Source organism: Pleurodeles waltl, chromosome 9 (assembly GCF_031143425.1).
Source record: "Pleurodeles waltl isolate 20211129_DDA chromosome 9, aPleWal1.hap1.20221129, whole genome shotgun sequence".
Classification (NCBI taxonomy): Eukaryota; Metazoa; Chordata; class Amphibia; order Caudata; family Salamandridae; genus Pleurodeles; species Pleurodeles waltl.
In genome coordinates this window covers 541,331,423-542,484,855 of record NC_090448.1, presented here as the reverse complement: position 1 = coordinate 542,484,855, position 1,153,433 = coordinate 541,331,423, and the positions used below count along the sequence as shown (strand labels likewise).

At 45.3% G+C, this 1,153,433-nt stretch overlaps 1 protein-coding gene across 3 annotated transcripts; it reads right to left on the bottom strand.

Annotated features, from left to right (window-relative positions):
* Positions 1–382,029: 382,029 nt before the first annotated feature.
* KIAA0586 (KIAA0586 ortholog) lies at positions 382,030–970,025 on the bottom strand. Of its 3 annotated transcripts, none has more exons than XM_069207463.1 (31): positions 968,962–970,025; positions 956,498–956,559; positions 950,278–950,368; positions 946,788–946,854; positions 941,353–941,530; positions 933,443–933,676; positions 913,241–913,403; positions 897,459–897,623; positions 875,089–875,197; positions 866,808–866,964; positions 829,223–829,449; positions 819,196–819,268; positions 767,304–767,564; positions 762,394–762,571; positions 757,558–757,749; positions 741,768–741,955; positions 726,642–726,749; positions 703,811–703,891; positions 697,893–698,080; positions 649,388–649,506; positions 618,512–618,687; positions 582,707–582,869; positions 573,903–574,128; positions 567,495–567,742; positions 565,372–565,448; positions 545,851–545,985; positions 533,711–533,891; positions 481,546–481,685; positions 461,545–461,635; positions 406,468–406,533; positions 382,030–382,431 (listed from the first exon to the last, which is right to left on the bottom strand). In XM_069207463.1, exons 1-31 carry the CDS (start codon positions 969,182–969,184, stop codon positions 382,286–382,288), a joined length of 4,713 nt encoding a protein of 1,570 aa, XP_069063564.1. In that variant the 5' UTR covers positions 969,185–970,025; the 3' UTR covers positions 382,030–382,285. The 3 variants fall into 3 exon arrangements, with proteins under 3 accessions (XP_069063564.1, XP_069063563.1, XP_069063565.1); XM_069207462.1 differs by having other exon boundaries at positions 382,146–382,431; positions 533,708–533,891; positions 968,962–969,309; XM_069207464.1 differs by having other exon boundaries at positions 382,146–382,431; positions 533,708–533,891; positions 618,512–618,684; positions 968,962–969,309.
* Between the last annotated feature and the right edge of the window lie 183,408 nt (positions 970,026–1,153,433).

Sequence of the window (1,153,433 nt, the reverse complement as noted above, 5' to 3'; positions counted from 1 at the left end):
TTCCACATTCGGCGAGGGATGGGTTGAGTGCGGAGGTGGCGGGTCTCGCGTCGGAATGTGAAATGTACACAGCTGTGGTCGGTCCAGTGTAGAGCGGAGGTGTGGCTGAAGAAGACGTGTTTGCTGGCGGAGAAGATAGGGTCAAGCGTGTGTCTAGCGATGTGGGGGCGGTGTTCACCAGTTGCTTGAGGCTGAGGTTGGCGAGGTTGTCGAGCAGGGTGGTGGTGTTCGGGTCGTTGTTTTGTTCCAGATGGAAGTTGAGGTCGCCTAGGAGGATGTAGTCCGGCGAGGCGAGGGCGTGCGGGGAGATGAAGTCGGCGATGGCGTCACTGAAAGGGGCGCGCGGTCCGGGTGGGCCGGTAGATGAGGGATCCTCTGAGGATGGTCCTGGGGTCGGTGCGAATCTGAAAATGCAGGTGTTCAGCGGCGAGAGGGGTGTCTTCGGTGGAGGTGGTGATGCTGATGTCTTTGAAGACAATGGCGATACCTCCTCCTACTTGGTTGGTGCGGTCTTTTCTGGAGATCTTGTAGCCTTCGGGATGGCAGTGGCGATGTCAGGGGCCGAGGAGGCGTTCATCCAGGTCTCCGTGATAAAGGCGACGTCCGGTGCTGTGGAGTCCAGGAGGTCCCAGAGTTCAACGGCGTGCTTGTGGACAGAACGAGCGTTGACCAGGATGCACTTGAGGTGGTTGATGGCGCGTGGGCTGGTGGTCGTGGTAGTTGCGTGGTGGAAGATGAGTTTGCAGGAGTTGCAGGCGAAGGGTCCATGGGTGCGTTTGGGGTGAGCTTGGAAGCAGGTGTTGGAGCGTCCTGGGTTGAGGGCGTGGAGGGTGGTGGGGTCGTAGCGGATCGGCGGGGCTTGGGAGAGCTGGGGACCAGGAGTCGTGGCGCTGGGCGTGGGCCAGGCGCGGACGGGCGCAGACGGGCTTGCCTCAGGCGCGCCCGCTGCACGCAGTCGCGCAGCGGCCGCCATAAGAGCTAGGAGGGGGGGGAGGGGTCAGCTGGGGGCGAATGGGCGCTGGGGGGCGGGGGCGTGCAGGAGGTCGCGGCGGGAAAGCACAAGGGAGGGGGGGACAGGTAGAGTGAGAGGAGCTGGGGGAGGGGGGTTTAAGGGTGGAGGGGGGAGAGTGTTAGGAGGTTTAGGAGATTAGGGAGAGAGATAGGAGTAGGGTTGAGAAGATAGGGGAGGGGGGTTGTAGAGGTGGGTGAGGGTGAGAGGTAGAGTGAGAGGATAGGAAGATAGGTAACAGAGGGGGTGGCGGGGAGGGGGGAGAGATAGAGAAATAGATAGATGGAGAAATAGGTGGAGAGATAGAAAAATAGGTAGATAGGAGGAGGTGGTGAGTGAGGGAGTTAGATAGTGAGATAGAGGGATAGCTAGGAGATTGGTAGATAGGAGGAGTGAGGGAGGCAGATAGCGAACGGGGTAGATAGGGGTGAAAGAGAGGGGGAGGCGAGTGAGGGAGGGGGATGAGGCAGGAGCAGGAGGGCAGGCGCGGGAAGAAACAGAAGACAGATGACGGAGAAAGCAGAAGAACAGAAGACAGAAGAACAGAAGACAGGAGAACAGAAGAACAGAAGAACAGAAGAACGGAAGAACAGAAGAACAGAAGAACAGAAGAACAGAAGACGAAGGAGCAGAAGACAGAAGATCACAGAAGAAGATACAGAAGACAAAGAACAGAAGGCAGAAGACCACAGAAGAAGATGAGGAAGAAGAGAGGCGACAGGAGAGGCTGAGAAGCACACAGATGAAGAGAGAAGACGGGGAAAAGAAGAGTCCAGAAGAAGATTACAGAAGAGGAGCGAGGAGGAAGAACAGAGAGGAAGAAAAGAAGCAGGAGCAGGAGAGAGGGTGAGTAGCGCGGGGCAGGGCGAGGGGCTGGGAGGTGGGGGGGTACTTACTGCGAGGTGGGTCTCAGGAGCCTGGAGGAGCTGCAGCGGCAGGGGGAGCGACCTACCCTTGGGTCAAGGGTCGCTACCACTGTCGTGCAGCGGGCGCCATAAGAGGTGGGGGGGGAGGGGTCAGCTGGGGGCGAATGGGCGCTGGGGGCGGGGGCGTGCAGGAGGTCGCGGCGGGAAAGCGCGAGGGAGGGGGGGACAGGTAGAGTGAGAGGAGCTAGGGGAGGGGGGTTTAAGGGTGGAGGGGGGAGAGTGTTAGGAGGTTTAGGAGATTAGGGAGAGAGATAGGAGTAGGGTTGAGAAGATAGGGGAGGGGGGGTTGTAGAGGTGGGTGAGGGTGAGAGGTAGAGTGAGAGGATAGGAAGATAGGTAACAGAGGGGGTGGCGGGGGAGGGGGGAGAGATAGAGAAATAGATAGATGGAGAAATAGGTGGAGCGATAGAAAAATAGGTCGATAGGAGGAGGTGGTGAGTGAGGGAGTTAGATAGTGAGATAGAGGGATAGATAGGAGATTGGTAGATAGGAGGAGTGAGGGAGGCAGATAGCGAACGGGGTAGATAGGGGTGAAAGAGAGGGGGAGGCGAGTGAGGGAGGGGGATGAGGCAGGAGCAGGAGGGCAGGCGCGGGAAGAAACAGAAGACGGAGGACGGAGAAAGCAGAAGAACAGAAGACAGGAGAACAGAAGAACAGAAGAACGGAAGAACGGAAGAACAGAAGAACAGAAGAACAGAAGACGAAGGAGCAGAAGACAGAAGATCACAGAAGAAGATACAGAAGACGAAGAACAGAAGGCAGAAGACCACAGAAGAAGATGAGGAAGAAGAGAGGCGACAGGAGAGGCTGAGAAGCACACAGATGAAGAGAGAAGACGGTGAAAAGAAGAGTCCAGAAGAAGATTACAGAAGAGGAGCGAGGAGGAAGAACAGAGAGGAAGAAAAGAAGCAGGAGCAGGAGAGAGGGTGAGTAGCGCGGGGCAGGGCGAGGGGCTGGGAGGTGGGGGGTACTTACTGCGAGGTGGGTCTCAGGAGCCTGGAGGAGCTGGAGGAGCTGCAGCGGCAGGGGGAGCGACCTACCCTTGGGTCAAGGGTCGCTACCACTGTCACGCAGCGGCCGCCATAAGAGGTAGGGGGGGGGAGGGGTCAGCTGGGGGCGAATGGGCGCTGGGGGGTGGGGGCGTGCAAGAGGTCGCGGCGGGAAAGCGCGAGGGAGGGGGGGACAGGTACAGTGAGAGGAGCTGGGGGAGGGGGGTTTAAGGGTGGGGGGGAAGTGTTAGGAGGTTTAGGAGGTTAGGGAGAGAGATAGGAGTAGGGTTGAGAAGATAGGGGAGGGGGGTTGTAGAGGTGGGTGAGGGTGAGAAGTAGAGTGAGAGGATAGGAAGATAGGTAACAGAGGGGGTGGCGGGGAGGGGGGAGAGATAGAGAAATAGATAGATGGAGAAATAGGTGGAGAGATAGAAAAATAGGTAGATAGGGGTGAAAGAGAGGTGGAGGCGAGTGAGGGAGGGGGATGAGGCAGGAGCAGGAGGGCAGGTGGGTGCTGTGCTGGTGTTACCAGAGGGTGGAAGGTCTGTGGTGGCCTGTGCCTGTGTGAGGGGAACCGACTGTCCCGAGGCCCACGATGGTCCGGGCTGGTCATCTGGATCCAGTTGGACAGAGCTGCTGTCATCACTGTGGGCCTCTTCTGTGGGTGGGGTGGAGATGTCTGGACCCTCCTGTCTGGTGACCTTGGGTAGTGGTCCTGCAGGGGTTTAAAAGCATGATTATTGCATCTGTGTGTGTCATGGTGTGCAATGGGTGGGTGACCGTGTACCCCAGTGCTAGCATTCCTGTGTGGGGGCTTGTGTGATGATGGTTTAGGGGGTTGTATGGGTATGTGCAGTGGGCATGCTTTAGTGATGGGTGTCCATGCTTTGTTGTTGCATGCAGGGCTTGGTGTTGGGATGTGTGGTTTGTTATATTAGTACATTTGTGAGGAGTTGGAGTGATAGGGGAGGGGGCGAGGGTGGGGGTCTGTGATAGCATGCAGGTAGGGTGGGGGATATGGTAGTTAAAGGTTTGACTTACCAGAGTCCATTCCTCCACCGACTCCTGCGAGGCCCTCAGGATGCAGAATCGCCAAGACCTGCTCCTCCCATGTTGTTAGTTGTGGGGGAGGAGGTGGGGGTCCGCCGCCAGTCCGCTGTACCGCCAGGTGGTGTCTGGAGACCACGGAACGCACCTTCCCCCGTAGGTTGCTCCACCTCTTCCTGATGTCGTCCCGATTTCTTGGGTGTTGTCCCACTGCGTTGACCCTGTCAACTATTCTTCTCCATAGCTCCATCTTCCTTGCAATTGAGGTGTGCTGCACCTGTGCTCCAAATAGCTGTGGCTCTACCCGGATGATTTCCTCCACCATGACCCTGAGCTCCTCCTCCGAGAACCTGGGGTATCTTTGCCGTGCCATGGGGTGGTGTAGGTGATGTGTGGGGTGGTGTGTGTGGTGGTGATAAGTGTGGTGATATGTAGTGGTGTGTTGTGTGAGGTGCGTGGAAGTTGAGTGTCTGTGGATGCTAGTTTGTGGATGGTGGTGTCTCTCTCTGGCTTTCTCTCTGTGATTTGTGTCGTAGGGGTTTGTGGGTGATGTGGGTGTGTGTTTTATATAGTATTGGGTGTGTGGGAGTGGTGTGTGTATGTGTATCAGGTGTGTGTATTTTGAATTGTCCAATGTGGCTGTGTTTTGTAGAAGTGTGTGTATTGTGAGCGCGGTGGTGTGTACCGCCAATGGAATACCGCAGTTGAAAGACCGGCACGTGGATTTGTGTGTCGTGATAGTGTGGGCGTATTTCTGTTGGCGTGACGGTGGAGGTTTTGTTTTCACCAGTTTATCACTGACCTTTGGTGTGGCGGACTTGTGTGGGTGTCTGAATTTTGTCGGATTTCGAGATGTGGGTCATAATAGCTGTGGCGGAATTCCGCAGCCGCGGCGGTGTGTTGGCGGTCTTCTACATGGCGGTAAGCGGCTTTTATCGCCAATGTTGTAATGAGGGCCTAAGTATTCTAATGGCCTCTATACGGCTCTGTCCAGTCTGAAAGGAAGTAGGGTTTGCCTATCTTTTCGGACCTCACACAATATTTACTTTGTATACTTATGGGTTGGGTTGAAGGGAAAGGATTCATATGATTTATGTGAGTTTAATTGTCATTGCCTCACCACCTTTTTATTTCTTTAATGCAATGTCAACTTTAAATTGCACTATTCAATGTGGCTACTTAAACTAGGGCCAGATGTAGCAAGCCGTTTGCATGTCGCAAACTGCGAAAATCGCAGTTTGCGCCATGCAAACGGCCTCACGTGATGCTCATTCCCAAATTGCGAGTCGGTAGGGAATGCGACTCGCAAATAGGAAGGGGTGTTCCCTTCCTATCTGCGACTCGCATTGCAATTCAGAGTTGCTTTGTGACCGCGAATGCGGTCGCAAACCAACTAGCAGTTACCACCAGTGTCACACTGGTGGTAACTCATTCGCAAAAGGGAAGGGGTCCCAATGGGACCCCTTCCCCTTTGTGAATGTCGACAAAAATAATTTTTTCAGAGCAGGCAGTGGTCCTATGGACCACTGCCTACTCTGAAAAAAACTAAACCAAATGGTTTCGGTATTTTTTTCATTTTGCAACTCGTTTTCCTTTAAGGAAAACGGGCTGCAAAATGAATTAAAAAACTGCTTTATTTAAAAAGCAGTCACAGACATGGAGGTCTGCTGACTTCAGCAGGCCACCATCCCTGTGAGTGCAGGGACTCGCTATGGGGTCGCAAGATGCGGCCCACCTCATGAATATTGATGAGGTGGGTCTTTTCGACCACATAGCGAGTCGCAGGCGGTGTCTGAGACACCGTTCTGCATCCGAGATTGCGACTCAGAAATTGCGAGTTGGACAGACTCGCAATTTCCGAGTCGCAATCTCGGACCTACCTACATCTGGCCCCTAGCCTTTTTTATGTTCCCAAATACTCCACAATGTAGTTGGGACTTTCAACTTGAGTTATACGCCTGAGCCACAGGTTCTAAAGCTATTAGAACATTCCATCCACTGATGGCAAAATGTTCTAAATTAAAATAGGAGACACGCAAAGACAAACATTGGAATTTCGGGGCAGGCGGCGTCTACCAGCCATTATTAGCCCTGAGCCACTACACTGTTTTCAATTGAGCTCTCAACATTTCAATGTACTCACAAGGGTTAAACCGTATGAATCGGCAGCAGTTTCCCTAGAAGAATTTGGGAGCGAAACATGGGAAAAAATAACGTTCACTGACCTCATAATTTCCATTGCTGCGCGGACCTCAAAGTTTAGGATGAGGCTATTAACAAGGTCACCCCAATATCAGGAATTATGTATCTCTCGTATTGGGTGCCTTTGTAGCAGCAAGCATACTCTGCAGCCAGGCCCTATCAAAGCCGGAAGCAGATGCATTTTGAGTGGAGTGTACTTCGTGGGCCGGATCATGAAAACAGTTTTGCGTCTTCTGTAGTTGCATTTGTCACCGGTAACAGTCACATCATATAAAATTAAATGTGTCTACCGTATTTGAATTTGCCGATCGTGGTGGTTTTTTAATTTGTCAGTAGTAAAATGCAGGATTCATTCTTTGGAAGCATTATTTGCCTATTTTGCAGTAAACCAATCACCACCTGAAAGGTTATTCCTGCATGGCACCAAGGGGCATATTTATACTCCATTTGCGCCAAATTTGCATCATTTTTGTAATGCAAATTTGTCACAAAACTAACTCCATATTTATATTTTGACGCTAGTCTAAAGTCAAAATATTGGAGTTTGCCCCATTTTTTAGATGTGTGAACCTACCTTGCATCAATGAGATGCAAAGTAGACGTTCCAATCTAAACAATTGTGCTAGCCCCATATTAATCCCCCAAGCTAAAATGACGCACGGGTGGGAGGAGGAGCTAAATAATGGTGCAAAGCTTGCTTTGCACCATTGTGAGAAAGTAGCCTCTTTCCAGCCTTGTTACCCCCACTTTTGGACTGTTTGTGAGTATATGTCATGGTGTTTTCACTGTCTCACTGGGATCCTGCTAGCCAGGGCCCAGTGTTCATAGTGAAAACCCTCTGTTGTCAGTATGTTTGTTATGTGTCACTGGGATCCTGCTAGCCAGGACCCCAGTGCTCATAAGGTTGTGGCCTATATGTATGTGTTCCCTGTGTGATGCCTAACTGTCTCACTGAGGCTCTGCTAACCAGAACCTCAGTGGTTATGTTCTCTCTGCTTTCCAAATTGTCACTAACAGGCTAGTGACCAATTTCACCAATTCACATTGGCATACTGGAACACCCTTATAATTCCCTAGTATATGGTACTGAAGTACCCAGGGTATTGGGGTTCCAGGAGATCCCTATGGGCTGCAGCATTTCTTTTGCCACCCATAGGGAGATCTGACAATTCTTACACAGGCCTGCCAGTGCAGCCTGAGTGAAATAACGTCCACGTTATTTCACAGCCATTTACCACTGCACTTAAGTAACGTATAAGTCACCTATATGTCTAACCTTCACCTGGTGAAGGTTGGGTGCAAAGTTACTTAGTGTGAGGGCACCCTGGCACTAGCCAAGGTGCCCCCACATCGTTCAGGGCAAATTCCCTGGACTTTGTGAGTGCGGGGACACCATTTCACGAGTGCACTGTACATAGGTCTCTACCTATGTACAGCGTCACAATGGTAACTCCGAACATGGCCATGTAATATGTCTAAGATCGTGGAATTGTCACCCCAATGCCATCCTGGCATTGGGGGACAATTCCATGATCCCCTGGGTCTCTAGCACAGAGCCCGGGTACTGCCAAACTGCCTTTCTGGGGTTCTCACTGCAGCTGCTGCTGCTGCCAACCCCTCAGACAGGTTTCTGCCCTCCTGGGGTCCAGCCAGGCCTGGCCCAGGAGGGCAGAACAAAGGACTTCCTCTTAGAGAGGGCGTTACACCCTCTCCCTTTGGAAATAGGTGTCAGGGCTGGGGAGGAGTAGCCTCCCCCAGCCTCTGGAAATGCTTTGATGGGCACAGATGGTGCCCATCTCTGCATAAGCCAGTCTACACCGGTTCAGGGATCCCCCAGCCCTGCTCTGGCGTGAAACTGGACAAAGGAAAGGGGAGTGACCACTCCCCTGACCTGCACCTCCCAGGGGAGGTGCCCAGAGCTCCTCCAGCGTGCCCCAGACCTCTGCCATCTTTGATTCAGAGGTGTGCTGGCACACTGGACTGCTCTGAGTGGCCAGGGCCAGCAGGTGATGTCAGAGACTCCTTCAGATAGGCTCTTATCTTTCTTACTAGCCTATCCTCCATCCTAGGTAGCCAAACCTCCTTTTCTGGCTATTTAGGGTCTCTGCTTTGGGGAATTCTTCAGATACCGAATGCAAGAGCTCACCAGAGTTCCTCTGCATTTCCCTCTTCACCTTCTGCCAAAGGATCAACTGCTGACTGCTCAGGACGCCTGCAAAACCGCAACAAAGTAGCAAAGACGACTACTGCAACCTTGTATCGCTTCATCCTGCCGGCTTTCTTGCCTGTTTCCTGGTGGTGCATGCTCTGGGGGTAGCCTGCCTCCTTCTTGCACCAGGAGCTCTGAAGAAATCTCCCGTGGGTCAACGGAATCTTCCCCCTGCAACCGCAGGCAACAAAAGACTGCATCACCGGTCCTCTGGGTCCCCTCTCAGCACGACGAGCGTGGTCCCTGGAACTCAGCAACTCTGTCCAAGTGACTCCCACAGTCCAGTGATTCTTCAGTCCAAGTTTGGTGGAGGTAAGTCCTTGCCTCCCCACGCTAGACTGCATTGCTGTGTACCGCGTGATTTGCAGCTGCTCCGGCTCCTGTGCACTCCTCCAGGATTTCCTTCGTGCACAGCCAAGCCTGGGTCCCCAACACTCTAACCTGCAGTGCACAACCTTCTGAGTTGTCCTCCGGCGTCTTGGGAGTCCCTTTTCTGACTTTGGGTGGACTCCGGTTCACTCCTCTTCCAAGTGCCTGTTCCGGTACTTCTGCGGGTGCTGCCTACTTTTGTGAGGGCTTCCTGACTTGCTGGGCGCCCCCTCTGTCTCCTCATCCAAATGGCGACATCCTGGTCCCTCCTGGGCCACAGCAGCATCCAAAAACCCTAACCGCGACCCTTGCAGCTAGCAAGGGTTGTTTGTGGTCTTTCTGCGTGGAAACACCTCTGCAAGCTTCTTCATGACGTGGGACATCCATCCTCCAAAGGGGAAGTTCCTAGTCCTCTTCGTTCTTGCAGAACACCAAGCTTCTTCCTCCCAGTGGCAGCTTCCTTGCATCCTCAACTGGCATTTCCTGGGCATCTGCCCACTCTCGACACTGTCGCAACTCTTGGACTTGGTCCCCTTTTCTTACAGGTACTCAGGTCTGGAAATCTACTGTTGTTGCATTGCTGGTGTTGGTCTTCCTTGCAGAATCTCCCTATCACGACTTCTGTGTTCTTTGGTAGTTGTAGGTGCACTTTACACCTACCTTACAGGGTCTTGGGGTGGGCTATTTTTTTAACCCTCACTGTTTTCTTACAGTCCCAGCGACCCTCTACAAGCTCACATAGGTTTCGGGTCCATTCATGGTTCGCATTCCACTTTTGGAGTATATGGTTTGTGTTGCCCCTATACCTATGTGCTCCTATTGCAATCTATTGTAACTTTACACTGCTTGCATTACTTCCTTTTGCTATTACTGCATATTTTTGGTATTGTGTACATATATCTTGTGTATATTTGTCATCCTCATACTGAGGGTACTCACTGAGATACTTTTGGCATATTGTCATAAAAATAAAGTACCTTTATTTTTAGTATATCTGTGTATTGTGTTTTCTTATGATATTGTGCATATGACACCAGTGGTATAGTAGGAGCTTTGCATGTCTCCTAGTTCAGCCTAAACTGCTCTGCCATAGCTACCTTCTATCAGCCTAAGCTGCTAGAAAAACCTCTTCTACTCTAATAAGGGATAACTGGACCTGGTACAGAGTGTAAGTGCCCCTTTCGACCCACTACAAGCCAGGCCAGCCTCCTACAACTATTATTTAACGTCTGGGCAGACCAGGCGTTAGGGGACATGTGGACCCATTTTCATGGTTGAACACCATGGAATGGGTCCACAGGTGCCCTCCCCAAGCCCCAGGTACACTCCCACCCACACCAGAGGGACACCGGAGGATAGGGGACCCTATCCCAGGTAAGTAGGGTAAGTATTTTATTCTTTAAATTGACGTGCCATCGGGGGCCCAGGGTGCAATGGACATGCACAGGGGACACTAGCGATTGGGGTGGTAGGGATCACTCCTGTCTTTTCTATGACAGGAGTCATGTGGTATGGATCGTTTTGCATCAGAAAATGATGCTAGGCTAGTTAGAGGCATTTTTGCTGTCTCTAACCAGCCTAACGCCATTTTTTGTGTGCAAAACTCCCTTCTCCCATACCGCCACCTCCACCCGGTTAACGTCATTTTTTTTTTTTTACGTTAGCCCACCCTTTATGCCGGATTGCACCATTCCATTAATATGCCACCTGGCTGGCGACCTGGAATGGCGCAAACCAGCGCTATACTTTTTGATTGAAAACTGTGCAAACGCAGTTTTGCGTAAAAAATATAAATATGGGCCCAAGAGCCTTATTACAGGGAAGCAGAGAGCATTAGTCATAGGCTGTAATGCACGTGCAATACAGCATATGGGACATTCTCTCTGTTTGTGAAAGAGTAGCTGGTATGTGAAACTGCAAATAAGGCACAAAGGGGGTTATTCTAACTTTGGAGGAGGTGTTAATCTGTCCCAAAAGTGACGGAAAAGTGACGGATTTACCACCAGCCGTATTACGAGTCCATTATATCCTATGGAACTCGTAATACGGCTGGTGGTATATCCGTCACTTTACCGTCACTTTTGGGACGGATTAACACTCCTCCAAAGTTAGAATAACCCCCAAAGTGTTGCCGGTTATTTTAGGTAACTTTTAATCCGTTTGAGATAGAAACAGTTTTTTTTTTTTTTAGAAATCAGCAAATTACTCAATTGATGATGGATTGTGTCTTAAGTGTGGTAAATCCATAGTTAAGTGGAAAACGCAAGGGTGCAGAATGGAATAGTTCCACAGATGCTGCCTATATGGAACATTCATTAATGACTGCGTAATTTAAATAAATAATAGTTTACACAATTAATTCAAATATCAGAAGTCATTTTTAGGCTGACAAATGTAAATTCCACCAACACAACAATGTTTTCATGTGTTTGGAATTCGGTTCTCTGAGTTGGTCAGTCAAAAGCTAAGGGTCTATACGCTGAGGCTGAGAAATGGAATGTACGTGAAACTAGTTCCTGGCTAGTTCTTTGTGAAGACAAACCAAGGGCCTTGTTTATGAGGTTTTGGCGCAGGGTAGCGCCACAAAGATTCTTGTTGAACTGCCCTGCATCAAAAGAAAAGGGCAAGACTGCACCTTATCTATGTGATACAGCGAATTGCTATTCCTTTCCCCTGCGCTGACTCACAATGGACTGCCATGCGCCAACACAGGCACCTTTGCATATGCATTGTGGGGATGATTATTTTTGTGCATGAAGGGGCACCTTCCTGCACAAAAACAATCAATGGAGGCTTTATCCTCCATCTGTGTGTGGTACATAATGCAGCACACATAGAAAGAGGAAAAATCATGGAGAAATAAAGTTATTCCTCCTCGTTGAGCTTCCCCTGGGGAGGCATAGGCTTTTGACGCATTTCCTGGATCACACCTTGTTGTAAGTCTGGGAATGTATCACCGTAATGCCCATGGCACACCTCCCTATTGCAGTATGAGGCAACGCAGCGACTTGCGCATCGTTACCTCATTCCATAGTGACACAGGGTGGCTTTACCTTGACTTGTAGATATGGATGTGCAGCATGGCCGCCTGAAAAGCAGAGCACAAGTCAGAGGTACACGCGGGTACATGGGGTCCACCCAAGATTTTCACAGGGTGGATGCCGTCCACCCTCCAAGATGTGGGTACCACTGAAATATGCTGAACTTGTCCCAGTGTAATTTTCAGACTCTGGGACACATTCAGCCGTGGCTGCCCCTTGCCTGCTTTCGTTTTCCAGCAGCAAAGGTCAAGTGGCGAGGGGGCTTTCATGTTTCAGACTCCAACCAAGCCCATAACAAAGGCTGAATTTAGGAGGCCATCAGGCCTCCTTTTTCTCCACTTATTGTGACCAGGAGTTATCTGAGTATCACACCTAGATCCGAATGCAGGGGAGATGAACAAAGGCACACAGCTTGTTATCACTTCACAAATACTTGAGAGCCATGTTTTTTACATTGTTTAATCCCTGTTTATGAGAGATTTTCATGCACTGTAAGAGTGTCAGATGTGTTGGTCTGTTCCAGTATTTGCACAAATAACAATTTAAATAACACTATTTTGTTTTATTTCTTCTATTTCGCTACTCATCATACTCCATGGTGTCAGAGCAGTTTACATCACACATACACATTATATATTGCCAATAAATCCTAGAAATGTGTACATCAATGTACAAAATGTATTACATAAGATAGTGAGGGTTACAAGGTATTGGAGTCACATGTCCTTAATAGCTGGATATATTAGAAAAATTACCATTTATGAACTGGAAGTAACGAAAGAATCTCTGTGTTAAAATCAATAACTCAATTACCTAGCGATATATAAAAACAAACTGTCATTTGCAGTAAGATGATGTGCTCTGAAGCAGGTACATTATCCCTCTATGCTACTTTGATTCAAAACTTGGACTAGAGAAAAAACAGGTAACTCCAGCAAATGTGTTACCCTCCAAAGTTATCTTGCCATTATTATTATTCCCTGAGATATACTGGGCACACAAAGATCTCTGTAGCAGGTGCCTTAACCCCACAAAGATATTTTAAAATGTATACTTTACAACCAATTAAGAAGAACAGATTTATTGCATGGTTTCTCCCTGTTTCCAATTTATTTCCGGCAGGCTTTTAAAAAAATAAGGCCCATATTTATACTTTTGTAGCGCTGCATTTGCGCCTATTTTTGACGCAAAAAGCGCTGCAAACTTACAAAATACAGTTGTATTTTGTAAGTTTGCGCCGCTTTTGGTCAAAAAATGACGCAAATGCGGCGCTAAAAAAAGCATAAGTATGGGACTAAGGGCCAGATGTACGAAAGGATTTTACCCATTCTGTGTCTATGGGAAAAAGCTTTCGTACATATGGCCCTAAATATGTAAGTTCAGGCCTAGATTTTGCATCAGGTTATGTCACTTTTTTAGCACAAGCCAGGCGCAAATTCTCATTTGTTAAATATTGTAATGAGCTCAAATGTAATCATGGTTGACCTGCTAAACCTGTGTGAGGCATTACAATTTGATGTCACTTCATGAGATGTCACTTCTTGTGAGGTCATGGGATGTGATGCCACTTTCTATGATGCCACATGCGATGCCATGCACCGTGATGTCACGCACCATGATGTCACTTGCAATGTCTAACTTGGTTACTTCCCCCACTTATTTTGTTTAGGACTTGTGCTCTGCATAAAAATGATGTTCCGGCAGCGCACACGAGCTTGTAATTAAGCCCCATGTTGAGCATCCTTCTAAAAAGTTTTAGGGGCTGTTAGTTCACAAATGAACTTTTTCCCCTCTCGCTCATCAGTCAGCCAGCCAGCATAGGTGAGGAGAGAAGTACATTCATCAGTCCTTTGTCAGTGTTCAGCTGTCAGACTGAAAATCCCACGTTTTGCCTTCCACTCTGCCTTCGTTCAGAGAGTCGCGGAGGACAGAACCGCTCACACTCACTACTGCGCTGTCAGCAAGTTTCAGGACGATTCATGTTTTCTTTAATTTTTTGTCAGAATACCCAGAGCCTGACGTCACCTGACTGCTCATCTGTTCCATATCTGAAGGCGATACCATTCTAGCCGTCTAGCAGCTTCATACCAAGACCCTGGCAGTTAGGCATGATTCTGTCAGAAATCTGTTAGCACCCTGTCAAATGGATATTTGTAAACAGCACTCAAACGCTTACGTGCACTTTGCAGGGACCAGAGTCTCACCAGACAACTCGTAAGGCTTGTTATCGGTGCCCAAGTGCAGGAGACCAAAGATTTCTTTCAAGAGCCCTCCACCATCGCTGCCGAAAGCTGGTGTTGTCGAATACCAAGCATGTTTCGTCTTGATTCTACCTCATGCCTCTTTCTTCCACCCCCCTACACTTCCCGTCTTTTTACGTCTCTCTTGCAAGTCCTTTTTCACTAATGTTTCCTCTTTTTTTCTCTGTGTCCCTAACTTTCCCTTCGACCTTCTTTTTTTGCCTTTCTCTGTGTTGCTCTTGGGCAAAGGCTGATGCTGAAAAATAAGTCCCAGTTCCCCAAAACCCCAAAACGTACCAGCAAGTGTTGGCACATGTTAAGCTCTGCTGGTTAAATACAGTTCGGGGGCTTTAGACTGGGCCTTTGGAATTATGCAGCAGGGCAGGAGCATTCTGCCACGAAGTTCACAAAATGATGGGAGGAGAAACTGCTAAATATGTTGCGTATTGTAGCACTTTTTGTTAAAGTATGACAACTTTGGGAATTTTTGCTCCTTGACATTGTCTGGGCAAATATTTCACCTCATTTGTACCACCAGCTTAACGGCTAAATAAAGCATTAAACAACTGGAAGGTGACCGGTCAACATTTGCAAAGGTACTTTCATTATGCTATAACATGTTTTGCCACCTTTTTAGTCTGCAGATTATGCAGTAGATGATGGATTATTTGGCAAATGTGGTAAGTCAATTATTATGTAGATAAGATCGAAGATAATTCCAGTGGCCCTGGATTTACTTGATGCCTCCCAAGAAGGGAGTGGGTGTGGATGAAGGGATATTTTTGTAAGAGTGCAGGTCCAAAATTGGTCTGTGCAAACTGTCATTATGACCAGGCTGCCTTAGCATATTTTGGCCCAGTGACAACTCCTATTATCTATTTGTCTGTAAAGGGGTTGTACAGAAAAAATGGCCAATAATCAGTTTTCCCCCGAATTTGGGCACTGCTCCACATAAATAGAAACATCTCTGGGAATTACCACGTGGTACTGTGATAATACTAGGAAATGGTCCTCAAAACTGCACATGACCCGATAAGTTTGATAGATGTTATTCACAGCTTTCTGCTGCTAGAGTAAGGTTCCAAAAACATCAGCAGTGACAGTGTTATTTGGAGTTATTCACCATGGTGGTGATGTGGGTGTAGTAATGCAGTGAAATGTGGATAATGGTATTACCTCGTCCATCCTTTCTTGTGTGTTTTTAGATGCAGATCACAGTTGGGAGAGGTAGAAGTGTCTACTTATACGCTACTAATACAATCTATTCCAGTGTTGCCTGTCCTAGGGAAGAATGGCAAAAAATGCATCTTCAACAATTTGTGTTCATCTCCCTTAATGCTGGAATTCCAAATCCTATTTCGCTTGTGCAGATAGGTACCTGTGTTCAAGCTCCTAAATGATGGTGAATCTGAGGGACCTGCCTTTCCCTTCCTGAATGACTGGAACTATCTCATATTTCAGCATGGCTAGTCTCTGTATTATGCTGAAACCAGCAAAAATCAAGATCAAATATTTTCCATTAGGAACTCTTCTGAAAGACAAAGCATTTCTTCCTTCCATTTTGTTCTGCTCCCTCCCCTCAGCAGAATCATCTCTTCCCCTCCTCCTAAAACCTAGAAGCACACTTCTCGAGAAAATTGCAACTCACGTTCTTTATCTGTAGTGTATAGGGCTACCACCCTCCATCTCATGAGCATTCACAACATAAGCTCCATCTCACATACCTGTTAGTCAACACATGAGTCACTAAACTGCCTTCAATAAGGCTGGTTTAAATTGACTGAAGACACGGCCAATTCCTTAAACTTCAGACTGGACAAGAAGTTCAACCAATTCCCACATTAAAACCTTTGCAAAAGATGGATTTTTTCTACTGAAACTACAAGTCTTTCCTGTAAAGTTAGGACTTAATAACAGTAATGCAATCACTTGTACATGCCCAAAGTAAATCAATCACTCGTAAAATCACTCCTTTATGCTGTAGCCTATTTTGTGTCCAATAAACGAGAAGGCAATCCTATCAACCATATCCTGTCCTCTATTAAATGGCTCCTGATTAAAGTGAGCTTCAGCAGCAAAATGGCTGGGACAAACTATCTGTGTAAGTATGGCAAAATATTTATGACACATGTTGGCCATCTCCAGGGCTCTTGCATGGTTAGAAAAGAAGCTATCATCCACACATCTAGCTCTTCAGCAAAATATCATCTTCTTTACAAGCCTTGTCAGAACATACTCCTAAGATGTAGAATTACCTCTTTCCATCAGACAAGGCCACTCCTTAACCACTCTAAACATACCTTGAAAACTGACTTACTTCAGAAACAGCTTGGCAACTCTCCACACGCCTCAGGCTCCACCACAATATCCTATCATGTTTCAAGTGTAAACCTTTAGCCATAGGTCAAGAAGTTCTATTACTGTTCATAACGGATGCTTTCCAAAAGCACCTCTCATGTTTTGACCATGCTTCATTAAAGGTTATAGGGGCCAGATGTATGAAAGCTTTTTGCATTCGCAAATGGTGTGAATGCCCGTTTGCGAATGCAAACAGCCATTTCAGAATGGATGAAAGAAATTCTGAACGCAATTTTAAGGAATCGCAAAAATAGCGATTCCTTAAAATTGCGACCCTGTTTAGAGAGTCACAATAACTAAGAAATCACAAATAAGGATTCCGTATTTGCGATTTCGTAGCATATGTAAGAAGCAATTCCTAAATGCAAATTGGGCATTTAGGAATCGCTATTTACCATCAGGTTGAACCTGGTGGTAACCATGTGCAAATTTTAAAAATGCATTTGAAATGCATTTTTAAAATGTACATGTAAAGCACACATGCCCTTTCGGCATGTGTGCACCTTACATGTCCTAAAAAAATATTTTGGGGTGCAGCAGAGGGGGCCTTAGGCCCCCAGCACCCTGGGGTTTAGCATTTCTAAAATTGCAATTTCAAGTTAAGAAATCGCAATTTTGGAAATGCAAAAAAATTGCAGATATGGGCCTACAGGCCCATAGGTGCGAAAAGGGCTGGTATCGCAATTTGCGATTCGGTAATAGCATTAGCGATTTCTGAGAAATCGCTATTACTGATTCACAAATGTGATACATTGCATTTTGCGAATCAGAAATAGCGATTTCTTAAAAATCGCTATTTCCGACTCGCAAAAGGCCTTCTTGATACATCTGGCCCATAGTGTTGACTCTTGCTGTTAATCATATTTTTGAAAGGTCTCGTGCTGCTCCATCTAATATGATTTAAGCTATTAAAATGATGTACTAAAATAATATAGAAGCTCTTCAAATTGTAGTGTCAAAATAGGTCCTCTGACTCAATTCAGGCTTTGTTTCTGCCACAATAAACCTACAAAAGAAGTACACAAACTATTCAACATCTCAAAGTCCACCCCAGCTTCCATACAAGCATCGGACTTGAATGCTTACCTAAAACATCTGCGGCCAGATGACGACCCTCAGTGTTTGGACTCACAATTTGCATTTTTGTGTGACTAACAAATTGTGAGTCGCAAACACTGATGTACAACAGTGTCTGTGACACTGTTTGTGATTCCCAAATGGGTAGCAAGGGACCTGCCTCATTAGTATTCATGAGGCATGTCGCAATTTGCAAACCATTGGGAATGGAAGTCACTCCAGTGTTGGTTGCCTGCTGGGGTCAGCAGACCACCATGTCTGTGAATGCTTTTTAAATAAAGTTGTATTTTTTTTAATACAGCCCATTTTTCTCAAAGGAAAGTGAGATGCTTTTCAAAAATAAAAATGAAAAGATTTCTTTTAATTTTTTTTATAGTGGACAGTGGTCCGTGGGACCACTGCCTACTTTGAAAAAAATCTGGTGTCCCCATTCACAAAGGGGAAGGGGTCCCTTGCTGACCCTTCCTATTTACAAATGGGTTACCTCCTCCTCCAAGGAGTCGGTAAAGTATGAATGTTTTGCAACAGCATTCCCAGTTGCAAAACATTCATACGTATCAGTGCTACTCGCTATTAGGAATGGATACCCTTTACACGCCCCTTCCTAATAGAGACTCGCAAACCCTATCTCGTTTGCACCGGAAGTGGCAAATCTTCTTCATGGGTTCTAATGAGGGCAGATAACATTGAATTTCAGGGGCTCCATTTCTCTGCGGTTCTGCTATACTGATGATACTTTCTTTATATGGTAGGATTCTGAAATTGAGCTGAAGAATTTCTTCAGCTGGTTTGATATCATCTCACCTGATTTGAAATTCACTTTGATGTTTGCGAAACACAGACTCAGGTTTTTAAATTTGTGAGTGTTGCTAGAAACCAACAATGTAGTAATCACCTTATATATGAAGCCCACAGATCATAAAAAACTGTTTTATTTTGAGAGTTTCCATCTTCGCACTATGAAAGAGAATTTCCCACAAAGGCAGTTTCTGCACTTAAGGAGAAACTGCTCCAAAAAAGAGAAATTATTGTAACGATGCATAAACACCAGGAGACAAATTGGTTGTACGGGGTACACTCTTAAATTAGTAAAAAACACACTGAAGAGGGCATGACTGGTCCTGCGTGAAACAATGCTCATGTCTAAACACAAAATCCAAGACATTCCATTCCATACATATGTGAAACTATATATAGTCCGGCTTCGAATCCGTTAGAAATGCAGTAAAGAGTACATGGAATATCCAGTCTCCTTTGGAGGTTCCACAGCCTTCTTTATTTCTCTCTGTGTGAAGGTAAAATATTAGGAGACTCTGAGTACAGCACATACTCCAGAGAGAAAACAGACCATAACTATATTATGGGGACTCCAAGAGATTAGGGTACACTATGAATGTGGGGAATGGTCAGTTTGTGCTTTGACAATAAATTGTAAGGACATTATGTTTAACAGCAAAACAAATGTGCAGAGCTTTTTCACTCATTGCAAAAGTGAAGATGTCGTATTTGTGATTAGATGGCAATGCCAGAAAGGTTAGGTTGGGATGTCAACGCAATAGGTTAGACAACATATTCCCCAGCATAAATACGAAGTGAAATGTGTGGAGATTTGCATGCGTCACTAGGCAGTCATTTCAGAAATCTGAGAAACAATTTGGATGCTTTAAGGCGGTCAGTTGTAGGCAAGCTTGAGAAGGACATGAGAGGAGGAGACATAGAGAGCAGACTACATAATTTAGAATCCACATGCATATAACAACTGAATACACCTGTCAATGGATTTTCAATTTATTCACAGAGGTTTCTTTACTTTGTGAAGATATGAGGTCTATATGTATAAGAGATCTTTGGGATTGATGCACATTCGCAGAGGGTTAGACACTGTGCCCAGCGCACCTCAACGCCCCTCCCAGGACCTACTTGATGGCAGCCACAGCACAACCCCATTAAGCATGTGCCCAGGCTCCCAAACTTACTGGGACTGGTTCTCCAACCAGTCAATGCCCTTTTGGACCCAGCTGCAAACCGTGGACGCGACCACCGATCCAGCTGCTTTCTTGCTGTCCTCCTGTGTTCTCTCCTATCTCACTCAGATTTCCCTGTCCTTCTTCGAACTATGCACAAGTCAATTTATCTCTTTCTCTCTATCTCTCTCTTTTGTGCATTTTGCTTTTGGCATCTCTCAACCTCTCTCTTGTGCCATTTTGCATTTCCCACCATCCCCTTTACTCCTTTTTGTATTTCTCTCTCTCGTCTTGTCACTTTCGCTTGGTTGCCTATTTGCATTGTCTCAATCTCTCTTTGTTGCCTCTTTGCTTTTTGTCACTCTTGTTTCTGTACATCCTTCCAGGTTCTCTCTTTCTCACTCATGTTTCTGTGCATCTTTTCATTTTCTCACTCATGTATCTGTGCATCTTTTCATTTTCTCACTCATTTCTCTGCCTCTTGCTTTGCATCTTTTTCTCCCCTGCCTCCTGCACTGTTGTTCCCCGCTTCCTTCCTCCCACCTCCTCCCTCTCCTTCCCTGCGCGATTTTTATGCCTCTTCTTTCCATCCTCTGCCCTGTGCCCCTCCCACCTCCCAGGACCTACTACCTAATGACAGCTGCAGTGCAGCTGTGCAGAGGCATGGTGCAGCAGGATGTGCCACTGGCGCACCATGGGCAAGTCTGTCTGAGCGCATCTACACCTGGACCTTGCTGAGCACCTAGAACCCTAGCTTTACGCCCCCCCTACAGCTACACCTCCGCTGACCTCTGTGTCCTGAACCTAGGACACCCAGCCAATTCTGCTTCCACCCCTTCCCTCTTACCACAATGGGCCCTTTCACCTGCAACCACTGGACTTCACCTCTCACTGCACACCCACCATCACACCACCCAACACTGAAGAGACCCACCTTCATGCTGCAACAGCAACCCATCACCAGCTTGTGTGCATCCTCCTGAACACGCGCTCATTAACATCCAGCAATTTATGTCGTCACAAAAGAACATTCTCATTTACAATAAGACAAATCAAAATCTTGTAGTTTGATAATTTTCAATTCTCCTTCAGCCCTTATAACATCTGTTTCTCATATTTTCCAATTCAGTCTCTTCCCTCCTCTGTTGATTTTTTGCTCTTTGCATTTTCCAGAAATAGCAAGTTTTGTAAAATCCAAGTGCACAAATTATGCATACTGTCTCAATCAATAAAGGTGTCAGGCTCATTCTAACAAATCCATTTCCTAAATCTCCATTCCAGAATTCCACCTTTCAGAATCCTTCACCTACTGATTCTCAAATATTTGTCTGTTTCAGGTCATTCAAGACATTTTTGAGACTCGTCAGATTAGAAATGTATTTCCTTATCTCTTTACTGTTGTTGGGTATGTATGTGCAACAATGTGGCATCTTTCAAACTTGGCAGACTCCGCCTTCTTTTTCTAAAAGGATGTCTAACGCAAGGCAATTCTGCAAAACCATTGATCTTACCACAACAATTTCCGTGTCCATTATTAGTATTGCACCTGCAAAATCAGTTGACATCTTATCTACAATCATTGATAACTGCCTTATCTTTGTGTCATTCAAGATCACACCCACTGATGGAATAAAAGCTCCGAAAATATCTCAAGTAATCTCTGAATTATTTGCTCATTTTTTAATCCTCATTTTACGTCTCTCAATCTCTCCTGGATTGTCAATGTTGTCTACTTGATATCATTTTGGAAAAATCAATCCACATTAGCATCCCTTTGTTAACCTGTAATAAGCATTCTTTCCAGAAATGTAATATACACCAGGCACAGCGGGGTCTTGTCCACGTAGCATAAAATCCAATACATTCTTAAACAAAAACACGCTTGCATTCCCTCATTCCTACAAAGCTATTGTCAATTTTCAATTGCAGCCTATATACACAAATCTTCCCTACATGTTGCCAATCTAAAGCTAGGTGTCCCTATGTATTAGGTGTATTATAAACAGCTTTCTACTTGCAATCGTGTGGAACTACGCACTTATCTATCTTTTCTTTCATTGATTTCCTTCTGTCATCAACTTGATTAATTAACTCTTTTTCTACTAGTGTGAGTAGACATGTTAAATTATTCTGGTGTGCATATGCTGTTCCAAAAGTTAGTGTAGGTTCAAAGAACCCACCTACTAAATCTATGCCCTTAGCCTTTGAAATGCTGCCCAAATGTTGAGTAATGGGAACAAAAGAGAAAACAAAGTCAAAGTTTGAGTACAAATACTGAATGTACTCTTGATTGTACAAACTTGCTAATAAGCTGGAACTAATGCCATAAATCAGTGGTAAGCTGTAATATGTAAACCCTTCTCTTACTGACAAAGGAATTTGTGTACACATGTAACAGTCACACACAGTCATTGTATCCACAAACTCATACATCAAACTATAATAAACGTTGGAAGACAAATCTCCCTTTGTGTCATCTAAATGAACCAACCCCTCACACTTATGCAACTTATCCTGCTTAGATGGTGTTATTCCCAGCACAGGAGTTCACTGAAACACTAATAGCCGCAATCAATAAAGAGCACGCAGTCATACATACTAGAACTAAACCAATGCACACATATTGACATTTACTGCGTTTACCCTGTCCTGGGTTCATGGCATCTGTAGAATCAGAGAAGAAAAGAAAAATGAAAATGAAAAAGAAAAAGAAATTCAAAGCAAAAAGCAAGCACAAATCTAATCCAAGGCGGCTCTTCAAAAGACTTTCTGTACCTATTTACAACAGTTCTCGATGTTCCAGTTTATCAAGATTCAACTAAAAAAAGAAAAGGTTCTAAAAACGTAGGGCCTGATTTATGAAAAGTTAGCGCCACCTTTATGTCATTTTTTATGCAAAAGTGGTGCAAACTTACAAAATGTAATTATATTTTTCCACAATTATATTTCGTAAGTTTGCACCGCTTTTGCATCAAAAAATAATGTAAAGGAGGCGCTAACTTTTCATAAATCAGGCCCTTAGTTCAAAATGTTTGTTTTTAATAAAACACAGCGTGATGATCACTTAATGTCACTTCTAGTGTATAATGTCTTGGTTGATCAATTGGCAAGGTTATTTCAAAACTCAGTTCAAATGCGATTTCAAGTTCCAGAATGTTTAACTGAATTCTCATTGTCAAAACAAAAGTCCATAGACTAGTTCTCTCATTCATTTGTAACAAAATAGAGCCATTCAGGTGAAGAGTATTTGAGGCTTGGCACTCTTTTCCTTTTTGTTCTCCTCACAGCGCAGATTTAATCTTCACTATGATTTGACTCGTCAACTGATTCTGTTATAGTTCGGAGTTTATCAGCAAAAAGTTAATGTGCAGCTGCAGGCCATTGATCTCCTTCTACAGTTCTCTTTTTGGGAAGAAATTGGATTCACATCGTTTGCTGTGTTGGCAGGTGTCAGTTGGCTTTGACTTTGCTCTCCTGCATTCTTATCTGCATTTGGAATGCTTGCACTTTCGCCATCTTGCACAAGTTATGTTTCAGCCACTTGTTCAGTCCTCACAGCTTGATAATCTGAACCCCTTTTTCTTCTGCATTCTCTCTTAGGGGATCAGACCCTGTGTTTTCAAGAGGACATGGAATTTTGCGGGTGTGGCTTGCATGAATCCAATTTGAAAGACCAGCACACTTCACAGCTGTTGTTGTCACCAAGATAACTTGATAAAGTCTTTTCCACCTTGGTTCTAGGCATGTCTTCCTCACATTTTTTAGATAAGCACCCATTCACCAGTCTTCAAGCTGTGGCACTGTTCCCAAGGCGTTTGAACTGTAGGTGCTTCAACCTGATGAGACAAAGAGAGAACCACATCAGCCAGACCCTTGCAATAATCCAGCATCAAGTTATCTGTTATGCTCACAAGTGCATTTGCAGGTACTGCTGGTAACCTCACTGCATGCCTCATAAGTATTTCATGTGGTGACAGTCCTTTCTTCCTGTCAGGTGGGCTACGTATGCTCATCAGGGCAAGTGGCAATGCATCAGGCCATTTCAATGCTGTAGAAGCACAAACCTTTGTCAATCGAGCATTCAGCATTCCATTCATTTGTTCCACCAATCCAGATGACTCTGGTCTGTAACTTCAGTGCAATTTTTGCTCAATGTTCAGTGCTTCACACAACCATTTTATGATCTTGTTATTAAAATGAGATCCTCAATCTGATTCCAATGAAGTCAGGAATCCGAACCTTGGTATTAGTTCCCTAAGCTGCAACTTGGCTACATTGAGACTGTCATTCCTACATGTTGGATAGGGAAAACACACACAATTACCAGCACATATTTCAATCCATTACAAGCAGGCATCCCAGCAAAATCAAGCTGCATTCTGTTAAATGGACCTCCTGATCAACCTATGTGGCTCAAATTAACCACTGTGTGTTTTCCTACATTCATTTGTTGACATGTAACACATCAATGACATACTGCTTCTGCAATTAACCTAAATCTGGGGTTGTACCATGTCTGTTTGAATGTGCAAATCATTGCATCTCTACCGAGATGAACTTGGCCATGGTAATATCTGGCCAGAGAGGTCAACAAACAATCTGGCAACTCAACTTTCCCTTCATTTGAAATCCAGGCATCACCTTCCTCTTTTTGAACGCAACCTGCTCAACTCCAACCTCTGTATTCTTCCTCTATTGCTTCTTCCTCCAATCTCGTGATCTCATCCCAGGTATCAACAACTGACATCAGAAAGCTTTGACTTGTCTCACCAGTGTCACATCCACCACCCCACTCTTCATTGAAGGTGACGCAATTGAGTGCACAATATCTGGCAATTTGGTCAGCATAGGCATTGCCCAAAAAGACATAATAATTTGATCTTTGATGTGCAGTTCACTTTACAACCCCAATTTTCTCTGGTAACTGCAAAGCATTTAATAAACTGTGTATCCTTTCTCCATTTCGAATGGGTGATCCTGAAGAGGTCATAAAACCTTGCTGGTGCCATAGCTGCCCAAAGTCATGGACAACACCAAATGCACATTGGCTATCTGTGAATATTGTCACTTTAAGCTGCTCAGATACGCAGCATGCTCTTGTAAGGGCAGCCAATTCAGCTACCTGGGCAGAAACGACTCCTTGAAGCTGTGAAGCTTCGACTAGCCAGCCCTCAGAGTACCTTCACTGTCTCTTAAATAGGAGCGATCAACAAATACAACTTGATCATTCTCCTCTAAAGGAGTACCCTGAATATCAGGTCTGGGTTTGGTGCATAGTTCAGTGACAGCAAGGCAGCCATGTTCCATTTCATTAACATTATTTGGATCATCAACATTAACAGGTAACAATGTGCAGGATTAAAAGTTGAACACCTTTTTATTGTCACATTGGAAGAGCTAAAAATCAATAACTTATAACCAGTAAAATGGGCACTACTCAAATATTGGGTTTTGGTTCAGGTAAAAAGGACCCCAACCGAATGTGGGATGCAAACAGTTAAAGTGTGTCCCATTGCAATGCCTTCTCACTGACCGATGCTTACACTACCCAAAGCCACATTCTTTAAACAGCCAGGCAAATCTGCAGTACCAGGAACTAGAGTGGTGGAAAAATATGCCACATGTTTGTCCATTCCTCCATGCAACTGAGTCAAAACAGAAAAAGCACAACCATCATGTTCATAACAAAACAGTGAAAAACGTTTTGTGTAATTAGGCATTCCCAAAGTTGGAGCTCTACACAAACTCTCTCTCAACTTAGTGAAAGCTTCATGCATTCTTCATCAAACGGTACTGGGTCTGTAACTTCTTTGGTCATTAGCTTCTGCAGTGGTTTGGAAATTACTGAAAAATTTGGGATCCATTGACGACAGTAGCTCACCATGCCCAAAAACATTCTGACCTCTCTGCGTAACTGGAGGATCTATCGATAATAGTCGCAACTCTCTCTCAGGACACTTTCCTTGCACCTTTCTCAATTTGGTAACCCAAATACTTTAATTCCTTCTAACAATATTGTAATTTGGTAGGGAAAACATTATGTCCGTTTTCACCCAAATGATTCAACAATGCTATGGTATTTTGTCTGCAAGCTTCATGTTTAATGTGTGCAACCATCAAATCATCAATGTGCTGTACCAAAACAGAATGAAATGGCATACTTAAGGGTTCTAGAATCTTTTTCAAGCTCTGATGAAGATTGGACGGAGATTCTGAAAATCCCTGTGGAGTACACCACCAGAGATACACATGTTTGCCAAATTTGAACAAGAAAAGGAATTGGCTTTCCTCTTGCACAGGCACTGAGAAGAATGTTTGGGACAAATCAATAACTAAAAACTATTCTGCTTTGCGGGGGATGTGAAATTAATTTACTGCTGAATTTGGCACCACAGGTTAACAGGATACCGCAATTTCATTTGCCTTTCTCAATTCCTGTACTATGCGATATTTCCCATTTGGCTTTCGCCATCCCATAATTGGAGAATTAAACGGGCTACCCATCACTTCTTTAGAACTCCCTGCTTAACAAAGTCTTACTTCTGGGGTCATGTTATTCTGTGGCGTTTTGGGAAAGACTGCATTTGGCTTTAGAGTCACTTTGACTGGTTCAACATGTCGTTAGAGTCCAATATCTTTTCCGGAGAGATCCCAAACTCCCAACACTACTGTACCTTGTAATTCATCAGACAGATCTCTGACTGGCATGACAGAAACCAATGAAATGAGAGGATACATCTCATTAATTTGGCTTGTAATTGCATCATCACGGTTTGTTTGAATTGCTAACCCTTCATGAGTACAAGTGATGGAGCATTTTAATTTGCATAGTAAATCCCTTCCGAGCAGACTCACAGGGCTTGAATCACAGACTACGAATTGATGCAAATCCTTAAATGTTCCTATTTTAATAGGAATGAACTCTGTATTGAGGTTCACCAAATGCTGATTTGATATTCCTACAAACTGAACTGTCCTTCTAGAAAGTGGTGCATTTGAAACTTCTGCCTATCTGGTTGCTCCAGTGTCAACCAGAAATTATACATCATGACCCATGATACTTGCATTCACATAAAGACCACGCTGATCTACCTCAAGTGAGGCAGCCAACACACATTCTTCCTCTTCTGAACTCTCGCTCATATACTACTCACTCACTTCATCATCACTGAAATCCATCAATGGATATTGTGTGATTAACTGATTTATATTTGCTTTTGCTCTTTGGTTCGCGTTCTGCTGAGGAACTATTACCTGTTGCTGTGCCAACGGAACTTGTGTAATCTGTATTTGCTGTGGGTCCTAAATTTGCTGTTGTGGAAATTGTATTTGTTGTTGGGGAACTTACATTTGTACTTTTCCAGTAGGAACATTCCTATTTTGATTTCGGGGCCTTTAAAATCTTTGATTGTAAAATTGACTGTTGTCAAGCATCTGCGCAACACCACCACCTTGCACCAAATGATTTACACTATTATGTGGATCCTCCTGTATCATATGTCTGACATTGCTGCATGCATGACAAGGAAGCATTCTTTTTATGTTTTGTACATCAGCCACATTGAGATTCGGATCTGTTCGAATTCCACAGCCTCTACCTCTGATCTGAGGCACTTTATTACCCTGCTGTTATGTTCCCCGTATTCTTTATGTGTTCACTATGCCATGCTATCCCTGCATACCATTTGCTTGCGCAGATTTGATTTACATCACCATCATCTTCTCCTTAAATTTTTTGCTTCAATTCGATTTCATCACTGCAGTATTTTGAGTACTGTAATACTTCATCAATCGGTTTTCCATGCCAGCAAATCAATGATTCTGAATCATAGTGCTAATTTCAGGCTTCAATCCTTGAACAAATCTGAACATGAAATGAATCACATCTCTTGGTTCAATAATCTCTGTGCCACTGTATTGTTTGAATGCTTGCAACAATCCTTCACAATAGTCTCCTGAGCCACCCTACCAATTCTCTGCCAATCAACATCTTTGGGGGAGACACTAGTTTTCAAAAATTCAATCACCTTATGATTTGGGACAACATTCAGTGGTGTTTTTACCAGGGAATAGATAGGCATTGTTTGTCTTTGGTTCACAACTTGGGCAGATGTCTTTACATTAGGCGTTGACTCAAATTGAGTAATTCCTGAATTCTGAATTAGCTGTGGCATAACTGGAACAATGACATTCTGGGCTGTATTGACAATTGGAACTGTCAGATGAACCGCTGGTACCTGTGCTACAGTAGCAGTAGGTACATTTGGAGCTACCTAAACCTGGCTTTACACAACGGGAGCTGTTTCAATACTCGTCCCTCATTCTGATTAACTGATTCAACTGCATTATAGAGAGGGGGATGATTCTACATACAACTCAGTTAAATCTTTATCCTCTGAATCACTTTTGGTGACTGTTACCCTTTTGTGTTCATCTAACTTCTGCTCTAGATCTTTTGCTGCACATTTCCTCTTGACTTTAGATCTAACACTTCCATCACCTTCTTGTGTCATTGTTGGGAATAATGTTGCTGCATGTAATTTATCTGCTATCCACATTCTCCATTCCTCATCCCATCTAGCTTCTGCCAATATCTTTTCTGCTTTCCTCATTCTCCTTTCGAATTTCTCAGCCTCTCTCTGCCTCGCAACTAATTCCCAAATGGCCAGTGCTTGAAATTGTGCAGATGTAGGGAGGGGTTTTGACTCATACGACACCCTCATCAGATTCTCTAATATCCTTAAATTGAAAGTTCCACACAGGGAAAAGTGAGGATACCTTCCTTCTCAGTTATTCTGCACCATTGATTTACCCAAAGATATGCCAAAACTCCTCTTTCCTCCATTACTTCAAATGCTGGCATACCCTTAGGTGGAGTAGGCTTGCCCTCTCTAACTGGAATAAAAACATCTCCTCTCAACACATTCCTTCAAGCTTTGAAAAACTTAATTTTTACACAAATCTAATTCACAAATGCAAATTGCATGACCAGGAAGTGATTTTGATCCCGCAATCCTCTTTACAAGCCGTTTTTAACCGAAAGCAGTGCAGTCTTGTCCACCAATCCGTGCGCAGCTTTCTCACTAACCAACCAATCCCAGCATGGACCAAATGATGTCCCATTCATTTCACACAGCAGCTGCGACTCACTTCAGAGCCGTCTAATACAACTCTCACACATACACCGAAATGAAAATATTGCAAGCACCAAAACCAAACCTGCCTGCTCACTATGGTAGGACCCAAACGCTCTAAAAGCTCTACGGCTACACTTCTGACTGTGACTTTTGCACATGCACAAGTAAGATTTGACCCACAAATCTCGCTCCAATTGATACGGATTCTCCCTGTGCACTCAGGATTCACCTAATACCAACCAACAACTCACACACTCAAGGACTCTATTGGCATGGTTGACAGCGCTCAATCGACCAACACCTCACTGCAGACAATAAATTAACCAAGTGTCTCCATACACTTGTGTGGTACTCTGGAGTTTTAGGCCACGCAGGATCGGTAAACAACAACAACTACGTGGGCAATATTTTAGCACAAAGCACAACATTCACTAGGAGTACGCCATCTCCCCACTCTCTTACTTGGAGTACGCAAACTCACTACTCATTTACTTGGAGTACACAAACTCCCTACTCACTTCATACATTACATTTCACCGCAATTCATACAAAAGCATTGCAAGCGCAAACCCTACTCAATACACATACTATACACTTGTAACACAACATTGGAACTTTATCAACTCCTACACTTCATGAACAACTCACAATGTGGGCAAAATCTGACTCCCCTCCTCATGAGGCAAAACCATTACTCTGCTACCAAAACTGTTGGAGCGCCCACGAAGGTCTTCTTGCCGCCTCTGTCCAGAAACCACAAGCTCTCTGGTGAGACACCATACCTTATCCCACCTACTAGAAGTCGACTGGATCTTTGGACTCAGTGAGGAGTGTGGTAATCAGATTCATTCAATACTACTCAATAACATAAAATCCATAAACAATTCCAGACACCATGACCAATTTAAACACAAATCAAACTCCAAACTGAATAAAGTTTCAAAGCTTTATTACAATCCCAAGATCAATGTAATATATATGGTGCGCAAAACTATGTTATAAACATACATGGAAATCATTGGCTGACCAAAACATCTAAAGAGATAAAGGGGCTGATTTTAGAGCCTCTAGCACTATCCTAACTACGCATTAGCATCATTTTGTTTATGCTAATGTGGTGTTAGACGGCCAAAAATGCTGCGCCATATTTCCAAAATGGCACAATGCATGCATTGCGGCACTTTGTAACCCTTTGTGCTACATTATGACTGCGCCAGGCATAATATATGCAAAGGGGGTGTTTCCCCCGTTACGGGGGGCTGAAAAAATGGCGCAAGGAAATCTAAGAGATTTGCTTGCGGCATTTGTTTTGGCACTTTTAATGCTTGCTCAGAGCAGCCCTTAAAAGGGGGCATGCCATTGAATACAGTGGGCCCCTATGTACTCTGCAGGAGTAGCGCCAAAATATTGGCACCATTTCTGCAGGGTACATCAATAGCATCAGGAATTTTTATGCTATTGCCCCTAGCCCTGCGCATTGGTGTGCTGTATTTTAAGTACTGGGCACACTTAGTGGAGGTAGGGCGATGCAAAGGGGGGCAAGAAAAGTGGCGCTGCTCTGGGTGCAGCGCCACTTTTTTAAAATCAATCCCTAAGTCTACTAGACATCAATACTGTTAAACACTCCAAAAGAATAACACACATTAGCAAAACTATAATATGCACATTAATATGAGATTTCAAAACAGATGATTGTGACATCAGTAAATAATCAAAATTCAAATTAACAATCAGTTTTCAAGGCTGGGCCATCCTTATCACTAATACGAATTAGTATTAATTTGGACTTGAAAGTGTGGGGACAGACTAACACATGCAGGCAAAACAAAAGAGGAGACAAAAATAATTTGTAAAAATCATGTAACTATGGTAACTCTCTATAAAAATACACTGGTGTAATCAATTGAGTTGAAAAACAAACAAGAAACCGCCTTAAAAATTATACATCTCCTCATGGGACAGCAGACAGGAAAGTTTCATCAAACAGAGCGTTCACAGTTTTGCAGCATCAGTAGACAGCAACATCAGGACAGTGCTGACAGAGGTCAAGTCAGCAGCTCAGAATTATTGGGCATATTAGCTGTGAACAGCCTTATTAATGGGACATATAAGACTAAAGGAAACTTGTAACATAAAGACTAAATATGGCAGAAGACTTGAAGAGGGACAGGAGGTGACAGCATGAACACATAAGAAGGACTCTGCCAGACTGGCTGACCCAAAGTTTCAAAAGTCTCTCACTAATTAGAAAAGTCCACGATTTTCGGATTGGTCCTCCAGGTGGGCTCATCTTGCGCACAAGTATCAGTATCCAATGGTACATGTAATTTTCCTCTACTGTTACAAAAAATATTCTTAAAGTCTAGTCTAGCTAAGAAAGTCTAAATACACATTAATACAATTAATACTCCTAAATCCTGTTGTGCATCTGCAATTTGAATCAAATATGCAAATCAAATTATGTAATTGCAAACATTTGCGACATGTTAGAACACAATTTAAAACGTGTATTAATTTCTCTGCACAAATGAAACCCATGTTAATAAAATCCATTTAAATCCATTTAAGTATGATTAATTCATATTAATGTAATACTCGTAATATACTTCATTTCCAACGTTCATCGAAAAATAATATTTTTAATATTAATACGTGTCAGTAGCTCACTCGAATTTAACGCACAACATCTTTCACGGCAAAACGCAATGTCAAATACGAATGGAGGCCACATTGTCCACCATAATTTAAATGTGCACATTTTACATTTTGTGTTAATTTCTCTGTTAGGCTTTTAAATGAAGGTTTGTAAAATGCCATATGCTAACTTCTATGCCACTAATGTATTAGTAAAATTTGATCTCTATCAACAGCAACACTGTCTACTCCGGGATTGCTGTACACCTTCTACAGAGTCTTCAGACCATTCAGAATGCCACAGCCAGACTTGTCCTCAACCTCCCCCGAAATACCCACATCACCCCACATATCAAGGAACGCCACTGTCTCCCTGTACAGAAGAGAAGCCAGTTCAAGCTGCTGACCCACTCATGCAAGGCCCTACACAAAATAGGACGACTTATATCAATCACACCCTGAACTTCCACTAACCAACACACAACTACACTCTGCCTCCTTCTTGCTCATTCACACTGCCAGCACCAATAGAAGCACAAGTAGAGCATGCTCTTTCTCCTACCTCACAGCGAAGACATGGAATGGCCTCCCACTGCAGCTCGTGGCCTCCCCTTCTCTATTAGAATTCCGAAAAATTGCCAAAGACCTGGCATTTCAACTGAATCCTTTGGACCATGCAAGTGCTTGGGTACCCTCGCAGGTGATTAGCTGAGCAGTACAAATCGATTGATTCATTAAGTGAAGTAATCTATATAAGTATATGAATTAATAATAGGCTGGAAGAGAGCGAGTTTAGAGACCAGAATGCCAGACGATGCAAGTTGTGATACAGAATTAACGTTTGAGAGACTTTTATTTGGATGTATAGTTATGATATGCATGTTAGGCTCTGTTTATTCCAAAGTATAACCCTACTGTGTAATCCTTAGAAATGTTAAGTACAATCATAGGTTGGAAATGGAAATGTTATATGAGCTGCATTGGTACATCAACCATAATCAATAGCATTAGGACGACGGATGTTGATTCATATATACATACAAATATATCCAATAACCTTTGCAGAGAAAATGTACATTCATAGATGTTACAATGGATATAACTTGTATGCCTACACTGAGAATTAGCCACAAAATCAAAATCTATCTGCTCACTTGGAACACCATAATAATGGCTGCTAAGATAAGCAGACTTCCATTCACAATGAAACAGCTCCATTCACTTTTTCCAGATTTAGATCGATTTGTAATATGCAGCATGATTGTTTGGTTATTGTAGTATATAGTCGTCTATAAAACCATCTTAAGTTTCACTTTGTTGCACATCACTAAAGAAAGTATCTTTCAGGTGATTCCTGGAGACAAATGCTTCCAATACAGCCACCACGAAATAACACAATGTAAAATACATAAAGTCAAGGAGACAAGCACTCTCTTCAAAGCGCCGATGAACCTAAATAACTTTGTAATTAGGACCTAAAGTATTAAAAGAAGAAGTGATGCTAGCAATCAATTTAAATGGGCAGCTCTAAAGACTCTCTTATGCCGCCACCTTCAATTTTGGTTCAGAGGATTGAGCTGGTTATTTGATATAAAGATGAAAGGCCTTTTTCTTATGTTAATATTTTTATACATTTCAAGAATAATTTAAGTGTACTCAATACATAACTATGAAATAAACGAAGATGAATGATCTACAACCACTTAAGCATCCCTCTCTACCTACATGTCAAAGAAATATTCGTCTTTTTTTCTAAAACAAATATAAAGGAACTTTAGTCCACAATACCTGTTAGCCAGAGGCAGGTATCCAGAAGGTTTATTTGAATTCATATCTAAGAGAGAAATATGGCTTGTTTATTAAGTCTCGACTTCCCACATGGGAGCCCTCCACCTTACACAACTCTTTACTTTACCATCAAGAAACCTTTTAACAGGAATTCCTCATAGTGAATTAGATTCCATTCAGGTTGTCCACATGACTGAAGGTCCCGAAAATAAAATAAAAGGTGTTATACAGTCCCTTTTCTTATATCCAGATCAACCAGTCTGTAACTTCTACTTAATTATTCTTATGAAAGCGTGAGAAACATATGTAAGACCTATGTTCATGCATAAAAAAACGGTGGTACTTTGTGTATGTCCTAACGACACACAAATGGCTTCATTTAGAGACAGATACACATGGTCATAGTAGGACAGAAAATAACCTTGGGCACTAAAATAAATGTCGGCCCCATTGACAAAGCAGAAAGGTAACAAAGTGCCATATTTGCAAATCAGGGCTGTTTTGAACTTGTAAAAACATGCTTATAGGTGTTTGCAAAGTACGGAAGGCTTGGATGCATTTGTACTTGCTGCAGGTAATGTTGGAGTAATGGTATGAACATCAACAGTAGATTTAAACAGGCCCACAAACAGCCACAAAACCTGCCCACACACAGACCTACTGCCCTCGAGTCTTCAAGAGTCAGGTGTTATCTCTGAGAAAGGCCACCTCCACTCTGGGGCCATGCAGGGGAAGTTGTAACACTTGCTTCTTACATCCTTAGATGGGTATGGCTACAATCGATGCCACAAGATTTTCCCTGTACGGCGGTTTATCAACACTCCCTGGATCAATTCATGGTTTCTTCTCTGACCAGTTTATTCAGGACATTCGTTCATCAAGCTCAACACAACAGCCCCTCCCTAAAGGCAAGCAACAAATCTTCTGCTCTTCTGTAGGCCCAGCCACTCACTTCTGCCTCAGTCCGTACATAGCTTGAACCCTACTAATGGCTTGCTTTAGATATCAGCAGACAGGTTACTCCATCACAATGGTGGCAGATATTCTGTCTGACAATATATAAATCTCATTATATTCTTTAGGATTTATACTTTGGCGGACGGGATATCCGTCACTATTGTGACAGCGTAATCCATCCACCCATATCCCATCTGCTGAGATCTAGATCCGGCACTAATTCTGCCTGGCACCTGGAGTGCATGTAGAAACCTAGCACTCCCACAGGCAAACACAAATATGAGGTTTTGTCTACAGGTATGCTCACATACTATCCTGTAAGAAAATGGTCCAGGCAGGTGTATTATTCGAATATTATTCTGTGGACCTCTGCAGTAGTACAGGTTCTCACCAGGCAATAGAGACCATCCATTATGTATGACAAGAGGTAGTCACTAAATTCTAGTAAGAATTCCCTACCAATGGGCCATCATTGCTGTTGACCAATATCAACAACGATGCATAGGTGGCAGACACATTTGCATGGGAAATTGAGCCACTGCTACCTGTATAACCTGATTCAGGATTATTTTGCAAGCAGTGTAGGAAATATAACACCCCAGTATGAAATCATTTAGTTCATCTTGAATATAGGATGTGTGGAGAGTGGGCTTGGGGGTGTTTCCGTGGGACTGTCCTAGGAATAAATTATTCACCACTGGAGAGAGGGCAATAGAGAAGAGAAACAACACTAATTACACTCAAACTTTCAGATAATTTTCAGCACATCAGCGAATTGCATCGGTGGGTAATATAGACTGTGCTGCTATTTTGTGCCTGCCCAATGATGAGGGATTTCCTTCAGCAATTCCATCTGTAAAAATTAATGACTGCCTTAAAGTAACGTTTACATAATCTGGGCCACTATCTACGGTAAATAATGATATGGTAAAGTTGTGAATTGCAAATACACGAAAATATTTTCAGTTTAAATTACATTAATTATTTCCTTTGCCATATCTTGATTATCCTTTGCCATATCTTGATTGCCTGGGATACCAGTGCAGGCAAAATGTAAACCTATCCTAAAACATTTTTTTAAAAAGCCTGGTGCAGTGAAGAAAACAAAAAAATAGTTACCTTGTGATGAGTCTGTCTACTTTTGAGATATAAAATATTCCCTTATCGATATTAAGGAATGCTAAACCAAACAGCCAATAGAATTAAGTGAAACATACTTACTCCCATGGGCGAAACCAAAGCTCTCCTTCTATATTTTAAAGAACTTGTAGTATTAGGTTGCGCAGACAGATGTTCTGACAAGCCAGACCTAATAAAAGCACACAGTGAGAATGAAGTCATACTAGGCAGTTGAGAAAGAGATATAATTATGTGCAAATCTATCAGCATGAACAAAGTGACATCACTTTACTTCGATGAGACAGGTTGTACAGAATACAACATTTTGAATAGTTTTCTGGAACCAAACCATTAGCGTAATCAGATAAAATTGCCTTTTTTTAATTAGTGACTTGTTAAGCTCTATTAACAGAACATGATGACAAATTCTCTAGTTACATGCCAAGGCAATTTAGATTTTATTAAGGAAATAGTAGAATGTATGCAATTTCCTTAATTGCCAGCCACTGCAACTGTTCAACAAAGTAATCCAGAACATGACAACCACGTTTGGAAGTGAAGTTGCAATGAACACATAGGATCATGCTTCAGCGCTGCAGAGAACAGCTACGTTGTTCTCTGCACAACCAGACGAATAGAAGACACGCTTGTAGTAAAGCATAGGCTAACAACTGACCAACGAGGAATATGGGTGCAAACTACATGAAAAGCGGGAAGAGGAGGAACCATAGCTAGACATCACCAAACTGAAACTCAAAAAGAAAAGGTCTTAATGCTTAATACTTTAACATATTTCTAAATCCAAGACTATACACATATATTTTTTGTAAAGTGTTCTGTAGTTTTCTCTTTTTATATGCCCAGGCAGCAGAAGTAATAATACATTCAAAGGTAAGGAGAAGCCAAATACTTGCCTCGGTTTCTTTGAAAATATTGTGGTTTCCTTGTCACATAGTCAGTTACACCCCACAATCTGTAGCAATAATTTAACCTGGTCAAGCGCGCCAGAACCTTGGAGATACCCAAACGCTTGCACAAAAGGTTGACAGCATTTATCCTTGGCCATGTCCTCTCATCATAAAATCATTATAGAAAATATTTCGGATAAGGCTATGTGCCTGCATGCTTCCTAATGTTTTAATACGTTCCTAATTACTTACAAAGTTATGTTGTTACTCCAATTTTATTGATCATTATCAAGGCAGGAGGACGGCTCAGTTAACTCAATATTTGCTGCTTCCAAAATATGGTAATCTGGAGGTCTTGGGCTAGAAATCTGGTAATGCAGACTGCCTTCCATTCTTTCTAGATGAGTACATTCAATCAATCAATCAATTTTTGTAAAGCACGGCTTCTCACCCATGAGGGTCTCAATGCGCTGGGGGGAGGAGAGGGGCCTCATCCGAAGAGCCACGTCTTGAGGTTCTTCCAGAAGGTGGTGAGCGAAGGGCTTTGCCAGAGGTGCAGGGGGAGGTCGTTCCAGCTCTTTGCTGCAATGTGAAAGGTTGTGCTCCAGGCGATGGTTCTGCGGATGCAAGGGATAGTGGCAGGGCCATTTGGGCAGAGCGGAGGGATCTGGCGTGGGTGTGGAAGGAGATTTGGTGGTTCAGGTAGGCTGGTCCTGCGTTGTGTATGGCATTGTATATGTGGGTGAATAGCTTGAAGGTGATTCGCTTCTCGACCGGTAGCCGGTCGAGGGTTCTCAGGTGTTGTGAGATTTGTTCCCGGTGAAGGAGGTCCAGAATGAGTCTGGCAGCAGCATTCCGGATGAGTTGTAGTTTTTTGATGTTTCTAGTTGAGGTTCCATCATAGAGGGCGTTGCTGTAGTTGAGTTTCCTAGTGACTAAGACGCAGGTGACTGTCCTGCAAAAGTCTGCTGGGGTCCATCAGAAGATATTCCGAAATTTGCAGAGTGTGCCAGCATGAGGAGGTGACTAAGTTTACCTGGCATGTCATGGATAGGGAGTAGTTGAGGAAGATTTCTAGGTTGTGGGCATGATCAATTGGTGCAAGGGGTGGGTCGCTGAGGGATGTGGGCCACCAGGACTTGTCCCAAGTTGAGGTAGCATTTCCGAAGATGATGAGCTCAGACTTGTTGGAGTGGAGCTTGCTGGAGCTTTCTCTCATCCAGGTGGCGACGGCTTCCATTCCTGAGTGGAAGTTCCTTTTGGCCGTGTCCCAGTCTCTGGTGAGGGAAATGATGTGTTGTGTGTCCTTTTTTTTTTTTTTTCTGCAGTTGCAACTTTGCATTTCATATATATATGAATCTATAAATCCAACTTGCATCATTGCGTACATGACTGTTCTGACATAATAGCCTATAGCATACAATTACATCTTTCATATAGTTAAAAAATTCAAAATTGAAATGGATGCTCTCCTCTCTCAACTGCCCCTGCCCTCCGCCTGATCTTTGACCGCATTACTCATATTAGCCCAGATCGCATGATATCTTTTCATGGCTCCTATTCTCTGAGCATCCAAATTTTCTTTAACCCATGTAGATTCAATTTTCGCCTCCCATTGTGCGTATGTCGGGGGGCTGGTGATTTCCATGCCTGCAGGATAAGTGATAAAGCTACCACTGTGCCTATAAATACTATTTGTCTGGATGCGTTAGAAAGAACAATATTCTGCGTCATGCCCCAAAGCGCAACTAACGGGATAGGATTAATCACATGGCCTATCCCGGAGCTTAACCTCTGAAAAATCTGCTCCCAGTACCTTGCCAAGGATATGCAACTAAAACACATATGTATCCAGTCCCCCTGACAAGTTTGGCAACGTGGGCAGGCGCCAGATGCCTCAGGATGCATATTTCTTACTACAGCGGGGGTATAGTACAACATCCACCTGGAAAACAAATCGATCTTTTTAAAATAGGCCCCTCTAAGTGCTTTGTGTGACAGCTTGTTGTGTTTTCTCCAAAGCTGCATCTCTATCTTACATCCTGTCATGTTGGTTGTTCGCACCAAAATTTGGGCGGTAGTCTTAGTTATCCCTGCATCCTGAAGTAGTTTGTACCATTGCCCAACACCTAGTTGGTTGTTGTAGAAGGCCTGAGCGATGTGTTTATTTGTGTAGTTCAATGGTTGTCGCACTAGATGCAAAAGGTGTTGAATTTGACAATATCAAAATTTAAAATATTCTGGAACTTTGCTTGCGCCCATTACGCACTGTGCCCATGTTTTCAAGCGATCCACTAAGTTAAAATCCTCTAAGGTCTGGAAGCCCAGTTCTTCCCATTGCAGTATAGTACTTTGGCTTAATTCTACTCCTAAGCATCCAAAGTCCCTTACTCGAAGGAACGAAAATGCCTCGTCAATTTGATATTTACGCTTTAACTGTAACATAATTGTTTGGATCATAACTGGTAATTTATACCTGACCATTTTTGGTAGGCAATGAAATTTCAAAAAGTGCAAAAGATGGACATTCATTTCTAACATCATCTGATTGAGATAGAAATTACATCTTGGCGTTTGTGGTAGCTCAACACCCAACAAATACAGCTGCTTTGTAATAAGCTACCATATTTGGAAGAGCTAACCCTCCGTCTTCCACTGACAAAGATAGCTTAGCCAATGGGAGCCTGGGCTTCTTGTGATTCCAGATAAATTTTCTAATTAGTACGTCTAGGTTATCAAATAAAAATTTCGGAACTCGTAATATCACGCTTGAAAATACAAACAACCGTAGCGTAAGAATCAACATTTTAACCAAAGCAGTTCTCCCTATAATAGACATAGGAGACTCCTGCCATTTAAGTAGCAATCCTTGTATTTTTTGGAAAACATTCATATGAATCAGTTAAAACGAATCTGCTGACCCCGGAGGTACGTATATACCAAGATATCTAATGGGATGCGAGGATGAAGATGCAACCCGAATACCTTGCGGTAGGACCGATATGTCTGTGTTGTATAAAAAGCCTCTGATTTAGATTGATTAATTTTATAACTCCCTAGCTCTGAGAATGCCCTAATTTTTGCAAATGCTCTATCGATATTCTGATGTTCTGCATTAAGATAAAGGATCATATCATCCGCAAATAGTTTTACTTTGGGGGATGTGTTGTGTGTCATCGGCATATAAAACGATTGTTCACACAGTGGCTTCTGACGATGGCAGCGAGAGGGACCATGTATACATTGTACATCAAAAATTGGTTAATGGTAATATCTGCAAATCACAGGGCTTAGAATCAACACAAAAGTGAGATTTTGATATGTGTGAAAGTATTTTATAAACAAAAACTATTATTTATCAAAGATGTTTACTGAGTCAAGGAATATAACATTTTTGGCTCCGTGAACAATGGTAGGGCAAAAGTTGGAATATAGGAGGCTACAGCAATTGATTCTGACACTCTGACAGGTTTATACTAGTAAACAAACACACATTCAGATTACACTTGTTTTGAATACAATTCCTAGTTTACAGACTTAATTTAACCCACCCCTTGGCTAGGAGAAGATGTTTACCAGTCATCATGCTGTGAATCCCACAGACTTTTTCATCTAGCTAGAGATACGGTCCTAACGTTATACACTATGAATAAGGTTAAAATAATATCCCTCTCCTAACGATACTATGAACCTACTTTGGGCATAAACGTAATCTCACCATCTTCAGTGACGAGTATAACTCTTGGTACATAGTATTTGTATAGTCAATGCACTACCATATAATAGCTAGAATTCATTAAGACATATTCTTTTCATGTTTCATATCACTGAGGCTCTCAGTGAACTGTTATTTATCTGACAACACCATTCACTCTGTCTGCAACAATTGCTCAGGGGTCAGGACCCATTCTCTTTCACTTTTTCTTGGTAGGCAGCACACATTTGATCTCACAGATATTAAGTGCCCTTCCTTAGTTCTCTCATCAAAGTTAAAGGATTCCTCTTTCCTCATTCCACAATACTACTAAATTGAGATTCTATTGTTTCAAATATGTCCTAAAAACAAAAGAAGCCACTTCTCAACCCACAGTCTTGCGTGTCTGCAAAGTAGATATCATGTGGGTGCAGATGAACCACCCACCTGAGGGTTACTAGCTCTGGCCCTTTCCCACATGGATGGAGTAGTGTTCTTTTCAACAGCTGTCTCGGTGTTACATTGGCAACTCTAAAAGACATGTTACACATTGGAGCTCGAGGCAACAAGAGCCAGAAGAAATCTGACCACATCACCCCAACACTGGAAGAACTTCAATGGCTCCCCCTTGAGACATGTAATACCTTCAAGACCATTTACATCACCTACAAGACTCTCAGAAACAAAACCCAAGTATACCTAACTGATAAATAAGCCAGCTCTGACGGACAATAACACATTAAGAGCCAACTCAGCAGCAGACCAGAAATAAGGGCCTGCAAGAAGGAAAAGACCAGAGGACAAGCGATCTCAGTCTGAACACCCAGGACCTAAAACAATATCCCAGCCAACAACCAGACCACTCACACCTTCCTCCAATTCAGGTACAAACGACCTTCAACAAACATTAACACTTCACCTGTTAAGTCCTCTCACTTGCTCTTCTCTAATGTTTAAATAAAATGCACCCTTGGTTATTTCTCGTCTATTCGGAGTCCTGCTACTTCTTAGTTAGCTTTGTGCTATACAAGTACCTCTATATACATATACACACTCACACATCAGTTTGATTCATTCAGGATCTTGTCCATTCATCTAGCCATCACTCCATGCACGCTTTCATTCAACCATTCATGTACTCACTCACCCAACCATCCATTCATATAACATTGACTCATTCTTCCCTTCACATATTCACACATACACACACAGATTTGCCCTCTATGGAACAGGCACTTCCACATACTAAAAATAAGTCGGCCCAATTGGCTTTGTCAATGCTTATAAATCTAGACTTTAGACAATAGTATTTCTCACTGTGAGTTATGGCACACTATTCCTAGCAATGAAGGCGCCCCTACGTTCCAACATGAGCAGAAATAAACAAACCTCAGCTTGTTGCTGTGTTGTACTTAAAAACTACAATACCAGACAAAAATAAAATGCAGGTTTAATCGATCTTCATTATACATGTGTAGCAAGAACAGATGTTCATTTTGGCATCTCAAACACATCACAGCAATTTAGAAAGCTATTTAAAGGTCCCGCATGACACCAGTTCAAACAAAACTCCGTATCCATACAGAAACGATGGTTCTCTGGAGAACAGGATAGCATTACGGCCATCGTTTAATTTGTTTCAACCGGTGTGGGCAACTGAACAGGCGGCTACAATGTGGCCTGCTTGCGCTCTATGCCTGCCTTTGTAGGAAGCTCAATGAAAGTGGTACTGGCTTCTGGTTTAGTTCCATCTCAATCATTATTTTCAGACTTTGGGTTTTGACGATTAAAGTAGCCATCCAAAAAAACAACAGTTATCTTTGCCTAGTTTAGCAGTTCTAACAATCACCAACAACAAGCGTCCTAGAATGTTTGTTTGGTGATGTCAGCTGGGGTTTTGAGACATTGCACCATCATTCACTGGTTGGCCTCGTTAAGGCTCCAATTACAGGTTGCACAATGCAGTGGTGCTCGAAGTACAGTTGCGGGAAATGCCAATTTCAAACAGTAATTCACCCCCTACACAGTGCAATTACAACATTACGATCCTGTAAGGGAAATTAACATACTAGACCCTTTACTGGATGTGCAGGCCTGTTCCACAGGCCTGATCTATGCCATAACATAGGGAGAGATCTGGTGGAGTATGCAAAACTCAAACTTGGGCAGGATGGTATCCCCCCATGGGTGATACCGTGTTGCTGACCATGGGCGTAGCTTGGTCAATAAGATTGGGGGCTTGTGACCTTCAAATTTCCCAACAATCACTGGCATATAATGGAAAAGTACATTATTTGAGAAGCAGAGCATGAAGGAGCTTAAGGGGGAGCCACCTCACCATACCTAACTGATAGCACTTCTACCCAACGATTTATTAGAGAATACATTTACTGGGGAGTGTAACACCCCATTCTTCTGAAGCTGCACCCTTGCTGCTGACTGGTAAACCAGCAGATAGAAGGAGGTAGTTGGCCCATGTTTTCCGATCGAAAAGGATCTCAGCGTGTAGTTATCAAGAAAGCAGCAAGTTCAGTGGCACCAGGGCCCAAAGGTCCAAGGGGAACTTACCCTCAAGTAAAGCTTTTTTAACCATGCAATTTATTTTCTTATGTTAGGACCCAGAGTTAACAGGTTGACTGATAAGCTCTATGAATTTATTCTCCCTGAACTCAGACAAGAGACGTTTCACTTATTCCATAGCAGTGACATCAGGACGTAATATGCACATCCACGTAGAGAATATATAAAACACTACACGCCCCCCACAAAAGGAGAGCAAATAATTTACACAGGACATTGCCAAGATACAACATCAAAACTGACACACTAACACACAAATCCAGCAGTTGCACACGCTCACAACGACAAATATTCACTTATATCCATTCTATCAACAATTAAAAACAATATAGATTTTTAGGCAACCTTGATTACTGTATAATTGTATTTTAAAGGATGATCGCATTGTATTGATTCTAAATAATTATACATTACATTTTCTTGTAATCGATCAGTTGTGTAGGTGTAGCATATGAAATAATATGACTCTCTGGCACTTTGTCTATCACACACCACAAACATTTAGTGCTTCTTTGGTGCTGACTGTTCACCATACTCCATAATATTTTTAGACCCTGAATGCAGATCACTCACATACACACCGCCCACCTGGGTTTCAGCAACAACATGCAAACTGATGCATTGCTACTTCCTCCTTCGACATCTGCAAACTGACTTCTTGCACAATACTCAACCCAAATTAAGAAACACTTTCCATATACACTTGCCTTCCATCTGACATCCAAATAGTGGTGCTCACTCCTCTCCATATCCTTATGGGCACACTTTCCATTGCAGAGTTTGTTGGTGGCAGTGCTATGCTTTTTGGGTGATTTAGGGCCTAATTACGAGTATGGCAGTCAAGGACTCGTGGTGGGAGTCCGACTGCTGCATTCTTGGCAGTCTGATTGCCAGAATAGGATCCTGGTGGTCTGACCATTACAACACCGCCGACACCACAAGGATCGAAGATCCGGCGGTAAGGGCAGTGGGGAAAGCCATGGTCAAGCATGGCAGTGCCCCTGGTCAAGCACGGAGGTGCCCATGGCTGCACTGCCGTGCTGATCAAGACTTGCCTTTTCGTCAGCCTTTTCATGGCTGAAAGGCTGAGACAAAGGCAGAAATGGGGCCACGGGAGGCCCTGCACTGCCCAAGTTTATAGCAGTGCAGGGACTCCCCTCTCAGCACACTCAAAATGTGCACTTTATGCAACAGCAGCAGCGCGCATTTCAACTGTGCTGGCTACGCAGACAGCATGGTGGCATTGGCCTCAGCTCCCTCTGAGAGCTAAAGCCAATGCCACTGCGCTGCCTGCGCAATTCAGTCCGGCAGGGAAATCATAATACGGCAGTCGAGAGGCCGGCGGCTTGGTAGCTGCCTCTCAACTGTCCTAGTGGTGGTCCGATGGTCAGACTACCACAATCATAATCAGGCCGTTAGTCTTGGTTTACTTGTGTTAATCTAATTATACTAGCACATCTCATACCTGTGATTTGCCAATGAAAAGTTCAGAACTGGAACATTTTTCTCTGATGACGTTGAGTTAGGTGATCATCTTATCCCAGACAGGCTTTACTCCCAATACTGTTTACCTCAAAAAACTATATTCTTGTCAATTATATTTGTGCATCACAATATTTGTGTATCACAATGTTTAATTTCCGATATTTCTGTCTCACGATATTTTTAAGTAGATATTTTGTCCATATACCCTTGGATTGTGGTCCTGCTCTGATGGTACATATACACGACCAGCCTGAAAATACCCCACATACCTTCAAGAGAAACACATTTAAAATCCTTCATGACAAGTTGTATCAATATTTCTTGTGCAACTTTACAAACAGATGAATTTCAGAAGGTACACTATGGTCTGTTATCCAAAAGTCCTATTACATTTAAGAACTAGAAAATCTCTCTTTTCCACATCATCCTTGCATTCTGCCTCTCTGACCCAAGGTCTGGAAAACCAACTACAACAATAAGCTCATTGGTTTCAGACCTGTAGGCAATTAGCCCTCAAATTACGCCCTACAGGAATATGCCTCATTCCAAAAAGGTCCTCATGCAGTTCCAAATAAACCAACCCCGTTGAGCAGTAGTTTAACAAGTAAAGAGTATACATCAGTGGTTTGTTATCAGGCACAATTGTGAAATTATAATGCTTACTGGAGTAAGTAGCACAGTTCCTAATTACCTAAGACTTTGTCCCTCAAGTTCTAAGCATATGCTCATCATGGATACCTTTTACAGAGGTAGTCTAAAATCTACAGCCAAAGTGTACTTTTGAATTAATGGAGGAACACTCTCAGAAACCATAATTAGTTTTCTAAAATGGAGCACTGAAGATTCCTTGTTGTGTTGCACTGCGAGAGGCTTCACCACCCAAGCGTGGTCTGTCCCGGCAGATGCCTCTCTTCTCTATTTTGCTTCTATTCTGAGGGATAAGTGGTTGCAGTGATATAGAACAAAGAGAAATTGTTTGCATATGTGACAAAGGCACATACTGGGAGGTGTGACATGTCTTAAGGGAACAAAAGATGCTTCAGCTGTGGTTAGGAGTGCAGAAGCTTGCACACCAGGATCAACAACATACATAGGCATGAACAAAGATGCAATGATGAAGCCTATGACGTATAAGCCCTCATCCTGGATTGCAGTTTCTCATAGAAGCTCTTAGGGTCACAACAAAAAAGGTGGCACACATACCTTGACGCTGGAACTATGCCACTCACAGAACTAACAGGATCAGAAAGAGATGCAGAAGCATGTGCGCTCTCACAATGTGTTTGCAGTTGCTCGCAGAATTCACAGGGTCAGCAAAGACGCAGAAGCAGATGGGCCTCAAGCTGGAGTTGCAGTTGCTCGCAGAACCCTTAGGATCAGTGGGAAGTTCAGAAGGACAAGGGTGCTCAGGCTGGAGTTGCAGTCACTTGCAGAATTCTCAGGGAGTTGCAGGTTGGGTTGCATAGTAGTCCCAAGCTTACTGCCTAGCAAACTCAGTCTGCTGAAATTGGACTCTTAAACAGGCAAAAACTGTTTCCCTACACACCAAGATGTCAGTATCCTTCTCTTTTTTTAGATGCAACAGCACCTCTTCTTTTTCAGACTTGCAGTAGGAAATACCCACCCCTCCCAGTTGCATTGATATTGCTATTTTTTATTAAGCGTGTGAATGCCCAAGGGTCTGCAATGTTCAAGGCAACAAAAAACTAACAGAGGAGTGAAAAGAGCTAAGATTTAAATTGTTTCCTCGAACGGGTCAGATTGGACTGGTTTTTGAGATGCCAAGACAGTTTATTCCAAAGATTACAAGTAGAAGAAACAAAGCTTCTATCACCCTAAGAAACTTTATTGCTTTTGGCGATTGTAACACTCTTAGATGCAGATGATCAAAGAGCTCTCCTAGGTGTGTTCCATGTGAATTTCTTCCTCACGTACTCTTGGCCTGTGTTATGGCGAGCTTTGTGAGCCATGCAGAGTGCCTTAAAGGCTACTCACTTCTTGACAGGAAGCTCCACTAATGCGGGAGAAACACATTTTAATTTAGGTATTCTCTTAAGGAGGCAAGCTGCTGTGTTCTGTAATATTTCAAGTTTGTGCATGGAGTGTTGTAGAATGCCCAAATCAAGGGTATTGCAGTAATCTAACCTGGAAAGTACAGGCACTGTGATTACTGTTTTCTGTAGATCAAAAGGAATAGATGGGAGGATTTTTCTCAGAATTCTTAAAAGGAGAAAGCAGGAGGAAGTGGGCTTGTTAATTTGGTCTGCAAATGTAAGATTTGCATTGAATATCACTCCCAGGTCCCTGACCTTTGGGACCAGGGAAGGGAGGGAGTCCAGATGTTGGGGCCACCAGGAAGGGTTCCAGAAGATGTATCTTTTTCAAAGAGAAGAACCTAGTTTTTCTCCAAATTTAATTTAAGGAAATTGTATCCCGCCCAGCTAACTACTTCGCTCATGCAGCAAAGCATTGAGAGACATCATCAGTGTCAATAGAAATCAACATCATAAACTGGGTGTCGTCAGCATAGGATATAGTAAAAAAACTGAAGAGATGAATGAGCCTAGCTCGACATTGAAGACATTGAAGAGTGTGGGGCTCAATAATGACCACTGAGGGGGCATCCAAGGCAATGAGAAAGATTATGGTGTAAATTCTACAAGGGAGACAAACTGCTCTCTATAAGTGAGAAAGGAGTGAAGAAAATCTAGAGCCACCCCACCAATTCCGATCTTCACTAGCTGATTGATGAGAACAGAGTGGCTCACCATGTCAAATGTCAAATAGTGGGGCCCTCCTGCTGAATGTGAAGGGTGACCACTGAACCCCCCTTATGTCAAAGATATTCATTGGCCTTGAGCAGAATGGGATCCCTCTGAAAGGTCTGGGGCCTCTGAAGGATGGGGGGCCCCAGCACCGCAGGGGCTGGAGGGGACCTGTGTTATGCTCCAGCAAAGACAGACAAGGTCTGACCTCTGGTTCTAGTCTTCCTCCAAAATAACTGTGCAGAGCTTTTCCAAGTAAAAGGCTAACAATGAATAGACCAAAGAGGTCCGCTTGAATCCAGCGCATTGACAACGGGGGTATACGCAAATAGGTATTAGCCTTCAATTTTTGTCCCGAACATTTGGAGAGAGCAAATTAGTTAAAAGTGGATTTCCTTCAGGTGTGATTCGGATTCACATCAAGAAGCCAACAACAGAACTGTCTCTGTGAGGGTGTATACTGAAAATCAAATGTCATTTTGCCAATCAGATGCTGTTGCCTGGCCCTGGCTTCTTCACTGGGTAGGTCACAAGAAGCGGTGGGAAGCAAACAGCCCATTTCTTTATCAGCCATGAGCATGAGCAGGAAGGACAGACACAAAAAGAAAAAGAAGTTCGCTCACAGTCAAATGTATCAGGAATCATGTAATTATCCATATAACAGGGGCAGCCTGCAAGGCTGTAACAAAACTGCCCCAAAGAGGGGCAAACATAAAGCATTTACCAATGAAAACAAAATAATTTTGAAAGGCAAGCCCACGAATGAGTGAAAGCGATAGGCATGCGGTGGGCGTGGTTAAAAGCCCACAATTCTTATAACAGAGAAGAGCACTTGCACCCTTGACCTAAAAACAGGCGCTCAGCTCTGCACCGAGCCAGAAGATCTTCTTGTGATACGTTCTCAGGTTGTAGCATCACTGCACACATTGCATCAACACACACCACAGACTTCAGCTCCTGCCAAACAGCAACAGTTCCGTTAGGAAGAATGGAACAGAAACAGCCTGTGCTGTGCTTGTGTTAGTATGCGATGTGCTAAAGTGCATGCTACAGTCTAATGCCACAAAGTCACCTCATGCACTGCTCCTAAGCATGATCAGGAACGTTCCCACAAACACCAGAGATGCACAGTACTACCAAACACTCATTTGAAAGCTAGATGGCCGGTGTTATGTAGCAACTCTTAACATGATCAGTGGCAATAGGCTGTAGAAGTTGCATGTTGGACCGGCAAGGATGCGGTATACAGAAGGCAGCCTAGGCACTTTGAATTGAGTGGTTAAAGTCGGTGTTGATAAAACCGCACAGGACGATATTAGATAAACAAAAAAGTCACATGAAGTTGGTTAATGCTATTAGAACATGACTTACTTGGGGAAGCATGGGTTTAGAAAACTCCATTAGTAAATAGAAAGGTATTTTCAAATATACTTGTCAATAAAAGTCAGTTGTTTGGCAGGGAGTGGGAGTGGGACTTCATATTGAGGGTCTTATTTACAAGCTCCTAGCACCACAGGAGCGTCACTTTCCATGACTCTCCAGTGGCACTGTGCCCATTTCCACATTTACAAGGCGGCGCTAAGCCACTTTGCATGGCTTAACGCCACCTTGTAAACATGTCTCCCCAATGCAGTTTTCTGTGGCAGAGAGGGATGCAATGGGTGTTGCTGTGGGTGTTTCCACGCAACACCCAATTGCTTTTGACATTGCCCCAGATTTACAAGAAATCATAAACCTGAGGCAGCGCCAAACACGAACCCCATCCCAGGGGTGATGTTAGGGTGGTGAAACAAGGAGAAATACTTTTATTTCTCCTTCTTTTTTTTGCTTTTTCTGTGTACTGCATTCTGAAGCACTCAAGGAAAGAGCAAAATGCCACTAATGATTGTTTATGTGAAGGAAGGTGTCCCTTCCTGCACATAAACAATCATTAAATAAAGACAATTTGATACTTCTGCAGCACACATAGAAGTAACAAATTACTATGGGTCACGGGTGCCTGCGTTGGCGCTAGGCAGACCATTGTACTCCAGGTCAGGGGTAGAGGACAGAAATGTGCTGTATCGTGCAGATACAGTACATTCTTGCCCTTCCTCGGCGGCGCTGGGAGGCGCTGCGGCACGGGGACTTGTAAATAAGTCCCTGAGTACATCAGGATGATCCAACCAGAAGCACCAAAAGCTAAGCGAGCTTCAATATTTGCTTGTGTGTCGATATGTTGTGTATAGATAGCACTGTCAGTCTCACTGTCCTTGTATGAAAGGCAAGAACAAAACAAAGGAGGCCGAAGTAGCCCATATCAACCTGGATAAAGATGGAAAAAATACTCAATTATTTATTTGGCAGTATTTATACAGTGTGAACTCATCCCGAGGGCACTGAAGCGGAGCACCAGTTTACCATACACAAGGTAAATTTTAAAAAAATTATTTCGGCAAAGGAAGAATAAGTTATTTTACAAGAGTCATAGGACCCAGGGACTCGAACGTGTTTCCGCAGATCCAAGCTCTGACCATTAGTCCATATCTTCTCCCCTTCTAACCACGTTCCATGACTATGTATTAATCTGACGTTTCGGAATGCTTGTTATATGTATCTGTAATTTAACCCTGTGATGATTCGACAACAGACGTCTGATTATATGAGCCATTCAGATCATGTGGTTAAGATAAAAGTGACTAAAATTTGTATGGGAAATTTGCACAGTCCTAAAGTTGGGTGTTTTTCTATGCTAAACCCGTGGTCACTTCAGAGTATACTGAAATCTAATCACCCGTGAAACACACAGCAAAAGAATGACTAGCCCACACACCTCCGTTCCCTCTTCTGTTAAAGATAGGAGCAGGGTTGTGATAAAGATGATATTTGGGCCTAACCACTGAAACAAACCATTGCCGTTCGGGTTGTTTGAAGTTGACAAGAAGCAGAGGCAGCCATTGTTTGGTACAAAGTAATGTAATCAGCCGTACATTGCTGGGGCTCATGCATCATGTGAACAGAATGGACCCTGTTTGGTTGTGTGGCCTGCGGGCATTTTCTTCAGATAAGGGCTGGCTGCGATACGTTCAAAGGCAGTTTATTTCTTTTTTAGCCTTTGCTAACCGGAAACTGTCATTTTGTGTTCTCATTATGTTCTGTTACACGTACAGCTATTGTTTTTATAGCCCAACTACACAAGCTAATTATTTAAGAAGTGAGAGTGTCTGTACACGTTGATTCAAAAATTGTTTTCACCTCAATGCACATTCAGTTGTCTGAACTGCACACCCCTTAATGTGAGCACAGGCAAAATATTGAATCTGTTACATATTAATGGATTTATGTATATACGAATGTTTGTGTGAATGTATTTATTTATTTGTGAGTTTGGCATAGTGCTACTTTTGGTTACTTCAGTGAGCTGAAATCTTGAAAAGACAGTCAGCTTTGTTTTTTTTAGAGAGGGGCCTGGAGAGTGGAGAAGTGAAACCTTCTGGTGTGGTAACACAATATCGACTTTTAGCTATCAACCCCAATATTCATTGTGCACCATCCATATCATCACGGTAAGTAGATGTAAAGTTAGAATGGTGAATCTATACCAACGTATGTATGCTTTCCTTGACAATAGTGTGTCAGTTGGTATCTTGCAATTCCATACTGTTGCAGGTCACTGGTTTTGTATTAGATCTTGTGACCTTCAACCAATGTTGCCCGCTGTTCCTCTGTTGTACCCCGTTTTAAGTGTGGACATCAGTTTTAAGCAGGATTCAAAGGCATAGGGCCTAAGTTAGAGTTTGGTGTACAGGTTACTCTGTCACAAATGTGACAGATATCCCGTCCGCCGTATTACAATTCCTATAGGATATAATGGGATTGTAATACGGCAGACGGAATATCCTTCACGTCTGTGACAGAGTAACTTCATCCTTCAAACTCTAAATCAGGCCCTTAGTTTGTAAATGTTTTCTAAACTGCAAGTCGTTTTTCTTTTCCCAGGATCTATAGCCAAGGGTCCTGGATCCCGAAGATCTGCCTCCATGTTTCTGCTAATGAAGCTCTAATGCGAGCTTTGATGGGGGATGCAGAGTACATTCAGAGAGCAAAGATTGCTGGTTGGCTCATAGTTGGAGGTTTGAAAGATTAAAAGTTGCTGATATTTCCCCTAGTAGGCTTTGTGGTCTGCTGAAAGGATTCTGAACCTGAATTTTGATTCTTAAACTAAATTATATGATTCAACTGAGACTGTTATTGAAATGCTTGAGCATTTTTTTAAATTCAGTTTTTTTTAATTGAGACTTTCTAGAACATAATTCAAAAACAAGAAAGAAAATAAGTGAATTCATCCAACACACACCTGAAATAAATAACAACTTGAACAATAAGCAAAGATTTACACAGGAAAACCCCCCTGTAATAAATATCCATTACGAACCCAGCTACATTGATAGAATGGCAGAGAACGATAAAAAAAGCAAAAAGTGGCATTACACCTCCTTGTAAATATGGCACAGTGGTTACTGCCACCAGAGCGTCGCAAAAAGTGACGCTCCGGTAGCGATAGGACCCTGTAAATCTGGCCCTTGGTGACTGGCAACTAACATTGGACAATAATGACATTGAACCTTATTGCAGGAGTCCCAGATTCTTGGTTGTTAATCCTGTACCCCTGAGTTCACCACACCAGGTCCTATTCATTCCAGCATGAAATTAATGGGGATTCCAGGTCGACCGCTTAGGCATCCCTGCAAAATGTGTTCTTATGTGGGGATTGGAAATTCCCAGTCTGATTCCACAGTAGCTCACCTTTTCACCCTGCATTTCTTCCAGATATTGTAGCTCCGACCAGCAGCTTTAGTCTCTAGAGAAATATTTATCTGCAATAAAACCATACATTTGAATCCAGAGGGGGAATGTAACCACCATATGCCCCATCTCCTTGTTGGGGAAAATCTCCGACCATGCCAGCCTGAGAAAGGGTCAGAGAGGAGTTTGTGAAAGTCCACAAACTCATACATTTGTTAGCGTTCACAAATTATCAAGGCAAACCATGCCATGATCTGCCCTATCCTTTTCTTGGAGTTTGCTACTGTACAATTTCATGCAGGTCTTGCATACTGTCACACAGTAGTAAATCTATTTACACCTGATAGATATCCTTTTGTGGAGCCCTGGTTTGTTTCAATTGAACAATGTTGGCCATAACTATACATTTACAGTCTGAAATGCTTGGTGAAAACAGGCCCTACGTTTTCACAGAACAATTTATTGTATTCACATAACATTATATATCTGAGAATATAAGCCTTACAGAAATGCACAAGTTCGTGTGGTTTGAAGGAGGGAGCAGTGTTACTGTTTTGTGAAAACCAGGGGCAAAAACACTTATTATAAATCTGTTTTGCACACCTCCACTTTTTACTTCCAGAAATACCTTGACATAATTTCACCCACACGTGGATGCAATTGTTACTGGGATTAGATATGACAGGGTAATAAAATCACTATTGACAGCAGATATAGTAGGATTTGGTCAAAATGTCAGCATTTTGATGTTCATTAAAAATTATGCAAATCTGAACCTCGTGCAACCCACTTTATTTTCATGTACAATATAAACATGTATACTTTTCATAAATATGTGATATTCCTAGATTTCCCTAGGGTTTTTTAGACAAGAATTTGCATTCATGCCTTTTTGGGGAGCGGGACCCAAGATTTTCTAGAAAGTCATGATTCACATATCTTTCAATGCACCAACTATTCCTCTTACAGACTCCATCCTCATTCCTCTAGAGGTTGTTGCCCGATTGGCTGGAATATCTGGAGTCTTTTCAAGCCATCCATTAAAATGAAACATTTCATTATAAAGAAAGCCACAGCTGAATGTCCTTAACACACAAGTCCTGCACGCTCATTCCATTTAATTTAACCAAGTCACTCATAAACTAATTGGTATTTAGAAGACTAGAATACTGCATTTGCTGGCAAGGTTTTACAAGGATGCTCACGTCCCACTTAACAAGGTAGTACACATTTCTACCTTTACGATGTACAACTTACTTACCCACACCACCAACTCTACTTACTGCCTTCAAGTCAGCAGGCTCATGGCCAGAAATAAGTCAAGTTCATGTACAAATCAATGAATGACCTTGACCCTAGCCACTTTTCTGACACTGTATTAGTCAAAATCTAAAATCCACTTATTACAACCTTCTAGCAGCATCATATCCGCCAGAGGCATCTCCAAGTTCCATGCCTTCTATCTAAGTGGTCACTTTCATTGGAACATCCACATTCAGGTTATTCACTCTTTCCAAAAATAAAAAATCGCAGTGAAACGTCATCTGGTGATTCTGGAAAAACATCAATCATAACTGATCCAATCTTATGTAAATATGTGCAGTACTTACTTGTATGTTTAGCATAACAAGCATACAGTATATATTTCATGTCAACAATGAGTGGATGACAGCTGTGCCTGACAGTGTCTTCTCCTGACGATTTGCTGCTGTAGCTTCAAATGTTAACAACAGATATTCCTAGGTTCTTTACCCCAGTCCAGAAGTGACTGGATTATTTTAGTATTATTAGACTACCCTGCCACCATAACAGAATGCGTCAAATCACTGGCATTTACTCTTATTAATCCTATTAATGTTCTTTACCAACGCATCAATAAGATGGGCAATTATGTCAGTCATGGGCTTAGACTTAGTCAAAGCTTTACCCCAGAGCAGGACCTCAAGGATTCTGTCCAGGCTTTTACTATCCAGGCTTGACCACGGGAATGCCATTATCTCTGGTATTCCTAAAATTCAGCTTGCTCCTGTAAAAGCATCTTTTGATGCAACAGCATGTTTGATCTCCGGGGCTGGCAGCACTGACACATTTCTCTAGTGTGGGATACTTTATGCTGACTCTCTCTTGATAGCATATCTATATTAAACTTGCTTGCCTAAGGCATACACTTCAACACTCTGATGACTTTTATTATCTGGCCAAAAAGATGAATATCTTGGGTGTTTCTCATCAACACAGTAGGTCAGACACTCTTGAAACTCCTATCTTCGACAAAATGCATGCCTTGCACAAATGCAGTCATTCTTTGGATACGCACCTACATTGTGGTAATCCATTCTGCTGGCTGTCCACACTAGCACCCCGTTATCTGCTTTCAAATGAGAACTAAAACATGTTTTCATGATCATGACCTGTGTCCATCCTCTGACAAGTCGCATGCCCTCTTTTGAAATCTATTGGAGTTTCTATTCTTATTTTATATTTTACTCAGAAAGTGGGACTGGATTGTACCATGCAGAAGACGCTCTCGGACTGCACTGATCTCATATATCTTTGAAAATAATATTTAGAGTGTTGCACATTAATTTGTGTATGTTTTAGCCTCTGGTGTTTCTAATGCTCTTGTTACTGCTTGTTTAGATAAAGTTTGTGCAGCATCCTTTCTAAAGCACTCTGTGCTCTTGGGCATTGTACAAGACATATTTAAACTCTCAATAAAAATGGGTTTGTCTCTGACAATCAAATGTATAGTTTGATCCAATTTATGCAAACCCAACTGTTGCTTTACCTGTCTTTTGTTAAATAAATCTTTCTTGGTTTTTATGTGCCACCACTTTGGCTATCTATAACTTTCCTGATCTAAATTGCTACTAGATAAATAAATGTGAAAATATATTACAAAGGACAACTTCATTAAAAAAAAAATCTTACTTTGCAGTAAGTGTAAAAATGACCTAGATTATTAAATAAATGTGTCAATCCCGGGGGGGGGGGGGGGGTGGAGCGCCTCCCCCCCCCACCCCCCCCCCCCCACCAGCAGTGGCAGTTGCAAACCTTTTTCAAAAGAAACAATCATAAACTAGGCTTATGATCGTTTTGGGGGGGAAGGGGCGGGGCCACAGGGGTGATGAGTGTGAGGGGGAGTGCTCAGCATTCCCCCTCAGAGCGCATGTGTGTTTGGCCGGCCATCTCGGGCCGGCCAAACACACATGCGCACAAGGCTCTCTCCAGCCCAGCAACACAGTTGCTGGGCTGGATAGAACCTGCACAGGCTCTCAGTCTGGCTGGGAGCGTCCTTGCTTGGCGCTCCCAGCCAATCCTAACCCTGCCCTAAGAAGCGTCAAGATTGGCGCAGGGCAGGCTGGGAGCCTGTGCCTGCCTCGCCAGTGAGATTGAGGAGCAGAGGAGCGGCACGGCGTGAGAGCAGAGGTAAGTGTTTTTAAAAAAAATGTTTTACATTTTTTTATTTAATTTAATTTAATTATCCCCCCGCCCGCATGCATTGCCCCGCCCCTTTCCATTAGCGCAAGCCCCGACAGTCAATCCATTTATCCAAGCAGGACTCACATTTCCTCCTAAGCCTAAAAAATGTTGTAATCAAACTTTTTCTTAAAGCACACGTTTTTAATATTTGTAAATGATTACCATATTATTCAGCCACATGAAATAAGCTGGAGAAAGTGATGACTTCCACCACTTTGTAATGAGTGACTGAGCCATTAATGTGGATATTAAAAAGAACTAATAGTCTCCCTGACTGAAATTGCCTAACCATCATACATACTCAAGAATTTACTGGCCCAAGTTGTGCTTCAGATACTGAGGGTGGTCATGACAATAAGGTTTGTTATTTAGGCAACAAAACACTTTAAATAACCAAACATGCACCATGACTCAAAAAACTCTAATAACGAACAAAAACTAACATTTGGGCCCAATTCACAAACTGCATTTTGTAGGTAGTGCATAAAGCATTACTTAATTTGTGCTGTGCTTGCTGGTGCTTATTTTGTAACACCTGCACATATTTATGACAGTCAACCATATGGTTACATAGGACAAATGGTACCCTATAGGAATATAGGAATAGGTTTGATAAATTGCCTTCCAATAGTGGTTTTAGTTGCCACGGGTGAACAATAAATGGTAGATTTTTACTTCATATTTTTTTTACACAACCTATTGCCCCTAGGTCTGTGTCAACAAATTGGTACCAGTGAAATATTCATGAACACAATTTTATTCACATCATTGCATTATCACTGAAAATGCAAACCTATTTTGTCATAATATTGCAATTTTCTTGCATTATTGCTCATGTCTTGCATGCTAGTTATAGTTAGAGTGTTCCCAAGCTATTCAAGTCCAACACCAAGTCCACATCACTGAAGTCCTCATTACGAGTCTGGCGGTCCATGGACCGCCAGACTTGCGGTGGCACTCGGATCGCCGCCGACATGGATGGTCCGACTGCCATATTATGATCGTGGCGGAGCCGCCACAGTCTGACTGCCGGCACTGCAAGGTTGCTGCCAGCCAATGACCTGGCAGTGCCAGAGGTCTCGATCAGCCAGAGCAGCGCTGCTCCGGATTAAACCCACGTTTTCACCAGCATTTGCATGGCAGTCCCACCGCCATGCAAAGGCTGGCAGAAAGGGGGTGTTGGGAGCCCCATGTTGCAGGGGCCATCATGGACAACCCTCATCGTGCTTTTCACTGCCCGATTTATGGGCAGTGAAAAGCACGATGGTGCTGCTGCACCCAACGCACCACAAAATTGTCGCCAGCTTGATTTCAAGCTGGCATCAATGTTGTGTTGAGTATTCCGTTTGCCCAGTGGGCCGAAACGCTGTTTCCACCTGCTGGCCCAGCAGAAAACTCATCTTAGGGCCAGTGGGTGGCAAAACCGGAGTGGAGGTTTTCCATCCAAATGAGTTTGACGGACAGCCTCCGCCACCCACCAAACTCAAAATGAGGCCCTGAGTGTTCCAACCAATCCACATAAGCGGGCCTTAAATCCTTCTAGCGGCCACTATTTTAGATTGCCGCACTTCATGTATACCATATTTTCTATGCTGATTGAGAACTCTTCTTCAAAAACTGTCACATTTATGGGACTCGTGCTTTTTTTCAACGATCTAACAATACGTATGGAGATTTTGAAATCATTCAAATAGACATACAATCACAATGGTACATCATCATCACTAGTGCAATACATTACTCCGTATGTTCATAGCTTCAAGGCTCATCCTGAGCTCCATTATATCAAATTCACAGTATCTGTGAATATCAGTTATATCCTATACAGTCAGCAATTAGGCATTTTACATACACTGATCTAGCTCAACTGCTCCTAATATGGGGTTTAAAAGTCTAATTTTCCCCATGATACAGAACTTTAGCTCCTTCTCGTCTATAGTTCATTTTTCAAAAATATAAGACACTCAAAAGCACTCCCCTAATTCTAAAAGTCAGCGTGACAAACTATTGTCTGTCATAAAAAGACCAACATTTCTAATTAGACTTCTGCACCTTATGGGATCTCAGTGTCGTCCTCACAGATCACACAAGGAAAGAAAAGTCATACTCAACGTATTGCATCTGTTTCCGCTCAAGCCCAACTATAAAGAAGAGAGAGAAGCCAAAATAAATTTGTTATAAGCGAAGGCTTCTGTGGGCCTATAAGAGTCTTAAACTGTGAAATATTTTGCCCCTTGCCTTACCCGATGTTACTCACACTCCCTCAAAAAAAAATTCAATGGGTCGGAGCAGGGTGCAGTCCATTAAGCCACCATAAAATTGCTGTAAGTGATATATAATTGGCAGATGAGTAGGCTAAACATACTACTTGGAGTGACTTCTTTGAGAAAGAAAGATATATAGAACCCATACCTGCGAAGTAGGCCCAGTGTGGTCAGAAGTGAGTTTAGTCTACGAGACGCCTCACACAGCTGTTTATATAGCATGATTACACGGAGAGCTAAGATGCGCATTAAGGATGTGTGTTCTGGACGCCATACTGCATACCAAATTTTGGGAAATTAATTAGGTCCTACAGTAAGGATATAAACCTTCAGAAAAGGTACTGACCTATATATGCAAAAGATTTGGGATGTCTAAATGGATAAGCTATATATTTATATCTACAAATTATTATATATCGTGGAACAACTCTCTAAGAGAGAACTCAGCGGAGGTATATAGTTGTTACTCATCCAGATATCTGAAAACTCCATAAGTTTGCATGAGTGTTTAAGTGCTGCATTAGTCTCCAATTCAGCATCAGGGAACCTCACATGGTCATCCACGGTCAGTCACGGATACTGCAACACACTCTTACAGAAAACAATGGCAGCAGAATATTAAAATAAAACCCTGTAGGAAATAATGTTAAATAAATTAGCTGAACATCCAAAATTATATGTACATATATTTTAAGTGACTATATATATATATATATATATATATATATATATATATATATATATATATATAACTAAATTAAACTTTGAACCTTAAAAAAATAATAACACTTTTTCAAATTAGTTAAATAGATTCCTTCTACCAAGTTTACTGAATAGAAAATAAAACTGAAATGGTTGGAGAGGGTGAGTATTTTTAATATATTTAATCTATGTTATCATGTATTACACATTTAATTTGATGAGTTATGTGCTATAAAATTGCATTTTATAACTTCCAGGTTGATAAAAATATTTTACATTTATGGCACACATTACAACATTTGAATATGTATTTAAATAAACCTTAATAACTATACTTTCCCATAGGAACATTTTAACCTGGGTGGCAGAGATCTCCACAAATAGGGGAAACGTTACTAGTAGTAAATGTACACTCCTAATTTCTGTAGTAGAAGGGTTCACTCCCTCATTTGAGCTCATGTAGACATGTAAGTCTATCTCTAGGTGTTAATCCCCACTTGGGAATCTGAACAGAAAAAAGTGAAGCATTACACCTAGGTGCAGGAGTAAATAAACACATGTGAATCATTGTTATTAGATATACAGAATACAATATTGCTTTGAAATGCATTTTACCCAGATTAATTTGAGTGATGTTGAATCATTAATCCATGCAGCTCTCAGATTTTTTTTCACATTTCCACATTTTTAAATGACCTCAGCACTCCCAGAAAGGGAATTGAAATCCGCGTTGCTTAAAGATCCCTCACAGTTGCCGTAGGGTGCCAGTGCACTTCTCATTGAGTCAGTCTGTCAGAAGGATCACTGATTCTTAATATGCCAGTGCAGATAACTCTGACAAGAGTTGTCTTACTACTACGTGGCGGTGATTAAGTTGCCAGTGCTGTTATTTGAGGTGCCAGGGCTTGTGTGGGTTACCTATTATACAGATTCATGCTATGAACAACAATAAGGGATAGTCAGCGGTATCCGTTGCTATTCCTCTATTGGCCATAAACACCCCTCACACTGCCTTTGATATCAGGATTTTGGGGGTGGGGGATGGATTCTATGGCAAAAACAGAAAGTTAACAGTTTTAAGAGCCATGTGTACTCTCTGTATTTATCACCCTGCTCCGTGATGCTCTACAATAAATATTATGCTGTCGGTGGGCTAAGGGGAGGACAATGGAGTAATGAGAGGATATCATAAGAGTTCAAAAGGCTTGCAATGTCACTTCCTCCACCCCAGGCAATTTTAGAGAATCGATGGTCTAAAAAAAAATGAATTAATCGCAATTTAGTCACATGTGCTGTCATGACACCAGTATCCACTTTGTTCCACTTTGAAAACAACACATTATCATGGCGGCATCTCCTTTTCCCCAGTATGTAAAGCACCATTCACTAATGGTGCTTTACATACTGGGGCAAAAGAGGAATCCACATTGTGGGGATACGTAAAAAAACATTGCAAAGCGTGTATTCTCATTATCCTAGTTTTAATTGCACCATAGGGAATCATGTCAGAATCTGCATTGTTCACATATGTACAGCACTTAGGGGGTCATTCTGAGCTTGGCGGGCGGCGGGAGCCGCCCGCCAAGCGGGAACCGCCAGAATACCGCTGCGCGGTCAAAATACCGTACCGCCGCGGTCAGAATGCCCATGGATGCACCGCCAGCCTGTTGGCGGTGCATCCGCGGTCCCCGGCCCTGGCGGTAGTCTACCGCCAGGGTCAGAATGACCGCCTTAATGTCATGCCTTAAAACAGTCTATAAAGGTATTTTAGCAACATTGTCATTCAACAAAGCAAATTACCTAATTTCATTACAAACGCCTTCCACAACATGCGATCCATCTCAATGTCCATTCCCTTCCTTTCCTCTCTCTTGTAACTCTCTGAAGCCTGTGCCACAGCAGGCACTAGAGGCTGTTGAGCTCCGGCAGAAAGGATCTGGAGGTGCAGAGGTTTCTTACCAGAGACTGCCGGAAGCTACGTTTGCTTCTTCCTTCATTTTAGTTTTACTCCTATAGGAAGGCAATGAGGGCCACTGGCTCCTTTTACAAGTCCCCAAGATGAAACCATGCACTTGCATTGTAGCACCATTTACTACCATTTAGTATTGGTTTTTTTAAATGCATAAAGCAATGTGTAAAAAGGTCCTGCTTTGAGTCAAGCACTCACAAGTCAGCCGGTATGACACTGGTATTTTGTGTGCCAAACATCCATAACAATATCATAGTAAAAATACTGACAACCTAAATACAGACATGGTATGTACATATCGGTAAATATTGGTTTATTTTACTTAAATATACATTCATGTACCTTGAAGATATGTATCTTCATGATGCGCAGATATGGAGTTCTGAATAGTAAATCATACCAGTAAATCATACCAATCTATCAAACCACCACCATATTTGGTTGTCAATATTTTGCTCTGCTATCCTTGTATTTAGTGCACAACATTCTGATACACAGCCACTCAACCAGGAAAAGGTACTAGTATGGAACTGAACATGCAATGAGTACTGGCACTTTCAGGCCTTGACCATGGGAGTCCAATGAGCCCTGAAGCAGCCCATGAAACTCTGCATATACTGCAGGTTAACTTCTCCCAAGAGGCAAGGATAAGTTGCTCATCTGTCCATTGTGCCATTTTCAGCTGTGTATTTCCATTTTCAGGTGCACAGAATAATAATATTTTCCAAAACCAAGAGCCTGATTATGAGGCTGGCAGTAATGAGACCACCAGCCTCCAGTGACGGTCGGACCGCCACACTACAGGTAGACTGACCACCACAGTAAAAACCCAGTTGGACGGGACTGCCTGAAGACTGCTGTCCCCGACAGGAACATGGTTCACGATGGGCCAACGGCAGTCGGAATTGTGGTCAGCCATGGCGGTGCCCAGTACCCTCAGAATGCGCACTGTCAGCTGTGCAGACAGTGAGCAATCCAAGGGCAATGTTGTGCTACGGTATTGGCCTTGGCTCCTTTCTGGGCGCCAAGGTCAATAATGTAGCACTGTTCCCGCCGGTGAGACCAGCGGGAACAGCGTAATACAATGTTCCCACCAGTCAGCCCGCAGGAACATTGTAATACGAGGGGGGACATCACCGGCATGATGGTAGCATCCTCCCCGCGGCTTTGGCAGCCCCAATATGGGACTGCTAAAGTGATACGGACTCCCCCAAATCTTTGCGAGCTTAGGATTGTGCTCGCTTGCTAATGGCAGAAAAAACATGCAAAATGACCAATGAGCTCGTAGTGGAATCAACAGGCCCATTACAATTCTCATTCAAGTCTGTTTTTAATTCCACCATTCTACCTACCTGTGACAACTCCCAAAAAGGTGAATGGAATCCATTTGTGTTGAACTGAGGTTCAGATTCACTAAAAGTTGACACATCACAGCAAGGGAAGTAATAGCACTGTGTTGCATTGTGCCAAAGGGAGAGAGCAGCAAGAGAAACAGGGAAGGAAACAATATGGTGCAGTTCTGGTCTCTCATAGTGCTGGTGCATTTCTAGCTGTATAGAGCCAGTCCAGGCACCATGTGCAATGTTGCAAGGATGCCTGTGTTGTTGTCAAAATATTTTTTGTGCAGGAAGGAATACCTTTCTACACAAAAACTATTCATAGAAAATGCAGCACACATGCAAAGAGAAGAGATCGCAGAGAAATAAAGATATTTCTCCTCGTCAAGCCAACCTTGGGTAGACGGACAATTATGGCGCAACGCAGACCCATGTTTACTGACTTTAGTAAATATGGGTTTGTGTCAACAGACGTGCGGACATGTGAGAATGCCCATGCTCCACCCATGTAACGCACCCCTGTCACAAGATAACACAAGGCAGAGCATTGCGCTAGCTTGTTTTACTTTTTGGTTAACCCCAGGCAAATCTTAATTTGGGTAGATTGGTAAATACCAACATGGCATTTGTGTAGTGGCTTTATCACAAAAGAGGTGCCGCCTTACAGCAAAGTGTTACTAAATCTGGACCTCAATCTCCAGCATTTGTTGTTGAGTTTCAAGCTGTGGATTTTAATTTACAATCATGCATTGTTTAGTCTAGTAACGTGCACAAAGGCACATCCTATTTTCTCAGTATAACATTTAGGGGGCAGCAATAAGGATCTAGTGTAAGGAGAAAACACTGTGAATTCCATTCTCTGACACATAAAGAAAGAAATCCCAGAGACCGCAATCAGATCCAAGAAAAACAAGCCAGACAAAATTGACACATGATACAAAAAAGCAAGAATGTGGAAAACTTCTCCAACATGTGCTCCCTCTTCAAGGCTTCGGACTGTAGACAAAGCAGTCTTATGAACCAACATATAAAATAGTCATTTTCACACAGAAAACACAAGCGAACACAGAATATAGCAATTTCATTGAACAAAGTAACAATAATTACATACTAGACAAGAAGGGCCTCATTCACAAAGAACAACTTACATATTTGTGTGTGTTCTCTTTTTTGTTATTCACAATCTATGATTTAGTAACTTTACGACTTTACAACTGTGAAGACTCCGCAGTCGGGGCAGAGAAGTCACACTTAAAAAGATAGAACAAAAAAACACAATGAACACAGAATATGGCAATTTCATTGAACATGGTAACAATAATCACAAACTAGACACAGAGGGCCCGATTCACAAAGGTAAACTCACACATTTGTGTAAGTGTACTTTTTTTTAGTATTCACAAACTACAATTTAATAATAACTTTACAACTGTGGAGACTACGTAGTTGGGGCGGAGAACTACATGTAAAAATATAGGACAGTCCTATCTTTTTATGTGCAGAGTTTTACTCTCCCAAAGAGTGGAGTCTTCGCAGTCGTAAATCTACTGTTGAATTGTAGTAAAATGTAACATAATAAATGTAAAAAGATAGGACATGCCTATCTTTTTATGTGCAGTCTTCTCCACCCTAAATGTGGAGTCTTCCGGTCATAAAGTAATTATTAAATCATAGTCTGTGAATATCGAAAAAGAGTAAACTGACACAAAAGTGTAAGTTTACTTTTGGGAACCAGGGCGGCTGAGTCCATTCCACGAAAAGTACTAAATCTGTACCTATATAAGTGCTCCTACAATAAGGGAAGGTTTACTACTTTTTAGAAATCACAAACTGCATTAGTAAGATGCACTAGTGGCCATTTCTAGGGGTACTACTTGCAATATCCTGGGGCTTTTTGAACAGAGCCATTTCCCCAATGCGGAATTAGACATGCATTATTTTGTATTTTCTTTTTAGCAACATGGAAAATAATTTTCCTTGTGGCGATACCCCTTCTGCTGCAGATTCACAAAGGTTGCAGATTCTCCGCTTTCTTCTGAATCTCAAAGGGGAATTACTCCAGCCCATTGCAAATCCTTCATCATTCTCAAGATATGAAAGGGTCAGAGAGAAGTGTGTGAATCCAAACAAGCACACAGGATTCTGGGCATAATCAAACTCTCAAGGCAACCCACACATGAGTCGCCAACTACCAAGTTTACTACGGCATAACTGTACGCAGTGCTAGCTTTCAATTGTGCAGTTCAAAGTACATTTATTTAAATTAGGTAACCTTTTCTGTATACCTAATAGAACTAGATGCAGCCAGTTTCTGCATTAGACATGCCTCTTGGCTGAAAGGGTCTTTGTGAATTAGGTCCGGATTCTGCTCTACGAATGGCAAAGCGTCCAAAACACACAATATGAAAGTGATAGTATTCAGTGATATCACCGGCTGTTGTTATTTCGTTCTCTTACAGCTGCTTCTAATTTTTATTTGGCCATTTAAAACTCGGCTGTCAGTGTCAATGTCTCCTGATTATTATTCTATTTTGACACAAGCTGGCTAGGTTTCCTCCCTGTAATCAATCACTTGTTCATTTCCACTTTATTTAACCATTCCGTTGGAACAGAGAGTCATGAGTGAGTCAAAAAGAAACACTTGTGGTTACTTTTTAATATTGTAGTCAAGGCACAAGTCCTAAAAAAAGAGTGATGGAACTAATTTCCATATGTAATAACGTCACATGCAGTGATGGTGCAAGAAGTGATGTCACAGGAAGTGATGTCAAACCCATTTAAAATCGCTTATATAAAAAGGATTGGCCTACTTTACAGCCAAAGGTGAGATACTATGGGGCCTGTTCACAAACTCCATTTTGTTCTACCTTTTGTAGCACTACAAAAGGCACTACAAAATGCTATTCACAACCCTTTGGGCAAAGATTTAGGGCCTTATTACAACATCGGACCACCCAGTCGGTAGACAGACCCGCCAACCTACCTCCGTCCCACCAGGATCTTTGATCCCGATGGGCAGACGGAGGGTAAAGGTTATAACCAGCCAGGGCGGCGCTGAAGTCAGCGCCGCCCTGCTGATTATAACCTTGTTCTCCGCCAGCCTTTTCATGGCAGTACCACCGCCTGGAAAAGGCTGGCAGAGAACAGGTGCAGGGAGCCACAGGAGGGGCCCTGCACTGTCCATGCCAGTGGTCCCCCTGACCAGCACTCTCGAAATGCGCACTGTGCACAGTGAGCATTTCGAGGGTGCTGGTGCTCCCTGCGTGTGGCAGCATTGTCTCCAGCTCTATTATGAGCTGGCAACAATGCTGCTGCCACTTTCCCACTGGGATGACCGGCTGAAACCATGGTTTTAGACGGTCAGCCCTGCGGGAGGTCATAATTGGAGCCGGCGGCGACCATCCAGGTGGAAGTTTGATGGGCGGGTGTTCCCATACGCCAAACTCGTAATCAGCCCCTCCGCCTCAACCTCTCCTTTCTTTTTTCCGTGTGAAGTTCTCCACCATGAGTGTGGAGTCTTTGAACACATAAGTATACTTTTTAGTAGTAAATGTGGGACGGGCAGCGGAGAGTGGCTGGTGAGTGAGGAATACTTACTACTAAAGGGGAAGTAGTAGAGAAAGGTAAGGAGGTGGTAAGGAAGCATTAGGGAGGGGTTTAGGGAGGAATGTATACCCACCCTCAATAGAGTAAGCCCATTGCTATCCACAAACTGCACTTCTGAATTTACTACAGCCAAAACTGGAAGCAAAATGGTAGCAAATTACTCCTCTGCAGTGCTGTAGTAAGTCCAGCACCACATATAGCAATCACTAATGCAATGTGCAACACATCCCCACAGTAGTAACGTTACTCAAAAGTGTAAGAGTAAAGCTGCATGTGTAAATTATCCACATCTGCAAATTACCTTTGTGGTTAGTCCCATGTATGTAAAAGAATGTAAATATACAAAGTTTGTATTCACATCTAAACCAAACATCCAACTACATTAACTTAAGGTTTGAATGTTTTAGAAAATAAGTCTACACAAGAGTCTATATTTAAAATATAATCTATGCATTTATGAATATTTAATAATGTGCTTATTATTGAATGGTGGGCTACTTTATATACTTGATGTACAAATAAAACTAATGAATGAGGAGCTTCTCCCTCTTATTGTTGTCACATATATTTTAAGCTAATGAAGTTGGTAATATGGATGATTTTTGGTATTTAAGCAGTACTTAATTTGGACCAGAGGTTGCTAGTGGATACCATGGGTGCTGTTTTCTGGAGAACAAGACTCTTGCAGATTGGTTGCATGGACAATCCTGACCCTAAGTAAACAAATGTCCTGGCCTGGTGCTGCCTGTCTTTGTTCTAGCCAGCCTGGAATGGAGCCACTCGAATCACGGACCTGACACAGAGTGCAGGAAGGAAGTAGAAGGCTGAGTGATTCGCACCTCATCACTCTGTGGTTGATTTGTGGACTGAGAAGGGTGAGACGGCTAATGTCCATGAGGTCATAATATACAGAATGTGTACTATACAGGGCACCATCCTCATAATAGACTGTGTACTCTGTATGTTTTTCATACCTTGTACAGGGGCAATAGATAGTACAAGAGGCTTATACTGTACAGGAGCTTATACAGTAGAGGAATTATCGAACTGTGCTGGGTGTCCTGTCCAGTGGACTTTATACAATGCAGAATCTTAGTATACAGATGCTTATAATTTACAGTGGTGTTGAGAGAAAGTAGTATATATAATCTATATTAGCATGAAATGTTTATGAATTAAGGTGTGATGATGCCGCATAGAAACTATAATAATAGCAATTTTGCTTAGACGTACGCTTGAATTGTGACCACGAAGAATGGCCACCAATGCATACGCAAACTAATAATGATGACCAAAATGTTTATGTTACGTTCAAATGAGCTTATACTAACATTTGCAATATTAAATCTGGTTTGAAAACCTCATAGGCCTTAAATTAGCATGAGCTGCAGCTTAGCTGCTTGGCTCTCATATTAAATGCATTTTTCTATTTTTCAGTGTGCTGACTCACAGGGTACAAGACCATGCAAGTTCTTTTTGGAAGATGAATGTAACCATGTAAATCCGTTTCCCACTGCTTCTCATCATCTTGAAAAATAAATGTTAAAATGAATTGAAACAGTGTAGATTAATGTAATGTACAAGGTCATTCAAACTGGTGAAGACAATGGAACTTCTGACCAAAAGATGTGCAAAGAATTACAAAAAGATGAAATCATACCGGACGTGCCTCTTCTAAAGACGTCAATTACGAAGACCAAGCAAAGACATGTAAAATAATATGGGGTGAAGATTAGGATTACCTAATGCTTAATTTGATAGGTTAAAGATAGTGGGGTATAACAAATGTCCGATAGAATTTTGGGGGAATGTACATTAAAAAAGGGATAAAAACACATGTCACGGGAAGTCATTTAGAATTAGGTAGGGAATGCTATTGATTTTATCCAGAAACTCTGTCACTCTGTTTGGTGACTTTTTGGTTTACTTAAAACCATCCTCGCCCTTAGATTGCCCATTTGCACTTTACCTCCTTATGAGGGAAGTGCCCTTTTGCCCCAGAGCTGAGTTCTGACTGATGGCGATTTGACTGATGTCCTGAAGACGAAGACTGAACCTGTGCACTGACCTAATCCTTGGAGGGTAATTATGACAATGCATTTGTGATTTGTCTGTTTGCTTTTCCTTTCTAGGTACCAACTGCTTGCTTTGACAGAGACCTTAGCTAGGTGTTTTCCAAATTAGTGTTCTAAATTGTTTTGCATGAAGCCCAACATGCGAATGCTATTCAGTGGTTAGGACAGGTGTTCATCAAACTGACGCAAATAGACAAACGACCGAAACTATGCTTTGTTGAACTGACGTGTTATTGACACTGTGCTAAATTGATCTATGTTCACACCGTGTTATGTTCTGATGTTTGTGATTCTCGCCTACATGAAAGCTTATCAAAGTTGCCATATTGTGACTATGCTATTATGTTTCTTTGTGTTGAGATTAACGCATTTGCTGTTAGACTGTAATTAATAGGGAATAAAATTCATAAAATTCTACTAAACAAGGTGTGGTTATTCATGGCTGAAAAGTCATGGTAATGTCTTTGAATTGATTAATGACTCTGACTAAAGTGAAATGCATTCTTGTGATAAATATTTATGACATTATTGATGTATTGATTGATATATTCATTAGCTATCTCGTCCTAAGGTGTCTCTCAACTGGGTCAAAAGATTCATTCACCTAAAACGAGTCCTGATGTGTAGTAAAATATCATAAAGGGACGCGTTTTCAGTTCCATACAATATAGGGACTCGACCTGCATGTGGGATTGGACACATTTTCTATTGCAGTTTGTACTTCCCACTACCTCTTCTCTCCCATAGGCCCCTGCCCAATATTGATCAGGCCCCAACAACCAGCCCTCTCATTGGAACAAGGGGATGGGGTCCTGCCCTTGGTGGCAACCAATAAAGGTTAGTAGCTATAAAACAAGAAATGTGAAGTCCCTGGCCCCTTCATGTTCAAGGGTGTTACAGAGAAACATTGATTTAACACGATGGACAAAGTCAAGGGATAGGTTAGGAGAGGATGTCATGGATACACTATTATCATTTCGAATTTCACTCATGTGATACAGGACAAGAGGAAGTCTAGGGTGCCCGTATTGTTATTATTATGATTTTAAATTGAGGAATGGGAGCGAGAGGATGCCACGTTTGTCCCTATTAGTATTATGAATTTAAATCAAGGGGAGGAAGGATAGGAAGATGTCATGGGTTCTCCTACGCTTATTATTATGATTTTCAATGTATGACCATCTTACATAGGGTGGTACATAGCCAAGTTCCATCTTATTTTACAAGCACATTTAAGATACATAAACCGCCTCATAGTCTAAGTTCAGGAGGTACGTTTTCTTTTGGATGTCATCAAAATACGTCTATCTTCCCATGAGGCATAGCGTTTTCGTACACAGTGCTTAAGTGTGGAATGGCTTCCTTCTTTGTTTGTCTTCACAACTTAATTTGCCAAGTTCTAATGAAATGTAATATGCTTTTATTTAAGGTTGTTTACAATCTATCTTAGTTTTTCTAAGTTGTATGCTCAGTGCAAAGAACCTACGTTGTTGCTGCGTTTACAGAAATATCCTGTAACATAACATAACATAAAACATCGCAAAATCCGACACTAGAGATGCACAAAATATTTTAAATACAAGAATGGAATAGGGACATTGAATGGTGGGACTAAAGTGATGAGAGAGAGAGAGAAGAGGGCAAGCAAATGAAAGGTGGAGAGAACACGGAACAGAAGCCGAAAGAGCAGAGAGACCTGGACAAAAGAGACATGAGAGGGATAAGGACACAGGAAACCAGAGAAGTGCCAGAGTAGAAAATGTAGACATGGGTAAAAAGAGGAAGAATGAGACTGAACTCGAGAAGAAAAGAGAAGAAGAAACAGGAATGGAGGGGAATAAAGAGGAGAAAATAGGGTTTTGTATGGGAAAAGAGAAGGATATCTTGGTAGAGACAATCTAGGTCCATGTACTGGCACTGCCGTTCAATATCCCACCCGGTAGCTGGGAAACCTCCCCAAAACTGCAAGGTTTCACAACCCCTAAAACCCAATCAGTGACATTGCATATGTATTTACATTGAAATAGATCATAGTGCTCACAGAAGGGCTTGCCTCTCTCCCTGCCAGTAACTGAAGGGGTTATCTTTTTGAACACGCAGGCAGAAGGACCAAGACACATACCTAGTGTGATGCATCCCTGCAGCTCGAGTTGTCCACCTATTATTATGGGAAGTCAGTCACCCTCTACCCCTCATCAGCGGCAAACTCAAAACAAAAGTTGTATTAATCATATTTATTTATTTGTGTACTTATTTATTTATTTATTTGTCAAACGGTTAACATGTTTTGGGGTTTTCAGTCCCTAAGCTTAGTCACAGATTGCATCCACTTACACTGCCAGCAACAGAAATGTGGTTAGACAGCAGCGCATGTCCTTAAGGAGACTAAGCTCACTGGTGGCGCGCTGTTATGACATCATAATGTTCCTACCTGCACGCTATGGAAAGGAGGGGAATGGCTGATCACATTAGTAATGTAGGGATCCTTACCCTCACACACTTGCAGACTGCTTGATGTAAATTCTGGAAAATGCATAAACTTGGGCCATATTTATGACCTGTTTTGTGTCGCTCTTGCACCACTCTATGTGGTGCAAGAGCGACACAAACCTTAAGTGAAATTTATGAAATCACACAAGGCTACCTTGCGTGGCCCTGCTTGGCTTCATAAATCTTAAGTAATGTACCACCAACACAAAATGTTGCGTTACATTACTCTGCACCACAGATGCGTTTCCATGGGTATTGCATGGGTGTTCCCACATGACATTCATGGATTATGACACATTCCCAGATTTACAAGAACTTGTACACCTGATAATGCACCAAAAAGATACGCCTCTCCCAGGAGGGGGCATTTTGCAGCACACATACAAAGAGGAAAACACCTCTCAGGATTGTTTTTGGGCAGGAAGAGGTCCCTTCCTTCAAAAAAACAATCCTGCATGCAGCACCATGGTGCAAGGGTGCCTGCATTGGCGCTAGGCTGCCTAAAGGGCACCAGTGGAGGGGAAAGGCAGGAATGTGTGATATTCTTTTAAATACCACTCATTCCTTCCCTTTCCCAGTGATGCAGGGCAATGTAGCAAGGTGACTTGCTGCGCTGCCCTGCTCCACAAAGCCCATAAATATGGTCCTTTATTCGCTAAAAAAAAGTAAAAGAATTACAGAAACTACAATAGAATAATGCCTCTAATCTCCTAAAAGTTGTAGTTGCCCATGACATACTAAAACAAAATGGAAAATGTTCTATTGCTGTTCTCAATGTTCTTGTTACTCTCCTACACACTGATACCAATCTTATAAACAAACACACTAACTGTCAAAACAATATCATAAATGCTGACAAATACAAACCGTTTGCTAATGTATTCTCTCTTGCCCTTTCCTTTAAGACTTATGCTTCCTATATGGCTAAAATATTGTTAGCTCCTAACGAATGTTCTCGTAAAGCAGATGTTAGAACATCTATTTGGTGTATAATTGTACCAAAACGGGGACATATCTTGAAATACCTTGGGCAATGTAACAGTTTTGTACACAAAAATAGACAATTCTTTCTAGTGTTTAAGATTCCAAACTTTTCCTTATTTTTAACTGCTTATTGGTAGACTTTTAAACAAGTCAATGTTTTTATAATTGTCCTTAGGTCTTCATCAGGACAGAAAGAACATTTAGCAAGTAAGAAGCAGCTGGTTACTATTCGGTACACTGAGTAAAATGTTTAAATGACTGCACAGGGCTTTTTGTGTTCACTTGAAGGGCCAGCTGGTCTCATGTTGCATTAGGCTCACCAAGACTCAAGTAAGTGTTTGATAAATCAATTGTGAAAGAAAAAGACTTTTGCAAATACAGATCAACCACACATGAATGGTTGATTTTCGTCCTATATACATATTGTCACATCCTAGTCCCAAACATACATCAATCAGTCAATATGTTTATTTTGGCTAAAAAACTTGAAAAACATAATACATAAATCATCAGCACAAACTAAATATCAAACACTCACAATGATTTTCTTTTAAAAACAATACATATGTGAATTTTTACCAAGATATTGACTAATTCGCTATTTTTATGTCAAGGGAAGTAAAATTGGTGCAAGCTATTATTTTCAATTAAATTAAACATTTAGAGAGCACAGCAAAACACCTGTGAAGGTCTAGAGGCACTGGAGCTGTATACTGCTGCATGAAGATATGATCATTTGAACATCCCGGTCTTTAGTTCTTTTCTGAATTGCTGAAGTGATGGTGCACTCCTGAGGTGCAGGGGGAGGTTGTTCCAAACCTTGGCTGCCAGATGCGAGAAGGAGCATCCTTGGCTGATCGGAGCTGTCTGGTCAGTTGGTGGAAGGTCAGGTGTTTGTTCATGTTGTTCAAGCAGAAACCTCTGCAATGTTTTTAGTCATAGTAGACTGGATAGCGGATTTCATACTTTGGGTCGATGAACGACCCAAATCTGCTTTACAGAAAACGTCATAGGAAATAAACATCAAAATAAACATACCATAATCAACTTGAACGTCAATAGCCACACAAGTTTATTAAGAAGTTAAAGATTTATTTTCCTATATTAACAATGCTTAGGTCACAAAAATAATTCTCAAACTCAAATGATACATGTAAAGAAACAATATAGGCTTGTTTAGTCAGCGTATGAACCTAAGCTTAATCAATACAATTAGAGACAATACCTCAATGGATAATACACAAAACCATAGCAATAGAATCTGAGCAAGAGAAATTGAATACATTGAAATAACAAAACAAAAGGAATCAATGACCATTTATGTGTATGACAGTAACACCTCACTAACCACTAATTAGCATTGATATGTTGGACTTCATGTAAAAGAATTTAGTAACATGGATTTTGAAAGCATTTAGCTAGAGCTAAATCAAAATAGCAGCAGTATTAAAATATTAGCAGTTGGTACCTGAAAAACAAAAGAAAAATAGCAATACACAGTTCACAGTTCACACATTTACCGAATCTCTAAGGTATTCAGCAACAACGTCTACTTCATCAGGGGGACAGCAACATCCGATATCAGCATCAGAACAGCAACAAGTGAAGGGGATATGATTTAGAGGTTGGAATCTAAGATTACTAAACCATCAAAGCATTTGATCAGTAATGAACAGACATAGTAAACTCAGAAAATAAAAAAACACCAGAATTTCAGTAGACTAACTGGCAAAGCATGAAATGTCAAAGTGACAGATCATAAAAAGTAAGATCTCTGGAAATCAGGATACAAGAGAAACCCAAAAAGAATGTTAAACTCTTGTGATTGGTTAAAACATAAGGTGGGAAAATTCTGTCCAATCAGAACATTAACAGATATCAAAATTATATAAAATGTTAGCTCTAAGCTCTTCTATTTGCTGTTGTTCCATTGACGAAACTCAAACTAATACAAATTGTATCTTGTACATCCTCTTCTCCAGTTGCATCTGTGGACCCACTGTTTGGCACCTTCCGAATACGCTGCCACAGGATAGTGATTTCAAAATATGGAAATTTTATCATGGCACCATTTCCTCGAGGGAAAAACATAGGTTAGAAACAGAACTACAAGCAAATATGCGAATACAGTGAATGAAGTCTGTTAGGCTATGGAAATGCAATCAGAAAAACAGAATACACTATAAACATTTAATACAGATAACATTGTACAGTGACCTTGCATCTGCTTCAGCCTAGAAGAGGCCACAAAATACTCATTTTATCTCAGCATTTATTATGCAAAGAACATGCTTTTAAAGAGACAGAATATTTTTATCACAGTGTTAACTTAGCATTATAAAACAAATGCAGGCCTTCCGCTTGATGGCGACCATTAAGTAGGTCACAATTTTCGTAAACACAAATGTATAATCAAATTAATTCCTACATTATTATGTAAGTATAGTTAGGTAAAGACAAAATATGTACAATAAAATCTCGGTTCTCACAATGTATGCTGGTCCTTCTTTGTATACGGCCTTGTAGGGTGGGTCAGCATTTTGAAGGGGCATCTCTTCTAAACCGGAAGCCAGTGTTGTTTCTTGAGATGAGGTGTGATGTTGGTCCTTCTTTAGTTGAGTATGAGTCTTGCTGCTGAGTTCTGTATTGTCTGGAGTCTCTTCAGGAGGTCAGCAGTGATTCCTACTTAGAGTGTGCTTTCGTAGTCCAGTCTGCTGGTGATGAGGGCATGTGTGACGATCCTTCTGGTGTTTGCTGGCAGCCCCCTGAAGATCTTGCAGAGCATGCAAAGGGTGTGAAAGCAGGCGTATGAGACTGCATCATGTTTCCTTAAGGTTAGCTTGCTATCGAGGATGATGCTGAGGATGTGGGTATGGTCTGTTGGGGCAGAGGGGTGCCGAGCTCTGTGGGCCACCATGTCAGTCCATGGCGAGGTGTTGTTCCCAAAGATGAGGACTTCTGTTTTTTCGGTGTTGAGTTTGAGACAGTTGTCCTTCCTCCAGTCTGCTATGTTTACCATGCATCAGTGGAAGATAGCTTTTGTAGTAGAGGGATTTTCAGACAGTAAGATGATGAGCTGTGTGTTGTTGGCGTAGGAGATGATGTTGAGTCCGTGTGATCTGTCAGTGATGGCAAGGGGGGTCATGTAGGTGTTGAAGAGGGTAAGGCTGAGGGACTACCTTGAGGGACTTCACAGATGACCTTCTTGGGTTCTGAAGTGAATGGTGGGAGACAGATCCTTTAGGATCTCCCAGAGAGGTATGAGAGGATCCATTTCAGTGCATTTCCTTAAATCCTGATGGTGTGGAGTGTGTTGATCAGGATGTGAAGACGGTGTCAAACGCAGCAGAAAGGTCCAGTAGGATGAATGCTGCTGTGTCCCCATGGTCCAACAGGGCTCTGATGTCTTCTGTGACTGCAATCAGGGATGTCTCCGTGCTGTGGTTAGCTTGAAATCTGGATTTAGAGGCGTTCAGGAAGTTGTTGTCTTCTAGGTGTTGGGTGAGTTGCTGGTTGATCGCTTTCTCAAGATCTTTTGCTGGATCGGGGAGCAGAGAGATGAGACAGTAGTTCTTCGACTCAGCTGGGTCGGCAGATGTTTGTTTCATAAGGGGCCTCACTTCAGCATGTTTCCAGTCCTTCAGGAAGGAGGTCGTGGTGATAAAGGTAATTATGACCTTCCTGAGCTCGTTGCTGATTGTCTTGCTTCTACGGTTGAAGACGTGGTGGGGGCAAGGGTCCGTGGGTGCTCCCGAGTGCATGGAGCTCATGGTGGAGATATTGTCTTGCGTGGTGAGGAGTTCCCAGTCGGTGAGAAGATGCTTGAGGTTTGTGTTTGGGGGTGTGAACTGATTAATGCTGTCTGCGGTGGAGGGTTGGTGTTCAAAGTTTTCATAGATGGCCGAGTCTTGTCATGGAAGAAGTCTGCAGGGTTGTTGTGCAGTTCCTGGGAAGCAGTGATGTCGTTCTCAGTGGCTGCAGGATTGGTAAACTCCTTCACAATGACAAAGAGGTGCTGTGGTTTGCACTGGCTTTGATGCGGTCTGCTAGTGCGTTCTTCTTGGTTTCTTTCAGGAAGCAGTGGTACTGGCTGAGAGCGGTCCTGAACGTTGTGAGGTCTTCTGTTTTTTTGCTGATGCGCCACTTCCTTTCAAGTGGTCAGCAGTTGCATTTGGTGGAGTGCAGTTCCAAGGTGAACCAGTTGGCTCTTTTGCTTTGTTCTTTGACCTTGGCTGTCTTTGCGGGAGCAATGGTGTTGGTACATTCTGTGATCCAGTGGAAGAAGCTCTTTGCTGCTTGTTCAGGGTTGTTTGTAGAGTCTGGTAGTTGGAAGCAGATAGAGTTGTTCCGCCGGTCTTCTGCTATCGTTTTCCAGGTTCCTCATGTAGATCTGGGGGGCACCGTGTCGGGAAGGTGGCTCCTGAGATGGTGAAGTGTAAGCTGTGGTAGTCAGACCAGGTTAGTGGTGTGGTGTGGCTGTACCTGATTCTGTTGCTGGAGGTGCTGATGGGGTCAAGCTTGTATCCTGAGATGTAGGTATGGTCGGTAATGAGCTGCTTGAGGCTGATGTTGCTATGATTTCCAGGAGGTCAGTGGAGATGGTGTCGCTGGGGTCATCAAGGTGAATGTTGAGTTCCCCTAGGAATATGTAGTGCTCGGAACTGATTGCTTGCAGGGCGATGAGTTCCAGGATGGAGTTGCAGAGGTTGGCAAGAGTGCATTTGATGGTGCTTTTTCTATCTGTGTGCAGCTGGAAGTTGAGGTGTTCCATTACCGATGTTGAGTTATCAGGAGATGTCGTGCAGCAGAATGTGTCCCTGTAGATGATGGTGATTCTGCCTCTATGCTAGTTGGTTCATTCCCTGTGCGTTTTCCTTTCAAATACATGTTTATAACAGCAAATGCAGAAAGAAATCACATTAAAACTATTTTAGAGCTACCTAAATTATTATTAAACCAAACAGAGGAATTATTGCCATGTATAAATAGAACAGTCTGTGTTTTCCACAAATTCCTTTTCAACGGGCAGCCATTGGCCTTTCGAAAATATTAAAGCTTAAATAAATGTACTATATATTGTTCTGTGAAAGGTGGCAATCCTAGGCTGTAGCAACATCAAAATAATTTCTGATTTACTTGCTTTCTCAGTTCGTTATTAGGAATGTACTGTCTTACATTAATAAGGACACCAGTAATGCTGTTTTACGTACTTCAAATAATGGAACAGTAACATCAAGCTAATTCCATGGGATTAATAATAAAACAAAGTTGGTAAGCAGAAGTATTGCCAAATTTGTATTTCTAGCATTTCTAGCATTGCGTTTCATTGCAGTGCACAGAGGATACCTTTTTACCTGAAATGACTGAGATTCACAGCAGGTAATATATAAAGTGCATATTCTAAGCATGGTGAGCATTGTACCAGGGATACTCTGCTGTTAGAAATGGGGTCTCTAGTTGGCAGTCGGTTTGAACCCTATCGAAGTAGGGGCCCTCACTCTAGTCAGAATAAGGGAGATACCCGATCAGATAACCCCTGCTCACCCCCTTGGTAGCTTGGCACGAGCAGTCAGGTTTATCTCAGCAGCAATGTGTAAAGCAATTGCACATAACACAGTAATACAGTGAAAACACTACAAAAGGACACCACATCAGTTTTAGAAAAATAGCCAATATATATCTGTGTAAAACAAGACCAAAACAATAAAAATCCAACATTCAGTAATAAAGATATGAATTTTGTAAGATTTATCTTAAAAATACAGCTCCACCTGGGGCTATCAAGGCATCATGATCAACAAAACCAACAGTTCAGGCCGGCCGCAGCTTCGCGGGCCAAACACACAGTGTCGTGAAGACCGGCAAACCGTACCTTTGGATTTGCAGGGCGTCGTGATCCTCGCGGTGAGCTCCAGAAAGCGGCGTCGGGGTGTCTGTCCCGGAGTCGGAGCAGGAGTCGTTGGGCCCTTGAAGTCACATGCGTTGCAGATCGAACTCCGGGCTGATGAAGTCAAGAGCATTGGCGTGGATGGCGTCGGGGCTTAGGTGTGAAGCGGGACATTGCAACGTGCTCTGCCCACATGTCATGGTGCAGGCAGTGGCTCAGTGACGGCATCCAGCAGCGTTGGTGAGACGCAGGCTGCAGTAGGAAGTGGAGCAGTGTGACATGTGGTGTCCACAGGTCATGGTGCAGGCAGCGGTGGCGTCTTTGCTGAAGATCTGTCGTCGTTAGGCCCAAGCCAGCGGGAAGGGATGGGACGGTGGTTCCTGATCCTCACGAGCAGTGTCCAAAGGCCACGGTGCAGGCAGCAGCGTCGTCGGCAGCAGGAGCGTCGGGGATGCCCAGGCTGCGGTGTGAGCAGGCGATGCCAAAGTGTGCGGCCCACAGGTCGCGGTGTGAACAGCAGCTCGGTGAAGTCGTCCGATGATGGAGTCAGGGAGACCAGGGTCGCGGTGCGAGGCGGGGTAATATGACTCCATGCGGAGGCGGCAGATCACGGTGCATGCCAGCGGTGTTGTTGGCTGCAGTGCAGTGGTTTTTCTTCTTGTACAGCACAGAACAGACAGTTCCTAGTGCTCCAGGTCGAGGAAACTGAAGTCTTTGGTGTACCTGAGACTTCCAACAGGAGGCAAGCTCTCCTCCAAGCTCTTGGAGAACTTTCTCAACTAGGATACACAGCAAAGTTCACCCTTGGCACTCTTTTCAGGCAGAAGTAGCAACTGCAGGCCAGTCCAGCAAAGCAACAAGTAATAGATAAACTAAAAGATGGCAAATTTGGTTGGAAGTACATTTAAGTCCTCTATTTCTGCCACACATACCATATACCACGACTGCTGGCTTTATAAAGGTATGCATCCACTGCAGATCCAAGCATCTACTTGGCGCATCCCTGTTTTTTGGTTTTGCCTACAGTGTGCATGTGCTGACAGTGAAAGCTTTTGTTTGTTTGTTACCAATGGTTGACTCCCACACCACTCTTATTTCCTTCCTTCATATTGGTTGGCACCTCCTCCTCCCCTTGTATGGCTTCCTCCTGGGCTTCAATCCTCAGCCCTGCTGTGGAGCATGGACCAAGTAGTGCTTCCTGTGGCCAGTGTTCTTCTAGTGGCCACAGGCTTTTTCAAGTACTCTTTTTCATTTATTTTTCTGCACCTTCCCTCGTTCTTTTCATCCCACTCACCCCGCCACTTTTGTTTCCCACCTTCTTGTTGCTTTTTTCCCCTCCGGTTTATATAGTGCAAACTTGACCCGAAGGCATTGAAATGCTTTACATGAGCACCGGTTACATTATACAAGGCCACATTAATTTTTTATTTAAAGGCATAGGTAGATTAAGTGATTTGCCCAGAACCACAGAATATTGACCTGATGCCGAGCCTCAAACCTACCTCCCCACTTCCAAAGTCAGCAGTTGGCTATTATCTCACATCCTCCCCCCAACAACTCATTACATGTGCCTAAAGAGCAGTGGAGAAGCGGGTTGGGATTGTGCATCATGGTATTCAAGCCTCAACATCATTAATTTTATATAATTTACTGGATTAACAAATCATCTAGGCTAAAATTATACAATACTGGGGGGCAACTCCATTTGCCAAAGACTGTTATGAATGTGCAAAATCACTTGCTGACTCATTCAGATGCCCACTCATTTACCCACTTATGGTTTCACATACCGCCAGTTCATACATTCGCCTACACACTCACTGTGTGTCTCAGATGTTCATACAAAAAACAATCACTAATTTAGTGACTCAATCAATGTCTCATTGGCTAACATGTTTAGCCACTCACTGTTTCACTGACTATCTCACTCACTGTGGCATTCGCTCACTCATTCAGTAATTCACTCACTGTTGAACAGATCACTGATGTACTCAGTGACTTGCCCCCTCGTTCAAGCTATGTATACCACTGTGTTGGTGTGTTACACCTTCTCAAGCATTGGTTTCTTGGAGGCATAATGGCAAATTGATGTGAAGAGCGCCAGAGGCGAGTCTGGGCTGTGATAACATTTCATGGTATTCTTTGTACTGAGATGTACTTCCCAGAAGCTTATAAGAAGCTGCAGTGGCGAAAAGTGCTGCATTAACTAACGCATATTGGCCAAAATAAATTAGATCTATGTGTGACATGTTTCGGCTCGCTCCGTAGCCTTCATGAAGGCTTCTGATGTGGCCAAAACGCACCTTGAGTTGTTTAGGAAACAGCCTGGGTGAGGGCTATCATTTTGGACGTTTTTGAAGAATATTGAGTTTATGGCTGCCAGCTCCTCCAGCCCAGCGTGACACCTTTGTAGGGTCAGAAGGTGAAAGGCATGTAGTCTATGTTTATGTGGTCACCAGTGTGTATTTATAGTTAGTTACCAAAGAAAATTGATTTTTTTATTTTGCTATTAACTTTGGTTCACTGAAAAAACCAAAGGTGAAAATGACATTATAGTTAGCTCTGGTAATAATAATTTGCTTTACATTAAACAAAACCTTAGAAATTAACTGAAAAAGTTGATAGTTAGGTGAAAATGACAGTTAACAACATAATATTAAACTAAAAAAAAGCAATAAAATTCCCCTGTTATAATTTATTAACCTAACTATAACTTGCCCACCTCCGCTATGCACTGCTTATAACTTCACATTTTACATCATTCAAGGCATATTCAATTGCATCATTGATGACAACACTGATGACATCGCAAATGACACTACTGCTATCACTGAAATTGTAAAGCTTTAGGGCAAAAAGTGGCAAGAGAAAGTAAAGCGTTGATCAGAAGTCACTGGTCATGGTTTAACGGGACCTATGTGCGATTTCAGGTCAACTACAATGGAACATAGGTCGGGTACACTAAGCTTGCTGTAAAGTTTTACCTAGTGACTTTGGCCCTGATTTATATCAGGGCAGTGGCCTGTCATTCCACCAAGGAGATGGAGTAAATTTCTCTATCCCCATGATGGCGGGGCCGCCAACCTAATTTATAAATGACAGCCAATCAGACAGTCATTTATAAGAGCATTGTCAGAAACCGCCATCACAGTGGTTCCTGCCAGTGCATTTTACTCTGTGCTCCAGCGCTGCGTTGGGATTTTATTTCTGTAAATATAACAAGTAATGCTTCCCTCACCAAGGGAGCCCTCTCCCATAGTGGGGGGAGCATTATTTTGTTTTTCCTGTCCCTCACCGCCAGAGTTTGCCTGGCAGTGAAAGACATTAAGAAATAGCTACATGTCCACCCATCTGAATTGGAGAGACAGACATGTAGCCATTTCTCCGAAGGCCCTTAGGGGCATATTTATACTCTGTTTGCGCCGGAATTGCGTCGTTTTTTTTAATGCAATTCCGACGCAAAACTAACTCCATATTTATACTTTGGCGTTAGACGCGTCTAGCGCCAAAGTCCATGGAGTTTGCGTCATTTTTTAGCGTGGACACCTACTTTGCGTTAATGATATGCAAGGTAGGCGTTCCCGTCTAAAAAATTGACTCCGAGCCATGTGCGCCGTATTTACACTCCCGGGCAAAATTCACGCCCAGGAGTGGGCGGGTAAAAAAAAATGACGTACGGCCGCTTTTGCGTCGTTTTTTAGCGCCTGGACAAGGCAGGCGTTAAGGGACCTGTGGGCTCGGAAGGAGCCCAGAGGTGCCCTCCCATGCCCCCAGGGACACCCCCTGTCACCCTTGCCCACCCCAGGAGGACACCCAAGGCTGGAGGGACCCATCCCAGGGACATTAAGGTAAGTTCCGGTAAGTATTTTTTTTAAAAAAAATTGTGGCATAGGGGGGCCTGATTTGTGCCCCCCTACATGCCACTATGCCCAATGACCATGCCCAGGGGACAGAAGTCCCCTGGGCATGGCCATTGGGCAAGGGGGCATAACTCCTGTCTTTGCTAAGACAGGAGTCATTTCTATGGGGGTTGGGAGTCGACAAAAATGGCGCAAATCAGGTTGAGGCGAAAAATTTGCCTCAGCCTGACTTGCCCCATTTTTTGGCGCCCAAGCTCCATATCCCCCTACGCCGGCGCTGCCTGGTGTACGTCGTTTTTTTCCACGCACACCAGGCAGCGCCGGCGGCTAAAGCCGGCTAACGTCATTGATTAAATACGGCGCCCGCATGGCGCTTCAGAATGGCGTTAGCCGGCGCTAATTTTTTTGACGCAAAACTGCGTTAGCGCAGTTTTGCGTCAAAAAGTATAAATATGGCCCTTAGTCCCCAGGGCTGACGGAGACGTTTGGTCACATCGGAGATGAGGATAGAGCTAGGCATAGAGCTACTCAGTATGCGTAGGCACAAGCTAAGAGGATATTATATGAGCAAAGGTAGCCCAATATCGGGATTGAAACAACACTTCACTAGGGTCCCTCAGCTTTTGCAAGAAAGGTCCATAGTTTTTCATGCTATTCTCACACGGTAGAAAGACCATAGGAACATGGCTGCTGGATAAAATGCAGTCCAGACAGAGGCTGTGCCAAAACAATGAGTGGGTAAGAACTAAGGAGCTGTTGCTTACTTTCATACACTGAGCTGTTTTCCATTTAAAGACACGAGATTGGCTGAAGCCATAGAAAGCAATGCAATTTTCACCTTCTCTGTCAGGAATGTCTGTGATGCATAAGGCAGGGAGAATAGGGGCGCGCTGGGAGCAATCTGTTTTAGAGGTATTTCTCTGCTGCGTGTGGTACATAGCTCGAACAGATCGTGCCTATTTCGAATGCCGTTCATCTGGAAAATAGGTAGGTTCATGCAGGCTTTGAAAGCAGCAAGAAATTAATGGGGCTCTCCCTAGCCTGTCAACCCGAAGACAAATTAGCTGTTTGTTTTCAACTGTCTTCTGGGGCTTGTTCTTTTATTTTTATTTGTGAAGTGTGTTTTCATAAAAGCCTGATTGAATATTGCTGCTTGGAGGAATGTCTCCCTGTGACCCGGAATCTTATTTCCTGCTAAGGAAGGGAAAGGCATGGAAATAGCTGAGAGCGACCAGGTTCAACTTAATGTGAATCGTATGAATGTGCTGCCAGTTCAGGAAATGCGAGCCATGAAGATCTGCTGAAAGCTTTTTTTTTTTAATTGGGACCAGATGTGCATACTGTAGAACCGTTAGGAAATACAGTCTGGTAGCTGTAACTGATGTAGAAAGAATGAAGTACATTTAGTTTCCAGTCACAGGCTCTGAAAGATATAATCTGCCCAAAAACACATCATGACCGTCTCTATGTGCAGCAAGGGGCAGGAGGCACACTGGCTTGCATGTGAATACAATTTGTATGTTACGCCCTAAGAACGGTGGTAGCCAGAAAATTCAGGAGCAGATAATGGGGGCTAAACTATGTTTTGGTGAGGAAACACACTTTCTGCCACATTTTTTGTACTTCTGGGGGAGAATGTCTCTGTCTACACATTCCCTGCTCCATCGTAGGAGTGCCCTGCTCATCCCTAAGTTTCCTTTGTAGTCTCGAGGGCAGGAAGTGATGCCCGCTTTTATGGCTATTCACCAGGTAGGGCTCTGTGCTGCAGGGTCCCAGTGTCCTCATGACATAATAGTGAGGAGCTTGTTCCACCAGCAGCTGTCCTGCCCAATTTTCGTTGGTGGAGATATTCTTTGTGTTTAAGGTATATATTAAGTAAGGTTTCACATTAACAATTTCAAAACTTTGCTGTTCACTACTCTGTCAGATAATGAAAATCCAGGTTCTGAAGAGGGTACACTAGCTAATAATGTAATGCCCTCTCCCGGGATTACAGAAACCTGAGGAAGGCAGTGGAGTAGCATGGAATAGTTCATGGTACTCCCTTTAACCTGCCTTTTCCTGCGTCTCTCAACCCTGAGGGAGGATGGTAATGCTAGTGGCACTGTTGCGTTATCAATTGCCAGCCATCGTGTCAGCTACGGTTCTATCTAGACCTACGTTGAGAGTACCGTTGTCCACATGGAGGCTTGGACGTCATTTAGGCAGGGGCAGCTCCTTAGCAACGGCGGAGGAGCGCCATCCCCCCTCAAGCAGCAGCAGCTACAAAACTTTTATAGTAAAAACATAATAAACTCCATCTATTATGTTTTTACTACAAGAGGGGTGGAGCCACGGGTGTGACAGGGATGGAGGGGTAGTGCACAGCACTCCTCCTCAGTGTGCATGTATGTTTGGTCGGCCATCTCAGGCCAGCCAAACATACATGTGCACTAGGCTCTCTCCAACCCAGCACTGTTTTGCTGGGTTGGAAGGAGCAGGCAGAGTCTCCCACTATGCCTCAGAGCACCCTGGCTGGGAACACCATCCAATCCTACCACTGGTTTCATGCTGCCAGCAGCGGTAGGATTGAACGCAGGGCAGGCTGGGAGTCTGTGCCTGCAATGCAAGATGGAGCAGAGCAGTCAGAGCAGAGCAGGCAGAGCAGCATGACGCAGCACGGAAAAGAAGGTAATTTGTATTTTTTTATTATTGTATTTTTTTTGCCTCCCTACACAAGCCATGCCCGCCCCTTTTCCCTCCCGCAAGCTGCCCCTGCAAGAATGTGTCGCAGCTGCGATCCTTGGCACTGTCTTTGTGACCCCTCGCCTTAGGGGTGGCAAGAGCAGTGCCAAGGATACAGGGTCAGCTCCACATAATTTATTTTTTCAACCCGTTATTCTTTCAACTAAAAGTGAATAATATTGTCTTATTCACTTTTAATATAACAAAAAAGGAGCACTCTTAGATGGAACGGGACCATTCGTGAAAGCTGTCGTAAGTAAAAGTGTTTTTAAATGTATGGTGTGTGCTTGCTTGCGGGTGAGAGTGTCTTTTTGTGAGATACAGTATATGTAGATGTGAGCATGGGGCCCTTTGTGTGTAAGTATGTAGGTATGAGGGAATGTGAGTGAGAGTCAGTTACAGGTAGTGAGTAAGATTGTGTGAGACTGAGGCCCAGATTTACTATTCTTTGACTCAAGGCAACTCTGCACCAAAGATGCTGCACGCCTTTCGTCAAAGGAAGAGAAAAAAAACTGTATCATATGTGGTAAGATATGGTTCAATGTTTTTCTCCCTGTCCACTGGTGCATTTTTGAAGAAGTGCCAATGCACAAACCCTTGCACCATTGTGCAAAGTTGTGTGTTGTTCTCTGACTCATATGTTGCATGCCAGATGTGGTCCCTTCCAACACAAAATCTATGCTTTGATGGCTTTTTCCACTTTGTGCGTGTGCTGCACAATGCAGCAAGCATGCAAGGTTGGAAAAACGTGGAGGAATTAAAACATTTCTACTTGTTATACCTGCCTTGAGGAGTCATAAGATTTTGGTGCATATTTCTCTCTATTAATGTTTGTAGATAGGGTTTGCATCAAAACCCTTGGGTGGTTGTATGGGAATGTCCAAGTTCCACCCATGACCAGTAGACACAAAATAATGCAAAGCAATTTTGCGTTACTTTGGGGTAGTCTCCAATGCAAATCAGGATTTGCTTTGGATAGTGAATGCCACACCTAACAGTTTACACCAGGTTTGTGTCACAAACACAGTGCAAAGCATTGGTAAACCTGGGTCTGAGCGTTAGTGTGAGTGAGCATGAGTGAGATTTAGAATGAATGCAAGTGACTGAGTGAGAATGAATAAGAATGAGTGCAAAGGGGTATAAGAGAATGTGAGTGGGATGTTAGAGTCATGGTACATGCCTTCTTTGAAAAAATGAGGGTCAAGGTTCATGTGATGTCATCAAGGTCAAAAGTTGTGTGATGTCACTTCCAGCACCCCTGGCATTTTGGTGAGTCAACACCCATGTGTGGAGAAGTGGCTTTCACAGAGCAGCTGTCAGTACAGTGATGGCACTCCACTCTCACAATGAGAAGACTGAGGATTCAGATGGAGACTGTCTAGAGGGTAGAGGGTAGGATGCCAGATATTTTTTGTATTTGAGAGGGAGGGCACTGCAACGTGAACAGGGATGTTGGCAGGATGGGTGGTTGACTCTAATGATGAATTTTCCACATCAAGGTTCTGAGTGACATCATAGACAACTCAAGCTTCGCTATCTTTGGCCATCAAGGATCATTTGGAACCACTTCCTGGAAAACAACCTCGATATTTCCAGCTACCCATCTATACTTCATAACGTGCATACGCTTAACGAAAAAACAGCCGGATCATATAAATGCTGGTGCAAAAATCCCTTATATATAAAACATTTTGCTACATATCTTATTTGCACCTATGACTATACATAGCTTGAGCACTAGAAATGAAAATCAAACCTTTCCACAGGTATTGTTTAAAACTGTTTCTAGCTGAATGACCAGAGTCCCAATTCATCATATAGAAAGGCACTCGCGTAGGACTTCCTGTTTAATACCTCAGCAATACCATTAAACGGTAATATCATAACCACAAAGTATATAATGCAATACTGAACATCTTTCAAGTCAAGATAATAAATAACCTCCAATAACATAGTTGCCCCTTGTAAATTCTGTTTATTTACTGAACAGTTGTCTGGCAGTACTCATTGCTTGAAATGACCACAAGGTTTTGCGTGATTGTTAGAAATAAGGAATGCAACGGAGTAGAAAAAATGTCTCAACCCAATTATCAAACATTTTTGCCGCTCCGCCAGCTAACTGGCGAGAGCTAAATAAGGACTATTAAGGGCATTCAGAATCTGCCCGTAAACAGGCAGGGCCGGCTTTAGCGCTGTTGGCGTCCTGTGCAACAGTCTTTTTTTGGCGCCCCCACAACCCCTTGCCCACCTCCTCGGATTCCCTTACTACTACCCGGTAAATGTGCCCCCCATCTCTCCATAGCCCCATTTCACATACATTCATTTGTTTTAAAGTGCTTGTAAAGGCTGGCTTTACTAATCCACTCAGCTATCCACAAAAACATGGTTATGTTCTTTGCAGCAAGCATATTAACTCTCTATACTACTGTGAGTCAGAGCTGCTGCTAGACAAACCTCCGATTCTCACTCTCTAGCAAGAACATTAATCATAAGAGGTATCTTGACACTTGAATTGCTCCCTGGAGGCTGGACGCACAGTAAACTGTTCAGCAGGTGTCTTTTTAAATGGCAAGTTTCGTAAGTTATTGCTAAACACAGAGCCCCCTGAGGTCAGCACCCGGTGCGGCCACACCGCTCGCACCGCCCTGTAAATACGGCAGTAACGGCCTTCGGTCATGCTACTGTTTCCTAAGGCATTACTAGCGTGTTTAGGTATTTGGCAGTAAAGACGAGGAATAGGTGGCTGTATATAGGTTTGCATGGGCATATACTGATGTGTTCACCAACAGTCTTTTGAGGTAGGATAACAATGCCGATAATTATATAGTTTTTTTTTTGGTATTAGCAGCAATGTTGTGATGGGGAGGAAGGGCAAAAGTGTCTTCTCACTGATTACCAAACATTTGTACTGCTCTGCCAACTTCTAAATTACCCCTAAGGGAGTGGGGAGCCTAAAAATTCTGTGCACATTATTAATATTTGTATTAGTAGTTTTCGTATTACTATTGTTATTCAATGATGGTAACAGTATTTATTATTTTATTTAAATCATCAATAATAACACCAACAATAAGTATTTTAACAATAAAGGAGAATAAAAAGGGAAAGAAACACAATTCATTTTGCCAAGTAGAATTGTCATTTAGAAAGCGTCATGTGCTAAAATACAACATGTTGCTTAGATGAGAATGCATATAATTGTAAAAGTAGCAAGTTAAAAATGTGCAGGTTAATGGGGACCACAACGAGCCTGTAGCAAACAGAAACAAACACAGAATCATCGTGTTTACTTTGAGAGCATTTAAAAACTTTAAAGGACCCTCCTAAAGAAAATGCAACTATTTTTTTGTGAACAACTGCAGAGAATCGTGGAAGGCGTAAAATCAAAACAGAGGAGTGGGCTTGTGTCCCACGTGCGCCCAGGAGCGTCTCAGTTCTGTGGCAAACCTCCCGCATATTAACATATGCGTAGCATAAAACATACCTCGCAACTCACCCTCCCGCCTTTGACAAGTGACACCCGCCCTGAGGGATCTTAATCCTGTCAGCCTCCCTTCGAAACCTACCTTGCTGCAACGGAAAGCTTCATATAATATATATAGCGCCTACCCTTCGTGTGCTGTAAATAAAAGGTTGTTACTGTGGTGCTCGTTTTACAGACATAGGGGACTGTGTAATGTTGAGGAGGCAACGGAACTCGAACTCCTACAACTTTCAATTTTTTCGACCAATGTTCAGCTCACTGAGTAACCCCTAAGTATACTGCCATGGCTGGGTGAAGAGTGTAGCAGGATGAACAAAGCCCGTGTTGTAAACAAAATTGACCTTTAAATATGTCAACACAAGTCATTTACTGTTTATCCTGTGTTCTTTATAAAAGGCTGAAAAAAATGTCACACTTGTGTTAAAAAATAATCGGAAGTTTCCCCTTGAAGCTGAGAGTTCCCTCCGCCGAGCTGCTGCCAAAGGTAGAGCAGTATACATAACAGATGAACTGTTTGCAATGATTCTCTGGTGGTCTGACATGAGAGAGATGACGCAGGCCTGAATTGAGTCTGGCCAAGAGAGCGCATGGCCAGAGCCCAAGGGGTTAAGGATGCCTGGGTGTATCAGAGTGGGAATGCCAAGCACGCAGCGGTATCTGAGAACACGTGACACTCAGTAAAGAAGCATGAAATTGTTGCAGCATGGGAAGAGGTTAACCCTAAATTAATTGTAATTACCGTGGCTGTTTGTTAACTAAATTGATTGAATAAGGAATGATTGCCGTGAAATAGTCCCACATTTTGTTTTTCACAAGGAAGTAAGAAACTACAATCTGATTTGCAGCTTCTCACTAGGCAGCACTGCAGAAAAAAACACTTTTCAAGCCCTGTGTCTCACTTTTGAATAAAATCATCTCACCACGATCTACACTCATGGCTTGGGCACTGAGTTCAAGTCCCATTATTTTATTTCTATTTATTTTTGGCGTTTTAGAGCGCGCAGCAACACGTGAGGGCATCCTGGCGCTGAGGGAAACTGGAGTGCACAAAGTGGGCAGAAACAAGGATGTCACAAGAACAACATTTTGCTCAAGTAAACCGTTTTATTTATCTGCTGAGAATTCATAATTGTGACCCTCAGCAAGGTTCTTATTTAATTTCCAATATGTTAATTATTTTCTAAAGCAATAAATATTTACTTATGCACAAAATGTAGATCAATTCATTTTTAGGTTACTGCCTACTAGACAGCGCAGCTGTCTGGTTTGCAAAAGACATATTGGGGCCTTTCAGAAAATTGACCTAGGAATGCATTCTGCTCGTTGATTACCACTGGCTTTGTGGTTTGTAACTCACACTTTCTGGCATTCGATTTGCTGGCTTTATTTGCTTTAGGCTGTCCAGGTTCAGTTCGTTCCTAAACTATGTTTACTGTATCTTTCCACAAACTCACTTTATGTTAACAGGCCTTTAAATCTTGTTCTTATCTCGTCACATTTACTGTGCATTCAAAGACCTAGGACATATGTCAGGCTCTGTGTTCCACAAGCACTTATTTACTTTTCTTTCTCTGACTTCAAAGTGAGGGGGTTTATGTGACAATCTTGCTGAATACTGGAAAGAGTTTTTTTTTCTAGAACACAACAACATTTAAACGAACTGTGTAAGTATTTCAGAAAATATCGGAATTGTGAACGTACAAATGAAGCACTTTTTTTGTTGTTTCTGGTGTGTTGGAAGAAAATACTTCAATATGATCAAAACGAATCTTGAAACTAGGTGATGCAATTCCACACATTTTTGTCTGTGCACTCTATAGTTTTATTAGCAAAACTGTAAGTCTGTGTGAATGTAATGGTCATTTCAAATTGTCTGTAATCAGAGTGTGCTACCAAACCATGAAGACTTCACTCCAGTCTACTCTGCACTACTACACACTGACCTCTGCACCACTCCACTCTCTGCCACTGCACTCTATGCCACTTCACAATGCATTTCGCTACCGCTACCCTACCCTATGCCACTCTGATCTATGCCAATGCACTCTTTGCCACTCTACTCTACACAACTGCATTCTTTGACACTGCACTCTACACCACTCCAGACTGGGCCACACCAATCTGTTCTGCAGAACTCCACTCTACGCCACTGTACACTATGCCACTCTGCAACACTGCACTCTGTGCCACTGCACTCCATGTCAATGCACTCTACGTCAATGCACTTTACTTTGTAACACTTAACTCTATGCCCCTGCACTCTACGCCAGTCTACTGCACATCATTCTAATCTACTCTGAGCCACTGCACTCTATGCCACTGCACTAAACACCACTTTACTATACATGATTACTCTCTATGCCACTCTATGCAACCGCACTCTATCCTGCACCACTCCATTCTTTGCCACTTCACTCTACTCTGAAACAATCTATTCTACGCTGCTGCACCCTATGCCACTCTACTCCACTTTGTGCCACTCCACTCCCAGCCACTCTAATCTTAACCACCGCACTCTACGCCAGTGCACTCTACACAACTGCACTCTATGCCACTGCACTCTACGCCTCTGCACTCTACTCTGCATTACTGTACTCCATGCCACTGCTCTCTATGCCAATCTACTCCACTGTACACCACAGCACTCTGACACTTTACTCTGCAACACTGCACTCTCCTCCATAGAACTCTATGCCACTCTACTCTGCACTACTCCACTCTACACCACTGCATTCTATGCCACTGCACTCTATGGCACTATACTCTACAGCACCCTATGCTATTCTACTCTACACCACTCTACACCACTGCACTATAATCCACTCGACTCTTTTCTCAACTCTATGCTACTGCACTCTATGCCACTCGATTCTACTCTGCCCCACTGCCCTCTACATCACTCAACTCTAAACTACTCCACTGTGCACCACTCTACTCTATGCCACTGCACTCTTTGCCACTCTACTCTCCTCTGCACCACTTTACTCAGCACCACTCTACTCTGTGTCACTCCACTTTGCACCAATCCACTCTGTGCCACTCAATTCTGCACCACTCTACTCTAGATCACTGTACTCTACTATGCACCACTCCAATCTACACCACTGCATTCTACGACATTGCATTGTACGCTGCTGAATTCAATGCCACTGCACTCCATGCCACTTTACTCTGCAACACTCTACACCAAAGCACTCTACACCCATCCACTCTGCTCTATGCCACTCTAGTGTATGCCACTCTACGTGACTCGACACTATGCAACTCCAATACATGGTACACTTTGCCATTCCACTCTACAACACTCTAATCCACTCTTCTCCATTCCACTCCACTCCACAACACTCCACACCACTCTCCTCTATGCCACTAACCTTTAGCCATGCTAAACAGCAGCCACGCTGGTGAACAACATGGCTAAAACACATTGGCAAAGCCAACAGCTCTTGCATCGGCAAGACCTGTTGGCTTTGCCAATGCTTGTTCAAGTTAGTTGTGTCAACGAGCGGGAGCACCAAAATAAGAACCATATAAGCCAGAAACAAAGGACAACCCATACATAAAGTCAATCTAAGCAATCGCCAAGGGCACCAAACAGGTGCCAAATTTTAGAAGACTAAAAAAAAAAAAAAAATGCAAACTGGGGCACTGATTGAGTGGTTCAGATCAGGTGTGAATTGCTGGCAGCCTTAGGCCTCCCCGTGAGCAACCCAAAAAATAATGTATTTATTCAATCATAAACTTACTTGCTTTTTGCGCACATCTGGTCTGACATGAATAACTCTGTTTTGTCATCCAGTTATGCTTCTATTATTCAGTACAAAACACAGGTGACTGTGTTACCAGGGGACAAAAAGCAAGATAAGAAGAAATAAGGCATGGGAAAAGGAGAGATGTGGGTTGAACCCCATCATAAAATGAGTTGTCACGCGGGCTGACCATATTTAGCCCACTTTCAAGATACTGTGGCCTAACCTTGGAAATAGTGTAGAAATGGCTGTTCAGGCAATACCTTTACTATCAGCTATTTTGGTAATATTTAAACACGTCTGCTTATTTAGGGGAATACCAGCAGAAACATATTTATCACTGGCCATTATTTCATGTATCCTCCAGTAACCAACTTCTGCTGGGAACATGTTCAAAAATTCCTTGAAGGATTGCAGCTTTACCCAATCAGTGTCCTGAAATTACCAGTAGTGTTTAAATTGTTCTGGAATTAAAAATATCCAGTAACTCAATTTCTAGATATTGTTCCTTTTTGGAGCAGTACCAGAAGTTCAGAATCAGGGGATTTTGGGGGTTCCAGATTTAAAATGACAGGGATGTCTACCTAAAAAAGTAAAGTTAAATGTTAATAATTATTGCTTTCATAGAAAAGGACAAAAACATGCTCAACAAATACATGCCTCCAGCAACTGGGACGTAACTTAGTAAGTGAGATTTGGTGGGGGTGTATCGCAAATTTCCCAACTAAAAAACAATATGCCGAAGGATGGAGGGATGACCAAGGTTTGAGATACACTGTTCCCAAGAGAAACAGGTTCAATACTTATTTGCATTTGGTGGTCCTCCCTTTAAGTTCCTTTAAAAAGTTAAAAACCTTTTAGTCAAATGAGGATGATGATAAAAACCAACAAAGGCAAAGATGACCTGACTCAGAGACCCAACTATCAAGCCACAAATGCATTTATTTTGGGGGGGCACCCCAAACCCCCCCCCCCCCGAAGCTACACCCCTGAGTCCCTTGCCCTCCTCGCTCTCTTGGTAGCAGTTATTCCCCTTTCACTATAGGCAACATTCAGGTGAAGCCCCCCTCCCCCAGGTGTCTCAGTCTCAGGAGTTCCTCTACGACTCTACATATAAAGTCAGAAGTGTTCCAGATACCAAGCATTATCTGGCAATCAAGTCCCCCTGGGGATGCTGGCCTGATGTCAGTCATACCCACACCTACAGGATTGGAGCTACTGGGGTTCTTCAGCATGCCCCCACCGCGGGCACTGGAGCTGCAGCAACTGTCTCCAGTAAGTTCCCTGCACATAGGCCAGCCAGGCTGTGCTCGGCGGCCCTAAAGACCCTCACACATGGTTGTGCTGCTGCACTATCTGGAGGTTATTTGTGGCGCCTCCAAGCTGGTGAGTTCTTTGGTCCTTCTCATGGTGAGTGGAGAGGGAAGTAGTATGATGGTCCTGACATTGATCCTCAGTCACAGTGCAGTGCATATGGGTATCTATGGAAGCCTTTCTCCTCCAGTGATGATCCCAATTAGGTAACACTTTTTTGCTTGGTTCTGGTCGCCCCCTCTGCAATAAGGGGACACGGTCCCTCCACTGCCACGGGCTTTGACAGCAGATTTCCTCGTTGCTGTCCCTCCTAGCATACATAACGTCGCTGGCTTACCACAGCACATGGACTATGGCCCACCCAGCACAGTAATCTCTTCACAGTGGCCCCTCCCAGCATACAGGGTCGCCCGTTTTCCACTGCACACTGGTTGCACCCCCTCAGAATGACAATTTCTTCATGGCGGCCTCTCCTGGTATACAGGGTCATTAACTCCTCACTGCACATGGGCGATGACCACCTCAGCACAGCAATGTTCACAGATTACTTCACGGCAGCCCTCCTCTGGCATATGAGGGTCACCAACTTTCCCTGCACACAGGTGATGACCTTATTGGAGCAGCAGGCGTCTACGCACACCTCTCTAAGGGAGTCCCCTTGACAGGATTCCCCAAAGGACCTTGCTCTCTCCAATGTTCTCTTCTTACATGGCACACTGGTCTTGGAAAGCTAGCAGGCGTTGGTGCTTCAGGTTCCAGTTCAGGTGGTCTTGGGTTCCCTGGGTGATATCACCTCACCTAGCTGTCAGACCAAAAGGCCTTTGCCCCCATACCTGGCCAAAGCCAGAAGCCTTGCACAGCTTCTCCTCTCACAGCCCAAATGTTTGCTTGGCAGTTGACAATTTTGGGTCTCAAACTCCCCTTCTGATTTCCAGACATCAAATGTAATTTAGAGTCTGAAACTTTGAAGTTTATGTTGGGGACCTGCTTCTTTTGGAGTGCTCACATCTATGCACTCTTCTTCCTCTTGAAGGCAGTCTGTCACAACAGGCCTGACTCTAAAGTTGATAGCCCCACATTACAAGCCATGGGATTGATAGGGAGTTCACACCTGGTTGTCGGCCACAGTGAAATGTGTATCAAACTGTTATCCCAGGTTTTCAGCCCTTCACTTTCTGATTCTCTTATCAGTCCCATTTCCTTACTGAGATGTGACCAAGTGCCTTTCTTGGGACCTCTCTCTAAATTGAAGAGTACCCTTTTAATTGTACTGAGGAAGTCTGGCTCCTCCCTCCCCAGTATATCCCACCCAGCTTACATGAATGCAGCAATACACATACCTGTCTGAGGGAATCCCTCTGCCTCCACTCCTCATGTTTCACCATGCAGCCATGGGTCTCCCCAAATAGAGTTGAGTCAGACATGTACTGAACCATTCACCCAGCACATGCATTTGAAATACACGCACTGCATTACATCCTTAATGTATTGTACCATTAAAAGGCATACAAACACTCAGCACATGCATTTACCATATATACACTGCACAGCGCTATATCCTTTATGTATTGTACCTTTCTTACATGCATGAGCCAGGTGTATACATATACCCAGCATGTGCATATAACATGCACACACTGCACAGAACTTCATTAGCCCTGCATTGCACCATTTACAGGCACACATACCCCCGGTCCATGTACACCACATATGCACTGTGCAGCTCTACACACTGAACGGATGAAGGCCAAATGTGAGTTAAGCACACAGCAACAGAACTTTAAATGAGTAAGCCTGTAGGCCTCACTCCAGTGACACAGGTAAAAAGGACCTGTTCACACCTACTAATTGGTGCACCGTAAGCTGCCACCAATGCACTCATGATGCTTAACTCCTGGTAAAGGAGGTTTGCCTTTCACCACTATGAGGATAGCACTTTGGGCACTCCTCCCAATCCAACAAGACTGCTATCTGTGAGACAGGACTATGTCATGGCGCACACACATGATCACTTTTTACCTATGACAACATAAAGTCAGCATTAGGGATCCAGACATCAGTACAGTTGGGGCACTCAGTGCAAGGGTGCATGTCCATTGTCATTTGAAGACTTTTTCGTCCTTACATTCTATTAACAACAGAGCCAGGAAAGTGCTTTCAAAAAATATCTTCAGCAGGCACTAAACCCACTGAATTGAAACTATTCCACCTGGAGAATAGTAGACACCCATCTTAATAGTTGTTGTACACACAGGAAGGAAAAAACACAAGCAAACTCATGCCTGCAAGCGGTGTCCAACCAAGCGTGTAGTGTACCTACCAGTATCACTTGCTCTTTGAGATTGATTTCTGTTTTAACCATGCTAAACCTGAGTATCTTCGTATCCCCTCTTTGTTTCATGCCTTTTTTGTGTCTTCTTGCCTTTCCTGTCTAACTGTCCAAGGTATCGCTCCCTGTCTCACATCCCCTGTGAAGATTAGGCGTCACTATTACATTCTGACTGTATTTGCAATCACGCATTAATAAATCAGTCTCGTAATCCCCATCTAACCTTTACTCCATAAAAGGATCAGTTTTGCCAGGCTGAATGGGGACAATGGCATTCCCTATGGTCTGCACATCTACATTTACCATTACATTATCTCAGATGTGCAGAGAGCTGATTACATACAAATTTATTTACATCTGCTTACAAAAGTCCTTTAGCCAAAAGCAATATATTGCCTCTCTTGACTATCCAATTTACCCCACAGACGTTGTGATGTAACCCTATGCAGAACGTCTTCTGTCAACAACAAAACAAGCACACAAGAACTAAGTAATCCCAGTAAAACTTATTAGGAACTGGTTTTCAACTATGGTCAAGGCAAGGTACACTTTTGGGAGGGTTCCTGAGAAATGAAAGAATACAATACCACAAAAAGATCTATTGTAAACCTGTAAACATCACGGTATCACAGTACGTGGGTAATAAACAAGAGTCCCTTTTAAATGTATAATGTGTCCAATTTCCATTCAGGTAAAAAAAACAATTGGCTGGTACCATTAGCCACTGCGGTACCTCAGGAATATTATATTGGTAAATGAGCATCATAGTTGTATATAATTTCAAGGAAAAACAAACTCATACAATCGCAGTTCTCACAAACCATTTCAAACTAAACTGTTTGTTCCAAAGTTTCAAGACATTGACATTTACTATTTGCTAGAAACCAATTCAGGTATCAGCTTTTTAAATAGTATTTCTATATGTTTTTTTAAGTTCTAAGGGCCAGATGTACGAAGTCATTTTACATTCGCAAAGGGTTCGATTCACAGAATCGGGCAACATGTGACCGCAAAAAGGCCTTTTTATGTGTACGAAACTATATTGCAGTGTGGTAACACCTTATCAAATCTCAATTTAGGGTTGCAATCAATATTTTGAAGGGGCCTGTTTTAGAGGATACCTTCCAAATACCACATTGGATTAGTATGTATTAATGTTTTGTGAGCCAACAAAATGGCAGGAAAACTGCATGATATTACCAGCAAAATTGAATACTTAGGCCAAAACTGTCAATTAGGAGGGGCCTGGCCTAGGATAACACGTCTGGACCAATGGCCGGAAAGCAAAGATCTGCTAAATTCCTTTTGCAGTCCCAGAATCTTGGAGTCACACCAGAGAGGCGTCTTTGCTTCGCCCCTTTCTTTTGTCCTGGCCCTGGCACACGCATGCAATTAGCTGACCCAGCTGGCATTGCTGGGTGAGGTCTTCGTATAAACATTTGGAAGTGGTGCAGCTTTAATCAATTCAACCAACGTCTAAATAAATTTTGACCAAAGTGACATATGTTTTCTATTTCTGCTGATGTTGTTTGTATTGTCATGAATGCCTGTCTACTAAAATTTCATTTGTGTGCTTTACGATACATTTTTGTAGTATTGTCATGTTTTCCATTTTGAGTCTCGTCTCTGGGCCCAGGTCTCAGGTTTTTTGCCTGTGTGTGCAAAACTAGGACATCTGCAGTGAAACGAGTGTAGGTTTACATGCTGAAATCCCTTAATCCTGCAGAAAATAAAAAGCCTATTTTGGAATAACTTTCTGTAGAAGTGAGTAAGTGTTTTGTGTGGGTAAAGTAGAGCAATCAGGTGTCATGGGAAATGCTTCGATCACTCACAGGCAGAATTGTGTGGTTACTGATAAATATTTTCTCTGTGTTTACCACCCTGAAATTAAATGGGATTGTAAAATGCAAACATCAGGAGTTTTTTTAGGTGGGTCATCAACCTATTAAAGTGGGGTTGTGGGGAATGGGTTTCTCCACAGGGCAAATATTTTCCTTGTGGAGAAAAAAAGGGATATAAAAAAGAATGTAATGCAGTGCTATATACAGCCTGGTATATGTTTACAGTTATCTGCTATATGTTTGGGATTCTAGAAAAACATTTATCCTAACGAATGTTCATCTACGTCGATAAGGCAGCGGGTAGTATTGCTACATTCTGTAGACAGGTATCTTGACAACATGCTCAAGACCAGTAACACAGATAATTTACATCACTGCTTGCATGTTCTTAGTGTAAAGAAACATAATCCCAAGAGAAAGGTTCTGGTACAGACACGGCTACTAGAGGCCCACAGTAGGCTCAACTGGAAAAGGAACCATCACCGGCCTTGAGTCTGGAGTTTTTAAAGTTCGATTTGGATGTCCCCACATGTAAGGCAATGCCTTAGCGGAAATTGGTGATAATTATGGTCCTAGCAACGATGAACCTGTATTGTTCTTCTAGTCGAAATCTAATGTGTCTCATTATTTTAAATGAAAGCTAGTCGTGGAAAGGACAATATTCGTGTCATGGTCCATGAGCTAATTAGTATCTTATAAAATATGAGGCCCATTGTTTTAAATGTATCCTTATGAGAGATAGTACTTTCCCTGACCTTGAAGATGGCAAAACTTTCGTTATTGCCTTCTCAAAAGGAATCATGGGAAGCTAACAGAAACGCAGTTGCATCCTTGTTCCTGAGAAGGTTGGGGTTAATTCAGTCCTCTATTGCGCAGAAGACCTTATGCACTCTAGTGTATTCCACAACATTTGACTTTGTCAGTTTAAACACCGCACAAGTATTATATGTATAATTGCACAAATTAACTTGGCATGACATCAGAAGGACATGTAAGGATTTAACATAGATTTGAACTATGTTTTGAGACACACCAGAGCACTGCAGTACCCCATATAAAACAAGCACTTCTGGGACAAAGCCTGCGCGGTTCCACCTATAACTTGAAATCTCACAATTCTGCTGTAGGACAGCCCTGTACTAGGAATGTTAATCCTAATTGTCTACAAGTGCCTTATTTGAGCCCTATTGCACGTGTTAGGTACAGAACGTCTTGGAGACCAGCATTTATTTTCCAGCATCAGATTTTGACATGAAAAATAATGCAAGGACGAATTGTGAGAAGGAAGGCTAAATGGCAAGATAGGGAACAGTGGCAAAGAGAGAAAGCAGGAAAAATAGAACTTAAACCTGTTAGATTGAAGATGAGTAGAAGACATGGGTATGAAATATAGAGACCGTGTAGAGAGGTAGGACACACAAGCATGAGATAAAGAGACAGTGTAGAGAGGTAGAACACATGCATGAGATAAAGAGACAGTGTAGAGAGGTAGAACACATGTATGAGATAAAGAGACAGTGTGGAGAGGTAGAACACACAAGCATGAGATAAAGAGACAGTGTAGAGAGGTAGAACACAGGCATGAGAGAAAGAGACAGTGTAGAGAGGTAGAACACACATGCATGAGATAAAGAGACAGTGTAGTGAAGTAGAAGATGGGCATGAAAAAAGAGAGTGTAGAGAGGTAGAACACACAGGCATGAGATAAAGAGACAGTGTAGAGAGTGAGAACACACAGGCATGAGATAAAGAGACAGTGTAGAGAGGTAGAACACACATGCATGAGATAAAGAGACAGTGTAGAGAGGTAGAAGACGGACAGGAAAAAAGAGAGTGTAGAGAAGTAGAACACACAGACATGAGATATAGAGACAGTGTAGAGAGGTATAATACACATGCATGAGATAAAGAGACAGTGTAGATAGGTGGAAGACGGGCATGAGATAAAGAGACAGTGTTGAGAGGTAGAAGGTGGAAATGAAAAAGGAGACAGCTTACAGAGGTAGAACACACAGGCATGAGATATAGAGACAGTGTAGAGAGGTAGAAGACAGGCATGAGATAAAAAGAAAGTGTAGAGGGGTATAACACAGGCATGAGAAAAAGAGACAGTGTAGATAGGTAGAAGACGGGCATGAGATAAAGAGACAATATAGAGTGTTAGAACGCACAGGCATGAGATAAAGAGACAGTGTAGAGAGTGAGAACGCACAGGCATGAGATAAATAGACAGTGTAGAGCGGTAGAAGACAGGAATGAGATAAAGAGACAGTGTAGAGCGGTAGAAGACAGGAATGAGGTGGAATCAAGACAGGTAACATTGGCATTCTGCAAAAATGGTATTTGGCAGCACTGGCAGGGGGCTTCCATGAAAAACATGGGGTCCTGCACTTATCTTTCATAACTTGAGCACTGGCAGCATCGGCATCGCAGCTTCTCCCTGTGAAAAAGAGGCAACGTACCGCTGAGGGTATAGTCATCCATACCGAAACTCAGTCGAACTAACAACACATCAGGCCTGGTAAGTCCACTTCACAAATATGCAAAGGCCTTTTGCAGTCCCCGCTGACTGTTGCACCCAGCTTTCTTGCCTCCAACACACGCACGCACGCACACAGGCACAGCATCGGCTGCACTGCCGAATTACAACCCTGAAGTGTTGGTAACAGGCAGACACAGCCCCTGCTGCCTCGGAGGGGCCGTGAAGCTCAGCAGACTGCCACTTGTTAGTGCCGACTGGAATGCCTTCACCGTGGCCAGGCATACAAAGGAGCAGTCAAATGAACAGAGTGCGCCGGATTCATTAATGTCAGCTCGCTGGGGCCGTGTGTATTAAAGGCCAGATTACATCTGTTTATATAATACTAATTACCATACAGCGACTGCGGGCAATGAAAGGCGCCATTTACACCGGGCACACATGCATAATAGAGGAGTTCACACTGCGTTTTGTACGCATGGCTAACCCTGTATGCCTGGCACCCAGGGCGCAGGCTGGAGACAGGACTCGGTCGCATTCCTGACTGCATCATCTCTCGTGTTCCAAGCGTTTGGGAATACACTCGGGTTATTTGACTGCTAGGTGAACTTTCTATTACTGCCAGGTCGTGTCACAACGTGAACGTATGAAATAGTGCTCTTTCCCTGCTATTTTGATAACATGCCGAGGATCCAATTTGCGAAACTAAGAAAATATAATCTTGTAATTGAGAAAATCGAACTGACAGGAAATATATTACATAGGGCGACATTTGCTTTGCTTTCAAGTGATGCCTCGTTTCTTTCATCACTATTTCTTGTTCACACTCGGCTATAATTGAATTGTCAATGCTGGTAATAAACAACATGGGCCACATTTTCAGAGTTCGCACAACGCAGCGAGTAATGTTGGTGCGCCTGCGTTGCGTGAGTAGAACTGCACTATGTCCGCTAATAGTTGGGTCAGTTCTGCTCTCTCCCTGTGGTGGCGCACTTTTGTCAGCCAGGTTCCAAAGCAATCATTCTTGTGCCTTAGTGCAAAGGTGTCTGCCTTGCAGTCAGCATAGTTTTGTGTGCAAGAAGGGTCCCTTCCAGTACAAAAAGTGTTATGAGGCATTTTCCATTTTGTATGTGTGCTGTAGCATGCAGTAAACTTGCAAAGAGGAAAAAAAAAGAGGATAAATGAAAATATTTCTCTTTTCGTCTGCCTCAGGGAGTCTCAGCATTTCGAGAAAATCCCTGACTACAATTTTTGCATGTAGGGATTTGCGTCAAACAGTGCTTGAAATGGAAAAATAGAAGTCCCGGTACTCTCCATTGAAAAGTATTACGTTTTTCTTGAGAAGTGCAGGTACTCTCCCTCTCAAAATAAAAAACTGCCGGTACTCAGAACAGGCCAGTACCGGCCCATTTAAAGCACTGTTGTCAAACCGATAAGTGGTTGAATGGGAACGCCCACGCACCACTCATGCAAAGTAACGCAAGGTATCGCATTGTGTTGCTTTGCGTTACTTTGGGTTACAATCCAACGCAAATTACAATTTGCATTGAATGGTAAATTCCACCTCTAGACTTTGTGTCAGGTCTGCATTAAAAAGTAAAGCAATCCCAACACAAAGTCTTTGTACATCTGGGCCCATAGGTTTGCAACATACACATTCACCCATGAATATTTTGGTGATGAATAGCAGATTTGTTACCCTCCTCGATGGTACTGATTCTATCAATCTCGGGAGGAAGCAATGCTGAATGGATGTACCAGTATTTGAACCCATAGTCACTGTGGTACTCAGTTGACTGCATTAGTCAACTGAACCACCAGTCCCGGCTAAATGGGAAGACATTTTGCCTTCCTGGACGAGGTCTATGTAGGGCGATTTTCTAAGTAGGGACATGGGAAACACCAGAGCTTGGCTCCATCCTGCTTCTAATCAAACAATGCAATATAAAGAGAAATATTGGGGTACAACATCACAATGCCAAAGAAATAGCAAACGCAAAGTAACTTGCACCTTGCAATAAGTGTTCTCTACATCACCAAGATCTGTCACCACCACAAGGGAGAATGGCTGGTCTCTGGGAAAAACGGAATGCCATTTAACCACAATACAGTTGCAGGTTCTCCTTGAGGTTTCCTTGTTGTGCTCTTTCTTCTTGGGGCACTAACCAACATCACAATAATGTATATAAGCTAATCTGATTTGGGAAAGTAACTTTTTTCTGACTGGACCTACTCACTAATCAAACCCAAAACCAACAAACAACTCACAATCAGTACATTATAGGCAGCCCAGTCCATAAAAAACCAAGACCACTCAAATAACCCATATTTGGGCACTCATAGGATATGTAAAACTAACACCACAGGCGAACATTCTATTCTCAGCTATGACTGCTAGCATATAGAAGGTAATTTGTGACATATGGAAGTGTGCAGTTTTTAAAAAAAATGGGTTAAACTCCCGGAGAAGGTTTCCACTTCTTAGCCTGCCATGCAAGCACTTTATTATTTCATGAGTGCCCGTCCACAACCTATGGGTTATGTGAACAATAACTTCTAAAAGGAACTAAAATATCATTTTCAAATTTTTTCTTTCAGAGAAACACTCCTGAACCCATCAACAAGAAGAAGGGTTGGCTCGATCTCTCTCTGGGGAAAGTATCCCATCCCACCACTTTCAAAGATCACCTGTGACCACATATTTTAGGGCAATCCTATTGCAATGAACCTGTGAAAGAGCCAGGGTTTGTTTATTTCGACGTCTGTGATGCAGTGCCTGCTAAAGGCAGCATGTTCTCATCTCTTTTGAACTCATCAGGTATCAGGAGACATGCTTCGAGGGGTGTTGACAAGCTGGTAGACAGGCACCACCAGTAGATCATGGCAAGTAGGAAATAATGACCATACCGGAGTAAGGATTTCCCGATGAAAGTGCTCCTGTTAAAGAGGATAGAGTGACATCGACAAATACATTTTCAAACATAGATTACGCATCTTGACTTGAAGGACCAGGTGACACCCAGAGGGTCAGAAAATCCAGTACGGGACACCTGGCATAAACTTGGATGCAGGACGACATCACACTTGAAGGATATCCTGATGAATCTGCTATCAGATCCAAGCACAAAGGAGAGCTGAACACTTTATACCCATCCAAAGAGGTACAGAGGCCAATCCACAGCATATGGTGAGTGCTGGGGAACTCTGTATCAAAGTTCAAGCAAGCTTGACTCACTTTTAACGACTGTAAGTGCAGTCTACGTCTATATCCTATATCCTCTGTGCTAGCGGAAAAGCACTGAGGTCCTAATGAGGGATTAAGTAGTATGTCATTGGGCATAATAGATGAGCACCTATTATACTTATCTGTGGACAAGAATATTGCACTGTTTTTACACGTTGATGGTAACACTTAGTTCTCTCCACAAACTGATAAATGCACTATACTTTGTGTTACCTAAAAGGGTCAACGTAGGACTGACACAGCTGGTGCAGCTCTCACCTACTACAGTAGAACAGCAAAGGACGGTTCTTGAATGTAGTGTCCATAACTCACTGTACTAGGTATTCGCCATAAAAAACACTATTCACTATAAGACTTAAATGTCTGCCCTTCTTTTAGCACCAGTTCAGTGTTCTACCACCATTACTGCATCATGTACCTGTTCTGCAGTAGGCCAAGGGTCTTGGATGACGGTACTTTGCCTCCCACAGTTGAAAAAACGTTTTTGTACTATCCTGTGATAGATGAGGTGTTTCATGATGCAACTTCAAAGTTTGGTGATTTTTAAAGCCATATGCTTGTTGGCGTGAAATGACTTAGTGCATAGGATCACTCAAATCTTTTTTCACTATTTTTCTACACCTTCCTATTTCAACACATAACTGTATACAGCGGGCCTATATGGCATGCAACAACAGTAGGATGTTGGAGCTGTCACCACAGTAACCAGATAAGACGTCAAAGTCACGGAATTAACAAGTACCACCTTGTAGCCTAAGGCTTTCAGGGTGTTGCACAGTTGAACAGCCAAGGACTACTGAAATTATAACTCTTTACACAATCCTTCCGTTGGATAATAGTAAGTCACCTAGATGCATTTGTCGGATGATATTTAAGCAAAGATATACTGGTACCATTCCCTCAGTATGTAATTTATTATCAATCGCCTCATGCCAGACTATGCTAGCCAAGATGACTGGTGGTAAGGTGGCCAGTAGACTCAGTGGGCAGAGTAAGTTAACAGCCCTCAAGTGGTTGTGTTCTGGGAGTTGTACTCTTGCTTTACTTCAGTAGAACTGATTTCACTAATTTACCTAGCAACAATCATTTGTAAAAGGAAAGTCAGGACAGGAAAAGTGTCTTCTGATGGCATTGAGCCTTTGTGCCACTCCACCCAATGATGATCATAAGTTGGGGCCAGTTTCTGTGAGAACCTTGCAGTGCTTGTTTGTCAAGACAGCTCCAGTCGTCTATAGTGCCTTGTCTTGCCTACCATGAAGAATGAACCTGTGCTGGTTAGGCAACTCACAAGCACGCAGCTCTGCTGCTCTGAGCAGTCCTGTGCTGGGAATAAAAGGATTATATTGACCCCCTGAAGTCACCCCCTTCGCAACTCCAACCACAGATCTTTATTTGTCAAATGCCGGGTCTCAGTGGCTACTCCAATCATGTTTTATTTATTTGCCACTTCAGATTTATTGTCAGGGCCGGATTGGCCATGTATTCCATTTGGCTTTTCCCTGGGTGATGGAGCCATATGATGCCAGCTTTTGAAGGCCCATTCCTACTATCAATGTCTCCAGGTCCCTGGGAATCATTGAACCTGGCACAACAGGCAAAAGGAGTGAGAGAGAGACAAGTACAGAGAAACAGAGAGAGAGAGAGAGTTTGGAAAGGAAGAGGGCTAGTTTGAACATGTTAGCAGATGTTGGCTTGATTTCTTCGAGGGCTTCTTTTGGTTCCCACCCTTTATCTACAATGGGGAAAAGAAAACTACAGTGTTCAGAACACAAATAACCTAAAATTATAACGGATGATCAACTTAATCCTAATATGGGACAACTTGATAGTACTGCAACTGCTCGTTTCAAGCAGACGTTACACCTACAGAACTTGTCTGCACGCCTCTTTCTCCATGCACTATTGGATGCTACCTGCTACCAAATTTCTCAAGTTCCACCATATTGTGAACAGCTTATCCAGTCCTGGGTTCTACTTTACATTTAGGTATTTGTTAGTCCTGTATTTATAGTGCAGAAATAAATTAACAAGTACAAGACTGCATAGTTATAAACAATACCAGTGCTTAATTTGAGCCGGCACTTATTTGTGGGGACTGTCACTTGTTTTTCCTTATCAGATATTTACCAAGAGTGAGATAAAGAAAAAACACACAGGGGGTTATTCCAACTTTGGAGGAGTGTTAATCCGTCCCAAAAGTGACAGTAAAGTGACGGATATACCACCAGCCGTATTACGAGTTCCATAGGATATAATGGACTCGTAATACGGCTGGTGGTAAATCCGTCACTTTTCCGTCACTTTTGGGACGGATTAACACCTCCTCCAAAGTTGGAATAATCCCCCAGTGTTGAAATACGGAGGAAGTTAAAGACGGATAAACCATCACAAATGGAGAAGGCAGGGACCTGCACGGGGAAGTAAAAGAAACAGGGAGTGTCTGGTACTGGATTAAAGAGGTATGAAGTGTATTCAAGACTGCCCAGGTATAGTACTGGAGGCAATTACATTTCATAGCGCCAACAGGGGGCTTCTGACCTGCACTCTTTTAAAAAAATAAATTAGGTACTGAACAATACAAATGAGCTACTCTGGCCTAACAATAGGCAGCACAAAGCTCCTCTCACTACCCCCAACCTCCAGCGGGTGTTATCTGAACCTCAGGCACCTCTCTTTGAAGTGCTGGATGCATGGTTGGACTGGGCTGCAGGAAGGTTGGACCCAGACCTATGCACCCACTTTGGCTGGGCCTATAAATAATATCTGTCACCTCCCTCCCAAAAAAATGGCAGCAGAGAAAGTGGTTTAGGACTTCATTGTTCTTGAAATCTTACAACCACCCTATAAGGAAATTACTTTTATAATCAGAATTACTCAACAAAATGTCTTATCCAGGATGAATACCACATTACCACATCAACCACATTGCTCCCCAGTCCTACATGTTAGTAAAATTAAATTAAAAAAAAAAAAAAAAAAAAAGTAAAATAAAGCACAAAAGTGTTACATAAATAAAATAAACAAAAGAATGAAGAAGAAATGATCCCTGCCAAAAACTTGAGAAATACTTTAGAAAGTTAAAAATAAAGCAGAGCAGCTACAAAGAACTCCGAATTCCAATTTAAATGAAATATGTAAGAATAAGTAATGCTAATAACCCTTCTTTGAATATATGGAAAGAGAACAGGGCATCCCCAATATCGTCCATTTAAAGTGTGGTGTCCCGGTGGTAATGTCACCATCGTCAGTTTATAATTAAGCATCTCAAGTAACGGTTTTTATTTTTTAAACCTTTTCATTTACATTTGTTTTTTGCTAATTAACTGCATGTATCCATATTTATTTTTTGAAAAATGAAGCTGCAACTACTATATTTCCACTTGCGTTTACCTGATCACAGCCCTCTCGCACCTGGAGGCGTTATGGCTATTAGTGTAATAAGAACACATACACAACGCCTCACTCACATGCACCGCGCTCATATGAAAGCAGCAGCATTAGCATCGTAGAATAAATGCATGCACATCTGCATCCATTTAAAGCTTCATTAGGAAATCTTGCCTTTTTTTAACTCCCATGTATGTCACTCAGCATAGCCATTGGCTTGGCATTCATGGTGACAGCGCTGACAACTCGAGAAGAGACTTATTTTGTAGTGTTTTCACATTTAAAAGTAAGTGTAAATACAGAATTTAAAAATAAAAATGAATGCAGAAAAATAACTGGTTTTAATTCGATATTTATCGGTAAAAATGAGCCAAAAAAATGGAAATCAGTGAGCCTTGTTAATAACTATGGCATTGAGGCAAATACAAACTTGAGTATTTATTTTGCTTCTTTCAAAAAGCTTCAGGAAAGTATTTGATACTCGGGGGTTGAGGGGGGAGAAAAATATTTATGTCAAAATGATACGGGATTAGAAATTAATATTCGTGACCTTAAAGCAATGTGTGCTGTTAAGGAAGAGCACATATATCTGCACAGCAGAGCATTTCATTTCGAGTATGACAAGGAAGCCAAGTTAAACTCTTTTGCAAACCCCATGGGAATTAACTGGAGTTTAAATCGTCTCGAAAGGCCCAAATTCGAGTCTGATTCTGGGTTAAGGAATTTTAATTGGCATCAAATGTTCTTGAAGATATCTGAACGAGCAAAAAAGTTTCTCTGATCTGCACGTTCTGGGCAGTGTGTCTTTACTGGCGTGGCTCCGAGGGGTCAGCCTACGTGCACCGGGGCACCGCGCGTGCTGCTAGGGCAGGCCTCGCCGTGACTTGCGTGTAGGGTCTGTTTAGAAAGCGTGGGCACCTGTTTCTTAGCGCGAGCCAATACAAATATGTACGGGTCACTGAAGACACTCATGTATTAATGTAGAGGGTCAGCATCAAGACATGGAGTCGTCCAATAAAAACAGCTTCTCGAAAATCTTGCTCAAAAGAAGGAGATCTGAAAGATGACCTGGGAGTGTAAAGTTAGGAATAAATAGAAGCCGTTAAAGGAATAACTAAGCAAAGATGTTAACCATGGACGTCATTCAGGGGTGGCACCTACGACCCCTGACTTGTCCTTTGCTGTTCCTGCCACTGCTTTTGCGACCCCTTGCCTCAAGGTGGCGAATTCAGTGTCAGAAACACAGTGAGTGGCATCTTGTCCTTCAGTTGGGGCTCCACTCTCTTTGTTTTCTGTCATTTTTTTTGTTATCATACTATGAGTGAAGAATAATAATAAATAATATTATTTACTATCAGTGTAATTAAAATGGAGTACAATTAGCTGGAATATGACCTTCTATGGCAGCTGAGGTAAGTAAAAAAATACCATTCACTCACAATGACCAACAAAGAGGCACTGCGATATAAATCCACCTGCTCAATGCAGGTGTCATTAGAAATGGAAGCAATAGGTAATACCTGTCATGGTAATATTACCCATTTTTCACCACCCAGTAATACTTCCAATCATGGAAGGTAGCATTACTACTGAAAGACGTGCTGTAAAAGTATTATGCACTAATAGGAACAGAGGCCTTTGTATCTGATTAAGGTCCACAAAGGTCCATTCCTCAGAGAGAAGCAGAGTTTGCATAGAGGCGAAGAACACACATTTGGAAGACTGAATTTCTAATATTATCTTTCTACAAGCTTTTAAAAGTTTATTGCCTCATAAACATAGTACTAATAATAGTAATCAATCTTTAACAAAAATGTGATCTATAAATCTGACATTTAGTCAGTATTAGAAAGATCCTAATCATTTGCTTTGATTATAAGCCCAATATAGTCTATTAAACAATATTTAAAAGCCAGATGCAAAACTAAACTAATAAAAGTCATTTAGAGTGAATCCAAAAATACAACGAAGACAATTAAGGCACACAGTAGTTAAAAGACATATAATCACAAAAGCACCTCCCAGATATATTTGAATACATACAGTTGACCTCCAAGAGAGCTTGAAACCTTTTAATTACTGAAAGGTTTACTATTTCAGTCAGCCAAGGGTCTGTTTGAAGGTAATTTCCAACTTTCAAATTTTTAGTATGCCATCATAAAACGTCCCTGAAGCCACATATGTTTGCTTTTATTTATTGGCTTCCGGTTTATGTTATTTTGAGACAGAATATCATTGGCTAACAATGCAATGCCACTATTCAAAATAAGATGCAATGATATGGATTTCTTTCCAGCAGTCTGAAATATTTGTGCACCCTCTGAAAATATGAGAAAAGTGTGCTTTTGGCAGTATACACCTCCAGGATTGCCCAGAGTGCAAAATATCAACACTTAATCCATCTAATAAGAAGTCCAATATATATGTTGAATTGTTCTTTTGTTGACTTGAGACAGTAGAGGCCTGATGTACAACATTTCCATTTGTAAACGGTGTTCAGAAATGGTGCACCAATTGTTTGCAAATAAAAAGGAATTTTACTCACAGACCTATGCACTAATAGGTCAGTACACTAAATTCCTATTCATAGTGGGTCACAATCTGACCTACCTCATCAATATTCACGAGGTAGGCCATAAACTGTGAATCACTACAACTGAATACCATCACAGTGACAGTGGGCTGCTGGGGTCAGCAGACCATCATGTCTGTGATCACATTTTATTTAAAGTCAACTTATTTTTTAAATAGCCTGTTTTCCTAAAAGGTAACGGGCTGCATTTAAATAGAAAAGGTATTTGTTTGTTTGAGAGTTGAATGTGGTCTCGTGGGCCACTGCCTACTCCCTAACAAACCTTTGTTTAACATTCAGAGAGTTGAATGGGCCCCAAGGGGATCCCTTCACATTTGTGAATAGGTTAACACCTCCTATCAGGTGTTGATAAACTTTCAATGTTTTGCACTGGGTTTCGAACACAAATCATTGATACATACCTTAACAAATCACCATCTGGATGGGACACCCAAAACATGCCCCTTTCAAATAGCGATTCACTATGGTTTTCTAGACCCCTATTGTGATTTAGTGACGTTACCAAGTCTAATATGGGTTTAATACACAACGAAAAGCCATTTGTGGTCACAAACCTTGTGGTTTTGTGAATCAGAGGCTCTTGACCTCAAAGTGGCTTTGTACATCAGGCCCTTGGTGTGTGTTCACTCTCGCTTTTGATATGCTTTACAGATATCTAAATTATTCCTTTTCTGTTAACTTGCCTCTTTACTCATTTTCTCTGTTGTTCATATTTCTGCAAAATATATTTAGAATAACTGTTGTGAAAAGCTTTCACAATATATTTTCTTATACACCATACCAGATATAAGTGTTAAAGTTTACAACATCAATCTTCACAAGACTATATTCTACAGCACCAATGAATAGCCTGGTAGTTTCATGATACATCTTGATGCAGATAACACCCTGGTTTCAGTTCTTGAAATGACAATATACTATTACCTTAAATAATCTGCCCTGTTGTGATTTTACGGCAGTCAATAAATGGTTCTTAAAAGAGGGCAATTTTTGTACATGAATCGATTCTCCAGTGTAGAAGCTTCTGGCAGTTTATAGTGGTTAATAGCTTTCTGGCGCATACATTTTATTAATGAGATCTTAAAAAATATGTACAGTTTAACTGTGAAAATTGAGGTGCAATTCTGTCTGCTCAAATAAAAATATTGAATGAAAAGTTTTTAATTGTCTATTTTTCAAAGTACACCCAACTAGGAGTAATTTCTGTGGTGGGTCAAAATACAATTTCTCATGTAAAACTTAATTTAATTTAATTTAAGTTAAAACTGAAAACCCAGGAAAACCAAATCCTTCTTTTTGGGAAGGCAATTTTTATTTGTCCAAGGAAATGAATGATTCCAAAAAACAGTCAATAAAAGTCCAGTTTTGTGCAGAGTCTCAATCCAGAAGCACAAACATTTTGGAACACATAAAGAATGTGAGGCACGCCACTTATTTTTATTGTCATTATTTGTTCCCAAAGGTCTAATATAATTGTTTAAGAGCACTCAAAGTTCCTTTTAACTAAAATATTTGAATTAAGCAATGTGTGCTTGTAGAGTAAATTGGATTTCTCTGGGAATATTTATTCACAGATAGGTAATGTGGTTTAATTTTCACTGCCCTCATTAGGTTAATAGATTCATTGTTGATTGTCATTTTAAAGATCAGCATCGTTATGGACTTGGTCCAGGGAAATGAGACAATGAGTAACACTTCGTAACTATTTTAAGTTGCTCAGGAATGGATTTATTTAATGAAACTAATTTTATTGAAACATCAGCCAAAGTCTGCAACTTGTAAGCATGACAGTACATTACAGCTGCATTCTCTTTCATCTACTTTTATATCTTGTATAACATAATTAGCCCAATAGCAATTACGATTGATTCCAATGCCAAGACAAGTAGGTGGGACACAGGCCACCCTTGTTTGGTTCCAATATGTAAATAATAGTCCTAGGTAACACTCTTTTGGTGTTAAAGCAAGAGTTGATTCCATTATGCATTGCTTCTACTTATTGCTAAAAAATACTCCGAACCTTATTGTCATTAATGTTCCAAATAGATGCACCAGATTACACTATATAAACATTTTTCTGGATCCAGACTTAGAACCCCAATGTGAGATACCCCTCAATATTTGTGACTCCAAATGGCCAAACACTGTTGTCAAGACCTGGAGGGTGACCCTGAATAACATAGGGTTTATAGTCAAGATAACTAAAGTGACACCACTGTGGTGTGGGGGTGTCCTGGCAGGAACCAAGAAACCGGAGGATTTCGGTAGGTGGGACATGATACGTAATTCCAAACTGGGAGACATATTTGATGCTATGGAGGTGAAATCCACCAGCTTTCAGTTAGAACAAAACTTCATGGTACAGGAAACAGAATGGAAAGAAATACAGGATTGCTTCTCACTGAACGTAAGGTTAATCCTGACAAACCTGAATAGGAAACTGTCACCAATAAGTAATAAATTATTATTAACCACTTGCCATATTTTCTTTTATTACTCTGAGGGTGACGAGAGAAAGAGTTAGGTGTCTGATGACAATGAATGGAAGAGGCCATAGTGGATCTAAGAGATATGGTGATTCAATCATCTTTTGAACTGGATCCACTTAAGAGCCTGCAAGGTATCTTACACTAGTAAAGACCTTGGGCTGTAACCCACGTCATCATTCTTTTGCCTACTATCCATCTCACAATGGAGTCAACCATATCCAAATCAACCTTAGCCCTGCGCAATGGTAACAGTCATGCGTGATACGTACCCTCTTAAAGGGAACACAATAAACCCCAGACTGGTATTGGCCTACTTGGGTCTTTTTAGTAGGGTGCAGCTTAAGTCCCCTGGGATAGGGAACATTGGATCCACATTGGGCATACCAGTTGCATCTTTATGCTGCTCCAATAGGACAGTCCATCCTTCACTGCCAGGCTTGATCCTCTCTGAACTGTAACACAAGCAACCCAAGATAGGTTTTGGCCTATTTGAATCTTGTCAGAAGGGTGCAGCTTTAGTCCTATGGTATAGTGAGCACAGACTCACGTCTGGGCCATGCCCATTGCAATTAAGGTATCACACAGAGGAAAACACAAAAATGCTGAGTAGATGGGTGTTAATAATTATCAACTACAGTCAAATCAATTGTTCTTTTGCCCACCATGCCTTCTTAGGGAGGAACTAGCTATATGCACATCAGCTTTGGTCCGTCTACAATGTGAACAGTCTAGACTTTTTCTTCCCTTTCTCTATCCCTATCTCTTGTCATTTCCTTCTACACTTGAACCTTCACTCCACCTTATCTACTTCACTCTTTCTTTTCCCCAGTTCACCTCACTCGTATTTATTTTCCTTCCTGTGTTCCTTTTCATCTGCATTTTATGCTCTCCATTACCGTCTCCTCTGTCTTCCCCTAGTTCCTCTTTCTTTCTGTCTAATCACCTCTCTATCTATATCGTGCCTTTCTTCCTTTATTCTCTTTCTCCTTTCTGTCCTCTTCTCACATTTTACTTCTGCACCCTCTTCCTCACTTGCGCTTTGACATCTTGTCTTCACCTCTCTCCCTCTCATTTCCTTCTTCCCTTCTCCACTCCTCCTCCATCTTCTCTTGGTTCTGCTCCTTCCCTTCTCCTTCTCACCCTTTTCTCTATCCACTTCTGTCTTCTTCACTATGAACCCGTGGCCCGTGGCCACAGCTTTTAATGTTAAGTAATCCTTCACCCAAGTCTACGAGGAAGCGTCAACAAAGAATCATGCCCAATGAGCTAGTCACAAAAAAATAATCCTAGAGGCAGCCTTAGAAGTGAACTGCAGCTCTGCAACAACATAGTTTGCGACTTTTATGCTTGGGGAAGTTGAATGGACTGATGTGTGTCTGTACAGAAAAAGAAATACTGGGTACCGGTGCCCATGGTGAGAACTATGTAAATACAGGGAGTGAGGGTAAAGTTCCTCCTCAGAAATTAACACAAAGTTGCATCTATTTGTAAAAGCACCTTCATTACTATCGTCTAAACTTGGCTGAGAGGGGCATTACAGACGAGTCTTCAATGTTTGTGTATCATTTGTTCTTATCCGTTCCTCATACTATGTCCAGGTAATGAACACCTCATAAAAAGGTTACAAAAAATAACCAGGACGGGATTACAACGCATAAAGTGTTTCTCTGTGCAAGAATCTTGCATATTTTACTGGAAAATCCTCCAGGGAGTGCTTAATTTGAGCCGTTGGTTTCCAGTGCAGGGCACCGACACTTATTATTGAGGGCCGGCACTTATTTTCCTGCCTCAAGCATTTATTGCAAGCAAAAGCCTCAGATGGGAAAGGAGGAGGAAGAGAAAAACAAAAAAACTTCACAAAATGAGAAAGCAGAAAGCTGCAAGAGTGAGTTAAAGGGGCAGGGAGTAGTTGTACACGGATTAAAGAGGCCCGAGATGGTTTAAGGATTAGGTTGCCTCAGAATTCCGTGCTCGCACATTTAATTGCAGCAGCCCTGAGTTTCAGAGGAGAGCTTTGGGCACCGGCACGCTTTTCTTTACAAATTAAGCACTACCTCCAGGTCATACTGAATGACGTTGTCCCTAAAAACAAAGCCAGCAAATGAAGGTTACATGTGTATCCCGCGCCAAAAAGAGGTAAAGTCCCACTCAAAATTCGTGAGGTTATCAATTCAAGGTTTTTTACATTGCTTGTTCAATCATTTTGCTTCCAAACGTTCAAAGAGAGTCACTTCATATCCTTTAGCGAAAGCAACATCCAAAATAATGGCACAAGAGGAAAGAAGAAAAAAACAGCCAACACGTGTTTCGCCCCCTCTGGCATTGTAAGCCGGGGCTTTCTCAAGGCTGAAAGAAAAGAAAAGATCAAAACTCGTTGATAATATTGATGAAACGAAGAAAGATATCGAGAAACCTCCAAACGCCACCGAAATGTGGGCAAAAAGCAGAATACTCTGTCTAAAAAATCACCGATATTGTGTTTAAAGATATCACTGATATAGAAGCGCAGTCATTTTGCGAGTAGTTTCATGGTCACTTAAATAATTAGTTAATTACAGAGAGGTGTACAAGAAAGTGATAAAATAGTGGTAAAGCATCTAGTGCTTAAGTCCCAAAGAAAAGGGAGAATATACCAGTGCTAGAAACATTGTTTTAGAAAAATACAAGTGAAGCTAATTAATGAGACACAGGTAAGAAAGTAATTAAGTTAAGCTTAATATATCATAGAAGTAAACATACATTTATAATATAAATCAGTCACATTTTGTAATAACTATATCTGACAATTATTGAAGCATTTCTAACATGAGAAGAAGTAGTAATCATGTTATCAATTGTAATATAGTTAAACTACTAGCTTAGATGGACATGTAAATCATATTAAACCATCAAAACACGCCTTCGGTGTTTACGGAGCTCATTGGTCAAAAGAACTATCTTACAGACAATAAGGTGAATTATATTTGTTAACTAGAAAAATACGCTAAGTCAAAAAGACAGAGGGGGTCATTCTGACCCTGGCGGCCGGTGACCGCCAGGGTCACCGACCACGGGAGCACCGCCAACAGGCTGGCGGTGCTCCCGAGGGCATTCTGACCGCGGCGTTTCAGCCGCGGTCAGAAAGGGTAAACCGGCGGTCTCCCGCCGGTTTACCGCTGCCCCATTGAATCCTCCATGGTGGCGGAGCGCGCTCCGCCGCCATGGGGATTCAGACACCCCCTACCGCCATCCTGTTCATGGCGGGAAACCCGCCATGAACAGGATGGCGGTAGGGGGTGCGGCGGGGCCCCTGGGGGCCCCTGCAGTGCCCATGCCAGTGGCATGGGCACTGCAGGGGCCCCCGTAAGAGGGCCCCGCAAAGTATTTCAGTGTCTGCTTTGCAGACACTGAAATACGCGACGGGTGCAACTGCACCCGTCGCACCCCTGCAACTACGTCGGCTCAATTCTGAGCCGGCGTCCTCGTTGCAGGGGCATTTGTGCTGGGCCGGCGGGTGCTCTTTCGGAGAGCGCCCGCCGGCCCAGCGGAAATGTTTAAATGGCCGCCGCGGTCTTTTGACCGCGGTGCGGTCATTTCACGGCGGTACCTTGGCGGACGGCCTCCGCCGTCCGCCAAGGTTATAATCACCCCCAGAGTCTCTATGTGTAGCAAAGACCGCTCCTTTTTCTTACCTTAGGGTTACATAAATGTCGGAAACGCCGACTGTCAAAGGCGAAGAGCCATAAAAAACCGGGACAGGCGCATTAAGCGTCGCGCTCGCAGTGAGCAAGCCTTTATCGGCTGGGAAGTTCCTAACGTCGTTCAGTTTCATATAGAAACAAACGACGGACTATTGTCATTTTTAGAGCGTAAAGTAAGGAAAAGGAAAACGGCAACCACCATTTTGAAACGATGCAAACGATCGAAAAACCATAAGTTAGGCCATCTTTTATGAGCACAGTGAGTATATACATACTTGCTATATCATGTTGAATAACAGGCACACAACCTGAAGTAAGTATAACGTGAAGAAAATAGGGCAAAGTTAAAGGAGAAGAGAAAGAAGAGAGAATATAAAACAGGGAAGAAAGAAAAATCAACCTAAAAATAAGGTTCAAGCGTCAATTACATAATAAATGAGTCTAAATATAGACTTATATCCAGCTTATAAATGTGAGGAAAAAAAGAGAGTGAAAGTGAAAAGTAGAAAGAGAGAAAAAAGTAGAAAGAGTGAAAAAAATGAAAAGAAGTAGATGAAAAGATTACATCAGGGACAATATTAGAGCATACGTTAATCTCTATGGAACATATGTCCGATGAAATTAGAACACAGAATATTTTGTGTACAAAATGATTACAATAACTGAAAATAGGACAATATGTAAATATGGAACCAAAGGTCCTTTTTTCTACAATAACCAGAAATGCCATTCATAATCTTTATTGAGACCCTTGTTAACTGTATCATATTTGATAATAAGACGACTTTCTTCTTGACGTAGTCGTAATGACATATTGCCACCTCACGGAGAGGGTGAAATGCGTTGTAAACCACTGAAAGTGAAGGTACATTGTTGTGAATGACAGTTATTAAAATGTTCAAGCAGTGGTGCTTGAATATCAGATTTTTGTATGTTCCGAAAGTGTTCCTGGATTCTAACTTTTAGTGGGCAAGTCGTACTGCCAATGTAGGTTAAATTACAAGGACACCAAATGGCATAGATAACATAGGTGCTGGCACAATTAATAAAGTCAGAAATCCGATGTGTGTGATTATTGATATTAACTGATGTAGATTTGGAAAGGCCCAATTTGCATACAGAACATTTGCTGCAGGTGAAGAAGCCTTTTGGTTTTGAGGGTAAGAAAGTAGTGGGAGGTCTTTGTTGGAGAAAAGAAGGGCAGAGTTTATTCCAAAGGTTAGGTGCCCTCCTGAAACCTATTTGGGGGTGGTTAGTGATATGTTGGTTAATCGAAGGATTGTTCAAAACTAAGAACCAGAATTTTCTGAGTGATTTACGAATATAATTATGACCATTGTGAAAGGTGGTAATGAAACAAACCAAATTCTTCTTATTGTTTTTTTTGGGTGTGTTCAAAAGTATATTCCGGTCCATATTTCTCACTTCATCTCTGATGGTATCTAGAGAGGCCTTGGTGTGAGTCTTCTGATCATTTCAGAGGACGTATTATCATAGTCAAAGGTATTGGTACAGTTAAGTCATGTGTATCCCCAATGCATACTGGGCTGTGGGGGATCAACTCAGGATTCCCAGTAATAGTGGAACACTCTGTTATTGATACCCCAGCTATGGGCAATATCGTGTGAGATATTATTGTACCTTAAATTTAGGACAGCATTACATTTTTGCAAAGAATGGAGGTGAGAGCTTACAAGTGGCTGTGTGCAGGCCTAAGAGGAATGTGCATTTTCACGTAGACCGGCAGCACAGTCTAATGTGACTTGCTCAGCGTGCTAGGTGATACACGTGCTGCCGGTACCATATCCCGGTTTCTGTGCACTTGCAGCCATCTTGGGGTGTGTCCGTCAAACTGCCTTGAATACAGGGAAGAAATGGTGGCAGTGGCATAGCAGAATGAACGCAACTCACTTGTTCTCCTATTTTTCATGCTATTTGTCCCCTTGCTTCTGTTTTTGTCCCTGATTTCACTCTTTGCAGCTGGAACTTTTGACTGGATTCTACTTCCGGAACTGGCCTGGATCCTCCCTGTTCTTCAGGAGGAGTTTGGGGCCTTGGTATTCTCTTAATTTCTAAACTTAATCTTCAACCCAGATTCATAAGAGTTACAAGGAAGTTTTTCCTCTTTGGAGTTTATCCTCTCTTAAGGAGACACTTGATATGTGTCATGTATATTATTCTGTGCAGGGCGACACGTTCGCTCCTGTGAGGAGTAATCCTTTCTTCCGGCGGTCTAGGGGTGACTCAACAGACCATCTAAGCATCCATCTTAGACGGTCACATATGGGGTCTTGATAGAATATGATGGAGAAGCTTTGACATTTGTAAAATTAATGACACCTCATACTTGTTTTATTATTGTTACAGCCCAAATGGCCTTTAATGAAGCTAGTTTGAACTATTATTACCCTAATTAAGCTGTTGGTCTAGATTTTAGTAAAACGATTTGCATACAGAGTTGTTAGTGATAGGGTTCTTCTAGTGATTTCTCACCATTCCTCAAAGTATATAGCTCAGTTATCTCTGCTTTGTTATTTTATTTTCCATAAATTTGCTGTTGCTGGAAAAAGTTGCAGAAGTTTGATTCTAAGAATGCATGCACATCCTTTAAATCTCCTTAGGGTCAGCCTAAAGTTTTCATAGAACTTTGCAAATGTTCCACTAATATGATGTTGATATCTCCTTCAGGTTACACATTCTAGAACCAACCATGATAAGAAAGGTAAATTGAAAAGCAATACCAACCACTCTGTAACCAATGTGCTTTTTACAATATTTTACTACATTATTTAATATAACTCTCTAATTGAACACTTAAAAAACAGAAATAGCCTGGGATTATTTCTCAACATCATAAGCAAAAACCTGAAAATTGATTCCCAATCCCCAAAAAGGCAAATTATCTTGACACATATCTTCCAATTTATACCCAAGGTACTATGAAACTTTCTTTGGGCTATTGTAAATGATGTACACATGTTACAGCTGTGTATGAGCTTTCAGAAGAACAAAGGGACAGTTCCTCAGACAAAAGCAGACTGATTTAGTGAAGCATGCACAGTGGGAGGTTCAATTGCTAGTATTATTTTTGTTTATCCTTTCAAGGAGTTTAGTACAATAAATATTTATTGTAGGGAGTTGGCTATGTATGTGGTGCATCACTGTATGGGGGCACTATACAGAAAGTCCAGGCAATCCTTATTGGTTTACAGGGTTACAAAGGACAATCCCAAAAGCTCTCTCTTGTGGTAGTGTAGGTGAGCAGGTAGTCTTAGCAGAGGGTAGTGCTAAGCATCTGTTGTACTCACAGAGGCAATAAACACACACACTCAAGAAGATTTTGAGACCAATCGTTAGAATTGCTACTTTTGTTTATATCACGTTTCAACACCAAAATACTGTTGCAAGAATAAATACTGATGCAGTTTGAAGAAAACAAGCAAACTACTTGTAGTGTCTTTAAGGCAGAAATGCAAACCTATAGAGAAAAACACATGTATTGCATACAGGCATTCAACAGTGATTAACAGGGCCAATCTTCAAGAGTTAAGGTAAGTACGTTGCACTGTCCAAGGCAGCATCAACAGGTCACCTTGGGGATCTCCGGGGCATCCAGGTGCAGTGTGCTTTACTGCATCGGGTGCCCCATTGGTTTCATGGGGAAACGGTCCTGGGAAAAGAAGCTGCAGGTGTGGGCTTGGGGGCAAGTCCGACTGAACCAACAGGGGGGCTCACATTTTGTGATGCTTGAGGACGTAGGTAAACCTTTGGTCCTCTTCGCCTCAGTTCGGGACAGCCGGGTTCAGAGGTGTCCTTAGGCATCGGGTCATTCTCACTGGAAATGGTAGCAGTAGAGGGAGGCCTGCACAAAGAGGCTGCAAGAGGCAACAAGGAGTCCACAGCTGGAGAACTCAAAGTGGGCTCATGTCCTAAAGGGCCGGGGAACACACTGGCACCACTAGTCCACTTCAGCTCGGGCTAGGGGGTGCAGGTGCATTGGTGCTTTCTGGTGTCAGGTTTTTGGCAGTCTGGAGTCCTCAAGGTGGTTCTTGGATGCCTTCAGGGTGCAGGGAAGTAGCTCCACTATTCCACAGGAGATCCTAGTTTATTTAGAAGTGCAGACAGTCCACCCAAGCTTCTGGAAGAGGAACAGCTTCAGGTCGAGTCGTCTTTGGTGCAATTATCGAGGACTGCAGGCAGGCTGGCAGGGTTGGTGCCAAGTCAGTAGCCTCTTCTCTGTTCTTGCTTTTTGCAGCTCTTCAGTGCCCTTCTCACCTCTAGGGGTCAGAAACTTGTCTGTAGTGACAGGCCGGTCGAGACCAGTCAACCAACATACTTAGAGACAAGGGGCATCCAGGGAGCACCTCTAAGGTGCCCTCTGGGTGCATGGTATAATAAACCTGAGGCTCACATCAGCCTGGATTTATTAAGATAGGGTGTGACAATTGTACACATTGTTTACTTGTTGTTTGGGAAGGAGCACTGGCACTGGGGACCTGCTGTGGCAGGGACCAGTGCACACCAGTCAAAAACCCTCAGTAGCAGTGAGCAAAAAGTGGGGGATGACCATGTCGAAAAGAGCATTTTCTTACACCCCCAAAAACGAAAGGGAATGAGACTAACCTTTGCCAAGAGAGTCTTCATTGTCTAAGTGGAACAACTGGGAAAGGCCATCTTCATTGACATGGTCAGTCCCTGGCCTGTGTTCCACTGTAAAGTCCATACCCTGTAGGGAAATGGATCACCTTAACAGTTTAGGATTTTTCCCTTTTATTTACATCAGCCATCCGAGAGGTCTGCTGTTAGTTTGAACAATGAACTGAGTACCAAACAAGTATGGTCTCAGCTTCTTCAGGGACCAGACCAAAGCAGAGGCACACCAAGTAGTCGGTCCAGGGGTCAAAGAAAAGAGTCCAGCATACTGCCTCAGGACTTGCCTGCAGTCAGCTTGCTGTTGGGCAGTGAGGATGTCTGACAAGACCACTCTATCAACTGAACCATCTGCAGGGTTGTAGGAGAGAAGGTCAGGGAGAGGTTCACTCTCTTATTCCTGGCCCTCATCAGTGGCCATCAGCAACATGGCCACACCAGCCTTGTCATTGAAGGGGTTAAAGTGGTTCACATAGATGACCCTGTGAGGGCTCCTAGGAGTGTCAAGATCCATCAAATAGGTCACCTCCCCTTTTCTTTCAAGGATAGAGTAGGGCCCATTCTATTTGTCCTGAAGGCCTTGGGAGCCACAGGCTCCAACAACTATACCTTCTGCCCTGGTTGGTAGACCACCAGTGTAGCTGTTTGGTCAACCACTGCTTCTGGAGATCTTGGCTTGCCTCAAGGCTTTTGTTGACTTTTTCCATGAACATAGGCCAAGCACATATGCCACTATGTCTTGTTTGGGTTTCTCCGAGCCTTCCCTGACTAGGCTCAGTAGTTCCCTAACAGGATGGTCAAACAAAAGTTTGAAAGGACTAAAGCCTTTTGAGGCACTTCTCTGTAAGCAAAAAGCAGTCATGGCAAAAGAACATCCCATCTCCTCTTGAGCTTTTCAGTGAGCCCTATGATCACACCTTTCAGGGTTTTGTTAAACCTTTCAACTAAACCAATTGTTTGGGGATGGTATGAGGTTGTGAACTTATAAGTCACACCAAATTCCTTCCACATTGCTGTAAGGTAAGCAGACATGAAGTCTTTACCTCCGTCTTAAACCACCTTGTTAGGGAAGCCCACCCCAGTAAGGATATTAATGAGGGCTCTGGTAACTGCAGGGGTAATGTCAGTCCTAAGGGGAATTGTCTCAGGGTAGCTCTTGGCATGATCCACTACCCACCAAAATAAATCTGTTCCTTGATTCTGTTGGAAGGTCCAGGGGCCAACAATGTTGGCCTCTACCCTTTCAAAGGGTACCACAACCACTGGTAGTGGAATTAGGTTTTTTTTGGCTTGGCACTTGTCTTGCCACTGGCCTGACAGGTGACACAGGAGTTGCAAAACTCCTTCACTTTCTGGGACATGCCTGACAAGTAGAAGTGGTTCACCAACCTACTCCATGTTTTGGCCTGGCCAAGATACCCAGCTAAGGGGAGGTCATGAGCCAAAGTGAGTAAGAACTCCCTATACTGCAGAGGCACTGCACTTTCCTAATGGCACAAGGTTTGGGATCTCTGGCCTCAGTGTAGAGGAGCCCATCCTCAAAATAGGTCCTGTGGGAGCTAATGACATCATCCTTTGCCAGATCAGCAGTTTGCCATCTCAGGCTTTCAAAATGGCACAGTTCCTGGCAAAGATCTTCTCTAGAGGGTACCCCTGGGACTAGGAGCTCTGCTGTGAAATGCCAAATTCCTACGGCTCAATTCCCTCAAGGGCTGACAGCTCTTCTCCCAGAGGAGAGGGGACCTGCGCTTGTGTCATCTCAGAAGTTGGTTTCCCAGATTTCAGGCCTTTTTTCTTGAAGGGTTGGGCCATTATTCCATTCTCCATCACCTCTTTTCACCCTGGGCTTTGATCTGTGCTCTAGTTTTCATACACCTCTGTAGGAAAGTACCATCTTGCCTGGCATGTTACCCCCATATTTCACTGTATATATGTTGTTTTAGTTGTATGTGTCACTGGGACCCTGCCAGCCAGGGCCCCAGTGCTCATAAGTGTGCCCTGTATGTGTTACCTGTGTTATGACTAACTGTCTCACTGAGGCTCTGCTATCCAGAACCTCAGTGGTTCTGCTCTCTCATTTCTTTCCAAACAGGCTAGTGACCAATTTCACCAATTTACATTGGCATACTGGAACACCCTTATAATTCCCTAGTATATGGTACTGAGGTACCCAGGGTATTGGGGTTCCAGGAGATCCCTATGGGCTGCAGCTTTTCTTTTGCCACCCATAGGGAGCTCTGACAATTCTTACACAGGCCTGCCCTTGCAGCCTGAGTGAAATAACGTCCACGTTATTTCACAGCCATTTACCACTGCACTTAAGTAACTCATAAGTCACCTATATTGTCTAACCTTTACCTGGTAAAGGTTGGGTGCTAAGTTACTTAGTGTGTGGGCACCCTGGCACTAGCCAAGGTGCCCCCACATTGATCAGGGCAAATTCCCCAAACTTTGTGAGTGCGGGGACACCATTACACGCGTGCACTATACATATGTCACGACATGTGTATAGCGTCACAATGGTAACTCCGAACATGGCCATGTAACATGTCTAAGATCATGGAATTGTCACCCCAATGCCATTCTGGCATTGGGGAGACAATTCCATGATCCCCCGAGTCTCTAGCACAGACCCAGGTACTGCCAAACTACCTTTCCCGGGGTTTCACTGCTGCCAACCCCTCAGACAGGTTTCTGCCCTCCTGGGGTCCAGCCAGGCTTGGCCCAGGAAGGCAGAACAAAGGACTTCCTCAGAGAGAGGGTGTTACACCCTCTCCCTTTGGAAAAAGGTGTCAGGGCTGGGGAGGAGTAGCCTCCCCCAGCCTCTGGAAATGCTTTGATGGGCACAGATGGTGCCCATCTCTGCATAAGCCAGTCTACACCGGTTCAGGGATCCCCCAGCCCTGCTCTGGCGCGAAACTGGACAAAGGAAAGGGGAGTGACCACTCTCCTGACCTGCACCTCCCCTGGGAGGTGCCCAGAGCTCCTCCAGTGTGCTCCAGACCTCTGCCAGCTTGGAAACAGAGGTGCTGCTGGCACACTGGACTGCTCTGAGTGGCCAGTGCCAGCAGGTGAGGTCAGAGACTCCTTCTGATAGGCTCCTCCAGGTGTTGCTAGCCTATCCTCTCTCCTAGGTAGGCAAACCTCCTTTTCTGGCTATTTAGGGTCTCTGCTTTGGGGAATTCTTTAGATAACGAATGCAAGAGCTCATCAGAGTTCCTCTGCATCTCTCTCTTCACCTTCTGCCAAGGAATCGACCGCTGACTGCTCTGGAAGCCTGCAAAACTGCAACAAAGTAGCAAAGACGACTACTGCGACCTTGTAACGCTGATCCGGCCGCCTTCTCGACTGTTTTCCTGGTGGTGCATGCTGTGGGGGTAGTCTGCCTCCTCTCTGCACTAGAAGCTCCGAAGAAATCTCCCGTGGGTCGATGGAATCTTCCCCCTGCAACTGCATCACCGGTCCTCTGGGTCTCCTCTCAGCACGACGAGCGAGGTCCCTTGAACTCAGCAACTCTGTCCAAGTGACTCCCACAGTCCAGTGACTCTTCAGTCCAAGTTTGGTGGAGGTAAGTCCGTGCCTCCCCACGCTAGACTGCATTGCTGGGTACCGCGTGATTTGCGGCTGCTCCAGCTCCTGTGCACTCTTCCAGGATTTCCTTTGTGCACAGCCAAGCCTGGGTCCCTGGCACTCTAACCTGCAGTGCACGACCTCCTGAGTTGTCCTCCGGCGTCGAGGGACCTTCCTTTGTGACTTCGGGTGAGCTCCGGTTCACTCCACTTCGTAGTGCCTGTTCTGGCACTTCTGCGGGTGCTGCTTGCTTCTGAGTGGGCTCTTTGTCTTGCTGGACGCCCCCTCTGTCTCCTCACGCAATTGGCGACATCCTGGTCCCTCCTGGGTCACAGCAGCATCCAAAAACCCTAACCGCGACCCTTGCAGCTAGTAAGGCTCGTTTGCGGTCTTTCTGCATGGAAACACCTCTGCAAGTCTCTTCACGACGTGGGACATCCATCCTCCAAAGGGGAAGTTTCTAGCCCTTGTCGTTCTTGCAGAATCCACAGCTTCTACCATCCAGTGGCAGCTTCTTTGCACTGGCATTTCCTGGGCATCTGCCCACTCCCGACTTGATCGTGACTCTTGGACTTGGTCCCCTTGTTCCACAGGTACTCTCGTCTTGAAATCCATCGTTGTTGCATTGCTGGTGTGTCTTCCTGGCAGAATTCCCCTATCACGACTTCTGTGCTCTCTGGGGAACTTAGGTGCACTTTGCACCCACTTTTCAGGGTCTTGGGGTGGGCTATTTTTCTAACCCTCACTGTTTTCTTACAGTCCCAGTGACCCTCTATGAGCTCACATAGGTTTGGGGCCCATTCGTGGTTCGCATTCCACTTCTAGAGTATATGGTTTGTGTTGCCCCTATACCTATGTGCTCCCATTGCATTCTATTGTGACTATACATTGCTTGCACTGTTTTCTATTGCTATTACTGCATATTTTGGTATTGTGTACCTATATCTTGTGTATATTTGCTATCCTCATACTGAGAGTACTCACTGAGATACTTTGGCATATTGTCATAAAAATAAAGTACCTTTATTTTTAGTATATCTGTGTATTGTGTTTTCTTATGATATTGTGCATATGACACCAGTGGTACAGTAGGAGCTTCACACGTCTCCTAGTTCAGCCTAAGCTGCTCTGCTAAGCTACCTTTTTTATCAGCCTAAGCTGCTAGACATCCCTCTACACTAATAAGGGATACCTGGACCTGGTGCAAGGTGTAAGTACCCCTTGGTACCCACTACAAGCCAGGCCAGCCTCCTACAACCTCCACTCAGGTATTTCCAGCATGGCTGCATGGGTTTTCCTTTCTACCTCAGATCATGTGTAGGTCTCTAGAACATTCCCCAACAGACATTCTACTGGGATTGCAGGGGACACTACCACCTTCTTTTGGCGAGTAACCCCGCCCCACTCCATAGTCACCATGGCCATGGGATGGACATTGACAGTGTTGTCAGCATTGATAACTGAATATGTTTGACAAGTTATGTATTGGTCTGGGGATATCAGTTTTTCAGATACCATGGTGACAATTGCACCTGTATCACTCAGTGCTTCAACCACAACCCCATTGACGTGAGGGCATTTGTCTGTATTTCTCCAGGTTACTGGGCCAGACAACCAAGGTAAATACATCCACCCCACCCGCTGAGACTAAGGTTGCTTCTGTGTGTTCCCTCTCAGAGTCCACTAAAGATCTTACCCGGAGACTCACCACTCTAGCAGTAGCTGAGGGTGCACTAGTGGGGACCTTTTTAGGACACAAAGATTCCGCAGTTCGGTGTCCATTGGTGTTACATTGGTGTAACAATTGGAATACCAAGCCTTTTTGGGATCCAAGTTCTTACCCTGGTACCCACCTTTTGATTGGGATAAGTCTCGATGTCCACCTTCCTGAGAAGATTTTTGGGGGCTTTTAGAAGACTCTTTGGGTTTCCCCCTTTGTGCCCAATGTCTTTCCCTTGTGGGGGGGAGGTAGTAGCAACTCCTTTCTTCGGTCACCCCCGCCATGGGTCTTCCTGGGCACCCTTGTTTTGACTGAGTGGTCTGCCTTCTTTCCCAGCGCCTGGGAGATAGTAGCTTTAAGTCCACTAGGCACTGGTGTAATTTTTCTGAGGTACAGGTACTCAACAGATGCTCCTTTGTTCAAATTATAGAGTCCTTCATAATCATGTACCTTACTTCCTTTCAACCAGCCTCCCAGTGTTTTAACTGAGAAGTCTATAAAAGGAGTGACTCAAGGTTTTGTGAGTCTCCCTTAATTTAAACTTGTACTCCTCAGTTGTGAGCCATCAATCAGGGTATCCTTCATGACATCAGAGGTCTCAAATCCTTCCTCACTTATGGGCATATTTATACTGTTTGCGCCTAATTTGTGTCAAAAATTTTGACGCAAATTCGGCGCAAACCTAACACCTTATTTATACTATGACGTCTGACCCCGCAAACGTCAAAATTCCTCTGTGTGCGTCATTTTCTGGATGGGGGAAACCGCCTTATGTTAATGACATGCAAGGTAGGCGTTCCCGTCCAAAAAAGGACTTTAAGGCCTGTGCGCCTTATTTATACTCCTGCATCATTTTGATGCACAGGAGGGGCGGGCCTTAATAAACGGAGCCGTTTTTTAACTCCTGAGTGAGGGCAAGCGTTAAGGGGCCTGTGGGCTCACTTCCATGGTCTCTGATCATGGAAGCAGTCCACAAGTGCCCTTTCCTGCCCCCAGGGACACCTGCTGCCACCCTCACCCACCCCTGGAGGACACCCATGGGTGGGGGGACCCATCCCAGGTAAGTAGAGGTAAGTGTACTTTTTTTATTTTTTAAAGTGGCAAAGGGGGGCCTAACTTGAGCTCCCCTACATGCCTCTGTGCACAATGGCCATGCCCAGGGGACAGAAGTCCCCTGGGCATGGCCATTGGGCAAGGGGGCATGACTTCTGTCTTTGCTAAGACAAGAGTCATTTCAATGGGGGTTGTGCCTCAAAAATCGGCGCAAGTCTGGTTAGAGCCATGATTTTTTACTCTAACCTGACTTGCACCATTTTTTAACGCACAACCCCCATATTTCCCTACTCCGGCGCGGCCTGTTTAGAGTCATTTTTTTTTACTTTGACCCGCCCGCAGCGCCCACTACTGTCAATCCATAATTAAGGCGGTATATTTTTTTACGCGAACCAGCGCTGGAGCTGGTTTGCGCCAAAAAGTATAAATATGGGCCTCAGTGTCAAGAATCTACCCCTGCACTTGTCTGAGAAAAACATCCAAAGTGGTGAGCACCAGTGTCTTTGGGGAATCTTTCACATTTTACAGACCCTTTCAAAGGATGTAAACCACTTTGTAATGTCATCACCCTCAACAAATTTTGGTCCAATCCCTTTGGGTTTTTGGGATCAAAAGTGAACTTTTTCTCACTATTTATTTTGCTGCTATGACTCAGGGGTTCTAACCCATCTCATCCCTTTCCTTCTCTATTGGCCAAGATTTTGGCTTTAAGGGCTGCCCTTCTGGCTAGTCTTTCGAGGATGACCTCCTAATCGTCTAGCTCCTCTCTGTGCCTGGAGGACACTGCCCGGTTCTCAGTTGAAGGAGGCACTCTGGGCTCAGTTTTAGGGTAAAGGTGAGAGGGTACCTTATCGCCTTCCCTGTTCAATTGTGGGAGGCTACCACCACTTTCTTGATCACTGTCCACCTCACCCTCTGGAGTGGTGTCAGGATCCTCATTTATGTGAAGGGCATCAAACTCTGCAAGTAGCTCCTGGAGCTTGGCCCTGGTAGGTTTGAGCCAGTTTTAATTTTGCTGGCCTTACAGAGGTTCATTAGCTGATGCAAAGACAGCTGCATGTAAGGGGTGAGGTTGAGCTCCATGACTCTATCCTCTGTACCAGATACATTTTTATGTAGTTGGGACCTTTTGAGTAACCTAGAAAAAAGAGATACTAAGCAGGTTTCACAGGCCTAACTAACAAAAAAATATTTTTTAACTTACAATACAGTTGGGAGGACTCAATACAAAGCTGTATATGTCAGATTTAGAAAAACTGAAAATACTGGAAAATATTTTGGGAATCTAAAGTCAATTGTGAATTTCTCTGTGAAAACACTTATTGACATTGTGCTATCAGCAAATGCAGAGTATTCTGTCCCACCGCTGCCACCAATGTGGGGAGCTGGCTAGTTATGCAGTGCATCACTGTCTGGAGCACTATGCAGGTAGTCCAAGCGACCCCTAATGGTTTGCAGGGTTACAAATGAGAATCCCAAAAGTTTTCTTTTGCGGTAGTGTGGGTGAGCATTTAGGCTTATCAGAGGGTAGTTATAAGAATTTGTTGTACTCACAGCAGCAATAAATGTGACAAACACTCAAGAAGTACTGAAGACCAATTGTTAGAAAAATAGTTACTTTTATTTATATCATATTTCAACACCAGAATACTGATGCAAGAATAAATACTGATGCAGGTTGAAGAAAACAAGCAAAATACTTGAAGTGTCTTTAAGGCAGTAATGCAAACTTATGGAGAAAAAACACATGTATAGCATACAGGCATTCAACAGTGACTTACAGGGCCAGTCTTCAGAAGTTAAGGTACGTACGGGGCACAGTCCAAAGCAGCACCAACATGTGACCCCTGGAAGCTCTGGGGCGTCTGAGTGCAGAGGTGCTTTACAGCATCAGGTGCCCCTTTGGCTTAAAGAGAAAATGGTCCTGGGGAAAAGAAGCTCCAGGTGAAGACTGGAGGCCAGTCCAACTGAACAAACAGGGAGGCTCAAGTCTTGCGATGCTTTTGGACATAGGGACACCTTTGGTCCTCTTCTCCTTGGCTCAGGATGGCCGGATGCAGAGGTGTTGTGAGGCGTCAGGTATTTGTCACTTGAGATAGTTGAGGGGGCCTGCACCATGAGGCTGAAGGTGGTGTAGGGGAATCCACAGTTGAGGAACTCAATATGGTCTTGTGTCCTGTAGGACATGGGGACCATGTTAGTACCATTGGCCCACTTCGACTCGGGTTATGGGGCACAAGTTCAGTGGTGCTTTCCGGTGTTGGGTTTTTGGAGGTCTGGAGTCCTCAAGGTTCTTCTTGGGTAGGTGCAGATAAGTAGCTCCGCTACTCCACAGGAGATCTTGGTGTTTTTAGAAGTGTAGGCAGTCCACCCAGGCTTTTGGAGGCAGAACAGCTGTAGTACGAGTTGTTTTTGGTGCAATTTTTGAGGATTGCAGGCAGGCTGGCAGGATTGGGCCAAGTCAGTAGCTGCTTCTCTGTTCTAGATTTTCATGGCTCTTTAGTGTCCTTCTTCTTCTTTGGTTCAGATAATCTGTTTTCTGGTGTTGGGGAGCCACTTAAACACTGAATGTAGGGGTGTTTAGTGGTGTGTAGGGGAGTAGCCAATAGGCCACCTACCCTTGGGATGCCTATACCACCTATATGGCCACTTCCTGTGGGGAGTGGGCATATTTATATCCCAGAAGGCCTAGTTTCAACCAAAAACACCTTTCCTCAAGTGTCCACCTTGAGTAGCTCACCTTAGGGGTGTGGTTAACCCAGAGGTGGTACATGACTACTGACTAGCTAATTTTCCCACCTGTCTTGGTGCCAGATTGGCCTCAGGGCATGGGGTGGCTATATCCAGGTCTGGGGAAGCCAGAGGGTTTTCATACTACAGACAGAAGGGCCTTTGAAGTCCCTGGCCTTGGTTTGCAGATCTGCTAGCCGTCCTACTGGAGTGGGAGACAACACCGCTCCCAGAGCAGGCTTTGTTTTTAACCTGTGAAAGTGCTGGCTCTCACCTCTGGGGGTCAGAACAATGTCGTAGTGGCAGGTTGGTCAAGACTAGTCAGCCAACACACTCAGAGACTAGCAGGGTTCAGGGGGAACCTCTAAGATGCCCTCTGGGTGCATGTCATAATACATTTGAGGATGCCATCAGCCAGCATTTATTACAACAAGGTGTTTGATACCAAACACCATATGGTTCAGTGAAGCCACTATGTGACTGGGTCACTTGTGATGATGAGTGTCTAGCACATACCATAAGATGCTCAGCGATGAGGCTGGACATCACAGGGGCATATCTGCTCAATCTGAGATGACCACAGAGCATCTATAATGCACCCTGCCTTAGGGCTCCCAGGCCAGCTGTAGGGATGACTTACATATATTTAGATGCAGTGATAGTAACATGGCACACAATGGGTGTGACAAGTTGTGTTTCCCCTGGCTTGCACCAGGAGAAGCAGACTGCAATGGGAGCTGTGTGCATCTCATTGTTAGGGTGGTCCCTGAGGGGTGCATAATACGTGCTGCAGCTCTTTGGGACCCTTTCCTCAACCCATACCCTAGGTACCAGGGTACCACTTACAAGGCATTTACACAGGTAGATGAGTGTGCCAATTGTACACATTGTTCACCTGTGATAGGTCAAGAACACTGGCACTGGGGACCTGGTTAGCAGGGACAACGTGCACCTCAGTCAAAAAACCTCAGTACCACTGACCAAAAAGTAGGAGGTGACCATGTCAAAAGGGGATTTTCCTATAGGTATTTACAAAAGTAATGATTCATTAATACAAATCGTTTGCCATATCTGACATGCTTTTCATGTTGAGGAGTTTCCAACTACTTGCTGTGATTATAAGCATTTCCACTTCAGTAAAAAAAATCATGTGCAGTCTTCCTGAAGGTTTCTCACATTCACCATTGTTCTTTATCTGCCCAAGACCACTACCTGGTGGAAGTAATTTCACAATATTAATTACAAGTTCAAATCCATGAATACAATGGTTCATATCATAATGGAAAAGGGCCCAAAGCACCAGAAACGGCTCTGAGAGTTCCTCTGGTATATTTTATTCTGGGTGAGGGGCAGCCTGGATACTGTCTGTGGGAAGTAAAGAACTCAAGCATGTGATTTAATACCCATCCTTCAATACCCTACTGAATTTCCTGTCTGAATGCTTGCATTAGTCAACAGAATATCTCACTTTAGTCCTTCTATGAAATCCTCTCCATCAGATAGTGATATAAACATTCTAGTTCCCATCCTCCAGTGCCCCCTTCTCCTACAAGTGTCATTATGTCCAGGTGAAACACTTCCCAGACTCCTTCCCAGAATTCCCGTACCAAACACATAATGATCTCTTTCCATCTCCTAAACAATATCTAATTTGGTATATTCAAGAATAAACTCACACAAATCTTTAACTGCAACTGTCCACTACTCATGTTATCCTCTTCATAACTTTCACAACTCTGGATATCATCTAGCACCATGAATATAAAGCCTAAAATGAGTCCACAACTATACACCAAAGCTCTGACTGTACTATCTACTGCATTCAAAAATGCCAAGGCCTGTCTGCCACGCTCACTCGTTAAACACCCATATTTATCAGCTAATTACTTTGATGCACTCCTTCATATAAACCATTGTCACTTTGCACTTTTGGGCTACTCACTGCTCCACCTCTACCATTTTAAATCCCCATACATCACTCAGCTGTACTGCCACACTTTATCACATTGTCTCCCATTAAATTAATTTCAACAGGCTATACAACACCTGACCCACTCAGCCCAGTCCATTACAACTCTTTCTCTCACATCCACTATTCTTTTTTGTTCATCTTCTTTAGTCAGCTATTCCCTCTAATCCAAAAACGAATAGATTAAACCCAGATATATTACTAGGGGTTGAATGTTTGTTGGTTTCGCATTACAATCATCATGTGTTCTTTTTACGTTTCTCGAAGTGGGAAGGGTATGCCCATACGTGGGTCCCTTGTTCGCTATGCCACCTAATTTTAAGCTAGCCTGGCTTATGAGGGGTGACACCTCGAAAGTGGTCCCAGGAAGATTGTTTCCAGTCCAGGGAGGATCTGACCTGGTAGTTCGGGCTGGACTGTTCCCATGTGGAGCAGGGTCAAAACTGATTTGCATATGGCTGGGTACAAACTGGAATGGCATGGCAAGCAACATAACTAATAGATTAATCCCAGATCTGTGACTGTGGATGAATGCTTGATTTGTTCCTCATTCCGTCCATCATCTGTTCTTTTTGCATCTGTTGCCCTAAGTGGGAAGAGTATGCCCAGACTTGGGTACCATGCTCGCTATGCCACCAGATTCAAGCTAGTATGGCTGATGTGAGGTGATACCCCAAAACTGGTCCCAGGATGCCTGTTTCTGGTCCAGGGAGAACCTGGCCTGGCAGTTCGGGCTGGACTGTTTCCATGCAGAGCAGGGCCAAGACTAGTTTGCTCTTGGCTGGGTCTAAACTGAAATGGCATGGCGAGCAAGAAAACTGATGGATTAAACCCAGATCTGTGACAGGGGTAAATGTTTGATTTGTTCTGCATTCTGTCCATCATTTGCTCTTTTTGCATTCCCTCAAATCAGGCACCTATCAAACTTGTTTTATATTTGAAATGGCTATAGTTCTTCTAAACAGAACCAACAATAGCCCTTTCTCTGCCTTTGTTTGGCAGTGTTTCATCTTGTACCACTCTAGTATTTTGTATCACTTTTTTACAATGTGAACAATTAAGATATTGAAACGTGCCCTTATTTTGGGTATGCAGATTCCTTTTCGTTATTTTTGTACATTGTGAAATGAATTATAAACGCCAAACATTTTTATTCCATGTATGTTCAAATCTCTGACTTTTGGAAGGTTTCCTTTTCAATGAGTTGCACTTTATATGTATCATTCTTTTAAATTTTCTGCGTTTTCACTTTCAACCTCTCCAGGCAAAAGGCCTCAACTTTCAGTGCTTTGCCACATTGCAACTAATGTTGAGTGCGCTTTTACATAGGATGATTATAATGTCTTGAAATCTAGACATGTTGCACCATCAAACAATGAAGCACTAGATGGCTCTCTGAATACTGGTTTAAAATGAGTCTTTCTCCAGCTTGATTCATAACTTTCTGAGTAGAATATGTTGATACTTTCATTTTTTATTTCGCAGAGTTAGTTTCGTTTTATAATGCAATATAGTAAGAAACTTTACATGATGAGATATAATTGGTGGATGTCACAACTCTTGAAAGGGTTTTAGTACAATGTGACAGAAACTCTGACGATAATCCTACAATCATCTATACAAAAGGGACTAGAAGCAGTGTTTAGCATGTGAACCACCCCTTTAATGTAGTCTACCCAGGGGAAAATGGAGAGCAGGGCACAGGAAGAAGAGAGAAACACAAGAGTCTTGGCTCACCTCTCACAAGGAAACTCAGGGCCTCATTTGCAAGGCCTGTGGCGCAGGGCAGCGAAGCAAGTGCCTTGCTGCAGCACCCTGTGCCACCGGGAAAGGGCAGAAATGTGCCGTATCTGCAGGATACAGTGCATTTCTTGGATGTCCTCCTGTGCTTGTGCACAAATTGCTGCCATGTGCCAATGCAGGCACCCTTGCACCATGGTGCAAGGGTGCCTACATTGGGGGGGGATTGTTTTTGTGCAGGAAGGGAAACCCTCCTGCACAAAAACGATCACAAGAGGTGTTTTCCTCTTTTTTTTGTCTGCTGCAGAATGTGCGTCACCCTTCTGCCACCCCTGTGGCAGATTCCAGACTTGTAAATTTGGGAATGCATCACATTCATTCAGGTTCCATGTGTGTTGCGTGGGAAGCAATGCCCATGGAATGCCCCTTTTACTCAGTGTTATGTGTGAAAGGGGTCCTTATTTACAAGGCCACGCAGGGTGACTTTGCATGGCTTTGTAAATATGGGGCGGCACACTGAGCCACCAGAGGATCCAAAAAAAAGAGTCTGCAGTGGCACAGTGAGTCTCTAGGGCCTCGTGAATGAGGCCATCAGTACGGCAGACTCATGTGCTGTTTTTTTCCTGTAGGGAATACTCAAAGGATGTGTCTGTGACTATGGTCCTTGGTCATATGTATACTTCAATTCCTTCCCCACAAGTAAACTCTTACCTGAAATTCTGATGAAGATAAACCGTAAGGAACCAGTAAGTACTGGTACTGGGAACCTCAGCCAGGCTTGGAAGTACTAGGGTGTCAAAGTAGCTGAACTGCCAGAAGTCTGGAGTTGACAAACTATGGTATGATTCACTAGGCAAACACAAGCAGGAATGCTGAAGATAGAGGGTCTCATTTACAAGGTTTTGGCATGCGCCAGTACCACAAGGATTTCCGCTGCGCTACCCTGCATCAAAAGAAAAGGGCAGGAATGCGCTGTATCTATGAGCACAATGGGCTGCCATGTGCCAATGCAGGCAACCTTGCACCATGGTGCAAAGGTATCTGCGTTGTAGGGATGTTTGTTGTTGTTCAGGAAAGGACACCTACCTGCACAAAAACAATCAATGGAGTAGGTGTGCTGCAGAATGTAGCATACATAGAAAGAGGAAAAAACGAGGAGAAATAAAGTATTTCTCCTAGTTGCACCACCCTTATGCCTCCCCTGTGGGGGCATAGGCTTTTGAGGCATTCTCAGGTTTATGAAATCTTGCAACTCTGGGAATGTCAAATGCCATGGGTGTTACATGGGAATGGCACACCTCCCAATCGCAGCATGAGGCAACGTAGAAACTTGCGCTGCGTTGCCTCATTCCATCTACAAGGCCATGAAAAGCCATGCAGGGTGTCTTTACATGTCCTTGTAGATATGGCTCCACAGTGTATGCCACAAAAGCGTCAAAAAAGTGATACTGCTGTGGCGTGCGGGGCCTTGTAAATAAGCCTCAGAGAGTCAGCAGGGGTAAAGGAAATGAAAATGCAGGAGAAGCAGAAGGGGAGAAAACAACAAAGGTGCAAGAACAGAAACCGTGAAGCAGGAACCATACAATCAAGATAGGTGAGAGGCAACATGGTTCAGGTGCTGAAACTACAATGCCATCCCAAAAGTGTTGACCTCATGATTCTGCTATTGTGATAGCTCTGCCCTTAAACGCTCTCCTCATACTCAGTTTCACCCCCTAAAGACTGGTAATTTATGTTCTCTACGTTTTCCAGCTGCCATGAAGTTTCTGGTGAGAATTATCTTTGTGGGATGTTTTCTCTGACCCTTACGGTTTCTTTGTCGAATCCTAACAATACAGAACCAAACATGACCTCGTACATATGTCAAAGGATGCTAAGTCTAACTGTGTTTAACTGCATGTTGTTTGCTTCATCTTGGGAATTAAACACATTTCAACAAAGGTGCATCAAACAATCTGCAAAGGTACTGACTTGTACAGTGGCCACGAGAACCACAACCCAAGAATAATAATAAGCACGAAAAAGAAGACTTGAATCCTCTCAATAGATGAATACCAACTATAGTTATGCATGGAATCTACTAATGGTAAAAGGCCTTCACTTTTCATGTGAAAAACAACATCATTGAAAATACTCATGACTATCGGGGTTTATAGATTGTGCCTTGTCCTCAATATGAAGATGGTGAGTGGTTAAAAAAACAGATTCACATTGAGCTGATCATTAAACATTTTTCGAAAAGTCGAATGACACAAGCATTTATCGTAAATGAAAGGCAAATCATGAAGCAAAAGATATGATTCATAAATTCCTGAAATAACTGTATGTCTGTGAGCAGCTATGAAGTAATGGTGTGCTTTTATAGAGGCCCAAACCACAGTTTCTTAATTTCTAAGCAGATGCCCTTGCACTATGGTGCAAGCGTTTCTTTATTACCTTCTGGCAGCCAAAAGAGTGCCAGCACAGGGAAAGAGCAAAACAGCGCCACATCTTAGTAGATATGGCACAATTCCGATCTCTTTTTTCCGAGCAATGCAGCACTGCGTTGTGTAACGTCTGCATACATTTTGGCCAATGTGCACACTACACAATCTACTCCAAGCACCAGGGACAACAGCACTGTCTGTCGAGGCTAAAAGAAGAGGAGTTACGCCCTGGTCCTTTACAATACTCAAGTCTTTCTACTGTAGAACAGCGCTAACCTCATCAGTGCCTCTGTTCTCTAGCTAGTACAACCTAACCTAGTACAACCTAATGTTGGTGAGCACAAATTTCCTGTGCATGTTCAGGGTTTATCTTATTACATACGCACTACACACTCAGCCCTCACAACCTGAAAATAAAATATTACGTCACACTAACTCACTAACTTAAATGAGTTCTAAATAATAAAATAATGTAAATATATTAGTAGACAGGCATATTTATCACATTTTCATGCACTGTAGCAGGCCAACTTGCTGCACTGTGTGAAAGGGAGAGGGGAGGTATGTGCCATATTTAACATTATACAGCGCATTCCTGCTCTCTGTCTGCACTGGTGCACAAGATGCTGCCTAGCGCCATCTCAGGCACCCTTACACCATGGTGAAAGGGGCCCGCATTGTAGGCAGGATTGTTTTTGTTCAGGAAGGTACATCTTCCTGCACAAAAACAATCCTTAGAGGCATTTTCCTTTTTCTATGTGTGCTGCAGAAAGAGGAAGTAACAAGGGGAAATAAACATGTTTTGCCTCACTACGCCTCCCCTGGGGAGGAATAGTATTTTTGCACATTCTAAGGTCTACCACTAATGGTAAATCTAATAATGCTCCAAAATACATGGGTGGATGAGTGGGAACATCCACGCTCCACCTGTGTAACACCTCCCTGAGTCAGAGTAACGCAAGGCAGCAACTTGCTCTGTCTTATGTTATTTTGCATTTGCCAAGCCAAGCGGGGCCACGCAAGGAAAGTTTGCGTGGGTTGATAAATACCATCCTAGGTCTTGTGTCACCCTTACGTCCCCTTGCATGGCACAAGGGTGGAGCACAGCCATGGTGCAAATGGGCTCTAATGATAAAAATGTAAATGTTATCAACAATTTAAAGGAAATTACCCACCCTCACTAACATTTGCATTTTTTTTATTTTTTATGAATAATTACATTTATAATTGAATATAAAAAGAAATAAACAATGCAATAGTTATACATATTTCTAGCACTAAATGTAAAACAGATGTAAGTATTCGAACATTACTTCCTATGGGTGTTATTTTATTTACCTGCCAACAGTGTTTTCTATGAGAGTGTGTTGTATTAGGGATGGTTGGCCATGCATGGTGATTTTCATGCTCCAGCGCTTAGCTACAGTACATTTCAGCTTGTGTTCACACTTGCAGGGCTGTAGTTCCTGTTTTGTGAATTGCAACGGACTTCCTTTTTGTGGGTGTGTGCTTTGTAATAATATGTTCATCCCAAACCCCTCCTTAAATCCCCCCAATTTTTGAGTAATGATTCCAGTTTCCCAGTGGTCCACCCAGCGTTTACTATGAAGTAGAATGTTTACATGTATGTTGATCTCTGCCACCTTGGTGGAGATCTTCACACTGGAAAGATAGGGGAGCCGAAGGTGGAGGTCTCCAGTCGTAAGTTTCTGAACTGTATTTGTAATACATGAATACTACTTGTGTAGTTCTTCTTAAAAACACTGCAAGATTCTTGTCAAGCTGGCCTTAAATTTCTACACATAAAACAGGGAAAATGAGGAATGAGACAGCTTCCAGAGCAAGGACAAATCAATGATTCAACTGCGATCGGGGGACCGACTCTGAGGCTAGACTGGCCCTCTGGTCCCTCTTGTATTTGCCCAGTAGTTGCAGATATCGGACAGATTTACTAACTATTCATGCAGTGCATCGCACTACTTTGCTTTACTTTAGGCAACTTTCCAACACAATCATGATTTGCAGTAGAAAGCAGATCCCGCCATAACACTTTGCACTGAGTTCGCATCACTTTTGTGGCACAAACCCGGGAGCAATGTTTTAGTAAATTAGGACCCTAGGCCCAGATTTACGAACACACTACTCTGCATTTGCATACTGTTATGATGCATACCCAGCACAAACTGTTAGCATGTCGGGCTATATATCTGCTTTCTGAGCAGGACAGGCTGCCGTAATCCAGCCATGCTCCCATAGTCCCATTCTGTTTGCAACCTCCATCAGCGTGGGGCTCCTTTGTACTGTTTTTGCCAGGACAGAATTTTGTTTCCAGCCTTCCCCTGGACATTCAATTATCGAAGTCAGAAAATGTCTTGTGAGTCAGCTACAGCAGAGCCTCCAGGATTGCCTCACAGCTATGTGAAGATGCTTTTATATTTCAAAAGTGGTCTGGCACTTCCCCCAGCAGCGGTGGCTCATGACAATCCAGTAGTGCTTAATTTCTGCATGTGGGTGCAAGTGTTGAGCAACAACACTCAATTTAAATTTGAGGACATAGATGTATTTTTCATCATCAGACTTTGACCCACAATTAGAGAATAAAAGTCATAAAAGGGAGACAGACGGAAGAAGTGAAAGAGAGAAAAATAGTGACAAGGGATAAAACAGTGATGAAAAAGAACCTGCAAGAATGGCATAAAAAGACAGGAAATGAAAGGTGATGGAAGAAAGAGACATGAGGTGTAACTAAAAGTAGGCAGCCCTGCTATTCAGCAACTCTAACATCTAGCTGCACAATGGCAAGCTCAGTAGAAAAACGTTGGGTCCATGCACTTATACTTTTTTGTTACAATTAAGCACTGCAGTCAGCCCACTCCTAAAAACTTTGAGGTACTATTACAGCAACAAATAAAATAGCTCAGTCTACTGACACTGCTAAAATGGACAGCTTACCTTGAGTATGCTCATCTAGTCAAAAAGGGTTAAATGCCTTTGTGAAAACATTTATAAACAATTTTTTATGTTGGAGACATGGGAGCATTTACACATTCCAGTCATCTTATAATCTTATTTATTTAGGCTGCTCTTTTAGGAGAGGCATTGTGCTTTTAAAGGATGAACAGTGTCTTGCTGCCAAAACTTCCCAGTCTCTAATTGAAGAAAGATGCTTGAAGCTTAAAGATTCTTCGGTGCATTCCAGACACAAGACAAGAGCATTACTTGGAAACATTTCTTAGAAGTTCATTAATAAAGTAGATGCTTGTTTACTGTGAGGATTTGGTTTTACTATATAATATCGCTGTGGGGCCTTATCGTGCAGTACCCTCGCAAATATAGTATTCAGTCCAGTCAGTTCAGGGTTACTTAATCTTAAATTCATCCCTGGGTATCTGTGGCTGCGAGCAGTGAGCCTTGGCAAAGGAACTTATTGTAAACCATTTATCAGCACCAAACAACAAAATAAGAAAGTCACACAACACAAAAGAAATCGGACACCATTTTATAAAAATAGATTTATTTATTTTTATTTATTTATTATTAGAGATCTTAATGAACAAAATCCACAGGAAGATTCCAGAGATACAGATTTCAGACAATATTATCACTTTTAAATACAACTGCAAACAAGCATTGGTCAATAAAACGTTTGTGAAACTTTTGAAAAGTTTTGAAAAGTTAGTTTGACTATTCCGGCCCAGATTGGGCAACCAATTCTGACTGGACAGAGATCTAGGGGGAACTTTGGACAGTTATATGGCCACCAGAGCATTGTTAAGGCAAGTTCCATACTCTACAGGACAACTGCCATAAGCTTCAATAGAGTGGTCCTGATGCTGAGGAGACAGGCAAAGGATGCTCAAAGGCAGCTCCGTGCAGACTGCAACAGCTGCCAGCACCTCCTACTGCCCAAGTCTTCACCAACTTTGGATGCTTCAAGAGGTGTGACCCGTTCAGTACCAACTGCATCTATACTTGATGTCTATCAATCCCTGTACATCACCATAGATCTGATCCCTGGGCTGTTGTGAGCTTACATGAGTGTGGTTGTCGTCATACATCTGCTTGCAATAGCAAGGCAGTGGTTGGGCTACTTTGGAGGAAACCCTCTGATCCCTGTGCCACCATAAGCAACTTTATATGCATGTGTATTCCTAATCTGATAGTTTCTAATGGATACACTCCCAGGGATCAAACCACACTCCTCAGGCCAGACTTACTTCCAGGACAGTGCTAGTGCAGCAGTTGAATGACCACCACTTGCATGAATGGTTGCACCAATGTCCATGACAGGGATTGTTTATGGTCCCCGGCTTTCTCTGGGCTTCTGCACATAAATTGTAGATTTTGAACTCCTTTGTCTTTTCGATTGTGCAACATGTAAATAGGTGGTATGTGATAGGTCCTTGATTTTGCAAGGTTGTCATACACATCATCAAACACCGTTAAGGCAATTTGGAACTCCTTATCTTGGGAGGACCTCCATGCTGCCATCACCCCAAACCTAAAACACTTAGCACATTTTGCATTTCCTGCGAGGGCAGTTTGCATTCCTTTGTGCACGCAAACAAATTCTGACATCCATCCCATTCCTAGGCACATTTCAGTGAACACGAGAGGCTCCAGTGACGTATCAGAGGTTGCTAGCATCCTGTGCATCTGGTGGAAGCAGCCAGGTGATACCCAAAGGATCCAACTACTACTTTTAGCCACATAAAACAAACACAAGTGCTTTCAGGTTCCTTACTTGTCTCCGTAATGACCTATTGTAGCACTATTCAGGTCTTTGGCATTTCCAGAATTGTGCTGCTCTGGTTGCAGCCTAACATCTGATCTCCTCAATTAGTGCGATGGTGTTTCTTGATGAGAATGTCCACGTCCACACAATCCTGGGTGATATGATCCTCCACCTTCTCGCAGAAAACCAGTATGATGCTTCAGCATGAAACAGTGTGTAAGAAATCGTCTGCTGGAGAAGTGTCCAGGTGCATGCAGCATAGCATCATCCTAGTGTAACATACCCACTGTGGATAGTTGAATTGGATTAGCTGATAACACACCGAGTTCACTTTTTCTCAAGGGGCCTTTAACACCTCATTTGAGTCTACATATTGTAAAAAACTGATACATTTACTTCCCACATGGCCTATGCCTTTGCAAATGTGTCAGGTAAACTGACAACAAGAGGTTTATAAACCAGCAAAAGCTTTTTATCATCCACTGTGCTTGCTTTAAATTGACCTTCAAGTAGGTTAAAGTCAGATGGCAGGCTTGATTTCCCTACATATTAGAATAAAACCTGTTCCAATTTCATTTATCTAAATAACTGGCATGTGTGCAATTAGAAGTCAGCAAGCAAGAGATACCAATGCTGCCAAGCCCTAATAGCCTTAAAGAGAGGAAAGGTGGGGCACACATATTATAACCCACAATGGAGTTTTCTTAGATGAGTGAAAGGTCCTCCGAGGACCACCCCACCAAACATAAAGGGTATGAAGTGGTGTATACCCTAAATGTCCATTGTTCCAGTCGGAGCCTGGATAAAAGAGTCAGTGATTGATGATAATGAGGAGGGCTACCCAACCATATACTGGCAAATCCACTATTCCCAATCTCCCATCAAATGATTTGAACCATTTGCAGATCATGATGTGCTGCTTCCCTCTTGCCTACAAAAATGAGTGCAGTTTGGCTAGTGTCTGAAAAATAAATCTTTTTGGATTGTGTATGGATAATTCTATAAAGATTATAGCAGATTAAATAAAAAGGTAATCTAAAAAAGGGACAATCCCATCCGTGATTGAAATGAGCAATTCACTACAGTTGCTAAAGTTGTTTTAGTTTGAATCCACAAATGGATTCTGAGCCCAACTTGTCAGCTGCTCCCAGGCCACATACACCAAAGAAAGGTAAGTCCCAGCTGCTTTCAGCATGATTCCAGTCTTGCCTGTGCCATTTATCCTTGCTGCGAGGAAACATGCATTGAGGGAACAGCTGAAGAAGCCTCATGGGTGTGCTCCTCTTTTTTATTACAGATTGCCCAAGATGTTAAACAGTTAATCTGATTGTGTGTGCTCCACGACAGCACTCCCACTTCCTCTTAGCTGAGGCCACACTACTAAGCACACCCGCAGAAGTCACAACATCTACATCATTTCTCACAGAAGGACACACACACTATTTGTGCTGTAAAGGTACTGTTCCTCTGAGCAACACCATCGACATCCAACTGTTGGCTAGTTCTGCTTCTGTTGTTTGGGAGGCAAGTTGCTTAGACTGGGGTACGATTTGTATTCCCAAGGACATCCCCAAGACAGGGATCTCCATGCCAGCAGCTCCACCAAGATTTGACACAACCATACCCGGTCAGAGTTTCTATACCTATATCACCTTATAAAGGAAGTCTTGAATTCTCAACCTTGCTACACTCTGAGATCCAAAGATCAAAACAAAAGCTGTTGGGTTTTTACTGAAAGGGGAGGTAGTGATAGAAACATTAGCTTGCTAGTGTAGAACGGATTCTAAAATTGCTCATAACAAAGACAAGCATTGGCAATGCCAAAACGTCTGGCTTTAAAGGAAAGTTGTATGGTAATGTGAAGCATTACAGGTAGGTAGTATGGGAATTTATTTTAGGTGTGTGGAAATAGAGAACTGTAGAATAATGTTGGTGTAGGATAAATGATCAGGTGAGAGTTGCACTGTCAAGTCAAACCTAAAATTACACGTAGGTTAATGACTTCACTCCTCCCATCTGTGCTGCTGTCAGAAAAAAAAAAAAAGTACCAGGTTATCTAAGAAACTTTAATAGTATTCCAATGGCATGTGTTTGCACCTGAACATTTTAGCTCAAGCAGCTGGATAAATAAACAAAATGATAACAGCTGAGTGGAGGGCAAGCATTTTTGAGGAAGCACACAACTTCTGCCTAATCAAAAAACATATACTCCTGGCTTCCAACATGTGGGCGGAGCAAAAGCCCCTGTCTAGTTTTGCTCACATAATTGTCTTGGGACAGCTGCAATGTCAAGCCAGAATATAAAAAGGAACCAATAAGAGGAAATAATCCCTCTTACTACTGAGCTATGTGACTATGAAATGACTCAGTAAGAATTAACTTCTAAAGGACAGTTGAAGTGGAACAGAAATGGGGTCATTGAAAGAAAAAGACTACCAAGACTTGATATTAATTCAGTAATTACGGAATGTGTGTATGAGAACAAAAACCATTTTTCTAAAAACAACTCAATTATATAATACTGGCACCAGTAGTCCAGAGATAAAAGGCCTTTCATACCACAAGAATTGCCCAATACCCTTTAGTCCACTGGATCTACAGATGTTTCCTGACCGGTACCACAAGTACACTAACACCTAAAAACATATCAAGCTTTCTAAAAATCGAGGGGATAAATGTGAAATCAGGATTTATCCAACAAGGGTGATGCATCGGAATTGGCTTTGGTTTAATGCCTTCAAAACCAAGGTGCTATTGTTAAGCATAGATTGCTCCCATTAGCGTCCATTTCACTGTCCCTTCCCTTTGGGCACTGTCATCCTGTCCTTCTCAACATGTCAATAATTTCAGAGTAATTCATAAACCAATCCTGTCATCCATCCCTTCCACAAACATTCTCACAAAAATGTGTTCCACCACCTACATGTCTGTGGTACTCAGTATCCATCCTCCTGCTTTAAAGGCTAACAGTTGTGATCTACAGACTCATCTACTGGAACAGCACCTACTTTCAGCATACAGAACCATTGCTGATGAAACTGCAAAGAGTGCCAAACTGAAATGTCTACCTCTTTATGAGAAAAAAGAAAGTTAATTGACTGAACCTCTCCAAGAAGGAATCCATTTTACTGACCTCTGACAAAGGGTTGAATGTGCGACCTAGTCCCAATAATATAATACCTTTTATGGACACGATCTTTCCTATTTCATCAATCAGAAGTTGACAAACGAGTAAGCCAAATACCTAAGTCTGTCACCCAAAGAGACCAACTACACCTGTTGTCAAGGAAGAAAATATCATGGACAACAGGAGTCTACACTCTTGGACTAACGTGCTTCCTTTGTCAGTTTCCACTGAAGGAGCTCTGATTCCATTCCGAAATATCTAGAAAATACCCTGTTCTGACTGCCTCTTGGATCTCATCATTGTAGGATATTTAGATAATAAAGATTAGGGCCCATATTTATACATTTTTAGCGCCGCCTTTGCGTCATTTTTTTGACGAAAAAAAACAGCGCAAACTTACAATATACAATTGTATTTTGTAAGTTTGCGCCACTTTTGCGTCAAAAAGCGGCTCAACTGCGGCGCTAAGAAACTATAAATATGGGCCTAGATCCGAAAGTTTATTTTATTGTGTTTGCCATCAATTTTTAACTCCGGATTCCTATAACCATTCTTTTCTTCAACATCCTGGCTGCACTAGCTTCATACAAAAACAGCGGCAGAAGAATGGATACTTTTTAATTTAGACATGAATGTTCCACGTAAACACATTCACAGACATGACCTCAACATTTCCCCTAAATGCTAAATAAACGGCACAATCTGTTAAAGACAACAAATAAAATGCACTAAAATATAATGTAACTGTTGAATTTCTTGAGTCAAACACCACGAAAATCATTTTTAGAGTTTAATCCTTACCACATGTGGATACAAAAGACTATTGTTATTTAGTCTTAATATTTTCCAGTTACTTTGTAAAGTATTCAGTAAACAGTGTAGCCGTTTTATGTTATAAACGCGGCCCATATTTATACTTTTTTAGCGCTGCATTTGCGTCATTTTCTGACGCAAATACGGCGCTAAAAAAGTATAAATATGGGCCGAAAAATTTCCAACTGAATACAGAAACAATGTACAAATAAATCTGATGGAATGTCATGTATAATTCACCTACAATCGAAAAATAATTGACAATAAATGATCGCTGTTGTTTTGACTGTCTCCCCACCAAGTGTATTCATATAGATCACACCCACACTTGCACATAATTTGTAAACAGTTATTTGTACAGCGACCTCTTTTTGGAAAACGAGGCTTGAACTCAATGTAATCTCTGAGGTATCTTTTTCCTCTACCCACAGCTCAAACATATGCATCCGCCCCTCTATTTTACCAACTCTAAATTGGAAAGCACCAAAAGTAAAGAGGAGTAAAACATCAATATCCTGCAAACTTTCAGCATAGCCGTCAGAGAAATGTGGGCGCCCATCACCAAGTGCACTGAGCTCTTTAAAGGCACCACATATGTGAAAACATATGGAATCTATAAACATTGTATATATAGGTTTTCTGATGATTATAGGGTCCGATGTTCTAAGACAAGTTTTTGCAGTTTTACATAGCACAAACTCGACCTGAAGGTACTGGAGTGCAGTACATGAGCACTAGTCGTGTTACACAAGGACATATTTTATCATGAGCACCAGTTGTGTTACACAAGGATATATTAATTTTTGGTAGAGCACGAGGAGAAAAAGTGATTTGCCCATAATCACAGGATGTTGAGCTGATGCTGAGACTCGAACCTGGTTACTCAGCTAAAAAGTCAGCAGCTCTGGCCATTATGCCACCTCCTCTCCTGCTTTTTGCAACCCATCATGCACAGATTGTTCACAGAATGCTTTGTAAACTGCTCTTCCATTACCCTGTAACTGATGTACATATCAGTTGCATAAGAAAATGTATACATTCTTTAAAGGCCTTGAAGTATCTTGCCTCGAGAGTATTAATGAGGCAGGTCGCTCTTTGCACCCCTATACAGATGGATGTGAATGTAAGGATAGAGGCCTTTGAGCTACAGCAACCTCTATTACAGCATAGCACATTTTCACTGAATCCACATTTTTAGGGTTAGCAGGAGCCAAGACCTCTTGATTTTACCAATATTATATGTATGTTACGCTTAGTTATAGGGCCTTTCAGCAATACCTCTTCACTATTATTAATATAATTATTATTATTATTAGCATGTTGCCTTCAGGATCGTCCTGCTAAAAGCAATAACAGTAAAGCTACAAAAAAAGCAAAACAGGATGAAATAGAAGAGAGAAGAAAACAAAAAAAAGAAATAAACATCACAGACAAGGAACATATATAATGTATGCAGATTGAATAGAAGAACAAGTTCGTTTTATGTCCATCATTGTGTCATTCACATTTTTCTTCACCCACTATAAGATGAAGGATGAGGTAGTGGGTTAGCCCACTGTAGCAATATTTTAAATTGACTGTTAGTGAATGCATTCCGCTGTTTCACAAGGAGTATCCACAAACAAGTTCCCTTAAGTGCCAAGGACTACTCTGGCAATCTGTCCTTTTTGAGACCCAAAAAATAGTTTTGCTCCTAGCCAATGCTGTTTTTTTTTTAATGACAGCAGCTTCCCCAACAATAAAAATTTGGAGAAAAAATGACAAAGCAAAACCAGCATTGACGAAGCACTTTGCTGAAGCTTGTTTTCATGCATTGCCTATTATACAGCTTTAGCTGTATGGTTGTGAAACTATCCCTAGCTATCTCTTGTGAGCTATCCCAAAAAGCTTACTGTGGACTTAGAGCCTGTCCATTGCTTCTGTTGGTAGGCTTTATTCCCTTTCCTATGTTTTTTGCTTCTTATTTGATGACTTGCCTGACTCTTCTTGAGAGTGCATGTGTTTTCCAGTCTCTCACTCAACTGCTTCTCTCCTGCGTAAACCCTCTCTCTGCACTATGTGGTGCTATTTCTCTTTTGTGCTGCGCTCTCGCGTATGGTTCTCCCCCTGCGAAACACTTCGCCCTGCTCTTTGCTCTTTTCCTGGATCTCCATTCTCCCTCCCTATCCCTCTTCCTCCCATCTGACTTTATTTTTTTCATTTAAACCGACCTTGCTGCTTAATCCCATCCACCCCTCTCCGAACCTCATGGTCGTTTTACATTGCTTTATTTTACTTTTCTTGGCAGGCCCAGCGACATTCATTTTCTGCCAGGCCACTCCTCTTACTAAAATGTGCATTAGTGAAATTGAATTTTTTATATACTGAGCCATAAGGTTCTGCCATCTTAGATCGGTAAATTAAGAAAAAAAAAAAGAAAAAAAATTACACCTTCGTCATTCAGTATGCAAGCGTATGAATGGTGACGAATGCGTTCTCACACGTCTTCATAAACGCGCACACCTCCTGAATAAAGAAGGCGCTTGTAGCGTTATACTTATCATAAAGCATCTTTCTTTTGCCGATACTACACTGCATCTCTAAATAGCATGACCTTAATGGAACATGTGTTTCATTAAAAAAAAAAATGTTGCTGCAAAGACATCAATGGAAGCATGCAGTGGTCCCCGGGCCTCCGTCTGCTCCCCCCCAATATTACCTGACGATTTCCAAAGGTAAAGATATCCAATGGGGGCAGTGTTCCCTTTGGGAATCGCTTGCTACCCCAACTTGGTGAACATCAACTAAATAATGGTTTGATAGATCCCAGTGCAACCTCAGAATGGGAGGAATCCCTCCGGCCCCTTCTATTTGTGGTCGGGAAACGGTTGCAAAACCACTTTTGCAACACAGAATGAGTTTTCCTACTCAAAATAAAGGTTTTGTACATTTCAAAAGGGTATTTCGCAGTTCCAAACATGTACTCTTGCGATTCACAGTCTGCGTGTGCATGTGAGTATATACTTGTGCATGTGTTCTTGTGTCTACACGATCTGCATACCTGTTTTTGTGGTTATGTTAGAAGGTAAAATGGAAGCTGATTTCGATAAGTAGTTGCACCTGTGGAGACATTCACCCAAACATATGAAGTCTTACATAGCGCCACTTAGCGGAAGATAAACGATGCAGCAATGCTTGTGTATTGTCAAGAACTAATCTCATGTTCTAAAAGGTATTAATTAATAAAATTTGTGACCTATGGACCCAGAGTAATCAAATCATGTGCAGTGAATAAACACATCCAGACTCCGACTAAAAAAACAAAGGAAAAAGAATGATGACTAACCATTTTAGTACGTGAAAAATCTTTCAAACCATGGGACCTTATTTAGAGGAGAGAAGTAAGTAATCACTGCCAAGTTAGACAGATGTTCTGTCACCCTCCTCAAATTTAAGCTGTAAAACGGCGTTCCTGATGATGGCAGCTCCTGCTCACCCCAGCGTTAGGAAAAAGTATAAAACACCTTTAACATGCTGACAATAGTGGTGAGGATTGGACGCCATTTTAGGGTGGCACACCTGCATGCTTTTTGTTGTCATTTCTGTGGAAGACTGCTGTATGAACCATGCTGTTCCCTCGCAGAAAAAGCCTTATTGTTCAAAATGCACCTCAAGTAAACAACTTACTCGTCTGGGATATTTTAAACGTACACACACTTTGCAAGGTATATTTCCAGTATCCACGTAAGTGACTGCAGTGCCTCCACGTTACTATGGCATGGTGAAACTGCAGCCATAGGGTTATTTTCTCGAAAGAAGCGTAGCTTTCTTTGACAAAGTGGCCCCAGAATCCAGAGAGATGAAGGACTCACCATTTAACCAGGTGCCACAGCCAATCCCAGCGAGGAGGTGCCATAACTATCCAGTCCCCCAACAGAAGATGCCCCCAGTGATGACAGTAACTCTGGACTTCAGGATCTGGATGAACTTCCTGGCCCATCAGGGACCACTGGTGAGTCGGATACCCCAGCCCACTCCCAGTCCACCACAGAGCCTCCCCCCTCAGTATCCAACACCACAGCACCCAACCAACATCCTCTCACCTCCAACACGTCAATCAGCAGTGTGCCCAGCTGTACAGGGACCCCAGTCCACACCTCACAGCCAAGACAATCAGGGTCCTGGGGTCAGTGGCAGTGGGCACACCATTTAGGGGACACAGGCACAGGGGGACAGGGACGGTCAGAGGATAGCTGTGCGCCAGGGGGAGGACAGGCCCAGAGAACCGACTCACCAGGAGGCACTCACTAATGTCCTGGGGGCTTAACAACAATCCCAGGAAAGATGGGCCAGATCCTTACCAACATGCAGGAGAACAAGCGGCTGCAGGAGGTACACCATCAGGAGATCAGGGACAATTTGCAGGCCCTCAACACCACAGTGGTCTCCATAGCAGGGGTGCTGGCTGAGATGGCCAACATCATGAGGGAATGGACAGCACACAAGCGGGGCTCTACCACTAGCCAGTCTACTGATCAGCCCTCCACTTCTGCTGCAGCTAGTGGACAGGATGCCCTGCCACAGGACCCACAGGCCACCACCACCCCTCCCCCTGCTGATGTTAAACCACCCCGCAAATGTTCCCTGTGACCCAGACAACAGCCGGAGACACTTGCCAAGACCAAGACTACCGCCAGGAAATGGGACCCTCCTGAATGTCCCCCTTGTGTCCCATCCTGTCACCTTTTCCACTCTGAACTGCCTTTGCTCACCCTTCCTATGTCCCCTTGCACACTGGACCCGTGCTACAAACAGACTGGAACAATACCCCGGACTTATCTCTACCATCACCCCATTCCATTGCACTTTTCCATCTATAATTTATACTAAAATAAACAGCTTTGAACACAACTTGAGTGATAGTGTTTTATGTGATGAAAATGTGCAATTATGGAAACAGTCACATCTTGTGCAAATATCTGAACACTGTGATAGCATACAAATAATGACCTGTAGTTGTCTGTAGTCATCACATCAGTACACAGTTGTCATGACACCAACATCTGCAAAATGAGAAGGCATAGGTGACAGTAAGTTGAAATGCAAAGGAAGTGAATGCCATCCTGCTACAGCCACACTAAAAACATCAATAGTCAGAGGAATGGTCAGTTCCACCTGTGTGTCATTGTTTGTATTGACGTATAACTGATGTTCTGCTGTCCACATCCTCATCCTCTGCCTTCTCATCCTCACTGTCCTTAGGGTCCACTGCTGCCACAGGGGCATTTCCAATCTCCACCTCCTGCAGATAAGGCACATGTCGTCTGGGGCCCAGGTTGTGCAACATGCAGCATCCTACTACTATCTGGCAGACCTTCTCGGGTGAGTAGCGCAGGTATCCACCTGTCAGATGGAGGCATCTGAACCTGGCCTTCAGGAGGCCAAAGGTACGTTCGATCATCCGCCTGGTTCACCCATGTGCATCATTATACCGATTCTCAGCCCCTATTATGGCATTCCTCACAGGGACAGGAGCCATGATAGTTTTGGGTAGCCAGAGTCACCTGCAAGTATTGAGGGACAAACATTAGCCTTACACAATGGTATGGGGATAACTCCTGAAGGCATACAGTGACATACATCGTGAGGGAACTCAGGATAACCTACTAGCCACACACTGTAACTCTGTGGTTATGCCATCACATTTGGGATGCTGCTATTCCTTAGGACGAAGGCGTCATGCACCGACACAGGACATTTGGCAGTGACGTGGGAGATGTACTGGTCAGCCAGGCACACCATTTGGACATTGAGTGAGTGAAACTTTTCCGATTCCTGAACACCTGTTTATTGTGGCAGGGGGAGACAAATGCAATATGTGTTCCGTCAATGGCCCAAATAATGATAGGTATATGTCCCATAGCACATAATCCTGCCTTCACAGTGGCCAAATCTTCCACCTGGGGGAAAGCAATGTAGCTGCACATGTGTTTTGAGCAAGGCTGACAAAACCCTTGCCAGCACTATTGAGAACATTGGCTGTGACATTCCTGCTGCCAAGCCCAGTGTCACTTGAAAAGAGGCAGTTGCCAGGAAATGGAACACTGATAGAACTTGCACAAGATGGGGGGATCCCAGTGGGATGAATGATAGCTGATATCAGATCAGGCTGCAATTGAGAACACAGCTCTGTGATAGTGGCCCTGTCCAGTCTATAGGTGAGTATTATGTGCCTGTCCTCCAATGTAGCCAAGTCCATAGGGGGCCTGTACACGGGTTCTTGTCTCCTCCTCCTATTCATCCACAGTGGTAGGTATCTAAGGGACACAAGAGTGAGTAGGGTGTCACAATGTGAACAATGGAACCATCACCTCAGTGTACATAGAGCATTAATGTGATGGGACAATGGGAATGGTGATGTATGTGCAATTTATAGCAATGACGCAGTTCTCGATTATCTGAATGTTGTCCACCACCATAAAATGGCGACCGCCTGTCCTTTATGTAGGGACAGGTGAAAGTGAGGTAACTCTGCCAGCGTTGGGCGTCATGGTGGATGGCGATCTTGCACCGCGGTGCTATTCCTCATTGGCTAATATGGGGCTCTATGGAGTACAATGGCCAATGGGGATCACTGGCGGCGGTGACTGCCATTTTCTGTCTATAACCTCACTTGATTCCTGACTTTCCACAGGACAACTACTACACTGCGTGCGCTGCTGTGACCTGTGTCTGGATCCTGCCATGGCCTGTGTAACTGGGGAGCCCCTGCCTTCACTTCGGATGAGTTGACGCGCTTGGTGGATGGGGTCCTACCCCAGTATGGAGAACTGTATGGGCCTCCAGACCAACAGGTGAGTACACCTTGGGCACGATGCATGTGACAAGGTTGCATGGACATGTGTGTGCAAGCATCGTGTCGTTTGGGGGGTGGTATGTCTGGTGATAGTGTACATTGTGGGCGCCAGGTGATGTGTGTGCCAATGGAGATGGAAATGGAATTTGTGGGCCATAGGTGTGACAGGCTGGATTGTATGTGTAATGGTGTCCTCCTGTCTGTATTACCTCTGTGAGTCAGAACCCTTCAGAAGAAGGGATTGTGGTGTGAAATTGCCAGGGACGTGCAGATCCTGGGGGTCTACAGCAGGCAGAGCACCCATTGTAGGAAAAGGTGGGAGGACCTGAGACGCTGGGCTCGGAAGACCACGGACGCCCAGCTGGGGATGGCCTCCCACCGAGGGAGGAGTGTCCGTCAGAACCTGATCCCCCTGATGGCCCGCATACTGGCGGAGGCCTACCCAGAGCTGGATAGGCGCTTGAGGGCATCACAGCAGCCACAAAGAGGTGAGTACAGTGAGCGTAAAAACAAATATTGGTAGGTGGCATGGGATCCTGGTGGTGGGTTTCAGTTAGTGGGTGCCCCTTAATGCCAGGTCAGACAATGCAGCGTGATCCAGTTCAAGGGAAATGGGTGTATTGCAAAATCTGGTAACCTAGGTAGGTTGCATTTCATGTCAGACAGGGCTTAGTGGGTCCCACAAGGGGTGCAGTTGGTGATGGTTGGCTCTCATATTGCTGAGGCACCTAGCCAATTGAATGCCAGTGCGGTGCATAGTGCACAATCCTGATCCCTGTCACCTCAACACCAACCCATCCCATGCACACATACAGACAACCATGCACACAAAACATCACACAAGAGTGGCACAGACAAACACAGGCAGCACACTTCAGTTCACAAGCACTCACACATACACCAGACAGTTGCACACAACAACATCCACTTCCTCCACTGTCTCCCCCTCCTGCTCCTCCTCCTCCCTCCTGTCACATCCGCACACACACTTGCATGCACTGCATCAACAACCACCACCCATCACCACACCAAGCAGCATACACACATCACTTGCAGACACCTCCACAACATCCATCCACACGTCCAGTGTCCTCTCCCACACTGTTTGCCCCCTCCAAAGAGACTCAAACACACACACTCAGACTCCCAACAGCCATCTACCTCACATCAGCACACTGCCCATGCACCTGCACCTGCACCCAAGTCCAACAGACATACACTTCCAACAACCACTCCCTCAACCTCCACTCCCATCCCTCCTCCCTCATCCCACCCCACTGTCCCTAAGAAGCTTTTCCTTGCCCACCTTGACACCTTCCCTCCCCCTCCACCCCGTCCTGTCTGTAAGAGCAGGGTCCCAACGACCCAGTCCAGCAACTTAGCCAAACAGTCTGCCACTGCTCCCATCAAATCAACAGCTGCTGGCACAAAGGGGCCACAGAGTGTGACAGCTGCCGCTCCTACTGTGAGTACACCTCTTCCTCAGAAAGGGAGTACTAGGGTGGTGAAACCCAAGGGACATGAGACGGGGACAGTGGAGGCACCTCCTAGTTGTGGAGGCAAGAATGTGAAGGTTCCCACTCCACCACCCAAAAAAGGGAAGAATCCCACTCCACCACCCAAAAAAGGGAAGGATCCCACTCCACCGACCAAGAAAGGGAAAGATCCCACTCAAACACCCAAAAAAGGGAAGGTTCCCACTACACCAACAAAGGGAGCCCGCCACCAGCAGTTGGCAAGGAGCCCTCACCTCCAGCAGAGGCAGGCAGGGTAACAACTCTACCAGCAGTGGACAAGGAGCCCTCACCTCCAGCAGAGGGCATGTAGGCCACCCTCAAGGGACTGTTGTACAAGGAGCCCCCTCCAGAACCCGTGGGCAAGTTCCCCACCTCAGAGACTGTGACCTTGCTCTCCCCAGCAAAGAGAAATGGGCATGGAGCCCCCTCCAGAACCAGTGGGCATGTTCCCACCTCAGAGACTGTGACCTTGCACTCCCCAGCACAGAGAAATGGGCATGGAGCCCCCTCCAGAACCAGTGGGCCACTTCAGCCGAGGTGCCCCCTAGCCCCCTTCCCCCTGAGGCGCCTGTCCATTTCCAACATGATGCCCCTGCACTGTGGCCATGTGGGCCTTTTGTACTTTGGACTGGCCATTGGCCCTTTTTTGGACATTTACTCCTATTTTTTGTTCACATAGACAATATGGTGGCTGTTGGCATCAAATTACAATATCAGTTATACCTAAATGTAGTCCTTGCATTATTTTGACGTGGGTCCTGTGACATTGGGTTTTCCTCTGCAGCTGGTTGTGTGTATGTGCATGGTGTGTGTTGTGTGTGTGTGTGTGTGAGACTCTCCTTTTCCTCCCGCCCTCCCTTGTGTGCCAAGTGGCTGTATTCACCGTCATCGTCTTCGTCGGCGTTGGTGTTGGAGCATAGCGTAGAAGCGCATCAGGAAGACTTGTAGTTCCGGTTCAATGGCGGCAGTGGTCTTTTCTGTGTCCCTGAAAGTGAGTCTTTAATCTTCTGTACTGTGTTTCCGCCATGCTTTTGATGGCGTTAGTACCGCCCCGGAAATCCTGGCGGTTTACTATGTCATAATATGGTGGGCGGTCCCTTGGATTCCGCCTGGCTGTTGGTGGCTACCGCAGAGGTCAGTGGTGTTAACGCCCTGGTGGTCGGTGCGGTACATTGGATGCCTATGGGAGTTATCGCCGCCATGGTCATAATTTGTTGGTAATTACCGCTAGCCTGTTGGCAGTATTACTGCCACTTAAGAGTCACTGCTATTGTCATAATGACCACCAATGTCTTTTATCCATGTTTCTTGGTTAGGAGTGGAGTGGATGTATGTGGTGTGGAGTGGAATTATGTGAGTTGGATTGGAATTGTTAGTTGTGGAATTGTGTGCCATGACATTGTGTGATGTGGAGTGGATTTGTGTAGTAGAATTATGTGGTATGGTGGGCAAAAAGGATGAGCGCTGCATAGAATGGCTACCGGTGGTACTAATGGTACTAATAGTGGAGGTAATAACAGTTGTGGTAGTGGTAATGGTGGTAGTAGCAGTTATGATGGTGATGATAATAGCAGTGGTAATATATTGGTGGCAATGGTGGTGGTTGTAGTAGGATGGTGATGTTTATGGTAAGATTAGTAATGCTGGTGATTGTGGTAATGATGGTGCTAATAGTAATGGGGGTGGTGGTTCTGATAACAGCTGTGGTGGTAGTAATTGCTATGGCCAATGGTGGTGATGGCAATGGTTGGAATAGTGGTGGCAGTGGTAACATAGTGGCGGTACTGACAATAGCTCTGGTGGTAGTAATTGCTATGTCCAATGGTGGTGATGGTAATGGTTGGAATAAGAGTAGCAGTGGTAATACGGTGGTGGTAATAGGGGTAATGGTGATAGTAATGATAAGGGCAGTGGTGGTAATGGTAATGGTAGAGAAGCAGAGTGAGAAGGCTGAGACAGAAAACAAACAGGAGTGATTATCATCAGGAGAGCTGGTGGACACAACCAGGAAGTACTCTGCCGAGCCAGGTGCTGTGATATGCACATGAGTGCTTGACAGGTGCTCAATGGTGGAGCACTATGAAAGAGCATCCTGGGAGATGCCTGGCACGCTGAAAGTGTGTGGAGCGGCCCATCAGCAGAAAAGCCAAGGTAGCAAGGAGGTCGAAGTTGAGCTATAACTGGGATTTTGCGAGTCAGGACACCCCGATGAGTCAAAATGAAAAAAACAAATAGGGGGCCATCCTAAAGTCAGGCTTGCACTCGTGCCCTGTCAAAAACATTTTAAAAAAGCATACTGCCGTCAAAAACAAATACAAGTATTGCCTTCTGTATACGATATGTGCATGAGATAAAGAAATGAGTGTGTGAGGACCGAATTAATTTTTCAAATATAACATACATTCCAATGCAAGTACTTAATGGAGACAGAATGACACACCAACTAGACAATACCATGAGGTGAAAAATCATGAATTATCTAGGACACAAAGCCCATTCTATGTATTTGTGAAGTAATTGTTAACGATACCATAATAGATAAATGGACCAGGCCAGGCCTAAAAATTGGGTATTTCATGCTGAGTCCATTAGTCTGTGCCTCTGAAAGGCAAGCTAGGCTAAAGATAAGCTGGTCACAAGAGGCGGGTGAGTGGCTGAAAGCTCTAGCTAGACTGGAGCCTGAAGCAGGGCTCTGAATCAGCCTGAGATCCTGTTCAGTGGTGACCGCCGTCTAGCTCAAGCGGTGGGGGGGTTGGGAGAGAGATGAGGTAAAAATAAAAAAGCACTTACCTTGCCTCCGTCCCTGCTGCCTTCTGCAGCCTCGCACTCTTCTTCTTCTGGTGTCCCAGCATTCACTGCTGGGACACCAGCACAGGCTCCCTAGCAATCCTGGCACTGCTTTCATGAAAAACCTTGCATGAAAGCAGCGCCAGGATTGGTCTGCGCGGCAGTGTCTGCCACTCAGACACAGCCCTGGGGTCTTTGCAGTTTCTTCAGCCCAGCTGTTAAATACAGTCAGGCTGGAAAAACCTAAGTGTGCATGTGTGTTTGGCCAGCCTCAGACGGCAAGCCAAACACACATGCGCACTTAGGTGCACAGTCCCTTTCCACTCCCACCTCCCATTGCCCAGCCCTGTCCCTCCCTGCACTGCTGGCTGTGACACAAGCATAAAAAAAAAACGACAGTGAACTATCATTTTATTTTTCTGCTTCTGGCACAGCCTGTGGGGCTAGGTACCTTCGCCATAGCGAAGGAGCCGCCCCTGGTCCTGTTGGAACCTCAAGCTCAGAGAAGCCGAGCTTTCACATGGCTTCTGCCTGCCACGTTTGAGGGAAAAGGGGAGACCAATAGATACCCCTTTTTCTTCACTACGGGATATGAAAGCACCTTCATAGACTCATGCTAAAAATACAAGCTGTACAAAAACATATTGTGTTTAATTTATTAGTCTGCAATGTTGCTATATGTTTAAGAATCTGGGCCACACAAAGTGTTCATATAACAACTGTCTTGCTTCGTAGTTCACTAATGGCACTGTCGCCAGGAAGGGTGCGAGAGCAGAATGTTTGTATATTCATCACTGGTAATAATTACTTCTTAGTGCAGTAAAATGTGATGTATTAATGTTGACAGTGCTACATGTTAAATCAGTACATTTTTTTAATTTTGAAGAGACTTCATTATATTTTACGTGATGTTTGTTGTGTGATTTGCATGGAAAACATTTTCAGGGTTCTAACACCCGAGCCAGACTCTTAGGTCAGATCATCCTTTTAAATTTTCTGTCTCGCCCACCTCTACCCTCACACATGCCACACATACATGGGTCAGCAGTCTTGTCTCACATGGCCAGTACTCCCAGGGGTGCTACTGTGGGAGACTGGGACAGAAACATGGCTTTGGAAGCTTATTGTATCAATGAGAGGTGCCTTTACTTATCTTTTTTCTTACACAGGACCCAGAACAAAGGCATACAGTCTCAAAAGTGATGGCGAGACAATATAATCTGTCCAGTTAATAAACAAAAACGTTAAAGTCGATTAAGCAAATTGAGGTGTTTATTCCACAAAGAACATGCAGCCGAAACGTATTTCGTCTTTGACGACTTTTTCAAGGCTAAGAACAGTAATGTATATATCCAAAGTGCCAGAAGGTAAGATAGTCGAACAGGTGAAGTGAATAATATAATAATGCATGAGCAACAAAATCACCTCTTAAAATGCTGACACCTCAATTTCCTTAGTGGACTATTACGTTTTTCTTTATTAACTTGACAGATTATGTTGTCTCCCCATCACTATTGAGACTGTATGTTTCTAATCTGGGTCCTGGGTATGTTTCTGTAGGTGTGAGAGTTTTCCTCACACTTCTTTGACACTAGTTGGGTAGCGTAGTGTCTCCACCTGTTAAGCAGACTATTGGTACCTATTTCAAAAGTTTCTTTACTTATGGGAAGTAACCTGCTACCTCTTCTCCTTTTCTTATCTTTTTTGTTTATAAGTTAAATATTATGCTTCTCAAGGTAAGACAGGAATATTCAGAAACATGGGTGGACGGCCTGTTTCTTCTCCGTCTGGTCCGGTGTATGATGAGCGTACTCTATTCTGTTTCTTTTTCTCTCCTTTTTCCAGGTTTACCAGTGCAGAATCACCACCAGAGCTCTCCAAAGAGAAGAAGAAGAACAAAAAATAATGCTGTGAGTATGCTATTTCTTTTCACTTATATATCTCCCATCATCTGATTACCAAGTGCAGTGTGTTAGGGGTTTTGGGGTTCTTCTCCTTCACTTATTCTTTGAGCTTAATAGGGGGGATTCAGGTGGTGTCAGGGCCCAAGGTCAAGTGACGAAGGAGCTTTGTGAAAAAGCCATCCAAAAGAAAATAATACTTGAAAATGTAAAAAACTCACAAAACAAAACCACAACAAGGCTTTCAACCCAAAACTTCAACCACACAAGGGACGTGTTAAATTCTCTCACAGGACATCTCATACCCTTCATTACCCTCTCTAATAAATAAGATAGCGAGAGGGATTCACCCCACAGGACCCCCTACGCAACAACATGCACTTAGTGAAGAGCAATTACTTTAGATTTATACACTGTCCCTAGCACTCACTGCCCAAGCCACAGCCTTCCTAGGTTGTGGCGGGATGTGGCAGCATCTCTGGCGACGTATCCCGGTCGGCATCGTACCATATGTCGGCACCCTCTTCCTGCTCCCCTGAGCCATTGCGCAGTGGGACTTCCGCTCCGGACCTCATTTGGCCCACACAACTCTGCTTTCCTCCTCTCTCCTGCTCCATTAGGTCAGCGTTTGTGTCCCACTCACTCTTCGAGAGGCTGACGTCTCCTTCTCTTTCCTCCTCTGGCTCTACAGCAGTTCTGGCATTCTCCTCTCCTGCCCAATCAACAGGCCTTTTGTGTGAATTGGCCCCACCCACTGACACCTGTTGGGAGAAGTCTGTCTTCAGTTTCGATGCCACTCCTGTTTCCGCCACCATGATTCTGTCATGTCTTCCTTCCCTAGGTCTCATCACTCTCCAGAATGGAGTTGAGGTGTAAAGGGATGCTGCACGTTCCATACAGGTGTGGAGATGGGTCAGGAGGGGTTCCTGTTATATATTTCCACCCCTACTTTTTTCCTTGTAAGAAATAAGTCTTCTGGATATCAAGACAGAAAATCGGCATTGCCTTGCTCACGTCCCTTACGATGGTGTGTAGTGAACCGACAAGGCTGAAGGGCCAGATACCATAGAAGTGATAATGGATTATTCCCTTTCTTATGTTCCAATCCATTCTAAGGGAGAATGATCAGTGTAAAGGGTGAATTCCCGTCCTTCTAGGTAATACTGCCTCACCTCTATTGCCCACTTGATAGCTAATGCTTTCTTTACTATGGTCGAGTAGGTGGTTTCCCAGGGACATAATTTACAGCTTAGGAATAGTATTGGTTTCTTGTCCCAGTGTTCATTTTTTTGGAAAGAATTGCCTCTAAACCTACTCCTGAAGCATCCATGCAATATAAATGGTTTTGAAAAATGGGGACTCCAGAGTATGGGTTTGGAAGTGATTCTGGTTTGCAATGTGTGAAATGCTTCCAAGACTTTGGGGGAAGAATGACGTAACCCTACATCAGCTTCTTTTCTTTTTTTAACAGATCCGTTAGGGGAGGGGCAATCTGAGAAAACCGAGGTATCAACCTCCTCTAATAACCCACCAATCCTAAGAAAGCCCTAAGATCTCTCTTATTCTCGGGGAAGGGTATTTCAGTATAACAGCATTTTTTTTTGTTCTGGGGTCTAATGAGTCCCACCCGATCAAATATCCTAGGTATTTTACTGTCCAAGGTGCCAAGTGACCCTTTGCAGGGTTCACCTTGAGACCTACTGACCCTAATGCAACCAAGATGCTAGCCAAATGTTGTAAATGGGTTTCCCACAAGGGGCTATATATGGAAATCTCGACAATATCCACCACAGCGTATTGATAGCAGAGCTTTAGAATCTCATTCATCATCCATTGAAAGGTGGCAGGGGCCTATGCAACCCAAAACGAAGGACAGTGAACAGATATAATCCCCCGGGGTTTTTTTAAGGACACTGAAACAAACAAATGAAAAGCAGCAGGCAGAGTTTAAGCCCACATAGAGGTATATTCGAAAGTACATACAAGAGGTTGAAAGCTCAACCTAAAAATGCTGCCAACTCAACGTGGCATATTGAAATTGTATTGCACATAGTGGGGTACTATTTTAAAGTTCCAAAATGGCTGCCATGTTTAGATGCAATGTGTCAGCCATGTTGGAACAATCAACAAATTATACTCTATGAATGCTCCATTTCAAGAAATGGAACACATTAGACATTGCACCAGGCAGCCAATTTGAAATGGTAGTGTTCAACGTCTATCAATGTTGTACTGATTCAAGATGGTCAACGTTGCTTCTAAATAAGGCAACCACCTTGAAACGGCATAACAATTATATTATATAAACCATACTATCCAAAGACAGTGACCTGGTTCAGTAGCAGTGGCTGCACAGGATGTGGTGCACTGCAGGAAAAGTTCACAGCAAGTGAGTGGCTCCTTTGCACTGCCATTGGAGCTGCAGAGTGTTGTAAAAACCCAAATTAAAAACTAAGAATAAAGTAACTGCAAAGGACCCTATAGAATGTGAAATAGAAGACCAATGGAACAGCCCACCAAACACTAATACGGAAACACAGTAAATTTCAAATGGATGGGCACATGTGATCAGGGTAAATGTCAACAGACAGAGGGTAACAGAGATAATGGCAGAAGTGTGCTTAACCATTGCCACATGCTATAAGGTATCCTGTGTGAAAACAGAATGTAAATGACACTCAAACAGACCAGTAGCTGAAGAGGGCTGACCCAAAGCCCTCAATGTATGGAAATGTACATTTTGTTTAGGAATTTTGAATGCCTACGAGACCCGATAGACAGCTGAAACTGTCACACAAGATCTATATAGTACTTTAATATGCATACAAGTAGACATATGTGGATGACTACAGTTGGCTAACCAATCTAAATTTCCTCCTAAGAGTGTCTGATAAAGATTATCAGAGTAAAAATCTGCCCACAGGCTTTGTCATTGGGAGATAAACAACATCAGAACCCTTGCCTAATACCATAATCTGAGATATTTTTTGACAGAGAATGCCTATTTGCACGCTTTTACACAGTCTAACAACAATCTACCCTTAACATATGCTAGTTAGACCTTCTACATTTATCATAAGTTTCAATAATAAAGAGGCAAGATGGCCGGCTAGTCACTCTATATTTTGGCTTTTGCCAGCACAAATGGTCTCCTACAAAACCTGGGTTTAAGTTGCTGATCAACCCCTCTGGGCATCTGCATCGCAGTGTGACTCTCTGGGCAACATTGGGGCCCAAGATTCCTGCTGTGGGGCCTGCTCCTGTGTTGTTGTGGCAGTGCTATGTGAGAAGCCGGGATATCACTGGTGGAGCCTGCACTGGTTTTGGAGCACTGCCTGCCCAAGTGAAATAGGGCTCTTGACACAGTGTTAATCCCTGGCCCTGTAGGTGCTGCTTAATGTAACAAACTCTTCTTTTGGACCCTAAGATGCTGGGGGCAGCGGCTGGTGAGCTGCATTGCGATTTTGTAACTGGAGCACAAGATCAGTGATGTGAAAGGTGCTTGAGTGGCTCTCCTGTGTTTCTTTGAAGAAGTAGTTGACTTGAACTTGGCCCTCACAAAGTGGCTCTGCTGAATGACCAAGATGGGGAAAGACTTATTAACCAAATCATCCCAGTCCAACAAAATAGATAATTATAAACACTCCCTTCAGGCAGGTACTGTTGGGGACAAACAGCCTCAACATGCAGGCTAAGGGGTGGTGGCGTCCCCAGCGTTGGTGGATCTCCTTGTGCAAATAAAAGGATCCCGGAGGGCCATGTTGGTCAAAATTGATATGGAAGTTAATCTTCTTAATGTTGCCTTTCTAAAAATTATGACTAGGGTTACAGGTACCAAAGGGAATGTCAAACAGTTGCAGCAGGAGGCAGAGGTCTTAAAGAAAACAGTTGCTAGGTTCAGGCCCAATCATCCAGAAAGGAGGAGCAAATTAAAGACTCGTAAGGAAGGAATAATTCAAGATTTGCAGCGTTCCCAGAGCGCACTGAGAGGCACCCTACAGAGCTAATCTTGGAGGACTGGCTCACCAGCTCTTTGAAGCCAAGAAACTTTCAACATTTTTCACCATTGAGAGAGTTCACCAAACACTGGTGCTGAAGCCACGGCCTGGAGTGGCTCTGTGGCGCACTATAGCACACCTCTTTAACTACTGGGACCACAAAGCCATCCTTCAGCATGTCAGGGTGCAACGGTCACTGCAATTTAAAGGATGGAACAACACGGTGCACCCGCAAAGTGTAGGATCTTTGAAAACACTACGTGCAGGTTAAAAGGATACTGCGAGAGTTGAACGTTAAAGTTTGATATTCCTGGCAATATTATGAGACCAATGCAATGGAAATGAAGTCACAGACTGGGTGGGCATGCTTTGTGGCACACTGCAAAACAACTCTTAAGTAATAATCATACTGGTAGTGATCCTAGCCTGAATCAGCATAACTATGGAGATACTCCATGGGCTCAAACACCTCAAACAGAGCCCGGCAAGTAATCTCTCCAGATGGCACACCGGAAGACTCTAACTTTGTACCACACACCTGTGAATACTTTCTATGCAGACAGGGGGAAGAGAGATTCTCTGAGTGACCTGGGTTAACCAAAAAAAAGAGTCAGAGGGGCACATAGAACTGAGGCAGTAGCCCTGCTCCTACTGCCTTAACTGGGGGGGGGGGGGGTGAAGCTCACAACATGCACCGACCTCTGGTGCTTCTGGTGTGTGGATGTGGAAGATTGCTGGTCTGGTGATGCCTATGGCATGCTTCTATGGAAGTTAGGACAGCTCAGGTGATGTCATGGCAATGATTAGGGGAATGTGAAAATCTGTACCCAAAATTTGAGGGTCACCAAATGCATATTGGAACAGGGAGGATTAGGGAGAAATTGTCTTACGTATTTGAAATGTAGCTATGCTTGGATTTTAGTCTATTGTGGGTGGGCAGTTTTTATGGCTGTGGTCCTCTGGAGGTGGGTTGAGTGCCCTTCAGGCCTTCCTGCTCCTGAGGGATAGTATGCTGTCTGCGAGTTGCACACTGGGAGGTTAAGACTGAGGCCTCTTTGGAGTGGATACAGCAGTGGATGGTGCTTATTGGCATGTTGGCTGTGGTTCTAGAGATGCTGGGGTTCACTGCCCTTGGGAGGGAAGGGGGGGCCTGGAGGGTTGCTGGGGGATCTGTTGAAGTTTGTGGTTGAGCTTTGGTGAACGGGAATACTCCACTGTGCGAGGCTTGTCCACTACAAGTACAGAAGTGTATGAATGCGGGAAGGGACGAACGTACGATTGGGGATCAGGAAGGTTACGGTGCTTGAAATTAGATGTAACCTAAATGGAAGTTTCTAAAATGGAACGTCCAAGGTATGAGTCAGGTGACTAAGCGGCATAGAGTGCATTTATATTTGAGGCGACTTTGGATCTCTATGGCCTTTCTCCAGGAGACCCATGTTTAGGGGGACTGTATTGGACATCTGAGGCAGAGGGGACAAATCTTTGCAAACTCTTATTCTGCTTTGCGCAGGTGAGTAATGATGTGGGTGGCACCAGGATTACGTATTGTTCAGAATGGGTGAAAGTGGTCACTGGAGTATGGTATGTGGTTCTGTTTAGGACCCTGGTGGCCAGGGACGTGTGTTTTATGAATGTCTACATTCCTATTATGGATAATGCTGTTTTTTTGCTACTGTGATTGATGCAGCAGCTGTTTACTTGAGGGTCAGAAGTACTGTTGGCCTGGAAAATTAATTGTGTGTTGGATGACACAGTGGATCGTTCTCCACCAAGGACGCACACTAAGCCAGCCATGACTGGGGGGTTATGAAAGGACAGAGATTGCATGAAGTTTGGAGGGTACATTACCGCGGGGACTGGATCTATTTGTGTTATACTCCTGCAACAGTGATGCATAGTAGATTGGACTATTGTTTGATGTTTGGCAATATGGTCCATGGTGGGATGGATATCTTATATTTGGCATGGCATATATCGGAACGTTAACTGTTGTTGGTATCCTACAGTGCAGATAGAAAGGCCCCCAGGGTACCGCTGTGGAAACTGAGGGTGAAGGCGCTGTCTGACCCGATTCTTGCTTACACTGTTTCTTAAGGTCTGGACCATTATTTTGAGGGGAACTCGAATAGTACGGTGTGCAGAGCCACAGAATGGGTTGCCATGAAAGCAGTTTTGCACAGAGAGTGTATAAATATGGTGTAAACAACTCTTGCAGACCCCAAAGGTGCAGGAGAAGCAGTTGGGTATCTTGGAGGTTGCCATTGTTGCGCACCCAGAATGGTTGCAGGAATGGAAGACATGTAAGAGAGTCTTTTTGGAGAATCAGGACAATCTGGATACGTTTGTTCATACTACTGATAGGCAGAGACCCCATGCAGAGGGAGACAAGGCGAGTAGGATGCTTGCTTCCCTTCTAAAAAACATAGTCCAGAGGGTTCCTATAAAGGGGGTGAGGGAAACGCAGAGGAAAGAGGTGTAAATGCAACAAGATATCAGGGAGGACTTCGCAACATACTTTCAGGGGTTGTATGCTTTCCCTGCAGCGGGTCCAATGGGGAAGGGGAAGCTTACTTGTCTGCTTTGCAGCTGTCTGGCTTACTGACGAGGGCCAGGAGAGGTTGGATGCACCCCTTGCCAGGGAAGCAATCATAGCAGTTATCAGAGCCTTGAGAGCTGCTAAGGCCTGTAAGGGGGGTGGGGGCGAGATGAACTCAATCAAACAAAAGCAGGAGAGTTTGCTGATAGAGCACGAGGAAGGTGTTGGGTGCTTTCTGCTTTTTTGAATTTTATTTCCTTTACGGTTGGACAAACGTTTTTATTCTGTGTTTCAACTAGTCAATCCTATAATTATAATCATTAGCATGTCACCGTAACCAGCTCAGGCCTACTGCACTGAACATGACCTTTCCTACAAAGCAACCGCCATGGATGGATTCACAAAATTATAAATATGTTCAAAATGACAATTAATAATAAATATTACCTCTTATTAAGGTTCCAACCGGTACAAATCTTCTACGACCAGAGTCTTTAGGATGAAAGAAACAAATAGCAAAACCCTTGCCTACTGTGGTAATCTTTGAGATTCAGTGTAACAAACTATCTTCCTAACGGCTTCGACACATTGTATTATGATTTTAACAACAAATATGTAAGACCTACTTATATTTTAGAACTGTTCATTATGAAAAAAGATCAGACACACAGCACTTGTCATAACATTTCCGAATGAAGCAAACAGGCCTGCAGCCTTAATCGTAGGCTTGTCACTGTAAACAGCTCAGGTCTATTGAACTTGATCATACGCTTTCCCAAGAGACACAAAAGTGCAATACAAGTACTCCTTCTCAGCAGAAGCAAACACCTTCTGCCCAATCAAAAGCTTATTGGGTGGAAGATCAACATGTGAGTGGACTCTCAGCCCTTTTCTCCCTACTGCTTCTTAAAGCTCATTTTGTGGTGATCCCCTGGGGTACTGGGACAACTGCAAGTCAAGCCAGGCAAAAAATCAAAAACAAGGATTTCCCTGAATTCTGAGGCATCAGGTGCTGATTTACTCACCAAATTTTCTGAAAATATGTGTGTTAACTATATCCTATACACCTCTGTCAATAAAATGCTTAGTGTGCATGACTGGCAAACAAAACCGTGCACTATGTTGTTGTGGCATAATTATTTTATGATAAAATACTTATGAAAAGCAGTTTTTAATAAATGGTAGTTAAGTGTTTTTATCAGATACATATCATAAAAAATCTGAAAGAATGAAGTCAATATTAAACTAAACGTGGACAAAAGAAAACTATGTAAGTAAAACACAGACTGTATTTATCCAACAATCATCAAGACAATGTATGCACCTAGGAGTTGTGCATCTAAAAATGATATTGCTTGCCTTGTCATGCAAGCAGAACCATGCATTACAACAGTAAACATTTATTAAGTGCTATCTTTATGAGGTTCTTCCAGATGAGGGGATTGGCCTATGTGTAGAAGCGATGCCAGAGCACATCTTGTAATACTTTGCCAGGAGCAAGACAGAGGTGTATACATTCCCAGTGCTTAACTTGTAGTTAATGAGTGCTGGTGCCGCAAGCTTCTACTGGGAGTCTGTGGCCAGTGCAATTGAACGTCGGCCTCTTTAATTCATTCACTACCAGACAACCCTGCAACGTTATCTGACTGTAGCACTATCCTGTTTTCTCCCTTTGTGGTGGTCCTTCCATCTTTGTCTTCCTACGTATTTATGATTTGTGTGGTTTTCTTTGTTTGCTCTCTGGGACTGTCAGATACAGACAAATAGGTGCATGTGGCAACAGCAATCACCAGCTGAAATTAAGCATTAAGGGTCAGATTTATGATACTGTCATGCAGAACAAAGCAGCAAGACACTTTGCTGTGCTGAGTGAAGAATGTGTCATAGTTAACATTATAGAGCACATTCCTGTCCTCTTCTTGCACTTGATTTTATTAATTGGATCTCTATTTAGCAGAGGTATGCACCCTGTCCAAGTAGGGATCACAATTTTACTCAGGGTAGGTTATTTACCCTTTGCCCACCCTCTGGTAGCTTGGCACAGAGCAGGCAGGCTTAACTTAGGAGGCAATGTGTAAAGCATCTGGGCAACACCTAAAACAGTAAAACACCACACAAAAAGAATCCACACCAAGTTAGAACAATAAAGTTTAATTTAATGAACAAAAGAAGACCAAACTGACAAAAAATCAATAAGTAGAAGTTGAGATATGAATTTTTAAAGAATATCTGCAAATATTGTGCTTAGAAGTATAAAGAGCTCACCGTGGCAATCTAGTCACGCCAGACCGGGAGAAATCTGAAAGGTCAGATGGACCAGGATGGAGCACATGTCTGATACAGGGATCAACCTTGTCCCGCTGAAAAAGTACCTTGGATGGAGAAATGTGTCACTGTCGAAGACCCAATGCGAGGAGCAGAGGAGTGATGCGCTGACGTTGATCCCTTTAGATGCAGGCTATGCATCTATTCTGATCCACACACTTGAGATGCATCATTGTTGAGCCGAACAGCCTTTGTTCTTATGTTCTTGCACAGCATTGCATCAGTGAACCCATTTGCAATGAAGGGGGTGCGTCGTCATTGAGCTGTGCAGCCGGCGATGCAATGTCTTTGTCCTGTGCAATCAAGTTATACAGCACCTGATAATTCTTTAATTCACTGCTCAACCACCCAGTGCTTTGCTAAAGGAATCAGCAAAATCAGCACAGGTCTGTTGGGATAGCTTCTGGCTGTCCCTGAACTCCCCTCTATACTTCTCTGGGGTCAAACCAAACTTCCTGATTAGGGCTTCCCTAATGGGGGTATACCTCATCCTGTCACCCTCCTCTGGGCCAGTACAGTGTCCCTCCCCTCACTATGGCTAGGCCCTGCATAGACTATCTCCCCAATCCTCCTAAGGAACCTCATGCATTTGTAAGGCAATTTTATAAGCCTCAAACCATCTATCCATGTCATCTCCTACCACAAAGTCAGACACCAGACCCTTGGGTATGTGAACCCTCTTGTCAGAGGACACAGAAGAAATACTGCCACCATCTTTGCTGGACTCAGCCCTACTGGCCTTTAGGTCCAGCTCTTTCAGGCTCAGCTCCTGAGCCAATATTGATTACTTTCCTTCCATGGCCAATCTTTTCTCCTCGAAGGTGCTCTCTTTCTCCAATTTGAGCTTAACTAGCTTCAATTTCAATTTTCTCTCTTCCCTCCTGTCACCCAGCTCTTCTATGGACAGACCTGGGGGAATCTCCACTTAATTGGCTCCCTGCTCCACAGGCAGTTTAGTTTTAGATTCTCCTGTGAATCCTGGTCCAGCTCCACATCATCCTCCATTATCTCATTCTCCTCCTCTGGGATTACAGGTGCATCCCAAGCTTCTGGCAAGGTCCTCCTTTCTAGTGAAGCCTTTTTTAGAAAGTTCAAACACCTTGCAGAAATCCTTGAGCTGAGCCATAGTGTAACTCTCCAGTTTGCCCAGCTCACAGTCCATTTTTGCAGGTGCAGGTACAGATGTAGGACCTCCAGCAGTGGTGGCTGGTGAAATTTGAAAATGGCGGGACGGAATATGAACTAATAAATGTCTGCATGCATGTGAGCAAGCAGACGTTTTTCAGAGAGATTCTGGGGAAATCTCACCCAAAGAAAATTTAAAGAAATTAGGGTACACGGGTGCAGTATTCAGCACTTTTTCTGTGACAATGGACCAAAGGTATAGTTCTTGAAAACTCATGAAATACTGTATAGAGTTTCTGGTTTGCCAGGCAAGTCCGACCTCCAAAAACAGATGGGCTCCCAGGTAAAACAGATTGGGATCTTCCCATTACAATACAAAACACATAACATAGGAAAATAAGGGGTGTATTTATAGGCCCCTATCACCACAGGAGAGTCACTTTTCGGGTCAAACAAGGCGTTAGGGGACCTGTGGACCCATTTCCATGGTCAGACACCATGGAATGGGTCCACAGGTGCCCTCCCCACACCCCAGGAACACCCCCACCAGAGGGACACTGGAGGATGGGGGACCCCATCCCAGGTAAGTAGAGTAAGTAGAGGTAAGTATTTTTTATACTTTTTTAAAGTGCAATTGGCGGCCCTGACATGGGCCCCCTGCATGGCACTGGATGCAATGGCCGTGCCCAGGGGACCCTTGTCCCGTGTGCTGGCCCTTGTCCCGTGTGCTGGCCATTGGGGTGGTGGGCATGACTCCTATCTTTTATAATGGTTATAGAAGGTTTTGTGCCAGAAAATGACGGTAGGCTGGTTACAGGCATTTTTTTGCCTCTAACCAGCCTAGCGTCATTTTTGGGTGCAAAACACCCTTCTCCCATACCGCCATCCTACTCCGCTAATGCCATTTTTTTTAGGCTAGCCCACCCTTTGTGCTGGCTTGCAGGATTCCATAAATTTGGCTCCCAGCTGGTGCTCTGCAAAGAGGCAAGCCGGCTCTATACTTTTTGACGCACAACTGCATTCACGCAGTTTTGCGTCAAAAAGTATAAATATGGGCCATGATGGGCAAAGCAGCTACAATTAGGAAGGCATGGTGTTAGCTCTCAAAGGCAGTGATTGTTTGTTTAAATGTGTGGTTTAACAATATTTTCAGCAGCCCTCTTTAAGAACAGTTACAGGACTACTCTTGGCGGATGCTTCAAGTGCTAAAAGTGCCTTGGTGAGAGGTACAGTAACTGGACTGATGCTACGAACTGACTGGACCCCTTCCTAAAAGCTCCAACAGCTTGAGTGTGTCCCAGAAGAGGGGCTGCTGCACCCACTGAAGGAACAAGCTGTAGCTGCTGTGGAGGAAAGTAATGTCTGCATGCTACTGCGTGATCTGTTGCATTTTATTTTTCCAAATTTGCTCAAGCTCCTTGTGTGACGCTGAAGAAGACACACGTACTTTGTTTCTGCAGCCTGCCCAGAATAATCACAGGATGTTGAGCCAATGCCGGTACTTGAGCCTGGTTTCCCGTTCCAAAGTTAACAGTGCTGGGGCTGAGCAGGTTCCTTATTTTGAAGGAGAGCTACTCGGTGTAATTCTGCACGCCACATCATCTCCAAAATAGACTACCTGCTTTGAACACTCCTGGCTTCTGTTACTTACCTGTTCTATGGTTGTGCTACCACTCTTTCAGCAGGTGTTGAAGCATACATGCCAGAGGACTGCAGGGCACACCACCAGTCCCGAAGTGCTCTAACACTTTGTAAACAGATACACGAGATGCACAAAGCATTAGCTGTGTGCCTATTTACAGCATGCTACAGGTCCATGTATCATGAGTTGTGAGTCTCTGTGACGTGAGGTCACATGCTCAGCAGCGTCAAGTGACTGACAAGGAGCCCTGGGAGTACAACCCTAAATGCCCGGGCTGTTTTAAAATTCGAAGTTGCTTTGCATCATCAGTGGGTGGCCCCTGAGGGCTCCTGTATATTACAGGCCAGGGCTGGTGCCATGCTAGCCTTTTTGTCTGCTAACTTCCCCAACGATCAGGCAGCACATTCCCAGTAGTACATATGCCTTCTAAAACTGCCTAGCTTTCTGACTTGTTACTATTAGAAAGCGTAACAAAGTCAGAAGGCCCAGGCATTATTTCAAATTAAATGTGGATCGTAGTTGCTCTTTACAATTACCATCCACAGAACTCAAAACATTAGGAGGGCAGAGCCCCTGCGCCCAGCACCAGCAGCCGCTGCTGACATGATTTTAGAGAAAAGGAAGAATGCAAATTAGGGAGAATAGAAAAATGTTAAATGCCAATCAGAGAGAATAGGAAAAATGCCAATGGGAATAAAAGACAATTGATTCAACATAGTCTTATACGTGTGTGGTAGCATTCACCAAGTTACTGTAAGGCACTCCACAAACACAAGTCCTGTCCTGACCGCTGATCACCAATGTTAGAAATTGGATCTCTAGTTTGCAGACGTATGCACTGTGTCCAAGTACAGACCACAAACCTAGTCAGGTTAAGTCAGTTACACAAAATAAATTAACCTGTTCTCACTGTCTTGACAGAAGAAGTAGGCTTAACTTAGGAGGCAATGTGTAAAATATGTGTGCAACACTTAATTCACACCAGGCATCAAGGGGAGATGTGTCGGTTCCGACTGGCACAACAACGGTGATGTGTGGATGATGCAGCTCCAGCAATTTTTACCCACTTCTAAGGGCCCAGAACTGGATTGGCAACACTTGGCAGGGCAAGACTTATAGCCAGCAAAGTCCAGGTGCTGTTGCAGGATGGAGTGAAGTCTTTGATGTCCCCGAGACTTCAGAACAGGAGGCAACCCAGCAATCCCTTGGAGTCGCTTTGGTTCTGAAGATGTAAAGGTGCAGGTTCAGTCCTTCTCACTGCCACGCAAGGAGGGCAGTAGGGCAGGCACAGCAGAGCAGGAGCCCAACAAAGTCCAGCAGAGTGACAGCCCTTTCAGCAGCACAGCAGCATTTCTCAGTGGCAGATAGGCCTTGCAGTATTACAAAATGAATTAATGAGTTTTTTTTACTGCCTCGGCATGTAAAACTTAAAAGTACATGTCAAACTTTTTAAGTACAATGCACCCTGCACTCAAGGCTGTCTGAGGCCTCCCTTAGGGGTGACAAATATATTAAAAACTGCACACACAGGCTCTGCAATGGCAGGCCTGAGTCATGTTCAAAAGGCTACAGAAATCGATGGCACTATCAGTGCTGCAGGCCCACCATTAGCATTTAATTTACAGGCTCTGGGCACAGGTAGTGCACCTTACTAGGGACTTACAGGTAGATGAATATGCCAACTGTTACCATGCTGTAGGTAGAGAGCATGTGCACTTTAGAATTGGTTAGAAGTGGTGAAGTGGCCATAGTCCTGAAGCCAACAAAAACAAATTCAGCAAAAAAGTGGAGGGAAAAGGCAAAACGTCTGGGGATAACCCTGCAGAAAGGGCCAGGCCCAACACTGGAGCACAATGTGTTGCCTTGTGCCAAAACAGGAACCTGTGCAAGTAGTGCAAGGGTGCCTGCAATGAGGGCAACATTGTTTTTGTCTTCCTTCACAAAACCAATCCCCAGAGGTATTTTCCTCTAAGTGTGCTGCAGAATTCTGCAGAAAGATATTTCTCCTTGTTTCACCTCCCCTGGGATGGCATAACTTGTTGACGCATTCCCAGGTTTATAAGTGTTGATAAATCTGGGAGTGCACCAAATTCCAGGGGTGGATGTGTGGGAACACCCATGCTCCACCCATGGAATGCCCTCCCAGTGAAGAGTAACTCAAGGAAGTGACTTGCGCTGCCTTGTATTACTCCAGATTTAACAAGCATTGGAAGGCCAATCAAGGTGGTCTTGCACTGCTTGGTAAGTCTGACTTAGGGACTGTGTTGCCCTTGTGACACCCTGCATGAAGGAAGGGCAACACAATCCCTTGATAAATCTGTCCCTGTGTTCTGCACGTGGGGAGAATTGCCCCTTTGTTTCTCTGAGTGCTCTTATCAATAAAACATACATGACGCGCTAAAAACGTTTTTCAAAAAAAGCACACGGGCCCTTCTATTCTAGCACAGAGCTGAAAACGGTGTCCTGAGACACCCCTAATCGGCTCAGCTCACCTCTAACAATTGCACGTCTTTTAAAGAAGATTCAAGAGGGACACGCCCACTGCTTCCCTAAGCAATCTGCCAGCAGTTCTCTCTGAGGCTTCCCAGTGTTGCAATGAAGGAGGCTGCATGCACGACGTATGCGTGGTACTGACCAATACATAAGCAACATCATTTATAATACACACAACAACTGGAGGTCGGTGCAATGAAACTATTCATAGTCTGGGATGGTTTAACCCAAAGAGATACTTGAGAAAGTGATGTCTAGCTTAGTTCCTGGGGGACAGGGGCCTTTGGAAGATAGCCTATGACTACGCAAAATTCCATTCAGTGTGATTGTATGGAAATCAGTTGTATCTTGATATTCTGAAAATCTGTCATGACCTAGCCCTCCTGGACCTACAATGGACACCCCTACCTTACAATAATGCACATGCTGTGACAGGCAGGAAGTGGCACCCACTGAACAGGTTGCTTCCATATTTTGAAGGCATGGATGTGGGAGGAGGGTGCGAAGTAGGAGGGGGTGGTTCAGGGACAACAGTTAAGAAAAATTTCAGGGGTAGCAGAAGTGACTTTAAACACAGTTGTGCTCCCAGTGACATCTTAGGTTTGACCACTTGTCCTAACATAGTTCCTCAGCAGCCTCCTATTTACTGCTGTGGGAATAGGTATACAGGGTGACGGGTGCACACTACTGAGCCCTGTTTACATTCTGCTTGGGTGCTTCCTTCATGACTCCTGAGACATTGCACCCTTCAGTTCTTCCAATAGACGTCTATGAAGGAGGAGGGTGTGCAGTGTGTGTCTAGTGCCCCCATCTGACATCTTCTGGCACTGGCATCTGGTAGCTGCCACGTCTGGTATCTGTTGCCCCCTCACTCCATAGGTCGACACTCATTGGCTTCTTGTGGTCAATCTAGGGACTGGGACCCTGCCGTGAGGTGGCCCCTTCTTTGTCATATTTTGTGGATTCTAGCCATTAAGGTGGTGTTCCTTGGTATGGTGTGGATATTGTATTCCTAGTAATAGTTCTTAATATCTGCTGTCTGCCATAGATGGCATTTATTGGTCAACACTAGCACAAAATGGTCATTTATGACAAGTAAGTGCTATATTTGGCATATGAACTGGATTCTGTCCGTATCAGGCAGTCGTACGTGAGAGTGCTTGCTAACAATTAATAAAAAACTAGTATTTGGTGGCCATACTCCTAGATACTGAATGAAAAGCTTGCATTGCGTGGCATAAAATGTTATTTTTTTAAATAAAGAATATTTTTGGATTGGGGAGTAGAGTCAACTCACCTAAAATCAAAGTACCTATATTTTCAGAAAATTCCAAACTAATGTCTGGGAGCACAGTTATTGCATTTAATTAAAATATGTAGTGATGATATTTGAGCGAAAGTGCTGCTGATGCTATATCAATGGTGCCAGCGGAAACTTGCTATTACGACATAAGGAGACGTTTCATCATCATTACTGATATGTATTTTTTATTGGTATTGTCACTGGTACTGTTCTCATAGGCAAGAAGATCCTGTAAGGTTTGTGTAACCTTATGACTATACCCAGAGGCTGAACATGTAAGGTCTGTGTAACCAGAGAAGTGGCTGTACTGTCTGAGTCTGGTTAATCTGTCTGCCCCGAGGGACAGCTCTCTTGCTTACTGTTTGAGGTGACAAAATGTTTCACTTTCAGTTTTCCCACAGTGTCTCCCTCACAGGGAGTCTCAGCCTTAGACAGCACATGATTGGAAAATGAAACCACAATGAGCCATAAAATAGAAACTTTGCACTTGTTCAAACAGAAGTGCAAAACCAATTTGTATTATTTTGCTGCTTGATAAATACTGACTGCACCATCCCAGCGGTCCATATTACACTAAAGGTTTTGCACAAGGAAAAAGTAGAAAATAGACGGTGGCATGTCACTTGTCGTAAACATTTTTTGCCTGTAACTTATTTCACACCTGTCACAAAGATTTTAGCAATGAACCCCAAGTCGATGAACAGCACTATACAAACTGATTTCCCACAGCTTTGCAATATACGAAGTAAAAATTATAAGACATTTATTTTGCTTTAAAGATAGTTCCAGGTGGCGAATTTAAAAAGTGTAGAACATCCAGGCCCAGATTTACTCAGCCCTTTCTTGCAATTGCGTCAAACAAAGTGACGAAAGCAATGCAAGGGCTTAAATGTTATCTACCAAGCCACTCAAAGCCAGCTTGCGAGGCTCTGTGTGACTTAGTAAGCCAAGAGTAAAGCAAGGCAGTGCAAATCACAGCCTTGTGTTACTCCGCGTTTTGAATGCTTACCATGGGTGGAGTGGAGGCGATCATCCACCCATGGATTTTGTTGCATTCCCAGATTTACCAAGAGTAGTAAAAGTGTCAAAATGCTACGCCATCCCAACAAAGGCATAACGAGGAGAAATATGTTTTTTGGCCTCGTTATTTCATCTTTCTACATGTACTGCAGCACATACGGAAAGAGAAAAGGCCTGTAAAGATTGTTTTTGTGCTGGAAGGTCTCCCTTCCTGCACAAAAACAATCTTGATTGTATCACAGGAACTCTTTCACAATGACGCAAGGGTGCCCGCAGTAGCTCTAAGCAGCACTCAGTGAGCCAGAACTGAGAGAGAGCAGGAATGTGCCATTTCTTAGTAAATATGGTGCATTCTTGCTCTCTCCATTTGTCTTGTCAGTGTTGCATTAAATGTTAATAAATCTGGGCCCTATTTCTCCCCTTCTTATGTGCACCTTGCATAAATAATGTGAAATCAGTTTATGTCATGTTTTCCTTGGCAAAAATGCCCATTGCACCATTCTGCATTAAACAAGAAGTGGGATGAGCTGATGCAAATAGTTTTGCCCTTTTCTTCTTACACCAGAGAAATGTTACTGTAATAAAGCCTTGCGATGGAAGAAGTGAAGAAAGATGATATACAGACCTAGAAATATGACAGGCTGTACATTGTTATTATATAGCCAGGTTGTGTGCACTGCCTGAGATAACTAGATAGTTTTGAGGAGAGTGGGAGTGAAGTTTTTACCATTTGCCTCAATTTTTTAGAGCATTTTCAGAGCTGGGATGAAGTGGAAAGCCTTCTCTTTCATGACCCTGGAGAGGATCGGACTGGCTTAGTACACCATGTCAGTTTTGGAATATTTCTTGAGATCCTTTTCAGTACTACATATAAAACCTCTGGCTTTTTAGACAATGTATTTGAAAAATGTTCCATAAAATTCACAATTTGGGTTCTTTTTTCGTTTTTTTTTCCAGTGGAAGTACATCAACCCTGTTACCACAACTCCTCCAGTCCTCTCGAAGAAGATCAAGCTTTCTTTGTACGTATTGCCTGGATGTGTTTGTCCCATCATACGTTCACGATCCACTACTGAAGTTTTGTTGGCAGTTGAAACTCTCCAACACTCTAGGGAGGAACAGAACTACTTGTAAAATCTTCTGCTTTCGAGGAAATGTATGTTGAAAATTGTACTAGAAAATGTGCCATTAAGACTTACTTTATCTAACCTTTTCATGGGGGAGAAAGTCTCTACGTCCCATAGTGAGAGGCTACACTCAATCACTTTGTGTATTTTGGGGCTGGTACACAGTGAGCTTTGGCTGCCCACAGCCAACCCATTGTACACAGAAGATTAGAGAATACTTTCATAGATGTTGAATGCCGTATATGATAAACAAACAGACATTTATTCAAAAGAAAAAATCACAAAATAAAGTGTTTTCTGGACAAAGATCTAGCTTTCTTCCAAATTTCGGGTAATTCCACTGAGCCATTTTCACAGTATTTCTGTTCCATTTTTTTATGGAAAATGATAGGTGAGATTGCATTTCAAGACCCCCCTTTTTTGTCACCCCTACTCCCCTTGAAGGATCACCCTGAAACTTTCCAGAAAGGAGCTGAGATGGATGAACTTTTGTTGAAACGCTTCATGAAGATTTGATAAACAGTGCCAAATTCATTAGCGAACCAAAAAACACTCTTCCTATGGTAACTAGGTCCTAACTACAACTATCTAGTGGCAATCGGGGGTTGACCTCCAGAGAAAGGTTGGATATAGGGCCCAGTCACAGTACAATGTCATGTATTGTAATAAAATATTACTTTAGATTTTAAAAAAACTAGAGATTCACTGTGAAAACCAAAGATTAAAGTGACATTATATAAGACATAAAGTCATCATTGCCATACATAATAAGGATATTGTAAGCTCCATAACCATACAGACGAATGGGCCTGAAAGCAGAGTTCCTTTATAAGGTTAAGGAACACTGAGGTTACTTGCAATATCGTTATAAACTTATCATGTACTCCAGGAGGTACTTTATCCCATATAATACATGGTCACACCATCACCTTTCCCACAAGCCACTTAAACCCTTGGTGTGTAGCTCTGTCATATGAAAAGAGCAAGCATGTTTGCAAAAATGTGCACAATTAAACATATTGAAAACCTGTTAGTTAGTTGTTGTGAAGAGATATTAGAAACAGTTCAATACAAGGCAATTTAAAAAAAAGGAAATAAAAGCTGCAGTAGCTCAGCATGTGTAGAAACATGCAGAAATATGTGTTGTCTCTGCTTGTCATTGTAAGATGTAACGTATAGCAAAAGAAAGAAAAGCAATGTTCTGTTTTCGTTGCTTTAAACAGCTGCTTCAATTATGACCCATGACATGGCCTACCTTTCACCTCAGCTGCTGGCTCTGGCAGCAGGCATTGTGATGTCAGAACTCAACTGTAATAACTTATAATAGTTGAATTCTGATGTCTTTATAATCAGCGACTGGGTGAATCACAAGTCGCCATTTATAAAGAAATTAGAGACTGCCATTTATACAGGGATTGCAGAATCCCATATGTTATAGTTAGAGATGGTAATAATATCTTACTTAGCATTACAAAAAAACTTAGAAATTCACTGAAGAAAACAAAATGTGAGTTATAGTTACTTGAGGGTATGAGCTGGAATTACTTGAGATAAGTGATACTTTAGTGCTTTAGTTTGTTTAAAATGGTATGTAACTGAAATTTTCACCTAATTATCACGTCCCTTTAATCTTTGTTTTCGTTCTTGATATATATATATATATATATATATATATATATATATATATATACCTATATAAATATATATATACACACACACACACACACACACATTGCAAAAAAACAAACTTTACATGGACATTATAGTTAGGAAATAAAATTTAAAAAAATCAAAATTCACTTAAAAAACAAAGGTTACAGGGACGTTATAGTTAGACTCACATTTTAAACGTACAAAACCATAGAAATTCTGCAGTTAGAGTTATTTCAAGTAACTATAACTCGTGCCCTAAGGTAACTATAACTCGCGCACCTGCCATGCACAGTTTTTTCCTCAATAGTTTTACAGCCAGTATAACTTACATATTATCAATGATCTCATCAAAGATATCATGAGTGTTGCAGTATGTGGGGTAATTAGTAGTGCATGACGAGGGTGGGAGTTATAGTTACCTTAAGGCAACAGGTTTTGTACATTTAAAATGTGAGCAATGATCCTTCACTAATGGTGTGGGGAAAAAATCAATGTAGTTGGAAAAAGTTCCAATAGGGATCCCTTATATCAGATTCTTGGCCAGCTCGGTGTCTTATGTTGATCTTTGTGAATTTTTGGAGGGAAACATATGATAGGAATTACTGGATTTTCCACCATCATATACTTTTGCTAATCTTTTGCTGGTCACTGACCATGTCATGAGTGATGTAATATGTGAGGCCATAAGCAGTGCATTGCGAGGCGTAAGTCATAGTTAGGGCTGGTAAATATAACTGCTGAATTTCTATGGTTTTGTGCAAGTAAATTCAGTACCTAACTATAACATCCCTGTGACTTTGTTTTTTTAGTGAATTTCTAAGTTTTTTAAATTCTATTTCCTAACTACAGTGTCCCTGTAATCTTTGTTTTTTCAGTGAGCTTCTAAAGTTTTTTATTCTATTCCTAACTATAATATCTCCTTAATCTTTGGTTGTAAGTAAATATATAACCACTGGACTCAGGCTAGCCTGGTGATACCCCAAAACTAATCCCAGGATGCATTTTTCCGGTCTAGGGAGGACCTGCCTTGGAAGTGCCGGCTTGACTGTTCCCATGGGGAGCAGGGTCAAGGCTGATTTGCATATGGCTGGATCCAAACTGGGGTGAAGTGGCAAGCAAAATAATAATGGATTAAACCCAGATCTGTGACTGGAGTTCCATCATTTTATTTTGTGATGTTGATTCACACACAAACACACACACACACACACACACACACACACCCTCTCCCCGTCGCGTACTGTAATGCATCTCTTTTCCACAGCAATTATCCTGCTTATCCCTTGTCTGCACATCACCTGACTCCCTTCTGCTGGTTATCCACTCCGTCTTAACAGTCAATGAAACAAACAAGAGCGCATGGCATATTTTGGCTGTCAGTTTGTCTCCTAGAGCCATGCTGCGATATATACACTAAACTTCAAAAGGTTGTGCCGCCCTGATGAAATGCACTGGTTTGTTTGTGACTGGGGCACATTGCACAATATAGAATTGTGTCAAGCCATACAAATTTACCTGAAACGTGGTCTCTGGCCTAACTCTGGCCCCATGATGTCAAAGTCAGAGACGACAAGCAGTGGAGCTGAGGAACCTGTGGTGCCTCCTGTACATTTGTCTCCTTCGTTTAATGCCTCCCAACAACATGTGATTTTTGGTGTGTGAATGAAGATAAATGGCTCCGTACATTTGCTATTTCTCTGAGACACCTAAGCAAGCATGAAATGTTGGATCACTACAGGTAGACACATCCAGACATCATGCCCCCTACCCTTGAATCCACAACTATCTAAACTGTCGCATTTCTACACAGATGTCACTGTCCTGAATGTGAGTAACAACACAGTTGTAAATGACACGCATTTCTATGTCCTCTCTTATTGAACATTTCAGTCTCACAATTTGTAAGGAGGGGTCATTTCCACGACAGACCATTTTTATGCAGCAAGTGCTCATGTATCATTGGGTTAATTTTCATTTTTCGTAGCATGCATTAGCTTTGGTGCAGTTAGATGGAATTAACAGTGAGTTGTGCCAACTTGATGTATTGAATGTGTATTTATCTCATTGCATGTTTCATTCCAGCTCAAATGTGTGTATTTTCTCAAGTACCCACCGCATCTCTCCGGCCATTGCTGTTGGATCCAACGGCACCTACTTTGGGGCATGAGCACTTATTTTTTCTTCATCATACTTTGACCCAGAACAAGAGAGAGAGAAAACCGAAAAGATCGAAATAAAGTAAATGAAAAAGTGAGTTTAAGAGGCAGGGAGTGCCTGGTGGTGGATTAAAGATGCATGAGAGGGAATCAAGACAGCCTTGGTATTTGGCATCGTGACTTTCAGCAGCTTCTGAGAAAAATGATGTGGTCATAATTATTTTGCCTAGAGAAAGTGGTGAGAAGGAGGGAGCGGCAGGAAGCAGACATGCAGACAATGGGGCTCAGAGCCTGGAGAAAGTGGTGAGAAGGAAGGGCAGGCAGGCAGCAGGCACACAGACAACAAGGCTGAGAGGAAGGAGAAAGTGGTGAGAAGGAGGGACATGCAGGTAGCAAGTATGCAAACAATGGGGCTGAGAGGAGGGAGAAAGCAGTGAGAAGGAGGGACAGGCAGGCACCAGGCATGTACACAATAGGACTGAGAGCCTGGAGAAAGTGGTGAGAAGAAACAACAGGCAGCAGGCACGCACAGAACAGGGCTGAGAGCCCAGAGAAAGTGGTGAGATGGAGAGACAGGCAGGCCGCAGGCATGCACACAGCAGGGCTGAGAGCGTGGAGAAAGGTGAGAAGGAGGGACAGGAAGGCAGCAGTGACAAAGACAACCTGCATGTGGAAACACGTTCAGTGCGTTGCCAATAAACCTTTTGTTTGCACCATCTGCTGTAAGTGTGTGTAATTGTCTTCCTACCCTGAGAAGGATTTTCTGTTTGAATGTCTCAGGTTCCCACACCTCTGTAAGTGCCACAAGTTAGGGCCTCTGGACCTCAGAGTTGTTATTATTTTTTGTTATGCTAATATGTTTGGTGCAGTTTGGCAAATGTTAACAAAACTTTACAAAAAATTGCTCCTTTTACCACAGCTCCTATCTTGAAAAGTTTCAAGGTGATCTTTCAAACGAGGGCCAATAAAAAGGTGAGTCCCGAAACATGATTTTACCATGCATTTTCCATAGCAATTTTTGAAAAGTTCTACAGCCCAACCTGCTGAACAAAGTTATACAACATTTGCCAGAAAGCTAGATCATGGTAAAGAAAGCATAGTTTTTGTGATTTGGTGTCATTTTTGAGAAATTAACAATCAAAATCTTCAAAAGTTTTAGCTTTTGATTGGTAAAAGGGGCTTTTTCAGAGGAAGCACTCTAATTGGCAGGCCACTACATGAAAAGAACTGTTGCAGTGGCCATTACACGGCTGGGGGACTTAGTCTTCTGTCCTTAAAAAGTTAAATATAAAAATAATATCAGGGGGCACTGTAGGGATTCCCTGACCAACTAGTCCTTATTGAGAGGTGTCCTAGAGGGACCCGCTTGGGCATCTAATTTTTTTTAAATATATTTGGCACCGGTAGATAAATCTGTACAAAGCTTTTGTACTGATCCGTCAAGTGGGGGCCAAGATAAAAAGAGGTGGGGACCCAAAAGAACAATTTCCCATTTTAATTCCCATAGGAAAGGATGCTCTCCAATACAGAAAAATGGCTGAACAAAAAATTACACCACATTTGGTACGAAGTTAAAACTTTATTCAGAAAGAAAGCTTCGTTTTTGTCATTTGGTGTAAACTGTATCAGCCGTTTTCAATAAATTAGCATTTAAAAAGGTAATTGGGATGAACGCTGGCAAAAAGGTAGAGATATCTGAACTGTTGTTGTTCAGCTATCCGCTAAAGGCACAATTCAAAGTGGATTGGCAGATCCATAAAATTGAGAAAATATTGTGGTAGCCATAACAGGACTCAGGGCCTCATTTACGAGGAGCTTGCATTGCCGTTGCATCATTTTCTTTACGCAGCGGTGGCACAATCAGTTCTCACACGGCTCCATAACTACAAACTGATGCATTGGGCCAAATGCATCAGTTTGTAGAGGCCTGTGTCACATTATACCTGCATCAGGTTAAATGTATGCATGGTAGGTGTTCCCACGATAAAAGCCACGCAGAAATGACTCAGTGAAATTTACAACTTTTCACTGCACACTCTGCGACTTAACTGCGTCACAATCCTTGCAACTGCTGACACCAGGCATAAGGATTGACACAGGGACTCTCTGTGTGCTGACGCATTGCTGGAGTTGCATCAGTTTTACGACACAACTTCAGCAATGTGTCACGTTAGTGCCAACAGATACATCAGAATTTCAGACGCATCCATGAACATTTACACCATGGTGCTCTGTTTTGTAAATACAGCGCATCCATAGCATCGTTAGGGCATTTGCGGCAGGCACAAGAAATCTGTCACATCAATGCCAATGCGTCAGTTCTTGTAAATGAGGTCCTCAGAGATTTGAAAAAAAAAACAAAGGCCACATAAGGGGGCAGGGTGACTTGCAGAGCTACATGAAAGAATGGAAGGGAGTCCAAAAGAGAGCTCTTTTCAGTCAAATTCAAAAATACATATTTTTCATCACAAGTACTATGGCACATTTGGTACCGTAGTAGCCAGTGAGCCCTCCACCTCTGTGCCATACCTGGTAAAGCAGTACCGAAAAACGCAGAACTATACTGAAATGTTTGTCTTTCAAAATAATTCCATAATAATAATGAAAATGAAAAAATAAGTAAGGGAGAAAGGACGATAAGCGTGCATTGAGCTGCAAAATGCCTTTAGAACGTGGTACTCCCAGTCAAACTCCCATCTAAGTACTAACCAGGTCCACCCTGAAGGTGTTGCACATACTACATAAAAAATGTGATGAAAACAAATTCACTGAATACGAATTCTTTAACAAAATCCATCAATTCACTGAAAAAAAACAAAGGTGAAAGTGATGTCATAGTAAGGTGCTGAAATAACACCAGAACTTATGGTGTCATCAGTTATGTCACTTCAGTTGTTCTCAGTGATGTCATCAATGATGTAATTTATTATTGTGAATGATGTAATATGTGAGGCCATAAGCAATGTATGACAAGAGCACAAGTTATAATTAGCTCATTTGACTATACCAGGTGAACTTTCTCTTTTTAAATATTTTTTGTATGTGTATGTATAGATAGATAGACAGATAGATAATTTAAATAATGTTTCTGATTGCAAGTGATTACTATACTGTATTTTCACCAAATGATTACTATATTTTCACCAAGCGGGTTCACTATGGCCTAGTGGCTAAGGTTTGTGACCAACTGAGGGAGGTAAGTCAACGCTCCCTTGTTGTTTTCTTGGCCCTCTCTCTTCTTAAATATCTGCTTACTCTTAAGATTTTTGAGCTGTCCAATGACTGTAAGGACAATGGTTTTCATATTAGAGCAAGATGACCAAATGATTTAACATGAAGGGAAGATTAAGAGTAAAACATGAATAATAATCGATAATACATAAATATTGTATTGAGATTGTGATTTTCATTTAATTTGTAATTTGTTTGTGCTTCAGAGACCAACATGGATCATTCACTAATTATGATTTATATTTCTTTTGAGTTTTGGTTATGTCTTGGAGACCATATTATGGGCATAAGATCTGATTTTAATTCTTTCTTTTGGTGAGATAAATGTGCTAGGTTTTTATATATGAAATAGCAGCATATATTATGACATGTTCTCAATTCTCTGGCTACCTAATATAGAACAATGAATACTATTGTTGATGAGGAGATGGGCATTTTAATATATGAAATATATGCTGCTGGTTGTTGAGTTATCCTAAAAAAGTATGTTGTTATTGAGAAACAGCATGACTACAATGAGTTCCATGATATACCTATGTATGTTAACATGGACAATGGTTTTATTTCAAAATAGCTGAGTGAGGTTTATTATTTTATGTGCCTTGAAAAGAGGGTTACCTCGAAACATGTATTGGCTGATGTTGAAAATAAAGCTGTCTTGCCTGTTGTGTTTTATGGATTTTATGAAGTGTAGTCAAATAATAAAGGAAGACTTTTTACCTTGAAAGTATTGAGAGGTTTGTTGACATTCACAAACTATGAGGCACGGGGCTTCCTTCTGCCCAATACTATACTGGCAAAACCTGAAGTAGAATACAACGTAGAATCAGAGACTTCCTCATAGTGAGGTACTCGGATCTGCAGGAACTTTGAAATGGGATCAATTACCATCACCCTCGTCCTTATGTCATCTCCCTCATACATATCTCTTACAGCCCTCTTTCATCACAACACTGCCATGACCTTTACTCTCTACTGTCATCACCCTCTACTTACTTCACCACATCAGCCATTACCATAACATCTTGTGCCAACACCCTTCATGGAAACATCCCCCTGGCGTTTTAAAAGGCTCTGGAGAACATGCAGGGGAATTGTAGTGTTGTCTCCAGTGGGCGACACCAAGTGTATGGGGGGGACACAGGTGAACCCTAGTGTCCATCTCTCAAGTAATCCCCTGTTCGGCCAAGCCAGGGATTAAGTCAGGGATGATGTTATAAAAAATATAGCCCGAAACGGGGTGGGGTTTTGGGGGGCAATGAATCAAAGTGAATAAAAGAGTGTAACCCACACATCTGAGGCCTGCGTGGTTATTGCTGGAACAGTCCCTACATTGGCAACGAGGGAGGGCCACGTGTCCATTGCCACGCGTCCCGCCACCTGCTGCAGCTGACAACAAACCGCCCGTCCTAGCAGTGCCCGGCGGCACAACAGACCGGACCAGGTCTGCTGAGCCAGGCCTTCCAAGGATGTGTGTCCTCGAAACTCTGCGAGTGCATCCTCCAGGAACCCAACATGAGCATGCGGGACATCCTTACACTGGGGCGATCTAAAGAGTTATTCAAGGCCCATGCAGCACACATGGTGCAACCTCCACCTCCCCACCCCTAAGATAAATATGAACCAGTCAATGCCATGCTTAAGGATTCTACCCAGCCAAAGGCTGAACGGCCCAACCGAAACCAAAGAACCACTCCTGCGGATGATGTGGAGGCCCGTTACCACACCCAGGCGAATGCCCGGCAAAAGAAAAGGAAGAGCGAAACAAAACACCATCCAAGCAGGCGGCCAGGTGCCGGTGAAATACCACTATCCAGGCTGCACATTCCGACTGCCTTTCGAGAAAGACCCCTGGACAGTAATCGATGTGAAAGGCACCATGTTAACCGCGGAAAAGAGAGGTGACGATACGAGAAATGTGTCTCAGTTTAAAAAGTTACCTCGGTCCTTATTCATGAATGAACAAAATGAAATCCTGTCAGGTGATTGTTAGACCTGACAGCCTTAGGGTGGTCACCCCCAATTTATGCCTGCCTCCCTCCACTTTTTGACACTATTTCTGCTGGTTTTAGGACTCTATGCACTTTACCACTGCTAACCAGTGCTAAAGTGAATATGCCCTCTCCCTTAAATCATAGTAACATTGGTTCATACCCAATTGGCATATTTGATCTACTGGTGAGTCCATAGTAAAGTGCACTACATGTGCCCAGGGCCAGTAGATTGAATGCTACTAGTGGGCCTGCAGCACTGGTTGTGCCATCCACATAAGTAGCCCCTTAACCATGTCTCAGGCCTGCCATTGCAAGGCCTGTGTGTGCAGTTTCACTGCCACTTCAACTTGCCATTTAAAAGTACTTGTCAACCCTTAAACTCCCCTTTTTCTACATATAAGCCACCCCTAAGGTAGGCCCTTGGTAACCCAGAGAGCAGGGTGCTGTGTGGGTAAAAGGCAGGATATATATCTGTATGTTTTATATGTCCTGGTAGAGGAAAACTCCTAAATTCATTTTTCACTGCTGTGAGGCCTGCTCCTTTCATAGACTAACATTAAGGCTACCCCCTTAAACTGTTTGAGTGGTAGATTCTGATTAGAAAGGGGTAAACAGGTCATATTTAGTATGGCCAGAATGGTAATACAAAATCCTGCTGACTGGTGAAGTTGGATTTTATATTACTATTTCAGAAATGCCACTTTTAGAAAGTGAGCATTTCTCTGCACTTAAATCCTTCTGTGCCTTACAATCCACTTCTGGGCTGGGCTGCTTGACAGCTCCCTTGCGCATTTCACCCAGACAACCACAAACACAGGATGCTCAGTCACACCTGCACACATCTGATACTGAATGGGTCTCCCTGGGCTGGAAGGATGGAGGGCCTGTCAAAGGACAGTGGCTTGCCCTCAGACAATGGACTGCCAGACCCCCTTACTGGGACCCTGACAGACAGGATTGTACTGAAAGGGGACCTTGTGCACTTCTAAGCCACTCTTTGAAGTCTGCCCCACTTCAAAGGCACATTTGGGTATATAAACTGGGTCACTGAACCTACCAACTCAGACACTTGCTGGGAAAGAAACTCTGAACCAGAACCTGCAACCTGCCAAGTGAAGCTGCTTGGATGCCCAAAGGACTCACCTGGACTGCTGTGCTGTAAAGGACTGCTGCCTTGCTGTTGCCGTGCTGCATTGCTGGCCTCTGGCTCTGCTGAGAAGTGCTCTCCAATGGCTCGGATTGAGCTTGCCTCCTGTTTCCTGAAGTCGCAGGGCCAAAAAGACTTCATCTCTGCAAATAACTCCTTGTGTGGTGAAAAATCCATGCACAGCCTGCCAGAAATGACGCACAGCTTGCTTAGCGGGGAAAGAATTCCCACATCGCCGACCCTGAATGACACAGTCCGGCTCCCCGAGTGGAGATCGATGCAGAGCCAGCGTTGCAACCTGAACTTCGATTCACAGCCCACTGGATCAACGCATCGGCCAAGCCGGGATCAGGGGTGAGGTTATAAAAAGATATGACCTAGAACAGATGGGGTGTTTTGCAGGGTGATGAATCAAAGTGAATAAAAGGGTGTAACCCACACATCTGAGGCCAGCATGGTTATTACCCGAACTGCCTCTACAGGGATCTGCTCCCAAGGAAGCAGGACGGGAGCAGGCTGTAGTATTCTATCAGTCCACTCCACCCACCCTAATTTAGAGCAGATCTTTGATATGTCTGCCTCACTCTGAGACACATGATTTTGTGGCCCTGACAGCAGCAGGTAGCATTAATGGGCATGATGGGTGTCGTCCTGCCATCCTGATAGAAAAAGCAAAAAGAGGGCATTGGAACACTGGGCAGCTGCAAAGTAATGGATGCTTGTTGCTCGGTGATAAAGTGGGCGAATCAGTGCTTTTTTTCTGAAGGAGACAGGGGATTGAATTTTGGTGTGGTGTGATACGCATGTGCCGAGAGGGCGAGGTCTTCTCTGCTCTGAAGGCACAAACTGCAGCTGCAACTTCACAGTGAGGGGCGTGTTAGGTTGCATTGGGATCTACAGGGTTCCATTTGGGGCGGTCATTTCTATGGCCCTATGGTTAGGGCGGAGCTAACAGAGCTCCATTCATTTTACATGGCTCGGGGAAGGGCATACCGATGTAGAAAATGTAGAAGTGGGAGAGAGTCCTTGTAGGGCATCATGTGTTTGGAGGCAGTCTGGAGCCTGGAGAAGTCCAAATAATCCCCTCTAGGGGCACGTGTGTGAGTTTTATTTCTGCAGGTCAACTGCATATTTCAAGTGTGTTGTTATGCAGAAGAAGCCTCTTCCGCCTTTTTGTATGCACCCTCACTAGTCTTTCTCCTCACATAATTAGCAGTAAGAAAAGACAGGACTGACGAACTAAAGAAGGAATGTGCTGGGACAACAAAGAAGAAGGGTAGGGGCGTAGCTCTCGTATGTACAGCCGGTGCAAAGGCATCGGATCCACGAAACCTGGGGCCAGCCTGCATTTGCCGGCTCCACTTAAGAGACTGTCCACTTATCCGATATTAATTATTATGGGAATTACCCAGGTATACCCCAGTTTGGCTCCCTCCCTGTGTGGGTGGGTGTTAGGGCAGAGAGTGAGACAGGCCCTGGACAGGCAGGAGAAGTGGTGGGCAGTAACCTGCACGAGTTCTGTACACAGGCTTGACTCTTCAGGCACGAGCTGCGGGGGCGACGTAGACACAGGAGGGGTGGCACAACGTCCGGAGCTGCCCAGGTTTTGAGTCTTGGCGTCGGATCAGCACCCTGTGATCCTGGGCAAACCACTTTATATTCCGATGCTTATAAAACAAATGAATGTGGCCTTGTGTAATGTAATTGGTACTTATATAAAGTACCCCAATACCTTTGGGTCGAGTTTGCGATATATAGCAGTGCAAGAAAAATCAAATACATGATGAGCAAATGTTTCCCTGCTCTGCCCTTATTTGACATAAGTGTATGCAATGCATTTGCCAGTTGTGACTGAGACCGCTGACAGGCCTCAGCCTCATTTAAGGATAACTTTGTCCCGGGCCTGGCACTGACAGTCTTCGTCCTGTTGAAGGCACGCCCATCCATTTACCCAAGACCTGTTCTGAAACTCCTGTTACACCGGAGATGTAACAGTGCACATTGCATGCAGAGTTTGTATTGAGGCTTCCACCTCCTCTCGTGCATGGTGGGTGGCTCCAAATCGTGACTACACATTGGCCGCTAGTGATATGAAGGATAACAGGTGGTACACACAGGCCTGTCAAGCTGAGGGCACAGACCACACTATCTGCTCTCCGTGACCTAACTCTTACCAGCATAGAACCCTATGATTACCAGCGACTCACTTGCAGAGTGTTTGGGTTTTATGGTTTTAAAGAAGTGCCCCAGTACGCCTGTATTGCATCCTGATGCATTCTATTGCATATCCTTTTCCACTCTCTGCCACACTTTGTAGTTCCTGAAGCATCACGCATCTATAGAGTCACCCTTTCCTCTGATGTCCTATGTGTTCTTGCTTTCCAGGTGTCTTCTTGCTTTATATGTGCAAATTCCTGTCCTTTAACTGTGCCATTCTTGCCATGTGCTAACCTTCCCTTTATTGCTGGGCTTGTCCTCTTGCCTTCCCTACAAACAGCCAACGGGCACCTCGTTTGTCTGAAAATCAAAACTCGCTGCACCTCCATTCCTCTTCACCGCCTCCCAGCACCTCTAGGAGCTTCAATGGAAGTGGGCCCAGGGCCTGAATAGTGTTCCAGTAAGGCCACTTTTCTGAGGAGGTGGGGAAGGTGAGGTGGTGCAAGAGTGACTCTGAAGCAGCAGGGACACTCACTGTTTGGAATGATGTGCCACTGAGTATTGTCATGTTAGGTGTGTTTGAGGTGGGAACATTATTCCAATATCATTCCTATTTGGTGCTAGTGACACTGACATTGTCATTTGTCACTTCTGTAACCTTCAGTTCCACTTATGGGGTGGAGCTACAAGCTCAGTTTTTCCTAAATCACTGAAACAATGTCTGAAGGGGGCTGCAACTCCAGAGAGAGACCTCACACGTTATTCCCAATACTGCCACTGTCCAGTGCCTTTTGTGATCTAGCAGTCCCAATGGTGCACGAAACCTAGGCACATTGCTTTTTGCAGGTCTTCCCAACCCTGACAGTTCACATAGTGGCCTGACCCTAGATGTAACTAACAGGTTTTCAAGCATAATTTGAAGTGCCATTCATGTATTAGTTTTTTGTACAGTGATTACCCTTTCCTTTATGAGACCTGTAGTGTTTTGTGCTTGTTATAGTGATGCACATCCCTGGTAGAACACTGTTATCTCTATTCTACCATGTGTGTATTTCGGATTGTCGTGTATGCCATGCTAGGTGTCCTCATGTCCTGAAATAGTCCAATGTCGTTTTTGATGGTCCCTTTTCATGGAAGGCTTTCAGGTTCTTTCCCCGTGTTTTGTTAGTTTTTTTTGTTACATGATGCCATGCAATGAGCAATGAAAGAGTGAGAGCTGCTGTACAGGGGGGTCTTTGTGTGTATGATTATATGTCCATTAAAAGCCCAGCTGTTAATGGCTTCAAAGGCAGACTTCTCAGCTGGTGTCTTGTTTTCTTCGAGGGAAAATTATATTTTCACTGATTACCTAAATGTGAAGAGGTCTGTGGTGGTACATTGTTTTGGTGTGACTGTTTACACCACCTCAAATGTGCATCTTTTGATAGGTTATTTTTCATAATTATTACCAATGAAAGGTATTCTAAGCTTGAGCAATGACTCTGAAGTGACAAAGTCAAATGTTCCTCGAGGAAACCAAGGTTAGCTAAAGAAATAAACAGCTATTTTAATATGACGCTAGGCCCTCACCCTCATGGAAAATAGGGTAATTGGCTTTCTTACAGCTATTAATGCAATAGGTAGGCGGGAATCCCGCTCCTGCTTACAGTATCGTTATTTCATAATGTTTAGTGCAGGGACGATGTCATTTAGGGGCTTTAATTACATCGTAATTATCCAATTTGATGAACCTCGCTGAATGCACTTAACAACAGGCACTGTTTTTCAGAAGTAGCAGTTGGCTCACTGGGTTCATTTTATGTGGGCCTCTGTACTGTGTCTCTCTTTTGTGCATTCAGAAAATACAATTCTCAAAATAAGCAGGACAATTAAGTACATGCCTTGGGGTTTTTGGTTTGCTTTTCCTATATTCTTAACGTGTGCTATAATATACCTAATTTGAATACCATTTTTTCAAAATGTTTGATATTTGAGCTGTAAAATACATCATTTCAATTGATTTTTTTCATAATTTTCTTGTAGGTGGAGAAAATCTGCACTCCTCTTTCATTTCAGACTGGATCTCTATGCTCACCAGTGCATTACACTAGTGTCATTATCTCCCCAGCCCCACCACTTTTAGAATCCACCAGCCGCCACTGGGCCTTGATGTCACAGGCCCAAAATCTAGGTGGCAGGACCAGCGTGACAAAAGGGGTCATATAAATGTCGCTGAGGGGACTCATGCCACTGGGCCCCAAATAAGCTAGAGCCAAGTAAGACTGCAGGGACACGGCGTTCAGGATGCCAGTGGGGCATGGAGGTGCTGTCCGGGGAGGAACATACTACTGGGCCACATTGCAGGGGGCCAGGATAAGAGAGGGTATAATAAGCTATGCCTTGGACACTGCAGGTCAGATACACCAGCAATGGACATGTCTACGGGGGGGGCATAGATTGCTGTCAGTGAGGGCAGATGGCAGGAGAGATTGCATGTTAAGGGAGGGAGAGAAAGCAACACACAAAGGAGACCCATGGTTGAGATTAATTGGCAGGTGGTACATTAAAAGCTGGTCACATTCTACATTATGGTAAATGTTTTATCCTTAACCAGGCATATGTTTTTTACGAAACCTCCACTTCCAAAGGAAGAATTTCATAGCAGAGGAACGAATTACTTTCCCTACACTTGACTTTTGCATCTCAACAACCACTCCACCCCAATCTCTCCATCTTGCACACGGTATGGCGTTCCTATGAAACACAGCGCTCTCATAACTCCCAATTAAAAGAGTATTTGACTCAGGACACTAGTGCAAAGAGTCATGCACTATAAAGTGGGCAAACCGTAACTCACAAATAGTAAACTGCTCATGCTCAGCTCTAGCTCGCAGCAAAAAGGTAAACCTTAGGAAAACAGACTTTTTGTTTTTATATGCATGTGCTTTTCACATGGAGTAACTGAGATATGCTAGGTAGATAAGAGACAGGCCCAGGCTCATAACAGACATCCCTGCAGCCCCAGCATTGTGGGTGGGGGACCAGCCCTCCATACATAAAGGGGGGCCTCTTAAGCTTGTCAGCTCAAGGGTGTAGGAGGCTGGACTGGCTTGTAGTGAGTACCAAGGGGTACTTACACCTTGCACCAGGCCCAGGTATCCCTTATTAGTGTATAGGGGTGTCTAGCAGCTTAGTCTGATAGAAAGGGTAGCTTAGCAGAGCAGCTTAGGCTGAACTAGGAGACGGGTGAAGCTCCTACAGTACCACTAGTGTCATATGCACAATATCATAAGAAAACACAATACACAGATATACTAAAAATAAAGGTACTTTATTTTTATGACAATACGCCAAAAGTATCTCAGTGAGTACCCTCAGTATAAGGATAGCAAATATACACAAGATATATGTACACAATACCAAAATATGCAGTAATAGCAATAGAAAACAGTGCAAACAATGTATAGTCACAATAGAATGCAATGGGGGCACATAGGGATAGGGGCAACACAAACCATATACTCTACAAGTGGAATGCGAACCACGAATGGACCCCAAACCTATGTGACCTTGTAGAGGGTCGCTGGGACTGTAAGAAAACAGTGAGGGTTAGAAAAATAGCCCACCCCAAGACCCTGAAAAGTGGGTGCAAAGTGCACCTAAGTTCCCCAAAGAGCACAGAAGTCGTGATAGGGGAATTCTGCAGGAAAGACCAACACCAGCAATGCAACAACGATGGATTTCCAGACGAGAGTACCTGTAGAACAAGGGGACCAAGTCCAAAAGTCACGATCAAGTCGGGAGTGGGCAGATGCCCAGGAAATGCCAGCTGTGGGTGCAAAGAAGCTGCCACCTGATGGTAGAAGCTGAGGATTCTGCATGAACGACAAGGGCTAGAAACTTTCCCTTTGGAGGATGGATGTTCCACGTTGTGAAGAGTTGTGCAGAAGTGTTTTCCCGCAGAAAGACCGCAAACAAGCCTTGCTAGCTGCAAGGGTTGCGGTTAGGGTTTTTGGATGCTGCTGTGGCCCAGGAGGGACCAGGATGTCGCCAATTGCGTGAGGAGACAGAGGGGGCGCCCAGCAAGAGAAGGAGCCCACTCAGAAGCAGACAGCACCTGCAGAAGTGCCAGAACAGGCACTACAAAGTGGAGTGAATCAGTGCTCACCCGAAGTTGCACAAGAGAGTCCCACGCCGCCGGAGGACAACTCAGGAGGTCGTGCAATGCAGGTTAGAGTGCCGGGGACCCAGGCTTGGCGGTGTACGAAGGAAATCCTCGTGAGTGCACAGGAGCCGAAGTAGCTGCAAAACACGCGGTTCCCAGCAATGCAGTCTGGCGTGGGGAGGCAAGGACTTACCTCCACCAAACTTGGACTGAAGAGTCACTGGACTGTGGGAGTCACTTGGACAGAGTTGCTGAGTTCAAGGGACCTCGCTCGTTGTGCTGAGAGGAGACCCAGAGGACCAGTGATGCAGTTCTTTGGTGCCTGCGGTTGCAGGGGGAAGATTCCGTCGACCCACGGGAGATTTCTTTGGAGCTTCTAGTGCAGAGAGGAGGCAGACTACCCCCACAGCATGCACCACCAGGAAAACAGTCGAGAAGGCGCCAGGATCAGCGTTACAGTGTCGCAGTAGTCGTCTTTGCTACTTTATTGCAGTTTTGCAGGCTTCCAGCGCGGTCAGCAGTCGATTCCTTGGCAGAAGTGAAGAGAGAGATGCAGAGGAACTCTGATGAGCTCTTGCATTCGTTATCTAAGGAATTCCCCAAAGCAGAGACCCTAAATAGCCAGAAAAGGAGGTTTGGCTACCTAGGAGAGAGGATAGGCTAGCAACACCTGAAGGAGCCTATCAGAAGGAGTCACTGACTTCACCTGCTGGCCCTGGCCACTCAGAGCAGTCCAGTGTGCCAGCAGCACCTCTGTTTCCAAGATGGCAGAGGTCTGGAGCACACTGGAGGAGCTCTGGGCACCTCCCAGGGGAGGTGCAGGTCAGGGGAGTGGTCACTCCCCTTTCCTTTGTCCAGTTTCGCGCCAGAGCAGGGCTGAGGGATCCCTGAACCGGTGTAGACTGGCTTATGCAGAGATGGGCACCATCTGTGCCCATCAAAGCATTTCCAGAGGCTGGGGGAGGCTACTCCTCCCCAGCCCTGACACCTTATTCCAAAGGGAGAGGGTGTAACACCCTCTCTCTGAGGAAGTCCTTTGTTCTGCCTTCCTGGGCCAAGCCTGGCTGGACCCCAGGAGGGCAGAAACCTGTCTGAGGGGTTGGCAGCAGCAGCAGCTGCAGTGAAACCCTGGGAAAGGCAGTTTGGCAGTACCCGGGTCTGTGCTAGAGACCCGGGGAATCATGGGATTGTCTCCCCAATACCAGGATGGCATTGGTAGGGCAATTCCATGATCTTAGACATGTTACATGGTCATATTCGGAGTTACCATTGTGAAGCTATACATAGGTAGTGACCTATGTATAGTGCACACGTGTAATGGTGTCCCCGCACTCACAAAGTCTGGGGAATTGGCCCTGAACAATGTGGGGGCACCTTGGCTAGTGCCAGGGTGCCCACACACTAAGTAACTCAGCACCCAACCTTTAACAGGTAAAGGTTAGACATATAGGTGACTTATAAGTTACTTAAGTGCAGTGTAAAAGGGCTGTGAAACAACGTGGACGTTATTTCACTCAGGCTGCAGTGGCAGGCCTGTGTAAGAATTGTCAGAGCTCCCTATGGGTGGCAAAAGAAATGCTGCAGCCCATAGGGATCTCCTGGAACCCCAATACCCTGGGTACCTCAGTACCATATACTAGGGAATTATAAGGGTGTTCCAGTAAGCCAATGTAAATTGGTAAAATTGGTCACTAGCCTGTTAGTGCAAATTTGGAAAGAAATGAGAGAGCATAACCACTGAGGTTCTGATTAGCAGAGCCTCAGTGAGACAGTTAGTCATAACACAGGTAACACGTACAGGGCACACTTATGAGCACTGGGGCCCTGGCTGGCAGGGTCCCAGTGACACATACAACTAAAACAACATATATACAGTGAAATATGGGGGTAACATGCCAGGCAAGATGGTACTTTCCTACAAAGGAGACATTTATTGCGAGGGGCACCCTCACCATTCCTGCAGGGGGGCGCTAGGGTTTTGTTACGCCACTGAACAGGCCTTGAGACATCTCTCCCAACTGATCATTTTCCATAGTACAGGGGAGGAGCAGAAAAAGGTACTATCTCGCCTGTTAGACCTGCACACATACCTACTGAGAGACCCGACTCCGTACGATGATCCAGGCAGCCAAATATACATAGTGGCATGCTTCATCATTGGGCTGGGCAACAACACTCCAGTGTAGACCAACGCTAGAAGTGGAGCAATGTTATGTTTGGAGTCAATACCCCAAGGGCTCCATTGTGAATAATGAACTTAAACCTACCTAAGGGGGTTCCCTCACTAGTTTATTCCGCTCTAAATTGACATAGGGACTGCTACTGTCAGGTTAAAACTTATTTTCAAACATCTGAAGTGTTGCCATAAGTTCATTCCTTTATCTTGAACACAGGTATGTCCCCTTAATGTAATATATGCCAGAATCGCCTCTGTTTCTCCATATCTCAGCCAGCCGTCTCTCTCTCTCTCTAGAGTACAGTGACGTAGAGCTGATATGTGGCGAGTGGATTGGTGTGGCCTACGCGTGAAGTAGTGCAAAGTATTGTATTGTATTTCCCTCTTTTGCACTTGGTAAATATCCAATGCAGAAAAATAAGTGTTGGTCCCCAAAAATAAATGTTGCCTCCACCAGCAGCAACCGGCTCAAATTAAACACTTATCTTACTTAAAACACTTTTAATAGGATGTGAAATAGATCTGCCAGGTGTGGAGTAACCTGCCTGCCAAACTCTAAATCATCAGTTAATTTCCAAAGCTATAAATGCTCTACATCCATGTCTGTTGAATAAATGGCAGTGTAATCTCATGTATGATAATGATAGGCAAATGAATAACTGAACAGATAGGTGCTCCTAAGAATGGCGCAGTGGGAGTGCTTTGTAAATCAGGTGAAGAAGATGTACACTGTGACAAAAAAAAGAACAGTTGACTGGAGTATAGATTATTTAAATCAATCATAGACTCTCCTTAGACTTTAAATGTGCAATCGGTACACTTGGTTAACACAGTTTACATACATAAACGTTGATCTGTGAAAGAATCTGTAATCGTGCTTGTTATACTATATGCTTATTTCATCCGACAGAACTATTTTATTTTGATTCATTTTCACTACCCAGGTTCCCAAGAATACCAGGATGCCCCTTATACATTTCCTTTGTAAACTCTAAATCAGGACCTGGGAAATTTGCGTTTACATATCTAGGGAATTAGGGCCTTATTTAAGAGTTTTGCAGACATCCCGATTGCCATATTGTAAGTGCAGCTCTACATAAAGCGCTCTAAAATTTCCATTTTATATTTTACTGTTGTTAAAACGTTTTAAATTCAAAATAGACGAAAACTTGCCTTTCAATAAGATAATATATTTTCTTCCTGAAACCACACAAAAACTATAACCAGAAAAGCTCCCAGCAGGTGAGTAAATGTGGCATAGCTCAAAAGCTGAAAATGAAGCAAATAAAGCCGGCAATGCTTCGTAAAGTGTAACGCAATTGGTGGCTTACACGCAGCACAAAAGCACAGCAGGCCAGTCCTTCACTTATCCCTCCAGTAATGTCCGGACTTGTCCCTTCTCGTCGAACAGCATGATGGCTTTTTCGCAAATGTCCGCCCTGACAATCTCCCTCCACCTTACATGTTTTTGATCTTTTTTGTTGTTTACAGCGTTTCCACTCTGAGGCCCATTTTTACATGTAAGTTCGCCTTTGTCGTGCGCTAGGCGTCCCTCTGAGTGTCAGCTTTTCATTCTGACGTGATTTGCTAGCGGTGATGAAAGTACTCTGGCATTTGGAGTTGTTCTGTTCTTGGACAGCCGATTAGCCTTTTTCTCTCGTTTCTTCCGTCAATTCCAGCGTTCAAAGATAAAATGCGGCCACATGCTGCTTAAACTTGAAACCATTTGCATTGATTGCTTATTTGTATAGCGCTTGACAGGGGCAGCTCCTCCACTAGGGCGGAGGAGCGTCGCCTCCCATCCTCCTCCCCGTCAGCAGCAGGAGATGCAAAAGGTTTATAGAATCAACATAATAAACTCAGGCCCATATTTATACTTTTTTTGTGCCGCATTTGCGTCAAAAAGTGATACAAATGCGGCACAAAAAAAGTATAAATATGGGTCTCAGTTTATTATGTTGTTTCTGTGAAAGTGGGCAGGGCTGCTGGCATGACGTGGTAAGAGGGGGAGTGCACAGCACTCCACTCTCAGTGCGCACATATGTTTGGTCGGACGTCTAGGGCTGGCCAAACACACATCCACACAGGGCTCTCTCCAGCCCAGCAACATGGAGAGTCTGCACAGGCTCCCAGTCTGCCTGGGAGCGCCCTGCTTCGGCGTTTCCAGCCAACCCTGACGCTGCTTTGAGCAGCGTCAGGATTGGCCGCTGGGCAGGCTGGGAGCTTGTACCTGCCTGCAGCCTGCGATGGAGGAGCAGAGCGGCGCGGGAAAAAAGGTACGGTAACCCCACACCCTCCCCGCCAAGCGCTGCGCTTCCCTGCCCCTTTTCACTCCCGCGAGCCGCGACTGGCGCTTGATGCCATATGTAAGGAGCTGAAGCGCTTACCCACACGGATAGCGCCACACCATGTGGTGTGTGTGCGATTGCGAAAATAGTTGTTTTGAGCCTATGTGAGGAAGGTTTTAAATTTCTGCGTGATGACCAAGATATCTTGTCATAGAACGCAGACCCTATCGTTGTGATGAGTCAGAATACATGAGAGGTAGATGCATAAATTACAACTGTAATAAGTAATAAACCATATAACCAGCATCACAGCACCAGCCTCGCCACAGGGGTAGCAGGATGCTTTGACCATGGACACCATAAAATGTGTACCAATCAAAGAAGGACCACCAGGCATAGATGCTGTGGATTGAGTAAAAGATTACCATAAGGAGAAGAAGAAATTGCTACGAGTGTAGCCATTCACCATATCATAATAATAATGCAAATTATTATTATTATTATTATTATTATTATTATTATTATTTTAAAGGCAGTGAGACTTCTTACTGCTGAATACATACAATCTGTGAAAGACGAAGTGGAAGAGCAATCAAGAATGGTAACCTGGGCAGAAACTGTGCAATCTTTAAAAAGACCAGATGCCCCCTACTCCTGCTAGACCATCATTTTGAACAGGGTGTGCACACCTCAAGCCCCTCTCAAGAAGCTACTAAAGGCATACAAGCACGAGGTTGGACGAGCCCTCGTGGGTCGTGGGCCAGACCATTGTCAGACTGGCACCCTGCACATTCAGGGGTGAGAGACAATACCCTTGGTATGTTGCTGCCCTGACAGTGCAATAGTGAAAGTGCCTACATCATGTTACCTTGCTGTCCTCATGGTTCAATCGGAGCCCAACAGTTTTCTCCGAGCTCACGACCATTTCTTTCTAGTTTACATAGGAGGCATCCTAGTGACATTCTAGAATTTCCTCTTAGAACAACTTCCACTTTAATAATTAGTTGTGAATGGCATTTCGGAGTAAAAAAGAGACAATGAGGTGAAAGGAGACTTACCCTGTGTGAGGAATTGTCTTTGGTAGTTGAGAGGAGTTCAAGCCCCACTCAGGTAACAAACACAATCCACAACAAGTATTTGCAATGCAATGGGTCTTGCGTTTGCTCGAGTTATAGCTATTAGCATTGTAAACTCCAAACTGGACTTTTCATGCCACATAAACTGAAAATGAAAAGTAGAACAGTTTCACATAAGCGAGCCGACGGCCACCATGAGCATGAAGCATACACACAAAGGTAAACAGAAGTTTGCTCGAAGTAAAACCTATCGCAAAAAGTGCAGTTAACCACATAACCGGTAAATTATCCATGTAACAGGGTTGATGTCATGCAAGGCGCTCGACTACTGCCCAGCGAGCTCGCGCTGCCTATGAAATACAGAGAAAAAGTAGCCCAGAAACCATAGGGAAAACATGTTTTCAGTTGCTGGCCGGCGCACTTGAGGTGGGCTAAACACCAGAAAAGGTATGACGTATGCATGCCTTTCATTAATGAAATTAAGCAAATTTTAAAAGGCAGACCCACGAACCAACCAAACTGATGGGCGTGGTTCAAAAACCAACTGAGAGATTATACCAGGGACAAATCGCTTTGCGCGCTCGACCCCAAAAATGGAGTATGGGCCAAAAAATGGGCCAGGTTAGCCCCACTGAATAGTTACCTCCTCAAGTCTGGTGCAAAGAGTTCTGTTTGCATTGGAGGAGGCCGCAAGGATGAGGCTGTTGGCGCTACAAGTAGGTCGAGTGTTGAAGACGGTCATCACCTTAGCACAAAGAGCCAGTCGTTGCTGGAGCTTCGCACTGGCGGTCACCGCTGGCTGTCATTGCTGTAGCATGAAGTGCAGGTTTTGCAGGTTACCGCGAACAGTAGATGTCAGCATGAAAAGTGTGTCTCAATGGAACTTTGCTTTGCCGGTTATTACAAGTGGCAGAGTTTTGGCACCAGCAATCCTGCTCGCAGTTGCGAAGAGCCCAAACTTCAGGATTTTCAACCAAGGGTCGAGAACCTGAGGTGCACCTCTTGCGGATGAGAACGTACTCCAGCAGATCCCAGCAACAGGCCTCAAGTAGGTCCAGGAGTGATCTGATGAGTGGTTCTGAAGGTTTTATTTTTATACATGGTACCAGCTTTTGTGTGGGGAATTCCCAGTCCTACCCCAGAAACTGGTTCTGGACATTTCTTCCCTTCCCCTGGGTTTGGCTCCAAACTGCCTAGGGTGGCTGGGTTTGGCTCCAAACAGTCCCGGGTGACAAAAGGCAGAGCAGGCCTGTCAGATTGATTGCGTGTGTGCTATGGACAAGGTCTTTTGAAATGTAATCAGGGCAGAGAGCAGTTCCTTCTAGCCATCCTTTCAGGAAGACCCTTTCCCAGCTACACCAAGATCCTATTTTTCACTGTCTGGGCCCCATAAACATTATTGATGGGGAAACAATTAACAGACCCAGGTAGGTGGAAACTCTTAGAAATACCTCAGGAACCTTGGGCAGGTAAATGTCAACTTTCTAAAAGTGGCATTTTCAGAATTATAATCTATAATCCAATTTTGCCATTAAAGAGGATTTAAAACTACAATTCAGTTGAATGTAAATGGCATATCTTTATCTGCTCCCAATCTGAAGTTAGCACTCTTTAAATTTCATTAGGTAGCTCATTGTTAGTCAATGGAGAGATAGACGTCACAAGCATGAAAAATTACATCAAGAATTTTTCACTCCCAGGACATGTAAAACTTAAGCACATATGTCCTACTTTTAAATACAATGCACCCTCCCTATAAGCCTTGAGGGCCTAATTATGGTTACCTTAAAAGTATTAAAAAGGGAGGTTTAGACCTGGCAAAAGGTTTATTTTGCTGAGTCGAAATGGCAGTTTAAAACTGCAAACACAGGTTGCCGTGGCAGGCCTGAGACATGTTTTAAAAGACTACTTTAGTGGGTGGCAAATTGAGTAGAGCAGCTCACTAGTAGCATTTAATTTACAGGCTCTAAGTGTATTACCATTTACTAGGGAATTATAAGTAAATTAAATGTACCAATCAGGTGTAGGCCAATTTTACTGTATTTTAGGAAGAGAGCACCTTTACCACTGTCTAGCAGAGCAAAAGTGAACAGAGTCCTAATGTCAACAAAAACGGGTTCCGCAACAGAAGGCAAAAATATGAGGGTGACCTTGCCAAAGGATCGGGTCCAACACTCTGTTTCTATTGTTGAAGCTGGAACAGCAAAATCATTGCCAAAGTATGACACTGATTTGGTAGTTCTCATTTTGTTCAGCTTTAGCCCAGCTGTTCTCTTACATTTGTATTCACTTATGACATATTTGTGTTCTTAATAACACACACCACAAATGCAGTCGTCTCTAGGCTCAATTACCAACCACTGTATCACAGATGCTTCTCAAGTGAAGAATATCAAAATATTGTCAGAGGTGGGCAAGCCACCAATGGCCTTGTGTTATAGTCTTTTTCATGTGCAATTTGCAAAATCACAGGATTTGCGACCACAAAAGGGATTTTCTTTATAAAAAAAAAAGGCACTTTTATAAGTCCAAACATTATTTTGACTAGTAAAAAGGAATTTCCCGATCTTTCCAAATCACAAATAGAAGGAAGTATTAAAGGCAGCGCCCTCCCCACCCCATTCCCGATTTGGGAATGAATGTATCAGTGGTTTAGGACCACAATTTCAGTTGCAAATTATTGATGACTTTGCGACCCACAAAGTGCTCTTAGGACCCCCTTCCCTTTTTGAGAAGTGCGTTGGCTGCCTTAGACAGGAACATATGCATTGGTCCAATGGATCACTACCTGCTTCCCCTGAAGTATTCTAAAACAGAAAACTTATTTTTATTTAAAGGACACTGGTTCTCTTTAAGGCCCACAGGCTGCCTTCAAACACAATGTTAGAGATGGCTGTTGTCCAGTCCCTGTGACTGCAGCCAATTGCAGGGGATCGCAAACTGCAGCCTACGTAATGATTATTAATTATGCAGGTCATTCGGCATCCCCCTTTGATTCGTTATTTGATGAACTGGCATATTTGCGTATAGGCTGATTTGCAAGATAAGATTGCATTTGGGAAATTTGGTGTGTAATTTTGGTCACTTTTTGCGAATGTAATGTTTATACATCTGGCCTCCAAATTTGTAGGATGACTAGCCAGAAACGAACCAGAAGAATGGACAGCCCTAAGTGCCAAAGCACAGGCCTAATCATTAAAAGACTGACACTGTAAATGACAATCTGCGTCATGAGCTATGGAATGTCGGGGTGCTGAATACCAAATACCAAAGCTGCTTAGTTTTGATTCCACTTTATGCCTCTTTTATTCACCACAAAACTCTAAATTTTTCAGGTTCCTTTTTTCATCCATGCTTTCTTTCTGTTTCTGTGACTGTTTTTCCATCTTTCTTTTCCACACTACCCCCCGTCCCCCACACACACACTTCATTGTTTCTCTCTCTTGCTCTGGGTGAATGTTCGAAGAAGGAAAATAAGTGGTGGTCCCCAAAAATGAGTCCAGTGGACCCCATCCACAACCACCATCTCAAATTAAGCAATGCCTCATCAATGGGAAATATTGATCTGCATGTGTGAGTGCAGAGGTGGAAGTCTGACTGTAAGGCACATAATTATACTCTGTTTGCACCGGATTAGCGGAATTTATTTTACGCAAATCCGGCGCGAACTTAACTCCATATTTATATTTTGATGCTAGACCCGTCTAGTGTCAAAATATTGGAGTTTGCGGCATTTTAAGGATGCGTGAAACCGCCTTGCGTCAATGAGATGCAAGGTAGGCGTTCCTGCCAAAAAATGACTCAAACACCTTAGTGCCATATTTATCCAACAGGGCAAAATGACGCACAGATGGGAGGTGGACCCGAAAAACGACGCAAAGCCCGATTTGCGTCAAATTTTAACACCTGGATCAGAGCAGGCGTTAAAATGAGGCAACACACTACTACTTAAGGAAAACACACACAAGCAACATCATTGCTCAAGAAGGACAACATGAGGTGCTACTGATGCAGCATGCCAGAGGACGCAGAGCACAGGACCAACAGCAGCAGCCACCACCACCCCCACGTGGCCCCCAAAGGCAACACTGAAGGCAGGAGAGGGTCTTCAGGACCACAACAACCCTCCAGGGCCTCAGGGAACAGTATATCATCCGGAGGTATAGACTCAACTGGCAATCCATACAACAGCTGTTGTGCCAAATAGAGCCACAAATAACAGCCAGCCTGCAGACACAACACAATATACCACCAGTGACCAAGCTGCTAGCTGTCCTGCACATGTTGGCAAGTGGTTCCTTCCAAACAATGGGTGCCCTGGACGCTGGGGTATCACAGCCCTCATTCTCCACCTTCCTTCCCAAGGTCCCAGATGCCATCATCTCCCTCACACCCCACCACATTGGTTTCCCCAACACCCAGCAGAAGCAGCAGGAGACCAAACAGGGGTTTTACCAAATACATGGCTTTCCACATGTGCTTGGTGCAATTGACTGCACCCATGTCCGATTGTACCACCTGCTGCAACAGAGCATCTATACCGGAACTGAAAGTACACCCACTCTATAAATGTGCGGCCCATATTTGACCACCAGGGATTGTTTACCAACATCTTGGCCAAGTATCCTGGGAGTGCACATGATTCCTTCATCTTTCGCCACAGCACCATCAGTCAGCACTTCCAGGACGGATGATATGGCAATGGCCTTCTTGTCGGTAAGACCATAAACCTAGCAATATACACACAGCACTGCAACCCTGTAGGACACACAATACATATACCACTACATTGTCAAGTGGGCAGGAAAACACTGAGGTGTGACACAGGTAGTTATGTTGTACACTCTGACACGATGGGATACACACCTATGGACAAATGACGGCTGCCAATAACAAGAGATGCCACTCTAGAGCTACAAGGGAACAATGTCAAAGCACACATGACAATGACATGGCCTGCACCTGAAGTACAACTTGGAAGATGAACCATTGACTATTTCATTAGGCCACATATTCAATCCTACCCCCTCTCAAGCAAAAAGTACTGTGGAAGGGGTGTGCAATGTGTGTTGCTGCAAGTCAAACACCATGAGACACATAGCATGATGATATTGACTCACATGTAGGTGACACAGAACTACTAAGGCAGCCCCAACATCATACATCACTCCTGGGTTGCCGTTGCCAGCTAGCAATAAGGAAGTGGACTGTGCTATGAACACATATTGATGTGCCACTAATGCAAACTGCATATTGCTGCACACACTGAAAGAGCCAATTGTCCATCAAAATAACAGATGTACAGGGAGATGGCTCTTCCTGCACAGATACATCTACTTCCACAAGGCAGTGAGCCAGGTTACCTGGAGAAAGATGGGTAGTGTAGTTGCACGGTTGCACATGAGCCACTGGCAAATGGGAACTACAAAGGTCTGCATAGAACCAAGTCACACATGGGACAATTGTGCATTGTCAATACTGAACACCTCAGTGCTGCCAACTTAGGGAGATGTGTTTTGCATTGTCACCAAGCATAATCAAAGGGCCTCACCTTTGGATTTCATCTGCAATGACATATGTCTAAGTAGATGGGATGTCCAGGCCATGTAGTGCAACCATGTTACCACCACATCTGAATCTATTGTGTGTGTGTAAGTATCATGTCCCCTCCAGTGAAAGCACACTAAAACATGTTCCTCACTACACAACGCATGGTACATAGATACTGACCAGCAGTTCGGAAACAAAATCATAGATACCAGGGCAATGAGCCAAACACAAGTTGTCAAGTGAAACAACCCACTGCCGAAAAAACCTCACAGAAGCCCAGAATCTCACACAATGCCACAAACACATATGAGTCACAGATGACACAAGATATCAACTGCCATGCTACATGACATTCCTGGTGCAAGCACTAACAGAATACTCACTCCTATTTTCATTTTCAGCTGATCGGGGTTACGTGATCCAGCCATGGATCATGACCCCATTACCCAACCCAAGCACAGCAGCAGAGCATGCCTATAATGAGGCACATCGCAGGACACGCACCATTGTGGAACAGACCTTTGACATCCTGAAGTCCAGATTCAGGTGCCTGGACATCACAGGAGACAGCCTCCTATATGACCCAGAAATTATCTGCAAGATCATATTGACTTGTGCCATCCTGCACAACATTTGTGTAAGGAGGAACGTTCCCCTATATAAACCAGAGCAAGAACTGCCTGAGGAGGAGGAAGAGGAGGATGGTGCCAGGGAAAATGAGGGGGAACATCCAAACACAGCTGCAGTAATGCGCCGCAGCCAGTAGATTGTGCAAAACTCTAAACACATTGTTAGGATATGTAATTGAACACCTCACTTTATCACACAATCCTGCTCTGGTTACTTATTTCTCCATCACAATTTCTGTGAACTCAAGGTTTGCCACAACAGACTCCTGACTAGACCTGCATGAAACCATGACACCATGGGGCCCAATACTGTCAGGGTACACATGCTCACACACTTGAACAGGACACTTTTGTGGAATGCACATCTGAAAATATGTGAACACAATGAAGGAAATGTGGTGCAAAGATAGTATAAATGTGTGCCACAGTTACATCCTCTAACACATGTTGCCAACCACTATACCACACACTGCAGTCCATACCATCCTATCTTCACCTTGATACAGGCTGCATGCATGTTAAATAATAAAAAATCACACAAACACAGTTTGAGTCAGAAACTTTTACGCAAATGCGTTAAAAAACAATGCAAATGCTAACTAAACACACATGGGCCCTTAGCGTTAATTCCACCAGCGCACCCCACGCATGCGGATATCCATTGAAATGGAAGTTTCCTGGTAATGCGTGGTATTTTGCCGCACATGTAGGTTATGCGTCGAATCTATTCATGCAAACTACGTATGTGTCAACAAACTTACATGCAAGACGGAAAACGGGCAGCAAAGGGGACAGGAAGTGATGTACTAGGAAATCGTGTTTACAGACATGGTACCGTGGGTGTACTTTCACTTTCACTTGACAGTCTGTGCTTTTTCTTGACTGTGTGGCTGTGTCTTGGTATCGCTCATGTTTGGAGTGCGTATATTGTATCTTGTGGTGTGTCTCTTCTGTCTTTTTGTGTATTCTATTTGTATATTGTACCTGTTTAAGTGTTTTTGTGTAGTTTAGTGTTTTTTCGAATGTATTTGTAGTGTCGGGTGTCTGTTTGGGGGTTAGATTAGTTCAGTTAGTTAGGGTTTGTATTTTGGGTTGTAAGTTTCCTTTTTTCAGATTTATTTTCCTTCCTTTTTCCCTTTTTTAAATTTAATTTCTTGTGCACTAACATGTCTTGAAGGGCGAGGCTCACCCGCATGGATGAGGAGGAGCTTGGGGCCTTTGTGTGGTTCATGTGCGACTTTCTGCCGATAATGCTGGAGTTGGGGGGGGGGGTGTGTGATACAGGGGTATCACATGGAGGCAAGGAGGCTGTGTTGGGCCAAGGTGCACTACCACCTCAAACGTGTCTTCAACACATCAAGGAATGAGCACCAGCTGAAGCATCGCTGGGCTGACCTGGTGGCCCGAGAACAGGACCTGCTAGTCCACCTGGGTGTAGTGATCGGTGGCCCTGTTGGTGAGTATCACATTGACGAATGTGTACAGTAGAATGCTCCTGAGTGACAGTAGCAGATGTCTTGACGTGCTGCATGCAATGTTTGTGGCCGTGTTGAATGCAAGTAGAAAAAACTGTTAGTGTACCAGTACTGAGATGTATTCCACATGTTTACACATGTTAACAATGCAGTCCTGAGCTTTGTTGAGTCATGTCTGATTCATACGTAGGGCAACATGTACCAAGCTATTTATCATTTTCACAAACTGCCTAGTTTTCAGATTTTTTGTGTTTACGTTAGGAAAAATGTTCATTCAAATACACCCCCCCAATTTTGGCATTCTGCTATCACATTGCCCAATCACAATAGTCGGTGCTAACCCATTTGCAAAAGGGAAGGGGTCCCCATGGAATCCCTTCCCCTTTTTGAATGCATGCCCAAAAACTGTTTCTGAGCAGAAAGGTGTTGAAACACTTTCTGTTTACCCCTGCTGAAATAAGACTGCAATTAAACGAAAAGTTACATCCCTATATGAAAGCAGTTACAGACAGGTGGTCTGCTGAGCCCAGCATCCCTGTGAGTGCCGCCATTCCAAGGGGTTTGCAAAAGGAGACCTATCTCATCAAAATTCTTTAGGTATGTAATTTGTTACTCAAATGTGAATTGCAAACAGTGTTATTGACAGTGTTGTACCTCAGATCATCCTAATTGCTGATTGCTAGTTGCTAAATCTCGCAATGTGTGACTCACAAAACCTGATCTTGGTACATATGGTTCTGAGTAACACATTTCAGGTGCAATAAAAACACCTGTGCCCATGCATTCTGTCAATGATGATCAGCTAAGACACTGTCAGCATACCACATTTCACTGTTTTGGGACAGCAAAGTGGGCTATCCATGTTTAGCACTACATTGTCATCATTACACACACATGATCCCTGCCATCATGTTGGCAACGGGGCATATACGGCTTAGGGCACACTGCCAATGGGACATTTGTTACCTACATACAACTGTGCCACATCTGTTATGGACCACTGAATGCACTATAATTGCTGACTGAAAATTGACCCACATGTCCATCACACAGTTAATCATTGTCCCTTGATGCACAAGCCACAATACCTGAGTCACTTGTATTGCAGTGCACCAGGGAAGTGCCAGTGAAATTGTCACCCAATTACAAATCATGACATGGAGTACCATTTGACATGGATTAGCCACAAATCTTTGTAGTCAGGTTTAGCACCACATGATTGTTAGGCCCAGTGCATGTGTGCATATTTGTGTCTATCACTCACTGGAGTGTCAGTGTCAATGTGAGTTTGCAGTGGTATATCTGTTGGAGTGTCTACATGCAGGATCAGCAACTCACTCATAAAAATGTGTACACACTGTGATATGTTATCCACATGTTTGTACAGTGATCAGACATTGAGCATCTATTTCCTTTCAATGTCTTTCAGGTGGACCGGTCCCCTATACCATCGGGGAAGTGGCTCGATTTGAGGACTGAGACGTTTCCAGTAAGTGGGAAAATCTCTGTCCTGTGTAGTGAGTGCAGCTGTTGTGTGAGTTACTCTTGTATGTTACACTCATTGCAAGATATGATGAGCTGGCACGTGATCTGATATATTACTTGACTGGAGGTTGACATAGTGTTCCATGCAAGGTTTAGACATTCACAGACAGAGAGTCATATATTGGGAGTCTTGTGCTGCGCAATAGGCAACAGAATGTGAAGAAGGTGATTAGTAGCCACATGTAGGCCCACAGTTGACTTGGAAGTGCTCCAGTGTCAAACTATTGTCAGCAAGTCATATCCTCATTTTCAGAAGACAGTGATGCATCAGTTTTCCACACAAAATTGTGCATCACCGTATTGTAATGTACATATAGGACTGTAAGGGTAACTGTCCCCCAGCATCTAGCCCCATATGTTGTACTCTCTTTACGTGACAATTATGTGGTATGTAATAGGCGTGCATGCAGGTCAAGGCCAGACGTGTGCTGTCATTAAGGTGGATGATTTTGGAAATGTGTTGGCAGGTCAGGTGTTGATGGTTGTCCACAAATGGAAACATGAATGTAGATGTGAGTGACCAATGGATACCTCATTCCTAGGTGGCAGCCCTCTTCACATGTGTTCCACTCACTAAATCCATGTACAGGTGGACATAGCTTCGTGGTTGTCCGTGACAGTTGTGATAATGTATTGCATGCCCATCCCCCCTGAGGCACCGGGGTAGGGGAAGAACATGTATGTAGGTAGATGTGATGGTCACAGTGTAGATAACAGTCATCTCATTCAAGCATGCATGTGTCCCAAACAACACTGCCCTCTTATGATTAGCAACGGCATACCATCCTGCCAATTACATATACAAATCACTGGTCTTGAGTGCCTTGAAGTTGACTCAGATGATAAAGATTAGTCGGCCTGGCCCATGTTAAGTACTTGCTGCATTTGCATTGTGACACATTGCACTACATCAATGCACAGATCACTTTATTTGGTACACCTCTTGTGCTTTGCTGTGCTGTTAAATACTTGATGGGTAGGCAGCGTTGCCATTTTATTCCTCAGGGACAATATATCACCTGTACTGGGATTTGGACTGCATGTGCAATTTGAGGGAGAGTGTTAGATTATCATCTGTACATGCATCACACAATGATGATACTGATGGTTGCCGGTCTCATTTTTACAGCTGCCAACATGAATGCAGCGGAGATCAGCGAATTCCAGAGGCGAGCAGTGAGATACAGGGACATCTTGGATGTCGAGTCTGGGTTCAGGAGGATGGCAAAACGCTATTAGAGAGAGAGAGACACAGGAGAATGGCGGGCTTTCAGCCAAGGGGGACCGGCATTGGCCACTACAGGTGGAGCCACCACCACAACTGCAGCCAGTAGCACAGCAGCCACCAGAACATCAGCCCCACCTGCTGCACCCTCAACCTCGGGACCAACACCCACCATACCTGCTGCACCTTCCATTTCAGCACCACCGACTATCACACCTGCAGGAGCAACTACGTCTGGTACACAGACCACCACATCTGCTGCTTTGGACATGGCCGGCATTTCACAGCTCCAGAGGGACATGCGGAAAGTCATTAAAAACTTGACACTCTCCAGCGGGACATGGACAGAAATAGCTGGAGGCTGAAATCGATAAAGAAAGATCTGAAGAGGGCAAACCTCTGAACTCCTGACTTACCTCACCCCTAATTCCATCCCCTCCCTCCTCTTTCCTTATCCAGTGTTTTAGTGGGTTTAGGGAGTTTAGTGATAGGTTAGAGTAGAGTAGTAGTTTAGATAGGATAAGTAAGTGGGGGGTTCATATTATCATAGTTTGTGGGTGGGTGGGTGGGGGTTAATGTTGGGGCTTTTGTGTATTCTAATAAAAAAAGTAAATAAAATACAAATATATATATTTGTTTAGTATTAGTTAGTCTCTGTTTAGGTTAGTTTATGTTGTCCTACATGTGTCCCGTCATATAAAGGGGATGGGGGGCAAATGTTTAGAGTGTGTTGTTAAATGTGGTAAGTAAGCTTAGCATAGGGTAGTTAGGGCCAGATGTGGGTAATGTATAGTTAGGATAGATTAGGTTAGTATAGGTGTGTGACATAGTTTTAAGTTCTCTTTTGTACATAGTTATTAAAGTTTTAGGTACTCCTTTACGGCATGTGTCATATGCTTGGGGATCTGGGTTTTTGCATGAGTGTACAGTGCCAATTTTCTGTTGGCCTGTGTATTCCGTCCTGCATCCACATCCCACTCTTGACACGTTAATTCCCACTTCCAACTGAGCTGTCACTTTGGCAGCTACAACAAAGCTGAATCTCTATGCATCTGCCATCCATTGTACCACCCACTCATCATGCCTATGGTTAACCCATGTATTGGACAGGTAGGTGTGGGTTTGAAACTGTCATCGTTTGGGTCCTGTGTTGGAATGTTAGGCACTGTGGGACATCTGCCTGCAGCCTGATGTTCATGTGAACACTGCTAAACTGAGTAGTGTCAATTTCTGATGAGGTAAAGTATACAAAATTCATTCCAATGTATTTTAATTGTATTCCCAGCTGACGTTTGTGGCCAAACACTCTTACACAGCCATTCCTGCTATCTGTTGTGGGTGAGGCATGTATGTTTTGAAGCAAATGTCACATACACAATGACTTTCTTGTAGGGGATGTGGCCAGCATTGGGTTTCATCTTGTAGATACCTTGGGCCAGATTACACTGCATTTGCCTCATTTTTTAACGCAACAGCAGGGCAAACTTACAAATTACAAATCACAATGATATTTTGTACGTTTGTGCAGCTTTTACTTAAAGAATTAGGCAAAAGCAGCACAGAAGAATTAGAAGTCATGGCCCTTGTACGTAAATATCTGCCCACATTATTTCAGCACTGTGGTATTGACACTCTGTGACCATTGACATGTTACATCTATTACAAATCTCCAGCAAAGTTGATGTGTCACATTACACAGAGACAAAGTGGTTGTGTAGGTGCTGTTTATTTTAAAATGTTATAGTGCAATATTTACATAGTCCAGATTTGTGACCCCATTAGTGTAAAGCATTCTATTGTGATGTAACACAAGTGCAAGGTTGAGGTACATGTCATTGGACATGCTCAGCTGAACTGTCATTCAGTGCAGAGGAACATGAATTGCCAATTGGGTAGTGAGAGACAATTTCAGTCCATAGTGGTAAGGTTAACAGTGTGTCGGTGAAGAGTGCATGTCACCAACTGTAGCGACACTGGCATGTTGTCAAGCACAGGACAAAGGAAAATCAGTGCCCATGTGGCATGGGCTGGTGCTACCGGGTACTCCGACGGGTGAAGATGATCTGTTCCACATCTTCATCCTCTGATGTGTGTGTCGTCTCCTCTGACCTTGATGGTGGTGGTGGTAGGTTTGAGGGGGCAACACACACTCCAGTGGTTGGAGAAGTGGACTCTGAATTCCCTGCAGCTGCCAACTGTGGAACTAGATATGGCATAACTGCAGAAAGGAGGAGCTGCTGATTATTGAGTATGCAGCAACATTCCTGTGGTAGGCAGCCATGTCTGCCCTGAGGGAGTCCAGCTTGTTGTCATGCATGCAGCAGCAAGATTGGGAGGGCAGGTGTTGTGGCAACTCCCTCACAGCAGTGGTGAGGTCCCTCACACACTATTGGACTCCTTGCAGTAGTGATTTTGTTTGTGACTTGTATGGCTGCTGACTGTTCTGCGGATGTCATCATGCACATGTGCATCCCCTCAAGGCTGGCTGCCATAGTGTGCATCCCCACCCACACCTCCTTGGCCAGCTCCCGCTGTATTCCCACAGCTGTCCTCTCAAAGGTGGTTCCAGTGTCATCAGAGTCCTCAGCTGTGTTTGAGCTGGCAGGTCTTACTATTGGGGTGGTGGGTCCTCTGGGATGGCTGCTACATGTGTGCTCCTCCTTGAGACTGGAGGTGGTATCTGGAGGGTTCCCAAGACATCTTGGAGGGTTTCCTGGCTGATGGTTGTCAGCTGGTCATCCAGGTCATCAGGGTAGTCCAGGACAGACAGATCCACAGGAGAGCCTCTGCAATGAGATATTGTACAATTAGTGTGTCTGTGTTGTGGCAGTTGTAATGTGATGTCACTGACTTCCTATTGGTGGTACATTGTAATCTTGGTTCCCATGCATTGTTCCTGTCATTAATGTTTGCAGTCTCTCAGGCCTATGCCACACCTGCATGTCACATATAGTGTGGGCAGTTGGGGGATTTGTCTGCATCACATCTTCTAGGTGTGGGTTCTGTCCAAATTGTGGCCTGCCACCTTCTTGTCCTAATCAACCCTCCCTCTGCTTCCATTAGCATGGTGAGGCCTTGCAATGATTGTTGGTGTGCTGATGCCACATGCACCACACATAACAATGTGGCCCTTTCCCAGTCTATCATTTTTCACATACACCTGTACGGTGCTGAGACCTAGCACCATACCATGTATTGCAGTTCCATGAAACAATACAGGTGTCACCAATGGTAGTTTCTCATGTTGATGTTTGCATATGTGCGCTACATTGCATTGCACTGACGAGCCTGGCAGAGTTCAATTTCCTCTTATGACTGTGCAGGTGTGTTTGCCTCGCTACACACATATGTCCTCCACCTCAATGCAGTTGTCTTAACACTTTGACTAGTAATGCAATTAATGTGTACACTGTTTCTGAAAAGGATATGACTAGGGAACTTTAGTGTTCAGGAGCAAGAGCCCTCACACATCCTAATAGGATGTCATGCTTCATCATCGGGTTGCTCCTCGTCAGACCGGGGCTGCAATGTCTGACGGGCTCCCCGTTAGGGGGCTCTTTGCTGGAGATCTTTTAAGCGGCTTCCGTAGTGATGAGCACTCACTAGAAAGTGTCAAGGTCAGGCACTATTCCTGGCAGGAGAGTAATATATTAAAATTAGTTCTCAGCCCCAATAAGGTAGTATTATTTAATGTATCGGAATGGTAGGGCTGAGACCAAGATTAAAAACATAAGGAAAGTGGAAAATGAGAAATCATGCTCAATCACTTTCTACCTAGAGTTGGAAATGGGAAATTATCGCCAGTCCCCTACAATATGGTCAACATGTTTCGCGTGCGATGGTCTAAAACGATCCTATGACGCTTCTTCAGGACCAACAGTTAACAAAACTTCTCCTGACTCTTAATAAGTTTGAGGGAGTTAGATAATAGAAATCAAAAATAAATAATGCAGTCACTTACATTAAAGTTAACTGTCTGTCAATAATAAGGAACAGAACGGTCACCCATCCCTTGTCATACGGGGGGCCCCTTAGGAAGTAGCATGCCGAAAGCGGTCACTATTATTTAGTGCCGGTGATGCGCAGGGTAACCTAGTAGGGATGGGCGACCGTTCTGTTCCTTATTTCAGACCAACGTCTCCTTTTAGTTCTTGCTTTCTTAGAGCTTTTGTTCAATCTCCTAACAGAGTGTGACTATAAGGGAAACACTCCCTCCGTTAACTGCCAGACCAGAGGCAATCCGCCTTGAGGCGCAGGGTAAGTCCTCCCCTACCATTTTCCTTAGTGCATGTGTGTATTTGAGTGACATTCACAATGTTTTTAGTCACCAAGTGTGCTGTGTGATGTTTGTAGTGGCACTTCAATTTTCACCACTGTTTTTATTTCCCTATTAGGCCTACCCACAGAGAACAAAATGTTCAGGTAGGCCCACTATTATTTCACTTTACCTGCTAAGCATGCTTTCATGCCTTCACCTTTAGGGGATCCATGACCCTGACGAATGCCCCATACCTTCCAGCTCTTAGTGTGGGCAGAAACATGTTGGTCCCTGATTTTTTAGACTCCTTGAGTCATTAATGTCAACTGAGTCCCTAACACAGATTTTAATCTTAACTACATACACCTACATTAAATCAATTCCTGACCGCATTAGGTGACTTGTAAGGTAATTTTATCTACACCCTATATGGATCCCTGTAAATATCCAGTCAGATATAAATTTTAGCACTCCCTCAATAGTTCTTTTAACAACGAGTTGAGACTGCCCAGGTAGTATCATCTTACCTGGGTGGGGCTAGGTGGTCAAATGATGAAGCATGACACTATAATGTGTGTGAGACCACGTAGTCCGTAAAGGGAACTCCCTCTGTTAGACACACCCCAAACCAACGTATCTCTCGACCTGGTAACTACGCGCTTAGCTAGCGCTTCTAGAACTGGGCTTATCATAGTTGAGTTTCTTACAGTGTTACACCCCACACTTTTAGTGGTATTGCATCTATCGACCTCGCCACACTCTGCAAAAACAGTTATATGGTAAATTATTGAGCTTCAAGTTATATTTACTCCAAGTTACATACATTACCTACCTCAAAAAATTAACAAAACCAAAGCAAACACTTAGGAAGATCCCAGTTCATGTGAAACATCTCCTTTCGCCAATGCGTGAAACAAGGGCAAATGTATAATTAGCACTCCAGTCCCTGTTAATAAAACACCTGTGTCTATGGATATTGAAGCAAATACACTGTAAAAACTAAGATCACATAGAGCATACCCCGCCACCGTTTAGGAAAACAAGAACACTGTTCCCACTGCACACCACATAAAATATCTCCTCCCACCTGTGAGGCAGAGTAGAAAAAACAGGCAGTAAACTCTCAGAAAAACGTATAGCACCACCTTGTACTTTTGAGGGTATTGGTGTGAACATACTCCACACCATCCCACATAAGACACGTTCTTCCATCTTTTAAAGAGACTTGGGTAAACTCACTCCAGTCTCTTCAAAAGATGCATTTTTTCCACCTTTGAGACAATCATTAAAAGATACTCGATAAACAGCCAGGTTTCTAGCTGACCCTGCAAGAACTACATGTAATGTAAATGAGACACCTTATAACAGTCCCTGAAACCATGACATAATTGACAATGTACACAAACTTTAAAGTACCTGGACCCACGAGAACGAGAAAATAACTCAATAGCCCAACACCCAGGGAGAATCAGGCTCAACCTTGCACACGTCAAAAAAGCGAGTGAATACTGAAAACAGGAAATAGTAGGATGAACCTTCATGACCAACGTTCTTTCAAGATAAGGGACACCACACCATAACAGGAATGTAAAGAGTTCTCGTGTTTATGTTCATTATATTCTGTAAGTACTCTTTATCTTAACAGCATAATATCTACATCAACACAATTCCAGCCGTACACGCTTCCATTCACACTCTGTTCCATGCAGCCATGAAAAACGATTTATTTTCTGCCAAACCTAGCTGCCATTGGCACTCAACTGCTGTTTGGTTTTCCTCCCAGTGACTTTCAAGCTCACGTGCTGAGTCGCTCAATTCAATCACAATTTCCAGGCAGACAGCAACACAGTGCTATCCCGACCTCCACAACTTCACCACTTTTCTTACAAGCCACATTTCACAACAGGACTCTGCCACTGAATAATTTCTCTTTCACCCCAAATTACTTAACAACAGTTCTCTTTAAACACACATACATTTAGATGGATATCATACGGTTGTTTGATGGTATTATTCTCAGTTCTGGTGAAAAATCATTTTTTGCTATTTTTTATAGAGATGCAGAGGTACCTTTACTAAACCTTCATGCAATACAGGACAGCAAGCAAAGTTGCTTCATTGCATGAAAGTGAGAGAGTAGAAATGCTCTATATTTATAAAGCGATAGAGCATTCTTGCTCACTCCATGCACAGGCCTACTCTGCACAGCCTAGTGCCAACGCAGGAATCGTTGCACCATAGTGCAAGGGTGCCTCTGTTTCAGGTATTACTGTTTTTGTGCAGGAAGAGATACTTTCCTGCACAAAAACAACCCTTACAGGCATTTTCTCTTTCCACATGTGCTGTAAAATGCTGCACATGTGGAAATAGGTAATAACCATGAGAAATAAAGATATTTCTCCTTGTTATGCCTCACGTGGGAAGGCGTAGCATTTTGATGCATTTCTAGGCTTACAAGTCTATGTAAATCTGGCCATGGCCAAAATTCATGAGTGGATGCATGGGAACAACCACTCTCCACCCACGGAACACCTCCCCACCTGAAATATAACATAATGCAGCACAAGCAGCGCCTTGCATTTCTTTACAAAGCAACACATAGCCACGTAAATGAGGCCTTGCTTGACTTTGTAAATATTACTGAAGACTTTGCGTTGTCCTTTCATCGCCTTGGGTGATGCAAGAACATAGCAAAGGCTTAATAAATATTGGCCTGATCTTCACATGTCTTTTAAGCACAGTTTCGCCTAGATCAGCACAAAGCATGGAATTATATATGTCAGCTGGATCAGGACTATGATCAGGAAATGCCAAAAGATTACAGTTCCTTTAAACTCTCATCTGGGATGTTTTATAAGCCTCCTCTCTTGGAGGATTAGCCACCTGTACATGAATAGTGGTATAACCAATTTATGCCTGAGTTTGGCATCATCTATTAGACTGACGTCAGTTCATGGCGTAGTCTTCAGTGTGGGGTGACAGGTAGTTGACTAAAACCTGCCTGGTGTAGTACAATTCACAGTCTATCTTACACTGCACTATTTTCTTCCCGCATTCACAGATTAAAAAAGTCTCAAAGTACCACAGGTTGGTGTTTTAATGTGGTATTATTTTCAATATTGTCTTCCAAAAATATCATAACCAGAATATGGAAATATGGAAAGCTAAAGTGTCATAAAAGGAGGTGTGTATATATGTGTATATATATATATATATATATATATATATGTATATATACATATATAGATGTACGTACAGAACAATGATTATATAAGTCTACATCGATGTACCTTGATACTATGCATATCTTCCAGGTACTTAGACGTGGAGCTAACAGTGGTATTTCTGTAATAAATGTTCAAGATATTATGGTAGTCAATATTCTGGATACTGTATCATGACAGGGAGATAATCACTGGATTTGTAACATACATCCCATAGTTTTTTGCTTTTTTAAATTTGGAGTCTTAAACCGAAGCCTAGTAGGTTGTGTTAGTAGAATTGGGTTTTTTAGGTAGTTGACAGACAAAATCCTTAAAGAATTACCCTTAAGGATGTATTTGAACCTTTATAGCTAGATGCTAATAGATGTTATATGTAGGTGGGTTTGCACATGGGCTGCCTAACTTACAGATTCTCTACTATAGGTTGTAGCCACCTCCTACTGACCACCTTTGGACTATGCACTTTCATAGTTCGTTTATCTTGGGGTAGCTGAAGTTAAAGTGGGACCACAGGCCTTGTCAGCCAGGTATAGCCAGTTTATCAAGGTTAATTTCTTAATCAGGTCATGAATCTCCATTCTATATGCATTCATTGAGGTTACGTTAATTACAGCTAGAGTGACCAGGCCTTCTAGATTTACTGGGACAGTCCAGAGATGAGCACCTGTATTATGCACCTGCATTGCATAAGGTGAATTGATTACACCCGATATTTCTCTGAGGTAGTGCTTTATTTTCAGACAGAACAGTTTGAAAACAGTGAGCAGTGTTTAACGCTTTCTGTTTCTGAGCTGTGTTTTTTCAAAATGCAGGCACATGAAAGAGGCGTTCAACTCAGTGCTGCGCCAATGAAGACCATCATGATAAGGCCCCTGGTTTTCACCTCCTATCCCGTCAAATTTCAGCATATTTAGCACATGTTCGATTTTCAGTGAGGGTCGACTGAACACATAGGAAGACATTTTTTCATGTATTCCAGGTTGGTATTAGTTAGTGGGCCCAGGCCCCCAAAATTCCTGGGTTCTTGCAAAACTAGTTGCCCAGTGCATGCTTTTTGTTTTCATTCTGGGACTTGTAGTCTTGTTTTTAACATTATACAACTAGGACTTCAAGAAAAAACCTGGACTGGAGCAGCTCATCATGCATGGACTTTGCAAAGTTGGCAAAGATGCAGGCCTTATCAGATGATACTGTGTGCAAAAGTAGTATTTAATTACCCTAAATCCTTCCTTGTTTGTTTCAATGTTACTAAGCCGTGTCTATTAGATTCTTCTGTGCCCCTCTGCTAATGTATTGTACTTCTATGTTTATGGAATTTCCTGGTTTTTAGTGTTCAAAATCTGGTAACCCTAATTATAACGTCGTTTGTAACTCAGCTTTGGTTTCCCCATATGAGGACAAATGGCCTGTCCGAAGGTAGGAAGAGTCTGTCCGTTGTCTCGCGCGCACACCAGTCCAGCCCATACAAATTTCCACCCATCACAACAGGAAACAAGCAGTAACAACATTTAGGACGGTGGCATGAAGATGCACATAGTCAACATGTCGGGTGCTTTGACACGTGCAAACGTTTCTTGACAGAAAAGTAAAATGAAATGTGCGGAATTATAATTTATAAAATGGCCCGATAGAGATGTGCATTAAAGCTCTGTCACCCATACTATGCAATGATAAATGGCAATGCTTTTCTGAAATTACTAAACAGAAGTCCTTTAGCTCTCTGACTATTCCCAGAATTCAATTGACCCGGCTTTAATAACTCCATTTCCTACAGCCACATAGCAACACACATAACATTTTACAAGCACCGCAAGGAGAGAATTGTGAGTGACAAATCTATAATAACGTCTCTATGGTCTGTAAAGTGTAATGAATTTCTTTCAGTCTTCGCTGAAATTGAAAACCCAGACAAACTCAATTTAATCCACCCTGAAAATGAGGCACTTCCTGAAACGGGAACCTCGGGCCCTGCTGGATGCTGGGCCAAGCCAACAGCTTTCACTTTTCTGTTTGCCAAACACAAACTTCCCTAACAGACATCACATGGGGTCTGCGCCAGGAGGCACAGAGGTTTTGTGTTTGCATGTGAGCTTGTCTGACAAGGGATGACAGCAAGGGAGCCATTACCCAATATACAGAGATGGAAAACACAAGTCACACTCAACTTAAAGTCAAAAGTGGATACTGAAGTGTGCAATCCCAGGCCCAGTCAGAAGCCACATCCTCGTAAATCTACTCTCTTTTATAACCTATTATTGCATATTAAAAAAAAACACAGTAAACTCCAGCCAAAGCCAGTAGGATCTAGCGTGCATTTTGAGTCTTGCCTGAAATATTAAAACAATAATAAAGACTGAAGCAGTAAAATAAAAAGATGGCTTTCTGTAGACAGTCTATCTATAAAACAAGAATTGAATGTGTAATGATGCAGAATTATTTTAAGATGGAAAATGCATTGCAATGCAGTTAAAATCTGTTTATTGGTGATTAAAGAAAATCATATTATACAATCAAAATGCATCATATCTAAAATGCTTCAGTTATCTTGAAAAACCTTGATGCAAAAGGTAAAACTTACTAATAATTTCACAATTTTAAAATCCAGTACTCTCCATGTATTGGCTCGTATTAGGGTAAAAAGACAATATAAAATTATTTTGCATTTGTTAAGCCAACAGCAGTATAAGCTGCAGTACAAATTAACCAGTTTACCAAATAATCTTAGCTTGTTCCTTAACTAAAAGGGAGCAGAGTGGCATCCATAAATGAAACTACATTTGTAATCATTTTAAGATCTTCACAGCTCAACACAAATCTCAGTAAAACAAATGCGACAGCCCTTCTTTTGATAAAGAGAGGCCACAGCAATTTTCTGCGTTCAGCTAATGATGACGGACCCACGCATAAACTGTCAAGCAATGACAGCCCACCAACCGCATAAATGACAACATTTAGTGCAGCTTTTATATAATGCCACGAATGTCTGAATTCTAGTATTGGAATTAATAAAAACTAGATTTGTGTAAAAATAGTTTGCCTGTTTCTTAAAAAAAAATACCCCGTTTCTTAAAAAAAATACTCAAGATGCAATATGAAAGTTTATTTTTATTCAGTGCCTCGATTCGAAGTCTCTGGCAAACAACAAGGCTTTAACATGTTTTTGGCCAAAAGCTTGAAGTGCGCCTGTGATGTAGACGTTTCCCACTGGCACTGTAACTGTGAAGTGCTCGGTGCTTATGTAGACACTCTGTCCAAGGAGAGCATGAAATATGTCTGCATGAAAGCACCTGTCAAACTGCTGCCTTTAACGTGCTCGCCCCAGCATGGCGCAGTAATTAGTAGCAAGCCAAAATTGTGACATCAACCTAAGTGATGGCTGCTGCAGATTAAACTCTAACCTGATTGGATAGGAGAAATATATAAACAAAAAGTTAACCTGAAGGATTTACATTGCATCCTGTCTACCCAGGGGCCTAATTTCTCGAGGAAGGCTGCCAGACCATCATCAAAAGATGGCGGTAGTTTTATACTGTTAAATGTCACATAAGGGTAAAGGAAGGGGTGTTTAAATTACTAAAAAAGATGCTGGATGGTGCACATCAAGGATGCTGATTTCGTTTTTAATGAAACCAAAAGTTCAGACACTGGCCTATGTTCATCGAACCACTCTCCCACATATTTCTATTTCCCATGTTTCTCAACCGGCAGTGTACCAAAGTACCATCTCTTGAAGTAATACGGTTTGTTGCTAAAGACCAAAACTGCCGATTTTGACCTCATTAACTATCAGGTTCTTGGCAATGTTTTAGTTATTTAGACCTCCGAAGGCCGATTACTGTATGATCTAAAATAATATGCTGCAGAGGAACATGGCTAATCCGCATTCTCCAAAGGAGGCAGAAGGATGCACGAATCTGCCAATAGCATGCGGTGACAAAGGTTTACTCCTCTGGATGGAGCTAAAGCCCACGCTGCTGTGTATGAAATCCGTGCTGCCGAGTCACACCTAAAATTCAAAAGTGCACATCAAGGTTAGTGAATATCAGTACCACGTCACACGGGCGCTTTACACACAATTGTTTTCTACCACACCAAATCCGGCATTTCACCAGAAAGCTACAGGTCAGTCAAAATCTAAATGGAAAGATTTAAAACCATGTACTTCACAGATGTCTTGCACCCCCAGTAGTATCCGTCTCAATAACATTTTTACAGATGAACTTCATTGATACATTAAAGAATAAAAAAACGTGCAAATTCATCAGCAAGTGCATTTCTCCCTTCAAGCTCCTTTCCTTGATTTTTACCGCTAGGCTAAAGACTGGGCTAGGCGTCCATTATGAATGCTTATGTGATCAATCCAGTTCCATGGCATTTTGCAGATGGTTAAACTGTGTGATTCATTTTACATTATGGCATTGGTAATGTGGCAAGTAGATCCTTACTGAACACAGGACACCACAGATCCATCAGCAGCTGAAGTAGCTTCTCCATTCCTGGGAGGGGCTTCAAGTGGGGGCTCACATCCCCACTAGCTACTCTTGCCCAGTCCCTTCTTGCCGGAGGTTGCTGTTCCGGAATAACTCTCTACATAGCTCTTCACACAGTTCAAGCCAGATATGTTGGCTTTGGCAATGCTTGTATCTTGTATTTTCAGGACATCACAATACCAGGCTAGACTAGTCTGTGTGTATTCAAACTTTAAATTAATGTAATTGTATATAGACTGATTCGTGTTCTCCCTGTTTTTATGAGTGAATTGAAACCTGTGTGGGTTACTAGGGCGTGATTAGCATGATAGGATGTGTGTGTGGGTAAAATGGGTCGAGTCCTGCACTTGTAAATGTGGTTTGTTTAAGGAATTAGTGAATCGAGCTCATGAGTTGGGTAGTCTAGGTTGGCAGTTTGTAACCTTCAGGAGCTGCAATGTATTGCTTGAAACAAGAGGTTATGCGCAGTCAATGGAAACCCTTAGATGGCTCTATAGCTCAATATCTACTGACAAAATATCTACACCATAATATTGGGTACACCTACATTGTCAATGTTGGTACACATGGTGAAATATAGATGGAATATTCCTAGCTTTACTTACCTTGTCAATACAGTGGTGTATTTGCGGAGTCAATATTTTTGTATGTGGATGTTAAAACCCCTATATTGTGGTGCAGCACCTCTTTAATATATGCAACAAGTAATCAGGTTAGGTGTATCAGGCTGATTGGTTATTATTTCTGATAATATTGATATAATTGCCGAGATCAATTTGTGATGAGAGCATCCATTTATTGTAGTGACCAAGGAATATACAGCCTATGGAATAAAAGGCCTGGGACACGATAACGCCTCATAGGATGTGCCGGGAATGGCCAATGGTGTGCCACTGTCCAGTAAATGGGGGGAGAGTCCCTTCAGTGGATTGAAAATGCTTACAATATTTTGAAATTTGATAGTTATGCGAAAGTAAATGTTGTTGGCTAAAGTTTCCCTTTAAGAGGATTTTTCTGGTGTTCACCTTTCCTACTTATTAATGAAAGTACAGATCATACCACTGGATCTATTTAGGACAAAGAAGTTTGGTAAGTCCCTTATAAAACAGAAGAGGCTGCACCTCCGTAAAGGCCGAGGAGCGTCGCCCCCCTGCTCAGACAGGCAGTGACAAATTTTTCACTGTCTGACTGAGCATGGGAGTTTAGGGTGGGGCCACAGCAGGGTGGAAGGGAGGTGGGCACTTGTAAGTGTGCATGTCAGTTTGGCCTGTCATCTTAGGCCGGCCAGACATCCGCACTTACATTTCTCCAACCCGGCTGTGTTACATAGCCGTGTTGGAGAAATGGCAGACTACTTGTGCCTGAGCGAGTGTCAAACCAGCCCGCTCAGACTAATCCAGATGCTGCTCTCATGCTTGCATTAGCATGAGAGCAGCATCTGGATTGGGAGCCGGTGCTTTGTGTCCCAGAACCGGGAAGAGAGAACCTTCACGGAAGCGTCCAGCAGCGGGAGCGTCAGAAATGTACGTTTTAGAAAAAAATATTTTTAATCTCACCCCGACAGACTTCCCCCGCCCCACCACCATTTATTCGTGGCAGCCGCCCCTGTACAACAGTTTGGGAGTAGGATGTTTTAGCTGTCAGGAGATTAGCCCTATCACAAGCCAATATCTCATAGTTCAGGTAAAGCCTTAAAAGGAAATACTTTGCCTAAGCATTATTCTAAAAAATGAGATACCATTTGATTTGTTGTGGTAGGATTTGGGATATTGAGATGTTTATTTATTAATGTTTTTGTTGATAATTTGGGCTATTTTAGAACATACTGCTAATGACGAATATCAGACTTTACTCTGCATGGCTTTACTCCACATTTCTTTACACTGCTTTTGTTTTTACAACACACATTACAAATACATTATTTTCTATGTTTTACTACTTTACTACGCTAGTCTACTTTGCATGTTATTTTACTCCATGTTTACATTTTTACTTGTAATTCATATATTGTAATTTTTATTCTTGTAAAAGATATTCAAATGCTATATGTAACAATGAGTAATTAGTAAACTTTTTTTTAAAATAGTGACTTCACCAAGATCATGGCCAAAGATGAATCATACGTAATAATAAAATAATTTTACACAAAAAATAAGGTTAGTTAAGGAACGCCTATTTATACAAGAACATTTTCCAAAAATATCTTTATTATGAAATGTAGTTTATATTATGTCAACCACCATTTCGTCCTCAGCCTATTGATGATCTGTAAGGAGAGCACAGAACCAGACAGCAGCTAGCAGCATATTTCCATCTACCAGCAGAAATAGGTAACAGCACGGTTATATTGTATATAGTTAAAACAATGGAGTCAATTATTAATATATACATTTCTTTTTTTTTAAATCTATAGATAAAAGACAAAAATAATCTCTCTGCAAATATTATGCCAAACAAAACAACGTCTACATTAAGATGACTAGTAGATCTTGACACAAATAGTAGTGACGTAAATATATTTTTTATTAAATTAATAATAAACTAAATGTTCTTTTCTATATTTGGGTAAAAAGGTGTACAGTTTTTCCCAACGTAAACAAAAAATATACTTATACTCGTTCAATACTTCTTATTTTTTTTTCCTTTCATCATCATTAGAGAATCAACACAGAAATTCCTCCTGTAAACAAACAAAATAGAACCAAATAAGAACCACAAAACTGACACATTTAAAGGTAAATATCTATGTCATCATGTTAAGATGCTGTATCTCTAATTATTTTCACACCTGACAGTGGTTTAAAATATAACAATATATAATAACAATTTAATAAAGCCATCAGCAGATATGTTCTCAACAGTCAAATAAAAGCTCACTGAATACAATATATTTTTAGGAGAAAAGTGAAAAATGAAAAAAAAAATTCTTTCTAATAGATTACTTAAAAAAAATATTTTCCCCTACAGAACATCAAATAGCACAGATAAAAAAGAAATTTTGTAAAAAGTGTACTAATGCCTTTTTTTCTTTTTTCTAGACAAGAAGATTTGCATTGGTAATCTTCAAACTGAGGAATAAACCTCTTGGATGTGTTAATGATGGGAACCAACCAATCCCTAGTGCATTTCCATGCAATCTGTGCCCAATCCCTTCTGAAGGCTAGATCCTGGAGGAAAATGTGCAGCACATTGGTCATTGTGAGTCCATTGGGGACTATATTAGCTTGTAAATATTCTATCATGATAGTGCCATGTAGTACAGTCTTGATCAGTTCACGTTTTTAGTGCGGACAGTCTGTCTCAGTCCTCTTTGAGACTGCCAGAAGGTCCTGCCCCCATCCCACCCAATATCGATGGACTCTGTAAAAAAGCATTAACAATATCATCATCAAAGCTTAGGCCCTGTAGATCCACCAGGCTGGTTGGACTCAGTTCTATAGAATGTAATTAATGAAACAGATACATCATGCAGCTGAGCGCTGTGCAAGTCTTACAAACAAAAGAGGGATAGGGAGATTGACCGGTCCAGTGTACAGCCTCCCAGCTCCAGTAGACAACACATCAAAGTGCACTGTTCCATTTTAGAGGGAGTCAGTCAGTCCCTTCTTTTGATCACAGATCAATGGGGCACATATATGTTAAGAAACAGGAGCCCTCACACATCCAAATGGGTGACATGCTATATCATAGGGTCTGCTCCTCGATGGACTGGTGCTGCAATGCCCAGCGAGCCCCTCCAGGGGGCTCTTCACCGGAGATCTTTTTTTCGGTGACATTGAAAAGTGCAGGAAAAACATTATCCCACAGAAAAGGAAGTGACGGACTGGAAAAAGTGTATTCAAATTAACTATAGGCCCTAAACATAATTGTTTAATAGTTCAAAAAGGGTCTATGTCAAGGTTAAAACAGAGGCAAAGAGTGACCTACGAAGTAATGTCCCAACACTCACTAAGAAAAGAAAGATGTGGAAAAAAAAGGAAATTATCCCTTAGTCGTGTGTGTTGGTCGACATATTTCATGCCTGTCATAGTCTCTATGAGATCAGTGGCGTTTCTTCAGGACCAAAATGAGAAAACCTAGTCCTACAGAACCCTAAGTGTATCTGTAATGTAAAGAAGTGAAAAAGAACTTACATATATGTAAAGATGCCCTATATTTTAGTTGACCTGTAAAAATCATAAACAAGTAAAAACACACAGTAAAATTACAATAGCCTAAGCATGCAGTGATAACATGCACACTCATCATAGGTGGGTACAGTGTCCCTTCCAACAAAACTCATGCAGAGTCACTTGTGAAGCCAGTGTCTTTATGTGTAAATAGGAAATAGGCTAAAGCACCTTACCCTCCTCTTTGATGGAAAGGGCCCCTTGGGAAAATGCAAGCCATGGACTGCTGCAAAACTGAAAGAAACAAGAGTCGAAAAACTAATGTACCAGAAAGAATAACAGTTCAAAATCCACCCATAAATTGGGAGTCTTATCTGGGAATTAAATGTGTACATTTACTATTTGAGTAGGTATTCAAATCTCTTATAGAAAAAAAATACAATGGAGAAAGTGACATCCAATGCCGGATGCATCTAAAGGTTGACACAAAGTAATAGTAAGATTGAGATTGTCATCAAAGATCCCAATGAGAAGTGTAGGTACTTGATGTCTATGTAAGTTACTATATAACCTGGGTAGAGTAGGAAGACAGGGAAAATATCTCCCTCCTCTATTTCCGAGAATCATTTAGAAATTCATGCCGACAATTAGTTAAATGTCTATTTGTTTGTAAATTTCATAGTTCCTAAGCGGGCTAAATGGTAATGTGAATGGGTTTATCTGCTGGTTTACCCAACTCACTGACAACTGCCCTTCAGCTAATCGTCCTCAGAGACAGTAATATAAGGCCACTGGTGGAAAGAAAGAGAGAGACTGCTCCCAGTCTGCCTGTCTAAGATAGTCAGATTGCGAAAAAAGGGAGGCATCTGCCATAGGGCACTGTCCCTGAATGGACAGTGAAATCACTACACTACGTTCCTGAAGCAAGGAAGGGAGGTAAATTGCAGGCTAGTGTGTGATCAAACATGTCGAGCGTAGTAGCTCGATTTCACGGCCAGAAATGGGAGCCGCAACCAAATAATGAATTCAGAGTGAGCAATAAACAAAAAAAGGTTAGATGTCCCTACTTACATGTTGCCGTTCTAGTCCATGCTGGTACTCCTAACTGAGGCCGCCATTCCGGAAGTGAACGGGTGACAAGGGCAGACACATAAATACAAATAGGCTCCCTTCTGACTGGTCACTTTGGGTGGGTTCCCACTGAAAATGGGGGTTATGCTAAGATGTGTCATAGCCTTTGAAGAACATCTCCAATAGATGGAAGGCACAATATGGAATATTGCCAGAAAATTACCCTAATAATAAAATAAAAAACTTTAGTAGATTGTCACCTTGAGTAAAGAGTAAAATACCAATTCGGGCGGAAAACCTTGCCAAATGTATCAGTACATCACACTGCTGTATTATTCTAAGAACTATTGTATGGGCCTCCTTCTACCATCAATGTGAAGACAATACTCATTACACCCTGTAGGGCAAACTGTGGCCACATTTGACGTTCTCTATACCTAAAAAGAGTATCATTTACACTAGGGAAATACATGGTAGAGTATGTGTCACCTAGATCAACCAGGTACTGAACTAGTAATTTGAGTAGAGACCTGGGGACCTGGGAAAGTTCCTTATACCTTGCAGAAGTGTTTCATTTACACCAGGGAAATACTCAGTGCTGTATGTGATACCCAGGTCAACCTGACACTGTGATAATAATATCAGCAGCAAGGGACCTAGGGAGTCACAGACTAGCATGGATGTTTAGAAGAGAAACAAAGCAAGAGTATAAGTGACATATCATAAGAAGGAAGAGCTCAAGACGTCCAGCTCCATTCCCTTCGTCATATGGAAAAACTGGACCATTGTCATCATTGAGGCCAGTGATGTGTGTCTTTAATTTGAAGTCCCAGTTCTGTTCTCTCCCCAATAAATGTTGTGAGGGAATAGTGGGTTTAATAAGGGCCTCAAGAACAATCCATGGGGTTTTCAATGAAGTGTGTGCTAAGTTTGGTAGTGCATTGTGCACCTCTGATGTTACTATGGTGTTCATTGATCCTGACCTTTACTGGTCTGGTAGTCATCCCTACGTAGCGTAGGTTACATGGACATATCACTAAATAGATGCAGTTGCGGGTATTACAATTGGTATGTCTTGTAAGGTATCTAATGTAAGGACAGAAATACTGAACCCAGGACTTACTGGAGGTGTGTAAATTACTTTTACAGCTAATTGAAGAGGCAGAGTGGTTCCTATTGGAGATCATGTTTAAAAGGCTACTTAACCACTCTGCCTCTGCAACAGAGTGGAAGTAAAATGCACTTTGCAACAAACTAAGGGCCTCATTTACAAGGGAATGTCAGAGCACGAAGCTGCGCCACATTTATCAGCGTCGTGCTTCGACATTTCAAACATGTAGGGATGTGCCATATTTACAACAATACGCACACCCCTGTGTGTTACCTAGTGCTGGTGCTAAAGTTAGCTGTCTAGCGCCAAGGCAGGATGCAGCACACATAGAAGTAGCAAATCTTCATTATGTAATGATTGTTTATGTGCAGGAAGGTGTCCCTAATGCAGCACACATAAAATAGCAAAAAACTAGGAGAAATAGAAGTAGTTCTCCTTGTTGCACCACTCTAACGCCACCCCTGTGGTAGTGTTACTTTTGGGTGCTGCCTCAGGTTTATGATTTCTCGTATTTCTGGGGCAGTGTCAAAAGCAATGGGTGTTGCATGGAAATGCCCACAGCAACACCCATTGTATGCCCCTCTGCCACAGAAAACTGCATCAGGGGGCCATATTTACAAGGCGGCTTTAAACCATGCAAAATGGGTTAGCGTTGAAAGGGGCACAGTGCCACCGGAGCATCGCCGAAAGCGAAACTCCACTGGCGCTACAGGCTTGTAAATGAGCACCTAAGTATTTACCTAGCACCTCCAATGAGTCCTCAGCATCAGTAATTAGGTAGATTTTAATCAATATTCCAATGAAGTTGTTGTAGACATATCCACCATTCCAAATGTAAAACACATAATTAATATAAAAAGACAGGTGCGTAACACAAATACCTACCCTACCCAAAACTTTCAGTGGTATACTTATTCCCACTGTAGTGACCGAAACATTTAACCACAAACCATTCCTATTATATGACAACCATAGCCCTAAAAAATACTAATACTTGGTACACTCCACATTCTCATAATAATAGAAAACAGTGAATCTTGGATAATAGATGGGACATTTAAAACAACCTTACCTCTATTCATTTTCAAGAGTTTACACTAATTACATGCAGACATAATAACAATACTATTCCTTTCATATATGCATTACTGCCATACAAAGAATATTCAACATAATACACGTTTTTGTCAGTCACCAAAGAAAAAGCAATGGATAAAAAGCAAGTGAAAATAATAATAGATTTAGAAATTGCAATGATATTAACAATAAACTGTCTCCGTCAGTTCAAATTCAAGGATGTTTCTTACATTTTTCACAGTCCATCTCGCGTAAATGCAAAACACATGGTTTGATGGAGATTACATGTCTGACAGTAAACTCCAGTTTGAGTTAAAAAGTTAACACCATTAGCTTTTATACCAACTGAACATGTAGATGATTTCTGCACAGCAAATATTCAATTACGTTATTATGCCCAATATGAAGAAAAATGAGCACCTTTTAAAAATTATTTTGAACAAACACAGATTGTCTATCTAAACTGGTCGGGTTGTGGACTTCTTCCATGATGCAGAATGGAATGATGGAACTACTATTCAACCAGATTGGAAGAGGTTGCAAAACCGAATAGAGAAATGGCACAACTCTTTCTCTAGTTCCATTGGCAAAGCACACCCTACCATCTACCGTTTCAAGGAACGTTTGAGACAGGGTCGGCTTTAGGGCGGTGCGACCACACCGGGCGCTGACCTCAGGGGGGGCGCTGTGTTAAGCAATAACTTCAGAAACTTGCGATTTAAAAGCACCTGCTGAAAAGTTCCTTGTGCGTTTAGCCTTCAAGAAACAATTAAAATGTCAAGATAACTCTTGTGATTAATGTTCTTGCTAGAGAGAGAGATAGGAGTTTTGCCTAGTGGCAGCTTTGACTCAACATAAAGTAGCACAGAGGGTTAATAGGCCTGCTGCAAAAAACAGAACCATGGGGCATATTTAAGAAAAGTGGCATTGCACACAGTGCTGCGCCACTTTTCCTGTGCCCTTTTGCACCCCCCCTAAAGCCACCACGTGTGCGTCATATTTAAAATACGGCGCACCATGGCGGTAGTTATTGGACTAGCGTCAGAATTTTTAATGCTAGCCCGGCGCTTTGCAGGATTACCATAAAAATTTTTGACGCTAATCCTGCAAAACACCCAGAGGCCCATTGTAACCAATGGAAGCCTCCTTTTAATGTCTGCTCTGAGCAGGCATTGAAAGGACCAGAAAAAAATGACGCAAAGAAATCTGTCAGATTTCTTTGCGCCATTGTTTTGGCCCCCTAACGGGGGATGCCCCCTTTGCATACATGATGCCTGACGCAGGCATAATGTAGCATAAAGGGTTACAAAGTGGCGCAATGCTTGAATTGCGCCACTTTGTAAATATGGCACAGCATTTTTGGCCTTCTAACGCCACATTAGCTTAAAAAAATTACACTAATGTAGCATTAGAATGGCACTAGGGGCTTTTAAAAATGCCCCTATGGAGCATATTTGAAAAAAGTAGCATCGCTCACAGTGCTGCATCACTTTTCTTGCACCTCTTAGCGCTCCCTTAATCAATCAATCAATCAAGGTATTTGTAAAGCGCACTGCTCACCCCTGAGGGTCTCAAGGTGCTGAGGGAGGGGGGGCTGCTACTGCTAGAACAGCCAAGTCTTGAGGTGTCTCCTAAAGGTAAGTAGGTCCTGTGTCTGTCGCAGGTGGGTGAGAAGAAAGTTCCACGTCTTGCAGCGAGGTGGGAGAACGATCTGCTGCCGGCAGTCATTCTGTGGATGCGTGGGATGGTGGTGAGGGCAAGGTCAGCAGAGTGAAGCTGTTGGGCCGGGGTGTAGAAGCAGAGCAGTCTGTTGAGGTATTCTGGTCCGGTGTTGTGCAGTGCCTTGTGAGCGTGGGTGAGGAGTTGGAACATGATTCTCTTGTTGATGGGGAGCCAGTGCAGGTCTCTCAGGTGGGCTGTGATGTGGCTGTGGTGGGGGATGTCCGGGATGAGGCGTGCAGATGAGTTCTGTATGCGTTGCAGTGTTTTCTGAAGCTTGCCCGTGGCTCCTGCATAGATGGCGTTGCCGTAGTCCAGTCTTCGGCTTACGAGGGCTTGGGTGACCATTCTTCTGGTTCCAGTTGGGATCCATTTGTAGATCTTCAGAAGCATGTGAAGGGTGTTGAAGCCGGAGGAAGAGACTGTGTTGACCTGCTGAGTTCTTGATAGCGATGAGTCCAGGATGAATCCCAGGATTTGTGCGTGGTCGGTGGGTGTCGGTGCAGTTCCCAATGTGGCAGGCCATCAGGAGTCATCCCAGGCGGAGGAGGTGGAGCCAAGGATGAGGACCTCGGTTTTGTCCGAATTCAGTTTCAGGCAGCTGTTCTTCATCCATTCGGCGATGGCCTTCATTCCTTTGTGGAGGTTGGTTTTGGCAATGGCGAGGTCCCTGGTGAGGGAGAGGATCAGCTGGGAGTCACCTGCGTATGAGGCGATGTTGAGGTTGTGAGATCGGACGATTTTTTGCGAGCGGAGCCATGTAGACGTTAAAGAGGGTCGGGCTGAGGGACGATCCCTGGGGTACGCCGCAGATGATTTTGGTGGCTTCAGACCAGAATGGAGGGAGGTGGACTCTCTGGGTTCTCATGGTGAGGAAGGAGGTGATCCAGTCCAGGGCTCTGTCGTGAATCCCTGCGTCGTTGAGGCGTGTGCGTAGGCTGTGGTGGCAGATGGTGTCGAAAGCAGCTGACATGTCCCGGAGGATGAGGGCGTGGTTTTGCCGTTGTCAAGTATGGTCCTGATATCATCGGTGGCGGCAATGAGGGTGGTTTTGGTGCTGTGGTTGCTGCAGAATCCAGATTGGGATAGGTCAAGGGAGTTGTTCTACTCAAGGAAGTGGGTCAGTTGTTTGTTGACAATTTTCTCTATGACTTTTGCCGGGAAGGAGAGCAGGGAGATGGGCTGGAAGTTCTTGAGGTCCTTTGGGTCCGCCTTGTGTTTCTTGAGGAGGGCGCTGATGTCGGCATGTTTCCAGCGCTCCGGGCAGGTGGCAGTCTCAAAAGAACTGTTGATGGTCTTCCAGAGCTGGGATGCGATGACGGAGCTCGCTTTGTTGAAGATGTGGTGAGGGCAGAGGTCGGATGGTGAGCCGGAGTGGATGGTGTTCATGATTTTGATGGTGTCGTCGTCATTGACGTGGGTCCAGGAGAGCAGCAGGCTGGTGTGGCTTGGGTGTGGTGAGTCTGTGGTGTTGGTGGTTGACAGGGGGTCTAGTTATTGAAGCTGTCATGGATGTCTGCGATCTTGCGGTAGAAGAAAGTGGCTAGGGAGTCGCAGAGGTCTTGTGATGGCGGGATGTCGTTGATGTTGGCGCTGGGGTTGGAGAGTTCCTTCACGATGTTGAAGAGCACCTTGTGGCTGTGTGCGTTGCTGTCGATGCGTTCTTTGAAGGCGGCTCTTTTGGCGGTACGGATGAGTTGGTGGTGTCTGCGGATGGCGTTCTTAAAGCCTGTGTGGTTGTCCGGGGTATGTTCTTGGTGCCACTTTTTCTCGAGTCCTCAGCATGTTTGCTTGGATTCTTGGAGGTTTGCGGTGAACCAGAAGGACTTTCTGTCGGTGCATCTGTTAGAAGGTTTCTTGATCGGGCGAGAGTGTTGGCACAGTCGTCGATCCATTGCTTGAGGTTGCAGGCTGCTGTGTCGGTGTCGTCGATAGGTGGGTTCCGGGAGAGGGTGGTGATCAACTGGTCTTCAGTGACCTTGTTCCACCTGCGGTGGGGAATCCGCTGAAGGAGATGGTGTGTTGTGGGTTTCTAGAAGGAGAAATGGATGCAGCGGTGGTCGGTCCAGTGGTGTTCGGTGGTGTGGCTGAAGGAGACGTGTTTGCTGGCGGAGACAATGGGGTCGAGCGTGTGACCAGCGGAGTGTGTCGGTGTCGTGATGAGCTGCTTGAGGCCGAGGTTGGCGAGGTTGTCGAGCAGGGTGGTGGAGTTGATGCCGTTGGTGTTCTCGAGGTGGAAGTTCAGGTCCCCAAGTAGTATGTAGTTTGTGGATGCGAGGGCATGCGTGCTTATGGCATCGGAGATGGAGTCGCTGAACTGCTGTCAGGGTCCTGGGGTTCTGAGGGTGGTGTTTGGATCGGTGTGGATCTGGGAGTGCAGATGTTTGGCAGCGCTGAGGGTGTCTTCGGTGCTGGTTGTGATACTAAGGGTAATGCTGTGGGCGATGGCGATGCCTCTTCCTGGCCTGTTGGTGTGATCTCCACAGGTGATCTTGTAGCCTCCTGGGAGGGCTACGGCAATGTCGGGCGCTGAGGAGGGGGTTTATCCAGGTCTCGGTCAGGAAGGCGACGTCTGGGGAAGCTGAGTCGAGTAGGTTCCAGAGTTACCCTAACACCGCCATGTGTGCGCTGTATTTAAAATACGGTGCAAAACGGCGGTAGTTAGAAGACTAGTGTCTGAATTTTTGACGCTAGTCCGGCGCTTTGCAGGATTAGCGTAAAAAATGTTGATGCTAATCCTGCAGAGCACCCAGAGGCCCATTGCAACCAACAGATGCCTCATTTTAACGCCTGCTGTGAGCAGGTGCTAAAAGTGCCGTAAAAAAATTATGCAAAGAAATCTGCCAGTTTTCTTTGCACCATTTTTTTGGCCCTCCCTAACTGGGGGAATGGCACCTTTGTATACATTATGACTGGCGCAGCCATAATGTAGCGCAAAGAGATACAAAGTGGCGCAATGCATGCATTGCACGACTTTGTAAATATGGCACAGCGTTTTTAGCCTTCTAACGTCACATTAGCGTAAAAAAAAATGTTGCTAATGTGGTGTTAGAATAGCGCTAGGGGCTCTTAAATGTGCTCCTATATTTTATGTGACTAGCTGAGTGGATTAGTAAAGCCAGCCTTTACAAGTGCTTTAAAACACATGAATCTATGTGAAAGGGGAGTGTTGGGAGAGATGAGGGGCACATTTGCCGGGTGGTAGTGAGTGAAATCGAGGAGGAGGTCATGGGGTGGGGGGGACGCCACAATACACAGTCGCACAGGGCGCCACCAGTCCTAAAGCCGGCCCTGGCTTGAGAAGGAGAAAAATATCCAGAAAATAAGACAGGTACAAGGTGTTGCAAACAGTCTGGAGCTCAGAGTCACCAAAGGAACAAAACAAATGAACAACTCCTTTTTAAAACACACAATCTTCTATATCTGAGAGAACATGTTGTGTGGAAAACATTGCCTACATTTTACATTGCCAACCATTTAAATTCATGACCAAAGCAAGCAATACATTCCTATTTACTCTCCTGTCTTTACACTATCCTTTGTTTTCTTGGAAAAATAAATTACCTGAATTATTCCTGTAAATGTAATAAACATTACATTATATTACTTCTGATTTGCTCTACACACTATTCATATTTTTAAGTAAATAAATTAACGTAGTCCTACCTAATGAAGTCTTTTATTTTTGAGTGTTAGAAATATTTTTAAATCCTCATGCCAACACTCGAAGGGTAACCTACAATAAACCTACATATAATCCCCAGAGCAAAGAGTAAAAAGTTTAAACCCGAACATTTTTAGCAATTTAAAAAAGAAAATGTCCTTTTACATTTCTTGAAAGGAAAAATGCACATAGGCTGGTGCAAATAAACAAACTATCCATTTATACAACTACCATTTGAAATACCCTAAAGAATTCTGTATTCTATAGCGAATTCTATAATGTTTAACCATAAAACCTGAAATAATACCAACTTTAGTACCTTTTATAAAAGGAGAAACACACACATAAGGAATGGATTTAAGTAAAGTTACATACTATACACCTTCCTACAAACAAATAAAAACAAATCATCTGGAAAAATCCACCCAAGATATACACAGAGGAAAACCCAGTCTAAAATGGAAGTTCCAAAAATATTAATATTAATATTAAAATATTAGGGGGCATATTTAAGAACAGTGGCGCTGCACACAGCGCAGCACCACTTTTCTTGCACCCCTTAGTGCCCCTCTCACATCACCATGTGTGCGCCGTATTTAAGATAGCAGGCACCATCCATGGCGGTAGCTAGGGGATTGGTGTCAGAATATTTTATGCGAGTCTGGCACTTTGCAGGATTAGCGCAAAAAGGTTTGATGCTAATCCTGCAAAGCACCCAGAGGCCCACTGTAAACAAAGGCGTACCTCCTTTTAAGACCTGCTCTGAGCAGGTGTTAAAAGTGCAGAAAAAAATGCAGCAAATAAATCTCTTATATTTCTTTACTCCATTTTTTGCCTCCCCACCCCCAATGGGGGAACTTCTCTCCTCTGCATACATTATGCCTAGCGCAGACATAATGTAGCGCAAATGGTTACAAAGTGGCACAATTCATGCATTGCGCCACTTTGTAAATATAGTGCTTTGTTTTTGGACTTCTAATACCACATTAGCGTCAAAGAAATGACGCTAATGTGGCGCTAGGGGCTCTTAAATATGCCCCTAAGAATCAAATAAAAAATAAATGTGTTCTCCATTTTTATATACAAAAAGAATACACACAAACCAGAAAATATACACCCCACAAGAAATGTGGGTGGTGAATATATTTTTTGGCAGCTTGCATGGAAATAAAATACAGAAAAACACACAAATGCAACTTTTAGTACATTATTATTATACCCCAAACCTCACATTACTTTATTTTTAGAACTTTTAAATACCCTTTTTTAATACAATCTCCAGAATACATACTTGAGTATTAAAATACTCTATTATTTTGTATTCAATGTACCCACTAATAATATACTTTCCAACCATATCTCCTACAACCGTAAAATCCTGCTCCTATTTTAAAAAAAAGATGAGATTCATTTAGAAAGAATGTAGTATGATTTTATAGCAAGGACTTTTCTAAATAATGCAAAAAAGTAATGCTAAAAAATAATACACTACTCACTCATATATCTTATACCTAACACCCCACATGTATGTTTTGAATGAGTATTAATTGTAATACTTAAATATTGAATTAATAAAACGTTTTAAACTAAGAATCAAAATTAATACACTCCCCACCCTCAACTACTATACCCTAAAATCCTGCTCCTTAATTGTTTTCCAAATAAATATAGAGAATTAAGTGTAATATATAGGTATTAAATCATTAAAATATATTTTAAATGCATACAAAAATCAATACACTTACTATTGTCATACCCTGTAGCACATAGATCCTGCTCCTAGTTTCTCATTTTCTAAGAGTGTTGACCATTAACTTTAATACTTAAGTATTACATTATTAACATACTTTTTTTTATCCAAACACAAACATTCCTGGTAACCATTACATCTCACTCACTGACTGTTTTCCTAATGAATATTTAAGTATTAATTCATTAAAATAGTTTTACAAATAAACGCAAAAAATGAATACACTTCCCACTCTTATATCCTATAACCCTAATATCTCACTCCTATTGTTTTTACAAAATAAATTTATTAATATTTAACTATTATTTATTTAATAATTTTAATTGAAATGTTATTATTCTTTGAACTATGTTCGCATATCAATTTATTTTAATAATGAAATTTGATCTGCAGTTAATTTAATTCTAAAAATATTTTTAATTTAAAACATATGCTCATTTACTAAATTTACTTTTGCTGGGGAACTAGCCTCAAACCTTCATTTAAAAAAATAAAAAAAAATGTTCATTTTTTTCCTCTTTGTTTTATGGGGGATAAATTCGCCCAACCATCTTTTTCTAAAATTATTTTTATCCATATTTAGTAATTTACCAAATATATTTATTTGGGGGGGAGGGTTAGACTCCCCCAAACACCGCCTTTTAAATAAAAGATGTTCATTTCTCATATTTGTTTTTTGAGGTGTAAACCCCACATCTCACCAACTATACCCCCTACTTACTTCTACTTACCATGCGTGGTAAAGCCATGTGTGGTAACGATATAGGTTGTAAAGGTACCTGTGGGGTAAAGACTATGGAGTAAATGCAATATGTGGTATAAATTGAGTTGCAAAGTTAACATACTGCTAATGGCTACTAGTTTCCTGTGATTAGTTGCCATGGGGTGCGCTGATTGGAACAGAGAGTTGAGTAGACTCAATCATAAATCTAAAAAGAGTGAGGTGAACTCTTTTTTAATGTGCCACAAGAGCACTTAGAGCTTATTTTTAAGTTTCAGTTTCTTGCATTTTATAAAATATTTATGTTACTGCTATGATAGTGAGGATGGGGAGGTGAGGGTGGGGTATCAAATTGATAAAAACTTTAGACTGTGAAAGGATTATAGGTCCATGTGTAAGCAGAAAAGGTTGGACTAAGCAGTCCAGTGCCATAATATTTTCTGCTGTGTAGGGCACTATTCCAGGCCCAAAGCAGACCCAAGCAGAAACGTTTTCCGGCTTTGGCTGAGTTTCGTGGAATTTAGGGCCTTTTGACGAGGCTGGCAGTCCGAAGACCTCCAGCCTCACGGTGGCGGTTGGAACACAGCAGCTGTGGAAGTCTGACTGCCACATTACGAGGTTGGCGGGCAGACTCGCCAACCTACCACCTGATTACAATTTTGTTCTCCATCAGTCTTTTCATGGCAGTCTGACCGCCATGAAAAAAGCTGGCAGAGAACAAGTGCATGGGCAGTGCAGGGGCCCCCCCTGCCTAGCAGAGATTTCCGCTGGTCAGCCCAGTGGGATAGTTGTAAAGGGGCCAGCGAAGAAGTCGACAGCACTGCAGCGACCTCCCCGTCGGGAGTTTGGTGGAAAGATGTTTCCATCCGCCAAACTTATAATCAGCCCCTTAGTTCCAGAATAACAAGACCTTTTTTTCAGGTCACAGGGAATTGGCAGCTGGGCTACCTGTGATAGGTACTGTTGTTTACACATGATGTTCTGGAGTCTTAAAACTATTGCACTCTATGGCCAAGATTTACTTTGCACCTGTGTTGTCCTTGCAAGTGTTTTAGTGACATTTACAAAGCCAGGAAGCTTTGGATCACTTTTCAGCCACAGAGTAACGAAAGACTGCCTTGCGCTGCCTTTCATTAGCCCTCCTATGGTAAGCGTTACAAGGTGGGTGGACCAAGGGTGTCTCCATGAGCATGGGCGTTCCCAAAAAGCCTCCACACTCTATATAACGTTTATTTATCTCTTAACATGGGTTAGACATTTAAGGATGGTACAATTATGGTAAACAAGGATATTGTTAACCTTCTTTAACTGTTGAATTTATGGCAACTTTCTAGGGGTCAATGGTGACACCTGGTGCCCTTCAGCAAGAAATGTCTTATGGAACCAAATTCTTACTAAAGTCGAACTCTTCATTGAGCAGTACACTCTGCACCACAGAGACTGAGCTCCTCAGTCCTTCCTCATGGTTGCAGTTATCTATGTAGCCCCTTTAAATAGGAAAAGGTTGAAACTGCCAGCTCTTCTTACACACAGAGGACATTTCCTGCCCCCAAACAAAAGTGTCACTGCCTCAAATCTCACTAGATAGCATCAACCTGACTCATCATCATAACCCCCAAAGAGATCCTCAGTAAACAGCATAAGGCACTTTTCACAACCAAAACGGAATGAATGTCTTCTGAATCTATAATGCATTGAAATGGCCCCAAAGAGTATTCTTGGCATCTCGGAATATTCAGAAGCCTGAATGCATCAATTTATTTACCAGGAGCTCTAATAAAAACTGAAGGGGAACTTAAAACAGTATTGTGCTTATCGGAATGAAAAGTGTAAAGCCAACTATCCTCACCCTTCCATCTCTGATGAAGTCTTGACCCTTATGTTAAAAAGATTTCTAAATTTAGCTTTATGCTCAACAGTATCTGTAGAGAACAAGCAGAACACCTGCTGTTCATTGCCTCATTGCTGGCCGTGCTCCGATCTGCCACCCTCACTTGTAACCACAATATCAGGTTTTCATGGCAGCTTGCCATGTCTCCAATGTCTCAAGAATTCATCTTTACTCTTGAGAAGACACACCTAGACCACAGTGAACTTAATTGCTCGGTTCTTTAGACAATTCAAAATGATGTGGAATTGTATTGTATAGCGCCATTTATAAAGTGCTTACTACCCATCTGTGGGAGCCTGCAGCGCTTGTCTGCATTGCCAGGATGCTAAAACCATATAGCATCTGTGGTTGGTAGGAAGCTGTCTTTGTTGATCCTATATGGGAAGTGTTCCTATGTTGTGTGTGATGACCACCGAGGTGCGAGTATTGTGTTATGCGACTCCGCGCTTAGCAGTGTGGAGGATGAAGAAGTGTGAGAGAGAGGAATGCAGGTTATGGTTACCAGTAAACTGGAATGCCACACAGTCCCACTTACTACCTTTACTTCACAGGCACAGTGTATATTTGCTATTTCAGTACAAACCACTGGACATAAATTCAAAACCACCATTCAAGTTGAGGATTATGTGTGGAGTGTATCCGCTTCTTTTAATGCATTCAGGTTTAGTGCATGTATATATATATATATATATATATATATATACAGATATATATATATATATATATATTCAAAGAAGCACAAAAAAGCAGCAGAAGCTTCTTTTCCTATGTTCACTCGATTAAAGCCTGCTCCACATGCACAAAGTACCCTTCATCCTAAGAGGGGCCGGTGCTTTGCAGTCTAATAATATTGTTTCATTGCTTTCTATGGATCACTGTTGTTTATTGGGCACTTCCCCCTCTCTCCAATTTGTTTTTCTACAAAATAATAGTAACTGTGACAGAAATCAGTATAGTAGGCAGGTGTACTGGAGACTATTAAAGCAAAATTGCTTCTCGGCTCATAAAACAGCTTATATCCAAAACCAAGTAACATTTTGGTGGACCTATGGTTTCCCTGAGGTGGGGAGTGTTTATGTGACCTATGCCAAGGGGAAGTACGTCTCAATTATTTTGACAATCAGTCTTAGCATTTCCTCAAGTCTTCAGATCTGTCAGGCCAGGGGTGACCTACCAAGCTACTGAGGTGCGAACGCTTCCTGGTTATGCCCTCGCTCCATGTCATCCTTCAACACTGAAGATAAGCTTCCGGAAAGATGAACTCCCACACATTTTATCTGCGCAGGAAACGCTTATCTTAGCCAAACCACGTGTGGCTGAAATGTGTCTAAGTCCAGACTATATTTACTTTATAGAGGTTAGGGGTTCAGCATTGAGAACATTCTGTCTAATAATAGACATATGAAGGGTCAGGAGACAAAAAAACATTCCTACTTTTTGATTTAGTCTCATCTGGTATTTACGATGTGCATTTGTGTCAAACCATATCTAGAGACATAAGGATAGCAGATGGAAATTACAATATAATAAAAAGTAAAAGAATCCACGGTGTATATATGTCCCTGGTTCTAGTCTTCTGAGCAGTCGAAAATTGCCACAATGAAGGTATCCAATTCTGCATTTTTTAATATCAGTTGACCAGTTACAAATGATCTCTACTGGGGCCTATTGCTGGCATATTTTGTCAAATCTGGGGCTGAATCACAAATAGGAAGCAACTTCTCACTCTTCTTCATGGTGCACCATTGACTGTGCTGCGTGCACAATTAACTGGCACAGACATCAGAGCCATCAGAGTGAATATACTGCTTACCCTTGCACCGTGTATAGCGCAAATGTAAACATCAGACTTGCTGTTTGAAGCCACTTGTCTGCCTTTCACTGCAGACAGACCCAGCCTGAATTTGGGAATGAGGCAGGGACGCACTCCTAGGCATGTGGGTGAGTGACTGCGCACCTACCTATAGGAGGATGCCTGGAGAATTCCTGGGACCCTCTTTTATTCTTTCCAAGGGGTCCCGTCTATGGTGTACTAACTGTGGGGGGGATGCTTGGAGGATCTGTGGGACCCAGTTTCCTCTCTTTCCAAAAGGCCCTGTCAGGGGCACAGTGAATTGGTGGCACATTTATATCATGCACAGTTAGTGGATCGACCTACAACTTCTTTGATATTGTGCCTGTGCCAGTAATATGTTGATCATGCAATGACAAAGGGTTTCATCATTTGCATGGAGCCACACCCCCATTTAAATGAAGAAAAAACCCCTTGTGATTATTATCCTGGTTCATGTTGTGCGCTAGTGCCACCAAAATTACTGAACGGGCTGTGCAAATGGCTATGGCACCTTCTATCATTTCAAATTTCTATAATATGCCCACTGAAGGCCAATTTAGAGCCCAGCACAAAGTTTGGGGGCGACACCTTCTTGTGTGACGTTACCCTTTGGTATTGCTGCTGAATTTGGAGATTTTCAACAATAAGGAGTAATACCATGTGGTAACAATGTTCTAACACATGGTTACGGTGTTTGATTGCAAGCTGTTATCAACATCATTTTGCTGGTAGCACCAGGTCAGTATAGAATTATTCTAGAACTGTGAGTTTACAAAATTGTGTTTTAGCACCAGCACTTTATCTTTCAACCATCACCTCGCAGCTCGACACGAACACGCTACTGAACTGCTCCAAAGAAAATACCAATTGATTTCAGTTGCATCTTGGGGTTTGTTAATGGTGCCTACTGGTTCCAGTGTGTATGAGCTAAAGTTTTCATTAAAACTGCAGAAATTACCCTATTTCTCTCGCCTGTCACAGGACTTAATTTGGGCTGATGCTGATGGTGTTTGAACTGCAGTCCTCTTTTATAGGAACCTTAATATATTTTCCCTTCTTAGATATTGACCCAGAGAAAGAGAAACAAATGCAGAAAAGAACAATGAAGTAGGAAGAGACGTGCAGGAAAATAGTGTCAAATGAAGCAGAGATAACAAACATTGGCAACGTCAATAGTTCTGGCCTTTTCAAACTGGTGCAAAACCTTTTATTGTAAGTATATCCTTCAAAATTAAAAAAGAAATTTAAAATGTACTATCATCTAAATGTATTAATGTGGTATGTGTATACCACAAACCTAGCCGAAAGCAGCAGAGCACTGCACCGGGTCCAAGACAATCGTAGGGTCAATGAGTGATAGGAGAGGTAGCTGGTTCTTGGATTGTCCCTGCATTGTGAGGTAGTGTTTTTTAAAGTGGTATCTCTGTAAATTCCTAAACTAAAGCAGTGTTGGGACTGTCCTTTGGATACGGAAATGTTGTTCTAGATCCTGGGTACACTTCTTAGTCTCCAGTCTCCTGGTGGCCTGGCTTCGGGTGTGCCAAGAGCTCTCAGAGATGGTGAGCTTGTCAGACAGAAGTGGGGGTCATGACGGCTCCATAAATAATGCAACTAAACGTGGCCACTTTATGCCACTTCATACTTGCAATAAATACAACGAAATCTAATAAACATTGACTGATACTTTTGTTTGTTTAGTGATTTTTTTTTAAACGACAAGGCTTTCAGATGCATTATACCTGATTTTAAAAATTATTAGTATTGTTACTATGCATTTTATTATTATAATTGAGGGAGATGAGAATAAATCACCACTCAGCTAGGCACTTATTGCAGGCAGCTATAATTACAGTGCCATTTAAAAGTTGTACAAGTAAGATAAAGAGGTGGGACATAAAGGTAATACGAGAAGGAGACAAGAGGTGGAATCAAGACGAGGCAGTTTTGTATTCAGCAACTCTAGCATTCAGCAGCACCCAACTGTTGCACTTACTTGGACCTCTACTGTTATTTATTTATTTATTTATTTATTTGTTCATTTGTTTGTCTGTTCATTGGTTTACAAAATAAGCACTGGCTGTGCATGCATAGACCACCCTCATAAACTTCACATGCTGCAACAAATTCCAGTATAAATTACTTGTAGTTGGTCATATAGCTAAACATTCCACCAGGCTTAATATTACAGCATGATTTGTTGAGGATACATTAGTATGAGATACATTTGCCGGCTGTGTGGCCTTATTTTGATGATTTCGTGCGTGGCTAAAACACAGGACCTCATTACGAGTTTGGGTATCGGACCGCCATGTTGGTGGTCCTAAAAAGACTGACATGGTGGCGGTCTTTCAGACAGGACCACAACTGGCAACCAAAAAAAGCAGACCAGCAGCAGCTCGGAGGCCTGGAAACAGGTGGTCTAATCTCCAGCTCCGACAGCACTGCAACCAACTACTGACTGTATTACAAGCACAAAGTCGCAGAGGCGGACACACATGGCTTTCAGCCGATTGTGGCCTGAACCACCGTGGTTCATGGTCACCAAAGTAACACACAACAGCACATTGGATGGATTTGAAAACAACACAGCTGACACACATTGCCTCACTAGACACACCTTAAAAGGACACTATAAAACACACCCCTTCACACACCAAAATCCTTTACATTTACATTGAAACACATAGATGTCAGAGCAAATCATTTACCATACAGCACAGATACTAGGCACCACTTTTTTCTTACCATCTCTTTTCACACCCAGCACACACTTTTGTCCAGTTACACCCTTTTGAACTTCCCCTCTTTAGTAAGTCACTGTCACATTTTGTTTTCTTTTCCACCATGTCACGTTCTATAAATCCATATTTTTCTGAGGATGAATTGAGAGTCATGGTGGATGTGTAGTAAAGGGACGACTTGACTGCTAAGGCGAGGGGGCTCTGTATCTCTCACTCCAGGCACAAGCCCAGGGTCCATATACCAAATAGCCATCTCTGTGAAATCCCAATCGAAGTACACTCACCTGGGAGGATACCATCTTACAAATGGTGGGAGGTAGAGGGGTGACCGGAATGCAAATCCCAATTGACCCTGTTTCTATAACTCCAACAACAAAACCAGTTTCACTTGCCCAATTTCCATCTAGTGGAGAACCCCCAAATTAACTCTACACACCTAGGAGGATGAAAATGATCAAGTGTGTGCAGTAGACACAGTGACATGACTGTAACTCCCAGTAGGCAATGTTTCCAGAACTCAAAACACAACACCAGTGGTCACTTGATTAAATATCCTTACCCACTAAGTCACATCTGAGGTTTACTTATCTGGGAGTGACCAGGATACAGATTATGCCCAACACCGAGATGTGTCTGACTACCTAGCTTCATCTTGATCTGCTAACCCAAGATGAACCTATTGAGGACAGGAAGGACAGCTTACTCAGTGTGTACAACAAACATTCCTAAGGCCTCAAGCTGCATTACCAGATTGGTATTGGCAACAGACACACTAGCACTGTAGTAACCACATGAGGAGTCCTGTCACATATACTACAAACTCCTGAGTCTGCCTAAATCATATTTGACTAAGCCTCAAATAGGCCAAAAACCTAGCTTGCCTAGCCACTCTTTAGGCTACAGTGGTGGCAAGATGGCATTTTCAGCCCATCCCGCAAGGGACAATGTTTTGCTCATCTCAGCAACTGTTAAAGGCAAGGCGCTCTGGCATGCTCCGCAAATGTCATGTCAATACAACCAATACCATGTGTACCTGTCACAATAGGATCTCCTGCAAATCAAATATGTACAAGGTATTTGCAAAATGTCACTGTAAACTCTTAGAGGTAGATGTCACAGTACAACCAGTAACAGTGCATATTTCACCTCAACAGGTCGAGCTGCCACTGGCCACACAGAGCCCACAGAAGAGACTGCCACTACCCCCATGGATGAAGCCCTCAGTGATGAAGATACTCCTGGACATCTGGACGTGGAGGATGGTTCTGGCCGATCGGGACAACGTTGTCAGAGTCTCACTGTGGCCGCTACATCACCTCCTAGCCAGGTTGCCTCCAAATCACAGGCAACCATGTGCCCCCTAACCAGTGTCAACCATCTTGTTCCCCCCATTCCAGGATCCTGAGTCACACACAATACCTCTGACAATGATGATCCAGTGGGAGGGGGCACCCGGTGGCAAGGGCACAGGGCTATGGGGGCAGGGTGCATGGGAGGGATACTATGGGTCAGCGGGGTGAGGCCACTGAGGATTCTCCTGGCAAGGACACCATCAGCCACATCTTGGGGGTCTATCAGGAGTCCCAAGGCGTGATGGGCCAGGTACTTGCTGAACTCCAGGTAATGAAGCAGCTGCAGAGGGACTTCCATTGGGAAATGCGTGAACAGTGGTAGGCTCACAATACCAACATGGCCTCCCTAACAGGGCTGCTGAAGGACATTAACACTACCCGGATCAGGGATTGACAACAACACTCTACCCCTTCCTTTGGTGCATTTACACCAAGCACTTCATCTGTGCCAGTTACTGGAAGAGAGGCCATGTCAGGGAAAGAACTCACCCAGACACCCCTGCAGCTGTAGCAGAAGATCCCCTATCCCACCATCATGCCCCAATTTTATTTTCTTGCACAAATTTTCAATAAATCCACTTATCACAAAGTCATTGTCTGCTTGCTTCTCTTCCACATTTTTCTATGTAGAGAAGTAAGACCATGTGAAGCAAATGAGGAAGACAGAAGATACTAATGCAAGGAGGGATATGTTACAGTGCCCTGCTAAGGATTACTACCAACTCATACAAACACATCGCTACAAGTGTCTGGTCACATCAAACATTTTATTGCACTGTACAGCACATAGGCTGTTGAAATGTTTGGACTGTCATAGCCAAGAATGGCTGACTCATATTGTGTCAAGGTATACATACCAAGGTATAGCCCCCCCAGACCACGGAAGGAAGGGCCTTGTCAGACATTGTCCTTAGAATAGGCAAACTGAAAAGTGGATGTTGTCACCAGCTTGAGCCTTATCACATACCACACCAGAGTAATCCACCATCACATAAACTAAGGTACAGACAGAGGGGAGTAACAGTCCCTGATCACAGGCCCATCATAATTCAATGACCAACATTCTTGGTGGTATGACACAAACATATGTCAGTGTTGTGGAACAGGCACTGTGGCCTGTAATGATGAAACAGATCTACAGCTACATTCAGAACATAAGAAGAGTGTTTAGCCTATGTGAAGGATGAATGCCTTGATTGTAAGTGATGACAATATATTTCATGCCCACATGATCACATACATAATGCAATCAGCCAAGCACAGCACACTAAATAAGTCCAATGTGCACTTCTGACCTTCCACCCAAACACTGTTCAAGCTGCCTCGGCACAAGCCTCATACACCCCAAATTTGTGACCTACATTACCTAAAACAATCCATGTCCACTTCGTATGCCAGAACAGCATCAGATACATGCCAATGTCTTAACTCTGAAATGCCCAAATGAGGATATCATGGTGAAGGTACCTGTAGAAAGACAAAACAAGAAGTATAGGCTTGAAAACATACCTATTACACAAATCACATATCAAGCATCTGTAAAGGAAATTACATTGCAATGAGACTGAAAAAAACAAAGCTGCTTCATCAAGGAGGGGATATGTCAAAGGCTAACTCTTCAAGTACCCTTTGGTTGAATGTTGCAGAGTATCAGCTCCCTAGCTGTTTCCAAAGCACAACTCCACACATTCTCACAACTACAATGTTTCATACAGTCACAGTCATCATATCACATGACACTCATGAAAGTAGCTGCTTCTTCCTCTTCACCACTATCATCCTCACTTCGCATTTCAGGAGTCTCACCCGGTGGCACTGCAGGCTCCCCCTCCTCTGGAATATACAGGATATTGCTCTGCAGGGCAATTTTGTGGAGCATGCAGCATGCCACAGTGATCTGACACACTTTTCCAGCTGAGTGGAGGAGGGCTCCTCCACTCCGGTCCAGACACCTAAATCTGGTCTTCAGGGGCCCAAAAACCCACTCCACTACCTGCCTTGTTCCTCGATGGGACTCGTTGAAGAGGACTTCCTCTGGCGTAGTTGGATTCTTTATTGGCATCAACAACCAAGGACGGTTTGGATATGCGGAGTCTCCTGTTAAGTAATGGGACATATGTGCATCAATGAGTCACTCAGTTCTTGATTGTAGCACCAGAAATTGCACACACACAAACAGGGCAGATGTGACTGACCAACCAGCCAGACCCTCTCTGGATGCAGCTGTAATATCAGCTGGGGTATGGTTCTCTTCCACTTTATGAAGGCATCATGGGCTGAACCCGGATAATGGCCTCAGACCTGTGAAATGTAGAGATCCGCCAAACAGACAACTTGCACTTTAATGGAATGGAATTTATTTCTGTTACAGTATACGTGTTCATTGGCCAGCGGTGGGATCAAGCCAACATGTGTGCAATGAATGGTCCCCGCCACGTGGGATACATGCAAACCATAAAAGTTAGCGTTTACGTGGGCTAAATCCTGGCATTGGGGAAACTGGACGTAGCTGTCCAGGTGTTTCAACATTGCTGAGAGGACATCCTTCAACACCAGACTGAACATAGTTTGGGACATGCCAGCTGATGGGGCCGATATATGTTGGAAGGACCCTGTGGCTATGCAATGCAATACTGACATGACTTGTACAATGGGTGGTATGCTGGTTGGATAACTAATAGCTGGCATCTGATCTTTCTTCAACTGACGACTTAAGTCCACTATTGCTTACCTATTCAGACAGCAAAAAAGGACAATGTTTCATTTTTCCATGGTCTGAAGGTCTGGCAGTGGAGAGTAGACAGGAGGTTGTCACATCCTCCCTCTCCCTTGGTACCTATGTATTGTATTGTAATTGTATTGTATTGTATTGTAATAGTATTTATATAGCGCTTACTACCCCTGATGAGGCGTCAAGCGCTTTTCGGTGAGTAGCACCCTACTCTGGAACCCAACAAGAATTAGTTATGGATTAGTATCGGGAAATAATGAGTACAGTTTTAGTATTATTATGAGTTAATTTGAGCTGCGGATATGAGAGTTTGTTAGTTAGATTGACTGGAGTAATGGAGGGGTGGAGGAGGAAAGAAATCCAGAAGTGTTAATTGGGAGTATATCCTTCATTTACTCAAACCAAAGGCTAGGGATGAGTAAAGGGGAATGGAGGAGGGAAGAGTATGTGGAAGGGTTAGGGAGAGCATAGTAGCAGGGTGAGATAAATGAGGGAGAATTTAGTAGGGTTGTGTGGGAGGTCACGGTAGTAGAGTGAGGTTTGGTGAGTTAGATGTGGAAGCGGAGGGAAGAGCTTAGGCAGATTTATTTAGGAGATGAAAGTAGTAGAAAGGATTTGGGATGAGTCAGAGTGGGAGTGGAGGATAGTTTTATAGAGACATGACATATGATGATGGGTAGATAAGTGTGATAAGATGAGAGCAGGAATTCATAGATATCTAGTATAACAACCCACCCAGGAGCCATGCAATGACCCACGAACATGCCAAGCACAGAAACAACATAAACACATACATACATATATATATTTATACATACACACATATACATACAAACACATGAATACACACACATATGCACATACAATACATAATTAGAACCATGGGTAAATATACTTAGTCAAACAGGTTTAAAGAGTTTGTGTGTGTATTTTATTGTTATGACATAGTAGCAATACATATTTTCTAAAGAGCTATACATAACTAGAAATATACACATAATCAGAAGAAAAAAAATATCAACATAGGCATATGCAGTCCATAGTTGTTTGAATATGGTGGTTATGAAGGAAAGAGCCAACTCTTGAGTAGTTTTCTGAAGACAAGAAAGTTATCTTTGGCTCTTATAGTTGGGGGTAATGAATTCCATAGTTTGGCTGCTTGAACAGAGAAGGATGGTATCAGTTTTTTCCTAACACACAACATTTATAAATCTAAGTCAACTATACTAACATTTCAAACTATATTTCAGTAGCTGTGAAAGATCATTTTTTCTACTTTTGTGTGATGAAAAAAATATTTTAATAGGATGGAAAAAAAAGTCAGAACACTTGATGAGCAAATGATTAATGTTTTTTGAAACCCGATTTTCACCGATTATACATTAGATAGTTTTATCAGTAAAGCTGAAAGTTAGTGGGAAGGTTTTTGGACATTTCTTGGAAATTTACTGTCTATAAATGACAGTGCGCTACCACATCATGCTTTAGTAATATACCTATTAAAAGTGAGTGTTTGAACAAACTGAGAAACACTTCCACCCTGATGGCAAAGCTATTAGTAAACTAAGAGGCAAGTCATGCATGGATCATGTATACCCTATATGTGGATTAGATTTATTATACATGGAGCAAATGTTTTGTGTATTTAATCAAACAAAAGAGGATTTATTTTTTTACAGCAGAAATGCTGAACTCACATATTTGAAAGTGCACCCATATGTGAGAATGAAGAAAAAGGCGACTGTAAAATACAATATTTGTCTAGGATCACGCAATTTGAGACTCGTTTCCGGGTCAAGCACATTACAGTTAGGTCGAGTAGATTATTCAAGCTACTCGACCTGCAGGTCTAGTAAAATATTTATGATTTTGCGAGGCCTGCATGGGGATTACCTCGAAATTTATTTTAAGTGCAATTTCCCATTGGGAGCATGTAGAGATGTGAAGTTTGGGGTATATAAACACACAATTTAAAAATACATCTTTTGGTGAAGTTGGTTTTTAAATTGTATGTTTAAAAATGCCACTTTTAGAAAGTGGGCATTTTCTTGCTTAACCATTCTGTGCCCCAGCCTGTCTGTGGAATACACATCTGGGTTAGGATGAGATTTGGGCTGTTTGTGAATGCACTCTACACAGTCACAAAAAAAGGAGCTGAGGTGTGCCCTGAATATTCTGATGGGTCTCCTGGGCTAAAGTGGTGGGAGGAGCTGACACTTGCACCTGAATAGGGCTGTGCCTGTCCTTACACAAAGCAGTTTCCAACCCCCCTGGGGTGTGTCGGGGGCCAGGGCAGGAAAGGCAGGGTCTTGTGCAGTACAAAGACTTTCCTTTGAAGACTGCCTACTTCAAAGGCAGAAATGAGTATAAGTATTGGACCTTTGAGACCGCAACTTTAGAACACTTCTGGACTGAGGACATTCAGCCAGGAAGAAGAGCTGGATGCTGTAGGAGGGACCTCCACTCTGCCTGTTGCTTTGCTGTGCTGGCCTGCTGCTTCTGTTCTGGGAGTGAAAGGATTGGACCTTGTTTTCTACATCCCGCTTTCCAAGGTTCTCCAAGGGCTTGAACTGAGCTTGTCTCCTGTTAAGAATGTATGACAAGACATGATTTCTAGCATTAGTCGTTGTGTCCCCAGCAACATACATGATGCATGTCATGATATCACGTGACAAGGCATTTCTGAATGGATAGACATGGCAACCAGTACACACCACAGCTGCAATAAACACAAGGGTCACATGTGACCCTTTGGTTTTCCACACATGCCCCCAATTTGTTTATGGACCAAACTCAAAGATGTGCAACACAAATGCCCCTCAAAATGTGATTGGATATCCCTACCGCCAAAATGACTGTCGGCGGTGGTGGGCTGTGCCCCACTGTTAAATGCCATACGTGCCCTGGAATATACTGCAATGGTGTTTGAGTAGTAGGACCTACATGACACGGCAGACTAAGCATGTTTGCGGAGTCAAAAATACATTTTCGGAGATGTGAAGCAGTTTATGAAGCCCAATACAGCATTTCAGGCCATCAAAATGACTGCTGCCAGATCTACACCACTGGACATTAGGAACCGCCCGCGAACGCCAGCGGAAGTCAGTATGATGGTAGGCGGTTGCAACTGTGGCAGGCACAGCCATGGGCTAACGTTGTTGCCAGTGGCGGTCGCAGGGCAATGACGGTGTCCGCCAGTGGTGATGACTGCGTACGTCACGGACGTGACTGCCATGTTCTGCAAATTCATTCATTTGACTCCTGACACTGCTGCTGGCAAGACCTCCAGAACCTGAGGTGCTGTGTACCACCTCTGAGAGAAATAATGCCACATCCAGCAGGTGATAGGGCCCCTGGCTTCTGTCCAGAGGAGCTGGAGAGGCTAGCTGATGAGGTCCTATCCCGCTATGGACAGCTCTATGAGCAGGTAAGTACCTCATGTGCACAATTCTCTCTGTACTTCACCATCCTTTCCCTCGTCAGAGGCTAGAATGTGGCCATGTGTGCCAGTTTGACTACTCATGTGCCTGTTGTTGCAGTATGTGTGGTATCAATGGGAAGGACAATGTGCAGGTATTGGTGGCCAGGGTCATGTGTTAAGCTCAGTCACATTGTATTGAGTGAGGTTTTTGGGGTCCTAGATCCTCCTTGTGCTGGATGCACATAACTAGGTGAGGAGACATTACTGCCATCCACTGAAAACTCTTTCTTCATGATGGTTGTAAATGTCAAACAACATGTATGTGCATGACAGCATGAGCGGAGTATGCATGTTGCGTGAGTCAGTTGAAAGTGATGTGAGCAATGTGTATGGTGCCACAGATATTTCTAAACACAATTGCCTTTTTTTTCAACTGTATTTGGATGGCATATCATGACTCTCTCTACCCTTCAGGTTGCCATACACCATATGCCAAATTGCTGTTGGCTATATGATGTACTATCATGCATGGAAGTAATGGAAATGGAGTGTCATGTAGGTTCTTAAAGCTCAGCCTGCAGAGACCAGGGCAGTCATATGTATCTCCCAATATGGTACCTAGTCTAGGCTAGGGTGGAGTCACTGTGGCTATGCAACTGTGGCACTGTACCCACTCCCTGTACCCCAGCAGATCCTGTCATGCGGCCAATATGAGGCTCTGGTGGAAAACCCTGCCCAGAATGTCTAATTCCTTTGACTAGATTAGGAATGGGTACAAAGGTAAGGCATTAATCTAAGCCATATGTGCACTTAACACCATTGTCAACGTCCCACAGTGCAGGCAGTGTGTTGATTTCTGGGATGCCATGATATGTGACTCAATAACTTGGTCACATAGCAGAAACTGTACAACGCATGCCTTTGTTTGTATGATGCCATCTCTGTAGATTGGACATATGTCCAAAGGAGAGCTCGGAGGTACAGGCACATAGCACAGACCCCCACCCCCTAAAGTGGCATGAGCCTGCATTTGTTATTGCACATGTTCACACATGGACAGGAAAGACACTTTTTATATCCACCAAACCACTCCTTCATTGTTACTCATGTGTAATGTTTCAGTTTGTACTCTATAAGGACTGTATGCAGTGAATAATTCTCACAGAGTGTGAAAGTGTTGGTCCATTCATGCTTAAGGGGTTTACCCGCCATAAGCCACATATGTGTGATGTGTTTCAAAGTGGCTCACATCACAGTACTGGTTGCTAGAGTATGGGCTACATGATGTCAGTAAGCTTGCTTAGTCATTGTAGGGCCTGAGCAGGGTAATGGGTTAGCCTGCAGATGGAACAAATATATGGCTGTAGCTATGTCCCTTTACTTATTGGCTTGTATGTGTCACACTTGGGGAGTATTGACAAATAGGAAATTCCTAGCTTGATGTTGCTAACAGGTATTTGACTAAACTATTTGTTTTGAAACTTGTGATCATGATCTGATGGTTTGTCTTTTGCATCCATGCAGGTCAACACCCATCAGAAGAAGGGATTATGGGGAGCCATCGCCCGGATGGTGTGGACCCTGGGGTCCACAACTGGCGGAGCTCCCACTGCAGGAAAAGGTGGGAGGACCTTAGCTGCTGGGCCAGGGAGATCGCTGAGATCCTGTCATGCGGCCAATATGAGGCTCTGGTGGCAAACCCTGCCCAGAATGTCTCATTCCTTTGACTACATTAGGAATGGGTACAAAGGTAAGGCATTAATCTAAGCCATATGTGCACTTAACAATATTGCCAACGTCCCACAGTGCAGACAGTGTGTTGATTTCTGGGATGCCATGATATGTGACTCAATAACTTGGTCATATAGCAGAAACTGTACAACGCATGCCTTTGTTTGTATGATGCCATCTCTGTAGATTGGACACATGTCCAAAGGAGAGCTCTGAGGTACAGGTACATAGCACAGACCCCTGCCCCCTTAAGTGGCATGAGCCTGCATTTGTTATTGCACATGTTCACACATGGACAGGAAAGACACTTTTTATATCACCAGACCACTCCTTCATTGTTACTCATGTGTAATGTTTCAGTTTGCACTCTGTAAGGGCTGTATGCAGTGAATCATTCTCACAGAGTGTGAAAGTGTTGGTCCATTCATGCTTACGGGGTTTACCCGCCATAAGCCACATATGTGCGATGTGTTTCAAAGTGGCTCACATCACAGTACTGGTTGCTAGAGTATGGGCTACATGATATCAGTAAGCTTGCTTAGTCATTGTAGGGCCTGAGCAGGGTAATGGGTTAGCCTGCAGATGGAAAAAATATATGGCTGTAGCCATGTCCCTGTACTTATTGGCTTGTATGTGTCACACTTGAGGAGTATTGACAAATAGGAAATTCCTAGCTTGATGTTGCTGACAGGTATTTGACTCAACTATTTGTTTTGAAACTTGTGATCATGATCTGATGATTTGTCTTTTGCATCCATGCAGGTCAACACCCATCAGAAGAAGGGATTATGGGGAGCCATCGCCCGGATGGTGTGGACCCTGGGGTCCACAACTGGCAGAGCTCCCACTGCAGGAAAAGGTGGGAGGACCTGAGCTGCTGGGCCAGGGAGATCGCTGAGGTCCAGCTGGGTAGGTCCTTCCAAAGTGGGAGGGGTGCTCTTCAGACCATGACCCCCCCAATGGCCCGCATTCTGGCATTGGCCTCTCCAGAGCTTGATGGACATTTGAGGGCAGCACAGCGGCCACAAGGGAGTTGGTACAGGTTATATTCCTGCCTGCCACATTGCCAAGTAAATGAGTTAGGTTCTGGCAGCTCCCCCTGACAATTAGGGATAAGCCACGTGTCACACAGTAGATGAGTGATTGTTTGAATAGACATGTCATGCGGTGTAATGTGTAGATGGCCAACATACATGTGACAGAGCTTACATTGTTCTTTGGGTCAGCTATAGATCAATACTTTCTCTTGGTAAGTGGGGAATGTACTTTGACATGATTTATGTGTCATCACTGTTTCCAACATTCCTTGTGGCTACATATCAGCATGTGTCCCTTTATCTTTTGAAAAACATTTGTAAACTGCTGTTTCATGCATGGTCTACCTATGTTGATGGGATGATGACTGTATTCCTTCACAGATATGTGCATGGCAAACTGTGTGTGGAATAGGACATTTACAATGGGGGTACATTTCATGTTGTGCCACAGACAGCAGTGGGTCACCATTGTTAATTGGCGGACACATTCCCCCATGCATCATAGCATGTCATTTGGCATGTACATTTGCATTAGCAATGAGCGACATGACAGGTAGGCCTAGAGTTTTGAGTTACAGTGTGAAGATCTATGCCCTTGATGTGGCATAGTGTGGAATAGTGCACTGCACATGTGTAATGGATAAAGTTTGTGACCTGACTGTTGGCCAACATCATGGAGTGACTTGTAGTTATGTTGGAATCACGTGTTTGGGTACAAGCATTCATCCACAGACAGACATATGGGTCTGCATGACCATAATGGAGACAATGATGTAGCTTCCAATTGGGCAACATGTTGAGGGCCTTCAACAAGTACTTGCAAATTCCAGGGCCTCTCTAACATCCAAGGGACTAATGGAGTCTACTGATGCACTCAGGGCATGTCACTGTAAAGGGTGCCAGACATTAGTGGTGATTACCCTGGGGCTTGCTGATTCATTGTGTTGTGGAGTTTGGGGACATCTCTCCCTGACATATTGCACATGATGTTTACAGTGTCCATTTCCATGCCACATTTGTAGCTTATCAGGGCAATTTTATTACTACCTCCATGGCTCTATTGGGACAAATATCACATGGCAAAGTGTGCATAGAGGAACTGCTTCCAGTGTGACATGAATAGTTCCATGTCACCTTCACCAGGCTATTGCACTTTTGTCATCATCATGGCAGGATTTTGGAGTATTATTTCTTATTGTTGGGTCATTATGTATGTTACAAATAGATGCGTGCATGACCTTGTGTGGGACCTGTGGAAATGCATTTGACATTGGCCTACTATTGTATGACAACATGTAACTGAGGTCTGCTCCATGGGGAAACGCTTTGAGGGTGATTGTGGTCTCCTACTTGTTGAATGGTTATTGTGATTGCACCACTTCAGCCATGCAATTGTAGTTGTGTGAGATCTTGGTTTTTCTGTGGGCAACTATTGACAGTTCAGATGGTATGCATGCATATGGTTTGGTACATGTATGGGCCACTAAGGTGGAGTTTGTTGCTGGGGCCTACTTAATGATATGGTAATGTTTGCCAATCAGAGCTGTTGTTCCAGTGTGATGATGGACATGTGATAACCCTATTTCTCTTTTTATTAGCAGCATCATCACCGGCAAGTGAAGGAGAAGGGGCACAGTCGAATGGGAAAGCATCTGACCACGGGACATCAGATCATGACACCACCAACACAGAGGGACCCAGTGACCTGGAGGGCAAGGATAGTAACACAGGGGAGACCAGAACATCCTCTTTATCATCGGATTCTTCCTCCAGTGAACACTCCCTAGTGGTGGCGGACCCATCAGGGTACCCCCCCGTATCATCTTTGTCCACCTCCCGTTCTATCACTACCATCCCTGTTTTTCCCAACCCAGTTGGCGGTGCCGGCTCACCTTAGAGGGTTGGCATCTCCTTTGCCCCAGGCACCTCTTCTCCAGCCCCTATTACCCCTGCTGCCCTCAGCAAGGAGGCTATTGGCCTCCTGAGAAGTATCTCTGTGGGTCAGTCAGCCATTGTGAATGCCCTCCAGGGATTGGCAACCCAACTCCAACAAACAAATGCATTCCTGGTAGGCATTAACGATCCAATGGCTGGCCTAAAGAGATCTTTTCAGGCTCTGGCCTCCTCACTGATGGCAACCAGTCACCCCACCTTCCATTCCCCCTCCACCTCTGTCTTCCCAATCCAAATCCCCCTTCACCTACCTACCCAACACACACAGACCGATTCACACGCATCCACCTCAACTCACAAGAGCATCACACTCAGACACAAGCATGACAAAACACACCAGCATACAAACAAACAACAGACACAACAGTCACTACTTCCCTAGACACCCCCAACAACTCCAGCATTACACATACAACATCAAACATACCTACAGGTACCACAACAGTCAGTGACACATCCACCACATCCAGCATACCCACAGACTCCACCCAAACAGACACACAGACATCCACCACATCCAGCATACCCGTAGTCACCACCCCAACAGGTACACACACATCCACCACTCCATTCCCCAGCACCTCCATCTACCAGACCCCCAAGAGACACAAAATCACTCACTCAACCACCCAACAGACACCAAGCAAACACAAGCATACCTCCCAAAAGCACGCACCCACAACATCCACACCAACACAGCAGACAACCTCTCCTTCAACCTCCAAACCCCCACACCTTTCTGCTGTTTGCCCCTATGTCCCTAAGAAAGTTTTTTTGTTTGACCTTGGCCTTTCCCTCTTCCCTCCACCCCGATCCCAAACCCAAGAGACCCCCACCCACCTTCTAGCTCCTCCCTTCCACCTCCAAGGCCTCCCCTGCCCCCCCTGCAAGCACCCACATCTCACCCCCAAGAAGAAGCCCACCCGTCCAAAAAAGCAGACCACACCTTCCAAATCTAAGACCAAACACCGTCTCCCAAATCCGACCCCCCCAAAGATGATCCCTGAGGAGCCTGCCTGCCCATTTGATGCCCCTACCTGTGGATGTTCACTGCCAGGTAGGAGTCAAGTGACAGCACATTGAGGTGCCCGTGCCAATACGCATGGACTGGCCAATGGCCTTGGACTTCTCATATTTATAATTTAATAAGCCCAAGCAGTTGGCTTTTTTGAGTGTACATTTGTCCTGCAATTCCTTTTCTACCTTCATGTTGTGTTGTCTGCCTACAGTTATGTGTGTTTCAGCCTGCTTGTTGATCAATTTGCCGTAGTTTGCAGTATCTGACTTTGTGGCAATGCTTGTGTCCCCCAAGACAAGGGAATATGTTGACTGTTTGAAATACTTACCATACCAAACAGTACACAATGCCATGACACCACCAATGCATTTATACCCACATATTCATCTTGTGTACGTATGGTGTTAGACTTGCCCCTGATAAGGATTATGTATTCATCTGATGTGTCTCAGCTTGAGTTTTGTTTGTGCAGACATGGAGTGGGATCAATTGTGCTAGCTTTGTTTGCATTTGCCTGTGCATGTGTCCATTTAGTTGTGTGTACCTCGCAGCTACTTCATGTAGAGGTATGTCCCATGCAGTTGGAGAAGTATGTGCTTTGTTGACTGACACTTCCACATTGTGCAGATAGGCATGTCATTTGGTTCTAGTATTGTTTGTACCTGAAGGGCCATTTCCTGTGCCGTAGATGTTTTATGAACAGTTGCAAGGTGATATGTGTCCCAGTGCAGCTTCCTTCCCTGGGTGTTCCTGCCGGCCCCATCAATATTGTGCTGGTTTTGTTTGCACAAGGAGGTTTGTATATTTGTCTTTCTAACTATTGTGCATCCCATTGTCCATCCATTGTGTTGCATGTGTGTAATGTGTGTGTACAGTGCAGAGTTGTTTACTGGGAGTGTTGTTTGTGTTCTATGCCATACACATATGTGTGTTAAATGTGAGGCCAGTCCATGGCATGTGTGCAATGTGAGTGTGTGAGTTGTATTTGTAGATGTGATGTTGGTGTGTTGATGGTGTTGTGTGAGACAATGTGGTGTACACTTCACTCTCCCCGTGCCTGAGAGAAGTGGATGTATGATTTTGTGTTGTGTTGCAGTGCAGTGTGAGTGACCTGCCCAAAGGGGGTGTATTGTGACTGTGCATGTGTCCTTCTTTGTGTGTAATTCTGACCTGGGACACAATGACACATGTACTTGGTGCCGTAGCATGACCCCCATATCATGTGGACAACGGCGCAACAATCTGTTGGTACGATTAATAACACAGGCAGGTGTGTGCACTTATGGTTGGTTGCACCCCAGGCGGCATTGATTCTGTGCACCTTCAATGATCACTTGCGATGGCAGAACGTGTATGATGGGCTTCATGTCGGCACAGGAGGTGTAAGGCTGACTGCGGGTGAGTGTCTCCCTTTAAAGTCTCAGTTTCTGCCTGCTGTGGTTGGACCACCATGGTCACATTGGCGGTGTGCAACCTCATAAAGTGTCTGGTGAAAACACAGGTTCCACTGGCCTGTTTGTGCAGCCTCGTGACCATGGTGGTCTGTGCTGCCTGGGACCATGACGTTCTTTGCTCTATAGGCCAGCATGACTCGTAATATGGTGGTCCGACCACCAACCTACAGCAGTCGGACTGCTGCCATGGCAACTCGTAATGAGGCCCACAGTTTCCTAATTAGATTGTTTACGGGTTGGCTAAACAAATCTGAGACCTGCAGTCTAAATCATTCGCTGAAGTAAGTTTTCCAAAGCAGAATACCTTCAAATAGTTTAATATACTCATCAAACGATATTAATAGAAATTAATGTTTTAGTAAATAAAAGTGATTTAAGTTCAATCCCAGTGTGATGCTCTTTTGCTGGGTAGGCACAGGTAAAAATCCAAATCTCAATGTCGTTCTACCAACACAGTGGCTAAACTACAACATGTTATTTGCAAGCAAATTGAGTCAATAGTCATGCATGTTCAAAAAGTGGTCAGCCCCATTTGTGGCTTGCTGAAGGCTTGGTTTCTGATAGTTATCCTGTATATATGACAGATCATACTTGCATTTTCAGTATAGAATTTCCCCACTGTGTACTTGGTATCCAGAATCCAGGATTTTTCATATGCTGAGGTTATGGCACATTTCTTTTTTGACTGGTATACCCTTATTAGTATAGTGTCCAACGCACTGCCTTTGAGGGCTTTCAAACATATATTGCATAATTACTGTTTGGAGTGGGGTGCAAGAACCTTAGCATATAACATACTTTAAAAACACTGCAGTGGGAATAACAATAATATTATACTGACATAATAATTTTGTCACACTACCAAAGAGGTGGAATGAGTTGAACAGGCGTGGAAGGTGAACAAAGTCAAATAAATAAACAAACATGGATACTATAGATGTACATCTAGACAAGTATGTTGCAACTTCATGCCCCCAGATATAGAATTAGCACAATGAAACAGTTCAATACAGGCCTAGAAAGAGGAGCAGGCCTCTTGGAGAAATTGAGAGCATGAGCAACTCCTATCTCCAGCATTATGCTATGAGACAGACACTTGTTTAAGTCAGTCGATTTCTATGCATGCATATGCAACGTCGGCTCAGAGGTGGAAAACCAGACAGACTAACTTTTACAGAAGACTTGCGGGTAGAATAGGGTTTACAGGCCTACCAACCCCCACAGAGCTACCGTGTGACACACAGCACCCACCCCCTTCAGACACTGTGAAGAGCTGATATCACATAGTGGCACAAAAGGTGAGCTGGACATCCCTTCAAAGGGTGGGTTTCCAGCTCGTGTTTTGGTGCCCGGACCATCGATGTCCACTTCAGGGTGTGAAACTGTCCCCAGGGTATCAGCAGCAGACTTAGAAGATTTTGGTTTTGTTTTCTTTATTTTTTACTGGCGAGATTAGGGGTGGCTACAAGTGTCTCAAGCTCTGTTCGGGACTAAACCCTGCCCCTGCAAGGTCCAACCCCCTCTTCGCACATGGAGAATGATTTTTAGAAGTTGTCTGGCATGCATTTACCATTAACGTATCCAGGTAGTCTCATGGAAAACCTAAAGATCATGGCCTTACTAAAAGTCACCTGCTCCAGTCCCATTATGTAAAACTAAGTAAAAAAAGTCTGTGATGTTCCCACTGTAAAGCTTGCAATTGAACATCTGACTAAGCCTTAGGCAAAGCAAATACACAAAACCAACCTTGTTTTTTCAGAATGTCTTTGGTGGGTTATTGGTGCGTTTGATTGTAAATAGCCTTCACCTAAATTAGAGTTTTAACGTAGTTTTGTACAATTTATGCAGCACCCTGAGTTTGTAAGGGTTTGACTTCCCTTGTACCTACACCTCAACAATGCACTCCGTGGCTGCTGTCGTCTCTGTTCAACAGTTCACAAAAATCCCAAATAAATAACAACCATTGGCAAAACTCGCTCTCGTGGAAACTATGGGCATTGCCAATTTTTTAGTCTAGATGGTAATGCTTGTTAGCGAATGCAGTCTCTTCACTCATCTTTTCATGGTTTCTCTTTAAAAAAGAAAAATTAGTCTGCTGCATGCCCACAGTGACAATCTTTGAATTATTTTCCTTTTCCATCCAAGACGGCATACAACCATCATAGAACATTAAATTAAAAAACAGAAAATTTGTGCGGGATGGCACACATTGGGAGAAGGGAATTCCCCAGTGTGAAGCTGATGGACCCTTAGAGAAGGTAACCAAAGAAAAATAAATGAGAAAGCAGGGTGGGGGGACCCAAAATAATTTACAATAACAGAATAACAACTGAAATAAGATGCACTGATCCAAAAGAAAGGACTCCATTCCACCAATCAGGTTAGGAGGTCTTTTCAGTCACCACATGCATTGGTCTTATAGGAAAAGTAGCCCTCACTTACCATTGGGTGACATGCTTCATCACCGGGCCATGCTCCTCGTCAGGCCGGCACTGCAATGCCTGACGGACCCTACTAGAGTGCTCTTTGCCGGCGATCTTTTTAAGAAAGAATGTTGGTAGTGAGTGAATGTGAGAGGGGCTGGGAAAACTGCTTGAACTGGCTAAAGGTGCCCAAAAAAAGCTATCTTTAAACAACCAAGAACCCCTGCCAAGGTTAAAAACAAAAAAGGGGGAGTACAGAAAACAATGATCTGGTTCCCTATCAACAACTAAATGTATGTCTATCACTCCAATTAGGGATTTAGATATTATGGAACTCTGTGTGGGTATTCCTTACACTGCAGAACTGCTAGTTATGGTCAACATGTTTCTCGCCTAATACAGTCACCTAGATCAGGTGGCAATTCTTCAGGACCTGTTTGTTGTGCCTAACCCTCACTAACAGAGTACAAAAACTCCACTTCTATTGCCTATGTGAGAAATAACTGAAATCTTACATCAGAATCAGAAACTTCTGAATGTGGAGACCCTCCTAGATTAGGTACACAGACTGCATGGGGATCGCATGGATGCTGGCTGCTCAGCTTTCGAGACAATTTAACTGAAGAGCGCTGTGGTCAGTCTGACCTACCCCCATCGTTCAAGCTCCCCGAATGACGGGGTAGTAAGATTTCAGTTATTTCTTATATAGGCAATAGGGGGTAGAGTTGTTTTACTGTCTTACTGAGGGTTAGGCACAACAAACAGGTCCTGAAGCTTCATTTGTCCCTTTGCGTTTCACAGTCTACTAGTCTGGTGCTGAAGCTATAATGTCTGGCCCTGGTTCCCAGGGCTATCACAGCTGGAAATCAGAGTTCTTTGTTACTCAGAATCCCTCTTTAATCCATCTGAAATGATCTATCTGGAACATCCCTCACTCTGTCTTCTGTTCATCTGAGTCTTCTTATGATCCTGAGCTCCCCTTTGATGATTGCCATAGCCCTTGCTCCCCTTTGCTACCCATTAGCCATTTTGCTGACTTCAGCCATCTGAGTTTCTCAAAGCCTTTCTGCTATTCTTCACAGACCATATTCATTTCACCCACCCACACTAAGACCGCTCTGCCATGTTTTGGTATCTCTGCTACCAGATCCACTCTCACCCTACTGTGCCAGTATCAGACACCACCTGCTATAACCCAGAGGTCAGAATGTAACAATCCTAGCTTTTTATTCTTTTTGCACAGTATGATTATTCAGCAAATACATACCAGTTCTACACGTATGCTAAAAAAAGGTGGAGGTTTGTGGGGGTTCACAGCATAAGAAGCATGAATAAGAACCACTTACAAAAAGGATATTCTAATACATATGGTGTAGAATCAAATAGGTGTCATCCTGCTACCAGTCTTCTTCCTTCTCCTCCAGGTTCTTCTGTGCCTTTTTGTGTGTGTCCGCCACCTAGTCCTGTTATAAGACCAACTTTTCTAGGTTGTCTTGGTCCTCCTGATCCTGGCCCAACTAATTATTGTCACCCTGATACAGGTTTTCTGAAACTGCCACTCTTTGTTCTAGTCCTTTCTAACCCTCATGTTCTTTATCCTGCTCCTGGACCTTTCTTGTATGGGGCTCCTAATCCTGATACAACTGATTCTCACCGTGATCTTGCTGGTCTGCTGGATCCTTCTTGACGTAACTCTATTTTTATGGTTCTCCTAAATCTAGCAATCCTCGTTTTCCTAGTTTGGTCATCCGGTGTGTCCTTGCCCTGGTCCCTCTCTTTAGTCCACCTGGTACTTCTGCCATGGATACTGGCCCTCCTAATTAAGTTTCCTGGTTCATTTTGGTCCTAGTCTCGTCCCACTGGTTCTTGTATGCCTGGTTGTCCTAGTCATCCCGATCCCCACCTGTCAAATACTGATATCCCAGGTTGTAATCCTCCTGCTCCACTTTATATTTCAGGTCCTGGGCTCTTTGGTTGTAACCCTTCTGGTCCTTCTAATCCTGTTCTTGGTCCTATTTATGCCAATCCTACTAAACCACCTAATCTCCCCCAATCTGATTCCTGGTCTTAAAGGTCCTAGTCCACCTACCCCTCACTATTTTTCCTGGTCCTCCACCACCTTGATGATACTCTTGGTCCTGGCTCTCCTGCTGCTTTTCATCCTGATTCTGCACTAACGTGTTCACTTAGGGGTAGATTTATCAAGATGTGATGCAATGCAATGCAACAAGACAACTTTCTGCGCTGGGTCAGATGAAGAAGGCAGGAATGCCCATATTTACTGCTCTCTCCCTGCACTGGTGCAAGTGTGGCTGCCAAGCACCAATGCAGGCACCCTTTCACCATGGTGCAAGAGTACCTGCATTACAGCCATGATAGCTTTTGTGCAGGAAGGTCACCTTCATTGTACATAAACAATCCTACAAGGTGTTTCCCTCTTTCTACGTGTGCAGCAGAAAGTAGAAAAAACAAGTAGAAATAAACTAATTTCTCTTTGTTACGCTTCTTCTGGGAAATCATATGATTTTGATGCATACCTAGGTTTAATAGTATTAGTAAATCTGGGAATGTGTCAAAACCATAGGTGGATGAGTGGGGACACCCATACTCCACCCATGGTACACCTTCCCAGGGCAGTCATGGAAGGCAGCAACTTGCGCTTTCATGCGTTACTCCAGATTTACTATCCCACGCTGAGCCATGCAAGGTGGCTCTACGTGGCTTAGTAAATCTCACTTCAGGGCTTGTGTTGCCATTGTGCCATCTTTCATTATTCAAGTACAACAGAAGCCCTAGATAAATCTGGCACTTAGGCTTTACCCTCCTTGTTCGGGTCATCTTGTTTTAGACATCCAGCCTGGTCATCCTGGCCCACCTTGTCCTAGTCCCCCTTTTCCTCCTCGCCCTGGTCCTCCTTGTCCTAGTGTGCCAGGTCCTAATACTTCTGGGCCTCTGAGATGTGATCTTCTTTTTCCCCTGTTTGTGGTCCCACTGGTCCTCATTGCAATTGTCCTCTTAACACTTGTAAAGCAGGCTCTGGTTGCCTGGCTATTTCCCTCTGATTCTCCAGGTCCTGTTCTCTTAGTCTTCCTCACCCTCTGTTTGGTTTGCCTAGCACTGATCTTCCTATTACTTGTCCTCACAGTGTGTGTGTTCTCTTCCTGGTTTTGTGATCACTAGACTTGATCCTCTTGTTTCTGGTCCTCCTTGTTTGGGTCTTTGTATGTCTCATCCTCTTACTTCTAGTCTTCCTGCCACTCTTGTCTTTCCAGGTCCCCTGCTCTTCCTCTTCTTTTTTGAACTTCTTGACCCTTGCCCCCTTGACCTGGTCATTTTGATCCTGTTCACCTTGCTCATCCAATTTCTAGGATATCAGTTCTTGCTGGTCCCCTTGGGCCACCCGGCCTCTTGTGTCTTGGTCCTCCTAGTCCTTGTCTTCCTGGTTTTGATCATTCTGATTCTCCTGGCCTTGTGTCTTGTTCTCATAGTCCTTCAAGTATTGCACCCAATATTCTGGGTTCTCTTGGTCCTGGTTTTCTTTGTCTGGGTCCTTCTGAGTCTCACCATTTGGGTCCTGATCCTCCTGGACACACAGTTCCAGTCCATTTGGTCTTCCTGGCTCTGGCTCTTCAGATACTACTGATTTTCCTCACCCTGATCCTAATACTCCTAGGACCTAGTCTTTTTGCTCCATGTGGTACTCCATGTGGTACTCTGGACCATGGACATATGGCCATGGTCACCCTGGCACACCTAGACCTGTTACAAGCCCCCTCAGTGCTGGTTATTTTAATTCTCCTTGCTCTGGTCCAGGTCATTCCGTCTCTTGTCCTTCTGGAATCCCTGGACTGCCCACCTCATCGTCCTTGTTTTTTTCTGGTCTCTTGTTGCTATTGGCTGTATTCCTTATGTTCCTAAACTTCCTAGTATTCCAGGATCTGGTCCTGATCTTCTTGCTGTTTGTTTTCATGCTTATACACCGGCTGATCATGGTCCTCCTTGATCTTATTGCCCTGGGTCCGGCCATCATGCACCACATCTTCTGGGCCATCTTGTTCTTAGCCTTGTGCCCTGGATCTCTTTGGAGTAGCCATGCAGGCCCTTATCTCCAGGTCCATCCTTCCTCCTCACCCTGGTCCTTTTGTTTCTGGTATTCAAGAACCTTTTCCTCTTTGCCCTGATCTTCCTGCTCCCCCTAGTCCTTTATTTCCTGGTCCTCTTTGAACAATTGTTTCTTGCTCGAGTTGTCTGTGTCCCTGGTCTCGCCTCACTGGCGCTACTGGCCATGGTAGTGCTATACTTGTTTTTCAAAGGCCTTGTCCTTCATAAGATTATGTGCCCATTTGCCCAGATCCTTTTGGTCCTAGTCCTTATAGTTTGGTTTCTCCTGAGCCTAGTTCTCTTGAACATGGTTTACCAACCATCCTAGCTTTGCCTTCTTGGTCCTGGTCATCCTGGTCCTTCTTGCCCATCTATGCCTGTTATAATAAACCTTGTCTTTTGGTATTCCTGATACGTCTTGGTTACTCCAGTCTTGGCCCATCTGACTCGATTCATTTTTGGTCCTATTGGCTCTGGACACCTTATCCTGGGTCTTCTCACCTTGAACCTTCAAATTCTGGTGCCATAGGTCCTGGCCCATCTGGCCTCCCATATCCTGGCCCTCTTAATCTTGTTCCTCCTGGTTTGGAGTGTATTGGCCCACCTGGATCTGTTCCTGGACCTCTTAGTCAAACTGGTACTGCAGCCAGTGATCCTGACCTGTTGATCCAGGTTCTCCTTGTTTGGGTCATGAGCCTGGACATTTGGTCCTGGTCCTTCTAGCCACTACTGTGCATTTCCCTTGCTCTGCCCCTCTTGGTAATCCAAACCCTGCTCCCCAACACCCCCATCTTCATGGCTTTCTTAGGCCTGTATCTGGTCCTCCTGGTCATGGTCCTTTTATTTCACCTAGTCCTCCTTGCTCTGGTCTTCTGGGTGCCTGCTTGGTCTTACTAGTTCCTGTCTTCCTTATCCTGGTTTCATGGTACTATGGGTCATTGTCCTCCTGAGATTTGTAGTGTTCTACACTCTAGTCCTGATCCTCCTGGCTCGAGTCCTCATGCTCAGGGCCCTCATGGTTTTTCAATAACTTGCCCTGTCCCACAAAAGATCATCCCAGTCTTTCCTAGCTCTTGGACATCCGGTTCATGCTAGCATTAGAATTTTCTGGCCCTGTACTTCTGGTCTGCCTGGTCATCATTTCTATATACTCCTGTATCTAGTCCTTTGTATCCTGGGTCCCCTGTTTGGCAGGCTTACGGTCCTGGACTTTTCGCCCCATCACCCTAATTCTCATCCATCAGTTCTCCTGGTCCTGCTTCCCTGGTTTACTTATTCTCCTGGTTTGCTAGTTCCCAATCTTCTTGCTCCTGATTCTCCTGGTCCATGCAGTCCTGGTCTTAGTTCTGGCATTGCTTTATCTGGTCCTTATGTATCCAGTCTTCTGGTGTGGTCCCACTGGCTTAGTTTCCCTATCATGCTCCTCCTAGTAATGGTCCTCCTAGGTCTGGTTTTCCTCATCCCTCTGGCACTGGTCCTCCTGGTTCCCATGTTGAGGGTCACCCTAGTTCCTGTAATCTTTGTCACCCCAGTGTAGGATCTCCTTGAACCTGACGATCAAGGACCTGGTCGTTATGATCTAGAACCCTTCTGTCCCTTCTAACCCTGGCCCTTCTGTTCATTCACAGCCTTGTTGACTGCGTCCAGATATCCCTGTTCCGCATCATCATGCCCTCTGGACCATTGTCACCCTTGTCCTGGTACCCTTTGTCCTGTTACTCATCAGCTATTTGTTCCTGATTCCTGGCATTGGCAACCCTGATAAGGGATTTGTAAAATGATTCACGGTCAAAGAGAAACTTATGGAAACCCTAAGTTGTGCACCTGATAATCATAAAAGAATTACTAGGGCTGTGCATTATCCCACATAAAAGATGATTTTGAGGTACCCAAAGTTCAGGTAAATCAGTGCTTAATGTGTGAAAGAATATGTACTGGGGTCCACAGTTCTACTTAGAATACCAAGGCTGCGTAGCTTTGATTCCACCATTTGCTTCTGCGTCTTTTTTCCACCACCAGACAGTTGCTGCCTCTTTATCTCTCTCTTGCAGATTCTTTTTCCATCCCTGCTTTTTCACTGTATCCAATTTTCTGTCTTTCCCTTCCTCTTTCTTTCCATCTTTTGTGCTTTTCTCTCTCTTGATCTGGCTCAAAGTCTGTTGAAGAAAAACAAGTGCTGGTGGCCCCACTTTCAAACCACCAGTTCAAATTAAGCACTGAGGTAAGCTACTATTTTCCTTATGCTATGCCAAGCATGTCATTTTCACTCGCATGAGATGTGGCTGATGTAGAAAATATATTTAAGAAAATGTGATAGCAGATGTATGCTGCAGCCACCTTTGCTGCACTAGCATTGTTCAACAACGATTTACTGAAACTGAGTGGACTTACTAGAATTTCATGAACTAAAGTTGAAAATGGGTATTGCGTTATAAATTATTGTGAAAGTCATGATTTTAATGTGGGTGCCCTCCATCACAGAATCTCTAATTTTGCAAGATTTAAGCGTATAATGTGATGAAAAATGTTGCCCAACTCTACACAGTACTTCAGGTTTGCACATAATTTTAAAATCCCGGCAATTAGGAGGAAAATGATAATTCCTTGAGTCAAAAAAGAACATACTCCTATGTTCTATTTTATTTTTGTGAGGGAAGAGGGAATGGACGACTTAAATGATGATGCAGCTCCTGCTGGCCACTGTAATTTCTTTTGTACTAGACAGGGTATGAGTGGTGGGCAGCACAGTACAATACTTCCATAAAACTACAACTCCTGTCCTCATAGGATCTCATTACAAGCTTTCCATTGTGAAGCCCCGGTAACTCCGTCCTCCCGGAGTTGCAGAGGCAATGTGGATTAAAAGCGGGACCCATGGGTCCCAAAAAATGTGGATTACTAGGACAATCTTTAATTACAAGTCTGATTCTGCTGGCAATTCCTAATTTCATCTCGGAGCAAAACAGCTGCTGTCGCCGAGTGAGAAACAGCACAACAGCTTGATTACGACGTGCCTTGAAAATCCTACAAGGTCTTTCACAAGAGTTTTCCATTCTATCAAATTATCATGAACCTCGCAATGAAACCCATGGTGTAAAAATGAGGGGTGTGATCCACTTAGCCACCGCTGTTTTATCACTATGAAGTGCAAGTAATTGAGGTCATGTGTATCGCAGTCACCTGGCATTGCATCAAGCCAACAACAGTACTCAATATGTCAACACAAATGGTTGTCTTCATGTAATATATACTTTCAGAGCTCCTCCTTAAATTCCGTAAATTCTTTAAACCCCTTCAATTAAAGAATAATTAACCCCATTTTCCAGCCACTCTCCATTGTACCTCCCACATGTACTACTTAAAGGTATACCTCAATGTGCAGAGATCTGCACCGTAAAGATGGCTAAGATGGAGGTCTCCGCACACAGGTATGTGAATAGCATTTTGTAGTATATGAAAAGGTCTATTGTAACACTAATTAACATAATATGAATTGAGTTTATGAATAGGTGTCACTCAGTCCATTACAAAGTTCAGGTGGATGTTGTTTTCTTTTTGCATATTGCAACCTAGTACCTTCTTAAGGCCGTTAACCCTGTCTGAAAAAGCCATGCCTGAAGAACTCAAGGAATAAAGAATGATATGACAAACAGCCCCACCAGCCCCATAAACAAAGATATTTTACAAGAGACGCCCCCTGTTGCCCAAAAGCAAAAAGAGAAGCTGTATCCTAAGTTTCAAAAGGTGTTCATAGCAGAGACAGGGATACCCTTGGATCTCAAATGGAGATCCAGCTGGAAAACATAAAATGAGTGCAAATACATATATCATAAATGAACTGCTTGAGGAAACATCAAAGGTTCCTTAACTATCAAGAGGGAAAAACCCCAATATTGTTAGAGTAGAAGTATCAAAGCTTTTCTGACATATGTCATGTGACTGAGGGATAATCCACAGACCTATACCCAATTGGTGTATGCAGTTTTTAGGGTGACAAGATTTTGAAAAGTGCAAACATGGACTTTCCATAAAGATAGAAGCAGGACTACACTTTTACAACGACCTAGGGGCACAGAATTACTTAATTGACAGTGCTTAACAACCTAGAAAACACATATAATGAGGTTTTTAAATGCAACATTTACACTTGGCATCATCGATGTTATTTGGATTGCTTTCTGATAAGAGCTGCTAATTAACTGTGTATATTGGAACATGTAAAAACGTGCCTCCCACTGTGTTTGTTTTCTCCCTCGAAAAACTGTCAAGCGCTAAATGTATTGACATTTGCCAGGACAGAGGAACATTGGGACTGTCTTAGCTAACCCTGGACTCCTGATCACCATACTATGGAAGAAAGCTCGGAGCACCGTGAAAGGAGCATCAATACTGATGAAGAACAAATGCTCAGAGGCTGCTCAGATGCTCAACACGAATGGTAATAGAAGAGGCACTTCTTACAAGTGAGACAAACAATAGCAAAAAATGTCAGGGAAAAGTAGAAGCGAGGAGTAAACATTCACAAATCAAAACCTCCCTTTTTCGAAACCATATCCATTTAACTTAACATCGCCTAATCTCTTCTGTTCACCCAACCAGGCATTTGCAAGAAATCACATCGGCCCTATGAATGACCACACCTAATTGCTTTTATTCCAAACTACCACAAAGAAACTAGAGCAAATGCATGGAATGATTTTCTTGAGAGCACAAGACTAACCCCAACAACTACCAATAATCAAAAACCACTGGACAAGCCACTAACTTTGGTTTCCGTAGTAGTGTGCTACTAGCAGTAAAGTGTTTCAGTGCCTCGTGTGAGGTTGTAAGTGCTCTATAAATCCAATTACAATACAAATAAAATTGCCTCTCACAGACTAAGGATAATTAGATTTTTGTTTGTGTATATTTCTTTAACTAACTACATAGTGTCAGAATGACCCATATCTAAACAATATGAGCTGAACAATCAGCCACACAAAGATAATATAAAAAGTGGGTCTAAAATGGTTAAAATGCTTCGAAATCCACTTTTTAGGTCTCACCTACACAGTGCATGTGGTGTGTTGCAAGAAGTATAGTTTTCAATTTAGAGGGCTCACAACCTGTCTATAGTATACCACTAGTTGTTTACATTGTCATTTTCATTTGCAATCTTTTGATTGCTTAGCTTCTGTAGGCTTCCTTTCCTTTTTAGTATAGAGTCTGCGACAGCATGTGCTAGTGCATGTGTCTCACTTGCAAAACTCTTTTGATAAACAAAAAAGAGCTTGGAGCCCGCCCATTGCTTATTATTTGTTGGCTTTCATAGCACCCTTCTTTACATCCTCGTAACTGGTCATTGCAGGCAAGCATCATAGCTGTTCCTTTCTGTGGAGCAGGGACCAAGCACTGATTGATTAAACTTCATCAGTGCCCATCCAATGCTTCCGATGTGACTGAGATACTATTTTGTACCTTTTTTCTTTTAGTGCCATGCAACCAGAAGGTGTGTGACTGGCAAAAACGTACCCAGCAGAACAAACCAAATGGTAAAGTTTTATTTACTATAGTTAGCTTTATTTTATTTTGCCAGTCTTTTTCCTCTTTGCACTCATGTTTTGTTTTTCCCTCATGAGTGCTGTTCTCAACAGATGACATTAACTTGGCCTATATATTACCAAGCTACATTGTTTCTTTCTTATTTTTAATTTCCGAAATTATGCATAAACACATAATCTGGCAGTACACCCTAACACACTCCACTCCAATCCAATGCACCCAACACCAATCCAATCCCCTCCAATCCACCCCATCTCATCCCACACAATCCACCCGATTCTCAATCCAGTCCACCCCAGACCAATCCAATCTACCCCACGCCAATCCAATCTGCCCACTCAATCCACCCCAATTCAATCCACCCCAATCTGATCTGCTGCACTCCAATCCACCGCAGTCCAATCTACCCCACACCAATTCACCCCAATCCAATCCACCCTACTCCAATCCAATCCACCCCAGACCAATCCAATCCACCCCAGACCAATCCAATCCATCCCAGAGCAATCCACTCCATTACAACCTGCTATAATCCATTCTACCCTACTACAATCTAATCCACCTCACCCCAATTGAATTCACCTCACCTCATCCCAATTCAATACACCCAATTGCAATGCAATACACCCCACACCAATCCAATCCACACCACTCTAGCCTACCCCACTTTAGTCCAATCCACCATGCTCCAAATCCACCCCACTCCAATCTATCCTACACCAATCTTCCCCACCACACTCCACACCAATCCACCCCACCCTACTCAATACAATCCACCCCAGACTAATCAAATTCACCCCACTCCAATCCAACCTGCTCTACCACACTCCAATCCAAACCGCATACCCCAGTCTTCTCAATCTGCCCCACACCAATCTCCCTAATCCATCCAAATCTAATCCACCCCAATCCAATCCAATCTACCCCTTCGAGTCCACCCCAATTCAATCCACCCAATCCAATCTACCCCACCTCATCCCATGCCAATCCACCCCACCCCACACCAACCCAATCCACCCCACACCAATCCACTCCACCCCAATTCACCCCTCCCCAATACAATCCACCACAATCCACCCACTCCAACCTACCACACTCCAATCCACCATATTGCAATCCACCCCACTCCAATCCAATCTACCCACTCCAATCTAATCCACCCCACGCCAATCCACCAACTCCAATCCAACTCACCTCATTCCAACCCGATCCACTTCATTCCAATCTAAGCCTCCCCACTTAAGTACAATCCACCCTAACCCACCCCACTCCAACCCACCCATTCCAATACAAACTACCCACTCCAATACAATCTACCCACTCCAATCCAAGCCCAATCCAAACCACCACAAACCAGTCCACCCCAGGCTGCTCCAATCCACCCACCCCACTCCAATCTACAACAATCCAATCCACCCACCCCAGGCCACCCCACTCAAATCCAGTCCACCCCACTGCAATCCAATCTGTCAGACACCAGTTCAAAATTCACCCCACCCCACTCCAATCCAATCAACCACATTTCACCCTAATCCACTGCACTCCACTCTAATCCAACCCACCAACTATAGTCCTTCCCACCCTCTCCAACCCACCCTAATGTAGTCCAATCCACCCCACTCCAATACACTTCTATCCAATTCAATACACCCCAATCAAATCCATCCCACACCAGTCCAATCCACCTCAAACCAATTCACCCTACCTCAATCTCTCCACTCCTCTCCAATCCATCCCACCCCTCACCAATACACCCCAATCCAATTCAGTCTAATCCAGCTTGCCCCATCCACTCTACCCCAATCCATTCCAGCCCACTTCAATATAACCCAATCCAATTCACCCCACTCCAATCCAAGCCAACCCACCCCACTCATATCCAATCCACCCACTCCAATCCAGTCCACCCCACTTCAATTCACACCTCTCCAATCCAATCCACCCAACTGCAGTCCAACCCACCCCACCCCAATCCAATCCAACACATCCCATTCCAATTAATTCCAATCCACACCACTACAATCCACACCACTACAATTCACCCCACCCATACTCGTTCCAAGAAGTCCAATACAATACAATACAATGCACCCCATTCCAATCCACCCAGTTCAATCCATTTTATTCCAGTCAACCATATTGCAATCCAACCCACTTCAATCAAATGTTATCCCACTCGAATTCAACCCATCCCACTCCATTCCAATCCACCCACTGCATCCCACTCACTTCAATCTACCTCAATCCAATCCACCCCATTCTACCCACTCCAATCCATCCCACTCTACCTCAATCCAATCCACCTCACTACCTCAATCCACTCTACCCCACTCTACGCCACTCCACTCTATGACACTGCACACTACAACACTGCACACGACACTGCACTGTATGACACTGCAGTCTACGACACTGCACTCCACGACACTCTGCTACTGAACTCTACTCCACTCTAAGACACTCTACTCCCCCACTCCACTCTGACATTCTACATCAACAAATCCACTCTTTGAAACTCTGCTCCTCCTACCCCACTCTACAACACTCCACGACACTAACTTTTCGCCTGCTGAACAGCAGCCACACTGGTGTAACATGACTAAAACACAATTCCAAAGCCATAAGCTATTGCATGGGCGAGACCTATTGGCTTTCCCAATGATTTCTTGTGTTAGCTCCTCCGTGAAGCGTGGACCTCCTCACTTTTGCACTTTCTCTCTTTCTTGCAACACTTTTTTAATAAACATTCTGGTATTGTTCATGGATGTGCAACATGCTTCTCTACTTTGCTTACAGTAATGCGGCTTCTTATTTATGTTACTTCCAAATTATCTGTCATCTTTATTGACACTTTAGTTACTTACACCCACAACTGCACTACTCTACGCCCACTCTACTCTATGCTCCACTTCACTATCTCTCTCTTCTCTCTATGCCATTCTACTCCTCTCTCCTCTATGCCACTCTGCAGTACGCCACACCACTAACTTTCAGTCCTACTGAACAGCTGCCATGCTGCTGCAAAACATGGCTAAAAGATATTGGCAAAACCAATAACTCCCACATAGTCGGGACCTACTTGCAAGGTGTAAGGGTGCCTGCGTTGAATGCAGAATTGGTTTTGTGCAGGAAGGGATACTTAAAACATATTTATTAGTTTAGTTTAAAATATGTGAATAATTACATTTAGAAATGAATGTAACTTTAATTAAAAAAAAAAAAAAAATCATTTTATCCTTAACCTTTAATATCTTTTACTAAATAATACATATTAAGGTTATACTTTAGGTGGGATTTTTATATTTAATTTTGATTTATTTTATCTTAAAAAATAATTATATTTTACATATTCAAAATAAATAATAATTTCGAAATTATGTTAATAATTATGTAACATTTTTTAAATGTTTCATATTTAAGATAAAGATTTAAAATTAATTTACATTAATATTTAAATTAAAACATGTTTACCAGTTTTTTAAACTTGTTAATTTGTTTTACAAATTTAAGCTTTTAAGTTTTTTCTCTACTTTACTGTAGGGAGGACTCCATTTCAGTGGAAGAGACTTCTGCCTAAGTGTGAAAAGTCAAAAGTAATAAATTTACACTCATAAATTAGGCTCACTTCCCTTAACTTATACTTACAAGTGATGAATAGCTAAAAGTAGTAAAGCTATAAAAAGTGTAAAAGAACTACATGTGTAAATTTACCTTTGTGACTAGGCACCATTATCTGAAAAAAAAACAACAGGCTCTTTGCTCAAACATACTTGATGATTGACGGCACATGGTCTGCAACACAGCCTATCCCGATAGTGCTTAAGCCACAAGGTGTATGGCTCTATTTATGTTCTGATGTTGTTGTGTGGAATGCCCATGCTCTGAGCAGCACGAATTCGGAGTAATGGAATACAACCTCAGCCAGGTGAGGGAACAGCAGTCAAAGTGGAACACTTGGAATGTTGGAAAAAAGTTGAGTGAGCTGGGCTGGACTTTTATGTGCGGATGTCTGTGCTTGTGTTGTGTGATGTGCTTCTTAAGCTGATAGTGGGTCCCTAAAGGACAAGGCCATCACTGAACCAAATGAGAACCACCAAATCTATCCCAGGCTGCTGTAGTAGCCAAAACAGTTAAAGGAGTGTAAGTGTCCTTTGCCCAAATTATCTCTGCTTTACTGTGAAATGTTATTCATTAATAATAATAAAAGTGGAAGTTGTCTGGGAGGAAATTCTAAAAATGCAAGAGGATGCCTCTTCAAGAAAACTAAAAAGAGCAAAATTCTCCGGGGCAGCGGTGTCCCGAACTCCCCACCCCCCAACTTTAACAGCTTCAGTTGGGGGCAGATGCCACAGTGCAGGGTGAGACATTAAACCTTTTGAATATTGTGTATGTCTCCTGTGACTCTGATCAGAGTCATTGGTCTCCAAATGGAAGCTAACAAATACCACTTCAAGAGAAGGCATGATGGAGCTTTGGAATGGGAGAACAAAATCCTCGCTCCCGTATCCTGTGATTTATGGATTCCCCCTGTTCTTTTTCCACCTGCAGTTTGTTCCAGTTCTTTTTTGTGCTTTTGTTCTTCTTTTTTCAGGAGTCCTTGATTCTGAGGTTTTTCCCACCTTGTTTTTTTTCCTCTGGGACTCCTTCTGGAAGTTACGGCCTGCTTGGTGTTTTATTATCAGCAGAACCGTGGCTACTGGAAAGGGTCGCCCCTATCTTGGTCAATCCAGAACAAGCAGGAAACCAAGTGGTGCCCAGAGACTGGCTGATTATAGCGGTAAGAAGCACTCAAGTCATGACAACCAGTAATTACAATTATATTTTGTGCTCCAGTCTTTCATACCTTCTCCTTTATCACATTGCTAGGCGGTGTGCCTCAATAGTAGATAAGAGCACCTCTCTGGCCACTCACACACAATATCAAAATGCTTCCCACTTAAGATCACAACAATAAATACAACGCTTTGAGAACGACGAACTCCACTACATTGTAGCGTGATACCCGTGCAAAAATGCGCTTCACACCTCACTATGAGATATAAAGCATTGTATAAATGGTACAATACAACCTTCACAGTATGACACCACATTTCCAAAATGGCCCCATGTCATGAGTATGTGTTCTTCAATGGAATCTTACATGCTCAATTTTCTAAGGCTGTAAATTTTTTAGGAAAAACCTCCCCATTAGCCTTTCATGTTCTGTTGAAGTTGCACTGTTTTTGAACAAACCATGCGCAGGGGAATCTAGTCTAAACAACCATTGGCAAACTCAATGGATTGTGGCTCTAAAAGGTCGAGCTATTGAATTTCCCAAAGTTTTTTTCCAATCACACATGTCCATGCATTAAAATGCATGCTCATGCATAGTTGGAAAGCTTTCAATTAATTTTGTATTAAAGAAACCCATTCCAAAACACCCCCCAATGTCCTTGCATGCATCCTAATACGTGTATCGTAAAACACGCTTTGTGGTGTGTCCACGGAGATGCTTCATGATGCAGGCAGCCATTTTTATGGGCGAGCGCAAAGCGCTCCGTCCAATCTGTAATCTCTCTTTGGTCTTCAAACCACGCCCATGTCATGTCAGTCTCTTACATTGGTTTGTAGGCTTGCCTTTTAAAATCTGCTTGCTTTCATTTGTGAAAGGCATGCATATATCATGCCTTTTCTAGTGTTTAGCCCACCTACACATCACCGGTAAACTACTAAAAACATACGAGGCTCGATGTTTTCAGCCTGGGGTCCGGTTATCTGTTTATTTTCCATGTGCGATCGCGCTGCGTTTTTTTTTCTTTACAAGCTAATAGCTCTAACTGGAGCAAATGCGAGACCCGTTGCATTGAAAATGCTTGTTAACTTACTGATCTAACATTGCGGATAGGCATGTGTAAATAGTAAATTAAAGTGGTAAAAAAGTGAAAACACGTGCGTATGAAATGCAAAAAAAAGGGAATTAAGTGGCCTGGCAATATCATGCAGCTGCCGCACCCTCATAAATATCAATATGTTTAACACGTGGAGTGGGCTAGCGGGAGCGTCCGGGAGTTGGAGCAAATGAAAAAGGTGCGTGCGTGTGTGTCTGTTTTTTTTTTTTTGAGAAAGGAAAATCATGCACTGCCACGGAGTCCTACACCTAAAATAAGAGTCACCTCAAGTATGCATTGGAAGGATACAGTCAGAACACCGTGAGATTGAAATGCTTTTGGGCAGGACAAACACAGCAGTCGGAAATAAAGTCATACAAATAGGAACAGACTACTGAGAAATACATCAAAGTTATCCGATGATAAGTAAGGTGCTGACCCCATATCTCACGTTAGGTGTATGCTATGTATTGGGAACAATAGATATTGCCAACAAACAGCCAGGACCTACAAAAGGAAAAATAAAGTTACATGAGCTTATTAATAAACTATCTTACTTTATATTTAATTTTTTTTTAATATTTTGTAAAATGTTGGAACTGTGATTATAGTGGTGAAATGTGTGTTTTTTTAAAGCGGATTAGTAGCAATTCCCGAGGGAAGGATGAAGTTAAGATTTTTCGGAAACATTGGCATTTGGGTATTTTTTTGCAGCTATCATGAGAGCAATTTTCTATCAGCTGTGTAAACGTTGGCCACATCCTCCCTGAACAGGATTTTCTCTGTTTACGAGTGATTGTTGCTAATCACTTTCATTAGGAACAGATGTCTCACCTGACCCCCAGATAGCCTCAGCTGCGACCACTTCCGTGTCCCTGTTGTGATCCGTTTATCTCATCTCTTTCAAAGTAAATGTAGAGTCTGTTTTCCAAGGAGATTCACCAAGATAGTGAGCGAAAGGTACAGCCACTTTGATAAATTAGGAGTTGGCGCAGCTACTTAAAACGGAAAATGTGTCAATTCATGCAGGTGTCCCAGGCACCTGTGTAGATGTTTCTGAGGTTTGGTTACAAGTATGCTGGTAGCTGTTAAAAGGCTTCATAGCATGAATGTGAGTTTAAGCCATTCCTTCGTTGTAACTATCCACACTAAGCAATCTGTAACTTGTAGTCCCTTGCTATATTACAACAAGCATTTGCAATGCAACGGGTCTCGCGTTTGCTCATGTTAGAGCTGATAGCGTTGTAAACTCCTAACCCGACTTTTCACCTATTGGCAAAAGTGCATTTATGTATGTAAACCCAAAAAGTGCATTTAACTATGTAAAGCGCTCGACTTCTGCCAAGCGAAATCGCGCTAGTAAATTAGAGAAAAAGTAGTCCATGAGCCGGACAGAAAACAGTGAGCCTCGCATGTTTTCTGTACTTGGTCGATGTGTTCGAGGAGGGCTAACCACCGGAAAAGGCATGACGTATGCGTGCCTTCGACTAATGAAAGCAAGCAGATTTTAATAGGCAAGCCCACGAACCAATGAAAAACACTGACGTGACGTCGACAGGGCTCCGAGCCCTTTTCTAAACCCTAAAGAGTCTCGCTGCGATACGCATGCGCAAGCGCATGCAACGCAGGCTCAACCCTAAAAAAGGGAAACTACAATCGCCAGCATCCCGAACGTGCAAATCCATTAGGATACCTATATTCAATTTAGGGTCAAAATGGCTAGACTCACTAGTACAGATTCGCAATTCACAAATACCGAATTTACACTCACTACGAATCTCCCGATTTTGGTGTAATATTATGTGGGTTTATTCGGTAGCCATGTCTAGAGAGTGCCGTTGCACAGCTTATAACAGTTGTCTACTGTGATGTTACTTTTATGCAAACCATATTACATGTTTGTAATGGTGTGCCAATATTTAATAGGGTGCCAGATATCACCTCAGTGGAAGTTATTACTGAACAACAGGTAAAACCAAACTGGGTAGTTTGTGCCAGAGGGTCATATTTGTCAAATTACGGTTTTCATTTAAAAACATTCCATTTTGGGATGTGTTCTTTTTGTTTGCTTCAGTGAACTAATTGTAAGAACACCCAATAACAACGATTTTTTGAAGGAAAGCCCGAGCCTAAAAAGGCGAGGAGCTGCCAAGGCTGAGCAATTTGCTTACTTTAGTTGTAAGTGAGGTAAGGGACCGTAAATTCAACAAGCATTTGCAATGCAACGGGTCTCGCGTTTGCTCATGTTAGAGCTGATAGCATTGTAAACTCCTAACCCGACTTTTCACCTATCGGGCAAAAGTGCATTTATATACGTAACCCGAAAAAGTGCAATTAACTATGTAAAGCGCTCGACTTCTGCCAAGCGAGATCATGCTCGTAAATTAGAGAAAAAGAAGTCCACGAGCCCGATGGAAAACAGTGAGCCTCACATGTTTTCTGTACTTGGTCGCTGCGCTCGAGGAGGGCTAGCCCCCAGAAAAGGCATGACGTATGCGTGCCTTCGACTAATGAAAGCAAGCAGATTTTATTCGGCAAGCCTACGAACCAATAAAAAACACTGACGTGACATTGACAGGGCTCAGAGACCTTTTCTGAACGCTAAAGAGTCTTGCTGCGATACGCATGCGCGAGCGCATGCAACGCAGGCTCGACCCTAAAAAGCGGTATTGGTAATGGTCAAGACAGCGTTGCAGTCCTTTTTAGAAAACTTTATATAGAAATGGCATATGTTTTGTATGGTTCTATCATGAATTGAATACTTACAAGTAACCATCATAACTCCCAGTTCTTCTCTTCCACGTCACTGTCTACAGTTACAAATTGAATCCTATCTTGAGACAGGAAACCTTCATTGTAGAATGCGGACAATGTAAACCAACCACTATGTACTGGATGCCATTAAAGGGCTGGGGTTATATCCTTCTGTCAATATCCAAGATGTATCGTGAGCATGGAATAATGACTGAATAGAAAGAGACACTAAAGTATACAAAAAAGTGATGGATAAAATGCTTATATTAATCTCAGCAACTGGGAATTTCTCGGGCCGTATTTCAGTCAATCATTATTTTGCACACCATGCCACCTCAGTTTGGACCCCGCCATATGCAAATCAGTCTTGATCCTGCTCCAATAGGAACAGTCGTGTTAAAAAGATGAAGCAATTGGGTAAGTAGCTCCAACTTTCTTTATTGGCAGGTTCTTTAAATACGGCTCAACAGCCCACAACACACCGCATGGCTTTCACTACGAAGCCGCACCCAACTGTCCGTCTCCACACCGAACGCTCAGCTCATCAGAGGCGAGCATTCCCCCACCAGTCTAGAATACAAATTCTAGAATACTACACACACCCTCTCTACAATACAAACAATAAACAAAGGAACAATAGAACTGATATGAAAATTAACGATTTACACAAAGTCCTTAAAATAAGCAGGGCTCTGTAGTTTCCTATTAGACTTCCGCAGATAGCTCCCTTCTTCCTCTTCTTTCTGGCCTCCTTCAACAATGGATGAATCATCCTTCAAAACCCTACCTTTATACACAACCACTCTATTAAGATTCCACACCCGATGATCAGAGGTTTTGAAGGCATTAGTGAAGACCTTGATGACTGGTTTAGATAGTCTGTTACCACTAGTCGGCGATCAAGGACGTTTTATCAAAACCAGGTCCCCAACATTCACCTTAGAGCAAGGGTCTTCAAACTGGTGGGCGAGCCTCCCTAGGGGGGCCTCAAGTGATCTCCAGGGGGGCACCAGGCTCTGGCCAATAGAAGCATTTCACAGATAACAGTGTTTTGTTTTAAGCAGAAACGTTATTGCATTTTAAAAACTGCAACAGTACTTAACTGCAATGTTTAAATATATCTAGACATATTTAAACATTGCCACCTCTAAAAAATATTTGTGAAAAAGTCTGAAGGGGGAGGGCCCAATGATTTTTATTTTTCAACTTGGGGGGCGCAGCATTAAAAAGTTTGGAGACCACTGCCTTAGAGGCTTTTACCACATGACTACAATCAAAATGGAGTTTACTTTTCCTCATCTTAGAAAGTTCTTTCATCTTCCTTTGAGCTTCTTCAACAGGATGTCCATCAGAATCTAAAAATGTATTGACCCAACCCGGTTCAGGAACAGTTTTGGGACACCTCCCACAAAACAAAACAAATGGAGAAACACCAGTGGTTGTATGAGGTGTGAATCTGTACACACCAACCCTCTTAATTACCTCATCTTTCCAGTTCTTGTTGTGAGACTTAAGCAAGCCTATTGTTTCTTTCAAGACTCTATTAAATCTCTCAGCCATACCATTCGATTCTGGATGGTATAGTGCACATTTTTTGTGCTTGATCCTACACAACTGCAGGAAGTTCTCCAATTCTTTGGAAACAAGTTGAACCCCATTGTCCATCAGCAATGTTTCCGGTATCGCCTCCTTCAAAAATAGGTCTTTCATAAAACGTACAACATTTTGTGTCTCAATACTTTTTGAAAAATGAATTTCAGGCCAACAAGAAAACAAATCAATAACAACAATAATATAGGATTCCTGACCATTACTATGTATAGGTCCTAGTATGTCTAGAGCAATGTCTCTCCAAGGTTTCTCTGGACGATTTCTCAATAACATGGGTTGAACTCTTGGTTTCATGCTTTTCTCACACACTGCACATTTAACACACTCCCTTACCAAACGTTCAATTTGAACATCCATTCCAGGCCACCAATAACTAAACCTCAATCTCTCATTGGTCTTGGAGATACCTGAGTGACCCTCGTGAGCTATGTCCAGCAATTCCTTTCTTAGTTTATCTGGCGGCACCAGCCTAGTACCACGTAACAACAATCCATCCCTGGTAGCCAGTTAATCCTTAACAAACCAAAAATCCTTACACAGATCACCACCTTGATGTTTGTACATCCAACCACCCTTGATAAGGCAAATCACTCTCTGTAGGGTAGCATCATCCTCCAATTCATGACGCCGTTTGTCTTCCGCAATCGCAGCATGATCAATCTCACAAACCAGATCCACATCCTCCACACAGCTTCCACCATCCATCAATCCCGTAGCATTCTCAGAAACTAACCTAGATAGAGTGTCAGTAATAACAGTTACCACTCTTGGAATATACTTCACTTCAGAATTAAACTCTTGGAGATCAACCACCCACCTAGAAATCCTAGAGGAGATAGAATCTATCTCTTTCTTGTTGAAAATCTCACACAAGGGTTTTTGATCTGTCCTTACGATGAAAGTGATCCCCCACAACAGACTTTTTAGTGTCTTGATGGCCCAATGAACAGCAAGCGCCTCCCTCTCAATTACAGAATACTTGCTCTAGGCACCTTTAAGACTTCTTGAAAAAACATGATAGTGTTCTGCGGCCCACACCCACCTTGCTGTAAAACAGCTCCCAGACCTTTGAGGCTAGCATCAGTTGTAATGATAGAATTTTTCTTCGGATCAAAATTCATGAGACAGGGAGCTAAAGATAGCTTGTCCTTGAACATTTAAAGCTCTTCTTCATACACATCACTCCACACAAAATCTACCCCTTTCCTCAAAAGTCCTCTCATATAGTAAGTAATATTGGCAAAATACTTGATAAATTTATGATAATACTCAACCTTACCCAAGAACCTCATGAGCTTCTCTTTCGTGGAGGGAGAAGTCATCGCTTGAATGGTGTTCACTAGGTCAGATTTAGGGGCAACACCCTCACCAGTTATAGTGTGACCTAAATAATCAATTGCTTTAGTACCAAACTGACAATTCTCCAACTTGACGGTCAAATTATGATCACTCAATCTCTTCAACACTTGTCTGACCCTAGTACCATGTTCAGCATGATCCTTACCATACACCAGAATATCACCCTGGTATACACAAACCCATTCTAACCCTTTAAGCACCGTCCCCATAACTCTCTGGAACACAGAAGCAGCTGAGACTAAACCAAAAGGAAGCCTGATGTACCTGAAAGTACCAAAAGGTGTTATGAAGGCAGTGAGATTCATGGAATCTTAATCAAGGTCTATCGGATGATAAGCTGAGGCCAGGTCAATGGTGCTGAACACCATTGCATCGCCAATCATCATGAGCAATTGGGCAATATTGGGCAATGGGTATCTGTTCACTACCACACATCTGTTCAATTGCCTGAGGTCAACACACAGCCTAAGTGAACCATTAGACTTCCTAGGTACAACTACTGGGGCCAACCTCTCCGTACTCTCCACCTCCTCAATGATACCCTGAACCTTAAGCTTATTCAACTCACTAAGTACTTCTTCCCTAACATTAACAGGTACATCTCGAACCTTACTGAAAATTGGGATCGAACCTGGAACAATCTTAATTTTATGTTGATAGTCCTTCAAGCATCCCAATTCACTCCTAAAAGCTTTGGGAAATTCTTGAGATAAAACTTGCCGCAAATCTAAATCAACATCTGACAAACCCTCAATAGAGGAAACATCTTTCAATATAATGGGATTTTCACTGTTAGGAACACACCCCAAGGTCCTTTTAGTGCCACCAGCTAATAATACTGTCTCCCTTTTTTGACACATAAATTTTCCCAGAAGTAACGCAACCTTTGTACTCGATTAACCCCAGAAAATATCCATGCAAATGTATCACTTCACCACCATAAGCACATGGTCTGATGTTCGGTTTAAGAAGAGTAACGCTGCCTTTAAGACAACGACAGAAGAAATCATTAGACACAATTGTGATTTTCACACCAGAATCAACCAAAACATTAGTCTCCTTTCCTTCAACAAAAATTGAGTCAAGAGGACCTCTACCTTTGCCTATTTGAAGTACAATTTGTCCACAGTCAAAACCATCCAGAACCAAGAGTTCATCATTGTCAGTATGAATCTCAAATACACTTTGTTTAGCCTTCTTTAGTCTACAAACAGAGGAAAAATGCCCTTGCTTTTTACAAAAGGTACAAGCCCCCCTAAGAGCTGGACACTTTTTATCATTGGCAAAGTGCCCCATTTTGTCACACCGAAAACATCTTTTCTCCCCACCTGTAGGAAAAGAACCAGACACCTTCTTCATAGAAGCAAACGTTTTTGTTATTGTCCAAAACGGCAGAAACCACACAAGAGGAATCTTTCTTTATCACGTCTACACATTTTAAAGTATGTTCTATTCTCTTGGCAACCACCAAAACATCTTCAAGAGACGGCTCATTCCAAAGCCGCAATTCCTCACGAACCTTCTCAATGTTACAACCTAACATAAATTGATCAATTATCCTCTCATCGGTTGAAGAAGCAAATTTGCTTGAAGAGGCAAGATGTCTAAGATCTGTCACACAATCTTCAATTGACTCACCCTCCCTTTGCAATCTCTTACCAAAGTAGTAACGTTCTAGGATGGTGCTCACTCTGGGCAGATAGTGAATATCTAATTTGCGTTTGCAAATCTCAAATTCATTGAGATCTATTGCTTCACTATCAGGAACGTCATGAAGGTGATCAAATACTTCTTGGCCTTCCAACCCTAAACAGTGAAGTACTGACGCAGTACGATGTTCCACACTCAGGGACGCTCCACATACCTTGGCATAACGCTCAAACACCTTTTTCCATTTTGCCCATTTGATAGGAGGTTCACACGGAGAAGAAAGGAAGAATGGGGAGCCGTGACGTTCTGCATTTTGCTACTTCAACCACCCCACCCACAAAACATAAACAAACAAATTACCAATGAAATCAAAATCACAATAAACAAGAAGAAAGATTATTTCACACACAATGTACACTTAGGAGTTTAAAAGCTGTGCACATCAGCTTACACGAAGTACGCGTATAAAGTTAAAAGCTGTGCACATCAGCGATCCACCAATCAGAGGATTCAATGTTGCATAAAGTATACAGGAAGATGTGCAAGGTTACGCTGTGTACATCAGTGATGAGCAAGGAAAAAAAAACTTCCGGAAAGAAAAAAGAAAACAAAAAAAAACACAAAGTGGAAAAATAGTGTCTTATATCAGCGTCTCAAAGGGAAAAACAACAGAAGAGCAAAGCAGACCGCTGTGATCCAGTTCAGCGAGTCATCGTTGCCATGTAAACATGGCAACAGCAACAGGATGCAGAGTGTAAAAAATAAACGTACCTCCGTTGAATACAGCATTGATGCCAAGAAACCATGGCAACAGTAACAGAAGGCTGCATGAAGAGTCGCCTGAAGGAAGCGTCGCGGAGCGCTCTAATGGCATTGTTTACCTAGCCATGGGCGCCATGTAACCATGGCAACAGTAACAGCAGACGGCGTAGGAAGTCGCCTGACGGAAACATCACAGAGCACTCTAATGGCGTTGCTATGTAAGCTTAGCAACAAAGTTGGTGCATGTGAAGAAGACGTCCGCGCGCTCGTGGTACCACGAGGGCACACGAGCGTCAACAGTTGAAGAAATTAAAATCTTCTCTGTACCTCAAGGCAACTCCAAAGCCAAGAGGAGAAAGTATGGCCAGGAAAGGCATAAATGCTGTTGAAGCAAGTCTCATGGTGACTGCTGCCGATGACCATCTACGGACATTGAGTCTCACGGTGACTGCTGCCGATGACCGTCTTTGGATATTGAGCCGACGCCCATCCTCGTCACCAGTGTTAAAAAGCTGAAGCAATCGGGTAAGTGGCTCAAGCTTTCTTTATTGGCAGGTTCTTCAAATACGGCTCAACCACCCACAATGCTCTGCACGTCTTTCACTACGAAGCCGCACCCAACCCTCTGTCTCCACACCGAACGCTCGCCTTGTCACAGGCGAGCGTTCCCCCACCACTCTAGAATATAAATTCTAGAATACTACAAGTCCAGCCTGAAATGGCAGACCAGCTTTTCCCTAAACCTGAGTACATGCAACCCTGGACCAGTATTGCGCTAGTTAGGGCTCATCAGCCAGGTATAGCTTGATTCCAGTGGCACTGTGTGCATGGGACACACATCTGGGTATACCAGTCCCACTTACTGCATCACAGTAAAGTATACAGAAAAGTGATGGATTGCTTGAAATTATCTCAGTCACTGGTAATTACTTGGGCTGCATCCCAATCCATTGTTATTTTGCACACCATGTCACCTCAGTTTGGAACCAGACAAATGCAAATGAATCTTGACCCTGTTCTAAAGGGAACAGTCCAGCCTGAACTGCCAGGTCAGGTCCTCCCTGAAACAGAACACAAGGAATCCAGGAACGGTTTCACAGAAGTTAGGGCTCAAGAGCCAGATACAGTTTGATGCCAGTGACAAAGTAGACACGGACCAATGTATAGGCATGCCCTTTGGACTTAGGGAAACACACTGAAGTACACAAAAAGTGATGGATGGAATGGTCAATTCATCTCAGCCACTAGTAATTTCTCAGGGCAGCATCCCAGTCCATCTTTATTTTGCACACCATGTCACCTCAATTTGTACCCAACTATAGGCAAACCAGTCTTGACCCTGCTCCAATATGAACAGTCCAGCCCAATGGCCAGGCCAGGACCTCCCTGAACTGGAAAACAAGCAATACAGGACAGGTTTGCCCCTAGTTGGGCTCATCAGCCAGGTATACCTGATTCCAGTGACACAGTGTGCATGAGACACAGGTCTGGCCATACCCATACCACTTAGGATGACAAACTAAAGTATACAATAAAAAAGTGATGGATGGAATGCCTGAATTAATATCAGCCAAGGTCATTACTCAGACCTGCATACTAGTCCATTGTTATTTTGCACACCACGACACCTCAGTTTGGACCCAGCCATAATCAAATCAGTGTTGACCCTGCTCCAAAGGGAACAGTCCAGCCCAAACTGCTAGGCCAAGTTCTCCCTGATCCAGAATGCAGGCACTCCAGGACCGGTTACACCCTTCTTATGGCTCATCAACCAGGAAAAGTGTGATTCCAGTGACACAGTATACAAAAACGTGATAGATGGCATGCATGAATTAATCATAGCTACTGGTAATTACTTGGGGTCGCATCCCAGTCCATTGTTATTTTACACACCATGGCACCATTGTTTGGGCCCAGCTGTCTTGACCGACTGCTGAATTGGTGACTTCGCATTACTCTTGTAATGTGGAGTTCTAGCCAAATTCTGCCAATCGCAGAATTTGTTCTCACGAAGTTCCAGAAATGAAAGCGACGATCTGAGGGCTGCTTCTCGAGTACATCTGCTGCCACCAGAGTATATTTTCTGTCTGCTCTTGCACACTGCATGGTGCCTTTTGTGTTGATTCTTCCTCACTGCTTGAGCTACTAGCAAATTTCAGCACAAGCAGCAGGGCATGCATATATCCGCCAGTTGGTGGAAATCCACGGAATCTCGTGGATTTTTTATGTTTTATGAGTGAAACTCCGCGGCTTCCGCCCATCCCTAATTAACACACCCACAGGTTGACAGGCAGTTAAGCAGGACAGTGTTCCTCTCTTTTTTCCCTTGTTTTAAGTCACCTGTGGAAGGAACCCCAATGTCCTGCTAACTTTTGACAACAAGAGCATGGCTGGACTAGTCTGAGTTGAATACACAAAAGGCAGGAACTGCCCAGCAGCAGGCTCAGGGCTGACATCTCGAATACATCATGACTGTCTACAATTTTGGTATAAAGATGGGACAGAAATTTCCAGTTAGTGTGCCAAGATTTGTGTTCTTCACGTCAATAGCGACTGAGAAACTCTGTGCTGCAGGTTTGGGGTAACTGCCACCAACTCCCATTTTCAGATAGAGACGAGAAACATGCAGGCTTCAACTAAGGAGGAGCTGCCTCTTCCCAGCTTTGAGGGAGAGCGCTGACTAACTGCTCAGGAAAGGCATTGGATTTACCCTTGCACTAGAAAGATTCTGCTCAGGAGGAGACTGGCATGAAGGAACCAAGGTGGACCAAACAAGTCATCCACTGCACCACAAGATAAGGACCTTCGCCGATCTGCAAGGGTGAGTCCTGGAAGCCTTAAAATGTTCTCACAGCATTAACTAAATTGTGTACCCCTATGAGCAGATATTACTGTGGTATTCAACTCAGTCTGTGTAGAGTGTCATAGTGGGCAAAATGCTAGACTTTGGAAGGCAGCCTGAGCGATTGCCAGTGGTTGAGGCTAATTTAAGCCTTCCTTTGATAACTTTGTGTTTTTTTGCTGTTGATGCTCTAAATGTGATAGGTATGCCCAGACGTGGTTCCTGTGCTTATTTTGCTACATGATTCAAGCTTTATTTCACAACATAGGCTGAAACCAATCTGGGTTGCTTGAGCTGTTGTCTCGATAGAGCCTAGTCTGGCACTTTGGCTAATACTGTTCCCATTGCAGCAGGACCAAGATTGATTTGCATACATCGGACGTCTCTCTCGAAAGTAAAATAGGAGCTAAAAAAACAATTGTTTGGAATGTTGCCCAAGCGTTTGGCAGTGGCTGAGATTGAGGCAAGCATTTTATTTATCACTTTGTTGTTTACCACAGTAGATGGCCTTAGTGTGACACGTATTCCCAGATGTTGGTCTTGTGTCCTGTGGCACAGCAAGCATAAGCTTTACCTCACTGACAAAGCCTGAATTGGCTGAAACAAGTCTAGGGTTTCTTGTTTTCTAGTTTAAAGTGGACCTGACTTGGCAATTTGGGCTGGAATGTCCATATTATTAGAGTATGACCACGACTGAAATATCTATGGCTGATATCTGTCTAAAGTGGCATAGTGGTTGAAAAACAATGGTCTGGAATGGGTACTGATCTACTGGTGGTGAGTCACATTAATTCAAGTAATCCTTCCATCACTTTGTTGTTTATTACAGTAAACACCTAACTGTGATGGGGTTTTCCAGATTTGGGTCCATTGCTCACTTCGTCTCAGTAAAAAAGTTATGCCTCACTGACACGGCCCAAGTAGGACAAAATGGATCTGGTGTTACTTGTGTTTTCATTTAGAGGAAGCCTGGCCTGGCGGTTTGGGCTGGACTGTTCAAATTGGAGAAGGACCAAGATTGAATTTCATACAACTTATTTATGTGTACAGTGCCATACAAGGTGAAAAGTGATGACTGGAATGTATCCTGAGTAGCGGCTGATATCAGTACAACTATTCTGTCAATCTTGTTTGCTGCAGGAGTTATACTAGCTGTCACAAGTATGCTCATACATGAGTCCCTTGCTCACTGTGCCACAGGAATAAGATTATACCTAACTGGCGATGATTAAGTCGCCCAAACTAGACTGGTTCTTATTTTCTTCCTGTGTGGGCGGGACCTTAAACTGTCCCCTGAGACTTGACTGCTCCATATGGAGCAGGACCAAGACTAATTTGCATAATGCTTGTCTCAATCAATATGGCCAAAGCTAGTTAAAAACAATCATTTGGAATGCTGAGTGACTACCAGAACTGAGATTAATTAAGGCATTCCTTAAATCACTTTGTTGTTTTTTGCATAAGACACCCTTACGATGACAGGTGTGCGCAGATGTGGGTCTGTGCTCACTGTGACTCACTGGCGCACAGTGGAACTGTGGCACATGGACAGTCATACCTCACTGATCAAATGTAAGATAGCTGAAACTGATCCGTGGTTACTTGTTTTCCCATTTGAAAGGGACCTGTCTGGTAGTTTGGACTGTATTGATTGTATTAAAGCAATGACAAAGCTAGTTTACATATGATCGGTCTGGAGTGGCATATTGGGCTGGAAATTGATTATCAGGAAAAGGACAGGCACAATTAACAGTGCCGAGATTAGTTTAAGCACTCTTTTCAATACTTTGTTGTATTTTTTAGGATATGTCCAAAATGTGATGGGTAAGCCAAAATATAGGTCCTGTGCTTACTGTGTCACAGATCTTAAGCTATATTTCAATGATGAAGACTAAAGAGGCTTACAATTTCCTGGGGTTGCTTATATACCTGTCTGGAGGACAGCTGGCCTGGAAGTTATGGAGGGACTGATTATACTGAAGCAGGAGGAAGACTGATTCGGAAATGGCTAGTCTATATCTAGTGGAATAGTGGCTGAAAAACAGTGGTCGAGAATGCAGGTTCAACCAGTTGTCAATGGCTGAGATTAATTCATTAATGCCTTCCATCACTTTGTTGTTTCCTGCATTAGACGCCCAAAGGCACAGTTTTACTGTCTTTTATGCACAGAGAATCTCAAGAAAAAATTGCTGTGGTGCCTTGCAGAAAATAAAACAACATCAGTTTTATTAAAGGATGTATGCTAATGACATGGCTTCTCTGAGTAACATGTTTGCTTTATTGATTATTAAAAGGTGGTGAGACTGGTAGTAGGCTTCTCACTTTACATACAGAAGGACTAGGCAAAACTTATGGACGTAATCTTTATGATTGTGAAGGTCCTAATATTTTTCAGTAGTCACATATAGCACCATTGCTGTTTTAACAACTAAAACCTGCTGGTGTGCAAATTGTCACATAATATGTGGCAGACAATGGGAGCAGACTACATTTTCAGGATTAGCTGACTTCTGTAATATTTTTGTAGAGTTTGAGATTTGCACTCTGGTTAATTTGCAAGACCCCTGTAGGTGGGGATCCAATTTGTAATTCCACCTGAAAATGTAGTCTTGTAAATAGCTGCCATTTTTACTCTAGTATTTAGTTGTATGTGTGTTAGAAATGGGTTCTCCAGTTGGCAGTGGTTTGCACCATGTGCAAGTAGGGTCCCTCACTCTAGTCAGGGCAAGGAAGTCACACAGCTCAGATACCCCCTGCTAACCCCCTTGGTAGCTTGGCTCAAGCAGTCAGGCTTATCTCAGAGGCAATGTGTAAAGTATTTGTACACACACACTGCAACACAGTGAAAACACCAGAAAAGTACTCCACACCAGTTTAGAGAAATAGTCAATATTTATCTAAGTAAAACAAGACCATAATGAAAAAAATACAATATACACAAATAAAGATACACATTTTTAAAGATGAAATCTCAGTAAAGTGCTGAGAAACACAATAGTTCCAACTGGGGCAATCACAACATCTTGACGGAGTTGTACCTAACAGTCTGACGCCACTCGCGAGGGAGTGCAGGCCAGTCATGGAGTTGGACGGACCCCATGTACAGTACCTTTGGAAAGTGAGGAAACAAAGATGTTGCATGGGGTCGGGGAGGTGAGGCGTGGCTGGAGCCGGTGTGGTATCGGGTCCTTACTTCTACCGGGGAGGTGACATGTCATTTGTTTACTGCAAGGCAGGGGAGGTGAGGCACCAGTTCCCTACGGTTGCAGGGTAGGTGAGGTGTCACTTCCTTACGATCTGGCGTCGTCGATGAATCCAACAGGTCAAGACACATGGTGTTGACTTCAGTGTTGCAATCACACCACGGGGCCACAGGTGTTACCGCAGAGTCGGGTGTACCAGACGTTGGGGACATGGCACTCAGGACTCACGCTGTGGTGGGACATTGGAGGCACTGCTACGGCATTGGACCTGCAGTGTTTGTTGAGGTCATTGGACTCAGCAGGGAACACGGCTCAGGTGCAGGCAGCGGCATGGACTTGGACAGTGGTGCCGTTTCCGAAGTCACTCTGGAATCGATGTGCTTGGTTTCTTCTTGGTTACACCAGAACTCACCCCTAAGGGACCAGGAACTGGATTTGGCACCACTTGGTGAGTCAGGACTCTCAGCAGGAGAGTCCAGGTGCTGGCAACTGATGTCTTTGATGTCCCTGAGACTTCTAACAAGAGGTAAGCTCAGTCCAAGCCCTTGGAAAATCTTTGGAAGGATGTAGAATGCAATGTCCAGTCCTTTCACTCCTAGGACAGAAGCAGAAAGCAGCAGGCCAGCACAGCAAAGCAAAAGGCGGAGTGGCAGTCCCTTTTACAGCATCTAGCTCTTCTTCCTGGCAGAATTTCCTCAGTCCAGAAGGATTCTCAAGTTGTGGTCTCAGAGGTCCAATACTTATACTCATTTCTGCCTTTGAATAGGCCAACTTTAAAGGAGAGTCTTTTTAGTGCACAAGAACCTGCCTTTCCTGCCTTGGCCCCTGACACACGCCAGGGGGTTGGAGACTGCTTTGTGTAAGAACAGGCAGAGCCCTATTCAGATGCAAGTATCAGTTCCTCTCCCCACTTTAGCCCAGGGAGACTCATCAGGATATGCAGTGCACACCTCAGCTCCCTTTGTGTGACTGTCTAGAGTGAATTCACAAACAGCCCAACTGTCATGCTGACCCAGATGTGTATTCCACAGACAGGCAGAGGCACAGAATGATTAAGCAAGAAAATGCCCGCAATCTAAAAATCACATTATTAAACTTACAATTTAAAATCCAACTTCACTAAAAGATGTATTTTTACATTTTGAGTTCAGAGACCCCAAACTTCAGATCTCCATCTGCTCCCAATGGGAAATTACACTTGAAAGATATTTCAAGGCAATTTCCATGTTAACCTATGGAAAAGCTAGGCCTTGCAATAGTGAAAACCGAATTCAACAGTATTTCACTATCAGGACATGTAAAACACATCAGTACATGTGCTACCTTTTAAATACACTGCATCCCGCCCATGGAGCTTCCTTGGGCCTACCTTAAGGGTGACTTACATGTAGTAAAAGGGAAGATGTGGGCCTGGCAAGAGGGTGCTCTTGCCAGGTCGACATGGCAGTTTAAAACTGCACACAGAGACACTGCAGTGGTAGGTCTGAGACATGTTTACAGGGCTACTCATGTGGGTGGCACAATCAGTGCTGCAGGCCCACTAGTAGCATTAGATTTGCAGTCCCTGGGCACACACTGTGCACTGTACTAGGGACTTCATAGCAAATCAAATATGCAAATCATGAATAAACCAATCCCAATACCATTTAGACAGAGAGCACTTGCTCTTTAGCACTGGTCAGAAGTGGTAAAGGGCCCAGAGTCCTAAAGCCTGCAAAAAAGAAATTCAGCACAGGATCAAGAGCAGAAGGTCAGAAGCCAAAAAGACAGGAAATCCTGGCAAGAGCTGACAGGTCTAACAATGGCAATTAAAGTACTTTCCTTCTTTAAGGACAAAAACACAGTCTGGACACCGAATTAGTTTTAATCTGTGCTGCTGGGTTTTCAGTCCATACTGCATTCCTAAGTCAGCCTTTGTCTGCCATGACAAATTACCTGAGAGATATGTGCTAAAAAAGGGTACTTGTCCCCCATTATGATGGTGGCAGCAGACCAAAGATGAAAGGTGAAAGGCCCCAGTGACGTACTTGGAGTTAGGAACTTGTGACTGCCTCTGTACCTCCTGAACCAGTTTTCTCACTGGTGAATGCCATAGCAAACACCACAGGAAGGGCATTTACATTTTTATTTATCTGACAAATACTGTAGTGATGGGATTTACATTGTGAATTCTCTGACAAATGCAATAGAAAAAGGTTTTACATTGTGGAACCTCTATCTAGCACAATTGGAGTGGGGTTTACATTGTTAATAGGCCAGGGTGGAACTCTGTGAGATTCAGTAGAACTCTGCAAACGGACAGAGGAATGCTTGTCTGCCCGGGCATGCTGTCTTTTTTTCAGGCCAGTAGTACCTTTCGCACAGAAAAATCTGTGTAAATGGCACCACGGGGTCCACAAGGATGAGGACATTTTGTTTTGCTTGCTTTTGTCTTTCCTTGCTGGCTGAATTATCCTAACTAATCTGAATCCATACAGCCCCATCTGCTCTTTCCTATTCCCATCCCAATTTTTTTAGAGTTAGGCCCTCATTACAACCCTGGCGTTCGGTGTTAAAGTGGCGGTAATAACGCCAACAGGCTGGCGGTAAAAAAAATGGAACATAGACAGCCACTTTAACACTCAGACCGCCACGCCGGTAGAAACAAACACCACAGCGGTAACCGCCAACAGACAGGCGGAAGACGCAAGTAGCGCCCACAGTATTTCAACACGCCTATCCGCCACCTTTTCCGTGGCGGAACCAACGCTATCAAAAGCACGGCGGAAACAGTACACAGAAGGGAAAACACTCACCTCTCGACACCCAACGAGGAACCAGGACGTCATGGAGCCCGAACTACAGATGTTACCTATGCTGCTCTTCCTCCTGCTCTATCAGGAGCAGGACAGACGCCGTCGGCGAACCCGGTGAGTACTGCACCTACAACACGGGGGGGGGAGAGAGTGACACACACATGCAACACGCAATACCCCCACCCTCACCCACAACACCATACACACAAATACATGCAGCAACATTACATTTACACCCCCACCCCACCCCCTGGAAAAATGCAAGGACAAAAGGAAATTATTGTAACCAGTGTAATCATGAAAAATCTGATAGTCAAAAATCTAAATTCAGTATATACAAATATGTACACCAACTACACAAGTCCGGATAGTGTACCAATCATTGTCCATGGACCACTTGTCCCAAAATGCATGGGTGAAGCCCACACTAGATACCTGACTGGAAACGGAGAGAATACTGCTGGTGCATCAGACCAAAAATATACAGGCACCTCAGGGGGAGGGGGAGAGGGGGCACCTCAGTCAGATGAAAGCACAATGCCACCGCTGCACGAGGGGGCTCCATGCTCATTGCTTTATCCTGGGGAGTGCAAAGCCACAGTCTCTCAAGTCCCTCCAGTGGGTGGTTTGTTCACTGCTTTATCCTGGGGAGTGCAAAGCCACAGTCTCTCAAGTGGATGTCATTCTCCACTGGTTCTGGAGGGAGCCTGGTGCCCAGAGTGCTTCATCCTGCCAAGGACTGAGGAAGTGGATGTCATTCTCCACTGGTTCTGGAGGGGGGCTGGTGCCCAGAATGCTTCATCCTGCCAAGGACTGAGGTAGTGGATGTATCACTCCACTGGTTCTGTAGGGGCATGGCGCCCAGACTGCTTCATCCTGCCAAGGACTGAGGTAGTGGATGTCATTCTCCACTGGTTCTGGAGGTGGCATGGTGCCCAGAGTGCTTCATCCTGCCAAGGACTGAGGTAGTGGATGTATCTCTCCACTGGTTCTGGAGGGGGCATGGTGCCCAGAGTGCTCCACGTGCAGTGTGGCCGGTACAATTCCCTCACCTGGGTGTGTGTGCCACGAGTTTGGCGAGGTACAGGTAGCATGATACGCCATAGAGGCAGCAACATACCCTACACTGCTGCGGCTTCGCCTGCCACCTGCAGGTGCAAACAGTGATGGAAGTCATGCCTCATGGAAGCTGCCCAGGGTCCAGGAACTCTCCTCCAGCCTCGGACGACTGACCACTGGGGATGGTAGCCATGTCAGCGGTGGTGCCACTGTCCGAGTACGTCGCGGGGCTAGTGGCGGTGCTTGCGGCGGTGTCTGTGGCGGCGGTGCTTGCGGCGGTGCTTGGGGCGGTGTCTGTGGCAGCGGTGCTGGCGAAAGGTGCATGGGTCAGCACCTGCTGAGGGACACAGCAGGACGCCTCCTACAGCCTCGGATGGCTGCCCACTGGGGAAGAGGCTGGGGACTGTAGCTGAGGCTGTAGACGTGCCGTGGTGGTGCAGGTGGCGGTGCAGGTGGCGGTGCAGGTGGCGGTTGTGGTGGCGGGAAGCTAGTGGTGTTCGCCGCAGTACAGGTTGGTGTGGTCGTGGACAGAAGGTGTGACACTGGTCCCTCAGTCGGTGCCACCATGCCCTCTCCTGACCTGCTCTTCTGCTTTTGGTCCTTCCCCACCTTTGATGGTGCTGCAGTTGTCTTGCCACTATCCCCTTTTGTTTTTGCTGAGCCCTTGGTCGCTGGTAGTTTTGGCTTCTCCCTGCGGGATGTGGGAACCCCCCAGGTGGCAGAATGTCCTTGCCCTCGCTACGTGGCACACTGGCAGCCCTGATGGGTGGCGCACTCGATGAGCCCGCAGTTGCTGGCACCACTGTGCCTGGGGATTTGGTGGCTGAGGTGCTGGGCTGGGACCTGGAAAGCCTGGCCCTAGAGGAAGGACTGGGGGGGTGAAGGGAAGAAGTCAAGGGTTGCCAGGAAAAGTTTTTTAGACACACTGGGACGGGAAGATGGAGAGGGTTTGGGAGTGGAGGAAGAGGTAGTGGTTGTAGGAGGTGTACGTCTGCTGAATTTGGGTGAAGGTGCATGGGCTGGAGGCTGTTGTGAGGTGGATGGCTGTTGGGTGGGTGTGTGCCTGCGTTTGTGTAGTTTGGGAGGAGGGCTCACAAGACACACTGGGAGAGGACACAGGGGATGTGTGAATGGTAGTGGGGGTGGTGATTGCACGTGAGCAGTGTGTGGTGATGGGCGTGCGGGTGATGGAGGTAGTGGCTGAGGATGTAGTGCATGTAGGTGTGAGTGGAGACGAGACAGGGAGGGAGGAGGACGTGGAGGAGGGGGACACAGTTGAGGCTGTGGATGTTGCTGTGTCTGCATGGGGATTGTGCTTGTGTGAGTGCCTGTAGGATGTGTGGTGCTTATGTATGCCTGAGCCATTCTTGTGTGTTGATGTGTGTGCATGCTGGTCTGATGGTGTGCTTGGGATAGGCTGAGGTACAGGGGATTGGGTCTGGATGGAGGAAGTTGGAGGGGGGAGGCTGGACACAGGGACAATGGCTGCCATCAGTGCAGAGGCCAGAGCCTGAAATGCTCTCTGTTGGGCCGCCTGCCCAGAATGAATGCCCTCCAGGTATGCATTTGTTTGTTGCAAATGCCTCTCAACACCCTGGGTGGCATTCAAAATGGTAGATTGCCCAACAGTGAGGGATCTCAGGAGGTCAATAGCCTCCTTACTGAGGGCAGCAGGGCTGACTGGGGCAGGGCCTGAGGTGCCTGGGGTGAAGGAGATGCCCACCCTCCTGGGTGAGCGGGCACGGGACACACACTGAGGGGCTGCTGGGAGGGTGGTGCCTGTACCTGTTGATGCGGTGGGCACAGAGGTGCCCGCCACCGCAAGGGAGCTCCCATCAGAGGAGGAGTCGCTCTCACTGGTGTCTGCTCCTGTCCCTGCCATGGAGCTCCCCTCACCCTCCGTCCCACTGGTGGCTTCAGACTCCGTTGTTTTACCCTCCAGGGCCTAGTGGGTTGCAGCTCCCTCCTGCTCCGGTGCCAATGTTCCTCCGCCTGATGATGTGATTGCACACAAGAACAGGAAGACCACAAAAAGGAGAGGGGGAGACAGAAGAAAAACATGTTCAGTGCATGCAACACCACTACCGTTGTTGACACAACACACAGGGAGCAGCCCTCTGCACTATGCCATGCACTAACAGTTCCTAGAAATTTCACCGAACAATGGGGCACGAGGCCTAAGCCCAATTGCTGCACACCTGGAAGTCACAGGAGCATGACTAGGTGTAGATGGCTCTTATCACTAGTCGGTTGGGTGCCACATAGCCTGCCTCACAAGGGACCTTGCCTACCAAGTTCGCCCTGGCCTAGGGGAACCCACTGCCCACCTCCCCCACTGAGACACCTCATTATGAGCGCAGATTCAGCTGAATGAGAGTGTACTCATCCCCTTGTGGCTGCTGTGATGCCCTCAAGCACCCATCCAACTCCGGATACGCCACCGCCAGGATCTGGGACGTCAGGAGGGTCATGGTGCGACGGGCACCCCTTCCATGTTAGGAGGCCATCCCCTGCTGGGCCTCCACCGTCTTCTTGCTCCAGCGGCGCAGGTCCTCCCATCTTTTACGGCAGTGGGTGCTCCATCTGTGGTAGACCCCGAGGGTCCGGAAGTCCTTGGCGATGGCACGCCGAATACCCTTCTTCTGGTGGGCGCTGACCGAGAGGAATGGTACAGGGGGAAAGGAAACTACTCACCCGTCCGGACCATCATACTCATTGCCCACCAGTTCCCACCCATGCCCTGATGCACATACACTCACCATCCGCAAATGCAGGCCTCAGCTTCCCCCCCATGTATCTCCCATCCACACCGCTTAAAGCAGGCATTGCCCATGCAGCATACTCACAGTGTACTCACCTGTTTGTCTGGAGGACCGTACAGTTGCGTGTACTGGGGAGGACCCCATCCTCTAGTTTCTCCAACTCCTCCGAAGTGAAGGCAGGGGCCCTTTCCCCGGACACTGTAGCCATTGTCGCGTCCAGACACAGGTCACAGTAGCACTTGCAGTGTAGGTCCTCTCCTGTTTAAGGTCAGGTATCAAGTGAGTGAGCAGACAGAAAATGGCGGTCACGTCCGCGGCGGTGCGTACCGTCAACTCCGGCGTACATCGTAATTGGCTCCTGGGACCCATAGGGCCCAATGTTAACCAATGCAGAATTGTGCCGCGGTCTTCGACCGCCCACCGCGACGGTGTACAACGCCAGCGCAGTTACCTCATATCCCCTTGTCCCACCTTACAGGTCAGGCAGGCGCCATTTCAGGGGGTCACATGGGATGGATAAAAACTGTGTCACAACTATCTAGGCCGGGAATAAAGACAGATGCCGGCACATTGCGGATTAATAACGTTTCTGCAAATAACACATTGTGATACCTCAGTGTTGGATGACTCTCTGCTCGCTGTTCTCCTCCATAGGGCACGTCTGCTGGGGTAGGTGATGAGATGGTGGCATCCTCCGGTGTACAGACCCCTGGTGGACCTGTCGACAATAGAAGAGAGACACATCATAATCACATACAGACTTGATAGTGCAACAATCCTGGAACTGTGTCCCCAGTTGGAGCCCGACCTGATGTCAGCTATCCGCCATCCCACAGGGATACCCCCTCTAGTGCAGGTCCTGTCTGTACTCCATTTCCTGGCCAGTGGGTCTTTTCAAACAACAGTGGCCATGGCATCAGGGATGTCCCAGCCACTGTTCTCTAACGCGTTGTCCAGAGTGTTGTTTGCCCGGCTGAAACACATGCGCAGCTACATTGTTTTCCCTAAGGTGGAGGATTTGCCCACAGTGAAAGGTGACTTCTATGCCCTGGGACATATCCCCAACATCATTGGTGCCATTGATGGTACACATGTGGCATTTGTCCCCTCCCGCAGGAATGAACACGTGTGCAGAAACCGGAAAAGCTACCATTCGATGATTGTGCAGATGGTGTGTTTGGCAGACCAGTACATCTCCCATGTGAATGCCAAGTATCCTGGTTCTGTGCATGACGCTTACATTTTGAGAAACAGCAGCATCCCTTATGTGATGGGGCAACTCCTGAGGCACCGTGTGTGGCTAATAGGTGAGGCCAAGGTCCCAATAGAGTTGACATAGGAGTCTGGGTATGGGGTTGTCCCTAAGGGTTAGTGTGTGTCTAACAGTTGTTGCTCAACATTTGCAGGTGACTCTGGTTACCCCAACCTGTCATGGCTACTGAACCCAGTGAGGAATCCCAGGACAAGGGTAGAGGAACGCTACAATGAGGCACATGGGCGAACTAGGAGGATAATAGAACGCACCTTTGGCCTCCTGAAGGCCAGATTCCGGTGCCTCCATCTGACAGGTGGTTCCCTACACTACTCACCGAAGAAGGTGTGCCAGATAATGGTGGCCTGCTGTATGCTGCACAACCTGGCTTTGCGACGCCAGGTGCCTTTTCTGCAGGAGGATGGGCCGATGGTGGTCTTGTGGCAGCTGTGGAGCCTGTGGACAGTGAAGAAGAGGAGGCAGAAGAAGAGGATATCGACAACCGAAACAACATCTTCATGCAATACTTCCAGTGAGACACAGGTAAGAAGATGTCACTGCTTCCCACATCTCATACTATTGTTGGAGCTAGCATAAGTCTGTCATTTTTACTCAGTGTATGGACCCTGACTTGTCACTTTGACTTTCCATTTCACAGATCTGGGTCACACTTTGTGCCTTCTGCTATGTTTACTCCTGGCCTACAGCTGTGTTACATTGGTATGGAACAAGTAAATTGACATTGCTATATTCCTGTGATGCTATTAATTGTGTTTGACCAATGACTTTGTGTTTCACCACTGCGCATATTAGTTGCTCAATGTTCACCAGTAGCACATTATATGTTTTGTTCAGTTTAGCTGCCTATTGGCTTTGACATGGCATTAGCCATTACATTCTGTATTCAGTTTAGCTGCCTATTGGTTTTGAAATGGCATTAGACATTACATTCTGTATTCAGTTTAGCTGCCTATTGGCTTTGACATGGCATTAGCCATTACATTCTGTATTCAGTTTAGCTGCCTATTGGCTTTGACATGACATTAGACATTACATTTGATATTTAGGTTAGCTGCCTATTGGCTTTAACGTGGGGTTAGGCATTGCAGTTGAGACATTGCAGATGAGCTGTGTTTTTCCAAGCTGTGTTTTTCCACAAGATGGACCAAGCTGTTTTCTTCACACCGGACCTTAGCTGATAAGAGCACGTAGATTTTGTATTTACCTCGCAATCCAGTCTGAGAGTGAGGGAGCTCGGGAGAATTGGCCACTCTCCAGGGTCCTTCGGTTCTCACACTGAGTTTGCTTTTAAGGATGACTCTGGGCTACAGAGAGGTAGATTGAATCTGCTTTGACTTCAGACAGGAGCTAGACGTCGGTAACCTGCCTCCCGTTTGGGTAGAAAATCTCTTTCTCGCAGTTGACCGGAGTCATCAACTTTCAGACCCCAGAAAGATGAAGCTGAGCTATAGGCCCTACAGTGATGAATTTGGACTTTTATGCTTTGCTTTGATGTTATGCTATAATATAATCACATCTATTTGCTGTGTACATTGCAACTGAGAAGTACTTTGATATATTTTGCTTTCATTGCTGCGACTACTTTTGAACGTGTGCTTCCAATCTACTAATTTCGTCTCTCAGGAACCTCGTGGTGGAGAATTAATAACAATAAATGTCTTCTTTAAACTCAGAGGTGCATTCCAGAGAGGTTCTGTAAGCTTGGTTACGAGATAAGAGGGAAAGCAGAACAATTCCATAGATATTACAATTACACATTTGTGAAAGCACAGACTGACTCCAGATTGTTTTGTGATTGAAGTGCGTTTATTCCTGTGCAAATAAGTGGAGGAGGTTTTAAAATGGGCTGGGGTGATGGTGGAGGTATGTCCATTGCAGAGTCCAGTCTATTTGTTTCACAGGTGCATTGACCAAAGGGGCATAGAAAGTGAAGCAATGGCAGTTTAAGGATGGACAGGGTGACATTGTGGGACAGAAGGGTGACATTCAGGGGGGTCTTATTTCCTGGCGGGGGTCTTGGCAATGTTCTCTGTCTTGTTCCTGGATCTCAGGGACCGTTTGCGGGGTGATTCTCCATCTGCAGGGGGTGGGGTGCTGGTGGGCTGTTGTTCCTGTGGCGGTGCCTCCTGTCCACTTGCGCCGGCGAGGTGGAGGGCTGTTCATCGTCCAGGCTAGTGTCAGGGGCCCGTTGGTGTGCCACTGAGTCCCTCCTGGTGTTGAGAAGGTCTGCTAGCACCCCTGCAAAGGTGACCAGGGTGGTATTGATGGACTTCAAGTCCTCCCTGATCCCCAGGTAGTGTTCCTCCTGCAGCGGCTGGGTCTTCTGAAACTTGGCCAGTACTGTGCCCATGGTCTCCTGGGAATATGGTGGTAAGCTCCCATGATATTGGAGAGTGCCTCGTGGAGAGTGGGTTCCCTGGGCCTGTCCTCCCCCTGTCGCACAGCAGTCCTCCCAGCTTCCCTGTTATCCTGTGCCTCTATCCCCTGAACCGTGTGCCCACTGCCAATGCCCCCAGGTCCCTGATCATCCTGTGTTAGTGGGTTTGCCTGGGTTCCCTGTAGTGGTGAAAACACTGCTGATAGATGTGTCCTGGGGACCGTGGGATGGGCCCACTGGGTGGGTGCTGTGCTGGTGTTTCCTGAGGGGGGAGGCTCTGTGGTGGTTTGTGACTGTGTCAGGGGAACCAACTGTGGGTCTCTTCTGTGGGGGGACTGGATATGTCTGGCACCTCCTGTCCGGTGACGTTGGGAATGGGTCCTGTTGGGGTGTAAATGCATAGCTATTGTATGTGTGTGTGTGTGTGTGTGTGCCATCTTGTGCAATGGGTGAGTGACCCTCTACTCCTGTGCTTGCATTATTGGTTTGGTCCTTGTGTGATTGGTGATTTTGGGGCATGAGTGAGTCTCTCTACTGGACATGCTTTGGTAATGGGTATCCATGCATTGGTGTTACATGCAGGGCTTGGTTTTAGGATGTGTGGGTTGTGTTAGTGGGGTATCTGTGGGTTGTTGGGGGATGGGTGTGAGGGTAAGGGTGGGGGTATGTGATGGCATGCAGGTCGGGTGTGGGGTGTGGGGGATAAAGTAGTAAAGATTTGCCTTTTCAGAGTCCAGTCCTCCTGCGATGCCCTCAGGATGCATAATTGCGAAGACTTGCTCCTCCCATGTTGTTAGTTGTGGGGGAGGAGGTGGGGGTCCACTGCCAGTCCTCTGTACAGCAATCTGGTGTCTGGATACCACAGAACGCACCTTCCCCCGTAGGTCGTTCCACCTCTTCCTGATGTCATCCCATGTTCTTGGATGCTGTCCCACTGCGTTGACCCTGTTGACAATTCTGCGCCATAGCTCCATCTTCCTTGCAATGGATGTCTGCTGCACCTGTGATCCGAATAGCTGTGGCTCTACCCAGATGATTTCCTCCACCATGACCCTGAGCTCCCCCTCAGAGAACCTGGGGTGTCTTTGAGGTGCCATGATGTGGTGTGGGTGATGTGTGAGGTGGTGTCTGTTGTGATGTGTGAGGGGATGTGTTGTGTGTGTTGTTTGAGGTGCGAGGATGTTGTGTAAGTGATGGTGTTGTGTGTCTGTGGATGCTGGTGTTGTTTTAGGTAGTCTCTCTCTCTGGCCTTCTTTCTAAATTTTGGTAGTAAGGGTTTGTGGGTGATGTGGGTGTGTGTTTTATATTGGATTGGATGTGTGGGTGTGGTGTGTGTATGTGTATCAGGTGTGTGTATTTCGAATTGTCCAATGTGGTTGTGTTTGGTAAGTATGTGTTTTTGAGCGCAGTGGTGTGTAACCGCCAATGGATTACCGCGGTTGAATGACCGCCTCGTTGATTCATGGGTCGTGATAGTGTGGGCGTATTCCTGTTGGCGTGACGGTGTCGGTTTTGGTATCGCCAGTTTATCACTGACCTTTGGTGTGGCCGACTTGTGTGTGTGTCTGTATTGTGGCAGATTCTGAGCTGTAGGTCATAATACCTCTAGCGGAATTCCACGGCCGCAGCGATATGTTGGTGGTCTTCTGCACGGCAGAAAGCGGGATTTACTGCCAGGGTTGTAATGAGGGCCTTAATTTGTTATTGCGTCATTGTCTCCGTAATTATTTTTGTGTTTCTTTTACATTTTGTTAATTGTTTCGTGCTTTGTTTTCTGTTTAATTCTTATTTATTTCCTGCCTTATCCTCTCTCTGTCCACCTCCTGTTTCATAACTTTTGCTCCAGTCCCACTCCTTCCTCCTTGAGGGCAGAAGCAGGCAGCACAGGTGCCACCCACTCCCCCATGCAGGCGACATAGAAGGGCAAGGGTGCGGGCCCGCCCCATCTCCAACAAGGCAGAGGTGGCAGCACAATTTTTTCAGGTGTGCCAACTCTCATGCATGCTAGCAGCAGACCAGGCAAGGGCTATACCTAGCGGGCGCATCAGGTGCCTGTGGGGGCAAGTGTGATGGTGTGTGTGAATCACTCACACACTACAGCAGCTGACGCAACGCTGGGCAGATATCCCTGACCACGAACAGGACATAATCGACCTGCTGTGTGTCGAGGTTGCAGGTCTCGCTGAGTAAATATTTTTGTTTTCTAAAAATTCTATTTTATTTTCCACGTAGCATGATCACAGGTAAGGTAAATTGAGTTAAGTCATAGTTTTGAGATATATATATATACATATATATTCACTTAAAAAACAAAGGTTACAGAGAAGTTATAGTAGGTTCTGAATTTACTTGTACAAAACCATACAAATTCAGCAGTTAGAGATAGAGTTATTTCAAGTAACTATAACTCGAAGCCTAAGGTAACGATAACTTGCGCCCCAGTCCCCGCCATTCACAGTTTTTTCTTCAATAATTTGACTTCTTTTTTTTTGTGAAGTTATAAAAGTTGTCATGAGTGCTGTAATATCTGGGGTAATTAGCATTGCATGGCAAAGGCGCGAGTTATAGTTACCTTATGCCGCAAGTTATATTTACTTGAAATAACTCTATAACTGCTAAATTTCAGTGCCTAACTACAATGTCCTTGTAACCTTTGTTTTTTCAGTGAATTTCTGTGTTTTTTTACATAAAGAAATTTTCATTACTATACATTAATACTACCACCACAAAACAGGCCCTGCGCCATCTCCCTAACCACCCAACCCCACACTGCACACAGCCTTTGGCCATGCGCAGCGGGAGTTGGCCACAGGGCCTTTCTTTGTGGGTGTGAGAACAGTTGTGAGAGAGTGTCCATGGGTGTGAATGGCTGTGAGAGTGTCTGTCTGGGTGTGAGAGGGTCTAGGTGGGTGTGAGAGTGGCTTTGAGTGTCTGATTCCTTTCCAATAGATGAAAGATGCATTAACCTCCACAAAGGATTTCAGATCGTTTTTCAATATGGGAACACTGAGTAAGCAACTTGCTTTGCCTTCACCAAGCCCAGGATCGCTTGTCCTTTCCAGAAGTGGAGCTTCAACTAGGGCTCCTTCTACATTTATATTTGTAAGTGCTTCCTGTTGAGGTTTAATTTATGTGAAGAAAGCATCATGGCCAGAACGGAAGCTCATCTGCTCGTTTATCCAACAAGAGTCCACAGTTTTGCACAAAATGTCTACCCAGCTGGAGCACTTTCTACTGGTTAGGTAGTAAATGCCATACAAAAAGATGATGGACAAAAAGATGGACTTTGTCAAACATTCACCCCCAGTCACAGATCTGGGTTTAATCCATTGTTATTTGGCTTGCCATGCCATTCCAGTTTGGACTCAGCCATACGCAAATCAGCCTTGAACCTGCTCCGCATGGTAACAGTACAGCCCGAATTGCCAGGCCAGGTCCTACCTGGACCGGAAAACAAGCATCCTGGTACCGGTTCAGGGTATCACACCTCATCAGCAAGGCTAGTTTGAAACCGGTGGCGTAGCAAGCACGGGACCCACGCCTGGGCACACCCTCCCAACTTAAGGTAAAAAAGCAACACAAAAAGATGATGGACGGAATGCTGTGCACTGTCAAACATTCACCTCCAGTCACAGATCTGGGTTTAAATCTATTGTTATTTTGCTTGCAACACCATTCCAGTTTGGACGCAGCCATATGCAAATCAGTCTTTACCCTGCCCCCCCCCCCCCCCCCCCCCCTCCCATGGGAGCAGTTCATCCCAAATTCCCAGGCCAGGTCCTCCCTGGACTGGAAACAAGCATCCTAGGAATGGTTTCAGGGTATCACCCCTCATCAGCCAGGCTAGCTTGAATCCAGTGGTGCAGTGAGCACAGGACCAATGTCTGCGCATATCCTTCCCACTTAGGGAGACAAAAGCAAAACGAACAGATGATGGATGCAATAATGCAAACATTCACCCCCAGTCACAGATCTGGGTATAATAATAATTGCAAAGCCAATGGGCACCGAACTGGAGACCCTGCCGCTGTCAAAAACAATCCCCCTAGTGCACCTGTGGCTGTAGGGGTAAGTTGCCCGATGGGATCCCAAGTAGGCCCTGACCATGTCAGAGAGCTCACAGAAGCAACTGTACTCCCATAGGGAGGGGTGGGTGTAGCTGCCCTGGCTGTCTGGCCCGGTATTTCGGAGAAGTACAGACAACAGCCTCATATTAATAGGATCAGATTTGAAGCACTGAGGGATACAGGTGCAAGTGTCACCATTGTGACTGAAAAACTGATATCCCCAGATGCTGACAACAAAGCAAAGGTCCATTTCATGGTAATGGTGTCCTTAGAGTTAGGAGGGGGGTTACTGGCCAGAAGGTGGTGGTATCCTCTGAAATTCATGTAGCCTGTCTACTAGGAAATGATCTTGAGTCCTCATCATGGGCTGAGGTTGAAAGAAAGACCCATGCAGCTATGCTGGGTATACACAATGCAAAGCCCAGGGTGATAAAAAGGTATCGGAGCCTGGAATAATGGCCCAGCCTGCCAAGAGAAAAGGTAGAAAGTCTGGTAAGCCAGCTTCTGAGCAGCCCAAAGCTCAAGTACCCTCTCCCTAGGGAGAAGACCTGTCAGTCTTTGAGGGATCTGAGCCCCAGGAACTTGGGCCTTACATGGCAAAGCTCCTGGGCCCAGGGGGACCCTCTAAGGAAGAGCTGTGCCAGGGACAGAAGACCTGTCCCACTCTAGAAAGCCTGAGACAGCAAGCTGCTGGTCAGGAAAAGGGAGATAGCAGTTCTTCCCACCAAATCTATTGGGAGGAGGAACTCCTATATACCGAGGCCAGAGACCCCAAACCTGGTGCCACTAGAAGAGTGGTAGTGCCTTGGATATATAGAGAGCTCCTGCTCACTTGGGCTCATGACATCCCCTTAGATGGGCATCTTGGCCAGACCAAAACGTGGAGTAGATTGGTACCTCACTTTCTACTGGCCAGGTATGTCCCAAAAGGGGAAGGAGTTTTGTAACTCCTGTGTCACCAGTCAAGCCAGTGGCACGACAGGTGGCCACCCAAAGGTACCCTTAATTCCACTTCCCTTTGCAAGGGCAAGGGTTGTTGTTGCCCCCATAGACCCTCCAACAGCACCAGGTAAAATATTTATACTGGTAGTAGTGGATCATGCCACTAGGTACCCTGAAGTTATCCCCCTTAGAACTACTACTGCACCTGCAGTTGCTAGGGCACCAGTTAGTATTTTTACTAGATTTGACTTCCCTTAGGGGGTGGTAGCAGACAGAGGTAGTAACTTCATGTCTGCATACCTCAAGGCCATGTGGAATGAATGTGGAATGGTTTATACGTTCACTACCCCATATCACACACAAAGAAATGGTTTAGTTGAGAGATTCAACAAAACCATGATGGGCATGATTTCAGGACTCCCTAAAAAACTCAAAAGGAGATGGGATATCCTGTTACATGCATGTTTTTTTGCCTGCAGAGAAGTTCCACAGAGGGGAGAAGGTTTTTCCCCACTTTTAACTTCTGTTTCTTCATTCTGTAAGGAGACCACTGTGTCCACTGAGGGAAGTCTGGGCAAGACCTCTTAATGACCCCAAACAAAACATTGTGGACCGTGTGCTTGGCCTAGGTTCAAGGATAGCTCAGTACATGGAAAAAGCATCCAAAAACCATGAGGCCAGCCAAGATTTGGTATGACCAAAAGGCTGCCATGGTGGAGTTCCAACAGGGCAGAAGGTATGAGTACCGAAACCTGTGGCTCTTAGTGCACCCCAGGACAAACAGAGTGGCCCTTACCCTTGAACAGCAAAGTGAGGTCACCTACATGGTTGACTTGGGGACAACATGGAACCCTCACAGGGTCATCCATGTGAACCGTCTAATATTCTTCCACGACAGGGCTGATGTGGCCATGCTGATTGTCACTGATGAGGATCAGGAAGAAGAGAGCGAGCCCGACCTTCTCTTCGCAGCCCCAAAGATGGGTCAGTTGATAGAGTGTCTTTTCAGACACCCTCACTGTCCATCAGTAAGCTGACTGCAGGCAAGTCCTACAGTAGTATGCTGAGCTCTTTTCCCTTATCCCTGGTCAGACTAACCAGTGTATCGTAAATGTGGACATTGGTGACCATATATGTGTCTAGAGTAAAATCTATAGACAATCTGACCATGTGAAGGATAGCATCAGAGCTGAAGTAAGCAGATGGATTTAGGGATAGTTGAACCATCTGACAATTCCTGAGCCAGCTCAGTGGTCTTAGTCCCCAAACCTCATTTCAAGGGCTGAGGTTGTGTGTAGACTATAGAGGTCTGAATGATGTCACTAAGACAAATGCACACCCTATTCCTCCTATTTCAATGGCAGACAAATTAATTGACAGGTGAGAGGCAGCCATATTTCCAAGTACTTTTGAATTGACATCAGTGTACTGACCAACTGGTCTGACCCCACGAGGAAAAGAAAGATCAGCATTCTCGACCTCAAGTGGACATTACCAGTTCACTATTGAGCCATTTGGTTTAAAGTTTAAAGAATGCCCCTGCCACCTTCCAAAGGTTTGTGAATAAAGTCCTGGCTGGATTGGAAGCCTTAGTGCAGCATATCTTGATGATATTGCTGTCTTTAGCTTCACTTGGCAGGATCACCTCATCCACCTTGGCAAGTCCTTGAAGCTATGCAAAGTGCAGGCCTCACTATCAAGGCAAGCAAGTGCCAGATGGGGGTTGTATACTTGGATTACCTGGTAGGTGGAGGCCAAGTTCAACACTTCAACCCAAGATCCGGACAATTCTGGCCTGGGACACTCCTAACACCCAGACTCACATCAGGGCATTCCTTGGCTTGAATGGGTATTGCAGGACGTGTGTAAAGAGGTATGGTGCCATTGTGGCACCACTCACAGAATTAACCTCTAAAAACATGCCAAACAAAGTAAACTGGACAGTGAGCTGTCACAAGGCTTTTGACACTCTGAAAGAAGCAATGTGCTCAGCACCTTATCTAAAAGCTCCAGATTATTCTAAGCAGTTCATAGTGCACACAGATGCCTCTGAACATGAAATAGAAGTGGTCCTATCACAGACTAATGATGGTGGCCATGACCAACCTGCTGCTTCGATTAGCAGGAGGTCACTCCCCAGAGAGCAGCACCGGAGTGCCATTGAGAGCGAAGCCTTTCTATGGTCTGGTCACTCAAGAAGTTGAGACCATACCTGTATGGTTCTCACTTCCTTGTTCAAACTGACCACATGCCTCTCAGATGGTGGATGCAAATGAAAGGTGAAGACCCCTAACTGTTGAGGTGGTCCATCTCCCTAGAGAGAATGGACTTTACAGTGGAACACAGACCTGGGACTAACCACACCAATGCAGATGGCCTTTCTACATTCTTCCACTTATACAGTGAATACTCTCTTGGGAAAAGTTAGCCTCACTGTCTTTTGTTTGGGGGGATTGTGTAGGAAAGTACCCCTTTTTGACATGGCCATCCCCACTTTTTGCCTGGTATTCAAAGCAAATTTGACTGAAAGTGCACTGGTTTCCTGTTAACCAGGTCCCCAGTGCCAGATCCCTAAAACTGTGCAATTGATCCCCAATTGGCAATACCTTTGCCCCTCTGTAAAACCCTAGTAAATGGTATCCCTTGTACCTAGGGCATGGTACCAAGGAGAATCCACAAGGGCTGCAGCATGTATTGTGCCACCCCCAGGTATCCCTCACCTAGCACATACAGACTACTATTGCTGGCTGCATGTCTTGGTGCAGCTAAACATGAAAACACAACATGGCACACAGTTGTGCCATGTCCCCTAAACACTGCATGCAATATATGTATGTCACCCCTACAACAGGCCTTAGAGCCCAAAGTCAGGCTGCATTACACTGCATGTAAGGACATTTCTACATGAGCAGATAAGCCCCTGCTATGCCTTTGTCGATTCTTAGACATTGTGAGTGAACAGGGAAGCCAATTTAGGTACAAGTGCTGGACACTGGTCACTACGAGTGCCCCAGCTACATGATGGCTTCACTGAAACTAGGGATGTTTAGTATCAAATATCTTGTATTAATAAACCCTAACTGATGCCAGTGATAGATTTACTAATGCATGCACCCAGAGGGCACCATAGAGGTACCCTCTGAAAACCTACCAACTATCAGTTTGGGGACTGACTAGTTTTAGCCAGCCTGCCACCACCAAACATGAGTCTGACCTCTTAGGGCAAGAACCTTTGCTTTTGGACAGTCAGTCACAAAGCCTGCTCTGGGAGAGGTGTTTGCACACCCCACCCAACAGGACGACATACAAACCTGCATTATAAGGCAAAGGGCTTCAAAGAAGCCCACCACCCTTGGTATGCACAACTGGCTTCACTCACAGGACATATGCCTACCCCCCATTCCCGAGGACCCATTTGGGAACTGGACAGGAGGCAAATTTAGTATTCAGGGAGGTGTGTCCACCCCTGAGGTCAGCCCCACGCCTAAGGTGAGCTGCCTGATGTGGACACGACTTTAGGAAATCGGTCATCTTGGTGTTGGCAGATTTAGACACTCTGGGAAAGGGGTATGCCCACTTCCTACAGGAAGTTGTCATATAGGGGGTGACCACAGGGGTAAGTAGCCCATTGGCTACCACCCTACATTTTCTGAAACACCCCTAAATGCAGTTTTTAGGGGAGCCCATGGCACCAGGAAATCAGATTCCTGCTGACCTATGAAGAAGAAGGACACCCAAAAGCAACAAAAGCAGAGCCCAAGGAAGAAGCACCTGACTTGGCCCCAGCCGTGCCGTCCTGTCTGCTGTTTCCACTGATTTGTACCAAAGCTGACTCGTCCTGCAACTGCTGTGCCTCCAAAAACCAGGGAGGCCTGCCTGCCTTTAACAAAGAACCAAGATCTCCTGTGGAGCAGCGGAGCTGATTCCCTGCATCTTGTAGTCACCCAAAGACAACTCTGAGGACTCCAGACCACAAAAAAATAACACCAGAAAGCACCACTGCACCCATGCTGCCTTGCCTGAGTTGAAGTGGACCAACAGTGCCAATGTGGCCCCCCCAGCCCTCTAGAGACAAAGTCCACCTTGGACTTCTCCACTGTGGACTCACCGACGCCACCTGCAGCCTCTGCAGGCCCTCTCAGCCACTAGTGCTCCCAGTGGAAAAAACTCTGCACCAGTCACCCCTGGTCTGCAGAGAAGAGAACTGAAGGTGTCCCTCCGTCCCCAAGCATCTCAAGACTTGAACTCACCTGTCGGTTCTTCCTGACTGGACTCCCTGTCCAGATCTGCAGCCTCTTTTCAACCAGACTGATCCCCATTGACTAACATTGGGCACCTGATGCCATACTACACCTCTTAACCTGGCCACCCCAGTACCATCCGGTGTGACCTGTTGGTGTAGTCCTGACCCTTGCCCAGAGATTAGTCCCGTAAGTCGCTGTACTATACCTGAATGCAGGACTTGTTTTTCTCTCTGTAGGATAACAATGCAGTTTTTCAGAAACTGCGTGGTGTCGACTTTTCAAAACTGCAAATATTTTTCTTGAAAAACGCACTTACATGATCGTATTGATTTTGGTGCCAAAATATATATAAAGATACTTATTATTTTTGTAAATGGGTATGGATTTCCTTCTTGAGTTGCATGTCTCATTTAATTATTATGTGTGTATGTGCAGATGTCTCACACTCTTCTCTGACAAGCCTAAGGCTACTTGACCACACTACCCCTTAAAGGATCACCTTATGATTGCTAGAACAAGCCCCTGTCAACTAGTAAGGGTACCCTTGGACTCTTTGCATGATATATCTTATTTTGATACATCATATAAAAAGCCAGCTTCCTACAACCATCAAATCTGCTGTGGAAGAAAATGAAGTACACAGATCAATGAAATGCATTGCAAACACTCCTCAGCCCCAGAGACCCAAGTTATTATTATGTATGTAAATGTTCTGTCACTCACACAGTTCTAAAAATTAACATTGTTAAAAGAAAAATGATACTCTATATAAATACCAAATTGGGCGGTGTATCTGCATTCTTCTTGGAATGTCCGTCTTGGATGTCTGGCTGAACCAGTCCAGTAAGTTAAGCACTAAGCAGGAGTGTTATGGAGCTTTTACTTTTCATGTGGTAAAAGAGAAGGCATGCAGATTGTAAAACAGTAACAATATTGTAGAGTAAAGGACAAGGACAGAAGATAAGCTTAATATGAAGTGAAACACGAGGCAAAGCAAGAGCATAAGCTGCTGCAATCAGGATGACTTATGTGTGATTAACTGAGAAGTGAGAGCAATTTTACAACCAATCCTAGACAAGTAACTGAATGTATCTGGCTGATCATTTGCACAGCTGTCATAATATTTAGCTGAGTGAGCCCATCGTGTGACGATGTGATATCACGTCTGCCTCCAGTTATACCCTCTGACCACAACCACATAATAGAGGAGTTTGACATTTGAGCCAGCACACTACTCAGCATTTCCCAAATCAACACACCTCTCTCTACTCCACATGGCTGTACATACCTCTTAGAGTCATCATCATGTTGGTTTCTCCTTGAAGTAGATAACTTCCTTCATCTGGCTGTTTAGGCAGTCCCGCCCTGAGTCCTAACTCTGAGTAATGAATCAGTCCAACCCCCGATGAGATTGAGATAGACCTGTAGGGCACTGTTGCTGATTAACATGAAGTGCAAACAAAGTTGAGCATTTTGTGTAGATTTGTGTTTGCTAACTAAACTGACTGGCTTGGTCTCTGAAGAACCACAGAACAAAGTACAGCAAGGAGTAGGCCATGAATTCTATCTAGCTAAGTGTGAAAGAACCAATCACCTTCTGGCAAAATCACCCATTAGCCCTCAAACATTGCGAATCGTCGAAATCAAGGTTACAGATTCATTGAACACCTTTACAGTTTGCCACCACATGAATCATCACTCAGACTCATTCAATATATTTCACTCATTAATGCAATATTTCCATATGTCCCTGTTATAGTGCAAGCACGGTTGTACACAATTGATGTATTGTATCTCCTTTGTCCCCATGGAAGCAGCACAATGGCAGTCTTGTAAATTAATGATCTTTACTGGGGTAGCCTGGCTAGGGAATGAAGAAAAGAAGGATAGGCATGAGATGAAGGAAGGCATTGTCTTTGTGTCCCTTAAGGGAATGAGAAAACTTCTTCACTGTGCACTAGTCCAACTCTAATCCAGCTAAACATGTGAATACATGTTGGGGCTGCACAAGTCAGACAAAAAATATATAATGTTCCTCTAGCTATATTCATTTATTTATTTATGTATTTATTTTTGCAAAGCAGTTAGACAAAAAACGGAAAGTTCTAGAGAGGTGTACTTAGTCAGGGAAGTAGAGTTCATCCTCAAACTTAAGGGGTTACCGCAGAAGTTGGTCAGCTAACACTCTCAAGTCTGACCAATCACCCTTCTCCTCCCGTGGTGTTTCAAAAACAGTGTACTTATGTGGTATGAAGTGTTGTTTCATTTTAATCATGGTCACTCTCTCTATATTTTGAGGAGAGCGACTAGTCCTTCTGACTGTGACAGCTGTGCCAGCTGCACTGTGCACACTCTTTGCAGACACACTGGCTCCTGTGCAAGCCAGATACTTTATAACCAGCCTGCTGAGCTGTGGCCATTAGCGGATCTTTGCATACCAATAGACCAATGGGTTTTGATCCAGGCAGACCTCTTTTGGTTAATCCAGATAGTCTTTGACCATCCTCTGAATGGTCATTGGTGCTGCCACTTGCTCAACCTCTGTTGTCTTTTCCCCTATACTTGAAGTAAGCTCTGCCACTTGAAACCAGGCCATTGCAGATGTTGGGTCCGATTCCTCTGTTGCAGGTGTTGCTGGTAATGGCTGTTGTGAGACAACCTACTGGAGGTTGAAGACTGCACGCCAGAAGCTCTTCTTACAGGTCTTTCACTTGCTCAGCAATCCATGTTTTGTATAGTGAAACAACCCCTTCTGAAAAAGGAATGAAAGTGGATAGGATTTTTTGTACCATGCTGAAGTATTGTGGCACAGATGTACTCTTTGGAGGACATGGTCTCTCATTGCAACCTTGGATTAATAGCCAGGCAAAGGATTAACCTCTCAACCAACTCATGTGCTTCTTCGTTGACACCAGCGAACCTTTGCAACAGCTTTTTTAGCTGGTCCTGTAGCAGATGCAACAACTGCATAGCTTTCCTCGTCATACTGTCATCCCTGCTGACTTCCCAAGTGAAAACCTCAAAAGGCGTGACATTTGTGTCAGGCATTTGAAGAGGCTTCATTTGTACATCTCCATGGTCATGCTTTTCCCAGTAGAATCCCCTCCTCTTTGAGGGGCATAGTTGGTGATCCTTCTGTATCGCTCAAACAGATGTTGCAACATGTAGTAGATAGAGTTCCAATGTGATGGCACCACCTTTATGAGGGCTTTAACTGGTACTCTATTAGCATGCTGAATGATCCTCAACTGCTTCCAGGCTTTAAAAGAATGGTGGTAATTAGTTCAGATTCTTCTGCAGGTGGTCAGTATGTTGCTTCTTGTTTGAGAAAGTCCTGCCCAATCAGGTTGACTTGCAGTGTGCCAAACACAGGTCTTTAAAATATGCACCATCGCCTTGACCATATTACTGCCAAAGTCAGTGGCAACAAATCCAGTTCTGAGATCCCTGGGTCACAGTCATTCAAACACCTTGTTGTTAAAGTGTTCAATATGTTTGCAGCTCTATGGGATTTCTCCATGGCGAACATCGCTACTGTTGCATGCCCCCAAACGCCCTTAAAAGTGTTTTCAGCACTGAGATTGCAAATAGGTGTTGCCTAACTCCCACAAAAGAGATCCAGTGTGCAGTAATTTACATTTAATCAGTTGCTTTACAACTTGCCTACATGTTTGTCATTAGGTGGACAGTGTGAACAGCACTCTGCTGCAAAGCTTGTCCAAACAATTGCAAATTGTGCCATTTGGAGGTTGCCGATGCAGGTGATGCTGGCACACTGGTGAGGGTAGGGCTGCTTCATATAACAAAGCTGCCATCCTCTTCTCCCTCATCACCTCCACCTATCACTGAGATCAGATTAGAAGCTGCTTCCCCTCTCTCATCACCACCACCAGCTACTTTTTCAAGGTGCTCCTCCCACCGGATTGCATGATGTTTTTTCATATGGCTTGTTTGGCCTCCAGTATAGTGGTGGGAACCAGGCTTACCTCAATGAACACTTGTGTGGCGAATATAGCATACTGCAATGCTATCCTCCTGCTTGCTAACTGTAAAGAAGACCCAAACTGGGGAGGAGAACTTTTTTAGTATGCTACTGGTGCCATTGCCAATGTCCAAAGACCTGAAGGCAGGTGGGTGTGTAGGTAGTACGCACTGCAGAGATGGCCTCTCTGCAATGTGTACTTGACTGAGGTAGTGGTGAATCCGGGGGACTAATAAATATGGACACTGGGGTTGGTGGAACCAGTGCTACGCTCCTCTGAGCAGGTTGGATTGGACAGGTAATGTTAGTGTCCTCCAAGCCACCTTCCATGACATTCACTGGCTCACCCTTCTCACACCCTTCCATAATTCTAAAGTTTTCAGGAACTTTCCTTTTCCCTTGTCTCTCATGGTAAATCTCAGGGTCAAAAAGGATCCAATCAATGTCCAGATCATCAAAAGGGGGTCTTGAAGAAGATGGTAGAGTACCCTTTCTTTTTATTACTGGAGATTGGTAAGCCAATGGTTCAAAAAGAGGTACTGCTTGCTCAGCAGGAAACTCAACCTCCTGTTCTGCTGCTACTTCAGGAAGAACTATTGCTGGCTGCGGCTCCTGTTGTCTACTTTGCTCAGTGTCCTGCGACGATTGGGTACTTTGCAGATGAGACAATTTCAATTCAGACTTACTGCTCATCACCTTGATTGCAATGGCTGCCTCGCTGACAGACATGGGCTTGGGCTTAGGTTGGGGTGGTGCCGTCAGTGACGCAGGAGTGCTGTTCCCAGCTTGCTGCCCAGAGGACGGTGCGCCAGACACACAAAGTTGTCTAAAAAGGAGGAAGGCAGCAGAAGAGTCACGTCACTTTGTGTCAACCTTCCATCTGACAGTACTGTGGGTAAAGTATCTTGTGCCCCTAAAAGTAAACACACAAGAAACAGATTTTGTGAAACGTGGCATTTTTGCAGTTTGAACTGGATAACTTGCCTATCGTACTGTCCTCCTTGCTGATTTCCTGTGTAAAAATCTCAAAACTAAGTAGTATTTGTGCTAGGCATTTGACTAGGCTTAATTTGTCCATCTCTATGGTCATGTTTTTTCTAGTTGCAACCCTCTTCAGGACCCTGACATATGCACAATGTCCTTGACTATATTACTGCCATTGTCTGACAACATAATTTAGTGAGGTCAACCCAAAAGAATTAACAACAATAGTGTATCAATTCCATTCCACACCATAACATAATATTTCAATCAGGATAACAACATCCGAATGTAACTGTTTCCTTTATGTACGTCTAAGGGGAGACACCTAAGGCAGGCATCGGGGTGGGGAGACAATGGAATAATCCTCAGAAAATGAATGCTGGTGCATGCCTGTGGCAGGCAGGGGTGTCAAGGGGAAGTTGGAATATTCCTTGAAAAATAAATGCTGGGGTGTACGTATGGCAGACAGGGTGTGCAGGGGAAAATGGAATAATCCTTAAAAAATTAATGCTGGAGTGCACCTATGGCAGACAGGGAGTGCAGGGGAATATGACATAATCCTTGCAAAATGAATGCTGACGTGCCTCTATGGCCTAAGAGAAGAAGACCTATGGCAGGAAGGGGGTGCAGAGAGAATGTTAGAAACAAAATAATTGTTGGACTATGAGAAATCCATTGGGAGGAAAGGAGGTGCTGAGAAAAATGGAACAAAATGCACATAATATTTTTTAACACTGTTCATACATATAGTACAATGATCTTCAAGCACATTAAACAGATATCAGAGAAAAAAAGTTTTAAAAAATGAACAAACAAATGGTGCAGACCTCTTCTATCAATGTCCCTGGAAAATGGCTTTGAAAACTGGAAAAAAGGATTAATACACTGAGGAGCATATTTAAGACAAGTGGCACTACACACACTGCAACGCCACTTTTCTTGCGCCCTTTAGCGCCTCCCCTACCGCCACCATGTATGCACCGTATTTCAAATACAGCGTACCATGACGGAGGGTAGGGGGCAAAAGCGTCATTTTTTTACGCTATTGATGTACTCGGCAGGAGTAGTGCCAAAATTTTGGCACTACTCCTGCTGAGTACAGAGGGGCCCATTGTATACAATGGCATGCCCCCTTTTAACGCTTGCTCTGAGCAGGCGTTATAAGTAGTAAAAAAATGACGCAAGGAAATCAGGGGAACGCCCCCTTTGCATACATTATGCCTGGCGCATGCATAATGTAGCGCAAAGGGTTACAAAGTCGTGTAAATCATGCATTGCGCCACTTTGTAAATATGGCGCAGCGTTTTTGGCCTTTTAATGCCACATAAGCGTAATAAAAGTATGCTAACGTGGCATTAGAGTGGCGCTAAGAGCTCTTAAATATGCTCCTAAGTGGCTGGTAGGAAATGGCCGCTGGCGACATGGTCAAAGCAGCAACAGCAAGCAAGGAGGTATGGGCACCAAAGAACACTTGCAGGCCTATGGCAAAAACACACTGGCTGGCTTCACAAAGGGCCGCTGGCAACATGATCAAACAACAAGCAAGGAGGCATGGACAACAAGAACACATGCAGGCCTATGGATGGACACTGACTACACAAATAGGCCACCAACCAAATGGCATGAAGAATGAAGACGAAATGATAGCCTATAGCAAACACACACAGACACACTGTAGCCAGACAAGGAGGCATTGAAATCAATGAAGAAAACATTACCATTAATTCAGCAATGCCAAAAATGAAAATTAAGTCAGCTATGAACACACATCCTCCCAAGGCAGGATATCACTCCACCAAACTACACTTCTTGAGGAAAAAAAGGAAATACAAATTACCTAAAAAACAAAGCAATTTTTTCATTTAATTCAGTGCCATCCCTGACCTAAAGCAACATATACCACAGAAACTGTTGTTTCATATACCCAATGATTAGTACTGGCTGGATGTCCCTTGGGCAGATTAGGCCACATGGTAAAATAAATCAATAGTGCAAATTTAACAAACATGGAGAAAATGTACTTAGCTCTGCAAACTTGTTTTCCTCTTCCCATTTATTACACAACAAGGCCCCAGGGGATGCGGCACCCAGGGCTGAAAGCGGCCTTGTGAGGAGGCCCTGTGCCCTCTTCTCCTTTACATATGCAGCTGGGTCTCAGGTGATGGGGTTTGCGGGCCAAAAACAGCCTGGAGAGGTGGATGTGCGACCCCCTCTTCCAAACTATGACTATCTTTTCCCCCCCAGGACCTTGCCAACCCAAATACAAGCATAGGAGACCACCCTTGTTTATTGTTTTATTTTTTTTACATTCTGCTGTGGAGTTGCAAACTGTTTGCATTAAAAACAATAAATGAATAAATAAATAAATAAAGTTTTCTGACCCAGGCGGGGCCATTGGGGACCCAACTATCAGCCCTCCGGGGTCAGGGTATTACTACCCTGCGCAAGGTATATTTTTTTAGGTCTCTGAACTGTGTCCCAAGCCTTAAGATAGCTATCACCAGGTCCTGGATGAGGTGGTGGCGGTATGACATCTGATGGGATCCATGGCACCTCTGTGTCCCTAGATATACAAAGTTTTTTTCATTAATTGCTCAAAAGCTACTGAACAAATGTACACCAAAACACAAACCACGCCAAAGCTGTTAGCAACATCAAAAATGCATTTACTATAGAAACACGATCCTAACTACCCAGTGGCAACCCCCAAAGGGTCTTATATATATATATATATATATATATATAGCATTTTTGACCTGTCTATATCTTTGGCATTGCTTGCCAAATCTTCGTTAAAAAAATGTTTTAAACTGCTCGCTAGAATGCTCATGTGCAAGGAATGTTCTGGGGTCATCCGCCAAGCGAGTGCAGAGAAAAAGAGTGGGGTAAAAAAAAAAGTGCATGGGGGGGTTTGGCGAAGCGAGCCATCATGGCTGTTGCATTTTGACGGAGCTCCCGCTCCTCTGATCCGCCAGACGACCCTGCCAGACAGCAGACCATCCCCATCAGCCCACACGGGTGGGGGTGGCACCCAGCAATGGGGGGAGCCTGCTGAGACCAATTACAAGGCGAGGGGGACCGACCGGGAGCAGAGGACGAGGCGCATCCTGGGACGACCTGTTGGGCCTAGACTCGGCAGACCGGAGTGGCCTGGGCCTGCTAAAGGGTTCCAGCTCGACATGTGCAGGCAGCCCCGGAGGGGCAGCGAGAGATGGTGCTGCTGCCAGGATCGTGGTGACCGAGTCACAGGAGGAGCCTGGGAGCTGGTGGCTGGGGGGGCTAGGCCAGGCGGAGTGTGAACAGCAGGAGCATGGACGAGGGCTTAGAGCAGCAAAGATCTCGCCACCTGCGGGGGCGGAGGAAGTGGTGGTGTGGCCCGGTGGTGGCCGCCAGAGGTTCCCGGCCACAAATGGTGTAGCCGCCTCTGTGTCCTCCCTGTCTGAAAGGCACCACAATCCGATCCTTGACTGGGACCACAGCTCTGGCTGGTCGGGCCTGGCGCACTCCGCCGCCAGGAGAAGGAGCACGGCACAGCGATGACACAAGTGCTCCTGAGAAGGTGCATGGGAAGTGCCCGGCGGGATGGACTCCGGTGACCCAGCGGCAGACATCAGAGCAGGCTGCACTGGGGGCCCAGGGAGGGGTCTGCTTCTCCTGGTGGTGCTGATTGCTGGCAGGGATTTCGCACTAAAGAGGAGGCCCAAAAGGGGGTGGCCTGCGCCAGGTCCATGCACCAGGACGGCCTGCTTGATTGCTGCCTCTCCCGGCTGCTATCCCGTGAGATGGGAGTTGACCGGGCTGTCAGGGGCTCCCCACCCCTCTCCCGCGGTTCGGGGGGGGTATTAGGAACTGCAGTGGCTGTTGTTGCGCCCTCAAAAGGCCTAAAAGACTGCCATAGCCCTGATTTAGTACCAGGCGGCCGCAGTGGGGGATTGGAGGCCGGCGACCCCCCTCAGGACACGAGTTAACCCTTCTGACACACCGAGAATGGTGATCTCCTGCCTGGCTGATACTAACTGGCCCAGATAATGGCCGGGGTGGCTTTTTTTGGCCGTACAGAGGAGCACGCTGCACGGCCACACTAGTGGTCAACGGGGCCCTAGGACGGGGGCTGAGTCGAGGCCTGGATTTTCAGTGAGGTGAGGCCTGTTTCGGATCGCGAGTTGGCAGTGCTCAGGCCATAACAGGGTTGGGCACGGCCTCCGAAGCCTGGGGGGGGTCGAGCAGATATGACTTTGATACACTTCATGTGTGTCCACAGACATTTATCCTGCCAAAGCCAGGCGAGTATTAATTTGTAGGCTCAGTAAAGACTGCTGTGGGCCATCCAGTTGGTGCGTGAAGACCGATAAACTGAGTGGTGGCGCAGTTATTGCCTCTGGGAATACTTGGCCCCGCTCCTTGGTGGCCCGTTTTCCTTCGAGAGGGCGGCCAGTCGGTTGAGGATAACCCGGAAAATGGGGTGTGACAAATCCCCCCAGACTATGGCAGCACAGACCAAAATGGACCAATACACAGTCACAGGGAACATGGCACAGTCCAGATACTGGGTATGGCGAAAGAGGCAGAAGGGACCCCCCACCCACAAGATATGGCAATGCTTCTGAAGGCAATCCAGGACCCAAGAGAGGCGGTGGAGTCCAAGGTGGATGGTGTCCATGTGGACCTCTCCCTGGTGCGTCAGGACCTGCAGCGAGTGGTTGGGAGTGTGACAGAGACAGAGACTATAATTTCCACAGTGAAGGAAGTGGTGACCACCCTCCAGACAAGAGTCTCTCAGCTTACCTCAAAGGTGGCTGGCCTGGAGGAGAGGGCCGAAGACGCCGAGAACCGATCTCGCAGAAACAATCTTCGCCTGGTGGGGTTGCCGGAGGAGATAACAAGAGGCGAAATGGAAGAACTCATGGAAACCTGTCTTTGCTCCTGGGTCCCTGAGGGCAGGCTGTCGAGTTGCTTTGTGGTGGGACAGGCACATCGAGTGCTAGCCAAAAGGCCAACGCTGGGGGCCCTTCCACGGCCAGTTGTGGTCCGACTCATCAACTACAGGGACTGGGACACTATTTTGCGGGTGACCCACTCCCAGGAGCAGGTACGGTACTCCAATTCTAAAATTTGGATTTTACCGGACTACACTCAAACTACTTGCGCTGAACGTGTGCTATATGCTCCTTTTCCCGGCCAAGCTGAAGGTTATCTATGGAGCTTCCACCATGTTCTTTGAAACACCGCAGCAGGAATGGGAATGGGTGACGGAGAAGCGGGAATTGCATCCCAGGAGTGGACCGGTGGCAGTCCTCATGGACGGTTCAGCAGCTCAGCCGCCAAGGCCTAGCAGGGAGGCCCGTGAGCGCCGTCAGAGGTCTAAGAGGAGGCACCCCTGGCATGGTGGCGGAGGGGATGCCTCGGCTCGCTTGGCTCCGGGAATGGATCGGTCACGGATGAAGGCCCAGGACTCCTCTCTGTTGGACACACCAGCCATCTTTACTTCAGATGGGGGTCCTCCTTGATTGGTGCCCTGGAGCAGCCTTGACCCACGGAACTGATGTTGTCTCTGTAATATGTATTGCAATATGTCTGTAGAGAAGTGTTGCTGTAGTGGGTCATTTCCATCCTGAGAGGGCTAGGGGAAGGGTTGACGATCGAGGGTGGGGTTGCTAGTGCTGGGTATTCGCCTCCCCCTAATTGTTCATTGCTAATGTGCATGTCGCCGTCAGGCGGATCATCCCTACATGAGCGGGGGGTATTCAGATGTAGGTCGCTGAGCACCTCCACAAGTTGTCACAGTTTTCAGATGTTTATGGGGGCGACAAATGCTTAGAAGGTGGAAGTGTTGGGTAGGGGGGAGTTGAGGGGGAGGGGAATTGTTTCTCTTAGCATAGTAGTTATTATTGAATGCTGTCTTCAAGTTCACATGAAGACTGTGTACCACTGATGCTCAACATGCACATGCTCTAAGACACCGACGTAGAAAAGTGTTGGTTTAAAAGCCTCTGGCCTTATGGTCCACCACCCCCATGGCTTGTCCTCTGTCCACCAGGTGCCTCGTGGGATGCACACATCCATTCCTACACTCAACATGATCTCAGTAATTTCATGGAACGTTAATGGGCTCCTAGACCGCATTAAACGGACCACAGTACTCAGATACATCAAGAGGCATGCTCTGGGGGTGGTCCTACTGCAGGATACACATTCACTGGGGACTCACTGCTCCTTCTTAAAGAGTTTTGGATACGACCGGTTCTATCACTCTGGTTTCACCAATGGGTCCCGGGGAGTGGCCCTGCTGTTACACAAGTCACTACCTTTGAAAAAGGTTCATGAGGACCACTTGCGAAGGTACCATTGGCGTGGAGGGTCAGATAGAGGCCAAGCAGTATAATTTGGTGTCCTGCTATATTCTCCCACATCTTTTGCAGCCTACCTGTGAGGCGACTGGATCACTGTTGGCGTAGCTCCCGGCTGGCTTTACACTGGTCGGGGGAGATTTCAATGTGGTGCCGGACCCCCTTGGGGATGTCTCTGCGGAACCCAGTTCTGCCCGACGCCTCTGATCTGCGTGCCTTAAAGCCTGGGCAGATTCGTGGGGTCTTTGCGATGCATGGCACCCGGATGAGCATGCCTACACCCACTAGTCTGCTGCCCATCACAAACCGAGGCCCGAATTCACCTTGTGTGGGTCCCGGCAACGGACGTGATGAATTTGAGGTCTGTTCGGATCCTCCCCAGAGGTATATCTGATCACACGCCAATGTTGGCAGGTTGGGGTGCTGGGCACCAGGCACAGCAGCCGACCTGGAGACTCAACACTTGGTATTTGAAGTCCCCAGAGTGTGCCAGCTTTGCTGAGGGGGAAATTGAGGCTTTCTTCTGCTGTAATACGGACTCTGTGGATGGCATGTAAGCCAACAATGCAAGTCATTTTTAAAAGCTACATCCGTGAGCAGCGCCAAAGGGTGAAATGTGCTCAGCTCGAGGCCAAGATACTATAGTTGGAAGGTCAGAACAGGCACTTTAACACGCAGGTGGTGAAGCGTCAACTGGCACTGGCGGGGTCTGAACTACACCAAATATTCCTTGAGGAGGCCAAGCAATGCGGGTGGGCGTCGACCAGCAGAGTGTATGGGATGGGTGATAATTCAGGCAAGTTGCTCTATTGACTAGCAACACGCAGGGCAGCAGCCAGGGTCATGCCAGCCATTCACGATAGGGAGGGAAACAACCAAGCGGAATTGGCTGTGATAGCTCAGGCCTTTACGACCAACTACCAAGACCTGTATGCTAGAGACCCCCTACTGCGTCTGGCAGAGGAGGGCTCTATAGTGTGGGACCTTCCGGTATCGATTATCCCGTCTAATCTTGTCCAAGACTTAGACCAACCATTGACGGCAGAAGAGATAGATGCTGCAATATCTGGCTTCACCGGGGAAAACAGCAGGGCCGGATAGGTACCCAATAGAGTACTACAAAAGGTTCAGTTCACTGTTGGTGCCTCATCTCCTGAACATTTATACAGAGGCTGTGTCAAAGGGAGCCTTTCCCCCTGAACTAGATTGTGCCACAATTGTGGTTCTGCCAAAGAAGGGACTGACCCCGGAGCAATGTGCTTCGTATCGGCCAATCTCCCTTATTAATGCTGACAAAGATATATGCCAAAATACTGGCAACACGTCTGTTGTTATTTCGCAGCTCTAAATTATTTTCAACTTCAAAAATTTAAGGTACATACAGAAAGGTGATCACACTTGTTTTACTTGTCAAATAATTTCTTTTTTTCAGAACATTTCTCATTGTAAGTGGTGCGGGATTTGGTGGTTATAGGGGGTTGGCTGTAGGACCTGTGGCCAACCCCTGGCTCATGTGGAAAGGGGTTGGGTGGTTACAGGGTGTTGGCCCCAAGGCCTGGCTGCAGGCCAGGCCCTACTACTAACCTCTACCATGCACAACCAAAGTCCACGCATGGCGTGAGGTTGGGTGGTTATAGGAGGCTAATTGCAGGCCCTGCAGCCAACTCTCATCACACACAGCCAAAGGCCATATGTAACACGGGGTTGAGTTGTTATATCAGGTTGGCGGCAAGGCCTGCCCACAGGCCAGGCCCTGCAGCCAACCCCACCGCACATGGCCAAAGGCCATGCGCGCCAGAGGTTGGATTAACGTATAGTAATTAAAATTACTTTACGCAAAAAAAAAATATATAAGTTCACTGAAAAAAACAAAGGTTACAGGGATATTATTGTTAGAAAATAGGGAATGGTATTGCTGCATTAACTTATGACTTAATTTCGGTGCCTCACTCCCTTGTAGTCTACGCTCTCTCTGAAACAGAGATAAATTACCTAAAGAAATACGTAGATGAGCGGTCAGCCCTAGGGTTCATTCGTCACTCCACCTCCCCTGCAACATCATCACTCTCCTTTGTCCCATAAAAGAATGGTGAGTTGTAGGGATGCATGAACTATAGAGCATTAAATAAAGTGACCATGAAGAATAGATATCCAATGCCTCTAATCCCGGTCTTGCTTGACCACGTGCGGGAGTCCACTGTGTACGCTAAATTAGACCTGAGTGGTGCATACCATCTTAATCTCATAAAAGAGGGTGTTGAGTGGAAAATGGCCTCCAAACCAATTTTGGACTATTCGAATACACAATCATGCCATTTGGGTTATGTAATGCCCCCACAGAGTTCCAGTACTTTACAAACGAAAGTTCTGTGACATTTACCGGCCGTTTGCCTGGTTGTATACATTGACGACATCCTCATTTATTCACAAAACATGAAAGAACACATAGGCTATGCCAGGAAAGTACGACAAAGACTTCAAGAACATGCCCTTTTTTGCTAAATTGGAAAAATGTACATTTCAGATGCAATCTGATGAATTCCTGGCATACGTCTTGTCTCTAGAAGGGGTAACCATGTATAGAAAGAAGGTTCAGGCAACATTAGACTGGCCAGCATCAATCACAGTTAAGGAGGTGCAAAGTTTAATGGATTTTTAAAACTTTTACAGACGATTTATCACCCAATTTTCTGACATTGTGAATCTAATTACTAGGCTTTATTAGAAATAATGTACCCTTTGTGTGATCCCAGGAAGCCAATGATGCCTTCAATCTACATCAGTGAAGATTTACAAAAGCCCCGACACTCAAACATCCAGATCCCACATAGCCTAACTTTATGGAGGCAGATGCCTCTCAGGTAGTAGTTGGAGGTATTCAGTCACAACGCAACAGCACAACTGGGCACATGCACCCAGTTGCCTTTTTTGCGAAAATATTATTGCCAGCTGAGCAGTTGCAGAAAGAGAATTATTGGTGATCAAATTATGTTTCCAAGAGTGGGGCAATATTAACTAAGAGTTCAACACATTACTACTATATACACTGATCATAAGAATCTCCAATTCCTTAGGTCATTAAAAGCACTGACCCCTAGACAAATAATGTGGTTATGGTTTTTCAAGTGACTACATTTTCATCACCACCTATCGACCAGGCACACAACAAACCAAGGCCAATATGCTATCTAGGTGGGGTTACACAAGTCATGACTCGAAGGAATAGACACCACAGAACATCATAGCCCCAGAACATATCGTAGGACTTTGTGAACAATAATTATTCCTAAACAAAGCATGAGCCAGAAAGACATGGCCTTGTGGGTGGACGGAAAGGATAATCATTCACATAATGATCTTGCCTACCATGGGACCACCTTATATGTCCCGACAGAAGAATTGAGACAAGAAGCATTAACCTTGTGTCATGATACCCTGCTAGCTGGACACCCTGGAATTCACAAAACTCTAGGTAACTTTCAATGATGGTTTTGGCGGCAATCACTGTCCAAAGATGTGTATTATTATGTCCAGACCTGTGTAAAACATCTAAAAACAGGTTTATGAGACTTTCATTTAACATAGTTTTTGTTATTGCATTTTGTGAGCTATAAAATGTTAACATAATAAATAAAACTAACATGCCCTTGAGTCTTTCTTTTAACATTTTTCAGTCTACAAAATGTCATCCTAAATATAAACCATAGCAGAGAGCTCTACCTAAGAGTGATTTAAAAGATGGTAAGCTCGCCTCATGGATTTAAGCACCCTGGAGCATTGCTATTTTTTTAAAAAGTTGTGGGGCGCTGCTGCTCTCTATGCAGTCCCCCTCAACATCGTAATAAAGGCCTGGTGGTGTCCCTCACTATTCTAGGGGACCACCAAGCTCAACAAATATAAACAAGAAAACACTTGCAGGTCATTATGGGACGGTCCTTACTGGAGAAGTGAATAATAAATGAGCGGTTCCTGCCTCTAACTTATTCATTTTTCTGTCCCTATATCCCTTTGGGACACTCATTGTTTAATAATTATTGGGGAGTGGGGCATTAACCCTCCCCTTTCCTGAGCTTTTATGACCCTAGGGATCCTAACTCCAGGGCCTTTTTGTTTTGGGGTGGAGGGGCGTGGTCTCCCTTCCCCTCCTCAGTCACCACGGGCTCTGGGAACCCCAACTCCTGGGGTCTTTCTTTTTTAAAGGGTTTGGGGGGTTATGTAGACACCATCCATGAGCCAAGCCGGGGGACACTATTGTCTGGTGCTTTAGGTGGGTGCCCTAGTGCCCACCAGGGGCACCCAGAAAACACTATTATGGGGGTTACAGGGAAGCACTAGGGATCCCACGGCCCTCTGCATGCACCCATGGGTGCATCAGGACCAGGCCCGGCCCCACACAGCAAGAGCAGCTGTTTTTCCATGCTGGGTGTGAGCAATCTGAGTTTCTCTGCCTGCAAGAGTGCAGTCAAGGTAACAAATGTCTGGGTCAATCCAGTAGGAGCTTTTTTAAAGCTCCCACCAAGCGAGAGACAACAAGTTTTCCCTGCCTGTGCTCTTGTGGGCAGTGAAACAGTATCCCGAGAGTGGGCTCTTCGGTACCCAAAAAAAGAGCTGGCACGGGGGATGAGGTGCACCAGTCATTAAGAGGCTCAGGTAGAGGGGCTCCCTTTTTATTGTAAATATTAGGCCTGGGAGCTTGACCCTGGCGCACTGTCAAAGGTCTCCATATGACTGAGTGTGTAGGCATGGTCAACCTCTACCTATATTACTTGGCCTCCCACCAATTCACGATTGGTTTAATGGTAGTTGATCAGATCCTATGTGTGGGCTCAAATTGTTCCTTATGGGGTTTTCACAAATATTGGATACGCTTTATGGATCTCCCACCGGAGATGCCAAGGTGGCTAAGATATCTTCTTGGTCTTCACCACACTCAATGGAACTCAACACTCACACAGCAAACACCCCTATGGCATGCTACTTGGTTGCAGGAGATGGTGTCCCTGCAGGGCTTTGGGAGGTGGGATCTCATAGATTTTTCCCAATTAGGTGATATGTGGTCGGGCACGCACATACAAGCCTTTCGGGACCTCCAGACCGACTTCTCACTGGCTAATAAACTATTCTACAAATATCTACGTCTAAGGCATGTCCTCCAGTCACACACCAGTTTGTCAGCTCCCTTCTCTGAATTTAGCCGCTGGAAGCCAAGTTCCTTATGGGGCCAATGGGGAAAGGTGGGGTTTCCAAAATATACCCCACATTGATCATTAATGCCCCAGGCACCCTAACCCACTTTAGAGCTCATTCGGAAAGCTGGATAGGCCCCCTTGAGGATGAGGAATGGAGAGATGCCCTTATAGCACCAAAAATATTTCTTGTATGGTGCATACCTTTCCACAGGTAGACTACACAGAGTAGGCTTCATTTACTGAATCCACCTGCCCCCGATGCGGGGATGCTCCTGCTGACTTCTATCATGTGGTTTGCCTGTTCCCCAGAATGCAAGAATACTAGGTTGCAGTGGTGGGGGAGTTGACTGGGGTGTTGGGGTGGGAGGTTCCTCTATCCCCCTCAATGCTCCTACTAGGTGTCTTTGAGGGCTGCAGGGGCACAAGAGCCAATCAAATATTTTTTGGTATGCCCCTGATGTTTGCCAAGTGAGATATTACAACCTATTGGAAGAATTCAAATCTACCTACTGTCACTCAATGGTACCACTGTGTGTACTGGTGCTCACACGAACAAAAGCCGGTTTACAAAGCTTGGGGATGCCCTTGTAAGCATGGTTGAGTTTGGGGCAAATTAAAAACGTGTTTTTCAAAAACTATTAGGCCTGGATAATGGAATCCCAGTGGCCCTTAAGGTTGTGTGCCCCCTCCACTTTAAAATTAACACAGCTCGAGGAGTAAGTGTCTCCGGGGCCTGCAAAAACTCGGGGAGAGGGGACGCAAGCCCTTCCACTTAAAAATTAATACGGCCCTGAGGATGAGATTCTTGGTGCCTGAAAAGGCTAAGGGAGTTGTGTGCCCCCTCCCTTATTATCATTATATATCAGCACAGGGGATGAGGTTCTTGGAACCTTGAAGAGGCTTGAGGAGGCAGGCCAAGCACCCCCTGTAGGAAGCTGGCTCTACCAAAATGAGGTATAGTGTGCACAGAGTCCAGGGGTTCCCCAGAGGCTTATTAGAGGCTAAAGAAGATAATACTAATGCTCTCTTTTCTGATAGAGTGGTTCAACAGTTAAGCTTATCAGAGGGAAGTCCAAAGCATTTATTCTACACACACAGTCAAGAAATAAGGCATACACTCAATGGCTAACTGCAGGCCAATTGTTTTTATATAGCAGAAATATATTTTGTTACTTTATTACTAGAGAACTTTGTTGCAGGTAAGTACATTTGTCAATAGGTATCGAGCATATATAAAAATATTTTTTTTTTTTTAAAAAGGTACTTTGTTTAGTTTTTGCAGGTAAAGCAGATCACAATTAAGTAACACTTTTCTATTTCAAAAGTTGACAGTGCAATTTTTTTTAAATAAGAATCAATAGAGTCCAGGGGGGAGTGTTAGCACACATAACAGGTAACTACAGGACTTACAATTCCAGTCTTCGGGGATTAGGATTTCCACAGGTCGAAGATTAGGCTGACCCCGAAAGTGCACCACCAGCAACACGGGCAGCGGGGTGCAGAGGTCAAATTTGGCTTTGGATTTCTAATGGAATCCTATAAGGAATGGGGGTGCTCGGTAGAAAGCAGATTGCAGGTAAGTACCTGCAGTTCTAGGGCACAGGCCTAGGGGGTTTAAGTCAGCAGTGGGGGGGGCACAGGATCAAACCAAACACACACCCTGAGTGGCACAGGGGCGGCCGGGTGCAGGGTTCAAACACAGATCTGGGTGCCTGATGCTTCCCAATAAGGGGGGCCTGGGGATCACAAAAGATGCTGCAGGCTGGGTCTAAGAGGTCGGTTCTGGGAAATCAAATGTTGGACAACCGGGAGAAGCGGCCGCTGGACGTTGCCGGATAATCGGTTGGGTTCCCCAAGGCCAGGGGGCTGCTGGGGTCTCCTTGGACATAGGGAATCTTTGTCGGATTCGGTGACGGTCAGGGGGGTTCTCTGGATTCAGGTTGCAGGCATCATCGTGTTGGCCAGGAGGGGTCAACCCAGGGTGGACTCCAGGTCAGAATCTCCTGGAGACCTTCTCTGGACTGGTGGGCCATCTGGATGTGAGTGTCAGGGTGCAGCATGGGCAGGGCTCACAGATCCAGTGCAGTTATAGAGTCCTTTTGGAGATTTCTTCTGGACAGGGCTGTTGTCCTCGGGAGTTCTTGATCCTCTACTGGGTAGGCAGTCCTCTTGGGGTTTTTATAAGCCACTGGTCCTCCAAGATGCATCGCCTTTTTGGAGCAGGAGTCTTCAAAGCTGTAGACAGGCCGGAAGGGCTGGGGCCAAGTCAGTTGTCGTATTTGCTGGGGTCGGCTTAGCAGTCCTTCTTTCTTCTTCTTGAGGTCATGAGAAATCTGGTGGCTAAGGTTCAGAGGAGCCCATAAATACTAGATTTAGCGGTGTTACAGGGGTTAGAGGACAGTAGCTAATGGCTACTGTCCATGAGAGTGGCTACACCCGTCCTGTGCCCACTCCCTTTGGTGACAGGGGCGCATCCCTAACCCTATTGGTCCCTGTCCTCCAAAACAAGAAGGAGGATTCTGCAAGGATGGGGTCACTCCAGCTCTGGACATCTTAGAGGTGGTCCAAGATAAAATGGTCACTCCTCCTTGTTTTTCCAAATTTTCCCACCGGACCTGCTGCCAAAAGTGGGGCTTTGTCTCGGGGACAGGCATCTCCACTAGCTGGAGTGCCCTGGGGAACTGTAACAGGAGACCTGAACCTTTGAGGCTCACCACCAAGTATTACAGTTTCTGTGGCGGAGGTGGGGGGTGAAGCACCTCCACCTAGAGCAGGCTTTTTTACTGACCCCAGAGGGTACAAAGGCTCTCACCCCATGGAGTCAGGAACTTGTCTGTTAGTGGCAGCCTGGCACAGACTGGTCAGCCTTACACTAAAGGGTAGGATAAAATACAGGGGGCATCTCTAAGATGCCCTCAGTGTGCATTGTACAATTAATCCAGCACTGGTATCAGTGTAGGTTTATTGTGCTGAGACGTTTGCTACCAAACTTCCCAGCCTTCAGTGAAGCCATCATGGAGCTTTGGGTTTCATAATGACAAACTCCCAGCTCATGTACTTAATATGGCCACACTGAACTTACAATGTCTAAGAAAGGACTTAGACACTGTAGGGGCATACTGCTCATGCATCTATGCCATCACCTGTGGTATAGTGCACCCTACCTTAGGGCTGTAAGGCCTGCTAGAGGGTGACTTACCTATGCCACAGGCAGTGGTTTGTGGGCATAACACCCTGAAAGGATTGCCGTGCTGACTTTGCCTTTTTCTTCCCACCCGCACACATAATCTGCAATGGCAGTGTGCATGTGCTTGGTGAGGGTTCACTTAGGGTGGCACAATACATGCTGCAGCCCTTTGGGACCCTCCCTGGTCACAGAGCTCTTGGTACCACTGGTACCTAATACAAGGGACTTAGCTGTGTGTCACGTGTGTGCCAATTGTGGAAACAATGGTACAGTTTAGGGAAAGAACACTGGTGCTAGGGTCTGGTTATCAGGATCCCAGCCCACACTCAGTCAAGTTAGCATCAATACCAGGCAAAAAGTGGGGGGGCTAACAATACCAAAAGGGGCACTTTCTTACAATCCCCTCTCATTTCTTTTTCACCTTTTTTCACATATGGTCTCTGTGGATGGGGTCCTTGGTGCCAAAAGTGGCTAGATGTTGGTGTGCCCACTCCCCAAATAATGTTTTAAATTGACCTCCGGATCTGCACCACACCAGGGGTCATTTAAAAGTGAAGAGAAAAAAAAAACCAAAGGTGCCTTTTCCATTCTTTCTTACCTTTTTAGGTTGAGCATAGCAGCACGCAAGCGCTGCTTTTCCGACGTCTTGGTATCTATGTGGGCTTTTAACCACACCTAACTCACGCTCATCACTTTCACTTGTTCATGGGCTGACCTTTCAAAAATCCTTTGTTCTCATTGGTAAATGCTTTGCGTTGGTCCCTCCTTGGGTCGGTTTTGTTACCGCCTTGGGGACCGACTCTATTATTTGGATAATTGCACATCTGCCAATACATTTGACTGTGAGTGAACTTCTTTTTCCTTTTGTATGTCTCCCTCGGGTTCACGATGATGGCGGCCTTGGTGCTTTGAATCGGCTCACTTTTGTCAACTGTTTTACATTCCATTTTCAATTTATGTGGCAAGAAAAATCCAGTTAGGAATTTACAATGCTAATAGCTGTAACTCGAGCAAACGTGAGACCCATTGCGTTGCAAATGCTTGTTTCCTTTCTTTCTTTCTTGCCTTTGTTCTTTCTCACAGGTAAGAGTCGTGTAGCCAGTGTCATACTGGTTAACTTATTAAGTAGTTGGCCTTCAGTGCCAGGGCGTACTATGGTAATGTGTGTGTGTTTTTTTGTTTTTTTAAACCCTTTTTGCCATAGCCATAGCCTGGCATACTCCCAAGGAGTAATTTTTGCAAAAACTATAACAAAACAAGAATTGCCAGAAGGTTAGCAGCCACTGCCAGGTGTATTGACTTTGCCAGTGCTTTTAAGTTGAACTTGCAGAACTCTTGTTCAAGTCCCTCGAACCCAACCATCCAGATATACAAATATTCTTGTACCTTAATTTCTCAAAAACTACACATCATTTTTTGGACCAAGATCTAGCTTTCTCACAAATGTGGTTTAATTCCTTTCATCCACTTTTTCTGTAGCCCTTTTAAAAACTCTGTGTGGAAATTACATGGTGATTTTGTATTTTGGGACCCTCCCTTTTTAGTTATATAGTTATATGATTTACAATGCATTATTTTAACCCTCAAACCTTTGTCCTTTCCTCCACACCCACCCGTTTGCTTTGCATACTCACAAGACAGATTATGGGCTGGTTTGAACATTTTTGCTACAATTCATTTTAGTTCCCATTGTGGCCCCATAAGACATGGCAGAATTTCATTAACAAGCACTATATAGCAAATTATAGCAAATTAAGTTATTATTTAAATGGCAGGATTTTACTAGCAAGCACTATATTGCAAAACGGTTGGCCATCACCTCTTGGCTGGTGGAAATTTGTGCCGAGACCAGTGCTCATGATCTATAGGAAATGCAATAAGAACACTGATAACAAAGCTGTTGAATGCTATCATACAAACATGTATGGGACAACTCATCAACAGAACTGAGACTAATGGCCACTCACAGGATCCAGTCCCATGCCACATTGCATGAGTGATATTTCAAACGTATAAGACTGGTAGAGAGCAAAAGGTAAATCTTTTGCAAAATGCATGTTTGCAGATAGGTGTATATTTCAGGGATATAAAACTTAGGTTCTGGAGGGACAGGAGCACTTCATATTTTCAAAGTGATCACTGACTAGATAAAGTAGGTCTGTTTACCATCATTAAAGCCTATTCACAAAGAACAAGTTACTTACCTTCAGTATCGCCTTATCTGGTAGAGACTATAGCTAGCTGCAGATTCCTTACCTTTGAATTCTCCCCAGGTGTCAGACTGGATACGGAAGAATTTTCTTGAGTATTGCCCATGAGCACCGGTAGGTGGCACTGATCGGCTCTGCATCTGTTGTCAGCATCGTTCGTGCCAGAAGTGACATCACTGTACTTATATAGGCGCTACCCAGGCGCGATGGCATCAGTTTCTTTACATGACTTTCCACGCCAGACGTGCGAAGCCATGAAGAACACTGACCACTAGTGTGTGAAAACTAGGGCCCTGAAAGGGTTATCCATGTCCCTAGAAATCTGTTCGCAAATTGAGGAGGGTGAGTGGGTCAGTAAGGAATCTGCAGCTAGATATACTCTCTACCAGATAAGGCGTTACCAAAGGTAAGTAACTTGTTCATCTGATAGGGACTTCTAGCTGCCGATTCCTTACCTTTGAAAAGATACCCAAGCAATGCCATCCCCGGAGTTGGGTCTGCGAACCAATTTCAAACAAAGAAGTCCTGAAGGACCGAACAGGCATACTGCCCATCCCTCCAGACATGACTGTCCAGGTAGTAATGTTTAGTATACGTATCCAGAAAGGCCCACATTGCTGCCCGGAAGATGGCCGGGAACCATCGCGGTAGGATGCCAATGCTCTTTTTGGGTCCAGGCAGTGAAGTCTCTCCTCTTTCTTAGAAGGGTGTGGGGGGTGCATAAAAAAGTAAGCAAGGTGAGTAGGCAAGGTGATAGATTGTCCTACATTAAAGGGTTTGACCACTTTTGGTAGAAAAAAGGCCCTTGTGCGAATCAGCTGTTTGTCAGTATATATAGTTGGGAATGGCGACTTAGATGATAAGGCCAGCAGCTCACTGGATGGGTAGATGTGATTGCCACAAGGAGGGCTGTTTTCAGTAAGGGAAGCATTAGGGGACAAATTGTGGAGAGGCTCGAAAGCACAACACATCAGAAAAGTTAGAACTAAACCTTTGAAAAACCTATGCACAATAGGGGACTTGAACAAACACCGTTGATCAGGCAACCGCAAGAAGGCAAAAATGGCAGATAAATAGCCCGAAAAGTGCCAAAAGCAAAGCCTTGCTGGGCAAGTGAAAGAATGAAAAGTAAAACCTCAGAAAGTGGCAGAAAGAGGATCAACAGATTTTTCTGCACTCCATGCCACAAAATTCCTTCAACGGCAGGTGTATGCTGTTTTGGTGAAGGGACACCTGGCTGCCAAGATGACATTCAGGACTTTGGGAGAAGGTCAAAACCTACAACTGCCACCACTCAATCTCCACGTAAGAAGGTGGAGAGGGGACAGGTTAGGCTGAAGAACCCTCCCCTGCTGCTGCGACAGAGATCCTCTCAAAGGGGCAGCCTGATCGGAGGATTGATGGCCATGCTCAGTAGCTTGGTGTCAGAGTCACCAGATCCTCGGGGTCCGTGCACGTTCCCAACACTTCCACCACAAGACAGCTCCAATACTCTGATTAGATTTATCACAGAGTCTAAGAGAGTCCAAGTGGGGAAAAGGGGATTAGGACGGGAACAGCTGGGAAGGAGACCTGTAGGAAGCAAAAGGTTAAAACACAACATCAAAATTACATCTCATGAAATCAGTAACATGCTACAACTCTAAACTTCATCTTTTCCGAAAAACATGAACAACCCTGGAATAATCCTAAAACTGACTAGGCTTTAGATGACCGAATACCTGAGGAGGAAACAGGAAAAGTTAAATAGGACTTTCAGATTCAAGTACTTTCTTTAGCATGAGAATCAGGAAACACTCTGAGCAATTTCTAAACAACCATATGAATCTCCTTTTATGAATACATATCAGGAACACACAGCATTACATCTAGAACTCTGGTATTGTTGTGTTCATCTCAGAAAAAACATTTGGAAGTAAATTGCGCACATTGCAGATTTTTATATGAGTATTAAACACCATAAAGGTTTGTGCACCATGAAATCACACAACGTAGATTCAAGGAATAAATCACGCGACGTGTCAACTTGAAATGCTACCAAGAAAATGTCTTAGAATGGTAGCGCACAGTAACTTACATTATTTGTACACGAGGAAAGAATTGCGCGTCTTGCCGATTCAAATGCCACCATACAAATACCAAGAAATAGTAACACACAATGAACAACATGAAAAGCACTCAGGGAAAGAATTGCGCGTCTTGTCGATTCAAATGCCACCATACAAATGCCAAGAAATGGTAGCGCACAATGAATAACATGAAAAAACACTCAAGGAAAGAATCGCGCGTGTTGCCGATTCGAATGCCACCATGCAAATGCCAGAAAATGGTAGCGCACAATGAACAGCATGAATTACACACGAGAAGTGAATCGCGCGTTTCGCCGATTCGAATGCCACCCTGTAAATGTCAAGAAAAGGTAGCGCGCAATGAACAACAAAGTTAAATGCTCATGAAACGAGTTGCACGTCTTGCCAACTCGTAAAACATCATGTAAATGTCAAGAAATATCAGCACGCAATGAACAATAATGTAATAACGAAGTCAAATCTTTATGGAATAAATTGCGCGTCCTCCCTATTTGCAAACCACTATACAAATGTCAAAAAATGGCAGCGCACAAGTAATCTATTCATTTAAGAATTAAAAGCAAGAATATGAAGATTCTCAATTACGGTGTTGGGAAATGTCCAAACACCGTCTTATCGCCTGGAAACAGTGATCACCAATGAGAGATGAGTGCAGAAGACTGGAAAATCCAAATAGGCCGCCGGGACAGGAGCTCAGGAAGAAGCTGCTGCTCTGCACCGGGACCTCTAAATAGTGAGCACTGGAAGTTGGGCTGACTCTCTTTTATAGAGTCTTGGCCTAGCCTAGAACCACGCCCAGGCATGTTGCAGGGAAAGTCGCTAGAAGGCCCTGGAAAGGGACCACACCCTAACACACTCTGAATGTCTGCAGCAATACATTGCAAATGTACAGTATTTATAAGCATCTTAAAAATGAATCTTTTGGATGGAATTCTGCAATGCAAAAGGTTAAACAATAACATATCATCACAATGCATAAATTACATTATCCTGCGAGTGTTGGGTTTTTGCATTCTAAATGCCCGTAGAGCACGCACTTTCCTGGTGTTGACACTTGGCATACAAGACCCTCTGTGCCCATTCTGGAGCCACAAGGATGACTTGGGCCTGGTCGTTCTTGATCTTCTTGAGAACTCTAGGCAGGAGTAGTATAGGCGAAAAGGCGTACAGGAGGGCTGAGTTCCACTCGAGACGGAAAGCATCTCCGAGCCAGAGCCGCCTTGGAATCTTCAGTGGGCAAAACTGCTGACATTGTGCATTCTCGGCAGAGGCAAACGGATCTAACCAAGGTTTTTCCCACTGCTGAAAGAGACCTTGTGCCACCTCTGGGTGGAGATGTCATTCATGATCCGCTAGGCATCTTTGGCTGAGTTTGTCTGCTCTGGCATTCAGAAAGCCCGCCAGGTGATGAACCACCACAGATATGCCCTGCTGTGCCAGCCATGTCCAGAGACACACAGCCTCCTGACAAAACTCTATGATCCCACCCCGTTTGTTCCAGTATCACATGGTGGTGGTGTTGTCTGTGAACACCTGCGCTAGCCTTCCCTTGATGGAGGGTAAAAAGACTTTCAATGCCAGTCGGACCATCCAGAGCTCCAGCAGGTTGATATGGAGTCCTTGAACCTCCACCTCTCTTAGATGGCCACCACATTCCAGGAGTGACGCATCTGTTACTACCATCAGATACGTCTGAGGAAGGGAGAGGGGTCTACCTCTGGCCCAATCGTGGTTTGTTAGCCAGCACTCCAGTTCTTTTGCAGTTCTGCTTCAGTTACAGATCTGGTAAATGTTGGAGAGATTACCCTGATGCTGCTCCCACTGAAACGTCTGGTGCCAGTGCAGAGCCTGCGTATGCCATCTGGCACGTGTCACTATCAGGAGGCAGGAGGCCATGAGTCCTAACAGCTTCAGAGTCAGTCTCACCGAAATCCAGGATAGAGGCTGAAACATCACTATCGTAGCCTTAATATCCTAGACTTGCTGTTCAGTTGGATAGCCCGAAACTGCACCGTATCCAGAACAGCTCAGATGAAAGGGAGCGCTTGAGGTAATCAGGTCCACTATTGTGGAAACCGCTCTGCCCAACGAGTCGGTCATGTCAAGCCTACAATGAATTGTGAACTTTGCTGCATCCCTCTCATCAGCAACAGCCTGAAAGAGAGTACGGTCCGGCCCTCTCCCAAAACCTGTGGCAGCGCTTGTGCAACCATATCCCAGAGTGTGTGGGAATAATGGCCCAAAAGGCATGCAGTGTTCACAGACTTCAGTGCCAGGTTGACGGAAACACTGCCTGGCAATCGGAGCACAACTTCTGGTCCCAGTGCAGAGCCTGCGTATGCCATCTGGCACGTGTTACTATCAGGAGGCAGGAGGCCATGAGTCCTAACAGCTTCAGAGTCAGTCTCACCGAAATCCAGGATAGAGGCTGAAACATCACTATCGTAGCCTTAATATCTTAGACTTACTGCTCAGTTGGATAAGCCTGAAACTGCACCGTATCCAGAACAGCTCAGATGAAAGGGAGCGCTTGAGGTAATCAGGTCCACTATTGTGGAAAACGCTCTGCCCAACGAGTTGGTCATGTCAAGCCTACAATGAATTGTGAACTTTGCTGCATCCCTCTCATCAGCAACAGCTTGAGAGAGAGTATGGTCCGGACCTCTCCCAAAACCTGTGGCAGCACTTGTGCAACCATGTCTTAGAGTGTGTGGGAATGATGGCCCAAAAGGCATACAGTGTTCACGGACTTCAGTGCCAGGCTGACGGAAACACTGCCTGGCAATCGGAGCACAGCTTTGGGTCGTGGTCGTACTCCAAAGACCACAGACAGATGAAGGGTGGATCTGTCACTGACATCAGCCAGAGACAGACTCAACAGGGCTTAAAACCCATCTTACATGATGACATCCATGACATAAAAGAGGTAAAACCTCCAAAATCATCACAAAAAGAGAAAAATGTCCAGACAAAAACTGATTGGAGGAGTAGATCTTCTCTTGAATTAGCCCTGGCTGGCGCAGAAAGAAAAGAACTGACACCGGTGCTCCAGGTGGTGCCTATAGAGGTACCACAATGCCAATCGATGCCATTTACCGGCACACAAGGGTATTGGTCACAAAAAATATTCCAGCTCCCGTCTGACACCTGGGGAGAATTTAATGATAAGGAATCCTCAGCTAGAAACCTGTATCATATTTGTATTTTGTAAAACATGTTGTTGTACTACAGTAGTGCTATTCACATGCTACAAAAATCTATTCACAAACGTTTATCAGCCAAAACGGTACCAAAAGATTTGTATATGTACTTCAGCTCAGACCTGGATGAAGTCCAGCAGCACACATGGCCAGCCACTGGTACTGTAACACAGCCTATAGAACATAATCGAGGCAGGGACTTAAAATAGTACTCCATCGCTAATAATGTTAAAATAAATGCATTTATTTAGACATTTTTAAAAATATATACAATTAATGTAAAAAAAATATATATATATATTTTATTACAGAATATTTGAATAACTTTATTAAATTTAAAAATAAATGTAGCTATAATTTTGTCTAAAAGAAATAAAATAATTTAAATTATTTTCTGTACCTAACGTTTAATAATTTTAATACACAACACAAATATTTTACTATGGATTGTAATTTTAAACACATCTTTAAAAAAATAAGGTTAATTTAATATTACATTAATTAAATACTTAATTTAAAATGAAGTTAAATTAGTAGTGCTGTAGTAGTTTTATGTAAATATATAAAATTAATTTACATTAACATTAATATTTAACATAAAATACTTTTACTATTTTTTTAAAGTATAATACATTTTTACATTCACCAAATGCTTTAACATATACGGTCCACTGCAACAGTGACGAAGATCTCTGCATGTGTGAAAAGTTACTAGTAGTACATTTGTATATTTGGCTCCCCCCCCCCCACCTCCGGTTCAAAGGTAGGAGACAAGAAAGTCTACACTTTGTAATAAATTTACACTTGAAAATGATGAATAGCCAAGAGTAGTTCATTTACTACAAAGTGCAATAGTAATAGCAATATTAAATGTACAGGTGTAGATTGACTCATGTAAGTGTAGCTTTGTGAATAGGCCCATTGTATTTAAATGTATCTTACATGGATTTTCCCAAAATATGTCATCGATTCTATCCTTCTGTACCTTCTTTAGACACCCTGGCATAAACCTACTACAGCTAAAGAATAAGACCCACTTGTACAGACCAACTGTAATGTTTCGATTTTACTTACTTGTAAATCACAAAAAGTATTTCAATTCAATGTGTTTACTTTGATAGCCTCAGTCGTAAAACACACAATACAATTAATCACATCACGTTAATGAAAATCATCAATCATAGAATTGACATAAGCAGTAGAAAACTGAGTGAAAGTTTAAAAAATATTCCTCACTACAGAAGCTCATCATTATACATTTCCTATACATATAAGCAACGCAGACCAGGTTCGCACTTGAGTAACTGAGTAACAGTGGGTGAGATTAGTTAAAGCACTCAATCCATCACTTCTTTGTATACTTCAGTGCTACGCCATAGGTGCAAGGGGTATGCCCAGATTTGGGTACTCTTGACCTGGGCATAAATCTGGTGTAACTCAGAATCAAGTTTTAGCATCTGCCAGTTTGACGGATGAAGGGTGAGCGAGAGATACTGTCCTCAGATTACATTAGATGTTTTCTGTAAAACTGTCATCTGGTAGGTTCACAGTGAATAATATTTTTTGAGCTAATATGTCCCAGGTCAGTCGTGTAGGGAACCAAAACACTTCACACACAGGCCCACAGCAAGTACAAAACCCTCCCAAGCATGCACGCTCATACGGTATACCGTACTAAGTACCCAATAAAGTGGTTCAGTGCCTCACGAAGCCCTACACAAATGCAAGGACACTCCAATTGCTGTAATTAACAATAATTAGCAAGAGAAGATGGCCAGAGTGTCACCTTAGAATAACTAACATGAAATATAACACCCCCCATTGGATACAGGCAAAGTCGAGGGCCACAACAATATTTTTTTTCCGTTTTGTGCAATGTTCTGCTAATTACGGGTGAGGCCCCATTCACGAGACATATTGCCTATACTGTGACATATTGCCCCATGCATGAGACATATTGCTTACCCTGTCTACTAAGTGCCATTCGCCGTAATCTACTTGTGATATGGTGTACGGTCCACCGAACATCCGCAAATATTTTATACGGAGTATCCAAACTCAAAATGCGTTCCTTAACCCCCCTGTGTCTAAAAACTGGGAAAACGTTTAACGTACCTGGTTCTATTGTAAGGAGCTCTAATGCCCTGAAAAAGGCATGTTTATTTGTGGCATACAGGCTCAAAACAATATGTGTATAATACAATAAAATATTTTTGGAGGTGCATTTGAGCCTGGCCAATTCGATGTTGATCTATAAAGGGAGCTTTAACTGCAAAGGTACCATTCCTTTGCCAAATGACAACCACATTAAGTTAGCTGGAGCCAGAACACAGGCAGACTGCTACCACTGCTAAATAATAACGTTTCAGTCCTTTGAAGTTGCTATGCTCAGAAAAATTAAGATTAAAGAACTCGAGTTTGTATAGACAAAGAGCAATAACATCTGTCAAAGATGTTTATTTGCTGGGAAACATGATTTATGCATTCCAATTTGCAGTTAACTCAGTGATCTAAGGATCTGACACTGTTTAGATAATCCGCAGAGGAAGCACCCATTTATCACTTACAGGTACTGGGAAAGCAGGGGGGAAAGGAGTGCCAATTTTACACAAACCAAGTAGCTCCAGTTAAACAAAAATGCTTATACTATGGCTGAAAATAGAGTTATACTTTCCTTTTTGGCTTATCCTGTTTATTTAACAGGATATCTCTGCCAATTCCAACATAAGCCTGCATGTCATGCATACAAGTGCCTTAGTGTGGGTTAACAACTCCACTCTTGAGGGAGGTGAAGAGTGAGAGTTGGGTTTATATGAAAAAAGCACAGATGCCTGTCTTTAAAACAAAAAAGGCGCAATTTGATGTTTTTTTTTTTTTTTTTTTTTAAGAGTCGAGCGCGCGCAAGCGCTCTTGACCATGTTGTAATCTCTCTGTGGGCTTCTAACCAGGTCCATATCATGCCTGTCACTTTCATTAGTTTGTGGGCTTGCCTTTTAAAAATCGATTGATTCCATTTGTGAAAGGCATGCATAAGTCATGCCTTTTCCAGTGTTTATCCCTCCTCAAGCGCACCGGTAAACTACTGAAAACATACGAGGCTCCGTCTTTTCAGCTGGTTTTTGGACTACTTTATATTTAATTTCCTGTGCAGCGCGATCTTGCTGGGCAGAAGTGGAGCGCTTTACATGACATTGACCCTGTTACATGGATAATCGCACTTTTGCTGGTTACATGGATAATTACACTTTTGCCGATAAGTTTCACTGCAAGCAAACTTCTGTTTCCTTTTCTGTGTTTCCTTCACGCTCATGGCGACCATCGGCTTGTATATGTGAAACTGTTTTACTTTTCATTATTAGTTTATGTGGCAAGAAAAGTCCGGTTAGGAGTTTACAACGCTAATAGCTCTAACGCGAGCAAATGTGAGACCCGTTGCATTACAAATGTTTGTTGAGTCTTTGGGTGTGTGGCTGATGTTTCCCTACCAACTGCCCAGCCAAGGAGACAGACCAGCTGCAGCTTTATGCGTATAATGAAACAAACTCCACATCATTTCAGGGTCTCTGCAAAGGAAGCTGTACAGTCAATATGTATGTGCTGCCTTTCTATGGTATGGTCTCTTATTCAAAGAGGCAATGAAAGGAAGTCCAGAGGGAGACATCCAAAATTTCATAAACTGTGAAGATGACTAAGTCAGTTCTCACCCAGGTCTAACCTGTGTGTGTTTGGTACTTTAACAGTGGCTGTAGGTGCAAAGTGTGGCCCATAGGGAAACTCTGGAAGCTCTGGGTGGGAATTGTTCGATCTTACTACCTATGGGAATGGTTACATCTGAGTGCTCAGCATTAGTTGTGGCCCCAGGATCTCAGGCACACAAGGACAGAGTCTCTTCAAGAGGATTTTCATGGGCTGTGTCCAAAAAGTTGCAGCAGACAGGGCAGTGGGTCATCTGGACACTCATGATGCCAGAGTCCTTAGCAGCTGGCGCATACAGCAGTTCAATGATTTACAAAAGGAGGGGGAGCGTGAGTGGCTGTGCATGCAACCTTCATGTTCAGATGTGCTGGCACGAGGAAAACCAAGAAGTTAGTGTGACAAAGTCTGAAACTCGCAGATGGTACACAAAGCAACATGCAAGTTTTAGGACCAGGAAGAGCACCTTAAAGTATATGTTTCGGACTGAGGTGATGGTCATGCTTAACCTGAAACATGAAAAGAATCCTGATCATTCGAATAAAAAACGATTTGCGGATGTTATGTGTAAAAATATGGATTATTATTTGGGGTGGGTGAATTTCAACGTCAAAGAATAATCATATACCTTGTCTGGGTAATGATTATTTAAACTAATGTCTACACCTTGGTAACTATGGCATAGAACAGAGAGGCTTAGCTTAGGGCAATGTGTAAAGTATTTATGCAGTACCAAAACAGAAATAAAGTACAAATGCAAAACAATAAAAATGCTAAACCCAATTAGCAAAATAGGGTAAAATTGAATAAACAAAATGGCAAAAATCAACTAGGGCAATCAAAGATATGAATGTTTTAAATTTTAAGTAGAATTCGCACCACATAGCACAAACCGCATGGATTTTTTTACAATAAGAAAATAATACTGTTTAGAAATGGAAAAAGGACTACTAAAGGAGTATTATGTATTTTTTAAATCTTGATTTTAATTATCAGCCAACCATATGGAACATTATGGTATACAAATCATAGATTCGGTGCAGACTGAGTACCTCAGACAGTAGAGATACATGAACTCCAAAACCATTGTCAAGGGTGTAATAGTGCCTTGAAGTGGCGAGGTTTCATGGCAAACTTATATTGTCCAACATTTCGCATATGTGGATTACTCCCCCCACCCTAACTACTTGAGGCATTATTTTTCTAATAATTCTCTGATGCAGTGCAAAACAATCATACATAACCAATTCCACCGAGATTAGCATCGCACAGGGAGTTAAGTGTACACTCAGAGGACCAAGATTCATCTTCACTCGCCAAGGTCCCTCTTACACATCAGCCAAGGTTTCCACACACGGTTCTGCTGCAGTGTCTAGCTGTGACCTGACCAAGAATGCTTGATAGGGCCCCCATATGTCTGCTGGGCAGCTGCAGATGGGCATTAACTCACTGTGGTTACCCGATTGTGTAATGTAGCTTGTAATGTCTTTGCCAGTCTCTAAGTGTGGGAAGCGGTCCCCTGGCCCAGCACATCACTACCCTATGATGCGCTATTAGGAGCCTGGTGGCCACTAGTCTTCTGTATGCTTTCGGGACATCTTTGTCATATCCAAGCAGTGCTAGTAGGGGTCATTTCAACAGTCTCGCCAGTGATATCCCTCAGCTCTGCCAGGACCAATTTTAAGAACTGCTGTACCCAACAGCAAAACCAGGCTAGGCAGGCAAACCCAGCCTCCTCTACCCCACATCTTTGGTAACGGGATGCTTCATGCAAGCCATTCTGAATAGCCTGTCCGGCGTATAATACGCTCTATTGAGGTATTTAAAATGCACTAAGCAGTTTCTATCATTCATGGACACAGACTTCACCACAGAGCAACAATAGGTCCACAGCTTATCAGTGATAACTATATCTAAAACTCTTTGCCAGTCTGGTCTAGCCTTCACGACTCCTGGCTGTGGTGCTTCCTGCACAAACGGGTAAAGCGTTACGATAATTTGCTTTGGCGCCACTATCTGCAAAAGGTGTGTCAACGCTGGCTCCAGGGGTGGCTCCCTCACATCCTCCCCCATCAGGCCACGCATTAGGTGGCACGCTCTGTAATAGTGGAATTGGTCTAGGGTTGTAGGTCTATACTTTCAGCATTGACTTGTTTCCAATTGCGCAAAACCCCATTGTGGAAGAAGTAACCCGTACATTTAATGTATTCCACACTCAATGCACTTGATGCTCCCTGCTCTTGCCCCAGGGGGAACTAAATGCACCAGTCAATCGGCACATACCTTGAAAAGAGCAACGATTTGGCCCCTTGTTCCACCAGCCACTGCCAAGAGCATCCAGTCAAATTTAACAGGTCGAAGCTGTTGTAATTTTGTACCCGCTTCATAAATAACATCCCCAACCGGGGAGAAGTGGCGTCACGCTCGATTCACAGGTGCAGCAAATCCACCGGTCTGAGCAGCCAATAATGAACATTCATGCAGTGTGGTGTCCTGTAGTAAACCTCCAGGTCCGGGGCGTTAATCCCATACTTGTAGTAAGAGAGGGTTAGTGTATCCCAACGGGCACACAGTTGCTTTACTTCCCAGGTAAGACATGAGGGCCCTGAGGTTGTTGAACAGCTCGTGAGGCACCAGGATGAGAATGTTAGCAAATAAGAATAGGAATCGGGGTAACACCACCATTTTCATTAGGACTATATGTCCACTGACTAATAGAAGCAGCCTTATCCAATGGTCGATCGCCTCTGTCAGTTTTTGTACCGCTTTGCCATAATTGTCCATAATCATGGCTGATCGGTTTGTATGGATCTGTATCCCTCCGTTCTGCCCAGATGGCCCTGGCCACCGTCACTCGCATCCGCAAAACCACTGCTGGAGGACGACATTTCACCCACACTGCAGAAAAGAGCTGGAATAACCTCACCCTGCACCTCAGACAAAGCCCGTTGCTCACCATCTTCAGGAAGAACCTCAAGACATGGCTCTTCGGATGAGGCTCCTCCCCTCCCCCCAGCGCCTTGAGACCCTCACGGATGAGTAGTCGCCCTTTACAAATATTGATTGATTGATTGATATCCCTAAATATCTCATTAAGTCTGTTGTCCATTGTAATGGATATTCTATCTGTACTGGTGTGGTGGCAGCAGCAAGTGCAAAGATCTAGACTTGTTCCAATTAATCGGCAAACCTGAGTGACCACCGAACCGTTCGACCTCAGGAAGCACTGGAGTAAGGTTATGCTCAGGGTTTTGTATATAAAGCAGGGTACCTTCAGCATACGCAGAGACAATCAAGTTATAGCTGGGGAACTGAGGTCCCCAGTGCGCATGATATTCGCAAACAGCACAGGCCAACAGCTCGGCCACCAGGACATACAGCAACAGCGATAGATGGCATCCCTGCCTAGTCCCTCTTGCAATGGCAATGGGATTTGTGACAATGGCGTTCACATGGACACGTGCCATTGTTGTGATTAGAGCACTCAAACCAAATGCAGGAAGACATCTCCAACTTCAATGTGGCGCAGCACTGCCAGCATAAACCCCCACTCCACAGAGTCAAATGCTTTTTCAACATCCAAGAATATTTCCGTAGCACCCATCTCTGGGCTGATACAGGAGATCTCACCAAAGAACGATCTAAGGTTGCATATAAGGGAGCAGGCTGGAATGGAGCCAGACTTCAATGGACCCACTATGTTAGGGAGTGACAGCACCAGCCGGTTGACCAAAATATTCATAAAGAATTTGGAGTCCATGTTTAAGAGAGACAGCGGCCTATAAGAGGAGGTGCAGTCTGTTGTTTTGGCAGGCTTTAACAAGTTGACCAGCAGGCCTCCAACATCGAGGGGGGCATGAACCCATCCTCTACCATATCTTCGTATAGAGCAGCTAAGTGGGGAACTAGTTTGTCTTGGTAGGCTTCATAAAAGGCCACTGTCATACCATCTGTGCCAGGCATCTTGCCAACTGGCATAGCCTTCAATGCCTCAACTATTTCGGTGAGGCGTTTCTGTGTTGGCGGATGTGCAGGTGGTGAGATGCAAAGAGCTCAGTATGATACTGACAAAATCTCTCTGAGATCTGTTCTGAAGTGCACAAAGTTGACCCCTGTGCATCTTGCAACATCAGTACAGTATTATCTTCACAACGAAGACTTAATAGAGCAGCAACTGTTGCACCCGGGTGCTCGCCTTTACTGTACACCCTAACCGTTGCATATTTCCCTAAATGATTAACTTCACTCTACACCACTTCATGAAACTCGGCCAGTTTGGCACGGATATCGCCCAGTAGATGTTGTGCCATTTCGCTGTGTTTCTGCTACAACTCAGCAATTTCGGTCTCCAATCGTGTTAGCCACCTATGCAAATACCAGAGTACCTCATAATGTATCGATACCGTAACCCTGCATAGGTAGATCTTGAAGGCTTCCCACAGTTGCAAATTCCTTTATAGAGACAATATTGTTGTGAAAGCAATTGTCTATAGGTTGTGCAAAATCGTCCCTTAATGCTGTAGCCATTAGCGAATATGGAGGGGAAACTTCAGCCAAAGGCTCGTTGTCTGGGGCCCAGTAATTCTAGTTCTAATGGCACCAGTGAGTGGTCTGAGTAAGCATGAGATAAGGGTTCACAGCGCTGTACATGTGGCACTAGAGTCCGAGACATCAACCAGAAATGTATGCGGATATTATTGTCATGTGCAGTGGAGTAGTGTGTGTACCTTACCCGTTGGGGATAGATGGCACCAGACATCTAGCACGATGCATTGATCCGCAATCTCACCAAGGCATGGCCTGTAGCTGAAGGCCCTCTGGAGCGGTCCCTGTTGGGGTACAGCACACAGTTAAAGTCGCCATCCCAAAGCCGGGGCCTGGTCCCTCCCCCCATTGAATGAACCCGGCATGCAGAGTATGGTAGAAATGTGGGTCATCCTAATTAGGTCCATATACCCCTACCAGCAACACCGAAGTGCGCAACCACATGCGGGGTCAACATGCACTTCCTGAATCCTGAACCCAAAGTTCTTACAGACCCAGATTAGCACACCCGTGCATGCACTGTGATGCCTGCTGCGCAGCAGACCCCCGCATACAGTGTTGTGTGGAGGCCTCGCTACCAGGTGCATGGCGCATTTCCTGTAATATAGCCTTGTCAATTATGTGTTGGTTTAAGTACACCACTATCTTACGTATCTTTCTGCATTCATTCAGACCCCTGACATTCCAAGTGAGAAACTTCTTCAGCGAAAGGCTCCTAGCCACCTCCACTCCAGCATGCACATCATCCACCATCATCATCATACAACACTACATACGTCATAGCAAATGCTGGACTTGAGCACACACAGTCTGCAATCTGAACCTAGACAATGAATGCTTGTTGGAAACAAATCCCCCCCACCCACACCGTGTATGTCAAGAACAAGTACAGTGAAATGCAAACCCTCCCAACCCCACCAAAACCCAATCCAACCGAACCCCAACCAAAACCAAGGAATGCACAGATGGGGGCAGATGTTACCTGGCTGGTCTCGCCCTGTTACCTGTAGCTACAGGGGGCTGTGTTACAGACATTGTATGTGCTACTGTAAGCATACAACAAGACAATGTTGACCAACCCAGCTACCCGCTCTGCCTGCAGCATGAGGGCATAGCCAAGTAGTAAATTACTGCAGAACCTCGAGCTGGAGGAATGTACAGGTTCACTTGTCCACTAAGTCCAGACTGCGCTCATGTGGTCAGTTCCCCCACTTCAAGGATACAGTGCTGGTGTCAAGAATGTATCACTCCGAGGCTAATGTGCTACCGCAGTGTGCTGGACTATAGGTGAAGTGTTTCCACAATACAGCTTGGTCCACACAGAAAGGGAAGAGTCATTGAATATTTGGAGCAACACACATGAAGGGGAACCAAAGCAGCAGATCAAGGGGATTAACCTTGTTCCTCTAGGTCCTAGAATATCCCGGTGTCTCTGCTCTTAGACCTATGGGAGAGCCACTGGCCCCACCCTGCTGTCCAGTTCTTAAGAAAATGTTGCAATTGTTTGGGCCCCCCAAAAATAGCTGGCTTCTCATCAACCATAACTTCCAAATGTGCAGAATATAACACGCTATTCTCCAGATTCCTCTCCTGCAGTTTGCATTTAACTGAGAGAAACTCATTGTGAGCTTCCAGCACCTGCTGTGTGAAAGCGGGGTAGATTGAGAGCTCTGAGCCTTCATGACGGCATGCCCCCAGTTTTTGTGCTTTGCGGAGTGCTGCATCGCAGTCTCTGTAGTTTAGAAATACAGCAATGACGGGTGAGGTTTAGCACCCCAGGTCTGGGCGGGCTGCGATTGATCGGTGTGCTCTTTCAACCACAACAGTATCCAAGAAGGTTTTGTGTCCAAACAAGTTGATAAGGAGTTGTACCATGTAACTTTCCTGTTTCCATTGTTTGTGGATTCTGCTAATCCCACTATTCTGATGTTGTGGCGCAATCTGGCTTCAAGATCTTCCACCTTTGCTTGTAACGTGTGAAGCACCTTGTCCATCCTTTTCTGGGTTGACAAGGCAGTGACCTGCTTGTCCTCTCCCTCGGACATTTGCCGTTCCACCATATCAGTGCGTTCTGAATGTCTATCCAAGAGCTCTGACATGCGATCCATGAGAAAGGTCAATGCACCAATTTTGCCATCAATTTTGGTAAGGCTATGTTACATGGTGGCCAAGATCTGCAATAGATCACTCTCTAATTCTGGGTCTGGTTTGTCTCATCTGAGTTTGGGTGCTCCATTGTTCCTAGTCATACGGGCCTTCCGCTGATCAAAAGTAGGCAGAGGCTGTGATTAGTTTGCCTTGCCCATATTGGAGAGGTATACTACAGTGTTCCAGAAATGCTCCCATGTGGGTGTCTCTCACACAACTCTCTGTTGGAATGTAGTTTGGGAACACTCCGGTAATCCTATTCAAGGGACCACCGCATCCCAGGGGCCCTACACAGCAACAGGCATCCAGCACTCAGGGAGTAGCGCCAAATGGGGCACAGATAGCGAGGACCCTTTAGTATACTGAGTCTGCAGGAAGGCGACAGACACCGGGGCCACATGGATTGCACAGCCCCTACCACAAGCTGTACGCTGATGCCTAGTTAGGGCTCTCGTCCTCAATTACATGCTCTTGTTCCATGGGGCACATGCGCCAAGTGATGGAGACAGTGTTACCCTTCAGTCTTGCTACCCATGGTCACAAGGGTCTCGCAGTCAAATTTCACACACCACTAAGGTGGCACAGTGGCTGGGGACATCACAGGTGGCAGTCCGCTCGTAGGTAGCAACAGAAGAGGCTCTTATAATATCTGCTTGGAGCCGATATTCAGTCCAGCTGCTCCACCACTTGGGCCCCGTACCTACCTCCGAAATGTCCAAGGGCTTCCCTCCCCAGCGTGGTTCGGGCCTCCCTCCTGGCCTCACTCAATGCAGATGGGAGGGTAGTGTCCTTCTGTAGGTGTCTTAGAGCCTCATAGAGGGCATGATCAGGTTTGCGACAAGTTAGGCCCCCAGGAGCACAGTTATATTGTAGTCAGCTTGTAGTGGCAAGTGATAGCTTCCTTCAAGGGTAGGGATCACGGACATCACGAAAGCCCTGGGCCGCTGACTCCAGAATGGCGGTGTCACTCAAATAAACATGTGGGCCGCTGGTAGGCTGCACCGCCCCCCAGGGGCGATCACACCCCTCTCCCCTAAGAGCTCCTCCATGCACAGCTACATATTCTCTTGCGGCTCCTCGCCATCTGAAGTTTTTAGGCAGGCCCCATGGTTAAGTATAGAAGACGGAGCGGTTGTTCTTAAGTGCCGGCAGGCCGCTTCCTACTCTGCTAAGCTGATCACTGCACTACTGGTGTTCCACGCACTCCATCCCCACATCCAATCACTAGTGCGGGTCCTGATATGCAGCGACCAGGATCATCGCTGTCCCCAGAGGGTAGTCTACAGCCCGCAACCGTTCAGGGCCTCTAGCATTTAGAGCCAATCGGACACCCCCGCTGCTACCAGCAGGTCGCTGTCTCGCGTGCAGCAGCCAGGCTTAGTACAGTGGCATTCTTTAAGGGTCTACAACAGTTGTGGGCATGTCCAGGCATCTGTGGGTCGACTACGATATACCGAATCTTACTAGCACCAGGATGCTGAAGGATTGTGAAACGGCCAAAGGAGCTTCAGTAACCAGTGGTCATCTTCAGGCTTTGCAAGCTCCGCCCTGCCCCTCACCTACTAATGGAGTATTATATAATTACAAAAAAAAATGGCTTGCAAAGTCCTAGCAAAAAGAAATGTGAAATGACGCAGAGATATTAACTTTGCGAAAAGAAGATAATGTGGAGGTATGAGTAGACAAGAATGAACTGAAGTATAAGATTTGATATCCCTAAGCTTGGGTAAATGAAGGTGCTTTTTATTTTGTTTATGCTACAGATGAGGTAAACATGAGCATTAAAAAACTATTTTGATCAACCAAAGAAGGGAAAAATGGAAAAATACAGAATTGCATTGCTTGCTAAAATATCTCTACATCATTATCTTATGAAAATAACTATGCCGAATACAGCAATTAAAAATATATAAATACATTTATTTTGAAAATATTAGCAGTAAATGTAATCCTGATTTATCGAAAACATGAGTTTAATAAAATAAAATAAAATCTGCAACTAGCACAAGTTTCTATACCAAAATGTGTATGGCTGCGATATGGAAATAGTCAGTCAACGCACACTGAAATAGTATGAAGGTTGCACCAGGCAATAAGGAAAAGTTGTACAGTGGTGGTCTTTCCTGCATGCACGTAAGACTGAGTGTATGATTGAGGACTGAATGTGACATTAACAATGTTTCTTTTTTTAGTTCAAACCGTAAACAACAGGGCTGTAAGTCTGGTGGGCCATACGTTCAAGCATTCTAGGACTGGGGTGATCAGTTAAGATCGGTTGAATAGTGCTGCAAGATCCGCCAAAGAGGCTGGCAAAGAAGAGCCCTGGCATGGTTCATTGGTAGACCAGGAGAATGTTGTAGCAGTCAATGTTGTTAAAGAGGCATTCTAGCGCCTGGATACCTTCTTGGTGGTTACTGCAATATATAAGGTACTCAAACGGGGGGAGGGGGTCAATAAAGTTAAGCTTTTTGTAGAGGTAGTGGAGTCTTCCTTGCCATGAATGAGAGGAACACTACCACCTAGGATTTAGTTTTCTCATCGTGGAGAATGATGAAGCCGTATGAGTCTAAGCCAGAGAAGGTTGAGAGTGGAAAGGAAGCACTGGGGTCGAATGTTGCAGTCAGAACCAGGTGTCTTTGGGCAATGAGAGATATGGGCTATTGAGTGAGCTGAAAACGCCAGAGGAACAGTGCAATGAAAAGTGTGGTTGCTTGTGTCTCACCAAAGATGTGCAGGGCAATGGAGGTGGTAGATGAAAGCAGCTTCTTTTGTCTTCTGTTACCTCAAAGCAGATACTTTGCAGCAGCAAATTGAAGTAACTTGAAATCGTCCCCACAAAGCCACTGGAGGAATTTGTATGACACATTATCTTCACTATTTGGCTTCTCTCATTAGCAGCCCTTAATTCTACCACTTAACCCAAGTGGATGGAGTTACAATAGTAAAGTGTTCTTCCCAGCGTCCACAAAACGCTCTGCTGCAGTGAGGTTGCAACTGAAGATAAAAAACGAAAACAAAACATCTGATTAATTTGTGCACGTGGATGCAGGAGGTCTGCCCCAGCACTTAGGTTGGGTGCATCATCTTACCCAGAGTAAGAGAGAGGCAGCAAAGGGACAAGAAAGAGGTAGCAATAGAAAGGAAAATGGCATCAAAGAGGAAGCACGGATAGAAAAAGAACCTGCAACAGTGAGATAAACAGGCAGGAAGCTATGGGCAGTGGAAGAAATAACATGAGGAGGAATCAAGCATTGGTATTCAGCACCCCATCAATCACTAACACTGGTTGTGGGTTCTTAGAAAAACTTCGGGCCTCTGCATTTATTTTTTTTATTTATTTTGTCAAAATTAAGCACTTCACATTAAGCAACACAAACACACAGAAATGAACAGATAGTACAAAACATATATTGAAATAAAAACAGTGCTTCAACTTTAATAGTGGTGCTTACTAGTACAGGGAACAAAGGGACATGGATATGAAATAGCTGAATTATTTTCAACATTAAAATAGACACATGACTTTAATATAAACTACATTTCTTAATGATTGCCAACAAAGATTTCACGGCTGACCTGATCCTTGTGCGAATTTCATTTGATGCTTCATAGATAAATAACCCTTGATTGTCTAGCCCTGGATACCACTTTTGATGTCTAAGCCAGGCAAACGTTTCGGCTCTCAGTAGGGCAAGTCAATACCATCTGAGTAAACCCAAGGTTTAGAGGTTAAAACCCCTGCAAGGTGCTTTGCCCTTCCTTTTCATATTGTTTATAAAATTAGTAATTTGAAGATTGAGGAAAAATGCCAGCAATGAGCATGATTCAGCTACTTGCACACAGTTGTAGAATATAACGTTACAAAAAATCTGTGTTTTTATGTCAGCGTATAGTATTAACTACCCTACTAAATGTATATGCACAACCCGAGCACAGACCGATTTTGTTCTCTTTTAAACATAACAGGTATTACTCAAATAAATAAAAAGCAAAACATAAGAAACGGCTAATTTGAAATTCATTTAAGTTCTTTAACAGGTTCTTTTCATTTTCTCAGTAACTTTAAGATCAAACGTCGCCCTACATAATCTAGAAACTTTGAAGTTTTCACTCTTGGAAAAACTTGAAATATTGCTCCCTGGCGTATTCACTTAACCAACACCAAGTAATAAGTAATAAGCTTGTACTGCACAGCTGGCATCTTTCAATCAATTCCCTAAAGCTCACATCAGCACAGAAATGGCCATCCACATGGCTGCTACAGTGGTATTCATGTTTACCACCCTCTTACGATGCGCATATGTCCTGACTGCTTTCTGTCGAGCGGAAGATTGCAATACTGCCTGATGGTACCACTCAAATTGGCAGTAGGGTAGAAGCAATACTACCATCTCCATAGCGTTTGAAAGGCATGCATGCAATCTGCAGACAGCACTGCATACCAGTCAAAGTATGCATGTTACCTTTCGCCTCTCCCCACATGGTGCAGAATACACACATCAACCAGATCTTAGAATAGGGGCGGCTCTTTCGCAATGGCGAAGGAGCGTCGCACCCCTGGCTAAGCAAGAAGCTGAAAGATAAAACAATATTTAATCATTGTTTTATCTTTCAGCTTCTGGCTCTGATAGCAGTGTGTTCAGGGAGGGCTGCCTGGGCCACAGGAGTTGGGAGGGAGATGAGAAGAGAGTGCACCTGAGTGCGCATGTGTGTTTGGCCGGCTGTCTAAGACCGGCTAAACACACATGCACACTTAGGTTTCTCCAGCCCGGCTGTTTTTAACAGCCGGGCTGGAGAAACAGCACAGACCCCAGGTTTGTCTGAGCAGCAATCCAAGCCGCTCAGACTAATCCTGATGCCGCTTTCATGCTAGGTTTAGCATGAAAGCAGCTCCAGGATTGCTGGGGAGCCTGTGCTGGTGTCCCAGTGAATGCTGGGCCACCAGAAGAAGAGGAGCGACGAGTGAGGCGGCAGGAGACGGCGGCAATGGAAGAGGTATTTTTTTAAAAAATTTTTAGCCCTCCTCCGTCCCCATCTCTCTAACTGCCCACCACTCCCCTTGAGATTTGAGTCCATCGCCGCTGTCTTAGAACTGTGGCCTTGGAACCCAAGCTGCGCTGTTACTGCATGTATATGGTTGTTTCTCATTAGCCGAATCCAGAAAAAAAGACCAGTAGGGAACTTGAGGACTTTGAAGTATTCAGAGCAAACCCAGATTGTCAGTCTGCCTAATGTGCCCTTCGAACTCCCTTGTGACTCAATGTGTCCACATTGAGTGATTTATTTAGAGAGGAATCTCAGAGGCAGAAAACAGCATAAAGGGATTTTCAGATCTATGAGGAACATGTGGCAGCTCACGTAGCAAATCTTCCCTCGCCTCTTTTGCAACAACTGTATGGGAATCTGACATATTTTTTACATGATGCTATTTCAACACAACACTCCCACAAGTTTTGACAAAGACAATGAGTCATTTCATGGTTGTACAAGAACACAAAATCATGAAGATCAACATAATCTTTAAGACGTCATCACTATTTAAGGCAATGCTTACAAATATAGCTTGTCTGATCCTGGCAACTCATTAATCCTTCTTCATGAATCACGTCTCAATTCACCTTACCAAAGACAAAAAAAATCCAGAGATTCCAGAAACAATTAAAGATTCACTTCCACTCATCAGCCTGACAAACCCTAGAACTGCAGAGGTCATGTAACATATGTGCTGCAAAGAAAGGTATTTGTGTTGTGTTCTTTTTCCTGTTCCCCACTGGCTGTACAGAGGGCTATGATAGTCTCCCCCAACAAGCCTTCGGCCTCGTTTCTCTATATGGTGATGGAACTCCTCAGTGACTTGCAATATCCTTATAATTTATGGCAGGGGATACTTTATCCCCTATATTTTATTCCTTGAATACAGTGTGTACTTGTAGGAGGCTGGCCTGGTGTGTAGTGTGCACCTTGGGTACTTACACCTTATACCAGGTCCAGTTATCCCTTATTAGTGAAATGCAGTAGTGTTCAAGCTGCTTAGGCTGATAGAGGTAGCTGTAGCAGAGCAGCTTAGGCTGAACTAGGAGACATGCAAAGCTCCTGCAATACCACTATAGTTACACAGTACTTATACACAAGTAAAGACAATACTCAGTGTTACCAAAAATAAAGGTGCTTTATTTTAGTGACACAAGGCCAAAAATATCTTCGAGACAATACTCATTCTGGAGGTAAGTATTATTCACAATATATACACTAGACACCAAAATAAGGTAAGTAAATAGTCATGGGATAGTGCAAACAATAGGCAATGCTATAGAATGCAATAGGAGAAAATAGGTCTAGGCGCAACACAAACCATATACTAAGAAAGTGGAATGTGAATCAGAAATTACCCCCCTAGACAAGTGTAGTGTGTAGAGAATCGCTGGGAGAGTAGGAAAACCACAAAGGTGAGTAAAATACCCCACCCAGAGCCCAGGAAAGTAGGAGTATAGTGCTGCAAGTTTCCTTAGGACACACTACAAGTGGTGATTAGAGTTACTGCAAGAACCAAGCAAGACTGCAATCAACAAATGGTGGCTTCTTGGACCTGAAGACCTGCAAAGAGAGGAGACCAAGACGAGAAGTCAGATTAAGTTCCAGGAAGGACAGGAGCCCCTGCCAACTTAGAAGAGGGTGCAAAAGAAGAGTCCCGGGTTGGACGAAGACTGCTGAAATGCACCAAAGGAAGATGGCTGCGGGTTCCTGCGTGATGCAATGGATGTCGCACGTGGAGATGTTGGATGCAGGTGAGTTTTGGCGCTGGATTCGTCCAACAAGCCTTGGTTCAAGCAATGTTGCGGTTTGCGTCAAAATGGTGCTGCCTGGACCCAGGAGGGATCTGGGGGCCTCAACTCAGACTGGGGAGGAAGTGGGGGCTCCCAACACTGAAGGGAACCCACAGATGACCAGGCAGCACCCACGGAGGTCCCAGGACACGGGGACAAAGAAGGTGCAAACTGCGGTTGTTGTAGTACTACAAAAGAAGGTCCCACGCCGCCAGAGAACAACTCAGCGAGTCGAGCGTCGCAGGATAGAGTGCTGGGGACCTCGGCCAGACTGTGCATGAAGGATTCTTGCAAATAGTGCACAGAGGCCTCAGGAGGTGAATATGACGGAGTGCACTGGAGTACTGTTGCAATCGGGGGAGGCAAGCTCTTATCGCCTCCAAATTAGGACAGCAGGACCTTAGGACAGTCTGGGGGTGATTCTAACCCTGGCGGTCGGTGTTAAAGCGGCGGCCAACCCGCCAACAGGCTGGCGGTAAAAAATATGGGATTCTGAGCCTGGCGGGAACCGCCAACACAGACAGCCACCTTAACACTCCGACCGCCACGGCGGTACAAACAAACAGCGCGGCGGTCACCGCCAACAGACAGGCGGCAGACAATGTACCGCCCACACTATTCCAACTCACCAATCCGCCACCTTTTCCGGGGCGGGAGCACCGCCGATAAAAACACGGCGGAAACAGACTACGGACGGGAAAACGCTCACCACTACGCACTCCAGGAGGAAGGAGGACAGCATGGAACCCGAATTAAACATCCTACCTGCTCTCGTCTACCTTCTCATCTACCACGAGTACGAAGTCCGGCGCAGACGACAACGGTGAGTACTGCACCTACGACACACGGGAGGGGGAGGACGAAAGGTTACGGCCACACACATATGCGACCCCCCCCCCCCCCAACTATGTACTCACCAATGCAGCGCACCAAGTCACAGTGACACCACCCAAACACCCCTGAAAAATGCTAGGACATAATCATATTTTGAATAAATATTTATGTACCAAAAAGCTCCAGAAAATTAGCGTACAACCATGAAAGATATCCACAACAAAACTAATGACACACACATCAGTGTATAACTGAAGTACCAAGTCCTGCACAACCTACGATTTCAGCATGTCCGTGGGCCAAAGTCTTGAGAAACAAGGGCAAAGCCCACACAGGAGACCTGAGTCCTTTGGAGAGAACACTGCAGGGGCATCAGATGTAAAAACTACAGGCACCTCAGGGGGAAGGGAAGGGGGGGGCACCACAGCCACATGAGTCCACGACACCAGATCCACGAGGAGCCACCATGCCCACTGGACCATCCTGGGGAGTGCAAAGCCACAGTCTCTCAAGTCTCTGCAGTGGGTGGATTGCCCACTGGACCATCCTGGGGAGTGCAAAGCCACAGTCTCTCAAGTCTCTGCAGTGGGTGGATTGCCCACTGGACCATCCTGGGGAGTGCAAAGCCACAGTCTCTCAATGTCTCTACAGTGGGTGGGCTGCCCACTGGGCCATCCTGGGGAGTGCAAAGCCACAGTCTCTCAATGTCTCTACAGTGGGTGAGCTGCCCACTGGGCCATCCTGGGGAGTGCAAAGCCACAGTCTCTCAATGTCTCTACAGTGGGTGGGCTGCCCACTGGGCCATCCTGGGGAGTGCAAAGCCACAGTCTCTCAATGTCTCTACAGTGGGTGGGCTGCCCACTGGGCCATCCTGGGGAGTGCAAAGCCACAGTCTCTCAATGTCTCTACAGTGGGTGGGCTGCCCACTGGGCCATCCTGGGGAGTGCAAAGCCACAGTCTCTCAATGTCTCTACAGTGGGTGGGCTGCCCACTGGACCATCCTGGGGAGTGCAAAGCCACAGTCCATCAGGTGGATGACAGTCTCCACTGGTCAAGGAGGAGGCATGGTGGGCACAGTGAACCATAAACGGTGCTTGCGACGGCGGTGCCCAGCGGAGCGGTGCTTGAGAGGAAGGGCCCAGCGGAGCGGTGCTTGAGAAGAAGGGCCCAGCGGAGCGGTGCTTGAGACGGCGGGGCCCAGCGGAGCGGTGCTTGAGACGGCGGGGCCCAGCGGAGCGGTGCTTGAGAAGAAGGGCCCAGCGGAGCGGTGCTTGAGAAGAAGGGCCCAGCGGAGCGGTGCTTGAGACGGCGGGGCCCAGCGGAGCGGTGCTTGAGAAGAAGGGCCCAGCGGAGCGGTGCTTGAGACGGCGGGGCCCAGCGGAGCGGTGCTTGAGAAGAAGGGCCCAGCGGAGCGGCGCTTGAGACGGCGGGGCCCAGCGGAGCGGTGCTTGAGAAGAAGGGCCCAGCGGAGCGGTGCTTGAGAAGAAGGGCCCAGCGGAGCGGTGCTTGAGAAGAAGGGCCCAGCGGAGCGGTGCTTGAGAAGAAGGGCCCAGCGGAGCGGTGCTTGAGAAGAAGGGCCCAGCGGAGCGGTGCTTGAGACGGCGGGGCCCAGCGGAGCGGTGCTTGAGACGGCGGGGCCCAGCGGAGCGGTGCTTGAGACGGCGGGGCCCTGTTCAGCGGTGCTCTTCTCCACGGCGGGCCCTGTTCAGCGGTGCTCTTCTCCACCGCGGGCCCTGTTCAGCGGTGCCTATCTCCACGGCGGGGCCCTGTTCAGCGGTGCTCTTCTGCACCGCGGGCCCTGTTCAGCGGTGCTCTTCTCCACGGCGGGGCCCTGTTCAGCGGTGCTCTTCTCCACGGCGGGGCCCTGTTCAGCGGTGCTCTTCTCCACCGCGGGCCCTGTTCAGCGGTGCCTATCTCCACGGCGGGGCCCTGTTCAGCGGTGCTCTTCTGCACTGCGGGCCCTGTTCAGCGGTGCCTATCTCCACGGCGGGGCCCTGTTCAGCGGTGCCTATCTCCACGGCGGGGCCCTGTTCAGCGGTGCTCTTCTCCACGGCGGGCCCTGTTCAGCGGTGCTCTTCTCCACGGCGGGCCCTGTTCAGCGGTGCTCTTCTCCACGGCGGGGCCCTGTTCAGCGGTGCTCTTCTCCACGGCGGGGCCCTGTTCAGCGGTGCTCTTCTGCACCGCGGGCCCTGTTCAGCGGTGCTCTTCTCCACGGCGGGCCCTGTTCAGCGGTGCTCTTCTCCACCGCGGGCCCTGTTCAGCGGTGCCTATCTCCACGGCGGGGCCCTGTTCAGCGGTGCTCTTCTGCACCGCGGGCCCTGTTCAGCGGTGCTCTTCTCCACGGCGGGCCCTGTTCAGCGGTGCTCTTCTCCACGGCGGGCCCTGTTCAGCGGTGCTCTTCTCCACGGCGGGGCCCTGTTCAGCGGTGCTCTTCTGCACCGCGGGCCCTGTTCAGCGGTGCTCTTCTCCACGGCGGGGCCCTGTTCAGCGGTGCTCTTCTCCACCGCGGGCCCTGTTCAGCGGTGCCTATCTCCACGGCGGGGCCCTGTTCAGCGGTGCTCTTCTGCACCGCGGGCCCTGTTCAGCGGTGCTCTTCTCCACGGCGGGCCCTGTTCAGCGGTGCTCTTCTGCACCGCGGGCCCTGTTCAGCGGTGCTCATCCAGCAGGTCAAGGGAGCCAGACCTGGCCTCGACTCCCTGCTCAGTCGCCCTCGGACCGTGACGTTTCTGGACCCTTCGGGGACGGACTCCTGGCCTCCTTAGTGTCCTCCTTCCCAGCTGGGATGTGGCATGTGGGGTCCACATTCTCCGCGCTCCTGCTGCCCTTCCGCTCCTTTGATGGGGCTCTCGGGCCCTTGCCTCCCCCAGATGGTGTGGGTGGTGAAGTGGCCGCACATTGCTCCTTGGGGGCAGCCCTGTCGGTCCTCGCACGGCGGTCCTTGGTTTTGCGGGTCCTCTTGCCGGGGGGGGCGGGGCTGGACGTGTCCTTGCTGCAGCTCGATGTGTCACTGCTGGCAAAGGGTGGGCTCCAGAACCCAGGCACAACAGTGACACCCGAAGCTGGGTTGGTGGTGGCTGCGGTGCTCTTGGGACTCTTTGAAGATGGATGGGGGAGGTCATCGGGGGGAAAGAGGTTAAGGTTAGCCAGGAAAAGTTTTTTAGGGCCAAGGTAAAGGGTAGGAGAAGTGGAGATGGAAGTGGAGGTAGAGGAGGTGGTTGTAGGAGAGTCAGGTGTGCTGTCATTGGGTGAAGGTGCTGGTGCTGTAGGCTGTCGTGAGGTGGATGGCTGTTGGGTGGGTGGCTGCCTGCGTTTGTGTGTCTTGGAAGAGGGGGTGACAGACACAGTGGGAGAGGACACAGGGGACGTGTACATGGCAGTGGGGGTGGTGACTGCACGAGTGTGGACTGTACTGGAGGGTGAGGTGGTGATGGAAGCACTGGCTGATGTTGGGGTGCATGCAGGTGTGAGTGTAGACGTCACAGGGAGGGAGGAGGGAGACGAGGAGGAGGGGGACACAGGGGTGGCAGTGGCTGTTGGCATGTCTGCATCTGGGTGTTGCTCGGGTGAGTGTTTGCGGGATCTGTGGTGCTTGTGTTTGGATGAGCTGCTCTTGGGTGTTGAGGTGTGTGCAGGCTGGTCTGATGGTGTGGATGGGATAGGCTGAGGAACAGGAGACAGAGACAGGCTGGAGGCAGTCAGAAGAGGGAGGCTGGAAACAGGGTCAATGGCTGCCGTCAGTGCTGAGGCCAGAGCAGTGAACGCTCGTTGATGGGCAGCCTGACCCGAATGAATGCCCTCCAGGTACGCATTGCTCTGTTGCACCTCCCTTTGCACACCCTGGATGGCATTCAAAAGGGTCGTCTGCCCAACAATGAGCGTCCTTACCAGGTCAATGAGCTCCGCACTGAGGGCAGCAGGGGCAACAGGGGCAGGGGCTGAGGTGCCTGGGGCGAAGGAGACGCGCGCCTTCCTGGGCGAACCGGCACGGAGCAAAGACTGAGGGGCTGCTGGGAGGGCGGGGCTGGTGCGCTGGGTGGCGGCTGTACCTGTAGAGGCGGGGGGCACGGATGTTGCCGCCACCCCTAGGGAGCTCCCATCCGAGGACGTGTCGCTTTCGCTGCTCTCACCAGCGGTCCCCGTCGTGGTGCTCCCCTCGCCCTCCGGATCACTGGTGCCCTCGGTGTCTGTTCCTGGGCCCACCGGGGCCTTGTGTCCTGCAGCTCCCTCGTGCTCCGATGCCATATCTCCTCCGCCTGATGATGCTAATGCACACATGCACAAGAAGATGAAGAGAAAAGGTGGGGGGAGAAAAAAGAAGACCAGGTTGAGTGCATGCAATGTCAACACCGTTGGCGGAGAGGACAGACACAGGTGCCTAATGCACTAAGCCGCGCATTCGGGGTACACTACTCAGTACTACTGACTAAGACAACAGGCCAAGAGACGTCAAACGTGCACATGGGAGATGCTGGACCTTCAATGGCTGTACTTGTCACCCTACCGAGGTGGGGGCCGGGGGCACAGGGCCATGCCTAAGGGAGAGGACTACACTACAGAAAGCGCCCTGGCCTAATGTCACCCACAGCCCTCCTCCCCCACCCAGATGCCTCCAATGCGCAGAAAGATAGGAGAATGTGCTGATACTCACCCCCTTGTGTCTGCTGTGATGTCTTAAAGCGCCCATCCAATTCAGGGTAGGCCACCGCCAGGATCCGGGACATCAGGGGGGTCATGGTGCGACTGGCACCCCTCCTAGGTTGGGAGGCCATCCCCAGCAGTGTTTCTGCGGTCTTCCTTGTTCCGCGGCGGATGTCCTCCCACCTCTTGCGGCAGTGGGTGCCCCGTCTGTTGGGGACCCCCAAGGTCCGGACTTCCTTGGCGATGGCACGCCAAATGTCGATCTTCTGATGGGCGCTGACCTATTAGACATGTACAGGGTGGAAAGGAGGAACTCATCAATGACCTGCATGTTAGATGTAATTGGCCCCCCCCCACCCACTTTGCCATATGGCACATGCTCTCATCTGTCGGGCGTTGCACTCCTCATTCGCCCCCCACCCCACCAACTTACATCCACCCCAATCCACACAGGCATAGCCCATTCCATTAGCACCCGGTGTACTCACTTGTTGGTCTGGAGGACCGTAGAGTAGCGCATACTGGGGGAGGACCCCATCCACGAGCTTGTCCAATTCTTCAGACGTGAAGGCAGGGGCCCTTTCCCCAGTCGCAGCAGCCATTGTATCTTCCAGACCGAGGTCACAGCAGCACTTGCAGTATAGGTCCTCTCCTGTGGATGATCAGGTCTCGAGTGATTAAGCAGATAGAAAATGGCGGTCACGTCCGCGGCGGTGCGTACCGCGGCGGTGCGTACCGCGACCGCCGGCGCACTTCGTTATTGGCTCCTGAAACCCATAGGCTTCAATGTTAACCAATGCGGCTTTGCGCCGCGGTCTGCGACCGCCTACCGCCACGGTGTGCCCCGCCAGCGCATTGACCTCACATCCCATTGTCCCACTTCATAGGTCAGGCAGCCGCCATTTCAAGGGCCCACATGGCTTAATTTTGACTGCGACACACAGGCCTAGGCCTTGCATTGCCACACATACACGCCTTTCAACCCATTGCCATTCTTTAACTGTGCAAGCTGTCTGTACGTACCTGTGTTTTGGCTGACTCTGTGCTCCATGTTGTCCTTCCTAGGCACCGTCCGCTGGGACTTGCGATGAGAAGGAGGAATCCTCGCGTGTACCGACCGCTGGTGGACCTGTCGACAATGGAAGAACGCCATATAATACTTCGATACAGACTTGACCGTGCCACTATCCATGAACTGTGTGCCCAGCTGGAGCCAGCCCTGATGTCCCCCATCCGCCAACCCACAGGGATTCCCCCTCTGGTGCAGGTTTTGTCAGTCCTCCATTTTTTGGCCAGTGGGTCATTCCAGACCACAGTGGCCATGTCATCTGGAATGTCTCAGCCTATGTTTTCTAAGATTTTGAGCAGAGTGTTGTCTGCCCTGATGAAACTCATGCGGAGCTACATCATTTTCCCCGAGGAGGGTGACTTGCCTACAGTGAAGGGTGATTTCTATGCCCTTGGACACATCCCCAACATCATTGGTGCCATTGATGGGACCCATGTGGCTTTGGTACCCCCAAAAGACGATGAGCAGGTGTTCCGAAACAGAAAGAATTATCATTCGATGAATGTCCAGGTGGTCTGTTTGGCTGACCAGTACATCTCCCATGTAAATGCCAAGTTCCCAGGGTCAGTGCATGACGCGTATGTGATGCGAAATAGCAGCATCCCCTATGTGATGGAGCAGCTACAGAGACAACGTGTGTGGCTAATAGGTGACTCTGGTTACCCCAACCTGCCGTGGCTACTGACCCCAGTAAGGAATCCCCGGACAAGGGCAGAGGAACGCTACAATGAGGCCCATGGGCGTACTAGGAGGGTGATTGAGCGAACCTTTGGACTCCTGAAGGCCAGGTTTAGGTGCCTGCATATGACTGGTGGATCCCTAATGTACTCACCAAAGAAGGTGTGCCATATCATCGTGGCCTGCTGTATGCTTCACAACCTGGCTTTGCGACGCCAGGTGCCTTTCCTGCAGGAGGATGGTCCAGATGGTGGTGTTGTAGAAGCCGTGGAGCCTGTGGAGAGTGAAGAGGAGGAAGACTCAGAGGACGACACAGACAATAGGGATAGAGTGATACAACAGTATTTCCAGTGACACCCAGGTAAGAATCACCCACGCCATTTCCCAATTGCTTCTAGCCTCCTGCATCTGTACTTTCTGTAGTTCCCCACAGATGTTTTTCAGTAATTTTTGCCTTTCCCTTCCCTTCTCAGTGCTGTCTGACTCAGTACCTGACTTCTGCTTGGTTCGCCCATGAAATACAGCGTATTGACATTGGTATGTTGTCATGACTAATTGACAGAACAGAAATTGAACAGTAATATGTAATACATTTGTTAATAAGACAGCATGACTCAAAACAGATTATTGTGCAAAATGTGATTTATTTACAGTGCTAGATATCGGTACATGTGATTCTAAGGGTGATGGGTGGGGGTGGAGGAATATCCATGGCAGAGTCCAGTTCTCAGTCTCACAGGTGCATTGTTCTTTTGCCTGGGGAAGGATGGAGCATAGGCAGTTCATGGTTGGACAGGGTGGCAATGTGGGACAGTGGGAAGAGTTCAGGGGGTATGTCCTGCTGGCGGGGGTCTTGACATCCTACTCTGTCTTTTTCTTTGGTCTCAGGCTCCTCTTACGGGGTGGTTGTTCTTCAGCAGGAGGTGGGGTTCTGGGGGGCTGTCGAGGTGTTGGGACCTCCTGTCCACTAGCGCCGGCGGAGGTGGTAGGCTGTTCCTGTTCCGGCCTAGTGACAGGGGCCCTGTGTGGTGCACCATGGTCCCGCAACGCGTCCTCTATCCTGTGGAGGGCCAGGACGATGGTCCCCATTGCGGTCCCGATGATTCTCAGCTCCTCCCTGAACCCCATGTAGCGTTCTTCCTGCTGTGCCTGGATCTCAGTGAACCTGGCCAGTACCGTCGCCATCGTTTCTTGGGAGTGGTGGTAGGCTGCCATGATGGTGGTGAGGGCCTCTTGGAGAGTGGGTTCCCTGGGCCTCTCCTCCCCCCCCTGTCGCACAGCAGCCCTCCGAGCTGCCCGGTTTCCCCCGGCCTCTGTCCCCTGGCCGGTGTGCCCGCTCCCACTGCCCCCAGGTCCCTGTTGTTGTTGGGGTGTTGGGTTAGCCTGGGTGCCCTGTAGTGGCGGACACACCGCTGATTGAGCTGTCCTAGAGACAGAGGCATGGGCCCGCTGGGTGGGAGCTGTGCTGGTGTCGGCAGAGGGGGTCGGGTCTGGTGTGGCCTGTAGCTGCCTGAGGGGAACCGACTGCCCAGAGGTCCCCGATGGTCCGGGCTGGTCATCAGGTTCACTGTCGACAGAGCTGCTATCCTCAGTGTGGGCCTGTTCCGGTGGTGGGATGGACACTTCTGGACCCTCCTGGCTGGTGTGTTGTCGTTCGGGTCCTGCATGGGGTAAGAGAGTTTGGTTATTGTTTCTGTGTGTGCAATAGCGCGTGCGTGTTATGGGTGCCCTTGTTCCCCAGTGCAGGCATTCCCTTGAGGGAGGTGTTGTGAGGGTATTTAGTGGGGGGGAGGGGTTAGTGCAGTGGTCATGCATAGGTGATGGGTGCCCATGATTTGTGTTGGCATGCAGGAGTTGGTGTTGGGATGGGTGGGTTGTACTGGTGAGACATTGTCAGGGAGGATATGTGCTGGGGGGTTGGGGGTGAGGGTGGGGGTGTGGGTTGGCATGCTGGTGGGGTGGGGGGGATATAGTAGTTGAGATGGGACTTACCAGAGTCCATTCCTCCGGCTACTCCTGCGAGGCCCTGAGGATGCAGGATGGTCAAGACCTCTTGCTCCCACGATGTAAATTCGGGAGGGGTGGGTGGGGGTCCGCCGCCAGTCTTCTGGACCGCGATGTTGTGCCTGGAGACCATCGAACGGACCTTCCCCCGTAGGTCGTTCCATCTTTTGCGGATGTCCTCCCTATTCCTGGGATGCTGTCCCACCGCGTTGACCCTGTCCACGATCCGCTGCCATAGCTCCGCCTTCCTGGCTATACTGGTGTGCTGCACCTGCGAGCAGAAGAGCTGGGGTTCCACTCTTAGGATTTCCTCCACCATGACCCGGAGTTCTTGGTCCGAAAAGCGTGGGTGCCTTTGGGGTGCCATGGGGTGGTGTGGGTGAGGTGTGGGGTGGTGTATGTGATGATGAGTATGTTGGTGTGTGGTCCTTTGTGCTACTATGTGGTGTGTGTGATGGTGTAGTGTGCCTCAGTGTGTCTTGCTATGGATTGTCTGCTGTGTCTCTCTCCCCTTCTCTCAGTAATTATGGTCGCAGGGGTTTGTGGGTGATGTGGGTGTGTGTTTTATAGTTGGTTGATTGTGTGGGAGTGGTGTGTGTATGTGTATCAGGTGTGTGTATTTCAAATTGTCCAATGTGGCTGTGTTTTGGTGATGTGTGTGTATTCTGACCGCGGCGGTGTGTACCGCCAATGGAATACCGCGTTTGAATGACCGCCGTGTGGATTCGTGGGTCGTAATGGCATGGGCGTATTTCTGTTGGCGTGACGGTGGAGGTTTGGTCATCTCCAGTTTATCGCTGCCCGCCGATGTGGCGGGCTGCAGTGGAGGACGGATTTTTGGAGGTTTGGCCGTTGTGGGTCAGAATGACCGTGGCGGTTGACCGCGGCCGCGGCGGTGTTATGGCGGTCTTATGACCGGCGGTAAGGGCATTTTACCGCCGAGGTCAGAATGACCCCCTCTGTGTCGAAGGGGTCTACCACCTGTGTTCCAAGGAGCACGCTCATCGCCAGGAGAGGAGTCCAAGAGAACCAGTCGTCGACTTAGAAGGTGCCTGCAGGAGCAGGGAAGTGACTCCGTCACTCCACAGGAGATTTCTTCGGTCCTTCTGGTGCAGGGTGAAGACAGGGAGTCCCCAGAGCATGCACACCGTGTAAACTGTTGCAGTTGCTGGCTGGAACTGAAGTCACAGAGGAAAAGTATCCCTTGCTGTTACAGCGGTTCCTGGAGCAGTCGGAGTTTGATCCGAGGTCAGAGGATGAAGTAGTAGTTGTAGAGGATTCCTGATGGAAACTTGCAAGCAGAATCTGAAGAGAAATCCACAAGAGAGACCCTAAATAGCCTTGAGAGGGGGGATTGGCTACCGTATCAGGTATGGACCTATCAGAAGGGTCTTTGATGTCACCTGCTGGCACTGGCCAATCAGAGGCCTCCAGAGTGTCCCCACACCATGGAAAACAAGATGGCTGAAGACTGGGACACACTGGAGGAGTTCTGGGCACCACCTCTGGGGTGGTGATGGACAGGGGAGTGGTCACTCCCTTTTTCTTTGTCTACTTTCATGCCAGAGCAGGGACTGGGGGTCCCTGAACTGGTGTAGACTGGTTTATGCAAGGAGGGCACCATCTGTGCCCTTCAAAGCATTTCCAGAGGCTCTGGGAGGCTACTCCTCCCTGCCTGTAACACCTATTTCCAAAGGGAGAGGTTTTAACACCCTCCTCCCAAAGGAAATGCTTTGTCTGCATTCCTAGGACTGAACTGCTCAGACCCCAGGAGGACAGAAGCCTGTCTGTCTGTGAGGTGGCAGCAGCTGTAGCTGCAGTGCAAGCCTCAGAGAGCTGGTTTGGCAGTACTGGGGGTCCATGGTGAAGCCCCCAGGATACATGGAATTGGCTCCCCAATACCAGATTTGGAATGGGGGGACAATTCCATGATCTTAGACACCTTACATGGCCATATTCGGGGTAACCATTGTGAAGCTACATATAGGTATTGACCTATATGTAGTGCATGCGTGTAATGACGTCCACGCACAAACAAAGTCTCGGGAATTGGCCCTGGACTGTGTGGGGGCACCTTTGCTAGTACAAGGGTGCCCTCACACTTAGTAACTTTGCACCTAACCTTCAGTAAATGAAGGTTAGACATATAGGTGACTTATACGTTACGTAAGTGCAGTGAAAATGGCTGTGAAATAGTGTGTGCAATATTTCACGCAGGCTGCAATGGCAGGCCTGTGAAAGGGTTTGTCTGAGCTCCTTATGGGTAGCAAAAGAAATCCTGCAGCCCATAAGGATCTCCTGGAACCCCAATACCCTGAGTACCTAGGTACCATATACCAGGGACTTATAAGGGGGGGTCCAGTGTGCCAACTGAAATTGGTAAATGAAGTCACAAGCCTATAGTGACAAATTTAAAAGCAGAGAGAGCATAATCACTGAGCTTCTGATTAGCAGAGCCTCAGTGACACAGTTAAGCACTACTGACAACACACACATTAGGCCACTAACTATGAGCTTTGGGGTCCTGACCAGCAGGATTCCAGTGAGACAGGCAAAACACACTGACAAATAGGGTTTTTATTATGAGCACTGGGGTCCTGGCTAGCAGGACCCCAGAGACACAGTAAAAACACACTGACACACACTCACAAACAGGCCAAAAGTGGGGGTAACCATGCTAGAAAGAGGCTACTTTCTCACAGCACTCAATCGTTTTCTGGCCATGACAGTACTTGCCTTTGTGTGGCATAGGACAAGACAGGATCAATTTATTTTTCCTAGTTTTCCAATATTTTAGCACCTTTCTCAAAGGTGTAAGGGGAGACAGTTTCCTTCAATTGGCTTTTGACTGCTAACATCAAACCTGGTGCCTTTCCAAACCACAAATGCAGACTCAAGTTTGGGTGTTTGCACATATTCTTAAAGACTAACTAAAAACGGTCAGAACAAGGCTTCTTCTAAATCTATAGCACAAAGTCCAGCATCTATGCTAGTTGCACAGTGTGAATTCCATCACTAACGGCATAAAACATCACACCTAGGCAATTAGGTGAATTTGTTAAACTTACTTTAAATCCTGTCCAAACTGGGTCTCTTAAATATAAAAGTCTTCGGAAGCATGTGAGGTTGGGATTCCTTCAGTTCTGGGCACCCACAAGACCTACAGAGTTGGAAGTGAAGTCTAGCAACCCCCTTGCTACCAATGGGAGGACTACAATTTCGGCTTTATTGATAAATCGATGTTCGCGATGGCCTGATGACTTTGCATTGTTGTACTCCCTTTCACAACAGTTGTGCAAGTGATCATCTGGAGAGCGTAAATTGTTATTATATTAATTGTTATTAAAAAACGCATTTTATGTCTGCAATAGGCTATTGGTGTACGCCGTGAAGCATGGCAACGTGGCCATTATAAATAGAAAATTAAACTAAACTCGGATCAATCTGCACTGAGCAGGTATCCCAAGGGAACAAGGCAAATACAAGTTTGCATTTTTTTTTAATATTGATAAACTATAAAAGATGCTTTTGGTTACCGGGATTACTAGGGGTTTCATTGTGAGCTACGTATTGAATATAACCACAAAATGTTATTTTTTTGTTATTTTTTTTTTGTTTAATAATTTGCCGAAAGGATCTGGGACAATATCAAGTACACGAGTGACTCAGCTGAGTTTTTGAGCCAGACGCCATAAACTCAACATCATTGCATTGCTCTAACCCCAGTTTAACTTCATCCGAAAGTCAGTTCCGTCAAAGCACGCACATAGATTATCATATCAGGGGCTGGCCCCATCAACTTTTATAGGAACAGAAACACAAATTCCCGTGCCTGATGATTGTGAGCAGTGAGGTGATAAAATGCACTGAAAAGGCAGCGGGTTAGTGGGAAACAGCTGTGGTATGACACAATTAAGATTAGTCGAGCAGAGAAATAATTGTCTAGATGAAATGAGGTAGCACATTCCAACAAATACAAACACGTCAAGCTCAAAACCATCAATCTCTAAAACGCTCCATAGTTTATTAAGGAGGACTTGGCGCTCGACCATGTTGCCTGCCAAAGAAAGGGCCAAGAATAACAAAGAACAAGTTACTTACCTTCCGTAACGCCTTATCTGGCAGAGATCCTATTCTAGCCCCAGATTCCCTATTTAAGGATTATCCCCAGGCGTCAGAATGGATCTGTACATTTTTTGTTAGCAGCTCCCCTGCACAAGGGTAAGTGGCGTCGTTCGACTCTGCGTGGATTCGTCCAAGACAGAAGTGACATGCGACGGTCCCACCCCTGCGCGATAAGGTCAGTTTCTTTCTGCGACTTTCCACAGCAGAAGCGCACAGCCACAAAGAACACACCACTGGTGTGAAAAAACTAGGGCCCTAAAAGTGTAACAGCCCTGTTCCTAGAAATCCGTTCGCAAAGCAGGAAGAATGAGTGTGTCGGTAAGGAATCTGTGACTAGATAGAGTATCTTCCAGATATCGCATTGCTGAAGGTAAGATACTTGTTAATCTGATAGAGACTTTTAGCCGCAGATTCCTTACCTTGACTGTCCACAGCTTTTGCTCTGGTGGAGTGAGCAGGGACATAGCTTCAGGGTGGTGTTTGGGGTGTTACACCCCCCCACCCCAAGTAAATGTATTATTGGTCAAATAGTTGCGTACAGGTGCTTTCAGTCGGGTATGGTGAGGTGTCTTGTCAGATTTCACCAGCAATTTTTACATAAATACAGACAAAAAATGTGCGCACACTCTTTCCCTCTCTGCTTTGAAAGTCTTGTCTAGGTAGATGTTCAGGTAAGCAGGCTTGGATGACAAAGTCTGGAGCTCTCGGACCCTTCAGATAGATGATATAGCCATGAGAAAGGCTGTCTTGATGGTAAGGAGCCTGCGTGGACAATTATGCAAGAGCTCAAAGGGAGCACAAATAAGAAAAGTTAGGACAAGATTAAGGTCCCACTGAGGCATATTGCAAGGGGAAGATGGAAACAGATCTTGCAAACCTTTCAAAAACCTACTTACAATAGGAGATTTAAAGAGAAAGCTAGTCAGGCAACCGCAAAACAGCAGAAACAGTAGAGAGATATTCCTTTAGAGTGTCCAGAGCAGAGCCATGTAGGGCAAGAGAAGGAATGAGAACCTGGGAAGGGGGGCAGAAAGGGGATCCAGTTCTCTTTCTCTACACCATGGCACACATTTTCCTAAACAGCAGGTGTATACCGTATTGGTGGAGGGATGCCTGGCTGCCAAGATAACATGACTTCAGCAGGAAGGTCAAAAGCTGTCAACTGTTGACACTCAATCGCCACAAAAAAAGTTGAAGCGTTGACAGGTTCAGGTGAAGGACCATCCTCTGCTGCTGCGACAGATGATCCTACAAAAGGGGTAGCCTTATCGAAGGATCGATGGCAATGCTCAATAGCTAGGGATACCAGACTCTCTCTGCCCAGTCTGGAGCCACAAGGAAGACTTGTGCTGGGTCATTCCTGATCTTCTTGAGAATTCTGGGCAGGAGTGGTATGGGCGGAAAGGCATATACAAAGCCTGGGTTCCACTTGAGATGAAAGGCATCACCACGCGAGAGCCACTTTGGAAATTCAAGTGCACAGAACTGCTGACATTGAACGTTCTCAGCAGTGGCAAACAGATGTTACCAAGGATCTCCCCACTGTTAAGAGTCCTTGCAACCCTCAGCATAGAGACAATTCGTAATCCAAGAGGCATCTTCAGCTGACTTTGTCCGCTCTGGTGTTCTGAGAGCCCGCCAGATGTTGAAACACCAGGGATATGCCCTGACATTCCAGGAATGATCAGAGATGCAACGCCTCTTGACAAAGGGTCCAGGACCCCACCCCACTCCGTTTGTTGCACTACCAAATAGCGGTGGTGTGGTCTATGAACACCTGCATTAGCCTTCATTTGATGGAGAGTAGAAAGGTTTTCAGTGACATTTGGGCTCCTCGGAACTCCAGTAGGTTGATGTGGAGTCCGGCTTCTGCCATAGACCATAGTTCTCTGATCTCACCTCTCCCACATGGCCGCCCCATCCCAGGAGTGATGCATCTGTCACTACCGTCAGATCTGGTTGGGGAAGGGAGAGGGGTGGGCCGCTGACCAACTTGTGATTTACGAGCCACAACTGCATATCTTTTGCAGTTTCTGCCGAGATCTGGACCACGTTGGAGCGATTCCCCTGATGCTGTGACCATTGGAACTTCAGGTCCCACTGCAGGCTCTCATATGACAGCGGGCATGTGTCACAAGCAGGATGAAGAAGGCCCTGAGTCCTAGAAGCCTCAGAGTCACTCTCACTGGAATGCTGGACAGAGGCTAAAACATCTGTATCACAGCGTGAATATTCTGGACTCACTGTTCTGGAGGATAAGCCCAAAACTGCACCATGTCCTGAATAGCTCAGATTAAAGGGAGCATCTGAGAGGGAGTTAGGTTTGACTCTGCAACGTTGATAGTGAACTCCAGCGAATGCAGGATGTCCGCCATAGTCTGGAGATGAGTGACGACAGCCTGGAAAGAGCCCACTTTCAACAGTCAATCGTTGAGACAGGGGAAGACTGAATCCATGATATCCGGCAGATGAGCTTCAGCGACTGCCATCACCTTGGTGGACATCCGAAGGGCACTGATGAGGCCAAAGTGAAGCACAGTGAACTGAAAGTGCTTGTGGCCGACCATGAAGATTAGTCTTCTTCTATACAGAAGAAGGGGTTAATGGTTGACTACTAGAGGCAAAAGCATTATGGAAGCAAGCTAAAACCCATCTAAAAGAAAGTTTGCATCATGCTTGGTAGGAATACAAAATATAACAGTGAAAATACTGTTTACATCTGATTAGACAATCTCAGAATCTTTCTTTTTGATGTTGTCGGAAGTTTCTCCTCGCTCTGAGTTCAAACCACACCCACCCACTAGGATGGCTGCCAGAATTGTGTCCAAAGAGTCCAAATGGGCTTTGTGCAGACTCTGACTCTGTGAAACACAGATACAGGCTAGAAGTTGCTAAGCGGGCTGCTTGGAAATGAAGTTAAAAACACCTGTGTGTAAGCTGTCTTACCACGGTGCCCAGAAGTAAGTATGCAAAACCAGAGGAGAGTAAACTCCAATACTTGCCAAAGTAAACAATAAAATGGCTAATATTAGCAGAGTTTTGTGAACACCAGCGTCCCAAAGCAGAATTTCTAAAGGCGGCAGTACAACAAAACATGGAATCTGTGTTGCAGGCCACAGATGAGGAGGAAGGAAAATAAGAGGACAAGACAAACATCGGAAGAACAACTACTGGCAATGCAAATAGGTCTACCCTATGTGACTGCTATTGGCTTTGGCAATGTGTTTTCACCATGTTGTACACCAGTGTTGCTGCTGGTCACCATGGCTAAAAGTTAGTGGCGTGGGGTGTTGTTGGGCATATTGAGGTAGAATGGAATGGGGTAGAGTGGGGTAGAATAGAGTGGGTTAGATTGGGGTGGATTGGACTGGAGTGAAGTCGGGTAAATTGTAGTGGGGTAGAGTTTGGAGTGGGGGAGTTTTGTAGATTAGCGTGGTGGACTGCAGTGGAGAAGATTGACGTGGGGTAGATTGGGGTGTAGTGGGGTAGTTTGGGGTGTAGTGGTACATTGGAGTGAGGTAGATAGGAGTGGGGTAGATCGGAGCCAGGTATATAGGGGTAGATTGGAGTGGGATATATTGGGGTAGATTGGAATGGGGTCTGGTAGATTGAATTTGGGTAGATTGAGTGGATTATAGTTGGGAAGAATTGAGTGGGGGTCGATTGGGGAAGTTTGGAGTGATGTATATTGGGGTGGAGTGGGGTAGGTTGGGATGGGGTGGGGTGGGTAGACTGGAGTGGTGTGGTGTGGGGTAGATTGGGGTCGAGGGGGTTAGAGTGGCGTAGATCAGAGTGGAGTACACTGGAGTGGGGTATATTAAATAGGGTAGACTAAATTAGGGTACATTGGGGTGAAGTGGAATATATTTAGGTGGTGTGGGGTAGACTGGAGAGGGGTAGATTGAGTGGGGTAGAGTGGAATGGGATATAATGCGGTAGATGGAGTGCAGTGGGGTAGATTGAGGAAGAATGTAATGCAGTGGATTGGCTAGATTGAAGAGGAGTGGAGTAGATTGGAGTGGTGTAGACAGGAGTGGAGAGAGGTAGATTAGGTTGGAGTGGGGTAGATTGGAGTGGGATAAATTGAGTGGATTATAGGAGGGTAGATTGGAATTAAGTGAGGATGACTGGAGTGAGATAGACCGGAGTGGGGCAGATTGGAGTGGAGTACATTGGATTGGAGCTGGACAGAGTGGTGTGGGGTGGTTAGGCATGGGGTGGGTAGACTGGAGTATGGTAGATTAGGTTAGGGTGGGAATGATTGGAGTGGAGTAGATTGAAGAGTAGTAGATTGGAGCGGGTTAGATTGGAGTGGTGCAAACTGAATGGGGTAGATGGGAGTAAGGAAGTTTGGGGGTGGATTCGGCTAGGGTAGATTGAAGTGGGATGGACTGGGGTGGTTTGGACTGGACTGGGGTGGATTTGGGTGCATGTGGTACATTGGAGTGAAGTTGAATGGGGTAGAATGGGTAGAGTGGGATGGAGTATGGTAGACTAAGGTAGAGTGGGGTAGGGTAGATTGGAGTGGGGTACAGTGGATTTGGACAGATTGGAGCGGAGTCAAGTTTGGGGTAGAGTGAGTTTGAATTATGAATAGTTGATTAGTGATTAGTGATAGTGGGTAGATTACAGTGGGGTGGGGTAGACTGGAGTGAAGTAAATAGGGGTAGATTGGAGCAGGTTAGATTGGGTTGGAGTGGGGTAGGATGGGGTGGAATGGGTTAGATTGGAGGGGTGTAGAATTCAGTGCAGTGCAGTACATTGGAGTGGGGTAGATCTCAGGAACAGTGGAGTGGTGAGTGGTAGCATGGAGTGGATTGGAATGTCATAGGCTGGGGTGGGGTAGATTGTGGTAGATTGGTGTGGGGCATATTATGATAGACTGGAGTGGGGAAGGTTGTGGTAGATTGGAGTGGGACAGACTGGAGAGGAGTGGGATAGATGAGAGTGGAATTATTACAGTGGAGAGGAATTGAATAGATTGTAGTGCATTTTGGAGTGGAGTGAGGAAAATTGGAATGGATTGGGATAAATTGGTCTGGGGTATATTGGAGGGGAGTCAGGTGAAGTGGAGTAGGCTGGATTGGGGTACGTTGGAGTGAGATGGACTAGAGTGGAGTGCAGTAGACTAGGGTAGATTGGAGCAGAGGGGGGTAGATCCTAGTGAGTGCGATAGATTGGGGTGGAATGGGGTGGGGTAGGCTGGGTTAGATTGAGTGGAATGGGGTACACTGGAGAAGAGGGAACTAGATTGGAGTGGGGTACATTGGATCGTAGTAGAGTGGATTATGGTACACTGGAGTGGAGTAGATTGGGTTAGAGTGAGGTAGATTTCAGTGGAGCAGATTGGACTGAGGTGGGGTAGAGTGGGGTGGAGTATAGTGGGCAAATTGGGGTGGGGTAGATTGGAGTGGAGTGGAGTAGAATGGACTGGAATGGGGTAGACTGAGTGAAGTGGGATAAATTGGAGTGGGGTACACTGGAGTGGAATGGAACAGATTAAAGTGGTGTGTGTGGTAGTTTGGAGTGGGGGAGAGTGGAGTGGGGTAAGTGGTATGAGTGGAGGGGCATAGAGTTATGTGGTGAACTGTCATGAAGTGGTGTGTCAGAGTGGAGGGGCACAGAGTGGAGTGGCATGTTGTGGAGTGGAGTGTTGCAGAATGGAGTGGCATGGCATAGAGTGTAGTGGAGTGGTGTAGTGTGGAGTATGCATGGTGTGGCAGCACACTGCTGTTACAGAAAATACATTTTCAATTGAAATGACAATTACATATGCACCGAAACGTGGTTTTACTGCACACAAACGATAATGTGTGCAAATGTTATCACCTAGTGTATTGATGTTTTGATCATATTCAAATATTTGTTTCCACGACAGTCAGTATTACAAAAACAATGCTTCATTTGTACAAATTCTGATCTATTCTGAAACATCAGCACAGTTCATTTTTTGTTGTGTGCTAGAAAAAAAATCATCCTACACCCTATTCTCTCACACGAATACTCAGATTGTCACATTAATTCGCTCACTTTGAAGTCAGAGAAAGAAAACACCAAGCTCCCTCAGAAGAGGGAGCTTGAGATTTGACCTCTACCTTTGAAATACACAGAAAATGTGATGAGATAAGATCATAATTTAAATTTAAGGGCTGTTTACAGAAAACAAGGTTTAAGAAGAATACAGAAAACAAGGTTTGGACAACGGGAGGAACAAACTCAAAATGGTCAGCCTAATGCACATAACATCAGAAAAGTCGAATTACAAATCAGAAAGCCAATGGTAAGCAACGTGCGAAAAGCATTCATAGGTCAGCTTTCTGAATGCCCCCAAGATGTCTTTTGAAAACCAGCTGCGCTCTCTCGTAGGCTTCAACCTAAAAAGGGGATCCCAGTTAGCTCTCTGAAGTTGAAACAGCATTGCAAAATGCAAACTAACTTCTTCATTGATTGGTGAGACTGTGTAGATGGTTGGACAGGCAAATGCAAAAAATAATCAATCTGTGGATGAACTGATATTGAATGCATGGACGGATGGTTGGGTGAGGCGGTGAATGTATATAGATGAAAGGGTGAGTGCATGGTTGGAAGAAATGTGAGTCATGAGTAAGTGCCTGGGTGATTTGTGATTATGGGTCTAGCCAGGTTACATAGAGCTTGCCATCAATACAGTAACATGCAACAGGCCTCTGTTCCTCAGCATATCACAGATGAACCACTCTATTCACACATTTACGGGCATGTAACTGGTGTGCGTGTGAACAAAAACCAGCAATATATAATAAATTACCACGAGGATAACAGGGCCACCATAATCCCAGAAAAAGGAAAATGAAAAATCTGGACAGATTGTAACACTGGCTCATACACATACTGGAACAAACCAAGACAGCCCTCCCTATGCGACTAATTATGACTGCTGTACAATCAAATTGTTGTTTGTTGTATGCATAGGAAAAACTCCATACTTAATGGCTGTGAGTTGCAAGCAACCAATGTCTTTTTTTGCATTGGCAAGTATGTGAATGACTCTCACAACTACAAATGACTGAAATGAACAGGTCTTTCCCCCCTCTCTCTATACTCATCACATAAACTCCTGCAAAACAACCAAAGCTGCCTGTAGACAAAACAAAGCAGCTTTCGATTTATTGATCAATTCTGTTTATTTTGTAGTGAAGGCAAAACATTCCAGTACACAGCTGTCCATCTACAACCCTGGGGCCGTCACCGTCATAAAGGCACAATCAGAATCAAAACTCAGCAAACATCCCATACATCTACCCCCCCTTAACTCCTTTTAAATAGGTAGCTTCAGTATCCTACAACTTCTATATAGTGGTTCCTGCGTTAAGCCTGAGCAAGTGCATGTTGGTACTTAGTACCTGGTGTAGGGCTGATTCCTCTGGCCTCTGTCGAGGGGAGCAAGCGTAACAGTTTAAGATATAAGACAAGTCAATTGAATTTGGTGGAGAGAGCAGAGATGAATGGTGCCCACAGATCGGGATCAGTGGCAGATTTCGGGTCCACAGCCAAGGAATGTTTTTCCATTCCCAAAATGAACCATAGTTTATGGGGCCAGGGACTCTGTTGGAACCCTATGTGGAGAGAGAGACGTTGTGGGCCGCTGCCAGGGCCAGGGCCATTTGTCTCCCTGTCAATAAGAACAATGGGTATGTGATGGTGTTGGGAATCCCCAATATCATGTAGGGCAGGAACATCGGGATAGCTGTATTCAAGGCCCTGTCTATGTCATCCAGAATGCGCTCCATGTAGCGGACCAATTTCGGACAGTGCCAAACCAGGTGGTCAAAGGTACCTGTCCCCCCACAGCCCCTCCAGTACTCATTTGTGGGCCTCAGACATCATGCTTGGAGCCGCGCAGGGGTGAGGTATCAATATGAAACAATTTCATATGCCGTCTCTGTACTCTCCATGTTCTGAGCAGTGTGGCGGGCTCAGTAGCAGATGTTCTCCCAATGTCTGATGGAAAGGGCCCTGCTCAGTTCTGCCATTATTGGGTGGGGCCTCTGCCCCGTCGTCTTGGCCGAAGTAGTTGCCGCACCCAATATTGCATAGATTTATGTGATGAGACGTCTGTTGTCTTTCTTGAGGAAGACTCATTTCTCAAAAGGCATGAGGGGGCGATCTGCATAAGGTTTGATGAATGGCTACATTACCCAATGTCATATTTGTAAGTATTGGGTGCGATCTGCCTCCTGTAGGTCATAGTCTGCCTTCAGTTGATCAAACAGGTTTATCCCCTGTGTCTCAAACAGGCATCCTATGCGTTTGCAACCTCCCTACTGCCACAGTCGCAACCCCTACTGCTGCATCCCTGGTGAAAAGTCAGGGTTAGCTAGGATTGGCATCATAGGAGAGGCAAAGGAGGTCAGCCCGGCTCGGACTGCCACTGCATTCCAAATGTTGAACGCAGTGCCAGTCACTGGGAAAGAGCAGAGAGTCCATGCTCTATGTCTGCGGGGTAGCCATAGTTCTTTCCATATTTGGAAACCCACCACTTCCTGGTCCATAAAACACCAGTCTTTCTCAGAGGCCAATAGACTCCACTCAGAAGTGAAGTTGAGAGGCTTTGTAGTATTGTGAAATACTGGGTACGCCGAGCCCACCCTCCTGTATTGTGCAATAAAGCAATGCCAGTGGTCACAAGCCTTTTTTTCCATCTCAAATAAACTTATTGATCCCTAACTGCAGACACCAAAGTGTATATTCTGATGGTGTCAACGATAGGGCCTGAAAGTAAAAGTTACTTACCTTCGGTAACAAAATATCTGATAGAGACATATTCTAGTTGCAGATTCCTTATCTTTGAATTTCCCCAGGTGTCAGACTGGATCCGGAAATGTTTTCTTCGAGCAGTACCTATACACGCCGTTGGGTGGCGCCGGTCGACTCCACGGGCGTCGTTGGCGTTGTGCTTGCCGTGATGACGTGGCAGTCGTATATAGGCACCATCCCGGCACGCTGACGTCAGTTTTTTTTTCACAACTTTCCACGCCAGTAGCACGGAGCTGTGAAGAACAATGAGAGTGGTGCACCAAAACTAGGGCCCGCAAGGGAAAGTTCCTGTCCCTAGAAATCAGTTTGCAGTGCGGGCAGGATGGGCGGGTCGGTAAGGAATCTGCAACTAGAATATGTCTTTACCAGATATTTAGTTACCGAAGGTAAGTAACTAGGACATCTGATAGAGACTTCTAGTTGCAGATTCCTTACTTTTGAATAGAGACCCGAGCAATCCCCGGTGGTGGGCCTGCGAACTAAGATCACACGAAAAAGTCTTGTAGGGCCGAACGGCCAAAGTAGCCGTCCCTTTGGATCCGATTGTCCAGGCAGTCGTGCTTGGTAAAAGTGTGCAGAGATGCCCACGTTGCTGCCTGACAAATATCCAGGACTGGTAGGCCCTTGCTCTGGTGGGGTGAGCTCGCTTTTTAGCCATAACGTAGCACATTTCGATACATAAGAGTACCCATCTTGAAATGGTCCTCTTCTGCACCGCCTTCCCCTTCTTTGCACCCACATATCCCACAAAGAGTTGATTGTCCACCCGGAAGTCTTTTCTACGATCAAGATAGAACACCAACACTCTTTTTGGGTCCAGATGGTGGAGTCTCTCCTCTTCATGAGAGGGATGTGGGGGTGCATAAAAGGTAGGCAATGTGATGGACTGTCCGACATGGAAGGGTGTCACTACCCTGGGTAGAAAAGAAGCCCTGGTGGGAAGAACCACTTTGTCAGGGTGTATGGCAAGAAAAGGTGGCTTAGATGACAGAGCCTGGAGTTCACTAACTCTGTGGGCAGAGGTAATGGCAACTAGAAAGACAGTCTTTATAGTTAAGAACCTTAGGGGACAGTTGTGAAGTGGTTCAAACAGGGTACAAATAAGGTAGGTTAAGACCAGGTTGAGATGTGTGAGGCCTTTAAGAAACCTCCCAACTATGGGAGATTTAAATAAGGAAGGCTGATCAGGTAACCTTAAGAAGGCAGAGATAGCAGAGAGATATCCCTTAAGAGTGCCCAAGGTGGAACCCTGCCGGGCAAGGGAAAGAATAAAGAGGAGAACTTCAGAGAGAGGAGCAGATAGAGGATCAACAGAATCGTCGATGCACCATGCTACAAATTTCTTCCAACGACAGGTGTATACAGTCTTGGTTTAGGGATGCCTGGCTGCCAAGATTACGTCACAGACTTCGGGTGGCAAGTCGAAAGACGTCAACTGTCGCCGCTCAATCTCCACGAAATAAGTTGCAGAGTAGACAGGCTCGGTGGAGGACTTTCCCCTGCTGATGCGACAGAAGATCCTCCCAAAGAGGCAGTCTGATCGGAGGGGCTATGGCCATGTTCAAAAGCTCGGGATACAAGACTCTCCATGCCCAGTCCGGAGCCACCAGTATTACTTGTGCCTGATCTTGCCTGATCTTCTTCAGAACTCTGGGCAGAAGTGTATTGGCAGAAAGGTGTACTGAAGGCCTGAGTTCCACTTGCGACGAAAAGCGTCGCCGAGAGAGTGCCGCCTTGGAAACTTCAACGTGCAAAACAGATGACATTGCACGTTCTCTACTGAGGCGAACAAGTCTAACCACGGTTCTCCCCACTGCGGGAACAGATCTTGCGCCACCTCCGGATGGAGACGCCATTCGTGTTCGACCATGCATTGTCGGCTGAGTTAGTCTGCTCTGGCATTCAAGGAGCCTGCCAGGTATTGAACCACCAGGGAAATCCTCTGATGTTCCAGCCAAGTCCAGAGATGAAGGGCCTCTTGAGTCCACAACCCCACTCCGCCTTGTTTGTTGCAATACCACATGGCAGTGGTGTTGTCTGTGAACACCTGCACTGCTTTCCCCTTGAGGGAGGGAAGAAATGCTTTTAATGCTAGTCGAATCGTTCGGATTTCCAGATGATTGATATGGAGACCGGTTTTCGCGGGAGACCAAATACCTCTGATCTCTGCCTCTCCCATTTGGCCACCCCATCCCAGAAGTGACGCATCTGTCACGATCGTAAGATCTGGTCAGGGAAAGGAAAGGGATCTGCCCTTGACCAATCCCGATTCGTTAACCACCACTGCAGGTCTTTCGCAGTCCCTTCCGAGATCTGGACCTTGTCGGAGTGAATCCCCTGATGCTGCGCCCACTGGAACTTCAGGTCACAGTGCAGAGCCCGCATATGCCATCTGGAATTTTGAACCAGCAGGATGCAGGAGGCCATGAGGCCCAGCAGCATCAGAGTCATTCTCACCGAAAAAAAGGACAGAGGCTGAAACATCGGTATCATTGCCCGAATATCCTGGACTTGATTTTCGGGAGGATATGCTCAAAACTGCACTGTGTCCAGAACAGCTCTGATGAAAGGGAGTGTCAGAGAAGGAGTCAGGTGTGACTTCAGCACATTGATAGTGAACCCCAGCGAATGCAAAAGGTTCGCTGCAGTCTGGAGGTGGGTGACGACTGTCTGGGGCGAGTTCGACTTCAACAGCCAATCGTCGAGGTAGGGGAAGACTGGGACCCCTAATCTGCCAGATGAGCTGCCACCACTACCATCACTTTCGTGAGCAACCCGAGGGGCACTGGTAAGGCCAAAGGGGAGCACGGTAAACTGAAAGTGCTCGTGACCTACCACGAATTGTACTTAACGCCGGTGGGCCGGCAAGATGGGAATGTGGAAGTATGAGTCTTGCAAGTCCAAAGCTACCATACAGTCTCCGGGATCCAGGGCAGATAGGACCTGGGCCAATGTCAACATTTTGAACTTCTCCTTTTTTAGGAAGAGTTTGAGGGACCGAAGATCTAATATAGGTCGAAGACCTTTGTCCTTTTTCGGAATCAAGAAGTAGCGGGAATAGCAACCACAACCTACTTCTGGGAACGGAACCCTCTCTATAGCTCCTTTGGCCAAAAGGGCTTGTACTTCCTCGCAGAGAAACGCCATATGATCCTCCGATATCTAACTGTATGAAGGTGGCATGGCTGGAGGAGATGTCTCGAAGGTGAGGGAGTAGCCCCTTTGGACAATTTGGAATACCCACCTGTCCGAGGTAATGGCTTGCCATTGGGGCAGGTGATGGCGTATCCTGCCACCTACTGGCTCCTGATGTACTTGTGGACTAGGAAGGCTTGGAGAATGAGGAGGGGGTGGGGGTGGACTGGGTGACCCGCTGGCTCCCTGATCCCCAGGATCGGGGATCCCGGGTCTGCAGCCGCACAGGGGCTGTACAGCATGCGCGGGTATGTGGCCAGGTGGAAAAGGACGTGGTTGGGTGCCCCTTCCGTAGCCACTAAAGGGGCAAAAGGCAGACTGCTGAGGTTTAGGTGTGGGCTCGCAGGCATGGGGTGTTGGGTCAGGAATTTTGGGTCTGACGCGCAGGCCGATGGCGGCGGGCAATCGTCCTATTCACTGGAGCCCCTGTGCTGGGTCTGGACCAAGTACCCAAAAGGACGTCTGTCAGTGCTTCATTGAAGGGTAAAAGGGGCTCGGAAGAAGACCCTGGTTGAAGCACGTCGGTTAGGATGTTAGGCCTAACCTCCACAGAAGGAAGCTCGCGGTCCAAGACCTCAGCCGCCCTTTTCACCACCATAGAGTAAGAAGCACCCTCCTCCGTAGCCACGCTAGGAGGAAAGAGCATACCAGTGTCAGGGGAGGTGTCTAGACTACTGGCATCTCCCAAATCCTGTACCCAGTCCATTTGTGGGTCAAGCTGGTATTCTAAAGGGTCCAGTGACCCCCTCCATACTCCCCCTGTATCCATACTCACAAGAATAAGGGTCTGGATCAACCCTGGGCCCAGAAGAGCCTACAGAGAACGGAATCGGCATTGATCGATGTCGTTCCGGCTCTGGGTCGACGGTTATGAGTATGGGATCGACGTCTATTGTGGGCCCAACCAACGTCGGGCGTGTCGACGTCTGACCCGACGCCAGAGAAGGTTGCTGTGGCACAACTGGCGTCGGGACGGATCCGGGATTGTATCTCGAGGCCCTCGGGAGCCGAGGCCGAAGTCGACGGTTTTGAAACAGAGGGGATCCCAACCGACTCACCTATGCCCGAAGGCTCCAAATGTGGGTCGGACCACCCAAAAATGAGGCGCATGGCCTCGTAAAACTCTTTGAGTTATGCGGGAGTGGATCCGGCACCCGGGAAGTCAGGGAATCGCGGAGCCGACCCAGAAGAAGGCTCAGTTAATGGAGGCCTAGAGCGTCGACACTCTTCTCGCGCCATATCATCCGATTGACGGGGTGAAGTCGAAGAACACTTGTCTTTCTTCGACTTCTTCTTCTTGTGACCCGAATGCCCCGATGACTTGGAGGACGAAGAGTGGTGGTGACTCCGCAGCCGATCTCGAGACCTTCCTCTCGAACAGGACCGTGAGCGCTGCGTAGCCGAGTGTCGGGTCACCATGAGCTTTAGGGACCGCTCCCTCAAAGCCTTCGGGTTCATGGCCCGACACTCGGAGCACCACTTCGGGTCGTGATTGCGCTCTAAACACCCATAAGCACACGAGGTGCGGATCAGTCACCGACATCGTTCAGTGACAGGAGTCGCAGGGCTTCAATCCGGTCTTGCGGGACATTCCTCGATGCATCCACAAACTCATCAAAAATACAACAAAAATGTAGACGCAGTAAAAAAATGAATGAGGTAGCTCTCCTCCAGATCTGCGCGTAGGCTGGCGCAGAAAGAAAAGAACTGACGTCATTGCGCCGGGGTGGCACCTAAACGTAGCCACCGAATGGGCCAGCTTAATGCCGAGGTAAGGAATGTACTCAACGGCCCATTCAAAGGGGAACACAGGGCAAAGGTGAGCCTCGTGTGCTGGGACAAGTGAAAGGTTCAGTATTTGGGATTTAACTCCGAACCCAGACACTTCCCCCAAAGGAGTGGAGCTCCGACACCAGGGCGGGGGGACAAAAGTGGGTCGGTTAGGGCAAAGATCACATCATCCGCATAGAGTCTGATGAGGTGGCGGTCTCCTCCAAAAGGGATTACTGTGATGGTGTGATTGGCCCTTATTCTTTGTGGTAGGGGTTCCATGTATAAGGCAAATAGCAGAAGGCAGAGCAGACACCCCTGCTGTATGCCTCTCTGAATGAGAAATGGTGGGGACAGCAAGCCATTTACTCATACCGACGCCCGTGGGGAGCTGTATACACTTTGGACCCAGCTTCGAAATTTCTCTTCGAGGCCAAATTGTTTAAGGACTCAAAGAGATAGGGCCAGTGCATACTGTCAAACGCCTTTTGGGCATCAACTGAAAAAGGAGAGCCTGTCTCTGGGACTGGTGGATCTTGCCCATGAGATGGAGGATGCGTTTGGTATTGTCCCCACAGTGGTGATTAGGGATGAAACTTGCCTGATCAGGGTCAATAAGGCCAGGCATGAGGAGATTAAGGTGATGAGCGAGGATGCTTGTGAATAGTTTGCATCAATATTCAGGAGTGATATAGGCATGTAAGACCTGCATAGAGGAGCTTCTTTACCAGGCTTTGGGATAACTGAAATGGAGGCCTCCAGCATAGTGTCTGTGATGGAGTCGGTGTCAGCAAAGGAATTAAAGAGGCAGGTAAGCAATGGGGCCAGGTAGTGACAAAAGACTTTATAGAACTGTGAAGAATATCCATCTGGCCCGGGGAACATCATCGGCTTCAGCCATGCAAATGCCAAGATTACCTCCTCAATTTGGATAGGCCCCTCCAAGCCATCAGAATCATAAGGTGAAAGAGGTGTCACCGGAGTCGCCTCCAGGTACCAAGAAATACTGTCAACCATTCTGTCAGGAGCTTTGTATAGTGTGCTATAGAAGTCTTGGAAGACTATTGCAAATTAAGTATCTTCATGGACGTCGGTGCCTGAGTTGTTACCTATCATTTTAATAGTGTCCTTGTGGGTTTTAGCTTGGAGTTGGTGGGATAGCATAAGGCCACAGTGATTGCTCGCTAGATAAAATGTATGCTTTAGTCATGCCATCGCACATTCTGCCCTATCAAGGTCCAGGTGCTTAAGGCACAGGGGCGCTTTTTCAAGTTCCCTACATACCCTCGGGCCCCTGTGCGTTTGTGTATGGCTTCAAGCTCTAGTACCTTCTGCTCCAGGCCCAAGCGTTTCTCCTTCCTAAGGCAATTATCAGCCACCGAAACAGCTATCAACTTCCCCCAGATTACCAGCTTCAAGGCCTCCCAAAGAGGGGACACTGAAGTCTTCCTGGTGTCACTGTTCCGGAGTGTGTTTCTCGTAGTGTTTCTATTGTGGGTGTGGACTGGAGGAGGCTATCCCGAAGACGCCAGTGAGATGGCTGGCAGTGGTGCTCATCTACACAAAGCACCGGTGAGAGGGGGCATGATCAGATAGAGACATGGGGGCAATGTAGACCTCCTGAACAAGGGCCTGTATCACACGGGAGGCCAGGTAGTAGTCAATGCAGGCATTTGTTTTATGAATGTCACTTTAACCTCCAGGAAAACGGGGGAGGATAGAGTCCAAGTACCCACCCCCTCGGGCTACTTCTGAGGCGTTAGAAAGCCGGGGAAGGACGACTGGTCCCCTTGACATGTATGTAGGTGTATGCAGGCAGTGAAGTGTGAAGGAATGATAAATAATAACAAATCCCCAACAGTAGAAACAAAATCATAACATTAGCAAATTCATTAGGAATGGAAGACCGCAAGCTGGGCGTGGTCCGGTCAGCAGGGAAAGGCACGTTCTTCATGGGTGCACCTATGGCGCCATCTCTCTGCCGCCACAGACCATGGTGGGAAGGGTGGATCTCTGGGAGAGTAGGCATATCATTGCCACCCAACGTTGGTAGTGTTGGTGATCATGCTGCTGACTTGCCTGGTCCAGAAGATAGAATGTCCAGGACTGCTTGGCACCCCTGAGCGGATTCTTTTGGGCTAGGCCATGAATTTTTCTTGTGTTTGCCCATCTTTGTCATAGTGGTGCACGTGTGGTGTAGCGCCGTGGGGAAGCTGGTGCTGAACTGGCAGGAGGGTCTTCAGGCAGATTTAAAATGTGACGTGCCTCCCCCAGCATCTTGGGTAATACAGGTGGCCCTCCCAGCAAAATACCAGCATGAAGGGGTGACCCCAGCCATATGACACCTCTTCTGAGTGCAGAAACTCAGGGATCGGTTTAAAGTCCCTGCAGTACTGGAGGCTGAGGCATGAGATGTCTTGGAAGATCCCGATCTGGTGCCCGCAGAAGTGGACAAGTTGTGAGGCCCTGGCTTTCTTCATTGTGTCTTCTTTGGTCTGGAAATCATGAGTGCATGCCGGAATGTCTGTTGTACTCAACATTACTAGGCAGTCTAGAGGGCAGACAGAACCGGAACAAGAGGACGGCGTGGCTCACAGTGCGCCTACTAGATTTATCCGACTTGTCCCCGGGCAGCACAACCCACAACACCCTGTTCTCCTCTTCTAGTCTCAGTACTCACTGCGTCAGGAGCTTCAGGCTATGTTCCACCAGTGGGGAAGGATGCCAAACTCCGGGATCACTCTAACCGTCGTCAGCGTGAATCCCTCGGTCTGGTTGTGAACAGCAGGCAAAGCCGAGAGACTCCAAAGGGCTAATGTCACTCTGACCACTTGACCGGCCCCCAAGCTTCACACCGGACACCAGGCGACCCACTGAGGCATGCAGGGTTTCAATACAGCAGGAGAGCACCCTCAAAGATCTCAGCGGGGTTGGGGGTACAGCTGTTGGCATAGGGCCTCTTCAAACCCCGAGCCCCCATGCTGCAGCTCTAACCTCTCTCCGTCTACTGCCTGTGAGGCGAGGGCTGCTTTCATAGGAGGCTATGTGGCGAGGCGTCTAGCCTTAAGTGCGGGTGGCCGGCATCTTGTAACCTCCGGGGACGCTGCACCTCATAAGGAAATGCCAGCGGGGCACCACCTCACAATGCTGCGGGCGCCCAGCAATGCACAAGGGGACCCAGTCATGTCCGCTTATTCATGGGTCATCGCCAAAGCAGGCAAAGGCGGCGGGTGTCAGGCGGCAGACCAGCGACTCAGGCAGCCTCCATCTTGTCTGTCTCGCGGTTGGCTATCTGGGCTGCTGTGGCGCGATCTCTTCCCCTCCTGAGCTGGAGCGAGCCAAACAACGTGGGCCCCACAGTCACAGCAGCATGAGGAAGAAGCTGCCCCACGCTCATGTGCTACAGGACACCGCTAGCTGCAGCTGGTTTGATGGATGAGGAGCGGGCGACACGTCTTACTCCACCACCACCTTGGCCACACACCCACAGCTTTGATTAAAAAAATTATAATGCCCATTTTCCTGGTTTGCCACAAGACAACCTTGTAAATGGAAGAGAAACATACCTAGTTTTAAATGCATCTTTATTTAGATCTTCAATGTAGTACTTTATACCACACATTGTATAATATTTCACTTACTGAGCTCAGAAATCTAATTTAATATTGATGGTACTAAAACTTTTGACTCCTCGTTTGTTAACTTTTAAAAGGACGTTTTCCACAAATCTCAATTGCATTTCCTTTTTAAAGATACAATGAGCAGCAATAATTAAACGTGTACTGCGATATGTGGCATAAAAAGCATATACATTTTTAGGTCCATTCTACTAGACGGCGAATGCACTTCCTATTGAGAAAATATACTGTAGGTTTACCAAGAACATACAGGAGTTTGAGTCTGTCAGTTGCTTACAACTGGTTGACTTTCCTGTCACTCATATTTGCTAGCTTCTTATTCAATAGCTTGCTGTGTCCTCCTTGTGTCTGTGCCTCCACTGGAGTATTGCCACTTTACTGGTGTCCCTCCACTGCTCCCTTTTAGGAACCTACTTTTACTTTTGGATAAAGTGCTCCATAAGAGTGTAGGTTTTTTCCAGCTGTCTTCCTCCTGCACTTCTCTTAATCCCACCCTCTGTGCGCCATGTTGCACTCTCCTACCTTGTGTTTCTTTTCACCCCATGTTGCTTTCTCATCAGTAAGCTTTTCTCCCACTCACTCCACTTTTCTCTCTGCTCATTGTGCCTCCCGCGTTCCACATAGGTTTCTCTCGTTCATTTCTTCTACACCCCAACTCTGCCCTCAGTGCCTGCTGCTTCCAACTCACACCCCAGCTCTCCGAGTTACTTGCTCCCCCAAATGGACCATAAAAAATATATATATATACATCTTTTGTCATTTTCTAGGATCGTGGATACTGTATAGCATGACTAAAATTCATTATCAAAGGCAATAGGGACAAAAGGTGAGACCTACTGGGTTTGCAAATGGTTGCTATTTTTGTGCTCATTATACATATAAACTCTGTGCACAGAGGCATTCAAGGGTTTACAAGACACTACAGAATGGTGACATGGGATAGGGATGCTCTTCAAGCGTAGAAATAAAAAAACAATATATACAAACGAGCTTCCTTTTGGTGCAAGAAATATTTCAGAGAATGTACTAAAGCAAGACTCTTTTCTTATGTTCTAAAAATACTTTGTGTTCATTGTACTGAGAGGAATGCTAGAAATGAAAGCACAAGTTTACTTTAACTGTGTGGAAAACATGAGTATATGTTCCTATGCGCATTAGAGATGCTGTCCCTGTGGTAACTGAACCCCTGTAAAAATGTCATAATGGATTGTGATACAACCTAACAATGAAAGGGGGGAGGTGCCTTAATTTGGTGCACCCAGTGTTGAGTACCACTAGGCACAACTCTATCCAGTACAGATACTTAGGGATTACATCATTAGAGGCATGCCAAATTAAGTTGCCCTCTCACACAGTAATAAGTGTCCCAAATGCCCACTTACCTGCTGTGGGCTTAACAGCTGCCTTTGTACTGGGATTTAGCAATGCAAGTAGTTGGAAATGTTGCAGATTATCTTTCTTCTAGCCATAGACAAGATTGCTTGGCCTTTCTCCAAGTCAAATATAACCTTGCTCTGGGGTGAATGTGTATGGAGAGCACCCTGGTTCTGTCAGGTGAAAAGGCAATGGTGAAAACATCCTTTATTGAAGACCAGATACCACCAACCATTGTAATCACCTGAGAAGCATACAATAACTATTAACTGTTAGACACCCTCAGCCCTCTGCAAACTTGTTACAGTTTAAATTTTAAAGATGTGACAGTATCCTGTTATTGTACTGAAACACCTTTCAATCCAATGCTCTATGATGGGTTCCCATGAACTGTTTGTTGGTCTTTATTCATTTGCATGTTCACAGCAATAAACAGAGTGTGGTACCAACCATTACTAACATACTAGTTAACAATACTTTTCCTCACCCGGGAATTTTATAGTGTTATATGGAATTAATATTAAACTTTGAAATCTGTATGTGTTGACAATTGTTTAGCAGAATATTAGGGAACAAAACATTTACAAGATTGAACTTCTTTGACGGAAACACTAATTGGGTAGACACACATGAAAAGTTAACACTTTAAAAAAACCAACTCTGCAACAAACCAAATATATCCCAACAGGTATTTTATTACAAAAAGTGTGCAATTGTATAGAAAATATCAAATATAAATTATTTAATCATTCATTATTAGTTTACAAAAGTAGTTTAAAAAATGATGTCATAGACAAGCAAAAACATACAAATTGATAACCTTTATGATACATGCTGTCCTTTCCTCTTTAGAGATCGTCATTTATTATTTTTGTAATAAAAATATCACAAGTATGTACCTAAAGACCCCCAAACCTCCTTCGTTAGTGTTCTCAAAATGTATCTGCCCCTGAAGAATCGTCATGCATGTGTAAAGACTCAATACTATCTGGAGGATCCTCTTCTATCATAGACGGTAGGGTCACCGACATTTTTCCGGGTGTGGTCTGCAAACCCAAAGGAGGCTCTGAGGACTCTTCTGTAGTGGAAAGGATGACAGTACAAGTGCTGAATTTATTCTGAAGTCAAAGTGTAAGCAATAATACAATAATTTGATCATGTGTACACGTACCAAGAAGACATACATTGGTTTGGCAAGCAAGGAGGCGGGATGTCAACTTGTGAAAAATACGTACTCAAGTGTGTGACAGAGCATGTTTTGATCGCCTGCCACAAATCCTTGTAAAATAACACTGCCCATCAGGGCACATATTGTCGCCTAAAGTGCAATAAATGTTACCAGAAAGTTGAAATTAATTAATTTAGCCATTTTTAATTGAATTATTTAAGACGTACAACTAATCACAGTACAGGAATATTGGTTAAACCATTCCTTCAATAACACAACATACAATGGCGCCATACTAGGATCAAGTGTAGGTTTCATTGTTATTATACCTTTGCATAACTATTTTTAAAGTAAGCATCTACAGATCAAGATTCATTGATGGCCACCATTTTCTTGTTGTGAACTTCTGCAACCTGAAGACGACTAAAAATTACAAATGTGATAAAAAATAAATCGAAGAGAGCAGAGGACCCATTTAAACATCTGGACCCATATCTATCGACCATAGGTTTCACTTCATTTTAGAAATACAAGTCTCTCGTATCCATCAGGACTGCCCAAACGCTGCTCCAATTTAGAAAAGAGTTGACGACGCGCCTCCTTAAAGAACACAATATTATAATGCATTTATTGTCCACAACCCAGCTACCTCTCTTATTGCTTGATGACATTATGCTCGACTTTGATCACACAGAACAATCTGCTGCCTTTCGGCTAGTTTTGTACTAGAGAATTAGCAAATATGTCCATACATAGAAACATGCGAGGCTCCCAAAATGATAGTCTTTAATGGAAAAGCGTTGGGAAATTGGGATTTAGAGGACGTATATTACAAGTAACCAATTCGTCAGTCTCCATTATCTTCAGCTCCTTCTAAAATCAAGCTCAGCAAAGAGCCAACAATAGGTTAAACTGGTAACAGGGAATCAACATAACTCAAATGGTGCTGCCTATATGAAAGTGGCATATGTAGCAAAATGAGGGGCTCTATTCAGTTTTGTAAAGTGTTTTTAATGTCCTTTGACACAAGCTTTCCTATGAACATTTAAAGGACTATCCAAAAAACAAATTCCATTGGGTACCAGACACTGAGCTATTCATTCAAGAGGACAGACCGCCAAATCTCACAAATAAGTGAGACCATTGTGCCTTATGCCCACTACAGTTAATACCACTTAGAGTGCTCCTGGTTTCGAAACCATGTAACCTTTATTAGAAGGGATCTGTGCACCTTACGTGCAAAAATGACAGAAAAATAATTTCTTATTTAGGGCAATGGTTCAAGACCACCTTTGGAAACGAGAGAGCAACAATTCTTAAAATCAACGTTTGATAATTTTTTTTTTTTTGTGTGTAAAATATAGTGTGATATTAACATGTAAATCTTTCAAGATCCAAACCCACGAGTTAACCTGACTGAGGATTTATCGCTGTGTCTCTGGAATCTAAACAGGAGTTTTATTTAGGGGCTGTCAGAGTTCGCAGCTTCTAACTAAGACTTATCCTTTGCTGCTTCCCTGATACTAGTCAGCTGGCTCAGTCGGCGGTGGCACCTCCTCTAAGCAGTGCAAAAAAGGAAAAATAAAATGATAATAACAACATGTTATTATCATGTTATTGTTCAGTGCAGAGCCAGGTTAGGGCGGGGCTGGGCTATCACAGGGATGAGGAGGAGTGGTATGTGCACCATATGTGGGCATGGCGGTTTGGCCAGCTGTCTTGGGCCAGCCAAACAGACATGCACACTAAGCAGTTCCCCAGCCGGCTGTATTGCACTGCTGGGTGGAGAACATGAACAGGCTCCCACTCCCTGTCTGAGTGCCGAACCAGGCTGCTCAAACCAATCACAACACAGCTGTCATGCAGGTGACAGCAGCGTTCTGATTCGCTTAGGGGAGTCTGGAAGCCTGTGTGCTTCCATGCTGCCAGGAAGAGAAAACAGGGGGGAGGCGTCAGCCATTCAGAGGTAAGTGAACTTTTTTTTTTTATTTATTTATTTTTTTAGCAAGTCTCCCCCCACCCCAACACTACTTTTACAAAGCTGCCACCACTGGCCCCAGACGAAATCCATGAACTGAGCCCTATGTACTTATCCTAGTATTTCCAAATGCTGCTGCACAGTTAGCCCAGCAACAAACTGGAACGGTAAGTATACTTTGAGGCTGCACAGAGAAACCGAGGACAATTCTGTGATTTTTTTAGGTGACTTGGGGCATTCTGATGCCATACTTGAGCATATGGAGCCAAAGTTCAACTTACACATACGGAGTATCTTATCAAGCGTTTGGAGGTTGTACTGAGCATCTGAGGCTACACATGTGCATAGGCAGGTACACTTGCATATCAGGTTATACCTGTGTTGGGGAAGGCAATGGTCAACAAAATAGTACACATCAGTCTATGATAAAACTGTGCTGGGCATGTGTGGTTATACCTGTTCACGCAGAGGCTGGGCTAGGTATTTTATGCCACACAAGTTGAGGTTGAACTGGGCCTCTGAGGTTAATCAAGGCTAGCTGCATGTTTTATCTGCACATGTTGAGGTTCCTCTGTTATTTGCCAGTAAATCTATAAATGCATATCCTGCACTAGGAACTTGAGGCTGAAGTCGCACATGGGAAAGCTGCAGTGGATATTAAAGGTGAGGTCCATGCCTGAGGGTGCACGGGGAGGTAAAACGTCGACAGCTTTGAGAAGGGGCACTTAACTTTAGATGTCTTATCTGTGTAAAAGAAGGCCACACTAGCTATTTAAAGCTAAAACTGTACATGGGCGAATACAGTGGGAATTTGGGGATAAACCTATATATGTGGAGCTTGCAGTGGGTCTTTTTGGCTAAATATGCAAATAGAGAGGCTACAAAAACTGTGCATGGAATAGGGTGACCAGGTGTCCCGGATTGGCTGGGACAGTCCCAATTTTTCAGCAGCAGTCCTGGCAGATTTCAACAAATTTTTCTCATATTCTGGTTTTCAGCGATGAAAGATTGAAAACAGTGTCAAAGGCACGTTTTTGTGTTCCAACGCAGGACGAATTAGAAGCTGCAATCACAAAGCAAAATAATTCACAGGTATGATACTGGGTTTAAAAACTGCATTTCGTTTATTCACTTAGTGCCTCGTTCTCTGTTGATGAGCTCTGTCATTTGTCTTTCTGTGCCCCTTGGCTGATGTAAAATTGGAGACCATCTTCTATTTGTATTAAATGATCCGGTTTTCAAAATCTGATCACCCTAGCATGGCAGGCAGTCCAAGTTATTTAAGGGAAATTTCATTTAGTACCGTGCTGTTCATCTGACAAACAGCTGGACCTTTCAAGGTTTCACTCTGCATCGAAGACTACACTTGTACATGGGATGGAGCACCAGCCATCTGAAGCGAAACCTGTGCATGGAAAGGCAGCTCTGGGCATCTGAGCACCTGAGCACGGAGATGCTGCACTGATGCGATAAGCCGAATCCTATATATTGGTAACCTACGATAGGCATTTTGGATCGTATCTCTGTAGATGGAGACTGCACTGGACATCCGAGGCAGAACAGGTTCATGGGAAGACAGTACTCTGTACATGCGAGTTCAAATGTATGTGCGGGTGGGCTGGGTTGATCAGACCATGGGGGTGCATGCAGCGGCAGCGCCTGTACTGGGCATTAACAAGGCAGGTATGACTGACTCATTTCTGAACTTGTCAGGCATACTTTTATACTTGAGTGTCCCGGCATTTGGGCACTGGAGACTAACCCCATGTTAGAGGATATAACAAAGCATAATAAGGCAGTCTACCTGCATGTGTTGGCTGTCCGCCGTATGCGGCTGTGGTCAGGCATTACCTGTGTGGGCACCTGACATTATTCCTCGGCTTTTAAACCAATGACTGGGAATATACTATCAAGCAGTCCAACTACACTTTTTCGCAAAATTAAGAGAAGTGAAACAGAGAAGCAATAGTACTTCGTGAACCACATTGGCCTGGGCTCGTGAAAGGTGCACTTGAATTCGGGACCTCTTCGACAAATTAAACATTAAAGACTTTGAAATGATTAGGAGGGAATATGGGATTCTAGGCAGTGGAGCTAGAACTATGTTAAGTGTGGGGATGCTGCCATTAATGTTACATCAGTAAAATCACAGTGGTTTTATGAAATCCAAATGCCACACAAGGTATAGCGAATGAGACACGGCCAGAATGGTGGGCAGGTGGTGCCTGAACAGTGGTGCATTTTTGGAGCACATTATTGCAAGTAGATGACTAAAACATGGTGTGCTAGGGTACTGCCCTTTAGAAAGTATATTTTCCACTGAAATGGGCACTTACAGTGGTCACTAACTTTGCATCAGTCACGTAGCTTTACTCCTAAACACACGTAGCGCACCAACGATAACGTGTGGAAATCGGATTTCTGCGTATAGTTTTCATTTGTACGTCACACAAGTATAATGTCTAGGCTTGTTTTGACCCTATTGAAATATCTGTTTTCATTACACTACAAAAAAAAACAAAAAAAACAATGCGTCTCATATGAACTTTCCTTGATACTGATATATTTTGAAATATATGTGGTTTGTTCCGAAGTATTATGGTTTTTGACATCCTGCAAACTTTCTTTTCAACCTTCTTGTTCTCTAGCAAGATTTCACTTGGATCACAGTTAAAACATTTCTCACTTTGCAATCAAGAAAAGGAAAAGGAAACACCCATTTCCATTTAAATAAGTAGCAGTTTGTCAGAAGACAGTGTATAACACTTGACCTCTGTCTTTGAACTCGCAGCACGTGACAAGATAACAAAACAAAGAGTAAAAGTCAGTTTATTGCTCATTCCTTTTCTGAACAGCAGGTTTATCTTGGGATGCTACCACACACCAGCACTACTTCTAGCGTCCTCGATTCCATAACTGGGGCGTTATCACTACTGGCACTGGCAACCAGAGATCAGGGGAGCCTTCTCCGAACCTTTACAAAATTTGAGAAATAGGTGCTTTTCAAAGATGACAAGAACCTCTCCACCAAAATATATATCTATAGTTTTCTTCTGGGCAGCCCGGAGTGTAGTCTAACCCCCGAGGAGATGGGAAAGGAAGGTGGAACATGGGCTATTCAATGAAGTCTGGGCACAAATCTACATGAAATCACACAACACTTTCCAAGTAGCGTCCCTCAAAGAAACAGCAATTAAAGTAACAAGATACTGCTACTACTCACTGGCTAAAATTCATGAATTGGATAAAAAGCAAACTAACAAGTATTGGAGGACATACAATAGAGAGGACAATAACACATCTACTGTGGAAGTGTCCAAGATCAATCCTTCTGGAGGAAGGTCCTGGTTGATGTAGAAGAGAACTTTCAAACCCAGATTCCTCGATGAACAAGTTACTTACATTCGGTAATGCCTTATCTGGTAGAGAAATATTCTAGTTGCAGATTGCTGACCGTAGAATTTCCCCTAGCCGTCAGTCTGGATCTGGAGACTTTTCTCAAGCAGTACTCCTGCATGCGGTCAGGGGGTGTCGTTGGCTCTGAGTCTGTCGTCGCCATCACGAGCACCGGATATGACATTGCAGGACATTTTACATGTGCCACCCTGGCGCGCTGATGTCAGTTGCTTTTTACGACTTCCCACGCCAGAATCGCGGAACCATGAAGAACACTGACCAATGGTGCGTCAAAACTAGGGTCCTGAAAGGGAAGTCCCTGATCCTAGAAATCAGCTCGCCGAGCGGGAGGGATGGCTGAGTCGCTAAGGAATCTGCAACTAGAATATGCCTCTACCAGATAAGGTATTACCAAAGGTAGGTAACTTCAGTGCTTAATTTGTAAATAAAAACGTGCCGGTGCCCAAAGCATTCCTCTTAAACATGCAGCTGCTTTAATTAAATGTGGGGAAAACAGAATACTGAGGCAGCGTAATCCTGAAGCCATCTTGGTCCTCTTCAATACATTTAAGGCCAGTCCCTGCCCCTTCAGCTCACTCTTGCAGCTTTCTCCCATTGTGACGCTTTTTGGTTTTTCTCTTCCTCTGTCCTTCCCAAATGTGTCTTTTGCTCGCAGCAAATGCTTGAGGCAGAAGAATAAGCACCGGCCCTCAAATATAAGTGCCGGTGTTCAGCACCGGAAACAAGCACAAATTAAGCACTGAGTAACTTGTTCAACTGATAGAGACTTCTAACTGTAGACTTCCTACCGGAGAATAGATAACCAAGCAATACCATTCCCAGAGGTGGGTCTGCAAACCAAGATCATACTAGGAAGTCCTACAGGCAAAGTACCTATCTCTTGACTGTACCCCATGCCACAAATGTGTTCCATCGACAGGCGTATTACATTTTGGTGGAGGAACGCCTGGCTACCAAAATAATATTACAGACTTTGGAGGGAAGGTCAAAAGCTCTCAAATGCCACCGCTCAATCTCCACGCAAGAAGGCAGAGACTGGACAGGTTTGGGTGGAGAATGCTACCCTGCTGCTGCAACAGAAGATCCTCCCAAAGGGGCAGTCGGATTGGAGGATTGATGGCCATGATCAATATCTCGGGATACCAGACTCTTCGTGCCCCAGTCCGACACTCACAAGGATTACTTGGGCCCGGTCATTCTTGATCTTCTTGAGAACTCTGGGCAGAAGTGGTATGGGGGGAAAAGTGTATAGGAGGCCTGAGTTCCACTAAAGAGGAAAAGTATCGCAGGACGAGTGCTGCCTTGGAAACTCCAACACGCAAAACTGCTGACATTGCAACATCTCTGTGGAGGCGAACAGGTTTGACCAATGCTTCTCCACTGCTGAAAGAGACCTTACACCACCTTTGGATGGATAGGCCTTTCGTGATCAATCAGGCTTTATCGACTGAGTTTGTCCGCTCTGACGTTCAGAGAAACCGCCAGCTGCACAGAGCCCCCTGAAAAAGGGTCGACGACCCCTCACTGCCCTGCTTATTGCAGTACTACATGGCGGTGTTGTCTGTGAACACCTAAACTACTTTTCCCTTGAGAGGGGGAAGGAATGCTTTCAATGTGCCAGTCTGATTGCCCTGAGATCCACAAGATTGATGTGGGGGCCGTACTCCTCTAGAGACCAGACGATTCTGATCTCTGCCTCTCACATGTGGCCACCACATCCCAGGAGTGAAATATATGTCACTACTGTCAGATCTGGCTCAGGAAGGGAGAAGGATCTGCCTCTGATCTAAGAGTGGTTTAAGAGCCACCACTGCAGATCTTGGGAAGTTCCCTCCACGATCTGGACCATGTTGGAGAGATTCCCCTGATGCTGAGCCTACTGAAACTTCACGTTCCACTGCAGAGCCCTCATATGCCATATGGCATGTGTCACCAGCAGGATGCAGGAGGTCATGAGGCCCAGCAGCCTCAGAGTCATTTTCACCGAAATACAGGATAGAGGCTGAAATATCGGTATCATAGCCTGAATATCCTGAACTCGCCGCTCGGGAGGATAAGCCTGAAACTGCATTGTGTGCAGAACAGCTCAGAGGAAAAGAACCATCTGAGAGGGAGTCAGGTGTGACTTTGGCGTATTTATAGTGAAGCCCAGTGAATGCAAGCGGGCCGCCGGAGTCTGGAGGTGGGAGATGACGGCCTGGGGCAAGCCTGCTTTCAACAGCCAGTTGTCGAGATAGGGAAGACTGAAACACCTGATCTGCATAGATGAGCTGGGACCACTGCCATCACCTTGGTGAGCACCCAAGGGGTGCTGCAAAGCCAAAGAGGAGCACAGTAAACTGAAAATGCTTGTGGCCTACCATGAACTGGAAGTAACGTCTATGGGGGGGCAGGACAGGAATATGTCCTACCATCCAGTCTCCTGGGTCCAGGGTAGATAGAACCTGAGCCAGAGGGAGCATTTTTGAACTTCTCCTTTTTGAGGAAGAGATTGGGGGACCAAAGGTCCAGGATAGGGCAGAAGCCCTTGTACTTTTTGGGCACCAGAAAGTAGCGGGATTAACAACCACAACCTACTTCAGGCACAGGGACTCTCTCTATGGCTCCCTTGGCCAACAGAGCTCTAACCACCTTGTGGAGAAGTGCCATGTGATCCTCCGTAAGCCAATCTTAGGATGGTGACATGAAAGGAGGGGGAGTCTCAAAGGGGAGGGAGTAGCACCTTGGGACTATTTGCAAAACCCACCTGTCTGACGTGATGGACTGCCAGCGGGACAGTTGATGGCGAATTCTGCCTCTGGCTGGTCCCTGATGGGGAAGAGTCAGACTAAGAAGGTTTGGAGGCTGCTGCAGGAGGGAGAGGTGTGGGGGTGGCGGAGAGGACTGGCTAGACTGCTGGCTCCCTGATCCAAGAGAACATTGGATTCCATGTCCACATCCACACACAGGATGGGCAGCATACACTGCACGGTGGCTGGAGGGGAATGGACGTGGTTGGGTGCCCCTTCAGTAGCCACAAAAGGAGCGAAAAGCAGACTTAGGGGGGCAAGGGACAGCCATGAGGCCCAAGGACCTGGCCGTAGACCAGTACGCCTTAAAGCGCTCAAGTACAGAGTCTGCTTTGTCTCTGAAGAGACGGGTGCCATCAAAGGTCATGTCCATAAGAATGGATTGGACATCCTGTGAAAAACCAGACGTCCTCAACCAGGCATGGCACCTCAAGGCCACGGTCAATGCAACCAATCTGCCTAGTGAGTCGGAGGTATCCAGCCCACATCGTATTGTGAACTTTGCTGCCTCTCTCCCGTCAGCAACAGCTTGGGAGAGAATTGCCCAGGCCTCCTTTGGGACCTGTGGCAGCACCTGTGCAACGTGTATCAAAGTACGGGTGTAATGGCCCACAAGGCATGTGGTGTTCACAGACCGCAATGCCAGGCTGGAGGAAGAAAACATCTTCTTCCCAAGCTGATCCAGCTTCTTAGATTCCCTCTCTGGGGGTACGAAGGGAATGCACCCCGGGACATGGAGGCTTGGATAACCAAGCTCTCATGGGTTGGGTGTTGTATCAGGGACACCGGGTCATTTGGAGCGGGTCTATTGCAGCAGGCGATAGTCCTGTTCACAGGAGCCCCTGTGCTGGGTTTGGACCAGGTACTCAGCAGGACATCATTGGGGGCTTCATTAAAGGGCAAAAGGGGTTCAGAAGTGAAAGGTCCAGGCTAGTGCACCTCTGTCTGGAGTGAAGTCCTGACTGCCACTGAAAGCAGTTTGAGGCCCAGGACCTTGGATGCTCTTCTCTCCATCACTGAGTAGGACGCTCTGTCCTCCGTAGCCACGGTAGGGGGAGAAAGCATGCCAGTGTCAGGAGAAGTGTCCAGACCACTTGCCTCACCCAGGACCATTCCCCAGTCCATGGTATCTTACAGCTTGGATTCCAAGGGTCCAGCAACCCCTCACGATCCTCACTGTACCCTAATCCAAGAGAATAAGGGTCAGGATCTGACCTAGGGAGCAGGGTCCCTTTCAAAGTAGGAATCAGCGTAGTGCGACATTGGTCTGGCTCCGTGCTGGAGTCTGCAATGAGGATGGGGTTGATGCCAACCAGGGGCACGGGCAGCGTCAGCATCGAAGTGTTGTTGGGAAAGCTCGAGGGGGTACGACCGACATCTGTTTGGATCCAGGAACAGGATCATAGGTGCACCCCTGAGTCATGGCCAAAGCTGCCACCGTGGAACCTGACGGGCCCCTGTCGGCCCCGAAGGCACTCCTGAGGAGTCATACTGTCCAAGTATGAGGCACATGCCTCATAAAATTCACGGAGTTGGGCAGTGGTCACTCCGGCCCCCGGAGACTCAGGGAGGTGTGGAGTCGACCCAGATACAGACTCCAAGGATAGAGGCCTGAAATGACTGCTCCTTTTCCCTCGTCTCAGCGGCCAACGGACGGGAAGAAGTCGAGGAATGCCTGTTCTTTTTTTACTTATTTTGGTGCCTCGAAATACCCAACCGTCCCGAGGACTTGGAATGAGATGATGAAGAATGGAGGCTCTCCAACCATTCTTGGGACCTTCCTCACAACTGAGATGGGAAGCGACACAGAGCCAAGGGTCGGGCCCTTTAGGGACCACTCCCTCAAAACTTTTGAATTCATGACCCAGCACTCAGAGCACGACTTTAGATTGTGGTTACGCTCCAGACACCACAAGCAGACAAGGTGCAGATCTGTCACAGACATCGCCCGATGACAAGATCCGCAGGGCTTGAACCCAGAATTACGTGAGGACATCTCGACGCACAGGGAGTGTTAACACTCAAAAAATCCTTGACAAAACATCGAAAAAGACCAGTCAAAAGTGACTGAGGGATAGCTCTTCTTCAGATCTGCGCTGGTTGATGCGGAGGGTGGTGCCTCTATAGGTCCTGTGATGTCATATCCAGCGTGCACGACGATGGACGCGGAGCCGACTGACGCCGCACAGGAGTGCTTGCTCGAGAAAAATGTTGGGATCCAGACTGACACCTGGGGGAAATTCTATGGTAAGGTATCTGCACCAAGAAGTCTCTATCAGAAATCCCTCATCAGTCATCCTGGACCTACCAATTAACCAAACCTTCTTACTGGGTTCACGGGGGTGGGGGAGGGAGACAGAAGCCCCTAAAAACACTAACAAAACAGGGGTTCTACAAGAACACAGCTCAAAGATGACCAGCTATATAGAATCCGGAAGATCATAGGAGTAGAGAAGATAGCTTTTTAATAAACAATACTCAGCTTTGATAAGATATAGGAACCGATCTTTACATATCTTACTGAACAGTTCAGGGAACTTACCTGCACAAGATATCTTAAAGACATTGGGAGGCTGGGAGTAAACTACTGGAGGTTTGTTTTAACTTCTAGCCCCATGTATGCCCTTCTAGACTAGATATGATTCCGTTCTGACACAATTTAATGTTAACTTGTTGACATCAAAATCGTGAAATGTTGAGCAGATATTGTGACCGAGAATTGAGTCTTGTGTCCTGTGGGTTGTGCAGAGGTCAGTAGTGAGATTAACTCACTGAGCTATCTTGCTAGCTGTAAGAGATAAGTGACAGACTCTGTTCTTATTACCCCTCGAGTTAGTTTTTGATCATCTCCCATTTAAAGGTGATATCACCAACACTGATTTCGCCCTGACCAGCCTTATTCTGTTTTCTAGAGGACAGCAATTCTGGCTCAACCAATGCTTCTCCTGCACCCTTGACACCTTCATCCTTCTTGGTAATAAATATCCCGATTTTGGCATTAAAGAATACTTCCATCACAAACAGTTTACTGTTGATGATATTCTTTTCAGGGCTTGGTAGGAATCCCTAATTCATAGAGAAACATTCTTAACTTGCTCTGTTTTTAAAAGGTCCTGCCTTTGGGTCCTTGATTTGTGCTCACTACAAATTATTACACTGTTGGTTGTCCTTATAAACTCTCCTGTGGGAGATCAGGTAATGTAATGCATTTGTTATCTCGTGCAAAAGTATGCAAATAAGCTACATATGGATGATTTCAGAATATAATCAATTACCTGCATTCTAAATGAAGAAAAAGTGTTGTGTGTGTTTCCAGCGTTGCAAAAGCAAGCTATTGGGTGAAATATTTCTGTAATTAGCTCACCCAGTTATGGATTTGATTAATACTCAATTGTTTTTTTCCCCAATAAACATGTTTTCCGGGATTATTTATACAAGGGATTTTCTTGGGAGGGTAACCTTTAAATCGACAGTATTATTGCTGATATATGCTTAACAATTTGAAAACATAACACGATTAGCCAAAATAAGACTATTCATCATGAGTCTAACTAAAGAAACGGTTAGCGGTTTCTACAAGAATGGTTGCTTACAAAGTTACAGTTTTCCATAAGTCTGTTCGGCCATGTCAGTACCCTGTGATGTCATTGTTTCAACAGCTGTTCCTGCCTTTCATGAAAAAGAAAATCCCCTTATCCCATAAGCTTGCAGAAGGGTCTACTGTGCCAAGTCTTTGAAGTTGGGGTGCTGAAAGATTATTCAGCCAAACGTCTTACAAACACATGTTGTAATATATTATACAGACCGACTCAATTCCAAATTTAAATTTGATCTAATATTCCAAAGAGATGGAGAAAACTCTACATAAATACAATCTGGCCTGTCAATAAAAAATACAGCTCAGCTCAACTTTCCACAACTAGATTTATTTCTGTTTCTATATCTATTTACACACATTTTACAAGCAAAATGTTAATTACACTTTCTCAACACATTACTTCGACCTAAGTTGCATATCTAAAAAATTCACTTGGACATGGTCGAGGTCGATCACTGTATTCTGTTTAAGTAAATGTTATTTAACTTCTGATTAGGGAACCTCCTGAAAAACGTGTCTAGCAATACCCAGCACCGGCTGCATCAACAATGGTGAACACTAATGTTTTTCCAATAAAGGTTTATCATGCACTGCCTTTACCCAAATGCAATTGGGTGAACTGTGTGCTGGGTCGCCAGGGATAGTGCCCTATACTCCCATTGGTGGTTGGATCCTATCAGCCTCTTGAGTAGCATCTTCTTGAGCACTCAAACTGCACTGGTTCTCACCACTGGGGCCAGCAATTCAGGCTTGGAAGTCACATTGTCCAAACGTATAGCAAAACGTTTGGTGAACATCAGAACCCAACTGCTTCAAGATTCGGGGATTTCAGAGCCATTACGACAACACTCTAGTTCGCTGCAGCCCATTTGGTGGATCACACTCCAAGTCCTTTACTCTTGAAAAGATAAGGACAATGTTACTTTCTAGGGTTTAAAGCAAATGGCAAACTCCCATACGTCCTTTAGGGAAAAGGGAAGATTTATTCTAGTACTTTTTTCCAAATACAGAAAAAGAATAGCTAGGGCATTTCTGCCATTCAGTCCCTTGGATCGTCTGCCTTAATGGCAATCTAGAATTTGTTATGATTTCTATGGCGCATTCACTGGAACTCTTGTAACTCCCTAAAAATGTATAAATCTATTCCAATCGTCAATGTACATATACGCTGCATAGACTCGCCTTTTTTGGGTGAACCAGGCACTAAGGAATTAATAATCAACAAGGGTATCATAGTGGTATGAACAAGGATCTAGTCGACTAATAAGGTGAAATCTATCGGCTTTGCCAATGTTTGTTAAAACATGACAGTGGGGCTCCACTAACAAAAACAGTTCCGAGTTGAGCATGTACACCAAGACATAATGACAAACCCCTACTGACTGACTTACTCGAGTAGAGTTTTGTTGTTATATAAAAAATGTGGAGGATTATTATAACTGCACAATTCTACATTTACTGCAGCATTCCCATCTGATTACAAGCACTTAAAGGGGACTTCAAACTACCGGATTACCGTGAAAAATTACCATACATAAAGGTCTGGGGACAGCTACTTCAGTGGGAAATGTATTATTTTAAGCTATGAAAGCTCACTTGGTTAATGTGATCACTGCAGAAATCTGTGTGCGTATCCTTTTTAACCAGAACGGTATCTTGGTTAGTGCCCTGAGGAACAAACCTGCATTTATAGTGCTGGGAGGTCCAAACCTGTGACAGAAAGAACTGTGCATATGCAAGTTTTTTTAGAATCGTATTACAGACAGTACAATATAGGCTCCTGCAAAATGTGCAAAACATGTTTAGAGTTTGGTGTTTTTAAAATATATATTTTTAGTATTATGAACACTGTAAACTTTTTTTTTTTTTTTTAGGTTTCCATTAGAAGGAATAGATCCAGAGCTGGTAGTAGTCTTACAGTGCCTCTCAAAAAGTATATTTATTATTATATATTATTCAAATGATTCTATCAATAAAAGCCTATACTGGCTCCACGCAGCCTTTAGATTTGCTTATTACCTCCCGTCACTCCCTCGCCTTCCTTTAAACCAATGAGGCTTCCTGCCTCCCACTAGACCCTCCCCTCCCCTTTTAAACCCCCACCCCCCCACCCCTACCCCCTCCTGTTCTTTTTGTCTAGCCCACGCTAGACTTTCCCTTTTCACTTACCTTCACGGCGGGGCCTGGAGGTCATCGTTGGATGCACTCCTCGGGAAGCGGAGCTCCGCGAGGTGTGCTTCGGCCGGGCGCGTCTTTTCTGAGCAGGCGGGGCTGCTCGTAAGACGCGTCCTGGGAGGCGGCTGACGGGGTCAGCCGGCTCTTGGTGGCTGGGGCGTTAAGTTCCGGTTTTTCTTCGCCGCGGAGGGATGCCGAAGAGTGGTTTTTGGTTTCTGGGCGGGTAAGACGGGCGTTCTGCCCGCATTTTGACTGTAATTCTTGTTTTGACCGTTATATGGATTGGTTCTGGGTATTTGTTCCTGGGCCCTGTATATTTGGGTTTTTTAGGTTAGTGACGATGTGTTCTGTGGATGAGATCGTGCCTACAGATTCAGTTAATGGACAGAATCCAGGAGCTATAGCTCAGTGGCAAGGTCAAGTACCTTTGGTGCAGCAGGATACCTGTGTACAGTGGTACGAATCCCGCCTACGCCCTTAAAATTTCTTATAAGGATTATTTCTTCTTCCTCCTCAAGGGAGGGAGGTGCTGTTGGCATTTCCACTCCTGGGAGCCCCCAGATTCAGGGTGGTGGTGCTGCGCCCGTCATGTCCAGGGAGGAGGTGCAGGAGATGTTCGAGGGGGCTGTTTCCTGAGCTCTTCATGCGGGGATGGCCTGGCCTAGTGGGGCTAGGGCTACCCATTCTCCTGCAATTGCAGGGAAGTCCTCCTCTGAGAGTGAGGGAGGGGATGCTCCATCTACGTCCTCTGGGGGTGATTATGGCTCCAGGGAGGTGATGTGGGTTGTGATGGCGCATGTGTGGGACTATTTGGGGTTTCCTGTGTTTAGTCCTGCCAACTCTGGCTCTCACTTATTTCCACAATATCAGACGCTGTCTGAATTTTCCATGCCTTTTCGGGGACCTGTGAAGGATATGGTGTTTTGGGAATGGAGGATGTGGATATGGCTCAGGTTCCACGGTTCATTCAGTTACGTTCTTTGCTTATGGGTGAGGAGGTATGGCCTCCCTCGGTCCTCCTGGATTCACGTTTGGCTGCCCTGATTGGCAAATCAGCTGTCAATCCGGAGGATTGTGTGCCTACTGATGCCACGGCCCGTAGGGTGGACTCAGGGCTTAAGAGGGCTTTTGCGGCTGAGAATCTGGCTCTGAGGGCAGGTATTTCTTCTGCTTATGCGGCCCAGTCGTTGGGGGCAGGACTTGGATGAACTGGCAGTGGCTGTTCTGGATGGGGCAGAGTGTTCGGAGCTCCTGGCTGGTATGGAGCAGCAGGCCAGGTTGTTGGCAGATGTGTCTTCAGATGTGGTCCGTGCTTTGGCTCTGGTGTCTGGTGCTTTGATTGGGGCCCGGAGGTCCCTCTGGTGCCGAGCCTGGAAGGCCGTCCCGGGGGGGTTGTCTGCCTGGCTGAGACTACCTTTAGAGGGTCATAGCTTGTTTGGGGTTCTTTCCCTTCCATGCTTTACAAGGCTTTTAAGGAACGGAAGCATGCTTTGCCTTATAGGCAAGGAGCAATAGCTCAGCGGCTGTGTCATCTGCCTCTGGTGCTGGAAGCTCCCCAGGACAAGGGTTCGTATCCCGCCACGGCTGGTCAAAACACATGTTTGGAAGAAGCATTCCCGTTCTTCTCCTAGGATGGAGGCCAAATCTTTTTCTTTTAGGATACGGCGTTTTCAGCCGTGTTTTTCCCCTGAGTTGTCGGCGCCTTCGAACCGGGGTGGGTTCGAGGTGGGGTCCTGACAATCACTGTAGGCCAGGCGTAGGGCTGGTTGGGGGAAGGCTGAGCCCCTTTCTTTCGTCTTGGAAGGAGAGTGTCAGCGAGCGTTGGGTGCTGGACATTGTGGCCAATGGTTACGTCTTCGATTTTGTGGTGATGCCTCCGGATTCGGGGTACGTCCCACTCCTCTGCCGGCTGGAGGGTAGTGGAGAAAGGCGTGGTTGGACGGTGTCCGGGACTTGCTGGTCAAGGGGCTGTTGCCCGCGCCCCGCTGGATGTAAGGGGTCTAGGCACTTGTTCGGACTTATCTCTAGTTCAGGAAGTATCTGGGGGGTTTCGACCTGTGCTAGATAGGAGGGGGGTGAATGCTTGGATCAGGATGGTGCGTTTCCGCATACTGTCTATTTTGACTGTTTTCCCTTGGTCAGTCACGGGGACTTTCTGGTGTCACTGGTTCTGCAGGATGCCTACCTGCATGTGCCTGTGGCACGGTCTTCGCAGAGGTTCCTGAGGTTTGCTGTGGATCGGGTTCACTGTCAGTTTTGTGTACTGCCGTTCGGCCTCAAGTCTTCTCCTCAGATTTTTACAACGGTGCTGGCCCCCCTGATGGCTTTGCTACATTCAGAAGGGGTGTTTACTCATCCATATCTGGACGACGTTTGATCCATTCTACCTCGCAGGCCCTATTTCAGAGGCAGGTAGCCCGAGTTCTGGTGTCCGGCAGTACCACGGGTTTTTTAATCAACGGGGGGCTATCGGTTTAGTCCCATCCCAGGATCTGGTTTTTCTAGGGTCTCAGTTTCGGACTCTTCTTGGCTTGGTGGCAGTGTCGGTGAAGAAGTTTGTGGTGCTCTGGTCCATGGTGTGGATGGTTGTAGTACAGACTGCCCTCTGTGCTTTTCTATGGTTGCGGCTGCAAGGTCATTTGGTGGTTCTGCGGTGCTTGTTCGGACCACGTAGTGGCCCGGGCTTATGTCATCCTTCAAGGGGGGATCTGGTCTAGGGCTTTGTTCAGTCTGGCCAGGAAGATTTTTGTGTGGGCTCAGGTGTGGGTTTCTGCTCTCAGGGCGGCATACTTCGGGCATTGTGCAGGCGGATCTGCGGAGCGGGGTGTTGCTTCCTCTCAGCTTTTCTCCCTCCAGAGTTCACTGTTTCTTCTTCTGGTTCGGCTCTGGGGTCTTCCAGTGCTGGATGTGTTCGCGTCCGAGAATACGCGTAGCTCGGTCACTTCGGCTCCCGGTTTTCGGTGTCCCCAAGCTTGGGAGGTGGACGGGATGTCGTGTCCTTGGCCGAGGGGCCTTTAGTATGCGTTCCCGCCGTTTCCGCTACTCAGGCCTTTGCTGTTAAGGGTGCGGCTTCTGGGGGACAGGGTTGTCCTGGTTGCTCCCCATTGGCCTAGGGCGAATTGGTTCCCATTGCTGCGGCTGAGGGCATCCGGTCGGATGTGGCCTCTTCCTCTGTGTCCGTCACCCCTGGAGTTTCCCTGCCTCTCGTTGAGGTCTTGGGGGAGGTTACACTTGCCGGCCTGGGAATGGCCCGCCGAGGTTTGACGGGTCTGGGGGTGCCAGTGGCTTTGAGTTCTACTTTACTGGGTTCCAGGCGGCGTTCCACTTTACTTTCTTAGGGTAGGCTGTGGAAGTTTTTTTTTTCTTCTTGATGCTTGTGGCTTGTATTGGATCCTACCGGCACGTCTCTCTTTGATGTGATGCAGGTCTTGCTGGACGGTGCACAGTTGAGGTTGTCTGGGGCGTCTCTGCTGGTACAGTGGGCGGCTATTCAGGCATTTAGAGGTCCGTGGCGCAGCCTTCCGGATAAGGGTCGTTTGTTGCCGGGATTTTTCAGGGGCTTCTTCATTTGTTTCCTCGCCCTGTACGTTCTTTTCCTTCAGGGGATCTTTCTTTGGTATTGGATGTTTTAACGGATTAACCTTTTGAACCTCTGGGGGACTGTGTTTACGTCTTCTTTCCTTAGCGACGTTCTTTTTGGTGGCCATTGCTTCGGCTCGCCGTTTAGGTGATTTGGGGGCCTTGGCCTGTTCCTTTCCTTTTTGGGAACTGTTTCTGGATCGGGTGTTTCTGGTTCCGTTACCTTCTTTTATCCCGAACGTCAATTCTTCTTTTCATGCTCGCCTGGAGGTCATCCTTCCTTCCTTTTGTCCGAATCCCGCTTTGGTGGAGGTGGTGCGTTTGCATTTGTAGGATGTACGCAGGGCTTTGTTGGAGTGCCTGAGGGTGGTGGCTCCTTTCCGTAAGGGTGATTCGCTTTTTGTAGATTTTGGGCCGGCCCGTAGCGGCGATGCCTTCCACGGCTTCCTTGAGTCGGTGGGTGAGATCATTGATTCTGTTTGTTTTTTTCCTTGATAGGGGTTGTTCCTCATCAAGGGGTTCAGGGTTGTTCTACCAGGGGTATGGCGGCTTGGGTGGCAGAGTCTCAGGGGACTTCAGTGGTGGAAATTGGCAGGGCCGCCACTTGGGCCTCGCCTTTGGCGTTTTGTTCTGCTTTCTGGCCGGTCGGACTTGGGTGGTTTGGAGTCGGTATTGGTTCACCGTGTCTTGTCCTCTATGAAGTCTTAGAGGTGGGGTTTTGGTGGCCTTTGTGCATGATATTGAACTTCTTGCAACTCAGTGTCCATCTCCTGTGTGTTTCTTGCTATGTCTCATTGGTTTAAAGGAAGGCGAGGGAGGGACAGGAGGTAATGCGTCCATTTTCTTGCGATAATGGCATTACTCCTAGTCCTACTCCCTCGCCTTCCTTTCCGTTCCCTCCCGCCCTCCCGGTACGGACTGTCTGAGTTGCTGCTTGGGCTTGGTTTTTGTACAGGAGGGGGTAGGGGTGGGGGGAGTTTTAAAAGGGGAGGGGAGGGTCTAGTGGGAGGCAGGAAGCCTCATTGGTTTAAAGGAAGGCGAGGGAGTAGGACTAGGAGTAATGCCATTATCGCAAGAAAATGGAAGCATTAACCACCTACACACATTTATATTGTTTTCAGGTAGCAGACACCCGGGTACAAAGGTTTGTTTCTTTCTTGGCTCTCTGTCCCTCTATTCACAGACCAGGAGAACCCCTTTCTTTCCTTTTCAGTCCAGACGGCTCTAGGTCAGCGTTAATTGTTTAGATTGTGTTTTAACACAAAATAATGGGATCTATTTTTTAAAAATTAAAAATGCTTGAAAACGTTCTTCCCAATCGATCCTGCCCTGTTCGACCTTTGTGTGTAAGTGGGCGTACTTGACACAAAGGACCTCATTACATATAGGGTCACCTTGCGTTGGTGGTGTTCAGTGTGGCAAATGTTGTTAGTGCCCTTCCGCAATGACTGCCTTCTGCATGGATTTACTTACTACCACCTTTCTAAAGCGCCACTCACCTGTCAATAGCCCCCTCTCACATTTGTTTAATTTCTCTTCTACAAAAACACATATTAACAGAGACAATGAATCATACATGTGTAAACCAATGTATATGATTTGTTACATAGATAGCACAATAAGGGCTATGAGGTGTAGAAGTCACGTAACATCCATACTAGTAAGCATTATATGTCAAAAGTAGTTGGTCTGGAAAAAAAGAAACTCAGGATTTAAAAAGTAACACAATGGCTGGGGTTGTCTTTACTAATTAGAACATATTACTGCCCGAAGGAACCCCTTTTAGCAATCTTAAAATAACGAAAGATTGAGGGGAAAACAATAACATTCTTGCAGTGTGCATTCAGCTCTTGGATGGCAGTTCATAGCTCACTGAGCTGTAATAGAAAGACTGTAAAGGGATCTCCATGACAAAAGCAGCAATCCACTGAGCTATCTACATAACATTCAAACCTTTGATCCTCATGTTACACTTTGTGCTTTGCAGCAGGAACAATAACCCAATGTGCTACTTTAGTAAGAGTCAAAATTGTGACCAGGTGAAGCACCGATCTCACCAACAAGTACACTAACCACAGGAGTAATTATGCTGTTATTACACTTGCCTGAAAATTGCTGAGCATGCAAACATCAAGGCAGCTGGTGCCTTTACCTCAGTGATATATGGTTTAAAATACAGCCTGTCTGTGACCAAATTAGATAAGCCAGAGATACAGCATATTTGAAAGGAGAAAAAAAAGTTTTCGACCTCACTTTACAGGGACTCAACTCAGGGTCAGGCAGCACCGAAGCCTGTTAGCGTAGTTAACAGCATGATGGACAGCGCAAGATTACAGGTGGTGCCCACTGAAGTCACTGGTGGCGGTGGATGGGAGGCTGTTGTGCGGGTGAGGGGCAGAGCAGAGCACAGTCTGGCTACCTTTCCTGCACACGGAAGCACAGAGCCGAAGGGGGGGTTGGGCTAAGCCTAGGAGATTACGGCCCCTCCTCTCAACTTCCAATGGCCTAGCTCTCTCTGGTCTATTATGATAGTGACTTTCTTTTCCTTTGTGGATATAATGGTTGAATGGAGCTGTCGTGGTAGAAAGGCTGCCAAAATCACCTGAGTTACAGACAGCCCTGAAGACTTATCTGCACAAGGCGGTGAGGTGACACAAGACAGTTAGTGAGAACTCTTTAAAAACAGAGGATCGAGACAGGCTAATATGCTTGAAATGTGGCCATCAGATACATATCACCACCACATAATAAAATGATGGATTGAGTGTTGAAACTTTTTCAAACATTAACCCTCAGTCACAGATCTGAGTTTAATCAATTGCTATTTTGCTATCCAGGTCACCCTAGTTTGGACACAGCCATATGTAAATCAGTCTTGACTCTGCTCCCCATGATAACGGTCCAGCCCGAACTGCCAAGCCAGATCTGCCCTGGACCAGAAACAAGCATCCTGGGACTGGTATCAGGATATCACCCCTCATCTGGAAGGCTAGTTGAATCCAGTGGCACAGCAAGCAAGGAACCCAAGCCTGGGCATGCCCTAGCCATGTAGGGCGTACATAGTAACAACACAAAATAAAATGATAAACCGAGTGCTGAAACTTTTCAAAGACTCACCCCCGGGTCATGGGTCTTGGTTTAATACATCATTATGTTGCTCGCCACGTCACCCCAGTTTGGACCCAGTCATATGCGAATCAGTCTTGACCCTGCTCCCCATGGGTACAGTCCAGCTCAAACTGCCCAGCCAGGTCCTCCATGGGCCAGAAACAAGCATCCTGGGACCGGTTTAGGGGTATCACGGCTCATCAGCCAATTCAGCTTGAATTCGCTGGCACAGTAAGCAAGGGACCACATCTTGCTAAAGTTGCCATAAGTGGCCAGGGTATACCCAGACATGGGCCCCTTGCTCAGTGTGCCACTGGATTCAAGGTAGCCTGGCTGATGAGGGGTGGTACCCCGAAACTGGTCCCAGTTTGCTTGTTTCCAGACCAGGGAGGACCTGGCCTGGCAGCACGGACTGGACTGTTCCCATGGGAATCAGGGTCAAGACTAATTTGCATATGGTTGGGTCCAAACTGGAGTGGTATGTTGAGCAAAAGAACAATGGATTTAACCAAGAACTGTGACCGAGGATGAGTGTTTGAAAAGTTTTAGCACTACATCCATCAGCCTTTTGTGATGCCATCAGCTGCCTAGCAACATTTTAGAAGCGGGAAACGGGAGATTTCTAAAAAAATAATCGAGAGAATGTATTTCTCCCACTGACTTTTATTGAGGAGAGGCAATTTCAAGTGGGAGACAGCCAAAATAAAGCCATTTTTGGCTTAAAAAATCGGGAGTCTCCCATCTGAATCAGGTCTACTGGCAAATATGCATCACTGGTTGCGTTTTAGCCTGCTACATTAAACTGATGGCCCGGTAACAGGCGGGCGTAAATAATGATTGAAGTGGTACATCATTATAGCATAGAGGGCCCAACTGTGACCCACACACGAGTGTATTTCTGCTGCTGCTGGCTGGGCACGGTGTGTGAGGCAGTTGCAGGCTGAGGCAGGCACGATCTGGCACAGTCTCCATCAACAGCTAGCTCAGTGCAGTGGGACAGTGCACGTCTGCATCACTTAAAGGGAGAGCCGTTTCCCATTAAAAACACACTCACACATGGCTCAATTTATTACAAAAGTAAGTCACCTGCCAGTTTAATTTTCTCCCTCCCCAAATGAGAAAAATATTAGCCATCTGTGCAAGAAATAGCCCAATCTGGCAATACCGAAAACTGTGACTGCCACTATCCGTCTTTTATTGTCACAATTACCTCATTGTGCAAATGACAGATGGACAATGGCACTTTGGTCAGAGTGCAAATGGCCCCCAGTGAGCTTGGCGCCTAGTGTGGTAGCACCACCACCGCCCTAAAGCTGGCACAGATTATACAATTTCGACCGGGCCAGTAAGGAGAGTTTGACTCCACCTGAATAACTAAAACCGTAGTATCTCTCCAGACCTATTTTTCACCTTGGTGAAATGAGAAATTACCAGCACAGAGACCCCTGGTAATTATTTCTAAGGGTACCCTTAGCTGCAGAACATGGGTCACAACAAGTGGATGTTAGTTTTACACTGGATATCATGTGTAGCATTAGGGGTCTAATCATAAAGATCCAAACCCTTGAGTTACCTGTACCTTTGGTACAGGAAGTGGGAGAGTGTGAGGTTAGTAGCTGCCTCATTGACCACATGTTTACAGCATTTATTTGGATGAACATAATGGCCAGGTTTATATTCAGGAATACTACCACACTCCCCATATTCGATGGCAACATTAAGGTACTGGTGCCTTAACACTGGACCTAGTCCCAACTCTAAACCCCTCCCATTTGTGCAAGGACTCAAGCCCCAACCAGTGACCACCCTGCCTCCCTATCAGGGCCCCAAGTTCCCATAATGTCGATATAACCACCAGTGAGCCACTGCTGGGATAAATGTGGCCGCAGTTTATTACAAATATATAGAAGGCATTCATGGTGCATCATTATCACATTTACCGGTCATTCGATTTATCCCCTTTAACATGAACTTCCTGTGTTACTTTTTTATCTTTATGTCTGATTTGATCTTGGTAGCGTTCAAGCATTGTCTCATTTGCATGTCGCTCTTAGATGTATGATCAGCAGCGTCGAGCGACTACTTGGCTCCATCCCCTTGTTACAGCTGGGGGTACCTCTGACCTCCCGGGCTACAAGTGCCATAGCCACCAGCTGTGTCCTTCCACCTGTTCCTTAGGTCCCTGCTGTGAGGCATCCCAAGGACCTTGCCTGCTCCCCCTTTTCTGTCCCTGCCGTGAGGAATCCCAAGGACTGTTTTGGAGGCAGGCCCTTTCAGGTTTCTGAGCTTCAGACCCAATCGAATTTATCTCTGCCCCTCTCATCTTCCCTGCACTTACGCAGCTGCGATGCCCTCCTTCCTTTGGTGTGTGTCAACCCTGTTGTGCACCCAGATTGGCTTGTTGAAAGGACGCCCCCCCATCCGGGTGCACCATTTTTGCGGGCTTCTTACGCTTGCACTGTCTCTGTCCCGCCCCAGTGAGGCGTTACGTGCAGGCCAATGAACTGGTCTGCTTTGCGACCGGCCCACCTCTAGACACACCTGAGTTGTCTAGAGTAGTTATTTAGTATACTCTAATGAATACAAGAGAGTGGGTGTGTGTCTGCTTGCCTACGAATCAGAGGGGGTGTTTTTAAAGCAGGAACTCACTTAACACAAATGTTTTATAAGACCAAAAGCAAAACCGATTGCACCTTTTTTCTCTCAAATTTTGAGACTGCAGAGATCAGGGCAGTCACCACTGCGCCCTAAAAAACAGTAACTTGGTTCAAACAGGACAGACATTTTAACACATTCCTATAAATAATCAGCCTCTCCCAAAACAAAAGAAAACGCTTTCAGGTGATGTTCTTGTCTTACACAGGTACAATTTAACAGAAATAAATAAACGCCCATAGAGGGCAGTAATCCGAAATGCACCTGTGAAAACAACCCCGGCGTCCTTGGTCTACAAGAAGGAATGGATAACACGCGCATTTCTTTTTGCCAGATTCCAGCAGCTTTACTTTGTTTAAAATGGACTTCAAAGTTTAAGCACTACCCTGGCTTAACAATTAAGCTCTCCAGCTGGTATATTTCGAAGCACTTTCAGTTTAGGTTCTTAATGCAGCACCTGCAAACCTTCAAGTCAACATTTTATACACCACTCAACTGGGACAGACATTTTGTGTTTTTGACATTACTTTACTACTTTTGCAGCCCACAGTACACATAAGACAGAGCAGTCCCTCTTTAACCCTTAAACGTGGTGCCCACATTAATCACCTGTCTTGATTAAAAAAAATTAAAAAAAGCAGACCTACCTGACAGCAATGACGTCAGGTACACGCTAGGTTCAATATGCGTCCGATCCAAATCTGCGTGCGCGCCTACAATATAAATGCGTATTTTTAATATCCTTCTCTCACCGCCAGCAAGGAAAATTCAATACACATTCCTCGACGTGAACCCAAGTTAGTGTAATAAAGGTCTAGTGTACAAGGGTAATGTCGGCCCCTCTGCAGGGACATTTCTCAGAGTATCAACAGTTTCATTTTATGAATTGGCTCTCTGTTTAGGCCTAATTGCGTGAGTAAACTACTAATAAAAAGTGCACTCATTTCTACAACTAAAGCGTAATTTATATGGTGCATGAAACTATATACTATACCTTAACGTTATGATTAAAAAAATGGCTTTTCATACTACACGGAAACGCCGTTTTTTGCTCCATCACATAAAAGGTCTTTTCTCAAACATTTTTCCTTCAAAAAAACAGTTCAAATAAAAAGCCTGTTGTCTTATGAGGTGATTCCCTTTTGGGTTAACTATTTTCACTGAAATTAATAGCTACAACGTGCAACCACTCCACTGCTGGCAAGGAACTAGCATAGATGATTGTTGCAAGAAGCAGAAGTCTGACCAGAAAGTATGTCCAGAAGCCTCAAGGACTTGGATTCAAATGAAAGTATGTTGTGGTATTTGACATAGAAATGTGTGTGTGGGTGGATGTGAGTGTGTCTGTAACAGTAAAAGGACAGTGTTTATTTGAACTGAAATATAGATCTACTCGCTATTATAAAGGACTTTTAATGTCATTATGAATACTTGAAGGAATCCCGATTGACAATTTCACACCAAGAATTACATATATTGTGGAGTACGACAACTACCGGGTGCAATATTATTGCAGTATTACGGTTTTTCACTTGTGAATGGTGAATTTTATGGCAAGACCGGAGGCTCATATTATGCATTATCTTTTCTTGTTTAATAAATAGCAGCAGTCAAGAAAACAACAACTCCCAGAAGGCCAAAGGAAAAACGGGCCAATGGGAGACAAACAGTAATTCGAAGAGTCCACCAATCACAGGTCATCAAACCCCTAAATACGTATCTTGACTGTGAACAGCCTTTCTTGCTGCTCGCAGTCAAGCTAAGTATTTCACATCTATGCTCGTTTTTGTCTTTATTTATATTTTTCTCTGTAAAGGTGTTTCTTTATTGTATTATATGCTTTGTCAGCGTGCAATGTTGCTTTTGCTGCCCTTTTATTCCGAGTCGGCTCGTAGCCGTATATTTTCAGTTTAGCGCGTCTCTTCTCGCGCTCTCTGCCTTTTTCTCTCACTGGCATTCTAAACTGCCGTTTCTCATAGCGCGACCTCATTTCGTGGCAGCGCTTGTCTGAAACGCCAGTTTCATGCTCTTTCTTCCTTTGTGGGACGTTTTCCTTACCTGCTTGCTGCCTCGTCCCAGCTTCGTGTTTCAGTCAGGTTCTGCCTTTTTCTCCGCCCGTAGGCGGAGCCAAGTTAGTTTTCTTCTACAATTAAAGGGACATTAACCCTTCTAACATTTCTAATACTTTTTATTTTAATTCCTGATTAATTCGTTTTAATGGAAATGGAGGGCTCTTTGATAAAGAGAATAGCTTGGAGGAGGATGAACAAATTAATGAACAGCTGAGTGAGTTCATTCAAAGTTTTGTGGAGCAAACTATGTCAACTTCTGTTAATAAATTATCTAAAAATTTGGAAAATTCGATTTTAAGCTTGGTTTCTAAGACGATTTTGGCCCAATCTGCGGGGGAAAGCAGAAAACACCCTATTTAAAAAATGTTTCCAAAAAGGCGTTGATTAGTGAAGTTACCTCACAAAAGGCAGAAGATGCAGCTCCTCATAAGGCTCCTTCTAAGGAGGGTTCTAAGATTTTACATTCTAAATCGTCTCTTAAGTGCACAAAGAAATCCATGCATATTGCTGCGCCTATTGTGATTTCCAGTATTTTAGATACTGATGATGATGGTACAGATTCCGTCTCTAAGGCAAACAATTCAGATGATGAGAACTCTGTATTTTCTCCTCCTCCAAAGAAAGCAAAGATGATGGTGCAAGAGGCTAGCCAGGCTCCAGTAATTTCGGATGCAGAAGGGGTTCCTATGTTCAACCCAACTGATATTCATCACCCTAATTCTACATAATGGTTTCCTGCGGATCAAGTAGGTGATTATGTGGCATGTAGATTACGCACATCATTGGATAAACAAACCAGAGCCAAACTCCATTCTGAATGTCCTCGTCCTTCTTTAGCGTGCAAAATGACATCCACCCCAGCTATGCACCCTTCCCTAATTACCTTTTTTACCAAGTTTGGTAAGGATCCACGCAAAGGCGTGGTCCAAGCCTGTTCCACTTGCCAGGATAAGCTGCTGGATGTAGTGGGTCCTGTCACCCGCATTTTTGATTTGGGCGAAGCTGCCCGTCTGGACAATTGTCCCATTGATCCAGTGGATTTATCTCTATGGGTTCAGAGATCCTTTTGTCTACTAGGCAATGCCAATGCTGCAATTACCCACGTACGCAGGAAAGGCCTCCTTCTTAAATTGAATTCAAAGTTGGTCAAGCTGGCTGTGTCAGACCCAGGTATCAAGGCGGAAGGGCTACTTTTTGGGGATTCCTTCATCAAGGAATTGAGCAAATATGTTTCAACCTTTGCCTCCTTGTACAAGGCCCAGCAGTCGCTCAAGAAGATGTTTCACAGTCGGGTTTTTGCCAGGGCCGGCAGAGGCAGGAACTGCTTTGCCGGCCACTCATACAATAATCAAGGTTCCCATGGTGCCTTCAATGCCTTCTACCAGGAGTACGGACCGCAATTCTATCCACAAAGAGGATGCGGTTTCCGCAACAGAGGCAGCCGAGCTTCCAGACTTGCAGCCCAAACCGGTAAGTCTTTCTTCTGGCCCTCCTATTGTAGGGGGTCGTCTTTTGTTGTTCCTTCCAATATGGCAGTCGATAACTTCAGATCCATGGGTTATAAACACTGTTCAAGGTTACAACATCGAGCTCTACTCAGAGCCTATTCAGACTCTTTTTCCTCAGCCTCCCAAGTTTTCCCAACAAACCATCCTCCCCCGTCACCCAGACCCCTTAGGCTTCTTCAGTTCTATTTTTCTGGTCCAGAAAAAGAACAAAAAGATGCGCCCAGTTATCAATCTAAAACATTTCAACCAATTTGTGGTTTACCGTCACTTCAAAATGGAGATTATTCTCCATCTCAGGGACTCTCTTCTTCAGGGCGATTGGATGGTTCGTTTGGATCTCCAGGACGCCTACCTGTCAGTTCCTATGCATCAAGATTCCAGGATATTCCTACAATGTGAATGGATGAATCAATTTTATAATTTTTCTTCCCTTCCTTCCGGCCTTTCTTCAGCGCCCTGGTGTTTCACAAAACTCATGAGGTCGGTCGTGGCTTTCCTCAGGGCACAGGGTATCAGACTGATTATTTATCTAGACGATATCCTCATTATGAACTAAGATCGTACTTTCCTTCAATCTCATCTTCACTTGACCTCCTTACCGATCTGGGTTTCCTCATAAACAACTAAAAGTCTTCTCTTGTTCCAGTCCAACGCATAGAGTTTCTAGGGTTCCTCGTAGATTCGGTGTCAGCTACTCTTCTTCTTCCCCCGCAAAAGTAAAGTCTATAAAATCCGAAATTATTCACAACCTACGCAAATCCCTTATATCCCTCAGATCTTTGGCAAGGATTGTAGGCCTTCTTTCCTCTTCCATCCAGGCCATTTTTCTGGGTCCTCTTCACTACAAAGCCCTTCAAAGACTCAAAATACGTCATCTTCAAAGGGGTCTCGCATATCGAGACAACGTGGTTTTAGATCATGATTCACGCGCAGAACTCCAATGGTGGATAGACCATTTAGACGCCTGGAACAGCAGGACCATATTTGCGTCAGCCCCAGATCTAGTATTAGAATCCGATGCAGGCCTCTTCGGATGGAGAGTCCGGTGTGGTATAATCTCGACTGGGGGTACATGGTCTCTTCAGGAGTCACAGTTGCACATCAATTGTTTAGAGATGCTTGCCGGCTCCTTTGCGGTCAAAAGTCTGGCAAGAGATCGAGTATGTTGTTCCGTTCTTCTCAGAATGAACAACATTTCAGCGGTCAGATATATCAACCGTCTGGGAGGCATAAGATCCAAACCTTTAGCGGAATTAGCGAAAGGGTTTTGGGAGTTTCGTCTTCAATGAAAAACCTCAGTCCAAGCGGAAGACATCCCATGGCAATCTCAATACCGTAGCGGAGTGGCATTCTCGTTTTCTCCAAGACTCTAGCGACTGGAAACTTCATCCCAAAATTTTCCGGGCTATTTCTCACAAATGGGGTCCATTCCAACTAGACCTTTTTGAGTAACGTCTCAACACTCAGTTTCCAAAATTCTAAAGTTGGCGCCCAGATCGGTTCGCTCTAGCCTTCGATGCCTTCTCTCAGGACTGGTCAACATCCCTGAACTACGCTTTCCCCCCTTTCATTATGATAAACAGGCTATTGGCGCACATCAGACATCAACAAGCAGTGGTAGTCCTCATAGCTCCTTTCTGGAAATCCAAATTATGGTTCCCTTCTCTCCTAGAGTTGGCAGTAGACTCCTCTTTTCTCCTTCCCTCCTTTCCGGACCTTCTCACCAACCCCTTGGGTCTTTCTCACAACTTGATTCTAGACAACCTTCTCTCCCTTTCAGCATGGAAATTGTCAGTGATTCCCAACCAGTCCGTGCGATTTCCTGGGCATTAGGCACAAAAAAGGCATATATCTCAGCTTTATCCTTATGGCATAGCTGGTGCATGGGAAAAAATATCAATTCCCTTTCAGCAGATGTAACTTTCATAGTTAATTTCCTTGCAGCTGAAGCTAGTAAAGCTAAGTCATACCGTACGATTAATCTGTACAGATCGGCGAGTTCTTCCTATCACCCTTACATCAACGGTAAGCCTGCTGGGGAACATCCTCTAGTTTCTCGACTATTGAAGGGGGCAAAGTTTTCTAATCCTCCTTTACCCAAATACAGTTTATTATGGGATGTCAATGTTGTTTTTAATCTGACATAAAATCTCCATTGCCTTCCCATGTGGCATAGAAGATCAGTTGATCCCCTAGAACATTTTTAATGTTCACTCTTCACTTTAATTCAGATCTGGACCCCATTGCAAGGAATATTATCATTTAGTCCAATTCCATGGGTGGGTAAGCGATAAATCCATCTCTGTTCTTTTTCAAACAATATCTTATCTGGATTTTTTGTGCCATTCACAAGTTGTTCAATGATCACCTATGTCATATTTGTGGTGTGCCCAACAGACAGCAAATGTTCTGTTATCTTGGCGGTGTTTCTCTTGTAACAGATAATTCTGGTCTTTATTTTCCTGCCAGTCATCCTAATGCACAGTAACCCACAAGGACAAGTAATTATGTACATTACCTGTGGAATTGCAATTTGTGTGTTTCCTAATGGTCCATTCTATTATTCAGTCTTAAATACAGAGTCTTTGCTGCAATTGTCAAGTGGCAAACACATCCAGTTTCATAGGGGTAATGCCCTACAACATCAGGGAGTACCCAGCAGTTTACAATCATGGTTTTAGTATCCCTGTGTATTTTTGGGCTAGTAGATACCAACAAATCTGTTAGGCCGTTAGCACGTTTATAAGAAAACATGGGTTGTTTTCATGAACGTGAATTTGCATTGAGGATTTTCCATTTTTTTGTGATAAGTTTTTTCACCCATTTGGAAACTGTACTAAAAGTGGTTACATAGGTTAAGGGAATCCCTGCGTGTTCCAAAAGAGCCTCTCTGTTCTCATTTCTTGCTCTTTTCACAGTTGTCTTAATGATGGTCTATGGATACTCATGAGCCCGTAGTTTATCCAAAAGGGTCTTTCCTTGTTGGTTGAAGTCTACCACTTTACTGCAGTTCCTTCAAATTATAAGGAATTGGCCCTAAGGTAGATTCTCCTGGAGAGGTCGAGAGTAAAAACTATCAAACTCTAGGAGTATATTCTTAACTGTAGGTTTTCGGTAAGTCTTTGTGTGCAGTCTGCTCTCCTAAGCAAATACTGTCATTTCTAGGAATGTTAAAGATTTTCTGTCCACCGTTTGTGTAAACTTTAGATTACTGTCACAACTATTTAGCCAGGGAAAAAACAGTAAAGTGAATTCCAAATCCCCTGACCATAAGCCCAGTACATTATCTATGTTCCTCTTCCATAACACTATATTCTTCAGAAAAGGGTTGCTAGGGTTCAAAATGAATTTACCTTCTATGTTATAGACATACAGCCCAGCCACTCTATCGGCAAAGGCATTCCCTATTGAAGTTTCATATGTCTTTCCATATGTCTGCAAAAAAAAGGGTACCATCATACTCAAAAATGTTTTTAAATTGCTCGACGGGCACAGTCCATCACAAAAGAAGCTTGGGTTGTGTATTCCCATTCTCTTTGTTATAGGGTTTCTTGTATGACTTTCAGGGTTTTGTCTTGTGGCATTCTCATGTACAGGCTCTCAGTATCTAAGCTCATCAGAGCATTTTGTTAGCTTATCATAAGTAAACACAATCAAACCATCATCCATACATAAAATGTAAGTGGTGAAGACTTGGCACAATCTAATCAAAATCAACCTTTCTTTCTCTCAAGTACATAAAATGAGGCAGAGCATTTGTTACACATGAAAAGAGAAAGGTTCTCATCTTTTCAAAGCACTCAGCGGTTGGAGGGTGGGCGGTGAACAAAACACCCTCTACCACACACAAACTACACATACACCACATAGTGGCTAATTGGCCACCTCTGTTTCTATGCTTAAGGACATAGCTGGAAGTTGAGAATTCTGTATACTGTAAGTCTACAACGTAGTTTCGCTCTCACATATCATACAACTGGCATGAGTAGCATTCCACTAGTACCATGTTACACCGGGTCCTAGCACACATCTTCTCTCTGGGCCCTCTCTACCACTCATATCGGTAGGTCCACAGATAAAGAGAAGCACCTATTCTGATTCCATATGGAATCCCTGTATTTTTACCAGTTAATTGTAAAGAGAAGCCACACAACCACAGTTTTCTCTTCCACACAAAGGTATAACATATATTTATATGGTTTGATCTCCACATAATTTTTCTTGCTGTTTAACTACTTCATATCTGCACATGTACAATACTGTAACAATACAATTTGATATTATGTTTTAGCCGTAATTTTGCATGTTCATGTTTAAATATACACAACACTTCAGCATTGTCCTGTGTATGTCTTTGATTGGCCATTTAATGTAGCAATTCAACCGAGTAAGTGAAGTGTGGCAGAAAGCTACCTTTTATCTGGTTTATTATTGGATAATTAGTGTATATTTTCTCTTGCGTCACAAATCCTTTTTATACTTGTGTCAGGTACACATTTCAAGTGGTGATCTTACATCAAATATGCTGGTAGTGTTTTTGTAAAAAATACAAATATCAACTAAATTAAATAGACAAAAGGGACCCCAAATTAAAGCACCACTCCTTCGCCTATGCATTTAAGGATATGAGCTTAACCTTAGTCAATTTAAAAAGTAGCTTCATCTCTTGTCCCTTCTTTGGGCTTCTAGCGGTAGCTGTGTTCATGCCCCAATCGACCACTGGCATAACTATGGACAAACGTATGCTGTGACATGCTGCCTGTACAAGAAACTTGTATGCTACAGAGTAGCTAAATCCAAACACAAAACCAGAACACATGTGAGGTTGACTATAGAAGACGAGAAAAATGTCAACCTTTATTGTTGGAAAAAAATTAGAACCACCATCCACATGGCAGAAAATGCCCAATTGCATGATTACAAAGTATGTTCAAAGCCCACAATCTATCAAAAAAAACTCATGGTTGTGCAGCATGACTGCAAGCTCATGGGCACACGTTCAATGTACCACATGTGAACAACTTTGACTTTTAGATGTTTGAGTAGCAGGTTTTTAGAGAGCAATGCCACACAAGTGTATAGGTGTATCTTCTAAAGAAGCCTTTGCCTTGAGGGTTGTGCCTTTCCATCTGCCATCTTCACAGAAGTGTGTGGACACTCGCAGCAGATTTAAGCGTGTCCTCAACATTGGGTCTGTCCTCTATTAACTGGTCCCTGCAGGATAATATGAAGTATAACAGCCCTGGCTTTGTTTTACCATTTGTACAAGTGAGTCATGGTGATTGTGGTATAGAAGTAACAAGTACGCCAGTCTTCTACAGTATCTTGTGTGACTTTTTTATGATGGCTACTCGTGTTAAAAAGCAATCATGCCACATACTGACAAACCACATTTTGCACTAAATACATATATTTTTTTTTAATGTTTATTAATTTCTGCGAAAAAGATCATGCAAAGTTACATAGCCCTACTGGGGAGTAGAAAGGCTTAACCTGCTACGTATGCAATAACGATATGTGTTTTACTTGCCTCTCCCAAGACAGGGAGTGTATGAAACAGTCGCACACCATCATGACCTCTAACGGATGTTGCGGTGTGACTATGGTACCCACGAAGAGAATGGGTACAGCATGAAAGCAAGATAATGACTTCAAGCATGACCTGGCTGATTAGGCATCCCTTGGTGAACATATCATGGGAGAAACCTAAAAAAGAGTTTCAAATATGTTTGAAGATGAGTAAGGAACTCAAGGAAAATGTTGGTCACGAAGCATCAGAAAGACGTAATTGTGCAAACCAGAAGACACTAAATAAAACGATTAATTGCAGTAGTTTTTCCAAATATCATTAAGTTAAATGGATGTCTAATTAATTATCAGGGGCTTATGTTTACAATATGCGGCTTGACCACCTTAAAATTTATAATCATATCGAAGGTTAAAGCAGTTCCAGTCTCATCAGAGGTTGGTGCAAGGTTCCAATGAATTGAGAATGTGAGAAAACGGGTCTAGTGAGTAATTTGTGTCCCTAATTCTAGAGAGGATTTTTGATCAACGCCCTTTGTGCAACTGTGAGTAGGCCTTACTGAGTTATCAGTGCTGGCAGTTGGGTAACTGTAACTGTGGGGATCTCGGGGGTCCACTGCCGCATTTTAAAGCGGCAAGAGTCATTTTTGAAGTACATCCTTAGCCCTCTCGCTGCTAGCCCTCTCTGTGCTGAGCCCTTTTTTGGCTATTTGGGTTAGTTCACGCTTAGACCTCCATTTGTGCACATAAGCTATCCATGCCAAATTTGTGTCCTTTTTTCCAACATCCTGGGGATTCAAAGTGCCCAGGATTTGTTGACTGGTTTGTTGACTGGGAAAGTAAGCAGAAAAATAGGGGAAAAGTGCCCCAGAAAAAGGATATTTTATCACTAATAATGGCATCCACAAACGGTTTGCTAATGGTTGTACTAAAGCCACCATCTTCCCAACTTTCAGGAACATGCAGAGCTTAATTAAAAATATATATATATATATATATATCACACTTTTAGCATTTTTCTAAGAGGTAGCCTATTTTCCCATTTTTTTGTGTTCTCAACCTTCTTCCAGTTTATGGTGAAAACCAGTGTGAAACCCATGGCTGATCCAGAAAAAGCTGTAGATTTCTGAAAAGTAGACAAAATTCTGAATTTGACAAGGGGTCATATGCGTAGATCCCACAGGGTTTCCCCGACGAAAATAACAGTAGACAAAAGAAATATTGAAAACAGGCACTAGTGACAACATTTTCATCTGCAACTTTTGCCATGACAGACAGGATTGACAAAAGCAATATACCATTAGTTCCACTAGACCCTTCTGGTTGCAGGGAAATATATAGGGTTTGTAGGTTCTCCAAGAACCCAACGTACCCAGGGCAAACTTCTGAGCTGCACCCTACAATGGGTATTTTTCAAGTTGTCATCTTTTGTATACTTTAGCTTACATTTGAGAAGCACAGATGCAGCGAAATCCAATTGGTAATAACAAATGTCCTACTACTCTATGCTCCTACAAGTCTCTCGATAAAAATGGTACCTCATTTGTGCGAGGAGGTCTAGTACCCGCAACAAGAAATGGCCCAAAACGCAACATCAATGCATTGCTTTTTTCCACTGAAAACTGACCCTCTTTTCCCATTGAGGGTAGTGTTAGATTTTGGATCCTAGTTCAGCTGCCACCTAGGGAAACCCAGGAAACCTGTGAAATTGTGAAAACTAGACACCAAGGGGTATCTAGGGTGGATTGACTTACATGGCTCTCACCACGTTTTTTTACCCTGAGTCCCCTGCAAACCTCAAACATTGACTAACAAAAACAGTTTCCCCACATTTCTGTGATAGAAGGTTCTTGAATCTGCAGGAAGCCACAAACTTCCTTTCACCCGGCATTCCCCCCAAGTCTCCAGATAAAAATGGCACATCACTTGTGTGGGTACGCCTTGTTCCCGCAACAGGAAATGGCCCAAAATGCAACCTGGACGCAGCATATTTTTCCACTGAAAACTCAGGGTAGCTCTACATTTTAGACCCTAGCTCAGCTAGCACCTAGGGAAATCTAGCCAACCTGTACATTTTTGAAAACCATACACCTAGGGAAAATCCAGGATGTCTTGACTTGCGCGGAGCCCATTAGTTTTTTTTTTTTTTTTACCCACAGTGCCCTGCAAACCTCCAACTTTGCCTGAAAACACACATTTTCCTTACATCTCTATGATGGAAACTTCAGAAATCCTCAGGAAGCCACAAAAATGCCTATCACCCAGCATTGCCGTACCTGTGCCAATAAAACTACTGCCTCACTTGTGTGGCTGGGCCTAGTGCCGCGAGAGGGACAGATCAAACCAAGGACAATGGGAGCCCTTACGTGGAGACTCCTACCGACCTCAGTTGGATCGGTTTCCCTTCAATGACACTATGCCCAGCCACACAAGTGTGGCAGAGCTTGTATCAGCACAGGTGGGGCGCTATGCCGGGTCACACAAGAGGGGCAGAGTTTTTATCAGCACAGTTGTAGGTAAGTAAATGTTGTAGGGTGCATGTGAAGACAACCACCTTGGTCTCCCCCAGATGTCTACTTTTCAGAAGTGTCTGGGTGTGGTAGGTTTTTCAAGGAGGCAGCCCAAAAAGGGCTGCCATTCAGCATTAAAAGTGTAACAATATTGGGAGTTAACCAACCTCTCCCGGCCCATATGTAAAATCAACACCCAAGAAAATTAAATATCATCTTGCTTGCCATTGGGATGAGATGCTTTAGTCCGCAGGAGGAGCAGAAAGACTGTTGTCCCCTTCAGTTTGAGTGGGGGCAAAACAATGCCCATGGTGGTGGGTGCCTCCACCTCATTATTTTCTTTAAATTCCCTGGTGTTTAGTGGCCTGTCTGACCCCCAAGGGGCAGATCGGGGGTAATTACCCAATTTGTCCCTCCCCCCCATTTCCTTCCACCGGTTTGGGCAGAAAGACTTTGTCCCTATTTATTTGGGGTGGGGACATGGCCATGCCCCACCCCTCTTTTTAAAAAAACATTCTTCCCTGGTGTCTAGCGGGCTTTCTGCACCCCCCAAAGGGGGGCGAAATGGGGGTAATAGTCGCATCTGACCGAAATGGGGGGCCGAAAGACTGTGCCCATTTTCTTTGGTGGGCATTGCCATGCCCTTACTGGGCAGCCCCCACCCCTACACTAATAAAAACAAATAGTCCCTGGTGGGCTTTCTGCCACCCCCTTCTGGTGGACAGATTGGTGGCTTTTGCCTCATACCCCCCCCCCCCCTCAAAAGGGTTAGGGGGCACAAAGGCTGTGCCCATGTTTTTGGGGGTTGAGGGAGCATTGACATGCCCATACTGGGCAGGCCCCACTAAGAAACAAAATAGACCACGGTGCCTAGTGGGTTTTCTGCCCTGTCCGCCTGAAGATCGGGGGCTATAGCTCCCATCTCCCCCTCCCCAAGGGGGCACAAATACTGTACCCATTTTTTGGAGGCTGGGGACATTGACATGCCCGTAGTGGGCAGCCCCCATCCCTATTCTAAGAAAATAAAAAATAGTCCCTGGTGCCTAGTGTGCTTTCTGCCCTCCGGAGAGGATTTGGGGGAGGGCTCAGATTGGGGGATATGCCACCCCGGAGGGGGAGGGGCGGGCAGAAAGACTGTTTGGAGCCATAAAATTAAAGGAGGAGCAAATGCCCTTGCCCATTGGGAGTCTGCCCCTCCCTGGTGTCTAGTGGTGGCAATCTCCGAGCTGGGTTACATTGGGCAGGGCTCCACTGGAAAGGAGAGTTTTTCCCATTTGGAATGATACGTCTCCCATCTGCTATGTGCTCAAGGGGCTGAGATAGCCCTGCAAGCATCTAGGTAGTGAAAGTGAAATGAGCAGATCGGCTCATTTGATTTTCGTTTTCAGTAAAGTGTTAGCGCCATGCGCGCTGATCATTTCACTGAAAAGAAAAAAACAGCCTCAAGAGCTGGGGAAGCTTTCCTTCAGCTCCCGGGGCTGTTTCTTTTAGCAAGAAATCCCTCTGTGTCTGCACCAGAGGGATTTCCTGTGTTGTGCAGACAAGCACTGCAACGTCGGACGGCTCCGGCCGCTTAACGCATCGAAGTGGTTAAGCAGTAGCAGTTCAAGCCCCCTGTACCCAAGAAAGCAGATATAAATTAATTGCACCTGGCCTCAGCATTTGATTGCCTGTTTGTAACAAACCTAGTTCTCTTCCTTTCTGAAGTTACTGTCATGAAGGCCAAGAGCATCCTCATGTTTAGCAGCTTTCGAACGACTACTGTGCTGATTCCTACTTCTCAGAATAATAAATGATGTGCTTTTCACACATACACGTTTCTGTATGAAGCACATAGATGTGCTTTGTTCTTTGTCAAAGAAAGAGGGGGAATATGAACTGGATGACTGCTCCGCAAGCATGAGTGTAGAGAATGTCAGTTTACTCAGACCAGTGAGGCATAAACTATATGGGAAAAAAAGAAGATGGTGGACAAAGAAATACAGACATAGTCCATGAAACACTCCTAAGAATAAGGACTAGGAGTTTCCTTAGCACATTAGATGCAGACTGTGATCCACACCCTTCAGCTGAGGAAAAAGGGTATTGCTAAGGGAACACCATGGTGCAGGGCTCGGGTGAACGGCATATAATGCATGCTACATGTGCGGAACCAGCACAGAAACCTCTGTATTTACACTTCTAGAAACAGTTTCTAACCCTGCCACTAGGTGGCAAAGAACCACAGATTGAGAATCTGAATGAGACAAAACATAGGAGCTGCTTTATTGTTCCAATGCATGTCCAGTGGTATGGTTAGGGAACCCTGCAAGTTCAGAGTTTATCTGGTCTTAAGGTTTGAGGGGGCTGACTTAGCAAAACAGAGGTATAGATTAAGTCTCAAAAGTTGAGATTCAGTCCGACATCTGATGACTCTGGCGAGGCTAATGTTCAACCACTAGGAGCCAGCTTACAATTGGACAAGCAGGCCCTGGAAATAAATTAATTTTGAGAACTCCATGTGAAAAATGTATCAGCAAACAAAAACCCTGTTACTTTTAAAAGGGCTGGAACTGCAAACGGCTCTACATGAAGAGCTTCCTGCTTATCAAGCAAAAAAACAATACAGACAGCTTAAAATGCAGCAGGGAGATTCATAATAGGCTATGTGTTAGTCACTGAATGATGTGCTAAGAAGCCGGGGGTGCAAGGCTTGTGTAAAGACCTCTGGCAAAATAACTGTGTGCATCCTCCTCCCATGGCAACTGGACCATATCCTGGGCTTTTAAGGGCAATCTAATGCCCCGTACCATATCACCTTAGACATTCAGCCGGTATAGTAGAGTAACTTTGAAGGTTTATCTGCTTACCTTTATTGATTTTACAATTCGCTACCTTACCTTAAGTATTCTCAAGGCGAGACAAAGATGTACCTCGAAGCTAAAACTGAAATGTGTCCTCATACGAGGGCGTTGTGATCGGTCGTGCAAAATCTCTTGAAATCTTTAATCATTAATTTTGTGGGAAAAGAACAAAGACAGTTTACCATTATGACACTAGCAGTCTAGATCAAGATCCCATTTTTACGTAGTTTTGCAAATCGTTAAATCCTTTTGTTATTGTAGCCCAGTGATGAAACTGAGCGAAGTTCAGTATCAGAAGAGGGTTCATGAGACCACCAGTAATGGATGGAAAACTGCCAACTGTGAGAGTGGGTGGATTCCCATCAACCAGTCAGTGCCTCTGAAAAGCGAACAGGTCGGGAGAGAGTCAATCACATGTCAAATATGACTGTTACAAGATTGCAGCGCTGAGGAGAGTCTATCACATGCCAATGCTCGTTTATATAGGTCATTACGTGGGTACATGGTCGGTCGTAGGTGAGTGGCACCTGCGACAGAGCATCTGGCCCTGGTAGAGTTAATTATAAGGCTGGGGCACATCAGATAGGCCAGAAAGGCTGGTGTAATGTCAGTCATATGCCAGGTACACCTCTGAAAGGTAGCTGAACTGGAAAAAGTCACATGTCAAATGTTACGTTATGCTAACTCATCTTGTAAAGCGTGAACAGCTACCCAAACAACAGGCATCCCGGTGCTAATAAATGAAGCACAGTAAAACACTGAGTTGTCAAACTGTTGGCATACAAAGAGAGCTGTTTTTTGTTTTTTCCTACAGCTTAGTAAGTTACTATTCGACCTGAGCTTAACCGGGAGAGTATTCCAATGTTTGGCAGCATAGTATGCAAACGAACAACCCCCTCCACTTTCCATTTTGATTCTAGGGACCTTGAGCAGATGAAGATCACTGGATCTTAACACTCTAGGAGCTAGATGTAGAGTGATAAGATGCTGCAGAGAATGTGTACTTAGTGAGTATTTCAGCCTGTGAACAATACACAAGGCTTTGAATTAAATTCTTCTTTCGATTGGCAGCCAGTGCAATTTAACTAGTACCAGTCGAACAGAATATCTTTTCGGCACAGCTAGTAATGCTCATGCTGCAGCATTCTCAATAACCTGCACCCTTTTTGTAACATATGCTGGACTGCCCAGATACAAGAAGTTGGAACGTCCAGGCGTGACAGGATAAGGCCTTGCACCACCAGCCTTCTACACTACAGGGGGAGCTATCTGAGGATTTTCCTAAGTGATCTTAATAACCCAAAACACATACTTGATACCTTTTTAGCCTGAGAATCTATGGTCAACTCCTTGTCTAGGATAACCCCAAGGCTTTTAACTGCAGGTTGGGAATACATGGATCTCCCAATCAGGGGTGCTATTGATAATGGTTCTACAGCGAGAGGTTGTTTCCAACCACCAACACCTCTATTTGGTCCCCATTAAGCTTTAAGTGGCTTGCCGTCATGCAGCTAGCCACCTGTTCCATACATGTGGTCAACTTTTTAAAGGTGGAGATGGTATCCAGAGATAAAGAGACAACAATTTGAATGTCCTCTACGTAAGATACCATTGTAAATCTGTTGGAGCATATAATATTAGAATGCTGCAGCACATATATATTAAAAAGAGTAGGGGTAAAAAAAAAAGCCTTGCAGCACCCCACAACCCAACTTGTGCGTTTCTGACAAAAAGGTCCTTTACTCACTTGAAAGCTCCTATTTGTTACAAAAGATGGTAACCATTTCAAGGCTGCCCCGAGATCCCAATTGCTTTCAGCCTTTTGCTAAGGACTGTGTGCAACACAGTATCAAAGGCTGGGCTCAGATCCAGAAGGATGAGCACGACAGACCCTCCATGGTCCAACATTCTTTTTAACTCCTCGGTCGCCAACAGAAGGGCTGTCTCCGTGTTGCGTCCTTGGCGAAAGCCAGTTTGTGTGTGAATGAGCAAATTATCGGTTTCCAGGAAATTTGAAAGAACCCCATTGAGGAGTTTCTGAAGAATGTACCTATCCCTGGGAGCAGAGAGATAGACCTATAGTTTTCTAGTTTATCCTGATCCAAATAAACTTTTTTCAGTAACGGTGGAAAAATTGCAAGTTCCCATGCATCAGGCACCTGGCCCGACCCCAGCGAAGAATTATACAAAGTTATTAGAGCAGAAATAGCGACATCTCTGCCTTGTAACAGGATGTTCAATGGAGTGGGAGTGAGAAGTGACACTGATTTTAATGTCCTTGCTGTTTCGATGATATCAGATCTGCTCACTTTAAGTAATAAGAGAGCTACTGCGGGCTTCCTGGCTAGCTCACAGGGTTGGACTATTACAGAGTGGTCTGTTATCTTTGCTAGAGAATCATCTGTCTAACTTTGCAGAGAAAAAAAGTTTGCCAGCTGCTTGCAGTGCTCTTTGGAAGAAGCACCTTTCTCGGTCACATCAGGTTTAAAGAATGAGTTAACAATTGCAAAAGTATAATTCTGCCAAGCCAATGGGGTTGGGACAATACCAGACACATTTCAGGTACACTTCTCATGAGCAGAGAGGGCTGTGACAGTTTGTCACATTCTAGACAGAACAAGGTTGGTGCCTGCAGATAGTTAAATGTCAAATTTTCTATGCAAAATCCTATTATATTCAGAATGTCTTGTCCTCCTAAGGTGCCATGTCTTAACAAGCCAGCATGTTCCACTTTTCAATAGTGTATGCACACAGAGGAACACTTGAAACAACGCATGTATACATGCAGACTGAGCAAGGCAGTCAGAGGCTTCCACAAGCACACTAACTGGCACCCACACATATGGAAATCAGAGTACAGACACTTATGTGGACCTCCACTGCTGATGCCAATGCTGTGTGTTTTGTGTGTGGGGGCAGCATGCACTGCTGCTGTCGAACTGTGCCTGTCCTGTGGTTCAAAGGAAGTCTATGCAGCCTATCACACACCACTCTTTGTTCCCCTCTAAACTTCTCCTTACATGTGACCACCTCTTTGAAACCTGCTCTCACCTCTTTCACTGCCAATACGTATGATCAATCATTTTGGACTTGGGTGGTGTAAATGTGTTAACCAAGCTTCACTTGCATACATAACAGACACAGCATTGGCAGCACTGGTGAAATCTTCCTAAATTGGAAAAGGTAGATAGTTGACAAATGACAGCATGGCATACTTCCTTACTCAAAAGGTACAACCTTTGCAGCAGACGAGCACAATTTTCTGGGTAGGAACTAAGCATAGGCTACTGCTAACATTTTCCTACCTCTTCTGTGAATGTAACACAACACCACTACACCCATGTAACAACTTTTACATATTTTAGCTACTTTGAAGTTTGTTTTTTATTCACTATTTATATAAGTATATGATGTGGGTCTAATATGCTGAATTTCAAAAACCTTAAAAAGAGGTGCTATACTACTATTTTAACAGTATCAACATACGTCATTACATTTATGTTACTGCTTTCATTATTGTCCTTGCTTGACAATATACAGACCTAATACCTTTGTCAATGTTGGTTTCCAAAGAGTACAGTGTTGTTTAAATGCAGATCTATAAGTGTGATAGCGGAGTCTATATCAGAGCATCAATGGGTGTGGGAGTGACAGGAAGCTGGAGATTAGGATTAAATCCATAAAGCACGCATGTGGATCCGGGACCTCTTGAGATGATAGCGTGGTACAAATTCATGGAACTGTGAGCACTTGCAAGGAGAAGAAGAGACCTGATCAAGAGCTTATTTTGCATCAGTGGAGTGCTGTTTCTGGTGACAATTGTTTTTTTTTCTGCACAAGTGAGGCATTTTGATCTAAAATTCTGTAAATGTTGTGGTGAATTGTTTCCCTCTTAGTCTTTTCCTTAATCCACTTGGTGATAGAAAATGCGATGTCTTTGACAGAGCGTTGGTTTTATTCAAACTGGGTCCGTTTAAATAAATATAGGAGCTATTTGGAAGCTTTATGGTCTTTTGCTTTCCAAATAATGCAGAAGGTGTTTAATATAACTTGTTGTTTGATTGACTGCCAGTTGAGTTTGGAATGAAAGGCGGATATGTGATCGTGTTTTTTCAGACAAACGTAATTCTTATGGCTCTGTTTTGGACCATTTGTAATTAGAGCCTTTAATGGGGCATTGAGGTGAACTGACGAGACGAAGAATAATTTGGACAGGACTAGAGTTTGAATGAAGAGGATATGAATGAGGATAATCTATTGAGTTATGCTAAGCACGAGGCAGATTTTGGCGATGTACCGGAGGTGATGTTAAGTTTTAGTTTTTGCTTGACCTTGTAGAATATACATCTGATTCAAAGCTAACTAAACTAACATAAATGACAGCCAAATAAGTAGAGTGTGGCACGTAACAATGCTGAAGTGAAGTCTATATTTGAAAAACTGAACAACTTTGATCACGCACTGTGAAACCACGCATGAATTAAGGAGGGATATAGAGGCTTGATACACTCAATCAAGAAACACCTAGATTGTCATATTGGGTAAAACAAAGTAGTAGAGGCAAGCACACAGAGGGATCGAGGCAAGCACCTACTTAGTGGAAAGCCTTGACTTGAATTTCACGCAAAACCGCATGGAATGAGGCAGGAAGTAAGCACCTGGTTAAGGACAGTTCATGTACATACTGACCACTGAGGGAGTTCTTTGCCGTGGAGCTCAGCAGGCGGTAGTTCGGAAAGGAAAGGGAACAAAGGTCGTGTCCTCATATCACAAAGCATAGCTAGCTTTCATACACTACTTTGACTATTCAAAGAGGTAGGCTTTCAATTTGAATTTTGGAGGCCAAGACAATTTTCTCACGTTTCTATTGCAAGTGTTTATTTTGTGTTTGAGTATCTGTTTGGCACCTGCCTATATGATGTCATTAAAAAAACCTTTGAAACATCTTTAATCATTGCTTCCATTCTTCATCTCCTAAAATATGCATGCTTTTGAATTTGCCCATGAACAAACTGGGAACAGGGAAAACCACTGAAGTTACATTTAATTGTAACTGAAACTCCTGGCCACTTTGGTACAAATCACAAGGAGCATTGTGAGAAAAAAAACGGAGAGCGCGAGGCTATCCTGAAACAATGTTCAAACAAATCAAGGACACTGTAGCCAAAAGAAACAAATGATCTCTTTCATTTTAAAAAGTGATCCACCAAAAACAGCATGGTTTTCATTTCAGAACACTGGGAAGTGCCAGTATCAAGAAACGTTTCCTCAAACATTGGCAAATCTTACAAGTTGAACTGAATTTTAGAGAAATGTTCAAATAAAGGCCCACGTTTTGCATATTAACAGAGCTGCAACATCAAGGAACTGATATACAGGAATAAAAGAAATCCTGAAACAAAGTACACTGGTCAAAAGAACTGTGGAATACATCCAGTCTAAATTGGGCATTGCAATACCATTATCAAAGGCACGAAAGTCACACTTCGTTTACGTGACTCAACCAAATATATATGCGACTACACATTTCAAAGACTAAAACCATAATATAAGCCATCTTAAGTGCCAAAAGCTACAAATGTTCAGGAACGACAGAAACACGAACAATGTAATGCCTTTTTTAATCAGAAATTGATTGGATTAAAAAATAAACATTGCCTGACTCAAATGATTTAATGACAAAAGGGACAGTCATTTTGTCTTATAAAAACAAATCTATTACAATTTGATATCTCTCAAATAAAATGGTGTTCTAAAAGCACTACAATATCTTGGTGGACCTGATTAAGGCCTAACATGCAACACATTACTATAACTAACCACACCTTACTATTATGGCCATGTGTTTGCAGGACGTAGTGAAGTATTATACACATTTATTGAGTGCAAATATACCAGACTACATCAAAGGGGACTCCAAGTCCCAGGATATTTTGTTCTCGAGCCAGGAGGACCAGCAATCAACAGGGGATGAGGCACCACCACCACATGCCCATATGGCGCGACAAGCACTCCTGCAGCAGGGGATTTCATCAAAGGGGACTAAGTCCCAGGACGCTTTGTTCTTCGTGCCAGAAGGCACCAACAATCAGCGGGGGAAGAGGCACCATCACTCCCTGCACTTATAGTGTGACAACCACTCCCACAAGAAGGAATGCATGTGGGTTGTGTCCAGGCAAAGTCCAGGCCAAGGGTGGGTCCTGTCCTGCACCTGCCAGCGCCAGGGGGAGCCGAAGCAGGGCCACCCCGTTGGGTTTGTAGCTGGACATCTGCTGCCATTTAGCAGTAAGACTCTTCATACTTACTTAGTATATGTCCAGGCATAAATATCCAGAGCTTGCCTACTAGGAAAGACCCAGGGGCTCAATTTGAGTATCGGCCTGGTGAGCTTGTTTCAACAGTACCTTTGGGCTACAGAGCTCTACTCCACTGACACAATCCCTCTTCTGCCCTCAGCCATATCTCAGCCCCTCAATGGGACTACCACTCGACCTGAGCAAAGGGGAGTAGATTGCCAGTGGACCTGTTTGCACTCCTGGCGATGTGGTGACGGGGCAGTCAGTGGGGGTTTATAGATGCGCTACATAGAGTGCGAGGAGACATCATTGTGCCACCTAGCCCACCCTGTTTATCTACATTGATATAGACACAACCTTAATATGGTCTATAGGAATTCCACTGCTCCAAGCATGTCTAGCGTGCCAAGCAAGTATGCAGACATTGATGTGGGGGCAAAAGTAGGAAGGTTGACGTAAGATAGTATGAAGCATTTCATGCATGTCTTGATAGTGATAACAGCCCACTAGTCATTCTGGAGGCATATAAGGACATCTGTTAGCTTGATTTGGGACTGTTGATAGCTCCCTTGACACCTCACGCTGCATAGCCAAGACGTGGTTTGATAAAACATGCTCAAAAGCATATAGGTGGTAATGATGAAATTGGCAGTAAATCCCGCTTACAGCCGCGGTGACGGCCACCACCATACTATCGCAGAGGCGAACATCCGTTCGCCATATTGTGACACACACACACTGAACCGACAGAATACTGCCACAAACACATATCCGCCAGACCAAAGTTCAGTTGTAAAGTGTCGGTATGAACACCCAGACAGTTACGCCAACAAAACAACACCCACCACATTATGACCCACGAATCACCATAGCGGACATGCAATGGTGGTAAACCATTGGCGGTACACACCGGCGCGGTCAAAATGGCCACCCAAATACAAAACAACACAACATTGGCCAAAACGAAAATCACACACCTGACACTGATGCACACACCACACTCACCCACAGCACTATAAAACACGCACCCCTTTGCCAACACGTAAAGTCTGCAATAGCTAGCCACGCAAATCACGGAGACAACTACACACACACACCACAACCACCCATATATTTGTCACGAACTCCACATCCCACACCCCACCACATAACTCAACACCCTCTGCACAACACACACCACACAACACCTATGTCCCCACTAAGGCACCCCCGTTTCACAGATGAGGAGTTGCGGGTCATGGTGGAGGAGCCACAGCTCTTCGGAGAACAGGTACAGCAAATCTCCATTGCCAGGAAGATGGAGCTATGGCAGAGAATCATGGACAGGGTGAATGCTGTGGGACATCATCCAAGAACAATGGATGACATCTAGAAGAAGTGGAATGACCTACGGGGCAAAGGTACGGTCCGTGGCAGCAAGGCACCAGTTCGCCATCCAGAGGACTATGGGTGGATGCCCACCTCTTCCTCCACAGCTGACAGCATGGGAGGAGCAAGTCATGGCAATCCTGCATCCTGAGGGACTCGCTGGAGTAGCCAGAGGACTGGACACTGGTGAGTCAATATTTACTACTTATCACCCCCCCCCCCCATACCTGCATGCCATCTCACCCCCTCACCCTGACTTCCATCACTTCACTCCATCCCACACAGTGCACCTACACATGTGACTAACCCCAATGCCAAGCCATGCATGCCATACCAATGCATGAACACCCCTCCCAGCCCTGCATGTACACTTATCAAAGCATGCACAGCATGGAGAACTAAGAATCCCACAATACATCACCATACACAAGCAAAGGTGGCAGGGATATAGGGGAAGCTACGGATGTACAATATGTCACAGACGTGAAGCATAATACATCACTTACATCCCCACAGGTGCCCCAGCTAATCCCAATGGGGAGGAGGTGCTACGACTATCCGGTCCCCCAACAGAAGATGCCCCCAGTGACAACACACACAAAAGGGGTCCCTGCCACAATTATGAGAGTGATTCAGGGATATAAGTCCAAAAGAGCAAAACACTCTCCTTTTAGAATACCAAAAACAAAAATGAAAACAGATACAATCTATAACAATCACCCTTAATCTTGTCTTTGTATTTGTATATTTATGTTGTGTATGTTACAGTGAATAGAATTGATTTTGTCATGAATTGATTGTAGTAGGGTGTGTTTTGTTTGTTTTGATTTTTTTTTGCATTAAAGGTGATTGTTATAGATTGTATCGGTTTTCATTTTTGTTTTTGGTATTCTAAAATGAGAGTGTTTTGCTCTTTTGGCCCCCAGTGGCAACAGCAACTCTCGATTTCTGGATCTGGACAAACTACCTGGCCCATCAGGGACCACTGGACAGTCGGCAACCCCAGTCCACCACAGAGCCTCCCCCTCAGTATCCAACACCACAGCACCCACCCAACGTCCCCACACCTCTGTCCCGAGGACACGTCAATCAGCAGGGTCCCCACCTGTACAGGGACCCCAGTCCACACCTCACAGCCAAGACAGTCAGGGTCCTGGGGACAGCGGCAGTGGGCACACTGTTCAGCGGGCACAGGGACACTCAGAGGACAGCTATGTGCCAGGGGGAGGACAGGCCCAAGGAACCGACTCTCCAGGAGGCACTCACTAATGTCCTGCGGGCTTACCAACAAACCAACAATCCCAGGACAAGATGGGCCAGATTCTTAACAACATGCAGGAGAACTATCGGCTGCATAAGGTACATCATTAGGTGATCAGGGAAGATTTGCAGGCCCTCAACACCACCACGGTCTCCATAGCAGGGGTGCTTGCTGATATGGCCAACATCATGCGTGAATGTACAGCACACCAGCGGTCCCCTTTCACTAGCCAGTCAACTGAAAAGCCCACCACATCTGCTGCAGCTAGTAGACAGGAGGCCCTGCCACAGGACCCACAGGTCACCAGCATCCCTCCCCCTGCAGAAGGTGAACCACCCCATAAACGTTCCCTGTGACCCAGACAGATGACAGAGACACTTGCCAAGACCAAGACCACCGCCAGGAAAAGACCCTCCTGAATGTCCACCCTGTGTTCCACTCTGTCACCTTGTCCACTTTGAACTGGCATTGCTCCCCTTCCTATGGCCCATTAAACACTGGACCTGTGCTACAAACAGACTGGACCAATACCCTAGACTTTCCTGTACCATCACCCCAATACATTGCACTACTGCTTCTATTAATTGCACTACAATAAACACCCTTGGACACAACTTGAGTGATAGTCCTTTATGTGATGAAAATGTGCACTTATGTTAACAGTTATATATTGTGCAATTGACATGAACGTTGGTATAGTAGACAAATGATGAGCTGTAGCGGTCTGTCGTCATGCATCAGTGCACAGTTTTAATAACACCAACATCTGCAAATAGAAAAGGGATAGGTGACAGTCAGTTGAGATGCAAAGGAAGTGACTGCCATCCTGCTACAGCCACACTGAAAACATAAATAATTAGAGGAATGGTCAGTTCCACTGCCTTACCTGTGTGTCATTAGAAGCACTGCCGTATTACTGATGTTCTGTTGTCCACAACCTCATCCTCTGCCTCCTCATCCTCACTGTCCTCAGGGTCCACTGCTGCCACAGGGGCATTTCCAATCTCCTCCTCCTGCAGATAAGGCACATGCCGTCTGAGGGCCAGGTTGTGCAACATGCAGCATACTACAACTATCTGGCAGACCTTCTCAGGGGAGTAGCACAGGGATCCACCTGTCAGATGGAGACATCTGAACCTGGCCTTCAGGAGGCAGAAGGCAAGATCTTTAATGCGCCTGGTTCGCCCATGTGCATCATTAAACCGATTCTCAGCCCCTGTCCTGACATTCCTCACAGGGGTCAGGAGCCACAACAGGTTTGGGTAGCTAGAGTCACCTGCAAGAACTGAGGGACAAACATTAGCCTTACACAATGGTATGGGGGATGACTCCAGAAGGCATACACTGACATATCTTGGGTGTGGACTCAGGCTCACCTGTCAGCCACACCCTGTGCCTCTGAAATTGTGCCATCAAATTTGGGATGCTGCTATTCCTCAAGACGAAGGCATCATGCACAGACCCAGGATTCTTGGCAGTGAGGTGGGAGATGTACTTGTCCGCCAAGCACATCATTTGCACATTGAGTGAGTGGAAACTCTTCAGATTCCTGAACATCTGTTGATTGTGGCGGGTCGGGACAGGGAATATATGCAATATGTGTTCCATCAATCACCCCAATAATATTAGCAATATGTCCCATTGCCTAGAATCCAGCCTTCACAGTGGCCAAATCTTCCACTTGGGGGAAAGTGATGTAGCTGCACATGTGTTTGAGCAAGGCAGACAAAACCCTTGCCAGCACTATTGAGAACACTAGCTGTGACATTCCTGCTGCCAAGCCCATTGTCACTTGGAAAGAACCATTTGCCAGGAAAGGGGGCACTGATAGAACTTGCACAAGAATGGGGGATCCCAGTGGGATGACGGATAGCTGATATCAGATCAGGCTCCATTTGAGTACACAGCTCTGTGATTGTGGCCCTGTCCAGTCTATAGGTCAGTATTATATGCCTCGCCTCCAGAGTAGCCACGTCCACAATGGGTCTGTACAAGGGGGCTTGCCTCCTACTCCTACTCCTACTCCTATTCCTATTCCTATTCCTCCGCAGTGGTAGGTATCTAAGGGACACAAGAGTGAGAAGGGTGTCACAAACTGAACAATGGAACCACCACCCCAGTGCAACTGGGCATATATGTAATCGGACAATGTGAATGGCAATGTATGTACAATTCACAGCAATGACGCAGTTTCCAATTTCTGATTGCTGCCCACCACCATGAAATGGCAATCACCTGTCCTGTAAGTATGGACAGGTGAAAGTGATGTAACTCCGCCGGCGTTGTTCGTCATGGCGGAAGGTGGTCTTGCACCGCCATGCTATTCCCCACTGGCTAACATAGGGCTCTATGGAGTACAGCATCCAATGAGGATCACCGGCGGCAGTGACGGTGTAGATCGCCGCGGACATGACCGCCATTTTCTATCTATAACCTCACTTGATTCCTGAATTTCCACAGGACAATACCTACACTGCGTGTGCTGCTGTGACCTGTGTCTGGATCCTGCCATGGCCCGTGTGACCGGGGAAAGGGCCCCTGCCTTCACTTCGGAGGAGTTAGAGCGCCTGGTGGATGGGGTCTTATCCCTGTATGGACAGCTATATGGGCCTCCAGACCAACAGGTGAGTACACCATAGGGACGATGCATGCAACAAGGTGTGGGGTATGTCTGGTGGTAGTGTACATGCAGAGCTCCTGGTGATATGTCAGCCAATGGAGATGGAAATGTAATTTGTGGGTCATATGTGTGACAGGCAGGATTGCATGGTTAATGGTGTCCTCCTGTCTGTATTACCTCTGCAGGTCAGCGCCCATCAGAAGAAGGGATTGTGGCAGCCATCGCCAAGGAGGTGCAGCCCCTGGGGGTCTACAGCAGGCGGAGCACCCACTGCAGGAAAAGGTGGGGGGACCTGAGACGCTGGGCCCGGAAGACCGCGGAGGCCCAGCTGGGGATGCCAGCTCAGACATTGCTGCGTGGTCCAGCCTTAGGTAAATAGATGTATAGCAAAATCTTGTATTCCAGCTAGGTGGCATTCCAGGTCAGAGAGGGCTTAGTGGGTCCCAGGAGGGGTGCAGTTGGCGGTGGCTGGCAATCATCTTGCTGTGGTACCTAGCCAATCGAATGCCAGTGCGATGCATAGTGCCCAATCCTGATCCCTGTGTGTGATGGTAATGTGTATGCCATCTGTGGTGTTGGTGCTGTAATTGATCCAGTGCTCCCTTTCTCTCTACCCCCCTATTTTCTTCTGTCATCCTGTCCATGTGTGCATAAGTATCATCTGGCAGAGGAGCAGGGGCACCGGCGACTGAGGGAGCTGCATCCCACAGGACCCAGGAGGCAGAGTCCACCGAGGCTGAGGGGACCAGTGGGACGGGAGGCGAGTGGAGCACAACGGCGGAGACAAAAGGTGACAAAACTGACTCAGATACCTCCCCCGATGGAAGCTCCATGGTGGTGGCGGACACCTCTGGAACCACCCGAGCTACAGGTACAGCCGCCACCCCCGTACCAGCACCACCCTCCCAGTAGCCTCCACCGAGTTGCCCATGTCCACATCTCCTTCGCCCCAGGCACCTCAAGCTCTGCCCCTTGGAGCCCTGCTGCCTTCAGTGAGGAGGCTATCGACCTCCTGAGATCCATCTTTGTAAGGCAGTCAACGATAGTGAATGCCATCCAGGGGCTGGCATCCCAGATGCAGCAATCCAATGCATACCTGGAGAGCATCCACAGTGGCTTGGCGGCCCTACAGAGATCATTTCAGGCTCTGGCCTCCTCTCTGATGGCAGCCAGTGTCCCTGTTCCTACCATCCCCCCTCCAACTAGCACTTCCAGTCCCAGTCTCCTGAACCCCAACCCATCCCATGCACACATACAGACAAGCATGCACACAAAACATCAGACAAGAGTAGCACATTCCAACACAGGCCGCACACTTCAGGTCACAAGCACTCAAACAAACAACAGACAGTTGCACACACAACATCATCCACTACCTCCACTGCCTCCCTCTCCTCCTTCTCCCTCACAGTCACATCCGCACTCACACCTGCATGCATTGCATCAACAGCCATCACCACATCATGCAGCACACACACCTCACTTGCAGACACCTCCACAGCATCCAACCATGCGTCCCCTTTGTCCTCTCCCACCTCGTCTGCCCGCCTCCTAGCAGACACCATCGCACACACTCAGACTCACAACAGCCATCCACCTCACACACACACACACAGTGTCCATGCACCTGCACCCAAGTCAAGCAGACATACACCTCCAACAACCAGTCCCTCAACCTCCACTCCCATCTCTCCTCCCACATCTTGCCCCAACGTTCCTAAGAAGCTTTTCCTTGCCCATCTGGACCTCTTTCCTCCACCTCCACACCCCCGTCATGCCCGTAAAAGCAGGGTCCCAACAACCTAGCACAGCACCTCAGTCAAACAGTCTGCCACTGCTCCCATCAAATCTTCAGCTGCTGGCATAAAGGGACCCCAGAGTGTGACGGCTGCCACTCCTACGGTGAGCACACCCCTGCCTCAGAAAGGGAGGACTAGGGTGGTAAAAACCAAGGGACAGGAGACAGGGACAGTGGGGGCACCTCCTAGCCCTGCAGGCAAGAAAGGGAAGGTTCCCACTCCACCACCCAAGAAAGGGAAGGATCTCACTCCACCACCCAAGAAATGGAAGGTTCCCACTCCACCACTCAAGAAAGGGAAGGTTCCCACTCCACCATCAAAGAGTGGCAAAAGGCCCCCTCCACCAGCAGATGGTAAGGAGCCCCCACCTCTAGCAGAGGCAGCCAGGGTAACACCTCCACCAGCAGTGTGCAAGGAGTCCTCACCTCCAGCAGAGGCAGCCAGGGTAACAACTCCACCAGCACTGGGGCCAGGACCCCTCACCTCCAGAAGAAGCAGCCAGGGTAACACCTCCACCAGCAGTGGGCAATGAGTCCTCACCTGCAGCAGAGGCACAGCAGCCCTCACCTCCAACAGAGGCACAGCAACCCTAACCTCCAGCAGAGGGCATGTAGGCCACTCACTAGAGACAATTGGGCAAGGAGCCCCCTCCAGAACCAGTGGGCATGTTACCCACTTCACAGACTGATGCGTTACACTTCTCACCAGGAACAATTGGGCAAGGAGCCCCCTCCAGAACCAGTGGCATGTTCCCCACTTCAGAGACTGTGGCCTTACACTCCCCACCAGGGACAATTGGGACAAGGAGCCCCCTCCAAAACCTGTGGGCATGTTACCCACTTCAGAGACTATGGCCTTACACTCCCCACCAGGGGCAAGTGGGCAAGGAGCCCCTTCCAGAACCAGTGGACACGTTACCCACTTCAGCTGAGGTGCCCCCACCCAACCCAACCCCCCTTCCCCGTGAGGTGCCTGCCCATTTCCAACATGATGCCCCTGCACAGTGGAGTCTGGATAATGTCAGGAGTCAAGTTGGGCCTTGGACTGTGCCCTGTGACCACATAGGCCTTTGGTACTTTGGACTGGCCATTGGCCCTTTCTGGACATTGACGCCTGCTTTTGTTTTCGCATGGACAATACGGTGGCTGTTGGCATCAAATTACAGTGTCACTTAAACCTCAATGTAGTCCTTGTTTTAATTAGACTTGGGTCCTGTGACATTGGTTTTACCCTGCAGCTGGTTGTGTGTGTGTGAATGGTGTGTGTTGTGCGTGTGTGTGTCACTCTCCTTTTCCTCCCTCCCTCCCTTGTGTGCTAGGCGGCTGTACTCACCGTCGTCTGCGTTGGTATTCCAGGAGGACCATGGCGTAGAAGAGCATCGGAAGACTTGAAGTTTCAGTTCCATGGCAGCGGCGATCTCCTCTGTCTCTCTGATTGTGAGTCGTTCATTTTCTATGCAGTGTTTCCTCCAGGCTTTTGATGACATTGGTACCACCCCGGAAATCGTGGTGATTTGCTATGTCATAATATGGTGGGCGGCACCTTGTCTTCCGCCTGGCTGTTGATGGCTACCGCTGTGGTCAGTAGTGTTAACGCCCTGGCGGTTGGTGTGGTACATTGGCAGTCTATGGGAGGAATCACCGCAGTGGTCATAATTTGGCGGTAATTACAGCCACTTTAACAGTCACCGCCAATGTCATAATGAGGGCCATAGTCTCTTAAAAACCGCACTGAGGAAAACACGTAGAGACCTTGAGAAGGTACAACACTGCAGGCACCATTCAAAAGCAATGATTAGGGCAAGGAAAGAAAACATAAGAAGGGAAGAATGGGAACAGCTTGAGAGGGCCGGTGCATCCAATTGCACTTCCCTGTTTTGGTAAGTAGAGACATTGCCTTATTTCACCAGCAAGCATAACACCATCACTGACATATCTATTCACATGGGTGGCACACTTTACATTGTATAGCGGACGTCACTCCCACTTTTGGGGGGGGGAGGGGCGAACAACTGGAATTCTCACTAGACAAGGTTACATTTGCAGTAAGACGTGCCCGAGTAACAAAGCCCCGGGGCTTGATGGGGTCCCTATTGAACTTTTCAAAAATAATATGGACCTGTGGGCAACAGTTTTAGTCAACATCCTGAACAGTGCTATCACCCGTGGCCCACCCAAGTCCTGGTTAAAGGCTGTCATTGCCCCGATCTTTACAAAAAGGGATAGAGAGGATCCCTGCTGTTACCTCCCAATAGCACTCATTGACTCTATAGCCAAAGTGATAGGCAGGGCCCTGTTGGACTGCCTACAGACTTGGGAGATGGAGGAGAGCATTCTAACACCAGTACAATATGGGTACAGGTGTAGGCTGGGGACCACAGACCAGTGTATTAAACGTCACCTCCTGACCAACAAGTATGTCCTGATCAGAGAAGGGTGCCTATATCTTGCATTTGAGGGACTAAGTTCCGCTTTTGACAATGTGGACACAGGCAGACTATAGGCAAACATACTGGCTATAGGTGCTGAAACAAGGATAGTGCCCATCTTATCTAGACTACATGAGGATGTAGTGGGCAGGGTGACATACAGGCCCAATGGAGCATGTTCACCCTCTATTAAGATCAGACAGGGTATAAGGCAGTGTTGTGTACTCCCTTCTTTTTTGTGTTAGGCTTTATGTCAATGACCTGGAGACCACCTTGTTAGAGGTGGTGTCTGATCCTCCCAGGGCAGGCACAAAAGGCCTTCCAATCCTTATGTATGCCGGTGACTGTGTACATATGGCTAGAAGTGGGGCTGGATCACACAGATTGCTGGACAGATTTGTGTGGTATATGGAGAGTTTGGGTATATATACTTACACTCCAAATCATATACTATGATATGTGGTCGACCTAAGAGTACGCAAAAGTATTCCAGATTAGCAGCACCAAACTACAGACAGTAATGACTTTCACCTATCTTGGGACCCACCTATCTTCACCCTTTTGATAACAACTGCACATGGAAACACCCTATAAAAGTGAGATGCGCATACTTTGAGCAGAACAGGGCATCACTATTTAGGCTTGTAAAGAAACTGGGATCTACCCCCGTGAGGCAATACTTAACATCTATAAAGCCAGGTGTATCACAACTGCCTCTTATAGGGCTTGTATCTGGGGCTATTGCGACCCAATACCACTACAAACTGGCGAAAATACTTTTCTACAAAAACTTCCACCCTTACCTCAGAGTGTACCTGCCATTATATGTCACGATGAGCTAGGTCTAAAACACCTGGGGGACATAATTCAGATAGCCCCAACATTACTATGGATATCCATCTGGTGCCGACCGGAAACCACACTCAACAAAGAAGTGATTACAGACTGCTTGGCCCTAGACAAGGCCTGCCATCTTTAGTGGTTACAGCATGTAACGATGCAGCTGTACTCAATTGGTCACCATAATTGTTTGGACAATCCTGAGACCTTAGAATGGCACACTAAAGCACTCGCTAAAAATGACCTTTTAGCTCTTATGACAACTAATAGAGAGGTAAGGGAATGCTGCAAAAAGCTGGTGGAAGCTTATGCCCCACTGAGAACGACCATCTGCACAGACCTCTAATTGCTCACCATTCTCAGCACACAGAGATATTACCTGGTAAGATTCTGCCTCAATATGGCCCATCTACTGGTCTCCTATCCATCACATGCTCACTGTGACAAAGATCTTACAGTCTGTCCATGTAATTAAAAACAACCCAGTCACAGTGTACTTTGTATTTTTCTGTGATTTATATAGGGTCCCAAGAAAACCCATATTGGCCTCCCTACTTAGAACCCTCAATATTAGATCATGTAGACCAGCGCTATTGTGTATCTCCAACTACTACAAATTGAACTGGTATCACATACAGTTTAGAGGTTCATTTCAGCCTCTGTTAGACTGTGCAAAGCAGTCGGGGCATAATATTTACCTAATATAAACTCTGGATCGAAGGTCTTAAAAGGTTCCATTGGCAACGATTTTCGTCAATGCTCTGCCTCTCATTGTCTGTAAATGACGTGCATTTGCACATGGCCCGATGGTAGCTGCACTCTACTTTATTGCTGATATTGTGGTACACCGATGAATCAGGCCTTGTTATAATTCTGTTAAAGTATTAGTTATTTGCAGCCTACAACTACCTGTAATTACAGTGTAATTTGAACTATAGGACTTGGATATTAGTTTCACTGTAATCTTATGCTGTATAGTGCACTGTTATGTTAATTTATGCCTAATGTCATTTTCTAGCTGGTTGCATTTGGTTTTTAAAGGTCCCCTCTTTGGAGTTATAAGTATCTATAGACAGTAGACTTTGAAAAGGGTCACTGATAGGACTTGTATGTTAGTGTATAGGTTTGAGGGTGTCCTATACATATGTACAGTGATCGGCACCAGTTTTATTAGCACTTACACACTTTATTTTACTGCTACTATCTTGCCATCCCCGGAATTGGTATGTTTCCCACATGTATGACTTATTGTGTGGAACATGTCCACTGAACTAGTGAACTGTTCTTTATAATGCTGATTTGTTTTTATCTGCATTATTCATTTTGATTTCTCTTGGACACAATGTATTGTACTGTGTGCTTTTATGGTTTCATAACCGAATAAAGTATACTACTACTAAGTGCCAACAGCTACAAGTGGTCAGGAAAGACACAGACACTAACAGTGTAATGTTTCATCAATTAGAAATTGATTGGATTGAAAAATTATCAGTGCTTGGCTCAAATGGTTTAATGACAACATGGAAAGAAATGTTGTTTTATACAAATTTGATATCTCCCAAACAAAATGGTGGCCTAAAAGCACTCCAGTATCTTGGTGAACATGGTTAGGCCTGAGATGCAGCACATTACTATAACTAACCATACCTTACCATTATGGCCTTATACACAGGCCATATGTTTGCAGGGAGGAGTGAAGGATTATACAATATATTTGATGCAAATATACCTGGCTACATGCAACATCAACAAACTGGCCAATATTTTAAGCTTGATTCAAGGGCAATGCCTAGCAGACGTAGAAAGAGCACAAACTAAAACAGAATCAATAACTGGAGTGGAACACAAACTCCTGCAATCATTCATTGGCCACAGACACAAAAAAAAGACTATCCCTCACAAGATGAGGAAGAACACGCTTACAAACTGCTCCCGTCCAGGACCCAGTTAGGAATTGTAAGGTGTTAAATGAGTCCATTGTTCACGTTCACATGGTCAAACCATAAATTGAGAGGTTGAAATGGTGCCCATTTATACAGTTTATGTTGATTTTCCTTTTTTTAAGTTAATATGTTCAGTATTTGATAGATGTAAACCCCTGACAAGGGATATCCCGAAATGCACTGGGGCAGGACAAAGACTGTACAACGCAATTACAATTGTGAATAGTCATATATTGAATTTGCTGCAAGGAGACATGCGCAGAAACTAATAAAGATGTTTAATGAATAGAGAAACCATATCTAATAAATTTGCATTTACGTTTGAGATTTATTCCATTTTAAAAACTGAGTTCAATATCTGGTAGAAGCAATACAAATTGGGACATCAGACACGGGTGTAATGGTGCATTATCAGGTACGTTGGTCATAGACTGAGAAATGTTTATTGCAGTGTGCTGAAAAGCAAAACAAAAACCAGACTAGGGGAAAACACTGCAAGGTTCTGATGCAATGGTACTGCACTCCTCAAAGACTCTGGAAAATGTTTGCTGATCAAAATGCATGCTAACAATGTGTGGGTGCAAATGGCTAATTTATTATGCATGTGTGGTGGGGATGCTCTGTGTTACTCAGTTCTTGGAAAGAGGAGATAACTACAATTAAAGAAGTGGGGTATATGGTACAGAACTAGTTCCGGGGTAGGTAGTGCTCTGGGTAGAGATGCCATGAATTCAATCTAATTGAATATTAATAAGCGATTATTAAATTGCCTGTTCATCGCAGCAAGACACTAGCAGTGCAAAACAGAAAAACACGACTGCTTCTAACAAACTGTGTTTTTGACCAGATTCAGATTCTCTTTATTAGCATAATTTTACCAGCCAACAATTTAGCTGTAAGTCCCCTGAGGTGAAACAGGCAAGCACAGCTTGTCTCCTTGTACATATTCCCCATTCATTTAATAGTTTTCTCAAGAGAACTTTCCTTTCTGTTGCAAGTTTTTCACAAGTACAAAGCAGATGCTATATATCTTCTATGCTGGTGTCACGCAGGCAACATAAGTCGTGTTTGACAAGTCTCTCAACCAGGGAGCTAGGTTTAAGGCACAAGGTAGCAGCCCCAAGCGATACCCTAAAAATTGCTCTATGATGTATCTTGAGAATCCCATGCTGAGATATGTCTGTAGCACTAAAGCAGTACAAGAGTTCAATGTCATCCAGGCATGTGGAGGTTGCCTTGTCCTCTAGTAGAGACTGAAGGTTGATGGACTTCCAGACCGCTTTTCTGAAGGTTGAGTGGCTAGTTCAAATCCCCCATAACTGGGTAAGCCTTGTCTTAACCAGGGACTCATCGAGATATGCTCTGGCTCGTGAATAATCCTTCAGCAGGGAGCTCCTGCCATAAGAGGTGATTGAGAGTATCAGGGCTGCAACCATGACTTTGGACCAGAAATTTATGTAGGTGCCTCGTCTTGCATGGGATTGTTTTAACAGGCCAAACTCCAGTCTGATTTGGGCAGGAGAAATGTGTTTCACTAGACTAAAGATGATCCTGTAAGCTTTTGCTACTGTGCAGTCTGAAGTCAGTGCATCCCATCCTCTTAGAATCTCACTACTGTAGGTTACTTGTATTACTTGTAGAAGGGGAGTAAATGACGTCCCATTCAGTTGTTTTTTTACTCTTTTTAAGGACACTGCTAGGGTCAAGCCTTTTCCTGAAATAGCGTCCCCTTGTTGCGCAAAGCTGCCTGATTTATTGATTATCGCTCCAAGGTATATGTATTCATGTGCTTGCTGCAGGCTTGTCTCCCCCAGTACCATCTGGGGCATCCTTCTTCCTGTTGCTAATGGTCATTGTGTGAGATTTTTCAAAGTTAACACTCAAGGTTTTGACTTCGGAGTATTCCTGAGTTGCGTTTATAAGTCGCTGAAGACCTACCTTGATGTGGCTAATTAGCACAAGATCATCCTCATACATAAGGCTTGACGGCGATTGGACCCCAAGACTTCGAGAGTGTGGTTCCACGAATCAAGGGCCCCTGTCAGATCAGCTAGATACAGATTAAACAGTGTGGGAGCCAGGATGCATCCCTGATTCAGCCCTTTGGTGGTAGATATCTGCTTGTTCCCAATTTTATCTGACCCAAATATCACTATGGAGAGCTATTATCACATCCAGGATAGGCTGAGGATTATGCCCCAGCGTAATAGTTTCCTCCAAAGCCAGGTCCTCACCATGTGGTCGAAGGCGGCCCTACATTCAATGAAGCACAGGTGTAACTGTTATTTCAGTGCTTTCGCTTTATCAATGAGAAGTCCGATGGCCATGATGTTTGTTGCTATCCGTTTTTTTCTGGTTTTGTTAAAGGGAATTATGCTCTTTTCAACAGCCCAAGCTGACAGATGTTCCAGCAAGAGTCCTGTGCAGTAGTCTGCAACATTATCTATGAGGGCAATTAAGCGCTAGTTTTTTGGCAGCGACCTGTCCCCGCTTTAAAAGATGGGTGAGATTATGGATCCCTTCCAAGACGGTATTACACTGGTGTTAGACATGGGATCTCTAGTTGGCAGTAGGTTTGCAACCTTTCCAAATAGGGACCCTCACTTTAGTCAGGGTAAGGGAGATACACAGCTCAGATAACCCCTGATCACCACACTCATAGCTTGGCACAAGCAGTGAGGCTTATCTCAGAGGTAATGTGTGATGTATTTGCACAAACACAGAGTAATACAGTGAAAACACCACAAAAGGACTCCACACCAGTTTAGTAAAATAGCCAATATATCTAAATCAAACAAGACCAGAACGACAACAATTCAACATACACAAGCACAAATATGAATTTTGAAAGTAAAAAAAGAGTCTTAATACAAAGAAATCAATGGATGCGTTGTTTTAGCACAAAGTTCCTGGTATGCGTCAAAAATAAAGCCGCACGAGCGAGCATGCGTCAGAAAAGCAAGTGATGTGTCGATTCCTTACTCGCAAGTGAGGCCTTGCGTCGATTCTTTCTCCGCCGGGTAAGCAATGTGTTGATTCTTTCCTCTCAGGGAAGGGATGCATCGATTTCCAGACAAGCAGCCTCAGGCCTGTGCAGTGATGTTGAAGATTTTGATTCCCAGGGTTGATGCGTGGAAAATTCAGGTGCGCTGTGCGAAGCGTCCGCATTGCAAACAGGCGCATCAATTCTCCTGCCATGAGGCAGGCGCTGCGTTGAATTTTCAGCCTCGGGACAGGCACTGCGTCTATTGTTTTGATGCACACACAGATGTGCATGGATTTTCCCTCTCAGGTTACCAGCTTTAACTTCTAAGGGTCCAGGGACTGGATTTGGTACCACTTAGGACTCTTGGCACAGAGGATCCCAGGCACTGGAAGATTAAGTCTTTGATGTCCCTGAAACTTCAGAACAGAAGGCAAGCTCAACACAAGCCCCTGGAGAAACTTCACAAGCAGGATTTCAGGAGGCAAAGTCCAGTCCTTTCACTCTCAAGGCAGAAGCAGCAGGCCAGCACAGCAAAGCAACAGGCAGAGTGCCAGGTCCTCCTCAAGCATCAAGCTCTCTCTTTGGAAGAGGTTCCTCTTGATCCAGAAGTAATCTTAAATTGTGGGTCAGCAGTCTAATACTTAAGCTCATTTCTGCCATTGAAGCAGACAAAGGTCAAAGGAAAGTCTTTGTATTGCACACGACCCTGTCTCTTCCTTACCCTGTCATAGACACCCACCAGGGCATTGGAGACTGAATTGGGAGAGGACAAGCACAGCCCTTTCAAGTGCAGGTGTCAGCTCTTCCCTCCCACTACAGCCCAGGAAGATTCATCAGGATATACAGGAGACACCTCAGCTACCTTTATGTCACTGCCTAGAGTGAATTTACAAACAGCCCAACTGTCAGTCTGACCCAGACGTGTTGTCAGCAAGCCAAGCAGAGGCACAGAATGGTTAAGCAAGAAAATACCCACTTTCTAAAAGTAGTATTTTCAAACTGACAATCTAAAAAACAATTTTACCAAAAGATGTATTGCTAAATTGTGAGTTTAGAGACCCCAAACTCCATATCCCCATCTCCCTCTAATACAAAAATTGCACTTATAAGAGGTTTAACGGCAATCCTCATGTTAACCTATGGGAGAGATATGCATTACAACAGTGAAAAACGATTTGGAAGTATTCCACTAACAAGACGTGTAAAACCCACCAGTACATGTCCTACCTTTTAAATACACTGCACCCTGCCCATGGGGCTACCTAGGGTCTACCTTAGGGGTGACTTACATGTAGTAAAAGGGAGGGTTTGGGCCTGACAAGTGGGAACACTTGCCAGGTCAAATTTGCAGTACAACACCGCACACACAGACACTGCAATGGCAGGTCTGAGACATGTTTACAGGACTACTCATGTGGGTGGCACAATCAGTGCTGCTTAGGCCCACTAAGCAGCAATATATTGTATATGGGATGTGATACGTCCATGTGATGAACTTGAGAGCTAGCTTACTGTGTTCCAAAAACGCACGCTGTTGTTGCTTTTTGGATCTGCGAGTAACTTCTGCATAGCTTGTCTTCTTGGGACCTGTTAATTGACCGCTTTGGCTTGTTCAATGTTCATTTTTGCTGTCACAGAGCATCTCGCCGGGCTATGTCATTTGGTGTACTTCGAAGGTGCCTTGAGGTGCTATTGTTTGTTCTTCTGAACTGCCGTAGTTGAGTCCTTTGATCCTTCAGGATAGGCACTTTTACGGAAGGTGATGGTTGAAGACGGGTAATAACAGATTCCATAATGATATCCCCTAAATTGGGAGTGAAGGATTGCCACTTCACTATTTCACTGCTAGTTCTGTCCCCGAGTTCACCTGCTAGTGCCATTGCTGATTGGGATAAATGCTCGATGTTTGAAACAACTTGTTCAAACAGTGGGAGAGAGATGAAAGAGTAATCTATCATTGTGGAATGGGACGTTGAGTAGTAAGAAGCCAGTGATGGGGAGTCTTTGAGAAATCTGCCATTCAGAGCCCTTGGTTGTAGTTGTTCCAGGTCATTTAGAAGCACTGTGATAGTGTTCACCAGACAGAATGATGTTTACAGTGTTCGCTGCGTCTCCCCTGCTTATGCATTCCATGAGCTGTTCATCCAGCTGAGGGGTGGCCTTGGATTTGTGCTTAGGATGGATGTAGAGGTTTACAATTAGTAGCGCAACTGTCTGCTTGTCTGCAGTTGTGATGGCTGTAACAGGATTAACAAATGGAAGGTTGGAATCAATGGGCCTGACAGTGTCTGAGCTGGATAGTGAGATATATGTGGCAAGACCTCCCTGCAGGTGTCCGAACCTGCCCCTCTAACTGCTGGGGTGTCAAAACACATGTAGCCATGCAGGTGGTGTGGTTCAGCTAGCCAGGTTTCCTGCATCAGAATGATGTCAAAGGTTCTGATGTACCGGAGTAAGTCTTCATCTGAAATCTTGGCAATAAGGTGGTTCACATTCCATGAGCAGAGCCGCAGGATGTCTACTAGCTGGCGCATCGACGACTCTCTCTAGAGATTGTCATCGGGTCCCATTTTGATTGTTCTGGAGATTCACCTAGGGTCATTGTCCAGACACTGGGGATTTGAATTGTTCCAGCAATTCCTTTGGGTGTCTGTAGTGGGGCTTATCGTTGTCCTTGTTCTCCTTGGTGAGTACATCAGAGCGCCCGTGAGGACAGAGCCGGTTCGGTTTTTTTAGGCTTCTGGCTCGGCACTTTGGTCCTCGGATGGCAGGGGAAGAGGATACCCAGGTTGCGATGTTCGGTGATGTTTTTACACCAGTTCTTAAAAACAGCTCTTTCAGCAAAAAATATCTGAGCAACTGAGCCTGTCCTCCATGTGGCCTTAATCACCTCACTTAATGACTGTGCTTCTGAGCAAATTAACTTTACGGCCAGAAGATCTATCATGCACAGACCTGCAGTAGCTGGAATATGAGGCAACAACCAAAGAATGTATCCCCTTTTTAAGTTGTCTCTTGTACCTCTTGATTTATAGTGCAGCCTAAACCTAAGGATGTTCATGTCTAGGTGCCCAGTACGAGCTTTCTGTTCTTGAGGAGGCTGATGGCGTGCCTCGCCTGTATGCTGAACCTGAAGACTGCAGTGATCAGGCCAGTTGTCAGTGCCTTGAGTGTTTTGCTTGGACCTTGTTCTGTTGCCGGCGACAATATTCTTCCCCCTTCCCTTTGTGTGAAGGTAATTAGTGGCAGTTTGGGCTTGGAAAAATGCACCTTCAGTTTTGGGAGCTGGAAGGATGTGACTTTCAAACTGGTTACGTGCACCAGTGTCGAGGCTCCCTGCAACTGATATTGGAGCCGCAGATTTATTAATGGTGATGTAGGTAGCTGGCTCTGTATATACTATATCAAAACGAGATATAGTGTGCACAGAGTCCAGGGGTTCCCCAATAGGCTTGCCAGAGGCAATAATAGATAATACTAATGCTCTATTTGTGGTAGTGTGGTCAAGCAGTTAAAGGCTTATCAGAGGGTAGTGTTAAGCATTTGTTGTACACACACAAGCAATAAGTGAAAACACACACTCAATGACGTAACTCCAGGCCAATAAGTTTTTATATAGAAAAATATTCTTTTGTTAATTTATTACTAGAACCACAAGGTTCAGATTGCAGGTAAGTACATTCAATGAAAGGTACTTTGCATAGGAATAGTTAGAACTTTGAATCAAAACAGTAATGCACACAGTTTTTCATAAAATGGCAATAAGCTGTTTTAAAAGTGGACACTGCAATTTTCAACAGTTCCTGGGGGAGGTAAGTACAGTTTAGATATCACGGTAAGTAAAGCACTTACAAGTTCAGTCTCCGGGGCATAGGTACCCCACCGTTGGGGGTTCAAGTCAACCCCAAACACCCAACACTAGCAACACAGGGTCGGTCAGGTGCAGAGGTCAAACAGGAGCCAAAATAACCTGGGCGCCAATGGAAACAGGGGGTGCTCCGGTTCCGGTCTGCTGGCAGGTAAGTACCCGTGTCCTTGGAGGGCTGACCCAGGGGGTTTAGTAGAGCACTGGGGGCGGGGGGGGGCCTCAAGTAGGCACGCAACACACACCCTCAGCGGCACAGGGGCGGCCAGGTGCGGTGGGCAAACAGGGCGTTGGGTGTTCAATAAAATTCAATGGAGGGACCCGGGGGTCACTCAGGCGCTGCAGGCAGGGCACGGGGGGCTTCTTGGGCCAGCCACCGACTGGGCACTGATGAGGGCTGCCTGCTGGTGGTTGCTGCACTGGTGGTCGGCTTCTCACAGGCCTGGGGGCTGGGGTTGCAGTGCATCTCCAGGTGTCGGATATCTTCGTCCCGGGCAGTCGCAGTCAGGGGGGTTCCTCTGGATTCCCTCTGCAGGCATCGTCATGGGGGTGCAGGGAGTTCAGCCCAGGGTGGACATGTCGTTGGAGTCACCTGGGGGTCCTCTCTGGATAGTTAGTTCCTCTGGACACCGGCCGGGGGCGTCAGGTGCAGAGTGTTGGGGACTCAGGCTTCTGGAGTGAGGTGGGAGTCCCTTTAAAGATGGTTTCTTCTTTCTTGGTTGGACAGGTCCGCTGTCCACCGGAGTTCTTGATCCTTCTTAGGTTCAGGGCAGTCCTCCGAGTCGGCAGAGGTCGCTGGGCCAGCAGGATGCGTCGCTGCTGCAGGTTCTCTGAAGTAGGAGACAGGTCGGTAGGGCTGGGGACAAAGCAGATGTCGTCTTCCTTCTTCTCTGTGGGGTTTTTCAGCTAAGCAGTCCTTCTTTGTAGGTCGTCGGGAATCTAAAATCCTGGGTTCAGGGTCTCCCCTAAAACTGAATTTAGGGGTGTGTTAGGGTCACAGGGCAGTAGCCAATGGCTACTGTCCTTGAGGGTGGCTACACCCTCCTTGTGCTAACTCCCTTTGGGGAGGGGAGCACATCCATATCCGTATTGGGCTAAATCCTCCAAAACAAGATGGAGGATTTTCCAAGGAGGGGGTCACTTCAGCTCTGGTCACCTTAGGGGTGGACCTCCCTGAGGGGATGACTCCTGCTTGTTTTTCTCATTATTTCCCCGGACTTGCGGCCAAAAGTGGGGGCTGGGGGGCGGGCATCTCCACTAGCTGGAGTGCCCTGGGGCATTGTAACACCAGGCTTGAGCCTTTGAGGCTCACCGCAAGGTGTTACAGTTTCTGCAGGGGGAGACACCCAGGACAGGCTTTGTTTCTGACCACAGAGTGCACAAAGGCACTCACCCCATGTGGTAAGAATCTCGTCTGGAAGTGGCAGGCTGGCACATACCGGTCAGTCACACACTAACAGTAGACCTGGCATACAGGGGACATCTCTAAGATGCCCTCTGTGTGCAGTTCTCAATAAATCCCACACTGGCATCAGTGTGGGTTTATTATGCTGAGGAGTGTGATACCAAACTTCTCAGTATTCAGTGTAGCCATTATGGAACTGTGGAGTTCGTTTTTGACAAACTCCCAGACCATATACTCAGTATGGCTACCCTGCACTTACAATGTCTAAGAATTGACTTAGACACTGTAAGGGCATAATGCTCATGCAGCTATGCCCTCACCTGTGGTATAGTGCACCCTGCCTTAGGGCTGTATTGCCTGCTAGAGGGGTGACTTACCTATGCCACATGCAGTGGGTTGTGGTCATGGCACTCTGAGGGGAGTGCCATGTCAACTTAGTCTTTTTCTCCTCACCAGCACACACAAGCTGTGAGGCAGTGTGCATGCGCTGACTGAGGGGTCCCCATGGTGGCATAATACATGTTGCAGCCCTTAGAGACCTTTCCTGGCCACAGGGCCCTTGGTACCAGGGGTACCTTTTACAAGGGACTTAACTGTGTGCCAGGGCTGTGCCAATTGTGGCGACAAAGGTACAGTTTTAGGGAAAGAACATTGGTGCAGGGGCCAGTTTAGGAGGGTCCCAGCACACTTCCAATCAAAGTTGGCATCAACAAAAGGCAAAATGTTAGGGGGTAACCATGCCAACAGTGGCATTTCCTACAGGTGACAATCGGGAAAATCACTTCCTCCGTAAGATGCATTGGCTCCAGAGACACCGCTTCATCTGTGAGGTGTGTTGGCTCCGGTCTGCCTGCCTCAGTTGGAGTGGCCTGTGACCCTGCAGTGTGCTCTTTCAGATCTCTTGCTGAGTTGGGGATGTTGGTGCCCTCTGACGTTAGAAATCGAGTCATAACTGATGTGTGTGTTGGGGAGGGGTTGGGCAGTGTGATCGTTATGCCAGATTTTGCCTCCTCACACTGTGGCTTGCTTCCTGTGTTTGCCTGCTCTTCTGAGGGGACCTCTATTACATGTGTCTGATAATAATCGGAGTAGTAGCAGCAGCACCCCAAGTTACTTATCTTTGGTAACAATATATCTGGTAGAGAGATATTCTAGATATGGTACATTTTTGCAAAGCCTTCCCTTTCTTCGCACCCACATATCCAACAAAGAGTTGATCGTCCACCCAGAAATCTTTAGTACGATTGAGGTAGAAAGCCAACGCTCTTTTTGGATCCAGGCGGTGGAGTCTCTCCTCCTCATGAGAAGGACGTGGAAGTGCTTAAAAAGTAGGCAAATCGATGGACTTGCCTATATGAAAAGATGTAAAGACTTTAGGAGGGAAGAAAGCCTTAGTGCCTATCAACAGTTTGCACAGACAAAAATGGCGGCTTAGAAGATAGAGCCTGAAGCTCATTCACTCTGCGAGCAGAAGTGATGGCAACAAGAACCAGGATGGTTACAGGTAAACACAAGCATTTGCAATGTAAGGGGTCTCGCGTTTGCCCGAGATAGAGCTATTCGTGTTTTAAACTCCTAACCGGACTTTTCTTGCCATATAAACTAAACAGTTTCACGTAAGCGAGCCCACAGCCACCATGAAGCATGACAGAGACACACAAAAGAAAACAGAAGTTCACTCGCAGTGAAACGTATCGGCAAAAGTGCAAATATCCATGTAACCGGCAAAAGTGCAATTAGGCTTATGAGTGGCAAAAGTGCAAATATCCATGTAACAGGGACGATGTCATACAAAGTGCTCTACTACTGCCAAGTGAGATCGCGCTGCCTGCAGGGGGGGAAAAAAAAAAAAGAGAAAAAGTAGTCCAGAAACCATAAGGTAAAACATGGAGCCTCGTATGTTTTCAGTAGTTGGCCGGTGCGCTCAAGGAGGGCTAAACACCGGAAAAGGCATGACGTATGCATGCCTTCCACTAATAAAATGAAGCAAATTTTAAAAGGCAAGCTCACAAACCAACCAAACTGATGGGCATGGTTAAAAGCCCATAGAGAGATTACACCAGGGACAAACCGCTTTGCGCTCGACCCTAAAAACAGTTTCGAAAGTATGGAGCCGTAAGGGACATTTGTGCATCGGCTCAAAAGGAGTACACAGTGCGAGGAAACAAATGGGTGAGGCCCTTAAGGAATCTACTAACAATAGGAGACTTAAAGAGTGAAGGCAGATCAGGCAACCTAAGAAAGCCTGAGATAGCTGATAAATAGCCCTTAAGGGTGCCCAAATCAGAGCCCTGCTGGGCCAAAGAAACAATGAACAAAAGAAGCTCAGAAAGAGGACAAAGAGGGGATCAACAGATTTGTTGGTACACCATGCCACAAATGTATGCAAATGACAGGCTTATACCGTTTTGGTGAAGGGATGCCTCCCTGCCAAGATTACATTACAGACTTCGTGTGGAAGGTCAAAAGTCGTCCACTGCCGCTGCTCAATCTCTATGCATGAAGGCGGAGATTGGACAGGTTTGGGTGGAGAACCGTCCCCTGTTGCTGCGACAGAAGTTCCTTCCAAAGGGGCAGTCTGAGTGGAGGATCGGTGGCCATGCTCAATAGCTCTGGATACCATACTCTCTGTGCCCAGTCCGGAGCCACCAAGATTACTTGGGCCGGTCGTTCTTGATCTTCTTAAGAACTCGTATAGGCGTATCGGTATAGGGGGGAAGGCATAAAGAAGGCCGGAGTTTCACTCGAGACAAAAAGCCTCTCCGAGCGAGTGCTGCCTTAGAAACTCCAATGCACAAAACAGCTGGCATTGCGCATTCTCTGTGGAGGCGAACAGATCTAACCAAGGCTCTCCCCACTGCTGAAAGAGAGCTTGCACCACCTCTGGATGGAGATGCCATTCGTGATCGGCTATGAATTAATGACTGAGTTTGTCTGCTCTGCCATTCAAACAGTCCTCCAGAGGTTGAACCACCAGGGTGATGTCCTGATGTGTCAGTCTTGTCCAGAGGCGCAGAACCTCCTGACAAAGGGGCCAGAACCCTACTCCGCCCTGTATTTTGCAGTACCACATGGCAGTAGTGTTGTCCGTGAATACTTGCAATACTTTCCCTTAGAGAGAAGGAAGAAATGCTTTCAACGCAAGCCTGATCGCCTGGAGCTCCAGAAGATTGATAAGGAGCCCAGACGATGCCGGAGACCAGAGGCCCCTGATCTCCACCTCTCCCATGTGGCGGCCCCATCCCAGAAGTGATGCGTCTGTCACTATGGATAGATCTAGTTGGAGAAGGGAGAGGGATCTGCGGTTGACCCAATGCCGTTTCGAAAACCACCACTGCAGGTATTTTGCAGTCCCTTGCGAGATCTGGACCACGTCGGAGAGATTTCCCTGATGCTGCCCCTATTGGAACTTCAAGTCCCACGGCAGAGCCCGCATATGCCATCTGGCATGTGTCACTAGCAGGATGCAGGAGGCCATGAGGCCCTGCAGCCTCAGAGTCAGTCTCACTCGAAACCCAAAATAGAGGCTTAAAGATTGGAATCATAGCCTAAATATCCTGTACTAGCTTTTTCGGAGGTTAGGCCTGAAAATGCACGGTGTCCAGAATAGCTCCGATGAAAGGAAGCATCTGAGAGGGAGTCAGGTGAGACTTCGGCACGTTTACAGTGAACACCAGCGTGTGTAGGAGGTTTGTCATAGTCTGAAGGTGGGAGACAACTTTCTGGGGCGAGTCTGCCCTCAACAGCCAGTCGTCGAGGTAGAAGTAGACTGAAACCCCCAACCTGCCAGATGAGCTGCAACCACCGCCATCACTTTCGTGAACACCCAAGAGGCACTGGTAAGGGCGAAGGGGAGCATGGTAAATTGAAAGTGCTCGTGGCCTACCACGAATCGTACATAACGTCTGTGGGCAGGCAAGATGGGAATATGGAAATAAGCATCCTACAAGTCCAACGCTACCATCCAGTCTCCTGGGTCCAAGGCAGACAGGACACTAGCCAGGGTGAGCATTCTGAATTTCTCCTTCTTGAGGAAGAGATTGAGGCCCGAAGGTCTAAGACAGGACGTAAGCCCTTGTCTTTTTGGGCACCAGAAGGTAGTGGGAATAACAACCACAACCTACTTCTGGTGCAGAGACCCTGTCTATGGACCCTTGGCAGAGAAGTACCAAATGATCCTCCGGTATACGGCCGAATGATGGAGGAATGGCTGGTGGGGCAACTTGAAGGGAGGGAGTAGCCCCTAAGAACGATTTGCAAAACCCACTTGTCCATAGTGGTGGATTCCCAGTGGGGCAGGTGATGGCAAATCATGCCTCCAACTGGACCAGAGTGAGGCGACAGACTAGGAGGGTTTGGAGGCAGGGGCGGACTGGGTAGAACTCTGGTTCCTTGCCCCATGACCACGTGGGATTCTAGGTCCCAGATCACGCAGCAGCTGAACAAGCATAGGTGGCTCGGTGGCTGTGAAAGGGACGCGACAGGGAGCCCCTTCTTTGGCCACGAAAGGCAGACTGTTGGGGATGAGGGGCAGTGGTAAGGTCAAGGGACTGAGCCATAGCCTGGGATTCTTGAACCACTCCAGCACCCAGTCCGCCTTGTCTCCAAAGAGACGGGAGCTATCAAAGGGCATATCCATAAGAGTCTGTTGGACATCCCCTGAGAAGCCAGATGTAGGTAACCAGGCGTGGCGCCTCAAGGCCACCGTTGTCGCAACCGATCTACCAAGAGAGTTGGTCGTGTCCAGTCCACATCTGATAGTGAACTTTGCTGTGTCTCTCCGATCGGTGACAGCTTGGGAGACGATAGCACGGGTTTCTTCCAGTATCTGCGACAGAACATGCATGACCGTATCCTACGGAGAGTGAGTATAACGGCCCGAAAAGCATGCAGTGTTCACTGACCGCAGCGCTAGACTGGAGGAAGAAAACAGTTTCCTTCCAAATTGTTCCAGCCTTTTTGATTCCCGATCCGGAGTTTCGGAAGGGAATGCGCCCAAGGATGAGGATGCCTGGATAACAAGGCACTCAGGCGTGGGGTGTTGGGACAGGAATGTAGGATCGTTCGGGGCGGGCTGATGGCAGCGGCGATTGCCCTGTTCACAGGAGCCCTTATGTTGGGTCTGGACCAAGTAACCAAAAGGACATCAGTGAGGGGTTCATTGAGTGGAAGAAGTGGCTCAGAGGTGGAAGCTCCTGGTTGAAGCACCTCCGTCAGGAGATTAGACCTGACCTGAATAGTAGGCAGCTCAAGGCAGAGGACCTCCGCCACCCTACTGAGCCCCCTTTGCCGTAGACACAGTAGGAGGAGACAGCATGCCAGTGTCTGGAGAGGTATCAAGACCACTGGCCTCTCCCGACTCCTGTGCCCAGTCCTAGTATTCATAAGGGTCCAGGGACCCCTCCATCCTTCCCCAAATTCAAACCCACAAGAATAAGGGTAAGAATCAACCCTGGGGTGAATAGGTCCCACCGAAGGAGGTGGTGTCAGCCAACGTCGTTCCAACACACGTCAATGGTGGGCACCACCAATGTCGGGAGCGTCGCCAATCGATCCGGTGCCGGGGAAGGTCTCGAAGGTACGACCGGCATTGGTGTGGATCCGGAGGGGATTTTGGTGGCCAGAGGCGCAGAACCCGAAGGCCCCCCAACCGAACCCCTTGGGCCCAAATACGCCATAGCAGGGTCGGACTGCCCAAAAATGAGGCGTATGGCCTCATAGAATTCCTTTAATTGGGCAGGGGATCGCCCTGGCTCCCGGAAACTCGGAGAGGTGCGGTGCGGACCTAAAAGCAGGCTCCAAAGATGGAGGCCTCGAGCACTGAACCTCCTCCCTCGTCACATCTGCCGGGTGACTGGGTGAAGTCAAAGGATGACGGGATTTCTTCGACTTCTTCTTACCTTGACCCGAACTCTTTGAGGAAGACGAGTGGTGGTGGCTCCACGATCGGTCTTGTGACCTACCTCTCGAGCAAGACCGGACCTATGCACAGTCGAGCGCCGAGCCGCCATAAGTTTGAGGGACCGCTCGCTCAAGGCCTTCAGGTGCATGGCCTGGCACTCGGAGCATGACTTCGGGTCATGGTTGCACTCCGGGCACCACAAACAGACCCTATGCAGATCCGTCACCAACATCATTGAGGTGACAGTCCTCGAAAGGTTTGAAGCCGTTCTTCGGAGACATCCTCGAATCACCAAAAACTTCACAAAAGCTTGACCAAAGAGTGGAAGTGGAAAAATGTACCTAGGGTAGCTCTCTCTGGATCTGCGCATGGTGCGGAAAGAAAAGAACCAACATCACTGGGCTGAGGTGGTGTTTATGTACTACTCCTGACATCATCACGGCAAATACGACGCCAACAATACCCGCGGAAGCCCAAGGGTATTGCTCGAAGAAAACATCTCTGGATCTAGTCTGACACCGGGGAAAGATTCCAAGGTAAGGAATCTGCAACTAGAAGTCTCTGTTAGATTGCATTTATACTGCCCCACTTGGCGCTGGTGATTGACTGCTCTTTTAGTGTTCTTTTGACTTGAGTGTCCCACCCAGAGATCCTGGGATCGATGGTGTTTGGCAAGCCTCTCTCAGTGAAGTACCAGTTTTTGGGTTGACTTGAAGATAAGGGCGATGTCTGCATTAATTCCAGGGACTTTCTTGTTCTGGCCTTTCCTCCTTTGGGCCCACCTTTGTTTGGCATTTGTTTATTTAGTCCTTGGTGCTTACAAGAAGTTGGACATGTCCAACAGCTGGAACTCAAGTATTAGTGGTCTCCACTTCGGCCAGAATAGGGAGGCTGCTCATTTCCGGACCCTGATCACTTACACCTTGTTCAGACACTGTTCTCTTTACTGCATATTTTGTGTTGCCGAGTGATGTTGGCTCTTCTTGGAGGGGTATACTCTGATTGTTGTGAGACTGAGGAGGGTTTCTTGAGGACCCTAATTTCAGGTTGTTCACAGTTTCCTAAGCATGGAGGGTAGCGAGGATAGGTCATCAACAATTGGGCTGCATCCGCAGCTGACTTGTGCGCTAAGCAGTTTGGACTGTGCCTGGGCAAGGAGAAGCTTCAAGTCCCCTAGCTTCCTTTTTATTCCAGCTACTAAAATTGCCAGAGTGTTGATTAGTGTAAGCTGGACATCCATTTTATCTGATTGGTATTGGAGGGCTTTCACCAGGAGCTGCATGTTTTTTAACAGAGAGGCACATGCATTGTCTGTGTTTGATTCCTTGGAGTTTGCGCAGGCTCTCCTTTCTGAGGGATTCACTTCCCCTCTGGCTAAACCAGCGGTCGACTCCTCACCCTGTCTTGAGGCTGTCATAATAGGAGCAGGGGAAGTGTACTGGGAGTAAGCAGTCAACATGTCCTCCCACTCTTGCGTGCCAAGGTACGATAGTATCTCTTCATCCACTACTACAGGGCCTTGTGCTGCCTTCTGGCCATTTGAGAGCGCAGGTGCTGAGTGATGTAAGTTAATACTGGTTATTGGGATGGTTGAGAGGTAAGTTTTAGGTGCGATGTCATTTCCAAGGTATCCAAGGGTGATAAGTTTCCCTCCTTGGGAGAGACTGTTGACAAGTCTCTAAGCTGGCAGATGTGCACCATTATACTAGATTTTGTGCCCAATCTGGGTTGTGTGTGCCTCATTGGCCCTTCAGATATTACTGAGGGCTGGTAAGTTGTAATGCTTCCCATTTTGTTGGGGAGGTTCTACCCCCAAGTCCTGTTCCTGCACTATGTGGACGTCTGCCTGGACGATTAGTTCATGTTGTACTGCAGCTGGTGAGCGTTTGGCCATGACTGGGCTTTGACTTGGCACGCCCTCCATCGTAGCGGAGTACTTCCGGAGGGGCCTAACTTCCCCATAGACTGGTGTTACAAATGGTTGTAGTGGGGTCTGCAAACCCTGAACCTTGCTGTTACTTGTAAAAAAGACAAATCCAGCATTTTTCAAGAAGCTGAACTGTGTGAAGATTTTAGGCTAGAGTTCATCAGCACAGCGTTTCTTTGTGCTGTAATGTCGCTTGTGCTATGGCTTACTCTGTCTTCCTTGCAAGCTTCCATCTAAATGAATGGGGGGGGTTGGGGGGATGGTGCTGAGTGCTAGCTTGCTTTGCAGGCATGTAGGTTTTCCACTTGCGCTTTCCTCCCACAGGTTTACTGTGGGGTGATGATCTTATATTCCCTGACCACAAGATCGTATATTCCCTGACCACATGGTTCCTCCCTTTCCCGACCTTCCGGCTGGCTTCCTCATGCTTGTGTTGAGGCCTGTTTCTTGTGGCAGTGGAAGTCCCGTGAGCACCATGGCCTGTCAATGCCACCTTACCCCTCCCTCTCTATAGCTTGTTGGTGGGTGTGGTGGGCGAAAAGGCTGGAAGAAAGGGCAAGCAAGGCTCGCCAGGCCCCCCCCCCCCACCCAAAGACTCACCGAGCATAGCCGTGCCGCTTCTGCAGTGACCCAGGGAATAATCTTTGCAGTGACTGCCTACATCCACTGCACTTGCCTTGCCTACGCTTGCCTTCCAGTGCGGTCAAGTCGCCAGGTTCTGGTGGTAGACTGTGCCTCCCCTGGTGCTGGTGATGCCAGGTCTGGCCAAGTTGTACAGCTGAACAGGTAGGAAGTCGGTGGAAGTTGAGAGTATCTCGGTGAGGCGTGGTGACAGGTGACAAAATGTGGTGAAGTGGAATGGAGTGCACGAAAGTTCATCACGTGTGCCTCTCGGCGCATCCCCTGGTCCAGGCTGACTCTGTTGGTTCTGGCTCTGTTGTCTCTATTGGTTCTAATAAAAGTGGTCAAATGAAGGGAGCTGAGGAAGCAAGAAGTGGTAGGAGATGAAGGGCAGAATGGAGCAGACTGAGGCAGGTAAGCGGGGGTCAGCCTAACCCCACCACCCACGGCACCCAGCCCGACCAAACAGCTAAGCAGACTGCACTCACAGTACTCCGACATGCACCGGTATCATTGTCTATGTCAGCCGGTGCTGGTGTCTGTGTCTGCTCAAGCACGCCCCACTCCTCCATTTCCTCCTCTGGCCTGATCAGCGTGGCCCAGCTGCAGGCCCTTGGGCCATCGGGCAGGTAGCTAGCAGGTGGGTGGGAGGGGGCTGCACTCGCTCCTCCTGACGTGCTGGTGCATGATGCTGCAGGCATGCTGGCGTCCATGTACATCTGAGTACAAGTGTGGATTGCAGAATCAGAGTCAGAATCCAAGCCTCTAGGCATCAACAGCAGGGGACCAGTTTCACAAACTGTGTTAATATCACCAGATACAGGATCTCCTTGGCATGGTGATGTTAATATAAAATAATACAATACAACTATGGACTCCATTGTTACACCACTCATTGAAATTTCATTTAACCTTGACTTGCCCACAGAGGCTGAAAGCCTTAGACCGCTACTGCTGAAAAGGGCAGAACAAGGTGCGGTGGGAAGCCCTATAGCCAAGATGCTTGGTATGCACGCCTCTTTACTCATATCACAAGTAGTGATGATCCAAAGGAGAGGTGGGAAGAGTAGTACAGAGTATGGGTGTTTTTTGATGGGGCTTATTTTCCTTCACATTTGCTTTATCTATGTTGAACATAAACAATGTTGTTGTGACAATTGATTCAGAGTGTAATGCAAAATTGATAATTGTTACAAAAATATGAATAAAACATAATTAAACTTAGGAGGCAGTGGACGAAGTAAATCCTTGCATATCCAAAGGGTTCATACATTACACGTTGTCTTCTTGTCCTATCGGCATAGTTTTACAACTTGGTCCGAATTTCCCTGTGCACACGAAATCCGACCTCTAGCAAACATAATCTAAACCATCTACATAATGGTGGGTAACTGATTATTCGTGCGGCAAACAATTCTTACCAAAATGTTACAGTTGATTTATTTTACGGGGCTTTTGAAGCGGAAAATTCCAGATTCAACTACAGGAAAGCAAAAGGAGCTCTGGTATTAAGAGATTGGTACTCAATTAACATGTCAACCAAAAGAAAACGGTTGAGGACAATTGTTTATCTTTGGCTTGCACGCACAAACCCTGTGCACAATAATTAGGCAGTTGGTGGGTCACACAAACCGAGGATGAGGTAAGTGGCACATGTGGGTGGGAGCAGTGCTGGACATAAACTTCATGCTAGATTAATGAAAACCGATGTCCTTTTGGGAGACTCCAGATTGCTCGTATTGCTGGCATGGTCAGCGAATTTGTGGGGGGCATGATGTCCATGTCGGTAGGTCTTTTTATGAAGCAGACATTAAGGGCTTTTTTGAGTATTCATGGATGGTTGTTGTTTAAAGTTCATGTTTAAGAGTCTAAGCGAGGTAGGGAGGTGGCAATTCCCAAGACCACCTTCATGCCTAGAAAGAGGAAAGGTAAGAGGGTTCTATTCTGAGAGTCAAAAGCCAACACCATTGTGACTTAAATTATGAATATCTTTTTTGGAGGGGTGGGGGGGTGTAGAATCATTGTGAGCAGGTGAATACTGTAAAAAGTGTGCTCAAGACCTTCATGTTCATCATATATATTATGAATCTACAGAACAATCTTGAATAAGACTAATGGGGTCATTTAGGCCCTGGCGAGTGGCCCAGAATACTATTGGGTTGGCAGACATCTTTGCCTCAGCCCCAACTGCCAGATAAACGCCTGTTAAACTGAGGGATGCCAGCTAATCTGACAAAGATTTGTTTGCCATAAATGCATCTACAGATATGGCGAAACAATATTTGGTAAAGCAGACTGAGACAAGCGCCATTTTTTTATCTGCTCGATGTTTTTTCTTTTTATTGTTTAAAGACAACCCGCAATTTTATTTGTTTTAAGAATCGTTTGACACGCAGGGAGCTTTCAATATAATTACAATGACATTTTTCGACAGATACTTTCCCTAAACAACTCTCTTAACTCTAGTTCCGGGATCCCACGTAACAGAAATGTAATTGTAAAGCAGATACAAAATACACCTCGAGTTAAAAACGGCAGAGCACCACACTGAAGCATTTGCATTCTGTCATTCTGTTTCTGAGGAAACCACATCTAATGCAAAAATCAAAAGAGAATGCATGGAGATTCGGCAGATTAAAGTGTAGCGAGAAAAAAAAGAGACCTAAAACACACAGAAAGCCTCTAAAAGGGCCCTATTATGTGTCCTACCAAGTCCCTCAGTCATGAGAAATATATGCTGTTCACTGTACACATGGCACCAAGGGGAATAAGAGGCAGTTCAAGGTCTACGCGGCCATTACTTAGGTAATAGTTTCAAGCTGTAAGTCACAGCTGCACAGGGCTCGCCAGACAAGCTATCACAGCGCTGCTTTGATAGCAGTGGGACCTTAAGTGTCGGGATACAGAGAAGGCAGCAGGCCCTGGCTGTGAAAACAGTTTGAGCCGATCCAGATGGGGTCCGACTGGTTGGGCAGCGCAAAAGGAAAACAACTGGCTCATTCAACAAAGTCAGGTCTCTGCCCCAGAGAATTACCAGAAGACAATAACATTCAACCAGAGCCGATGAAAACAAGAACCAGCCAAGCGACTACGGCTTTTACAGAACTTTTTTTAAACAATGCTAAAAATATACAAGAAGGCTCGTGTTCTTAAACCTATCCGCTGTGGTCTATTTTAGGGTACCTTATCCAAGATAATTTCCATTTCGAATCTACCATTGCTTGCACTGTGAGCCTCTGAAATAACCGTGTTTAATAAAAAGAGAGGGAAGGGTTTGCAGGAAGCGAGAATAAGAGCCGCCAAGAAATCAACCTGTAACACACTCTACTGTGCGCAATCGTATTGTGTGTCTGACGAACCTAGGACCTCTCTCGTCAGCCTGGGCGTCCTTCCTGCATGCCTCCGGGGGTATTGTGTCGAGCACTGTCATGGATGCAACATAGAGTGCGTGTTCTGGATGATGTTGCATGCGTACAGTGATGTATTTTATGGGGAACCCTTTTGGTTTATTATCCAAGATGGCATAATTGAGGTGTGCGTTTGGGTCCGGGTGAGTGCACCAGAGGTCTTTAATGACCACATCATTTTGCGGGGGTGAATGGCTGTCTATTGCTCAGCCTCATGTGTCGCGCTGTAAGGAGGCCTATCTTTGCCATACACGCGGTTTTTATGCTGTGAAGGTCAATTGCATGAGGAGTAAATTGGCCATGGATGCAGAAGAGCTTTGTCAAATAGGCATGACGAGCAATGTTTTTAGAATATATGGGTCTTTTAAATATCCAGGATGTCAGTACTGGTGACTAGCCTGTTCCTAAGAGCCCCCGTTTTGTGGAAAAAAACGAGGCTGAAGCAGGAGAAACACAATGATCTGCCCAGGATTAAAGAATGAGCTCAAGAAGTGGCACGACTTTCCCTAGTCTCACAAAAATGAACATAAGAAAGCAACGAATAAACAAATAAAAAGAATACCAAAGCCTAACTATATCTGAAGTTATTTTTCACGGTAGTGATAGCTGAGCAGTCGGGAAAAAGATAGGGATTTGTTCAGAATGATAACTTCACCAGTGGTTGTACAAGCGTCTTCACTGTGACCACACACCTACCGAACACTCTAGAATTTGGCACACAATCCATATGTTAATGTAAGTAAATGCATGTGACACATGTAAGTATCAATGCACTAAATTGACTCTGCTTTTTTTCTTTTCTAGAAATATTTAAAAAAGATTAATTAAGCAATGCTAGATGTGCCCATATTCTGTCATTTTGACAGGATTCGGTCAAATGTACCATACCTCTACACAAAAGCAGCAGGGCTTCTTCATCTCATTAAGCTGGGATTTCAGGACACAAATAGAATGGCGAGTATTTCTCATTATGTTGATTTAAAAACAGATGTAAATGATATAGGGCTACACAAATGGCAGTGACTTTAGAGGAAAGAAAATCGAGCTGTGCTCAATTTTGAGGAACTCCACCTAAATAATACAGAAAAGCACAACGAAGACTCCTAACTCTTGCAGAAGAAGGTATTACTCAAGGACTCCTGCTTCCTCCAGGCACCTAGGGATTGGCCCTGTTTTCCAATGGTCAAGTGGTTGATCTCCTGTTTGCCTGCTCCAGCGACACAAAAAGCAGAAAGTTTCATAACTCCAACAGTGTCCTGTAGACCAGAGAGCACTAGACTGTGCTGGAGACCTGAGTGTACAGAGACCTGTTGCACAGCGGTCTGCCCTGTATAGCAGGAGCTGCTGGACTGACCGGCAGGAAACATGTCCAGCAGTTGGACAATAGTGTGATTTTCATTGTTTCCACCTTTGGCGGAGAACGATAAGGTACTGAGGGTTGCTCAGAAAGGTAATTCCCTCGGCACACAAGAAATCCAGGTTTGTCATGCTCAGAGGTTTTTGCCATTCTGAAAACAGGTTGAGTGGGACCTCACAGTAAAGGTATCCAGCTCATGGAGCCCTGATGAGGTACAGATTTCATCCTTGCCTTGTTTGAGGATTCTGAAATCCAAAAAAGCGACTGAGTCTAGGGTACAACCTTGGACCTGTGTGAGGTGGTCTATCCATCTGATTGGTGAAGAAACCTCTGGGGCTACAAAATGCAGCTTTGTCCAGCTAGGAGCTTTTAGAGTCCAAATCAGTGTCTTAAACGAGAGCTCGATGACTATGTATCAGACTTCAAGGGGCTCCCCCCGGCCTTGGATCATGCCCTGCACAAGATTTTAACTTCTATCATAGTGATTAAGTCCAAAAGACACAATCTTTGACCGGATGACCACTTGATGTATCTGACCTCTGCTCTACTATGGTCAATGTGGAATCATGTCTAGATCCCCGGTCAATCATGAACTGTTGTTTCCAGTGGCACCTTACTAATTTAGGTGCTTTTTATCTTAAAACTTTAACACTTCATACTTCTGGTTCCCATGAACCCATTTTAATGATCTTGAAGCCTTTTTGCTAATTACATTCCCCTCTAGTTTTCTAAATTGGTTTGGGAAGTTTATTGTGTTGTGTCCTTCACATTATTTTTTTTGGTAGTGCGTGAATTAACACACACTTCTCAATAAACACACTGATGCTTGTGCCATAGCTTGCAGGGCTGCCGCAGAGACTCTCTGAGAACTGTGTTATAAACCTAAGCAAATTGTACTTAAGTTGCTGGCAAGACACCACCTCCCAATTTAATCTTACAGTCTCTGACAAGGACATTTTTATCAAACGGATAAAGCCAAGGAGCTCCAAGAGTAGGATACCTTTACAGTGAGGTCCCACTCAACCTGTTTTCAGAATGGCAAAAACCTCTGGGCATGACAAATACTTCTTTTGAACTTGACAACTTTCCCATCAACTGATCTCAACTTTCCTTTACTTAGTTTCCTGTAGAGTTTGCATTTTGGGTTATGAACTCAAGTTGATACGATTGGGAAGTTTAAATATAACAGAAGACTATTACGGTTCATTTCCAAATGGTATAAAAGTTACTGTAGATTTACCTTGGTGTTCAGTAGCTTCCTCTTTCACGCCCACGTGTATTATACGAGCAGGTGCAGGTTTTGGATCTGCTAGTAGAATCTCCGGGGATTTCTTTTGACAATAAAAAAAAAATTAACCCTTTCTAGCATTCATTAAATATGCATGTTATTTCTATATGGTTCCACTTTTTAATAAACAGGCGCAAAGAGAAAATGAACACATACAAGCTTCTCTGTACAATGTTATATTATGTAGGCCCAGTCGTGCTTCAGTAGTTAAGACTGACATCTCACTCCATTAGAAATAATAATTTTCCATCCTTAATAATGCTGACCTCACATTACCAAATTAAATTATACCTGGCGGAAGTTGCACCCAGAATTCCACCTTTCATCATGATAAATTTGGTGATAGTTTCTCAAAGGGATCGAAGTCATAATGGGGACAACAAAATCTAGGAGTTTTCGAGTTAACGTGGATACACCCGAATGGAAATAGACAACGTTTTGCAGGCTCTATTAAATGCCCTTTCTTAGTTTTGTGAATTTTCGTCCAGTCAATTTTGAGTTGAGCAAAAAAAATTGCCCAGTGCCATACACCGGGGCTTTAAAGAGCAAGTAATGTTTCAGAACCATGGTAATTGACGATAGGCAGAATATGCAAATTCGATGCATGCACATTTTAACACTTGCTAAAATGTGTGCAAACATAAAGAAAGAGGACTTACCTTTGATGGGGAGCATCAGTAGGGGATGGCTTAAAACATAAGATATGACACACACATGTACTTCCGCAATCTTATCTCTCATCCAGTCATGCTCTTTTGAACTAAGATGTCACCCCTCCACACACTTTCCACCATCACGTTTTCACACATACAATACCATATTACAAAACGTACAATATGTGTGCCAAAATACCTCCATTAGCTGCTGTAAGGATGCTGCAAAGTCACCAAAGAGCTCTGATACCAGACAGAAGAGGAACAAGCCAACGGGCTAACTGCCTTTAAAGGGCAGAAAGCTTAAGGTGAATTGCAATATCCTTTTCATGAACTATTGTGAGTATTTCTCTCCTTATGGCCCTCTACTTTACCACCCACCACCCTCCCACCTCCATTACCGCCATGGTTTTCAGGTTATTCATGGCATATCCTACACGTTTTCACATTTTGGTCATTAGCACTCTGCATGGCAGAATGTTGTTTAACCCCTTAGCTGCTGGGCCGTTTCCCCCCCCCCCCCCCCCAGTGCTGAGCCCTTTTTTGGCTATTTGGGGTAGTTCGCGCTTAGGCCTTCATAACCTTTTGTCCACATAAGCTATCCACGCCAAATTTGCGTCCTTGTTTTCCAACATCCTAGGAATTCTAATGGTATCCAGAGTTTGTGGTTTCCCCTAGAGGAGACCAAGAAATTAGCCAAAATACAGTGAAACTTTCGTTTTTTCCAAAACAATGGGAAAAAAGGGCTGCCAAAGAAGGCTTGTGTTTTTTTCCCTGAAAATGGCACCAACAAAGGGTTTCTGGTGCTAAAATCACCATCTTCCCACCTTTCAGGAACGGGCAGACTTGAATCAGAAAACCACATTTTTCAACACAAATTTGGCATTTTACTGGGACATACCCCATTTTTCTATTTTTGGTGCTTTCAGCTTCCTTCCAGTTAGTGACAGGAATGGGTGTGAAACCAATGCTGGATCCCGGAAAGCTAAACATTACTGAAAACTAGACAAAATTCTGAATTCAGCAAGGAGTCATTTGTGTAGATCCTACAAGGTTTTCCTACAGAAAATAACACCTGAAATAAAAAAATATTGAAATTGAGCTGAAAACAACAGTAATTTTTCTTTATGTTTTACTCTGTAACTTTTTCCTGCGATGTCAGATTTTTTAAAGCAATATACCGTTATGTCTGCTGGACTCTTCTGGTTGCGGGGATATATAGGGCTTGTAGGTTCATCAAGAACCCTAGGTACCCAGAGCCAATAAATGAGCTGCACCCTGCAGTTGGTTTTCATTCTATACTGGGTATACAGCAATTCATTTGCTGAAATATGAGTGAAAAATAGGTATCAAGAAAACCTTGCATTTCCAAAATGGGCTCAATATAAGGTTTTGAGGAGCAGTGGTTATTTGCACATCTCTCAATTCCAGGGTGCCCATACTAGAATGTGAATTGCAGGGCATTTCTCAAATAGACGCCTTTTTTTACACACACTCTTATATTTGGAAGGAAAAAATGCAGAGAAAGATAAGGGGCAATAACACTTGTTTTGCTATTCTATGTTCCCCCAAGACTCCCGATAAAAATGATACCTCACTTGTGTGGGTAGGCCTAGCGCCCGCGACAGGAAATGCCCCAAAACACAACGTGGACACATCAATTTTTTTACAGAAAACACAGCTGTTTTTTGCAAAGTGCCTGCCTGTAGATTTTGGCCTCTAGCTCAGCTGGCACCTGCTGAAACCTAGCAAATCTGTTCATTTTTTAAAACTAGAGACCTAGGGGAATCCAAGATGGGATGACTTGTGGGGCTCTGACCAGGTTCTGTTACCCAGAATCCTCTGCAAACCTCAAAAAGTGGCTAAAAAAAACACACTTTCCTCACATTTCGGTGACAGAAAGTTCTGGAATCTGAGAGGAGCCACACATTTCCTTCCACCCAGCGTTCCCCCAAGTCTCCCAATAAAATGATACCTCACTTGTGTGGGTAGGCCTAGCACCCGCGACAGGCAATGCCCCAAAACACAACGTGGACACATCCCATTTTTTCATAAAAAACAGTGCCTACCTGTAGATTTTGGCCTCTAGCTCAGCCGGCACCTGGGGAAACCCAGCAAACCAGCGCATTTTTTGAAAACTAGTAACCCAGTGGAATCCAAGATGGGGTGACTTGTGGGGCTCTGACCAGGTTCTGTTACCCAGAATCCTTTGCAAACATCAAAATTTGGCCAAAAAAACACTTTTTCCTCTCATTTCGGTGACAGAAAGTTCTGGAATCTGAGAGGAGCCACAAATTTCCTTCCACCCAGCATTCCCCAAAGTCTCCCGATAAAAATGGTACCTCACTTGTGTGGGTAGGCCTGGTGCCCGCAACAGGAATAGATCACACAACGGTCAATGTTGGTCCTTACATGAGGCAGCTGTTGACCCTGGGGTGATCCACTCCTGACGCAGGCACTAGGTGTAGGCACTCAAGTGGGGTAGTGTTTTTATCAGGACAGGTGAGGAATCACTGGGTGGTAGGAATTTTGTGGATCCCAGCATATTCCTGTTGTTTGTGTGACAGAAATGCGAGAAAAATAGAGTTTTTATTCAACATTTCAGCTTTGCAGGGTATTCTGGGTAAGAAAACTTTGGGGAATCCACACAAGTCACACCTCTGTGGACTCCCCCGAATGTCTAGTTTCCAGAAATATTGCGGCGGAGGAGCTGTGCTGACTATGTTAAATTTTTTCCAATAAATATTGAGTAGGAAATGATAAGCAGACACTCGAACCGACTATCAATGAGCTAAAAGAGGTAAAGGTTTGTATTTTTCCCTGTTCCCAGGGCAGTGTGTGCTTTGGGTGGTGCATCCCTTTCTCAGTGCAGACCACTATCTGCCCTGTGCTTCGCTTAAAGAAAGTGCAGTCTCTCATGTATGTAATAAACCATCATAAATGAGAAGCAATTCCATGTTTTTTAAAACTACAGGTGCACTATGACGTAGGATCACACCTGTAATAGTGTAATACACACGGAGTTTATAAGGAAATACAAGTCTCATTATTTTATAAGGAATTAAATCTAGAACGATAAAAAATGGATGGAACACACATTTAAAAGAACAAATTGGTTAATCGAATACTGAAATCACTGTTAAATACTAACACATAAGGATCATGGTATAAAGTGTGATAACACATCATGGCTATCACAACAAATCGATCAATCATGTAATGTCAGATTGTTGGGAACGCCACCTTTTCTGCACTCCAGATTTGTTTTTGTTTTTTTCCCAAGCCCTATTGTTGTTGGCTGCAGAAATGTGTGCACTTTGCCCCTTCTAACTAGAGGTAAAGTGCTACGGTCCTCATTTTAACATGATGTAATTGGTATACATCTGATTGGCATATTTAACTTACCTAGGAGCCCCTAGCATAGAGTACAAAGCTGCACCCAGGGCCTGTACGTTAAGTGTACTGCAGCACCCATTGTGCCATCTGCTACAGTGACAATGTAAACATGATTGCTGGCCTGCCACCAGAATCTTCACTGTGCAGCTTTCCATTGGAAATTCTGCCGAATAACACCTTTTGACGAGCCTAAGCCCTTCGTTTGAATATTAATAAGTCATCCCTAAGTAGGCCTTCTTGTCAATAAGAGACGCTTAGAAGTTTAATGATGAACATGTTATTCGAGTGAAAAAAAAACTAAAAGCCATTTTCACTGAAGCTGGATTGGCTGTTCAATAGGAAAACATTGGAATACAACATTAGGTTTAATACATTTCATCTCTGCTTAGGAAACAACTACAAATTTGATTTTGGGACGTTTCTTTTTGTAATATTTATTACAGGCCAAATTCTCTGGTGAAGTTGGATTTGTGATAAATATTTTGGAAAGACGCCTTTTTAAAAGCAATCTTAGCCCTGCGTGAAGTCTCTGGAAGATAAAGCTGCATTTTGTTAACCTACTTCTGCCAATCAGTAGCTAACATTTCAATAGGCATGAATGAGGAGTGAATTTGCTACCAGGACAGTGACAAAAGGCCTTGGGTGTGGGGAGGTGTGTAGGATGGGCCCAAGCACTTGATTAACTTCAAATAGGTCTACCTTGTCACAAGCAGATGTAGTTAAGACCCAGGCCTGCGCCCTTCTTTTGTCCCCCCGACTCCTCCAGCAAGACTGGTCCCCATCACAGTTACAGATCATTCTGGAATGTCAAGACCTTGATAGGTCTGCTGGGGTTTTTCATATGGCATTTGGGGTGCACGTCAAAGAAGAGAAACAGCACGCCAAAACAATTTGTGTGTATCCACTGTGTGGTTGCTGAAAGCTCATGTTTGTTCTACAAGACTCCGACACTAAAACTGGAATTTAGTGTTAAACATGGGGAGGCAATAAGATTACCATAGTACACATTTTGAACAGGTTGGCTCTTTCCAAATAATTGATGGTGCTCTACAGCACCATTCTGTATGTAACATTTTAGTTACCCTATCGCATGGAGTACCTGACCCATACCTATGTTTGGAGCTTACACGTTAGGAGAGGTCACTCCTTTGCCACTTCAGGCACAGTGTGGCACTTCCTGTGCTTCCCTGAAGGGATTAAGGTGCGGATTCGAAGCCCTCCCCCGTCCTTGCAATGGGATCGCAGTAAGTCTCTTCTGCATTTTACTTTCTACAGTAAATTTTATAGACAATTATTTTCTCTCTATATTATGCTCATTGTGAAACCGCTGGCTTTTAAAAAAAGTGTAGAGAGGCTCTATTGTATTTACAGTTTGCTAGTTAAGAAGATAAGTTACTTACCTGTAACTGTGGTTCTCCAGTATTAGTATCTTTGATAGATTCACATGCTTGAATCAATCCCAGTCGTCGAAGTGGGAGTCCCACGGTACATAGAAAATCGTAGAAAAAAAATATGTTTTTTTTTTCTTTTTCATTGAAGTCAATGGCAAAAATACATCCACTTTCCAAGCTTATAAGCTTCATTAGGAAAGGCCCAACATTCAGCCAATCAGACGAGACCACCCCTTTAGAACCCTCAGCACAGAGGCTCAGTCTCTCAGATTTTCCAGCACTAGTGAATTCAAGAGAGAAACAAAAGAGGTGAGCCTCCATGGGGAGGAGGGTGGGTCACATGTGAATCTATGAAAGATACCAATACTGGAGAACCACAGTTACAGGTAAGTAACTTATCTTCTTCTCCAGTATTGTGGTATCTTTCATATATATTCACATGATTGAATCAGAATAGCCAGCAGTACAAGAAGATGTTAAGCTCTTTAACTATAAGAAAACATCTTTCTTTACATTTCTTTAAATATATATATACATATATATATACACATATATTTATGCATGCATAGTAACTTATATGGCTAGTTAGATATCCTCATAAATATCTATAAACATATACATTCATTTACTTTATCTATATATAAGATAAATATCAGTGTAGAAATACCATTTGAGGATGGCGGGTAAAGAAGATTATTGGTTCACCTTATGCAAATAAATTACGCAAAACTGCTTGTCCTACCGCTGCAGCCATCCAGTCAGCAGCATCCAGGCAGCAGTGTTGAATAAAGGTGTGGCTGCGAGTCCACGTTGCCGCTCTGCAGATCTGGTTTAGAGGCACTCCTGCGATGAGAGCTGCTGACGTAGACACCGCTCTAGTGGAGTGCGCCGTGACGTTGGTTGATAGCCGTCTTTCCGCTAGCTGATGACAGAATTGTATGGCAGAGGAGAGCCACCGTGCTATGGTTTGTATGGAAACAGCATTCCCCTTAGTGAGTTGGCCATAACTAAAAAAACAGCTGATCAGCTATTTGAAAGCTGCTAGTCCTCCATACGTAGAATTTCAGACACCTCTTAAGGTCTAGGGAATGAAATGCTCGCTCTGCTGGAGTTCGAGGATTCGGGAAAAAAGTCTTTAAAACCACTGGCTCATTTAAATGAAAGTTCAAAGGAACCTTGGGAATTAATTTTGGGTTAGTCCTCAGAATGACCAAGTCTGATTTAAATTGTAGAAAAGGTGGTGAAACTGTGAATGCTTGAATGTCACTAACCCTCTTTGCTGAAGTAAGGGCCAGAAGGAGCACCATCTTCCAAGAGGTGTATTTCAGTCCGGCTTTGTGAATAGGCTCAAATGGATGCCTCATCAATTGGGATAGCACAATATTCAAATGCCAGGAAGGAGGTGGGCGTTTAATCGGAGGAAAAATCCTGAACAAGCCTTTTAGAAGTTGTTTTATTATACTGGATGACCATAAAGATGGTGATACTGCCGTACGGTGGAAACGAGATATGGCAGCTAGGTGAACTTTGATAGACAAATGGGAGAGACCTGACTTTGCCAAGTGTAAAAGGTATGGAAGAATCCGCTCCGGAGAAGAGTTTAGAGGGTGAACATTGAAGGCTTGGCACCATATACAGAATCTCTTCCACTTGAGTTTGTAAGTCTTATTCGAAGACTGGGCTCTGGCACAGGCAAGCACCTCTCAACAGTCTGAAGGGATATCTAAACCATCAAACTCATAGAATTCAGGAGCCAGGCCGATAATAGAAGTGAAGTTGGGTTGGGATCATGGACCTGCACCAGATTCAACGTTAGCAAGTCTGGTGTCGGTCTCAGTCTCATGTGAGGCTGTTCCGAGAGGAGTAGAAGCTCCGTGAACCAAAACTGGCGCGGCCATCTGGGAGTGATCAACAGAAGTCAGCATGGTTCTCTCTTCATCTTCTGAAGAAGTCTTGGGATGAGCGGGAGCGCAGGAAAAGCGTAGGCATAGATCCCTGACCATTTGATCAAAAACGCATTCCCCTTTGACCCTCTGTAAGAATAAAGCCCTCTTCCTCTTGCTCCTCGAAAGGGCTGTCTTTTAAATTGTAGCATACCCAGGGATCTGGCTGTTTCCGTGTCTGCCTTTATGGACTGAAAAGCATCATCAACATGCCTACCGAATAATAGCTCACCATAATAAGGCATGTCTAAGATCCTTAGTTGCACCTCTGGGTGAAAAGATGTAGCCTTCAGCCACCCCTGACGTCTGAGTACAGCACCCCCGGCTAACTGGCACAAAGCTGTAGCTGAGACATCGATGGCACAGTCTATAATCTCAGCAGAGATCTTCTCACCTTCCTACAATATCTTCCTCGCCTCCGCTCTACTATCCTCAGGCAGGTCGATAAACTGGGATATGTCTGACCACATCTGACTGTCGTATCTTCCCAAGATTGCCAGGGAATTCGCTGCTATGTCCGTGGTGGCTGCCATAGTTGAAAATGTCTTCCCAATTGAATATAACCGCTGCCCCTCTCTATCCGGGGGCACAGTCAATAGTGAAGACAGATTCCTGGACATTCGCTCAGCTGCCTGAGATATCACCGAGTCTGGTTTAGGGTGACTAAATAAGAAGGCTGGTGAGTTATCTGGTGCCTTGTACTTCTTTTCCAACCTTGGTAGCACAGCTGGGATTGAAGACGGGGTCTGCATGACCTTAAGCCCCTCTTCCCAAATAAAGTCAACAATTGGTATTGCTCTCACTGACTTTCTAGTGTCCTCCTTGAAATCATAGAGGAAACAGTCCGACTGCTTGGATGTTATGGGCAGTTGAAATCTCTTTGCTGCTCTCTCCATCACACTGTGGAAGCCACCAATGTCTTGCGGTGGAGAATCAACCGGTGGTGGCGTAGAAGGGGATGGCTTCTGAATTTGATATTCATCCCATTCCTGCATAAGTGATTCAGAGTCCTGTATTTCGCCCTCCTCTTGTTCGCCATCCGACGAAGGCGTATCGTTATCCTGGCCCGATGACGGGACTGGGATAGGCCCTATAGATTCTGATGGCTGATTGGGAGGGCTCAGCGGCACGGGTGGAGGCTGCACCGGAGTGGTCGAACCAGGTGGAGTAAATCCAGCATAATAATCTTGCATCATGTGCTGAAGGTTGGCAATCAAGGACACTGGCATCTGGATGGATTGCTCCTGTTGCAACTCTTGAAGTTCTGTGTGTCTCTGCTCCTGTAAGGAGTGTCCTAGACACAGTTGTTTGCTCTCTTCCTCACCATCTTCCTCCTGACATATGCGCAAGTCTGAAGGCTATGTGCGACCGGGAAAAGCCCATCATCTGAGTATATTTCCTCCTCCTCCTCGTCATCGAACAGATGTTGTGGAGGTGCTGGCAACACTTTACTAGGTGATGTATGAGACGGCAAAAGAGTTTGGTGAGTAGATTTCCTTTTTATTACTAAAATCCTTACAGGCAAGAAAGAAGATTCTTCATATTCCTTGGTTGTGGGCTCAGAAATTTGACCCGTCGATGGAGCTGTTGTCGACGGCGCGGTCATCGCCGGTGGCGCCGTCGATGGGGTGATCGTCGACGGTGAATTTCGTCAACGGTGCTGTCGGCGACGGGGTGATCGTCGACGGTGAAAATGTCGTTGACGGTGAAAATGTAGTCGACACAGCCGTCAGTGGAACTGTCGTCGACGATGGTCTTTGCAGCTTACCCGTTGATGTCGACAGTGCGCGCATTGACAATAGAGACCTCACTTTTTTCTCCGTCTACGGTCTCTTTGAAATCTTGATGGTTTGAGCAGGTGAGGGACCATACTTTAAACTCACTGATGTTATAGTAGAAGCTGATAATGGTGAGGAAGTCATGATCATCAGCGACAACGGAGCTGTAAATGTCGCCGCTGAAGAAGCAAAGCCTGCCGTCGACGACGCACTCGCTGACGGTGTGGAAATCTTAGATGCCAACGGTGGCAGGGAGCTTGATGATTTCTTTAACTTCTTTGAGATGGTAGCTGGAGTAGATGGCTCAGAACGAACCATACCACCATCTTCTCTGAGAGTTGAGGGATGTTGATCAGCTCTTTCTTTGAACGCATGCAGCCTTTTCCAAGCCCGAGTTTACTTTCCTGACTTTGTTTGCTGTTTTCCGGACCATCAATATTCCTTTTATGAAAATTTTGAAATGAACATTTCCATGCCTTTTGAAAGCCCTAGGTGAACACACCATAAGGGGCGAAACACTCTTTTGGCTGTTTTCTTCGTGCAACCTTCAAGATTTTTTCAACATTGGATTTCAACAACTGCACAAGAATTACAGACTGTTTCTTCTCTTGCAACTTTCAAAATTACTCCCAGGTTGGGAATGAACTACTGCATGTGAACTACTTTGGGAAAAAAAAATTCTTGCACTTTCCATGACGGAAATAAATGTACTTGAATCATACCAGCAATATGCAAATCTAATTTTCTAATATTTATCAAGTGGGTTCTCATTTCTAGTTACTACTAGTCTTTCACTTTATGTTCAGGATGAATACAGTAGATATAGTCCCTGTGAGTATCTTCACAATGAAGTCTTAGCTTCCCACAGGTACTGCAAGGTCTAAATAAAACTTTTTTAGCTGCAGACATGATGACAAAACTACAGCCAAGGTTAGAAATGAAAAAACTGAATAATATCTCCTGAAGAGAAGGTAAACTGAGCAGAGCTCAGGGGGACTCCCTTACACACGACGTGCAGTAGAAAATCTGAGACTGAGCCTCTGTGCTGAGGGTTCTGAAGGGGTGGCCGCGCCTGTTTGGCTTAACTTTGGGCCTTTCCTAATGAAGCTAATAAGCTAGGAAAGTGGATGTATTTTTGACATTGACTTCAATGAAAAAAAAAAAGAAGAAAAAAAGATACATTTTTTTTACTGCTTTCTATGTACCGTGGGACTCCCACTTCGACAACAGGGAATGATTCAAGCATGTGAATCTATGACAGATACCCCAATACTGGAGAATCAGCAGATTTGTTTTAGTGTCTGTTCTTTTTAAAATCGTCAAGCTTCAGCAGGAAATAGATGGAAGGGTAGCTGAGCTTAAGTGTTTTACGAGATGTGTTATTTTAACAACTATTAATGACAATGTCTAGCAGTACTATGATTCTATATTAGTTAGACCATATACAATATGATGTCTTGCCTAACCTGTTTTAACTTTAATTATGTATTTTAACCCTATCACTGCGTGTGCCCGTCAATAGCCGACACACGCACACCCTCCCTTGTGTGGGCCACGACCACTGGCCGATGCCAGGGAGGATTTTTTTTTAAATTTAAAACTCATATAGAGGCACAGAAGAGCTTCTGTGTCTCTCCCCCACCTACCCATCTGTGACAGTTTGTTTTCCCCACTGGAGCAGGAAGCAGCAGGTAAGGCTGTTTTCTGCTCTGGTGGGGAAAACAGGCCCAAAAGGGCCTCCCACCTTTCAGGAAGGCCTCGTTTGAAAGGGGAGATTCTTACCTTTCAGACGAGGCCTTTCTGAAAGTGTTTCCTGACCGTGGATTGCAACCACGCTGTAATCTACATCCAGGAAACACTACAAGACAGTAGGGATGTTATCCTGGGGGGGTCGGCCCTCATAAGAATGGGACACCCCCACAAGTGCAATTTATTTAAATAAAGTAAAATAAAAAAGTTGGTTTACCTCTGAAGGGCACAATCTTTACGAAGGTAATTAACAGCCAAAGCAGCCATCTCTACGGATCTGACTGTCCAGGCAGTAGTTCTTCGTGAATGTGTGCAGAGATGCCCACGTTGCAGCCTGGCAATTGTCCAGGACCGGAACTCCGCAAGCCAGCACAGTGGTTGCAGCAGTTGCTCTGGTTAAAAGAGCACACAAACTCTCCGGGGGTTGCCTTTTTTTCATTTCTTGATGCAGAGGACAACCCATCAAAAGATGGTCCGCTTCTGCACCGCCCGTCCTTCCTTCGCACCCTCATAGCCAAGAAAGACTTTATTGTCCACACGGAAGTCTTTGGTATGATTGAGGTAGAACGTCAACAGTCTTTTTGGATACAGACGTTGGAGTCTCCTCCTCATGAGAAGGATGTGGGGTGACTGGCCTACATGAAAGGGCCTGACCACTTTAAGGAGTAAAGAGGCCCTAATACGAAGCACCACCTTGTCTGAATGGACAAATAAAAATGGTGGCTTTGATGAAAGAGCTTGGAGCTCACTCACTCAGCAAGCAGAGGTGATGGCAATAAGAAAGCCTGTCTTTAAATTGAAAAGCCACAATGACAATTATGTAGTGGCTCAAAAGGAGCACAGCTAAGGTATGTGAGTACCAGGTTCAAATCCCACTGCAGCATTATGAACTGGGAACATGTGAGCGAGTCCCTTAAGAATCCTCCCAACTATGGGAGATTTGAAAAAAGATGGTTGATCTGGAAGTCTAAGAAAGGCAGAGAGGGCAGATAAGTAGTCTTTAAGGGTGCCCAAAGCAGACAGAGGTGCAGAAAGAGGAGCAACAGATTTGTTGTACACAATGACACAAATTTGTTCCAAAGACAGGCATATACAGTTTTGGTGGAGGGACGCCTGGCTGCCAAGATTACATTGCAGACTTCGGCAGAAAGTTGAAAGCTGTCAACTGCGGCAGCTCAATCTCCACGTAAGGAAGCAGAGACTGGACAGGTTCAGGTGGAGAACCCTCCACTGCTGCTGTGAAAGAAAATCCTCCCAAAGGGGCAGTTTGATCAGGGGATTGATGGCCATGCTCAGAAGCTCAGGATACCATACTCTTTGTGCCCAGTCTGGAGCCACAAGAATGACTTGGGCCCAGTTGTTCTTGATCTCCTTCAGAACTCTGGGCAGAAGTGGTATTGGCAGGAATGCGTAAAGGAGGCCTAAGTTCCACTCAAGACGAAAAGCATCACCGAGCGAGTGTCACTTTGGAAACTCCAAAGCACAAAACAACTGACATTGACATTCTCTGAGGAGGCGAACAGATCTAACCAAGGCTCTCCCCATTGCTGAAAGAGACCTTGCACCACCCTTGGCTGGAGATGCCATTCATGATCAACCATGCATAGACGACTGAGTTTGTCTGCTCTGGCGCTCAGAGAGCCCACCAGATGCTGAACCACCAGGGATATGCCCTGACTTTCCAGCCATGTCCAGAGGAGCAGAGCCTCTTAACAAAGAGTCCACAACCCCACTCTGCCCTACTTGTTGCAGTATCACATGGCGGTGGTGTCGTCCATGAATATTTGCACCAATTTCCCTTGGAGAGAGGGAAGGAATGCTTTCAATGCAAGCCTTTTTACCCTGCTCCAGAAGACTGATGTGGAGCCTGGACTCTGCTGGACACCAGACACCTCTGATCTTTGCCTCCCCCATGTGGCCGTCCCATACCAGGAGTGACGCATCTGTCACCACTGTGAGATCTTGTTGGGAATGGGAGAGGGATCTGCCTCTCACCCAATCGCAATTCGAAAGCCATCACTTCAGATCTAGCGCAGTTCCCTTTGAGATCTGGACCATGTTGGAGAGATTACCCTGATGCTGCGCCCACTGGAACTTCTGGTGCTACTGCAGAGCCCGCATATGCCATCTGACATGTGTCACGCAGAGGCTGTGCAGCATGTGCGGCACGGTGGCTGAAGGGGAATGGACGTGGTTGAGCGCCCCTTCCGCAGTCACAAAAAGGGCAAAAAGCAGACTGTGGGGGGCGAGCAGCAGCTGCGAGGCCAAGGGACCAAGCCATAGCCCGGGACTCCTTAAAGCGCTTGATCGCCAAGTCGGCTTTATCTCCGAAGAGACTCGTGCCATTGAAGAACATTTCCAGAGTGACCGTTGGACATCTCCTGAAAAGCCAGATGTCCTCAACTAAGCGGGGCACAGTAAGACTCCCATCAAAGCAAACGATCTGCCCAGTTAGTCGGTCGTGTCCAGCCACAACATACAGTGAGCTTGTCTGCATCTCTTCTGTCAGCAACAGCTTGGAAGAGAATGGCCCGGGTCTCACCCGGGATCTGTGGCAGCCCACAATGCCAGACTGGAGGAAGGGAACATTGTCTTCTGAAGTTGATCCAGTCTCTTTGATTCCCAATCCGGGAGTCCAGATGGGAATGGTACCGACGAAGAAGCCTGGATGACAAGGCTTTCAGGCACAGGATGTTGGGTAAGGAATTTAGGGTCATTTTGCGCAGGGCGATGGCAGCGCGCGATTGTCCTGTTTACAGAAGCCCCTGTGCTGGGTCTGGACCGAGGCACCCAGAAGGACATCAGTGAGGGCTTCATTGAAAGGTAGGAGGGGTTCCGAGTTGGAAGCCCCAGGCTGAAGCACCTCAGTCAGGAGATTAGTCTTAACTGCCAGAGAAGGTAGCTCAAGGCTGAGGACCTCAGCCACCCTTCTCACCACCACAGAATATGACGCTCCTCTGTAGGCACGGTAGGGGGATAAAGCATGCCAGTCTCAGGAGAGGTATCCAGACCATTAGCTTTTCCCTTTTCCTGTGCCCAGTCCATTTGAGGGTCTTCCAGCTGGAATTCTGAAGGGTCTAGCGACCCCTCCACACTTTCGCTGTATCAGTAACCATAAGAATAAGGGTCAGGATCCAACCTGGAAAATGTAGGCCCGTCAAAGATGGAATCGGTGTCGAGCGAGGTCAGTCTGCCTCCGGGTATGAGCTTAACGTTGATCGTAGCCTGACTAACATCCAAGGCGTCAACGTCTTTGCCAGTGCCAAGGGAGGTCACGTTGACATGTCCAGCATCGGCACAGATCGAGCAACAGATCCAAAGGGGACCTCTTGAGCCAAAGCTGCCGGCGTGGAACCCAAGGGGGCCCCCTCCAGCCCCACAGGGTCCGAAGGCATTGCAGGGAGGGTCATTCTGCCCAAATATGAGGCGGATGGCCTCATAGAATTCTTTAAGTTGGCCAGGGGTCACTCCGGCTCCTGGGTCCTCGAGGAGGGGCAGAGTCGGCCCAGAAATGTCGACACTCTTCATGTGTCACATCATCCGAGTGACGGGGTGAGGCCGAAGAACATTTGTTCTTCTTCGACTTCTTCTTCTTATGACCCGAATGCCACGTGGACTTCGAATGGGACAAAGAGGAGTGGTGATGGTTCAGTGAGTAGTCTTGTGACCTCCCTCTTGATTGAGACTTGGAGCGATGCTGAGTCGAGCACCGGGCTGTCATGAGCTTTAGGGTCTGCTCCCTCAAAGCCTTTGGGTTCATGGTCCAGCATTAGGAGCACGACTTTGGATCGTGGTCGCGCTTCAGGTACCACAAACACACATCATGCGGTGAAAAGAGTCACATGGCTTAAAACAGGTCTTCCATAAAATCCTCAACGCACTAAAAAAGTGTCAAGAGCTCAACAAAATGGTCAAAGTCAGTCAAAAAACGACAGAGGGTAGCTCCCCTTGGATCCGCGCATAGGTAGAGACATAATCTACTTGCAGATTCGTTACTGACTGACCCATCCTCCCCTCTTACGAACTGATTTCTAGGGACAGGGCTTCCCCATACAGGGTCTTAGCTCTGGCACACCAATTTTAGTGTTTCTTCTTTGCTCTGCGCTTTGGCGTGGAAAGTTGTGAAAAGAAACCGACGTCACTGTGCTGAGGAGGCATCTATGTACTACTCCCAACGTCATCATGGCAACTACGACGCCAACGCGCCCGCGGAGTTGACAGACGCCACCTGACACGCAAGGGTTTCGCTGAAACAAAAAAATCTCCAGATCCTGTAACGCCTGGGGGAAATGCTAAGGTAAGGAATCTGCAACTGGAATTCTCTACCAGATATATGGTACAAAGAGTACCAAGGGCCAGTAACATAAATGTCACTAGTGGACTGCAGCATTAACTGTGAACCCCCACTACAGTAACAAGGTGTAAGCATGACTCTAGATCTGCTACCACAGCTAATCAGGCAGGGTTTAAACTGACAACCGGACATGGCAAAATTGACCTATTTGCCAGGTCAATACCTTAGGTATTAATTTTGCTATACCACCCATAGCGAAGGCCCTAATAGCTCACATGGCAGGGTTTTAAATTTGAAAGAGAATCATGTTTCATTTATACTTTACATATCCAGACAGTGAAAACTCAAAATTGTTGTTTTCACTGTAGCAAGGCCGGTGGCTCCATTGGCTAATGTAGAGTTTCAACTAGCCAATGCGCCACGTTCTAACTTCCCTTTGGGGCCATCAAACCCTGCTCAAAGGTATCACATTAGTCATTACATTAAACCCAACTTCATGCAGAGGTCAGATCTTAATGCAAAGATGACTTTACAAAGTCACCACTTTCTTGCCCCAAAATATAGTAGCTGCTTTTGATTAACTGCAGAAGCTGACACCCGAGTCAGCCTGGTGCCCTACTGCTAAGAGATGTGAAGCTCTCCCAGGAAGAGAAACAAAGGGTCTGCTGGAGGGAGGGGGTGTTACCTCCTCCTGCCAGGATGGCCTAAGGGAGGTGGCTATAGGTGGCCCAGCTTCAAAGGGGCTACATCCTCTCAGAGGCAAATTTAAGCCACACCTGAGTTTGCCCGCTCCCTTGTGCAGATAGACAGGCTGTTATCTCCTGCAGAGGGGGTAAACCAGTTGCAGAAATGGTTTTTCCAGGAGGGGTGGTTCATTATACTGGACACACCTTAGGTCTGTGCACATGTTTCTGTCCCGGGGAAGAAGGGTCCAGATATCTTTGATTTGGGCGGAGAATGCACCGTGGGATTGTTAGTGCGAATCCTACAGGAAACTATGTAATAGAGGGTAGGGTTCTCCCGTGTAAATTGCAGTCCCGTTGGCTAGTGATCTTCCACACCCACAAACTTGAAATTGGCATAAATGTGGCACCCCTGGCCTCCAGCCTCAGAACATTGCTGGACTCGGAAAGAAAAGCAGGACTGCACCTGCTGAACCTATGGACCCGGGAAGAAACGCTGCAACAAGGAAGCCTGCACCTGATCCACCTACTGGACCAAGACAGGACTTCAGAATGAGAAGGTCTGCTTATGCTGTTGAAACTGCAGAAACCCCAAGGGCTGGACCTGCTCCCACTTGTGCCAAGCACCAGTTAGTGGACTCCAAGGGCTACTTGGATAGCCTCCTGCCAAGCTTGAGGGCCACAAAAGCTAAAGAAGTCCTGCACTTGCAAAGTGCCCAGCGGACAGGTTTGCTCTGGACTCCATTGGTATAATCGAGAGTTTGAGTCTTATCCCCCATCAAGTCCCTCTCAGGACCTGGACCCTTGGTTAGTGCTAGAGTGGACTGCAACTTGTGAATCAAAGCCAAAGATAACAGGGTTCTAAACACAGAGTCCGAGGCTCATAGACTACCGCTGCTTGCCGGTTCGTGGGTAGCCTCGAACGCCATAGAGAACACAGGCTTTCACTAGATCCTTGGACTTTGTAAGTCTGATGAAACCAAGGCCGGACTCCAGCTCTAGTGGAACCCACCAAGCTCACTGTTGGCAATAAAAATAAAATTAAAAAAAGAAACGTTTTCTAGTGCGAAAGTAAAATTCTGGCCAGGACCAACCCAGTGCTCGCATCCGACACAGATTCCATTCCGGCCGGCCTGAAAATTGACTTTGCCCCAGGAACCTGTCACGATTTTTGGCATTTCGGTGCCTATTCAAAGATAAAAGTATATTCTATTTTTATAAACTGGAGAGGGATTTTCATTGTGTTATGTTTCTTGCTTATTGACAATTTTGGAAATGATGAATCCTTTACATTTTTTTTTCTTCGAGTTAGGCCTGACTGCTATGTGCCACAGACACCCAAAACTGAGCTAAGGTTTGATTTGAAGAAATCTATCTGGAGCCGATATGGGTTAGTGACATTATTTGATGAGGTCTCACAACCACCCCAACTAAAATCCACTTTCTCACAGTGAATGTCTCATTCCAAAAGATGGAGCCAGAGGAGTCAGCAGACACATAGAAGCAAAAATAAAACACTAAAGGGTGTATACCTGTGGGAGGGGCCAACAAAATGTGGCAAAAATGGCAAACAAAGTGGGGAAGTTATACTTGGAACAAACAAACATGACTTATTTTCTCCATCTGTGGGGAGCCAAAGGTTAGTAACAATGCAGTAACGTTTGTACAAGCCCATCAAAAAACCTCAACTACTCAGTTTCCAATCCAGGAACAGATTCTTCAAGTCTTTTTACTAGTGGACAGTCATGTTTGTGAACACTGTGTGACCACTAGAGAGAAGTAAGGTGGCCCTGAAACATGACGTGGATCTGGGGGAAAATTCAGAGCAGGCTCATTACTTCTGAGCCCCTACGCAGGCTTATCTTCTGGGGCACTGATGAGCAGTTGGTAGCGCTGGGTGTGTTTTAGCTGGACCACACTTAGCTACGAGAGCAGCTTCTGCTGGCTTTGTGAGCCTCCTGAGGGTGTTCAGGACTCAGAAGATCACTGCAGAAGGAGAGACACGCTTCGCTGGGCCCCAGAAATTAGGTGGTTTCTGATCAGTATTGGGAACATTGAGACAACAGCACTGATGGGTGCAACATGAATGGGTCTGGATCCTCTGTGAGGAGAGCACTGGGGAGGGGAAGTGTGCCCTAAAGCTGATTGGGGACAGCTTGACACAGCCATCACCTTTCGATCCTGCTTTTGTCAAGTAGCTGTGAATCAGAAGGAGATAACAGAAGGTGGTGCAAATGAAGCACATTGCACGCCTAACGAGGTGGAGCTATAAAAAGCACTTATCAAATGACTGTCTGAATTTTCTGGTTCATCTACAATGGATACAACACAGAGAGATTCTATTGCTTTAAACAGAAATGCAATCATATACAGAAAAGCCCTCACAGGAAGTAAAAAGGGGACAAAACAAAAGAGAATGGTGCAAAAAGCAGTTTCTTTGCCCCAGGCATCACAATTGGATCAAGGCGGAGGAAAGCAATCTAAGCGTGACTGCAAAAGAGGGTGCACTGACCCCTGTAGATAAATACAACCCAATTTTATAACCTTTCGTGCCTAGCAATTAGTGAAGAAAAAAAGACCTCAATATACACCTCTTTGACATGCACGGAAAAAAGGCTGCCAAAAACTGCGGGGAGCTACTGAATGTTCTGGGGTGAATCTTCTATGTAGAGTCCTCCGTACTTGAATGGGGGTCTGCAAACGAGATGTACTGTGACTTCAAAAAATGTGTAGTCCATTCAGTGGTCCACATGGAGGCTCGTGGAGTCTCAAGACGATACCTTGAGGGCCCACCTGTTAGGAACCCATAACAATTTTGAAGAGAAATGAGCCCTTAAAACAATCATTCAATGTTACTGCAAGAAGAGGATTTTGTCAAGTGACTCTCCTGCTGAGTTTACAGTTTGCAAAGTCTGCACACCTACAACCAGAAGTTGTAAGTATTTCAATTTCTGGCATAGCATGACAGCTAGGATGAACAACCTCACAAAGTGAGACAGAGACATACAATCATGTGACTGTTTCTTGCCCTATCAGCAGAGAAATCCCTGTGCATTGAAAAGGTTTTGAGAACATATGTTTGAGGGAAGACGTAGCAGATTCTGACTGGCAGACACCATTACAAACCTAGTCAGAACATCACTTATGAGAAAACGAACTTCTAGCCAAACCTGGAGATCCAAACTTCGTCTTCAGTAGAGAAAACCATAAAATATTATTTCAGTAAAGTCTGTTTCCCCATGAGAATGCCTCAGACAATTTCTAGATGGATAATATATGAAGAAAAATGCCAGCTTATACTAATTTGATGCCAATTCTTGCATTTATTTATCAGAGATTGAACCTCCTCTCCATCCAGGCCTTGAAAAGAGGACACAAAGGGAAGCATACAATCTTAGTTTTGAGCAAGAAGTAAGATGATGATGATCCATTTATAAAGCACACAATTACTCTAACAGGGTGCCCGGTCACTAAAATGGAGAGAAATCATAGAAAAAAAAGTACCCAGTGACAGGGGACCAGGTTTTTAAGCCTTTTTTTAGAAAGGGATACATTCACACTTAGACACAAAGTAAACTGTGCCAGAGCTCGAAGGCCAAGTGGGAAAAGGATCAGCCACCAATATAAACATGGTGGGAAGCAGAAATGATAAGGTCAGGGCTGTGACAGAAGAGATCTTTCAAGCTTGCAGGGGAGCAGATAAACCAAAAAGAGGACCTCCATGTAAACATATACCTGACCTTTTCTCTGGCACTTAAAATGATGGTTGTGTTATTAGTTCCATGGCACAGTGGTTGCTTGGAAACTGTGCTGAAGGTGACAGAGGAAGAAATGTGTACCAATTTGAAAAACACTGAATTTGAAAGCATTCGCAGGTAAAGGCAAATCAGCAGACAAATGGTTTCTTCCAAACCACACCTTGCAGACACAGCATGTAAGAGAAAGTCACCGCATAAACAGCACCACCTGCCTGATGAATACACATAGAAAAGTATAACTGTAATGAAAGGTGTTAGCATACTATAGTTCTCTATATTGTTAAACAAAAGCCACCGTCTTTCTGTACCTGGGAGACGTCTTTGACAGCAGTCGGCGAGGCATTCATGTCCTCAGCTTGGGGTGGTTGCTGAGACGTTTCTGCATTTACCTCCAGTTCACCCAGGCTCAATGGCCCCAGACTAGTAGCTGATTCACCAAGAACAGTGCCTAACAAAGGAAAGTTTATCAGACTTTAGTAGAGAGAGGTATAATTACATTCTTACATAAAGGAACAGATGTAATTGCAATATAACTTTGCATTCAAGCACCTAATTCTGTTACCTAATCACCATTTGTATAGTGTTTTCAGCGGTCAGAGGCTGCCTTCAGCCCAATTATGGAATTTCTTGATACTAGTTGTACTTTTTGAACTCTAATAGTCCGCCAAGCACTAGTTTAAAAGACTAGAATAAACTGTCGCCTGGTGACAACAACTGCATTTACTTAGACCGCATAGACTGGGGAGTCCCATTCCAGAAATCTAAATTCAAAAATTTGAGGTGTCCCAACACACTACATAACTCACACCAGAAACCATTGTTTATCTACTTTGCCTTTACATACATTTCTCTCCTTCTGATCTTCCACCACATTGCAGAATTTGTACTTGTGTAAGCCGCACTTCATGTGGTAAATCATAACTGCAGATTTCAATCACCTAATTGTTTGTTTCCTTAAAACATTATAGTCGTTCTGGATATTTGTGTGGTTAACACTGGTTCACATTTTGCTTCAAAGCAACACTGTATATGTACTTTGAACTCCACATACACATTCATATAAAACTTGCATTCCTGCCAGTAAGGAAAGACATTGATCCAAGACTACAAACAGCAGACTGAATGAGATGCAACATTTCCAAACAGATTGCACAACCATTTGAACATTCATGCCTTCCAATGAATTTCCACAGCAACGGATGAATTTTCAGATCTAAGGATTTATGAATTCCAGATTTGATAGCCAGCAGGGGGCCAAACACATTTTAACTATAAATAATGAAAAGTTTGTTTTCTAAAAAACTGTCTAAACTGTGAATAGATGAATATGTAACAAATACCTATTTCCTACTACTAACAGGATTTTGTCTTTTAAAATCTGTCAGTAAAACAGATTTGTGAAAATATTTTAAAAAGTGCGCTGATTCAAATAAGAACACTGTTATTTGACCTCTTATTACCTACATATTTAAGAACCTGGGACTCTTCCCCCATCTCAAATGTTAAGAAATTGGGCTAAGGCCAAATGAAGTACTGTCTCTCTCAAAGCAAACACATATTTTGTCAAACTAATTGGGCAACTAAGCATAGATTTCAGAACATCAAAGCCTTTCTATTTTAGAACCCTACACACTGCACAATTCTTGAGGTGTGTGAGCAGTTACCCACTCAAGAAGCAGATGAGCTTTAAAACACAGAATCATTTTTGTCACCAAGCAATAGAAAGAAAGGGAGGTCATTAATACTGGTTTGAATATGTATTGGAATTACATTTGGGCAATACCGTTGACAGTGACAAGTGAAGAGACAATCAATAAATCAAGATGGATTTATACAGAGTGCCTAATCACCCGGTAGGGTAACCATGTGCTCCAAAGATAGATGCTGTGGGGGATCAGCTGAACAGCCAGGTCTTGAGTCCTTTGTTGAATTCCAGAGAAGGGAGGAGGTCCATAGATGAAGGGGCAGTTTCTTGTAGGATTGTGCCGCGAGGTAGGAGGAGCGTCCTCCACTGTTGCTTTAGTTGATGTGGGGTGTGTGATGGTGCGAGGGAAGCGGAGTGCAGGTGTCTGGAAGGTTGGTGAAAGTTCAGGTGGTGGTTGATGTATACTGGTTCTTGATTGTGAAGGTTTTTGTAGGTGGTGATCAGCATTTTAAATTGACACGTCTTCTGAATAAGGAGCCAGTGGAGCTTCTTGAGGTGTTGGTCCATTTGGGGAGGTAGAGGATGAGTTTGGCTGCTAAATACTGTATGGTCTGTAGTCTCCTCAAAAGGTGCGTGTTGAGTTCCAGGCAGTTGTTTTTCATCCATTCAGTGATGCTGATCATGCATTTGTGGAAGATGGCCCCCATGGTAGAGGGGTCTTCTGACATTGAGAGGGTGAGCCGGGTGTCGTCTGCATAGGATATGATGTTCATTCTTTGGGTTCTGACAATGTTATTCAAGGGGATCATGTAGATGTTGAACAATGGAAGGCTGAAGGACGAGTCTTGGGGGATGCCGCAGATGATGTTCTTGGGTTTCGAAGTGAAAGGTGGTAGGCACATTCTCTGGGTTCTTCTGATGAGGAAGGAGGCAATCCATTCGAGGGTATCTCCTTGGATTCCAATATGGTGAAGTATTACAATAAAGGTGTGGTGGTATACAGTGTTGAATTCTGCTGAAATGTCAAGGAGGATTCTGATGTAGTTAGAGGCAGCAATCAAGGCAGTTTCAGTGCTGTGCTTCTTGTGGAAACCAAATTGGAAGGAGTCCAAAAGAATGTTCTCCAGGTGTTCCGTGAGTTGGAGGTTGATGGCCTTTTCGAGGACTTTGGCAGGAAATGGGAGCAGGAAGATGGGACAGATGTTCTTGGGTTCGTTGGGGCTGGCGGACGGTTTCTGTTTAAGAGGCTTGACTTCTGCATGTTTCAGTTCTTCGGGGAAGGTGGCCTCGTTCATTGATGAGTTGAAAATGGCAGTGTGCTTGTTGCTGATCATCTTGTTCCAGAGTCTGAAAATGTAATGGGGCAGGGGTTTGTGGGTGCTATTGAGCAGATGAAGGTCATGACTGCTGTGGTGTATTGTGTGGTGAGCTGGTCCCAGGCGGTCAGCAGGTGGTCGAAGTCTCCATTGGGATTGCATTTGTGGGGGTGAGGAGACTGAGGATGTAGGAGGAGGTGGGTTGGAAGTTTTTGTAGATGGGGGAGATCCTGTCATGGAATAAGTCACCCAGCGTGTCACAGAGTTCCTGAGATTGGATGATGACGTTTTCGGTGGCTGAGGGGGTTGGAGAACTCTGACCATGTTGAAGAGTTCTTTGCTGTGGTTAGAGCTGGCTTGAACACAGTTAGCTAAGGTGCTCCTTTTTCTCTCTGTCAGTAGTTGGTGGTATTGGTTGAGGGATGACTTGAATGTGGTTCTGCCTGTGGGCTGCTTGCTGGTGCTCCATGTCCTTTCTATCTGCTTGCAGTTGGATTCTGTGGTTCTCAGTTCCACGGTGTACCAACAGGCCTGCTTAGTGGATCTTCTGAGTTTGGAGGGCTTGGCGGGGGCGACTCTGTGGGTGCAATTGATGATCCAGGCGGAGAAGTTCTTGACAGCCTGTTCTAGGTTGGTTGCGGTGTCGGGGGGGAGGTGGTATGAGGGGAGGCGTTGAGGGTGTTGGTCTCTGATACTTTGTTCTAGCTGCAGTGTAAGATGTTAGGCGGTAATGGAGCATCCCTGTGATGGTGAAGTGGAGGATGGCATGATCTGTCGAGGTGAGCTCATGACATAGCTGTACTTGACTCTGTCACTGGCTGTGAAGATGGGGTTGAGTATGTGACCTGTGTAGTGTGTGGGGTTGGTGACTAGTTGAGTGAGGCAGGTGTTGTTCATGCTTTCGGGGAGGTTGGTGGCATTGGTCTGGTTAAGGCCTTCAAGGTGATAATTGAGGTCTCTAAGAAAGATTTAGTATTTTGAAGTAATGGCAAGCAGGGCGATTAATTCCAAAATGGTGTCACAGAAACTGGGGACCTGGTTCTGAAGGTCTGTAGGCAAGGGTGCATCTGATGTTGGTTTTGCTGTCGGTTCAGAGTTGTAAATTGATGTGTTCCATGATCAGGTGGTGTCGCATGTGGCGGTGGTACAGTGGATGGTTTCTTTGTGGATGGTTTCTTTGTGGATGATGGCCATTCCACTTCCGTGTGGGTTGATGCAGTCCCGATGTGCTAATTTGTAGCTGTCTGAAGTAGCAGGAGTGATATTGGGAGCGGATGCAGGGTTGAACCCGGTTTCGGTAAGGAAAATTTGATCGGGGTGAGGGAAGTTATGATGTAACAGATCTTTGTGTTGTGCTTGTAGAGTGATTGTGGTTTGAGCAGGATTCAAGGGAATTGTTCTGAAGCAGTCATGGTTGGCATGGTGGTGGCAGTTGTGCATGCAGGTGCTCCAGTGTTGCAGGAGAAGAGACAGTGGTGGCAAGTAATGATATGTGAGTTTTGATCACTGACTCCATGTTGCACTTAGCCTAGCACTACACCGTCAGATTAGTGATCACCAGCTTCATTTTGCCTATTGACTTTATTTTAGCCTTAGCCTCAGCCACGTTAAAAGCTGCAAGTAGTTTTCCACATTGTACTGCGCTCATGTTTTTGTTCTTCGTGTTTTTTCCCACCAAGGGCTTAGGCTGATAAAAATGTACTCAGACGGCAAGGGCGGTCTTGTTTTGAATTGGCACCATGTGATTGTGGCCAAGACCCGATGTGATATTTTCACAGCAGGCCTAAAGCAATCAGCATTTTTTGAATAAATAAACTTCTGCAGTGAGAGGGATGTTCTAGACTTTTCTTCTCTTGTCTTTTCAAAGTATAAGAGGCCAAGACCAGATGGGCCGGGGAAAGAGTGTGTTTGCAGATCTCAGGCACAGCTAGGACGCTGGAGTGTGCCATCCTTCCAGTGAGGATAATTGGATCTCTCTCTCCTCGATAGATTCTGGGATCTGGCGATCTGATGCTGAATAGGAGGGAGCTGAAACAGTGATGCCCTTTTCTCATGGTGATGCATATTTCATAACTCATTATTTGATTTGCATTATAATATAGAAACATATATTTCTGTGTATATTGCAGTGGAGAATCATTTGTACATTCTTTCATTTCATTGCTGTGACCATTTTTACACCAGGAATTATTTAAATAGTACCTACTGATGTATTTTGTATTTAAATTTTTATAGCACGACTAGTGTCAATAGAGAAAGAGTCTTATACATCTCTCTCACACACACACAAACTATCCAGAAATAATGACTCATACAGATGTGTTAATCAAATGTACAGAAAATGTTACAAAAGCCAATGTGGATTACAAAATGTAGGAGTCACATATCATCCACAATGGTAAGCATTATTTGCTATGAGTGCCTTGTCCGGAGAAACAAAGTCAGGATTTAAAAAGTAAAGCAGTGGGGTTGTGTCGTAGTTGGACTCTCGCTCCTTAGCAAGACTGCTAGTTTAGGGGTGACATCACTTCTGCTTGTAGGGGCCTGAGTCACTCCTATAACAAGTCGTAACTGTCAGCCCAACCCTCCTGGCTCCCAAGCAGTAACTCACCAAACTTAGACAGTAAAGGTGATTTCTGTCAGCCTTACACACATGGACTCTAGATGTGACTTCTCAGGGGAGTCGTGGTGGAATGGAAGTTACCTTTTTATCTTGTTAGGAATAAGTCTCATACACACACAGGCAATGAAGGAGATGCAGGAGAGTTTTCAATATATTTATTGAAATGACTGTAATCTGCTGTAAAAGGCATGAAATGCAATGATTAGGATAATGAGAAATAATAAAAGCAAAAACGTGAAGATGAGAGTTCTGAATAAGAAGAACCTGCACCGTATTGCAATAAACATAAGATGTGAAATTCCAAACAAAGAAAACCTAATCTCTACCTTAACGAGAGGTAGGTGTGATAAACCTTAATCTGACAGTACCATAACCATGAGAAGCGCTCTCCCCTTCCCTCGTTACCTTTAAAAGAGGTCTCTAGGTCTGATTCCGTGAAGACACAAAGGCTGAGTTCTGCAGCAGGTGATGTGCAGCATAGATGGCATCTGGAAGGAACCCCTCTAATGACTTTGTCCATGTGAGGTGTATTTATACGGCTCATGTAGGCAGCAAGAGTACCTGCCCAGGCTCCTGACACCTCCCAGCAAGACCAGCTAAACCGTAAGTACTCCCCCCGCCCAGCCCCTCGCTACTCACCTCTGTTTCTCTGAACTTCTGGCTTCTGCCTTCCGCTCTCTCCTCCAACCTTTCTTCGCACCTCTGCTGTCCATTTCCCTTCGCTTTCTGCTCCTCCCTCTGGTAGCCATCTTCCTCCGCTCTCTGCTCCTCTTCTGCAGCCCACTTGCTGCGTGTTCTGATCTTCTCCTGTGTCCTTCTCTTCCTCCTCACCGCACTTTCCTCGTGTTCTGCTCTTCCTCTGTGTCCCGCTCCTCTTCCTCAACGCATTTTCTTCCTGCTCTGCTCTTCCTCTGTGTTCTTCTCTTCTTTTCTCTTCTTCCTCACCGCATTTTCTTCCTGCTCTGCTCTTCCTGTGTTCTTCTCTTCTTTTCTCTTCTTCCTCACCGCATTTTCTTCCTGCTCTGCTCTTCCTCTGTGTTCTTCTCCTCCTCTGCACCCCGTCCTGCGTGTTCTTTTCTTCTTCTGTGTTCTTCTGTGCTCTTCTCCTCCTCTGCACCCCGTCCTGTGTGTTCTTTTCTTCTTCTGTGTTCTTCTGTGCTCTTCTCCTCCTCTGCACCCCGTCCTGCGTGTTCTTTTCTTCTTCTGTACTCTTCTCTGCGTGTTCTTTTCTTCTTCTGTACTCTTCTCTGCGTGTTCTTTTATTCTTCTGTACTCTTCTCTGCGTGTTCTTCTGTGGTCTTTTCCTCTTCTTCTGGACTCTTCTCTCCTCTTCTTCTGTGGTCTTTTCCTCTTCTTCTGGACTCTTCTCTCCTCTTCTTCTGTGGTCTTCTCCTCTTCTTCTAGACTCTTCTCTCCTCCTCTTCTGTGGTCTTCTCCTCTTCTTCTGGACTCGTCTCTCCTCCTCTTCTGTGGTCTTCTCCTCTTCTTCTGGACTCGTCTCTCCTCCTCTTCTGTGGTCTTCTCCTCTTCTTCTGGACTCGTCTCTCTTCTTCTGTGGTCTTCTCCTCTTCTTCTGGACTCGTCTCTCCTCTTCTTCTGTGGTCTTCTCTCCTTCCTCTTCTATTCCTCTCTTTTCTTCTCGACTCCTCTCCTCCTCTGTAATTCCCCCTTCCCTATCTTCTTTCCCTTCCCCTCTATCTGACCCCCCCGCCCTCTGCTTTCCCGCCACCACCTCCCTCTCGGCCCCGCCCCCTCTGCTCCCATTCGTCACCCCTCCTCCCGCCCCCAGCTGACCCCTCCTTCCCCAACCCTTCCTCTTATGGCGCACGCTGTGCGGCCGCGGAGCGCCAAAGGCAAGCCCGTCTGCGCCTGGACCGCGCCCAGCGCCACGACCCCTGTCCCCCAGCACTCCCAAACCCCGCAGCACCGCTACAACCCCACCTCCCTCCAAGCTCTCAACCCGGGACGCTCCAGAACCTGCTTCCAAGCCAACCCAAAACGCACTCATGGACCCTTCGCATGCCTTACCTGCAAACACACCTTCCACCGCGACTGCACCCCGCCCGCCAGCCCACGCGCCAATAATCATCTCAAATGCATCCTCATCAACGCACGCTCCGTCCACAAGCACGCCATTGAACTATGGGACCTCCTGGACTCCACCGCACCGGACATCGCCTTCATCACTGAGACCTGGAGGAACGCCTCCTCGGCCACTGACATCGCCATAGCCATCCCCGACGGCTACAAGATCACCAGGAGAGACCGCACCAACCAAGGCGGTGGTGGAATCGCCATCGTTTTCAAGGACTTCATCAACGTCACCACCTCCACCGAAGACACCCCCCTCGCCGCCGAACACATGCACTTCCAGATCCACACCGACCCCAGGACCACCCTCAGAGGAACTCTCATCTACAGACCCCCTGGACCACACGCCCTCTTCAGCGAATCCATCGCTGACTTCATCTCCCCGCACGCCCAAGCCTCACCGGACTACATCCTCCTCAGAGACCTCAACTTCCACCTGGAGCAGAACAACAACCCCAACACCAACCTCGGTCTCAAGCAACTGGTGAACACCCCCACCCACATCTCCGGACACACGCTCGACCCTATCTTCTCCGCCAGCAACCACGTATCCTTCAGCCACTCCTCCGTAATACACTGGACCGACCACAGATGTGTCCACTTCACCTTCAGACGCAAGACCCTCCACCTCCGCACACAACCCATCCCACGCAGACATTGGAACAAAATCCCCACGGAACAGCTACTCTCCACTCTCAGCGACAACCAACCCACCTTCTCCACCGACCCCAACAACGCAGCCCTCAGCCTCACTCATTGGATCACCAACTGCGCGGACAACCTCGCACCCCTCAGACGCCTCCCAAGACCGACCAGCACCAGGAAACCTCAATGGGTCACAGACACCCTCAAGGAATAAAAAAAAAACTGCAGTACCCTCGAGAAAGCCTGGCGCAAAGACCACACGTAGAAAACATGTCTGCCCTCAAAAACGCCACCCGCGAACACCATCAGCTGATCCGTGCCACCGAAAGAACTTCCTTCACAGACAGACTGGACAAGAACACTCACAACAGCAAAGAACTCTTCAACATCGTCAAAGAGCTCTCCAATCCTAATGCCAACTCCAACTCCATCACGCCCTCACAAGACCTCTGCAACTCCCTCGCTACCTTCTTCCATCGTAAGATCACCGACCTACACGACAGCTTCGGACACCAGACCCAGCCAACCACCACAGAACCTACAAGCCCAGCCATCACCCTCAACGCCTGGACTCACATCAGCGCGGAGGAGACCAATGTTACCATGAACACCATCCACTCCGGTGCCCCCTTGGACCCCTGCCCACACTTCATCTTCAACAAAGCCGACGACATTATTGCCCCTCATCTCCAGACCATCATCAACAGCTCGTTTGCTTCTGCCACCTTCCCCGAGAGCTGGAAACACGCAGAAGTCAACGCTCTCTGAAGAAACCTACGGCGGACCCCAGCGACCTGAAGACCTTCCGCCCCATCGCGCTCCTCCCCTTCCCTGCCAAAGTCATCTAGAACACCGTCAACAAGCAACTGACCAATTTCCTTGAAGACAACAACCTACTCGACCCCTCCCAGTCCGGATTCCGAGCCAACCACAGCACAGAAACCGCCCTCATCTCAGTCACAGACGACATCAGAACTCTGATGGACAACGGAGAAACAGTCGCCCTCATCCTCCTCGACTTCTCGGCTGCCTTCGACACCGCCTGCCACCGAACCCTAATTTCCCGCCTCCTCTCCACCGGTATCCAAGAACAGGCCCTGGACTGGATCACTTCTTTCCTCTCTAACCGCTCCCAAAGAGTCTACCTCCCTCTGTTCCGCTCAGACCCCACCGAGATCATCTGCGGCGTCCCACAAGGCTCCTCGCTCAGCCCGACTCTCTTCAATATCTACATGAGCCCACTCGCCGACATCATACGCAAACACAACATCAACATCACCTCCTACGCCGACGACACTCAGCTGATACTTTCCCTCACCAAGGACCCCACCAGCGCCAAGACCATCCTGCAAGATGGAATGAAAGACGTCGCAGAATGGATGAAACTCAGCCGTCTGAAACTGAACTCAGACAAAACGGAAGTCCTCATCCTTGGAAACACCCCGTCCGCCTGGGACGACTCTTGGTGGCCCACGGCCCTAGGCACCGCACCAACCCCCTCAGACCACGCACGCAACCTCGGATTCATCCTGGACCCACTTCTCACCATGACCAAACAAGTCAACGCCGTATCATCCTCCTGCTTCCTCACTCTCCGCATGCTTCGAAAGATCTTCCGCTGGATCCCCGCCGACACCAGAAAAACTGTGACCCACGCCCTCGTCACAAGCCGCCTGGACTACGGAAACACCCTACACGCAGGAACCACCGCTAAACTCCAGAAACGTCTTCAGCGAATACAAAACGCCTCCGCCCGCCTCGTCCTCGACATACCCCGCAACAGCCACATCTCCGCCCACCTGAGACACCTGCACTGGCTTCCCGTCAACAAAAGGATCATCTTCCGGCTCCTCACCCACGCACACAAAGCCCTCCACAACAAGGGACCCGAATACCTCAACCGTCGCCTCAGTTTCTACACGCCCACCTGTCAACTTCACGCCGCCAACCTCGCACTCGCCGCCGTCCCTCGCATCCGCCACACCACGGCAGGTGGGAAATCCTTCTCCTACCTGGCGGCCAAGACATGGAACTCCCCCTGCCAACCTCAGGACCACCCTGCATTCCGGAGGCAGCTCAAAACCTGGCTCTTCGAGCAGCAGTAACCCTCCTCCCCTAGCGCCTTGAGACCCTCACTGGTGAGTAGCGCGCTTTATAAATGTTTTTGATTTGATTTGATTTAGGTTCAGGCCGCAGTTGGCTAAATCACCTATATGGGGTCCAAAGAGCACTGAATAATCTGCCAAGATGGTGCTGTGGGGTGGGGGAGCACATGCTTCATGAGGTCCTCTTTGGGATAACTATGTATGTCCCAGATCTAGATGGCCCTGGTATGGTGGTGGCAGACACATCATTTGACATAAATGTTTTGTCTTACTGTCTTACAGGAGCTTCAACAATTTCGTTTGGCTGCACATTTAAGGCAGATAGATAAGGAAAACATAGAAAAGGTTTTGGCTGTTGTAGACTCCGTGACACTGTGAAGACACAAAGGCTGAGTTCTGCAGCAAGGTGATGTGCAGCACAGACGGCATCTGAAAGGAACCCCTCTAATGACATTGTAACTGTGAGTGTATTTATATGTCTCATGCAGAATCCCTGACGCAGGTAGGTACCTAATAACTAATAATGTAGCAGACTTGTGTCTGCAATCATATAAACAATCCCTAACAAGCACGCACAATGTTCCTGTCAAACGTAAGAGTGAAAGGGACATAATATGACTATACCTACGTACATCACTGATAATGACACCTTCTCAGAATGTCACTGACAACAAGAAGCAAAACATTTTTTTATAAAATGTAAGCAGCTGCAGAAGTGGTAAAACAAATAGTGAAATAAATAGGATACAACAGATCATGCTATGTGGGCCAAAAGCTATTAGGTAAAGTGGGCAACAGACCAGTAAGCTGACTCCTATGCTCTGTGTGGAACTAAAATGGATTCACCACACCCTCCCTAATTGCCGGAACAAGGATGCTAACCCACTAGCGAGGGTGCACGAGTCCAAGTCTAAAAAGGCTCTGAACTAAAAGCCTAAAAACTGCTCAAAATCAAAGCTAAAACATACAAAATAGACATAATGTCAACCATGATAAGCAAGGCAGGCCAAACACGAGCTGAACTGATAAGGCAAGTTGGTATCACATTTCATATTTTGGAAAAAAGCCAATGGTCAAATTTAACAATGTGTGTGGTCCTGTAGAAAATCTCCAAAGTCATCAAAAGGTAGGGCATCCAGCAAGGACTCCACATTGGCAGATGTCAAATTGATCACAGGATGGCAGAAGGATCCACGGATCAAAAGTGTGCAGAAGCCTCAGACGTAGGACCATTGTGCCATATGTCAAAGAGCCAAGTACTTCACAAGCGGTAGCTCATAAGTGGCCTCGCGAATCAACCTCAGTCTCATGGGGCATGACCGTGAATGAACCCTTATCGGGAACATTAATAGTTCCTTGTTCACAGGAGGCACTTGCTGGAGATCAAGACACACACTCGGCGTGCATTCAGAAAGGCACCAGATGCAATGAAACACAGACTGCTCGCACTATAGGACTGGCCGGAGCACCAAAGTACTGCATCATGTGGTCATGACACAGCTGGGCTGGTGGTAGCTCTATCACTCCGCTTTGCTGAGAAAGTACAACCATTGCTTATCAGAAATAGTAGTAGCAATATTCCGCCAAACACATTAGAAATTAGTGAATGGATAGCTGAAGGAATGACTCCAAAGACGGTCTAGAAGGTGGAAGCTAATCCAGAACTGGCAGCCTTAAAAATGTGTACAATCCACCTGCAGTGCTCGAGGTGATAAAAATTCTGCAGACCAGTTCTCCAAAGTGCTTGGGGAAGTTGGTATTTAATATGGATTGTATGCCGGCTGATGACCTCGCTATCTGGAGATTGTGCATCTCCTTGGCCAATGTCAACTTCACACATTTGTGAAACAGTAGAGCTTTTAGCAGTAGCAATGTGAGACCATGTCTGCTACCCTTATCTCTTGTGTGAGGGGAAATAAAACATGGCAGCAACAATTTACAATTTGAGAAACTGAAATTGCATAGGGAATTCCCAGCCTCATTCCGCAGCAACTTTGATTGTTCAGAACTACATAACTCAGAAAGACCTCTGCTTCACTATTCATACAACTGAATTCGAAAGGCTACCCCCTATCTTCCTTAATATAGATTCTCCTAGCTGCTCGTATCTGCCCACACCAAAATGTTTCAAACATTTTGTGAAACGAAAGGTGTAAATCGGCAGAATTATAAACCCATGTACCAACCATACTGTTGATGGTGTCTCTGCTACTGTGAAAGGCAGCCTTTCTAACTTTTCAATGTTAAGCATGGTGTAACTAGCTTCCCTTTTAGCCATTATCTGTTGCTCCCTGGACAAATTAAAAGCAGCAAACAATTCACTTCTGTTTATGTATTTCCAAGGGACATGGCCATTTTTTAAAATCTGCAATGTGCAACCCAATTCCATGATGGAACACATCTGACTTTGTCCGTGTTTAAAAGGGACATGTCATTCTGAATGATGTCAATCGCAGATGACACAATGTTATTAAGTGTATATATTCTGTTGGATATAGTGTTCATGCCATTATCAACAACAGCTAAAGCCTTTTCCATATTTTCTATCTGCCTTAAACGTGCAGCTGCTTCCATTTGAGAAAGCTTCCGGATCTCACTGTATATGGCATACAGGAATTGTTTACAGTGGGGTCTTCTTGTACCTAGCAAGAATTCCGGCAAGTCTATTTCCTGTGATAGGAGACTAAGATGTTCTTTGACTGCTGCTAAAGTGTTAGTGCGTAACCATTGTCAGCACAGTTTTCCACACTGTATGTAGTAACTATGTCAGAGTGTTGACCCGAGACATAGCAAGGGTCTGGCCGGCTAATCTTGAAACCCCTTGAGGAATTAACAAAACGTGCCTGACACCCATTTGTGTCCAAAGGCCTCAATAACCACCCGTCACAACTTGAAAGCGTGGAGTTATAGGTACCATTCTGGACCCAAGCGTTCAGTTCTTAATACTAATAATCCAATATTTCTACTTAAAGGAACTCTGTTATAGCAAACTAACAATAACAAAGTTTGAGGAAAAATAAGAAGGTTCTAAACTTGCTTTTAAACTTGTATTGTATTTTGCAGTTAGCATGCAGCAACGTGACACCAGTTCATAGCTCACTGTGCTGTATGTGGATTGTAACTTATGAAGTGCAGGCAACAAAATGATCTGCATGACAAAAGTTGTAGCCCACTGAGCTAGCCACATAAAATAGAAATCTGTGATTTGCATGTTAAAGTGGTGCTTTGCAGCAGGTACATTAACCCTTTGTGCTACTTTATGAGTCAAAACTGTGACTATACAAAACACAGATCTCCACCATGTGCCTGAATCACTTGAGTTAATATACTTTTTCATTTTCTAAAAAATGCTGGACATAACAAGATCTCTGTAGCAGATGCACTAACCTCATAAGATATTTAAAATGTTGTGTGTTTGTGACCAATTAACTAAGCCAGAACAGATTTACTGCCATATTTGTCCTTGCTGGCAATTTCATTGCTACACAATTTTTATTGACTGTCAGAATCTGCTTTTGAGGACTCTGCCCCTAGTGACTCCACGACCTTTCTGCTGTCACACATTGACCTCCAATTTATGGGATCCCAGTGTATATTTGTTTTTTTACAGTTCCAGCACTGCAGTCAATAATGTGGATTTATAAACCATTCAATCACTGTCCAGGTCTGAGACATCACTGTGGGAGTTAAACTACGACTAGCTTCTAAGTTTGGCCAGCCTAGCCTAGCGTTCTCCACAGTTTTCCCATTGCTCATTTGATGGCACCCTTCGGCTTGACGTTACTTCAAAGCATGTGAGTCCTCTGTCAGCCTCTCTTTTATTTTCAGCCAATGCTGAACCCTGAACTTAGGCCTGTGTGTAACTAGTCCATGCCAGCTTTACACAACCACCACCAGCAGTGCACATGCTACTTCATTACAAGCGCAACCAGTGATGCAATGCCACTGTCGCTTCAGGTGGGCCACTGGAATGCCTTGGCAGCACTGGACCTTTAATCTGAAGTGCCAGCACTAAACCATCTTAGGGTTGCCAGAACTGGGCTCTCAGCATGGAAGATTAAAACAATGCCCTTACCGTGCAGGTCTGGCAAAGTGCCTTCAGCATGCAATGCCCAGCCCAGGGCTCTCGTGCCTGCACTGGATCTTCACTGTTCTGCACCAGTCGTGGACATCTTACTGCACTTTTTCCGCTCTCCATATACCATATTAGTCCCCTAAGGCACTATACTGTGTTCAGATCTGGAGTTCCATACCTCACAGTGCCCACGCCATGCAGTGCCAGTCCAGAACCATCAATATGCAGTGGGAGCACAGTTCTGCAGTCCCACTTTTGGGCCTCACACTTTAGTAGCAAGTATGCCTTTACACTGCACTGGTTCGTCAACCTGTCCATACTATGCGAGGCCCCTAGGGACCTACATTCGATTAAAGCTACAAGTCCCAATGATAGATATTTCAAGTCAGGTTAAGGTTGTGATTTCATCCTTATTTCCCTCATGTCTCTCGATCTCACCAGTGCTATAGTCACTAAGGAATACCTTCTGCCATTGCCTTGTAAAACATTAACAAAGAAGCAACCCAACCTATCTTTATGAGGTCTTAATGTTCCTGGTTTAATATTGAGGCATAGATTTAGAGTTTGAGGAAGGGGTACTCAGACACAAAGGTGACAGATTAACCTGTCCTCTAAACCGACTGTCTGCCCACTTATTTAGGTTTGTAAGGAACACCAACTTTCTCTCAACGGAACGATAAAAACATTAACAAAGAAGCAACCCAACCTATCTTTATGAGGTCTTAATGTTCCTGGTTTAATATTGAGGCATAGATTTAGAGTTTGAGGAAGGGGTACTCAGACACAAACGTGACAGATTAACCTGTCCTCTAAACCGAATGTCTGCCCACTTATTTAGGGTTGGAAGGAACACCAACTTTCTCTCAAAGGAACAATAAAAAGATTCTTCAACAGTCAGATGGAGATGGGGCTGCCAGTAGAAAGGCAATACACCATCAGCCCTCTTTAGAGTGGGCGGTGTGATATCCTTGTCTCTCTGTCCAGTGCCATCAGTTAAAGCCCAATCTTACCACATCTACATACCTTGACAATACAGCGGTAATCTATATTGCAAATACAATATTTTTGGGGTTGGTATATGATACACGGTATGAAACAAAGTCCTTTATCACTTTAGCCGTTATTTGGCAAGAATTAATTCACACTTTTGGCTTATTTGAACCTTTTGTGCAAAACAAGGTAGACATGAGAACAATTTCTCAGGAAAGGGCAAAAGAAAAATGCATTATACTCCATGGCAGTGGAAGGCAAATAGTTTGTTGCTAGAATACTGTCTATTATACACACATATACATTGCTGAAGACGCTGGTTTAGATCTGCTACACCAAGAACTAAAGAAACAAAAAAATATGGTATTATTCATTAATTTTAGACGTTTGTTCTATTTCATCCTTTTTGAAAGAACATATAACAGTTTTTTAGAAACACATGCCTAAAGTAGTAATTTCACCAACTAAATCTTAAAATAGAATTGTGTACAATGTTTCTAGAAACATTTTGATGATATAATGAGGGAACAGGGAGGCTAGCTGAAGTCGCTAGCTGAGAGCCAACCTCTAGTGCTTGCTGTAAAAACATGCACGATGTACAGCTTACACACTAACTAATGAGGCGTTGAGGCGGGCTGCAGGGACTGGGCTGATGGTTGAAGAAGGTGCTGGGGAGAGGTGGTGAAGTCCTCTTGCAAATCAATGTGGTGGTGTTGTGATCCTGAAGGAGGTGGCACTAGTACTCTGTAGGGCTTAGAGGGCCAAGGTGTGAATTCACCTCCAGGGTGCACTGAGTAGCGTCAGTACAGGCTTGCGGACGTATGTGAAGTCACTAGAGACATCAAGCTCTGACAGGGAATGGGGAGAAAGCCACCAGCCACATTAGCAGCCATAAGAATTCAGCGAGTGGGCCTGCTGAAAGAGGCTACAGAGAGAAAGTTTAATTATTCCCTCTGCTAAGCAGAAGAAACCCAGAAGAAGAAGGTTGGTAAACTCCGATGTGGTGGACAGTGTGTTAAGAGGGGTGACGGACTGGTATTGCTTAAGAAATGGTAAATCGAGGCTGGAGGTATTGAAGTACTCAGAGGGCAGTTCAAGACAATTGGGTACGGTTGATGTGCTAGTACTGGCCATCTACCCATATAACTGCCAGCATTACTGCTGAGTCTGAGCACTTTCACTATTAATATTCAGGAGTCTGCTCCAACCCCTTCCTGAAGTTTTTAAGCCAGCTACCTCTTCACAAGTATCTCTAGACATTACGCCACAGGATGGACCTAATATGGAGGCAGGAGGAAACGGAACACAAAATTCTAAATGCACTGAAGGGGGCCATTGCAGGGTACCCACAGAGAACAGATTTCAGGTTTTGGTGGAAGGGTGCCCAGGCTTTGATTATCCCAGAGGATCTCAACCTCACAGTGGAGAGGGTGGTGTCCCAGAGCCTCAGAAGGGGCAGACTCAAGTTGAGATGTTGTTAATGAGATAATGTAAGAGGTTAAGACTATGTTCGCAATTTTATAGAAGAGTCAGGCAAGTATCCAGTGCACCTGCCAAGCAGTGGAAGGGAAAATGGACATGATTATGCAGAGGATGAACACATTGGAGGTTTCACTGGAGGAACTCAGGGGAAAAGTTGGGGTCAACTGTGAGGAGATTTGGGGCTTGAGAAAATGCAAAAAGGTGTTTTGAGATAAGTTGGAAACCTTGGATAACAATGACAGGTGAAATTATGTAAGATTTTGTTAACATTCCTGAAGTTGCTGAAAGAGATAATCTGAGAGAGTATGCAATTCACTTAATCAAAAAGGCTATACCTTCTGTAGATCCTAGCAAGTTTGCCTCACTAGTATACAGAGAGTGCATCAAAATCTGCTTAAGAGGAACCCAAACAGGAAGAAGGCAAGAACGTTTTTGATTAATTTTAAGACATGCAACCTTAAAAAGCAGATCCTTTCAGCGCGGGTAGTTTGAGGAAAGATGATCTCTCTTTTTGTATCACATTAGATATTCCAAAGGCTACCCAGGATTGACTGTGGGAGCTGGGGAAACATACAAAAGCTTGGGGAGCTAGGAGCTAGGCCCAACTCAGATTTCCTGCAATTCTCAAAGTCATGAGGAACAACAGTATGTATAATCTGCAAGACCCAGGGGAGGTGGAGAATTTAATTAAACAGGATAGGGCCTATACGACCTATGATCAGCACTACAGGAGGGAGCAGAAGGGGCTCAGATGGGTAGGATGAGAGTACTCAAGGGGAAAGTAGGGAGGGTTTCCCGGGAGAGTTTGGGGGTCAGCACAAGCAAGAGGTATGAGGTTAGTGGGGCACTGGGTGGGGAGCATTAGGGGGAAAAAGTATACAACAATGTCCCCATTGGCAGCAGGTTGTAGTGTAAGGTATAAGAGCAGGTGGTGGTCAGTGGATTCGCGAGGAAGACACTTTAGTCATTGGGGAAGAAAGGGAATTAAGAAGAATGACAGGCGTAATTGGGAACATCACAAGAGAGTTCTGCCCCGGAACATGAATGGGCTTACAGTGAGAAATGGAAGGAGAAGGATCTTTGAATATTTAAGGCAATCAGAAGCTGGGATAGCGATATTACAGGAGACAACATTTGAAGGAGGAGTGTGAGGAATTACTGAGGGGACAACGATGGATTAGGGAGTTAGTTTGTCTGGGCACGGATGGCTAATTTGATCAAGACATCTGTCCAAACTACTCTGGGAGACTAAATAGCAGATCCTGAGGGCCCATGGTTAATAGGCAAACTCCTGGTATTCTACAGTGGCCTTTTATGGACCAAATATTCATGATCCAGGTCCCCTGCAGACTTTATATTGCCACCTGTTGGAAGTAACAGTTCTGATAATGATAGGGGGCAACTTTAATGTATTACTCAATCCCATATTTGATAAGACTACCAAAAAGAAAATGGCTAATTCCCGAAAGATGGTAGATCAGGTAAACAGATGATTAAAGATCTGGCCCTACGGGATGTGTGGAGACAAAGGGCCGGCAGTGTTAACAGTTTCTTTTGTCACAATTGGGAATATGATAATTTCTCCAGAATTTACTTCTTTCTGCTAGATTGGTAACAGAGTGAAAGAGGTTATTCATCTCCCTGAGCACTTATTAGATCAGTCGTCAGTAAGGTTAGACTTGCTGTTGGGTAAGGGACTAGATCACCCCAGGTGGACCCTGGGTGGGGGACTATTGCTCGACCAGACAGGGGGTGACCAGCTGAGGCAGGACACAGTGGGATACTTTGAAGTAAACAAAGGATCAGCCCCTATTCATATTTTTTAAAATGCACTTAAAGCTTTGATTAGAGAGAGGATCACAAGTATAGCAGTCTGCAAGATTAAAGAGTCAAAATGTAAACTTCGAGAATTGGAGAGGAGAATTGCTAAGTTACAGGTGACAAGGGATTCTCATAAAGGACGTCAGGCATTAGCCACCCTCAAGAACAAGCTCAGAGAAGCTAAGAATGTGCTAGCTGGATATTTAGAAAGTGTTTTGCGAAGGAAATGAGAGGCCAGTAAATTAGTCCACTATGAGTATGGGGAAGGGTGTCGGAAGCTCCATGTCTGAAAAACAAAGCTGGACAATACAAGAAATCTCTTCAGGGGACAAACTGATAAAGGCACAGGGGATGGTGTACCGATGAGGGAGATATGTAACACTCTTTCAGCAAGTATTTTCAGGAATTAAACAATGAGGATTTGAAGGTGTTGGAAGCGCAAACAGAAAGCTAGTTAAAAGAAATGTCGCTCCCGAAGCTTAGAGCGGACCTGAAAGACGATTTCAAATCTAGAGGCAAGTCAGGAAGAGGTGAGATGGAAACGATGGAGTTGAAAAGTCAGCAGGCCTCGATGGTCTCCCAAATGAGTTCTATATAGCTTTGGAGGATGAGTTATTCCCAGTACTTGTCAGACTGATGGAAGCTATGTTTTTCAGAGGTAATACTCCACTGCGGTCATGGGATGAAACCATAATTAATGTGATAAAACCTAAAAAGGAACACAAATTCTGTGAATCTTATAGACAAATCTCTTTGTTCAGATTATAAGAACTACACACACATATTTTGGCAAGGAGATTGGACAAAGTGCTCGGGGTCTAGTTCACGAGGATCAAAGGGGTTTCATCAAGGGTCGACAGCTACATGACCTCACTGATGGTTTGGTAGGTGCAGTCGACATGGCAATAGAGGGGAATGTACCTCTATCGATTTTAACGTTTGACAAAGTGAGCTGGCCATACCTAAACAGACTGTGAAAATATAATGAATTCTTAATAGCAATTCACTAATCTATAGAGAGCTAATTGCAACGATTGCCGTGAATGGGAGATTGACCAGACAGGTTAAAATAAGAAGAGGGACTCAGCAGGGGTGCCCCACTGTCCTTCTTGTTGTTTAACTTGTATATTGAGCCGTTAGCCAAAAAAGCGAGGGAGAACCCACGTATTGTGCCTTTTGAGAGCAATGGGTGGGGCAGGAAAGTTGCACTGTACGTGGATGACTTGATGGTATACACCCCCCACACGAGGCAGGCTCTTACCCTGTCATACAGCAGATAATGGAGGGCTTTGGGGACGTTTCTGGCTATTTGGTGAATAGGCATAAAACCAAGATAATGGCATGGAATACTCTGTGTGATAGCCCCCTCTTAAAGAGAGAAATTAGGTATCTCAGAGTAATAGTAGTACAGATTTTGATAGGATGGCTAATTTTAATACAGCTATGACAGACAATAAAAAATAGTTTTAAGTCTTGGAGGTGTCTCTTGCTTATGATTGAAGGGTGAGCGAACAACATAAAAAAGTGGATTCTACCCATGTTTACTTTTCTTTTCAATGCAATCCCGTTATTATTAAGGGCGGAGTGGTTTAGAAAATTGCAAGGAGAAGTGAGTAGCTTTATGTGGGCCTCCAGAGGGGTTGGCATTGCTTTGGAAAAGCTCTGTAGGAAAACAATCAAAGGTGGTATACCCGGCGCCGATTTCCAAATTTACTGTTGGGCCTTTAAGTTTAAGAATTTGAGAAGTCTGCTAAAGGGAAATGAACAGGTCTCATGCTTCAAGCAATGCTAAAGAACATGCAAGGTGGGCACATGCATTTTTTATACAAGTTTGATAATGGCAAACTCTTCAAAATAGTTGCATTGAAGATTCTGAAAGAAACATGTATACTATGGGTCCAAGTTAGGGACAACTAATTAAGGCAAATTGGATCCTATCTGGAATTCACTCGGAACCCCAGAATGTTTAAGGACAGTTTAGCCCGGCCCTTGATAGCCGCTGGGATAAACAGATGGGGACAGATCATCAAGGAAGGTAGCCTGATACTCTAGGAAGATATGTCTCGGATCACAGGGCACAGGCTGTCTAGATTTAAGCACTACCAATTGGGAGCATCATCTACAAGACACCTCCCCTATAAAGAAAGAGGTGGCAAAATGGTATAGGATGATTTTGGAATGTATGGATGGAGACTTCATCTTGCCAGAGGAGATTTGGGGAAGGGACTTGCAGACAATGGAGCTGGCAAACGTCAGGCAAGTATATCTGTCTACTTTATATTAATCAGCAAAATTTGCATCTCTCAAGAAGAATCATCTGTTCACATTGCGTAAAGCCTACTGGACACCAAAAAGGCTATTGAGGCTGGGAAATCGAGCAAGGAAGTGTTGTCTTAAATGCAAGCTTGAGATGGCAGATCTACACAAGTTTATGCAGTGTAGTGATATTTTGTTCTTCTGGCAAGAAGTGAGTAAGGCTCCAAGATGTTGGACAGAGAAATTAAGCTAAGCCTTGCACTAGTGAATTTTGGTATCCTAGAGGATAAAGGGTCTATTGTTAAATTACCCAAGAAACAGAGACTCCTTTTATCAGCATTACGGGAGCAGGTTAACAGTCTTACATTGGGATAGGTGGGGATGTAGCTGCCACTAAAGAATTGGTAGATGAGATGGAAAAAAGTAAACATTGCGAAAAATAAAAAAGGGAGATATTTAGAGACCATGAAATACCACTGCTCAGATCCATACAATTATTCCCTCAAAATTTTGATAAAATATTTTTATTAACCAACTGACGAGTCCACTTCATTTTTGTGGAGCAACAACATTAACCACATTTATTGACAAAACAGGTATATAAAAACATGCCAGAAGAAATATACCAAAATGAATATTCCCAACAAAAAAAATCAAAATGACTTACATACCTAGGATGTTTTGCTAGAAAATGTTTGATGGAGAGGAATTAATAATCTTCCCATTATTTTAGGTACCAGGGAATACACACCATAATCTACCCACCCTGTAATCATTATTGCACCTTAAACTATTTCCAACTGACTCATTTAAACATTTTATGGGTTTCTTTTTATTCAAGATATTTTCTCTTGGATAATTATAACACGTTATCAAAAACAGCAATGTTTAAGCCCAACATTACTGGCAAAGGATGATTAAGGCAACAGAACGCTCTGCTGGCCACTGGTACTCTACAGCTTCAAAAAGATGCACTAACATTTTGTTTTCAATAAAAATCCATACCTTCTCAGAACAACTGTTGCACGGGACTGCTAGAATAATTGCATCCACTAGTTTCTCATTGCTATTTGATTCATTCTTTACACACAAACACGTGCATGCAATGGCACAATACCACCAATATATTTAAGGTTATTTCAGACATTCTATAAAGACACAAATAATGTTTTACCTGTAAATTTGACAATGTTTTATTGAATACCATCACATTTTGAATAGCCTTTTTTTCATATTGCCATGTACATGTGACATATGTTGACTTAATATGTACATACTTTAATACATATTTTTTCAGGTAATGGTCAACTTGGCACTCTGCATAAAACATACAAAGTTGTAACAGGTCAAAACTAAGTTCATAAAATTTCACCAAAGTTGGCATGCATGCAGAACCCACGGAGGCAAGGGTGTACTTGAAATATCAAAATAAACCTAGGATTTACAAGGGAAAAAATAGCTGGAATGAGGTTAGGAATTTATAAGTTGGAAGGGTACACACCAAGCATGACAATATCTTTGGAAGACGGTATGTGAGAGTTTCCCGATTTGAGAATCTATTTTTGAAAGGTATCCAGAAAATTGAATATTAACAATAAGGTGACAAAGTTCATCACTGGCCCAATACACTTTGGCATTTTCCATAGGGATTCTGAACAGCGACAGCATTTGAACCACTGGGCGGAATCACACCAAATTTGGCAGAAAGCTAAGTCCTGGTCCAGAAAGTGACCTTTTTGTGATTTGGGGTGAATCCGTTCTGTGGTTTCCTTGTGATGCAGTGGAAAACAAATTTGTACATATAGGTAAGAGGATTTGTTGCGACTCCTGCGCGGAGCCTCGCAACTCTGCGCCCTAGAAGTACTAGTGTGATTGGCTGGCCGCAACGTGCTCAGTAAGTGGTGGTTGCCATTTTATGAACCGGGCCACGGTCACGTGGGGTGGAGGTTGAGGCAGAAAACAATAGAAGGGGTAAGGGTAAATGTACTCTGACCCCATAGGGATTGTTCCTTGATGTCTGAGGGACGCTTTATTCGTTTTAAAAGGTTACAATCGCTTTTTTTTGGCCATGAGCGCAGAGTTGAGACTCCGTCCCCTCCATGTAATGTAGTAATGGAGTTGCGAACCCTGCTGATAAAAAATGTAAAAAAATATATTCACACACTCACTCATACACTAAAACACTGTCAGACCCACTCAGACACACAAACACCCACTCACAGACCCAGACAGACACTTGTACACCCACTCAGTAACTCATACACCCATTCACAGACTCACTGACATACTCATGCACCCTCTCACAGAAACAGGGACAATCATACACCCACTCAAAGACCCATTCAGACCCACTGACACTCACTGACCCACACAGACAATCATGCACCCATTGACAGATACACTGCCATTCACACACCCACTCACAGACCCACTGACACACTCATGCACCCACTCAGAGCCATTCAGGTACTCAGGCACCCACTCACACACACACATCCATTCACAAATCCACACAGACACTCATGCACCCAGTGACAGACGCACTGACACTCACATACCCACTCAGAGTCGAACTAACAGTCATACACTCAGTAGGAAATATAATTTAAAAAACCTTAGAAATTTACTTTAAAATCCAAAGGTTATAGAGACGTTATAGTTAGGTTCTAAATTTACTCACACGAAACCATAGAAATTCAGCAGGTATAGAGTTATTTCAAGTAACTATAACTCATGCCCTCGCCATGCACTGCTAATTACTCCAGATATTACAGACAACTTTTATAACATCAATAAAAATATCATTAAAAAATTGGAAAAGGAGCAAAAGGATCACCTTCCGTCTTCTCACCCACGCACACAAAGCCCTCCACAACAAGGGACCGGAATACCTCAACAGACGCCTCAGCTTCTACGTCCCCACCCGCCCCCTCCACTCCGCTGGCCTCGCACTTGCTGCCGTCCCTCGCACCCGCCGCTCCACGGCGGGTGGGAGATCTTTCTCCTTCCTGGCGGCCAAGACCTGGAACTCCCTCCCCACCAGCCTCAGGACCACCCAGGACCACTCCGCTTTCCGGAGACTCCTAAAGACTTGGCTGTTCGAGCAGCGATAACCCCCCCTTTCCCCCCTAGCGCCTTGAGACCCGCACGGGTGAGTAGCGCGCTTTATAAATGTTAATGATTTGATTTGATTTGATTTGAAGTAACATTATTGAAGAAAAAACTGTGCATGGCGGGGCGGGAGAACCATAACTGCTGAATTTCTACAGGGAGTGCAGAATTATTAGGCAAGTTGTATTTTTGAGGATTAATTTTATTATTGAACAACAACCATGTTCTCAATGAACCCAAAAAACTCATTAATATCAAAGCTGAATATTTTTGGAAGTAGTTTTTAGTTTGTTTTTAGTTTTAGCTATGTTAGGGGGATATCTTTGTGTGCAGGTGACTATTACTGTGCATAATTATTAGGCAACTCAACAAAAAAATATATATACCCATTTCAATTATTTATTATTACCAGTGAAACCAATATAACATCTCAACATTCACAAATATACATTTCTGACATTCAAAAACAAAACAAAAACAAATCAGTGACCAATATAGCCACCTTTCTTTGCAAGGACACTCAAAAGCCTGCCATCCATGGATTCTGTCAGTGTTTTGATCTGTTCACCATCAACATTGCGTGCAGCAGCAACCACAGCCTCCCAGACACTGTTCAGAGAGGTGTACTGTTTTCCCTCCTTGTAAATCTCACATTTGATGATGGACCACAGGTTCTCAATGGGGTTCAGATCAGGTGAACAAGGAGGCCATGTCATTAGATTTCCTTCTTTTATACCCTTTCTTGCCAGCCACGCTGTGGAGTACTTGGACGCGTGTGATGGAGCATTGTCCTGCATGAAAATCATGTTTTTCTTGAAGGATGCAGACTTCTTCCTGTACCACTGCTTGAAGAAGGTGTCTTCCAGGAACTGGCAGTAGGACTGGGAGTTGAGCTTGACTCCATCCTCAACCCGAAAAGGCCCCACAAGCTCATCTTTGATGATACCAGCCCAAACCAGTACTCCACCTCCACCTTGCTGGCGTCTGAGTCGGACTGGAGCTCTCTGCCCTTTACCAATCCAGCCACGGGCCCATCCATCTGGCCCATCAAGACTCACTCTCATTTCATCAGTCCATAAAACCTTAGAAAAATCAGTCTTGAGATATTTCTTGGCCCAGTCTTGACGTTTCAGCTTGTGTGTCTTGTTCAGTGGTGGTCGTCTTTCAGCCTTTCTTACCTTGGCCATGTCTCTGAGTATTGCACACCTTGTGCTTTTGGGCACTCCAGTGATGTTGCAGCTCTGAAATATGGCCAAACTGGTGGCAAGTGGCATCGTGGCAGCTGCACGCTTGACTTTTCTCAGTTCATGGGCAGTTATTTTGCGCCTTGGTTTTTCCACACGCTTCTTGCGACCCTGTTGACTATTTTGAATGAAACGCTTGATTGTTCGATGATCACGCTTCAGAAGCTTTGCAATTTTAAGAGTGCTGCATCCCTCTGCAAGATATCTCACTATTTTTTACTTTTCTGAGCCTGTCAAGTCCTTCTTTTGACCCATTTTGCCAAAGGAAAGGAAGTTGCCTAATAATTATGCACACCTGATATAGGGTGTTGATGTCATTAGACCACACCCCTTCTCATTACAGAGATGCACATCACCTAATATGCTTAATTGGTAGTAGGCTTTCGAGCCTATACAGCTTGGAGTAAGACAACATGCATAAAGAGGATGATGTGGTCAAAATACTCATTTGCCTAATAATTCTGCACTCCCTGTATGGTTTTATGCAAGTAAATGAAGAACTTACTATAATGTCCCTATAACCTTTGTTTTTTTAAGTGAATATATATATATACACACATTTTACTACATTAGACATATTTTCTTTTGTTTTAGGGTGATTTCACTTAAAACCGAATGGGAAGGGTTTATAATTTTAGGAGACAGGGTAGTTTTAAGGGGTAGTAAGGGTGTTAGGGGTAAGAGATGGGTTGTGTATGGGAGTAGAAAGTAGTTTTAGGGTTTAGATGATGAAAAACATGTGAAGTACTCGAATGCCCAGGGGCATCTTGGCACTGTGTAAGCAAACTGAGAATGATAACTACAGATAAAGAAGTAGGTCTAATAAGTAGGTGTGGTGCAGCAATATATGCGCATATATATGGTTAAGAACTAAAAAACATGTTTTGAGCATCTTTCGGAAAGTTCATAGGGTGGTTGCCAATTTTAATTTGGCTTGGAGCCTGTTCCATTGCAGAGCAGTGCATCTAGCAAAGCCTTTGCCACCCCAGAAAGAACGCTTGAAAGAAGGAACCAACACATAGTTAATAAGAACCAGAACGTAAGGGTCTTGTAGGCGGATACCAGTTAAAACTTCTGCGTAGATATGCTGAGCCGGTTGCAAGTAAGGCTTTAAATGCAATGCATTGCGCTAAAAAGGTGATACGATGTTTAACAAGGAGCCAATGTAGTTTCTTGTGGGCCAAAACCAAAGATTGGAACTTGGGGATATCAGATAAGAGCCAGGCTGCCGAGTACTGCAAGGTTTGTAACTTATTTAAAGAGCTGTTTTTCAAATTCTGATACAACCATTACAATAGTCTAATATGGCCAGGACAAGGGCTGAGATCACTGTCTTCCGAAGATCAGAAGGAATTAATTGTATGATCTTCTTTATAGATTTTAGCATAAAGGAAGGAAGGAATAGTTTCTTACTAGTAATTCCAGTTCTCGCATAGAGGTATTTCCATGATAGTCATAAGCGCTGAATAGTTCTGCTTGCCTGCGGGGACCCCAGAGCACTTTTCTCAAAATGTCTTCTTACATGTTGATGTTCACCTTTCTTCAGGACGGCCTGCAAAGTCACTTAAGAATGTCATTATGCAGCCTAAAGGAGAGGCTACAAAGGCCAAAATTCTTCATCCAGTTTGGTTGAAAAAAGGTCCTGTAAGGTAGATATGCATTCAAATGTATGAATATTTTGAAGGTTTCACAGAAAAAATCTTTCACAAACCTTTTTGTAATGTTACATAAGGATGAAGGAATGCAGGGCAGTGTAACCCATAGGCTGCCATTATACAGAATAAAAATAACACTGCCTTTAAGAGCAGATGGTCCTCCCATATCCCATCATGCTTAGCAAGAGGCAGTTACCTCAGTTCTTTTTGTGGGCTTTATAAGCTGAGATGAAGATATCTTTGAATTATTATTTTGTCCATTCCACTGGGGAGGAGGGAGGGTCGCTCATGACTATCATGGAAATGTAGGGGATTTCCATGTATAGTCATAAGCGCTGAATAGAGTAGAAAGCCCATCTCATGAGAGTAGTGGAGTAGACAGAACAGGAGAGTGATATTTTTTATGCAAAGAGATTTCTAAGAGAAGCCTGTCCTACTTGAGCATTTGTCCTAGCATCAGAATCAAGACATTATTGCTTAGTAAAGATGTGGACAGACCTTCATGTAGCAGCTTTGCAAATATCTGCTAAAGGAATGTTTCTCAGCAAAGCAGTTGTGGCTGTCTTGCCTCTGGTAGAATGTGCTTTAGGTCTACCATCAAGAGACTTATTAGCTAGTTGGTAACAGAACAAAATGCGCAAGACAATCCACCTGGAAAGAGAATGCTTGGAGGTGGCATGGTCTGTTCGAACTGGACCACAGTTAATGAACAGTTGTTGTGACTTGCAAAAAGATTTAGTTTTGTGTAAGTAAAATTTTAAAACCCTCTTCACATCTAGAGAGTGAAGTGTTCTCTCTGCAGGAGTAGTTGGGTTTTGAAAGAAAGTTGGTAAAGAACTAGTCTGGTTTACATGAAAGTCAGACATAACTTTAGGAAGGAATTTTGAATGTGTTCTCATACAACCTTGGAGGAATGGAAAACCGTGTATGGTTCCTGAGCGCAAAGGGCCTGGATCTCACCAACCCTGCAAGCTGATGTAATTGCTAAAAGGAAGGCAGTTTTCCAAGTGAGGTGTTGGAGAGATGCCTTAGATGTGAAAGAACTACATTAAGCTCCCGTGGTGGAGATGGACGCCTTGTAGGAGGGAAAACCTTCTAGGAAGTCTTTAATGACTGGAATTTTAAAGAAAGAGGTTTGTGAAGGTCTTTTCCTGTATGCAGTGAGAGCTGCCAGACCAGTCTATCCATAGGTTATTCCCCAATGTCCATGGGTGGTAATACCTGAAGGCAAAGTTTAGGCATTTTTTGTTGTCTGCTATTGCAAACAGATCTATAGAAGCGGTGTCCCACATGGAGAAGATGTACTGTACGACGTCGTCGTGTAGCACCAACTCGTGGTTTTCGTCTAGCGCTCTGCTGAGAGCATCTGCTTGAATGTTCTCTGTGTCAGGGAGGTGAGTCACTGTTATTGTTAGGTTCCTGGCCAGAAGCTAGTTCCAGATTTTCTGTGCCTCAAGAGATAGAGTTCTGGATCTAGTGCCCCCCCGCTTGTTCAGGTAGTACATGGTGGCTGTATTGTCTGTCTGAACAAGTAGAGTATTCGTGGTGAATGCCAGGAAAAATGATTTGAGTGCCATATGAACTGTACGTAGCTCTAGGAGATTGATGTGTTACGATCTCGCCTTCTGAGACCAAGAACCCTTGAATCTGTAGATCGTCCAAATGGGCACCCATCCGAGCAACGATGCGTCCATGATTATCGACTGCATGGGGACTTGCTGGTGGAAGGGCATCCCTTTCAGAAGATTGTTCGGAGAAAACCACCACTTGAGGGATCATTTGGCCTGTGAGGAGAGAGTGATCCTGTCCTCCCAATAGTTTGTCAGCTGATTCAATTGATTTTCTAGACACTCCTGCAAGGGTCTCATGTGGAGGCAAGCATTGGGAGTGAGGTAGATGAAAGAAGACATCGATCCTAGGAGAGATTAGACTATTCTTGCTGTTGAATGAGGTGCTTTCTCGAGAGCGTGACATTTCAGAAGGATTGATAAACGTCACTCCTCCGAAGGAAACACTTTTGCTTGAATGGAGTTGATGGTGGCGCCTACTTAGTGCAACCTCTCGACAGGGGATTATGACTTGGTGAGGTTGACCTGGAGGCCCAATTGTTGAAGAAGTTAGTAAGTCCAAATGAAATGTAGGCGGGCCTCTTGAGATGTGGATGGCCTCTTGAGATGTGGATGCCTTTATGAGCCAATCGTCTATCTAGGGATAGACAAAGATTCAGTGCTTTCTTAGATGGGCTGCGACCACAGGCATGCATTTAGAGAATGTTCTGGGTGCTGACTTGAGGCCGAATGGGAGCACTGCAAATTGGTAATGGTCTTGTCTCACAAGAAACCTTAGGAACTTCTGATGGTTCCTGACAATGGGAATGTGAAAGTTTGCAACATGAAGGTCCATGGAACAGAGCCAATCTCCCTAATGAAGCTGGGGATATAGCTGATGTAAAGCCATCTTTCTGACCTTCCCCATTCAAATCCATTTGTTGGCTATTCTTAGATCGAGAATAGGTCTGAATTTGTGCTTGTCTTTCTTTGGTACTAGGAAATACCTTGAGTAAATCCCTCTTCCACGTTTATAGGTGGAAACTGGTTCTAATGCCTTCTTTTGTAATGTGTTTGCCTCTGTCCTGAGAGAATCGAGATGCGACATGGAGGGCTTCGGTGGAATAGAAGACGGAAGGTTGGTAAACCCGAGACAATATCCATTTTGCACAACATTCAGAACCCAGGTGTTTGATGTGATGCACTGACACTCTGTCAGGTAATGCAAGATACTTCCCCCTACCGTAGTGGGTAATGTAAGAGGGGGAAGGAAGGGCTCAGGGCTTAGACGCAGATGGTTGACGTCCACCTTGGGCGGTTTGTTGAGTGGAACAACCTTGCATTTGCTTGCGCAGAGTTTCGTATGATCTCTGGTGTTGTTGCTGTTGCTGAGATCTAGGTGCACCCATCGCGGAGTTTGAACTCTCTGTGATAAAAACCTGTGGTGGTAAGGATAGAACGACTTACGCTGCTCTCTATGCTTTTCAATGCCTACAGATTTAAGAGTGTCTAGTTCTGATTTCATTCTTGATATCTCATCATCAGCGTGAGGTGAGAAACAAACATAATAGAACCTGTAAATGGAAGGTTCTAAAATCTTTGCTGTGCTTCAGAGAAGTAAGACAGAGCCATGAGTGCCTTCTCAGGGATATTCCAGGCAATATCTGTGCACAGCAAGAACAGAAGAATCCACAGCTATGCTTATAATCTGGTTAGAGACCATAGCCCCTTTATTAATGATTTCAAGGAAATCTTCCTTTCTATCTTTGGGAAGGTGATGAGCAAACCGGAGGATGGAGTCCCAAAGAGCATGGTCATATCTGCCAAAGAGGGCTGTAGCACTGGCTGTCTTCATCGAAATGGCAGATGTTGAACAGACTTTGCGACCTGCCACGTCTAGCTTTTTGCTCTCCTTATCTGGTGGAGAGGAGGATGAAAGAGAAGTAGAATGTAATTTCTTAGCAGCTACAATAACCACTGAATCTGGTGTTGGGTCAGCCCTTATAAATAAAGGATCCTGCTCTGGAGAACAATATTTCTTTTGGAGCCTCGAAAGCACGGGTTTGGCTGTGGTCAGGAATAAGTCGATCGCCGTTCTAGGAGACCTGGGACCAGTAGAAGCAAGGGCCTTGTGAAAGATCATTGGTGTGAGGTCTCGAAAATTACTGATGTTGTCGGCATAGGTACTGCCATAGGAATATTAAGTTTTGTAGCACCTCGGACGAGGACTTCATGAAAGGTGTTGTTCATCCATGGGAGAAACTCGAGGTGTTAGATAGTAAGACAGAGTTAGTGAATAGTCTCTGGTAGACGATGAGAAATGACATTGATGGGATCGCGATCTTGATCTATTGGTAGAGTCATGATGGTGGTGAGGTCTAGAAGTATAAGTGTCTAGATGATTGATGGTGCGAATGTCTTGAGGAGCATACAGGAGTTGTAGGAGCTGGTTCAGAAGATAGTACCAGAGGAGGCGCTACAGGAGCCAGAGGAGCTTGTGGAAGTGGGGAAGGCAGTGGAAGCGGCAAAGGCATTGTCGTATGTGGAGGAGGAGATGGCTGCGGAGAAGTTAATGGTAACACCAGGAGAGAAGGAGAAGATTCAGATATGCAGTAAATCCTCCTCCTCGTCTGTGGGTACCTCCTCAACGTCAACAAGCTCCTGGACGTCGATGTACGACGTTGATGTGCTCCTCTCGACGTCAATCCTTCATGACGTCGGGTGTTCATACGATCTTCCATGCCATGCCAACGACGACCTCGACAGAGGTACTTCTCGACGTCGGATGTCCATGTTGCCTCAACGGCATGTAAACTCTAGAAGTCGAAGAGTGTCGAGACACTGGGTGGTGTTGCTTCCTCGCCGTTAAACTTGTTCTTGACGGTGAACATGCCAGCGCTGTTGCTTGTCTCGATGTCAATGTCCTCGACGTCGACCGGGACCTGCATCGTTTCTGGCCAGAAATGTGCTTCTGAGATATTCCGCGTCCACTGGCCGATGAAGTGAGAGCCCTCGCTCTAAGGTCCTACTGGTAGGCTGCTTTCTTCTTCTGCTGTCCTTTCTGGCCTGGAGGCGAATCTTCTCTCTGTCATGGAGAGTGCACCTGGAGAGGTTTTTCATATGTCACAGGCATCAGGTAAATGTGAAGACGGAAGGCAGATAATACAGACCTTGTGTGGGTCTGTTTTTGCCTTCTTCCTGCCAAAGCGAGGACACTTGTCAAAAAGTGAAGGCATTTAGATGGAAAAATACCTTGAATTTCTGTCAGAATTTTACAAAAAATGACAGAAAATAGATGAAAAACGTTGAGTGAAAGTGTTGTCAAAAGTATTTGACTAGACATTTTTATGAAAAAACCTCTAAATAGGTGGAGCTCAATCCATTAGGGTCCTGTCAGCATGAGTCAGAAAAAAAACTGAGGTAACGGCCTCTTGCTAAGCATGATGGGATATGGGAGGACCATCTGCTCTTAAAGGCACAGTGTTATTTTTTATTCTGTATAAATGCTGCACATGGGCTACGCTGCCCTGCATTCCCTCATCTTTATGAAACATTACAAAAAGGTTAGTGAAAGATTTGTTCTGTGAAATCTTCAAAATAATAATACATTAGAATGTATATCTACCTTACAGGACCTTTTTTCAACCACCAGGATGAAGAAGTTTGGCCGTTGTAGCCTCTCCTTTAGGTTGCATAATGACATTCTTAAGTGACTTTGCAGGCCTCCCTAAAGAAAGGCGAACATCAACACTAAGAAGACATTTTGAGAAAAGGGCTCCGGGGTCCCCGCAGGCAGGGAGAACTATTCAGTGCTTATGACTATACATGGAAATCCCCTATGAGAGACGAAGAAACACATGCTGTTACTTAATTTTTAAAGGTGAGTTTATCATTGAGAATGACGTCCAGATTCTTTACCTTCTTGGCTGGCATGGGAAGCACTCCAAGATGTTGTGGCCACCAGTCAGGGGACCAGAACAAAACACTGTTCCCTAACAAGAGTACTTCTGTCTTAGAGGAGTGAAACTTCAAACAGTTGTTGCTCATCCAGTTGCTGACTGCGGACATGCAGGTCCAGAAAGTCTACCCTAGGGTCTGGTTATTGTTAATGAGGGAGACCACAATTTGGGTGTCATCGACATAGGAAACCATTGAAAACCCATATGACTTGATTAGAGTGGCAAAAAGTATAACATACAAATTAAACAGGGTTGGGCTCTTTCAAGAGCCCTGATGAACCCCACAAGGCAGAAAGAAAGGCTCAGGGGTAAATTCTTCCAAAGAGACCTTTTGCACACAGCCAGGCAAAAAGAAGAAAAGCAATGATAAAGCTGTGCCTTTGATTCCAAGCCTGCACAGCCGGTCAACCACAAGATCATAGTTGACCATGTCAAAGGCTGCGGACAGGTGAAGGAGGATAAGAGCTGCTCTGCCTCCTCTATCCAAAGTTGCTCTGATGTCGTCAGTGGCCAAAATCAATACAGTTTCAGTGCTGTGGCAACTTTTAAAACGGCATTGGTATCATCCTTCAGGTGATTACTTTCTATAAAAAGTCAGTTGCAGGTTAATGCCTTTCGCCACAATTTTGGCTGGAAATGGGAGGCAGGAAATCTGCCAATAATGGTTAGTATCAAGGGGATTAAGATTGTTTTTTATTTTTTTTTAATAAGGGGAGAATTGATGCAGACTTCCAGATTTTGGGGAAGGACCAGATTTAAATATCTTATTAAAGATTCTAGTCACAATAATAGCAACTGGATCTGGTCCCATTTGTATTACAGTTGGTGGACAGGGATTGAACAGTTAGCCAGATTTAGTGGAGAGAATGGCCTGTGTTACTTGATCCACAGTAAGTGATGAAAATTTCTCCAGAATTGAATTTGATGAGAGAGTTGGTATGATAATACTGTCCCCAAAGGCCCTGGTACGGTTTGAGGCAAAATTGTCAAATATATCCTCAACTTTTTTTTCTTCAAGAAATTGGCAAATGAGTTACAAAAGGACTGCCACCTTCAGCCTTACTAGTAGGTGGGGAGCTAAGCCTCGTAATCGTCTGAAACAGTTGTTTGGTGGAATTCTTCACCTGTTCAATTTGCTTAGTAAAATAAATGTATTTTTCATTTAGAGGCTGATTTTTATATTCTGCAATACTCTGTTCGCATTTTTGTCTCTGTAGGGGGGTATAGTTCTTCCTCCATAACCATCAGGCCTGTTTGAGGGCTGTAAGGTTTCCAGTGAACCAGGGAGCTGATGGTTTATTCCTAGTACTGGTTCTGATTTAGGAGGTGCTAGGATATTTACAGTGTTTAGGGGTGAGTAGAGTATGGCGCAGTAAGAGGTTTTTAGGGTACAGGGCTGGATAAGGGGGTAACACTATAATTTTGAATTAGAGAGAAAATATAATATAAATTTACTTTAAAAAAGGGGTATGCAAGGTCAGCAGTACCTAAAACTAGAGTGTGGGTTTGTCATAAATACCACTTAAAAAGTAAGATGAGTTGGGAAAGTAGATGTGATGTAAAGTACAGCGAAGTAATACATCACAATGTCAACGTAATCATAATGTAATTACTGTGATTTACCCTACTATGTTGTAACCACCTATGTGCTAACAACTGATATTCATCTCAAAGATTTATAGCACATTCAGAGCCACTTTATGTAATTGCAGCAGTGCAAACATCCTGTATGTTTAACCTCCATGTGTGTTGCTCTTAAAACAAAAGTATTTGAGTCCTTTTTTCATGTAAGTAGTTGCTTTATTTTATACCTTTACTCTTGTAGAGCTTTGGTTCTCTTTTCTTTTGCTTTCTGCTGTTACATTCCTCCAGGCTATGTGGCATAGAGACTCCTTTGATATAGCGGTTGGAATCTTACATGGTGATGTTCTGATCTTCCCCTTAATGGAATATGATGGCACTGAGGCTGTTGATGCAGTTTTCTCTTTAGGGCTATTGACAATGAGCAGGAAGGGATGATGAATACCCTGGTGGCGGTATGGTCTTTTCATCTATAGGCCTTCCGCTTTGAGGGAGTCAGCTTCAAACATAATTATATACCATTCTTCATTAATTGCACCAAACCACTTTACAATTAAATGGTGTCTGAAATTATGCTGGGTCCTTGTTTTTCATCTATAAGCCTTAACCATTAAGTACAGCACGTGGATAACCCTTTTTAATAGCCACATGCCAAGAGATCGCCAATGTTCACAGAGGTAGTGATCATGTGGATCCTGTGAAGATTTCCCCCAGTTACTACCTATAGTAAATCCTGTACATTTTCAGAACACAGATTCTGCCTATAAAGACCCTTTAAATATGGCCAAAAATCTGGTCTATGAGATACAGGAAGAATGTTGGGCTTTAATATGTCATGTTCAAGTACATCCTGAAATGTTAATGTGTTGTCCAATGGTAAAACTCTTGACAATGGCTTTCAAGTGGCACAGGAGAATGCTCACCAAAGTCTTCAGATAGTGTGTTGCTTCCCAGTATTGCTGTTCGCTTGGAGGATACAGAGTTGGTGTTAAGGGTTACTGAGAAACCATATCAGGTCTCGCATTGAGCATCTCCACTGATGAAGGGTGCAATAGTGCATTTCTTTCTAGGAATTTCCTGCAGCGAATGTGAAGCTCTAAAAGGTTGCTATAAAAACTTTTCACTTCCTTTGATAGTTTCCACAGGGCAGGAATAAAGCAGACATACCTCTTGGGAAGGGAGAATAGCGGAGATTAAGAAGTCTAGCTGAGTATTAACTTTCCTGACTTCAAAATCTCCAACGCCATACACCTCAACATAGAGTGCCAAAACATTGACCAGAAGCGGCGCGCTCTTCTCTGAAAGCACTGAGGAGTAGATTGGGTCTCTAGTTGGCTTGTTAAACAGAATAAGAACTAATGCAGATTTTGGTGAGACTCTTAACATTACAAACATGTAAAGCAATCTGCCCGTGGTAATTAGTTCAATGTCTTCCTGGACATGTTCTTAGGACATGGGATGCTGTCGGCTATCAGGTAATCTCCATGGGAATCATTATCGGCCTATTTAAATCATATGGATGCCATTTCACACAACTGGTAAACAACTGATTAAAAAAAACTAAATTAAATTTGAAATATACCAGTCCTAGTGAAATAAACTAATGGATGACACATGGTTTTGAATTTACGAGTAAAAAAAAAAACATACAATAAATTAAATTGCAAAAAGGGAATATTCCAGTTTTGAGGGATACTTAACCACAACATTTGCACATTGAGTACTGAGATTTCCTAGCACCTGCTTTGGAACAGCCCCCACCAATTATAGTCCAATAACAATATCCTCGATTTGATGCTTAAAGTGTTGTTTTTTTGCATTAAAAAAAAACGAAAGAAATGCTTACCATATTTTCACAAAAGCACTTAGAATTGCATGTTGGGCCACGCTGTCCCATCTCCACCAAGTATGGCGAAAAGCTGTACAGCCACTATTTTCCCTAGTTCAACAATTGTGTGAAAACATTTTTAGCAACTCACTTAAACTATGCCACTTTCATGCAGCTCCACAAAACTCGAGTGGATGTGGCTGACTCATTTTGCAGAAAGTTTTATGCAGTTTTGTGAAAAAATGCCAGAGTTATTAAAGATTTTTTTTTTTAATTGCTGTAGAGTTAGCAACTTAAACATACATAGTAGCTATCACAGATACAGTAATTACCCAGTGGCAATTTTCCACAAAACAGTTGAACAGCAATGCTGCAAAAATGGATGAATGGAATTATACCAAATTTAGCAGAAAGCTACACATTGGTCCGGAACCGTGCAGAGGGCCAGCACAAATTTCTACTCTGAGGAGGGGGGGAAGGTTGTCCCCCCTCCCCAATGTTTCATTAGGCCTGGAAATCCCAGCCTCTGAAGGCCGATAATTTTTTCCGGGAGAGGGTTGTGCAGCCCCCAAAACTTTTATGGGCCCAAGGACCCCACCCCCAGGGTTGATTTACTTTTTGGGTGAGGGACATGCGGCCCTCAATCCCGAGCCATGCACGGCTGGGTGCTAGGTGCCTCTGGGGGTCAGGCTGTGCACTCATCCACACGCTGTGCACGGCGATTGACATCTCACTTTATGTTTGAAAAATAACCTAGAAATTCACTAGAAAAAACAAAGGTTAAAGTGACATTATAGTGACAAATTGTTTTAATATTTTACTTTACATTAAAAACAAACCTTAGAAATTCACAGAAAAAATGTGAGTTCAAACAGCCTTTTAAATTGACAAAACCACTGAAATTCACCAGTTAGTTATCTTAAGTGACTATAACTCGTGCTTGCACTGTGCACTGCTAATTACCTCACATATTACATCCCCCAGGATATTTGCTATGACATAATTGATGAAATCACTGCAAAATCCGAAATTAAATAATTGTGCATATGTTGGGGCACGAGTTATGGGTGATTTATGGCACAAGATATTATTACTTGAGATAACTATAAATGGTGAATTTCAGTGGTTTTGTTAATTTAAAACTGTATGTTTTAGCAGACATTAGAACATAGGTGACATTATACAGTGTTTATGGATAGCAGTAAAGATTACATGATGGAAAACAATAATTAAGAAATGTGCACTTTTCAAACGTGTTTCAACCACTGCGGTTCCTACAACATTAGTCTCTAAGTCTAAAAAAACTCGTCCTATCTCCTTAAAAGTGCTTCTTAACCCCTAGGGTGCCTTGGACAAGGTGACCTGGGGGCAGATTGGCCTATTGTTATGAGGCCGATCTGCCCCCGGGGGGGGCAGAAACCTCTAGGCGCCTGGGCAATTTTTTTTTTTTTTTGGGGGGGGGTTTTTTGTTTGTTTTTTTTAGAGATGGGGAGCGACCCATTAGGCAAGGGTCGCTCCCCTGAGGGGCAAATTGTATTTAAACCATTTCTGACCCCCTTGGGGGCAGATCGGCCGATTTTAGGTCAATCTGCCCCCAAAGGGGCAGGAGCCACTAGGCACCGGGATTTTTTTTTTTTGCACCAATGTCACGCAAGGGGAGCGACCCTGTAGGCAAGGGTCGCTCCCGGAGAGGGGGGGCAAATTTATTTTAGGCCATTTCTGCCCCCCTGGGGCCAGCTGAGCTAGAGGCCAAAATCCACAGGTAGGCACTTTGCAAAAAACACCTCTGTTTTCTGTGAAAAATGTGATGTGTCCACGTTGTGTTTTAGGCCATTTCCTTATGTGGGCGCTAGGCCTACCCACACAAGTGAGGTACCGTTTTTATCGGGAGACTTGGGGGAACGCTAGCTGGAAGGAAATTTGTGGATCCTCTCAGATTCCAGAACTTTCTGTCACCGAAATGAGAGGAAAAAGTGTTTTTTGGGCCAACGTTTGAGGTTTGCAAAGGGTTCTGGGTAACAGAACCTGGTCAGAGCACCACAAGTCACCCCATCTTGGATTCCCCTAGGTTTCTAGTTTTCAAAAATGCGCTGATTTGCTAGGTTTTCCCAGGTGCCGGCTGAGCTAGAGGCCAAAATCCACAGGTAGGCCCTGTTTTCTGTGAAAAAATTTGATGTGTCCATGTTGTGTTTTGGGCCATTTACTTTCGTGGGCGCTAGGCCTACCCACACAAGTGAGGTACCATTTTTATCGGGAGACTTGGGGGAACGCTGGGTGGAAGGAAATTTGTGGCTCCTCTCAGACTCCAGAACTTTCTGTCACCGAAATGAGTGGAAAACGTGTTATTTTTAGCCAAATTTTGAGGTTTGCAAAGGATTCTGGGTAACAGAACCTGGTCAGAGCCCCACAAGTTACCCCATCTTGGGTTCCCCTAGGTCTCTAATTTTCAATAATGCACAGGTTTGGTAGGTTTCCCTAGGTGCCGGCTGAACTAGAGGCCAAAATCTACAGGTAGGCACTTTGCAAAAAACACCTCTGTTTTCTGTCAAAAATTGTGATGTGTCCACGTTGTGTTTTGGGGCATTTCCTATTGCGGGCGCTAGGCCTACCCACACAAGTGAGGTATCATTTTTATCGGGAGACTTTGGGGAACATAGAATAGCAAAACAAGTGTTATTGCCCCTTGTCTTTCTCTACATTTTTTCCTTCCAAATATAAGAGAGTGTGTAAAAAAGACGTCTATTTGAGAAATACCCTGTAATTCACATGCTAGTATGGTCACCCCAAAATTCAGAGATGTGCAAATAACCACTGCTCCTCAACACCTTATCTTGTGCCCATTTTGGAAATACAAAGGTTTTCTTGATAGCTATTTTTCACTCTTTATATTTCAGCAAATGAATTGCTGTATACCCGGTATAGAATGAAAACGCACTGCAGGGTGCAGCTCATTTATTGGCTCTGGGTACCTAGGGTTCTTGATGAACCTACAAGCCCTATATATCCCCGCAACCAGAAGAGTCCAGCAGACGTAACGGTATATTGCTTTCAAAAATCTGACATTGCAGGAAAAAGTTACAGAGTAAAATGTAGAGAAAAATTGCTGTTTTTTTCACCTCAATTTCAATATTTTTATTTTTCAGTTGTTATTTTCTGTAGGAAACCCTTGTAGGATCCACAAAAATTACCCCTTGCTGAATTCAGAATTGTATCTACTTTTCAGAAATGTTTAGGTTTCTGGGATCCAGCATTGGTTTCACGCCCATTTCTGTCACTGACTGCAAGGAGGCTGAAAGCACAAAAAAATCGTAAAAATGGGGTATGTCCCAGTAAAATGCAAATTTGTGTTGAAAAATTGGGTTTTCTGATTCTAGTCTGCTTGTTCCTGAAAGCTGGGAAACTGGTGATTTTAGCCCCGCAAACCCTTTGTTGATGCCATTTTCAGGGAAAAAAACACAAGCCTTCTTCTGCAGCCACTTATTCCCATTTATTTTAAAAAAACTAAATTTTCACTGTGTTTTGGCTAATTTCTTGGCCTCCTTTAGGGGAACCCACAAAGTCTGGGTACCTCTAGAATCCCTAGGATGTTGGAAAAAAAGGACGCAAATTTGGCTTGGCTAGCTTATGGGAACAACAAGTTATGAGGGCCTAAGCACGTACTGCCCCAAATAGCCAAAAAAAGGCTTGGCACAGGAGGGGGAAGAGGCCTGGCAGCGAAGGGGTTAATATAGCAAAAAATGTAATCACAAATATCCGACCTGAATATCATAAGAGAAAATGTGCGACTTGAGACAACTACACTTTATAATCTAGTACCTAACCTACTGTTATAAACGCATTTTTTCAGTTAAAACAAGATTATTTCCATGGTTGCGGTATTAATCTAAGGGTATAATCCACAAATTAGTTGATGTGTAATGACGAAACAAAGGTTCTGGTGACTCCAACACCACTCATCAATTGGCCTGATAGGTCTTTTTTGACAGTTGAATCCTATGATGATTTAATTAGAACATAATGACTAAAGAGAATATAAAACGGAAAACTGTGCATTATGAAACCAATAATGAAACCAATAATGCCACCAGGCTCTTCAAACCACAAAGGTATTACAGGACATTAATACGTTTACCTGCAAGGTAACCTCTTTTGGGTCAGGCCCTGTGCCCATATCTCCTATAATCACTACCTTTCCACTTACACCCAGACACCTACTCCCAGCGCCACTGGACACTGCTTTTGCTGGGCACTACTTGGGGACAGCTGGCAAAGGCAAAAGGATGTTGCCTTAAATCTTGCCATGCACCTGTGTTCATGCACGTTGGGTTCATGTCACGGCATTTGATCACACCCTGCAATCAATAAGCCACCACTCCACAAATGCCTCAATCCCTGCACCCATTCCTTTTAACTGCGCCTACAGCTTTCAGTAGTTGCCCATCTAGTATTGTTTTGAGCCATACCCTTTGTCCAGTACTGCACCCCAGTAATCAACCATGCCTAGGGGGCTCCTAGTGCCGAGAATGGCCATTGGTCACATCATGTGCCTGGTCACACTGGCCCCAGTTCTCACCTGACACATCCTTTGGAAATGTCCACCAGGTAGTGGATACAGTAGCAGCTAGAGATTTCCTATGGTAATACACTGGAATTGCTGAGCACAGGCTGTGGCCTTTAGAAAGCCTTTGTGCCCAGCACATGGTCTCCTTATGTCCTGTGCACAGGCTGCGCAACCACTGGGCACAGGGTAAAGCTTTCAGGTACGTCCTGTAGCAAGTACCAGTATGCACCAGTACCAAATAAGCATTATTCGTGGACAGCAGTGTTTCCATTATCAATCATTACAAATTTACAATGGCAATTTCATTATAAAATGTTTTTTTTTTTTTTTTTTTACAAATGCACCCATGCTCATTTCCCTTTCAGCAATCTGCATGCAATATTCTTGGATGCACCTTAACAGGATATGATTTTCGCATTTGAAGGTTTTGGGCAGATTTGTAATACAGGTTCAAATAGACAATCAACTAAACAAGCATTGTCAAAGCCAATAAACATCGCATATACAAGAACTATTGGCTTTGGCAATGTGTATTGCCATGTTGTACACCAGTGTGGCTGCTGGTCAGCATGGCTAAAAGTTAGTGACATAGAGTGTCAGAGTGGAGTGGGTAGAAGAGAATTGTAGAGTTGATTTGTTGGAATGTCGTATAGTGGATTAGGAGGAGAAGGGTGTCGTAGAGTTGCGTAGAGAGGAACAGAGTTCAGTGGCAGAGAGTAAAGTGGAATAGTGTGCAGTGGTTGAGGTGGTGGATTGATGTGGATTGAGGTAGTGGGGTGGATTGGAATAGAGTGAGGTGGATTGGACTGGGTATAGTGGGGTGGATTGAGTGCAGTGTGGTGGATTGATGTGAGGTGGATTAGATTGGAGTTGGGGTGAATTGAAATGGAGTAAGGTGGGTGAGACTGGGGTAGATTTGAGTGGGTGGATTATATTGGATTAGGGTGGGCGATTTGAATTGGAGTGATAGGGCGGGGTTGATTGGACTACAGTGAGGTGAAGTGGGGTTGACTCAATGGACTGGAGTGGGGAGGCCTAGATTGGAGTGGGGTGGCCTGGATTAGGGTGGGGTGATCTGGCTTGGAGTGGGGCGAGTTAAATGGATTGGAGTGGGGTGGACTGAACTGGGATAGGGTGGGTTGTATTGGATTGGGATAGAGTGAGTGGATTGGAGTAGAGTGTGGTGGTTTGGAGTAAGTATGGTGAATTGGAGTGTGGCAGGGTGGACTGTATTGAAGTGGGGTGGATTGAAATGTGGTGGGCTGGATTGGATAGGGATGTGGTGTGCTGCAGTGGGACAGAGATTGGATTGGAGTGACGTGGATTGGAATGAGGTGTGTTGATTGCACTGGGGTGGACTTGTGTGGATTGGACTGCATTGAGGTGGGGTGGATTGGAGTGTGGTGGGGTGAATGGACTGGGTGGACTGAACTGGGATGGGGTGGATTGGACAGGGTGGATTGTAGTAGGGTGGAGTGAAGTGGATTGGATTGGAGTGGATTAGGATGGATGGATTGGATTGGAGGGCAGTGAACTGAACTGGGGTGGGGTAGAATGGAGTGGTTCGATTTCAGTAGAGTGTGATGGAGTGGATTAGAGTGGGTGGAGTGAAGTGGATCGGAACAGGTAGGGTGGATTGGGATGGGGTGGACTGGAGGAGATGGACTGGACTGGAGCGGGATGGATTGGGCTGCATTAGGGTGGATTGGATTGGGGTGTATCGATTGGGATGGGGTAAACTAGATTGGAGCGAGGTGGATTGGACTAAGGGGATTGGACTGGATTGAGTGGGTTGGATACGAGTGGTGTGGATTGGAATTGGGGTGGATTGGATAGCGTTGGGGTGGATTGGGGTTGGTTTGGATTGGGGTGGAGTGGACTGCATTGGTGTGGGGTGTATTGGACTGGAGTGGAGTGGGGTGGATTGGAGTGGGCTGGACTGGAGTGAAGTGGGGTAGGTTAACATGGTTTGGAGTGGGGGGTTTGGCCTGGAGCTGGGTAGATTCATGTGAACTTGACTGGACTGGAGTGGAGTGGGGTGGATTAAAGTGGATTGTATTAGAGTGGGACAGACTGGGTGGTGTGGGTGGACTGGATCACAAGTGAAGTTGATTGTTTAGCCGTTGCATTGAGTGGAGTGGACTAAATTGGAGTGGGGAGGGCTGGATTTGAGTGGGGGGTTGGATTGGAGTAGAGTCGGTTGGACTGGAGTGGGGTAGGATGGGATACACTAGATTGGAATGGGGTGGTTTGGATTGGGGTGGGTTGGATTGGATTGGAGTGGGATTGGTTGGGTTGGATTGGAGTGGAGTGGGTTAGATTGGAGTGGGGTGGACTGGACTGAGTGGGGTGGACTGGATGAGTGGGATGGACTGGACTGAGTGGGGTGGAATGGACTGGAATAGGTGAATTTGACAGGAGTGGGGTGAATTTTTTGACAGGAGTGGGGTCTATTGGATTGTAGTGGGATGGAGTGTGGTAGACTGAGTGGGTGAATTTGGATGGAGTGGGTGGACTGAGATGAGGTGGATTGGATTGGAGTGAGGCAAATTGTTTTGGACCACAGTGGGCTGTTTGGGATTGTGGGGCAGATTGTAGGGGGGGGGGAGATTGTTGTGCATTGGTATGGGGCAGACTGGAGTGGGGCAGATTGTTTTGGAATAGAGTGGGACAGATTGTTTTGGATTAAAGTGGGGCAGATTGGCGCTGGGCAGATTGTTTTGAATTGAAGTGAGGCAGAGTGGGGCAGACTGGATGGATTGGAGGGGGGTGGATTAGGTTGGAGTAGGGTGGATTAGATTGGTTTAAGGTGGACTAGATCGGAGTGGAGTGGGGATAAATTGAGTCAATCAGTGATTTTTCCCTGCTCCATAGAGAGGAACAGAAATGATGGCAGGTCTGCAGTGACAAATTACGAGGCTGTAAAAAACAAGAGTGTCAACGCAAGCCAACAAATGGTGAGCGACAGGCAGGCTCCAAGCCCATTGCTGTACACAAGAGTCTCACAAACAAGGCACATGCATTAGCAGGCTCGACCCTAAAAACGCTATTCCCAGCAGTTGAACAAAACAGCAGTGTATACCAGTGCCAGGGAAAGGACACAGAACTGTGTGCAATAGTATGACTGCAGGGTTCTGGTTATGGGGTAGAGCAATAATTAGGCTTATACTGTATACTGTAGTGTTAATACAATAACACAGCAGACTGGTTCTGAAAGATTTATATTTTCATGTTGTCCACAACGTGTTTGCGAAATGTAGCCATTTTTACATGAAGAAGGGTTATTCGCAACCCCCACTAGTTAATACCATATTTAGGCCCTCATTACAACATTGGCGGTAAATCCCGCTTACAGCCGTGCAGAAGACCGCCAACACAACGCTGCGGCGGCGGAATTCCGCTACAGCTATTACGACCCACAGGCCGGAATCTGCCAAAATCCAGGCACCCACACAAGTCCGCCACACCAAAGGTCAGTGATAAACTGGCAATAACAAAACCGACACCGTCACGCCAACAGGAATACGTCCACACTATCACAACCCAAGAATCCACGCGGCGGTCTTTCAACCGCGGTATTCCATTGGCGGTACACACCGCCGCGCTCAAAATAAACACACACATACAAAACACAACCACATTGGACAATTCGAAATACACACACCTGATACACATACACACACCACTCCCACACACTCAATACAATATAAATCACACACCCACATCACCCACAAACCCCTACGACAAAAACTGAGAAAGAAGCAGAGAGAGAGACACCACCATCAACAATACTAGCATCCATAGGCACACAACATCCACGCACCTCAGACAACACACACAAACATATCCCCTCACACATCACAACACACACCATCCGAAACATCACCCACACCACACCATGGCACCGTAAAGACACCCCAGGTTCTCTGAGGAGCAGCTCAGGGACATGGTGGAGGAAATCGTCCGGGTAGAGCCACAGCTATTCGGATCACAGGTGCAGTGCACCTCCATAGTTAGGAAGATGGAGTTATGGCGCAGAATCGTAGACAGGGTCAAAGCAGTGGGACAGCATCCAAGAACACGGGATGACATCAGGAAGAGGTGGAACGACCTACGGGGGAAGGTGCGTTCCGTGCTCTCAAGACACCAGATTGCAGTTCAGAGGACTGGCTGCGGACCCCCACATCCTCCCCGACAAATAACAACATGGGAGGAGTAGGTCTTGGCTATACTGCATCCTGAGGGTCTCGCAGGAGTAGCAGGAGGAATGGACTCTGGTAAGTCATATCTTAACTATTACATCCCCCACCCTACCTGCATGCTATCACATACCCCACCCTCACCCTCACCCCATCACTCCAACACCTCATATATGCCCCACTATCACAACCCACACATCCCAATACCAAGCCCTGCATGCAACAACAAAGCCCAGACACCCATCACCAAAGCATGTCCACTACAGATACCCAAACCAACTATCACACAAGGTACTAGACAAGAATGCAAGCACTGGAGTACAGGGTCACCCACCCATTGCACACAATGGCACATACAGATGCAATAATCATGCCTTTACACCCCTGCAGGACCCCTACCCAACGTCACTGGACAGGAGGTTCCAGACATGTCCACTCCCCCCTCAGAAGAGACCCACAGTGATGACAGCAGCTCTGTCCAACTGGATCAAGATGAGCAGCCCGGCCCATCTGGGATCTCGGGACAGTCAGTTCCCCTGACACTGGCACATGCCACTACAGAGCCTCCCCCCTCAGGAAACACCAGCACAGCAACCACCCAGCGGGCCCATAACTCTTTCCCCAGGACACGTCAAGCAGCAGTGTGTCCACCACTACAGTGAACCTAGGCAGACCCACCAACCCAAGACAATCAGGGACCTGGGGGCAGTGGGCACATGGTTCAGGGGACAGAGGAAGAGAAAAACAGGGGAACTGGGAGGACTGCTGTGCGACAGGGGGAGGACAGGCCCAGGAAACACACTCTCCACAAGGCCCTCTCCAACATCATGGGAGCGTACCATAATTCCCAGGAGACTATGGCAACGGTACTGGCCAACTTTCAGGAGACCCAGCGGCTGCAGGAGGAACAGTATTTGGGGATCAGGAAGGAACTCAAGTCCATCAACACCACCCTGGTCACCATTGTAGGGGTGCTGAAGGACCTTGTGAACACCAGGAGGGACACTGTGGCACAACAAGGGGCCCCTGACACTAGCCCGGATGATGAACAGCCCACCACCTCCACCGGCGCTAGTGGACAGGAGGCACCGCCACAGGACCACAACACCAGCACCCCACCCCCTGCAGATGGAGAACCACACCGCCAGTGGTCCCTGAGATCCAGGACAAAGACAGAGAACAATGCCAAGACCCCCGCCAGGAAATGAGACCACCCTGAATGTCATCCTTCTGTCCCACTTTGTCACCCAGTCCATCCATCAACTGCCCTAGCTCCACTTCCTATGCCCCTTTGGACAATGCACCTGTGAAACAAATAGACTGGACTCTGCCATGAATAATCCTCCACCATCACCCCTGCCCATTTTACAACCCCCTCCACTAATTTGCACTGAAATAAACACCCTTGAATCACAAACCTATCTGGAGTCAGTCTGTGCTTTCACAAATGTGTATTTGCAATAACTAAGGAAAATAGCAATGTCGATTGTATTGTCAACATACCTATGTCACACAGCTCTAGTCCATGAGGTAATATAGCAGAGGTCACACAGTGGGACCCACATCTGTGAAATGGAAAGGCAAAGTGACAAGTCAGGGTCCATACACTGGGTGAAAGTGACAGACATATGATAGGTCTAACAATTGTATGAGATGTGTGAGATGTGTGAGCCAGTGACATCTTACCTGTGTCTCACTGGAAGTATTGCTGGATAACGTTGTTTCTGTTGTCGATATCCTCTTCTTCTGCCTCCTCTTCTTCACTGTCCACAGGCTCCACAGCTGCCACAAGACCAGGCACCTGTTGTCGCAAAGCCAGGTTGTGCAGCATACAGCAGGCCACGATTTTCTGGCACACCTTCTTTGGTGAGTAGTAGAGAGAACCACCTGTCATATGGAGGCACCGGAACCTGGCCTTCAGGAGGCCGAAGGTCCTTTCGATCACTCTCCTAGTTCGCCCAAGTGCCTCACTGTAGCGTTCCTCTGCCCTTGTCCTGGGATTTCTCATTGGGGTCAGTAGCCATGACAGATTGGGGTACCCAGAGTCACCTACAAATGTCGAGGAACAACTGTTAGACACACACTAACCCTTAGGGACAAACCCAGACAACTATTCAAACGGTATAGGGTCCTTGTCCTCACCTATTAGCCACACACAGTGCCTCTGGAGTTGCTCCATCACATAAAAATGTAAGCGTCATGCACTGAGCCTGGAAACTTGGCATTCACCTGGGAGATGTACTGGTCGGCCAAACACACCATCTGCACATTCATTGAATGGTAGCTCTTCCGGTTTCTGTATACCTGTTCACTCCTGCGGGGGAGGGGGGGTATCAATGCCACATGTGTCCCATCAATGGCACCTATGATGTTGGGGATATGTCCCAGGGCATAGAAGTCACCTTTCACTGTGGGCAAATCCTCCACCTGAGGGAAAACGATGTAGCTGCGCATGTGTTTCAGCAGGGCAGACAACACTCTGGACAACACGTTTGAGAACATAGGCTGGGACATCCCTGATGCAATGGCCACTGTAGTTTGAAAAGACCCACTTGCCAAGAAATGGAGTACTGACAGGACCTGCACTAGAGGGGGGATTCCTGTGGGATGGCGGATAGCTGACATTAGGTCTGGCTCCAACTGGGCACACAGTTCATGGACTGTTGCACGATCAAGTCTATAGGTAACTATTACGTGTCTCTCTTCCATTGTCGACAGGTCCACCAGCGGTCGGTACACCGGAGGATGCCGCCATCTCCTCACCTGCCCCAGCTGACGTGCCTTATGGACAAGAACAACGAGCAGAGTCAGCGAACACTGAGGTATTAAAAAAATTATTATTGCACACATTTGTCAATCTGCAATGTGCCTGTCACTGTGTGTATGCAAGGCCTAGATAGGTGTGACGCATTTAAAATTAATGCCAGGAGCCAATGACGATGTATGCCGGCGGTAACGGTACGCACCCCCGCGGACGTGACCGCCATTTTCTGTCTGTTCACTCACTTGATACCTGACCTTCGACTGGAGAGGACCTACACTGCAAGTGCTGCTGTGACCTCAGTCTGGAAGCAACGATGGTTCATGTGTCTGGGGAAAGGGCCCCTGCCTTCACTTCAGGAGGGGTTGCAGAAGTTAGTGGATGGGGTCCTCCCCCAGCATGCTGTATGGGCAATGCCTGTTTGGAGTGGTGTGGATGGAAGATACGGGGGGGACTGAGGCCTGCATGAGCGGAGGGTGAGTGTATGTGCGTCAGGGCAAGGGTGGGAACGTGGGTCAATAACTGTGACGGTCCGGACGGTTAAAGATTTTCCTTTTCCCCTGTACTATTCCTCTTGGTCAGCGCCCACCAGAAGAAGGATATTTGGCGTGCCATCGCCAAGGACGTCCGGACCCTGGGGGTCCACCACAGACAGAGCACCCACTGCCGGAAAAGATGGGAGGACATTCGCCGCAGGAGCAAAAAGACAGCGGTGGCCCAGAGGGGGAGCTGGCCTCCCAACTTGGGAGGGTTGCCCGTCGCAGCATAACCCCTCTAATGTTCCGGATCCTGGCGGTGGCCTATCCGGAGTTGGACGGGCGCTTGTTGGCATCACAGCAGCCACAAGGGGGTGAGTACAGTCACATCCATCTGACTGCGCGCATTACGAGGTGTCTGGGTGGGGGAGGTGGGCTGTGGGTCCCCTAGGCCAGGGCGAGTTTTGTAGGCAAGGTCCCTAGGTGAGGCAGGCTATGTGGCACTCCAACCCCACCAGTGGTAAGAACCAACTACACCTAGTCAGGCTCCTGTGACTTCCATGTGTGCAGCAATGGGGCATAGGCCTTGTACCCCATGTTCCTGTGATTAATTAGGGAACTCTAAGTGCATGGTGTAGTGCAGAGGGTTGCTGTGTCTCTAGTGTCCGCCAACGGTAGTGGTATTGCATGCACTGAACATAACTTTCTTCTGTCTTTCTCCCCCCTTTTTGTGGTCTCCCTGTTCTTGTGTGTATTAGCATCATCAGGCGGAGGAGCAGTGGCACCGGAGCAGGAGGGAGCTGCATCCCACATGGTCCTGGAGGGCGAGACAACGGAATCTGAAGCCACCAGTGGGACGGAGGGCGAGGGGAGCTCCACGGCGGGGACAGGAGGTGACATCAGCGACAGCCACTCTTCCTCTGATGGGAGCTCCCTTGCGGTGGCTGGCCCCTCTGTGCCCCCGCATCAACAGGTACAGCCGCCACCCCCACTACCAGCACCACCCTTCCAGCAGCCCCTGAGCGTGTGTCCTGTGGCCGCTCACCCAGGAGGGTGGGCATCTCCTTCGCCCCAGGCACCTCAGGCCTTGCCCCAGTCAGCCCTGCTGCCCTCAGTGAGGAGGCTATTGACCTTCTGAGATCCCTCACTGTTGGGCAGTCTACCATTCTGAATGCCATACAGGGTGTAGAGAGGCAGTTGCAACAAACAAATGCATACCTGGAGGGCATTCATTCTGGGCAGGAAGCCCAACAGAGAGTATTTCTGGCTCTGGCTTCAGCACTGATGGCAGCCATTGTCCCTGTGTCCAGCCTCCCTCCTCCAACTTCCTCCACCCAGACCCAATCCCATGTACCTCAGCCTATTCCAAGCACACCATCAGACAAGCATGCACACACCTCAACACACAAGGGTGGCTCAGGCAAACATAAGCACCACACATCCCACAGGCACTCACACAAGCATCATACCCATGCACACATACCAACATCCACTGCCTCCATTGTGTCCCCCTCCTCCACGTTTCCCTCCTCCCTCCCTGTTTTGTCTCCACTCACACCTGCATGCACTACATCTTCAGCCACTACCTCCATCACCAGCATGCCCATCACCACACACCGCTCACGTGCACTCACCACCCCCACTACCATTCACACATCCACTGTGTCCTCTACCAGTGTGTCTGTGAGCCCTCCTCCCAAACTACACAAACGCAGCCACACACCCACCCAACAGCCATCCACCTCACAACAGCCTCCAGCCCATGCACCTTCACCCAAAGTCAGCAAACGTACACCTCCTACAACCACTACATCTTCCTCCACTCCCAAACCACTTCCAACTACCCTTCCCAGTGTGTCTAAAAAGCTTTTCCTGTCTAATATTGACCTCTTCCCTACACCCCCCCTCCAGTCCGTCCCCTAGGGCCCACCTTTCCAGGTCCCAACCCAGCACCTCAGCCACCACATCACTGGGCACAGTGGTGCCAGCAACTGCAGGCTTTTGGAATGCGCCAAGCAACAGGGCTGCCAGTGTTCCACAGAGCGAGGGCAAGGACATTCCGCCACCTCCAAAAGTAAAAAAGTTGCCCACATCCCGGAGGGAGAATGCGAAAACACCTGCCACCAAGGGCTCAGGCAAAACAAAAATGGATAGTGGCAAGACAGCTGCGCCACCATCCAAGGTGGGGAAGGGTCAGAAAATCAAGGGCAGGTCCACATCGACGCCAACCTGCACAGCGGACAAGACCGCCACCAGCACCGCAGTCACTGAGGCCGCCCCCAGCACCGCAGTCACTGAGCCCGCCATCAGCACCAATGCCACAGAGCCCACCGCCAGCACCGATGCCACAGAGCCCACCGCCAGCACCGATGCCACAGAGCCCGCCCGCAAGCACCTATGCCACTGACACCGCCGCCAGCACCTATGCCACTGACCCCGCCGCCAGCACCTATGCCACTGACACCGCCGCCAGCACCTATGCCACTGACACCGCCGCCAGCACCTATGCCACTGACACCGCCGCCAGCACCGCCAGCGGCCCCGTGACATCCTGAGCCAGTGACACCACAGCAGACATGGCTGCCATCCCCAGTGGTCAGTCGTACGAGGCTGGTGGCCAGTTCCTGGAGCCTGGGCAGCTTGCACGTTGCACCACCGTCAGTGGAGTATTCATCCACTACCTCAGTCCTTGGCAGGATGAAGCATTCTGGACACAAAGCCCCATCCATAACCAGTGGAGTATCACATCCACTACCTCAGTCCTTGGCAGGATGAAGCACTCTGGGCACAAAGCCACCTCCAGAACCAGTGGAGACTGTTATCCACTTGAGAGACTGTGGCTTTGCACTCCCCAGGATAGAGCAGTGGGCAACCCACCCACTTGAGAGACTGTGGCTTTGCACTCCCCAGGATAGAGCAGTGGGCAACCCACCCACTTGAGAGACTTGAGAGACTGTGGCTTTGCACTCCCCAGAATACAGCAGTGGGCATGGGGCCCCCTCGTGGAGCTGGCGTTGTGCACTTATCCGGCTGAGGTGCCCCCCCTTCCCTTCCCCCTGAGGTGCCTGTTTCATTTTGATCTGATGCCCCTGCAGTGTTCTCTCTGTTTGGAGTCTGGTATTGAGTGTAGGTCTCGCCCATGCATTTTGGGCCCAGTGGTCCACGGACTATGAATGGTGCACTATCCGGACTTGTGTAGTTGGTGTACATAATTGTTTATACTGTATTTCAAGTTTTGACTAATGGATTTCTATTTATTACAATCGTTCAACTCATTTCCTTTTGTCCTTGCGTTCTTCCAGGGGTGTGGGGGGTGTAAATGTAATGTTGCAGCATGTATTTGTGTGTATGTTGTTGTGGGTGGGGGTGTTGCGTTTGTGTGTCACTCTCTTTTCCCTCCCCCCTCCCCTGTGTTGTAGGTGCAGTACTCACCGTGGTCGTCGCCGCCGTCTTTCGTGCTCCTGGTAGCGGAGCAGGAATACCATCGCAGGGAGTATTTGGAGTTCTGGCTCCATGTCTTCCTGGTTCCTCGTGGAATGTGTAGAGGTGAGTGTTTTTCCTTCAAAGTCCTGTTTCCACCGTGTTTTTGTTCGCGTTGGTTCCGCCCCAGAAAAGGTGGCGGATTGGCCTCTCATAATAGTGTGGGCGGTACATTGTCTCCACCTGTCTGTTGGCGTTGACCGCCGCAGTGTTTGTTTCTGCCGCCATGGCGGTTGGAGAGTTAAAGTTGCTGTCTATGTTGGCGGTTTCCGCCATGGTCGTGATTAATTTTTTTTTACCGCTGGCATGTTGGCGGTCTTACCGCCGCTTTGACACCGACCGCCAGGGTTGTAATGAGGGCCCTAGTTTTTTTGGTGGGTGTCTCTCTATCCCTTACCCCCAAACCCCCTCACCTGGCCAGAGGAAAAGGTTTTCTACAGGAATCTTCATGGTAATAAGCATACGTCACAAAATAAATGATGAAGTAAAACAGGTAGCTTCACTTTACCTATCAGTTTCCCAGGCCAGTTCAGAAAAAATGTGAGATCTTTTCCTGCCAAGTCTGCTGACATCCTCAGAATTAAAGAACTTTTATATACATTTTCAATTGAAAATCACAGGAAAACAATGAACGGATTTACACTAAAAACCATATACCAGTTTTTCCAGTAGACAATCAGTGAACACCCTCTGAGTTAAAGCGAAGTAATCATATTTTGGGCTTTTCACAGCTATGGTACTGCTCCTCTGTGTACTAAACTCTAAAACATAGACCAAAGAAGAAATCACTTCTTGTGAAGTTGTGTGCAGTTTCATGTAACCTAGACAGTCTTATAAGCAGATCATAAAACACAAGGGAGGACGTTAACAGACCATTGGGCTTCAGCCTTCACATCAAGTTTTGCACTTCATAGAGATAAAGGATGGTTACTAACAGGAGCATTAATGCTGCCCAGAACAGGTTCTTACTATTGGGATTATGATCCCGGCTAAATAAACATAAATTTCATTTTACAGACTACCTGGGTCTCCATTAAGTTGTCCAGGTGACGACGGTCTAATTCGATGCACTGTGGCACGATCTGTGGCAACAGGGTGGTCCCTGCAGAGAGGATGTCCCAACATAACGCTTTCTGCTCCGGCGGTGAATCTAGGTCTTTGGCCTTCACTGAGTTCTCCTGAACTATGTTCATCATCTGAAATCTAGGAATACAGATAACAAACTGATGAAGTGGCAGTGTAAATTAAACAGACAACAGTGGCCTGAAATATAAGGCAACTAACAGAATTGTAAAGAACTTTGCCAACAAGGAAGTTAAAATAAATGGGCACAATAGACCTTATGTATTTAGTAAGGGTACTAAATGCCCTGTGTAATGAAAAAAAAAAATATGACTGGCTATTTTGAAAATCTTAAATGAAAGGGATGGAGTGTTCCTTTTTATGCTACACAGGTAACTACGCCACCCACTTTAAAACAAAAAGTTACAAACCTGTAGCAATAGTTTTTTTATTCTGTATTAATTATGTGTAGGTTGCACACTACAAAACTTGTTTTTTTTCTAATTCATGGTAAACATGCAATGGAATTAGGTGGCAGTCCACCGTATCAAATGCAGCTGACAGAAATAAAATTAGCAGTAGAGTATAGATCACCATCATTAGCATCAGCAAGCACAGCGTTTAGTACTGAAAGCGGAACTATCTTAGTACCATTTGGAGATCTAAAACCTAATTGGCGGCTGTCCAGCTTCTGGTGGCAATTCAGGTCAGACAATCTGTAATGCAGCAATGAGAAGGTAGTTAAGAAGGATGGCAGGTCAAGGAAGAACATTTTTAGGTTTTGGCTTGCAAAATAATTTGTAGGGGCCGTTCAAAAAACGTATAGTGAGTGGGCTTAGAACCCGCCTATTGCTAACTATTGGTTGGCATCATTTGCTTGATTCTTAATCAATGGTTTGCCTTCCTGTTCTTGTGTTTGTCCCTCTCCAGAAGCATAACATCTTTACCATTCTTTTGCTTGAGTGGCGAGTATCCTTCCACTGCTTATATTTAAGGAATTACTTTTTTTCCTTAAGCATTCCAAGACAGTGCATATGTATTCTTGTGCTCAGTCATAAGCAGTTCCCCCTCAAATAACCTCTCCCCTGGGTCATGTGCTGCTTCCTCCGCTCTCACTTGTTCTCTTCTCACATTTCCTTCCTCTCCCGACCCCCCCCCCCCCCTTTAACCCTTAACGAGCCGTGTTGCTCCCTTCCCCACCGGACTTTTATTTGCTTCCCCGACTTTTTAACTTTTCTATTTATTCTCCTCCCTAAGTCCCAAGCCCATTCATTGTGCTCCCAACCCACTCGACCTCACTGCATCTCTAAACCTCCTCCACTGTAGCTCAACCATCCTTTGAAGTCCTTAAAAAATATAATTTTCAAAAAACATTTTTGTAGGGGACGTTGGGGGGTGGCGGCTGGGGGCAGCAACTGACATTTGCTGCCGGGCCATCATTCTGTTTTCACAAAAGTGCTTTGAATCAAGTATTTTTTTTTTTACTTTACCACGCCAACAAGTGTCCGCCATCTTGGAACAGTAAATAAAAAAATAAAAAAAATGTCACCTGTCATTCCATAGGTGCGTGCATGCTTTGATGACGCATATATCATTACACGTACACACACATATGGAATGACGCGACCTCTCTGTGTCATGACACAGGCACATAAACCCACCTTTTCACTTTTTTTTTTTTTTTTGCGATGTTGCGCTGGATCGGCATAAAGTACTGGTAAAAGTAATAGCCCACAAAATCAGGACCCCTTATCTTCGCCAATGCTTGTTTTACAAAAGAGTTAGTAGTGCTTTCTTTAAAGTGGCGGTTGTCATGTTCGTTTAAGGAGTCTAGTTAATTTCACACTGTGAAATTCAATATAAAGTTGAAAGCATTTTTTTTTCTAGAAACATCAGTAGTTGTGGGACCGGGGTTGATTGCTCATCATCAAACTTTGAATCAGAGCAGGAGAAATACATGGAGGAAAAGGAGAAAAAAGAAGGAAACGAAACAGAAAAATCTCAGCACAAAGGGAAACAGCAGCGATGATAAAAAAGAACCTGCCTGCGTGAGATAAAGAAAGGGAAAGGTAGGAGTGAAGCAAGAGGCATGAGGTGGAACCAACACTAGACTGTTATTAGCAGTTGTGGCCGGTTTTATGGCCAGATGGGCCGGTTTTACTGTTCATTTCGCTGATATCACTTTTTTTTTTTAAGCCTTCTGATTCACTGCTGCGTTTTGTTTTTTAAGCTATCTGATTCACTTTATTTTAGTGCCCGGGCCTATTTTTGGCCTAGCGCGATTCTGATTGAAACCAGTGTCTAGTGCTGAAGGAAATTGACAAGACTGGCGATTATGATATACATCGGTGTGTGTTTTAAAAATTAAGACGCTACACCCACGAAAACAAGACTACCAGAGTAACACGTTCTTAAAGTATAAGCAAATATAAGGGAACGACAGTTTTTCTAAGCTACCAAGGCTTTTTTTGTGTGATCATGGGGAGACATCTAGTGGCCAGTTGAAAATATAACGTTTTAGCGCCTTCAAAACAACGCCCTCTGTAATTTATAATTAAGAAAATATCTATGCATAGTCCTATTTTCGATTGGTTAGCATAGGGAGAGGTGCTGGCACAACGGTTCGTTAGCATGTGAATAAAAGATGCGTGTTTGTTTTTTACGAAGGCGTTACACTTGATGTCAAAGAACACACGAGCAAAACTCAAGTTGACATATTAAATATGGAAATGAAATACCTGGTGTAGTGAAGAGAGTGGTGGGTTCTCTGCCCATCTTATATATACAATTAATAAAGACCTACCATCCCGTGAAACTCATGCCTTAGAAGTCGCAGTCGTTCCCGAACCCTTTTCATGCACTTTTTTAAAGAAAACACTTGGAGTGCTGTAGTTTTACGCTTAACTAAGTTTCCTTGCGATATGTATATCGTCAAGGCACGTATATGTGGAGTTAAGCTATAGTACTGGTTGTCGATATTTTGAATACAATTTTCTTGTTGCATATTTTTGTATGCTTAATTTGAAAAGTTTGTTCTTGATACATAAATGTCCGGCGTCTTGCTTGCCGGATATGATGTCGCAGGACCTATATAGGGGCAACCCCGTCAAGCTGACATCAGTTTCTTTTCACGACTTTCCACCCCAGAAGCATGGAGCCATGTAGAACACTGACCACTGGTGCATAAGAAGTAAGTCCCTGTCCCTAGAAATCAGTTCACAGAACAAGGGGGATGGGTGGGTCGGTAAAGAATCAGCAACTACAATATCTTTACCAGATAATGCATCACCAAAGGTAAGTAACTTGTTCATCTGATAGAGACTTCCAGTCGCAGATTCCTCACCTTTGAATAGATGCACAAGCAACACCGTCCACAGAGGTGGATCTGCAAACCAAGATCATCGGAGAGTACCCATCTCTTCGGACCTGAATAACCAGGCAGTAGTGTTTGGTGAACGTGTTGCTGCCTGGCATATGTCCAGGACTATAACTCCATGTGCTAACGTAGTGGTTGCAGGTGTTGCTCTAGTGGAGTGTGCACACAAATCCTCTGGGTGTTACTTCTTAGCCAATGCATAGCACATTTTAATGCAGAGAACGACCCATCTGGAGATGGTCCTCTTCTGCACTGCCTGACCTTACTCCACACCCACATAACCCACAGAGAGTTGATCATCCACCCAGAAGTCTTTGGTATGCCAAGGTAGAACACCAACACTCTTTTTGGGTCCCTCTTTCTTAGAAGGATGTGGGAATGCATAAAAAGTAGGAAAGGTGATGGATTGACCTACATGAAAGGGCGTGACCACTTTTGGTAAAAAGGAAGCCCTGGTACAAAGCACCACCAGGTCAGGATGGATGGAAATGAAGGGTGGCTTTAAGGAAAGGGCCTGCAGCTCACTACCCCTGAGGGCAGAAGTAATGACGACAAGGAAGGTTGGGTTTAGAGTAATAAGTGGACAGTTATGAAGTGGGTTGAAAGGAGCACACATCAGAAAAGTAAAAAGCAGGTTCAAATCCCATTGGGACATTATGAACGGGGAAGGAGGAAACATATGGGTAAGACCCTTGAGGAATCTACCAACAATAGGAGATTTAAACAAGGAGAGTTGGTTAGGCAATCCAAGCAAAGCAGACATAGCAGAGAAGTAATCCTTGAGGGAGCCCAAAGCAGAGCCCTGCTGGGCTAGAGAAAGAATAAACAAGAGGACCTCAGATAGAGGGGCAGAGTCTGGGTCAACAGACTTGTCAGTGCACCATGCCAAAAATTTGTTTCAATGACAGGCGTATACCGTTTTGGTGGAGGGACGCTTGGCTGCCAAAATAATGTGAGACTTCAGACAGAAGGTCAAAAGCTGTCAACTGCTGCTGCTCAATCTCCAAGCAAGAAGGTGGAGACTGGACAGGTTCGGGTGAAGAACTGTCCCCTGCTCCTGTGACATTAGATCCTCCCGATGGGGCAGTCTGATCGGAAGATTGCTGGCCATGCTCAATAACTCTGGATTCCAGAGTCTTTGTGCCCAGTCCGAAACCACAAGAATTACTTGGGGCCAGTGTTTTTTTAAATCTTCTTGAGAACTCTGTGCAGAAGTGGATTGGCGGAAAGGAGTAAAGGAGGCCCGAGTTCCTCTCGAGACGAAAAGCGTCGCAGAGTGACTGCTGCCTTGGAAACTCCAATGCCCAAAACAGCTGACATTGCACGTTCTCTGCAGAGGCAAACAGATCTAACCAAGACTCCCCCCACTGTTGAAAGAGACCTTACGCCACCTCCGAATGGAGGCGCGATTCATGATCGACCAGGCATCGACAACTGACTTTATACGTTCTTTCGTTCAGAGAGCCTGCCAGATGTTAAACCACCAGGGAAATGTCCTGATGCTCCAGCTATGTCCAGAGGGGCAGAGTCTCATGATCAAGGTTCCACAACCCCACACCACCCTGCTTGTTGCAGTACCACATGGCGCTGATGTTGTCTGTGAACACCTGCACCACTTTGCCTTTGAGAAAGGGAAGGAATGCTTTCAATGCTAGCCTGATCATACTGAGCTCCAAAAAACTGATATGGAGCCCAGAGTCAGCCAGAGACCAGAAGCCTCTGATCGCCTATCTCATGTGGCTGCCCCATCCCAGGAGTGACACACCAGTCACTACTGTCAGATCTGGTTGGGGAAGGGAGCGGGATATGCCTCTGACCCAATTGTGGTTGAAAAGCCACCACTGCTGATCTTGCACAGTTCCCTCTGAGATCTGGACCATGTTGGAGAGATTCCTCGGATGCTGCACCCACTGGAACTTCAGGACCCACTACAGAGCCAGCATATGCCATCTGACGTGTCACCTGCAGGAGGCCATGAGGCCCAGCAGCCTCAGTCATTCTCACCGAAATCCAGGATAGAGGCTAAAACATCGGTATCATAGTCTGAATATCCTGGACTCGACACTTTGGAGGATAGGCCCGAAACTGCACTTGAGCAGCTCCGATGAAAGGAAGCATCTGGGAGGGAGTCATATGTGACTTAGGCATGTTTATAATGAACCTCAGCTAATGCAGGCGGTCTACCATAGTCTGGCGGTGGAAGACAACAGCCTGGGGCGAGTCCGCCTTTAACAGCCAGTCGTCAAGGTAGGGGAAGACTGAAACGCTTGGCCTGTGCAGATGCACTGCGACCACCGCCATCACTTTGGTGAACACCAGAGGGGTCCTGGTAAGGCCAAAGGGGAGCACAGTAAGTTGAAAATGCTCGTGGCCTACCATGAAACACAACGTCTGTGGGCAGGCAGGACAGGAATATGGAAACATGTGTCTTGCAAATCCAATGCTATCATCCAGTTTCCTGAGTCCAGGGCAGAAAGGACCCAAAGCCAGAGTGAGCATTTTGATCTCCTTCCTTTCGAGGAAATTGAAGGACTGAAGGTCTAGGATAGGGCGGAAGTTTTCTTTTTGGGCACCAGAAAGTAGCAGGAATAACAAGCACAACCTACTTCTGGCACAGGGACCCTCTCTATGGCTCCCTTGGTCAAGAGAGCTGCAACCTCCTCATAGAGAAGTGCCAGGTGATCCTCCGTCATCCGATCGTAGAAATGTGGCATGGATGGAAGGGTAGTCTAGAAAGGGGAGGGAGTAATCCCTTTGGACTATTTGCAAAACTTACCTGTGTGATGTGATGGATTGTCGGTGAGGCAGGTGCTGGTGAATCCTGCTTCCGACTGGTCCCTGATGGGGAAGCATCACACTAGGAAGGTTTGGAGGCTGCAGTCGCCTAGGAAGACTTCTGCCCCCCGATACAGGAGGACATTGAATCCAACGTCTCCACAGAGGTTGGGCAGCATGCACAGCACAGTAGCTAGAGGGAATGGGGCATGGTTGGGCGCTCCTTCTGTAGCAATGAAAGGGGCGAAAGCAGACTGAGGAGGGCAAGAGGGAGCTGCGAGGCCCAAGGACCTGGCTGTAGCCGGGGACTTCTCAAAGTGCTCGATGGCTGAGTCTGCTTTGTCTCCGAAGAGATGGGGGCCCTCGAAGGGCATGTCCATAAGCATGGCTTGGACATCCCCCGAAAAGCTAGACATTCTCAATCAAGTGTGATGCAGCAAGGCTACCCTCAAAGCAACTGATCTACCTAGTAAGTCAGTCGTTAGTAGTCCACATCTTAATGTGAACTTCGCAGCGTCTCTCCCATCAGCAACAGATTGGGAGAGTATGGCCCAGGCCTCCTCCGGGATCTGTGACAGCACCTGCACAACCGTGTCCCAAAAGGTATGGGAGTAATGGCCTAAGAGGTATGCAGCGTTCACGGACCACAATGCCAGAATGGACGAAGAAAACATCTTCTTACCAAGATGAGCCAATCTTTTGGATTCTCTATCCAGGGGTGCAGAAGGGAATGCGTGTGGGGATGTAGAGGCCAGGATAACCAAGCTCTCAGGGGTTGGGTGATGTGTTAGGAACACTGAGTCATTAGGTGCTGGCTTGTGTCGGTGGGCGACTGTCCTATTAACAGGAGTCCCTGTGCTGGGTTTGGACCAAGTCCCCAGCAGGGCTTTAGTAAGGGCTTCGTTAAAGGGCAAAAGGGGTTCAGAAGAGGAAGCTCCGGGCCGAAGCACCTCAGTCAGGAGGTTAGTCCTGATGGGCAGCAAAGGCAGCTTAAGGCCCAGAACCTCAGCCGTTCCCCTCCCCACCATGGAATAAGACACTCCCTCCTCCGTAGCCACAGTAGGGGAAGAAAGCATGCCAGTGTCAGGGGAAAAGTCCAGAGCACTGGCTTCACCCATGTCTGCAGCCCACTCCATTGAGTCATCAAGCTGGTATTCTAAAGCGTCTAGCAATCCCTCCAAACTGTCACCGTACCCGAACCCATAAGGGTCAGGATCCGACCTAGGGAGTAAGGCCCCTGCCAGAGTCAGCATTGTGCGACGCCAGTCTGGCTCCGAGTCAGAGTCTGAAATTAATATGGGATCAATGCCAACCGCAGGCTCAGGCGGCATCAGGAGTGTCGACAACTGAACGGTCATCGGGGAAGGTCTAGGTGGCAAGACTGACTTTCTGTTTGGATCCAGGAATGGATCCCTGGGTGCCCTCCGGATCAGAGGTCGAAACCATAGATGCAGAACCAGAGGGGGGACCATGCTGACCGTACGGGGCCCAAAGGCGCTCCGGTGGGTTGGACTTCCCAAAGATGAGGCGCATGGTCTCGTAAAACCCATGTAGTTGGGCAGGGGTGGCTCCAGCTCCCACAAACTTGGGGAGGCACATAGCTGACTCAGAAGTAGGCTCCGAGAATGGAGGCCTACAGCGACGATGGTCCCTTTTCCACGTCGCATCAACCGACCGACTGACGGGGTGAGGACGAAAAATGCTTGCTCTTCTTCTTGTGCTTACCCGAACATCTTGAGGACTTGGAGTGGGACACCGAAGAGTGTGGCCTGCAAGAGTGGTCTCGGGACCTTCCACTCGACCGAGACCAGGAGCGACACAGAGCTGAGTACCGGGCCGCAAGTAGCTTTAGGGAACTCTCCCTCAAAGCTTTTGGGCTCATGGTCCAGCACATGACTTTGGGTCATGGTCGAGCTCCAAACACCAGATACACACAAAGTGCGGATCCGTCACAGACATCATCCGGTGACAGGAGCCGCAAGGCTTGAATCCGGTCTTCCATGACGACATCTCAATGTACCAGAATGTCAAAAAGGCTTTGATAAAAGCTGAAAAGTCAAGTCAAAAAGTGACTGTAGGGGTAGCTGTTCTTTGGCTCTACGCATAGGCCGGTGCAGAAAGAAAAGAACTGATGTCAGCACTCCAGGGTGATGCCTATTATAGGTACCACCAAGTCAGATCTGGTGAGCATGACGACGGACGTGGAGCTGACCCAACGCCACCGAGTGGCGCGCATGGGTATGTCCTAGAAAAATCCCTGGATCCAGACTGATGCTTGGGGGAAATTCTAAGGTAAGGAATCTGCAACTAGAAGTCTCTATCAGATCAGAATATTATGGGGGTCTCTATGACCCCAGCGGTAGGTGATAATGTGGCGGTAGTACCGCCAACAGGCTGACGGTACATACCGCCACATTATGACATTGGCGGGTTGGCTGCAGCCAACCCCCCAATTTACCATTCCTACCGCCATGGCGGTAGCAGCCACCGGGCCAGAGATAACAATCTCCAGCCCGGCGGCTGCTATTGTACCGCCGGCGGCATTTTGACCCTGCCTACCACCATGGTTTTCACAGCATTCAGAATGCCACGAAAACCATGGCGGTAGGCCCTACCTGTGACAGGGAATTCCTTCCCTGTCACTGGTAGGAGGCTTACCCCCCACCAAACACTCCCCAGACACCTCCACCACCCTCCATCCACGCTACTCCACTTCCGATCACCTACCCCCATTCACGCACTCGCAGACACGCACTACGCATACACACACTCACTCACACAGGCATAAACGCATTCATTCATGCACACATCCGTACACACATTCACATTGACACGCAGACATGCATTCACATTTCCATTCATACACGCATTCTCACACATGCATACACCCATGCAAACAACAAACAACTAAACACACAGTCGCCTTCACGCACACACTCACATTCATGCACACAACCCCACATACACACACAACACCCCAAACCCCTTCCCTTTTCGAAAGCCCAACTTACCTGCATCCAAGGGGTCTTCCAGCAGGGAACGGGACAGGGCACTCCTACCTACAGCAGCGCCCGCCAGCAGAACACCGCCAGGTTGTATTATTTGCCATAATACGGCTGGCGGCGGTCTACTGGTATGGCGCTGCTGGTGGTAGCAGCGCCACCTTAACACCATCCGCGAGTATGGACACAGCCTGATTTCCACCACTCTTGTGGCAGAAATCCGGCTGTGGTCATAATTTGGCGGACGGATGTTAGCCGTGGCAACAGCCTTTTGGCAGCCGTCCCCAGGCAGTAGGCGGCATTTACCGCCAATGTTAAAATGAGGGCCTATATTCTATGCATGTGCATGTATGATTTATGGCATGGAATTCTGTCATGTATATTTGTTTTAACAAATGGTATTTAGACACCCAGATGCAAGGGGTTAAACTTGTGCAGCAATATAAAATCATACTGAATAAATATGGCATAAAATAGGAGAATGGTTTTCCTGTATCAAGTATTAATGATACATAATCTTTGAGGCACTAGAAAGTGTTCTTCTCATATCAAATTTGCTATACTGTTGTAATACGTAAATGTGCACACTTGCTCTACTTTCAATGAGTAGGTGTATATATAGATCAATATATCTATATAGATCTATATATACACACTGAAAAAAACAAAGGTTAAAGGGGCGTTATAGTTAGGCTCACATTTTAAACACACAAATCCAGTGAAATTCACCTGTTATAGTTATCTCAAGTAACTATAAAGCGTGCCCTAAAGTAACTATACCTCAGGCCCTCGCCATGCACTGCTTATTACCCCACAAATTATGGCACTCATGACATCTTTGAAAACATCATTGATATTTGCAGCAAACGTTTTGACGAAAAATCTGTGCATGTTGTGCTGGGAACACAGATGAAAGCTCTGCTGACAGGTCCAGCTGTCAAAAACTGGAGTACTTGTCATGGCTTGGCTGCAGCTTCAAAGCTGCAGCCAAGCCACAGCAAACAACTATGTCCCAGGGTGGGCTCCCCGGGACATAGCAGGAGTTGGCCCTGGGGAGTGGCGGTCCCCAGGGCCATCAGTGGCTCCACAAGGGGAACCATGCGGCCACGCTCCAATGTGCACATAGCCCCGGGGAGGTGGTGGCCCCTGGGGCTACAGAGGGTTCTAAACGGACCCCGTTCACTTTAATAACTCTTTCCCCCAAAGAGGTGGTGGTTCCCGGGGCAGTGGGGGGGGGGGGCGGGGGAGGGGGGCAGGTCACAGGTGCCACCCACACACAATATAAACATAGCCCCGGGTAGGTGGTGGTCACAGGGGCTGCGGGGCGGCGTGCAGCCACCAAGCAAACAATTAGAGCTTCGCCCCAGGCGGTGGTGGTAATCAGGCCTGTGGGGGAGGGCAATGGGCCTCCCCTGCACAATTCACACATTCTGCCCTGCGGAGGTGGTGACGCGCGGGCCCCCCGCATAAATGACAAAAACCACCCTGGGGAGTTGGCTGTCCCCGGGGCTGTGAGCCCCCCACCACACATTCAAAATCTCATTGCACCTGAGACATGGCCCACCCAGGGCCATATAAAAAAAACAAGCGCAAGAGCCTGTGCTTGTTTTTTTATTTTCTGCCGCAAATTCACGAACATCGTGTTTTTGAGGCAATTTGTTTATTTTTTTGTAATGCTTTTTTGCTTTGGGGTGCCCCCTGTGGAAACCAGATCAGTCTGTGTAACGAAAGTTAGCTTTCTGCCAAATTTGGTGTAATTCTGTCCAGTGTGTGTATAGATATTCTGTTTATTTGTCGAAATCGCCCCATTGACTTGTTCCAGAAGTAAAATATCTCATACACAGAATATTTAAAAAAACAGAAGAAAATATCACATAATGAATTAAACCAGAATTTAGTTGTCAGTATTTCAAGAAGAAAGTCATAAATATTTCTATTAGATTAAAGTGAATGAAATGTGAGACCACTGGTGGTATAATTTGGAATGATTGATAAAAAATAAAGTGATACTAAGCATTGACAGCACAATCATGCAAAGAATATTATACCATCAAGCATAAAAGCAGTGTGACTTATTTTTAAAGTACATGTGTGTTTTTTGATCTGGTATACAACGGCAGCCAGTTACAGCACATACTTAAATACCCACCTGACTGATTTCTATAAACTACACAATTCTGAGCGAAAATCCAAATTTCGATTATAGAACTTAGGATGCACACTAGAAAGGACTTACACACACTGGTGCACCTGTGGCAATCACGTTGCTGCATTTCACAATTATGTATAGTACTGAACACCACAGAAAAGTAACTACCACTGAATGGGGTGAATTATTCTAATATTCTGCTCCAACAATAGGACTCCTCACATGGTCACTCCTATCTACTTAGGGTCACGATTCTTGGGCAGTTCATACTTTAACCGCAAACACCTTTCACTATTTTCATACCGGTTTCTTTTCCTTTATAGCCAGGAGATTAAATTATAATTTCTGTAATACACAGGTTTTGGCATTGACCCTGCTTAACTATGACAGGGCTCAGTAATGCTAAAAAGGAGACCTTGGTTATAACCTCCTAATGCCTAAGACCAACAGGACAAGGGAAGTGACACTTGCTGCCATTCTTCTAGGTGTACGACTGATGGAGCTAAGTATGGAGCAGTGAGTGCCTTGACCAAACTGCTCAAGGGTCTATTCTGGAAGGAGACATGATATATTTTATTTGCACTTTAAACGACAAGATAACAGAATGACTTCCTCTTCTTGATGACCAACAAACACCTAAGTTGGCTCCTGGGGACTACCTACATTACTTGGCAGTGGCCTACTTAGCCTGATGGAAAAGCAGGTGGAACAGTACTCAGTCATTAGAGACACACCAGTGAGCTTCGGCAATAGATTTTAAAAAAAAAAAAAAAGAAAAAAAAAAGGAGAGATTCCTACCTCAGGATTGTAGATTACTTGATTTGAGGTTATTGGGGCTTGGTTCAATTTCACTAGCAGTGAGAGAACTGGATCTCGGTGGTGTCTTTGATGTGGCCGGTGTATTACTTGCCCTTCACTGGGAGGGTCATAGTCCTGCATAAGCAAAAGTTTATAATTAGTATCTTGTGACTAAGAGAAAACGCAGGTCTAATCTGAGACACATTTGTTTAATCATGAAATAGCAACAGATCACAAACAAATCTTTATTGACATTTCACTCTTTTATCAAGGGTTCATCACAAATTCATCAAACATTAATGGAATATTCAAGAATATCAATTGAAAAACAGTGCTGTGATCTCTGCCAAATCGGACAATTATGGTGAAAAACAGAACCAACTGGCCCTGACAGTTTTGTGTGAGGTGATTTGCCAGTAATGTCTGACCTGCAAATTGGGCAAAGTACAACCCATTCCGCACTTGACTCTCAGGGTAGCAATCATGAGCAGTCCAAAGCTCCTCTCTCTGGTAGGTAGTGTGGGGGACAAGAGCTCAGAACTCAAGCGTCAACCAACAAAACACAATAAAGTATTGTCCAGGTCAGTGTTTATCTTTTAATTAAAATAAAGTGTTATGCGGGCTCATACTGCAGTCCGTAAATAATTAGACATGTTCCCAAAAAAACATACAGCTTTTCTGTGCAGCATTGTTCCCTGGCAACAAATTTGATGTGTTCCACGAATTAGTGTAATCGGATATTGATAAAGTAAAAAACAGTTGACAGCCCAAATAAAACCGAAACTTGCAATAAAAACTTGTTACTTTGGAAAATCCTAGGAACAATTACAGTAATCATAATGCCAGTTGATAAAGGTGGAAATGTTGTGATTGTCAGAAGATTAAATTAAAAAAACAAATCAACAATTAAATAATGAAACAAACTACAAGAAACTAAACAAGAATGCTATGGAAAAGATGACAGCATGTCTAAATAAAAACTAAAAAAATGACATAGGAAACCATTACTCTAGGATGATGAGCCTACAAGGTTTACTTCCTTCCAAAAATTCACAGAAATCTGAAGAATTCCACAGGAAGACCAGCTGCATCTGCCTGTGTATCATGAACTTCCATATATGTTCACTGCTAGTTGGATCCAATAGTAAAAAGCCCAAGCTCCTACATAAGAGACATGGGTTATTTCTTGAGGATTCTGGCTAATACTACCTAGCAAAAATAATACCTATTGATAACAATTAAATTATCATTGTACAACCTCTAGTAGACACAAAACAGGGGTACAAGTATGCAAGTACATTCTCAAACAGAGAAATGTAGGGGAATAAAAACATTCAAAGATGTTCCTGACCATGATAGAAATGTGCCTGATGAAAAATATTTCCATTTTTATATCATGAAATATACAGATAACAGCGAGCACTGCCACAGGGATTTCCTCTTCTCCAAATTGTGCTAATCTTATCATGGGCTGGAGAAAGAAAGTGACAGCTTATGGTAAAAAAAAAAAAACATCTGGAGGAGTTAATCCTCTAGCTCAGCTAGACAACCTCTCTATCATTTCAAATAGAACACAAGAGGACTTTATGCTACACGTCAACGAGTTCAACAATAATGATTGTGGTCTAAAGTTCACATGTTCAACCAGTACAGAACAGTTCAATTTTCTAGACATAATAATTTATATAAAAAATTATCCCTGTGCTAAGCCTTTTTTGGATATTTGTGGTAGTTCACGCTTAGGCCTCTATACGGTTTTTTATCCACATAAGGTATCTGACCAAATTTGCATCCTTTTTTTCCAACATCCCGGAGATTCTAAAGGTACCCAGGGTTGGTGGATTCCACTGGACGGGACTGACAAATTAGCCAAAATACACCTAAATTTGGGTTTTTGGGGGAAAAGGTGCTGGTGAAGAAAGCATCTGTTTTTTCCTTGCAAATGGCATCAACGAAGGGTTTGCAGTGCTAAAATCACCATGTTTCCATATTTCAGGAACAGGCAGACTAGAATCAGAAAACCAAAATTCTCAACACAGTTTTGGCATTTTGCTGGGACATACCCCATTTTTCCTATTTTTTTGTGCTTTCAACCTCCTTCCAGTTAGTGACAGAAATGGGTGTGAAACCAATAGTGGATCTGAGAAAGCTATACATTTCTGAAAAGTAAACACAATTCTGAATTCAGAAAGGATTCATTGGTGTCGATCATTCAAGGTTGTTCCATAGAAAGTAACAGTTGAAATGAAAAAATATTGAAACTGAGTTGAAAAAATAGACATGAGAATATGAAAAATATAAAGAAAAATCTGTTTATCACTATAAAACAGAATAGCAATACGAATTTCAATTTGAAGTGTATATTCTTAAGTGCAAGCACAGATTACAATAAGTAAGCAATACAACTAGTTCACTCAAAAAAGAATCCTTGAACGCATTCGAGCGGTACAAAACAAAGATGCACTCTATGCCACAGAAAAATATTGCAAGAAAAGCCATGGCTATTATTGGCAAATAATGGCCCAGTAAGGCATAGATAATAATCAAGAAAAATGAAAGAGGCGGAGACAGGATATGTCAACTAGAATATGAGTACATTATCTGATTAAAAACATCATTTGGTTTAAGTAACAAGGAAAACAAATACATACATTTCTAAATAAGATCATGAAACAAACATTTGCATATTGAATACAAAACAGCCTAAACAAATAGGGGATGCCACCTAATTTATGTATAGCTTTTACTACCACATTTCTAATGAGAGAAATAATGCGATAGCACGGAGCTAAGAGAAACACTAAATAGGATTCATACTTATAAACTATCATAAATGAGCTCAATTAAAGACAAAAACTGTGACGCTGCTGCGGTACAAATGAAAATTAAAAGATAAACTTTTTCTACATAGGCAATCAGTCATTAAGCCGCTATGGTATCTAATACAAAAGCTGCGAAATCAATAAAAACAAAGTGCTATGTAGCATAAGAACAGATCCCGTATTTGGAGTAAGACATAAGTGGCAACAGTCCTTTACTGCTAACAATATTCCATCTAACATCAGAAGAGACTCAACAAATAACTTAACTGTGTGTCATGTCATGAGGGGAAAAAAATATGTATAGTATGTTACCCTGTGAAAAATCTATTTGTAGCATGTAGTGCTGCAGATCCACATGCTATGCACACTCCTGCCATTTAGTGTTGGGCCCGGAGTTCACAAAATTACTTTTTTTCAAACAATTCTTTGTTGCAGACGTAACACAAGACTCCTCCACTCCATCCTCTTCAAGTGCATGTGCATGCTTAACGGATGCATTGCTAGATTATTTTTTACCGCTCTTATGGCGAGTGGGAATGGAGTTAGAGGAGACATGCGTACAAATCAATTTCTATTTATGTCAGGCTAAAAATTAATTGTACATATTTGGTTATAGCATATTTATACATGATATCTGATACCAAAGAATGTCCACCGGAGAGGCAGGAGGGTGAATGTGAACCTGCAGCACTACACGCTATGAATAGATGCTTACAGGATAAGTAACATGCTCTATTTGTAGCATGTGTTGGCCTCAGATACATATGCTATGCATGGACCATAAAGCAGTTTTCTTTCTGTGGTTGTTTTAGGCATCAGTTGGTGCAGATGTCTGCAATAAGGTCTTTAATATTGTTTGGCGAATTAGAGCTTGCTGTCTTGCTTGAACACACACACAGTAGTGTTTGGCAAATGTGTATGGATTAGTCCAAGTAGCTGCCCTACAAATGTCAGCTAAAGGAATGTTCCCTAGAAACGCTAAAGAAGCACCTTTCTTACAAGTAGAATGTGCATATGGAACTGATGGTAGGGTGCGTTTGGCTTTAATGTAACCCAGCTGTATGCATTTTACTATCCATTGTGCAATTCCTGGTTTTAAAATTGTTTCCCTTTCTAGGGTTAGAGAAAGCAAACAATAACTGTTGTGTTCTGCTAAAGACTTAACGTCAACTGTGTGCAGTGCTCTTTCAGCGACTGTCTCCAGTTTAGGAAAGAACACAAGGTCTAGTGTCTGATTTAAGTGGAAAGGATACACGACTTTTGGAAGAAACTTTAGGTTTTTCAGTAGTCGTACCTTGTCTTGAAAAACCTGAAAAACGGTTCATCTGCTGTGAGGGAATGTAATTCACTAACCCTTCACAAAGATGTGGTGGCTACTAAGAAAGCAACCTTTTACGACAGGAACTGTAGGAGGCATGAATGTAAAGGTTTGAAAGGTGCGTACATAACTCTGCTAAGTACCGTATTCAGATTCCATGCTGGGACAGGGAGGTGCTCATGGAGGGCTTAATCATTTCAGCCCATCCATGAAAGCTTTATTGACAAAAGAAAAAGGGACTAATGCTCACAAATTTGCAGGTATGCAATGTGTAGTTGTATGGAAGTGTATGCTAGTCTTGATTTTTGTAGGTGCAACAAATAGCATTTGATTTGCTGTACAGCTGGCGCACAGGGGGTTTATGTGCTGCTCTATGCAGTAATGGACACGTTTTCCATTTAGCTGGATGCTTGCATATTTAAGAATGTCAATGTATTCTGGAGGCAGGTGCAAGCATCTGAATTCTATGACTTCAGGAGAAAAAAATTTGAGATTCCGTTTTTTTAGGCTGAGATGTCTGACTTTGCTGTTGCTCTGAGTGAGAATGTCTGGTGTGTTGGGAGGCTTCTTGTGAGGTACTACGAACAGGTCCAGCAGTGTTGTGTATCAGGGTTATCTCGCCGAAGTGGGAGCTACTAAGATTATCTTGAGGGATTATCTGTCTGAGTTTCCCTACAAGAAAAGGAATGAGTGGGAGAGGTGGAAATGCATAGGAAAGTATCCATGACCAATTCATCCACAGTGCTTTGCCCTTGGACTGTGGGTGGTAATGCCTGGAGGTCAAACTTCAGCTTTTTGAGTTTTCTGCTGTGGCAAATAGGTCTGCGTCTAGTGTCCCCGAATGGAGGACGAAACGTTGGAGGACTTGGGGGTGGAGTTCTAATTCGTGGCCTTGGTGTTGTGTCCTGCTGAGTAGGTCTACTACTGAATTTCCCCCTCCCAGCAGATATTCTGCAAGGAGGTGGATGTGGTGGCGAAGAGCCCAATGCCAAATCTTATGCACCAAGCTTGACACCTGTGTCGAATGGGTGCCCCCCGGCTTCAATATTTAATACATTGCTGTCTGTTCAGAGGAGAACAACTTTCTGTGTCACAGTGGTTACAAAAGCTTTGAATGCTAACTGGATCTCTACAAGTTCTAGTACGATGATCTGTGGTGTTTGTTGTTGATATGCCCATACACCCTGGACCATCAAATCCTCCATGTGCGCTCCCCATCCTAACAGTGTTGCATCTGTGGTAACTGTCACTTGTAGTTTGGGGTCCAAAAAAGGTCTGTCCTTGAGTGTTCCACCACTGCAGTTGCCAAAGGACCGTGGGCGAAATCAACACTAGAAATTCTAAATTGATCTTTGCCTGTGACCACTGTGATGCTAGACCCTCTTATAAGGGGTGAATGTGAAGCCTGGCATGCTGTAAAATCCCTATACAGGATGCAATCATGCCCAAGAGGCGCATCACTACTGGGACTGGCAGGCTACGATTTGGCTGAAAAAGAGCCACCTGATTCTGGAATTGAGCACCCTCTGAAATGTGGGATATGCTTTGGCAGTAACAGAGTTTGGGGTCGCTCTGAGATATGTTTGTATCTGAAGGGTAAACATCACTTACAACGCGGTAAATGTAACAAGATGCATTTACCACGATACCTTTGCAACGCATGTGCATTTACCACGCATGGCTTTACCATGCATGCCTTTTCCACGAATATACCTTTACCACACATGCCTTTACAACGAGTTTCGTGGTAAAGGCATAAATGGTAAAGGTGTATGCATGCTAAAGGTTTTAAAGGTAAGTACAGGTAAGTATTAGGTGGGATGAGTGATATATATATATATATATATATATATATATATAGTGTTTACGGTGGGTAACGTTATTGGTGGTAAATGCATTTTTAAGTTTTAGGGTGGTTATGGGATTTGGGGTGGTAAGGGCAATTTTAGGTTTTAGTGTGGGTATGTGTTTTGGGGTGGTAAGGGCATTTTTAGGTTTTGGGGTGGGCATGGGATTTGGGGTGGTAAGGGTATTTTTAGGTTTTAGGGTGGGTATGGGGGTGGTAAGGGCATCTTTAGGGTTTAGGGTGGGTAAGGGTTTTGGGGTGGTAAGGGCATTTTTAGGTTTTAGGATAGGTATGGGTTTTGGGGTGGTAAGGACATTTTTAGGTTTTAGCGTGGGCATGGGTTTTGGGGTGGTAAGGGTATTTTTAGGTTTTAGGGTGGGTATGGGTTTTGTGGCGTAAGGGCATTTTTAGGTTTTAGGGTGAGTATGGGTTTTGGGGTGGTAAAGGGTGTTTAGGTTTTAGGGTTGGTATGGGTTTTGGGTTGTTAAGGTAATTTTTAGTGTTTAGGGTAGGTAGGGTTTTTGGGTGGAAAGTTGTGTTTGTGGGTATATATATATATATATATATATATATATATATATATATATACACACACATATATATAGAAATATATATTACATATACATGGAAAATGTCACTTACCCAGTGTACATCTGTTCGTGGCATTAGTCGCTGCAGATTCACATGCTGTGCACATCCCGCCATCTGGTGTTGGGCTCGGAGTGTTACAAGTTGTTTTTCTTCGAAGAAGTCTTTTCGAGTCACGAGATTGAGGGACTCCTCCCATTTCGGCTCCATTGCGCATGGGCGTCGACTCCATCTTAGATTGTTTTCCCCCGCAGAGGGTGAGGTAGGAGTTGTATATGCTAGTAATAGTGCCCATGCAATGGAGTGAATACGTATGTACATAATGTAGTTTAAAGTAATATATATATTTACAAATATACAGATGTTCAAGATCAACTTCTAAACGGCTACAGGCTCCCGGGGAGGCGGGTGGGCGCATGTGAATCTGCAGCGACTAATGCCACGAACAAATGTACACTGGGTAAGTGACATTTTCCGTTCGGTGGCATGTGTAGCTGCAGATACACATGCTGTGCATAGACTTGTAAGCAATTATCTCCCCAAAAGCGGTGGTTCAGCCCGTAGGAGTTGAAGTTGTCTGAAACAATGTTCGTATTACTGCTTGGCCTACTGTGGCTTGCTGTGTTGTTAGCACATCTACACAGTAGTGTTTGGTAAATGTATGAGGCGTAGACCATGTAGCTGCCTTACATATTTCTGTCATTGGAATATTTCCTAGAAAGGCCATGGTAGCACCTTTCTTTCTAGTTGTGTGTGCCTTTGGTGTAATAGGCAGTTCTCTTTTTGCTTTAATATAACAGGTTTTAATGCACTTAACTATCCATCTAGCAATGCCTTGCTTAGAAATTGGATTTCCTGTATGAGGTTTTTGGAAAGCAATAAATAATTGTTTTGTTTTGCGAATTCGTTTTGTTCTGTCAATGTAGTACATTAACGCTCTTTTGATGTCTAATGTATGTAGTGCTCTTTCAGCTATGGAGTCTGGCTGTGGGAAGAACACTGGTAATTCTACTGTTTGATTTAAGTGGAACGGTAATATGACTTTTGGTAAAAATTTAGGATTTAGATTGCTAGATTCAGCGATGCTGGATTTGGGTGTCTGATCTGTTGTTTGTGTTGCGTTAACAGATCTGGTATGTTTGGTAGTTTGACATGAGGCACTACTGAGAGGTCTAGTAGTGTTGTGTACCAAGGTTGCCTTGCCCATGTTGGTGCTATTAGTATAAGTTTGAGTTTGTTTTGACTCAGCTTGTTTACTAGATATGGAAGGAGTGGGAGAGGGGGAAAAGCGTAAGCAAATATCCCTGACCAACTCATCCATAACGCATTGCCCTGAGACTGATCTTGTGGGTACCTGGATGCGAAGTTTTGGCATTTTGCGTTTTCCTTTGTTGCAAATAGATCTATTTGTGGTGTTCCCCAACTCTGGAAGTAAGTATTCAGTATTTGGTGGTGAATCTCCCATTCGTGGATCTGTTGGTGATCCCGAGAAAGATTGTCTGCTAGCTGGTTCTGAATTCCTGGAATAAATTGTGCTATTAGGCGAATGTGGTTGTGAATCGCCCAATGCCATATTTTCTGTGCCAGGAGACACAACTGTGTTGAGTGTGTGCCTCCCTGTTTGTTTAGGTAATACTTCGTTGTCATGTTGTCTGTTTTGACAAGAATGTGTTTGTAGCTTATTATGGGTTGAAATGCTTTCAGCGCTAGAAATACTGCCAATAGTTCTAAGTGATTTATGTGAAACTGTTTTTGGTGAGTGTCCCATTGTCCTTGGATGCTGTATTGATTGAGGTGTGCTCCCCACCCTATCATGGAGGCATCTGTTGTTATTACATATTGTAGCACTGGGTCTTGGAAAGGCCGCCCTTGGTTTAAATTTATACTGTTCCACCATTGAAGCGAGGTGTATGTTTGGCGGTCTACCAACACCAGATCTAGAATTTGACCCTGTGCCTGTGACCACTGTGATGCTAGGCACTGTTGTAAGGGCCACATGTGCAACCTTGCGTTTGGGACAATGGCTATGCATGAGGACATCATGCCTAAGAGTTTCATCACCATTTTGACTTGTATTTTTTGATTTGGATACATGGCCTGTATTACATTGTGAAATGCCTGAACTCTTTGTGGACTTCGAGTGGCAATCCCTTTTGCTGTGTTGATTGTTGCCCCTAAGTATTGCTGTGTTTGACACGGCAGAAGGTGTGACTTTGTGTAGTTGATTGTGAAACCTAGTTTGTGGATGGTTTCTATGACATACTCTGTTGTGTTGTGAACACTTTTCTAGCGTGTTGGTTTTGATTAACCAATCGTCTAGGTACGGGAACACATGTATTTGCTGCCTTCTGATATGTGCAGCTACGACTGCTAGGCACTTTGTAAAAACTCTTGGCGCAGTTGTTATTCCGAATGGCAACACCTTGAATTGGTAATGTATCCCTTGGAATACAAACCTTAAGTACCTTCTGTGTGAAGGATGTATCGGTATATGGAAATATGCATCCTTTAGGTCTCGTGTTGTCATGTAGTCTTGTTGTTTGAGTAGTGGGATTACGTCTTGTAATGTCACCATGTGAAAGTGATCTGATTTGATGTAGGTATTTAATGTTCGGAGATCTAATATAGGTCTCAGAGTCTTGTCTTTTTTGGGTATGAGAAAGTACAGAGAGTAAACTCCTGTTCCTTTCTGGTGTTCTGGTACTAATTCTATTGCTTCTTTTAGTAGTAATGCCTGAACTTCTAGTCCAAGAAGATTTATATGTTCTTTTGACATATTGTGTGTTTTCGGTGGTACGTTTGGAGGGAATTTGAGAAATTCTATGCAATAACCATGCTGGATAATTGCCAGTACCCAAGTGTCTGTTGTTATCTCCTCCCAATGTTTGTAAAATAGTCTTAGTCTTCCCCCCACAGGTGTTATGTGTTGGGGATGTGTGACTTGGAAGTCACTGTTTGTTTTGAGGGGTTTTGGGGCTTTGGAACTTCCCTCTATTTTTTGGGAATTGTGCCCCTCTATATTGCCCCCGAAAACTTCCCCGCTGGTATTGGCTTTGATAAGTGGGCCTTGCTTGTGAGGTTGTGGCCTCTGTAGGTTGACCTCGAAACCCTCCCCTAAATGGTGTCTTGCGAAATGTGCCTCTGCTTTGTGGGGAGTAGAGTGCGCCCATGGCTTTTGGGGTATCAGTATCTTTTTTGAGTTTTTCAATAGCAGTGTCGACTTTCGGCCCAAACAACTGCTGTTCATTAAAGGGCATATTCAGCACGGCTTGTTGTATTTCCGGCTTGAATCCTGACGTACGCAACCATGCGTGTCTCCTTATTGTTATTGCAGTATTTACTGTCCTTGCAGCTGTATCTGCTGCGTCCATTGATGACCGTATCTGATTATTGGAGATACTTTGTCCTTCTTCTACCACTTGTTGTGCCCTTTTCTGGAACTCTTTGGGTAAGTGTTCTATGAAATGCTGCATTTCGTCCCAATGAGCTCTATCGTATCTTGCCAAAAGTGCTTGTGAATTGGCAATACGCCATTGGTTTGCTGCTTGTGCTGCAACTCTTTTACCTGCAGCATCGAATTTGCGACTCTCCTTGTCTGGAGGTGGTGCATCTCCCGAGGTATGAGAGTTTGCTCTCTTGCGAGCTGCCCCAACAACCACAGAATCTGGTGTTAATTGCTGCGTAATATAAACAGGGTCTGTTGGTGGTGGCTTGTACTTTTTTTCCACCCTTGGAGTTATGGCTCTGCCTTTAACAGGATCCTGAAATATTTGTTTTGAATGTTTTAGCATTCCCGGGAGCATAGGTAAGCTTTGGTATTGGCTATGAGTGGAGGAGAGTGTATTAAATAAAAAGTCATCCTCAATTGGTTCTGAATGCAAGGTGACGTTATGAAACGCAGCTGCCCTTGAGACCACCTGCGTGTAGGATGTACTGTCTTTAGGTGGCGACGGCCTTGTAGGGTAACAGTCTGGGCTGTTATCTGATACAGGAGCATCATAAAGGTCCCATGCATCAGGATCATCTTGACTCATTGCAGTATGAGTCGGGGATTGCATCAGTGGTGGAGTGGCTACCGGTGATGTGTGCATTGATGGTGGTGGAGTTGTTTGTCTTGCCACCTTTGCCTGTGGCTGCTTGTCCTTTTCTTGAAAGGCAAGTCTTCTTTTCATCTTAATTGGGGATAGGAAAGAAAATAGGCCAATTTAGACTGGAATCCAAGATGGCGGCCGGATTTCCCGGCTGATCGCCACTACCGCTCTAGCCCATCCCCAGACTACACGCGGCTCTCGCTCACCTGCGGCCGCGGATGCCGCGGACGCTGTGCGCCGGCAGCACGGACCGCTGCGGGCGCTTTTCGGCTTTCTGGTGGTCCCTGCCAGGATCGGGGCCGCAACGGCAGGCACCGGTGGGCCCCGCAAGAATATGCGAGCGTGACGCTCGCTCCAGACCCGCGCTCTTACCCCTCTCGGCTAAGCGCGATTCCCGCCGCTTCCTGGCAATATTAGTTGGTGTTTGGGGCGTGTGGGACGCCCGGATGGCACCGAAGATAAACAGGACCCCTCGCTCCTTACGGGCACGGCAGAACCAAGACCCAGGAGGAACCAGAAAGGATAAAAAGCTACCGGTCCCCGGATCAAAAGAGCACAGCAATCTTCAAGTGAAAGGGGGCCCGCACAAAACAACCGACATGGAAAAAGACGCAAGGTACTCTGTTCCAACAATGTTTTCTAGCGTGATGCGGCCTAAGCAAAGGTCCACGGAAAAGGCAGCTTGTGATGCGCAACCAAACGCGTTAGGAGTCAATGATGAGCATGTACCTGTTGCATTTACATCTCCTGAAGCATTCACTCCCATGTTCGATGCAGGGGGGAGGGAGCCACCCTGTCAAGAGACCGCCAGTACAAGCCCAGGAAATAGCGGGGAGGGGGGTGGCCCTCCCCCCAATGGGGTGTGCGAAGCTATCTGAGCAGGAACTTAAGGAGTCAAATCAGAGGTCTCAGGAATCCATTCCAGAGAAATGTGTAGTACAATCTAGTCCATCAAGCTGCAAGTTAAATTTGCAACAAATTGACGATATGGCCAAGTCCTCAACGATATATGAGACTACCCCCCCAGCTCTTGCCCAGAGGGGAAAAGAAGCGAAACCAACAAACACCGATCAGGGGCCATTTGATACAGCAGAGAGTTTTTTTTCTCTCTCCGATCAGTCTAAAGACTCAGATTTGGACGAAGAAATTCCTTTAACAGATTCAGATATCGAGAGTAGCTCTGCTGCAAGTATCTGGGTATCGAACTACTTAACATGCAGAAGAAAATCAGTTGAGCAAACTGAAGCCAGGAGCAGCTCAGGGGCCAAGCTTAGGAGAGACCCGTTCAAGCCTCAAGAGGTGGATGGTGAAATGCAGTGGGATTATACGGCCACCCAACAGGCCTTTTCGAAAAGGGATTCAGCCTGTAGTACTCTGGTGCCCCCCCCCCACGGGCGACCTTGCAGAACCTCCTTCTTTGGATCTTATTTACAGGACAATGGTTCAGAATCATGAACAGACTCAGAGGGAGAGCAGGAAAATGAAAGCAGCTAGCAGACAGCTACAACTATCTATTAAAAAAGTGGTCAAATCCTGCCAGGATATTGGTGTACGCATCGCCACCATGGAGACTCGAACGGAGGAGCTGGAAATCGAAGTTAAAGCAGCAACAGCACAGACGACGACACAAGGGCAGCAGATCTCGGATATTCAATGGAAACTGGAAGATGCTGAAAACCGTCAGCGGCGGAATAACTTGAGGATCTTGGGTATAGCAGAGGACCTCGAGGGGCCGGATACTAGGGCTTATATAGCTTCACTTTTTAAGCAAGCATTCCCAGACTTGAATGGTTGGGATTGGGAAAAGGAGATTCAGAGAGCACACCGTTTTCCGTTAATGAAGAAAAAACAAGCTTTGACTGCTACTAATAGAGACCAGAGTTACCCACGGGCCATTATAGTGTATTTTGGTAATTTTTTACTGAGACAGGCTGTGTTTGAAAAAGCTCGCCCCAACTCAAAGGTGACGGTGGAAGGTGTATCATTCTTTAGTAGGCCAGACTTCGCACATGCCACTGTAGAAAGACGGTGGTGACTTAGGCAGATGATTGCTCAATTTCAAGAGTTGGGGGCGGAAGCCTACTTGCTAAGCCCTGCGCGTCTAAAAGTTGTCTACAAAACAACTACAAGATTTTTTCTTCCGGAAATTAAGGCGGGGGAATATGTACAGCAGCTGAAAACCGGTCAAGTGCAGGGGGTACGGGGGAAGGGGGGGGAGGGACTGACGTGAATAGTTGTTTACATGTAAATGTATGTGATACTGATTGGGGTGTTTTTTTTTTAACATCTATCGGTTAAGGGTTTTGATCGGGAGGGTGAAGATGAGGGGCCGCGTGTATTGATTGGCAAGCCATAAGTGTGTGAAGGTGTTTTTACGTATGGGTGGGCTAACGGGACTGGCAATTACCATCTTACAGGCTCAGAAGCCTGGCGATTCCATTTGTAGGGGTAAGGGTTGGGGGGTGGGTTAGAGGAGGGTGGGGGGGTCACAGGGACAAAAAGGATAATGGGACACGCAGCAGGGGGTGCGGGGATGGCTCTTATCAGTGGAAAAGGTGTCAGGGTGTGAAAGCAGCAAAGTTGAACAAGGCATACAGGGGAACTAGAAGGATCAGCATCCATAAAAATGGGACAGCAAAGTGAAATACGTATCGCCACAGTGAACGTTTGTGGGCTCAATAATAACAAGAAGCGGCAGTTTGTAGGAGAGGTTTTCAAGTCATGGAATGTCGATATTAGTTGTATGCAGGAAACACATATTCCAGGTACACAAAAGAAGCTAATGGAGTTTTATGGGTGGAAGCTAGCGGTTTTTACACGACAACACACAACCACTAGAGGGGTAGCGATATTAACTCGGATCAGTACTCTGGTTATACATAAACAATTTGCTGATAATCTTGGCAGGCTTGCTCTGTTGGAATGCTCGGCTAAGGGACTAAGGTTCACTCTATGTTCTATTTATGGATCTATCACAGATGATCCAGAGATACTGGATTGGCTTAATTTAGAACTTACGAATTGGGCAACACCTATCATAATGTGTGGAGATTTCAATATACATTTAGATAGTAAAGAACCCATTCAGGAACAAACACTCTACCTGGGTAGAAAAAACAAAGTTTTTAGGGCACTTCAGTCATTGGCCATTAATCATGGCTTGATCGACGTCTGGCAGTTGTGTTGCCCGCAGGATTCAGGGTCCACCTTTTTCTCTGCTCCGCATAAGAAATTAGTCAGGTTAGACTACTTTTTTGTGACAGCCTCTCTACAAAACCAAATAGGGGTCAACAGACTTCCTAGAATTATATCAGACCACAACCCATTGGTTTTGGCTTTGGAGACAGGGAGAAAGGGCCCGCAGCCGAGATCTTGGACATTTGATAGGACACTATTAGCTGATCCAGTGTATATCCATAAAATGAAGGAATGGATCCCTGAATTTTTTAAGATAAATCAGGGTTCTGCTTCTTGTCAGATAGTTTGGGATACTTTTAAAGCTGCTGTCAGAGGAGAAACCCTGAGTTATGGGTTAAGAAAGGAGAAAATACGCACCGATCAGCTAAAATTAGTTCAGACAAAGCTGGTTAAAGCTGAGCAGCGACTAGGGGAAGTGATCCGCAGTGGAGTAGATATTTCAGACATTCTGTGTGATGTGAATATCATTAAGGCAGAAGCCGCCAATATTTTCATGGATAAGGCTGCTGCAAAATTTTTAGTATACCGTCAGAAATGTTATGAGTATAGCGGGAAAGTGGGCCAACAGCTGGCCTTAAGAATAAGACAAAAGCAGGTATTTGGGAGTATTAAAAGCTTAGTGAATGAAGAAGGGCGGATGGTACACAACGGTCCTGAGATTATGGAAGTCTTTAGACAATTCTATCAAAAATTATATACCCAGGAAGAACAGCCCCAAGAAGAGGAAGGGATCGATGCCGCGGGCAATGAGATATCAGGTCAGTTAAGAGAGGAAGATAAGGCAGCTTTAGAAGCACCTATGACATTGGAGGAATTGGATGTAGCAACTCGTGCCTTGGCAAGTGGGAAGGCGGCAGGGGGGGATCTAATTCCACTAGAATTCTATAAAGTTTTTTTTGTGGAGATATGTAAACAGCTACTTAACTTATTTATTGAAGTACAAGCAGGGGCTCCTCAACCGGCCTTCTGGGGGGAGGCTAAGATAGTAGTTTTTTTGAAAAAGGACAAGGATCCCACTCAGCCTGGTTCATATCGCCCAATATCTTTAATTAACAGCAATGCCAAAATCTACGCTAAAATACTTGCTAGCCGCTTGAGTTTGGTACTCTCAGGCTTAGTATCTCCATGGCAGCATGGCTTCATCCCGGGGAAAAGCACGGCAGATCATATAAGACGAGTTATTACGTTACTTGATGTTAGTGCAATAGCCAGGCTTCCCATGGCAGTAATCTTGTTAGACGTGGAAAAAGCCTTCGATCGGGTCCATTGGCCCTTCTTATGGTCTGTCCTGCGTAAAAATAACATCGGTCCCGGGTTTGTCAAGGCAATTCAACAGCTTTACCAAAACCCAACGGCTACGATACAAGTTGCCGGGCTAAAGTCGTCCTCAATCAATATTCAGAGAGGCACGCGTCAAGGGTGCCCGTGTTCACCACTGCTTTTTGCGCTATATATTGATCCCTTGATCAGGAAAATGATCCGGAATGGTCGGATCATGCCAGTCTCATTGAAAGGGGGGTGTACTAAGATTTTAGCATATGCAGACGATATCGCGGTGGTGACCACGGACCCCAGGACTGCTATATTGGAAATAGAGCAGGAAGCCCTGCAGTTTGGGAAAAGATCTGGTTATTTGCTGAACAAGAGTAAATGCCAAATATTGGTGAATGAATCAGTAGATTTTAAGGACGAGCGGGTGCTGACACAGGTACAATATTTAGGTGTTAAACTTACAGCAAACCTTGACGAAGTGGTGAAAATAAACATGGGCCCAATTTTAACAAAGACTAGGAAAGATCTCGCTCGCATTAACAATCTACACTTGTCACTCATGGGACGCTGTAATGTGATAAAAATGGTGTTTCTACCCAAAGTACTCTACCTTTTTAGAACAATCCCCCTAGAGATTGGGCAAGATTGGTTTAAATTAATAGAGGGATTGGTTAATAGCTTCATTTGGTCCTATACAAAACCGCGCCGGGCTTTCCATTATATGACTCTCCCAAGAGAGCAAGGGGGGTGGGCACTTCCCAATTTTAAACTTTATTATTTGGCAGCAGTGCTTCAGTATGCACAGATACTTTATGCTACGGATAGACCCGGGCAAGACGCTCTCCCTTCGATATATACCCTGATTCTGGGCAAAGAAGCAGACGCAGTCTTCCTGCGGATTCTGGAACCCAGCTACTATAAAAAGGTTAAATTTAAGGTAATTTATGCTGCATTTAAGGCATGGACCCTGGTTAAGCGCAAGATAGGTATAGGACGAATCTGCCACTACACTCCCTTGTGGATTACCCCCACGCTTCCAGCAATATTTAAAGACCACTATTGCTTGAGGTGGAGTAATCGGGGTATTCACAAAGTCGGGGACTTGTTTCACTCTGGCAGCCACCTCAAATCATTTGAGGAACTGAGTGCGGAATTTGCGCTGGAAAAAATAGTTTTTTAAAAATTTTTACAGGTTAGAGCCTTTTTACTAACTAGTATGACCCAAGGTTGGCACACGGATAAGATTAAGCTAATGGAAGTCTCACGACACCCCACTGGCTGCGGTATTAAAAACCTGTATCCACTGATTTTAAATTCTATACAAGACATTGGTTAAAAAATGGGAAGCACGGGTTGGAGCTAAAGAGACAGAGGTTTGTGAGTCTATGGAAATGGCACGGACTGTTTTAGTGTCTGCTGGCCCGCAAGCTCAACATTTTATGGTATTGTATAATTTATATTATACACCTGCTAAGATTGCGAGCTGGGGCAAAACGGCGGGAATTATGTGTCCACGATGCGGTTGCCCGAAAGCAGATCTCTGTCATATGTTCTTTCAGTGTGTAAAACTGGGAAGTTTGATTATTGGGATATCCGATATATTGAAGAAAATCTTGAAACAGTCTATCTATCTGACACCTCAAATGGCTTTACTGGGAGTTGATCATTCAGTCTGCAATAGTCGAGATAGATACTTTCTGTTTATAGCAATGTCAGTATTTCGTAACTGCATAGCATCTCTGTAGCGTGATGTTGATCCCCCACGATTCAATCAATGGTTTTCACAACTCTTATCTATGTACCACCTGGAGAATAACCTGTATGAACTAAAAGGAGCAGCGGCCTGTAAAAGATTCACTAGAGCTTGGGCACCTCTCTCCGTATGGCTCTTGGGCCCCGAGAACGTGCCGATTATATAAGTAAATTTATGAGATTCTTAAGAGTAGAAACTATTATCATTGACTCTTGTTTAGAATGTTTGCTTCACCTGTACGACAATATTGATGTATTTATGCTTCTTTTTTTTTGTTTTTTTCCTCTTTATTATTGCAAACATGTAACCTTAAAAAAAAAATAAAAAAAAAAAAAAACAATTAATTGGGGATAGAGTGCTTATTTTCCCTTTGTCTTTTTGAATGTGGAGCCTTCTTTGAGTGTAGTCTGGCTCAACAGATTGAAGTTCCTCTCCGAACTTATGTCCTTACATCTGGGAGGACAATCCCTGTTCCTCTGTGTAGGAACCTATTTTCGGTTCCGAGGCTGGATGTTTCGGAAACAAAATCTTTTTGGTCGCCTTTTTGGGCTCCGAGGCAACCTTCTTTATTTTCGGCGTCGTGGTGTCTCGGTGCCGAACCATTTTGGTTCCACTGTCTCGGTGCCGAATCTGTTCGGAGCCGCTGTCTCGGGCCCGAGATAGCTGTGTGGCGGTATCTCGACCGGAGTCGGATGACTTCGCCACATGCATGCCCTTTTTCGGTGCCGATGATCGGTCACCTATTTTTCGGGTTAAGCCATGGCCTGTTGGCGGTGGCGTCCCCTGGGATTTTGTTGTCTTCTCGTGAGTTTTATGTTTCGACGTCTTACTCACGGTTTTCGGCGTTTCTTCGGGATCGAGCTCGTCCGAGTCCGATTCATGGATGGAGAAGCTTTCTTCTTCCTCTTCTAAACGCCCTTGTCCTGTCGACGCCGACGCCATCTGCAGTCTTCTTGCTCTTCGGTCTCTTAATGTCTTCCTCGACCGAAACGCTCGCAAGGCTTCACAGGTATCCTCCTTGTGCTCTGGAGACAGACACAAGTTACAGACCAGATGCTGATCTGTATATGGATACTTGTTATGACATTTTGGGCACAAGCGGAATGGGGTCTGTTCCATCAGCCTTGAAGAAACATGTGGCCGGGCCGACCAGGCCCTGACGGGGGGAATCGAAAAAACCCCGAAGGGCCACCGGAGCTCTTCAAAAGTCGGTGTCGATCTGTTATAACTAAACCGATACCAAACGCAAACAATACCGACAATTTTTCCGAGATTCTAACTAACTTTCCGACCCGAAACACGGAGCGAAAAGGAACACGTCTGAACCCGGTGGCGGAAAAAAAACAATCTAAGATGGAGTCGACGCCCATGCGCAATGGAGCCGAAATGGGAGCCTCGATCTCGTGACTCAAAAAGACTTCTTCGAAGAAAAACAACTTGTAACACTCCGAGCCCAACACCAGATGGCGGGATGTGCACAGCATGTGTATCTGCAGCTACACATGCCACCGAACATATATATACATACATGTATTACAGACGTATATAGAAATATATATATTACATATATATGCATATACATGAAATATAAGACTTCTTCGAAGAAAAACAACTTGTAACACTCCGAGCCCAACACCAGATGGCAGACTATGCACAGCATGTGTATCTGCAGCTACACATGCCATCGAACATATATATATATATATACACACACACACACACATATTTATATATGTTATAATGTATGTTATACTTACCTCTACTCCCTTTACCAACTATGCCTTTACTACAACATTTCCATGGTAAAGGCATGCGTGGTCGAAGCATATGCTTGGTAAAAACATTTTCTGGTAAGTGCATGCGTGGTAATGACCATGCATTGTACTTATCACGTTGTAAAGGCATGCGTTGTAATTAGGCTTTGTAGTACAATCTTACTTTACATTAAAAAAACAAAAACAAGAAATTCACTGAAAAAAACTGAAGGTTAAAGTGACGTTATAGTTAGGTACAGAGATAATCTTACTTTACCTTAACAAAAACAAAATCAGTCAAAAAAGCAAAGCTTAAAATGACGTTAATTCCAGTTAAAACATAACATTTTAAAATAACTATAACTTGGAACCTCATCGGGCACTGCTCAGACCTCACATATTACATCACACATGACATGTTCTATGACTTCACTGACATCATCACTGATGACATAAAATTACCTAATTGATGACGACAGTCTTAAGGGAGGGAGTACAAATTATTTAAAAAAATAATTAGTGAATGATTGATCAATTTGTAGTTTAAATTTTATATTTTCATCAAAACAATCAATGGCTAATTGCACTTAAAAAAACGGATAAGGGGGGGCATGGTGGAAATGAAGGTGGGGTCATTACTGCATACATCTCTAAGCATGTTCCAGTGCTCTAGTATGAGCAGAACATAATGGATGGGATCAGGATAGGGCAGTAATGAGGGCACAGCAGGACAACCACTAAGATTGATGCGCCACACCACATGCAAATTAGTTTTGAGAAGCAGTACCCAGTCCTGCCACCAGCTGCAGTTGCTTCCAAACACAGACCATACTTTGACTGAACCAGGTGCAAGAACCACAATTAGAACCATATGCTTACCATATCATGGGCATCCCTCAGAGTGCTGGATAAACTGCCATTGAGATTGGAAAACATCATCCCACCTTCAGCTAAAGCTGGAGAGAAAGTACAGATGTGAAAGAAACTTACAACGAATTAAAATCAAATTAAAATCTTGCATATAATTGGCCACAATTTTTTCAAATGTGATTTGCCAGCAAGTTGTTAAGAAAGTGAGAGAGGCAGGTGAAAGAGTGAACAAGTGGGCTTTGGAATCTTACGTTGGTGGGGAGAGTTGTTGTTGAGGGCCTAGTGAAGGTAACAGAGTAAACTGCTTGTTTACAAACAGTGCTGGTGTTAAATTGAGGCGATACTAGGAACCGATCTTGAGCCACCGGCAAAGGAGGCACGTTTGCCACTTCTCACATAACACACCAGGTAAGTTAGGAGACTCCATAGGGGCTCCTTGGCCTGCGGTGCCAAAAGCTCATACACCAGCCCTACCTCAAAACGACAAATATTAGAGTCCTTTGTTTAGCAACCCATACTCATGGTATAATTCAAGCACAATTTCAAATGAAAAAAACTGCAAAAGTATGAGGATCAATTATTCACAAGCGGATTCCAAAGGTAAGTCCTCACATGTATGCTCTAATAATGTATCTTCAAATGAAAAATCTGTATTTTTTGTCTTGGAAAACATTAACTCTGACCTAAAAAGCATTGGATATGAAAATACAGTGTCATTTCATTCCTGTAATGACTGTCAAATAATTAATACTTCTTGTATACTGTGATTCCCCTCCCTCTTTTTATCTTCCCCCATTAATTACATGTTATTTTTTGAATCTTTATTTTTCTGTAGTGAGCTGTAACGGTTGAAGACAGTCTCAAAGTGCAGAGTGCGGATAATTGTGTATACCTGTCATTGCAAAAAAATAAATGATATAATTGCTGATTAGAGCTGACGATAATATATTTTGACATATCCACAATCTAAATACGTGGGTGTGAAAAAAGATAGTAGTCTTGTACTTATGGAATCGCAGAAAAAGCATACATTGCTGAAAAGTCACATTCTAGGTCTATAAGGAATTGGGTCATAAAGCATTTTTGACTGGCGCTATTTCACGTCCTTGGTGGTAACGTCAGGTGCAAACAACATTTACCATCCAAATATGGAAGCAGATTTATGGAGGTGAAAAAGTGTGACAAGATTGTTTGTGCATATTTGTTATGTAGCATTCTGTTGTGGACTGTGATGTTTTTTGTGAGCTGTTGTGCTTCTGAGCTGTATTATTTCAATGTGCTATTCTGTTGGCATTTTGCGCTATGTTCACGCTTTGACATTGTTCTGTTGTTGTGCCCTATTGTGTTATGTGTTCTTTTGCTTTCTGTATATTATTGTGTTACATTCTGTTTACTTAAGTTGAATTAGACAACTCCGACCCCGGGCATTCGGGTCGCCTACAAGGGCGGGCCTTGTGAGTCTCTCCCACACTCGCCGAGGGAGGCATGTGTAATAGCCCCTAATTGGCCAGTGTGTGTCAGAGACCCTAAAGTGGCGGGCCTTGTTTTGGTGGAGTGGGCTGTTGTCTTACTCTAGAGCAGAGGTCTTCAAACTGGGGGGCGGGCAAGTGATCTCAGGGGGGGGGGGCGCCAAACTCTGGCCAAAAGAAATATTATACAGATAACATGCCTTTGTTTTAAGCAGAAGCATGTTATTGCAGTTTTAAAAAGGTAACAGTACTTAACTGCAATGTTTAAATAGGTTTAAACCTATTTAAACATTGCCATCTTTCTACAATAATAGTAAAAAATTCAGAGGGGGGGCCCAATGATTTTTTTTTTCAACTGGGGGGGCGCGGCATTAAAAAGTTTGAAGACCACTGCTCTAGAGACTGCGAAAAAAGGCACGGTGCACATTTAAATGGAGTCCACAAAAATCATCACCTTTCTAAAATACCTATGTAAGGATTTCTCAAATGTCTGCATAGTCTGCTGAAAAGAGCTTTTAATGTTATTTGACAGTTCTTATTTAAAATATGCACTTTTTTTTCTCTGTATGCACTTTAAAGCTCAATTTGATGTGCTATATATAGCGAATACAAATAAATCATGGAATTAACACGACCAATGTGCCCACAAGTCCAGTACTGCACCTCTAGCGGCTACCAGTTGGCCATAGCTGTACAGAACTTCCCCCTCTGATATGGGTTGGTCGACTGTTTCCGTTTCTGTAACGCTGACAGTCAAGCTGCTCTCCGCGGTTGATGGGCTGCAACTTGGTGGCGGCACAGGCGACGGCTTCCGTTCTTCACTAGGAAGGGACACCGGTGACTGGCCCCGGTCTGAATATACTATTGAGACGGGGCTCGCTGGTTCCTCCTCCTGGGCCACAGACATTATACTAAAAGAAGAGAAATACTGTGATCTTACACATCAAAAGCAACTGCAACTGGTTCTATCGAAATTAATGAGACACACTTCATATACATTGGGACCAAGTGGTTCAAAAGGTGCTAAGTGTCAATCTGCACCTCGTACAGCGCCTTTTGGTTGGGTTCGCGCTATAGAAATACCACATGCTTACATACATAAAATCGAAAGCGGATTAAAAAATATTGACACAACATAATAAAGGTATTTCCGCCCTTAAGGTGAACAGCTGCACTTCAGATTGTTCAATGAAACGCATACACATTGTGTGAAAAAAAGTAATAGTAAACTATCTCTGCTGTCAGCTTAAATATGGAAATTAGAAAGGAGAAAGTAGACTGTGTGAAATCCCACTTGCAGAAGGATACTGTTTTGTTGGCCTGCCTTAAATTCGAATTCAACAAATTCAGATAAACTGTGTCTAATCCAGATGATTTATCGAAATGTTAGTGTAATTTTAACACGTTTACACATTCATAAATGAATAACAACGCCTACAATAAAGATTTATTATATGTTGTTTGTAATATTCTAAATGCAAATTCCTACTGTGAGGCCCGAAAGAGGTAGAAGGATTCACAGGGCCAGAACCATACTAGGCATTTTCGTGCAAATAGATAACAGGACAGCCACCTTGATGAGGCGAAGAGCCTCAATCCCATCTGAAGATGGCTATCACTAATCTACATTTAAAGGTGTTACATTCTCTGCTATGGCTTTAAAGGAGAGGATACTATGAGTATAACGTAGTTTACTCTCCATTAACATAGCAAACATAGGAATGGAAATCTTAAATTCAAATATACAACATACAATATATTTCAATTTAGATATTTATTATAGCTAATTAAACATTCAGTTCGCACATAATATAATCAACATAGAATCAACTAAAAAAATATAATACAACCCCCTAACCTAAATGAAACATACATATATGAAAACATGAATAACATGCCAGTAAATACGCAAAAATAAACAAATAACACAGAACTAACAAAATCACAAAATAGTATACATACAAATTTACAACCGCCTCATACATGAGAGGATATTTAAACAGCACAATAAAGTTACTGCTTTGATGCTACAATTATGCGTTGTAGTTTGGATTGTATAAAATTCAACATAATAACAGCCAATTCTAGGTTATAATTTCCTGATTCAAATTCTCGTTTTACAGGCCTGATGGTAGCCAATCCTGGTCAGGGCTTCAAATTTGCCAATTTCAAACACTTCATGCCAATGTTCAAGACATGCCAATTTACAAGCCTTTAAAGGAGAGGATATCAGGGTTGTCTACATTGCAGCTTAACGTCTCCTCTACCACCAATTAAGTAACTGCGACCTATGATTGTAGGAAAGTACCTTCTTTTTGGCATGGTTACTCCCCACTTTTTACCTGCTGTCAGTGTTTGACTGTTTTCACTGGGATCCTGCTAACCAGGACCCCAGTGATTGTGCTTTCTCCCTCTAAATTTGGTTGCTTAGGACTTTGCATGCCCCACAATTGGCATACGGGTGCCCCCCATGTAAGTCCCTAGTGCAAGGTACTTAGGTACCAAGGGCTTTGGGGCATTGGGAGGTTCCCCATGGGTTGCAGCATGTATTGTGCCACCCAAAGGAGCCCATGCAAAATGTGTCTGCAGGCCTGCCATTGCAGCCTGCGTGAAAAGGTGTGTGCAACCTTTCACTACAGGTCACTGTAACAGGTCACTGTAAGTCCTGGAAGTAGGTAGGCCCTCCTAGCCCAGAGGGCAGGGTGCAGGTACCTGTGTATGTCCCTACACGTCCAGCTCCATTACCATGGACTTCATAAATGCGGGGAAACCATTTTACCCGTGTATTGGACACAAGTCACTACTTGTGTCCAGCTACATAATGGTAACTCCGAACCTGGGCATCTTTGGTATCAAACATGTCCGAATCATACCCTAATACTGTTGCCAGGACCCTGCCATGCACTCTGGGGACTCCTTAGAGGACAGCATTGCTCCTACTAGTCTTCTGGGGTTTTCCGGGTAGCCTGTGCTGCTGCCACCCTTCAGCCAGATTTCTGCCCTCCTGCTCCTTGACCAGCTCAGGCAGAGAAAGGAAGAGCAAAGGATTTCCTGTGGGAGAGGGAGGTAACACTCTCACTGGGAAATAGGTGTTACATGGCTTAGAAGGATAGCCTCCCCAAGCCACTGGTATGCTTTGAAGGGCACATTTGGTGCCCTCCTTGCATAAACCAGTTTGCACTAGTCCAGCGATCCCCGGTCCCTGCTCTGGCATGAAACTGGACTGTGGAAAGGGGAGTAACTACTCCCCTGTCTATCACCACCCCAGGGGTGGTGCCCAGAGCTCCTCCAGGTGGCCACTTGATTCTGCCATCTTGAATCCAATGTGGGCAGAGGCCCCTGGGAGCATCTGAGTGGCCAGGCCAGGCAGGTGATGTCACAGCCCCCTACTGATAGGTGGTCACCCTGCCAGGTGACCTAACCCCGTTCCCGGCCTATTTAGGGCCTCTCTCTTGGGTGGATCCTCAGATTCGACGTGCAAGATTCCAGCAGGAGTCCTCTGCATCATTTACTTCCTGTTCTGTCCATTGGGACTGCAACTGAACCCTCCAGGAACTGAGAATCTGCAACTTCAACGATGTCCCTGCTCTGCAACATTGTTTCCCCAGCTACTTCCAGCAAATGAAAGATTTACCTGGCTGTGCATCCTCTGGAGGAGACGAGTCTTCAGCCTGCACAAGAAGAAGGAAGCTCCCTTGGAGTGAAGGAGTCACTCCCCTGCATCTGCAGACACCAACTGCAACAATGACCAGCTGCGTGGATCTTCTCTCCTCCAGAGCTGCGTGAATCCTGCATCACAGGTGGTGGTCTGGAGTGGGTCCCTTGGTCCTCTCTACCAGCTGTCCAACTTGGGAGACAGTAAGCCTTTGCATATCCTTGCAGGACAGTACCCCTGTACACTGCGACTCTTGCAGCTACCAAGGCTGGTTTGTTCCTCCTCCAAGGGATCTTCAGGCTCCATGTAGCCTTGGCCCCCAGCACTTCTTCCTGCAACACACAGTCTCCTGCCTGCTGCTAAAGCAATCTGTCACACTTCTTCAGGTGTGCTGAGTGGGCCTCACTGGGACTCCGGTGCCTGCCGCCCGTTGTTCACCTGTGCGGGGTTGCCTCATCTTCTTTTGACTCTTACAGCTGCTGAGGGTCACTCCGGGCTCCCCTCTTTGGGTCAAGTCCCCTGGACCTCTTCAGCTGTGCAAAACTTTCTTCTCTGACTTCTGCCTTTGACAAGGCTTGTTGGTGGTTTTCCAGCACCACTGACCAACTGCATCACGACCGCCGATGTGGGACATCACTTGCATCACTCCTTGAACTCCTCTTCTGCTTCTGTGCTGCACTGCTGACCTTCATCCACCGTCGACCTGGTCCTGCATCCACAGAAGGGTGGGTAGTGGCCCATCCCAAAACCGGACACTTCATCACGGAATGGACTTGGTCCCCTTCCGTTGCAGGTCCTCTTCTATCAGGATCCACCTTTGGGTTCTTACAGGCGTCCGGGTCTTGCACAGTCCTCTTTCAAAGTCCTCCTGTTGGGTTTGGGAAAAATCAGGTACTTACCTCTCCTCTCCTGGTCGCTGAGGGGCACCCAGGTACTTACCTTTTGGGGTTCCTAGTTCCTCCAGCTCCCTTCTCCTGAGTCCACATCCTTGGGTGGGGGACTGCTGTTCACATTCCACTATTTTAGTATATGGTTTGGCCCTCCCCTAAGGTCCTCACTTTTTGCTATTGCTTTTACCAATGCCTGTTGCTTTCTATGCTATTTTCTGATTGCTAATGTGTATATAATAGTGTGTTTACTTACCTCCAGTTGGGGTATTCCCTATATAGTATTTTAGTATTTGTGTTACAATAATGAAGTACCTTCATGTGTGTAAGTGTTTTGTGACTGCAGTGGTATTGCATAAGCTTTGCATGTCTCCTAGGTAAGTCTTGGCTGCTCATCCACAGCTACCTCTAGAGAGCACTGGCTTCTTAGACACTGCCTACACTTCACTAATAGGGGATACTTGGACCTGGTATAAGGTGATAATTACATTGGTGCTCACCACACACCAGGCCAGCTTCCTTCATGATCACTAAAAGACAGTTTAGAGGAGGGCCCACTGAGCAGTCCTATGTCAAATGAATAGATGGATCGCATGGTTGAACGAAGACTGCTCAGTCCCCACCCTGTCTACATTGGGCTTCTTGCAAATAAGTCCTTGCAAACAGCAATAAACAATAAAAGGGAGGGAGGCATTAAGAAAATCCCAGAAGCCCTATTACAGTAGCAAGGAGACAAAAGCGGATCTTAGCAGGGCAACATCCATGGAGAAGTTCAATACTCCACAGAGCAGAGCCACGTTTAGATGATCCTTGGGTGCTCCTCCCACATGCAGCCTTTGTGGATGGGTCGTACTAAACACCTTCTCTAAATGAATAAGTAAATATTTGATAGAGTCGGATCTATCAGCAACCTGAGAAGAAAGGTTTCATAAGAGACTACATCGAATAATAATGCTTTCTGAGCTACAGAGCACAGGGAGGATAAGAATCATGAGGAAATGTAGATTTACACCTCAAGGAATCTAATGATTTATACAGCTCAGAAATTATCCGCAGAGTGAAGTAACTGAACTCCATCTACTCTGTTGCTGATCAACCTCGCATTGTAACTACTCCTAAGAATGCAATGCTTGAGGCCGGGGGCGGTGGGTAGCGTTGAATTACTGAGGAGGAGAAGCCACCACAAAGAATTGGGACATAAGGGAATCTCATGCTGAAGACTTGGAAGGCCCTAGCCTTCTCAAAGGAGTGCGCAGTGTATCCTGCATTATCGTGATGGATTCCACACCTTAGGAAGTAGGAGCATTTCTTCCACCAGGGATTTAAAAGGTTTTCCTTATGGACCCAGAGGTTAATGACTGCATGAAGAGCCGCCTCTTAATTCTAGAGACTTTATCTGAATGATTAACCAAAGGTCTATAGACAGCCATAGGGATCCAGGCAAGTTCTCTGGTGCTTGTGCGACTCAAGGCCATTTAGTCAGTCCTTCTGAGAAGTATTTCCACTGCTCTAGGAAACAAGCACCAAGCTATACTGCGAGCTCTTTAATTGATAAGTACCTCCTATTAAGACTCTGAATTTGACAGTCAAGGCTTAGTTGTAGAGGGCAGGGTGGGGCATAATGATTAATTTAGGTAGCACGTGCATCACTCTCAAATATATAATTTCCAAGAAGTGTTATCCCCTTATAAAAAATATATGTGTTCTAGCATTATTAAGATAATATGATCACTGCAATTTATTGAATTTACGGTATTTTTGAATAACCGTGCCACATGTTTTGTAGCTCTTCTGTGTTCAGCATAGGAACATTTTCGTAAACATGAATACAATTACAATCTTATTGAGCTTCTGGCCAAGAACTCGGTCTGCTCGTGGAACACGAGATTTTGGTACACAAATATCTTGCTGTCATTGATGTAATATTTTCTGTTCAAACTATCTTAAAAAAAAGCAAATTGCTCATAATTTGAAGAGCTGCCTGTATACCATGCATGCATGCATATTTTATACTTTTGATGAATGTCGGAGGAACTCATGTAATGTAGAAGCACGATTTATTTATTCCACTCTCAAATTCACTGCTTAATTATATTGATCATCAATGCGATTTTGCAACTATTTATGAAATAACAGGTTTTCCAGGGAAGAGTTTTCTTTTAGAGCAAGTAGCCAACATCTAAGATCTATATTTTGCAGTGGAATGATTACCCTCACTTCGCAGAATTCTACTTGTTCACACCAAGGTCAATCAGCTGTTTTTTTTTTTGGGGGGGGGAGGAGGGCTTTCTTTTTGCACCAGATCACACAGGTGAACGTGGATCTTTCTACCTACTTTACCCACCGACATTCTGCCAAAATTACAGGACACTTGAAAACAACACTCATGTATTGCCCTGCATGCAACAGAATTCTGTGAAACCAAGGCTTAAGCTTTCACTTGCTTCTGTGTCAGTACACAATACATTTGAGAAACAGCTTGTGATAATACGTCTCAACATATCCTTTTTATTACCAGTAACAACTCACAGAGGTTTTGGATGAAGTTCTTCCTCTTTGACGGAAGTAGGATTTTCCTCCTCCAAGGGTAACTCCACATCCTCCCATGGAGATTGTCGAGGAGGACTTGGCATCCGTATAGAATCGGTGACTTGCTCCTCAGGAAGTGGTACCGGTGTAACTACACGAGGTGGCGTTGACACAGGAGTGACTGTAGGAGTTCCAACAAGAATCTGGGCATCTAGACTTTTTGTTTCTATAAAAAAAAGGACAAAAGCAAGCAACTTAAAAACCCCTATATTTACTCCAAACTACTGCTTAACGCAGCCTTTTGGAGGTTATAAGAGCAATGCTACAGCCTCATGAATTTGGTGATCGTGATTTTGTCTTTAGACATCGGCTTTGGGCATCTTAAATAATTAGGATACCCTGTGCTGTGATGTGATGTCCATTAACTTTCGGGCTCCCAGTTTGTACGGTGTAGACAGTACCTGAAAGCTAATTACACTTCCTAACAGAGGACTCAGTAATTAACGCAAATTACAGGGGTCAATTTAGCTATCCACTGTAGAAGTTTACAACAGAGGATAGGCGACGCTACTTAGTTTCTTTCAGTTTTCATCAGCTATAAATTATGGTGTTTTGTGGCTCTTCAACAAAATATTCTACAAAAAGTTTTGTTTTAAGACTATTTTGGTTAATGGTTGCTGAGCTGACGACCAACTTTTGTTAAAGGTAGCCAACACAAACCTATCCAATCCTGTACACTTTAAGCCCGACTCCATTTAAAGCATCAGAGCTCCATAAGCCCCTTGGGGCACACAATAGAAAAAAAGATATATTATCCTAAAGGCTCTGGGGACTCCACTGTTCTCGCCGGGATCAATATATTATCTGGGACCTCACCCCTGGCTATAGTGCTTAAGCATCCCTGAAAGATTCCAGGTAGCCTGTGTGTCAATGGCATATCAAGCCCAGAGCAGAGATGCACTTATCTATCAGGGTAATGTATATGCAGTGGCAAGTCCACTACCCAAAACTATAATGGATTGCGAAGAACCTGAGAATAAGATCATACTATACACCACTCCATTATGGCCCATGTTAAAAATGGCTGCTATTTCAAGTTATGGAATTAGCACTAACAGATGTGGTAATTCCAAAGGTGTGGAAATAAGAGAAATTAAAAGCTTTTGAGGAACAGCATGCAGAAATTAGTACTATGCCCACTTCTCCATCACGAAACCCACCGAACACCACCACGCCCACCAGTACCCGCACAAAAGCTGGAACAAGGTTTCAAAGACAAACTCACCACCACCCTCCACAAAACACCACCGCCAACCTCCACGGACATCAACACAATCAGCACGCAACCGCCACCTATGGATTTCCAAATGCGCCAACACACTGGCTCCCTTCAAGAAACCCTCCATCAAACAGCCCTCTGAGAAAGCCAGCTCATTCTTCCCCACCCTCCAAGAGAGAAGATGGAGGAGCAGCAAGACCCAGGCTGACCATGCAGCCTTCAAAACCACTGTCACCACACACCAACACCTCATCCGAGCTACAAAGAAAACTGCCATACTGGAGCGTATCAACACCAACGCACACAACAGCAAATAACTCTTCACTGTGGTCAAAGAATTCACACACCCAGCACGGATACCACAGACATCCCCACTCCCAAGACCTCTGCGACAACCTTGCCACCTTCTTCCACCACAAGATCATAGATATCTGTGACAGCTTCGCAACCCAGGACCTACACATCCCACCCGCAACCACCACACTCAAGAGCTCCAGTTCTCAGCTGACCCTGCTCAACTGGAACACCCTCACCAGTGACAACACCCTAAGGATCATGAAAACTATCCACTCTGGAGCCTCCTCAGATGCCTGCCCCATCACATCTTCTATCGAGCCAGCGCCACCATCACCCCTGAACTCTGCTGCACCATCAACTGCTCCATCAAGTCCACCACCTTCCCTGAAGACTGGACACACGCAGAAATCAATCCCCTAATGAAAAAACCCTCTGCCGACCCGATGGACCTAAAAAATTACAGAACAATCTCGCTGCTCTCCTTCCCAACCAAAGTAATCTAGAAGGTCATCATCGCCCAACTAACCGAATTCATCAAATCTAACCATACCCTGGACACCTCCCAATCAGGCTTCAGAAGCAACCACAGCGGTGAGACTGCACTCCTCGCCGCAACACACGACATCTGCACTCGCCTCGACAGGTGAAACCACAGTCCCCATCCTCCTGGACCGCTCTGCTGCCTTCAACACCGTCTCCCACCACACTCTCTGCACAAGACTCCATAAATCTGACATTCGCAGCAAAGCCTAAGAGTGGATCCTCTCCTTCCTCACTGGCCAAACCCCGAAAGTCAAGCTCCGACTGTTCTCCTCAGAACCTATAGAGATCAGCTGCAGTTCCTCAGGGTTCGTCTCTGAGCCCCACCCTCTTCAACATCTACATGGCCCCGCTTGCAGACATCGCCAGAAACCATGGATTAAACGTTGTCTCCTACACCGACGACACCCAGCTGATTCTCTCCCTCACCGACGAACCTTCCACCACTAAGAGACACTTTCACAATGGGATGAAGGAAGCCGCTGCATGGATGAAGAACAGCTGCCTCAAACTCAACTCTGACAAAACCATCCTGGGCACCACCACCTTCGCTAGGGATGACTCCTGGAGGCCTCAGTGCTCGGACCACCCCCACCACCCAACCCACTGACCATGCATGCAACCTCAGCATCATCCTCAAACCCTCGCTCTCAATGAACCGTCAAATCGACACCATTTCATCCTCCTACTTCCACATGCTTTGCCTGCTTTGGAACATTTTTAAGTGGACCCCCACCAAGTCCAGGTCATCCAGGCACGCGTCAGCAGCAAGCTCGACAATGCCAACGCACTCTACACCAGCCCCACCCAAAAACTCCAAAAGAAATTGCAGAGAATCCAGAACGCCTCGGCCAGACTTATCCTGAACATCCCCAGTCACAGCCACAGCCAGATCTCCTGTCACCTGAGAGACCTTCATTGGCTCCTGATCAACAAAAGAATCACCTTCAAGCTCCTCACGCATGCCTACAAGGCTCTCCACAACATCGGACCTACATACCTCAACCACCGCCTTTCCTTTTACACACCCACCAGACATCTCCACTCCGCCCACCTGGCCCTGGCCGCTATCTCAAGGATCTGCAAGACCTCAGACGTAGGAAGATCCTTCTTCTACCTCACTGCACAGACCTGGAACTCTCTACCACTACATCTCAGGCAATCACCCTCACTGCCTCAATTCAGGAAGGACCTCAAGACCTGGCTCTTGGACTCATCTGCAACCCGCCCCACCAGCATCTTGAGACCCTTACAGGTGATTAGCCGCACCCTACAAGAACCATTGATTTATGTAAATTCCTGCATGTTTTTTCTATAGATTTTCACACACAGATTTAAACTGAGAAAAAAAAAACATACATAATCTGATGGACTCAGTAACTTGAGTTACATGGCCCATCAGGATTTATGGAACACTGCTAATGAGGGTGTAAGACTTTTGACCAAGTAGTTGACTTGAGTAGTTTAGCTACTATTCTTTATTAGCTAACACAGACCCAGTGCTACGCTAACAACTCTGTAGATGATGTACTGTGAACTGAATGTATAAGAAAGTGTGTCCCAGTTACAGTGTCTTCAATGAGACATAATTAATTTATCTGTTAGAAATGATGTGTGCACAGACTAGCTCCCTCACTGTGTGCCTTGTCCGTGCGTACACAACATTCCGAACAGGACATTTATATAGCAATCCTTCCCTGTTGAGATAATTACCATCCACATGTAAGACACAACGATAAGAATTAGAAAGCTGGGCCACCACGAGCCATAGATGTAATCCTCGTTGGTTCCTACTTAGGCACAGGCCAAAGGAGGACAGCAGACCAATCAGAACGCACCACCATATGCGATGGCTACCTTATCAAGAGCCTATGTGTGGGCTGAAAATGGAAACAAATCAAGAACCAAACAAGGCCTAAGAAGGCAAGCTATTGACTTCAGTACTAAATGAGCGTGTTAAGTGAGCATGTTCATATACAAACTAAAAGGTGTAATATTACAATATTAATAAAACATTAGTGAAAAAATGGCAGCTACCATATACTTTGTACATGTGACAAATCAAACATGCACATGAAGTCAAAACATGATTTTATCAAATCCACGTACAGTGCCTAAGTCAAAGAAAAACAGGGCACCGTAGCTAAACCGGCTGCAGCATAGAGAGACTGAAAAGCTGACACTACTCCTTTAAGGAAGCACACTCCATCAATATCCCATCATGCCTTGTCAGTGGAAGGTGCTTCAATTCTTTTTTTCCAGCTCCTGGCAATAAGATCCTGGAGCACTGTAATCAGTATCTTGGAGTTATGGTACCCACTGTACATGGGACAGAAACCTTGCCAGTTTTACAAGAGATAGCCAGGTCTTTGAACAGGATAAACTGTTTAAGAGACTAGGATTTAAGGCACAATTGTTTAGTCGTCATGAACGTGAAGGGGTGCCTTTAGGCCGGCAAGCAATACATGATATGTTCTATGTATGGTGAAACTTCTATGCAATTGAGAATGAGGCTCTCCAATAACTCACCTTGCGATACCAGTACTAAGTAGGTGAACATCCTCCTCAGTCATTTTCAGGCCACTCTACTTATCGGGCTAGGTGTACTCAGAGTATACCTGTTCATCAGGCATTGGTCAGACTGGGAAAGACTCTACAGATGGCGGGCAAATTGAGAGGAATGTGTCACCTACGCTATCGCTTCCCATCAAGGTGTTCCACGGAGGGCTACTAAAATGGCAATAGTATTGCCTTCATGTCAGGCGGTTCAATTCCATCTATAGATGAACTGCATGCAAAACACTAAACTAGAGGCAAAACGCAGTCTTGCAGGTAGTAATTTAAGGCAAACACTTGAGAAGATTATAAACAAAAGACTCAAAGGCCCTTGGACTCATAATAGATCTACAGTAGAAAAGAGGAAAATGCCCTTCACTGACTAGTGAACTTCAGTATCTCGATCACAACCAGGAGAACTACCTTTACTTGGGTTAAACTTGAATTTGTGACACAGTGGAAGAGACAAGGGAGCATGTGTATCACATGGTCCTCCACATTGTGAAATACGATAATTAAGAAAGAAACTGAACAAGATGCAGGCATAGTTATACAATTTGTGTCTTGAACTCAAGAGATATGCTACATAAATTATATGGAATAATTAACTGAAGTTGGTATTCTCTGAATATTGGTAAAATTGTCCTCTGTGTGGTAAATGAGACGTTACCCTGCCCTGAGTGCTTGACTAGGTGTTTATGGTATCTTGATGTTATTATTTTGGCACTGCTGTCACACTAATCTAAGCAAGGGCGCAAATGTCTAAGCTTGCCCCTGCCTGTGAGTGCTTGTGGAGGTGTGCTGTGAACTGGGTCGGGGGTACACCAGACGTGCTCTCATTTGCAACAGAGGACTACTGTTCCTGTCGGTGGGTTTAGTACATACAGCAGTGGTGGCAGCACATCGTGTTATAATTTGACTGAATCTTTTCAGCTGGATGACCAGAGTGGAGGCCTACTGTTCCACTTCGTTGAGCTGTCCAGTCTTTTGTGCTAAAATTCTATAGGCATGTTAATGGATTGGTGTGTGGTATATGCATGATGTGTGCGCTTTATCAGACTAATGAAGGTGAGTGGGATGCATTCTGGATGTCCTTGGGCTGTCTTTGCACAGGATGGAGACTGAAGAGTGTACTCCTAGAAAGTGAACGTCAATTGCTCACACTCCTGCAGCTGGAGAGAGAATACTTAGACAATAAAGTAATTAGAGACAGGACTCATTTAAATATTCTATGAGGTTTTTTGGTTGGCAAGGTGCTGCTGAATAGTCATCCTGAACAGTGTAATTTGGTAAATGGTAGGGGTAAGGAGTGGACTGCAGACGCTGTTGTGAGAGGTAAGCAAGCCTTTGGGTGAGGCCTGCCTTCTTCTCTTTCCCTGGTTAGTCCTTCAGTTGGGTTGATGATTGTTTGGTGTCGAACCCTCACAGCTTTTTGTGCCTCCGTTGTGGGTGCTCAAGGAAAGAGACAACCCTCCTGTCAGAAGCAACAATCTACACAAAGGCTGTGTCTGGAGAAGAACCTGGAAAAGATATTTGAAAGAACAACCAACCAACCCAAACCGTTTCTACAGTTTGAGAGATCAGATCCATATCTCCTGTCTGCCAGTTGGGTATAAAAGTGGGATCCAAACTACCCAACTCTGTTCCAGTTTCAAGTCCCCTAGGATCAAGGAATGGACTACTCCGCAGAGTACTCAGAGGCCTGCTGTGCAACCAGGGTTAGAGTCTGACAGCCATTCTCCAAAAGGTGAATGAGGCATCACCTGAAGTCTGGATTATTTGCTGGAGGAGCTGTGTAAATGTCCTGAAGGGCACAGAAACCTTCCTGCCTTTTGGGAGAGGTTAGGAGTCTGCCTACCCTCTAGGAGGAGGGGATGTCCAGGAAGGAGCAAGGTCTAGTGCATCGCTGGTGGCTGTGGCGCACCCAGAAGAAGCAGAATTGTAGAGAGTGATCCGGGATGACCCTGGTGTGAGAAGGCCGCCAAGACTCTGCTGTCAGTTACAGGCAGAAACCATGACTCCATGATTGCCCAAAGCCAGGTCGGGGTGACACATGTTGCTAGACATCCGGTGCCAGGCTGCATCTGCCAAACTGCTGAACAGCTTGTTCAAGGCTACATCTACCAAAGTGCTGAAGGTTGGCCCTAGCATGGTCTACAACTGCCAATCAAGAGGACAGACAATGGAACTGAACCCACCAATTGTACGGGTGGGAGAGGGCCTTCTTAGGATTGTCGATTTTCAGGTTACCACAAAATGAAGATTGAGCGAGTGCATCGCCTAAATCGGCATTGTGCCCAGCACTGAAGAAGCTCAACTGACGATTGTCCATATGCATCTGCTCTCCTAGGTGTGTGAGGGTGCCACTGAATGGCGGACAGCCTTGAAATGATCCTGAGAGGAGTTACTCATCCTGTGAAGCACTAAGCATGCAAAAACGTGAGATTCAACGCACATGTGTATTTGGGGGTGATTTAAACTGCACATGAGCCTTACTCATGCTTCTCCTTAAGTGCCCTTAGGGAGAGGGTATGCTGGTTCCAGGATTAAAGCGAAGAGAGTCATCCCCGGATCAGGTTCAGATGGACCACCTGACCACTGCATGACCAAAAGCGATCCCATTCTGCTCCCTCATGGGCAGCTGTGACAGAGCCTGAAGAAGGCACTGGCAGACAACAGACCTTGCTTGGGCCTGCTCTTTCACGCCAAGACTAATGAGTTCAAAGCAACCAAGGCTTTGCTGGAGAACTAACCGGAGGTGCCATCTTTCAGAGTTGTCTGTGCAGAGACATTCTTTCAAAAGCTGAGAAGAGAAATGGAGCCCTCAATAGTTTGCAGAAAGAGTCTGTATGACATTGATTATTAATAAAATGGAGGCCATACTGAAGCTCCTTGTGGTGAGAAGCACAAATTCGAGCTATCAATTTCTTATCCACAAAACAAGAAACAGACTTGGTGCACAGAATAAAAATATGCTCACTGGAACCAGGAATTTCAGAGACCCGAGAGTGTGGGTAGAGTTTACTAAAGTCTACAAATCAGCCACTAGAGAATCAAAGGGCATACTAAAGGAGTAGTGTGGGGGGATCTTGAATGTTTTAAAGAGGGTGGCTATTAGAGAAATTATTTAAAGAGCTACATCAAAGTTGATATATACGAGGTGCGGGGGACACTGTGTGCCCAACTTGAGTCAGGAAGGAATTTCTGAACAATGAAATACAGACCTCCCTAACAAGATCGGACTAACCTATAGGGCAATCAGGCAGTGCCAATGGGTTGGCGGACAGATCAGTGTGTGGGACTTTTTTTTTTTTTTATACCAGATTGTGAGCCTGTATTATGGCCAGGTGTGCCGGATTTCAGTGATGATTTCCCTGATTTTACCACAAACATTGCATGCAGTAAACACCCTAATGCAGTCTCCCATACCTAGAAAAATACCCATACAGCATGTCTCTACAAGTTCAAAACAGGCCGGATTTGCAAATGTGAGACACTTTTTGGTTTGCTAATGGGGACCACTTTAATTTAGTGCCCGGGCCGATGTTTTGTCCCAGTCTGACCCTGCTCACTGTGGCAATCAGTGACTCAAAGTTCCTACTAAGTATGAAATATGCACTCACAAAAGAGTCACGTGCAACAAGCTTCATTGACAGAGGGTGGCTCAACTGGCAAGTACACACTCGTCCTTCTCATTTGGGGCTTACTAGCTGTCAAGGTGCTTTTATGGGGGTCAGGGGGTAAAGGGGCAGCTTAGACTCACGTGGATTCGGTGGACACTATATTTGGTTCTTTGCTTACTGTCATCATTCCCTGCTTACCCTTCCTCAAATGTGGGAGTCATACAAAGCCATAAATTGCCAATGCATACCTGAGAAACGCTTATTAAGATCTTCTTAATAAAACAATTGAAATATTACATTATGAAATACCCGTCAGTTTTGAAATGGTGCTTTGATTCAATTAATTATCAATAGCTGAAAGGTTTTAGCAGGCATTTTATTAATAATGTGTTAATTAGCACAGCCTAACAAATGGTGCATGGCCAATGTAAAACTACTCTCAACAATTTTGCAATGCCCAATTAACAAAAACATTTTGTTCTGTATAGAATTTCTCCCACTTAGGTTACCTGCTTGAATTGGAGATTTCCGTTTTGGTATTTCATCCTCCGATACGGAACTCCGAGGGGACAAGATTGGAGTTGTCACATGTAACTCTACAATTTCAGCAGGAGATGGGGTGCGTGGAGGTGTGCACTGAGGAGTAGCCAGTGGAGTTCGTGTGGAAGTATCCTGGAAAAAAATAATAATAATAAACTGAGCATAATCAGAGCGTCGAGTTTACACCAACACACAAGAGCAGACTCCAACGTAGTACATTATATCATAATGCACGTGTAATTAGCCGGACGGGAAATCCTTCAAGTTTGTGAGAGAGCACCACCCATGCAAACTCTAAATCAGGTCCTTAATTTCTTGATCAGTAGATTCATTCCTGGTGCACATGGCTAGACGTATAACCTCAGACAGTTACATTTTCCAAGTGTTTTGTACACCTGATGACATGCTGTAAAAAGATAGAATTTCAGAAGCAAGGAAATTCAAGGAGTATAGACAGTCGCACAATCAGAGTACTTTGTGTACCAGGGTGTGAACAAACGGTCTGCATCATGCTAGTATGTACTTGTGATTTGCATGCACTCAAATCACGTGGCAGCACAACAGAACAGCGCTCACATTTTTTTTCAGTACACTACCCTGTTGCTGTTCTACATGGTGACTGTTTTCCCATGTTTTCAGCACAGAGTTCACTTTGGAAATGAAACGCACTTTGCAGATCCATTACATTAACACAATTGTTAAATTCTGCAACCAAGTGCCTTCTGCTGCTCTCAATTTGTACTACTTGAGCTGAACTTTGTCTTGCAAACACAAAGAATACTATTCAATAACTGCAACACAAGTTCCACCCTCCAAGCTGGTTAGAGGATAGTACAATTCATGCCCACCTGCCCAAGGCTTACATCGCAAACACACATAAGGTCTACCATGGATTTATAATGTTTAATTAACTATTTTACTGGATTAAAGACCGAAAAATAACTTATGAATGCCTTCAGCAAGCTGAGTGGAATATACAAATTAAAGCATAACACATGCCGTCTGAAGTAATCTTGAACTCAGACACTGATAGTCAAGCAAGAAACATTTATTTGGAACATACTAAACATCAATATGAGGGGTGGCAATCAAATCTCGAACTAGTTCAACTGGACAATCGATTGGATAATCTACATCTCAAGACTAAGCATTGTCCGGGAATATTACCTTTAGAGCCCCATTACTTAATGCAACAACATGAACAAGATAAACAGAGATGAGGCATGCAAGCAGGGTAGCTAAATTGGTGCAGTTGCTGAACTGCGAGAGTCTCCTCATTTACATGTTTTATCTATCTTTCATGTTTATTTATAAAAGTTTTATTATCACATTATGTCCTCAAGAGAACCCCCTAATTATTCAGATGATTACATTAATAAAATCACCAGTGGTCCCTCTTTATTGAATAATACAGAGAGCTCTCTTCCCAACACTACAAGCACTGGCCAAATTATTTTGGACAATTTAGAGAAACTCAAAAAGAAACGGATTAGAACCGTACCTACCCCACACGCGTACTGATTATCTTAGGACTGGAATAATTCCTCTAGGTTTACAAATTCAAAATACCCCGGCCATCATTAAAGACAATCCTAATTTTAGGTCAGGTTTTAGCCATCTAGTGATAACTTACTCTCATCACTGGATATTTCTAGGAATAGAAACTGCCCTTCAGCACAGCAAAAAAGACCTCGAGGAGATAGCAGAATTAGAGAAATAGATCATTGTGAATGATTCTTTAATGAATGCCAAACACTTGCTCAAGAAAATGACCACCACTAATGTCACTTTCAGTGTAAATGAGTTGAACAAAAAAATTAATAAAGTCCAATAGGATATTAAGAATTACAGTAAAGGAAAAGAGTATCCTTACTTGTTGGGTGATTTTCCTCCCCTCCACCCCCCCCCCCCTGCATTACTAAAACACACCAACCTTGGGGTAAATATAAAAATTGAAAAGCGGTCACCATTTTTGACTCTTCCAACAGTTCAATTCGATATTCAGACCCAGAAGAAGACACTAGACATCAGGTCTTTCAAAAAACCTTTATTTTTAGAACAGCGTCATGTTCAGGGTCGGAGTTGGGGCAAAGGTCGAGTGAGGGGCAACTTCCAGCACAACTATACATGGAAGAGACAAACGAGACACATATTTTACACATGGTGTCCACCAAATTAACGAGTCAGATTGGTTCTACAGCCAATCATTTTCCCACTGAAAACAATTCCCATTTTCAATCTCTCCAAACATTATTATCTAAAGAATTTAGCCTTCTTAGTAAAGGCTCATGCTTTGTCCCAACAGAACATAATGACTTCTTTTTGTTACATGAAGATCTTCTGAAAGTTTTCAGAAGAATCAGACTCCGTTATTTTTTCCATTAAATCTAAGATCAGGATGTTACTCCTTCCCAAATAAGTCCTCCTTCTACAATTAACCCCTCCCTTAAATGTCACATGAATTTTTGACCTTTGGAAAATTAGTTCTACAGGAAATCATGGAACTGAAAGAGGCACATTAATACGAGTTGTGTAACTTATTCCTACAGGAGAAACAGTCTTTGATTGTCCTATAAAAATAATCATGAGGTGATCATTAAACCCGCTGATAAAGGTGGGGCATCTTTGTCATGGATAAGACTAAGTATGATTTGGAGATAACACAATAGTTGTGTAATTTAGATCACTACAGTCCCCTTCTGGGTAATCTACTTACACAGATGCAGGAACAGATTCAGGAGATCACTAAAAGAGGTTTAGGAATCATTTGCAAAAATAAATATTTGTTCCTTAATAATAAAAGCCTACGAACACCAGTGCTTTATATTTTACCTAACAACCCTCCAGGTCGTCCGATTGTGCCAGGATGTGAGTCTATTCTAGAGCCCTTGGACAAATATATTGACTCCTTTATCAAAGAGTTTGTCCCCTGACTAATACGTACATGAGGATCAGCATTGATTTAATTTGCACTATTTAAGATATGGAATTTGATACCAATCTTGGCCTTTTGGTGGGGATAGACATAGAACCTTTGTACACTAATGTTCCCCAAAAAGAAGAAGCTAAGGTCCCTACTGAATTCCTGGTTGATCTCCTTGATATCCTTGTATATAAAATAATTCATTTTAAGAGCTAAGTATCACTTACAGAAGGGAGTTTCAATGGACGCATGCTTTGCCCCCAATTTTGCTGTCCTCTTGGTGATTTTGAACATTCAACAGTACTCACAACTAACAATCTCTTTTGCTTATATTTATTTATTGAGGCGATATATTGATGTTATTTTGTTAAATTGGAGAGGTAGTAAGGATTCCCACACTTCTTTCATCAATTGGCTGAATAATAAACATTCACATCTGACATTCACTTTTGATGCCAAATCAAAAGATTTTCCCTTTTTGGACCTTACTTTCCATGTGTAAGAGGAGAAACTAGATATATTAGTTTATGGCAAACCCACATAAAGAAACGCACTTCTACAGTATTGAAGCAATAACCCTAGGGGCTTAGAGGATGGCTTAACCTTCGGGCAATTCCTACGTACCCATAGGAATTGTAAGAGGCACAAAGAATATTTCTTAGAAGCAGAAATTCTCGCTAAGAAATTACTTGATAGCGGTTACCCAAAGCGTTTAGTCTCTCCAGCCTTTCAACGAGTTTGGTATTGTCCCAGTGAAATCTTACCTCCAAGCAAAGAACAGGCAATAGTCACATTTCCTTTGTTTCAACCGTTACCCATCAAGCAACAAAATCAGTAAGATTAACAAGAAAAATGGTCAGTGTTACATTTTTATCAATCCTTTGTTGATCCGCCTCTGTTTTCGTAACTTGAAAGACCATTTAGAGCATGCCTTGATATGGATCCCAAATAAGAAAACTAATCACTAAAGCATTTCATCAAGTTGGGGTTTACTGCAGGTCTTGGGTCATAATAAGTGTCACAACTGTTCAGTCTGCAAACTCACCTTTAATACTAGGTAATTCATACACCACAACATAAATCATCAATTATAAAAGTTTATTAATTGTAGATCAATTAATGCTGGATATGCTATTTGGTGTCAGTGTGGCCTAATACATATTGGCCAAACCTCACAAATAGTCAAGGCACGTATTATACAACACAAAAGCCCCAGTTGTCATAGGAATGACACTCCCACTTTGGTAGCCAATTTTGACTCACATAATCACCCTGAAACTCATTTCACATGGCAAGCAATTGAACAACCTAGAATTCCAATAAGGGATGGTGACTTGCCTAAACATCTTCGGGTTGGTGCAAAGTATGACTATCTGAATGGAACTTTATATAAGGTTCTTGGATTGTATATTCTTGGATCTCACTTATTCTTCTTGCGGATGTGACAGCCAACAGAAATGCCACTCTCCAAGAGAGAATTTTCAAGCCCACCTTGTGAATAGGTTCAAAAGGGGATCTAATAAGCTGAGACAAAACTGTGTTAAGCTGCCACTGCACAGGAGGACTAATCGGAGGGTAGGCCTAAAAAAGTCCCTTCAAGAACGCTTTGATCAGGCATTTGGACCATAGTGATAAGTGCCCAGAATGCCTCCTGAATCTGGAAATAGCTGCTACATGGACTTTAATGGAGGAATTAGTGAGGCCTGATTTTGCAAGGTGCAACAGATACTGGAGGATCTGCTCAGGTGTGGAGGAGATGGGATGATAAGATTGAGAAGAACACCATGAACAAAATCATCTCCACTTAGCAGAGTAGCATTTGTTTGTTGACACAGCTCAAGCCTTTTGCAAAATGGACGGGAATTCCTCAGAGAGACGTAGCGCACCAAATTCAATGTTGTGAGGAGCCGGGCTGACAATTTGAAAGTGCTTGTTTGTGGATGGAGCACCTGGCCTTGGGTCATTGACAACAAATTCCGCACAGGCTGGAATTTTGTATGTGGGGACTCTCTGACAGGGGAAGTAGCTATGTGAACCAATATTGCCTTGCCACGCCAGGACTATGAGGATTAAACAGCAAGGCTCACTCTTCATCTTGCGAATGACACTGGGAATGAGTGGAAATGGAGGGAATGCATGGAAATGGAGGGAATACATAGGCAAACATGCCTGTCCAGACAAAGTGGAAAGTGTTTCCCCACGAGCCCGGTTAAGGATATCTGGTGGCGTACAGTTTTCACTTTTTGTTGCGATGAGTGGCGAACAGATCCAGGTAACTCCAGCATTGAAAAACATGGCACAGTTGTTGGTGATTTAGTTCCCACTCGTGACATTGACTGTTGGATTTGCTGAGGAAATCCGCCCAATTGGTCTGTACTCTCGGAACATGCTCTATTTTCAGAGAAATGTTGTTGGACACCAACCACATCCAAATGAATTCACCTTATGTTGAGAGTGTTTGAGACTTTGTACCCCCTGCTTTGTGAGATAAAACACTGCAATAGTGTTGTCTTTTCTCACTAGAACTCCTGAATTGCTAAATCTGTGAAGTAACTCCTGAAGACCCAGGAACACATATTTGAGTTCGAGAATGTTTATGTGAAACTGAGCCTATTGATTGGAAAATGGTCCAAACACCTCCAGATACTATAGATGAGTACCCCACCCATCTACGAAGGCCTCTGTTGTCATTATTACTTGTGGTGTAAGAGGAAGGAACAAAAGTCCTTGCGAAAGATTTTTAGTGCATCTCCACCAAATGACCTTCATCTTCGTTGTGATGACAATGGTGTCTTAGAAAAAGCCCTGTGCCTGGATCCATTCAGCGTCTAGCTGCTTCTGCAGAGGGCGCATGTTGAGACAACAGTTTGGGATTAACGGGATGCAGGATGACATTATCCCCAACATGGGCTTGTACTTTCTAACAGAACTGCATCTTCCAACTGAGAGTGCCCCTGTTACTGCTTTGAGACGTATAATCTGTTATTGAGTAGGAAATGCTTTGGACACTGTAGTGTCCAGAACTGCTACCAAGAACACTGCTGAGACCTAGAGACTGAACGAACCAAACACAATGATTGATTGTATTACCTTCCAAGCGTGGGGCCTCTTATTAACCAGTCATCCAGGTACAGGAATACCTAGTGACCTGAATGTCTGAGAAAAGCCATCCCTCGCACCATCACTGGCAGCCATGCACTTCGTAAAAACCCTGGGAGCTGATTTTACGCCAAAGGGGAGCACTTTGAACTGGTAATGGCACACTGCCACCTCGAACCTCAGAAACCTTCTGTGCTTTGGATGGACAGGGATATGGAAATATGCATCCAACAAATCCAGGGAAGTCATGTAGTCCCTGTTTCCATCATCTGTAGGATCTACAGCAGCGATAACATTCGGAAAGACTCCTTCTTGATTAATTTTGTTCAATAGCCTGAGATCCATGACCTGCTTCCATTTTCCCGACTTCTTTTTGACGAGGAAGAAGTGGGAATAAATTCCTACGTTGTGTTGGTTTGGCGGAACTTCCTCTTTCACATTCGCGGCTAGAAGCAATTGAATCTCCTCCCTTAGGGAGGATCTGTGCATAGGAAAATTAAGAGGCTCTTGAACAAATTCCAGGGTGTGACCGTGTTAGACTACATCTAACACCCATTTGTCAGAGGAGATTATACTCCACTGATCGAAGAATTTGGACAGAGGGTAGCTGAACTGTAGTGGGACTGAGGTGAGAGGGCCTGCATCACAATATTGCCTCCTGGAACCATTCTGGGCCTTTCCTCCAGCAGGCAGAAGTCTATGCAATATTGTCTGGCATAAGCTGGCACTGCAGATAGTCTGAAGGGATGCTCGGTTGAGTAAGGAGCACAAAACCTCTGCTTCGGATAATGTTGATACCTCGTGTGCAGCACAGACTGCCTGGTGGAAAACTGGCCTCTACTTATGCTTAGAAATGGCGGAAATCTTCTTTGTTACAGCCTGCCCAGAGACTCAGCCACCTCGATGAACTGTAAGGCTTGATCCATGTGTTTGCCAAATAAGTTCTCTCCGTTGAAGGGTATATCTAGGATCTTATACTGAATCTCAGGGTGGAAAGATGTCACTTTCAGCTGTCCCTGATGACATAAAACTGGCGCACCTGCCATCTGCCTGAAAGCTGTGTTGGAGATGTCCATGGCGACATTGATAATCTCAGAAGAGGCTTTCTCACCCTCCATTAATATGTCTTGAGCCTCCTTTTTGTCCAGCAGCAGATCGTCTAAGAATTATGACGAATCAGACCACATCTGGAGATCATATCTATCAAGGATGGCCCAAGCATGGGAGGCCCTGATGGAAATCGCTGCCATGGATGAAACTCTTTTGCCTATTTTGTTTAGTCTGCTGCTTACCTTGTCCGGAGGAGCAGAGCAGGGTGAAGACGGGTGTTTCGCTCACTACTGCACAGCCTGCATAATGACAGAGTCTGGCCTTGGCTGACCAATAAGACATGTAGGGGCAGAATCAGGAGTCTTATATTTTTTATCCAGCTTGAGGACAGCCACTGGTCCAGAAGCCGGAGTCTTCATCAATCCTTCCTGCCAAATGAAGTCCACAAGTGGGATGGCTCTCGTGGAGCATTGATCCTCTGGCCTAAAATCATAGAGGAAACATTCAGTTTGCTTCACTGGGAGAGGAACGTCGAAGAGCTGTCAATGCATGCCATCTCTACAATGCAAAGAAATCCCACTAACGGCTGCAGGAGGGGACTCTGCCAGAGGAGGAATAGGAGAGTCCGGTAATGGTGCCACATGATCATCACATTCAGGTTGGTCCCCAGCATCAAACTGGATTTCACACTCCTTAGGTGGCTGATCATCATTGCTATCAGCAAGAGTATCTGAGACAGTAATAAAGGGCAACACAGGCTTCTCTCTAGGTGGTAAGGAAGACAAACTCCTAGGGGTTGAGGCAGGCACTTGAGCAGGTTGTGTAGTCATCATTTGGGTATCTGAGGTGTTAGCATCTTGAAAACGCTTATAATAATCATTAAGGGTAGGTCCGAGATCTATGATACTAGGAGCATGACAGGAGAGTCCTGTACCTGACGATCATCCTCTGACTCGTCAAATGGGTAATGCTTTTGAAAAGAGTCATATACCTGATGCGGATGATGGTCCCTGTCCTTGAAAGAGAAGTCACTCTCCAGATAGGTGAACTGTTCATGTTCTGGGCCCTCATCCTCTGACTCTTGGCATTTCACATTGGGTTGGGAGGGGCTGTAAGTGGGCCAAAAGAGTCCCACATCTCCGGACTACTGCATTTCCAGCAAATGTACTGGTGGCAATGGAGAGGTAAGCCTTGTGGTAAAGAGGAAGAAATTCCCTTTGAAGAAATAAGTAAAATGTCCTTTGTGCTTGTCGCTGGTGCCATCGCCAGAAGAAACCTTTGTCAACGGTAGGATCTCAGGTAAAGTCACCGTTGATGTTGTCAGCGCGAGACAGTTCACGCTGTCAGGGACGCTCTTGTCAACGAGGATGAAGGTGTTGTCACTGTCTCCTTCGACCAGGCAGAGGCGGCGGTGGTCGTCGCTGTCACCGTCGTCACTAGTTTTGGCAATGATATTGTTGCAATTGCTGCCGTAAGCTTCATTAACGGGGCCGTCGACGGGCGAGGTGGTGGTTACAAGTGGCGAGGCAGCGCGCAGCGGGGGGGGGTTATTAATATAAAAATATATTTTTTTTAAAACCTTACCTGAGTGCCACGCCGCCGCTCCTCCATCCTCTTAGCAGGCACAGGCTCCCAGCCTGCTCTGCAGCGAATCTCCATGCTGCTCAGAGCCATGTTAGGATTGGCTGGAGCACCCAGCAAGGGCACTCCCAGGCAGACTAGGAGTCTGTGCCTTTTCTCTCCAGCCTGGCAACACAGTGCCAGGCTAGAGAGAGCACAGTGCGCATGGGTGTTTGGTCGGCCCAAGACGGCCGGCCAAACAGACATGCGCACTGAGGTGAGTGCACAGTGCACTCCCCTCTCCCGTCATCCCACATGGCCCCGCTACTTTAACAACGAAAGGATAATAAACATGGTTTATTATCTTTTTGTTGTTAAAGATTTGCAGCGGCTGCTGCTGGTGGGTGAAAGTGGGGGTGATGCTCCTCCACCGTAGCAGAGGAGCCGCTGCTGCAACAACAGTTGCTTAAACGGTGTAGAAGGCACAGATGAAATGGTGACAGATTGCAGTGCCGGAAAGGAAGAAGGACTAGGCGGCTACCTAGCTTTAGGCCTCTCCTCACTGGTCTCCCTGGAGTGAGACTTTGCCTTTTTCACACCAGAATCCTCTGGGGGGAGGCCCCCTCTTTTCGTTTTCATGAGGAGGAATGGCCTCTCTTCTCAGTCAGAGGTGGAATCTGAGTGCTGTTTTTTCTTTTGTAACCAGAGGAGTAGTCTGGCTTCACAGTCTTTAAGAAACTTTGCCGAAAAAGTGCGGCAACATTTGCACTCAGGTTTGTGCTGAGAGTATAAACATTAAAGTGATTCCCTCTGAGGATCTTCTAAGAAAAGCCTTGACTTGCCACAAGATCTACAAGGCTTGAAGAGCATTTTCTTGGAACTCTCAGACATGATGAAGAAAAAAATATCAAGGATATGCCAATCGTACCTGAGGTAACCTCTGTGGTGCTGGTCAAAAAACTGGAAAGCTTTCAGGTCTAAAAGGTGACCTAAGCAACACTGTGACCAAGTCGAGCTCAAGGAGACTCCCTAACAAATCTGAGGTATGGTGGCTCTACAGGGGATGAGTGCTTCAGGGTCTCTTCTCTGATTAGTTGGAGTTTGGATGCTCTAAACAAATGTCAATTGGTTACCAGTGTCTATTGTTTTCTATTAGATTTTAATTCTATTGCTTCAATACTGCTTAAATTACAGTTATCGTGAAACTCCCACCATGATGACGGGAAATATTCAAGCATGTGAATTTATGAAACATACAATACCGATGAAGGCTATTTTTGCTTTTCAATATATAAAATCTGAGTGGATGAATAATATACAGTAATTTAAAAGTGTAATTGTATATACTGAGGTTTTCTTTGTGGCATTCTGATAATTTTGCCACCTACATTTGTGTTACTATGCCCCTTTTCCTATTGTTTTTGTACTGCACAGGTTGGTATCTGTTCACTTGTTTGTGACAGGGCTTACTATTCCATCTCCATGCAAATGTGTACGGTTGTTATGATGCACTTGGCATGCATACTCTCTGCTTGTGCCCGGGAATTGGATTCTTCGTTCCTTTCCACCTGCTTTTTCTTTTTTTTTCTTAACAATTCCAAGTATTGAGGAGGAGGTTTTTTTTTTTTTTTTTTTTTACTTTTTTAACTTTGTTTCGATTACTGGCTCCTACTGATTTATCACTTGAGATGGCTGCCACCTTTTTGTTTTTTTTTAAATAATTGAGGGCGCTGACTAACTGTTTTTGTTTTGGCACAAGGGACCCACGCTGCCACGTACAATTTACTTCCTCTTTTTAAATGGCTGCATCCGCCCCATTCTGGCAGACACGATTGCTCATGCTCTTGGATACAGCAGTTTGTGGTCGGGATTCATTCAAACAAAGGTAACCACTATTCCTCTTGCTGGCTACCTTACTTTGTCTAACCTTTCTAGCTTACTTTCATTTTCAGATCGGGTGACCTTTGGGGCTTATCTCCATGTTTCATTTCTTATTGCTTTATTGCACTGCATTATGGAGTATATACGAGCCCATATTATTCAGGACTGTTTGGATTGGTTCTTTAAAGGTAAACCGTTTTTTCTGTTGTTGATTACCACGCTTACAGCCTGTTTGTTATGATTCTTAAAGATTTATCACTAATCCTATATTTTTTTTCACCACATTTAATTGTGCCTGGGCTACCCTTGATCCCTTACTCTATGCTGCGCTCCCCCCATTTTATCCTTTTTTGGGGGCACTAATTGTCAAGCACTTTTTCACTTATTGGTGGCACCTTGGTGTTTGGAGTCCATATCATGTTGATTTAATTCAACTTTTTAACTTGGCCCTGTGTTTTTCTTTTTCATAGGCAATCAAGTACTGATATATGAGAGTGGTTTAAAATTGATTTATATTTCTACAGTATTACTTATTACACATTATGTATCTTTTGTGCAGCACCTTTCTTGTTCTGATGTTACTTACTGTCCTGTCGATGACCTGCTAAATAATACAAAAGTCCCTAGATGCTTAAAATGCATTTGATTCCCTGGAGTGGTCATACCTGTGGGCAATTCTAGAGAAGATAGGATTCGGGTGTTCCTTCCTGAGGTAGATCAAGCTGTTTTACCAAGATTCCACAGCCCAAATCAGAGTAAATGATGTGTTGTCTGTAGAAAATGATCCAGACCAATACAGCGATGAACTAGGCAGGGATGCCCACTGTCCCTGCTACTGCTCACAGTGGCTCTCGAACCGCTGCCGAGCTGGATCCAGGTGGATGCCTAAATTAGGGCCCTGCTTTGGGACTTGGGATGGAAAGAAGTGATATATCTCTACTCAGATGACATTTCCTTGTACCTTGTGGAGCCCTCACATTCCCTGGAACGGATGCTGAAAATCCTACAGGTGTACTGGAAATACACCGGGTTGTGCATTAATTGGGGAAAATCTGTACTATACCCCCTGACAAAGAGGTGCCCTCTGATGCAAAGTCCTCTGCTACGATGAGAGCCGGAGGGGTTTTGGTACTTAGGGATCTTTGTCACATCGAACTGGGAATGTTTTTTCAGGCCAATCTAAGTAGGTTTCTAGAGAAGTATAAACAGGACGCTGGCCACTGGGGACACCTCCCACTGTCCCTCTTAGGTCAGGTTGTGCTACTTTAAATTATTCATTTCCCAAAGTTCTTATGTGTTCTTCAAAACACACCATATGCTGTACCGGATAGGTTCTTCCCACGTGTGGACCCGGTTACAAGAACTCTGCTCTGGTACAGGGGAACTCCAAGGATAGCTCTAAAAATACTGACTAGAAAGACCTGGGATGGAGACATTGCCTTGCCAGAGTTAAGACTATACTATTGGGCAGCACAATTACTAGTGGTAAGCAACGGGATGTTTTCAGAAAGGTAGAGCCCTCTCTAATGGCAGACAGGAGAGAGATGGATCCCTGTGACCCTAGAGAAATATACTCTACTCATTTATAATGTAGCCCTAGCGGTGGCAAGGAGAGACCTAAACAAGAGATGGGGAAGTCCGGCCCTGCCTATGCTGCGGGAGTGGTAATGTAATCTCAACTAGTGAATGAGAACTGAGGAACTGGTTTATGGATTTAGAGGACGCCCCAGGAAGTTTGGACAAGTTTGGACTCTATGGTGTGACATGAGACATAGTGGTTGAGAAACAAGACCATCTAGCTAACGAGCTTCCAAGCCACAAAGGGACCTAGATGACCTGGTTGGTCACCCTAAGAAGTGTGGGCTGAGCCATACCCCAGAAAATGGTGAGGGACCCAAAGTTTGTGTACTGATTCTCTATGAGCAGGATCTAGTGGACTGCTAACGTGTGTAACATAATGCTCTGTACTAATGCCGTCTGTCAAGTTTAGAGGCGGAGAGGGGAGAGTCCCTGCTGGGCTTTGGTGAGGATCACATCCACAAATAATTTGTTGACAATGCAATGCTCCTATCATACAGCAATTAAGTGAAATTATGATTTAATCAAGAATATTGTAATAATTGTTTCTTTTTGCAGTTTTTCTGTCTTTGTGTAAATTTATTTTGCTTCTTGCACTTTTTTGAGCACGTTCTTTGCACATTGCACTTGGGACAATTCTTTAAATGCTGCTTTAAAAAAATAAGTTAATAAAATGTGATACTTTTTTAATTTTTTACTTTCTGACATATTTTACTTCTTTCTTTTTGATGGAAAGAAACACCTTCTGTTTGGTTGATGTTTATTGTGAGTTGGATATTATCTGTGAGACATTGTTGCTGTTATTATCACGATGATCTAACAGTTGTACCTTTTGTCAACAAGAAGAAACAGTGGAAAATGTAGGCAAATGTTGTGCTCCAAGTCATGGAAAATGAATCTCCCATCCTTACGAGGCCAAGAGAGGGTTTTATCCACCAATGAAATATCTTGAGCAGCCTGAATTTATCTAATTTCTACTCTTTGCAATCTCCTGTAAACCCGCTGAGCATCTCTGCAAAGTCATTGCTGCACTCTGGCAGGTGTTCAGCCTTCAAGGAGATGCCTTGCTGTTTCGGCCATGTCCAGAGCACTGAGTTTTTTTCTGATGTGATTTGTGAGGGTGTTCTCCCTTGTTTGCCCAGACAGAACATGGACACCGGGTTATCTGTTTGTATCAAAACTGATGTTCGACATATTGTTCAGATAGAAATGGACATTGGGTTGTCCACTGGGTCAAAACTGATAATCCACACATTGTAAGAACAAATGAAGCAAGGCATCTGAGTTCTAACACACTGATAAGCAAATGTGCATCTGCCAGGGTACATAATCCTCTTGCTGAAATCTCCTGATGGTCTACTCCACATCCTTCCAAGCAGGTGCCTGTAGTCGTTAAGATGGTGCTATGGATATGCCTTTCCATCGCTTGTAGTGAGATTGGCTCCTAGAACGGATTACATAGAACTCAACTTTAGACTGAGCCTGTAAAAGGCAGCAGATCATGTTGCATCAGATTGCCATCTCCCTTTTATCAGTCAATTGTCCAGATAATAGAAGTCCTGATGAACAAAGTTGAAAGGACAAAGCTAAAGATACCAGAGCCACGCACCCCTTGAATATGCAAGGAAATGAACTGAGGCCGAATGGTAGGATTCGAAGCTGGTAGGTGTGACCGGCTACTTGAAAACGGACATACTTTTGATCCTTGGCATGTACGGAAATGTGGATGAACGTATCCTGCAAATTCAGAGATGTGATATATTCTGCCATTTGTGAGAGCAAGTGAATGTTTTGTATATTGACCATTCTGAACAATTGTTTTTGAGGGATTTGGTCAGAGACCACAAATCTTAAATCACCAAACTTCAGATTTACTTTTTATAAGTAAAATCATGAATAGCATACCTTGTTTCGCTGGAATTTTGGGATGGATTTGAGGCTCCCCTTCACATCATTGATAGGATCTCTGCTTACAGCTGCGGAAAATGCTAATGTGAACCCACAGAGGGGTGAGTTCATGGCTGTCCCTAGAAAAACTTAAGGGCATGTTGCCACTAGGCCAGTCCTGTACATAAGCAGAGATACCTCTATGACACTAAAAGCGGTATGATGTGGAAAGAAGCTGTCACTATTAAGAAGTCACTATGTGATTGAGTCCTGGGACTTAGAATATCAACCGCCTCACATTTTGGACAGTGTGTAGTAAAACTAGGATTGCCTTCATGTAGTTCTGGACCTGCTGGACAAGGTAATAAAGTCAATTGTACACGGGTTGACGAGTCAGCTGCTGTTGTATGCAAGGTTGACAGGATGTGAAAAAACATTGATCTCCTAGCCCTTGTGTCCCTCAAAAGGAGTGTGTCCAAGTAGCTGTGACATCTCATTGTGACTTAGCAGTCAGCGTGTACGTTTTATTGTTTTGAAGATCCTCACCAAAATGACATCAAAACAAAGCCTCTCCGTTGTAGGGTAAATCCAATATGCAAACCTGTACCACTATACACAGTGTTGAGCAGGTGAGACAGCCACTACATCGCAGTGCAGTAGCACATTCCAGCTAACAAATTCATACTAGACATTAACAATGAATGTTCTCTCTTGTTCTTGGAGGATCATGCTGACCTTCTGTCTGTTATTTTGTGGTATCAGCTCCAAATAAAAAGCAACATCCTGCCACATTTGTCAGTTGTACCTTTCCCAGTAGGCTAGGGAATTGGCCAAATGGATTTAGATGGCTGTAAGAGAAGAGATGTGCTTCCTAGAAGCACCCAAATGATGACTGTTCCTATAAGGTTGTGCTATCCAAATTGCTGAATGATTGCGAGACAGCTGTTGAGTTGCCTGTGCAACTGTGGAATCAGTTTTTAGATGATGAGCCAAACAAAGTGGTGTGTTCCCTGTTGCCTCTGTATTTTCCTCAAATTGAGGTACCACAGTGGCAACAGAAACAGGACTGCACATAAGGTTTTTGCCCTCTGACCAAAGGTTGTCGACAATAGGAATCACCTTGTAAGGAAGATGGATGAGCTTGTAGAGAGTATTGGTCATCTGGGTCATTTAAATCAGCTGCACTGCAGGCAGTTCAGAGAGGGCCCTCATTGCAGATGCTCCATCTCCACCATCAAAGTCTGTCTCAAAAACCTTTGCCAGTGGTGGTGACAACACTTTGCTAATTGACATATGATTGGGCAGCAGAGTGGAAAAAATGCCCCAAGAAAAACCAAGTGCAGGCTATGCTGGAACTGATTTTGTTGTTGATGGTGTATCATCAACCAGGTCATCGATGAGATCACAGAAATTACCACAATTGCAAAGAATGATGAGGAAGAATTGGTCACTTGTGTGGTCTCTGACATAGTCAATGGCACAGATAACAAATGATATATTCAGTGCTAAGAGTCAATAGAAACGGTACCATTACTTCAATCAAGGGTATGAAGGTCTCTTGGTCAATAGTAATTATGTGGTCAATGATGTTTTCATTACCAGCACTGTAAACTGGCCTGAACCAGAGGGAAGTCTCACCTCAGAGCACTGCTTTAGTGTCAAACTTTTAAGTCATCTTTAGTGGGGGTTCCTTAGGGCAGAGTGATCTGTAGCTGAGACTTTACGAGGAAGTTTCCCCTTCTCAGAGCTTGACAGAGCCAGTTTGTGTGCCTTTTTTCCCCTGAAAGGGACGGCACACAAGCCGCAGGGGATTCTTTATCCAATGAGAGTGCTTCTTTTCTCAGCCTTTAAAGGACTCCTATTTCTCTGTTCTGGACAGTTTTTCTTGTGAAATTTCTACAGATCTTGCACATGCTTATGGTATAAATGAATGCATTATATACACCTATCATGTGCGTCATCTGAATGAAGATGTTTCTGGAAACACAGGCCCCACAGGGCCAAAAGATTGTCATCTTGGGTGTCTCAGCCACTGCACAACCTATTTATCCTCACAGGATCAAGCATATCCCCAGAGACCAAAAAAATCCTAAATGATAAGCTGCCTAAGAGGTAGCGGTTCCCAAAGAAGTTATGAAAACAAATGTAGATTTTTCAGTCAGTTTAAGCAGAAATAGGGAAAAATGAGCAGAGCTCAGTGGAGAGTTCCTGCAGACATGACATGCAGTAGAATCTTGCACTATGGTGGTCCTTATGGATTGGATTTCAGAGCTCCTCCACCTCAATGGCTGAAGTCTAGGTCTTTTCCAATGAGGTGACCTGGATAGCATGCTACATATTTTTGGCTTGCTTCTAATTCTGCGCTGCTACAGACGGTGACCCGAGGCTCCCACTTGACAACTGGCAATGATTCAAGCATGTGAATCCATGAAACTTTCAATAGCGGGCAGTGACACATAGCAAGTGCAGACCGTTGCCTGTGCTGTCTCAAAAGAAGAATCAGAATAACTACAAAGGAGACAATGTAAGTGAACTTAACGGCAAAACTCAAAGATGGTAAGAATCGAATGCCCTCCTCATGGCTCTAATTGCGTTACTTTCAAGTAGCCAGGGAGCAAGAAGTTAATAAAAATTTAATGTTGCCTATGGAGAAAATATACTTAAAAACACACTTCTGCTCAGGAGTCAATCTCATGGGGAGGCCAAAATTGACTGAAAGGGAGGAAGATGACCTGTTTCCATCTGAGTACCATCTGCTTCTGCCTCCTAGATGCCATGCAGACTATTTCTGTTGCCAGCAAATGTTCAGGAGGTCAGTCCCAGTGGGTGGACAGAGCCTGAGACAATTTCATTCCCACGAATGATAGCAGGATCATATCCACTGCAAGGCACACACGATTCCTGCCCAATGATGGTACACGTGGACTCTGTTTTGGCCAGGAATTCAGATTACCCATTCTCCGCTTGCAAAGTCAGTCTTTAAGGAATCAGGTACATAATAAGAACGGTGCAGCTTTTAAAAAAAGCTATGCATGCACCCATCTGCCGTTGCGGCAGAAAGTAAATTCAGTTTACAAAGCAGGCCTTCATACAGATTTTCAGGTCGTGTTCAAGCAATGAAAAATGGCACTGACTATTGTGGAATTATGGGGGTGAAACATCAACAATATTATCAGGAGCCAGAAAGCATATGCACATTCAAGAGTGGAAAATTGATGCAGGCCAGAAGGTAGAAGCCTTTAAAATACTTTCCCAAGATGAGAGACAGTTTAAGTAGCAACTGATTACAAAGTCCATATGGGTTTTGGAACAGAAAACAGGCAACTAATTTCCAAGAGAATACCAGGGTGTTATCTTAAAAAGGGCTTCTGCATCTTCTTTCTACAACTGCCACAGAGAAGATGCCATCTTGGCGACAACACAACAAAGCAGCATGAGTAGAAATCAGTGGTGAAGGCAGAGTTTAGTGGGTGGCTAAGGCTCCCCAAACCTAAAACCAAACATTCCAGATCATAACAGGTCAGGCAGGAAGGAACAGTTTGCGGGAAAGTGCCTCAATTCCATTTTCTGGCAGTCTTTGAGGCAACATCTTTAAATCAATGGGTCCTGAAAGACATCTATCTTTGGTATAAGTTTACATTCCATTCTCTCAAACCCACCTTGGAGGGGGCATTCATACTCTTCAGAGAAGAATTCCACGCTATAAAGCAGCTTTTTGAGATTGAAGCATGTCTAACTTGCAGGCATGAAATAACTGTGGAAACTGTAGAGCCTGAGGAGGCTGTTAAAGTCTGGAGTTATTCAGCCTGCTCTAGCACATGCAATAGCTGATCAGGGTAATGAAATTGTCTGGTTAATGAAGCCAAATACACAGTTCCGTTGCTGAAAATTTGTAAAGAAAAATGGATGAAATAACAGCTGAGTCAAACTCCAGAGCCAACGTTTGTGCTCTATGAAAAACAGAAAGGAACACCATTAACTTAGGTGGTATCTTAATGGAATCACAATGTAATTTCCTGTAATGGCTGGTAAAAACATAGCAGAGGTTGCACCAGAGCTAGAAGAACCCAGATATTACTGAAAACCTTCTGTATCCAACCTGATGCTAATGTTATAAACAATCATAAAAACCATCACTAAACAATAAACACTTCCTTAGAAGAGGGTAGATGGCATCGCAATAAGGAGTATACATACAAAGATATACAGAAAATAATTAACGTTCTACTAATGAACCACTCATTCCTGAAGACTTCTCAATTAACCCCTTTCCCGCTATGGACGTAATGGTTACGTCGTGGCTGCGCCGCTCAGGCGCCAAGGACATAACCATTAAGTCCAGGTACAGGCCCTCGGGGGAAACGCTAGCGCTTCCCCCGCGGGCTGCCCCCCACCCCCCAGGGCAGGGCTGGAAGGGGAATCGCTTCCCCTTCCATCCCCGACCCCCCCCCAACACCCCTTAGGGATGTCTGATGGCGTCAGCACGCGATTGCGTGCTGACCTCATCAGAGGTCACCTCCCAAGAGAAATGCCTGGCATTTCTCTTCTGCTCGGGAGGAGGGGGCCGGAAGAGGAATGAAAGGAAAGGCCTTTCCTTTCCTTTCATGTCTCTGCAAGCATTTCTGCAGAAATGCCAACTAGGCATCACGGGGGCAGAAACCTCTAGACACCAGGGATATATATATATTTTTTACTTACTTTATGTTTTTATGGATGGGGAGCCACCCCTTGGGTAAGGGTCGCTCCCCTGTGGGGCAAATTGTATTTAGGCCATTTCTGGCCCCCTTGGGGCAGAAAGGCCACCAGAGAAGATTTTTTTTTCAAAGTAAGAGGGTGGGGTTATGGCCATACCCCCACCCCAAATAAATGGGGCCAAAGTTGTTCTTCCCACCAGTGGGCAGATTGGGCAATTACCCCTGATCCACACCTCGCGGGAGCAGAAAGTCTACTAGATGCCAGGGAATTAAAAAAATACAAAAAACAGTGGGGTGGTGGCTACCAACCAGTATGGGCCTGGTTAATGCCCCCACCCCAGCTGAAGGGGGTAACAGTCTTTCAGCTCCCCCCCGCACACTAAAACATCTTATCCCACAGCAAGCAAGAGGAAATTTGATTATTTTGGGTTTGGGTTTTACATTTGGGCCATGAGAGCTTGATAACTCTCAAAATGGTCCCACTTAGAATGGTGAGCACTGCACTTTTTTGACTTTGGGACGCTGCCATGTAGAAAAATCCAAAAGACCTAGACAAATCTGAAAACTAAACATCTGGTTGATTCCAGGGTGGTGTGCTTCACATGCACCCACACCATTTTCTTACCAACAATGCCCTGCAAATCTCCAACTTTGCTGGAAATCACACATTTTCCCCACATTTCTATGATGGAACCTTCCGGAATCTGCAGGAATACACAAAATTCCTACCACCCAATATTGTCTCATCTATACCGATAAACATTCTGCTGCACTTCTCAGCCTTAAATTGCTTTTTTTTTTTCCAAACTGCCCTTTTGGACCCGCTTTGGTTCCCCCTCAATTTCAACATGGTTTTGGCTCTTCCCTGTCACCGGCACTTGGCCCACCTACACAAGTGAGGTATCTTTTTTACCGGGAGACTGAGGGGAACATTGGGTGGTAGGAAATTTGTCCCGGTGCAGTGATCCTACACAGAAATGTGGGAAAAATGTGATTTATTTAGCTAAATTTGATGTTTGCTGAGGATGCCAGGTAAGAAAACATTGGGGGATCCACACAAGTCACACCTCCCTGGACTCCCTCGGGTGTCTAGTTTTCAGAAATGTCTGGGTTTGGTAGATTTCCCTAGATGGCTGCTGAGACCAGGACCAAAAACTCATGTGCGGGTGGAAGGAAATCAGTTGCTCCTCTCAGATTCCAGAATTTTCTGTCACCAAAATGTCAGGAAAAAGTGTTTTTTAGGCCAAATTTTGAGGTTTGCAAAGGATTCTGGGTAACATAACCTGGTGAGAGCCCCACAAGTCACCCCATCTTGGATTCCCATAGATAGCTGTCAAAAATGCATAGGTTTGCTAGGTTTCCTAGGTGCAGGCTGAGCTAGAGGCCAAAATCCACAGCTAGGCACTTTGCAAAAAACAGCTCTGTTTTCCTTGGGAAAATGTGATGTGTCCAACGTTATGTTTTGGGGCATTTCCTGTCGCGGGTGCTAGGCCTACCCACACAAGTGAGGTACCGTTTTTACGGGAGACTTAGGGGAACGCTTGGTGGAAGGAAATGTGCTGCTCCTCTCAGATTCCAGAACTTACTGTCACCGAAATTTAAGGAAAAAGTGTTTTTTTGGCCAAATTTTGAGCTTTGCAAAGGATTCTGGGTAACAGAACCTGGTGAGAGCCCCACAAGTCATTCCATCCTGAGTTTCCCTAAGTGTCTAGTTTTAAAAAATGCGCAGGTTTGGTAGGTTTTCCTAGGTGCCTGCTGAGCTAGAGGCCAAAATCTACAGCAAAAAACATGTCAGATCTCAATGTAAAAATGTGATGTGTCCATGTTGCGTTTCCTGTCGCGAGCATTAGGCCTACCCACGCAAGTGAGGTACCATTTTTATCGGGAGACTTGGGGGAACACAGAATAGCAAAACAAGTGTTATTGCCCCATGTCTTTCTCTACATTTTTTCCTTCCAAATGTAAGACACCGTGTAAAAAAGACAGCTATTTGAGAAATACCCTCTAATTCACATGCTAGTATGGGCACTCCGGAATTCAGAGATGTTCAAATAACCACTGTTTCTCAACACCTTATCTTGTGCCCATTTTGGAAATACAAAGGTTTTCTTGATACATATTTTTCACTCTTCATATTTCAGAAAATGAATTGCTGTATACCCGGTATAGAATGAAAACCCATTGCAAGGTGTAGTTCATTTATTGGCTCTGGGTACCTAGGGTTCTTGATGAATCTACAAGCCCTATATATCCCCGCAACTAGAAGAGCCCAGCAGACAGAACAGTATATTGCTTTAAAAAAATCTGTCATCGCAGGAAAAAGTTACAGAGTAAAACGTGGAGAAAAATGGCTGTTTTTTTCACCTCAACTTCAATATTTTTTTATTTCAGCTGTTATTTTCTGTAGGAAACTCTTTGTAGGATCTACAAAAATTACCCCTTGCTGAATTCAGAATTCTGTCTACTTTTCAGAAATGGTTAGCTTTCTGGGGTCCAGCATTGGTTTCACACCTATTTCTGTCACTAACTGGAAGGAGGCTGAAAGCACGAAAAATAGTAAAAATGATGTATGTCCCAGTAAAATGCCAAAATTGTGTTGAAAAATTGGGTTTTCTGATTCAAGTATGCCTGTTCTTGAAAGCTGGGAAGATGGTGATTTTAGCACCGCAAACCCTTTTTTTGATGCACTTTTCAGGGTAAAAAACACAAGCCTTCTTCTGCAGCCTTTTTTCCATTTTCTTTTTAAAAACTAAATTATCGCTGTATTTTGGCTAATTTCTTGGTCTCCTTTAGGGGAACCTACAAAGTCTGAATCTCTAGAATCCCTAGGATGTTCGGAAAAAAAGAACGCAAATTTGGCATGGGTAGCTTATGTAGACTAAAAGTTATGAGGGCCTAAACGCAAACTGCCCCAAACAGCCTAAAAAGGGCTTGGCACCTGAGGGGGAAAAGGCCTGGCAGCGAATGGGTTAAAGAAGTTGGAAATGCTTTCAAACAAGGAATTTGCAGGTATATACATCCAAGACCTCTGTGGTTGTAGTGGATTCAGAATCCAAAACCATTCATGCTTCCAAGGCAGAGATGCTTAAAGATTTGCTGATACAGCGATCCTAAATCTGTAGTTCCTCAAATTCTGTAGGGCCCCAGCATCCAATGTATCTTCCTGGAAACATAATATCTTGACCATAAAAGCAGGTTCCAAGACCTTGCTTACCGGAACCCACTGACCCCTAAGGAGTTGGGTACCTCCCAGGCATTATGACCCAAAAAGTAACAAGTCAGTCTCCTGCAAGTAGTCCTTGCCTCTAGCAAACGTAGCCAATTGTCATCGGGTTTAAGTGGAAGCCCTGGGACAGCACCAGACCGATTTAGAAAGATGCTTCTTCTAAGGTATTCATTTGCAGTTTCATATCATGCATAATTTTCATTTTGCCCTCGATACGCGGATAATTGGTTTGAGGATGGTCATCACTATTGCTTTGGTAAGCTCCTGTGTGGCAATCACAGAAAACTGGACAGATTAACTGGTTTGAACTAGGAAATTGCAACTGTAGCATTCCTCCTGACACAGTCAGAACGTTGGGGATCCAATAAGAGCTAATATGGCAATCACGTCAACACACTAACATAGCATCCGAAGACTGAATTCATGATTGAGTGTTTTCTGCTTCTAGATGTTATACATACATTTGGTCTTGTATCTCTGCCCCAGAAAGTATTAGGACAACTGTATATCTTTTGGTGCATGTTACCTTCAATGTTTTGCAGGTTTTAAAATATTGTACACTTTTTACAAGATATACAAGACTGGACATTAGCCTTTAGTGTGTGAGATTATGATGTTTGCATGGGAATAAAAACAGACATGTTTTAGTATAGTTGGGACCTGTTAAGAATAAAATAGCTTGAGTCTCTAAGGAATAGCTGCAGAACTTAACCCCTTAGCTGCTGGGCCTTTCCCCCCCCCAGTGCTGAGCCCTTTTTTGGCTATTTGGGGTAGTTCGCGCTTAGGGCTTCATAACTTTTTGTCCACATAAGCTAACCACGCCAAATTTGCGTCCTTTTTTTCCAACATCCTAGGGATTCTAATGGTACCCAGAGTTTGTGGTTTACCCTGGAGGAGACCAAGAAAATAGCCAAAATACAGTGAAAATTTAGTTTTTTCCAAAAAAATGGGAAAAAAGGGCCGCCGAAGAAGGCTTGTGGTTTTTTCCCTGAAAATGCCATCAACAAAGGGTTTCTGGTGCTGAAATCACTATCTTCCCACCTTTCAGGAACGGGCAGACTTGAATCAGAAAACCACATTTTCCAACACAAATTTGGCATTTTACTGGGACATACCCCATTTTTACTATTTTTGGTGCTTTCAACCTCCTTCCAGTTAGTGACAGGAATGGGTGTGAAACCAATGCTGGATCCCGGAAAGCTAAACATTTCTGAAAACTAGACAAAATTCTGAATTCAGCAAGGGGTCATTTGTGTAGATCCTACAAGGTTTTCCTACAGAAAATAACAGCTGAAATAAAAAAATATTGAAATTGAGCTGAAAACAACAGCCATTTTTCTTTATGTTTTACTCTGTAACTTTTTCCTGCGATGTCAGATTTCTGAAAGCAATATACCGTTTTGTCTGCTGGACTCTTCTGGTTGCGGGGATATAAAGGGCTTATAGGTTCATCAAGAACCCTAGGTACCCAGAGCCAATAAATGAGGTGCACCCTGCAGTTGGTTTTCATTCTATACTGGGTATACAGCAATTCATTTGCTGAAATATGAGGAGTGAAAAAGAGGTATCAAGAAAACCTTTGCATTTCCAAAATGGGATCAAGATAAGGTTTTGAGTAGCAGTGGTTATTTGCACATCTTTGAATTCCGAGGTGCCCATACTAGCATGTGAATTGCAGGGCATTTCTCAAATAGACGTCTTTTTTACACACTCTCTTATATTTGGAAGGAAAAAATGTAGAGAAAGATAAGGGGCAATAACACTTGTTTTGCTATTCTATGTTCCCCCAAGTCTCCCGATAAAAATGATACCTCACTTGTGTGGGTAGGCCTAGCGCCCGCGACAGGAAATGCCCCAAAACACAACGTGGACACATCCCATTTTTTCACAAAATACAGAGCTGTTTTTTTGCAAAGTGCCTACCTGTAGATTATGGCCTCTAGCTCAGCCGGCACATAGGGAAACCTACCAAACCTGTACATTTTTGAAAACTAGAGACCTAGGGGAATCCAAGATGGGGTGACTCGCGGGGCTCTGACCAGGTTCTGTTACCCAGAATCCTTTGCAAACCTCAAAAAGTGGCTAAAAAATGAAAATGTCACTTACCCAGTGTACATCTGTTCGTGGCATTAGTCGCTGCAGATTCACATGTTTTGCACAGTCCGCTGCCTGGTGTTGGGCTCGGAGTATTACAAGTTGTTTTTCTTCGAAGAAGTCTTTTTTGGTCACGGGACCGAAGGACTCCTCCCTCTTCGGCTCCATTGCGCATGGGCGTCGACTCCATCTTAGATTGTTTTCCCCGCAGAGGGTGAGGATGGAGTTGTTTGCTATAAATAGTGCCCATGCAATGGAGTGAATACGTATGTACATAAAAAGTTTATAATAATTATTTACAAATGTACAAATGTTTAAGATTTAAGATCTACTTCTAAACGGCTACAGGCTTCCCGGGGAGGCGGGAGGGCACATGTGAATCTGCAGCGACTAATGCCACGAACAGATGTACACTGGGTAAGTGACATTTTCAGTTCGATGGCATATGTTGCTGCAGATACACATGTTTTGCATAGACTATAAAGCAGTTACCTCCCCTAAAAGCGGTGGTTTAGCCTGTAGGAGGTGAAGTAGTTTGGAATAATGTTCTTAGTACAGCTTGGCCCACTGTAGCTTGTTGTGCATTTAGTACGTCTACACAGTAGTGTTTAGCAAATGTATGAGGCGTAGACCAGGTTGCAGCCTTACATATTTCGCTCATAGGAATGTTTCCTAGAAAGGCCATTGTAGCCCCTTTCTTTCTGGTTGAGTGTGCCTTTGGTGTAATAGGCAATTCTCTTTTGGCTTTAAGATAGCATGTTTGAATACATCTGACTATCCATCTAGCAATGCCTTGTTTAGAGATTGGATTTCCTATGTGTGGTTTTTGAAAAGCTATGAACAGTTGTTTTGTTTTCCTGATTAGCTTTGTTCTGTCAATGTAGTACATTAGTGCTCTTTTGATGTCTAATGTATGTAGTGCCCTTTCAGCCACGGAATCTGGTTGTGGGAAGAACACTGGCAATTCTACTGTTTGATTTAAATGGAATGGTGAGATTACTTTTGGTAGAAATTTTGGATTTGTTCTTAGAACTATTTTATTTTTGTGAACAATAATGGCCACAGCACACAGGAAGTATAGTCCAAACAGTATGGCAGGGATAGTTGCCCCTGGTAGTATGATGTTGAAGTACACAATTGCAAGAAGTCTCAAGTCTTATGTGTAGATGGTATCTTTAATTAACAGATACTGGTCATCAAAGTGTCATCAGCGCAATACAGCCAACACGTGTTTCGTCACGACAGTGACTTTATCAAGGCGGGGCCGTCCGGCCAGGAGGGTACGTTGCGCAGGTAAGTTATGAGGGAGAACCCTATACAGTTGTACGGGCTGAGGAACGTCAAAAGTATCTTCTTGTAGTAGAATTGTCAATGATGAAAATGAGTGAGTGGTTAGGAAAAGTATTTGAATGTGTTGAGAGTTACTCTCAACACCAACTTGTTGCCGCGCGTCTTGACGACCTTTCCAGGTTCCGGTCACAGGCTTATCAGGGCCTGCCCACCTTGCATTCAAATACTTTTCCTAACCACTCACTCATTTTCATCATTGACAATTCTACTACAAGAAGATACTTTTGACGTTCCTCAGCCCGTACAACTGTATAGGGTTCTCCCTCATAACTTACCTGCGCAACGTACCCTCCTGGCCGGACGGCCCCGCCTTGATAAAGTCACTGTCGTGACGAAACACGTGTTGGCTGTATTGCGCTGATGACACTTTGATGACCAGTATCTGTTAATTAAAGATACCATCTACACATAAGACTTGAGACTTCTTGCAATTGTGTACTTCAACATCATACTACCAGGGGCAACTATCCCTGCCATACTGTTTGGACTATACTTCCTGTGTGCTGTGGCCATTATTGTTCAATTTTGTCTTTGGGTACTGTGATACCCATTCTTGGTGCCTACAGGGTAGTAAGGCACTGGGCCAGGTTGCACCAGACTCATCTATGATCTTGTCACTTGTCTGCAATTACTGTTTTACTGCCTAGATTGTGCGGCGCCTTTCACCCTTACTACCCTACTGTGCTTTGCCCAAGGTATTTTATTTTTGTGTATTTGAATAAAAGGTTCTTGTATGGTAAATGCCTGTATTTCACTTACTCTTCTGAGGGATGTGATTGCAATGAGAAATGCGACTTTCCAGGTTAGATATTGCATTTCACAGGAATGCATGGGTTCGAAAGGTGGACCCATGAGTCTTGTTAAGACGATGTTAAGGTTCCATGAAGGAACTGGTGGTGTTCTTGGTGGTATAATTCTTTTTAGCCCTTCCATGAATGCTTTAATAACTGGTATTCTAAATAGAGACGATGAATGAGTAGTTTGTAGGTAAGCAGATATTGCTGCGAGGTGTATTGTTATAGATGAAAAAGCGAGATTCGCTTTTTGCAAATGTAGTAAGTATCCCACTATGTCCTTTGTAGAGGCATGCAATGGTTGGATTTGATTGGTATGGCAGTAGCAAACAAATCTTTTCCACTTAGATGCATAGCAGTGTCTAGTGGAAGCTTTTCTAGCTTGTTTTATGACCTCCATGCATTCTTGTGTGAGGTCTAAGTGTCCGAATTCTAGGATTTCAGGAGCCAAATTGCCAGATTCAATGATGCTGGGTTTGGATGCCTGATCTGTTGTTTGTGTTGTGTTAACAGATCTGGTCTGTTGGGTAGTTTGACATGCGGTACTAGTGAAAGGTCTAGTAGAGTTGTATACCAAGGTTGTCTTGCCCATGTGGGTGCTATCAGTATGAGTTTGAGTTGGTTTTGACTCAACTTGTTTACTAGATATGGAAGGAGAGGGAGAGGGGGAAAAGCGTATGCAAATATCCCTGACCAACTCATCCATAGAGCATTGCCTTGTGATTCGCGGTGTGGGTACCTGGATGCGAAGTTTTGGCATTTTGCGTTTTCTTTTGTTGCGAACAAATCTATCTGGGGTGTTCCCCAAATTTGAAAGTACTTGTTCAGAACTTGGGGGTGAATTTCCCATTCGTGGACTTGTTGGTGGTCTCGCGAAAGGTTGTCTGCTAGTTGGTTTTGGATCCCTGGAATAAATTGTGCTATTAGGCGAATGTTGTTGTGAATCGCCCACTGCCATATTTTTTGTGTTAGGAGGCACAATTGTGTTGAGTGTGTTCCTCCTTGTTTGTTTAAATAATACATTGTTGTCATGTTGTCTGTTTTGACAAGAATGTATTTGTGTGTTATTATGGGTTGAAAGGCTTTTAACGCTAGAAATACTGCTAACAGTTCTAGGTAATTGATATGAAATTTTGTTTGGTGTACATCCCATTGTCCTTGAATGCTGTGGTGATTGAGGTGTGCTCCCCACCCTGTCATGGAAGCATCTGTTGTTATAACGTATTGAGGCACTGGGTCCTGAAATGTCCGCCCTTTGTTTAAATTGTTGCTGTTCCACCATAGAAGCGAGAGGTATGTTTGGCGGTTTACCAACACCAGATTTTGAAGTTGACCCTGTGCCTGTGACCATTGTGATGCTAGGCACTGTTGTAAGGGTCGCATGTGTAGTCTTGCGTTTGGGACAATGGCTATGCATGATGACATCATGCCTAGAAGTTTTAGCACAAATTTTGCTTGTATCTTTTGGCTTGGAAACATAGCACTTATTACCTTGTGGAATGCTTGCACTCTTTGTGGACTTGGAGTGGCAATTCCCTTTGATGTGTTGATGGTTGCTCCTAGATATTGTTGTGTCTGACACGGTTCGAGGTGTGATTTTGTATAGTTGATGGAGAAACCCAGTTTGTGAAGGGTTTGTATGACATATGTGGTGTTGTTTGTGCACTTTTTTACTGTGTTGGTTTTGATTAGCCAATCGTCCAGGTAAGGAAACACGTGTATCTGTTGTCTCCTGATATGTGCTGCTACTACTGCTAGACATTTTGTGAACACTCTTGGTGCAGTTGTTATTCCGAATGGCAACACTTTGAATTGGTAATGTATTCCTTTGAATACGAACCTTAGGTACTTTCTGTGAGAATGGTGTATCGGTATATGAAAGTACGCATCTTTTAGGTCTAATGTGGTCATGTAATCTTGCTGTTTGAGCAGTGGAATGATGTCTTGTAGTGTGACCATGTGAAAGTGGTCCGATATGATGTAGGTATTTAGTGTCCTGAGATCTAATATTGGTCTTAATGTTTTGTCTTTTTTTGGAATTAGAAAGTACAGGGAGTAAACTCCTGTGTTTTTTTGTTGTACTGGTACTAACTCTATTGCATCCTTTTGCAGTAGTGCTTGAACTTCTAGTCCTAAAAGTTCTAAATGTTGTGGTGACATTTTGCATGTTTTTGGAGGGATGTTTGGTGGGAATTTGTGGAATTCTATGCAATAGCCATGTTGGATTATTGCTAACACCCAATTGTCTGTTGTAATCTGCTGCCAAGATTGGTAGAATTGGCTTAGTCTTCCCCCCACTGGTGTTGAGTGAAGGGGTTGTGTGACTTGAAAGTCACTGTTTTGGTGGAGGTGTTTTTGGAGTCTGGAATCTTCCCCTACTCCTTGGGAATTGACCCCCTCTATATCCCCTGAAACCTCCCCTTTGGAATGAACCCTGATATGGTGTGGTTCTTGTTTGTTGGCTGGTGGTGTCTGTGGGTTGGCCACGAAACCCCCCTCTAAATGGAGTTTTTCTAAAAGAGCCTCTGCTCTGCGGGGAGTAGAGTGCGCCCATGGCTTTGGCCGTGTCTGTGTCCTTTTTAAGTTTTTCAATGGCTGTGTCCACTTCAGGGCCAAAAAGTTGTTTCTCGTTGAAGGGCATATTAAGGACAGCCTGCTGGATTTCAGGTTTGAAGCCTGAAGTGCGGAGCCAAGCGTGTCTCCTTATGGTGACAGCAGTGTTGACTGTTCTCGCTGCAGTATCGGCTGCGTCCAGTGAAGAGCGGATTTGATTGTTTGAGATCGTTTGTCCCTCTTCAACTATTTGCTGCGCCCTTTTTTGGTATTCCTGGGGAAGATGGTCTACGAGAAGTTGCATCTCATCCCAGTGTGCGCGGTCATATCTGGCCAGCAGCGCTTGAGAATTTGCGATGCGCCACTGGTTGGCTGCCTGTGATGCTACTCTTTTTCCTGCCGCATCAAATTTTCTGCTTTCTTTGTCCGGAGGTGGGGCGTCGCCAGATGTATGGGAATTTGCTCTCTTGCGAGCTGCCCCTACTACTACGGAGTCAGGTGGTAACTGCGAAGTAATAAACACTGGGTCTGTGGGTGGTGGTTTGTATTTCTTATCCACCCTTGGGGTGATGGCTCTTGATTTTACGGGCTCTTCAAAAATTTGTTTTGCGTGCCGTAACATTCCTGGTAGCATTGGGAGACATTGATATTGGCTATGTGTAGCCGAGAGGGTGTTAAATAAAAAATCATCCTCTATAGGATCGGAATGCAGTTGGACATTGTGGAATTCTGCAGCCCTAGCCACCAGTTGCGAGTATGAGGTACTGTCCTCTGGCGGTGACGGCTTTGTGGGGTATGAATCGGGATCATTGTCCGGCACTGGGGTATCATATAGGTCCCAAGCGTCTTGATCCTGATTATCTTGACTTATGGTAGTTTGCGCTGGTGAGTGCATTTGTGGCGGTGTTTGTGCCGGCGATGCTTGTTGTGGTGGAGAGGGCGGAGGCGTGACTTTTTTAACCACTTTGGCTTGTGGTTGTGCGTCATCCTTGAGAAGTCCGATCTTTCTTTTCCTCATTATTGGGGGAAGGGTTGATATCTTCCCTGTGTCTTGCTGGATGTACAGTCTCTTTTGTGTGTAGTCTGATTCTACACTTTGGAGCTCTTGTCCAAATCTGTGCATCTGGCCACTTATTCCTTGTTCCTCTGTGTAGCATGAAGGTGTGGAACTTTTCGGCGCCGAGAGAGAATCTTTTTTCGGCTTCGGCACCAACAGAATTTTTGTGGCTTTCGGCAGTGTGTCTCGGTGCCGATGTTTTTCGGTGCCGGCATCTTGTTTTTGCCTCTCGGAGCCGCTCTCTCGGCTCCGAGGTTGCTCCATGGCGGTCCCTCGACCGGAGTCGGGTGTCTTCGCTATGGGCGTGCCCTTTTTCGGCGCCTTCGACGGGTCGCCGGTTTTATGAGTCGAGCCATGGCCTGTTGGCAGTGGCGTCCCCTGGGCTTTTGTCTTCTCGATGGTTTTAATTTTCGACGTCTTACTCACTGTTTGTTGCTGTTGTTCGACGTCGGAGTCTCCGGATTCTGATTCCGGAACCGAGAATGTTTCTTCTTCGTCGTCGAAACGTTGTTTTGTTGGCGTGGACGCCATTTGTAGACGCCTGGCTCTTCGGTCCCGGAGTGTTTTTCTGGACCGGAAGGCTCGACAGGCCTCACAGGTATCCTCCTTGTGCTCGGGGGACAAGCACAAGTTACAGACCAAGTGCTGATCTGTATAAGGATACTTACTGTGACATTTTGGGCAGAAACGAAATGGGGTCCGTTCCATCGGCTTCGATGTCGCACGCGGTCGGGCCGACCAGGCCCCGATGGGGGAATCGAAGCTACCCCAAAGTCTTCCGATGATCGGTGTCGATGTACCTAACTATCCCGATACCGAACGGAACAATACCGACGCTTTCTTCCGAGATTCTGACTAACTTTCCGAACCGAATCACGGAGCGAAAAGGAATACGTCCGAACCCGACAGCGAAAAAAACAATCTAAGATGGAGTCGACGCCCATGCGCAATGGAGCCGAAGAGGGAGGAGTCCTTCGGTCCCGTGACCAAAAAAGACTTCTTCGAAGAAAAACAACTTGTAATACTCCGAGCCCAACACCAGGCAGCGGACTGTGCAAAACATGTGTATCTGCAGCAACATATGCCATCGAACACAAGTTTTCCTCACATTTCGGTGACAGAAAGTTCTGGAATCTGAGAGGAGCCTCAAATTTCCTTCCACCCAGCGTCCCCCCAAGTCTCCCGATAAAAATGATACCTCACTTGTGTGGGTAGGCCTTGCTCCCGCGACAGGAAATGCCCCAAAACACAACGTGGACACATCACAGAAAACAGAGCTGTTTTTTGCAAAGTGCCTACCTGTAGATTTTGGCCTCTAGCTCAGCCGGCACCTAGGGAAACCTACCAAACCTGTACATTTTTGAAAACTAGAGACCTATAGGAATCCAAGATGGGGTGACTCGCGGGGCTCTGACCAGGTTCTGTTACCCAGAATCCTTTGCAAACCTCAAAAAGTGGCTAAAAAAACAAGTTTTCCTCACATTTCGGTGACAGAAAGTTCTGGAATCGGAGAGGAGCCTCAAATTTCCTTCCACCCAGCGTCCCCCCAAGTCTCCCGATAAAAATGATACCTCACTTGTGTGGGTAGGCCTAGCGCCCGCGACAGGAAATGCCCCAAAACACAACGTGGACACATCACAGAAAACAGAGCTGTTTTTTGCAAAGTGCCTACCTGTAGATTTTGGCCTCTAGCTCAGCCGGCACCTAGGGAAACCTACCAAACCTGCACATTTCTGAAAACTAGAGACCTAGGGGAATCCAAGATGGGGTGACTCGCGGGGCTCGGACCAGGTTCTGTTACCCAGAATCCTTTGCAAACCTCAAAAAGTGGCTAAAAAAACAAGTTTTCCTCACATTTCGGTGACAGAAAGTTCTGGAATGTGAGAGGAGCCTAAAATTTCCTTCCACCCAGCGTCCCCCCAAGTCTCCCGATAAAAATGATACCTCACTTGTGTGGGTAGGCCTAGCGCCCGCGACAGGAAATGCCCCAAAACACAACGTGGACACATCACAGAAAACAGAGCTGTTTTTTGCAAAGTGCCTACCTGTAGATTTTGGCCTCTAGCTCAGCCGGCACCTAGGGAAACCTACCAAACCTGTGCATTTCTGAAAACTAGAGACCTAGGGGAATCCAAGGAGGGGTGACTTGCGGGGCTCGGACCAGGTTCTGTTACCCAGAATCCTTTGCAAACCTCAAAAAGTGGCTAAAAAAACAAGTTTTCCTCACATTTCGGTGACAGAAAGTTCTGGAATCTGAGAGGAGCCACAAATTTCCTTCCACCCAGCGTTCCCCCAAGCCTCCCGATAAAAATGATACCTCACTTGTGTGGTTAGGCCTGGTGCCTGCGACAGGAATAGATCACACAACGGTCAATGTTGGTCCTTACGTGAGGCAGCTGTTGACCCTGGGGTGATCCATTCCTGACACAGACACTAGGTGTAGGCACTCAAGTGGGGTAGTGTTTTTATCAGGACAGGTGAGGAGTCACTGGGTGGTAGGAATATTGTGGATCCCAGCAAATTCCTGTAGTTTGTGTGACAGAAATGCGAGAAAAATTGAGTTTTTTTTCAACATTTCAGCTTTGCAGGGTATTCTGGGTAAGAAAACTTTGGGGAAGCCACACAAGTCACACCTCTGTGGACTCCCACGAATGTCTAGTTTCCAGAAATGTTTGGGTTTAGTGTGTTTCTCTATATGGCCGCCGAATCCAGGACCAAAAACACAGGTGCCTGCCTTACAAAACCAGTTTGTTTTGCCATGGATAATTTTGATGTCTCCACAATATGATTTGGGTGGTGGAATTTGGGGCTGAACTAAATTGGGGAGCTCCCAAGAGAGCACTCTCTCTCTGCTTGCCGCCGCATTCACCTGCTCTCTGGGTTGGCCTAACCCACTATTACCCAGTTGCACAAACAGCTTGCGAAGGGACAGCAGGACTGTCCTCATCACCTCCCTCATAATGTACTGGAAGAGGAGTTATCGAATGGGACTCCTCTGATTGAAAAATCACTCCCAGAGTCTGCGCCATTGTCCTATCCCTCAGATGCTGTCTCAGTATCTGATGTCTCAGTCTCTGATCCTATGTCAGAGCGGTCCTCTATAACCCGAGTGTAGGCAGCAGTCATCCATCAAGATGCCATCTCTGCTATTGGCTAAACTGTTGCTCTAAAACACTGGCCTACGTAGACAGTCACAAAATCGATGGTGTGTGAGATACGTGCAACAGTAGAGGCCACCTTACCTGCGCTTCTTCCCTCAATCAGCACGTACTTTCAAGACACTCAAAAAACACCTTGTCACATACCATTCGTCACAGTCTTTAGCACCTCCTGCGCCCAGTCCAACAATCATTATTGGTGCTCCCACTCCCTCCTCCTCGGATTCCCTCATTACCACCCAGCAAAAGTGCCCTTCATCTCTCCATAGACTTTGCTAATGTACTCAGCTATTTACATAAAATACAGATTTGCTCTTTGCAGTAGGCATATAAACATTCTGCGCTTCTTTATGGCACTAAAACTGCCACTAGACAAGTCGGACCCTTTTCCCCCCAGGGAAACCACACACATATTGACAAAAGTGATATATATATGACAGCCAATCACCTGAAACTCAACTCAAGCAAAACCGAAATAATCCTCTTTGGCCCACACAAAAACACCTGGGACCCCTCATGGTGGCCCACCACGCTAGGCCCTGCACCCACCCCCGCCAACCACGCACGCAACCTCAGCATCATCCTAGACTCCTCCCTCTCGATGACCCAACAAATCAACGCTCTCACCTCCTCATGCTTCAACACACTCCGTATACTGAAAAACATTCAAATGGATCCCCACAGAGACCAGAAAAACTGTCACTCACGCACACATCAGCAGCAGGCTTGATTACGGAAACGCCCTCTACGCCGGCACCACTCTAAAACTCAAGCGCAAACTACACGCATCTAGAACTCAGCAGCACGACTCATCCTCGACCTCCGCCGACACGAACACATCTCTCCACACCTCAAATCCCTCCACTGGCTCCCCATTGACAAAAGGATCACCTTCAAGATCCTCATCCTCGCACACAAATCACTCCACAACACAGGCCCTGCCTACCTCAACGAGAGTCACCTTCCACACCCCCACACGAAACGTCCACTCAGCTGACCTCTCTCTCGCCTCTGTCCCCCGCATCAAACACACCACCACCGGGGGCAGATCCTTCTCCTACCTTGCACCCAAAACCTGGAACGCCCTCACAACCCACCTTCGCAAGACCCAAAACCTACTTCTTTTCAGGAAGGGCCTCAAAACCTGGCTTTTCGAACAGTGAACCTCCCAGCCCCTTTCCCTCCCCCCGCACCCCCCAAGCGCCTTGAGACCCTCACAGGTGAGTAGCACACTTTATAAATCTCTTTGGTATATATAGATCTACCTCTATATATATATATATATATATATATATATATATATATATATATATATATATCTATGTACATAGATATATCTATAGATATATCCATGTACATAGATATATCTATCTACATAGATATATAAATATAGATCTATATATAGATCTATTTTTTTTAGTTGTTGTATGGTTTCCTTGGGGGCCAAAATGGCCCCCAGGGAAACCCTACAACATCTAAAAAAAAAATTGCCCCCACAGGGGGTCACCCTGCCCACGGGCGACCCCCTGTCATTTTTTTTTTTTTAATTATTATTTTTTTTTAAAAAAAACAATCCCCTGGGGGGGGGCGGGGGCGGGGGGTGCGATCGCGCCCCCCCCCCCCTCCCCAGGGGGCACCTACCTTTTTTTTTTTTATTAATTATGCCCCCGGGGGGGGGGCGGCGATCGGGGGGCCAGGAAACCTGAAAGTGTTTCCTGGCCCCCGATCGCAGCTGTGCTGCGATCGGGGGCCAGGAAACACTTTCAGGAAGGCCTCGTAAGAAAGGGGAGACACTCCCCTTTCTTACGAGGCCTTCCCGAACGTGAGAAAGGCCGTTTTCCCCATCAAAGCAGGAAGCGGCCGCAAGGCTGCTTCCTGCTTTGATGGGGAAAACACCTTTGCAACGTCAGCGCGCCGCGAGGCGCGCTGACGTCACAAAGGGGCGGGTGGGGGGGCAGGGGGAGACACGGAAGCTTCCGTGTCTCCCGGGGGGGGTTTTAAAAAAAATAATAAATCCTCGGGTGCGACGCACCCGAGGATTTATTGATACCCTTCCTGGTGTCGGCCACTGGTCGTGACCCGCACCAGGGAGGGTGTGTGGGCGTCGGCCAGTGGCCGACGCCCGCACCTAAGCGGTTAAGTCTTGCTACAGTCATGCCACTAAGAGTGACTTATCAAAAACAATAAAAACTCATGGATGCAATTATCTAATTAATCTCAAACAATGTTATTACTCTGTATGGCCATACAGTCAAACTCTTTTCCTCACAGTGCTATGGCATTCCAGGACCAATCATAAACAAACCTGTCTTGGCTCCTTTGTGAGGGGCAGCATGAGTGTCATGCAGATCTTTGTGCTTCAGTAATTTAAACTGTACCTCACAGATGATTTTTAGATGGTAAGTCCAGGACATAACATACTCAGGCCCTGATTACAAGAAGGTCAGTATTCCAACATTTGGGTAAACCCTGCAAGGGTTTGCACAGTGGTCGGAATTAGGAGTTTGGTGGTATTTACAGCATCTGATAAATCCTGTGTGTGTGTATCTCACCCTTAGTCAAATTTCAGCAGAATAAACCTGGAAGAATTCAACATGGGAAAAGTGTGTGGGATTTACCATACCATACAGATTTTAGTGAAATAAGCACCAAATCCACGTTATTCCCCAGAAAATCGTAATAGGTGCTATTTGTCATACTCAAAAAACAGCATGCCCCAGGGTATTTTTAATATATATGGTGTGATAAAAGCAGCGCTGGAAGAGGAGAAAAAGGCGGAGGTGGACAGTGTGTGTTGGTATGTTTGTAGCATCACTCGAAAAACCTGGAAATTAAGAGCTAGACAGGTAAAAATGCATCTGTCTCCTTACCACAACATCTTGTGTGCTGGGAGCACCACTTTGCACTTTCCTCTCTTCTCTTTCTCCAAGCATGACTGCGACTGTTTCTGCAACCGCTTCATTCACATACTGTCGAATCAACTCCGAGTCCACAGGTACGCCAGTATCGACAAATAGCTGCAGCCCTTCAGCACCTGCTGTTTCTACTAGAAACAAGCAAAACAAAAGAGAAAAATTTCAAAATCATCTTTGACCACTATAAAAAAAAATCTCATACAAACCCCATTCCTAATTCACGTTATACTTTTGAGTTGCGGTGTGCTCTTCTTTTGAAATGGAATAGGTACCTCTCAATAGGAGCTCGGATCTTTACATATTGCAATCAATCATGCACCTCATACAATTTAGAGACATCAATGGACAGGCGGAGCTGATCAAGTGACAAATATCTGTTTTTCTAGCTTAACTGGTCTCCATAAAATTGGGTTGAGTAGTCAGTCCTGTGGCATAAATGGAACCAAAATTGAAGAACAATTTGTTATCAGTAGCAAGGCAAAGTGGATGAAAAATAAGTAGGCAAAGAAAACAACTGACTACAGAATAAGGGGTCATTACGACCTTGGCGGGCGGCTGAAGCCGCCGGCAAGGTCTGACCACCGGGCGGCCGCCAATGCAGCCGCACTCGCACCACGGCCATTATGAGATCCCTGCTGGACCGGCGGGCGGAAACCTGGCATCCGCCCGCCGGCCCAGCTGGGATCTCGGCCGCAACACAGGAGCCACCTCCAAATGGAGCCGGCGGTGTTTCGGCTGTGCGACGGGTGCAGTTGCGCCCGTCGCGCTTTTCACTGTCTGCATAGCAGACATTGAAAAGCTGCACGGGCCGTGGCCGGGGGCCCCGCGACTTCCCTTTCCGCCAGACTTTTCATGGCGGTGCAAACCGCCATGAGAAGGCTGGCGGGAGGGGGACTCGTAATCCCCTGGGCAGCTGGCGGATTACTCCAGCCGGGACAAAAGTGGCGGGAAAACGCCGGTCCCGGCGGTGCGACCGCGGCAGAAGGATTTCACCGCCAACCTGTTGGTGGTGAAATCTGCCAAAACAACCCTGGCGGTCAAAGACCGCCAGGGTTGTAATGACCCCTTAAGTCAGTCTCTCTCTCTCTCTCTCTCTCTCTCATATATATATATAAATAAATATATATATATATATATATATATATATATATATATATATATATATATACACATATATATATGCTGCTGAAACACTTTCGACAGGCTGAACACTGTTCTGCCACCCTAATGTTAGTGGTCAATCCAGTGGTCGTTGGTTTTTGGGATTAGTTTTATGCTCTTAAGGAAATAATTTGCTGTATTTACTCCAGTTTCTTTACAAGTTAGTAGTAGTTAATATCAACAAGGTGTAATCCTTAGAAGGGGGTTATTAAGTTCATGTAGCAGGTTGGTGGAATTAATAAATCACCTGAAGGAGATTAGGTATTGTTTGGTTCTATGGTAATTTAATGCCACAACCATACAGATGACATATGTTGAGATTGAAAATGCCTGGGAATAACTGAGAACATTTAGGAACCTCCCATTTGACACAAGTGAAGATAGATACAAAAGCTCCAAGGGGAAATACTTGGATCTTCCTAACCAACAAAGGGATAGCCAAATTAAAGACTGTCCCCTGAGCAGTGTTACACGCACCATAAACATCAAACTGCGCCAACTCCACTACCATATGCAAACATTCTCAGATCATCTACCACAGATGTCACAACCACCCCTGTACTCATCGGGGTCTTAAACCTATTTGGGCCTTGTCGAACAGTCCTACAGGCGAGTGAGTCTGAAGATGATACATAGCAATATTTCCTAGCATTTTTTAATTGTATGGGAACAAGGAAATGGGTCTAAAATTAGTTGGGTTGTTAACATCTAAAAGAATACTTTTTACAGAACAGGATGTGCCATATAGTTTGTTTTTTCTGATTTTACTAAAGAAGACCTTTTCATTTTACTGAAATCCTGTGCACAACACACCAGAACCTGTTTTCCAAAGGCAATTTTCTTTTGTTTTTTTTTAATGCCTCTCATGACACCCATGTTTATGTAAATGTCAGTAAGAAATTTGAACAGAGCAAGCATGTGAAATTAATATGCAACTATTTCCCTAAAAAAAGAAAAATAATAACATTGGACTGATATGACAGTGGTAAAGCATAGAACGTCTGCCTCACTGCTGTAGGGCAGTACATTGACCCACTGCTCCAAGTGTGAAAGGAAGTTATTTCTTTCAGCCTTTGAGAACAATATTTGTATTCACTGGTTGTATACCTTTCATACTTTTCTTCCCAGATGAAGTACACTTGACAAAAAGTGAAGGCTTGCTAACTTTCACCCAAGGACCCAAAAGAAGGACAAAGGGGACAAAAACAGCTTCTTTATTGCTAAAATGCTGGGCTTGTGGAGTCTCAGAAGTTGCCAAATTGTGCCTTTAAAACGGATCCACAAGATTTCTAGTCTGAAAAAGTGAAAAGGCCAGACCCCAATGCATAGGCCTTTGATAAGCTACTAAAAGAGCTTTCTCTGTGAATGTTTTCAACAATAGGAGTAGACTTTCAGTGTTTTAAAATATCAGTGAATATCTCATGATGGACAACAGGTATTGCCACAAATTAACATTTGATACACAGTGAGAATGGGAAATACAACATACTTGATGGTGATCGGATTTTCAACACAAGTGAATCCCCACTGTCTGTAGGAGATTTAAATCTGCCTTTCCCTTAATGAGATTTCGAGTTTGATGTGGCCAGGTCTGCCTCATCTTCTTTCATTTGATTACTGTTGGGTTTCATATATTGTTTCATTCAAGAGTATTGCCATAGGAGTTGAAGTAGGCTATTATTGTTTCCGTGATAATTAAACCACATTTGTATCCTGTATGTGTGGGCAGATTCAGGCTTATTGCAAATCACAGCTTTGTTTCTGATATTATTGAATATATTTTAGCAAAACAAACTGACCCCCAATTTGAAATGTACAATTCCATTCTATGTGCAGTCTGGTCAAAGGACATTGACTGTTTGATTTGCACAGGGCGTTCTACTGGAAGGTGTGGATGCAGGAGCAGCAGCAGAACATTATCTTTTATTTTAAGATCTCCTGTTCTCTTGACAGAGCGGTGCATCCTACCATGGTCTACTTCCTCTTGGTCGGATATGGAAATTTACATTATGTTGAGGCAGAAATGCCACTGCATGGTGTACAATGTTGTCCCTGCCTTAACTGCACAACTGAGAGTATCTGGAACCAAAGGTTATTGGATTTTGGCCCCATTCTCGCAGTTATCTAGTGCTTGCATGAAGGCTGAGGCCTGCCCCTTGATAGGAGTGTGGTCTTAGAACTTGAGGGGCACACCAAACTTACTCTCCAAGGTGACAGGAGACAACATCCTTTGGGAAGGTTCAAGAGTGTAGTGCAGTGTTGTTGGCATACTATGTTTTGCATGAATTCTAGGTGGGCCAGACCTCCCTATATTTGTTACAGGAGCGGTAGCCTACTGGCCCACTCATGTAAAGTTCTGTTGCTGCAGGTGAATCGAGATTATTGTGCTGATATGGCTTGCCTCTTACACACACTGTGTATGCCTGAGTGATCCAGAGTTAAGAAGGGAAGAGGTTTCCATTATAGAAGACCCGTTCCTGCTCATGTGCACAAGATGGAGATGTTGTTACTTTCCCAGACAGTTTAAGTGCATTGCTGACATTTCTGAGAGACTAGATGCTGCAGTGGAGAAATATGATACAGATTCACTTTAACTGAATTTTTACGTCTTTTTACTGTAGAAAGCTTTTGATTAGTCCCCCTGAGTACTACCACTTGGTGGACAATAGGTGTAAATGGTGGAACTGTAGTTCCAGTTCTCAGAAGCTGAGGGTCCTACAAGCAACAGTCACCTCAGATTGCTGCTCTATACTTCCAAAACTAAATTTGAGAAACAAGAAGTTAGCTTGGATAAGAGTATTATTATCCACTAACTCCAGGTGAAGGACAGAATACATTTGACGGAATTCTGTGTTCCCATCAGATGCTTCCATTTGCATGCCTCACAGGTTAAAGTTTAAAGAAAAAATTACACCCAGAAACCTGTGCTCTCAAGATCGACACCTTTTGGAGGTCCTGTGGTGCACCTGCCATCTAGGAGCCTGATACACTCATCACTTCATGAGCCTCTTTTGGGTAAAATCGTCCTCCGGGACTTTAGTGATACACATGCAGTTGTCGTCTTTCTTAAACCTCTTAAAAGGGATCTATTCAAATCGGTTTACTAGGATTCTTTTCTGTTGTCTGCTTTTTGTTTGGGTACCTGCCAAGGCAGTTCAGTGTCTTTTGGATGGTAAACATTTCCCAAAACCAGACAATTTAATGTACCCAAAAACGTTATATTGCCCCAAAACAATTTATATTGCGCACTTCATATTGACCAATCTACAGGGCCCAAAACAATAAAAACAGTCACTTTATAGTATCTCAAACCATTTAATAAGATGTCTCATTGTCTGCACTGTTAGAAGATCTTCGCCCAAAATCTTTGTTGATGACTAAGCATTCGATCTGGATACTTTTCTGTGAACGATTCAATCGCAGAGCCTGATTCAGAGTTCTACGGACAGGTTAAATCATCACAAATATGACAAATACCCATCCTCCATTGGATAGAATGCACTCATAATAGGATGGACAGGATATCTAGCATGTTTGTGAAGAAATAACATATTTGCCAAACTCTACATAAGGCCCTACATCTTTAAACCTAAGTATTTGATACTTGTCTGTAAATAAAGGTGTTCCAAATTTGAGCTGTATTTCTGCAGGCAATGGAGACTGTACAAAAAAATCGAAATTATTGCTGTTTAAAACCGATTAGTGAAACAACAGAAGCCAACTGGTAGTTCCATCCATGGCACATTTTTTCGGTGTAAGTCAGTTTGATCCTATTTCTCAACCCAGGAGAGGGGCAGGTTGGATAGCATGGGTGTGTGCAAACAGGAATAAAGAGCAGAGGTATGTACAATTAACAAAAGTGAATTCATGGATAGTTTTCAATCCCACAGTTGTATACTCGTTGAATAAAAACTATATCAACAGTTACATATTAACTGTAGAGACATGTACTTAGTTCAGAATCACTGTGCATATGACAAGCAGCACATAAGCCATAGGTTGGCGAATTTAATATAGAAATCAGTCATGAAGATGAACAAGGACAAGAAATAAGCTTATTAGGAAAACAACATATGTAGCAATTATTAATTTAGTTACTTATGAAAATCGTTCTAGTAATTGCCCAGGATCCCGGCCTATGGGAACAGTGTTCAGTGATACAAATCTACATGAGTGAAGATGAATACTTTGCAAAGATTCGAATGCCTAGAGAAAGAATTTGGATCAAAACTCACTGGAAGAGAATTTCCAGAGCTTGGATGTAAGCTGTGAATTACCTGAACCTGGAAAAGGCGTATGGTGTGTTAGGGACAGACATACAGTAGTGACTACTAGAGTGCAACGGACATGCAGGAAAATAATGTGATATTTCTACCACCAAAGGTGAGCTAAAATGTCAGTTGAGTGCTCCCCATCAGAGAAACTGATAAGGTGAAGGGTGATCATCTACCAGTTTCCTTCACACCCAGAGACCGTTGCAGAGGCACGAGCTCAGCAAAAGACCAGTTCTGGAAGGCTCAGGAGGTGGTGGTGTGGGCACAGACTTGGGAGAGATAGTAATTGACGGATGTGGCATTGTGTCCAATGGTCAGTTGTTTAATTTGGTGCACGTTTTGACCAATCATTCATTTTGAGGACACTACTTCTTACCAATGACATGAGCCTGGCATCAAGGGTGACCAGCAACTACCTGGTGTGCTTTACCTGCTGAGCCTAAAGGATCTCAACTTGCTTTGGTTCTAAGCACATTCAGTATTGCATCCATTGGCTAATTATGCCTGCCATTATTCTGCCACCATTAGAATGAAGACATTACAACCATGCATTCCAGGGATACAGCAGCTTAAGTCTATTGTCCCTCCATCCCTGTAGGTCTCAGCATGGCCATGGTTCCCCTTGCTACCACAAAATCCCAGCAGCAACTGTGAAGAAACAAGATAATAACCTGTTAAGTTGACTAACACTCTTGATTACCAGCCATGTGTACCAATTTGAATTGGAATCTGAAGACCAGCCTAAAGAACAAGTTACTTACATTCGGTAACACATTATCTGGTAGAGACTCTATCTAGCTGCAAATTCCTTTTTGAATTCCCTGGCGTCAGCTTAAAATCCGGAATCTTTTTGCTGAGCAATACCATGCGCGTGTTGTCAGGTGGCGTTGTCCAGATCTGTGTGGCTTCGTCAGAGACGTCTGTGGCATCACAGTCACCTATAAAGGCACCACCTGGGCACGCGTACGTCAGTTCTTTAATGCACAACACTTCCATGCCAAAAAGACAGTCATAGATAAAACTAAACATTTTGTCTGTGCAAAACTAGGGCCTTGAAAGGGATAAACCCTAAACCTACTAGACATATCCGCAGAGTGGGGAGGCATGGGTGGGTGTAAGGAATCTGCAGCTAGACACAGTCTCTACCAGATAATGCATTACCGGAGGTAAGTAACTTGTTCATCTGATAGACTTCTAGCTGCAAATTCCTTACCTCTGAATAGATACCCAAGCCATAACCTCCTGGTGGTGGGCTGTGGATATTTCTACTTACACTAAGAAGTCCTGTGGAACTGAACGGGCAAAGTGCCTGTCTCTTTGTATCTGACTGTCCAGGCTGTAATGCTTCGCAAACATGTGCAAAGATGCCAACAATATCCAGGACTGTAATGCCTCGAGCTAACCCAGTGGTAGCAGCTTTGCCCACGGCAGAATGAGCCCTCAAGCCATCAGGAGGCGGCTTCCTGGCCAATGCGTAGCAGATCTTGATCCAGAGAATGACCCAGCGCGAACTGGTTCGCTTCTGCACTGTCCGACTCTTTTTGCTCCAACGTACCCCACAAAGAGTTGATCATCCACCCGGAACTCTTGTGTGGTCAAGGTAGAACAACAACGCTCTTTTTGGGTCCCGTCAGTGGAGTCGCTCCTCTTCCTTAGAGGGATGCAGTGGAGCAAAGAAGGTGGGGCAGGATGATGTTCTGACTCAGATGAAATGGGGGTCACCACCTTGGGGAGGAAAGGGGCACAAGTTCTGAGTTCCACCTTGTCTGGATAGATAGTGAGATACGGTGGCTTTGATGACGGAGCTTGCATCTCACTCACCCTCCTGGCAGATGTTATTGCCACTAGGAAGGCTGTCTTGATGGTGAGCAGTCGGAGGGGACAGTTATGCAATGGCTCGAAGGGAGCACACATCAGAAATGTGAGGACCAGATTTAAGTCCCATTGGGGCATAACAAAGGGCGTAGGGGGAAACATATATACAAGCCCTTTGAGGAATCTATTACAATGGGGGATTTACACAGAGAAGGCTGATCAGGCAGCAGAAGAAATTCCGATAAGGAAAAAAGATAGCCCTTGAGAATCCCCAAGGCAGAACCCTGCTGGGCAAGGGAAAGTATGAAGAGAAGAATATCAGAAGGAGAAGCAGAAAGAGGATCAATAGACCTTTCTGTACAATAATATACAAAGCGTTTCCAACGGCAGGCATATATCCTTTTAGTGGAAGGATGCCTGGCTGCCAAAATAACTTTACAGACTTCAGGAGGAAGGTCAAAAGCCATTACCTGTCATTGCTCAATCTCCACGCATGAAGGAGCAGAGTTGACAGTTTCGGGTGGAGAACCCTCCCCTGCTGCTGCTGAGAAGATCCTCCTGAAGGGGCAGCCTGATCGGAGGATTGATGCTCATTTTGAGAAGCTCGGGATACCGGACTCTCCGTGCCCAATCCGGAGCCACTAGGATGACTTGGGCCTGGTCGTTCTTGATCTTCTTGAGAACTCTGGGCAGGAGTGGTATGGGCAGAAAAGCATACAAGAGGCCTGAACTCCACTCACGTCAAAAAGCGTTGCCGAGCGATTGCCGCCTTGGAAACTCGAACGCGCAATACTGCTGGCATTGCGCGTTCTGTGTGAAGGCGAACATATCTAACCAAGGCTCTCCCCACCGCTGAAAGAGTCCTTGAGCCACCTTCGGATGGAGTTACCATTCGTGATCCGCTAGGCATCAGCTGCTGAGTTCGTCCACCGTGCCCTTCAGAGAACCTGCAGGTGTTGATCCACCAGGGTAATGCCCTGCTGTCCCACCCATGTCCAGAGACGCAGGGCCTCTTGACAAAGGGTCCACTACCCCACACCGCCCTGCTTGTTGCAGTACCACATTGTGGTGTAGTTGTCCGTGAACACCTGCACTAGCTCCCCTTTCACAACAGAAATAAATGCTCTCAATGCCAGTCGGATACCCCGGAGCTCCAGCAAGTTGATATGGAGTCCAGATTCCGCCAGAGACTACAGGCCTCTGATCGCCGCCTCTCCCAGATGGCCGCCCCATCCCAGAAGTGATGCATCTGTCACTACTGTAAGATCTGGCTGGGGAAGGGAGAGGAGACTGCCTCTGACCCAATCGTAGTTCACTAACTACCACTGAGGGCTTTTGCAGTTCTCTCCGAGATCTGAACCGTGTCGGTAAGATTTCCCTGATGCTGTGCCCACTGGAACTTCAAGTCCCACTGCGGAGCCCTCATATGCCATCTGGCATGTTTTACTAACAGTATGCAGGAAGCCATGAGTCCCAACAGCCTCAGAGTCTCTCTCACCGAAATCCAGGATAGTGGCCAAAACATTGTTATCATAACTTGAATATCCTGGAGTCGCTGCTCGGGAGGATAAACCCGAAACAGCACTGTGTTCAGAAAAGCTCTGGTGAAAGGGAGCTTCTGAGAGGGAGTCAGGTGTGACTTCAGCACGTTTACAGTGAACCCCAGCGAATGCAGGAGGTCCGCCGTAGTCTGAAGGTGGGTGACGAGAGCCTGGGGTTTAGGAGCCTTCAACAGCCAGTCGTCGAGGCAGGGGAAGACTGAAATCCCTAACATGCGCAGATGAGCTGCCACCACCACCATCACTTTGGTGAACACCAGAGGGGCACTGGTGAGACTGAAAGGGAGTACGGTAAATCAAAAGTGTTTGTGGCCCACCTTGAACCGCAAGTAACGCCTGTGGGCGGGCAGGATGGGGATGTGAAAATACATATCCTGCAAGTCCAAGGCTACCATCCAGTCTCCTTGGTCTAGAGCAGATAAGACCTGAGCAAGAGTGAGCGTCTTGAATTTCTCCTTTCTGCTGAAGAGATTGACGTCCCTTAAATCCAAGATAAGGCGAAGACCCTTGTTCTTCTCTGGAATACCCACTGCCTACTTCTGACACAGGGACCCTTTTTCCCTTGGCCAAGGGAGCCGTAAGTTCCTTGTGGAGCAAGATTAAATGATCCTCCATGAGCAGTTCTTTCAATGGAGGGATAGAGGGAAGGAAAGACTGAAAGGGGAGGGAATAGCCCTTCTGTATGATCCGCATGACACATTTGTCCAATGTTATGGACCGCCAGTGAAGGAGATGAAATCGAATCCTCCCTCCTACTGGATAAGCATGGTCTTGCAGAACCATACTAGGAGGGCTTGGGCGCTGCGAAAGAGGGGGGCTGGGTGGTGGCCGACCTCTGGCTAGACCCTCTGGGTCTGAAGGTTCCACACCTCTTCGTCGCATTGGATGCTGTGAAGCTGTAGGATGGTGGCTGACCTGTGGTTGGCCTTTTACCCCGCCCCTCCCGAAGCCTAGAAAGGGGCGATAGGCAGACTGCTGGCGAGCGGGCGCCAGGAGGCCCAAGGATCTGTCCGTGGCTCGAGAGCCCTTGAACCGCTCAAGCGCTGAGTCTGCCTTCTCTCCAAGAAGGTGTGAACCATCGAAGGGCATGTCCATCAGATATGCATGGACATCCCCTCGAAAAGCCAGTAGTACGCAGCCAGGCGTGGCGACGAAGGGCCACTGTCGAGGAAATCACTCTGCCCAGCGAGTCGGTCATGTCCAAACCACACCGAATGGTAAACATGGCTCCATCTCTCCCATCCTTGACAGCTTGAGTGAGAGTGTCCTGTACGACCTCCGGGACCTGTGCCACCATATCTCTTTAAGTATGGGGAAAAACGGCCCAATGGGCATGAGGTGTTTACGCACCTCAATGCCACGCTGGAGGAAGAAAACATCTTCTTCCCAAGTTGGTCCAGCCTCTTGGATTCCCTATCCGGGGGAGAGGAAGGGTAGACCACCAAGATCTCCGGGGTGGGGTGTTGGGTGAGGAAACTAGGGTCTTTAGCAGCTGGTCGATGACGGCCGCCAATTGGCCTGTTTACAGGAGCCCTTGTGCTGGGTTGGGCCACGCCCCCAGCAGGACATCAGTAAGGGCTTCATTAGAGAGTAACATCGGCTCTGATGTAGCAACACCTGGCTGTAGCACCTCTGTCAAGATGTTAGTCCTGACCGGCACCGGAGGCAACTCCAGGTCCAAGACCTCAGCCGCTCTACGCACCATCATGGTGTATAATGCTCCCTCCTCTATAGCCACAGAAGGAGGTGAAAGCATACCAGTATCTGGGGAAGTATTCAGTCTGCTTGCTTACCCTAGATCCTCATACCAGTCCTGCTCCTCTAGTCCTCCCATTCCTCACCCATGTCTGGCTAATCAAAATAAGCCTTAGGCACTGATCTGGGCCAAGTTGGCGCCGTCAAAGTTGGAATCGGCGCCTTGGGATGTTGTTCTGGCTCCGGATCATCTGGAATGAGGATGGGGCTCCCACCACCAGTGGTCCCCATCGATGGGCGGAGCGTCAACGTCAGACCCGGCACCGGAGGAGGCTGACTGTGTAGAACCGGCGCGGGTTCGGATGTGATATTGGATCCTGGAGTCCCCAACTTTGCTGAGGCCAAAGCCGCCGGCGTCGAACCAGATGGGGCTCCTGCTGTCCCTGCGGGGTCTGAAGACCCACCCGCGAGGGTAGCCCGCTCAAAAATGAGGCGCATGGCTTCATAGAAGTCTTCAATTTGAGATGGGGTCGCTCCGGTTCCCGGATAAGGGGGGAGACACGAAGTCCGCCCTGGCATCGGGTCCGCGGAACCGTGCTCGGAATGTCGACATTCCCGTGACGCCTTGTCAGCCGATGGGCATGGTTAAGTCGAAGTCCTCTTGAACCTCTTCCTCTTCTTGTGCCTCTTCCCGGAGTGCCCGAGGACCTCGAGTGGGACGAAGAGGACTTAGGGCTCCTGGAGCGGTTCTGCGACCTCCTCCTTGAGCGGGACCATGACCTGCTAGGAGTCCTGGCAACAGAAGTCGACTGCGGGGCTGCCATGAGCTTTAGAGACAGCTCTCTCAAAGCTTTCGGGGCCATGGCCCGGAAGTCGGAGCACAACTTTGAGTTGTGGCACTTGTCGAGGCACCAGAGACATACCTAGTGGGGGTCCGTCACCGACTTCAGCACATGGAGCTATATATGTAACTAGACTTTTCATATTACATCTCCATTCCCACAGCAAAGAGTTAAGCGATGTGTGATTTAACTGCATATTTGCATGGATTTGTGATAATTCAGGTATATTTGGTGGAGCTCGCCCATCTACCTTATCAATGCCCTGCGTTGGTTTCAAGGAATCCATCAAAGACAGCAGGGATACACTGCAGGTCATCACTGAGAGGAGTGTGGGAATCAAAACTAAAGTATTCCTCAAAGGTATTGAAAGGTTGTCAGGGATCTGACTAGAAATAAGATAATTCCAAGAGATAATGATTGGTGACTCTGAGGTTATCATTTTCATGTGCTATAAACACACCAGGCTTCACATTACACCCCAACAGTAAAATAGATTAAGATACTTTTGCTTATTTTGTTGAGTTTTAACGCCCTACTTTTACTAGGTATAAAGTTGTTTTATTTTTGTTGTAATACTTCTGACAGGGCACTGACCTTTGAGTGCCATTACTACGTCATTCTATACAATTATATAAATCTAGAACCACCTCCTACAATACGTTTTAAGTGCTCATCACCTACTGCTCGAGGATAAAGCACAAAGAGTTTTGGCTCATTCATTGCAATTCATAGTTATTTCACCTAATTTACAGCAGGTAGAAAAATAAAGCAATTCTTTAGGTAATCAGTTTAGGAAGGAGTTTAATCACTAATTGCATTAGCAAATTAAAATGAGTACACATGCAGTTCAGAAGGAACTCATATTCAGTTAGGGAGAGTAAATAACAGTATCTAATTTATAATGATGCCAACAGAGTATAAGAAGTAATCATTAGGCATACACAGAAAGCCAGAGAGGCAAGAAGCCACCAACAAGAAGACAAAATGAGCAGAGTACATGAAGACGCAGGAAGAGTGAGGCAAATGTGACCCCAGAAGCACAACAAGCCCTTCACAGGAAGGTCCTTATACAGAAGAGGTGTGGTCCGTCTAATTGAAGTTGGGTTCCAGATAACTCAGAAGACACTCCGGGGCTGAAAATTCCCTAGCTCTTTAAGGCGCCCACTAGCAAAGAAAGGCATCTGCAGCATCCAAAGAACGGCTCAACAATGACCGTAGATCGGATCACAGTGTCCATGGTATGCGCAGCAGCAGAGAGAAGTAGAAATGGAAAACTCACAGAAACAGATCTCAGCCAGTGGGGTGCAAGGAGACAGTTATTAAGAGTCTAGGACAGTTTCATGTGTGGCCCAGGAAGCAGACAACCCACACCTGAAGTAGGCGTGTCTGATGGAATAGAGGCCGGCTTTTGTGACAGAATCAAAGAGGTAGGTAATAGGAAACCAGAATGTAGACTAATCGGCCACAGAATTTTCCCAACAGAGGAGGTCTATATAAATCTTGTGGAAGCCACACATATCAAGGTGTAAAAAATGGAAGACATCAGATGGAGGAGAGGCCAATGTAGTCCAAACTTGAGATGTAGTCAGATGAACGAGTTACTTACCTTCGGTAACGACTTTTCTGGTGGATACATTAGCTACCTGTGGATTCCTCACCTAATGAATACTCCCATGGCGCCAGCATTCGACGGAAATCTTCTTCCTAGTCTCTGCACGTCGACGAGGACGTCACTCTAGCCCACGCGACGCCGTCTGACGTCATACAGGCAATAAGAGGTCCTCGCCGACGTGCCGACGTCAGTACCAAAAATTTTTACGTGCATGAGAACAACAACCCAATGCAATGAAAGAGCAAGGCAACATCCCATAACATTGTAAAATACACAACATTGCAATAAAATGGCTGTAAATTTAATATAACTCTCTTTTTTTTTTTTAAACCAACAAATATATGCAAATCATGTATATACACAAAGATATATACATATATATATACATATAAATATATACAAGTATCCATATATACAACATCTATTGCAACCTTGAAGACCAAGAGGAGCGCACTCAAGGATTACTTGGTAAGACCAGAAAGGCAACGGGGAGGCGGGTGGGACCGTGAGGAATCCACAGGTAGCTAATGTATCCACCAGAAAAGTCGTTACCGAAGGTAAGTAACTCGTTCTTCTGATGGATACAACTACCTGTGGATTCCTCACCTAATGAATAGAGTCCCAAAGCAGTACCACTCCCGGTGGTGGGTGCCGAAATGGTCAAACCAAGAAATCCTGCAGCACTGACCGTGCAAAATGGCCGTCCCTTCTGACCTCAGAGTCCAAACAGTAATGTTTCGCAAAAGTGTGAAGGGACGACCAAGTTGCGGCCTTGCAGATGTCGACCACAGGAACACCCCTGGCCAAGGCCGTAGTGGCCGACTTAGCTCTGGTGGAATGAGCTCTAATGCCATCAGGAGGATCCTTCTTTGCCAAAGAGTAACAGATTTTAATGCAAAGAACAACCCACCTGGAGAGTGTTCTCTTGTGGACTGCCTTTCCTCTCCTCTTGCCCACGTATCCGATGAACAGCTGATCCTCCAGCCTGAAGTCCTTCGTTCTATCAATGTAGAAGCTTAACGCCCTCTTTGGGTCCAATCGATGTAGTCTCTCTTCCTCCTTTGAAGGATGAGGCGGAGGATAGAACGTGGACAAAGTAATTGTCTGGGCCAAATGGAAGGGTGAAACAACCTTCGGGATGAAAGCAGCCTTGGTCCTCAACACCACCTTATCCCCATAAAAAGTTGTATAAGGCGGTTTTACCGATAAGGCTTGCAACTCACTCACTCTCCTTGCAGATGTTATAGCCACCAGGAAGACTGTTTTAATAACCAAATACCTTAAGCGGCAAGAATGCATAGGCTCAAAAGGGGACCCCATAAGGAAAGTGAGGACCAAGGACAAATCCCATTGAGGCATAACGAATGGTTTTGGAGGATATTTATTTAGAAGACCTTTCAAGAATCTGAGAACAATAGGGGATTTAAATAACGATGGTTGATCTGGAAGACAAATGAAGGCTGACAGGGCAGACAAATAACCTTTAATGGTAGCCACTGCACAACCTTTCTGCGCTAGAGACAGAGCAAAAGACAAAACATCTGACAGATGAGCATGTAAGGGATCAATCTGTCTCTCTCCACACCACATAACAAATTTAGACCACCTATTAGCGTAGATAGATTTAGTGGAGTGTCGCCTGGCCGCTAATATAACATCCACTACATCAGGCGAGAGAGAGAAGGAACTCAGGTTGCCCCGTTCAATCTCCAGGCATGTAGGTGTAGACTCTGGAGGTTGGGGTGTAAAACCTGCCCCTGCGACTGCGAGAGGAGGTCTGCCCTGAGAGGGAGACGGAGCGGAGGGCACAGCGAGAGTTGGAGAAGGTCGGAGTACCACACCCTCCTTGGCCAATCCGGAGCTATTAAGATGACTTGGGCCCGGTCTTGGCGAATCTTCCTCAACACTCGAGGAATCAAGGGTATGGGGGGAAACCCGTAAAGCAACTGGTCGCACCAGGTTATCAGAAACGCGTCCCCCAATGCTCCCTGCACCGGATACTGGAGGCTGCAGAATAACGGACAATGCGCGTTCTCCCGAGTGGCAAACAGATCTATCCGAGGAAACCCCCACATCTGGAAGATTAAACAGACTTGATCTGGATGGAGACGCCACTCGTGGTCGGCCGAGAATTGGCGACTGAGACTGTCCGCACGTACATTCAAGACCCCGGCCAAATGATTTGCTACCAAGCATATCTGATAGTCCTTTGCCCAGGACCATAGTCGAAGAGCTTCTCTGCAGAGAAGGTACGACCCTACTCCTCCCTGTTTGTTTATGTACCACATCGTGGTAGTATTGTCCGTCAGGACCTGTACCGACTGACCACGAAGGGAAGGGAGGAAGGCCTTGAGAGCCAGACGTACAGCCTGTAACTCTAACAGATTGATATGAAACATCTGTTCCTCTGGAGACCAAAGTCCTTTGATCTCCAGATCCCCCAGATGAGCTCCCCACCCTAGAGTGGAAGCATCCGTTATGACCGTGGCCACTGGTGGCGACTGCGCGAACGGCTTTCCTTGCGAAAGATTGTTGCTCGCAATCCACCACTTCAAGTCCACAGCAGCATCTCTGGAGATCTTGACCGCACCTTCTAGATCTCCCTTGTGTTGAGACCACTGCCTTCGGAGGCACCACTGAAGAGCCCTCATGTGCCAGCGAGCATGCGTGACCAACGGTATGCAGGAGGCAAACAGACCGAGCAGACGAAGGACCTTGAGGACTGGAACTACCGCTCCATTTCGAAACATTGGAACCAATTCCTGAATATCTTGAACCCGCTGAGGCGGAGGAAAGGCTCGATTCAATGTTGTATCCAGTACTGCCCCTATGAACAGGAGGCGCTGAGAGGGCTCCAGGTGAGATTTGGGCACGTTCACCGAAAAGCCCAGGTCGAACAACAACTGGGTTGTTGACTGCAGATGATACGACACAAGCTCCGGGGACTTGGCTTTGATCAACCAGTCGTCCAAGTAAGGGAATACTGCTATCCCCTTCCTTCTGAGCTCTGCCGCAACCACTGACATCACCTTCGTGAAGACTCGAGGTGCTGAAGTAAGACCAAACGGGAGGACCGCAAACTGATAGTGCTGCGACCCTACCACAAACCGAAGATACTTCCTGTGCGACTTGAGTATCGGGATATGAAAATAAGCATCCTGCAAGTCGACAGACACCATCCAATCTTCTTTGTTCAACGCCAAAAGCACCTGTGCTAGGGTCAGCATCTTGAACTTTTCCTGATTGAGGAACCAATTCAAGATCCTCAGATCCTGGATCGGTCTCAACCGACCATCTTTCTTGGGAATCAGGAAGTACCTTGAGTAACAACCTCGACCCCTTTCCTGCTCTGGAACCAACTCCACCGCGCACTTTGAAAGGAGGACTTGAACCTCCTGTTCTAGCAACAGGAGGTGCTCTTCTGAACAATAAGATGGGCGGGGCGGGAGGGGAGGCGGAAACTCCCGAAAGGGAAGGGTGTAGCCTTTCTCCACAATACTGATAACCCAAGTGTCCGTTGTAATAGTCTCCCACTTGTGGAGAAAATGCCGTAATCTTCCCCCTACAGGAGAGGAGTGAGTGGGAAATGGTGGAAGCCTAAGGCTGCTTTCCCTGCTGCACCCCTCCAGAGGACGAGGAAGAGGCAGAGTGCTGCTGAGAGGCTCCTCTGGTGCGGGCCCTACCTCTCCCTCTAAATGATCTATAGGGGTGAGAAGAGGCGGGTTGCTGGAATTTCCCCCGAAAGGAAGAGGAGGAAGAGCCACGTCCAAATCCACGAAACCTCCTGAAAAATCTGGAGGAGGTAGAAGAAGGGGCTTGTAGTCCTAATGATTTGGCTGTGGCCCTGCTTTCTTTGAACCTCTCCAGGGCCGAATCCGCCTTGGCCCCAAACAGTTTGTCCCCATCAAACGGGAGGTCCAACAGGGTCGACTGCACGTCCGCAAAGAACCCCGAGTTGCGAAGCCAAGTCTGTCTCCTCGCAACCACAGCCGTGCCCATTGCCCTAGCCACTGAGTCAGTCGTATCCAACCCAGATTGGATAACCTGGGTTGCAGCAGCCTGGGCATCGGAGATGATATTCAAAAGCCCTTGGGGAAGCTCCGTATGTGAAGATGTTATTTCGTCCATAAGAGCATAGATGTACCTCCCCAAGATACATGACGCGTTGGTGGACTTCAACGCCATGCTGCAGGATGAGAATATTTTCTTGGACTGTGAGTCCAACTTCTTGGAGTCTCTATCCCCCGGCACCGTCGGAAAAGATCCAGGCACAGATCTAGAAGAACAGGAGGCTTGGACTACCAAGCTCTCCGGCGTAGGGTGTCTGGACAGAAAGCCAGGGTCAGATGGTGCAGCCCGATACCTCCTGGCCACAGCCCTATGAACAGCCGAGGAAGATACCGGCTTCTTCCACACCTCCAACACCGGATCAAGCAAAGCCTCATTGAATGGTAAAAGAGGCTCCGCTGCAGTAGAGGCCGGATGCAGGATCTCAGTCAACAAATTCTGCTTCGCCTCCGCTACCGGCAAAGGCAATTCAAGAAAGTTAGCTGCCTTTCTTACCACAGCGTAAAAAGTGGCTGCCTCCTCAGTGTACTCCCCTGGAGATGACAAGTCGCACTCAGGGGAAGTATCCAGCCCACTAGCTGTATCCAGTCCATGAAGACCCTCGCCAGAATCCTCTATCTCTCCTTCCTCCAAGACCCGTTGGTATTCCTGCTCCTCTAAGAGACGGAGAGCACGCCTCCTAGAATGTAGCCTCTCTTCAATACGCGGCGTCGACATGGCATCCGCCGAATTCGAGGAACGACGCCGATCGCCGGATCCATCCGACGCCATGTCCGGCGCCACAGGCAGCTTCGACGCCGAGGTAGGAGCCGGATGCAGAGAGGCGCGTCTCGGAGCCTCCGATGGTCCTGTCGGAGTCACTGGTCGAAACCCCGAAGTCGACTGGATGGAAACCTCCGGGGCCGAAACCTCTGGGGCCACCGGAGCGGACACCGGAGTCGACACCGGCGCCGAGCCCACATTCCCTAAGGGGAGAAAGGGCATGAAGGGTGCTGGCCGTAGCGGCGCCGGAGCACCCAAGGTGAAAGCCAACGGCCCCGAAGGACCAGTTGGAGCACCTCCTGGAGCCATCTGCTGAAAGATGGTATACATCGCATTCAAAAATGCGGTATTATCGGCTCCAGGGGCAGGAAAAGCCAGATAGTGGGGTGCCTGGATCGAAGGCGACCCAGACGCCAGCCTCGACGTCTGCGACGCCGGAGAGAACACCTGAGGCTGCAGCACTTCAATCACTGAAGATGTCTGCCCAGGCGAAGTCGGAGAAGGCAACGGCTTCGATGGATGTGGAGTGACTGTGGGACTGACCTCCCAAGTCTTACGACGCCGAGCCGAAGGCGACCTCGATCGAGACCTCTGGCTGGAATGGCGCCGTGAATCCCTACGGCGCCGGGAATCTCGATGGCGCCGATGAGTCTTCGGCGAGGAGGACTTCCTATGATGCTTCTTCTCCTTCCTCTTCGACTTCGCCATGAAGAGTTTAGCCTCTCGCTCTTTTAGGACCTTGGGATTCATGTGTTGGCATGAATCACATGTTGCGACGTCGTGGTCGGAGCTTAAGCACCATAAACAGTCCGAGTGCGGGTCCGTAACGGACATCTTGCCCCCACACTCCCGACAGGGCTTGAAACCAGACTTCCTCTGAGACATAGTAACTCTCAGATAAAAATCACGCAGCAGAAAAACACACTGTAACTTTGTAAAGCAACAGTAGCTCCCTCGAAGATAACCGTTTCGAATGCACGGAAAAAAGGGAACTGACGTCGGCACGTCGGCGAGGACCTCTTATTGCCTGTATGACGTCAGACGGCGTCGCGTGGGCTAGAGTGACGTCCTCATCGACGTGCAGAGACTAGGAAGAAGATTTCCGTCGAATGCTGGCGCCATGGGAGTATTCATTAGGTGAGGAATCCACAGGTAGTTGTATCCATCAGAAAGGGACAGTTCAGCCACCCTCAGTCTCACATATATTCCTGGCACAGAAAGAAAAGAGGTCACTATAAGTGATTATTACATCAAAGGGTGCTGTGGGCTCAGCTGAGTACAGTACTTTGACTACCTGTGCAACAAAAATCAAGTGAAGCTCTGGTTGCAGCAGGTAAGCACCACACCATATGGTGAATAAGCCCAAAAGGGAGAGAGGACAACAATTGCGAACTAGAGCATAAAGAAACAGAAATACAGCTTAAACAAACTATATCAAACATCTCATGATATCAGATTGATCTTACTACAAAGCTTTATGACAAATAAGAGCTAGCTCAACATTTACAAGCACTACTTGCTCCAGCTGTTTTCAGGTTGATGACCCTGTGTTAGAAATGGGGTCTTTGGTTGGCAGTCAGGTTACCCCCTGTCCAAGCAAAGACCCTCACTCTTGTCAGGGCAAAGGAGAAACACACCTGGTTAACCCCCACTTACACCCTTGGTAGCTTGGCACGAGCAGAAAGGCTTAACCCAAGAGCAATGGGTAAAGTATTTGTACCAACACACACAGTAATACAAAGAAAACACAACAAAATGGACACCACACCAGTATAGAAAAATAGGCAATATTTATCTAAATCAAACAAGACCAAAACAACAAAATCCAACATACACAAGTCAATATATGAATTTTCAAAAGAATAAGAGTCTTAATCCATAGCAAAACAATGGAAACGTTCATTGTACACAAAGTACCTGGTTTACGTGTCAAATAAAGCCGCACGGGCGAGCATGCATCGGAAAAGTCAGCGATGTGTTGATTCCTTACTCGCAAGTGAGACCGTGCGTCATTTCTTCTCCAGTCTGGTTGGCGATGAGTCATCTTTCTCCCTTGCAAGTAAGCGATGCATCGGTTTCCGGATGTGGTACCTTGGATCCACACAGTGTCGGTTTGACTTTGACGACCACGGACGATACGTGAGAAATCCGGTTCCACGGAGTTAGAAAACCGTGCTGCGTGGAGTTTGCGTCGTTAGCAGCAGCCGCAAGCGGGTGTTGTGCATCGTTTCTCCAGCCGCAATGCGCTGATTTTAGCCTAGAAACCGGCTGCGTGTAGTTTATCAGCCGCATTGCAGATGGTGCGTCAAAAATTTCCCAGCACGACGTGCGTGGATTTCAGCTCTTGTTCTGCCAACTTCACCTTTCAAGGGCCGAGGGACTTGATGGGACACCAGTTGGCAGGACAGGAGTCTCAACAGAGAGTCCAGGTGCTGGCAGATGAAGTCTTGGATGGCCAGGAGGCTTAAAAACAGGAGGCAAGCTCAGTTCAAGCCCTTGGAGATTCTTGACAAGCAGGAATGCACAACAAAGTCCAGTCTTTGTCCTCTTTCACAGGCAGAAGCAGCAACTGAAGGATAATCCAACAAAGCACAGTCACAGGCAGGGGCAGCACAACTCTTAAGCTCTTCTCATTGGCAGAGGTTCCTATTGAATCCTTGAAGAAATTTGAAAATGTGGGATTTTGGGTCCACTACTTATACCCCTTTCTGCCTTTGAAGTTGGCAAACTTCAAAGGAAAGTCTCTGTTGTTCACAAGATCTTACCTTGCCCAGGCAAGGCTCTAGACTCACACCAGGGGGTTGGAGTCTGGATGATGTGAGGACAAGCACAGCCAATTCAGGTGTAAGTGACCACTCCTCCCACCGCTCTAGCACAGATAGTCCATAAGGATATGCAGGCTACACCCCAACTCCCTTTGTCTCACTGTCTAGAGGGGATTACCAAACAGCCCAGCTGTCAGTCTGACCCAGACAGGGAATCCACAAACAGAGAGAGTCGCAGAATGGTTTAAGCAAGAAAATGCCCACTTTCTAAAAGTGGCATTTTCAAACTAACAACCTAAAAACCAACTGCACTAAAATATATATTTTTAAATTGTGAGTTCAGAGACACCAAACTTCATATTTTTATCTGCTCCCAAAGGGAATCTGCACTGTAAAGTGATTCAAATGCAGCCCCCATGTCAACCTTTGAGAGGGGCAGGCCTTGCAACAGTGAAAACCGAATTTAGCAGTATTTCACTGTTAGGACATGTAAAACACATCAGTACATGTCCCACCTTTAACATACACTGCACCCTGCCCATGTGGGCCACCTAGGGGAGCCTTACATATAGATAAAGGGACGGTTTAGGTCTAGCAAGTGGGTACTCTTGCCTAGTTGAATTGACAACATTAAAACTGCACACACAGACACTGCAGTGGCAGGTCTGAGACATGTTTACAGGGGTACTCATGTGGGTGGCACAAACAGTGCTGCAGGCCCACTAGTAGCATTTGACTTATAGGCACTGGGCACTTCTAGTACACTTTACTAGGGACTGACTAGTAAATCAAATATGCCAATCAGGGATAAGCCAATCACACTTACAATTTGCACAGGAGCACCTGCACTTTAGCATTGGTCAGCAGTGGTAAAGTACCCAAAGTACCAAAAACAGCAAAAACAGAGTCAGCACACAGGCAAAACATGGGAAGCAGGGGCAAAGAAAGACAGGGGAGAACACACCGAGGATGCCAGGTTTAACACCCAGGCACATGCTATGGTTGTTGTATTATAGACTCCCCTATGTAATTCCACAGAGCACCCATCAGAGCTAAGGCTGACTGTATGAAGTTCATTTCTTTGGAATGCTCCTCTGCTACTCTCCGACCTAAGTTTCAAAGCATGTACTTAGGATGGTAATATAACAGCTCATTCACATCGGTTACTGCCTGCCTCTCCCAGGCAGACTGTTCAGAGCACATACCATGGCTGGTTGCATAAAATCCTTTCCTGTGGGCTGCGTTTCTGTAGCTCCTGTGTGGACTTTAGAAAACTTTAGAGAATATACTACAGTTAATAGAAGATTGCTCCCAAATACTCTATAATACAGACCACTCCAAATATGGTAGGAGCCCACATGAGTAATTGTGTACATTCTCACACTTTTCTCCTACACTCAGGTGCAAGCACAGCTCATTGCTTGATTTAACCCAGTTTGAGCAGTCTCTGACACACATGCAAGACACCAAAACACTTCCACATAGGCCAAGTTGCACTCACACACTTTCTAGTAATCCATATTCTAGTACTCAATGCTTACACACCATACACCTCACTCAATTTCACTTCACTTCAGACCAAGGCACAGCCACAAAACAAAACACAGGCACAAATCTGTCACACACTTCTCTATCCAAAGCACTCTCAAAGGAATAGTGTGCTAGCTGTCTTCAAATATGCATCAGTGCTTCTCTAGTCTACGAAGTGCTATATAAATACAACTAAAGGATAAGTCACTTACCTTCGGTAACACTTTATCTGGTAGAGACAATATCTGGCTGCAGATTTCTTACCTTAGAATTTTCCCCAGGAGTCAGTCTGCATCTGGAGATTTTTCTCAAGCAGTACCCCTGCGGCGGCGTTGTCCACGCCGCATATGACACTGGGGGTCCAAATTAGCGCGCTGACATCAGTTTCTTTTCACGACTTTCCATGCCAGAAGAGCAGAGCCATAAAGAACACTGACCCCTGTGCATCAAAACTAGAGCCCTAAAAGGGAGTCCCTGTCTCTAGAAATCAGTTTGCAGAGCAGGAAGGATGGGTTGGCCAGTAAGAAATCTGCAACTAGATATTGTCACTGTCAGATAAGGCATTACCATGGGGTAACATGTCCACATGATAGAGACATCTAGTTGCAGATTCCTTACCTTAGAAGAAATACCCAAGCAATACCATCTCCAGAGGTAGGTCTGTGAACTAGGATCACACTAGAAAGTCCTGCAGGACCGAACATACAAAGTGCCCGTCCCTACGGGTATGATTGTTGAGGCAGTTGTGTTTGGTAAACATTTGCAGGGATGCCCGCGCTGCTACCTGACAGATGTTAAGGACTGGAACTCTGCAAGCTAAAGCAGTGGTCACAGCTTTTGCTCTGGTAGAATGAGCACACAGTCCCTCAGTGGGTTGATACTTAGCCACGGAGTAGCACATTTTAATGCAGAGTACAACCCATCTGGAGATGGTTCTCTTATGCATTACCTGACCTTTCTTCCTACCCACATAACCAACAGAGATTTGATCATCCGCCGGGAACTCTTTGGTACGATCAAGGTAGAACGCCAATGCACTTTTTGGTTCCAGGTGGTGGAATCCCTCCTCTTCCTTAGAAGGATGTGTAAAATAATCACTTCTGGCAAAAAGGAGGCCCTAGTGCGAAGCAGCACTATGTCAGGATAGATGGAAAGGTACGGTGGTTTTATAATAATGCCTGCAGCTCACCCAACTTGCTGGCAGATGTAAGGGCCACAAGCAAGGCTGTTTTCAAAGTGAGAAGCCTGAGAGGACAATTGTGGAGAGGCTTGAAAGGAGCACACATCAGAAATCTCAAAATCAAATTCAGATTCCATTGGAGCATAATGAATGGGGATGGAGGAAAGTTATAACTAAGGCCTTATAGGAATCTATTTACAATCAGGGATTTAAATAAAGAAGGTTAATCAGTCTACCTTAAAAAAGCTGAAATTGCAGACAAATAACCCTTGAGAGAGCCCATAGCAGAGCCCTGCTGGGTCAAAGAAAGTATAAACAACAGAACCTCAGAGAGATGGGTCAACAGACTTGTCTGTGCACCATGCCACAAACCTCTTCCAACGACAGGCATTTACAGTTTTGGTGGAGGGACGCCTGGCTGCCAAGATTACATTACAGACTTCGGGTGGAAGGTCAAGAGCTGTCAACTGCCACCGCTCAATCGCCTCACAAGAAGGCAGAGACTCGACAGGGTCGGGTGGAGGACCCTCCTCTGCTGCTCTGTCAGAAAATCCTTCTGAAGTGGAAATCTGATTGAGGGATCGATAGGCATGTTCAGTGGCCCAGGATACCAGACTCTTCGTGCCCAGTCCAGAGCCACAAGGATTACTTGGGCCAGGTCGTTCTTGATCTTCGTGAGAACATAAGTGGTATGGGCCGAAAGTCATACCGGCGAAAAACATTGTCGAGCGATTGCCGCCTTGAAAACTCCAAGGTGCAAAAACTGCTGACGTTGCGCGTTCCCTGCAGAGGCGAACAGATCTAACCAAGGCTCTTCCCACTGCTGAGACCTTGCGCCACCTGTGGATGGAGACGCCATTCATGATCGACTAAGAATTGTCAGCTGAGTTTGTCCGTTCTGAAGTTCAGAGAGCCCACCAGCACCAGATGTTGAACCACCTGGGAAAAGCCCTGTTGTTCCAGCCATGTCCAGAGGCTCAGAGTCTCTTGACAACGGGTCTACGACCCCACCCCACCCTGCCTGTTGCAGTACCACATGGCGGTGTTGTTGTCGGTGAACACCTCACTTCCTTTCTGTGAGAGAGGGACAAAATGCTTTCAATGCTAGTCTGATGGCCCAACACTTTGACGTGGAGTCTGGACTCCGCCAGAGACCAGCTGCCGCTGATCTCCACCTCTCCCAGGTGGCAGCCCTACCCCAGGAGTGAAGCATCTGTCACTACTATCAAATTTGATTGGAGAACGAAGAGTGATCTGCCTCTGACCCAATCGCAGTTCATTAGCCATTACTGCAGATCTCATGCAGTTTCCCTCTGAGATCAGTACCATGTTGGAGAGTTTCCCCTGATTTTGCACCCACTGGAACTTCGGGTCCCACTGCAGAGCCCACATATGCCAACTGGCATGTACTACCAGCAGGATGCCATGAGGCCCAGCAGCCTCAGAGTAATTCTCACCAAAATCCAGGATAGAGACTGAAAAATTAATATCATAGCCTGAATATCCTGGACTCGACGTTCGGGAGGATAAACCTAAAACTGCACTATGTCCAGAACACCTCAGGTGAAAGCGAGCATCTAAGAGGGAGTCAGGTGTGACTTCGGAATGTTTACAATAAACCCCAGCGAATGCAGAAGGTCTGCCATAGTCTGGAGGTGGGAGATGACAGTCTGGGACGAGCCCCCCTTCAACAGCCAGTCGTAAAGGTAGGGGAAGACTGAAACCCTTGATCTGAGCAGATGAGCTGCGACCACCGCTATCACCTTGGTGAAAACTGGAGGGGCACTGACAAGGCCAAAGGGGAGCACAGTGAATTGAAAGTGATTGTGGCCTACTGTGAACCGCAAGTAACGTCTGTGGGCGGGCAGGCATTGAAATATGCGTACGGCAAGTCTAACGCTAGCACCCAGTCTCCTGGGGCCAGGGCAGATAGAACCTGAGCATTTTGAATTTCTCCTTCTTGGGTACAAGAAAGTAGTGGGAATATCAACTGCGACCTACTTCTGGTACAGGAAACCTCTCTATGGTTAACTTGGCCAAGAGAGCCCCAACTTCCTCTCGGAGAAGTGCCAAGTGATCCTCCATCATCCATTCGTAGGATGGTGGCATGGATGAAGGGATAGTTTTGAAGGGGAGTGAGTAGCCCCCTTTGGACTATCTCCAAAACCCACCTGTCTGACATGATGGGACTGCCAGCAGAGCAGGTGATGGCAAACCATTCCTCCGACTGGTCTCTCTCTGGTGAGGAATCATCAGACTAGGAAGGTTTCGAGGCAGCTGTGTGTGTGTGGGAAGGGGGGAGAGAATGGGGGTGTGAGGCTTTAGTGAGCTGGCCAGACCACTGGCTCCCTGATTCACGAGGGCGGTGGATCCTAAGTCCCCGGCCACGCAGAGGCTGAGCAGCAAGCAAGGCACAGTGGCTGGAGGGCAACAGACTTGGCTGGGCGCCCCTTCCGTAGCCACGAAAGGGGTGAAAAGCAGACTGAGGAGGATGAGGGGCTGCTGTGAGGCCTAAAGACTGGGCCATAGCATCAGAATTGTTGAAGCACATGAATGACTAGTCTGATTTCTCTCCGAAGAGACATGTGCCATCAAAGGGCACATCCTTAAGGTTAGCTTGGATATCTGCAGAAAAGCCAGACGTCCTCAACCAGACGTGGCACCTCAAAGCCACTGTCAAAGCAACCGCTCTGCCCAGTGAGTCGGTGTAGGAAGTTGGCTCTGTATGTACTATTTCAAAGTAAGAAATAGCAGGTTCCCCTTTGAGGTAAGATAGTGGCAAAAAGAGATAATTCGAATGCTCTATTTTGTGGTAGTGTGGTCGAGCAGTAGGCTTATCAGAGGGTAGTGTTAAGCATTTGTTGTACACACACATGCAATAAATGAGCAACACACACTCAAAGACAATTCCCAATAGGTTTTTATATAGAAAAATATATTTTCTTTGTTTATTTTAAGAACCACAGGTTCAAGATTTACAAACAATATTTTAAATGAAAGGTATTTCACTCAGGTATCTTAGGAACTTTGAATCCGCACAATATCATGTACAGTTTTAGCAAAAATGGCAATAAGCTATTTTAAAACTAGACACTTGGTGCGATTTTCAACAGTTCCTGGGGGAAGTAAGTATTAGTTAGTTCTGCAGGTAAGTAAACCACCTACATGGTCCAAAGTTGGGTCCAAGGTAGCCCACCGTTGGGGGTTCCAAAGTTCCCACACCAGCAGCTCAGGGCCAGTCAGGTGCAGAGGTTAAAGTGGTGCCCAAAACGCATAGGCTTAAATGAAAATAGGGGTGCCCCGGTTCCAGTCTGCCAGCAGGTAAGTACCCGCGACTTCGGAGGGTAGACCAGGGGGGTTTTGTAGGGCACCGGGGGGGGCACAAGTCAGCACAGAAAGTACACCCTCAGCCGCACAGTGGCGGCCGGGTGCAGAGTGCAAACAGGCGTCGGGTTCGCAATAGGATTCAATGGGAGACCCAGGGGTCTCTTCAGCGATGCAGGCAGGCAAGGGGGGAGCTCCACGGGGTAGCCACCACCTGAACTAGGGAGAGGGCCTCCTGGGGGTCGCTCCTGCACTGGAGTTCGGTTCCTTCAGGTCCTGGGGGCTGCAGGTGCATTGTCTTTACCAGGTGTCGGGTTCCTTGAAGCAGGCAGTCGCGGTCAGGGGGAGCCTCTGGATTCCCTCTGCAGGCGTCTCTGTGGCAGCTCACGGGGTCAACTCTGGCTACTCACGGGCTCGTAGTCGCCGGGGAGTCCTCCCTGTAGTGTTAGTTTTCCGCAGGTCGAGCCGGGGACGTCGGGTGCAGAGTGGAAAGTCTCACGCTTCCGGCGGGAAATGTGTGGTCTTTAAAAGTTGCTTCTTTGTTGCAAAGTTGCAGTTTCTTTGGAACAGGGCCGCTCTCCTCGGGAGTTCTTGGTCCTTTTAGATGCAGGGTAGTCCTCTGAGGCTTCAGAGGTCGCTGGACCCTGGGGGACGCATCGCTGTTGCAGTTTTTCTTGAAGTGGGGAGACAGGCCGGTAGGGCTGGGGCCAAAGCAGTTGGTGTCTCCGTCTTCTCTGCAGGGCTTCAGGTCAGCAGTCCTTCTTCGTCTTCAGGTTGCAGGAATCTATCTTGCTCGGTTCTGGGGGCCCCTAAATACTCAACTTAGGGGGTGTGTTTAGGTCTGGGAGGTTAGTAGCCAATGGCTACTAGCCCTGAGGGTGGCTACAACCTCTTTGTGCCTCCTCCCTGAGGGGAGGGGGGCACATCCCTAATCATATTGGGGGAATCCTCCATCTGCAAGATGGAGAATTTCTAAAAGTCAGAGTCACCTCAGCTCAGGACACCTTAGGGGTTGTCCTGACTGACCAGTGACTCCTCCTTGTTTTTCTCATTATCTCCTCCGGCCTTGCCGCCAGAAGTGGGGCCGTGGCCGGAGGGGGCGGGCATCTCCACTAGCTGGGATGCCCTGTGGCGCTGTAGCAAAGGGGGTGAGCCTTTGAGGCACACCGCCAGGTGTTACAGTTCCTGCAGGGGGAGGCGAGAAGCACCTCCACCCAGTACAGGCTTTGTTACTAGCCACAGAGTGACAAAGGCACTCTCCCCATGTGGCCAGCAACATGTCTGGTGTGTGGCAGGCTGGCAAAACTAGTCAGCCCACACTGGAAGTCGGGTATGTTTTCAGGGGGCATCTCTAAGATGCCCTCTGGGTGTATTTCACAATAAAATGTACACTGGCATCAGTGTGCATTTATTGTGCTGAGAAGTTTGATACCAAACTTCCCAGTTTTCAGTGTAGCCATTATGGTGCTGTGGAGTTCGTGTATGACAGACTCCCAGACCATATACTCTTATGGCTACCCTGCACTTAGAATGCCTAAGGTTTTGCTTAGACACTGTAGGGGCATAGTGCTCATGCACCTATGCCCTCACCTATGGTATAGTGCACCCTGCCTTAGGGCTGTAAGGCCTGCTAGAGGGGTGACTTATCTATGCCATGGGCAGTGTGAGGTTGGCATGGCACCCTGAATGGGAGTGCCATGTCGACTTAGTGATTTTCTCCCCACCAGCACACACAAGCTGGCAAGCAGTGTGTCTGTGCTGAGTGAAGGGTCCCCAGGATGGCATAAGACATGCTGCAGCCCTTAGAGACCTTCCCTGGCATCAGGGCCCTTGGTACCAGGGGTACCAGTTTCAAGGGACTTACCTGGATGCCAGGGTGTGCCAATTGTGGAGACAAAGGTACAGTTTTAGGGAAAAAACTCTGGTGCTGGGGCCTGGTTAGCAGACCTCAGCACACTTTCAAATCATAACTTGGCATCAGCAAAGGCAAAAAGTCAGGGGGTAACCATTCCAAGGAGGCATTTCCTTACAGTCGGTCATGCCCAGTTCCACATCAGATCTTTAACACTGTTGTGTCTCTCCAATCTGCAACTGCTTGGGAAATTACCACCCTGGCCTCCTCCGAGACCTGTGGCAGCACTTGTACAACCGGATAGGAATAACAGTTTAAAAGGCTGTGTGGTGTTCACGAACCTCAATGCCAAGCTGGTGGAAGAAAACATCTTCTTCCCAAGTCTGTCCAGTATCTTGAATTTCCTAACCAGGGGTGCATAAGGGAATGCGCCCTGGTAGGTGGAGGCTTGGATGACCAAGCTCTCAGGGGTGGGGTTTTGCGTCAAGGAAACCTGAGACACCCAGTGAAGGACGATGGCCGCGGGCAATTGCACTGTTCACAAGAGCCACTGAGCTGGGTTTTGACCAGGTACCCACTAGGACATCTGTAGGGAATTCAGCAAAGGGAAGCAGGGGTTCTGAGGAGGAAGCCCCAAGTTTAAGCACATCTGTCAGGATATTAGTCCTGACTGCCAACGAAGGCAGTTAGAGGTCCAGGACCTCGGCCGCTCTCCGCACCACCATTATATATGAAGCTCCCCCCTCTTTAGCCACGGAGAGAGCATGCCAGTATCTGGGGAGGTATCCAGGACACAGGCTTCATTCAGGTCCATACGCCAGTCCATGGGGTCTTGGTGCTGGTAATCTAAAGGGTACAGCTACCCCTTCCCTTCCTCCCCATGACCTAGCCAATAGTAATACGGCTCAGGATCGGACAATGGAGGCAGGGCCCCTGTCAGTGCTGGAATCTGCATCATATGACAACCATCCAGCTCAGTGTCAGAGTCAGCAATGATGATGGTAGCAGCACAGCCTTTGGCACGGGCAGCGACGGGAGCGTCAAAGCTGGAACCGGCATTAGAGATGGTCAAAGTGGCACAACCGATGCCAATTAAGATCCAGTAATGGATCCTCGGGTGCCCCTCAGAACCGAAACCGCTGGTGTGGAACCCAAAGGGGCCCCCTTCTGACTCAGAGGGGACTGAAGCCATACCAGCAGAGTCGGACTGACCAAAAATGAGACGCATGGCCTTGTAAAACTATTTTAGCTGGGCAAGGGTCGCTCTGGCTCCCAGAAACTCAGGAAAACACAAAGTCGGCCCAGACGCAGGCTCAGAGATGGAGGCATTAATGGAGGCCTTGATGGATGATGCTTCTGCTCCCCTGTCTTGTCAGCCAACTGACGAAGTGAAGTCGAAGAATGTTTTGCCTTTTTCAATTTCTTATGATTCAACTTGCCCAAACGTCCCGAGTACTTAGTGGGAGACAAAGAAGATGTTGGCTCCGTGACCAATCCCAAGACCTTCCTCTCGACCGAGATCGGGACATAAGCGGAGCCGACCGCGGGGCCTCTATCATGTTTAGGGACCGCTCCCTCAAAGCTTTCAGATTCATGGCCTGGCACTCGGAGCACGACGTCAGGTCGTGGTCGCGCTCCGAACACCAAAATCACATGAGGTGCTGATATGTCAAAGACATCGCCCGATTGCAGGATCCGCAGGGCTTGAACCCAGTATTACGAGAAAACATCCCTTGAGGTACTAAGAGTGGAAACACTCAAAATAGCTTTGTCAAAAGTTGGAAAAAAAAACACCAGTCAAAAAGTGATGGAGGGGTAGCTCCTTCTTCGGATCGGCGCTGGCTGACACAGAAAGAAAAGAATAGACGTCAGTGCGCTGGGGTGGCACCTATAAAGGACCCGCAACGTCATATCTGGGGTGGCCAACGACTAATGTAGAGCTGATCAATTCCACCTAATAGCGCACAGGGGTACTCCTTGAGTAAAATCTCCAGATCCAGCCTGGGGGGAATTCTTAGATAAGGAATCTGCAACTAGATGTCTCTATCAGATATATAATTAAATACTATGTGCTCTAGAAAATACTCAAAAACAGAATGACAATTATTTGTAATCTAAGTTGAATGAAGACTCAGAATCGCCGCCTGTTTAATATTTTTGTCAGTCTTCCTTGTTCTTCTCAATCTTGTAAAGTGCTGTGCAGATCTGCTGCAATTGACCCTTTGTGCATGCAAAAAGAATTACAAATTAAATTGAAAGTGTTCTTTGCATTAGATATGAAAGACATTTATTACTTCAATGATGCTGTAAAATTCTTGCAGGTTAAGATCGTAGAAATAGCCGTACAGGACACTGGTGAAGCACAACTTGCATGATTTTCTGTAACACCCACCTATGTCTGAGGATACGCCACCACTCTCTTCACTATCAGATACACTAACATTAGGCACTGTTTCTCGCTGAGCAGGGTACATTTCACTGATGATCCGTGCCATTATCTCTTGTTCCACCCTGTTAGAAAAGGCAATGTATTTAATTTTCAAAACGTATTTGGATCATTCTGTAATGCAGTTTAATTCTTTATGGCAAACACAGTGGATGGAACTTTTTTGAGGTGCAAGGGAAACGGTTTTCCTTTCTGGAATAGGACTTAAGACAAAGGCTGGCCAGTTTAAAAAGAGAACTACCCATAACAGAACTCGAGTTTGAGTTAAATATTTCGGGTAAACCTATTAGGGTGTAGAAGACAGAGTACAATAACAGTAAACCAGATGCGCAACAAGAGACTGCGTTTGGCTTAGAAGTGACGATCGGTTATTAGATTAGTAGAAGTCTAACTTAAAGAAGCACGTTCTTAATTTGTGTAGATGTGAACAACACAATGTGAATTTGTGTGCGGAGGACTTCTTAACAATGGTTCTGAAGAAGCTGGTCAACAATAAGATATCACCGAATATTGATAACTTACTTCTATCTTCACATTGTGTGTCTGAAATACAGAAATAGGACCTATTTAACCTTTTTGTGATGAAAAAAGGGAAGAGGTTGCTCAAATCATGATGGTTGTTTTTCAATCTTCAGGATATTTTGACGTGTGTGGATTGTTATACATATCTTTTGATAAAAAATAAATTGTATACTTTTGTATATGTGTGTTATGTTTTTTAGTTATTTGCACAGCTGAACGTAGTTTAATTCTATTATTTCATTATTTAATTCGACTTAAGTGATATACGGGAGTTCTGTTGTCTTTTATATGGCCCTGTTTCCTTAGTTCTTAAGGGTATCTCTCAATTTTCTTGATTAAAGGTCGCAGCAGTAGACAGGCTTCAGCTCAGGATATACTGAGTTCTGCGGGGGCAGGGGGGGAGGTCACACAGAGGCCTCAGTGAGCACCCACATCAGGAGGATTTTGCTGTCTGTAGCAGTGACACCAGTAACAACTGGGAGAGCATGTGCCCGATGGGAGGCAGGCAGGACAGGAGGTGTTGACAGATTGCTCTTTCCAACCTGAAGCAGTGACGTTTCAGGGAGATGAGGATTTGAGGTGGTCTTAATAGTATGCAGCATTTCTTGCGGTAGGCAGGACTGGAGGCTGCTCCCTGTGATGGTCAGGGTGGGGAGTTTCCCTTCCAATAGGTCACTCAGAGAGACCAAAAACATGAACCCAAAGAGATGCAGGAAATTGGCACACCAAAGACAATGCACGTGGGTGACTATGAGGAGCTGGACAAACTTATGGTGCTTTAAATCCGCTAGTAATTTAAGGGGAGAAGATAATCATGACTATATTTAAGGGCTTATGGTATTCAAACCAACACACTAAAACATTATTTTCCTTGGAAGAGGCAATGGGAGGATTTATGTGTCTTATTCTGAAGAATGAACAAGAACTGGATCAGATAGACGATCAGCTAGACAAGCAGGAAGAGCAATGAAGTCTTTGATAAGGGAGTTTCGGTCTGCCTCTATGGACAAAGACATTTTGGAACAAAGCACAATTTCCTTGTTGTCACTTCTGGAATACAATAAAAACATAGCAAGGGCTTACCGAATCAGGATGCTCTAGCTCACCTTTTGTGCTGAGAAGATGGACATGAATGTGGCTATTCAGAACTTCCAGATGTCAAAGGTACTCAGCAACGGTTCTACAAAGGCTCTGTTGAAGAGCTGTACGTAATACAACCGCCCACGATGTGCAACCCAGGTCCACCCAACAGTGACGGCACCCTTCTAGTCCATCTGGTCTCTCCTACCCAGCATGAGATACAGACCAGAGCAACATCACAAAAGGCAGATCCAATATTGAATGGTCATAAACCACCTGTTCTCCGATCTATCACGCATGACTCAACAAAAGAGGAAGGAACTACTGGTGGTGAAAATCTCATGGCGAAATGTTTTGAAGTATCAGTGTGGTTCCCTGCAAGATGGAGGACTGAGCAGTAAGGAAGGAAGTACTGCAGTTTGCAGCCGGAAAAAGCTTATGAGTTCTTAGAGGCACAAATGGCAGATGCAGAATAGACCACAGAGGCATGGATCTCCACAATGTTGGAATGTAGGCCTTTTAAAGACCTGAAAATCCCACCCCGGTGCTGATTTCGAAATAGCTGGCCCAGAACTGAAGTTGTTAGATATTGTGCCATCCTAAGGCAGTAAATTAGTTATCAGCTGGTTTGATCATGAAGAATAAGAAATTGTGATTTCCTCTAAAGACACATTTTTTCCAAATAAAAGATACAGAGTATGACCTTGGTTATTAAGAATCCTCACTGTCTCATTAAGTTCCTCAGATGCAACGATTTTGAAAGAATAACTCATCTGCAAGTTAAATAGTTTCATTACCAAGGCTGTATTGCATGTATCAATAATTTTAATCAACTATTCTTAAAACAAATAGTGCCCATCTTCGGGTCCAGTAGCGCAAAAGATAATATATGCATTAAAAAATTATTTGGCAGACCGGTAAATGTGAAGGTGATGTGGTAATGGATCAATCCTTAACCTCTTGTGAATGGGAATAGATGGTGAAGTAACTCTGAGGTCAACATTAATACAACCCACCGCCCCTGACCCTCTTTGTTGAGTTAGATGAAATATGTGTATATGTAGTATGAACTCTGCATGGGCGCAATGGTTGCTGAACAAAAGGGGACAGTCCAAACATGGGTACAAGGATTGTTTACACTAGAGTAGGTTCCTTTTGTTCATACATATTAGTCTGGTAGTGCGCTTTAAAGAGGTAAGTTAAATTTTAATGAAATTCAGAAGGGCATAAGTTGTGTTTTTTTATGGCTATGTCGTTCGTATATTTGATGTGATGAAGAAAGGCCTACTTTCAAGTGTTTTCTATCCTGCTATCCTTTGTTTACAGTCTGGCGACATTCTCCTGGAGAGGTTAGTTTCTTGCTCTCGTAGGTCATAATCTTGTTTCTGTATGCCTTGTAAGCGATGTAGCTTGTCTTGAAGAATGAGATGGGCTGAAGGATGGGCGAGTGTAATTCCCACAGTGTTGTATAAACTTTGCTGATCTTATACAAGCTTTTGACAAAAGCAAGTTGTAGCATGTAAAATACGTTTCAAGCGTGCCAATGTGGTGTTGGGGGAAGTTTTTAAGCAGAGTGTTGCTCTTTAGATTATGGGACGATAAAACAGTAAGATAATCTTAGATCATGGCAGGTTTCTTCATCAAGGGACGAGCTGCCCTATTTAGATGTCATTCAAGAAGGTTCCTCGTCTAAGGGAGGGCTTAGCTATGTTCAGGAGGAAAGTGAGTGCGTCTTCATCAGGAAATTTCACAATGGATAATGAGAGAATGTCACCACTGTAGAAAGCGGCATCCAATTCAGTGTGTAAGGGCAGACTGAAGTTTGTCCACACGGGATGGAGTGATGGGGGGGAGGGAGACCGAAAACTGTTTAATATGCAGATGTGGAACCTGATTTCGTTAATATTATCGGTGACAAATTGATGAATGACTGTTCACCTGTTACGTGATTGTGGAAATTATTCAATGCAGTGTTTGACTACCTTGAAGAGTACTTTACTTCAGTTAGTCGCTTCATTGACTATGTATATGTGAAAGGTTGTTTTGGTGTTCAGAAAAGGAATTTACTTACTTTCTTGCCATTGCATTTTCTTTTTGTCTTTCTTGCACTTATTTTTTATTTTTATTTTTTTACTTACGCCTGTTCTTGTACTGCATGTGTTTCTTGCAATTGTATTATACTGGTCTTTCCTCTACTTCACACGTGTACATTGCTTTCTTTCTTACAGCTCTTGCACCGGAGGCATGCATTTTTAGTTTGTACTTTCTGCACTTAAGCTTTGTTTGCATCCTCTCCACTTCACATTTGCACTTTCTATAATGCACTCTTGCACACTGTTTTCAATGCTTGTGGTTTAATGAAGTCTCAAGCACTAACCTATTTAAATACTTAAAAACATTTCTTGCTGGTTCAGGCATTATCCTCCGCAATCACTGTATTTGGCCTTTTAAATAGGCATTGTCACAGTTATGTTTCTACAGTACTGACCACTTGATCACTCGAGACTGTGAGTGTATGGTGCCTTAAGAAGACAACTGTCTAATCTAACGATAGTGCCCAAAAAGAACTACAGTGTAGGTGTGAGTATGCTTTTTGTAGGACCTTGAAGAATTCAAATAATTTATTTTAAGCTCAAATAAACTAATGTAGTGCTTAATGTTGGGAGTAAGTCAGGAATTACCCAATGAGGAAGAAGGTGATTTTGTGCTGGTTTTGTCTATTTTTAAAATTTGCTATGCGGGGACAGATTGGAATGCGAGATCTCTTTCAAATGTCGGGTGGTGGCTTGTGGGTATGCGATGTAAGATGGACGATTGCTCTCTTGTAGGAAGGTAGCCTCTTTCTAACCTTCTTACCCCCACTTTTGGCCTGTTCGTGAGTATATGTCAGGGTGTTTTCACTGTCTCACTGGGATCCTGCTAGCCAGGGCCCAGTGCTCATAGTGAAAACCCTATGTTGTCAGTGTGTTTGTTATGTGTCACTGGGATCCTGCTAGCCAGGACCCCAGTGCTCATAAGTTTGTGGCCTATATGTGTTCCCTGTGTGGTGCCTAACTGTATCACTGAGGCTCTGCTAACCAGAACCTCAGTGTTTATGCTCTCTCTGCTTTCTAAATTGGTCACTGCAGGCTAGTGACTACTTTTACCAATTCTCATTGGCACACTGGTACACCCATATAATTCCCTTGTATATGGTACTTAGGTACCCAGGGTATTGGGGTTCCAGGAGATCCCTATGGGCTGCAGCATTTCTTTTGCCACCCATAGGGAGCTCAGACAATTCTTACACAGGCCTGCCACTGCAGCCTAAGTGAAATAACATCCACGTTATTTCACAGCCATTTTTCACTGCACATAAGTAACTTAGAAGTCACCTATATGTCTAACCTTCACCTGGTGAAGGTTGGGTGCCAAGTTACTTAGTGTGTGGGCACCCTGGCACTAGCCAAGGTGCCCCCACATCGTTCAGGGCAAATTCCCCAGACTTTGTGAGTGCGGGGGCAGCATTATACGTGTGCACTATACATAGGTCACTACCTATGTATAGCGTCACAATGGTAACTCCGAACATGGCCATGTAACATGTCTAAGATCATGGAATTGTCACCCCAGTATCATTCTGGTATTGGGGGGACAATTCCATGATCCCCGGGGGTCTAGCACAGAACCCGGGTACTGCCAAACTGTCTTTCCGTGATTTCCACTGCAGCTACTGCTGCTGCCAACCCCTCAGACAGGATTCTGCCCTCCTGGGGTCCAGGCAGCCCTGGCCCAGAAAAGCAGAACAAAGGATTTCCTCTGAGAGAGGGTTTTACACCCACTCCCTTTGGAAATAGGTGTGAAGGGCTGGGGAGGAGTAGCCTCCCCCAGCCTCTGGAAATGCTTTGATGGGCACAGATGGTGCCCATCTCTGCATAAGCCAGTCTACACCGGTTCAGGGATCCCCCAGCCCTGCTCTGGCGCGAAACTGGACAAAGGAAAGGGGAGTGACCACTCCCCTGACCAGTACCTCCCGGGGAGGTGCCCAGAGCTCCTCCAGTGTGTGCCAGACCTCTGCCATCTTGGAAACAGAGGTGCTGGGGGCACACTGGACTGCTCTGAGTGGCCAGTGCGAGCAGGTGACGTCAGAGACCCCCTCTGATAGGCTCTTACCTTTCTTGGTAGCCAATCCTCCTTTCTTGGTAGCCAAACCTCCTTTTCTGGCTTATTAGGGTCTCTCCTCTGGGGAATTCTTCAGATAACGAATGCAAGAGCTCACCAGAGATCCTCTGCATCTCCCTCTTCGACTTCTACCAGGGATCAACCGCTGACTGCTCCAGGACGCTTGCAAAAAGCGCAACAAAGTAGCAAGACGACTACCAGCAACCTTGTAGCGCCTCATCCTGCTGGCTTTCTCGACTGTTTCCTGGTGGTGCATTCTCTGGGGGTAGCCTGCCTTCATCCTGCACTAGAAGCTCAGAAGAAATCTCCTGTGGGTCGACAGAATCTTCCCCCTGCTAACGCAGGCACCAAAAGACTGCATCACCGGTTCTCTGGGTCCCCTCTCATCCTGACGAGCGTGGTCCCTGGAACACAGGAACTCTATCCAAGTGACTCCCACAGTCCAGTGACTCTTCAGTCCAAGTTTGGTGGAGGTAAGTCCTTGCCTCCTCACCCTAGATTGCAAACCTGTGTACTGTGTGATTTGCAGCTGCTCCGGCTTCTGTACACTCTTCTAGGCTTTCCTTCGTGCACAGCCTAGCCTGGGTCCCCAGCACTCCGTCCTGCAGTGCTCAACCCGCTGAGTTGGCCTCCGATGTCGTGGGACCCTCTTTTGTAACTCTGCGTGGACTCCGGTTCACAAATCTTCCAAATGCCTGTTCAGGTACTTCTGCGGGTGCTGCCTGCTTCTGTGAGGGCTCTCTGAGTTGCTGAGCGCCCCCTCTGTCTCCTCCTCCAAGTGGCGACATCCTGTTCCTTCCTGGTCCTCAGCAGCACCCAAAAACCTCTTCTGCGACCCTTGCAGCTAGCAAGGCTTGTTTGCGGTATTTCTACGTGGGAAGACCCCTGCAATCTTCATCGCAACGTGGGACATCTTCCATCCAAAGGAGAAGTTCCTAGTCCTCTGCTTTCTTGCAGAATTCCAAGCTTCTTCCATCCGGGGGCAGCTTCCTTGCACCTTCATCCGGGGTTTCCTGGACTCCTGCCCCCCCGGACACTGTCGCGACTATTGGACTTGGTCCCCTTGCTTTGCAGGCCCCCAGGTGCAGGAATCCGTTTTCAGTGCACTGCTGGTGTTTGTTGTTCTTGCAGAATCCCCCATCACGACTATTGTGCTCTTTTGGGGTAGTAGGTGTACTTTACTCCTACTTTTCAAGGTCTTGGGGTGGGGTATCTTGGACACCCTGACTGTTCTCTTACAGTCCCTGCGACCCTCTACAAGCTCCCATAGGTCTGCGGTCCATTCGTGATTCGCATTCCACTTTTGGAGTATATGGTTTGTGTTGCCCCTAGACCCATGTTCACCTATTGCAACCTATTCTAATTCTACATTGTTTGCATTACTTTTCTTACTCTTACTTACCTGTTTTGGGTTTGTGTACATATAACTTGTGTATATTACTTACCTTCTTACTGAGGGTACTCACTGAGATACTTGTGGCATATTGTCATAAAAATAAAGTACCTTTATTTTTAGTAACTCTGAGTATTGTGTTTTCTTATGATATTGTGCATATGATATAAGTGGTATAGTAGGAGCTTTGCATGTCTCCTAGATCAGCCTAAGCTGCTTTGCCATAGCTACCTTCTATCAGCCTAAGCTGCTAGAAACACCTCTATTCTACTAATAAGGGATAACTGGACCTGGCACAAGGTGTAAGTACCTTTGGTACCCACTACAAGCCAGGCCAGCCTCCTACATTGGTGGTGCAGCGGTGGGATAAGTACTTGCAACTGCTATACCACTTTGGAATATGATTCTCTTATGAAAAGTACAAAATGACAAACAGTTCAGGGTATGTACACTTAACCCAAAAAGTTTGCTTTTCTATCCTAAAACTTTTTACAAAGTTCTGAAAAGTTTCTTAAAACTTCTAAAAGTTTTCTAAAAGTTAGAAAAAGTTTTTTTTTTCTCTGTGCTTTCAAAAGTTCTAAAAACCTTTTCTCTCTTCTCACTATCCTTAAACCTTTTCTATCGTGTCTGTTGTAGATTCTACTCTCAAAACTGTTAATGCAACCTATGAGAGTTTGAACTACAAGAGTTTAAGGGGGCTCTGCCTGGATAGAGGTTTATGTATAGGAAAGAACCCTACAAAAGAGTTTCTCTTTAATATGCTTGTTGTGGATGACCAGAACCAGTCTGACCCATCAAATGAGAGATTAGAAAAGGGAGAAGCTTCCCAGTCTGTTTCAGAGGATCCCCCTGAAGAAGCTGGGGGGGGGTGGGGGAGGGGGGAGTTCTGACAAGGGTCTGCCCCCTAGCAGGGCACCTAGTGATGCTGGCAGTGAGAAAGGTTCCCATAACAGTATGGTATCCTTTTTCCCTAGAGGCCAGGTTACCAGGGTCCAGACCGTTAGGGACAGGTCCCCCTCTAAAGTTTCCAATTTGTCATCTGTGTCAAAGCATTCCCAACCCACCCACCCTGAGGATAACTTGTTAGAAAGGGAACTAAAAATGTTGAGGGTTGAAGAGACCAGACTGAAGATTACACAGCAGCAGCTGGCCTTAGATAGGGAATCCCTATACATAGAGAAGGAAAGACAGAGGTTGGGGTTAGTTCCCCATGGTGGCAGCAGTAGTATTCCTGATAGCAATCCTGTTAGAGAGCATGATTCCAGGAATCTTCACAAGATAGTCCCCCCTTACAAGGAGGGGGATGACATTAATAAGTGGTTTGCTGCACTTGAGAGGGCCTGTATGGTACAGTTTGTCCCTCAAAGGCAGTGGGCTGCTATTTTGTGGCTATCTCACTGGAAACCGTAGGGATAGGCTCCTTACTGTTCGAGAAAGTGAAGCTAACAACTACACAGTATTGAAAGATGCACTCTTGGATGGATTTGGCTTAACCACTGAACAATACAGGATTAAGTTCAGAGACACCAGAAAAGAGTCTTCTCAAGACTGGACAGATTTTGTGGACTGTTCAGTGAAGGCCTTGGAAGGGTGGTTGCATGGCAGTAAAGTTTCTGACTAAGAAAGCCTGTGTAATCTTATTCTGAGAGAGCATATTCTTAACAATTGTGTGTCTGATTTGTTACACCAGTACTTGGTAGACTCAGATCTGACCTCTTCCCCAAGAATTGGGAAAGAAGGCAGACAAATGGGTCAGAACAAGAGTGAACAGAAAAGTTCATACAGGAGGTGACAAGGATGGCAAGAAGAAAGATGGTGAGAAATCTCAGGATAAGCATGGAGATCAGGGTAAAACCTAAGATCCCTCTTCAAATCCTAAACACTCTTCAGGGGGTGGGGATAAATCAAATTCTTCCTCTTCTTCACAGCACACACACACATCAAAAAGCCTTGGTGCTTTGTGTGTAAAAATAAAGGCCACAGACCAGGGGATAAGTCCTGTCCAGATAAACCCCCTGAGCCTACCACCACTAATACTTCAAACTCTAGTTCCCCTAGCAGTAGTGGTAATAGTGGTGGGACTGCTGGCAACAGTCAAAATAAGGGTGTAGTTGGGTTCACTTATGGGTCCATCATAGAAACTGGGGTAGTCAGTCCCATGACAGTTTCTGTCACACCTGGTGGCATTGGCCTTGCCACACTGCCTTCTTGTCCCCTTACAATGGATAAGTACATGCAGAGAGTTTCAATAAATGGTGTTGAGGCTCAGGCCTACAGGGACACAGGTGCCAGTATCACTTTGGTGACTGAAAACCTAGTGTCTCCTGAACAACACATCATTGGACAACAGTACAAGATTATTGATGTCCATAACTCCACTAAGTTTCTTCCCTTAGCTATAGTTCAGCTTAGTTGGGGTGGAGTTACTGGCCCTAAGCAGGTGGTAGTATCACCTAGCTTACCTGTAGACTGTCTCTTAGGTAATGACCTAGAGGCCTCAGGTTGGGATGAGGTAGAGTTTAATACCCATGCAGCCATGCTGGGTATCCCTGAGGAATTGCTTCCTCTCATTTCAGCTGAAATGAAAAAGCAAAGGAGAGAAAAAGGCCTGAAAACTCAGGATCCTTCTCCAACAACAGGTAAAAAGGGCATCACAGTATCCCCTACCCACCCTGCCATTCAGGATACCATTCCTGTGGTAGGAGAAACCTCTCCTGGGGTGGCACCTGTACTAAGGGAAACATCAGCTAACACAGCTGAACTCCCTGAGATAGAAGTACCTCTCTGTGGGATAACAAATATTGGTGAGAAAAAGTGCACCATTTTAGTTAACATGGAGCATCCCTCCAACCCTCCCAGAGAAACTTTAGTGCAGCAACCCTGCACTGCCTCACAATACTTAGGACAGCAGCCCTGCCCTAGTGTGGAGCTCATAGGACAGCATCCCTGCCCTGCTCCAACTAAAGAGAAACAGCAACCCTGTCCTCTCTTACAGCCATGTGGACAAAGATTTTGCCCAGCTAGGGCTTTACTGAGACAGCATCCCTGTCTGGCATTCTCATCCTTGGATATAGGTCCAGTGGACAATTCCCACTGCTCTAAAGAACAAGTTACTTACCTTTGGTAACGAGGTATCTGGTAGAGACTCTATCTAGCTGCAGATTCCTTATCTTAGAATTCCCTGGCGTCAGCTTCGAATCCGGAGTTTTTCTGAGCAGTACCCTGCGCGCGCGCCGTCGGACGGCGTCGTTCGGATCTGTGTGCGTCGACCAGCTCCGCGTGCGTTGTCAGCGTCGTTGGAGCCATCTATGACGTCATGGTTGTCTATATAGATGCCGTCTCGGCGCGCGTACGTCAGTTCTTTTCCACAAATTCCCGCGCCAGAAGCGCAGAGTCATGGAAGAGCCAACCAATACACTTTTAACCTCTTTGACTGTTTGGAGTAAAAACACTTTCATGCCTATAAGAAAGGCAAATGTTGCCAAAATCAAAAATATACATATGTACACATAGAAACATATATACACATATCCACATGAGAAAAAAATTCCCCAGAGCGGGGAGGCTTGGGCGGGTGTAAGGAATCTGCAGCTAGATAGAGTCTCTACCAGATACCTCGTTACCGAAGGTGAGTAACTTGTTCATCTGATAGAGACTTCTAGCTGCAGCTTCCTTACCTTAGAGTAGATACCCAAGCTATAACCCATCGTGGTGGGTCTGAAGGAGGTTTTTTATTTTTATTTTTTATACTAGGAAGTCCTGCAAGACAGAACAGGCAAAATGCCCCTCTCTTCTCACCTGGCTATCCAGGCAGTAGTGTTTCGCAAACGTGTGTAAAGAAGCCCAAGTTGCGGCCTGACAGATTTCCACCACCGGTACGCCACGCGCTAACGCAGTGGTAGCAGCTTTCCCCCTAGTGGAATGAGCTCTCAAAGCCCTCAGAAGGCTGCTTCTTCACCAAAGCGTAGCATATTTTTATACAGAGAACGACCCAGCGCGAAATGGATCGTTTCTGTACTGTCCGACCCTTCTTTGCACCAACGTACCCCACAAAGAGTTGGTCGTCCACCTGGAACTCTTTAGTGCGGTCAAGGTAGAACGATAACACTCTTTTTGGGTCCAGTCGATGGAGACGCTCCTCTTCCTTAGAGGGATGCGGTGGTGCAAAGAAGGTGGGCAGGGTGATATTTTGACCCAGATGGAAAGGGGTCACCACCATGGGGAGGAAAGAGGCCGAGTTCTCAATACCACCTTGTCAGGATATATCATGAGATAAGGTGGCTTAGAAGATAAAGCCTGCAGCTCACTCACTCTCCTGGCAGATGTAATTGCCACCAAAAAGGCTGTCTTAATAGTGAGCAGCCGGAGAGGACAGTTATGCAAGGGCTCGAAAGGAGCACACATAAGGAAGGTAAGAACCAAATTAAGATCCCACTGGGGCATAACAAAAGGCACAGGCGGGAACAGATGTACAAGCCCTTTCAAAAATCTCTGTACTATAGGTGATTTAAACAGAGATGGTTGATCAGGCAACTGAAGAAAAGCCGATAAGGCTGCAAGATAGCCCTTGAGAGTCCCCAAGGAGGAACCCTGCTGGGCGAGAGACAAAATAAACAAAAGGATGTTAGACAGAGAAGAAGAAAGAGGATCAATAGACCTCTCTGAACAATATGAAACAAAACGTTTCCAACGGCAGGCGTAGATCGACTTAGTAGAGGGATGCCTGGCTGCCAGAATTACATCACAGACCTCGGGAGGGAGGTCATAAACCATCAACTGTCGCCGCTCAATCTCCACGCATGAAGGCGCAGAGTTGACAGGTTTGGGTGGAGAAAATTCCCCTGCTGCTGCGACAGAAGATCCTCCCGAAGAGGCAGCCTGATTGGAGGACCGATGCTCATTTTGAGAAGCTCTGGATACCAAACTCTCCGTGCCCAATCCGGAGCCACAAGGATTACTTGGGCCCAGTCGTTCTTGATTTTCTTGAGAACTCTGGGCAGAAGTGGTATAGGCGGAAAAGCGTACAGGAGGCCTGAACTCCACTCACGATGAAAAGCGTCGCCTAGCGATAGCCCCCTTGGAAACTCCAACGCGCAAAACTGCTGACATTGCGCGTTCTCTGCGGAGGCGAACAGATCTAACCAAGGCATTCCCCACTGCTGAAAGAGTCCTTGCGCCACCTCCGGATGGAGACACCATTCGTGATCCTCTAAGCATTTTCAGCTGAGTTTGTCTGCTCTGGCATTCAGAGAACCTGCCAGGTGTTGAACCACCAGGGTCATGCCCTGCTGTTCCAGCCATGTCCAGAAGCGTAAAGCCTCTTGACAAAGGGTCCACGACCCCACACCGCCCTGCTTGTTGCAGTACCACATTGCGGTAGTGTTGTCCGTGAACACCTGCACCACCTTCCCTTTCACAACAGGAAGAAATGCTTTTAATGCTAGCCAGATCGCCCGAAGCTCCAACAAGTTGATGTGGAGCCCGGATTCCGCCGGAGACTAGTGACCTCTGATCTCCACCTCCCCCAAATGGCCGCCCCATCCCAGAAGTGACGCATCTGTCACTACCGTTAGATCTGGTTGGGGAAGGGAGAGGGGTCTTCCCTTGACCCACTCGCAGTTCACTAACCACCACTGCAGATCTTCCGCAGTCTTCTCCGAGATCTGAACCACGTCAGTAAGATTTCCCTGATGCTGTGCCCATTGGAACTTCAGGTCCCACTGCAGAGCCCTCATGCGCCATCTGGCATGCTTGACCAACAGGATGCAGGAAGCCATGAGTCCCAGCAGCCTCAGAGTTTGTCTCACCGAGATCCAGGATAGAGGCCGAAACATCGGAATCATAACCTGAATATCCTGAACCCGCTGATCGCGCGGATAAGCCAGATACTGCACTGTGTCCAGAACAACTCCGATGAAAGAGAGCTTCTGAGAGGGAGTCAGGTGTGACTTCGGCACATGTATAGTGAACCCCAGCGAATGCAAGAGGTCCGCCGTCGTCTGGAGGTGGGTGACGAGAGCCTGGGGCGTAGGAGCCTTCAACAGCCAATCGTCCAGGTAGGGGAAGACTGAAATCCCTGACCTGCGCAAATGAGCTGCCACCACCGCCATCACCTTTGTGAACATCCGAGGGGCACTGGTGAGACCGAAAGGAAGCACGGTAAACTAAAAGTGCTCGTGGCCCACCTTGAACCGCAGGTAATGCCTGTGGCTTGGCAGGCTAGGAATATGGAAATATGCATCCTGCAAATCCAACGCTACCATCCAGTCTCCTTGGTCTAGGGCAGACAAAACCTGAGCAAGAGTGAGCATCTTGAATTTCTCCTTCTTGAGGAAGAGATTGACGTCCCTTAAATCCAAAATAGGGCGAAGGCCTTTGTTCTTTTTGGGAATCAGAAAGTAGCGGGAATAACAACCACTGCCTACTTCTGATATCGGGACTCTTTCTATGGCTCCCTTGACCAAGAGAGCTGTAACTTCCTCGCGGAGCAAAGCCAGATGGTCCTCCATCAGCCATTCCTTTGTCGGAGGGATAGAAGGAGGAAAAGACTGGAAGGGAAGGGAGTAGCCCTTCCGTAAGATCTGCAGGACCCACTTGTCCGTGGTGATAGAAAGCCAGTGAAGGAGATGAAAACGAATCCTCCCTCCAACTGGACGGACATGATCCCGCAGAACCACACTAGGAGGGCTTGGGCGCAGTGGAGGGGGGCTGTGTGGAGGCCAACCTCTGGCCAGACCCTCTGGGTCTGATGGTAACACGACCACGTCCTCTTCCGGGATGCTGTGAAGCCTGAGGACGGTGGCTAAACTGTGGCTGGCGTGGTACCACGCCCCTCCCGAAGCCTCGGAAGGGGCGAAAGACAGCCTGCTGTCGTGCCGGCGCTGAAAGGCCCAAGGATCTGGCCGTGGCTCGAGATGCCTTGAACCTCTCAAGCGCGGAGTCTGCCTTTTCGCCAAAAAGGCGAGAGCCATCAAAGGGCATGTCCATCAAGCTGGACTGGACATCCCCTGAAAAACCAGTAGAACGCAGCCAGGCGTGGCGACGTAGGGCCACTGACGATGAAATCGCTCTGCCCAGCGAGTCGGTCGTGTCCAAGCCACACCGGATTGTAAACTTGGCTGCATCTCTCCCATCCTTTACAGCCTGGGTGAGAGTGTCCCTTACGCCCTCCAGGACCTGGGGCAGCACTTGCGCCACCATATCCCATAAAGTATGGGAATAACGGCCCAATAGGCAAGAGGTGTTTACAGACCTCAATGCCAGGCTGGAGGAAGAAAACATCTTCTTCCCAAGCTCATCCAGCCTCTTGGATTCCATATCCGGGGGAGCGGAAGGGAAGACACCACGGGAAGTAGAGGCTTGGACAACCAAGCTCTCAGGAGTGGGGTGTTGTGTCAGGAAACTAGGGTCGCTGGGAGCGGGTCTATGGCGGCGGCGGCCGACCGTCCTATTTACAGGAGCCCCTGTGCTGGGTTTGGACCACGTACCCAGAAGGACGTCTGTAAGAGCCTCATTGAAGGGCAACAACGGCTCCGATGTTGACACCCCCGGCTGAAGCACTTCTGTCAGGATATTTGTCCTGACTGGCACCGTAGGCAAATCTAGGTCCAAGACTTCAGCTGCCCTACGCACCACCATAGCGAAAGAAGCCCCCTCCTCCGTAGCCACATTAGGAGGAGAGAGCATACCAGTATCTGGAGATGTGTCCAGTCCACTGGCCTTCCCTAGATCCTCATACCAGTCCTGCTGCAAACCTGATTCTAAAGGGTCCTCAGACCCCTCCCATTCCTCTCCTGCGTCTGGCTGTTCCAAATAATGCTCAGACAATGATCTGGGCCGAATCGGCTCCGTCAAAGTCGGAGTCGACGTCGTACGACGTCGCTCCGGCTCCGGATCATCCGGAATAAGGATGGGGCTGTCACCGGTGGGTGCCGGTGGCGGAATCATCGACGTCGGACCCGGCGCCGAAGGAGGTCGACTGTGAGAGACCAGCGCCGGTCCAGATCCGTTATCAGATCCTGAGGTCCCCAACGGTGCCGAGGCCGAAGCCACCGGCGTCGAATCCGAAGGGGCCCCTGCTCACCCCGCGGGGCCCAATGACCCCCCGAGGGTACAGCCCGCTCAAAAACGAGACACATGGCCTCGTAGAATTCTTTTGTTTGAGCAGGGGTCGATCCGGTCCCGGAAAGGGGGGGAAGACGCGGAGTCGACCCTGGCGACTGCTCTGCAGAACCGCGCTCGGATCATCGACGTTCCCTAGACGCCTCGTCGGTCGACGGGCGTGGCGAAGACGAAGTCCGCTTGGACGACTTCTTCTTCTTGTGCCTCTTACCTTCTGATGACCTCGAAGGCGAGGAAGAGGACTTGGGGCTCAGGGAGCGGTGCCACGACCTCCTCCTACACATAGACCGTGACCTCCGTGGAGTCGCGCCGACCGAAGACGAATGTCGGGCCGCAAGAAGCTTAAGGGATCTCTCCCTCAAGGCCTTCGGCACCATGGCCCGACAATCGGAGCACGAGGTGGAATCGTGGTCCTTGTCCATGCACCAAAGACAAACTTGGTGCGGATCCGTCACAGACATAGTGCGATGACACGCACCACACGGCTTGAATCCTGTCTTTCTCTAAGACATGACTCCAAACAGCCAAAAAAGCGTTGACAAACCGTCGAAGCAGGGTAGCTCTTTCCAAAACTGCGCTTAACCGGCGCGGAAGGAAAAGAACTGACGTACGCGCGCCGAGACAGCATCTATATAGACAACCGTGACGTCATAGATGGCTCCAACGACGCTGACGACACACGCGGAGCTGGTCGACACACGCGGATCCGAACGACACCGTCCGACGGCGTGCACGCAGGGTACTGCTCAGAATAAACTCCGGATTCGAAGCGGACGCCAGGGAATTCTAAGGTAAGGAAGCTGCAGCTAGAAGTCTCTATCAGATCTAAAACATACTAATAGGAACTCTGAAAATATAACTTCACATAGCTGGCTAGCTAAAAAACTTCAAACAGGGTGGTTTACATCCCCATAGGGAAGTAACCATACAGTGGATGATAATGGGAGTAAACAAGCTATTGCAGAGCTACTCTCTACTTATCACCACTTAGACATTAAAGACTCAATTGTCCAAGGTTAGCCTTATTGTCCTTCGTTTGGGGGGGGGTTGTGTAGGAAGGTAGCCTCTTTCCAGCCTTGTTACCCCCACTTTTGGCCTGTTTGTGAGTATATGTCGGGGTGTTTTCACTGTCTCACTGGGATCCTGCTAGCCAGGACCCAGTGCTCTTAGTGAAAACCTGATGTCAGTGTGTTTGTTATGAGTCACTGGGATCCTGCTAGCCAGGACCCAAGTGCTCATAAGTTTGTGGCCTATATGTGTTCCCTGTGTGGTGCCTACCTGTATCACTGAGGCTCTGCTAACCAGAACCTCAGTGTTTATGCTCTCTCTGCTTTCTAAATTGGTCACTGCAGGCTAGTGACTAAATTTACCAATTCTCATTGGCACACTGGTACACCCATATAATTCCCTTGTATATGGTACTTAGGTACCCAGGGTATTGGGGGTCCAGGAGATCCCTGTGGGCTGCAGCATTTCTTTTGCCACCCATAGGGAGCTCAGACAATTCTTACACAGGCCTGCCACTGCAGCCTGAGTGAAATAACGTCCACGTTATAACGTCCACGTTATTTCACAGCCATTTTTCACTGCACATAAGTAACTTAGAAGTCACCTATATGTCTAACCTTTACCTGGTGAAGGTTGGGTGCCAAGTTACTTAGTGTGTGGGCACCCTGGCACTAACCAAGGTGCCCCCACATCGTTCAGGGCAAATTCCCCAGACTTTTTGAGTGCGGGGACACCATTACACGCGTGCACTATACATAGGTCACTACCTATGTATAGCGTCACAATGGTAACTCCGAACATGGCCATGTAACATGTCAAATATCATGGAATTGTCCCCTCAATACCATTCTGGTATTGAGGGGACAATTCCATGATCCCCTGGGTCTCTAGCACAGAACCCGGGTACTGCCAAACTGCCTTTCTGGGGTTTCCACTGCAGCTACTGCTGCTGCCAACCCCTCAGACAGGATTCTGCCCTCCTGGGGTCCAGGCAGCCCTGGCCCGGGAAAGCAGAACAAAGGCTTTCCTCTGAGAGGGGGTGTTACACCCTCTCCCTTTGGAAATAGGTGTGAAGGGCTGGGGAGGAGTAGCCTCCCCCAGCCACTGGAAATGCTTTGATGGGCACAGATGGTGCCCATCTCTGCATAAGCCAGTCTACACCGGTTCAGGGATCCCCCAGCCCTGCTCGGGCGCGAAACTGGACAAAGGAAAGTGGAGTGACCACTCCCCTGACCAGTACCTCCCAGGGGTGGTGCCCAGAGCTCCTCCAGTGTGTCCCAGACCTCTGCCTTCTTGGAAACAGAGGTGTTGGGGGCACCCTGGACTGCTCTGAGTGGCCAGTGCCAGCAGGTGACTTCAGAGACCCCCTCTGATAGGCTCTTACCTTTCTTGGTAGCCAAACCTCCTTTCTTGGTAGCCAAACCTCCTTTTCTGGCTACTTAGGGTCTTTCCTCTGGGGAATTCTTCAGATAACGAATGCAAGAGCTCACCAGAGTTCCTCTGCATCTCCCTCTTCGACTTCTACCAAGGATCGACCGCTGACTGCTCCAGGACGCCTGCAAAACCGCAACAAAGTAGCAAGACGACTACCAGCAACATTGTAGCGCCTCATCCTGCCGGCTTTCTCGACTGTTTCCTGGTGGTGCATGCTCTGGGGGTAGCCTGCCTTCATCCTGCACCAGAAGCTCAGAAGAAATCTCCAGTGGGTCGACAGAATCTTCCCCCTGCTAACGCAGGCACCAAAAGACTGCATCACCGGTCCTCTGGGTCCCCTCCCATCCTGACGAGCATGGTCCTTGGAACACAGGAACTCTATCCAAGTGACTCCCACAGTCCAGTGACTCTTCAGGCCAAGTTTGGTTGAGGTAAGTCCTTGCCTCCCCACGCTAGACTGCAAACCCTGTGTACTGTGTGATTTGCAGCTGCTCCGGCTTCTGTGCACTCTTCCAGGATTTCCTTCGTGCACAGCCTAGCCTGGGCCCCCAGCAGTCCGTCCTGCAGTGCTCAACCCGCTGAGTTGGCCTCCGACGTCATGGGACCCTCTTTTGTAACTCTGCGTGGACTCCGGTTCACAAATCTTTCAAGTGCCTGTTCAGGTACTTCTGCGGGTGCTGCCTGCTTCTGTGAGGGCTCTCTGGGTTGCTGAGCGCCCCCTCTGTCTCCTCCTCCAAGTGGCGACATCCTGGCCCTTCCTGGTCCTCAGCAGCACCCAAAAACCTCTACCGCGACCATTGCAGCTAGCAAGGCTTGTTTGCGGTATTTCTACATGGGAACACCTCTGCAAGCTTCATCGCGACGTGGGACATCTTCCATCCAAAGGAGAAGTTCCTAGTCCTCTTCTTTCTTGCAGAATTCCAAGCTTCTTCCATCCGGAGGCAGCTCCCTTGCACCTTCATCTAGGGTTTCCTGGGCTCCTGCCCCCCCGGACACTGTTGCGACTATTAGACTTGGTCCCCTTGCTTTGCAGGTCCTCAGGTCCTGGAATCCGTTTTCAGTGCACTGCTGGTGTTAGGGGGATACTGCAAGAACAACAATCACGACTATTGTGCTCTTTTGGGGGTAGTAGGTGTACTTTACTCCTACTTTTCAGGGTCTTGGGGTGGGGTATCTTGGACACCCTGACTGTTTTCTTACAGTCCCAGCGACCCTCTACAATCTCCCATAGGTCTGGGGTCCATTTGTGATTCACACTCCACTTTTGAAGTATATGGTTTGTGTTGCCCCTAGACCCATGTTCACCTATTGCAACCTATTGTAATTCTACACTGTTTGCATTACTTTTCTTACTCTTACTTACCTGTTTTGGGTTTGTGTACATATAACTTGTGTATATTACTTACCTTCTTACTGACGGTACTCACTGAGATACTTGTGGCATATTGTCATAAAAATAAAGTACCTTTGAGTATTGTGTTTTCTTATGATATTGTGCATATGATATAAGTGGTATAGTAGGAGCTTTGCATGTCTCCTAGTTCAGCCTAAGCTGCTTTGCCATAGCTACCTTCTATCAGCCTAAGCTGCTAGAAACACCTCTATTCTACTAATAAGGGATAACTGGACCTGGCACAAGGTGTAAGTACTTTGGTACCCACTACAAGCCAGGCCAGCCTCCTACATTTCTGCGCCTGTTTCAAGCGGTAGGAATGTGGCTACTGCTGTTTGAAGCATTGTCGGTGAGAGGAGAGGATGTACAGCATAGCGACAAATATACCGGGCCCCAGCCACTGCGAGTCACAGTTTTGGAAGGTAGTGGCCATGGAAGGTGCTGATCGTAGATCAAGGGTAAAGATTCACAAGCCAAAACCCTTCTTCTGGCTCCCTTTGTCATAGTTAAAGTCAAATGAATTGTGGTCCGTCTGGAGAAATGCCACAATACTGTGGTCTTCTCACTCAATAATGCAGCAGTAATGCCGCCAGTTAAGCTGGTGGTAAAACTTTAGTAAACGTATTCACTAACACCGATAATTGATTGATTTCAGTCCAAATATTTTTGAAAATTAGCCTGAACTGAGCTAAGCTCTAGAACAGCTAACCTGGTTGCTGGCAAGCCTAATTTGCAAGTTTTGAATGTAATGTGCAATTCTCAAAGCATTACACATTATCTAAGCGGAGTGTGAGCATTCTGTGGGATTCTATGTTTGATACCGCTTTTTTTTTTATAGATGGTGTGTGGTGAAGTGTTTGCCGTGTTGCTTGGGCCTTATGTTAGGTAGGGGGGAGATGTGTGGTGGGTCTGGTGTTGTGTTTTCCAAAGAAGGGAGATATTTTATATATTTACCAGCCGTGTGCTTCACGTGTTTATAAATCTAAATGAAGACTTTTACTCTTGCCTCTTAATCACCTTACTGATATGATAGAAATGAAATATGAAAACATAACCAGCTTGAGAATGGCATAAGGTTTTTTCAGCTTTCTTAAATGTTATTAGCTATTGGAAAACATTCCAAAGCACTACACAGTTATGCTTTTTAACAATATTTGTATTAAATATTGTATTCTTTCATTTAACAATGTTTAATAAAAAAAACTATAGATACATAAATAAATATTTAGCTAAGTTGGTCATTCAGTTTATTTCTCGATTGCTTCAAAGAAGTCTGAAAGAAGTCTGGTTGGTTACTAATCGTTGGGGTTTTAACATTAATTTAGAAGATTTGTGACATAAGGATTACTAACACATTAATATTGATATTGTAAACAAAATGCATACTGTAAAGCAAACACTTACACATTGTAAAAGAAATACTGTAGTTTATGGGGATTTTTTTTAGTTTCCATATATTTGGTTATGTAATCATTGGGAAGCGGGGGCTGGCTCCTGGTGAGACCAAGGTCAAGTCTTCACTGACGTCCATGCGCCAACCCTGAATTTAGGTAGCTTACAGCCGCATGTTGGCCTTGAGAGGCAGCAGCAGTGAACAAGTAGATTTATTGTAGGAGCGGTTCCCCAGAGTTCTAAGGTATGTGTTAGAAATGGGATCTCTGGTTAGCAGTCAGTTTGCACTCTGTACAAGGAGGGACCCTCACTCTAGTCAGGGTAATGGAGATACACACCTAGGAAAACCCCTGCTCACCCCCCTTGGTAGGTTGGCACAAGCAGTCAGCCTTTTCTCAGAGGTAATGGGTAAAGTATTTGTACCAACACACAAAGTTAAACAGTGAAAACACTACAAAAGGGACACAACACCAACAAACATCCAAAATACACAAAGTTATGAATTTTTAAATTAAAAAGAGTCTTACTCCACAGAAAACAATGGATGCACTGCTTTTACTCAAAGTACCTGGTTTGTGTAAAATAAAAAGCCGCACAGGTGAGCGTGCGTTAGAAAAGTAATCTGTGCGTCGATTCCTGACTCACCAGTGAGATCATGCGTTGTTTCTTCTCCGGTCGGGTAGGCGATGCTTCGTTTTTTTCTCCAGCAGAAGAGCAATGCGTTGATTTCCGGACAGGCATCCTTGGATCCACACAGGTTTACGATGATTTTGATGCCAAGCGGCGATGCATGTGAAATTCCGTCGCACGGTGTTGAAGAGCCGTGATATGTGGGCGATGTGTCGATTTTGGCAGCCGTTAGCGGGTGTTGCATTGATTTTTCCCTCACACAGCTCCTGTGCATGGATTTCAGCCTTGGTTCCACCAGCTTCTTCTTACAAGGGCCCAGGGACTGGATGGGGCACCACCTGGCAGGCTAGACGTATTAACAAGAGAGTCCAGGTGTTGGCAGAGGAAGTCTTTGATGGCCCGATACTTCAAGACAGGGTGCAAGCTCAGTCCAAGCCATTGGAGACACTTCACAAGCAGGAAAACACACAAACTCCAGTCTTTGTCCTCTCTCAGGCAGAAGCAGCAACTGCAGGCCAACCCAGCAAAGTACACTCACAGGCAAAGAAGCAGTACTCCTCCTCCAGCTCTTCAGCTCTTCTCCTTGGCACAGATTCCTCTTGATCCAGAAGCAATCTAAAGGTCTGGGGTCTTCTACCCCTTTCTGCCTTGGAAGTAGGCAAACTTCAAAGGAAAGTCTCTGTTGTTCACAAGATCCTGTTTTGCCCAGGCCTGACCCCAGACACACACCAGGGGGTTGGAGACCGCATCGTGTGAGGACAGGCACAGCCCTTTCAGTTGTGTCAGCTCCTCTCTTCCCACTCTAGCCCAGGAGACTCATCAGGATATGCAGGCTACACCCCATCTCCCTTTATGTCACTGTCTAGAGGGAATTCACGAAGAGCCCAACCGTCAGTTTGACTCAGACGTGAATTCCACAGGCAGGCAGAGACACAGAATGGTTAAGCAAGAAAAGACCCACTTTCTAAAAGTGGCATTTTCAAACTGACAATCTAAAAACCAATTTTACCAAAAGGTTTTTTTTTTAATGGTGAGTTCAGAGACCCCAAGTTCCACATCTCTATCTGCTCCCAATGAGAAACTGCACTTAAAAGATATTTAAAGGCAGTCCCCATGTTAACCTATGAGAGGGATAGGCCTGCACCAGTGAAAAACAAATATGGCAGTATTTCACTGTCAGGACATATAAAACACATAAGTACATGCCCTACCTTTAATATACACTGCACCCTGCCCATGGGGCTACCTAGGACATACTTTAGGGGTGCCTTACATGTACCCAAAGGGAAGATTTGGGCCTGGCAAGTGGGTACACTTGCAGGTCTAATACGCAGTTTAAAACTGTACACACAGACACTGCAGTGGCAGGTCTGAGCCATGTTTACAGAGCTACTCATGTGGTTGGCACAACCCGAGCTTCAAGCCCACTAGTAGCATTTGATTTACAGGCCCTGGGCACCTCTAATGCACTTTACTAGGGACTTTCCAGTAAATCAAATATGGCAATCATGGAAAAGGCAATTACAGTTTACACAGAGAGCACATGCACTTTAGCACAGGTCAGTAGTGGTAAAGTGCCCAGAGAACCAAAAAACAGCAAAAACAAAGTCCATCACACAGTCACAACATAGGAAGTAGAGGCAAAAGACAGGGAAAGCTATGCCAAGAATGCCAGGTCTAACAGTATGAAAAATATATTTTAAAGTATACACAAAAGTGATGGATGGAATGATTGAACTAACTAGTATATTGCACACCATGTGTCACGGTCTGCCCGTCTCTTACTGCTGTAGTCTGCAGTGCTTGGAGGGACACCTGGGTGGTCATTATGACCCTGGCGGTATTACAACCGCAGGGCCAAAACAACGGGAGCACCGCCAACAGGCTGGCGGTGCCTCCCGGCGTATTTTGACCGCGGCGGTAGCGCCGCAGTTGCACCGCCGGGGCCGGCGGTTTCCCGACGTTTTAGCCCCAGCGCTGCCCTGGGGATTATGACACCCCTACCGCCAGCCTGTTTCTGGCGGTTTGCACTGCCAGGAAGAGGCTGGTGGTAAGGGGTGACCTGGGGCCAATGGCATGGGCAGTGCAGGGGCCCCCTAACAGGGCCCCGGCCAGCTTTTCACTGTCTGCATAGCGGACAGTGAAAAGCGCAATGGGTGCAACTGCACCCGTCGCACGGCCGCAACACCGCCGGCTCCATTAGGAGCCGGCTCCTATGTTGCGGCCTCATCCCCGCCGGCCCAGCGGGAATGTCGTAATGGGGGCCGCACGGCGGTTCGCCGCCCGCCAATGTCATAATGACCCCCCTGGTTTCTTACTGGTTCAGGACTGGCCAAGATAAGGGCGACTCCTTCTAGTAGCCACGGTGCTGCTGACTAGAAAAACGCCAAGGCAGACCGTACCCTCCAGAAGGAGTCCTAGAGGAAAAACCCAAGTAATGGGGGGAAAAAAACCTCTTTAACAGGAACTCCTGAAAAAAGAGGAAAAACAATGAAAAAGACAAAAATAGAAATCAAATCCACAGGGAAAAATACAGGAGCAAGAAGAAACTGCAAACAGGAGCGAAGATCATCACCAGGACGGAAGTGTTGGCAACGCAAGGAAGGAGAGAACTGCAGTGCTTATATATCATGTAACAGGAAGTGGCTCAACAGGAAGAACGTACAACACCATCTTGGATTAGGAAAAGCCACATACAAATGAATGAGAAAGAAAGCCAAGTAGAAAAGGAAAAGGAACAAGGCATGCTGGGAAGACAACCACCCCAGAAGAAGATAATATGAACGGCCAAGGAGAAAGAAGACGTGAAGAAGAAAAAGAAGAAAAAAGAAAAAGGACCCAAGTAAGGTAAGTGGGAAGGGAAAGTCAGGGAGGCTGCCAAGGGCCGCGGCGCGAACCGGAGCACGAAATGTGCTTCTTGTGCCACACTGTGGCGCAAAATGCCAAACTAGCACCAAAAAACAGGCCACAGCAGTTCCGGTGTCCCGAAAGGTGGACTGGCGGCCTGACCACGGCCCAAAAAAGGGACACCTTGTCATCTTAGTTTGGATCCAGCTATGTGCAAATCAGTCTTGACTCTGCTTAAACACAAACAGTCCAGCTCAAACTGCCACGCCAGGTCCTGCCCGATCCTAACACAAGCAACCCAGGCCTGGTTTCCCCCTAGTTATGAACTCATCAGCTGGGTACAACTTGGTTCCACAGGACCCACATCTGGGCATACCTGCCCTACTTAGGGCGATACACTAAAGTATGCAAAAAAGTGATGGATGGAATGCTTACAAAAAAGAAATGAAAAAGATATTGACCAACTGGCGGTTGAGGACCAAGGTGGACCTGCACCTATGCTGAGAGTGGGGTATGGTGTGATTGTCAGGAAAAGATGTCCTACGACACCACTGAGGAAGTCGAAGTTGGACTCAAGCTGCTGGAGAGTGCCAGTCAAATAAAGGTGGCACTGCCCGGGGGACCAGTGTGGCTTTGGTGTCCAGAGCAGTGGCAATAGGGGGAGACAAACCCCAGATTAGGAGGAGCATTTCAACCAGCTTCTGGATGGCACTTACCATAGTGTGACAGGTGAATACTTCCACAGTGTTAAAAATGGCAGGCAAGCACCACAAAAACAGAAAAAAGGAACTTGTCAATACCTTTATTGTTAGCAGAAAAGTGGCCACAGGGAGTGAAGGAGGCAAAGGGTCAATAGGAGGAGATCTTGCCGAGAACAAAGAGATGATTGCATCTCTTGGGGCCATCTTTAAAAAACTAGAATAGGTGGATAAAAATTCTGAGACTGTTCAATCGTGGGTAGAACGTATGTCAGCCCTTAAAATATACACAGGAGTCAGGAACAGGGTGAATATGGAGAGTGGTGCAAGTCATATGAATTCTGAACTCAGGGCTCACCTAGAGGCACAGGCAACTATGACATGAGCATTGCTTCCTCCTGAGGTTGGGTGATCAAAAATGTAGTCAAAACTATGATTTGGCATACTATTAAATCTTCAGGTGTTTCTTATCCCCTGGAAGCTTTGCTATCAAATGATAACTAATTTGCAACTAAAAGGGGTTAAAAGTAAGATATTGTTCTGAAAATAGGTTTTCTTAGAACTGGCTCATTAATGAAAAAAAGTCTAATACATTATTAAAGGGAAATTGTATTATGGGAAGAAAAATGATACTTTCTCTGCAAGCATCTGTTGGGCTTGAAGAGGTGTAAATTCACTTGCTGAGAGAGAAATAGAGAAATTACCATGCAAGGGAAGCAGAAAATAATGGTAACTCGAACAGCCAAAGGCATCCGGGGAGGAGGGTGGAGGATGCTGTGCATAGACTGAAAAACAGTGCTCCCCTAAGCAGTGGCTAGCCTGTGAATGTTTCAGAATACTGAAAAGGGGTATGTAGTTCAGTCTGGACAAAATGTGCTTGTTGGTGGGCTTATACATCTATACAGTAGTGCTTTGTGAAAGTGTGTGGTGTAGACCAAGTTGTTGCTTTACAAATGTCAGCTATTGGGATTGCCATAGAGGCCCCTTTCTTTCTGGTGGAATGGGCTCTAGGAGCAGCAGGCAAAACTCTCTTAGAATTCACATAACAAGTTTGGATGCATTTGACTATCCTTCTGGCTATGCCTGATATTGGATAAGGCCTCTCTTTTATTTGGTTCAGAAAAAGTAACCATCAGTTGCTTTTTTGAAACTGCTTTGTTCTATCTATCTAGAACATTAGGTGTCGCTTGCTGTCTAAGGTATGATGAGCCCTTTCGGCAACTGATTCAGGTTGTGGAAAGAAGACTGGAAGTTCTATAGACTGGTTAAGGTGGAAAGGAGAAACCACATTTGAAAGAAATTTAGGGTTGCTACAAAGGACCAGTCTATCTCTATGACCTTGAAAGTTCTTCTAATGTTAAAGCTTGGAGCTCACTAACACGTCTTAGTGATGTGATGGCTACTAAAAAAAAAAAGCTACCTTCCAAGAAAGAAAATTTAAGGGACATGACTAGAGGGGCTGGAAGAGGTACCCATATGTTTTGTGAGGAAATATTAAGGTTCCACACCAGGGCTGGGGGCACCTGGGGAGTAATGACATGTTTGAGTCCCTCCATAAAAGCTTTCATGACTGCAATTCTGAATAGCAACACATGTTGCCTATTATGGAGATATTTAGCTACAGCTGCCAGGTGTAGCTGAATGGAAGTGAAAGCTAGACCACATGTTCGGAGGTGAAGAATGTAAAAAAATGATGTTCTGAACTGTGGCTGCCAGAGGGCCAACATGGTTTGGAAAGACAGTAACAGATCAATCTCTTCAATTTGGCAGCATAGCAGGCAGGAGGAGTTGGCCTGCATGTTTCTTAATAAGATTTTTTATGCATTCTAGGGGCAGACTGAGACAGCCAAATTCTAAGACCTCGGAGCCAAATCACAAGGCTGAGACTCTTGGGGTTGGGATGTCTGATTTCTCCATGGGTCCACATGAAAAGGTCTGGCCTGCTGGTGAGCCTCTCATGTGAAACCACAGAAAGGTCGAGGAAAGTGGTGAACCATGGTTGTGTGGCCCAAGTAGGAGCCATTAGGATGAGGGTGAGCGAGATTTGTCTCAGCTTCCAGGAATGGAATGATGGGGAGAGGAGGAAAAGCATAGCCAAATATCTCTTACCAGTTCATCCACAGTGCACTGCCTATGGACTGTGGGTGTGGGAATCTGGAGGGGAAGTTTGAGCATTTTGCGCTTCCTGCTGTTGCGGAAAGGTCTATGCCTGGAAACCCCCATAGCTGCAAGTAGCAAACGAGGACTGCTGGGTGGCTTCTTGTTGCTGCATCCTGCTGAAAAAGTCGGCAAAGTCATTGTCCACTCCCAGGAGGTATTACACCAACAAGTGAATCCTGTAGTGGAGAGCCCGCTACCAGACTGACTGAGCTAATTGAGAAAGTAGAGGGGAGCAGGTGCCTTTCCATCTTCTGGATGTAGGACATGGCTGCCATGTTGTCTGTCCGTAGAAGGACTACCTTGCCCACTATGTGTGAAGGAAGGCCTTGAGGGTTGGATGAACAGCTAGCAACTCCAGATTGTTGATTTGGAGGTCTCTGAGAGTGGGACCCCACTGGTCCTGGACAGATTTTGTAAGTGTGCCCCCCTTTCACCCACCCACCCACTGAGGGATGTGTGCGTTGTGACAGTGATCTGCAGAAATGGGTCGAGAAAGGGCTGTTCCCATAGCAAGTTGTTGGTGTTCCACCACTGCAGAGAGTGATGGGTGCGGGGGCTGATCAACACTAGATCTTCCCAATGACACTCCTTTTGAGACCACTGCTGCATTAAGCATTCCTGCAGCAGATGCATGTGCAATCCTGCGCGAGGTACTATGGCAGGAGGCCATCATCAGTAACAGGTGCATGACTGGCCTTACAGTGACCTATTGATTTGGCTGAAAAAGAGGAAACAACGCTTGGAAAGACTGTAGTCTTGCTGGACTGGGATATGCTTTTGCTGACCTCTGCATTGAGGATAGCTCCCAGATATCGCTGAACATGAAGGTCCTAGACATGGGAATTCACAGCATTGATGGTGAAGGCCAATGTGTGCAGTAGATCTATTGTGGCTTGAGTGTGTGCATGACACTTTAGTTGTGTTGCACTCTTCATCAGTCTATCGTCTAGGTATGGAAATACATGGACATCCTGTTTTCGCAGATGCGCTGCTGCTACCGCAAGTCATTTTGTAAAGACTGTGGATGCGGTGGTGACCCCGAAATGGAACACTCTAAACTGGCAATGCAGATCACTTACTTCCCACAAACCGGAGGTAGCGCTGATGTACCAGATAAATCTGAACGTGGGAGTAGGCATCCATGAGGTTCAGTGCCGCCATGAAGTCACCTAGCTGAAACAAAGGTATGACATTCTGAAGGGCAACAATATGGAAGTATAGAATGTACTTGTTTAGGGGTCTGAGGTCCAGAATGGGCCTGAGCGACCTGTCTTTTTTGGGAATGAAGAAGTATAGAAAATACACTCCCGAGCTCTCTAGGTGTTGTGGGATGTGGACCGCTTGAAACTTTTGCTGAAGCAGACGCTGATGGTCTAGGGAGAGGGTATGTCTATGGACGGTATGTTGGGCATTGTGGAGGGGATCTCTAAGCAGTAACTGTGTTGGATGATGTCTAACACCCACTGATCTGGCTGCCCACAGCCCTATCCAGGGCAGCAAATTGGGAAGATTGAACTCCAGTCCAGCCGGTAGTAACTGATTGGGACGGCCTAAAAATCTGCTCCTGGGACATAGGGGAGCTACAGACGAAAATGGAAACCCTACCGTTGCAGACTACCTAAGCGTATTTGATATAATAATGGTACGAGATGCCTGGGCCCAAGTCAGTATTCTACTCACCAGGTATTTAGAAAGCTGGACAAGAAAAGCAGCCCCTTTGGAAGGGCAAAAGGTGGCTTGTTGATTTATATTAACACCAACTTGTCTGCCAAGATCACAGAACTGCATATATACGACCCATGCCTCCTGGTCATGCGTATGAATGGTTGTGCTAAATACTTACACAAATACTTGGTCCTTGTGAATGTTTATTAATCCCAAGAGAAAGTCTGCAACTGCAGACACGCTCGCCATACACATGCTTCATTTAAAAAATAAGTGCCATCCACCCTACTGGTTAGTTTCAGGAGATTTTTATCTCAATTTATTTCAATATCCAAATGAGGTGCACGCAGAGGTAATTAGGCTCCTCCCAGTTCAGAATATGCCTCATTACAATCAGAAAGATAAGACTGGAGAAAAATTAGTTGAAGAGTGTGAGCAACTTGGCCTTTTTGTCTTAAATGGCCGCAGGCCAGGCGATACACTTCCAACTTGGACTAGGGCATTCGGTAAGTCAGTCTCCTTCTTAGACTACACCCTGGTAAATGTTCTATTCTATAATAAAGTGTGGGACCTTAGTATATCTCACCGCCAGGAGAGCAATCATCATCTGCAGATAATCATGGTAGGAACCTCTTTGAGTGAGCATGAGGTTGCAATAGTCCTAGCCGGAGATATTTGTACCGATAACCTGTAATGCCTAAAGTGGACCTCCAGTGTGATTAAGGATCAGGCAGAGGAAGCAGCGGTCTCCTTAGAGATTATGGTTGCAGAGGGCTCCAACTTGACATCAGTATGGGAAGCAATGACAGAGGAAATGACAAAAAAACATCCTGCCAGTGGAGTGAATAAGGGAGTGCAACTCAGGTGCCTTAAAAGCACAGTCATGGCATGATCCACACGTTTGAGAAGAGCCACTGTAGAAAGACTGCTTAAGAAATTACAATGAACCCCAGGGGACGAGAATCTACTAAAGGGATTGCGCAATGAGGGAAGATTAATGAAAACGGATATATGGGCCTTTAAAAGAGATAAAGAGGAAGCGCTATGGGCTCAACTACTACATGCCTCAAAATTAAATGACTCAAAAAAATTCTGGAATCTTATTAATAACATCATAAAAGGCCTAAAGCCAGCCCATAACGCAAACATAAGTGAAGGTGACTTGGTCGAACACTTGAAGTCCAACTTTTAAGGAAGCACTCATGATTAAATCAATCTAGATCTGCTCTAGGTGGACAACTGGACCACTGACTCCTTGGCACACACAGTATATACATTCACAGACATCATTATGTTCATCAAAAAATCTAGATCTTACTGTGCCCCTGGTCCAAATGACATATCACAAGCGCTCCTCAAGCACTCGCTCTTGAGGTGGGCCATCTTCCTGGTCGTGGCATTTAACTTTATTTTGGCAGAAGGAGTCATCCCTGAAACTTGGAAATGTTCAATTATACATCCCATGTTTAAGGGAGGTGTTGCATCCTCCCTTTAATGGCGCTCTTGGATGCAGATCTTAAGTATTTTTTAACTTTGTTACTCAATGACCTGGAAGCATGGGCATCAGATACAAGCAGACTCCCATTCAACCAAACCAGGTTTACAAAGAGCCAACGAACATTAGCAAACGTTATAGCAGTGGGTCTGATCCTAAGTAGAGCGAAAACCTTCAGGCACCCTCTTGTATGTGTGTTTTGATGACTTCAAGGTAGCATTTGACTGAGTCCCATGCTGCAAGCTATGGGCAAAACTCCAACAGTGGGGGATCCTGCCAAACATTTTGAGGGTCATTAGGACTGCTATATTCACGTGGGTTAAGAACAAGCTTGGGGACGGCACCCACCTGTCAAGAGAAGCGAAAACATCAACCGGACTAAAACAAAGATGCGTCTTAGCACCCCTACTCTTTAATTTATACATTGCAGACCTCTCCTCAGAATAAGGTGGGCAGGTATCCCACACCAGAGCCTTAGTGGCCAGTCACTGTCAAATATCTTGTATGCAGATGTTCTGTACTGCTTAGAATACTAGATTAGGCCTGCAGAGATTACTGGACTGCCTTGCAGCATACGCAGAAGACAATAATGGGAATGGGAATAAATCGTAAAAGGACTAAAGTCATTCCACCAATACAAATGGTACCTTAGCAGAGAGACAATTGATGAAACTCCTGAATATGTGTATTCAAGAGCTACATTTGTACCTCAAAGAGAGGAGATTAAGGGGAAAGCACAAGTTCTGAATTAAGCCTTCACAATGCTAGCAAAATCTATTAGGGGGCACAATCTTCAGCCACAGTAATGAAGGCTAAACTCATACTTGCTCTCTCATATGGAGCAGAAATATTGATAGGTGCAGAGGCCAGCCTCCTTGACAAAGTTGTGGTAAGATCCTATAAACTAATCTTCCGGCTACCGAGGTCTGCATCTCGTGCCCAAGTTAGGCTGGAGTTCTTACTAGTAAAGCAGTCACTTGCAATGCCTGCGGCATTCGTCAAATGCTGCCATAAATTGCGGTCAGCCGACGTGGGTTCATTGGTCAATTTAGTCTGGTCTGAAATCAACCTTCAAAGGGAGAACTGTGAATACAAATAGTACCTCAAACTCTGGCCAAGCATTTAGAACAGCAGTAAATAAACCCATTAAATTGCAAAGTTGGCTGGACGACAAAGATAAAATGGCCAAGCGTTTGCATGGGTGGCTGGTGTTGAAATCCTACCATGCCCAAAGAGGGCGCCCCCTCCTGGAAGCCATCTACCCCCTGAAGATTAAACAGAAACTACTGAGACTTGGTGATATTTCAACTATGGACTTCTCTCCAAAGTGGAGGGAAAACGGTCAAAGGGCGTCAGATGCCATCAGGCAGGGGAAACATTGCAGCATGTCATCTGTATGTGCCATGCACTAGGCCAACAGCGAAGAAGTATGCACAATGTTTTTTTAATGCACTAGGGATTAGGTCGTACAGATAGCTATATTTGTGTCATTAGATCCAAGGAATATAATGCTCAATATTCGATTGGTACAGTTCTTGGACATCTTTAAATCTCTTGCCAAAATGAATTCACAAACTCAGACAGGGGTTAAGATGGACGATTAGGAAGGGGTTTTGATAGGAATCCTGAAATCCATCAATATTACGGCGGGTTGCTAGGGACAATTTAAGCATGTTGGGTCCCTATGCTGCCAGGTTGGATACCAGCCTGACTCTATCCAAACAGTTTTTATGACTAAATATCAGCAAGGCTGTTTAATTCGTACAATTGTGCACACAGCATAGTTCTCGCCAGCTTTATATTTAAGCATTACCACTTTTTGAACCCACTGTGTAATTTTGCACACTGTATAGGCGTTTGCCATTATTGTATTACTGCACTACCATTATAGGACGCAAGATAGAATCAAGATTTAAGGACTTTCATCTTTTTGCTACTGTCCAAATAAGAGAGAAGATCTGCACGGCTGCACTTTATGCGCTAATTTGCATACGCTGATAATGTCAGAACTAGTTGGTTGCACTCCTGCATACTGATTGCATATGACCGGCTATTCTATTTCCAACTATATTTATTTATTGCGGTCTCAATTGTGCATTTTAATAATGTTTATGGTTTTTATTGACTAAAAAACATTCCATACCGAACCACCGATCTGAGGTGATGTGTTGCCAAGCACTATAGAACATCTGCAGCTGTCCCCTGACAGGTGTAGTGTGATCGGGGGGAGGGGAGCAGCAAGTCATTGTTTGGCTGGGGCATCTCCCTTGGGGGAGCTACTTTGGTGCTATTTCCACGATAGGCACCTCTGAAGTAGCCCTTGGTGGAATTTGGTTGGGCAGACTGGCAAGTGAAAGGACGCAGAGGCTTCAGGGGAGAAAGTCTTGGAGCCTCTGAGATAAGAAGAGCACTGAAAGGACCCACATGAGGAAGGAGTCTGTAAGGCACTAATGGCATTTGCTGTTTCTGTGTCTTTTTTTTATTTTTTCCAGCATCTCGTTAAACCTGAGGTCCAAAGGCATGTCCCCCATCAAAGGGCAGGTTGAGGACATGCTGCTGTACATCTGGTTTGAAGCCGAAGACATGGAGCCAGGCATGCCTGCAGAGGAGGAGGTTTGAGTTAATCCCCTCGAGCAGCAGTGTCAGCTGCATCTAGGGCACATCTGATGATTGTATTAGAAATCAGTTTGCCCTCTATGATCAACTCCCTGCCCTTTTTACGGTGCTCCTTCAAGAGGTTTTGTAGGAACTTCTTTATTTTATTCCAGTGGGATCAATCATATCTAGAGAGAAAATCAATGGAATTGGCGCTGCGCCATTGATAGCAAAGTTGTGTTGCAACTCATTTACCATCCGCATTTTTTCTTTACTCTCTTTGTACAACGGAGAAGCATTGTCGTGCCCTGAGCTTTCGCCCTCTTACAAGCGGTATGAACCACTAAGGAATCTGGTGGGAGCTGGCTTCTAATATGAAAATAAGTTACTTAACTGTAGTATTCCATGCTTGAATAATATTGAATCATTCCCCATCGTCAAGATGGGAGTCCCCGGTACCATGTAATAGTAATACCATGATAAAGGTAGAGGAAGAAAGCCCTAGGCCCTTCAATTTTGCAGTCTATCAGTCAATTTAAAAAGGAAACCAAACATCCCACAGCCAATCAGGCTGCAATGGCCTTTAGAACACCCCTGAGAGAAGCTCCAGTCCTTCAAATTTTCTATAGCACAAGTGTGGGAGAAGCATATTAGAAGGGAAAGAAGAGCGCCTCAGGGAAGGAGATTCCAATACTGGAGAACTACAGTTACAGGTAAGTAACTTATTTTCTTACTCCAGCATTCGAACTTTCATAGCTTCACATGCTTGAATCAGAGCACAAAGCAGTAGTGAGGCAATTGTAATGCCATATGTGAGTACCTTAAAAGAATACCAACCAAATATGTAAGCAAATATCCAGACATAAAGTGAAACACAACTGCGTACATCTTTTACCAGAAACTATGCAGCATATAAACAGTTTGCGTTTTACATCCATACATGCAAACAATGTGCAGAACTAAACAAGGATGGTGGGAAGATAGCTCACCTTTACCAGAAAAGTTGTCTTAAGACCGCCTGGCCCAACACTGCCTCCCCCTGAGGAGTGGAATCGAGACAGTAACGTTGCATAAAGGTATGTAAATTCTTCCAGGTAGCTGTTGTGCAAATGTCCTGGAAGGGTTTCCCTGCAAACAGTGCAGTTGAGGTCGACACAGCCCTCGTAAAGTGAGCTCGGACAGAAATGTGTAATGGCTTGCCTGCCGCCTGGTGGCAAAATCCAATTGCAGCAGATATCCATCTCGCAAACCTTTGTTTAGAAAGGGGTTGGCCCTTTCTTGGTGTACTATAAGCAACAAATAACTGGTTAGTCTTACGGAAAGATCTGATCCTGTCAAGGTAGAATTTGATGCACCTCAACATCTAAAGAATGAAAAGCGCTTTCCTCTGGTGTTGAAGGATTTGGAAAGAAGGTCTTCAGAATAACCAGCTCCTTGATATGGAAGTCCGAAGTGACTTTAGGTACGATTCATAGGTTTGTACGCTGCAAGAAAGGTTCCTAAATTGTCAAGGCTTGGCTCTCACTGACCCGTCGAGGTGATGTCAGAGCCACCAGGAGGCCTACCTTCCAGGATAGACTCTTTAAAGTGGACCTGTGAATAGGCTCGAATGGCTGTTCATGAGCTATGGGAGGACTCTGTTGAGATGCCACGAAGGAGTGGGAGGTCAGAATGGTGGGAAGACCCTGAAGAGCCCCTTTCAGGAATTGCATGATGAGTCTTGAGGACCATAAGGAGAGTGTCCTTTGTAAACGTCTAAAAGAAGAAATGGCAGCCAGGTTAACCCTGATAGAGGCATGAGCTAGGCCTGAGTCTGCCAATTGCAATAGGTAGAGTAATATCTGCTCTGGTGAGGAAGACAGTGGATGCATCTGTTGCTGTTGGCACCATAAACAGAATCTCTTCTACTTACGAGAGTACGTTTTGTGCTGGTAACATTGCCCTGGAAAGTATGTCCCTGCACCTGACAGATATTCAGATGAGCAAGCTCATTGTGCTCAGGAGCCATGCTGATAAGTGAAGAGATTCTGGATTTGGATGCAAAACTTGACCTTTGTTCTTGGTCAGAAGGTAGGGTGAGACCTTTAATGGGATGTGAGGTTACACTGCGAGCAGGAGAAGCTCTGTAAACCAGTGCTGGCGAAGCCACGCTGGGGCCATTAAGAACAGTGTGCAGGGCTCGATCTTCATCTTGGCGAGTACCTTTGGTATAAGCAAAGATTCTGTACCATGCCATCGAAAATGCATTTCCCCCATGATCCTGGATGGTGAAGCCAGCTTGCGAAGAATCGGCATTTGTTGTTTAGTGGGGTGGTGAAGAGGTGTTCCCCACTGGGAGAACATGTTCTTGACTGTCTCCTGGTCTAGCTCCCACTTGTGACAAGCTGATTTCATTCTGCTGAGAGTATGCGCTACCTCCTTCTGTTTCCCTGAGATGTGCTCTCCACGTAAATGCACCCTGTGTGTGATGGCCCAATTCCAAACGTCTTGCGATTCTCGAGAAAGGAGAAGAGACCTCGTACCTTCCTGCTTGTTCAGGCAGTGCATTGTGGTGGTATTGTCCTTCCTTATGAGAACCTCTGAGTTGGCAATCCTGTGGAGGAAAGCATGCAGGGCCAGATGAACTGCTTTCAGCTTGAGGAGATTGATGTGCGAATGCTGATGAGATATCTGCCACTTGCCACTGACTCGTAGGTCCTAAAGGTATGCTCCACATCCTTCCAGCGAGGCGTCGGTAGTGATGACCAAGAGAGGAAGGAGAGGCAGACAGAGGTGTTTTTTTCTTTTGAGTCCACCAACCTAGGGTTTTGACCAAGAATGGAGTGATTGTGATGAGATCATTGAAACCGCCTGTGGCTTGAATCCATTGGAGGCTTAGTTCCTCTTGGAGGGGATGCACCCGTAATCTGCAGAACAATACCAGTGGGATGCACAAGGACATCATCCCCAGTAACGATTTGTAAAGGCGTACTGAAAGATACCTTTTTTCTGAGTGGCCTTTGCCAATGCAATTAGCCTTTGTTGTCTTTCTGCAGTGTGCTGCCTGGGAGGACTTTGCCTTGACGAGACAGTCGTCCAAGTACGGGAAGATTTGGTGCTTCTGTTTTTTTTTTTTTTTTTAAGAACGCGCCCACATATGCGAGGCACTTTGTGAACATCCTGGGGGCTGATTTTAGACCAAAGGGAGGAACCCGAAACTAGCAGTATCTGCCGGCTACTATGAATCTTAGGAATTGTCTGTGGGTAGGGTGGATAGGGTTATGAAAGTACGCATCTTGCATATAATCCCCATTGTTTAAGCAGGGGACGATTTCTTGTAGCATTATCATGAGGAATGATTATTTCTTGAAATATAAGTTTAAATCTCAGAGATCGAGGATAGACCATTCCTTCCACTTTTTGTGATTTACAAAGAAACAGGAGTAGAATCCTTTTCCGTGTTGGGAAAGGGGAACCCTCTCTATTGCCCCTTTCTGGAGCATGATGTTGACCTCCACTTTGAGCTGATTCAGATATGCTTGGGAGTGAGCTTGTGTGGAGGGTTGAGTGGTGGAATATGGACAAACTGTAGAGTGTGTCTGAAAAGAACAAGGTCCCGGACCCATTGGTCCGATGTTCTATCCTTCCACCGATGGAGGAATGAGATATTTTGCTCCCTAATATGAGATCTGATGGAATAGTGGTAGCTGGAGCCTTGGATAGATCATTGGCGACAAACAGTCTCTTTTCCCTGATGAGCTGGTTACCCCCTGGGCATAGGTTGGTTGTATGCTGCTTGTGGGGGTTGTCTTTCGGTGTACTGAGGCAAAAACTGCTGGATGGTTGATGTGTAAGAGGGATATGGATAAGTTACTTACCTGTAAATCCTAGTTCTCTTCCAGGGGTATCCTCATCAAAGTCATAAACATTGAATATTCCCGCCCCCGTGCGGGGACCCCGGAGCATATATAAAATACACACATATAATACATGTGTAACAAACAGTCATGCAGGCTACCATGTTAAAAACAGGCTAAAATGCTTTATTTCTATGAAGTTTTTTTTTTTTTTTTATATAATAAAGACTACAATAGAGCATAAATATCTACCCAAGCTCCTAAAACTAGGCTTAGGGAAGTAAGCAGCAGCAAACTCTAGAGAAAAAATAGAAAAAACTGCATTGAAAAACAATGAAGCATTCTTAGCCAATAGGCTGCATGCAGGTTAACACAGGAGAACCATAAAAACGTTGGCACCGTGCCTTTAAGACCCTGAGCACCTCCAGTATCCCACCATGCCTCAGGGGTGAAGGAAAGGTGACAGTTGGTTCACAGTTAGGTCAGTTCTTTTTACGGTGACAATATGCATAACTGATTCAAAATACAGTCTGTCCTGCACTTCTAGGAGACGTGCGTCTGGGGAGGAGGGTGGGTTGTTTATGACTTTGATGAGGATACCCCTGGAAGAGAACTAGGATTTACAGGTAAGTAACTTATCCTTCTCTTCCAGGAGATCCTCATCAATAGTCATAAACATTGAATAGATTAGCAAGCCCATCCCTAAATCCAGCGGACTGTCCGATAGAAGTGCAGGAATAGATATGTCTTACGCAAATAGATTTCTTAGAGAGGCCTGCCCCACTTGGGCATCCGCTCTTGCATCTGAGTCTAAACAGTAATGTCTAGTAAACGTATGGACAGACTTCCATGTAGCAGCCTTACAAATCTCAGATATCGGAACATTGTTAAGGAGGGCAGCAGTAGCCGCTTTTCCCCTTGTGGAATGCGCTCTAGGCCGCGCTAGTAATTGTTTATTAGCTAGCTGGTAAGTATTAACAATACAAGAAACTATCCATCTTGATATTGTTCGCTTAGATGCTGCCTCTCCTGTCCTCAAATGACCATAGTTTACAAACAAGCGGTTAGAGTGTCTAATCGATTTTGTCTTGTCCAGATAAAATTTCAGCACTCTTTTCAAGTCTAATGAGTGCAATGCTTTCTCTGCCGGAGTCTCCGGATTGGGAAAGAACATCAGTAAAGATATGGTCTGATTAATATGGAATTCTGACACCACCTTCGGAAGGAAAGATGGATGAGTTCGTAGAACCACTCTATTGTCATGAAAAACCGTGTACGGTTCTTTTGAAGACAAGGCCTGAATTTCACTGACCCTCCTCGCTGAAGTAATGGCCACTAGAAAAGCCGTCTTCCACGTAAGGTGTTGTAAAGAGGCCTTATGTATAGGCTCAAAAGGAGGGCCCATAAGTTTTGCCAAGACTATGTTCAGTTCCCATGGAGGAGAAGGTCTCTGAATGGGCGGAAAAACTTTCTTCAAACCTTCTAAGAAATCCTTGACTACAGGTTTTGTAAAGAAGGATTCCTGAGAAGGCGACTTGCGATAGGCTGTAATAGCAGACAAATGTACCTTAATAGATGATACCTGCAGACCGGACTTCGCTAGATGAAGCAAATAGGACAGTATGACATACTCCTGCGCCCGTATGGGATTATGACCTTGCTGACAGCACCATATGTAAAATCTCTTCCACTTAAAAGCGTAAGAACGCCGCGTGGAAGGCCGTTTGGACTCTTTCAAGATGTTCATGCACTCCTGCGAGAGCTCTAGGTGCCCATACTGCAGGAATTCAGGAGCCATGCTGTTAAGCTCAGAGATGGTAGGTTGGGATGTAGAATCCTGCCCTCCATTCTGCTCAGAAGATCCGGTCTGCACGGCAGCCTCCTGTGAGGTTGAGGAGATCTGTGTACCAGAATTGTCGGGGCCATTGTGGTGCTATAAGAATCATTCTGGTCCTGGATCTGTAAAGTTTGCTGATCACTGCCGGAATGAGGGGAATCGGCGGAAAAGCGTAGAGAAATATCCCTGACCAGTCGATCAACAGGGCATTCCCTCGAGATCCCGGACGGTAGAACCTGGATGCAAAGTCTGGGCATTTCTTGTTTACTTCGTCTGCGAAGAGATCCAGTTGAGGCAGACCCCATTGCGCGAAGATGTATTCTGCGACTTCGCCGTGTAGGACCCAATCGTGAGCGTCCTCTAGGTGTCTGCTCAGAAAATCTGCTTCCACGTTTTGCTGACCTGGCAGGTGAGCCGCTGTAATTGACATTCCTCTGGCCAGGAGCCAATGCCATATCGCTTGGGACTCTCGCGATAGGGGTAGGGACCTCGTTCCTCCCTGTTTTTTCAAATAATACATCGTGGTTGTATTGTCCGTCTGTATCAAGAGCGTTTTCCCCTGAATTAGTGGCATGAAAGACTTGAGAGCCAGATGGACCGCTCTGAGTTCTAGCAGATTGATGTGGTACTGCTTTTCTTTGTCTGACCACAGACCCTGCGCTTGAAAGGGACCCAGATGAGCCCCCCATCCCTGAAGAGACGCATCCGTTACTAGGGTGTCGGATGGAAGCACCTGGTGAAACGGAGCACCCACTGACAGGTGAGGTCTGTGCATCCACCATCTCAATGACTGAAGTGCTACCGCCGGTAGCTGCACCGTGTCCTCCCAGTGACCTGTTCTCTGGCTCCAGTTGGTCTCCAATGCCTCTTGGAGGGGTCTCATGTGAAGTCTGGCATTTGGGACAATAAAAATGCATGATGCCATGGAGCCCAGCAGCGATGTCACCTGACGTGCCGTAGGTGCGTTGGCTCTCAACAGGTCCTGACACTTCCTGTCTATTGAGGATAGTCGTTCCTCCGAAGGATACACTTTTTGGAGTTCTGTGTTTATGATAGCTCCTAGGTAGTGAAGATTCTGTGTTGGAATCAAGGTTGACTACTGGTAATTGACCTGAAGACCTAGAGCTTCGCAAACTCCTAGTACAATGTCCCGATGGCTTCTCGCCTGCTCCGGAGAAGAAGCCTTCAGTAGCCAGTCGTCTAGGTATGGATATATGTATATCCTTTGTCTTCGAAGATGCGCCGCCACCACTGCCATACATTTCGAGAAAACTCTTGGGGCAGATTTCAGGCCAAAGGGTAGAACTCTGAACTGGTAATGCTGTAACGCTACTGGGAAGCGCAGGAATTTTCGATGTTTGGGAGCTATTGGGATGTGAAAGTACGCATCCTGCAGGTCGACGGAGCACATCCAGTCTCCCTGATGCAGTTGAGGGAAAATCTGGTGAAGCGCTAGCATTCTGAACTTCTGCTTCCTTATGTATTTGTTCAGCAGCCGTAGGTCCAGAATTGGCCTGAAAACGCCCTCTCGACCCTTCTTCGCCACCAGAAAGTAACGGTAGTAGACCCCCTGTGTGCAGGTGGAACCTTTTCTATGGCATTCTTTTTTAGGAGGGCGAGAGCCTCCTTGCGTAGCAAGCTGAGATGAGATGGATTGTCTTTGGTTGGTGGCAAGCGTGGTGGAGGCTGTTTGAAAAGAAGAGAATAGCCATGTTCGACAATATTGAGCACCCATTTGTCTCTTGTGATAGAGTGCCACTCGTAACGATAAGCTGTAATACTTCCCCCCACCAGAGTGGTGTACAGTGCCGAGGGAAGCGAGATTTCATTGCTTGGTGGGTGCTTTCGGAGTGGACTGTTGAGGTCTACTTGACCCTCGCTCCCTTGTGTTTCTCTGTTGAAAAAGAGGGCGTCCCTGTCGTTGCTGTGACCTTTGCGACCAATGAGGGGTTTGAACCCTCTGCTGGAAAGGGCGCCTGTCATACGGCCTGTACCTCCGCCTGAAATCTTTCTTTCTTTCCAGGCCCACCGCCCTCATGGTATCCACCTCGGTCTTCATGCGGGCCATCTCTTCGTCTGCATGGGCACCGAATAGAGAGTTCCCTGCAAATGGGAGATTCAGGATGCGTTGTTGTGCTTCCTGTTTCAAACCAGTGAGCCCCAGCCAGGAAGATCTCCTTGCACAGATTCCATGTGCGTACCCATGAGCAGCCAAATCCGCCCCGTCTGCTGCCGCGCTGATAACCTGGTTGGATACCAGGCATCCTTCTTGTAGTATCTCCTGGAAATCTTGTCTGTCCTCTCTGGGCAATTTTTCTGTGAATCTACTGAGAGAGTCCCACAGAGAACGATCATACCTGCCCAGGAGCGCAGACGCACTGGAGACTTTCATTGCCGAAGCCGCCGTCCCGCATATCTTTCTCCCCAGAGAGTCTAGATGCCTGCTCTCTTTATCCGGGGGTACCGTGGATGAAGATGCCACCGAGTGGGTCTTTCGGGCGGCAGCTATTATAACCGAGTCCGGTGGCGGATCCTTCCTGAGGAACAAAGGGTCCTGTTCGGGAGCCTTGTATTTTTTAAGAATCCTAGCCGGGGCAGACTTAAGCGAGGCTGGGGCCAGAAAAGTGTCCATGGTTGGCTGCAACAAACCGGGCACTAGAGGCAGCAACTTTTTCGACGCTGATCTCTGTTGCAGAGTCTCAAAGATGACCGATGAAGAGGTAGATGGTTCTGGAACCTCTATGTTGAGTTTCTGCGCTCCTCTTAGCAGCACCTCGTTGAACGTGGTAATGTCATCCACCGGTGAGACTCTAGCAGGTGGTGAATCTGTTAGGGTGGGTGAGTAACGCCTGACAGATGAACCTGATGAAGACCAAGAGGGTGATGATCTTCTTGACCGAGACCTGGATCTTCGTTGAGAGCGAGACCTGCTGCGAGACGCTGTAGCAGAGCGCCTAGGCCTCGCTGTCGGTTGGCGAGGAGCAGAACGAGCCCGTTCTGCCCTGGCTGTCGGTGATGGCGTTCTTGGCAGGGAGGCAGTAGGTGAATACATTCGCGAATATTGCGAATCTGGGGAGGCCGCTGGTCTGTTAAGGCTCTCCAGCCATCTCGGAGATAGATTGATGGGCGAGACATGCCCAGATGATGCCGCTCTTGACCGAGAAGAGTCGCTCGGTATGGAGACCACTGGAGATGGCGCCTTGTCTGGCGTGGGGCGATGTTCTGCTCCCTGTGAGACAGGTAAAACCTGAGCCGACGTCGATGGCTGTTTCGACGTCGAAGGGCGCCCAGCCGGTTGCTCTTGCCTTCGACGTTGAGTGCCTTGACGTCAAACGGCGATCCTTGGACCTCGACCTGCTCGCCGTCGTGTGCCTCGACGTGGAGCGGTGGGAGGTCGACGGCGGATGTCTCTCGTGCCGTCGTGGTGATTTCGACGTCGTGTGTCCTGACGTCGGGGGGCGCACAGCCTTTGACGGCGGCCGGGCACGCCGGCGATGGCTCGACGTCGATCGGCGGGCTGCCGTCGACGGAGACCTGCCCCTGCGCTGATGTTCCCTCAACGCCGTTTCCTTCGACGTCGGGTGTGTCACCGTCGACGGCGATCTATGCCGGTGAGACGGTGGTAGCGACGACGTCGACGGTGAACAAACAGGTACTTTCCTACCTGCTGACGTCGACCGAGCCATTCTCTCCTGAGAATGGCCTTCTGGTTGTCTGGGAAGTGAGGAGGACGATGTTCTTTGCCTCTCCTGAAGCCCATGTAGCCGGATCTTCTCTCTGTCTTTCAGAGTCCTCTTAGACATGTTCTTGCAGTACTTACAAGTGTCAGGGCAGTGACTCTGAGGCAGGCACACTATGCACAGAGAGTGGGGATCTGACTGGGCCTTCTTCTTCCCACAAGCAGGGCATTTGACAAAAAGTGAAGGCATTTTTCTGTCAGGAAAAACCTGCCTAGCTCAGACAAAGATGTTATTTGTCGAGTGAAAAGTGAAAAAACGCTTTTTTAAAGAATATTTCTGAGAAAAAACTCAGAAAAACTGAGAGCTCAATGCTCCAGGATCCTCTCAGAAGAAGCCGGAAAAAAGAACTGACCTAACTGTGAACCAACTGTCACCTTTCCTTCACCCCTGAGGCATGGTGGGATACTGGAGGTGCTCAGGGTCTTAAAGGCACGGTGCCAAAGTTTTTATGGTTCTCCTGTGTTAACCTGCATGCAGCCTATTGGCTAAGAATGCTTCATTGTTTTTCAATGCAGTTTTTTCTATTTTTTCTCTAGAGTTTGCTGCTGCTTACTTCCCTAAGCCTAGTTTTAGGAGCTTGGGTAGATATTTATGCTCTATTGTAGTCTTTATTATATAAAAAAAATAAAAAAAACTTCATAGAAATAAAGCATTTTAGCCTGTTTTTAACATGATAGCCTGCATGACTGTTTGTTACACATGTATTATATGTGTGTATTTTATATGCGCTCCGGGGTCCCCGCACGGGGGCGGGAATATTCAATGTTTATGACTATTGATGAAGATCCCCTGGAAGAGAACTATATTGTTGATAACCTCCTTTATATGAATGCATTCCACGTTCTCTGGCTCCACAAAAAGGAAGACTTTCTGAACTGCCCTGTACCAGTGACTCCGCTGTTTCAGTGTCAGTTTTAGTCGACTGTAGAGCCTCATAAACATGCTTGCCAAACAAGGCTTGTACATTAAAGGAGAGATCTAAGATCTTATTCTGTTCCTCCGGGCGAAAGGACATACCCTTTAACCAGCCTAGTCTCCCGAGTTCAGCAGAACCCGGAAGCTGATGAAATGCGGTGGTGGCGATATCCATGGCCTAGTCCATAATTTCTGCTGATGTTCTCTCTCCCTCTTGCAAGATCTTCTTTGCTTCCAGCTTGGCCTCTTCTGGAAGCTGATCTATGTATGGGGTGATATCAGCATATAATTGTCTGTCGCATCTGTCCAAAACCGCCAGAGAGTTGGCCACCCTCACTGTGAGACTTGACATAGATGCAAACTGTTTACCAATGTTGTCTAAATGTCTGCCCTCTTTGTCAGGAGGCACAGAAATCAGGGTGAAGTATTCTTAGATCTTCTATGAGTTGCTTGAGCAATAACGGAAGCTGGGTGTGGATGACCAGAAGGAAGGCCGGAGCGTCTTCCGGGGCTTTATTCTTCTTGTCAAGCCGTGGAAAACTGTGGTGACTGTAGCAGGATTTCTCAATACCTTTAAACCCTCCTCCCATATGTAGTTGACGAAAGGCATGAAGCGCACACTTTTCCGGAATGGCTACTTAGAGTCATAAGAAGCAGTCCATCTGCTTGGATGGCGTTAGAAGTGCAAATCTTTTAGCAGCTCTGTCAAGTATATTATGGAAACCTCCAATGTCCTCAGGAGGCCTCACTGGCGAAGCAGACGATAGCGAAGCAAGTACATGGTCATTCTATTTATTGTGAACGTCACAGAGCTCTTCTTCCTCTTGTTCGTTGGCCAAGGTATCTGGGTCATAAAGCAGAGCTGCGGATGGTGTATGGAGAGTTGTGAGGCACAGACGTAGGCCTCTGAGGCTGGGTGGTTGATTGAGGTGCTGGGGATCTAGCAGGTATAGATGGTTGAAGAATCGTCTCTCAAGTGGGTAGAAATCTTTTCCTGTAGTCTAACAACATGAATTGCAAGTCAGAGACTAGAGAGCTCCGCATACACACCATCTCCTCCTGGAATGGCTGCTCCTGCGAAGTATAATATTGCTGATCATATTCGTCATAATATTCCTCCTCCTCCTGGCATTTTATATTTAACTGGGAGGGACTATGCGCAATCCCAAAGGGACTTTCATTATCACAGTCCTCTTCCTCCTTTAGCAAATGAGTTGGTATGAGGGGAGTCACCTTACTAGGAGAGGTGTGCTTAGGGGTCAATAGCGTCGATTCTTGACACCTGAGTTTTTTTCCCATCGTCAATGGATTTGACGAGGTCATCGAAGGGGCACCGACGAGGTCATCGCCAGGACTGTTGACAGGGGTGTCAACGGAGCAGTCGTCAGAGTGGAGGTTTTATCCATCATCGTTATCGATAGGAGACAGGCCTTCAGCGTTGTCGACAATGACGAAGAACCCATCTAGGTCATCGATGGCTAGGTCATCGACGGCTTAGTCACGGATGACGTTGTCAATGTCGTCATCAAGAAGGAGGCAGAGAAGAGATGGTGACTGTCGCCTTTGTTGATGATGTTGCCGTATACATTCGCGTCGTTGCGACGGTGTGGTGTTCTTCAACGCTCTTGTCCATGGTGGGGTGCTCGTCAACGACCTGACGGCAGGCAGAGCTGGGGAAGGCTTTTTGAAAGCATGAGAGACCTTAGGAGGTGGTGTAGGCGGCTTAGAGGAGGATTTTTGTCGACCTTTCACAGGAGGAAGAATGTTCTTTTCTCTCCTTTACTGATAAATGCCCAGATCTGTGAGGTGACGTGGAAGGGCTGCATCCTTTGCAAGACCCTGAAGTGGTCTTATTTTGAGGTATTTTAGTGCTGTTCTGAGGAGGAACTAGAATGGGGTGATCTCTCACTCTTGAGGGATCTCCTAGAAGATGTAGGGGATTCCTCACTGTCAGAGTCTGAAACTGGGTTTTTCCTGGTTTTAAGCTTTTCTATAGCCAGCCTCTGTCCTTTAAAGTTTTCGCAGAAAAGGTACGCCATACCATATAATCTTCAGCGGAGTGAACTGGTTAGAGGCAATAAACGTAGTCTTGATGAGGGTCCTCAGCATGTAACCTTTTTTTGCTGTAGTATTACAGGGTCTTTTGAGGTTTTTCTTCTCCTTGTCAGACACAATGTTAGCCCTTTGATAAGGCGAAACTGCGAGTACTGAAGGTAACCTTCAGAGCAGTAGAGAAACTGAAACTGTAGTCCTATAAAGTATCCAAATGTTGGGAAGCTGAGCAGAGCTCAGTGGAGACTTCCTAGTACAACGTGCAGTACAAAATATGCGGGAGTGGAGCTTCTCAGGAGTGTTCTAAAGGGCAGTGCAGCCTGATTGGCTGAGGGATAAGTTTGGTCTCTTTTTTTAATTGACTATGATGGACGGCAAAATGGAAAGGATTAGTGGCTTCTTGATTCATATTTATCATGGTATTACTACTACATGGTATGGGGACTCCCATCTCGATGGCGGTGAATGATTCAAGCATGTGAATCTATCAAAGTTCCAAAGGGGGTGTGTGTGTGGGGGGTGGTGTGTGTGTGTGTGTGTGGGGGGTGGTGTGTGTGTGTGTGTGTGGGGGGTGGTGTGTGTGTGTGTGTGTGGGGGGTGGTGTGTGTGTGTGGGGGGTGGTGTGTGTGTGTGTGTGTGTGTGGTGTGTGGTGTGTGGGGGGTGGTGTGTGGGGGGTGGTGTGTGGGGGGTGGTGTGTGGGGGGTGGTGTGTGTGTGTGGGGGGTGTGTGTGGGGGGTGGTGTGTGTGTGTGGGGGGTGGTGTGTGTGTGTGGGGGGTGTGTGGGGTGTGTGTGTGTGTGTGTGTGTGTGTGTGTGTGTGTGTGTGGTGTGTGGTGTGTGGGGGGTGGTGTGTGGGGGGTGGTGTGTGGGGGGTGGTGTGTGGGGGGTGGTGTGTGTGTGTGTGTGTGGGGGGTGTGTGTGGGGGGTGGTGTGTGTGTGTGGGGGGTGGTGTGTGTGTGTGGGGGGTGTGTGGGGTGTGTGGGGTGTGTGTGTGTGTGTGTGTGTGTGTGTGTGTGTGTGTGTGTGTGTGTGTGTGTGTGTGTGTGTGTGTGTGTGTGTGTGTGTGTGTGTGTGTGTGTGTGTGTGTGTGTGTACTATAACTCGTGCTCTCACCAGGCACTGATAACTAGAAAAAAGGTGAAAAATAAAAAGAAGTGGCAAAGATAGCTGCCAACACTTCCTTATTGAAGTGTTGGCAGCCAATCAGATCTCAGCACGAGATTGGGTGGGGTTGTGAATCCTTCAAGTCCCTATATGTACAAATTTGGCTTTTCTTTAATTGCTCTACCTCTACTGAATGGATTTAAACCAAATAACAAAAAGGTCACTTTCTGGACCAAGAGCTACCTTTCTGCCAAATTTGGTGTAATTCCCTCCAGTAATTTCAGCACTATCTCTGTTAAAAATCCCAAGACAAAATAGTGGGGAAAACATGTTTTGGGAACTCCCCCCTCCCCCCTGCTTTTTCTCAGCCCCCGCTTGACTGCTCACCCTGAAACTTTCCAGACAGCAGCAGACGTGATCAGCGACTTTCTGGGGAACATTTTGTGAAGATTCGTCAACCAGCGCCACAGATCTAGGCAAGTAAAAAAAAAAAAAAAAAACTTACAAAAAAATAAAATAGATCCTAACTATAACTACTTAGTGGTGACTGCCACTATAGTCTAATGGTGAGGTCTTGTATTTTTTATCAACCCATGGGATACTTACTCAGGCTTTAACAGGCACCTTGAAAATATCAGGGGGTGGGTTTGAGCACCCCCTTTAGCATATGCAGATACTGCGTGGAGTGATGTGCAGATGACAGTCTCTAAGAGGAGGTCCTCCTTGACGGTTTCCTTATGGTAAGAGGAGATATCATCCGATGGAGAAGGGAGGGTAGAGTAGAGGTCAGGATCAGAATTGCCAGGGGGATCTATATCATATGAGTCCCAAGGGTCTGCCTGTTTGTACATCATAAGTGTGTACCCCCCATCACCCACCACACCCTCACCCCCCACTCCAGGGTGTCCCCCTGTGTCAGAGTGTGGTGACCCCTGTGTAGTGTAGGATAGTGGGTCAGGTAAAGTAGGGGAAGGTGACAACGGGAATCTGAGTGAAGTATAAGAGGTCGGAGGCAGTCCAGTGTCCAGAAGAGGACTGGTAGCTTTATCCTGAGTTTTGCTTTGGAAGAGGAGAGGACTCTAGAGCTTCTTTAAAACTGAGCTGTCTTCTAGAAGGCCTTGGATACATCAAAGGCTGTGTAAGAGTGCAGCATGTTCAAGGGTGGATGACAATCTGTTTTTGTCATGCATCAAGCTACTTTTTTAATTTCTGGAGGGCTGGTTTGACTTGGTCGCGGGCTGGTCTTCCGATTGGATCGAAATGTTCTGGTGTCAACGCTGACTTGTGCTTTGAGGGTAACGGTTTCGGATCAACGGTTCGGTTCGTGCCGAGCTGGGAGCAGCAGTTTCGGCTTTAAGATCTACTTAGGCGCGGAGCTGCCACCAAGTGTGGTATATAAAGCGGACTGTGAGTGTCGAGTATGGCTTGAAGGCAGTGGCGGCCCAGAAGCCTGCTTCTATGGGTCAGGAGCGGCAGAATGCCCCTTGTGGGGTAGATGCTCGGAGCAGTGTTGAGGAGGTGGATCTGTACTCACAACCTGTTGAGTCAGCTGGAGATCTTCAATCTCGAGTTCGGAGCCGCAACTTTCTTCGACGGGAAGTCCACCTCATCAGCTGCCGAAGGCTCCAGTTGATGTTCCCCCTCAAGGTCCCGGCTGCCAAAGAGGTCCGGGGTATCTTCTGCACTCCTACGGGACATCTTGAGGCAATGGACCCGGTGGTCTCTAAGGGTCTTCTGCGACCAAAAGGATCAATGAGTCACAGGGGACCTCGTTGTGCTAGGGTGAGAGGCAGAGATTGCAGACCTGGTGGAGATCCGCCCACGGGTATTTGACACAACACCTCAGACAGTACTGAAAAGATGTATGTTTAATTACAGAGAAGACATGTGGAGAGCTGATTGCACCGAAGGAAAAAGAGGCCCCAACCGGCAAGGCCCCTTCAGGGGCCAGAGTCGACCAGTGCACAGCTCAATTCAACGCAGTAACTGGAAACGCTGACCCAGTATGCGAGTAAAGAGGCAATGGGATGGTAAAACATACCGATGGAGAGAAGACTCAATAACGAACTGAGTCAATCTGGAGCACTGAAGCACATGTTCGAACCTAGCGGTGGAAAAAAACTATTTAACAGCTGAGCCGGTGACCCTGTGTACTGCAAGCAAGAGGTGGAGTCAAACTACCTTGTGACTTAAGAACAATAATTCCAAGAAAAACACCTTGCACACATATGAGCCAAAAACTAGATGGAAGGAGCATGCACAGCATGTGTATCCACAGTCACACATGCCTCAAATCATTAATTCCTCATGCCAGGTGAATCCAGTTTAAACATTTACCAACATTTAGAATGTGCTATCTGTCTACAAACTTACCAACTAATCAACCGATTCTCTAGGGTTTCCTTTCTTTCAATAATGTCATTCAGAACATCTGAAGTTGGGTGAGGAGCAGGAGCGGTGGGTGGAAATGGTATGCCATTATATTTGGAGATCACTGGTTCAGACCACCCATTATATTCTAATACTTCTTCTGGCATCTCATCCTCTTCTTTTTCCTGATCCTTTAAAAAAATTGTAGTTATATGATTTGCCTACTTTTCATTTTTACATTACACGCAAATTCAACAACAGCATAAAGTTGTGTTTCCAACCTGAGTGAAGATACACAACCTAAGCGATAGCATTTTAATAGACCAATAACTTATGCTTTTTTTTGGATGCTCTTATTTAATCATCTAAATATATTTCAAATGTATATGATCCTACTGTTAAGTCCAAGAAGGTCATGTTGCTTAATGTTCATCATGCAAAGGGAGAAACTATACACCTTGAGGAAAAAAAAAATTCTACACAGATATACTATTTCACTGGTTGACATCATTTCTACATATCACACACAGACTAGAACTCAAAGGTATGACTTCACTGCCACGGATTAAAGATTTTCAACCAAAGGGAAGACTGAAAATAAAGTATACAAGCAAACTGAATAGACTATCCCGTTGCTATGTCTGTTACAGCCAGTGATGCCAGCTCTGGGTTCTGGCAAGTTTTCAGAACTCCTCATTATTTGCATCCAGTTATGTTTCCAGAGCACCATCAGATCACTCAACAACTATAATGCATAGTCACAAGATTAATACATTTATATTACCTTTCAGTGGAATATGAAACTAATTTTCTACTAAAACAAACATGCTCTGCTCTGATCAAAACTTTATTTGATAAATCTTCAAAAAAAGGTTTTAAAAAATGTGATCCACCCAAGGTTGATATTCAAATGTTTGTCAAATGTAGGTGATGGCATCAAAAGTAATTTTTAGAGGAGTAGTCAAATAGTATTCTACTATTTAAATTCTCGAAGGGTGTTCTAGTTGATTAGTTATAGACATTTCATTTATCTTTTAGTGGGCATCTCTTCAATAAGAGGGGTAGGGTAAACCTTTACATACAAGAGTAAGTTACAGCAAAAATGTTAACCCTTGGTCAACAAGACCTTAAATGATATACACGGAGAGAATCATTAGGTGTCATAGAGGAAACAGATGTGTGTGATTTAACAGAAAACGGAAAATGTGAAACCACATTCGAAGAAACCAAATAATGGTAAATCAATTCTTATGAAATAAAAAAAAAATGCAAATTAGAGAAAACATATCAAAGGGAAGTTAATGTTAAGGAAAAATCCAAAACTACATTAAACGTAGGTGGATTTTAGGACCACTGTGGGGTTTCTTGGGTTCATGGAAGGGTAATGGTTAGGGTGATGAGGGGCTTTTAGGGGTCAGGAATATCTGGAGTTTGGGCACAGAAAGGGGTTTTTAGGGTTCCAAAATGGTAGAGTGTTTGGGGTGGAGAGGGGTTTTTAGGGTTCATGGTTGACTGGTGTTTATGTGTGTGAGGAACATTTAGGTTTCAGGGATGGGTGGAGTGTAAGGGTGATGAGTGGTTTTTATGTTTCCGGATGGGGTGGAGTATAGGGTGGTGATGGGTTTTAAGGATTCATGGATGGGTGAGGTTTAGATTGAGAAAAAGAGCTTTTTAGGGTCCAGAGATGAGGAGTTCTTATGCCGCATGGATGGCTGGTGTTTAAGGGCGGTGGTTTTTTTAGGGCTCAGGGATAGGTGAAGTTTGGTTCTGCTGAGATGTTTGAAGGGGTATGGGATGAGAGCAGTTTAGGAGTAGAAAGGGTTTTTTAGGGCTCTAGAATGTGTTAGGAGTTAGGGGTACGGAGTGATTTTATGGTCCAGAGATGGTGGATGATTGGGGGTGGAAAGGACTTTTAGGCTTTAGGGATGAGTGTAGTTTAGGTGTTGGGAGGGATTTTAGGGGGCAGGGACTGATGGTGTTTAGAATTGTGACAGGTCCGTGATGGATGGTGTTTACAGGTGGTGATGGGTTAGCAAAGTAAACGTATTCGAAGTAATTGTTTGACAATGTAAAAGATAGTAATATGAAATAATGTACCCAGAGGTAAAGCAGTGAAATAAATATTGCAGACAAAACTGTTTTTGAAAGTAAGACCTGCAACCATTGCATTAACACTTGAAAATAATCATTTAAAAGTCAATTTCAACCAAAAAGACATTCTATGAATTGGTTTCTATGAAAAGATAAATGCCATTCATTCTGAAAATTTCCATTAAATATTTTTGATGAAATTACTTATCAAGTGATGTTATTCCATGGAATCATTTCTCTATGAAACCACAAAAACACAGGGAACACAGGTTAAAACAGCAAATGAGCCTTGAAGACTGGTGGGGTTCAGTGGCTTGTTTAATATAAGTAGTTCAAGATTCTGGTGGCAAACTAAAAGCGAAAAATGCGTGGCTAAGTGTTTTCTTTTTATTTTAGATCACACATTGAAGTCAAACATCTATGTGCATTGGGGTTAACAGGTCAACACATAGAGAAAGTTTCTAGATCACTCTATAAAAACAACATGCCCCTTTCTGTAGGATTCTAGATATACGGAATGGTGGGTAGATATTTTTTCATATCTTTCCCTGGTAGACAAGTTGAGATCTTTGGCAATGTGATTCAGTAAACATGTTTGGTAGCACTTCAGTGTTTAGCAACCATTCGTGCTCTCTACCAAGTGCCTTTTAAATTTAATCACTGTTCATGCAGCCGACCCGATTGGTGAACTGCAGTGTAGTGGGCGATAAAAGCCAATGGCATATTGTTTTCCCTTTAGAGAATCCTCCATTCCCTGACTGTTTTAAAAAAAAAAAAAGAAGAAAAGACCTCCTTGGGTCATTGTTCGTCTATCCCAAATAGGAGTTTGAGCACCTCAAGTGCATTAAAGATCAGAGGGCCAAGGGACCACCCACAGCTCCAACATGTGGTGATGACAGGTTTGCTCCTTGTCTGGTGACTTACACAGCGCCATAACGTTATCCATGTAATTCCTGTTTTCCTCCATCAATTAACCAGTGAATATTGACCGAAAGGGAGATGTTTTCTAGAAAGAAACATACTCTGTCATAGTCTTCTGCTGGCACTAGTATGGCGCTATCTCTAATTCCCTGGCACCCATCATATTCATATAACAGGCGTAACCTAGTTGAACAATCTGCAGCCACCAGTGGTCTGAAGTTATAGCACATTAGCTAGGCAGGAAAAAACACATTTTCCCCCTACTAGTTGCACATGAGAATGGGAGGAGGTCTCAAAGGAGACTTGTCACAGCTTTGACAGAGGAAGAGGAAGAAAAAGAAGAGGATTGTTGTCCTGAGTGTTGTCAATAGCTTCTGGGCATTGTTAACTGTTGTTAGGGTTGCAAGGACTGGCTTTGGTGATGGGTGAGGGGCTCCTGATTATCCTCTGAATTTTTTATAATTTAAGTGAAAGTGCGTGCCATAGTGAGCAAACCTAAAGTGCAGGTCATAGCATGGCTATATTTAAACCATTCCACCATAGAATCTGCATTATGGCCAAAAAGTCTGAAGCCATGAAAGGGCATATCCAGAAGGGCCTCAGAACATAACAAAAAAATCTCATGGTGTGCACCTAAAGCACATACGCTTGATCACTACACAGGTGCTGATGACGCATTTCACAAGGCCGTCATGTCTAGGGTGTCCCTGAAGAAAAATGTTGCTGCCGTACTGTCCGACTTGGATTGTCAGCCCAAAGGCATTCATGAATTTGACAAGGGTGGCTGACAAAAGGGTACTGGCCATACCCCAAAGTGCTTACAGACAACGTCACAGCAGACAGACAACTTTCAGGGATCTCAAGGCCAAGCTAGCAGAAGAAAATACCCTATTCCCAAATTCATTAGTTAGTGTTGATCCTCTATCTGCTGGTGCACAAAGAAATGCATTGGTGTTACTGAACAACTAAGCTGAGTAACAAATACTGGTTCTGCAATGGTGGGCCTAACACATCTAATCTAGTGGGCATCTTACTGGGGAATTGAAGCTTAGACCTCGTTGCCATCAAGGTTAATGTCAGGGCCTTGTTAAAAGGCAACAATGGCTCTGAAGCAGTAGTCCCAGGTTGTAAGACTATTGTTCACCTTATTTTCTATAGTAGGTAACTGTATGTCCAACACTTCTGCTGCTCCGAGGACTACTACAGTGAAAGAGGCACTTTTCAGTGAGAGACCTCAGTAGGGAGTCCATTTCTGTCCTTGGAGAAGTATCCAGGTACCTCACATTATGTAGATCTAAATATACTTTGCAGCAGTGTCATGAGGATGTAGCAAATAGTCTGTCTCCTCATGGTCATCCTCACCATGCAGAAACTTTTGGAGCTCTTAAACAGTGACGTAATCTGATTTGAGCAAGGTTTCAACGTATAATAATACTGGCAAAGGAGGAGTCTGGGGTTCATTCAAAGTTGAGGCTGCAGCTTGATAGTCTTTGTGGGACAAAGGTCTGGTACAGACCAACGTTGGATCCTGAGCCTGAGTCAGGCCCATTCTGGGTACTGCTGGGGTCGGGGCCAGCACAGAGGCTATAATAAACTATGTGGCCTCCAGTGTAGTAGTGGAGGCATGGGCCGGTGTCAAAAGAGCGAGACGGTCAAGTTACTTACCTTTGGTAATGCCTTATGTGGTAGAGACTATGGTATCAAACTAGATCTGGAAAATCATGAGCAGTACCTCTGCAAGCCAGTAGACGGCATCAAGGAGCTCTGCGTCCATGCAGTCAGCCTCAGAAATCACGTTACGGTACCTTAATTAGCGTTACCCTGGTGTACTGACATTAATTCCTTTGTGTCTGCGTCAACGGCACTGATCCGGAGAGCTACCTCAACCACTTTTAGGTCAACTAGTTTCAACTGAACAAAATGGCCCTGGAGCCTGACAGGCTACCCAGTGACTGCTGTGTTCAGTTAAATGCTGCCTAAGCTGTATATTTCCACTTGAAAAAGGAGGCAGAGAACATTGAAAACAGCCATTGATGTATATAGGAACTTATCCTAGGGACAACAAGATTCCAGGTATACTCAGAACTGGGCACTGCGGCTTAAGGCAGACATGCAGTAGGAGTTGAAGAGCCTGTAGACAGCTGCACTAATCCTGAAAAGACACGTCCTGTTCAGACTACAGAGAGCAAGACAGCATCTTAGTCTTTTAAGCAGACAGGATCTACTAACGATGCACTGAACAGCCCTCAATAGATTAAAGTGCACACCTACACTCTCTCCATCAAAGTTTGTGCAAGAACTCCAGAAAAAAACGTGCAACATTTTATGGACTGACTCCATTCATCACATTCGGACTAGTGACTCCAGTTTGAACGAGGAGAACAACGACTTATGAAATTGCTGTGGTGTTTCCACTTTCTTCTTGGCTGATAAGCATGTCCCTGGAGCGGTCATCCTTGCATTAAGACTCTGAATGGATAATGTTTTGTAGCAAGCTCTATTTTCTATGCTTCATAATGCTTTGAAAGACATCGACTTTCAAGAGAACATGTCCTACGGCTTTTCACTAACAAGAAATGTGTTGAAGACCATATGTTTAAACTGTCAAGCAGCAACGTTAAGAGACACATGCAAGTAATGGGGAATCATGACAGGCAATATGCAGGTAGGCCTGTATCTTCTAATATTTTAACATGCCAAATTGGGCAAGGGAAGATTTCTCGCTAAGTAAAAACAAACTGGTTAGTACACTTGCTCAGCACATGGAACAAAGGTCCTATGGATTATGATGATGCAAAAAACAGGAAGAAATGATCAGACCGAAAGTGCCCATAACACCAAATACATTTTCACTCACACTGACTAAACTGGAACAAGGTGAGGAACTTGTACAGAACAAATACGTCTACCTGTGGGATGTCAGTAACATCAATGAAGTCAGTTCCAGGAAACGCAATATAATCCTCTTCTTGTTCAATGTGGGTTGGGGCCTTAAACAAAAAACAAAAAAAGGAAAAAGTAGACAACACGACATTAGTTCAATAGGAAAAAGATTTAACTGCAACAAATACTTCATAACAAAAAAGCAGCACTCACAATGTCCCCATTCTGCTACTGCATGCTGGTGTAGAAGGGAGGTGTGCGCGTGTTTAAGAAAAGGTGCAATTTACAGCATCTGCATCGACCAGTAAATAAGTAAGTGTATAGTGTTTCCCAGTTTTGGAGGCCTACCCTTATGCGCCAGATCTGAGTTACTAAGGTAGTGTGCATGAGCTGAAGACAGGGTAATATCTTTGAAAAAGGCTGCAGTAAACACCTGACTACTGAGCTTTTCAAACGTCATTTTAATTCTGCTCAGAACAGATGCTACGTCTGGAACCAGAACAAGAATACAATACAATACAATTCACAGAAACAATAATTGGACTCTTTCGAGCTTGGAACGTTGTATACCAAGAACGTTAAGCTGGAACTGAGCACACTGTGGTGTTACTCCAAGAGGTATGTGTACTTACTAATGCATCCTTATCCTTTGGGAAAATTACTAGATACGGAAAATTACTAGATACAGAACAGTCTATCTGGGAGCAGAAAGTCAGTGAAAACCATTCTAAAAAACAGAGCCAATGATTTTTCACAACATCACTGTGCCATACTAAGCACCTGTTCTAGTTTAGATATCTAAAATATAGTGCATACATAGCATGGGGCCTAGGTTATGTGGCACTCTTGTAAATCACTTCCAGACGGTTAGGAAAAGCAATTTACCTTCCCTTGGTGAGATGGCACAGAATGAATATCGTGCCGGGACGAAAGTTTCCAATTTGAGGCATATTCAAAGATACTCAAGACAATTTAACATGAAATGGGAGCTTTGGAAAACACATATCGGCGGTAAAGATTGCTGGTGCTAAATTTAAGTTGTAGCATCTGAGAGGACCTGATACACTTTGCAAGGTTCAAATCTCAGAGTCTTCTCAGCAAATGTATTAAAATACGCTCTTAGCTAAACAAGAAAACATAACTAAATGCGATGCAAGGGAGGGAAAATGTCCTGATTTTTAGGATCCATCCGCGAGGGATCTGTGAATCTGAGGGAAAAGCAAAGACCCAATTGGCTGGCCTCAACCTGAAAGGAAAGCTGGGCTGCCATTTTGTTTGTCGCTGGGCCGCCATTTTGTTTGTCGCTGGGCAGGGGGAAAAAGTATGAAAACACATAACAGGCCACTTCATAGGACGCATGGAGTGTTGGGACGCCTCATGGGCGAAAAGTAGGCCAATTTGTTTTCACCCGAACCGCTTGTCTGCGGATCCACTGCAGTGCTCAGCCCTAGTAAATCTGCAAGGGATCTGTGGTTCCGAAACCTAAGGGAAAAAATGCACTTACTCATGCACCAATCCCCTGGTGGTTGTATTAATGTGTGGTAATGATATATTACTTTATGTTTAAAAAAACATAGCAATTCACTGAAAAATCAAAGATTACAGGTCTGCTATAGTTAGGTTGACGTTTTATCCTTACAAAATCATAGAAATTCAGCAGTTATAGTTACACATATAGTTATATTTATCTGAAGAAACTATAACTTGTGCTGGTTAAGTAACTTTAGGCTAAGAGTTATAGTTTCTTAACATAAGTATAACTATAAATGTAACAATAACTGCTGAATGTCTGTGTTGTTTTAGTGGTAAAATGTCAGCCAAACTATAATGTCCCTGTAACCTTGTGTGAAGTCACCACTACTCCAATCTGGTTTTTCTGTGTGGCTATGATCAACGAGAAAGTATTATGAATCTGATTCACCCCACAATGCTCTCACGGACAGATGCAAGCAATGTCTACCACTTGAGTTCTGATGAATCAGTTATGACTTAAATCTGTGATTGAGGAATAGGCACTATCTGCAGAGCGGCAGGAGAGATCAACTGACCGTCCACAGCTGACCCCAGGGCTTTGTCTTGTACTGCTGCACAGATACCAAGTGCTACTTCCAAGCGGTCCAAGGAGAGGACGGTATAGGCGCACAGCGAGCACCCCCTTTGATGTATGATTGACTATAAGGGGACACTCCCCCTCCTGGATACCAGAGGCCAGTAGCTTCTATGAAAGGGCCGCCTCAAGGTAACTCCTTGGGTAAGGTAGACCTTTTACTACACACTCTTTGACCTTTACATAGAGTAAATTTCCTCCAACGTGAGACGTAGGGATCCTAGGCCCTGACGAATGCCCCGAGACCTCTATTGGCTCACTTCTGAGGGCAGAAACATGTTGGCTATTAGTTAGGTGACCCTGTGAGTCCTTATCCTCACAGAGGTGTCCCAACCCCTGTTTTAACTACACCAATCAGACACCACCATTAAATTGTCACTCCTTACAGGTGTCTGCTTAGGTGTTTTTAATTTTTCACTAGATTAGCTGGATCCCGATCTTTCCAGAAACAAGTTTATTTACGCACTCCCTCCTGTTCCCTTAACAGAGAGGTTGAGTCCGCCCAGGTGGCACTGTCCGACCTGGGTGGGTCTAGGTGGTCAAATGATGAAGCATGACACTATATAGTGTGTGAGACCACCTAGTCCGTAAAAGGAATTCCCCCCGGTTTCTCTCCCCGCGCACGCACTCTGCAGTTACTTACTGACATTTCACTGACATTACCTTTCCAAATAGGAACACGTACAACCTAGGGCTACGCTGGTACCCGCGACGCCCTCTTTAGAGAACCCCGTACTTTCTTGTGTACTACCAAGTGCTACTTCACATGAAGGACACCAGTGAGGCAAAACATGGCTTACTTGATGGCTGTGATTATCACCAAGATTCTTCAATAGAAAGCCACTGTTAAAATTGGGACTAGAAAGGTCCTTAAGAACTGTATCCTCCCTAAAGTACTGGAGACTATTTGGATACCTCACTGCAAACTCAGGTCTAAATCAGATCTTAGGGCCTGAGGCCGGACTGGAATTAGTTAACTTTGTTGATTAAGCCCTAAATAGATAGGCATTCACCTAGCTTTAGAAGTGGACTTTCTACAGGAACTGGGAAAAGATCTATGAAGAACCAGAGAGGTGCACAGATGCCTCAAGAGCAGTGTTTTGTACTAATAGTTTACGGTTACTCTTGTGAATCCCTCATGTTCACTAAATCCATCCATCTGTTATTCTGGTGGGCTACAAGAAATTAGTTAAGCATCTTCACAATTTACTGGGGTGAGGGTAGAGGGGATATTGTCTTGGGAGAAACAGGTTGAGATCATAAAGATCAAAGATAGAGCAGGGGCCACCATTTTTGTTTCCTAATAAGCAAGTAATGGAGGTGTTCTCCTTGACCCCTTTCCAGGGGCACTCCTTGTCTATTGCACTTAAACAGAGCATCTTGACATCTGACAAAAAATATGAGATGCTAACTGAGGCAAAAGGGCCTGGACGTTGGCAGTTAAGAGGGGTGTACAGCTTGGCTGACCCACAACACCAAGAGAGGACCCATGCATTGTCTGTAAATTCTGTCCACTCATGGCAATAGAGCCTCCTGACATGAAGAACTCTAGAAAATACAGGACTGAGAGATTGACCCTAAGGAAGAGCCTGCAGCTAGAAAAGCCCTAGGTCAGAAATTGGCCTAGGCCTTAAGGACAAAAACACCTTCATTGGTTGGAACGGGGTCTGTGCTATGACCAATACCACTGTGAATAGCATCCAGTGATTTTACCACAAAGGTGCCCATCGGATCTGCTGGCGGATCATGTCAATGAAGGCATCACAAAGATTTTTGCCACCAAATGGGAGATTAGTGACTTTCTCCTGGACGGATGGCTTCAGGTTCAAATACTGTAGTCGCACTTCCCTGTGCATAAATAGACCAATTAATATGGCTGTGTCAGCAATGCTAATCTATTCTTGAAATTTGTATTTATCCTCCTTGCATATGTTGACAATAAACATATAATTCTACTTGTACAGACTGGGGGCAAGGAGGTATAGACTTTACCTTAGCACATCGCACTGCTGACCTAGATGTAGTGGTATAATGGAATAATTACACCCAGGGTGGTGTGCGAGGCCTTGCCTTACAATTTTGTAAAAATTATTGGTTGTTATGATTGGGAGATACACAGGACACTGGATTTCCAAAAATTAGGTAAAGGTTCCCTTTGGTGGATACCGATGTTTCAATGTACTAGTCCGGTCTGCTTTTTCATGCATTAGAGATTGATTTGGGAGGACGCAAACAAGCAATGCTCTTATTGTCTCTTGTTCCCTCAGTCTGAGACAGTGGGATCCCAGGTGGTATGGGTAGTAGTATCTGGGTTAGTATTTAGGTCAGTGTTTACAAAGCGCAACATCTTTCAGAGATGCTACTGGAAACAGCTCAAGGAGCAGTTGGTGCAATGGGCCGTTTGGTGTTTAGATGTCTACTGGTAACCTAAAGTAAAAGGGAGCTGGCAGTCCTGTTGGAGCTGGAGCAGTCTCTTTTGGCCTTCACCAGGCACTATGGAGTTCAGGAAAGAGTAAGAAGAAATAATTTCTTACCCATAACACCAGTTCTCTCGTAGGGGAATCTCCAATGAAGTCATAAGCACTGAATAGTCCCGCCCACATGGAGGGATCTAAGAGCACATTTTCCAAATATAACTTCTTAAATGTAGATGTCCGCCTTTCTTCAGGAAGGCCTGTAGAGTCACTAAAGAAAAAAAAATATCTTGAGGCCTATAGGAGTAGGCTACAGTGGCCAATTCTTCATCTATCTTGTAGGTAAAAAAGAGGCCAAAAGTGTATGTACAAATAAATGAATGACACTTCTGTAGAAAAGCATAAATCTCTTTCACAAACCCCTTTTTTATAGAGTATATAGATGAAAGAGAGCAGGACAATGTAGCGCCATGGGCTGTTATCGTAAGATTTAAAAAATAGAGGCTGTGCCTTTAAGAACTTAAGGACCCTCAGTATCCAATCATGTTCAGCAGGTGACATTTGCTTCAGTTCTTTTTGAGCCAATGTGTAGATGATGTATAGGACCCATGGTTACCTCTGTCCAGTCCACATAGGAGGAGGGAAGGTTGCTTATGACTTCAATGGAGATTCCCCCATGAGATATCTGGAGTTACAGGTAAGAAACTATTCCTTCTCTCGTAGGGATCTCCATTGACCGTTATAAGCAATGAACAGAACAGCAAGCCCATCCCCTATTAAGAGTGGTGGAAAATACAGAGGAAGATGGGAAACATCTAGGCAAGTAGATTTCTGAGGGAGGCCTCTCCTACTTGAGCATCTGCCCTAGCAACAGAGTCCAGGCAGTAATGCTTGGTTAATGTGTGAAGTGACCTCAATGTCGCTGCTTTGCAAATCTCCGTAATGGAGATGTTCCTCATTAAAAGAAGCAGAAGCTGCTTTACTCCTAGTGGAGTGTGCTTCAGGTCTGGATGAGAATGTCTTTTATCTTTCTGATAGCCTAACTGGATGCAAGAGACACTCCATCTCGAAGGACTGTTTTGATGTGGCTAGCTCTGTGTGGACTGGACCATGATTAATAAATAATTGGTCTGATCTGCGAATGTCTTGTGTTATATCAAGATAAAACTTTAAAAACCTCAACATCTAGAGAATGAAGTGATCTCTCGCCTGAAGTAGAGGGATTCTGAAAGAATCTTGGTAATGAAATTGTTGGCTAAAATGGAAATCTAAAATAACCTTGGGTAGGAATTTCGGGTGAGACCTCATCACCACTTTGTTAGAGTGAAATACTGTGTAGGGTTTGTGAGACCCTACTGCTTGAATGTCGCTAACTGTACGGCTGATGTTATTACTACAGGCAAAGCAGTTTTGCAAGAGAAATGTTGTAGCGATGGCTAATGAATAGGCTCGAACGGGTCTTGCATGAGGTGTGAAAGAATTACATTGAGCTTCCGAAGTAGGAGAAGGACGTCTAACTGGAGAGAAGAATGACATCTGGCTGGCAAGATCTAGGGTCCACGTTCTTGGAGGAACACCAGACGCAAAATCTCTTCCACTTCAAGGCATATGCTGACCAGGTTAATGGCCTCTTAGCCTCCTTGAGGACCTCTATGCAGTATTGTGGCAGGTTCAAATGTCCATACTGCTCTAGCTCAGGAGCCATGCAGCCAAATTCAAGGAAGGGAGATTGGGGTGAACAATCGGATCGCCAAAGTTAGTTAGCAGGTCTGTTCTGCATGGCTTCTGGAGATGTAGACGCTGTGACCAGTGACTGAGGTCTGTTCACCACTGTTGACATGGCCACTCCAGGAGGATTATCTTAACTCTCGAGTGGGGCCGCTTGATGCGGACTGCCAGTATCAGGAAAATTGGAGTAAAGGTTGACAGAAATTTGCCATGCCAGTAGATCGATAGTGCATTTCCTAGTGTCCCTGGTTGGTGGTACCTCGAGGCGAGTCCGCAGCATTTTTTGTTTTCTGCAGTGGTGAACAAATCAATGGTTGGAGTGCCCCACAGTTTGAAGATGTGTTGAACGACGTCACCGTTCAAGACCCATTCATGGTTTATTGCAAAAACCTGCTGAAGGCATCAGCTTGTGCATTCTGTACACCTGGCAGGTGAGTCACTGTGTTTCGTAGGTTTCAGGTGATCAACCATGATTATATTGTCTGGGCTTCTGGAGACAAAGGTCTGAACCTCGTCCCTCTCTGCTTGTTGAAGTAGCACATGGTGGTCGTACTGTCCATCAGAATAAGCAGGGTCTGTGACTCCAATGCAGGGCCGAAGGCTTTTAGATCTATGTGAACCGCCAGGAGGTTGATGTGATAGGTCATCTCCTTCGGGAACCACACCCCTTAGATTTGCTAATGAGCCATCTGAGAAGAAACCTGTTGCAGAACAGGCAGTTCTTGAAGAGATTAGTAAAGGAGCACCACCATTTCAGAGAATGTTTTGCAAGAAGGGACAGTTTGATCCTGTCCTCCCAATTGCCTGTTAGATGATCCCACTGGTCCTCGAGGCATTCTTGGAGAGGTCGCATACAGAGGCGGACATTCAGAGTGAGGAAGATGCATGGGGCCTTGAGCTGAGGAGAGATGAGATCATCCTCATCTTGGGATGAGAGGATTTCCTGAGAAAAAGACATTTCTAAAGGATCGCTAAGCCTCTCTCCTCCGAAGGACACTCTTTTGCTTGAACGGTGTGAATGGAGGCTCCCAATTAATGCAAGGTATGAACTGGGGTTGGTTGTGACTTGCTGTGGTTGACATGAAGTCTCAATCGTTGTAGGAGATAGCATGTCCAACTGAAATGAATCTGGGCTTCTGGGAAGGTTGATGTCTGTATTAGCAAATCGTCTAGGTAAAGAAAGACAAAAACGCAGTGTTTCTTGAGCTGTGCAGCCATGACTGACATGCACTTCAAGAATGTTCTAGGTGGTGACTTTAGTCCCAATGGAAGTACTAGGTACTGATGGTGTCCTCGCTCCTCCACAGATCTCAAGAACTTCTGATCTTGGAGGTCGATGGAGCAGAGCCAAGCCCCCTGGTATATTTGGGGATAGATTTGATGTGAGGCCAGCATTCAGAACTTTTCTCATCAAATCTATTTGTTGGCGAATTTCAGGTCGAGAACGAGTATGAATTAGTTCTTGCCTTTTTTTCTGCACCAGAAAATATCTGGAATAGATGCCTGTTCCTCTTTGATGGTGAAGAACAACCTCCACCGCTTGTTTCTGAAGCAAGATGTTGACTTCTGACCTCACCTTCTTCAGATGTTGTTATTTCTTGCCAATCTGCCCAAACTTGCAAAATACTTCCCCCCATACCGGAGTGGATAAGGGAAGAAAATCTTCAAGGCTTTGAGTCTGTTGTAGGCTTTTCTTCCTGTGCTGGTTGTTTTGAGGCTTTTCCCCTAGGCTGCCTTTGTTGCTGCATATAGGATCATTGCTGCTGTTGTCGCCCTTGATACCAGGGAGGTGTTTGAACACTTTGAGGGCAGTAACTCCTCTGGTAAGGTTTGAAAGGTCTCCTATGTTCCTTGGGTATTTCCAGGCCAACCGCCTCAAGGATGTAAATTTTGGATTTCATCCAAACCATTTTGTCATCTCTATCTGCCGAGAAGGGCAGCTGCACTTGCTGCCTTCATAAAAGTTGCAACAGTGTCATACACTTTGTGGCCCACAGAATCCAACTTCTTGTTTCTCTCTAACTGGTGGCACCAAGGAAGCAGGAGTAGTTGTGTGGTGTTTCTTTGCTTCCAGAATGACTACTGTGTGGCTGCCAAAGAGGAGAGAACCTGATAAGGGCAGATTTATAACCCATTGTTATCACTCCAGTTTCAGAGATGTCAGACGGAGCCAAGAATGTCTTCGGAGGGCCACACCATGGTAGTATTTGTGAGACGCTAGGTCAGAGGAATGGGCAGTGGCACTTATTTGGTTTGAGACCATCAAACCCTTGTTTACTATTTCCAGGAAATCCTCTCCTTTGTCCCTGGGCAGAACTTCGGCAAATTACTGGACAGATTGCCACAAAGTCCTACCAAGTTTGGAGGAGGATCTGAATGAAGGAAGAGTGGATCCTGCTCAGGAGGTCTGTATTTCTTCTGCAGCCTCGACGGAGCAGACTTGGCTGAGGCCAGAGTAAAAAAAGAGTTCCATTGCCAGTTCCAGTAGGCTTGGACCGTAAGGAAGGAGTGGTCTGGACACTACATTGGTGAAGCGTCTCAAATATCACTGATGTGAACGACATAGGTACCGACATCTGGATATTTCAATTTGCTGCTCCTCTCGCTAATACCTCTTGAAAAGTGGTAATATCATCCAATATGGTGAATCTAGAGGGTGGAGAGTCCTTAAGGGTAAACGAAAAGTGTTCTGTGAAAGTGGAGGACTTGGAATGATGTCGAGACCCGGATCATGACTGTGTTCTTCATCCATGTGAACAACAGCGATGAACACGTCTGTGTGAAAGATGATGTGTTCTGGAGCGTGATCTTGTCTTGGATGAGGTGGTCCAGAAGAAAGAGTTGGCACCAGTGGGATTAGCGCTGAAGGCAGTGAAGGAGGTGCTGATGATGGTAGAGGTGGAAAAGAAATGAAAGAAGGGAAATGACCACTGACACACCTGGAGTAGAACCCTCAACTTTCAGCGTGAGGGTTTGTGACCTTAATCATTAGGCCACGGGTGACATCTTGATGGAGGGTGAGGAAGCAGAGATGGAAAGTCTGGCAAGACTAAAGGCGAAGATGGAGATTATACCCTAGAAAACTCAGATCCTGGTGACAAAAAATGCGTCTGCACTTCCTCAGACATATCCTCAAAGTTGATATGCTCCTCAACGTTGACCTCCTGTGATGCCTCAAAGGTGATCTCTTCATCAACGTCAATCTCCATTGCCTCCTTGACGTCAATATTACTGTATGTGTCTTAATGTCAACCCTTGACGTCGATTATACTGTATGTGTCTCAACATCAACCTGCTCCTCGACGTCGATAGGACTGTGTTTCTTGATGTGGACCTGCTTCCTCGATGTTGATCTCCGCCTACTTGTCAACAGCATGTATCTCTTCGACGTTGACCCAGCCTGTATCAATGTCGATCTTCTCTTTCTTGACGTCGATGCAGCCTCTGACAACAAGCAAGTCGGTGCTCTCGATGCAGATGCCCTCAACGTCGACAGGGATTGATGTCGATTTTAAGTTGAAAACCTCTTTTTTTTTAACCTTCCATGTTCAGCAGAGGAAGATGACAGCAATGGTAGAGGACATACCCTCTCCTCACTCTGAAGGCCCACCTTCAGACTGTGTTTGTTGCCTGCACCGTTCTTCCATGCCATGTAGGTGAATCTTCTCCCTTTCCCTCAGGGAACACCTGGAAAACTTCCTGCAGTGATGACAATTTTCAAGAACATGACTTGCTGGAAGAGAAATAATACACACATCATTTTTCACAGGAAGGGAATTTGTCATATAAAGATAGCATTTCTAATGACAAATTCCTGTCATAAAATTGCAGAAAATGCAAGGGAGAGATGAAAAACATAGAATAAAGTAGTTGTCATCAAAATTCATAGATGAATTTTGAAGAGAAAAAGCCTAAAAAGGCAGAGTTCAGTGCTCCAAGGTCCTGTCAGCAGGAGCCGGAAAAAAAACTGAAGCAACTGTCACCTGCTGAGCTTGATGGGATACTGAGGGTCCTTCAGTTCCTAAAGGCACAGCCTCTATTTTTAACTCTTATAATGACAGCCCATAGGGCTACGCTGCCCTGCTCGTCTTCATGTATATACTCTATTAAAAAAGGGTTTGTGAAAGAGATTTGTGCTGTTCTACAGTCGCATCATGCATTTATTTTCACATACACTTCTCCTGGCCCCTTTTTTAACTACAAGATTAAGAATTGGACAACTGTAGCCTAATACTATAGGCTGCATGATATTTTTCTTAAGTGACTCTGCAGGCCCTCCCAAAGAAAGGCGAACAGCTACACTTAAGAAGATATATTTGGAAAAAGTGCTCCGGGGGTCTCTGCACATGGGCAGGACTATTTAGTGCTTATGACTACCAACGGAGATCCCATATGAGAGAAATGGAAACTACAACAGGGTATGTTAAGAAAATCTTGTTCCCGATTATGATGTGTTAGAGCTGTAGGGCCTTTCAGCAATGGAGTCTTTTATGGTAAGGGAAACCCCCAGTGAAATCCTGGAGAGATTGTCCCAAGGCTACAGATGATAGCTGATACTAGCTGTGACAACCAGAATGTCTTAGAGCAGAGAACTGAACTAGGACTCTGGTAATAACTTTGGTTCAGTCAACACAGCTTTATTCGATCAATTGACCATGAAAGCAACATAAAACAAAGCTAACAAAGACACAAGAATAAATAATCATTTTTGATAAAATACAGCAACTACATATCAATAAATTAATTTGAAATCATTAAAACATTAAAACAATAAAAGCTCAAATTACACATAAAGCTCTAAGAAGAGACAATAAACTTAGGTTGCTTTTTGGAAATGGCAACGTATGCACCAGGCTGTCACTAAATACTTGCTCACTGGAAGAATTACATCAGCTGAATTATGGCTTTTTAACACCCGTAGAGCCAAGGAACAGATCTTAAATCCCATAGCCCTACAAGTGTTGCGGATCCATTTTAATCGCGGGTTCGCATAAGCTGGACAGAAGAACATAAAGTGTTCAATTGTTTCGGAGGTACTGCCACAAGCAGGGCATATATCAGGGAGACCAATCGGTCCCCACCTGTGAGTCAATGACATCAGGGGCAAGGAGCCGAAACTAAACCTTGCATATAGGCTTTTGCCGTGCAGATCCAGTATAATGTCCAAATAGGCTTCAAACTTTGGAGTCCATTTAAGATCAATAAAAAAGTTAGTTAAACGACCATGAGATTTACAGGTTATGTTGTTATCCCTAACATAAGACCAATAAGTTAACTTTAAAACATTTTTATGCCGTCTCTCTAGTTTATGGGGATTTTCCCAGTAATCATCCAAGCCCAACAAACGGAACCAATGGGACACATGGCAAATCCAGGGGAGAGTATTGGCATTTTGGCATTTTAATAGATCAAGTAAGGAGGTCTTATATATATCTAGTTCAGGGGTAGTCCATAACCTGATCCAATACAGGAGAGGTCTTAAAATAGCTAAATCTGCTACTCGACTTAACCTCAGATCCAGAAATATTGGGAGCAGGGGTGTGGAGCGTGGACACGCTATCAAGGCCCTCGCAAAGTTGTTTTCTCCGACTGAGATCTTGTTACAGTTGGAGAAACCCCATACCTCTGCTCCATACAGAGCTGCACCTTGTGCCTTGGCTATATAAATCTTTAATGCTGGAGAAACAGCTTTTGCAAGGGAACCCTGATTAAAGTGCAGTATGGACGAAGCTCTATGTTGTAAAAACCCTGCGCTTTTTGTGATCTGCTCTTCCCATGATAGTTTACTAGTTAACCTGACTCCCAAACAGTCGGAGCTAACTTCCTTCAAGAAAACACCATCGATGTGAATGGAACATCTTTTACTAAGCCCTTTGGATAACACCATTAGTTTTGTTTTATTAATGTTAACCTCCAACCCATGATCGCTACAAAATGAATTGAATCGATCAACAAGGATCTGTAACCCCATCGGTGTCTTGGAAATGAGGAGCGAATCGTCTGCGAAAAGCAGGATAGGGATTTTTTGTGTGTTCAAGGAGGGAGCGTCATTCTGGCATGTGAACACAGCCTTCACTACTTCGTTGATGAATAGAGTGAATAATAAGGGGGCTAGCACACAACCTTGGCCGACTCCCCTTCTGATTGGGATCTGTTCTGTCAATTCGCCTTGATCGCCCCACCTCACTTGGGCATAGGTATTTTCATGTAATCGTTTTAGCAGGAGTAGTAGGTCCTCTGGAACTCCCAGTCTGCCCAGCACTTCCCCCAGTTTAGCTCTTGGAACCAGATCAAAAGCAGATTGCAGGTCTATAAATACTACATATAGAAATTGCTTGGCGATGAGGACATATTTCCAATACAAAATAGCCAATCGAAAGACCTGGTCTACTGTGCTAGTTTTAGCACGGAACCCGCCTGTAGTTGAGAGAGAATTTGGCGCTCCTCAACCCAGCTAGTTAGCCTCTGCAAAATTTGTTTAGCAAAAATCTTTTGCAAGTTGTCTATAAGGCTAATTGGCCTGTAGTTGGCTGGTAGATTAGCATTTCCTTTTTTGTAGATGGGTATAATTTCGGCCCCCTTCCATGTGCCCGGGATTTGTCCCCCTGCAGCTATACTATTTGAGATGGCATTGATATACCAGGACCAGATATTTGGTTCCGATCTAAAAAGATCTCCAGGGAGTTTGTCCGGCCCGGGTGCTTTGCCAAGTTTCAGACTGTTTATAGCCTCAAGGGTTTCTTCTACTTTAAAAATGAGATGACCCTTGGGGATACACTGGGCCCCCATTTGGACTGACGTACTGAGGATCAAATCCAATAGCATAGGTGAGGAGTTGACTACATTGGTGTCCGTTGAGCCCTCTGGTAGGGCATAAAGAGTGGAAACATTTTCTACCCAGCTTTCTAGTTGTATGTGGTTGCTGGGAAAACTCCTACCTCCATTTTCTCTTTTAGACGGAATTTCCCAAAAGCGCTTATTATCCTTCTCTCTGGAGGCATTTAATAATTCCTGCCACAAGGAGTCCTCCCACCGCTTTTTTGCAATAGACACGGTTTCTTTATATAGAGATCTAGCTTGTTTGATCTCCCCCTGGGAACCTGACATTACTACTGCTTTTAGCCCAGACTTAGCCTTTGAGCACCTCTCATCGAACCATCCCTTACGTGCCCCTTTTCCTTCACATGGCTTTGGCCGCCTTGCTTGATAAAAAACAAAAACGTAGCTGAGTGGCCAAACTATCATGAATTTTAAGAATCGGAATGTTCCCCACAATCTGCTCTTCATACTCTGCCAAATTATTTAAAAAGATTTGGTATATTGCTCTGATATGATATGGGTTAGACATCACTTTTGGCCAAGTAATCTTAGTGAATTTATTATTCCAGCATGGTGGCGGGATTATTGTAACATGATAATTTTTTTACTTTTACTTTACAGCTTTATTTCGGTAAAACAATACCATAAAAGCATACTGACAAAATTCTTACATTTCTAGAAGAAACAAAGACACTTTTTTAAAAGAAAAAAGACAAAGAAACACTAAAAACTGATCGAGACCAAAGCTCCCTCAGGGCCATACAATACAAATAGGCGAATTATGGGTATAAATGTTATTAAAAAATCAACAATTAATCACTAAAACACTATAAAATATACAGTACACATCATCATGCAGATCGCCATATAAATATTATAAAATTTTATAAAATACCCCTAAAGTATAAGCCTTAATACAAAAACAGTTAAAATTGCTATCTTGCTAGTAGTATCATTAACTATAGACTAGCTCAAAAAGTAACCATTATGAAAGTAGGATATATGCTTTTGAATGACTATTTGCCTCCAGTAGGTTCAAGTTGCCTCTACAATCTTAGCAATATAGATACCATCATCACGTGAGGGATTATTTGACTAATTTTTAGAAAGTGATTAACAATCCCTAGGGCCCAACGATTCCTTTCTTTCTTACGTGCCTATATTGCTTAGAGGTCATATACGATCGAGTGATGCAAAAAGGCACATTGTTCTAGCAGCAGCAAATGTTCACTTATCTACTAGAAACAAGTTATCTGATATTGATCTTAAAAACAGTAGGTAAAAATCGATTACAGTATTTCATTTGTAAAACCCATAAAATTTACCTCCCGTGCCATCAGGCACTTGTTTGCCTAACTAGGAGGAGATTTTTTGGGATAAAAAATAAATAAATATCAGAATCCAGGAACAAGTTTCATGGGTGACAATGACCATTCTAGGTAACTTAATCAACCTCCCAGTAGCTACGGTCCTCCCGGGCATAGACAGTGTCCCCTGAGCTAGATATATCCTTGGCCGATTATAGGTCCCAAGGCCATTGAATTGCAGAAGGTGACTCCCAGTTATCGATTTCAGGACCCGTAGGTTGACTTTGGGAGTTTTGCCTGAATTAGGGCGCCTACAACCTCAGGCCCGCCTTGTCTCTGATGAATGAAATTGCTATTAAGAACCGGCTTAGACCAAAAACAACATATGGTATCGAGCTGGATCTCAAAAATCTGGCAGCTTCATTGTAGTTCCTGATTCCAACGTTCCTGCAGATGGGTCGGATCCATTTCTTCCTTAGTTTATCGTAGGCAATGCAATTTAAAAGGACATGATCCGTCGTTTCTGGAGTCTCCATATTACATAGCTCGCAGGTCGCCTCATGATTACTCCCATTCAGGAGACCCCATTTGAAGGTAAAAGCCTTGACCTGGAGAATCCCATATCGATACTTCATAAATAAAGCTTTTGCTCGTCTAGGTTGAATGGTATCAATCCATTCCTCAGCGCTCGGTAGTGGTTTAAAATCCAGAAAACTTAAGGTTAGTCTACCTGAATCCTTGCTATGAAGAGGGCTATTAAAGATGAAGTCCCAAAATACTTGCTTTAGTCGGATCTTTGATTGGGTTGTGAGTATATGCGGTTCATCCCAGTAGATTTTCAGCCCTAAATTGTAAAAGCTTTGCCTGATATAATAAAGCCACGGGAGGGAAATAGTCTTGTCCAAGCCCATGATCTCAATTAAGGCTTGCCTGTATTGGATCAGTTCAGGGGTTGTCCAAAGTCTACACCAGTAGAGCAGGGGCCTCAGGGCTGCCAATTTGCCTATTTGTTTCATATTAGTGTCATGGGCTAAGGGAATCAGCGGAGTCGATGGAGGGAGGTCCAATATCCCCCTCATGAAATTATTTTCCTGAGTTGCCAATGGAGTTAGTTTTGTGAATCCCCAGAGTTCTGCGCCATACAGAGCAGCAGCCTGTGCTTTGCACCTGTAGATCTCGAATACTGGTGACACAGTACTCGACCTTGAACATTTGTAATTTTTACTGATTGCCATAGAGCTATGAGTTAAGGAGATAGCAGCTTTGTTGATGTGCGGCGCCCATGACAATTTGGCATCAAGCAGTATCCCTAGGTAGTTGAAATTTTTAACTCGTTCCAGTGCCTGCCCTCTAATACAAATGTTTCTCTTGAGTGCTTTGTGAGGGTTAACAGTTAAGTATTTAGTCTTGTTTGCATTTATTTCTAACCCCTTCAAGCTGCAATACTCACTGAATTTATCTAGTAGAGTTTGCAGGCCCATTGGAGTTTGAGACAATAGGATGGTGTCATCTGCAAAAAGGAGGGCGGGGACTGGATCATCATTCAATCTTGGTGAGTCGTGGTTACTTTGTTTCAGATGATGAACCAGATCATTGATGTATAAAGAGAAAAGAGTTGGGGCGAGCACACAGCCCTGTCTCACCCCCCTCTTGATAGGTATTGGGTCTGTCAACTCTCCTTTTGGCCCCCACCGGACCTTTGCAAATGTATTTTCATGTAGCCTCTCCAGCTGGCCCAGGAGGTTCCCCGGCATGCCCTGTTTTCCTAATGCTGCCCATAAGGAGTCTCTCGGCACCAGATCAAAGGCTGCGCGCAGGTCCACAAACGCGATATACAGGTGGCCTTTCTTTAGTCTAGTGTATTTCCACATTATTGTCAATAGCCTAAAGGCCTGGTCAACTGTACTGGTCTGTTGTCTAAAGCCTGCTTGGTATATAGACATTATGCTGTTCTCTTCTATCCAGATATTGATTCTATTCAGGATCTGTCTAGCATAAATTTTTTGTGTGACGTCTATGAGGCTAATTGGTCTATAGTTCCCTGGGTCTTCCCTGGATCCTTTTTTGTGGATTGGGATTATTTCTGCCCCTGTCCATGTTTCGGGCCTTGGGCCTCCCCTTGCTATAGCATTACTTAAAAGGTTTAGATAAGGTGCCCAGATTTCTATGCTATGTTTGAATAGATCCCCCGGGATCTTATCCAAACCGGGGGCTTTTCCTGGCTTGATTGCTTCAATGGCAATCACCGTCTCCTCCAGACTAAACTGTAACTCGGGTAAAATACCCCAAGCCACTGGGGTTTTGTGTCTTGAGGGATAGAGATCGAAGGTGGGAGGGTCAGAGTAAAGATATGTAAAATAGTTAACCCATGTTTCGGGGTCTATGTGATGGTCTGTAGTAAATATCCCCTCTTTGCTACCATGGGTAACTATTTTCCAAAAGGTTCTTGCATCATTGCTTTTCGCTGCTACCAGCAGGTCTTGCCATTTTTGGTCCTCCCAGTTGCGTTGGGCAATAGCCAGCGTTTTCTTATAACTGGCCCTTGCCTGCTGTATGGCTAATTGATTTTTTTGCTTTAGTGCCTCTACCAGTACTCTTTTCCTCTCTCTACATTTGAAAGTATACCATGGACTGTTAGGGGTGGTTTGGGCCTTCTCCTTTATGTGCTTATTCTGTAACTGTTTAGTCAGGACAGGTCTTAACATAGTGCTCAATGACTGGTGGATGGCCGTAATAGGAATGTCACTAGGTTTATTTTCTGCATAAGGCTCCAAGAGATCAGAAAATATGTTGTAAATGTTTATCAAAGTGACCTGATTGCCAAGTATTACTGGCCATTTTACAACCCTTCTGTTGTTACTGAGGGTGGGTTGTAACTTCACTTTATCATGTTCTATATATTTCGAGTCCAAATCTAAGAAGTGTGCCTTGAATTCAATTATTAACGGGAAGTGATCGCTATCCCTTCTTTTATCAATTTTAAAGGTCGCTAGTCTTTCCCATGTGCTTATACTATGCAGAATGTAATCTATTTTTGAAGTTAAGTTGCCTCTCTGGAAAGTAACCAGATTAAGGCCGACTTCACCCACTCTGCCATTGCATGCCCTCAGTCCATGGTTTAATGTAAGGCTCATGATTTGCAGTGCGGCCACTGTGCCTGGGACAGTTTTTTCTATTGTTAGGTAAGGAATTGTTCTCATTCGGTCTTCCTCTTCTGCTAAATGTTCGAATCCAATTATAGGTTCATAGTTACAATTAAGGTCACCCCCTATCATAATTGTCTCACCTATTGGAATTTTTTTGAGCAGCTCGTCTAGTAGAGTTATTTCAGGAGACTCCACGTTTGACTTTCTAGGTCTTATATATACATTAAACAAGTGGGTTATTATCTTATTTTTTTTTCCCATTGTCAACCATAGAATGTCCTCCGACTCAGTGGCTTGCATGCGTATCTCAACATTTAATGAGATCTTCGCCCATACAACCAACCCCCCAGACGGTCTCCCTCTGGCAGCTGAAGTTGCACAGATAAAGTAGGTTTTATATCCTACTTTATACAGTGGATCTTTAAGCCACGTCTCCTGGAAGAGACAGACATGGTGTTGATCAATATAGTCCTGCCATTCGGGGTCTATAAGCTTGTTTTTTAAGCCAGCTACATTCCATGAAATCATGGTGATAGGACCCCTTCCGTTTAGGCTTGTGGCATTGAGAGTATGGCTCGGGTGAGTTGTTACATTTTTCCTACCATACAAAGGCTCCACTGCGCTCCCTGCCCCTATAGCATGGAGATCAATCCCTTCATGGGGCTCCCCTACTATTTGGTCCCCATTGGGTTCCACTTGTGCCTGATCTATCTGGATTAGTCAATCTACTCTCTCAATGTTTGAATCATAGTTTCTCTTTTGCAGTCCCTCATTGTGGTTAAGTTTATGCCTTTGTGCTCGAAGTTTGGTAGTTAATGGATCCAAGCTAAACCTCATGGCATTGGAATTAGGGGCGGGGGTTCTCTGTTCCATGTCAATCAAACCTCTGATTAATCTTCCATCCTTGAGTGTTAATGCAATAACGTCAGGTTTCCCCCTCTCTCCAGGGATTCTTTCTACCCCCCTAATATCTGATCGAATTATGGATAAACAGTGTCTTTTAGCCCTGATCCAATGTATAAGCTTATTTTTTAAGGAGTCCTCATCTTCTCTGCTATTTAAGGGTAATTTTGGAACATTTAACAGATGAACAACATTGATCCTAGTAGGAGACCTATCCTCCTCAGAGTATGGGTTCCATATGGTGTTTTTGTTATAATCATTAGATGCTTGGGGATAGGAGTTCAAAGTAAGTTCCAAAATTCCTTTTTGGGGTCCTTTTACCAAGCGGGGATCTCTTTGTGGTTTCCCTGTTCCTTGGCATAAGTTACTATAATTTCTTCTCTGGGAATTGCGTGAACCAATATGTTCCACATTGACCCCTATTGTGCATCCCTGTGGTTGTTGTACAATCTTGGCTGTAGCTGGGGTAAGGTTAGGGTTAGTAATCGAATTTTGAGGATATGTGGATCTACCTTGTAGATGGGGTGATATGGGGGGGGGACTCCCTTTCGCATTGGCCTCTATTGGTGCCCCTACCCCCCTCCTTTTCCACAATATCTGTTAAGGTTCTGACTTCAAGTTTCAAATCCCTAACTTCCTGGATTAATCCGGTGATTAGATCATAAAGATCTGCTATAGATCTTGTTTTATTTTTTAGAGGGTTCCCTGGTTCTGAATTGAAAGGAGTGATCCTTTCACTATCTAGCTGTACAGTTGGGATATATGGGTGTAATTCATCCACGGGTTCCCCCTCTTGTGCATTCTGTATGTTACTACTATCAAGTTCTGCCAAGACTGTATATTTATTGGAGCACCTAACTTCGCACTCCTGGATATGGCTCTTCTTCCTACCATTATCAATGGTGCATAGGTGCAAGGGTCTAGTTGCAGCAACCCTAGGGCTAACAGTTCTGACATCAGATGGTGCCTCCCCCTCTTGCTGGGAAACGATCTCTATCGCTTTATCTTCCACTGGTTTGATTTTCTTCGCGTAATAGGAGGTAATCTTTTTGTCGGGGCCCTCCCGAATAGTGGTCCTACTGCATAGTAGTGACTCTACCTCCTCAATAAGATCGTCTATTTCAGCTATCGTGCAGTTCTCACCCGCATTCCTAAGTTTTTTTACAGAATTCGTCTTTCCCCTTGGGGGTTCTGATGCCTTGCGTTTTCCCATGGATTAAGCTGCCACTATAGATCTAAGCAGACCTATTGCCAGTTAGAGAAAAAGAAAAAAAAAGGCAGAGGCCCAGCCTGTCCCCACTCCAGTATTTATCGGGTAATGGAAAGAGCGTCGCAACAATAGGTGGAGAATACGGTCCAAAGGCCCTCTATAAAAGGACCTATTTAGGAGTAAGTATCAACACAGTACCTTCAGGCAGCCATACGTGTAGATTGGCATGTCCATGCAACTTTGGATGAATGTCAGGGGGGTGGCCCTGCCCTGCCTCTTCCTGGCAAGGACGGGCCCGCCCTTGGCCCGGGCTTTGCCCGGGCGCGTCCTGCGCGGCGGGAGCGCGATTAGAAATTTAAAGGGCTCCTGCCCTCGACACGCCTCCAGTGACCTCCTTGCGCTTCCCGCGACGGCGGGAGCGCGATTAGAAATTTAAAGGGCTCCTGCCCTCGACACGCCTCCAGTGACCTCCTTGCGCTTCCCGCGACGGCGGGAGCGCGATTAGAAATTTAAAGGGCTCCTGCCCTCGACACGCCTCCAGTGACCTCCTTGCGCTTCCCCATAACATGATTATTGTATGTTCTCCTGAACATTTCTCCGGAAAGGGTAAGAAGCAAGGAAAAATGGTCGCTATCGCTTCTCACTATTACTTCCATATCTTCCAAGTGGGGCCACAGCCTAACATCAACTAAGAAATAATCTATAGTGCTTGTGGACCCTACTGCATCTGGTGTAGAAGATAATGATGTTGGATATTACCGGGTCCAGAGATGCACATATGTCAGAGATGCCTTCCGGCAAGACTTGCCTCAGTGGTCAAACAAGCCAGAGCCTCTGTGTTCTTGTGCCTACTCTGTTTTACAACTATTTGAGCAGTATTCTCCTTCTGAACAGTGAACTGCACCAAGGGCTCGGTTTGACTGTAGAGGAAAAGGAGTAAGGAACTCAAAAATCTTTGTCAGGCAGGTTATGCATCAAAAGGCCCCAATAGACATGCTTTACTCTCCTGCAGCCTGAAATGGAGTGCTCCATGTTAAGCTCAGGTGAAGTATGCTTGATCTCTCAATGCAACAAATCAGCTGTAGGAGAGACTTGGTTAATCTCATGGTGCAACAGAAGTTTGTGGCTTCTAAACAGAGAGAACATTCTACTCAATGAAGTATCAGAGTCTCTGAAATAGGTGCAGGTTTGGTTCTTAAAGTTTTTTCCATGTTTTGGATAACTTTTACTTCTCCCCTGGACCTCGACAACTGAATATGGCTGAAGAAAGAAAATAGGGACTGGGAGGGAAAGGGCCCTACGTCAACGCAGTTCCACCATTCTCAGATTTTCTCAACCATTTGCGAGGGAGTGTCTGTGGCAGGTTGTACACTGAACCATTGACAAAAAAGGTGCTCAGTAAGACACCTAGGGCCTTATTTAGAGTTCGGTGGACTGGATGCTCCATCACAACATAGAGGGTGTGCCATCCATCATATTACATGTGCTTCACAGCCTATGGCTCTTGTAATAAGGCAGACAGGTTATCAGTTAAGTTTTGACAGAGTATCCCATCATCCCAACTCTAAATAAGGCCCATAGTTTCCAAGACTCACCTATTGATTTTAAGGATGATAGATTAAAAAGTCTCTTGTAGGAAACTGTCACTCTCAGTGACGGTGCACACTAGATATCTGGGGAAAGTCCTGAAACATAAAGAATCATACATAGCAAAAGCATGCACTGTGTGACTGTCACCCCGAACAAAAGATGCAGATAAGCTGCAGGAAATGTACAGCTGTATGAACAGCATGCCCTCAATTCAAAGTGTTATGTTATTAGTTACTCAAGTTAAACAAAGAATAGAGTAATTAAAATCACAAATATGGTTAAAAAAAAAATAAAAAATGGGCAGGGTGTCCGCATTTTCAAATTTGGCAAAACAAAAGCAGTTATCAATTCATACAGAAGGGCTGGAAAAAAGGGGAGCTGAAGAGGGTCCATACCCACACCTTGGATTGAAAATTGGACTGACATGACACAACTGTGTTCTTGGTACCGAGAATGCATGATTTAGCTTAACAGCTGTGTAAGCAGTTTAAGGTCCTAGTACTAGATTGTGGTGTATCATATTGAGAACTGGAGACAGGCAGAATATAAGGTATGGTAGATTACTAGAAAATAATAAAACCAATAACTATGTACTGTAGGAGGCAAATTAATCTTTCTTTACCACTACTGAGTACTTGGATGGTACTTTTTCTGTTAAATCCTTTGAACAATAACAGATTTGTTAAGGTTTTAAACTATAGTTTTATAATAATATAATAAACTATAGTTTTATAAAAAGCAATCTTCTTTGTTAGTAGAAGTAATATAGAGCATAGTTAAAATATGTTTTTTAACAAACCTTTTTTGGAGTCAAGGTTCTCTGGATCACAATGAAGAAAACCTATACAAAACACACACATTATTTTAAAAGACCTATAAAGGCCACTACTACCCTTACAGGGCATCCTGGTGCTGCAGGAAGAGCTCAGTGGAATGGTATCTGCAGACAGCTAAGCCAATGACTAAAAGAAAAAGTTAAAATCCACACTCACATGGGGATATGAACAACCAAGTTTTAAGCAATACTTAGATAATAATTCATACCTTAATGTGTCACAGCTGATATTCACCAAGGCATCTGATACTACCCTCCCTTTTGTGAGGCTCGTCAGTAATCAACCGTCTTAATAAGCCTGGGTCTGCGGGGCTGGACTTTCCATTTGAAGTATCAATGGCGGACCTTAAATCTTACAAGCACTGCTAAATTACGACAGCGGAAATCTGCTGCAAGTCTATACTCTGCGACAGAGAACTTAAGTAAAGTGCTATCCCCTTCAGTTTGATGCCCGCACAGATGTATATCTTGTAGAACATAATGGCCGGTTCACAAACAAAAATGCTGGTAATTGACATTTATTTGCTTGAAACCTTTAGCCCAAAGCATACTTTAGGAAGTTATAATTTTATAAATGAATATTTCTTGATTACATTTCAATACATTTCTGCAGAGACTATCTCTTGTGGCCTGCACCCAGCTGCAACTAATAGTGTTAATCAAACCCTATTTTTAGATTGTCGGGAAAAAGCTGTTGAATTAAAAGATAATGGAAAGACTAACAGGTCTCAAATATGTTTCTACTGGATAAATGTGAATACTGTCATTTAAATCAGATTTAGTATTATCACATCCTACCTGAGGAACTGTTTCAGCTAGAACAGGTGACTGGATTACTTCAGGGCTTGGCATGTTTCCGTCTGTGCTGTCACTTAAGATACTGTCAATGTCAACACTTGGTAGTACCTATGGAAAAACAACACACATCACAAGCATATTAGTGTAAGAAAAATTGTTTGGTGCCTCATTTTACTATCCTTTGCTAACATTTTTACAGTCAAACAAAACCACTGACTAGTGAAAACTTCCATTTCTTAAGAAGCAGGTTCCAGAAGACAGCAGAAAAAATGCAAATGGCCTGAGTGTGTAAGCATGCAGGAGAAGGAGGCATGACTATGTGCATGTATGTGCAGTCAGGGGATGCATACTCCTTGAGTTACAGCTTTAAGAGAGGAAGACGTAAGATTGTTGTTCTTTAGCTAAAACAACCATCTACTGAATACAATATTATACCATTAGGAATAAGTGTCATGAAGGGTTCACCCACAAGTGCCCACGTTCCCTGAATCCATGCCTCCTAACAGTGCATTTGGAATAGAAAGGAATCAGAGGGTCACAGAGGAAAAAATTGGTTACTTACCTGTAACTATAGTTCTCCAGTATTGGTTCTTAGATTCACATGCTTGAATCATCCCTTTTGTCGAGGTGGGAGTCCCACGGTAACCTTAAATATACTTAGCAGTAAGTGTATTATACTAGGCCTCAATAGGCACTGTTATAGCCTATCCATGTTCTTTTTTTATTATTATAAAAAAGAACCAAATCTGAACTACAACCAATCAGGCGACAGCATGCTCTAGAACACTCCCAACAGAGGTTATTTCTCTCAGGTTTTCCAGTACGAGTGAGAAGTACATAGCCTCTGAGGGGAGAAGGGTGGGTCGCATGTGAATTTATGAAAGATACCAATGCTGGAGAACTATAGTTACAGGTAAGTAACCAATTTTCTTCTTCAGTATTGGATCTGTCATAGATTCACATGCTTGAATTACAGTAGCGAGCAGTAATATAATTTATCCTAGCCATAACATCCATAATAGGAATGATGCCACATTTAGCTAATATTAGAAAGCAATATACATATGTATTGACAATGACAACAATAACAGTAATAATAATAATAAAAATAATCATAATAGCAATAATAACAATGATAACATTAGACAAGTATGGATCACATGCCTTTCAAGTGGAAGGTGGGATAACCATAGAGGCTTACCTTAATGGAATAGATGTCTCAGCACTACTTGCCCAACAGCTGTAGCCGTTTTGTTCGTCTCATCCTGGCAGTAGTGCTTTGTAAATGTATGCTGCTGTACCCTGTTGCTGCCCTGCAAATGTGTTGCAGGTGTAGTCACCACGAAGAGAGCTGCTGATGCAGCTACCGATCTGGTAGAGTGGGCTTTAACCTTACTGTGTAGTGACTTCCCTCCCTTGGCATGACAAAATTGTATAGCTAATCCAATCCACCTGGAAATGGTCTGCTTATATATTGCAGAGCCTTTGTTATGAATAGCTGGTCCGATTTTCGAATGCTGTGTGTTTTTTGGAGATAAAACATTGAACATCTCCTTACATCTAGCGAATGCAGCTCTTTCTCCGCAATTGTTTGTTCATTAAGAAAAAACTTTGTTTGAAGTTTAACACCATTTGGAGTGAACTGAAGAAAAGGTTCCTTGATGGTGAAAGCTTGTATGTCACTAACTCTTTTTGCTGATGTGAGAGCTAGTAAAGGCGATGTCTTCAAAGAGATGAATTTTAACTTTGACCTGTGGATTGGTTCGAAAGAATGCTTCATAAGTTGTCTTAACACCATGTTTAATGACCGTAACGGTGGAGGTTTACTCACCATGGAAATGCTCTAAAAAGGCCCTTGAGGAATTGTTTTACAATCCTGGCAGAATATAGCTAGAAGGTCTGCTGAGAGCGGGGGAATCATGAGATTTCCGCCACACATACCCTTATTGAGGAATAAGATAGTCCAGATTTTGCTAAATGCAATAAATAAGGAAGTATTTGTTCCGGAGGTGACGTCATAGGTTGGACTCCTTCCGTAACACACCACAAACCTAAATGCTTCCATTTAAGTTTATAGGTCTTATTGGTGGTGTCCGTTCTGGTTTTGGCTAATATTTCTAAACATTCCGATGAAATGTTCAAGGTGGCATATTCATTGAATTCAGGAGCCAGGCCGATAAGTGTAGAGACGAAGGACTCGGATGCCTGACTTGGCCCTGGTGCATGGTCAGTAGGGATGATGTCTGTCTGACTAGAACATGTGGTTGTTCCAAATACAGAAGGAGTTCTGTGAACCAGACCTGTTTGGGCCACCTGGGTGCCACTAGGAGGAGACTGGATCCCTCTGGTTTCATTTTGCTGATCACTATGGGGATAAGCGGAATCAGGGGAAAAGCGTAGGCATAGATTCCTGACCATCTCATCAAAAAAGCATTTCCCCACAACTCTTTTTGGGGATGCCAGCTTGCGTAGTATGGGCATTTCTTGTTCTTTTATGTTGCAAAAAGATCCAGATTCGTCTTTCCCCTCTTATGGAAAAGCTGGTTGGGAACCTGTTAGTCAAGTTCCCACTCGTGATATGGGATGAATGTCCTGCTCGAAGAGTCCGCTAGGAGGTTGGATTGTCCTGGCAGTTCTGCTTTCAGAGAAATGTAAGTCTCTATGGCCCATTCCCATATGTTCTGAGCTTGACGTGAAAGCTCCAAGGACTTTGTGCTGCCCTGTTTGTTCAGGTAAATTATACTTATGGTATTGTCCGTTCTGATGAGAATTTTTGAGTTTCGTATTTTTGGTAAGAAAGACTTCAGTGCCAGATCTATTGCTTTCTGCTCCAGTAGGTTTATGTGAAGCTGTTTGTCCTTTTGTGTACAGTTGTCACTTACCTGTAGATCCTGAAGGTGGGCACCCCAACCTTCGTGCAACGCATCTGTCATTATTATATATGTCGGCACTGGTTGTAGAAATGAAAGGCCCCTCGATAACTTTGACTGCTTTTCCTATCAAGACATGGCAGTTTTCATTTCCGATGTGATCTGAATTCAATCGTTGAAGGAGCCATTCACTTGGAGACACTGAGTGTCTAGTTGCTCCTGTAGAGGTCGCATGTGCAGTTGGCAATTTGGGATCAGTGGAATACATGAGGAAATCATTCCCATGAATGATTTGTAATTCCGAATTGAAACAAACTTTTTTGTTGATAGCTTTTGAGCCATTTTGGAAATCTTTTGCTGTCTCTTTTGAGATGGAAATGCATTGCTTTGGATAGTATCCAGTATCACTCCTAAGAAATTCAGCTTCTTTGTGGGATTGAAGTGTGATTTGCGAAAGTTGATGGTAAGGCCTAGAGTTTTGAACAACTGGAGGCAAGCCGATGTGTTCTTTACCACTTGATTTCTTGTGGATGCCTATATGAGCCAGTTGTCCAAATATGGAAAGATTTGTATCCCTAGTTGACGTAGGTGAGACGCTACTGGGGCCAGCACTTTGGTAAAAATTCTGGGGGCCGATTTTAATCCGAATGGAAGGACTCAAAACTGTAGATGCATACCAGCTACCTTGAACCTGAGAAATTTCCGAAGGTTTGGATGTATTGGGATATGGAAATACGCATCTCAGAGGTCTAGAGATGTCACGTGATCTCCTGTATTTAAGAGGCGTAGAATGTCCTGAAACGCTACCATACGAAACGTTTGTTTTTTCAGGAACTTGCTTAAGGCCCTCAAATCCAGTATGGGACGCCGATCCCCTGAAGGCTTTTTCACTAGAAAAAAGCGGCTTAGATCCCCCCCCCCGGTTCCTCTGCAGAATTGGAACAACTTCTATTGCCCCTTTGCATATCATTGAATATACTTTTTTGAGGAGCTGTTTTAACTGTGGAAGCAGTGGTCCTGATCGAGGGGTATTTGGAGGAATCTGGATGAATTCTAAAGTATGTCCCCTGGGTACTATATCCAGTACCCACTTGTCTGATGTTATCCTTGACCACTGAAGGATTTGGTAAGTGATGCGGTCTCCAATCTTTGAAACACAGGTGGGCCTGGTATGAACGTGTGGTCATTGTTTTTTGCCTGTGTCTCTGCCACGGGCTGCGGTTCTTCCCCTCGTGGGGTGCCTATAGCAGCTGTAGATGGTAATCTGTATTGCTGCTGCTGTTGTCCATACTGCTGTCGAAAACCTGTTTGAGCAGTTTGGAATTGTTGTCTACATGATTGGAAACCACCACGAAAGGGGTAACTTCCCCTGCTTCTAGCCCCTTGAAATGGCTGCCTCTGTACTGAAATGTACCTCGGGATTTGGCTGTGTCTGTAGCCACCTTGATAGATTGTAACATCTAATCCACATGCTTGCCGAAGAGGCATTCCCCATCATATGTCATGTCAAGTATTTTGCTTTGTACCTCTGATCTAAAAGAGGTAGATTTCTGCCAACCCTGACTGCGCAATTCTGCTGCCCTCGCCAGTTGTCTTAATCCTGTCAGTGAGATATAAATCGCGCAATCACTTCAGCTGTGATCCGTTCTCCCTCCTGCAACACATTCTTTGCCTCCAGTTTAGCGTCCACAGGCAAGAGGTCAATGTATAAGGACGTCTGCCCACATTTGACGATCATTTCTGCCTAAAATGGCTAACGAGTTGGCAACTTTGACTGTTATAGCTTCTACTGAGGAGAACTTTTTTCCTATGTTGTCCAGGCGGCATCCTTCTCTATCTGGCGGGGATGATATTGGTGTTGAAGGGTTCTTCGAGCAGAGTTGCGCCGTTTAGATACCACGGAATCTGGCTTTGGTTGCCCAATTAAACAAGTTGGGGAACCTTCCGGGGCTTTATATTTTTTCTCCAAACGTGAGATTTGGGAAGGTATTGTAGCTGGGTTTTTCATTGCTTTCAATCCTGCTTGGCGTATAAAGTCAACTATAGGTATGACTCTAACTGTCTTTTTTGATGGTTCCTTAAATTCATATAGTTTTGTTTAGTTTAGTTTATGGGATTTATAGAGCACATGGCAACCACAAGGCATCCCAGCGCTGACAAAGGATTGCCGAACAACAGGAGTGGGACGATACTGAGAACAGTGCAGTTTTCAATTTTCTGCGAAAGGAGAGTTTGGAAGTATCTTGGCAAAGCTCAAGGGGAAGGGAGTTTAAAGGTTAGCTGCCCCACAAGCAAAGGATCTGCCTCCCCATCTAGATTTCTTAGCGTGAAAAGAGTTAATTAAAAAAGCTGATGAAGATCTGAGTGTTCTTCGAGGGATGTAGGGTGTAATAATTAGTCTGAGAAAAAAGGGGGCCCTTATTTTGAAGGGCTCGGTGTACAAAACACATGGCTTTAAAAATGGTCCGCTGTTCAATAGGAAGCCAGTGGAGAGAAGCTAACGGTGTCTAAGGGTGTCTGTAAGTATGCGGGCGGCGGCATTCTGTACCACTTGTAGTCTCTTTAGGACATAAGAGAGGGAGCTCAGGAACAAAGCATTCTCATAGTCAAGACTTGACAATATAAGGGCCTGAATAAGGAGTCTTTAAGCAGAGAAAGGAAGAAGCTTTAAAAATTTCCTGGGAGTCCTTGGAAGACTAAAGAAGATGGCTGCAAGTTTCTTGGAATGACATTCCATCGTAAGATGCGAGTCTAGCCAGAAGCTGAGGCTTTTTATGGTTTCTTTATGCGGGGGAAGGTCTTTAAACCATTCCAAGGCTAGAGGGGAAAACTTAAGTAAGGAGGGATTCCCAAGCATTATTACCTCTGTCTTTTCGGCACTGAGCTTGAGTTTGCTATCTGCCATCCATCGGGCCACATCTAAAAGACAAGAAGATAAAGTAGCCTGTTCTGAGTTAGCCTTGGTAGAAAAACAGAATACCAGATGAGTATCATCAGCATAAGATACCAAGGATAAACCATAAGGTTAAATTATTTTTGCCAAAGGGGACATATAGATATTAAAGAGAGTGGGGCTTAAAGAGGAACCCTGTGGCACCCCACAACTAAGGGGCAAAGAACTGGAGAAAAAAGACCAGTCCAAGACTTGAAAGGTCCTATCCTTAAGGAAGGAAGAAAGGCAATCAGAAGAGGGCCCTACAAATCACATATGAGATATTTTATGTAATAATATCTTGCGATCCACTTATCAAATGCGGCACTCAGATCTAATAGAATGATTGCTGAGTAGCCGCCTGAATCTAAGCATTGACAGGTGTATAGGAAACAATCTGTTTCTCGAGAGAGAATGGGCAGTTGAAACGTTTAGCCGCTCTATCCATTAAATTATGGAAGCCCGCTATGTCTTCCGGGGGTGAATCCACTGATCCTGCAAACAGTGGTGATGGCGTAGGAATCAGGTATTTGACCCACTCACTAGGAGTGGTTTCAGATATTTCTCCCTCTTCCCTTTTTTCATCTGTGAACTGAGGGTCATCCAGAGGTGGCTATCCGAAAGGGATGTTCGTATCCAGTCTGAGCGGTGCCCCTGGATGGCTAGGGATACGGGTCCGCAGTGCTGCTTTGTAGGTCATAATTCTGTGTGGTCAGAGTTGCTGGTACTGAGGGTGGAAATCTTCTGTAGTAGCCATGCAACGTGTTTTGGAGATCTGTCACTAATGACCTTGGCATAGGGACAGAGGTGTCTCTGTCACCTTATTCAGAATACGACGGATCTGGTTGGACTTTTGCTGAATAATAATTTTCCTGATATTGATCCTCCTCATCGTCATCCAGGTCCTGACATTTGACGGTGAGTTGTGACAGGCTGTTGGGCACGCCAAACATTCCTTCGTCTTGAGAATATCTGTCCTCGTCGTCATCTAATAGGTGTTGAGGAGGATAGGGTAATATCTTACTTGGTGAGGTATGCATTGGTAGGATTGAAGATGTTTTCTTTCCCACAGTTATCAATCAGAGGAAGAAATGTTGACGGTCCTGTTGTGGTGGTCGTCGGTTTGGTTGTCAATGCTTTTCACGTCGCTGTGTCCGTCGTTGACGATTGTGTCGTCAATGAGTCTGTTGTTGATGGACATGTCATCGTCGGTTGCGTTGTGGACGATTGCGTCGACGGATCCCTCGATGGGTCTCTTATCAATGGGTCCCTCTGAGCTGTCTTCGATTTGTGTCTCGTCGACAGGTCTGATGTTGAAGCACTCTTAGGTGTTTTTTCTCTCGTCGACGATATTTTCGTTGATGCGTGAGTAGCTGATGGTTGAGTAGCCGTCGATGGTGGCCTTTTGTAGATTTGAGCTATTATGATCGTCGTCGACGATAGTGGTGACGACGTGACTATCATAGTGGACACTGCCGTGGTGAATGTCAACGTGATCGTCGTCGTTACTGTAGATGTTGTCATCAACAGTTTTGTTATCGACAAGCCTTTTTTGTCAGAGTCTGAAGATTATTTTTCCGGTTTTCTCATCAGTGACAAAGACAGAGAAGGACTTTTTGGAGGTGCTTTTTCCCCCCTAAAGGTTTGTAGGTTCTGAGTGAACCTTTTTTAAGGCTTTTGACAGGGTTTCTGACGATGATGAGGCATAGCTTTCTTGGCCTTTTCGTTGTTCTAAAGAAAGGTGTTTAGATTTCTATAAAAACTTTCTTTGGAGGTTCTGCAGAAAGACTTTCTTTACTTTTAGGCCTTTTTAGGGATTGAGAGGTCTGTGAGGAGGCCTCACTCTCCTCAGAAGAAGGGTATTCCATAGCCTTCGGATTTTGTAGCCTTAACAAAAGCCTACCCTCTCTGTCTTTCAGAAGGTGCGACAAATTTTGCAATCTCTCACCTTATGGTCTGGATGGAGGCAGTATATGCACTTCTTGTGGGGGTCATCAATATGAAGTCTTTTTCTTCCACAATTGTCACAATTTTTGAAAAGCCCTTTTTTAGTTTGTTGGGACATCCTGTCCACTGGAAAGCCAAGATATCTGAGACAAATATTCCTGTCAGAATAGCTGTAGAAAACAAAGCTGAGCAGAGCTCAGGGAGACTCCCTCACACGACGTGTGGTAGAAAATCTGAGGGAAACAGCCTCTGTAGGGAGTGTTCTAGAGGGTGCTGTCGCCTGATTGAGTGTTCTAGAGGGTGCTGTCGCCTGATTGGTTGTAGTTCAGATTTGGTTCTTTTTTATAAAAGAACATGGATAGGATACAACAGTGCCTGTATAGGCCATTGAAGCCTAGAGTAATGCACTTACTGCTATGTATATTTAAGGTTATCGTGGGACTCCCACCTTGACGACAGGTATGATTCAAGCATGTGAATCTATGAAAGATCCAATACTGGAGAACAGCTAATCTTATACTGAGCCAGGCAGCGATGTTTGGCAAATGTGAACAAAGAAGAACCATTCTAGCATATATACTGGCCATCATTCAAAGTTGTCCTAAAAGCAGAACTTCAGTGGAGATAAACAATGAATCCCTCTGACAGAGGCTTAATTGACATTTTATAACAAAAACAGTCAAAATAGCAGTTAAGGCTCCTACTATGCCTTGGCAAAGGCCCAGGTTTCTTATCCATATTACCTCAGTGGGTTCCCATCTGCTCAGTCCCCCTCCTAGAGACCACAACACCTCAACTCCTTGGTTATTGCTACGTTACCCTCCACCCATTCCACTCTCAGTTATGACTCACTGTTGTCCCGATTTATCCCCTTCCAATCACTTTATATTAACCAGCCAGTCCAACCCAGCTACCACAAGACAATAAACACTTGAAATGGCTACACTCCTCACAACAATCTGAATTGGACTTTTGAACTCAATTTAGACCTGAACTGTCCTAGATTCCATCCAAAGACATAACACTTAATTTTATCAACACTAATCCATTAATCATTATGCACCTCCAAAACTGGGTAAGCCATTGGTGTCTCTTTTTCCTGGTACAATATGTATACTGCTGATGCAAGTACAGGCATCCTTTAAGCATTAGTTTCTAGAAGCATAAAGTCTTGCTCATTTGGATGTCTTTTGGGCATAAAACCGATTAGTTTTGATGGAGAGCTGGTGACACCTTTATTTGATGGCCTTTTAAAATCTGTACACCTCAGGCTTATTTCTCTTGATGATTATCAGTTACTGTGGTTAGTTTCATACAGGGAGGGGATTCTGATAGAGGGACACTGCAACTATAACTGCCCGCAGCCCATTCATAAAATATTCTGGTACCATGTGCTTTCTTTCTTTGGAGGCTCCAAATTTCTTGATCCCTAATCGTATGTTAATGGGGCCTTGATCACCCTAGGTTCGGGCTAGAGCAAAGTAAATTTACCTCGCCACTTAACTGGGAGCCAGAGCAATTGTTTAGGCGTGGTTTGAGGAGTACTGCCATGGTTAAAATTCATGAATAATTCTCTCTACTTTATTTTAAATACATTGTTCCGATTTAAAAGCTGAGGAGAGCAGTGATCACATATTGTGTTACCACCCTGCAGCCGAAATTCGCCACCCAATTTTACGCCATACCATGAGTTGTACAATTTTCAATGATGTGAGGTGGTGATATGTGGGCATTAGCATGACTGCCAAAGCAGCTCCTAAAGGCAAAACCTGCAAGTGGCTAAGAGTCAGGAGAATCCTGTGACGTCACTGAATGGCAGACCCCAGGGTCTCCACTTCTATGGGGTGTAATGTGGCATGGTGACAGCTGTCCGCTAACCAGTTTGGCATAGGTAAAATGCAACTTGCGCTCTTTGAAGAAATCTGGAGGGTGGAATTCCTGAAGCATACTGCCCACCTGTAGAGCACATAGAATGGAGGAGAAGCTGCAGGACAGACCCTAGTCCGCCCTGGTTGGATTCGGGGTAAGGTAGTAATTCAATGGACTACAGAGCACTCCAAAGTTTACATCACAGTGCAGGAAAAAGGTCAGGGAGGAGTGGAGAAGGCCTGTGGGAAAGATGTGAGGCCAGGAAGAGATGTGTTGCAGCCTGCACAGTTAGAAAGGTGGGGAAGCACTCAAGGAACTAAAGGAGAAGAATGGAGGGTGCTGTGGGAGCTGACAGGATGTGCTGCCTTCTCGCTCCCTGAGTAAGAGCAAAACCCTGGTTCACTTCAGAACAGGAGCAGATCTCCTGAGACCCTTGATAACACCACCGTACACGTGGGCAAAATCAGAGTCCATGGCCAGTAGTATTCAAGGGTGTTTACCACCCATTAATTATACTGTGGCTGAATACTCATGCTGTGGTACATTAGGATGGTGGAGCTATTCAGCAACGCAGGAACAAAAGGATTTCCTGTGCAGAACTATTTGAACCATAACTGCTGATATGTCATGATGGAAACGTATCTAACGCTGTATCAGAACAACAGGAAGATGAGGCAGGAAGGACTCAATCAGTAAAGTAATCTTACAGTAGGACATGGTAAAGAAAGTGGCCAGAGTGATTACCTTTCCTGCCAGAACAATGGCAAGTGAGACACCCGAATACCTGGAGACCTTCACTGTCAGCTCAGATGATGCTATCATAAAAGGTTCCTGCTTCAGGTGTTTAATCAATCAATCAATCAATCAAGGATTTATAGAGCGCACTAATCACCCGTTAGGGTCTCAAGGCGCTCGGGGGAGCTACTGGTCGTAGAGCCATGTCTTGAGGCGTTTCCTGAATGTCAAGAGGTCTTGGGTCTTGATACTGGTAGCCAGTGAAGGTCTCTGAGGTGGGGGGGAAATGTGGTCCCGGCGTGGGATGTTCAGAATGAGGCGGGCGGATGCGTTCTGGATTCTTTGCAGTTTTGTTAGGAGTTTGGTTGTTATTCCTGCATATAGGGTGTTTCCGTAGTCAAATCGGCTGCTGACCAGGGCATGGGTGACAGTTTTCCTGGTTTCGACAGGAATCCACTTGAAGATTTTGCGGAGCATGCAGAGAGTGTTGTAGCAGGAAGAGGAGATGGCATTGACCTGCTGAGTCGTGCTGAGTGTGGAGTCCAAGATGAAGACTAGGTTGCGTGTGTGCATGGGTGGTGGGTGAGGGCGCGGTTCCTAGGGAGGTGGGCCTCCAGGAGTCATTCCAAGTTGAGGAGTTGGTGCCAAAGATGAGGATTTCTGTCTTGTCTGTGTTTAACTTGAGGTGGCTTGATTTCATCCAGCTGGCGATGGCGTGAAGTCCGTTGTGGAGGTTGTTCTTTGCAGTTTTAGGGTCTTTCGTGAGGGAGAGGATGAGCTGAGTGTCGTCTGCGTAGGAAACTCTGTTGATGTGGTGGGTTCGTGCGTTGTTGGCGAGGGGGGCCATGTAAACGTTGAAGAGCGTGCGGCTGAGCGAAGATCCTTGGGGATCGCCACAGATGACTCTGGAGGCTTCTGACAGGAACGGTGGGAGGCGGACTCTCTGGGTTATGCCTGAGAGAAATGACGAGATCCAGTCGAGTGCCTTGTTGCGGATTCCAGCGTTGTGGAGGGCTGTGCGGAGAGTGTGATGACATACCGTGTCGAAAGCTGCAGAGAGGTCCAGGAGGATGAGTGCTGCTGTTTTTCCTTTGTCGAGCATGGTCCTAATGTCGTCTGTGGCAGCAATGAGTGCAGTCTCAGTGCTGTGGTTTCTGCGGAATCCGGATTGGAGAGGTGTCGAGTACCTTGCTGTCTTCCAGGAACCGGGATAGTTGGCTGTTTACAATTTTTTCAATGACCTTGGCTGGGAACGGGAGATCGGCCGGTAGTTCTTGGGGTCATCTGGGTCTGCCTTTGGTTTCTTTAGAAGGGCGTTGATTTCTGCGTGCTTCCATCTTTCTGGGAAGGTGGCTGACTCGAAGGAGATGTTGATGGTTTTGCAGAGGTGAGGGGCAATGATGATGTGCCGCTCGCCAGTGCCACAATATGTGTGGAACGACAGGCAGTCCACGATGTAGGTGGTAAATGATGCTGATGCCTGTAGCTGCCATTTTGAATACGGCAGGCCCAGCTTGACAGTGGTGGATGCAGCCCTTAGGCAGGATCTGCTGTGTGCCGTGTGTTTCGGGTGTTTATGGAGATGTTGAGTCCCTGCTGACTAAAGTGGGACAGGAACGGGCACAGTGCCAGTTGGACAGCTGAAGCTTGCCTGGCAACTGATTAGCACAGATGACAATGTTATCCCACTTACCCATATGATGTAAAATGAAGAGATAACATTGATTAATGGCACCACAGGCTAAGCTGGTCAACTCAACATATGATGTAGGTTCTACTGATTTTGTCCATCTTCAGACACTCAAAATAAAAAGCTATAGTAGTGCCTGTCAATAATGATTAAAACTCACTGGTGCCTACGTGCCTGCTCTCCTCGCAATATGAGGCGCTGGAGGTCCTGTTCTTACTGATATCAGCAACTGATGTAAAGTTACTGTGTGACCGTGGAAATTGAACCCAACGACAGGAACAGCATGGGCGAAGCTTGATGACAACCTCCTAAGATCACCTATGAAGGGGGGCAGAAGGGTCTCAAAGGCAGCAGGAGAGGTATCTGACCAGTCTACCATAACAATGAATGACATGAAAACTATTCTGCTTGACTTAAAAGAGTATATTAAGGCACTTGATCAAAAAATGGACACAGTGACTCTAAGACTGGATCAAAAATAAGAACCCTTTTGACAAGCAATCCACAAGGTATATCTTGGATTTATAGAATGGAACAAAGACTTTAAATGACATGCTTGCACAAGTTGAAACGTTGGTGGCTGCAACATTCACAAAGAATGAAGAGCTGAAGGCGCGATCACGCTTAACAGTATAAGAATCCTGGACATTGACGAGTCCACTGATTTTGTGAACCTAGGACTGTTCATTGAAAGGCTGCTGTCGGAGGTAGCGGTTAAGGAACATTTTTTGCAGGGTATCATAGCGGACAGAGCGCACAGATCTCTGGCCCTGAGGTCCCTCAGGCCGGATCATAGCCCTGCTTCTCAATTTCAGAGTCAAGGATCTTATCCTGCACAGTCCTCTGGAAAGAAAGAACATTGAGTACTAGTTAACCAAGATCTCCTTTTTAGTACTTTACAAGACCAGTGCAAGACACTAGAAAATTCTTCATGGCAGCTAAGTATCCACAGAGATACAAACATTACTTATCCTATGCTGTATCCTGTCAAGCTCTGTGTGTTGTCAGAAAGTCACATGTTCTTCTTTCTCAAACAGGAGAAGGTGCTCCAATTTTGTAAAAAAAAAAAAAAAAAAAAACTAAATCTCATGGAGAAATTCCTTTCCAAGTGTGAATAGAACTCAAACGCCACTGAGTAATGTTGAATAAGGACTCGCAGGTTATGTCAACTTGATGGCACTTAGCTATAGGGTTCAGCACTGAATATGTCCCTCCTGTCTGCGGAAACAACTGTTGTTCTATTCAGGTTAAGTCGGGTAACAATGCTGCATTTATATTGCTCTTCACTTAAAACCTATGGTATGTAATTGGGAAACTAAACTGGCTAGATCAAGGGTAGATGGAATGAAGGGTGAGATGGAGTCCGAAAGACTTCTTTTTAAAAGATCCAGCGGTAGTCAACACTGTTAGGCACTGGTTAAGGACTACCTAGTCCATAATGATAAGGGCGAGGTTGAGAGGAGTGTTGAGTGGGAGACTCCGAAAGCAGTAGCGAGGGGTACTTTTATCCTGAAAATAGCTAGTCTGAAACCAATGGGAGATGCTTTGTTTGCTAAACTTACACAAGAGTCGTCAGAGGTGAAAGCACAGCAAAAGGTCACCCAGTCTCCAGCAGCATTATGCCTTTATGGAGAATTGGTTTTACAAAGCAACATTAAGGTTCTTAAGGGGGCAGCCCAAATTACATTTTGGTGAAATGAGAAATAGAATTCCATGAGGAGGGAATGATGCAAGCAGACTGCTGTTGATTAATCTAGGTGCACGCCAAGCCTACAGATTTATGGTAGAAGTAAAAGGCAAGATGAGAAATAGCCACAAATCGTGAGTAGAGAAACTAAAGGGTTTTTAGTATTTTTTTATCAGATCTTTTAAATAGCAGGGGCTTCAAACCAGCAAGCCAAAGAACTATCTAGACTCTGAAATTCGAATCAAGCTTCGCTAGACAGAATCAGACTTTCCTGAAGCCTGATCATGGTGAAGAAAGCATTGCTCACAAATAGTCGCTATAACAGGCCAAAGATCCTGGGTTGGATAGCTTCATGGCTGCATTCTACAGGACTTATGCACCACAGCTAGCCCACTCTCCCCTAACAAAATACCCAACGTATTATAGTGAGTGCTGGTGTGTAAGCACTTCTATAGAAGAGGCAACAATATTGTTGAACCATAAACAATGTAAAGATCCTACTTAATGTTTATCTTGCTGACCTAAAACTGTTCTCAGTTTAGATGGCAAAAATGTTACTAAACCTTGGTGCACAGACTGAGGTGATGGCTTCCCTAACTGACATGGAAGAAACTAGCATTACACATGAGCAAAGTACTGGAGATAACATGAAAAAGGCCCTACAACTGATCAATATAGCTATGGTGGAGTGGGCTATGTTCCTTAGATGCTAAAAATTATTACACATACTGCTTGCATTTTTCAAAATAGTGGAAAGATGGCTGAGCCCCTCCCCATTGGGATAGGTTTGTCTACTGAAATGAGATACCTCTTACTCCCTACTAGTGGGAAACATATTTAAACTCGTAATTTTTACATTGTACGCCTAGATAAGAGCCAAAAAGGTTGGCATTGGGAACACAAGCGCCTAAGGCCTGTTCACACTGTGCCCTTTCTTTGACACATGGATGAACCTTAAACACAGTATAACAGTGGAGGGTAATGCTGAGATCCAACAACTGCGCAGATCCAACAACTGCGCAGATCCAATGACCAGTTCTCAAAACATTCCACTTACTGGGCCTCCATTCCATTCTATGTTCAAACACTGCTTGACCTATCTCACTGCCAAACAACTGATAGTCACTATTCTGGAAAATATGCCTTGGCCAGATCAATTTCTGGAATTCCATTTTGAAAATCAGTTCAACCACACATCCACCTGATGAAGGATGAGGGGAAGTTCAGAGAACACACAAAAAACCCAACTTCTTCCAGAACAAATGCTACCACACCCATCATGCGATTCCTTTCCCGCCCGCCACTTACATCAACTTTTTTCCATCAGTACCTTAACCAATCTTTGCATCTGACAAGCTGCACAGATTTATCAAACTATTTTGAACTTGAGTCATACCTGCACAGAGAGTTTGGGTGGATCCCTTTTCTCTGACTTCATCTCTATGACAGCTACCTTAGGTTTCTGTACTTTTGGTTGTGATGTTGGAAGAGAAGGTGGGACTGTTGTAGTCACTGTCACTGGGTGTTGTCTCATTACAACTACTGAAGCAGGGTGTGGTGCTGCAACATCCATTTGTGATTGTCCTAAAAATGACAAGTCTTTCTTAGTAAAACGAAAAATCAAAAATGACAACAAAAGTTTGCAGTAATAGTAGAGAATTGAAATGGTTCTTCACAGATCTCTTGGCTGGTCCCTCAAGAATAATACAAGCTACAAAATATGTTACTGACATGCACAGGAGTGAAAGTTCCACTGACCACTATATTGATAGTGGATGCTCCTTTCGAAAATGTTATTCAAGGCCAAACACTTTTTCCAAGAAGTTAGAGTTTCAAGTTGGTCTTCTCCGCTCCCACTGTGGCTGGTCAACAAAGAGTTCAAACAATCTAAGGGCAAATCCTCTTGTTGGTTATATCTGATATAATCTAATCGACTAATAGTGCAAACAATAAGGAACAGCTATAAAATGTTGTTAAAAAATGAGAAAAGGGAATTTTTAGAAGCAGTAGTACAAGCATGAACATTGGATCCAAAACGCCAGTGCCTTTTGGGGGCTAATATCATGACAGTACTTAGAAACTTACTTTCAGACATTTCCCTTATTGTCCAGATACTACTGAGTTTATATTAATGTAGCAGAGCTTTAAATATCACTTTGAGACCAAGCATTAGGCAAATCTTGAAGGCTACATGTTCATTTAGTTGGCTAGTTTAAGATTGCTTTCAAGCATTGGTGCCACATTCTATTGAATTAGATGAACAGTGCGTTAGCCCAACAGTAACATCTAGCGACAAAATAATATACCAAGGTTCTCCTTATCAATTAAAAACTTAAAATAGGCTAAATTGACATGATACCATCACACATGTTTTATTCATGTCAGTGCCAACATTTTGGGAACACTTAAGACCCCTTTTAAGAGTTAGGAGTAAAACCTCCAGTTAATCAAATGACAACTTTAATTTGTAGACTACAGGTTTTAGAGCCAAATTGTACAACTAAACAACACCTTATTCATCATTATTGTAGTTTCCTACTAAGTAGTCCATGTTTACACTTAGCAAATTGAGTGATAATCTATCACCACAGATGTTAAGCAGATATGCATTATTGGCTTTTACTTTTCAATTGTATTTTGATACACATAAAACATGTTCAAAATGCAGCTCCTTAGGTGCCAAATACTAGTAAGTGACTTGCCCAGGACCCATAATTTAAGATGGATGGAATTACTAGCTAGAGTGGTTAAGGGCCTCTAGGTATTCCTCAATAAAAATTAGTGATTTATGTTTCTTGCCAAGATGTCATATGAATCACAATTCACAGCCGTGGTCCCAAGAGCTAGAAAGTATAACATTTCTGGATTAATGGCATCAAATTAACTCTGGCCAGGACTTTTCATCCAGTGTCTCGGATTTTAACTACCAAACCCCTTTATGCCCCAGATGGACCAGGTTTGAACTCCACCTTCTGGAGTTAATTAGTACTTACAGAGTTGCACCTGCTGAATCAAGAGTTGCTGACCAGTTGGTTTGTAGTACAAGAATAACAAGGTAAGGTAGACCTAACTGATGCACAGTGTTGTGCGAAGTGTTGGGCTTCTACAATGTATAAATCAGTGATGACTATTAACAACAAGAAAATAAGAGTAATTTTATGGTGGGGTAAAAGTCCTTCCTAAAGACCTTTATCATTTAAGAAATAGTAGGATACTCTGTACATATTCTTCTGAAACATCCTTGTGTTTCTGGTCAAATAGGTTAAACGTATGATTTGCACAGAGAACATAAGGGGGACTACTAAAATCATCTATTTTTTTTCTCGCTAGCACGTAATAACATGACGGATTTTAGAGGGAACACTACTGAACAGCTAAAAGAAGGTGCTGGCTAGAAGCAGGATTCTATCAGTGCTCTCACCACAAATGGTATCAAAGCTGCACGATCCTCAAGGAGCTGGAAAATCAGGCGGACAAGGGAGTTTTGAGAGGAGAAGAGCTATATTTGCAACGCGAACAACGAGATCCTTATCTGCAGTACTTTCCCAGAGAACAGCCCAGCAGTGAAATACTTCAGACTAGATCGTATTAAAAACCCCAGAATAACTGTTCTTAATAATCAAAGGCCCAAGTACAAGCAATTGAATCCAAAAACAGTCACTCTGCATGGCACTTTTGATACTGTGCATCATCACTTAGACCAAACTCCAATCACTGTCCTACACATCACTGGTAGTACACATTCATCCTTTTTTCCCAGGTAGTACCAGAAGTGTAGTTGCCTAATTCAAAACTCAGTCTCTGGGATTATGTACAGTCCAACTGAATTATTGGGATGCCTTACCAAATTTTATCAGTCAAAGAGGAGGAATGCCTATCCAGATAGAGACACATTCTAGTTGCAGATTCCTTACCTTAGAATTTCCCCCAGGCATCAGACTGGATCTGGCGATTTTTCTTCGAGAAGTACCCCTGTGCGCTGTTAGGTGGCATCGGTCGACTCTGCGGGCGTCGTTGGCATCGTGGTCACCGTGATGATGTCACTATCATATATAGGTGCCACCCTAGGGTGCTGACGTCCGTTTCTTTTCACGACTTTCCACGCCAGTAGCGCAGAGCCATGAAGAACACTGAGAATGGTGCGCCAAAACTAGAGCCCTTAAAGGGAAGTTCCTGTCTCTAGAAATCAGTTCACAGTGCGGGGAGGATGGGCGGGTCGGTAAGGAATCTATCAGATATACTGTTACCAAAGATAATTAACTTGTACATCTGATAGAGACTTCTAGTTGCAGATGCCTTATCGTAGAATAGATACCCGAGCAATATCATCCCTGGTGGTGGGCTGCGAATCAAGATCACACCAAAAAATCCTGCAGGATCGAGAAGCCAAAGTAGCCGTCTCTGGGGACCTGACTGTCCAGGCAATAATGCTTGGGGAACGTATCCAAAGACGCCTGGAAGAAGCACTGCACCCGCAGCCCCCAAGCCCGTGAAGAAACAACCACCGGTGCAGCAGTGACCAGTAGACGGCTCTCACCCTTGCCCAGTCAGTGGCTGGCCCGAGAAGCCCCCCTGTGTCCTGCCTGCATCGTCAGAGTGACCCCCAGTTCCCTCCATTGATTTCAATTACAAACCCGACGCCTTGATTGCCCACTGCACACGGCTGCCCCTGTGCCACTGAGGGTGTATTTTGTGTGCCTACTTGGGTCCCCTCCAGTGCTCTACAAAACCCCCTGGTCTGCTCCCCGAGGACACAGGTACTTACCTGCAAGCAGACTGGAACCGGAGCACTCTTGGTCTCCAGGCGCCTATGTTTTTTGGGCCCCTCTTTGATCTCTGCACCTGACCGGCCCTGTGTTGCTGGTGCTGGGTGTTTGGGGTTGACTTGAACCCCCAACGGTGGGCTGCCTATGCCCCGAAGATTGAACTTGTAAGTTCTTTACTTACCTCAAAAACTAACCTGTACTTACCTCCCCCAGGAACTGTTGAATTTTACAGTGTCCACTTTTAAAATAGCTTATTGCCATTTTATGTCAAATTGTGTACATTACTGTTTTTATTCAAAGTCCCATCTATACCTATGCAAAGTACCTTACATTTAAATGTACTTACCTGCTATTTGACTCTGGTGGATCTAAAATAAATTAAGAAAATAATATTTTTCTATATAAAAACCTAGTGGCCTGGAGTTAAGTCACTGAGTGTGTGTTCTCATTTATTGCCTGTGTGTGTACAAAAAATACTTAACACTATCCTCTGATAATCCTAACTGCTCGACCACACTACCACAAATAGAGCATTAGTACTATCTATTAGTGCCTCTGTTAAGCCTCTTGGGGAACCCCTGGACTCTGTGCACACTATCTCTCACTTAGAGATAGTATATACAGAGCCAGCTTCCTACATGAGGCCTTTGAGAAACCTCCCAACAGTGGGAGATTTGAACAAGGAAGGTTGGTCAGATAGCCTTAAAAAGGCAGAGATGGCAGACAAATATTCCTTGAGGGTACTCAGAGTAGAGCCCTGCTGGGCAAGAGAGAGAATAAAGAGTAGAACCTCTGAGAGCGGGGCAGAGAGGGGATCAACAGACTTAATGATACACCATGCTACAAATTTCTTTCAACAGATGTATACTGTTTTGGTGGGGGGACGCCTGGCTGCCAAGATGACATTACAGACTGTGGGTGGAAGGTCAAAAGCAGTCAACTGCCGCCGCTCAATCTCCACGCGAGGAGGCGGAGACTGGAGAGGTTTGGGGGGATAACCGTCTCCTGCTGCTGCAACAGAAGATACTCCCAAAGGGGCAGTCTGATCGGACGATCGATGGCCATGCTCAATTGCTTGGGATACCAGACTCTTCATGCTTACTTGGGGCCAGTCTTGCCTGATCTTCTTCAGAACTCTGGGCAGAAGTGATATTGGCGGGAAGGCGTACAGGAGGCCTGAGTGCCACACGTGACAAAAAGCGTCGCCGAGCGAGTTCCGCCTTGGAAACTCCAATGCACAAAACAGCTGATATTGTGCGCTCTCTGATGAGGCAAACAGATTTAAACAAGGCTCTCCCCACTGCTGAAAGAGACCTTGCACCACCTCTGAATGGAGATGCCATTCGTGATCGACTATGCATTGACAGCTGAGTTTGTCTGCTCTGATGTTCAGACAGCCCGCAAGATGTTGACCCACCAGTGAATATCGTGGACTCGCTTTTCGGGAGAATAAGCCAGAAACTGCATTGTGTCCAGAACAGCCCAGATGAAAGCGAGCGTCTGAAAGGGAGTCAGCTGTGACTTCGGCACGTTCATAATGAACCCCAACAAATGCAGGAGGTTCGCTGTAGTCTGGAGGTGGGAGATGACTTTCTGGGACATGAACACCTTCAACACCCAGCCGCCGAGATAAGGGAAGACTGGTACCCCTAACCTGCGCAGATGAGCTGCAACCACTACCATTAGTTTTGTGAACACCCTAGGGGTGCTGGTAAGGCCAAAGGGGTGCTCATGACCTACCACAAATCGTAGGTAACGTCTGTGGGCATGCAGCACTGGAATATGGAAATAGGCATCCTGCAAGTCCATCCAGTCTCCAGGGTTCAGGGCAGAAAGTACCTGAGCTAGGGTTAGCATCTTGAACTTCTCCTTCTTGAAGAAGAGATTGAGGTACAATAGGTCTAAGATAGGGTGCCAGAAAGTAGCGGGAATAGCAACCACGACCTACCTCTGGTGCAGGGACCCACTCTATGGCTCCCTTGGCCAGGAGAACTTTGACCTCCTTGGGAGAAGTGACAAATGATCCTCCGATAGATGATCATATAATGGTGGCATGGCTGGAGGAGAAGTCTCGAAGGGGAAGGAGTAGCCCCTTCGGACAATTTGCAACACACACCTGTCCGTGGAAATGGATTCCCAGTAGGGCAGGTGATGTGAATCCTGCCTCCAACTGGTCCTGGATGTTGTGACGGACTAGAAAGATTTGGAGGCAGAGGCAGAGATGGGGTGGACTAGGCGGCTCCATGCAGGGCCTGTACAGCATGCGCAGGTCGGTGGCCAGGTGGAAAGGAACGCAGTTGGGTGCCCCTTCCGAAGCCATGAAAGGGGGCGAAAGATGGACTGTTGGGGACGAGAAGCAGCTGCGAAGCCAAGGGACCGAGTCGTAGCTCGGGAGTCCTTAAAGCTCAAGCGCTGATTCTGTCTTGTCTCCGAAGAGACGGGTGCCATCAAAGGGAATGTCCATCAAGGATTGCTGGACATCCTCAGAGAAGCCAGAAGTCCTTAACCAGGCGTGGCGCCTCAAGGCCACAGTTGATGCAACGATCTGCCCAATGAATTGGTTGATTCCAGTCCACAACGAATCATGAACTTTGCTGCATCCCTCCCATCTGTAACGGCTTGGGAGAGAAGGGCCGAGTGTCCTCCAAAACATGAGGCAACACTTGCGCGACCGTATCCCAGAGAGTATGGGAACAGTGGCTCAAAAGGCATGTGGTGTTCAAGGACTGCAGCGCTAGACTAACGGAAAAAAAACGTCTTCCCAAAGTTGGCCAGTCTTTTTGATTCGCTGTTATATAAGCAGTTTTAAAGTTGCTAAGTATTAGGATGTACTAATAGTAAGTCAGGTCAAATCTGTTCTTATTAGAATTGTTGATTAAAAAGTACCTTGTCTTTAGGAGGACCATTAGAATTTTTTGAACGGCCTCAGTTTAATGGTAGGCTTCCAATGGGAGTGGGCAGAAGCCTCGCAAAGCGTCTGATCCTGGTATCGTGTGTGGAGCGCAAGACAAACATGAGAAGCAGCTGGTCCAGGTTGCATGTGTAGACTGCAAGACAGTCTCATGACGCGGCTGATCCTGGCTGCGTGTGTAGAACACCTGACAGTCTCATGAAGCGGTTGATCCTAGCCACATATGTAGATCAGTGGAAAGCGCTCAACTAAGTATTTAAGTGCGAGGCATACATTTTTAAATTAGCCCCATACGTGGTCTGTGATTGTTGAAAATATTTGGTTTGCAGCGCAGCACTGTCATTGTAGCAGGCTTTTCTGTCACATTCAGCGTGACTAAAGAAGGGCTGTATGTTTTGTACGCCTGCTATGCATGCACAGCATTGGTAGGGCTGCCATTTTGAAGGATTGGGATAATGCAATAGGTTACTATGACTTAAAAGGCTTGACAGATTGGGGTGGAGGTCACTGTTACAGCGCTTCCGCTGTTACGCAGTTTGCATTTGGACAATTCAATTAAATTAGTTTTTCATAATAATTTAAGGTTTATTAGGGTTCACCTTGAGTTTGTCAGAGGGTGATACTTCAACTTAGTGTTGAGACGGTTTTAAGGTGTGGTTAGTAATTGTGTATTGTATAATAGATTATGTCAGAGCCGAATGTGTCAGGATATATGGATATTTCTTTGGAAGAGAAGAGAAGTAATATGCTGAATACATTTTCTGCCGGCAGATGGCAGAATGGAAAAGAAGATTGAGGATTTATTATAAGCAAGAGGTTTATCTTGTCAGGAGGAGAGGTTTTGGTCTGCTGGTGAGGAGACAGTAGAAAAGGTAAAAAAGTAAGTAGGAAGCGTAAACACTAGGAAAAGGAAAAAGTAAGTGCAAAAAAGAGTAAATCTGCAGTGTCTGATTTGAGATTTTGTGTTTGCACGAAACAGGATGGTGTCGAGGGCACACAAGGGGACCAGAGGAATGGCCAAGAGAAGGCAGTTAAGAGGCTTAGTAAGACTGACAGACATTCTACTGTCCTATGTGATGATTCCTCTGGCAGCACAGAGGTGGAGTTGAGTTGCTCCTCAGGATTTGATTCAGATGAGGGAGATGTGGGGATCATACAACAGTCCGAACCCTTAGGTGGTGTTAAAGTGGGGATGCGGAGTCTAATGGATCCTTCAGGAGACTTTGTTCGATTCAATACTTTTGAAGCATCCTCTGTCCTCCTGAGTGGTCTCCAATGCCTCATGTGGCAGAGTATGTTGAGACTTGGCTATTTAAGCAGATTCCAAAGAATGTCACCCTGAGGTTTAGGTTGGAATGGCCTATGCCAAGTTTGGCCTATAAAGTCTGAATTACACCAGATCTTGATGCTAAGATTATAGCATTAATTGGCAAAGGGAAACATGACCCCAGAAAAGGTTAAGAATAGGGTCTAAAAATGTGCCAAGATCGATTGTTGGATCTTACAGGTACGCTTACAAAGATATTTGATATGGCTGAAGATGCATTGTTATGCCATTAATGGAGTTTGACCAATGACTTTGTGTTTCACCACTGCGCATATTAGTTGCTCAATGTTCACCAGTAGCAAATTGTATGTTTTGTTCAGTTGAGCCGCCTATTGGCTTTGACATGGCATTAGCCATTACTTTCTGTATCCAGTTTCGCCGCCTATTGGCTTGGACATTGCATTAGCCATTACATTCTGTATTCTGCCTATTGGCTTTGACATGCTATTAGATATTCTGCCTATTGGCTTTGACATGATATTATATATTACATTTTGTATTCAGCTCAGCTGCCTATTGGCTTTGACATGATATTAGACATTGCATTTTGTATTCAGCTCAGCTGCCTATTGGCTTTGACATAATATTAGACATTGCATTTTATACTCAGCTCAGCTGCCTATTGGCTTTGACATGATATTATACATTGCATTTTGTATTCAGCTCAGCTGCCTATTGGCTTTGACATGACACTAGACATTGCATTTGATATTTAGGTTAGCTGCCTATTGCCTTTAACGTGAAGTTAGACATTGCAGTTGAGAATCCAAGCTGTAGTTTTCCAAGCTGTGTTTTTGCACAAGATGAACCAAGATGTTTTCTTCTCACATTAGACTAGACCTGATAAGAGAGGGTACATTGGTTGTTTTTCTCTGCTTGAGCTTGGGAAGAGGAGCAGTCTCGGAGACCTGGCCAGTCTCCAAAGGCTTGCGTAGTTTTCCCGAGTCTGAGAGGAGGGGGCACACCTTTGTAACGAATGTCACAGGCTGCAGAGATTCAGATTCGGATCTGCCTGACTTCGTGCTGGAGCTTGGCGCCAGTTGCCAGCATCCCGTGTGGGTAGATAAATCTCTTTCTCGCAGCTGACAGGGAGTCATCAGCTTGCAGACCCTAGAAAGATGAAGCTGTAAATAGTTTCTCACACGGTGAAGTATTTGTTTTGCTTTGCATTCAATATCTTATAAATATAACCTGCTGTGTATATTGCAAACTGTGCATTAACGTGTGCTTGAAATCTACTGATTCGTCATTCACGATATTGCGGCTAGAAAAGAATTAACAACAATAAAAGTCTTCTTTGAACTCAGAAGTGCATTCCTGGTATGTTATGTAAGTGCTAAAAACTAGATAAGAGCAAAAGCACTACATGCATATATCGCAAAGAAGCCTCTGGATGTGAAAGAACAGAGACAATGGATTCAGAGAGAATATTGGTGGAACCAAGAAAGAGCTTTCTGTTACAGATTGATTCGAAATTGGCAGAATTGTCAAATAATAAGGCTGGTCAGGATGCGAATAGTCTGCTTTTTGGTGACGCCTTCATTGAAGAGATGTCCAAATATGTTGGAGGGTTTAGTTCATTACAAAAATCTCCACGTACAATCAAGAAGGTTTTTGACCATCATGTTTTTGGAGGGTTCGGGCAAACGAGGGGGGGGGGGTCGGTACCCCGACAGGGGGGCAGTGTATCTCTAGGGCTTCATTTTCTTGAGACTTCAGATCCTATCAACATCAGACACCTTATCAACCAGGGAACTTGTATCCCCAGATACAGAAGTCTAGATCTAGAGGAGGTTGTGTAGAATGACGTTCCCAGGGAACAGGTAAGTCTAGACCTTTCTGGTATGCCGTTAAAATTGGGCGTCAGACTTGTTAAATTTTTTCACAATTGGAAAAGCATAACATAGATTTTAAGGAAGAGCTGATTCGGAAACGTCTTCCAGATCTAATAAGATTCTGTTTAAATCTTACAGAATTGGTAAGCAATGAAGTTCTAGAGCTGGAAAGGAAGGGTGCGATTGTGGCGGGGCAGAATCATCTAGAGGGTTTCGTAAGCAATATGCCTTGTGTGGAGAATTCAGACGGGCAGAGAAGATGTGGACGTTTGTTTGTATATCTTTCAGTCTTTCTTCTGCCCCTTGGTGTTTTACAAAGGTGCTTTGTCCAGCAGCGGCGTTAAGGGAACAGGCACTGCGTCTAATAATTTACTTAGCCGATATTTTTACAATGGATCAGGACCGGGTGAAGGTAGAAGATTGCACAAGGATGGCTGTGTCAGACAAAAGTGAAGTGAAGTGAAGACAAAAGTTGTGTTTAATTCCGAATCAGGAAACTCAATTTTTAGGGTTCAAGGTCAACTGAAATTGCTGAGTTGAAAAGAATAAGGAAGGAGATTCAGAAGGTGTTGAATATGGAAAAGATATAATTAATAATGTTAGCAAGAATATTAGCTCTACTGTCCTCTACAAGTCAGGCTATTTTTCCAGGACCTTTGAATTACCAGGCGCTTCAGAGGTTGAGTATGGTGGTTAAGGAATGTGGAGGCTTGGAATGCAAAGGCTATTTTGTGGGAGAATCCTAAAATGAATATAGAATCAGATGTGAGTTTGGCAGTTTTTGGAGCACTTTTTGGTCCAATTTCAACAGGAGGTTTATGGTCAGAGGAGGAAAAGAGGCTTCAAATAAATTGTCTAGAACTTTTGGCAGGTTCTTTTGCGATAAGGAGTTTCACGAATGACGAGGCTCAGTGTTCAGTGTTGCCAAGAATGGACAATGTGTCAGAAGTGAGATATGTGAACAAGTTGGGGGGTCCAAGATCAAAGGATCTGGTGGATCTAGCAAAGGTTTTTTGGAATTATTGTTTGAATCAGAATGTTCTAGTACAAGCAGAGCACATTCCGGAGTTGAGGAATCTGGAAGCAGATTGGTACTCACAGAATTACAGGGACACTAGTGATTAGACACTGAACAGATTATTTTTTACAGAGGTTGATGGAGTTCGGGTCCTTTTCAGGTGGATCTGTTTGCAAACAGGTTGAATGCCCATTTGCAGAGATTTTTCAGTTGGCATCCAGACCCAGAGTCAGGGGAATAGATGCATTCTGACAGAACTGGAGGGGTCTCAAGCCATATGGGTTTCCACCATTTTCGATGATCACTAAAGTAACTTTGATGATGTGCGAATGGAAGGAAATGCTGGTGTAAGTAACTCCTCTTTGGAAGCCCCAGGTCTGGCATCCAGTTCTCCAAGAGATGTCCATAGATTTGCCAATTCTTTTGCCAGTGTTTTCAGTAATTCTGTTGGATCCTGTAAGAAATGGGGTCTCTAGTTGGCAGTCGGTTTGCACCCTACCCAAGCAGGTACCCTTATTCTAGTCAGGATAAGAGAGATACCCTCTCAAATAACCCCTGCTCAACCCCTTGGTAGCTTCGCACGAGCAGTCAGGCTGATCTCAGAAGCAATGTGTAAAGCATTTGCACATAACAGTATTAAATGAAGACACTACAAAAAGACACCACACTAGTTTCAGAAAAATAGCCAATATTTTTCTATATAAAACAAGACCAATAAATAAAAATCCATCATACAGTAATAAATATATGAATACTGCAGGATTTACTCAAAAATACAGTTCCTTGAAGTCGATAGCTCCACCTGGGGCTATCACAGCGTTGTGATCAACAAAGCCAACAGTTCAGATCAGCCGTGGCATCTCTATGGTGTCGGGAAGACCCGCAAACAGTACCTTTGGAATTGCAGAGCGTTGTGATTTCCACTGTGAGTTCCGGAGAGCGGCTTCGCTGGCATCGCAGTGCCGGTTTTGGAGTTGGTGCGGGAGTCGTCGGCCCTTGAAGTCACACGCCTTGTGGATCGAACTCCGGGCTGATGAAAACCGGAGCGCTGGTGTGGATGGCGTCAGGACTCCGTTGCGAAGAGGGGTGATGCAACATGCAGTGCCCACAGGTCACGGTGCAGGCAGTGGCTCGATGATGGCAGAATCGGTGAGATCAGGGCTCCGGTGTGAAGCGGGGCGGTGCAACGTGCGGTGTCACCAGGTCACAGTGCAGGCAGCGGCATTGTCATTGCTGAAGCGCTGTCGTTGGTAGGCCCAAACCAGTGGTGCGGGACGGGGCGGTGCTTCGTGACCCTCAAGAGCGGTGTCCACAGGCCACGGTGCAGGCAGGATGGCTGGTGACGACACTGGAGTCAATGGTGCTGGCATCGGTGGACTGGTGCAGGACAAGACGGTATCTCACGAGCGGTGTCCACAGGCCATGGTGCAGGCAGCAGGGCCGGTGTCAGCAGGAGCAGCATCGCGGGGATGCCCAGACTATTTTGTAAGCAGGCAATGCCAGAGTGTGGGGCCCACAGGTCGTGGTGCGAGCAGCGGCTTAGGGAAGTCGTTCAAAGACGGCATCGCTGAGAACAGGGTCGCGGTGCGAAGCAGGGCAATGCGACTCGGTGCGGCGGCGGTAGGTCACTGTGCAGGCCAGCGGCTTCGTTGGCGGTGGCACAGTGGTTTCTCCTCTTGAACCGCACAAAGCACACTGTTCCCAGTGCTGCAGGTTGAGGAAACTGAAGTCTTTGGTTTCCCTGAGACTTTCAACAGGATGCAAGCTCTACTCCAAGCCCTTGGAGAACTTTCTCAAGCAGGACACAGAGCAAAGTTGACCCTTTGCAATCTTTTCAGGCAGAAGCAGCAAAAACAGGCCAGTCCAGCAAAGCAACACAGCAAGAGAACAGTACTCCTCCTCCAGCTCTTCAGCTCTTCTCCTGGGCAGAGGTTCTTCTTGATTCCAGAAAGATTCTAAAAATCTGAGGTTTTGGGTCTACTACTTATATCCCTTTTTGCCTTTGAAGTTGTCAAACTTCAAAGCAAAGTCTCTTGTGTTTGCAAGATCCTTCCTTGTCCAGGCCAGGCCCCAGACACACTCCAGGGGTTTGGAGACTGCATTGTGTGAGGGCAGGCACAGTTCTTTCAGGTGTGAGTGACCACTCCTCCCCTCCCTCTCAGCACAGATGGCTCATCAGGCTATGCATGCTACACCTTAGCTCCCTTTGTGTCACTGTCTAGAAGAGAGGTGTAAACAGCCCAACTGTCAAACTGACCCAGACGGGGAATCCACAAACAAGCAGAGTCACAGAATTGTTTAAGCAAGAAAATGTCTACTTTCTAAAAGTGGCATTTTCAAACTCACAATCCAAAAACCAACTTCATTAAAAGATGTACTTTTAAATTGTGAGTTCAGAGACCCTAAACTCCATATTTCTATCTGTCCTCAAAGGGAATCTGAGCTTTAAAGTTATTTAAAGGCAGTCCCCATGTTAACCTATGAGAGAGATAGGCCTTGCAACAGTTAAAAACAGATTTGGCAGTATTTCACTGTTAGCACATGTAAATCACAGCAGTACATGTCCTACCTTTTAAATGTACTGCACCCTGTCATGGAGCTACCTAGGACCTACCTTATGGGTGCCTTACATGTACCAAAAGGGAAGGTTTTGGGCTGGCAAGTGGGTACACTTGCCAGGTCGAATTGGCAGTTTAAAACCGCACACAGACAATGCAGTGGCAGGTCTGAGCCATGTTTACAGGGCTACTAATGTGGGTGGCACAACCAGTGCTGAAGGCCCACTAGTAGCATTTGATTTACAAGCCCTAGGCATCCCTAGTGCACTTTACTAGGGACTTACGAGTAAATCAAATATGCCAATCAGGACTAAACCAATCAACAATACAATTTACACAGAGAGCATATGCACTTTGGCACTGATTAGCAGTGGTAAAGTGCCCAGAGTCCTAAAGCCAACAAAAACTGGTCAGAAAAATTAGGAGGAAGGAGGCAAAATGATTGGGGATGACCCTGCAAAAAGGGCCAGGTGCAACGGATCAAATAGGAGAAATGCTCAAATTGGTAATGTCAGGTCAGTTGAGAACAAAAGCATGGACAATTTCAGGCATGTCTGGGAGGTGCCAGGACCGTCACAAGACGCTTCAAATCTTATTAGAGAATCCTGGGCTCCAGGGACCAGGAAAATGTATAGCTTGGCATGGGAAAATGGGTAATCTGGAGTGTAGAGAGGGCTTTTGATCCCATTTTAGTGGATGTGGTAGAAGTGGTCAATTATTTGTCAATTTTGTTTAAGTCAGGTTTGGCATTCAGGAAAATGAAGGTGCACATATCAGCAATTACTGCAGGACATAGATTACTGGATGGTGTTTCTATAGGTCAGATGTTTTGGTGAGGTGTTTGATGAGGAGCATAAGAATATCCAAACTGCCAGTTTCTAGATATAATTCAGTTTGGGATGTGTCAAAAGTGCTTGAATATTTGGAAGGAATGGAAAACAATGGTGGATTCAGTGGTTTCAGATGTAAGAGCTTTTGGAAGTTACTAGAAGGGGTTTCAGTCCTGTGGGAGTGTGCTTTTATTTGAGTAAAAGGACCAAGACAAATTCAGAATCTATTTTTGTACTTATTTTGATGAACCTCACAAGTTATGTGTGGCTCGTTGCATCAAGGAGTATGAGAGGAGAACATCTCAGTTGAGATGTTTATCTGAGCATCAGCTATTAATATCTCTTAGGCACCCATATAAGGCGGTTTCTGCTCCTACTATTGCTCGATGAGTGAAAGAAATGATGACCAATGCTGGAGTGGATGTAAGTTTGTTTGGTGTACATTCTTTGAGGAGTGCTTCTGCTTCAAAACTTTTATACTGGGCATGCTTTGCAAGACATTCTTACATGTGCAGATTGGTCTAATGATGCAATATTCAGGAGTTTTCTTTTTAAACCGGTGATGAATGCAGTTGCTTGTTTAGTACAACCGCTTTAAACTTGCATTAATTTTAGCCTCCGGTTGCCATAAAATGTAGATTTTCCGCAGCTTGAATGGACTGAAAATCTGGATTTTATTAAAGACACAGAGGCTAATATTATCCCTCCCATTAACCCAACCCAGTATGTGTTGTTGATTTTTCTTGTAGCTCGAGCAAAGCAGTGAAAAGCAGATAAAAGGAGTGTGGAGCTGCTGCAGGAAGAGGTTCTGGATTTTTTTCACGAGACATGCTATTTGGACTTTGGATTTAATAGTTTTCACTTAATTGAAAAAGTTTGATGTTATCTTGTGGTTCTGCTGTACGCAGATAAAAAGAAAGATGGCTGGGGGTTCTGGTCTTTTACTGTGTTTGAATTTTGTTAAGGTTCTATATTCTGCTGCTGTGATAAGTGGCAATAAAAGAGATTGCAATAATATTAGCCTCTGTGTCATTAGTAAAATCCAGATTTTCTGCCAAACAAATCTGCAGAAAACTACATTATCCTACCTACATTTTGGAAGGCACCTAAAACATTTATTTTCCAATAATTCTTTATCTTAATTTATCATTAACAGTGATTCAACTGCCATAAAACCCAAGGGAGTATGTAGGTTCAACAGACATTAAAAACAAGAAACAAAATTCGAATTTTTGCCTGTAGTTTATTGCAAAGTACTTTATTGCAAATAGGGATCTAATTTCCCCTATTACAAAGAAACATACTTGGGTTTTGGGTGCAAGTTTTACACCGTTCTATCACACACTGGATAGTAGGCAGTAGGCAAAACAACCTTTACATATCAAACAACAATTGATGGTGCGTCCAAGTTATTTATTAAAAGCAATAATAATATGAAGTCTACATTGAAAAGGCGCTAATTGGTGAACTGATAATCGAAAATATTGATTCCATATCTAAATGTTAATGAGTTTGCATTTAGTCATGTAATAATATAATTGTCAACATTTGTGCAGTTGATATACATTTTGTATTGGTTTTTGTATATGTAAAAATACATTGTCAGCTTTATTTCTTTTCGGAATCCATGAAAGGTTTAACTGGCTAACAATCTGCTAAGTGATGAAAAACCATAAAGCTTCAGAGAGAAACATCTGAGATTTATCAATGGACCCATGCTTTTGTTACTATGATTTGATGTGACTTGGGTAATTGTAGTCCAGTAGAAACCAAATTGTGCTAAATAATCAAAAAAAGTGTCAGCCACCAGTAACCCACAAAGGATTAGGGATAATTCTTAGGAATATACTTCTAAAACTACTATAAATAGCGGGCACTAAGATATTAGCTACATAGAACAATTTATGGTATACAATCACAAAAATGAACCAAACTCCTTACCTAATGGTATAGCCATTGGGATTAGATGACCTTCCAATGGGCCGGAAAAGACAGGCATTTCTCTGGATGGGCTAAATGCATATTGGTTTTCTTGCTGCAGTTGTGACAAAATGTAACGCGGTTTTGGACCTGCCATTAAAGTCTTCAGTGGGGAAGAGCGTGTCTGTGTTCTTGCCGACTTTAATTTCACACCTGTACAAGGTAATTGTAACAAACAAATATACTAAAAGTAAAGGTCTAAAGGCACAAGATGAAATAAAAAAGGTATTGATTTATAGTGCAACAACTGTAAAAAGATACCAAGACAAATCAGTTGCTTTATAGTCAATCACTTTACTTTAAAGTATCAAATAAATACATCTATGATATGGGGGCACTTCTTCAAATTTGTTACAGTGATGCACGCCATGGCAACTTCAAGAGGAAACATTGTGACACCTTAGTAGAACGTATTTATTTAATTACCTATTGAAGTATTTTGAATGCCCCAATACCTCTTTTGGCCTCTCCAAACTGTTTGGTTACAGTTTCATGTGATGGGCTACCGATATGTGCTGATAAATTAACTTAAACTACGAGATATAAATTCTTCATTGCAGCTACACTTCTAAAGGCATTTCTAAATTGCCCAGACTCATAGGACATCTTGGCCATATCATGAGATACACGAGAACCCATGTTGCAGGTGCACCAGATAGGCTTGACCCCACAAGGTGCAAACATAGTATCCACACACCAATCCTTTTCTCTCCTTCAGAAATGGGGTAATGGGAACCAAATACCATCAATAAAAATGATGATGTCTGATTACTGTTATGACAGTTAGTCAAATAACTTTATTTGGCTTACAAAGAACCATAAAAGCACAATTTAAAACAAATAACAATACAAATGTATTCCATATAAGGATGAAAGAGAAAGACTTATAAGGATTAAAAACAGAGACTTAGAAAAAACAACCCCATTCAAGAGAAGCCAAATATACTAAACAAAGTGCATTATACAGACCCCCATCAGTTTCTAATTCTCAGCGCACAGTGAACAAAATTGACCACTGCAACACGAAGTTCCAGGTTACACAGTTTTTGTAGAAAGATAAACTCCTCTCTGTAAGATTGAATCTTGGACCTGCGTAGAGTCGCAGCCATGAAGCACTAACGAGGAAGAATAAAGTGCCTAGGGCTTGGTTTAGATGTACTATCGCAAGGGCAACTTGGCATAGTACTGTTCCAGTCAACATCCCTGGGAAAAGCCACTAGTAAATGTAACATGTTAAAATGAAGCCTGGTCATATTAAAGCTACAATTCAAATTATAAATTGATGTTAAATAAAATTAAATGTTTTAATCAGCTATAGTTAGAACTGCTACCGAGTTTGTCACAATTTGCCTTATGAAGGGTGCCCCACCTTTCTCTGAATGCCACCTTCATCTGGGCCATTACATCCAGCTATGTTTGATGGATTAAGAAATAGTTAAGCTAATCCTAAATCCCTAAAACCCTCCTTAATAGAATTAACCCAGAGGTTTGCCTGGGCACAATCCTGGCAGAGACAATCTTCCGGTATATCTTTTGAAACTGAGGGTCCTACTTTACACCCCAAGGTTCTAATCCAAAGTAGCGAGGGGTCCATTGGAGGCAGACCAACCTCAGAGTGATGCATGAACGAAGGAGCAGATTGAAGGAATGTCAGAAGCCTGCGTAAACATTTATTCTCAACCCTCTGCAAAGGACCCGCACCAAGTACCCCCAAACTCCTGCACCGTAGGTTGCTACAGCAGTACACTTACTGTTGTATATACTGATCATTTCATGCACCGGCTTATGCCCTAGTCGGCACGCAAAAGGGATAACCGACTCTGCAACTCTTTGGCATTGTGTTGCCCTGCTGTTGTATGCCAACTCACATTTTAAATCATGCGGATACTAATGAAGTAAAAGGTTTTCATACTGCAAGTTTCAGACCCTCCCCAAAAAATGATCTGGTGGTAGTGTTTTTTTGGCCAACTCACATACCAAAAGATTTGCTTTGATTGGTTTTAACATCAAGCCCAGCCATTAAACCATAAAAAGCATCTAAAACGTGTTGTAACCTATTAGCGGTTTTAGAGATTAACATCACATCATCGGCGTAAAGAGAACCAGGAGGGTGCTGGACTTCACCATGGGCATATCCTTCCCTGCTTTGCTCAAATACCTCTCTAAATCATTGATACAGATTAAAAGTAATAAGGGGGCCAGCACACTGCCCTGTCTAAGCCCCTGCAAAGATTTTATAGCAGGGGAGAGTTCGTCCTCAGAACCATACCTCACCCTAATCAGACAATTCCAGTGCATCCTCTGCATGAAACTAATTACAGCCTGATCTGTACCCATCATAGCCATAATGCCCCACAACTTGGATCTGCTGACAAAGTCAAAGGAAGAGGAGAGGTCCATAAACGAAGTGAATGGAACCTCTCCTTGCCTTAACATAATTGCCTGTGATCAGCTGAAGGTTCAGGTATTATTCGACTGTGCCCACCCTGGGGAGAAATTCGAGCTGTATTTTGGAAAGAGCCTGATTTTCCTCCCCGCCAACCCTGAAGCATAGTGGCTACAATTCTACCCAGACATTTGAAAGAGCTATATAAAAGGGAAACTGGACAGTAGCAGCAGGGTGAGTGTCTGCCCCCTTTCTTAAAAATGGGAACAATCACCACTTCCCTCCAAGATAAAATAGGAGCCCCTTTAATAAAAGCAGCAAAAACATTGACTAAAATTGGTGCCCACAGTGCTGTGTAGTCTTTAAAAAGGTCTAAGGGGCTTCCGAGTGGGGCTCTGGTTAAGGGTGACTATTACTTCCTTAACCTAGGTGGAATCACTAAGTTTGGAAATCAACTTCAAGCTAACAAAAGCTGCCTCATCATTCTCTAAAATAAATTCCTGAAGGCTTTGATTAAAAATACTATTATAGGGATCCACCCAAACCTGAACAGGGATAAGTGTGTCCACCTAAGGCTTTCATACCCTGAGAAAAATGGCCGATTAACATCATCCCAGAATAGTGCAGAACCCTGAGAATTAGAAGCTATTTCCAAGTCCCCTCATGCTTCCGCTCTTAACTCTTATCTCCTGGCCTCCAAGGTATGCCCAGTTTGCCATCCCTCAAACTCATGAAGTACAATGAAAATTAGTAACAACTAGGTGCAGAAAAATGGACAAATTCACTTTTTGCTCTAGTGTCCACATTCATAGCATGGAATTTGCAGAACCCATGCAGTAAAAGGCCACAAAAGTTCTCCTGATGTGGTACCAAGAGAACATAGACCAGAAAAATAGTGCATGCCGCTTTGCATTTCACTGCAAACATGAGGTTGACCTCTGTAGGAGAGATCCTAAACAAAGTACAGCATTCCACGGTTCTTGTGAACAGAAATATAACTTCATAATACTCATTGGAGACTAGTTCCCAACAGAACGTTTAAGTTACCAACCATTAGTTTTAAAATACAATCAACACCTAGGCCCTGCTTAGTCCTGATGAAACCCCTAAACCTTAAGTGGGCTCGAAAAACAAACAAAACAAAGGAAACTAAAATAAAAAAAACAAGCAGTCTCAATACTTCCACAATTATTGTAGCAGCAAGGGATTCTTCTACTAAAACAATTAACCTTTTCTCCCTTCAACCATAAGAAAACGACTGGTTTCACTGAAATACATAAACAATTAAAAGTATATATTTAAAATACAATCTGTTTATTTTCAGCACCTATGACGTTGCTTTTGAGATGATTTTGTATGATCAACTCCTGAAATTATTTAGTGAACACTGTTACACGGTGGTGGTCACAATAATCTTTTTCCCTACAAATTATGTTTTCTTTTTAATACATTTTTGAAAACAAGAAAATAATTATCAATTTAATTTCAATTGTTTGTGTTGTTATATGATTCACTGCGAATTTATGCTCATGAGTCTTAGAAGTATATGTCTCATTCATCATATGGCACAAAGGGGTCACTCTTCAGTACTCAAACCAGTTCAAAGGCCTAAGCGAGGGCTTCAGTGTTTTTCAAATGTGATACAGGCCAACCACAATGCGACTTTAAACTGGCTAATTCCTTGTTTCCATTACTTTATATGCCAGCATGTGTCGCATTTAGTTATTAGATTTGTATGTCATTTTGAACTTAATTGATCAAGTTGACTGAGTAATTACAAAAATATAAGTGTCACTTCTTGGTAATTGGTAATGTGCTTTTCCACTTAGAGACAACTGCTTCAAAGCATGCAATAGATTTGGACCGTTTTAGTGAATAGCTAGAAAACAAAAACGTCATTGAGAGTTTTGAGAAAGCATTATTGTGCTAAATAGATCGGGGGCAGGACTGATTCCCTTTGCAAGGAATGTTTTTTATTACATACAATATAAATGGCTTTGATGGCATGACCTTATAATTTCTGTAAAGCCAATGGCACTAATGAATGGGCAGGGGTGGAGAGGGTGAACCGGAAACAACAAGTTCTGAACAGATTATGCAGGAAGCATATTAAGTTGGTGATTAAGGGCATACATTGTAACTCATACTTACTTTATAATATCATACTCATGTTTTTTGATCGCAAACAAGATCCTAAAATCATTCTTCATGGGTCAATATATAAACGTTAAAGACTCAACAAAAATATCTCCATGATGTATTGTCCATGGTTATAACAAAACACAGAACAAGAACAATTTGATAGTCTAAGTATTTAAAGCCTACATTGTGAGTAAACTGGTATTAATGGATCTGAAATACTACATAGATTGTAGTGGTTATGTTTTTATTGCTTTTCAATAATCACTTACCTCTGACGCACTCTACCACTTTTGGTCGTTGAGGTTTGGATTTAGGCGATGGAGATGTGAATCTGAGGTATGGTCCTTTCTTAAGAGTACTGCGGTGGCTCTGGTAAATTGGTTTCCCATACAACTGTGTGAGATGTTCTTCAGTGGGATTATCTACTTCGCCTGCTATTCTAGATGCCTGTACATAATGAAAAACTCTTAAAGTCATACACTTGCAAAACAAGCTGTGACCAACACTTCTAGATGGAATCAAATTCATTATTTGCAAGATATTTCAGAGATTACTATCTCCTTCACAGCCCTTCTGAATGACCCCTGTACTTACCTTGCCCAGAAGATCATCTGACATGACCCTTCAAGGGCCTTGCAATTCTACAGCAAACCAACTGTCTGTTCCAAAACGGAAGCATAAAAGTGTACATGGCCAGTAACTTCATGTCTGAGGGCCCACCCACAGACTAGTAGATCTACACAATGAAATTAACATTTTCATATTCAGTTAATTGCTGAAAATGTACTTTTTAAGTTTATAATTCAGAAACAAAATGTTTAATTTTAGTGTGGTGAAGGAAGTATTGACCCTAGGGCATGTGGCTAAATCGGACTTGGATTTCCATTTATTAATAGATCTGTTGGAAAATTCAAAGGATTTGAGAAATAGATATTGCACTTCAGCAGAATGGGCACCTGTCACCAGCTCATTGAAGGACAAAATACAGTTTATACAGAAGCAAGGTGTCATTTACTTTGCATTTTTTTTAACTAGTAGAGCAATAGTAATGCTGTTAGTAGAATAAACCTGAAATCATTTGGGAACTACAGTCAGGGAATTTGTGAAGATGTGGGTGTATTATATGTATGATATGGTAAGGCTGTGGGGGCTTAACGTGGAATACACTCGCAAAAACTGTCTTGGGTCCAGTCAGGCTCACTTGAACAACCTTAAGCTCAACCCTGGGTAACTATGGTTTTTGAACAGCAAGACTTGCACAGAGGAAATTAGTGGGAAGTGTTTGACAGTGCCAAACAACAAAATAAAAAAAAATCACAACACGAAAAACCAGGACAATAATTTATAAAAATAGACGATTTTTTAAATGAATATTTAGATACTTTGATGAGCAAAATTCACAGAAGGGTTCCCGAGATACAGATTTGTAAAGATATTATCACTTTATAATCCAACTGCAAACAAGCATTGGTCAATAAAAAGTTTGGAAACTTTTCAAAAGTTTGTAAATGTTACTTCAGCTACTCCGGCCGGTTTGGGCGACCAAATTTAACAGGCAGGAGGTTTATGGGGCCCGCAAGGACGCTTTGAACAGTAACCTGGCCTCCAGAGCTTTTTTCCAGTCCAGTTCCAGCCTCTAGGAAACTACCACAATAGACAATAATGGAGTGGTCCTTATGCTGGGGAAGCAGGATGGAAAGATGCTCAAGGATGCTCTGGTTGCTGTGAGGTTTACGGGGGTGCCTTTGTGGTGATTCCTCACTCCACAGGTGACGTGAGGCAACTCTGGCCACAGAGGTTGGGGTTCCATATAGTCCTCTATGAGCTAGTAGATGGACAGCTGCTGCTGGGCTCTGGTCTCTGGACACAGCGTTTGGAGCGAAACCCTTTGCTGGAGAATGGTGTCCTACTTGCGTGACAAATCTGGACTCTAACAGCACTCTGGGTCTGGCTGACTCAGTGCAACTTTTGGCCATCAAGGATCGGTCTCTTGGGGTGCCCAGTGGCTGGTAGCTACGGATCTTCTGCATTGGCTACAAACTTGCCATTTTGGGTTTCTTCAGTTCTTTTGTCCCTGCCCTGGAGCTGGTTCCTTGGGTACAGTCAATTGATCCTTGGAGTCACTGGGTTGATCTGGGGCTGGGGTGTGACCTTTCACCACACCAGGAGCCACAGGCACAGTTCCAACATAGTTAGCCCAAGGTGCAGCAGGTGCAGTCAGTCCAGCAGACGTTACAACTTCTCTTTGTGTGAGTTCAAAGGCAGCAAGGCAGTCCTTATTCTGCCCTTGTTCCAGTTCAATGAGCCAGGGGTACCATATTTATCTCAGGAAAGTGGCCTGAGAGACCCACACGGTCACTAGGCAATGGGTTACCAGGTCCCCTCCTTCTATGTGACAAATTTCCAGCAAAGTGTGGCATGTGGCAATCCCGAGGTGCACCATTCTAGCCACCTCGAAGATGTCTGAACTTTTCCTTGACTGTGAGAAGCTTGGTAGTCCACCACAGAGGTATGGCTACCAGGGCAACAAGCCTAAGGGGAAAACTGGTTTGGGCACTGGTCTACCCTTTCTGGCCCTGTCTTCAGCCATGAAACCACCATTGTCAATCATATTGTGAATGCAGTTGATCCACACTGGCCTGAGGATGTGGAGAAACAAAGAAAATAATCTCTTGTGGCAAGTGGGGCTCCAGGCCCTCTACTGGCACCCACCCTACACTATATACAACTAAGGTGCAAGATAATAACTGAGCACCCTGGGTCAGAGGAACTCACTAAGGGCCTGCCAGTGTGGGCATTGGCAGGGAGGGCCTGGTCACAGCCTGCTCCCACACTGTCCTCTTGAGGAGTTACTGAGAGGAGGTGTTACTAACCATTGTGAGCTCTCTGTGGAGCTCTCTTACAGATTATCTCTAACAGACTCAAAAGCTCTTCCTGTTCAGGAGAGCACTAAAGACTTATCTATTTGAGTAACGGTTGCAGGCTTCAGGAGTATTGTGTGCCTTGGGGGGTTTATACACTATATTAATATTTATTTGTTTTAATTCCTCGGTTTGGGCTGCTGTGCTACATTGAGAGATGCCCCATACTTCATCTATCCACTAAGTGAAAGACATCACAATTTGCACATAGATTTTGCTGCTGGAAGTAATAAAGGTCTTACAAGCAATTCACTCATTTTAAATGCTGAGCAAACCTGAGTGACCCCAAATCTCAAACTACAAAGTTCCCTTAGAACTACTGAAAAGGAACTGATTTTCCACTTTGAAGAAATCAGCTGATTCTCTGAGTTGAATGCTGCCTTAAATGAGAAAGGGAGGACTGAGGGACCTCTATGACCCACAATGACATACTATGGACGGGAGATGATCAGTGCAAGGGCTGCAATTCTCAGTCGATCCGAGGAAGGGAAATGAAATTATTTTTCACAAGGGAGGAGAAAGAAATGTGAAGATTGTGCCAATCGATTGATGTGGTGTATTAACTTTAGAGAATTATAAATAGTCCAACTCGAGTACTTCACAAATGGTAAGAGATTTGGGAGAAAATGTTCAAAAGTGAGCGAATTTCGAAGGGCTTTATCTAGTTTGTTTTTATTCTTAAGGGTGATGAGTATATACTCTGCCCATTGAAAGTTTAATTATGAGGAAGCTGAGTGATATCAAAGGCAGTATTTGGAAGATGCATGACTTCAGTGTGAGGATGTCCTTGAAGCATGTTCTCTTTTAAGTAGCTGTGTGTGTCACTGGCTACAGCAAATTCCTAACATACTGGATAGCAAATCAATTGGAAGTCGCATTGTAAAAGAGCCAGAAATGATCCACTGGGATCCCACAATTCATTCTGGATATCGATGCTAAGTTGTAACCAATGTTTACCAGCTGACTACAGTTTTGAGAAGGTAGGAAGAGAACCAAATAAGAGCTTCTGTGTTCAGGTAATTTTTGCAGCCTAGGATGAATGTGCCAAAGAAGGCAGGTGTTGTGTTTAACTAGAGGCATGGCCAAAGGCAGCCACATATCCGGCTCAGGCCAGGCTCTTCTCTAGCCCTACCTGTAAGAAATGCTGGTACAGTACTGCCAGGAAACAGCCTTTATTGCAGAAGAAAACAACCTCAGGGGTGAACAGAGAGTACAGCTCATCGCTACACATACTCTGCTCTCCTCCCCAACATTTCATGTCCAACCCTTTTATCCCTATTCTAATATGACATCAGTCCCAACATTCTAAGTCCCCCACATGCTATCTTACATCACGACACAACCTGCCTTTCAGTGTGCCTCTACACGGTTACATGTTTTATATTAATCCACTGCTTTATTTTCTCGGGGGGGGAGGGTGAACTGGTGGAACTTCCTTATTTGGCATTGTTACAAACATTATTTCACAGTGTAGCAGCATAATATCCATGGTCGCACTGGGATGGAAAATAAGTCCAGTTGCCAAAATAAAAGTGCCCCCCCCATTAGCAAAGCAGATAGCTTTAAAAAAGGGTTACTATCCGGAAAATCCACAGTAAAACCGGCTCACCTGGTCATACAATTGGACCACAACTGCTAAAATAGGCCCAGGCACTCTTCTGTCAGACTAGCCCATTGGGCACTGCCTGATTGCCCTATAAACCAGTCTGACTCTGATACCATCTACTGATTTAAAGGGGGAATTCATTGCTTCAGAAAATAGCCGCCAAGGCAATAAAGGGCATGATACTTGTTGTTATTTAATACAATTAACAAGTGACACAGTAAAGCATTTTTTGCAACTCACACTCTTCTGCAATTTATCTCAGTTGAAGGAAATGCCACATACAGCTCAGTGCACTGGAAGAGGTTACATTTACAAATACCTCTAACACGCCATTATCTAGCCATGCGTGCTCTGTGCAGTTTTCTTCAGCAGCGACAATGTACTCACTTCAAGGGTTGTATCAACTTTTCACTTGTCCTTGAGTATATGAGAAGAGAAAATAAAACCCATGCATGCAAATAAGGGAGCAAGGAGTTTAAGGGTGTTCAACATGGACTAAAAGATAAGAAAACAAAAGTGTTTTTTTTGTAATGCTGTCACCCAAAGAGAGGCATTCTGTGCCATGTGCTATGTAAAACATTCCACCATAAACCGGTTTAAAAACACAAATAGATAATATGTACAATGATTAATTAATGATTAAACTTCTCACCTTAGGCTTTACATCTTTTTTCTGCAACTGACTTTTCACATTTGCCCTTGTAGAAATGTCTTCTGATTGCTTTGGAAAAGCCCTCACTGAGTTAGCAGGTAAAGGTTTCTTAGCGTCTTCTATGGTCCTAGGTAAGGACCTGTTACCCCTTGCAAGATTATCCTTTGTACGCTTAATGTTCTGTGAGGATTTCTTTAAGGCCATGTCTTGATAACTAGTATTCTGTTTTACAGAATCATAGTCTTTCCTCATCATTTCTTCCTAGATGGAAATAAGAAAATACACATACTGTAATAAGTTTAGGTTTGCGCTGGGCAAAGCAACTACAACTGTGAATATAACATATCATGAAACCACCATTGTAAATCATACGGTGACTGTAGTTGATGCACACTGGTCTAAGGATGTGGATAAGCAAACAAAGGAATGTCTTGGGTCAGGGGGGTACTCCAGGTCCTCCACGGGCACCAGACCTACACTATATACAGCTGAGGTGAGGGATAATAACTGAGCACCCTGTGTCACAGGGCCTGCTGGAAGTAATAAAGGTTTTACAAGCAATTCACTCATTTTAACTGCTGAGCAAACCCGAGTGACCACAAATCTCAAACTACCAATTTCAGAATATAAACAGGGCAGTCATGCAGTAGCCATTCTGTGGCCATTGTCAATGACACAGTAGTAGAAAAAGCTATGCTGGGTCTGCTCACCTGGAAACATGGCTGATTGGAGATTTTTTACGAGCACTTTGCTGATGCCTCCGACCAAAGCACTCAAACTCACCGAGGATGTCAACAAGCAGAAAATGAGAAATGCAGCCAAAGCATGCAAAACTGCCATTCAGACCAAGAAGTCGAACTAGAGAAGTGGCTCAGTCAGAGAATGACTCATAGGTCAAATCTTTCTTTCTGGACGTGCAGAACAGCTTGGTAACCATCCACATGAAGACAGATTCCCTAATCACCATCAAACTAGTCGTGTTTATTATGATAAGAGTAGTAAATAGTTGTAGGAACAAGAACGCTCTCTTGAGGCTCTTTGTGTATGATGCTCCTTTATTGTCTGCACTTCTTGGAGTCCCGCTTGCATCCTAAAACACATCCCATTTTTGTTCACCTTAACTCACTTCGCGATGACTTGTCCATGGGCTAACACGCCCATCCTCTTCAGCTTCTAAGTTTACTGTGAACTACAGGTTTTCTTGGAAATCATGTTTGCCATTAGATTGCCCACAATGAATGAACTAACCACTAGCGAGATTGTTGGATAGGGCTCCTGCTCTTCATAGATGGGAGAACAGCATTAATGAAAATGGTAGTGCTTTCCAAGTACCTGTTTATAAATATTTTTCACTTACAGAGGTCTGTATGAAACTCAGGACCAGGATGAGTCACACTCTATAAGCAAGCAAGCAACCAAGGATCCGGTAGGAGATATTAACACTTCTATCTCAGAGGGGACATGGCACTTCCTGACCTTGAACAGCATTACTTCACATGTTATGTGCATGATACACTCTAATCATACATCCCTACTTCACATCTTACCAAATGAAAAAGATCTGGCCTTGACTGCAATGCTACAGATGGCCCTGACAAAGAAACAGGCAAGAACAAAGCGCAAATAGACACGATGCAAGAACCTGATCTAGCTCTAGGAAAACGTGTCAAAAAGGCACGGCTCAGTAGTTTAATCTAATCAGTGTTACCCCTGTTAGACAACCCCTCAGTCCCACTGATATTGGAACTAATAATCAAGGAGAGAGAAACAAGAGTTGGTCTGCAGCAGCTGGAAGATTTGTAGATAGCGAGTTTCTCTCTCAGACTGGCTCAAAAAAGTGTGTGTTGGGGGGGACAAAAGAGTTGATCACTCTGGCTATATTGCTTTACTTTAGATTTCACCACTACGTTAAGGCACTGTTTATCTTCCCAAACATGTCTTTCTAAATATATGCTATTGTGCTATTGGCTCACGCTATACACTCTCCTGACCAATGCCACTCGGTTTCTCAACATTACATAGCAATGTGGGACAATATAAACCGTAATGTGGATGATGTCAGGAGTTATAGGGAAACAGATCTTGGCAGGGCAAAACAGAACTGTACTCTGGATGAGGTAAGGAGTCATGGGTTGAGAGATTTTGGCAGAGTGCTAAATAAAAAAACAAGCGGTCAAATCGTATGGGTCTCCTTGGTCAGCAGACACATACTTGCTTTGAATTAGATTTGTTCACAAAGTGTGTTACACCCTTGTGAGAATGAATAAAATAGTTAATTTCTTAAGATAAAGGTACACCCACCCACCTTGAAAAAATGGATTCAAAATCTTTCATACTGTTAATGACACAAGAATGGGATACGCCATCCCCGCTCAACTGAGAGATGCACTGGGCATTCTACAAGACTTTCTGAATAAACAATATAAAGGCAAAGTAAAGAGTCCGGGCTCAGTGCAACACTAATTAGCTGTGTTTGGGTTGCACAGGATATTGTTATGAGACGCCTCCCCAGTTACATAGGTAAATTGGAAATTATTTTGCATATGGGACTCTAGCAGTGTGAACTAATTGTTCATCATCAATGTGTCATAATATTGGAAAGTGGGTTTACATTCTTGCCCACTCCTGCTTCTGCTTATCTAGTCAACACCTTGAAGCTGCTCCACAAGTTGAGCGACAATGAAAAAGAATATGTTACTTAACCAGTAAGCATCTGTTTGTGACATGTAGTGCTGTAGATTCACAAGCTTAGCATAATCCTGGCACCTCGTGTTGGGCTCAGATGTGTGCAAGTTGTTTTTCTTCTAAGAAAATCTTTCGAGTCATGAGGTAGTGTGCCAATTTCTTTTGCTGGTAATGCACATGGCCATCAACTCCATTGTTAATTTTTTTTCCCGCATGACTGGTGAGGATGGATCATGAAGCAAAGCGTAGTATAAGGAGATGTCCAGGCGAAAGAAGTTTGTGATAAATGGTGAAACTAACTGTAACAAGCACAGGTGTCCGGAGAGGAGGGTGGCCCCATGTGAATCTACAGAACTACATGCCACAAACAGATGCTTACTGGGTAAGTAACATTTTCAGTTCAAGGCATATGTGGCTGTAGATAAACATGCATGCAGTGTAGACCACACAGCTGCTTTACATGTCAGCTATAGGTATATTTCCTAGAAAGGCCATTGCAACTCTTTTTTTTTTTTTTTTTTTAAACAAGTGGAGTGAACCAAATTCTAGGACTTCAGGCACCAGATCGCAAGGATGAGGGATGAGGGATCTGGGTCCAAGTATCTCCATGGGTCTGCGTGAAAAGGTCCTGCGTGTTCAGTAGTACCTCGTGGGGAACTACTGAGAGTTCGAGGAGTGTGGTGAACCATGATTGTAATATCCATGTGGGAGTGATCAGGATGAGGGTGAGCAATGTCTGCCCGACGTTTGTGAACCACAAACGAAAGCAGTCGGAGAGGTGAAAAAGAGTAGGCAAACATCCCAGACCAACTTATCCAGAGTGCGTTGCCCTTGGACTCTGGGTGTGGGTACCTAAGGTGAGGTTTGGGCATTTGGCGTTTTCTGCTTTGGCAAAGAGTTCTATTTGTGATTGTCCCCAACACTGAAAGTATTGGAGGAGGATTTGCAGTCTTAGATCCCGCTCGTGGATTTGTTGGCACCTCCTGCTGAGGACATTTGCTAAGTCGCTGTCCACTCCCGGTAGGTACTCCTCTAACAGGGGAACATTGTAGTGGAGAGCCCATATACAAGTGGTCTGGGCAAAAAGAGAAAGCTGAGGGGACCATGGCTGTCATGTTGTCAGTCCTGATTAGGATTACTTTGCCAATCAGGTGAGGAAGGAAGACATTCAGCGCCAGGTGACTTATGTGGAGAGATCTGGCTGGGTTTCCAGTGGCCCTGACAGTTAGATCTTGGGAATGCGCTCCCCATCCCATGAGGGTGGTGTCTTTTGTTATGGTTCTCTGTGGAACTGGGTCTAGGAAAGGCTGTCCTTTCAAAAAGTTATTGGTGTTCCACCACTGAGGAGAATGGCAAGTTTGACAGCCAACCAACACTATATCTTCCCATTGACCCTTCGCTTGAGACCATTGGTGCGCTAAGCATTTCTGCAACAGACACAATGTTGAGTCTAGCATGAGGTCCTATGGCTATAAATGAAGCCATCATACCAAGGAGATGCATGACTGCCCTCACTGTTACCTGTTTGAAAGTGAGGAATGAGTGCGTGGAAGGATTGTATTCTGGCAGTATTAGGGTAAGCTATTCCCAGTTGCGACTTGAGAATTGCTCCTAAGTAAGGCTGGACCTGAGGGGGTTGGATGAGGGACGTTAAGGCGCTGATTGTAAATCCTGGTTGTTGGAGTAGGTTTATGGTGACATGCTTGTGTTGAAGCACTTTTGACGAGTTGCGCTTTTGATGAGCCAGTCGTCTAGATACGGAAAGACATGTAGACTTCGGATCGGCTGTGACCACAAAGGTGAGCACTTTGAACTGGGAATGCTGACCGTTTATTTATTTAATTATTCTGACATATCAGGCTATGTGCCTGGTGGATAGGAATGTGAAAGAAGGTGTCCTTAAGGTCGGGTGAAACATGAAGTCACCTTGTTGTAATAACAGCATGACATCTTGAAGAGTGACCATGGGAAAGTCGCTATGAGAGAATATGTTTGTTTAGAAGTCTGAGGTCCAAGATTGATCTCAGGGACCCATTTCTTTTGGGAAAAAGGAAGTATAGAAACAGACTCTTGTCCCCTGCTGGTGAAGTGGAACATGTTCTATAGCTCTTTTTTTGAGGAGTGCTTGAACTTATTCCTTGAGCAACCGCTGATGTTTTGGGGAAAGTCTGTGTTTGGGAGGTGGGATGTTGGTAGGTGTGGAAGTGAGCTCCAGACACTAACCATGTTAGATAATATCCAACACGCATTGGTCGGAGGTGATATTCCGCCAGACAGGAAAAAACCCTTGTAGTCAACCCCCAAGAGGTATTATGTGATCGAGGAATGACTGGGAAGTCAAGGTTTTGTGGTTGTGGCGGATGGCTTTGTAAATCCGTTTTTGCCACTACCTTTGGACTTGTCACCACTGTATGAGCCTCAGTAGTATCCCCTTGGCGAGGTGCTTTGGGTCAGAGGTTGTTGGTATGAGGTGGTTTCAAGGGACGTGGTCTGGGAGTCTCCAAGGTTAGAAGAGAAGCAAAAGGAGCCACTGTGAGATGGTGTCTGTATGGCTTCCATGGCATTGGCTGTCTTGATATCTCTTTAGAATGTTTCACGGAGGGTATCAACTTGAGGACCAAAAAGATGTTTCCCATAAAATGGAAAGGTTAAGAGGTTTTGTTGAGATTCGGAGCCAAGCATGATGTCTTAAGAGAACACTAGAATTTATTCCTCCAGCTGAAGAATCAGCAGCGTTGAGGGTGCAGAAAATGGTGGTGTTTGATATTAGTTGGTCTTAAAGGCAACTTGATATGCCCTTTTGTAATGTTTCTCTGGGAGATATTGGAATATCTCCTCCACCTCATTCCAGTGAGCCATGTCATATCTGGTCTAAGGAGCAGGGTATTTTGCCTATCAGTTTTTCTTTCCTGGAGATGATAGAGATTTCCCCACAAACTCTGGTCTGTTCACATTATTCCTTTCACAAGTGGTGGTTCGCTTACTCGTAATTCGATTTAGCATGAATCAGAGCTTAACTCTCATATTGACAATATATTTTCAATTTTTTTCTTTTGATTTTTCAATCGATGTCTGCGGCCAGTAAGATACTTTTGCATCTTTTGTATCGGATGCTGTTGGACCGCTCTATCCAACTGTATGTGTTTTGGAATGGACTTCTTTTCACTTTTCATAACCGTACTTTGTTAATACACTGTGTCAGTTATTAATGTGCCATTTCTACAAATCAATATGTGGCTAACTATGACAAATGTTTCTGTTATCTATTGTACGGCACCTTTTTGGGGGCTTTGAACTTTTTTGATTCATTATGTGGCCCTTAGCACATTGACCGTATAATGACCACATTTATTGGGACTATATTGATGACATAAATGAAACATGCTTTGCAAATCTGAATACTGTGGGCCAATGTTATAACATATATAAACTAATTTCTGGCAAACCAGAAATTATGTTATTTCACATGTTATTACCAACCTTCGATAATTCACCCCCAATCCCATAGGGCTCTTTCTCATGTTTGTCTTTTCCTGACTTTTACTCATTTCTTTTTCTTCTTCATTATCTTTATTCCCTACATTGAAATGATTTTTGGGTGTATACTTGCCGGGTTCGGCGCAATTATGATAGCTGCCTTTACTGTCTTCACACTCACTTTGGCAATTGATTTACTCATAGCCTTAAAAAAGCCAGGGGCTTGCATGCCAGTAACGTGTGTTGGCTATTCTTGCACAACATGTGGGAGGATACACATGACTGCACCTACATCTAAATAAAGCAATATTAGCTGCCTACGTGTCAAACATTTACCTCAGATTGGCATTGTCCTAGGATTTCAACATTTTTTACATTTTAAAAGTTCAACCCTGAACAATTTTTTTTCGCAGGCTAAAGTCTGGCTTATTTAAACAAGCATTTACAATGCAACGGGTCTCGCGTTTGCTCATGTTAGAGCTGATCGCGTTGTAAACTCCTAACCCGACTTTTCACCTATCGGGCAAAAGTGCATTTATGTACATAACCCGAAAAAGTGAAATTAACTATGTAAAGCGCTCGACTTCTTCCAAGCGAGATCGCGCTCGTAAATTAGAGAAAAAGAAGTCCACGAGCCCGATGGAAAACAGCGTGCCTCGCATGTTTTCTGTACTTGGTCGCTGCGCTCGAGGAGGGCTAGCCACCAGAAAAGGCATGACGTATGCATGCCTTCGACTAATGAAAGCAAGCAGATTTTATTAGGCAAGCCCATGAACCAATAAAAAACACTGACGTGAAGTTGACAGGGCTCCGATCCCTTTTCTAAATACAAAAGCGTCTTGCTGCGATACGCATGCGCTAGCGCATGCAACGCAGGCTTGACCCTAAAAATGACTCCACCAAAAGCTCTCTCACAACAATTCAATCAGAAGAGGGTGTCTTCTTGTGCTACTCAGAAGATCTTTTCAGGGAACTCCACACTTTCACTTCTTCAACACCCAAGTGGCAGCTGGCAGAAACAAGACTGTTCCTCACTCTCAGCAGCACCAATGGCCGATGAGACATGGGATTCCTTTTCCTGAGATCTCAGCATCTTGAGGTCATGCAGAGATAAGTAATGCATTTTCAGATGTCTGCCAGTCACCAATTACAGCTGCCATGGAATCCATCTTAGACCTAACCTTCATGATCTTAAAGCAGTTTTATACTCCTAAGAATACTTACTTGTTCCAGTGCTCAGAAAAATAAGACAATATAATGTGGAAAGTTTGCTTGACCACTAGAAACATTGACCTGACTTATAAGTGCATTCCAGATTCCTAACAGCTGTCCATGGAAAAGGGAACTGAAGGGTTTCTGGCTCAAAGGTGCTCATCAAGCACTCCTTATCATTACTGTTGGCTAACGTCACAGGATACCACTTTGGCACCCACTGACGTAAGTGCTGCCAATGGAATCCACTAGGTTTTGCAGGGGCCAAGGATGCAAATAACATGTTCAAAGAAATAATTTTCAAAGAGATTGGTATTTCTTACAAAGTTAGGACTATTAATGCCAAAGTACACACCTGAGAGATACTGACAATGGTTTGTTGGAGTGTAGGCCCAATATTGATCTTTGGAGCCCTGATGTGTTGGGCTTAGGATGTGAACTGTTACACCCAGGTGGTAGAAATGTGTGAAAAATGCAAGGCCCAGTCTTTCTTGGCATACCGGAAAGTAAATGTTTTCAGGTCAATGTGCCTCTTGGGATTCAGTGCTACTGAGCGACTCTTGGACTATGAACTTCATCCAGAGGCTTCTTGAGCACCTTTAAGAATAACAGACAAAAGTGCCATCTTGCCTGAGGTCAAGGACAACTGGTCTGTTCCCTATGAGAATGCTAAGGTACTGTTTCCTGAATTTACCCAGAATGGATAAAAGCACCCAAAATCATAAAGTGCTGTGAAGAAACTACTTTATCCCTTTTTCATGCAACAATAAAAGTGATGGTCAGGAATTATTACAGTACTTAATTAACTATATGCATAAATTTGATTTATGTGTACCACTTTGACTGGAAAATGTTATGGAGACTGTTCACTTATGAGCATTCATAGTAAGCGAAAAAGTTGATTCAATGAAAACGAATGTGCATTCCAAAAGGGACAGTTTCATGATTTTTAATAATAATCTTATAAGTACATTTTACCCAAATAAACGCAGTATATTTCATCCACATACTCGCAAAACATATTTTCTTTCTATTGGACACATCATCTGCACAAGTGGCTTAAATCCAACAGTAATTGTATTAAGCAGTTGCAAACAACTGATATATTATGTGATCAAAAGCTCCTGTCACTTCTAATCAATCAAATCTATTAATTTATTGTTGAAATTATTATTTCTAAATAAATACTTCTAAATAAATAAACACAGTGATGGCATACCTACCTACATAGATGCTGTCAACGGGGGAGACATAGCCACACTGATGATAATAAACATCATCTCATCATAATCCTCAGACAGGGTCCCATGTTTTAATTTTAAATAACCTCCTAAGAGTTTTACTCGGGGCAGTGGCAAACAGAAGTTTCTACAGGGGATGGAATTTTCTGACAAACTTAATGAGGGTATGTACAGTAAGTAAATGTCATTTATTTATGTATTACCTCAGTTAGTGCAGAGAGTCTATCACTCATAAATCGTATAAGGATTATTTTTTTAGCAACCATAATTCATTAAGACACATAGAAGCAGCTTTACATACATTGTTTTTCAAAATCTTCATGTAAAGATTAATTTAGTTGTTCCAATAGCTAATCAATTTGTGATTGTCTGGCAGTACAAGTAAATTCACCTATAGGAAAAGATACAACTTTTCAGAAGTGTGTTAGTAGTAGGGAATACATTTATACAACAGCAGTTTAAAGCTATTAGGTGGTCATTCTACCTACTTCACTTTCAAACAGAAGCAACATTCTCACATGTATGCCATTATCTACATAAAAGCACACCATTACACTGCTGTTTTTTCATTATACATATTCTTTTGTATTTTCAGCTATGGGATTTTTCACTTATTTTAACTGCTTCACCAAGATGCCTCCACTGTCTCGTTTTAATAACTGCAGATCTAGATGTTCAATACCCATGAACACAAACTGAAGCATCTCAAATACAGGGTTGTGATATCTGAAAATCCCCTTTTGACCTTTTCTTTGCTAAATGGTCTTAAATAACTGTTAGACCACACAATAATTGAATTTGTTCTGACCCTCTTGTTTCAACTGTCCTTCTCCCTACCACCTGCACAAATATCTTTCCCTGCTTATGTTTGATGACCTCTTCTCCCTCCTTCGTGATGTGTGACCTCTCCTTCTTGTCTCGTCAACTATTATCCCCAGTGCCTCCATTGATGTTGCTCAAACTGCACATCACATGTGTAATAAAGCCTTCCCACATGTTTACTGTCTGATCGCCTTCAACAACTTCAGTGTGCGAGATATTCTCTTCCTTCTCATTCACATGTTCAGTGGCTGTCTTTAATGCTTCTGAAAGACAGCGTTTCCCTCTTCCATGTGCCTACTTGTCTTACTCCCTACATGTATCCTTTAGAGACATCCATTTCTTATACACTAGTCTCCCATACTCTTTTTGATGTGCCAAAAGTCCCTCGGTCACATTCTTACATACGATGAGCTTTACCACGAAGGACCCCATTATGGGTGCCTCAATATTTTAGTGATGTAGTAATGCTCAGGAAAATAGTGAAACCAAAGAGTGCAGCATTTGCCCAGGTCAGTCCTAGCGCACCATCTCAAGATGAGGAAATCGGAAATAGGCAAATCATACAGTATCGGAGGTTTGTGAATCCTATCACGTGTCGCCCTTTCAGTCCTGTTTCCATGCATATGTTTCAGCCGTTTTTTCACGGCAAAATATGCACTGAGAGAACATTTTGGAGAACGATAAATCCACGCTTCTCATAATCACAAATCAGAAGCAGATGTCTGTGCCTTCTAGTCATGTTAGTCTGCCTTCATAGGACTTCTTTGCTTTTTTGCTTTGGTGAAATAAAACATTGTGTAGGAAGTTGGCTCTGTATATACTATATCAAAATGAGATATAGGGGGTCATTCGTACCCCGGCGGTCTAAGACCGCCGGGGCCAGGGTCGGCGGGAGCACCGCCGACAGGCCGGCGGTGCCCCGCAGGGCATTCTGACCGCGGCGCTTCGGCCGCGGTCAGAAGAGGCAAACCGGCGGTCTCCCGCCGGTTTACCGCTGCCCTTTGAATCCCCCATGGCGGCGCAGCTTGCCGCGCCGCCATGGGGGATTCTGACACCCCCTACCGCCATCCTGTTCCTGGCGGTTCGCCCGCCAGGAACAGGATGGCGGTAGGGGGTGCCGCGGGGCCCCGTAAGAGGGCCCCGCAAAGTATTTCAGTGTCTGCTAAGCAGACACTGAAATACGCGACGGGTGCAAACTGCACCCGTCGCACCCCTGCAACTCCGCCGGCTCAATTCTGAGCCGGCGTCCTCATTGCAGGGGCATTTCCTCTGGGCCGGCGGGCGCTCTTTTGGAGAGCGCCAGCCGGCCCAGAGGAAATGTCTAAATGGCCGCCGCGGTCTTTTGACCGCGGTGCGGTCATTCAGCGGCGGTAGCTTGGCGGGCGGCTCCCGCCGCCCGCCAACATTAGAATCAGGCCCATAGTTGTGCACAGAGTCCAGGGGGTTCCCCAAGAGGCTTAACAGAGGCAATAATAGATAATACTAATGCTCTATTTGGGGTAGTGTGGTCGAGCAGTTAGGCTTATCAGAGGGTAGTGTTAAGTATTTGTTGTACATACACAAGCAATAAGTGAAAACAGACACTCAGGGCCAGATGTAGATAGGATAAAATTAGCGAGTCGAAAATTGCAAGTCGTTGCGACTCGCAATTTCCGACTCACTAAATGGTATCCAAGAAGAAAAAGCAACTTCAATTTGCGACTCGCAAATGAAGTCGCACCGCAGATTGCGAGGTCGCTTTTTGCGACCGCGCTAAAAACGAACACGCAAATTGCGAGTGGGTGTCACAAATTGCGACTGTGCTGCAAATTGAATGCAGGTGCAGCAGAACACTCTGGAAAACACTTCCTGGCTCCTGATGATGACATCACAGCCAGGAAGTTTACAAATACACCTGGGAGGAGGGAGGACCACACCCATTTTAAACTGCTGAACTGCAAACAGGAGGAACAGCAGCTACCATGGCAGAGACACCTAGAAAGCGCAAATTGAAATTTGCAGAAAAAGAGCTGGAGGTGCTGACTGAGGAATGCTGCCAGCACCATTAACAACTTTTTGGGAGGGCAGCCCTCAGTGTGCCAGAGGTGGAGAAGAAAAGAATCTGGACCGAAATACAGGACAAGGTGAACTCCATGGGTGTCAGCCACCGGAGTATAGAAGAGTTGAAGAAACAGTGGTATGACCTACGCTCCCGGACCAAGGAGAGGGTGGCAGAGCGGCTCCGGGAGATGAGGGGCACTGGAGGGGGACTATCCACTATACCACCACCCACACCCCTGGAGGAAAGAGTGGAGGAGACCTTGGAGCCAGAGGCAGTGTGCGGGATGGGAGAGCTGGACACTTCAGAGCCAGGACCATCAACCGGTGAGTACCATGAGACATGCATGTACACCCATATATGCCATACCCCCACCCACCTTGTACACAGCAGCATGCACAACCAAAATAGCTCCATTTCAGAGTAGCAACCACCTGCATGGTGCATTATGGGCAACACAGTCAAGTGGGCAGTTGATAGGCAACAGTTTATTAGGAAGCAGATAACAGATGGTAGATACTGACAGTGTGTTCCCTATGTCCCACAGGTCTCCCACACGACACCAGCTCCAGCCAAAGCGTCCAGGGGCCACAGGTCAGCCACCAGCCTGCAGAGGACTCAGGACCAGCCACCACAGGGACCTGCACCACCCAAACACAGTCCCCTCATGATGCACCAGTTGCCATACTGGTCAGTGAGCCAGCCCCCGGTCCCAGCCACAGTGCCGGTATAGAGGACACGGAGCCTCCACTGCGTCGCAGGCGACGTCTAAATGTCCATCCAGTGCCGCAGGCTTAGTCAGGGGACGCCTCCATGTCGGCCACCGAGGCTGCACTCCTGCGTGGTCAGTGCCTGCAGACACGGGAGATAAGGAAAATATCAGGGGCCATGCGGCGCATGGAACAGAACCAGAACAGTGGGCTGCAACTGGTACACACAGAGCTGCAACAACTTAATACCCATGTAGGCGACCTTGCACTCAATGAGACAACTGGTGGCAGAACTCATCACTGAGAGAGAGGGTGCAAGGCGCCGTGTCAGGCAGCTAATGCACCGGTTGGACCGCATGCCTGCCTCCATCGTCAGGCTGGCAGTGAACACCACTGGCCTGTCACGGCGCACGGTCAGCCTCCAGGTAGACATGGGCCACTTTGCCAGTGATGTGGCACGTGGACTGGGCCGTCTCAGCCACGCCGTAGATCTCATGGAGGCACAACAGGTGGCTAGGGGTGCGGCAGACACGCCGCAGGACAGCGAGGAGGGCTCCACTGTTAGCAGTGTCTCTGCCAGTGACACCAGGGTGTTGCGCAGTGGTAGCGCAAGGCAGGGCACTGCTGACCCACCAGGGACCAGCCATGCTGGGCGAGGCCGGCGTAGAGTGTGAGCTCCGCACTGTCCTGGAGTAGAGGCACATGAGGTTAATGTGTCCTCATGCCAGGTGGACTATTACCGCCCCTGAACTGTAGTTTGTGTATATAGTTTTTTGGTGCACATTATTAAATTCCTTGTTTGTTCCACTTCACACCTGGACTCTTTGTGTGTGACATTAGTGAGTGTGGTGACAGTTAGCACGTACCTTCCAAAGTATTGGTTTGCAATGTTGTCCCGTCTCAGTCTGCCTTGATTTGCAATGCTTCTATCCCCATGATGGCGATGTGGTAGCTCTTGCTCGTCATCCTCCGAATCTGGGTCTTCTGGGGTGAGAGGTAACCCACTTCTGGTGGCAATGTTGTGCAGGATAGCGCATGCGCCAACGATCTTGAAAGCTGTTATTGGGGTATACTGGAGGGCACCTCCACTTCTGTGGAGGCATCTGAATTTTGCCTTCAGCAGTCCAAAGGTCCTCTCTATGATATTTCGGGTCCTCCTATGGGCATTGTTGTATCGCCTCTCTGTCTCATTGCTGGGTGTTAAGTACGGGGTAAGTATCCATGGTCGTAGCGCATATGCACTGTCACCTGTTTGGCACAAAATTTACAATGTTAGCTGGGCATAGATGGGTTCCACATTGACCTGTGTGTATGTCTTCAAGGTGTATTCAGCTATACCTAGGAGGTATCCGTCTCCAAACTCCCCACGTTCTAGGCGTTGGTGTATCCCACTGTGCCTGAAAATGTAGGAGTCATGTGTGCTCCCTGGAAATTTGTCAACCATGTCAGTGATGAGACAATGTGCGTCACATACCACCTGGATGTTCAGTGAGTCGGTACACTTCCTGTTGCGGAACAGATATTCCAGATATGCAGGAGGGCATATTTGTATGTGTCCCGTCTACACACCCTATGACATGGGGGAAGTTGGCAATCCTATAGAATTCCAACTTGGTGCTGTTGATTTCTGCCTCATTCCTGGGTAGGTATATGTATCTGGACATGTGTGCGAGTAAGGCATCTAGGAATGCTCTGAAGAACCGTGAGAGTGCACTTTGGGATACCCCACCCGCCACGGCAATGACCCCCTGATAGCAACCCGAGGCCAAGAGGTGCAGTGAGCATAGCACTTGCACATGTGTAGGGATGGCGCAGCCGCGCACAGTCTGGCGTTGAAGCTGCGGATTGAGTAACTCTATTAAATCTAGTATTGCTGCACTGCTAAGTCTGTATTTATCATAAATCTCCTCCTCAGTTTGTTGGAAAAGTGTCTGTCTGGTTCTGTATATCTTCTCCTGTCTCTGGCTCCTCCTCCCCATCTGCTGTGCGGCGTGGGCTCTCCTCCTCATTGCTATCACATATATCTCCGCCATCTTGAGTAACCCAGGTGCCTTCTGGGTCTCCTTTTATACTTTGGTTCTGGTTACCACCTGCTCCGAGTTAGTGGTAAATTGGAAGTGCAAAATGGGCTTTTTGCGACTAGTCGCAATTTGCGAGTGGCTATTGCATTTGGTTTGCGACTCGCAAATTGCGACTTCCTATTTGCAGGTCGCAAAATGGGGTCGCTATTTTTGCGAGTCGGCAATGGCTCGCGTCGCATTTTGCGAGTTGGAAATGGGATTTTTGCATCCCGTTTCCGATTTTGCGTGGTCGCAAATTACGATTCGGGCCATTTGCGACTCGCAATAGTTTGCTACATCTGGCCCTCAATGACTTAACTCCAGGCCAATAGGTTTTTATATAGAAAAATATTCTTTCTTAATTTATTTCTAGAATCTCAAGATTCATTTAGCGTGTAAGTACATTAAATGAAAGGTACTTTGCATGGTAATACTTAAAACTTTGAATGGAGTCAATGGCAAAAAGCTATCTATTTTAAACAGTTCCTGGGGGAGGTAAGTAAAGTACAGTTTTTGAGGTAAGTAAACTTACGGGTAGGTAGCCCACCATTGGGGGTTCAAGATAACCCCAAACACCAAGCACCAGCAACACAGGGTTTGCTTGCAGGTAAGTACCCGGGTTGTTGGAGGGCAGACCAGGGGGGGTTTAGAGGAGCACTGGAGGGGCCCCAAGTAGGCACCAAACTCACACCCTCAGCAGCACTGGGGCAGCCGGGTGCAGAGTGCAAACAGGGCATCGGGTTCCCAGTGGAACTCAATGGCCGGACCCAGGGGTCACTTAGGTGCTGCAGGCAAGGCACGGGGGGGGACTTCTCAGGCAAGCCACCGACTGGGCAGGGAGGAGGGCAGCCTGGTGGTCACTTCTGCACAGGTGGTCGGTTTCTCTCGAGTCTGGGGGCTGCGGGTGCAGTGCTTCTCCAGGTGTCGGATATCTTCAAACCAGGCAGACACGGTCAGGGGGATCCTCGGGATTCCCTCTGCAGGCGTTGTCGTGGAGGGGTGGAAAGGTCAGCCCAGGGTGGACACTTGGTCGGAATCACCTGGGGGCACACTCTGGCTGGTTGGTTCCTCTGGACACGGGCTAGGGGTGTCGGAGGCAGAGTTGTTTGGACTCACGCTTCTGGAGTGAGGTGAGAGTCCCTTTAAAGATGGTTTCTTTGTCTTCTTGTTGGACAGGTCCGCTGACCACGGGAGTTTCTTGGTCCTCTGTAAGGCAGGCAGTCCCCTGGAGGCTTTTCAGGGTTCGCTGGTCCTGCAGAACACGTTGCTTCTTCTTTTGCAGCTTTTCGAAGCAGGAGACAGGCTGGTAGGTCTGGGAACAAGTCAGTTGTTGTCTCCTTCTCTTCTGTGGGGCTTTCAGCTCAGCAGTCCTTCTTCTTTCTTGAGGTCATCAGGAATCTTAAGAGCTGGGCTCAGGGTCGCCCCTAAATACTAAATTTAGGGGTGTGTTAGGGTCAGGGGGCAGCAGCCAATGGCTACTGTCCCTGATGTTGGCAACACCCTACTTGTGCCCACACCCTCTGGGGAGGGGGGCACATCCTTATCCCTATTGGTCCTAATCCTCCAAAGCAAGATGGAGGATTTCTCAAGGAGGGGGTCACTTCAGCTCTGTACACCTTATGGGTGGTCCTGGCTGAGGGGGTGACTCCTCCTTGTTTTTCTCATTATCCCTCTGGACGTGCAGCCACAAAGTGAGGGCTCGTCCGGGGGGCGGGCATCTCCACTGGCTGTAGTGCCCTGGGGCACTGTAACACCAGGCCTGAGCCTTTGAGGCTCACCGCCAGGTGTTACGGTTCCTGCAGGGGGAGGTGTGAAGCACCTCCACTGAGTACAGGCTTTGTTTCCGACCACAGAGTGCACAAAGGCACACACCCCATGTGGTCAGAAACTCGTCTGGAAGTGGCGGGCTGGCATAGACCGGTCAGGCCTACACTAGTAGTTGGGTTAACATACAGGGGGCATCTCTAAGATGCCCTGTGTGTGCATTTTTCAATAAATCCCACACTAGCATCAGTGTGGGTTTATTGTGCTGAGAAGTTTGATACCAAACTTCCCAGTATTCAGTGTAGCCGTTATGGTGCTGTGGAGTTCGTAATGACAAACTCCCAGACCATATACTCAGTATGGCTACCATGCACTTACAATGTCTAAGAATTGACTTAGGCACTGTAGGAGCATAGTGCTCAGGAGGCTATGCCCTCACTTGTGGTATAGTGGACCCTACCTTAGGGCTGTAAGGCATGCTAGAGGGGTAACTTACCTATGCCACGGGCAGTGGTTTGTGGGCATGGCACTCTGAAGGGAGGGCCATGTCGATTTTGTCTTTTCTCTCCACTAGTACACACAAGCTGCAAGGTAGTGTGCATGTACTAAGTGAGGTGTCACCTAGGGTGGCATATTACATGCTGCAGCCCTTTAGGGACCTTCCCTAGCCACAGGGCCCTTGGTATCAGGGGTACCTTTTACAAGGGACTTAGCTGTGTGCCAGGGCTGTGTCAATTGTGGAAACAAAGGTGCAGTCTTAGGGAAAGAACAGTGGGGTTAGTGCCTGGTTAGCAGGGCCCCTGCACACTTCAAATAAAACTGGCATCAACACTAGGCAAAAAGTGGGGGGTAAATGTAGGAGGCTGGACTGGCTTGTAGTGAGCACCAAGGGGTACTTACACCTTGCACCAGACCCAGGTATCCCTTATTAGTGTAGAGGGGTGTCTAGCAGCTTAGGCTGATAGAAAAGGTAGCTTAGCAGAGCAGCTTAGGCTGAACTAGGAGACGAGTGAAGCTCCTACAGTACCACTAGTGTCATATGCACAATATCAGAAGAAAACACAATACACAGATAAACTAAAAATAAAGGTACTTTATTTTTATGACAATATGCCAAAAGTATCTCAGTGAGTACCCTCAGTATGAGGATAGCAAATATACACAAGATATATGTACACAATACCAAAATATGCAGTAATAGCAATAGAAAACAGTGCAAAGAATGTATAGTCACAATAGAATGCAATGGGGGCACATAGGGATAGGCGCAACACAATCCATATACTCTAGAAGTGGAATGTGAACCACGAATGGACCCCAAACCTATGTGACCTTGTAGAGGGTCGCTGGGACTGTAAGAAAACAGTGAGGGTTAGAAAAATAGCCCACCCCAAGACCCTGAAAAGTGGGTGCAAAGTGCACCTAAGTTCCCCAAAGAGCACAGAAGTTGTGATAGGGGAATTCTGCCAGAAACAACAACACTAGCAATGCCACAACAATGGATTTCCTGACGAGAGTACCTGTGGAACAAGGGGACCAAGTCCAAGAGTCACGATCAAGTCGGGAGTGGGCAGATGCCCAGGAAATGCCAGCTGTGGGTGCAAAGAAGCTGCCACCGGATGGTAGAAGCTGTGGATTCTGCAAGAACGACAAGGGCTAGAAACTTCCCCTTTGGAGGATGGATGTCCCACGTCGTGAAGAGTCGTGCAGAAAGACCGCCAGCAAGCCTTGCTAGCTGCAAAGGTTGCGGTTAGGGTTTTTGGATGCTGCTGTGGCCCAGGAGGGACCAGGATGTCGCCAATTGCGTGAGGAGACAGAGGGGGCGTCCAGCAAGACAAAGAGCCCACTCAGAAGCAAGCAGCACCCGTAGAAGTGCCGGAACAGGCACTACGAAGTGGAGTGAACCGGAGCTCACCTGAATTTGCACAAGAGGGTCCCACGAAGCCGGTGGATAACTCAGGAGGTCGTGCAATGCAGGTTAGAGTGCCGGGGACCCAGGCTTGGCTGTGCACAAAGGAAATCCTCGAGGAGTGCACAGGAGCTGGAGTAGCTGCAAAACACGCGGTTCCCAGCAATGCAGTCTAGCGTGGGGAGGCAAGGACTTACCTCCACCAAACTTGGACTGAAGAGTCACTGGACTGTGGGAGTCACTTGGACAGAGTTGCTGAGTTCAAGGGACCTCGCTCGTCGTGCTGAGAGGAGACCCAGAGGACCGGTGATGCAGTTCTTTGGTGCCTGCGGTTTGCAGGGGGAAGATTCCGTCGACCCACGGGAGATTTCTACGGAGCTTCTAGTGCAGAGAGGAGGCAGACTACCCCCACAGCATGCACCACCAGGAAAACAGTCGAGAAGGCGGCAGGATCAGCGTTACAAGGTCGCAGTAGTCGTCTTTGCTACTTTGTTGCAGTTTTGCAGGCTTCCAGCGCGGTCAGCAGTCGATTCCTTGGCAGAAGGTGAAGAGAGGGATGCAGAGGAACTCTGATGAGCTCTTGCATTCGTTATCTGAGGAATTCCCCAAAGCAGAGACCCTAAATAGCCAGAAAAGGAGGTTTGGCTACCTAGGAGAGAGGATAGCTAGCAACACCTGAAGGAGCCTATCAGAAGGAGTCTCTGACGTCACCTGCTGGCACTGGCCACTCAGAGCAGTCCAGTGTGCCAGCGGCACCTCTGTTTCCAAGATGGCAGAGGTCTGGAGCACACTGGAGGAGCTCTGGGCACCTCCCAGGGGAGGTGCAGGTCAGGGGAGTGGTCACTCCCCTTTCCTTTGTCCAGTTTCGCGCCAGAGCAGGGCTGAGGGATCCCTGAACCGGTGCAGACTGGCTTATGCAGAGATGGGCACCATCTGTGCCCATCAAAGCACTTCCAGAGGCTGGGGGAGGCTACTCCTCCCCAACCTTAACACCTTTTTCCAAAGGGAGAGGGTGTAACACCCTCTCTCTGAGGAAGTCCTTTGTTCTGCCTTCCTGGGCCAAGCCTGGCTGGACCCCAGGAGGGCAGAAACCTGTCTGAGGGGTTGGCGGAAGCAGCAGCTGCAGTGAAACCCCGGGAAAGGTAGTTTGGCAGTACCCGGGTCTGAGCTAGAGACTCGGGGGATCATGGAATTGTCTCCCCAATGCCAGAATGGCATTGGGGTGACAATTCCATGATCCTAGACATGTTACATGGCCATGTTCGGAGTTACCATTGTGACGCTATACATATGTCGTGACATATGTATAGTGCACGCGTGTAATGGTGTCCCCGCACTCACAAAGTCCGGGGAATTTGCCCTGAACAATGTGGGAGTACCTTGGCTAGTGCCAGGGTGCCCACACACTAAGTAACTTAGCACCCAACCTTTACCAGGTAAAGGTTAGACATATAGGTGACTTATAAGTTACTTAAGTGCAGTGGTAAATGGCTGTGAAATAACATGGACGTTATTTCACTCAGGCTGTACTGGCAGGCCTGTGTAAGAATTGTCAGATCTCCCTATGGGTGGCACAAGAAATGCTGCAGCCCATAGGGATCTCCTGGAACCCCAATACCCTGGGTACCTCAGTACCATATACTAGGGAATTATAAGGGTGTTCCAGTATGCCAATGTAAATTGGTGAAATTGGTCACTAGCCTGTTAGTGACAATTTGGAAAGAAATGAGAGAGCATAACCACTGAGGTTCTGAATAGCAGAGCCTCAGTGAGACAGTTAGTCATAACACAGGTAACACATACAAGGCACACTTATGAGCACTGGGGCCCTGGCTGGCAGGGTCCCAGTGACACATACAACTAAAACAACATATATACAGTGAAATATGGGGGTAACATGCCAGGCAAGATGGTACTTTCCTACAGTGACCATGCCAACAGTGGCATTTTCCTACACATTGTCATTAATTTAAACCTAAAACAGTGTTAAGATAAGTCTATTCTATGCATGTTTGTAAGTAAAGTTTATTTTTATCAGTTAACAAAACCCCTTGCAATAAATATGTACAAACAATTAAGTTAAAAAGCCAATATGAAGGATGATAGTACTAATAAAAAAGATTTAAAGATATCTCCAAATAAAACAAGCTAAAAAGACTAACACACCGTGAGCAAAGTTGCACCAGTTTCGAAACACTTTTTTAAAGTCAAGTAGAAGCTAGGGCGGCCTGAGAATATTGTGTGGATCGTCCTCCAGGTTGGTGGCCCGGCGCCAGCCGGCTGGATGTATTTATAACTCCATGGGCGCAGGTACACCAGCTTACACAAGCCTTACAAAGTGCTAGTGTAAAGTCATGCCACATGGGGCCAGGAGAGCCTAAAAGTGTGATATAAATCCTCTGCCAGACTAGCAGCTTGGCCCCAGAGTTTTTCTTCTCTAATTAGCGAGGTGGCTTTATAAAGTGCTCTTTTAAAGTCAAGTGGAGCCAGAGTGGTCAGGGAGTGTGATGTGGATCCTTTTCTAAGCTAAAAGCCCGGCCGCGGCTAGCTTTGTCAGTTAATAACATCTTGGGCATACGGACACCAACTTGGGCCAGTTTTATAAAGTGCTCTTGTGCAATCATGTAATGTGGAGCCAGGATGTGGTGTTCATCCTCTCCCAGACTAATAGCCTTGCCTCTGAGTTTTTGGTTTCTAAATAGCAGAACAGCAGCAGAGTCAAAACACGTACACCAGCTTCATAAAATGGTCTTGTAGCAACATGTGATGCGAGTTGGCCACAGGATGTGTCATAGGCCCTTTCCCTGGCCAGTGCCTGGCCCCTGGAACCATCTACTTTACTTATATTTTGTTTGAATATGGTTAAATACTTTGCAACTTGACAAGTCAGTATAGGATAATCAGGTTGAAGGCAGGCTGTAACAGCCTGCCTGCCTGCCTGCACGTGTGGATCCCCTTAATTTTCTTAATGGGCATTTAAGTAGTTAAAACCTGTCAGAGGCCATTTCAGGACAAATGCAAATGAGATGAGAAAGATCTGTGCTGGAGCCACACAAACGGCAGCCTCTGCGACCAGTGTACTACTATGCTGGCTTTTCCATTAGGGGCAGGGTAGAAACCAATTGACACTATAGAAACTTTAATTTTAGATGCAGTAGGTACGTACTTGCCAAATATACTTCCTGCTTCAACTGAGAATAGCTGTTGATCACCATCCAGGCGTGGAATTGCTTCACAAGCTCATCTTTATCCTTCAATAAGGAGAGCTTGGACAACACAGTAATAACTGACTTCTTGGAGACATCATGCTTGACTGGCAGCTCCCATAGGTTACCAATTTGTTAATTTTTTATAAAGGTTGATCTAGTATACTTTATATCTGGTGCTGTTGGAACTGTCTGTGGTGTAACTTTACCACAAGATGTAATTTAAGGTATTGGTGTTGAAATGCTTTAACTTATAGCAGCACTTAACAGATGCGCTCTGCCTACTGATCGACTGACTCAAGAGAACAAACTCCAGGTGGACCGCGGAGGGTAAGGAGCTCTGGATTGGCCGAAGACTCGCCTTTACTTGAAGTTAGCCCAGCGAGACTACTGTGAAGAGCCTCAATGGCACATAATAGAGTTGGCAGAACCTTTCCCACTATTACCCTCAATAATGGATCGCAAGTCCGACCCTTCAGTCTTTTATACAGGGCACTGAAGAACAAGTTACTTACCTTTGGTAATGCATTATCTGGTAGACACAATATCTAGCTGCAGATAACGTACCTTTTAATTTCCCAGGCGTCGGACTGGATCCAGAAACGTATGCGTGGGCAGTACGCCTGCGCGCCGTTGGGTGGCTTCGGTCAGTTTCACACATCGTTGGTGACGTCACAGTCATCTATACAGGCGCCAACAAGGCATGCAGACATCAGTTACTTTACACTACTTTTCATTCCAGGAGTGCAGAGCCATGAAGAGAACTGATGATTGTGTGTCCAAACTAGGGCCCTGAAAGGCAAACAACCCTTGTCCTAGAAATCTCTTTGCAGAGCAGGGAGACATGGGTGGGTCTGTAAGGAATCTGCAGCTGGATATTATCTCTATCAGTTAATGCATTAACGGCGGTAAGTAAATTGTTCATCTGATAGACTTCTAGCTGCATTTTCCTTACCTTTGAATAGATACCTAAGACCATCTTGGCAGTGGGCTGCAGACAAATTTACCTAGACTAAAACCTAGACAAAATGCCCATCTCTTCTGACCTGACTGTCCAGGCAGTAATGTTCAGCAAACATGTGCAGAGATGCCCACTTTGCTGCCTGGCAGATGTCCAGGACTGGAACTCCATGAGTTAATGCTGTAGTTGCAGCTTTTCCTCTGGTGGAATGGGCCCTCAAGCCCTCAGAAGTCTGCTTTTAGCCAGGGGATTGCAGATCCTGACACAGAGAACAATCCAGCGCAAAATAGTTCATCTCTGTAGTGGCTGACCTTTTTTTAGCTCCTACGTAACCCAAGACGACTTGATTGTCCACCCGGAACACTTCTGCATGGTCAAGGTAGAACGACAATGCTCCTTTTGGATCCAGGTGATGGAGTCACTCCTCTTCTTTAGAGGGATGTGGAGGAGCATAAAAGGAGGGTGACAGACTGCCCCAAATCACATAGGGTCACCACTTTAGGGAGGAAAGAGGCACTGGTGCAAAGCACCATTTTGTCAGGAACACAGTAAGATAGGGAGGCTTGCATGATAAAGCCTGCAACTCACTCACTCTCCGGGCAGATGTTACTGTCACTAAGAAGGCTGTCTTGGTGGTAAGCAGCCAGAGAGGACAATTGTGTAGCGGATCGAAAGAAGCATTCATGAGGTAAGTGACAACCAGGATCAGGTCCACTGAGGCATACTGAAGGGCAAAGGGGGAAACATATGCACAAGCCCTTTGAGAAATATTTCTGCAATAGGGGACGTGACTAAAGTGGGCTGATCAGGCAGCCGCAGGTAGGCGACAGAGCAGAGAGATAGCCCTTGAGAGTGCCCAGAGTAGAGCCCTGCTGGGCAAGAGTAAGAATGAACAGCGGAATATCAGAAAGAGAGTCAAAAAGAAGGTTGACAAACTTTTCTATACAATATTTTAAAAATCTTTGACATCATTAGGTGGAGGAACACCTGGCTGCCAAGATAACGTTATAGACTTTGGAAGGAAGGTCAAAAGCTATCAACTGTCGCTGCTCAATCTCCAGGGAAGGAGGCCGAGAGTTGACAGGTTTGGGTGGAGGACCTTCTCTGCTGCTGTGATAGAAGATACTACGGAAGGGGCAGCCTGATCGGAGGATCGATGCTCATTTTCAGAAGCTCGGGATACCAGACTCTCCGTGCCCAGTCCGAAGCCACAAGAATGACTTAGGTCCAGTCCTTCCTGATCTTCTTGAGAACTCTGGGCAGAAATGGTATGGGCGGAACGGCACAAAAGAGGCCTGAACTCCACTCAAGACGAAAAGCATCTCCAAGCGATAGCCCCCTTGGAAGCTCCAATGCACAGTACTGCCGACATTGCACACCTTCCTTTTGGAGGCAAACAGATCTAACTAAGACTCTGCCCACTGCTGAAAGAGTCCTTGAACCACCTCCAAATGGAGATGCCACTTGTAATCCGCTAAGCATTGATGGCTGAGTTTGTCTGCCCTGGCGTTCAAAGAACATGACAGGTGTTGAACCATGAACAGAGAGGTTCAACAAAGGGTCCACGACCCCACCTTACCCTGCTTGTTACAGTACCACATGGCGATAGTGTTGTCCATGAACACTTGCACTAACTTCCCCTTTAAAGAGGTAAGAAATGCCTTCAATGCTAGCCGGATCGCCTGGGGCCCCAACAGGTTGATGTGGAGTCTGGATTGCACTGTAGAGCAGAGTCCTCTGATTTCCACCTCTCACAGATGCCTGCCCCACCCCAGGAGTGGCGCATCTGTCACTGTCAGGTCAGGGAAGGGAAAGGAGTCTGCCTCTGACCCAATCGCGGTTCGTAAGCCACCACTGCAGGTCTCTTCCAGTTCTCTCAGAGATCTGGACCAATGAAGTTGGGGTTTCTAACTGGTATTCAAGGGGGTCCAGTGACCCCTGCCATTCTTGCACCATGCCGGTCTGCTTCAGAAAATGCTCAAGCAATGACCTCAGACCAATGCACCCTGCTGGCACGGAATTCGCGTGGATCGATGCCATTCGGACTCCAAGTCGTTGTGGATGAGAATGGAGCTGGCAGCTCCGGTGCTCAAGAAGGTCACGCTGGTGCGAACGGCGCCGGTCCGGGTCCGAGATTGGATCCATGAGATCCCATTCGAGCAGAGGCCGAAGCTGCCGGCGCTGAATCTGACCAGGCCTCCTCTGACCCCACAGGGCCCAAAGGATTACGGAGGGGATGGCCCACTCGAATACGTGATGCATGGCCTCATAGAATTCTTGATTTGAGCGGGGGTCGTCCGGCTACTGGAAATGGGGGAAGGAGCGAAGTCAGACCTGGCAACGGCTCCACGGAACCGTGACTGGAAGGCCGATGTTCCTCACTCGTCGAATCGGCTGAGGCGAAGTCGAAGTCCACTTGAACAACAACTTCTTGTGCCTCTTCCGAGTGCCCCAAAGACCTTGAGTGTGAAGAAGAGGACTTGGGGCACCTGGAGCGGTCCTGTGACCTACTTGATCAGGACAGAGACCTCCTAGGAGCTGAGCTAAATGTTGTCAACCGCCGAGCCGCAAGAAGCTTTAGGGATCACTACCACAAAAAGATTTTGGCGCCATGGCTCGGCAGTCAGAGCATGACTTTGAAACGTGGTCGCGCTCGAGACACCACAAGCACACCAAGTGCGGGTTCTTTACTGACATGGTGCGGTGACAAACGGCACACTGATTGAAACCTGCCTTCCTAGAAGACATCCTTCAAAACACTTCCAAAAACAGTAGACCAAAGTTTTTCAAAAAACTGTCTAAAAGAGACAGAGGGTTAGCTCTTCTCCAAATCAGCGCTAACTGGCATAGAAAGAAAAAAACTGATGTCCGTGCATCTGGGTGGCACCTAAATAAGTGACCGTAACATCATTTGCGGCGCGGAACCAAGCGAAGCTACCCAACAGCAAGCAGGAGTACACCTCATGCAAAGGCTTCCGATCCAGTCTGACGCCTGGGAAATTCAAAGGTAAGGAATCTGCAGCCAAAAGTGTCTATCAGATGGCCATTATTAAGACTCAGCTCTTGTTAGTTGTTGCTTGTAGCTGTTGCTTGAAAGTTCCCCTTTTTTTTCCGCAAAACTATTAGGTACTTACATTCTTTTACTGTCTCCAGGGGGTGTGTTTGCCTAATTGTATGGATGCGTTCTTCTTGGCTGCCTTGCTGACCATCACCATCATTTTGTTTTTATATATGACCAAGTCATTCTGTGTGGCATGCAGTTGCAGGATATTTAATAGCCTGTGAAGCCTAGTTTGGTTTGACTGCACAGGACAATGTTATCTGCATAATATAAGTAGTCTAGTGCAAACCACCTAAGACTGGGGGGGAAGGGTCAAATATAGTTGTGTCAAGGGCTGGGAAGAGGTGAGTCATAAAGGGGTTGAAGAGATATGGTGCCAGCACGCATCCCTGCTTCAAGCCTTGATAGGTGAAAATTCTTCTTAAAAGCAGGGAGCCATTTCCAATTTCCAAGGTGCTGCTATAAAGTGACTATTGATCTAAGCAGGTGGGGTGGGATATTCCAGCTCCTGAGTTTCACATGGTACTTACAGTTAAAAGCCTTCTTGTAGTCGACAAAACAAAGATAAGTCATGCAATGCTGTTTTTCGGATGTTTTGTGAGCTCACCAGAGCCCCTTCTAAAGCCAATCTGAGTGGTAGGAATTATGCATTTTGACTCTTCCCATGCAGTCAGGTCCTGTAATACTAACGTTGTGAAATTTTTGATCAATATCTAAGAGGTTAAGACGGTAGTTCTCCGGTAGGATCTTGTCACCCTCTTTATAGATTGGAGAGATGACAGCACCTCGCCATGAATCAGGTATGTTTCCAATAGCAAGTGGCCAACTTTCCAGCCCAAACTGTGGGTCAGTTTTGTAGATAGCCCAGGGTTGGGGCCGGGAGCACCGTCTCTCCTACCTTTTTCAATTACCCTTACAAGTTCTTGGTCAATAGACAATGCTTTTTCCTGGTCGGTGGCCACGTAGGTAACGAGCCTAGAGAGGATTTATCTTGTAGCAGAAGAGCTTTAATGGGAGCTTGAGAAAGACTTGAGTTAATCGTGGTGAAAGGTGGTTCATCAGCAGAATTAATGGTGTTGGTTGATACGTTGGCCAGGCTGAAAGGGGCATGCAGTGGTGACCCTCCGCAGACAGAAGCTGAGCACGCTGTCTCCAGCAGTGTTGGGAGTGCCTCCTGGGGCTCATTAGCTGGTGGATCTTTAGTTGCTGCAAAATTATCATGGAGGAAAACCGTCCAGGCATCTTCCCTAATAGGAATATTACTTAGAGCCTGCTGTTGTCGATTTAAGTTGTTGACAGTTGCCCAAAAAAATCCTAGAATTTTGTAGCTTTCTGTCATGGTACAGCTTTGTCCAAAAAGATGTCTGCTTCTTTTTTTGTTGTCATCCTAAGTGGACTTCTTATATTCCTCTTTTGCAGATCTTAGCATTGCTAGTCTGTTTTCTGTTTTACTACCTCCCCTTCAGGCTACGCTCAGTGCCTGATTTAGCTTATTCTTGGCCAAGCCACAAGCTATTGAACTTGTTTCAAATTTGGCTACTGCCGAGGGGCTCCCCCAAGTTTGTCCTATGGGTGCCTCTTCTCTCGTGACTGCCGCTTGCAAGCAGGTCGGCTGTAGATTTTTGCTATTTTGGTATCTGGTCCAGGTTTAGCCCTTGACACTATTTAATGATGGCCTTAGCGCAATCGACAGTCTTCATCACAGACATCTCTGACCATCTCAATTTCTTTTAGTTTACTGTGAATTGGGTCTTCAGCATGAGAGGTATAGTCTAAGTGGCATCTCTTCCCAAGTCTAGTACCAATACTTGTGGAAGATGGTCGCTCTCTGGACGTTCAGCAATTCGGAACAAGTGGATGTCAGGGAACAGGGTAAGGGGTGAAAAAGTATTACAAAATTATAGACACGGACCATGGGCCAAAATAAGGAAGATTTGCCAGGCAGACATCAGGGAATCTGCAATTGAGTGCCCTCTGCCTAAGATATTCAGCGTCCAACACAAAGTCTTCCTCACGCGTCTCTTCCTGTTGTTCTAAGTTCGATACTTGTGGCAGTATGTACCAATGGGTATTCTGAGCATTTAGAAAATCATCATTATCTGCAGCGCCAAAGAGGTTCATATTAAAATTACCTGTGATAATAAATTTGGGTTCCGGCGATCAGTTAGTGAGGTTCAGAATAATTGATGTGATTTTCTTAAAACTATTATTTTTTTAGGGCAAGACGGTTGAATGTAAAAATTAATTATAATTAGGGCCTACTTGTATCTTGAGCTGATTATAGATGTGCTCAGGATGCCAGGATTGGATTCCGGTAACATCTCTATATGTTCAGTCAGGGACAATGCAATAGAAGTAGCCGCTCCCCATGCAACGGGGGGAGGGGGGCAGGTTTTTTCCGTATGAATGCCAGTGGGACTGCCCATGCCTCCTGGAAGGCGAATATGTCAAACTGTTTTCAAAAGAGTGGGGTTTAGTCGCTTAGTGTTTTGCTTTGCAGTCTGTCGATACTCCAAGAGCAGAGTTTCAAGCGTGGCCACTTCCATAGATTACAGGTTCATTGACTACGTTTAAGCTTGCAGAGAGCCATCTCCAGTCTGGAGGACGAAAGAACTTGTTTTGTGCACTGGATGGGTTACTGAGACGTGGCCACGTGCTGGCTATTTGCTATGTGAACTCCTTAGCACAGAGAAAATATGTGAGCTGTCGACGTTTTTCGCGGCGTGGGTGATGGAGCAAGCAGAGCAGGCTAATAGGTTAGTGTTTATAGAGCGTCATTTGTGTTGCCCACTCCTGAAATGCCGATATGACTGGACGACCAGGAAACCATTGGTGTTTTTGTTAAGGAATGTCTATCTTCCAAGAGGAATTCAACGCACTCGATATCCTCGGAAGTGACATGGGCCAGGGAGGACAAAGCCATGAAGAGTTTTAGAAGGTTTCCCCGGTTTAGAGAGTCTTGGGGGCCCCTGGACTCGAATTCTGGTTTGGAGACAGTCCTGGTTTTGCCATGCTGTTGAGCAATAATACCTGGCTTCGTTAGTATGGGAGCTTTTACAGTAGTTACAGCTCTATGAAGAAATTCAGAAGGGTTGACTCTGATTATTTTCCTGGTCAGGACGCAGAGCATGTGGTAGCTAGCTGCCATTGGTGTCAGGTTTAAATAACTTCCAAATTGGTTACCCATTTGCTGGGAGCAGAGTTTTACACAAGTGTGATGATTTCCTTCGCCATAGTTGGGCCTTGCACAAGTGTTTCTTGGGAGGCCTGGTCGTCCAAGACAATGCTGAACTCTGTCCACGGGGTCACCCCATGAGTTTGTTTCAGAATCAACAGGCAGCACCTTCCCTACATATTAGTGACTCTCGGACTCGGCAGATGAAGTAACATTAATACTCCTTGCGCTTTGGTGTAGATTTGACACCTGGAATTCCTTGGGGTTTTCACCGCTGGACGATGCCAGAGGGGGATACTTTGTTGCCACTTTTTATCCAAGGATTGAATAAAACTTTGTAGGTAATAGTGTTTGTAGGTCCAGGTGGCTGTCCAACGTATGTTCCTGGCTTTCCTAAGTCTTTTCCGATGATGCTTAATGAGTAGGCGTTCAAAAGCGGGGCATTGTGCTAGCTTGAAGTGTGTCCATAGGAGATGCGATGCTTATTTCGTCCTCCATTTTATTTCAGTTACTAGGCCATCGGTGAACTTCATCTGGCAACGAGGGATGATGAGGGTTATTGTGGCCTTTGACTGGTCTTCTTTTCACTGTACCCTCGGCCTGGACCAAAAGGGATGTCGTTTGAATGGAGCTTGCAGACCTGGACTTAGCATCCACAAGGAATGTATTCAGGATGTCTGGTAGAGATCCCTGTTTGTCTATTATAGGAGAGCATGAGCATGCAGATTGTTGGAGAAAAGTCGCTGTTTGAGCTTCAATAATTAGATTATTTCATTTTGATACTTTAGAGTCAGTACCTAAGAAGTGTACCGCCAAGATGTTAAGAAGGTCCACTTGCAGGTCCACTTTGTCTGACTGACATGGGAGTGCATCCATCAAGGCTTGAAAGGTTTATAACTGAAGTGGCCAGACGTTAGAAGAGGCATTCCTGCTCAAGCAACTTTCTTTAAACACTGGTTCTGCAGAGAGTTGTTTGGTAAATGGGGAAGGATCGGCTATGCCTGTTATAGATTCAAGGATGCTGTTATCTGATGCCAAAATGGAGTCAGTCACTAGTGTCGGCACGTCTTTAATTGTCTTTACCATATGCGCCAAGGTGGACCTCATGGAGTTTGGTAGATCTAATTGTGCCAACACCAGGACGGAGTCCTGGGATGCGTTCTAGCCAGATTGGTCCAAGTTAGACACTGAGTGCTGTGCTAGATGAGTTTTAGCAAGTTTAAGTTGCCGACAAGGGGTAGGAGTTTGTGAAAGATTGCCTATTTCCTGTACCAAACTCGGACCGACAGCTATGGCACATGCATCTCTGCTTTAACGACACACTCTCATGTAAAAAGTTGTGGCTGTGTGGCCTCAGCTGACCCAAGGACACATGGGATTTTGGAAGTATAAAGTCTTTCCAGGCCCCAGGGAACTGGGGCATACTCCTGAGACGTTTGGTACCTGCCCACTGTGTGGTTCGCTATTGATGTTGGTGATGCAGGGGTTATCTCAAATTGAACTATTCTATGCCAGAAATACCTCAGCCACAAATTTTGTAAAAGATATGTGCCACCACCCTCTCAGCCATTATCTATTTTAAAGGAGGTCCTAAAGTTTGTAAGAGTGATAGATGGAACCATTTTTAAGAAAGGGGGGAGGGAATCTGTTTTTGGTGAGGTCCCCACCTTTTTGAGTAAAAGTGTGCAAGTAATTTTAATTTTGGTGTCTTCAAATGATAAGTTAATGCTTATAATTGTTTAACAAAGGCATCAGCCTGAGTGCTGTATCTTCAAATTATGGCTATTCCGTAAGCACTCAATGAAAAGTACTAGCTAATTATGTTTTATGTATGAAGAAAGTTCATGTATGCATATCCTATTGTATTCTTAATTCATTAGATGTATTATATTTCTTTAATATGCTAACAAATTTAGCTCGGTTGCCAAACTAAGGATTTGGGTCTAATTTATCCACAGTACAGCTCCAATCCTTTGTGCCTTTCCCTTATTTACACTACACAAGTTTTGCATTATATGTCTCATCTTCAGAGACTTTACACATGTGGTGTGGACTATAAATCAATAAAGGATCTAGCAGAGGTAAGTACTGTGCCACATGTTAGCGTATGTGGTTACTGTACTTTTGAAAACTGCCGTAAGTTAGCACCTCTTGACTTTCGCCTGTTCTGTGAACCATGTTACTCAGTGGTAGTCTTTAAAAAGCTTCAGAAGTGAAGTAAAATGTGGGTAAGGCCAAATAGTACAGGGAGCTGTTTCCTCATGACCTCTGAAGAATCAGCTAAAAGACGCATTGAGTACTGTAAATCATCTTTTGTGTATACACAAATGTGTGAACATTTTTTAATGTGTGTGGTTGTGATATTGGTGGGTAATCTGGGAACAGAGATCAATCATCAAGTTATGTACAAGACCACAAACGCAAGTGCTCTGTATTTGTGAAAGTCGACATATACTGATGGGCCTTTTAAGTTTTAGGTAGTGCCTTCCATTGATTTCCAGGACACATGGACTGCAGCGCATTACAAATCAGAGCGCTCCAGATTTGTGCACCAGGATCGATGGGTACAAGTACACAAGACAATAGACCAGTAGATGCCTATTCTTACTTGTACAACTTTAACAAGAATCCGGTGGACATTGCAAAATAAGCTACTGTACATCAACATCGTACCCAACCCTAAATTAAGAAGCACTGGCAAAGCCAATAGGACAGGTACTGGCCAACAACCTTTTGGCAATTCTTATTTCTTTGCCCTGGGTTTTGCAAAATTGCATTGCTCAGGAAGCTGCAGGCCCTCATTAAATCTAAAAAAAAAAAAAAACAATGGCTAAAGGCAAAAACGTTTTTCTGGTCTCAGAAAAGTACACATTACCATGGTACACCTGGCACTGACAGGAACCACCTTGTTGTGGATGTGCTCTTTCTGTAAGGCCAGCATTCTGTAACTCACAGTGAAGTCAGTTATTGGCTGAAGTGGACTAACATTGAACCTTAATGCAAACTTGAATGGGTGGAAGAAAAATGTGAATGACACAGTCACAGACTAATGGATGAAGTCACATATAAATACCTATGTTATACATGCTTTTAGTAAAATCAAAAGGTCTTGACTAAGACAGAACTAAAAAAAAAAAGCCATCGGTCTGGCATCGGTTGCTAGACTTGCCTTTGCCAAAGAAGGCAAGAAAGAAGGGAAAAAAGCAGACAAAAAAGGAAGGAAGAAGCATGGAACTGGACCCAAGACCAGAAAGGAAAAGTGAGGGCAGGCACATCCCAGAGGCCAATCATAGCAAATTCTTAGCAACACAAGAAAGGGCTCAAGAATGGAGTATGTAGAGGGCAAAGTCTCTAAGTTTCCAACCTGCACTCGAGTCATAAGCAGGAATTAGGATAGCAGGGGCATTGTGACGGTCCAGGGACCGAATGAGTACTAACAGGTGTTCAATTAAAACATAAATACACTGTTCAGAGAGCCTACAGTATGTCCAACGCAATGCTGGGTACTGTGGTTATAGCATTAGGAACTTATCTAGTGAAGTAAAAGATCTGCCCACTGGACGAGGTTATTACATTTATTCAAATATAATTATTGCTAACACTTCCTCTGTCTTCCTCTAAAATGGCGGTCATTAGTGTCCAAGTGCTGGAGTGGTAGAGCAAATTCAAGAGGCACAGATGATATAGCTGGCCTGCTTTCGGCTGGTGGTTGCATGATGCACTAATCTTTACATGCCACCTGGTATACACAGGTGTCAGAGGTTGGGAGGGAAATAAGTATAAGACCTACATCAGCTTGCCTGCCTCTACCTAATGCTGTCATTCTACTTCTAAAATCCGCTGGACAGAGATGGCCATCCTTTGGAGAGACAAACTGTTTTCATCCTCTGCCATTCTATGAGAAGAATGAAAGTGTTGATACAACCTAAACTGTTGCTTGAACTCAATGAAAGTAATGAACCACTAGTGAGGTACGAATACAGGAGAGTCTGGGATTTTGCATGGGACACCTGATTTTGTGATGTGCACATATATCCCTGATCCTAGTGGCACCCAAATTAGATAGTTTGTGTAATAGTTTTTTTATTTGCAATAAAAATACAAGCCAGGCTTGGTTGAGCCCGGGAAAATATCATTAGCTAGAAACCGCAAAAAAGATCTGTGATACAAGGACTAAGGCAATAAATAGGAAGCCACATTTTTTTAGAATATAAAAATTACTCTGTTGTTCAAAGGTATATATGTAGTTTTCTCTAAGGAAAATGAGGGGTGTTTCGGAGTGCAAGAAATGTAGAGTGAAAGTGAAAAGGAGGAGGGGGTTAAAGGAAGCATCAGAAGGCAAAGTCACACATTTACCATTTCTATTGCCATGCAAAGGAATGTCTGAATTACCCCATAACATTTGCCTATGAGACATTACCGGTGTAACCCAGGAGCTTTGACATCAGCATCCCTCTTGGCATTGTCCAGCATTTCAAGTTGGCTTTCTACGTGCACCATGGCCCAAACTGCGCCATGCCAAATTTCCACCAGACTCTGAAGCTCAGTATCCAGTAAGTCAGCATGACCCTCTGCATATTGGTCTCCAACTTCAGTGTCACAGTCTCACCTCCAGTGCCTCTGATCACCATCTTTGATTCCAAGCAATGCCACTAGCATCTGCTTCTGCCACTTTATTTCTTCATTCTATGCTTACTTCCTAACATCCTCCTCAAAAGCCTTTTCTCCTCTGGGTCTGATGTTGGACAAAGTTTTGTTTCCCTATCCTCAATTGCTTGTTTGCAATAGGTGTCTTCCCAGACTAACTTGCAACCATCACTCAGCAACAAAGTACTGTTGGGAGCTTGCTGGAAGAAGCCAGTTGATGGAAGAATGATTCTATGCACCTCATGTCAACAGTGCTGAGCTGCATCAGCTTCAAAGTTTCACTTCACCCATGGTGAAGCAGCCATCCACCACCATCCAAACACCTCCTAGTAGTAATAACCTATCAGCAGCCAATACCACTCAACGAGTCTCTCTCACAGATCATGCCTGGATTTCCAATGTGACCAAAGAGCAGCATGATCCACCATGTTTACAACTCTGAAAGCTTGAAGGGACCCCACCAACAAAACTCAGCAGCAGCAGTAGTCTCCTACAACCAGAACCCCAGCCATCTCCGCAGCCTACTCCACCTTCATGCAGTGCACCCCTCAGATGAAAGAGTCTTGAGAGTATCCCACAAGTGACCAAAAGGGTTCAGTAGCCAGAGCTTGAAGCTGGAGCAGCCATTCAGCTCACTGGCAGGATCTGCCCTGCGATATTTTTTCCTTAATGGAATTGGATGGCATAAATTTGAATGTAGGATCAAAGGTGCTGATGTAATTTTCCATTAATTTCTCCAGTGAACTGAGGTCTCTTGACAATTTTCAGCAAATGTTAATTATAAATCTAGAAGAACATTTTGATTTTGACATATTTATCATCAAGTTATTGTTCAAAAAGGACTGAGTGACACAATGCTCTGCTAAATAATTAAGAATACTGTCAACTGCTGCAGCAGCTAGATATGACTCACAATCAAAACTTTTAAGCAGCCACGTCCATTTATGTTCCACCATCTCATCGACTGTTTGCTAAGGATGGTACAAACTTGCAGTGCATTGTGGTCGGGAAAATGTGAAAGTCGTAATCCCTTTTAAATTGAAAGTAGGCGTGTGTTAGAACAAAACTGATCAATTCTAGGAGCATCTCCGTATTCTGTGAAGTTAGCTGGCTTTCGTTTGAAAAAGTACCTCAAGATTCTTAACAATCTCAGTTGTGTATTAATACGGTGGTGATGCCGGTGCTGGGAACTCGCTGTTTGGCTGAGGAGGAAGACAGGCGCCGCGCAGCCGAGCTCTCTCCCGATCCTGCATGTAAATTCCAAAATCGAATTCATGAATCAAAAATGCTACCTTTTTGTTTCCCCAAAACTCCTTTGAGGAAATAGAGGGTGCCATTAGCAGGTTTCACACAGTACAGCAACTGAGTCGAGGCCGCGGCATGCTGTTAAACATTCTTCTGTGGACACGCCCATGGGGGTTGCAAGCAGAGCTGTTAGCACCCGGGAGACGGGGTAGAAGCAGGATCTTCATGGTGCAGAGAAGAGATCACCGGCTCAAAGGTAGTTGGCTGGGGCGGTGGGGGATGCACACCAAGGAGCGCTCCTTAAGAGGGAAAGTGTCAGGCGAAAGGGCGCCAGTGATCACTCCAGCAAACACAGGGTAGTCCCTACTGTAAGGCCTAACCTGCACTGTGTGAAGGAACAGAGTTATGATGCGGGGTATGTGTCAGCCACAGCCTGCATAGTTACAGTAACTATGATTTCACAATGATAGCCATTGTGATATCCTGGGTGATCTGGGAGGTGACAGGCGATGGAGAGCAGGTGAGGGAAGTTCACATTGTAGCTGGTTTGTGAAAAAACATTCTAAGTAATCGGGGATGGCCCTTGGAGTCTTCTTTAATTTGGCGACACGCGCCTGTCCTCCAGACCGACCAGCTACATCCATGTTGAATCTCTAAACCTGTGTGCACACTGTGTTTACAGATATTTTCACCAGCAATGTTACACTGGTGAGTGAACAGCCAGCCCATTAGGCTAGAATGGGGACTGCTTGTGCAACAAGGGAAACACAATAAACCAATATTAATTGTAAAGAAGTGCTTTTCAAGAAACACATACCATTGTGTCTTTCACGGCAGCGCGTGAATCAAAACAGCGTGGCAGAAGCAATCACTGCAGCTTAACCCAGCTTTGGAGACCACAAAGGGAGGAAATGGAAGAACAGACACCGTTGTTGGTTTAAAGGAAATTCTGAATTGAGGGGGAAGGGGTGCGGTGTGGCATGAATGGAATGATAGATGTGAGTGTGAGACGGGACTGACGTGGGGGGGGGTAGTTTTTTTAACAAATATTTGTTTTCTTATACTATGTTTTGTTAGAACAAAACATTTTTTGTGTGAAATAAGCCATCTTAGAAGATGACACAGTTATTGTGAATAAACTGTATATGGATTAATATTATGTGAGGCTAAATAAACCAGGGTCAAAAATAATATAAAATAAGAAAGTTTGTTGATAATATTGAATCAGAAATACAAAAAAACTTTTTTTTATATCAAAGATTAGGTCTGGAGGTAAAGTGTTAAAAGATGGAATATGGATCTCTCCTCTGTAGGATTCATATCCACTGAAAAGAAGAGAAAGATTAAGGGGGATCTTTGTTGTTTAAAAGAAGCAATCAGTGCCACCAGCGCACGCTCACTGATAGGGGGCGAAGCCAGTGAACACGTTAATAACGCACGAGCACCAACGAACCAGCGTATGTTTATACAGAGCGTCTGCACTGCAGTCTTACCGTGGCGCATTACCAAAGCAGCCTGTACATTTTGCCTGCAACACATTTTGTGCTCAATGGCCTCACCGAGAAACCTGTTCCTTCTTATCAGCCAATCCTCTGCACATATCCCAGCGTCTAGTGTGTGCAAACAGCTCGCACAGTAACGAGCCAAGCTTGAGAGAATAAGGGTTTGTTGCAAGCTCAAAGGGGAATGTTCACACAGCAAGAGACCTGACAAGCCTAATTGCTTAAAGGACTTTCTCTAGCCCTGATTGGTGGATTGTGACAGTGGCCATTTTGAATTGGGATTCTTGCCCAACTTGTTAAATGTACTTTATACTGTTGGCATTTTCTACAATTTCAGCACAATTTGAACAGATGTGAGAATATAAACAAAAATAAACAAATACAGGAATAATAAAATCAAAGACTTGTTACTACAACTTAATCAACAGACAAGCACACAGTACACATCTATATATTATTCAGGTGTTGACATGGATTTTCGCACTGGACAAGGTGTAGCTGCGCCTCCAATGCTTCTGAACCAAGCAGGGTCTCCACCTATTGAGTGGGAAGTGTGGATTGGTATTTTTGAAAACTATATGGATGCCAGAGATGGCTTAAACTTTCAAGCAACCAGAAAAAGGGTGTAATTAATAAATGCTTTTGGAAAGGAGGGTCAGCATGTGTTAAAATTTTTACCAGCAGCTATGGGAGCGGATAATGAGGACATGGAAAATCTGTATCCGGAAGCCAAGAAAAGACTAAAACTATACTTTGGGTAGCAAGTGAATATAGTCATGCAAATACACACATTTTATATGCAACCACAGAAGGCACAAGTCAAGTGATCAGTTTGTAACAATGTTGAGGGAGCTTACATTAAATGTGCTTTTGGCAATATGACTGATCAAATGATTAGAGAGACCAACTAATTGTACAATGCAAAAATAAAAGGATGCAGGAAAGGTTATGTTCAGAAAGAAACCTAAACTTACAGGAGGCAATTGAAATAGCCAAGGTCGTGCAGGAGGCAGACTTATGTATGAGGGAAATGTAAGGAATTGAAATAAGACATACAAGGTCATACTGAAGGAATTAATGTAGTGAGCATGAAAGAAGGACTTGGAAGTCAAGCAAGGATGCAAATGCTAAAGAGATCTGACAGAGATAAAAGGAAGGAGAAAATAAATATCAAGTCAGGATTTAAGGGATGTAACAGATGTGGGAGCATGATAAATGCTGCTGATTATGAAGGGTTTTATGCATGTTACAAGGAGTGTCAAAAAAGTGGGAAGAAGGGACACTTCACAAGAATATGCAAAGAGATGTCTAAAGGCCGGGTGACAAGCTTAGATAAACAGGAATAGGTACTGTAAAGGGTTTTGTCCATTGAAAGCAAAGAAGTGACAAGAATAAACAGACCCAAAGCTATATTTACAAGCAAATTGAGTTAATGGTTGATCCTTGGTCAAAGTATACAATTGTCCCGAAAAGAATGTTTGAAAAGGTGTGGCATGGAATGTCTTTGCAGACGCGTGACATAAAGCTCAAAGGATATGGTGGTGACTACATTCATATAGTGGGAGTAGTGCAGGCAGAGTTTGAGTTTAAAGGAAGAAAATTTGAAGGGAATACATATATGTCCAGAGAGGGTCCAGCAATTTTGGGGTGGATACAACAGTATAATTTGCATGTGATATTGAACCCGAGGACTGACGAACAAGTGTTGGTGGTGCACGATGGGTAGGGTCTCTACACAATATAAAGTAAATTTGGTGAAGCATTCAAGGATCGAATTGGGACCCTGAAGAGATATGTGCATGAAATAAAGTTAAAAGAAGGTGCCATGCCAGTTAGGCATGGGGTGTGGAAAATGGCAATAGAGCTGGAACGATAGGGAATTGGGAGATAGTGGGAGATGATATGAGGGAGTGCAGAACATTTTGTGGGGTTTGATACCCACGCCGTCACAACTAAAACCTAAGCTGAGTAAGCCTCTCAAAAAGTACAATGTAAGGTCAAGTATTCCAGGTCAGGATTAAGAGTATAAATCCATCCCTCTAAGACCTAGTAAGAGAGGAAATCAGTACTACAAGCTCCTCTGTTGCTGCACCAAAAACTATACTAAACAAACCGATAGCTGCATCTAACATTAAAGAGCCAGTCAAGGCATCAGAACAGACATTGCCAAACAAAACATTTAAAAAAACGTATCCAGGGGCCTCGAAATATATTTGTTTCTAGCTGCCCCATCTGGGTTGAACTATTTTCTGACACTAAACAAAATGAATATAGTTGCTAGTGGAGAGTACCAGATAGCACCATAAGTAGCACTCAATAACTGATTCTAAGTGCTAGGCTGTTGTGATAACTCAGAATAAATGGTGGAAAAAAAGGAAGACAGAGTTCCCAATTGTACTTAATATATCTATAGGAACAACTGCTGATGAGAGTAGGAGGGGCAGGCAATATGACATCAGAAGTCCTTGCATTGCTATTGAGGTCTAACACTGAGCACACACCTGTGGATGGAGTAGAGAGACTGCTGATTAACCTTGTTGCAGAGATGAGAAGCAGTTTTAACACCTGAGAGTATAATCAGAGAGGGATTCTAGAGACTTGTAGTGTGTTTGAGGTAAAAACAGAGAAAAACAGAAGACTTAGGACTAGGACTGTTACACTGGATCAGAGATGCAGATCATAAGGTAATGGCTGAAGAGAGAAAACACACAATAAGTAAATTAAAAACTGCAGTATAAATACATGATCAAAAGCTTAGAAAGGCTGGAGAACCATTCAAAAAGAAATAACCCACGTCTATTAACAAATTCCGGAAGGATCAGAGGTTTAGTGACATAAAACAATTTGTCAGGGAACCAGCAAATCTTTGATTTAGAGAAGGAAATTCATAGAGAACCCCGTAGGCTAAAATTTAATAAGCAAAAACCTAGGAAGATTCTGGCCTGCTTCGAAATGTATACTGAGAAAGACTACATCCTTCAGATTTTCTACCGCACGTCGTGTGAAGGGAGTCTCCCTGAGCTCTGCTCAGTTTTTCTTCTACTTCAGAACTTTTTCTCTCAAAAGAGTTGAAAATAGGTCGGATTCTTCTAGGAAAGGCCTTTTCCGCCCTTGCAAGACCTGTGGAAAGAAAAGTCTCCATGTGGATGACCCACATAAAGACTGTTTGTATTGTCTCTACCCACAACACCAGGTTAAGGACTGCAAAATATGTCGCACCTTCTCCACAAAGACCCTCAGAGACCGTGAGGGCAGGCTCCTGACATGGTTACAGGCCAAATCCTGTACTTCAGGTGAGGAGAGTGGGTCAGAGAGGCCACACAAAAGGTCCAGATCTGAGGACCTGGGCCACACAGAAAAATCCAGGAAGAGGCAGAAATCACATCATGGGAAGGGCTTACAGACTTCAGTCTCCTCTGAGCTTTCCTCTCCTCTTCAAAAGAAGGAGTCCTACCGTCTATCTCCTTCCTCAGAGCCTTCCACTTCTGGAAAAATGACTTTAAAAATCAGATCGACGACGACAACACCGTCGACGACCGTGACGACGACGACGGTACCAACAACTAAGGTCTCCACTACATCGTCGACGAGACCGTCGTCAGCGTCGACTACCTTAACATCGATGGTAAGGGATCCTATCCCCTCTCTCAAAACTCCGTCGACGAGTATAGTAAAAACATCGTCGGTTACAACACCGTCGACAACTGCCCCGTTGACTATAACGTCAGCGACGCCATTGTCATCGGCGGTTTCACCATTGACGGAGACACCATCAAAGAAGTCATCCTCGATGAAGACACTACCGTCGACGACACTAATGTCGACGACACTACCGTCGGCGAAACCACCGTCGACGAGACCACCGTTGATGGAAAAATCTGTACCATCCACGGCTGCATCAACTTTCACGCCATCCACAGCACTGGTGCCTAGTAGACATATTGAGGCCACTCCTGCCTCTTCCAGGTCTCCGAGCCATGGTCAGGGTCAGATCTCTACCTACACCGGACATTTATCCAACTGACACATCTCCAAACAAGGTGTCGGCTTTAGTACCCAGTCATCTTCTTGACTGGGAGGAATCTGACGAAGGTCCATTCGGAGATGCACATAGCCCCTCGCAGCTCCATGTCAAGTACCAAGATGAGGATGAAGAGGATGAGTATGAACAATACCAACCATACTACTCTCATCAGGAACAATATTACGAAACACGAGAGCCTCAACACAGAGATACTGTACAAATGCCTTCCTCCTTAATGCAGGATTTACAATCCATGCTTCAGGATTATAGGAGAAGGTTCCCACTGGCAGCGGAAGATGAACCACCAGCGCCAGTCTCTCCGGTGCACCAGTTAATGTTCCTCCTCCTCCAGCTACTCCAAGATTGACATCCCACTCGGTGTTAGCTGCACTCCCCAGAGATGAAGGTTCCACTTCAGGGGAAGAGGAACAAGAAGAAGGAGAAATTTCCACTCCACAACATCCAACCGAGGAATGGGATGATTACTTGGCCCCCACTCCTTCTCCACCACCTCCTCGCCCCTCTGATTCTCCGCCCGAGGACATAGGTGGTTTCCATAATCTTATGGACAGAGCAGCAGTACGTTTTCACCTTCCAACATCTGTCTCCCAGTCGGAATGTTTCCTACATGATTTCAAGGAGCAATCACGGAAGTCGGTACGGTCCGTTCCGATTATTGATTTCATATGGAGCGAGGGCACAAAGATTATGCGAAACCCGGCTACGGTTCCTCCAGTTCCACAAAAACTGGATAAGAAATACAAGGCAACCCAAGATTCTCCGGCATGCCTTACTGGCCATCCAAAGCCTGACTCAGTGATCTCACAGGCTGCTCAAAGGCGCTCCAAAAACCCATCGACGCCTATCTCTACTCCTCCAGACAAGGAAGCTCAAAGGCTGGACAATATAGGCAAGAGATTCTCCTCCATGTCTGCAATCACTGTCAGGGCACCAAATTCTTTAGCGATTCTAGGTCGATATGACCGCCAAATGTGGTCCGACATGCAACCTTTCCTGGACCTCATACCTGAAAATAAACAAGCAGAGGCACGAAAGATCCTACAGGAAGGTGAGCGTACGTCGGAAGAAATTATCGACTGCGCTCTTGACATAGCCTCTACTGGTTTCCGCCAACTAGCGGGTGCCGCGGTCTTACGACGGCAAGGTTGGCTCAAGGCCACATCTTTTAGACCAGAAGTGCAGTCCCGAATCCTAGACATGCCTTACGATGGCGAATCTCTATTTGGCAAACATGTGGATGACGCACTTCAAGCCATCAAGACGGACACGGACACCGCCAAGTCCCTGGGTACCCTGCAGTACCGGAAACAGTCCTTTCGAGGGGCTAGAGGAAGAGGTTTCACCTTATTTCGAGGTTCCTTCCACAGACAATACCAGCAATCCCAGTACAGGCCTTCATACCATCAGCAGTACAGGCAATCATCGACTGCCTCCTAAACCAGACAAGGAGGTAAACGAAGGCAGGGTTCGCAATCCAGAGACCAACCCAGAAAACAATGATCTTCTACAGGCACCGGCTATGCTCCCCCAATGGCCACGACATCAGCAAATAGGAGCAAATATTTCCAACTTCATCCAAGAGTGGAAGAAAATAACATCAGACAGATGGGTGCTGGATATAGTGACAAGAGGTCATACCCTGGAATTCACACAAAAGCTACCGCTTCACCCACCAACATCAGGCAGGTCTCTCCACCGTCGTCTGCTTCAAGCGGAGGTATTCAGCCTTCTTGCCAAAGGGGCTATAGAGGCAGTTCCTGTGCAACAACGTGGTCTCTGAATCTACTCCCGGTTTTTTCTCATAAGGAAGAAGTCAGGAGAGTGGCGTCCTATACTAGACCTCAGGAAACTCAACAAGTTCCTTCGGAAACAATCCTTCCGGATGATCACACTGTCAGATATCTTGCACCTCCTGAATCCTGGAGATTTTATGATAACTCTAGATCTCCAGGATGCCTACTTCCACATACCAATACACCAAAAGCATCGCAAATATCTCCGTTTTACAGTAGCCGGTGCCCATTATCAGTTCAGAATCCTACCATTTGGCCTCAGATCAGCTCCGAGAATCTTCACGAAATGCCTTGCCCCGGTCGCAGCCTCCCTCAGAAGCAAGGGTTTCCAGGTGTTCCTATACCTGGACGACTGGCTCATAAAAGCTCCGTCATCTCTACTAGCTTCCAAAGCGACAAACGCCTGCCTAAAACTATTCAACGGTTTGGGTCTAACAGTGAACCTACAGAAGTCAGTTGTGCTTCCCGCATGCAGGAGAGTTTTCCTGGGAGCAGAATTAGACACTATCCAAAACAAGGCATATCTTACCCTAACAAGGCAGCAGAAGCTGACCCAATTGGCTGTCACAATCTCCGCAAAAAAGTTTGTTTCAGTACGACTCTTCAAATCGCTCATGGGCACGATTTCCTCAGCCATAGTCCTAGCACGGCTAGCAAGACTCAAAATGAGGCCGCTGCAAGAAGAACTGCAACTTCAATGGACCCAGTCGCAAGGATCCTTCGACGACTTAATAACTATCACAACAAAAATTTGGCAGGTGTTAGAATGGTGGTCTCACATCAACCACCTCTCCCACGGTCTTACTTTTCTGGCACCAATAACAGACTTTGTCATCACCACGGATGCCTCCTTGGAAGGATGGGGAGGCCACTTACAGGACATGCGCATTCAAGGCAGATGGTCCAAGCTCTAAAAAGAGATGCACATAAACCTGTTAGAGCTGAAGGCGATTCATCTCACGCTCAAAGCTTTTCTGCCACGCATCGCAGGATCATCAGTTTTAGTCAGAACAGACAACACAACAAGAATGTTTTACATCAACAAGCAGGGAGGAACAAGATCCCTCTCCCTCTCAAGAGAAGCTCAGTCTCTCTGGAACTGGCTCACACTGAACAACGTCCGCCTCAGGAAGGAGCACCTGGCTGGGGTCAACAATGCTCTAGCGGACTCTCTCAGCAGGACGGACGACAACTGTCACGAGTGGGAACTCAACCAGGCCATACTCGAGGACATCTTCCAACAATGGGGTCGGCCGATCCTAGACTTGTTCGCCACCAATCTGAACGCCAAATGCCAGTTTTACGCCAGTCGATACCCACTGCCGGGGTCGTGGGGAAATGCTCTTTTGATAAGATGGTCCGGGATCTTTGCATACGCTTTTCCCCCCATTCCACTGATTCCCAGGCTTCTCAGGAAAATGAAGACCGAATGCTGCAGGATCATTCTCATAGCCCCCAAGTGGCCCAGGCAGAACTGGTACACGGAGCTCCTACTCCGGTCAGTAGCCAATCCAGTCCGCCTTCCTTGCAACCTCAATCTTCTAACAAAGAATTAGGGTCTCATCTTACATCCCGACCCAACTTCGCTACACTTGCATGCTTGGCTCCTGAGTACAGAGAGTTCCAGGATATGAACATTGATCAAGAATGTAGACTTATATTATCTAAGGCACGAGCAGAGAGCACGAACAAGACATACAAACTCAAATGAAAGAGATTCTGTGTTTGGTGCTCTCAGAATAATTTTCACCCATTTCAGATTAACCCTGAGCAAATTCTTTCTTACCTGCTCTCTCTCTCCAAAGCTGGTCTTTCCCATGCATCAGTCAAGATTCACCTAGCAGCTATAGCCTCTTACAGGCGATCGGCTGACATGCCATCTATCGGCTCATCCAGAGTCATCAAACAGTTTATGAAAGGGCTGTTCCGCACCTTTCCTCCGGTACGCTTACCTCCGCCAGAGTGGCATCTTAATATTGTCCTCTCCCAACTCATGAAAGCTCCTTTTGAACCCATTCATAGGGCGGAGCTCAAGTACATCACCTGGAAAGTGTCAACCTTGCTCGCTCTCACCTCCACCAGGAGAGTCAGTGATATACAGGCGTTCACTACTAAAGAACCCTGTTTGGTTTTCTCTGAAGACTTCGTTATGCTCCGAACCAATCCCAAATATATTCCCAAGGTTCCATCTTCGTTCCACCTCAATGAACCCGTTATTCTACGAACCTTTTTTCCAAACCCTACTACGATCGCAGAGAAAACTCTCCACTCTTTGGACATCAAACGATGCCTAAAATTTTATCTCCAAAGTACCAAACATATCAGAAAATCAGACCAACTCCTAGTATCTTATTCTCTGGGACGACAGGGAACAGGAGTAACCAAGGCCACTATAGCCCGATGGATTTCTTCGACAATCCAATTTTGTCACACCAAGGCAGGAAAACCGTTGACTAGGCGCCCGAGAGCCCACTCCACAAGAGCAGTCTCCACCTCGGAGTCTGCTTTGTTTCAAGGTATTGCCCTTGATCAAATTTGCCAGGCTGCGACATGGAAAACTACGCACTCCTTTACGCAGCACTATTGTTTGGAGTCATCACAAAGAACAGACTCTCTAGTAGGACAAGCTGTTCTACGCCATCTCTTTCATTAAGGTGAGACCTTTCCTTAGTTATAGACATATGGTTTCAAATGCAAATAACCATGTTTTCTATTATGCTTCCCTGTGAATATGTAAGGTGTATGTATGTATCTATAGATATGTATATATATATATATATATATATATATATATCGGTATTTACAGCATGAATTTCAGTATTTATGTACACGTACTTAAATTATCTGTATTCCTTCGTAACTCACGATCAGAAATTTATGAGTTTACTATGATTATTATTATGATTTATATTGGAGATAGAGGGTCTTCATGCTCGCACCCTCCATCCACGCTGGATACAATGTTTATCAACCATACTGCTGTCTATTCAGATTCAAGCATGTGAATTTATGAAAGATCCAATACAGGATAAGAAAACAAGTTACTTACCTGTAACTACAGTTATCCAGTATTGGTATCTTTTATAAATTCACATGCGACCCACCTTCCTCCCCTTTGATGCTCGCATTTCCTCTCAGGTTCTAATTTTCACTCTAGTGCTGGAAAATCTGAGGAAGGGAGCTTCTCTGGAGAAGGTTCTAGAGGGTGCTGGTGCCTGATTGGACAGCAGGCAGGTTTGGGTCCTTTCACAAAAGGACATGGATAGCCTATGTGAGCAATTGCTGGCTCCATTATAGCCTATGGCAAAAAAAAAATTATTTATTAATTATTGCTATTTTATGTACCGTGGGACTCCCACTTTGACGACGGGATGATTCAAGCATGTGAATTTATGAAAGATCCAATACTGGATAACCTGCGTCTATTAACAAATTCCGGAAGGATCAGAGGTTTAGTGACATAAAACAATTTGTCAGGGAATCAGCAAATCTTTGATTTAGAGAAGGAAATTCATAGAGAACCCTGTAGGCTAAAATTTAATAAGCAAAAACCTAGGAAGATTCTGGCCTGCTTCGAAATGTATACTGTGAAAGACTACATCCTCTAGATAGTGCTGAGGAAGAAAGTGATAGAAGCCAATAAAAATTCCTTTACTAACATCTGATATATGTAGGGCCATGGAAGAGAGACAATGGGAGTTGGTGAAGCGCATCCTAGAAATGCAACCGTTGGGCCCTACCGCCCAAATTATGTTTCTCGCTTATTTAAAAGTAATGTGGCAAAATAAAATGCATAATTTTAAGAGCCCGGATGAAGAAGACAGGATGATGCAAGAGATCAAAATTAAGTAAAAGTTGGTCATGGAAAGTTGTTGAAATTGAGTTTAGTATGTTTTCCTTTGTTTAGGCCGGCAGTGCAGCTGACACTTCATTTGGGGCTTTGTGGGAGGGCTTGTGAGGGTGGGTGGTGGGGATGAAGGAGTGGGGAGAGTGCGAGGATTATTATATTTTTTTTAACACTTGGGTGTAGCACTGGTAGAGAGAGAAAATGTAAAATAGTAAGTACTCATACACTAGGTGTGAAAAATTGGTAAAATGGTCCAGGAAGAGACTCAGGGCCTCATTACAACTTTGGCAGTCCTTTCACAGGACAGCTGCAGCAGGCAAAAGACCACCATTAATGAAGGTCTTTTGCCCGCCCTATTAGGAGTTTTCTGGTGGGCCATTGGGCGAAAACAGCGTTCCACCCGCTGGCCCAGCGGAAAACTCACCACAACATTGACGGCGGCTTGTAATCGAGCCGGCGGCAATGTTGTGGTGCATTCGGGCAGTGAAATGTGCGACGGGGTTGTCCATGGGGCCCCCGGCACTGCCCATGCTAAGTGCATGGGCAGTGCAGGGGCCCCCATGGGGTCCCCGACACCCCCTTTCCGTCAGCCTTTGCATGGCAGGGAGACCGCCAAAAAAAGGCTGGCGGAAAGGAGACTCGTAATCGCTGCCCTGGCGGATTGCGACCGCCGAGACCGTCAGGCTGTCGACAGGCAGCAACCTGGCAGAGCCGGCAGTCGGACCATGGCACATCTGCCAAGGTCATAATAGGGCGGTCAGACCACCCTGTCTGCGGCGGTCTGACCAACATCGCGAGTGTGGCGGTCTTGAGAACGCTGCACTTGTAATGAGGGCCTCAGTCCTCATAAAACACATTTAGGTTGATGAGCTGGAAAGTAAATGGTCTGTGATCTAGAATGAAACAGCAGAACGTCATTATTTATATAGAATAGTCAGCTTTGCAGCAATAAATACATTTGCCTCAAATAGAATGTACAGCAATTTTTAAAAATGAAGGCTCGTAAAACAAGTGTTTAGTACAGATACAGAGGGATGCCCCAGAGGGGTAGCAGTAATGGTTAGGCAGTCTGTTCCTGCTATAACACTCTCCGCATGTTCTGCAAGATCTTCAAGTGGATTCCCATCGAAACCAGGAAAACTGTCACCCACGCCCTGGTCAGCAGCCGACTGGACTACGGAAACGCTCTATATGCAGGAACTACGACCAAACTCCAAACGAAACTGCAAAGAATCCAGAACACATCTGCCAGCCTCACACTTGACATCCCACGCTGCAACCACATCTCCCCCCACCTCAGAGACCTACACTGGCTACCAGTATCGAAGAGGATCACCTTCAAACTCCTCACCCACGCACACAAAGCCCTCCAAAACACAGGCCCAGCCTACCTCAACGACAGACTCACCTTCCACACCCCCACCTGCTATCTCCGCTCCTTCAGCCTCGCCCTCACCTTCGTACCCAGCATCTGCCGCACCACCGCTGGAGGAAGATCCTTTTCTTACTCAGCCGCCAAGACCTGGAACTCCCTATCACTCCACCTTCGCCAGTCCCAGGACCACCTGACATTCAGGAAACGCCTCAAGACATGGCTTTTCGATCAGTAGCTCCCCCCCCAGCGCCTTGAGACCCCAACGGGTGAGTAGCGCGCTTTATAAATCCTTTGATTGATTGATTTTAATTTTAGGATTCTAGAAATGGATATGTAGATATTTCAGGAAGGGGTATAGTAGCCAAAGTTAAACATTTTAATGAGTTATATGTCTGCACTAATTGTTATGGCCCCCAATCAAGATGAGTATGGGCCCATTGAAGCTCTGACGTATTGCTTCTTAAATTTGAGGAGCATTACATTGTGAGGGAGACTTTAGTGTTGATAGATATCAATCTGGATAGATCCACGCGTAGGCAGACAATCAATACCCACAAGACAACAAAAACTCTATAGGATGCAAAATCTAGGCATCAGAGATATATGAAAAAAGAGCATTTGGAATCAGAGAGGGCACACTTTTGAAAAGAGGTTTGAGTATATACTAGTGGATACTCTACTTTGTAGAAACCATGTTGAAATATCTCACAGCCCTATTCACATCTCTGATCATGCTTCAGAGAGGCATATTGCTATGTGACACAGCACCACAGTGTCACAGCAGATTGTCATTTGACAGTAAATTGTTAAGGGGTTGTTAGAAATGGGGTCTCTAGTTGGCAGTCAGTCTACAGCCTGTCCAAGTAGGGTCTGTCCTAGTCTGGTAAGGGAGCCACACAGCTCAGATAACCTCTGCTCGCCCACCTTGTAGCTTGGCACAATCAGTCAGGCTGATCTCATAAGCAATGTGTAAAGTATTTACAAAAACACATACAGTAACACAGTGAAAACACCACAAAAGGACTCCACACCAGTTCAGAAAAATAGCAAGTATTTATCTAAATCCAAAAAGACCAAAACAACATAAATCCAACATACACAAGTAAAGATATAAAATTTTAAAGTAAAAAGAGTCTTAATTCACAAGAATCAATGGATGCATTGTTTTAGCACAAAGTACTTGGTGTGCGTCAAAAATAAAGCCGCAGGGACGAGGGTAGGTGATGTGTTGATTCTTTCCTCGCAGGGAAGGACCTCGGGTCTGTGAGGTGATGTTGTAGTTTTGGCGCAGAGGGAGGATGTTTGGAAAATCCAGACCCATGATGATGATGAATCCGTGCTGAGCTAGCGATGCGTCGATTTCTGCAGCTGCGAGGCAGGTGCTATCGATTTTACAGCCGCGAGGGCGGTTGCTGTGCCGAATTTTCTGCCGCTCGCCTCCGGTGCATGGAATTTCACTTAGGTTATGCCAGCTTCTCCTTCCATGGCCCCAGGGACTGGATGTGGTTCCACTTGGCAAGTCAGGGGTCTCAGCAAGAGAAGAGAGCCCAGGTGTTGGCAGATGAAGTCTGTGATGTACCTGAGACTTCTTAACAGGAGGCAAGCTCAGTCCAAGCCCGTGGAGGAACTTCACAAGCAGGATACACAGCAAAGTCTAGTCTTTGTCCTCTCTAAGGCAGAAACAGTAACTGCAGGACAACCCAGGAACCAGGCACAGCCGAGGGGCAGTTCTCAACCTCACAGCTCTTCTCCTTGGCAGCGGTTCCTCTTGATCCAGAAGTGTTCTAAAATTGTGGGGTCAGGAGTTCAATACTTATACTCATTTCTGCCTTTGAAGTAGGCAAACCTCCAAGGAAACTCTTTGTAGTGCACAAGACCCTGCCTCTTTCTTTCCCTGTCCCAGCCACATCTAGGGGGTTTGCGACTGTGTTGTGTGAGGTCAGGCACAGCCCGTTCAAGTGCAGGTGTCAGCTCCTCCCTCCCACTCAAGCTCCAGGATGACCCATCAGGATCTGCAGGACACACCTCAGCTCCCTTTGTGTTACTGTCTAGAGTGAATTCACAAACAGCCCAACTGTCAGTCTGACCCAGACATGGATTCAGCAGCCAAAGAAAGGCACAGAATGGTGAAGCAAGAAAATGCCCACTTTAAATAAAGTGACATTTTCAAACTCACAGTCAAAAGACCAACTTTAAGAAAATATGTATTTTTAAATTGTGAGTTCAGAGACTCCAAACTCCAGATCTCTACCTGCTCTCACTGGGAAATTACACTTAAAAGGTATTTAAAGGCAATTCCCTTGTTAACATTTGGGAGAGATATGCCTTGCAACAGTGAAAACCGAATTTGGCAGTATTTCACTACCAGGACATGTAAAACATGCCAGTACATGTCCTACCTTTTAAATACACTGCACCCTGCTGATGGGGTTGCCTTGGGCCTAACTCAGGGGTCTCTTATATGTAGTAAAATGGAAGGTTTAGGCCTGGTAAGTGGGTGCATGTGGCAGGTAGAACTGGCAGTTCCAAACTGCCCACAGACACTGCATAAGCATGTCTGAGACATGTTTACGGGGCTTCTCATGTGAGAGGCACAATCGGTGCTGCGGGTCCACGAGTAGCATTTGATTTACAGGCCCTGAGAACCTACAGTGCACTTTACTAGGTACTTACTAGTAAATCAAATGTGCCAATCAGGGCAAACCAATCATATTCAGAATTTAGATAGAGAGCACTTGAATTTTAGCACTGGTCAAAAGTGGCAAAAGTCCCAGAGTACCAAAACCAGCAAAAACAGATCAGAAAAAAGGAGGAAGGCGGCAAAATGTTTGGGAATAACCCTGCAAAAAGGGCCATTTCCAAAAGGAGTGAGGCTATTGTAGGTCAAATAAGCGTGAAGATATGTATATGTAGATACTATTTGGGAGTATACAAGGAAGAAGGAACTGTTTATCTTCATTAATGTCATCCCTTCCAGCAGAAGCAGAATCTACCTTCCCTACCTGATAAGGAGCTAAAAGATCTAAGTGCCCCAATAATGGAAGAGGAAATTACCTTGGCAATGTAAAGGCTTATGAAAGGGAAAGCTGATGACCTGGATGGTATTCTGGGGGAGTTGTATAAAACAGTGTGAGAACTAATAGGCCCTGTCCTAAAAAACATTATTTACCTCTATCTTTATAGATTGACATGAAGCACATGACTTGTAGCTTTTGGCAACAATCACCCTATTTCTGAGATCTAACAAAAATCCAAAGAATTACGATTCTTACCTACACATTTCCCTGTTTAACTGTGATTCCGAAATATTCACTGGAATATTGCTAGAGAGGTTGGGCAAGATGATGGGTTCCTTGATTCATGAGGACCAAAAGGATTTTTTCTTTTTTTTTTAACGGTAGACAAATGCAGGACCTGACTCACTTGCTTACTGGTACAAAAGATTTAGCAGTAAACAAAGTGGCTCCCTTTGCTGTAATCACTCTGACACTGCTAAGGCCCTCGACTGGGTAAACTGGATATTTCTGTGGGAGGCCCTTCATGAATTTTATATAAGCTAGAATTTTTTTGAATGTAGTATAGGCCTTATATAAGGCTCCTGTGGCAAATGTAGATGCGAATGGTGCCTTGACACAGAACTTCATGATAGAAAAAGAGACACACCGGGTTGCCCGTTGTCTCCATTACTTTTCAACCTATACATTGAGTCACTAGCAGAAACAATTATGCAACAGGAGAAGGTCATTCTGGTTAAGTCTAGCCAGTTGAATAATAAGGTAACCTTTTATGATGATGATCTGTTGCTAGATCCAAGAAGAACCTTGGGGGCAATTAGGTGGATTACTGAAGAATTTGGTATTATTTCTGGTTATTTAGTGAATAAGGAAAACACAAGAATAATGACTTCGAAAGTAGTCTATGAAGATTCCAGGGCGAAGCAACTAAATGACATATCCTCAAAAAGAACTTCAACAAGGTCAGGAAAAAAGTCTGCTATTGTCTAAAAAAGTGGGAAAGCATCCCTTCGACAATATTCAATAAAGTAAATCTCGCTAAAATGTCTTTCATAGTCAAAATTGCTTACATATGTAATATCTTGCTGCGTTTCGATAAAACTGTTGTAAAAGGCCTCCAATCTAATATTAATAGCTTCATCTAGAACTACAGCGGGCTATACTCTCCTTAAAGAAGAACAGGAAAAAAATAATAATACTGGTGGTCCGAGTATACCAGATATAAAACTATACTGTTGGGCTTTCAAGATCAAATCTATTAGACAGCTGTAGTAGTTTGGGTTCCCAAGTCAATCGAAGGTGGGGCAGCTTTATCAAGAAATTATGATTGTGTGGTGTAAGAGGAGTTTCCTATATTAGTTTGGGGAGTTTTCTATATTAGTTTGGAGCGCACAATATTGTAAGATAGTTAGGTTGAAGACTCTAAAGATCAGCTGCTGGTGTGGGGGTTAAATCAGAGGATTCCTGGGCATTCCGTAATATAGCATTTGGACAGCAGTCTGGGACTCCCCCGGCACGCCAGATGTGTTGAAGGAATACTTGAGACAAATAATGGTAGCTAGGGAAGATTATACTGCACTACCTGTAGTATCCACATGGTGTTTACATTTGTTGCCCACCTCTATAGGTCAGCTACCAGATGACCCAAAATTGAGAACATTTTTTGTATTAGAAAGGCAACATACATGAGTAGCACAATAACAGTGAGAAGATTTTCTTGATCCTTTATGTTCTTTTTTCATCTTCATTCAAAAAGTGCAGCCAACTCGTTTTGCCCAATAACGAATGAGTACATGAGTATCTTTTCACTATATATATTTTACTGGTTTGCATGATGCTGCATTTAGTCGATTTTTTCAACACATAGGAATTATTGTACATCTTATATTTGTTTTTTTATATGCTGCTGCACTGATGATGCTCATTGTTGGATACCAAACACACAAATATATATTTCAGCCCCATTCTATGAAAATACTAATCATAAACATGATGTATCAATAAAAAAATAAAAATGTTATAATCTTCAATCCTTTTTTAAAGAACTTATAACACCTATCATAATATAACTGGTGGTCTTAATGATGATGGTGATGTCATTACCTGAATTTCAGTGCTGATATCTTTAATCCAGGCATCAACTTCACTTTTAATGCGAATTTCCTCCACAGCATCGCTAAAAAGAAAAACAAAAAACATCACAGTCTAAGTCAAAAGTAATTTCACAATGCTCAACTACTTATTAGGCTATCAAGATTTCTAAAGAAAACTCATGGACAGGGACTGAGACATATATCACCCAAATCATAATAAATTCTCAAATTTTTCTTAATAGGAGAAACTGTTTTTATTTCCTTTTTTGGAAGAACTTTCAATCTAGCTTTGTAGTCTGCTGTAAAGGACTATACAGTTACTAAAGGCAATGAATCTGAGTTATAGGCCTGAGCCGCAGGTGATGGCCTATAGCGAGGTAGAGGAACTTTAACAACATGTACAGCTTAAGGCCAATAGGATATTAGAACACTTCACACACTGAGCATAGAATGTTCTGAATGAAAGTGGATAAACAGAATTTTAAAAAAATGGAATGTTGAAGCAGAAGGTCTGTGCCCGCCATTACTGCCCCCGAGTTATCCCACTGTTTTCAAAGGATTTCTGAACATTCCAAAGTCCTAATTTTATTTCTCTGCTATCAGTGAACCAACAGAGAAGTGTATTACAATTAGTAGGTCTGGGGTTGACAAAGAAAGGCTGCAAAGTATTTTATATGTTGGATACCGAAGGTAAACACATACAGAGATTGCGCATTATCAGGCAATCTGAACTGTAGAAAGCTACCAAATGTCAGAGCAAATATGCTGAAAAATTAAAAATTACATGTGAAATCAGTACAGGACGTAACCTATGTACAACATGGGTGATGGGTGTTGGGCGAGGGATCACAGTGCCAACATGCTCACTGATGATACCTTGCATCAAGCAGAGGCCCGTTGGGGGTTCTGGTTGATTCTCAAGGGTGCTGTACTCCTGAAAGACTGGGCCTCTGTCAAGCACACAAGTACATAACAAGTCTCTTTTTTCCCCCAAAAGATTTAATTCTCAAAGAAGTAGCAGATGATGCAAGAATTGCACTCAAGTAGTCCAGTGCTTTATGTTATTCTTCTCAAGATCAAGGAGACTTCCTATTTATTTATTTTTACAAACTCCATGTGTGTCAAAGTCATTGTTTTATCTGTACACCTATCAGCTGCAGGCGTAAATCTGATTCTCAGAATGTAGCAAAAGAATAGCAAATAGATGTTAGTGTTTGTAATCCAATTAGTTACATTAGCTCAATTGTTTTGTTGGACTCAACGCTTGAGTATTGATAAGGATAATTTTACTTACTGTACTAATACTTATGATGACTATTTATGCAAGGCTCGCCAAAAGCTAAATATCTTCTTGGTGCTTCAATAAGAGTTATTATTCCTAGGGGGCGTGGCCAGCGACCGATGAAGCTGCACGCTTAGCGGAGCTCCCGGCGGCTATCGATCGGCCCTGAGTATCCTGTCGACCCAGCAACCCCTAGAGTAATCCTGGGAAGTGTCGGAGGTCCTGGTGCGGAGGGGAAGCTGCCGTCTACGCTTCCTGGACCCCGGGGAGACGCTGTGGCACCGCGCGGGAAGGACGGATCTCAGCCCGCTCCGAGACAAAATGGCAGCCGCAATACAATAAGGTGGTGAAAGCGCGCCGTGAGGGAAGGCACATCCAGGAGCCGGACGAAAGCTTCAGACATCGTCACCGCGGGGTCCGAGGGAGCGGAGTGGTAAAATCACCCACACCCCTCCTCCGAGTATCTCAGAGCGAAACATCGGCCACAGGGGTGAGTGGGGACTGCCCCTGGGCAACCTGAAGTGCAGAGACCTCGCCAACGAGGTGAACCAGCTTCCGATAGTTTGGAACCGCAGATAGGGGTGACATTAAGTGCTCCGGTGAGCCACCCGCTTCTCGCTTTTCCCTCTCCCCCTCCAATGGAGCACAGCTGAAAGGGTGTGACTGCGATCCAATGAACTGAACTTACCGCTAAGTACATAAGACATTAACGCAGTGCGTAGCCTGAGCCACATAAGGTCAGGATCGTGGAGGCCCAGGATTGAAGGGCTCAGTGAGATACAGTGCACACTAGAATGCCAGAGGAAGCAGGAAAACACACAGCAATACAAAGCAACAAGTTTCTTGAACTGTGCCACTCCCGAGTGGGGTGGGGCCTAGGGTCTGGGGGGGGTAGGGGCCTGGTTCCTTGAGCTGTCTTGTCTTACGGAGTGACTGGAGACACGTACGCTGGCCGGCCTATCCGCTGGAATAAAAAAAGTAATTTTATTCTAGTGTGGGTAGCAGCACTCCCCCCCCCCCCCCTCTCCCCCCAAACCCCTCCCAAAAAAGAAATGGAGAGACAACATCTACGACGATGGGCAAGTCAAAAAGATGCGAGGGCCAGGAACCGGAGGGAGTAGGGACGGTTGCGCAACCTGAGCAGTCCATGAACATAGAAAAGAACAGCGAAGCACAGTCCTCTGAGACCGCATTGGACACTATCCTCCAAGCGATCCAGGCCTCCCCGTGAGGCCTTTGAACACAAGATTGATACTCTGACAGTAGATCTCTCATTGTTCAGAGACGACCATCGCAAGCGAACGGACAGAGTGGTCTCTAATGAGAAAACCCTTGAACAGCTGGCTCCAGATCATAGGGCACTCTCGGCAGACATGGTGGATCTCACCTCCCGAGTGAAAGCGTTGGAAACCGCGCTCGCAGGAGAAATATCCAGCTGGCGGGTCTTCCAGAAAAGGCAGAACATGGGGGGACAAATATGGAGACTTTTCTGGAGAAATGGATAAGAGAAGAAGTAGCAACATAAGGCTTGTCCCCTTTCTTCGCTGTTGAGAGAGCCCATAGTGTGCCGAGCAGACACCTCCCCCCCTCGCCACCCCACCACCCAGGGACGAGACCTCGACCAATAGTAGACAAACTGCTCCATTTCAAGAACAGAGATTATATTCTGGCGCAAGCAAGGCTGAAGGGTGAAATAAAACTGGGGAACCAACGATTAATGATCTTCCCGGACTTTTCCAGGGAGACGCAAAGGCAAAGAGCCTCCTTCAAGGACTCCAAAAGAAAGCTGAGAGACCATGGAATCCAATATGCAATGCTCTTCCCGGCTAAACTGAGAGTTTCATACAATGAAAAAAAACACTTCTTCACTTTGCCCCAGATGGCATTGGACTGGTTGGAAACATTGGACCCATCATCTTCCGATGCACGGCTGGGAGCGACTCGATCGACCTGCAACAGGCGCAACAAACCCAGCAGGCGGGTAACAGTCGTAGCACCACCACAGCACCAAGCACTACAGGAGATGAGAGAAGCGGTGGACATTGTAGCGGTTATGAGCGGGAGAAATCATGCTTTGACTCAATCTTCCGGGGCCCTCCCGGATCAGGATTCTAATTTTAATAGTGCATCTGTTTCCTCCCAAGAGACTTCCGTCAGCATGATAAAGTGACTCCAAGATCGTCAGAGGATTTAATTTGAACTCCATGTATAATACTATTGATGGTCTCGGAGAATAACCGCTCAATCGCGAGTTGGGAATCTGCCCTGCAGTGCGGAGTCAACTACTGGGCAGGCAAATTGTGGATCATGATGCGGGGGAGATGGCGACTGACTCGAGGAGGCTCACTGCAGGCTATCAGGGATTATGGTTCCTCCTCCTGCCTACATATCACCATGTCCCATGATAGAAACAGAGGGGGTCATTACCACCCTGGCGGTCATGGACCGCCAGGGCCGGGGACCGCGGATGCACCGCCAACAGGCTGGCGGTGCATCCAGGCCAATTCTGACCGCAGCGGTAAAGCCGCGGTCAGAAAAGGGAAACCGGTGGTTTCCTGCCGGTTTTCCCCTGGCCTGAGGAATCCTCCATGGTGGCGCTGCAGGCAGCGCCGCCATGGGGATTCCGACCCCCTTACCGCCAGCCTGGTTCTGGTGGCTTTGACCGCCAGAACCTGGTTTGCGGTAACGGGTGTTGTGGGGCCCCTGCAGTGCCCATGCCAGTGGCATGGGCACTGCAGGGGCCCCCTAACAGGGCCCCACCAAGATTTTCAGTGTCTGCATAGCAGACACTGAAAATCGCGACGGGTGCAACTGCACCCGTCGCACCCTTTCCACTCCGCCGGCTCCATTCGGAGCCGGCATCCTCGTGGAAGGGGGTTTCCCGCTGGGCTGGCGGGCGACCTTCTGGCGGTCGCCCGCCAGCCCAGCAGGAAACTCAGAATTACCGCGGCGGTCTTTTGACCGCGCAGCGGTATTCTGACGGCGGTACTTTGGCGGGCGGCCTCCGCCGCCCGCCAAAGTCAGAATGAGGCCCAGAGTCTGCTGGGTAGAAACTTCGTAAGAACTTCAATCAATCTGTATGGGCTGTTCAGGGCTCGCTGGGAAGCTGGCTCTCGGTCTCTGATGTGTCACTCTACCTATTTAACATTAGTTAATACTTCTATAGTTTGGACGGGGACAGTTTTGGATACCGGTCCTGGGGTAGGGGAGTAGGGATTTTAGATATTTGGGTTGTAGATTGTTTGCTCCCAGCACTGTGACAATGATACCACTTAGAACTAGGATGTGTACATAGAAGAACATATGCCACACGCTAATAGGAGGAAGTGAGATCATCCTAACTCTCTGCACTTACACATTATGAATACTTCCTTGGCTTACAAGATAGTCACCTGGAATGTAAGAGGCCTGAACAGTATAAACAAGAGATATAAGATCCACAATCAGTTAAAGAGGCGAGGAGTCCACGTAGCTATATTACAGGAAACACACCTTTTGGATCGGGGCCCTTGCGAAGAGATGGCGCGGTCAGGTATATGCAACAACTTATTCCGCATTCACCAGGGGTGTATTAATTTGGGTCCGCCCTGGAGTGCCTTTCCAAATGACACGCGAAATCGTAGACAAGGAAGGGAGATATGTCTTGGTAGCTGGGAGGCTGGAAGGCAGGGATATCACACTTGGGGGCATATAGGCTCCAAATCAGGACCAGGGAGCTTTCCTTTCTGTGCTCTCTCGAGAGCTAGGACCCTATTTCACACAGACGACTCTATTAGGGGGAGACTCTAATTGTATTGCTGACCCCAAAATTGACAGATCACACCCCCCAGCCGCGTTCCCCCACTACTAAGGTAGCTAGATTGTTCTCTGAATGGCAGCGACAATGGAGATTTATTGATAGTTGGAGGCACCTCCATCCAACAGCCCAAGATTATTCTTTCCATTCCACACTACACGACCTACACGTACGATTAGACGCATTCCTGGCCTCCCCGAAGATACTGAGTGTAGTGGGAACGGCGGAGTATCTATGTCGCACCATTTCAGATCATAATCCCTTGTTGCTATCATTGACATGGCAAAGAGAGAAGCCTTGAATACCAAATTGGCACCTTAGGGCAGATATGCTTGAAGATGAGGCATTTAAACTCGCTATCTCAACTGCCATAAAAGAGTTCTTTGATTATAACACCGGCACGGCATCCTCCAGAGCGATTGAATGGGAGACGTTCAAAACAGTCATTAGGGATAAATGTATAGCCGAAAACATAGGCATCCGCAGGTCCCTAGAACGAGAGATTCAAACATATGAAGACTCCCTCAAAGACACAGAACGTCGTAAACCCACTAACCCGGACCTGGCCCCCCTTCTCATGGAACACAAAGACAAAATTGCAGTAGCACAGGAACAGTTGAGCCGTTTTGATTACAAAAAATATATCTCTAGGCAACATGCAGAAGAAGATAAAGCAGGACCATTGCTGGCATGGCGTGCGACCCCTCAGAGGCCTCAGACCACGATACTGGAGATTGCAGACGATGCAGGTTGTCGATTATATGGGCAAAAAGACAAACACCAGATTTACTAGTTATTTACTCTCAGCTATATGCCCCACCAAGGTAGACACTGGGTCCTGCCCAATTAAAAGATCTAGAGGACCTTCATCTTCCACAACTGTAGGAGTGAGACAGAATAGCTTTGGCGGAACCCATTATGATAGGAGAAATTAAAGCCGCAGTGAGGAACATGGCAAGAGGTAGGGTACCAGGAGCTGATGGACTCCCTGTGGAGTTTTATAGTGTGTACATAGAGCGTCTGGCCCCATTGTTATGCACCCTTTACGCCGAAGCGCTAGAAAGGGGATCATTACCTCCATCCACAAATCAGGCCATAATGATTCCACTCCTGAAACTTGGCAGCCCAGCAGAGGATGTGCGCTCATATCGCCCCTTATCCATGCTTAAAATGAACTATAAAATATTAAGCCAAAAAACTAGCTGCCCAGCTCCTGCCCCATATGGTGTCACTAATCCACAGAGACCAATCTGGGTTTGGCCCTCAGCGTAGTTCTACACAGAACATTAGGCGACTGTCTCGGTCCTACATTCCGCTTTGTCGGCATTGCAAAGGGCAGCAATTATAGCAGTTGATATTGAAAAAGCCTTTGATAGCCTCAGATGGGATTTCCTGGAACAAGTAATGCTGAAATTGGGACTGGGGCTAGACTTTATCTGCTGGACGAAGTTGTTATATACGAATCCTCCAGCACGTGTACGTACAGGCAGGACTATCTCAGAACCATATCAAATTGGTAGAGGCACCAGGCAGGGCTGCCCCCTTTCACCCTTACTATTCGCTATAGCGGTGGAACCACTTGCCCAAATGGCTGGATCGGGAACTTATTATGAGGGACTCCAGATGGGACCACAGGAACATCACATATCGTTGTATGCAGTCAACATGCTGATTTTCCTGGGGGACATAGATATTGCTCCCGGAAGATCGGATCTATGTTAGAGGACTTTGGTGGAACTTCAGGTTTACGGATAAATTGGCAGAAATCCTCCATTTTCCCTCTGACTGAAGGAGTCCCGAGAATCAATGATACTCGAGGCCTTAACTGGACCCCTACTACATTCCGCTATCTGGGAGTCAACATCTACCATAAATCTGAAGATTTACTGGAGGGGAATATACACCGGGCAATAAGAAAACTAAGAAGCGACATGCAATTCTGGGGAAAGTTTCCACTGTTGATCACGGGAAGAGTGGCATTGGTAAAAACGGTAAGGGTGCCCAGACTGTTATACTATTTTTCTACTCTCCCACTGGTTATCCCTAAGTCAGTGTTCAAAGATATCAACACATTGATAACTAGTTTTGTGTGGGGTTCAGGAAGGCACAGATTGGCTCTGGGGACTATTCAGAAACCCACAATGGAGGGAGGACTAGCTGCACCTAATATAGAGATTTATTACTGGACAGGTCAATTGCAATGGTTAGCTAGATCTTTGCATGAAGAACAATCAGAACAGGGAACACCTCATAGCCCAAATGGTTCAATGTATGACCTCCTGAATATACTACTGAACCCGAGAGGGAGAAAGGCACAACTTCCACAAGTACTACACGCTGCTCGAGTGTGTTGGGTACGTGGCCTGCGATACACTCGAACGGCATTCCCTTACGTTCCGGAATTACCAGTAGGTTTGCTACACCTCCCAGCGGGGCGGGTACTAAAAGGGATCAAGAGATTAGCTACATATAATATCACATTGATTGGAGACCTATTTCACAATGGAGAACTACGCAACTTCACAGAATTGAAGGAGCAATTCGGTGTCCCCCCAGGTCTATTTCTATTACACAATGCAATAGTTAGAATCATACAGAAAGCATGGAGATCGGGTTCTCAAGAGTCGATGACACATGAGAGCTGCCAAGTTATCTGTTCAGAGGGGGTGGGGTGGAGAGGTATAATCTCAGCCATTTATAGGGCCTTGCACAAAAATGTATCCACTCCTTTTGATGAACTTCGACAAACATGGCAGACGGGACTGGAAACACCCATAGATGAACAGAAATGGGTCAGTATCACTACACACATTCCATCAGTGTCAAGAAATGCATGCTTCAAATTGCTTAATTTCTACATTTATCACAGAACATATCTTACCCCCCATAAAATAGCACTAATGTACGACACAATAAACAGAGGTTGCCCCCGCTGCTCACAACCAGAAGCAGACCTGGAACACATGTTATGGCATTGTCCGGTGATTGTACCCTACTGGAAAGAGGTGTTCAGAAGTATAGCTGTAGTAACAGACAGAGATCTGATTCTGTCTGACCTGACAGCACTATTAGGAGATTTTCCTCGCCCACAGGCTAAAAAAACGACCAATAAATATATAGATCTGGCATTAATCTTAGCAAAAAGAGAAATCATGCTACGTTGGAAAGACGCAGGGGGCCCTTACATACACAGATGGCAGAATGCAATGATAAAATGGGCAGAGGCAGAGTGGAATATACTACATCAGGAGGCTGCAAGAGGGTGTGGATCACGTGACATGGCGAGAAATGGTTCTGGACTGCTTCAAACACCCAGACGAAACAACCTCAGATGGCTCACATGCAACATCTGATTCGGATGCAGACGAAGTCTCTAATTCATAGGCATACAGATAACTGAACCTGATCAGTTCTCTAACTGAGAAAATAAGTGATGTCCAAGAAAAAATAGTAGACATGCTGGGAGCGAACAAGGGGGGAGGGTACAGGGATAGCATATTGGTTGTTTAGACTGAGAGGTGTAACTTCTTTATGGTTTTTTTTTTTTTGCAAATTTATAAAATATATTTAAAAAAAAAAAAAAAAAAAAATAAGAGTTATTATTCCTAAATTTCTTAGTTGATGTTGGAAATATGAAATACTGAGTAGGTAATCAACGAAGGAAACCTGTGACCTTCACAATCTCCATTATGATATATTAGTAGACTTTCGGCGTTGAATGTGATTTATTGAATGTGATTTAAGAAAAACATTGAAGATGGTTTGGCTGTGATGCACTTCCCTGTCCACATACCAGCCGTGCCAAAATCCTAATCCTGACCCCAGTTTGATGCACATCCTGGTACAACCAGCAATCATTTCAGTTCAGAGACAAGTAGAGTGCAGAGTCCAAACCATTGTAGTATGCAGCCAGTCATGGAAATCAAATCAGAACATCACCACTACAGCCCAGCAGCCTACCCAGCCCAATGTGGTTTTACATAAAAGCCCAACTAACAGAAGAGGACTTTGCAAGACCTAGCAAGTTCAATACTGCAAAGGCATTTCCAGCCTAGACTTTGGAATAATTAATCTCATCCCAGCACTAGACCAATACTGCTCTCAACCTAGGGCCAATCTTAGAGTCTGACCCAGCACCAATTCTGGCGAAATTACTTTAACTGCCTTGGTGTTCATGTCCATCAACACTGGAAGTAGGTAGAAACGGGTTTAATTCAAATATTGAGTGCTATATAAATTTATGAACACACCAAACTTTAGGTTTGTATTTTCACTGTTTGTAGCGTCATCCAAATCAGAAAATCAGTGATAAAGAGACTAACTGCTGGACTCGCTTGAAAGTATCTGCATACTGTCCCTTATAACTGGAGTATTACACAACTCAGCAACTATGCGGATCAGGAAAACCTCAAATAGATAAGACTGACTCGGAATGATAGAATGGTTGTCTAGGATCTATTAGGAAACCAAATGGTCATAAGGAACGGTCATCATTCAGCTGACCTGCTGACAAACCATAACAAGTATGTAACCTTATCCAGCACCACTGATTATTAAACCTTTATAAACGGAGAAGTATGGTGTAAGCGTAGAAAATCTGTTAGTGGTCATTTCCCGCAAATTACTTATACTGGTTTATCCAAGGAGGGACTAAATAGCTTTTCTTTGATTTGGTCCTCTTTCAATGTGGAAAAATAGCAAAACCTGTAGGAAAAAGTTTCAGACACAATTTCTATTGGCACAAACCCCACAGTAGAACTCTATCTGATATTAAGCAGATTTAAAAACAAATTAGATGCTTTCGAACTGTAGGCAATTTAACATTTCCAGTATTTTAGTAAAAATCAGTGCATGATCTAGAAGTAAATTTACTAGGGAAGGTGATGATTTTAGATTGTTTGGCAATGTCAGCATTTGGTAGTGTCTGTAAAAATGTATCTGCAAAAAGCAAATGCTTACCCATTTGTGGTCAAAGCACTGATGAGTGAGTATACTGCAGATCCATCTTTTGCACGGATAATAGCTTCTAGATTGTCTTCAAGAACCTTTTTATCATTTTTCACTTCTCGCAGAATCCGTTCTGCATCCTCAAACATTGACTTTGGTGCTTTAGACTTTTGCAAGAGTGATGACTGACCAAAATAATGATGTTCAGGAATCATGGTCCGATGAAGGGTATCTTTGGTCTAACATGTAAAAGAAAAAATATTCTGTGTAAAATCTAATAGTGCACAACACGAAGGTTATCATTAAAACATGTTCAGTACTTTTGTTTCTGCTCCAATATCATTAGGATTACAGATCATTTTAAATTGATTTTTACTTGGAAATAAACATTTAAATATGTTGTAAAGAACAAGAAACATGCCATCTGACCCATGTTATAGATTCTATTCTACATAAAAAAAAATATTAAGCTTGCTTTTGCCGACCATCCATATTCTTCCCTGCTTATCCCTGCCAACCCCTCTCTTACTATCAGCAAGTATTATTCTTTTCAATATCCAACGTATGATGGGGGCAGAGTTTGCTTCCTTAATACGTTTCTGCTGCACTAGTGGTAAAATTCTGTAGCATTTCACCCAGCAAGAAGGTCACCTTTTACATAGTGTTCAACAACACATATTATAAACAAACTGTGAGAGAGAAGTAGAAGTAAAAAGTGGCATCTGGTGCTCAATTTAAAAGAACTTAAGACCAGTGGAGAAAACAGACGGAGCTAAAAGCATAACAATTACAAAGACAAGATTTAATGTAAAACCCTGTATGATAAAAAAAAAAAAAAAAAAAAGGTTTGATCAGGGGTACAGGAAAGCAATGAGAAGGGGTGCGCAAACGTTTATGTTGGGAGACACCAATGCCACACTTCGATCAGGAGCTACAGGAAGACAATATTAAGTACCAAGATAACATGCAAAAATTGTGATTCCACAAGTGGCCTCAAAACTAGTTCATCAGAAACCTTTATTTAAATAAATAAATATTCAGGTTTCAAGTTAGGATCTAACTAAAGGTTCTGTCTGAATGGTGAGAATGTTGAATAGGTAACTTACTGATTTGCTAGATGTAGGAAGGAAAACCTAAGAGTGAGACCAGCTGTAGTCAAGAAGTTGAAACAGTGGTAGTTACATGGTATTATAACATTAATGAGGCAGAAGGAATGTACTGGTATTAAGTTGAATTGGAGAATTTACTATACATTTCAGCACTATGAGTTCCAAAGCTGTAAGAGCTTCACATTTGATAGAGAAGGAACAAAGAGAGCTAGAAACAGGTAAATGAAAAGGAAAAGTCATAGGCCGTAGACCATGCAGAAGGTACAAATGTCTATTAAGCCTTCAAATTTGTGTGGCACAGTCTGTCAAAACAACATTTGGCACAGCAACAGCTTTTTGTGATGTGCTGTGGGAGGGCTGGTGGAGCAGCAGTTTGCCCCTCGGGGTATGAGGAGAAATATGGGGAGGCAGAGAGAGTTCAATGGGGTAACATACACTTCGAGCAATATAGCAAGTATCAGGTTGCCATTTAAAGGAGAGGATGCTTTAGGGGAGGTCGAAAAATGGGAGCTGATGGAGAAGCAACGTATCTCAGACACCAGATCTAACCCTCAGTATACAAAGGTTTGTGAGGCTTAGGGTACATGCACCTCAGTTTGCCAATGTAGCATGTTACGCAGAGTAGAGGCTTAGTGGGCGTTTTGGGCATGAAATCCACTCAGGCTTCAGAAATCAAGAGTTAAGCTTTACACAGAACATAGGCCTCTGACAGCTGAGCTCTACAGCATTATGTCCATTTTAAAGACTACACTTGTCTTTCATAAGATTGACTCTCCCATTCTCAACATTCTGGGTAGAGTCAATAGCAATTTAGAATGAAAAGTGAGGGCAGCATCAGGGGTTGTCACATAGCGTCCAGTTTAGATCTGTGATATCTTCTTGCCCATAGAAAACTATCCAGGCTGGTACAGCTCTGGCTCCCTAAAAGTTACACCTAATTACTGTAAATGTGGACAGATATACCTTAACAAATGAAATAAGCAACTTCACTTTAAAAAATAAACATATGTTCTTGAAAAACCAAGACTGGTATATCATAGCATTTAATACTTTGTCACAATATATTTATTTGGTACATTTTGTAATTATTTTATCCTTTGAATTAAAAAAAATGAGGAGATACTAACGGGTAACACAACCACTACTATGATGACAGGAATAAGGTTTGAGGGTTAAAGTTATTTTTTATATAAAAATCAGGAGGGAACCCAGTTAATGTGCAATTACCTTGCATACCATTTAACCTCCTCGCACTCTGGCACCATGAGTAGCCCGCTGACAGGCTTACCCATTAATGAAATTGGTAGCTTCTGCACAGAAAACAGGAGCAACTTGAATCCTGTTTTTTTCTGGCACATGAATTATGATCCACTGTAAACTGGCAAAGGATCAATGAGGGGTGTTGTGAATCCTGGCATGCTATCAAGTTCTTCAGAGTTTTGCCACAAATATTTGTCGGTGGTGCTCCCAGTGTTTTGATAGTTGAACCATTTTCTCAGTGAAATGAATATTATTAATAATGGGTACTGTATGTGATAGTTAGGTATTTCAAAGTTAAATGTTCATTTCAGGTACAACTTTTCATATCTATCTTTACAGATTTTACTCTAATTTTGAAATTAACATATGTTTATGTTATCCTTATTACAGACGATTCAAAACCTCTTTAATACATATTTTAATCCAGTGGTTCATGAGCTAACTATTCCAAAGTTCAATCAACTCTTTTATGCAGTAGGATCCACTCTAAGTCGAATTTATATTTCAGTGTGAGAAATGTGGTTGTTGGGTGACTGGGGTCACTGGGGTGTGAGCCTTGGTCAAGCAAGAGCCACAATCAGATCCCCACCGAAACCAGGAAGGCGGTCACACAAGCCCTTTTCACCAGCCGTCTTGACTAAGGGAATTCCCTCTATGCCAGCATCGACACCTAGCTACTCAGAAGACTGCAGACCATTCAGAACGCGGCAGACCGACTCATCCTGGACCTCCCCAGGTGCACTTGTATCACCCCTGACTAGAGGATCCTTCACTGGCTCCCCATCCAGAAGAGTTGGCAATTCAAGATCCTCACCCTCGCCTACAAGGCCCTCCATGACCTAGGATCCTCTTACATTAACCAACTACTCAAATTCCACCAGCCCTCCAGACATCTCCGCTCCACCTCTCGCCCTCACTCACACCCCCAGCATCCGTCGTAGCCACTATGTCGACGTCACCCTCTCATACATCGCTGCAAGAGCCTGGAACAACCTGCCACCCAGCCTCCTGGCATATCCCCTCACGGACGGACTTCAGAGAGAAGCTTAAGACCTGGCTCTTCGACTAGGCACAGCGCCCAGATACCCCACGGGTTAATAGCGTGTGCTATACGAATCCATGATTGATTGACAGGACCCTCTTGGGGGTTCAGAACTCTTCCAGGCTAGGTCCAGGTGTGGGTTCAAGATGGTGGGAGCCTCTTGTGTCCCTGTGGCTCTGAACAGGAGGCCAGAAAACTAGCCTTTGGAGCCACTCTGGTAGTCCTGGGTTCAGGTGAAGATGCAGGGCTTGTCTCTGCAGGTTCAAGGCAGACTACAGATTGCAAGACTTTGGCTGTCCCTGGAAGGTCAGCTTTGCTGAGTGCTCTGAAGGTCACAGCAGCAGAGTTCTTCCACAGGTCCAATAGAGAACTGAACAGTAGGTCTGAAAGTCCTATTTTTATAACCTGGTGCTCATCTTCTGGAAGGTGGGAGAGGCTTCTAGAAAGGTTCTTTGAAGTGTATGGCTTCAAGCTGGCTGCAGTAACAATGTGAGGTTGTTAGGTCCTTTGTGGGAAGGCAGAGCATACCCTATTCAGTAGCAAGTGGAGTTGTGCTCACTCTGACCCCCCCCCCGCCACCCACATCCTGGCCACAGCTAGCCCACTGAGGCACAACAAATCCCTCTATTGTGTAACTGTCTGGGATGAGTTAAGGCTTGGCAGGAGAGTTGTAATGCCAAGTTGACATTGACATGTTTAACCTGCTACTTAAGTGGGTGGCACAATAAGTGTTGCAGGTTCACTGGTAGCATTTAATTATCGGCCCTGGGTATGTGGTCTACCACCCTACAAGGGGCTTAAAAGCAAATTAAATATGCCATTCAGGTGTAAGCCAATCAAACCATGTTTAGGGGAGTGAATACAAGCACTTTAGCACTAGTTAGCAATGGTAACATTTACAAAGCTCCAAGGCCAACAAAAATGAATTACAGCAACAAAAATGGAGGTACGTAGGCAAAACGTTTGGGGGGGATGGGGAGAAGACCACCCTAAGGATGAAAGGTCTAACATTCAGCATATGCTCCCAATTTGTATGGTGCTGAGGACTGGCTTGTTTTCAATCCTTTCAATCAACGATTTAGTGATCAGTACCAATAAAAACCTTTGAAAGATTGTTTATTATGTGCTGTTATAAGCTAGGTAAGTAAGGTCTCAAAGTACGACAAAAGCTTGTGAAATCAAACCTCTCCTACCTAGGTATCACCAACATATACAATCCATAAATAATTTTGCTCCTACACATACAAAACAATCCAAAACAAATTACAATATCCCATTTCAAAGGTACACATACAACATTATACATGCCTACTAAAAAATAAAAATAAATTAGATCCAGAAAGCAGAGTACACTAATGTACCACCTGGCACCTAATACACACAATATATCAAATGGGTCCCACAGCACTTCACAGTTTTACATTAATGTGAATAGAACGTTTAATGACCTTCCCAGACTATTCAAACATACTTCAACCAAAAATATGTAGCCAAATTCTAAATGCTGACATAAATCGTGCCTGCCCTCATCCACTGATATACTAGTGTTCATTTTGTTCTTTTGGTTTAACCTATGTAGCTTAAAATCAAGGCCACTGGAATGTTCCCTAACCTCTGAAAGACTGAAAGTCATGCAGACATCAGTTCTGGATACGCAGTAGCTCTTTCAGTACTCTGTGAACCACTCCCCTCCTTGGGCATGAAGAATTAAAAATGGAACAAAGTGGGATGGTTTGGATCCCAATTTTATACAAATGTTATAGACAAGGAATGTGGATCCACTGTTCAAGGTTACAGAACTGGTTTGGGTTGGATCCCTTACACATTTCCTTTTCTTGCTGCTCCTTAAACACAGACATTGTGTAAGGTGATGGCTCTCACAGGAAGTAGCAATGCTGCTGGCTCTAGGAAGCAGTATCCAAAATAAGTGTATAATGAAGTGTGATATGTCTGTAACAGACGGTCATCATCCTACCTGAAGCAGTAACATGGAGCACATAAAAGAACAGGCACTGGATGGAAATCACCTTTAACACCATAAACTGCAGTTCCAATCCTCCACCTGACTATCTACAAAATGGCAGTGCTCAGTAAGAACTATTTGTCCCTCTGCTAACAAGGTACCCATTAATTATCAAGGGGAGCCCTGTCTCCAACCTCTCTCACTTCAGTGTCTGGAAACCTACTGTTCAGCTACATGAATGCAGACAATACACACCCACTGTTTGGGGAAGATTTCCTTATCCTCCATCTTGTGCCATGCTAACCCAGTGGTATTCAAAATGTATCCCACTAGTGCCAGTACTCAGACTCATACCACACACACATATGCACTCACCCACACACACTCCCCTACTAACATACATGTGATGCTACCACCTACAGAACCCACACACTCAACACACACATGGAAAGTAAGCACAAGGTTCTTGGGTACCCATAACAGTAGAACTTTACATGAGAGGGATCAATAGACCAAACTCTGTAAGACACAGAGAAAAAGTCTGATCGCAAATATTTAAAAAACATTGTATATTGCAATCACTGCTTTATGTTATGCAACCAGAGTAAGGACAGTACTCCAATGCCCACTATAAGGGTACACTTGCTTTGCTCCCTCCAGGACACCGAACAGATTTTATACCTCACATTAACACTGACAGGTCCACGGCTCTGCATGCAAACTTGTTTAGCATGAAGACAGTACAAAAGTAAGAAGTATGTATACTAGTTTCACAAACAGTATGGCACTCAGGGCAGTGGTACAAGCCTGATTACCACGAAGGGGATGGTCCTTCCCCAAAAGGGTTGCCAAACTTTGCCATTGAATCCAAACCCACAGGGCTTAGGTTTAATGGCAATTGCAGAAATTGCATTTTGTGGTGAGTTTTGTAATACTACAATATTACTAGTAACATATTCCAAAATGCTATTCAGTGACCTATGTCTGGACGTCTTTGCCTCACCTATCTTTTCTGTGAGGAAGATCTCTACCAGACTGAAAAAAGCTCAGTATGTATATGTTTTATTAGTAAAAGTGGGAAGGTACAGGGAGTGGGCAGAAATTGGGCAATAGTGACTACAAAATGGAATGGTTTAACGGGTTAAAGGAGTGTCAAAGAGAGGTTAGGGAAGGTTAAGGATGGTTACCAAACACAAAAGAGTAAGGGTACTGCTATTAACAAACTGCTCTTCTAGGGTTACTGCAACCAAAAAGGACACAACAGTTGTGAATGTACTCTAGCTCAGACCCAAATTATGTCTAACACCACACATGGCCAACTACTAGTACCGCAACACACGCCCAAAAAATGGAAGTGAGGCACTTCACAAGAAACCTATAGGAAATCATGCTAAAATTAATTTATTTAGATGCTTTAAACATTTGTTTTAAATTTAAATATATAAATTTAAATATATTTATTATAAAATATTTAAATCATCTTTTAAATATAAAATAAATGTAAATTCTAATATTTTCATATATTTAAATAATATAATTAATTTAAAATAAATCTACACAAACTTTTGTTAATTTGTAATGCATAGTTATAAACATTTAATTTAGGCCAGAATTTTGTTTAATAACTTTAAAAAAAAATACATTTAAAATATGTAAATGAATGAAATATTCAAATCAAACTTGAGCTAACAGTGTTTTAAGTTTTGTTAATTTTTATGTATTTATATGAAATGTAGAATAAATTAGCATTAAGAGTTACTATATAATTTTTTTTTACTTTTTTTAATGTTTAAAAAACGTTTTTACTTTCTTTATACTATACCATTGGGAAATCTCTGCCTCTGTAGCGGGGACCTCAGTCTACATGTAAAAAGTTACTGGTAATAATTTTCCCCCATGTAAATTCGGCTCCACCCCCTGAATTCAGAGGGTGAAGTCCTGCAAGTCTTCAATTTTTAGTAACTTTACACTAAGAAATGGCGAACAGCCAAAGGTGGTAAATTTACTACAGAGTGTAAAAGTACATTTACAAATTAAGATTCACTCACATGTACATTTATCTTTGGAAACAGGGCTCACACGTTTTTACCATTAAGGAAATAATTGTGCAATAAAATATGTTTTCATTATTTCTAACGCTATTAATCTTAAAAAAAAAAAAAAAAAAAAACACCTGCTCGAATTGTGCTACGTGAAATGGACAAACACTCTCTCTCAAGAATATAGCATCACCATTTGGGATGTAAATGGTGTGTGTTTTGAGCCTATCTGCCTCCTAGCACACTGAAAAAATATTAGACAACTGGAAGGAGAAACTACGATCCAAAAAGTAAGACTGTAACAAAATAATAAAAAATTTATACAGCAACATCAGCTAACTGTTAATTTGCCTTTTTTTTATTTTATTTTTTTATTTTATTTTTTACAAAAGGTCTGTTAGCTATATATAGTTCTAAGTCATGAATAATTTCCAGAGGCCCAGCTCAATCTTGGACCACTTAAAAAAAAAAAAAAAAGGGAATAAAAACACAAAGCATTTTAATATTGTTTTGGAAAACAATCATATACTAAACAGAACAGAACACATGCATTAACCCTACAAGTGAAAAAGGATTTGAAAGAAGGGAAGAAAGAAAATTAAGGGGCCAGAATCCAGAGAGCGGCTTCTGTGCTAGGAATTTGCTTTACTCTCTAAATCTAAGGAATAATGTTTGCTGAAAGTTGCACAATATTTCACGAATGGAAATGTTACCCTGCAAAAATACAGGTAAAAACAGAGCATGATTTAAATGGAAATCGTATACAAGTTTCAGAAGAGAGAGGAAATGAGTGAGCAACACTATCCTATACTGAAGGAAAATCATATTACTTTTGTCTCCTGAAATACCCTGTATTCACTCACCCTCCAAGATTGTGATACAGCTATTAAAAAAAGGTTTATTTCTGGGAAGTCTATTTTAGCTCTGATGTATGCATCTGTTGGGATGGTAGGCATATTGATTTTATTAAGACTATATTCTTCATAAGCTCCCCTCTTATGACCTGTAAGCAGCACTCTTCAGATTGCTATAGTCATATCTAAAATTAATTTTAAGGAAATGGAAAAGCACAATTGTCCCCAAAATTAAAGATCAGCTTTTTGTTACCCAATTTCAAACACATTATATTTTCTCATAAAAAAGAAAAGCAGGTGTGTGAATACATGTGGGGTATACACAATGAGCTATAAGAAAAATGATAGGGATTCTGCTACGGCAACTCTTAGGTCTTTTGTTATTTTTTTTATTTTTTTTATTTTCCCTTCCCACCCTCAGTTGTGAGTATCAATCATAATGTAGAGTTCTGACAAATTTCTGAATTGACACAGAAAGAAAGCCTGAAAAACCACAGACCTGTCGGTTGGGTATTTTTCCAAAGCCGGAATCACTAAAAGTACAGAGCAAACATAATAATACTGTCTTATATGTAGTTAAATGACATGCTGTCCTAACAAAGAAGGCAACCTGGGTTGCAAGAGTCAAGAGATGGATGTGAGAAATAAAATAATGGAGAGAAGCAGACATTGATATTAAAAGGCACCAGAGTAATAATCTAGTTCATGCCAGAAAAACACAGCTTTGGCATACGCTGCTGTTACTACTCCCAGGAGGTGATGGCCTGCAAACATAACTTCATGTAAACTAAATAACTGGTTTATCTGCACTGAACATAGAACTGAACATAGAACATAATTTCTTCTCACAGGAGGGGCTGATCCAGGGACACAGTGACAGTAGACATGGAAAAAGTCTATTTGCATCAACAATGCAAATCACTGATTGGTTTTGCTTATTCCATTTGATCTGGCTGTTTTGAAACATAAGTACTATTGGCTACAAGGCTTTATTTCTGTAGCTTATCAATTGTCAATAGATGATGGTAATAATATTTTAGTCATATAAAAGATATAAAACAATAAAAGACCTTTAAAAAAGTATTCTGGGGGCGTGCCCAAGACGGCGGCGCGCTAGGACGTGCCCGTCCAAGCTCTGCCGCCTCGACCCGCAAAATTGCTGTTTGGCCCGGCGAGGGGAGGCCTGGAGGCCCCCCCAGAAGTGTGAAGCACCCCGTGGTTTTTTGCTACCCGGCAGTGGCCCTGATTTGAACCGCGCCGCTCCCGCGGGGAGAGCAGCGATCGACCCCGGAATCAGAGCAAGGCCGCGGAGCAGCGGCCTCGGCCGCGAGACAGGCCTTCCCCCGGCGGCCCTTTGAGCTTGGCGCCGGGGGATCAGAGGGCCTGGAGGGCTCAGTCTGGGCCATAGGAGCGGCTGGACCGCGGCGAGGGCCTTGGCCCTGAGACGCCCGAGCGCTCTGGAGGTGGGTGGTGCCCCCGTATGTGGAACTGGATTGGGGGCTGGAGGCTGGTGCTCCCCACCCTGGCGCCTATGAGTGGGGCTGAGAAGAAGATCGAGGCCCCGATAGAAGACAGGGGGCCCTGCTGCTTGGCCCCAATACTGCTGCACTTTATCACCTGAACTTCAATTAAGCGCTGGCCCGCATACACAGTGGAAGAGGCAGCTGAAGCGGATCTTTGTAAGCGGTGGCTGCCAGGTGTTGGACCCAGGTGTGGTCTCTGACACGGCGGCATTTGGTGATCAGTCTCACACAGAGACTTTGGAGGACCAGCAGGATTGATCCGGCGAATCGAGATTAGGCCGGTGCGCCATGGCGACGTCTAAATCCAAACGTGAGCGCTCAGTGAGAGAAATGCTTACGGGGGCACGCCTGACATCGGGGAGTATGGCGGAGGACTTACCTGCTGCGAAGGCCCTGGAGAGTCGGGTGGAGACGGGTCCAGATGAGAGTTCTCCCGTTACGAAGGGCTTTTTGACCTCCCTGTTTGACTCGCTCCGGGGCGATATGCAAGAGCTGCCTAGGGACATCTCACAGGAGGTGAAGGAGTTGCGAGGAGAGGTTACCTCCTTGGGTGAACGAGTATCGCAGCTAGAAGATGGTGAGAACCCTCGTGGTGAAGAAGTGGCGGGCCTGCAACAGGAGGTAGTCCGCCTCCGAGAGCAGCAGGACCTCCTCCAGATAGCGGTCGAGGATTTGGAAAACCGCACGAGGAGACAAAATATTCATATCAGAAGGGCTCCGGTTGGTGCTGAAAAGGAGGACATTGGGGACTATGTGGCGGGCCTGTTTCGCTCTCTGCTTGGCCCGGACGAGACACAGGAGGTGGTCCTGGATCGGGTTCATCGCGTCGGACGTGCTGGTGGCCCTGGAGACCGCCCTCCGGACATCCTAGCCTGTCTCCATAATAATACTGTTCTTAAAGAAAAGATCCTATAGCGGGCCTGCAACCTTCAGCAGGTACTCTTTCGAGGGCATGAACTCCAACTATTTCACGACCTATCTGTGCGGACTCTGCAGAGGCGGAGAGAATTCAGACCGATCACAGATCACTTGCAAGCGCACAATGTGTCCTATTCTTGGGGCCACCCGTTCCGCTTGGTCTTTCGCTGGGAGGAGCAGCTCCGGCAGGTGAAATCCGTTTTGGAAGCCAGCCGTATCCTGGGTCTGGAGGATATAGGCCGGGAGGCGAGCGAGGAGGCGATCCTGCCTGCGGGGGGTCCTCCCCGTTGGCGGCGGAAAGAGAAAAGAAAGAAGTTGCAACGGCCTCGGAGCGGAGGTCGGAGAGAGAATCTGTTTTGAACAGCGTGGCCGCCGGAACTTCAGCCTAGGGAGGGTTGCCGGGGGTGCCCCGGATTGCTTTTGGCCGCGCTGCTCACAGCATGCTGATCGTCGAAGAGGGTCGAGGCGGCGGGGGCGATGGACCTGGTTACTTGACATGGTTGGATATAATGCCCCGTGGAGACTTCACCTCGTGAAGATGGACGATCGAGGACTTCTGTGTTCTATGCACCTGTTGTGCGTATTAGTTGAATGTTGTTGGGTTTCCCTGCTATACTGGCTCTTTGTAGAGATATCCTCAGGCCCAGGTGCTGTAGGTGGTCTAGATCTTTACACGGGGGTGGTCCTCTGGCGTGCTCCCTTCTCTTTTGCTTGTTGCCCTCAATATAGGATATGATCATTAAATGTATAAGCTTGAATGTTCGGGGGCTCAATAACCCTACCAAGAGGCTAGCCATCCTGTCTGCCTTAGAGAGATCGGAGAGTCATATATGCCTCCTGCAGGAGACGCACCTTGTCTCAAAAGATACTTATCGTATGCGCTCTAAGTGGTTCCCCAGGCAGTTCTGGTCTTCGTTACCATCAAAGCATGCAGGGGTGGCGATACTTCTAGCACGCTCATTCCCTGGGGAAGTGATATCAAAATTGCACAAGGTTCCAGGGAGGCTGGGGGGGTTTTCCTTCATGATTTCTTCCCTTTATGCACCTAACTCCCAGCAGCAAATCTTCCTAGGACAGGCTTTGACTCCGCTGCTCCAATCCCCTGATGGTGCCGTCCTGTTGGGGGTGATTTTAATTTGGTGATGGACGGGGACCTGGATCGTTCGGGCCACCGGTATGGGCAGACGGGGTCTTTGTCAGATGCTGGTCGACAGTGGCTGAGTGAGTGTGGTCTGCTGGATGTGTGGAGAAGTGCGCACCCCACATTAAGAGACTATTCCTTTTATTCAGCAGCAACTAAAACATACGCTAGGTTGGACCTTTTTCTGGCAACACAGGAGCTTCTCCCCCCGGTTAGGGATTCAGTGATTGAGCCGCGAGCCCTGTCAGATCACGCCCCGGTTACAGTTGAGATTCATATGAACACGGAGAGGGTAGGCGCATCGGGGTGGCAATTTAGGGACTCGATGCTTCAGAATGATGCAATGTTAGAGGCGATTCGAGAGGCAATAATAGATTATCTCAGCTTTAACGATGATGGGACAACAAGCACTGCGACGCAGTGGGAGGCACTGAAGGCTGTGCTGAGGGGCGAGGTGATGTCGCTTTCTGCTAGGGACAATAAGGCAAGGAGACGACTCAGGGAGGACTTAGAGCAGCGAGTGAGGGTGTTGGAGCGTTCACATAAGCACACCGGCGCACCTAGAATAGGGCGAGAGCTTGAGAAAGTGAGGAAGCAGCTGAGGAGGTTGGACTGGGACAGGGCAGAGTATGCGGTAGTCCGCCTTAAACATAAGTATTATGCGGGAAGTAACAAGTGCGGGAAGCTACTGGCATATAGGTTGAGAGCGCAGCGCGCGGCGTCAATGATAAAAATGGTTCACTCTCCCTCGGGAGCAGAAACGCGTACAAGCGACCAGATAGCGGAGGCTTTTGCGGAATTCTACTGAGGACTATATGGGGCAGAGGAGCCCGGCACCTTAACTCCGGAATCCTTCTTAGAGGGTATAGCAATTACTCCCTTGACTGAGAGGGAGGCGACTTCGTTAGATCAACCTATAAGGGCAGAGGAGGTCATATCAGCAATCGCACGGCTGCAGACTGGGAAGTCACCCGGCCCTGATGGTTTTTCTGTGCTTTTTTTTAAATAAATCCTTCTGTATGGAACTTGTACCCGTTTTAATGCGACTCTAACTCCTTTAGTCAAACGGGCGCCCTCACGCCTAGCATGTTAGATGCCAGTATCGTGGTTATCCCGAAGCTGGGGAAGAACCCCGAGGAATGCGCCTCATACAGGCTGATCTCCCTCCTGAATATTGATGCTAAATTATTTACTTGCATTTTGGCACACCGTCTCAACTATTATATGCTGGGGCTTGTGGATCCCGACCAAGCGGGATTTATACTGCACATGCAGTGTAGTGATAATACCAAGCGACTACTTCATCTATTGGATAAAACCGAACGCTCTCCTAGGGAAGCGCTCTTCCTTTCTATCGATGCTGAAAAGGCGTTCGATAGGGTTTACTGGCCATACCTGTTCAAGGTGCTAGAGCGCTTCGGGCTGGGCCCAGGTTTCATGGCATGGATTCGCTGCATCTATCAGGCGCCTCGGGCGGCGGTCCGAGTTAATGGGATGCTCTCTTTACCATTCTCTGTCCAAAGAGGGACCCGACAGGGGTGCCCGCTTTCGTCCCTCTTATTCGCGCTTTACATGGAGCCTATGGCGCAGAGGCTCCAGGACAACCCTCAGATCACGGGTGTGAAGTTCGGGGGGATGAGCATCTCATATCGTTATATGCGGACGACATCATTTTTACCTTGGCGGAGCCTGCGACCTCATTGCCGGTGCTAATGGGTGTATTAGAGGAATTTGGACAGGTCTCGGGATTCCGGATGAACATGCTAAAATTGCAGGCTATGGGCAAGTTTATCAGTGCTAAGCATGAAAGGGACCTGAAGGCCCGATTCCATTTTATATGGTCTTCCTCTGGGCTTCCGTACTAGGGGATCGAGTTGGGCTCCACGGTCGCCCGTAGGGCGTCGTTGAATTACACTAAACTAATCGGGGAGGTGCAGCATGATTTAGAGACATGGGGGAGACTCAAACTGTCTTGGTTGTGCAGGGTGGCGGCAGTGAAGATGACCATCCTACCACATATACTGTATCTGTTTCAGGCACTTCCGCTGGAGTCCCCGCCACGAACGATAGCGACCCTCCAAACAGCGGTTCTAAGATTTATATGGGAAGGGAAAGTGACGCGGCTACCGCGACGGGTGCTGTACCGCCCTAAGCAGGAGGGCGTGCTAGCGGTCCCCTGCCTCCTTCGATACTTCCAAGCAGCACAATTGCATTTCCTCTTGGAATGGAGCCGACCGTCTTCCGAGAAGCAATGGTGCTTCAGGGACCAGGCAGCGGCTGGCTCTCACATATGGAAGGAACCCTGGCTTAGGCGCCGTCACAGAGCGCGGGGGTTGTATGTATCCCCGGTCACGGAGGTTTCGATGAGGGTGTGGGATCAGGTGGCCGGCAGGGTGGGTTTGACGACCTTCCCGTCCCCAATGACTCCCTTGTGTGCGAACTCTGATTTTGGTCCGGGTCTACAGTCTGAGGCACTGCGTCAATGGTACAAGGGGGGCTGTAAAAGGGTGGGATATTTATTCGATGAGCAGGGGGTGATCCCATTTGACCAGATGAGGGAGACTTATGGCCTAACCGAGGCTGACAGGATGATGTATTATCAAATACGACACTGGGCCCTGCTCCCAGCCAATAGGATATTAATAGACAGGCCGTTAACACAGTTTGAAAAATGGATTCTAATGAAAAAGGGCGATAAGCGCGTGATTTCTGAGCTTTACGCTCTCCTGCGGGGGAGGCCCGTCCGCCCAAGACTAAGGGTCAACTGAGATGGGAGAGGGAACTGGAGAGAGAGCTATTGGCAGAGGAGTGGGAGAGTATTTTTTATAGGGCGCACCACACTGCTTACAATGCAGCAGGCACAGACAGCCTATAAAGTGGCCTCCTCCTGGTATTACACCCCAGCAAGGATCCATGCTTGGGATCCCGATAAATCTAGTCTCTGCTGGAGGGGGTGGGGGGGAGGGGGGTCACTTGTTCATGTACTATGGCACTGTCCCAAATTACATTGGTACTGGGAGAACATAATAGACATTATTGACACAGCGTTTGACACTCAGATCCCTAGATTCCCTGCGTATATTTTGCTGGGCCTTCCCAACCCTCTCACTTTCCCCCTGAGATCATTGAAGGGACGGCAGATGGCCTTAGCTTTAAATGCTGCAATACAGCTGTTGCTATACGTGTGGGGGACTGACCTGATCCCGACTGCAGTTCCATGGCTACATAAGCTCTGGTTTATCCTCGCTATGGTAAAAGCTTACCCTGACTTCTCAGCAGCGGGGCGGGGACTTTAAAGAACTTTGGCAACCATACTTACAAATTCTGTCTGGGGAGTTTTCAGAATTGACATGTCCGACTTATTTGAGGGTTCTGAACTTGAATTGAGTGCATGGGGGCGAACCTTTAGTGGAGATGTATACATAGGACCAGGACTATATTGTAACGGGGCCTGGGATCGTTTGATTCTTGTATTGTAAGCCAGCTGTGGGGAAACAAAGTTGTATTTTGTATTTAAGGTTTTTTTCCCGCTGCGCATGGAGTAAGCTGTCTATGAATGTAATGGTAATATTCTGATGTGTTGCTTATGCGATGTTCTATAATTGAAAAGCCAATAAACAGATTTGATCCATAAAAAAGTATTCTGACAAACTATCATTACCCTGATATTTGTACTGTTATTATTATCAACGTTATTTTAATTTCCCACTAAGGGGCAGGCTTCCTAACCATGGAAAAGACTTTATGAAGGCACTCCAAGAAGTCATTGATCATAGACACAACAAATAGTGAGCTTTGGAAAAAGTTTTAATTTTTTTTATTTTTAGTAGAAGCGGTACAGTAATAAGGAATGTTTAAGACCTGAATTTGCAGTATGTAGGTGATACAGCAGGACAGCCTCGGATATTGCAGTTGGTCAGAATGCTTCTGGAGGTACAAATGGTAAATTTCTTTCACCTCAAGGAGAAGCACAGACTTATGAAATTTCTTCCTCCCTCTTTTAATATATGCCCCCATGTTGGAGTCAGATCTGAGGGCCCAATACACACACTGCATTTTGTCATATGTAAATTAATACTACAGAAGTCCTGCTCACCAACAAAAACAAAATGCTATTCGCAAATCTATGAACTGAGATTGTGACCGCTCATACCTTTTCTGTGTGTACATCTCTGCACACATAAATATATGTTTCTGTTGTAAATGTGGGATGGAGAACGAAGCGAGGTAGTAGGAATTTAGGGTCAAATAAGGCAGGTTTAGCGAGGGGCACACAAATACAAAAACACCCACAAAAGAGTAAGACTGTTGCTATTCATAAAATACACGTCTTAATTTACTAGAGCCCTAAAATGTCGAAATAGTCTGAAATGTACTCCACTGCAACCTTGGAGTAAGTCAAGCACCACATACGGCCACTCACGACTACCGGAACACATTCCCGTACAAAATATTAGAGGCAGGAAATTAAAATAACACCCCATGGAAAATAATGTTAAATAAATTAAATAGGTTAAACTTTTAAATTATTATATAGATATATAAATATTGATCAATTATCTTATTACTGTCAAATATAATAACATACGTAATTTAAAAAATAATTTACGTTTATACATTTAAAAATTAAAAGGATGAAGCTAATTAAATATACAAATTAACATTTACAAATTATTTAATCAAAATAAAAATGTTAGTAAGGGTGTTTTTTAAATTATTCCTTAACATTTACTGTTTATATAATATTCTTTATTTAAATTAAATTAATTCTTAAACATTTCATGAGGTAAAGTGGTGTAGCATTTGATTTTATTACTTCTAGAATAAATTCAAAATTTTACAATAATTTGCATTCATATTTACCTGGAGGCAGAGATCCCCACCTGCAAGTGCAAAGTGACTAGTAGTAAGTTTACATTCAACTTGTGTTGTAAGAGGCCCCATCCCCAGATTTGAGGGAGTGGAGACATGGATGCCTACGAGGTAGAATTATACACTTTAAAAAATGAGTAAAGAAACACCTAGGAGTAGTGTTAAACATACATGAGACATATACTTGTGTATTTTTACCTGTGAATTGAATCCAAAGTGTCCCATATGGAAAGCCTGCCATGTTCATTGATGTTAAATTCTGGTGGCAAATTTTGCCATGTAGTCTGTAGAGGAAAACATGTCTTTATGCCAGTCTTCAAAAAAATGGGCTGGAATCTGAATAAGGTGGTGGTACTGCCAACGGCTTACCTAAATCCAAATCAGGTGAGATTTCTAGATTTTTCAATTAGCTTGTGCAACTTGAGGAAAATACTGGGGGCTCGATTTAGAGTTTGGCGGACAGGTTACTCCTTCACAAAAGTGTCAGATATCTCCCGCAATATTAAAATCTCCATAGGCTATTATGTGATCGTAAAACAGCGGACAAGACATTCAGCATGTTTGTGACTAAGTAACCCTCTCGGCCAAACTCGAAATCAGGTCCTAGGTCTCTGAAATCAACAAAGCATTCACCAGAAAGACTGGCACTAGGAACTGTTTCCAAAGGCTTGGCATCTCTTGTTTTTTTCATTTAGCAAACAAAATGTACACCTGTAAAGCCCATGACTCAATAATGGTATTGACAACTTCTTCATTTAACACTAAAGCATTTTCTGACCTAGCGTACTCTGCTTTTAGTGTCTGCCTTGCAATTTTGCTCTCCAAGAAGAGGATTACCTTCTAGATTCATTTAGGGCCTCAATATGAGTCAGCCGGTGGCAGTCGGAGCACCGCAGCTTTGATGGTCTGATGCCAAATTACAACTTTGGCGGTTGGACCTCTAAAAGACAGCCATTCTTGCCAGGAACATGGTTCCCGACGGCATGACGACAGTCAGGCTTGTAAACACCCCTGGCAGCGCTAAACTCAGAGCTTCCATGGTGATTAAAACCCCTCAATCTGCCAGCCTTTTTGATGGCTGTACCCAGCCATGAAAAGGATGGTGGCAAGGTAGTGCAGGCAGGCCACAAGGGGGACCCTGCACTTCCTATGCCCATTGCCACTCGACTGATATTACAATGCTACAAGAAACACATCTGAAAGGTAACCACTGCAAAGCAGTGGATAGATATGGCTATCATATGATGGCCCACTAAGGCTACACGTCAGACTCAATGGGAGTGGGCCTCTTATTGACGGACAACACCGTTTATCCACCAAAAAGTATGTCATGACCAAAAGGGACGATATATGATACAATTAGGACAATAAGATAGAGTTACATTAAACCTCAGCTCTGCTACATTCCACCTAAATTACAAACAAAGGCAATGCCAGACCTAGGATCCTTGCTGCTATAGCTGCCTCCGGGCGAGCTAATACCCATGCTTTTATCATTGAGAACTGGAACAGGGGGAACACAAAGGGAACAGGGGGTAGCCCTGTCCTCTTGCCATGGTTTCTTGAAGCACTCAGACTCACAGACATATGGCGTGCTCAATATCCCACGCAAAGAAATGAAAATGTCACTTACCCAGTGTACATCTGTTCGTGGCATCAGTCGCAGTAGATTCGCATGTTTTGCAATAGCTCGCCATCTGGTGTTGGGCCGGAGTGTTACAAGTTGTTTTTCTTCGAAGAAGTCTTTCGAGTCACGGGACCGAGTGACTCCTCCTTTTGTCTCCATTGCGCATGGGCGTCGACTCCATCTTCGATTGTTTTTCCCCGCAGAGGGTGAGGTAGGAGTTGAATTGTAGTAATAGTGCCCATGCAATGGAGTGACTAAGTATGCACCTATTTAAGGTTGAGATGATACATATATAAATAATTGAAGGTAACTTCCAAACTGCTACAGGCTCCCGGGGAGGCGGGTGGGCACATGCGAATCTACTGCGACTGATGCCACGAACAGATGTACACTGGGTAAGTGACATTTTCAGTTCGATGGCATCTGTCGCTGTAGATACGCATGTTTTGCATAGACTAGTAAGCAGTTATCTCCCCAAAAGCGGTGGATCAGCCTGTAGGAGTGGAAGTAGTCTGAAATAATGTTCTTAATACGGCTTGACCTACTGTGGCTTGTTGTGCGGATAACACGTCTACACAGTAGTGCTTGGTGAATGTGTGAGGCGTAGACCATGTGGCTGCCTTACATATTTCTTGCATTGGGATGTTTCCTAGAAAGGCCATGGTAGCATCTTTCTTTCTGGTTGAGTGTGCCCTTGGTGTAATGGGCAGCTGTCGTTTAGCTTTAAGGTAGCAGATTTGGATGCATTTAACTATCCATCTGGCTATACCTTGTTTTGATATTGGGTTTCCTGCATGAGGTTTTTGAAATGCAATAAATAGTTGTTTAGTCTTTCTGATGTTTTTTGTTCTGTCAATGTAATACATTAATGCTCTTTTGACATCTAATGTATGTAGTGCCCTTTCAGCTACGGTATCTGGCTGTGGAAAGAACACTGGAAGTTCCACTGTTTGATTTAGATGGAACGGTGAAATAACCTTTGACAAAAATTTAGGATTGGTCCTTAGGACGACCTTATTCTTGTGTAGTTGTATAAAAGGTTCCTGTATTGTAAACGCTTGAATCTCGCTTACTCTTCTTAGGGAAGTAATGGCGATGAGAAATGCCACCTTCCAGGTTAGGAACTGTATGTCGCAGGAGTGCATGGGTTCAAAAGGTGGACCCATAAGTCTAGTTAGGACAACATTTAGGTTCCATGAAGGAACAGGAGGTGTTCTTGGTGGTATAATTCTCCTAAGGCCCTCCATGAATGCTTTAATGACTGGTATCTTATATAGGGAAGTTGAATAGGTAGTCTGCAGGTATGCAGATATTGCTGCAAGGTGTATTTTAATGGAAGAGAAAGCCAGGTTAGATTTTTGTAAGTGAAGCAAGTAACCCACTACATGTTCTGGAGTTGTGTGTAATGGTTGTATTTGATTAATATGGCAGTAGCAAACAAACCTCTTCCATTTACTTGCATAGCAGTGCCTGGTGGATGGCCTTCTGGCTTGTTTTATGACTTCCATACATTCTTGGGTAAGTTGTAAGTGCCCGAATTCTAGGATTTCAGGAGCCAGATTGCTAGATTCAGCGATGCTGGATCTGGGTGTCTGATCTTTTGGTTGTGCTGTGTCAACAGATCTGGCCTGTTGGGCAATTTGATGCAGGGTACTACTGATAGGTCTAGCAGCGTTGTGTACCATGGTTGCCTTGCCCAAGTTGGTGCTATCAATATGAGTTTGAGTTTGTTTTGACTGAGTTTGTTTACCAGGTAAGGAAGGAGAGGGAGAGGAGGAAAAGCGTAAGCAAATATCCCTGACCAGTTCATCCATAGGGCATTGCCTTGGGACTGTTTGTGTGGGTATCTGGATGCGAAGTTTTGGCATTTTGCGTTCTCCCTTGTCGCAAACAAGTCTATCTGAGGTGTTCCCCAGAGTTTGAAATAAGTGTTCAGGATTTGGGGGTGAATTTCCCATTCGTGGACCTGTTGGTGATCTCGAGAGAGATTGTCTGCGAGTTGATTTTGGATCCCTGGTATAAATTGTGCTATTAGGCGAATTTGGTTGTGAATTGCCCAACGCCAAATCTTTTGTGCTAGCAGGCTTAACTGCGTGGAGTGCGTCCCCCCTTGCTTGTTTAGATAATACATTGTTGTCATGTTGTCTGTTTTGACGAGAATGTATTTGTGAACTATCATTGGTTGGAAAGCTTTTAGTGCTTGAAAAACTGCTAGAAGTTCTAGGTGATTTATATGCAGTTTTGTTTGATGTACGTTCCATTGTCCTTGTATGCTGTGTTGATCGAGGTGTGCTCCCCACCCTGTCATGGAAGCATCTGTTGTTATTACGTATTGTGGCACTGGGTCTTGGAAAGGCCGCCCTTTGTTTAAATTTATGTTGTTCCACCACAGAAGCGAGAGGTAAGTTTGGCGGTCTATTAACACCAGATCTAGAAGGTGACCCTGTGCTTGTGACCATTGTGATGCTAGGCACTGTTGTAAGGGCCTCATGTGCAGTCTTGCGTTTGGGACAATGGCTATGCATGAAGACATCATGCCTAGGAGTTGTAGTACCATCTTTGCGTGTATCCTTTGTGTGGGATACATGCGTTGTATGATGGTGTTGAAATTTCGAATTCTTTGTGGACTTGGAGTGGCTACTCCTTTTGATGTGTCTATTATGGCTCCTAGGTATTGTTGTACCTTGCGCGGCAGAATTTTGGATTTTGTGAAATTGACGGTGAACCCTAGTTTGAAGAGGGTTTGTATGATATGATTTGTGTGATTTGAGCACTGTATTAACGAATGGGCCTTGATTAGCCAGTCGTCTAGATATGGGAACACATGTATTTGCTGCCTTCTTATGTGTGCAGCGACTACCGCTAGACACTTGGTAAAGACTCTTGGTGCGGTTGTTAATCCGAAAGGCAGTACCTTGAATTGGTAATGTATTCCCTTGAATACAAACCTTAGGTATTTCCTGTGCGATGGGTGTATTGGTATATGGAAATAAGCATCCTTGAGGTCTAAAGTTGCCATGTAGTCGTGTAGTTTTAGCAATGGCAATACTTCTTGTAGTGTGACCATGTGAAAGTGGTCTGATTTGATGAAAGTGTTCACTACTCTGAGGTCTAGGATTGGTCTCAGCGTTTTGTCCTTCTTTGGTATCAGAAAGTACAGTGAGTAAACTCCTGTGTTTATTTGTGTGTTTGGCACTAATTCGATTGCATTCTTTTGCAATAGTGCCTGCACTTCTATCTCCAGGAGATTGGAATGGTGTGTTGTCAAATTTTGTGCTTTTGGTGGTATGTTTGGAGGGAATTGTAGAAATTCTATGCAATAACCATGTTGGATAATTGCTAGAACCCAAGTGTCTGTAGTGATTTCCTCCCATGCTTTGTAATAATGACTTATTCTTCCCCCCACTGGTGTTGTATGGAGGGGGTGAGTGACATGTGAGTCACTGTTTAGTAGTAGGGGTTTTGGGGCTCTGAAATCTTCCTCTATTTCTAGGGAATTGCCCTCCTCTATATTGTCCCCGAAAACCTCCTCTATACTGTCCCTGGTAACTGGACGGTGTTGCTTGTGAGGTGCTGGCTTGTGTGCTCTGACCCCGAAACCCCCCTCGAAAGGGTGTTTTACGGAATGTGCTGTAATTCCCTCTGCTGTGCGGGGAGTAGAGTGCGCCCATGGCTTTGGCAGTGTCCGTATCTTTTTTGAGTTTCTCAATCGCTGTGTCCACTTCTGGACTGAACAGTTCTTTTTCATTAAAAGGCATATTGAGAACTGCTTGTTGAATCTCTGGTTTAAATCCAGACGTTCGGAGCCATGCATGCCTTCTGATAGTTACAGATGTATTAATTGTCCGTGCAGCTGTATCTGCAGCGTCCATGGAGGAGCGGATCTGGTTGTTGGAAATGGTCTGTCCCTCCTCAACCACTTGTTTTGCCCTATTTTGTAAGTCCTTGGGCAGATGTTCAATGAGATGTTGCATCTCGTCCCAGTGGGCTCTGTCATAGCGCGCAAGTAGTGCCTGGGAGTTCGCGATGCGCCACTGGTTTGCAGCTTGTGCTGCGACTCTTTTACCAGCTGCATCGAACTTGCGGCTTTCTTTATCTGGGGGTGGTGCATCTCCAGATGTGTGAGAGTTGGCCCTTTTCCTAGCTGCTCCTACAACGACAGAGTCTGGTAGCAGCTGTGTAGTGATGAAAACCGGGTCTGTAGGAGGCGCCTTATACTTTTTTTCCACCCTTGGTGTGATTGCCCTACTTTTGACCGGCTCCTTAAAGATTTCTTTCGCGTGCCGGAGCATACCAGGGAGCATAGGCAGGCTTTGGTATGAGCTGTGGGTGGAGGAGAGTGTGTTGAATAAAAAATCATCCTCGACCTGTTCTGAGTGGAGGCTTACGTTGTGAAATTGTGCTGCTCTAGCCACCACTTGAGAATACGCGGTGCTGTCTTCTGGTGGAGATGGCTTCGTAGGGTATGCCTCCGGACTGTTATCTGACACTGGGGCGTCGTATAGGTCCCATGCGTCTTGATCTTGGTCACCCTGGCTTATGGTGGTGTGAGCTGGGGAGTGTGATGGAGTTCGTGCTGGTGAGACGTTAAGCACGGGCGGAGGAGAGGGTGGTGGGGTAACTCTTTTCACCACTTTTGGTTGTGGTGTCTGTTCAGTTTGGAACTCCAACCTTCTCTTTCTTCTAATGGGGGGAAGGGTGCTTATTTTTCCTGTCCCCTGCTGTATGAAGATACGCTTTTGCGTATGGTCCACATCAGTTGATTGTAGCTCTTCCTCAAACCTATGCTTTTGCATTTGGGAGGTTAGCGAGTGCTCTTCTGTATAAGAGCCTGAAGCTGGGTCGCTTGCAGTTTGTTTCGGCACCGAAACCTTGTCTGCGTGTTTTTTCGGCTCCGAGGTGACTTTTTTCTTTTTCGGGGCCGAAACCTCTCGGCGTCGATCTTCTTCGGTGCCGCTGTCTCGGCGTCGAGCCGTGTCCACACCGGCAACTCGGTGTCGAGGCTTGTCTCCAGCACTTTCTCGGTCCCGAGAAGGCTGCGTGCCAGTGTCTCGACCGGAGTCGGACGATCTCGGCACTGTTTGGGCCTTTTTCGGTGCCGACGGTCGGTCACCGAATTTATGGGTGGAGCCATGGCCTGATGGCAGTGGCGTCCCCTGGGCCTTGTAAATTTTCCTCTGTGTGGTTTTCGACGTCTTACTCACGGTTTGTGTATCGTCGAATCCTTCGGAGTCCGATTCTTGGATCGAGAAGGTACCTTCCTCTTCCTGCTCCTCGAACTCTCGGTGGGCTGTCGGCGCGGACGCCATCTGAAGTCTTCTGGCTCGACGGTCTCGGAGTGTCTTTCGGGACCGGAACGCACGACAGGCCTCACAGGTGTCTTCACTGTGCTCAGGTGACAGGCACAGGTTACCTTAAAAATAAGGAATTCACACTGAAGCTCCAGGAAGCCATAGAGTAATACTTTAAAGACAACTTGGTGGTCGGTGAAAGTGAAGTCCTCCCTCTGGGAAGCCTACAAGACTGTAATGAGGACGCAAGCTATTGGGCTAATTGCAGGGCAAAATAAAGAAAGGAGCCCCAAAGAACAAGTTACTTACCTTCGGTAACGCTTTTTCTGGTGGATACACTAGCTACCTGTGGATTCCTCACCTTATGAATTCTCCCATGCGCCAGCATCCGACGGAAAATCTTCTTCCCAGCTCTCCACGTCAACGAGAACGTCACAATTGCACGGCTCCACGCGACTCCATCTGACGTCACCGTGCCAATAAGAGGTCCTCGCCAGCGTGCTGACGTCAGTTTCACCCATTTTTTACATGCCTTTGAGGCGAACAGGTGAAAACCGACCTCACATTAGCTCCAATGAATACATATATACATAAAACCATAATGATGCAATAGAATCATAACTATCATTTATATATACACATAATTACCAAAATCTATATACACTTGTAAAACAAACATCTTAGTATAACCAGACAGGCAACGGGGAGGCGGGTGGGACTGTGAGGAATCCACAGGTAGCTAGTGTATCCACCAGAAAAAGCGTTACTGAAGGTAAGTAATTTGTTCTTCTGAAGGATACAACTACCTGTGGATTCCTCACCTTATGAATAGAGTCCCAAAGCAGTACCACACTCGGAGGTGGGAGCCTGACTGGTTACACCAAGAAATCCTGCAATACAGATCGTGAAAAATGGCCGTCCCTCCTAACCTCCGAGTCCAAGCAGTAATGCTTTGCGAAGGTGAGGAGGGATGCCCAAGTTGCTGCCTTGCAAATATCCACCACCGGAACCACCCCCTCGCCAGGGCTCGAAATGGCGGACTTAGCCCTGGTGGAATGGGCTCTAATACCCTCAGGGGGAACCTTCTTTGCAACGAGTAGCAAATCATTGATACAGAGAATGACCCACCTGGAGGTCGTGCTTTTATGGACCGCTCTGCCCTTCCTCTTTCCAATATACCCCACGAACAGCTGGTCCTCCGGGCGAAAGTCTTTCATCCTCTCAATATAAAAACTGAGACCCCCTTTGGGGTCCAAACGGTGGAGCCTCTCTTCCTCCTTCGAGGGGTGAGGAGGAGGGTAGAAAGATCGAAGGATAATGGTCTGCCCCATATGAAAAGGAGTGACAACTTTTGGAAGGAAAGCCACCCTGGTTTTCAGCACCACTTTATCAGGAAAGAATAAGGTAAAGGGGGGTTTAACAGAAAGAGCCTGAAGCTCACCCACATGCCTAGCCGAGGTTATAGCTGTCAGAAAAACTGTCTTAAGAATTAGAAACATTAGCGGGCAAGAATGCATGGGTTTGAACGGGGACCCCATTAAAAAAGTTAAAACGAGATTCAGATCCCACTGAGGCATATGAAAAGGAGTGGGAGGAAACCTATTAGTTAAACCCTTTAAGAACCTAACAACAATAGGTGATTTAAACAAGGAGGGCTGATCCGGGAGGCAAAGAAAGGCTGACAGTGCCACCAAATAGCCCTTAACCGTAGCAACTGCACAGCCCTTCTGTGCTAAAGCAAACAACAGAACATCGGAGAGGGGGGCCCTCAAAGGATCAATTTTCTTCTCTCCACACCAAGCCACGAATTTTGCCAACCTGCCAGGATGTACCTGACGCACAACACAGGCTAACAATAAAGCAACAGGAACACAGAGACAGCAACACTGGGGCGATACGTATAGCCTCACAGCGTAGAATCTACAAGGCAGGTAACAACTCAGGGAAACACCTGGCCCTGCTAGAACAGAGAGACCGGGTGAGAACTTGGGTCCTGGAAATCAGGGACAAGGAGGGATCAAGAAATAGCGGCGGTATTTGCAGCACACTTTGAGAAAGTGTTTATTTCCACACTGCAAAAGACCCCTGAAGACAAAGTGCTTCCTACCATGACATATAGCTCCCCGGGCTCTCACCAAAGAGCAGGTAATTCCTTAAGGCCAAAAATGACTGCACGTAAATCGTACCTGCTATTAGAGCACTACAAATGGGAAAAGTGGTGGGATCGAATGGAATCCTCATGGAGCTCTACAAAAATCTAGTCTCCTGACTTTCACAATACATGCTTAACATGTTTGTAGAAGCACACAAAACAGGAATCTACCCACAAGACCAAGTCTAGCCACTACAGCGCTCATCCCTAAAGAGGAGAAACCTCCAGATAAATGTGCCTTATACAGGCCTAACTCACTACTTAATGCCAAAACCCGAATTCTAGCCAAAGTGTTTGGAGACACGACTCAAAAGAGTAATCCTGACACTGCTCAACCTGGATCAATCGGATTCATGGCTAACGGAAGGCTCAAACACAACCCGCAATGCATGTACGCTGTACTGGGGCTCAGAGGCGAGGTTAAGGAGTAAGCCCTAGTATTTAGTTGGATGCAACAAAGGCATGAGTGGCCATATACATTTGAGGTCTTAGACAAGATGGGCGTTGGCACCTGTTGCACACGCTGGTTAAACCTCCTGTATCAACAGCTGCTGACAGTGGTAACAGTCAAAGGAATATACTCACACCCGTCTGAGTTAAGAAGGGGCATGCAAAAGGGGTGCCCTCTCTCCCCATGCTATTGCTCTTGACCTCAGATCTCTTGCGGCTTGGGTCCGCCAGGACTCAGTCCTTTGCGGCCAAACCTGGGAGAAGAAAATCTCCTTATATGCTGATGATGTGCTGTTATATGCAGCCAACCCAGAATCATCAGTGCAGAGAATACTTCAGATATTCCAAAACTTTGGCCAGTACTCAGGATACGGGATAAACTTGGAAAAGTCCCTGATATAGCACCTCTCTATAAGGCTACCTTTATTAACTCCTGGACAGATTCACGAAAGATGTGAGACATTGCCACTATCTTTATTAGGGGGAGAAGCCCTGTTCAAAACAACGACTTGACCCAGATTACTATATGTTATGCAGAATACCCCTTTCCCCATACCAAAAGAATTATTTCAGAAGATAGAGGCTGAACTGTGCCTCCAACTATGGGACGGAGGCCTCCCGAGGATTGCACTACCAAAACTTAACAGTGGAGTCTATGGTGGGGGCCTAGCCCAACCACATATTAAATGTTACTGGGTGTTTGCGGACCTGGAGGAGCCTGCGGTCAGAGTGGATAGACGGGATAGGAGCTAGACAATATCCTGAATGGTTGTACAGAACAACCCCCAAACAAAGACTATCACCACACACTAAAACATTGGCAATAAATTGGAGAAGGCAACAGCTTTCCTGGGATGGAAGAGATCCCCCAAAAAAACAAATTCCACTACAGGATAGCAGCACACTACAAGCAGTGGGAAATCTAGAAGGAGTCACCAAACGGGACCTGACAGGCATTTCACGAGTAGGCGAGGTACGGCTGGGGGGAGGGAGAGATCTGATACCCTTTAATACCCTCAGAGGCAATTACCAAATGGCTCACTGAGAAATTTAGATATATTTAAGTGAGTCACGCACTGATCTAGCATACCAAAGGGAACCGCCTTGGCAGAAGCAACTCCTTCAGAAGAAAGACTGCTGTCTGATCACATGGCCAAGGGTACTATATCCTTAATATATATTACAGAATGCTCAATAATTCACCAGACGTCTTAGAGCAGGGGTTCCCAACCTGGGGTCTCGGGACCCCCAGGGGTCCGTGAAGCCTCCTCAGGTGGTCTGCGACTGCTTAGAAAATTAAATACTATTAACAGATTAGGTCCCCAGCTTTCAGTAAAGGCTCATTTTGGGGTCCCCAGATTCCAATAATGATTCATTGAGGGTCCCCAGATTTCAGTAATGATAAAGTGGGGGTCCACAAAAGTCAAATGTTTGGGAGCCACTGTCCTACAGAACAAACACTGATTGGCAAAAGGATCTAGGGGACTCTAAAGCGAAAGAGTAGGAAAAGGCCCTCAGAGGCCTGAGGTAAATCGTCAAGAGGGCTGGGTTCAAACTCACTCAACTCTGCATTCTTCATCGTGCATACTACTCAACATCAGCCCTTTATAAAATGGGAAGGAACACCTCGCTGATGTGTCCAAGGGAATGAAGACATGTAAGCACCTTTATCAATACTGTGTGGGAATGCCCAAAACTGCAGAGATATGTGGCGAGACTAGCAGACTGCACGACCCAAGTGACAGGCCTCCCCATAGTGAATATAGCTAAATGGTTTGTGTTGGACATATATGTAGGAAAGTACCATCTTGCCTGGCATGTTACCCCCATTTTTCACTGTATATATGTTGTTTTAGTTGTATGTGTCACTGGGACCCTGTCACCCAGGGCCCCAGTGCTCATAAGTGTGCCTGAATGTGTTACCTGTGTAGTGACTAACTGTCTCACTGAGGCTCCGCTAATCAGAACCTCAGTGGTTATGCTCTCTCATTTCTTTCAAATTGTCACTAACAGGCTAGTGACCAATTTTACCAATTTACATTGGCTTACTGGAACACCCTTATAATTCCCTAGTATATGGTACTGAGGTACCCAGGGTATTGGGGTTCCAGGAGATCCCTATGGGCTGCAGCATTTCTTTTGCCACCCATAGGGAGCTCTGACAATTCTTACACAGGCCTGCCACTGCAGCCTGAGTGAAATAACGCACACGTTATTTCACAGCCATTTTACACTGCACTTAAGTAACTTATAAGTCACCTATATGTCTAACCTTTACCTGGTAAAGGTCGGGTGCTAAGTTACTTAGTGTGAGGGCACCCTGGCACTAGCCAAGGTGCCCCCACATTGTTCAGGGCCAATTCCCCGGACTTTGTGAGTGCGGGACACCATTACACGCGTGCACTACATATAGGTCACTACCTATATGTAGCTTCACAATGGTAACTCCGAATATGGCCATGTAATATGTCTATGATCATGGAATTGCCCCCTCTATACCATCCTGGCATAGTTGGCACAATCCCATGATCCCAGTGGTCTGTAGCACAGACCCTGGTACTGCCAAACTGCCTTTCCCGGGGTTTCACTACAGCTGCTGCTGCTGCCAACCCCTCAGACAGGCATCTGCCCTCCTGGGGTCCAGCCAGGCCTGGCCCAGGATGGCAGAACAAAGGACTTCCTCTGAGAGAGGGTGTTACACCCTCTCCCTTTGGAAAATGGTGTGAAGGCAGGGGAGGAGTAGCCTCCCCCAGCCTCTGGAAATGCTTTCATGGGCACATTTGGTGCCCATTTCTGCATAAGCCAGTCTACACCAGTTCAGGGACCCCTTAGCCCTGCTCTGGCGCGAAACTGGACAAAGGAAAGGGGTGTGACCACTCCCCTGACCTGTACCTCCCCTGGGAGGTGCCCAGAGCTCCTCCAGTGTGCTCCAGACCTCTGCCATCTTGGAAACAGAGGTGCTGCTGGCACACTGGACTGCTCTGAGTGGCCAGTGCCACCAGGTGACGTCAGAGACTCCTTGTGATAGGCTCATTCAGGTGTTGCTAGCCTATCCACTCTCCTATGTAGCCAAACCCTATTTTCTGGCTATTTAGGGTCTCTGTCTCTTGGGATTCCTTAGATAACGAATGCAAGAGCTCATCCGAGTTCCTCTGCATCTCTCTCTTCACCTTCTGCCAAGGAATCGACGGCTGACCGCGCTGGAAGCCTGCAAAACTGCAACATAGTAGCAAAGACGACTACTGCAACTCTGTAACGCTGATCCTGCCGCCTTCTCGACTGTTTTCCTGGTGGTGCATGCTGTGGGGGTAGTCTGCCTCCTCTCTGCACTAGAAGCTCCGAAGAAATCTACAGTGGGTCGACGGAATCTTCCCCCTGCAACCGCAGGCACCAAAAAGCTGCATTACCGGTCCCTTGGGTCTCCTCTCAGCACGACGAGCGAGGTCCCTCGAATCCAGCAACTCTGTCCAAGTGACTCCCACAGTCCAGTGACTCTTCAGTCCAAGTTTGGTGGAGGTAAGTCCTTGCCTCACCTCGCTAGACTGCATTGCTGGGAACCGCGACTTTTGCAGCTACTCCGGCCCCTGTGCACTTCCGGCGGAAATCCTTTGTGCACAGCCAAGCCTGGGTCCACGGCACTCTAACCTGCATTGCACGACTTTCTAAGTTCGTCTCCGGCGACTCCTTTGTGTAACTTCAGGTGAGCACTGTTTCACGCATCCTCGTAGTGCCTGTTTCTGGCACTTCTCCGGGTGCTACCAAGAGGGCTCCTCGTCTTGCTCGACGTCCCCTCTACCTCCTGGTCCAATTTGCGACCTCCTGGTCCCTCCTGGGCCACAGCAGCATCCAAAAACGCTAACCGCACGATTTGCAGCTAGCAAGGCTTGTTGGCGTTCTTTCGGCGGGAAAACACTTCTGCACGACTCTCCAAGGCGAGAGGGATCCGTCCTCCAAAGGGGAAGTCTCTAGCCCTTTGCGTTCCTGCAGAAACCTCAGCTTCTTCTGTCCAGTAGAAGCTTCTTTGCACCCGCAGCTGGCATTTCCTGGGCATCTGCCCATCTCCGACTTGCTTGTGACTTTTGGACTTGGTCCCCTTGTTCCACAGGTACCCCATATTGGAAATCCAGCGTTGTTGCATTGTTGGTTTGTGTCTTTCCTGCCTTATTCCCCTATCACGACTTCTTTGTCCTTTCGGGAACTTTAGTGCACTTTGCACTCACTTTTCAGGGTCTTGGGGTGGGCTATTTTTCTAACCCTCACTATTTTCTAATAGTCCCAGCGACCCTCTACAAGGTCACATAGGTTTGGGGTCCATTCGTGGTTCGCATTCCACTTTTGGAGTATATGGTTTGTGTTGCCCCTATCCCTATGTGTCCCCATTGCATCCTATTGTAACTATACATTGTTTGCACTGTTTTCTAAGACTATACTGCATATTTCTGGTATTGTGTATATATATCTTGTGTATATTTCCTATCCTCTCACTGAGGGTACACTGAGATACTTTGGCATATTGTCATAAAAATAAAGTACCTTTATTTTTAGTATAACTGTGTATTGTGTTTTCTTATGATATTGTGCATATGACACTAAGTGGTACTGTAGGAGCTTCACTCGTCTCCTAGTTCAGCCTAAGCTGCTCTGCTAAGCTACCATTATCTATCAGCCTATGCTGCTAGACACCCTATACACTAATAAGGGATAACTGGTCCTGGTGCAAGGTGCAAGTACCCCTAGGTACTCACTACAAGCCAGTCCAGCCTCCTACAATATAGGAGTATGAAAAATTGCTTAAGAACTCAAAATTAGGGATGGCCTTGGGTCTTATAGTGGCAACACAGAATATAGCCCTACGTTGGTGAGTTAAACCGCCCTAGAAGTGGTTGACTGGGAAAAAGACATGGACTGGTGTATGCTGGTGGAAAGGTTATTATACGAGAGATGGGGCTGCCCCAAGAAAAGGGAAAAAATATGGAAAATAGAGCAGAGGTCTCTAATAGACAGAAGGCTTGTTGACTGCTACCAAATGCAGCGCACCAGACATACAATACTACCTGGACCATTGGTTAAATATTGTTATGTTTAACTGTTTGTCTACAACCAATAAAATATATTTTTTTATTAAAAAACGGTGCTCTTTCCTGCGCGCCTTTATTAAATTCATGAACAAAAATATCTCCATCTACATGTACGACCCCGCAACACTTTTTAACCTAGGAGAATACATATCTGAAAATAATCCAAAAATACACATCATTTACCTAGGGGCAAAATTTCATTACGATTTAGTTTAAAAATGCAAAATTAAAAACGCATTTTTTTCACCAGCATGTTGCCTACATTCTTTTTGATTTCCCCATCATAAAGAAGGTAAATGAAAGTTAATGCTCTCGCAGGCATACAGACACATTTACGAAAAAAGCACAATATCATTGTAAGACAACGACCGCCACAGTACAAGCAAGTATCTCTATATCAGTCCCTCTGCTCTGTTTTTTCAGCTGTGCGCGTGGGACCTCGGAATACAGGGCCTTTGCCCCCTTCACATAAGTTCTTCTCACATAAATTTATTTTCGTGTTACATGTTTCACATTTAGTACAAGGTCTTTTACACACTACTGGGTACTTTAATTCAGAGTAGAAAGAGACACAAACGGGGCTGAACGCGAAATTGTTGGCAAAAATGACATAAAAAAGCAATCTGTGATCACAATTATTTAAGGCACATAGGAAGCAAAGAAGGGTGACTGGGACAAGAGAGACGAGAATATATGATAGCACTTCCCAACGTTGGTAAATGTTTTGATGTCTTTATTTAGACTTTGCCCAATATAACAAACTAGAAAGGCATTCATTTCCAGATTTTGGAGAAGAAACTATAATATCCGAATTACGGAGAACCATAGTGAAGGCGATTATAAAAGAAACCAGTGATGCTTTTCGGCCCCTCCCTCACCCCACCCCACCTCACCCCAAAACAATTCTGAGAATACAGAGCAAGGAGACTTGAAGAATAATTAAAAGAAAAGTAAAATACCTTGAGAACATGAAACTGGCAGCAAACCGTAGATCCCAACCCTTTCCTTAAGGAGAAGATTTAGAAAACAGAACGATTTCTTCGGCATATATCTCGAGCTCGGAAATCAACAGGCTTCTTTCTTTCTCGTGAGCGCTTTTAGATCAGTACCGGAAAAGAGGAAAGCACCACAAAGAGAAGATTTCCCAGTGGCCATTTCGAAGCATGTTTGAGGTGAGGTTATTGTCAGGTCATGGGCATGATAAGAACAATTACCTGGGATCAGAGAATCCAGATATGCCCAGAGCTTAGGATGCAATGCATAACATTCAGAACAAGCATTTGCAAAGCCAAAAGGTCTTGCCTATATACAAGAGTTATTGGATTTGGCAATGTGTTTTTGCCATGTTGTACATCAGTGTGGTGTAGTGTCCTAGGGTCTAGTGGGGGCGTGAAGTATTATAGAAAAGAGTAGGGGGGGGGGGTACAGTGTCGTAGAGCTGAGGAGAGTTCAATGGTTCACTGGCAGAGAGTTTTGTGGCGTGGAACTGGGTAGACCCACTTGGAGAGGATTGAAAAAGTGGGATGGATTGAAGAAGAGTGTGGTGGATAGAATGTGAGTTAAGTGGGGAGGACTGAAATGGGGTGAGGTGGATTGGAGTGGGGTGATTAGACTGAACTGGGGTGGGTGGATTGGACTGAAGTGACAGACTGGGTTGGGGTGGTTTTGAATGGGGTGAATTTGAGTGAGGGAGGTTAGATTGCAGTGGGGCGGGGTGGGGTGGAGTGGAGTAGAGTGGGGTGGACTTGACTGTAGTGGATAGACTGGAGTGGGGTAGAGTGGCCTGAATGGGGTGGGCTGGATGGAATGGGGTGGGCTGGATGGACTGGAGTGGGGTGGATTGAACTGGGTTGAGGTGGATTGGGGCAGAGTGGTGTGGCGTGGGCTGGAGAGAGTGGAGTGGGGATGAGTGGACTGAATTGGGATGGTGTGGATAGGATTGCAGTGGGGTGGACTGGGTTGGGGGTTGGAGTGGGGTGGGGTGGACTGCACTGAGATGGGGTGAATTGTACTGAGGTGGGTGGATTGGAGAGCGATGAATTGGACTGGAGTGGGGAGGATTGGACTGGGGTTAGGATGGATTGGACTGGAGCCCACTGGACTGGGATAGAATTGAGTGGGGTGGCCTGGATTAGGGTGGACTGCATTGTAGTGCGGTGAACTGAAGTGAGGTGGATTTGTTTGGGGTGGGATAGATTGGAGTGAGGTGGATTGTAGCGGAATTGATTTTTTGAGTGGGGTGGATTGGATTTGGGTAGATTTGATTGGTGTGGGTGGATTGGATCAATGTGGGGTGGATTGGTGTGGGGGTGGATTGGTGTGGAGGTGGATTGATGTGAGGTGGGGTTGATTGGTGTGAGGTGGGGTGGGTTGGAATAACGTTGTTTGGGGTGCGTTGGACAAGAGTGGGGTAGATTACGGTAAACTGTATTGGACTGGAGTGGGGTGAGTTACGGTGAATTGAACTGAGTGGGATGGATTGGAGTGGAGTGTATTGGAGTGGGGTTGACCAAACTGGGGTGGTGCCCATTGGATTGGGGTTCAGTGGGGTGGATTGGAGTAGAGAAGGGTAGATTAGTGTACAGTGAGAGGAGTGGATTTGAGTGGGATAGATGGACTATACTGGATGGGGGGGGCTAGAGTGGGGTGGGCTGAGCGGTGTGGACTGGAGTGCAGTGGGGTGGATTGAGCTGGAGTAAGGTGGGCTGGGGTGGGTTGGATTGGACTGGGGTTGACTAGATTGGGATGGAATTGAGTGGGTGGAATTGAGTGGGTGGAATTAAGTGGGGTGGACTAGATTGGAGTGGGGTGGACTAGATTGGAGTGGGGTGGACTGGATTGAGGTGGATTGGTGTGGAGTGGATTGGAGTGGGGTGGATTGGAGTGGAATTGATTTTTTGTAGTAGGGTGGACTGTATTGGAGTGAACTGAAAGTGAGTAAAGTTGACTGGACTGCAGTGAGTTGGACTGGACGGGAGTAGGGTGGATAGGATTGTAGTGGGGCAGATTAAATGGAGTGGTGTTGACTGGATGGGGTGGATTGGAATTTGGGGTAGATATGATTGGTGTGGGTGGACTTGATTGGTGTAGGGTGGATTAGAATGGTGTGGGTTGGGCTGGGATGGGATGGGTTGGATTAAGGTGGTTTGGACAGGAGTGGGGTAGATTAAAGTGGGCTGTATTGGAGTGGAATAGAGGTGGGTTACAGTTAATTTAACTGAGACGGATGGATTGGAGAGGGGTGTATTGGAAGGGGTGGACTGAACTGGGGGGTGCAGATTGGATTGGGGTGGATTGGAGTGGAGAAGAGAGGGGTGGATAGAAATTAGTGGGTAGGACAGTGTTAGAGTGGATTAGAGTAGATTGGGGTGGATTGGAGTAGAGGGGGAAGTGGGGTAGAGCGGATCTGAGTGGGATGGACTGAAATGGGGAGGGGTGGGGTGGACTGCGGTGGGTGGGGTGGATTGAAGTGGGGTGGAATGCACTGAGGTAGGGTGGATTGGATTGGAGTGAGGTGAATTGGATTGGAGTGGGGAGGACAGGAATGGAGTGAGCCAGATTGGATTGAGTGGAGAGGATTGGAGAGGGTTGGGGTGGATTTGATTGGATTGGAGTGGGGTGGACTGGAGTGGGATGAACTAGATTAGAGTGGGGTGGATTAGATTGGTATGAAGTGAGTGGATTTTATTGGAGTGGGGTGGATTAAGGGTGTGGGTGGCACTGGAGTGGGATGGATGAAGGTGAACTGAATTGCACTGGGGGAGTAAAGTGGATTGGAGGGGGATGAACTGGAGTGAGGCAGCTGGATTGGAATGGGTTACACAGAGTTGGGGTGGGTTTGATTGGGATGGGATGGGATGGGATGGATTGGAGTGAGCTGGATTGGAGTGGGGTGGGGTGGGTTGGATTGGAATATGGTGTATTTGGTGGAGTGGGATTGGATGGGGTGGGTTGGACTCTAGTGGGGTAGGTTGGGCTAGAGTGGGTTCGATTGTGGTGGACTGGAGTGGGGTAGGCTGGATTGGAGTGGGGTAGATTGGATTGGGATGGGTTGGATTGCTCTAGATTGGTGTGGTTCAGTATGGGGTGTATTCTGGTGGACTGGAGTAGGATGAATTGGGATGGAGCGTTGTGGATTGGATTGGGGAGGTGAGGTGGACTGGATTGGAGAGGGGCGGTCTGGAGTGGGGCAGATTGGTTTTGTTGGAGTGGGGCAGATTGCTTTGGATTGGAGTGGGGCAGCTTGTTTTGGATTTGAGTGGCACAGCTTGTTTTGAATTGGAGGGAGGCAGATTGTTTAGCATTGGAGCGGGCAGATTGTTTTGCATTGGAGCGGGGCAGATTGCTTTGCATTGGAGCGGGGCAGATTGCTTTGCATTGGAGCGGGGCAGATTGCTTTGCATTGGAGCGGGGCAGATTGCTTTGCATTGGAGCGGGGCAGATTGCTTTGCATTGGAGCGGGGCAGATTGCTTTGCATTGGAGCGGGGCAGATTGCTTTGCATTGGAGCGGGGCAGATTGCTTTGCATTGGAGCGGGGCAGATTGCTTTGCATTGGAGCGGGGCAGATTGCTTTGCATTGGAGCGGGGCAGATTGCTTTGCATTGGAGCAGGGCAGATTGCTTTGCATTGGAGCGGGGCAGATTGTTTTGCATTGGAGCGGGGCAGATTGTTTTGCATTGGAGCGGGCAGATTGTTTTGCATTGGAGCGGGGTAGATTGTTTTGCATTGGAGTGGGATAGGTTGTTTTGGATTGGAGTGGGGAAGATTTGAGTGAGCCAAATTGTTTTGGTTTGCAGTGGGGCAGACTGGAGTGGCGCGCATTGCTTTGGATTGAGTGAGGCAGACTGTTTTGGACTGGAGTGGGGCAGATTAGAGTGAGGCAGATTGTTTGGTTTGCAATGGGGCAGACCCGAGTGGGGCAGATTGTTTTGGATTGGAGTGGGGCAGTTTGTTTTGGATTGAAGTGGGGGCAGATTGTTTTGGTTAGATGTGGAGCAGATTGTTTTTGATTGGAAGGGGCAGACTGGAATGGGGTAGATTATTATCGATTGGAGTGGGGCAGATTGTTCTGGATTGGAGTGGGGCATATAGGGTGGCATTGGGCAGAGTAGGGTGGATAAGGGTGAGGTAGATTGGAGTGGGGTGGATTGGATTGGGGCGGATTGTTTTCAATTGAAGTGGGACAGATTGTTTTGATTAGGGCTGGGACAGATTGTTTTGGAGTGGAGTGGGGCATGTTTGTTTTCATTAGAGTGGGGAAGATTAAATTGGGGCAGATTGTTTTTGATTGGAGTAGGGAAGATTGATTTGGATTGGAGTGGGGCAGGTTAGACTGGGGCAGTATGTTTTAGATTGGAGTGGGGCCGATTGTTTTAGACTGAGGTGGACAGTGTTTGGGATTGGGGGTGGGCCAGATTGTTGTGACTTGAAAAGGGACAGATTGTTTTGAATTGCTGTATTGGAGTGAGGCAGATTAGTTTGGATTGAAGTGGGGACAGATTGAAGTGTGGGGTGGGTCTGGGAGGATTGGAGTATGGTGGATTGGGATGGAGTGAGGTGGATTGGACTGGAGTGTAGCAGATTGGACTGGCCCCACGGCTGACAAGCAGATTGTTTTGGATTGGAGTGAGGCAGATAGTTTTGGATTGGAGTGGCGCAGATCGTTTTGGATTTGAGTGGTGCAGATCGTTTTGGATTTGAGTGGAGGAAGGCAGAATGCTTTGGATTGGGGTAGGGCAGAATGTTTTGGATTGGGGTGGGTCAGGTTTTTCTGGATTGGGGCGGGCTAGATTTTTCTGGATCGGTGTACTGGAGTGGGGCAGATTTTTCTGGATCGCTGTACTGAAGTGGGGCAGATTGTTTTAGACTGAAGTGGGGCAGATTGTTTTGGATTGGGGCAGACTGGAGTCAGCATATTAGATTCACACGCAGTCAGGCACTCAGGGCAAAAATACCATATACTGTGCAAGGAACATTCCTGTCCCAACAGGGAAGCAGCTGATTCCATTTAGTGATAGTAAGGAGTGGAGAGATAAATCGCACAATCCGTCTCTTCACGGCCTATTGAGGTTCCTCAGGAGTGGGCAATGCAAAAGCTTCTTGATGTTCACAGTCATCCTGCAAGTGGAGCAAGGCCTGGGTAGCTAGGGACTAAAACCAAGAGTGGTCTGCTGTGGGAGCCTTGGGGGAAATGCAAGGAGGACGGAAAGTGTGGACTGGGCCTGATGACAAGCCCAGGCCCCTGCAACAAATTGGGCAATATTGATTGTTTCCTCACCTGCAGCATGGTTTGCATATCCTTCTTCAACTGACTAATGTCTTGCAGCACATCATTAGCTTTCTGGACTGCTGAGCTCCCAGTGGGTCGAAAATGTTTTATTCCTTGAAAGCCTTGTTCAGCAGAAGCTTCTGGATCACTTGGCAAAGTAACGGAACTGGGAGGGGAATAATACAAAGTTATCTTCTTGAAACTTATGTCTCTCCTACTCTCTGAATGAATCTAGAGAAATCCACACACCTTAAAACAATTTTAGTGAGTCACAAATACAGATTTCACACACAAATTCCATGCACCAGTACCCACACCTCAATTAAATACATTTTTCAGATACGTGTAATTGACTAATACTTCCTCATGCGAGATGGTCAGGAGTAGTAGGAGTGGCTCATCAATAAGATTACCCACTGGCTCACTGGGATTAGGATCAGTCTTGTCAATTGTGGAAAGCTATCCTTGTTTCAGGCCTGACCAACAGGGCCTGAAGTTGGCTGCAAAGACAAAAGCCTTCAGATGGGACCCATGGTTGACCAAAGTGATACCTAGCCTCAGCCAATCTGTTTTCCTGCTCGAGGCATTTTCCATTGGATTTTCCTTTGGGCTATAATACCTTTTGGGCAAAATGAATTTTGTTCACCACTTCAGCATTATGAAGCTAGGCTTTAGAAGGATATACCATCATATGTGATTTACTGCCCATTTAAAAAGGATGTCTGGAGATATGAGGCTACCAGAAAAAAAACACTGTGCTACTGCCTGTTTTCTGTTGCTTTCTAACCACACGAACACTTTCTGGCGAAACAATAGCCTGAAGTCTTTACCCAGCAAAACTGATTCTGCTCTACCCTATTGCGATAAAAATGAGTGAAAGGCTCCTACTGTAGATGATGTGTTTCAATCTGTATATTTTCTGCTTGAAGGATGGGTTTGAATCAAAACAAATTTGGGGAATTCTTTGCAGAAATTTTAATGCTTTAATAGCAAAACTAGATTTTGATGCTGTTGTACTGAAAATACAGTTGAGATTTGGGGTCCCATGTTATCTGGCCAAACAAGAAGGTAAAGAGACCTGGAAAACACTGGATGGATGTGATGAAGACTAGATGGTTTAGAGTCATAATTAGAGAACAACATTTGATTTGCCAGTACGTTACACTTTCCATAGTAGGGAGAAAATAAGGCTGAGATTTGTGTTTATTTCATTTAGAGGCCTGGCATATGGTCAATCATCTAACAATAGGCAGATGTCCAGAAAGTGACCTTAAGTTGCTGATAACATCCTTTCATCTGATTGACCAGTAGTGGAACAATTAATAAAAAAGGAAAGAAAGAACATGCTAAAATCCTGCCTTAGGGAGATCTGAAACAAGACAACAAAAAAGACATAGGTTTAAGTGTATTCTGTTTTACTGTAGTCTTTACTACCCACAGCTGTAATACATGCCACCCACTGGTGGGTGCGCTTGCCCACATGAGCAACATGCTACAGCATGTAGGGTGTGTGGTCAGAGAGTATTGTCGTATTATTCAATATATGCCGGAGCTGCCTTCATGTCGTGCATGGTAACCACTGTGTGGTTATGCCCTTATGGGGTGCAGTCCTTAGCAGTGTGTTGAGTGAAAGGAGTGTGAGAGACAAATAATTTATATTTTGAGACATGCTTACAATATTGGTTAGCTCTTTAGGTCCCTTTTGGTATGTGCATTTAATAAAAAGGGAGATTACAACCTAGTTTCTGTATTTTTTGAACTGTTAAGATGGCCACGCAATCGTGTTACGAGGTTGAACAAGAGGCGGGAAGAAAGTGACAAAGATCTGCCTGGTTGGGCTGTGTTACATTTCTCCTATGTGATCATCATAGTAAGGAGGTAAGTGAAGGTCAGAGCATGTCAGGACCTGCAGTCTTTAAGAGTCCTCTGTTGGCCATCACTGTTTAGTAGATCTTCCAACTGCATGCTTACCTGTTCATTTGTACAATCTAAAGAAGGAAGGCAATGCTATCTTGTCAACATTCAACAATGATTGGAACATTATGTTCAACTCTGAGTACTATGTACATCCCAAAGACTTAATGAATTTCGGGGGGTTCCGTTTGGAGGATGGTATCTAAATCTGGAGGCCTCAACTGGAGCAATATGTTAATCTCCAAGTCTAAATGCATTTTCTTGAAGATTATAACCATCTCTATTGGCTGCATCTGAAGGAATACTCTCCAGCCCTGGAACCCTCAACTGCTTCGAGATTTGGAGCCCTATTCCATGAGGATGGAGGCCTGTTCCAGAGTATCATCTCTAGTAATAGGTTTGTTTCAGAAGGCTTTTTGTGGAGAAATGTGACCTACTCTGGAGGGCTCATAGGGACTACTATATCCAGCTCTGGAGGCCACATCTGGCAGAAAGGGTATGCAAGGAATTTGGCTAGAGATTTGGAGGCAACATTTACTAGCCATTTTGAGACCTGTACTTTCAGTTTTACCATTGCAATTACTGGCTTACATATTGAACATACATATTTATGTGTGTTGGAGAACTGGGACTAAATTGGGTGGGGGGGGCAATGCCACAGAGTGTGGAGGGAGACAGCTATGCATCGACTTCTGAAGGCCTCACCTCTGGTATTTTAGTCCGCTTTGGAATCTTTATGTATAGTGCTGAATTCAGTTCTGGCGGCCACATCTGGTGAACCATGTACAATTCTTGTGGACACACTTGGCTGAACCTTAGTTCAAGTCAGAAAAAAACAGCTATGAAGACTTGTGCCTAGTTCTGTTAGCTGTATTTAGAGAAATGGCTTAGGGAGATCAGCATCTGAAGGATTTGTTTCAGCCGTAAAGGCCTTTCTTGGAGGCCTTGTATCAAACAAGTGAATTCCGCTCCAGAGTCTGTATCAGGTCTGTTTGACATCTGACAACCAGCTCTCTCTGTTGTAATTAACAGAAAGAAGCTGTGATTCTGTTGATCATGAAAGTTATATTGTCAGAATAAGATCTAGTAAAAAAGCTGAAGGGATAGGTTACATCTAGGACATCATAGTCTGAACGCTACAGACTGAAGTCGCAGTATCAGGTAACAAAAAATATTAGCTAAAGAGCGATGTCACAGTATGATCAAGATTGTAAAGCTGCTCACTGAGAGAATATTGGGGCTAGACTAGAAACAGAATGATTGCTAAAAGGTGGAGAGGTTCACCTAATAGATGGTGGAGTAAAAGATGTGGGAATTTGATGCCTTGCAAAATCTGTCAATAGAAGTAATGTATAATGATGAGATTGAAAGGCATTCTATGGTGAAATGTGCTGTGGCTGTTCACGTCTTGTACAACATGCTGACTCCTGACTGTGTTATTTGGAGAATGGCAATGTGTTTAAGTTTCATTTTCTTGAAAACAAACATTTAACTAAACACAAAGATTGGGAAGTTGCAAATTAGCCCTGTTACCTAAAATGTATGTACCCAAATGTGAAAAAGAGTTAACAGAATCAAAGAGGAATTATTTATTACGTATATAGAACGGTCTAATGTGGCAGTTGCACCAATGACACCAAAAACATTTTGGGAGATAATATGTTGGGGGCAGGACTAGCTTTGGAATGGTAAATGGGCGTTTTATTCTGTCCTGAGTGTCCAAATCCATGTGAAACTTGTAACATGACTTTTCTTTTGGCTCCGTCATTAAGCTAATTGTGTGCACAGGGTCCTCGGGCTGCCCATGACCACTCACACATGCGCACTTAGTGCACTCTCTCTTCATCCCCCCCTCCCACCTCCCGTGACCCAGTCCCGCCCTGCACCGCTGGCTGAGCCAGCAGATGAAAAATAAAACAATAATAAGCTATCGTTTTATTTTTCATCTCCTGGTTCTTAGCCATGGGGGCTATGTACCTCCGCCATTGCCAAGGAGCAGCCCCTGCCTTCTCCTGCAAGAGCAGAATATGTGCCGGAAAAGAAGATGAGTGTGTTCCTGGAGTGAGGTGTCCCAGAGAATGCAAACAACTCCAGATGGCTAACCAGGAGAACCAGTTCTGTGAAGGGGTCCCCTCTCACTGTGCAGTTCCTGAGGGAGCTGTACCAAGACTGTACCCTATTATTTATTCCTGTGAAGCCCTGCACTTGCCACAGGTTCATGAGATTGTTTCTGTCACTGCAGACAATGATACAAAATCTGCACCGCTGCCGAAGCATACAGCTTTGCTCTTCCAAAACATGATGTCACAAGGGTACAGACTAGGGTCACAAATGCCACTGCTGAGCACTTGGCAGCAGTTCATCATAACTGCAGGATTTGCTGAGGTCGTGTGGTGCCACACAGCTGGGCCTTTCTGCCACTGCGGCCCTCACGAAAGAGAAGTCAACAAAATGAGGGCAGAAGTGCAACCTTTGTCCAATGCACAACCCAGTCTGACACTATCAATGAGCACATACACTGCTGCACTTATGGTTGCACCCAGGGACGAGAGACTAAGGCAATGGGTAAGTTTTCCTTGCCAACTTGAGACTTCTGCTACAAAAAAAACGATAAAAACACTGAATCACATGACTTGCACATTGAACCAGTGAGACTTTTAGTCATCAGCATATGAGATTAATCTTGCCTGAATCTGTAGAGGGTTGTAATAATAATAGGATTTTGTAATGGAGAACAACTACCAGGCAGGGGCAAGATTTAGATGTTCAAACACAATGTATTAAAACTAAGTGTGTCAGACTCATTAGCTTGTGTAATATTTAGTTCTGCTGTAAGATTAAAGTACCTTCATTTTCCATAAAGGTTGAGCACTAAGCTGGATATTATGTTACTTAGCCTGTTGGATGACTTTTGAGTTATGAGTTACTGCCTACATCCTATTTCCCTGAAAAGTCTATAAATGCTCGCCCTTGCTATCCTGAGAGTCAAGTGCAGAAAGGATTGTACTAGGTGTAGTTTGCAGGGCCAAAGTAGGATAGATCATGGGACATGAGTAGCACATGTCCTCAACTACCAGGGTTGGGGCCTAGTAGACTAGTAGTAGTCTACTAGGACCCTAGCATCCGAACAGAGTCTGATGGATATAACAGTATAACCAACATTTGCAGCCAGTGTTGTGGATAATAAATGGGTTTGGCACTTTACTGCACTGTACAATGGTGGTGGAGATAGAGTTTCTTTAGCTCATTATGAAGTACTACAATCAAATGACATGAGATTCTTTGTTTTAGCTTAAAGGAGGTTGGAAATGCCCTAAGTGTACAAAAGAAAAATAAAGCACTGGTCCCAACTAGATACAAGTTATCCTCTTTTTGGAATTCCTGTGATAAGGGGCACCAGTACTTGCATTAAAAATGCATGCATTTGTGAGAGCGCAAAATGTACTGTCACTGTTTAGTGCTATAATAATTCCCCTTTATAAGAAAGGTCTGGAGAATAAATAACCCAGCAAATTACAAGCCAATATCTCCGTTGGACTAAATGGGACAGCTATCTCATAGACTGTCTCTAAACAGAATTCAAGGAAAAGTAAGGTACAATGGACAATTATAAAGCAGTCTTATGTAGTGGTCAGAACCACTGACACTGCTTTAGGCTATTTGTTATATTAGCACTTTACCTAGTGGCTCAGAACTTGTGCATACATCTTGTTTTTATTAATATAAAACCAGCATTTGATTCTGTTAACTGTATAAAATCCTGGTTCTAATTAGGAAAGAAAGGGATGGACTTAGGCCGGTTACAATTGACAGACTTGCTGCAACAAAAAACAAGTTTACAAGTTAGAACCAACAGACATCAAAACAAGACTGAATGTACAACAGTTCTAGCAGAGGTAAGACAACCTAGAAAGTCATATTTACTTTACATAGTTGCAGATGATGCAGTATTCCAGGAACAAACAGACATAATGACTTATCTGCTTGTCAGAGTAATTCATTATTTTTCAATGAAGAGGCTAATCACAAATGAATCAAAAAGGAAGTTATGTTTGCTCAATGTGGATGGAAATTTAAAGTCTATTTTCAGATCAGTGTGCTACTATAAGAACAGAACGATTAATTTGATTATGGAGGCATAAGGTTTGCCAGTTCACTAAACTTAATTGGTCAGAAAGAGAAGTCTATAACTGCATTAAATTAGGTGACACGAGGAGTTAAAAGACAAAAAATGTCTAACTCCACCAGATAAAGAATGACACAGTAAATGTCAAAGCAATCACTTCAAATGTAAATATGGGAGCCAACTTTGAGGCCATATGATTGGGGGAGAGGGGGACAATAAGAAAAGGAAAATACATTCTACAAATATTTTCAGTTGTTGGGACCATGGATGCTGCTAAAGCAATTATGAATGAAGTGAATTGTAAGGATTATTATAAAAAAAATTGTGGTCCCGATGGCCTGATCTCTTGGTTGGAACTCTGTATCAAAGTGTCAACGTCTTCATGTAGGTTAACCTTATTACACTGAGAGATGCCTCTAAACTACTTTAGAGACCTAACATACACTCTGCAAGAATTGGGTTTAAAATTTACTGGACAAATCAATATATTAAATGTGAAACTGTAGCTAATGATGTTAAAGAAAGGAACTGGGAGTACAAGCTTCAAAGCACCCTAAACGTAACCCTCCCAGGCAAAGAATAAACACCTATCTAGAGACAGATGGTGAATAAGGTATTGAAACGTACCTAAAGAATGTAAGTTCCTTTCCATTATGCTCACTTTATATAAATTCACGTTGAATGGTCTGCCTTTAAATTGTCATACCACTGTTGGGAAGACAAGCGTATGTATGTGTAGTTCAATGGTAATTAAAATCATCAAGCACTTTATGTTGTTTTGTCCCCTTTACAGTGGACCTTGCACAAGATAGACTATCTCACTCTTTAGGAGATCTGGATTGCGTTCTCAAGAAGAAGCAATGTTATTCTGTTATTTGCCTAGACCAACTGTAGTGCATGATGTTGCATATCTAGGTTTTTGAAGATGACATGATAAATACAATTGAGAAAGGGGAACTGATTAAGTAAAACAAGAAAGTGATTTATGTATTATTTGATTAATCACATTTCTGTCATTTGCCATTAACCTCTGAAGGCTGGAAATAGGAGTCAATTATTAATTTTGTGAAGTACATTAATTATGGAATATTTTATGTTTAAAAACATATTAGGTTATTATAATGATGCTGCCGTTATCTAGATAGTCGACGTCAGCATTTCTGGCTTGAATTTCTAGGTACATGCATCCAATTTCATTACCACAAACACTTGAGAATAGTACTGCAAAAGGATTGAGGCAGGCCTAATTTCAAATCCACAATAATTCCCTTTGGGATGAGAATGTGATAAATATTGTTTGGGTGGTGTGGCGCAATGGTTTTGTATTGAATGCAGTTTTGCTTTATATTCATTCAGAAATTTAAAATGACTGTCTTTTGCTTTGGTGTCCTCTGCCGCCATTCTGGGAACCCTTTTGTTCTAAACGTGCCAGTAACGTGACACTGAACCAGCCTTTGGTCAACTTCTTTGCAGGGAACTTGCAATGGCTTAAAGGGAAGGCAGATATCTATGATCTTTGCAAAAAAGGTGGTGAGATTAATATTAATAACCTCCAGATGCTCAAAATTAAACATATGCCTTTTCAGGTCTGCAGATTTAGACGTCTTATAAAGTGCTTTCCAAGGACAAGTAGTCATGGGGAGTTTGCCTCTTGATTCTTGGTGTGTGGTAATCACTTTAAACTGCAAAAAGGATTAAATAGTTGTCTGCCAACTGGTCAGAATTGGGTTGTTTTTTTTCATATCCCCTGGCTTTGAACCAAAAAGGAAATAGAGCAAATGACCTAATAAATCATTGCGCATCAAATGATTGCAAGAAATGGAAAATTGCAACATCGAAAAGATAAAAGAACAGATAAAATTGAAAATGGCGACGTGAAAACAACTAACATTTGGAAAACATTTCAGCTTTCATTCCCATTGAACAACAAAACTGTAAAGAATTGTAAACATAAACGTAATATGTAGCTGATAATGTCTGTTCAATATGTGACAGAAATGATCTGCTTCATGCTGTTAAAAAATTATGAAATTGGACGTGCAGGAGCAGGAAGATAATTGTTTCACTGAAATAAAAAAAAACAATACTGCTTTTAAAGTTTTTATGGTCCTACACAACAATATTAAATGAATGCTGTGTATTACTAAAATTGGTCAGATTTGATTTAACACAATTGGACAGATTTGTGGAGCAAACAAGGATCACTTTATAACTAAATTAAGTAGTTACAAACATGAAGTATTTGTTTACCTGTTTTTACTAAGCTTTGTTATGGTTACTGGAGTCTTCTCACCAAAAGCTGGTTGACTGGCAGGAGATTCCTGATTTCTTAAAATCTGTTCCAAAAATCTCCCTTTTTCTAAAATATGAATACATGGAAACCTGGTTAATATAAACATATCCTCTAAATGTCTGAAACATTTTCAAAGAAGCATTGAATTAAAGTCATTTAGTCTCTTAATTGGTTCCAAGGCTGGAGATCTCTCTCAGGTCTCTTTCAATTTAAACCTTATGCATTTATGCAGATCTTTGAGTAGAGAACACTGCAGCTGTAACTGAATACGGTACTCCTGACATGCATGTCTGTATTTTCCGTGTGCTAATGGCACTATTACTACAGCTGCACAGGACACAATTGTATTCTAGTTATTAGAAGGTTAAGTTCAAAAGCTGAGATGTCTTTGCTTGTTCTGGGAACATCTGGTAAATATGTAATGATCGATATTGTGCTGGTTATATACTTTTGATAGAGTGAGATATCATTGTGCTGGGGTCAGCTGTGCTTTTTGTTTATTTGCTCTCTGTAATCCTTTATTTTTGGACCAATGTAAATCAAGAGAATCCCATGTTCTGTCTGCGTCCCAAATGAGTCCTCATACGTTTTTTCTCAATAACAATAGATTAGACATTAATGGTGCTACAGTGCTGTTAAAAACGAGCATGGCAGGAGTTGACAGGTGAATTAATTGTGGGCAACAAATAGCTGTTTAATTCATTTATATGAAGTCTTTGTTAAATCTTATGCTATTTTGAAGAGGTTTTGTGTTACTAGGAAGTTGCAATTCTTTATCGCCACGCCTTTAACTTCTTAAAAATTTGCATTTCGCTTCATAGCTTAGCATTTTTACTTACAGTGGAATCTTCTTCTTTACTAACGATATAGTTCAACATTTCAGTTGGAAGGCATTTGTCACAAAGGGACTGATGCATTTTACTTTTGTTAATTCAACAGTTTTGTTTGATTGTTCCAAGACCAAAGTGTTAATGAAACCTGCAGAATTCAATGGCAACAGTATTCTGCAACCATGTAATTTTGCTTGTAGTATGTTTATCAAAGGTTTTCCAGCAAAAAAGGGCAATACAAGGCACATGTTCAAACTGACATCCATTGGATAGAAAGGGCAGAACTTGTAGGCAATGAAATAGAATGCAGCAATGTCTAAGCGTACTGTGGGGCAATAAGGGTGAAAGGCACCCTATTCAGAAGAGCTGAGCTCAGTGCTGGAAAACATGCTAAAAACTCAGAAACAGAGAAACAAACATACATTTCAAAATCTAAGCTCAAGATAAGTGTCAGCGCCTTCAGTAGAGTCACTATGACAAGACTCTGCTGAAGGCAAACAGATCTACCTGGTTTGCATACCAAAGCAGGAGAAATTTAAACAGTGAAACCCAAAATTAACACCGGAATGCTGAGAAAAGGAAGAAATGGTGCACTTTCCCACATCTCTTTTGTATAAGCTGTTACAGTATTATTACAGTAGACTTTATGGGGCATCTAAGCACAGGTATTAGAACATTGGAACGTTGGCAGCTCCATTGAAAACAGTGGAGTGCTGCGGGCTTTTACTGGCCGGTAAAAGCCCGCAGCGCCAACATTCCAATGGGCTTTGTTCACAGCAGCAGCTGTGAACAAAGCCTCACGGAGCCCGAGGGGATTCTAATCCCCTCGGGCTCCGTGAACAATTTGTTTTTTTTAAGAGAACATTCTGCCCTGAGTGGCAGAATGTTCTAATAGCCTTAGAACCCGCCGTAGCGGGCTCTACCGGCTATTAAAGGCCCGCTCCCGAGTTAAATGCCCGAGCCGAAGGCTATAATAAAAACCTACTGTCTTGGTGACTCTGCTGAAGGCACTGACACTTTGATTAGTGGGTGACGGTGACATACATAAAGTGCCTACTCAGCAAATGTTTCCCAAAAAACAATAAGGAAGGTGGTCTGAGGTACTCTGAGCAACAGCCAAATGCACAATGGACCACTCACCAAAGGTTTCCACCAGCAGAGCCAGCATAGGCTCCACTGTCAGAAACAGGGTGGCTCCCCCAAAATTAAAATAAGAGCACAGCAAATGAGAGTTTGGCACACAGGTCATCCACCAAACTCTAAACATGGACAGTTGTCACAAAAAATGTCAGTCCATCTTACGATTTTCCCTTAATGCATATGTTCTATCAGTCATGAGAAAACTGGTTTGATGTAAAAAAATTATTGCCGTCAGTAGATTTTCTAAGCAAACTATTTGCCCATTGTTAAAGAAATACTCAATCCAATCCCCTAGAAAATCTATTGCTCTTTCACCCACCAAACAAACAAAATGTGTTCTAGCCTTTAATTCAACAGTCTATTGTTCTTCCCTACTTCGTCAATGTCACTGTCCGCATATAGAAAACTTTTACTATGGCTCAGCACAACTCTTTAAGCCTCTTGTTTGCAGCGGTCCTGCACAGCGGCGTGCCTGACTGTCGGTGCTGCTTGGGTAAAGGACCAAACCCTACACACCGCTGTGATTCACGGAATGTTTGCACTGAAAGCACAGAGGCTCTGAAAGACGGACTAAGCATAAATGTCGAGACTTTGGAGAAGGTGATTTTGTGATCTGGAAAATAGAGACTTGGTTAATAAGATGGACATGCGTGCATTATATTAATATCAGAGAAGTGCAGCGGTTGCTTGTTGATTGGAGAAACTCTGTGGATCTTAAATGCCGGCAGTTCATGATGGCGACAACCACTAGAAAAAGAATAATAATTCAAAACGCGTCGTGGAGCTGGATTGAACTTCAAATTAACACAGAGATTCATCTTATTATTATGAATAAATGACAAGTGCATTTGCAGTCTCTGGGAGTGCAGCGTTTTCCTCTTTCTTTGTTATATATATATATATATATATATATATATATATATATATATATATATATATATATATATATAAATATAAAACAAAAAAATGTCACCGCACTCCATGAGGTACAAGTAGCGTATATTTTATTGCAGTAACAGTGGTTGTTACTGCAATAAAATATATGCTACTTGTACCTCGTGGAGTGCGGTGAAATCCTTTTGGTATTATGTACATTTTCGGGATTGGTCCTCTTTGTCACTGGCACCGCCAGTGGAGTGCGCCGCTCAGCAACTCTTCGACCACTTTGTTCTACAATATATATATCTTCTGGTGGCTCCTTGAATTAGGATGTAGCAAATCTTGATGCACAGGACTATTCATTTTAATAAGTCCTCTTATGGACATCTCTGTCTTTCATCTTCCCCACAGAGCCCAAGAAGAGCTGGTCATCCATTCTGAATTCACATGATCTATCCATGGTGTATCTAACCGCTCTCTCGAGATGAAGACGATTATGTTTTTCTCCATAGGATACGGAAGAGGAAAGAAGGTTGGCAGGGTGATGGATTCGCTAGGTGGAAGTGAGCAACTATCTTTGGCAGGAAGGCTACCCTTGTTCTTAACACCAACTTGTCAGAAAAGAATGGTGGTTTGACACTGAAAGCCTCTAACTCACTAGAAAACGTGGCTGACTTTACAACAATCAAAAAGACTGTCTTAAAATGAGCAGTTGTAAAGGAAAATTGCGTAATGGTTCAAACACATAAGAAATGTGAGCTCGAGATTAAGGTCCCCTTTTGGCATTAAGAAGGGAAATCTATGTGAAAGCCCCTTCAAGTACTTCAGAACAATGGAAGACAAACATGGATGGCTGATCACAAAAGCAGAGAAACCCAATAAGTAACCCTTCACAGTAACATTTGCGCACCTTTGTTTTTCAAACAAAAGGGAAGCAAAAAGGTGAAATGTAGTATGTCTGACAGGTGGGCTTGCAGAGGGTCTACTGCACTGTTTATACACCATTTGAGAAACTTATTCTATCTACCTGAATATACTGTCTAGTTAGAATGTCAACGGGCACAAACTTACATGCATCACTTCAGGAGGAAAGGAAAAGAACTCAGGTTGCACTGCTCAACCGCCAGGCATATAAGAGAAGGCTTTGAAGGTTCGGATGTAGAACCTGACCCTGCGACTGCAAAAGGAGGTCTACTCACCCTACGAGAGAGATGGAGCGGAAAGCACAGGAAGAGCTGAATGAGGTCTACACACCACACTCTTTGTGGCCAGTCCCAGGTAATCAGAATTACTTGGGCCCGGTCAAGGCGAATCTTCCTCAAAATGCAAAGAATAAGTGTATGGAAGCATTTCCACAATCTGCAAGGCCCAAAGGTCTGAAGTGTTGGCCCTGCAAACTTATGGAAAAAAGGATACTCATCCTCAGAAAGGTTGAGTGGGCATGGACAAGGGGGAACTAGGACTGTTTCTCTGCAGTGGCTGGGGTAAAGGAAGAGGAGGCGGGAGAGAGAGAAGGACATGTATTCTTCCTTTGCCTTAAACTATCTATTGCTTCTACAGGGAGTAGGCTGAATCATCATTAGCATCAAAGAGGCAAGAGCTATCGAATGGGAAGTCCATTAGTGTTTTTTGGACATCTTGTGAGAAATCAGAGCTGTGCAGCCAGGCCTAGAAACACAGGGAGACAAATGTTACCATGGCCCTTGCAAGTGAGTCTGATGTGTCCAGGCCCAACTGCATCACTAGCTTTGCCTTCAGCATGACCATCCCCCACTTGTTCTGTGAAGTGGTTTTGACAGTTATCCGGCAAGTGGGGGATTACTGCCTGCAGTGTGTCCCAAAGAGTATTTACATATCCACCGAGGAGGCAGGTGTCATTTAGAGATTTAAGAGCCATGCTCTCCTCAGAAAAGGTTTTCTTAGCAAACTGCCACATCCTTTTGGATTCCCTGTCAGAGGGCACCAGACACTAGTGTAGTGTGGTCAGTTTTACGTATCGTCTGCGCATTAGCTTCAGGCTTTAGGCCTTTGTGCACTTTGCCCTGGATGTATTTTATTCATTTGCTCGCAGCTTAGAGCCTCTGTGCACTTTGCTCTAAATGCTTTTTATTCGGCTTCGTACTGTTATTTTTTAAATAACCAGTTCTACGGTCTTGTTTTATATTTCATATCACACTGTTTAGCCTACTTCAACACTGGAGTTCATTCTTGTTCACTCTGTGCTTCAGTCAAGGATACAGTCTGGTACATTGCCGATAGACGTGGTAGGAGTTTAGTCTTTGGCATTCCTGCGTAGGGACATTTTGTGATCACGCTGACATGTTAGTTATAAAAACACTTCCTTGTCCCAATACACGCAAGAGGGAGATTCCGACCAGGGAACCACAACTAGACGCTGACTGCCTCGTTGCAGATGCTGAACCAGATCACAGGCCTTTGCTCAGAAAGGCAAGTTAGAAGCTTAACATGCTGTGCTCAAAACTAGCTGAGGGAGAGTAGAAATTGTTAAACACCATGATAGCGTTGTTCTTATGTTTCAATCTCCTCGTGACTATTTCAATCCTACTGTGTTGTATGGTTCTGGTTATTGCGGCTCACGCCTTATTATCTAAAATGCAGTGGTTTTATTAAAACATTATATAAAACTTATACTGCCTTTGTCATTTGTATATGAGATCATACTGTAAATGAGAGAGTTGGTTTGGATCTGAGTGACCACGACTTCCCTGAGAAGTTCCAAAGATGTCATGCGCTCGGCTGCCCAATCATCTCTTCCCTTTTGGAGAAATGAGGCACTGCTAGTTGGCCGGAGCAAAACCGGGTTTAGGGTGACAGAGGTCCTTCCAAGTGGGTCAGACTCAGTCCCCCACACTGTGAACGATCTTGCCGCCTAGAAATCCAGTAGTCTCATTTAGGATAATGAGAGCCAACGCGACATGGCGCCGCCAACGATTGGTCTGGCTCTAATTTTTAGGTCTGGCTGACTCTCTCGGTCTCATATATATATATATTGACTCCTCGGTTCCGTAAGCGGAGACGTCCGTGGGGCTGAGGATTTCCGCCACCACGGGATAGGTACATCCTATTACTTAGTGGTTGGTTGTTCAAGCTTGAACTTTGAAAGGAAAACCCCGATAGTGGTGGGCCTTCTCTGACCTAGTGCTGTTTTTACAAATAGCGAATCCTAATGTAGTGAATATAGCGCTTAATATGCGACAACCGCTCACAGGACATCTGATAGCACATGGACTGACGGTCCGGTCACTTTTGTGGTGGACGCCCATGCAGCCTATAGAACAGAACTTTTTTATTCTTGGGTCGTGTTTCCAGCAGTTGATGGGGGTACAAACACTTTTCACGAATACACTGTTGCGAATGTCCCTGGACAATACAGGGCTTATGCATACTTAGAAATACCTTTATCTTATCAAGAACACCATAATTGGCTTGATGGCGCCCTCCCACACACAGTAGCACCGGTTAGGTTAGGTCCCTTAAGTAATGAAGGTCCTACCTGGCCTTTATTGGCTACATACACACCATATCCTGCGGTTGCTAATCTGGTAATTGCTGACGTGCGTCGTTTATATATGGATTTGGCAGCTACATACAGAAGACTGGTTCAGTTTGTCATGCAGGCATTAAATACTAATGCAGCGCGTGCTGCTCCGGCACACCCACAAGCAGTGGTTCCGGGTATTAATCCGGCCACTGTACACTCAGTTATGGGTAAAGTACCGGCTAAACGTGAGGAAACTCCATTTTGGCTGGCGCAAAAAATTAATACGCTGGAAGCAGTATTTCCCCATACGGGACCTCAGGATAAACATAGAATATTGACGATGTGTTTGCCGTATGGGATGGTTCCTCCGGTGGACCTTTGTAATACTTGGGGCACGGTATTTGCCGCGCTCTACACTACGGCACACGGTACACCGACATTAGCTAATTTACCGGAGGTGCTTAAACAAATTCAAGATGAATATGGGGCTGCCCCTGCCTTAGATTTGGGCATGCAGTTGATGGGCAATTTTGCCGCAGTTTCTTCTATTATTTTGAGTAATCTCAAGGGAGAGGCAGTAGCACTAGCAGTGCGAATGCGTCTTCGGGACGTTCCGCAGATTAATCAAGAGCGGGAACTCCCGAGAATAATTGCAGAAACATATTCTAGTATTGGTCGCGACAGCCTAGGGGCTAGACCACAAAAACCCCAATTACAGGGTAAAAATAATAAAGACAATGCTAAACAACAGCAACCTGAGGGTACTAAAAAGCGCTGGGAAAAGAAACAACAGCAAACACCTAAGAAAGATCGGGGGCAGTCTCTGCAACCGGAGACCCCACAGAATAGGTATAATCTCAGGAATAGGGATAATTTGAAGACACCTGATAGATATCAATATACTGATAAACGCCAATCTCGTTCCTTTCAGGACTCCTAGTACAAGAGAAGTGAGAGAGGTGGGTGGTCAGAGCGGAGAACTGAGTACGTGAAACCGAGACAGGAATCACAACACTCAACGGAGGTTTCTACTAAACAGGAAGAGAAACCACTCCAACAAAAACAACAATTTAAAAAGAAGAAAGTGGCGGCAGTCTCAGTTAGACATGCCGCTCAAGAAGAGAGTTCTCTTGACGAACAAGACATGGGCGTTGGCACTGTTAGACAGCGCGGCAGAGGTCACAATAGTTCGCCGGAGTCTTCTAGAGCATCTGGAGGTGAAAGCAACTGATGACTTCATACAAGTCGAAACGGCAGATATGCGAGTCTCTGATCCTGACAGGGTATATAAAGTAACTCTGCAATTAGAAGGGGACATTGATCGCATTGTACATGCCATCTTTTGGGACCATGTGGTAAAATCATATGACGTTCTACTGGCCGAACAAGATTGGCCGCCTGACTTTGTACGCGACTGTCCGGTTGGGGAAGAGGTTATTACACCTTCCTTCTCACCACTTGTTCCGAGAGAACTAGCGAAGTCCTACAGTGAAACATGGGCTCTAGCACAAGCCCCCGCCCTATATAGAAATAACGTGGGGTGGGATAGGCAATCACCTTATCATGTAATTCCAATAAAGGGTGAACCTCAGCCGCAGCCGCAGTATCCTATCAAATTTGAGGCAAGGGCATCGGTTAGGAAAATTCTTACACAATTGGAGTACCAGGGTGTAATTGAACCCTGTGTCTCGCCGATGAATAATCCCTTATTTCCAGTTGTTAAACCAGACCATTCATATAGGATAGTGGTGGATTACAGACACTTAAATGGACATACACGCACATATGCAATACAGAATTCACATAGCGCAGCGCTTATGAATAATATAGTGCGTAAAAAATACAAAACTACATTGGATATCTCGAATGGATTTTTCTGCCAAAATATAGCGCCCGAAAGTCGGGGCTATACCAGTTTCAGTGTGTTTGGCTCTCAGAAAAAGTTTTGTTGTTTGCCTCAGGGGTATAAGAATAGCCCAGGACTATTTTCAGCTCGTGTAACTGAAATTCTGCACGAGTTGGACCCTGAAGCGTTATCATATGTTGATGATATATATTTGACGGATGATGAGATTCTGCAGCATCTAAAGCGTGTAGCACGTATTGTTGTGGGGTTTGCTGAAATTGGATATAAGTTTAATTTTAAGAAGTCAAAGATTGCCTTCCTCAGCGTCATTTTCCTGGGATATGAGTTGTCGGATGAGGGCAAGAGCTTAGCGCCACATTTTTTGGAGAGATGTGCTCAATTGCAGCCTCCTAATACGGTTCGGAAGCTCCAGTCATTGTTGGGGTTTCTGAATTTTGGCAGAACTTACATTCCTGATTATGCTATGCGTATAAAACCCTTATACGAATTGATTCACCCAAATTTTTCGAGTAGATTTTGGACGATTGAGCATACACATATACTACGAGATTTGCAAACTGATCTCTTAGCGGTTAAACATCTACACACACAGGACAATAAAACGCATTTAGTCATCAGGGTGATACCTGGGGCTGTTGGGTTTACGTATGTCACCTTTAATGAGGGTGAGACAGTCCCGATAGCATACAAGTTCCACTTGTATTCTGCTGCAGAACAACGATTTGCACAAACTGAGAAAATACTCACTGCAGTACAGATGGCTGTGATTAAAGAAAGACCTCTTGCCCAGGGCCAACGCATCATTGTCGTTTCCCCGATTCCAGCCTTAGAGGCTGTTACCAAAGCGAGTGTTCCTAATTCGAAAGCTCTACACCCGCGATGGATACAATGGGCTACGTCCTTGACAGCCACTGACGTAGATTACATATTTGACCCTAAACTGCAGACTCAAGAATTTCTTCAATATGAAATGGAGTACCCAGCTCCCGCTGGCACATTGCCTATTGACCAATATGAAGTGGTCATGTGCACCGATGGCTCTGCACAACCAGCGGTTGGGACTAAACAACAGTATTCTGCTGCATGTGCGGTGGTGAGCGGCACTATGGAGGGGGAAGTGTTCTGCCCCCGACATACTTATACAAAGACCTTGGGAGATTATACTGCACAGTTGGCTGAGCTCAAAGCTCTATTGTTAGCATTGGAACACGCGGATCCAGCTATACTAACTTTGCTGGTCTGTGACTCCTACTACTGTGTTCAATCTTTCAATGAATATTTGCACTACTGGAGGTTGAATGGGTTCAGAGATTCTAAAGGCAACACCATTAAACACAAATTGCTGTGGGGGAAGGTTGCGAATCTGAAGGAAACGCTTCCTAAAGTCCATGTTGTACATACGCTTGGACACCAGCGCGTTGGAATACACGTTGCTGGGAACACTTTGGCTGATGAAGCCGCAAAGTTGGCAGTGGCTGTCGCCACTGTGGCCGCAGTGACTCGTTCGAGTTCCAAACCAGACACAGAGATTTTGGCTGCCATAAAAGCTACGGCTGATGGCACGCCATTTCCTAAAGGATTCCCTTCTAAATATAGTTACTGCTTGGGTAGTATGCTAAATGCTGTTGTTAAAATTCCAGGCGTTGGTGGACGTGAAATGCCAAATAAAATTGAGCGACCTCGATTAATATCTGCGGCACATGAGGGGGCGGCATCTGCACATGCTGGTGTGGCTGCCACGATTTCACTTTTACAGGCTCGTTACTGGTGGCCTGGTCTCTATAAGGAGACGAAGCAGTATGTCCTTTGTTGTGATGTCTGTCAACAAATTAAAGCTTCGACGGCTAGACGCCCGCAGCAGACGCCCCTTCTGATTTCAAATAAACCTTTACAGTGTGTGTACTTGGACCACTGTGGTCCGCTGACGCCAGATAGTGCATACAAATATATATTGGTTGCTGTAGATTCGTGCTCCAGATTTGTGTGGGTCTGGCCACAGCGCTCGGCTGACGCTCGGACTGTTATTAAAGATTTGCCCATCTTTGTTGATACATTTGCAGTTGCGGCTTTTCATTTGGTCCAGGGTCTTGCTTTTGCCTCTAAGGCATTCAGGGACATCATGGCTTCGTTAGGGGTCTAACTCCAATTCTCGTCTCCATTTCATCCCGAGGGAAATTCTGGCATGGAGCGTTTAAATCGTGATTTAAAGCAATCCTTAACGGCCAGAGTTATAGGTATGGGTCGTAGTTGGCTAGCCCACCTGTATGGAGTACAGAGAGCACTTAATAACTTGCCTAGAAGGTCCCTAGGGGGGTCGTACTTCATATGAGTGCCTGTTTGGAACACGAATGTATGTTCCTGATCTAGATGGTCCTGGTGTGGAAGCGGCAGATACGCCCTTTGACATAAATGATTGTGTCAGTGTTTTGCAGGATTTACAACAATTCCGTGAAGATAACTCTTCTGCAAGTGCTGCCTCCTCAGGAATTAAGGATGAGCCAGTAACGTCTACTGGTTGGATAACCAGGATTGGGGATCTAGTGCGTGAAAAGGTCGCAATAAAGAAAGAATTTGGTCCTTCTTATCGAGCACCTGCCCCTGTGTTAGGGGTTAGCGGCACGAGAACTGTGATTTTACTGCCGCTGCACAGGGCCAAAGGAAATCGCTTTGTTTCCATTGATAATGTCAAGTTACAACATGTGGCCGATTCTGCACAGCAGACCAAGAGGGACACCCAGTAGTTCCGGAATCCCTCTCACTACTGGGGAAGAAGTCCCGCTGCAGGTGATCTGCACCAATGCTGTTTCCTCTCCGAGCTTGGGGAGGGTGGAAGCTGATCTTGCGATTGTTCCACAGACGACGATTAATTTGGAATCTTTTGATCAAGTTGCTGTATGTTCTACTGATATTTCTGAACATGTGGTTTACAGTGTGCCAAGGCGAGAGCCCCCATCTGCTTCTTTGTTCACTGTTGCACCTTTTGCAAGAACTGCCTCTGGCTGCTTCAACGACACTGATGATGCCGTGTCGGACTCCTCGTCCTCACTATCTTCAATCCGAGGTCCACGTAAGCTGCTGTGTTGGCTTAAACGCACATATTTTGTTTTTCCTTGGAACTATTTGTGGCTTTTTATGGCTGTAATGACTATTTTTTTGTGGTTGGGATTTGTGGTTACTTTTTTTCTGGTAATACATGGTCATTTTCTTCCTGAACGATCTGACATTGAGCACGTGGAGACGGTGTTGAAACCACATTTTTCGTCTCATATGGTTCGAAGAGACTTGTCCAATGTAAACATTTCTGCAATACTGATTCCGGATGGGATTGTGTGGGATACAGTAATGTTCGATATATATGGTCCTACTGAATTGATTCAAATACCGCATGTTCTCAAATTATCTATGAATGATATTGTTATACCAGGCATTGTTTCTGATGATTGGGATGTGAAGACAGTAGATTCTATGCTGACAGAATTGCAATATTATACTGTCTATGACGATGCTTACCTATTTAGAGATAATCATGGTAACATGTTTTGCTACAACTATTATGGACACCACTATATTCATAAAGCTAGTAGCCCTAAGTCCATATTTGAATATGTGCAATGGGAACATTGCCCAACTCCTCCACAGGGGAGTTCGAAAACGTATTATGATAAATTTGCATATTTTTCTGGGCATAACCAACATAATGCTAAGTCTTACTATTTTAAAGTTACTCCGTATGCTAATAAGCAGATGTTATTGACCGATACTAAATTACTGTATTCAAATTTGTTTGTATCTAAACTTTCGGTTGAGGGGTATGAATATTGGTCCAAGACTGTTGATTTAAAAAGTGTCTGGGGAACGAAAAATTGGCAAATGCAAGCCAGGGACACATTATTTAGGGCATGTATTATCCCTGTACAGATGATTTTCCTCAATGACACAGTACAACAGACTAGCTGTTTGGGCTTAGCAACGATTAGAGAGTTGAATTTGCCTGGTATGCCTGTCCCTTCCAAATTGAACAATTGGCAGCGATATGTTAATGCCACGTTTAGTGAGTTTACACACTGGGTCCAGAATGGTACGCTTAACACTTCATTGATACATCCGGGCGGGTGGTTATTATGGCCTGTGGACACTAATAGGTGTCATCAACGTTTTGTCACCTCTTCAGGGGGGTTCAGGACTAGTAGGGCTGACCCTCGCTACATATCACCAGAACATGCTGATATCATAACTACATACAGCGTGGGAAAGCTTTGTCAGCAATGGTTAAAATCATCCTCGCTGGATGCAGTTAAATCACATCTCACGTTGCTGTCTAATGATACTGACTTGCAAGATTTTTTGTCAGGACCAAAGAGGCCACGGAAGAAACGTTTTTTATATGAAGTATATAATGAGATTTGGAAGCTTTCACAACAAGAGGCAGCGGCCCGGTTGAGACAAATTGATCAGGAAAACCTGATACAGGCTTTGTCTGTTGAGGATAATGGGATGCATACCCTTTCTGACCGTGTTTACACAATTGACAGCATTGTTTCCTCTGCTATAGACATTATTAAATCAGATATGTCTTCTTTATATCATGGGCAGAGTCAGACGCGGTCCATCATGCAGCTGGGTTGGACTCTACAGACCTTGAAGGCAGGTCGCTTTCCGTGGCAGCATATTCGTGCCAGGGAGATCTTGGTTTCCTTTAATTTGACTCGTCAACAACAGCTGATGGCTAAAAAGGAAGCGACGTATGTTATGTTAAATATTGAAAAATTTGAAAAACTGCCTTTTACGGTTGCTGAGATTCCGTCAGCTGAGTGGTTGATTCATGGGGTTATTAATTTGCCTATCTCCACTCTGCAGTTTACTTCTTGTTTGAAGCACATTCCGGTGGGTAGATACGAACAGTTGGGAGACAGTTACATACACGAGGTGTGGGAGCTTCCCTTTCTATACAGATGTATTAATGGTCTGAGGGAGGTTTTTCTTAGCGGTAGCGAATGCGAAACTTCTGTCAGCCATTCCATGGTTTGTAAACAGCTGTCCTTGCACGGGGCGTGTAACGCTTCGATTGCTTACTTAGCTTGTTATCTGAAGGGAGTTCCAGTCCCAGTTATTAAAAACACTTTCCAGGTGCTTTCTAACGGCAGTTACATTGTTCTTAACAGCAAACACTGTTGTGGCATGCGTGCCGGAATAGTTTACGTAGTCGTTGTCACCAAGGCCGTTACGTGCTGCGGGAATGTGTTGTTTCCCCCCACTCAAATTAGGGAGGTAGCAGACATCTGGCCTCATATTGCTACTTCCAAGGTAAATTTCGACAAGTTGAGTCGACTAAAGGCTTTATTGTTTCAAAAGCATGTGGCCCTTACATCTGCTAGCGAGACCTACGCACTTCAGGTGGCAAGGTCATCAGCGGAAATACAGTCCCTTTTGAATACTAACTTTCCGAGTCACTTTGGTGAACTTGTGGGACGTATATTTAATGCGTCCAGCGCTGCTGGAATTGCACATTTTTTCAAAGCCGTTGGTGTTGGTTTTGCTCACACCTTCTCTTCCATATTCGGTTTAATACCTTCGGCTATACACTCTATATTCGGAAGCATTTTTGGGGGTTTCCCGATTACTTTGGCTTTATTGGCTGGAGTCTTGCTATTGCTGCTGTTCTTCCGCAATGGCTGTCCCGCCACAACAAGATCCTATATTGATGGTCCCGTCGGAGCAGCTGTGTCGTGAACGTATGTTGCGACATTTTGGAGCAACACTCCTGGGACATTTGGAGTGTGACTGGTCTCTGACATTCCGGCCAGTTTTGGATTGTGTGCAACCTGTGTTTCGGTGCCTCTGGTGCTCGTTTGAACATGCACTGGCTCTCTGTCTCTCGCTGCAGCACCCTCCAGTGGTCGATCATGATCTGTTGATTTTCCCCGATTAGAGCTCATTCCCAGACTTGTGTACTACGGTTGCGTTTGCTTCGTGAGGCGACTTATGAGATTCCCTTTCTGGAGAAGGATGGTATTGTCTCATTCATAGGCCCTGCACGGGATGCCGTCCTGGATGGTTTGGGGGCTTTGGAACACACCTGCTCCATGGTACTTTTTGGCGTGGATCTTCTGATCTTGACATATATCGAAGTGGAGGAACTCCTGCTTTCTATTGCTTCTGTCTGACAATTGGATTTTTTTTTTTTTTCTCACAGATTGACATTATATTGAATTTGGCTTTATTGTCACATGCTTCCCAAATTTATGACTTTGTGGTCCTCTGACCTTGTCGAAATATATATGTATATTTTTATATTGTTTATATCTGGGGCATATTTTTATATTATTGAAACCACTTGCTACCGACAAGGGGAGGGTGTAGTGTGGTCAGTTTTACGTATCGTCTGTGCATTAGCTTCAGGCTTTAGGCCTTTGTGCACTTTGCCCTGGATGTATTTTATTCATTTGCTCGCAGCTTAGAGCCTCTGTGCACTTTGCTCTAAATGCTTTTTATTCGGCTTCGTACTGTTATTTTTTAAATAACCAGTTCTACGGTCTTGTTTTATATTTCATATCACACTGTTTAGCCTACTTCAACATTGGAGTTCATTCTTGTTCACTCTGTGCTTCAGTCAAGGATACAGTCTGGTACATTGCCGATAGACGTGGTAGGAGTTTAGTCTTTGGCATTCCTGCGTAGGGACATTTTGTGATCACGCTGACATGTTAGTTATAAAAACACTTCCTTGTCCCAATACACGCAAGAGGGAGATTCCGACCAGGGAACCACAACTAGACGCTGACTGCCTCGTTGCAGATGCTGAACCAGATCACAGGCCTTTGCTCAGGTATGAGGGCTGATGTCTCCCAGGGGATTCAGAAAGGCAAGTTAGAAGCTTAACATGCTGTGCTCAAAATAGAACTAGCTGAGGGAGAGTAGAAATTGTTAAACACCATGATAGCGTTGTTCTTATGTTTCACTCTCCTCATGACTATTTCAATCCTACTGTGTTGTATGGTTCTGGTTATTGCAGCTCACGCCTTATTATCTAAAATGCAGTCATTTTATTAAAACATTATATAAAACTTATACTGCCTTTGTCATTTGTATATGGGATCATACTGTAAATGAGAGAGTTGGTTTGGATCTGAGTGACCACGACTTCCCTGAGAAGTTCCAAAGATGTCATGCGCTCGGCTGCCCAATCATCTCTTCCCTTTTGGAGAAATGAGGCACTGCTAGTTGGCCGGAGCAAAACCGGGTTTAGGGTGACAGAGGTCCTTCCAAGTGGGTCAGACTCAGTCCCCCACACTGTGAACGATCTTGCCGCCTAGAAATCCAGTAGTCTCATTTAGGATAATGAGAGCCCACGCGACACTAGCTTTGATGAACAGGAGGCTTGCAACATTAGGCTTTCAGGAGACAGGTCAGAAAACTGGATCCCCTGGAGTAGGTATATAGCGCCTTGCTAGGGACTTGGAGACTGCAGTGCAAGTCGTCAATAATGTACAGTGGTAGGCCTGAAGTAAAAGGGCTTTAAATCTGGCAGACATCCAGCATCTCTGACATCACAGGTTCTTTGAAGAGGAATCTCTAACCTACTCCTTCTCTAACCTACTCCTTCTGCTTTGCTAATATAATGTACTGGAGGGATCTTGCCCCTTACAAACTGAGATTGCTTCCCCTGGGGAAGAAAAAGCTTCAAAGAAAAACAGATAGTTTGATTTCCAGCTTGCTTACATGGAGACAATATATCCAAAGACATTGTATGCAACAGATAAAAAAATCATTCTAGTCCGCTTCCCATGCAATTGGTAATGATTCTGTCATCAGTCGTCTTGTGTGAGAGTTTCCTATATAATTGTTCCACTGATCACTCACACACAAAAATCTCACCCACAGCCTCAATGAAGGCTTTAAATAAATACAAGATTCTATGAGGCCCATCAGACAGAGATATTGAATTGATGACAAACCCACTGCATATACAAATTAAGGTAACATCCCTAAAACGTTGTTTATCCTACCCACAAGGGGAAGAAAAATGTGAGCCCAAAGTTTATTCAATACCGGCTCTTATAATCACAGTAATTTAGTATCCAAGAGGACTTCTCAAGATTCACTGAAAAACAAGATATAATGGAAGGTTTGGCCTGTCTGAAATTAATCTCGGCCAGTGCTCAAGAGAAAGGCTTCATAACTCAATCACTGAATGACAGGTATGTGTAAGTTTCTCCACTACAAAAGTGATCTACAAACGTTTTGGGAAGCCGGTTCACATTAAAGTTAGTTTGACTGGAAGGACTGAAAACCGAAAACGCTCTTTAACTGCAGCTTATAGGCACTTCCTGAGTCACGGTTTGAACACAAAGCAGACATCCTATAGTTAAAAGAGAGCAGGCAATCCTAGAAGAATAATACCTAAAGCAATTGTAGAAGAGCCATCATTTTTAAATTTGCTCCATGATGAATTTGCTCAGAAAGTGAAGGTACAGAATTAGTCTTAAAGTGCCTTCTGGAATTATTTTTACTGTGCAAATGGCACCTTTTCAGTTGCAGTTTTTGAGAGTAACACACTTAGGGCCAGATGTAGCAAAGGGTTTGCGCCTCGCAAACGGCGAAAAACGCCGTTTGCGAGGCGCAAAAGCCTCTCTGCTATGCAGAAATGCATTTTGCGAGTCGGATCTGACTCGCAAAATGCATTTCCAACTCGCAAATAGGAAGGGGTGTTCCCTTCCTATTTGCGACTCGCAATGCTATGCAATTTCATTTGCGCCCGCGAAAGCGGTCGCAAATGAAATCGCTGTTACCATCCACTTGAAGTGGATGGTAACCCATTCGCAAACGGGAAGGGGTCCCCATGGGACCCCTTCCCCTTTGTGAATGATCACAAAAACTATTTTTCAGAGCAGGTAGTGGTCCTATGGACCACTACCTGCTCTGAAAAATACCGAAACAAAAGGTTTCGGTTTTTTTTTCTAAGTGCAGCTCGTTTTCCTTTAAGGAAAACGGGCTGCAGATAGAAAAAAAAAAAACTGCTTTTTTAAAAAGCAGTCACGGACATGGTGGTCTGCTGTCTCCAGCAGGCCACCATCCCCGTGAGTGCCCATACTCGCAATGGGGTCGCAAACTGCGACCCACCTCATAAATATTTATGAGGTGGGTCTTTGCGACCCCATTGCGAGTTGCAGAAGGTGTCTGAGACACCTTTCTGCATAGCAAATTGCGACTTGCAATTTGTGAGTCGCACAGACTCGCAAATTGCAAGTCGCAATTTGCTTTTTTCCTACATCTGGCCCTTAGCTCTTTAATCAAGATGGTGATGAAGATTGGAGGAGGACAGAGGTGGTGGTCTTCTGAATTCAAAGTAGTGCCCACTTTGAACTATGGCAGGACACACGATCCAAAGTATTCTCCTTCCACTTTTCCTATCACTTATCCTCCAACCAAAGGCAGGTCATACGGTTTGGAAACCAACCTTGAAAGTCTATAGTATTTAAGACACCACTGCCCTGGAGGAATGAAAAAAAAATATTTTGCACTGGCATTTATACTGGATGTCTTAGTCAAGAACGCTGCAGTATTGAGCAGCCTTGAAACCAATGAAACTCTTGATTAAACTGTCTGGCCAAAAACAATAGAACTAAAAACCAAATAAGTCATTTCTGTCTAAACCACACAAGGGAAGGATTAGCTTTCTCTCTGTTGTGATATTGGTATTTTGACCACTGACCGTGTCGCACCACTTTGCACTTGGCCTAGCTGTCCACCGTCACAATAGTGATCACCAGTTACAGACTCCATCAGCGTAGCCTTAGCTCCACTGCCACGTTAAAGGTACAAGTAGTTTTCCGTACAAAACATGTTATGCAACGTGTTTTCTATTCTGCGTGTTCTTTTTCTCACCGAAGAGCTAGGACATAAGGTGGAGGAGTCAGTGAGCGAGATAAGGATGTACTAGACTGATGTTTATGGTACTACTGGGAACGGTTTGGTTTTGGGAAAGACACCTCGGGATTTTGGCCAAGTCCCTACGTGTTTCTTTCAAAGCTGACCTAAAACAGCCAGCCTTTTTTAATACTTCTTGCGCAGCAGGAGGGGATTTTCCAGAAAGCGCCTTCCTTATTTGTTTAAAAATATATAGGAGATCCAGGTCGACAGTGGGAGATTCAGAGACCTCAATTAGGATTTTAGACGTTGAATGCCTGAGATATATTTCCCGTGAGGGTAGAGTTTACTCTTTCTCATCTCAGACGAACGGGGTCGTCGGCTTGCTGGCAGAAGAAAGATGAAGCACCAGACAGGCTGATGTATTTTTATTAATTATTTGCTTTGCATTATGTATGAATATATATATACATATGTCAATATAAGTGTTAGTATCCTTGCATGTATATATTTGCTGTTTATAGATTGAAGATTCTTTGTACATGGTCTTACTTCATTGTTGCACATTTTAAAAGTACACTTTTGGCTATTCAAGCCTTCCTTCACGAGCCTTGCGAAACATTATAATAAATGTCTTCTTCAAATTAAGAAGTGCATTCCAAGAATCTTTTTGACTCCTTTCAGTGTGTGTGTGTCAGTCAAAAGTAAAGCAAAACACTCTCCTAACAGTATTTCCCTCCCAACGGTCACATTCATTAGGTTTCCCTAGAGATCACCTGAAAACCCAGTTGAGCACATCCAGCCATTCGTCAGAACAACCAAGCTGTGTCATCAATTTTGCTATGGGGTCTGTAACGTCAAACCCAGTTTTAATACATGCTTGGATACTATAGACTGCATTTGGTTTAATCATTATTAATAAATTGTGGACTACCAGGATTACATATGTTGGATACTGTGTCAGGAATTTTGGGTTTCAGGAGGACTGCATGAATCCCACAGACTCAGACCTTGATACACTCTCCTTATCCTTATGCACCTCATCCACTGGCGACATAAATACCGATACTATAGTTATATGGGGTGAACAACATACAATAAGATGCAAATATTATCAAATAAAATATATAGGTCATCCCTGGTATGGTCTAACCGTTAGCCTCTCCAATACACACAAGTGTTATCTAAAGTGAACTGTACACAAATATTTACAAAACGACTAGCTGCAGTGGCCCAGAAAAGAGACAAAGTTAAATTATACTGCCTGCCAAAACTAGGGCCTTTCTTGTCAGCAAGAGGGGCTTTTTAAGAAGTTAGAATACAGTGTGAAATGTCTAATTCCACAGAACAGACCGAGTGGGAGTGGTGTCTAAATGCCCACTTAATTGTTAAGTGCTTGAACGTTAAAGTTACTGCCCAAGAAAAAAGTCAAGAGATTTCACACAATCCCTAATAGTAGGATTGTAGTTTAGCCCCGAGTGAGCTGAGCCAACTTTTGCTGGTTTCGCTTAAGGTGGAGATGCGACATCCAACCTTGATTATCTTCAAGAACATGAGCCATAAATTCAGCAGCATTGTGGAAGAGGTTTTCATACAGAGTTAATTATTGTTGACATAAATGTGATGTGAGATGTTAGAGTAAGTGTGGATGGAAGCAATTAGGGAGCAGGAGATTACACAGAGCCTTGGGGAACCCCTTATTGTAGGGTCACAGAGTTAGGGCAAAAGTTAGCCATGTTTATGTATCAACAACGGTCATCTAAGCATGATGAGAACTAACTGAGCACTGGGACACTTAGACCATTTCTACCTTTGAGGATTTTAAAGAGAGTGGCTTTATTCACTATGTTGAAAGCTGTTAGAGGGTCAAGATGTATGCTGAGGGAAGAGTCACCTTATCCAGAATAAACAAAGTGTCATCTGCTGTTTGTAAAGTGATAGTCTCTGTGTTGCATGTTGTCCTGAAGCAGGACTGAACTTAGCATAGAAGTTCCTTTTCCCTCCTTTTTCTCTATGCAGATGATACCCAAATCTTTCTTGCGTTTTCTGACTTCATGCCTAATTTCCAAATATATTCTCAAGCTGACTCAATGCCAATCCACTGTTGATTGGTAGGCAGCCTCCTCATTTATGTAAATTCAATCATAAATGATCTATTTGCCTAAAGCATGACATCTTTCAGTTAACCAACACAATAAAAGGTGCCCAATATAAGTTATCTTGCATGTCATTTCATGTCATGGAGCCAGACACAGATCTCCTAATCATTCTCCAGAAAACTCGACTATTATCAGCTAACAGTCTATTAGCAGGATTCTTTTAACTCCTGCCTCACTGGGCAACATAATAAAATGGATCTGCCTTTGACAGCTCTAAGCGAGCTGACTGTCAGCTAAATAAAGTGCTCGTTTAAAGCATTTTGTTCCTGATCTTAAAATATATAAAATGCACCTCGCCAAAGTACCTCCCTCAACTTCTGTGCTGATATGTCCTTGCAAATTATGCTCTGAAGAAGTGAAAAGTGTCTGATAACTGAACAAACTGGAGACTGGGAAAGGTGCGAGTAAAGCTGGTACTCTCCCTCACAACCAAATCTCCTTTAAGATGAAGAGGAAATGCTTATTTTCTCTGATGTTTGGCATAGCTCCTTGTTGCAAGGAGAGGCAACTCTCTCTTTTGGAGGCTGACTGTTTTTTGGAGAAATTTTCCTTCCTGAGAGATATGGAATTTGACCACTCTGTCAGACCGGGCTGTGCTAAGGAATATTTTGCCTCTCTTTCACGGGCAGAGTACATTAACAGATGCTTGCCCTTAGAGGTAGAACCATATTCTCCCCGCAAAAACTGTAAACATGTCATACTTTGGTCACAACAATTGGTGCCATGTACAAATTCGAGGTCTTAGGGAGACACTTGCTCAGACATTAAGAATAATAGTTTTCTGACAAAAAAAGAAAGCACCCTCACGAAAAGAGGGCAAAAAATGTTGGCAACCAATAGGAGCTCTAGATCCTCACCAAAGTGGGTGATCACACTATGGGCCTGCAACACTATATGCATTGGACAAACGCTGATCTGGGGCTGAGGATGCAGCACACATGCCCGGACCTACCTGGCAGTTTGGGCTTGACTTTCCTTTTATGGCAGCCTAAGAATAATTTGCATACCATTGATCCCTGTTTATAATGGCATGGAGAGACAAATACTGGGGATTAATGCAGCCAGGTAAGAGTAGCTGGGACCAATTCAAACATACCATCTGTATCCTTTTTTCCTCACTGGAGCCCTGACAGCATCTTCTGGCATGTGCAGGAAGCTATTACTGTCAAAACTTTGCAAGAACCAGTCTGGCCATGGGGGACAAACTGGGGATATAAAGAAGAGGGATTTGAGGAAAGGATTGATTACTATAATAAAGCCTTTTTTCTTTCACAGGAATATCATTCACTGGACATGGGCTTTTAATGAGCTATAACTGGTATACTGTGCATGGCCCCAAACCTATACCACTTTCAGATTTACCCTTGGAAAGCCACCTACACAAAGCAGTCATGAACAACCAATTACACACAACAGCAGCTAGGGCCCTGGTGCATTAGGCTGAAACAATAGCAACAAACTAGGATACTACTCAGTTCTCTCTAACTTCCCCTGGACCACAAGAAAAGACTTGACATGCATCCTGCTCGAGTACTAGAGATCGAAGCAAACTTTGGTACTTGAACTGTTACGTAGTCCTTGTTAAATCTACATGTGAAAGCAAACACAATATGTTCCATTAAAAAGGTGGAACAAAAACTCATGTGCTGAATCCAGTTCTGCATTGACGATTTGCCAAGCTAAGTAAAAAATGAGAAAAAGAGCAGGCATCTGTAACAGTGTTACATTCAAGCATGATAAGTGACGCCAATCCTTATTTACCGTGATGGAACTTTAAAAAAAAAAAAAAAGAAAATTGCATTATGCAAAAAAATTTCAGGGAATTAACATTTTCAAACCTATTGTGCGTCCTGGAATACCATCAGTGTCCCTAAAATAACAAATTATTTTTTCTAATCCTCATAATCAGGTTCACGCTGCTCAACAGAGCAACCACATTCTGAACAGTGCTGTGGATATAAACAGGTAGATTTGTGAGGAAAAAGGCAAAACTTTGTAAGAAAAAAACATTTTAAGGATCTACATGTTTTGTGGTATGGCTATTCGTCAAAAATGTAATTGTTATCATCTGCTTCAAACTTACCAACGTTTGATCCATCTACATTTTCCTTTAATGTCAAAAGCTGATTTTGAAATGGAACATGAACATCCTTTGACATAGGGACAGGAGGAAATCTGCGAGGAGCTGGTGTCTCAAGAGGTGATTTTCTTTTACTATGGTCAGAGTCCACAAGCTGATTTGAATTAACTTTTATAAAAAAAAAAAAGGCAAAAGGCAATGTTTTAATGAAAAACATTTACTTCATACAAAACAATATCAACCAGGAGGCAACTTGACATCAAGGCCAGTAATAACTGTTAGATTTAGCTATAATTGGGTTGTAGTTTTAATTATTTCAACCTCCAGGCTAACTTATGTAAAGGTCATGAAATAATTAGATGTTTCAGAAAAGACAAACACACACTTCTAAAAGCCATTGAAGAATGATGTACATAAAGAAATTGGTAGTTCATTTAATTAATTTACATATTCAAGATCAACCTGGACTGTATCATAGAGATCGCTCACGTCTCAGACACATGAAGAATTGAGATATTTGAAAACAAACTACATACTGTACCTGTAATTCTCTCACTTTGATCCAATTACTTACTGGTGGTATTCCTTATTCTGAGGATACTTTTTCCTTGTCATAGTCCTTACTTACCTGATATTAGACTATTAGGCTTTACTTTACCTCATTTACTTTTTCCTTATCTTAGTTCTTATTAGAAATTAGCCTGTTAGCCTCCACTTTACCCTCCTTTGCACATAAATGTGTAAAATGTGCAGTGGCTAGCGAGATGATTACACTCTACACGAAGCTGCATACTTATTGGAAGTTTCGGCCACTGCATAAATGTATACCTGTGAGTTATGTCTATTACTTTAGAATTTTTAAGGTTTGTGTAGTTGAAGTTGATTTTGTATATAAGTAACAAATGATGTTTTCCTAATTATAACTAAGCTTTAACTTTTTTTCATTACATTTTTTAAAGATGTTTTTAACCATATGATGTTCTTTATTATATTTAATGTTTTGTTTTTTTGCTTAGTTCCGCTGCACTTTTGTGGTACCTCTGTAAGTCTTTAAAATAATATTTACACCAAATAATTACATTTTATTTAAATTATGCATGTAGAATTTCATGGCTAGTTATGTATTTTATTGACACCTGTGTAAATATTGAAACCATGGGCTGGGTTTGTGAACTGTACCAGTACCGAGTTAGTATTGAGATACTATAGCAGTACTTCCGCTTTCGTTGACCAGCATTTCATAGGCTTAGGATGCCGCCGGCCGCCTGAGGCTCCCCGATTGAGGCTGTGAGTCCAAGCAAGCCTGAAGTGCAGTGGCAGGCTGTGGGCCATAGAGTGGAGGTGTGGTTCCAGCGAGCGGAGCACTTCAAGATGGTGGGCCGGGCCATGCGAACAACACCGGCCAGCACATACTTCAGCAACAACTGACTCGGTACCTGCCCGATGACAGTAGTCTCTGCCGTCCCCCACCCTGGCCCACAGATACTCTACCTGGGGGGGAGGGTAGGCCTGCAGTGAGAGCACAGGTGGACGCTGAGGTAGGACGACAGGCGTTTGGGAAACCCAGCAACAGCAGTGCCTGCCCTCCTCCAACCCATGGACTGGCGGGCCTGGTGCAGACGCTCAGCACCGGGTGCTGGAAGGGAAAGGGCCCAGGGTGCAGCAGACCAAGCACCAGAGGGGGTCCCTTAGACCCAGACTATCACTGAAGGTGAGCACCCGCAATTTGGCATGGTGACCCCCAAACCGGCACACAGACTACACCCCGAGCCAAACAAGCAACAGGTTCCGGGCGTCTGGGGGGACCCCAGCAAGCAGGAGAGGCCCCCAGCCTACCAGTTGGGCGGGCAAAGAGATGCAGGTGGCCACCAGGGGCAGGTCCTTGCTTTCTCCCTTTCCTGGATGCACAAACCAGGAAAGGCGGGCCAGTGGAGTGGCCACCGCCCATAGCAGGCCCTCATACCCCTTGGATAAATCTGTACCATGGACTGGAGAGGTAGGGATGGATGAAGATATAAAATGCTGACTGTTTTACCCCCTTCCACCATTCGGGCGGTACAATCCAGGGATCGAACCAGGACCAAAAAGTGAGGCTTGGGAGGACCAGTGGAAAAGCTGTAACGTGTTGGGGACTGGAATCGGACCGCTCATGCTGTCCAGGCTGATCATCTGGTGCAAGAGGGTCAGGGCTTCCCCTACCCAACAGACCTAGGGGATGTCTGCATTAAGGTCTGTTGGTCCCATCTGTTAACTCACACACTCCCCCGTGTTGTGGGAGCGTGGAAACTGGCGACATAGGCTGCAACAAAGGCCGACAGAGGCCCAAGCTAAGATAGACAAATGCATGGTGCCGGATGGGGGGCACAAACAGATCTCTCACAAGGGCAATCAGGGTTCCGCGACTATCTGCTGGGGATAACACAGCAATTATATTGCAGGCCATTCAGGACTCAAAAGCGGATTTAAAGACCGAATTTGGAGAGGTGGACATAGCCCTGGCTGCACCAAGACCTTCGCCAGATGGTGGACCGAGTAACCGAGGCATAGGAAAGGATTTTCGAACTAAAGGATACCGTGAATGGTCTATCCTCGGAGGTCACCCGACTCTCCTGCAAAGCCAAAATGCTTCAAGAATGCATGGAGGAGGGCGAAAACAGGGTCAGGTGCAACAACCTCTGCATTGTTGGACTCCCAGAGGGACTAGAAGGCTCGTCACCATAGGTATTCCAAGATCAATGGCTGCATTCAAGGCAGAGCATCTTTTCCCCGTTTCATCCTTGAGCGGCTGCACAGGTCCCTGGCACAGAGGTGCTTCCGCCTTTCCCCCTTGTCCCACCCCATCCGATGACTGCCCGCATAGTGAATTACAGGGACCAAAACGCCTTCCTGAAGGGGGCCAGAGAAAAGGGTCACCATGTGTTTCAATGCCGCCGTGATGATCTTTCCCCAACTACACTGGCATGGTCCAAACACAACATATGTCCTACGACCAGGGGAGACAGAAGTCAAGCACCATGAATCTACAGTATATGCTCCTCTATCCAGTCTGGTTGAGGATCATTCACAACTCAAAGACTATTGTTTGACTCACCTGGGGAGACCTGGAACTGGCTGAGCAAACATCGACCCCTGGCCCTAAACCGTCCCCCACTGTAACAATCCGCTGCCCCACTGGGGGTTGAGGTCCACGGCAACACTGTATTGGTCGGGTACACCTGGCACTGGCCTTAATCAAGTCTCTTAGGGGATTCATGGCTATGTTGTTGATTGATTTTGAAAAAGCATTTGACTGTGCACTGTGTCTTTCTTGAAGAGACTCTTTCTAAAATGGGGTTTGGGGAAAAATTCTGAGCTTAGGTTAGGGTTCTATGGGCCAGATGTATCAAAGGTTTTTACCCATTCTGTGTCTATGGGAAAAAGTGTTTGTACATATGGCCCTATATGCCTTCCCACAAGCCCAAAGTACGCATAAATGGGGTTTTGTCTCACAGGTTACCGATTCAGAGGGGAACAAGGCAGGGCTGCCCCCTACTGCCTCTCCTATTGGCACTGGCCATCAAACCGCTGGCAGACTGGATCTGCTAAAATGCCCAAATATGGGGCTTTGACTGGGGTTTAGCAACAGAGGACCAGATCGCTCTATTTCGCGGACAATGTCTTGCTATTTCTTGCACATCCAACCAAGACAGGCCTCTGACTACTTATTCTAGAGACCTTTGGAGTGGCTTCAGTCCTGATGGTCAACTGGAACAAATCTCTCCTAGTTCCCATAAAGGGAATCCATCAGGACAAAGGCTGGCAACCGGGGATCCCCATATGTCTTATACCTAGGAGTTCATATCTCCTGGGAGCTGAACCTGATATGAAGCCTCAATCTACAACACTAGTGCAGAAGGCCAGAGCAGACATGGCCCACTGTTGGCAAACTCCCTCTAAACCTTCTAGCTAAGATTGCCCTCTTTAAAATGAGGATACTTCCCTGTTTCCTCTTTGCCCTCCAGAACTATCTACTTCACATTCCACAATCCTGGGTCCCTCATTGGCAGCAATGGGGAGTCAGTTTATATGAGCACGGAAACCCCCCCACTGGTAGCCCTTGGTAAATGCGTACCCACAGTATATGATGGAGGACTAGGGATGTCCAATGTGCGCCTTTACTACTGGGCTGCCCAGCTCCAGCCCATCAGTGACTGGATGAACGAAAGGTGGGGAGACCCGACGTTCCAGCTGGTTCTCATCGACTTTAATGACATAATGGGTATTTCATACAGCGTTCCAATTCCGAATGCTCTTCCGTAACTGACCCAAGTGGTATTCTGGGTGTGGAGGGCAGCCCTGCACTGGATAGGTTGGGACCGTAAGCTGACACTGGAGGCTATCTTGTGGGAGGGTAGATGGGTAGTCCAAGTGGCACGACTGGACGGTTTCCAGTGGGGGAATAAAATTGGAACCTAATGTCTGTGAGATATATGGGATTTGATCCACAATAAATCCTTACAGGCCTTCTCCGAAGAATTCCACATGCCTACCTCCCAGTTCTTTCGCTATTTACAAATCCGACACACACTTCAAACGGAAAGGGGAGATCTTGAAGACGCCCCAGAATACAGCCAACTAGAGGGAAGATTGCTCATGGGTCCACTGGGGCAGGGAGGGATCTCACAAATTTACAAAACCCCACTAGAGCATTAACCAGACCTGCTGATCCCCCTTAAGGTGAAATGGGAGGAGTGGGTGGATGAGCGAGACAAAGCCAATTGGCATGAGGTGTCTATGGCACAACGGACACTTGCTATATCAGCGAGACTACGCCTGTAAATACTTACACGAGGCATACCTTATGCCTCGCTGCCTTTGGAAGGCCCAAGTCCAGGCATCCCGTGCATGCACCAGATGTTAGGACACCCACAGTAATTTTTATTTTCTTTTTTCAGATGGTGTGGTCCTGCCCTGTCTTTTTCAGGTACTAGAAAACCATCATCAAGTAGTGGGCAAACACATAGAGCTGCACCCCAAGATTGCACTACTGGCCACCTTGGACGAAATGTGTACCCCCCTCCCGAAGGGGGACAGGACCTTAGTGGGCTTTGGGGTACACTCAGCAAAAAGGGACATTGTTAAACAATGAAACTCTCCAGCGGCCCTGTCTCTCAGGGCCTGGATGTAAGGCATGGACTGGTGTGCTAAGATGGAGGAAACTGCATAGACCACTAGAAGATGCCCAAATAAGTATGAGAAAGTGTGCCACAAATGGTGGACTTACCATGGCTTGGAAGGGTGAGACACAGAGAAATGTACCTTCCCCACCGACCTCAGCTACTAGACAAGGAGGCAGGCGAGAGATGGTTAGTGTAAAATAGAACATGTATCTATTGGTTGTATGGAGAGACAAACTGAATGTATTGTTTGACCCAAAATTAATAAAATGTTCTTATAAAAAAAAATACATACCTAGCCATGAAATCCTATATACTTAATTTAAAAAATATATAATTATTTGATGTAAATAGCATGTTAAAAATGTACTGACGTATAGCGGTACTAAAAAGAAATGAATACATAATAAAGAACATTAAATGGCTAAAAAAATATTTTAAAAAACATACAAATTCAATAAAAACCTTAAAGGGTAAAGCTGAATTACAGTTGGAAAACTTAATTTATTATTTCTATACAAAACCAACTTAAACGGCACAACATTAACTATAACTCGCTCCTTTCCATGCACTGCTTATAACCTTTAATATTAGATCATTCATAGCATGCTAAATGATAGCATTTCTAACAAGAGTCATGACATCTCTAATGACATAATTTTTTTGAACACTGTGCATAGTAGAGGGGCAAGATATAGTTGATGTTGTGTAGCTATTGAGCTGATAACACTGCGTTTGGAGGTCAATACATTAGCCGCATCATAGCGCTTGTTTTGTTTTCTTTACTTTCAGCCACACAGACCTCCAAATGCAGCATTACACACAGATAAACAGTTTTACATGAGCCTGTTCAAGAGGCGGCTTAGTAAGACGTGCCTAATGGAGCACAGAATTAAATGCATCGTTAATTGTATGTGCCAAGCCAGCTGCAAAGTGTGCCTGTATAGTCGTGTTTCTAACATACAGCACACTGTGCATATGCTTTATACTAGCCTGTCTGACAGCACAAAGGGCCGTTGCACACAGTAGGTACTTGGCCTACAACACAGAGCATGCACACAAATTGAATGGGCTTGACAAGCAGAACAGAGTGCGCATTATGTACATTGTACAGGCCTTTAGGGTCATCATCAACACTCCACACTTTAGCAGTTTGAGCGGGATAGATGAGTCTCACTGAGCAGTTCTGTGCAACAAAGCATTTAAATGTGTGTTTGGGGACCTCTCAACTTTAATTGGAGGTGCAGGACACCAAAAAGAAGATTATAAATGGCCGCAAGAAAAAAGTACAATGGAGCCACGGGATAGTGGTTGCGGAAACAAATGGAACAAGATGGCGCAAAGTAAGGTAGGAAGGGAGGGAAAGGGGAATAGATGGAGAGAAGGATGAATGCATGGAAGGATAGCTGTAGAAAAGAATGAGAAATAGGCGGGGTGCAGTGAAGGCTAGATAGATGAATGGATGGTGATTAGTTTAAAGAGATGGATGTCCAGCTGGCTATAGTGAAGGACGGACAGTCAGCTGAATGGATGGAGGGTAGGAAAGAAGGAAGAGTGGATATAGAAAAAGAAAAGTGTAACTTTTAAGGAATTACTTTCCGAGTAAGGTTTGCACCCATATTCAAATTACACATTAATGACCGTTGGACTAACCGACTCACAAACACTTCACAAAAGCTTCCAGCACATTAAGCCCTGTGGGCCCGGAGAGCTGAGGAATGTGAGCGCAGATTGACACTAACAAGCACGGCCTGGACTGCTCGTGCTCTGGGCTCACGGGAGCGCTGCAGGAGTAGGCACAGCGCCTGGGGTAAGATGGGGGCTGCAGGTTTGGCTAACGACTCACAAACACTTAACTTCACAGAGGCGGACTGCCAAAGCAGTTTTGCATATGTCTTAAAACTATTCAAGTAGTCACATCAAAACCAAAAAAAGCTTCAGCTTAATTGAGTGGTGTAAAATGTAGCAGATGAGGAGGTGGGAGGGATGGAATGCTGCAATAAAATGCAAGCAGCTATCAGCCTGAAACTCCCACAGTGAAACAGGAACAGCAAAGATAATATAGTCCATGAAAGCAACAGATAAAGAACCAAAGAGGAACTATACAGTAGTTGGTCACTGCTCTGAAACAGAAAAAGAAGGGAGTAAAAAGGCAGAACTGAGCACCAGCGAGCGAGAATTTTTAAAGGGCACTGCAACAAGCAAATTAAATTGCTTAAAGCCCACAGTATAAGTATACAAGAGGTCCTATGCTTACGCTCGACCTAAAAAATATATGGGAAAAGACAAAAAGATGGACAGAACGAAGCAGAGATGCAAAGAAAGAGGGGTAGATGAAACCAACTGAATGAAAATTTGAGAGATAGAGGAAAAGAAAGCTCACAAACCACTACTATCGTTGCCCGATTAAGAAGTATTTTCTGTATCACTGGAAGCAGGGGTACTTTATTTTTCTGCATACTCCCTTGTCGGCGTATGACCTGCAACACTGAATATGCGGGCATATGCCAACATTGACTGAATGCTTTCTATTGTCCCAGAGTTTAAAGTTCCGTCAATACGATGAAGAGCGGGATAAACCACATGTGCCGGGCCTTCAGGAGTGAAGACAAAAGGGGGTGGTGCACGAGGACCAAGCTCACCAGAAGTGTGGAACTGCCTGTGGCACGCAGCTGCTGTCTGGACAAAAAGCAGGCAATTGATAGGACGAAAGACACGAAACACTGCTAATACATTTCTTTACTCATTTGCTATGGAATGAAAATTGTAAGCCGTAAAAGTCCTGGGTCTAGATTTGTCTATGCCTTTCTCAGTACGGGACCCGGGAAATCTCTTCCCAGAATGTTATTGCATTTATTTATTTGTCTGTGTAGCGCCAGATAATTTTGGATGATGTATCAGAAACAAACTGAGATATAAAAACAACAGGAGTGTTAGAAAGTACAGGTGGTTGGAATTGGGGTGCAACACCAACATGTCTAGCAACGCATATGAGTGAGTACGAAAAGAACATATTCATTGTGTCTTTCACAAGCGGAAACTTCAGAACTAAGTCGAATTTGTGTCTATTTCCAATGATAATGAATATGGATTCATTACATTTGTTTTTATGTTGCATTACTACAAATCAGAAACACCCTGTGGGTTCTGCATATTACAAAACAACAAAAACATATTTCTCAAATACTCAGTCTATGTCCTCGTTTCTACCCAAACCCATCTACTTAAGGAAATCCTTTCATAAAACATGATAAGACACATGTTTCGTCTGAAAACATACTATACATACATTAAAGAAAAAATGGTTGGTTTCCACACAGTGGTAATGCGCCCGCTGCAGAGATCTGACAGAGGAATCAGGGGAATCAGGGTCTAAAACGTGCAGCATAGCTCATCTTTTTCCTAGTAACGATGTTGATAAAAAAACAGCTCCATGGAGAACAGTTGCTGCATTCCTTTTTCCTGTAAATGCTCTCACTATGAAGTCAGCCAAAAGCAAAATAAACACCAGGCTCCCTAGAAGACACAGCCTGACATTTGACCTCAGTCGTTGAATGTCCAGCAAATGTGACAAGATTACAAGGTTTACAGGCCTGTTTGTTACAAAAAACAGGTTTACGGAAGAATACTGTAAACATGGTTTTAGCATGAGCAGGTAGGAACTCGAGCTGGGGAGACTAAAGCAAATAAAGCCTGCAAATGGAAACCCAGAAAACGGGAGTTACAAACCACAAACCAACGGAAAGCAACTGGCAGAAAGCATTCCTATGCCAACTTTCTGAAACTCCCCAAGATGTTTTTCGCAAAACAGATAGCTGCCCTGTCTGGTAGGCTGTGACTTAGAAAATTAAGTTTTGTTAAACATAAATAAGAATAAAAAAAAAATCTTTGTATTAGTTTCAAAAGTAAGGAAAAACACAAACAATAATAAAATGCAGCAGGCATAATGAGTCCTGTTAGGTGGTGGCCTTAAGTTTACAACATTTACGCCACATACATAATATGGTGAATGCACTGGCTCGGGTTTCACAAGTTATCTTTCAAATCATACACTGTATCAAACCCATCTCTCCCCATCTAATCAATAGGCCTGCCAGGGGGCACCACACCTTCTCCCATTTCTTTGGGCATTCTCTGCTCAATCATCTTTTCTGCAACCATGCACTAATTCATGTCTTGTTGCCAGTCTCGTAATTTTGGTGGTTCCACCGCCTCCCACTTTTGTACATTTCTCTTAGCAACCCCAAGGCCCAGAAATAGCCAGTTTGCTGCATCTAGGTGGCGGGTGGTCACCCCATATGTTCAATATGCATCACTTGGCTGTATCCAATAAAGATCATTCTGTTTTGTCCTTCATTGTTTCTCTGACGGACAACCAGTAGGGTTGTATCCTCGGGCAGCCCTAGGCCACATGAAGGAAGGTTCCTGCCTCCCCAAAGCCGCTCAGACAGGCCACTGTTTGGCATCTACCCATAGTGTTTATGGTCGTGCGGGAGTAGTAGGAGCGTTGTGTATGCATTGCGACCTTTGACCCTGTCACCAGGCAGGTCGCTCCCCCCATCTGCCACGCAGCCCCCTGTAGGTTGAACCTCCGTTGCCGCTTTTGCCGCCTGACTACTCGCTCCCTTTTTTCTGTACACCCCTGCGCTTGGCTTCTGTGCCACTTAGTTTTTTCATTCTGTGACCCTGTGTTTTGCTTCTGTACCCCTGTGCTCTGTTGTCTCTCTCCCGCCGTCTTTTCCAGCTGTTTGTTCCCCGGGTTTTCCCCGGGTTTTTCCCTCGCCGCTGAGCCCCTGCTGCCCCGCCCCCTTCACTCCCATTGGCCGCCCCGCTCCCACCTCCCAGCTGCTCCTCCCTCCCTCTGCCCTGATATGGAGGCAGCGAAGCGGGCGGCCACTGGCGTGCCAAAGGCGCGCCTATCACAAGCCCGTCTGCGCCCGTCCGCGCCTGGACCGCACCCAGCACCAGAACCCCTGGAACCCGCACCCCTGCAACGCCAGACTGCACTACGACGCAAGCACCCTCCACGCATTCAACACCAGACGAGACCACCCCTCCTACCGGGCCACCCCGAAACGCACCCAGGGGCCTTTCACCTGCCGGAACTGCAGATTCACCAGCATCCAACCCTCCACACCACCAGCCAGAGAACCCAACCACCTCCGCTGCATCCTCCTCAACACCCGCTCCGCTCGCAAGCACGCCATCGAACTTTGGGACCTCCTAGACTCCACCGCCCCGACGTAGCCTTCCTGACGGAGACCTGGCTGAACGCCACCTCAGCACCAGACATCGCCATTGCCATTCCACAGGGCTACAAGATCTCCCGCAGAGACCGCACCAACGGAGTGGGAGGAGGAATCGCCATCATCCACAAAGACTCCATCAAAATCTCAACGAACACTGATGACACCCTCACCACCGCCGAGCACATGCACTTCTAGATCCACACCGACCCCAACACCACCCTCAGAGGAACTCTCATCTACAGACCTCCCGGACGCCGCCCACAGTTCAGCGACACCATCGCCGACGTCATCAGCACCCACGCCCTCGCTTCCACGGACTACATCCTCCTCGGGGACCTGAACTTCCACCTCGAGAACAACAACAACGCCAACTCCACCGCCCTGATCGACAACCTCGCCAACCTCGCTCTCAAACAGCTCGTAACGACACCCACTCACGCCGTTGGACACACGCTCAACCCCATCTTCTCCACAAGCCCCCACGTCTCCTTCAACCACACCACTGAACCACACTGGACCGATCACAGATGCGTCCACTTCACCTTCAGAAAACCCACCACACACCACCGCACCCAACAGCTACCACGCCGCTGCTGGGGCAAGGTCACCGAGGACCAACTGACTACCGCCCTCGCCCTGAGACCACCCACCGACCCAGACACCGCCGCGACCAACCTCACACAATGGATCAACGACTGCGCCAACACCCTCGCCCCTCTCAAGACCTCTACAATCAACCACACCAACAAGAAAGCCGCCTGGTTCACCGAGGACCTCCGGATCTCCAAGCACACTTGTCGGAAGCTGGAGAAGAAATGGCTCCACGACCGAACACCAGACAACCACACAGCCCTCAAGAGCACCACCAACTCATCAGGACCACCAAGAAGACCGCCTTCAAGGACCGCCTAGACAAAAACGCACACAACACCAAAGAGCTCTTCAGCATCGGTCGAATTTTGACCGAAGAAACTGCAGCTGGACTCTCCAGGACCCAACAATCTTCAACAAAGACAAAGATCTCACCTGCAACATTGTTTCCACTGCTCCTTCCAGCTTCTGCAACATCTCCCCGGTCGTGCATCCTCTGAGAACAGCCCGTCTTCAGTCTGCACAGGAAAGAAGAAGGAATTACCCTTGGAGTGAAGGAGTCACTCCCCTGCATCTGCAGGCACCAACAGCAACAACGACCGGATGCGTGGATCCCCTCTCCTGCTGAGCTGCAAGGATCCTGCATCACGGGTGGTGGTCAGAAGTGGTCCTGTCAGTCCTCTTTGCCAGGTGTCTCACTAGGGTGGAGATAAGCCCTTGCCTTCCCACGCAGAACAGTACCCCCAAGCATTGAGTCTTTTGCAGCTTCCAAGGCTTGTTGGCACTTCTACCAAGGAGTCTTTAGGCACCGTGTAGCTCCAAACCCTCAACCACTCCTCCCGAGATGCACAGCTCCCTTTGCGGATCTCCTGCGGCGTGGGACTCCTTTTCGTAGTGCTGCATGGGCTCCATTTGCAACTTCGGTGTCTCCGTCCTGTGAGACTCCTGTGAATGCTGCTTGTGCTTCTGTGGGCTCTCTGTGACGCTGAGTGCCCCCTCTGGATCCCCCTCCTGGGTTGAGTCCTCCTAGGCCTTGCTGGTCCCCGGCAGCACCGCTTTCCACCAACCACGAGTTTTGCCTGTGCCAAGGCTTGTTAAGGGAATCCGAACACGCAAACCTGACTGCAATCTTCCTTCAGGCACGGGACATCACCTATATCCTCCAGGAACTCAACTCCAACTCCAGGGCTGCAGTGCTGACTTTTCTTCCTCACCGTCGACCAGCTTTTGCATCCTCAGCTTGGTGGGTAGGGGCTTCTGCCCCCACTGGACTCTGCTGTGTCTTCTGAACTTGGTCCCCTCTTTCCACAGGTCTTCCTCTTCAGGAATCCATCGTTGGTTTCTTGCAGTCATCCCTGGGTTTTGCAATTCTCTTCTTTTCTTCTAAGTGGGTGTTTTGAGGAAATTCTGGTGATTTACTCCTACATTCCTGTTCGCCGGGGGATATTGTGGTACTTACCTTTGTGCTTTTCTGGTACCCCCAGCGCCCGCTACACACACCACTTACCTAGGTGGGGGTCCAACTCTTGCATTCCATTTTTTTAGTATATGGTTTGTGCTCCCCCTACGGTCAATATTCTCTATTGTGTTTTACACTGTTTTGCACTGTTTTCTAACACTTTTTATAACTATTTCTGACTACTAGTGTATATATCTTGTGTATTACTTACCTCCTAAGAAGTATTGCCTGTATAGTATTTTTGGTGCTGTGTTACCATAATAAAGTACCTTTATTTTTGTAACACTGAGTGTTTTCTTTCACAAGTGTAAGTGCTGTGTGATTGCAGTGGTATTGCATGAGGTTTGCATGTCTCCTAGATAAGCCTTGGCTGCTCATCCACAGCTACCTCAAGAGAGCCTGGCTTCCAGGCACTGCCTACACTACACTAATAGGGGATACCTGGACCTGGTATAAGGTGTAAGTGCCTTAGGTATCCACCACACATCAGGCCAGCTTCCTACATGGTGAGACAGTGGAATGTATGTACAGCAAATACTGACAGTGTTACGATCCCATGTCCCTGACGGGACCACGTATTTCACTTGTGCGGTTCTCTAGGTTGCATGTAACACAAATGGTGCTGTATTTTTTATAAGGATGCCCACCCTCCTCGAATCAGAGGTATAGCCCACAAGGGCTGTCTATGTGTAGCCACTACGCAACAATACTTGCAGGAGTTGCCCAATAAGTTGGGTCCCCTGTAGTAGAACTATGTCAGGGCTTTGCTGCTTTGTGTATTGCATAACTATTTTTCTTTTTAACAAGGACACTGACATTCACGCTACTGTAGTTGAAAAATGTTGCAGGGCAGGAGGGGAGTCACAAGAGAGAGAAAACGTCCCTATGGAGCACACCTCTTACTTATGCTGTCTTGGGCCCTCATTAGTATGGGCTGTAACTTAAGGGATAGATGCATTGGATTAGGTCTGCTTTAACTGTATCTGGCTTGGGGCTCTCCACTTGGCTCACCTAGTCCCCCCGAATGCCAGCTCCGCTGTTTAATGTTCCATTGGGGCATGCCAGGCCCGGTTGCAGCAGGATTAGTCCCATTCATGTGCCCGTGTCCAGTCCTCTGAGCGCCGACCCTCTGTGTTCACAGAGTCACAGGCCCAAGAGTGGTGGGTGGGACCCAGGTTTGGGCCGTTGCTCCTGGTTCCGCTCCTCTCGGTCCTCCTGCGGATTTTCACCACTGCAGGAATGTTGCCCATCTGTAGTTGGGTTCGCTGTCCACCCAGGTCTCAGGCCAGTGAGCAGGCCCAGCAGATTGCTCCGCAACACTCACTTAACTCATTGCGAGGCCCATGGGGTGAGCATCTCCCAGGGCTTGTTTCTCCACAGACTGGTGCTGCACTGAGTCCACGCGTTGGCCGGCTGATTTCAAGGTTGGCAGTCGCCGGATGCGATTTCTGCCACTCTGACCCCCACCAAGGTTCTGCTGCTATGGGCGGAGTCGCCGAGCAAGTCCATACGACTCCCAGCCTTATGACTCCCAGGAGCAAGCAGTTGTGTAGGCCGTCTACCAAGTCAAGCCAAGCTGGTCGATCCAGGCGTCAATTTTGCCTGATCTTGCTGTTAGGTGTAGGTCTCCTTCAGCTGCATTACCCCGGGCAGGATGTAGCGAGGGCCGTGCACGTTGAGGCAGAATTTCACAGGCAAGCTTGTCGGGCTATGGAGCTTGCTTAGAAAGAGGCTGGCATGTTCTGCTACAAGTCACAACACCCTATAAATAAGATGTAACCTTTGTTTTTTCATTGAAAATTTATTTTTATTTTTTTGTCTTAGGAGGCGTCTCTCCATCTTTTGACATTTACCCAAGTCCTTCAATTTATTTATATTTGAAAAAAATAGGTCTCATATTCTCTTTTTGCTGCTAGTGGACTCGATGTCACAAGAAAAAAAAAACTGTCTGCCCCACTTAATGACTGTATTTCTGCATTCATTCCTTGTGTTATCACTGAGTTGATATGTGCTTTTTTATATGATTTGATATGAGATAAGTGTCAATTAACTTGCGGCATAACGTCACAGAGTCAGTGGTTGGGGAGTGTCTAATCTAATGTACATTTGTTGCACTTTCACTTGTGATATATGCAACACATTCATTCATCGTTACCTTTAGATAGGAATTCCTAATATTTTTGTGAAGAATAAAAATTTACGAAAAAGGCAAAATGCTTGTTCAGTTTGACTTGAGAAATTCTCAGAATGTACAGAAGAAATTAAGTGAACTCTGCAGTTGATACAAACCGCATGTGCATGGTTTTACAAATTGGTTTTAAGAGTTGTGTGTCTAAAAACACTCTTTGAAGCAAATGATTCTAATAAAAATGTCCGAAAGTGTTCATGTGAAATAAAATTGCAATAGGTTTCACTAAATACGTTCCTGACCCTCCAGCCAAAACCCCATCCTGTAAAAATATCTTAACCATTTTCTTACTCCGATTATTTTTAGGCCTACTCTTTTTCAGTACTATTTTCCATCCAAGGAACGCCTTTCTGTTAAATTGTATTTCAAACAATTTTGCTTTGTTGTAATGTTAATACATTGACCTTAACCATTCGCTTGATACCCCTCACAATACAGAAGTTTCACATTCTTGAAAAGACAGAGTCCAATAAAAGTCTAGACAATTACAAAATATTTTCCAAAGTACTCCCAGTTGGTTAAGAAATATTTAAGCTTGTGAATCTGCAGAAGAGCAGCATTTTAGAGTGTTTAAATAGATCAATCACCTTTTCGATCAGTAAGGGAACCATGGTATAATACAGAGCCGAGGTGAGGTGCCTCTAACAAGCCCTGCAACCCACAGTGTAAATACTACCACTGACCAATCTGGCCATCTCTCGGATCTTCAAAGGCTTTGCAAATCTTACTGGGACCAGGTTATGCCACTGGACTGGTTACAGATCTGCTTCTGAGCAATGTGGGATTGGAAAATGTGCATGAAATATCATCTAAAAGTGTCCGGTGTAATACAAAAAAAAGTGTTGTTAACCAAACTCTTATTTATTAGTTAGATTACCCTATGAATTTCACTCAATTGACATTTTTTTTAAATCATTTCTGTATAGCCATTCACAGGGTAGGCTTGTATTCTACTACGTACTTTATTCATGTTATTAGTCAACGGTTTGTGATATATGGATTTTGTTGCTTGGTAATCTATCATTCCAAGACCATTCATAGTTATTCTGCAAGTCGAAGTGTTATACAAGAGTATGCAAAAAACAAAGCTTTTTAACAGGACCAGTTAAACTACAAAACTAAAGAGCAATATCAATTCTTACCATTCGTTGATGCTCTTGTAACAGGAAACACATCTTTATCCGGGTGATTAATCATCTGCTGAGACCCTGGCTTTGCTAACTCATTGGAAGGATTTGGACATATGGCATGTGTACAAACTCTTTGGACACCAGATGTGTTGACTGCAGAACTTATGAAACGAGACTAAAAAACACAGAAGAGTTGGCATGGACAGCGAGAATAACTATGTGCAATTGTAAAGTGATCTATTTCATTATTAAAACATATAATTGAGATTCTGTAAAGGTACGCATAACATTCTAGACCAGGAGTTTCATGTCCAATGTACATAGAAGCGTGGACCTCTTCAGCTCCAGTAATATTTTCCTTAAACACGATCACACGGAGAGCATTAACATGCAACATAACGCATGCAGAAAGTTAACATTGTAAACTCTGGCCTCTATGAACTATATTTACATTATCAATGGTGCCATTCTATTGGGGGGAGGAGGTGGGGGGGCTGGCACCTCCTTATGCCACATGGAACTCGGGGTGCCATACCTGGAGGATTTGATCGGGCTGGCTCCGTGGTTTCTCCGGACAAAAGCTAAGGGAACCCCTGAGGCCAGCCTCATCAGAACTTGCATCCCTTATGGCTTGTCACTGGATAGGGCAGACATGATACTCTGTCTCTATTACTTGAGGGAATCATTTAAGACCATAGGCCTCCAAGAATGACATAATAATCCTTTTATAATCGGGCCAGAACATAAAATAAGGGTTAAAAAATGCTACCTGGAATATTGTTTGAATTTACGCAGAGGAAAACCCAGATTAAGGAATCAATAAATAAATACTCAGTGTCAACAACAAGCAGCGTAGAGCCTTATTTAGTATGGATTACAAATCCTACACAGCGCTATTGGCTCACACTCTTTAGGCTCTTCAAGTTGCACTTTAAATTTGCTTTTTCCACGCCAGAGCCCTTGAAAATGAATTTACCTGCATGTGGTTGCACCAATGTCTCTTTGCAAAGCACTAGCCACTTAATTTAGTTTTGCACATTGTTTTCAGCTGCACAACCTTTTTGGCCCCCATTTTGCAAAAGACTAACTTGAGACATCACAAAGAGGGGCTCTTGTTCCTGCAGTGTCTAGGATCTCTAGAACATTGTTATGCGATTTTAAATTTCATAAAAACAGTTTTTTATTAAAGGACAAGATATGAATCCCAATAATTAGCCTAATATCTGGGCTTTAAACTATATCAGAGCACGCTATCTTTTAATGAATTATCTTATGCCTTTGCTGAAATTTTTTCAATGCCGATGTTTGGTTTTAGTGTTAAGGAATTAATTTATTATTTTAATATTTCGTCATACCTGTTCGCTAAATTGCGCTTGAGCATTTTAACTCTTATTGTCTTGAGTGGGCCATTGCCGAATTGTTCTTTTTTTTTTTTTTTTTACTTAGCTTTTATGGCGCCTGCAAATAAATATTGACTGACTGATTGATACTAGCATATCCAGGATTTCAACACAAAAAGACTGACCAATTTTTTCATTCCAGGAACAGTTTGCTTAATTTTCTAATTCCTAAATATTGTCAAACATTTATTTAGAGGAGTTTATGAGTCCAAAGTTACGTAGCAGGGCCACTTGGAACTATAACTTACTTACAACTTTGTAGATTATATTAAATTATATTAAATATTGATCCTATGTAAAAGACATTACATTGTCAAAAGAGACAAGCCTTTAATTGCTGCAACATGGTGCACATTCACACAACTGCTTGTATAATGTATATCTTTATTTGTATGCTATGCATTCCCTGCCACTCAGTTCATACTTAATAAATATGCCGCTAGCCAAAGAAAAATTGCCTATGAAATACTCATATTTTTATATACTATATATTATTTCATGTACGTGTCCCCAGGGGTCAGAATTTGAGAATTTGACAAAAACTCCCTTCATAAAATGTATTTCATCTTGGTCGCAGGATTAGGTGTTTGCTTTGTAATTAACTACCAGCTCAACAGAAATTGCCATTGGGCCCTCTATTACTCTATTCTTACCCATTCACACACTTTTTAAAACTTTAAATTTTTAGCATGACAAATAGGCACAACACGATTTTAAATTTGTTAGATTTATATATGTGACAAAGTACCCACTATTGTACATACAGGGATACTGCAGGTCACTCAGGAGTTCCATGACCATCTAGGAGCATGAGGCCGAAGGCAGCGTGCCTTCAAAACGTCATGGAACTCTAAGGTGATTTGCAATATCCCTATAAATGTAAAGTTAGGGGGTAACATATTCCTTACAATATGTGGGTGTTAGGCATTAGAAAAGACCCTTTTATAGTTCCCAAACTGAATTTCTTGATTTTAGCCAGCTTCTTTGGAAAGGGAAGACTTCTCTTTTTCTGCACTTTCGCCTTTTCCAAGGAAGCAGTTTTGATTTCTGGCACTCGTAATGTGGATTTAATAGTGTTAATTTAAAACGCAAAGACATAATCCTGACTTAAGAAGTTCTTCACACATGGACCTTTGATGCCTGAGAGCTCTCCTGTTTCTCCCGACTTCACACTTCTAAAATTAGGTATACTGCTAATTCGGTTCATGTTTTGCAGGAGCTTGAGCTCTGGGCTAAGATGCTGCATATGGCAAACTGTCTGCATTTTTGACACTCTGCGTTTCTTTCCTCCCTGCGCTCTCTACTATAATAAATACCTTTTTCTCTTTAAAACAATGCTGCTCCGTACTGTCTGTCTATGGGAGCTTTCCCTCAGGGATTAGAAAGGAAGATGGTGCAATGAGCCTAATCACTGTGTTGTGTTCTGGAACGCAGAGGAAGAGTCTGGTGTGATGTGCACCAGCTTCCATCATAACTTACCAATGGAGGTGTTTGATCAGTGCTCCTGTTTTGAAGCTCAACACAGTGAGTTCACTAGTTGCTTGTAATAAGCTGGGATAAGCAACTACAGTCCGATTCATATACTGGAGGTTGACATACTCTGTTGCACTGGGGACGGAGTATCCTTACTGTCAACAAATTTGGTTCACCCAACAAATTTATATGCGAGTGGACAAACGTTTGACAACAGCAGAGACTAAACCGTCTCTGCCATGGCCAAACTTCTCTGATGGGCCGACGGAGTAAGGGTTGTCGGAGAAATGGCTATATGGCCAACGGTCCAATTTAGAAGGGCAGAAGTATGGCTGTTGTTTATGCCCATCATCACCAGGAAAACCCTGGTGGTGAGGGAAAGAAAAAAGTTAGAAAATGCCCGCTTGTCACGGGAGATGATTCCAATTGCGAGGGGTTGTTGTTTTTTTTCTTATTTAAAAAAAAAAAAAAAAACACTTTAGGGTTAAGTTTTTTAAAACAAAACAAAAATTCTTGCATGACTTGTCATTTGTTTCTCACTGGCACTGGTAGCTTGGACAAGTAGACATTAAATAGCTAAAATTATTCGTAATCATCCTCTTTTGCACATGACATTTGCAGTTTGCTCAATCTGAAAAAGTATTTTTGGGTACTTTATAGCATGAATTTCAGATTCTTTAAAATGAGTGCCACATTTTCTCTTCATTTCCATAAACGCTGGATTCTATGTCAGGAAAAGGAGGCGAGGATTACACTTTTCTCTCTGCACTTTAGTGAACAGCAGCCAAGCAGAAATGTATAAAGCTACATTTCCCATAGGCACCTGGGAAAAGAAAACAATCAGCATTCCAACAACATCTTCAATAAATGAACAGTCCACGATATCCATAAAGTCCATCCTCGCTGTCGGCGCCTCCTCTTTGTTTGCTGCTCCCACAGCCGAGCTAAGTGTCATGGGCATCAGTGCCTCCTTATTCGCCTAATATTTATTGCTGTTGCATATCTGTGTCGGCAGTGCTTGAAATGGAAAAAATAAAGTGCAGGTACTCTGTGCTAGAGTACCTGCTTCTGAGAAGTGCCGGTACTCCCCAATTAAAAGTATTACGTTTTTCTTGAGATGTGCCGGTACTCTCCCGCTCAAAATAGAAACGTGCCGGTACTCAGTACCGGACAGTACCGGCCCATTTAAAGCACTGTGTGTCGGTTTAGTAATCGCAGTGCATTGTGTATTAATGTGCCCTTTTTCCAGCAGGTGACATTTCCGCAGCTGCGGGAACGCTTGACGCCCCTCCACAGCTCTTCTACAGATTGTGTGTCTCAGCGCGTTCGGGGCGATCGCGGGGAGCTCCTCTGACCTCTTAGTGGGCGCCACATCACTGCATGGCTCGCGCTTCTCTTGTGGGCCACTGTTCTGTCGGCGGGCGGTTCACATCAGTGTTCTGAAACCAGCACTATGGACGGGACGTCCGATTCTCGGATCCCTGCCCCGCCGCCTGGAGCGAGACACCCCATTCTCGGGGTCTGTATTTTGTTTTTAGCGCTGCACGCTTTGTTTGAAGACACCGGGCCCAGGTGGTGAGGTGCCCTCTGAATTTATTCGGCCGTTTGGTGTCGCTGGGCTGAACCCTGTCATTGGCCCCTAAGCCTCCATAATGGGCTGGGAGACCCCCACCCGAGTTATCCCTCTGTCACTTCTTAGTAACCCCAGGCCAGTCCCTATCATTACTAGTATGCTTGTAGGTGGGAATCCCCACCCAAAGACATCCAGGCCATCCATATCCTGGTAGTCCCAGGTCTCCAAAACATACGTGGACTCCTCATAAGGGTCATATTCTGCCTATTTAACATAAGTGATGAGGAGACCTACACGGATGGGGAGCAAGTGACTTACCTCCGCGATAATGAAAACATTTGTAGGATCATGGACGCCTCCATATGGTCTGCGGTCCAGCAGGCGGTGGCCACCTGGAACAGAAGCTCAAATTGTATGCGCAAAACTGTGCCAGACCTCCCCTCGGGTAGGAGGGACATTGCGGGCCTATGCCTCTCTTAACTCCAGGGTCTGCCACCCCGTTTCCTCCCCCAACCCTAAGCACAAGAGGGACAACACAGCAGGCCTAAACAGTGATGCATTTGTGCACCTGAAGAGGGCTTTCATGGCTCGCTCTCACCCCGCGGACCACAATGCAACTCCGGACCCTTACGGGGGACCCAACCCCTTTTGACCTCTCCAGCCCCAGACTCCCCCCCCCCCCCCCCCCCACCATAGACACCAACACCCCTTCCTCGGATGGTAATCAGGATTCAGGGTCCCGCCCCTGGAACCCATCTTCCCAGACCCACTCTGTCGAACCTGCGATGGAGGATCCTCTCAGGGCCCTTCGGACATCTTGGACCCCGACCTCCTCTTGCACCCACGCTCAGCCGAATGAAACCCGACAGACAAGGTCGCAACTTATTTTGCCTTGTGGCTTCATAAGCCACTCGGCAAGGAGGTCCACAACCGCCTAAGGCGGAGTGCCCCCGTCAGTCCCTGAGCGACAAGGTGCAGGCCTCGAAAAATCATAAAATGTTACTAGACCTGCAGGTCGAGTAGCTTGAATAGTCTACTTGGCCTAACTGTAATGTACTGGACCCAGAAACGGGTCTAAAATTGTGTGATACTAGGCAAATATTGTAAATTACAGTCGCCTTTTTCTTCATTCTCACATATGAGTGAGTGCACCAACAAATATGTGAGTACAGCATTTCTGCTGTGTAAAAAAAAAACACTCTTTGTTTGATTAAATACACTAAACATTTGTTCAATGTATAATAAATCTATCCCACATACAGGGTACACATGAGCCATGAATGACTTGCATTTTAATTTACTCATAGCTTTGCCATCAGGGCAGGAGTGTTTCTCAGTTTGTTTAAACACTCACTTTTCATAAATATCTTACTAAAGCCCCAAGGCTCCTCGCTAAGCCCGACGCTGTTCAACGTCTACATGGCACCCCTCGCACAACTGGCCCGTCCGCACAACCTCAGCATCCTCTCCTACGCCGACGACACCCAGCTCATCCTCTCCCTTACTAAAGACCCACACACCGCCAAAGCCAACCTCCACGAGGGACTGAATTCCATCGCCGAATGGATGAGAAACAGCCGCCTGAAATTAAACTCCGATAAAACAGAAGTCCTCATCCTCGGACGCTCCCCCTCGGCCTGGGACGACTCCTGGTGGCCCACCGCGCTGGGACCCCCACCCACTCCAGCCAACCACACACGCAACCTCAGCTTCATCCTCGACTCCGCTCTCACCATGTCCAAACAGGTCAACGCAGTCTCCTCCTCATGCTTCAACACCCTCCGCATGCTCCGTAGAATCTACAAGTGGATCCCGACGGAAACCAGAAAAACAGTGACCCAAGCCCTCGTCAGTAGCAGACTTGACTATGGCAACGCACTCTACACAGGCATCCCAGCAAAAGACATCCAACGACTCCAACGCATCCAGAACACATCTGCCCGCCTGATCCTCGACATACCCCGCCGATGCCACATCTCCCACCAACTGAAGGACCTCCACTGGCTCCCCGTGGACAAGAGGATCACCTTTAAAGTTCTCACCCACGCGCACAAAGCACTACACGACACCGGACCCGCCTACCTGAACAACAGACTCAACTTCTACGTCCCCTCCCGCCAACTCCGCTCTGCCAACCTTTCCCTCGCCATTGTTCCCCGAATCCAACGCAAGACCTCCGGCGGCAGATCCTTCTCCTACCTCGCCACCAAGACCTGGAACTCACTCCCGACCTCCCTGCGCCAGACCCAGGACCTCCTCACCTTCAGGAGACTCCTCAAGACATGGCTCTTCGACCGATAGCAGCCCCAAAAAGGGGATTGACAGGTCCTGGCGTGTGTGCCAGGATAAGCTTAGACATGGCCGGACCGCTTAACCGAATTCTCGATATGGCCGAGGATGCCAAACCCTCCAGCACCATAATATCTACAGAAGTTTTGTCACGCTGGGCCCAGAGGGTGCTCATCTTCCTGGGGAACACAAACTGTGCTATCTCCACAGAGAGGCGTTGATTGCTCCTCATCAAGATTGACCCCAAACTGAGGGATCTCACCACCTCGGAGTCTAGCCCCTTCGCCCAGGTGAACGTATTTGGCGACCCCCTTGTCCGTGAACTGGGCAGACATTCACATCTTTGGACAAAACTCAGATGTAGGTCAAGTGAATCTTCACGCCCCGTGTTTTCCCCAGCGGTGGCTGATGCAAGGGGTGCTCAGTCGGCCGATCGCATTTACAAGCCGCCGGCAGGAGCAATGCTTCAAGAAGAAGCCAGTATCAGGATGCCTACAGGTTCTGAACCCTCTACCCAACCAGGCCATATTCCAGCCAAAGTCGATCACGTGGAGGCCACAGCAGTGGTGGCAGCATCAACTCCTGCCAAGGTGAGTGTCAAATTATCCTTCCACCACAGGGTTGGGGACAGATTACAGATGTGTCTTTCCAGTTGGGAATCCCTCACCTCTGACACATGGGTGCTCCAAATGGTGCAGGGCTTCTACATAGAGTTTTTCAGCTCTCCAGTCCAGCGGAGACATCTCCCACCTTTGTTTTTTCTCCTACAGACATGGCAATGGTGGATGGTGGATTCCGAGGTCTCTGACCTGCTGCACAAGGGTGGGATTGTGGGGACCCGGCCGCATCCAGCAGGTTTCCTCAGCAATATCTTCCTAGTGGACAAGCGAGACGTTAGCCATCGGCCTGTAATCAACCTGAAGGAGTTCAACAAGTGGTTGGTCTACCGCCACTTCAAGATGGAGCGGATCCATCTTCTTCAGGACCTCCTTCAACCCAATGACTAAATGGTGTGTCTCGACCTGAAGGATTCTTACTTAACTGTCCTGGTCTTCGCCCCCTCATTGCCGCTTCCTCCAATTCCAGAGGAGGGGACGGAAGTTTGAATTCACAACTCTCCCTTTAGGTCTCCCGGCCGCACCTCGGTGCTTCACCAAGGTAATGAGAATGGTGGTTGAGTTCCTCAGGGCTCGATGGGTGTGCTTAATCGTCTACCTGGACAATATCCTACTCATGGGTCAGTGCCCCAGTCTTTTGCAGTCTCATCTCCAAATGGCGGTTGCCCTCTTGGAGTCGCTAGGCTTTATCATCAACGCCCAGAAATCTGCCCTCACCCCTACACAATCCCTGTTAGTCCTTGGGTTTGTAGTGGACTTGGTTCGGGCCACTCTCAGTCTGCCTTCTCGGAAGGCCAACAAGATCAGGCATAAACTGTGCAGGATAGCACCCAGGTGTTCCACCTCTCTCCGACAGGTAGCCAGGCTTGTAGCCAGCCCATATCACCAGGCCCTCTCATCTATCGGGCCCTCCAATGCCCCTAAGTGAGGCATCTCCGGCGGGGACTCACATACTCACGGGTGGTCCCTCTGTCGGAGGAAGCACAGGAGGAGATACAATGGTGGTTGACCTACATGGAGGCCTGGAACGGGCGGGCGATATTCTGCTCTGCCCTTGATCGATTATAGAATCAGATGCCAGTGGCTCAGGCTGGGAGGCCACTTGTGGACCCTTCTCCACAGGAAGACGGTGGTCATCTCAAGAAAAGCCCATGCACATTAACTGCCTTGAACTCCTTGCGGGCTCATTTACGGTCAAATGCTGGACCAAATATCAGGTGAAGTGTTGCATCCTCTTGAAGATGGACAATGTGGAGGCAGTGCATTACATAAACCATTTGGGAGGCACCAGCTCCAGAGCACTGTTGGACCTGGCCAGGTGTTTCGGAGAATACGGTTTGGAGAACCAGATATCAGTAACGGCAGAGCACCTTCTGGACCAATCCAATCAGGTAGCTGACTGTCACTCCAGAAACTTGAAGGATGCCAGTCTATGGCAGCTCCACCCAAGCCTCCTCAACAAGATTCAGAACCTTTGGGTTCCGTTCTCGGTGGATCACTTTGTCTCCCAGCTCGACCACCAGATTCCCAGGTACTTCAGCTGGGACGGATGTGTTTCTCCAGGACTGGCAGGGGGAACAGGGATATGCCTTTCCACCATTTGCCATGATAACCCATCTCTCAGCCCAGGTGAGGAGACATGAAGAGGACCTGGTGTTGATAATGCCAGTTTGGTATCCAGTTCCCCAGGAACTTTCTAGAATTTTCCGATCCCTCTGCCCCATTGTTGGGATCACCTCCGGGATCCTGACGGGAATCCATATCCTCAAGTGGTGCAACGGTCTCTGTGGCTTATGGCATGAAGGAATACCAGGAACAATGGAAAGCCTTAGGCATTTTAACACAGGTTGCTTCTCTCCTATCCAAAGCATGGGCGGATAACACCACCTAACGTTACCGATCCATATGGACTTGATGGTTGGACTGGTGTCATAGCAGACACCTGGATCCGGTAGGGGCTGACGTTGTCCATATCCTGAATTTCCTGGTTTCCCTAGCCTCGGAGGGACTGGCCTAGAGAAAAATAAACACCTTCAGGTCCATTAATTCGGCTGGGCATGGCCCTGTGGGGGACCACCCGGCGGCTGAACACCCCCTGGTGAGAAAGCTTATATGGGGCATTCAGTTATCGCTTCCACCAGAGCCCATGTACTCGCCCTATGGGATGTTAAAAAGGTTCTGAATCCCTTCTTGTCACAGCAGGCCAAGAAGTACCTTTCTCGTAATTGGCTATCCTGCTGTGCCTGGTGTCATGCAGACGGGTCTCAAATATACGGGCCCTGAACATTAAAGGTAGAGTATTCACCCCAGACGGGATGACTTTTCACATATCTAGAAGAATGAAATGCAATTCCTGTATAGTTTCTTACCCTTCCTTTCCAGATTCCACGGAGCTGTGTGTTGTGCGCTGTATCAAGAGCTATGAGGCCATGATGGCTGAGGTTCGTCCCCATGGGGAGAACCAACTGCTGATCACCCTCAGGAAACCCTTCTGGGTGGTGTCCACCCCAACTATCGCAAGATGGACGATGCAGAAGGCAGGCCTCGACACACAGATTTTTGGGGTCTACCCCATCAGAGGGGCTATGGCCTCTAAGGCATTCTCACTTGGGTGTGAAAGAAGGACATCCTTAATGCGGCAGATTGGTCCTCTATATTCGAGAGATTTTATTTCAAACCTATCCCCCATATGGCGTTCCCTGGTGGTGGGGAAGCTTTAAACTAGCGTAATCCTCGCCTATGGTTCCGGCATAGAATTAAAAATGTCCTTGAAATCGTAGTGGAAAGTTTCAATTCTATTAAGGACACAGACTGGAGGATTAACCCGCCCAGGAATAGTACGCTCATTTCCCCTCCCTCAGCTATTCATTGTCAAGGTGAGCATTCTTCTCCTTTCAATGTAATTGTTGCAGCTATTATTGACGTGAACCGCTTTTGTTATTACAGCAAGTTAAAGTTATGGTTATGGTTTAAATACTGTGTTTAGTAAGTCATGGTTTACAGAATCATGGGTCTTGTCATCTGGTTTTCACAGGATCTGAGGAGTCCAAACAAAACTGAAGAAGAATTCAGCTGATCTTGGCGCAGGAAGAAAGGGGAGGAGCCGACAGCAAGGACAGACTTTATGTATATCATGGACTGTTCGTTGGTTGAAGATGTTGGAATGTTGGTTGTTCTCTTTTCCCAGGTGCCTATGGGAAATGTAGTTTTATACATCTTTGCTTGGCTGCTATTCAATAAAGCGGAGAGAAAGGCGTAATCCTTGCCTGCGATTCTTTAATAGAACAGAAATTTTCCATTACGATAGCTAGGAAATTTTTCATTCTACCATGATCTTTGGAGATGAGGCGTGGCTCTTGCTAAACTGACAACAAAGAAAAAATAAAGGAATGAGAGAGTTATGACAAAGCATCTGAAGGAAGGCTTATGTAAGGATAAAAGACGTATGGGGAAATGAGCTGTAGGGTGCATCAGTGTATACCATTTAATCCAGGTACTAAAGTACTACTCAGAATTTTATTGAAATATGAACACTGGACACAGCAGTTTAGCCATTTCATATAACTTTGGTAAGAAAAGGATGCTTAATTGCAGTCCTGTTTCTGCATCACTGGCAACATCATTGAAGTTATGAATACTATAACAATTGCCCAATCTGTGTGGGAACACTGGACCTCCATTATCCAATATATGGTGAGAAGTTAAGAGTTCAGCAGGAATAAAGGCACTGAACCATCTCCAAACTGCCAACCCAGACAAGGTCTGGCAATGCAGAACCGGTTTCATTATTACCAAGTCAATCAGTGCTAAATTTACTGATGTTTCAAGAAAGAGCTGAACTGATCCTGCGGAGACTTGAAACTATGACCTGGAATACTTATCCACACCGAGACATGCTGCCCAGAAAATTCCATTCTTCCATCCAATTTTATGGCATTTCTTCTCCAGGTCTATAAATAGAGGGTTGTTACAAAGCACACTATGTTATATTGCTAATGATGAACACTTCACGAGTACCATTCCTGTGTCCAGACTAGTTAATATGGATGACATATGGTTTGATCTTCTCAATAAACCTGCTAAGTGTGTCTGAAGTATCTCGTTGTTTACATTCAATAATGAGTAATAATGGAAAATATGTTATGGAAGGACATGTGTCATGCAGTGATCAGTACAACACTGATGTTTCCTCTAGTGTAAGTGTTAATAGAAAAAACATAATAAACCGAATGATTAGATTCTACATAATTCTCAGAATTTCTGGTCTATAGAGAGAAACTTTTATTGTCAAATCAACATAATATTGCTAAAGTTTGAAAATAGTTCTCAACTATTTGAAACATGTATTTGGCGCATCCCCGGCAATCTTTTGCACCCCATGTAGTACAGCGTAAAATAAGTTATGTCTAAAAACATTTGATAAGTGGTAAAAAAAAAAAAAAAAAAATTGTTCTGCTGTACTGCAGCCCAAACATATTTAGCACTATTTTACTTAACAACAGTAAAATCACTTTTTCTCAGCGTGCAACACAAAAGAAAAACATATGTAATCCCAGTATGGTATCAAAGGCATCTCTATTAAATCTTTGAACACAAACCTTGGACACTAGAATGTGTGTGGGATCACAGAATCATTATTATAAAAGCGATGTGTCTCTTTTTTTTACTTTTCTTAGGTATCCCGAAAAACAATTCTGTTCTTCTTAGACAAATTAAAATGAAATGTAGGTTTATCAAACAACTGGGCAGTTTTAAACGTGTAATTATCACTTCTGAAAACGAAAAAAAAAAAGTTTCCCTCTGATCAAAAGGCAACCAGGTTTCTCTAGATTTCCATAAAACACTGCAACAGCAGTTAGAACTAAGTTTATTTTCCCAGGTAATTTAGACATCCATAAGCAAAGCCAATAGATCTGGCTTGTTTTAGGTGTGTGTGGTCTTTGTAGAAAAGGTGCACGCAGTATGATATGTTTTAATGCTGAAACATGAAACCCATGTGGAGGCATATATGTACACAAATAATACCTAGAGATAAATATACACACACAGAGACAACACACACAAAGACACCTGCAATCAGACAGACATATTGGTGCCTGCAGATTTTGATTGGATTGTTAGCTTGGAATGATTAAATGATAATTGAATGGCTTTCAGCGAGTTCAACGGAGGGTGGGTAAATGGTTCGATGCAGCTGGATAGATGCGGGTGTGGACTAATTAACAGCGATGGGATGATGGATATGTGTTTGGGTGAGGGTGGAGATACAGGATACCGTTTCAAAAGGTGTTTTGAAAAATAAATTCTGCCAGTGAATGCCAATGGAGGTAAACATATGGCAATCATCTACTCTATCATTACTCACAAACATTTTAAAATGTTTACTCTACAACTTGACAGAAAAAAACATAGTACCATTTTAAATTTGATTCATTTATATTATCATTATTAAAATTGTTCAAAAGTAATTACAATATCCGGATAAGGTCACATCATGTTCTATCCCAAAAAAGCTTGTGATGTTGGGCCTATTATGCATTGGCATAAGCAGCATGAACAATTAGTAGTATAATATATCATCTATTGCACATAATAAGACCTTTAATCTTCCCACCCGGAAAATGTACTGCTGTCATCTTGCGCTTAACCCCAATGTTTTTGTTCTGGTCCCAAAGTGTGATGTCCCCTAGGACCTCTGAAGAGCAGGTGATTTAGAGATAAACTGTGTACCTGATTATTACCAAGTACTCATCTCTCATATTATATATACTTATCATGTTGCACAACATTTTAGGCCAACAATAGCGCCCTTTCTTTCTGAATTCTGGGAACAAAACCACTGCCCAGCGCAAGGACGTGTAAATTTGTCAGATGTATTAATCACATAGAAGATCTATCTAAAAAGTTTAGTAATCTTCTACTTTTGCATAGTTTGTGTGGTCTTGGGCATGAAAAATTTACAATCTGCTTTCATTCCTCAATGACTAGAATATCATCAGGATGCCTAGAAATTATAAAAATCCCTAAGAACTCAGTCCACTCTAAACAGAACTAAACACAAAACAAAAACTATTGCAGATACCAAAAAGCCACTGCCAGCAACAGTTCATCAAGAATCATTAACACACCATACAAGGTACATGTCAATTCCAAAACGGACTCATAGGGCAATCATCCAAAGAAACTACCTGAAGTGGTAAGGCACATCTTTCGCACTCCACCACCAAGCATACACTACACCTCCACCTCCTGGTCCCTGGTGCACATGGTCCATGAAAAAAAAAAGAAAGAAAAAAAAAAAAAAAAAAAAAAAAAAAAAGAAAATCAAGAATTTGGCATCTTTTCCACTGATAAAAAAAAGACCAGGCTTTGCAGTCTCTATACCAGGAAATATGGTCCACATTCTCAAAATCAAATCCAAGGATCCATTAAAGATCTCTCAAAAAGGTAATGCACTTCTGTCATCTAGCTTCAATGAATACATCTTTGTAGGAGCCATGGCCAATACTGCCCTCCAGTGTCAAAGTGCCTACAAAATTGTTTTTAAAAAAAACTGTCATGTAGCAAGGAAAGTTCAAAGTTAACCTGAGACTGGTCAGAACTTTCTCTGCCCACAGTAAACAAAACAAAAAAAATCAATAGCAGAGCCAATAAACATATCCAAACAGTTAATCCATGTAACAGGTTCTCAACTCTGCAGAAAACAACTTAAGGCTCTGTGGTCTCACAATTTCTGAAAAAATGTATGCAAATCCTTCTGAAACACCACAATTTATGTTTTGGACTGGGCAATAAAAATGTCTGCTCTTTAAGTGGTAGATAATACATTCTGTAGCACGAATAAAAACAAGGCCAGTACTCCTCATTTGTCAGCCGAGTTCCATCATTGAGGACATTTTTTTCATTTAGTCCATTGTGAAGCACCTGGAGGTCCTCAGTCGATTCCTTAGCTGTAGCAGACTCTTTTTACAGCACAAAGAACTGATCAAGATAGAAGAATGGAAATCCACACCAACCCCAATGCCCTTTTGGCTTCCGTAAAGTTGAATCCAGTCACTTTGTCTTTTCAACACATACATCAAACCACTTTTAGAACAGACCAAAACTTCATGCATTACGGTCCATCAATACACTAATAGCACTCAGATTTCCCATAAAATCACAACAGGACATAATGCACGTCACTACTCAACTGAAAACCATAAAAGTGTGAAAGCCGAAAAACTATTTAATTTTGAAACTACACAATTCTAGAAACAAAACAACTACAACTGTAAAGTGAATACAGGAATGGAATACAAGATCTGGTACTGTCCAGAGTAGCCTACTGCCACATCCTTCTGACAAGGTTTGGAACTATCGCACTAGCCCCCAAAGGCTGGTCATCTTTTAGATCCTATATTCAGCACAGGCAGTTTGGTCCGTATTCAAAATATTTGCCCCATTTTGTGGTCTGATGACTTCTCACTAATAATTGAAATGGGAGATCACTGCTCCAGTAATAAAAACACTCCCTCACCTTTCAAAGCTACCAGAAACAGGAAATGTTTAGACAAAGCACGGTTACAAAGCTTTTATTGGGAGAACTCTTCACTCATATTTGACCATTATCAAGCACTACAGGCTTCGTTTCCAAAATAAATCATATTATAGCTCAACCTCTTGATCTCATTGTTCCCTCAGAATCACCCAGCACCCACTATCCTAATTTACAAGGGTTCTCCCCAGATCTGCAAGTTTTGGAATTACAAACAGAAACGTTGAAAGAGCAGGACAGAGCGATGATTCTCCCACATTTTGTGTTCAATATCAGCTGAACCCATCTGATAATACCCTCAACAAAGGAGCCTTTTATAAAAAACAAGTTGCTCAAGTGCTAAATTCTTCCACAGCACACTTTTACATAGTCTTGCAGTACATTAATCCTTGCTGCCTTCACTCCCCTCTTAGTGCTTCAAAGCACTACGTAAACAGCTGTCTTTGTCCTACAATTTATTGCTTTGGTCTAGTCAAGACTGACTACGGCACTAGACTATACGTGGGCAACTCTGATAGGCTACAGCAATACGCTAAAGTCCTGCATAAATTGCTGTTGATCTAGAGCGCTGCAGTCAGATTCAGTACAGGCAATGAAAATTAAGAACACACTTCTCAACCCCCGGAAACTGAACTGGCTTGCTATGAAAAAAGGATCATGTATAAGTCTCTTACTATAGTTTGTAAAGTCATGGTTGACTACAGTCTTGGAATTCAATGCTCATACTACTGCTAAGGCTATGAACAATATTACCCCAGAATGAGCTTGACAAACTGTCTAAATTACTGCTCAACATGTTGTGCAGGCTCTCCCTGTTCAAGACAGTGGCACTACCATGTATACTCTACGTGCGCCAGAATGTTCCAACGCTCATTATGCAGAGCTGGCTCCGTGCCCCGACAGCTAACAATCTGTGCATTCCCATGGTTGAAGAGACCACTTAATTTAGCCTCTGCTAAGTGTGTGCACATCACAATTGATGGTGGGCTAGCCATGGTGGACATGCACTTTTATTATTGGGCCACCCTTTTCCATCTTCCGCCAAACCACTTCGTTTTGGGGTGCCCCAGGGATCGACCCCCATCTCGCTGCTGTTTGACCTGTACCTTGCTCCTTTAGCTGGCTTGATTGAATCTTAGGGTGTGAGGGTGATCTCCTGAGTGGATGACACCCAGCTGCTGTTTTCCTCTCAGGAACATTCGGAGACAGCACTCTACAAATTCAATGAATACCTTGAAGGGGTAATATCTAACGTCCTTAAGTTGAATTGTGACAAAAGCAAAGTCCCTTTCTTTGGCCTCAGCAGTCTCCCCACTCCGAGTTTCTGGTGGCCTGAAGCATTAAACCCCGCCCAACACCTGCAACCTCTGCCAGGATTTAGGTGCTATGTTCGACTCTGTTCTTTCCTTCTCGGCTCAAATCATACAGATTTCTTCAGCTAGCATTCTTACACTTAAAGCCATAAGCAAGTTGCTACATCTGGTCCCACAGGATACCCATTAAAACTGTTGTTCACAAAATTGCTACCTCTCGCTTGGACTACGTCAACAACCTTTACCTGGGACTTGCTGCCTTTCTGACTCAGGCTTCAGAATGCTGCACCTAGACTCAAGCCCTCTTCGACAGCACATCTCCCCATCTAAAGCAGCTACACTGGCTCGCAGTGGTGAAACGCAATGATTTTAAAGTGCTCAACTGGCTTATAGAGCCCTTGCAAGGAAAGGCCCTCTATATCTGAGAAAGCGACTGGGTCTGTTAAAAAAGACAGAGCACTGAGGTTGTATAACCTCCACCTGACGCAGATCCCATATTTCTTTAGGGGCTGCTGTGGAGGTAGCTTCCTACAGTACTTACAGCCAAACACTGGAACGCTCTGCTTTTTAATCTCTGCAGGGCACAGCCTGTCACCAATTTAAGAGAGATTTAAAACCTTTGTTGTTTGACTCAGATTAATACCGAATGTTGCTCTCTGTGGTATCATGTTTTCCGCTTTGAGCGCCGGGGTGCATTCAGTCAAAACAGCTGTGCGCTTTACAAATGCTTTTTGATTTATGATTGATTGGGTGGCACAAACCCTGGTTCTCAATGACTGGTTGCATGGTAAAAGGGAGGAGCCCGTATACAGGGAGGAAAGACCAATGATTGGCCCAGACAACTTATTGGGTCTCATTTACAGAGCACCCTCCCCACAGGCACTCCTGGAGGTAGCCAAAGTGGTGCTGCAGTTGTGGAGATCGTCACTGCAATGAATTGGCCAGGACCAAAAGATGACACTGGAGAACCTTCTCTGGAAGGGGCACTGGAAGGCCCATGCAGCGCAACTTGAAGGGTTTCATGTTTGGGATGTAATTGAATATGTAGGAAGGGGGATGTATGGCAAGGGACACACATGAAATACTTTCACGAGCTCCAGGCAGAATTCAACCCAAATAAATCAGTCTTATCAATATCTACAATTGCGTCATGCCCTCTCGTGCCACCAAGAGTCGCTATCCGAGGATCCTGAATACAACCCACTTGAGGCACATTTGCCTATGGGCCCCTTGGGGAAGGGAGGGATATCCCAGATTTGCAAAATTGCTGGTTATTCACTCCATTGACCTCATGTCAAATCTACAAACGCGGTAGGAAAGGTGGCTGGGACAACTGAACAACAGTGACGGAAGAGATACGTGTATGGCCCCCAGTAACCTAGTCATTTCAGCACAATTGCACCTTATCCAGATTACATACTTTCTTATAACTTACTTGACTCCCCCCAACGCCTAGGGAAGGCACACAGACTGCCACAACCTAAATGTTTCCGATGTTAAGAACTAGGGCGGGAAATTTTCCACATGGCATGGGAGTGCCCTATTATAGTGAAATACAGGCAAAATATGTTTGCCACTTTTGAGAATTCTAGATACTGCAATCGACTCTTCACCGAACCTTGAACTGCTTGGGATTCTTGACGATCTGGGAGGTCCCCGAGGTGATCGCACTCTGGTGGGGATTGGAATGGTGATTACAAAGAGACATTCCCAAACACTGGACTTCTACAGGTCTCTCCTACATTGCCGCTCTGGAATGAACTGGTGTGCGAAACATGAAGAACCCATTTACATTGCAAGAAAAGTACACAGAAACATGCCAATATCTGGGGGAAATGGTAGCCCAATTATGGACAGTGATAATTGGTGTTGGGTGCTACCTTATGATATATGTATCACCAATGTCCATGTAGATGGTTTTCATAAAGAATCACTATGTGCAATGTACGGTTTTGCTCATTTTCAAAAATCCATACATTTGGTATTTTTAAAAAAGTTAACGTTCTGCTCCATTGTTCTTCAAAAGGAATATGAATGTTGAAGGAGAATCAAGAGTATAAATAGTAGGAGGCATTGATATCTTACACAAAACATAAAAGTTATTCACATAAAACAACCTCTATAAGACGCTTCATTGAAAATATTTACTTTCGACCACAAAATTTAAAATATGCCTAATTAATTGTATGGGGGAATTCAAACATTATTAGGGTTTACTCTCATCCCCAGGTCTGAAAAATAGGATCTCTGCTTCGTCTCCTTTGTTTGAAGGGCTTAGAATTATGTGTGACCAAACTTCAGCTAAATTGCTCTAGAATCAATTAGGCAATTTACAGTTTGTCTAGTTCAGAAACTCTTTGCTTGTCAAGCTTTGTTGAGCTCATCTTTTCGACTGCTGTAAACATTTTCTGCTCTCTTTAAACAGATTTTCAAGCAAATCACTGCCTGATGAAACATAAAACATATTAAAAAGAGTTAAGTGTTGCAACATCATTATATCTCTGTTAATAGCTGCCTTATAACAAGAAAGGCACTGGCTGAATTTAAGAAACAATGTCACCTCTTCAAAAGAAGTCCTTGTTTGAGCTTTCCGTTCATTTCATTTTTTATATTTTTTTTGCTTTTGATTTTTAGAATAGCCCCAAATAATGTATTGACGAACATGAACCAACGTTTTTAAAGAGGATTCATGCTTCTTTTCAGACTGCAGCTGAGGGAATATTTAGATGGATTACTACATTGCTTTCCAGTAGAACCCCAGACTGTAACACTTGCCCCACTTAAGACCAACTATTGTTCATGGTGTGTGGAGTCACTATGTATATTTGCTATATAAGTTCCTTTCAATACTTTAATTCCCACATTAGTACGCCAGTCTTGAAATTGTGTTCAAACTGTATACGTCATATTACAACATAAAAGTCATACTTTGGTAGACCGGAGACATGAGTGTTGTGGCAAATTGCTTTGCAAATTGCATGCTTGCAGTGGCAAGCTTGATGAACCAAACCGGCAAAACAAAGATGATACTTCATGGAGACTCACCGTAAACTTGATTTTTATACTTTGGCATTAGTATTTAGGGCTATCAGTTATGGCACTGTCATAAGTCGGTTTAGTTTTGTTTTCACTGTTTGCTTTCTGTGAACCCTTAAGTGTACAATAAGTATCAGCTTTATATATTTTCACTATTGACATGTTGAGGAAAACTCTTCCTCTTTTGGTTCAAGATCTCAAATTAAAGGTTACAAATGCAGTATTGTTTTCTATCATAGACTATAGAAACGCTTTATCTGGGCATACCCAAATATCTGGAACAGAATCCTTGGGTACACGAGAAGGTGGCTTTCAGGCTCAACTTTGGCATCCCTCGAAGTGGTTCAATAACTGTAACGTCTAGCTGTGAAAGGCTCACAGTGCCTAAAAGGGTAATCTTTTAGTCTTTGAATTTCATCTGACAGCCACGTCTTTTGTTTCCTGCCCATAATGTCTATACTCAAGACTGCTAAGATGTTGCTCTGCTTGCTCGCTCTGCTCGTCATTTTTGGGGAGTTTAAAAGTTCTGAAAATAAGAAAGGCTATGGTGGGAGGATGTTCCATTTTTTATTAAGCAGAAAAATAATGCCCGGCAGAATTCATTCCTTTTCCTTTCCAAAATGACAAGTTTCTGCTTATTTTCTGTGAGATTATCTTGACGGGACATCTAGAAGGCAGTTGTTTGTTTTTGCCTGCTTTTGATCTTAGGGAGTTGTACTTTACAAAATTCAACAATGCAACAAAGTGAAATTAGTAACAGATTCAACAGGTGGAAATCTCTATGCTGGACAGATGGAAGAGACACTAACTTGAAGTGTCACTCCTTATCAGATAATTCAACTACATCTGGAAGGAATTGTACATGGAACAATACTATAAAACCCAAATGTTAAGTGTCACTGGCTCAATCCAGATCTCAAAATAACCAGATTCAAAGCAACACACTTAAAGAGGTATGTCTTTCCCACAAATGTACCTGAATTTCCATTTGTTGCTTTTGCAAATTTTCAATGTACTGCATTCGCTGTTCTGTGAGTCTTCCAAGCTGTTTTTCGAGTTGGCTTATCCGATCACGATACTGTTGTCCATCTTCAATCTGAGCCATCTTTTTCACCTGCTGATCAGTCATCTTTGACGATAGCTGATCTGCCTGCAGTTTGCGAATCAGTTCAGAAACTGAGCCAATTTTAGCATCCAGATCACTTTGGGCCTAAAAGAATCAAAAAATGAATTAGAAAAACAACTAAATTATGCATCAACAAATAATAATAGGAGCAACATTTTGTGTATCGTTTATTTGTGGATTCCTAAACCAATGCTATGTAATTTAAATGGTCTATAAAATGGTTCACCTGCTCACAAATTTGCATACCTTGATAGGCAAAAAATGCATGAACTAAAACTGTACCTCTGAAACATCTGGTATTAACAGGATATCCATTTGCAATCAGCCATATAGCTACTACCATATCGAGCAAATATGTTAATGGCATTACCTTTAGAAGACCATTGTCTGATTATGGTCAAACATCACTGTAAGTCCAATTCATGATGATTTAATTCATTTTTTCCAAGATGTATGCAAGTAAAAATGTCACCTCCAGGGTGTTCCCAAAGCAAGATTTTCGGTCCTGTGCATCATTTATTTCTACAAATTGCTCAACAGCAGTTCACATTAATATAATTCTGGGTGCACTCAGGCGTGATGATACAGCAGCTGTAAGCCAAGTCAGGAGCTAAAAGCAAACTATTGGTACTAAATAGAAAGAAACAGCAAGCACAGTTTTCACCCAGGTCCAATCACTGGATTAGCGTTGCACTTCAATAGCAGTTCTTTTCTGACTGCTGGGTAAGAAAGCAATCTGAGTGGTGAATGAATTAAGAAAAGACCAGATGCAATGAAGAAACATATTAAAAACAATCTTTCTAGTTATTCAGTTAGCTCTAGAATTTACTCTCCATCCTTGGATGGTTGTTCGAGTGTTTTATGCAGTGCTAACATGATGCTGCCATTACAGAATGCTCAGTGACCGCCTAAGCAAAAAAACAAAGTTGCAGCCAGTCCTAAATGAATGGTGAGAAATGGGACATTATGGGTAGACATCAGAGGGCAAATATCCTCATACCCTTAAAAGAGCCCCTGAATTCAAAGTTCAAGAAGGGAGTTACGGAGCTGTGTAGCTGGATACGACTATCATCTCTGTCGGATTCCATCAGTGGGTAATGTCTAGTGCACATTCCATGAATCTGCATCACGTATGATGACAGCTGTGGAAGCTGGGCCTCTATTAGGCTGGTAGAGGGTGTGCAGCGTGAGGTGGAGGTCGAGTGAGTGTGTAGTTGTGTACTATTCTGAACTGCGATGTGCACCCTTGCCATAAGTAGAACGCAGCAAGTCTGTAGCTATTTTTTTATTTTTAGCATCAAACATGATAATCATGTGAAGATGATGATGGCCTCCACAGAAATGTTTTCGAAGCACACAGAGAAATCATGATTCTGGAGGAACGACCCTTCCTTTTTGAGCATGACTACCGTCAATTTACCAGTCACATTTCGGTTGCCAATTGCTGTATTCCAGCATTAAACTGCTACTAGGGAGGTTAAACATCTGCCTATGCATAAATAACGTGTTAAACGTATATAACAGTGAAATACTGCCACAGAATGCTCTGCATTATCCTGCATGTTTTGCCTTATCATGACACATCATTTATTCGGATCTACCACATCATTTTGTCCTCCACTATCGCACAATTCTAGCTGCCTAACAGAACAAGTTTAGGGGCGAGGCCAGGAGCCCGAGCAAGTGCAGTTCCGCGGGCCGAGAGCTAAAATGGCTGCATACAAATACAGTTCGACACAAAATATGGGGCGTCTATAAAGCTGGAACACGGCGGAGGCGACTAATTTAACCTGTGATCACGATTTGCTAACCGAATCAGCTACACCTGCTGGACCACTCATGAGGTGCTTAAATTCAAGATGGCAGTAGCCCGATGATTTGTGGGTGCCCCTGTCTGCTGGGGATCTAGGCAGCCCTAGACTCCCGTGCCCTGCCGCCGCCGCCTGCCCTGTAGTGCCGCTGGGGTTGGATGGCATGAGATGGAAAGAGCGGTATCTTGTGTTGTTGAAGTGGCTCCGGACCGCTACCATGCTGACACACCCATGACTAGCAGGCAATCAACTGCGTCTGAGAACTGGCTGAAGCAGTCATACTGAAGCAGTCATATTGACTGCTTTGCTTAGGGCAGGCGGGTGCTTGCTGCCTGGGGTGCTTGGGAGGCCCTCCAAGGACAACGAAACTGCGTGCAGCAACTGCGGGGCCTGGACCATAAAGGTGAGCCGCGCTGCCCCCGGTGCCTGCGACTCCGCGTCTGTCAAGTAATCCGGATGCATATCATGCAGGCCTCAGCGGCCTTAGGGACTTCCCCACTGTGGTGCTGTCTGGGGCACCCTGTCTCTGCATGCGAAAGCAGCTGGGGAGCGGGCTCCTGATAAAGGGTAACTGACCCCTTCTGGTGCGGGCAGCTGTCAGCTCCCCGAATTGTCTACGGAATGTGACTGGCGAGCCTCTACCCATTGGTGCTCCCACCGTAGCTGTGTACATTGCCTGTGCCACTGGAAATAACTGACGGGGTGGGGACCCTGTCTACCTAGTAAATTATCCACCACACCACCACTTCATAGGTGAAATTACCAGCGAGAGGGACACATTAACTAAGGTTGCACTAGCTCTATCACCGGTACTGGCAGTGGCTTGCACTAAAAGTCTACAGACACTGCCCGCCTGGTAAGAGGATCACATCTGTAGTACCAATGCAGTGCGGGTGGCTTCCCCGGCACGGTTGACTGGGAATAGCAGATGTTTCCTCCCTTGCTCCAGGAAGCCCTAATTGTCACATTGCTAAAATCGGACAAGCCAACCGACGTCTGTGAATCATACTGATAATCCTCAATGATTAATACAGACACCAACATTTTTGCTAAAATAATTGCCGATAGAGTACATCCCCTAATGCCCAACTTGGTCCTACAATACCAAACTGTTTTTTATAGGCCCACACCCTCGTTGCAATACGGCACTATCTGGATCACTCTGTGGCTGCAGCGTCAGTGTTACTTGATGCCGGGAAAGCCTTTGACTCCATTGAGTGGACCTATATGTTCACTATACTGGGCCCATGGGCATTCCAGAGACATTTCCCCAATGAGTGCGCTTACTGAATACCACTCCTATGGCTGGTTTGCAAGTCAATGGACATACCTCAAAGACACTACCTATATGTCGAGGCACACGTCAGGGTTGCCCCTTATCCCCAGTACTATTTACCCTGGCCTTAGATCCTCTGGCATGTGTGCTCCACCAACGTCATGCACACACTGCACTACGTTTTAGATTACGCAGTATTAGTGTCTCTTTTTATGCAGACGACATGGTGCTACATGTCTGTGACCCCCATACACATTTAGCGCCTACTCACCAGGAATATACGCAGTTTGCATGGCACTCAGGCCTTATCATAAATTGGGTGAAATCGATTAGATTCAATCTGATGCCGAACACAACACCCTTCACTCTAGATTTCGATTTTGAGGGGACTGCAGACCGAGTGAAATATCTAATTATCTGGTTTCACAGAGACCTGGAGTTAGTGGTTTGAGAAGATTACCGGAGGGTAGTGTTGAAACTAGAAGAGCAGGTGACAAGATATTCTATCTGCTAATGAGAGCGTCATTCTAGACTATCACTCATGAAAATGATAGTGCTTCCCAAATTCCTCTACCTATTCACTAATATACCCATTGTACTTCCACAACACTTTTTCAAGAACATTAGGTCTCACATGATCACTTTAGCCTGGGCCGAGAGACAACCTAGGATACAATGACCCTCCCATATGCACAAGGCGGATTTGACACACCAGACTTACTCATATACTATCTCCGTGCACAAGCAAAACTTGAGCGCTACTGGAATACTGCCCATGCCTACATACCACAAGTAGCTGTAGAAGCAGATGATTCATACCCTCTCCCACTGAGCTCTATTCTGCTATACAAGAAAATGAAGAAGATAAGAGGGGAAATAAACACTGTTGACTGTACTACAACAGCGTGGCGGCAGCTGGGAGCACGTGTCAAGAGACTCCCACTGTACGCACCAGCACTCCCCCTGCGATATCACCTGGCCAGCTCAGTAACACATGGAGCCTGCACACTCACCCTCTTACAGGGAGTCGAGCTTAAAACTTTCAGAGATGTATACAACACAGGTCAATTTATCACCATGTCTGACTTCCTACACACAGCGTGCAAGATGCCCCTGCTGATATTTACCTGTTATCATCTACGGGCAGTGCGGAGAGATCATGCCCCTCCTTTCCGGCCCACTGACTGTTGGGTATGACAAACTGTAAAGAGCAATTAAAAATTTATGCTGAGGAACTACCGCAGACGTCATGACCCAAGGACATATGGAGTCCGCTCACAGCTTATCTGTTGGCAGCCCCAATCAGAACATAATATAATATATTGTTTAGCTAGGATGCCAACTCTGGAGAGGGTTGGAATACGTATGTTTATATATGTACTCATTGTCACTGCTGATTTATTAATGTATTGTGCTAATTACCCGTGGTAACAGATAGTTTACTGCCTATCTCTCTTTTTTATTTTGCAGAAAATCAATAAAAAAAAATAGTAAAGAAAAGTTATTCATATGTGGAATTTAAGGCCTTTCTAAAAAATCTAAATTTCTAAAGAAATGCTTCAAATGTAAGAAGACAGCTTACGTGGGTCAACCATACATAAAGAGGAAGCTAATGCCGAGGATAATGAGTTAGTGGATGTGCAAACCCCAGGAATCTGTGTTTGATCAACCTTATGGTTACCAGTTCAAAATCTGGAGGGTTCACTACACCTTCAACCCGTTTAAGGTGGATAAAATGAATAGTATTGAATTTGGTTATATTAATCATTTTATATTAAGCACCAGGATTCATAAGGGGTGAATATAAGTAATACAAATACATGTTATGATAAGTTTGTATTACATAGGAATTTAACAAAATATTGGACAGAAATATTTAGGGAAATATCTAGAACTTCTGGTGTACGTATTACAAAGACAATATAAATCTTTGTAATATTTAAGAATTTGAAGATAAGATTTTTACAATGTTTATAAAAGGATCACGATCACCCACTTTTTTTTTTTTACAATTACGAAGTAGAAGGATTTATAAGTGTGCATTAATTGAAAGTATGTGGTAGACAAAGCAATTTGTGAGTTCTGAAAAAATCTATTGAGTGAAAGTTTAGATAGGTAATTGCTATACTGTAAAGGCACTATTTCTTGTAGTTTGCATTGTATCTCTTATAAAACAATTTGCTCAAATATGTACTGTAAATGCTGAAATATAGCAACACAGTCTTCATTCAAAAAAATTACATTTTGCTGGCTTACCTTTTATATAATCTAAAAAGAGGAGTATGAATCTGTGGAAGATGAGATGCCATTATTGTGGGATGTTTCGAATTTTGTGGACTGTAAGAGGTTCGATATTTCAGAGGATCTAAAACAATGAGCTTAAATGGTACGATCAGAATCAATAGGGTTTTGCTACTAACTCTTAACAACTGCAGGGCCTAGAGTAAAAATTGGGCATGTAGAAAATGCACACCAACATTTCCCCAATTAATTAATCTGAAAAATTTACCAGATAGTCCTGCTGTCTTCTCATCAAAGAGACATAAGAGACACCTATTGAGATTGCTGTGTATCAGGTAAAGGGATGTCCCCAGAAACACTGTAAAGTCTGACAGATGTGGGCAGACTATACAGGGATTATTCTGGAACAGATCTGCACCAGTAGCACATGTACTGAAGAAGAGATTCAAACGTATGGAGACAAGATGGGTAGACATGAGGAGCTGCATTGAAATCTCACATGCTTATGTGACTTCCTACTCAGTGGTATGATGGTGGGGGGTGTTTCTGAGCACATTTTATGTTAATGTTTATAGATATTTTGCTTGCCTCATCCTTTCGGTATTTACTGGCCAGGGTGGCCATATTATCTTGGTGAAACTCAAAATCTGTAGTGAAAAAAAGAAGACACCTAGCATTGTCTATTGAGACAATAAATCAATCACTGGATATAAGTGACCCAGACAGCGTTGTTAATTATATAAATTATTCATATTTTTACAGATATGTGAATAAACTCTACAAACAAAAACCTGATTGGATTAATGAAACCAACAATGTTGGGGGTGAGCGACTCGATCCTAATCAAAATTAGACTGTTCAATGACGGTGGAAACATTTAGCAGAGGAATTTCCCTTTGTTAGTTGGGTTCCGCTTTTAGGCAACAAGGGGGAAATAATCATGAAGGATGTTTTCAACAGAAGGGTCAGATTGGCAGGTGGAAGCACACAAAGTTTGTAAGTTCTTGGGAAATGTGGAAATTCAAAGAATATATTGTGACTCAGTGTGTCAGAAGCCACCCACAGGCTGAGTTCTATCTAGGCTCTTGGTTGGTCAGAATCCTGAAATCGGAAGAAAGAATAATATCGGACAGTGTGCTCTGTTCGTTCCTCTGGCTGGCCTAAAGTCAGAATGACTACCATGGGGGAATTAATTTCAATGAAGTACTACAGTTTATGGGCAACCTGTTCCTTTAAAATCGGGGCAAGATTCAGGAGATCAGTGATAAGGCAGTAGCTGGCAAGCTCTGTGGGGTCCTCTGTTGATTTCATAAATAGGCGTGTAACTATTGCATGTTTTAAGGCTCTAGGCACATGACCCTGGCTTGGTTAGGAGTGCAGTATATAGAGGATAAACAGGCAATATTATCAATGTAGTTCTTTAGGCAGGCCACTGGGCAAGGCTCTACTCATGTGAAGAAGGATTTCATCTTCTATACTGTACTGAGAACTGTGACAAAATAATTGGTAAAAAGGGTTTAGTATGTCTGGAGATTTGGGATATGAAGAACATAGAGGAGAAGTGCACCTGGAAATCCTTATTAAGGTCTCAAAGTTTCGACATCTCTAAAATAAAGAAGTTGAACAGATCGTCATCATTCTCAAGGTCAAAGAAGGGGGTGTTCATGACTGCGTATTCGACCCTTAAGAATTCTCAATAAGGTGTTTGGTAGGAGCAGGATCACATCTCCTCAATACTATGCCACTAATGTTCTTAAGAGAGGTGTGGGGTAGAAGTAGGCAACCCTCTCTTTTAACCAAAGCAGTGAGATCCCCAAATAGGAACTAAGTATGCTCTATGCTCCTCAGAATTGAGTTTCTGAGATAAATTGAAGAAAGAACTAGGTCAGAACAATAGCAACACTTTTAGAGCCGAGTTGATGTTCCCCTCAATAGGAGAAAAAGCAACTGAAGGACCAATATAAGCAGCTTTCTTAGGTAAAGGATGCCAGCCAGGAGTCTGGAATTAAATTATCACTTGTGTGGATACTTTTATACATGCACTAGGCTGCTCATGCCCAGTTCAGAATAACTCTCAATTACCATGTCAGTTTTCATTAAATGAGGCAGAAACTGACACTTTACAAAACATTTCTCCCATACCACTAAGGCATATATGCAGATAGAAGTCTGGTATCAGAAGGAATACAGAACTTTGGGAATGCAAGGGAACGAAAAATTACTTACCCGTAATCCATATTCTCCATCAGTGGTTTGCCACTGGTTTCAGTCACGATCCTGTGATGGTGAACAGTAATAAGGAGCATAACAAGGTTTACAAGGATTTACTCTGGTCCTAGGCATCAGAAATCCAAAAGCAAAGTGGTCTTTCTGATTACATTTTTGATAACATCAATGATCAATATGCTGAATAGATTTAAAACACTACTAACTTTCAACAGAGGAGCAGCAGTTGCAATAGCAGCAGCTGTAGCCGCTGCAATAATCCCAGCTGAATCCAGATCACGGTGCGCTTGTCTTTCATCATTGTCCCCTTTCTTGCTCTCTTCAGCAGCAATATCTTGCAAAAGCTGTACTCTCACTTCTTTATTCACAGATGTCTCTGGTACCCTGGAATGATTTGAGGCGTTACAAATATTTTATACATACTATTACTATAACCACTAAAGCACAATCATACGTTAGAAGCTTTGAGTATGAGTAGTTCAGAAATTTGAGCTCACGCTCAATTTAAAATACAACACATGTAACCATTAATCACCTAGGAGTAATAGGTACCTTGTATTGCAATTTAGTTTTTCACTTGCTTCACTGCAACCATGAAGTATTACTTTCAGTTTACTGTACCAATTTGGTCATAGCAAAGACAATAAACCATTATCTAATTAAATACATATAATAAAAAATGTGAAGTGATAAAAAAAACATCATGGTGTGTGTATGTATTTTCACGTATATTGTGCATTCAAAAGAGACATTATAAACTGTTTTTTTAGAATGTTTTTAATAGTCTTCAACATAAAGTGACATCACAAACAAGAAACAAAAGACAGCAGCAGGCATTACACAGGTATGACGTAGTTCTCTTGAAATTTAGTCAGTTATTGTGACGCTTTGGGACTGTGGATACAGTAAATCATGCCCCGTCAGATGTCTCTGTTGTTTAAGCGGTTGTTTCGGGCTCTCCCCTTCCATCCATGTCCCCTCTGACGGCACTCCATGGGGACCATATCTTCTCCCATTTTTTGGGGCACCCCTGCTTTGGTAGATTGTCTTTTCTGCCGGCATGCAGCAGCCCATGTTGTGTTTCCTGTCCAATTAAAACTTTTAAAAAGATTGCTATGGTTGCAGGGTATTAGTTATTCTTTAATAGTTTATTATTATTATAGTTGTTTTTGTTCTTGGTATTTTTTTTGATTGAAAAAAAAGGGAAGACGCTAGCTGCCTCAACCCTTGCACCATCCATGGCTAAAACCTAACCAGCATGGGATACTGCTGAACTCCTCGGTCTGGCAGAATGTGAGCCTCTACAGAGGGGGCTATCTATTTTACTCAGAACACCCATTACTGCCCCACAACCTTATCGGGAAGCTTCTCTTTTTTTCAACCGGCAGAAAAAGAAGCAGCACACCGCCTGTTGCCACTGCAACCACAACTATTTAGTGCACCTGCCTTCATCCTCCACAAGCATCAGCACAGCCAAGCAACCGCTGTCTTGTATTTAGCCTATCAAACACGCCGGAGCCAGGCATAAAGGCATTCTATGAGATTGCTAGCACAAATTATTTAGAGGGGAATTAATACGTGGGGAAGCACATTCGCACCAGCAAAACGGGAATCCTGCTCTGTGCACTCCTCTGGATGAAGGGCTTCCGAGCGAAACCTGGGAGCCAAAAAGAATTCTAAGGAGTGAAGTATTCTCCGAACCTACTCACCCCCATTACTATTTTCTTCATACACTCTTACCACCCAATATAACTTCCTTTATTAAATCTTACCATTTGCTCGACTATTGGCCTATACGACCATTTCGGACCTCAATAATTTCAATGATTATACAGCTTCCTTCCTCCCTTTTCACTGGTTTCTAAACTGTTTGCTCTCAGGTTAATGGATAAGTCTAATAAAAGCTTCAAGTAGCCCTTGAGCTAGCCCTAGAGTGTATGCTGATTACCTTGTTTAAGTCCCTTACTGACGCAGTTACTAGACTGAAGACAGGAAATGCACAAACATCCACCACTGTGGTAGCAACCCCGTTCTAGGCACTCTCTGGTGCTGATCTTCCTGGGCTATTGCAAACAGGGACTAAAACATAAACCAGTCTTCCACTGTCAGTAATCAGGAGGACTGCAGAAGATTTACAGACTTCTAAGCTACAAAAAGTTGAATTCTCCATACTTATTTTGTCGACAGATTATCAGCTCAAGTGTCCAGCCTTGAGCCTGAAGCAAACAGGGAAAGCTACCATTATTGTTACTCTGCAGAGCTTTGCTTGTCTCCTTTTCCCAAGTGAAGGGAATCAATTCCATAATGAATAATAACAGAGGGAGTGTGCAGCACTCGACCTATGGATCCTAGCTGAAATATAGTATAGAAAGATATACAAGTTGTTTGACTTTGGCAAAACATATTCTGCAAGTCACAAGGCACACAAACTTGCCGAACCTCCAAACACTGGATTAGAATAGATCTTGATTGGATCAAAAACATCCGGGGTCAGGTAGAATTAAGAGTTGTAATTACTAAATATCTAGCATTGAAGAGGTGTAAGAAGGGAGACCTAATCCTGAAATAAGCAAAGCAGAGGATATCAGACGCACCATCCACCTCCAACAGAGCCTCTGCGTCTTGACTGAATAATCTTCATACCTTATGGTGCAAGAAAAAACACCTCCCTATGACTCCATTACTGTAATGTGGCAAGTCAAAACTGAGCTGCTGCCTTGAGGCAGAAAGAAGCCTTTGCTTGAGGATCTGGCCTGATTCCCTGATAAAGCAGTCTGTCCAAGCTCACACATGTGCAAAGAATTACGTGAAAGGAAAGTCTCCACCTGTTCAGTCAAAAGTGGATGAAGGCACAATGTAGACTGCAGTTTAGAAGCAATATTTGAGAGACAAGACACTTAAGCATCCCGATCAACACAAAGAGCACCTTGCTATCAAAGTGGAGGTCAGGGATACTGTTCTGCCATAACCATGGGCAATTATATAGCAATAAAACCTACAGTTAAGCAAGTGTTTTCATATCTTAAACTTAAATTCAGAGCTAGCCCACAGGGAAGAGATATGTATTTAAGCTAACTGCCCAATTTTGAGGATTGCGGGCCTTCCATTGCGGAACCATCCAAGAGCAGCCACAATGAGGCCAAGTTATGTTAACGTGGTGTGACAGCCAATGGACTGAATCCAGTAAGCTGACCCATCACTATTCAAAATCTTCTGCATAAACACCACAACTCAAAGTCAGTTCCTGTGAAGAACAGGAAACCAGTGTAAAGACCGTAGAATTGGGAATTCATGGTGGAATTGAGCTGTGCCTCATTCTGCCATTGAATTGTAAATGATTTTCTGCAGCCAAATCACCAGTTATTCAGGGGTTCTCAGAAACACATCTGTTTACAGTAAAGACAAATTCAGTCATGCTCGCTTGAGTACGGTGATCCAATTGTCTCTCCTACCAGCCCCATGACCCTGAATATTGTCTGCATAGACCGACATGATGCTCAGGCACTGCAATGCCAGTAGACTATTTTAGATTCTTCTTTGAATCTGGTGGCTACCACTTGAAAATGCTCCAATTCCTTCATCATTTGAAATGTACTTCTTGTGTACACCTTGTGTGCGAGGACTTCTTCAGTCTGAAGGAGAGACACGTTTTGATGCACCTTTCTCTACCAATCGTAAAGCCCCCCAAAAAAGGGGTAATTGTTGGAATACACAGATTTGTTTATTCAGAGGAGCATGAGCTAGGCCACTGGAGGAATGTCGTTCTTTCCATATCTGCTTTGTCAATTTCGGGATGTCAGACTGAATGGAAATACGCGATTTGTTCTTGGCACTACTATGGAGAATGAGGGCTAAGACCCTTGCAGGTCTGCTTAAGACTGCTCTCTTGCAATAGATCATGAAACATTTGTACATTGTGAAGCATCTCATTTTCCGTTTTCGAGCGCAATGTATTGGTACCTTATAGTGGCTCCACAGGAGGCTGCCCACTGGAGCCTTGCAAGAGTTGGTTCCACACTGGGAGCCAAAGAAAAACATAAATGAGTTGAAGTCTGTAGCTGAGAAGGTGGAACATAGAACGGTTCATACTGCAGTATCATAATCTCTAGATAACACTCTTTAGAAAATGCATAAATTACAAGACAAATCCTGAAACATAAGACAGAATATGTACAGTTCAGTGGGTGTATCAGATACAAGGTTGTTTTCTGCCATTAAGTGTAAAAAATATATGGTGTGACTTCATGCAAATGAAGAGTCCATGGCAGCAAGAGTCATGTCACAATCACAGGTCAGTCCAACACATCAGAGGGAGGAGTTTTCAAAACGAAAGTTTTTTTTTTTTAGAAGACCAGAGTTCTAATCTTCAACAAACATTTGTAAATTGTGGTTCTGCTACATTTATTCCAGTCAGCTCCCTGGAGGACTGGGCCTCCAGTGAATGCCAATGCGTGAATGAGCTGGTTTGGAATTCTTCCATTGGGAAAATCAATCTGGTGGGAGACAGAAGCCCAGAACATCACTACCAGTAAATGCTTGACCAACTTGTGGTGCTCTTTAGTGGCAAAGTAAGTAGTTAAACAATTACTACTGGGCTTATTCTTGTATTTTTCTGCACTGTAAGGCCCTATAGGTCTAGTACTTGTGAAGCAGACGTGTGGGCAAAGTACCAAATCCTCTTATACAAGCCACAGAATCAAAAGTATGGTGTACAGTTTCAACTCTCGAAGTGCCCTGAGGAAGGTGGGTAAAGTTTAGCCAAAGCAGTTTCTCAGCACAAAGACCAGTGTTTGAAAACACCGAATCCTCAGAACAGCACCCCACTTATTAAGTCTGTGCACAGTCTCAGGCCTTATTCACATCTCTGTTAGCCCCAGGTAGAGCAAGGGTTTGCCACTTATCAAGTCTAAGGGGTTTTCCCCAGCTCAGCTGGAGGTCTGACATGAAAGAATAGATAAGAGAACTGGGAAGTCATTGATTTACAACCTTGGTAACTAGGGGCAAAGTCTCTCAGCTGAAAGAGAAGAGGCACTTAAAAGTGTTCTGCCAGCTAGAAGCTGTAGTCTGAAATGGAACCATAAATGTAATAATTATTAGCTTGCTAATGCAATGACCAGGACCATGACAGAAGAAGCAGTGTCTCTTGAAGCCAGGTAAAGGAACAGGAATTTTGTCAGAACTGCATTCTTTACACCTTGACTTATCTTGTGCAAAGGCGATCACAACAAAGAGGAAAATGGCAGTAGGGGCATTTCTGCCACATCGAGATAAACACAACATTTAGTAAACAAAAGAGTCCACACATCTCAGCTAATGAGCAATGCATTTTTTTCCCAATCTCCTAGATCAGAGAAAAGGGAACAGTGCAAATGAAAATTCTGAGGCATGTCTGCACATGTGTTCAGACTTCCCAGAGTCTCAGCAAAACACTCTGGAAATATCTTTCACGTGTGATAGACATTCCTCATAAAGAATAGAGGTTGCATTTATGGAAAAAATATCAACTAATTTTATATAGGTAATTTCATACACTACCTACTTACGAACAAAGAAAAGACAGCTTGATTAAAGAATGCGTGGATGTTGGAAACATAATTTTCAAGTAGCAGTTCATGTGAAACAACAATATAGCGACACATACCTTTGTTTCAAGCATGCTCTAAGAGTTTCTTTTTGACCAGTGGCATATTGAGAAATGCATATATTACCTGCATGAAATTAAAGAGTAACTTAAAATTAACACGTTTGACAGATCTTCAGCAGATACTTCAATTCTACAATGAAGACAAATATTTTGAATATAAAGTAATAAACTTCACTTCTTATCATAAAGAATATGTACGACATCCCAAGAAAACGTGTAGATCATTTGTGCCATAAAAAGTGTACTTACCTTGAAAAACGACCTCAGTTTCAAGTCTTGCTTTACAGTACATAAAAACAGTGATAAAAGTTACACTAATGGACCAAGTCACACTGGTCTTGCTTCAATAGTGGATTTGAGATAAGAAAACTTCAGTAAAATAAGGTTTAGTAGCATGATTTATTTAGTTTACCTCCTTCCACTATTAACTTCTTGACCCCCAGCACTCAATGATCCTAAATGGGCCATGTAGTTAAAAAGAAAAGATATGTCATTCTCGTACATGGTACTAGGCAGGGGCAGTTAAGTCAATTAATAGTGGTGCAAAGATAACTCACCAACCTCGACATTTCAATCCATCTATCCCAGCAGAATTCAATTTGCTGGCTGAGTCACGAGAATAACAAAAAAAAAGGCATAGGTTGAACCAGTTTACTTTCTAGTTGTAGGAGCCAAAACACCAAGCTAACTTGTTTTATAGTAAGTTCAATAAGCTCAGCTGAGTGCAATGGGGGTTTGTGGCCAAAAGAGGGTTGCATAGGTGGCATAATACTGTGCATAAATTTAACTATATTAAACGAGGCAACATTTGTACAGAGACAATACCGCATAATTCGAGTTTTGCACCTCAGAACTGATGAAAACATGCAATATTTCTACATCATCCCCTATTCTGAGTGAGGAACGCTGAATGAGGAGGTCATACCACACCCAGTCAGTACCACACCAGGTACAGTATCCGCCTAAAATGATGGCAACTCGCAGTTTATGGCTTTTGCTACGTAAATTGTCATTATTATTATAGTTTTGAGAACATGGTATCAGCTGAAGATATTGGAGATTTGTTTAGTGGGAATCGTTCAAAAAACAAAGGTTTCTTTCTTTTTTTTTTTTTTTTTACTATAAGGTACACCTTTATGAAATTAACCCGCCTGACCATTGAACCGATTAACCATTTGATTGAAAACTGTCTTTTTAGTTCCGTACACCGGCCTGTCTTATAGTTTTGCAATTTCAAAGATAAGGGATCAGTTTGAAAATATACGACATACAGTACAACGTTGCAATAAACATTTGTTGTGTTGGCAGCGTCATGACATGTAGCTAGTGGCAATGTCCAGCAACTTTACAAGACACAGAAAGCTATTTCCATGGTGAACAATACATTTCAGAACGGAGCCTATATTGCCACTGAATGGGTGCTTAGATAATCAAACGAACTTCACAGGCTCACGGCAGCAAAATCCTGTAATTTGTGGCACCTGAAAGTGAACCTTTCTTTCACACTGTTTTCCTTATTTATATTTGCACTATTCCTGTTTTAGGTTTGGTTTTATAATTACATCTGCCACAGATGACTTTTGAGAATTCTTGCACCAATTCATATTTATACTAGTTTCTGTTAGTGCTAACCCCATTTCTATCAAATATATTATTACTTTACATATTTTTGTGCAGGTTTTCATTTTTTACACATCAATGTAATAAGTGATGGTAAATTAAAACTGGGCTTCACAAAACAAAAGTCACCATCTTTTCATTTCAGTTTTTCATTAACAAATGTATGGACACTTGGTAGGAATTAGCGCTACCAACAGCACCTCACAAATGAGCCTGAAATCCGACTGAAACTATCCAGGACCCAACTTCAAAATACCCGAAAAATAGTCACACAGGATGAAAAACTGCGATGGAAATTTGGGAAACAAGTAGAAGGCAGACAGAATAACTAAGCAAAATTAGTGGCAGAAATTGCGGTATACAAATGCCCGTAGCAGCAGAACTATAGTGCATAACAAATAGGAAAAATAACAGACAAACTATCAACTGACAATAAAATCAAAATCACATTCACATACTCACACGTTTACAGACACACTGATACACAATACTCCGTATACAGGAAAATGTTTAAACATGCTCAATCACAGACAGACAAAAAACTCACAGTTCTGCAAATAAACAAAGATCCAAATTCATGCTCGTGTATACTGTATGCAGAGAGGGTCGCAATGGAACGATTGCTAAGCAATGCAGAGACAACACACCCATGAAGACGCCCACACACTCATACATGTATTATAAATACATGCTTCTCTTCAAACATTGAGCAGGCATTAAGGTAACAAACATCCAGGCATACAAGCTGTATAAAACTAACCGATCCACAGATGCAACATTCCTGCTTTCCCATTGTGGAGGTAACCCACCAGCTTCCATGGGAAGAGTTTTAATTGTAGATCAGAGAGACGAGTAATATGTGGCCCCGTGGATCGTTTATGCTTTCCATGGGTTATGAATAACCAATAGCTGTGATTTGGCTTTATTTTGTTGAAGGACTGTGAAGCGTGTCTAACCAATTTTATGATCTGCAGGGTAAGATTACAAGTTTGAATAACCCAAGAGGTGGACACGCTGAAATGCACAACCATGCAAGATCAGCATAACTCTAGTGCATTGCCTTCTTTTTTCTTCCACAACTCTACCCTTTCTTCCTGCTTGTTGCCATGATCCAATTACCCCAACTGTCTCCCACTTCCCGGAACCATGGATTTTCTTGCTGGCAAGAAAGACTGCTACGACAAATGAGGCCTGGCAGCAAGTCACTGTGATGCACCAGTGCTTGCAATAGGTAGAATGCCCTCTTGGCCTACTCTTAATACAATGAAGATTTCTTCTATGGGGATGCCTGCTTGTTGCAGATAAAAGGTAAGTACCCAAACTCACCTGTGACGTCTATACTCTACTTTCTGTACTTAAACTCCAAACAGCACTTGCTCTAAACTGAGGCTCTCAACTAATGGTTCTGTTATCTTGTACCCTGAGATTCCCTACTAATGACAGGAATGAATGTCAGCAAAGTAGAATACAATGAATCATTCACCAAGCTGAATGAACTTCAAGATCTCTCCACACCACTAGACACTTAAAACAACAGCCTTATAATAAAGTCTGGCATGACCTGCAATACTCTAATTTATGGATTCCTGGCCACCAGATAGTCTAGGATATGAACGCTAAAATGGCATAAGATGTCAACAGCTAAAGTGATCAACCAGTAAAGGATACACAGCATAGGAGCATAGAGCAACATTTGTCGACCTCAGTGGTGCATAATCCGATAGTAAAAGCATAACTGCCCAGTGAAACTAAAGCTTGCCAATACTGTGACGATTAAGCTGGACATTAACACCTTTGCAGTTCATAACATTACAGACTCGACTGAGTAAACAAAAAGACAGAATATAAAACAGAAGAACAAACATACCTTCCCGTTTACTGTTTTCCTTTTTACTGCTCTTCTCCTTTAAAAGTGGGCCTGGTCCTGGGGATCTTTTGGAATCTATGTTTAAATTTGCCTTTGTGAAACAAGCAGAGTATTAAGCTTCATGGGAACACAAATTATGGCTGCAATTAAACAATGTTGCCCAAAATTAGATGCATGGCATTCTGATAAAGTATGAAGTATCCTTTCAAAACACAGCATAGTTTACTAACGTCAGTTGCCTGATCTGTTCAAAGTAGTGAGAGGGGAAGGAGCATCACAAGTGTGAAGAGAGATGGCTTGGGCCAAATTGGGGAAGAGAAACAATGTCATACTTATGTATAAGGATCAGGAAGAGGCGTCTGATGAGGACTCCAGTTTTTAGATTGAGCGTAACAGCGCGCAAGCGCTGCTTTCTGACATGTTGTTATTTATCTGTGGGCTTTAACTACGCCCATCACCTCCATTCGTTCTTGGGCTTGTCCTTCAAAAATTCCTTGATGTTGTTGGTAAATGCTTTATGTTTATCCCGCCTTGAGGATGGTTTGTCACCACCCTGCAGACTGCCCCTGTTACATGGCTTACTGCACGATCATCCATATACTTTAGTGTGGCGCACTACTTTTGCCTCTCCCCTTCGCATCGTGCAGAAATGGCAGTTTCAAGCGCAAACTCGATCTCCCCCACGCTCCATGGCTGTATGCCTTCTAGGTGGGCTCCAATTACTCCTCCATATGTTTCACAATTTTTCTTGTTTGCATCTGTGCTAATACAGTCTACGAGCAAAACACACTTTGAAGTGGGGGCATAGTCATGGCGACACGGTGAGCAGCCAAACGAGTAGGTATGTCTGCTGCTGGGTGTAATGAAGTGGGTGCGTGACTATGTCTCTTTTTGTGGGATTATTAAACTGCCGTCGGCAATTCTCTCGATGGAGCTGGCTTCTTCGAGGGGGCATGTATGCTTCAGCCATTTGGTTGTGTGCTAGGGAGGAGGGGGGTGTTTTAACTGACCTGCTTCTTTTTAAACAGATTTATACTTGAATCCTTTGGGTCTGTATGTTTGTTTTGTGTCCTGGGGCTGGCATCATTTTTTTTTCTGCCTTACTTTCAATGCCGTGGTTCTGGGTTTCCTATTCCTGTGTCTGTGCATCGGTTTTGGCCCATGTTCCAGTTGTTTTTCCTGCCTCTGATTGAGCAGGGCGCACTCGGCCACCCCCACAGCCCCTTCCTAGCTCAGATTTCTGGCTGGAGAGCGGTAGGGTTGGGAGGAAGGAAGGCGACGCTGGCTGTTCAAGTCCACCAGTAAACACACAGCTGAAACCTTGTTCTGCTGACAGCGCTCAAACGCGCCCTTTCCATCCCTTGCAAATAAATCCCCAACGCACATCCATACACAATACCACCCATGATGACAGCAAACTCAGCAGTTCCTTCCTCACATAAATGGGTACTTCAGGGTTTTTGAGGTGCCTTGACAACTATCATATACAGTCTGCAAACCCCTTCCCCCACTCCATTCTTCAAGCCCGTGTGTGACGCCGGAGCCTAGAGGCGGGATTTAGGGGACCAACACAGTAGCCCAGTGGCCTGATGTTAGGTCTTGGTCTTAGGAGAGGCGACAGTCACCCATATGGCACAGCCACTGTGATGTTGCTGTATGTGGCACACCTACTGTTGTGTTGCCATATGAATGGCAGGTTACTGTCATCTCGCCACGTCTGAAAATAGGATACATTGTGGTCACTGAGAAAGAAGGTAAATGGAATTGCATTAGTTGCAGGCAGAGCCACTGGAATTATGTGGCAGGAAAAGACCAAATTATGGGTCTGAGTTGACCATTTTATGTGGCAAAAAAGTCCTGTTATGAATTTAAAACATCAATAGCTCTAAATCGAGCAAATGCGAGACCTATTGCACTGCAAATGCTTGTTATTACTTATTAGCAATGGCCGGGCCATCACACAATGTGACAAGAATATGGGCTTTCTGTGAATGTGTGTTGCAATGTTTCAGCTTTGCTTTCCGCACTGAAAGTGATCATCGCCCTTAAATCATAACAATAAACTCAGACAAGTAACACCACGCCCCGGCTACTGTAACCTGCAAAGGTATACATACTGACAATCTAATGCGACTTAAATGGAGAGGGTCCATCAGTGAAAACATCAAGGTTAAATACACTAAATCATCTGAGGAAACGGTCAATCTCCGTATGGACTGTTTTCACAGCACAACGTTTTGAAAAATTCTCATGTACAGCTTGCTGGCATAACTATTTCAAACCAGCTAAGGTGTCTTCAAGGATCCGATGGTTAAAGGAGCCCACAATACTGCAATGAGGAGAGTTCAAAAGAACCCTAGATCGAAAGAGCTAACTGATGCTTTCAAGCTAGCCCAGAAAAACCACCAGCAGGCCGGCCATGCAGAGAAATTAAGTTGTCTAAACCATTTCTGGATAATCCTTCTATATGAGAGTAGGAAACCCAACTCTAGGAACTTCTGGGCACTAGTTAATAAGCAGCTGAATGGGTCAAGCAGGCTTGGCTGTTTGAACATCACTGAACCAAAATGGGTGTCCTTTCTCTCTGGTCATTTTCGGGCATGTGGGGATGCGAGCTCAAGTTCAGGTGAGGTGCGTTATAATAATGAAACATCCATTACCGCTGATGCACTTAAAGACTGAGATCGCTCTTCTCGTTAAGTCTTGGATATGGCTTCCCTAAAAAAGCGAATAAGTCTTGTGATCTCAAAGGCCAGAACGCATGAAGCCCCTGGGCCAAATGGCCTTCCGTAGGCTTTTTTTTTTAACAAAATACTTAATTCTGTGCAAATACTCCACCCACTTGTTGATTACTGTCTGAGGAGTCTGACAAGCCTTGACTCATGGAGTGGTGCCATAATCCAACCCATTCACAATGGGGGTTCAAGATCTGAACCTGGCCAATTATACTAATGGCACTTTTCGAAAAATGTAGCTAAATTTCACACCGGCCTGCTCCTGGCTGACGTATGGCTATAGGGAAAGTCGAAGAATCTCATCCCAAATAATCAAACTGGGTTCATCGTTAAATCTGGCACGCTCACTAACTTGTTGTCAATCTCCATCTTGTTGGACAAAGCAATCTCCTCAAACTCACTGCTACACTGTGGTTTGTTGATTTTAAAGCAGCATTTGATCGTGTATCAAGTGTTGGCGCTCTGGTTCAAACTAACGGCCTGGGGAGACCCCATAAAAGGTCCTGGACCAATTATCCAGTTGCACTCCAACACCTGGATTCAGATCAAATTAGGCGATGGTGCACGTGTTTCAAGGACCATCCCCACAACGCAAGATAAAGCAGGGGTGTTTGTTGGCCCCTGCTTTTCAACTTGTTTATTTCTGAACTATCGCAATCTCTTGACTCAGTCAACAGCCATTCTCCAAAACTGGGTGGTGAAAGTATCTGCAACCTACTATATGCTGATGGCCTGGCTCTGTTTAGTTTTACACATACTAGGTTACAATGTTTGCTGAACCAATTACAAGCCTATACAACCACCAGCTCCCCAAAGGTACATTTGAAGAAAATACGGTGGTCACACCATGAAGGAAAAAAACACTGTGAAGGAGGCTGATTTTACAACAGCAACAGAGTAATTTTAAATGATTCGTATAAGTACCTAGGTGTGTTAATAGATGCTAGGTGCTCATTTGTACTGCACCGGAAGAGACTAGAAGCCAAGGCTTTGACGCTACAGATGGCACGGTCAAAGCTCTCAAAATCCCTTACGTGTCCAACCTTATCCCCACTACTGGAAGTTATGAGGGCCAAAATTTCACCAACATTGTCATATGGCAGTGTTATATTACTGGGAAAACATAGTGGGGAATTCAACAACTACATGACAAGAAGTTACAAAAGTGTTCTTCACTTGCCATGGTCCTTGTCTGCTGCCAGATAAGGCTGGAACTGGGCCTACTCGATCAGCAGGCCATAAGCGCCGGCACCTACTTTAAAATGTGCCACAAGCTGTGTGAAGCTAGGGGCGATCACCTGGAAGCACAGCTATGGGCCAAAATGAATTCTAGCAGCTCCAGTCAAGCGCATTATCAGTTCTTAGGGGACTGCCTGCAACTCTTAGATTCAAGACCCCTCTTGGACAACAATCTGAGTCAACAAGATTTAAGTTGGGCATAATAAAAAAAACACATCCGTATTTGGTCATTCCATTCGGACAGGGCTGCACTGGCTAAGCGCAAACACTTTTGAACGGTAATCAAAAGCTATCTACCTCCATCACCTACTCCTTAATTGGCTTGCACATACTCCAATCAACTGAAGTTAAAATTCATGGCCCTAAGCCTGGGAGAGAAGCAGTTTCTACAGCATCTTCTTAGTTGGCGTCAACCGCAGAAAACTACAATTTGCAGGGGGTGTGAGTAGTGAAAGGAATCCCTTGAACATGCTGTGTGCTTAGCCTTGCATTGATTGTTGAACATAAAATTCAGTTAAAGCATGAATGGAACACTTTGGAAGTTCGCACCTGCAGGCAAGCCATAATTACCTCGCTTAACCCAGGCAACACCCGTTTAACCTTCCAGCTGACCAAGTTTGCCTCCCAAGCACACAACAGACTTCGTCGCTTCGACTCCCCATTGGCAAGTCCGAGTGGGCTGATCACGATTATTCACTCCTCTTAAGTCAGCTACAGGATGGCACAGATGTTATGGCTACCTCACTACCATGAGCAATCGCTCTAAAACTCTGTGAGTGCTCAACGTTAAACATTGTTCAGATTATTGAATAGTCACCACTGGTGAATGCTTTTCTGAACCTCCTAGGTCACTCAGAAAACCAGGATGACTGGGGCAGTTAATCGCTCCACATAATGTGTGCAGACAGCCTCCCTTAGTGATCCATATGCACCTGTTTAAGAATTGCACAAGCACTTTAGAACCTGTGACTACCCTATTAGTGAGATAGCGACCTCAGAATTAGGCGAGCTTGTGTGGACAGCCCGATAAACTCACCAGTATGCGTACGTGTAATCTGCAACATCTGCCTTTTTTAACTGGTGTGGTATTTTTTTTGTAATTGTGTAATTTCGAAACACAAAGTATGTTGTTAGGTGTAATGGCTACTTTTAATTGTAATTCAATGCTGCTATTACCATCTCTGCACATGCACTTTAGGGTTGCTAGTCAAGCATGAAAGCTGACTGATGTTGCTATTGTTCTGACGTGATATCTCATATTGGTAGTACGCTTCATATGCACTTTACAGCTGTCAACTTACACCCCACACTTCATTCTCTGTTGCAAAGTATCATATTTTAATCTAACATTTGTATAACTGTTAGTCTGTTTTCATTGTTTTTTATACTGTAATGGATTTAATTAACTGCCCTCAATAAAGATATATATAGTATTGCAGCAAAATAGGAAAAACATTAGAAAATACAAAATCAGCATGTGCAACAGAATTTAAGCGCAGCAGATGAGGAGTTACTGTGCATTCTCCTGGCACTATAAACCATGCACATTTTCAGCTTCCAATACATGTAACCATAACAAAGGCGGCTTTACTCATTTTGTGAGCCTCTGGTATAATAACAGAGATAATATACTTAAATGAGTACTTCATGTATACTTGGATTAGGTCCAGCGGAAACGGAATATTGAGTTATTTCAGTGCAAAACGTCAAACATGTTAGGCTTCTTTTTCAGGTTAAAATATTAATTAGATGCATTTTACATCAGTAAAAGGCTATAAAACCGACTTTGTACTAATTATCAGACAAGAGTGATCCAACAAATCAGACCATGACTCACTCAACAATGAACCTCAATGGTTTCACCACATGGATATTCAAAAGTACCAAATGAGGACTGTGAAGGTGAGGGTAGTGTCAATGCCGAATCAGAAACTCGATACAACCATCCATTAGAACACAAAAAGTTGCACAAACCCCAAACCTCCTTTCCAAGTATAAACTAAGCAAGCTACATTTTTTCACATACATGAAAGTGTACTTCACAAGTACTTTCTCAATAAACGTTACACAACCATCTGAAACAGACACCATTAAATAACTATACAAATATAGTTGGGTACAAATGGACAACATCTAAAGGTAAATTTCAAAATCCCACATCTGGCCATGTTCCACATTTCTCAAACAATATAATAAAACCACAACTGGTGACAAGATAATAGGCACCAAAAGTTAACATCACTTACCTCGTTTAACAATAAATAGGAGTCCATCTTTTCGGGAAGAGGGTGCTGCTCACAATTTGTTTCTGGAAGAAAAAAATAAAATACATTTGGGGTGAAATGAATGCAGATATCACTGTTTTTACATGCTTCGAAGCTGTTGTCCACTCTCCTTAAATTTTCCAACTGTGCTGTTAAGAGTCAAACAGAAGTACTGTGAAAAGGTGTGATTCTGCTTTTCCGAGTCCCCCTTATTTTCCTCCTTTCCCTTTTTTTTTAATTATGCTTCTTGCTGTTCCCTTTAATACAATTCTCCGTCACTTGACCGTTCTCTACCTTCACTCCCCAAAGTATATCTCAAAGGGTGAGTGAGATGATTTACCTCAACCCAACATTTAGTCTCTTTAACAAATTATAAACATACCCATACGTATAGAGATTTACCCCCATCGCCTCACGTAAGAATAGTGCTGTTCATGATAAGTAACTTACTTGGAATTAGTCATAAAAGCATGTTTGTCATTTTTCTGGCCTTTCGGCATTAAATTGTTACTTGTCTCCTGTTACTTTTTTAATCTATAAACCAATTTTGTGAATTGTTACTTTTTACGTGTCTTAATCCAATTTGGTAAATTGTTACTTTTTGTGTGTCTTTGGATTCTGATGATAACTACAAATATGTTTGATGCCAGCGAAAAGTTGAGTTCCAACATCATAAAACAAGTTACAGAGTTCTAACATTTATTTTCAATTTGGTCAGATGACTGCCTAGAATTATAAACTGCAAAAATGCAGCTCATAATTAAGCAATGGAAACAGCTAATTAAACTGGCTGGAAAAGACACAGACGAGGTTGAGCAGCCAGACAAAACACGCTCTAGCTTCATTGATTCAAATCAAAGGGTTGGAGTAAAATACTATGATGAACAAAAGTGTGCCTCAGACAAAGACTGACATAATTCAAAGACATTAAATGACCAAAGATAAGTTTCAGCATAAACTTGCCTTGTTAGGATTATTAATGAAGAATCGTTTAGGGAAACACGGATCTTACCTGACTACTTTTTGTCGCACTGAAAGCAATAGAACGAAAAATGCAACAACAAGATAAATACTTGATATATTTATTTAGAGCTGCACTGATAAATATATAAACAAACTGTAGGTGCGGGATATGGGCAATACTCGGGTTCTATCCTTACTTGTTTGTCCCATGTTTGAGGTCCTGAAGGATCACAATTCTCTGGTGGATGGCCATGAAGGTTGAGAATCCTAAACTGTTAAGTTAGTCTATTTCATTACAAGGACTAGACTTCACTGTGGACATAACGCGAGGCTGCAGCATGGGAATCTATATGAACTTTGCTGCTGGTTATGCAGATTCGACGACCGGACTTCTCCAATAGTGGAGGGAAGTTACAGTTAGTTAGATCTGAAAGAGAAGTTTGTTGGGACAAGAATGACACCTGCTTGGTAAATCAGAGGTGCAACTTTGCCCTGAGCAAGCCCAGCACATAAAGTAATCCCAAGAGTGCACTGACGACTAGACTTTGGAACTGACCATGAGTACCATGGCCAGGCTCCGCAGTCTGAAGGGACACACCACATAAATGCTCCAGTTCACATTGGACTACAGTCCATGCCCTGAGATTTGTACTTTAAGTAGTGGTGTCAATGTACAGTGTTTCTGATTGATGGTGACAGACTTTTTTCAGTTTAGGTATGAGTTTGGTGCTTACAGGCCCCATATCTGAAATGTTCCACTTCAATATAATGCCTAGATCCAGCGCTGTGTGTGCCATAAGCATTCCCCCTGTGCTGTGCATGGCATATGTGTGTTGTGTGTGTAGTGACTGTTAGCATAACTTCATTATTCTAGTGAGCCAACTGAGAGACCAGTGGGATCCACTATGAATATCTCTGGTGAAGGCCTAGGACAAGGTGGAGGATGTGATACAGCCTTTCTATGCAGACAAAAGTGTATTGCTTACATTCCGATGAAGGGGGTTGTAGATTGAAAACACTGAAGAATAGATAGATGGAGAAAGAGCTGTTTATAAGTGCAGCAGTAACCTTCTTAGCAAAGACCTGCTGATCAAGTCTTCCTGAACAGAAACATTTGGCTAACGGTGGGGTGGATAGGTGGAAAGGGTACTCTCTTTTGTAATGCAGAGGTCATGCTCCAAGCAGGAAGTGCCCCTTTTGTCAATCCCTTGAGTGCCATTCCAAAACGCACATGCAAATCAAATGCAGAGTATTCTAGTTCCAGGTCCTTCATGATTAAGGGAAGGAGTGCTCCTTAAAGTATTTGAAGAGCTACCGAGACCAATGGCTGGTCTCGCTGAGTCTGTCTCCCAGAGGTAAGTGGACAGCACTTGAAGTCTGCACCTACTTGCTGCAAGAGCTATAGGACTACCTGATGTCTGGAAGTCTGTCTGCCCTTCTGAGAGCAGAAGAGGGAGGAGCACCTGACCATGCAGGGAAACAGCATAAGAAGCCAAGCTGCTGGGCCAGGAGCCTACGAAAGCTCAGAAGAGAAGACTGAATCAAGGTTTGTCCAATCTTGACCCAAGTCTCTGAGTGGGTTTCACCACCTTCCCATAAGCTACTGAGGAAGTGTGACCAGTGCCAACTCAATTCTAGAAGTGGATCTCCCAGTCTTCCGGCATGCTTCCAGTGCAACCATGTTGTGAAACCCACAGGCAGAAGAAGACTGTCTTGTGCTGACTCTACTGGGAGATATCGCGGTTAGCATACCCAAGACTGCCAATACAGGAAGGGGCCGGTTCTCTTCATCCAGTGGGTGATGGGATCATCTGGGCATGGGCTACTGCTGACCAGAGCTGCTGCATGAGCAACCGACGCTAGAGAAAAAGCAGGCAGGCCAGTTCCCTGCACTGTTGCTGGAGAAACAGCAAGCAGGACTTTTCAAAATTCTGTTGCCAGCAGGCCTCACAAACGTGACCCCAAGCTCAGCCAATCCAAGTAAAATGTAACCAAGTGAACTGAACATGTACTGTGTGTTCATATAGATAAATAAGTGAGTGACTGATTTTGCTTTACGAAAGTAACTCTAAGGGAACTCTTCTGTAGTGGGGAACGCATGAACTGACCTACAGTTAGTAATCCAGGATAGCTGTTTGAACATGTGTCTTAACCTTGTCTTGTTATATTCTACTGATTATAACCCTGTAGAATCTGTTTTTGGACCATGTGTCTGATGTATCCTATTTTGTGTGGTATTTCGTTTAGAGGGGTGATTAAAGTACTCCTCTTTTTACCAAACGAAAAGCTCCTAGATGGACAGTGTTTTATTGTCTCTGGTGCATAACTGTTGAGTTTTGACTGCTCATCCCAGCTACCCTATGAGTTAAGCGCAGAAAAGGACTACTGAGTACTCTGTCATAGTAAGTCCAACCCCAGAATGTCAGTGGTAAATAGCTATAGCGACCTTGTTTGAGGCCCAGAAATCCCTGTGTAACTTTGCCACCAAGGAGGTTCATAAACTTCCAGAGTCACTCCCAAAGTTTGAGCTTTCGGCCTAACATTTCAGAGTTTTGTAGATTGTTAGACTGTCAATGACAACACTAAGAAACTGTTCAATAAGGACAGTGATAAGAAGTGACACTATGATCTGGCAGACACAATTATTTATTTTTTAGTTTTAAAAGTATCAGCAGACATATACTACACACTAGAAGGAAACTTCTTTCTTGCAGAAGTGCACAGAAATGCTCTTGATTAACAAAGCTCTACATCTGCATTAGATTGTTTTTTTTTTTTATCTCAGACAGAAGAAATACCTTGTTGATGATGACAGATTGTTTGAGGAACAATAAAGCTATAGGAGAGTTAAGGAAAAATATTAGCTAGGATATATCCCAGATTTGTTTAATCTTCTATCTCTTGATTCTTTCCTACTTCCAACATGTGTGAAGACTCTCAGGCTAGGAAACAAAAGGAGTCTGGAAAACTGCATCTGATAGCCAGGTTTTATTTAAAGTTGGTGTGGGAAGATGGGGGTATCGGAAAGACTAAAACAGAAGAGGCAATAAAAGGCTTCTGCATGCTTCTGAACTGACGTTTCCAAGTTGATGAGCAGCTGGGCAAAGTTGAAGATTGGACCTAAACTCCTGGTACAGACCTGAACAAAGTGAAAAGAACACAGGAGCCTAGAGAAATATACCTATCTGTGCCATAACTACATTGCCCTGACCATCCACATTATGGGGGCATAAAACATTGACCAATGAGCTTCGTGGTTTGCATAATCTTCGTAGCCTACTAGATGTTCTCAGTGTTTTTGCTCACATCTGAATGTACAGCTTAGAATTTGGTGGTTTAGGAATGCACCCCTTTTACCTATACCCTGAGCTGAGGCTGACTAATACCCCTTCACAAAAGTTTACGTGGTGCTGTACAGTTGCTTATCAGAGTGTCAGGAGCACAAGCCTTTTTACTTACAGCCCTGGTGGGTCAAGGTCCTACTGCCATCCCTCTGTAAAATCTGTGGCGCAACACTTGATTGGGGTCCTTATTTTCCCCAAAGTGTGTGAAGTGTTCTGCCTGGCCTGATCCATGTGGGTGCATCTGGGATTCTGTATGCAAATAGAATGGTGTCGAAAGGAGCACCAAATGGCTGCCTGCACAAAATAGTTGTTTCCTCCTGCTGGACTTTGTTCTATCCTTCAGAAATGGCAACTTGGAAGCACACACTGCACTGGAACCACACCCTAAAAGTCAAAAAGTGCCCAGTGCGCTAGAGAAATATACATGGCTCCCATGTCACTGCCTGCTACAGTACCTAGGCTCACCTACCTCTTCCTTTGCTGAGCAAAGCCCCTCAGTCAAGACACTGGTTGAGAGTGTCCGGTAATGTTTGAAACTATTTGCATGACTAAGTCAAGTCAAAATAGCCTCTACCTTTGCCATGCAGAAAAAAACCTGGGGGATGCAATCTTCGCTAACTGGGAGAGTGTTCAAATTGTAAACAAATCTTGTGCTTTAATTGGCCCTGGGTTCCCACCACTGTTTCCAAAGGATCATACATATCGGCCCTTTTCACTAAGCTATGATGCTTCGCAACAATACTCTGTGCAATAGTTTATAGAGGAAGTTATCCATGCACAGGAATATATATGTTGTCATATTCCTCTGGTTCAGGGAGGAGCTGACCTTGCAGTTCGGACTGGGCTGTTACTATTGGCGCAGGGATAAAACTGATTTTCATGAGACTTGGTCCAAACGGAGGTGGCATGGTGGACAAAAGAACGATAGGTTGGAATGGTACCCCCAAATGATTGCCGGTGGTTAGACAAATACAAGCATTCCTTAGTTTAACTTTTGTATGTTTGATATTGCTCAAGGCAACAACCAGGCATAAAACTCTGTAGAATCTGTGCTGCTGCTTTCGACTCGGACAAAAAGAAGAAAATATGCATCCTGGTGTAAAGAAAAGTGCATGAGATTTTTCCACTTCAATCTAAGCTTTAGGATGATGTACTGTTTGCTGCTGCATGTTACCCTGATTCCGGTACCATTTAAATTACATCTCTAACCTTTTCAGTTCCAGAGTAATTGTTACTTAAAGTTTGGGTTGGATCTTATCTCTAACTGCTAGATCCCCAGTTCCAAATGATATGCCTGCAGGATCAATGGATGTCCAAAGTCCAGTGAGTGACTTTTGCAAACAGAAACCTTGTCCACTCTCTCCACTTCAGGTGGCGAGCGCCAAGATATGGGCCTCTTAACTTCGGTACTCCTGGTTGACGTATTTGGTCACTCTAATATCTCAGCACCAACAGTCCCCTGTACAGATTCAACACTATGAGGCCAGATGGTTAAGACGTTCATTGGTCTTTCCCCTTGAACTGTGCCCAGTGTTCTAAACATTTGAATTCCAGATCCATAGTAACCTCATTTACTGGGCAATGAGACAATGCGAATTGACTTGCAGAACTCTTAACTTTTTATCGTATTTCAGAGCTAATTTAGGTTAACTGTTTTTTTTTTCCTTGTTTTTTTTTTTTTTAGCTCTTTCGCAGTAAAATTTGCGACTGAGGATTAAACCCCTGAGCTGTACAGCCCTGAAGGGCTGCTCAAAATTAGGCAGATAACTTAACACATTGTTGCATTCTGCATGATTCATTTGCCCCAAACACTCGCTGTAGTAAACCTGAGAATTCACTAAGACTGCCAAAAAATACCTATACCCTTACCAACAAGATACTGCTGATCATCGTGCTATGTGTTTTCTGTAGCGATGCAACTTGTTTCTTCTTGTGTCAAAGACAATTTTAGTTTCAAATTGTTTACAAACTGAAGTAGTGTACCTTGGATGCGTCTCACGCTATCCGTGGAGAACTAAGAGTACAAGTGAGCCAACCCGGTTATCTAAATGAAGTGCACTAAAAACTGAATGTCTGGGATGCCAGACGAAAACAACAGTCCCAGCATTCGAAAATGAACACTAGCTCTTGCTCAAGGCTCATGAAATTCATCAGGAACTACAAAATGAACCTTCCTGTAAGAAAATGCCACATACTTTAGTGGAAGAATAGTCTTCCACCAAAGTATGTGGGTCTTTTAGTTGTGTCTAAAAAGAGTCACAGACTTTTAACTTTAGGATCAGACATTAATGGATTTGTAGAGGCATAGGTGTCTGAGGTTACTTCATATGCTTGTCATGATCTTCAGTGATTAAAACAGACAAAGAGAAGGCCGCCACTAGAGCGAAAATCCTGCAAGAAAGGGAAGTCTAGCATTATTTGTTTTTTTTTGCTGTTGTGTATTCATTATTTAGCCTACCTGGCTCACTGCACTGGTCTTGGTGGGTTTAAAGCATTACCCTTGTTGATTATCAAGCAGCACAATAATAAAATCCTAGTCCTATGAAAGCTAAAAGGTAAGAAATGTCTGAGTCCCCAGAAAAAGCTAGTGTATCGCCCTGTAAATCTAAAATGTATTCCAGGATCCTCTTACAATATGCTACATTCTCCAATAATCCAAGATACACTGCTTAACTATATATTCTGACTGTGGATTTCTGGAAGACCATCAAACATAGTAATATATAACCACAGACATAACCAAAGTATTGTTTGTTGGTAAAGTTTTAATGTCCCTTCTGAGAGTGTGAAGGGTTCAGATGTCCAAGGAGCCCTTTTATCTCTTGACTCCCTTTTTAACATTTACAAGAATGGTTTGTAGGTTGAACCTGTAGAGAACAGCATTAAGAACCCTCTAAAACCCTTTTCTTAAATTTGTGTGTAAAGGGTGATGCATCAATCGTGAAGTCAACTTGGCTTTTCTGCCATCAGAGTGTTGGGAGAAATTAGGATTTATCCTCAATCTACTGTTATCAGATGATAGACCGGTTCAAAAGACAAGTTCGCTCAAACCTCACTTCCACTGGCATCACACGACCAGAGTGGTGTGAGGAATATCCCTGAATAGTTTTCACCACTTCTTGACCCTTGTACATCTGTGACTACCTCACCCCAATAAAATTTACCTGTGCGCTGTTTCATCCTGAAGCCTATAAAATGTGGTTTCCTCACCCTATCCCCACGTGTCCAGTTTCCACACTCACTGTCCAGTTACGAGGGTATTGACCTTTCCATCCTTCAGTTCCTCTGTGCAGGTTCCTCAGTTGTTCCCCCCACGAACCTATGTGTACTTTTATTACCTCCTCTTATGTTACCTCACAACTTTGACACGCCTGCTCAAAAAGTGGTATTAGTTTGTAGTTTTTTTTTTAACAAAAAGCTATAAATACAAGCATCTATAAAGCATTACTTACACATTCATACAACCTTCAACATCTCACAGTAAAACTATCACAACATTTTTGCAATAACTAGGTTCTTAATCAATTAATTTGCATCAATTAGCTTATAGACTCCCGCAATGTGTTTTCAAAAGTCTGTAGGTAACCGGAAATAATCACCTACTAAACATTATATGATAAAATATGTTGCATTTTTTTTACTCCAGTGGTGGACTAGAAACCAAAACCAGTTCTGACAAAAATGGTAAAACATGGTTGGGTCACGACAGCCCATGCTTCTTCGAAAGCGATCCCCTACCTTGCTGGCTAGCAGGGAAATGTCAGAGTGGCAAGTCCAACCCTATTTTGCTCCTTCAGACCCCCAGGAACAGAATCTGCCTTTCCTATATCTAGGTGGACCTCCAATTACAAAGACATCACAGTTCAGCACATATAATTTATCACAAAAAGTAGACAGGTTCAACAGAACTAGAAACATTTCATTATTTTTCTTGTAGTCTCAAAGTAGGGCCATTGGAATTATGTGATTCTGCAGCCATGGTGTTTTTCATATATTTATCGTTTTCCCCAATTTGACATTTAATCTATTATCTGCTGTTCCGATTATAATCTCAAAACATCAAACGTATCACAAATTACTATAAACACTGGCAGGTCTACTGCTGCTCAATGAATAAAAACCCTCCAAAGGTTAACTGGTTATCTTTCAGTTGCTGGTTGCTTTATTTAGGAGTTAACCTGATACTAATGAGGTGTAACTTTTTCCCAGTGTTAAAATAAGTAACAAGCATTAGCAAACCCAACAGGTTTCGCCTATACAAGAGCTATTGGCTTTGGCAATGTGTTTTGCCATGTTGTACACTAGTGTGGTTGCTGTTCTGCATGGCTAAAGTAAGTGGTGTGGATTTGGGTGGGGTGGATAGTAATGGGGTGAGGTGGGTTGAATTGGGCTGGATTTGAGTGATAGTGGTGGGGTAGAATGGAGTGGGGTGGATTGGGTTGGATTGGAATGGGGTGAATTAGATTCACTGAATTGGGGTGGGGGATTGGATTGAGTGGGGTGGATTGGATTTACTGGATTGGAGTGGTTTGGATTGGACTGGAGAGGATTGGAGTAGGGTGGATTGGATTGGAGAAGGGTGGATAGGAGTGGGGTGGTTGGACAGATTGGAATGGGGTGGACTGAACTGGGGTGGGGTGGGTGGAGTGTATGTGTTGGGGTGAAGTAGATGGACTGGATTGGAGTGGGGTGGATTAAAAAGGGGGTAGGGTGGACTGGAGTAGGGTGCGGTGGGTCACAGTGGGATGAATTGGAGTGGGGTGGGATGCATTGATTGAATTAAAGTGGGGTGGACTGAACTGGGATTGGTTGGATTGGAGTGGGTGAATTGAAGTAGGGAAGGCTGGATGTATTGGAATGAAGTGCAGTTGACTGAAACTAGGGTGGAGTGGATTGGATTGGGATAAACTGGGGTAGATATGGGTAGAGTGGAGTGGCTTGGAGTGGAGTGGATTGAAATGGGGTGGGTGGGCTGGGGTGGGCTGGAGGGGTTGGATTGTCTTTGGATTAGACTCAGGTAGGATGGGGTGGATTGGAGTGGGGTGGACTGCATTAAGGTGAGGTAGATTGGGGTGGGGTGAATAGGATTGGAATGGGGTGTACCAGGGTGGGGTAGCCCAGACTGGGGTGGGGTGGGGTGGGATGGGATGGGGTGGATTCGATTGAGTGGGATGGATTAGGGTGGGTGGAGCAGATTTGATTGAGTGGGGTGGATTGGATAGGGGTGGGGTGGACTGGATTGGGGTGAGGTGGATTGGAGTGGGATGGATTTTGATTGGAGTGGGGTGGGGTGGGGTGGTGTGGACTGTATTGGAGTGAGGTGGATTTGGGAGGGGATGAGCGGTAACAGCCAGAACTCCCGCCTTTAGAGCTGGGGAACCAGGTTTGATTCTTGGCATTGGCTCAATATCCTGAGATTCTGGGCAAATCACTTAATCTCCCCATGGCTACCATAAAACATGAATGTGTCCTTGTGTAAAGTAACTGGTGCTCACGTAAAGGGATCCAATACCTTTGAGTCGAGTTCGGGGTGAGGTGTATTGGATTGGTGTGGATTAATTGGAGAGGGGTGGACAGGATTAGGGGGGTAGTAGGGTGGTTTGGAGAAGGATGGATTGGACTGTAGTAGATATGGACTGGACTGGGGGGATTCAAGTGGATTGTATTAGAATGGAATGGATTGGATTGGGTAGTAGTGGATTTGATTGGAGTGGGTGGATTAGGCTGGATTGGACTGAAGTGGGGTGTTTTGGATTGGAGTAGAGTCTTGTGGATTGGACTGGGGTGGATAGGGGTCGGGTGGATTGGACTGGGCTGGATTGGATTATAGTGGGGCATATTATTTTGGATTGGAGTGGGGCAGATAGGAGTGAGTGGATTGGAGTGAGAGACTGTTATGAACTGGAAGAGCACAGATTGTTTTGTATTGGAGTGGGGCAGATTGGAGTGAAGCGGATTTGAGATGGGGCACATTGTTTTGGACTGGAGTCGGGCAGATTCTTTTAGATTGCAATGTGGCATATTGTTTTGAATTGGAGTGCAACAGATTACAGAGGGGCAGATTGCTTTGGATTGAGGCAGATTGGAGTGGGGCAGATTGTTTTGGATTAGAGTGGGGCAGATTTGAGTGGGGTAGATGGGAGTGAGCAGATTGTTTTGGATTGGAGTGGGGCAGATTATTTTGGATTGGAGTGGGGCAGATTGCTTTAGAGGGGTGCAGATTGCTGTGGATTAGAGTGGTGCGAATTGAAGTGGGGCATGTTGTTTTGGATTAAAGTGGGGCATATTGCAGTGGGGCAGATTGTTTTGGATTGGAGTGGGGCAGATTGTAATAGGCTGGAGTGGGGCGGATTGGATTGGAGGGAGCAGGGTGGATTGGGTTTGTGTGGGCTAGACTGGAGTGGGGTGACTTGCGATTAAGTGAGGTAGATTGGATTGGAATGGGGCAGATTGTAGTGGGACATATTGTTCTGGACTGGAGCAGAATGGAATGGGGTAGATTATTTTGGAGTGGGGCGGATTCCAGTGGGATAGATTGTTTTAGACTGGAGTGAAGACTAGGGATTGGGGCAGATTGTTTTGGATTGCAATGGGGCAGATTGTTTTGGATTCGAGTGGAGAAGATCGCTTTGGATTGGAGTGGAGCAGATTGGAGTGGGGTAGAAGGGAATGTGGCAGATTGTTTTGGATTCGAGAGGGACAGACTGTTTTGATGGGGTGCAGACTGTTTTGGATTAGAGTGGGGCGAACTGGAGTGGGACACATTAAACTGGGGTGGATTGGGAGAATTGGAGTGAATGGTTTCGATTGGAGTGGATGAACTGGGGTGTACTGCACAATTATGCATTAAAGCATTTTTTGAGAAATTACCCACAATAAAGAAACAATGTTTCTTTGCAATATTTAAAACAAGATCATTGTAATCTTTTGAGAACTGTGTCCACTAGCAAAAACAAAAGAAAACATGAGTGCAAAGTGAGTAAAGATGACTTGGCAAAATAAAAGGAAGTTAGCAATAAAAAAAATAAAACTTTGCAATTTTGTTTGTCCTGCTAAGCACGATTTTGTCAGTCACAAGCCTTCTGTTTGCAGGTCTCTAGAAGTTAAAGATAACAAAATAGTACCTCAATCACATCTAGAGCAGCAAATGGGCACTAATTAAGTTGAATCAATGAGACCTTGGTCCCTGCTCCACAGAGAAGAACGGAAATGATGCTTGGCCTGCAGTGATGAATTACAAAGCTGTAAAGAAGAGTGTCATACAAGCCAACAAACAGTAAGCGACAGGCAGACTCCAAGCACTTTACTGTACACAACAAAGTCTTGCAAGTGATATGCATGCTCTAGCGAATGCACTCACATTCTCAACCGTAAAAAGGGCAAACTCTCAAGTAGTACTGCCAATTGTGCATTATTATGCCACATAACTTGCCTTTTCTTATTGTCTAATTCAGCCAGTTCTGCCACATAATTTGGTCATCCTCTGCTGCATAATTACAGTGGCCCTATTATGAGTTTGGCGGACGGGAAAGACCGTCTACCAAACTCCTGATAGGGTGGCTGATTCCTACACAGCGACCTCCCCGCTGATGTTATTAAGAGTTTCCTGCTGAAACCTGAGTTTCCACTCGCTGGCGTAGCGGGAAACAGCTACAGCATTGTCTCCGGCTCATAATCAATGCTGTTGGGTGCAGAATGCACCAGCACCCTCTCAATATTCATTGTCTGCAAAGCAGACAGCAAACATTGCGAGGGTGCTGACCAAGGGGTGCCCCTGCACGTCCCATGCGAGTGTGTGGGCAGTGCAGGGGCACCCCAGAGCTCCCCTGCACCCGTTCTCCGCCAGTTTTTTCATGGTGGTCCTACCGCCATGAAACTGCTGGTGGAGAAGGGGGTCGGAATCCACGGAGCAGCACTGCTTGCAGCACTGCCCTGGTGGATTAGGACCACCACCAACCTCCAGGCTGCCGGGATCTGTGATCCTGGGGGCCCGACCAGCAGTGTTGTAATGTGGCGGTAGGACTGCCAAATTGATGACGGTTCAGACCGCCACTGCGAGTGTGGCAGTCTAGAGACCACCACACTCGTAATCGGGCCCTTAGTTCTTCTCCGTGTTCCCTTAATCCTTTCCAGTGGTACCTGCTTGTGGTGTTCCAGGACTTATCCTGCGCCCCCAAGGCTTGTTGGCTGACAGTGCTGGAGGGATGTATGAAGTCCTGGGTGTCTCTTGCTGCCTCTCGTGGGGGGTCCATTGCTTCTTGCCCGCCAAACTGCGTTCAACGCTGGTCGAGCGGATTAACACATCTCCTGCCGTACTGCTGTCCGTAGAGACCAGACTAACATCCGAGCCACTCAGTGCCATTGGGTGGGAAAGCAGTACATAGGTACTAACAAACGAGAAATGCAAGGCGCTATTAAGGGTCAGAGCGCGCTATAGGGAGCACAAGAGGCAACAATTTGCTCTTAGGAGACTAGGTGTTCTACAGAGGCTAAGGAAAGAGATTTTTTTTTCTATGGGGAGACCAAGGAGATATTGGCCTTTTTAAATGAGTATGTGGAAGGCAGTTGAGTGCTAAAGAGAAGCACGACGTAGACAAGAGAAACAATGAAAAGAAAGCGGGTTTTTAATCAGAGGGAGGCGTTCTACACCAGGGCACGTGAGACTACAGAACTTGTAATGCTGCGAGTTGGAGGAAGGCACAAAGGAGATAGAGGGCTCGTTTAGGGAGGCCCTGGCCACACGACTATATACAGGTGCAGATTGACGGGAGACTTGGCTATAAAGATGAAAACAATAGACACCGGAGACGCAAGAGAAAGTCGCAAGAAACAACAGTGACACTCGATACAGTGGTGCAAATGAATGACAATAACTGCGCTGTAAGGCGGTGTAACATAAACAGTGAGTATTAAAGGGAGACAAGAGTGACACCAGGAAAGCTTTGCAGATGTTTAAGAAATTATTCAAATAATTGCGCTATACTAAAAAGCAGGAGGTACACCAGAAGCCCTATAGAGAAGCCACGTAATCAGCAGGTGATATGGAACAATAAGAACATAGGAAACTGATGATTCCTGACTGAAGTCAGCAGTGAAGCAGCGGGAGAAGGTACAGAATAGGCTGCAAGAAGAGTGTTATTGGACAGCCAGAGACACCCAAAAAGAGAGCACTAGCAGACAGCGTCTTCAGTCCAACGTCAGTTACTTGTCACCGCCAGCGGCATTCACAGACGCCGCGCACAGCTAACATGCAGGGCGCAAGCGCATTCTCCTGGTCTCGCTGGAGCTTAGTGGCCATGTTAGAATGTCCTTTTCTTCAATTAAAACGATATTCCGGGACTGGATTACTAATAAAATGCCGTTTGGCGTAACCAATCCTGTTCGTTTTATGAAAAGATGTCTATGTTCCAAAAAGTACAACACTCTTTTGATTTTCTAAAATCTTGTCTCACTTTAACTATAACTATAATGTTTCTACTGCAACAATGGATAACTGGTCGGCGTTCTGTTATTGTTGTTATTTAGCCAAGTAGTGAGTACTGTGTATTTCCGTACCGAAAATGATATTTCCCATACACGGCTATCTTCTCAATAGCGGCAGGTCAATAGTGTTTTTTACTGTGTACTTCGGTTGCCATGGTGTATCGAAGCCAGTTCGTTAACGTCCAGAATGCTGGCGGCCATTTTGAAATTGAGTAATTTTCAATCACTTGAATATTAATATCCTAAAAACAAGATCGCTTCTGTTTCTTTTTTAGGCCGATTGCAGTTCATGGCCAATCTCTTTCTCTACGTCCTTTGGCATGCTTTTCGGTATCATGTTGGGCTTATGAGACTAGTGTTACTCTTTTTACTCTTCATGGACATCTCTAGTTAATGCTGAATACAAAGCTTGGGGAGATTGGAAAGTTTTAAATTGTGCCAGGATATGGCACCAGAGTAAAACCATATAGCACAGCTGTTACTTTTTAAAATGTCCAAACTGGAACAGCAAGAAGAATCAATGTTCTTCTTAAATATCACATCTATAGCTATATAGCAGTTAGATAAGGGCGAGTCAACAAATCAACAGGGAGAGCCGAGTGTCAGCTCTAGGTATAAGATCCCATGGAGTAGCCGAGCCCTAAAACATTTGGCATGTAAATTATGTAACAAACATCTTAAATTCTATAAAAAATTCAACAAAAGTGTATCTATTTAACACACTGAAGTGTTTTACCTTAGTACATCAGATTATTTGAAAAGTTTTTAATAAAAGTGGAAGTTTTAAAACATGAACCGAGATTTATTCCTGCACACGCCTATTGACAATGCTATAATGCGAAATTTCCTAGCTATCGTGAAGGAAAGTTTCAATTCTATTAAGGACACGGAGGCGAGGATTATGCATATCTTTCTTCACTTTTTATTTAAACAGCAAGTTCAAAGTTAAACACAAGAAACAAAAAACGGCAATGAGCTCCACGAGACTGCCCCCATGGTAACCGTCATCCAATGAGGGTCCAGTGTTGCCGGCAGTATAAATATCCACGAGCCTGTCAATCTTCCTTGACTTCGCTGCGAAAGGAATTGTAGATGTCTCAAGAGGTCGCTGTCTCTGGTCCTATGGGTAGATATGAGAGATTAAGTAGACTGATCTATGTTGATAACAATAAGCAAGCAAAAGCCCGTATGTCTATAAGATCTTAGGCATTGCAGAAAGAAAAACGAGTCATGAGTTAATGCAGAACAATCCAACAATTAAACTCGATAAGAGCGTATACCATTAAATATATCTGTTCACAATAAAATATATACATAAATATATACTACCTCAGTACGAGGAGACGTGAAGTTCGGGTGGGAAACACGTGTCCCGTGTAGGGTAGGATAATCCTCGCCTCCGTGTCCTTAATAGAATTGAAACTTTCCTTCACGATAGCTAGGAAATTTCGCATTCTATGACAGGACCGGAGGCGAGGATTATGCAAGTTCAAAGCTTACTTACCACTAGAGAGGCTGCCTCATGTATTGGTTTGAAATAAAACTTTTTAAAAGTAGATTCTGAAGACCAATCTGCAGCATTCATAATGTCTTCCAGTCGACCTCCAACTTGGATGGCTTTTGAAGCCATGGCACCCCGTTGGAGTTTGCGCCGAACACTTGTACATTGACACCAGCTTCCGCTAAAATCCACCGAACCCATCTGGCGATGGAGGGGGATGAGACTGCCTTAAAAGGTTTCTTTAATGAAATTAAAAGTTGATTCTCCCCCGGAGGTCTGAGTCCCATTTTTACGCTCTCATAGGTTTTGAGGCAGCGTAATACACATAACTTAGGAGCGCTAGGGAAAGCGGGGTAAGATACAGATCTTGTATGATTCTTTGTTCTCCTAGAGATCATAAAAGTTACTCCTTCTGGGGAAAAAATTCTAGCAGAGATATCCAACGCCCGTATATCAGATACCCGTTTACATGAAATAAGGCATAAAAGAATGGCCAGTTTTGCTGACAACTCCTTCCTAGACAGGAATTGATTATCCTGCAACGAGGATAACAAATTAAGAACTAGGTTGACATCCCATAGTTCCGAATATCTAGGTTGTGGAGGACGGGAAAGTCGAATACCTTTAAGGAGTTTACATATCCAAGGATGTTCCCCGATTGGTTGATCGTCAAGAGGAGGATGACCTGCTGAGATAGCTGATCTAAAAGAGTTTATCGTACGGTAAGCTAAACCTGACTCCGCCAGTTCGGCAAGGAAGTTTATGATGTCGGTAACGCGGGCCCCCATGGGATTGAAATGTTTGTCCATACACCAGCGAGACCACCTATTCCATGCGGAGCTGTATCGTTTACGTGTTCCAGGTGCCCAAGCTTGTGAAATGAACTTCCTAACTTCTTGTGAAAGTCGGCAATCTTCCCAGTGATACCTGAAATCTTCCATGCCACCAGATATAAGTGGCCTTGGAGAACTAGAGGATGGAATACTCCTGTTGGATCTCGTAGGAGTGAGGGAAATACCGGAAGGCGAATTGGAGCTTCGCATGAGAGCTCCAAAAGAGTTGGAAACCACGCCTGGGACCTCCAAAGCGGGGTTATCAGAACCACTGTCGCTCTCTGGCGACGAACCTGAGCGGAAACTCTTGGGATAAGGAGGAACGGGGGAAAAGCGTATCCCAGATGCGGTTCCCAGTTTTGGAGAAATGCATCCACTGCTGCAGCTTCCGGATCTGGGCGCCAGCTGAAGTACAGAGGCAAGTGGGCGTTCCATCTGGAAGCGAACAGGTCCACTGAGCAGGGACCCCATCGATTCATTATTGATTGAAAAATCATGAGGTCTAATTGCCAATCACTGGAGTCCGTTAGGTAACGGGAACTCCAGTCCGCCACAATGTTCTGATCCCCGGGAGATACTCTGCTGTGACAGATATCTGATGTTGCAGACAAAAATGCCCAAAATCCTTCGCTAGATCCGCTAGAGCCTTCGAACGTGTCCCCCCCAGGCGGTTGATGTATTGAACCGCTGAGACATTGTCCATGCGTAGGAGAACCACACAGGAAATTCTGTCCCGAGTTAGGGACTTGATCGCAAAAGAGCCTGCAAGAAGTTCCAGACAAATGATGTGCATTTCGAGCTCCAGAGGGGGTCCAGCGTCCCCCGAATGAGATGTTCCCGCAACGCGCTCCCCAACCGTGGTGACTGGCATCCGACTCTATCACTAGATCTGGGGAGGTTCCGAAGATGGCCCTGCCATTCCATGCCTCCATGTGGTCCAGCCACCAATGTAACTCCGTCTTTGCCTCCATAGAGAGGGAGATTAACTCGGAGTATGTGACCCCGCGTCGAAGATGATAGGCCTTGAGGCGTTGAAGGGCCCTGTAGTGGAGGGGGCCCGGAAAGATGGCCTGAATCGATGATGAAAGCAGACCCACTATCCTGGCCAACTGGCGCAACGAAATCCTGTCGCGTCTTAAGACCTTTTTTAATTCCTTCCTGATCTTGGAGATCTTCGGGCTGGGGAGACTGAGAGATGCTGACCGGGAGTCTATAAGGAAACCCAGAAAAATCATGGTTTGGGAAGGGAGGAGATCTGACTTCTGTTGATTGATCACGAATCCTAGATTCTGCAGAAGCGCAATAGTTGTGTTCATATTGGAGATAAGCTGAGACCTGGCTTGGTCCATAAGAAGGATGTCGTCTAGATAAATGATAAGACGAATTCCCTGCGACCGGAGAACCTTCACTACCGGTTTGAGGAGTTTGGTAAAGCACCATGGTGCTGATGACAGACCGAATGGGAGAGAGGTGAACTCGAACACCTGGTCCCTCCACTGAAATTGTAGGAACCTGCGGTGAGGCGGAAAAATCGGGACTGTGAGATAAGCATCTTTGAGGTCCAGGCGGACCATCCAGTCCCCTTTCAAGAGGAGATCTCGGAGTAAATGAATGCCCTCCATTTTGAAATGCCTGTATGTTACCCATTCGTTGAAGGACCGGAGATTGATGACCGGGCGAAAACCCTTGTCCTTTTTCTCCACAAGGAAGATGTTGCTCAAGAAACCCCTGGGATGCAAGGCCATGACACAAATGGCCTCCTTCTGGAGGAGATCCTGAACCTCCAGATCTATGAGATTGGATTCTGCCCTTGAGAAGACTAAAGGAATGGGTAAAGAGTCCTGGATAGGGGTCCCCCAAAACTCTATTTGAAAACCGGAGACTGTTTGAAGTATCCAGGCATCCGAGGTGATACGTTCCCAAGCGGTTCTGAATAAACGTAACCTCCCTCCAAATTTTTGAGGGGAAAAAGGGATAAGCCTCACCCGAGGGTCCTCCTGGGGCATTACTTGCTCCACGGGCGAGTCTATGCGCTTTGCCTTTTCCTCTGCCTCTGTTGGGCTTGAAGGTTCCCTGGCGACCATCACGCCAACCGTTGTTGGGGCCTTGTTGGAAATGGCGGCCGGAAGAGCGACCCCTACCTCTCCCGGCCCCTCCAAAATCCTTATTTGGAAAAATCTTTTTTATAGACGTTTGTGCCTTGTCAAGTGCCGAAAAGGTGGCAACAAATTTTCCCAATTCCTTCACAAAAGGATCACCAAATAAGTTGCCTTGGGCAATAGCCCCTGCCTCCGAATTAGAAAGTTCCCCCAACTTAGGGTAAATTTTTATAAGTAAAGATCTGCGCCTTTCAGCAGAGAGGGCACAGTTGGCGTTGCCCAGGAGACATACCGCTCTCTGGGCCCACCCCACCACAACGTCTGTTGGAAGAGGTGAGTTTGACTGTTTGGCACGTTCTGCCAGTTGAATTATTTGAGTAAGGGGGCCTAACACATCCAGGAGCTTGTCCTGGCACGTCCTCCAGGACCTATCAATACCCTTCTTAGGGTCCTTCATGTACTCGGAAAAAAAAGTACATAACTTCGGGTCGATATCCGGCGTGGCAGCTACCTTGTCCATTAGCGTTGGACGCGGGCATTCCGCTTTCAATCGGGAGCGCACCTCTTTATCAAGAGGTTGTCTAATTTTTGCTGCCACGTACTCAGCCACCTTGTGGTCTGGTATCCATTCCGACGAACGAGGATGATAAATTCCTTCTGGTTCAAACATGTCTGAACCAGAGTCCTCTGAACCTAAGGTTTCCTGCAATGAAGCTCCCGGGCGCCAAGGGCGGCCTGCCTCATCGTCCTCCACTGAGGAGGAATCCCCATATGAGTCACCAGTGATGCCTCTCAGCGACCCAACATCAAGGTCCGATTTGTGGTGAAGCTTTTCACTCATTCCGCCTGGTACATAGCCCTCCCGGGAGGGTATGCGCTTTTGCGCGCGTGCGCGCACTCTTACTGAAGGCGCCAGATAAAAGCACAACGTCTTCAAGGTGCCCCGCGTCGCGCTTGCGCGTTTTCTTGGGAACTGAAGAGGATATACCCTCCATCCCCGTCGCGCCAAACATGCCCGTCCCTTTGGAAACTTGTTCCGTGAGTTGCGCTACACTATCCCTAAGGGGAGCGAGGGCTTGAGAAATGGCTTGAGAAAACAATATATCCATTCCTGGGGGAAGGGAACGGTGAGAAGGGCCTTCACCTGGGGACATATTGGCGATAGATTCATTGTCCTGAGTGGACTGCATCCTGTGACTCATATGAAAATGACAATGACAGAAAAAACACCCAAAAATGTTACCAAGGGTAAAAACCCCCCTTATCCAGTTTCTGTCAGAAGCCAATGGCTTTTAAAAAAAATATATATATAAATGAGTGTTCTTCCCAATTGGGGTAACAACCACCGTAAAAAACGGGGTCCGCTGGATGGGGAAAAAACCTAGGTTTAGATATACCAAACTGCTACAAGAAACGCGTGCTGAGCGCCAAGAAAAACTTGAGCGCTGAACACGCAAGCAGAAAAATGTTAGGAATTCGAAGCGGGCGCCCTCTAGAGGGCCCGACGCGTCTCCTGAGAGGAAAAAACAGAGCTCGGGCAGAAGCCTGCTGCGCTGAGGAGACGCGCCGCAATTACACCGTTATACAGGGAAAATTCACTGAACGAACATGCGCAAGCAGTAACGCTTGAATAAACAAAGCGCGTAATTCAACAACGCTCAGAGGCAGAAAGGCACTTATCTGTGTTCCTGAGCAGTGAAGAAAGAGGAAGATTGACAGGCTCGTGGATATTTATACTGCCGGCAACACTGGACCCTCATTGGATGACGGTTACCATGGTGGCAGTCTCGTGGAGCTCATTGCCGTTTTTTGTTTCTTGTGTTTAACTTTGAACTTGCTGTTTAAATAAAAAGTGAAGAAAGATATGCATAATCCTCGCCTCCGGTCCTGTCATAGAATTGAACTAAGATGCAAGTCATTTGCCATGTATACATGACCTAAATAATTATTATAGATTAAGTAACTTTATGTATTATTAAATCAAAGACAAAAGAGGTTTTTTTTACCGTGCGCATCCTGAACTCAAATATTTGCAGGTGCTGTCATACACGTTGTCCCAGTTAGTTACCAGTAATCTTCATTACTCGTAGTTCTACTCTAACTAGCCACAGTCATTACAATTTGAGGTGGTTCCACCTCCCTGACAGAAAAAACACAGGAGAATTTTAAATAAGCCCTACTACACAACCTCCTGGGTACTATATAAATATAGTTTACACAGAATCCTCCTGTTATTTCTAAGCACCATCAAAGGCAAGAAGGGAGGATGGGTGGCACCTGTAATGACTGTGACAAAGACAAGAATGGCTAAGGGTAATTACGATTACTGGCAAGTAATGAGGACATTACCACTACCTCCCTTGTCCTTGTCCTAGTCCTTACAATTTGAGATATACCAAATCATATGCCTTTGGACCAGAAAAAGCTCATTGACACCACTACACACACCCAATGATTTAATGCATACTGAAGTGAAAAGAAACTGAAGGATCGCCACCTTACAAATCTCCTGAATAGAGACCCTCTATAACTCAGCCAAAGAAATGGCCATGCCTCTGGTAGATCTACGCCGAACTGATCTGCCCTCAAAGGATCCTTGACCGGCCTGTAAAATAGTAGCCTTCCACCACCTACTTAAAGTAATTTTGGCTGCTTTTCATCCACTTTCTGCTTACCCTAAAGTTAAAAACAGATGGTCTGACTTCCTGGCAGGCTGTGACCTGTTACAATAAATATAAAGAGTCATACTAACGTCCAGCCAAAGTAGAAAAATGTCTTCCTGAGAGGAAGGAGAAGGAAACAAGCTTTAGCAAAACGAATAGGTCTTGCCTATGCAAGAGCTATTAGCTTTTCCAGCGTGTTTTAGTCATGCTGTACACCAGCATAGATGCTGTTCAGCATGGCTAAAAGTTAGTGGCGTAGAGGAGAGTTGTGTGGAGTGTCGTAGAGTGGAATGACGTAAAGTGGAATAGAATGTTGCTGAGCAGTGTGGCAGAGAGTGTCGTGTATTGGAGTGGCATAGTGTGGAGTCACATAAAGTGGCATACACTGGAGTGGCATAGAGAAGAGTGGACTGGTTTAGAGTGCATTGGCGTAAAGTGTTGCAGAGTATAGTGGCAAAGAACGCAGTGGCATTGAGTGTAGTGGCATGGAATTCAGCAGCATACAATATACCATCGAAGAATGCAGTGGCGTAGATTAGAGTGGTCCTTCGTAGAGTTCAGTGGTGCAGAGTGGAGTGGCGCAGAGTAGAGTGGCACAGAGTAGAGTGGCACAGAGTGCAGTGACATAGAGTAGAATGGCATAGCATAGCGTGGTGCAAAGTGGAGAGGTGTAGAATTCAGTGATGATGAGATTAGGGGCGCAGAGTAGAGTCAGTGGCATAGAGTGCATTGGCATAGTTTGCATAATAGAGTCGAGTGGCATAGAGTGCAGGTGCATAGAGTGGTGCAGAGTAGCACAGAGTGGTGCAAAGTAGAATATAGTGCTGTAGACCGCTGTGGCATAAAGTGCAGTGGCGTACAGTGGAGTAGCCTCAAGTGGAGTAGTGCAGAGTAGAGTGGCGGAGAGTTCAATGGTGGAGAGTGCTGTGTTGCAGCGTAGAGTTTGAAACTCAATCTGCTAACCGAATCTGACAATATGAAGAACCCATCTGTCTGATGTTATCTTCTTACATTTGGAAAAAAAAAAATCTTCTCTGCTCTCTAACCAGTGATGGTGGGGTGGGCTCGGCATTCCCAGGAGTTCTGTGGTTTGGTCATTGAATTCTGTTTCCAAAAAGATCTAAATCATGAGGTAGATATCCCCTGAAGTCCAGATGAAGAGTCAAACTGCAGATAGCGTAATGGTTGTCTGAATGACTTCCATTTAGAGGAACTGAAGGATTTAGGAATTGTCTTCTTAAATGATGAAGAGTGCTTCAGTTCCTTAAAAAGCTGATGGAGCATTTCTTCTAACTAGTGTATTTTTAGTAGCTATCACTTCAGGTCGAAAGTTATGTGAACTACCACTCTATTGTTTTTTCCTTACTTTTCAAGATTTTTGGATGATGCTGATATTTTAACACATGACACTTGTTTTTAGCCTACAGTACAGCCTAAGTTTAATACTTCTCAACAGGTTATTTTCCTTATTTCTTTCCTTTTCCTGCCGCTGATGAAGAAAGGTTACTAAACCTGTTGGATGTTAAGTGTGCTTTAACTGTATATCTTGGCAGATCAGGCAAATTGAGCAACACATCATCTTTATTTGTTACTTGTGGCCTTTTGTGGAGAGGAAAGAAGGCTTTTAAATTGGCTTAGAGCATTAGATCAAAGAGACTATTTTGTTTGCGCATTTAAAATCAAATGAATGCTTGACAGCATTGCTAACTTAGCTCGAAGATGTTTCCTCTCCAAATCAGCATTAGTGGGCCATATTTTCCAAAAACGTCAGAATTATGTTAACATCTCAGAAACATGTATATTTAAGAGTCAGGAGTGACAGTAAGCCGGATCTCACTTTAGAAGCAGATGCTCTGAAGAAGGAAGCAATACTGGAAGTGCTACTGATATCTCCAGTAAAACATGTAACAATACCTAAGATCGCCGTAAAGGAATAACCAGCACTAATTCAGCTCATTGAGATCTTGCTTCAGCTGACACTCCTAGGAACATTACAAAGGCAGGAAGGCAGGAAGACATAAAGTTTCCATCGTCACCAATGTTGTAAGAAAGCATCTGTAGCCAGAGCCTCCATGTGTGACCACCAACTGAAAATATTTGTAATTGGTGGTTGAGTCTGAAGGCAAATACAGCCACCTCACCACCAACAGCTGAAAGGCTAGAGGATCTAACTTATAATTGCTGGAATCTTCCAGATATCTAGATTTCCAGTTGGCCATCTTACTGCTGCCGCCTGGAAGGTATTTGTTCTATAAAATCATTCTAGAAGGAAATCCCAAAATTGCTTTGTCATTACTTTTGCCAACAATCTGCACCCTACGCCCTAAAGCATGTTTATGTTTTGAACTGCTAAAATATTGTCCAACTTTAAGAGGACATAGCAATCTATGGTCATGCATTTGTTCATGAATTAGCCCACTAGCACACAATGCAGTTAATATGGAGAGTTTTCTCCTCCTTTAAGGACTTCTTTCAAGTGGAAAATTCTTTACATTAGGTGCTTAAACCTGATTTGCTGGCTTAAGATTTAATAATGATATCTGGGGGTGATCCAAAAATGACAGCAATTCAAGTCATCCATGTGAGCTAGCCACTATTCCGATTCTTGTGTGGCCTCCAGTGGAAGTACTACTGTGTTCTAGTACAATAATGCCTTCTTGGGGTGCAAAATCTTCAGTATCCATAATGCTGTCAAAAGCAGAGGTCCAGAAAAATGGCTGGGATGGAGGCTTTTAGCAGACCAACAATTCTATTCTTGTGAGCAGTCTGACTGATATATTCTTGACAGCCAGCTCTCGATTAAATTATTCTGAACAACAGTAATTCCAAGAAATCTGGGGTAAGAGCACACATTTGGGACCATTGATGATAAATCCCAGAGCCTGCAATAAGTCCACTGCCATAGCTAGCTTTTGTAGAAGCGTCTGCTGGATTGTGGCTTGCGAATCATGTAGTCTAAAAAGATCATTAGACCATCTCCCAGGGAATTGAGATACTCTACAACCAGCTTCATCACTTCAGTGAAACAGCAAGGTGTGGAGGAGAGGCAAAGGGGAGGCAATGAACTTTACACATGCAAGTTCCCCAAAAGTTGTGTGAAACTGCAGTGGGTCTTACAGATGTAGACAATGAGATAAGCCTCTTTATAGTCCAATCGGATCATCCAGTCATATTGTCTTAATATATCTCCTGGGGGTTAATACACTCCACCTTCACATGGCGGTACAGCTCAAAGGCATTCAGTTCTTTTAGATGTATCATCAAGAAAGAGAGGAGGTAGGGTGCAAAAATTGGCAAAGTGTCGGGGAACATGGTGGCCGGCTGAAGAAGCACAGTCGTGAGCTCTTCTGATACTGGGTGGCCCTATGGTAGTTTAAGGAAAATGCCGCGTTCTTTAACTTAATGAGGATTAGGAAATTTGGTGTGATGATACTTGGAGCAGTGTCTCCGTGTTTATGCGTGTGTCGGAGGAGGTTGAGCTGGGTGGAGACCTGGTCGCGAAGCAGGCGAGCGTTCTTGGAGCTGGCGTTTGGGCGGAGGCTGCCTGGAGTGTACACCGGGGGAGGACTTTCTCTTCCCCCTTCAGTCTCCGGGGGCTGGGCGGTGCGAGAGCCACTCTCGTACCAGTTGAGTCCGCCAAAGGATTACAACAGCAGGCCGGGAGTTCCATGACGTCGGCTCGCCGCCGGGTTCATACACACATCAAGGAGCCTACTTTAGTTTCAGCTTTGCAGGTACAAAGTCTACACCAAGGTAAGGTGGGTCTTTCTAACTTCGTCCCCGACTTGGAAGGCTTGCCAATTAAAGCAACAGATGCTGGGGGCTACCTGCAGAGAACTAACAGGGGGAGAGGAGGGGTGAGGAGTGGGTCAGCTAAAAACCCCTCAAAGGATAGCGGCTACATGGATAACCAGCAGGTTCATACTAACCAGAAAAGGAACCAGACAAATAAGAGCAGGTTTAATAGAAAGAAAGGGCTGGTTCCCTCTAAAGACCCGCTAGGTGACCAGAAGAGTGTCACGCCGTTGCTATCATTTTTTAAATCCTTTCCTAAGGGGGATAGGAGCACGGAGGCAATAAAAGGAGACACCGCTTCTCCCTCTTCTTTGGAGGGATTAGAGGTGCAGGAGTTGGAAAAAAGAATCAAGGAGGTTCCTCCCCCTCAAATGGCCACCTAATCATTTAGTGGACATATGGAGACCTCGCTGTTAATGTCCCCGTTGGAACCCCAGTCTCTGCACCCCAGATGGCAGCTTTGCTGTTGCGTAGCCCAGACGTTCAAAACCTTTTGCTCTCATTAACAAAAGAGATTAGAGAGAAATTTCAGGTTTCGGAGTGTAATCAAGGAAAGATCCAGGAAGTCTGCAAAGCTATGGAGAGTAAGATAAATATGTTAGCGGAGAGGATGAGCAGACTAGAAGCGGCAGTTGAGGAGCAAGACAGACAGGTTCTCTCAAATAGTCATGATATCTCTAACCTCAAAACTGGAGAGAAAGCTATACAGGATAAGCTAGAATCTCTGGAGAATAATATGAGGAAAAACAACATCAGATTGCTAAATGTCCCAGAGGGGGTGGAAGGGGAGGACATTAAGGGATTTGTAATATCCTTAATTAGAGAATCTATCCCTAAACTGGGGCATCTCAATCTAGAGAAAGTTATCCAAAGAGTTCATCGTGATCCTTTTAAGAAAAATGTCGCTAGGAAAACCCCCAGGAAGATACTAATTAACTTTGGAACATATTCAATCAAAGAGAGGATTCTCTCAGAGGCTCTCAAAGCTAGTAGCTTTTCGAAGGGGGATTGGTCATTCCGTATGCATTCTGATCTGTCCAGGGCTATAATGGATAAGCAGTGGGAGTTGGAAAAATATATGCAGGAGCTTAGGTCTCTGGGGGCAACGGTTCAGATGAGGTTCCCTGCTGCTTTAAGAATTATGTGGAACAACAAGATGCATAACATCAGGGATCCAAATTACATTTGCACTTTTTTAGAACAGATGAAGGCATCATGTCAGTTATGCGTCTGGGCTGCCCAGAAGGGAGCTTAACTGGGGCAACTTTATGTTTCTCCCAATAAAAGAATGGAGGGTTCCCCAGGGAGGGCAAAGGGGTTGGGTGTTTTTTTTTTAAGGATTTATGTTTTTTGTTTTCAACACAGGGTGTGGGAGCATGCAGGGAAAAATATAAAAAAATAGAAAAACTGTTCTCATGGCATTTACAACATTGGAGGTAAAAGCCGCTTACCGGCTTGCAGAAGACCGCCAACACACCGCCGCAGCCACGGAATTCCGCCACAGCTATTATGACCTACATTTCGGAATCCGCCAAAATTCAGACGTCCACACCAGTCCGCCACACCAAAGGTCAGTGATAAACTGGCGATAACAAAACCTCCACCGTCACGCCAACAGAAATACGCCCACACTATCACGATACACGAATCCACGCGGCGGTCTTTCAACCGTGGTATTCCATTGGCGGTACACACCGCCACGCTCAAAATACACACACTCTTACAAAACACTACCACATTGGACAATTCGAAATACACACACCTGATACACATACATATACCACTCCCACACACCCATTACAATATAAAACACACACCCACATCACCCACAAACCCCTACTACCAAAAATTCAGAAAGAAGGCCAGAGAGAGACAGCAACAGCAAGAACAACAGCATCCACAGGCACACAACACCATCACCCACACAACTTCCACGCACCTCACACAACACACCACTACACATCAGCATACTTATTACCACACATTCCACCCGACACATCACCTACACCACCCCATGGCACGGCAAAGACACCCCAGGTTCTCGGAGGAGGAGCTCAGGGTCATGGTGGAGGAAATCGTCCGGGAAGAGCCACAGCTATTTGGATCACAGGTGCAGCACACCTCAATTGCAAGGAAGATGGAGCTATGGTGAAGAATAGTGGACAGGGTCAACGCAGTGGGACAGCACCCAAGAAATCGGGAGGACATCAGGAAGAGGTGGAACGACCTACGGGGGAAGGTGCGTTCCGTGATCTCAAGATACCACCTGGCGGTTCAGCGGACCGGCGGCGGACCCCCACCTCCTCACCCACAACTAACAACAGCGGAGGAGCAGGTCTTGGTGATTCTGCATCCTGAGGGCCTCGCAGGAGTAGGTGGAGGAATGGACTCTGGTAAGACAAATCTTAACTATTACATCCCCCACCTTCACCCTCACCCCCAGCACTCCAACTCCTCACATATGTCCCAACATCACAAACCACCCATCCCAACACCAAGCCCTGCATGCAACAACAAAGCATGGACACCCATCACTAAAGCATGCCCACTGCACATACCCATACAACCCCCTAAACCATCATCACACAAGGTCCCACACAGGAATGCAAGCACTGGGGTACACGGTCACCCACCCATTGCACACCATGACACACACAGATGTAATAACCATCCTTTTATACCCCTGCAGGACCCCTACCCAATGTCACCGGACAGGAGGGTCCACACATGTCCACACCACCAACAGAAGAGGCCCACAGTGATGACAGCAGCTCTGTCCAAATGGATCTAGATGACCATCCCGGCCCGGTTCCCCTCACCCAGTCACAGGCCACACAGACCTTCCCCCCTCTGGAAACTCCAGCACAGCACCCTCCCAGCGGGCCCATACCTCCGTCCCCAGGACACGTCAATCAGCTGTGTGTCCACCACTACAGGGAACCCAGGCTAACCCACCACCCCAACAACAACAGGGACCTGGGGGCAGTGGTAGTGGGCACACGGTCCAGGGGTCGGAGACCCAGGTACACAGGGGATCTGGGAGGGCAGCTGTGCGACAGGGGGCGGACAGGCCAAGGGAACGCACTCTCCACGAGGCCCTCTCCTCCATCTAGGGAGCCTACCACCACTCCCAGGAGACGATGGCAATGGTACTGGCCAAGTTTCAGGAGACCCAGCGCCTGCAGGAGGAACAGTATATGGGCTTCAGGGAGGAACTCAGAACCATCAGCTCCACCCTGGGCAACATCGTAGGGGTGCTGAAGGAAGTACTTAACACCAGGAGGGATACTGTGGCACTACAAGGGGCCCCTGACACTATCCTGGATGATGAACTGCCCACCACCTCCGCTGGCGCTAGTGAACAGGATGCCCCGCCACAGGACCACCACACCAGAACCCCACCCCCTGCAGAGGGAGAACCACCCTGCAAACGGTCCCTGAGATCCAGGAACAAGACAGAGCTCGATGCCAAGACCCCCGCCAAGAAATGAGACCACCCTGATTGTCATCATACTGTCCCACTTTGTCACCATCCTCAAAATGCCCCAGCTCCACTTCCTATGCCCATATTGGCAATGCACCTGTGAGACTAATAGACTGAACTCTGCCATGGACATTCCTCCGCCATTACCCCTCACCATTTCACTACCCCCTCCAATATTGAGCACTTAAATAAACACACTTAAAGCACAAAACAATCTGGAGTCTGTCTGTGCTTTCGAAATAGTGGATTAGCAATTACAGTGACAAAATGCTCTTTTAATTGTAATGCCAACATACCTATGTCACACAGCTCTAGTCCATGAGGAATCTAAGCAGATGTCACACAGTGGGACCCACAACTGTGAAATCGTAAGGGAAAGTGACAACTCAGTGACCATACACTGGGTGAAAACAACAGACAGTAGAGAGGTAGTAGTGTGAAAGTACATGTAGTAGGCAGGTCTGTACTCTTACCTCTGTCTCAAAGGAAATATTGCTGGATCACTGAGTCCCTGTTGTTCATGTCTTCCTCCTCTGCTTCCTCGTCTTCACTGTCCACAGGCTCCACAGCTGCCACAACACCGCCAACTGGACCATCCTCCTGCAGAAAAGGCACCTGTCATCACAAAGCCAAGTTGTGAAGCATACAGGAGGCCACAATGATCTGCCACACCTTCTGTGGTGAGTAGAATAGGGATCCACATGTCATATGGAGGCACCGGAACCTGGCCTTCAGGAGGCCGAAGGTCCGCTCGATCACCCTCCTAGTTCGCCCATGGGCCTCATTGTAGCGTTCTTCTGCCCTTGTCCTGGGATTCCTCACTGGGGTCAGTAGCCATGACAGGTTGGGGTTACCAGAGTCACCTGAAAATGGCGAGGGACAACTGTTAGACACGCACTAACCTGGAGGGATATCCCCAGACCCAGACAACCATTTCCACTGTCTTGCTTCCAGGTGCTCACCTAATAGCCACGCACGGTGCCTCTGGAGTTGACCCATCACATAAGGGATGCTGCTATTCCGCAGGATGTAGGCGTCATGCACTGAGCCAGGGAACATGGCATTCACATGGGAGATGTACTGGTCTGCCAAACATACTGTAAAGAAATGGCTCCCTGTTGCAGTTACCCCCCACTTTTTGCCTGATACTGATGCTGACTTGACTGAGAAGTGTGCTGGGACCCTGCTAACCAGGCCCCAACACCAGTGTTCTTTCACCTAAAAATGTACCATTGTCTCCACAATTGGCACAACCCTGGCACCCAGATAAGTCCCTTGTAACTGGTACCCCTGGTACCAAGGGCCCTGATGCCAGGGAAGGTCTCTAAGGGCTGCTGCATGTCTTATGCCACCCTAGGGACCCCTCACTCAGCACAGACACACTGCTTGCCAGCTTGTGTGTGCTGGTGGGGAGAAAATGATTGAGTCGACATGTCACTCCCCTCAGGGTGTCATGCCAACCTCACACTGCCTGTGGCATAGGTAAGTCACCCCTCTAACAGGCCTTACAGCCGTAAGGCAGGGTGCACTATACCACAGGTGAGGGCATATGTGCATGAGCACTATGCCCCTACAGTGTCTAAGCAAAACCTTAGACATTGTAAGTGCAGGGTAGCCATAAGAACATATGGGCTGGGAGTCTGTCAAAAACAAACTCCACAGTTCCATAATGGCTACACTGAAAACTGGGAAGTTTGGTATCAAACTTCTCAGAATAATAAACCCACACTGATGCCAGTGTTGGATTTATTAAAAAATGCACACAGAGGGCATCTTAGAGATGTCCCCTGTATTTTACCCAATTGTTCAGTGCAGGACTGACTGGTCTCTGCCAGCCTGCCACTGAGAGACGAGTTTCTGACCCCATGTGGTGAGGCCCTTTGTGCTCTCTGGGGAGAGAAACAAAAGCCTGCTCTGGGTGGAGGTGCTTCACACCTCCCCCCTGCAGGAACTGTAACACCTAGCAGTGAGCCTCAAAGGCTCAGGCTTCGTGTTACAATGCCCCAGGGCACTCCAGCTAGTGGAGATGCCCGCCCCCTGGACCCAGCCCCCACTTTTGGCGGCAAGTCCAGGAGAGATAATGAGAAAAACAAGGAGGAGTCACTGGCCAGTCAGGACAGCCCCTAAGGTGTCCTGAGCTGAGGTGACTCTGACTTTTAGAAATCCTCCATCTTGTAGAAGGAGGATTCCCCCAATAGGATTAGGGATGTGACCCCCTCCCCTTGGGAGGAGGCACAAAGAGGGTGTACCCACCCTCAGGGCTAGTAGCCATTGGCTACTAACCCCCCAGACCTAAACACGCCCTTAAATTTAGTATTTAAGGGCTTCCCTGAACCTAAAGATTTAGATTCCTGCAACAACAAGAAGAAGGACTGCCTAGCTGAAAACCCCTGCAGAGGAAGACCAGAAGACAACAACTGCCTTGGCTCCAGAAACTCACCGGCCTGTCTCCTGCCTTCCAAAGAACTCTGCTCCAGCGACGCCTTCCAAAGGGACCAGCGACCTCTGAATCCTCTGAGGACTGCCCTGCTTCGACGACGACAAGAAACTCCCGAGGACAGCGGACCTGCTCCAAAAAGACTGCAACTTTATCCAAAGGAGCAGCTTTAAAGAACCCTGCAATCTCCCCGCAAGAAGCGTGAGACTTGCAACACTGCACCCGGCGACCCCGACTCGGCTGGTGGAGGACCAACACCTCAGGGAGGACCCCCGGACTACTCTACGACTGTGAGTACCAAAACCTGTCCCCCCTGAGCCCCCACAGCGCCGCCTGCAGAGGGAATCCCGAGGCTTCCCCTGACCGCGACTCTCTGAAACCTAGTCCCGACGCCTGGAAAAGACCCTGCACCCGCAGCCCCCAGGACCTGAAGGACCGGACTTTCACTGCAGAAGTGACCCCCAGGAGTCCCTCTCCCTTGCCCAAGTGGAGGTTTCCCCGAGGAAGCCCCCCCTTGCCTGCCTGCAGCGCTGAAGAGATCCCTTGATCTCTCATTGACTTCCATTGCGAACCCGACGCTTGTTCTAACACTGCACCCGGCCGCCCCCGCGCCGCTGAGGGTGAAATTTCTGTGTGGGCTTGTGTCCCCCCCGGTGCCCTACAAAACCCCCCTGGTCTGCCCTCCGAAGACGTGGGTACTTACCTGCTGGCAGACTGGAACCGGGGCACCCCCTTCTCTCCATTGAAGCCTATGCGTTTTGGGCACCACTTTGAACTCTGCACCTGACCGGCCCTGAGCTGCTGGTGTGGTAACTTTGGGGTTGCTCTGAACCCCCAACGGTGGGCTACCTTGGACCAAGAACTGAACCCTGTAAGTGTCTTACTTACCTGGTAAAACTAACAAAAACTTACCGCCCCCAGGAACTGTGAAAATTGCACTGTGTTCACTTTTAAAATAGCTATTTGTGAATAACTTGAAAAGTATACATGCAATTGAAATGATTCAAAGTTCCTAATGTACTTACCTGCAATACCTTTCAAACAAGATATTACATGTTAAATTTGAACCTGTGGTTCTTAAAATAAACTAAGAAAATATATTTTTCTATACAAAACCTATTGGCTGGATTTGTCTCTGAGTGTGTGTACCTCATTTATTGTCTATGTGTATGTACAACAAATGCTTAACACTACTCCTTGGATAAGCCTACTGCTCGACCACACTACCACAAAATAGAGCATTAGTATTATCTCTTTTTGCCACTATCTTACCTCTAAGGGGAACCCTTGGACTCTGTGCATGCTATTCCTTACTTTGAAATAGCACATACAGAGCCAACTTCCTACATTGGTGGATCAGCGGTGGGGTACAAGACTTTGCATTTGCTGGACTACTCAGCCAATACCTGATCACACGACAAATTCCAAAATTGTCATTAGAAATAGATTTTTGCAATTTGAAAAGTTTTCTAAATTCTTAAAAGTCCTGCTAGGGCCTTGTGTTAGTCCCTGTTAGCATTTTCTTTTAGAGTTTAAAAGTTTGGTAAAAGTTTGAATTAGATTCTAGAACTAGTTTTAGTTTCTTAAAAAGTATTCCAACTTTTAGAAGCATAATGTCTAGCACAGATGTGAATGTGGTGGAACTCGACACCACACCTTACCTCCATCTCCAGATGAGAGAGCTAAGGTCACTCTGTAACATAAGAAAAATAACAATGGGCTCCAGACCTACCAAAGCACAGCTCCAGGAGCTGTTGGCAGAGTATGATAGAGCCAACCCCTCTGTGGATAACACAGAGGAAGATGATAGTGAACTGGAGGAAGAATCCCCTCCACCAGTCCTATCTAGGGAGAACAGGGCTTCTCAAGCCCTGACTCCAAAAATAATAGTCAGAGATGCTGGCTCCCTCACAGGAGGGTCCAACCTCTCTGAAATCACTGAGGATAACTCCAGTGAAGAGGACATCCAGTTAGCCAGGATGGCCAAAAGATTGGCTTTGGAAAAACAGATCCTAGCCATAGAAAGGGAAAGACAAGAGATGGGCCTAGGACCCATCAATGGTGGCAGCAATATAACTAGGGTCAGAGATTCTCCTGACATGTTGAAAATCCCCAAAGGGATTGTAACTAAATATGAAGATGGTGATGACATCACCAAATGGTTCACAGCTTTTGAGAGGGCTTGTGAAACCAGAAAAGTGAACAAATCTCACTGGGGTGCTCTCCTTTGGGAAATGTTCACAGGAAAGTGTAGGGATAGACTCCTCACACTCTCTGGAAAAGGTGCAGAATCTTATGACCTCATGAAGGGTACCCTGATTGAGGGCTTTGGATTCTCCACTGAGGAGTATAGGATTAGATTCAGGGGGGCTCAAAAATCCTCGAGCCAGACCTGGGTTGATTTTGTAGACTACTCAGTGAAAACACTGGATGGTTGGGTAACTGGAAATGAAGTGCATGACTATGTTGGGCTTTATAATTTGTTTATGAAAGAACACATTTTAAGTAACTGCTTCAATGAAAAGTTGCATCAGTATCTGGTAGACCTAGGTCCAATTTCTCCCCAAGAATTGGGAAAGAAGGCAGACCACTGGGTCAAGACTAGGGTAACCAAAACTTCCACTGGGGGTGACCAAAAGAAAGGGGTTACAAAACCTCCTCAGGAGAAAGTGGGTGACACTAGAAACAAAGAAAAAGAGTCCTCTGTAGGCCCCCAAACACCAGACCAGGTGGGTGGGCCCCGAGACACAACCCAAAACAAAGGTGGGTACCAGGGTAAGAACTGGGATGCCACTAAGGCATGGTGCCATAACTGTAGACAGACAGGGCACCACACCAAGGACACCTCTTGTCCCAAAAACAAACCCCCTAGCAAAATCCCAGGGGTGACCAGTGTAGCCATTGGGGATGACTCCTCAGATGAGGAGGTCTTCATAGCCTTCAACTGGAAAAAGGGCCCAACAGGTGAGTTGGAGATTCCAGAGGGAAGTAGACACTTCCACCACCTACTGGTGAATGGAATCCCAGCCACTGCCCTGAGAGACACTTGTGCCAGTCACACTATTGTGCATGACAGGCTGGTGTTCTCAAACCAGTACATCCCAGGTGAGACTGCCAGAGTAAGAGTTAGCCCAGACAGGGTCACTGATAGGCCATTGGCTTTTGTGCCCATAGAAGTGGGTGGGACTTTTAGCTGGAGAAGGGTGGTAGTCAGTACAGACCTCCCCCTTGATTGTCTCCTTGGAAATGACTACCCAGAGGTTAGTCAGAGCCCAAGAGAGGAACTGGTCCAGTGCCAGTCCTCTCCCAAGGACTCTGGAGGTGCTACCCCTGCAGTAACTGCAAGTAGGCCCCAGAAGAAAAAGAAAGGAAAACAGAGTAGGAAAGGTGGACAACCTTTAGCCAAGGTTCCAGCAAGCCAGGGAGATTCTGCTCCAGTAGGGGAGAACTCCAAAAATGGCACTGATAAAGTCCAACCTGACCCACAAGAAGTCCTGGCTAGTCAGGCAACTGTTAAGCCTGAGTGGGTGGCTCCTCAGCTAACAGAAGAAAGAGTGGAAGAAGGGTGTTTACTACAAGATGTGGTAACCCCCCACTCTAATACAGCAGACAGGCACCCTGAACCCAAAGAAGCCTGTAACTTAGCCCCTTCCCTTGTAGGTGAAGAGCTAAAGGTGTGGTTCTGGGCACTGACAGCTGTCAGTGGCCTCTGCTGGGTGTTAGCCTTTATGGCTGCACTATCCTTGGCATGGTGGTCTGACCCCATACCAAATAGCAAGTTAGGCCCCCTGACCCTGTTGGTCATGGTGGGGTTACTCCAGCTCTGGGTAACCTCTTTGGGTAAGCTAGGGGTGACCCTGGCTAAGATAAGATTAGCAGAGGTGGATACCTCTAACCCCAAAATAGAGAGAATGGGTGGAGACATTAAAGACCCAGACAAGAGGCAATTCAGACTAGGTCCTATCACTGTGGAAGTGGTTCAGTTCCCCAGAGGGAATGACCTGGACAGGAGGATGTAAGGCAGAGTAGGCCCTGCAACAAACCAGCCTATTTCCTCTACTCTTCCTCGCCTGACAGACTAGGAAGACTCTCCCAGCTTTGGCTGAGTCTCCTGGCCTGTGGGCTGGGGGGGGGGCTTGTGTAAAGAAATGGCTCCCTGTTGCAGTTACCCCCCACTTTTTGCCTGATACTGATGCTGACTTGACTGAGAAGTGTGCTGGGACCCTGCTAACCAGGCCCCAACACCAGTGTTCTTTCACCTAAAAATGTACCATTGTCTCCACAATTGGCACAACCCTGGCACCCAGATAAGTCCCTTGTAACTGGTACCCCTGGTACCAAGGGCCCTGATGCCAGGGAAGGTCTCTAAGGGCTGCAGCATGTCTTATGCCACCCTAGGGACCCCTCACTCAGCACAGACACACTGCTTGCCAGCTTGTGTGTGCTGGTGGGGAGAAAATGATTGAGTCGACATGTCACTCCCCTCATGGTGTCATGCCAACCTCACACTGCCTGTGGCATAGGTAAGTCACCCCTCTAACAGGCCTTACAGCCCTAAGGCAGGGTGCATTATACCACAGTTGAGGGCATATGTGCATGAGCACTATGCCCCTACAGTGTCTAAGCAAAACCTTAGACATTGTAAGTGCAGGGTAGCCATAAGAACATATGGGCTGGGAGTCTGTCAAAAACGAACTCCACAGTTCCATAATGGCTACACTGAAAACTGGGAAGTTTGGTATCAAACTTCTCAGAATAATAAACCCACACTGATGCCAGTGTTGGATTTATTAAAAAATGCACACAGAGGGCATCTTAGAGATGTCCCCTGTATTTTACCCAATTGTTCAGTGCAGGACTGACTGGTCTCTGCCAGCCTGCCACTGAGAGACGAGTTTCTGACCCCATGTGGTGAGGCCCTTTGTGCTCTCTGGGGACAGAAACAAAAGCCTGCTCTGGGTGGAGGTGCTTCACACCTCCCCCCTGCAGGAACTGTAACACCTAGCAGTGAGCCTTAAAGGCTCAGGCTTCGTGTTACAATGCCCCAGGGCACTCCAGCTAGTGGAGATGCCCGCCCCCTGGACCCAGCCCCCACTTTTGGCGGCAAGTCCAGGAGAGATAATGAGAAAAACAAGGAGGAGTCACTGGCCAGTCAGGACAGCCCCTAAGGTGTCCTGAGCTGAGGTGACTCTGACTTTTAGAAATCCTCCATCTTGTAGAAGGAGGATTCCCCCAATAGGATTAGGGATGTGACCCCCTCCCCTTGGGAGGAGGCACAAAGAGGGTGTACCCACCCTCAGGGCTAGTAGCCATTGGCTACTAACCCCCCAGACCTAAACACGCCCTTAAATTTAGTATTTAAGGGCTTCCCTGAACCTAAAGATTTAGATTCCTGCAACAACAACAAGAAGGACTGCCTAGCTGAAAACCCCTGCAGAGGAAGACCAGAAGACAACAACTGCCTTGGCTCCAGAAACTCACCGGCCTGTCTCCTGCCTTCCAAAGAACTCTGCTCCAGCGACGCCTTCCAAAGGGACCAGCGACCTCTGAATCCTCTGAGGACTGCCCTGCTTCGACGACGACAAGAAACTCCCGAGGACAGCGGACCTGCTCCAAAAAGACTGCAACTTTATCCAAAGGAGCAGCTTTAAAGAACCCTGCAATCTCCCCGCAAGAAGCGTGAGACTTGCAACACTGCACCCGGCGACCCCGACTCGGCTGGTGGAGGACCAACACCTCAGGGAGGACCCCCGGACTACTCTACGACTGTGAGTACCAAAACCTGTCCCCCCTGAGCCCCCACAGCGCCGCCTGCAGAGGGAATCCCGAGGCTTCCCCTGACCGCGACTCTCTGAAACCTAAGTCCCGACGCCTGGAAAAGACCCTGCACCCGCAGCCCCCAGGACCTGAAGGACCGGACTTTCACTGCAGAAGTGACCCCCAGGAGTCCCTCTCCCTTGCCCAAGTGGAGGTTTCCCCGAGGAAGCCCCCCCTTGCCTGCCTGCAGCGCTGAAGAGATCCCTTGATCTCTCATTGACTTCCATTGCGAATCCAACGCTTGTTCTAACACTGCACCCGGCCGCCCCTGCGCCGCTGAGGGTGAAATTTCTGTGTGGGCTTGTGTCCCCCCCGGTGCCCTACAAAACCCCCCTGGTCTGCCCTCCGAAGACGCGGGTACTTACCTGCTGGCAGACTGGAACCGGGGCACCCCCTTCTCTCCATTGAAGCCTATGCGTTTTGGGCACCACTTTGAACTCTGCACCTGACCGGCCCTGAGCTGCTGGTGTGGTAACTTTGGGGTTGCTCTGAACCCCCAACGGTGGGCTACCTTGGACCAAGAACTGAACCCTGTAAGTGTCTTACTTACCTGGTAAAACTAACAAAAACTTACCTCCCCCAGGAACTGTGAAAATTGCACTGTGTCCACTTTTAAAATAGCTATTTGTGAATAACTTGAAAAGTATACATGCAATTGAAATGATTCAAAGTTCCTAATGTACTTACCTGCAATACCTTTCAAACAAGATATTACATGTTAAATTTGAACCTGTGGTTCTTAAAATAAACTAAGAAAAGATATTTTTCTATACAAAACCTATTGGCTGGATTTGTCTCTGAGTGTGTGTACCTCATTTATTGTCTATGTGTATGTACAACAAATGCTTAACACTACTCCTTGGATAAGCCTACTGCTCGACCACACTACAACAAAATAGAGCATTAGTATTATCTCTTTTTGCCACTATCTTACCTCTAAGGGGAACCCTTGGACTCTGTGCATGCTATTCCTTACTTTGAAATAGCACATACAGAGCCAACTTCCTACACATACCATCTGTACATTCATCGAATGATAACTCTTCCGGTTTCTGTACACCAGTTCACTCCTGTGGGGGGGGGACCAAAGCCACATGGGTCCCATCAATGGCACCTATGATGTTGGGGATGTGTCCCAGGGCATAGAAATCACCTTTCACTGTAGGCAAATCCTCCACCTGAGGAAAAACGATGTACCTCCGCATGTGTTTCAGAAGGACAGACAACACTCTGGAAAATACGTTGGAAAACATAGGCTGGGACATCCCTGATGCTATGGCCACTGTTGTTTGAAAAGACCCACTTGCAAGGAAATGGAGCACTGGCAGCACCTGCACTTGAGGGGTGATTCCTGTGGGATGGCGGATTGCTGACATCAGGTCTGGCTCCAACTGGGTACACAGTTCCTGGATTGTGGCACGGTCAAGCCTGTATGTGATAATCACATGTCGCTCCTCCATTGTCGAGAGGTCCACCAACGGTCGGTACACCGGAGTATGCCGCTATCTCCTCACATGTCCCAGCGGACGGTGCCTATGAAGGACAACAGCGAGCACAGAGTCAAACAACTCAGAGGTACGTACCCACAGTTTACACAGAACACCATTCATACACAAAAGGTGGCCTGTATGTGTGTTGAGTCTAGGCCTAGGTATGTGTGACGCAGTTGAAAATGAAGCCATGTGGGCCCCTGAAATGGCGGCTGCCTGACCTCTAAAGTGGGACAATGGGATATGAGGTAACTGCGCTGGCGTTGTACACCGTCGCGGTAGGTGGTCGAAGACCGCGGTGCAATGCTGCATTGGTTAACATTGGACCCTATGGGTCCCAGGAGCCAATGACGATGTACGCCGGCGGTGACGGTACGCACCGCCGCTGACGTGACCGCCATTTTCTATCTGTTCAATCACTCGATACCTGATCTTCGACAGGAGAGGACCTACACTGCAAGTGCTGCTGTGACCTCGGTCTGGAAGAGACAATGGCTCGAGTGTCTGGGGAAAGGGCCCCTGCCTTCACATCGGAGGAGTTGGAGAAACTCGTGGATGGGGTCCTACCCCAGTACACACTACTCTACGATCCTCCAGACAAACAGGTAAGTACACAGGGTGCATGTTGTATGTGCTATGCCTGTGTGGAGAGGGCTGAATGTAAGAAGGAAGGGGGGAGAGTGCTGCGTGCATGAAAGACGGTGAATGCATGTGCCACATGGCAAGGGTAGGGATGGGGGCCACTCACTTTGACGGTGCAGTTGGTAATGACTTCTCTTCTTCCCCTGTACATTTCATGTAGGTCAGCGCCCACCAGAAGAAAGATATTTAGCGTCCCATCGTCAAGGACGTCCGGACCCTGGGGGTCTACCACAGATGGAGCACCCACTGCCGGAAAAGATGGGAGGACATTCGCCGCTGGGGCAAGAAGATGGCAGAGGCTCAGCTGGGGATGGCCTCCCAAAGTGGGAGGGATGCCCGTCGCACCATGACCCCCCTGATGTTCGGGATCCTGGCGGTGGCCTACCCGGAGTTGGATAGGTGCTTGAGGGCATCACAGCAGCTACAAGGGGGTGAGTACACTCTCATTCTGCTGACTTTGTGCGCAGTGGAGGTGTCTGGGTGGGGGAGGTGGGCTGTGGGTTTCCCTAGGCCAGGGCGAGTTCCATAGGCAAGGCCCCTCCATAAGGCAGGCCATGTGGCACCCCACCCCACCTCTGTAGAGTGACAACTACACCTAGTCATGCCCCTGTGTCATCTAGGTGTGCAGATGTCGTCCATAGCCTTGTAGGCCATTTCGCAGGAATTGAACAGTGGAGCCCAAGAGCGCGCCGTAGTGCAGGGGGCTTCTGTGTCTGTCGTGTCCGCCAACGGTAGCGGTAATGCATGCACTCAACATGTCTTTATTCTGTCATTCCCCCCCCTTTTTGTGGTCTCCCTGTTCTTGTGTGCATTAGCATCATCAGGCTGAGAAGCAGTGGCACCGGAGCACCAGGGGGCTGCATCCCACATGGCCATGGAGGGCCACACTACGGAATCGGACTTCACCAGTGGGACGGAGGGCGAGGGGAGCTCCACGGCGGGGACAGGAGTTGACACCAGTGACACGGACTCGTCCTCTTATGGGAGCTCCCTTGTGGTGGCGGCAACATCTGTGCCACCCCCATCTACAAGTACAGCCGCCACACCCCTTCCAGCACCGCCCTCCCAGCAGCCCCTCAGCCTTCGCCCCGTGCCCGCTCACCCGGGAGGGTGGGCATCACCTTCGCCCCAGGCACCTCAGGCCCTGCCCCCAGTCACCCCTGCTGCCCTCAGTGAGGAGGCCATTGAACTCCTCAGGTCCCTCACTGTTGGGCAGTCTACCATTTTGAATGCCATCCAGGGTGTAGAAAGGCAGTTGCAACAAACCAATGCATTCCTGGAGGGCATTCATTCTGGTCAGGCGGCACTTCAGCAAGCTTTTCAGACTCTGGCCTCAGCACTGATGGCAGCCATTGTCCCTGTGTCTAGCCTCCCCCCTCCAACTTTCTCACCCCGAACCAATCCCCTGTATCTCAGCCTATCCCAAGCACACCTACAGACCAGCATGCACACATGTCAACACACAAGGGAAGCTCAGGCAAACATAAGCACCACACATCCCACAGGCATTCACGCAAGCATCACACAAATGCAGACACACCAACATCCACTGCCTCCACTGTGTCCCCCTCCTCGTCGTCTCCCTCCTCCTTCCCAGTCTCGTCTACACTCACACCTGCATGCACTGCCTCTACAGCCACTACGTCCCTCTCCAGCACACCCACCACCACACCCCGCTCATGTGCAGTCACCACCCCCACTACATTCACACATCCCCTGTGTCCTCTCCCAGTGTGTCTGTGACGCCCCCTCCCAAGATACACAAACGCAGGCACACATCCACCCAACAGCCATCAACCTCACGACAGCCTCCAGTGCATGCACCTTCACCCAAAGTCACCAAACGTACACCTCCTACAACCACCACCTCTTCCTCCACTCCCAAACCCCCTCCAGCTACCCGTCCAAGTGTGTCCAAAAAACGTTTCCTGTCCAACCTTGACCTCTTTCCCACACCTCCCCCACCCCGTCTGTCTCATAGGTTCCGAACTAGCACCTCAGCCACAACATCTCCGGGACCAGTGGTGCCTGTAGTCACCAGAAACTGGAGTGCACCGGCCTCCAGGGCAGCCAGTGTGCCACGGAGCCACAGCACAGACAGTCCCCCACCTGTGAAGCATCATAAGTTGGCCAGTGCCCGGCGGGAGAGGGGGAAGACTCCAGCCACCAAAGCCACTCCCAGGGGTCCCTGTGGGAGTGTGTATTCAGCTGTGACACCTTCCAAGGTGGGGAAGGGCCACAAGAAACCCGGCAAGTCTGGGAAGAGCAGCACAGCGGAGAAGACCGCCATCATCCCCGCTGCCCAGGAGGCCACCTCCAGCACAAGCCCAGCTGCCCAGGACAGGTCCGCCAGCACAAGCCCAGCTGTCCAGGACAGGACTGCCAGCACAAGCCCAGCTGCCCAGGACAGGCCTGCCAGCACAAGCCCAGCTGCCCAGGACAGGCCCGCCAGCACAAGCCCAGCTGCCCAGGACAGGCCCGCCAGCACAAGCCCAGCTGCCCAAGACAAGCCCGCCAGCACAAGCCCAGCTGCCCAGGACAGGACCGCCAGCACAAGACCAACTGCCCAGGACAGGACCGCCAGCACAAGCCCAGCTGCCCAGGACAGGACCGCCAGCAGCTGAGTCCCTGCAATGGAGACCGCCGCCTCAAGCACCGCTGAACAGGGCACCGCCATCTGAAGCACCGCTGCACAGGGCACCGCCATCTCAAGCACCGCTGAACAGGGCACCGGCATCTCAAGCACCGCTGAACAGGGCACCGCTGTCTCAAGCAACGCTGGCCCATGAGCGCCAAGGGCACTGACGCTACTGAGTCCGGCAGAATGAAGCACTCTGGGCACCATTCCCCTCCAGAACCAGTGGAGACTGTCATCCACTACCTCTGTCCTTAGCAGGATGAAGCACTCTGGGCACCATGCCCCCTCCAGAACCAGTGGAGACTGTAATCCACTACCTCTGTCCTTAGCAGGATGAAGCACTCTGGGCACCATGCCCCCTCCAGAACCAGTGGAGACTGTTATCCACTTGAGAGACTGTGGCTTTGCACCCCCCAGGATTGAGCAGTGGGCAAACCACCCACTGTAGACACTTGTGAGACTGCGGCTTTGTATTCCCCAGGATGGAACAGTGGGCAAACCACCCACTGTAGAGACTTGAGAGACTGTGGCTTTGCACTCCCCAGGATTTGGCGTTGTGCACTCAAGCGGCTGAGGTGCCCCCCCTTTCCCTCCCCCTGAGGTGCCTGTTTAGTTGGTCTCTGATGCCCCTGCAGTGTTCTCTCAGTCATGGTCAGGGATCTTGTGTGGGCCTCGCCCATACCGTGTGGTCCCAGTGTTCCACGGACTTTCTTAGAGCAGTACCTGGACTACTATGCTTAGTATATATTTTGTACGTGGTGTATATATATATTGCTGCCTACTTGCTTTTAATATATTACAATGGTTACACTCAATTTCGATTGTCTTTGCATTCTTCCGGGAGGTTTGGGGGGTGTAACTGTGATCTATTGATTTGCATTAGTGTGTGTGTTGTAGTGGGTGAGGATGAGGGTGTTGTGTGTGTATGTCCCTGTTTTTTCCCTCCTCCCTCCCCTGTGTCGTAGGTGCAGTACTCACTGTGGTCTTCGCCGCCGGCGTTCGTGCTCCTGGTAGAGGAGCAGGAAGACTATTGCAGGGAGAATTTGGAGTTCCGGATCCATCGCGTCCTCGTTCCTCGTGGGGTATGTAGAGGTGAGCGTTTTTCCTTCGGGATTCCTGTTTCCGCCGTGTTTTTATCTGCGTTGAATCCCCCCCGGAAAAGGTGGCGGATTGGCCTGTCATAATAGTGTGGGCAGTACATTGTCTCCCGCCTGTCTGTTGGCGGTGACCGCCACGCTGTTTGTTTGTACCGCCATGGCGGTCGGAGTGTTAAAGTGGCTGTCTATGTTGGCGGTTTCCGCCATGGTCGTAATTGCAATTTTTTTACCGCCGGCCTGTTGGCAGTCTTACCGCCGCTTTAACACTGACCACCAGGGTTGTAATGACCACCTTAGTATTGACAAATATACTACACTCAGGTCATGGGCTTATAGGGCTCCTTGTTTGTCATTTAATGGCTAGAGACAAAGAATGCCCGGCTGAAGGTTCTATCTCAGGGTCAGGGGGGAAAAAGGGGAATAATTTAGAATTTCTAAAAACAATAGATGGAGAGGTGATCATCCTTCAGGAGACTCATTTTTTGTGGGAAGAATGGGAAGATATTCTTAAATATATGAAATGGGTTGGTTATTGTGCAACTACAAATCAATCCTGCGCTGTTAAAGGTGTGGCGATTCTCTTTAAAAAATCTATAGAGGTTATAGTGGGTAGTGTAAGAATGGATTCTAAAGGGAGATGGGTGATTGTGGAAGTCAGGCTGTATGGGTCCTGCTGAGTATTATGGCCCCAATGTTGATGATCCGGCCTCTTTTCAGGCTTCATATAACTGTTTACTAACATCAAAATATCCAGTCATATTGGGGGGTGATTGTAATGTTCTGTTGGATCAAGCTGTGGATAAGTCTACCCCCAGAGGAACCGTAACTCCCCCAAAACAAGATTTTAGGTGAATCAGTCAATGGATGATCTTGCCTTGGTTGATATTTGGAGATGGGAGGGAAGAGTAGGCTCTAAATTTACTTTTTAGAACAAGAAATATGGTCATCCCTCCAAAATTGACTTCTTTTTAGTACACAGGAATTGGTGCGGGAAGGTTAGCTATGTGGGGCATGCCCCGGAACATCTTTCTGACCACTCAGCGGTGAAGTTAGGTTTTGATTGACCTTGATACATTGATTACCAATTGCAGGTGGACGGTAAATCGTTCTTTGTTCTTGGACGCACTGATTGTTGAGGGTCTAAAGAGTGACACTAAATAACTTTTTGCTACTACAGATCTGCCGTCTTGCAAGTGGCGTGGGATGCATATAAGGCATATATAATGGGGAGGTTAATTAATTTGGCCGCACATAGACACAGAGAGGAAAAGAGACAGTTAAGAAATCTGGAAGCTGCTATATCTGTCCTGGAAGAAGTGCAGCTTTCGTTGAATAAGCAATCAGCAACTAATCTAGACGCCCAATTGCGGAAGGCTAGAATGGATCTAGAGGTCTTTTAGAAGCAAAAAACAAGAAAAGATGGGAAAGCAGCCGGTATGCACATTATGAATATGGGGAAGGGTGTAATAGGCTTCTAGCATGGAAAACCAAAACAGATCGAACTAGGAACCATATAGCATCCATTCGAAATGAGGCAACGGGGCATCACTGCACTGGGGACTCAGAGATAGAGGACGCTTTCACGTCTTTTTTCCAAAAGCTCTACACAGAGGATGTGGATATATCAGTGGATCAGATTAGGGTCTTTTTGAGTAGTGCCCACCTCCCTGAGATGAGACAGAGTTGGAGGTAGAGCTAGAGGTGGAAGAAGTGTTTGAAGCGATTACAAGTCTCAAGAAAGGAAAAGCAACCGGTCCTGTCAACCTACCAAATGAATTATATAGACTACTTAAAGAAGAGTTGGCCTCAGTCATTTTGGAGCTATTCAATCAAGTTTTTCTTGAGGGAACAGAGTTGCCAAAATCATGGGATGAAGCCACAATAACTTTGATTTTAAAACCCAGGAAAGATCCTGCGCAATGTGAGTCTTATAGACCAATTTCATTATTGATCTCAGACTATAAACTTTACACACATATTTTATCCAAGAGGCTTGAGAATGTGGCTGCCACTTTGGTCCACGAAGATCAGAAAGGCTTTATGAAGGGGAGCCAACTTCACGAACTCACACATGACTTACTGGGTGCAATAGATCTGGCACTCTAGGAGGGTGCTCCCTCAGCAGTTTTGACTTTTGATGCGGTCAAAGCATTCGATCTGGTCAGCTGGCCCTTTCTACAGATGACTTTGGATGCCTATAGGTTTGGGAAGGTCTTTTCTAGGGCAATAAGAGCTCTGTATAAAAACCCAACAGCAAGAATATTGATTAATGATAAGCTGTCAAAAGAATTTAAAATTTGGCGAGGGACTCGTCAGAGCTGCCCGCTTTCCCCTCTCCTCTTTAGTACGTATATTGAACCCCTGGCCATAAAGATAGTAGTATTCTTCCATTCCAAAGCAGAGGATGGGAAAAGAACGTGGAACTATATGCCGATGATTTAATGACATATACCGGTATGTGGTGGGATCCCTTCATAGTATACTTTCTGCCCTGGAGGAATTTGGCAGGGTGTCTGGTTATTCTGTAAATCAGGAAAAAACTTAAATAATGTGGAGTATAAAAGCCCATTAGTAAAAAAAGAGATAAAATATCTGGGGTTACAGGTAACAGCTAACCTGGAAGAGATTCCCAAGGTCAACTTTAATAAAGATTGGGTGGAAACAAGGAGCTTTTATAGTCATGGGCTAGCCTGCCATTATCCCTAATAGGTAGGTCAAACATTTTAAAAATGAATGTTCTCCAAAAGTGTACTTCCCTGTTTAATACAATCCCTTAAGGGTTCAAGGTGGGATGGTTTAAAAAATTACCGGGGGGATTTGTACTCGTTTGTACGGGCTTGTAAGGGAGTTTCTATTGCATGGAAAAAACTGTGCAAAACGAAAGAGTATGGGGGGATTGCAGCACCAGACTTTTATAAATACTGTCTTGCCTTCCAACTGAAAAATGTGAGGGCCTTATTAAATGATAGATCGAATCACCCCCTTCTTCTTAGGGCAATGACTCAATATTGTCTGGGGGCGGGCGACCACTTTCTATATAAATGTGGCCACCCAAATTATTTAAAAAAAAAATTGTCTAAAGATCCTGAACGCAGCCTGACGGTTATGGTTTCAAGTTTGGGGTTCCCTTTGGATACCATATTATAGTAGCATGGCCCCCATATGGGATTCACAAGGCACACCTGAATGTTTGCAAGATAAACTATAAGCCCCCTTACGGTTAAATGGGCTGGTAAAGTGGGGACAAGTCATAGAGAGTTATAATCTCATACCCCAGTCTATATTCACGGAGCAAGTAAGGAGCGTGATCTCAAAATTGAAGTACTATCAACTGGCAAGTTGGGCCGATACTCTGCGGAAGGAAGGGTCAGGGAAGAGTAGTTGGGAGAAGAAATTACTTCAGAGATCCATCTACCATAAAGAGGTTGCTTTGTGGTATTGGATGCTAATAGAGGCAGGAAAAGAAATGCAACCTATCTCTGAGAGGAAGTCGGGAAAGGTTTTCCCAACTTTGTATGTTACTAATCTCTGGCAAGTGTCATTGTCTACACTCTGATTCACAGTTAAATCTGCTTCCTTTGAGTTTTCTCATAGGGTATACTGGTCACCAGAGAAGTTAACTGCTTTGGAGAGGCAGAAAAAAAATTGCCCGTGCTGTGAGCGAATGATGTCCATATGTTCTGGCAGTGCCTGAAGCTTGAAAGCTTCTGGAATGCTCTTGCCAAGGCAGTTAAGGCAGTAATCAGCTCAAAAGTCGAGGTGAGCCTCCAGACTGTAATTTTTGAGCTGATTTATGGGGAAGCGCAGAATAAGAGGCTCACCAGTCATCAAAGCCATCTATTGTTTGTGTTAATACTTTTAGCTAGATGGGAATTTTTTTTAAGTGGATCTTTGCATTGGTTGCCATTGTATATGGATGGCTGACTGCGGTCAATAATCTGTGCTGTCTAGAATGCAGTGGCCTCCCTAGCAAAAAAGAGATGAATTCTGGTTATTGTGGGAAAACAGTTGTCAAAGGATAGACCTTTTTGACTAGAATCTGGACCTGGTTTTGAAGTTATATGGAACAAGTCCTATGATTAAGACTTCCACAAGGTTTTACCCGGAGATGAGAATGCCGGGCAAGTCGTTTGCTCTGTGTCATGTGTATGGGGCTCGGATGTAGGGAGGATTCGTCACGGGGAGGGCAGCTGTGGATGGTGGGCCTCTCCCTTGTGGAGTGTGCCCATGGCCCCCTCAGCCTAAGGTGGAAAACTATGAGGACTAAAAAAAAAAAAGAAATAAAAAGGAGGAGGTAGGTAGAATAACAGACATTAGACGTCTCCTTCCATTAAACACAGCATACAATTTTTCAGTTGACGGCCAAGCAAAAAAATTATTGCTGCACACATTGTTGTATAAATCAACTTAGGGGATCCAAATGGACCATTTGATATAGTGACCTTTTAGGCAGTCATTAAACTTCCCTTTTCCATACACTGCATCTCCCATACACCTTCTGTCAAACAAGAGGAAGTATTTTGGTGGTGTTTTGTCCCCTCTACTTTCATCAAATCCCAAGGGACTGAGACACACACACCGTCCAATGAATTACTTTTCTATTGCAAACTTTCTTATAACATCTTTCTGTTTCAATTTATTGCAATTCAAACATGAAACAACTCTGTAAATAACACAGTAGCATCACCACTAAAAGAATCAAGAGGATGGGACCCACTGGCACAAGACACTTTGAAAATAGTAAATCAATAGTTCCCTTTTTAAGAAAAAAACTGGCAGAAGCCCCCAATGTACCTTTGGCCATAACTCTCAACAATACTTAGATCAATTCACAAATATCTGGAGCAAACCATGATCTCACCAGGAACAAGAACATCTCTCAATTAATAGCTGCTGCTGATGTCCATCAATCTTGTAACAACTTTGGGGAAATTTCACTCAAATAACTATAGTCAACCGGGCCTCTTTTTCTAACCATCGCTCACATTAGAAGCTTGATTAATGTCACAAACTTGGGAAGTTCTATCTTAAATGAATCAGAAGTTCAACAACTGGAAGAAGGAATCAAGAAAAGTAATATATTTCCATGTAAGATAACATCTAATACATAGTCACTGATAAAAGAAATCAGCGTTGCAACAATCAATTAATTTCTGCCGTAAATACTTTTAACTGACAATCGAATAAATTAGAGTTAAAAGTGAATAATCCCTGGTGACCTGTATCTCTAAAATTGTTTTTGTATCTTCAATCTAAATTACACAATCTAATGTAGGCTTAGTCATCAACTGGCTGCATCTGTTCCCCTATTATTGATAAACCATGTACTTTACCAGGGCTACTTCAACTTCTAATAGGTCACATAAAGGGTTTAAATTTCTGCAATATGAATCAAAATTCCACAAACATCAGAACCCAACACATTTCCCTACATTGAACTCCTGGCATGACAAGTTATTCAACCCAACTCTAAGTCTCAGATACCGCTAGCTTGACAGAAAATAATCACCCCATCAATGCCAATGAAAATAACACACACTTAAGTAAAAGAAATAAGGAGAAATTAAAGAAACAGAATAAATAGGAAAGGAACACATGCTTTAAAAATTCTCTCCACTATTTTTAAAATAAACACTCAATACTAGCGATCAGAAGCTCCCATCTCACAATAAAGTACCAAGGGAAAAATCATCAGCTCACTTATCCAAAGCCTCCCAAATAAAATCCATGGCTGACATGAAGCAAAATAGTGGGAGTGACCTGGTCTATTCTTTATTAACGTAGCCCAAGATAAAATAAAACTATGGATTAGTCAATCAGTGTTTCCCACAAAATTTGGGATTGTTGATAGGTTAGAAATAGGTAATGATGATAGTTTAGATCAGAAGTTTACCATATTTGGATCTCAATAGAAGTAAAAAGGGATGGAAGCAGTGACAATAAACTACAATTCAGATACCCCTTACTAATAATAATGTAAAAGAGTTATTGCCAGAATAACATTAATTACAATGAAGCAGCCCAATGAAACATCTAGCTTTACGACAAGCCCACATGACCAAAAATCATGCTAACATGGCAGGCACATCACAGGCCCAAAAGGAACCAGAAAAACAAGATGGATCTGTAAACTTCAAAATCTGTCTGGGCAAGAAGGAGAACTGCAGCCTTCGCACTATGATAACTCGGATAGTCCCATTAAATATTGTATTAATCCTTACCCCAACTATGTTTTATGTGGCAGAGGCAATATTCCGAATAGGGACAACACTTTACAATTACTTGCCCACATTCTACAATGATCACACCTTACACTACAGGAAATTCTTAGTATACAGGTTAAATCATCCTATGAGGAATCAGACATTAAATCTATGGTGGTGGCTTGGTAATCAATGGTCACAGCTGGTTTGGTGTATAAGAAACATTTGCTAATTGGGGGTTAAATGGAAAACAAATGTACAAAATCTATCAATTCTTATGACTAGAGTACATAGACCAAGGTCTTTAATTCCATCCCCCTGCAGCATCAATAGAAACAGTAGGAGACTTAGGGGGTCATTCCGATACACCGCCAGGGTCGCGGATGACGGAAGCACCGCCAACAGGCTGGCGGTGCTTCATAGCCCATTCTGACCGCGGTGGTAAAGCCGCGGTCAGAAAACCGGGGCCGGCGGTTTCCCGCCGTTTTTGCCCCGGCTGGGCGAATCCGCAATGGCAGCGCTGCCATGGGGATTCTGACCCCCTTACCGCCAGCCTGTTTCTGGCGGTTGTCACCGCCAGGAAGAGACTGGCGGTAACGGGTGTCTTGGGGCCCCTGGGGGCCCCTGCACCGCCCATGCCACTGGCATGGTCAGTGCAGGGGCCCCCAAACAGGGCCCCGGCCGGCTTTTCACTGTCTGCCTAGCAGACAGTGAAAAGCGCGACGGGTGCAACTGCACCCGTCGCACGGCCGCAACACCACCTGGCGGTAGCGGTCTTTTGGACGCGTAGCGGGCAAATGGCGGTTCCCGTCTGGCATTACTCTGTCAAAAATGTGATGGATATTCCATCCACCGTATTACACTCTCAGTAGGTTATAATGAGATTGTAATACAGCAAACAGGATATCCGTCATGTTTGTGATGGAGTAACCCCCTCTGCCAAACTCAAAATCAGGCTCTTAAACTTTCACGCAGCTGCAAGACATTCAATATTAACCACAGAAGGCTCTGATAAACACAGATGCTGTGCCTGGATTTACTATGCTCCATTTCCACCACAGTTTATTGGTCATAGCTGCTGACTATTTCGGGGTACCAGCCTAAACAAAGTCCCTAACCATGCGCGTCAAGTCACAGATTTAATTAGACAACTACCATATTCCTGAATCTCCTGGATCATAGGGCATCTGAGGAAACTATTGTAACAACCTACTGCAGTCTCTTTCTCATCAAACTGGCAAGAGACATGGAGTACTAAATCTCAGGTTATAAAGGGCTACTAAGAATTCAACATCCTGGCTACAAAGACATGCAAACAAGGTCGTCCATTAGGTGGTCTTTCAATCTAGCAACACAAAAGGATGATGGATGGAGTGCTGAAACTTTTCAAACACTCACCGCCAGTCACAGATCTGGGTTAAATCTTTCCTTCTTTTGCTCACCATGCCACCCCAGTATGGACCCAGCCATATGCAAATCAGTCTTAACCCTTCCTCCCATGGGAACAGTCCAGCCCGAATTGCCAGGCTAGGTCCTTCCTGGACTGGAAACAAGCATCCTTGGACCAGTTTGGGGTATCACCCCTCATCAGCCAGGCTAGCTTGAATCCAGTGGCACAGCGAGCAAGGGACCCACGTCTGGCCATACCTTGGCCACTTACGGAAACATAAGCAACACAAAAGGATGATGGACGGAGTGCTGAAACTTTTCAAACACACACACCCCCAATCTCAGATCTGGGTTAAATCCATAATGTTTTTGCTCACCATGCCATCTCAGTCTTTCAATCTATACCCTGATTATACGATTACACCAGTACCAGAATTATTTTATGAACGTTCAGGTGGTCCTTTTGGATCAATGTAAGATATTAGGAAAAGAGTCTACATCCAATTTGTGAATGTCTATTTAAATATGCTTGGACACAACCATGACATTTAAACTAAGCATTTTTGCAGTAATAGTGACAGCTAGGTCACTTTATATCTCTGAACAGCAGTGATCATAACAGAGGATTTTAATTTCATTTTACAGACTACTGTTTGTGACTCCATGGTGGATCCCCTGTAAAACAAACAAAAAACAACAACATAAGACAAACAAAGGGTATGGTAATAGTAGATCTTTTTCACACCTTTAATCTCTTGTCTTTAAATGGCAGTCCGAGATTTAATAATTTAAAAGATTCATGGCTCTCCTTGGAGATGGCTAACACTAGATTATATATTTATTTTACACTCCCCATATAATGTCTGTGTTGATTTTTATGAAATTCAGAGGAACAACATTGACTACTTCCTCATATCAACAGGTTTAGGCCAAATTGCTGCACCAAAGATAATATTGTAAGCATAAACTTCATGTTTCGCCATTGTACTCACAATCAACATACAGCATTGCCTGTGTGTTTTATTGACTATCCGGAGTGTATGATGGTGTAGATAGAGGGATTTTATGGAATTAACTAAACAAATGGGGATTTCCAAACTGTTAACCAGAGCAATAAACTCTTTACACACCAACACCTAGGTCAGAATTAAAGAAGATGACGTCACTCACATTTCTAACTAGTTACCTATCAACAGAGGTCTGAAACAAGGATGCATTCTTGCACCAAATATTTTCAGCGTTTATACAGCTGACATTAAGATATTATTGTCTTGGGTTCATTTTCGTACCTTGCTCAGGCACATATATTTTAGCTTAGCTTAGGCCTGCGGCATGTGCCCGTTTACCCAGATAATATGCTCTATTCTCATTTATTCATTTTAGAATAGCTTGCTTTTCAGTGGGATAAATGTATTTTTCCTAATCAGTTGCTGTTCTGCAAGAGTGTTTTTATTAATATTACGCACAACATTTCTCATCATGTTCCTGACCCAAGGTTGACAAGGAACAGTACAGAACCAACATGAGATAATGTTTGGCATTGCTGCCACAAGAGCATGTACAGTCTTACACTTAGGAACATGCCCACGTCATGCCTATTTATCAGAACAAAAATATGATTTTCTATAAAACACCATGGGGGCCAAAAGGGAGTGGAAGGGGGAGTGGTGGTGGTGGGGGGGGGGGCTTCCAAACAGGATTTCCAATCCATGCTGCATGCCATTTTTCAGCAAGACCTCCGCCTTGTTTCTGCAAGCCAACTAAGGAGACAAAGGGAAACCCTTCATTCTAAGGTAATGAGGGTGGTTGCTCCTCTCATGGATGGACTAGGGACAGATTGGGCTATTACCACTGTGCTCTAGCTTGAAGCTAGATGCTAGTTGTTAGGTAAGAATTCTAAATACATGTTCATTGCAATATGTTGGGATAGTTCATCTTTTTCTCATTAACTGTTACAATCCTAACTTTGTTATGCCTTGTTATCCTAATAATTGCAGCTCATATATTTTACCGTAGATTACAGTCTTTTCAATAAATATATTGAAAACCCACCCTATATCTCTTTATTGCATCTGTGTGTGTATATGAGACCTTTTGCTAACGAGAGAAACGAGTGAGATCTGTTCATCGTGACGTCCGGAGAGGTCAATAGAGGGTCATGTGATAGGCTGCCACAAGTCACCTTTCCTTCTTGGGTTGGGTGAGGTGCTGCTAGCAAGCCGGTAGGGTTGGGCCAGCAGCAGCCAACTGGTGTGAGAATGACTCAGTTACCCACAAGCAGGTTGGTACTTCTGCCTCGAATCCAGCGGTCTCTTTCGAATAATGAGAATCCTATGCTGTATTAAGCAACGCCAGAGTATTCTTTCAAAACTTGCCAATCATTATGTTCAAATATTACAGTATGTAGGTGATCTAGTTATACTGTATCACACACCAATAGGCCTGCAGAGGGCATTCGAGGCACTTAAAATCTATAACAATAACAACAGATTAGAGCCTAACATGAGCAAGACGAATAGTCATTAGTAGAGATAAGAAGAACTCCAACCGGAAATGGAACTTAGCTTGTTTGCAGCTCTAATTTTCTTGGAGTCTAGTTTCTAGAAAAGTTCTCATCAAGGTACTATAGATCTACAGTAAAGAACAAAGCTGTCTCTTAAACTTGTGTCTTGTGCAGACAACACAATACTTCATGGTCCCACAACTGAGTTAACTTTAAAAGTGATTAAGGTTAAATTTCTCCCAGGTCTAGTATAGGGAGACAGTGCTCTACCCAACAGACTGGTTTCACTTTTAGATTAGTTACAGTGTAATCTGTTCAGAAAGATATTTTGACTACCATAATGCACACACAGTGATCCATTTGCAGTCTGACATGGTTAGGAAAGAAGTTCCAGAAGAAGGTACCAAGGTAGATAAGTGGTCAACTGCCAAATCTTTCATATCTGAATTGGTGTGGTGTCAGGAATATTTCGGTGATAGATCTGAGACTCAAGGTAGGTTGACAGTGAACAAAAAGATTGGGAATATAATTTGCGGTGCTATTATGTAAAGCTTTGTTGACCAGAGAGTGTTTTCAACTTTGTCCTTTCCTGCAGAGGAAGCCAATGGGAAGAGCTGCAAGCAGCAGCGATGCAGCATTTGAATTTTGTACACCAGTTGGGCAGCATCACTTTGTACTCGATGTTTGTTAAGGGAAGTGATGGGGAGACACATGTAGAGTCATTACAATAATCGATGCAGGAAGTGATTATTGCAAGGAACAGAGCAATTTCCAGGGAGCAATGTAGGAGAAAAAAGATCCATTTCAATTGATGATAATAAAATAATGCATTGTTGCATACTCCATTTATCTGTGAGTAGAATGTGAGATCACTATAAATCACTCCATAGTTACATGATTGGTTCACCGGATTTAGATGCAAGCCCAAGTCATCAAGCCAGGCAAAAGGGATCTAAGTGTGGACCAGGCCATAGAGCAAACTTCACTCTTCATTAAGAAATAACCAATTGTTTAGAATCTACAGGTGAATGTAAGTGACACCTTGTGAAAACTTGAGAGAGTTTTTAGGGCTGTCTTCTAGTTTCAAGAAAAGCTAGGTGTCACCTGCATACATATGATGCCGTATCATGTAGGAATGCTGAACTTTGGTTAAGAGGACCATATACATTTTATCTGGAGTGGGAAAAAGAGCAGAACATAAGGAACACCATAATGGATGTGGAGTGTTCTGCAAAGGAAAGGACCAAGTTTTGGAACCATTGCAAAGAGTAAATCAAGACAACCGTCGCCCTTCATGAGTTGGTTCTTTAACTAATTGTTTAAAACCTAGGTAAATCATATGTTCAATTTAGGCTTTGACAATAAGTGTTAGATTCAATGTGAGCACAGATGGATATTATCACTGAGAATTTTGGCCTAGTTAGATAGTGTAGTTACATGTTGGGCGAGTTCTAGAATTCCTGATTGAAAGGAAGGTAGACATTTTTTGGGAGCGTGCTAGATAACATGTCGGACCTCATTTGGGGGCAATGAAGCAAGTGGTGACTAATGAACCTCCACTGTGGGGGTTGAGGCCATCTGTCTCTAATTAATGTTCCAGGGCCCATTCTACTATGATTCTTCACACTGAGCCAAGAAAAACCTCAACCACACTTGACCCCCAATGGTGCCCATGGCGAGCAATCATAGGCTTTTCAGGGAGGTAGTATGGAGGTGTTCGAGCTCAGAGCTCAGCAATAATACAACAGAGCAATAAACTAATGTCCATCTATTGTTTTGCTTTAAAAAAAGAAGGTACTTTAATGCACACTGGAACAGAATACTACACACTAACACGACCAAATACAATTTAGTGTCCCTGGGCACTATTAGGCAGTGATACATCTCTATCCACTATTTCCCCTGGTTCCCCTTCTAATCCAGGTGGTCTCTCCCCTTAGGGCAAGAGGTATTAGAGTGATTAGAGTTCAGGTGTAGTTCTTACTATTTACTCGACTTCCACTCAGTCTCTTGCGGCTCAGTCTTAAGTGTCTTACCACATGCAGAGGATCAGCATTCAGGGCAGCTGCCTGGCTTCTTCTTCAGTAAACTCACACCATCTCTCTTCTAAGAAGTAAGTGCCAGCTGACAGCTCCGTTGGTGTGCTCAGAGACTACTGCAGTCTTGATTCTTCACATGTAGGTGAGATCCTGCATATGCTGGCAATTGAAGCTCCACTTAGGCTTGTTCTTCTCGTTACAATGGGGTTTCACACAGGCCAAGTCTTTGGTGATGATATACTACATTTAAAGGCTTATGTATTGGGGACTATGTGGCCACACATATGCCGATATGCTGGTGACAATGGAGTGAGCTCAAACAGGCAATATTTGGGTGATGATACAGCCACGCGTAGGTTGATGCCCTTATGACAATGTGCCAACTCCAGGCCGATACTCGGATGATTATGCAGGCTACACATTGACCAATACCCTGGTATCAATTCACAAATGCTCATACTGATTCTCTTGACTTAATTCACAATTACAGCCCTTACTGGGCCTCAGTAATCCCAGTCTCAATCTTTGTTATTACCACCCTGAGCTGCTTTGGGGAGATTGCATGGTCCACAGATCACTCTCCTTGTTCTTCTTCTGGGTGTCCCACAGACACAAGGATACACTACACCTCAACGCCCCGGGATGCCTTCCCCAGTCATCCTCTTGCTTGGTTGGCATCCTTCTTCCATCTCTCAGCATGTAGACACGCTTTTGAATGTTTGGAATAAACAGCTATTCCAGCAAAATGTCAAACTCAGATGAAGTCTACTAACCTCTTGGAATCTAGCTGTTAGGCAGATACCTGCTCTGGGTACATAGCAACCCTCCATGTACTCTATAGATCACCCCTTCCATGGCACTGGAGGACTTGAAACTTAAGTCTGTATTCTCACCTCTTACTCCTACCAAATGGCAGTGGTCAAAATCTCCTTGCCAAACAAACACCTTAATCAAGTGTATAAAGGAGTCATGCCTCCAGTTCCCTCACTGTATTCTTGAGGTCTTCTCCTTTCAGCTTCAATAATGTCAGCAATACACTTCCACAGTCTAGAAAAATAACCTCACTTCTCTCCTGTTCAAATGCCATGTCTGGGGTATTCGAAATTGACCTCACAGGTCTGCATTACTCAGGCTCATTCCCACAAACTATGCATATATCATGCAGGATACACATAAAAACATAAAATAGATACACTTAAGATATTAGTGCTAAGAGTTGAGTAAGTGCATAGAAGTGGAACTTTACTTGAGTGGGCAAATAGGCATCCACTGCAGTCACACAAACAAAAAGACCTACTTGGATTCAGAAAACACAGTGTGCTGCCACCATCACTCTGCATACTAAACCCACAACGGGCACAGTCGTCCTCTGTCTGTCAATGAGGGCATCCTCAGTGCACCCCTCCAGGAACCATGACAAGTCCATGACCTTACTTATTTCAAGGGACAAATCTAGGCCTCTTTGCACATGATGCTAGGGCCAAGAATCAAAAGTCAGGATACCAATCATGCAGTCAGGCACTCAAATCAAGTGACCATGACTGTGCACCATGGAGGGGATATTTCTGTCTCAACATAGCAACAGTGAAAATTGAGTTTTTCTGAGAGGAGGTAAACCTGGTAAGAATATATTCAAAAGATGTGAATGTGGGACCATCGAGAGATCTGAAAAGGAGAGGCATGATAGAGCAATGCCACATGTCATCCATAACTCTAACTTCTATTTGCAAGTATGGCAAGTGTGATTTGAAATAAGAAGATTAGAAAGGTCAGTTAAAGAAGAATCATGTAACTTTTCTCTGTGATGGCTGGAAAATTAAATGAAGATTAATATGGTAGTATATACTGTATAATCATTTTTGGCTGCACATCTAGCATTTATGAGGGTTCCCAGTAACACATTTACCAGCAGGGCATATGAAAGTGAATTATCATGGGCAATGCTGAAGGAAAGTGTATGAGATAACAGTGCAGTATAATGTACTGTAAATGTGTATGATTAGGAGGCTGTGGTGAAGGGGGTTGTGGTGATTTTGCCCAGGAAGGAGGGGGGTCCCGATATTACCTTTTAGCTTCCAGAATACCCTGTTAAAGATTTGTAGCTTGAATTGGGTAGACAGAATTATTATCATAACTTTCTTATAGATGCTTATGGTTGCAAAGTAGGCCAGTGTAGCAAAGGGGACTACAATCTCCCAGTCCTTTGGTGACATAACTCTGGGAGGAAATGTTGGATGAAGGTTCTTTCCTATGCTGTAATTGAACCAAAGGTCAGTAGTGTTTTTGACTTTCACAGGGTTGAAGCAGGGCTAAAAAGATCTCAGGGAACACAGTGAGAACACAGCTTTTGAATCCCCTTTCTTCTTGTTTGAAGAAAACTACAGGAGTGTAAACAAAGTGAAAAGGCCCTGTGGGCTGGGTCGATCTGAGATAGAATCAATTTACGATTTTCCACTTATTTCAACAGACCAACCTATGCATTTGGGACCATGGGGCAACAGGTCGAAGACAGAGTATGTTAGACTGCTGCTGAGATTTAGAAACTATGCCTCATTTCTTAAGTAATGTACAGATAATACTACTACGTAGGAGTACCTGTAGTTATTGTCCCACATTTGCTTCTTTGTAATATTAGTTTGTTAAAAAATCAATGCTACTATCATGCATTAATCCTTCTATGATAATGGAAGATTTGTACTGCCTCTTTTGTTTCTTTAAGTTAATAGTCCATGCTTTATGTTTGGTAACTATGGTTATTTGCTGCCCTTCATTTATGTTGATGAACCAGCAGTTGTAGATGTTTTTTGTCCCTTGTTTGTGTGATAATCCACCATAAATATGAATGTGATTGATTATTTGAAACAAGTACATGGATGCTGCAAGGCAGATGGCTGGGGGTCAAACAAATGGCGGGATCCAACAGACTACTTAGGACCCCTCATCGAACCCGGTGGTCCAGGCACCAGACTAAAATAGAAGAAGCTATAAGCATTGTCGAAGGCTCTTGTTACAGTACAGTGGGAATTTATTGAGTGATTCTACCCTTCTGTGAGAGCTGGATGGAGCAGCGAAGGCATTGGGTCTGCATCAGCATTGCTGACCTAAACTAACAAAGCCAATTTTTTTGTTAAGGTTCCTGTCATGTTAAGCAGCTTGTCTTGGCAAGTGTGCTCCAACCCTTTTTTGATATCGCTGGAAAATTTACTTAGGGATGCTGACAGTGACGTAAAGTCCATTAGGTCTGACAGAATCTTAAATAAGCTCAACTCCATCATAGCTCATGGATGCCACCATCTTCTCCATCCTGGACACCGGACATTGCCATCTTCTCTGTTTTTGCAGAATCATTGTCATATCTGCCTTTCAACATCGTTGTCGCCAGACCTTATCTTTCTAAAACTGTCATATTGTCAACATCTTTGATCAATGACATAGATACAACTAAGGTAATATTCATCTGGGTCAAATGTTGATTTACCCAATATGTCAGGGATAAATAACAACCAATATAGATATTTAATCAAAATAGAGTAGTCTGAGTTGACATACATTTCCCGTATATGTCCATAAGGAGACGCCAGAAACGCATAACTTGATGCACATAAGCTATGTCTGAAGGGGGACAGCCTTTACAACGAATCTTTTACCACAAAATGCAATAACGCAATTAGAAGAATGCATTTCTTACTTACATTGCAATTACTTTTACCGTGCAAGGCTTTACCATGCATATATGTTTGTATTGGTGAGTATGTGGTAAGTAATTTATATATTTTTAAGGGTAACTAAAAAAGGGCGTTTGGGGGTCTCCCTTTTAAAAATATAGTAGCGATCCTGTAATCGACATAAATGTATTTTTTAAAAATATGTACATTTTGTGAACAATACTGTATTAAGAATTCACATATAAATTTTGAACAGTAGGTGGCAGTGTTAGACTGTGTCTGGATGTTTCTGTAATAGTAAGCGTGGTAGTGGATTGGATGGTGATAGTTTTTCACATGTGAATGAATTTAATTGCGTGGTAGTGGTATGTGTTGTAAAGTCTGGTTGTAAAAACGTGCATGGTGAAAGAACACATGGTAATGTCATTCAACCATTTCAGAATTTCTCATCTCTGATAAGATTTAGGATATAAGGATTGTTATTTGTTCACTGGAGAAGAGAGGTCCTTCACAGATTATCACCTGAGATTCTGCCAGAGACGGCCTCACCTATTTCCAGCGCACTTCATACTTTGCAGATGAAACATATTCCCTGAAGGCTGAAGCTGATAGAGCCAAGTCCAGGAGGAAGACCGACTGACTGTAACCGCACTGGGTGTTTGCCCTTCGCAGGGAACACTGTCTTCATGCCTCTGCTGATAAAGACCACCTTTGCTGTTAACAAGGTATGGATTGCATCCCTTCTCCCTAAGAAACACTACGTTGCAAGTTGCTCTGCCTTTCGTGCTCTCATAGCATATCATCCAGAAGTAGGCATTAGGGTGTGAAGTTCTAGATTACATATTAAATGACATTTTAGCAGTGCTGGAAATGTCCCTTCTGTTCTTGTTATTTATAATGTGCCTTGTTGCTGTCTTTATAATATTCTGAGTAGTTGTTTTAGATATACTAAGATTCTGACGTTACTATAGTAATAAATAGATTAAATGTAAAAGTGGTGATTCTTTTTAGTACAGTGTGTGTAATATGTTGATTAACAAAATAAGGTATGTTGCTGTTTTCACTGTGCCCCTGGTCCCTTTACGAGATTGTTAGTAATCCAAAAGCAATACGTCTATGTCAATTACACATTTAATAGTGTCTTGCAGGGCTACAATGACTTGTCTGTCACATTCATCGTTGGTGCGTTGAACCAAGTTCATCTGTGTCACTTGTAGGTGGGAAAGCAACCCTTCTAGAGTTACGCCAAAGTCATAACTGATGCACCAACATACTAGTGTCTGTCTCTGTGTTGCATGAAACCTTCCCACCCAAAATGGTTCAGGGACGTTCTGCCTTGAGATGGTTTCTGATCTTTTTGTCCAATGCCATTTTTTAGGTCGAGCCTAGGCAGCGCCCATGCGCTGTCTTGGGAGACATGATGTATCTCTCTCTATGGGCTTTGTGCACACCCATCATTTCTCATTGGTTCCTTGTAGTGCCCCTCATAGAATCTTGCTTTTCTATGGACCCTTTGTTGTCTTTGTCCCGCCTATTGGTGTTTGGTTCCCTCCCATGGAAAGTGCCCCGTTACATGTGGTCTTACTCATTTGTTTATTTATCGTTTGTTTGATACACTATTTTTTTACTTTCAGCTTGTTCATCATTGCAGCCGCACCTCCAGCTCCATTGCTTGTCAGTCCAATTATGTTTTGCCAGGTTTCATTGGAGTGCATGAGGCATTACACCTTCTCACACTCCCCCTTGTTTACATTGTAAACAGCTCCTTATACATGAAATCAATTTGGAGTAGCTTTGTGCAGCCTTTATCTTGTCTTTGTTTCCTCCCTCAGGCTCTTAGGTAGCTGGAAGAGGGAGCGGGATAGAGCCAAGGCTGCTCTGCTGGCTTGTTTTTTACCTATCAGGCTTGGCTGGTACAAAACAGCAAAACGCAAGGAAATGGCTATATTCATTTCTAGCTTTTATCTGCATGCCTTCGCACTGTGTGTGAATCAGTCGCTGCCCAGTGTCGGGTCACAGCCTCTCCCCCTTCCTGGGGGCCCAGCACAGTGTGGAACAGCGTGGTAATACTTGCAGTATATTTTCCATCATGTAACACTGGTAAGTTATTTGCAACTACAAAAGTCCTATGTGTGCTCCTATTCTATACCTGAGCGCTGCATAGAGTAGCCGAGGCAGCAGCAAGCTTTTTTTAACATTTTTTTTTTCTTAACAACAAATGAGTCCAGGACAGGGTATAAGTCTAAAGCAGTGGTCTTCAAACTTTTAAATACTGTGCCCCGAGTGAAAACTAAATTAGTGGGGCCCCCTAGTCATTTTTTACAATTAGTCTATTAATTTGGCAATGTTTAAATATGTGTAGCATTGTTTAAACATTGGAGTTGAGTTATGTTACTGAATTAAAAATGCAATCCAATACTTTGTGGCAAACATACTATTCTGGTCAGGCAGGACTTACTAACGTTCAAGAATATTCACAGTGTGGGGTTTTTGAAGAGTATTTTGAGTCCCTTCCATTTTGACACATACTCCCAGCTTGGATATAAATGACAAACATGTTAGTAATGGCCCATTACAGAGAGGTTTACTGCTGCTCATTTTATTCAGCTTAAAACAAAGCCCTCTTATCAGCATAATGCTTCTTTTGGTCAGCATTTGCCCCCCCCCCCACCCCCCAGGGATCACTTGAGGACACCCTTAGGGGGTCTGCCTCCCAGTTTCAAGAGCCCTGGTTTAAAGGAATGCATACTCTGGATAAACAGCCTTTCCGTGTCCCTCTTAAGTGGGATATCTATTCTTGCAGCTAAGGTGTCCGTGGTGTGCACTTTTGCATTTTATGAGGTGGTTTTTATTAAATGAATAACAATATCTTTAAAAGGAAGGGCCGTTGTGCTAAGCTGCAGCACTAAATCACACGAAAAAGCACAATGTGCGGTTATCTATTTACAGAATTAGTGGGTAGCTCTTCCAAAACAGACATCTGGCAAGTTACTTCCGCTCTGCTACTTACACACAACCACTGTTTCCCTCTGCCATGAAACCAGAGAGTGGTCCTGTTGTGTCCGTCACTGGTCAGGCTTCTTTGTAATCAAGTTAAATGATCTGCATAGAAACTTTTCTTATAGTACTTTTGATGCAATCCAATCGGATGTTCAAAAGGACTGCAACATGACATCATTGCTTGAGGAGTCCAGACCCTTGTACGCGTTCTGACTCACAAACTGATGTGCCTTCACAACTTTATTTGCATTGCTCTGCTTGCAGCTTCCGGCCTCCTCCAATGTTGAGTCAGACTGCATGACCCAGTGTGTAGTAATTGTATAATTCTTCAATCCCCGGCAGCACAGCACCCAGGATAATGTGCTGCATGGCTAAACACTTACAAAGTCCCAAAGGTGCGACCTATTGGCTGTGCCAATGCTTGTTAACATCTTCTGCACATATATGGCTGTTTTAGGAAGCAAACTCCATTCAGCTGACGTGGGGTGAACACGTTTATTTGGGAAGAACATCGGTTCCAGAGTCCTCTTCAGGGGGACAAATAGACAGCGGGCCTCTGGATCGATAAGACTCTTCTGCTTTCTGAAGGTGGAAGCCACGCTCTTTGGTCTTCCTTTCAAGACCACCTCATCTTTTTGTGAGTTATCAAACCCCATATTTTGGTCATCTGCAGATATAGGATCAACCTGTGGTTCATTTGGCAACAATAAGAGATTCTTTGCTCTTTGCAGGATCTTTTGAGTCTTTCCAAAAGGGTCCTCTGACTAGGGTGACCAGATTTCGAAAACCAAAAACCGGGACACTTACAAAACATGGAAGAAGGACTGCAATTTTACATTGGCACAGAATGAGTTAAAATACAGCGCTCATCAGCACAGTACCACAGATGAGGCACCAGGGGATATATTTAAATAAAACGTTTAAAACCAGCCTTGTCTGTGTTAATTAAACTGCTTTCTTTTAGGAGGTGTTAGTTCGTCCTACCTTGGAGAACATAAAAATGGGCCTTCCTCTATTTACAATCGACTCTTTCTGAAAACCGAGACATGTGAAAAATGTGCAGAATTTTGCCAGAACAACTGGTGAAAAATTGGGGCTGTCCCAGCAAATCTGGAATACTTCTTCACCCTACCTTTGACCCACTTGTAGTTTTTTCCTTGACTTTGGTGATGGCAGGCCTTCCTTTAGACATGGGGTTCCATCCTTGTCTGTCCTTTTCTATATTCTCAGATGCCTTCCACTTCCCGAAGAGGCTCCAGTAGATTGCATAGGAAGTCCTGCAAGAGCTTCAGTGCTATGCCCAAAACTTGCTGTAGTCGATCCTGAATGGTGGCATTAATAATCTGGAATAGGTTATCTACCAACACAGAGGTATTAGGGGGCATATTTATACTCTGTTTGCGCCGGAATTGCGTCGTTTTTTTTAATGCAATTCCGACGCAAAACTAACTCCATATTTATACTTTGGCGTTAGACGCGTCTAGCGCCAAAGTCCATGGAGTTTGCGTCATTTTTTAGCGTGGACACCTACTTTGCGTTAATGAGATGCAAGGTAGGCGTTTTCGTCGAAAAAATTGACTCCGAGGCATGTGCGCTGTATTTACACTCCCGGGCAAAATTCACGCCCAGGAGTGGGCAGGTCAAAAAAAATGACGTACGGCCGCTTTTGCGCCGTTTTTTAGCGCCTGGAAAAGGCAGGCTTTAAGGGACCTGTGGGCTCTGAAGGAGCCCAGAGGTGCCCTCCCATGCCCCCAGGGACACCCCCTGTCACCCTTGCCCACCCCAGGAGGACACCCAAGGCTGGAGGGACCCATCCCAGGGACATTAAGGTAAGTTCAGGTAAGTCATTTAAAAAAAAAAAACAATTGTGGCATAGGGGGGCCTGATTTGTGCCCCCCTACATGCCACTATGCCCAATGACCATGCCCAGGGGACAGAAGTCCCCTGGGCATGGCCATTGGGCAAGGGGGCATGACTCCTGTCTTTGCTAAGACAGGAGTCATTTCTATGGGTGTTGGGAGTAAAAAAAAATGGCGCAAATCGGGTTGAGGCGAAAAATTTGCCTCAACCTGACTTGCCCCATTTTTTGATGCCCAAGCCCCATATCCCCCTACGCCGGCGCTGCCTGGTGTACGTCGTTTTTTTCCACGCACACCAGGCAGCGCCGGCTGCTAACGCCAGCTAACGTCATGGATTAAATACGGCGCCCGCATGGCGCTTCAGAATGGCGTTAGCCGGCGCTAATTTTTTTGACGCAAAACTGCGTTAGCGCAGTTTTGCGTCAAAAAGTATAAATATGGCCCTAGGTGCCTCTGATTCTGGAACTTGGTGTGCTGCAGTTAATGTTGTGATTTAGGCAAATACTGGAGGTCTAAAGCAATGACTGAGACACTCTGCTACTGTACTTAAATGTATGTTCAAATGTACAATAATCAACTCCCATATTATATGGGTGGGCTACTCTCATGTGAAGTCCCAGAGAGAATATAGGGAGGGAAAGCCCACTGACAGGCCTATTCCATGTGCGGTAACAGGTTCCCTTGCAACAGAGCTGTATTGTAGAAACGTCAGGTTGCAAGTTCAAACTGTTTAGCAGGACTGCATCCGCTACATGGCTGACAAGCAGAGGCAGTGATTTGATACCTAAAATGACCACCCAGCCCCCCCCCCAAAGACAGCTATGAAGAACAGCCATGGTGTGTGCTGCACCCGTGAAGAGTGTCAAGGCTCACTGCTGGCAGAGCCTTCTGTCGAAGTGAGGGGAAACTACATTGTTAATCAATTTTACTGAAATATAGTATTACACCACCGAGAGCTATGGCTAACCCTGTCAAACTTAATTTGGCCAAGTCAAGTGTAAGCGGTTGTGAGGTACTTATCTAGTCTGAAGCAGAAATATAAAGAGAAGGAAATTGCAGAATCAAGGAGTGTAATGTACTATGTCACTGTGGATTGTTAGTTTAATCATCGCATGACCTGTGGTTATACAACAAAGTTGTAGTTTTTTCTTGTGTTACTTTTATCTGCCTACTATTATAAAGCAATCGGAAGAGATGGCATAATCCTAGCTTTCGATCTAGTCATAGAACCGTTGTTCTTGAGTCATTTTGTGTTAAAACAATCCAAACAACAAAATAGGAAGAGATTAAATCAAAATGTGTAATGGCGAAGAGGAGTTGCAGCAATTGTGGTGAAGTTATGAAAAGGGGCAGAAGATAATATCTGTGGCCAGGGGAGCAACCACAACTGAACTTCAAGGGTGGGGGTTGGGATGGGGAGGGTTAGGGTTGGTGCTAACACTTTGACAAGTGGGTGAGGCTAAACTTCACACAAGGGGGTGGCTACCACTTCAGGCAATGGGGCAAAGCTACCTCACAGTCAGTATGACAAAACATGGCGGACAAACCTGGTAGGATTACAACAAACTTGTTTTTGTTAAACCAACACTTTATAGGCTACTTTCAGTGGTCTTTGAATGGGATTGAGTGCATTGAAAATTAAAAATAAACCCTCTGCCAATTCCAAGTATAATCTTACTTGTTCCGAAGGGAGCATTCGTGTTAACGATCAATCTCCTCAATGCTTACCTTCATATTCTGTAGCAGTATATCGCCAGAAGTACAGGTTCTTGCCACTTGGACTTTGCTCTGTTTCAAGAGTCTTTACCGAGATGCCGGCTCACAATGTTGCTCTTACCCATCTTCATGGGGAAGGAATATGTTCCTTTATCTGGATGACTTGCTTCTAAATCCTCCTCCTACAAAAGAGACATTGAAAGGAATAGAAGGTTGTTGCTCCTGTCTGACACTGCAAGGATTTCCCTTGAACCTGCAAATATGCCAGACAGACCTATCTCAAAATAGAACTTCCATTGGAGCCAAGAGCAAAAAGATTAAGGACTACTCTAACATCATTACTGTCTCTCAGGCTAGCTCCAGCCAGATGGTTCTTGAAAGTCCAGTGACATGCGGTCTCATGCATATTTACAGTTCCTTGGATACAGTGGTATCTTCACTCTCTTCTGCTTCAATGTTTACATCATTGAAATCTAGAGCCTCAGAACTTCGACCTGTTGATTCCTGGATCAAGTTCACTTGGTTGCACTGGTGGTTTAGCCCAAAATCCTTAATGTGAGTTTTCCACTTCATGAAGGCTTCCTGTTGCTGCTAACAAACACGTAGGCCCTCATTATGACATTGGTGGTAAATCCCACTTACCACCACGCTGACTGCCGCCAACTTAACTCTGCTGCGTGGATATCCATTCACCATATTATGACACACACACACACCAATCCGTCAGTATTCAGCCACATACACAAATCCGCCAGACAGAAGGTTAGTGATAAACTGGCGGTATCCAAACCCACACTGTTACGCCAACAGAACAACGCCCATCACCTTATGACCCACGAATCACCATGGCGGACATTCAACTACGGTAAACCATTGGCAGTAAATACCACTGCACTCAAAGTGGACACACACAAGCAAACAACACCACATTGGACAATTCAAACAACACACACCTGACACCCATACACACACCACATCCACACACCCACTCCACTATAAAATACACACCCTCATTACCAACAACCCTTTACCATTTCAAGCCATTGCCACCAGAGAGACATTAAGACCACTGACACAACTAGAGCCACACACTATTCACACTTATACACCACTCACGCACCCCACATCACACACCCCAACACATTACCCAACACACCTTCACCTACACACCTCACACAACACACATGGCACCACAAAGACACCCCTGTTTCGCAGAGGAGGAGCTAAGGGTCATGGTGGAGGAAATTATCAGGGTAGAGCCACAGTTATTTCGAGCACAGGTGCAGCAGATATCAATAGCTAGGAAGATGGAGCTATGGTGGAGAATCGTGGACATGATCAACGCCATGGGACAGCACCCAAGAACTAGGGATGACATCAGGCAAACGGTGGAAGGCCCTGAGATGCTGGGCATGGAAGACAGTGGAGGCCCAGCTGGGGATGGCCTCCCAACGAGAAAGGGGTGCTCGTCGAACCCTGACCCCTCTGATGGCCCACATACTGGTGGTAGCCTATCCAGAGCTGGATAGGCGCTTAAGGGCATCACAGCAGCCACAAGGGGGTGAATACAGTACCCATCATTTCAACTTACGCATGGTAGGGTGGTATCCGGGTAGGGGATGTGTGTCAATGGGTGCCCCTAGGTCAGGCCTGATATTGCAGCGTAGGTCCCTTGGTGGCTAGGGTTCAGAAGGGAAAATCTTGCAACCTAGCTCGTAGACATCCACTACTGGTCAGGGCTGCGTGGGTCCCAGGTGTGCTGCATTTGGCGTTGTGTGCCCCTCCCCATGCCTTGGCCGCTAACTATTTCTCTGGTAGTGCAAAGCAATATTGGGTAGGCCTGTTCCCTGTGTGTGATGGTGCTGTGTACAGCAGCGGTGGTGTTGGTTTAGCCATTGACCAAGTGTATCCTTTGTCTCTTTTCCCCCCATTTTTGTTTTGTCATCCTGTCCTTATGTGCATTACATCATCTGGCAGAGGAGCAGGGCCACCGGCGACGGAGGGAGCTGCATCCCACAGGACCCAGGAGGCAGAGTCCACTGACGCTGAGGGCACCAGTGGGATGAAGGGTGAGGGGAGCACCACGGCGGAGACCGGAGGGGACAGTTCTGACACAGATACCTCCTCCGATGGAAGCTCCCTGGTGGTGGCGGACACTTGTGTGACCACCCCAGCTACAGGTACATCCGCCACCCCCCTTACCAGCACCGCCCTCCCAGCAGCCCCTCAGCGAGTTGCCCGTGCCCCCCTCACCCAGGAGGGTGGGCACCTCCTTTGCCCTAGGCACCTCAGGCCCTGCCCCAGTTAGCCCTGCTGCCCTGAGTGAGGAGGCTATTGACCTCCTGAGATCCATCGCTGTAGGGCAGTCAACCATTGTGAATGCCATCCAGGGGCTGGCAGCCCAGATGCAACAATCTAATGCATTCCTGGAGGGCATTCACACTGGATTGGCTGCCCAACAGAGATCGATTCAAGCTCTAGCCTCCTCTCTGATAGCAGCCATTGTCCCTGTTTCTACCCTCCCCCCTCGAACTTCCTCTTCCCTGTCCCATTCTTCTCAACCCCAACCCATCCCAAGCACACAGGCAGACAAGCATGCACACAGGACAACAACCAAGTGTGTCACAGGCAAACACAAGCACCACACTTCATCCCACAGGAACTGACACAAACACCATCCAGTTGCAGACACAACAACATCCACTATTTCTACTGTCTCCCCCTCCTCCTCCTCCTCCACCACCTTCCACCCAGTTCTGTCCACACTCACACCTGCATGCACTACATCATCATCCACTACCAGCATCACCACACCAAGCAGAACACACACCTCACTGGCAGACACCTCCACAACAGCCATGCACATGTCCCCTGTGCCCTCTCCCACTTTGTCTGTGCCCTCCCAAAGTACACAAATGCAAGCGCTCAGACACTCAACAGCCATCCACCTCACAACAGCATACAGCCCATGCACCCAAAAGCAGCAGACAGACACCTCCAACAACCACTCCCTCATCCTCCACTCCCATTCCTCCTCCCTCTTCCCATCCCAATGTCCCTAAAAAACAGTTCCTATCCACCATTGACCTCTTCCCTTTCCCCCCTCCCCCATCCTGTACGTATGGGCAGGGTAGGAAGAACCCAGCTAAGCACCTCAGACACGCAGTCCACGGTCCCAGTCGTCACCACACCCACTTGTGGTGGAAAGGGATCCAGGCCACATGTCCTGAAGGTGAAGGAGCCTTCACCAGGCAGCCTAAAGGGAAAGGAGCCTGTACCAGAAGGTAAGTAGGGAAAGGAGCCTGCCCCAGCAGCCAGGAAGACCAAGGAGCCTGCACCAGCAGGCAAGAAGGGAAAGAAGCCTGCCCCAGCAGGCAGGAAGACCAAGGGGCATGGGCCAGGAACTGTGACGGAGCCCCCACCATCAACCACGGTTGTGCAGCCGTCCGAGGTTGCAGGGGATGGGCAGGAGCCTCCCCCACCAGCAGCACCACCACTGTGCAGCCGTCCAAGGTTGTAGGGGATGGGCAGGATCCTCCCCTCACCAACAGCAGCACCACTGTGCAGCCACCACTGCCGGCGGACGGTATGTAATCCTGCCTCCATGGACTACTGTGCAGCCTGCCTCCTCCAAAGCTAGTGGGTATGACACCCTCCTGAGAGAATGTGGCCTTGCAATCCCCAGGATCAAGCACAGGGCATTTTGCCCCCTCCAGAACCAGTGGGTATGACACCCACCTGAGAGACCGTGGCCATCACTCCCCAGGATCAAGCACAGGGCATGTTGCCCCCAACAGAACCAGTGGGGATGACACCCACCTGAGAGACTGTGGTCTTGCACTCCCCGCGATCAAGCACAGGGCATGTTGCCCCCTCCAGAACCAGTGGTCTTGTTACATCTCCCGGCTGAGGTGCACCCCCGGCCCCTTGAGGTGCCTGCCTGTTTACCAGCTGATACCCCTACAGTGTTTTCTAAGTGTTGAAGCAGGTGACATGTGTAGCCTTGGACTTTGGCCTGTGGCCTATGAACATTGTGGACTGGGCTGTGTCCCTTTTTCGGTACATATGTATATATCTATTATCTTGCCTAACTTATTTTTCATACTGTGTTGATCTCATTACATTCACTTTTGAGAAATCGTTTTGTCCTTGCATTATTCAGCCGAGTGGCGGCGTAAAATTGTTTTTATAATGCATCTGGTTGTGTGTGTGTGGGGGGTGTGTGTGTTGTGCGTGTGTGTGTCACTCTCTTTTTCCTCCCCCCCTCCCTTGTGTGCTAGGTGGCTGTACTCACCGTCGTCGTCTTCGCCGGGGTTGGTGTTCGTGGTGGAGCAGAACATAGAATATCATCGGGAAGACATGTAGTTCAGGTTCCATGGTGGCGTGGTTCTTCCTTCCGTCTCCAATGGTGAGTCCTTTCCCTTCTGAGCTCTGTTTCTGCCAGGCTTTTGATGTCGTCGGTACCGCCCCGGAAAAGGTGGTGGTTTGGCATGTCATAATTCCGCCTGGCTGTAGGCAGCTACTGCCGTGGTGGCTGTCGCTTCTTCCCTGGCAATCGGTGTGGTACATTGGCTGTCTATCAAGGAACTTTCCGCCATGGTCATAATTTGGCGGTAGTTACCCCCAGCCAGTTGTCGGTATTACCGCCACTTTATCACTGACCGCCAGGTACGTAATGAGGGCCATAGTGTGGAGTCACTTCCTTAGATGGAGTGCCACCTGGGAGACACTGTCTGCTCAAAGAGGATGGTCATTGACATGTCATAGGCACTCTTGAAATAGAAGTTCTGTCTACAGTATGTCGACCTCTGCTCCTTCAAACATCAAATCAAGGGCAACATGGTCTAGTACAAACAGACAATACAGTGACTGTCCTTATGTAAACATAGAATTTCAATCAAGTTCTCTCCTTCTAGTAGTCCTACAGTTAGAGACTTGGACGGAATCACATCTCTCCTTGAATGCTTTCTATATCAGGGGTCAGACAGAAGAACACATTAAGCAGGAACTTTTCATTCCCTTAGCACTCACCCATATGTCCAGCCATCTTCAGGAGATTATGCCAAATGTTCAGGGGACATTTTGTAGACCTGTGTGCCTCCCCTGAAAATGCACAGCTGCCTAGGTTCTGCTCCCACTATCCCACACCAATGACCTTGAAGATGGATGCTTCTAGTGTTCCTTTGACTTTGTTATGTACTCTATTCCATTTTCTCCTTTGCAGTTGATACCTCAGGTACTTCTCTAGAATCAAGATGAAGCAGCAGATGTTGTTTATTACTTCCATTTTGGATATGCGGATTCCCGTTAGCCTTTTTTGCCCATCCCTATTCTTTCAGTTTTAAAACTCCCTCTGTTTCTCTTTCTTCTCATTTCCCACCTGGGGTTTCCAGTCAGGTGTCTGCCTCTCTCTCTCTTTCTTTCTCTCTCTCTCTCTCTCTCTCTCTCTTTCTCTCTCTTAATGTGGAGGTTGAAAGAATCGGTTTGCAGAACAGCAAACTCACAAAACATCTTGAAAGGGCATTTACAAACAGAAATCCAAATGGCCCTTTACCTAAAAATCCTAATCTAGGCACTGGCAATCTTTCCAACATTAGTGTACTACTCACTCTCCTCTCTACACTGTAAAATCTTTTCTGTGCTAATATTTTGCTGGAGGACTTTCAGAAGAATCTTTTTTATCCCGACCTTCTGAACACACTGGGCAGCAATTAGAGCATTTCATGATCCCCGGGTCCGTTTGGGTGAACCAAAGGTTTTCCAAGCCCTGAAACATGGTTTCTTCTCTTGTTCTATGTCTAGAATTCTCCTCTTTGGGACTTGACTCTTGTCTGAGAATCACTTTGGGTCTCCCGTTTAAGACCTTTTTCAGTTCATCCTAAATTTCTGACAATGAAGTTTTTTTCTGGGTTTCAATCTCTTGTCATATGTCGAGAAGGTGTAATTTTTTGGGTGTAAAGCCCTATCTACAGTTGGTAGAAGAGAGGGCTTTGTGTAAAAAAACATTGATGTTAGAGTGGGGACAACCCTGTAGGACAACCGCTTAATGGAAACTAAAGCAAAGCAGTGCAAAACCCTAATTTGCATTACTTTAAGGGATATTTCTAGTGAAAAAAGTTGTGCACCGAAAAATAAGGGGTAGGCTTACCAATATTTCATGCACCAATAAAATTAAGATATGACCCTGTTGCTGTCTTCGAAAGCGCTGGCACAAGTTCAAGTTCCCTACTGAACAGACGGATTGTAGCATTGGAATGCCCTGCGTACCATCGATGGAACGCCCCATTGACCTAAATTAGTGCAAAAGTATATTTGTGTTACTTTTTTTTTTTTTATGTGTGTCCAAAAAAATGTTTGTGCTGGAAAGTTTATATACATTATCAACACTTCGTATCATTTTGTGACTTTGCACAATTGCAAAGTGTTGATAAATCTGGCCCCTAGTGTCAGCATGTAACTTGTCTTAATTTCACTTTCTGTTCAATTAGTACCTGTATTGTGAATTCCTTTAAAGCACTAAAAGCAAAACCACTATTAACAATTAGGTTCTTTTATATTAACAAGCGTTGGCAATGCCAATAGGTCTCGCATTTGCGAACGTTCGAGCTATTGCTGTTGTAAATGACAATGGCCATCATTACAACATTGGCGGTAAAAGCTGCTTACCGCCGTGCAGAAGACCGCCAACACGCGCCCGCCGAATTCCGCCACAGCTATTATGACCCACATTTCGGAATCCGCCAAAACACCCACACAACTCCGCCACACCAAAGGTCAGTGATAAACTGGCGAAAACGAAACCTCCACCGTCACGCCAACAGAAATACGCCCACACTATCATGACACACGAATCCACGCGGCAGTCTTTCAACCGCGGTATTCCATTGGCAGTACACACTGCCGTGCTCAAAATACACACACATCGACAAAACACAGCCACATTGGACATTTCAAAATACACACACCTGATACACATACACACACCACTCCCACACACCCATTACAATATAAAACACCCCCCCACATCACCCACAAACCCCTACGACCAAAAATTCCAAAAGAAGGCCAGAGAGAGACAGCACCAGCAAGAACAACAGCATTCACAGGCACACAACACCATCACCCACAGAACTTCCACGCACCTCACACAACACACCACTACATATCAGCACACTTATCACACACACTCCACCCCACACATCACCTACACCACCCCATGGCACGGCAAAGACACCCCAGGTTCTCGGAGGAGGAGCTCAGGGTCATGGTGGAGGAAATCGTCCGGGTAGAGCCACAGCTATTCGGAGCACAGGTGCAGCACACCTCAATAGCAAGGAAGATGGAGCTATGGCGAAGAATGGTGGACAGGGTCAACGCAGTGGGCCAGCCCCCAAGAAATCGAGAGGACATCAGGAAGAGGTGGAATGACCTACGGGGGAAGGTGCGTTCCGTGGTCTCAAGACACCACCTGGCGGTTCAGCGGAATGGCGGTGGACCCCCACCTCCTCCCCCACAACTAACAACATAGGAGGAGCAGGTCTTGGCGATTCTGCATCCTGAGGGCCTCGCAGGAGTAGGTGGAGGAATGGACTCTGGTAAGACAAATCTTAATTATTACATCCCCCACCCTACCTGCATGCCAGAAAATACCCCCACCCTCACCCTCACCCCCAGCACCCCAACTCCTCACATATGTCCCAACATCACAAACCACACATCCCAACACCAAGCCCTGCATGCAACAACAAAGCATGGACACACATCACTAAAGCATGCCCACTGCACATACCCATTCAACCCCCTAAACCATCATCACACAAGGTCCCACACAGGAATGCAAGCACTGGGGTACACGGTCACCCACCCATTGCACACCATGACACACACAGATGTAATAACCATCCTTTTATACCCCTGCAGGACCCCTACCCAACGTCACCGGACAGGAGGGTCCACACATGTCCACACCAGCAACAGAAGAGGCCCACAGTGATGACAGCAGCTCTGTCCAACTGGATCTAGATGACCAGCCCGGCCCATCGGCGACCTCGGGACAGTCGGTTCCCCTCACCCAGTCATAGGCCACCACAGAGCTTCTCCCCTCTGGAAACACCAGCACAGCACCCACCCAGTGGGCCCATACCTCCGTCCCCAGGACAGGTCAATCAGCTGTGTGTCCACCACTACAGGGAACCCAGGATAACCCACCACCCCAACAACAGGTACCTGGGGCAGTGGCAGTGGGCACACGGTCCAGGGGACGGAGGCCCAGGAACACAGGGGAACTGGGAGGGCTGCTGTGCGACAGGGGGCGGACAGGCCAAGGGAACCCACTCTCCACGAGGCCCTCTCCAACATCATGGGAGCCTACCACCACTCCCAGGAGACGATGGCAACGGTACTGGCCAGGTTTCAGGAGACCCAGTGCCTGCAGGAGGAACAGTATATGGACTTCAGGGAGGAACTCAGAACCATCAGCTCCACCCTGGGCACCATCGTAGGGGTGCTGAAGGAACTTGTGAACACCAGGAGGGACACTGTGGCACTACAAGGGGCCCCTGACACTAGCATGGACGATGAACTGCCCACCACCTCCGCAGGCACTAGTGGACAGGACGCCCTGCCACAGGACCACCACACCAGCACCACACCCCCTGCAAAGGGAGAACCACCCCGCAAACGGTCCCTGAGATCCAGGACTAAGACAGAGCACGATGCCAAGACCCCCGCCAAGAAATGAGACCACCCTGATTGTCATCCTACTGTCCCACTTTGTCACCCTGTTCATACTTAAACTGACCCAGTTCCACTTCCTATGCCCATATGGGCAATGCACCTGGGAGACTAATAGGCTGGACTCTGCCATGGACATTTCTCCGCCATCACCCCTCACAATTTCACTACCCCCTCCAATATTGAGCACTTAAATAAACACACTTAAAGCATAAAACAATCTGGAGTCTGTCTGTGATTTCGAAATAGTGTATTAGCAATTACAGTGACAAAATGCTCTTTCAAATGTAATGTCAACATACCTATGTCACACAGCTCTAGTCCATGAGGAATCTAAGCAGATGTCACACAGTGGGACCCACATCTGTGAAATCGTAAGGGAAAGTGACAACTCAGTGACCATACACTAGGTGAAAACGACAGACAGTAGAGAGGTAGTAGTGTTAAAGTACATGTAGTAGGCAGGTCTGTACTCTTACCTGTGTCTCACTGGAAATATTGCTGGATCACTGAGTCCCTGTCGTTCATGTCTTCTTCCTCTGCTTCCTCCTCTTCACTGTCCACAGGCTCCACAGCTGCCACGATACCGCCATCTGGACCATCCTCCTGCAGAAAAGGCACCTGTCGTCGCAAAGCCAAGTTGTGAAGCATACAGCAGGCCACGATGATCTGGCACACCTTCTTTGGTGAGTAGAATAGGGATCCACCTGTCATATGGAGGCACCGGAACCTGGCCTTCAGGAGGCCGAAGGTCCGCTCAATAACCCTCCTAGTTCGTCCATGGGCTTCATTGTAGCGTTCCTCTGCCCTTGTCCTAGGATTCCTCACTGGGGTCAGTAGCCATGACAGGTTGGGGTAACCAGGTTCACCTGCAAATGGTGAAGGACAACTGTTAGACACACACTAACCTAGAGGGATATCCCCAGATCCAGACAACCATTCCCACTGACTTGCTTCCAGGTGCTCACCTAACAGCCACACACGGTGCCTCTGGAGTTGACCCATCACATAAGGGACGCTGCTATTCCGCAGCATGTAGGCGTCATGCACTGAGCCAGGGAACATGGCATTCACATGGGAGATGTACTGGTCTGCCAAACATACCATCTGTACATTCATCGAATGATAACTCTTCCGGTTTCTGTACACCTGTTCACTCCTGTGGGGGGGCGGGACCAAAGCCACATGGGTCCCATCAATGGCACCTATGATGTTGGGGATGTGTCCCAGGGCATAGAAATCACCTTTCACTGTAGGCAAATCCTCCACCCAAGGAAAAACGATGTAGCTCCGCATGTGTTTCAGAAGGGCAGAGAACACTCTGGACAATACGTTAGAAAACATAGGCTGGGACATCCCTGATGCTATGGCCACTGTTGTTTGATAAGACCCACTTGCAAGGAAATGGAGCACTGACAGCACATGCACTTGAGGGGGGGATTCCTGTGGGATGGCGGATTGCTGACATCAGGTCTGGCTCCAACTGGGTACACAGTTCCTGGATTGTGGCACGGTCAAGCCTGTATGTGATAATCACATGTCGCTCCTCCATTGTCAACAGGTCCACCAACGGTCGGTACACCGGAGGATGCTGCCATCTCCTCACATGTCCCAGCGGACGGTGCCTATGAAGGACAACAGCGAGCACAGAGTCAAACAACTCAGAGGTATGTACCCACAGTTTACACAGAACACCATTCATACACAAAAGATGGCCTGTATGTGTGTAGAGTCTAGGCCTACGTAAGTGTGACGCAGTTGAAAATGAAGCCATGTGGGCCCCTGAAATGGCGGCTGCCTGACCTCTAAAGTGGGACAATGGGATGTGAGGTAACTGCGTTGGCGTTGTACACCGTTGCGGTAGGCAGTCGAAGACCAAGGCGCAATGCTACATTGGTTAACATTGGACCCTATGGGTCCCAGGAGCCAATGACGATGTACGCCGGTGGTGACGGTACGCACCGCCGCGGACGTGACTGCCATTTTCTATCTGTTCAATCACTCGATACCTGATCTTCGACAGGAGAGGACCTACACTGTAAGTGCTGCTGTGACCTCGGTCTGGAAGAGACAATGGCTCGAGTGTCTGGGGAAAAGGCCCCTGCCTTCACATCGGAGGAGTTGGAGAAGCTCGTGGATGGTGTCCTTCCCCCAGTACACGCTACTCTACGGTCCTCCAGACAAACAGGTAAGTACACAGGGAGCATGTTGTATGGGCCATGCCTGTGTGGAGAGGGCTGGATGTAAGAAGGAAGGGGGGAGAGTGCTGCGTGCATGAAAGACGGTGAATGCATGTGCCACATGGCAAGGGTTGGGATGGGGGCCAATCACTTTGACGGTGCAGTTGGTAATAACTTCTCTTTTTCCCCTGTACATTTCATGTAGGTCAGCGCCCACCAGAAAAAAGATATTTGGCGTGCCATCGCCAAGGACGTCCGGACCCTGGGGTTCTACCACAGACAGAGCACCCACTGCCGGAAAAGATGGGAGGACATTTGCCGCTGGAGCAAGAAGACGGCGGAGGCTCAGCTGGGGATGGCCTCCCATCGCGGGAGGGGTGCCCGTCGCACCATGACCCCCCTGATGTTCAGGATCCTGGCGGTGGCCTACCCGGAGTTGGATGGGCGCTTGAGGGCATCACAGCAGCCACAAGGGGGTAAGTACACTCTCAATCTGCTGACTTTGCGCGCAGTGGAGGTGTCTGGGTGGGGGAGGTGGGCTGTGGGTTTCCCTAGGCCAGGGCGAGTTACGTAGGGCCCCTCCGTAAGGCAGGCCATGTGGCACCCCACGCCTCCTCTGTAGAGTGCCAAGTACACCTAGTCATGCCCCTGTGTCATCTATGTGTGAAGATGTCGTCCATAGCCTTGTAGGCCATTTCCCAGAAAGTGAACAGTGGACCCCAAGAGCGCGGCGTAGTGCAGGGGGCTTCTGTGTCTGTCGTGTCCGCCAACGGTAGCGGTAATGCATGCACTCAACATGTCTTTCTTCTGTCATCGTCCCCCTTTTTGTGGTCTCCCTGTTCTTGTGTGCATTAGCATCATCAGGCGGAGTAGCATTGGCACCGGAGCACGAGGGAGCTGCATCCCACATGGCCCTGGAGGACGAGACTACGGACTCAGAGTTCACCAGTGGGACGGAGGGCGAGGGGTGCTCCACGGCGGGGACAGGAGCTGACACCAGCGACACTGACTCTTCCTCTGATGGGAGCTTCCTTGTGGTGGCGGCAACATCTGTGCCCCCGCATCTACAGGTACAGCCGCCAACCCCCCTACCAGCACCACCCTCCCAGCAGCCCCTCAGCCTTTGCCCCGTGCCCGCTCACCCAGGAGGGTGGGCATCACCTTCGCCCCAGGCACCTCAGGCCCTGCCCCCAGTCACCCCTGCTGCCCTCAGTGAGGAGGCCATTGACCTCTTCAGGTCCCTCACTGTTGGGCAGTCTACCATTTTGAATGCCATCCAGGGTGTAGAGAGGCAGTTGCAACAAACCAATGCATTCCTGGAGGGCATTCATTCTGGTCAGGCGGCCCTTCAGCAAGCTTTTCAGACTCTGGCCTCAGCACTGATGGCAGCCATTGTCCCCGTCTCTAGCCTCCCCCCTCCAACTTCCTCCACCCAGACACAAACCCCTGTACCTCAGCCTATCCCAAGCACACCTACAGGCCAGCATGCACACAAGGGAAGCTCTGGCAAACATAAGCACCACACATCCCACAGACACTCACGCAAGCATCACACACATGCAGACACACCAACATCCACTGCATCCACTGTGTCCCCCTCCTCCTCGTCTCCCTCCTCCCTCCCAGTCTCGTCTACACTCACACCTGCATGCACTACCTCTACAGCCATTACGTCCCTCTCCAGCACACCCACCACCACACCCCGCTCACGTGCAGTCACCACCCCCACTACCATTCACAAGTACCCTGTGTCCTCTCCCAGTGTGTCTGTGACGCCCCCTCCCCAGATACACAAACGCAGGCACACACCCACCCAACAGCCTTCCACCTCACGACAGCCTCCAGCGCATTCACCTTCACCCAAAGTCACCAAACGTACACCTCCTACAACCACCACCTCTTCTTCCACTCCCAAACCCCCTCCAGCTACCCGTCCCAGTGTCTCCCAAAAACATTTCCTGTCCAACGATGACCTCTTTCCCACACCTCCCCCACCCCGTCCGTCTCATAGGTCCCGAACTAGCACTTCAGCCACAACATCTCCGGGACCAGTGGTGCCTGTAGTCACTGGAATCTGGAGTGCACCGGCCAACAGGGCAGCCAGTGTGGCACGGAGCCACAGCACAGACAGTCCCCCACCTGTGAAGCATCAGAAGTTGGCCAGTGCCCGGCGGGAGAGGGGGAAGACTCCAGCCACCAAAGCCGCTCCCAGGGGTCCCGGTGGCAGTGTGGAGTCAGCTGTGACACCTTCCAAGGTGGGGAAGGACCACAAGAAACCCTGCAAGTCTGGGAAGAGCAGCACGGCGGAGAAGACCGCCATCATCCCCGATGCCCCGGAGCCCACCTCCAGCACAAGCCCAGCTGCCCAGGACAGGACCACCAGCACCGGCCCACCTGCCCAGGAGGCCACCGCCAGCACCAGCCCAGCTGCCCAGGAGGCCACCACCAGCACCAGCCCACCTGCCCAGGAGGCCACCGCCAGCACCAGCTGCCCAGGAGGCCACTGCTAGCACCAGCCCACCTGCCCAGGAGGCCACCGCTAGCACCAGCCCAGCTGCCCAGGAGGCCACCACCAGCACCAGCCCACCTGCCCAGGAGGCCACCGCCAGCACCAGCCCACCTGCCCAAGAGGCCACCGCCAGCACAAGCCCCGCTGGGCCATGAAGGACCGTCAGCAAAAGCCCCGCTGGGCCATGAAGGACCGCCAGCAGCTGATACCCTGCAATGGAGACCGCCATCTCAAGCACCGCTGCACAGGGCACTGCCGTCTCAAGCACCGCTGAATGGGGCACCGCCATCTCAAGCACCGCTGAACAGGACACCGCCGTCTCAAGCACCGCTGTACAGGGCACCGCCGTCTCAAACACCGGTGAACAGGGCACTGCCGTCTCAAGCACCACTGAACAGGGCACTGCCGTCTCAAGCACCGCTGAACAGGGCACCGTCAACTCAAGCACTGCTGAACAGGGCACCGCCAACTCAAGTACCGCTGAACAGGGCACTGCCATCTCAAGCACCGCTGAACAGGGCACCACCGTCTCAAGCACCGTTGAACAGGGCACTGCCATCTCAAGCACCGCTGAACAGGGCACTGCCATCTCAAGAACCGCTGGCCCATGAGCGGCAAGGGCACTGACGCAACTGAGTCCGTCACGGGGTGAATGATGCACTCTGGGCACCATGCCCCCTCCAGAACCACTGGAGACTGTCATCCACTACCTCTGTACTTATCAGGATGAAGCACTCTGGGCACCATGCCCCCTCCAGAACCAGTGGAGTATCACATCCACTACCTCAGTCCTTGGCCAGATGAAGCACTTCTGGGCACCATGCCCCCTCCAGAACCAATGGAGATTCACATCCACTACCTCAGTCCTTGGCAGGATGAAGCACTCTGGGCACCATGCCCCCTCCAGAACCAGTGGAGTATCACATCCACTACCTCAGTCCTTGTCAGGATGAAGCACTCTGGGCACCATGCCCCCTCCAGAACCAGTGGAGACTGGCATCCACTTTTTTGGCTTTGCACTCCCCAGGATATGGCAGTGGGCAACCCACCCACTGTGGAGACTTGAGAGACTGTGGCTTTGCACTCCCCAGGATTGAACAGTGGGCAAACCACCCACTGTAGAGACTTGAGAGACTGTGGCTTAGCACTCCCCAGGATTGAACAGTGGGCAACCCACCCACTGTAGAGACTCGAGAGACTGTGGCTTTGCACTCCCCAGTATTGAACAGTGGGGAACCCACCCACTGTAGAGACTTGAGAGACTGTGGCTTTGCACTCCCCAGGATTGAACAGTGGGCAACCCACCCACTGTAAAGACTTGAGAGACTGTGGCTTTGCACTCCCCAGGAGTGGCCCCCTCGTGAATTTGGCATCATTCAGTCAAGCGGCTGAGGTGCCCCCCTTTCCCTCCCCCTGAGGTGCCTGTTTAGTTGCTGTCTGATGCCCCTGCAGTGTTCTCTCCGTCATGGTCGGGGATCTTGTGTGGGCCTCGCCCATACCGTGTGGTCCCAGTGTTCCACGGACTCTCATAGAGCATTACCTGGACTACTATGCTTGGTATATATTATGTACATGGTGTATATATATATATTTCTGCCTACTTGCTTTTAATATATTACAATGGTTACACTCATTTTCTATTGTCTTTGCATTCTTCCGGGGGGCTTAGGGGGTGTAACTGTGATGTATTGATATGCATTAGTGTGTGTGTTGTAGTGGGTGAGGGTGGGGGTGTTGCGTGTGTGTGTCCCTGTTTTTTCCCTCCCCTGTGTCGTAGGTGCAGTACTCACCGTCGTCTTCGCCGCCGGCATTCGTGCTCCTGGTAGAGGAGCAGGAAGACTATCGCAGGGAGAATTTGGAGTTCTGGCTCCATGGCGTCATCGTGGGGTGTGTAGAGGTGAGCGTTTTCCCTTCGGGATTCCTGTTTCCGCCGTGTTTTTATCTGCGGTGAATCCGCCCCAGAAAAGGTGACGGATTGGCCTGTCATAATAGTGTGGGCGGTACATTGTCTCCCACCTGTCTGTTGCCGGTGACCGCCGCGCTGTTTGTTTGTACCGCCGTGGCGGTCGGAGTGTTAAAGTGGCTGTCTTTGTTGGCGGTTTCCACCACGGTCGTAATTGCAAATTTTTTACCGCCGGCCTGATGGCGGTCTTACCGGCACTTTAACACCGACCGCCAGGGTTGTAATGACCACCAATGTATTTTACCCATGTGTTTTGTTTTGGATTGGAGGGGATGTATATGGTGCGGAAAGGAATTAAGTGGTTGGATTGGAATTGTTAATTGCGGAATTGAGTGGGGTACAATTGTGAGGTGTGGAGTGGATTTGTGTAGTGGAATTATGTGGCATGGTGGAGAGATAGGGGTGAGAGCTGCACAGAATAGATAACAGGAGCGTTAATTTGCCTGAGAGCTGTTTCCTAGACAGGTCAGCGTTACATCCCAGGGAACTGAATATTTGGGAATAGGTGGATTAGCTAGGCAAATACCTCACATGACTCTACTTACCAGAGGATGTTCCACTATAGGCTTACTATCCAGAGGGGTATGTCCAGCGGAAATGGCTGATCGGTAATTGTTGACCGAACAATAACTAATACCATTGGAGGCCATTTCGGCTAGAAAATTGATTACAAGGGTAATGGGAGCCCCCATGGGATCAACATTCTGTGAGTTGCACCAACCCATCCACCTTCGTCATGCTGAGGCAAATCTCTTGTGAGTGGATTCAGACCAAGATGTGGAGGTGAAGTTAACAGCTTGCTCCGAAAGGTTCGGCACAAAAAATCTTGTCCAGAAATGTGCCAAGCCATGAGTTGAAGGTTGCCTTGTTAAAGAAGAGGGTGCCTGTTGCCATTGGATCTGTCAAAAGATCCTTTAATGAGGGGATCAGCACAGGGCAATCTAGTGACATCTCCAACAGAATTCAGAACCAGGGTTGTGCTCTCCAGAGTGGAGTGGCCAGGATCGGATCAGCTTTTTGACGGAGGGTTTGACCTGCAACCCTTGGGATCATGAGAAATGGGGCACATGGTCCCCCCACTGTTGGAGAAAGGCATCCGTGGCCTTGGCCAGAGGATCCGGTCTTCAGGAGAAGAACCGGGGCAGCTGATGTGACAATCGAGATGCAAACAGATCTGTGTGGCAAAGGCCCCATCGATTCTGGAGGGTTTGGAAGACTGAAGGCAGTATCTGCCATTCGCTGGAGTCTCTGAGGTATCTCGAGTTCCAGTCTGCCACCACATTGCACTGACCTGGAAGATATTCCGCAGTTACCGAAATGTGATGCTGGAGACAAAACTGCCAAAAGCTCTTTGCTATCTGCGTCAGGATATGCGAGTGAGTTCCCCCCAGATTGTTGATATAATGAACCACTGGGATATTGTCCATCCGCAGCAGAATGCAGCATTTGGAGAGAGGAGCAACAGTCTGGATTGCGAAAGACCCGGCTAAGAACACTAAGCAACTGATGTACAATTGGGATGCCTCCAGGGATCCTCGACCCCCGGTGGAGATGTTGCTGCATCTGGTGCCCCAAACCCACCGACTGGCGTCTGATTCCAGAACTATTTCTGGTTGAGAGCCGAAGATGGCCCTGCCATTCCATGACAACATGTGTTCTAGCCACCACTGAAGTTTGTCTCTTGTCTCTGAGTTGCGAGATATGAGATCTGAGTACCCTGCTCCCTTCTGGAGATATCTGATCTTCAATCGTTGAAGCGCCCTGTAATGTAGAGGGGCAGGAAAGATCGCTTCGATCGAGGATGACAGCAGACCCACAGTGCTGGCTAGGGATCTGAGGGAGATTTGGTCCATTTATGAAAACTAGACACGTAGGGAAATCCAAGATGGGGTGACTTGTGGGGCTCTGACCAGGTTCTGTTATCCAGAATCCTTTGCAAACCACAAAATTTGGCCAAAGAAACACTTTTTCCTCTCATTTCGGTGACAGAAAGTTCTGGAATCTGAGAGGAGCCACACATTTCCTTCCACCCAGTATTCCCCCAAGTCCCCCGATAAAAATGGTACCTCACTTGTGTGGGTAGGCCTAAAGCCCACGAAAGGAAATGGCCCAAAACACAACGTAGACACATCAAATTTTTTCACAGAAAACAGTGGTGTTTTTTACAAAGTGCCTACCTGTGGATTTTGGCCTCTAGCTCAGCCGGCACCTGAGGAAACCTAGCAAACCAGTGCATTTTTGAAAACTAGACACCTAGGGGAATCTAAGATGGGGTGACTTGTGGGGCTCTGACCAGGTTCTGTTACCCAGAATCCTTTGCAAACCTCGCAATTTGGCCAAAAAACACTTTTTCCTCTCATTTCGGTGACAGAAAGTTCTGAAATCTGAGAGGAGCCACAAATTTCCTTCCACCCAGCGTTCCCTCAAGTCTCCCGATAAAAATGGTGCCTCACTTGTGTGAGTAGGCCTAGCGCCCACGAAAGGAAATGCCCCAAAACACTATCTGGACACATCACAATTATCAAATACAAAACTACCTGTTTTTGCAGGGGGGCACCTGCGTTTTTGGTCCTGGGCTCAGCAGCCTTCTGGGAAACCTACCAAACCCAGACATTTCTGAAAACTAGACACCCGAGGGGATCCAGTGAGGCATGACTTGCGTAGATCCCCCAATGTTTTCTTACCCAGAATCCTCAGCAAACCTCAAATTTAGCTAAAAAATCTAATTTTTCCTACATTTCTGTGTGGGATCACCGCACTGGGACACATTTCATACCACCCAATGTTCCCCTCAGTCTCCTGGCAAAAATGATACCTCATTTGTGTAGATGGGCCAAGTGCTTGTGAAAGGGAAGAGCCAAAAACATGTCGATATTGAGGGGGAACAAAGGGGGTCCAAAAAGGGCAGTTTGCAAAAAAACATTTTTAGGCTGACAAGTGCAGCAGAATTTTTATTGGTATAGATGAGACAATGCTGGGTGGTAGGAATTTTGTGGATTCCTGCAGATTCCGGAAAGTTCCATCACAAAAACGTGGGAAAAATGTGTGATTTCCAGCAAAGTTTGAGGTTTGCAGGGGATTGTGTGTACAAAAATGGAGAGGGGTGCATGTGAAACAAACCACCCTGGAATCACCCAGATGTTTAGTTTTCAGATGTGTTTAGTTTTCAGATGTGTCTAGGTCTTGTGGATTTTTCTACATGGCAGCGTCCCAAAGTCCATAAAGTGCAGCCCTCACCATTCCAAGAAGGACGATTTTGAGAGTAAGCCAAGTTCTCATGGCCCAAATGTAAAACTAAAACCCAAAATAATCAAATGACTTCTTGCTTGCTGTGGGATAAGATGTTTTATAGTGCGGGGAGAGCTGAAAGACTGTTACCCCCTTCAGTTGAGGTGGGGGCGTAACCAGGCCCAAACTGGTTGGTAGCCACCACCCCAATATTTTTTGTTTTTTTAAATTCCCTGGCATCTGGTAGACTTTCTGCCCCCCGGGGTGTGGATCAGGGGTAACAGCCCCATCTGCCCACTGGTGGGCAGAACAACTTTGGCCCCATTTATTTGGGGTGGGGGCATGGCCATACCCCCACCCTCTTATTTTTGAAAAAAAACTTCCCTGACCTCTGGTGGGCTTTCTGCCCCCCCTTGGGGGCAGATGGGCTTTCCAAAAATAGGCCCATCTGCCCCCAACGGGGGCAGATATGGCCAACAGTAATGTGCCCCCATGGGGAGCGACCCTTACCCAAGGGGCTGCCCCCCTAAAGAAAACACACGCATACACACACCAATCCCTGGTGCCTAAGTGGTTTCTGCCCCATGGGGGCAGATTGGCCTAACAAAAATCGGCCGATCTGCCCCCAAGGAGGGAAGAAATGGTCTAATTACAATTTGCCCCCCAGGGGAGTGACCCTTTTTGCCTAATGGGTCGCTCCCCATCTCTAAAAAAAAAAAAAAAAAAACACACAAAAAAAATTTGCCCTGGCGCCTAGAGGTTTCTGCCCCCCAATAACAATAGGCCAATCTGCCCCGGGGGAGCAGAAATGGCCTAAAATAAATTTGCCCCCACCACCCCCACCCACTCGGGGAGCGACCCTTGCCTACGGGGCCGCTCCCCTTGCGTGACATTGGCGCAAAAAACAAAATCCCCGGTGCCTAGTGGTTTTTGCCCCCCTTGGGGGCAGACTGACCTAAAATCTGCCGATCTGCCCCCAAAGGGGGCAGAAATGGCCTAAATACAATTTGCCCCTCCAGGGGAGCGACCCTTGCCTAAGGGGGTCACTCCCCATCTGTAAAACAACAAAAAAATCTCCAGTGCCTAGTAGTTTCTGCCCCCCCTTGGGGGCAGATCGGCCTAATTAAATAGGCTGATCTGCACCCAAGGGGGGGCAGAAATGGCCTAAAATAAATTTGCCCCCCAGGGAAGCGACCGTTGCCTAAGGGGTAGCTCCACTTGCGAGGAAAAAGAAAAACCTCCCTGGTGTCTAGTGGTTTCTGTCCCCCTTGGGGGCAGATTGGTCTCATAAAAATATGGCCTAAATATGATTTGCCCCGTAGGGGAGTGACCCCTTAGGCAACACAAAAATAAAAACAAAAAAAAATATCCCTGGTGCCTAATATGAGGCTGATCTGCCCCCAGGGGGGGGCAGAAAAGGCCTTAAAAAAAAATGCCCCCCCCCCCCCCGGGAGCAGGGGTCGCTCCACTCATGCCAGTTTCCTTTTGTGAAAGAAATCCCTGGTGTCTAGTGAACATTTCAAAAGCCAGATTGCTTTACAATCCGGCTTTTGAAATGCTCAGAGAGACTTCAAAGGGAAGGAAGTTCCTTTCCTTCCCTTTGAAGCCTCTCCGGCCTCCTCCACGTGATCGGAAGAGAAAGCCTTCCCTTCCATCCCTGCCTTGGGGGGTGGGGGGGAACCCCACAGAGGGAGCGCCTCGAGCACTGTGCCTCTGGACGTAACCATTACGTCCTGGGCACAGAAGTTATTAAAAGTTTGTTTTGATTGGCTGCTGTGTTTTTTACATATAATAAACAGCAAAGAAGGAAAGCATAGAATTAACTGTGTCCAGGATTTCTTTGATTTGCCCCACGTAAACAACAAGACCAATACTTTTGGAAAAACTCTTGAAACATGTTCCAACCCACATAATGACATTAGTTTATTACTGAATGCGAGCAGCTACTGTGGAAACTCATTTTGACTCTCTGCATCGGTTCTCCTCGTGCCTACCAAAAACCCAAATTTTTATATATGTCAATCCTTAACAAATAAATCAGTGGCTAAAGGGAAACAAAATGCAGAATTCCCCACAAATAATTAGCAATACCAAATGAACTCCCGTCGGTGAACAGGCAGAAACCAAATAAAAAATGAGTCTCAGCATTAGTTCTTCCCAAACCCAATTTAAATACATGTCGATCCTTAAGTAATGGGAAAAAACATAAACAATCAGGCCAATTTCCTGAGGAGGCATTTACAAAGAAAATAAGCAGCTTTTGGAGAGAGGTGTGGTGTAACATCCAGCGCTTCCCGTGGCAACCAAAAACAAAATTGTAAATCCATGTCAATCTGTATTTAAACATGTTGATCCATTACCAAATAAAATAATGATAAAATAGAAACAAAAGGCAATATGCTGAACAAGTAATTAGCAGTACAAAACAAACTCCTCTTGGGTGGAAGGACAGAAACCAAACAAAAAAAAATAGTGCGCTTAAACTAAGCTACATGCACAAAAGGGCCAGCCTATAGAAACAGGGCATGCTCTGTGGGAGAGGTTGACAAATTAAAAGGAGGTGCATATGACCCACATTGACCATAGAGAAGCAAGCCTTTGTAAAGGACATGCGAAGCAGTCAATTAAAAGTGATGGGTCGGCTTTAAGCACACAGAGTAGATAACAACATGTCTCGAAGAGACAACGCAAGCGCTGCCTAGGCAAGAACTAAAAATGGAAAAAGCAACATTCATCAGTGCTAGCCATTATTCAAAAGAGGGTGCCATGTACACACATAGCATAGTCCAACAACGTATATGCAGTGATCAAAGAAAGGCCAGATAAACTTTTCAGGGCTTCCTAGTTTGGAGACAACATTGTAGTGACTTACAGAAAGTCACATGCTGATGATGTCATTGGGACACATGCCAAGAGATCCAATTCAGGCAGGACACTCACGACTTTTTAAGCCAAAAATGGCTTCACTTTACCTGTGTCTCGTCTGAAATTGCTTCTGCTTCAATGTATGGCAAAGGAGAAATGTATTCCCCCAATTTTATTTTCAAAATCTCCCACTTTTCACTTGTAAACTATTGACATGAATGCACTCAAGCCAAAATAGCTTTTTTAACACACAAGTACTGGGCCACGGGGCAAAGACAAGGTAGTGGAATCTAACATGAGATATGTATTTGAGGTACTTCCTCTGCAATAATTTCTTACATGCAAACATCTGTCAAATGGTAAACCACACATTATGTATAATTACTCAGATGTTACACATTAAAGTGGGAATACAATGTGATATTCCCCTTTCCCATGGTTTGCCCTTAGTTAAGCTTAATGCCCCTTTTTATATATTAATGGGGCTTTGGCAATCTGTGACTCAAAGGGGCTCATTCCGACCCCGGCGGTCAAGGACCGCCGGGGCCGGGGATGCGGGAGCACCGCCAACAGGCTGGCGGTGCACCGCAGGGCATTCTGACCGCAGCGGTTTGGCCGCGGTCAGACCAGGAAAACCGGCGGTCTCCCGCCGGTTTTCCGCTGCCCTGGGAATCCCCCATGGCGGCGCAGCTTGGGATTCCGACCCCCTCACCGCCATCCTGGAACAGGATGGCGGTGAGGGGTGTCGTGGGGCCCCTGGGGGCCCCTGCAGTGCCCATGCCAATGGCATGGGCACTGCAGGGGCCCCACTGTGAATTCCAGTGTCTGCTCAGCAGACACTGGAATTCGCGATGGGTGCACTGCACCCGTCGCACCTTCCCACTCCGCCGGCTCCATTCGGAGCCGGCTTCCTCGTGGGAAGGGGTTTCCCGCTGGGCTGGTGGGCGGCCTGCTGGCGGTCGCCCGCCAGCCCAGCGGGAAAGCCAGAATGGCCTCCGCGGTCTTTCGACCGCGGAGCGGCCATATGGCGGTTCCCTCCAGGCGGGCGGCTCCCGCCGCCCGCCGGGGTCTGAATGACCCCCAAAGTGTTTTGGTACTGCACTTGTGTCAAATCTTACACAAAATAATGTTTACATGCCAAAGCTGATCAGGTCTGTTGTTTGTCCTTTGCATAGCTAGGGCAAATATAAACCTTCAAAGGATTCAATTATATAACTATTCAATGAAAAAATTAAAGGTTAGAGGGACGTTATACTTAGGCTTAGGTTTCACTTGTACAAAGCCACAGAAATTCAGCAGTTATAGTTACCTGAACTAACTATAACTTACAGCGCCGCAATGCACTGCTTATGACCTCACATATTACTCCACTCATGATATGGTCAGTGACACCACTGATGACATCTCAAATTACATCATTGATGATATCATCCAGTGAGTGTGTTTCGAAAATGTTTCAGAGAGTTAAAGATAGATACTAAGCTACTGCATAAGGTAAATTACTACTATTTCTGATGAGTGATACTATTTCTAACATATGTCATCTGAGTGGCTGTGTGAGTGTCTGAATCTGTGTGTGAGGGGCTGGATGAGTTGCTGTATGAGTAGCTGTTTGGTGAGTGGGTGTGTGAGTGGTTGTATGGGTGATTACGTGGATGTGTGAGTAGCTGTATGGATGAATAAGTGGGTGTGTGAGTAGCTCTATGGGTGAGTGTGTGGCTGTGTGAGTAGCTGTATTGGTGAGTGAGTGGGTGTGTGAGTGGCTTATGGATGAGTCAGAGGCTGTGTGTCTCTGTATGGACGAGTGAGTGGGTGTGTCAGTGAGTGTGTGAGTGACTGTATGGGTGAGTGTTCGCTTGTGTCAGTGACTGTTTAGGTGAGTGAATCCATGTGTCAGAAGATGTATGACTAAGTGAGTGGGTGTGTGCAGATCTGTTCGGGTGAATGAGTGGTTGTGTTATTGGTTGTATGGGTGAGTGAGTAGGTGTGTAAGTAGCTTCAAGGGTGAGTGACTCAGTGTCTAAGTGGCTGTATGTCTGGGTGTTTGAATGGCTGTATTGGTGAGTGAGTTGGTGAATGGGTGTGTACATGGCTCTGTGAGTGGCTGTATAGGATAATAGGTAAGAGTATGGTTAGCTGAATGAGTGAGTGTGTGGCTGTGTGAGTGGCTCTATGGGCGTATAAGTCGGTGTCTGAATAATTGTATGGGTGAGTGAATAGTTGTGTGAGTGGCTGTTTGAGTGAGTGAATGAATGTGAGAGTGCCTGTAAGAATGAGTAAGTGGGTGTGTGAGTACTTGTATGGGTCTGAGAATAGATATGTGAGTGGTTGTGTGTGTGTGTGTGTGTGAGAGTGGGTGTATGAGAGGTTACATGGGGTTGTGAGTAGGGGTGTGACTGGTTATGTGGATGATATCATCAGTGATGTCACTGACCATGTCATGAGTGATGTAGTATGTGAGGTCATAAGCAGTGCATTGTGGGGCGTAAGTTATACTTAGCTCAGGTAACTACAACTGCTGAATTTCTATAGTTTTGTACAAGTGAAATCTGAGGCTAACTATAACTTCCCTGTAACCCTTGTTTGTTTCAGTGAATTTCTATATTTTGTCAATTCTATTTTTCCCAAGTATAACGTCCCTGTAACCTTTGTTTTTTTAGTGGGTTTTATGTGTTTTTAAATATTCTATTTCCTAAGTATAATGTCCCTGTAACCTTTGTTTTTTTCAGTGAATCTCTATGTTATTTTGTATTTTATATCCTAACTATAACATCCCTCTATTAGTTAATGCATTGCAGAGGTCTGTGTCTGTAATCAGAGAGCCACATAATTGAATCCTGGTTGGAGCAGTGGAGAATAGTGACTTGTGTATGTTTAGTACTAATAGGTCTCAGTCTGTGACAGAAAACACTGTGACTATTTAATTAATTATTTTACTTTTGCATTACCCACAATATAAAATACGGTGCTACAAAATGTACAAAAAGGTTTATGATTTTAAAAAAGTGCACCCAGACTGTACATGGTGTATTTTTTTTATAACTGTCCTTTAAAAGCAGACACTTCACAGCTCAGCTGGTAACTCCCTTGCAATACCATCATGAAGAATACCTCTGTGTTAGCAGCAAGCTTCGAGTGATTCCATAAGTTAAAACCAATACCAGCTTCTAAGCAGCCTTTACATTTGCAGAGTAACCACCTGTACACATTTACAATTCTTTCAGGCAAGCAGACACCCCTGCAAGAAGGCTTGTTTAGCACTTACATCGCAGGTAAAGCATTTCACTAATGGAATTAACCGTCCCGGGGTGGTTATCTTTGGACAAGAAGTAGGGGAACTGCCTTTCATAAATTTAAAAAGTATAGGCACATCATTCCCCTCCAATCCTGCCCACTTTGACCACTGCTACCTCGGCCACTCATGCTTATCTTGGCTACTGGTATTAGGTCCCCTTCAGCTGTGAAACTCAGGAGTTTATTTAGAGTTTTGCGGGCTGTAGTTGTTTCTCATGTTTTAAATATTTGCAAATTCATCACAAGAAGTTGAGATATATATATTCTGGTTCTGTGGTTATGGGCAAAAAACGTGATTTTTAGAAAATGTATATAGTGTGTGAGTGTCTGAGTGGGTTTGTGAGTGTCTGAGCAGGTGTGTGAGTGGGTCTGTGAGCAGGTGTGTGAGTGGGTCTGTTAGTAGCTGTGTGAGTGTCTGACTAGGTTTGTGACTGGGTACATGAGTGTCTGGGTGGGTGCATGAGTGTCTGAGAGGGTCTCCAAGTGGCACCGTGAGTCTCTCAGTGGGGCTGTGAGTGGATGTGTGAGTCTCTCAGTGGGTCTGTAAGTGAGGGAGTCTTTGAGTGGTTGTGTGAGTGGTTGTTAGAGTGTGAGTGGGTCTCTAAGTGGCTCCATGAGTGTTTGAGTGAGTCTCTGAGTGGATGCATGAGTGCCTAAGTGGTGAGTGAATGGGTGTTTGATTCTCTGAGTGGGCCTCTGAGTGGGTATATGAGTCTCTTAGAGGGTCTGTGAGAAGATGGATAAGTCTCTAAGTGGGTGTGTGAGTGTCCAAATGGGTCTGTGAGCGGGTGTATGACTTTCTGATTGGGAGCGTGAGTGTCTGACTGGGCCGTGAGTGGGTGCATCAGTGTCTGAGTGGGCCTGTGAGTAGGTGCATGAGTGGCTCAGAGTGTAGTGGGGTCAGTTTTATGTATCCTTTGCGCGTTAGCTTCAGGCTTTAGGCCTTTGTGCACTTTGCCCTGGATGTATTTTATTCCTTTGCTCGCAGCTTAGAGCCTCTGTGCACTTTGCTCTAAATGCTTTTTATTCGGCTTCGTACTGTTATATTTCAAATAACCAGTTCTACGGTCTTGTTTTATTTTTTATATCACACTGTTTAGCCTACTTCAGCACTGGAGTTCTCAATAACACATTCTTGTTCACTCTGTGCTTCAGTCAAGGATACAGTCTGGTACATTGCCGATAGACGTGGTAGGAGTTTAGTCTTTGGCATTCTTGCGTAGGGACATTTTGTGATCACACTGACATGTTAGTTATAAAAACACTTCTTTTTCCCAATACACGCAAGAGGGAGATTCCGACCAGGGAACCACAACTAGACGCTGACTGCCTCGTTGCAGATGCTGAACCAGATCACAGGCCTTTGCTCAGGTATGAGGGTGATGGCTTCCCAGGGAATCTGAAAGGCAAGTTAGAAGTTTAACATGCTGTGCTCGAAATAGAACTTGCTGAGAGAGAGTAGAAATTGTTAACACCATGATAGCGTTATTCTTATGTTTCACTCTCCTCGTGACTATTTCAATCCTACTGTGTTGTATGGTTCTGGTTATTGCGGCTCACGCCTTAATATCTAAAATGCAGTCGTTTTATTAAAACAATATATAAAACTTCAACTGCCTTTGTCATTTGTATATGAGATCATACTGTAAATGAGAGAGCTGGTTTGGATCTGAGTGACCACGACTTCCCTGAGAAGTTCTAAAGATGTCATGCGCTCGGCTGCCCAATCATCCCTTCCCCTTGGGAGAGATGAGGCACTGCTAGTTAGCCGGAGCAAAACCGGATTTAGGGTGACAGAGGTCCTTCCAAGTGGGTCAGACTCAGTCCCACACACCGTGAACGATCCTGCTACCTAGAAATCCAGTATTCTCATTTAGGATAATGAGAGCCAACGCGACATGGCGCCGCCAACGATTGGTCTGGCTCTACTTTTCGGGTCTGGCTGACTCTTTCATTCTCATATATATATTGACTCCTCGGTTCCGTTAACGGAGACGTCCGTGGCGCTGAGGATTTCCGCCACCACACTATAGGTACGTCCTATTATTTTGTGGTCGGTTGTTCAAGCTTGAACTCTGAAAGGAAAACCCCAATATTGGTGTGCCTTCTCTGACCTAGTGCTGTTTTTCATAATGGCGAATCCTCAAGTAGTGAACATCGCGCTTAATATGCGACAACCGCTCACAGGACATCTGATAGCACATGGTCTGACGAACCAGGGGGGTCTGGTCACGTTTGTGGTGGACGCCAATGCAGCCTACAGAACAGAGCTTTTTTATTCTTGGGTCGTATTTCCAGCAGTTGATGGGGGTACACACATTTTTCATGATTACACTATTGCGAATGTCCCTGGACAATACAGGGCATATGCATACTTAGAGATACCTTTATCTTATCAAGAACACCATAATTGGCTTGATGGCGCCCTCCCACACACAGTAGCACAAGTTAGGTTAGGTCCACTGAGTAATGATGGTCCTACCTGGCCTTTATTGGTTACATATACACCATATCCTGCGGTTGCTAACTTGGCGGTGGCTGAAGTTCGTCATTTTTATATAGACTTAGCAACTACATATAGACGATTAGTTCAGTTTGTAATGCAGACATTAAATACTAACGCGGCGCGTGCTGCTCCGGCGCAACCACATGCGGTGGGACCGGGTATCAATCCGGCCACTGTACACTCAGTTATGGGTAAAGTACCGGCAAAACGAGAGGAAACTCCGTTTTGGCTGGCGCAAAAAATTATTGCGCTGGAAGCAGTATTTCCCCATACGGGACCTCAGGATAAACATAGAATATTGATGATGTGTTTACCGTTTGGTATGGTTCCTACTGTGGACCATTGTAATACATGGGGCACGGTGTTTGCCGCGCTCTACACTACAGCACACGGTACACCGACACTGGCTAATTTACCGGAAGTGCTTAAACAAATTCAAGATGAATATGGGGCTGCCCCAGCCTTAGATCTAGGGATGCAACTGATTGGCAGTTTCGCCACAGTTTCTTCCATCATACTGAGTAATTTAAAAGGGGAGGCAGTAGCACTAGCGGTGCGTATGCGTCTTCGTGACGTCCCGCAACTAGATCAGGAGCGGGAACTGCCGAGAATAATAGCGGAAACATATTCGAGTATCGGTCGTGATAGCCTAGGGGCTAGACCGCAAAAACCTCAGTTTCAGAGTAAGAATAGTAAGGATACTACTAAACAGCAGCAACCTGAGGGTCCTAAAAAGCGCTGGGAGAAAAAACAACAAACACCTAAAAAAGAAAGGGGAGAATCTCTGCAACCAGAGACCCCACAGACTAGGTATAATCTCAGAAATAGGGATAATTTGAAGACGCCTGATAGATATCAATATACTGATACACGCCAATCTCGTTCCTTTCAGGACTCATCGGAAAAGAGAAATGAGAGAGGTGGGCGGTCAGAGCGGAGACCAGAGTACGTGAAACCGAGACAGGAATCACAACGCTCAACTGAGGTTTCTGTCAAGAAAGAAGAGAAACCGATCCAACAAAAGCAGCAATTTAAAAAGAAGAAGGTGGCGGCAGTCTCAGTTAGACATGCCACTCAAGAAGAGAGTTCTCTTGAAGAACAAGACATGGGCGTTAGCACTGTTAGACAGCGCGGCAGAGGTCACAATAGTTCGCCGGAATCTTCTAGAGCATCTGGAGGTGAAAGCAACTGATGACTTCATACAAGTCGAAACAGCAGATAAGCGTGCCTCTGATCCCGATAGAGTTTATACAGTAACTTTAAAATTAGAAGGGGACGTTGAGCGCACTATAAATGCCATCTTTTGGGACCGTGTGGTCAAATTGTATGACATTCTGCTGGCCGAACAGGATTGGCCCCCTGACTTTGTTCGTGACTGTCCAGTTGGGGAGGAGGTTATTACACCTTTATTCTCACCACTTGTCCGGGAGAACTAGCAGAGTCCTATAGTAAAACATGGGCTCTGGCATGTAATTCCGATAAAGGGCGAACCTCAGCCGCAACCGCAATATCCTATAAAATTTGAAGCGAGGGCATCGGTAAGGAAAGTACTTACACAATTGGAGTACCAGGGAGTAATTGAATCATGTGTCTCGCCGATTAATAATCCCTTATTTCCAGTAGCTAAACCGGACTATTCTTATAGGATAGTAGTGGATTACAGACATTTAAATGGACATACACGCACGTATGCAATACAAAATTCACACAGCGCAGCGCTCATGAATAATATAGTGCGTAAGAAATACAAAACCACATTAGATATCTCGAATGGATTCTTCTGCCAAAATATAGCGCCCGAAAGTAGGGACTATACGAGCTTTAGTGCGTTTGGCTCTCAAAAAAAGTTTTGTCGTCTGCCTCAGGGGTATAAGAATAGCCCAGGACTATTTTCGGCTCGTGTAACTGAAATTCTGCACGAGTTGGACCCTGAAGCTTTAGCATATGTTGATGATATCTATCTGACAGACGACGAGTTACTGCAACATTTAAGGCGGTTGGTAGCGCGCATTGTTGTGGGATTTGCTGAAATAGGCTACAAATTTAATTTAAAAAAATCGAAGATTGCCTTCCTCAGCGTCATTTTCCTGGGATATGAGTTGTCGGATGAGGGCAAGAGCTTAGCGCCACACTTTTTGGAAAAATGTGCTCAGTTGCAACCTCCTAATATGGTTCGGAAACTCCAGTCGTTATTGGGGTTTCTAAATTTTGGCAGAACTTACATTCCTGATTACGCTACACGTATAAAACCATTATACGAGTTGATTCGCCCACATTTTGTGAGTAGATTTTGGACGAATGAGCATACACATATTCTTCGAGATTTGCAAACTGATCTCTTAGCAGTAAAGCATTTACACACTCGGGACAATAAAACGCATCTGGTCATCAGGGTTATACCTGGTGCCGTTGGGTTTACATATGTCACCTTTAATGAGGGTGAGACAGTCCCGATAGCATACAAGTCGCACTTGTATTCTGCTGCAGAACAACGTTTTGCACAAACTGAGAACATTCTCACTGCTGTACAGATGGCTGTGATTAAAGAATGACCTCTTGCCCAGGGCCAACGCATCATTGTTGTTTCCCCGATTCCAGCCTTAGAGGCTGTTACAAAAGCGAGTGTTCCTAATTCGAAAGCTTTACACCCGCGATGGATACAATGGGCAACGTCTTTGACAGCCACTGATGTAGATTACATATTTGACCCTAAACTGCAGACTCAAGAATTTCTTCAATATGTAATGGAGTACCCAGTTCCTGCTGGCACATTGCCTATTGACCAATATCAGGTAGTCATGTATACCGATGGCTCTGCACAACCAGCGGTTGGGACTAAACAACAGTATTCTGCTGCATGTGCGGTGGTGAGCGGCTATATGGAGGGGGAGGAGTTCTGCCCCCAACATACTTATACACAGACCTTGGGAGACTGTACGGCACAGTTGGCTGAGCTGAAAGCTCTGTTGTTAGCCTTGGAACATGCGGATCCGGCAATATTTACATTGCTGGTTTGTGATTCCTATGACTGTGTTCAGTCTTTCAATGAATATTTACATTACTGGAGGTTGAATGGGTTCAGAGATTCCAAAGGTAACACCATTAAGCACAAATTGCTGAGGGGGAAGGTTGCGGATCTGAGGGAGACGCTTCCTAAAGTCCATGTTGTGCATACACTTGGACACCAGCGCGTTGGAATACACGTTGCTGGTAACGTTTTGGCTGATGAAGCCGCAAAATCGGCAGTGGCAGTTGCCACTGTGGCCGCAGTAACTCGTTCGTGTTCCAAACCAGACACAGAGATTTTGGCTGCCATAAAGGCTACGGCTGATGGCACGCCATTTCTGAAAGGATTCCCTTCTAAATATAGTTACTGCATGGGTGGTATGCTAAACGCTGTGGTTAAAATACCAGGCGTTGGTGTACGTGAAATGCCCAATAAAATTGAGCGACCTCGATTGATTTCTGCAGCACATGAGGGGGCGGCATCTGCACATGCCGGCGTGGGTGCCACCATTTCACTGTTACAGGCTCGTTATTGGTGGCCTGGTCTCTATTAAGAGACGAAGCAGTATGTCCTTTGTTGTGATGTCTGCCAGCAAATTAAAGTTTCCACGGCTAGACGCCCGCAGCAGACACCCCTTCTAATATCAAATAAACCTTTGCAGTGTGTGTACTTGGATCATTGTGGTCCGCTGATGTCATGACCACACAAACTTGCCAAGTCAAATCAAAGAAGTGCATGAGAAAAGCAAAGAGATATCCTCAGTGGAGACAGCAAAGCTCAAACTGGAAGAAGGTTTGCAGAGTAATCTTGCGCTTATTTCAAAGGAAGAATCATGAAGAGAAGATCCAAGATGGCCGCTGTGAGTCCTGAAGGTTAGTTACAGTTCTGGTCTTGCAATCGGTTGGTTGCTAGGTTACGAGCTCTCCAGCTGGAAGCTTCACACTTCAACTGAGGTCTGACAGGAATCAGCTGTGTGGCGAGAGAGCGCGCTTCAGAGCAGAAACTCCTGTGAGGTCAAATTACATTTGAAAATTATATTACAGAAAACGGATAAATATTGTCAAGGTGTATTCGAAGAGTTTGATAGTAGACCGTTCCCGTGGAAGTCGGCAAGGCTACAGAGTTAATGTATGAATAAACCTTATGTTTACAAGGTTCATGTTTAAGATATTAAAGTCAAAGAAAAAACAAACTTTAAACGAGCAAGTATCTACAAATGTCAAGGTTATAAACGAAGGCCAAGTTCAAAGGAGAAACGAACTGTTAACAAATAAGCATTTACAAATTCAATGGTAATAAACCAAAATAGAGTTTAAAAAAGAAACGAACTTAAATAAACAAGCATTTACAACTACAAGTTATCGACAGATGTCGAAGTAAGAAAGGAGAAACTAACTTTAATAAACAAGCATTTACAAATACAAGTTATCAACAAATGTCGAAGTAAGAAAGGAGAAACAAACTTTAATAAACAAGCATTTACAAATACAAGTATTGACAGAAGTCACAATAAGACAGGAGAAATTAAATAACATCAGCTGATTGGGAGAACGCATTATCACCAACTATATATATATATAGCAACATGAAACCAATCTCTAACAAAGGTTGAGAAGTTCTTCCAGAATCAGTAATAAGCATTTTTTAAGAAGAGCTATCATTCATAGAGAGAAGCAAGGCTACAGAGAACTCAGGGTGAGTGAAGAAATAATAGAATTAAAGAGAATTAAGGGGGTCATTCTGACCCCGGCCGGCGGCGGAAGCCGCCGGCCTGGCTGGGATCGCCACAATACCGCTGCGCGGTCAAAAGACCGCCGCGGGTATTCTGGGTTTCCCGCTGGGCTGGCGGACGACCGCCAGAAGGCCGCCCGCCAGCCCAGCGGGAAACACCCTTCCATGAGGATGCCGGCTCCGAATGGAGCCGGCGGAGTGGAAGGGGTGCGACGGGTGCAGTTGCACCCGTCGCGATTTTCAGTGTCTGCATGGCAGACACTGAAAATCTTGGTGGGGCCCTGTTATGGGGGCCCCTGAAGTGCCCATGCCATTGGCATGGGCACTGCAGGGGCCCCCAGGGGCCCCACGACACCCCATACCGCCATCCTGTGCCTGGCAGCCAAAACCGCCAGGAACAGGATGGCGGTCGGAATCCCCATGGCGGCGCAGGGCAGCGGAAAACCGGCAGTACACCGCCGGTTTTCCGTTTCTGACCGCGGCTGTACCGCCGCGGTCAGAATGCCCAAGGGAGCACCGCCAGCCTGTTGGCGGTGCTCCCGCGGTCGTTGGCCCTGGCGGATTTTACCGCCAGGGTCAGAATGACCCCCTAAGTGTTGAGAGTAGAAAGTGAAAAACTGATGTTGTATGTCCCTAGTAACTGCGACTGTGACTCTTGCAGGTGCTGCATCCAATCTTAGATGTGAAGAGGCAGACTGAGTACTGGCGTTCATCCTCTCTGTGGCAGTCTCTCTACCATCCCATTCCCCTTTCTCCCTCCGGGGTACTCAGCACGAAGGATTAAAATTCGTTGTGAGTAGCTCGGGTCGGGACTGAGGAGTTATCTTCTGCTTCTGAGGAAATCGAATTGAAGTATCCTGACAGATTGAAGTGCCTTCACCCTAATTTTAGGGAAAAAACAGATTTCCTCCTGAGCAGAATGGCAGAAGGAATTGATATAAAAGCATTAGCCAGCGTTTTGGAAGGGTTACAGAAACAATTAAATAACACCATAGAAGAAACAGTCCAAATAAAACAGCGAATAAATGAGTTAGGGAACACCGCTAATTCAAATGAATCTGTGTTTTCACAAATCCCTAGCCCTTCACAATCTGCAGGTATATCCACTCAAGTAATTCATGCGGTTTTCCCTATTATTCCTTTGGCTCAACCCGAGCGCTTCGGTGGGGATCCAAATAAGGCGCAGATTTTTCTGACCCAATGCTCATTGCATTTTTTATGTAGACCAGTCATTTTTTCCGAAGACCAGTCCAAAGTGGCATTTATATTGTCTTATCTGACAGGAGATGCGGCCGCATGGTCCATGCCAATAATTTCCAGAAATTATCCTGTTTTATATAATTTCCAAAATTTCAAGGAAGAGTTCTTAAGAATATTTGATCGGCGAACTGCAGCTCAAGCCACTGACAATGAACTAGTGGAAATCAGGCAAGGTAATAAAGATCTAGTAGCCTATCTGGCTCATTTCAATAAACTCATTGTAGAGACTGCCTGGCCGGAGTCAAAAAGAGCCGCCATATTTTATCGTGGACTGAGAGATGAATTGAAAGATGCCTTAGCACAAGTTCCAAATAGACCCACCGAAATTGCGGAGTTAATTGATCTTGTGTTACAGATTGACCACTGGTTAACTGAACGAAGAGCAGAAAAGAGAAGAGAGTATCGCCCATTTCCCCTGAGAATTGATCGTGTAAGAAATGTTCATACGAGAGCCGGAGAAGGGATAACGATAGAAGAACCAATGCAAATTGGTTCCATTCGAGGTCCTTTATCTAAGGAAGAAAAAGAGAAAAGAATAGTGAATCAACTATGTTTATATTGCGGTGCATCTGGGCATTTTGTTAAAAACTGTCCCAAGAAACCCAAAGCTCTTCAGTCGGGAAAAGGCCAGCTTCATCAGTAGAGGGAGTTGCCCTGATGAAAGCAGAACCCAAGACAACTCCTTTAGATCAACGAGTGGCGAATACCTTACAAACCGCAGCGCCACATTTGGTACAAACAGTATCAGTTAAGACCCTTGAGAAGCAAATTCAAGGGATCTCAGTTATGATAGACTCTGGAGCTACGGGCAACTTCTGTGATATCAAATATGCTCCTAAAATGGGTATTCGATTTATCAAGAAATCTACTTTGGAAGTAGTAAGAGCTGTGGATGGAACCAATCTTTCTTCAGGACCCATTTCCCATGAGACCGAACCAATTCAGATGCAAGGTTTTGGTGGACATCAGGAGTAGGTAATCTTTAATTTGATAGATGCTCCACAATTTCAACTCATTTTGGGTCTGCCCTGGCTTACAGAACATAATCCACAAATTGATTGGGGCAAAAGAACGCTCAAGATTTCCTCTTACTGCAAAGAGAATTGCTTTCATGATGGAGTGGAAGTTTCCACCAAGTCCCAAGCGGCCTGTTTATCATCACACTCTTCAATGATCTGTGCACTAAAGACAGCAGAAAATCCCAAAAGAACATGAGGATTTAGTCGCCGTTTTTGATGAAAAGGAGGCTGAGAAATTGCCACCACATCGACCCTACGACTGCAAAATTGAACTGGAGCCAGGTGCGATATTGCCATGTAGCAGAATATACGCATTGACCGAAGCAGAGAATCAACATTTAAAGGAGTATTTGGATCAATATCTTGCTAATGGTTTTATTCGTCCTTCTGAATCTCCAGTGTCATCCCCACTATTTTTCATACCAAAGAAGGATGGGAGTCTTCGAACTTGCATTGATTATCGAGCCCTCAATCAGGTTACCATCAAGAATCGATACCCACTGCCTTTAGTGTCAGTTTTATTAGATCAAGTAAAGAATGCTAGAATCTACACCAAATTGGACCTGCGAGGAGCATATCATTTGATTCGAGTGGCTTCAGGGGATGAATGGAAAACCGCTTTTCGAACTCGATACGGATTATTTGAATATCAAGTGATGCCTTATGGGTTATGCAATGCTCCCGCTGCCTTCCAGCATTTCGTTAATGATATATTACGAGAATTCCTTGACCGGATTGCCGTGGTTTATATAGATGACATTTTAATCTTTTCCGACAATCTACAGGAGCACATTTCCCATGTTCGATCCATCCTCACAAGGTTGCAAGAAAACCATCTCTATGTAAAATTGGAGAAGTGTGCATTTCATGTGGAACAAGTTGAGTTCTTAGGATTCATTTTGTCACCAGAAGGAGTTAGTATGGATCCTACCAAGATAAAGACAGTGCAACATTGGCCTTCTCCTTGCAATGTCAAAGAGATCCAGAGTTTCTTGGGGTTCGCTAATTTTTATCGAAGATTCATATCCAATTTTTCTCTAACAGTGACACCCATTACTCGATTGTTGAAGAAAGGAGTGAAGTTTGAGTGGACAAAAGAAGCTGAAAATGCTTTTAATTTTTTTAAGAATTCCTTCGTCTCAGCTCCAATCTTGCTCCACCCCAATCCAGATGAGCCATATTATGTGGAGGCAGATGCTTCAGATGTTGCCATAGGAGGTATCCTTTCCCAGCGTCATAAAGATACAGGTCAATTACATCCAGTGGCCTATTTCTCTCGAAAATTAACATCACCAGAGATAAATTATTCAGTTGCGGATAAGGAGCTATTGGCAGTCAAAGAAACTTTTCGTGAGTGGAGGCATTACATTTTGCGAGCTAAGCATAAAGTGACCGTTTACACGGACCACCGAAATTTACAGTTTTTAAAATCAGCTCGAACTCTAACAGCTAGACAACTGCGTTGGTCCCTATATTTTGCAGACTTTGATTTTGTTATCACTTTCAGACCAGGAAAAGAAAATGGGAAGGCAGATGCTCTATCTCGAATTGAAACCGGTGCAGTTAAAGAGCCTCCAGAAAAAGAATTGATTATTCCACAAGAGAAGTTCATATCTGCCATATTGTATGAAAATGTAACCAAAGAAATTCAAGAAAACTTAACATTCGAAGGAATGCTGAAGTGGTCCAAAGAAGGCAAAGGAAGAGAAATCAAAAAAGGTTTGCCATACTTTAAAGGTGCACTGTATGTTCCGACTGTGGAGCTGCAAGAAAAAATTCTTCAGGCTTATCATGATGATCAATTGGCTGGACACAAAGGAATTCAAAAGACTCAAAATCTTATACAACGAGAATTTTGGTGGCCAAAAATGAAAACTCAGATAAGACAATATGTGTCAACTTGTGACAAATGTCAAAGAGGGAAATCAAATAGAACAGCTTCACAAGGTCTGTGAAGACCTTTGCCCACTGCACCCCATGCCTGGCAAACTGTTACTATGGATCTTATAGTGGACCTCCCTAGTAGCCAAGGTTTTAACACTATCCTAGTTTTTGTAGACACTTTCACTAAAATGGCGCATTTAATTCCTTTGAAAGAAATCCCTCGAGCCCCACAGGTTGCACAGTTGTTTACACAACACATAGTACGCGCCCATGGTATCCCAAAAATTCTAGTTTCAGACAGGGGGTCCCAATTTGTTTCTCACTTTTGGAAGGCCTTTAGTAAAAGATTAGGAATTGATTCTCGTTACTCTATCAGTTACCATCCTGAAACCGATGGGCAAACAGAGAGAGTGAATCAAGAGTTAGAACAGTATTTAAGACTCAATTTATTCGATAAAGAGAAGGAATGGCCCGAGTTGATGTGGGCAGCTGAATTTGCTTACAATAATGCTGTTCATTCCACCACTGGGTTCACCCCCTTTTATCTGAACCATGGTAGACATCCTAATGTAATGTTGGGTAAAGAAGATGATTCAGTGCCTGCAGTAGAAGAGATGGTGAGGGATTTGCAGACCACGTTAGTTAGGGCTAGAAAAAACATAATTCAAGCAAAAGACTCATATAAGACTCAGGCTGATAGAAAAAGAAGAGAGAGCCCCATTTATTTGAAAGGAGACAAAGGGGGTCATTCCAAGTCTGGCGGGCGGCATAGGCCGCCCGCCAGACTTCCCCCCTCCGAAATACCGCTCCGCGGTCGAAAGACCGCGGAGGGTATTCTAAGTTTTTCCCTGGGCTGGCGGGCGGTCGCCAAAAGACCGCCCGCCAGCCCAGGGAAAAACTCCCTTCCCACGAGGATGCCGGCTCGTAATCGAGCCGGCGGAGTGGGAAGGTGCGACGGGTGCTGTTGCACCTGTCGCGTATTTCACTGTCTGCCAAGCAGACAGTAAAATACTTGTAGGGGCCCTCTTACGGGGGCCCCTGCAGTGCCCATGCCAGTGGCATGGGCACTGCAGGGGCCCCCAGGGGCCCCGCAACCCCCCCTACCGCCATCCGGTTCCCGGCGGGCGGACCGCCGGGAACTGGATGGCGGTAGGGGGGGGTCGGAATCCCCTCGGCGGCGCAGCTAGCTGCGCCGCCTTGGAGGATTCCAAAGGGCGGCGGTACACTGGCGGGAGACCGCCAGTGTTGCCGGTCCGACCGCGGCTTTACCGCCGCGGTCGGAATGCCCTTGGGAGCACCGCCGGCCTGTCGGCGGTGCTCCCGCGGTCCTCCAACCCGGCGGTCATTGACCGCCAGGGTTGGAATGACCCCCAAAGTTTGGTTATCCACTCGTCATTTACGTCTCAAAGGAAATCGCAAATTTCAGCCACGATTTATAGGCCCATTCAAAGTTGACAAGATGATCAATTCAGTGGCAGTTAAATTGCAGTTGCCAGCTCATCTAAAGATACATCCTGTTTTCCATGTCTCCTTGTTAAAGAACAGTCCTCCAAATTTACGTCAAAACTCCCCTCCAATTCCTATCCAGATTAGCTCTGCAGAAGAGTATGAGGTCAATCAAATCTTAGATTCCAAAATCCGTAATGGGCAGCTTTATTATCTAATTGATTGGAAAGGTTATGGTCCAGAGGAACGATCCTGGGAGCCGCACGAGTATGTACATGCTTCAAGATTAGTGAGAAACTTTCTTTGAACCTACCCAAGCAAACCTAAATTGGAGAACTGTTCCTTGAGGGGGAGTACTGTCATGACCACACAAACTTGCCAAGTCAAATCAAAGAAGTGCATGAGAAAAGCAAAGAGATATCCTCAGTGGAGACAGCAAAGCCCAAACTGGAAGAAGGTTTGCAGAGTAATCTTGCGCTTATTTCAAAGGAAGAATCATGAAGAGAAGATCCAAGATGGCCGCTGTGAGTCCTGAAGGTTAGTTACAGTTCTAGTCTTGCAATTGGTTGGTTGCTAGGTTACGAGCTCTCCAGCTGGAAGCTTTGCACTTCAACTGAGGTCTGACAGGAATCAGTTGTGTGGAGAGAGAGCGTGCTTCAGAGCAGAAACTCCTGCGAGGTAAAATTACATTTGAAAATTATATTGCAGAAAACGGATAAATATTGTCAAGGTGTATTCGAAGAGTTTGATAGTAGACCGTTCCCGTGGAAGTCGTCAAGGCTACAGAGTTAGGGGGTCATTCTGACCCTCGACGACCACGGAAGCACCGCCAACAGGGTGGTCGCCCAGCCGGGTCCGGCGGTTTCCCGCCGGATTACCCCCGGCTGGGAGAATCCTCCATGGCGGCGCTGCTTGCAGCGCCGCCATGGGGATTCCGTCCTCCTTCCCGCCAGCCTGTTTCTGGTGGTTTTCACCGCCAGAACCAGGATGGCGGGAACGGGTGTCGTGGGGCCCCTGGGGACCCCTGCACGACCCATGCCACTGGCATGGGCAGTGCAGGGGCCCCCTAACAGGGCCCCAGAAAGATTTTTACTGTCTGCATTGCAGACAGTGAAAATCGCGACGGGTGCAACTGCACCCGTCGCACCCCTGCAACTCCGCCGGCTCCATTCGGAGCCGGCTTCATTGTTGCAGGGCCTTTCCCGCTGGGCCGGCGGGTGCTCCTTTGGCGGGCGCCCGCCGGCCCAGCGGGAAAGCCAGAATGGCCTCTGCGGTCTTTTGACCGCGGAGCGGCCAAGTGGCGGTTCCCGTTTGACTGCCGGCTACCGCCGCCAGCCAAACTCGGAATGAGGGCCTTAATGTATGAATAAACCTTATGTTTACAAGGTTCATGTTTAAGATATTAAAGTCAAAGAAAAAACGAACTTTAAACGAGCAAGTATCTACAAATGTCAAGGTTATAAACGAAGGCCAAGTTTAAAGGAGAAACGAACTGTTAACAAATAAGCATTTACAAATTCAATGGTAATAAACCAAAATTGAGTTTAAAAGAGAAACAAACTTAAATAAACAAGCATTTACAACTACAAGTTATCGACAGATGTCGAAGTAAGAAAGGAGAAACTAACTTTAATAAACAAGCATTTACAAATACAAGTAATCAACAAATGTCGAAGTAAGAAAGGAGAAACAAACTTTAATAAACAAGCATTTACAAATACAAGTATTGACAGAAGTCACAATAAGACAGGAGAAATTAAATAACATCAGCTGATTGGGAGAACGCATTATCACCAACTATATATATATATATATATAGCAACATGAAACCAATCTCTAACAAAGGTTGAGAAGTTCTTCCAGAATCAGTAATAAGCATTTTTTAAGAAGAGCTATCATTCATAGAGAGAAGCAAGGCTACAGAGAACTCAGGGTGAGTGAAGAAATAATAGAATTAAAGAGAATTAAGTGTTGAGAGTAGAAAGTGAAAAACTGATGTTGTATGTCCCTAGTAATTGCGACTGTGACTCTTGCAGGTGCTGCATCCAATCTTAGATGTGAAGAGGCAGACTGAGTACTGGCGTTCATCATCTCTGTGGCAGTCTCTCTACCATCCCATTCCCCTTTTCCCCTCCGGGGTACTCAGCACGAAGGATTAAAACTTGTTGTGAGTAGCTCGGGTCGGGACTGAGGAGTTATCTTCTGCTTCTGAGGAAATCGAATTGAAGTATCCTGACAGCTGACACCTGATAGTGCATACAAATATATATTGGTTGCTGTAGATTCGTGCTCCAGATTTGTGTGGGTCTGGCCACAGTGCTCGGCTGACGCTCGAACTGTTATTAAAGATTTGCGCATCTTTGTCGATACATATGCAGTTGCGGCTTTTCATTCGGACCAGGGCCCTGCTTTTGCCTCTAAGGCATTCAGGGACACCATGGCTTCGTTGGGGGTCCAGCTCCAGTTCTCGTCTCCATTTCATCCCGAGGGAAATTCTGTTGTGGAGCGTTTAAATCGCGATTTAAAGCAATCCTTAACGGTCAGAATTATAGGTACGGGTCGTAGTTGGCTAGCCCACCTATATGGAGTACAGAGAGCACTTAATAACTTGCCTGGAAGGTCCCTGGGGGGTCGTACTTCATATGAGTGCCTGTTTGGAACACAAATGTATGTTCCTGATCTAGATGGTCCTGGTGTGGAGACGGCAGTTACGCCCTTTGACATAAATGATCGTGTCACTGTTTTGCAGGATTTACAACAATTCCGTGAAGATAACTCTTCTGCCAGTGCTGCCTCCACAGGAATTAAGGATGAACCAGTAACGCCTACTGGTTGGATTTCCAGGATTGGGGATCTTGTGCGAGAAAAGGTCGCAGTGAAAAAAGAGTTTGGTCCTTCCTATCGGGTGCCTGTCCCTGTGCTAGGGATCCAAGGCACAAGAACTGTAATTTTGCCACCGTTGCAAGGGGCCAAAGGAAATCGCTTTGTTTCCATTGACAATGTCAAGTTACAACATGTGGCCGATTCTGCACAGCAGACCAAGAGGGACACCCAGTAGTTCCGGAATCCCTCTCACTACTGGGGAAGAAGTCCCGCTGCAGGTGATTTGCACCGACGCTATTTCCTCTCCGAGCTTGGGGAGGGTGGAAGCTAATCTTGCGATTGTTCCACTGACGGTGAATAATTTGGAATCTTTTGATCAAGTTGCTGTAAGTTCTACTGATATTACTGAACATGTGGTTTATAGCGTGCCAAGGCGAGAGCCACCATCTACTTCTTTGTTTACGGTTGCACCTTTTGCGAGAACTGCCTCTGGCTGCTTCAACACCACTGATGATACCGTGTCGGACTCCTCGTCCTCTTCCACACCAGCCCTGTGTCCACGTAGGCTGCTGTGTTGGCTCAAAAACACATATTTTATTGTTCCTTGGAACTATCTGTGGCTTTTTATGACTGTTATGACTCTTTTCTTATGGCTGGGGTTTGTAGTTACCTTTTTTCTGGTGACACATGGTCATTTTCTTCCTGAACGATCTGACATTGAGCACGTGGAGACGGTGTTGAAACCACATTTTTCGTCACATATGGTTCGAAGGGACTTGTCCTTTGTGAACATTTCTGCAGTGCCGATTCCAGATGGGATTGTGTGGGATAGAGTGATGTTTGATATATATGGTCCCACTGAAATAATTCAAATACCGTATGTTCTCAAATTGTCAATGAATTATATTGTTATACCAGGCATTGTTTCTGATGATTGGGACGTAAAGACAGTGGATTCTATGTTGACGGAATTGCAATATTATACTGTCTATGAAAATGAAGATGCTTACCTATTTAGAGATAATTATGGTGACATGTTTTGCTACAATTATTATGGACACCACTTTATTTATAAAGCTAGTAGCCCTAAATCGATATTTGAATATATGCAATGGGAACATTGCCCGACTCCTCCACAGGGGAGTTCTAAAACGTATTCTGATAAATTTGCATATTTTTCTGGGCATCATCAACAGGGTGCTAAGTCTTACTATTATAAGGTTACTCCGCATACTAATAAGCAAATGTTATTGACTGATACTAAATTACTGTATTCAAATTTGTTTGTATCCAAACTTTCAGTTGAGGGGTATGAATATTGGTCCAAAACTGTTGATTTGAAAAGTGTCTGGGGAACAAAAAATTGGCAAATGCGGGGTAGGGACACATTGTTTAGGGCATGTATTATTCCTGTCCAAATGATTTTCCAGAATGACACTGTACAACAGACTAGCTGTTTGGGCTTAGCAACAATTAGAGACTTGAATTTGCCTAGCATACCTGTCCCTTCCAAATTGAAAAATTGGCAGCAATATCTTAATGCCACGTTTAGTGAGCTTACAGACTGGGTCCAGAATGGTACGCTTAACACTTCATTGATACGTCCGGGCGGGTGGTTATTGTGGCCCATAGACACTAATGGGTGTCATCAGCGTTTTGTCACCTCTTCGGGGGGGTTCAGGACTAGTAGGGCAGACCCTCGCTACATATCACCAGAACATGCTGATATCATTACTACATACAGCGTGGGGAAACTTTGTCAACAATGGTTGTAGTCATCCACGCTGGATGCAGTTAAGACACATCTCACGTTACTGTGTAATGATACTGACTTGCAAGATTTTTAGTCAGGACCAAGAATACCACGGAAGAAACGTTTTTTGTATGAAGTATATAATGAGATTTGGAAGCTTTCACCACAAGAGGCAGCGGCCCGGTTGAGGCAAATTGATCAGGAAAATTTGATACAGGCTTTGTCTGTTGTGGATAATGGGATGCATACCCTTTCAGACCGTATATACACAACTGACGACATTGTTTCCTCTGCTATAGACATTATTAAATCTGATATGTCTTCTTTATATCATGGGCAGAGTCAAACGCGGTCGATCATGCAGTTGGGTTGGACTCTACAGACCCTGAAGGCAGGTCGCGTTCCGTGGCAGCACATTCGTGCCAGGGAGATATTTATTTCCTTTAATTTGACACGTCAACAACAGCTGATGGCTAAGAAGGAAGCGACATATGTTATGTTAAATATTGAAAAGTTGGAGAAATTGCCTTTTACTGTGGCTGAGATTCCGTCAGCTGAGTGGTTGATTCACGGGGTTATTAATTTGCCTATCTCCACTCTGCAATTTACTTCTTGTTTAAAGCACATTCCGGTGGGTAGATATGAACGGTTGGGAGACAGTTACACACATGAGGTGTGGGAGCTTCCCTTTCTATACAGATGTCTTAATGGTATGAGGGAGGTTTTTCTTAGCGGTAGCAAATGCGAAACTTCTGTCAGCCATTCGATGGTTTGTAAACAGCTGTCTTTGCACGGGGCATGTAATGCATCGATTGCTAACTTAGCTTGTTATCTTAAGGGAGTTCCAGTCCCGGTAATTAAAAACACTTTCCAGGTGCTTTCAAACGGCAGCTACGTCCTTCTTAACAGTGAACCCTGTTGTGGCATGCGTGCCTGAATAGTTTACGTGGTCGTTGTCACCAAGGCCGTTACGTGCTGCGGGAATGTGTTGTTTCCCCCCACTCAAATTAGGGAGGTAGCGGACATCTGGCCTCATATTGCTACTTCCAAGGTGAATTTCGACAAGTTGAGTCGACTGAAAGCTCTATTGTTTCAAAAGCAAGTGGTCCTTACATCTGCTAGGGAGACCTACGCACTTCAGGTGGCAAGGTCATCAGCGGAAATACAGTCCCTTTTAAATACTAACTTTCCGAGTCACTTTGGTGAACCGTGGGACGTATATTTAATGCGTCCAGCACTGCTGGAATAGCAAATTTTTTCAAAGCCGCTGGTGTTGCTTTTGCTCATACCTTCTCTTCCATATTCGGTTTAATACCTTCGGCTATTCATTCTATTTTCGGAAGCATTTTTGGGGGATTTCCAATTACTTTGGCTTTGTTGGCTGGTGTTTTGCTGTTGCTGTTGTTCTTCCGCAATGGCTGTCCCACCACGACGAGATCCCATATTGGCGCTCCCGTCAGCGCAGCTGTGTCGTGAACGGATGATGCAGCATTTTGGAGCAACACTCCTGGGACAATTGGAGTGTGACTGGTCTCTGTCATCCCGACCGGCTTTGGATTGTGTGCAACCCGTGTTTCGGTGCCTTTGGTGCTCGTTTGAACATGCACTGGCTCTCTGTCTCTCACAGCAGAGCCCCCCAGTGGTCAATACTGATCTGTTGATGTTCCCGATTAGGGCTCATTCCCAGACTTGTGCACTACGGTTGCGTTTGCTTCGTGAGGTAATTAATGAGATTCCCTTCCTGGAGGAAAATGGTATTGTCTCATTCATAGGCCCTGCACGGGGTGCCGCCCTGTATGGCTCTGGGGCTTTGGAACACACCTGCTCCATGATAGTTTTTGGCGTGGATTTTCCGATATTGACATCTGTCGAAGTGGAGGATCTCTTGCTTTCCGTGGCTTCTGTCTAGGAAATTGGATTTTTTATTGTTAAAATTGACATTGTATCAAATTTGGCTTTAACGTCACATGCTTCCCAATTTAAATTAGTTTTCTGCTTTGCTGTCCTCTGAACTTGTCGAAATATATTTGATGTATTTTTTGTATCTGGGGCATATTTTTATATTATTAGAACCACTTGCTATCGACAAGGGGAGGGTGTAGTGTGGTCAGTTTTATGTATCCTTTGCGCGTTAGCTTCAGGCTTTAGGACTTTGTGCACTTTGCCCTGGATGTATTTTATTCCTTTGCTCGCAGCTTAGAGCCTCTGTGCACTTTGCTCTAAATGCTTTTTATTCGGCTTCGTACTGTTATTTTTCAAATAACCAGTTCTACGGTCTTGTTCTATTTTTTATATCACACTGTTTAGCCTACTTCAGCACTGGAGTTCTCAATAACACATTCTTGTTCACTCTGTGCTTCAGTCAAGGATACAGTCTGGTACATTGCCGATAGACGTGGTAGGAGTTTAGTCTTTGGCATTCTTGCGTAGGGACATTTTGTGATCACACTGACATGTTAGTTATAAAAACACTTCTTTTTCCCAATACACGCAAGAGGGAGATTCCGACCAGGGAACCACAACTAGACGCTGACTGCCTCGTTGCAGATGCTGAACCAGATCACAGGCCTTTGCTCAGGTATGAGGGTGATGGCTTCCCAGGGAATCTGAAAGGCAAGTTAGAAGTTTAACATGCTGTGCTCGAAATAGAACTTGCTGAGAGAGAGTAGAAATTGTTAACACCATGATAGCGTTATTCTTATGTTTCACTCTCCTCGTGACTATTTCAATCCTACTGTGTTGTATGGTTCTGGTTATTGCGGCTCACGCCTTAATATCTAAAATGCAGTCGTTTTATTAAAACAATATATAAAACTTCAACTGCCTTTGTCATTTGTATATGAGATCATACTGTAAATGAGAGAGCTGGTTTGGATCTGAGTGACCACGACTTCCCTGAGAAGTTCTAAAGATGTCATGCGCTCGGCTGCCCAATCATCCCTTCCCCTTGGGAGAGATGAGGCACTGCTAGTTAGCCGGAGCAAAACCGGATTTAGGGTGACAGAGGTACTTCCAAGTGGGTCAGACTCAGTCCCCGACACCGTGAACGATCCTGCTACCTAGAAATCCAGTAGTCTCATTTAGGATAATGAGAGCCAACGCGACAAGAGGGTCTGTGAGTGGATGAATGAGTCTCTCAGTGGGTGAGTGGGTGTATGTGTGCCCGAGTGGATCTGTGAGTGGGGGCTTAAGTGTCTGAGAGGGCCTGTGAGTGGGTGCGTACATGTCTGAGTGGGGGCATAAGTGTCTGAGAGGGTCTGTAAGGTGGTGTGAGTCTCTGAGTGGGTTCATGAGTGTCTGAGTGAGTCTGTGAGTTGGTTTATGACTGAATGGGTTGGTGAGTGGGTGCGTGAGTGTGTGACTGAGTCTCTGAGTGGGTGTGTGGGCCTGTGAGTGGGTGCATGAGTCTCTGACAGGGTCTATGAGCAGATGGATGAGTCTGTGTGGGTGCCTTAATGTGTCTGTGAGTAGGTGTATAACTCTCTGGGTGGGGGCATAAGTGCTTCACTGGGTCTCTGAGTGGGTGCATGAGTCTCTGAGTGGGTCTGTGAGTGAGTGTCTGAGTGTCTGAGAGGGCCTGTGAGTGGGTGCGTGAATCTCTGAGTGGACCTGTGTGTGGGTGTGTGAGTCTTTGAGTGTGTGTATATTTCCAGTGGCTCCAATGTGCAGGGCAGCTCCCGAGCTTTATGCGGTGGGTGGTGCGATTCCATGGCAGGACCACACTGTATCAATGTCTATCACAATCTTTTTTCCCCATAAAATTTATGAATCTCACTCATGAGGAAGGTGTTGATCACTTTATTTCACCACAATTAAACATCTGGCAAATAGCCCAAAGCATGTCAGTTCATAAGGACCTTGTTCACTGGCTGTTCCATTTCCAGCTTTGGAGGTTTTAGTTAATAAATTGTAGTTCATTAAAATTCTTAAAGTGATGCCTGCTGTCCGTGCAATTATTAATAAAGTGACTGTCGTTCTCACTCCAAAATGCAAATTATCAAACCATATCCTTTGTGTAAGCCGATAAAAGGGAAAACAGAGGGAATGTTACATTGAAATTCTTTTCCTTTTCCAACACATAACTGAATTTCATGGGCTCGTTTTCGCACACCTATGCATCATTAGCGATGCAATGTATATGGGTTAATGTAGTTTTTATTTTATTTTATTTAAAACATTTGTTTATCATATTCTGTTTTTCAAATTATTATGCCAGATGTTGAGGAGTTTTCAATCTCTTTATTTCCTTACGTTTGTTTTACATTATTATTCATAACTTTCTTGTGCACTCCCATCCCAGATCCACCCCCCCCATTGGGCATTTCCTTTTCTTTAAGAAACCATGTTTTTCTTTGACCATTTTCTTGTGCTTACAAGATTTGTTATTGTCACATCTGCGCACCAAACGGTGGAAAAATTGGGGGATCACAAACGGAGGGTTGTTATCACTGGAGCAAAACTTACTAGGTAAGCAGGGGTGGGGATTTGTTCAAACAGAAATTGTTGGCAGTTAATGGGTTCGCTTGCATGAAAACTTGACAAATGAAAATCATCAAAAATGTTTGAACTTTGAACAAAAGTTGAGATATGCTGAATGAGAGGATACAAAAGAAAAGAGGCATAAAATGGAAAACTGGCAATAAAAAATGGTAGCAATACACAGTGTTGCCATGGCAACATTATTTGACAAAGGCAATAAAATGAGACAAAAACAACAGCTTAAACGGAGCAACATGCAAAAAGATGGATATAAAAAGCAAATTAAGAAAATGGGTAAAACCATTACAGTAATAAATAAATAAATGGTGGGAAGTATCAACTTTAAAGATATATGTGGAACTATAGAGAGTACTAAGAGACTTGCAAATCTCCGTAATGGCAAGTCATCATGATACAAATTGAGAATTACTTCAGGAATGAGGGGAATATATTCTAAATTTCTTCTGGGACTGATAATGATCCTCATTAGACATAGTGAAAAGGCATCAGCAATGATACAACAACAATTGAAGGATCTAGAACACAAATTGGAAACTTTGGAATTAACAGGGGATGAAAAGAAATTGAAGGCAAACATAACAAAAATAATTGAGAAATGTAAAGAAGCAAAACTAAGGAAACAAACAAAACTCAAAAGGAATAAACACGATTATGAGGAAGGTAGAATGTTTACCTGTGCAAGAAGATTCGATATATTATGGAAAGGTCAAAACCGATCAAACAACAACAGAATCATCCAGCAGTGAATCAACTCAATCAGATACAGACTACAGAGGAGAAGGCTGTTTCAATCAAGTAATGAGGGACAATAAATTATCTTTTTTAGATGAAATGGCCCTTGCACACCAACAACAACGGGAGCAAACCTAACAGGAATTAAGAGGAAGAGGACGGGGTCAGGGCACTAAAGGAAATCAAGAAGAGGCAAGAGGGGAAAAGGTTCTGGAGAGACCGGGAGTTCAAACATGTGAAGCATAAAATGAAAGAACTGTCAATAGAAAACAAATCCGAGGAACAAAGCATAATTAATCTATTGAATATAACAATGACAGAATCAGAAATCACTCTACTCAAAAAAGGTTTGAACTTCTGCCCAACTTCACACATAGATATTACACAAACCAGAATTGATTTATACAAATACGTACAAAAAATAAAATTGGCAAAAATCTTCTCTGAGAAGGAAGGAAAAATGATCGAACAAAGAGAAGAACCGAAGTATAACTTAACTGGGAGAAAAAGATCAATCTTGAATATATTAATCCCCTGAAACCAATGACACAGAAGAACCAATATCATTGGATGAGGAAATAACTCCATTGGGAGCAGGTAAAAGTGGTTAAAAAAAAAGAAAAATCACTACTTTACCCAAACCTCCTACCAGGAAAAAATATATATATATTCTATGAAGTAGATATTCATGATCTACACAAAATACAGAAAGACATATTTGAGACCCAATTTAAACAGACAAGAATCAGATGCACTAAGGGCATTACAGGAGGATGAAACGATTGAAATTAAGCCCCCAGATAAAGGTGGAAACATCATAATTAAAAAAAAAACTGATTATGTAAAAGAGGCTAATTGTCAATTGTTAGGCAAATCCTGCTTCATGAAATTGATGAACAACAATTGAAAAATTAGTTACGGCTGAAATTGGGGGAATGGGTAAATCAGGATCTTATTGATACCAATGAACTAAAATACAACAGAAAAATCAATAACTCCAGGAATCAAACTCCACCCAAAAGTTCATAATGATAAGAAAAAAAATACATAGAGCAGACCATAGTTTCTGCAAAGGGATCTTTACTGGAGAAAATTTCAAATTAAAGTGATTATTTTCTAACTTCGCTAGTGAAAGAGCTATGTTCCTATTTGAAGAACACTGGAGACCTGCTTAAACACCTACAGGAGAGCCCGTGGCATGCACTTCATCTCATTATGCACAAATTTCAATTCTATTAAAGACACAGAGGCATGGATTATCTCACCCTTGGGCATGTACTGTAAGTTAAGAAAAACTGCTACTTTAAGGTTGTCTCACGCGTCTGCCTTAAAGTGTACCTCTGAAGCTTTAGAGGAAGGAGCCTCTTAACCCAAGGGGAGAGGGTTCAGTAGAAGGGGCTGGAAGGGCTGGGGAGTCAGGAGCAGGCAACAGAGAAAAGAAGGTCTTACGCTGTTGAGTTAGTGGTCCCAAAAGAGCCAAAATCAACCTCTGGACATATCTCTATGTTCTCGGATCCACAATTGGTCTATTGTTCCCCAAAAATAAAAACTGCAACTCCTCTTTGAGCGAGACCTACAGATAGCATAGCAGGATTCCCTTGAGACATAATACCTGCAAAGGGAATATCTTGCAGAATCAAAGCCCTGGTCACTAACAGCCCTTAATATACTAGGGGTACTCACAACTCCTCCGCCCCTGCATGTGTTAAATCGAGAGGGAACACCTCCGCCCCTGCATGTGTTAAATCGAGAGGGAACACACTCTGGTGGGTATGATTTAACTTCAGTATAATCTGCCCCCCACGGATCTGCACACTGTATTCAATTATTATCTCAATCCAGCACCTTCCCCTGAGGCATGGTGTCAATTTCAGTAAATGCAGGGGGTGGGGCAGTTTGCTGGAGCGCGGGGAAGTTGGCTGGGAGAGACACGATATACTGCGCTTCTCTGAGAGCTGGGCCTGGGGGTCAGGAGCCTGGAGGAAGTGGATGAAGGCAGGCGAGCCCTTAAGCTCACCCAGCACACATCAGGAAATGTATTGGAGGAGGAAAGCTGTAGCTTTTGGAAGCTCTGTGTCAAGAGTGCTAGCTGAAAATGGCATTGGCATGTACTTGCAGGAAATGGCAGAGGAAGGGAAAACCAGGAAAGCACGAAACTGCCTCAGCTGTATTGCAACAAAATCAGAGGAAACTGAGCCTGACAACAGGACAAGAAAGCTGAGTACCAGTGTTGCAGCCAAAGGTTGCTGCAGCGCCAACCTCCTAACATACTATCAAATTACCATATACATACATAAACACAAGCATTGAAATGAAAATGTAGAAGGCATTTAACATGATCTCTCGGAGCAGCAAGAAGGAAGAGGTTATCAAGAAACGGGAGAGCTTGTACAGATACACTGACTGCCAATGGTGAATAGATCTCTTGGAAGGGAGTTGTTTTTTTTTCCCTCAGAGAACCATGGATATTGTAGTTCTTATGACTTGAGGTTACTGTGTTATTAATGTTTTAAGATGGCTTTTGTTTAATATTGACTAAAATGTGAATACATTATCTGAGCCTCTGTTCCTGCATCAAATTAATTATTCATGTTTGCTAGACGACAGTACCATGGCAACACTATTCTAGCTCTTTTTAATTTTGTAAGAGAAAGGGGGGGTCAGTAATTGCTATAATCTTGTTGAAGAAAGGCAGGATCTCTACTTAAGCTCAAGCTGGAGAAGCTTGCATCCATTCTTGTGCGTCTCAAGGACTCTTTTTAATGCACCAAAACCACTTTGTAGTTCAGTAACAGGATACCAAATTGCAGTATGGGTTTAAAAAGGCATAGCAAATCGCCAATTGGAAGGGGCATGTATAGGGCGCCTCTTCCAATTAGCAATTCATTCTGGTATGTACCAAAGCTTTGCAACTGAAGTCTGGCCAAAAAACATTGAAAATTTACAACTCCTGAGTTGGGTTGGTCATCTTTGCAAAAAATGATTTAAACTAATCTCTGACATGTTGGTCTGCTGTCCCCAGCAGGCCATCATCCCTGTAAAGACATTCAATCGTAGTGAGTCTCAACTTGGGACCTATTAGTACCTAGCCGGTTCTCAAAATTATTTTCCTTTCTCAAAAAGTTGGTGCACAATATGCAACCACTTTCTAAAAATTGAATTAATTTTGTATATGTAGCTCAAAAAGGTATCCTTACCTTACTTAACTGGAGTAATGAATGTAGGAAGTTGGCTCTGTATATACTATTTCAAAGTAAGAAATAGTGTGCACAGAGTCCAAGGGTTCCCCTTAGAGGTAAGATAGTGGCAAAAATAGATAATTCTAATGCTCTATTTTGTGGTAGTCTGGTCAAGCAGTAGGCTTATCAGAGGGTAGTGTTAAGCATTTGTTGTACACACACAGGCAATAAATGACGAACACACACTCAAAGACTTACTCCAGGCCAATAGGTTTTTATATAGAAAATTATCTTTTCTCAGTTTATTTTAAGAACCACAGGATCAAGATTTACAAGTAATACTTCAAATAAAAGGTATTTCACTCAGGTATTCTAGGAACTTTGAATAATCACAATAGCATGTACAGTTTTGACAAAAATGGCAATAAGCTATTTTAAAAGTGGACACAGTGCAAAAATCAACAGTTCCTGGGGGAGGTAAGTAATTGTTAAGTTCACAGGGTTTAAAGTTGGGTCCAAGGTAGCCCATCGTTGGGGCTTCAAGGCAACCCCAAAGTTACCACACCAGCAGCTCAGGGCCGGTCAGGTGCAGATGTCAAAGTGGTGCCCAAAACACATAGGCTTGAAATGGAAATAGGGGTGCCCCTGTTCCAGTCTGCCAGCAGGTAAGTTCCCGCGTCTTCAGAGGGCAGACCAGGGGGGTTTTGTAGGGCACTGGGGGGGACACAAGCAGGCACAGAAAGTACACCCTCAGCGGCACAGGGGTGGCCGTGTGCAGAGTGCAAACAGGCATCGGGTTTCAGATAGGAATCAATGGGGAGACCCGGGGGTCTCTTCAACAATGCAGGCAGGCACAGGGGGGGCTCCTCGGGGTATCCACCACCTGGGTTAGGTAGAGGGTCGCCTGGGGGCTCAGCTCTGCCTACTCACGGGCTCGCAGTCACCGGGGAGTCCTCCCTGAAGTGTTAGTTTTCCGCAGGTTGAGCCGAGGGCGTCAGGTGCAGAGTGGAAAGTCTCATGCTTCCGGCGGGAAACATGGGGTCTTTAAAGTTGCTTCTTTGTTGCAGAAAGTTGCAGTTTCTTGTACAGGGCCGCTGTTCTCTGGAGCTTCTTGGTCCTTTAGATGCAGGGCAGTCCTCTGAGGCTTCAGAGGTCGCTGGTCCCTGTTGGATGCGTCGCTGTTGCAGTTTTCGTCGAAGTAGGGAGACAGGCCGGTGGGGCTGGGGCCAAATCAGTTGTCGTCTCCGTCTTCACTGCATGGCTTCAGGTCAGCAGTCCTTCTTCTTCTTTAGGTTGCAGGAATCTATCGTCCTCGGTTCTGGGAGCCCCTGAATACTGAATTTAGGGGTGTGTTTAGGTCTGGGAGGGCAGTAGCCAATGGCTACTGTCCTTGAGGGTGGCTACACCCTCTTTGTGCCTCCTCCCTGTGGGGAGGGGGGCACATCCCTAATCCTAATGGGGGAATCCTCCATCTACAAGATGGAGGATTTCTAAAAGTAAGAGTCACCTCAGCTCAGGACACCTTAGGGGCTGTCCTGACTGGTGGGTGACTCCTCCTTGTTTTTCTCATTATCTCCTCCAGCCTTGCCGCCAAAAGTGGGGGCAGTGGCCGGAGGGGCGGGCATCTCCACTAGATGGGATGCCCTGGGGTGCTCTAACATTTCTAAGTGGAAGAACCTGCAAAAGCCATCTGCATTGGCATGGGCAGTCCCAGGTCTGTGTTCTACTATAAAGTCAATTCCCTGTGGGGATATGGACCTCCTCAACAGTTTAGGATTTTCACCTTTCATTTGCATCAGCCATCTGAGAGGTCTGTGGTCAGTGTGAACTACAAAGTGAGTACCAAAGAGGTATGGTCTCAGCTTCTTCAGCAAAGGCCTCCCTCTCAATGGCACTCCAATGCTTCTCCCTGGGGAGTAACCTCCTGCTAATGAAAGCAACAGGCCGGTCAAGGCCATCATCATTTGTTTGGGACAGAACTGCCCCTATCCCATGTTCAGAGGCATCAGTCTGCACAATGAACTGCTTGGAGTAATCTGGAGCTTTGAGAACTGATGCTGTGCACATAGCTTGCTTCAGGGTGTCAAAGGCCTGTTGACATTCTACAGTCCAGTTTACCTTCATGGGCATTTTCTTAGAGGTAAGTTCTGTGAGGGGTGTCACTATGGATCCATATCCCTTCACAAACCTCCTATAGTAACCAGTCAAGCCAAGGAATGCCCTGACTTGAGTCTTGGTTTTAGGAGCTACCCAGTCCAGAATAGTCTGGATCGTGGGTTGGAGTGGCTGAACTTGGCCTCCACCTACAAGGTATCCCAAGTAAACCACAGTACCCTGCCCTATCTGACATTTAGATGCCTTGATAGAGAGGCCTGCAGCATGCAGGACCTGCAAAACCTTCTTCAGGTGGACCAGGTGATCCTGCCAGCTGGAGCTAAAGACAGCAATATCATCAAGATACGCTGCACTAAAGGACTCCAAGCCAGCAAGGACTTGATTCACCAACCTTTGGAAGGTGGCAGGGGCATTCTTTAAGCCAAAAGGCATCACAGTAAACTGATAGTGCCCATCAGGTGTAGAGAATGCTGTCTTTTCTTTTGCTCCTGGTGCCATTTTTATTTGCCAGTACCCTGCTGTCAAGTCAAAGGTACTCAAGTATTTGGCAACACCCAATTTATCAATTAACTCATCTACCCTTGGAATGGGATGGGCATCTGTCTTGGTGACAGAATTAAGTCCTCTGTAGTCCACAGAAAACCTCATCTCTCTCTTGCCATCTTTGGTGTGAGGTTTGGGGACTAAGGGCCAGATGTAGGTAGGTTTCCTTTTGCGAAGTGCAAATTGCGAGTCCCAGCGACTTGCAATTTGCACCTCGCAAAGGAAATGCAGAAAGGTGTCTCAGACACCTTCTGCGACTCGCTATGGGGTCGCAAAGACCCACCTCATAAATATTTATGAGGTGGGTCGCAGTTTGCGACCCCATAGCGAGTCTGGGCACTCATGGGGATGGTGGCCTGCTGGAGACAGCAGACCACCATGTCCGTGACTGCTTTTCAATAAAGCAGTTTTTTTTTTTCTCTTTACAGCCCGTTTTCCTTAAAAGAAAACGAGCTGCAAATAGAAAAAATAACTAAACCTTTTAGTTTTGGTTTTTTTCAGAGTAGGCAGTGGTCCACAGGACCACTGCTTGCTCTGAAAAAAAATTATTGTGAGCATTCACATTCATGGGGACCCCTTCCCGTTTGCGAATGAGTTACCATCCACTTCAAATGGATGGTAACTGCGAGTTGATTTGAGACCGCCTTCGCGGTCAAAAATCAACTGTACATCGCGGTGCGACTCGCAAATAGGAAGGGAACACCCCTTCCAATTTGCGAGTCTGAAACACATTTTGCGAGTCGGTACCGACTCGCAATATGTGTTTCTGCATCGCGTGAGGGCATTAGCACCTCACAAACGGCGTTTTTCGCCGTTTGCGAGGCGCTAATGCCTTGCTACATCTGGCCCTAAGACTACTGGGCTAGCCCAGGGACTGTCAGAGTGCTCAATGACTCCCAGTTCCAGCAACTTGTGGACTTCCACTTTGATGCTTTCCTTAACTTGGTCAGACTGTCTAAAACTTTTGTTTTGGACAGGCATGCTGTCTCCTGTGTCTACATCATGGGTACACAGGTGTGTCTGACCAGGGGTTAGGGAAAAGAGCTCAGCAAACTGTTGGAGGACTTTCCGACAGTCAGCTTGCAGTTGGCCAGAGAGGGTGTCTGAATAGATCACTTCGTCTACTGAGCCATTTTTAGGGTCAGTGGAGAGGAGATCAGGGAGAGGTTCACTCTCAGCTTCCTGGTCCTCATCTGTATCCATTAACATGTTTACATCTGCCCTGTCATGAAAGAGTTTGAGGCGGTTCACATGGATCACCCTTTTGGGGGTCCTGCTAGTGCCTAGGTCTACCAGGTAGGTGACCTGACTCTTTCTCTCTAGCACTGGGTAAGGGCCACTCCATCTGTCCTGAAGTGCCCTGGGAGCCTCAGGCTCCAGAACCCAGACTTTCTGCCCTGGCAGAAACTCAACCATAGCAGCTTTTTGGCCATATCACATCTTCTGGAGTTGTTGGCTGGCCTCAAGGTTTTTACTTGCCTTTTCCATGTACTCTGCCATCCTGGAACGTAGGCCTAGTACATAGTCCACTATATCTTGCTTAGGCTCATGAAGAGGCCTCTCCCAGCCTTCTTTCACAAGAGCTAGTGGTCCCCTTCCAGGATAGCCAAACAGAAGTTCAAAGGGGGAAAACCCTACTCCCTTCTGAGGCACCTCTCTGTAGGCGAAAAGCAGACATGGCAAGAGGACATCCCATCTCCTTTTCAGGGAGCCCCATGATCATGCCCTTCAATGTCTTGTTAAACCTTTCAACAAGACCACTGGTTTGTGGATGGTATGGTGTGGTGAACTGGTAAGTCACCCCACACTCATTCCACATGTGTTTAAGGTATGCTGACATGAAGTTGGTACCTCTGTCAGAAACCACCTCCTTAGGAAATCCCACTCTGGTAAAGATACCAATGAGTGCTTTGGCTACTGCAGGGGAAGTAGTGGACCTAAGGGGAATTGCTTCAGGGTACCTAGTAGCTTGATCCACTACTACTAGGATATACTGTTTCCCTGAGGCTGTGGGAGGTTCAAGTGGACCCACTATGTCCACTCCCACTCTTTCAAAGGAGACCCCCACCACTGGAAGTGGAATGAGGGGTACCTTTGGATGGCCACCTGTCTTACCACTGGATTGACAGGTGGCACAGGAGGCACAAAACTCCTTGACTTTCTGGGACATGTTGGGCCAATAGAAAGGGTTGACTAACCTCTCCCATGTCTTGGTTTGTCCCAAATGCCCAGCAAGTGGAATGTCATGGGCTAAGGTCAGAATGAACTCCCTAAACTCCTGAGGCACTACCACTCTCCCAGTGGCACCAGGTTTGGGATCTCTTCCATCAGTGTAAAGGAGTCCATCTTCCCAATAGACCCTGTGTGTTCCACTGATTTTCTTTTTCCTTTTGTTTCCTCAGCAGCTTGGTGCCTAAGGCCTCCAAGAGAGGAACAGGTTTCTTGCCCCTTACACAGCTGTTCCCTTGTGGGTCCCCCTGGGCCTCGGAGTTCAACCTGATAAGGTTCTAACTCCATGGGCTCAGTTCCCTCAGAGGGCAGAACTTCTTCCTGGGAAGAGAGGTTCTTTTTCTTTTGCGGTGTTGAAGCTGGTTCCCCAGTCTTCTTTCCTTTTCTCTCGGAGGGTTGGGCCATTCTTCCAGGCTCTAACACCTCTTTTTCACCCTGAGCCTTGCGCTGTGCCCTTGTCTTGAAAAACACCAGTTCAGGGATACCCAGCATGGCTGCATGGGTTTTGAGTTCTACCTCAGCCCATGCTGAGGACTCCAGGTTGTTTCCAAGCAAACAGTCTACTGGGATAGCAGAGGAGACTACCACCTGTTTCAGGCCACTGACCCCTCCCCATTCTAAAGTTACCATTGCCATGGGATGTACTTTAGTCTGATTGTCAGCATTGGTGACTGGATAAGTTTGTCCAGTCAGGTATTGTCCTGGGGAAACCAGTTTGTCTGTCACCATTGTGACACTGGCACCTGTATCCCTCAGGGCTTCTACACTAGTTCCATTAATTAAGATTTGCTGCCTGTATTTTTGCATATTAGGGGGCCAGGCAGCTAGTGTGGCTAAGTCCACCGAACCCTCAGAAACTAATGTACCTTCAGTGTGAACCCTGATTTTCTCTGGGCACACTGTTGATCCCACCTGGAGACTGGCTATTCCAATGCTAACTGGAGTAGTAGTAGAAGTGGAACCTTTCTTGGGACATGCCTTGTCTCCAGTTTGGTGTCCCAGCTGATTACAGGTACGGCACCAGGCCTTTTCGGGATCAAAGTTTTTACCCTTGTACCCAAATGTGGATTGTGAAGAGGCTTTGGACCCTCCCTCCTGAGCAGGTTTTTGGGGCCCTGTAGAAGACTCTTTACTTTTACCCTTGGATGTCTCAACACTCTTCCCCTGGGGAGTCTTTGTGACCCCTTTCTTTTGGTCACCCCCTGTGGAAGTCTTGGTCACCCTAGTCTTGACCCAATGGTCTGCCTTCTTTCCCAATTCTTGGGGAGAAATTGGACCCTGGTCTACCAGATGCTGATGCAGTTTATCATTGAAACAATGACTTAAAAGGTGTTATTTCATAAACAGATTGTGCAGCCCATCATAATCATTTACACCACTGCCATTAATCCAACCATCCAGTGTTTCTGGTCTGCCTTCTTTCCCAATACTTGGGGAGAAATTGGACCTGGGTTTACCAGATGCTGATGCAGTTTATCATTGAAATAATTACTTAAAAGGTGTTCTTTCATAAACAGATTGTACAGCCCATCATAATCATTTACACCACTGCCATTAATCCAACCATCCAGTGTTTTGACTGAGAAGTCAACAAAATCAACCAAGGTCTGTTCGAGGATTTTTGAGCCCCCCCTGAACCTAATCCTATACCCCTCAGTTGAGAATCCAAAGCCCTCAATCAGGGTAGCCTTCATGAGGTCAAATGATTCTGCATCTTTTCCAGAGAGTGTGAGGAGTCTATCCCTACACTTTCCAGTGAACATTTCCCAAAGGAGAGCACCCCAGTGAGATTTGTTTACTTTTCTGGTTGCACAAGCCCTCTCAAAAGCTGTGAACCATTTGGTGATATCATCACCATCTTCATATTTTGTTACAATCCCTTTGGGGATTTTTAGCATGTCAGTATTCTCTCTGACCCTATTTAAGTTGCTGCCACCATTGATGGGAGCTAAACCCATCACTTGTCTTTCCCTTTCTATGGCTAGGAGTTGTCTCTCCAAAGCCAATCTTTTGGCCATCCTGGCTAACAGGAGGTCATCTTCATCATTGAGGCTGCCCTCAATGCTTCCAGAGCTGTTGGACTCCCCTGTGGGAGAAGCAGCATCTCTGACTATCACTTGTGGAGTCAGGGTTGGAGGAACCCTGGTCTCCCTAACTAGGAGTGGGGGTGGGAAATTATCCTCCACATCACAAGCTTCCCCCTCTGTAAGATGATCTTCAGAGGGGTTGTCTCTAGCAAACTCTGCCAAGAGCTCCTTGAGCTGTAATTTGGTAGGGTTTGATCCAGTTTTTATCTTTTTGATTTTGCAGAGAGTCCTTAACTCTGACATCCTAAGATGCAGGTAAGGGGTGAGGTTGAGCTCCACCACCATCTCTTCTGCAGTAGACATTATTTCTCTAAAAGTTGGGATACTTTTTAAGAATCTAAAACTATCTCTAGAACTTAATCCAAACTTTTACAAAACTTTTATACTCTAAAAGAAATGTGACAGGGACTAACGCAAGACCCTAGCCGGACTTTTAAACATTTAGAAAAATAGCTCAAATTTCAAAATTCAGTTTCTAATGACAATTTTTGGAATTTAGTCATGTGATCAGGTATTGGCTGAGTGGTCCAGCAAATGCAAAGTCTTGCACCCCACCGCTAATCCACCAATGTAGGAAGTTGGCTCTGTATATACTATTTCAAAGTAAGAAATAGTGTGGACACAGTCCAAGGGTTCCCCTTAGGGGTAAGATGGAGCATTAGAATTATCCCTTTTTGCCACTATTTTGTGATAGTGTGGTCGAGCGGTAGGCTTATCAGAGGGTAGTGTTAAGCATTTGTTGTACACACACAGGCAATACATGAGGAACACACAGACTTACTCCAGGCCAATAGGTTTTTATATAGAAAAATATATTTTCTTAGTTTATTTTAAGAACCACAGGTTCAAGATTTACAAGTAATACTTCAAATGAAAGGTATTTCAAGGTATTCTAGGAACTTTGAATAATCACAATAGCATGTACAGTTTTGACAAAAATGGCAATAAGCTATTTTAAAAGTGGACACAGTGCAAAAATCAACAGTTCCTGGGGGAGGTAAGTAACTGTTAAGTTCACATGTAAGTAAAACACTTACAGGGTTCAAAGTTGGGTCCAAGGTAGCCCACCGTTGGGGGTTCAAGGCAACCCCGAAGTTACCACACCAGCAGCTCAGGGCCGGTCAGGTGCAGAGGTCAAAGTGGTGCCCAAAACACATAGGCTTCAATGGAAATAGGGGTGCCCCGGTTCCAGTCTGCCAGCAGGTAAGTACCCGTGTCTTCGGAGGGCAGACCAGGGGGGTTTTGTAGGGCACCGGGGGGGACACAAGCAGGCACAGAAAGTACACCCTCAGCAGCACAGGGACGGCCGGGTGCAGAGTGCAAACAGGCGTCAGGTTTCAGATAGGAATCAATGGGGAGACCCGGGGTCTCTTCAACGATGCAGGCAGGCACAGGGGGGGCTCCTCGGGGTAGGCACCACCTGGGCTAGGCAGAGGGTTGCCTGGGGGTCACTCCTGCACTGGAGTTCGGTTCCTTCAGGTCCTGGGGGCTGCGGGTGCAGTGCTGGTTCCAGGAGTTGGGTTCCTTGTTACAGGCAGTCGCGGTCAGGGGGAGCCTCTGGATTTGCTCTGCAGGCGTCGCTGGTCTGGGAGGGCAGTAGCCAATGGCTACTGTCCTTGAGGGTGGCTACACCCTCTTTGTGCCTCCTCCCTGTGGGGAGGGGGGCACATCCCTAATCCTATTGGGGGAATCCTCCTTCTACAAGATGGAGGATTTCTAAAAGTAAGAGTCACCTCAGCTCAGGACAGAGGCTGTCCTGACTGGTGGGTGACTCCTCCTTGTTTTTCTCATTATCTCCTCCAGCCTTGCCGCCAAAAGTGGGGACAGTGGCCAGTGGGGTGGGCAGCTCCACTAGCTGGGATGCCCTGTGGCGCTGTAACAAAGGGGGTGAGCTTTTGAGGCTCACCACCGGGTGTTACAGTTCCTGCAGGGGGAAATGAGAAGCACCTCCCCCCAGTACAGGCTTTGTTCCTGGCCACAGAGTAACAAAGGCACTCTCCCCATGTGGCCAGCAACATGTCTGGTGTGTGTCAGGCTGGCAAAAACTAGTCAGCCCACACTGGAAGTCGGGTATGTTTTCAGGGGGCATCTCTAAGATGCCCTCTGGGTGTATTTTACAATAAAGTGCACCCTGGCATCAGTGTGCATTTATTGTGCTGAGAAGTTTGATATCTGTGGCGGGGTCTTTTTCCCGAGTCGAGGGGATATTGGAAGAAGGTGACAGACGCGGCACATAAGGATGTAGCATGTTTATTTTCTTGCTCGTTTGGGATTATAGCACTAACTTTTCCGCCAAACTGTTATATTCCAAGTCCAAAACTAATATAAAATCACTTTTTCTTTTCAGGGCTCCTTGGTGTCCCCGGGACGGCCTGGTCCGGTTTGGAGGGAGAGGTCTTGTTCACCCGGTTCTCATGGCCTAGGATTTCCCAAAAACAAAGAAGGAGAAAGGAACAGGTAAGTGGGGAAAATTATTTATACACGGTTAATTGGGGTTAGTAAGGAGTGGGAGGAGGGGGGGGGTGGTTCTGTGGAGGTGGAGGAATGTGGGGTTTACTTTTCTTTTGTGACTTCCCTTCGTTGTGCCCTTTCTGTGACCCCCTTACACGTTTGTTCACTGGTCTGGGTACGGAGGGTGTGGTTATTCTTTATTTAACGGTGTTCCTGTTCAAATGGGCTCCCCTTCTTTACACGACCTCAGCCCTCCCTTCTTAGCCCCCTTAAACCCAGCCAACCACCCAGAACCCCAGCCCCAGCCCCGGTACGCTCGTACCTGACTTGGCCACGCCCCTCCAGGGACGTGGCCGGCTTGTAGGGGATCTCCCGACTTCGCCTCGGCAGGGGCGGGAGGCGCCCAAGGGTTTTCGCTCTCCGTCCGTTGTTCCTCGTCTACGGCGGGGTTTCCCTTCTCTCTGGGTGGTCCGTGGCGTTCGTCTCTCCGTCTCTCCGGCTCACCTTGACGTCGGCGTCTCTCTCTGGGTCGCGCGGCGCTTTTCTTTTGTCGGCTCTTCTTGTCTGACGGATGACGTTGGACGTCATCACGTCAGGAATCCCTCGGGTGCCCCCGGGGTATCCGCCGGCGGTCGTTCTCTCCGACGGGGAACCGGCGTCCGGAGGCACCCGGTTACAATATCAAACTTCCCAGTTTTCAGTGTAGCCATTATGGTGCTGTGGAGTTTGTGTTTGACAGACTCCCAGATGATATACTCTTATGGATATCCTGCACTTACAATGTCTAAGGTTTTGCTTAGACACTGTAGGGGCATAGTGCTCATGCACATATGCCCTCACCTGTGGTATAGTGCACCCTGCCTTAGGGCTGTAAGGCCTGCTATAGGGGTGACTTACCTATGCCACAGGCAGTGTGAGGTTGGCATGGCACTCTGAAGGGAGTGCCATGTTGACTTAGCCATTTTTCTCCCCAACAGCACACACAAGCTGGCAAGCAGTGTGTATGTGCTGAGTGAGGGGTCCCCAGGGTGGCATAAGACATGCTGCAGCCCTTAGAGACATTCCCTGGCATCAGGGCCCTTGGTACCAGGGGTACCAGTTACAAGGGACTTACCTGGGTGCCAGGGTTGTGCCAATTGTGGAGACAAAGGTACAGTTTAGGGAAAGAACGCTGGTGCTGGGGCTTGGTTAGCAGGGTCCCAGCACACTTTCAAATCATAACTTAGCATCAGCAAAGGCAAAAAGTCAGGGGGTAACCATGCCAAGGAGGCATTTCCTTACAATGAACAACAGAATTGAGTATACCCTCCACCTTACTGGAAACGGTGCTTAAGTAAGACGTAAGCAGCAGAACAGAATTACTATTGCAACAACACATCATCAGCAGAGTAAAACGCACCTGTCTGATAGTGGTCTACTCTCCACCTTTTAAGCACTGGAAACTGCACAATTGAAATGTAGCATTACAAAGAAGATTCAGTGGCCTAAGAATAAAGTATCACCCATCCCAGAGATAACTCCTAGTGGAGCTATCATCCACTAAGAGTTCTGATCCATGGCGAGGATCAAAATAGGCTAATGTGGTCTGTTTTGAGAAGGCTAGTTTAGATGCTTGAAATGCCCCTTCTTGGTCGAGCCCCATGCCCAGACAGCATTCACCTTTGTTAACTCCCGGGTAGGCGAGTGAAGGTGGTTAAATTCAGAACAAAACAACCACATTATATCACCATTGATAGAAAGCTGCATACTCCTGTGACTCTGATGAGAGCAGGGGCTGACTGAATGTCTTTGACTTCTGTAGGATCAGGCATGACTCCATTCTCATAAGAGAGATAGCCAAAATAAAAAACAGATCTTTCTCTAAAGGAAAGCACATTTCTCCCAGTGGAAAGCGAGCCCATTCTTCAAAAGTCACCAAAATGTCACCTTAAACTGTTGAGGTGTTCTCTCAGGGTGGGGGCATGCACTAATATGTCATCACTCCCGTTATTGGGGGTCCTGCCAGAACCCCCAGGATTGTGTCCTGAAATATTTCAGCAGCACTGGATACACCAAAGCTGAGGCGTTTATACCGCCTCAAACATACAAGCATGAAAAATGTGGTACTCACTCTGGATTTGGGTGCTAACATCATCTGATGATAGCCAGCCCTTAGGTCCATTTTTGAGAATCATCTCTATTCGCTGACATCTGTCACAATATCATCTACCGTGGGTGTCAAGTGTCTTTCACATCTAATTGCCATGTTGGGCAAATGCATGTCCACGTAAAGTCTAACTTCCCTGAGTTGTTTGAGATTCTGAGCCACCACTGTTGGAGTCTCCCATGGAGTAGGGCATTAAACTTTCTCAATAATGTTGGCCTGTTTGAGCTTTTGTAGCTTTTACTCATCCTTGGGATGTAGGTGGAATGTCACACATCACTGTGGCGTGGCAACAGGTTGGATTGAATTGTTAATGAATAGGTGTATCAAGCGAACCTTGAGGCATTCAATGCCCTCAAATAAAAGTCCAAACATGGCCAGCAGGGCTTCAATATTCACCTGAATGCAAAAAATACTAGCTGGAGGCGCTCCGCCATCGGGAAACTAATCAGCATCTCAGTACAACCTTTCCTGACATACACATTGTCTCATGTTGTTCGGGACCCATGGGTTACATCTGTAGTGAATACGCCTGCCAGCAAGAGGAGCAATGTTGAGCCAAAAGCATACACTTGTGTCGACGTAGGGCGCCTTACAGGTTCCAGCAGTAAAATCTGGATACTGATAGAGGCACCTGGGTCAATCAAAGCTGGGATTTGGTGACCAGCAATGTCAACCTTGCATCAAGGTGCGAGTTGTCTGTGGCACTCCTCGGGTTGCATGACATGTACAAAGTGCACTATGTCGCCATGATCCTCATTGTCCATGTCCCACTCATCTTCCTGGTTCACCGTGATGTTCATGGCATTTACTGATTTGGACATCTGCTCCTTCTGGGATGCGGTGGAGCGACATACCATGGTGAAATGATTGAGTTTGTTACATGTTGAACACTTTTCTCTTCAGCTGGACGGTCATCCAGATTTGGTAAGAGCCTCTGCACCAGCGAGGCACCTCGAGATTTGCAGCTGACTTGGAACACGCCTTTTTCTTCTCCACACCAGCTTTTGCAACCAAGTTGACTGGTTCAGATTTTGACGGGTTGTTTGAGGGCCACCTCCATGTGGTCAGCGCATGATTAGGAGAGTTCTTTAGAGCTTCCTATAATTGTCAGTCGTTCCAGGAACTTGGAGGATGTTCTCCCTTAGTTTGGTGGAAGAACAGCCCTGAATTAATTGCATCCTGATCATGCCATCAGCTTTCTGCAGTGTGCATGTGCTCTCCAAGTCTTTTAACCAGCCATAAAACGAGTCCACGAGAAAAAACACTTATAATCAGGATTTTCAAGTGGCTCAAAGTGGCCTGTTAGTGCTTGTTTCATGGTATTGTACGGCAAAGGTGGGCCAGTTTCCACCACTGTCTTCGCAATCTTGTGCATGGCAGCTCTGGCGAAATGTAGGAGCATGGAGCGTCTCCTGTCATTGTCCAACCCCATAGCAGTAATCTAATTTTCCAAATGTTCTACCCACACCTTCCATTTTGTTGCCTGCGAGGATGGGGGTCTGTTGAAGTAAGCCTCAGCAAGGCCTACTAGTGCAAGGGGTTCACCTTTCTCTGCACAAAGTCCTCAGACCATGTAGGAAGAAGTTGGCACAGAAACTGGAATAAAAGACAAAAGTTTATTAACCTCATGAGGTGGTACTACAGTTCAGACAGCACCCTTGGGTAATGTCTGAAGTAGCACACTGAACTGAGAGAGCATGGTCCTTTTATACCCACACAGGGGCTAAAAGGAGATGGTACAATTATGGAAACAAGACTTGTATACATGTAAGGTCATGTGGAAAATGCACAGTCGACAGGTAAGAGGAGCTAACAGTTTCCAAGGACTAACAGCTGCAGACCTTACTGAGCATGTGCGAAAGTAAGAGATGCTAAATATAACTTGTCACTAGGCAGATTTCAAGAGCAGTTAACAGAAAGGTAGGACAGAGCACATGGTGAGCACATGGCAGCATGTAGCAGAGAAAATGGCTGCCATGAATACAAAATGGATTCCGCAAAATGTTCACAATAGTTACTAAATACAAGATGTCTTCTGCTAATGCTTAATCTAATCACTGCTAAATTACAACAGGTCCATCAAGCACAAACAGCTCAAGGGCTGAAACAGACACCATGGGGTCCCCTGTGGCCATCACTGATTGTGCTGGAGATGCAAATTGGGGAGAAAGGCAGGTGCGTCACTGCCATGGGGCCTATTGTTCCTCTCAACAGTTATGTGGGTTAGTTTGGGTGACCTGGCCTGCAGATGCGATAGGCAGCAAAGCACTCAGAGCCACTCCACAAAGGGAAGGGTAGGCAGTGGGTGTGAGGGCTGGAGTAAACAAAGATAAGCTCACCGCCAGAGGACCAACTTGTTCCAGGGCCTTGACATATGATGCAGCAAAAAAGCAAAATACAGCTGTAGCCAGGAGCAACAGTTGCACTGTTCCAGGTGTAGGCATCACCACAGCTCTTGTAACACAGTCAGACTGGTCCTGAGCACCCTCTTCCACGTGACATGGGCATGACTACAGCTCCCTCAGGGCAGGCTGAGCAAGGTGGTGACATTGGCTGCATGGAACTGGACCAGGGCACAAGTGTGAGCAAGTCTCTTCTGGCATGGTGCCCCCGGGGCAGCCCCATAGTGGGCTGGCCTGCCACCGGTGGTGGCAAATCCAATGCGCTGTCTTCTACACCGCAGCACCTCAAAGGCCCGTCACATAAGGGTAGAGCCACAGAAGTGAGAGTGCCGGCAAAGCTCCTGCAACTTCCAGAAGGGACACTTCCCAAAGGCGCTGTTGAAGCAGGAAGGAGAGCCACTGAGATACAGAAGGGAGTCACAGAGCACTCTGCGGGTGGCAGAACAGCACAGGCAAGGTGGTCACAACAAACAGCAGGCAAGTGGAAGCCGCGTGCAGAGTGGAGGACAAAGCGGCCACAGGGGTTACAGGTACTCCACGTGTGAGCCCAATTGCTTATGGCCTATGTTTAGGCTTTGCGCTGCTGCATATCCCAGACCCACTGCAGATAATATGCGCAGGACACAGGCGTAGTGCTTGAAAGACCACGAGGTTTGGGCCTCACTTCTTTTATTAACAGACCCCCTCCACGTGATGACCGAAAACACAACTGTGTCGATGCTAGTGGTTTATTCAAAACACCACTCCTATACCTCACATAACATCTGTGACTGCTTTTCAATAAAGCAATCTTTCTTATTTTTTAAATAAAAGGAAAACAGGATGCATTTCAAAAAAGATCTCTTGAACCACTAACTACTCTTAAAAATATTTATTTTAATCCAGAGCACATTTTTGTTTCACATATCTCTTGTTTCAAACAAAAAAAAAAAACATCAGCACAAAAAAAAAAAAACATTATCAGCAAATCAGATTTGAATGATCAAAGCAATCACTGTAAAGCAATAGAAGTGGATTAACATATAGATCTCATAACCTTTCACATCAGAAACATCTACACAGAAAAGACTGAAACTTTTATACTCTAAATGAGATGATAGTGTCTCTAAAATAGCAATTTGATGCAGCATGAGTTCTACTCATGTAAAGGTGCACGGTCCACCTGAAAGGTTTTCTGGAAGGTAAGCAAAAGTCAGAGTTCCATACGAGAGGGAAAAAAAAAAAACACAGCAAACAAGTTGAACTTGAACTGAAGGCGCAGTTTGCGCAAAATGGATCCATGGTGCTGGCACTTTACTCAGCCAGGTTCAGGTTGGGGATTCGGTCCCTTCCCCGACCCCACACGCACACACCGGAAGGGGGACCACACAGCGCACTCAGGGACAGTGGCGAAACGTGGTCGGATCTGCAAAAGAAACAAGTATGACTTTTCTTGCAAATAACATTTTTCATTTAAACTGCACCCTTCCTCTTCCTTTCCCTGTTTTATAATCAGCAGGACGTTTTTGGGGCCCTTTGTTATATTCTCTGCAGGATCACTTGGGGCTTCAGCCCACACATCAGCACTGAGGTTTGTATCTGCTGCGCCACAGCTCCCCTTTTCTTGCACTGTCAGAAGGGCTGGGGCAGACTCATTCTTTACCAAACCTCCATTCACTGCACTTTTGCCAATTTGGGCCATTCTGTCTCCAATTTGTATGAATAAATCAGATTCTTTTCTAGGTATCAGCATAATTTCGATTTTTCCTTGGTAATTTGCAGCAATCGCTCTCCCTAAAACCTGATCACTTTGCCATTTCTGTCCTGGTAACTTTCCTCTCCCCAACTGCTCTGTGACTGCTTGCATGACAGATTGCTTTTGTGCATGCTGCACAGTTTTTATCAAATCTAGGGGAATGGGCATCTCTCTCATCTCTGCCCACCTGTAAGTGGCCTTTTCACATTTCTGGGGCACCCACATAGCCATCCCCACTAAGGCAGGATTCTGGGTGAACACTTCTCTCTCTGCATTTTTCTCATTAACATCTGCAAGGTAATTGAACCAGTTAGGTGCTAAAACATTATCAAAGAACCAAAAATCAGCGTAAAAATGACACATCTCACGTAGCTCTTGCTTTAAAATCTGACACACATTATACAACGCTGTTCCTTCTACTGTGCCAGAAAGCAACATTTCAGTCAATGGATCATTAGTAAAACAAACATGCTTTTTATCTTCAGTAGACACGAATTCAAATGGTGCACACAACTTCATTGATAATTCTTTTATCTGTGGTACTCTAGCCCTGTCTTGCAAGTACCAGATCCATTGTATGATTCTAGCTAGGGGCACTATTTTCTTTCCTTGTTCTTGATTTACATGTACATAAGTATTTCCTTCTTGCACTGCGCAGAAACCTAAAGTCTGCATTATTTCATTTGCCAAATCACAAGCGCGCAGCTGCATATTATTTTTCACAGTGACCATGTACAAAAGTGTTAGGATTTCTCTCAAATGAGGGCTATTCTTTTTCCAAAAATCAAACAAGCTAATGAAACTCGGTGTCTCTTGCTCTAATATCTTTCGTTTTACTTGTGCATTTTGCAACGGTAACTCGTAAATCACATTCTGGTCTCTCTCCTCCGTGTTATCAGTTAAGGAATGCATTTTGGCTGCCAAAAACCCTGGCTCACACGGAAACTCAGTGCAGCTCGGAGCTGTCTTAACCCCCTCATTACTGGAATGGGACAAGAAAGATTCTTCAAAAACAGCCCTTTTATAACTTTCCGTCTTATTTTGAATTATTGTCTCCTGGCTAATTTGCTCACGTAAATTCCTATTTTCATGTTCCAACTTCCTACATTTCTCCTGCATTTCTCTGTAAGCAGATAAAGGTATCCAGACCTTTCTGTCATCATTACTTCCAAAACACACTTTTTCTACATATATACAACCGGAATTATTTCTCAAAACATTATCAGGCCTTTTAGCTACACATGCATTTTCTTCTGTAATTCCCCAAACAGAAAACAATTCACAGTTTTTCTTAGCACCATCAGGCAGTTCATCAACACATGTATTCTCAGACATGGTCTGCCGTGCTACTGTGATTCTCCAAACAGAAAACAATTTCTGTAATTCTCCAAACAACAAAAAACAATTACACTTTTAAAGTGTGCACTTAGAAATCTACTAACTCGTCAAACCCCTTTAATCACCTCTTAATGACCGACCCCACGACTCCAGGTACCAATTGTAGTGCTTTCCTCTTATTTAGTTTCTAAGCACTAACATAACACAACAGAAATGCACTTGTGAGGTCAAAGAAGACTTTTATTGTTATTTTATTCTTCCCCAACCACAATGTTTATGAATGAATGACGAATTAGTAGCTTTCAAGTCCGCGTTAATCAAACAAAATATAATGCAAAGCAAAACAAATACTTCACCGTGTAGGAACTATTTACAGCTACATCTTTCTAAGGTCTGCAAGCTGATGACCCCTGTCAGCCGCGAGAAAGAGTGTCATCTACCCACACGGGATGCTGGCAGCTGGCGCCAAGCTCCAGCACGAGGTCCGGCAGATTCGAATCTGACCCTCTGCAGCCTGTTACATTCGTTACAAAGGTGTGCCCCCTCCTCTCAGACCCGGGAAACTGAGCAAGCCTTTTAGAGACTGGCCAGGTCTCCAAGACTACTCCTGTTCCCAAGCTCAAGGGAAGAGAAACGACGCCCATGTACTCTCTCTTATCAGGTCTAGTCTACTGTGAGAGCAAAACATCTTGGTTCTCTGGTGCAAAAACACAGCTTGGAAAAATACAGCTTAGATTCTCAACTGCCATGTCTAACTCCACGTTAAAGGCAATGGGCAGCTAACCTAAATATCAAATGCAATGTCATGTTAAAGGCAATAGGCAGCTAACCTAAATATCAAATGCAATGTCTAGTGTCATGTCAAAGCCAATAGGCATCTAAGCTGAATACAAAATGCAATGTCTTATATCATGTCAAAGCCCATAGGCAGCTGAGCTGAATATAAAATGCAATGTATAATATCATGTCAAAGCCAATAGGCAGCTGAGCTGAATACAAAGTGCAATGTATAATACCATGTCAAAGCCAATAGGCAGCGGAGCTGAATACAAAGTGTAATGTATAATATCATGTCAAAGCCAATAGGCAGTTAAGCTGAATACAAAATGCAATATGTAATATCATGTCAAAGCCCATAGGCAGAATATCTAATAGCATGTCAAAGTCAATAGGCAGCTAAATTGAATACATCATGTCAAAGTCAATAGGCATGCAATGTCAAAGCCAATAGGCGGCTAGACTGGATACAGCATGTCAAAGCCAATAGGCAGAATACAGAATGTAATGGCTAATGCAATGTCAAAGCCCATAGGCGGCTCAACTGAATACAGAAAGTAATGGCTAATGCCATGTCAAAGCCAATAGGCACAATACAGAATGTAATGACTAATGCAATGTCAAAGCCCATAGGCGGCTAAACTGAATACAGAAAGTAATGGCTAATGCCATGTCAAAGCCAATAGGCGGCTCAACTGAACAAAACATACCATGTGCTACTGGTGAACCTTGAGCAACTAATATGCGCAGTGGTGAAACACAAAGTCATTGGTCAAAACAAACTTTATCAAATGGCAGGACACCGGGCACTCCAAAGACTAAAAATCCGACACCTCAGAAGAGGTCTCTCTTACTCAGAGTCCATCAATCTCGACCACGAGTCCCGTCTAGAGCTTCAATGGTGGATAGACCATTTAGACGCCTGGAACAGCAAGACTATATTTCCATCAGCCCCAGATCTTGTGTTAGAATCAGATGCAAGTCTGACGGGCTGGGGCGCACGATGTGGCGCAATCTCGACTGGAGGTTTCTGGTCTTCAGAGGAGTCCAAATTGCATATCAATTATTTAGAGATGCTTGCGGGCTCCTTTGCAATCAAAAGCCTCGCAAAAAACAGAGTCCAGTGTACCATCCTCCTCCGCATGGACAATGTGTCAGCTGTCCGCTACATAAACCATTTAGGAGGCACCAGATCAAAAACCCTAGCCGATCTGGCAAAAAGTCTCAGAGAACATTGTCTCCACAACAAAATTTCCCTGTTAGCAGAATACCTCCCCGGTTCTCTCAACGATGTCGCAGACTGGCACTCCCGTTATCTCCGAGATGCCAGCGATTGGAAACTCCATCCCTCAGTCTTCCAATCTCTCCTTCACAAATGGGGTCCCTTCAAAATAGACCTATTTGCGTCCCGCCTAAATACACAACTCCCTCTGTTTTTCAGTTGGCGTCCGGATCCTTCAGTCCTCGCTTCCGATGCGTTCCTCCAGGACTGGTCATCCACGCTCAATTACGCCTTCCCCCCCATTCCTAATGATTACCAGAGTGCTCGCCCAGGTCAGGTGCCAAAAAGCCTCCCTAATCTTAATAGCTCCATTTTGGCAATCACAAGTGTGGTTTCCCCCTTTCCTCGAATTAACTATTGATTTCCCAGTTCTCCTTCCAGTTTTTCTTTCCCTCCTCCGGAATCCCACCGGCTTCCCTCACCCTCTCATCCTCAACAATACCCTTTCCCTATCTGCCTGAAAGGTCTCAGGTATCCCCAACCTCCCATTCCAATTTCGACAGAAGCTTCAGACTTCATCAACAACACATGGGCTCCCGGCACTAGAAAGGCATACAAATCCGCTTGGCCTCTTTGGTCAAGCTGGTGTCTGGGAAGGAATATCGATCCCCTTTCAGCCGATGTAAATTATATCATAAACTTCCTTGCCGCACAAGCTGGCACAGGCAAATCTTACAGGACAATTAACCTTTATAGATCAGCTGTTTCCCTTCAACACTCTCACATTAACGGAAAAACGATTGGAGAACATCCCTTGGTATGCCGCCTTCTTAAGGGAGTAAAATTTTCTTTTCCTCCGTTATCGAAGTATTCCAAGTTATGGGATGTCAATGTTCTCTTAAAATTATTTATTTCCTGGCAAGACAATGCAGATCTTTCTCTGAAAATGCTTTCAGCTAAATTAACAATGTTACTTTGTTTAATCTCCATTAAACGTATTTCAGATGTTAAAGCACTAGATATTTCATCCAGACAATTCTCCCCCACAGGTGTTTTATTTACTATTAACAAACGTACCAAAACTAATATACGTTCAGTGTTCTACTATTATTTCCCCAATCAACCCAAATTATGTGTAGGACAGTGTCTCAAAGTATACAAAGATCGCACAGCCAACCTCAGAACGTCCTCATCCCAACTCCTTATTTCTTTCCGCAAACCCCACAATCCTGTATCATCAGCTACTCTAGCCAGATGGGTACGTTGGGTCATGACCTTAGCAGGTATAGACACTTCGGTATTTGGCGCTCACTCCTCCAGGGGTGCCATGGCCTCCAAAGCATTTTGGGTAGGTTCCAGACTCGAGGACATTCTGAGATCGGCTGACTGGTCCAATGATTATGTTTTCAGAACTTTTTATTGTAAACCCATTCATACAGCAACTTCTATAATAATTAACATGCTTTAAAAAAGCATAATAAGAGCCTCCGGTCTTGCCATAAAATGTAGATTTTCCTAGTAATTTATAACGGAAAGTCTTAATTTTATTAAAGACATGGAGGCGAGTATTATCCCGCCTCAGATTCTCTAATTTTGTTGATTCTTCCCTCCCACAGCAACAACAAACCAGTCTCAGAACCCTTCCTGATTACCGGAACAAGCTCCCAACACCAACAAGCTGGACCAACCTTCTAACTCAGGATCACAACAAGCTCCGATCATCTCACCGCTTCTTTCCGCTACTCAAATCCTGGATGAACTTTTGCCAAGAACTTTGCTCTCTCATTTTGGCAGTTGCCATAATTGTTTCTATTATCCCGTTATTTTCTCACACAGACTAGCCTTCTCGCATCAAGAAAGAGGGCTGGTCGCAGTCAAGTGTAATGTTTATACCGTGTTCAAGCGTTGCTATTGGTTCCAACGCCGATACGTTTTTCTTTCCCATTGGCTGCCTGTTACTTCAGCCTCATGGGAAGTGTAGTTTCTTGACTGCTGCTATTTAAAATAAAGCAAGATCGAGAAGCATAATACTCGCCTCCGTGTCTTTAATAAAATTAAGACTTTCCGTTATAAATTACTAGGAAAATCTACATTGCAAACGTAAAATAGTTTTGTAGATCTCGCCCCTAGCCCCTAATCTCCTAATCATGGCAAGCAATGAGGGCGATGGAAAAACAGTATTTTAGGTAAGAACGTGTGATGGCCCCGGATCGGATGAAGGAATTTTAGTCATGCGATTCCCTAGAAGACCTCTTGGTAACTGTCACTGACTTCAGTGACGTAACGAAACTTAAGGAGCCCCACTCCTACAAAGTAGTTGTAACAACCCTCAGGGGCTTTGGGGGCCCTTGACACGCCACTAACTGATTTGGTAACTCTGAGCCTAAACTGCGACCACTGGGATTAATTTGGAAAATGTTGAGGCCCGGTGTTCTATCTTTAGCCGCTCCCCGTCCGAATCGGGTCGGCTGTGTTATGTGCGCATGCGCACCGGCGAATTTGTCAATTTCGCCGTCTGGAACTGCTCCCCTCGACGGGCACTTCTGTAGCGCATGCGCGCTTTGAATTTTTAGTGAGAATTTTTATTGAGGATGACGCGCATGCGCGTTTTTCATTTTAACGGTTGGCATTGCCAGGGGCACAACAGATTGCGGTCGGAGCAGCAGTACCGTGTTATAGACTCGTCAGAGCGGCGCTACCCCTTCTCTAAGGTCAGTACTCGTGCCGATTATATATTCTATATATATAATCTCGGCTTTCCTCTTTTACTGAGTTTCTTTTGTGTCACTGCCCTTCTACTAGTTACCTGTTCCCGAGCTGCGTCACGGCACCTCATTGGGCCGTTAGAAGCAGCTCGGGACGCCGCACGCATTTTGTGAGCACTAAATAAATGGCAGAGATACTGTAATGGTGTTGAAAGGTGAGCTGTGGAGTGTGTGGTTTTATTAGACTGTTATAAATAATGTTAGTACTAGGTATAAACTATATATTAATCAAATCTGTATTTGAAAAACACTTTTTTTAAAATTTAACTGGAATGTATTTGCACATTTTGTAGCAGCCTATATTATGATGTAATTGTATTTATATAACGTTTACTACCCCCGACGAGGCATCAGTTGCATGTTTAAAACAAGGACTTACACATTCACAGTTCTTTCAGGGACATCCTACCTCATAGTACTAACAGGCATTGGTAAAGCCAATAGGTCTTGTCTACGCAAGAGTTATTGGCTTTGCCAATGTGTTTTGACCAGAGTGGCTGCTGTTTAGCATGGCTATAAGTTAGTGGCATAGTGGCGTGAAGTTCATTTAGAGTACAGTGGGGTACTGTGCAGTTGTTTAGAGTGCATTTGCGTAGAGTGCAGTGGCATGGGACAAAGTAGAGTGGAGTAGAGTGGCATACAATAGAGTGGCAGAGTGCAGTAGTGTAGAGTGGTGCAGTGGCATAGAGTGCAGAGTAGACTTGTGTGGCAGAGAGTGCAGTGGCGTAGTGTTGAGTGGTGCAGTGCAGAGGTGATTATAGTGCTGTAGAGTGCAGTTGCGTAGAGTGGATTGATGTAGAGTGGCATAGAGTGCAGTAGCGTAGAATGCAGTAGTACAGAGTAAATTGCTGTACAGTGGTGGAGAGTGCAATGTTGCAGAGTAGAAGGTAGTGGTGTACAGTGTAGTTTAGAGTGCAGTGGCATGTGGTAGAGTAGCATAGAGTGGCATACAATAGAGTGGCAGAGAGTGCAGTAATGCAGAGTGGTGCAGTGTCATAGAGTGCAGAGTAGACCTGTTGCAGAGTGCAGTGGCGTAGAGTGGTGCAGTGCAGAGTATAGTGCCTAGATTGCAGTGGCATAGGGTGCAGTGATGCAGTGTAGTGGCATAGAGTGCAGTAGTAAAGAATAGTGTGGTGTAGACCTCTGACCTGCTTTAGGTCTAGAGCTCGCCCCCCACGTCCGCAGCACCACCCTGCTGTCTCGTGCCCCTGACCCCCGCCCACGCTGCTGCTAGCGTGTTCGAGGCCCTCCTCCACCCGCAGGCATCCTCCTGCGCCTCATCCCTGGTGTCTAGTGGGCTCTGTTTAAGCTTCACTTGACCCGTGTGCCGCTTTTCCCGTCCTGTAAGTGTTTTTTCCTTTTTTTCAGCGCCTTGCCTCCTTGCGCTTCTGCCCCCGATGTGCCCCTTCTGATTGCTGTACCCTGATTGTAATTTGTGCCAGAATTGTATTTTGTGACTGTTTTTTAACTTTTCCTTACTGTTTGTGCCTTGCTTTTTTCCCTGTTTTTTTTGCCCCTTGGGCGCTCCCCCTTGCCGATCTACCCTTGCCGCTGCCTCCTTGCGGCCCCGCCCCCATTCGCTGCTCCTCCCTCCCCCCTCCCTTCTTAATGGCTGGCGCTGCGCGTCCCAAGTGAGCGACCTCTGACCTGCTTTAGGTCTAGAGCTCGCCCCCCACATCCGCAGCACCACCCTGCTGTCTCGTGCCCCTGACCCTCGCCCACGCTGCTGCTAGCGTGTTCGAGGCCCTCCTCCACCCGCAGGCATCCTCCTGCGCCTCATCCCTGGTGTATAGTGGGCTCTGTTTAAGCTTCACTTGACCCGTGTGCCGCTTTTCGCCGTCCTGTAAGTGTTTTTTCCTTTTTTTCAGCACCTTGCCTCCTTGCGCTTCTGCCCCCGTTGTGCCCCTTCTGATTGCTGTACCCCGATTGTAATTTGTGCCAGAATTGTATTTTGTGACTGTGTTTGAACTTTTCCTTACTGTTTGTGCCTTGCTTTTTTCCCTGTTTTTTTCGCCCCTTGGGCGCTCCCCCTTGCCGATCTACCCTTGCCGCTGCCTCCTTGCGGCCGCACCCCCATTCGATGCTCCTCCCTCCCCCCTCCCTTCTTAATGGCTGGCGCTGCGCTTCGCGAGTGAGCCACCTCTGACCTGCTTTAGGTCTAGAGCTTGCCCCCCACGTCCGCAGCACCACTCTGCTGTCTCGTGCCCCTGACCCCCACCCACGCTGCTGCTAGCGTGTTCGAGGCCCTCCCCCACCCGCAGGCATCCTCCTGCGCCTCATCCCTGGTGTCTAGTGGGCTCTGTTTAAGCTTCACTTGACCCGTGTGCCGCTTTTCGCCGTCCTGTAAGTGTTTTTTTTTTTTTCAGCGCCTTGCCTCCTTGCGCTTCTGCCCCCGTTGTGCCCCTTCTGATTGCTGTACCCCGATTGTAATTTGTGCCAGAATTGTATTTTGTGACTGTTTTTGAACTTATCCTTACTGTTTGTGTCTTGCTTTTTCCCCTGGTTTTTTTGCCCCTTGGGCGCTCACCCTTGCCGATCTACCCTTGCCGCTGCCTCCCTGCGGCCCCGCCCCCCTCGCGCCCCCATTCGCCGCTCCCTCCCGCCTCCCAGCTGCTCCTCCCTCCCCCCTCCCTTCTTAATGGCTGGCGCTGCGCGTCCGCACGTCCGCGCCTGGACCGCGCCCAGCGCCAACCCCCCTGGTCCTCACGCCCCCGCATCCCCAGCCTTCGCTACTCGGCCAGCGAACTCCTCGCCCTCAACCCTGGCCCATCCACAGCCTGCTTCCAGGCCACCCCGAACCACACCAAAGGACCCTTCTCCTGCCGCACCTGCAAGTTCACCTGCAACAGAACAACGAAGCCTACAACAACCAACAACAACCACCTGAACTGCATCCTCCTCAACACACGCTCCGCACGAAAGCACGTCATCCAGCTCTGGGACCTGCTCGACACCACCGCCCCAGACGTAGCCTTCCTAACCGAAACCTGGTGGAACGACTCCTCGGCCCCAGACATCGCCATCGCCATCCCTGACGGTTACAAGAGCACCAGAAGAGACCGCACCAACGGAATCGGTGGAGGGATAGCCATCGCCCACAAATCCACCCTCAAGATCCACACCCACACGGAAGACACCCTCAAGACAGCCAAACACCTTCATTTCCAGATCCACACGGACCCCAACACTACCCTCAGAGGAACCCTCATATACCGTCCTCCAGGACCAAGAGCCCCCTTCAGCGACACCATCTCCGACCTCGCAAGCACCCACGCCCTCGCCTCAACAGACTACATCCTCCTGGGAGACCTCAATTTCCACCTGGAGAACAACAATGACGCCAACACCGCATCTCTGACCACCAACCTCTCCAACCTCTGACTCAGACAACTGGTCAACACACCCACCAACATCGCCGGTCACACCCTTGACCCACTCTTCTCTGCAAGCAACCACATCTCTTTCAGCCACACCTCCACTGGACCGACCACCACTGCGTCCATTTCACCTTCAAGAAAAACACCGAACACCACCGCACCCCACTACCGCCTCACCGCCGCTGGGGAAAAGTCACCATAGAAGAACAACTAACCAGCACCCTCGCCAAAAACCCACCACCCGACCCCACCGACCCGGACTGCGCTGCCATCAACCTCCAACAATGGATCCTCAACTGCGCCAACATCCTAGCACCACTCAAGAGGCCCACCGTCAACCAAGAAAAGAAAAAAACAGCCTGGTTCACAGACGAACTGATCACCTCCAAACGCAACTGCCAGAAACTCAAGGAAAAATGGATCCTCAAGCGCACACCCGACAGCCTTGCAACCCTCAAGGAAGCCAAACGTGAACACCACCAACTGATCCGACTCGCCAAACGCTCCCACTTCACAGAACGCCTTAACAACAATGCACACGACTGCAAGGAACTTTTCTGCATCGTGAAGGAGCTCTCCAACCCCAACGTCAACGACGTCCCACCATCCCAGAAACTCTGCGACGATCTCTCCACCTTCTTCTACCAGAAAATCGCAGCCATCCACGACAGCTTCAACACCTCACCTCCCCCTGACCCCACCCCCAACAACTCCTCCCACGCCGACCGTCTCACCACCTGGACCCACTTAGACGTCGCTGAAACCCTAAAGACCATGAACTCCATCCACTCAGGATCTCCCTCTGACCCCTGCCCACATCACGTCTTCAACAAAGCCGACGTCACCATCGCCCCCCAACTCCGCAAGATCATCAACCTTTCCTTCAACACCGCTACCTTCCCGGAAAGCTGGAAGCACGCAGAAATACAACCCCTCCTCAAGAAACCTAAGGCTGACCTCAACGATTCCAAAAACTTCCGCCCGATCTCCCTCCTCCCCTTCCCAGCGAAGGTCATCGAGAAGATCGTCAACGCCCAGCTCACCCACTACCTCGAAGACAACTCCATCCTATACCCCTCCCAATCCGGCTTCAGACGCAACCACAGCACAGAGACTGCACTCCTCGCCGCCACAGATGACATTAGTCAACAAATGGACAACGGCGAAACTTCAGCCCTCATCCTCCTAGACCTCTCCGCTGCCTTCGACACGGTATGCCACCGCACCCTACTAAATCGCCTCCACGAAGCCGCTATCCAAGACAAAGCCCTCAACTGGATCTCCTCGTTTCTCTCCGGCAGAACACAGAGAGTCCGACTCTCACCCTTCCGCTCCGAAGCCACCAACCTCATCTGCGGCGTCCCCCAAGGCTCCTCGCTAAGCCCAACGCTGTTCAATGTCTACATGGCCCCCCTCGCACAACTGGCCTGTTAGCACAACCTCAGCATCCTCTCCTACGCTGACGACACCTAGCTCGTCCTCTCCCTGACCAAAGATCCTCACATCGCCAAAGCCAACCTCCACGAGGGACTGAAATCCACCGCCGAGTGGATGAGCAACAGCCGCCTGAAACTAAACTCCGACAAGACGGAAGTCCTCATCCTCAGTCGCTCTCCCTTGGCCTGGAACGACTCTTGGTGGCCCACCGCCCTGGGCCCCCCACCCACCCCAGCCAGCCACGCACGAAACCTCGACTCCGCTCTCACCATGTCCAAACAGGTCAACGCAGTCTCCTCCTCCTGTTTCAACAACCTCCACATGCTCCGCAGAATCTTCAAGTGGATTCCAACAGAAACCAGAAAGACGGTGACCCAAGCCCTCGTCAGTAGCAGACTCGACTACGTCAACGCACTCTACACAGGCATCCCAACTAAAGACATCCAACGACTCCAACGCATCCAGAACGCATTCGCCCGCCTGATCCTCGACATACCCCGCCGATGTCACATCTCCAACCACCTGAAGGACCTCCACTGGCTCCCCGTGGACAAGAGGATCACCTTTAAACTCCTCACCCACGCACACAAGGCACTACACAACACTGGACCCACCTACCTGAACACCAGACTCAACTTCTACGTTCCCTCACGCCAACTCCGCTCTGCCAACCTTGCCCTCGCCATCGTCCCCCGAATCCAGTGCAAGACCTCTGGCGGCAGATCCTTCTACCTCGCCGCCAAGACCTGGAACTCACTCCCGACCTCACTACGCCAGACCCAGGACCTCCTCACCTTCAGGAGACTCCTCAAGACATGGCTCTTCGAACGATAGCAGCTGACCCCCCCCCCAGCGCCTCGAAACCCTAACGGGTACATAGCGCACTTTATAAATCTAATGATTGATTGATTGATTGATAGAGTGCAGTTTTGGAGTGTCAGTGGAGTGGCACAGAGAACAGTGGCATAGAGTACAGTGGTGCAGAGTAAAGGGCAGCGGCATACAGTGCAGTTGTTTAGAGTGCACTGGTGTAGAGTACAGTGGCATGGGACAGAGCAGTGTCATAGAATACAGTGGAATAGAGTGTATTAGTGCAGAATGTATTAGTACAGAGTAGAGTGGTGTAGACTATGGTGGCGACCAGTGCAGTGTTTCTCAAGGATTCCAAAATTAAATGGCCATTTTTCAGAGGATCTATACGATCTTGTATTGTCTGACATCTGCCCCATTACTGTTTCTTTCATGGAAAGAAGAGTGACCTTCATTTGTATTACGGACATTTGAGATAAGTAGGTGAGGTACTGGTTAGTTGAGGTACATCATCATACTTAGTATAACTCACATATAGTATAGCTCCCCTGTTAATATAGTTGATGTACAGTTAGCAGCTGAACTTAATTGTGTATGGGCAGTCAATTTCTTCTTTCAGTTAAGTGGTTAGTCCAGTCTACTGGTATTTTGGACGAGCATCTATCCTATCTGCTCAGTTTATATTTTTTTCTGCAGGACATATTGTTACAGTGGTTCAAAAATGAGAATCAAATACAATATTTGTATGTATTTTGTGTTTTGCTTATTGTCAAATGTCCTTCTCTTAAGGTTCACCCTCAAATGTTGGCCTTCCTTCTCTTTCTCAGACTTTTTCTTGTTGTCGGGCCTCTGAGCACTTTACCACTACTAACCAGTGCTGAAGTGCATGCGCTCTTGCCTTAAAATATGGTGATGTATGCTTAACACAGTTGGCATATTTCATTTACTTATGAGTCCCTAATAAATTGTACTTACCTATGCCCTGGATTTGTAAATTAAAGGCTACTAGTGCGCCCACAGTAATGATTGCGCATCCCAATTAAGTAGTACGTCAACATAACTTGCTTGTCATTCCAGAGTCTGTGTGTGCAGTTCTAAACTTCCATTTTGATCTGTCAAGTTAAATCTTTCCAGGTTCAAACCTTTATTTTTAAAACATATGTAACCCCTTTAGTGGGCCTGGGACAGATCAAAGGGCAGGGGCAAGTTGGACGTGTATTTTTAATTTTAACCTGTTGTGGTAATACAAAAACTATTACACTTGTCTTTCACCACCGCAAGGCCTAACTTTCACTTAAGCTAACATCAGGGTTACCTTGAAGCAGCCTGTCTAATTTCGAATTGAAAAAAACAAAATTTGGACTTTGGTGTCTATGGACTCGCAATTCAAAATCACAACTTATGGTCAAGTCTAACATTAATTTGTGTGGCTGAAAATGTCACATTAATAAATTTGCCGTTTTATTTTCTTAAATATTTACTGCCTACTGGCATGTCTACATGTTTGGGTGGGTGACGCATCATCTCTTGTGCACTCCCTCCAGACAGGCACACGCCAAGGAAGCTCAGGTGTGACTGGATCATAAATATCCTGATGGCCCACCCTTGGCAGGATGAAATGGTGCAGCTGGCACATCTAAATGGGCTGGCTATTCTTCCCACACATGGATGCATAATCCCCCTTAGCGAGTCTGCAACTAGTCACTGCACTTCCTGTCCTATTTGCACTTTCTTCAAAGGCCTCTTTTTTAAGTCTCCCCCATTTCAGAGGCACCACTGGGCATAATAATTGGACCATTTTTTCCCTTTCACTTGCTGCTTTTCTGTCCTTTTCTCTTTTTCTCCCTCTTGTGTTTACCCCGCACTGCTGGTGTCCCAGCATCCCCACCTGCCCCATGCAAAGCGCTTCTCCCACCTCCTTATCGCTGGACCACCGCCTCCATACCTCTCTTCCTTAACGACGGCCGCCACGCAAGTGCGCCACAGGGAAGCCTGTTTGTGCATGGACGCCACCCAGCACCAGGGACCCTGGTTCTCACCCCTTCTGCTGGTTTAACGCAAGCACTCTACGTGCCCTCAACCCCATAAGATCATCAGCATGCCACCAAGCTGACCACATGTACAAACATGGATCATTTTCTTGCTGCGCCTGCTCCAGCATACTCCCAAGTACCACCCCATGATTCCTCACTGCTCCTTAACACATGCTCCTTCGTCAAGCATGCACTACAAGTCTGAGACCTCGACTCAACAGCTCTGGACGTCACCATCTCGCTATGAGTTGGATCACCCCTGCAGCTACCACGGACATTGCCACGGCCATTACGCACAACTACAAAATCATACACAAGGACAGAGCCAACCTTCCTGGAGGTGTCATTGCCATAATCTACTAGAACAACCTCCGCCTTTCATCATCTAGTCACATTCTGTCAACAAATGAGCATCTACATTTCCACATCCTGACCAACCGAAACACCTTCCTACGTGGCACCCTCATCTACAGGCCACCTGCACCTCAACCCCAGTCTTTACAAGACATTGTCAACCTCATTGCCTCTCCAAGCACTCACTTCCTCCTGTTACATACCACTCTGTGATCTCGATTTACAGCTTGATACCCTCAATGACCCCCAATACATCAAACATCCTGTACGACCCCACAATTCTCGTCGTCAAACAACTAGTCATCGTCCCTACCCACAAACCCCTTCACATCCTCTACGCCATTCTCTCAGCAGGGGACAACCTCACCTTCATCCACACCTCCAAACACTGTTGGCTTGACCAAGTGTATCTACTTAACCTACTCAAACACTGCACGCCACCACATTCCCTAACCCCCTGGCAAACATTGGGGTATAGTCACGGAAGCACAGATCACCAAACGCTGTCAACCACTCCAATGAATCCGCAGGCAAACTAAAGCGCTGACTCTGAATGTGCAGCCAATGTAGCCCCCCTAAGGAAATTGGCATGGAATCTACATAGCAAAACTCCCAAGTGGTTTACGCAAGACCTACATCAATCCAAGCGCGCCTGCAGACGATTGTAATGCAAATGGAGCCTCCGCAAATCCACCAAACCGCACTGCCTGCAAAAATACTGACACAATGTACCACCATAACATACGAGCCACCCAAAAAGCTGCATTTCAAGCATGCCTCAACACCAGCACTCGCAATATCAAAGAGCTCTTCATCCTTGTCAAAGAGTTCACGAACCGCAGGGCAGAAACCTCATCCATCCCTCCCTCCCAAGACCTCCGCAACGATCTTCCCCACCTTCTTTCACTGTAAGATCTGGGACATCTACAAAGGCTTCAGCATACAGAGCCCGCCTTCACCGCTCAGCACCATGGACCTTGCTCCCCCACCAGATATGAACTGCTGAACCACCATTACTGTAGAGGACCCCCAAAGAATAATGAACTCCATCCACTTGGGAGCACCCTCCGATCCATGCCCTCATCACATCCTCAAGCTTGTCATTCCCATCATTTCACCAGAGCTTTGCTGAACCATCAACCTATCGTTTAAGACTGCCACATTCCCCTAAGACTGTAAACACGCAGAAATCCGCCCGCTACTCAAGAAACCCAAAGCCGACCCTAGGGAGCTGAAGAATTACTGACCCATGTCTCTGCTCACTTTCCCAGCCAAGGTAACGGAAAAAGCCATCAACTAGGAACTTATAGAGTTCCTCGAGAGACACCGTATCCTAGAACTTTCCCATTTCCGATCTGGAAGCAATCACAGCACCGAAACTGCACTTTTAGCCACCACCAACAACATACGCATCATACTGCACAGCGTAGGTACTGCCGCACTCAACCTTCTAGACCTCTCTACTGCATTTTAGACAGTCTCCCACTTCAGCCTCTGTGACAGGCTGCTCGACGCCGGCATCTGAGACAAAGCCCTGAGCTGGATCTGGTCCTTCCTCACCAGAAGAACACAGAGGGTCAGACTACCACCATTCACATCAGAACTTAGACACTTGCTGCAGAGTGGCCCAAGGATCCACACACTGCCAGAAGCTTTTTAACCTCTACATGGCTCGCTCACTAAGATCATCAAACACGAGGTAAAGATAGTCTCCTACGACAATGACACCCAACTGATCCTCTCCATGTCGGACGACTCTGCTCAAGCCAAGATGCATTTTCCCAATGGGAGGAGAGCAGTCTGCCCTTGGATGGACGTCAGCTGCCTCAAGCTCAACTCAGACAAGAAATGCTTGTGATTGCCTACACCCCATTCTGCCTTGAACGACTCCTGGTGGCCTCCACACTCATGTTAATGCCCCCGCCCACATTAACCAATTGCGTAACCTGGCCTTTACCCTTGGCTTCTCTATCAATAACACAACAAATTAACGCTGTCTCCTCAACAAGCTTACACACCCTCTGTAGGAAAATGCCTCCTTTTTGCAGTCCACAACCCCCACCTACCCCAAACACTTTTTTCCTGCTATTGATGCTGACTCTACTGAGTACTGAAGTGTGTTGAGATCCTGCTAACCAGGCCCCACCACCAGTGTTCTTTCAGTTAAAATGTACCATTATTTCCACAATTGGGACACCCCTCGCACACAGATAAGTCCCTGGTACCGACCTCCAGGACCAAGAGCCCCCTTCAGTGACACCATTTCCGACCTCGCAAGCACCTACGCCCTCGCCTCAACGGACTACATCCTCCTGGGAGATCTCAACTTCCACCTGGAGAACAACAACGACGCCAACACCGCATCACTGACCACCAACCTCGGACTCAGACAACTGGTCAACACACCCACCCACATCGCCGGTCACACCCTAGACCCACTCTTCACTGCAAGCAACCACATCTCATTCAGCCACACCTCCGAACTCCACTGGACCGACCACCACTGCGTCCACTTCACATTCAAGAAAAACACCGAACACCACCGCACCCCACTACCGGCACACCGCCGCTGGGGAAAAGTCACCGAAGACCAACTAACCAGCACCCTCGCCAAGAACCCACCGTCCGACCCCACCGACCCGGACTCCGCCGCCATCAAACTCCAACAGTGGATCCTCAACTGCGCCAACACCCTCGCACCACTCAAGAGGCCCACCGTCAACCAAGAATAGAAAAAAGCAGCCTGGTTCACAGACGAACTGATCACCTCCAAACGCACCTGCCAGAAACTCAAGAAAAAATGGCTTCTCGAGCGCACACCCGACAGCCTCGCAACCCACAAGGAAGCCACCCGCAAGCACCACCAACTTATCCGACTCGCCAAACGCTCCCACTTCACAGAACGCCTAAACAACAACGCACACGACAGCAAGGAACTCTTCTGCATCGTGAAGGAGCTCTCCAACCACAACGCCAGCGTCAACGACGTCCCACCATCCCAGAAACTCTGCGACGCACTCTCCACCTTTTTCTACCAGAAAATCATCCACGACAGCCTCAACACCACACCTCCGCCAGACCCCACCCCGACAACTCCTCCCACGCCGACCGCCTCACCACCTGGACCCCACGTAGATGACGCCGAAACCTGAAAGACCATGAACTCCATCCACTCAGGATCCCCCTCAGACCCCTGCCCACACCACGTCTACAACAAAGCCGACTCCACCATCGCCCCCCAACTTTGTAAGATCGTCAACCTATCCTTCGACACCGCAACCTTTCCGGACAGCTGGAAGCACGCCGATATCCCAGCCCTCCTCAAGAAACCCAAGGCCGACCTCAACGACCTCAAAAACCTCTGCCCGATCTCCCTTCTCCCCTTCCCAGCGAAGGTCATCGAGAAGATCGTCCACGCATAGCTCACCCACTACCTCGAAGACAACTCCACCCTAGACCCCTCCCAATCCGGATTCAGAGGCAATCACAGCGCAGAGACTGCACTCCTCGCCGCCACAGACGACATCAGACAGCAAATGGACAACTGCGAAACTTCAGCCCTCATCCTCCTAGACCTATCTGCCGCCTTCGATACAGTCTGCCACCGCACCCTACTAACTCGTCTCCACAAAGCCGGAATCCAAGACAAAGCCCTCAACTGGATCTCTTCTTTTCTCTCCGGCAGAACCCAGAGAGTCCGACTCTCACCCTTCCGCTCCGAAGCCACCAACCTCATCTGCGGCGTCCCCCAAGGCTCTTCGCTAAGCCCAACGCTGTTCAACGTATACATGGCACCCCTCGCACAGCTGGCCCGTCAGCATAACCTCAGCATCCTCTCCTACGCCAATGCCCAGCTCATCCTCTCCCTTACTAAAGATCCACACACCGCCAAAGCCAACCTCCACGAGGGACTGAAATCCATCGCCGAATGGATGAGAAACAGCCGCCTGAAATTAAACTCCGATAAGACGGAAGTCCTCATCCTCGGTCGCTCTCCCTCGGCCTGGGACGACTCCTGGTGGCCCACCGCACTGGGTCCCCCACCTACTCCTGCCAACCACGCACGCAACCTAGGCTTCATCCTCGACTCCGCTCTCACCATGTCCAAACCGGTCAACGCAGTCTCCTCCTCCTGCTTCAACACCCTCTGCATGCTCCGCAGAATCTACAAGTGGATCCCGACGGAAACCAGAAAAACGGTGACCCAGGCCCTCGTCAGTAGCAGACTTGACTACGGCAACACACTCTACACAGGCATCCCAGCAAAAGACATCAAACGACTCCAATGCATCCAGAACGCATCCGCCCGCTTGATTCTCGACATACCCCGCCGATGCCACATCTCCCACCACCTGAAGGACCTCCACTGGCTCCCCGTGGACAAGAGGATCACCTTTAAACTCCTCACCCACGCGCACAAAGCACTACACGACGCCGGACCCGCCTACCTGAACAACAGACTCAACTTCTACGTCCCCTCCCGCCAACTCCGCTCTGCCAACCTCTCCCTCGCTCCCCGAATTCAATGCAAGACCTCCGGCGGCAGATCCTTCTCCTACCTCGCCGCGAAGACCTGGAACTCACTCCCGACCTCCCTGCGCCAGACCCAGGACCTCCTCACCTTCAGGAGACTCCTCAAGACATGGCTCTTCGACCGATAGCAGCTCCCCCCCCCCTCCCCAGCGCCTCGAAACCCTAACGGGTACATAGCGCGCTTTATAAATTTAATGATTGATTGGCAAAAGGTACCAGTGGTACCAAGGGCCCTGTGACCAGGGAAGGTCCCTAAGGGCTGCAGCATGTGTTGTGCCAACCTAAGGGATCGCTCACCTAACACAGGCACACTGCCATTGCAGTTGGTGTGTGTTGGTGGGGATAAAAAGGCAAAGTCGACATGGCATCCCCTTCAGGATGGCATGCACACCAAATACTGCCTTGGCATACGTAAGTCACCGCTCTAGCAGGCCTTAATGCACCCTGCCTTAGGGCTTTATGCCACAGGTGAGGGCATAGCTGCATGAGCAATATGCCCCTACAGTGTCAAAGTCCATTCTTAGATATTGTAAATATAGTGTGTCCATATTAAGAACATGGTCTGTGGGTTTGTCAAAACGAACTCCACAGGTCCATAATAGCTACACTGAGCACTGTGAAGTTTGATATCAAAGTTCTCCAAATAAGAAACCCACACTGATGCCAGTGCTGGATTTATTACAAAATGCACTCAGAGGGCATCTTAGAAATGCCCCCTGTATTTTACCCAATCCTTCAATGCAAGACTGACTGGTCTGTGCCAGCCTGCCACAGAGGGACTAGTTTCTGACCTCCTGGCGTGAGAGCCTTTGTGCTCTCTGAGGCCAGAAACCAAGCCTGCACTGGGTGGAGGTGCTTCACACCTCCCCCTGCAGGAACTGTAACACCCAGCAGTGAGCCACAAAGGCTCAGGCTTCGTGTTACACTGCCACAGGGCACTCTGGCTAGTGGAGATGCCCGCCCCCTGGACACAGCCCCAACTCTGGGCGGAAAGTCCGGCGGAGATAATGAGAAAAACAAGGAGGTGTCACGCCCTCAGCCAGTTCCACCCCTTAGTTGACCAGAGCTGTAGTGACCCTCTCCCCCTCCTTGGAAAATCCTCCATCTTGTTTTGGAGGATTTACCCAATAAGGATAGGGATGTGCCCCCCCTCCCCAAAGAGAGGCACAAGGAGGGTGTAACCATCCTCAAGGTCAGTAGCCATTGGCTACTGCCCTCCAGCCCTAACACCCTTCTACACTCAGTATTTATGGGCGACCTTGAACCCAGGATTTCAGATTTCCTGAAAACCTAAATGACTGCTAACCTCAAAACACCCGTGGAGAAGATGGAGACAACAACTGACTTGGCCCCAGCCCTACCTGCCTGTCTCCAGACTCAAAGAACCTGCAACAGCGACGCATCCTGCGGGACCAGCGACCTCTGCCGACTCGGGGGACTGCCCTTCAACCCAAAGGACCAAAAAACTCTAGTGGATATGGGCTCTGTCAAACAACAAGGAAGAAACCATCTTTAAAGGGACACCCACCTCACTCCTGAAGCGTGAGTCCCCACCACTCTGCACCAACGCCCCCAGCTTGTGTCCAGAGAAACCAACACTGCAGCATGGACCCCCAGGTGACTCCAACGACGTGGCCACCCTGAGACAATCTCCCTGCATCTCCACGGTGAAGCCTGCAGAGAGAATCCAGAGGCTCCCCCTCACCGCAACTTCCTGGTAACAGAGACCCCAACGCCTGGAAGAAGCACTGCCCCTGCAGCCCCCAGGCCCGAGAGGAACCAACGGTCCAGAAGTGACCAGCAGGCGTCCCTCATCCCAGCCCAGTCGGTGGCTGGCCCAAGAAGAACCCCATGCCCTGCCTGCATCACCAGAGTGACCCCTGGGTCCCTCCATTGATTTCTATTCAAAACCTGACACCTACTTTGCACACTGCACCTGGCTGGCCCTGTGTGCCTGTTTGGGACACCCCCCAACCCAGTGCTCTACAAAACTCCCCGGGTCTGCTCCCAGAGGACGCAGGTAAGTTACCTGCTAGCAGAGTGGAATCGGAGCACCCCTTTTTTCCATAAGCGCCTATGCTACTTTGACCTCTGCACTTGACCGGCCCTGTGTTGCTGGTGCTGGGTGTTTGTGGTTGACTTGAACCCCCAACAGTCGTCAGTCTATGCCCTGGAGACTGAACTTGTAAGTGCTTTACTTACCTGTTAAATTAACTTCTACTTACCTCCTACAGGAACTGTTGAATTTTGCAGTGTCCTCTTTTAAAATAGGTTATTTGCATATTTGCCAGAACTGTGTACCTTACTGTTTTCATTCCAAGTTCTATATTTGCTTATGCCAAGTACCTTACAATTTATGTACTTATTTGAATTCAGAATCTTGTGGATCTAAAATAAATTAAGAGAAGAATATTTTTCTATATAAAAAATCTATTGGTCTGGGGTTAAGCATTGAGTGTGTGTTCATATTTACTGCCCGTGTGTGTAAAACAAATGTTCCATTTAATACTTGTCTTTCAATTAAACATCACACGCAAGATAGAACATAGTGTGGCAAAATAATAGTCTTTCTTAGAACTGTAGTCTACAACTGTTTGTGTGGGCTCTTTGTCTCTTACCCACTATTATTTCTCAGTCTAGTGTGGTGACATACATCCTGCTAGTCAATATGAGTCTTTAAAGTCCCAACATAATCTGGCTGAGGTCTATGCGTTTTTGTGCCCTCTGTTATAAAGTTTCAGTTTTAGACACCCACAGGCTCTGCACCAGAAAGTTCAAGCTTGTACACAACATGGAAGATCCACAGGCAGCTATCAAAATGATCTGCGCTTGTGTGACTAACGCCGCAACATTTGGTGCTGGCAAGGAAAAGCAGGCTATTTGGGATCGGCTCTGGATGTGGATCTTCGCAGACTTGACGGTAAAGTGCCTTTGGCTTGGTATTTTTTATTTTTTCAGTGCCAAGGTTTATGCTGACTAACAGAAATGGGAGGGAGTCATTGGGAGGAATGGAGATGGCAAAAGCAACAGCAGTGGTCATCTACGTTTAGAAACCTGCGAAGCTCATGACCTGTTGCTATGTTCATTTAGTGTCTGATGGAGAGATAATCTTCCTTGCTCCAGCGGGTGTTTCCATCTCTCTTCTGCACAAGCGCAGAGTAGGTTGTCCTACCTCCAGAGATAGGTTGTGGTTCTTTTTCTTTTTCATTTCTTTGTGCACAAAAAAAACTAAAAGGTCCTTTTTTTTTTGTGGTCAGTCAACAGCTACCTCCACAAAGACAATTTCTAAATGCACACCCTGGCTGAGGTGTTGTCAGTGCTCAAACAGGATACTTTATAGTGGTGTTGGACCTTCACAATGCTTATTCACACACCCGCATCCTGAATTTTTCACACATGTTAACTGTGTTTCAAAGTGAGCAAGTAGCTTTTTAAGTTTACTGTGATCCTCTTTTGTGTCTTCACAAAACTGATGATGGTGGTGTCAGCTCATTGGCGTGGGACTATTGTCATCTTTGAGCACAAACAAAGGTTATCTTTCAGTGTTTCCAGCCTGTTTGCGGGTGCCTGACCGATCTTCCATGTTAGTCACCAGCTGTCGATATTATTTCAAGCAGCTTGTTTCACTAGCAGCCTAAACATGTTTTTTTAGAGCATACTGAAATCTTACATTTGTTTTTGGAGATTTTCTCGTGAACTCCATTTGAGCCTAATCACTATGGCCCTCATTACAACATTGGCGGTAACACCAAAGGTCAGTGATAAACTTGCGATAACACACCGCCGCGCTCAAAATACACTCTCTTACAAAACACAACCACATTGGACAATTCCAAATACACGCACCTTATACACATACACACACCACTCCCACATCACCCACAAACCCTTACTACCTAAAATATTGACGAAGGCCAGAGAGACAGCAAAGCAAAGATGACAACACCATACAGAGGCACAAAACACCATCACACACACATCCACGCACAAAACACCACACACCCCTAAACATCACCTCAGACATCACCCACACCACCCCATGTTCACCACAAAGACACCCCAGGTTTTCTGAGGAGGAGCTCAGGGTCATGGTGGATGAAATCATCCGGGTAGAGCCACAGCTATTCGGATCACAAGTGCAGCACACCACCATAGCTAGGAAGATGGAGCTATGGCGCAGAATCGTGGGCAGGGTCAGCGCAGTGGGATAGCACCCAAGAACACGGGATAACATCAGTAAAAGGTGGAACGGCCCACGGGGGAAGGTGTGTTCCGTGGTCTCAAGACACCACGCCAAGTTGTGCAGCATACAGCAGGCCACGATGATCTGGCACACCTTCTTTGGTGCGTAGAATAGGGAAACACCCGTCATGTAGGCACCTAAACCTGGCCTTCAGTAGGCCGAAGGTCCTCTCTATAACCCTCCTAGTTCGCCCATGTGCCTCATTGTAGCGGTCCTCTGCCCTTGTCCTAGGATTCCTCACTGGGGTCAGTAGCCATGACAGGTTGGGGTAGCCAGAGACATCTGCAAATGTTGTTACAACTGTTAGACACACACTTACCCTTAGGGGCAACCCCATTCCCAGGCACCTAGTCACACTGTATAGGGTCCATGTCCTCACCTAATAGCCACACACAGTGCCTCTGGAGTTGCCCCATCACATAAGGGATGCTGCTATTCCTCAGAATGTAAGCGTCATGCACTGATCCAGGAAACTTGGCATTCACATGGGAGATGTACTGGTCGGCCAAACACACCATCTGCACATTCATTGAATGGTAGCTCTTCCGGTTTCTGTACACCTGTTCACTCCTGCGGGGGGGGCTAAGGCCACATGTGTCCCATCAATGGCACCTATGATGTTGGGGATATGTCCCAGGGCATAGAAGTCACCTTTCACTGTAGGCAAATCCTCCATCTGAGGGAGCACGATGTAGCTGTGCATGTGTTTCAGCAGGGCAGACAACACTCTGGACAACATGTTGGAGAACATAGGCTGGGACATCCCAGAGGCTATGGCCACTGTCGTCTGAAAAGACCCACTTGCCAGGAAATGGAGTACTGACAGCACCAGCACCAGCACTATAGGGGGGGATACCTGTGGGATGGCGGATAGCTAACATCAGGTCTGGCTCCAACTGGGCACACAGTTTATGGATTGTGGCACGGTCCAGTCTGTAGGTGACAATTACATGTCACTCTTCCATTGTCAACAGGTCCACCAGCGGTCTGTACACCGGAGGATGCCGCCATCTCCTCACCTGCCCCAGCGGACGTACTCTGTGGAGGAGAACAGCGAGCAGAGGGTCAGCCAACACTGATGTACGAAAACACAACTTTATTGCACATATTTTTCAATCCGATATGTGCCTGTCTTAGTGTGTATGCAAGGCCTAGGTATGTGTGACGCATTTAAACATAATGCCATGTGGCCCCCTGAAATGGCGGCAGCCTGACCTGTAAGGTGGGACAATGGGATATGAGGTAACTGTGCTGGCGTTGTACACTGCCGCAGTAGGCGGTCGAAGACCGCAGCGCAATCCTGCATTGGTTAACATTGGGCCCTATGGGTCCCAGGAGCCAATGACGATGTACGCTGGCGGTGACGGTACGCACCTCAGCGGACGTGACCGCCATTTTCTATCTGTTCACTCACTTGATACCTGATGTTCAACAGGAGATGACCTACACTGCAAGTGCTGCTGTGACCTCAGTCTGGAAGAGACAATAGCTCATGTCTCTGGGGAAAGGCCCCCTGCCTTCACCACGGAGGAGTTTGAGAAACTAGTGGATGGGGTCCCCCCCCCCTTACACGCTGCTCTACGTTCCTCCAGACAAACAGGTAAGTACACTGTGATCATGCTGTATGGGCAATGCCTGTGTGGATGGAAGATGGAAGGGGAGAATTAGGCGTGCATGAAACGACGGTGAGTGTATGTGTGTCATGGCAAGGGTAGGAATGCGGGCCAATGACTATGACGGTGCGGACGGTTATATCTTCTCCTTTTCCCCTGTCCTATTCCTGTAGGTCAGCGCCCACCAGAAGAAGGATATTTGGCATGCCATCGCCAAGGAAGTCAGGACCCTGGGTGTCCACCACAGACGTAGCACCCACTGCCGGAAAAGATGGGAGGACATTCGGCGCTTGAGCAAGAAGACAGCGGAGGCCCCGCTGGGGATGGCCTCCCAAGGTGGGGGGGTTGAGGAGGGGTGCCCTTCGCACCATCACACCCCTGATGTTCCAGATCCTGGCGGTGGCGTACCCGGAGTTGGATGGGCGCTTGAGAGCATCACAGCAGCCACAAGGGGGTGAGTACACTCTCATTCAGCTGATTCAGCGCACATTGGAGGTGTCTGGTTGGGGGCGGTGGGCTATGGGTACCCCTTGGCCAGGACGAGTTTTGTAGGCATGTTCCCTCCGTAAGGCAGGCTATGTGGCACCCCACCAGTGTTAAGAGCCATCTACACCTAGTCAGGCTCCTGTGACTCATGTGTGCAGCAGTCGGGCATAGGCCTTGTACCCCATGTCCCTATGATTAATTAGGGAACTCTAAGTGCATGGCGTAGTGCAGAGGGCTGCTGTGTCTGTAGTGTCCGCCAACTGTAGCGGTATTGCATGCACTGAACATGTCTTTCTTCTGTCTTCCCCACCTTTTTGTGGTCTACCTGTTCTTGTGTGCATTAGCATCATCAGGCAGAGGAGCAGTGGCACCGGAGCAGGAGGGAGCTGCATCCCACATGGCCCTGGAGGGCAAAACAGCGGAGTCTGAAGGCACCAGTGGGACGGCAGGCGAGGGGAGTTCCACGGCGGGGACAGGAGCTGAGACCAGCGACACGGACTCCTCCTCTGATGGGAGCTCCCTTGCAGTGGCGGGCCCCTCTGTGCCCCCTGCATCTACAGGTACAGCCGCCACCCCCCCCACCCACCAGCACTGCCCTCACAGCAGCACCTCAGCCCCTGCCCCTGTCAGCCCTGCTGCCCTCAGTGAGGAGGCCATTGACCTCCTCAGATCCCTCACTGTTGGGCAGTCTACCATTCTGGATGCTATCCAGGTTGTAGAGAGGCAGTTGCAACAGACAAATGCATACCTGGAGGGCATTCATTCTGGTCAGGCAGCCCAACAGTCAGCTTTTCATACGCTGGCCTCAGCACTGATGGCAGCCATTGTCCCTGTGTCCAGCCTCCCCCCTCCAACTTCCTCCACCCAGACCTAATCCCCTGTACCTCAGCCTATCCCAAGCACACCATCAGACCAGCATGCACACACCTCAACACACAAGGGTAGCTCTGGCGAACATAAGCACCACACATCCCACAGGCACTCACACAAGCATCATACCCATGCAGACATACCAACATCCACTGCCTCCACTGTGTCCCCCTCCTCCTCGTCTCCCTCATCCCTCCGGTCACGTCTCCATTCACACCTGCATGCACTACATCTTCAGCCACTACGTCCATCACCACACACCGCTCATGTGCACTCACATCCCCAGTTTCCTCTCCCAGTGTGTCTGTGAACCCTCCTCCCAAAGTACACAAACGCAGACACCCACCTCACAACAGCCTCCAGCCCATGCACCTTCACCCAAATTCAGCAGATGTACACCTCCTACAACCACTACCTCTTCCTTCACTCCCAAACCCCCTCCATCTACCCTTCCCAGTGTGTCTACAACTTTTCCTGTCAAACCTTGACCTCTTCCCTCTCACCTCCCCCACCCCTTCTGTCCCCTATGGCACGGCTTGTCAGGTCACAACCCAGCACCACAGCCACCACATCAACGGGAACAGTGGTGCCAGCAGTAACCGGCTTCTGGAGTGCGCCAAGCAGCAGGGCAGCCAGTGTGCCAAGGAGCCAGACCACAGACAGTCCCCCCACCTCAGAAACATAAGAAGTTGGCCACAGCCTGGAGGGAGAAGGGCAAAACACCTGCCACAAAGGGCTCTCCCAGGACTACAGTTGGTTGTGTGAAGACAGCTGCGCCACCATCCAAGGTGGGGAAGGGGCACAGAAAGAAAGGGAAGTCGCCGCCAACCTGCACGGCAGACAAGACCGCTTCCCAGGACACCGCCGCCAACAGCACTGCTTCCCAGGACACCCCGCCACCAGCACTGCTTCCCAGGACACCCCCGCCACCAGCACTGCTTCCCAGGACACCGCCGCCACCAGCACTGCTTCCCAGGACACCGCCACCACCAGCACCGCTTCCCAGGACACCGCCGCTACCATCACCGCGTCCCAGGACACCGCCGCCACCAGCACGCTCACTGAGCCACCCACCAGCACTGCAGGCCAATGAGCGCCGCAAGCACCGCCGCTACTGAGGCTGCCACAATCACCGCCAGTGGACACGCCACATATGCCAGTGGCACCACCGCAGATATGGCTGCCATCCTCCGTGGTCAGTCGTACGAAGCTGGTGGTCAGTTTCAGGGGCCTGGACAGCTTCCATGGCCCACCGTGAGTGGAGATTCACATCCACTACCTCTGTCCTTGGCAGGATGAAGCACTCTGGGCACCAAGCCCCCTCCAGAACCAGTGGAGATTCACATCCACTACCTCAGTCCTTGGCAGGATGAAGCACGCTGGGCACAAAGCCCCCTCCAGAACCAGTGGAGAAAAGCATCCACTACCTCAGTCCTTGGCAGGATGAAGCACTCTGGGCACAAACCCCCCTCCAGAACCAGTGGAGACTGTTATTCACTTGTGAGACTGTGGCTTTGCACTCCCCAGGATGCAGCAGTGGGCAAACCACCCACTGAAAAGACTTGTGAGACTGTGGCGTTGCACTCCCCAGGATACATCAATGGGCATGGAGCCCTGTGCACTCATCCGGCTGAGGTGCCCCCTCTTCCCTTCCCCCTGAGGTGCCTGTTGTATTTCGATCTGATGCCCCTGCAGTGTTCGCTCCGTTTTGATTGGATATCTTGTGTGGGCCTCGCCCATGCATTTTGGGCCCAGTGGTCCACGGACTATGTATGTGCAGCACATGGACTTTAATTCTTGGTGTATATATTTGTTAATAGTGTGTATATATATTTATGAGTACTGGATTTTTATTGATCAGAATCGTTACAATCATTTCCATTGTCCTTGCATTCTTCCGGGGGCCTTGGGGGGTGTAACTGTAATGTATCAACATGTATTTATGTGTGTATGTGTTGTAGTTGGTGAGGGTGGGGGTGTTGCGTGTGTGTGTCACTCTTTTCCCTCCCCCCTCCCCTGTGTCGTAGGTGCAGTACTCACTGTGGTCTTCGCCACTGGCGTTCGTGCTCCTGGTAGAGGAGCAGGAAGACAATGGCTGGTAGAATATGGAGTTCCGGCTCCATGGCATCCTGGTTCCTCGTATGGTGTGTAGAGGTGAGCATTTTTCCTTCCAAGTTCTTTTTCCACCGTGTTTTTGTTTGCGTTGAATCCGCCCCTGAAAAGGTGGCGGATTGGCCTCTCATGATACTGTGGGCGGTACATTGTCTTCCGCCTGTCTGTTGGTGGTGACCACCATGCTGTTTGTTTGTACCCCCGTGGCGGTCGGAGTGTTAAAGTGGCTGTCTATGTTGGCGGTTTCCGCCACGGTTGTGATTACATTTTTTTTACCGCCGGCCTGTTGGCTGTTTTACCGCCGCTTTAACACCGACTGCCAGGGCTGTAATGAGGACCTATAGGTTTGTTGACGATACAATATTCTTTTTTCCCCGTAATTACTTCTTACATAAGGGTTAACGAGCATCTAACCCTCTCTGTAGCCACACATTTTAACTACCATCTATTGAGGCAAGCTGGTTCTCTTTTTCCAAAAGTGTTCACTCTCTCACGTTGGTCTAAATATTGTCCTGACGACTTTTTCTCTACCTCCTCATTCTTACATATATTTGACCCACAGCAGTACTTCATTGTACTAAACAACGCTAAATGGATGATCAGCTTTTTATTGGCTTAATTGCTGTGAAAATTAGGCAAGCTGATGAGAGAAGAGGACCATCTCCAACTATCTTTTTCTTCCTATTAAAAGGTGCAATGCCTTGGCGAAGAAGCAGACTTCTGATGGCTTATGTGCTCCTCCCACCAGAGCGGAGGCAGTTACTGTGGAGAGATATTCTTATGGTATCCATTCTCAAAAAACGAATGTGTGGGTGCAAATTGTCAATCGGAGGAACACATTATTTATCTTTGTTAACGTATATTCATCCATGTGATTTTATTGTTTTACTATTACGATGTTTAGATTTTCTTCAGTTTATATTTATTTTGTTATTGTAAAGAACAATGGATGCTACAAAGTACAACCAGATTCTGAATTTTATATACGCAGTAATGTGTACCCTGATGATTTCAGTAAAATAATGAAGCATGGATTACGGAGACTTTCCAAAAAAATCACCATTGATGGTAAGTTATTTTTCAAATTACTTTGGAATTAGAAAATTGTTATACATTCATACAATTTACTGTACTTGTTTGAATGAAGCTTCATGAATTGGTGATCCTTTCAATTATATTGATGTACCTACTTAAGTGTTAACAAATATTGTTTAGTCTGATTCATTTCATTATATTTTATTTTTTTTAATGATTGTTAGCGTGTGTGTGTGTGTGTATGTATGTATATATATATATATATATATATATATATATATATATATATACATACATACACATATATATATATATTACGTGCTTTTAATGTATCTCTCGTGCAACATCTGCAGTAAATAGAAATCGTCCTTTAAACGTTCTCATGTTTTTTTGGCAAATTAGGTGAAAAGGTGTTCTTTGTAGGAAAGGGGAAGAAGGCACAAGTTATCGTTGGGGAAGAATTGGCAAAACACATTTTTAATAAGTTACATTCTTCACTAATTGGAGGTCACTCTGGAACTAACAAAACTAAAAAGAGTATTGGCAGCCATTTCTAGTGGCCAAACATGACTGATATTGAACAGTGGGTGAGTTATGTGTTGCTAATCTTTCAAAATAACTTCTAGGTAAAACAATTCTTTTCTTTTATGTTTTTATTGAGACATACTTGTAAAGCTATTGTTAGGCAAGTTTTTCATTCCTAATAAAGGTATTTTTGCACACATAAGTCATTTGAGCAATCAGACGCTTTTAAACGGCGGCTTATCACCCATGGAGGCTCAAATAGCTGTTGCGGACGTGCTGCACACTCTGCGATCCATGTCTTTAGATCCTTTGTGAGCTGGTTCAGTGAGTCTGCATGTCTGAGTTTGAGTGGAAGCGTGTTTGACTGGGCTACAAGGTAAGAATAGCATCTGCCTTCAGATGTGCTCTTCCTGATTCTGTGGATGGCAGCAAGGGTGAGTTTGGAGGATAAGATCTGCCTGGTGTTCTTTCCCTAACCGGTACCCACAATTGGCACGGCCCTGGCACACAGATATGTCCATTGTAAATGGTACACCTGGTACCAAGGGCCTGTTGCCAAGGAAGGTCTCTAAGGGCTGCAGCATGCCGTATGACACCCTGGAGACCCCTCACTCAGCACAGACACACTGCTTGCCAGCTTGTGTGTGCTGGTTGGGAGAAAATGACTAAGTCGACATGGCACTCCCCTCAGGGTGCCATGCCAACCTCACACTGCCTATGGCATAGATAAGTCACCCCTCTAGCAGGCCTTACAGCCCTAAGGCAGGGTGTACTATGCCACAGGTGAGGGAATAGCTGCATGAGCACTATGCCCCTACGGTGTCTTAGTAAAACCTTGGACATTGTAATAGCAGGTTAGCCATAAGAGTATAAGGTCTGGGGGTTTAACAAGCACAAACTCCACAGTTCCATAATGGCTAAACTGAAATATGAGAAGTTTGGTATCCAACTTCTCAGCACAATAAATGCACACTGATGCCAGTGTGGTATTTGTTTTAAAATACACCCAGAGGGCATCTTAGAGAGGGACCCGGAATACCAGTCCGACTCCAAGTGCTAGGCTGACCAGTTTCTGCCAGTCTGACACAACCAGACGAGTTTCTGGCAACATGGTGAGAGTACCTTTGTCAATCTGTGGCCAGGAACAAAGACTGTACTGGGTGGATATGCTTCTCACCTCCCCCTGCAGGAACTGTAACACCTGGCGGGGAGCCTCAAAGGCTCATGCCTTTTGTTACAACACCCCAGGGCATCCCAGCTAGTGGAGATGGTCACCTCCCCTCCCCAACTTTAGGCAGCAAGGTTGGAGGAGATGATGAGGGAAACAAGGAGGAGTCACCCACCAGTCAGGACAGCCCCTAAGGTGCCCTGAGGTGGCTCTTAACTTTTATAATTCCTCCATCTTGAGATTGGAAGATGCCCCCAAAAGCAATATGGATGTGCCCCCATCACCTCAGGGTGGAGGCACCAAGAGGGTGTAGCCACCCGCAAGGGCAGTAGCCATTGGCTACTGCCCCAAGACCTAAACACACCCCTAAATTGAGTATTTAGGGGCGACCCTGAACCCAGGAAATCAGATTCCTGCAACCTGCACAAATAAGTTCTGCTGACCTGAAAGCCCCGCAGAGATGACGGAAACACCAACTGACTTGGCTCCAGCCCTACCGGCCTGTCCCCAGACTCAAACTGCACAGCGACGCATCTGTCGGGGAACAGCGACCTCTGAGGACACTGCAACATTTTTGCAAGTTTTGAAAGAACTCTCCCTTCCCGCCGGAAGCGTGAGACTTCTCACTCTGCATCCAATGCCCCCACCTCGAGCTCCAGAAAACAAATACCGCAGAGGGGACTCCCAGGCGACTGCGATAACGTGAGTAACCTGAGTTGAATCTTGTGGTTCTAAAATAAATTAAAATATATTTCTGATGGATACAACTACCTGTGGATTCCTCACCTTATGAATTGGATCCTTGCGCCAGCATCCTACGGAAAGTCTTCTTCCTAGCTGTCTACGTCGACGAGGACGTCATAATGGCATGGCTCCACGTGACTCCGTCTGACGTCAATGTGCCAATAATAGGTCCTTGTCGGCGTACTGACATCAGTTTTCCTTTTTTTCGGGCCTTCGACGCCAATGGTTTTTCTTCCTGGCTCGTTGTTAACTGTAACGATTTTTGGTGGTTACAATGTCGCCTCCAAAGAAGTCCGGTTTCAAGCTGTGTAGAGAATGCGGGGGTCGGATGTCAGTGACCGACCCCCACTCGGACTGTATTTGGTGCCTTAGTTCAGAGCATGATGTGGAAGGTTGCTCTTCGTGTCAGAGCATGAATCCAAAAGCTCTGAAGGAGCGCGAGGCGAAGCTCTTCTTAGCCAAAGCAAAGAAGGGCCATAAAAAGGATTCCTTCCATGTTTCTCCCAAAAAGCATAAGAAGCAGCGTCATCATGACTCTCGGCGCCGTTCGGAGTGGAGCCGGTCGAGGTCTCGATCGTCACGATGCCATAAGACATGGGAGATGAGTCCTACTGTCACACCTCAGCAGGAGAGTCCGAAGTTGTCACTGGTCCCTTCAGTTTTTGAGGTCGCTCAAAGTAGCCCTCACTTTTCGCCGGCGCCGAGGGATCCTGATGTTCTGCAGGCAAACTATTGGACTTGGGTTAAGTCTTTTGAGTGTGTGTGTTCCTCATTTATTGCCTCTGTGTGTACAACAAATGTTTAACACTACCCTCTGACAAGCCTACTGCTCACCTACCCCACCACAAAATAGAGCATTCAAATTATCTAATTTTCCCACTATCAACCTCTAAGGGGAACCTTTAGACTCTGTGCACACTATCTCTCACTTTGAGATAGTATATTCAGAGCCAACTTCCTACATACATCAAAATAGAACCTCATATATTGTAAATGTGAGGGTGTCACACATATTATTTCCATGAATAGTAGTGAGCTGCTCCTGTGTTACAATAATGGAAAGACCTCCCTATCCCTGAAAATAAGATGTTAAAACTTTTAGAATGTAGACCAGTGTGCCAGTGACCTGGCCAAAGAGCAAAAGGCAGAATGGGAAGGGGAACAGGGTCATAGAGAAGCAATCACCAGGAGAAAGTAGAGAAGAAAATGAACCTGCAAGGATAAAATAAGGATAAAGGAAGAGTAGGACGGTAGAAGAAAATGGGATAAGGTGAAACCAAGTAAGTCTTGGTTGCCTTGGAACTGAGCAGCCCTATATTTAACAACTTAGGCCAAGGTCATAATACATTCAATGGCAAGATATTTTTGGCACCACATGCCATACTCACAAATTCATCTCAACTCCCAGCCCATCCTCCTTGTGTAACATTGCAACCAATTAACGAACATCACAAAAAAGTCATACCCACACTTGTACTTAGCTGTCCGTCCCTTGCCCCCTCCCCACTTGTTGCCAAGTTTTGATGCAGCTTTAACTGAAGTTCACTGGCTTCCTGGTAAGCTGGTCCCCAGTGCCAGTCTTTCCCCAAAACAAGACACCTGATCCCTTGATCCCAAGTGATAAGGCTCTGTAGCACCCTTCTAAGTCCCATAGTAAGTGTTACCTAGAGTGCCTCTGTACTGCAGAGGGTCGCTAAGAGCTGTAGCAGAACTTGTTCTTCTCTAAGGGACCCAGCACTGACCTCATGCAGACTGCTTGACAAGGTGCCCCCTAAAAGTGAAAATGCAACATAAATTATGGACTGTGTGCCATGTCCCCAAAACACTGCATGTAATATTTGTAAGTCACCCCTATAGCAGGCCTTATAGCCCTAAGGCAGGGTGCATATTATTATATGCGTGGTCATATCTGCAAGAGAAGATATGCCCCTGCTAGGTCTGTCGTTTCTTAGATATATTAGGTGAACAGGGAATCCATTTTAAATAGATGTGTTGGCCACTGATTAATACGAGTTGCCCAGCTCCATGATGTCTTAAATGAAAATAGGGATGTTGAACCTCTCATGTTTTATAAGCCCTGGCGATGGATTTATTAATGCACGCATCCAGAGTGTACCTTACAGTTTCCTCCTGAAAACATAACAACTGCTTCTGAGCTAACTGACCAGTTCTAGCCAGTTTGCCACCAACAGACTAGAGTGAGATCCAGGGGTGAGATCCTTTGCTCTTTGGAGGTCAGACACAAAGCTTCTCGGGGTGAGGTGTTGGACACCCCTTCCCATAGCATGATCTGCATTCCAAGACAGATCTAGTCTCTGAGAGGGAGATGCCCACCCCCAGACCCCATCTGGCACCTGGATATTCAGGAACATTAGCTATGTAGGAGGCATTTTGCATTTCGAGGCTGGACACACCCCTAGGGTGACCAGCCCGAAATGGACACAGCCTAGGAAATTCTACTTGTCTCTGGTGGAATTTAGGACCTCTGGACATGGTGTTGCCCACTCCCCACAGAGAGTGGTCATCTACAGGGTGTTGTGACTCCAGGGTATGTAGCTGTAGCAAAGTACCCTTATTGTGGCATGGTTACCCCCACTTTTTGCTTGTCAGTATGCTAACCAGGACCCCAGTTACTGTGCACTCCCCCTGTACATTTGTTTGCTATGACTTCATACCTCCCACATTTGCATACTGGTGCCCCCATGTAAGTCCCTAGTATATGGTGCCCAGGGCGGGGAGACACCAGGGGTTCCCCATGGGCTGCAGCATGTTATGCCACCCATGGGGACCTATGTAAAATGTGTTTGCAGGGCTGGCATTGCAGCCTGCATGCAAAGGTGCATGCACCCTTTCACTGAAGATCACTGTACCAGGTCCCTGTAAGTCACTCCTAAGGCAGGGCCTCCTAGTCCAGAGGGCCTGCTGCAAGTACCGATGTCGGAGGGCACCCCTGCATGAGCAGAGATTCCCCCACAGACTCATCTCCATTTTCGTGGACTTCATTAGTGCGGGGATGCCATTTCACATATGTACTGGACATAGGTCACTACCTTTGCCAGCTACATAAGGGTAACTCTGAACATGGGCATGTTTGTTATCAAACGTTTCTGACTTGTAGTCCAGGAAGGCAGAACAAAAGAATTTCCTTTAGGTGACGGAGGCAACACCCTTTGCCTTTGGGTAGAAAAAAGGTGTTAAATGACTTGGGAGGGGTAGCCTCGCCAAGCCACTGGTATGCTTTGATGGCCACCATTGGTGCCATCCTTTCATAAAACCAATCTGCGCCAGTTGAGGGACCCCTAATCCCTGCTCTGTCCTGGAACTGAACAATGGAAATGGGAATGACCACTCCCCTGTGCATCACCACCCCAGGGTTGGTGCCCAGAGCTCCTCCAGATGGCCCTTTGATTCTGCCATCTTGACCTTTGGGTGGGCAGAGGCCTCTGGGGGCATCTTACTGGCCATGTGGTTAGGTGACCAGTTCCCCTTCCAGGGCTATTTAGGGTCTTCCTCATGGGTGGGTTCCCAGATTCGACATGCAAGACTCCAGCAGGAATCATCTGCATCGTTTACTGAAACTTCTGGCCTCTCGAACCGCAGCTGGACTCCACAGGGACCTACAGTCCGCATCTACAGCTACGCCTCTGCTCTCCAACATTGTTTCTCTGGCTTCTTCTAGCAACTGCAACATTTCCCCGGCTGTGCATCATATGAGGGTGGCGAGTCTTCAGTCTGCCCTAAGAAGCAAACTTCACGTGGAATGAAAGTCGCTCCTGTGCATCTGCAGGCATTCTGCTGCAATGATGACCGGCTGCATGGATCTCCTCTTCTATGGAACTGTGTGGATCCTGCATCACAGTTGGTGGTCCTTTGCGTCCTCCCTACCAGCTGTCCAACTTGGGTGAAGGTAGGACCTTCCCTTCTCCATGCATAGTGTCTCTTGCAACTGACAAGGCTTGATGCCACCGCCTCCAGGGGAACTTCAGTCTTTGTGTTGCTCCTGTCCACATCACTCTTCCCTGTGATGCTCAGCCCTTTGCATGATTATTCAGCGAAGTGGGACTCCTTTTTAAGTGTCCTGCATGGGCCTCACCGTGACTCCTGTGCTCCTTGCCTGCGAGTCATCTGTGTGGGCTGCATCTTCTTCTTTGGACTCTCCGCACTGCCGAGGGTCGCTACGGACATCCCCTGTGGGTTTAGTTCCCTCTCCCCCTCACTTGGCCTTCCTGGACCCCAACAGCTCCACTGCTAGCAACTGTGATATTTTCCTTTTTCAGGTCTTGTATGTGTTTTCTTTTCACTCCACAGACTGACTGCAATCCTTCATCCAGCGTGGGACGTCGACCGCATCAGCCAGGAACTCTTCACCTGCCCCAGTGATGACCGTCTTCTTTCCACCGTCGACCAACTCCTGCATCCACCTAACAACAACACCACCCCACCCCTACTCCCCCTGGTCTAGAGTTTTGTCTGCTGTTTTTCAGTGTTCTCAATTGCTTTTTAAGCCTATTCCTGATTGTTACTGTACATGTGTAGTATGTTTACTTACCTACAGTTAGAGTATTGCCTAACTAGTGTTTGTATTACTCTAATAAAGAGCCTCTATTATCGTAGTACTGAGTGCCTTCTTTCATTTGTGTAAGTGCTGTATGACTACAGTGGTATTGCATGAGAGCTTTGCATGTCTCCTAAATAAGCCTTGGCTACTTATCCACAGCTACCTTTAGAGAGCCTGGCTTCCTTGACACTGACTCCACTTCACTCATAAGGGATACATGGACCTTGTATAAGGTGATCATACCATAGGTAGTTAGCACACACCAGGCCAGATTCCTACAGAACTCCAGTGATTACTACCCTTCACTCTCAATACCGGTTCCCCTAAATTGACTATTTAGGGGAACCACTGATACAAGATTGTAGGAAGATGGCTCTGGATATGCTATATCAAATTGAGATATAGTCTGTACAGGGATTCACCAGAGTTTAGAGGCAACAAATATGATACTAATGCTGTTTTGTTGTACTGTGGTCGAGCAGTTAGGCTTATCAGAGGGTAGTGCAAAGCATTTGTTGTACACACAGGTAATAAATGAAGCATGCTCTCAAAGCCCTAATTTCAGGGCAATTCTTTTTAGATACCAAAACTTGTTTTTGTCCATTTATTTCTAGAACCACAAGATTCAATTTGCAAGGAAAGCACATTTACAAGTAAGTATCCAAAATATGTATCAATACCTATTTGTTTTAATTTGGCAATACAAATGGCTTATGTGAATATAGCAAATATGTTTTAAAAGTTGACACACTGCAATTTTCAGGAACAGTTCCGTAGGGAATAAAAGAAAGTACAGTTATGGCGGTAAGTACCAGACCTACAGTTCCATTCTCTGGGGGTTATAATACCATGGGTCTGAGTTTGAGTTAGTGCCAAGCACCCTCCACCAGCCACACGGGGCTGGCTTTATGCAGAGGTCAACGTTGCTGCCGGACTTTACAGTGGGAACCTATGGCAACTGGGGGCACTCAGAATCAGGCCTGCTTCTAGGTAAGAAGCCTGATCATTTGAGGCTCACCACCAGGTGTTAGAATTCCTGCAGGGTGGAGGTGTGAAGCACGGACACAGTGTCAGCTTTGTTTCTGGCCTACGAGAGCACAAAAGCTCTCACCCCATGGAATCAGAAACTTGTCTGTTCGTGGTAGGCTGGCGCAGACCCGTCAGTCCTGCATTAAAGGAATGGGTAAATACAGGGAGCATCTCTAAGATGCCCTCTGGGTGCATGTTTCAATAAAACCAGCACTGGCATCAGTTTGGGTTTATTGTGCTGACAAGTTTGATACCAAACATTCTAGACTTTAGTTTATGGATCTGTGGAATTCATAATGACAAACTCCCAGCCCATATACTTAATATGGCCCCACTAGACTTACAATGTCTAAGAATGGACTTAGACACTTAGGGGCATATTGTTCATGCAGGTATGCCCTCACCTATGGTATAGTGCACCCTCCCTTAGGGCTGTAAAGCCTGCTTGAGTGTTGACTTACGTATACCATCGGCAGTGGTTTGTGGTGTGGCACACTGAGAGGTGCAATGTCGAATTTGCCTTTTTCTCAGCACCAGCGCGCACAAGCTGCAATGGCAATGTGCATGTGCTAGGTGAGTGGTCCCCAGGGTGGCATAAGTCATGCTGCAGCACTTGGGGACTTTCCAGTTAACAGGGCCCTTGGTACCGTGGGTACTTTTTACAAGGGACTTAACTGTGTACCAAGGGTGTGCTGTTGTGTGGACACAATGCTACAGTTTTGGGAAAGCACACTAGTGCTGGGGCCTGGTTAGCAGGATCCCATCACGCTCTGTCAAGTTATCACCAATATCAGACAAAAAGTGGGGGGCAACCATGCCAACAAGGGCACTTTCCTACACAGATTCTCTGACTTTCTTCCATGACACAAAAGGAGTGTGCAACAAGACTGCAAAACCATAGACCTAAGAAGCACGACTGACGTGGTGCCAAGCCTGCTGCGCCTAGCCCTTGAGGAGCATCTGACCTGTCCTGCCACTGCAGGTTCCAAAAATCAGGGAGCGCTGTCCGTGCTTCACAAATCACCAAGAAGAACTCTTTTGGATTACAGGAGCTGCTGCCCTGCATCTGCAGGCACCCAAGGAAGAACCATGAGGACCTTGACTGCCAAAAACCCAACACTGGGCAACATCACTGCAGCTGAGCTGCCTAGCCCGAGTTGAAGTGGTCCAGTGGTGTCACCATGGTCCCCAGGCCGTTCAGACACAGCCTACCCAGAGCTTGCCCTATGTGGACTTCCTGACAGCGTTTGCAGCCTGATTCTGCAGACCCCTAGCAACAGTGAGTGACAAAGACCCCATGTCTCAGGACACCTCTGCACCCGTCTGCCCTGGGCCTAGGAGAAGAGGACCAAGGCTGTCCCCACATCTCTCTGCCTTGTGAGACCTGAGGCCACTTGTTGGCTTGTTCGGACTAAACCCCAAGTCGATGCCTATAGACTGTTTCTGCGGGGCTCCTTACAACCACAAGGAACTCCAGCACCAGACCTGATGCGATAAAACACCACTGCACCTGCACCCCACAGCCTGAGGTGAAGTGGATCGGTGGTGTCCCTACGTGCCTAAGGGTCTCAAGGTTCGAAACCCACGTGGGTTCCTCTGATGTGGACTCCCAATCCATCCCTCAAGCAACTTTGTGACCAAACCGGTCCCCATAGACTTACATGGGGCACTTGACGCTGAGCTGTACCCATGCACCCTGCTGCCTGAGGTGAATGGTCTGTGTGGCCGAAGTCCAGGAGATTGATCACGTAAGTCGCTTTACTATACCTGTATGCAAGTGCTAGTTCTTCCTTCATAGGATAACTTTACCACATCTGAAAAATGCACTGTATCAAGTTTTGCAAGCTGTAAAAATTAATAAATCAAAATATCAGACTTTATATAAAAGTACATGTTATTACTATAAATTGGTGTGATTTCTTTCAGTGTGTGTCTCACTTACGTAGGAGTTGCTTGACCACACTACCGAAAAAAGGAGCATTTGGGATGTAATTTGTTCCTCTGATTGCTTTGACTTTTTACGCAGTGTACCTCGTTTTGATTCACTATATATGCTGCTTCCTACAATACTCATATACTCATGCACCCAGTAATACACCCACAGAGGCACTCGTGAACTCACACAGACCTGCTCAGAGAATCCCCAAGCACTCACACTCACTGAGGTACTCATGCGCACACTCACAGAGCCACTCAGACTCAGCGACTCGTGCACCAACTGAGTCTCTCAGACCCAAACAGAGACCGGTAACTCCGCTCTGCACAAGTTGCCCTTGCTGCCACCCCTAGAATTGGTAACAATGCAGCCAGAGGGAGATCCTTTTCCTACATCGCAGCACAGACCTGGAACATGCTACCTCGCCAACTCAGTCAGTCCCCCTTTGTAGGAAGCTCACTCTTTATATACTATATCAAAATGACATGCACAGACTCCAGGTGTTCCACAGAGGCTAAAGTAGATACTACAAATGCATTTGTTCTACACACAGACACAATAGAAGAAGCACACACTTAATGACTAAACTACAGACCAATAGGTTTTTATATAGAAAAATAAATTTTGTTTATTTCTAGAATCACAAGATTCTCTTTGCATGTAATTACATCAATAGATATTATTTCACATATATATCAATAATAATACTTTGAATGGAATTCATATAGCATACAGTTTTTGAATAAATGCCAATAAAGCTATTTTAAATGTTGACACTACAATTTACAGGACACATCCTTGGGGAAGAAACAAAAGCACAGTTTTAGAGGTAAGTACTTGACTTAACAGTTTCAGTCTCTGGGGCTTAGGAAGTCCACAGCTGGGGGTTCAAGTGAACCCCAAGCTCCCAGCAACACTGGGCCGTTCGGGTCCAGAGGTCAAATTTGAGCCATTTTAAAGTGGGCTCCTACGGAGACAGGGTGCACTCTGAATCAGATCTCCCAGCAGATAAGTACCTGTTCTTTAGTGGGCAGATCTGGGGGTAGGCGGGGGAGGGTTAGAGGGGCACTGTTGGGGCCACAAGGAGGCATCAAACGCGCACCCTCAGTGGCACTATGGCAGCTGGGTGCAGGATGCAAACAAGGCATTGGTTTTCCAATAGATCTCTGTGAGGAGACCCCGGGGTCACTCAGATGCTGCATGTGAGGACCAGGGGGTCCCCTGGAGCAAACCCTAAGCTAGACAGGGAGGAATGTACCTGTGCTGGAGGTCGGGTTCTCTGGGGGCTGCGGGTGCAGTGGTCTTTTAGGCATCTGTAGGAGGCTGGCCTTCTATGCAGTGTGCAAAACTAGGTACACTATGCAGTGGGTCCAGGCGACCACACTTTGGTTTCCATGAGCAAAAATTAGACCACTTAATGCTACAATTGTTAAGGTAGCTGGTCAAGCAGTTAGGCTAATCCAGAAGATGTACTAAGCATTTGTTGTGCTCACAAAACCAATCATGCAGCACATGCACTCAATAAATAACTCGAGACCAGAGTTTATAAAAATACTTCAGTTTTATTTAATTTTTAAGACCAAGATCTTTCAAATACTTTTTTAGATATTAGTTTTAAAAGTTGTAATAAAGTTAGTCTTTCTGCCCATAATTACGCATCATTGGAATCAATGTACAGTTACCATTCAAAATCGTACAATTAAGTTACCAGTCTCTTTTGTGTTTTTTTTTGTTGTTTTTTTGCAGGGTGGTCGCAGCAGTCAGTAGGCACCTTGCACCAGCCGGAGAGCCTCTTGTGGCTCCCGTTTCCGGCGGGAGCAGTGTAGGAAACGCTTTTGGCACAGGGCCACCTGTAGGGGCCACTTGGAAAAGATGGTTTCTGGGGGTCCCCTTGGGCTGTCGAGGTCGCAAGGGTTTGGGGATCAGTGGAGCACAGTTGGTTCCTTGTTGCGGGTGCAGAGCTGCCGGATGCGGGGTGAGATCCAGAGCAGTGCGCAACTGAGTCCTTTTGGAGGTGAGTCTCTCTGGCTGCTTACAGGACACTGTGAGCATTCTGGTGGTAGGTCCCAGGGTGTTATTAAAGTCCCTCTACAGGAGCTTCCTCCTGATCCTTTCAGCTCTTGGGGAGCTGGTTTGAGGTTGTCCCAGGGAATTGGCGTAACTCGGCCACTGGAGGGCACAGTGCCACCAATCTTGGCACACTTGTAGGTCACGTCCGGGACGGTAGTTAGTGTGTCGTGGGGTCCGGCTGCAAATTCCGGTTGTGGACATATCGGCCAGCCAGTGAAGCGACCTTCACTGGCTTATTGGATCTTGCTTGGTTTTTGAGTGGTGCCTCCACTCAAAAGGGATATCTGGGGTGATTCTTTAAGCCTGGATATTACCTGGGTTTCTTGGGCTCGGTCCAGTGTCCAGCTCCTCCACAGCAGCAATTTGCAGGTCCTGGGTGCAGCAGGCAGGGTTTGGCGCCTTTTCTTGTGCAATAGGTCTGTAGTTCTTTTGCTTTGGATCTTCTTTGGTGCAGGTCTTCTTTGTATTTTGAAATCTGATTTCTTGTTCTAGGGATGTCCAAGAAATGCAGAATTTAGTGGGCGTTCTAGGGGAAACCTGGTAATGTCCAATGGGACACTTACCTATGGGTGGCTCCACCCACTTTAGTGTCCACTTCCTTTGGGAAGGGTGACTTCCCTAAACTTGATTGGCTAGTTTCCTTCATTTCAAGATGGAGGAAACTGAATTTGAGGGTCCACTTCGCAGACAACACCTTAGAGGTGGTGCATGCTAGGCCGCCACTCCTAATCTTTGTGTGGTTTCCCACCTTTGCTCACTCAAAAAGTGGGTGTTTTGCAAAGTGGCAACCCCTCAGATGCTAGCAGCAGGCCTGGAGGCCCGAGTTTTAGGGGCTGTAGCCCTTTGAAGCTCACTACCGGGGTTTTGCACGTTCCTGGGGGAGTGGGTGGTTAGCTCCTCCACCAAGCAAGGGCATTGGTTTACGAACCAGGGAGACTGGGCTCTCCACCAAGGTTTGTATATGGACTGTGTGGGTGTGGCAGGCTGGATGAAACCAGTCAGAAAATATGCCAGGATAGTTGGCTTTTGCAGGGGACACCTCTAAGGTGATCTCTGGGTACATTTTATTATAAATCCAGTACTGGTACCAGTTTGAATTTATCATTCGGAGTGGTTTGATACCAAAACAACCCAGGGTTCAGAGTAGCCATTATTTTGCTGGGAATCTCGTGTTGGCCAGTGTCCAGCACATACATTAAAATGGCAGCTCTATTCACTCACTATATCCCAGGTTTGCCAGGGACACGGTGGGAACATACTGCTCATTCATCTGTGCCCTCACATATAGTATGGAGTATCCTGCCTTAGGTCTGTAAGGCCTGCTATAGGGGTGTCTTACCCATAGTTAATGCAGTGTACGGTGGACCGTGCACACAGGTAGTGTGCCAAGTAGAGTTTGTATTTTAGGTTTGCAGCAGGAGACTGTCTGCTATGGCAGTGCTGTGCACATCTTGATGCATGTCCCTTGAGGTTGTCACAATCAGTGCCACTGCCACCAGGGGCTTATCCAAAGTACTGCATGCCCTGGGTACCTAAGTACCTTTTTACTAGGGACTTGTAGTGATAGCTAAAGATGTATCCAATCACTTTTAAAATGTTTTAGGGAAAGAACACTGGTACCGGGAACCTAATTAGCAGGATCCCAGTGCACTCCAGTCCAAGTTGCATTCGGAAACCAGGCAAAAATGTGGGGGAGTACTGCAATAAGGTGCCAGTATCTCACAGTGCGGTTATATTCATCCAGTGCTTTCGCGTTCAGGGGTCGGTGTCCTCGGTCTTCCCTCTGCAGGCATCTTTGTGGGGGGGTCGAAAGGTCAACCCAGGGTGGGCACTTGCTCACAATCACCTGATGATTCTTTAGTTGGTTGGGCCACGTGGTCACCGGCCGTAGGGTGTCTGGTGCAGGGTGGTCAGGACTCGCGTGTCTGGAGGTGTGCCAGAGTCCCTGGATGTTTCCTTCTTGGACAGGGCCACTGTCCACTGCAGTTCTTGGTCCTTTTGGGTGCAAGACAGACTTCTATAACTTGGTCGAGGTGGCTGGCCCCGCTGGATGCCTCACTGTTTTTGTGCAGGTTTTTTGAGGCCGTCAGTTGTCGTCGTCTTCTCTGCTGGGGGTTCAGCTCAGCAGTCCTTCTTTCTTGTCAGGTCAGCCTAAATCTCATGAGCTGGGTTCAGGTAAGCCCTTAAATCCTGGATTTAGGGGGGTTACAGGGGTCAGAGGGCAGTAGCCAATGGCTACTGTCCCAGAGGGTGGCTACACCCCGTTCTTGTGTCCACTCCCTTTGGGGAGGGGTACGCAAACCTAACCCTATTGGTTTCTGTTCTCCAAACTAAGATGGATGATTCTGCAGGGGGGGGGGGGGGCAACCTCCGCTCTGGACACCCTAGGGATGGCCCTAGCTTTAGATGGCAGGGGGAGGGGTGAGTTTTGGGGGGGTCACTCCTCCCTGCTTTCCATAATTTTCCTGATCACCTTGCTGCCAAAAGTGGGGCTTTGTCCGTGTGAGGACACCTCCACTAGCTGGAGTGCCCCATGGCACTGTAACAAGAGGCTTCAGCCTTTGAGGCTCACCATCAGCTCCTGCAGGTGTGATATTGGAAATGGCCCTTTTTGCAGGGTTATCCCCAAACGTTTTGCTGCCTTCCTACAATATTTTTCTGGTCCGTTTTTGATGGTTTATTGTCTGTGCACTTCACCACTTCTAATCAGTGCGCAAGTGCTCCCTATAGAGCTTGTACCGTTTGGTTTATCCATGAGTGTCATATTTGATTTACTGGTAAGTCCCTAGTAAAGTGCACTAGAGTTGCCCAGGGACTGTAAATCAAATGCTACTAGTGGGCCTGCAGCACATTAGTAGCCCTGTAACCATGGCTCGGACCTGCCACTACAGTGTCAGTGTGTGCAGTTTTAAACTGCCAATTCGACTTGGCAAGAAGGACTGCTGACCTGAAGCCCTGCAGACAAGACGGAGACGACAACTGCGTTCGACCCAGCCCTACCGGCCTGTCGCCTGACTCAAAGAAAACTGCAACAGCGACGCATCCATCAGGGACCAGCGACCTCTGAAGCCTCAAAGGACTGCCCTGGACTAAAGGACCAAGAAACTCCCTTGAACAACGGCCCTGTTCAAAACCAGCTACTTCTTTGCAACAAAGAAGCAACTTTCAAAGACTTCACGTTTCCTGCCGGAAGTGTGAGACTTCACACTCTGCACCCGACGCACCCGGCTCAAGATCCAGAGAACAAACACTACAGGGAGGACTACCCGGTGTCTGCGAGCCAGTGAGTGACAAGAGACGACCCCTCCCTGAGCCCCCACAGCGATGCCTGCAGAGAATCCAGAAGCGCCCCCTGACCGCGACCTCCAACAAGGGTCCGGCGCCTGGAACCAACACTGCACCTTCAGCCCCCAGGACCTGAAGGAACCAAACTTCAGCGCAGGAGTGACCCCCAGGTGACCCTCTGCCTTGTCCAGGTGGTGGCTGTCCCAAGAACCACCCCCTGTGCCTGCCTGCACCACTAGAGTGACCCCCAGGTCCCTCCATTGAAACCAGACGCCTGCTTTGCACACTGCACCCGGCTGGCCCTGTGCTGCCGAGGGTGTATTTTGTATGCCTACTTGTGCGCCCAATCCTCCCTCCCTGCCCACCCTCCATCCCCCCCCCAGTCTGCCCCTAAGGACGCAGGTACTAAATTGCTGGCAGACTGGAACCGGAGCACCCCTGTTCTCCATAGGCACCTATGTGTTTTGGGCACCACTTTGACCTCTGCACCTGACTGGCCCTGAGCTGCTGGTGTGGTAACTTTGGGGTTGCCTTGAACCCCCAACGGTGGGCTGCCTATGCCCCAGAACTGAGACTTGAAAGTGTTTTACTTACCTCCTAATCTAACCTTTACTTACCTCCCCCAGGAACTGTTTATTTTCGCACTGTCCATTTTGAAAATAGCTTATTGCCATTTTTACAAACACTGTATATGATAGTGCTTTTATTCAAAGTTCCTAAAGTATCTAAGTGAAGTACCTTACATTTAAAGTGTTAACTGTAAATCTTGAACCTGTGGTTCTTAAAATAAAATAAGAAAATATTTTTCAATATAAAAACCTATTGGACTGGAGTAAGTCTTTGTTCCTCATTTATTGCCTGTGTGTGTACAACAAATGCTTAACACTACTCTCTGATAAGCCTACTGCTCGACCACACTACCACAAATAGTGCATTAGTATTATCTGATTTTGCCACCTTCTTACCTGTAAGGGGAAACCTTGGAATTTGTGCAGACTATTTCATACTTTGAAATAGTATACACAGAGCCAACTTCCTACACATGGCCCCAGAGGTTCACACTCCTACTAAAGTCTTCTGCCCACCTCAAGGACCGATAGGTTTTGTGAATCCTAAGGACTTGCGGTTCTTACTCCCTATCAGTTGGCGGATACTGCTCAGAACTCCGAGGCTACAGCTCACTGTTAGGTGCCTTTGGATTCCAGCTCATCTTCTGATCACCTGATTTCATTGGGCTGACTGGATAAGAACCAGTTTTTTCATCCATACAATGTGAGTCATAAAACGTCTTGGTACTAGAAATTGTTTATCCTCCAAATCCAGAGGGTAAAGTACATTGCGTATTTTGTTCCTCATCAGACAACCACATGAAGTCTTGTGTTTTTCCTTCACTTTCTTTTGCCTGTCATTGAAAGTCTTACTGTTACAGAAGCGGCAGCCTCCACTTCATATGTTCTGGAGAACGTAGCAAGGGTGAAAAGGACACTTTGTGATTTCATACCTGAAACGCCCAAAAAAGGCTCAACCATGTTGTCATTCTAAAGTCTGACCTAAGCAGGGGAAAAGGCTGTAGAGTGTTGTTTGCTGCCCCCAGTTCCCATCTCAACCAGACCTGTATTTTCCTACTTGTATCTTGTTGTATCATACAAAAGTTAAGTACTTCGAAATTGACTGAGGTTTACCTTCCATTAGAGAAACCTTTCAAAAGTCTGTGTATGGATACCTACCTTCCATAAGCCACTACTTTGCCATGCAATCATCCACAACATTTTAGTTCCACTACTTGAGGAAATCAGCGTAGTGACGTCTGTTCTTTTCTGTGCCACACGCTGATGTGGAGAAGAGATACCCTGTTAATTTTTTAAGTGTATTGGACCCTTTTGTCTGTTTTTTGTGTTGACCCTTGGCGCATCATGATGTCCCCGAAGAACGGGTTCAAGCCTTGCGAGGCCTGTCACCATATGATGTTGGGGACAGATCGGCGTCCGGTCCGTTTGTGCTTGTAGTGCAACCCGAAGTTGTGCTTTGAGTGCCAGGCCATGCACCCGAAGGCTTTGAGGGAGCGGTCCCTAAAGCTCATGAAGGCCCGACGCTCGACTCTGCATCGTTCATGGTGTCACTCATGAGGAGTGTCTGTCTTGAGATTGTTCGCGGAGTCACCACCACTCATCATCATAATATTCGTGTCATTCAGGTCAGAGAAAGAAGTCGTCAAAGAAGGCCAGGCGTTTTCCAACTTCACCGCATCGCTCAGCCGATGCGACATGGGAGGAGTGTCCTTGCTGTGCTCCGCACCTCCCCAATTTTCCGTGAGCCAGGGCGACCCTTGCCAAACTCAAGGAGTTTTGAGGCCATGCGCCTCATATTTGGTCATTCTGACGCTTCTGTGGCACCTTCGAGGCCTAGGGGTTCATATGAGGGCCCTTTTGGTTCCACGCCAGCGTCTTTGGCCTCTGCCCCCAGTGGTCCCTCCGGATCCTTGCTGACCCTGGTCGTGCCATCGCGACCTTCCCCAACACCAGCTAGGTCATCAGTGCTTCTGACATTGGTGGTGCACACGATCGACGTTGACCCAATTCTTACCCACGATGACCCGGAGAAAGAACGGTGCCTGCCGACGCTGCTTCTGACTTCGATGTGGTTCTCACCCCAGATTGGGTTTGGACCCTTATTACTATGGGTACAAATACAAGGAAGGATAGGAGGGGACGCTGGACCCTTTAGAATACCAGCTAGATAACCCTGATTTGGACTGGGCACAGGAATAGGGTGAAGCTAATGGTCTAGATACTTCTCCAGATGCTGGCATGCATTCTCCTCCTACCATGGCTACGGCGGAGGGAACCTCTTATTCTGTTGTGGTCATTAGGGTGGCTGAGGTCATTGACATGGAGCTGTCCACTGTAGCGGTCAGGACAAATCTCCTGACGGAGGTGCTTCAAGCTGGGGCTTCTACCGCCGAGCCTCCCCTTCAACGAAGCCCTCATTGATGTCCTTCCGGGTACTTGGTCCAGACCCAGAACATGGGCTCCTGTAAACAGTAGAATTGCTCGCCCCCATCAGCCTGCTCCAAACGACCCTAAATTCCTGGCCAAACACCCCTCACCTGAGAGCCTTTTCATCCAGGCATCATTGTCATCTGGTGCATTACTTTCCACTCCCCCGGATAGAGAATCAAAGACCAACTTGGTAAGAAGATGAGGTTTTCTTCCTCCAGTCTGGCGTTGCGGTTGGTGAGCACTGCATGCCTTTTGTGCTGCTTTAACCACTGCTTGTGGGATACGGTCGTGCAAGTTCTGCCGCAGATCCTGGAGAAGACCCGGGCTAACATCTCCCAAGCCTTTGCTGATGGGAGAGATGCAGCTAAGTTCACCATTCCCTGTGAAATGGACACAACCAATTCTACAGGTAAATGGGATGCGTTGACGGTGGCCTTGAGGAGCCATGCCTGGTTGAGGGCATCTGTTTTTCCAGGAAATTTCCAACAGACCCTCATGGACATGCCCTTTGATGGCACCTGTCTCTTTGGGGACAAGGCGGACTCAGCGCATGAGAGGTTTGAGTGCCGGGCTATGGCTCGATCCCTTGGTCTCTCTGTTTCACCTCACCACCAACAGTCCATATTTTGCCCCTTTCGTGGCAATGGAACGGGCTTCCTGTTGGGTCCCTTTTACAGCCACCGGGGATGCAGAATCCTGCAGGCCCATGGGACAGGAAAACACAGGTTTGCCCACTCCACCCTGGTGCAGCCTCCACTAGGAGACCATCACGACAGACAGGTGGGTTTTGCATATCATACAAAGGGGGTAATCCCCACCGGCCATGCCTCCATCTTACGGACCCTTACCAGATGATCATCTGGCGATTCTCTGCTAGAAAGTCACGGCTCTCTTCGCCAAAGGTGCCATAGAGAGGGTCCCTGTGCCAGAAGTAGGTTGTAGTTGTTATTCCTGCTACTTTCTGGTGCCCAAAAAAGGCAAAGACTTATGTCCTTCGGGCCCTCATTCTGTTCTGCAAGAAGAAGTTCAAAATGCTCACTCTGGCTCATGTCTTGTCTGCCTTAGACCCAGGAGACTGGATGGTAGCGTTATACTAGCAGGGTGCTTGTTTCCATATTCCCATCCTGCCTGCCCACGGGTACTGTCTACGATTCCTAGTAGATCACGAGCACTTTCAATTTACTGTGATCCCTTTGGGCCTTACCAGCACCCCTCGGGTGTTCACGAAAGTGATGGCGGTGGTTGCAGCTCATCTGCGCAGGTTAGGGGTTTTGGTCTTCCCCTATCTCGATGACTGGCTGTTGAAGGCAGACACGCCCCAGAAAGTTGTCTCCCACCTTCAGACTAAGGCGAACCTCCTGCATACATTGAGGTTCACTATAAACATGCCAAAGTCTCACCTGACTTCCTATCAGATGCTCTGTTTAATCGGGGCTGTTCTGGACACAGTGCAGTTTTGGACCTATCCTCCCAAAAAGCGAATCAAGAATATTCATGCTATGATTCTGATGTTTCAGCCTCTATCCTGGCTTTCGGTGAAAACAACTCAGAGGCTGCAGGGCCTCATGGCGTCCTGCATTCTGCTAGTGACACATGCCAGATGGCATATGCGGGCTCTTCAATGGGACTTAAGTTCCAGTGGGCACAGCATCAGTGTAATCTATCCGACATGGTCTAGATCTCGGAGGGGACTGTGAAAGATCTGCTGTGGTGGCTTTGGAATCTGGATCTCTTGCTTCCCCAACCAGATATCTCAGTAGTGACCGATGCCTCACTACTGGGATTGGGCGGCCACATAGGAGAGGCGTAGATCATAGGCCTCTGGTCTCATGCGGATTCTGGGCCCAACATCAACCTTCTGGAGCTCCAGGGAATCACGCTTGCATTGAAATCCTTCCCTCTCTCAAAGGGAAAGTAGTGCAAGTGTTCACAGACAGCACTACTGGCATGTGGTACTGCAACAAACAGGGTGGAGTAGGGTCCTGGACCCTTTATAAAGAGGCTCTGTGATTCTGGACATGGCTGGCACATCAGGGCATATCACTGGTGGTTCAACATCTGGTGTGATCCCCAAGCGTCAGAGCAGACAAATGCAGTCATTGAGTCAGTCGATCTAGAATGGCGTCTAAATCTAGAAAAGGTGCAAGGTCTCTTTCACAAATGGGGAGAGCCTTGGTTATCTGTTCGGCTCTGTAGAGAGCACTCAATGTCAGCTGTTTTGCATGTTGAAGTTTTCATGACTGCACTCGCTCTGCAACGCTTTTAGTCTTGAGTGGATCTCGGGCTTCCTTTACGCCTTCCTGCCAATACCACTTCTGGCCCAAGTAATCTTTGTGGCTCCAGGCTGGGCACGGAGAGTACGGTATCCAGAGCTATTGAGCATGGCCACCGATCTTCCAGTCAGACTGCAAATTAGGGAGGCACTTCTGGTGCAGCAGCAGGGGATGGTTCTCCATCTGAAGCTGTCCAATCTTCGCCTTCCATGTGGCGATAGAGCGGCGGCAGTTGACGGCTTTTGACCTTCCACACGAAGTCTGTGAGTTTATCTTGGCATCCAGGAGTCCCTCCACCAAAATGGTATACGCTTGTCGGCATCAATTTGTGTCATGGTGTAGAAACAAGTCTCTTGATTTCCTCCACCGACCCCCTCCCCCCACCCCCGCTTCTTTCTCTGCAGTTCTTTGGTTCATCATATCTTTCACCCAGTAGGGCTCTGCATTGGCACTGTTTAAAGGTTACTTGGCGGCTCTCAGCCTCCCTAATGTTGGCGGACAAACATTCTCTTTTTAAGTCTCCTCTTGTGGGTAGATTACTTAATGGTCTTACCCATTTGTAAACCCCCCCCACTTTATCACGCCTCAGTAAGACCTTAATGTTGTTCTTACTTAGCTGATATGTGCTTCCTTTGAGCCCTTACACAGCTGTTCTGTGCGGCTCCTTATTCTTAAAACTGCATTTCTGATGGATACAACTACCTGTGGATTCCTCACCTAATGAATTCTCTCCATGCGCAGCATTCAACGGAAACTTCTCTCTAGCTCTGCACGTCGGCGAGGACATCACAATAGCCCGGCTCCGCGTGATGTCATCGTGGCAATAAGAGGTCCTTGCCGCCGTGCTGACCTCAGTTCACTTTTTTCCGTGCCTCCGATAACGGTTACTTTTCTGTTACCTGTATCATTAGCTCTTCGGAAGGTAAACTTTGTGTATTTCCAGGATGTCGGCTCCGAAAAAGTCAGGGTTCAAGCCTTGCAGGGAATGTGGAGGTTGCATGTCTGTGACTGATCCGCACAACGATTGTCTTTGGTGCCTCAGTTCCGATCACGACTTCCAAGAATGCGGATCCTGCCAAAAGATGAATACCAAGGCATTGAAGGAACGTGAGGCAAAGCTTTTCTTGGCAAGGTCCAAGAAGGAGAGGAAGCGGCACCATCGGTCCTCTTCTGGAAAGTCATCCCATAAGAAGTGACGTCATCGTGACTCCCGACGTCAGTCCAGAAGTCGGTCGAGGTCTCCATCGTCCTGGCACCAAAGGTCTTGGGAAGTGAGTCCGACTGTGTCCCTCTCAACCTGCGACGCCGCAAACGTCCCCGGCCCATCAGTCTTTGAAGTTGTGGATCCTCAGTCATCTGGCTTCGCCGGTGCATCCTGAATCTGAAGTGTCCAGCCCGGCACCGGCTCCACAGGCTTATCCTTCGTTGCCAGCTCCGGGTACGGATCCTGCGGCATTCCTTAATGCCATGTTCCAGATTTTTCAAAATATGGCTCCGGGAGGTGGTGCGCCGGCTGGCCCCACTGGTCCCCTGGCTTTCAATCTCGTTCCAGCTCCATATAAACCGACGCCGTTTATACCATTTTGTTTGGCTGGAAATTCAAGTCAGGCCCCTCTGCCGACAGTGCAGCCCTCGACGTCGAGGGAGAGACCTTTGATGCTGGTGTTGGAGGTGATGGGGTCGGATGTCGGCATCGGATGCGGGTGCCTTCTCCATGGCGCTGATGGATCCATCTGCGGCGGCGGTGGATCCGGAGAACCTGTCATGACGCCTTCCCGGCGCCATTCACCGACGTTGCTCTGCTCCATGACTTAGACTTTTAGAGGAGAGGGAATATCAGCAGCAATCCCTCGAAGAAGGGGAGATCACTGACCCCCAGGGTGATTTCCCTGGGTTGGACACAGCAAGTGGTCTTGATACCTCTCAAATATGATCTGGCCTCCCCTGATGAATATACAGAGGAGGCAGCCTCTTACCAATCTTATTAGGAAGGCCGCAGCATTTCTGGATCTTCCTTTACCGACGGCGCAGGTGAAGACCAACCTTTCGACTGAGGATTTGCATTCTGCTACAGCCGTGGTGGATCCTCTTTTACCATTTAATGAAGCCCTGATGGATCCGATCGAAGAGGTTTCGAAGAAGCCTGTTTTTTTCTTTGGCTGATAGTAGGTCGATGGCCAGGCATTATAGATCTGCGCCTGGGGACCCGGAGTTTTTATCCAAACACCCTTCACCAGAGAGCTTGGTGGTGCAAGCATCCTGCTCTTCGAGGTCGGCCCCTGGTTCGTTTCCGGGAGTACCCTCAGACCGGGAATCCAAATGGATAGACCAATCGGCCAGGAAGGTGTTTTCTTTTTGCAGCATGGCTCTAAAATTGCCAATGCAACATGTATTCTGGGCAGGTATATCCATGCCATAATGGATGCAACGAAGACTGTACTTCCGGACATGTGCCAGGACTTGTGTAGTCTTCTTTCGGATGCTCGGGTGGCGGCTACACAGGTTATTCAGACAGGGCTGGATACCACGGACTCTATTGCAAGAGCCATGGGGACTTCCGTTGCCTCCAGACGACATGCGTGGTTACGCACTTCCGGATTTTCGACAGACGTCCAGTCTATGTTGCTGGATCTGCCCTTTGATGGGGCAAAACTGTTTGGTTCAAAAGCGGACTCTTGGCTAGAGCGCTTTAAAGAATGTAGGGCCACAGCTAGATCTTTGGGTCTGCAGGCTGCTGCTACCCCATTTCGATCTCTTAGACGGCTGCATGTTTTTGGAAGAGGTTCTTCCTTTCGTGGGAGATCGCAGCAGTCCTCCAGCCTCCCTTATCGCTCATACAGGGGGCGGGGTAGAGTCGGCACAAGAGGTGCCACCCAGCAGCAGCACCCTTCCTCTTCCGCTGGAGGGTTACCTCAAAGAAAGAAGCCCTAGTCCTCTCACCATTGTTTCTTATACCTCTCCGGTAGGGTTTCACTCTTTCTTCCCATATGGGAGTCCATAACAGACTTCATCAGTTTGGTGAGAAGAGGTTACGCCCTTCCCTTTCGGGAGATTCCGCCTCACTTCCCTCCCCGTCTTTCCTTTTTGTTCAGAAGATCATCTCTTGCTGTTACAACAGGAGGTTCTCTCCCTATTATTGAAAGGTGCAGTGGAGTTGGTTCCAGAGTAAGAAAGGGGTCAGGGGTGTTATTCCAGGTACTTCCTGATCCCCAAGAAGGATGGTCATCTGAGGCCTATTTTGGACCTGAGGATTTTGAATTGGTTCCTCAAACAGGAGAAATAAAAAATGCTGACTCTATCACAGGTGCTTTTGGTATTGGACAAGGAGGATTGGATGGTGTCGGTCGGCTTGCAGGATGCTTATTTTCACATTCCCATTCTCAAGTCGCACAGGAAGTATCTCCGGTTTGTGGTAGGATCGCAGCACTACCAGTTTGCGGTCCTTCCTTTTTGTCTTACTTCCGCACCACGGGTCTTCACGAAGGTGATTGCAGTTGTTGCAGCACACCTCAGGAGAAAGGGAGTAGCAGTATTCCCTTACCTGGACGATTGGTTGATCAAAGCTGAGTCTCCGGGGCTTGTGCTGCGTCATCTGCAGCTGACAACCCAGTTGTTGTTCAGTCTGGGTTTTTCAATAAATGTGCCCAAGTCTCACCTAGAGCCCTCTCAACGTCTCCTGTTCATAGGGGCAGTACTGGACACAACAATGAATCGAGCCTTTCCTCCGCCACAGCGGATACGGGACATTCAGGCGCTGGTTCCAATGTTTCAAGAAGGAGCAGTCGTTCCGGTTCTCAAGGTCCTTTGTTTGCTCAGTCTGTTCGCTTATTGCATTCTGTTGGTCACGCATGCACACTGGCATATGAGGGCTCTTCAGTGGTGCCTCCGCAAGCAGTGGCTTCAGCACAGAGGAGATCTCGGGGAATCGATAAGGGTCTCCAGAGACACTGTAGCGGATCTCCGATGGTGGGCTGTGGAAGGCAACCTTTCTCAAGAGAAGCTGTTCTCGCAGCCAACTCTGGTGGCCACGGTGATAACGGATGCCTCCACCGTAGGGTGGGGAGCTCATCTGGAGGATCTGGAGATCAAGGGTCGTTGGTCTCCAGTAGAGCCGAGGTTTCATATTAATCTGCTGGAACTGCGGGCGATTTGTTTGGCCCTCAAGGCCTTCCTCCCTTCCCTTTGCTGTCAGTCAGTTCAGATTCTGATGGACAACACAACTGCGATTTGGTATATCAACAAACAGGGGGGTGTAGGGTCGTACCTTCTTTGCAGAGAGGCTCTGCGACTCTGGTCCCGGGTGCTAGACCATCAGCTTTGTGTAGTGGCAAACCATTTGGCCGGGGTCCTAAACGTACATGCGGACAAGCTCAGTCGCTTCTTCTCGGACAACCACGAGTGGTGTCTGCATCCGGATCTAGTTCTTTACATCTTTCGGATGGTTTTTTTTCCCTGAATAGACCTCTTTGCCACTCGAGAATGCGCATTGTCAGTTGTTATGCAGCCTCCAGTATCCGATGCAAGGAGCGTTGGGGGGCGCATTTCAGATGTCCTGGTGCAACCAGTTGCTTTACGCGTTTCCTCCCATACCCTTGATTCCTCGGGTTTTGAGGAAGATTCGGCAAGACCGGGCCCAAGTCATTCTGAAAGCTCTGGATTGGCCATGAAGGGTGTGGTATGCAGACCTTCTCCGACTCACTGTACCCGCCGCTCTGTCTCCCTCTCAGGGCAGACCTCCTTTCGCAGGGGCAGGTTCGACACACCACCTCCAAAGCCTGCAGCTTCATGCCTGGCGCTCGAACGGGGCAACCGGAGTTCCTTTTCTCTCCCACCGAAGGTGGTGGACGTTCTTTTATCAGCCAGACGACACTCCACCAAGTTGGTCTATGCAAGTAGGTGGGCTAATTTTGTTTGTTGGTGTGGGGAGAAGAAAATGTATCCCTTAAGTGCCCATCTTTCTGATGTTTTGTTGTTCGCGTTGTCATTGGCTCAGCGTGGTTGTGCTTTGCCCACGGTTAAGGGCTATCTTTCGGACCTTTCGACTTTTTTTATATATTCCAGGTCAGCCCTCCCTATTCAGAACTCCTTTGGTTGTTCGATTTTTGAGGGGGCTTACTAATAAATTTCCTCCCAGGCCTTTTATTATGCCGCAGTGGGACTTGAATTTGGTGTTGACTTCCTTGCTGCCCATTAGGATATTTGTTTTTCAAAACGGTGGTCATCACTTCGGCTAGACGTGTTAGCAAACTGCAGGCTCTTTCTGCTCACCCGCCTTTCACCACTTTTTATAAGGATTAGGTGGTTTTGAGGACCAGGGTGGCTTTCCTCCCCAAGGTGGTGTCTCCATTTCACTTGGGACAATCAATAACTCTCTTGACGTTCTACCCTCCTCCGCATCCATCTAAGGAGGAGGAAAGACTCCATCGTCTGGACCCTAAGAGGGCTCTCAGTTTTTATGTCGACAGGACGAGAGAGTTCCGGTTGGATGAACAACTCTTTATTGGATACGTGAGGAAGGGGAAGGCCGTCCACAAGAGAGCGATCTCCAGGTGGGCCGTTCTTTGTATTAAAATATGTTACTCATTGGCAAAGAAGGATCCTCCTGAGGGGATCAGGGCTCATTCCACCAGGGCCAAGTCAACCTCATCGGCTTTGGCCAGAGGTGTTCCGATGGTGGACATCTGCAAGGCTGTGACTTGGTCTTCCCTCTAAACCTTTGTGAAACATTATTGTTTGGATGCAGAGGTGCGAATGGATGGCAATTTTGCGCGGTCGGTGCTGCAGGATTTCCTGGTTTGACCAGACGGACACCCTCCGAGGTGGTACTGCTTTGGGACTCTATTCATTAGGTGAGGAATCCACAGGTAGTTGTATCGATCAGAAGAGCAAGTTACTTACCTTCGGTAACGCTTTTTCTGGTGGATATATTAGCTACCTGTGGATTCCTCACGGTCCCTCACGCCTCCCCGTTGTCTGTCTGGTCATACCAGGATCGGCTTGGGTGTGCACTTCAGTTTCAATGTTTCTACATATGTATATATGTTTATAGTTCACATTCAAGTTATTTTCGAGTTTGCAAACCATTCATGTTGGTATGTGCCCTTATTTAAAGAACTGTGCAAAAGTTTTTAGATGAAGATTCTCTATAAAGTTTATTCTTGTTAATCTTAAAGGGTGTAGATTGTCGATGTTCTTTATATGTTTCAAAGGCACCTAAAAAATTGCATGAACTGATGTCAGCACGACGGCGAGGACCTCTTATTGCCACGATAACGTCAAGCGGAGCCGCGTGGAGTCGGGCAATTGTGATGTCCTCGCCTGACGTGCAGAGCTAGAGAGAGAAGTTTCCGTCTAATGCTGCGCATGGGGAGAATTCATTAGGTGGGGAATCCACAGGTAGCTAATGTATCCACCAGAAAAAGCATTACCAAAGGTAAGTAACTTGCTCTTCTGGTTGCCGTGATCTGTGCTCGCTGGGTGAGTGAGCTTCAGGCTCTTTCTTCTAAACCCCAGTTGTTGTCTGTTTTCCCTGACAAGGTGGGGCTCCATACGAGGGCCTCATTCCTTCACAAAGTGGTCATGCCCATTCATGAAGCCCAATCCATTACTTTCCCTTTTTATTCACTCCCACATTCTTCTCACGAAGAGGAGAGACTCCACCGTCTGGATGCAAAAAGAGCCTAGGCATACTACCTCAATCTTACCAAAGATTTCGGGTTGGATGATGAACTCTTTTTTTGGGGGGGGGGGCGAAGAAAGGGAAGGCGGTGCAGAAGTGTAACATCTCACGATGGGTGCTTCTTTGCATCAAAAAGTGCTACGCTTTGGCTAAGAAGTTTTTTTTAAATAAATACGTATTTATTTTTATTTATATTTTTGCCAACTTCATAGGGATTCGAGAGGTACCCATAGTTTGTGGGTTCCCCTGGAGGAGAACAAGAATTTATCCCAGACGACTCGGAGAGGCATCGGTCGACTGCACCATCGGCTTCAGTGGGGCCTATTCACCCAAGGTCTGATTCGGACCCTTTTTCCTATGGGGAGGAATTGGATGGATCCTTGGACCATTATGAATACCAGGATGACCATGCTGTGGACTGGGAACAGGATTTGGGCGAAGCCAGTGGTCTGGATACTTCTCCTGACGCTGGCATGCTGTCTCCTCCTACTGTGGCTACGGCGGAGGAAGCAACTTACAGTATGGTGGTCAGTAGGGCAGCTGAGGTCCTCAGCCTTGAGCTACCTACTGTGGAAGTCAGGTCTAATCTCCTGACTGAGGTGCTTCAGCCTGGGGCTTCTACTTCAGAACCCCTTCTCTCATTCAATGAGGCCCTCACCGATGTCCTTTTGGGTACATGGTCCAAACCCAACACAGGGGCTCCTGTGAACAGGACTATTGCTAGCCGCCATTGGCCTGCACCGACCGACCCAAAATTCCTGTCCCAACACCCCACTCCTGAGAGTCGTGTTATCCAGGCATCCACTTCTTCAGGCACATTCCCTTCCGTACCCCAGGATAGTGAATCCAAAAGGCTGGAACAATTTGCCAAGAAGTTGTTATCTTCCTGCAGCCTCGCACTGCGGTCTGTGAACACTGCATGTTTTTTGTGACGTTATACCCACTCCCTGTGGGTTACAGTTGCGCAAGTCCTGCCGCAGATACCGGAGGAGGCCCGTGCTATCGTCTCCCAAGCAGTGAAAGATGGGAGAGATGCAGAAAAGTTCACTATCTGTTGTGGGCGGGATAAGAGAGACTTTCTGGGCAGATTGGTTGCAACAACAGTGGTCTTACGGCGCCATGCCTGGTTACGCACTTGTGGCTTCTCGGGGGATGTCAAACAGTCACTCATGGACATGCCCTTTGATGGCACCCGTCTCTTTGGAGACAAAGCGGACTCTGCCTTGGAGAGATTCAATGATTCCCAGTCTACGTCTCGGACCCTTGGTCTTTCCTCCGCCACTCGCCCACCGCATTCAGCTTTTCATCCATTTCGTGGAACACGGAAGGGGCACCCTGTCATGTCCTCAACCCAGCCATCGTGCCACGCACGCTGGGCAGCCTATGCATGGCGGAGGTCGCGGAATTCCACGTGGCTGTGAGACAGGGAACCATAGGTCTGTCCATTCCACCTCTGCCCCCCCCCCGCAGTCTCCAAACCCTCCTAGTCCGTCCCGTCACTCCTACCCAGTTAGGGGCAGGATCCGCCATCACCTGCCCCACTGGGAACTTATCACCACTGATGGGTGGGTTTTGCAGATCATTCGGAAGGGCTACTCCTCCCCACCCTCCTTTGGAATCTGCAGCACCACACATGCCACCATCCTTCCATCATCTTCCGGAGGATCATTTTGTGCTTCTCCACCAGGAAGTCATGGCTCTCTTGGCCAAGGGAGCTATAGAAAGAGTCCCTGTGCCAGAAGTGGGTCGTGGTTGTTATTCCTGCTACTTTCTTATACCAACGAAGGCCAAGGGCTTACATCCAATCCTAGACTTTCGGGTCCTGAACTACTTCCTCAAGAAGGAGAAATTAAAAATGGTCACCCTGGCTCAGGTTCTTTCTGCCTTAGACCCATGAGACTGGATGGTAGCGTTGGACTTGCAGGACGCTTATTTTCACATCCCCATCCTGCCTGCCCACAGACGTTACCTACGATTCATGGTAGGTCACGAGCACTTTCAGTTTACCATGCTCCTTTTCGGCCTTACCAGCGCCCCTCTGGTGTTCACAAAAATGATGGCGGTGGTTGCAGCTCATCTGTGCAGGTTAGGGGTCTCAGTTTTCCCCTACCTCAATGACTGGCTGTTAAAGGCGCCTTCTCCCCAAACAGTCGTCTCACACCTTCAGACTATGGCGAACCTCCTGCACAAGCTGGGGTTCACTATAAACGTGCCGAAGTCACACCTGACACCCTGTCAGACGCTCACTTTCATTGGAGCTGTTCTGGATACAGTGCAATTTCTCGCTTATTCTCCAGACAAGCGAGTCCAAGACCTTCAGGCTATGATTCAGATCTTTCTTTCAGCCTCGGTCTTGGGTTTCTGTGAGTGTGAGCCTGCTGGGCCTCATGGCCTCCTGTCTCCTGCTAGTACACATGCCAGATGGCATATGTGCACTCTGCAGTGGGACCTAAAGTTCCAGTGGGCGCAGCATCAGGGAAATCGCTCAGACATGGTCCAGATCTCGGAGGGGACTGCGAAAGACCTGCAGTGGTGGCTTTAGAATCCAAATTGTGTCAACAGCAGATCCCTCTCCCTTCCCCAACCAGATCTCTCTATAGTGACAGATGCGTCACTTGTGGGTTGGTGTGGCCACATGGGAGAAGCAGAGATCAGAGGCCTCTAGTTTCCGGCGGAGTCGGGCTCCACATAAAAATGCTGGAGCTCCGGGCTCCGGGCAATCAGGCTTAGGTCAAAAACATTCCTTCCCTCTCTCAAAGGGAAAGTGGTGCAGGTGTTCACAGACAACACTACTGCCATGTGGTACTCCAACAGACAACGCGGGGTAGGGTCCTGGACCCTTTGTCAGGAAGCACTACGCCTCTGGACATGGCTGGAATATCAGGGCATTACGCTGATGGTTGAACATCTGGCAGGCTCTCAACGCCAGAGCAGACAAACTCAGCCGCTGACGCACAGTCGATCACGAATGGCGTCTCTATCTGGAGGTGACGCAAGGTCTCAAGTGGGGAGAGCCTTGGTTAGATCTGTTTGCCTCCGCAGAGAACACGCAATGTCAGCTGTTTTGCACGTTGGAATTTTCGAAGACGGCACTCGCTCGGAGACGCTTTTCATCTCGAGTGGAGCTCCAGCCTCCTGTACGCCTTCCCGTCTAGCCCTCTTCTACCCAGAGTTCTCAAGAAAATCAAGTACGACCGGGCCCAAGTTATCTTGGTGGCTCCGGACTTGGCTTGAAGAGTGTGGTATCCAGAGCTATTGAGCATGTCCATCCATCCTCCACTCAGACTGCCTCTTTGGGAGGATCTTCTGTCACAGCAGCAGGGGACGGTTCTCCACCGGCACCTGTCCAACCTCCACCTTCATGCGTGGAGATTGAGCTGCAACAGTTGAATGCATTTGCCCTTCCACCCAAAGTCTGCAATGTTTCTTGGCAGCCAGGCATCCATCGACTAAAACTGTATATGCCTGTCGTTGGAATAAATCTTGTGGCATGGTGTACCAACAAATCTGTTGATCACATTTGTGCCCCTCTGTCAGAGGTTCTTCTGTTCATTATTTAGCCCAGCAGGGCTCTGCTTTGGGCACCCTTAAAGGTTACGTGATCAGCCCTCACTCTTTAAATCTCCTATTGTCAGTAGGTTCTTAAAAGGGCTCACCCACTTATTATCTCCCACTCCATTTATTATGCCTCAGTGGGATCTTAATCTTGTACTTACTTATTTAATGTGTACCCCCTTTGAGCCAATGCATAATTGTCCCTTGCGGATCCTCGCATTCAAACTGTCTTTCTTTGTCGCTATCACCTCTGCTTGCAGGGTGAGTGAGCTCCAGGTGCTTTCTTCAATGCCTCCAAACTTGTCTGTACACCCTGACAAAGTGGTGTTACGCATTAGAGCTTCATTCCTTCCTAAGGTATTTACACCATTTTATGTAGGCCAGTCCATCACTTTGCCTACCTTCTACACACTCCCACACCCTTCCCATGAGAAGGGGAGAGACTCCACTGTCTGGACCCAAAAAGAGTGTTGGTGTTCTACCTCCATTGTACTAAAGATTTCCAGGTGGACAATCAACTCTTTGGCTATGTGGGTGCTAAGAAAGGGAAGGCGGTGCAAAAGCATATCATCTCTCGATGGGTGCTTCTTTGCATCAAAATGTGCTACACTTTGGCTAAAAAGCAACCTCCTGAAGGCTTGCGTGCTCATTCCACCAGAGAAATTGCGGCTTCCACTGCGTTAGCACGCGGAGTTCCTGTCCTGGATATCTGTCGGGCAGCTACATGGGCATCCCTGCACACGCTTGATAAGCATTACTGCCTGGATAGTCAAGTCCGTCGAGGCGGCTACTTTGGTCTTTCAGTCCTGCAAGACTTTCTAGTATGATCTTTGTTCGCAGCCCACCACATAGGATGGCATTGCTTGGGTATCAATTCTAAGGTAAGGAATCTGCAACTAGAAGTCTCTATCAGATGTACAGGTTAGTTGCCTTCGGTATTTGAAATATCTGGTGGGACACACATTCTAGTTGCAGCTTCCTTACCGCCCACCCCTCCTCCCCGCTTTGCGAAATTATTTCTGGGGACAGGTGTTCCACCCTTTCAGGTCCTTAGCTCTGTCACACCAATCTCAGTGTTCTTAGCGGCTCTGCGCTCTGGCGTGGAAAGTCGTTAAAAGAAACTGACATCACTGGGCGAGGGCAGCGTCAGTGTACTACTCCAGACATCATCAAGGCATCAGTCGATGCCTGCGGAGTCGAACAACGCCACCTACAGACGCCAAAGGGTATTGCTCGAAGAAAAATCTCCAGATACAGTCTAACTCCTGGGGGGAAATTCTAAGGTAAGGAATCTGCAACTAGAATATGTCTCTACCAGATATTTCATTATCGAAGGTAAGTAATTTGTACTTTAGGCCATTTGGGAGCTTGCATAAGGGGTCGCACCCCTTATCAGTATAAAGGTTTAAAAAAAAAAACAACAAAAAAACCCTGGTTTCTAGTGGCTTCTGCACCCCATCCCCTGCCAAAAGGGGCAGATCGGCCTAATTAATAAAGGCCAATCTGCCCCCTGGGGGGGGCAGAAATGATCTTTTAAAAAAATTGCTTGAGGGGGGAACAACCCTTGCCTAAGGGGTCACTCCTGTTCTCAATATAAATAAAAGCATCCCTGGTGCCTAATGGCTTCTGCTCTCCCTGGGGCAGATCAGCCTATTTCTGATGGATACAACTACCTGTGGATTCCTCACCTAATGAATACTCCCATTGCGCCAGCGTTCGACTGAAATCTTCTTCCTAGCTTCTGCACGTCGACGAGGACGTCACAGTTGCCCACGCGACGCTGTCTGACGTCATACAGGCAATAAGAGGTCCTCGCCGACGTCAGTTCACTTTTTTCCGTGCCATTCGAAACGGTTATCTTAGAGGGAGCTACTGTTGCTGTTCGACAGTTACAGTGTGTTTTTTGGATCTATTTTTTTCTTTGAGATTACAATGTCGCAAAGAAAGTCAGGATTCAAGCCCTGCCGTGAGTGTGGGGGCAAAATGTCGGTAACTAACTAAGACTGTTTGTGGTGTCTTAGTTCCGATCATGATGTTGACAAGTGCGATTTGTGTCAACATATGAATCCTAAGGCCCTGAAAGAGCGCGAGGCTAAGCTTTTTCTGGCGAAGTCGAAAAGGAAGGAAAAGAGACGTCATCGAAAATCCTCGTCACCGAAGTCTCATCGGCGTCATCGGGACTCCCGGCGTCATCGAGAATCACGGCGCCGGTCGAGTAAAGAGAGGTCGAGGTCACTATCAACTCGACCTCTCGAGTTAACAGGGGCTGTTAAATCTAGTATTGGACGCTCAGGCAGCTGCAACTCTGGTTATCCAATCTGGGTTGGATACAACTGACTCCATTGCTAGGGCAATGGGCACTGCTGTAGTTACGAGGAGGCAGGCTTGGCTTCGTAACTAATGATTTTCCTCTGATGTGCAGTCGACCCTACTGGACCTTCCTTTTGTTGGGGACAAGCTCTTTGGTGCCAAGGCGGATTCGGCCTTAGAGAGGTTCAAGGAGAGCAGGGCCACGGCCAAGTCGCTGGGCTTGCAAGCCACTTCTTCTGCCTCCTCCAGATTTTTTAGGAGGTTTCGAGGATTTGGTCGTGGCTCCTCCTCCTCCTCCTCCTTTCGAGGGAAATTCCAGAAGCCTACCTCTGCTCTCTCCTATAGATCTTTTAGAGGGAGGGGTAGGGTCCGTACCAGGGGAGCCTCTCAGCAGCACTCTGCCTTTTCCTCTTCCTCTGGAGGGGTGCATCAGGGGAAGCAGCCTTAGGCTTCCACCAATTCCCACTCACTCCACTCCTGTAGGGGGGAGGTTACTGAATTTTCTCCACAAGTGGGAGGTCATAACTTCAGACTCCTGGGTTACCAGCATTGTGAGAAAAGGCTACACCCTTCCCTTTTGGGAGTTTCCGCCCCCCATCCCGCCCCACCCATCTTCTTGTTCAGAAGAACACCTCCTGTTGTTGGAACAGGAGGTTCAAGTCCTCCTTTCAAAGGGCTTGGTGGAGTTGGTTCCAGGGCAGGGCAGGAAAGGGGTCAAGGTTGTTATTCAAGGTACTTCCTGATTCCCAAGACGGATGGTCGATTGAGACCAATCCTAGACCTAAGGATCATGAATTGGTTCCTCAAACAGGAAAAGTTCAAGATGCTGACCCTAGCTCAGGTGCTTTTGGCGCTGAACAATGGAGATTGGATGGTGTCTGTCGACTTGCAGGATGCTTACTTTCATATTCCGATACTCAGGTCGCACAGGAAGTATCTCCGTTTTGTGGTGGGGTCGCAGCACTATCAGTTTGCGGTCCTCCCGTTTGGTCTTACTTCAGCACCTCGAGTCTTCACGAAGGTGATGTCGGTGGTTGCGGCAGAGCTCAGAAGGAATGGGATAGCAGTATTTCCTTATCTAGACGACTGGTTGATCAAAGCCAGGTCTCCGGAGCTCGTGTTGCATCACCTGCAGTCGACAACCCAGTTGTTGTTCGACCTGGGCTTTTGGGTGAACATGCCCAAATCTCACCTAGAGCCCTCTCAGCGCCCCCTGTTCATAGGGGCAGTACTGGATACAACATTGAACCAAGCCTTTTCTCCGCCTCAGCGGATTCAGGACATTCAGGCGTTGGTTCCAATGTTTCAAAGTGGAGCAGTCATTCCAGTCCTCAAGGTCCTACGTCTGCTCGGTCTGTTTGCTTCTTGCATGCTGTTGGTCATGCATGCTCGCTGGCACATGAGGGCTCTTCAGTGGTGCCTCCGAAGGCAGTGGTCCCAACACAAAGGGGATCTCGAAGGCTCGGTGAGAATCTCCAGAGATGCTGCCATGGATTTGAAATGGTGGATTGCGGACGGCAATCCTTCCAGAGGAAGGCCGTTCTCGCAAGCTACGCCTGTGGCCACAGTAATAACGGATGCTTCCACTCTAGGGTGGGGAGCTCATCTGTGGGACCTGGAGATCAAGGGACTTTGGTCTCCAGTAGAACAGGTGTTTCATATCAATCTGTTGGAGTTAAGGGCTGTACGTCTGGCTCTCAAGGCCTTCCTCCCGTCCCTTTGTGGTCAGTCGGTTCAGGTCCTGACGGACAACACTACTGCGATGTGGTATATAAACAAACAGGGAGGGGTAGGGTCGTACCTTCTCTGCAGAGAAGCTCTACGGCTATGGTCCTGGGCAAAGGACCATCAGATTTGCTTGGTAGCAAATCATCTGGCCGGAGTCTTGAACGTACGTGCGGACAATCTCAGTCGCCATTTCTCGGCCGATCACGAGTGGCGTCTCCATCCAGATCAAGTCTGGTTAATCTTCCAGATGTGGGGGTTTCCTCGGATAGATCCGTTTGCCACCCGGGAGAACTCGCACTGCCCGTTATTCTGCAGCCTCCAGTATCCGGTACAAGGAGCTTTGGGGGATGCGTTTCAGATGACCTGGTGCGACCAGTTGCTTTACGCGTTTCCCCCCATACCCTTGATTCCTTGTGTGTTGAGTAAAATTCGCCAAGACCGGACTCAAGTCATCTTAATTGCTCCGGATTGGCCAAGGAGGGTGTGGTACTCGGACCTTCTCCAACTCTCACTGTGCCCTCCGCTCCGTCTCCCTCTCAGGGCAGACCTCCTCTCGCAGTCGCAGGGGCAGGTTTTACACCCCCACCTCCAGAGCCTGCACCTTCATGCCTGGAGATTGAACGGGGCAACCTGAGTTCTTTCTCTCTCCTGCCTGATGTAGTGGATGTTATCTTATCGGCCAGGTGACACTCCACTAAATCTATCTACGCTAATAGGTGGTCTAAATTTGTGGTTTGGTGTGGAGAGAGGCAGATTGATCCCTTACGTGCTCATTTGTCAGATGTTTTATCTTTTGCTTTGTCTTTAGCACAGAGGGGTTGTGCAGTGGCTACTGTTAAGGGTTACTTGTCTGCCTTGTCAGCCTTTCTTTGTCTTCCAGACCAGCCTTCTTTATTTAAATCACCAATAGTACTTAGATTCTTGAAGGGCCTTATGAATAAAATCCCTCCAACTCCTTTCGTTATGGCTCAATGGGATTTGACTTTGGTTCTAACTTTCCTTATGGGGGTCCCCTTTTGAGTCTATGCATTCTTGCCCCATAAGATTATTGGTTCTTAAAACGGTTTTCCTGGTTGCAATTACCTCTGCAAGGAGAGTGAGTGAGTTGCAGGGTCTATCGGTAAAACCCCCTTATACATCTTTTTATGGGGATAAGGTGGTGTTGAGGACGAAGGCTGCTTTCCTTCCGAAGGTTGTTTCACCCTTTCATTTGGCCCAGACAATTACTCTATCCACGTTTTATCCTCCGCCTCATCCGTCAAAGGAAGAAGAGAGACTACACCGCTTGGACCCAAAGAGGGCACTAAGCTTTTATATAGACAGGACAAAGGATTTCAGGCTGGAGGATCAGCTATTCATCGGATACGTGGGAAAGAGGAGAGGAAAGGCAGTCCACAAGAGAACACTCTCCAGGTGGGTTGCTCTTTGCATTAAAATGTGTTGCTCTTTAGCAAAGAAGGATCCTCCTGATGGTATAAGAGCTCATTCCACCAGAGCTAAGTCGCCTCTTCGACCTTGGCTAGGGGTGTTCCTGTGGTCGACATCTGCAAGGCCGCAACCTGGTCATCCCTTCATACTTTTGCGAAGCATTACTGATTGGACTCTGAGGTCAGAAGGGATGGCCATTTTGCACGGTCAGTGCTGCAGGATTTCTTGGTTTGACCATTCAGGCACCCACCACCGAGTGCGGTACTGCTTTGGGACTCTATTCATTAGGTGAGGAATCCACAGGTAGTTGTATCCATCAGAAGAACGAGTTACTTACCTTCGGTAGCGACTTTTCTGGTGGATACATTAGCTACCTGTGGATTCCTCGCGGTCCCACCCGCCTCCCCGTTGCCTGTTTGGTCTAACCAAGTAATTCTTGAGTGTGCTCCTCTTGGTTTTGAGGATTTGTATATATTATGTATATATGTTTATATCTATATATATAGTTCATATATTTATTTACTTGTTTAAAAAAAAAAAAAATGGTAGGTTGAATTCTCAGAATGATGTGTTTGTTTGGAATATCATTAAATATTACTATTGTTCTTTCATCTCAATGGCCTATTATTCTCAGGCACGTAAAAAA

Bases quoted from the DNA above. Each gene is read 5' to 3' on its own strand.
- KIAA0586 (XM_069207462.1), bottom strand. From the start codon at position 969,184: ATGGCACTGAGTGGCTCGGATGTTAGTCTGGTCTCTACGGACAGCAGT. The intron at 946,855-950,277 runs GTATGTTTGTTC...AATTTCATGCAG, and splicing joins GGAAAACAGTAAACGGGAAG to GTAATATATGCATTTCTCAA. The intron at 461,636-481,545 runs GTACAGAAAGAC...TATTGTCAAAAG, and splicing joins CTGTCAAAGACGTCTCCCAG to AAATCCCCGGAGATTCTACT.